Consider the following 1,050,018-nt stretch of genomic DNA (forward strand, 5'->3'; position numbering starts at 1 on the left):
AGTCTTTTATTATGGAGAGTTAGTCTGTGTTGATATTCTTCCATAAAATGCTTTCAGGCTTTATAAGTTCCAAACTGCACTGTGCTGGCAAAATAAGTCAAGCCTGCTTTGTTGTAAAACTTTACAAGTGGCATCAGTAATACAACCCCCCCCCCCCCCCCCCCATGCCCCTTTTAAAACCTTGGTGGAGTCTTCTGCTTGTCTAAACGGAGAGAATAAATCACAGGAGCAGATTGTATTTTTAACTTTTCTCTTTTCCCTTGCCACAATTTTGTAAGAAAATTAAAATGTACCAAAAAAACCCAAGAGGTTACGGACACGACCATCTTGTGCCCTTTTGGCTCGCTAGCCTTAAAACCCTCCTAAACCTCTTAATATGAATGTATTGAAGATATATTTAAATTATGATGTTTTTTTTTTTCTCTAATAAAGACCATTTTGAAGAAAACACTCATGTTCTCGTTTCTGTGTGCGTGTCTGTGGTAATTTGAGCACACGAAGCAGACGCGGAGCAGTAATGAGATAGCAGCAAGGCTAAGCTGGATCAATCGTGTGGCTGCGGCCTCCCTTGTCTACAGTCTCAGTGTCGCACAGGGCTTAACTTTGTTGGGTTTTTTTTTTGCAAAGGCCACTTTGACATGATTCATTTGACAGGAATTGGATAAAAGTAGGCTGTCAAAAATATGACTCGGGTTAGGTCAACTGTCAAATGCGTTTTTTAGCATGACAAGGAGTGTCGTAAAGGTCAGTGCGAGAGAAGAGGTGAGATTTGTGGCAGCTTCACCATGACAACTCGTATGCTCACTTGTACTTTGAAATTGATAGTTTCATCGCATATTTTTCCTAAAGCATTTTTGAATGTCTCTTGAAAACAAAACACAAATTCCCTGAAAGAGTAGGCCACTTACCTCGATGTAACCTTTGTAGAATGCTTGACCTGGTTCACTGAGAATCTACACAGATGGAAGAAATTTTGCAAAACGCAGGAATTTTTCAGATTGATAGTGTGAGTTACCCAGTGAAGCTCTGTCAAAGATTTGTTTCTAAATACAGGTATGTTATAAATGTTTGAAGAAAAAATTTAAAAACATGCCTTTGGGCACCACGGTCATAGTTTGGACCCTGCACAGGAAGTGTGTCTGCATTCATCATGTCGTCAGCCCTCGATTTGATCGACGAAAAAACTCCATGTGGGCCGCTTTGCTCACAACGACACGGTTGTTCTCCTTTGAATGTGATTGTTGTGCACCAAGTTGCTGGCTAAGGGTGTGTTGGGACTTGTCATGCTCTCTCACAAAAGCTCTCTCTTTCACAGCTGCTTCATGTCTGCGACTACAAGATCGCTCACAGCCAAACAATCCTGCCCACTGTATTGCTTTCGGAGCCAAAACCATAAAACACGGGAGCATGAATTACAGTGAGGAGTTGGCTCCCTGTCAGGACTTTTTAGTGCAAAGCTGACGCACTCAAGCTCAAAGTGAGAGAGAGAGGAGAGAGAGGGAGCGAGGGAGGGAAGCTGGAGGAGGGGCAGCGGCACAACAGGCAGCAGTGGTCGGCCGGAAGGAATCATGTTTGTTGTGAGTGACCAAACAGCTGACTGAATGTTTGCTTTCATGCAACTCAAGGTCAGCAAGTTCCGGCAGCCTGAATGAAGCTCGGTGGCGGGATGCTCACTTAACACGTGCCAACCGTGTATGTAGAACGGAGGGCGAGGATGTGAAAGGCTCTGGATTACCCGACCCATCTGCCATCCGGTTTCGTTGGGGGAATGGGCCCGGCCTCAATGCAGGAGGAGTCGATGATCGAGTCTCAGGAGGAGATGGAGGGCTACGGCTGCCTCCTGCAGGCCCAATCCCAGCTGGAGTACACGCTGCAGCGTAAGTACAGGCAACGCAAACGCCACGGGTGCCAGGAAATCATGCTGGGGATTTGTAAAAGTCTATACACCCCTGTTCAAATGCCGGGCTTTCAGTAATTAAAAAAAAATACAATCGGATAATTTCAAAAGTTTTTCCACGTTTTTTATTATTTTTTATCTTTCATCGAGGGGAAGCAAAAAGTGCTCACACCCTCATACTGGAGATGTGGTTGTCTTCATAGTTGACCAGTCACAGTTAAACTCATTTCAAAAGGGGGTTTGCACACACCTACCTGCATGTGAAGTGCCAATAAATTACTGCAAATCAAGTTCAGCTGTTCTAGTAAGGCCAGGCCGCTTTATATCGCGCATTTTATACACGAGGTGAAATCGGTGTGCTTTCCCTGATTAAAAAGGAAACATTGAAAAACAAATTAATGAAATTAAACAATGTAGAGTGCAAGAAAATGATTTTAAAAATGCTTTATAAGAAATCAATCATAAACATGAGGAGAAAAAGGTGGCTTCTTTGCCTTTTTTATTTGTTTTTTTTGTAATTTTTTTTATTTGTTTTAGTTCCTTAGTTATGTACTTAGTCACTCATTGTGAAAGGTGCACCCCATGCCACCATTTAAAGTGCCTCTGATTAAATGAAAATCAAGTTTCGAGGTCCTAGTAGTCTTGTCCGAACTTTTTCTTACTTTTCTTACATTTTAATTACTCAGGTACAGTTACTTCATGAAAGTTACTGAGTTACAGTTGCTTGCTTATATTTGTATTCTCTTATAGCTAAAGTTTATTACTTGCAGTTTGCATTTTCCTACATATCCTTTACAGAATGATCAGTCAGCTTCCATCTCATGTTAAATGGAAGCGGTATGCCTTCAAATTGTACTCAAGTAATAATACTGTTACTTTAAAATATGTAATATGATGTGAATAAAAGTAAAAAACAATCTTATTCAAGTTGAGGAACTATTCAATGGGAAAAAAACAAAAATAAAATACGGACTGGTTTGTATTTATTTTCTTAATTACATCATAACCGTGGATGTTTGCGCAGTTTTATTCATGTTCCACTCATCTGGCGTTCAAGGGGATTAGGTAACCGATTTGAAACTGTCACAGATGGTATCCTAATTTTCCTTTCTAATAATTTGCCTTGCAGACGCATACCCGCTGGCCACAGCAATTTGAAAAATGTGCCCATATAAACATAAGAATGCTCCTTTTCCACTCAAGCGTGTAGTCGTTTAACACACGGTGCTTGTTGGGACTGTACTGTTTATAGAACTAAAGTGATCACTCAGTTGATAGTTGAGCAAAAATGCTGTAAACACTGAAAATGTTTCGAGAGTGCGTGCCATAGATATGAAAACTGTCAGCTTGCATGTTAAATGAACTTGCTCTGTCTTAAAATAGTGCAATAGTATATATATATTTATTTATTTATTTATTTTCCAATGTTTTATTGATGCAATTTAATAGCTCACCAAAGTAAGCCTGCATTGAACCCTGAAGTTTGAATTTCGTGCAGACTCTCACACCTCCCTCCTCCCTCGTCCCCAGAAGCTAATAGGATTACCTTGGCAAGCTCATCTCATTGTTTAATTAATGGTCCTTTGCCTTTTACGTGTGTGCGTGTGTAAACTGAGACCACCTGGGGAAAAAAAAAATCCACAGTAATATCTAAATGACAATCTTCCATCCCAAAAATCGCAATTCCAAGCTCCTGTTATCAAGATTTTTAAAAAAAAGACAATAATAGGGGCGGTTGACTGGTTAGCACGTCCGACTCACAGTGCAGAGGTGCAGCGTTCGATTCTGGCTTCAGCCTCCCTGTGTGGTGTTTGCATGTTCTCCCTGTGCCTGTGTGGGTATTCTCCGTGTCCTCCCACATATCAAAATAATCCAACCATTTCAGGGTGTACCTGCGCGAAGACAGCCGGGATAGGCTCCAGCACACGCCACAACCCTTGTGAGGATAAGCGGATCAGAAAATGGATGGATGGATAATGATAATAATAAAAAAACACAAATCTGGATGGTTTGTATGACACAGAAGTCAATACTGATGGGTTAATCCGCGGTGGCACTGTTGTCATGGAGATAATCCCTTTTAAAAGCATCATTTTTATTTTTATTTTTAGGCCTTTCCGGACAGGAGAGCATGTTGCATCATTTAGTGATGCTAAAGTGAAGTATATATTTTTTTAAAAAACAGTGCAGAGTTCATGCATTCTCACAATTTTGAATGTGAATTTCCAAAATTAAGGCCTTCATTATCTTAAAGAAAAAAGATATCTGATATATTAATCTGCCATTGAAATGTCAAACACAATAAACATATCAATATTGTATTAATTTGCAAATGTGTATGAAGTCTGCAATTGCTCTAAAAAGGTAATTTATTAAAATCTAATATACAAAAATATTTTCTTAAAATACTGTGCTGTCAGCGTTCACATTTATTGAAGGAGACACCTTAAAATTGACCAGTGTGGCTTTAAAACATCATCCATTTGACATGCTCATTCGACTACATTTATAGAAAAACCACTGCATTTGTGTGTGGCCCTATAAACTCACATAGAATGGAAAATGCCATAGATGGATCAACAAATAGCATTTATGTACACGTGTTATGACCCTTCAAGCAAAACATATCTGAACACAAACTGTGGAGCAACATATGTAGACACACAACATACCACTCAGAGACATATATTTCTTACCTTGTGCCAAAACAAACAAAAAAACCCCCAATGTTCTTTATTTATTTTTCATACTGTGCCCATACTGACACAAAAGGCCGCTTAACTTTTTCTCATTTAGCATTTTGCTTAATGCCGCTAATGTTTTCCTGTTGGCACGCAACGCTTGTTCCCTTGACCCAAAAAGCACTGGGACGTCACTCGCTCTTGATCACAAAAACGTTTGCACGTTCACGAGGGGGATTAAACCCGCTCAAGTTTGGGGTTAGGGGGTGGCTCTTGACAAAATCACACACAAGTATGATCGTCGTGGCTGAGGTCAAAGTTCACAGAGTAATGCTCCTTGTATTTCTCTTGGTTACATTTTCACAAATGTTCACAGATTATTCTTCGATGTCAGAGCATGAATCTGTGATCGCAGCATAAAAATCTCAATGCTTTGGTGGTTTTGTTTGAATTTGGTCAACGCGGCTAAGTGCCAACATTTCAGATTACTTTGCCAGACTTGAGGGATTTGCACGGATTTGTAGCAGGCGACAACTCAACCTTGTTTTCGCCAACATTCCTCCTCGGGATTATTTGGTTCCCACCTCTGCAAAAACCCGAAAGATTGGGTAAACGGTCAGATGGATGCCAACGCAATAGACCCACCAAAAGTATGGAATGTGGGTGCGTGATTGATTATCCGGGTCATGCTGTTTGGCTGATGTTAGGCTGCTGTAAAAACTGCAAAACTCTTGCACCACCAATCCTGGAACATTATTCTTATGATTGTATGAATGCCGAAAAGCACACAGCATGTGATTCTGAACTGCTTAACGCCTTCCCGTAATTCACACTGTTTGAGTAAAATTCCCAAATAACCAGATTTTTAATATTTTTATCCCCTTTTCCCACCTTTCTCGACTCATTCAAACTATTTCAATTTGAACGTTTTTGTTTCATTGGGGACATTTTGGAGCTAATTTCCGTGTTCCAATAATTGCCAATTTTTTCCCAGATTTTTCAGATTCACACTTTTGACATTTGACATATTTCTTCCACGTTACTTGACCATGTACACTATTTCACCTTTGAATTGTTTGGTTCATTCAGAGTATTGTGCCGTTTCTCACATTTCCCCAAATTCTCGATTTTCACAATAAAATTCTGAAATAACATTTGTTTCCCTCTTTCTCCATGTTTCTCAACCATTATAAACAGTGGAACATTCCAAATGTTTATATGACATTTCGGACATCTTTTTCACATTTTACAAATTCCCACATTTTCACAATAAAATTCCCAAAGGAAGAGCCTGTTTTCATATTGAACTCCTTCTTCCCCATTACAGCCAAGTCAAAACATTCAATTTTTTTTTTTTTTGAGGTGGGGGGGACTATTTTTCAAATGCACACATTTTTCATTATTCGACATGTTTAAAGTAAACATTCCCATATGAACGGCGATATTTTCCTGCTTAACCTGCCCCTCCCACATTTCTTGACCAATTAATATTGATTCGGAATAATATCGATGGGGCGGCCCGGTAGTCCAGTGGTTAGCACGTCGGCTTCACAGTGCAGAGGTACCGGGTTCGATTCCAGCTCCGGCCTCCCTGTGTGGAGTTTGCATGTTCTCCCCGGGCCTGCGTGGGTTTTCTCCGGGTGCTCCGGTTTCCTCCCACATTCCAAAAATATGCATGGCAGGCTGATTGAACACTCTAAATTGTCCCTAGGTGTGAGTGTGAGCGTGGATGGTTGTTCGTCTATGTGTGCCCTGCGATTGGCTGGCAACCGATTCAGGGTGTCCCCCGCCTACTGCCCGGAGACAGCTGGGATAGGCTCCAGCACCCCCCGCGACCCTAGTGAGGATCAAGCGGTACGGAAGATGAATGAATGAATGAATAATATCGATGTATTTATTGTCCTGACGGCAGACTTCCTCTCGACTGGCCGTGGGGCTTCCCGCCACCCCCGCTGTCGACTTTAATGGAAGTGTACTGTGAAAGCATCTTCAATTCTCTCTCATGTTCCTGAAGTGCGGCACCGAGTGTAAATGTCAAATTATTCCAGGTAACTTCATCCTAGCTCGGGCCCAGTCGCTCTCAGTTGCACGCACACACACACACACACACACACGCACACACACACACACACACACACACGTGTGCATGAAATATTCAGCAGGTAGCAGCCAAGCTCATTACACGCTCCCGCAGAAGCCTGACACACCCCATTACGACCTTTGCTGCGTGCGGCCAAACGGTCCGCTCGTTCTTTCATTCACCTTCTCTGATCTTTTTTCACTACCATGCTTTTTCCGGCGTTCTGCTCAAATTCATTTTTTAATTGATCAAGCACCATCCTCTCGGCTATCACATTAGTCACACAACACGTCACTTTTAACAAGTGAGTTTGTTTTGATTTATGATTTGCTTTCGGATGTAAGAGGTAAAGGTTTGTTTTGGCCGTGTTGGCCAGTAATGCAGCCTTCTAAATGATCTAAAGTTTTCAAATACTCCTGAAAAAGAGGCTTGAAAACTTTAAAGAGTACACCTATTATTTAGTGTGTGGACAGTTTATCATGTTATCAGGTTACAGGGTGCATGAGAGGGTTAAATACAAGCACATTTGAATCCAAAAGAGCTGTAAAAACTGAATTTAAAACAATTGAACATGTCATTTAAAAAAAAGGAACAGTCAAAAATAAAATGAGCCAGTGAAACACTAACAAGATAAACACAATCAAAGCAAATAAGACACAAAAATAAGGGCTCCAGTCTCATGCTGTGTGGAATTCCAAGCAATTATTTATTTTATGTTTTTATCTTTTATTATCATGAAATTGTGTCTTTCATTAAAAATGGTAAAAACAAAATGAAATGAATATTTACAGTACATTTTGAAAATAAATACTCTGTGGGGAAAAAATGTACAAGACTGTGGGCAGTCTTTGTATCTTAATACAAAATACAAAAATTGTATTAAGATACAAAGACTGCCCATTTTTAATACACAACTGAACATTTTTGTCTTGGTACTTTTTTAAATGTTGTATGTCATTTACCATTTAGTTGTTTCTTTCCATCTTACCCCTCCTCTCATTAGTTGAAAGTTAATGGTGTATATGATAAATTTATATAATCAACGTTTCTAGTTTCTTATGGGTTTGTTTTACTATTTGTTCATTTATATAGTTTTTCCTTCCCTGTGATCTCATTCGTGGAAATTGTCAAGAGACAGGACAAACACCAGCAGAATAATGACGTTACAATGAACATAAAACACCTTTTATAAGCCATACCTCTCGTCATTGTGACGTCTTTGGAACAAAGGCGTCTCACAGTGTTGTAAAGCTGTTTCCCACCTCAAAGTAATGAGTTAGACGGTGTTTGAGACTTTTCTATTCCCTGCAGAGGTGGGGGTTCCCGTGAGCATGAAGGAGGTCGGCGGCTATATCGAGAAACAGGTTGCCTACTTGTCAGGTAAGGTCTTCTTCTGATCAGAATGACAATCCGCATGTGAAGTGACCTCACGGCGAAGTGCACATACTGTATGTTTGTCCGACTCAGGTGGCCGTGGAGAAGACTCCAGCATCATCATCACGCTCCCGGAAAGCTCAGCCTTTAAGGACATACCGGAAGAGGCCTTGGCCAAAGTCTTTACTTACCTCACGCTCATCCCTCGGTACGTCATTGCGTCTCTCTCTCTCTCTCTCCCTCTCTCTGTCTCTCACAAAGCCCCAGACATCTCATGAAGTAAAAAAAATAAAAATAATTGTGTGAATGATATCGACATGTTTACCCCTGTATCAACTTCAAACTTGATCTCATTCATGACACTTCACGTCACACCTAACTATTGTGGACGCTTTTGTTGTTCAATGTCAACTCTTCAGCATTCACAAACAATTTCGACAGATACCACGTTCTCAAGTTATTATAATTTCTCTATATCGAATCAAGAATGCTTTTGGCCATGAATTAGTTGTGATCTGCTCAGACAATAAAAATTCTGAATGTTATCAATGTGTTCAGCAAATAGAGCACAGTTTCTCAATCTTGATCGAGTAAAGGCATCAGATCATGTTCAATCAATTTCACTGCATGTCTCACTGTATTCACAAAGTGACTGACTCACTATGACTGTATGAATGGCACTGGGTGGATACACACTGGTTAATTGCACCATCTGTCCACTGGTGGAAGACCATTTAATTGTTCTGCTCGTCACTGTACAACGCCGCTGCGACGATAGATGAACAAGAATATATTATTTGTAATAATATGCACATCATTTGGTTCGCCATATATCAATTGATCATGGAAATGATATTAAACACACACATCTTCTGTGCGTGCTTGTTTTATGTCTGTGACGGCCCCAATTCGCTGCAGTGCACCAAATGTGTTCAGTTGACATTCTGAGCACAGCCTCAGCGTGGCCTCATCGGACAGGCACTTGTTTCAGATGTAAAGCTGATGCCGGCCCTTGCAGCAGTCCAGCGAATTTTCACATGGTACTGCAGTCTCCTGACAAATCTAGAGAAAAGTGCTGTCAAATTTTCTGGGGGTTCCCTTATAGACGAACACTTTCCCTCATATCTGACAATCAAATATCAACAAAATGAGGTTCAACAAAATAATGACGCGACTTGCCAACAGGACAAGGCAACCGGGTGTGAAGTTCATCATCATTTTAGACCGCAGATTGGACACGTGGGCTTCTATCAAGACTGCATTGGCCAGAATAGCAGTGAGTTTGCATATTTTATGTTTCTTTTGACGCCCATTTTTTATTATCGGTATTTTTTTTACCTGTCCTGCACGGCTGATTAGTAATGGTGTGTGGCGGCGGTGCCCAAGCAGTCGATCGCGATTGACCGGTAGCCCGCGGATTCATCCCAAGTCGATCGCGAGTGGTGTAGGGGGGAATAAAAAAAAAAAAAAATGTGTCTTGCGATATATCTTGACGATGACAGAAGAGACGGAACATGTGGCTGGGTGGGAGGGAAGTGTGGGGTTCCCTGCTAAAGTTGCTGACTCACGACCTGATTCCGGATAAGCGCTTCAAAAATGTGTGCCATGGTATAGTATGCAGAAGAAACATACCTGAACATATTACAATATTGTGCAAGTTGATTTTTGTGAGGAAAAAAAAAATCACAAAATTAGTTCTTGCACTTAATGGGGGTTTCTTATTTAGCTGTTTTATGCCATCATTGAATGGACATTTTTATGTACAAGAGCCTTTTGCACTGGAAAGACAAATCACTGTGTGTGTTTTTTTTGAGGGGGGGGTGGTTTGATACAATACCTCTGTGGTTGGGTTAGGATAGTGAATCTTGCTTATGTTGAGCACTTGTTTTGCAAATATGCAAATACCTTTTCCCATATCTAAACTAGCCTTTTTGTCATACGTTTGGTTAGCAAGCTGTGTCGTTCTATGTGTCTCCCTCCCACCTCCCACCCCGTGTGACACAAAAATTCTGGCCACTTCCAGCATTTAATTTGTTTACCGATGATGTAGTAGGAGGGAAATAGTATACCCTGTGAGGAAATAACACAACAAACAGAACAACTAAGAGGAAAGGGAAAAAATGCTGGCTCGGCTGGACAGCAGTCAAATATATGAAGTTGTTTTACGAGGTATTCATTGAACAGTGGTTATTGTTGCGAGTTTGCAGTGGCGTACAAGCTGCACAGCTGCATCACTCTGAGAGCTGTTTCTGCAAGCCCCCCCACCCCGAAAAAAAGTGTGATGACGCGAGGCTCTGCAGAGAGGATGAAGATGAAGATGATGAGGCAGACAGAGTGTTTGCCTGCATCCTTCCTTCCTCCTCGTGTGAGTGAGGCTGCCGCTGATGCTGCTGTTTGCCGCATCCCTATGGAGCTGTAAAATAATTCAAGCCGATGTCCCACTATTACAACATGGCTGAGACATGTTGCCGGAGAGGAATCGCAAAGATCCGGACCAGCCCGGTAATGACTCATTGGATGGCTTTTTTTTCCCGCCCTCGCTGCAGGAGTTTGGGTGAAGTTTGAGGGTGGGAATGCGGCAATGAGTGGAACGCTGTGCGTGTGAGTGTGTGTGCTGTGCACTTTTGCTTCGTCATGCAAGAAGCTCCGAGTAGATGGAAAGGGAGAGCCAAGTGGGCAGAGTGTGTCATGCGTGTTCGCTACCTTGCATGCATGCTTGATGTCACTTGATTGACGATGGGGAGGTCACGTCAGGACAAATCAATGTCAACATTATGTCACATCCGAACGAGTCAGACAGCAATTAGAAAAGAGAACACTGCACTCATGATGGGTTAGCATTTAAACTAAAGGTTTGGACTCTAGTCTGCATTATTTGACTTAATAAAAACATGCAGTAAATAAAATGTAAAGAATGATATATGCGGCTCGGTCGTCCAGTGGTTAGCGCATCGACCTCACAGTACAGAGGTACCGGGATCAATTTGGAGTTTGCATGTTCTCCCCGTGCCTGAGTGGGTTTTCTCCGGGTACTCTGGTTTCCTCCCAGATTCCAAAAACATACATGGCAGGCTGGTTGAACACTCTAAATTGTCCCTAGGTGTGAGTGTGAGGGCGGATGGTTGTTCGTCTCGATGTGCCCTGCGATTGGCTGGCAACCGGTTCAGGGTGTCCCCCGCCTACTGCCCAAAGATGGCTGGGATAGGCTCCAGCACCCCCGCGTCACTTGTGAGGAAATGCGCATCACAAAATGGATGATGTGTGTTAGTTTGTGCATTCTGATAAATTCATTGGGATGCTCTTTTTGGTGTCCGCGCCATGACCACCAGGGGGCAGTATGATATTTCCAGACATGGTATACATTCAGTTGGTCTCATAAATTTACTTCCTCCTCTGCACACACAAACTTACGAGCACAACTGTAGCTCTAATGACGAATCCCAGAGGAATATTGCTGCAAATATGCTGAAATAATATTTGCCATTTTTTGCAGAGGATAAAGAATCTATACCTGCGTGTATTCCTACTTGCTCCGTCCACATCTGTTGTGTTACATAGTTGTTTAAAAGATTATATTGATTAGAACATCCATACTAGTTTTCCACTGTGTGTTACCATTAAGATATTGTACCTTTGAAACCCAGCTGATTTTTTTTCACAGATCATATTTATCATGTACTACTGTTTTGAAATGGTGGCGTTATTTGGGAAATTATTTGAAGAACTCCCCCTTGGAATTTTTTTTCTTGTGTTGTTTCATTGTGGATTCGCAGGCCTCCTTTCCCGGGAACCTCCATCTGGTGCTGGTGCTCCGACCCACCAGCTTCTTCCGCCGCACCGTCACTGACATTGGCTTTCGCTTCAGCCAGGAGGACTTCATGCTCAAAATGCCCGTAAGGCAACCTCATCTATTTGCTATTGTTCAATTACCATCATATTATTTTTAACCCTTTCATGCACTCTGGAACCTGATAACATGACAAGCTGTCCACTGTAGCAACCGCTGTCCCTGAAAGGGTTCAATTATTTTTATTACTGTAAAGGTGCGAAAGAGTAAATGATACACAGTGGGTTCACTGCACTTAAAATAAAAGACGGGAAAGAACTCAACTTATTATTATTATTAATTATGCTTTGAGTTTAATGGTTCGCTTGACATAAAATGAAACTGCTTGTGACCGATGGTCAGTAGGCTTAAATGTGATCTCTACATATCGGGTGTGACCATTCAGGTGGTGATGCTGAGCTCCGTCACAGATCTGCTGAAGTACATCAACGAAAACCAGCTGACGTCAGAGTTCGGAGGCACGCTGGACTACTGTCACAGCGACTGGATTGTTTTACGAACGGTACCGTATCATAGTGGGCTGTACATCAACACTTGCCCAGAACATTAGGCACACTGTATTTATATTTTAAAATACAGCAGTAGCGGGTGGTGAGTTTCGGTCCTCGGCCTGACAAGAAAAATAACACACACAAATGACTGGAAGTAAGCCAGTCATGCTCAGCCAAAACATGCTCTGGAATGAAGATGAAAAATGTTGGAACAAATTTATTAACAAGTCACGGAGGTTGTAGATGTAGGTATGAGTAAGGAGATTCCATTGTATATTGTCTATTTTCTTGCCACTCTGTTTCTGTTGCAGGCCATTGAAAGTTTTGCTGTCACAGTGAAGGACGCGGCTCACTTGCTGCAGTCCTTCGGCACTGAACTGGCCGAGACGGCCATGCCGAGTGAGTGCGACGCCATCCAGAGTCTCCTGGAGTCTCACAATGAAAAATACAAGAAGCTCAAGGTACACATTTTGTTTCCATTTTTACAGCATATTGTTTTAAGTCATTGCAGTTAAAAAATAAAATAAAATAGAAGACTACATGACTCGGCAGAAATTGCAGTGTATGAGGTTGGGGGGTCTTTCATAAGAGTGTGGACCCAAAATAGCAACTGGGGGGGGGATGCCTGCGTTACTCCCCCTCGCCTCTAGGGGCACCATGTCAAATTTTGGATTTAGAGGGTAAATGACGATAAACCTCATTAAATCAGTCTAAGAAACATGCAAAGTTAGCAGGATAAGAAAAGTGAACTATATGCAAGCATGCATGGATATGTTTTGCATTTCAAGGATTTTTATTATTATTTTTTTTGTAACAACTGCATAGAAAAGTTGTAGCTGCAGTTGCCATGTCCATCTCATGAGATCAGTCTGGTCAACCACCCTGCAATGCTGTTAATACAAAAATTAAATTATTTGGTTTTTTTGTTTGTTTGGTTTTTTTTGTAACTCGTTTCACATGTAAGTGTACTTAATTCAAAAGGACTTAATCAGAAATATTTTTTTATGTTTTTCAGATGTGTGGGCATCTGCAAAAAAGTTGTGGCAGACAAAATGTCAAATAAGATACGGCAAAAAAAAATGTTCTATTGTTCAAAAATGTATCCAAGCAATTTCTTCTTACAAATGTTATTGTAGCTCATGACGTTGTGTTAAATGCTCTCGTCCGTGGCAGGAGGCCATTCGATCTTTGTCAAGAGAGGGACGACATCTTCTCGCAAGCCTGGAGACCACTACGACCACCACCAGCACCACCACCACCACCAGGGACAACGACGACCCTCACTGGGATGTCCAGCTAGACTGGGAGACGGTTCAACGGTCAGAGATAAATGAGATGCTGGAGTGCATCACTTGTAAATGACCACATTTGTTCTTTATTCTTGCTTTTTTGCAGGCTCCTGACCCAACTCAGAGACATGGAGTTGGCCTTCGATGGCTACTTTGAGAAACACATTCAGAAACTGGATCAGTACCTGCAGCTGCTCATGTACGAGCAAAGTTTTCAAGAGGTAAACATTTTGGTATTTCGCCAGACGAGCACCAGAATAATGTCGTATCTGTGAGAAAAAATGTCATACATGGTATGTAAAGAAAACAATAGGAAATATTTCTAGATGGAAAGCCATTTTTTTTCCAGATTCAAGTTGTATATTTCCCAGGAAAAAAAAGTATTTTTTTTAACATGTAAATTGAATTTTATAGATAAAATTCACAGTATTATGAGAATAAAGTTTTATATTTTTGAGATAAAAAGATGCAAAATTATCTGAATAAAGTTGTATATTTCAATAAATAAACTACGCAATTTCAAGATAAAAAGCTCTTTTTTTTCATTAAAGTTATGTAATGACAATGAATATATATTTTTTTCCAGAAAAAGGTGTGTACTTTTTAAAGTTGTAACTTCATGAGATTAAAGTCTTCATATTTTGAGAAGAAATTCAGATTTTTTTTGGATAATTTATTTTCTTTTTTTTTCCAGAGTAAATAGAAAACAAATTTCCATATATTCCAGAAAGTCAATATTTTTTATGAAAGTTGTTGAATTTTTAGATTGCAGTTCTAATCCTATGCCCCCCCCCCCCATAAAAAAAATGTTTCAGTGTGGGCCCCACCACTCCTTTGTCAATTAAATAAATAATTCAAAACAAATAGGAGGGATTATTCTTTATTATAAATCATTTCATTTAAAAGTACAAAAAATCCCTCATACTCAGTAGATCTCCTCACCTCCACCTATCCCATTTGTGACTTCAAAGTTCTTCAAACATTAATTTCTCCTTATTGACTTTGTGTTTTCAGATGGAGTCATGCCTGTCTCGTGTGACGTCTCAGCAGAGTGAGCTGTCTACGACGGTAAACACTCTGGCTCAAGCAGAGCAGGCTCTCCAACAGCTGGACTCTTTGGAAACTCTTGCTCAGGTTTGTCACGCGTGCCCCGATATGTGCCCTGAGATCAGTTTTGAGTTTGCCGCGTGCTGCTTTTTGGGCCGACAGGAAGTGATGTCACGTGCCCAGATGGTTGTTTTTCACGGGCACCAGCTGTCAGCGAGCCACCACTACGCCACGGCTCTCATCATGCAACGCTGCAACGAGCTGCGGCATCACTGCGATAGCCTCGAGGCTGCTCTGGGCAACAAACGCTGTCGTCTCTTGCAAGCGCAGCAGCTCCTCCTGTCTTTGGACCAGGTAGATCCATGAATGAACTGCCATTTTATTTACTTATTTACTTTTGAACATTTCTAGACGCAACCGAGGCGTTGAGGCCGTCCGGTTGGGTGGCCACAGGATTGCATCTCTGCTTTTCTGCAGATGATGTGGTACTGTTGGCTTCTTCAAGCAGGGCTCTCCAACTCTCACTGGAGCGTTTCGCAGCAGATTGTGAATTTGGGATGAAAATCAGCATTTCCAAATCGGAAACAATAGTCCTCAGTCGGAAAAGGGTGGAGTGCCCTCTTTAGGTCGGGAAGGAGATCTTGCCTCGAGTGGAGGAGTTTAAGTATCTTGGGGTCTTGTTCACAAGCGAGGGCAGGAGGGAGCGAGAGATCGACAGGCGGATCGGTGCACCGTCTGCTGTGATGTGGACTTTGTATCGGTCTGTCGTGGTAAGGAAGGAGCTGAACCGGGAGAGGCTCAAAAGTTGAGCCGCTTCTCCTCCACGTTGAGAGGAGCCAGATGAGGTGGCTCGGGCATCTGATTAGGATGCCTCCCGGATCCCTCCCTGGTGAGGTGTTCCGGGCATGTCCCACTGGCAGGAGGCCCTGGGGACGACCCAGGACTCGCTGGGGAGACTATGTCTCCCAGCTGGCCTGTGATCCCCCTCGAAGAACGGGAAGAAGTGGCTGGGGAGAGGGACATCTGGGCTTCCCCGCTAAAGCTGCTACCCTCGCGACCTGGACGTGGTAGAAGATGGATGGATGGATGTACTTTTGTTCATTTTCTAATCTTACTACACGAGGTGAATCGCGACTGTATCATGTCTTTGCATTTGAAGTTGAACTACAGGCATCACTGCTCGTGCAGATAAATGTGAGAGTAGCGATAATCATTTGCTCATAAAATTTGGCTTACTCCTGAATAATTTGTCTCCATCCCTTCTGAAACGATTGATGACCTGCGCTTAGCTGTATCTTCACCCGCTTTAGGCCCAGACCTGGTGTGATGAAGCAGCCTATATGCTGGCCAATCAACTTGTGGAAAAGTTCCAATCCAAGGAAGGGGCGCAGACTGCTTTGAAGGCCATCGAGAGCTTCCTGGAGGGCTCGCCGTCCATAATGACATCTGGCCCTGAAGTTCTGGCTCTGGAGTATGAAGCTGTCATCACCCCTCATCTACAGGTCCAGCACATTTAGTTTTCATGCAAAGTGCTAGAGAATCAAGAGTCTGAAAGGGCACTTGTACATTTATTTTCATCGGTCAGGGGAAGATCGATAAAACGTTTGAGAAGCACACAGCAGTGCAACAGATGATCCTGAACCGACAGGCTGGTCTGAGGAAGCTGGCCGACAAACACGTCCGACCGGTCCAGCTGGTGGCCCCCCGTGCTGAGAACCCACCTCGCTCCAAATCACCAATATTCTCCCCCAAGCATGGTACGGTCTCAATTTGTTGAAGAAAAACATTCCTTTCAAAAGTCACCCAAACAATTATTTGTACGACAAAACTTTGATATAATTAACCAAAGTGACAATTATTAGTAAATATAAATTGTATGTATTTTTTATATTTAAAATCAACATGATTTTTTTATTTTTACATTGCGACACGATTTTAATATGAAAATATTTTAATTCACTTTTATTTCATGCATACACATGTACTATAGGTGGTTTTGAGAAGAAAAATACAAAGGAAAAATTTGACAACCTTGTTTTATTTATTTCTTTTTTAGTTATTTTTTTTGGTTCAAGTATTTCTTGTTCATGAGCATACTTGATTAATGTTTCATGGGGTCATTTTATGTCAAAGTAACTTCGTAGCTTCAATGCGTTGATGGCTTTTCACATACTAGAGTGAATTTTCCCTATTTGCAACGCGGCCCGGTCTCAGTCTTCAACAAACCGCGACAAAATTAATGAATAATCAAACGCTAACCCCAGGTCCAAAGGAGCTTGTAAGTGCATCTAAATGCTACAAGATAAAACAGAGGATGGTCATTAATCACCAACACGATGCATCTAGCGCGTCCACAATCATAAACCCATGTTACATATAGTAAATAACTGTGTTCAGTAATCAAATTCCGTCTTAAGCACAAACACATCATCTTCACATGAAGCTCATCAACAGTCCAAACGAGCATACTCGCCTAAATATTGCCCTAGCACAAACTAATATGACGCAGCCAAAGGCTGTCATATTTCAATCCCGCTGACAGTCTGATTTCCTTTTTACAGCTGAAGCTTTGAAGTTCACGTTTGATCTCCCTCTGCCTGGAAAGAGAGCGTCCCGAAAAGGTCCCAATGCTCGCAAAGTAAGACATTTATCCACTCTTCTGTTTTGTTTTTTCTTGGGGGGCTGGGGGGGTGGTGATGTAAACAGGAATTAAAATCCATGTGTTTGTCCAGATTGAGGTCATTCACGACTACCAGGAGAGCCGCAGCTGTGTATCGTATGGCGTGGAAGGAGAAGACAGCCCGGATGTCCTCAAGCGGTGAGTGAGGACACGTCCATCTGTCCATCTCCTGATGCTCGAGTCTTTGATTCGCTCGAAAGGAGGGTGAGACAAAAAAAGTATTGTTCTGGACCCAAAGAGCTTTTTATTTTTAGTTTCCTCACGAGGTTTGTGGCGCGTTTATTTTAATGGACAGAATATTGTTATATCCGGTTTTTAGCTTATTTTAGCTTTTGCAATTTCATTTGCTGGAAAAGCAGACCTGAATCTTGAGTTTTTGTGCCAATGTCTTCGTAGCGATGAGCGATGTCCATTGCAAACAAACCTGTCATCAAATGAGGAGTGCGTCTTTGTGTGTGTGCGTCGCAGTCACGTGATGAGGGAGCTCATTGAGACGGAGAGGATCTACGTGGAAGAGCTGCTGTCGGTCCTTCTTGTGAGAGCAAACCTCCTCCTCCTCACCACACGCGATGAGGTCATCAGGCCGACTGACTGTGACGCCGTTGCAGGGCTATAAGGCGGAGATGGAAAACCCACATCTGGCTGTTCTCCTGCCGCCTGTCCTGCACGCAAAGAAAGGCGTCCTCTTCGGAAACATGCCCGACATCTACAACTTTCATAGCAGGCAAGCCCTTCATGACAGCGCCCCCATCTGAAGGAAAACCTAGAGAAAGAGAATATTTTTGTTCTTTTCATGAATGAACTCAAATTATGTGTATCATTGTTTGTCCCTAAACTTTTTTTGGGGGGGGGGGCAACCTAGCTTGTTTCTCCAGGACCTTGAGGGATGCCTGGACACCCCCGAAGGTGTGGGGCTTTGCTTTCTTGCCAGGGTGAGAAGCAACTTCTTATCAAATATGGCTGAGTTATGATTTGCAAAAGGTTTTTTTGTTGTTGTTGTTGTCGTCCGTCCCCCAAAAAAATGTTGAGCATTCATGTGTCGGCAGAAGGAGAACTTCCAAATGTATGAATGCTACTGTCAGAATAAACCGCGCTCCGACGCTCTGTGGCGGCAGTTCTCAGATTGCGCCTTCTTTCAGGTCATAATAATCTGCGCGCATGAATATGTGCCCAGACACCACTTGCCTGTTTAACTCACAAAATGTCAAATATTTCTTCAGGAGTGTCAGAAGAAGCTGGGCCACAAACTAGGCCTGGACTCGTACCTGCTGAAACCAGTCCAACGCCTCACCAAGTATCAACTACTGCTCAAGGTAGGTCAATAGAGGAATAATATCAAAAAACAGTCAAACAGAAGAATTCAAATGCAAATCATGTATGGTTTCTGTTCGACTTTTCAGTCCACCTCCACACTTCCAAATTGCTCACTTACTCTGATGTAGTCATTTCATTTGAACCGGAATAAAAGAGAACATCACAAATTGCAATGGTCGTTTAATACTTGCCATAGTTAACCTCTCACTTCAACGTTTCTCACCAAGTTTTCAAGACTCCTGAGAATGTCTCCACAAGGGGGCGCAAATCCACATTACAAATCATGACGCCATTAAAATAGAAAAAAATCGCATTTCTGTGGCAGAGAAAAGTGTGGCCACACATATCGGACAGACCAGAAGTATCTTTCAAGATTGCTCAGTTTAGATTAAAACATAATTTTAAAAAAATCAGTCACAAAGGATTGTCATTAAAGGCCCCGTTTAAATGTTTATGCGTGTGCTCCTAGGAGCTGCTGAAACACAGCACCGACTGCGAGGGATCATCTGAGCTGCAGGGGGCGCTATTAGCCATGCTGGACCTGCTCAAATCCGTCAACGACTCCATGCATCAGATTGCCATCACAGGATATGAGGCGAGTCCCGGAAATCAGGCTTTTGTTTTTTTTGTACCTACTGTTTTTAATGTCACTATGCATCTCCCTTGCGCTGTCTCAGGGGGACATTTGCGAGCTGGGCCGCGTATTGATGCAGGGCTCATTCAGTGTGTGGATCAGTCACAAGAAAGTGCCCACACGCATGAAGGAGTTGGCCCGCTTCAAGCCCATGCAGCGCCACCTTTTCCTCTACGAGAGCGTGTTGCTCTTCTGCAAGAAGCGGGAAGAGCACGGGGACGGCTGCGATAAGACGCCCTCGTACGGCTTCAAGCACTGCATCAAGGTTGGCCTTTCACTCGCAGCCGTCCATCCGCTTCACATACAGCCGTTTCCCTAAAATTTTGGGGTTAAGCTAACACTAAGACAATTAGAAAAAAGGGGAAAAAAGACTTTATTCGTGCAATATTGATTTTTTTTTCTCACTGCGACAAAATGCGTCTTTGTTTGAGTAAAGATTAGGAGTTTATCTATCTACAACTTTTTTCCTCATAACATTGCAATTTTTTTCATGGAAACACAGCCAAATTTTTGATTCCTATTATACTTAGTGGTACATATGTCAGTTATGTTTAGCTCTAACTGCTGTCAACATTATAAGGAGGGTCCTTGGGAAAATGTCTCACCAACCGCCAAAAATCACCACAATAAGAAACATTTTGGGTTTTTTTTTCTATGAATACCTCTCTGACAGTGACAGTCAAAACTAAGCGTAATTATTAGGCATTTTCACTTGCGCTGATTGGACTGTGAATGTGTTTTTAATAATATCCTCTCCCTATTTATAGAGCAATCTTATATCATATGCTAGAGGGCAGTTAAAAGTGTTGTCATCCTCTGACCAATCTCTATTTTCTACTTTTGGGATGTGGTGATCCGTTGAGTTTTGTTCTATTGTTATGATAGATGTCACAAGTTTGATGAAAGTAAGATCTGTGCTGTGTGTGTGTGTGTGTATGCGTGTGTGTGTGTGCGTGTGTGTGTGTCATCTTGGCAGATGACTGCTGTGGGGATCACAGAGAACGTCAAAGGAGACCCCAGGAAGTTTGAAATCTGGTACAGTGGCAGGGAGGAGGTGTACGTGGTCCAGGTACGGAGTCGGTAAAAGAAGTGAATGGTCACTCAACTGCAAATGGGTCTCTGAGCAACGTACGCCTGACTCTGTTGTACTGTGTTTCAGGCCCCGAGCGTGGCGGTGAAGATGTCCTGGCTTAGCGAGCTTCGCCGAATCTTGACCAACCAGCAGAGGCTATTGCGAGGTCAGTGGTGGAATAGATTAATTGTAATATTATTATAAAGTCTGGTTTAGAATCATTAAAACTATGTGATTGTGAATGTTATAGTGCAGATACAGGGATGCCCTTAGATACCAGTCTTATCCATTCCGTGACACGTCCCATCATCGTTCCATTTCAACCCTCCGAATAAACAAACTTAAAAAAAATATGCCATATGTTTTTATGAAGAACAATAGCACTCATCCCCGGCTCCGGCCTTCCTGTGTGGAGCTTGCATGTTCTGCCTGTGCCTGTGTGGGTTTTCTCCAGGTACTCCGGTTTCCTCCCACATTCCAAAAACATGCATGGCAGGCTGATTGAACACTCAGAATTGTCCCTAGGTGTGAGTGTGAGTGCGGATAGTTGTTCATCTGTTATATTGCCCCTTCTTGTGTGTGTGCGCACATTGGCCACCTGGGGGCAGATGAGAGAAGTTTCACCAGTGGCTTAGTAAGCTGCAGTAATAGCAATTGTTCTTCGCAGAGGATCAAGAATATATTCTCTTTTACCTCTCTTCATGTGTTGCTCCCCCACTTGTGTTCAAATGGCCATTGCTAAAAGGGTTTTAATAATGCAATACTGATGCTTTGTTAGCCTGTTAGCATGGAGATAAACAGACGTATAGTATTGAATTAATTAATTGAATCTAATAATAAATCAGAATTAAGTTGATAAATCGAGAAAGGTACTGCAATATCCATTATGAATACAAGAGAAAATGAGTGCCAGGGTGTGTATGTATAAAATCCCGATACAAACCAAAAGTTGTAAAAATATCACGCTTAAGGGTAAAGCATGAGCCTTAATGGAGACTTCTTTCTTCTTACTTTCTTTCTTTCTTGATTGATATAAAAATAATCTATTTATATATAAACACATAACACAGGGTAGGACTAGATACATTTTTTTACTTCTTCCTACTCCCTTGAACATAATAATTGTGTTGAATGATGACTGATTCTCTTTCCTTTTTACTATTTTACTGACCTTACTTTCTGTCAAATTATTACTGGAAATGTTTTATGTTCAATAAACAAACGAAACAAAACGAATGCAAAGTTGTTTTAATTCCACAAAAGTAATGACTTAACTCAACTTGGTTAAGATTGAGAGGGAAATCTCCTTCCTGGATAATTTGCCACAGTAACTTGGCACTTGTTTGAAACTTGAAGGTTCAGACTTGAGACTTAGTTGTGACTTACTCCTACCACCCGGAAAGAGTCAGCTGATACCCCATTGTATGTTCTCCTACCAGATGAGGTTCATCAAAATGGACAACCAGTAGAGCACATGCATCTTTCTCCACCACCTTGTGAAAGGTCAGTGCCCCGTTTTTTGAATTAATATGGACATTTTCAGAATGTTTTTGAATAATAGGCACCAGGATACTTCGGTGTGGTCAAAAGTGACTTCCACTGACTTGTACTGAAATCGATGCCAAATGCCTGTTAAGTTTGGGTTTGGGCCCCCAATTAAACACTAAGTCCCACAGTATTTCGGGGTAGATGTGATAAATATTTGTTTCGAGAAGCTTGCAAGCCCACTTGGTGGCATCATAGCAGCTTCCATCATTGGGTTTGACATTTTCTCACAGGAAGGTCTTTGTGAAAGGTTTGCTTGGGTTCTCTTTGAGTAATTTACCAAAACAATGGCGAGCCTGTTTGCTAAGCTAACATCCGCTCTATTGCGACCGACCCATTTCACTGTCAAAAAGTGTCCGCGAACGAATCTGAGCAACAGAAAAGTGACTTGTGGCTAGCAGTCAATGAGCTAGCGTCTAGCTCATTGACTGCTAGCAGTCCCGCTTGATTATGCTAACTAGGTCTGAATTATGGCCGCCGTGTAACGTCATCTTTTCATCTTACTCATGGGTTGGTTCACGAATGGTGCCATCTGAGTGACATCATGGTGAAAAGGTCAATTGTGCTTCAAATATTCCGCATCCAAAACACATCTGGTCACCTGTATAGTGTTACAAGCTGCCTAGTTTTGTCTTGGCACTGTTGATACAGCTTGGATCAGAGTGACATCATCTCATAGATGGAGTCTAAGGCTTTGCGTGGGCGCAGCAGCCACTGTGTCCGACTGTGTGTGGTTGCTCCCCCATCCCCACCCCAGACACCCACCCCCTCACTGCAGGGCCATGCGGCCGTCCAGAGGGGCTCCAAGGGGCTGTCTGCCGGGGCTGCGCTTGGTCTCGGCAACATCCGACGCGTTTATGTGCCTGCGCTCCCAAAGCCCCTGTACCCGAAGCCCCCGGCAACGGCCCCGCCTACGCCCCCAGTGCCACTGACCTGCCGTAGAAGCTCAGTGGTAAACTTAGCCCACGTGTTTGCATAGTGGCCGTGACTTTGCCCATCACACGGAACGCGTTATGCATGTAAAAAGCAAACGGGAATCATGGGGTCTGTTCACCAAGCCGCTCTGGGTGAAGACAACCTTAGGTACCACGCATGCAATCGATCCATCCTTCCATTTTCTATGCAACTTGTCCTCATTGGGATTTTAAGTCAGCTGGATCCCATCCCCGCTGACTTGGGATGATACATGTAAGTGACTGTTTACCAACCAACCAATCACTCACATTCACAGCTGACTTCCTTCAAAGTTGGATGGGATCGACTCCAGCTCACCGCGACTCATGGGCAAAAGCGCTATAGAAAATAGATGAATAAATCAATACGACACTGACATCCCAAAAATGAAGCTATCATCACTGTGCAAGTGTACCTTGCAAGTGTTGTGTCCTCTGAATGTTGTCCGCCTGAACAGGGCCAAGGTGGAGCCCCATACATTTCCCTTAATTTGTCATCACAACTTTTTATGGTGCTTGTTATCTCCTTCCCGAAACTAAAACAACGAAGGGATGTTTTTTTTTTTCTTTTTCTGAACTTGGATGTTGTCGCAAGCTTCTCTCATGCTGGCTAAACACAAAAACACAGTCCATCCTCTGTCAAAAGAGAAGCTTGCACACGGCCGCTTCATGTCCCCCGTCATGCCGTCTGGCTATCCGAATGCTCATATACATGTGCAGGCAGCTGTATGGCGGTAGTTCCATTTGGGCAAGCTTGACTTGAGCATTTCCCAAATAATTGACACAATGTCTCTTGTGTGTCATTACTACCAGTAAGCAACAGAGGGCGTCGGTGAGCTCAGAGGACACCGAGTCGGTGAAAAGCACCCCGGACGCCCAGCGGCGTGCCCCCAAACGCCAGCTCAACCGCAGGAGTGCGTAAATCTCATTCTCCGTACATGGCATGCAACGCAATCAAGAAAATATCATTTTGTCTCCACGATGCCACAACAGTTGCTTATATCCAGTACACGCCGCGCTATTCCTTATGTTAAATATTTTGATTCGTTCTATATCAGAGGTGACAAAACAAAAAGTACAGATCCCTAAAAAAAAAAATCAATGTGTACCACCATTGTTCGTCACTCAAGAGAAAGTTTGTGTAGGTTGGCCAGGAGCTCATCATGACTCGGTGAAGATTTGCGACGGTCTGGACGAGACGGGCAGCGACCGAGACGCTTTCCACCAACCGGACATGCAGCTGGTGAAACTGGTGAGACGCCACATTACAAGCAGTCCACTTTGATTTGGTTTGATATGACCGTGTGGGTTTTTCCCACTTCCCGTGCGAAAAGGCAAAACATTTGTAGAACCTTTAACAGGGGTGTCAAACTCATTTTTGGTCGCGACCCACTTCGGAGTTACGGCTTCCCTCGGAGGGCCGATGTAAAATCTCAACATTATTTCTTGCCCATGAGAATTTGACATTTCTGCACAGATTTCAGCAAGGATCATGAAAGTTGACACACATGATTTGCTCCCGCGGGTCACATAAAAGGATGTGACGCACCGGATCTGGCCCCCGGGCCTTGGCTTTGACACCTGTGCTTTAGAATGTTACACCAAAAATGACCGTTGGTGTTTGTCTCTGGTGGGTGAGATAAATAGGCGAACTCGACACATACAATTGAGAATTGAAGAAGCCTTTTGGATTAAAGGTGAAATGTCATCAACAATCAAGTCCAGCTGCCGCCATTCAGGTTAGGAGTCAGTGTTAGAAATGTCTCATTAATTCAGGTTATAGTCATCACTAAATAACGAGTTGTGACGATGTCTTACCTCGAATCCAAAAGCCTTAAAGGGTCACTTGTAATAGATCATCACTACTCTTCAGCAATGCAATGCGTTGGGCTGAAACATGGTACTGTATGTCCATCCAAGTTTGATCAATGTAATATTTTTTCGTAAATCGATAATGTTGGTCAGTTCACCTGCGTTATTTTGATCAATCTTAAGGATTGAAAAGTGATTTATCTCTTGACGGTTTGAATGTTAATGGCTCAACACTGATGGAATCCGTTTGCGCCCGCCAGTCTCGAGGCAGATATCGGGCCATGGCGGACTGCCTTCAAAACAGATCGGACAGCGTACTCATCAAATGCGGTGATGTCATCCAGTTGATGTGCGAAGACAGCAAAGGCCGCTGGTGAGTATGTCGTTCTGTCTCCATCAGCGAGGCAAACATACACCAAAAAAAAAATGGTGTGTTTAATTTACTCCATTTTCGTTCGTCTGGTGACACATGCAAATTTGTGCTTGAAAGCATTTCAGTAGTTTATAAGAAAGACTTTCAGCACTGTATATGGGCAGAAAAGAATCATTTGTGTGTGTGTGTGTGCATGTGTGTGTGTGAGAGAGAGAGAGAGAGAGAGAGAGAGAGAGAGAGAGAGAGAGAGAGAGAGAGAGAGAGAGAGAGAGAGAGAGAGAGAGAGAGAGAGAGAGAGAGAGAGAGAGAGAGAGAGAGAGAGAGAGAGAGAGAGAGAGAGAGAGAGAGAGAGAGAGAGAGAGAGAGAGAGAGAGAGAGAGAGAGAGAGAGAGAGAGAGAGAGAGAGAGAGAGAGAGAGAGAGAGAGAGAGAGAGAGAGAGAGAGAGAGAGAGAGAGAGAGGGGTAATCCAAAATCATTTGTCATCCTTTTCCTCCTCACTTCCCTGTCAGGCTGGTGAAAAATCTGAGTCGACAACAAGATGGCTTCATTGCGTCCGCCAGCCTGCAAGTGACCATAAGAGGGGGCAGTCAAGCAGGCTCTTCCAGACTCAGGGGTAAAACGATTTTGAATTTGAGTAATAATAATAATAATAATACATTTTATTTATAAGCACCTTAGAGGCGGAAATAGTAAATCTCTCCCATGCTTAAGAACAACTACAGATATTGGATCTCATTGAAAAAAAATAGGCACTCATAAAAGTATTAACAAAAGTATTGTTATTTGTTACTGTATTTTGTGACTTCCCACCACTGGATTTGAGCATCCAAGATGTTGACTTTGATTCTGTCCCACTTTATTTTTTATTGCAGAAACAGGCAAGGTCAGGACAAGAAAGCTCAGCTCTCCATAGAGAACAAGATATGTGATGAGACCAAAGAAGGACGTTCCGTCCTGGTTTTGTGGCACTTTAAGACTTTGGACTTCTTTACATTCTCACAGGTTGGGATTGACAATCCTTACCCCCTGTGCACCCCCACACGGCCTTTGTGTTGTCAATGTATGCCAAGCACAAAAACACTGGGAGTGTGGCATCCTTTCCCAGCATTCCACAGTGCTGATATGAGTGGGAGTGGCTCACTTTTTGGCAACTTCCTCCGTCATGTGTGTTTGGCTTTACTGAATGGACGCTCAGTCAAGGAGAAATCGTCAAATTCTCAATTCCAGAGAATGTAGTTTGAAGAAAATCATGGACCTGAAGATCATAGCACGCATTCATCAGAAAGCTCTGATATAATTGCAGTACTCCTACCAGACAGTAGGGGGCTTCTTGTACTTTCTTATGTATCTGATGGCTGCTGTGATCCTGTTTTTGTAGACATCTGGTTGACATCACACCCAGTTTCTAAGGGAATTTCTAGCCATTTGTGTACTGTTTAAGTCCTCGTGTGCTCCTCTGTACGCAAGTGCCAAAATGTTTTTTTTCCATCTCTTCTTGAGGCAGCGTATCTATACGCTTTTGTCTGAGCAAGAAATTTTTTTTGATAAGTTAAGAATGAAGACAAAAACTTTCACAACAAGGTAGAAATGTGGCCTTTGCGTGCGTTTGCCGTGTTCCTGGCTGCTTCCTGTGTTTGTGTGTATGAATAAGGCGGGGGTGGCTTGTGCACCACCAACTTTCAGCATTGCTCTATCTAATACAGTGAACTCGCGTTTATCGTTGGGGAAATCGTTCCAGAGCCAACCGTTAAAAGCCGCATATAAAAGGATAGACATTTATTTAAAGACACTTTTTAAGGATCCCCTCGTGCCCGTTCTCACCTCTCCTTCTATCAAAAAAAGGGAGACTGTATGACATCGCTGTAGCAACGAGCAACATGGCCAAACGCGACTGGATTGGACAATTGTGGAGGAAATCCAGTCGGTGACTCACGCCCGCACACATACAGCCATCCCAGGCGATATGTTTACTTTTCTATGGGGTCACTCCTCTGTAGATTTTTTTTCCCAGATTGCTGTATCATACCATATCGTATTTTTCCACATGGACTGTCACTTTTGAGCAATAAATGCAAGCCAGGAGGCAAAAGTGCCTAAAAGACAACGAATGTCCCAAGTTTGGAATCATTTCACACTTCATCAAAAAAAAAATCTGAATGTTAATGTACCTATTGCAATGTATGACCGGTATAAATTACACAACTGCTCGTCTACGGCGAAGTTCACATTGTTCGCTGATTTAATATCACCACCCACCACCGCCAGTTCGAACGAATTGCTCCCTCCTCATTTCCTGTTGTTAGCCCCGCCCTCCAAGCTTCCGTCACACAAGCAGGTTAACTTTAATGTGAGAGGGGATCGTGATGACACCGCCGCCACGCTTATTTAAATTTACCAAATCTGATTGAAGGCTCCCGTTGGGGAGCCGTTTTGGAACGGCCGCGGCGTTTGATATGGAAATTTTTCTTGGAAGCAGCAGGGGCCTAGTCACATGACATGTTTCCTTTGTTCAAATATTTATTTTGCCTTCTCTTTGCGAGCTGTCCCGAATGAAATCACATCTCCGTTTATTCACAAGAGCCACGAGTGCTTGATTGCTTTCGCAACAAAACGAACGGATGTTTTGTTGTAACTGTCATCAAAAATGCTGCAGATTTTGCACAGATTTTCCAAACACGGGAAACCATATCAAAGAAAAGCTTGAAGTGTAAATTCATCATGTCAAGCCAAGAAGCCTAAACTTGGCGACAAATGTTTCTTTAATGCAACTGGCCAGACTAGTATTGTTAAATTTAGTTGTACATTTTTAGCTACAAAACTGCAAAGATATTTATTGCAATAACTGCTGTGTATATACGCCTACACTTTTGGTAATTCACGTTTCAGAAATGCAATACTGGTCCAGAAACGCCGATTGAATCAATGTGTTCCATTTTCAACATTTTGATTAAAGCCTACGAAACACTAAAATGGTGTGAATGTTCTTTTTGTGACTTTTGGCCCCAATACTGTTGATTGTGCTTCTGCTTTTTTCTTTCTCACCAGCAGATGGCAGCGATGCAGGAGTTTGACATGCAGCACTGTACGGTCTGTATGTCAGTTTGTGCCCAAGTTGTAAACTTGGCATGCAAAGTACATGGGGGTACACAAGGTTTTTGTACAGTCTCTTTTCTTCTATTTCCTTTTAAGTACCGTTTGGACCGATTCAAATCTTGACTTTGGAGCAGGTAGTTGATCGTAATAATCTTTCCGCTTGAAGCCTTTGAACAACCTGACGTTTGTGTGCGTAAAGCTTCGTCACTCGGCGCTCTCAAGCGAATTTTTATTGATCAAGTCGCAGCGTGACGTGATTTCTTGAAAAGGACGGTCGGTCAAATTGCCGAGTCTGTTTGTAATGGTAGCCTCATTCTGCCTTTAAAATATCCACACGCAAGCTTGCATTTACCAGAGTTCCAAAGCGTTCTCCGCATCGCCCCTTAAAAATTACGACAGCGTTTTCAGAGGCGCCGCTTGCCCTGTTTTAATTATTTGTGAGAAATGTGGGCAGTCAAATAGACCCTGCACTTGAGTCATTTTGTCAGTTTGTGTGCATGAAATCAAGAGTCACTGTGAGGCAGATGTGCTAACTATTCACCTAGCATATGCCCTTGGCAGTGTTCCACCATTGTTAGTTGTAAACATGATGACGTCTTAACATACGAGCATCATTGCCTCGGGTTACTTCAACATCACTGACTCAAATGTAAAATCGACCAGATTTCATGCAAATTCCAATTGATTTAATCATGTTCATTTCCCAACATGACATGACTGATTACAAGTGCGGATGAAGTAAAAGAAGCAGTCAGCCGTTATCCTTTTCTTTGAGCGTGTGTTTAATACGTACAGTTAACACAAGTATTAACTCAGTATGATAAACCATTATGACGATCTCCCAATTTAGGTGTAATCCCAAACTGCTTTTATCAAGGTTGGTCGTCACATCTCAAATTCATCCTTGCAGAAAAGACCTTGTTCAAGGACCTACAGTTGAATTGCCAAGTGTACCGCAATGGGGTTTTTTTATTGTTGTTTTTCTAACCATTCGATACCCTCTTCAAGATCTGACATTTCCTCATGGTGTTGGTCCAACCCGTGGGTCATGTTGTAGATCCAGTTGACATAAAGAGACACACGCGTGTACACCCCATACTTGCCATACTTTGCGCACTCTTCCCCCCAGCTCACGATGCCCGTCAGGAACCAAGTGTTGTTGAGCTTGTTGGCGTGAGGCCCCCCGCTGTCCCCCTGGCACGCATCTTTGGCCTCGTTATAGTAGCCAGCGCAGAACATGGCAGGTGTGATACTGATGCTGCTGGTGCGCTTGCACTCGGCCCGGCTCGTGTAGGGAACCTCCACTTTATTCAGCGTGTTGGACGGGAGTCCGAGGTAGCGCGTTCTGCCCCAGCCGCTGACCGTGGCGGGCGAGGCTCTCTTCACCAGGGCCTCAGTGAATGCCTTGGGTCCGATGCAGATGGGCCGGACATCGATGGAGAAGTTGATGGGTCTTTGGAGGTGGAGCAAGGCGATGTCGTGATCGTACGGGTTCACCCTGGGATTGTATAGCGGGTGCATGTGCTGCTGGGATACTTGGAAGTCTTGCTCTGTGTTGTCTTTGCGTTTAATGTTGTACTCGCCTGTGGGAAGACCGGACACGGACACGTCAAACATCCCACCAGAGCCATTTCCTCATTGATTCCATATCCAGACCTAAGGTACGTGTACGAGTCTTCTGTTTATGCTTTATCCGGGGCATGGCACCAATTGAAAAGCTCAGAGGGAACTTTTGCCGGCCCTTTATCTTTAATGCTCGATACACTCTACCAGAAGATTGTATATTCACAGTCGACCTTTTTAATGGATGCCATAAACATCAACACACAACCTTTTTCAGATGCGGAAGGAAGATGCATCTGTAATTTTTTTATATTACCGTATTGACCCGAATATAAGACGGCCCTGATTGTAAGACGACCTCCTCTTTTTTAAGACTCAAGTTTGAAAAAAGACTTTTTGAAGACCAAACAATATTTTATACAGAAAATAGTTACAGTTCATCTGAAACAAATGATTATAACAATATATTTGAGAGAAAAAGCACGTTATTTTGCCTCATTCAAATCTTAATATCTGAACAGTTAAATATGTAAACTAAAGTGCAATCACATTCGTAAATGAATGGCTTCTGGTTTTTTAAATTTAAAAAAAATATCATAACTTCTCCTCAGCTACCGGTTAATCTGGCCGATCTTCGACCCACTTTTCTACAGATTGTCGCTACGTTTCTCCTTTTTCTGTTATCTCCTCTATTATTTTCTTCTCTTTTCTTTCTTACCACTATTTTTTATTTTTCTTCTTTGTGCTACTGCTATTTTTATATTTATTCTACGTGACAGGGGTTCACTTGGGCCTGGGCAGTCAAGTTCAGCATTTGCTTCAATGATATCTGGCGCCATCTAGCGTCGTGAATGGGTATAATGTCTAGATCCCGAACATAAGACGACACCCACTTTTTCAGTCTTATTTCAGTGCAAAAAAACACCGTCTTATGTTCGGGTCAATACGGTATCTAAGTCGGACTGGACTTTACCTAGCCCATGTGACAATGTGTAACTCCACGGTCTTCCCAGTTTTGCCTCTGGCCTCTCTTGGACTGCGTTCTGAGTGCCGAGTGAAATCTGCGCGTAGCTAAAGCCTCCAGGCATATGGATTGGTCGTGCCTACTTTGCATGAATCAGGATATGTGGCAGATGTCTCAATGTCTACCAGCCAATGTAAGACGTCACTGTATTGTCATTACCAGGCATCGTTTGTAACATATTTTTACTGTCTGTGTTGTTAATTAGTACTTAGCTGACATTTTCCTTTCGCTAGAGAACATTAAACCACAGGTAGTCAGATGGTACCGCTGTCCTTTTGGAATTTAAATGAGAGTCCCGTATTTTCCACACGAAAAGGCGCACTGGATTATGAGGCACACCTTCAATGAATGGCCTATTTTGCTTTTTTTTTTTTTTTTATATACAGTATATATTGGACTCGCCGCATTATAAGACACAATCTACAATGCATCCACTAGATGGAGCTGCGCTCAAGGAAATTCCAACAGAACACTACACTACACCCTGATTTATATAGCGACGATCAGATGCCAGTAAAACATATTTAATAAAGCAGCGACACAGTTCACTTCATTAACCAACAGCAAGTTATAACATTGACTCGTTAACGTTGAACTCTCTTGCCGCTGCTCTATTTCCGTGTTCAACGGCGAAACCGATCGCCTTAAGTTTGAACTCGCGTTGTTGTAAGCATGTCTCGAGCACCGAGCCATTTTGGGGTTGACATATTACCGTAATGACCACACACAAGGCGCATCGGATTTTAAGGCGCTGTGAGCTTTTAAGAAAATGGAAGGCTTTTAGGTGCGCCTTTTAGTGTGGAAAATACGGTCAGCGTTTACCATGCCTGCCTGTTAATATGAAACCCAAGATGCGAATAGCTCACGGGAATGCGTATTAGCATTGAAGTTCCTGCTGAATGTGCATGTGGGAACGTTTGTGGACAGACAGTGTCATCATGGACCTAGGCAAAAAAGTAGCACCAGCATGAGCAAAAAAATTTTTTTGCTCGCATGACTTAGTTCTAATAGGGAGGAGAAGACGTTTTACCAGCACGTGGAACCTAAACTCAATAACGAGAATGTTGAAGAAATTCTTCCGATTGAGAGAAAAACTTCAATGGCCGTACCCACTCTAACGACGAAGGCCCCCGGTGCCTCAGCCAGACAGTGGGCCGCGGTGATAACCCACCACTCGCTTAGAACGGAGCCCCCGCAGAACACCTCCTTCTCCTTTATGTCTACCAAGGCTGCCTGCATGGACAGACAGGATTCGAAGCATATGTGGTTCGTTCAAAACATCAATTGAGACACAAGAAAAATACATTTCCCCACATTGATCTCATTGCATCGTGATTGAATACAATCTGGAGCCTGCCCTCTCTGTATCAAATGAGATTCATACGACATTCTTTGTGTGGTTAACAAATTAATGTTTTAATATGCGATTAGACAGTCTGTGCACATGGTCAATTTGTAAATACCTGCCAGGGAATCTCTGCTGGGATGACCTCAGCTCCACCTACAATCCGCTGCAGGGGATACAATTCATCTGGGTTGACGCTGAGGGTGGGAGACCGAGCAGTTCTCATCAGGGCGGTTCTGCCGCATGGGAACTCGGCTAGCAAGATAAGTATTTATTTATATCTATTTTTGACCATTGTTGTTCTAAAATGCAGAATGATTAGGATTCATTGTCGTTCGGGGTTGGTCTACCTTCTGGTTCACAGCTGATCCCGTCCCGCCTCAGCTTGTATCCTTCCGCACAATAACATTTGCCTCCAATGATGCCCATCGGCTCACAAAAGTGCCCGCAGTCGCCATTGTTTAGATCGCACCTTTTCAACAAATCTAACGGGAGACATTTCTTTCTACATCTTGACATTGACACTGGGAATAAAAGTCTAACATAGTACATATAGATAAAAACAACAACAAAAAATCTAACTCTATGGTGGTCATTTGTTCCACCTGGCTTTCCTTATTTTGAACCAACAAAGCACAGGGACGACGGAATTTGGAGTTGTTGAATTACATTTTTTTAATGACATTTTCATTTAAGCAATGGAAGCCCACTGCTTGTTCTAGAAAAAAAAACTGTTCGTAGCAAGATAGGACAAAAAGTTTGTCCTGAGATCATGTAAAGCACATAAACAATTGCGGTTGTTTTACAACCTGCACGTCGGGCAAGCTAACAGGAATTCGGTTGTTAAAAATGTGATATTTTATAAATATTTTAGGAACAAAAAATAAAAATACATGACTGTTTGTGCCTGGTGCCAAATGTGCCCAAGTACAAGCTGAAAAGGTCCTAAAATCCACAAGTCCTCGGAACTTAAACACGTGTTAGTTGTTTCTCTTTTCCGTACATTGAAATGGTGATTTCCCACTTACCGATTTCGCAGTGGACGCCGGTGAAACCGTTTCGACACTCACACGTGTAGGAGCTCGCGCCATCTTTGCACGTGGCCTGGTGCATGCATGCGTTCGACTCACACTGGTCCCCATCTGAGGACGTTCAGGTGCAACACACGACAATCACAAAGGACAACATGTCACACCCACCCGATGGACCTTCGTAAAGCCTTAATCGTCGACAAATCTCTTCAAGCAATAAAAGATCGGAAGTCTCCAGGCCCAAAATAGAGTCCCCGCCCCCAAAACAATTCAGGCTGCTTTTCTGAAGTCCCCTTCAATTTAATCTGGACCCAAATATTTCAATCATCAAGGATGTCTGTGGAGGACAAAGAATCTATGCCTGCGCATATTGTTGTCGACTGTCTCCATGTGTTGCTCTTCTCTTTGTTCCAATATCTGAGGCTTCTAAAACCGCGACGATAGATGCTAACTATTAGCTTTGGAGTTTTCAATGGCATTTCCCAAGCTGTGTTTGCATGAAGGTGGCGATCTGTTCTTGAGGCAATGTTGAAAAATAAAAATAAAAATACACTTTACGTGTAATTCTTTGTTTTTGATGTTAATCTTGACAGGAAACTTCAAGTGGGAATGGGAAAAAAACGACTGAAGCCTCTTTAATAATAATAAAAAAAAGTGCACTATACTGTATGTATTTGTCGGCAAACCACTGATAATCTTGAAGCGAGCTGTTGTTAAAAAAAAAGGACATGCAATTTGGGTCCCTCATCACTCAAGGTGCCATTGCAGTCTACGAAATCGTTCAGTCATGCGCTGAGAAAAGATAATTATGAATTTTGACATTCTTACCAAGGTATGTATTCCAGAACTCCATCTGAAAGAACGGTCATGACCCTTTGGTGAGCAAAAAAGAAGATGTGCGTCGATGGAGAAAATGATGACAAAATAATGAAGTCAGTCGGCAAAGACCGTTTTATCTGAATCCTCAAAGGTCTCCCTGGCCTCCTCAAAGTCACACACTTCCTCATGGCATTCTCTTTCCAGGTTGCCCTGCAGCAGCTCCTCAAATACGCCCGTGTTATAACGCTTGTGTCTTCTCAGGACGCCATTAGCCGCTTTGCCGGGCAGGAACACTGGGCCTGCAGCCAACCGGGTCAATGCAAGTAAGCTGTCAAAAACAAAGTAATAAAATCCAGAACATACAATAACAGCAGCATTTTGGGACATATTATGAAATACTCATACCTCCCAGACTCAATTGAAAGGACCACAACAGCACATAAGCAAGAAAGATGTTCGCCATCATAAACAAACGCAAACTCCAAAGTGCACAACCATTTGTGTTTGCACACACAGACGAGCACGTGGGTGAATGTGGGTCACGTGCCCCAGTTTGGAAGTTTGGGAAAATCTGTCTTTGCTAATACGTGGGTGACTGCATTGACGTCCTCTGGATCACACATTTGCACGTGAACCAATAGCCAGTCAACAATAATACCTGTTAAAGTCATTGAACGAAAATCATTTAGTTGATACTTGTTTTGTCTATCTGTCTCCAGAGATTTACTGGCGACCAGTCCAGCGTGCACTTCGCCTCTCTCTCGCCCAAAGTCACCTGGGATCAACTCCAGCTCTGCCTTGACCCACGTGAGTAGAAGGACTTCAGAAAGTGGATGGACATTGGCTGCACTGGTATAACACAGCGCTCAAAATATTCCTTTGCGGAAGGATGCTCAGTTTTGATAACAACAACAACAATGAGTCATTGAGTTCATTGTATTCGTCTTAAAGTTCATCGCGCTGTTCGTAACCCCGAAATGTTATTGGTCGAGTCACTCGACCAATGACATTTCGAGTTGAGTCGAGTCGATGGGAGAGGCGAATGGGGTGCACTTTGTCATTTTGTCCACAAGAGGACGCACAAACACCTTCAACATCAACTCGGGCAAGACGATCATGCGACTGTTTTCATGACGTCATACACCAAAAGAGCCAGCATTTTTTATTTAATGTCAGTTTGTTTGGCAAGTTTGGACATTTTTTTTCTTTCAAGCACACTTAGAGCCTGCAAACGTACCTCTCAATGTGTGACTTTTTTGTGTGTGTGTAACTGTAGAACAGGAGTTGTAAAATCCTGTCCCACCAAGGGAAAATCCAAACGCTTCTCAGGTGCTGGCGTCTGTCGATCGGAGTCCTTTATAATTCATCGAACCGTAGACTGGTTGCCAACCGACTTCAACGACAGAAAAACAACCATTCGCAATCGGCAATTTGTAGTCTTAAATCAACCTTGCTAACGTGTATGACCGTCTTCCTCAACTGGCGGACTGCGATCCACGACCGAACCGCCGACCTCCTCTGTCCGGGCCCTCGGCAAATTGTATAAAACAATAAATTGTAAAGTGATTTTTATGTTATACATTTGATATTTTTGGACTATAATCTGCGCATTACCGCTATCGCTTGTAAAAATTATCCGTTTTATTATTTGCGTGCACGAACAGATTTATTGCAGAGGACGCAGCAGCGCGACTGTGTGTGTATGTTTGACGAACTAGCTCATGCTCATGGCTGAGCAGGGCATGTCGGCGATAACGATGCGCTAATTGGCTCCACTAAACTTAAGGTGTGCCCATACATAAGCGTCACGCATTCAAAATGGATGATTGTGTCAGGAAACAGACGCATGCGCGACGCCACAGTGTGCTCACAGCTTCAGAACAGGACAGCCGCACACAGACAATTAGACAAGACGAATCGCGGGAGGTTTCGATTGTGTGCAGTTTTGCTCCCGTCTACCCGGGATCTTTGCAGCTGTTTAACAGCAGAATACGCAACATGGTAAATGAACATCCCAATGGTGTCCTCAAATAATATTTGCATGCCTCAGACATTGCATTCACCTGTAGTGGAAGAACAGCACTGCACATTCCTGTGCTCCCTTGTGACAGTATTCAAAATGATTAACTCCTCTTCTGATATATTTTTCAGTGATTTCAGAGGGGATCGGAAAAGGGAAAGTGTACAAATGAAAATAATATTTTTGTTTTCATGTTTAGTATTTATTTTGGTAAAATGAGTATTTTGTTTTGCTTTTGTTAAATTAAAGGGAAAAAAGACAACTGCTGTTTAACAAAGTTAAAGTAAAAATGTCTTATTTCCCTAAAAGGGCTATTTCTATTATTAAGCAGGCACAACTTAACAAAATAAAAGAGTTCCTCTGCCTCAACACAATACCTCTCATTATTTGCTGTGTACTGGCTAAGTGAATAATTGTTATTTTCATGCACCCCATTATTGGTTGGTTGTGAGGAGTGTTGATTTGTATAAGCTTGGCTTGACCATACTAAATGGGCATATAGCCCTGCTGCCCTTGACCGTCGTGCATGGGACCGGACCTTGGTCTTATTTAAAAAAAAAAAAAAGTGGACCGACAGCATTTCTAGTTGAGGACCACTGGTGTATGATTTCGGAATGTGGGCATCGTAAACACAATCATCACAACACCGACAGTAAAGAAAAAAGATCATTCTAACCTCAACAACAATTGTAAAAAAAACAACCATGAGAACCATAACAATAGCCACAATTATTATTTTTTTCCCCATAAAAGCCAGGGTGAAAGTAGAAACTTCACACTGCAAATCCAGATCTGGGTTTCAAACTCAGAACCTTGGAACAGTGAAGCAGATATTTTGTCCCAAAATTCCACTGTACTCCGCAATGAGTAACTCGCCACTTCAATTGCACAGATTGGTAGAGGGGAGTCCAACAATCGATTGGTGAACTCCTCCTTGACGTCTCTGTCTTCACTCACTCCGTCTGAGGCAGCTCAGCCCAGCCAGGAAAGCCGTGTCGGGTCCAATAAAATCCATCTGCAAAACACGGTCGCACACTGATGACAAATAATGAACCAAAACGCTACTCATGCTGGCTCAGTGCTATTGATGTCTCTATCCGCTTTCTCCAGAGCTGGGATGGAAGCGGCGGCCTGGCCGGGCCCGACCGGGCCACAGCCTATTTCCAGTGGAAGCAGGCAAGAGTTGTAGATCTTATTTTGTCCCACTGCACACTTTGTGGAACTTTGCCAAGAGCCACCCCAACATGGGTGAGTACTCACGCTGTTGACGTGAATCAGCCATAGGATCTAACAGAAGCGAAACATACACACATTGGCAAACACACAATCCAACCAGCACTCCTCACTTCCTCCCACACACTCTCCAGCCTACACACTATTATACACACACGCTTATACACGTACAATTCATGCAGATCAGCTGTCAGGCTGATGAAATTTACACGCGAACCCGGTGACCCGAGCGTAATGAAAACACGATCTAGGGACGTGTGAAGTCAATTACGGCGGCCGGTGTGGCAGAAATACGAGGCTCCGTCGTCGCTTTCGACCCCGACCTCAGTTGGATTTGAAATAACTCTACACCCCCCCCGCCCCCCACCTCCACCCCACCCCCGGATGACCTTTTGCGCACGGAGGTCACGCTGCGGAAGGCGCATGTGAGGACGGAGCAGGTGCAACCATGTGAAATGAGCAGTGGCGCTCGATGACATTCGTCACTCGAATGTGCAGGCCTGTCAACCCAGCACCCCTCTCGGAACGGCCGCTAGCATCTTAGACTTAGCTAACTTTCATCATATTGCCTCACCAATCTCAGTTTGGATTTGCACTGCCTGGCTCAAGTGTCAAAAATCTTCTTTTTTTTTAAATGGCACAGTTGCACAGGCAGATGTCTTAATAGAAACAAAAAATAGATTAATAATTGAAGTTCTTCAACACACCTCAGCATACTACCTTGGCACCAATGTGCTGCAAAAAAATGCTGAAACATTATGTTTGTCTAATGAAGCTCCTCAACTCACTTCAATGTCATTGCTTGGCACCAAGATGGTGGCCAAGCACTACTTTCATCCAAATTAAGCTCTGCAACTCACTTCAAAATCGTTCATTACAAGATGGTGGAAAAGCACGACTTTTGACTAAAGTTCCTCAAGTCACTTCAGAATTATTCCTTGGGGGAATATAATATAATATAATATAATATAATATAATATAATATAATATAATATAATATAATAAAGGGCGGCCCGGTAGTCCAGTGGTTAGCACGTCGGCTTCACAGTGCAGAGGTACCGGGTTCGATTCCAGCTCCGGTCTCCCTGTGTGGAGTTTGCATGTTCTCCCCGGGCCTGCGTGGGTTTTCTCCGGGTATTCCGGTTTTCTCCCACATTCCAAAAATATGCATGGCAGGCTGATTGAACACTCTAAATTGTCCCTAGGTGTGAGTGTGAGCGTGGATGGTTGTTCGTCTATGTGTGCCCTGCGATTGGCTGGCAACCGATTCAGGGTGTCCCCCGCCTACTGCCCGGAGACGGCTGGGATGGGCTCCAGCACCCCCCGCGACCCTAGTGAGGATCAAGCGGTATGGAAGATGAATGAATTAATGAATAATATAATATAATATAATATAATATAATATAATATAATATAATATAATATAATATAATATAATATAATATAATATAATATCATAATAGAAAAGCACATTTGTCTCAAATGTAACTCGTCAACTCACTTCAAGATTGTTTCTTGGACGATGCAAGATTGTGGCAAAGCACTACTCTTGTCTAAACAGAGCTCCTTAACTCATTTCAGGAAAGTTGTTTGGCATCAAGATGCTGGCAAAAGCTGTAAATTAATTACATTTTCAACAAATCATGTAGGGTACTCCAAAAACGCCAACCTGCGCATATGCTGTTGAACGAAATCCATATCCATCGGATATCTACCAATACAACACCACTAAGTCAAAAAGCATGAATCAGATATACCTGATCAATCTTACTTTGGAAAAAATAAAACGCCAGGTGGAAATTTCAACTGCGGTGAAAGCATAGACAATGGCATTGCGTAAATACGCCACATTAGAAACATTTAGAATTTGTATTTATTCCCAGTATTTTTGTTTACTTCAGTGCTGTCACTGTGAGGTAATGAAGCTTCACCTCACAGAATGTAAACTCTTCTTCGCTCTCAGAATGTAAACGCAGTCCTATCGGATATGTGTCACATGAAACCGGGCAGTCCCCCAAAAATCACATACAGGCATTAAAATGAGACTTGGACCTACGGGGTAGTCAATTCAGCCTTCTTGCTCCACTTTTGAGCACTGGACTGAACTCTCAGCTTTTGTCCGTAACGCTCATCTTATCAGACGTGGCCATCTTGAACTGGAGCACAACCTGTAATCAGAGGAAGATAAATAACCACACTGCATGCCTTTGGGATATTCATCACGCGGCAAGCATCCACCTGCTCTATGCATGATGTCAGGACAGATTTCTGTCACAAACATCACTGGCTGCCAAGAGAGAAGGTCTGCATGCAGATGCAATGGAAAACGGTTTCGAAGAAAAACAAAAACAAAAAAAGGGCTAAGCCACATCTTGAAATTTCTGAGGATTTGTGCACACTTACCACATTTGAACCCCTAACATTTGACATCAGTGCACAGATGTCATAAATGTCATGTTTAACCTTTTTTATGACTTTTCGCCAAGTGACCAAAACAAAATGAAAACAAACTCTTTATGGGCCAGGTTTGAATGTGGCTCAGATAAATAACCCCGCCCCCCACCCAAAATGCCACCACGAATGTCACCTATAACCTGTACAATTCAATTTCTGAGCTATTTTAGAAAAACCCATCTAGCTGCTCATGTGGTCCCACGGGCACCACGTTGCAGACCTCTGGCATAGATTATCCATCCATCCATTCATTTTCTGATCCGCTCATCCTCACAAGGGTTGCGGGCGTGCTGGAGCCTATCCCAGCTGTCTTTGGGCGGTGTGACACCCTGAACCGGGTGCCAGCCAATCGCAGGGCACACAGAGACGAACAACAATATACAGTCACACTCACACCTAGGGACAATCGTACTTATTTGTGCTCTGTGACAAGAAAAAAAAAAAACAAAGCAAAACAGACTTTGATGGAGGGTTGGCGAAAAATGTCCCAGCTCAGGCCCCTCTTGGGTGGGCAACTACAGAGCAGGCCTGGGGACTTTGTTATGGAGCCGATACACGAAGAAGGAAAAAAAGAAAAAAAAAGGGAAGGAAAGCCAACCTGCTTTTAACAAGTTCTGTGTTATTTTTACCTCAACACTTTCATGCACAAATAATGATAACCTGATAACCTGATAAGCTGTGCACTATAGTAACCGTTGTCCCTGAACGGGTTAACCGCTTGTATACCGACGCTGTTAAATCACTTTGCTCTGCTCAGGAAACAAACTGCCATTCCCCCGAAGGAACGGATAATGCTTCAGTGTCGGCTTGTGATGTCACACATCAAGAGTGCGTGTTGATGAGCGCCAAAGCCAGGCTGCGGGGCGATGCTTTAAACAGGCCCGGGCTCGGCAAAGTGGCGACGCCTGGCAAAGGGCAAAGGGGGCCACGGGCCAGGGACACAGTGGGAACACAACCCAGTGACATTTCCACATGGAACTCATCCCCGCCCCCTCTCCGCACTCTCTGCCAGCACCAGGCACCTTGCCTCCAGAAGATTCCTGCACTCACCAGACTCTCAAATGAGAATCCCCGCTATATCGGAAATCTTCAGCTATTTGTTATTTCATGGGTCTTTGCACTGCCCAGGCAAGTTTTGCACCTTCAGTGTAGAATTTTGTGCCACAATTGAGCACTACTTGAGGGCATGCAGCAAGAGTAGAGTACGCTTGCCGCTGGCAAATAGTTTTCGTATTGAGTATGAATCGAATATTCTTTGTCTGTTTTCTGAGCAGATCAGGTTTTGGAGATATTTTTTGTTTCAGTTTGACCTATAAGAGCTTGCACAAGATGGATTTTATCATGCGTTGTGTTTTATCGCGATTATGTTTCAGAAAAAAAATAATTTATAAATATGACTAAACATATTTCTATATTATTTTTCTTAGATTTTTACGTTAGAAAAACTGTTAGAAAAAAAATGAGGGCAGATGATGAATTGGAACATCTGTGTATCTTTGACTTCTGACTGTACAGTATTTGGCTTTAAAAGGCAGGGACTGGCCCGGTGAGTGACGTGGGTGTCAGCCAATTAGAGGGTGGAGTTTGCTGGCTTTTAACTAACTATCCCCTTTTTCTTCAACTTTTTTTTGTCAATACATTTTTTGAGTTATTTGAATGATCAATTCTGCACTAAATTAGACCGAAAACACACAGAAAAGTCAGAGAAGGTCCCCTACTAATCCAACAAACAGAGCGGAGAGAATATGGTCCTGTGATGGTAGACAGTTTCAAATGATTTTTGTCACACCTACCGATGCAAATCAAACATTATCTTAACAAAAACCTCACTTATGCAGATTCCAGCCATAATTGTTTCTCACACTTTTTAAAACATTTTATAATTGTGGTAGCAGCGTGACTAATTGAAAGTGAGCAAGTGTGTGCCTCAAACATCTCGGCGAGATTAGAGCGCGGAGAAAAGTTTGAAAGGCGTCCAGTTTCTTCTAAAAATAGCCAGCATAAAGATCGTGTGACCCTCAAGGCTGCAGGTCTTTTTCCTTGGCGGCCGCTGACTGCGGAAAACCCTCGAGGCCAACAAGGAAGCGAATAAACCCTGCGATGGCCTGAGAAGAGACTGTTAAAAAAACCCTACACCTAATAACATCACTTAACTTTTATGAGGTGCGCAAATAGTCCGGATTTTTCCATCGCCTTGCTACATGTTGTGAACGTGAGAGAAAGGATGCTACACCTCTTGTTGGGTTAAGGTAAGCACGGACTGGTGATGGTGTGTGCTTCATTTTGTGTGTGTGTGTGTGTGTGTGTGTGTGTGTGTGTGTGTGTGTGTGTATGTGTGTGTGAGAGAGAGTCCTCAACGGGTTACATGTTTGTCACACCTGACACGGATATTATTTCAAGTTATTTAAGATGATCACCAATGGGATATGCAGCTCTGGAAAATGTCCAACTTTGTGTACATATGACAACAAAAAGTGCAAAAGGTATATATATTTTTAAATTAAATGACATTACAGCAGAATTCCATGTTTGTTAAATGCAAGCATAACATGTTTTATTTTGTCTGTGGTTCAGTATGTTTGCTGTAAATTACACACTTCTGACTTGGGTTTGATGATCATCGGTATCCGGTGTCGGTATCGGGCCGATATTGTAGCTATTTCAATGTATCGGATATTTTGGACAGCGGTCCGTTACCACAGCGCTCATGCTGCTGTTTTTACTCTCCGAAAAGAACAATTTCTAAGTGAACTCCATCAATGTCCACCCTCTCGTATGCAATTAAAATGCAATGGTATATGCTTTTGCAAGAATAATGCTCATAGTATTGATAAAAAGTGAAGAAATTTCTTTGTACAAGGTATTTTAATACACTCACAGATATTAATTATAACAATAATACAAGGGATGAAAAATATATTTTTTAAAAATATACAGTTATACCTCAGTTTTCGACCATAATCCGTTCCAGAAGGCTGTTCAAAAACTGATTTGTTTGAAAACCGAAACCACACCCTTTTAAAAAAAAACTTTATTGAACTCATCTGCTCACAATGGAAGCATCACTTCTTTATGTAAGGAAGGCGAGAGGAGTCAAGTGGCGCATTTAAGTGTGCTCAGTTTGGTCGAGAACCATTAAAAAATACAAATTTTTTGGTCAAAAAATGATTTGATCCAGAACATAGACGTTCGAAAACCGAGGTTTGATTGTATGTCAAATCTTGTTGGTCAACATGTCATTTGACTCTTATGTTGCCACGGGAAACCAAAATATTAGGAACACTTCTCAAGTATGCACCACTGCCACCTATAAAACACGAAGAATGACGTCACTTCGACTAATAGAGAGCAACATTCATAAAACGATGAAGGCTGAATTTTTGATACGTTGGACTTGACCGAGCTTATTGGCAGGGGTACTTAATCGTGTGTGTGTGTGTCTCTCTCTCTCCATCCATTCAATCGCATCTCTGCCGTCACGTGATCACCGCCAGAGCGAAAATGCGCAAAGAGCGCCACGACCAGACGCGGCATCTCGACAGCGGCTCTCCAAAAACAACTCGCTCGCCACACGCGCGACAGCAAAACGGGGAGGGGAGAGAGAAAAAAATACGTATTCGATTTTTTTTCCAGATAGAGGGAGACCGATGGCAGGCTGCAGCCAATCGTCGTGTGCGTGACGTGGAAGCGCACCGGTGTTGCGTATCCTGTTGATTGTGACCGAAGAGACAAAAAGCCTCAGACAGACAGTCGAAGCTCCACTGACAAGAGGCCACATTAGATGGCCCCCACGCCAGGCTTTTGTTTGTACACAGAACCCCTCTTTTCCTCTTTTTGGGCCCCCCGTTTTTTATTTTTTTATTTTTAAGCGTCATTCACCGCGCGTCGTGCTTTTCCTCTCGCTGGTGTCGATGCAAGTCAGCGGCGTTGATGGTGGGAGCGTGTGCTTTCATCCACGTGCATTGATGTAGCGCGCAGCGAGGACGAGATAAGGTAGGAGAGCGGAAACACACGCGTACACGTTATTTGTACCATTTGCGCGTGTGGCATATGGTCCACGCATGCAGCAACCTCGCGCTGTTTTGTTTTCACCGGAAGAAGCCCTCTACGCGCACACCCCTTCGGGCAACGGGGACCTTTGTCTCGCTGCACGCCTCGAAATTGCGCGTGGAAAAACGAAAGGGGTTGAAAAATGTAATTCGTGTGACTCGTTTGCCCCCCCCCCCACCCCCCCTCTCCATAGAGCCCTTATCTCAGCACGTGGAAGCCCGTGGAAAGATTTGATTGATGACAAAGTAGACCGTCCATCAGGATTCTTGTCTAAATCGGGGATTACGCATCCAAACTGGGATCTATGAGCGGCAAAGTGGCGAAGCCTAAAGAAGACAAGGATGCTTCCAAGGGTAAGTGGCCAGATCGTTTTCATTTTGCCCTTGCACTGAATGCTTAACCCCCACCCCCACTTTAAAAACAATAAGGATAGAAATGAAGGTTGTCCCTCATCCCCTCCACCCCCCTTGCATGGTGCAACCGGGTCACTGTGAGCAATGATGGTGAGCTGTTGTCAGCATGTGGACGCCGCAGGCCCACATTGTGCACGATGAGCTTTTTGTTTTGATGATTGCAATGCCGCAGCCAATCATAGCACGCATATGGATTGTAGAAGGAAAAAAAAAGGACACAAGCAGAAAGGGGGAGACCTGTCCATTGTTTCCTCCTGGCATCCTGTTGAATTGTCTGAATCTCTTATGGGGGGGGGGTGTCATGTTTTTTAACCCGTTTTATTTATTTGACATCCAATTCACTAAGCTTGGGTGGCCGTTTATTGCCATGGCGACAAAGAGGAGTTGGGGTTACCAGAGAAACCGGCACATGCACACTTTCCAGACACACACACACACACACACACACACACGAGCAAACATGGAGCCACTGTGAACAAAATGAAGTACGTCACCGTTGTTTCTTCCTACTAATTCAATTGCACGCTCAAAACCGGCAAGTTTGAAGTGATCATTGCCGATTAATATGCTTAACTGCTTTGCTTTGGAATAACTGCCACACGTCATCTCAGTTTAAATCAGGGCTGGAGATATTTTTTTTATTTTGTGATTCATAGGCCATTACAGATCTGCGAAGAAATTTCATAATGTGTCTTATTTTATTCATCCGTCCATTTTCGGAGAACTGGAGCCTTTTCAACGACGTGGTTGCAAAAACGGCCTGAACTGATCAGCACCCATACATGTCATATTTATACCAAGGGAAAAATGTATCTCTTCGCTGAATCTAATGGCCTTCCTAAATGACATGACTTTTTGGTCATTCCCGACTGTCAGACTACCGAAGCAATATCGTTCTGTGTCACGCCACAAGTCCGTCGCCGTCAAGGTTCAGTCCATCGGCGCAGGATGCTCAGGGAGGCGTGAGAAGCAGCTGTTGTCGGCATTATGTGCATGTGTGTTGTTTCTATATACAGAAAAGAAAAAAATGAGAGTATGGACGATGGTGGCGAATGGGTGGTATGGAATGTCTCTTCTCCAAAAAGAATTTGAGGTAATTGTTGAACATGCTTTGCTAATCGACTACTAGCTTTGCAGTTAGCCAACGTAGCATGAGTTGAATTGCTACGTATACTTTCCAATATTTCCCCTTTTCTTCAAATCCCTTTTAAAATACTGTACACCGTATTGTGATTGCATGCACCATGTCCAGTCTCTCGTCATATTTAGGGGAGGGCGTTCTCTTCCGATTGGTCAATGCCCAAGAACCGATCGAAGCACGACATAGGACATATCACAAATTCTGAGATGTCAGACTTTCGTCGTCCTGGTCCTGAAAGTGTCCCGGACGCCCCTTGAACAATTTGTATGTTACACTACATGGGTTACGACGTGTCAAGAAAACTCAAATTCAGCAACAGGACCTTACGTTTGTCGGCTCAAAATCGGGCACCTCCTTTACTGCGTAGACCAGGGGTGGCCAACCAATCAGAGACGAAGAGCCAATTTTTTTTACTGTGTTACTGCAAAGAGCCACATCATACAACTACCTTGCACACACACACACTTTTCTGGCCAAAGATCGACTTTCGAAGTGACCAACTTCCCACGAACGACCCGATTACGCGCGCGCAAGCACACACACACACACACACACACGCACGCACGCACGCACGCAGTTGACTTAGAACCAGCTCGCTGGCACCCAGGCCTTAAAATCAGAGGTAATTCGCTGACTAGCTTAGCGCCGTTGTTTACGCATGAGAGATGATGCAGTCATCTGATTGGTTGCCCTCTGTCAATCAAGTAACGGGATTGATGATAGGCTGACGGAGTACGTTCTGTGAAGTTAGCGCCTTCGTTTGAATGGCATCGCCACTGCCGAGGCGTTTTCGACACTTGTCGTGTGAAAGCCCGGGAGCCGCATTGAACCAGCCAAAGAGCCGCATGCGGCTCGCCAGCCACGGGTTGGCCATCCCTGGTATAGACGATCAAAAAGCAATGCATAGCAATCTTATTGCGTGGCCAAGCTAGCAACTACCGTCGTGGCATCATCTGGCTGAATCCCTGGGAAAATGTCCTTGAGCAACACACTAAATATTTAGTTGCTCCCGATGAACTGTTTGGCATGAGTTGCCACCGATTTGTGTGCGTGAACAGTGTGAAGCACTTAGGACGAAAGCGTGACGTGCATACTTGTGCCACTCTTGTTAAAAAAAAAAAAAGCTTAGTTTGTGACACTTGAAATGAGACTTAAGTGCGCGTCTGTTTTGTGCTGACAAAGGGTGAGCGAAATGCGCTGGCAAAATTGATTCCGAGATTAACCTCAAGAGCATCTTTCTCTCTCTTCCACTCCCCCTCCAAATCAATGGCCGCCGTGAATGGCTGACTCACTCAAGTTCCGTGGCACGGGCCGCTCCAAAATACATCTTTCGCCCTTCTGGAAGAGCAAGGAAAAGCGCAGTAGGATTCATGTGATGTTAAAAGTGTGGATGAGCTATATGTGCTAAAAAAAAAAGAGCAACATGACATCAGCTATATAAAAATGAGCTGCTGTAAAGCCACGGGACGTCAACAACGGCATTGATTTGGACTGTTTTTATTGACGTCAACAGAATGTAGTGGCATTATTTGCATTTAGTGTCTTGCATTTCGTTTCGTGAAAGACTGACTGGATGATTTGACAAACAATGACTTCTCAGACAGACCTCACAACCAACATTACAGGCGTGCGAATGTGCCTACATCAGGCTTGTAAGAGTTTGGGATTTCTTCGTTTTATTTCATTTTGACTTAAAAAAAAATTAATTGATATTATATTTTTTTCAGAAAATCATTTGTTTTAGGTTGGTTTGCATTAGTTTTAGTCTTAGTTTGATTTTGTTGAGTGCCAAACCAAAAAAAAAAAGTATTGCATAATAAACGAGAATACTCAAACAACTGACCTCGGTTCACCTTTAGCTATGGATGTACAGCAATACCGAAATGAACACATTAAAAATCAACCCAGAAAGCTCATGTATGATGTCCATTTTTGTTCTTGCCATTTCACATTTTTGCTTCGATTATAGTTTTATCAATGTAAGATGTATTTTCAGTCACAGTAGCTGTTTTTTGGAAAAGCATTTTCCATTTTTTTGTCATTCTCAAATGCTTCTTCAGTTTTAGCTTCACCGTTGGTTTTCGTTGAGTATAAGCTTGGCATAAATTGTGAGATTACGTCACTGTAAACGCCCAACTGGAAAATTCTGGCTCCGCCTTTGTTTATGTCACGCCCATTTTGTTCAAGCGTGTAATCTCGAGGTAACGTCGGGGCCTTTTGGTGAGCGTAATGTGATTTCCTACTTACGGGTCATCCAGTCGAGACCACACTGCCTCTCTTCTTTTTCTTCTCCCTCACTGGTGCGTGTAAGGCCGACACATGCAGTGCAGCGAACGTGTAGAAGGATCGCCGCCGAAATCAACACCAGTGATTCACGCCGCGTTAGCTTCCTTGCTGTCCTTGTGAAGCTAACGCCGGGTGACAAAGTGATGTGCGGATGCATGACGCACGCGCTCCCTCGGCCATGCGGTGCTTTCGGCGCCGAACCGGAAAACTCTACTCTTGTTTGCACGGCGAGTAGACTCGTCCGAACGGCTACGGGCTTCTTAACTGGATGGACTGATGACACGGTTTCAGATTTGATATTTTGGCATCACTTCCTGGTTCAAATGTCAGCCTTTTGTGACTTGTAGAACTCTTTGACATGTCTCACTCGATTGAGTTTAAGAAGGGAGAGTAAAAATAACTGAAATAGTCGGGTTTGCACAAGTGTGCACATCCTCTTACCACCGGAACATAGATGTGTTCAGAAATTGACCGTTCATATTCAAACAAGGTTGCTTGCACACCTACCACAATTTAAAGTGGTGTTCATTAACCTTATTCCAGATGTATTTGGCACTGGTCATAATTCCAGACTGACTGCCAAGACAGACATCATTTAAAGTACCTTGAATAAGCCTGATATAAATTTCTGCTGTTCTTGTAGACTTTTTCCTGACTTTTTTGTTGACTTTCTAGCAAAGCCTTGAGATATTGTGCCAACACTGACTGGTATTTGGCACTGTTCATAATTCCACCTTGACTTACACCGACTGCGAAGAGTGACACCGTTTAAATCATCTTTCATTAACCCCATATCCGTTTTGGCTGTTTTTGTCGTCTTTTCCTGGCAATTTTTTTCTTAAGATTGTTGTGGTATTCGAAACGGTTTATAATTCCGTCCAGCCAGACTAGGGGCCCCGGTTCAAACTGAATAAAAACAAATCCAAAGCATCATTTTGCCATGATCATGTTTTGGTGGAGGTATGGTGTTAGTTTGGTGATGAGAATTGTGTGTGTGATTGTATCCAAAAACTTAAACCCAGGGCCTAAGTTTTCAAATCATCTTCTCATCTCATATTTATTTATTTTTGTATTTATATTTTGTAAATCACCAAAATGCCTTTCATATACACTAGACCTACAACAATCTATACAAGTTACTGCAGTATTGCCGAATGGGTTTTATACGTCTGATCATAACACACGCATGCATATGATCATTCTCAAGAGTCAAGGCAATGGAGAGTCGTCGCGCAGGCTTTGATGTGCTACTTCACAGAATTGATTGAGTCATTTATCGTACTGAAATCGGCACTCAAATGCGACATGTATTTGGCAACGCATTGGTTCCCTGTGAAAATTTTCTTCGGGTTCTGACGCAGATCGGGTCGCGGCGCCCGGAGCAAAGTGACTCGCCTTGCATTGGAGATGTGACACCCTTGCGTGCTGATCCATGTTTGGTAGCGTTAAGGGCTCGTCCTCGCTTCCTGTGTCAGCTCAGATTTGGGAGTGACACTGTTGACATGTGATTGGTAGTTTGGATTTTTGGTCTTGGAGGCGACTGATAGAAAACCTTTTGTTCCACCTTCACAGACTGCTCAGGTCCTATCTGACCCATTTGAAATGACTATAAAATTACTCTTAAGATAAGATATCATTTATTTGTCCCACAATGGGGAAATTTACAGCCTCCAGCAGCAAGAATGTATGTAGAAAGAAGAAGAGAAAAAAAAACAACAACAAACATCTTTCAATTAAATACAATATGAACACAAATGGATAAATCGCAGTACTATTTACAATTTTCCTTCACATCATTTAATTATTATTATTATTATGATTGTTATTTTTTATTCATCAGCCTGACAGCAGTCGGAAGGAACGAGCGTCGGTATCTCTCCTTCTTGCAGCGCGGGTGTAACAGTCTCTGGCTGAAGGAGCTACCAAGTGCTGTCAGGGCGGCCTGGAGGGCGTGGGAGGGACTGGCCATCATAGCTTTTAGCTTAGTTAGCATCCTTCTGTTGCCCACCTCCTCCAGAGTGTCAAGGGAGCAACCCAGGACAGAACTGGCCTTCCTGACCAGTCGCTCCAGTCTCTTTCTGTCCCGGGCTGAGATGCTGCCTGACCAGCAGACAATGCCATAATAGATGGCCGAGGCCACCACCGAGTTATAGAACGTCTTAAGGAGTGACCCCTGAACCCCAAAAGACCTCAGTTTCCTGAGTAGGAAGAGTCGGCTCTGTCCTTTCCTAATCAGGGTGTCCGTGTTTGTGGACCAGTCCAGTTTGTCGTTGAGAAGAACACTAAGGTACTTGTAGGAGGTCACCCTCTCTATGTCCATACCCTGGATTTTCCTGGATGTTGAATGCAAGTAATGTCATTCTTACTTTTAAAATATATTTTTTAAAGATGGTATGAAGTTGGTGTGCACGGAGGTTGTTCTGATTTAACATTTGAAAACAGATTTTAGATTTGCCGCTGTGTGTTAATTCAAGGAACGTGTTTGTAATGGTGCAACTCTGTGAAACTGTACAGCTCTTACCAAGAATGTGCGTGTTCTTCATAGAGCAGTGGGAGCAGTATTCATGGGGGAGCTTGAAAGACTTCCAAGAACTGTCTGCGCACCCACCGCATTTGCACAGGTTTCCGCTGAAACGGCACTGGTTGATCTTTGAATGGGTCATGAGGGAATCTCGACCATGCGACTGATCATCTGCGCTGGACGGTGCCTCGACACATGCGCAATATCAGTACAAAAATCTTTTTTTCTCTGAAACATTGAGAAATGATTAAGCTTTTTTTTTTTTTTTTTTTTTTTTTTTGGACAGGCTTTTGGCACATCTTGAAAAGATACTGTCAGTAGTTCATAGCTTATGTATTGTACAAAAATAAACTCTATCGAGGGGTTGATAAAATAAAAAGTCGCACCCTATTATTGTGACATCACATCCACATTAAAAAATATATATAAATTTTAAGTATCGTACCTCCAAACACCAAATTAAGAGTAATGAAGCCTTTCAGGGACAGCCGTTACTACAGTGGACAGTTTATCATATAATCAGGTTACAGGGTGCATGAAAGGATTAATAACATGTCATTTTTTGACATGTCCCACTCGAGACAAGCAGTTTTCTAACGAGCCCTTAACAAAAGAAAGACCCTTTTGTTTGGTTTGATCATTGATAATCTACAAAAGTGCCACTTAGTCTTTTCTCTACCATGCTTTCGATGCATTTTTCGCAGTCCATTTTTCGCCATATATAACGCCACCTCTATTGTCATGCAAACACCTCCCACCTAAGCCAGTTTTCCGGCCCGTTTTTAATCTCGGCACAGAACAGCACTGTTAGTGTAAAAAAATAAATAAAAATCCTGCGTGCTAGGTAGCAGCGTTTCTTCAATGAAATTGAAGCTGCTCTGAAACAGCTGTGCCTGTCAAGCTCTTGCATTAGTAACATATTTCTTCTCCTGTGGCCGCACTCCTGCCAATGTATCATCATTTTTTCCCCCTGTCAAATATTTAGAAATCACATTTCACGTCCGATTTTCGTGTTAGGGCACAGCAAATTTCTCTTTGCGGAGCAATCAATCATGTTTATTGATGAGATCCAAGTGGAGACAACAGATTACCGGAAATCCATCCATCCAATTTTTATAGCGATTGTCCTCAACTGAGCTGGAGCCTATTTCAGTTGATTTGGGTGAGAGGTGGGAGACAGTTTGACTTGGTCACCAGTCAATCTCAGCGCACAGAGACCCCCCCCCCCCCCCCCCCCCCACCATTCACACCTATGGAGCTTTTCATGCACCCTGTAACCTAATGACCTGATTAGCTGTCCACTGTAGTAATCGCTGTCCCCGAAAGGGTTCAAATCTACCCATCTGAGGAAAATGGGTAATCTCCACAAAAAAAAAGACCTGAAACAAGATCGTTTGGACTGTGAGGCAGAGACGATAATCACATGTTCCACTTTTAAAACCACAAGACAGAGGCGTGTCTTGAACAACACTGACGGATGGAATACACTTCCGCCAGTGATTTGAAATGAGAAGCTGAAGTTTTCTGTAAACAAGCGGTAAGCCCTTACCCAAGGGTGCTTGAACAGGGGTTCAACTCATGGTTAAACATTCCACTTCTGACACCCATCCCACTTCGGAGACTGTTTGTCACAAAAGGCTAAAGCGTAGTAATCTCAGTATAGAATTGCACGAGAATCTGTTGGGTTGAACGACCCGTCTCCAAAAAGTAGCGATTACACCCGGCGCCAAAGATCTGCTGACTGCAATCATTTTTGTGCGAGATGTTTTGAACTCATTCACTGGCTATTTTCAATGGGTAGGTGTGGGTGTGGGTCTGGCCAAGCTTGTCAAATTCAGTATTTCTAAAAATGGCGATGACAAATCCCTGTAGCTGGCAGCACTTTTGTATTAGTGATCAGCACAGCTTTTGTGGTGAAGATAAAGATTAGAAGTCAAACTTGGCTCGTCATATCGACCTTGAGGGAGAGAAATGCCACGTTATTTTAAGTGATCGTAAATATCGATCTGACACCAACCAGCGCTCTTATTCTGTTAACTAGAAAAAGCCTGGGAACACGCATTCTTTTGTCTGGTAGGTTTGGACCTTATCGCAAAACGCAACATTCTGTCTGTTTTGTGATCAATCAAAATAAATAAAACTGTTTGGCGTGAATGAATCAGGAAAAACAGCACAGTATGGTAAAAAGAAGAGAAAAAAAACAAATCGACGGCTCCTGACTTTGAGAACTCCTAAACTGGGGTGCTTGTAACTCAAGATACCACTGCTTTTTGAAATCTGTCAGCCTCGTTATTGCATCAGTGTTTTATTTATTTTATTTTATTTTTTTTGCATAGGGAGTTTTATTTGTTATTGTTACGTCACTTCTGCCCCGAAGTGTTTTGCCCTCAATGCCTCTAAACACTTGAATATTCGAGTGCATTAGTCAGCATGCGCCTCTAATCCACAGAGCTTCTGAGGTGGATGGCTTTTTGGAGCTCGGCGCCCGCTGGAACCAGCTGCTGATAATAATCGGCGTCCACACAAGTCGTGTCAACAATTGCCCTGTGCCGGCCAGGTTTTCAGTGACTCTTTTCGCCGCCTCGTTCCTGCTCCTGTTTTCACTTGCAGAGTTGCTGACGCTTTTAATATGCGCTGAGGTTTGGGCCGCCAGCCTACAAGCATCTGGCTGCGTGCCGACATTTTCGCACAAGACGCAATCACTTGTCAGTGCCTTGTCACAAAACCAGTGCATTTCTCACGGTTTTTCGGGTGAACTTTTGACGTACTTGGCGATCATCACTCTGCTTTGTTTGTTGTTGTTTTGTTTTTTTTAATCAATCTATTGTCAACACCGCAATCTCATCAAAAAATGGCGTTGTTTTAAAATTCCAGCTTGGTAACGGATTAGTACCTCAGGATTACGCTTCAGGTTACTTTCAGAAATGAACAGCCCTGCCGCAGTCGTTAATCCCGTGTAAATATAATCCTCATAATTGTGGTGGTGTTTGTCACACTCTGCCAATAAAAAAAAAAAAAAAAAAAAAAAATAATGGTGATGCGTTTGCTCGAGACAATGTGAAATTTGTTCCGATCGCTGACCCCATTCTTCTAGACCGCTAACACCTTGAAGCCAACTTGGCTCAGCACTTTTAATGGACAAGGATGTATATGCGAGGACATTACTGGTTTAATATCTCTTAAAAAAATGACATCAGCAAAAAATGTTTCGGAGTAGCTGGCATCCACTTTCTCATTGGTTAAAATGACCTTGTCGAAATCCATCCATCAATACATCTCAGTTTTTGGAATGCGGTATCTCATTTTCTGAGATCATTCGCAGAGGTTAAAAAAAATGTCAATTTTCTTCAGTCTTGGAAATGAAATGGAGTGAGTTTATTTTTAAGAGACATCACCCAGTTAAGGACATTTCATCACATTTGCCACAGCTGGGAATATTTAATGCAAAACGCAACACAATCAGCAGATTTTATTTTTATTTTATTTATTTTTTGTTATTGCTGTTCATGTGCCGCAGTGGCGGCAGAGACACGACGAGTCGGAACCGTCGTGCGATGCCACGGCACGGAGAGGTCACTGAAGTGATTGTGAAAGCTCAAGGTTTCCGCTGAAACCGTGACGAGGCCACCTCTGCAGAACGGTCTGCGCTTAAGACACAACTGGAAAAATTGCCCCATGGCTAAGTAAAAGCCTCGCACTTCACGGTATGATACGTTTTACAGCATGTTGATTTCTTCATTTTTAAATCCCACCCAGGATTAATAGTTGCTGTGGACATGAACTAATTAAAGTTGGTGAAAACTAAAAAGGGGATTAAGGCAAAGGAGGAAAGCGAGGCGATAAGGCAGGACCGAGGCTAATAAACAGAGGTTACAGGCGGCAAGTGAGTAAGCCAGAGAGGCACGAGTTGAACTGGCCTCGAGTCCTACACAGTGCAAACGATTGTTTCGGCTTTCAGTCAAAGGCAGAGGGGTGGTTGCCAGCTCCGTAAAATCCGCGGCCGAGGTTCACCCAAGTGGTCACCGCCAGATCTTTTCTGCACACGTATTCGAAAACATTCTTCACCAGAATCGGCTCTGTTTCATACAGGCTAATACTATTGGTGGCGGCCCAGTGGACCAGTGGTTAGCGCGTTGACCTCACAGTGCAGAGGTCCCGTGTTCAATTCCAACTCCGGCCTCTCTGTGTAGAATTTGCATGTTCTCTCCCAGCCCGCTAGGTTTTCTACGGGTACTCCGGTTTCCTCCCACATTCCAAAAACATTCATGGCAGGTTGATTGAACACTCAAAATTGTCCCTAAGTGTGAGCGCAAATGTTTGTTCGTCTCTGTGTGCCCTGCGATTGGCTGGCAACCGGTTCAGGGTGTCCCCCGCCTACTGCCTGAAGACAGCTAGGATGGGCTCCGCCATCCCCCTCCCCCCCATGACCCTTGTGAGGATAAAGTGGATCGGAAAATGGATGGATGGATTTGTGACTAAAATGCAGTGAAATTCTGTGGACACTATCTTGGGATCGTTCTAACTAAAGGAGGGGACATTTTGTCAATTTTCTAATCAGCTTATCCTCACAAGGGTCGCTGGGTGTGCTGGATCCAATCCCAGCTGACTTCGTGCAGTATGCGGGAGATACCCTGAACCGGTTTCCCAGCCAATCACGGGGTACACAGAGAAGAACAACCATCCACGCTCGCTCTCACACCTAAAGACAATTTTATGTTCCACTAACGTGCCAACATTGGAATGTGGGAGGAAACCAGATTACCTGAAGAAAACCCACACAGGCACGAGGAGAACATGCAAACCCCACACAGGAATCCCGGAAACGGAATCAAACCCTGCACCTCTGCACTGTGAGGCCGACAAGCTAACCAGGCGATCACCGGGCCCGCCCACAAGAATTACTTTTAAGCAAAATAATTGTGTGAATGGCAACGTAACCCCAAACCAACCCAGCGGTGTAGCGCTCAAGTCAAAAAGTGGAGTGCCTTTTGTGTGCCTTGAGCGGTGAGACCGCAGAGTTTGTCGGATCAAAAAATGCATCGCCGACCAAGAGGAAGCAATTTCAAAAGCTGTTCATTAATGAAGGCGCTAAGTGACCCCTAAACCTCGAGACGCCGCGCTCCCGGGAGGTGAATACCGTTGACTGCATCGATCGACGAGGCGCTCACTCAAAGGGGCTGCTTCATTAGGACGGACATGTGGACACAGATTGATAAATCTAGGAGGTAGGAAATTACTGCCAATGTGCGGTTGTCTGCTGGACGAGGAGCTGTGGACATTCATTAAATGTAAGAGGACATCCGGCAAGCAATTACTGGACATTTGTCGAAAAGCTCAAGAGACCGCATGAATTTTTTAAATATTTTTTTTACAAAACAGAAACTGACGAAAGGAGCCAAGGAAGAATGGCAGCTAATTTGAAGACAAATGCGTCTGCAAGATGTTTCATGTCCTAGTTAACGTCTAGAAGGGGCCAGAGCTCTTTGTATTGCCTTCTCCTTGAAGTCGAATACGGAAGATGATATATAGCGGAAAGCCATTAGCACCGTTCTGCGGGGAAAGCGAAGCCATTCACCGCTGATGAGGAGAAGGAAAGATGGAAGGCTAATGCTGTTCCGCTGTTATATTCAAGGCAGAGAGGATGAGACGAAATAGCACCAGGTTGGAATCCCAGCATATGGAACCCGGAGGTATTAAAAATGAACCACTCGAATAAAAGGCAGACATATGCCGTCTCGCCGTGCACGTTTAAAATGAACGTATGGTGGCGCCTTCTTTTTGAGGAACATTTCAACGAAAGACAAAGACGCATTGTGCAGATGATCACTAAATATAGCAGCGATCCTCCACCGGTCCCCGAAGCCAATTTGAGTCTGGAGAAGGCTGAACGTCACGGCTGCGCCTGCCCGCTTCTCATCAGGGAGACGTCATTTACATAATGAAATGCTGCCACGGCAACGGCGGCATCACGCAAACGCATGCTCGCAGCCCGAGAGACACCCTCCGTATGGAAAAGACACACTTGATTAGGAAATAAAGGGCGGGAGAGCAGCTGGAAATGAGCCGTTCCCGGGGCACTGATGGAGGTGTGGCTCTCTATCATTCTCTTGACGCTTTGATATGAACTTGCGTTAACCCCAACTTGCCTTCTATCAACGTACGATATACTGTACAGTATATACCCTTGAAAGTGTGATCTAACTTCACTCGACCATACATTAAATTACTTTCAGATACATGCAGTGAACCTCAGATTTTTAGAATCTGCCATCGATGCCACAAATTCGAAGCTGCCCTTATAGATATCTCGGCCGTTTGTGTTACACCTTGTTGAAACGTCATTTAAAATGCGTTTTCAAAATTCTGGAACTGTGACTTGTTGAAATGGCGTAGATATCTCAAAGTGGCCCTTGATTAATAACTCCCCTCAATGAACCTTTTCATGCACGCTGTAAGCTGATAACATGATTAGCTGTCCACTGTAGTTACCGTTGTCCTCGAAAGGGTTAAAGAAAAAAAAATTGTAAGAGGAAAATTATGCATGTGTCCTCTACGACAGAAAGACGCTTTCATACTTGGCGCAATATGGGGGCGAAGGAGGCAAGATGGTTGGGGGAGGGGGGGGGGGGGGGAAGAGAGAGAGAGAAAATCTGTAACAGTACAAGCGACGAGCATAACAAAAGATGAACGGCACTTTTGGCCAAATGAAAAGGTTGCACGCAATGACAAGAAGGCGCTTTAGTTTAGTTAAAGGTTACCCCAGAAAATTAGAATAGGGACGGTCTTGAAAATTTTCTGTCGATTTCAAGTGTGTTTTTGCACAGATCGGAGACTGAGGTTGAACTTTTTAACCTAATTCCAAAAGATTTGGCTTTGGTTTGGCACAAACACAACACTGCTCAGCACCAAATGACATCATATCACACAGTTCCAAATAGTCGATGTTGGCGCCAAATGTTCAGGTTTCTGCAAGAAAAAAAAAATTTAATGAGAGGCACTTTAACACGTTCATGCACCCTGTAAGCTGATAACATGATACTGTAGTAACTTCCTTTCCCAAAAGATTTTTTTGCACAGTTTGTAAATCACATTAACTCATTCAATTTTTATCACTGGGCAACCCCCCTCAATCCCAGGGTTTTACGGAATTTTTACTGATCTTGCAAGGCCCAAAGAATATTTGGTTCTAATCTATATATACATTGCGCGTCGTCCCGCACGCGGTCTGTCCTTCCGTCTGTCCCTTTTCAAAACGTACCTACTTCACCGCGCGGCCACTGCGCGCCGCCACTGCGCCGCTCAGACAGTGGCTCACTACGATCACGCGGGCATCTTAGCGAAAAAATGTTGTCTACAAGCATTGCAATGAAATTGTTAGTTATTTAGTAGAGCTAAACATCTCTTTATTTTCGCGATAAGCAATGAAGATGAACAAAAAGTTGAACCAAGCAACAACACTTTTGTGGGCCGAAGGCCCACCTTACCAGCCTTCCGCAGGAACTAGCTGATGAGACTAGCAAACCAGCTAGTACTGTATAAACATGGAGCCTACCAAAATAAAATTTGGACTCTCTTCTTTCAGCAGAAAAAAAATCTTTTTTTTATCCTTTTCCATTCTTCAGCAATCGGCATTACAAAATGGCTAAGTTTCATGAAAGTGGCGATTCCTGGGCAAAAAAACGAAGGAAAAGAGCTTTTTGTAAAAGCATGCATTTCAAGCACGTGATGCACCACTGCCACCTTCTGGTCCCTTTTTTTTTACATGATTTACAATGCAAACGGCTTATTCGCAATCACAGATTGCATCACACCCTCTTCCTCTCCATGACGCAAAAAAAAAAAGACTTGGACGTACAAGTACGTCTTTGGTAGGTGGGGCCTAATTTTAAGAAGACATACAAGTACGTCACGTGGAATGAAAGCGTTAATATTAGAATTTTTTTTAATGTTTCATTTTGGTTTCATTTTTTTATATTCCCTATGCGTGGCATTTGAACAGGAGTGTGTAGACTTTTTATATCCCCGTGTGGTCAGAGTGCATTCCCCCGCACGCCATCAAAGTTTCGCAGATGTCGCTGTAATTGCCTGAATGCAAAGTGAATGCATCTGCAGTTTGCTGGCATGAATTGGAGACGCCGTCATATTTATTTATGCGACGCGATTTACTTTTCGTGTTCATATTGTGCGCTGTCAATAGAACGGAAACAATGATTCGCTGCCAGTTCCAATTTGTCTTGCTTGAGTATCCCGGTTTCAGAGCGTACCTTGCATAAAGGGCAAGATGAAAACATTGCATGTTAAATAATGACCGGATCATCTGCTTAAATGTCACCAGAGCGTCGACTGATGAGACACTGTTAACAGACATAGGAAGTTAATTCCGTCAATTAAAAACATCGGCCAGGCGTTCCCGAGAGCTGCGTCTCAGTGCGGACGGCACAGTGATCCGTAAATGGACACCTCTTATTACCTTCATATTGATTCATGAGTCTGGACGTTTTTCATTTGTCAACAGTGACAACTGGATGAGTGACGACGCAGGCGGCGTGATATGATAATCTTGAAATGACGGCGGATATTTAAATCGAAATGAGGGATCCCAAGTGCTTCTGATTTGCAAATTGGCATGTTTTGGCTCGTGCCTTGTAACTAACGAGTGTAGAAAGCAAAATGGCAAATTTTCACATGTTAAAACAAAAACCAGGTGTTTTGATAATATATATATATTTTTTAGAATTGTACTCATTATCCTATCGATTAATCCGAAACAAAAGTTTCACTATCTGCGACTTTTAGTGTGTATGGCTTTAAAAGGCGGCGCCTGGCCTGGTGAGTGACGTGGGTGTCAGAGAATGAAGGTGTGGAGTTGGCTTCCTAGAGACTGGCTAATGTGTTGAATGACTCGGTGGGATTTGTAGCCACTGTCAGCTTGAGTGCATTTATGACCTGTTTTATTTTGTTCATCAACCCTTTCAGGGATAGCGGTTGCTACAGTGGGCACGGTCAAAGTGATCTAAAGTACAGTGGTCACAGTACGTTCGAACTAGCAATGTTGGATGCTCTATGAAATTAGTTAACATTGACCTGCGATTGGCTGGCAACTGATTCAGGGTGTCCCCCGCCTACTGCCCGAAGACGGCTGGGAAAGGCTCCAGCACCCCGCCGCGACCCTAGTGAGGATCAAGCGGTTCGGAAAATGGATGGATCGATGGATGACACATGATCCTTTCTACACAGAGTGGTGCATTTGATCATTTGATGGCAGTGACAGTCTGAGTGGTAAAAGAAAATCAAAAATTACACCCCACTCTTTATAAAACTTTGCAGACCTCAATTTCTCTCAAGGGGGAAGAATGTGGGGGGCGGGGCATCCGCCCTGAGGAGAATCAGCCTCTGATCTCATCTCAGCCCTCCATTGTCGGGTCAATTGCAAGTGCAGTTTTAATTCCATGACAACCAGGTGTGGAGCGAAAGGCCCAGAGTTGAGGCAGCGTTTCAATCACACATCACACAACCCAACCAACCTTTTTTTTTTTTTTTTAGGGCTACAATGGCTTAATGGCATTAATTAAATATGCGATTAAATTGAGTTACAAACTTGGCGGAATGAATTAAACTTAAGCAACTACGATACCTGCAGCAGAGTGTAGTCGCAAAATAACTTCATTGTGTCATCCGTCCCACATGTGGCGTAATGCACTTGAAATATAATATTCACATGGCGGCATGAATAATGAAAAGAACTGTGATTCCTCGTGTCCCTTGCCAGAAAAAATCACAGCTTTTGTGCTCGTCGCAGGAGTGACGACGTACAGCATCCACCCCGCGTTTCAAATGCGTTCGACCAACTCAATTTCAGGTGCGTCATTTATTATTTGGTCTGCGTGAAATGGGAGTTGACATGTTTTTTTTAGGGTTGTATGAGCAGAAGGTGTGGAGGCGGTCCTCGCACTTGTGCCGCAATTAGTCATCACAGTCGCTTAATAGATACACTTATGGGCCTCTTTTCTTGTCAGAGTGAAAAATCATCTCTATTTGTGTCTTGACAGGTCACTCGGACCTTTGGAAGTTTAAAAAAAAAAATCTTTCTTTGCTGGAGGTTATATTTTAGAACCAAAAACTCAAAAGGAACATGTGTGAAGCCGTGTCTTGGCAGGTGCACAAACAATATTTTTCTCATGCTTCTTCAATGCAGTCTTTTCTCAAGGGCTTAGAGCTCATCCGATGATCTGCAAAATACAATTATGGCAAATGTTTGATGAGACAACAACAAATGTAACTTCTTGCATTACATTTGAGTAATGAATAATGCAAGTTCGCTTTGCAATTTTGATGAAAATATCCATCCATCCATTTTCAACAACGCTTATCCTGAAGAGCTTGGTGGGGAGTTGCTGGAGCCTATCCCAGCTGACTTTGGGTGAAAGGCGGGCAGTCACAGGGCACATTTCTAGAGACAAACAAGCATTCACACCGTCACTGAGTGGGAACTCTTCCAATACTGCCTGCACACAAGTCAGGCGAGTGTACCAGCACACCATCAGCGACCTATGATGAAAATATGTTTGATTTTAATCAAATACTGTCGTCCTCAAAACACAAACTCATCCAGAACGTGGTATTCGTTTCACTCCTTCGAAAGACCTGCCGTTTCTGATATCTTCAGATATTTTTCCCGCAGTCTTGCCACACGACTCGCAACAATGTTGTTTGTAACGCAAAGCGTTTCAGTTCTATGGTTGTCTGTCTGAACTCTGGGGGCCACCATGGGAAAAGGTACATGCCGGAGAGGAGAGACAAAGAAGAAGTCTGGTGGGCTGTACAATAATGGATGCCATTTTACTTCTGTGTATTAACTACAAAATAGAGAGAGATTGTAAGGCGGTACCAGTGGGTTAGAGTTTGCTTTGGCGTGTGTTGCTGACTACTGTGGTATTGCTCAGTGTGTCAACAGTGTGTGTGTGTGTGTGTGTGTGCGTGAGTGCGTGAGTGTTTGTGTGGGCTCAGCGCTCCATGCTGTAAAAGCTTTGAGGGACAGATGGCGACTCAAACTCGGTGTGACTTCTCTAGTCTTTGGCTGCAGGTCTCCATCCTGTCTTTGGCTGCAGCATCACAACCATAATGAATGCAACTCACACACACGCACAGTGTCTTTTGGAGTAGTATCCGGCTTCTCCCCCCCCCCCCTCGCCTGCAGGCTAACTGGGCCAGATAGCCTTTAGACCCTGCCTGCTGCTTTCACCTGAACCGTGCCACAATTCAAACTCATGGTTGAGACAGAGAATACACTCATCATCAGCTTTGTTCATTCCACTTAATGACAGAACAATGAAATGTATGACGCCCAGCCCGATCTGTTGACCTACACTCTGTCAAAATCATGTTAAATTGGGGACCTGTGTTACCAGAAAATACGGGTGTTCTCTCTCATTAGAATTTAGTTAAAAAATAGGAACGTTTGGTCTAAAAAAATGCTTCTCTCCTATCTACAGACCATCAGGATAGTTTTTTTAAAGATTGATGCTGATTCAGATTAATTAATAGGCCGATTATTATTATTTTTGGTCCCTTTAACCTTACATGAGAAATTAATAGGCTCAACATTTGACAATTTTACAAAACTTAGTCCTTTAGTAGGGTGGTCTGGTGGTTGACTGGTTAGTGTCAGCCTCGCAGTGCAGAGATGTAGGGTTCGATTCCAGCTCCGGCGTTCCTGTGTGGAACTTGCATGTTCTCCTCATACCTGCGTGGGTTTTCTCTGGGTACTCCGCTTCCATCGCATATTCCAAAAACATGCGTGGCAGGTGAATGGAGCACTATAAATTGTCCCGAGGTGTGAATGTGAGAGCGGCTGGTTGTCTGTCTCGGTGTGCCATGCGATTGGTTGGCAACCATGAGAGTAAGCAAAGTGTCCTTTTAAAGAGGAACAGAGGACAAAAATTGCAATTAATTATGAGCAATCATGCGAAAAACAGAGTGACGTCTTTTAATTGTTTTTCAGCTTGATTGACAGCACAATAACACTCAAGCTAATCAAAAGAGCTTTGCCTTTAAAAAGCTTATTATTTCATCTGCGGTGCTTTGAGGCGCGTTTTATGAAATATTTCGAGTGATACACTGGTTTTGATTCATTTATTCAGCCGCACAAGACTGGCAAAAGTATTAGAAACAACCATTCGTGAGATAAAACGCAAAAATAAACCATACAGTGGTGTTAAATGAATGGTCTACATGGTGTGTCACTACAAAAGGGCAGACTTGGCACACATTATCTCAACTGGTTAGCCCCGACCGCAATAATCAGCCGATAATTATTCACCAACTCCAAACAAATTAATGAAAGATGTGTTCGAGAAAAAAAGTGTGCCGCGTAAATTTCACCCTATCGATCTTGGAGTGGAAGGAGACAGCTGGATGATGAGAAAAGGGCCGTATCTCTTGCTGCAATTTATGAAGGCCTCTCCAGTGCTTGTTCATCCTTGCTTTCTTTCCAAGTTAAAAAAAAAAAAAAAGTGGAGCCACTACAGTCAAGCACAATCTATCCTGGCATTTGATTTGAATCTTCCCATAGGAAATCATGGAAATTCAACTCATCCATCCATCCACCCTTCCCTCCTTCCTCCCCGAGTTGTATATCATACTGCTTAAGTGCATTTCCATTAACATTGTAACAAGCAGTGGATTAGCAGATAGCATTTGTGAGCAATTGTTCCAAAAAGAGGCTTCAAGCTGGTCATTAGCACTACCAGTTAGAGTTAACTCTAAAATGAATAGAAAATGACACCAAGTGCTCAACCAAACCGCATAACTTTGCCTAATGAAGGCCCGCTAGCTTAATGCTAAGACACAATGCAAAATGCCATAGATGCTCATGCGTAGCATCGGTGTCATGGTGTTGTAGACTTTTAAGCAATGGATAATGGCCAAATAGCAGCCCCACTAACAGGGTTGGTGATATGGATCAACACGCAGGCGCCTCCATTACGCAATGTAAATCACCAGTTAGCAAAAATAAATAAATAAATAAAGCAACGCAAACATTTTCTGTGCTCCTTCAGTCGGTGTACGAAGAAATCCTGTCGGCAAACACCATATCATTATCCCAGAATGAGAGCAGCGTAGCAACAATCCAGAGACGTATCACCTCATTAACTCAAATCCAAATGTAGCAGGCATTTAATTGCCGTCTTGCTGTTGGTATGTTTTGCGCCTCCCCTTTCAAAACTCTTTGCCTCTGAACTTATTACAGCTAGGTCACGTCTAATGGAGGTGTTTGTCTTTGCAAAGCGATCCCCGCCAGCCTGCCGCTGCCTGGCGGCTAATGAGCGCTTGGGTCGCGGCCCCCTCCGATTGAAGGAAGGGTGGGGGGAAATAAAAGATGACAAACGGAAGAAGAATGGCCCGGCAGTGGCGGATATGCATGCAGTCTGCAAAGTTGCTTCTGCTTGTTAATGGGAAGTAGTGTGGCTGCTTCAAAGGTGTCGGTAGTCATTCTGTCAAGATTTGCTGAAACTTTCATTCCTTTGATTTGGAGGTAAATAATACCACCAAGAGCACCAGTTTGCAACCAACTTGCCTGCAGCGGTGGCTTTTGGTCTAAATTGGAGTGGTATTTTTCACCAAATTGCCCCCCCGCCAAAAAAAAAAAAGCGACCAAACAAACAAAAAATATATATATTTTGGGGTGCTGGAACGGATTAATGGAATCTCAATTCATATCAATGGGGAATAATGATTTGTTTTAAATGAAGTTACAAACCTGGTCCCCACATAAATTAAACTTGTACATAAAGGTACCACAGAAAATCTAACAATGTCCTACCTGAAATGACCTTTTGCACCAGCTTTTGAGAGCGAAATGTGAGGTTTTCTTTGGAAGGGTCTGCATGTACGATCATGACAAAACAGACCTGCATGGGCGTTCATCCTGACCTAAGACCGTTCCCAACTGCCGTGTGATTTTTGTGTCTGCCCGTGTGCCATGTACTGAAACATTCTCTTGCACACGATTGGAATGCTGTAATGTACGCCGCTCAAAACGCACACTTCAGTATTCATATGAACGAATTTCAGACTGATGTTTGAAAAGATTTCAGTGGCAAATGTGTTTCGTTTGTGTGTGAAATAATTATAGTCGTATGTATTGGAGCATTTCAGAGGTATTTATGACAGAATTACATTGGTGTGTACAAAAGTGTTTCATTTGGTTAATGAGAGTGCATCAGTTGCGCATGTGAAAGTGTTTCAGTTTATGAGTAGAAAAAGAAACTGTAGCGTACTGGATGAGAAAGTTTCAGTTTCTGCATGACAAGTGTGCGTGTATGAGAGAGCATTTCTGTCGTGTACATTACTGAAAAGAAATGTGTTTTATGAGAATATTTCAGGAATGAACATGAGAGGGGAATGTGAGAATTTTAGTAGTGTGTATGAGACTTTTTCAGTAGTTGAGAGTGCATTTCAGCGGTGTATTTAACACCCCCCCCCAAAAATCTGTTGTGTATATGAGAGCATTTCAGTGTTGTGTATGAGAGCAATTCAGTAGTGTCTATGACGGTAAGAAAAATCTGTAGTGTGTTAGAAATCATTTCAGTGGACCTTTTTTTTTTTTAATTGGGGGGGGGTTACTTTAATTTAAAAATGCACTCATTTTTTTGTGGCAAAATAGAACATGTCCAATGCAGCATATCTACCAAATGTTGACATTTTTGGCCAAAGGTTTGACTCGGGAATCTCTGTCACGTGAATACGCACTGTGTTCGTCGTGTCTGACGACGTCCCACGCTGGTTGGTGCACGTCAGCGGTCTCTTTGACGTGTGGCGAGGTTACGTCATGTGAACCCCCCCCCCCCCCCACCCCCCACCCCCTGCCTCCGGCGTGTGCATGAATCACCTCCTGCAAATGACACGTCGACGCTCCTGGAAAGATTTAAAATGCTTTCTCATTAAGAGCCAGCAGCCTGACGAAAGATTGCGCCATTGTGACAAAAGAATGAACGCTGTTTGGGGTCTGTGTCATTGATGATCATGGATTTTCCACTCAATAATAACAACAAAATTCAATATCTAGACATGTCCTTTTCTCACTCCTTTTGCTCTGTTGCATCATTACCTGTGGTAGACCCCACCAAAACAGTTTTTTTTTTCTTTTAAGAAAGGCTTTAAATCATTCTGCCTGTCTACTTTGCTTCTCCAAGTTAACTCTGCTAAAATGCTGTGCGCCCTTGCCTCAGCAATACTTATAATTCACAGTGTCAAGTTTGACACGTCCTCGGTGGCCAACGAGCTTGTAATATACTCGGCCCGAGGTTTATCCTGAGCCGTCAGGAGTGCGGCGTGGACACGAATGATGACAAACATTACTTGGAATCGTGTGATAAAGCAGAGCTGCTTGGACGGTTGAGGCGAACACTTTTTACCTCAACGATTCATCGTGTGGATTATGTGGAGGAGTCTGTCAAATGTTCGAGGCATTTTCTGGAATCTTCTGCATGTTTTAATATTTTTTTTTGTGATGCGAGGTTTGGCCGATTAAGATTCTAAGAGCCCATTAATGGGTCGTTTAATTAATAAAAAAGAAAGTTTGTCTCCTTGATACTGAAAATAATGATAACAGCCAAAACATCATAACATTTCACATTTTTTAGCAGTTCTTTTTTTAAAAGTCATGTTCCTTAGCATTTGTTTAACTTTCCAGCAAGAGACACATTTTGATAAATGTGATAAAAGCAGCCCAATGTACTTTTTTTTAGGGGGGGGGGAGGTTCTTGTGAGAATATTTGAATTGTCATTATTTTAGTCTTCTGTTTTGCTGTGTTTACATCTAAAAGAATCGGCAGAAAATGAATTTTGGCGCATTTTAATCGAGCCAATACGCTCGATTAATCGCTCGGGTCCTACATTTGAATATGGAGTCAGTTAAGGACTATTCTTCGAGATATTAAATAATGATTCCCAATATTTGAGCCGAGGGACATTATCCAATTTCAGTCGTGTGAGAATTTACTACAAATATTATATCTTAATTCATCTATCTACCCCTGCTCGCAGCGTATACTGACAGGCAGAATAATTAACTTTGGACATTTTTTCCCCCCCCTAAGTGACACATTCATTTCATACACTGTAAACAGTACAATTCCCATTGTATTTATTTTATTTTTTTAAAATCCAACCTGAGCCTCTTTCTGATGTGGATATTTAAAATATATAAATTGGATACATCGCCGTTACGTCTCATCGCTACGCATCTATATGTCATCAAAAGCCCGATGTGCACTCCACGCAGGTGGGGAAGAGTGCTTGGGAGCTAGACAACTGACAACCATCCATGAATCTGCAAAGTTGATTTGAGTAACATTAGGATCTTATATTTCACTTTAATCCCACTTGAAACATGAAGTTGACATTTATGGCGATAGTATTTACTCATTCAGTACCAGCCAATTCTGGACCAAGTCTGAAAAGACGTTTAAAAACGTCTTTGGGAGTGAATGAGTTAATTAAGCCCCATAGACGGTTCATTTATTACACGTGGTAATGTCGTGATATCATTTTCAGGAGAGATTTCCATAAAATCTGATTGAAAAGCCTCGTCTCATTTCCTCAAAATATTTCGACCATCCTCCCTCCAAAAGTTTGGCAACATGGGGGATCTCTTCTTTTGAAAATGACTGAGTTCATACCAAGGGGACACAAATACTGAAATCTTACATGGATTCATGCTTATACTTTGAGTTGATTTATTCCTCAACCAGACAGGCAAAGCTGCAGTTTCATATTCTGTTACGGTAGGACATCACGCCCATTTAGACGGCTTCTTCCTAAATTCAAGCTTGAAAATTAAATTCAAGCACCATAAGAAATCCAAAGCACTACGAGAAACATGAGTTGTCGACCGCATAGTCGAAAATGAATGAATAATTGAAGTAGCCCAATTTCTTGACAGTTTAATGCACGACATGGCCGTTGAAGTGGTCTTTTAATTGACATTCATGCTTTACCTTATTCACAGAAGCGTTGCCACATTACACCATTCACCCCAACCCAAATCATTTACTCTTTGAAAAATGTCTGCTTATGAACAAACGAAAATGGCATGAACATCGGGGTGTGGATCCCAGGGTGCAGTGAGAGTGCTTGAAGAACTGTAAGCAGCTTAAACAGTCCGTGATGTTGTCATCTGCTCTCAGCTGAGCTCCCAAAATAACAGGCCCTCCGGGTAGCGACTGGCAAAGCAGAGCGGGGCCGGCCAGCCAGCCAACAGACAAACAGACAGCGAGACCCAAAATGGCGTGGCTCAGATTTAGATCCACTTTAGCTCAGATTGGACATACCTAAAAATAATAAATAAATAAAAATGTATGCGGTGGAACTTCTACTTAAGAAATTAATTGGTTGTGGAAGAAATTTCTTAACCTCGAAAATTTTGTAAGTGGAGACGCGTTTTCCATGTAAATGCCCCAATCCGTTCCAAGCTCCCTCAAAATTCTGACATAAATGTTTTCTAAAGCATAAAAATGCATCAAAATATGCAACAAACACATTACAAATTTGATTATTGCACAATAAATGATAGTTGTGCATAATGTAAGAAATAAAGAATAAATATGATGGTCACTTAACTTTTGACTGAGTCCTCATCGTTTTTTTTATCCTCTTTAGTTCATGTTTTCTCTCAGAAGGGATTTTTGCCTGGCGTTTTATCACAAACCAAGGACGTTTGCTTTTGGTTTGTTGTTTGTCAACAATCCTTCGAAAATGTCCAAGGCAAACATCAGCATAATGAGCGATCGCACGACTGGTCAACACTTTTTCTGGGTGATTCGCATTTACGTAAAAATACCGGAACGCCTCATGGCCCAAGGGGCGATTGTTGAGGATGCTGCATAGACACATATTTATCTATCTACACACACGGACACATTCGGTAGGGGTCCGTTTTAGCCAATGGGATGCCAGGAAGATGCTAGGTGATAGCCAATGGCAGAGCAGCTAATAAGTATGTTGCGTTCAGGAAACTCGGACCTGCGACTAGCAGCACATACTGTATTTTTACCTTTCGTATCTTAAAATGTCTTTCGTAACGAGGCAATATTTATCTGTTGAGGCGTTTCATAACTTGAAATTTTCGTATGGAGAGACGTTCATAAGTAGAGGTAACACTGTACTGTGTATTTTTCCTGCAAGTGGACCACGTTCTGTGTACATTAGTGCGTCCTTTCCAAAATCACCTGGCTGCTGATTTTTGGAAGTCACCGCTGAGCTGCTGAGAGGCATGGGAGGTGACAATGACCGCCTCTTTAAAAACACCAATTAGGCCACGTGTCACAGCCAGCCACGTGCCTCCACTTCTCTGGCTAAGAAACGTCTAATCAATTCCCCTCTTTTCTCCCATCTAGGTCATAATGTAGGATAAGTGTAACAGGGCCAGCATAAAACTGGCAAAATCTGTTTCATGATAAATACCTGACATTTTCTTTTACGATATCCTCCATTACCAAAGGGTAGAACAAAAATTTTGTATGCGTTTCCCTACTTCAATAATTAATGTGGCGCCGCCTCTTTTAAGTTGAACCCAACACTTTTGATTCTCCCCTTTTTCTCTTGATGTCTATGAGGAGGTAAGCATTTTTGGAGCTGGAAAACACGTTTGTTTGCATTTACAAGTTTAAGTATTTGAATACATTGCGGTGCCGTGTAGTTTGTGGGTACGCTGTGTCAATAATGTTTTGTGCTGTTTTCATCAGGCTTTGTGATTGAGACCTTTAAACGCAAACAATACAAGAAAACCTGCTGAGTGGCATCAATATTCTTAAACATAACGCGGTCAGACAACACCGGTTACAATAGTTCTGGTCATCCTGTCCTTGCTTGTTTACACCTCAAACTACATTGATGAGAATGAAAGTGCTCAATCAGTACGGTCTTTTGGGGGACCAATGCCGATTCCTATATTTAGAACAAAATTGCAATAAATAAATTAATCGGCCAATTACTTAAAAAAAAATCATAATAATAATGGAAAAATAGCACTGGAATGTAAAGTCACATAAAAACTAGTTAACCCTTTCCCACACTATGAGCATGAGTCCAGCCTCCAAACTCCTCCTTGTCAGTGATGTCATTTTTGATTTGTTTGATTGACTGAAGAGCTAAAAATGGATTATTGGTGCATGACTTTCCTTTTTTTTTTTTTTCTAAGTTAACTGTGGCGCTGATGTCATGATCTGTCTTGTTGTTGACTTTTGTTTTGATTACACCCTGGACTGGTCGAAGCCAAAACTGATTTTCCGACCTCCACTTTGTTTTTTTCACTCCTCTCTTCAAGAGATAGAATCAATGACACAGTGTATCATACTGCGGCCAACGGTGGCATCTCAGAGGCTACTGCCACTTCCTTAACCCTCAGAGGAATTCAGCCGTAATGCTATTGGTTATGTTATGTAAGAAAGTCATCCCTCTGTAGCGTGTGAGTTATACGTAAAGGTCGGGTGGTTCTGACCGAGGCAGCCTCATTTGTAAGGTCTAGCTGCATGAGTTGCTGCATTATTTATGATCCATGACACCAGGTTGCAGTGGAGAAGAGCAGTAATGGTTACTGGAAGAGCAAAACCAGCCTTTCTTACTTCGCCCATTTGGGTTGTGAAACCGAGGAGTGGGAAACAACACAATACAAATGTTTTGTTACTGTATGCAAGCAGATTTTTCTGATATTTGTTCTTTTCGTTAGTATTTCATTTCTGATGAGCTTTTAGTTTTATTCCCTTCATTTGAAAACGGGTATACTGTATGGCAGGGGTTTCAAACACTTTTCATTCACATTGTGGGCCACATACGGACTCAGTACATGTCAAGTGGTCCGAACCATTAACATTATACCATACTGTGCTATGAATCACCAAAATCTCATCTCTTTCTTTTGTTTTGGTCTCAAGAAGCATTAATTGGCGCTTTCATATCATTTGCTGTGGTGGGTCTATCTCGGTGACGGACTGAGACTGCTGTTTTCTTTCCCCAATCAAAACAATGTTGTCTTCTACTGTGATCAAAACAGTGTGCGCCCTAGCGGCTAATCACATAAAATTAAAATTAAATCAAAATTGCATTTTATTTAAAGTATTCATTCTGTGTCTTTAATGCATTTCCCCCCCCCACTTTTAAATGATCCCGCGGGCCGGACTGAACGTCCTTGTGGGCCGGTTCCGGCCCGCGGGCCGTAGGTTTGACGCACCTACTGTATGGTCTTTCAACTCCTTTTTTCTAATAAGCCGTTACATTTTCCAAACTGCAGATGTTGATACAATGCGTGAAGAGAGATCAAGAAAGAGAGATCAAGTCGGATTTTGATTGAGTGGAATCTTGGCAAGAGATATTCCCCATCCATGGCCTTAATCAGGAGAACTGGTTGATGTTGTCGACTACAAAGATTGGTGGCAAATGTGTTGTCTGCTAGCCTGAAAATCCACCAACTACTTGTGTTCAAAAATTAGCTGTCTAATCTGAAAAACACATACAAGTATGGTGCATTTTTTTCACTTATTAGCTAAGTGAGCATTTTTTTTATACTTTTGACACGTTTGAAATGTTTTGATAGATGGCACAAAGGCTGAACCATCGCTAGATAGCTTATTTGTACTAGCTTACTTGTACACTTTTTGCCACCTGTGCCGCAACCAATCTTTTCCCTGCTGGGACAGAACTTCATTGCAGGCTATCCCACATGCACTGCACCCAACCATGTCGATGAATGACTGCTTTCCCAAGGTCTTAAGCCTAATTGCTACCATATCATCAGCTAACAGAGTCCCCCTGACCCATAGTAAACCTCCACCTGCCTCACCCTGACATCAATTCCACTTGTCAGCCCCCTGCTTGTGGTCAGCTGTTGTGTTGCGACAAGCACTTTCATTCGAGGCTTTGATTGCTTGCAAAGTTGGCATCATGCGCTTGGCCTTGGAGTAGCATGTTCACAGTCCCGCTGCTTCATGAGTCCAAGTGCTCGTTTACAAGCAAGGTCGAGGGGCCAGACCGACATGTTGACTTGAAGGCATGCGAAAGCGGGGGAGAAGGTTGCCGGATGGGGGTGACTAGGTGCTGAGTGGCCCTGAAATTTTCACCTTATGTTTTGGCCATGGCGAGTAGGCTGCAAGGGACCTCTGAGGTGTCACATCGCGACAGGTGGCAGAAGCAGGAAAAAAATATCGGGTCATTTTGGATGCACAGCTACAAGTATTTATTTTGGTGGTGGTGTTGTTATTGTTTTTTTAAAACAAAGCGTCATGAATTCGGCCATCTTTTTGGCTTTCAAAAACCAACAATTGCTGCTATGTATCACCCCAAGTGTGATGAGCCTTGCGAAATGATTGCAGATGCTACACTCCCTACGTGTGTTTGCATGCTGTCGCATCACGGCGCAGCGCGCATTTTGGGGTTATTCTTAGCACGGCTTCATCTCAGCTGAATGGGACATCTGGCCCTGTGGCAATGCCAATGATAACGTACGGAAATTGCTCCAGCAATTGAGGCTTCTTTTTTTTTTAACAGTGTTGCAGCTGCAGCGTTCTTGTTCAGAGTCCACCACTGGGGCTACAAGGTGTCCATTCCAATTGACTCTTTTTGTCACCGCAAAATGATGATGAACACCATTTTAAAAACGGGCAGCAAGCCATTTTTTAAATTAAAGAAATCTGGACGAGCTGTAACATTATTAGATGTAGCATATTAACGAGCGATAATATTTCATGGCGGACCGTTAGCAATTTATTTTCTCAGTGCTTTAAATGTATTGCGGATAACACAAAGTGCAAAGTCGGGGATTGAGCCAACACATTGCTGCAACACCTGACCCTCAAATATTGAACACACATTCTGCAGTGGGCTGTCACAGTGGATGACTGGTTAACGCGTCGGCCTCACAGTGCAGAGGTGCAGGGTTCGATTCCGGTTCTGTGTAGAATTTGCATGTTCTCACCCTGCCTGCGTGGGTTTTCTCCGGGTATTCCGGTTTCTTCCCACATTCCCAAAACATGCATTGCAGGATAATGGAACACTCTAAATTTTCCCTGGGTGTGATGGTGAGTGCCAATGGTCGTTTGTCTCTGTGTGCCTTGTGATTGGCTGGCAACCGTTGACCGCCCGTGACCCCATGTAGTTGGCAATTATTTCTCTTGCAGCGTAGCAGCCATTTTGTATCCATGAATTTCCCATTATCCCCCCCATAATCATTAACCCCCCCCTCCCACCCCATACTTTTTGTGAGAAGTGTATGCGACATGCATACAAACGGCTCCTTTTCAATGCAACGCGGCTTGACGTGACCGACCTGTGACGTTAATCACCAGGTGGGGCCCACTTAGCGGCAAGCTGACACCTCAGACATGAGGTCGGACAACAAGATCATGTAGCAATTAATGCAGATTGCTATAATTGTTCTCTATTAAACGTTTATCGAGCGGCACACTCGCAGCCGGTGTCCCTCATGGTGAAAGCACCTCGTTTAGCTGATGTTGTGACGGCGCTATTTGTAGGCGTCGTCACGGTGCTTATCGGCGACGCAGCGCACACAGTTCAGTCCTTTGTGGCTCAGCCGCGTCGGCACATGCAAACACAAACAAGACGGGTAGCTGTCGTAATCTCCCCGTGCAGATGCGGAAGGATCCGTGAAATCGTTGAACAGATCAATAATTCCCAGTCACATTAGCGTGACGTGTGGGCTCGGCACTTGTGTCACGGGAAATTCATTTCACAATTTCACTTAATTGGTTAGAAAATCCTCAATTTATTTACACAAAAAAACACAGTTATGGATTTTTGTCCTTCAATCTTCGCCAAGCGATGTCTCCTCCATCAGTTGCCCCATTCACTGCCAGTTTTCAAAGTACCCTTTCCTACATTACGACACATGGTTGAGCATTTTGACTGCTCTTTCCAGACCTGCAAAATATTGTAATCTGTGTTTCGAGTGTGTTTAAAAGAGAAAAAAAACTCCATGTAGAACAAGCAATATTTTCTGACCGTAAAGTGTGGAAATATGCTTTTTGATGAAAACATGTCAACATTTGATTTTGATACGAACATTTTGATTCTGTGACACCTGAAACTATGAAACAACAAAAACAAGACAGAGAAAGCTCTTGTTGGAAAAAAAATCATGATTCATTTACAGTTACAAAATTAAGATATGCGCTGTGAGTGATGTCGACTCACCGCACGGGATTTTTTTTTTTTAGCATTGCGGCATTTTTGCATGCTGTTAGTCATTCACCCCGTGAACTGTCAACTTTTCCCATCATGGTGGCACTCTGTCCACACCAGTATATTGAGCTACGGCAGATATTTCACATGGAAAGAAAATGTCACGGCACAACCACTTTGAAAAACAATGCAAAACATGTGGATATACAAGTTAATTGTATAATCTCTGTTGTCTAGTCAAATAGCATTTGATTAAATTGCCTGTTACTATATATGGTTGGCAACCCCCCCCAAAAAAGATTCAATTGTTACTATTTTTTTTTGAAAATATTTTTAAATCGGCGGCCCGGTAGTCCAGTGGTTAGCACGTCGGCTTCACAGTGCAGAGGTACCGGGTTCGATTCCAGCTCCGGCCTCCCTGTGTGGAGTTTGCATGTTCTCCCCGGGCCTGCGTGGGTTTTCTCCGGGTGCTCCGGTTTCCTCCCACATTCCAAAAACATGCGTGGCAGGCTGATTGAACACTCTAAATTGTCCCTAGGTGTGCGTGTGAGTGCGAATGGTTGTTCGTTTCTGTGTGCCCTGCGATTGGCTGGCAACCGATTCAGGGTGTCCCCCGCCTACTGCCCGGAGACAGCTGGGATAGGCTCCAGCACCCCCCGCGACCCTAGTGAGGATCAAGCGGCTCGGAAGATGAATGAATGAATGAATATTTTTAAATCAAAATAATTGATTATTTTATAATGTCAATTATCCAATGTCACACTGGTTGCGGATCACTGGTCTATACCACCTCCCAAAGCAAATACGTACTCTGTTTCTACCATACATCTGCTCAAGTGTGAGGCGCCTAAATTTGTCCGACTTTCATGTACGGTAGCTATTTTTTCCACCATGATGGATGTGACAAGCTAAGGTTTATCTTTATCCAACCCATTGAAACAAAAAGGAAAGAAAATAGACGAAAGGTGGATAAAACGAGTAGGAGAGAATATCCTTCCTTTTAGGTGTTCTTACTGAGCGTGTCGAGCAGGTACGTGTAAATGAATCCAAGTTTAGCACCAGGCTGTTCCAATAATAGGCTGTTTGCTGTCACCGTTGCTCCCTCCATAGCCCAGAAAAAGATGATAACTTGATGGATCTTTACGTTCTTACAACCAAGGAGCTAACCGTACTGTATATTTAAGTGTTTTATCACAGTTAGATTTTGACTTGAACACACACATGGCCAAAAATCAAGATCAGCTCTGACTGCATTGTGCACAAAGGTTCTTTGAGACTATTTTGTTGAATATTTATCAATTTTATGTTATTTTTTAAATTGAAAGGGTTTACCCCACAATGGTTCGCCGGTGTTGTCATAGACAGACGTTCGAGTGCTCCGAGATCATTGGAGTCAAGCGGACAGAGACTTGGGTTGTCATTAGAAGAAAGCAGGTGGCTGGAAAAGCACTCAACGCTTCATCACCCCCCCCCCAAAAAACAAAAAACATGTTCTTACCGTAAAATTTGTCCTGATGGCCGCAGGCAGGAAACATGTTGTGCCCTGGATGAGAACAAACAGATACTCAGTTGGTTTTCCTTCTGCCAATCGCCGGCACCCGTTTTGAAATTGATCCCGTTTAATCTTTCATATGATGCGGTGTTATTGTATTGCTCATATTTCATTGTTCTCATTTATTGACATCTCAATGTTGGGAAAGACTAAAGTTGATGATTGATCCAATCTGAAGAGAAACCCGAGCCAAGTACGACACGATGACCCACTGACCTACGCTGACTCTGGAGCGGCCCTGCGGCCTAACGAGCGGCTTTGGTGACACAAATATTTCACACAGCGATCGCCCGGCATCTGATCCCTTCGTTCCGTTTGTCCCTCACGTGAGACCAGTCCGTACTCGGAGGGTTGGTCTGGCCACAGGTGTCGATGGTTATTCATCAGTCTCCCGCAGCTTCATTTTGCCATTTCTCACATATGCTGTTTCATCAACTAATCTTTGGCCGGCCTCAGGATTTGAAATCCTTTACTGTTTGTTGTGCCAGATCAGCAGATTAATTTTGTAACCTCATGAGCCACTGAAGAGTGCAAACGAGGAAAGTAGATCCGTAGCTCATTTGCAACTGTTGGCGCAGGTAGCAAAGTGCGCTTTCGCGTCAGGGTGGTTCGTTCAAGGTTGCAGCGATGGCTAGCGAAAGATTCTCCAGATGCAGTTAAATCAACATGAGTTCCATGCGATCATTAAAAAAAAAATTAACTATACTTTGGTTATGCCCGATTGGCTCGGGGAAGTCACTTGGTTCCTCCATTGTATAATGTATCAACTAGCTCAAAATAAGCACAGGGAAGAACATATAAACTCTTGTAGTGACAAATATTGACCCTTGTGGATTGCGCTTGTGGCCGCTCAATCTGAACTATTTACGCTGCATGTGAAAGCAAATGTCTACTGTACGGGATATATTGAAGAACTATCGCTTCTATGAACAGCCCGGGTTAGGCGTTCAATCGCTCGAGCAAGTGCTTGGAGGTCTCTGGAGGAGTGTCGATTTCCGTCTTGTGTGTGTTTGTGTGTGTATGTGTATGTGCTGTTAGGTATCAGCGTCTGGTGAGCGTGGGTGGATTGATAGGGCTGAGGAAAGCAGCCGCCTTAACAAGTTCCTATTTCAAATTTCTGATCAGTCTCACTGCATTAAATAAATTAAATAAAAATATTCAACCCAGTATTAGTTTATTAAAAAATATATTGTTTTTTTCCATCAGGTGAGGCTGGGTGCTTTCTTTATCCTGGTAACTGCTTTTTTTTTTTTTTTTTTTTTGCAACTGTTGAGCATTTATGAAAGACACACAGCAATATGTCTGGATGGCCTGAATGCATAATTGATGTGGCGGTGAATGAGCTCAATCCTATTTTGCCCCCCCCCACCCCCGCCACTGCTGCTCCCGCCATTCACGTCCGCTTCATATGCTCTTCAACCGTGTCACGGCTTCAATGGAGTCACAATTCGACTAATTCAAACACATGCTCACTGTCGCCCATGTAGTCAGAGGAAATCGCAGCCAATCAATCTCGTACAAAGACTCAAGTGGAAGCTATTTTAAACCCTCGTGAGGCCATCTTTCATCATCATTTACCTCATGCGTTGAAAGGAAAACATTCCACCTGCATCTCGAGGAATCCAATACGCTCGACAGGCACAATATCACAAACGTGGGAAAGAAGTCATAGAATAATGACAACGGCACAGATTCTTCCAGCTATTTGTGTTGGTTCATTTGTCGGTGCTTAAGAGGTTCATGTAGGATAGCTTAAAATGGTAGGACTCTCCCAATTTTATTTTTTAATGCGGCAGGGTGGAATGGCTAGCCTGTGATTGAAATGACCAAAACAGAAAATACATTTAATTAAAAAGAGTCATCAAATGATGAAGCGTCAGATTTATCCAGATGGATTGGACTCTAATGTGAAGGTCACGTATGACTAATTAATCAATCGAATGAGAGCCAGCATTTACAAAAGTATGACTTTCACAATAAAACAGTTTAAACTTCACCAAATGATAGTTGAAAATTACCTCTGCGCGAAAGCCAATTTGAATAAAAACAGGAAAAGAGTTTGCCGTTTGAAAGATCTGCCATCTCAAATGGAATTTGTTACCCAGTATACAAAGGCCACATTTCGACACGGACAAAACGGTGAAAATTATTATTATTTTTTCTAGCTAAATTGCGGATCGTGTAAAGGAACCCCCCCCAGAGTGTTTCTGGACAAATAAGTGGGTGATATAGAAGACAGGATCAACGGGATGATTCCGGGGGTTAATTTGAGCTCCGCCAAATTTGAACACCCCAAAATACCGAGTTCATCAACCGTGTTACTCTCCATAAAGCAAATCAGACTCGCTGGTGGTCTGTTCAGAGCCTACGCTATTGCAAATAACAAGAAACTCTGCCGCTGATTCCTCCCGGTGGCTCCGCCCCTTCATTGCTCCTTGCTGAGTGCAGACTTGCTGCATTTGTGGATGTTTGTGTGTCACGCGCGTGAGTGTTAACACCTGCAACGGTTTGGCTCGATGAGGTAGTAAAATGTTTACGCGGAGGAGTGGCGTCGTGTCAACGGGATATCAGACTACCATGTGGTGAAAATGCTTTTCCGCTTCCTTTTCACGGCGGTAGACTTTTTTTTTTTTTTTTGCCATGACATCACACGAGCTTCCAAACGGCAAGAGATGGAGATTTCCCCCGATGGCACTTGTAGCAAACAAATCCTTTTTACATCCCAAGGTGGAGTTAGAACTACAAAGGCGTGTTTTAAGCGGTATGACTCGTTTGAGTCCAGGTCATTTTTAGGATTTCTCTTTTGCAATAATAACGCCAAGTAGGCGTTTTCCAAGTTGCCCATCGCCAAAGAGGGCTGCACGCTGGAAATGCATGTCATCAGGCGAAAAGCGAGCCGCGGCACGCTAATCCCACATATTTGATGATTCAGATAGCTGTTCCTAAATCCTCCTCTCCTCTCCCTGAATGTTTTACGTAATCCTTCACGGAGGCCAGGCTAGTTGGCACTCGTGGGTCGGAGTTGACCCTTTGACTCTGCTTTTTGTTTATTTGTTTGCCTCTTTTTCACTTGATCCCTCGCCAGGTTCGAGAGTAATACATCACAAGATGGAGATACCGATATTGGATAGATCATCTTTTTCTCAATTGAGAAAGGATTTTGATTTGGGATGATGGGATCTATTCGACACAAGACGGACGCTGCTCTTCCAAAAACTATTATCTTTGGAAAAGATCCTCGGGTCAGGTATTTTTAGGTAGACAATTGAATTCTGAGGTTTTCCCCGCAATGCGTGAAGGGCGAGTGCTCACAAGCATTTTGTGCATGCAAAAGAATGACTATAGCTCTTGATAGAGCTTGGGCTGGATCTCACTGGATAGTGCAGGTGTAGCGAATGTAATGTTGTGAGGCGTGACTGTCGGACTTCATAATGCAGCTGCTCTAAAACGCACATTGTTATGTAACTTGCCCATTGACATCTGTTGTCCCCCCCCCCCTCCCCCATCATTTGAGGTCAAAATCATCTTAAATACCAGTACAGGATACATTTCAGGGCTTCAAGTTATTGTTTTTAAGTTAGGCGTCATTGAAACTTTTTTTTGTGCAATTCTTTTGTACTTATTACTTCTTCAAAAAAAAAAGCCCAACATATTTTTTTACCTTTGCATTGGGACTCATGGAAATAATATTTCGCAGCATTAAACACACTGTCATAGAACCTTTATGAACTGTACAGTAAATTTCAGTAACATTATAATTTGACATTGTTTTGAATTGACATGATACGGGAATATAAATTGGGATAAGCTTTTTTTTGTTGGAGCATATTTGTAATGTCACTTCATTTTAAAAAGAACAAAAATCCCCATTTCAAGGAATTCTCTAGCCATTACTCAAGGTGCCGCACGCACAACGTTTGTCAAATCCCTTTTCAAAGGACAATTTTGAACGCATGCACTGTTATTAATTTATTTGAATCATGTCACACACACACACACACACATTTGTCTCATCGAAGCGAGCCTTTGTGTGATGTTTTACATTTCAATCCCACACCACTTCCATCACCCACCAGGTTCATAGACTGATGACATACTGTACATCTCTGACTCATCAAGTGGTGCGTGTGTGGTTGCGTGATGTGTAGACTACAGCCAGATTGAGCTCTCTCCAAGGCCTCTCTCTGATGCTGGATCAATACATGAGCTCCCTATGCATCCATCATGACAGTTTCATGCTGCACATCCCTTTTAACAAGCCCAGCCAACTATTACATGCCGTACGCTCACCTCCACCGTGGACAACAAAACACGCCCACGCGACATCCACCTTAGCAGCCTGTCAAGGCGGTGATGATGGAACTCGCACTATGACAGCCCATCCAAATTTTCCCTCATTACCGTGGCTGCCTTTTCCTCGGAGGTCGGCCTTGTAACATCCCATAATGGCACCTTGCGCTGTCCAATAAATGACCGGTCATCTTGTGACGTCAGCAGACTGTCACTCACGGAAGCGAGTCACTGCTGATCTAGAGGGTTATTTTTTGGGGGAAATCTTCTTTGTATGGCTGTCAATGTCATTGGCTGCGCAGTTCATTTTATAATGCAATGAAGTGATGACTTGAGCACGCACAATGTAGATTGATGAAACGTGACACTTAATTGTTCTGGCTGATTTGGTGTCTTTAAAAACTGCATCTGAAAAGGTATGCCGTGGTATCTGGTTGGAATCAGAATATAATATCAGGTGATCAGAATATAATTGGAACACAGTCGCTTCCTGACGGGTTTTCAGTGCTCGGATTACTTGTAATTTTTCGATCTGTCTGATATGATTCTCCTCAGCAAGAAAACCATTGAAACTGAAATTGATTTGGCACAAGATAACTTAATCGGTGGGTCAACCATTTTCGGTTCATCTTTTTAGCTTTGTATGTCAAAAATGAACACAACATAGAGAGAACAAAGCTTAGATGGAGAAGTCAGATCCCCCTCACCAAATTTTAAGAACTCAATCTTGAGTTTTGTCGAGCCAAATATGCTTTTGGTATCTTTTCTTTTGGCCTCACTAACTGACTGGCACCCATCCCAGAGTGTCGTAGGCCTTTCCGCAGGATCCAGTTGGGACTGTCCTCCAGTTCACCACCACTCTGGACAGGATGGGCGGATGGGTCCTGGCATACATTTACATTTTGCCCCTGAAATTATTGTCAAACATTTTTAAGAGATTTTGAGGCATGAGACAAGCAAATAATGACGTGACAAAAGTCCTCAAAATTGTTATTGTGACAAGGACCCAGTTCAATTTTCAAGTAAATTCTTTGTTTCAACTTTCAAGTAAAATCTTTGTGTCACCAAAGAGAATGATGGCGTATGAAACTGGAGAGCAAAAAAAACAAAAGATTCAGACGCAGACACGGTACACTTTTCAAAAAGACACTTGATTTTTTTTTTCTTGTCAGCAAGATGACACCCAACCCTAACGTTGTCAGACTTTCTCTCGATGAGCCGCACTCGACCACAATCATCCCACAAGACGGCATACTTCGATTCTCCTACTCGGGTAAACCACGCGAGCCACTCACAGAGGCGCTGTCATTGTGATTCTAATTCCGCCTGTCCTGCCCGCTATTTGTCAAGCATTTGACGGATGCGTTCCCGCTGCTTAGAAGCCACGACTTGAGTAAATGGAGCAGATCGCGCTGTCATAAATTGAAACGCATTCCCGTGGAGCTGGCGGGGCTCCTCTTGATAAGACACGTCCTTGAACTCCGAGGCAGGTATCGCTAGCAGGAGGTTTGAACTCGCGCTGCCCTCTTACACAACACCTTGTCGACACACAATCAAGCGTGCTTGGACAAGGAGGCGCAGGATGGTTATTGCATATCACTTGGTTTATGCTCAAAGTAGTAAATATTGCCGTACACCCATCACATCGAAGGTACTTTGGCCATAAATATTACCGGGAGAGGCCTTCTCTGTCAAACGGCGAAGTTTAAATAAATGAGCCAGTAACACAAGCGCGATACAACCCAACCCTGATTCTTCTCTTTGGACTCAGCTCATCCTTTCGGAGCAATTTATATCTGTCAGAGGTGCAAGGACATGTATTGCAGTCTACTGAAGGTCCAGAGGAGCAATGCTGGTGCTTGTAGATTATGGATTATAATGACCCCGGTGACGGCTCACTCCACAGTGCTTGATCTGATAGACAGTGAGACCCCGGGCCCTCCTGTGTCATCCATCAAGCAGCTTTTAAATCGCAATATGTAGTCTTTATCAAGGCTGTGGCAAAGATGAAAGAGACAGGCTGTAAAAAATGGCCGCCATCCTCAGTCCTTTGTTTGTTGTTTGGTGTCCACTCCATCACATGCGTGTCTATGGCAGACAAACCGGAAGTTGGCTTTATTTGAATTCGACTCTTTGCGTTTGGGAATACAGGAACAAAGATGTGTGGCAAGGTGGCGCATGTAGGGAGTTGTATAACAAAGAGGTTGTGGGTTTAAATCTCGGCACGGACATTCCTAACTAGAATTTCCTTGTTCTGGCGTTGGGTTGTAGAGGGATCAAACAGTGCAGGGGAAACTGTGGCTTCTTTTTCCCTAGCCACTTCATCCATCTTACTTAGAGGATCCAGAGATGTGCCCAGGCCAGCTCAGAGATTCTCCACCATGTCCTCGGTCTTCCCCAGGGCTTCCTCCTTGTGGTCTGTTCCTGGAACACTCACCATAGAGGTTACTTGGCGACATCCTAAACCAGGTGCCCAAGCCAGATCTTCTGGCTATTTTCGATGCCCACTCTCAGATGACCGAGCTTATATCCCTATCTCTAAGCGACAACTCTGAAACCTGTGGAGGATGTCAAATGCTTGGTCGGAATGCAAGAGAAATCAACCTAAGCAGGAAAGAACAGACTTCTCCTTCCCAAGCCATTTCCTCCAACGTTTCCGGGGGGGGGGGGGGGGGGGGGGGGTCCAGAGATGTTCCCAGGCCAGTTGAAAAATTCTCCACCCTGTCCCGAGCCTGCCTCCTCCTGGTGAATTCAGCCCTGAACACCTCACTCCGCAGGTGTCCAGGAGGCATCCTAAACCAGATGCCCAAGCCACTTCTGGCTATTCTCAATGCCCCCATCCCGCGAAACATAGATGATCTTTCACAGCATACTAGTTGGTATAGTTGTGAGGAATTATGTCATTTTCCCTCGGTGGGATTGAGTGTGAATGAGTGTATGTGCTCTTCAACTGGCCAGTGACCAGTTCCAGGATTGCCCTGCCTCTTCCTCAAAGTTAGTTGGCACGGGTCCCACCTCACCCGCTACTAAAAAGAGGAAAATGGATGGGGAGATGGATACAAGACAGAAATTCATGGTTACAATAAAATACAGTTGAGGCAGAAGATGTTGGCTGACCTCCACTGCCATAAAATCAATTTGTGATACGTGTGAGGGTTAGTTCACCTTGATGGATGGCCATGGCCCTGTCCCCGCAACCCTACCCCCCGGGGGCTCAGTTGCAGCCGAATGGGGTCAAAATCATGGAGGGAACAATGGCATCCTCTCAGTCATTCTTCAGCTCCATTAAAGTTTTAGTAGTTGTAGATTTTTCACACGGGGGGCTTGTTTGTGGGCTTTCTCTTGACCTTCCGCTGGTGCAGAAATGTCACTTTAGAGTATTAAGAAGCCTGTAGGACAGGGGTGTGAAGCTCATTTTTGTCACAGGCCACATTTTAGTTATGGTTTCCCTTGGAGGGCCGTTATGAATATGGGGAAACCATATACAGTATATGTTTAATCCCCTCCACATATTACATACACAGGGCACAACAAATTGATGGATAATGAGTTTCAAAATCGTAAGTCAAGAATAATGACTGTTATTGTGGATTACATGACAATTTGAAATTTTTAGTTCAGACTTTAGCACACATCATCAAACTTGATAATGTTGACTTGCTTTCGCGGGCCAGATAAAATGATGTGGTGGCCCAGACTTTGACATCTGTGCTGTAGGAGGAATAGTGGATGCAGATAATTTATTGTCCTGTCTCATATAATGGATTAAGTGATTAAATGTTTCTGCCTGTGCAACCGTGATTATCTAGCTTTGTTCGTGGTGGTTGTATGCAGTGTATGTAGCCTATTTCAAGATGCTGTTGTTGAGCAAAGATTGGGCTTCCCGGATAGGGGACCTGTTACGGTGGGGAGGACTGGAGATTTTATGTGGGGATTTCTTTCTTTCTTTTCTTTCTAAAATTAGCCGTCAGTAATTTGTTGACATCATGATTATTGACTCAAGTGGAAGTCGAGTCTTGCTCTTAATAGTACGTTCCTTACATTCCCCATGCTAGTCAATCCATGATTTAAACCTAATTATTATTATTATTATTATTATTATTTTAGTTTGCCTAAATATATGACCAAATGTAAGACAGGAGTTCAGATATCAAATGTGAAGTTGCTGGGTTTTATTCTGAATAAGTAGCACAGATTCTCTGCATGCTGTTAGCATGCAACGGAACCAACTGGCTTGACAATAATTAAGTTTAAACATCTTTATAAATACACATGAACAGATATTTTTTCTCCAAAAAACCCTATTTATCTTGCCGTTTGGTACGCCTATATTCGATCCAGAGCAAGAGATATATGAAATAAAGAAACCATTTTCAAAGAGTTATCATCAATCAGCAATATGATATTCATTATGGTTGTAGTTTGCAGTGAGGAGTGCATTTCACCACACTGACAGCTGTTCATAATATTCTAGTTGCTTTATTTACCTCAGAGAAGGGCAAAAATCAGATTTTGATTGGGAGGAATGTCGGCGCCATTGACTGTCGGTGCTGGACAGACCTGGGGCGCTTGTGTTTTTTGCGCCTGTAATGGACAGCATTTTTCACAACCCCATTTTGTTCTGTGGAGATGTCGGTGCTGTTGGACTAACGGCGTTGGTGCGACTGGATGGATGGCTGCTGAAGTTGAGGATGAGGAGAGAGGAGCGTTGGCGCAGAGCGCCGATGCGTATTTGTAACCGAGAGTCGCCGCTTGGAATTGAAACGGATTTCCATGGGATAGGAGAAGTGAACCAATCTCTTTTTTCGTCAATAGATGCTACAGCTTCTTGTTGACTTTGAAACTTAACTATGTTAACTGTTTTGTTAAGCGCGTTGTTACAGCTGCCGCTGTTGTGAAAGCGCTATTTAAATCAGCATGTATTGTATTGTAAAATATTACCTATACCTCTCAGTAATGGAGCATTAAGACCAAGTTTTATTTCTTACATGCCCATGTTCAAAACTCAAGTTGTGTCTGAAATAATCTTTCCCCATTGAAATGAAAGGAACATAAAAAACAAACAACAAATTGACTTGTATTTGACTTTCTATTTTAATCATGAGAATAGAACCTTACAATATTGTTCTTTGTAAAATCACACAGTAAGGATGTAATTAAATGGAAAGAATAAAACAGTTTTTGCCACTTTTTTGGGTGGGGTGTTCAGGTCAATGGAGATTGTGCTGCTCCTTCTGGTGTGCATACATTGGCAGTGTAATACAATCATACGAAAGAACATGGAGACGGTCACTTCTAGTCAAGTCAAGTCAAGTCAACAGTATTTATAGAGCACTTTCAAACAGCCATCGCTGCATACAAAGTGCTGTACATGGAGCGATTTAACATATACAATAAACAGTAAGACGAATCAGTAATAAGTAATAAGTAATAAGGCGGTAGAAAGCACCAAGCAGTAAAACCAATAGCAAATCTAAGTCATGCTGAGTCAAACGCCAAAGAATACAAGTGAGTTTTGAGGAGGGATTTAAAGATGGGCAGCGAGGAGGCTTGCCGAATGTTCAGTGGGAGGTCATTCCAGAGAGATGGACCAGCAACAGAAAAGGCTCGATCCCCTCTGAGCCTCAGTTTAGTTCTTGGTACGTCTAGCAAAGACTGGTCCACAGACCTGAGGCGCCGGGCAGGGGTGTAGGGGCGTATGAGCTCAGAGAGGTAAGGTGGCGCGAGATTATTCAGAGATTTGAAAACAAAGAGGAGGATCTTAAAAATAATTCTAAAATGAATGGGGAGCCAGTGAAGGGATGCCAAAGTAGGAGTTATATGCTCCCTCTTACGAGTACCAGTCAAGAGGCGAGCAGCGGCATTCTGTACCAGCTGAAGGCGCTTGATGGAGGACTGGCTGACTCCAAAGTACAGGGCGTTGCAGTAATCGAGCCGGGATGTAACAAAGGCATGAATTACTGTCTCAAAGTGTTCATGTGAGAGGAAAGGTTTTATTTTGGCCAGCTGTCTAAGGTGAAAGAAGCTGGATTTAACAACGGCACCAATTTGCCGATCGAGTTTGAAATCACTGTCCAGTTTAAGTCCCAAGTTTGAGACCGTTGATTTCAGATAAGGAGATAGGGGGCCCAAGTCTACAGGATGGAATGTACAAGGTCCACTGGGGCCAAACAATATCACCTCTGTCTTCTTTTCGTTGAACTTCAAGAAATTTTGTGCCATCCAGGTTTTGATTTCTTCCAGACAGGATAGGAGTGGCCTTAATGAGAAGGTGTCTTTCTTGCTCAGTGGGACATAGATCTGGCAGTCATCTGCATAGCAGTGGAAAGGAATACCATGTTTCCTTAAGATGGAACCCAATGGGAGCAGATACAGCGAGAACAGCAGAGGCCCCAGAATTGAGCCCTGTGGAACACCACATGACAGGGGAACAGTGCGTGATTCAGAGCAGCCAAGGCTGACACAAAAGGTCCTGTCAGCTAGATAGGACCTAAACCAATCAAGAACACTCCCGCCAATGCCCACCAAGTGCTGCAAACGAGTCAGCAGAATACTGTGATCCACTGTATCAAATGCTGCAGTTAAGTCCAATAAAACCAGACACACGTGGTCTCCAGAGTCATTTGCCAGGAGGATGTCATTAGAAACGCGTAACAGGGCTGACTCCGTGCTATGCATCGTCTTGAAACCTGACTGGAAGACCTCCAAGATGTTATGTTCATCCAAGAAAAGTTTCAACTGCATGTGCACCACTTTTTCCAGAATTTTGGAAATGAAAGGCAGTTTGGAAATGGGTCTGTAACTTGACAGCTCATCTGGATCAAGACCAGGTTTCTTGATCAAGGGTTGGACCACAGCATGTTTAAACTGTTGGGGAACTACACCAGAAGAAAGGCTGCTGTTGATGATATCCAAGACCGATGCACCAACACTCGGGAGAACCTCCTGAAAGAAGCGTGGGGGAAGAGAGTCGCAAGGGGAGCCAGATGGCTTCGTCTGGCGAACTACATCCTCCAAAAGCGCCAAGGACACAGTATCAAAAGAATTTAGGACAGCTGAACATGGAACATGGACAGAGGGGTCAGATGCGGTATTTGGGACCGGAATCCTAGCTGTAGAGACCTTATCAATAAAGAACTGAAGGAATCTGTTGCACATCTCGGCTGAAGAATCCGCGCAAGTAGGCAGAGGGGGTTTGAGTACAGAATCTATCGTTTTAAATAGTGCACGAGGGTTGTGACGGTTGGCTAGAATAAGGTCCGACAGATATTTTCTTTTGGCCTCTTTTACTGTGAGCTGGTAGATACGCCAGCTGTCTTTCCAAATTTGAGAAGAGACATGCAATTTGTCTCTTTTCCACTTGCGTTCAGCTTTGCGACACTCCTGCCTAGCTGCGCGGGTAATGTCGTTAAACCATGGCTCGGGTTTAGGCTTTGGCAGCACAATTTTTGAAGGAGCCACCAAATCCAGGATGGCCCGGCATGACGAGTCGAACCAAGAGGTGAGTTCCTCTGTGTTAGACGAGGGTACGCAAAGGTTATTAAAGGCATCAGAGAAACGACTAGCAGTGCGAGGGTTAAAAATTCGGCGTTTACAACTAGGAGCGCCAGATTTCACAGCAGCATGCGATAATACTACGTCAAATAAAACTGCCATGTGATCAGAAATTCCATTTTCAAGGACTTCCAGATTTGACACCGTTATACCATGAGCAAGGACAAGGTCTAAAATATGTCCTTGTTCGTGTGTCGGGCTGGTCACATACTGCACAAAATTAAAAGTCGATAAGTCTTAAGAAGTCTTTTGCTAGCGTTTTTTCCGGACAACATACATGGATATTAAAATCCCCCATTAGGAGAATACGATCATATCTCAGCCTGATTTCCGCAAGAAAGCTTGAAAAGTCGCTTAAAAAGTCTTTGTTGTATTTAGGAGGACGGTAAATGACAGCACAAAGCACCGGGAAAACACGACCAACTTCAAAGAAGGTTGCTTCAAAGCTGTTGGCAGATGTGGTGAATGTGCACCGTTTACATTTGAAATTGTTCTTAAAAATGCTTACCGTACCTCCACCACGTCCTGATGTCCTCGGGGTATCGAGGAAATCACAGTCAGGTGGTAACAATTCAATCAAAGCTTTGTACTCACCGGTACCTGCCCAAGTCTCCGTCAGACACAAAAAATCCAAGTCATTGGAAAGAAAATACTCCCTCAGAATATGGGTCTTGTTCGTCAGCGACCGGGCGTTTAACAACGCGATCCTTGTGGAAGTAGCAATGGGAGGGCTTCCCTCTGTCAATCGCCGAGCCCGGGGGAATTCCCTCAAAAGGTTTCGCTGAATTCCTCCCCGAGAAAGGCGCGCAGGGTAGAAATGCCGTGGCACGATGGGAGAGCCAACGACTGTTAGCAAGCACGAGGCGACGGGGTCGAGGGCACACCACGCCGGAGCGATCGAAGTGTGTCTCAGATCCCGTTTCAATTTCACGAGCTGACCACTGCGTTTGCCGCGGCGGCGGCGGCGCTTTCGGCGCTTTCGTGAAGGGAGCGAGCGAACGCGGAAGAGATCAGCCGGCAGGTTAGCCAAGAACGGAGGTAGCGTCTTTCCACCACCGTCTTGCCAAAACGCGGCCGAATCTCCGACGTGTTGTTGAATCAATAACAACGATCGGAGATCATAAACCAACCGAGACGCTGTTAGGGAGGTAACAAGCATTGCGAAAAGTAAAAAAACCCGAAATGGCAGGAGCGTCGCCGAACACACTGGCGCACAAGCGGCCATCTTGGATCCCTTGTCCAATATTGTCCTTGTCCTTCTCACTAATATTAGTTGTTGGTTTGCAGAAGATATAGAATACATATTCCTTTGGGTAATATTTACTGTCTACATATTTTTCTCCATCATTTGTGTTTAAATATCCATTGCTTCAAGGGCTTATTATGCTGGAAGACTGATATTTGTTAACCTGCATGTACGGTTTTACTTTGTTAACATATAGCTATGCGGACTTTACTAAGGAAAAGCTATCAGGTTGTTTTGATCACATAATGTGAGTTATTTTATTTTATGTTTCGTTTGACAGAAAACGTTGATTGGGAGTGGCAATAAACAGCTTGTCGCTTCTTTTTTGGGATAATTGTTCTACCCAAATGCTGCTTGTTGAAAAGTGAGTTAAGTTCACTTCTAAGCAAAACAATTAATTTTTTTTTTTTTTTTTAAAGAAAAAGGAAATGACTCGTATCATGAACAAATCATAAATTTTGTGTCTCCTATGTCAAAGCAAACATGCTGTAAATGAAGGGTGACATTGATGTTGGTTGTGGTGATTCTAAAGTTCCTCAGTAGTTGTTTCTGTTCAGAGAGAGGCACACTTAAGTCCATTAGGGGAAGCGAAGACCACATTTATTTGTCCTGATTTTGTTAGTTGCTAATCCCCCAACAGCTAGAAAGTGGGTCAGTGATCGGTGCCAAGCTGTGCCTGTGCCCACAAGAGGACAGATGCAACAAACACACACACACACACACACTTCCAGGGCTTTTCACAGGATCCCAGAAGAGGATTAGACACATACGTTCATATGTGTATATATGCACTAAGTGCTGAGCATCACTCAGGGTGAGCATGACGTTGAATGTGCGCCCCTTGCCTGGTGTGACCTGGGGGTCCCGTGCATGCCTGCACACCTGCTTGCCTGCTTGCGTGGAAATATGGGGTTACCTTTGACTTCATAATGAGTTGACCTTCCAAACTGCACGCCTGCCTTGCAGCTTGTTGCAACTGTTGCTGCACCTCGTTGTCAGTGCCTGCCAAAACATGAATAGTCCGGAGTCAGCTATACTGTTTCTCCTATCTGGTTAAATTTAGATGTGTGCTTTTTAATTTTTTGTATTTTTAAACCATCTGACCTTGATTGATTTTACTATCCCTTCAGCTTCTTTGCGCCTATTTTTGGCCTTAAAGTTTGTAACAATTTTTTTTCTTATTACTATTCAAAATCTATTACCGTAGTTTGATTTTTTTTTTTTAACCCTTCAAATTCCAGTAGGGTTGTGAAACCATCCCCATAATTAAATGTTTTAAGTATTCTCAGCATGACCTTTTTCTTATACTGTTAATGTATGAGTACTATGGCACTTCTTAAATTATAACATACAATTGCTCAAATGAATCAATAACCTGGTAGAAATCATGAAAAGCGAAAAAGATCTGGTCTTCAAGAGCCTGTTTAAGATGTCTCCCTCCTCCAACACATCTGTTTCAAATGATCAGCTCATCAGCAAGCTCTGCGAAGTCTGATAACAATCCCGGTCATTTGAATCAAGCGTTTTGGAATAGGAAGACATCTAAAACAGGCTGGATAGAGACCCTCGAGGACCAGGCTTAGACACCCCTCCTCTAGAGTGAAACCCATTTTACCCAAATTATACGGTTCAAACCACTAAATAAAAGTAATTACCCAAAAAAATTATATATATATATATATATATATATATATATATATATATATATATATGGGTTGCAGTTGGCCAAAGGTGGAATTTGATGAAAAAAATATAACATTTTAAAGTTATTTTGTTGTTCTACTTCTTCCTTTCATAACTTTGCTGCTGTGAATTGGGAATTTCTCCATTGCGAGACTAATAAATGTTTTCTTACTTACTTAAAAGAGCTGAAGCTGAAAATTACCAAATGTTACAAAATTCCACACCCTTGGGATGTGCCATTAAATAGGCATTAACACAATTTAAAATGGTTCAAAAAGAGGAAACCAGATGGAATGCAGGAGGTGGACTGTCTACACTGAAAAAAAATATCATGTTACATTTACACCATTTTATTTTGTCAAGTGGCTGCTCAAAATATACATTTATATCCAGATACATTTTTTAGGTAGATTATACATCTACAAAAAAAAATCTCAGTGGATCCAGATGATTTTAGTTCATGCAAGCATTTGGCAAAATAAAATTGAATAAATTCAACAAACCCTTTTTTCAGTTCAGTCAAACTATTTTTACTATTTAAACTAACTAACTATTTAAATATTTGACAAAATAAGCTATCCTTTTATAAAATAAAGGCACAGCCATCCGAAAAGGCATCCACTAATGCTAGATAACTAGCAGCCATAGGTTAGCATCCAGCAAAGGTAGGAGTCGAAAGACAAAATTCCAGTGTCTGCTCAAATGATAAAATCAAGACGAGCGGTGCTCGATCAATAAACTCGACATTATAAAAATGAATATTTGATGTGATCATAAAAAGTAAGCATCCAGTCATTGGTCTGATCTGAAATTGTTCAACCCCGAGTGGGCACTAAGGATTACTCCTTTCTCTTTCCCCTCTGCCTTAAAATATTCCCAATCGTCTAGATTTAAAGCTACCTTTGTTGACTTTCTTTGCCCGTGTTTGGTTTTCAAAGCATTTTCTGTTGTTGTTTTGTTTTTTTATTTTCTTTCTATGAGTGTGTTGAGTTTTCTAACCCCAGTTCATTCTGTTATGGCACTGCCGCAGTCCAGGATGATGCTGCCCCAGGTACCCAGGAGTACATTATGTTACGGCAGGACTCCATCCACTCTGCGGATATAAGGAGTAAGGGGTCCCCCTTTCGTGCTAAGTGTCACGAAATCTTCTGCTGCCCGCTGAAGCAAGCCGTCCACAAAGAGAACGCTGAACCCGAAGGTTTGTTCTCACCCCGTCCTTGTTTTGATTTACTCATGCTCCCCCACTGCCCGCATTTGTCTTACCCTTTCCCCCCTTCCCACCACCAACCTCTTTCTTCTGTTCTGTGTGAACTGAAAGCTCCTTCTCCTCCAGACTCTTAATTCCTGCTCATTTTTTGGGGTGGGGTGGGGTGGGGTGGGGGTAACTGCTCTCCCCCTCGACTATGTTGGTATCCAAATGTGTGTGTGTGTATCCGAATGTTTAGCTGATGCTGTTTTGCAGCGAACCAACAGGGTGACTTTAGGACAATTCATATGACATCATTTTCAACTGAAAATGACAAGAGAAAATCATCTTGTCCTCAAACCGAAACGATCCGTTGTGCTTACGCTGCGTCTGTCTGTGAAAACCTCACTTCACTTCCCGCTCTCTCTTAGAGCTGACACTAAGTAACATGAGGTGCGGTGCTTCTCAAAGTAGGGTCCCCGGACCCTTGAGGGTCAGCAAAACAATTTGCGAATAAAGGATATCTTATCTTTAAAAATAGATACATGCATATATGGTCCAATAAAATAACATAATACTGAAATTACTCCTTCCTACCTGAATGTTGTGTCCGTTAAAAGCTCTTTTAAAAAAGCAGGGTTTTTTCTTTTTTTCAGGAATATACGATGGACCCCCGCTACTTGTATCACATAAGATCGATCCGACAGCCAGCAAATAGTAACAATCAGCAAATTGATGCTTCTTTAGAAGTGGCATTAATTTAAAAAAAAAACAAATATTTTCAAAAGCTGAAAAAAGTGAGTACGTGGGGATCAGGTAAAAAAAAAAGTCATAAAATTGTCCTATTTCAAAAATAAATTACCTTGCTGAATTATGACTTTCTTATCGAAATTGACTTTCTTTCACATATTATGATTTCATTTTGGTAAGTTAAATTTCAGATGACTATTTTCGTTTGTCACTTTAAAAAAAAAAAACATCTTTGTTCATGTACAGCTTGCAAAATATCAAAACAGACATTCTTCTCAAAAAGAGACAACTTTTAAATTCCTATTGCATTTTGGGCTAAACATGGTCTTGTTGTTTCGCTTCAGAATGATGAGTGCACCCTTGCAATTCTACCCGCTGTTAGGGGTCCCTGTACCCCAAAAAAGCTCGAGGAAAACCCCCGTTGAATCGTTCTGTATTCAGAAGAAGCTACGTCTCCATTCCACCGTACACTCTACCTACTGGCACTCGGCCTCAATGAAGCCCTCATTGATCATCCACCTCTCCCAATAGAGTTGGCGCGCTTGTAGAAATTGCTTTCCTTTGCAGACTCGCTGATAGGTAAGCTATCAATTTGTTTCCAAGCTTCTGTGCTTTCGGCAAAGTAGCGCTCATTACGCGCTGACCGGAGAAGAGTTCCGGGCGCCTTCGATAACGGTTGACCTGTCCGTGGTCGACGTGACGGCGCTCGGACACGTGCGCTTGCCTGATGTGTGAAGAGCTGCTCCTGGCAAATGCATGATTCAGTTTAGTTGCTGCTTCACTTAGATGTGATTTAGTTTACTAAGGAGAAGTGGAGTTGGGGGGGGGGGGGGGAGACCACAGGTCTTATGTAAGCTGCCGGTGCAGACGTCATTACAGAGGGAAACTGTGTTTAACCACGCGGGGGAGGAGGCGACACAAATGCATGCGCGGGACGCAACATTCAAATGACTTTGTGACACAGCAGATTTGAAAAACTGTCCGCTTGTTGATGTGCAGCATGCGTGACAATTATCTGTGGCATTCCTTCCTCTTGCAGGGGTGCAAATAATGATTTTTTTTTGTTTGATCACTGAATATGATTAAAAAACATTTTAATTTTCATCCCTTTATTAAAAAATCATGACATTATTTAAAAGTGACGGTGCAGAAAATGCACAAACATTAATTAATTATGATTTAGTGACTTGTTTGGTCCATAACATTTCAGAAAATAGGCAAAAATTTTGATGAGTGTTTTCCGATGGAAAAGCAAAGATAGTCGGTTTACTTTCATAGGAGAAGTACAGAAATTGGGTAATATTTGCTATTGAGGAGCTCAAATTTCAAAGAATTTTGACACTTGTATTGGGAAAAAAATTCAATTGATTCCTCGATGATCAACAGTAATTACAGAATAATTTGATCATTAGTTGTCGATTAATCACTTAATCGTTGCACATCTACTTGCTATGTTTTACAACTGTTGGAGCAATCTTAGAAAGTGAATCCGTTTTCTTAGAAACATGCTGCCAACTTGCGTTTTGCAGATGGACCTGCAGTTATCTTCCAATTTCAAAGATAAGCTATTATTACCTTTCATTCCCATCTCTGCATCCACATACTATGTACAAATCTTAACTTTCAAGTTTCAAGCAAGTTACGGTGGCAATAAAAATCAAGCACGTCGAGTCTAGCGAGTACTTAAGCTCAGCAAGTCTTAAGTGAAGTCATCCAGTCTTGTTTAGTCACAACACATCGGTGTGTTTGCACTTTGAAAATGCACATTTTTCAGCTGTACACAGGCAAGACTGAAGACTCAACTCTAAAGTATTCACATTGGGTTTCAAAAGTCATACCCTTGCCGACTTAAGTTCGAGTCAAGTCATGTGACTCGAGTCCCCCTGCAAGCCTTTTATGTGGTGACTATCTGCCTCAAAGACTTGGGTCAGGAGATAGCGGCAAGAGAGAAAAGATTGATACACACTGTACTGTTTCGGAGTGTGTGTAATCAAGTTTTCCTGCAGGGGATGATAGCATCCACTGTCTGCCTCCGTTAAGAACACAAATTAGTGAATCGGGTTTGGATCTCTGGCGCCACAGATGAGTCACAGTGGCATCGGCGCAAAGCTGCAGAGAAACGCAAGCACCCAAATCTGACGGTGAACCGTAATCCTCTTCATCAACACGTATGTGCGCTACCTGCAAGCAGTCAGTTTACTGCCTCATTCTCTTTTAGTTGAATCTGTGCCACCAACATCTCAGGAGTTGGCGCGTGCCACTCTTACTTTTGTGCCGTCTCTCCAAAACTGGAAACAAAACAGCACGCCTGAGGGGGCAGATCTGTGTAAATAGCGCATCCATAATGCAGGCGACTGAGAGATTTTGTGTTGACTCGCTCGTGCTCTGCGATTTATAGATACACAGACAGACAAATATCCACATTGACGTGCAAACACCAAAGCGAATGGTGGAAGTGGTTTTCCGTGGCTGTTCTACCTCGTACTGAGTACAGCAAGGAATAAGCCTGCCGTGCTCACCCCATTAGGTTCTGGTTGGATGGGGATCTCCAAAGATGACTCTCAATTTTGTCCATATTGAGTAGCTCTAATCTTTTTCGCGTCCTTAAAGACTCAATCATCATTGGTCGGTGCATTCATCCCTGTGGAACTCCGTTAAATTTGGCACACTTGGATCTTTTGTTGATAAAACACTTCAAATGAAGCCTTGCTGATTCCCAGTTCAACATTCACCAAGTCACCTAACTTAAGTTTGTTTCTGTAAAAATATGACCTGAAAAACTCACTTATTTTCGATTAGCAGAGATCTTAAAAATATGTGCCAATTTTATCCTTCATTTTTTGAGATTTAGAAAATTCTTTGTTGTATAAAATATATATTGTATAATACATATAAATAAATATATATTTTGATTGTATAAAAATCATCAAAAAACAGTAAATTGTGAGTGAACACAATGCTCGGGGAAAGAATTAAGTTCATAATCTAAATCTATTCAACTCTAAATTTAGAACATTGGATATTAGAAGACGATTAATGTTTGATAATTTATCTCCTGGGGGAAAAAAAATGAAAATAAACACTTTCAGCAGACAATGGTCTTAACAGTAATATATTTTTAGCTAAAATACACATGACCACCAAATGGAAAATTAATTTTAAATCAAAATATGATTAGTGTTTCCCTGTATATTTTATTGAGAGGATTAATTTTTTTAATTACGTATGTGCAAAGAACAGAACAAGACACATTTAGATTTTTTTTTAGTTTTTCTTCTTCTTCATCAGATTTGCTTTCAAAATACCAATCTTTACATAATCTTCAAAATCTTGTGATGTTGACTCAAGTCTCTCAAGTGAGTGCTAAACTCTCCGTCTCAAGCAAAGTTCAAATTTAGTTTTCGTGTTATTCAGCACCTGCGCTTTTCAGCATTCAGTTCACAGTCCTCATCAATTAGTCTCATCCATCCAGAGAAAATAGCTCATCTGCTTCTCACTCAGCCGCAAGAATGGAAGCAGTCACACACCACGAGTGAGGCTCATCTCTCTTCATTTCCCACAGCCGCTGCAAAATGCGTGGTGGTGATTCACCGCAAAGCCGGCGCAGCGCAATTACCTTTGACGGAGACGCCATCGCTCCTCATAACTACATTCTGTTGCATCTCATCTGGTACTGCGCCACCATCGCATCAACAAGATACGGATGAGTCGATAATAGCTTAGTTTGTTTCGCCTTTAAACTTGGTCTTTCGGCGCCAGCTTTTGTTTGTCGAGGTCTACGTATTGCTGAATAAATAATCCATCCATCGATTTTCCAATACACTTATTCAGAAGGGTTTCGGGGAGGGTGCTGGAGCCTATCCCAGCCGTCTTCGGGCAGTAAGCAGGGGACACCCTGAACCTGTTGCCAGCCAATTGCAGGGCACACAGACGAACAACCATCCACGCTCACACTCACACAGACAATTTAGAGTGTTCAACCAGCCTGCCACACATGTTTTTGGAATGTGGGAGGAAAATGGAGTACCCAGAGAAAACCCACGGAGGCCCAGGGACAACATGCAAACTCCACACAGGGAGGCCGGAGCTGGAATTGAAACAGGTACCTATGCACTGTGGGGTCGATACGCTAACCACTCGACCACTGGGCCCCCCTGAATAAATAATGCGTGTGTTAATGTGATTGGGTGTCTGGAGACGCTAGGCTAGGCTGGCAGGAGAGTGTCAATGTCACATTTGTCGTCTGGGAGAGCTGCTCTGACCTTTTTGGGGACCCTCTAAAAGCTTAATGCGGCCTTTTTCATCATGAAGTTTCACAAAGTGCCTCTTAGACATTAAGAGCTCAGAATGGCCAAATATGCCAATGTGGCAAATATTTTAAGAGGATTTAAAATACAGCCAATAAAAATTGTAGTTGTCTTGTAGATCTCTCTGTATTTTTATTTCTTTTGGCACGGTCAATAATTTCCTTGTAATCCATGTTCAATTAATCCATGCCTTCATCACATCTCGTCTGAAGTACTGTAATGCACTTTATTGTGGGGGCAGCCAGTATCACCTCCAGCGTCTCCAGTTGGTCCAAAATACTGCTTGCCTCCTAACTGGAGTTTATAGGAGGGAGTACATAAACTCCAATTCTGGTCTCCCCTCCCTAACTGCTTGTCCACTTTAGAGCTCGTTGTAACATTCTTTTCCATCCATCCATCCATTACCCATGCCACTTTTCACAAGGGTTGCAGGCATGCTGGAGCCTATCCCAGCTGTCTTCGTGTAGTAGGCGCGGGACACCCTGAACTGGTCGCCAGCCAATCACAGAGCACACATGATGAACAACTCTTCACAATCACACCTAGTGACCGTTTAGTGTGTTCAATTAATCGACTATGTGTATTTTTTGATTGTGGGAAGAAACCAGAGTACCTGCGGACAACCCACACAGGCAAACTCCACATGGGAAGGCCGGAGTCGACTTGAACCCACGACCTCTGCACCGTGGGGCGGATGTGCTCACCAGTCAATCACTGTGCCACCCTTAACATTATTTTCTGCGTCTTTAAATGTCGAAATGGCCGTTCCCTCCCTTTTGAATGACCTTCCGTGAAACATTAGGCAAGCTTCCGATCTGTCCATCTTTAAAACTGATCTTAAAACAAATTTTTATTCTTTGGCGTTCGACTCGGCATGAGACTCTGCATTTTTTTCATGTTTTACTGTACGTACTGTTTTCTTGCTATTCAGTTATTGTTTTAAATGTCTTTGTTTTGCGGTGACTTTAAAATGGCATAGACAGCAGTTTGTCCTAATCCTGCTGTGTTATATAAAATCACGGCATGCGTTTGTTAATGTCAGAGGTCACTAAGGGGCATGTTAGCCTTTTTACCATGCACGGCTTATGAAACACTTGGTGTCATCATGCAAACATGGCAGCCAACGATGACTTCCAGGGAAGATTAAAAACCAGGAGAGTAATTTGTCCACGTACGGGAGAAAGAACAACTTTTAAGTCAAGCGTTGTCTGCCTCTTGGGCCCTTCTCCTCTTTTCGTCAGTGCACATTTTTGCTGGCCTTGACACTGATTGTTTGTTTACTTGCTTGCTAATGGTGCTTAATTGTCTGGATCGTGTCCAGGCTGTTCCAAGCTTGCTTTTGCCAATTTGTTGTCGACTCAAGTGATCTGTGGGGGGAATCTCTTTTCCCATCCATGCTCTTACAGCTTCTTTGGAAGTAAGTAAAGCAAAAGTGATTTATGATGTCATTAAGACAACGTACAAGGACGTTTGTTGTTGATGTGCGCCTGTGTTTCATATTTCACCCTTTACCTTGCTTGATTTAAAAAGTAACCGTCATCTTTCTACTCAAGACATTGGGGTCTAACCCCATTTGTTCAATGGGTTTTAAAATAAATCTTGATCTACGTATTCATGTTGGGTTTAGAACAAAAAAAAGCATTCTTTCAGAACCAAAAAGTGTTTGGAGTGACAGAGAAACGGCTTACTGTTCTGGAGAGGTTGGATGGGATTCCATTTTATGGTCAAGATTTGGGTTAGAGGGTTAGCTTTACTTACGTAAGAGTACTGTTTCTTAAGAATGACATGACTCAAGTAAAAATAGAAAAGTAGGCCTCCACGTATTTACTTGCAAAGGTTTTGATCTCATGATTGTCATATAGACCAAAGTGTAAAATAGGAATGCACAAATTCAGATCTTACCCGACAATATCATTTTAGCTAGCACAATAATATATTCAGTCTTTGTAAAATAATAACAATAAGGCGAATGCAGACACAAAAATTATCTGAAATGATATTACAGATATATTTGGGCAGCTGAAACGGGGACATTTTGTCAAATTAACTTTTGCTGAATGTGCAATACATGAATCAGCATACGTTCAGCAGGCAGAGGACATTTTCTCAAGATTGAATTGGAATTCTTGTCTGAAATGTGAACATTTTTAGGCAGACAGATGACAGCACATGGCAGGTCAGGGTTGGAAGTAGCATCAGCCTTGCGTTTTGATTTATGTCAGGAAGAGCAACGCTATATTATAGTATCTGAGTCTAAATCTAATATCATCTTTTGGGCCAAAAGACTTATTTTTCCAAATAAACCTCCCATGTACCATGATGACTGCATCAGACAAGAACACTCCTCTTCTATTCAAAGAATAAAAATACTCAATGAAACTCACGTCGAGTGGTCTTGTCAAATATTAATTCCCTTTCACTGCATCATGAGGAGCCCGCTGTGATCAAGGTCATTTTAAATGCATGTGCCAAGACAATGGAGAGGTTAGACATAAATACTGCATACTGTTAATGAAAGACTCATTCATTCTTTGAATGTCAAGACTGCGAGCCGGCTCGCTTGTAGCATCCGGCTCGGTTCGTTAGGCGTGTGCTGCTCTGCCATTTCCCTGCGCGGGTGTTTGTTAAAAGAACCTCGGTGTGAGCTGCTTTGGCTGCGTGACGTGCCCTTCACCTGCGTCGACAAATTCCCAGCAGATTGTACTCCCGTTTTTGTTTGATTGGCTCCACACAAAGACAAAGCACCCATGCTTGTTGGCCTGTGTGTATTTACGGTCTTAACATTTTGAAGAAGAATATACGGTGAAAATCCAAAGAGAGTAAAACTGTGACAAAGACCAGTTAACAGTTTCACATTGCGGTAACATAGAAATGTTATTCCCTGAAGGACATGTAAAGATAACGATCAGAAACCATAGAAAATTTAAATATAAATGAGCCATAACCGATCATTTCTACCGTTTGTAGGTTAGGGATTGACCATGACAGCGATTGGCAAAATGACACAAACTGGAGGATGCAGTTAAAGAAAATGTGCGAGTAAACATGGGGTTCTGCAAATTCTAAATCGCAGATATTTGACTTTTTTACAGTATTTTCCGCACTATAAGCATTTAATTTTCTCAAAAGCCGACAGTGCGCCTTATAATTCGATGCACCTTATATGTGGTGTTACGATCTATTTATGTTCCCCATTGAGTTATTTCCCGATTCGTGTTCCGATGCCATCTAGTGGTGATTATTAGCGGGGACCAATTGTTGAGTAAAATGTAAAACGTATAACACGTGCATTCACCAACACACACTCAAAACAGACAACTACTATGAAATGAAGATAATACCCAAAGCATAGTTAACTACTGACTAAACAAACGAAGAAGGAGAGACAAGTGAGACTTCTAAGGATATTTCATCACTTGTAGATGTGAAGAAGAAAGAAATTGGGATCACACAAAATTAATGCAGTAGTGTTCCGAGATCAAACATTTGTCAACTCAACAATATGTCATGAAAGATGATGAATAAGATTGGCATATGCTACTTTGTTAGCATGAAGATGTCCACCCACCCAAACTGAAGCACTACTTCCTTTCCCTGCATCTTCGATCAATCTCTGCTTTTTTTTTTGCCATCTTGGACTTGGCCCAGTGTGGCGTTGCTGAATCATGACAAAGTGCTGAGTCCAATAATTGAAAGCTCTAAGTGTGTCAAACTTCCCGTATTGTTCTATTCAAATGACAAAAGTGTAGTTAGACCACTCGAGTGAATACAGCGGCTCATTTTCACTTTTTCGCCATGTGCACGTGCGTGTATTCACATTTTTCTTGGGAACTTTCATACACTTGCATGCTCTGAAGCCTGATGGCAACCATTAGTATTTGCTTGTCATTCCAGTCTTTGGAATCATCTTTGGCACGTCTAATCACAGCCTGTCAGAACATATCGACAGATGTGGACTGTATTTTATTTTCGCACTCTTTCACTTCAGTTTTTTTTTCTGCCACACATTTTCTGGAAGTATTAAAGTATTAAAAAAAAAAACATCAATGCAGGACTCTATCATGTGCGTATAATATGAACAGAAAAGGGCAACAACTGGGTTTTGATGGGAAAGAGCGTAATCATCAAAATGCCACCAAAAAGACTCCCGGGCGTGCCTGGACACGTGTGATCTGGCCGGCTTCTGTCGCGTGTTTGCGAGTAATGTGCCAACTGGGTATACTGATGATCTCATGCAAAATCATCATCCTCATCCTCATCATCATCATTATCACGAAACCGCCATCTTTAATCTGCCAGTGCGTTGATGATTACGTCTTAATCTCTTTGACCCTGGCACGATGATGTTGCATATTACACGTCACGCCCGGAGATCCAGGAACATTCCTGTTTGCTATTTCTTACCCCGCGAGGTTGAGCGAGCTCGTTTCTGACCTTTGCAACATCAAAACAAAGCACAGCAGTAGCTTGCTTTACCCACGGAACTTCGGCCTCACTAATGTGACATGAGCTTCGGCGATTTCACCACTGAAACTTCACTTGCGCTCTGTGGAATTATTTAATCACGTTAAAGCGTAGCCTCACACTGGTTGCATAGCTGGCTTTTGGGCCTCATAGGATGGGAGGGGCACAGAGGGAGCAGGCGACATTGTGTAATTACTCCCCCTCTGGTCAAACAACCATATGGAGCCTCATGTTTTGTAGGCCCCAGTGGAGGAGACTTATTTGATTGTAATCTTAAATTGTGCTTGTGGAGCTTTCTTCTTGTAAAGCAACAGCACATAGACTAAAATAACAGCGTTACTATCAACACCACAATGGATGGTACTAAAGAGACTACTGTAGTATCTGTGACATTGCCATAGAGATGTCTGCACGCAAACACAAGAAGTCAACGATTAGGTCAGGGGTGGGCGTACAATTTTCCAACAGTGCTACTGACCACATTTGTAATTTGTTTGCCTCAAGTTGAAAGGTCTCTCATGCATAAAAATTGACATTCAAGGACGGCACAAAACTGTTGAACAGCTAGCCAAAATTAAGTGCATGTTTGTTTGTTTTATAACATCAATTCACTCAAAATGTTATTAATCGGGTACAGTGTTTATCGTCACAAATGTACAAAATATGAGAAAAATATGAAAATAATTTAAAAAAGAAATAAGGCCAAGTGCATGTGCAACCAAGCAATGTCTGTCATCTAGTGGTGAATGGTGATATTACAATTTAAAATTCTACTGTAGAACGCCAGATATTCACGGGAGATAGCCCGCGCCAACCCAGAAAAACAGAAATGTGCATATGATTGACAGGTAGTGAAAGCCATTGGATTTTTGACTTTTGACCAGAGAGCTAGAGACAAAGCGAGAGACAGGTTTGCCCTCGTTGATTTAGAGTCAGATGAGTAGCTGATATGAAGATGGAAAAAAAAAGTGAGTGAGGTAATACCCAACATAAACAAACGCATTCAGAAACAAACCAACCCAGAAATGAATAATCCACTCTTGTGCCATCGGATCATTTGGCTTCCCTTTCGTGCTTTTTTTTTTAATGACTTCATTAACACAGCGGGACCAAAAGATGCACACGTACGTAACAGGGTTTATTCCTATTTAACTGGCCGCGCGGGCGATTAGATGCTGCGTGAGAGCGTCAACAGATTACTGATGTCACCATCCGCAGCGGGCAATCGCCGTTTCTGTTTGTACTCCTGTCCTCCCAGCGTGTAAAACAAATGCATCACATGCAGTTGGCGTTCATCAGTGTGACTGTTTTCATCGGGAGCATTTTTCTCGCCTGTTTCACGTACAGGTTGGCCTGAAAGTGATCTGTTCAGATCCCATCACTATGTAATGTAGACAAAGGGATTAGATTAGAACAATGTGTTAGGATTTAAGACTGCGCTGCAATATCACCAATCCAAGGTCTGCCTGTGGGTTTTAGCGGCGTTAGACTCAGTTTGCAGACAGAGAGACCCACTTTTGCCTCACTGCTCATTTTGCCCTACTTTTGATACCTCCGCTCTGGATGGTTCTCTATCAGTGCCGCACTGCTCCTCCCAAACGCTCATCTCCCGCCGTCCATCGCCATTACGCTTCTATTGATTGCTCTCTGGGATGACGTCACCGGCAAGCTCGGCTCGGATGAAAGATGAAAGGCAGACGTGAGACCATTCTGGTTCTGATCGGGAACATGACCCATTTATACAGCAGTTCAGTCACGTTTGAGGCAATATCACCAGAATGTGTCTTTTGAGATGCTACCGCTTCACTATAAAAAGTTGAGATTTTCTGTTGAACTTCATATTCATTGTAGTGCGTAGACGATATACTGTTCGAAAGGCATATGGGTCAAGTTCCCACTTTTCTTGAAGAATTGACTGTGAACAGAACATTGCTGATCCTGACACGGTGGACTTGTCTCGTTAATCTCAGCATGAAGTGAAAATAAATATGTCTTCTCAAGTTGACACGCCACAAATAAAAGTTGTAAACCACCAAATTTTGCGTGATTAAAGAAAAAAATCACCACGTATACAAAATGAGACTTCAAAATTGGGAAAGAAATCAAGCGCTTGGGTCACTTCAATAATGCCCTGCTCAACTATCAAATGTCAATCAAATACCTCTCAAATAAAACGGATGTGACTTTGTCTCGCACCTTTCATAGGCCGACGCATAACTATTGATTTCAGACATGAAAAAAAATCCCACCGAGTCATCGTGCAGTGACAACAAGGCACTCTAACGTTAGTGTCCACGCAAGCTCAAAGCTTGGGCCTACACATTGACTGTCAAGCCAGACTAAATAAATAAATACCACCTCCCGCCCCCAACCCCCTCATTGCTTTTCTGTCTATCTCTGTGTGATGTGCGTACACTCATGGCAAACAACAAGACGCTCTAAAGCAACCACCCCAGTGGCCTATCCAAAGGGACAATGGATTTTCGGGGTGTCGGCAAAGCTAATTGGTTTATCTCAATTCCAGGCACTCAATTTCTTATGTAGTCGGAGAGAAGCAACTCAAGTATACCACCGGGCACCATTTTAGCTATGCTCAGCCTCCCATCAAAAAATTAGAAAAACATTTTAACGCTATCCTGTATCACCATAATTCAGGACGAAATAATCTTTGCACCCGAGTTGTCAGCATTTATCGAATCACATATACAAATTTTAAGAACCTAAACTTTGTACTGGTAAGTGTGCAAATGTGGACAATGAAACTGAGTTTCATTGTTCTGCGACATTTCCACGATGACTAAGTGATTCTGATAAGCGCACCCAAGGCTCTTCATAGTGATATTGACCCATTTACTGTCACCCCCGCCCCCCTCCATTGCAGCTATTGCTTGGGTCTTTCAAGCACTGAAATAATCTCAGCCAATCTGAGCCGCGCAATCCCCACTGCGTTGCGATCCACAGCCACTGTGGGATGCTTTAAAATGTATTCTTCGGCCTCCTCTGACTGATCTGCAGTCAGCTACAATCACAATACAATACAATACAATACATGCTGATTTATATAGCGCTTTCACAACAGCGGCAGCTGTAACAAAGCGCTTTACAAAACCGTTAACATAAAGTAAAATAATAAACACAACACATAACATAAAACACGGACAGTCGTGCAGTCCTAACCACTTTTCCGTCACACGCTTTGTTGTTCGAAGCAGTTTGAGATGAAAGAGGAGAGAAAGTGTCCTTTAACCAGTGGATCAGAGACGTCATGCTCAAAATGTGCACACGTCGGCTACAAGCTAAGTTTCAAAGTCAACAAGAAGCTGTAGCATCCATTGACGAAAAAAGAGATTGGTTCACTTCTCCTGTCCCATGGAAATCCATTTCAATTGCAAGCGGCGACTCACGGTTCCAAATACGCATCAGCGCTCTTCGCCAACGCTCCTCTCTCCTCACGGTGCAATGTCAACTGTTCGAGCGCACCAAGGGTGTGTGGGATCCAGTAAGCGGCCTGTGTCCAAACTCAAATGAGCTTCATTAAAGTTCACATCCTAGTTGTCTCCAGTGCACATTGACCTCATTGCATAATTTACAGTTTTCCTTGAGGACAAGTCACGGAGATGGGATGGGGTAACACTGAGGACAGAAATGTGGCTCGTGGTCCTGAAAAGCTGAGAGACAAAAGGGTTCTTTTTGGGGGTGAGGGAGGGGGGAGAACTTAAGGAACTGCATGAATCCGGATGATGATAAATGTTTGCTTATTAAATTCGGAGAGCACATCATGTATTTGTAGTGTCTAAGTCTGAACCAGACCACATAGCTTTTTGCCTTATAAAGGTTTAATGTTTACAATCAATGAAAAACACCAGACTGAATATCATCATTTTGGTGGTGTAATAACACTTTATCAGAATCAGAATCATATAACACTTTAAGCAACCAATATTTGATATATACAACAACACTGATCGGTATATATGCTTTATCCTCTGCAAAGAAGGATCAATATTAAAGCAGCTTATTGAGTCATTCAGAGAAGTTGGAGGAGAAGGCTTCCATGTTTGCGTCTCCATGTATTGTATTGCCCTGTGGAGGCAAAGTTACGCACACCAGAAGGAGCTGCAAAGAATTCATCTTGATGCAAAAACAGTTCATTTAATTGAATTAAATAGCGTTTGATTTAATTATGTGTTTATGATATGTTTTTATAAAGGGTAATGTGATGGTGTGCTATTTTCCTCAATAAAATAGGAAACTTCAATTCAAAATTTTTCTTGACGGGGGTTGGTTTGGAACGGATTAATGGCATTTCTATTCAATCATATTGGGAAAGATGATTTGAGATACAAAAGGTCTAGTCACTATGATAAAATTATTTTTATTATTTTTCCTAGTATCTATATTTCAATATGATGTTCTGTAAGAAGCATGATCGAGTTTGAAAAGTGCTCAAAAGTAACGTATGAACACTGAAATCATGGCAGAATCTAAAAAGCGTGTCCATTTGTGTATCGAGCAGTAAGTAGAACATTTACTCCAGCTTTGGGTTTCAGATGACGTCTGTAATGTGTCAAAATAGTGAAGCGAATATAGGTCAGCATCACCTCAATTGCTGTATTTCTGGACTGTGACTGAGGTAAAATTAGCACAAATTTATTAACACAAACATACGGACAGCCTCTTTGACAACAGCCGCCTCACGTTCCTTTATTTTATTTTTACATTCTGTTCATCGTGCCGATAGCCCATTTCATAAAAGTGATTGGGCTATTTCTTGTCAGCTCTTAAAACGCTGTCTGACTTTGCCAAAGGGCCTCTGTTGACTTACGCTCTATAATTCACACTTTTGATTACTCACTTTTTGGCAAGTGACCATCTCCTGCTCTTGATGCCCTCCTCCAGCTATCTCCTATTGTGCTGCTGGCAGGAGCGAGACTGGATGTGGTTCTGACAACACTTGTTTAGAGGCATGTGTTCCTTTTGGCAGGTTGACTGCGGTCACTCTGTGCGCGCGTCTATACAGTGTGTGTCTGTGTGTGCGCGTACGTGCGTTTGCGCGGCGATTGTGGTTGTTGTCCAATTGTCTGCATGTGTGCCAACATCTTAACGAAGGCTCTCACAGTCGAGTGTCTTGTGCAGCAAAACACTGGACAGCAAGGTCACCAACCTTTTTGAAACTGAGAGTTATAAACGTATTTCTTGAAAATGCGCAGTGGGCGGTGCGGCAGGGTTGGGGGGAGAGTGGCAACTATTCAGCTTACAGTTGCTTTTTATTTTTCACGGCGTTCATTCCCAGTCACCTTGTCGTAGTCAGTGAAAGCATATGCCAAATTCCATTTTCGTGGACGCAACCTCGGTTTCTTTCAACTTTCCTTTTCTTTGCGACGGTCTCCATTTTTTAAAAAAAGAGTCACACAAGGGTCATGCAGCGAGGGTGACTGTGAGAGTGGTGGGTTTGGAGTGAAGGAGCACACTTTGAGAGTACTCAACTGTGCTGTATTTCCAAATGCAGCAGAGTGCTGCCACGTGTTTGCTGCCATCTTCTGGTTAAATATGGAATAGCACGTTTTTGGTACGTGTATATTTTCACGTGTCATCAAGTCGTGACGTTATGAATTTTATGTCCGAGGCTTTGGGTGGGCTGGTGGAAATTTGAACATGGGCCGCAATTGGTTTAAACTACTTTGCTGTGATTTAATAAAGGGATATAATTTATCCCAGCCATTGATTCATAGGAAAAGTAGCCAATTTTGTGTTGCGATGACATTTAGGGCGTCGCATGTTAGTTATGCTTTATATTTGGTTGGTAAGGGGAGGGGGGGGGGGGGGGGGAATTGGGGAAAAAAAATCCTACAGGATTTGAAATTTGACCGCCCCTGCTACAGATGAAGAATAGGGTAGTGCTCTATTCTATACGTATAAAACCCTCGACCGATCCGCACTTGATGGTTTCGGCTCATGAGCTTGAGCTCAATCGTCATCCTCACGTGGATGATGTCGGCTCACCACATTGTGCGTATCTCAATACAAAAACAAGTGCAAGAAACATAGCAATGCTCAACAGACGCATTTGTCCAAATTGTATGCGATGCTTTTTTACGGTCCAGACTGCTATTTATTTCACACCTCTTCCACAATTTGTACGATTAGGAGGCACACTCACTGACAACAAATATCTGGCAGCTTCCATGCGTCCTGAAACTGTTCCAGCCAGCGCTTTGTTTTGTTGCCATATTTAGCCTCCATTGATGATCTGTGAAAAATTGTTTGGTTCTTTTTGTTCTTTTGGAGGAGGGGGAGAAACGGTGAGGGAATTTGTGGCAGTGCTGATCACGAGCACTTTGAAGCCAGCCACTGAACAAAAGTTTAGAGGATACGTGACAGATGCCAAGAATTCTGTCGGTGCCTAATTAGCAGTATTGCTTTTTTTTCGTCATGACGTCAAGATGGAACTGGTGCTGGTGTTAAATTGAGTATCTATGTTTGTATCTATTTATATCTGTCTGTCTGTCTTACTGTAACGAATAATGAACAGTTTGGTAGATTAGATTTCTCAGGTCTCGTTTTTGTTTGATATTGTCATTTAATCAATTATAAAATTCTGATGTTTGACGATGTAAATTTTAATAATGGAGCCTGACAATTCGTGTCAGTTTAGGTCAGGGGTAGGGAACTCCGGTTCCTCAAGAGCCAGAGAACATGCAAACTCCACATAGGGAGGCCGGACCTGGAATTTAACCCGATACCTCTGCACTGTGAGGTCGACACGCTTACCACTGGACCACCGGGCTGCCCATGATGAAAATATCGTCCCCAAAAACTATACCAAACAAACTCACGATGTATACTTTAATATTTTCGCCAGATATATTTTGAAACATTTTAAGTTAATTTTGGTTTATCCTTTTTTGGGGGGTGGGGGGTGCTAACAAAATCTAAATATGTATAACCAATTTTTTTTCTCATGTGTTTGACTTACAAAATGCAATTACCTGATACTATGTAGTATGTAACCTTGTTGCTCTTGAGTGTTCTCCGGTTGTGCGTTGACATGGTTGCCATGCGCCACTCAGTCAAGCTTGATTGTGTCCTAGAGCCTCCACCCGTCTCCTCTACTGGAACCTAAAGTGACTGATGCTTTCCATGGTAATGCCCCACCCCCCGCCCTCCTCCATCCTTCCAGCACATTGTTTCCTCCCCTCTCAGCCTCTGTATCTCACACACCCAGCAAATCAAGAAATATCCCAGTATAAAATCCAGAAAAAATGAAATGAGAAAACACAGCATATAAATTGACAAAACACACATCGTAACACTGGTCACTCAAATTCAGGGCACTGCCTTGATCAAGCTTGTCGGCTTCATTAGAGGTTCTAAATTGTTTATCATGAGTGTGACTTGAGTGGGCGACCTGTCAAGGGTGTACGCTGCCCTCATCCCTAAAGTTGCAGCTCATCCGCCACCCTAATGAGGACAAATTTTGTTAAAAGAAAAAAAAGTGGCCAGTGTGCTCACAGTAATGTGGACTCTTAATAGTGTTATCTTCTGCCATCTAGTGGTCATAACGGTGAAGCGAAATTAACTTGGTTCCAACCATCCGTTTTCTATCGTGCTTGTCATAAAAATGAAAATAATAATTCATCCATTATCCGATCTACTTATCCTCACGAGGGTCGCGGGCGTGACCTTTCGTAAAGTTTACAAACGGGCATAAAGACGCGCTTTTGCGTCACCTTGTTGCACATTGATGTCATGGAATTCTTCCCCCCAAAAATTTAGAAGGCGCATCAAAAATGCTTCATTTTCGTTGAGTTTTCATTAGTTAAAATAAAAAAACAAAGCAATTTACAATCACCAAATGACCTTCCTTTTTCTGTATGGCTAAAAAAATAATACAGAAATAAATGCATTTAGTATAAGTCTCGATTAGTCACGTATGAATTTACTTGATAGAGAAATTTTTGCAAATGTTTTTGCTGTAGTTAGATTTGAGTCAGTTACATTGTGTGTGTTTTTAAGCATTCTTGTTTTTTATTTTATTTCCTTGACAAAACTGTCTTTTTAAATATACTTTTGGGATTAAAAATCTGTTGTTTGTCTCTTATCTGAATCATCATCATTTTAAACAAAGTTGTTACTGGTGTAACCTGTTTTTTGACTATTTTGTGTGGATTTTTACAGTGTGGGTCGAAATGACCCACAACATAATCAATCTGATTTTTTTTCAACATAATATGAGGGTTAAATGTCGTTTTAGTTGTTTCGTGAATTTTTTGTTAATTCTCGTGACCTTGACCTGATTACCCAATTCATGGTAGCTCTAACTCATCAATCACGATATGTGGTTTTTAATCCCTTGTTGGATCAAAATCTTGACCCAACATGCTGGGTCAAATTCTCAACCCTTATGCGTTTGTACATAAATAACACAGAATTGGCTGGGTCACTTTTGGACCCAACACTGGGTTAGCTATCTCACCCAATTTGGGTTACTTTTTGACCCGGCAGTTTTAAGGCTGCAAGTATCTTAAAAAGTCCTATGAAAGAAAAAAAAAAGTTCCATTTACAATTCTATAAATAGAAAGCATCAAAGTGGATGTTATAAATAGCAATTACTTTTATAGGATGCAACAAAGCCACGCCACATGATGGATTGCGACGGCTGTAATGTTGCATGATCTCATTTTGTCAAAGTTTGCAGAGGCAGGCTGCTTTTTGTTGGGTTCTCGTGCCCGCTATGACAGAGGAGACAAACGTCCTTGTAAACACTCTCTGTCGTCGGCGCACGCCGCCCTTTTATTGTCTCACTCGATTGGCTATCGATATTTGTTCGCTTCAGAGTGGAAAGGCCCACAATAACCGGTTTAGTCGGCGCATTATCGGATCACTTTACAGCGTCTGTGTAACATGAGAGCAAAGTCTTGTCTGCTCCCCCACATGACAAGAAGGGTCCATTTATTTATTTTTTACCACTTTTACCCTCAACCTGACCCCCACCCCCCCACCCCCGCGCACGCATGGAGCATCAGCCCTCCGAATGAATGTTTAATGAGTCTTGAAGTCCTAATGTCCTGTAATGATCTTCCCCGCCGGTGGCCACGCCCCGACGCTCAAGCTCGTCTCACGCGCATCTTCTGACAGTTGTTGTCGGCTGCGCGCTTCAACTTTGCTGAATGTGTGCCGGAGGCTGTTCCGCTCCTCCCGACGTCGCCCGCAACTCGCTACATGTCCGCTCGAACCATGAGCTTTCCTTTAAGAAAAACAGTCTCAGGTAGGCTGCCGGGTGTATTTTTAGCACCCTTGATTGTGTTTTTAGGGTTTTATTTTTAAAGCTGCATTTCAGGAGTGTCTTTTGAAATGTGTCGGAACTGTCCTTGGTGCTGAAATGTGCAGAAGTGGTTTATCGTGGCTGTTTTGAGCTTTCTGATGACATTGTATTCTGTTTTCTTCATATGATACACATCCAAAATGTGTTTTTGTAGCATCTAGGGTAAACTCCGCTTTGAAGGATCTGCTTTTCTACATTTGGCATTTCATTTTTACGGCTAAAGAGCATTAATGGATCTCTGTAAAAAGAATGAAGTAATACTTTTTGTTTGATGAGATATGAAGTAATTTAGTTCGGGGTTTGAGTCTGGACTCTGGCCTTCCTGTGTGGAGTTTGTGTCTTCGCACGAGTCCCTGTGCTTGCGGGCGTTTTCTCCGGATACTACGGACTTGCCTGTTAGGTTCATTCAACTCAAAATTGTCTTTAACCGTATATAGGAGTGTTAATTCCTTCAACACAAAATATTCCTGGGCTATTTTTCTAACCCACTCGCTGGGTTTCTGTGGATTTTGAGCTGACCGAGTCAATTTTGACTGCGGAAACTGGGTGGAAGTTTGGATTTGGGTGGGCTGAACAGCTGAATCTGCTCAGCGTTTGACAGTTTTGTTGTGTACTGAAGTTAAGTCATTCGTAGAACATGTCACGCTCAAAATAGATGGGGCAAAAATGACCCAATTTGGGTCAAAAAAAGGAACAATCAACCAACTAGGGTCAATTTGACCCAACTCTCTGAGAGTAGAAAGAAATCCTCATAATTGTACAAAACAACCCAATCTGACCCACGTAGTAAGTTGGTTCCTTTTTGACCCACATTGGGTTATTTTTGACCCAACTCTTTGTAGAGTGTTGGATGGATTTAGTATTGAATGAACCCAACCGCTGAGAAATCCATCCAACAGTCCTGCTCAGGTTGCATGATCCACTCCTGGAAAATGGGTAGTAATGTAAAATTAATTTATGAAACATGCATTATGTTCAACCACAACTATAATGATAGTGTCGTAACCCGTTTCTTTGTGGTCTTCATTTACCTGTGTGTGCTGTGTGTGTGTGTGTGGGGGGGGGGGGGGTATTTTTTACTGCTTGTTGGATCAGAATCTTGACCCAAATCCTCAACCAAAATGTGCTACGTATCAAATAGAAATTTCACCCAATTTGAGTTACCTTTGTTTTGACTCTCTAGTTTTAAGAGTGTATTTGATTGGCTTGAGACCAGTCCAGGGTTACCCCACCCCACCCCTCCTTCCCAGACTGAAATGGGACAGGCTCTAGCTCACAAAAAAAAAAAAAAAATGAATGGACTCCATAATTTATTCCTGGGAGAGGAATGGACCTCACAGGAGGTTTTGGATGATATATTTTTTTCAGCACAATAAAAAGGAAAAACCAACCAACATGTGACAACTAGTGAACTCTGTGTTACATTTGAGTCCATTTTAACACATGAAGACAAGCCCGACTTCAGAACAGAAATGTAACCTTTTGCATTGTGCCAGCAGACAGGGGAAGAGGAGGATGGGGGGGGGGGGGGGGGGGGGGGAATGACAATGATTGCAGTTTTTCAAAGAGACGCCAGAGGGAGTCATCGGTCAGTTAGTCAAGTTCGGGCTGTCAGTCTTGACTTACGTGTGGAGATTCTTTTCCACGTCGTGCGTGAGAGGCCTGCCTGTCAATCGATGGAGGGATAGTCTGAAATAGAATTGATGATTAATTATTATATATATATGCATTATGGATGCCCGAATAACTCACTACGAATCAGTGGATGTGCAGAGCCATTTCTCCTGTTAAGCTAGTCACTGAAGAAACTTTTTTTTTTTTTTTTGGCTAAAGATCTCACATGCATAATTGTCATGATGACGCATGAAAGAAAAAGTCATAAAAGTCGTACAAAATGGGATTCATATTTAATGAATTTTCAAGAGTCTCTCAAAGGCCATCGAATGTATTTCTTATTCACCAAGCACAACCTGAAATACATTGAGAAGCATAATGACTTTTTTGTCCGGGGGGGGCAGTGGGGGGGGGGGGGGGAGGGGACTAACACATAGAATACAAAATTTGAACATGCTTGAGATTGGCCAATGACCATTCCAGGTTGTGCCGCGCCTTTCACCCAAAGTCAGCAGGAACAGGCTCATATTCATCCGAGATGCAAATGAGCAAAGGTTTTTCAGATGTGGATGAATGGATTGGAAATCTATATATATATTGCGCGTCGTCCCGCACGCGGTCTGTCCTTCCGTCTGTCCCTTTTCAAAACGTACCTACTTCACCGCGCCGCTGCGCGCCGCTCAGGCAGTGGCTCACTACGATCGCGCGGGCATCTTAGCGAAAAAATGTTGTCTACCCACAAGCATTGCAATGAAATTGTTAGTTATTTAGTAGAGCTAAACATCTCTTTATTTTCGCGATAAGCAATGAAGATGAACAAAAAGTTGAACCAAGCAACAACACTTTTGTGGGCCCAAGGCCCACCTTACCAGCCTTCCGCAGGAACTAGCTGATGAGCCGCCCGGAGGGCGGCGAACCACCACCTTACCAGCCTTCCGCAGGAACTAGCTGATGAGCCACCCGGAGGGCGGCGAACCAGCTAGTGAATACATAAATAAAGAGCGAAGTAATACTTTTTAAAAGTAATTGCTTCATATTTCAGAAGAACAACAAAAAAAATCACAAAACCAATTTTGTTTAATCATCATTTAATTGACCCTTACCGACTGTTTATTTCCCATACCCTGATAGTCGACATAAAATCATGAGCTATGAAGTTTTTCAAAATGCATTATGTATGTATGTTCCTCCTTGCTTCCGCTTCCATCGTTTTGAGATTCGCCCACGACTCTTCAAAGACCAACGGGTGCATGTTTCTGAGGCAAGCTGTGCAAAAAGTGTTTCAACTTCCCTCTTGAACACTGTAACCGCTCTCCCAGAAAAAATAAATATAAATATATATATTTATATTTATTTTTTTAATATTTTTTATATTTACCTGTACAAAAAGAATATTGGCAAATGTTCTTCATTTTGAATCATCAAACTTCAGGATAACAGAATAACATTTCAGTCAGCTGTATATTGCTCTCAAAAAACAACACGGCTCCAGTTTAACCCGAGCAGTATGTAAGAGTTAACCTAAAAAGTGCAAGAACACATAAACAGAAGTAGTCTACATAATTCAACATTTCCGATGAACGTGCATCATCTACCTTCCCACCTTTCAGAACATTTCCAAAAGGATCAAATCAAATATGCTTTATTAGGTGATCATGACAATCACTGGCACACGTGCTGCCTGCGTCTGTGCACTTGCTGCGCCCCCCCCCCCCCCCCGCCTCCCACCCCCTTGCTGCTCATCGTGCGAGTTGGAGGTGGGATGCTCTCAGGCAGCTCTCGGCAGTCTGCGCCTCGCCTCCAACATGAGGCGCGCACCGCTGCTATTTGGCCTCGCCCCCCTTCAAGAGAGCAAAGAAAAAGCCACATCACCGATAGGTTGACATCCATCCCAGCCGCCCCTCCCCTCTTACTTCGATCATCATCGCGGTCAACTGCTGGAGCCAGGCGTGCTGCAAACAGGTGTTCGCCGGTGCGTCTGCACGTAGGAGCCTCGCTGGGCAGGAGAGCGCGTGCAGCTGCAGGATGATGCAAAGGAGCTTCAGAGAACATTTGCGGAGAAAATGATGTGGCTGGAGGGAGAAAGTCTTTGTCAGGATCTACTATGGAACGCTTTCTAGGAGAAGTCAATTCCTGACTTGTATATTTTCTGTTTTGATACGGATCTCATTTGACTGTCTGAAGCGTCTTCACTATTTATTGAGCAAGCAGTGGGACCACCATCCCCGCTTGCGACTTGGACTCAAGACAAGAGCTGGTGTGTGTTATCATCCGGCTGCCAAAGTGGCAATGGCCGCAGCCATCGCCAGCTCCCTCATTAGGCAGAAAAGGCAGGCGAGGGAGCGGGAAAAGTCGAACGCCTGCCGCTGTGTCAGCAGCCCTAATAAGAGCAAAGGAAGCGACAAGCCCAGCCGACTCAACGTGTTCTCGCGGGTCAAACTCTTCGGATCCAAGAAGAGGCGCAGGAGACGGCCAGGTCTGTTGCGTAACATTTTCCTCAGCTAGAGGGGCAAACGTGAAATAGGATTCATTTATATGCGCGATGAATCACCCTGACAAAGTTGGTAGCAAAAATCTGGTGTTAAGTGTCTACTTTGCTTCCTTGCCTCAGCAGAGGGACACTTTCAAATGATGCCTCATTTGTCACATTTTGTATACATATTGGAAAAAAAAAATCACACTGTATACAACATGTTTAAGTACTTCATAGGCTGAATGTGTTGTCGTAATTTTGAAAATATTTCATTCTTTATTGTGGATGATTTAAGAAAGAAACAAGATTATTATTTTAGACGGAGCAGTAGCTTTACTCTGCCCATGCTTCCCAACTTTTATTGGGCCAATCTATAAAGTAAACTTAACATCCCTCACCCCATCTCATGTCATCCAATTAAAGACCAAAATACCAAAATCCTCATAAACTGGTTTCTATTTACTGACAAATTTACTAACTCAGTATGAAACCTTTGGTTGAACAAAAAGCGGATAATATAACTCCTATCTAACTAGAAATAGTTACATAGTAAACAAGTATTACTTTGGACAATTTGTTGGGGATCACGGCCTTAAGTCATTCCTGCAGAATTTAAAGAAACACAATACAAACGTTGTAGCTACAAATATGCTTTTGCAGAGACATTAAGCTCTGACATTAACAGTGACCCGCTGGCCCGGGGGCCCACATGTGACTGTATCGGGCCACCTGATGTATACTGATGCTGGCCACAACAAGTTGGCTCACGGTGGCCCAAAAGGTCCACCATCGAAAAAAAAACAAAAAACGCTTCATGTCGGACCCGATTATTTCATGATTTCCCATTTTAGTCATCAGAAAGAATGACATAACCTAGCCAAAATATGTTTTTCTCAGTATGCCAGGATAATAAACATATTTTAATAGAGAAAATGTGCCATGGGCCAATGCAAACTCAGTTGGACTTTTGGGCATAGTTCCAAAAGAAAAGAAGAAAAAATAGTAGGAAAGGCCAGTACCGGTATTTTATTGGGGTTCAATCGGATGTAAATGGTGGTAGGTGTGTGCTGACTCCCATTTAACATGAACTTTGAATTCTGAACTCAGCTCCATCACAATTTTAAGAGGTTGGGCATACTTGTGCAACCACATTCATTGGAGTTTATTCAAACGTCCTCTCACACTTTTTCAGAATGTCATACAGGTTGTAACATTATTGGTGGAAAAAGGTTTTAAATAGATTATCTTGGTCTTAGTTTGGATGTCACAAAAACCCGGCGTTTGAACAGGGTTGTGTGTAAACCTTTTCGATGCACTCCATTCACTGTGTTTTTAAACACTGATCTCATGGAACTCAAAAAGAGAGGCTGAAGAAATATGCCGATTTACATTGACATTGCATTAGAAAGTGAATCCAGTTCCATTTCTAGTCCACTTCACAGGTGAAACCACTTCGAGATGGAAATGCAACATAATGAGACCTGAACCGGAACCACTTTCCGTTCACTTTGCTAATGTTAACAAGTGAACCGCTCCATTCACTTCAAGCCTTACATGTTGTTTGTATCCATATCTGACTGAAAATTGCTGACTCATCACCCCAAGTTTGTTTACCCAGAGTGTGAGAACACCCTCCGACTCAAGTACTTCTTTCAATCGCATCTCATAGAATCAATCTGTATGCATATGTGACCGGGATAGGATCGCAAGAAAGCTTTTGGGGAAGGTCAGATGGGAGTATCAGTGAGATGAAAGGGCTGCTTAACAGCACCAGGCGGCTTCTTGTCTCTTGCGCAGATGCCCTCGCAAATGAAATGTTGCTTTGGTGACTACCAAGGTGAAAATGAAGAGTCATCACAACATAATCACAAGAGCCTTCTCACAGATCCCCTGCTCGTGTCCAAAACCCTTCTTCTGTTTTCCGCAGAGCCCCAGCTGAAGGGGATCGTGACCAAGCTGTACAGTCGACAGGGTTTCCACCTGCAGCTGCAGGCAGACGGAACCATTGATGGAACCAAGGAGGAGGACAACGGCTACAGTAAGTCGCAGGGGAACACGATGGCAACATCCTGACTGTGCAACTCACACTCAAATCGCTCAATAGCCTTTGCATGCTTTTAGTTGTTTTTGAGAAAATATAAAGTGCCTACATATCGCTTTGTTTCATGAAACCTGATACAGTATTCAAACATGGACAACACACATGGATAAAATGAAAGTTGACCCGATCTCCAGTTAGTAACATCAGACATGTCAACCGGTAGGACAAGTAAGATAAAACCTACTTATGATGTAAAAATCTTTCTATTTCAGTCACGAATGATTGGCATTGGCATCTCATCAATCAACATATTTTCGACTGTCTTTTGGTTAGAAGCGTAGGGCTGAAATCAGCCTCTTAACATTTCACCACTTGGTAACTTTGCACGTGTTTTTACTTGTCATGGCTCACGGAGCCATACACTATCGTCTCCGTGTGTGTGCTCAAACTTTGGAGAAACGGAAATCGCCGTCAGCCCTTAGAACGGCGGCAGACATCCGGCAGCCTCAGAGAGATGCTTTCACACACATGATCTCCGACATACAACAGTAGCTAAATATCACAAAATTCACAACATACGGAGATGGGGAGTTTTTTTATACACAGTATATCTGTATATATTTTTTAATCCCTACATACGCAAAGTTTTACTAACCATGCGAGGTGAAAACGGTCAAGTATGTTAGAAAGTTGAAAGCTAGCATGGCAGCGTTAGTTTAGCGTTCTGTGAACCCCCCTCTTCCCCTCCGCTAATAAAGTAATGACCATTTCAACCGGAGCCTTTGCGCGAACAAAATCACACATTGCAATTCATTGTTCAGCTCGAGTTGAAAGCCAACTTTTTTTGTTTTGTGGGATATTCATTTGACCCAGCCTTTTGGGTTAAATACTTTACCCAAAACATTAGGTCGGCCCCTTTTTGACTCCCTTTGGTTTATTTTTGACCCAACTGTTTTTAGAGTCCTGAAATTTCCATATGGCGCCTCAGTGCAGTTTTTTTCACATGAGGTTTGTTCGTTTCTGGATAAGCATATCGGTGGGCCGTTGTTGCGGTCCCGCGGAATGGGCTCACTCGATCACTGTCAAAACAGCTGGGTCAAAAATAACCCAATTTGGTAAAAAACAGGGACTGATCCTTTACTTGGGTCAATTTGACCAATCTCTCTAGGTTGTTTTGTACGATGTAACCCAAACTGGATCAAATTGACAAATTGATTTATGTTTGAACCTACTTATTTTTAATGATTTTTTTTTTTACTTTTTCGTTTTTCTTATGGGGGTCACGTGGGAAAGTCTTTGTGTGCGGCGCGCAATTGTGTAAACCGATACATCCCAATCGCTGCCTCTCCACCCACCTGCTCATTGTTTTCCAAGACAGATTAAAGAGCATTTCAACGGTAAAGCAACAGCGCAGCCACTTGTCTGCTGCGGCGATAATGCAGCAGCAGTGGGCCGCTTATAATTAGCTGTACTTTTATATCAGTGCACTGTTTAATGAACCTGTCTGAAACATCCACTTTGCCGCCCTGCGATATTGCTGAGGAAAAGGATTTGCAATTTGCACTGAAATAACACCTCGTCCAATCTTCTGCCCAAACGAAATAGCAGCAACTTTTACGATGCAACGAGCAGCAGGAGTCCCCAATCTCCAAAAGAAAAGAAAGCCATCCAGTTATGCCCGTCCACACCTGCATTTGAAAAATAAAAAGAGAAAACTGGCCCCCGCAAAAGTTGTCAGGAGCAAATTAAAGAGTGTTGCTTGAATTGGAAAAAAAGAGAGAGTGAATCTCTTTGCGGGACTCCAAAAATAGCGTTGTTAGGTGCTGGGTGCGCTTGTCTCCATGGTGACGGGGAGTGCAGTCCTCTTGGAGCTATTGGTGTCTTGTGATGGTGGGAGAGGACCTACTCAAACGCACACGCACGTACAAGCAAGAAGAAGGGCTTGATCCTTGTTATCGTGACTCCCTTGACTTGGCTAGAACAAAGTCAGGAAGTGCAAATTATATCCCAATATAGCCCATCAATTTAGTTAAAAATCAAAACAAAGTATTTGTGGAAGTGGTAGGCATCTGGGGAAGTGGCAGTTAAACATGCCAAAAATCCAGATGAAAGTCATGGCGAGAAGCAAGTTGTCTATTACACGTGCTTTAACCAAATGTGAGTGTAGAAATAAGTCTTATGTCAAAATTTTAAAAGAGGTAGGACATTCCAGAGTACCGGAGCCCAAAGTGGATGCCCTTGAATCCATTTCTGATTCAAATTGATTTCATTACAGAGTGTGATTCTTTCATTTAACACAATCCTTATTTGCAAACATGCATCCATCCCATCCATCCATTTTCTGATCCACTTTATCCTCACAAGGGTGACGGGGCGTGCTGGAGGCTATCCCAGCGGTCTTCGGGCAGGGAAACACCCCGAACTGGTTGCCAGTCAATCGCAGGGCACACATAGACAACTATCCGCGCTCACGCTCACATCGAGGAACAATTTATAGTGTTCCATGAACCTGCCACGATGTTTTGGGAATGTGAAAGATAAACCGGAGTACCCCGAGAAAACCCACGCAGGCGCAGGGAGAGCATGCAAACTTCACACAGTAAGGCCCGAGCTGGAATCAAACCCGGTACCTCTGCATTGTGAGGCCGATGCGCAAACCACCAGGCCGCCCTTCCAAACATGCATGAGAAAACTTCAACTCAATTTGTAGGCTCACGCAACATGCGGCCCCATCAACCTGAAGAGTCCAGCTTTACTTTTAGCCAATCGGAAGCCAAAAAAAACCCCTCATGTCTGGAAAAGACGAAAGTGATTTGATTTATACTGCAGCAGTTATGTTTTATATATGCTTAATGCTAAGAAAATGTCGATATTTTCATTCAAGGGAGAGAGGTGTTGAGGTGCCGTCGACTTGTTTCACACACCTAATCAGGAGCTATTGAGTGCACCTGGGTCCATCTGCCACACCTGGTGACAATCAGAACAGATTACGCGTTTTTTTTTTCCTCCTGTAGTTGGTTGTGTGTCTTCAGGGAGTCGACGTCATTAATTGGCCCTGTGAGTTGATGTGTTCACATGTTTGTCTTTTTTAGTGTGTGAAGAGGTTTGCTTACCTTTGAAGTCAAGATGGCGCCCGAGTAGGCAGCCGTCAGCAAGTGCTCTCATGAGCCTTGCTTTTTTTGTTGTTCTTGTGTTTCTTTTGTCATTTTGTGTTTGTTGTTACGTCGTGTGGACTTGAGGTGGACCTTTTTCAGCATTTTTTGGCCACGACATTCATCAAGGAGGAGACTCTGTGCTTGGTGGTTGCGCCTTCTCGGCAGCATGGGTATACCAGCACTGTTTTTGACTGGAGGAATGTCGGCGCCATTTGACTGTTGTTGCTGGACAGTCCCGGGGCGCTTGTGTCTTGCGCCTGTAATGGGCAGCATTTTTCACAGCCCCGCTTTGTTCAGCGGAGAGATCGGTGCTGTTGAACGGTCTGCGGCTGGATGGATGGAGGTCTTGAGGAGCCGACGATGAGAAGAACGATGTTGGCGCGGAGTGCCGATGCGGATTTGGAGCTGGGAGTCGCGGCTTGGAGTTTGAAGCGGATTATGCGGGACAGGAGAAGTGAACTAATCTCTTTTCGTCAATGGACGCTACAGCTTCGTGTTTGCTTTCAAAACTTTGCTTGTAGCAGACGTGTGCACATTTTTCAGCATGATGTCTCTGATCCACTGGTGAAAGGACACTTTGATCCTCTCCTCTTTCATCTATAACTGCTTCAGACAACAAAGTGTATGCAGAAAAGTGGTGAAGATTGCACGACTGTCTCTGTCCTATGTGTTGTCTTATTTTTTGTTATTTTGACTTCAAAATGGCGCCGCGAGAGTGGCTGCCTTTCCAGCAGCTCCTATTTTTTTGTTGTTCTACTTCTTCCTTTCATAACCTTGCTGCTGTGAATCTGGAATTTCTCCATTGCGAGACTAATAAAGGTTTTCTTAATCTTTTTTCTTAATCTCCAACTTCTACCAATTTGTCAATTTTGTATTGCGGCGCGGTTAGAGTGTAGAGGTGGGAGGAGGTAGAAATATATTGGGGATATGAGCTAACAGTCCTTGATCTCCTTATTCAATGGATACTTCTAGTAAAGATGATGTCACAACATTGCTGCACGTATGGAATTAAGTGTCTGCAGATTTACGAGTGATTTCAGTAGTCTCCTGTTGCACTCTCTCCTGGACTTTTGATGGTGTACAGGTCAGATGTTTGTGGATGAATGTTCACACATCCAGTACAACTCTCCTCCACGCTCATGTAGGCTGCGCCTCACGCTCGACTTGGGCTGGTCACAAAAAGCGAGCCCAGAGTCTTCATTCACTCCAGTCAACCTGTATTTTTCAATACTTGGTGCGTTTCTTTACAAACAATGTTATCTTCTAAGTTGTGTGCCAGATAAAAATGTATAGAACTATAAATTCAAGCTAAAACATTGATCTCTTGTCACATTTTTGTCCAATCCAAATATTTGTTGTCTTCCGCAGAATGTTAAAAGTGGCCTCACTTTTCCAGTGCTCTTGGAGAGGACTGTATATACAGTACTAGTCAAATTTGTTGTGGCATCTAAAAGCATTATAGAAGGAACACAAAGTGGTTTTGAGATGTTCAAGAAATGGCTCAGGAGATGTTCCACAGGGGGAAAAAACATACATTGGTGAATTTGTGAATGTCAAACCAAAAAGATGTGATTTTTTTTGTTTGTTTTTACATAGAAACGGCGGCATGATAGTTTGCCACAGACAAGAATACAACTTATTGGAAGAGGATGATTGGTTGGAATACATATGCATGCACTTTGTGAGTTTGTGGCGCCGGAGAATGGAAATTGCTGAAGTATGAAACTTGAAGACAGACTTGGGCAATCAACCCAACCATGTGTCCTTCAGTCCCCCCTCAGCAATCTCTTCACTGGCAAAGGTCAGCATATAGTTAGAGTCCCGCACCGGCTCCCCTCCTTCAGGGTTCTTGGGTGTTTTCCAGGAGCCAGGAAATAATTGGGCTCCCCCGTCTTGAGATTGAGCGGCTGGTAATCCATGTGAACTGAAGAGGACTGATTGTGTGCGTACGTGTGTTGCAACATGAGCGGCGTAACCTCAGTGAGGAGGAGGGCATTTATAAAAAGACTCCTCATTGAGAGTTGACATGTTACACGTATGACAGAAGAGAAAAGGAAGAAAACATGCTTCCGCTATTAAGGCAAGGTCGATTTCTTACACGCCAACATTGGTACAGTGGAATACTGTCTAAAAGTACCATTTGTCACAATTCAAGGCTCACTCCCTGTCCGCGATAAATAACAGTGGGGTGGATGTGGGGGGGGGGGGGGTGCTTAAAGAGTCAAAGCCAACCCCTAATTATTAAATCATTCATTTCCTGTTTGGGAAAAGTGTGCCCCAATACCTTTTGCCTGACTCATGATTTTTCCGGTCTGCCTTCAATTCCATTTACCTCACAATTGTGCAATCATGCGGTGTCGTGACCGCCGCAGTGCTGCCCCTCAGGAGCAATCGGGTCTTCGTTTCTTGCTTGAGTCCAGTTGGACGTGCAGACAGGCCAAGAGACGGTATCGAACCCCTCGGCTCGCCAAGACTTGACAGTTGACAAGCCAATGCAGCGTGGTGGTGTCCTGCACCGTTTAAGTGATAAGGATGAATGTATTGGCCCATCTAAAAAGCTGCTGCGGTGCACTTTACTCAGAGGCGTCTAAAGACAGAGACCATTCTCAGGACATGCTGTGACCTACACCGCAACTGATATGAGATGTTGGAATGAACACTGGAACACAAAGTCTTGAGTTAAAAACAATCAATTTAATGGCAAAAAAACCCCCATCAATTCGGCAATAACATATTTTATGATTAAAAATGAGTAAACAAAGAGTTTCTATTCGCAAATGAGTTGGGAACCTCATGCTACGCGTTTTCCACTGGTCTGAGTTGTAGCTATCCAACATACTGCAAAATTGACAAACTATTGCAGCAGAAAACGTTTAGCTAAAACCACAATTGAACATGCACTTCTGATTTCAACTCCTGCTACATGGATTACATTTTTCACTTTTCCTTTTTAAACATGGAGAACTGTTTCATTGTTTGTTAGTTTTTTTTCTTCTTCAATTTCTTCATGTTCAAAATAAGCACTTCAAAACAGGTCCACTATTCTTTATGGTCCCAAATTGCCCATTGCTGATTTGACAATGTAACACATTGGGAATCATGAAAGTATGAGATGGTGTTCCACAAGGTTCTGTCCTAAGACATATCACATTTTCTTTTTTTGGGCGGGAGGGGGTCATCTTTGTGGTGAATATCCCAATTCCAGGTGAGAGTTTGAGGAAAATGATATGGTTTTAATCACGTGGCTACACTTTCGTACATTTTTCTACTAAACTGTGATAACTGTAATCACATTTTAACCATGTATAGCAGATGTACATATGTTTTTTCAGTATTATGAGGAAGACTGTGTTGCAAATTAACATTTTTGTTGTGTGTGTTCAGAGGTATTGTACTGTTTTTTTGTTTTGTTTTAGAAAAACAAAACTCATGGTGCGACTGTTACATCATTGCTGAGAGCAGCACTGTTTTGGGAGCGTTTCCAGAAAAGAACCCACAGCAGCAAAGTTTCACTGTTTGTTGTCTGCATTAGCAAAGACTATTGGTGGTGTGTTGTTTCTTTCTACTCAGCTTGCGGGTTCCCTGCCAGCATTTTATGGAGCACAGACGCTCTGATACAACACAAGGCTGATATTAATTAGATGTACCTCATTGACACGCGAGGCTTCTGCTGCCATCGGCTCTCTTAGCTTGTACACTTCACACTCTACGTGACACAAACCTTGTACACGAAAGTGTGCCCGGGTCAGCATCTAAAATGCAAAAGGAGGATTTGCTGTCTCTTTAATATGTTCGTTTTGAACTAGGCTGGTCGTCATTTTGTGAATATGCATCCCAAATCATTAAAACCCAAGTCAATAGTATAACGTGTGCATGACACTTTTTGAAGCCTCAGCAGCACCTTTGACATTCAGGGTCATAAACCTGCGACATGCAATAAAGTCTTTAATGATGCCTTTTAAAGCACGAGTAAGCAGTAGTTGTATTTGCATTGGCCTCGGGGCTGTGAAGTGTAATTTGATTTTATACTGCTATTGTAAATCCAGATTGACTACAGTCATTGCATGTTGAAATTAGTTTGATACTCGCTTGCTACTAAACTATGAAAGGTTTTTTTTTTTATGGGTGAAGACATGTTCTGTTTACTTGCTGGCCATGAAAGGACTTTTTTTTTCTTCCCGTTTTTGCCATTATGCTCCTTTATTTTTCTGATTATGACACTCAACCATTTGGTACAAGGGCATACAGTGGTACCTCTATTAATGGACGTCTCTGCATACGAAAGTTACGAAACGCCTCAACAAGAAAATATTGCCTATTGTTATGAAATAAATTCAAGATACGAAAGGTAATAATACAGTATGACCTTATACTCGCAGCTCAGATTTTCCTGAACGCAACATACTTATAGCTGCTCCACCATTGGCTACTACCGAGCATCATCCTGGCATCCCATTGGCTAAGAGGGACCTCTACCGTATGCGTCTGTGTGTAAGATAAGATAAGATCTGTGTGTCTATGCACCGCAATTGTTGTTTGCCCCTCGGACCATGAGGTGTTAAGTTTTACGTAAATGTGAATCACCCAGAAAAAGTATTGAACAGTCGTGCGATCGCTCTTTATGCTGATGTTTGCCTTCGACATTTTCGAAGGATTGTTCAGAGCCGACAAAAGCAAACGTCCTATGATCAGTTTGTGACAAAACGGCAGGCAAAAATCACTTCTGAGAGAGAACATGAACTGAAGAGGATAAAAAAAAAACAACAAAGACAAAAATTAAATGACCATCATTTTTATTCTTTGTTTCTTACATCATGCACAACTCTCATTTATTGTGCAATAATCTAATTTTTAACACGTGTTTGCAGCATATTTTGATGCATTTTGATGCTTTTGAAAACATTTATGTCTGAATTTTGGTGGAGCTTGGAACAGATTAGGTCATTTACATGGAAAACGTGTCTCTACTTACAAAATTTTCTGGTAAAAAAATTTCTTCCAGAACCAATTAATTTCAAAGGTAGAGGTACCACTGTATTTTAAAAAGTAAGATGGCTTGATATTTTGTGTGTGTGTGTGTGGGGGGGGGGGGGGGGGGGGCTCTGAAGAATATATAAAATGCATTTTTTTTTTGCATTCGTTTTTTAAGGATGAATGAATGCAACCTGAACTGGAAACTTCAATCGAAGTCCATCACATGTGCTCTATTTGCTTTTCGTGTGTTTCTCTCCAGCGATGTTCAACCTTATCCCCGTCGGCCTGCGAGTGGTGGCCATCCAGGGGGTGCAGACCAAACTCTACCTGGCTATGAACAGTGAGGGCTACCTGTACACTTCGGTGAGTGTCCGTCCAAATGCACCATTTGTTGTTGGGACTGAAAACAGGTTGCGTTCGAGGACATCTGCTGCTTGGCGTCAACTATACTCTCCTTCGGACAGTTTTACAAATTAACATACTGTACATCGTCACGCAGGACTGACAGATGGACTTTATTGCGCGTCGGGCTGTTAAATGTCGTTTGCCGTTATAAGCACAGCCATGCTAATGAGATCAGACGTTCTGTGCTCACGCTGTGTTGGCGTTTGTCCCTCGAACAACGTAGCAACTGCTGCTGCGTGTTGTCGTGAACAATGTTTAAGAGGCCAAAGTGGAATATTCCAAAAATATTTTTTATTGCGTTGACTTTGATTATGGAACACTTTTTGAACTGGATTAAAAACAAAAAACAAAAACAAAAAAAACAGCAAGGGACGACTCAGAGCTTCTCCCCGTATTTTCAGTTTCAGCACGTGTAACACGTTCGCCCAGATTTTACACTGTCATTTCATTTTTAAATTGAGACATGATTACTTCCATATTTTGTCCCTGTGAGGTGGAAACCTTTAATATCCAAATATGGTCATGTTTGAATTTTTGCATTGATACTGTTGGTGAGTCTCAATGTTGTCTCGGTGCCTCTTGCCTCAGTCGCCATGCTCATTATGTCACCTCAAGATTGAAAGTCTGGATTTTATTTATTTGTTTGATACACATAAGCTTGTTAGCCTGTTTGGTTCAAAATTAATCGCTGTGATTCATCAGTGAAGAAGGATTTGGTCAGCCAGGAAGGTATGGTTGTGTGCAAATTCATTTCTATTTTTTAATGCTGCTTTGCAAGATTATTATTGTTAATGAAAACTACCGAAATTAAAATTGGCAAAGCATGTTCACTTGACAATATACCATAAAAGCAATTTGTATTTATTCATTTATTTTTTTTAAACAAAAACTAACTTGAAACTGCGTCTTTTGTTTCTGAAATAAACTATGAATAACTATAATTATCACAAAAACGTTCCTTGTTTTTTTTTTCGTCAATTAAGATCACACATGAGGTTTCAGGAAAGCTCCAATTGTTTGAAAATTGTAGTTAACTCAAGTGAGGCTTTTTCCAGAACATATAAACGAACAAAGTTTCTCACAAAATTCATTTAAACTAACCAACTTAAAATCTAAAGTCACAATGAAACAAAAACCAACTGGAATGAAATCCAAACCTTGCTGTGTATTTAGCTTGTCTTGTTATTTATTTCCTATCTCATGGCTCTGAGACCTTCATGAATGAGTTTTACATTGATGCACCCAGTCATTTCCTTTTTTTAAAATGTATTTTTTATTAAAGGCTTTTTGACTATTTGAGGGGTCCACATGAGCACAGACTATGTGGACGGCTGTCATCGGTAACAAATGATGCTCATCATACCGCGACATGATTAAAACGGACAATTTGCAATTTGGGAATTTTCGAAAGAAACATCCAGATTTGTTTTCATGGGCCGCATAAAATCATGTGGCAGGACAGATCTGAAGCCCGAGCCTTGAATTTAACACCTGAGCTTTTTGGTTGCCATTTTTTAAAATAAAAAATTGAATAGGTGCAATGATCGAAAATGGAACGACGTGAATAGTTTGCTGTCAACTTGGTACCACAGCAGCCCTTATTTTTAATGAAACATGAGACCTTATGAAAAAAAAAATCCATTGCGGGCCACTGAGGAGTCAGGCAGGCTGGCTGCATACCCAGGAGGGTTTGGGGGGGGGGGGGCATGTGGACAAGACACAACACAAACATGCACTTGACAGACAATCCTCGTAGTCAAATTAGTAAAGATTGTTCTGCACGACTAAAGGTCTCACTTGGCAGCGTCAGTCGTTTCCTGAAACAAACAAGCACATTTACCTTGTTTCGTTTCTCTTCTATTTCCAGGAAATTGTTGCCTTCAGGGCCCCCACACCCGTTCCCCACACATCCTTTACCTTCTCACTCTTAAATGCAATTTGGCCTCTGGCAGTCATTCGATTCGAGTCACTTGCATTTAAAAGTTACAGTAAATGTTTTAGAAGTAAAGCAATTAAATCCAAGGTAGTGCAAAAGTGTCTGTGAGCTAATGACACTACGGCACATTTATTCAAGACTTTACAATTGTGAGCAATTGTTTGACAGATTAACACACCAGTGGGGAAAATATCACGCTAATTGCTACAGACTACACAATCTGAACCCCCCTCCCGTACTCCACAGTGACATACTGTATTTATATCTCAGCACTCCAGGAGTCCATGGCTCCCAGTGAGGAAGATTCAATAATATTTGCTGAATGTGTCGATAAAACAACGTATGCAACATAATGTAAGATAAATGAGACAAAAATGCGAGCAGTGATAAATAAGATTGTTGTTAGTTTTTTTTTCTGCTTGGATTTAGTTTCATTTGTTCAACTTTGTACTACGAACTAGTTTTACAAATGACTTAAATGCAGTGGCATCCAAAGATATGAGCCGTAGGTTATCCGATTTATTTATCTATCTATCCGCGAGTGTCGTATGGTGGCTCCAAGCCGTTTCGTGCCATTCCCAATTGAAGTTTAGTGTCACACGTAACATAAAGCAAAGAGAATTGTGGATTTAAAAACAACATATTTTGGTCTTTGGAAAGTCTGCATAACGTAATGCTGACAAACAATGCAAAACGCCATAGATAGGCTCATGAATATTTTCAGAGTGGCGAGGTTGCAACGCTTTTAGCAACGGCTATTTGAACACAAGTGGTGCATCTGCCCAGTACCGAGTTTACTGAGTAGCTTACAGTAGTTGTGAAGCTCTTCGTTGTTTGTCGGCGTGTCTATTATATTGCACACACCAGTAGGAGCTGCACTTTATTAGTCATAGTGCAAACTATTTAATTCTTTCCGTTCGAATTAATTATCATGATTTGTTTTTGTATATTACATTAATAGACTGTGACTTCCCTCGTTAAAAAATAATACAAACTGATTTTTTCCATACTCTACAGCGCTGTGAAATACTATTTGCCTCCTTTCTTCTGCGCATATTTATCACATACACAGGTTTCAGTTCATTAAAGCGATTTTAATATAACATGAACTGAAACCTTACTTTTAAAAATACTTTTTCACGGCACTGTAATTTATTGACATGCAACAAAATTAAATATAGGGCAGACTTTGTGACTAAGGCATTGTTAGAATATCTTTCGGCCGTGAGCCATGAACACTTCTGGAGTTCCGCAGGATTCTGTGCTAAGTCCTCTTAGAATTGCCTCTGGTTCAATTTTGTCAAAAAATGCAAATCGGTCATCTTGACTCGTGAAATACAGAATGCATCTTGACGGTTGAGCTAAAGTAAGCTAATATTTTGGATCTGGGGCAGATCACATCTGCATACAGTAGTGCATTATAGAAACAAGACAGGGCATATGTAATTGTAAAACAAATAAAACCAGTAAAAACCCGATAAAAATGAATCATTCACGGCAGCGCAATTTTATTTTTGGGCCATTTAAAATGGATAAACCTTTTAGCGTCCATGTGTAGCTTACATGCAACATGTATGTTTTTGGCACATATGATGTAGGAGCATACGTGAAGTAAAAACAGCAAGCGCAGTTAGAAGAGCGCATGTGCGGGAGAGGTAGAACACACCAGTGGAAATGTATGCATCCATCAGCATCAATGTGTGGGTGAAGAAGCAGCAATTAATATGGATTTCACTTTACTACTGCATTCTCTACCTTTGGCTCTCAGTGTAAAAATGCAAACTGATCAGGCTTAATAAGTTTGAGATCTTTTCGTATTTTTGTTTGATTACGAGCTAAGTGGTGCTTAGCACCCACCTATTTCACGTGGTGTTATTAAGCTCTTGTCATATTCCAATTACGCTGACTCACCGACGCTTCCGTCTCGTCTGGACCGCAAAATAAAGAGTGAAGTCCCTCTAGATAAGAGAGATTGATGTGGTTATGTGGTTCAGCATGACTGTGATGCATGATCACTGTTTGACCAGACCCACTTTGAAATCGAATCCAGTTAAATCCGTCCAAAACATTTGTTTGCATCGCAAGGTAAAATTTAAAAAATGTTCATTTAAAATTTGTACTATGAGGTGGGCGCGCTAAATCAGCTGTGTCAAACTCATTTATGTCGCGGGCCACATTGTAGTTACTGTTTCCCTTTGAGGGCTGTTCTGACTGAAACCAAAAAAGAATAACGATTTACTCAACTATAGTTGAACCCTTTCATGGACAGCAGTTACTTGAGTGGACAGCTTATGTTTGTCAGGTTACAGGGTGCACAAAAGGGTTAAGTTACTGTCATGAGGGATTTGAAACCAAGAAAATGCTTACAATACTTCTCTTACTTATTTCATAGGAGGGTTTGAAATTTTGGTCCAGATTTTAGCAAGCATCATGGAAGGTGACCAGATCTGGCCTCCGGACCTTGAGTTTGATAGCAGTGTGCTTAGCAGTCACCAACTGTGCTGCCCTGGCCGTTATTTTATTTATTTATTTATTTTTCCTCACCTACAGTTGGAAAGTGATGTACTTTTAAGCCAATGACATAATTACACACATGCGAGAAAATACTTTAATGCACAGGCTAAACATCAATGGAACTGTTAAAAATAACCACATTCACCTCTGATGATTTTAGTTGTTTGAATACAAAATGTCAGCTCATGAACAAAACGACACGTCCCAACTTTTTCTCGACAGAAAACAAAACAAAAGAAAACATTTATCGAATGATAAGAAACAATTGTAAACAAATGTTCACTCCAGCCGTTTCTTCATTTAATTAACTCAAAAAGAACCTTTTTTTGAGAGAGAGAGAGGGCAAATAGAGAGCAAAAACAGAACGGAGGGGTTGAGCAGCAGACAGCAAGACAACAATGGGCAAAACAGCTTCATCAACAGCAGTAATAGTCCCACGGTGACAACTTGTATTCAACTTTGCATGTCATTTTATACCTAAGCGTTCTTTTTAAATGTTTATTTGGAATGGTTTTAGACCGAAAAGTTTTTGTAGGCATGGACCCCCTCCCGCCCTTTGTGCTACATACCGTGTGTATTTAGAGCGACGTCAATACAGCCTCCCGACTTCATTCCAAAACAAAAGAGTGCATCGTTGCGCTTGAGTAGCCTGGCCTTGTTTTTCCCGTCCTTTTAAATATGTACTTTGCTAACATCCAGGCCTCTTCAACCGTACGAGCTCAATACCTTTGGTAAATAACCATCGCTGTCACGTTCCACTCCAGTGAGCTGTGTCATTTATGCATGTGTTGGCTTGAATGTGGATTGTGTATGTGAGGTTGGGGGGGTGGGGGGTTCTTCAATTTCACTGAAGTTCCACTTCCATCCACCACATCTGAGACCTTGAATTGGAAAAACACACATAGCAAGGTTTATCTTTCATTGTTTGTCGAGAATTGCACACGCCGCTGATTCTCGTGGTGCATTTTGGTGTCATTTTCTCCTGGATGATGTGGCAGCCCAATGCACACGGGGCGTCGCTCGGCATCGATTTAGATTCGTGTTGTGAAAGATCATCTGAGGAGCCGATATCTCCTCCGAGGAGATCAAATCCATTATGAAAGTATTTCTACTGCTGCTGATTGGATCAGGAAAAACATTACTGACCAGTGATTATTCCCCAGAAGGGAACATAACGCGGCCTTAGAGTGGATTATAATTGATAGTGTTTTCTTGACAGGACCACAGAATCCTCTTAACGGTTTCCTGCTAAATGCTAATTGTGTGTTAGAGCTGCGCCGGCAATGCGAAAGAAACAGGAAGCGACATTGTAATTGACTTACAATGACTCATACTGCAAGGCTACGTTGATGCGCCTGCAGTGACCAAAAAGATTCGAGTGTTGGAGAAATGCTGCTGGGTGTTGATGACAACAAGCTAGTGCAGAGGGGGAAAAATAGCGGCAGTAGCCACCAATGAGAGGACAGCAAGTAGGACAGAAAAGATGGAAAGCGAGCTTCGGGACACTTTTTGCTTCAGTGCATGTGTATGTACACAAGTTGCATTTTTTTCTTAATTAAATGTTCACTAAGCCCTTTGTTCTATAGTTGTGCAGTAATAGCCATTTGAAATGATATTGAAGTGTTTTGGGGATTGTAATTTGTGGTAAGGAAACCGTTTATACTAATGAGAAAACTAATAAGAAAGGCAACGGATATTTGAACACCACACTGCAAGCAGGAAATATTTCAATTTTCACAGGCATATATTCTTTATCCTTTGCAAAGAACAGCTGTCGTTTACTAAGGATCCAAAGACCATCTCCATGTGCAGTACATATATCCATATGCCAGGGTGACAAAAACAAATTTTTGTTGCGGGCCACTTTGGAGTTACGTTTTTCCCTCGGCGTGCTGTTACGACAGTGAAACCGAATAAATCATCTCTTTGCATAACTTGTACAGAATCAATTGATGGATGGCTAGTTTTGAAATCACTCAAGTCAACTATTTGTTTGTTAAATTAGGTTTAAAGTTTTCTTTTTTGGTGAAGTTTCTCTTCAACTCTTGCCTGGCTGACAGTTTCCGCTGTCACTTCAGCCTTCATCGGAGCTGTCACTGCTTCCTTGTGACGCGTCTTAAAAACAGCTATTGGTTTGTTGTTTGTCGTAAACAGGGTAACTAAATTATTGCAAAATCTCAACGTCATTTATTACACATAACAATTTCACATTTCAGTACAGATTTTTGCAAGGTTCATGCAAGTGGACACGCATGATTTTCTTTCGCGGGCCACATAAAATGATGTGGCGAGTTAGATCTGGCCCCCGGGTCTTGACTTTGACACCTGTGCCATATGCCTTTTTATCTTGCCCCCAGATGGCCAAGATCTTTACCACAGAAGGAGCAGGACAATGTCCATTCAGATGAAGCAACAAATTATGTCTTTTTTTCCAATCTTTTAAATTAAGTCAGTACTGTTTTTTTAAATACGTACAATTTTATCGACTTCCATTTTTGTCATTATCAAACTTAAAAAAAAAAAAAATCCAAGGGTGTTGGAATTGACTTCATGGCATTCTGTTTGCTTCAATTGGGAAAATTTTGAGACACAAGCATGGTCCCAGAACAAGTTATTATCTTAAGATGCCACTGTGACGGCGCTATAAATGTTTTCCATGCAACTCATCTCCATGATAAATCAAGTGCTTCGCCTGGCATTGATATAAGCGCAGCAGCATTTCATCATTTGGCTGCGGCCCTGCGAGACTTTTTATTCAAGCATCTCGTTGGTGTAATGGACTCATTAAAAGTCCATCTCAACAAAGCAAACAAACTTGAGAGGGAGGGAAAGCACTTGGCTGATATTACGATGGGTATACTGTCCTGTCCTCCTTAATATGCCCTCGCCTCATCTGGCACTCGTGTATGTGAGATTTTTTTTTTGCCCCCTCCACAGACAGACTGATTCAGCAAACAAAAGACGGCGGAAGGCGACACTGCTGGCATATGTTCAAAATAATTTACATGTTTCTGCCTATTACGGTGCATCTCGGAATAGAAATGGTGGTCCCCGCCATTTTGGCCCCTTCTTGTGTCAGCAGGAGCAAATGTGTCGCCCCTAGAGCCAGTCCAAAAGGACGGAACTCACCAGCAGCCCGTCTTGGCGCCTATCGGGCCAGGATATGGATCTGTTTCTCAATTGGCACCTTTTTTTTTCTTTTGTGCAATGGTGAAGAGAAGCAGCCAAATGCACACGAGCTAATTACTCGAGGTAGCGCGGCACTCGAGAGCCGAGCAGCCTTTTGCTGCGCTTCCAACCTCTGCTCGTGCGTGACTGAGATGGATGCTGCCGAACATCTCCAAGAGCGGCAACGGAACCAAATTTTGAATGAAGATGAGATGAGAAGGGACGCGGGCGAGTTTTGACTGGAATTATAGCATCAGTCAAATCAGTCCAAACAATTTTGGAAAGCAAAGGTTGCAATCACAGGTAGTTACTGATGATTACCAATACTGCAAAGCAAAATAATAAATAATCAAGTTGACATGATTGTCACTTTTTTTTCTTTTATTTTTTTGACGATTGAAACATTTTGTCCATCCATCCATCCATTTTCAAATTCGCTTATACTCACAAGGGTCGCGTAACACCTGAAGCACTGCTTTTAGAAATTTCTGTAAAATCAATCAAGGAGAGTTGTAAGTGGATAACATGCGACGTGTACAATGGTCACTCTTCTTCTCATGTTCTTCTTGAGCGAGTCCTGCTTTGGAGTGGAATGTTCCAGTAAAGGCACACAAAGCCAAGGAGTCGCACGTTCATCTTTGAACCTCAAAATCCAAATATATTTGACTCAACCTTTGAGTCAAAGTCTTGGAGTATCTTTTTATTTGAGCGTGCAGTAAATACAACCCTTGGCGACATCTAAAAAAAGGATGTGAAAGGATGAAAGTAGGCTTCATTTAAGGCAAGTTGCTAGTTACTGAAAGCTATTTTCCTCCCCAAGCTGCTCATTAGAGGACTTGATCTTTTTTTTTTTACTTTGCTCTTCTCAACAGAGCATACCAGTCCAAACCCACTAGACTATGTAAAGAGAACCGAGGGCACATGATAATAGCAGTGCTGTTTATACCCCTTCTATTGAGCGACAACTATACCACCCGTGCGTGTAAATTATGAAACAATACGTTATCGTGAGTATAATACCGCCAGTGCTGAAGCTTGGCAACGCGAACTCGGTGAATAAATCAGGTCAAAAAAAAAAGTTACGTTTTGTTGCCGCAAGGTTCTCTAGAGCTGGATTTTGGCGGGAGCCATTCTGCTCAAAAAGTGTCTCTCCTCCCGTGAGGGCACGCTAAAACCAGATTATACAAGTAAGAGATTTTTATTGTTTGTTTTGTGCTTTGCAAGGCCTTTAGTAAAACCGGAAAAATTAAATTTCTCCACACTGCAAAAAAAAAAAAAGTGTCGAATTGACTCAGTTATTTTTAACATAATAGAATCATCTGGATATAAATTGTTTTTTTTTTTAAAGCAGATGTTTGATTTTATTTCATGCAACCCAATTGAGTCAATTCACCACATCTTGTTTTTCAGTGTGTCTCACACTTCTTGTGACAAATGAATCTAAGAGTTGCTTCGTTTGGGTCACTTGACTCACAAATGAGACCACCTTTTCCCCGAACTTGGCTCTTTCAGGGTATTTTATTGATCCTCAAGTTGACACATGGCTTCTTGGCCAAAAAAACTTAGGTCTAGCGCGTTCTTATTTTATATGTTGATGTTACTGTGCTTTTGTACAATTTTGACAAAAAGTGATTATGCAATTCAAGCCACTTGCTCCTGCTTTTGAATGATATGATCACTGAAGTTATTTATTAGCTAAGTTTAAAAAATATATATATATATAATCATATGTTGCACCTTTCCCGCGAGTAATGGCCACCAAATATTTTCAACGTTGTTTATCATCGTTTTAAGAAAATTGTATTTCCTGAGCCTGGATGTAAGTGCTTCAAATGCTAATCATCCAACAACTTAAATAGTCTCAGTGCTTTTACTGTCATTGATAAGAACATGAATCAGCATTTAATGTAGTTCACCATTTTGACCGTTATTGCAGTTCCACACATTTTCAAGACCGAAAAGTGTCATTTGCGACACTCTCCACTTCTTTTGCACCGAATCATACTCTGCAAACAGTGACTGCAGTTTAGCAAAGCTCATGTGCTGCTCTGTTGTGCGCATTCGTCACAATGAAGAGTGAAACCTTAAAGGCAAAAGTTTTTTTTGTTTTGTTTTGTTTTTGTTAGTCCTTAGTCACTTTTCAATCCAGGAGGTGTTAAAATACTCTATGTAAAAAATAGTAACATAACCCGTAAATGTTAAAAATTGCATATTGATATTAATGTTTGGTTTTAAACAAAAGATGCAGAAATTTCATATGAAGATAAACGATCCTGCAAAATAGAAAATTCAGTGAGCCTGAATCATAACGAAATAGCTATGCATAATTAACAGCTGAGAGCCAAATAAGAATGTGGTCATTATCTGCACTGTATGTTTTATTAATGCTCATCTGTATCCGTCATTTGTTTTATCTACGCTGTAACGCGCCGCATTATTCGCCGCTGTAAAGGCAATGAATATAGATTCTCGAGAGGCAGTAGCTTTAATGCAAATGTTTGCGTGTATTATATGATGTAGCACAATTCAATGCACTCTCAATTGATTGCTTTTCGGCTGTTTGTGCTTATACAGGCTTGTTAAATTGTGCCACTTCCCCCCTTCTCCCCCCCCCCCACCCCCACCCTCACTCTAGGAACACTTCACGCCAGAATGCAAATTCAAGGAGTCGGTGTTCGAGAACTACTACGTGACGTACTCCTCCATGATATACCGCCAGCAGCAGTCAGGCAGGGGCTGGTACCTTGGTCTGAACAAGGAGGGAGAGATTATGAAGGGCAACCACGTCAAGAAGAACAAGCCGGCGGCCCACTTCCTTCCAAAACCTCTGAAAGGTAACAAAATCTGCCTGTCAGATATCTTGTGTAATGTCATGACAACAGTTCAAGTTTCCCTCATAAATTTGGTTGAAAACAGAATTTTTACAACCGGCCATTTTGGAGATTCACGTTGATTACACATGTAGTTGTGCCAACGAAAAACAATCAAAAATTAAATATAGATAAATGTCCAAAGGGTTTCCGACGTGCATTTTTTTTCAATGAAGTTCCCCAACTCACTTCAACTTAGTTCATTGGCACAAGATGCGCAAAGGGTAGCAAAGAATTGCTGGAGCGCCTCAACTCACTTCAATGTCATTTCCCTTCAATTAGATGCCACAAGATGGTGACAAAGCACTACATTTATCCAAATGAACTTCGACCGCTCACTTCGACATAGTTCCTTGGCAACAAGATGCCACAGAATGCTAGCAAAGCACTATTTTTTTTTGGTCCAATTGAATCCCCTGAAGTTTCCTCACCATTGTTCTTTGACACGATGATGCCACAAGATGTCAGCAACGTGCTACTTTTGTCTCGAACAACCCCCTCAACTTATCTTAACATAGTTCCTTGCCACCCAGTTGCTACATTGGAGTGGCTGGAAAACAATACTTGCAAAAGCCAGTGAAAGGGGGAGTTTTTCAGCAAATAACAGACGATAGGTTCCAAAAATAATCGACAAATGCCTAACCAAGAAAATGTGTAGGTTCACTGAACTGCATCATATTCGCAAAGGGACATTTGTACAAGAAAATAAAGATAACTGCTCCTTTATGTAAGTACTGCAACAACGCATTCCGCAATATGATGCTTTCACTGAAAATGCTGTTTCACCATAAAATGATATAGTGAGCCACATAAATGCCATCTTCATCCACAATCTCAAGTCATCAAATAGCAGGATAACGTATGAAAAGATCCCACTACTAATAAAGGCTTTGAACTACAGTATAAGGTTTCAGTGCGTAATGGGCTGCTTATCCAATAAGGGCCTGATTCATCCATCATATAAACATCTACATCCCGATTGAATGACCTCCTTTTGTCTAAAGAGCAAAGTTTTATTTATTATTTAATATATATATTTATTATATATTATTTATTTTTTTCAATTATTTATTTTTACCAGGGATCATAAATCAAACACTAGCTCTTGTTTTGACATACGCAAGCCTTTTACCCTCTCTTATGGATGTTTTAGGTTCAATTATTTTGTGGTGCTCCTTCCACGTCTGTGCGCTTTGGTCAGTCTCTTCTTGGCCGGCCCCTCATTAGGAATCTGTGTGCGTTCCCCTCGGGACGGCTGTAATAGCCTTTCGCTTTCATTTAACCAGCCATCTACGGGGTCTCAAATACACTTAAGGACCAATGGCCACGGAATGATTTCGTTACTTTTTATGCTGAGAGAGGCCGACGTGAAGAAAAGAACACACTGAGGTGACATGAAGTCACAGAAGCGGGTAGAGTCATTTGCAGAAAATGCAAAATCTACTGTCATCTGTGTTCATCATTACAAGCTAATATTTATCGCTGGTTGTACTTTGTAGAATAAAAATAGAATTCCTGATATGGTACTTAACATTAGTTTTTCGCAAAGAGAGAAACAGGAGAATTTGTGAAGAGCTGATAAAGGGGCTAACATGAAAAACTGTCCACTGGAGTAACTGCTGGCCTTCAAAGGGTTAAAGTGGTTCAGAGCAACGTATAAAGATCAGAAAACCTTTAATCGTCTCACAATGGAGAAATTCTCAATTTACAGCAGCAAATTTATGAAAGGAAGAAAATAGAAAAACAAACTATAGGAGCTGCTGTAAAGACAGCCATCTTGAAGTCCTAATAACAAGTACAAAACATAACAAAATAATACAACACATAAGACACAGACAGTCATACAATACAATCTTAACCACTTTTTTTGCATCCTCTTTGTTGTGAGAAGCAGTTATAGATGATTCAGATCTCTTCCTAATATTTTGCCCTATCAATGACTTACTGAAAATTGAAGCTGGTTGGTCAATAACAAAACGGATATTCTTGACAAATTCTTAACGCTTGTGAAATAAATCGCTGCTTGCGTAGTGAGCTGAGCGGCCACCGTTCCGGCGCCGTATCGCTCACGAGACGTGTACCCATCGTCAATAGTCTCCGGGTGAAATGCATACGTCGAGTGATGTTCTCGCCCGAAAATGCTGGGCTAAGTGAAGTGTGTGAAGGAGCAAGTCTGCTTTTTTTCCGCCGTGGCCTCCCTTTGGGCTGAACATCAAATAGCATTCCGTTGACAACATCCTGAAACCAAACACTGCGGACTTCAGATTACAGCGATTTTGGTCTCCAACTGGCCGCTGAGATGCAAATTGGGCAAAATGCTGCACACACAGCAGAGGCAAGTGCTGAATTTATAATGGTGGTCTGTGAATATAGGATTTGTTTTTAAGTGCAGCACCAACTTGATCTGTTGTGACATCTTGATTCAGCACTTTGCAGCCAGGCCGCTCGCGCAGGACCATTTCTGAGCTCATCGTTCTTTGGTTCCTGCACAGACGTTATGATTCAATCTATGAATCACTGGAACTTGTTTTCATGAGAATTGAGATATTTTTTAAAAAAGCGCTTCCAAAAAAAGCATCTGTTAGAGCATTCTCTAACTGTCTCGCAGTAGCCACATTTCTTTGTAGGTTACCGGCCAACGCGTTGGGGGTTAGGTTAGGATTATTGATTTTGGGATTATAGTTTGAGAAGGTTTTAGTTTAGGGTTAGTGTTAAGTTTAGTGCTTGATGGAGTGACCAAAGGTTTAGTTTGAGGCTCGGGGTTCGGATTTAGATTGGAGTTAGCATTGGCGTTTTAATTTAGGCTTTTGATTGATGGTTAGCATGTTGGTTCGGGTTAATGTTTAGATATTCGGTTTAGATTAGAGTTAGAGTCTAGCCTTATGGGGGCTGGATTCAGGTTTTTGTTCAGAGTTAGGTTTTAGTTTAAGGTCAGGCTTTTGTATTGGGTAAGGGTTTATCGCTTCAGATTTCACTTTCGGTTAGCATGTTAGTTCGGGTTCAGGTTTAGAGTTTTAGTTTAGGTTGGAGTTAGAAGGTAGCCTTAGGGGGTTGGATGCAATTTTTTGATCAGAGTTAGGTTTTAGTTTAAGAATGTATCTGAATCCAGACGCTTTCATTTCGCGTGACCACCTGATGAAATAAAATTGAAAAAATCAACAAAAACCCTTTTGTATTACTTCATTTATGTACCATCACATTCACGGCAGCGACCTCTTGAAATGTTTCCTAATTGACTATGTTCCCCCTTTTTCGCACAGTGGCCATGTACCGAGAGCCGTCCCTCCATGACCTGACTGAATTCTCCCGCTCCGGTAGCGGCACACCCACCAAGAGTCGGAGTGCCTCGGCGATGCTGAACGGCGGCAAAGCTGTGAGTCAGAACGAGTCGACGTAGCGCCGCCCGCCGGACTCCACCTTGAAACCTTACCTCCAGCAGAGCGTGAATCCAAGCAGACCCTCTCCTTGTATCAGCGGTTCGGCACTTGCTGCAACATACCACGCATTAACACCTAGAAAACATCAATAACTATAATTAAAAACAACACACACACACACACACACACACACACACACACACACTTAGCGGCATTTATCATGGTTTCCAACACTTTTAACAACAGCATTAATAGAAAGACGTCATGGCACATTCACCATTCTGAACACAAATCTTGTCACTTTGGGGCTAATTTATTATCGATTTACTCACCACTTAGCTCATCTATTTTTGTGTCATTTTCCCGTGCGCACCATAACATCTCTGAGCTCATGTTGGCTACAAGCACTTGTGCGTCCGTCAGACAGGGGACAGGCAGCGAACGGTCATTCAGGGGAAATTTCGGGGCTGCCGGCGTACAGTCCGAGCCCTGATCTCTCTCATATCCATGCTTCTGTGAATACAAAGCCTATAAACTCCCTGGCCTGGCCCGACCCGGTTCTGCCGGTTACTCGAGGCCTCGGCCAGACAGTAGCTCTCCTTGCGTCCTTGTGCACATGCTCAGAGACTGAGCTCTCTAGCATGGGGGGTGGGGGGGGGGGGGGGGGAAACCCAAACCTACGCTCGGCTGACCTGACATGCGAGATCCGAGCGTGGAGGCTTTTAACTTTCCCTTCTATTTCCAAGACGCCACAGCTGCCCTTTTTTCTTGCTAATTCCACAATTAGCCAAGAACGTTTCATTTCTTTTCACCGATTTTTTTTTCTCGTTTGTTTGTACCCTCTTGTTGTCCCGCCCTCGCCATTGTTCAGTAGTTTGGTCGCACCGTTGAAAGGACTCCAGCAAACCAAAGACTGAATGAAAGAGTGTCCCTTTAAGCTGACGAAGCCAACATGAAGGCAAAGCTGGATTTTTTTTTTTCTTCCCCAGTGTACATTTTTTTTGGGACTAGTGCAAACATGGCAAAGGAAAATGATGATGTCAGTCACACTGGAGTGGTCAATGTTTTTCGAGAGGTTCCGCTCGTCAGCCAAGGTATGAAACGATATTTCGTTGTGTCCCCGCGCCTTTCCCCCCCGTCTTGTTCTGTCACAAAGTCTGTCTCTGGTTCTCGTGGATTGTTTCCTCCGTGCTCGTGCATAACTCAAACCTCCTCCCGTCATCCTTTTTGGTCAACTTCTTATGGCTGAAATATGGCTTCCCCGGGATGCTCGTTATATGTTTGAGTAACTTGTTGTGGTGATGATATTTTCTATATTTAAAACAAACAAACAAACAAAAAAGAATACTGTGGACTTTTAGATGGCTTAACATTTTATAGGGATGTCATATTTGTAAGAGTATACGAAAAGAAAATGGGTGGCGGGCTTCATATATTGACTTCTTCCCTCTCTTGCACAGGGCATGTAAAAGAAAAAAAAAGGACCTTTTTGAGTCCGGTGAAGCTACGTATTACTTTTTTTTTTTTTTTTGCCGGTACTTGCTTATTGCGGGACTTCCTGTTCTCGGTTCCCTTGAGGTGGTTTGTACGAGGTGAATCTGTTGCATGGGAGAACGCAGGGGACTTCTGGTCTAGAGCTGCATGATGTAGGCTGTATGTAATTAAACCCATGTTGGATCCAATGGTCCACGCTACCAGGATAAAAACGTAAAACAACATTATGCAGGCAGATCTCCAGACTGCCTGATGACTTCCAGTTGTTTCTTATTTGTTGTATACACAAAAATGCACTGAATAAAAAGTTTATATGAAGATATCCTTTTTAAAATGTGTCACGGGTTCTTCTTGGGTCCCCTTCACTGACTGTCACCTGTTACAATGCACCCACTGTACCTTTTCAACTGTGAGCGTGTTACTTCACAGGGTGCTTCAATTTGAAACTCGTCCTGTTGTATGTACAGTGTACCTCTACTTATGGAATTCATTGGTTCTGTAAGAAATTTCTTAACTAGAAAAATTGTAAGTAGAGACACGTTTTCCATGTAAATGCCCTAATCCGTTCCAACCCCCCTCAACATTCAGACATACCGTATTTTCACGACTATAAGGCGCCATTAAAAGTCTTAAATTTTCTCCAAAATGGACAGGACGCCTTATGGTGCGGAGCGTCCTTTATATGCGCTGAGTTCCAAAATCTGACTGACAGCCAACACGCTGTTTATATAGAGAAAAGGCGGAAGTGACTGTGGCCAGGCATGCGGGAAAGAAGTCGGCCAATCAGGGAAGGGTGGGCGTGTATATATACATATATGGAGAGGGAGAGAGAGAGAGGACAGGCAAGCTAGTCCGCCAATGGTGAAGGGTGGGCCTGTAAGTGGACGCCTCAAGCCAGTACCAACACTTGTATAGAGTGTGGCAATGTGCATTGTTGCAAAAGAACTCCGGTTTTGGTTTCTAAGAACCCCTGAAAATAAATTCGACAAAGAGACACGCCTACGAAGCCCAGTTCAAACTTAAAGCCACCGGTTATGCTTTTGGCATGCGTGCCCATCTCACAGCAGCGGTGAAAAACCAAGTCAAGCAAATGAACTCTGAGCTTGCCGTTATTCCCGGAGGCTTGACTAAAGAACTCCAACCGCTGGACATTGGCATCAACCGGGCGTTCAAAGTAAAGTTGCAAACGGCATGGGAACAATGGATGATCGGTGGCAAACACAACTTTACAAAGAGTGAGAGGCAGCGCTTGGCGAGTTACGCCACATTACGTAACAACGAGAGGGAACGCGGCGTTTTTGATGGATTACGGTACTTGCACAATTGTTCAATTCTTTCTACACACACACGCGCTGCCACCATGTTTTGCTCTGTTCTTTACTTTCAAATGTGGGAAAGCTTCACACGAGAGAAATGTTGCCTTTGCTGTTGCTACTCCTTCTTTCCGCTCGGCAATGCGTAGCAACTCACACTAGCATGTGATGCATTCAATGACAACTGAGATGTGCAGTCCTCTGCTTCTGATACAGAGGATGAGGACTTTGATGGATTTCTGGGTGATGATTGATCGAAAAACGTGAGAACATTGTACGATGGCTAAATAAAATACACCCGAACTCAGTTCTGCTTTCGTTGCCTTTTTAAAAACGTGTTTTTATCTTATCTGTATGTCTTGGCATGCTACCGTATGCTTCAAGCTAACGTGTTAGAGTGCGCGCATGCATGCCGTATGTTTAAGCTGGCGTATGTTTTACCACTGTAAAACTGCGGCCATTCGTACGGTGCGTCCTGTGTATGTGTAAAATACAGAAATGTCACCCATTAATGAGACTGCGGCCATTAGTACGATGCGTCGAATAGTCGTGAAAATACGGTAAAGGTTTTCTAAAGCATAAAAATGCATCAAAATATGTAACAAATACATGTTAAAATTTGATTATTGCAGAATAAATGAGAGTTTTGCAAAATGTAAAAAATTACAGCGTAAAATATTTAAATGGTCATTTAACTTAACTGCATCCTCATTGGTGTATGTTCTTTCTCAGAAGTGGTTTTTGCCTGGCGTTTTTGAAAGAACTTATCCAAAGAAATTTGCTTTTGTCAACTTTTAACAATCCTTCGAAAATATCCAAGGCAAACATCAGCATAGTCAGTGATCGCCTGACTGGTGAACACTTTTTGATTCGGAACGCTTCATTGCCTGAGGGAGCCAATGACGAGGACGCCGCGCAGAGACATCAATCTATTTATCGATCTACACACACATGGACACATAAGGTAGAGGTTCCTCTTAGCCAATGGGATGACAGATTGATACTCAGAAATAGCCAATGGCAGAGCAGCTATAAGTTCTGTTGCGTTCAGGAAACTCGGAGCTACGAGGAGCAGACCAGAGTATATTTTTACCTTTCATATCTTGAAATTTCTGTCATAACAAGAGGCACGATTTTCCTGTTGAAGCATTACGTAACTTGAAAATTTCATATGAAGAAACGTTCGTAAGTAGAGGTACCACTGTAGTTCCCTGCTTCTTTTCGGTCTCAGTCGGGTCATTTCTCGTTTTTTATGTTTTTTTGTTCTTGTCTGTGAGTCTATTCCTGTACCAATTTTTTTTAGCCTTCTAGACTCCTATTCTTTTGAATTTTTCATTTCATATGCCTTGCTCATCTTTTTGTTGTAGCACAGAACTTGGATCATTGACATTTTGCGCGATGTCACACAAGAGCAAGCATTAAAGGATGAACGTTTTTTGCTTGTTCTGGCGTCTATTGCAGTCTAAACAAGGGCACGTGGGAAGAAAGGCGTAAAATAAACTGAACGTTGAATCGCGTTCAAAGCAGTAAGACTCCAGCGTCACCACACACATTGTCGCTTGCTCAGGCTTTGCATGATGGCAACCATGTCACCATGGAAAAAAAATATATATTCTTGTCGTTTTTTTCCTCAATGTCAAATGAAAGCCTGATCTTGCATTGCGGGCTGCTAAAAAGTCAACGAGCTAAACCTTTTCCAATGCATTGCAAATCTGTCTCCAAGCAACAGCGTTGTTCATCCTGCTAGTAATAATTAGGAGAATTACATTTGAGCGCTCCTTAAAAAAAGTGTTTCAAAAGACGGGCTGTACAATTTCAAGGTGGCAATTAGATGACTTGCCGTCGCAAAGACGAAGTGGGAAATGGAAAAAAAAAAGAGAGGTCAGGTTGCGTGAATAAGGTCAGTTCGCTCCGTCTTGCCACTGTGAGGAGCACTTTCACTAATTGGGGGTTTTGTTCATGATCAGTCTCCTCGGGTGGACGGCCACTTGAAATGTCAGCCATGATGAGGGTAAAGGCTGCCAAAATGGATGCAAAAAGGAAGGGTGGGTGAGAAGTGCAGAGAGAATGAACGGCAAACATTGAAAGCTTTTTGCCATCTTCGAAAAAAAGCAGGCCAAAAGACATTGCATCTCTCTGTTACCTTGATATTAATATTTAATAGGACATTGAAAAGCTTTGTAGTGTGGTCATAGACTTTGTGGCTGGAGGTATAGTCGTTAGGACACACTGTCAATCAACTACCACAACTACGACCAGGAAAAAATGGATCCTTAATATCATTCTGACGCCTGCACTTAACTACATGTTTGAGATGTCAAAACATATTTGCTTAAAGGCTCCGGTGGCTGGAATGCAGTTACATCTCACCGGATCTTCACAGGGCTTTTCAATGCCATGACAACGAGGCGCTCTAACACAGCTATTCCAGCCTGACGCCCCAGTCCACATGTTCGCTTTCTAGTCAGACCTAAAAATAAATAAATCAATAAAATCCCATCTTACTTTTCTGTCTTTCTCCTTGTAATGCGCACACACTCGAGGTAATCAACGAGACGCTTTAAAGGAGCGAAGTTGCATTTAGGCATACGGAGATAGGTCACTGCACAGTGTAATTGCGGTTGTTGCAAACAAAGGCACGGAAAGTCATGCTTGTTTTAGCCACGCCTAATAATCGAGGAAACTAACATTGTAAAAACAATGAATTCTGTATCGTCAAGTTTGCACATGCTTCAGAAATGATCTAACATTCCGAATATATTTCTAAGCAAAACTGTGAGTTCACTTTCCAGGGTGTTTAAAAAAGAAAGTTTAAGATTATTCAACCAAGGAAAATCTAGTTTTCAATAAAAATGAAAAATCCAGTTTTGCAGAAGAATTAAAGTTTTTTTTTTTTTTTGCTGACACCTAAACAGATGGCGGTGCCATCGTGTTTGAGGGAATAATAAATGAGTCAAAACATAGGGCCCTTGCACATCCTCATCGTAGCCCCGCCCCCTCCTCAGAAGGGTTGCAGACAGCGGAGGCATCAATTTGGTCTTTGGAGACTGCCTCATTACGCCCATCGCCAGCAGAGACAGGAGAACTAATAGGCTGCTGTAATATAGGCCCATATATGAGCTACTTCATCGTTCATGTCGTTTGACATCTCCCGACTCCCTTCATTTCCTTTTGCCCATCTCCCGACTCCATTCATTAGGCGGCGACAGTACAATTCATTACAGAGTCTGCCTGCTTCAAACACGGCGATGTGAACAAGCGCCCACTCCGCATCTCTGCCGCATCTTTCTCCCCAAACTCTCGTCTGACACTTTCATCCGGACACTGTTGAGTCCCCACCTTTGAGCAAATAAAAATCAGTTACAGAAATAAAGGGTCACACTCACACTCTCACACACACACACACACACACACACACACACACACACACACACACACACACACACACACACAGCTCGGATCATGGGTGGATGAATAGTTAAGTCCAACAGAGTTTTTTTCTTCTTTTTTTTTTAACGTTTAAGACATCAGCGGCTCGTCACCATCTGCAGGATCACCTTTAGCAAAAATACTTTCACACCCAGATATGGCGCCAGCATTCTCAGAGTGAGGAAATATGCGAGCCAGTTGCGAAAGGCAATCGCTGGTGTTTCGTGTCCTCAGCTTAAGGAATACTTAACATGGGTAACATGCACAAAATGACTGCATCTGATGTCACTTTATTTTGCTTTTAGCGCATGCATAAAGTGTGATTTTATTCAAAACAAAGGTTAACATTTGTCACATAGAGCTTGAAGATGAGAGAATGAGAAGGAACAGCTCCTGATACAAAGAATACCACATCATGTGCTATAATTGGTTGCAACCTTCAATCAAACATAGCTTGTTTTATTTCAAATCCAATGTGAATTTAATCCATCCATCCATCCAATAATTTACTTGTCCGCGTTCTCCTTACAAGGGTCACGAGTCATGCTGGAGCCTATGCCAGCTGTCTTCGGGCACGAAGCGGGTGACACCCTAAACCGGTTGTCAGCCAATCGTAGGGCACACAGAAACGAACAACCATTCGCGCCCACAACACTCACACCTAGGGACAATTTTGAGTGTTCAATCAGCCTGCCATGCATGTTTTTGGAATGTAGGAGGAAACCGGAATACCCGGAGAAAACCCACGCAGGCACGGGGAGAACATGTAAACTCCACATAGGAAGGCCGGAGCTGGAATCGAACCCGGTACCTCTGCAGTGTGAGGTCGACGCGCTAGCCACTCGATCAGCGGGCCTCCGTGTGTATTTCAATTAATTGAAAAACAAATATTCAATGAAATACAAGTAGCAGTGATGCTGCTATTTGACGCCCTGTCAGAATTACTCCCTGCGCACACTGTAATCCACTAAACCAAACTCACCGTCACTTATTATTGATTACGATGTTGAACTTATGACTTCTTGACCTAGGTGCACTTTGTAAAATAGGTTAAGCTTAATGAGAACTTAACCAAAGATATTAAGGTCATAGGTTTAATTTTTTTTTCCTCAATTGTCACTGGAGATTTGTTTTACAAAAAGTAATTTTCCACCTGTCAGTCAAGAAGTCAATGCGTGAAATTACTGTCAAAAAAAGACCCTATTCTATACCTTCGAGCCTCTAAGAAATGAAATCTGTGTTTAAACGAGAGCATTTAAATGATTTTAATGGATTGCCTTCAACTGAGACCTCTGACGGTCGCAGTCGGCAACCCGATTGTTATTAGTGGGAGAAAGGCAAGGATGGGAATCGATGAAGGAACGATGTTATCCCAGACGAAATCTGACAATCATTCTTATTTTTACCCCACGGATATTAAGCGAGACCTTAATTTCCTGTAATAGTGCTCGTCCCTCGAATAGGCCACAAATTGGGTGCATCACCCAAATGAAACAAATAAATGCCTCCCGCCAATATTGTAGGTGCCTCTCCCATCTGCAATGGAATATAGAAACGTTTGGGAATCACAAGTTTGAAAGGAAAAACACACTTTTCTTGACCACATCACAATACAACAAAGATTGTATTTCTGATTAGTTTAATATTAATTTATTCAGAAGGAAAAAAACGTGCCTTTCAAAAAAAAAAATATTAAAAAAATAAAGACTTCTCAGTGACACCAAACTTTTGAACGATAGTGTCTATGCGGTATACGCAGGAGGGCCAGACTCGAGATTCCGACCTAGAACTCAGAACAATGAAACCAACGTGCTAACCACTGTGGTCTGAACCTTTACTATTATTCTCATTTTTTGTAAGAATAGAGGAGAAATTGCCAATTTACTGCAGCAAAGTTATGAAAGGAAGAAAATATAACAAAATGTATTGGAGCTGATGTTAAGAAAAGATTAAGAAAACCTTTATTAGTCTCGCAAAGGAGAAATTCCAGATTCACAGCAGCAAAGTTATGAAAGGAAGAAGTAGAACAACAAAAAAATAGGAGCTGCTGGAAAGGCAGCCACTCTCGCGGCGCCATTTTGAAGTCAAAATAACAAAAATAACACAAGACAACACATAGGACAGAGACAGTCGTGCAATCTTCACCACTTTTCTGCATACACTTTGTTGTCTGAAGCAGTTATAGATGAAAGAGGAGAGGATCAAAGTGTCCTTTCACCAGTGGATCAGAGACATCATGCTGAAAAATGTGCACACGTCTGCTACAAGCACAGTTTTGAAAGCAAACACGAAGCTGTAGAGTCCATTGACGAAGAGATTAGTTCACTTCTCCTGTCCCACATAATCCGCTTCAAACTCCAAGCTGCGACTCCCAGCTCCAAATCCGCATCGGCACTCCGCGCCAACGCTCCCTTCTTCTCATCGTCGGCTCCTCAAGACCTCCATCCATCCAGCCGCAGACCGTTCAACAGCACCGATCTCTTCGCTGAACAAAGCGGGGCTGTGAAAAATGCTGCCCATTACAGGCGCAAGACACAAGCGCCCCGGGACTGTCCAGCAACGACAGTCAAATGGCGCCGACATTCCTCCAGTCAAAAACAGTGCTGGTATACCCATGCTGCAGAGAAGGCGCAACCACCAAGCACAGAATCTCCTCCTTGATGAATGTCGTGGCCAAAAAATGCTGAAAAAGGTCCACATCAAGTCCACACGACGTAACAACAAACACAAAGTGACAAAAGAAACACAAGAACAACAAAAAAAGCAAGGCTCATGAGAGCACTTGCTGACGGCTGCCTACTCGGGCGCCATCTTGACTTCTTACAAATGTAAATTCATTTCATTCATTATTCAGTTATGTTTAGTTTCTTATATATATATTCATACATTCATCTTCCATACCGCTTGATCCTCACTAGGGCCGCGGGGGGTGCTGGAGCCCATCCCAGCCGTCTCCGGACAGTAGGCGGGGGACACCCTGAATCGGTTGCCAGCCAATCGCAGGGCACACATAGACGAACAACCATCCACGCTCACACTCACACCTAGGGACAATTTAGAGTGTTCAATCAGCCTGCCATGCATATTTTTGGAATGTGGGAGGAAACCGGAGCACCCGGAGAAAACCCACGCAGGCCCGGGGAGAACATGCAAACGCCACACAGGGAGGCCGGAGCTGGAATCGAACCCGGTACCTCTGCACTGTGAAGCCGACGTGCTAACCACTGGACTACTGTACAGCATCAAATGTGTATATATATATATATATATATATATATATATATTTTGGGAAAATGCTATGCTTTTATTAGTTTTAGTTTTTTGGACATATCAATTATTTGTGGAGTCCTTATGTTTTTCTTACTATTAGTATTAGTTTTAGTTTTTTTTGACAGAGTATTTGTGGAGTGATTCTGTTTTTCTTAGTTTTAGTGTTAGTTTTAGTTTTTTGACACATTGCATATTTGTGGAGTACAAGATGAAGAAAAGGATAGCTATGTATTGCGAAATAAACTACATAAAGAAACATTTTGTTTTTATTTTATTTCATGATGTCACAGATTTTTTCCCCAAGGTTACTTTGCTCATTTTCTTAATTTCCATTATCTAAAATAATCTTATGCGTCGCAGATTGAAATCACTTTTTCTTCAAGTCTATGATTTAGTGGAGGGTTGTGTTTACATGTGCTTCGCATCAAGTGCTGCACATTTTTATTAATTGTGATTCCATAGCCAGAAAGTGTGATTTTTTTTTTTACATGAACTAATTAATTAAGCAGTGCAAATAATAAGCATGAGGCTGCCCAACTGCGGCCAACGGAGGTAAAAGTCTGCAGCACCAGAGTCTGTCGGCTCCATTAATGATTCATGCCTCCCTGAAGGATTATTAAATGTCAGAGGCAAGCATCTTGACGCTCTTCCTCTTGAGTTTGACTGGATTGGCGTCTTTCAACTACCTGAATTAGTATTCAAACAGTCAAGTCAAATTTCTGTACCCTTTCAATTGAGCCTATTGTGCAGGTGATCTCAGAATCAGGATAGCAAAATACAACAAATCAGTTGCTTTGTAGTCTCTTCAAGAGTGTTGTTCCGTGGTGAGCATCGGTTAGTGGCTGTCATCCCCTCACAAAGACTTTGTCCACTTTGATGCTGTGATTTCACACAGTGAGAGGTCAAACATCTGTTTTTGTCTGCATTTCTTTGCCAGCCATCAAAAGAAGACAGTTCAAAAGTGTTTGGTCAAAACAAACCACTTTCATGAAAACACCCATTACTGCTGTTTATACACTACCCAATTACAAATCAGAATGAGACTCATCTTTACTGTAAAACACACAGAATTCGTCTCCGATAGTATAGGCTACACTAGTATTGCAATAACACGCAATGACGTTAAACAGACATGATATATAAGTATAAGACTATCCGTATGGGAGTAGCTGAAAGAGGTGGTGGGCAGGATGTGTGTGCGTGTGTGTGTGTGGGGGGGGGGGGGGGCGTCTCGTATGATTTTCAGTGTTCCTGTCTTGGTTCTTGCGGTGTGCAATTCCTTGAGAGTTTCTCCTGACATCTGGATTTTGGCCTTTTTTGTTGCCACTTACCCTCTCTCCTTCCCCCTCCTCTCTTGTGGTTTTAACTATTGTACAGCATCATTCATTCATTCATTCATCTTCCGAGCCGCTTGATCCTCATTAGGGTCGCGGGGGCTGCTGGAGCCTATCCCAGCTGTCTTCGGGCAGTAGGCGGGGGACACCCTGAATCGGTTGCCAGCCAATCGCGGGGCACAAAGAAACGAACAACCATTCGCACTCACACTCACACCTAGGGACAATTTAGAGTGTTCAATCAGCCTGCCACGCATGTTTTCGGAACGTGGGAGGAAACCGGAGCACCCGGAGAAAACCCACGCAGGCCCGGGGAGAACATGCAAACTCCACACAGGGAGGGCGGAGCTGGAATCCAACCCACTACCTCAGCACTGTGAAGCCGACGTGCTAACCACTGGACTACTGTACAGCATCAAATGTGATCAATGTTTCCCGCTTGGCATCCCAGTCAGCATAAGGTCACCTTGTAAGTACATTTGTGAGCTCTTCTCAAAGATTTCTCCTTTTTTTTCTTCCATGAAATGTTTCCCTTGTTTGGAGTTGAGACCATGTTTTGATTTTTGTGAACTGTGGGCCTTTGAAGCCCTGTGAGACTCTTATGGTAATTTGATACACTTGTCACATAACTTTACGGCATGTTATTTCAATTAAAAGTCATTTAACATTTTCATAAATGCGAGCAATGGGACAACCATGCATGCTGTCACACGACAATTGGAAAAACAAACAAACAAAAACTTTGAGGCGTCGAAGCAGCCATCCTTATGCAACAGAACGGCACTTCAATACGCTTGTGTTCTGTTGCTTCCAACTGGAATTGCTTCATGCAGTAAACGCTGCCGCACAGCCAAGCGTCTCCCTCCGGGCTGGAGTAACCACTCGTTTCCCCAGCCCATTTTTTTTTCATCTCATCCCTACCTAGCAGACTGCAACGTCAACACACACTCACTCAACCCCCTTTTTTTTTTTTTGCTATTAGCACATTTTTAGAACCAAGCGACGTGTTGGCTTTTCATCACCTGTTTTCCTCCTCATGCAGAGCACTGCTCCCACCACAGCTCCCTTCCATCTGTTCTCCATGAGCAGGAGGGAATCCCAACTCTCGCCTCTCTGCAGTGGATGAGGTCAAGCGCTTACGTAAGTGGGGAGAGAAGGCAGCAGACAAGCAGCACTCACCTCTGTCAGCTCGCATGGAAAGCAATAAGACAGGCAAGCAGCGGGCAGATCAATTATTTATCAAGCCTTCGCAGCGTGAATGCTTTCTGCCCTCCCGCTGTGCCACAGTGTAGCAGACAGCTTTAAGGTGGAACTCGACTTGGGGAAAACAGTTTGCCTCCAGTTGTCGCTCACGCCCGCAGCTCATCCCCTCTGGAACAGGAAGTAGAACACATTTTATAATCACCTTACGAAAGGGGACAGAATTGATCTACACCTGAAATATATCTGCTTCGATTCTCAGTTATCCAAGTGGTGGCAAGTTGCAAAGGTTAAAGAAGGCCACTGTTCACTTCTTGTTTGCTGAAGACAATTCTCCTTTCATCTAAAAGGCTTCGACAGTTCTAAATTTTAAGTGTGGCGGGCGTATGCCGTCAGGGTGGTCAGAATGAGGTGGCTGTTTGTTGTTGCCCCACATGGCTAGTGAATGAAGGTTGAGCATACCAACTGGTTGTTCACCTGCCTGATGACAAAATGGCTTCTTAGCGGCCATACTACCCATGGAATAAGTCAATCAACTGTCATTCCAAAACACCATTCAGAGTACAATTAAAACATTTTTGAATAAACCTCTCAACGATAACATATATAGATTTTAAAATCATTTTAAATATACTGTTCCAAACTGTTACGCACAACAGTGTGTCAAAACATTTTCTTAGGCTGTCAAGAACTGAAAATCATCTGTCCTAAATATATTTTTAATATCTATTTTATATTGATTTTTTTAGTTAGTTTGTTTTTTTTATGAGGGGGCTCTTGCTTTTTTTGTGTGTTTAGTTTTGTTGCAGGATTCATAATACCCCCCACACCCCCTCTCTCTTTGCTCTTTGGATGTGAACTGGCTCCCACTCTGTCACTTGATTAGCTCCAGCTCAGTTGCAAGCAAGCAAAAATATTACCCTTATTATTGTCTGGCATATAGTCCGTAAAAAGCCAAATAGGTAAATTTGTTTCAGTTGATGTTAAACAGTAAATTCTGTTAGTATACTGTTTCGACTGGATTTTTAAGATTGTGCTTTGAATAAATCATTTCTTGTTAAGGAGCCTACCGCAGTGGTGCGCTAAAAAACACCACTTTTGTCTCATGTCTTTATTTTTTTGAGCGTCTTCAAGCTTCCTTACTCCGCATCCCTCGATCACACAGCCCTCCCGCCTTGCTCTTCCACACAATTACACACCGCTTCTCTCATCCCCGGTGGTTCTCTGCTCTGCTATCTCTCATTCTCATCTGGAGCGCACTTTCCATTGTTCACTTTCTCTTCGCCTGCGGCTATGAGCCTCCCTGTGTTCTATGCAGTCGTCTTTATTTCTCCGTGCGACTGTGCTGTTGTAGAAATGGTTTTTCGTTTCAGTACACCTTCGCCTCCCTGTCTAATCCTTTGCTGTTGATCCCCACACACGTCCGTAGTGGGAATCGCGGCGAGTGCGCACTTGGCTTTGAGCCCAATCAAGGGCTGAGGCCCCAGGACCCAATGCGCCACACTGTCGATATCCTCCCCAGCTCTCGAGGTGATATGGAGCCAGCAGCCCTGAGAGATGCATAAGCCTATAAAGTGTCAAATAGAAGATGGTATTCAATTAAAGTTTTTGACAGCTGCTGTTTTTGTCTGTGCTACAATAGACCGTAAAGGTTGGCAACAATAGATACCAGGATCCTTCTGGGTCGCAAATAGGTGATTAACTACTGCTGACTTGGACTAAAATGATGACATAACGAAATGTTTGGTGAAGGATCGCTCAATATAAGCTAAAAGGTAGAGTTTTTTTTCCTGCTAGCTAAGCCAGCTAACAACTTCAACTACAAAGTTTTAGAGGAATGCTGAGATGTGAAACTTGAAATAAATAAAACTTTGCCGCGCTCGATTCAGATATGTTAACACTAAAGGCGAAAGTACCCCCTGTGTAGGGAGAGATATGTGGACATCCGTACAAACATATCGCGCCCTACTTATTTCCTATCTCTTGAAATGTTGAGGACCTTACTGCGCATATTAAACTTTAAACATTAGTCAAGGGGGAAAATATCTGCTCCCCAGAGTAAATGTTATGTCACAATAACAGACAACATAGATGAATGAAATCACATCCCTCATCATGAACCGCTGTACTGAATATATTCTTTATCTGGCTTGTCTAAAAATTAATTTATATATATATATTTTTTTTATTTAATTTCACTATCAATATTTTTTGGGTGTGTTTCTTGAAGCAAAGTAGTGTGCCAACCATGAATAAGCAAGTCATTAATCAAGTCATTAGCCACAGACTCAGTGTCTCTACTTGTGTTAGGTAGCCATATTAGCATTGTGTCAATCATGTACTTTTTTTCATGGTTTCAATAAGTCTTGGTCTTGTCTCGTCTTCTCAGTTGAACGCATAATTTACATGAAGCTGTGTTCTTGTTTGACTCACGTCACAAAAAACTAAAGAAACCCTAACAATAGAGACTCAAGAAAATGAATAGACACGCTAACTTTAGCTAACTCTAGCTCTGTGCCTTAGCCTTGGTGGCTGAATTATTTTCATCCACCGTCTCCTGTTTGCTGGGGCGCTTTGTTTTCTTGATCGCCCACAACCTGTTTTCTAATCACATAGTTCTTTACGCTGTTGGTAACACCTGAAATTTAGGCATAGGTAACAAAGCTTTACGCAGAGGCCAAATTGCTCGCTTTTGTTGAATTCACCTAGTCAGCAAACGCATCTGGCCCGTATTCAGCATGAAGAAGACATTGTTTAGTAAGGCATTTCAACTCGAAAACAACGGCCATGTATAGTAAAGCATTTTTCCACAACAATAATGGGCATGTATAATAGGCCGTTTTAGCCGGAAAAAAAACAACAACCGTGTGCAGTCAGGCGTTTTTAGCCGAAAAAAACCTGACCATGTATAGTAAGGCATTTTTAGCCGAAAAAAAGGACCATGTATAGTAAGGCTTTTCAACCCCCAAAAAACGACCATGTACAGTAAGGTGTTTTAACCCAAAAAAACGACCATGTAAAAGTAAGGCGTTTTTCGACTAAAATAACGGCCATGTATAATAACGCGTTTTTAGGCGAAAAAACAACAACCGTGTGCAGTCAGGCGTTTTTAGCCGGAAAAAAAAGATCATGATTAGTAAGGCGTTTTTTGCAGAAAAAAGGACCATCTATAGTAGGGCTTTTCAACCCGAAAAAAACGACCATGTAGAGTAAGGCGTTTTTATTCGAAAAAAACGATCATGTATAATAAGGTGTTTTAACTCCAAAAAATTGAGCATGTATAGTACGGCGTTTTTCGACGAATGTGTCGTAAGGTGTTTTTAGCCCCCACACCCCCCAAAAAAACGACCATGTATAGTAAGATGTTTTTAGACGAAAAAAACGACAATGTATAGTAGGGCGTTTCTCGACCAAAAAAAGAGCATGTATAAGTAAGGTGTTTTTAGCCGAAAAAAAAGACCATGTAGAGTAAGGTGTTTTTAGACGAAAAAAAAGACCATGTACAGTAAGGCGTTTTTAGACGAAAAAAAACGACCACAGATAGTAAGGTGTTTTTAGCCGAAAAAAACGACCACGTATCGAAAGGCGTTTTTAGCTGACAAAAATGACCATGTATAGTAAGGCGTTTTTAGCCGAAAAAAAACAACCATGTATCTAGTAAGGCGTTTTTCGCCGAAAAACCCCCAACCATGTCTACTAATCCATTTTTAGACAAAAAATAACGACCATAATAATAACTATACATGGTCGTTTTTTTTCGTCGAAAAAGGCCTTACTGTACATGGTCGCTGTTTTCGTCTAAAAACGGCTTTCTATACATGGTCGTTTTTTTCAGCTAAAAACGCAATCCTAAACATGGTCGTTATTTTCGGGTTAAAACGCCTTACTATTCATGGTCGTTATTTTCGGGTTAAACGCCTTACTATGCATGGTCGTGTTTTTCGGCTAAAAACACCTTAGTATACGTGGTCCTTTTTTTTTCAGCTAAAAACACCTTCTTATACATGGTCATTTTTTTCTGCTAACAACACATTACTATACATGTTTTTTTTTGTTTTGTTAAAAGGCCTTACTATTCATGGTCGTTTTTTTGGCTCAAAACACATTACTATACATGGTTGTTTTTTGGGGCGAAAATGCCTTACTATACATGGTTGTTTTTTTTCGTTGAAAAACGCCTTACTATGCATGGTCATTTTTTTCGGCTAAAAACACCTTAGTATACGTGGTCCTTTTTTTTCGGCTAAAAACACCTTATTATGCATGGTAATTTTTTTCGGCTAACAACACCTTACTATACATGTTTTTTTTTTGTTTGTTTTGTTTTGTTTTGTTAAAACGCCTTACTATTCATGGTCGTTTTTTTCGGCTCAAAACACATTACTATACATGGTCGTTTTTTTGGGCGAAAAATGCCTTACTATACATGGTTGATTTTTTTTGGCTAAAAACTCCGTACTATACATGGTCGTTTTTTTCGGGTTAAAACGCCTTACTCTACATGGTCGTTATTTTCAAGTTAAAACGGATTACTATACATGGTAATTTTTTTCGGCTAAAAACGCCTTACTATTCATGGTCGTTTTTTTTTCCGGCTCATCGTTCACTTAAAAGAGCCGGCTCTTTGTACCAGCTCGTTCGCGACCGACACATCACTTGTGAAAATGTAGGTGATTGAACAGTCTTGAAAGACCCTTATAAATTAAATGTAACATTATTATTATTATAAGAAATTTCAGGGGTTATTTTTACTGACCATTCATTGTTCATGGCATGTACAAATGTTTGTTTTCCTAACACACTGTCCATTCTTGTTTGCTTACAGTTCTTACAGCCGCTGTGAGACCTAACAGCCTAACATCTTGGGCCTCAGACCAGGAAATTGATGTCACAATCATAAGATGGCTACATCTGGCTGCTGATCGGGATGGTGACAGGAAGGAGAGCATGAGAAGAAAAGTGGACATGGAGAGCGCAACAATGGACAGAAAAATACCATCCCAATTTGGACTTTGTGTTCACTGTTAAATAAAGAAAAGTGCATTTTCCAGTGTATGTGGAGTTATATGTGAGGTTCACAAATTATGACAATAAACATATTTTTATAACAGTCGTTTTTGAGACTTTTTTTTAAATGTAGGTCAAATATGGCTCATGAAAGATGTGGCTTAGTTGTGGTTGAATTCAGGCTGATATCAGGAACCTGTTCTGGCCCAGCGTCGGGCCGGATATGGCTTTACAATGCGGCTCAGATCTGGGCCGAAAGCGGCCCACATCATAGATGCCAGACGTGGGCCACTGCAGGACCGTCATTCATTGAGGTATGTGGGCCGTGTCTGCCCCAGAGCTGGGCCAGACCAATTTTGCTGACTGGGCATTTACTTTGTGAAGATTTGTTTGGTTGTCATTTTGCTCCTTCATGAGTTTATCCAAGTTTATTTTGCTCTTGTGCTCTGTTTACGAGCACAGCTCAACACTGAGTCACACTTTTGACAGCGGAATGCTGCTGCTGCATGTTGGCTAGTGTGTGTTTAATATTGGCTGTTGTCAGCAAAGTAACAGCAGTGCTCGCATCTGTTATGAGACAACTCACTGTGACATCACTGATAAATGTGTTATCAAGTGTTCCTGTCAATGTGTGAGTGGCTGCAATCTTTTTTTTTTTACTAGCCAGTTGTTCTTACTTATGATGACGGATTATGACTAAACACATATTACAGCAACCTTTGAAGCCAGAATTGCTTTCCCCTTGTTTTCAAATATGCCTCATTAAATGCAACTTAATCTTCTTCTTTTCAGTGCTGCTAATGGAAGCAGGAGTGTTTGTATCATGGATTTATTAATCATGTCAGAGCATTCTCCCATCTGCAATGTTAAGTGTCTATTAAACTCTAGTTGCATCATAGCTATACTCAAGATCATTGATTGAAACAAATCTGAAAAGCAGATTGTGATGTTATAGCCGTATGTATCTTATTAATTTATCAGTGTTCCATAGTGCTGATCCTCCCTCGGGTTGTGGTCATGGTCACAGGCAGCTCATGGTGACATGTTTATATTTTGTATTTTTTAGTTGTATTTATTTTGCACAGAGACCGCAAAGCATTGAAATAACATAAGCAGTAAAATTGGACAAACTTGTCGAGGTGAGATCAGATAACCTATATCGGGGTTATAGCGCGGTCTGATGACAATCCACGATGACAACAAGTGGTGCCCATGGACATAGACCGGTTATCAAAATACCTCACCATTGGGACAATGTAATCTCCTCGGAATGTTGCAGAAGTGATCATTAAACACATGTAGAGATATATAGAAATACCGGTATATATTTAATCAATCAATCAACCAGATCAGCGTCTTCAAATAGATTGATATCATTAATTATTCGCAATACCATTTCATTAAATATCTTTTGAGCACATTCACTATTTCAGCAGTGTGTTTCAAAGTGACAGCCCTTTGCCTTAATCCATATCCAAGACGTTGTTCTGACTTTCACAAAGGTTAGTGACACCTGATATACAGAACATTACAAAAAAAAAGAACCATATCATGAACATTCTTGGACAGTGATCTACCAATGATAAACATAATCGCCTTGGCAGAAGTCATTTTTTAATTTTTTATTTTAGCAAGCGTGAGTGACACATTCGCAGTGCTACGCTGTACCGACAGGATGTGTCTAATTTATGTAAATATAGTCCACAGCATTGTGCAGTAGTGTAGAGTTTTTGAAGCTCATGCACTAAAGAGGTTTGAAAAAGTCACTGTACATCTCTGAAAAAAAAAACTCCTTGACATAATTCTACAATGAGAAGATGCGGAGGAGACGGATGAGCAGGGTCAGTCACTCTGGGTGGCCCGCGGAAGGCAACCGGTTGCCATGGCAGCACAGTAGTCAGAGCTGGTGTTGCTGGGTCCGGCTGGCAGCTGGTTGGTGAACAGCAGCAGATGGAGCAACGCAGGTTTTCCGAGAACACACAGGCACGGCGCCTCGCCTACATGTGTCACATCCTTCCTCGTCATTACCCACGAGGCATCACGCGCACGCTTGGAAAAAAAACCCCTCAGGCCCCTCAGTAGGGAGTTGATGGTGCTTTATCATGCTTTTAGCCTTTTATGCGGCAGATTACAGTCAACAAACGTCCATTGTGTCCTCCGTCCATCTGCCATTGACACCTCTTATCCTGTAAAGCGTGCGGGGGGTTGGCAGTCATGAGGTTAAAGGCAGGGTCAATTGCAGGGCGAGAGCGTTACGCATTACGGCAAACCAACTTAGAAGACTCACCGGGTGTCACTTAAAGATTGAGAGCAGTGTCACAAGAACTACAGTAATCCCTCATTTATCGCGGTTAATGGGGACCAAAACCACCCGCGATAAACGAAAATCCGCGAAGCAGCGACCAATTAACATTTATATATTTTTTTTAACTTTTTTTTTTTAAAGTCCGCAAACGGTCCGCAAGAAGCTGCGAAAGTCAGCAAAACAGCGAGTCACATAGAGCAACATATACAGTACTGTACTCCCTGTATATGATTTAATATTTTTTTTATTAATATGTTTGAAAAAATCTGCGATGTACTGAAGCCGCGATAAACAAACCGCGAAATAGCGAGGAATCACTGTATTATCATTTTTACGTGACACAACACTTTCGTAATTGTCATCGCGCAACTAGTTACCCTGTAAACAAAACACTGGTTCCTAGTTTGAAGTCACTACCATAATTCATATTAAGCAGGGGTGTCTAACTGATTTTTGTCCCGGGCCACATTAAAGTTACCATTTCCCCAGAGGGCCGTTATGGCTGCCAAACCATATAAAGAAGTCAAGAGTGGTTTATTCAATTACAGTGACTGTAATAAGGGTGTTGGTAACAAGAACACTTAGAACAGCTCTCTGATATATTACAAACGAGAATTTGAAATTTTGGTCCAAATTTTAGCAAGGATCATAGAAGTCGACATGTTTGATTTGCTTTCGCCGGCCACATAAAATGACGTGATGGGCCAGAACTGGACCCCGGGCCTTGAATTTGACACCTGTGATGTAAAGGCTCATGGGGCCTTAAGGTGGATTCCCAACAGATTGAGATAGACATCTGACAAAAATCTTCAAGGAATTGAAGCCCACTCAAAAATGTTGACAATCTGTATCTGTAGATACTACAAAATGTAGGCAGAGTGTTTTTTTTCAGTGAGACAAGGCTATGATTAAGCTCCTCCCCCCACATCAAGAGTTTCTCCACCCCAATATGCTACAAGATGGCACCGAGGTAATATTTTTCCCTTAGACATGCACAAAAACAGCTGCCAATATGAGGAAATGTATTTTGAAAATTGCTGACAGTACAGTGCTGGCAGTAGAGTTGATTTGATGGACTGTACACGCTTTGTTGTTATTTCTGTGATAAATAACTTTACCCAAAACACTTCTCAAAAATCAACTTCAAAATCCTAGTTTGGCTTTTTCTGCGCTCGCTGCATGTGCACACGTCGGTGCACGTGAGCATGGCATGGCGCTCTTCTCCAGTAAAAGACAAGTTGCCGAGCAGAGGAGGCAGCTGAAAGGCAAAACCGGCGGCTCACAGAACCCACGACTGTGAACTTCAGTCACTTAGCAGACCTGCTCTCACCCTGCTCAAGACAAATCTAAACTTAGCTTGGCAGAAGGAAATAGAAAACTCGCCTTACAGAGATTGCTTCCACACAAAAAAAACATTTCATTTCTTGGGTTGCGGCAGATCACATGAAATGATGATCAGATTGGGGCAAAGACAGAATTTGTTGTTGGTTTGTGTGTGTGTGTGTGTGTGTTTAAATGAACAGTGTTGCTCATTACCATTCCACAAATCTGTCACGAGTCGACCATTGAATCATTTCTCTTTGTGCGGTTACCATGGCAACTGTAATTAAAGTCCAGCAAGATGAGTCTGTTTCCAATTAGAGGGCAGGCCTGCGTCGTGCCAACTGGTTTGTGCATCTTTATTTCACGGTGCCGCACAGGTCACGGTGCACGCTGTAAAGAGTGGGCCGCAGCGAGAAGAGAGATGAGCGGCGTGAGCGAATGTGATGCGGCACGTTGCCGCTGCGAATGGAGCAACGGCTTTCTTCATGTTCACCTCCCGCGGATGACGGCACTGTGGGAACGTTGTTTGCTCATTGCTGTTAATTAATCAACGTTACAGAGTGAACTCGACCCCTGATGGAAAAATAGCTCATTTTCGGATGTTAAAATAATAAAGTAAACCATCTGAAAGCTCGGCAGCTCATCAGTAAGCTGCCAAAAAATTTTTGGTGAAGTATAAAGAATATATGCTTGTTAGTTTTGTTATGTTTTCTTTATACTTTTGTTCATTTTCCATGTTTTTTTTTTGTTTAGCATGAAGCGAAACTGACTTAAAAGGCAAAGGTGTAATTCACTTTGTTTTATGTTTAGTTTGACAGTAAACTTTAACGGGGAGGAGCAATAAACAAAAAGCCTCTTTTTTTTGTATAGGAAGAAGAAATGTTCACTCTCTGCCAAACTGCTCTTTGCTCAGTCAGGATATTGCATTCACTGCCATCATCTAGCGACTGTATTTAAAATGATTGCTTGCAAGCCAGAAAAACGGATGACAGCTGGTAATACGCTACAGTAAGTCATGATAAATACTGTAAAAAAAATACACCTGAATGTGACATTTATCAAATTAGAAAGAATTTCTGAACACCCGAAGCTGGTGGATTTTAGCCAAACAAAATACAATTATTACTATTGAAATCATATTATGGGTTGCCGTCATCAACTGGGATTGAAAAGAGGAGTCAACTTATTTGGACAAAAGGAGTACAATCTTTAAAATTACTGAGAATTGCTAAAGGGTTGGGGTAAAATAAATAAATAATGACAAAAAAAAATTATTTACGTTGAGTGACAACTGTTGGTAATTTTACTTCCCAGCACTGTTGCTCAGGCACGGAAATACAGTATACAGCACGTAAAAGCTGCCTTTTTGCCACTGCTGCAATTAATATCTTGAGTATGATCCGAATTGACCCCCAAATCCACAGTAAAGACCCCCCGAAAGAACAAGAGGGATAAAAATGAATCAGTCCTTATTAATAATGAGGAGGCCGGATCCAAAAACAACCCTGGTCATGACAAAGATGGAGGAGGCCAAATGTTGAAAGTCTTGCCCCTGGCTTCGGGCAGTAGCAGGAAGTCAAGATTTGAAATGGGAACACGCGATGATGAAGCTATTGGAAGCTTTCGCAAGTCCGTCGCTCTTGTCTGGAATGTGTGCAATGCTATGGAAACGATATTTGAACTCAATGCATTGATTCAGTCTGAAGTAATCGGCTGTAGAAAGAGGTTTTGTTTGTTGGTATAATATTGAATGCGAGCACAATTTAGTCAAAGAATTAGATCATCTGCACCACAGCAACCCCCCCCCCCCCCCTCCCCCAAATCATAATTTGACGAGGAAAATCCAACATATACTATTATAATATAGTTCATTATTTTCACAGATGAGCTGGAGTCAATCCCAGATGATTTTGGGTGAGAGGCTGGGTACAACCTGGCCTAGTCTTCAGTCAATCACAGGGCACAGATACACGTAGACTGTCTGCTGTTGAGCAAAAACTGCTGTGACTTGGAAAAATAAAAGCTAATTTGTCAAGAATCTTTGCTGGAGCATTAAATTAAAGACAAATTAATTAAATGAATGATTAAAATTGTCCTCAAATTGAAAGGCTTGCTTCAGACACTGACTAGTTTCTGCCATTTTTTTTTTATGGGGCCATTTTCCTGAAGTTCTGTTTTGCACTCCTCATGGAAAAAGATGACCTCTGGCTTGTACAAAACATGTTTTTCCGTATCTATTTTTAGATATGATGAGTGTGGATCCTCCGCTGTCGCCTCGTTTTCGATTGGATGATTAGTATTTTGTTGTTTATCGCACACACGACGGGTTAACTTATCTTTGACCCAGTCCCCTACGTGTTACGTGCTAGCTAGCTGGAATATTTATATCAATCTGTCACAGCCACTTTTGAGGGTTTTAGGGGACATGCAGACAAATGTGTCGCCTAACCTTGAATGGGAGGAGACACAGGAGAGCCGTCTAGCCGTCCCGTTACCCGTGATGATGTGGAAAGCTCCGATAGCCAAACAAATAACAGGCAGATCGGGGTCACATTGTTGAAAGTTTTTTTTTTTTTTTTTTTTTTTTAATAGCACACGTACGCTTGTCTCGACTCAAAATGATTCTCTACATTGTCCTCTGAAGACAAAACAAAACAAGTGGTTCCATTAGGTGTCCGTCAATTTGTTATGCTTGTGCCGTGTCATAAAGTTGATGAAATCCCCAACAGTAACATTAGCACTAGCATTTAGCATAGTGGCGCACCCATTTATAGACCACTTGATTAAAATACAGTATTTTGGTTTCCCATACTAATGAATGGCTATTCTCGTTGTTAGAAGCCAGTTTTGCAATCCATGTTATTTTTGATTGGAAAATTAGGGCACGGGGTTACTTTAATTAATGATCATGAGTCGAGCAAAACGAATCGCATGCCAACCCACAGGGCGCATCGTGAAGGGATTCAAGTTGAAACAGGCTTTATCTTTGCAAATTTAAAGACATTATCCTGACAAAGCGTCAGTTGCCAAAACATGACACTGGCTTAAATTCATGTCCCGACCTCATTAGCTCAGTGACGAAAATAACAAACGTGAAGCAGTGTTACAATATTTTGTCATCCCAGTACTTACAGTATACACGATGTCGCCCTTGGGTGTATTTGTGCCTATTTGTATACCAGGCTGTCAGAGTTGCCCCCCCCCCGACCCCCCTCGACTCCTAATGGCTTAATGGGAACCCCGTTGTGCCTCTCGGGCCCCCCCGGAGAGGGGCACACTCTGAGGGGAGAGGAGCACAAAGGCGCAGGCATGTCTCTTGAGAGGAGTGTCTTTGTGGAACTGAGGGCCACGGCTACGCTAACTGGGGCTAGCATCATGGTGATTACCCTCCCAGGGGGGTCCGCTTTGTGGGCTCTGACACCCAGAACCTCACCTTTACATAGCCCCCCGCTGCGCCCCACCAGGAGGGCCAAGCGCACCCCTGTCCATCACCACTCGTTGGCACAAGAGGCCACTTCGTTGACACAAAGTAGATACATCTGTCTTGATGTTCTCGTCTCAAGACAAATAGAGACAAGAGATCTATTTATCTCCTGAATATGTCCTCCTGGTTGTTTAGAACAGTGCTACCCAACCTTTAATGAGCCAATGTACACATTTAATATTTGATGCTCTGACAACCACACTACAAAACAGTCACAAAAAGTATGAACATTTAAATAATAATGCCGATCTTCACTTTAGCTGCTCAGTGTGCAATCTGTTGAATTAAATACAAAGGTAATATATTCGGAAACAAGTTAGGACTTATTCTGAAGTGTGAAGGGCAACAGGTGGATGCACAGGTTTATTGTACCTTCTGCTAGCTAGCTAGTCTTCTGCCTGTCACTATATGTTGCTGGCATTTACAGAGGACTTACGACTCGGCTATCTGCTGCCGTTGCAGGACTATAACGCTCAGTGGAGCAGCAAAAGGCCCACCCAACCAAAGGACACAATCTTCATAAATCCACACGAGCCCGACAGTATGAAAATAAAGTCGCTGTGAATGAGGTTAGCCTCGCTAGCTTTAGTTATGCGAATCAACTGCTAGTCCTAAAGTATTCATACCGGCGGGACCGTGAGACTGGAACAAGGACAGCGGCGCCATGTGAAGTTCCCGTTTTGTTTTCGTTGCCAAAATATTATGTCCAATAAGGGGTGGGGCAACACTGGAATAACAGGAAGCAAAAAAGTTGGGGCATAACAAGAGGCACGATTTTCCTGTTGAGGCATTAAGTTATGATATCCTTTATTTGTCCCGCAATGGGGAAATTACAATCAGAATTCAGAAAGGAAAACGCTGGGTAGGGAGAGGGAAAAAAAACACGCTCGAACTATCCTCTTCTGAGGATAATTTAAGTCCAGGATAAAAAAGACCCTAGCACATAAATAAGCATATGGCAGTTACAACAAGTCACAGGACATAACATGTAATAAGGGGAAGGATGAATGGGAAGGGGGGGCGGGGGGAGAGGGGTGACCGCGACGCGGCCGAAAATGACCAGGACACACGAGCGCTCGCATGTCGAACCACGTCACGGGGGAAAAAAGAATCGGAGCGATGAAGACGGTGATAACAAGTATGTGCATGCGCGTGCGGTTGTCCAGTTGTGTATGTGTATGCGTGTACAGGTCATAGCTGCTTCGTCTAGGTCTGCTCATCATGAAGACAGTCCCGTCTTATCAGTCCATGGCCAAGAAGGAGGGGGGTGATGGTGGGGGCCCTCGACTCCATGCGTACTTCCATCCAGGGGAAAGGGCCAGATAGCATTGTTTGTTTTTGGAGGGACGGCCGCCAACAATTCCAGACAGCCTTGAGTCCTTGGTCTGTATCTCTTCACTGGCGCCGATCAGCCGGATCCGAAAACTCTTTCCGCAGCGCGGAGTCCAACTTCTCCATGGTGTTGTCGATCGCGCGCAGTCACTCCAAAACCGCATCAATATTGCGGTTGAGCTCAGTCACTCACATGACAGTCCACTAGTCATTCAACTCCTACTAGTGAGTATGTAGATATTGATTAAGATATAGATGAGAGAATGAAAACGAACAGCTCACGATCCAAAGTCTATTAAAGCAAAATGACGGCGCTCTACATAAAAAGGCTATCAAGCCTGCAAAGGTAAATGGTGTAAAGACCGTAGAAATCTGACCTTCAATCACATGCAGGATTTTTGTCAAATCCATGATGGTGATCAAGAAATACAAAAGTCTAAATAGTCTAATCACTTCTGCAATTTACTGTATGACAAATGACACGATCCAAGAACGCCAAGGAATTATTTTGCGCTACGGGTGACTCTGAAAGTCACTAGCAATCACTTGCAACTCATCAGTCCTAATGTAAACCAAACAATGGACTGAAATGCATCGTTCCATATAGCGTGCGACCGCATCAAGCGGTCGATGTGGTTATATCTGCTTCCCTTATCAATTTCTGTCTCTTTGTATTACTCGACACACAAACAGTAATGTTTCACCCTCGGGTTCTGGCGAGAACTGCATTAGGATAGCCTCTATTGAAAGGACACGTTAGATTTTAACTGCTGATGATGGACGATCCATCGGCATCTGCCCAAAGCAATCGATAGGCTCTCTCAGCAGGGGATTGTGAGGCGAGATAGGTTCTCCTTAATGTGCAAATTGTTGTTTCTGGGGAAATGAAGGAAGTGAGTGTCTGGTGTGCTTTATATCCCGCTGCAAATGTTGTGCAAGTTCCACCTCTGATACTACTGCAAAGGTGGAAAATTGCCTCCTATTCGGTGTCAGTGCCTTTTATACAGAACAGCAACACAGGATAAAAGGCAGAATTTATTATTTTTTTTTACAGGCTGTGTAGTGTATATCATATATGAGGTCTTTGGGGGCAAAACTTCGAAACTAATCTGGTTTCTATTCACTGATATGGAAAATTGAGAATTTTGATTCAGTTTCCTCACAAAAGCAGTACAATCCAGGAGCCCTGCGGGTATAATCCAAAACTGTTTATACCGTTATGAAAAATTCCCAACCTTGCTTATTTGACCTGAGGCATATTTTACTGTGTATCATCGCCTATGTGACGTAAGCATCACTCGTATTCTGTGCCACCTTATTGAAGAACAAATCACATTGGTGGTGCATTATTTAAGTCTAGGACTCGGCACTCTGAGGCCAAGCAATTTTGAGCTTCCAAGGTGAGCAGCTTGCAGCTGGAAAATTGCAATGTCCTATTTATGACACTTTCATTACAACTTTGAGGTCCTTCATTCTTTTTTTTTTTTTTAACAAACACCGGACCGAACCTGCTACTGTAGCACAGGTTGCAAGTGGTTCAGCCTATTTTTTGACACATATACAAATGTGGGGAAAATGTGTTACGATCAGATGAAACCAAGAATGAACTTTTCGGATGTCATTTCAAAAGGTACGTTTGGCACATACACAAGGCAAAGCAGCTTTTACATGATAAAAAGTACATTTCAAAGAACATTTACAAACAAGGTCAAGAAGTAAGCATGCTTACAAAATTACAAAGAGAAAAAAAGGAACATAGTTTTTAAATGCTTTAAAAGAGCTCAATTATAAGCAACCCTTTACCAAAAGAACTCGATATTGTAGCTACATTGACACAAGGTGGAGGGAATTATGAACAGTTCAAAATAGCAGTCAGTGTGAACACAAAACCCTCTGGCTTCTGCAAAATAGCAACAAAAAAAGAACACAGACTATTAGAACAGCTGAACTTTGTTTGGTCAATATAAATAGTGACTGGTGTGTGATAACTCCCAATTTACATGAATTTTAATGTGATTGCTGAAGGGTGTGCACACATATGCAATCACATTTATTTTTGCTTCACCTCCAAAAATATTTCGTATTTCCCATTTTTTCCCCCCCAATTGAGTTGTACAGGTTATAGTTTACATTCATGGTGGCAAAGTTCTGAACACATTTACCTTGGTTTTATTGAGCTGGGGGTGTGCAGACTTTTGTTTTCCACTATGATGTTCCCTCAGCTGCTTTGTAAGCAAAGAAATCCTCATGCATTCCAATATACGTCATTGGTTGCCAGCGTAGTTTGAGTACAGTATCGTATTGACCTTGGTGAAGATGTTGCTAAATTACACTTGAATCAAAGCTTTTAAGCATCTGGTTCTCAAATTGGGATCCTCAGAGCCACCGGGGGTCTGCTAGCTGTCATTTTGTCATGTGTGAAAAATAATTTCCAATAAATAGTATATATAGTACTGTAATAGTAATCGGCAAACATCCCGCTGTTTCGTGAGTGAATCCAGCTGTAAAACTGTGATTCAGGCAGTTCATAATGAAATGTTTGATGCATATGAAGAAGACCAGAAAGGAGGAGGAAATGGAATTCTTCTGGCCAGTCTTTTGTTAATGGACTACCACATCTCTTCTAGCAGCTTTTATGGCTCCGGTATTACTTTACAATGGACATAGATGGTGATGAGGGAAAGAAATGCATAAAAAAAGGTGCAGAGGGTTGGAAAGGCAATAACCACATTGGTTCAAAGTTGTTGCGAAAATCTCTCAACAACACATTCACAGCCTGTCAATCTGGCTGAATAATTGGGGAGGAGTTGAAATAAATACCGGATCTATTCAAACCCCCGAAGACTCAGGGAATAGGAACAGTGACACACACACACACACACACACAGACACACACACACACACAGACAAATGAGAGAGAGGAAAAAGAGGTGGCCAAGGTTGTCGCATTACCGCCCCTCTGTGTGCAAAGATGCATGACAGTGGGGCGATCTTGAGGGGATTGAGCAGATTTAATTACATTCGATTAACTCAACTACCTGGCTTAATGACGCTGTGGACGCAACTTCCCATCATAATAATAATGAAATAATAATATGGGTAAAAATAATACTAAGTATTATTATGGAGAAAGCAATTTTCTGAGAAAATGTGTATATAAATAAGGGTAACATAGGAAATTTTCAGGGGAAATGTGATTTTTTAAAAATAAATTTATAATGTGGAAGTCTCTGCATTGACGATAGAAAGCGTCTAAATGTAATTCGTGTTGTGTTAAGGTGGGCAAGGCTGTGGCGAAGATGGAAACTACGGGTCGGCGGCTGCAGTCAAGACACCGGCGTGCTTACGTAAGGCCGGTTCAAGAAGCCGCTGCTCTTATGATTAATGCATGTCAGCCAGGACAACATGGACAGGATCTTTGGAGCCACAGAGGGAGGATCGGGCGGCAGACAGGATGGAGGCCAGTGTGATGCGAGGCTCACTTCATGGTGACATCAAGCACAACTAGGCACGATCTTTTTGCGAATCACATAGTGTTGTTGTAGTACTCCCCTCATTTTATCCATCCGTCCATTTTTTAATCCGCTTACCCTCACAAGGGTCGCAGGCGTGCTGGAGTCTCTCTCAGCCGTCTTCAGAGACTAGGCGGGGCCCACCCTGAACTGGTTGCCAGCCAATCGCAGGGCACACAGACAAAACAACCATCTGGCCTCACACATTTTAGACTTAGAGTGTTCTATTAACCTGCCAAGCATGCTTTTGAAATGTGTGAGGAAACCGGAATACCCGGAGAAAACCCACGCAGGGACGGGGAGAAACAGGAAGGCCGGAGTTGGAATCAAACCTTGCACCTTTGCACTGTGAGGCCGACGCCCTAACCAGTCGCCCACCGTGTTACCCGCCTCACTTTTAATTGTATTAAATTTACTTTAAGTTAATATACTGTAGCTCTGGCTATAAGTAGCTTCGGAGCACAAGTCGGATTTTGGGGGTGAAATTTATTTTACAAAAACCGAGACCAAGAACTGTGGAGCCCTGTTCTCTCATTGTGGGTGTGTTTGGAAATATTCTCCAGTGTGCACTGTTTCACTCCCACCGTTGACAAATTTGCCTTTCAGTTATTCAGAGTGACCCCCCCTCCCGCCCCCCCAAAAAAGCGTGCCAAAATCCAATGCATCAGGTAGTACAAATGGAAACAGTTCAAGCACAGGTTGCTGATTGTTTTAAAATACACATGTTCGTAAATTAATGGGAGAGGAGCGCGCTCTGTGTCTATACTCAAAGAGTGGTGTCAGGGCATCAGAGTAAATTTCAACAAAATCCAACAAATTCTGGTTGGACGACACTTCCAATTTTAACTAAGTTTTTCTTTTCATTTTAACCCTGGAGAACCCACAGGATCAATTTGGCCCCTATAAATTCTGCTACTCAAATGCTACCCTTAAATCCCAAACGGGTCAAATTTGGCCCTAATCCTAAATTAGGATTAAAGTATTGAATATTTGAAAAAACATATTTTGGTGTTCAGTGAACATATAGCAGTCATTTAATGTATAAGTCATCATTTTCCAAAGAAGAAAAGGGTTCTTGGGTTCTCAGGGTTAAAATTGCTTGCCTTATGTAGAATCCCTCATCACATTGTGGTTGGTTATTGCATCTTTTAGGGATGCAAATCCTTGATGTGCCGTAAGAAAGCCACATGCTAAACTAGCGGTACACAACACATCCGGCACCATACATACTGCTTCTTCTTCCACTTCCATATCGTCGTCAACTTTCTTTTGGCGGTTGATGACTCATAAGGTGAATTCCTACCAGTAACCAGAAGGTGGCAGTAACGCACCAAAAGTAAGACAAAATGAATAAGGAACACATACAGATTTTGGGTTAGTCCAAGCTCTAAATTTGACATATTTAAGTTGCACCTGCAGTTTGGTGGACCTGCCAAACTATGAAAAAAGAGTGCAATTTATAGTCCCGAAAAATACAATAATTCAATTGAAACTGATCCAGTATAAATGAATACATACTGTTTTTATCAATTTTATTTACGGTAATTTCATTTTAATGTGTTGGGTTTCTTTTTTTCATTTTCATTTTTCTTTTTCTTTCATTTGTGTTTTTTCTTGTATTTACAGCAACATGTAAAATGATCACTTCCATACAATATGTATGACTATATTCTATAACAATGTGAAGCCCTTTGAGTCCTCTCTGAAAAGAAAAATAAATCTAAATAAAATGCAATTATTTACTAACCATTTGTGTTTCTAAAAAAAGAATAATCCAAATAGTCATTATCAAGCTCATCGCAACAGTAATAATTGTAATACCAACACAATTTGTTTTGTTAAATAAATTACTTTGAATTGGTGTATGACTAATAATTCAAGTGATACTTTTTGAAGTTACTGTCATGCAAAAAAAAATAAAAAAATCTGGTGCTATAAATTTAATTTGCTGAGTATTAAAAGTAGTTAAATAGAACTGTAGGAGGAGCGCGGAATCGGTTTTAAACATTGGGTCATCTTACAGCAAAAAAAACAAAAACATTTGTCAGTTTATGGATGATGATTGATGGTTGTTGGTGCGTCTTCCTTTATAGTGAGGCAACCAGGAGACAGTCACAGAGGTCCACGACAGGGTTGTCTGCCAGTTGCGCTCTCCCTTCCCTCCGAGAGCTTTCGTGGCGCCGCTCTACAGCCTTTCGCCGGCAGTTTTACACATAGCAGAGGGGGCATGAAATGCTCCATTTGCTTCCCTACACGGTATTCACTTTCCTCCTGCCGACATGCTTCCTTCATGTGATTTACGTGTTCAGCTGCATCATCCGTGGTCCTAAAACCCCCTCTTGACCTTTGGATGGCACTTAACCCCACCCACCCCACGTTTAGGGCCTCGTAATCAGGCACAGTTGGCCTCATAAAAACAACTACGGGACGAGCAAATGCACTATAAATTTCCACGGTGTGTAAAAAAAATCAGACGGCGTCAAGTTGGATGACTGTCAAGCACAACTTACAGCAGCTTCAATTCCCAGTGAGCGTGTGTGTATTTTTACACTTGATCACAGTGAGTGTGTATTTTTACTCTCAAATGATCATGTTTTTTTGTTTTGTTTTTTTGTACATTGCATCTATATAACGTGATAGAGAGAGAGATGGAGAGAGAGAGTAAGGGTGGTCCAGTGGTCGATTGGTTAGCGCGTCGTCGGGCAGAGGTGCACGGGTTCAATCCTGGCTCCGGCCTCCCTGTGTGGAGTTTGCATGTTCTCCCGTGCCTACGTGGGTTTTCTTCGGGTACTGCGGTTTCCTCCCACATTCCAAAAACGTGCATGGCAGGCTGATTGAACACTCTAAGTTGTCCCGAGGTGTGAGTGTGAGCACGGATGGTTGTTCGTCTATGTGTGCCTTGCGATTGGCTGGCAACCAGTTCAGGGTGTCCCCCGCCTGCTGCCCGAAGACAGGGTTAGGCTAGGTCAATGTTGTTTTTAAGTAGTTCACCCATTCCCACATTCATTAAACCCATCTAGAGGTGTTAAAAATATATTTAAATTTGTTAAAACACACTTAAATTTGAAAACACTCAGTATCCCGTAGCACCTGTTTCTGCCTCTTTCGTCTCATAATAGGAGACTATTGTACAACATCACTGTGAGGAAACTGACCCCGCAAAATAGAGGCAGAGCATGCTTGCTTCAAGGTGTTTCAGTTGAAGTTGACTGTAAAACAAACACATAGGACAGAATAAATACACATTGTATCCGTAACCAAACCATACAATAATAGTCGACAAAATTACTCACAATAAGTATAAAACATTACTCACAGCTATAGAATCTGTAAGAACAATGACTATTCCTGCAGTTTAGTTGTGGACCTTCTCTGCCTCCTGTTCGTGTCCTTTTTTTTTTAACGCTTCACTTACATCCAATGGAGCTCAGGAATTGGGCAAACACACAGGGATTTAAAGAGTGACAAAGCAAAAAGTCATGGATATTTTATACAGATGACAGGTATTAATTATATTTAAATTTTAAGCCGTAAAAGAAGTTTCGAAAGTATTAAAAAAATTAAAATAAATTACAGACTATGTAAAAGAAAGGCCACAAACAAGCTGAAAATCGACCAAGGCCTGAGGGTTGAAAAGAATTGGAAGGAAACATGAAAGTTTGGGCTTACAATCTATAGTGCTCGCGTCAGCATGACCAGAAAGAGCTAAAGTGCCGCCGTGGAGTGCGAGATAATTACCACAAGTGCAGTTAAGTCCGCTCCTTCCCGTCTTCCCTCCCCATTTTCCGAGCGTGCTTATGTAATGGGGCCCAAGCGGGAGCCTATGGAGGCTGGCAGGATTAGATGTCGGCCGGGAGATTTGGATCTCTTTTGTGAAGAAAATCAACAAAAAAGAAAACTCGTAGCTGTGGTCATCTGGATCATTGTGGAACACATCCGAGAAGACACACGGCTCTCTACAAAAAAAAATATATATATATTTTTTTGACATCTCAATGCACCACATACCACGCTGAGATGGCGAGAGAAAGCACGATGATGAATCAAGGAAGCAGGCCTGGGTCGGCGAACGAGGTGAAAAAGAAGAATAAGACGCTTTTGTCCCGGCATACAAGCGTTGGGAAGAAAAAAAAAAGATGTGGGAAGATTTCTCTTGAAAAGCAAATAGAAAGAGCACAGTGCGAGCTTTTGACTGAATTGGTGGGTGGCTGCAGAGGACCTGTTCGATTGATGCTACTTTGCTCCTCAGCTTCCTGAGGGCTAAATGCGTGTAGTGACACAGATGAGAGGCTTTGCAAGTACCTCGCAGTCGACATTGAATGCTGACACCAAAATATACACTTTTCTTTCATTTGCACATACTGTATGACAGTGGTGTACAAAGTCAAAGTTTTTTTTCCCTCTCCCTACCCAGCGTTTTCCTTTCTGAATTCTGATTGTAACTTCCACATTGCGGGAGAAATAAAGGATATGTTAATCTTAATCTGAATCTTATTTGAACACAAACAGTGCAGCAACACAACAATACTCACAAACATATATTCTTTATCTTCTACGAAGAACGACTCATATAACTGCAGCCTACTGAGAAGCAGTGACCGTCTTCATGTACAGTATATCTGTATGTTTGTATTTTACCGGCTGTAGGTAAAATTGAAAAAAACCCCAACAACTTTACATTGTGTTCGTAGTTGCAAGGGAACACGGTAAACTGATTTTCTCTCAAGTTTTTCTAGATATGCACAGAAAGTATTCACATAAAAAATGGTGAAATTTTTCAAACCACCCTGGTGAATAAAAAGAATTCTGTTTCAGAAGCAAAAACGGTTTGCTTCCTTCCTGTTAGGTGTCGAATTCGCAATTTTGAGGCCATCGAAAACGACCCGCAAGTCAACACTGAAAGATTTTCAGCTTAGAACAAACTGTTTTTGTTTTTATAATATGATAGAGGACTGCATCCTTCAAGTTTTTTTCTTTTTTTGGTATTAGACCAACACGAAAAGTCTGCACACCCCCTGTGCACTATAATGGGCAATCTTCCGTGGCTTGAAACCACTTCCCCTAAAGCCACTTTTGCACCTTTTATATACAGTATTTGGCTGGTCAATTAGGAGTCGCCATGTATCCAACCACAACTTGCATTAGTGCTCTCACAAAGCGCCTCCAGAGGACATGCGCCCCCCCACCCCCACACTCACATACACCACCTCACATCTAGTGTTACTCCCTGTAGAATTAGGAACCATTTTACCACACTGAAGAGTCAATAAACAGTGTCAAAATATTGTTTTTCCTCTTTCTGGAAGAATTAAAATGGAACAACGGCACATTTTTAGTCATTAAATAGCTCCCCAAAGCTTTATGTGACAATTGTTTTCATAGAAGGGAACTTATTGTTTGCGATACAAATATGCCAAAGAGCTCGATTCAAGTGACAGCCTTTTCGTGTGGGTTCAGCAAACTGCGGATTGGATTTGATGTGCAATGCTGCCATCTGGTGCAGAAAAAAAGAAGTGATTGATGAAAGCGCAATGGAGATATTTAATAAGGGTTGTGGGGAGGGAGTGTTAAGTCAAGTTGCATGTTTTGGGTGCATGAATGCACTGGGCGGGCACTAATTGTAAGTTTGGACATCCATCCAAAAGAAAACTTGGCGCAGACCTGAACTGAGAATCAAGCTTGGAACCTTTGACTGCGAGGCATACAGGCAAACCTGAAATATGATGTCATGACTTGACCCAAAATAGATAAACTACATCTCATTCTGCACGAATCAACAAACCTTGCGTACATTGAGACTGTCCACTTTCAAATTTGACCCTGTGTCTACCAAAAATGATTTTAGATTGATCAATTTCTGATGAATCAAGGAAGATGATTCTTTTTTTTTTTAATTGAACATTGCTCAAGAGCGAGCTTGAACCAGTCCTAAAAAAATATATGTGTGTTTCTCCAGCACGTTTAGAAGAGGATCTCACAAAAACACTTGATGGTCTTCCAGGCTTCATGTTGGACCCATTTGTCTGTGTGCACAGTTGACTTTGAAACGGTCCGTGAACTGTCTTTGTCACCACCTCATTTGACCTGTTGGTCTTTGAAGGGCCATGGGAGAATCTCGAAACAATTAAAGCATCGGTGCCCAAACTAAGGGGCCGGGGGTATTTGAGGGCCGACCATCCATTTTGAATGTGGAGGTGTGATTCGGCTGCTGTTCAGTGCAGGGGTGGATCTAGTCAAGTAGGGCTGTTGGCCCCACAAATTCTTGAAAGGTGTGCCTTACAAATTTTAAAATGGCCCTTGCTTCATTCAATTTTGATGTTGTTGGTCATCAAACAAAACCGCTTAATCAAAGAGTTCCAAAAAATTGCATATGTTGGTCTCCGAATGTTCAATAAGGAATCTTGAAAGAGTGACAGAGGCACCAGTAAAAATATACCTGCAATGGAGCAATGTTTAAGATAAGATGCAATGTAATAAAAAAATATGCGGTGCGAAAAACATTTTAAAATTTTGACTTTCGCTGAGGCGGCATGGTGGGCGACTAGTTAGCAGGTCAGCCTCACAGTGCAGAGGTGTGGGGTTTGATTCCTGCTCCAGCCTTCCTGTGTGGGAGACTACATGTTCTCTCCGTGCCTTCGTGGATTTTCTCCGGGTACTCCGGTTTCTTCCCACATACCAAAAAAAAATGCTTGGCAGGTGAATGGAGAACTCTAAATTGTCCCTAGGTGGGAGTGTGAGCATGGATGGCTGTTCGTCTCTGTGTACCCTGCGATTGGCTGGCGACCAGTTCAGGGTATACCCCGCCTACTGTCTGAAGACAGATGGGATAAGCTCCAGCATGCCCGCGACCCTTGTGAGGATAAGGATGGATGGATGGATGGGTGGACTTTCTCTGAAACACTGATCAAGGATTGATCATCTATGTATTTAATGTCAAAAAGGCTATTGATACATTTTGAAAAGATCTGTAGTTCATTACGTGACAGATATTGTTGGTCCACATCACGAAAACCTAACCTGCAATACACAACGCAGGGCTAGACAGAGAGTTTGCTCACAGATGATCAGGTCTCAGACATCATCCTCTTTCCTGGCTCATCGGCACGATGCTGTGGCTGGAGGACAGGCAGGATAGGATAGGATGGAACGAGGTGGGCGCTTGGACAAAAAAGATATCAGCTTATCCGTCGACCGTTTCTATCCGCTCTTACTAACCATCATTAAATGAAGGGGCGGCGTGCAGGAGCAGCTTGACGTGTGCCGTCAGAAAACCCCGGAAGATTACGTCCTGGTAATTAATAGAGCGAGGCCAGATTATCAATCTTGGGATATCGAACATGGCAGGAGGTCTCTTTCTAGACAAACTGTAAACCTCCCCACCCCCTGCTGACCGGGCCCCTGCTGGGAAACGTCTCGCCTCGCTCCGTATTAGACATCCTTTGACTATTACAGTGTTACCGCCACTATGTCAATGTGTACACTTTTGCACAAACCCTTATATGCAAATTGGATCCGCACCAGCACCATACAATGACAACAAGGACATTCTTTTTTTTTTCCCAATGTGATATTGGATACAATACAATACATGGTGATTTATAGAGCGCATTCACAACAGCGACAGCTGTAACAAAGCGCTTAACAAAACAGTTCACATCAAGTAAAAGAGTAAACACAACACATAAAACACGGACAGTAGTGCAGTCCTAACCACTTTTCCGTCACACACTTTGTTGTTTGAAACAGTTTGAAAGAGGAGAGAATCAAAGTGTCCTTTAACCAGTGGATCGGAGATGTCATGCTCAAAATGTGCACACGTTGGCTACAAGCTAAGTTTCAAAGTCAACAAGAAGCTGGCGCGTCCATTGACAAAAAAAGAGATTGGTTCACTTCTCCTGTCTCATGGAAATCCATTTCAATTCCAAGCGGCGACTTTCAGTTCCAAATACGCATCGGCGCTCCTCTCTCTTCATCCATCCAGCCGCACCAACGCCGACTGTCCGACAGCGCCGACATGTCCACTGAACAAAACGGGCTTGTGACAAATGCTGCCCATTACAGGCGCAAAAAACACAAGCGCCCCAGGCCTCTCCAGCATCGACAGTCAATGGCGCCGACATTCCTCCCGATCAAAATATGTGCTGGTACAGGCGTGTTGCAGAGAAGGCGCAACCACCAAGCGCAGCTACTTCTCCTTTGATGAATGTCGTGGCCAAAAAAACGCTGAAAACGGTCCTCATCGGGTCCACGCGATGAAACAACAAACATGTGACAAAACAAAAAGACACAAACAACAAAAAAGAACAAAAAAAGCTCGGCTCTTGAAGAGCACTTGAAGATACATGATTGCAGAGGAGGCAAAAGTACCATATCGGCCCGAATATAAGACGGCCCTGATTATAAGACGACCCCCCTCTTTTTCAAAACTCAAGTACTTTTTAACACCAACTTAATTTTTACGCAGAAAATAATTAATTACAGTACATCTGAAACAAATGATTATAACAATATATTTATTTCTTCTCTTTTCTTTCTTACGACTATTTTTATTCTTCATGACAGGGGTTCGCTTTGGCCTGGGGAGTCAAGATCTAGCGTCGTGAATGGGTATAATGTCTACACCCCGAATATAAGACGACCCCCACTTTTTCTCTCTGTCTTATTTCAATGAAAAAACACCGTCTTATATTTGGGCCAATACGGTACTTACATTGTGCTCCCTGGTTCTGCCCTGTTACCTTGTTAGCCCAGAAAATCACCTTTTTTGTAGTACAGTCTTACGATATATTGGTTTGAAGTTTCAGCTGATGCGAGGAAATTCGGTTCTCGAACAAAGTGAGCGCACTTGAATGCACCATTTGACTCCTCTCGCCTTCCTTACACGAGGAAGTGACGCTTCCTCAGGTAGACGAGGAAGTGACGCTTCGTCGTGTTGCTTTCCATTATGAGCAGACGTGTTCAGGAAACATTTATATTTTAAAAAGAGCGTGCTTTCAGTTTTCGAACAATTTCGGTTTTCGAACAGCCTTCTGGAATGGATTATGGACAAAAACCGAGGTTTGACTGTATAACAAAAAGTGATTCTTCTTTTTTTTTTTTTGATTATTTGTGTAAAAGAGGAAGCTTTGCTACTGTTGTGAAATGCTGAAAAAAATGCTGAATTAGCTAATGATAGCAACAGAAAAAAATGTGCTCGTTCTTGGCTTATTGTGCTTTTTCATATTAGACAGAGGAGAATTTGGGGTTTAAAAATACCTGTTGAAATGCTGGGAGTAGAAATAAGCTGAAAAAGAAATACTGTCTTCAAGTAGAGTAACAAAGAAGTTGTATTTCATTAATTCTCACGTTTGCTAGCAAGTTTGACAGCTGCAGCATGAGCTAATTCGTGACAATGCTGACAGGAAGTTGAACCCCTCCTCCCGCCTCTGTTATTGACTTCATCAATTCCAGATGAGTAAACACACGGAAAGACATAAATACGCACACATGAAAGAAACAGGAAGCAAGCTGCTTAATGAAGATGACTTAATGCCGTCTGAATTCAGATGTAATGCTTGGGAGCTCCGATTGGGGTGGGGGTGGGGGATGTGGGGGGTGTTATTGTTGATCGTCAAGATGGTGAGACTTTCATGTGCTCCCCTTCCTCCACGTGTGCATACATTTCATCACACTGCTTGCTTTCTCTCACCTCACATTCACTTTTTCAAGTACTGTACTGCACAGTACAAGTAGAACAACCTGGAATGATCTGCCCCGGTGCGCCCTCTAGTGGCCACATCCTCACGTTCCAAACGGATTAAAAAAAAGAAAAATCTATTCCAGATCATTCATGTGGAAATATGATTTGAGTTTTTATTCAACATCCATGATATTCATCCCCACAACAAAAAGAAGAGTTAGCAATGATGTCATTGATTACTATTGACGTTATAGTAGTTTGATGAAATGACCATAAATATAAGTCAAGTCAAGCCAAGTCAACAGTATTTATAGAGCACTTTCAAACAGTCATCGCTGCATACAAAGTGCTGTACATGGAGCAATTTAACATGCACAATAAACAGTAAGACAAATCGGTTATAAAGGCGATAGAAAGCACCAAACAGTAAAACCAAGAACAAAACTAAGTCATGCTGAGTCGAATTCCAAAGTATATTGAATTCCAAAGTATTTTGAAGATGGGCAGCGACGAGGCTTGCCGAATGTTCAGTGGGAGGTCATTCCAGAGAGAGGGACCAGCAACAGAAAAGGCTCAATCCCCTCTAAGCGTCAGTTTAGTCAGTTTAGTTTTTTTAGTTAAGGTGGTTCCATCTATTTTCCATCATGCGCGTTTTAATTCGGGTCACATGTGAAACTGGAAGTGGGGTACACCCTGGATTGGTCGCCAATCAATTGTCAGTCACATGCAGATGATGTCATACATTTCGACAGTTACTATACTTTAAAAAAAACGAAAAGAAAAAAGAACAAGTATTTTAATGTTCTATAAGAATCTGGGATTCAAAAAGTAGTTGAATGCGTGTATTGTGAAGGGTAAAACTCTTGAAAGTCTGATAATTGTTGGAAAAAATATGCAATAACTCAAAATGAAGTTTAACCCGATCCAATTTGTACTGGCGGGCTTATTAGCTGCAACTTTTGTCTCAATCACCCGATAAAGAACTCACAATTGAATGCGTACGTCATGCCCTTTGCGCACTCGCCATTAAAACATTTTGTTCACAGTTTAAAAATATTGTCAGAAACAACCCAAAAATCAAAGGGATGTAAACGGTATTTCTGTTTGTTCTCTGCCGCTTTCACTACATGCGTAAACAAATGTACGGTGTCCCATAAGACGTCGCCGGCTGGGCATAGCCGCACGCACATCACAATAATAGCACATGAATTCAGCCAACAAAGGGGGACGTCTGAGCCGTCGATGGTGAGGATTAAAGCAAGTTAGGCAAGGCATACAGTCAACCTGTCTCACGTGTATTTTGTTGTGGTGACCAAAGTGGAGTCCTTGATCCTCCCCGGGGTGGCCCGATAATACGCTACGTAAAGTTTGTCTGCATCCAAAGTACACTTTGTGCTCTCGTTGTAAACAAATGTTTTCCACGCCACTCCGATGCTGTTTGACGGATAACATCGCCTTCCCCTTTGCCTCTTTGGGGGAGATAAAGCGAGTGCTTAGCATCTTAGGGCGGCCGAGTCTGGCCCACTCTGCTCATCAGGCTCCATCCTTAATTACATAATGAGATGAATTAATTGACTCTATTAATCCAGGTGACCATCTGTTGGCCAGTCGAGGGCCAGACAGTGTGAGCTGTGATCGTAGAAGCCAACGCTTTTGTGCCAAGCATCAGGGACAACCTTGTTAGACCTCATTCAATCGCAGATTTGCTTCTCTTTCCTTTTTTTAAATATATCAGCCCAATTGAACCAACTGTAGTGGGGGAGGGGCCACTCGGGCTTCTATTCACACGGATGTCAAGAATAGGGAGCGGCTTAGTGTACATATGCGCTCCTTGTTGCTGCAGCTCGCCTGTCACACTGTCAGGGGGGGACGAACAAAGCAGCGGCTTTGTGCGGTGTCATGTCTGAATGGGCAGAATGGGATATTATTTCTTTACATTTTTTGGGGGGGGGCGCTCTCTCTCTCTCTCTCTCTCTCTCTCTCTCTCTTTCTCTCTCCTCTCTCTAGCCTTGATCTCTCGAACCTCGGCGATAACAGGGCCGAAATTGAGTTTTGTTTTTTTCCAATTCTGAATCTGATCACGAGAGGCCGATTATCAGTGTGCAGTATTTGAACAAAAAGGGGCAATCATCGATTTGTGTTTAGCCTCATTTACTGGTAATCAGGCCTAAATGGTTTAACATTTTTTGCTGGGTTTGATTCCGAGAGGCCGATAATCAATTTACACTCACTTACTAAAAATTATGCTTACTGTAATTTGAGCTTTTTGTTTTTTTAAGAGGTGTCCTGAATTTTAGCAGGAGCGGCTTATTGCTTGTATTTACCATCACATACTGATAATTGGGGCCTTACCTTTTTTTTTTATTTGAGATTTTTGCTCAATCAGGTTGTGTTTTCATACTAATAATTGTGCCAGATTTGATCATTGCCCAATAAAATTCTGTCAAAATTGTCAGACGTCTCTAAAAGATTGTCCAGAGTGATTATTCTGTGATGAGGAGTGCGTGGTCGACACAGAGTAGCGCCGAGTCACGATCTTTGTGACGGTCATGTGAAACATCACGCTCGCCAATTAGGAAGCGACCAGAAAAATGCAAGATAAATCAGTAAAAAAAACGACTTTCATGTCTGAGGCTAACCAAAACAGCAGCACCAATCAAAGCGCAAAGTCTCTCAGGTGACTTAACGTAACTACTGTATAAACCTAAACAGCCATAGAAAAACGAAACGCCTTCACAACTGTTCAAAGTCAACTGGGATAGATGTCTGACGACACACATGCAAAAAAAACATAAAACAAACAAAAAAAACGCATCAAGCTGGGAACAAAATCCTTCCATCTACATTCCATTTGGCCTTTAACGCTTTCAAATCTTCATCTCTTTAGAACAAAAGCATGCTGAGTTTGAATAAACTGGCACCCCCCCCCCCCCTTTTCCCAAATGGCCAAAATAATTGCCCATGCATTTAAATGTGAGAGACTTGTCCACTGTTGATGGATTTATGGACGACAACAACAAGATCTACACGGCAGTGGTTGTTAGTGGCCACTCTCCGTAATGCTACTGCTTTCTAATGACACCGTAGGAAAGGATTAATGGGGCCTATACTGGTCAATGTTACACACTTCCTGTTTGCGCTGATGCGCCACTTGATGCGTGAGTGTGCTCGTGCAGCAGTCTGTCACAACGCGGCAGTTAAATCAAGAGGTGGCGTGCTAAATACATTTCTTGGACCATTGAGACTATACTCGTCCGAAGTGAGCAGCCAGCATGAGAAATTGCTTTCCAGGGGACTATTTTGCGTTTCGAGTGCTTTCAGCATCTTACACGTTTTGAAGATAAACGAGGAATTTCATTCTGGCTTCTTTTTTTTCTTTTTTTGAATTAACCAGCTCACATCTCTTCTCTGAAGTCAGAAACGTGCAACATCAAACCAGGAAAAGTAATTTTTCTGGAGAGGAATAAATTGACATGTGCATTACTTGTGCCATTTTTATTTAAAAATTAATGGTGATAGTATTATAGTTTAGGACTAAATGATCATTTTGACGCTCATTAATCAAAGTCAAAATATAATTTGGGTGCATTTGTAGCAACAATTTTAATCCCATTTTAATGTATTTGTAATATATGTGCTGTAACAAATTGAATTCATAAGTGATGGAAATGATTGAAATATAAATAAAATATGAGGAAAAATTGCAAAAAAAAACAACAACAAACTAGACATGATTTATTTGCCTTGGTGCGTCAAAATAAACAATGACATCGCGGGCCAGATCTGGACCCCCAGGCCCTTAGTTTGACATTTGAACCTTTACCTGTGTCTCTGTGGTAATCTAAAACATTTGTTCAGAACTGTACATTATTGTGTCGATATAATTTGTCAAAATCAGTGATTCTACAATTGTGGTGCGAGTAGCCATCGCGGTACGTCAGCTTTTTCTAGTGGCATGTCAGAAAATCCCCAATATATTTACAATTCAGTTTTACTTAACCTTTAGGTACAGTACAATTGTATTTAATATTTTTAAACAGCTGTTTACATTTTTTCTGCTACAATTTTCAACATGGTACTCTACATGGAGAGCCAAGTAGTTTTTGAGGTGGCATTGGGCGTCAAAAAAGAAGAGCCATTGGTTGAAATCATCCTGCAAAACGATTTTCAAGCCTGTGTATTGGCCAGCAGAGGGCAGCACAGAGCCTTTGTGGGCGTCGAAATACGCTCCGATGCTTTTTTTTTAAAGATAAGAATACCTTTATTAGTCTTGCAATGGAAAAATTCCCAATTCACAGCAGCAACATTATGAAAGGAAGAAGTAGAACAACAAAATATAGGAGCTGCTGGAAAGGTTTCTGTGCAAATAAATCAGTGTATGCTGTCGATGCGTTCCTAGGTATCATTTGAGTCACTCATATCTCACCTCACTATCTTAGCTGCATGGGGGAGATGGTTAAGGGGGCGGTGAGTGGGTAGGAGTGGTCATTTAGTGGTTTCTCGTGTCACTTTTTGCAGCATTCGCACCTCCAACTTGTGGAGGCGCACATCAAACAAGCGCGCTGAGCTTTTTGTTGTGCCAAACAATCGCTTTCTTTTTTTAGGGCCATAATGAGCGAGGAGGAAAACTTGACGTAGGAGGAAGAATAAAGACACAATGAGATGGCATAAGAGTGCCAGATTTTTACTTCCACCCCCCACCCCCAGGCCCAGTTGAAACAGATGCTGTTTTTAACCCAAAACCTTAATGGGAATCTCTCTGGCCTATGATCACGTTCCAGTTAAGCTCCAGTGCCCATCTTTTTTTTTAATCACGTGTGTATATTAAAAAAAAAAAACTCTCCCCCTCCTGTCGCAAGAGGCACCTCTGTGAAGTCCTACATTTAGCCAATCAAACCTGCTGCTCTGCGCTCACTTCAAATAGCCCCCACCCATGCGAGCCTTCCTCCATATCATGCTTGCCCTAAAAGGAGTCCTCATTTTTCCTCTGACCACACAGAAACACGCTTATTATTTTATGGACTGTCATCTTTGAACGCAACCTAAAAGGGTGGATTTTTTTCCAGTCACATGTGGGCCTTTCAAACGAGGTATAACCCCTGATGTTGTGCATCAAACTCATCACGACCAGCCCCCCCCCCCCCCCCCTGCTTCTCAACACATGCACTCGCCATGTATGTATAAGAGCATTCCAATATTTATTTTGCCTCATCCTGGCAAGGGAGTGAGATCAAAGTGAGAGCGGCCACATCTCATCACAGCGGAAATAACAGACATTCTATTCCATTACTGAAATATAATGACACATGATTAGTTGTGTATGTGCTCCTTTCAAGCACCGAATTAACTTTTACTTACTTTTGGCCCAATGGTTATTAAGGGGTTTGGGGAGGAGAGAATTTGTGGCAAAAGATTCAAATGAGGGTAGTTGAAATGTGTGCTAGTATATGCCTGAAATAAATGTAAAGTTTTTTTTTTCTCTCTCTCGCGCTCTCTTTCTCGGTTGACTCCATTGTCATCAAATCAGATCGAGCTGATAAAGCTTTTGATCGAGCAAGGATGAATGTGAAAGATAATGATAAAAGCGGATATTGGACCACAACACATGGTTAAGTCAAGCCACATTTATTTATATAGCCCTTAATCACAACCGATAGTTGACAAGTATTCACGACCTTAACCCCCAGGAGAGCAAGGAAAAACTTAAAAAAAACAAAAACAAAAAAAAACAACAACATCTGGGGCAAAATGAGAAACCTTGAGAAGGGGCCACAGATGGGACAACCTCCTTCCAGGATGACCAGGCTGCAATGGATGCCGACTGGGCAACATTTGACACAATTTCGTCCTATACAATGTTAGCTCCAATGATATTAGCAAGATCAAAATGCTGCAGGGAGACGCCTTCGCAGACAGTAGTGATGGAAAAAGGAAGCTACAAATTTGATTCATCAACAAGTTGTTATATTTTTGGACTCCTCTAGATGGCACTCTCTGTTCAACACTTGCCATTTCAGCCCCCTTTATTTCAACCAACACTGCCATCTAGAGGAGTCAAAATTACAACTGGTTCATGAAGCAAATTTGAAGCTTCATTTTCACTGCGTGATAGTAGACAGATGATAGAACAGTACCAACTGTTTTACAGTCTTTATCCGCTGTGAAGACCAACTAATATTAGTCCTAAAGAGTCCTAAATACATTTGAGTACACTTGTTTTGTTCAAAATTGATTGCTACAATGCGTTTAGTGCAGAAGGACCTGGTCAACCACAAAGTTACGTTTGCATGCAAATTAATTTCTACCTACGGCACTGCTTAATCAGTTCATCGTTTTACTTACGGCATCACTCACTCTCAGACATCGGAGAACATTTTATTTAGCAGCATTTGTCTGCTCTGCGGATGGGCAATCCCTGTACATACGTCTTCAATGACAACAAACACGTTTGTAATTTGGCCAGCATTTAGTTGGGATTTTTTTTGGGGGTGGGGGTTGTCAGTTCAAGGTCAGTCAGACGGAACTTTAGATGGAGTTGAGTAGTCCTCTCACGCCACGTAAATGGTGTGAGTGAAGCCCGAGGGCACGTTCGCTTTGATTGACAGCAAATACGAAGGAGAGATGGGAAAACTTTCTCGCGAGTGAACACTCTAATTAAGGTCACTGTGATTGACTGCGCGCAACGTAGTCATCTTTCTAAGCGGGGATTCTAAACATTGGGTTTTCCTCAACATTCAGTATCTCCACCCGCAGAAGAGCAATTCTCGTGGCATGTGCCGCCCCGTTGTAAAACCACAATGATAAACATTGTCAAAAAATATAGTGCTGCCTCGAGATACGAATGATCAGAATTTTTAAAGTTACCATCCCGTCATACTGCACAAACGCAAGATGAATCAAAATCACGAGTGGAGGTTCTTAGGACAGTACTGTAAAGAATATTTTGGTGTTGACTTCCCCTTTAGGTAGCGTACTTTTCCCCCCTAAATAAGTATAGTTACAGTGACAAGAATAAAACCCATGTCTCATTTTTGTTGAATTGAATTCTATTTTCAAACGGTCAAAACATTTTGGGTGGATCTGACAGCACCTAATGAAGTGGCCAACGAATCTGTGCAATTAGTCCGAGAATTTCTGTCATTGGCATTTCCTTAGCTGCCGTTAAAAGCCACCGATTCTGCCAAATGTTTATTTCCATATTTTTGTGTGGTCCGCGGCAATGTTCAGCCTTGACGACACCCCCTCTCCTCCTCCATAACGGACAAAATAATTGACTGTTTTCACCCAAGCGTTAGTCGGCGATCACATGCTTGGAGATCAAATGGAAGCAGCGCGTTGAATTTCCTCGTAAAGAAAATTGGCCCACATGAATATGGATTATTATCATCGGTCAGTGCACATCTTTTGTTCTCCGACTGATCTTTTTGATGTGTTTTCAGTTGTAAAATACGATCAGGACGAGGATGCGGGAAATAACTCTATTAGTCCGAGTTCCTTTAATTGTTGCTTCACCGGCGTCATCTTAAATGTAAACGTGGAGTGAACGCGTGAGCGCTTGATTAATCCTGCCGGCTACAAAGGGACGTGAATAGCCAGAAGCTACAGACGAGTGTGTGTGATTGACTTTTCTCATGGAGCCACAGCCCGGACAAAGACTCAAAAGGGGGTCCAAGTGGAAAGAGCCTCCCCCAAAAAAAATGTGCCCAGCAAGCTCCTTCGCTATTTTCCAGCTGCCTTTTGTGGCCTGGGCCACATTTCTTGAATTGTCACTGCCTCTCCGGCACCATCTATACACATCAGTCACAGAGGCCGTCTTATTTATTTTATCTGTTGTCCCCCCCCCCACATCCTCCCCTTTCTCTTTGTTTTTGTTTCCTTTCGTACTGTCAGGTATTTAAGCGGCCTGCCGGTCTTATAGAGCTCCCTGAATGGTCTTGATGGACCCGCGACTCAATGGGCAGCATGTGACCCATCTGACCGAAAGCCCCTTTATGTACCGCCGCTCTTTGTTGTTTTGTTTTTGTGTGTCTGGGAGGAAAGAGGCGAAAAGGAGCACTTCATTGGGTAGGAGGTTACCAACTTGCTCTGTGGAGACATTCAAGGGCCGATTTCATTAGGTGGGAGTCAAACACGGCCATAAATAATAACTTGTGACCCCTCGGGATTGAAAAGTGGAAAGGGTTCAATTGTTGATCGGAATAGCATCGGGGTGTCCAAACTTTGGCCCGGAAGATCAAGTCTCTCAATTTTCAATCTTTATGTCCTGGTTATTGCAAAAAAACCCCCAAAAAACTTCTGGACTTCTGTATTGGCACGGGCAAAGCGATTTTGCAGATTCCTTATGAAATGCGCAAGAAGCGGTACTTTCACGCTCTGCTACACATTGGCTCAAGGCTGATGAAGTGCACCCGCCAACAGGAAAGGCTGCAGCGCTTCTGAGTGGGTAGGGCCATCAATGAAGAGGTACGACTCGGCATGATTAATTCACAAGTGACGAAAGAGCCCATCTTCTGTGCGGATATTTCCCTCAGAAAGAAGACTGGCGATTTGCGCTTTCAGATCGGCTGTTAGTACATTTTAAAAGGACCCGTAGCATGCAAAAATACAATTTTGATAACAATCTTGCGGTCGCGGGTTGAACTGGACTTGTGCGCATGCAAAATGAACAGCATGCAAGGGTTAAAGATTAAGAGACAAGCACACCCCCGCAACACCTACATTGGCTCCTAAATTTGCGTGACCTGGCCAGGATGAGGATTTTGCTGAGTCGCCCCCCACCCACACCCCCAACAATAGCCTCTGGGAATTTCTCTGTGTCCCCATCACGCCCACCTACCATCAGTCCCGGGCTCCCCTGCTACTCTGCACCACTTCCTGTAATCATCCCCACATGTGGTGGTGGCATTTAGCTCCTCTACCATGGCACACATCATTAGGCCCAGCTTTAAGCATGTCTACCATGCTCCAGGCCAAAGTGGGTGGTAGGTTGGAGGTGTGGGGGTTATTTCTTTACAAAGGTGGGAGGTAAGGGGGCAGTCGGAGGTGGGCCTTTAATGAACCAGCGACTGAATTGTACCACCTAGAGAGGTTCTGACATGCTGAGAAGGCCGCGGCCGCCTGACGCGGCGGCGTCCCGACACGGCAGCTCCTTGTCCGGGCGTTCACGTGAAGGGAGTGTCTGTAGGAGTGTCGGCGGGGCGGGCACGGGGGGCAAGGGTCAATCCAGTGAAAGCTGTAAATCCCAGAAAAGGGGACCTGCCTAAAGGTCAGCCAGTCATGGTGATTAGAAGAGCCATCGACAAGATGCGGGGAGGGGGGGGGGAGGCACAAAAGAGTCCCCCCCCGTGCATGCGACAGCGGGCCATTGTTTTGGCAAATGCCACTTTTGACGACATGACTCGTATATTTCCACATAATGGAGAGAACATCCTCCGGGGAGAAAAGGAGCATTTCAACAAACGTATAAGAAACATGAAACAATGTCTTGGCTCGCTGACTGAGAATCCGCAAGTGCTGTCGTGAGTCCATCTGTCCATTTTCTATATTGCAGGATCAATATCGCCATCAGTTTGAGCCTTCCCAGTTTCACCCCCAAGAAAGTTGCGATTTTCCATTGAACTTCATTTTCATTGCATTCAGTAAATCATATGCTGTGCAAATGAAGCATATTGGTCAATCTCTCATACTTCATAAATAAAATGAACTGTAAGCAGACAAACAAAGTACTTATTGAAGGGACTCCACCTTGTTTTTACTCTCTGCTCATCAAACTTACCACCACCCTCATTCTGCGATCCAGCAGTTTCATCAACGTCTTCGTTCCTAAAGTCCACACCGCTTTGGGTCGATCGATTCAGTTTTCTGCATCAAACGACCGCATAAACCTGCAAGAAAGAATACAATTGACCTCATTCATCTCGATATTGTCGTTTAACAATACAGGAATACCAACTGTATACACCTGATACAAAATCTGTGATCACGTTTTTTTTTTTTTTGCCCCGTTCAGTTACGATTTGTATGCTTTCACACTTTCATAACCAAGTACAAATACTGATCCAACTCCTTGACTGAACGAAATGCAAGTACAGCCGCTGAACTGTAGTCAAGTACAGAAATTCAATTGATGCTGTCACGATACGTTTTGATAACTTTAGCGAACAAAACAAACTTCTCTGCACTCCAAAATAGTTTCCCTCTTTTTATTTTTTTTAACTGACATAGTGCTCATATCGAGAACCAAAACCTACTTCAGGACACTCACTCAGTGTTTCTACTTTCCAATGATTCGTGCTAACAAGCTAACGTCCCGCAGATTGATGAAGTTAGTGAAAGCTTTAAACGCTTCGACTTAAAATGATCGAGGGGGGGGGGGGGTGAGAACAGCGAATCATATTTGCCGTACGTTGGTGTTTTTCGTTCTTTTCACCATCGCGACGGGTCGTGTGGAAAAACGAGGTTGTTATTGATGAATGATTCATGCGTGTGGGCGATTCATCACTAATTCCTTTTTATAAGGATAGCGACATGCGTGCTATTCTTGCCATCAACACTGAAGCGTGATCAATCGCGTTACCCTCAAAGGCCAACGCAACCATACAGCGCACATACGCTCGCGTTACTCTACTCCACTTAAATGAACAACTATTAAATGTGTGTGCTGAATTGATTTAATCTGGAATAATTGCAGTTAAGTACTTTATTTAGTATTTTGGGGTGGGGGAGTGTTTTCAAAAATTCACTGTGAATTTGTTGCTTGTCTTTTCATTTGACTCAATTCTCACGGGTATGATTTTATCCGAAAAGTTTTCAGTAGAACACTGTGCAAATGTTTTAAGCCACATAGAGCTTTTTCAACAGAAGCGATAATGAAAAAGTGGGTTCGCAGCCTGACATACACCCCGCCAAAAAGCTTGAGAAAGTACAGGTGCAGTTGCAGGACTTCGGCTCTGCATTTTCTTTACATTAGTAAGACACGAAAGGAAGAGTCACCAAACAAAATGGCGCCACCTTCAAAATACCTTTCAAACAACAATTTCTCCTCTGCAACGGTCTCCCCTTCGCTGTCTCTTGTGCACCATTAATAGTCTTCAGTAAAGCCAATAGCGACATTAAATGTTCATTTATCCATTTTAATATTCATTTACATTTATTTCATATTGTTTTCTGTTTATTAAAATGTATTTTTGTTCATATTTTCGCAACTCTGGAACAGTTTAAATAAATGGATATTATTTCCTAAGGGAAATATTGCTTCAGTGTTTGCGCTATTCAGTTTTAATCATATGTTTGGAACAAATGAATCACGAAAGGCATGGTTTCATCAAACACACAGGGATACAGGTGAGTCCACCCCTGACATTAAAACAAAAATAATAATAATTAGGGCAGCCGAGTGGACCAGTGGTTAGCGCGTCAACCTCACAGCTCCGGACTTCCCGTGTGGAGTTTGCATGTTCTCCCCATGCCTGCGTGGGTTTTCTCCGGGCACTCCGGTTTCCTCCCACATTCCAAAAACATGCGTGGCAGGCTGATTGAACACTTTAAATTGTCCCAAGGTGTGAGTGTGAGCGCGGATGGTTGTTCGCCTCTGTGTGCCCTGCGATTGGCTGGCAACCAATTTAGGGTGTTCCCGCCTACTGCCCGAAGACGGCTAGGATCGGCTCCAGCACCTCCCGCAACCCTTGTGAGGACAAAGCGGTTCAGAAAATGGATGGATGGAATAATAATTTAGCGTTTTATGAGAAAAACACTATGGCAGTAGTGTTATAATCTGGGGCTGCATGAGGCGATGGTGCAATTCATCCAGGGAACCATGAATGATAACATGTATTTTGGCATACCGAGTCCACATGTGATCCTCTTAATTTAAAAACTGGGCCGCGAACCAGCCTCCATGACAACCACTGCCTTGCTCGATAAACTGAGTATAAAGGTGATGGACTGGCTGAGCATGTCTTCAGATCTAAACCCGATTGAGCATTTGTGGGGTATCAAAGATGAAGCAAGGATCCTACTGGCGACCTGTGAAGATCTTGTAAATGTCCCCCTACAGAGGATTAAGGCAGTGCTGAAAAATAATAGTGGCCACAAAAAATATTGACACTTTGTACATTTTCACTTTGGGGTGTAGTCACTTTTGTTGCCAGTGTGGTTTGGGTGTTAAAGGCTCTGTGTCAAGTTATTTTGAGGGGAAAAGATGTACACTGACGACAATGCAGAAAAATGCCTTTCTCATCCAAGAACACATTTTTAGTCTTTGGCTTTTGACTGAGCATGTGACTCCGCATTGCTTGAGAGTGTTTTTTTTTAATTGAGGTCACTGTTTTGAGGGTTATAAAGTTTTTGTTTTAACTGTTTTTGTTTTTATATGTCAGATTTTTACTTTACATACAGCATTTTGTATGCGGCTATGTTATTTTTAAAATGCTCTGTGAATAAAGTTGAGTTGCGTTTCCAATGACAAATATATTTACAGAAAGGTTAAGAGGTCTACTCCCTTTTAGAAGAACCGCTGAAAGAAAGACTTATGAGATTAAACAGGCTGCCCGTCAGTTGATTGTGTGCGCCGTCACGTGAGATCAAATCATTCTCTTGCACTTTGTGCGTGAGCTCAGTGTGTGTGTGTACAAACACGTCGCTGAATGAAACTTAAGCGCCGATTGCCGTGCTCGCCGTGTGCCGGGGCGTCACACCGCTACAATGACCTATTTCACCTCCCGACAAGTTGACTGCATGCTCCCAGCTCAGCCTGCGTCCCAACTGGGCAAGGGTGAGCGATGCGCCACTTAAAAGGAGCCGTCGCCATCGCCTTAAATGAGGGAGAAGTCACTTTGCCTTCGTTGTCCTTTCCTCGCATTGCAGATAAAGGAGCAAAAGAATACAATTTGAGCCCAGGCCGGAGCCAAAGGAGACTTCTGAAGTATTGTTGGACTTTCTCCATTTAGTGGAGGCTGGGCGGTGGGGGTGGGGGGGTGAACGAGGCGCGAGGCATTTCAGTCAATGGGAGTCACAAGCGCTTTGAAATTCACATTGAAGATTGTTGGCATGCAAATAAATGAATTGATTAAGATAATAAACAATTCTTGTTTTGTTTGTTTGTTTTTTTGTCTCAGGCAGGCAAACTGGAGAGATCACAAGCATCTTTCATATGGCTCCTTAAAAGCGACGAGATTGGAGGCGTACACGGGCTGAAAGGATCCGCCCCTGTTTGGTAATGGTTCTCTCTTTTCATATGAGCGGACCTTTCATTCCGTCCTTTTCAGCACAAAAGAAAAAGGAGGGGTGGGGGGGCAAAAAGTTTGTCAGTCCCCTGTTTCTTTAGTTGTGTGCTTTCTTCTCTATGCTCTTTCTAGTTCCAGCCTAATCCCAGCCATGCATGAGCGATCAGTTGTGTCCTGTTGTTTCACTGTTCTGCTAGTTTTCGATCAGTAGGGTTCCTCCTTTGTTCCTTTTCTTGGCCAGACACAGAAAAGGTAAGGAGAGGAACGAGTAATGAAATCTCCTCTGTAGACTTAGGCCTTTGTGTCCCCTTCATCGGGATTTTCAGATGTAACTTTGACTGTAATTAAGGCGGATTGTTGCTGTGATGCGGCTCTCGGCTGCTTTTCCTGTTGCCCCTTTGGAGACTTCCAGGAAGGCGGCATCAAAAGCTCTTATCTGGCATATCTGGAGCCCGGCGTTTGCGGAAGCTCAGCTTGTTTTTATGTCCTGGTCCAGAGTTAAAGGAGCGGCAAAATGAGGCGTGACAGGGCTGAGATGAGACTTTTTTTCTCAAATACTCGCAAAGCAGTTCGAGAAGTTGGGATGGGGCATTGTCCTAAATCGCTGTAGGTCATCTATCACGGACCTTTCGTGCATTTCAGATTCAAATGATTTAATAACCACTACATATAACAGTTTTTTAATTTTAGTTTGCCACCGGCAAAGAGCCAAGTAGGAGCTACATCATTACGTCATCGTAAAGCATCCAAAAGGCCACTGCTCAAGTCAACGTTTACCTAAGAACGCCTGTTTTATTATCCATCCATCCATCCATCCATCATCTACCGCTTATCCGGGGCCGGGTCGCGGGGGCAACAGCTTTAGCAGGGAAGCCCAGACTTCCCTCTCCCTAGCTACTTCTTCCAGCTCTCCCCGGGGGATCCCGAGGCGTTCCCAGGCCAGCTGGGTGACATAGTCTCTCCAGCGTGTCCTGGGTCTTCCTCTGGGTCTCCTCCCGGTGGGACATGACCGGAACACCTCACCGGGGAGGCGCTCAGGAGGCATCCGAATCAGATGCCCAAGCCACCTCATCTGGCTCCTCTCGATGTGGAGGAGAAGCGGCTCGACTCTGAGCCCCTCCCGGATGACCGAGCTTCTAACCTTATCTCTAAGGGAGAGCCCGGACACCCTGCGAAGAAAACTCATTTCAGCCGCTTGTATCCGGGATCTCGTTCTTTCGGTCACGACCCATAGCTCGTGACCATAGGTGAGGGTTGGGACGTAGATCGACCGGTAAATTGAGAGCTTCGCCTTTTGGCTCAGCTCCTTCTTCACCACGACAGACCGATACAACGTCCGCATCACAGCAGACGCTGCACCGATCCGCCTGTCGATCTCCCGCTCACTCCTACCCCCACTCGTGAACAAGACCCCAAGATACTTGAACTCCTCCACTTGGGGTAAGATCTCCTCCCCGACCCGGAGGGGGCACTCCACCCTTTTCCGACTGAGGACCATGGTTTCAGATTTGGAGGTGCTGATTTTCATCCCAACCGCTTCACACTCGGCTGCGAAACGCTCCAGTGAGAGTTGGAGAGCCCCGTTTGAAGGAGCCAACAGCACCACATCATCTGCAAAAGCAGGGATGAAATACTGAGGCCCCCAAAACGGACCCCCTCAACGCTTCGGCTGCGCCTAGAAATTCTGTCCATAAAGGTTATGAACAGAATCGGCGACAAAGGGCAGCCTTGGCGGAGTCCTACCTCCACTGGAAACGATTCCGACTTACTGCCGGCAATGCGAACCAAACTCTGACATCGGTGGTATAGTGACCGAACAGCCCGTATCAGGGGGTTCGGTACCCCATACCCACGAAGCACCCCCCACAGAACTCCCCGAGGGACACGGTCAAACGCCTTCTCCAAGTCCACAAAACACATGTAGACTGGTTGGGCGAATTCCCACATACCCTCAAGGACCCTGCTAAGGGTGTAGAGCTGGTCCACTGTTCCACGGCCGGGACGAAAACCACACTGCTCCTCCTCAATCTGAGGCTCGACTTCCTGACGGACCCTCCTCTCCAGCACCCCTGAATAGACCTTACCAGGGAGGCTGAGGAGTGTGATCCCTCTGTAGTTGGAACACACCCTCCGGTCCCCCTTTTTAAAAAGAGGGACTACCACCCCGGTCTGCCAATCCAGAGGCACTCTCCCTGTTGTCCACGCGATGTTGCAGAGGCGTGTCAACCAGGACAGCCCCACAACATCCAGAGCCTTGAGGAACTCCGGGCGGATCTCATCCACCCCTGGGGCCTTGCCACCGAGGAGCTTTTTAACCACATCGGTGACTTCAACCACAGAGATAGGAGAGCCCACCTCAGAGCCCCCGGGCTCTGCTTCCTCCAAGGAAGGCGTGTTGGTGGAGTTGAGGAGGTCTTCGAAGTACTCTGCCCACCGGTTCACAACGTCCCGAGTCGAAGTCAGCAGCGCCCCATCCCCACTGTACACAGTGTTAGTGGTGCACTGCTTCCCCCTCCTGAGACGTCGGATGGTGGACCAGAATTTCCTCGAAGCCGTCCGGAAGTCGGCTTCCATGGCCTCACCGAACTCTTCCCACGCTCGGGTTTTTGCCTCGGCGACCACCGAAGCCGCGGCCCGCTTGGCCAATCGATACCCGTCAGCTGCCTCTGGGGTCCCACAGGCCATAAAGGCTCGATAGGACTCCTTCTTCAGCTTGACGGCATCCCTTACTGCTGGTGTCCACCAGCGAGTACGGGGGTTGCCGCCACGACAGGCACCAACCACCTTACGGCCACAACTCAGATTGGCCGCCTCAACAATAGAGGCACGGAACACGGTCCACTCGGGCTCAATGTCCCCCGCCTCCCCCGGAACATGGGAAAAGCTCTGTCGGAGGTGGGAGTTGAAACTCCTTCTGACAGGGGATTCCGCCAGACGCTCCCAACAAACCCTCACTATACGTTTGGGTCTGCCAGGACGGACCGGCATCTTCCCCCACCATCGGAGCCTACTCACCACCAGGTGGTGATCAGTTGACAGCTCCGCCCCTCTCTTCACCCGAGTGTCCAGAACATGCGGCCGCAAATCCGATGATACAACAACAAAGTCGATCATCGAACTGTGACCTAAGGTGTCCTGGTGCCAAGTGCACATATGGACACCCTTATGTTTGAACAAGGTGTTCGTTATGGACAATCCGTGACGAGCACAGAAGTCCAATAACAAAGCACCACTCGGGTTCAGATCGGGGGGGCCGTTCCTCCCAATCACGCCCCTCCAGGTCTCACTGTCATTGCCCACGTGAGCATTGAAGTCCCCCAGCAGAACAAGGGAGTCCCCAGCAGGAGTACTCTCCAGCACACCCTCCAAGGACTCCAAAAAGGGTGGGTATGCTGAGCTGCTGTTTGGTGCATATGCACAAACAACAGTCAGGACCCGTCCCCCCACCCGCAGGCGGAGGGAGGCAACCCTCTCGTCTACCGGTGTGAACCCCAATGTACAGGCACTGAGCCGGGGGGCAATGAGTATGCCCACACCTGCTCTGCGCCTCTCACCGTGAGCAACTCCAGAGTGGAAGAGAGTCCAACCCCTCTCGAGAGAACTGGTACCAGAACCCAGGCTGTGTGTGGAGGCAAGTCCGACTATATCCAGTCGGAAATTCTCTGCCTCACACACCAGCTCGGGCTCCTTCCCTGCCAGAGAGGTGACATTCCATGTCCCAAGAGCTAGCTTCTGCAGCCGAGGATCGGACCGCCAGGGTCCCCGCCTTTGGCTGCCGCCCAGCTCACATTGCACCCGACCCCTTTGGCCCCTCTCATGGGTGGTGAGCCCATGGGAAGGGGGACCCACGTTGCCTCTTCGGGCTGTGCCCGGCCGGGCCCCATGGGTGTAGGCCCGGCCACCAGGCGCTTGCCAACGAGCCCCACCTCCAGGCCTGGCTCCAGAGGGGGGCCCCGGTGACCCGCGTCCGGGCAAGGGAAACCTTGGTCCATACATTTTGTTCATCATAAGGGGTCTTTGAGCCGTGCTTTGTCTGGCCCCTCACCTAGAACCTGTTTGCCATGGGTGACCCTGCCAGGGGCATAAAGCCCCAGACAACTTAGCTTCTAGGATCATTGGGACACACAAACCCCTCCACCACGGTAAGGTGACGACTCACGGAGGGGCCTGTTTTATTAATAATACTGTAATTACTATAACAAGAACAATAATACTGCACTGCTAGCATCTGCTAGGCAACTTAGCATTGCATTGATACTTGTATCTCGTATATGAGTCAGGATCATGCAATCAACAAAACACTTATATCTTTCGGAGTCATTGTCGATGATTACGAGGCCGGCTGTGAGTCGGAGATCGCATCCTATCTGGGTGTCCTTCTGATGGGACACAATTGTGCCGGAGTTTACGGCTCAACAGGTTGTGCAAATCTTTCGTGCGCCCAGGGACTCATTCCTCTACATCTGTGATCGTCATGATAACCGCGCTTACCCTCTGACGTATGAGGAGGGAGTAATTGGGGCCAGCTTAAGCAACAGTTTCAAGCACCGCAGCTGGATTTGGGTGGTGTAAAAAGAAAGAGTTGGTGCTAACCTGGGCACTGGCCCGGAACTAGCACTAGCAAACGTGCGGTGGAAAAGGGCCAAATGTGTCAAGGATATCACCACTTGGGTTCAGAAACGCAGTACGATGCAACATCGGGAAGTGCAACTTAAAACTCTACAAAGCAAAGCAGAGGCCACTTACAAAGATCCCCCAGAAATACCGCGCTGGTTTCCATCTAAGATGGACTGATGCAAAGTGAAAAAGTGTTTTGTGGTCTGACGAGTCCACATTTCAAATTACTTTTGGAAATTGTGGACATCGTGTCCTCCGGGCCGAAGAGCAAAAGAACCAATCCGACTGTTATGGATGCCAAGTTTCAAAAGCCAGCATCTGTGATGCTGTCAGGCGGTGTTAGTGCCAATGGCATGGGTAACTTACACATCTGTGAATGGCACCATTAATGCTGAAAGGTACAATTGAAAAAAACATGCTGCCATCCAAGCAATGTCATTTTCATGGACGCCCCTGCTTATGTCAGCATGGCAATGCCAAACCACATTGTGCATGTGTTACAACAGCGCGGTTTTGTAGTTCAACAGTGCAGGTGGTAGACTGGCCTTCCTGAAATTGTCATATGTAATTATTTTCCTTGGTGTATGAGGCTGATATGATCAAGCCACTGACAAGCGCGTGCCTACTTCCTTTGAAACAACATCACAGTGCACAACACACGTAATGATCTCGCCACCGACAATCATGAGTCTTCTCTCCCAAACTCGATGTCTGTCGCAGTGCCAAGACTGAACTGTGAGAGGCGGCATGGTGCCACGGGACATCTCGACTACAAGGAAATACAAAGTAAAATAATAGCGGAAGAAGAAATCAAAGAAGCTAGGCTAACTACTAATTTAGCCGAAATCAAAGAAGCTAGGGTAACTACTAATTTAGCCGATAGCTACATTGAAGTTACAAACTCTTGTCCTCCTTCATTTATTAAAACGTTTTGTTACAGCGCTAGTCAACACAACCAGTTTCTGTTCTATTTGTGTCAGGCATACAGCGCAAGCGTCAGCGAGCTTCCTAATTTACTATCATTACATTTCTCAACCCAACCTGTCGCTCGGCGGAACTTGTCGTTTTGACCTTTCACTGAGGAATTTGCCATCGTAACAATTTAACGGGTTTAACGTTTGCGAATGTTGTCCCCTACCGTTTTCCGAATAGATCAGAGAGAAAAATCACACCGCAAAGGATAATCATTCAGGATAATCCTTTAGAGCAGGGGGTGACCAACCTTTTTTTGAAACTGAGAGCTACTTCAACCTGACTTTGATCGGAGGAGGGGAAGAAATGCTCACATTTGTCCAGACATTCAGTACGTATGCAGTCTGTATCTATGTTGTTGCAGCTTCTACATCTTTTATTTTTGTGTTGTTTATGAGAAATGACCAGGGGGGGGGGGGGTGTCTTATCTATGTGAGTCAGAACATTTGTGAGTACTTTAGTTTTCCTGTTTTTATGTTCGAATCCAACATAAAGTAGCCAGAAAAGAAAAAGAAAAGAAGAAGGTCTGACAAGACAGAGACAAAAGTGTTTTGACATCTCGGCACAAAGCAGCTCGCAGAAGTTTGGACATAGTAACGTCGTAAACAATTCCAGTCCATGAATATAAAAAAACATTTGTAACCCTCAAGATAAAAACATGATGAATGATAAAAAGTGACTTTTGTTTTAGGAGTGGGGAAAGTTAAGGTAAATGACACAGTTTTTCCTTTCTTCATATTGATTTTATATTTAGTACAAAACAACTACCAGGACATACATGTGCGGGAATAAACTTATAGTACAATTATAGTGGACCAAGTAATGTCATTAAAGGTGCATGATCACGCCAGCCACTTGAAAAGATAGATAAGTTTCAAAGCAGGCGTGCTTCTTTGTACTTGCAATACATATATGACAAATATTAAACAGAGTATCTGTACGAGTCTTATTTTAAATGCAGCAATACAATAAAAGTCATGATTCCGGTGCACTTGGAAGGTTCTGAATATGGTGCATGCTATCAGTATATGAGGAGGTAATTCTGATGGAGCCCTTTGAAATCTGCCTAGCAACAAGTGATGGAAGCAAGAAGAAATAAAATGACCAATTAAAACCTGATCAAATGTTTATTTGAGTGGGAAAGATTTAATTAGGAATCCTTATTTTTATTTTATTTTTATTTTTGGTAATACTGCAGTCTTACTGTACAACAATTTATCTTTCATCATACATTTTAGAGGAGTGTGCATGATGCCATCCAGTACGGAGTGTAGTGTGCGCCGAGGTGCTGCTTATTAGCGTGATCATGGCACCGGGCCCTCCATATGGGCTCAGTGGGGACAGCGGCTGAGGCGCGTACAAAGGGACAGTTCATTGTTACAGGCTGATCTCTAATCTCTTTGGTTGTCTGTCCTAATTAAAAGTCTTGCGGGCGGACGGGCCGTCTGGGCCGCCGCTCGGCAGGAAATTATGATCGCAAACGTCTTCCTGTTGAGTCCCGCACTTGGCACTACAAAGTGACGCGGGCCGCCGTTACCTGAATAGGCTGGAATCAGAGCAGACAGCCACATCATCCCGGCCTTTAGTCTACCAGGGCTGTGCACAAGTGGCCATTGTTGACGCCAAAGACAGGATTAAGGAGGGTCTTCAAGGGAATTGATTTTCATGTGAGAACAATGACAGGCCACGGAACACTGGGGCCTGGGTCTGAATCACACGGCCAAAGAGCTTTATGAAAAGGGGTGCGCTGCGAGCACAGAGATTAAAGCCATCAGGTTCTTTAGCCCTTTTCTAGGGGTACCCCTCCTCCCCCACCTGACTCCCTCCACACTTGTCCCACACAGTCATTAAAACCTACACAATAAGGTGGGAGGAGGGTGGAAAAAGGCACAAGTTGTTTACTTTTCTAGCACTTAACAAAGGTTCAAGAGCAATCAGAGCCATGATATAGAACGTTGTGGACAGCCAAAAGATCACGTTTGGGGAGGGGGCGGGGGTTATGGGGAGGGGGAAGGACGCGCTTCTCGGCGCGAACATGACGTGTCACCGCGAGGAGATCAGGGGTTAAGGATGAAAGGGACAGCCGCCTCGTCCTCTGTTTTTGGCCGCCTGCGTGCAGCTGTGGGCGCCATTGTGGACATGCTGATTTGCATACGTTTGGCAGGAGCTCCGGAAGGCGGCGCAGGGGGCCAAGAATGAGCAGCCCGCTTTAGAAAATGGAGGCAAAAGGGCGGGCAAGTAAACAACTAGCGCACGCAGATACATAGTCACGCATTATCTGCACTTACAACGCAGCACTCAGCCAAGAGAGCAACCTACAAGAAAAAGTGTTTGTCTTCTAGGGAAGTGTAAATATAAACAGTTGGGAGATTACATTTGTCAGGCCTTTTTTGGATTTTAGTATCCTTTCAGCTTGCATGTGGCCAAACAGGCAATTTTTTTTACTGACATCTATTCTTGGCATTCATATGTAGGAGCCTATATATATATATATATATATATATATATATATATATATATATATATATATATATATATATATATATATATATATATATATATATATATATTTTATCTTTCAAAAACGACATTTAATGCAGTGTATTTTCAGAAAATTATATTTCATTACGTTTTGATTTATGTTGTGTAAATTCAAGTTCAATCACTTTTTATAGAAAGCCTTGTTACTTTTTATTTTTGGGAAATTGTTTGGTTTTAGTTCATTTTTTTTTAAGTTTTAGTATTAGCTTTAGTTTTTTTAAATACAGTTTGGGTGCAAGGTTTAAAAAGGTCAAAATAAATATTGTGTGCAGTATTTAAAAACTCAATAAAATAGATCTTTTAATAACAACCATTTACCAATCAAATACAGGTGAAATAAAAGTGAAGTAAAGTGAAATAAGTCCAGTTCATAATAATGCTTATAAGGCTGGATGCATCCAGGGACTTTTTCTCTCCGAGGATAAAGGGGTGTGAGACCAATACATAGGTTGATAATATATTTCAAAATTCAAAATTTTTTATTTCAAAATTTTTTACATTATATCAAGTAAAATGCCGGAGGTGCTTAACTGCAGCTACACAGATTCCTGATGGGGCTATGCAGTGAATTCTACTTTCTGGTCAGCAGAGGGTATCTCCACTTCTTCAAATCAAAATTGCATCATTCATTCGCTCCATTAGAATGCAGTAAATGTCACTTTCAGAAACAAAGAATATGCCATGATATTGCTGCTCCCTCAAAAATGTCGAAATTATGCAATTTCATAAGAACCAGTATAGGTCAAAGGACAAGATTGTAAGGCATAACCAAACCATACCATTCGTAGAGACAAGCTACGACGATGAAGAGACGACAACAAGGATGAGATGATTAACCCCAAATTATTTGAGCAAATCTGTTTTTTTTTTTTTTTCAGAAATGTGTCTCAAACTCATTGCACTTCACAATCAGTATCCGAGAAGCAGACCGCAGTTTCAAAAGATTTGAAAACCCTTGATAATGCTGCACGCATTTTAATCGTTATTAAGCTTTTGGCAATGACATTTACATTAACCTTATTGTTGGCAATATTTATATTTATAATTCGGGTTCGATGGCATACCTGATCAATAATTTCCTTAACCAATTGTCATCCAACCACCAGGGGGCAAATGCTTCAGTAAGATGCTTATGTAACAACCACCAAAAGGGATCAACGTTCATCGTCTGGACACTGACTTTAAGTCACTGACCATATGCTTTAAGATAAAAGCATATTTTTCTTCAATGAACGCTTCCTTGGCAAATCTTAACCCCTTCATGTACCCTGTAACCTGATAACATGATAAGTTGTCCACTGTAGTAACCATACATCCTGAAATGGTTAAATTGTTGACTTTTATATTTCTGATTCATTTCATTAGACAAATTTACCCACCCTTGGCAAGTTTTATGACAGAAGATAAAATGGTTCAAATAAGGAAGCGAGGTGGACAAAATATATATATATACATATAGCGCAGAGTGTTAAAGCTATGTCAGCCTGATGTCATAATGAGAGAGTGACGTGACGAGGGCAAGTTGGGGGGTAGGAGGCCTGTGCGGCAGGCTCTATGCCGGCTGCGGACGAGGGGTGTGTCGCTCCCAGACTGGAGACAGGTTTATTGGGCCTGATGAGTGTTAAGCTGCTGCGCCGAGCCACAATGGAGCCTGTGATCTCCCTTTGTAGCTCATTGGGAAGCGCTGGTGCGCTCAGCGGCTCCCGCTCTGTCGTTCGACAGATTGTGAACAGGCTGCACAAGGCCCCGGCCAGGGATGATGGAGCCACCAGACACTTGATTAAGGGGTATTATGAAGAAAGCCTTGAGAAGTCCCGAATTCACACGTCTGTTTAGTGCAGGGGTGCCCATTAGGTAGATCCGAAAAGTTTGGGCACCCCTGGTTTAGTGGTATAGTGCCTTGAGACAGCAGTCACCTGGCATTTTTCAAAACACAAACTGTCATTTGGTCAGGTTCTTGCTTTGATTTTGAAGTGCAAAAATTGAGTGAATGGGAGGACATCACTGCTGATCCCAAAAAAAAAAAACACTGCTGCATGCTTGAAGTTTGCAAAAGATCACCTGAATGTTCCACAGCACTACAGGCAAAATATTCTGTGGACAGATGAAACCAAAGTTGAGTTGTTTGAAAGGAACACAACACTGTGTGTGGAGGAAAAAAAAGGCACATCATACCAACATCAAACCCGCCAACCACTGTAAAGTACGGTGGAGGGGTCATTATGGTTTGGGGCTGCTTTGCTTCCTCAAGGCCTGGACAGACTGCTATCATTGAAGGAAAAATGAATTCCTAAGTTTACCAAGACATTTTGCAGAAGAACTTAAGGCCATCTGTCCACCAATTGAAACTCAACAGAAGATGGGTCATGCAACAGGACAATGACCCAAAGCACAATTTGGATCCTGACTTCCACCCAGAAGAGATGCTGTGGCATGACCTCAAGAGAACGATTCATGTCAGACATCCTGAGAACATTGCTGAACTGAAACGGTTCTGTAAAGAGGAATGATCCAAAATGTCTCCTGACCATTGTGCAGATCGGCTCATGCAACTACAGGAAACGTTTGCGTGAGATTATTGCTGCCAAAGGAGGGTCAACCAGGTATTAAATCCTAGGGTTCACTTCCTTTTTTCCACCACGCACAATGAATGTTTACGTGGTGTGTTCAATAAAAATTCATGAGAACTCATTGCTTGTGTGGTATTAGTTAAAGCAGAGTACATTTGTCTATTGCTGTGACTTCGATGAAGTTCAGAACACATTTTATGGCCAATTCTGCAGAAATCCATTCCAAAGGCTTCACATACTTTTTCTTGCAACTCTATGAATAGAGCTTGATCCTTGAAGCTCTAAAATCATCACTTTTTGGGACCCCCAAAATACTTATATTTGTTGTGCAACCAGTGCAACAATGCATCATCAAGTGAGCAAGACATTTTCAACGCTTTCAATATGTCAGTTATTTGCAAAAATAACACGCACAAACGTGTTACCAGCGAAATAGATTTGTGAAAAAAATTTGACTCAATGGTGACAGCAGATTTTGCCTGATGCCAGCGATACGCACATTCCAATTTTCTGAGTCAGAGTATATATTCTTTATCATATCTATGAAAAATGACTCTTATTACGGCAATTAGGGGGGCTGGAACGGATTATTAGCATTTCAATTCATTTCACTATTTTATTGTTTAGAGCGTGGTCACGGCACGTCCACTGTCTAATTCTTCTCAAGTGGCAGAAGGACGCCATTCATTCATCTTCCTGCAAAATACGAAGGAATTGGTTTTTGCCTCATATGTCTTTTGCATTGCCTTTCTCTCTCTGTCGTCTTTATCCGAGCCCAATCTTTGATGTCCTCCTGTTATTGTAAGACCCCGTTCTGTGCAACCCTCCGCTCTTGGCGCTTTGATTCGCTCCGGCGGGGGTTAGGGGTTAGCGTCCAGAGGTCCGGGGGCCAGGCCATCACCACTTGTGTCTCGGAGAGGGGCTGACCTCTGGACCCCAGGCTTGGTCAGAGGTACTCCGAATCCCGCCTCCCCGCTTTTGATGCGCTCTCTTTCAAAGCGGTTAATTAGCCGGGGTGGCTAAACGTTTAGCCCGGCCGTGAAAGAGTCTGGGATAGCATGTGTGTCCAAGACATTGCCCGCTTTTTTTTTTGTGTGCGTGTCACAAGGTCTTTTGAAACAATGCGCCACTTGGACAACTTGTTTGCATAGGACGGCGAGTGAATGGCGCGGCCTATTCACGGCGGTTCATTCACCGGGAAGAGTTTGGAGAAGGGCTTTCTTGCTAATGAACAGAAGTCCTTGACATGCGCTGATTTCCTCTAATCAACTCTGCGATTTCCCCTCTCTTTCTCCGTCTTTGTGTATGTGATATGTTACAAGCGACTCCGGAGGGGAAATAGAAGAAGCTCTCATCTGACAGGCGGGGTTTGGAGCCTGTGAATAACGTGGCTACTCTGCCACGTTGGGCATCTTCCCCTAATCTTGACGCCGTCTTTATCACGGGGGGCATTAATACACATTTCCCAGAAAGCGGCTTTTCATCATGTGGTTCGGGATTTCATCTTATATCCAATTTTCTCCTCATTCTTCTTCGAAAAGTCTGCTAGAAGTCATGATGAGCCTGACTGTTCGCCTCAGCTGCGTCACACTGGATTCATCAGCAGCTAAACATCACATCTCACGTCTGCCGTAATCACATCCCCGCTTGTCTTCGGCAAAGCGCAAATAAAGCCTGTTTGCTGCTTTTTTTTTTCCTTTTCCTCTCCGCGGTGGCATTAACACTCCCGTTTGCGTGCTGCCTCTGAGTGCGCTGGAAGACAGCCGTGAAGTCAAGGCTGCCCGTCAATGGCCTCAATTAAGGTGCTGCAATAAAGCGAAAGCGAATGAAAACGATTGCGGCAAACGCTGGACTGCCACAAATGCAAGTTCACTTTTCATGGAGCACTCGGTAGTTTTTTTTTTTTTTTACCAGAGGATGAAAACTTTTAAGTTATTGCAGGCCAGCTCAGATTCAAATTCTGAATCAGAATCAGAATTATTTAAAAAAAATACACTGAACAAAAAGGCACTGTACCTTTTGAGTATATTATTTTAAACATTTTTCTTTTTCTCCCAATTATTTGAATTTCAAATTTTGTAGTTATTTTATCAGTAGTTTAGTGACTAAAAAAAAGACTTAAATGTATACAAAATCAGCACTTAATTACAGTACTTAACTGTACTTTCTAACAGTACAGTCACCCCTAACTGCGATAAAAATGCAAACGTTACAAAAACAGATTCATATTTTGGAAGTAAAAAAAAAGTCAATCTTTAGAGCAACAAAGATATTTTGCTGGGATAACATCTGGTTGATAACAAAGTTTCATATTTCCGAGATCGACGTAAGTCAATTTAAAAAAAAACACTTACTTTCTTGTAATACAGTGGGATGATGACTAAATTGTTCTTAAACATGTACTAGTGGCAAAAGTTTACACCCGGGAACAGATTCATTAATTTTTTTTTTTTTTTTTGGTGACTACTTACTATCAAAAGTGAATTCAAAATAGGAACTAATAAATATTGACATTGCATTCCGCTTCTGCTATTGAATTCAGCATCCCATGTTTTATTTTTAATCATGCTTTGTGTAGGACATAAGTGAGTGCATGCAGCGTGCATTTGACAGAGAATTGATATTGATCCGCTATGAGGTCCCCTCGACTTCCTTCACCTGGAGGAACACGAAATTATTCTTTTACTCAAAGGCGTATATACGTATCTTGGCACTCACTTAAAAGCGGAAGTGTCTTCTTTATTCTTATCCCGTTTTCTTGTTTGCATGGCACCTTTTTGCACTGGCCATTGATTCCAACATCATCTTAAAGACGCCTTTCCAACAAGCGCCTTTTGTCCTAACAAGCATGAAAGGATTTCAGGAGATTTACACTCCGCCTGTGATTTAAACATCAAGGCTTAACCTATTTCTTTATGAATAAAGACTTGCGTACGGGGATGCTGGGGGGCTGCGCTTCGCCATATAAAGTGATGATTCATCCCTTAGTGGATCAATAAAAAGAAAAATCCTCCTGTTTTGTCATTCATCGCACTCATTTGATGACTTGTCAGCATTCATTAAGCGACTTGGACCTGCAGAAAGAGCAACGTGACACTCCATAACGGCATATCAACATTTCTATATTTTAATCACAACAGAGCACGTAAATTTATTTTAATTATAGCTGATTTTTCTTTATTATTAATTTTTTTTTACATGTTTGTGCCTGAATTTTGCTCATTAGTCACTCTTTCAGAACTGGGCCACCTGCAGTCAGGGATCGATCAACTTTCCATCACCACCAGATGCACTATCCGGAGACACCCCCACCACACACACACACACACACACACACACACACACACACACACACACACACACACACACACACACACATCAACCCTCACTTTCAGAAGCCACCCCATCAGTGGTTATATCAAGCACGCCAACAGGGGGCTGCATGCTTCTTAATTTCTGATGTTCGCATTCTCATGTGACTTTACGCTCGTGCTTAATTTGATGCTTCATTCCAAACCACACGAACACTTCAATCTTCGATCATGACTGCCTTGTTAAAATAAATAAATAAATGAACAAAAACTGTTCGGCTCTGCGCAGCAATACCACACATATACATAGCGGATGGAATTGGTAATTATCCGTCAAATGGACTTAGAAATAGGACTACATTCAGTCATTAAATGCCTTGTAGCTCTTTGTATTAAAAAAATAAAATAAAAATGAATCCAACACATTTTTAATTCAAAAATGAAATTAGAGATAGATGTATGTACTCACTCCACAGAAAGCAGCAGTTTGGCACATCAAGAGAATCATCCTTCAAAAAAGAACCTTCAAGCTGTGTATTGCCACTCCCACTTGAGGTTTACTGTCAAATAATATACAAAATTGCATGCTGCGCGTTTCAAACAAACACATTACTTTGAATGTCCGCTAGCTTCATGCTAACATACCATATAAAACGCTATAGACGGGCTAATAGAACTAGCATCAATGTTGTGGTTGGACAGCAAAGAGCTCTCAGTCTATCTTTTTTCTTTTCTTTTTTTTAAGGTGGGAAGTTTAAGAGACTCCTTTTTTTCTGGGGCGTGCCATTGTGGCATGTTGTTGGACATGTTAAACTGGTGATTCCCAACATGTGTGATTCACTCAACAGGTCCAAAATTTATATATCATTTAGCATGTTGTGCCTTTCTTCATCCGTCTATTCCAATGATGTATACAGGTAGTGACAGGCAGAACAATGAAATGCTCTTCCATTCCATAACAATAGGTACATAATTAACCGATGTATCCCCCCTTTTTGTGTCAATTTATAACTCGACATTATGTTAAATGATATATTCATGATAAATAAATGACAAAAACATGACATATTTGAGGATGCCTGGATGTCTTACTTTACTGCTACAGCCTGTGGTTTCGCACGTTTTTTTTTGTTTTTTGTGTGTGTGTTGGGGGGGGGGGGTTAACTCAAATGCAACAGAACCTGTGGAACAAGTGGCATTTAGACTAGACCTTTTTTATACCATCCTCCCCGTTGCAAATCCGCAAGATTGTGAAGATTTATAGATTATCAAGATGCTCCCGTAATGGTGAAAGCAAATAACACCGACGACAACGTTTTATTTTTCCTGGCCCACCCATGGTTGCTGAGGCGCATGGGGAATCGCACATACGGATACTTCTACAGTACTGAGACCCAACGGGCCAAAGCATAACGTATTTACAGTGTGTGTGAGCATGTGTGTGTGAGAATAATCTACTTGCTGCCTCAGTCTTTTTGTGTGTGTGTGTGTGCGTGTGCGTGTGCGTGTGCGTGTGCGTGTGTGCGCTTGTGTTTGTTTTCCCTCCCCAACCGGCCTGTCTCTGTAGTGATATGTGTAACATATGGGAAATTATTGTTGGGTTATAAAGGGCTTTTGCCTTCAGCAGACATGCAATAAATTAAGCAGGGGAGGGAAAAAAAAAACAAAACGGCTCTTTAGTAACACTTAGTGCACATTTCCTATAAAGACTGCTTACCCTCTCCCCCCTTTCCGCTGCGACTCCTTCACTCTCCCTCTCTCCTGTCATCATAACACAGGCCACAACACATTTTCTGCCTGTTCTCCTGGTTGGTGGTAGCTCAGTGGGATGTAGCCACACAAGTTACACACATAAACCTTGCAAAAAACTAAAAAAGTTTTACTAGTTTCCACTGCTCTCCGCCACACAGGCCACGCACTCATGCAGTATGCGTGTGGGGCTGCTGAGCAGTATTATTGGTCCAATTATATGTACAAAGACAACAGTGAAGAAGGAAAGAGGCAGAGAGGGAGGGTGGTTGGTCATGCAGGCCCAAAATGGTCGTAAACACACCAAAAATAAAATGACACATGACAAGTTGCAATTTATGGACGGCGGAGGAGAAGGAGGGGTGAGGGGGAAGGATATGATGGGCATGTGAGGAACTATTCACAGAATGTTAGCGAATCAAAGCAACCTGGCGCCACCAAAATGCAAGAAGGGAGTGACTTCAAAGTCGCAGTGTGATGTGCAATGCACAAGAAGAGAGACATGAAGTGTGTGTTTGTGTGTGTGTGTGTGTGTGTGTGTGTGTGTGTGTGTGTGTGTGTGTGTGTGTGTGTGTGTGTGCGTGTGTATGTGTGTGTGTGTGTGTGTGTGTGTGCGCGCGCATGTGTGTTCGCACGTGTGAAAGAAAGACAGCATTACAGGATGATGTTAGCAAAGGCAAGCTGCGAATGGAAGGGGCACGGTTCCTCATGTGAAATTATGCTACATCACACTGACACACCAAACATGGGAGGGAAGAAAAAAAACACACTCCTTCAAGAAGGCTTTCTAGAAGCAAATGCAGAACAAAATCAAACCAAAATTGCACTGCAAACCCAAAAAAGTGAAAATTCACTTTGAAAAAAAATCAAAGTGATTTGCAGCCGAAAATTCAAACATTTAAATTGAATGTACTCTTTCCAAAGTGAGAGGTACTGTAAAGCACATTTGTCAAACTCAAGGCCCCGGGGCCAGGTCTGGCCTGTCACATCATTTTATGTGGCCCGCGAAAGCATGTCAACTTCCATGATGCTTGCTAAAATCTCTACCAAAATTTCAAACTCTCATATGTCAAGAAAAAGAGACATATTGCAAGTATTTTCATATAACCAAACCCCACATTACAGTAACTTAAACAACAGTTGAATAAACCTTTATTATTGACTTTTTAAATTTGGTTTCAGTGATAGCGGCCCTCCAAGGGAAACAGTAACTAAAATGTGGCCCACGACAGAAATGAGTTTGACACCCCAGCTGTAAAGATACTGAGTTTGAACAATCATTCCCCACCCATTCATGTAAACACTGCTGCATAGATACCAAAAAACCCACACAGGTCAAAGGTTAAACAACCCTAATTTGGATTCATTGAGCACTTTCATTTGCTCTTTCTCACATTTGCTTCCATTTAAATTCTCCCTGAGAAATTTTACAAATATCAATAAAGGTAGTTAATTTGAGGTGTCAGGGTAGAAATGTCACAGTATGAAGTGAAGCAAACCAAAAAAAAAAAAAGAAACAAAGAATCAAAATGAATAACTACCTAAAGAGGAATTTTGGCCTGAAGGTGGATGTGAATGTATCATAAAGATTTGGATATGTATGATTCTAATCAAGTTGTTTGGGGCTGGGCATCAGGGGTTGCAAGATATATTAAGGTAATCAACCCCCCAAAAACCCTGGATCCATACTGAAAAGTTCAATTAAATAAGTTGACTTTACTTAAAGGGGAAGTTTGAAATTTTCACTTTTCAGTCACTTGTTGAAACAGTTACAAAGTCTTGAACAGTATTGCACGGTAAGTATGAGCACACTATCGTTGTCCCTATGATAAGTGGGCCTTATTTTGTAAACAAAATTGTTTTTCAAGTTATTTCGTTGGCTAAAAGAATCTTGCAGTGGATAAAACTGTGAGGTAAGATGAGATACACCTGAAGAGTCACTCATCTAATTCTACAAAAATAAACAAATACAGGTACAGTATATCTTTGTCATTTCAGTGACTCCATCATGGTTGTGAAACGTCAAAATTATTCCAAGACACCATTACATATTGAAAGAAATTTAACTATCGTGGCTGTTATCCAGTTTCCCATATTTCCATTAAGAGCCACAGCAATTTAAAAAAAAATGAACAAGAGGGAGAAGCACGTTGTTGCCTTCTTCAAAGTTGTTGGAGCTGCCAAAGGCGCTGAGCAGAGAAAACACTTTTTGATTTGAATTGAACAAACTGTTTGAGTGCAAAGTGCTGATTTGTCTTCACCATGGGCAACTTTGCTTCTGCCAACAGCCCCCAGGAAGTCAGAGCCCATCCACAATTACTATCCGTCCCGACTAATTGATTAGAGCTAAAGAGGGAGCCGAGAACACAGTCGTGTCCACATCGAGGTCTGCGAGTCATTTTCGGCCAACCACTTGTTTTTATTTATTTATCGATTTTTTTTTTTACTGGCAGCCAGCTTCATAATTAGGCCATAAATGTATGTAGTACATAAGCAAAATAATGGTCTCCATTTTCCATAGACAGGTGCACATGCTCTCTGCTTGGAAACGGGCGCATCTTCATTTTTGTGTTGGGGCAAGTCTAGCTGACCGTGTTTGGGAATTTGGCAGACTGCGCTATACCATGCTGGGCGTACCGTCAGACTGAAGGATTTATTTATTTATTTATTTATTTTGAACGACCCTGGCATATCTGACAACTTGGTGACAGAAAGTACACAAGACAATAGATCATCGAAGAGCTGATCGAAGTTTTGGGGCAGATGATGAAACGGATTTCTGTGTTCCTATGATATGTGTGGAGTATGTCATCATATTTACTTCATAAACGTGGCGACAGCATGCATGAAAGCCTCTGAATCATATAACTGAAATAATTGATTGCATTATAACTCATTCAGTACCAGCCAATTCTGGACCAAGTCTGAAAAGACGTTTAAAAACGTCTTTGGTAGTGAATGAGAATTATCATGACCATCTTTTTATCGTTAATACATTTTAAAAGTGGCCACTTGACCGCGATACAACTTGTGTGTGTGTGTGTGTGTGTGTGTGCGGAGTTGGTCACAAACACAGATATCAGGTTAGGGTGACCTTACAGCGGCCAACATAACATCATCATTTTACAATCTCCTAAATGCACTCCAGTGAGCGAGTGCATTATGATTCTGTCATGTAGACCGCACATTTAATTTGTGCTAAACTTAAAGGGATTGTGAGGAGACGCTCCGACTAGTCGTGAATCAAGTCGGCTGTGTTTACACCCACAACGGCACACACGCATCTTTCCAACGGCACCCAGCTACGAAAACACCAAAAAGAAAGAAAACTCAGCCCATGAACACAGTAAGACCGCACTTTGCACACAACTTGTGCAAGGCACGAAAATCGGGCCCAATGAGTGAACTTAATAGCAAAACATGATTTACGCATGGCGCCCTTCATTGTTAAATCACATTCCTTCAACTCCGTTATTTTCGTTGCTGTGAAGTGATGACTTCAACGAAGTCATCTTTGACAGAGTTGCATTTGAAATATATGACATACGGAACCAAGTTTAACACAAATAATGGACGTTAAGCATTAAGGAAAGCGTTAACAAAATACATGTACTGAGTGACACTGCATCTTAATGGGCATATGAGTTCTGTCAGCCACGCCTTTCCTTTACCAACTACTCTTATCTTCTGAACATAATTTTCCGTATTTTACGGACGATAAAGCGCACCTAAAAGAATTCCATTTTCTCAAAATTGTCCAGTTCGCCTTATAAATGGAGCAATGTTCAGATTTCTTGGACGTAATATTTTAAATGTTCTGTAAAGCGCTTTGTTCCAAGTGCAGTGGTTGTGAAAGCTCTATATGAATAAAGTTGTATTGTATTGTATTGTATTTTATAGCATTGCATTGTATTGTATTGTATTGAATTGTATTGTGTTGTATTGTATTCCCTTTAGCATAGCTCCATCTTGTGGATGGATAACGCAACCACAACCACTATTGTAGCTTCTATTCTATGCAGCTAAAAATGCAGTGCGTCTTCACTGCTGAAGTGCCTTGTAGTGCGGAAAATAAGGTACTCTCCCATAAGAAAACAAGATTATATTGGCATTAAATCGGCACAACTTCGGCCAATTATTGTTATTTTGAAAAGGCTTAATATCAAACGATTAATGGGTGGGGCCCCACAAAAAAGCCTAAAGTGTCTTAATTTGGGCTCAAATGTGAAATATTCTATTGCTATGGTAACATTGCAACGGCCGCAGCCCTCCTCCCAGCTGTTAGTGGGTTTTGTGTGCGTCGAGCTGGGCCGGCCGGCCGAGCGCTTGCGCGTTTGTGTGCGTGCACGCGTGCATTGATGCCGCCTCCGTGCTGTGCGCGGCCTTTCAGTCTTCAGAATAGCGTCTCGACTAATCCGTGAAAGTTGCGGCGCTCTGAACCGGCCGCCAAGCCTTTTCCCACTGAAGGGACGGCCCGGGCTCGGCGTCCAGGCTTCACACATGATTGGTCCCTCCCGTGGCAGGACTCCCCTCCCCGCTGGGCGTGGGGCTGCGCTCCCCCCCCCCCCCCGCCCCCCTTGCCGGGGCCGCCTAATCGGCTTCCCCTGCACCGTAATTACCAGTGATGACTGAGCCCGGGACTTGAGCAAACTATACAAGTCTAAGCCGACCGCGCCCTCGCACAACCGCGACAGGCCTGGAAACGGGCCTACGTTGAGGCCCCGACTCCTGACTAGTACACCTGCTGACGTGCAGAGATGGGCCATCAACTGTTGCGTGATCCCGCACTCTCAGGCAAGTGACGTGTTTATTTGGATAAGGCCATAAGAAGAAGCTGTGAGCGGTAACTATCTTCTTGTTGGGCTTCAACACTAAATCCACCCTGCAGGGACACAAGCCTTTGATATGTGACCATTTCAAAAGCACAATGAGACCAGTGTGCATATGTGTGTGTGCGTGTGTGTGTGTCTGAGAGTGTGCCAGTGGAAAAATACCAAGTTGATGCTGTGCAAGAAATGTGAGAGCAATTTTCTTGGCAGTGTCCAAAACCGAACAGACACTTGATTATTTTTCCAACAACGGACAAAATATTCGGGACACCAATATTTTCTGACGAGATCCAATACTCTGGTTTCACTTTAAAAAAGACGGATGAGATCAGGCTCAACGCACCGTATTTTGTCTCACATTGAATTGTAGAACCTTTCAAAGGATAGCTCAAAATGCCACTCTGAAATCATGACACAACTTTGAAACTTGAACCCTTGAACTTGAAACCCTCGCCTTAATTTGAAACCTTAACCTTACTTTGAAATGTGAAAACAACCTTCTACCTCTATGTCATTTAGAAATTGCTCTCCTTATGATAATGCTCACAATCTAACCAAAAACTGTGCCCATGCTAAATTGCGTGCGTCGGCAGTTTCAGAATCATGTCGGGAGGCGTTTCTAACGCTTCGGTTAGCTTTTTGTACAATCATAAGCAAGCAATATAAACTCACCAGTCACAAAATAAAGACACCATTTCTGCTTTGGATCCCATGCGTGTGTCCCTTAAGAAGTGTTTGGCTAATTTACATAAAGTACTAGCACCAGTCCAAGGTCACGACCACCACCATAGCAGCGTTCAAACAACCACATACTGTATTTTCATTCGAATAGAAGAACAATTGCTTCAAAGGGCCTGGCAATGGCATGATCCTGACTTTATTAAATGGACATGAAATGGAAGCCCAGCTCATGCCGTTTGCCTGTATGTGTGTGTGCTTTAACTGTGTCAGATGGAGCGCTGAGAAAATGGTCATTAAAACAACAAAGCTAGCGGTGACTTTTGCACTGCATTGTATGTTCTCGGAAAAGCCAATCTGATAAAGCAAACAGCTCCATTGTGAGCACGGAAAACCTCGCGGTTTGCCTTCAACAACCAACTTGAGAATTCTTTTTGTTTTAAAGACTATTTATTTTACTCTTTACTTTCTGCTTCTGACTTTGTACAAATAGGCAGATTTTTTTTCAAACTGCACAGATGATGATGCAACATATAAAGATCAAATCTAAGTCAAATCTACAGTACATGGATGAGACTTTGATTGACTGACTTAATCATCAGCGAAGGACGGTGGTGGGCAATGAAACCGTTTTCCTTGTGTAGCTGCTGACAAAAGTGTTTTGGGCATGATTATCAACTCACGTTTAGACAAATGCTCCAGAATTTCTTGGATGGCAGTTCACAGCGCAGATGGACAATAACCCAAAGCATACTGCAAAAGCATCCAAACAGGGGGGTTTTGTTGGAAGCAAACAAGTGGAAGGTTATGCAATTGCTCATCAATCACCTGACCTAAATCCGACTGAGCATGCATTTCACTTATAGGAGACAAAACTGAAAGGAAAGTGCCCCAGAACAACAAGCAGGAACTGACAACAGTCAAGATAAGATAAGATAAGATAAGAAAACCTTTATTAGTCTCACAATGGAGAAATTCCCAATTCACAGCAGCAAAGTTATGAAAGTAAGAAGTAGAACAACAAAATATAGGAGCTGCTGGAAAGGCAGCCACTCTCGCGGCGCCATTTTGAAGTCAAAATAACAAAACAAAAAAACATAAGACAACACATAGGACACAGACAGTCGTTCAATCTTCACCAATTTTCTGCATACACTTTGTTGTCTGAAGCAGTTCTAGATGAAAGAGGAGAGGATCAAAGTGTCCTTTCTCCAGTGGATCAGAGACGTCATGCAGAAAATGTGCACACGTCTGCTACAAGCTAAGTTTTGAAAGCAAACACAAAGCTGTAGCATCCATTGACGAAAAGAGATTAGTTCACTTCTCCTGTCCCACGTAATCCGCTTCAAACTCCAAGCCGCGACTCCCAGCTCCAAATCCGCATCGGCACTCCGCGCCAACGCTCCTTTCTTCTCATCGTCGGCTCCTCAAGACCTCCATCCATCCAGCCGGAGACCGTTCAACAGCACCGATCTCTCCGCTGAACAAAGCGGGGCTGTGAAAAATGCTGCCCATTACAGGCGCAAGACACAAGCGCCCCGGGACTGTCCAGCAACGACAGTCAAATGGCGCCGACATTCCTCCAGTCAAAAACAGTGCTGGTATACCCATGCTGCAGAGAAGGCGCAACCACCAAGCACAGAGTCCTCCTTGATGAATGTCGTGGCCAAAAAATGCTGAAAAAGGTCCACATCAAGTCCACACGACGTAACAACAAACACAAAGTGACAAAAGAAACACAAAAACAACAAAAAAAGCAAGGCTCATGAGAGCACTTGCTGACGGCTGCCTACTCGGGCGCCATCTTGACAAGTATCATTAAAGGTCATTAAAGGTGAAATGCAGCGTCTGATGATGCCATAGATGCGCGCCAGACTTCAGCCTATAATTGACCATAAAGGATTTGCAACCAAGTATTTAAACATGAAAGTTGGATTCGGGTTGTCCCATTACTTTTGAGATAGGCATTCATACAAACTGTTGTAATAATCAAATTAGCGGTACTACTACCACTGCGACTACCTTTACGACTATTTTTATTTTTTTTACTGCAAACTTCCCTTCAGACTGTACTATTTACTTTCACCTCAAGAAAACAGTCGAATCAGAACCTCTGGATTTAGTAGTTATTTTTGACATCGTACTCTACTTAAATCCACCCTCTACCAACCATCCTCAAAACTGAGAATTCAATAGCGTTAGCCACCAGGTTGTGGAAATTGAATGCAGGCTGGGCTCCTTGTGCCAGCGGTGAGGGAGCATATGGGAGCGTCCACGCAGGTGAAAGCCGCCGACCTGGCAACACGCTCCAAAGGCGGCTACACGTCAGTGTCCTGGCACAGGCCCTTCAGCCCAACGCGGATCAGACACATGCCCGCCACTCGTTAGCTTATTACTCTCTTATTAGGGACATTTTTGCCTTGCACGGATTGGCAGAGCACCCGCCAGCAAGTCTCTTCACATGGCCCGGCCTCTGTCAGAGCTGATCAAAAGACATTTCTTCACATCTCCAAACGGCAGGGAAAGAAGAGAAGAAAAGAGTTGGAGAAGAAAAGAGCCAGAAGGGGGCATACTGCACTCTCTCTCTCTCTCCCTCTCTTTTTCGCTCTCCCTCTCTACTCTGGTTCCTTTGGTGAATGACTACTTTTCACAAAGCCCCCGCACCCGTCCACCACACCCCCCTTCATTTTTTTCATTCCTGGCACAAAAACAAAAAAAAGTGAAACAGCACGTCCCTTCCGGTTTTGGGCATATCAAAAAGAATTATCCTCAGGTGAAGAATGCGTCTATAGAACGACAACAATTCCGAAGGAAAGGCAGGCGGGTGATTGGTGGGGTTGGGGGTGGGGGGGGGGTCCTGCCAGGTCCTCACAAATGGGACCAGCTTCCCAAAAGCAGGCAGGACCCCCTCGGTAGTGCTAATGAAAAGTGTAACTTTAGCCTCCCAGCTGTACGTCTCAATCCATAATCCTTCCCCAAAATCCTGGCTGTAGAGACGCCTCCCGGTCCCATGGCGCTCCCCATCCTGAGCCGGGCTGGGGCCTGATTTAGTTCTGTGTCCACCTTGCAACCTGAGCATCGTCTCTGACTCCTTTCCCCTATTTGGGAGAGCAAGTTGCAGCCCGGTCCCGTGGACCCCTAACTCCCCCTCAACAGCCACCACAATTGCCACTGCTGTGGTGACCCTGTGTGACAAGAACACGGACATTTTGGCTGGAACTTGGGTTCTCTCTGTGGATGGATGTGTCCCTGCAGTGTGGAGGTGAGTCTGTAGGCTCACATGTCCATACGTGTGTGTATTCGTGTGTGCGCGTGTGTTGGGATGGGGGTGGGTGGCAAGGTGGGGGCACCAAGTTGGGTTTCTATGGCAAGCAGATTCGACATGTACATGATGTTGATCTCGCTGGAGCAACATCTGTCTGAGGAGTCATAATTCGATTTTAAATCATCAGACGTATCACTCACGTGTTCTGGAACAGAACGTGAATGAATGAGAAGGTGAAATGTGGAAAACAGGTTTTTGCCCAGTCAAACCTGAATTATGATCTCGGCAACGTCATTTCACGAGTGCAAATGATGTCAATGTTGCCATTCATGTGGATGGTGTTAGCCATGACAGATAGCTTACACGTCAGATCGATATCTGCAACCAAATTTGAGATATTTGCAATAGGATTCTGACTAGTTAACGTTTGAACTAAGTGATTTGAAAATAGGGAAAAATGACGTTGCTGATATCTGACAGGACAACTATAGATAGGTGGAAAGTAGTTGTGAATATCTGTGATGTTCTTTTTTTTTTTGGTTTGGATTGGTGCAAAACAAACGGAATTACGGATGTGTGTAAAAATCCATTCTCACTGTCTAAAGGAGTTGCCCTCGAAGTGAACATGTCTCAGTAGTTGTCAGGGTCGGACCGAGAAAGCAGCTTGTGAAACACTGTCCAGAAAAATCACGCTGTCAGTCTGCGAGTGTGTGTTTGTTGACGGTCTCACAAGCCACCTGAGACGATACTTAAAAAAAAAAAAAGTATCCTCTTGGCATGCCATGCCAACATTGCAAACGTGAAATATATCGATTCCCAGTAAATTATTCCGGCCATGTGGCAAAGGAAGGCAGTAATTGGAGGAATTATAACTAATTGATGGCATCAGAGTGAATTGAAACATTTCAAAAAGAACAAGACGATTGAGTTGGCTCGGCCGAGCAGGCCTGTCGGGCTGGGACTGAGGAACCGGGAAGGATGGCGAACGTCCTGCTCGAGTAAAGGCGAGGCGACCCGTGGCCAGCTGAATTTCTACGCTCCGCTGTCTGTGCGCTCGGGAGCTGGAGGCGGCAGCAGTGCCGTGTGGTTGAAGTGCACGCTAAAAAAGGGATCAGCCCATTATGTGAGTGTGCACCACCCCTATTGGGCTGTAGAAGGAAAAAAAAAAACATTTTAATCATTTGGCGTCGACTTAAAATCTTGTGTGAAATGTAAACGCCCCCAAAAAATGTTGACTTGCAATGGTAAAGAAAAAAAAAAGGACAGTATTTAAAATGCCATGATCATAGAGCACAGCCTCAACCAATGCAAATGCAGACAAAATGGCCGCTGTTGCTAAGCAAACAGGGGAAGAAGATGGAGCTGTTGCTCTTTGAAGATTTTCACCAAAAGCACCCCTGCCCCCACCACCCTTGCCCTATGTTGCAAATAAAATAAATAAAGACAAGAAACGCACACACAAGTTGGTGTGGAATACTGAATCGTCTCAATTATGTCCGCCTCGCATGACGGGACTTTTATTTCATTTTCCGACGGCGTGAAATTTAGAGAAACGGACTTAAATAAAATAACACAAACTTATGCATTAGAATGGGTGATTACATAAATATTTTGAGGCAGAATGTGGAGTTTGGAGATGACTGTGATGTGACAGCTTCATATGAAAGTCTGTTTGAGTCGTCGCAGTTGAAAGCGCTTGCTAGTATGACACAAGGAAAGTCTTCAAACGCCCCCCCCCCCCTCCAACCTCCCCCCACACCCCCACTCTCCCCATGCGTAAGGTTAACTTTGAGTAATCATGTGAGAGAGATTTCTTTGGATGCCTCATAGAAAGGCGGAGGACTGCTAACTTTCTTCCCTCGCTATACTTTTACTTTTTCACACATTTCATACATGGGGATGGAGGTTAAGAGATTTTCGAGAAGAGGCCGGTTTCAAAGTTACAAAGAAGAAAAAGACAAGAAAGATGTCACTTTTATTTATTTGAGTCTTTTGAGGTGATTCACACACAAACGGATGACAGTAGAAACTTGAAATTGATGTTGTGTTTTGATGGATTTTCTTAATAAAATTACAGACGTTTAAAAATGTTTGGGAGTTGTCGCACGCTATGTGGCGTGAAAAAATATGTTTTATGTTGAACAAGTGTGCTAATCAGAAGATGGGAAGTTGTTGATGCTAGAATCAGTCAAACAGTTGGCACATGACTTTCATTGTTGCGAAATGAGACGAGTTTCACTTAAGAACTGATTGGACTCCATGATGTCGTTTTTTTTTGCTTTTGATCAAAAACTGCAGCTTGCATTTATGCTTGCATACTAATAATGGTTGACGATGGGAGCGGTCAGACAAAAGTCTCTTGAAGAAGGCAAATGAAAGAGTGGTCCACCTTCAACTCAAGAGCTCATGAATTTCTTTGCTTTTGATATAAGTTTTACAAAAGTAAAAAAAAAAAAAAAGAAAGAAAGAAACGGAATCAATACAATTTGAAAACAGATGGCATCTTCAGCAAACTATAACATGAACGAGAGCAAAGTACTTCAGATGTTTTATTTATTTATTTTAAATGTAAATTGGAGAAGGGGTTCATTAATTCACACGCTACTCAAAAATTGTCCATCGTTTGGGAATAATTCGGGAATTATATTTCAAATATACAGCACATTATTTGTTTTCTCTTACATTATAGATTGCGATTCAAGTTCAAGTTCCTATTGTCAAAATTAAAAGTGAAAAAATATACTTTAATATTTAGATCGTGCTACATGCTTGGTAGGTTTGACGTTTATTCTAATTGATCGCTTTTGAGTAAACAGTCATAATAAATATGTATAATGTCTTTTTAATTACAATCAGGTTTTTCATAATTTCATTACAACAACATACTGGAAGAAAAACACGTGCACAATTCAAACATCAATCAATACGTCTTATCACTGGAAAAAAATGGTGTGTTGAATTTACTCAATTTCATTTCATCAAGTGGTTGCACAAATAAAAATCATCAGTCTACTTAAAAAAAATCTAAATCAGATGATTTTATTTCGTGCAAACACTTGACGAAATAAAATTTAGTAAATTCAACAAATACTTTTTACAGTGGGAACAGTATTTGCATTTTGTGAAAATGTCTTTCACTTGTCAAAAATGTAAATTACAAAGAAGCACAAAAACATTACATTATTATTATTATTATTATTACTGTGTTTTGAGAGCACAACATGAGATCATGCGACATTATTATATATCATTGTCATATGACATCATTGCGCATCAGTAGAAATGTATTCTTTCTTTCCGCACCCTTTTAATTTGATTGGGTTTACAATTAGGAGCGTGAGAGAGAAAAATAATCTGTGAAATAGGAAGCTTTTTTTGTTTTCGTGCTAATATTTTGGGGGTTTCTGAAGGAAATTTCAAAAGGATTGTTTGAAATCTGAACAGTTGGAATATAAAAGCGGGAGGAAAGAATATATACGTATATACATAAAACAATTAGCCTAATAGCTAAGTTAGAATGAGGGGAAAAAACAGCCTCTTTGAAATAAAAGGGGCTTCTCGTTGGTGCAGCTTATAATGCCCTCACCTGGAGGATTTCAAATAATAATGATGCCCACCACCTTTCCACTGTACCTTTTTTTTTTTGAGAGGGGGAGGGAGGGAAGAAAAAAAAGAAAAGATTCATGAGACAAATGTGGACTGCTGACAAGAGAAAAATAGCAAAAATGTCCTCTAAAGGTGCTCCAATTTCACACTGTCAAATTAAAGTCCCCTCGTATTTCAGGCCTTATCCTGATGAAGACAGTTTGCTCTCCGGGCTACCTTTCGATGACATACTTATAATTTAGGTCACCTCTATTTGTCAGTTGAATTTCATCAAGGTGATTTAACAGAATTTGTAAATACAATTCACTCCCTGCTAATACTTCGTCATTAGGACTTCAGTGTTCAAATAAGTGTGTGTAGGCTGGTTCCACTTTATTGACTTTGCATTGTATGGTGAGCATGAAAATGTGTTTGTCAAGTCAACGCTGAATGTTGAACACATCACAACACATGTCTGAGTCCCGCTTGTTGTCAGGCGTCACACCACGCCGCTCGCTCCTGGAAAGTTTGCTGCACGTCACTCAGCATTTGCTTGGAATGACAACAGGACTAGTGAGCACGCACGGGCGGACGCACACACGCGTCCCGACCGCAGGTGCTCACTTGATGGACTTTGACGTTGACGCACACGCTTGCAAAGCCGAGAGTTTTGGATGCTTTTAGCTCAGAATAAGTGTGCAGAAAGAGCAAATTAGTTGTGCTGCGAAAATCACAAAGGACAGGTCAGGTTTGGATAATGTGGGCTATTTAGGTATCATGAGGAAGGAAGTTATGTGCAAAGTAAAGGCTCAAGAGCATCCTACAAGACAAAATGTTTAAAAAAAATAAACTAAAAGTATGTTGGGTTTAAAATTTTGGGTTGGGATTAGAGGCGAATCCCATTCATATTTATTGAATGACATGTCCGCTTCTTTTTCATTTGTTTATAGGTATGGCAAGATTTTTTTTTGTACAATTGTGTCCATGGCAAGTCCCAATCTCTAATGTGGCAGTTTAAAAAGAGTTGGGAAATCTAAACCCTTGTACACAGAAGACCACTGACATACGTGTGTGTATTCTCATGAAAAGTAAAAACAATTATACAAGAAATCTGCCCTGGAGAATTCAACTGTAATTCTGGATTTTATTATTATGTAGTATTTTGTGCTATTTTCCAAAAATGGGAGACATACTGCCTATTGTAAAGTATGGTAATGTAATCACTTGTAGAGATTGACAGAAATACAGGGTGGCTTGCTAAAATGTATCATTTTGCTAGCTTGTTTAAATTCTTACTGGTTGTCATTGAGATATAATTAACATGTGCAGTGTCTTCATAATTATGAATACTGCATGTGTATAGCTAATTTGAGAAAGTATTTTAGAAGTGTATATCCAATTGGTAGCTCGCACTTTCAAAAAGATGAGTAACGGTTGTGTTATGCTAGGCTATGCTATGAGCAAATATATTTATGTGGGACTGCTTTTTTTTTTTTTTTTTTTTTTTAACAAAAGTGCATTCATTGTTCCTTGTGTTTGGGTTAGCAAAGAAATTTAGTAGCAATTCACACATAAAGTTGTATGGATAGTTCTCTTTTTTTTTTTGGTTACACTAAGTACCACCTAAAAAAATGTTTGTTCCCCAAGGACCACCATCATGACCAACATTAAAATAAAGGAATGAGTGGGAGGAACTGTTTCAATATTTACACTGAGAAATGTAATGAAACAATGATTCGGTTAAAATGTCTTGCACATTAAAAGTTTAATGCAAATATTTTGAACTTAAAAGCGAAATACAACTGAATTGCACTGAAGCATTGCTTATGCCTGCCATGTACCACACGCAATTCATTATGCCCCTACTTTAACGCGCCAATCATACACATGCACAAATCTGCCACCTTTGTGAATAACTTTATTGATATTTTTGCCTTTTCACGTCTACTCGCAACTTTGTGAAAATTACTTTTCGTATGGAATCGTACAAAATGATTTGGCTTTTGCTCGCAATCAAAGTGGAGAAGAATCACTCCTCCTTTACTAAGGGCAATGGCAGGAAGTACTTCTTGAGTTCAAAGACAGCCTTTTGCATGGTGCGAGTGTATCAGACAATTTCCCAAACTGGGCCGCAGATGCTGAAGAGGAGGCCCGAACACAAAAAGTGTTCAGTGAAGGGACCAGGTCGACTTGGGTCGTCAGGCGAGGTGCGAAACCTCACCCTGACTTTGTAACGCTTATGAGTGGCGCACCGCCGCCAAGATAGGACGATATCTCAACCCAATCTGTCACCAAATGGAGTGAAAAACAAATGGCGTGCCAAGAGCGCAAGTCTAACGTCCTCGCTAACACACACACACACACACACACCTCCTTATCTCCATTTCATTACACTTACAAAATGGCTCATAAAAACGTGGATTCATGAAGTTCTCTTAACACATTAACAGAATGGCTCTTAAAAAAAAGGTCATGTAAACTCTTTAAAGAAAAAGTCTCTGCGCTTCTTCTGCTAACTGGCTTATTATTTTACACTTCGGAGAACTTTTATCGGGAGTTATGCGGCGCCGTGCTCTCTCACTGGTTATTTGGATGACTCCTTTTTTTTTTGCGGGGAGAGCCCGAGCCTTCGCACGTCTGCCACCCTTTTGCACCGATCTGACAGTGACGGTGACAGACAAGGCATCTCTGGCATGGCGCTGACATGTCACTGACATGTCGCGAACATGCTTGCATGCGGGAGGCGTGTGGCGCAGAAAGTTAAGGCATGTTAAACTATCGGTCGTGGAAGTAATATATGTGGAAGATTGCTTTTCTAAATGTTACTGGCAAAACACATTATTATTTTTATTCCAACAAAGACAAGCCTTTCTTTTATTAGAATGCACTCTTGCAGCCCGAGATGTCACATACCTTTCATCGAACTTCATTTTTCCAAATCTCATCAGGCAGATTCTCGAAAGGCATCACTTTCCATGTAAAGAAAAAAAAACACATTTATTGAACGATTAACATTGAATCATCAAAGAGAACAACAAATGTCCACTACAACAGACTGCTGAATGGTTAAAACAGAAATAAACATGTTGGGACAGACCAATAGTATCGATTTATGGGAAAAAAAAACTAAAATCTCCTAAATTGACCAAAATCTGACATCAGTTCCTACCCAACATAATTGTGATTTAAATAAATGGTTTTATAGTATATAGCAACATGACCAGCAAACTTTTCTGACACTTAAAAACATGTCATTGTTCCTCCTCCATCCAATAAAATCCAAACTTTCCTCCCTACAGCAACACAGCTGCAACACTTGTGTTAATATTTGGAATGGAGGAAAAGTGGTGGGTTTCATAGCACATCTGTGACAAACTACCTGCTGGGAAAGATAAAAGTAGCGGTTTGGGATCAAGAGGCAGGGCACCTCACTGGGATTCTCAACCCAGTTTAACACCAGTTTGGGACATTTTGAACTTTTAGACTGAAACTTTCACACACTTGGTATTTTCTTACCATTTTTGGGGGGGGCGGGGGGGGGGGGGTACCACACTACTAATTTTTCACTGTATTGATTTGCTACAGGGCTCTGGTGATGGAGCTGTTCTGATGACTTTTGAATATTCATCAGCGCGCAGTTGTCGGAAAGTGCCATTTTTAGATGGCGGTTGTTGGAAACAACGTATCATTTTAACATATACGGTACCTAAAAATTCATCTAACCTGCACCCTGTAAGCCTAGTAACTCTGAAAATGTTTTTCTATGAATTATGTAGATGCATAAGCAGTTCGCTTCCTAACAGTGATGAGCAATGTGGGGAAGAAAAATGAACACAAAAACATGCCTAATTTTTTTTCCCAAACGTGAAAGTACCGGCTCACTGGTATCTGTGCGGTATTTGTGCGCCGTGGCAACACAGCTTTTGCTTAGTTGGGTCTTTCTTCAGCCCTTTTGTGATGGAATAATAGAAGCTATCCCAGCACGAGGATCAGTTGGTTTGACTTCAGTTTTTACAAAGGGCGGCGGATTTCATTGACTTGCTTGGGTTTGTTTAAATCAGCTCTTCTGCACGACAATGGGACGGACAACCTCCGTCGGTTGAGCCGCGTGACTTCCGAGCGCTGACTTAAGCAGCAACCTGAGGCCGCATGAAGGAGCAGCAAATTCATGTGTCTGCTTGTCTGTTGAGCTTGAAAGAGGAAGAATATTTTTTGGGAGAGGAGAGACAGAGAGAGAGAGAAAAATAATTATCTGTGGCCAAAACGAAACTGGCAGAGAATGCGAGGAGTGCATGTGGCAGTGGGCTGCACTATAAAGACATCTGCTGATTGCACAGTTTGGGGAGAGGACTGCTACAGAGACCAGCCTGGCAGGCAAACGTGCAAAAGAGAGACGGCAGGAACAAGAGACGCTCGCAGTCAGTCACCTTGAACATGAGGACGTATGTACACCCACTGGACACAACATTAGGCACGCCTCCGCAGTCCAACAAGAGCTCAATCCAACATTTTGTCTCGACGAACAAAATGTGCGGTTTAAATGAGAGGTAATATTTGAAGCTCGGTGAATAATACTGAAAGGTAACAATCAGATTAGAAACAGCTTTGTATAGTATCATTTATTGTCACATCGTTCCGGTGTATGAATATCAGGTTACACTGGTCGACACCTTTTTTTTGATTGGAGATGCTTATAATATGTAATGTAGCAATACATTACTATTTATGAATGAAGGGTTATGTTCAGCAACAGGTAAATTTTTGGGGGAGGCTAAATCCATATTACGCAAGGTTTTTAGGTCTAAAAAAAACGTTTTTAATGGAAATATCTCAAAAAGCTACTGTGCTCGAGACGAGTAAATACATTTTCGAAATCAGCATCAATAATATGTTAAAGGACACAAAGTCAGCTATGATTCAATTTTTATGATGGCCAGTGTTATGATAACTGACAAAAAAAAACTGATACAGTGGAAGCCTGCATTCATGCGACTGAATTTTTTTCAAGACTCTTAAAAAATATTTTTGAGTGTTGCTGTTGGTTTGTTGTTTTTGGTTTTGTTTTGTTTTTTGGGGTGGGGGGAACTAGCCTCCAAATGTCTGGGGGGGTTTCCAGGTAAAAGTATGTCTGTATGCTTCAAGTCCCTATAAAGTTAAAATGCCTTGTAATTTGGCACACCACAGAAAAATTTAAATGATGTTTTAAAAAATCATAAACAACATAAAATGAGGCTTCAAAAACAAATTATTCTGTCCTCTCTCAAGTGGGCGTGTCTGCCCATTGTGGTGACATCACACCCTGCTCTCACCTGTCAACTGTCAATCAAATAACAGAGCTAAGATTTTGAAAATTGATGCTACTTTTTCCAAGTATTTTTCTTATGCCTATACATAGCGTATGGAAAATATCGTATCAGGTTGTTGTGGGACCCACGCCGAGACAACGAGGCACTCTGAGGTAGCCATGGCCATGATAAGCCCCTGTCCATAGGCAGACTGACAAGTTTTTTCCAGGTGCTTGCTCTGAATGACAAGCATGCACTCACTCACGGACGACAACGAGGCACTCTACAGCTGGCACTGCGGTAACAAATGTCTTATTTTTAGGGTCTACTTAGTTTTTTATATTCCGATATTTTAGCGCAGTGTTAATATTGAAACTGTTGCTTACAATAATATGAAATATAAGACCCTGACTCATTTTTGATGAACACGTGTCTTCTAAACAACTGTATTTTAATTTCAGTCATTAATTACTTTGGGGAGTTGGTGCTTAGTGTTTGATAACTACTGGCCCAGATCTTAGTGATTCGGCTACATCGCTGCCATTCTACCGTCGTTGAACAGGCCTCCTCTTTTCATTTTAGAATGCAATACAAAATTTTAACAGACAGGTTTCATCATACTTGGTGGGACTGGTGTCATTTTATTGTCCTGCTAGGTTTTCTATTTCTTACTGGCTATCCCACAAGGATTAAAAACTTTGCAATCTGCTGCCCTGCTTTGAATGCATTTCCATTTCAGTGAGAAGTTGCTCTTCAGGGAAACGTTTTTGAGAAGCTGTAAAACCACATCGGTTTTGGACAGTCATTCCAGTTGGATGTCATTGTCTCAATGAGTTTTTTCTTGTATGAACAGTATAATGTTTGTCCAGCCAACCATGTGAGCTGTCTGACTCAAGTTTACGTCTTCAAAATAATATGGCCAAACGGAGAAGGTTAGGAGATTTTTGACACATAATTGAGTGTGGAGTCTGTAGGAGAGTGGCCATACATGCCATCCTACTTATGGACAATAAGAGTGTGACATTACGGCAGCCATTTCACATCGACAACACCCACACCCTTCTGCCACGTTCCTTATACATTTGAATCAGTGTGACTGCACTTGTTGCAACCATAGACCCAAAGAGCTCTCGCAAGCATATATTTTGTTCCAAGTATTGTTAATATCGAGAAGCACACAGAATGGGTAGAAGATACAATCACAAACTGAGATTGTTCTGTGCAGTGTAGAACGGCATGACCTGCAAGTCCTATTGACAAGCGTTTTCTAATGTTTTGACCCGTTGATGGAATTATAGAGGGTCACCAAAATATTGGAAACAACATCTTTTTTTTCTTTTCATCTAAAACCCTAGTATACATATTTTTTTTCAGATGAAACAAATTGGAGATATACCCAAAATACCGACCATTTAGCACGAGTATGTTTGTGAATGGGGGATAGTTGCTGTGCGATCAAATCAGAAGCATAAAGGAGATATGGTTGAATGACAAAAGATTTTTGTTGTTGTTGAATATTATGCAATGAAAGTTGTCTCACAGTCGATTAATTGATGATGTCATTTATTTATTTTTTTCGTTAGCACAGTACTCCAGGAGTCCGCAATCTTGTTTTTTGCGCCACGGTCCGGTTTCATGTAAAGAAATGTTTTGACGGGCCAACAGGAAAACATAAAAACAAATGATTAGTAATACAACAAGCCGGCCGACTTATCTTGTGAAAATAGGATAATGTGTTGGAAGACGAGCGGTGATCAGAATAGCCAAGGCTGGCTAACAGCTATCCTCAGCCACAAGCAGCTAAATTTCATACCCGTGAAAACCCATGAAGAACGTTTCGCCCTTTTTGGACTTTCGCAGCAGACACAGAGCATTATAGTCTGCCGAGTGCAGTAGATGAGCGGGTGGTAAGTCCGACTACTCAACTTTTGAACGCTAAATGTTGATGTACACAGGAAAAAAAATGGTGCATAGACTATTCATCTACTTTAAAAAAAACATGCATCTGGATCCAGATTATTTTGTTTTGTGCAACCACGAACAAAATAAAATCAATTCAACAAAACCGTTTTTCAGTGTAGTCAAGTTGACTCGTTGACGAGTCAACTAATGGTTTGAAACCCCACAACGAAGTCTTCTATACGAAGTCATTTGAAATCTCAGATCGTTAGCTTACAACATCCTCCTTGAACCATAAAGTCACCAGCTCAGTCACGGACATCCAAACTTTTGCACTGGATATCATAAAATATGTGGAGAGCTAATAAACCAAAAAAAGATTGTTTGTTGAATTTAACCCTTTCAGGGACAACGATTACTACAGTGGACAGCCTATGTTATCAGGTTACATGGTGCACGAAAGGGTTAATCCATTTTATTTCGTCGAGTGGAAAAGTATACATCTAATCAAAAATAGATATCTGGATCCAATTGATTTTATTTTGTGGAGCCACTTGATACAATATTGAATAAATTCAACAAACCATTTTTTTCATGCATATGTTGGAGTCCAGCGCGACTGCGAGCCAGTGGCACCGATTGGTGTCATTGCAGATCAACCGTATTTATGCACCCTGTCATTCACCCAGACCCGAGGTAGCATGTTGACAGAGCTTATGAAGACATCTCAGGCATCTGGTTCTCCCTCAGCTGAGCCACATGTGCTCCTCTGATCACATCACGCCAAACGCGCCTCTTACGTGTGTTTTCCCCAAGCGTGCCCTCACTCCAGTGACCTCTGACCCAGACACTCTCTTCTGCTTTGTTGTGCAGGTCAGAGTCCAGACAGACACAGTCAGACGCATGGCCACAGTTTGGTACGCAGATTCACAGAGGCAGGTAGGTCTGCTCCAGGTGCCGCCCCCTACCCCCCACCACCACCCATCCTCCCGCACCCCCACCCCAAACAGGGATCCCCCACCGCTCCGCAGCTCTCAGGTCAGGGCCGAGGGCCCAGTGGGCCCCGAGCGCAGGTCATAGAGGGCTGGGATAGGCCGGAGATGAGATGGCGGACTGGCATGAGGACTGGTGTTTGATGTGGCGCCGGACTGGGCTATGTTACCGTGTTGCTATGGCTTTAATTAGCTCCTGCAGCTGCTACTTCCTGGTTGACACGTCCTGGCAAACTGGGCTCTGTAATCTCTTACAGGTTGGGGCTGTTTCGGGATCTTTCAAGATCTGTACTTTAACAGAAGTACGGATACTTTGTGTGGGGGAAAAAAAAGCATGGAAGTACTTGATTACTTAAAGATCTTGGAAAATGAATTGTCTTTTTTTTTTAATGCATTGTCCATTTTTGAACATTGCTGAAAAGAAGCAAAGACTGAGAACTGTGCTATGGTTGATTGGGCCACTACAAACTACATGGGGAACTCAAGGCAAAAAGAGTCTGCGCAAAATGTTCGATGAGTAACCACTATTCTCAACACGAAACTCTGATGAATATTGCATGTTGCGAAATAAGAATCATCCATCCGTCCTCTGCCGTCGACTGAAATTGATGTCAAAGTGCCCTCGGGCTCACATTGCGAACAATCACGACTCACCTGCTGATTTCTGTCAAATAAATAAAGTCACGAAAAAGTCACATGCTCACGAAATTATGAAGTCAATGTTTGGACCTATCAAATGAGACTGGCTAATTTCCCACGTCACACCTGATCTCCCACGGCACGCTGTTTGGGGAATCTATTGAGTGTTTAGCGTAGATGCCATTGACGAGTTCTCGCTTCACAAAGACGTGTTAAGTAACCACTGGAAATCACCCACAGAGGGGTAGCGGCAAGAAATTGATCTCAGATTAGTTGGGAGAGTCATCCGCTCTCCTCCTTTGTCCCTGCCAAGATGGTGGATCTCGACTTAGAACTCCTTAAAAGGGAGACTTCACAGCTGGCTAGAGAATACTAATACCCTGGACTCATTAAATTAATGGGAGCCTGATTCCCCCTTATACTCAACGTGCACCGTTGCCCTTTGAGTTTGCCGGGGCTAGAGGCTGCGCAGCACTTTGAAAGCCCTGACCGGCATATTGAGCGTGTTTTAATAGAAGCCTTTTGAGACTCCTGGTAAGATGCGCAGTAACTCTTTACCTTCAAGTCGCCGGCACCTCTCTGTGTGATCTCGTCACATCGCCGCTCTATACTTGGATCCAGGCCCCGAGACAGGAAGGGGACCGACTGCGGTAAATGAGGCCAGAGGTGTCCATATCTGAGCGGAGGCCATTCTTTCATGGAGATGTGAATCTTTTAGACATGTGCCTGACCCTGCTTTGATGTAGAAAGGAGCCAGCCATAAGACGGACAAAGAAGGCTTACACGAGAACGTTCGGTGCGGTGGCCTCCAGGGACGAGAGTTCGGCTTATTATTGAACTGTCTTGCTTAACGCTGTTGATTTAATTACTTGGCTCGGACACAAGCTCTGTGAAATAAATGAGGGTCCAACTTGACACCACTATAAAAGCCACCGTCCGCCTAATGGGAAGACACGCTGAGAATCGTTCCATAAAGCAGACGAGAACCCAAAGATTCATCGCCAAAAGCGGAATTCTGAAGTGTGAAGGACAAAGACAAAGTGATTTTTTTTAGATAGCTCCAGTATTTCTATAATGGGGGAAAAAAAAGATTGCCAATGTGACTTTTTTTTATATTTGCCTAACAGCTATAAGGTGGTAAGACAACAAAGCTAGAAGGGAAGTCTATTTACCATAATGTGAAAAAAAAATCAAGCAAGAATTCATCAGTCTGATTGTTATGTAACTCAACATGTTAAGATAAACATAATTATGGCAAAATCATCATATCGAGCATCTGCAGAGCTGTCGGTAACAGACAAATGTTACTTGACACCCGCAGTCACAGGCAACATCATTCGGTACGCTGGTAAATCTAATAAGAGATGTCAAAACAATTCTGCCTTGATAAAGGAAGGTGCCACGGCCGAAATTTTTCAATTCGGACAATCTTTTTGGCGATTGCTTTTAGAGTTCAAAGACAATGTCGATTACGTTTATTGATTTGACGAGTATTTCCAATCGTGGTCGTAGTTGACGGTAATCATGAGAGCTGATTCCAACGTTTATGGTTGCCGTATTGGCGGCAAATTATTAGAAACGGGTTTCAGGATGATGCAATGCTCCTCTTCACCAACATATAATACTTATACTTATACAATAGTAAAATGAATACCGCTTAGAGCAAGCTCTTCAAAGTCTGGCCCGCGGGCCATAATTGACTCATTATCCATTTTTCAGCAACCCGCACCACATCTTTAGCCTAACAGCATAAGCGCCCATGTAATTTTAAGCTTAACGTCACAATATCAATGGCAAATTACAATGTTTTTGTCAAGAATGATTCATGTCTTTGTGTATGTAGATTCCCCAAACTAACTATCAAGCACAATGGCTCATTATTTTATATGGAGACAAGACAACGACAATATCGAGGCACTGTTCATTGCGCGATATTATGAATACTATGACATCCGTAATAGCATTAGAAGGTAAACGAACATGAGCGATGTGTTCGAAGTAGTGTTTGTGGCGATGCGTGGATTTGCTTGATAGGTTTGTTTTACTATGTTTAGCCCATAAAAAAACTCAAGTTAGCTTGCATTCTTCGATTGCTGTGGATCCCCACGTTGCGCCAAAAGACGAGGACATTCATACGAGCCAAAAACGGCTGAGTCAGGCACTCAGCAACGCATCGCGCCGACACTTCTTTATCCTTTTCCGTGTGACAAACGTCAACAATATACCTTACAGTAGCGCCACGCAGCGCTGATTGGATTTCCAGGGCCGCCTCTGAGAGTAATGATTCCTCCCGGCCTTTGATCGCAGCCAGATATCACCACGGCGGCAACACGGCCGCATATACGACTCCTCGCTGATGGCAAAAAGCAGCCAGCGTGCTTACATGACTCCCACACCAGAGTGGGGTAATTTATTCACATCACTCGGGATGCAACTCGCAGCGACAAGGATTCACCGGTCGGCGTGGTCCCTGGTAACAATGGGGGAGTCTGCGAGGGAGGGATTAGCCGCAATCAAGAAGCGAAGGGTACGGTTACCAGGCAGGTTTAGAGCCACGTGGGCTCTCACTGTGACGCGGCACTCATCTGAGCAAAACCGGACCAAAAAAAAAGAGGGGAACCGCGCTGAGATCTTATCCCACAGAAGCCAATTTCCTCCACCAAAGTTCGTCTTCTCAGAGTGTGGCTCAAGCACTTCAAAGTGGAGAGCCATATAGAGAGCGCGATTCATTTGGCAGCTCATGTTGTCCGCCTTCAAAAAAAGCCAAAGCTCGCCGCTAGACGCTCGGCGGGGCTGATTCCGGCTTCAGAGAGGGGAAAGAATTTGGCGGCGGCTTAGGACGCCCATCCCCATCCAGAGGTGGGCTCTTTTTCATCTCGGCGCAGCCTTAGCGACTGGGTTTGGTGACTAGGCGCTTCACAGGTGGGAGTCGGCCCGGGTCAAAGAAGCGCACTCACTAAGGACGGGATTTGCCGCTGTTATTTTTCTATTAGGGCAGAATTATGCTAAGCCTTCAGAGGCCATCTTTGTGTTGCTATGGTAGCCCATATTTCCTAACGGGTTGTGACCTTGAATGACTACAGTGCAAAGCCAAGTCGCCCCGGCATCCTTTGAGGATTAAAAGCAGGGTCTCTTAGTTATGCAAAACACCTCTGATATGATTGAGCCTTGAATGGTTGAATGACAAACTTTATTGAGATTGCCTCTCTTTTCATCTGATTATTGTCACTCGATTATTTCCAATCACTTGGCACGGCTTCAAACGATGCTTTGTGAAGGACCACGCCGAGCTTTTCTTTTCCGGCTCCTCCGCAAAGCTCATATCGCCCACCATTTGCGGGAGACAAAACACGAATCAGTCGCTAGCCCGGGACAACATTTCTCAAACTGATATAAGGAAAAATCGATCACTTTGGAGGGTAAAAAAAACGAAAACAAAACACCATTACTTTTGATAAAAAGTATTTGATGGACCGGACAGCAGATCTTTATTTTGTTGATTTTAATACTTGGTGATATCACAAAAGAGAGAAGCCTTACGTGTTTTGGGGAAACAAGTTTTGACCTATTCTCGACGAGTAATCTTTTTGGGGGAGCCATTTTGGAATAGATCCAGCCAACGGTGTCAATTTGACTTCTTATATGATTCCTCTGTTGTACTTTCCTTTGAGAGGTTGTGAGCGCTTAAGTCAGAATGTGCAGACAAGGCAGTTGACTTAAGAGTTTTCTTAATCAATACACTTTACTAAGTTTTGGAATGCCCCAACCCCCCCCCTTTTTTTTTTAAATTTTATTTTATTGAAAGTCCAGCAGATCAAGTCCAATTAATAGCTTGAGATTGTACATAAACCATGTAAGGTTTCCCAAAACTAAAAAAAAAAAAATACCATTCAGAATTGTACAAATTGGGACAAACAGGTCACTGCAGTGGACAGCTTATCGTGTTATCAGCTTACAGGGTACATGAAAGGGTTAATGAGTCAACAATTACAAATACCTTTTGGTTTATAGAATAATTCCATGAATCGTTCTGCACTTTCATTTCACAGAACAACGACAAAATGAACTGCATGAATTTCAAATTTAAAAAAAGAAAAGCAAACAAACAACTTTTGACAGGTTTTGTATATTGTGGATCAAAATTAGACTCCGAAGAGAATCAACAGTTACGATCAATTGAAAGTACTTAGTTCCTGTCTCTAAATCAGGGGTCTCAACATCCGAGGGCTACTTTGCCGCATTTTTTTGATCAGCCTTGTCACAAGTCCGATCTACGGTCTGTATTACTGTATACGTCTCCCCCTCCACATCCGGATCGCTATCAGGCTTTTGCAAAGAGGGCGACATCTAAAGCAAGATGGACAGGGGCTTTAGAGGACCGGAGCTGGGCAGCCCGGTTTGAGATGTTTCCGTCCCCCAGCCCCCCGATTCAAACCATGAGCCTCATCAGCAAGCTCTGCAGGACCCTGGTAATGATCCGGATCATTTGAATCACATGTGTATGTTTCAAACATGGATGAAAAAGGCCCTCGGGACCTAAGTTTGGAACCCTTGCTCTAAATATACACAAACTACGAGGACCAAATATGATTTCACACCATTATAGATTAAAATTAAGTAAACAAATAGGTCATTTCCACTTTTCCTTTAATGATTTGTCATCCGCGCCTTCACTAGATTAACAAATGCTCATTAGTTGTCAAGTTTCTTACTGGCTGTGCACAAATATTAAAAACGGTGACTGAAACTCCAGCAATGACGTCAGATGACACAGCAAAGCAAAAGCAAATTGGAAACCATAAAAAAGGCCAGAGCAGAAACACGTTGTCAACAGAGTGAATGAGAGCCCAAAAAGTGTCCTGACAAAAGACAAAAGAGGCCATCTGGCAACAGTGTGGTTAAAAAGCTTTGGAATTCGCCATCCAACAGCAACAAGGGCAAATAATAGCACATTTTAATTTAGAATGAATAATATGACTGCATTACAGATGTTCTACTTTACCGTTTATTTTATTTCCATTGTAAGCAAATGAGCATCTATTGCAAATCAAACTTTTCGTTCAAAGTGGATTCATGTGTCGTGCGGTCAAATTTCGGCTTTTCGACTCACGCATTTAGAGATCCGATTGCCACTTTTTTTCATGACACGTAACTTGGGCTTGCGGTTAAGATGGTGACATTGAAGAAGAAGCAGTTTTGTATTTAAAGTCACAAACTGATGATTTCAAGCTGCTATTGTGGGGGGGGGGCACATTCCATCCAGGCAAATTCCATTTCAGGTAACTAAAAAGGACTTTTTGGTACGTTTCAATCAGTTTGACTTTGACTGCGGGCAAAAGTTTTTAGCAGCTGGTTGTCGAGATTTGCTTTGATACTTTTCTCTTTGGCAAAACTGGCCATTGGCTCTCATGTGTCAGGGTATCGTTTACGGCGCTTCCCTCCACAAGCACTTTTATTTATTTCTTTTCTCTGCTAACTGATGATTTCAATATGTCTCAAACGTGACTATGATTGAAAATGTGTTGCTCTTGTTGTTCTTTTTCAAATGGCATGATTTTTCTATTTGGTTGTGGCTTTTTGAGCACACGCAACACAACGTTTTAGTGATATTTTTGATATTTTGCATGTATGGTTTCCTTCTCCTTTATTTAGCATCACTTAGCAGATGTACTAGTTGCCAAGGCTCCAGGAAATAATGCATTTAAAACCCATGTGTACACTACTTGAATAGTAAATTAAAATATTTCGTTTTGGGTAACTTCATGCGATCCGTCGCTAGACAATCTACCATGCATAGTAAAGTGGGAATTATTTTCTATTTATGCAAGCTACATCCTGTATACCTCCAATTAATTTTTACAAAATCTTTGAGCGGTGAAGTAAAAATAAGCCACTGAAATAATGTTTGCTCAATTGTGCACACCCCTCGTGCAGTGACCGTGTTTCAAATGAATCAGTCACATACAGTTTTACGGTAAGTTACATATTGGTCCCTATTTTGGTACACTGGCATCTGTGCGCTCTGTGTAAAAACTTTATCGTGCTGGGGCAAGTTGGGTGTAATGTTGTGCTGTGTTTGCTGCTCTCTGAGTGTTTTAGCGCACCAATTTGCCTCACCACCGACTCATCTGAGGATTGCATTTTTTACATTTGGTAAGAGAAAGTAGTCTGCGGTCGTCGAAAATACAGGCACATCGTAATTTTCGTGCTGGAGCAATTGTGTAGTTCAGTGTGTTTGTGACTTTGGTAGACATGCTGTGCCTCAGTGGGCATTCCTGCCCACTAATACGATCTTGTGGGCGGCCCGGTGGTCCAGTGGTTAGCACGTCGACCTCACAGTGCATAGGAACCGGGTTGGATTCCAGCTCCGGCCTTCCTGTGTGGGGTTTGCATGTTCTCCCCGTGCCTGTGTGGGTTTTCTCCAGGTATTCCGGTTTCCTCCCACATTCCAAAAACATGCATAGCAGGCTGATTGAACACTCTAAATTGTGTTTAGTTGTGATTGCGAGTGTGAATAGTTGCTCGTCTCTGTGTACCCTGCAATTGGCTGGCAACCGGTTCAGGGTGTCCCCCACCTACTGCCCGAAGACAGCTGCGATAGGCTCCAGCACGCCCCGCGACCCTTGTGAGGATGAGGCAGATCAGAAGTTGGTTGGATAGATGGATAGATACTGTCTTGTGGCGCAGGTGGTGTGCCGGGATTTTGGTGAATGAGCTGCAGGCGGACAAATTTGGCGCTCCGTCGATGTGTGTAGTGGATGTTACTCGATTTTCATTCATAAATATGGCACCAGTGTCGGACAATCCCTCTGAATTATTGTAGAAATCAATTCTTTGAACAATTTATGATCATTATCATCTTTGATCAATATTTTTATAGCACCATTGTCACTATTGGGCAGGTTGCGAGGGCATGGGGGAGGGGCGCACAGACGTGCGGTCCTGCAGGTGTGAGGCAGTCTCCCATTGCCCACATCACATGCATTGCTGACTACATCATCCGCAAGGGGAGATCATGCAGGTTACCTGCCAATGTCATGCACGGACTCCAGTGAGTCTATTTCCGTAATGCCAAGCATGGTTTACTCATGCGTACTGCGCTTTGACCGCTCTGATGTTAATGCAAATGAGTGATGCCAGCACGATTAGCTAGGAAAAGACTCATGCTATCCCACGGCGCACATTGGCTCAAACTCAGTGTTAATCCCAATCTTATGTGTGCGAAGTCCAGAAAAGCACTGAAGAAAGAAAACTCTACCCATGTGCACAGTGAGACTGCGCTTTACGCAAGACTTGCCGTCCTGGGAATGTAAAAAGGGCCCTTTGACTTAAATAGGAGTTGGCAGACACCTGAGACCATTTCAACTGCCTCTGATTAACTCCAAATATTTTCTTTTCAATTCTAGTAAGATATTTCTGATATTTTGCTGCTTCCTGAAGGATTTTTGTTGACACTGACAGTGGTTTTGAACGTTACATAATTTTAGCCACGTTGTGAGCCCTCACCTGGAACCATTTAAAGTGCCTTTGATTAACGCCAAATTACATTTGACTGTTCTAGTTGGCTTTTCTTGACACCTTTTTTCTGCTTCCTTGCAGTTTTCGGGCCATAACGCATTTTGCCTAATGTGTTTAGGAGATTTTGTGACTGTCCAATAAAACTTGAGCTAACAGGGCTGTGTTGACTTTTTTCTATTCAGTGTATGAGAAATTTTTGACACAGAAGAAAGAGGCTGCGAATGAAACGGTGGAAGTTTGACAAATGCTTACAGTACACATTCAGCCTCAGTTATAGGTCGCATTAATAGTTAGAAAAATTATGCTATGATTTATCTTGGTCTCTTTTACGGTCTTGTTTGTTTCCCCAAGTTGATGTTGTTCCTTTTATTGACATATATTTGCACATTGAATTGTTTTGTGTGCCATTCATCATGTGTGGGTACTTCACCTGGGAGGCTTTACATGAACCAGCTTGCGTTTGGGCATTTTCAAGGAGACATTTACTAAACGAGTTGATTTTGTGTGTATTTTGTTGTGGTTATGCAGAAGTGGGGAAACTGTATAGACAAAATCTTAAATGTGTACTTTGCAGCCAGATTAAGTTTCAGGCATCACCCTCCCCCCACCCCTCCAAAAAAATCAATACAAATGATTTATCTTCCTTAGATTTTTTTGGGGTGTTTTTTTGTCACACTCCATCCAGCTGTTTTGAGAGCTGCCATCAAAGCTGCAAGCGGGCGAGGCAGCCACTCAGAGACGCAAACGGGGGTGACGCTTTGAAGGTACAAGATTGACACTATTGTGATCACAATGCACAACAGGAGGTGACTTTGAAGGGGAAAAGTGCGGAAAGTGTCTGCTTTCGCATCACAAACGGAAAACACACGTGGAATGTACGTTGAACAACACGGCAACATATGGCCAAACTCTGGCTGGTGAAAAATATCCATGAATATGCTACTCACAATATATTCTGATAGATTATCAATACACTAGCAGTGAATATTGATCATTTTTATTGACCATACAAGAGCTAAAAAGGAATTCCAACACTATGATTGCAAGGGGTCATGGCTCTTTCCAGGTGGTGCTATTTTAAATGAAGATGGAAATGTGGAGTGGACACGTGTAATTACTTAAGGTGCAGCTGTTATTTAACTGGTGTGTAATACAATAATCATGCAAGCATTGTTATTTATATATATATATATATATATATATTAGAGCTGCCAGTTTAGCGTGTTTTTATTGGCATTAATCAGAATCAGAATCATCTTTATTGGCCAAGTATGTAGAACACACAAGGAATTTGTCTCCGGTATAACACGCTGCACTAGTATCATCGTAAACAACAAAATCATTGAACCATTTTAGAGTAATCAGTAGTTTTGTAGTACCATTTTGTGGTGCAAGAAGAGAGACTACGTCAGTGACTGTTTAAGGAGTTAATGGCTAGAGGGAGGCGGCCCGGTAGTCCAGTTCCAGCTCCGGCCTCCCTGTGTGGAGTTTGCATGTTCTCCCCGGGCCTGCGTGGGTTTTCTCCGGGTGCTCCGGTTTCCTCGCACATTCCAAAAAAACATGCGTGGCAGGCTGATTGAACACTCTAAATTGTCCCTAGGTGTGAGTGTGAGCGTGGATGGTTGTTCGTCTATGTGTGCCCTGCGATTGGCTGGCAACCGATTCAGGGTGTCCCCCGCCTACTGCCCGGAGACGTCCTAACTGTCCGTTGAAGTCGGATTTTGTCCTTTTTTGTGGCGGCCCCAAACCAAACCGTGATGGAAGAACACAGGATTGATTCGATGACTGCCGTGTCGAACTGTCGTAGCACCTCCTGTGGCAGGCCATGCTTCCTCAGCAGCCTCAGGAAGTACATCCGCTGCCGATAAATGAAATTTAATGGGATTAAATTTTTTCTCGCGAGTTTAACGCGGCACACGTCACAAGCGGATGTTACGTTGCTCTATAAATACACCAGAACAAAACAACAAGCGTGCTGCAGAAGTCCACGCCCATGTCTGTCTTGCCAGCCACGGCAGCACGAGACACCGAAAACGGATACTTAAAGAGTTTATGAATGGAAAATTTACTTTTAAAAAGTTGCCCGATTGCTCCACTGACAAGACCAAAGTTATCTGTTCTTCTCTCTCTCTGTATCATACAGGTATACGATGTATGCCACTGACACGATTTTTACTTGTTTGGAACTATTTTGTGTGGAAGGTTACAGCGTTTCGTGTCCATATAAATAGAGCGGGTGGAGCTTCTCTGTGTTCGTCTGACAGTGACAGTGCGCTGCTGTTGTAGGACCCAGCGAAAATTAAATGTCTCCAGTGTTGTCATAGAACCAAGTGTAGTCATTCGAAATGAGGTCTACACAAAAACTGTAGAGAGACTTCCGCACAAGAAAGACCAACACAATCAACATAGCCTGACTGTGTTAGGGGGATCGACCCCCCCCCCCTTTCAGAATGGTTTGCCCCAGCAGCACGGGGGAAGTGTGTGCGCTTTTTTGTACGGCGGGTAGTTTTGAATACAGCGGCACATAATGATCACTAGTGTCCGGTGTCTCGTTATTCTTCAACAAACATACAGAAACAGACTGCTGTGTTCAAAGTAAACTTGAGAAAAACGAAGTATGCAACCATGGTTTAAATGCACTATAGGCTGAGTACTAGTTTACCTTAGATGTGCACTTTATAATAAGATATCCTTTATTCGTCCCACAATGGGGAAATTTACAATGTTATATTGCTCTGTTTTGATTTTATAAAAAAAAAAGCTGTTAAAGCAGCTGTTGTGTGACAAAATATTGTTTTCACTGTTGTTGATGGACAGTAATATTGTGTGAGAGATTATGTGTGAACAACTGCTCCAAGTGAAAAATGTTCATGTAAAATTGAAAATCGAAATTGTTATTTCAGTAAATATTTGCATTTGGCACATAGAAAACGGATTCATGATTCCATGTTGATGAGAGCATTAAAATGGGGGGAAAATAGGACAAAAAATGTAAAAGGAAATTCAGAAACAATAAAAAATGTGTCAGTAATCACGATTAATTTTTTAGTCCATTTGAGTTAATTATGACAGTTGCATTTTTAATTCGATTAAATATTTTAATCGTTTGAAAGCTCTAATATATATATTGATTATATATATTGACCGGGCCGCCCCAAATGAAGAATTTTGGTCTTAAATACTGTACGTGTTGTATATTTATTTAATTATATAAATGTATTTGATTGCATCAAGGGCGGCCCGGTAGTCCAGTGGTTAGCACGTCGGCTTCACAGTGCAGAGGTACCGGGTTCAATTCCAGCTCCGGCCTCCCTGTGTGGAGTTTGCATGTTCGCCCCGGGCCTGTGTGGGTTTTCTCCAGGTGCTCCGGTTTCCTCCCACATTCCAAAAACATGCATGGCAGGCTGACTTGACCCTCTAAATTGTACCTAGGTGTGAGTGTGGGCGTGGATGGTTGTTCGTCTCTGTTTGCCCTGCGATTGGCTGGCAACTGATTCAGGGTGTCGCCCGCCTACTGCCCGAAGACGGCTGGGATAGGCTCCAGCACCCCCCGCGACCCTAGTGAGGATCAAGCGGTTCGGAAAATGGATGGATGGATGGATGATTGTATCAACGTATTTTATGATACAAATATTTGTTTAATATTGTTGGACCACTTGGGACCCTATCGGGAGAAATTCACTCATGACACACCACGGACCGTATGATGATCTGATCGGACAATCTCATAAGATTTGAAATAGTTCTACGTTTGACGTCCTTGGTCGGGGCAAGGCAAAAACGTAACAAAAATAGCCTGATTTCCTTGTTTGCGTACCGCTGATCCGGCGCGCCTGTTCACTAAGCACGCTGTCTAATCAGCATCTTGATACGCCACACTTGTGAGGTGGACAGACTATCTTGGCAAAGGAGAAGTGCTCACTGACACAGATTTAGAGAGATTTTGAGAACAATATTTGAGAGAAATTAGCCTTTTGCATTCATAGAAAAGTCCTGCTTTTGACATTTGAGTTCAGATGGGAGCCAAACCAAAAGTGTTGCGTTTATAGTTTTGAACCTGTTTTGATGCAACCAGAAAGGTCAGGATCCAAATTCTCACTGTGCTCTTTATCTGGACTTTGCTGCACAGTTGCTTGTGCGCTGTTTTACCAAGTCTTGTCATGGCAATTACACCACAAACGCAAGCAACCGGGACTTTTTTTTTGTTAGTTTGTTTTTTTAATCCCAACGTAAAAATAAAGCACTGCCGCAGCATCAGAATCTAGTTGTCAGTTTGGGAATTGATCAGTCTCAGTCCCGTGTCACCTCCCCGTCAAGTGGCAGGTCTGCATCAGATTTTCTGACAGTGACAGTGCTCCTGAGAAGTCCCCATGCAGCACCACCAAAGTGCTGTCGATCATCTTATTTTTGACAAACTCCTCACGCGTGTCTCTCAATCTAATCGGACTTTGAGGCTCACGTAAGACAAAGACGGCTCGTTGTCTACTGCAGGCGCGCGCACGCGTGTGTGTGCGTGTGTGTGTGTCTGTGTGTGTGCGCGCGCGCAGCACCGAATAGTTCTTTTGAGTCACTTGTACAGCCAAGTTTGAAAAACATGACAGTCACATTTTAGCTGCTCTGATGTCACAGCATATTTTTATTCCTAGCTTGAAAGTTCAATCAATATGAGGTTTGCTTCCACTTTGATGTGAGGTCTCCAGTGAAGTGATTTTTAGCATGCTACCTGCCTGCGCTCTTGCCTGTCACCCACCCACTGCATACCTGCAAAAAAGACTGAAGAGGAGCTGCCAGAACCGCCTCATGCACGCTTGCCTTTCATTGCTCGTGACTGCAATTTTTTTGAAAGACGCAAGGCCAACGGATTCACGCAGCGACGTGACAAGAAAAACGGAAAAAGTGAAGTATTCATTCAATTGCGGAGTAATAGAACATGATGCTGAACTAGAATTTAAAAAGGTTTAAAAAATGGTGGAGTGAAGCTTTCCACCAAGGCTGGACAGGAGAAGCATTGTTGCAATTTAAATACAATAAAAAAAGAAATACACTGTGTGGATGTGGGTGTGAATGGTCGTTTTTCTCTATGTGCCCTGCGACTGACTGGTGACTAGTTCGGGGTATCAGCCTTCTGCTCTAAGTCAGATGGGATGGGCTCCAGCATCGCCCCCAACCACCAAATGTGACCCTGATAAGGATAGGCGCTGTTAAAAATGGATGGATGGATGGATGGATGGATGGATGGATGAAATTAAGAGTATCTGAACTATTGCATGACTTTACCGTTACGATTATAAAGACAAGAGTGTAATGAGCTTTAATGAGTAGTAGTAGGCAACACATGTAAAGTGAGCAACTTATACCATTTTTTATGAAGCTGTTTATGTCGTCATTGTTATGCAATAGGTGGATTTTTTTCTCCATCAATAAGGATTGCCTTAACTATGAATGTCCATCCATCCATCCATTTTCCGAACCGCTTGATCCTCACTAGGGTCGCGGGGGGGCTGGAGCCTATCCCAGCCGTCTTCGGGCAGTAGGCGGGGACACCCTGAATCAGTTGCCAGCCAATCGTAGGGCACACAGAGACGAACAACCATCCACACCCACACTCACACCTAGGGACAATTTAGAGCGTCCAGTCAGCCTGCCATGCATGTTTTTGCAATGTGGGAGGAAACCGGAGCACCCGGAGAAAACCCACGCAAGCCCGGGGAGAACATGCAAACTCCTCACAGGGAGGCCAGAGCTGGAATCGAACCCGGTACCACTGCACTGTGAATCCAACGTGCTAACCACTGGAACACCGGGCCGCCCTAACTATGAATGATTTGCACGTAATTTGCATTGTAATGTGTTTGAAAAGTGATAATCATTATTGATCAAATTATAGGTCAATGACAAATACTGTAAACTTTAGTGGAGGTAATTAATTACTGGGCATCTTTACTGCAGTTTATGCAGATTTCATAAAGTTCCTGTAATGGGCCTCACATTAGATTATGAATGCAGGTGTACCTAATAAAGGGCCCAGTGAATGTATCCTGTTCAAAACTGTATTTTCTTTATGATTAATGTTGTCATGAAGAGAATTATGAAAATAATTATGTGATTTTATATTATGTATATATATAAAAGAGAGAGAGAATTGGACTGAATGTCAATCGAGTATCAGAACTGAACTTATCAGGGAGGTTTTTTTTTTAGGATAGCGTGAGCAAATACAGTGGATCTGCTCTATTCCTAGTCGACGCAGCATACAGTATGTCAGCGAATAATTGACACTCGTTATAATTGTCCTGATCCCCCAACACACGAGGAAAAAAAATGCAAATAAGTGGGGAATTTGGTCCAAAAACAGCAAGCAAGCATAGAATAAAAATAATTGGAAATCATGAGTATAGGTGTACAAAAAAAAATCTGCGGGTCCGTGAATCTGCGATGTTGAACTGCAACTGCAAGGGGGTTTACTGTCCATGAAACATAGCCGCATGGTATTTATGCTAATAGCGTTTTGACACTAGGCAAGTTTCAGCGACTTCATAAAAAGTAGAAACGACAAAAAACAATTTGGGAAGACGACTTGGTTGATATTTTAACCCTTCTGAAATCATAGTTGTAATACGCAGAAAAATGAGTGATTGACTTACTTATAGTATTCCTGTGGTTTTCAGACGATCTGCAACTTCCTGTGGACCACGTGACTTGTGGAATAGTCCAAGTTTGTCAGAGGAGGGCAGACGGAATAAAAACCAGAGACACGACTAAACAGCGGATTCGTTATATATTGTTGGTTTTGTGTTTAGAAGCTTGAAATTTAAGAATAGTTGGAAAAGAAGAACCTACATATGCAAACATATAACCCTTTTAAAGGAAGAAAATCGTTATATTTCATGGTGACGTGCCATTTCCCCAGCATTCAAGATCATTTCAATTAATACTTTAAATTGTGTTTATTAAATATGCTATCACATCAATGTATAGAATAAGTTTGAAAATTGTTACTATTCATTTTATCGTGCATTTATAAATGTTGTTTCTTGATTCCACGGAACGGTATCTTTAAGGGACATGCCACACCCCTCCAAAAGAATTTATAGATTTTTTTTTTTTTTAATCTATCCATCCAACTATTGTCAACACTGTTGATCCCGAACAGGTCGCGATGGCTGCTGGAGCCTATCCCAGCTGACAGCTGACTGGTCGCCAGTCACTCTCAGGGTACATATACACACAACCATCCACAATCACACCTACACTGAGTGGTAACCTACCCCATGCTGCCCGCTCATAAATCAGGCGAGTGTACCACTACACCATCAGCGACATTTTTTTTTAAATAATCTTTATTTGTTTATTTTTCTCAATTTCCCCCTTGTCAAAACTCCGTTCGCTTTGTGTGGCAACATTAGACTACATTGTGGCGTTGCGGAGGAACGCCGTTTGATCAAGATCTCGTAATCTTGTTTTCTGCCTATGACGACAAAAGATTTCACTCACACAGACACACGCATGCACACACACACACACGCACGCACGCACGCGCACACACACACCTGACGAAGATCTCAACTCGACGCAGCGTCAGAAAGCTGGGATTTAAGGAGGATTAAATATTGGATTTCAATTTACCTACCTGCGACAAAGTAATTACCCCAGCCCCCGTCTGCAAGGCAAAAAAATGCAATTATGGAAAGAAGCACACATTCCGAGGGGAATGAGGTAAAATGGCTCGATGGCAAATAAAGCGCAAATCTGGGACTTTAATGAAAGTCATTATTAAGAGATGGAGGGAGAAAAAAAACATCGCAGTTTCCAGATTTTACAGACTGGAGAGTCAGACTGAAGCTTCTTTGAAATAAGCATTCAACAATCTTTCATTTGTTCTCGTTTCTCGCCGTCTAAACACACGTTTGCAAACACAAGAGGATCGCGGAATTGTTTTAAAAGCCGAGAATATAGAATAATTAGTGTTAACAAAGTGGATCCAAAACAAATACTGTACAGTATTGAATTTCAATCTCGGTGAAGAATTTATGCGTACATATAAATATAATCTGTTGCTGCCATGAAATCCTATTTGGTGTACAATCAGCCATGGAAGACAACATCATATTGTTATTATTATCATTATTATCATTATTATTATTGTTGCTATTATTAATTAATTATTATTATTATTACTACGTGTCATATTCGTTCACGTCTGTTCTTCTTCTCATTCAAATAAATGTAGTTCACTTTTCATCTCTTCGTTAACAAACAACTGTTAATTGGCAGGAAACGACAGTGTTTTGGATAATCGTAAAAAGATAAATAATTGTAAACTGTGTGACCAATTCGGAAACTTCAGTGCGAGTTTATTGTTGCGTTCAAAGGAACTGGGAAAAATGTCAATTTGGTGGTGGTGGGCCGCCCGGCCCGTGTGAGCCAGCGCGTTGTGTGCTTTGGGTGGATGAACCCCCGCTGCGTTTTGTTGGTCATGCTGTGTATACACCACAACTGATTCAGCGTTGCGGGCCGAACAATTTGAGCTCACTGCAGCCCCATGACTGTAACACGAACAATCCTCGTGGGCGTCAAACGTTGCAAAAAGATTCTGAACCTTAATTACGTTTGACTCGCAGCCCTTTTGGCCCCCGGGAATTAAACAAATCCACATACTTTATGCGCGGGGTGCAGTGTTTAGGGCCCCGGTTAATTTTTCCCTGCCAAATATGATGTCATCTGCTCTATACTTCGTTTCCAAGAAATATTGAGCTAACATGAACACATCACAACTGCGCAATTTCTACCCAAAACGCATAATAATTTTCAAGAAAGTGAAATTAAACTATTAATTGCGTCGAAAAATATCTTATAAATATATATTTACATTGTTTCACTCACCCTGTCGAATATAACACAATTAAATGCATGCTAATTATTAAATTACACTTCGCTGTCTTTTTTTTAAGATTCACTTAACGATACATATTTTATTTATACTTAGTTATTACAATATATAGACTTGGATTTCAGTTTCCCTGAAAATAAGGACAAGCACAACAGAAAAAGGATGGCTCGATTCAAAGGCCCATCATCGGACACTTGATTAGGCACACCTGCAGTTCGATCTCAGCCAAACGCAGTGTTCAGAAAGATGATACTTTTACAAAGAAAATATTACCCCGTGTTGATTGACACTCAAATGCAGACAGCCAAACTATTCGAAATATATTTCAGCATGATGCAGTTTACTTGCTGCGCCACTGAACAAATCATCAGCATCGAACATATTGTGAATGTAGCAACCAGTCAGAAGTAAGCATTATTATCTTTGTAAAAGGACATTTTGCAGCTGATTAGACTGCCTATTATATGTGCACTCTATCCATCGTTTTGTATAATCCTTGCCTCTATTATTAGAAAATTGGATGCTATTCTCTCTTATCATTCCAGTCTAAAATGTTACTTGACATAATTACGCATGTAACACGAAGGTGCCAAGTTGGTTCAGTCTGTTGAGACTTGAATACAAACTTCACTTGTTATCGTCATTGAAACATTGGCATAAATAGCACATTATAAATGCCCGCAGGCTGGTCCATGCAAGTTTAATTATGATTAGAAAAAACACGTCGCACCATTAAACCTTGGAGGGGGTCCCAACTATTGTTGTTTTGTTTTTTTAACAATTGCACATTATCTCCCGACTTTGATTGTGCATTGCAAATGACTGTTGGAGATTGTGCGCACTTTGAAAGAATCATTTCAACACGCGGGTATAATCTCTTCAAACAGGAGATGATGTCACCGGGTCGTCACACGTTCTCATTTCCCATTAAGAGTTTGCCACGAGATAGACACATAAAAAAAATAACATCAGGCTTCCTCTCACCCCAGCGGGTCACAAACTGGGCTGGGGGTAATTGTCTCTAATGGGAAGCTGCGCAAGCCAACAGAGGAAAATAAGACAATAAAGGATCGCACTGCTGCAGAAGTTTGTTTTGTCTTTGTCAAAGTGTGAAAACGAGAAGGGTAACGAACAGGAAATTCGTTTGTTAACAAACAGCCATCCTGGAAGTGTTCCTGAATGTGTGCAGCAGACTAGTTTCATATTTCATACGCACAGATCGGTTTAAAAAAATGTCTTTGTATATCCTAAAAAGCCAAAAATATCCCCCCGGGTGCTTTTGCTACCTGTCCTCGGAGATGAGCTACTCTCTCCTGTCCAAAAATACAGGAAGAATCAAAATAATTCCGAAACTACTTCAAAGTGATGATGAGCCTCCCGAGTCATCCGGGCGAATAAATAAATAAATATACTCAACTAATTGCATTTTTTTCAAGGCCAAATCTTAATTTATTGGGATGGGGGGATGAGAGGGGGGGGTAAAAAGGGATAACACATGGGTGTGTTTTCGTCTTCATCAGACTCCAGTTTGGATTTTGAATTCAGCCCATTTAGCTGCAACAAAGATAATACTGAGCAACATAACGGCGAAATTCATCAAATGATCATTTTTGTAGGTGGAGTTTGCGAGTTTGGAGTTTGTATCATATCATATTTGATCAAAGTACCAGTTTAAAGCTGTGTTTTTAAACTGTCTTTGTACGTCTAATTTTATTTTTAAGGAATCACTATGAAAAAAAATAAAAACCAACCAATCAGAGACAGATGGCCGAAGAGGTGTCATTTACACTTGCCAACAGCATATTTGAATTAGAGATGACTTTATGTCCTTCAATATATTTTTGATGCTGTTTTAAAAGATGTCTTTCAACATATTTTTGACGCACATTTGAGAACATGTTTTTACTTTTTTTTCTAGGACATTACGTTTTGGAGATTTTGTCATTTTTATCTTAAAGTTTATCTTATAAAAGCGGGCACGATGCAGATTTTACCTGACATTGTAATTTATAGCTATGATGTTTTAGGGAAAAAATTCACCTGACTGGGAGATTTGCTGAAACTATGATAGAATATCTGGGGTTTTTTAATGCCTCTCCCTTGTTTGCTGACAACTGGGCATAAGACACGCAAACATGCAGTTAAAAAGGTTTGAACTCAAAATTTCGAGGTGACAAAATTTCAAGTTGTCCAGTTCGACAAATTATCAAATAAAACATGGCATGGCGGAGCACATTTGTGCCGTGAAACTGGCACTCGGACACCGCCCCCCCACCAACAACCATGCATGTCCTACCCCACGCAATAGCTGTGCCACTCAGTGCGATAATTTAAAAAATATAATGCAACGACTCAGAGTTCGATGCCATCTTTTAACCTATTTATGAATTACATATGCCATCTCAAACAGGTTTTCTTGTCGCAAGTAAAACCTGTCTGCGAACTTTTCGCAACCTTTTACAAATCCTTACAACACTCAAATTTCACTCCGTTCTCAAGCATTCAGAAGCATTTGCCACTCAGTAAGATACCATCTTTATCAACAAGACCAGCTCATTAATGTGCATTATATTTGATATTTTTTATTGTAATACAGATAAAGTATTGCTTATGTTTGTGAAAAAAATGGGAAGTGGACCTTAAAAAAATCCAATCACAAATTAAATCACAATCTCAATATTAAATGGGAAGGAGGAGGGAGGGGGGGGGGGGTAACAATCATCTTTGAAAATTGTCCAGCCCCAAGACAAAGATCCATCCATCCATTTTCTAATCTGATTTTTCCTCACAAGGGTCTTAGGCATTCTGGAGCCTATCGCAGCTGTCAAGGCAGGGTACATCCTGAACCGGTTGCCAGCCAATCGCAGAGCACCCATAGACAAACCACTATGCGCACTCACAATCACACCTAGAGACAAGTTCGAGTGTTCCATTAACCTGCTATGCATGTTTTTGTTATGTGGGAAGAAACAGGAGTACCCGGAGAAAACCCACGCAGGCACAAGGAAGACTGGAGCCGGAATCGAACCCTGCACCTCTGTACTGTGATGCTGCAGTGCTTACCAATCGAACATCATGCCGCCTAAAACAAACATATTAAAGAAATTTAAATTATAGGTGTCAAACTCAAGGCCCAGGTGCCAGATCCATAATTTTGTGGCCCACGGAAGCAAATCATGTGTGTCCACTTCCACGGTCTTTGCCAAAATCTGTCTTAAAAATTCAGATTGTCATGTGTAATAATGAATAAGGTTGAGATTTTGTAAATAAATAAATAAGTTCCCTTTTGTATAGTTACTTGAAAAATAATTACATTGTTTTCAATGACCTCTGATTTCAAAATTAATAATCTGTCAATTTCTTTCAGATGCAATAATGATCGAATATTTATTTGGGTTCACCGGCATAATGACCCCCTTGAAACAAGCCATAAGTACAAAATGGCCCGAGACAAAATTAAGTTTGACCCAACTGAATCAAAGGAATATGAGGAAAATGTATGAAATCTTCCTTGAAGTTCAAGAAGTCATTATTTTATTTTAATGTTATTTTTTTTCTGCTTAGCAAGCGTCAAAAGTCCACGAATTGCATCACCGCATGATGAATTCTTCATTTCAAGTGAAAAGCAGGGTCATTAAAAACAGACACTGCTGAATAGTCATTTGGACAAGTCTCATTCGAACTCCACTTGTGTCTGGACTGATGTGCGCATTAATGTGTGTGTGTGTGTGTGTGTGTTTGCGTGTTGTGGAATGCAGTGCCTTTTGTACCCTTGCAATTGTGTTTGCTCATATTGGTGACGGCGTGTGTGTCCATGCATGTGCGGCCTATTACTGCAGTTTAACCCCTATGTTACCCTGAACGCACTATTCTTCCTGCTGCATCCTCCTGACCCCCCCCCCCACCCCCCGAACCCCCACCCTATCACTTTTGTCCTAAGAGGGCAATTAAGGAAACAAACGTTTTCCACAAGATAAGCTGACTGCCAGCTTTGCATACTAATGCAATGCCAAGTGGTAACAAATAATAAGTGCTCTAATTACCAACACTGTTTTAATCAGAAATTGCTCAATTTCCCAGGATGAGGTCTCCGCTGCTGAAAAAAAAATGCAACCTGACAGCGGCAGGAGACAATCATCTCCATGTGTGACGTTCCTGATTTGGCTTGTTCGTGTGTGAACAAACAATCATCTTATGGACCCTGTGTGGTGTGACCCTCTTGATGGTTGAGTTCCCTGCATCCCGCCCCCACCCCTCCAAAACCCATCCCACCAGTCAAGTGAGAGTTCCTGTCAGGGATGACAATTATCCCCCCCCCCCCCTCTTTATAACCTAACCGTGTTGTTGTGCTGCACGTGAGGCGGTGATGAGCACAACGTGGCGCTTCATCCCCTAGGTGAGCAATTGTGCTGCAATTGTGATCATCAGCGCAAAGCAGGGGCCTGCTCATTTATTAAGCAATTTCCTTGCGAGGAAAGTAGCGGGATGGCACTTTTAATTTGTCAGGGGACTGTAATATCTCTAAAAAGCAACAGCAATTATAGGAGGCGTGACACCAAAAATAGGAGGAAGTTTGACATATGAAGACCCATGGGACGAATCGAGTGCAAGAGGCCTAAAGAGTTTTGGTGGGGGGTTGAGGGGGGGCTTTCACAGAGCACCACAGGACCATTTGCATTAGATAAATGCATGGGAAGTGAATCCATATTTTTCATCCAAAAGGTCCACCTTCAATACACTTAAAGTAGTTGAACCGATGAATCGACGAAACACTATTCACATTTTTGGTGTCTCGTGTTTCAAACTGCTGACTTTCTTGTCCATCTGCCGCTGTCATCAGACAAGACCGCTCTGTGGACCAGCGAAATGTCTGGCCAACAATGTGACGCGGTCTTCAAAAGGCTAAAAATAAGCAATTTGCATGGCAAAATTTGCATTTTGTGTCCTGTTAAAACGTACTAAATAGCAAAACTAAGAATAAACCGCTGCGCCGTCCCCAAAAGCTTCAGTAGGCTGCTTTGCTTGCGTCACTCACCGCTTCTAGTCGGAGGTTGAGGCACAGTTCGGTGCTCCTTACACCACATCAGCAAACTGGCAACGAGCTTGGCTGGCTACTGCTGCGGCTAAACATGTTGCGGAGTCACTCCATAGTCAGTCATCGTCGCCTCTGTGGCAGCGGAAAATATACATTTCCGACAAGTGTCGTTATGAAGAAGGGAGAAGCTATGTAATTGCTAAGCTAACCTAAGTTTGTCCTTTCATGTTTTACGCTGTGGATAACACAATTGCAAAGATGATCAAAAGTAAACCCCTGCTACTGGGTGAGAATAGGGAACCTAAAAAAATAGACAGCTAGATAGCGAGATAGATAGAGACACAAACTACCACTAAAAATATTTATTTTTGTCTAGAATTTAAATTACAAACACAGTACTCCCCGACATTGGGTCACAAAACTTCAATATAATATTTCAAACTGTACATACAGCATAACCTTTAAAATGGCTTACATTTCATTTGTTCAATAGCCACTCACAAGGAAAAAAAATAAACATCTCCGAATTTTCTCCATTAACAACCCAGGCTAAACTAAGCTCAACTCTCACATACAAAGATCTTGGAACAATGAAGATGTATCACTTCAGCATATTTCTTTGATACGCATTGCTACTTTCCTATTAGCCAGGGACACAGAAAAAAGCCACCAATAGGAGAATGTGAACAGCACACAGCGAGTTATACTTTGACACAAATGTCAGTCTAGAACTATTGTGTTCAGTAACAGTGCTACATTTCAAAATGTTTATGGGTACCTGAATGGACTGACTGTCATTTTCATGTACTTCATCTGAAAACGATTAATTTATGTATCCATGCCAGCAACATATAGTGACAGGCACAACAATGATGTGCTCTTTTACAAGGTGGCAGAAACCTGTGCATCCACCTGTTGCCATTCATCCAAATTATAATAGCAAAGTCTCCAATTAAACAGGTCAATATTTTCCAGTAAATAGATTGAGACCAAATCATTCTTGTTTTGCAAATGAGATTTTTCTGATGTAAAATATGTGCCTCAAGTCAATAAAAGTTGAGAAACTTTGGATTAGCCTAATAATATCTCACTAACACCCCTCGGTCTCTTTACAGGATGAGCAAACAAGATTGGTCCGAGCTGACCTTTAACTTTGGCCAAGGCTGACGGCGGCCTGGCGCCCGATCAATGAACTGAGGAAGCGGCCTGCGCGTCCCCTGCTCTGTTCACCCGAGCCAAGAAGGTGCGGACACTGCCAGAAGCATCGCCACCAAGCAGATCCGTCCAAATTGACTCTCGGCCGTTCCGCAGGGTGACGGTTTGGACGCTGCGCTGCCCTGCCATGTAGGAAAGGACGGCCAGAAGAGAGGATCTTTCTCTGTGGCTAAATAAACTACTTGTGAATGTCACACTCAATCTGAACAAGCCGGCTAAAAGATGACCTGCACTTTAAGTATGGCTTAACCATTTGGAAAAATAATCTAATTGTGATTGTTTTCTCTCTCTCTGAATAATTCAATTGTGATTTCATATACAATATTTTTTTTCAAGATTCTCCTCCCATGTATTTCTTTTTCACAAACACAAGCAATAAATTCATCTGTATTACAATAAGCAACATTATTCTAATTAGATTTATGCTAAGATCAGAGTGCAGCAAAAAGATCTTTTGGGCGGGTGGCTCAACGGGAATTGGCACTGGCTCTGATTTCAAACCATTTTTAAAGAAATTCAGAATTGTAAATTTTATGTAGCCCAACTTGTGTTTGAAACACACTTGAGCTGCTTAAAAAAATATGCACACTATCCATGCTCCAGTATACAGGTATTGTGATGCAAAACAATATTCAACAGCATTTATAATTACAGATGTAGGCTTGCCTGACAATGAATTGCAGACAGTCGCCAAAATGCAAGTGAGAGCCTCATGTCGTTTATTGTTTTGTTTTGTTTTTTAAATTGTAGCCTGGTCAGGCCAACTTCAGTGAACTTTAGCATCAGTGGCCCAACACAGTCACGTGATGACCCCTGGCCATCAGGCCACCGTTATTGTCGCACCCTGCAGATGTTTTGGTCATACAGGTTCGGCTTGCACTAAAGTAAAGGCAAGTGAACCATAAATTATTATGGCAAAAACAAAGATTTATTAAGATCTATTGGAGTTGATAACTTAGTCAACACCTTGACTTCCAGTTGCTTAAGGGGTCACTATGACAACTTTGGAAAATTCCACCAAACAAGTGAGGCGTCGACATTAAGTCAGTGAGAAAATAAATCAAATTATGACAATAATGCCAACAAAACTTCATCTTCTCATGAAACAATGGTATGAATGTGGACTTCCCTTTTTAAGTTGCTTACCTGAAAGACAAATTTTAAAAAATAAAACAAAACAAAGAAACAAATCACACATACATACATTTTGAAAATGTGTTTACATTTATATATGTATAAACAAGAAAGCCTTCCAACTAACTGAAATAAAATTAAGCTTCTCCCCCCGCCCTAAATCGTGATTTGAAAATTGCATTCCACTAGATTGCGAGTGCTGATTTGAATTCAAATAATTGTTTGTCTCAAGGTATCAGTGTAACCGGCTGCGTTGTGTTTATGAGTATTGATGACGCACAGCAGGATTTCTTGTGTTGGTTGCGTTTAATAGTCTTAATCACAAAGCCCGGCGAAAACAGCAGAAAACAATGTCCTCCTCGTCAATTACATTGATAAAGCGTACCCGTCCCCATGGACAGCACAAGAGAAAAAGGCCACACAAACACAACATACCTGACGCAAACAACAGAAAACAATGCCCTCCTCGTCAATTACATTGATAAAGCGTCAACAACAGTATGACGGCAATACTCACAATGAAGCCTATGAAATAACATAAAATAGTAATGTAACCGCTTCCTATACGATGCCTGTGTGTTGAAGTCCTGTCAACACATCACAAAACTTCCTCCTGTGTTTTTGGTATGCACTTAAAACATTACCACAGGGTATATACGGCGTATATTGTTTTATCGTGTTCTCCCGCATGCCTGATGTGCTGCTCAGTGGGTGCTTTGCAATCCAGATGGTACGCTGCTGTAAACCTTTTATCACAGCAGCCCCCCCCCCACACACACACACACAAAAAACAAGCTACAGCAACATCATATTTATGGTGCATTTTAATTGCGTCAACATCAATTCGGATAAAAATATTCCTTCCATATGAGAAGTGAAGAGGGATAGACAAAAAAAAAACATCATCCCAAAGCTTTAGCACAGATTGTTCTTTTTATTATCATTAACAGTAATGTGATGCTGAGGCCCCATGTGACCCCCTCATAGCGGCACCTCATTTCCAAAGTCATTCATTAGAACAAACAGAAGGCGGGCAGCGGAAAGACGGCGTGGGGAGTGAGATGGAGAGAGGGAGAGGGAGAGACACGAGTATAAAACAAATGAGATTGTTCTTATTGGAGGAAGCACTTTGAAAAAAATAAAAATAAAATAAGAAAAAAAAAACAATCCCCAAAAGTGTGATATTTGGAGATGTCACGCCGAGCTCGTGATCCAGTTGTTGGTTTTGTGCTTGGAAGTGTAATCACAGTTACACTTACTGTCCACTTTGGATTTCGAGGCCCACGGGGAGTCTTGGAAAATGGCTCTGGTTTGTTAGGATTGTGATTGTCCAAGCAAAAAAAACAACAAAAAAAGAAAAAGCTTCTTATGCCTTCCTTCCTTGGACTGATATACATGGAATTGTCCCCTCCATGATTTGTCCTGGTTTATCCAAAATGCTAAAGGTCATTGCGCTCAACTAAGCTCCCCCTTTTTCCATTAGGGGGTTGACATGAGTCCCTGCAGATCTCCGACCCCTGCTGGATCCCATCTCTATGCATGTGCATGTCCATGTACACACAAACACATACACAAGCATACACACACACACACACACACACACACACACGCACACACAAGTTGGGGTAAAATAATAAGTGGGGATGTAGGTGGGGTGGTGGAAGGGGAGAAGGGGGGGGCAGTGTGGATCCATCGGAGTGGTGTGACAGACTCCCCGGCCTCCTGGTAGGATTTGTTGGAATGTGAGAGAGGAGGATTTTAGCACCAGCCGAGCCACGCCAGAGTGCCGCAGACTTCATGCCATCTGTCTCAGCCTCCATCTTCTCCGTGCCAAGACTCGTCAGACCTTTATTTCCTCTCCCTCCAGCTCCTTCTCATCCCTGTTCACAAGCGGAGTGGACATACTGAGATCTGCTAATATACTGGATGGGGGGGGGGTTGGCTGGACTGGAGATGGTGGGGGGCGTTTCTGGGTTTACTAAACAGATTTTTAAAAGTACATACAATGGAATAATATGGACTTTATCTTTGGAGCAGCCCATAACAGATTTCAAAACGTGTAATGTGCCTTTAGAGAATGAGATGCTGTTATATACACCCAAAAGACACGTCATTAGGTAACTCAGCCAAACTAATTTGATGCAGTGCCAGAAATGTAGCAGAAATTCTGACAAATCTGTCTGACAATCAAAAGTGGGTCCAGTAAAATCAATGTAAAATAAGTACAATTTCACACAAGTACAAGAGTACTCCGTGTAGAATGATACCAAATGGCACAAGTAAAAGTATTTCCACAAAACTTTAAAGGGGAAGTCAACTGAAAATTGTCGACAATATAAATTAAGCAATAAAATCCACCAGTTTTTATTCAATTCAGAGGGCGGCCATTTTGCCACTTGCTGTTAACTGACAATGACATCCCAGTGCCTAAGGGGTAAGGTAACGACCAATCACAGCTCAGCTTATGAGTGTCACATGACCAAACTCGGGAAAACTGTTGAGCCGTGATTAGCCATTATCTGAGCCTTGAGCAAGTGTGATGTCATTTTCAGTCAACAGCAAGTGGCCAAATAGCCGCCCCCTGAGTTGGATAAAAATGGATGGCTTTTGCTACTTGATTCATATTCCATAAACAGATATGCCGGGGCCGCATAGAAAATATTGCTTGGAAATTTTTCAAATTGACTTCACCTTTAAGATGGCATACTCTGAGAAAAAAGTACTTAAGTACTGAGTAACTACTGGGTTACTTACTGGTGGTAAACGGACTCCCTCGAGTGGTACTTGAAACAATCACCAAATTAATAAGAAAGAATTTGAAGAGATATACCATTGAAACACAACATTTTCAAATCAAGATTTCCCCTCCCCAAAATCAAGTGCAGTACAATTTGTACTTTTCAAGTAAAATACAGTGGAATATTATTTTAAGTCCAATAGATTCGTATTTCCTCTATAAATGTTTCGACATTTACGTTCGGTACACTTTAAAATTAATTATTGATATAGTTTTTGATTTAAATGTAGTCTTAATGTAAGATTGTTACAGTGTCCTAAAATAATATTAAATATATATATTTTAGGAGTTGGACTTCTTTCTCGCTTTTGATCAACACTGGCCTACCACATTACTACATTTTCAATGTTGGTCATGATGGTAGTACTTGGATAGTACTTTTTTGAGGTGGTGCTTGAAAAATTAGGAAAACTAATCATTAAAGCAAATTATGCTATCAGGCTAATGAATTGGATTATATTTTCAGTGAATAATGCATACCATTTGGAATTCTTCTCAATTGCCATTACGTGATATGCTCCTTGAATTGGCGATCACCGAATTGTACACTTGCACCAAATGTTGTGACTCATAACTAGATGCGGCACAATTACCTTGGAACATTTAAGATGACAGCCTTTGTAGTTTAGTTGAATTGTAACCATTGTAAACTAAGAATGGTACCACTTCCATGTATATCGCTATCGGGCTCTTATTTAAATGTATCGGGCACTCAGAAAGGCTGCACATACCAGCCATTGATACTCAAATACAAAAAATTTGAAATTGAGTATATCCCGCTTGCCAGCAGTTGGCACTACACTGTGGCGGTAGAAAATCATCCTGTGTGTCAAAAAGTTGTTCACAATTATTTGTCATTGTGTAAATTGAAAATGTTAGCTTCCAAAGTATTTGTGGTCTTAGTATTCTGTCTCATATTGGTGGATAATTAAAAAATGTCTCGTACGACTATCAGTCTCCCCCAACCCCACCCCCGCAAAAAAGTCGTATGGAGCAGACCTATTCTCAGCAATCTATTCTCTCAGGTTTTCAGGATGATTGTGTGTCACATCACACTAAAATCAAACAAACTCGATGCCTTCGACGTGTTTCACCTGCAGGGTTTTCAACATTGGACGGTGAAGCATGTGCATTCTAATGCCGTCGTAAATCCAAAGCAAATTTTCACATCAAATGCTTCCATGGAAGGTGTCTTCTCCCAGTGTGGGTGTCTGGGGAGGACACACAAGGAGATCACACCACCAGGAGCTCCACTCATTCAGTGTCCTTCACCTTCTGCTAGAAGGGCAGCAGGAGGCGGAGGCGGCGGAAGGCAAACGCAACCTACGTCCGAGGAAGCGCAATTCCGGATGGGAGGAAGTGGGCAGGAGGCCCTTTGAAGCCCAAAACCTCCGGCCTCTGAGCTGCGATGTCCTTGGACAGATCTGCAGATCACGTAGGACGGGGGATTACTTGCAGGGAGGAGCCAGAAAAGTGCCTTCCGCCATCACATTTGCCATATCTCAAAACTCACAATGAAGGCCTTGCATTCAAAGATGTACACCCCCCAAAAAAATCGTTCGCACAGAATAGAGCACATTTTGAGAGGAACTAGCGCCTGAATATATTATTTTCCGCCACAGAGTAGAACCACAGATTGCAAGTGAATGACTTGAGAAAGTGTTTTGCAGAAATCATCACAAGCAAAAGTGAGTCTCGACACTCCTACATAACAGAGTGAGAGAAAACAATGCACAAAAAGAAAGCTCCAAAATTGTCAGCATTGCTCTGAAATGATCACGATATCAAACATCAGAGCAAATATTGAGCATCCATTGTGGGGATTTTTTTTGTTTTGTATTGTGCAAACATTGAGAAACTGGTAAGATTGATCTCTCCCGTTTCCAGGAAATAAAAGTCAGCGAGGAGGCCCGCTGGAGGAGATGAAGACATGTCTGATCTCCATGACAACCAATAGCGAGGCAGCACTTGCCTCTCACCGCCCTCTGATTGGCCTTTAGCCCCCCCAGGAGACCCCCCCCCTCCCTGCTCTTATCTATAACAATCACCCCCCTCCCATAGAAAAACAGACCAATCCCAAAAGCCACCTCACAGGCTGGGGCGGGATTATGGAAGCGGGGAGAAAAAAAAAAGGAGTAGCAGAATCTGATGTGGTGATGGTAGGAGTCGGGTGTGGCATTATTAATAAAGCATTAAAAAAAAAAAGTGAGCACATCAAAGCAGACACCGGGCCATGCTATCACACATGAAAGTGGCGCACTATGGCTTAATGTTTCCTAAGGCGTGTTATGATGACGCCGCTTTGATTTGAAACGTGTTGTGAGGAAAATGGATTTACAGGAGCGAGGAGAGAAAGCTCGCTGCTGCCGTGTGCACGCCGCCATTTCAAAACCTGACCTCATGGGCTCTTCAAAGTCTACACATGAGCCCTAAATACAGCAAATGCAGCCATTCCCCACTCTGGTGCTGTGAAAGATCAGCAGGTATGATATGGACATTTCTGCATTTTCACTTAATTGGGCCAAAAATGAATAATTTACAAAATATAATGCCTCGTCAGATCTATGTCTGCAACATAGAGCACAAACCTCAGGTCCAAAGAGATGGCATAAAACGTGTCTAAAAAACTGAATATTGTGATTTTTCAAATCTTTTCAACCTATTTTCAATTGAATACACTGTCGTACATTTATATAAATAGTTGTTAGACGTTACAGGCGTGTTATTTTTAGGCCGCTAGGCTGCCTGAAACGCGCTTGCTAACATCCGCTAGAAACAAGAAGTAGAGTGTAGTTATGACACACACTCTCAACTACTCGCTTATTTTCATAAACGTTGGCTACCATTTTAACCTTTGAGCTGCTGGAAAATGAAAAAAAAAAATCTCTCAATGACCATTTTTGACCAAAGGATGCGTGTGTGTCTCCCTCTCTGGGTATTGACAGTAAAATTATGTAAATTTTTTGTAAATTTCCCCAGTGTGGGACGAATAAAGGATATCTTATCTTAAATAATTATTTAATATCTTTTAAACTGATTTTACACACAATGTAGTGAGCAAAGAAAATGGTCTAAATGTAGGATTCACATTTTAAGAGACTTCCTGTCTTGGAATGTATGCAAATGTTTGGCTACTTTAAACAGGACCACAGACTTTTGTTTCCCTGCTACGTTTTCATGACGGCTGAGTGATTCTGATGAAGACACCAAAGACGATTTAGAGTTGATATTGTCCCAGATGGTTGAATTATGTAATCGACCTGATTGTCCACGTTTTGTCACATCTTTTTTATTTGGTGGCGTGCCCTGAGAATTTTTAACCAATGCAAAATGTGCCTTGACTCAGTTAAACACTGCAGCATACAGTATAAGGTAGCAGATTTGCTTGCATTTCCTGTATGCTGCTGAACATGTTCAGTGTCACCATGTGTTTAAACTATCGTGGTTTAAGGCAATCAATTTGCACGAGAATTTCAGGTCGTGTCAATTTGCCATGATCTTCGACATCACAGGTGTCAAACACAAGGCCTGCAGGCTGGATCTGGCCCACCACATCATTTTCTGTGGTCCGCGAAAGCAAATCAATGATGTCAACTTTCACGATGCGAGCTAAAATCTCCACCAAAATTTAGAATGTTCAATTGTAATAAATGGGAATGATACCGTCAGAATTTTCTTGTTACCAAACCCCTCCCAACAGTAACTTAAACACAAGGTGAATAAACCGTTATTCTTGACTTCTTCAGATGGTTTCAGTCATAACGGCGCTCCAAGGGAAAAAGTAACTAAAATCCGGCCCGCGACAAAAAATGAGTTTGACACCCCTGTAACATGAAATGAGTGACAGGTGTCATGCTTGATTGCGCCGTAAACATCTTCAGCCCACGGGAAAGCCAAGCAACATTGGCGTCGCCATTGCCAGGTAATTACCCGAAAGTAGCCTTCCTCCAGCGGTGTGCCACCCGAGACCCCACCACCTCCCTGCGTTCATTATCAGCGGCGGGGCTTGATAATGGCTTGATAGTGTCCCCGCCCAGGCTAGTGACACACACACTGGGGCGAAAAGCAAAATGAGGAAGAGCCAAGGAGGAAAGAGAAGAACAGGGAGAGTACGGTTAAGATCGACTTCCGATTTTGACTCCAGCAAAGTCTCGAAAGTTATAGTGGAGCAGGGGTTCTCACATGTGTAGGAGTCCCCCCCGCCCCAAAAGGACCCCTCACATAATTCCAACTACATTGCATACTCCTAAATATCATAGGGATTGTTTATTTTTTGAACATTTCAGCCCCCCAATTTTTTTTTTTTTGCAAATAAACCACATTGGCAGTTCCACAGTTCCATACCAACGTGCCAATGCATAATGTTATTTGCCGAAGATCGTCTTTGCTTAGTGACGGCTCCAGAGACGAGCGAAAATCACTTGTCGGTGCTTATCCCGTCAGTGTAACAGTTTCTGTCAGTTGTCAGTCCACTAGCGCTTCGGACTAGACGTCGACGGATAATGATGTCAGTCCACTAGCATCGCTAGTGGACTGACTAGCGTTTTGCTAGTGGACTGACATAGTCTAACTCCGGATTTACCAAAGAATTGACGGGAAATGGCGAACAAATGTCGATTCACACATCCATTGCAAAAGTTCTCGTAGGGAAAAGCAGGTTGGAGAGGAAAAGTTGACCGAGTTTGCTCTGTGTAAGTGTGAGCCTCGTACACATGCGCACCTTGCCTGTTTACAGCAATAACCTCACAACATACAGACGGACTGGGGGTGGGCATCCACTTTCACTTCGTCTTTTTTTTTTCCCCCTGACAAATGACACCCTGACAGTTGGAAAAATGTTAGGGCCCCTGAACAGATTTCTCAGTTACAGAAATAAAACGTGTTGAATTAGACAAAGACGAGCTTACGTTTGAACGCCGATGAGAGGACTGACAAATGACGCCCCATCACCCCACCCCCTCTCCGTCTGTATAGCATGACTGTCATGTTTTTTTGGGGGGGGCCTCTCTGCAGAAATGTCATATATTTAAGAGGTGATAAATCTATACGGCACAAACTCTCACACACACAGATTGAGACGTCTTACTCGAAATAGCCACATGAGCTTTCATGATATGAAGAGTTCAAATGCAAAGGCGGACATGACCGCTCGTTGAGATTTGCGGAATGAATTTTTAAAAATTTGTATTATTTCAGGTTGCAAGGTACAAGCTAATGATTTGCATTTAGGGCAATCTAAGTTAATGTCGCTAGCATCAGGTGGAATCTTTGCGTCGCCAAAAGTGTCACTTGTTAGGAAACCCCAAAGGAAAAAAAAAAAACAAACACACACACGTGGGGACTTGACCATAAGGATCGATTTGCGAAAAAAATATGAAACCAACCAAATTTAAAACCAGACAATTAAAAAATATACAATGCGTCCTCAAACATGTACCTATGATTTCTTGTTCACTTGACGACAATATAACTTTGATTGTTGGATTTATTTATTTATTTATTTTTGTCGGGCGCTTGAAAAACAACCACAGATGCATCCAAAGTGCTGTACATTAAATACATATCAGAAATATGAAAACAAAGACAGTTGAAACAATTAGTGGACACATAACACAAAAAGAGTAGACCAGCAAAACCAACGGTAAAAGATCAATTCCCTCGGAGTCTCTGCTTAGTCCTCAGCAAGGGTGGACTTGGAAGAAAAACTAGCCAGGGAGTCTTTAACTTCCACTTCATGTGTGCCATTTTTAATATATTTATTTATTTATTACCCACATCCCCTCTAGTCCCAGCCCGCCCCTAGTCCTTGGTAGCATCTGTTCCACTGACTTAAGGCACGGGGCAAGTACGTAGAGGTGGATGAACTCGTAGAGGTTAAGTTGGGGCAAGACCGTTTCAAGATTTGAAGACAGCTAAAATACTTGCAAAACGAACTCTAAAGTGTACAAAGAGACAGTGAAGGGAGGCCGAGAATTTGGAGTTATGTGCTCCCTCCTGTGTGTACCAGTTAGGAGGCGAGCAGTGGCAACTGGAGATGCTTGAGGGATGACTGGCTGACTCCAAAATAAAGTGCATTAGAGTAATCCAGCTGAGATGTTACCAAGGCTTGGTTTACTGTTTTGATATGCTGTTGTGAAAGAAGATGAAGACAAAAAAAAGTTCAATTCAATAACAGCACCAATAGGCCGGTCTGATTTTTGTTTTTTTTTTTAATAATTGCTCTCAACTCTAGAGGTTCCACTCAAATAGGGCTTTGTGAGCCTGACAACTTAGGGAAAAAAACTCCTAACATTAACTTTATCTCTCTAGGAAAGGAGTTTAACATTATAGGTATGATCTTCATGGTGAAATACTTTGAGGATCACGCTCGTTTTCATCTGATGTTGTAGTACTGTCATCTAATCTGCCTCAATCTTTGATCCACATCAAGTCAAACGTCATGCTGCACTTTATATAATTTTCCCTCTGTCCATCCATCCATCCATCCATCCATCCATCCATCCATCCATCCATCCATCCATCCATCCATCTCTGCATCCATCCATATTTCATGACATAATTGGAGATAAATTAGAACTCTTACATGACATAAATCTGAGAGGGCTCCTTAGCGTTGCAGGCAAAGCGGCATCACAGAATGGGACATCAATGAGCATGTTTTAAAATATGCATTTAACACACTGTGCTTCTTGGGAATTTGCATCTACCAAACTGAATACGGTAACGCTTAACTCCCAGAGGCTTCCATTTGCTTTGTATCAATACACTGCTCTGGAATGCAAGGCTGCTTCCTCTCCGCAAAAGAAAATGCCAAATAAGAGCATACATACTACGTGCTGTCATTTTTTTTCTCAGAAGGACTGGAGGTGATGAGTTTGTGATGATGAAAATACATTCAGGCTTGTGATCGACTTGGGTGGAGATGACTCAAGTCGCATGAAAATCGGTTTCTGAAATAAAACCATTATCGAGGCGTTTGTAAATGCAACATCGATGGACGCTGAAATGGGCTTCTTGGGAATCGGCGTGACTCCATTTTGTCTAAATGGCGCCTGTTCGGCGTTTGAGCTTGACTTTGTCTTTTCTTCTTAGAACCTCGGCAACACCAGACAAAAGTGTGAAGTCGATGCTCATTTGTGTGTTGGGGTAATGTGTCAACACCTCTTGCAAAACAATTCTCTTGCATGGGATTGCTGCGAATGAGAAACACGCTATAAATAAATATGCAAAAGAGGATCACAACGGGTTTCGGGGAGGGGGAAAGAAGAATGTCTTCAAGAGACTTTTATTTTCCTGTTCCATCCCAGAAGAATCCTTTTGGAAAATAAAAGGGAATTCTCGAAGCTATGAGGTAAAAGGAGAACCCTCAGAAGGTTGCCTGTGCAGCTTTAAAAATCACTTTGCAATATTCCAAAATGTAGCTTGTCATGTGGCGAAATCAATATAACCATAAGGTGCGGTTGAGAGTTCCTCATTTCACCCCAAAAGTTGTTTTTTTAAAACTTCCTATTCTTTGTATTCAGTCAATTTAATGTTATTCGTGTCACAATCCTGTTTTGTTGCCGTCCTGTTTCTGGTTTATTTATTTTTTTCTGTCGTAGTTTTTGGTGAAGAGTGTCGGTGGGCGGAGTCTGCTGCAACGCACCTGCGGGCGATTATCATCAGCGGGTTATTCGGAGGCCAAAGAGACCGGAAGACGATATTGAAAAGTTCTTTTTTTTTTCCAATAAATTCTGGAAAACCTCCTCTACTTTGTTTGCTGGCTTCACCCTCAGTATTCTTACGCATCTGTGGACAGTTCGAAGTACAGCTTGGTCATGATCCATTGCGCACTTCTCTCATCCTCTCAAAGCACACGTAGACACAACGCCGCACTTGACGCACTACATTTCTACATTCATTCCTTCATTTCCACCACACTTTAATCTACACCTCCATAACGGTATCAGTGGTGCGACAGAGTTGTTGTACAATAGTTCGGTGCGTACATTAACACAAATTCACTCACACTCACCACGGACGAGAGGCTGCAGGCGACTCGCGGACTGGCTCCATCCAGGAAGTCCAAACATGGGCAACGTTTACGAGTCCTTTGAATCAGGCTCTTTCGCGCGTTTCAAAGGTCAGCTGACTTAAAAGAGTTTTTGTGTTTTTTTAAATGACACGTTTTCCATTATTTATGAGTGGAGAATGTGTGACGAGAGTTGTCCGGACTGGCTTAATTAATTATGCTTAAATGCGTGCTAAAATTCAAGTAACAAATGTGGGCTAATTTCATTCATGTCATAAATCGACGTTCTATGTTGATATAAAGGTCATTTGATGTATTTATTTATTTTTTTCAGAACATACTGTATCACATATCTTGTTATGATGGTGTGTTTTGGACAGGTGTGATACTGGTTTGGTTGTCGGGTGCATGTCTGATGTGGCTCACCGCGTTCCAATGAATGCTCAGGGAGTTTGTGTGAATGCTCAGACGGATGCAAAATTTGAGTGAACATTGGTCACGATCTTCATGTTTTTAAGGTGTCTGAGATTTTTGGGGGGAGGTGGAGGGGGGGCATTTGAACCCATAGACGTGACTCGGCATTCATATGTCATTTCTACTTTCTGTTTAGTGGTCAACAGAATTGTTTGTGACAACTCACTCATTCAAACGAAAGGACAAACTCGTCTTTGTGTAATTGGCGCAGTGTGAAGGAAAACCACATCCTTGCTTGTGCAAGGTGTGCTCGTGCTTGGCTGAGAACGAAGGAGGGTATGTTCAACAAACAATGGGGAGCATTAAAACCGTCTGAGTCAATACACCCCACTGGGCCGCACGTCTTCCTGCAAACTGGAAGAAGTTGCTCCGGAGGGTCTGCGGCACCTCATAGAAACCTCAATTACTGTAATTTACGCCAAAACAGTGTGTAACACTTCAATTTGTTTAATCTCTGCTGCTGTCTGAGACGCTTTGGATGAAAGGCTAGCGGAGCAGTGGCACAAGATAACGTTCAATAGCCCTAAGATATCTCTCCTCGCTTATGTTCATGCATTGAGGAAAAAATGTTTTTCTTTTTCTTGACTGGGGAATAATTATTAAAGACTTGGAAATGGTTCTTGAAAATGTTTTCCCCCTAAGCACAGCTTACTTTCAACACACACGATCCACATGAATAGCCAAATGCTACATCAGCATCACTCTGAAGATGCTCATGATGCAATAAGCAGCACATTGGCAAATGCTGTGTGTAGCCTCATTTTCAGTTTCGAATAAGAAATTGCGTGTTGAGATAGTCCAGGTTGTGTTAGATAAGACGCTATCAATAGTTTCTTTGCTTAAATTTTCAAATTCCCAAACACACAAAATGAGGCTTGCACCGGCATGCGCATGACGTTGTGACAGTTCTGGTTTTACCTACACTGAGGGATGCACAATTAATCCTAATTTTGGCTACCACCATTAAATTAACCTAATTGTCTATAATATTGATCCATCCATCCATTTTCCGGTCCGCTTTATCCTCACAAGGGTCGCGGGCTTGCTCGAGCCTATCCCAGCTGTCTTCGGGCAATAGGCGGGGGACACCCTGAACCGGTTGCGAAATGCTTCTAATATCGCAACAACATCCGAAAGGCAATATATTGGCAACCTCTCTCGGCAAACAACCACAACAATAAACATATCGCCAGCCTAATAGTGTGATTAATCCGTGTATCATTTGTTCTTTCGTTTTTTTCAACTGCCAATCGAAAACAAAAAATTTAAAAGGAGACTGATAATTTTGTTTTTCGTTTTCTTAATCTAACACCGAAACACGGATTGTGATTGTCCAAGTTGTTGTTATTTTGATTTTGTTAAAACTGTGTTTTAACAAAAGGCTGAATGGAGGCAACTGAACCCTTGGACAATATGCATAATTTGTTGCATTTTTTAAAATTTGTTAAGGAGGGAGGGCGGCTGACTTCGGCGAAAATGCTTTTAGGCTAACAATAGCTTTCGGATAATATCTCTCAAGCTAAATTGAAATTGCGCATTTATAATTTTTCTAAGGCAGGTTTTTGTTCAATAAAAAAATTATTCTAGTTCAATGACGAAACCAAACTTCATTTGTTGACCTTATTTAACATGAGAAAACGATTTGAACATTCGTCAGGTCTGTCAGTCTGCAGGCAACATCAATCACTTTATCTTGATCTTACATTACACAGTGACATGTGTGAATACCAAGAGACTGTCGGGCAAAGCAGCTCCCAAAATGCAAAAAAACGCATCAACAACATGTAAACATGCCTGCAGATGTAACCCAAGGTGTCACGCTGCTCGACATTCAGCCAATCAGAATGCAGAAACAACCCCATCACCACCCCCCACCCCCCCTCTTCTCACATGCTGTATCATCTATCCATCCATCCACTTTCCAATACACTCATCGTCACAAGGGTCGCGGGGGGGGGGGGGGGGGGGTGCTGGAGCCTATCCCAACTGTCTTCGGGCAGTAAGCGGGGGACACCCTGAACCGGATGCCAGCCAATCGCACGGCACACAGAGACAAACAACCATCTGCGCTCACACGTAGAGACAAATTTGAGTGTTCCATCAGCCTGTCATTCATGTTTTTGGAATGTGCAAGAAAACCGGAGTACCCGGAGAAAACCCACGCAGGCACAAGGAGAACATGCAAACTCCACACAGGAAGGCCGGAGCCGGAATCGAACCACACACCTCTGCACTGTGAGGCGGATGTGCTAACCAGTTGCTTACCATGTTTGTGATGTTTACTTTTAAAATGCAGAACCAAAGCCAGTCTTTGTTGGGGTCAAGGATAACTAACCAAGCTCTAGAAAAAAAGAGAGAAAAGGCTTGAAAAACCTTAAACATATAGCTTTAGCCTTTAAATTGCTTAACTTGATGCATCTTTTACACATTACTGCCACACTACTGGACATTTTATATTGCTTAACCCTTTCACGCACATTGTAACCCGATAACATGATAAGTTGTCTACCATAGTAACCGCTGTCCCTGAAAGGGTTCATGACTCCCTGTACATTTACGTCCTATATGTATATATTTCTATCGTGACTCATTTGATGAAGTACCAGAGTGGCTCGAACTACCGATGACAAATTGCTAGTGTGTTTTTAAGCATATTGAGTAAGAAAGATGATTCTGAGACTGATTTGCGGAAGTAAAATTGCACTCGTGCGCATGAAAGATGAAATAAGACTTTGATCAGTCTTCGGGATAGCTAACAAACATCCAAACACTTGCCGTTCTACGGTCGATTATTTATAAGTGGCGGTGTTGGTTGCTGGGGACAGATGAAGATTTGTCCATTTCAGGGAACATTTGGGGAGGGGAGAGGAGGGGGCGGGGAGCATATTGGGTAGGAGTTGGTGGGGGGGCCGGACTAAATGAAAGACAAATGCGAGTAGTGCCCACTCAGCTATTTTCCCAGTCAAGATCAAAGGCGTGCCGGACTGGCCGCTCCACGGGAAACTTGAGATGGGTCCTGCCTTTGTTTGCTGTTGCTAGGCGACAGGCGCCAGCCTGAAAGTGTTTGCGGTGGGGTACCAACTTCAAAACCATTTCCAAAATAAAATTTGAGGCAGTCCTCGACGCTCAATTTGGCCAGAAAATAGGAAGAAAGTGACAAACGTGGATCAGCCTGTCTTTTAGTCACGGAATCGTCAATGACGTCGCTCCAGAGCGCTTTCGAAACGCGCCACCTCGCGCAAACTAAATACAAGCATCGTGAAACGGGATTAGCACATTTTCCATCCTCGTGAGTCGACGACGAGGAGGGACAAGGGAAAAGAAAAAAACACCTAAACTTAAATATAGCTTGATGTATTTATAAGCGACGGTTCTGGCTTCCTGGTGAAGCTAATTAGGATGCTGTTATCTATTAATGGGCCTCGTGATAGTAACGGTGGCTAGACATGTGTCACAGAGAGCTCATTACATATCATTAGTTCAACACTCCAATAATGTCTACACCTGCTGAGCATAAGATAATGACTTGGCCCCCTGATATTTGCAGGACGATTGTCTTGTAAGCCAAGCACCACCAGGAGGGCGGAGAGCTGCGTGAAAACGGATAAAGCTCCACAATGCGAACCAGGCCGCCTTCTATTTGCTGCAACTTACGGCGGGGAAAGCGAGAGGCATTTTGGCCCGCTTTCGTCCACGCAACTCATTAAATAAACTGGCATTTGGAAACTCGTGACAAACCGACGCTCGCTATCTTCCACCCGTGGCGTCGCACAGGACAGAGAGAAGATACGGACGTTATTGACGGTAGCTTACCTTCCAACAATAATCCTGCTATTCCTGTCGGCTTGTTCGTCGCTGCTTAAGTCGGCGCCAACACACCTAAGAGCCTGTGGTGCAGTTTAGCTTATGGTACATTTACTGAGGGATGAACGATTTTGAAAAATAATCTAATGGCATTTCCCCCCCCCCCCCTTCGACATTGTGATCGCAATTTTACATTCCATATTGTTTTCCTTTCCATTCTTGAACAAACACAAACAATCAATTCATTTGTTGTAAAATAAACAGATTTGTTATACATCCATATATTGGTCCTTGGTCAAAAATAAAGGCAAATGTACCATAAATTAGGATGAAAAACATTTATTGATCTACTTTATTAAGACTTGCTAACTTCGCCAACGCTTTGACTTGCAGTCTTTTAAGCATTCGCTCAGACAACAAAATTCTACCAAACCAGGGTGGTGTAAACATAAGTCAGCAATTCAGAAATCAGACTACAGTAACAATGCAAGACAATTTGTGGCTTTACCACAACTTTGCATCAAAAATGAAATGCAAACATTTGGACTACTCTCTCTCTCTCTCTGTGTGTGTGTGTATATATATATATATATATATATATATACACTGTATACACACACACACACACACACACATGCTCTACATAGATACACATACACACATATACTGTCCAGACAGTATACAGCATCCATCCTTCCATCCATTTTCTAATTCGCTTATCCTCACGAGGGTCGTGAGCGTGCAGGAGGCTATCCCATCTGACCTCGGGCAGTAGGCAGGGTACACCCTGAACTGGTTGCCAGCCCATCGCAGGTCACACAAAGACAAACGACCATTCGCGCTCACGTCCACACCGAGGGACAATTTAGAGTGTTCCATGAACCTGCTATGCTTGTTTTTGGAATGTGGGAGGAAACAGAGTACCCGGAGAAAAGCCATGCAGGCACGGGGGTGGGGAGAATAAATGAATGTGCATGCTGGGATAGCAGCCCAAGTAGCACACATAGCAACTTGGCCCATCAATCAATCGCCAGAATTATCCAAATTACCGCTCCAGGCCTGGCTCATGGGGGGCTGGGACAAGAGTCTTTTTTTCAGGCGTCAGTACTCAACTTAATACATTCAAACACAAAATTAAGAACTCGACGGTTTAATTAGAATGTTCCTGTTGAGTGAGCTGCCTGCTGCTGCATTGTGTATTCTATTCAGTCCAACGATTAAGCCATATTAACTGCATTTTTTTAAACTGCATTTTTTTTTATAACCGCTGCCAAACAAAAGGACTATTTCAAAATGAAACAATGTTTATCTCCTAATATATTTTGAATGAAATCATTCATTTATCATTGACATTGCGGGATATTTAAATGTTGGTGGCATCCCAGCGCCCCCTCGAGAGTGTGCCTGATTTAAATAACAGTCATTTTTAGACCGAAGCACATGGCGCAGCGGCCGAATGTTGACATGCTGGCAGCCAACAGCATGTGTATACTGTGTACATTTCTATACATTCCGCTGCGAATATGCCCGCCGAGCTGTTGGAACACTCCAAGTGCAATCGCCACAAAGTGACCTTTGTGTCTGCAACGCCGAAGATTAGAATGGTGCTGTGCCTGCCTTGTGTTTTCACTACTGGAGCCAACTGGCACGGCTCGGGCATCCTCTCCCCACAGCTCCCAGTCTGCCGTGATGACAATGGTGAGCCCATCTCGCATGGCATGTAAAAACCACACACACACACACAAAAAAAAAAAGTGCAAGCGGGCCGGCAGACTTTTCTGCAGGAAGCAACGCAACTGGTCCGTTGGCTCCTCTAAGGAAAAGGGCTTTTTAAGAAGCGACTCTGATAGGACTTGAGACTACATGTCAGCTTTGAGCTCCACGCTGACTTTCTTGTCGAATGAAGAAAAGAGCGTTGGTGAGGATTCCGCATTTCTATCCTCTCAAGTATTGCGTTTTCTTCAAAGTTCTAACAACCAAAAATGGCCTACATTTAAGTTTGCCACCAGCCACTCTTGCCGTGTCCTCATTTAAACTGCTGGCTTCATTAATAGTCAGTGCGCGTGTGTGTAGTAAGCGTGTAACATCAGCAGAGGATGCATGTGCCACAACACTGATGAGTCCAAATAAAAGGGATTCAACATCAATTGATCGCTTTTTCACTGCTGCCGTCATGGGTGGAGGAAAACGTTTTTGGACGTGCCCCTTCGTGTGACGGCATCGGGGCTATGCCACTGGTCCCAAAAGATTATAATTTACACTTGTGTTGGTCGTGTAGCAGTAACTCATTGGTAGAGAATACTGAGTTACACACAAATACACCCAAAAAGAGCATTCATATAAACAAAGCAGTTTGCACACTTTGGCATGCGTGGCATGAGGTGCCGCACCAAGTGGAATGGCAGCTTGATGGTGTGGAAGAGTCGATGTCTGTTCCACTTAGCCGTGTATTATTTGTGTTGTTTTGTTATGTTAGCTTCATTTTCAAATTGTTCTTTGCTGTTGCTGTATTCTAATCGATTTACAAGCCGATCGATTTTATAAATCAATCAATCAATCCCCTTCCAATGAGTGCCTCATTGGTATTTATGTGTGTTGGAGGGGCTGGAGGACGCCAAAGTGGGATCTTGCACAAGGCACCATTCAAGCGAGGACAGCTACGAACAGAGCCAAAATATTTGAAACAGAATGAGGATCAAGCGGCTTGGAAGATGAATGAATGAATGAATGATTGGAAAGTGTAACCCTGCGAAGCCATATTGGCAAATAAAAACATGGCTGACCCCAACGTCGGTTCTGCTCTCACCCGAGGAATCACATAAGTATCCCACAGATTGATTCTAAAAACAGCTCACCAGCGGTGGGACATCGTGATTTTCTGTTAATTGTAGAACTGGTCATTCAAACTTGAAACACTTGGAAAGATTTATAGAAATGAAGTTAAACCTGTTGATATTTATACTTGTCCTCGCTCATTAAATCTTTGTTGACACTGATTGTGAGAAAGCATGAACATGATCAGCATCTTCATGGAGCAAAATATCAACAATTATCATGACTAACACATAATTCAAGGTGATTTGAGCATATTTGTTAGTTCAGACGTGTGTATGAAACTGGAAGCCCTACGCATTAATCAATACCCAAGAAGTAACTCTCACTTACGAAAAGGTCAGTGACCCTTGATCAAAATTAATACCTTGGCGCCAGCGTACCTAATGTTGTGGCCACGGAGTAGAAATAACACTGCAGACGTGCCACCAACTGGCCGATCCCCCCTCCCCGACCCCCACCTCAAAAAATTCAGCTTAAAAATGATCAAAAAAGTGAAACCTATTGTTCTTAGATTCCCTTTCCCCGTCGTGTGATATCATATTTAATAAATCATCAAGAATAGAGTTTATGAATAATGCAGCGCCATCGCTAAGTGTACATACTGTATCCTGTATAATATGCGATAACATGACACCGTGCGAGCTTTGAGGAGGGTCACAAAGAGGAGCGTGCCACATTTATTTTGAATCAACGTGACATAAATGCACTTAATAATGTATTATCCATTACAAAACATTAGCGGCTTATTTTCTATCATTTTGCAGGTCAAGAGTTGGATATTTTGAGGGCGCCGCTAGCGTGGAAGACACAGCAAGCTCTCACCTCGGCAGATGACTGCTGCCTGAACCCCTCAATAGCCCCACTGAGACAATAAAATGGCCGAGTGGCTATTGAACGGAACAAGCAGGAAGAAGGCAGACGCTTTATAGCGAGCCCGGTGTGAAAATGAAGATTTAGGAACAGTAAACATTGGAATTCTCTCGGCTCGAGGTCAAGCGGCCCAGTTACCTTTCCGGGGGCCTCTCCGCCCCAACCCTCCAGGGCGCCCGCAGGGGGAGACCCAAAACTGCACGGCACAGTTGTGGCCCTTCAGACTGAAACAAAAGAGCCGTCGTGGTGAATCACAGGCCTCGGACAATAATTACTAACTTGATTTATGCCAGGAATGCCTTTATTTGGGTGTAGGTGGTGGGGGGGGGGGGGGGGGGCATTGTAGTATGCTCGGTCACTTTGCACTATTGTTTATAATTAGATGAGGAATACAGAACTAGTTCAGCTGTTCTAGGAGGCAGCTGTTTTCATCCAAGCTTTATTTTTTGATTTAAAAAAAATTAAAATTATGTATTTACTTGGTAGGTGGTAGACTTTCTTTCTTTCTTTGCTTTATGTGTACGTATTGCAAGTTGTTCATTGTCATTTCTTTCTTATTTTTGTGAATATTTTTATGTATACGAAGATATGTGCTAAGGTCAATTATTTTTGTATGTATGTTATACCTTTTGGGATGTGAACATATTTTGTTTTTATTCATTGCATTTTTTTATGCATATGGATTTTGATGAAAAATGTTCATTGTTGACGCCACCAATGCTTACGTTGGAGTATGTAAAATGACTTTGCCATCTGATAACGAACACGCATCATATGTTTTGATTCATTTGTGATATTGGGCAAAAGATTTTATAACCACATTTTGATGCTTAATTTTTACCCACTCTGGATGTATTTATGTTGTCGCTATTTCCTGCACAAATTAGTATCCAGGTAGTATTAGTCATGTGGTTTAAAAAAGGGATCAAAAGAATGTGTGTGTGGGGGGGGGTTGACGTCAATTGTACAAAATTGCATGTCCCCCCCCCCCCCCCCCCAAATATCTTGCGAGCATTTTCTCACACATAAACTCCCGATTTATCCGACGATCGACATGGGCGCCATTTTTTGAAGCGTGATCGGTGCATTATACTACATGACAAGTTTAAAAGTCTTGATCTTTTCACAGTGTTGTAGGAGAGGATTTGCTCGGCCCCTTTTCATGTTGACAGTATTAAAAAGCTGAAAGGAGTGTGGGGGTAAGGGGGGGGGGTTACTATGGGAAAGAGGGAGGGAAGCTGACGTCACGGACCGGGAGTCACCCACCGTGCGTTCGGCGTCTCCAAGTGAAGACTTATCCGCAAAGGAGTTGGGACGCACAATGCGGGCGGACAGGGCGTGAAAGTACGATCATCATCAGCCCTGAATGCAAAAAAGAAAACATATCTGCCACCAAAAAAAGGAGAAAAAAAGGGAGGCTCATTCCAATTCAGCTGCGTTGTTAGGACAACGAGAACCATCCCTCAGATGATTAGTTCCACTTCAAAAGAATTTACTTTCCGAAGTGGAAACGTCCCCCTTTTGTGTCCTTACACAGGGGTTTATCAGACCTAAAGACGAATCGTATGTCTCGTCAGCCTGTTTATTATTCCTTCTGTTCACACTACAATTGTATTAAATAAATAGAGGAGCACTAACAAAGGCCCATTAGCCCATAAACATGTCCTCGCGCACACAAAAAGAGGCAAAATCACAGTCCGTGCTAAACAATTTAGCTGGCAGTGAATGTGAAGAAGAAAGAAAACACACCTCTTAGGCTCAGAATGTCCTGACACTGACACCATGACGCAAGCATGTTGTGTTGTGCCGTGTTTTGTCTTACCGTTGTGTGCCAAGAAGCGGCAGAGCAAGTGCCTTTTTTTTTAATGCCTTTCGCCCCAAAAAGGATGAATGAAGCGCCCTTGTTTGTCTCTGTAAGAGAGTGAATGCATGTGTTCGGTTAGAAAGGCTGCAAGACGATGGATAAAAACAGAAGCAAATACCGATTTTCACGTCGGGAAGCACCGCGGTGGATTATTAGCGCACAATTAAACGGGCGATGAAGTCAAAATGATCGTCATCGGGTGATACGAAGCGGATCGGAAGCAGCGGGAGACGATGCATGGATTGTTATGGAAGAGGCTCCATTTCAATGCAAAACGCAAAAGCGCCACATGCCAAAGGAATGGGGGGGGGGGGGGGGGTACAGCTAAACTGAGTGGAATCAAAAGCAACTGCTTAAAAGTGACACCCACTTTGCTTTTAGTGTGTATTTAGTTCACGTGCTGAAGCACCAAAATATCTGTGAGTATAAATACAGACGCATTTATAAACTACACGACACGTGCGGTGTCACACGATTTAATATATGACACAATTAAGCAGCTATGGCTACAGTAACACACAGCGACAGTAACGACTTTTACTCTGTTGTTCTTTCCGTCTTAATCAGTTTGCAATTTGATTTCCACACAAGGGTATTGATTTATCTTTGGGGTACTAAATAAAACCAGCAGCGTCAACAACGTACAGTACGTCTCATTCAGTTGATTATCGCTAAGGAAGTGTGCAAGGGCTGCTAGCTTCTTCTGTTGGTCCCTTAAAGAAGTAACGTAACAAGATATCTCAATGTGCTTCACACAACCAAAAGCGCAACACCTCGAAGCATTTACAAAACACGACAGCTGAAGACATTCAAAGGCAATGCAAAGAGCTCAAAAGTACTTTCTTAAAATGACAAATATAACCTGCCGTTCGTAAAGCGCGTCACTTGCTCATAAGCGTTCGATCGTATTTTCACGATTGGTATGATTTCCGACCAAATTGACCAGCGAGCAAGGTGAGTCAACGAAACAAGTGACGACAGAAATCCAGACTGCCACTAAATGCTCCCATTTCACCCCTTGCAATTTGAAACAGCGCGAGTCAATTTTTCAACCGCTCGCACATGTGGAAGCAATACACAAGCCGTTTTTTGTTGTTGTTGACAAATATCTTCTCCGCACTTCAGGCCGACACTGGCAAAATGAGCAAATGCTGCTTTGCTGACTGACAAGAACCCCAAGAGAAGATCAAACAGATGAAGGATCACTGGGATTGGTCGATGTGCGAAAAGGGGCGGGTCTTGGGATCTTGCCAACCTACAGGTTTTCCCGAACTCCAACGAACATTGAAAAATACCCGACTATCAGTGCTTACTTTCTCCCCAATTAAGTTAATGTGCCAGAGGAGACAAATCCTGATAATGAGTCCGACTGAAGAAACTGTCGATAGCCACAGCGTGGTGGGGAACACGGAATTTGCTGATGTACAGTAACTGGCGCTGCCGGCCTCGGCGGATTAATTAACATTTTTATTATTAGTTAAACAATTGACCCTTGATTTCATAGTTATCCGATTTAATGGACCGGAAAATAATGTCCAGTCCACTCCAAATGCACATTTGGACAGGAGGCGTCAAAATCTGCTCGTTCCAGAATTATGCATGGCACACACAAAAAAAAAAAAACATATGTACATTTGACTGGATAGAGGAGGCACTCGTCTGTATTTGCCAAGCAAATTTATACGAGTATACGCAATTGCAGGAGAAAAAAAAAGATCTCGGCATGACAAAATGTCACCAAGTAAACTTTGCATGATGGAAATGGGCCTCCCTTGGCTTCTTTTCCAGCTATGGGTGTGACAAAAACTTTGCTCTTTTGTTCTTTTTTTTCTCTTCTCTGTGACACAACCGCACTGCGACGCTATTCCTACAGCGTTCAAACTTGAATCAGGCATGGGAAAGCGCACGAAACAATTCAGCACACTCCAGTGCTAAACTTTCATACGGCTGCAGATATATGCTGGATCTTACCATTTGACCACGTGGCTGTTTTTTTTTCTAAAGTCTTAAATTGTGTGGTGGAAAATAAAAAAAAGACAATTCTAGACTGAGGCGAAAAGAATATAAAGCCTCAATAGTTTCTACTTTTTTTATGACTGTATTCACTGCAACCAATTGCTTTATTCATCTGTTAAATGTTAGGATGAATGTTTGTAGCTTTTGAGTGCAAAACAATTCAACCGAAGTTGCGTGATTTGTTGACATGTTGCTTCACGTCTGAGTGACTTGAATCTTAATTTGCAAAATTTAAGCTAATACAGGAAGTAGAATGTGTCCAATTTGATGCTGATCCAGATTTGGATTGTTTGGTCTTTGGTGGCGTTCAGCGCGCTAAGATTTAGCATCATTGTTGTTTGCCAGATCGTTTTAGAGTCCTTGTCAAGTGCAGCTCAGACGTGTTTAACTTTGAAGTACGAGTTGCGTTTGTTGGCAAACATCTTTTTTCTCACGTCAATTCCCTTTATATTTCACTTTTATGTGCAATGCAATTTAACTGAACAATGATTTTAGTGCGCTTTTGCTTTCCCATGTTTAAGCACGGCATTAATGTTCAAAACTGTCAATAATGTGGCATTGGCTTACAATATTTAACATGGTGGTGCCATGAGATACAAGTTGAATTCATTTTGTGACCACATTCACAGCCATTTGTCTGTTCTAGGAGGAGACCCCCCCCCCACCGCCAAAAAAAAACACCCCACAAAACGTTCACGTACTTTCCAATCAGAAAATTAGCCTTCAATAAAATTGTACATGATAAAAGCATACAGTACTGACGTAATAGAAAGAATATAAATAATGAACTGTTTTTGTCAGATTTTTCTTCAATTTAATGGATATCTTGCTAATCCCTCTCGTGTGCGCGCAGCATAATACAAATTGTACAAATTTACAGGGAGACGGTCACTCCTCAGTAAGCTGCAGTAATATAGAAGTAATTTTTTCCCAGAGAATAAGGCCTATATGTTTTGCGAGTAAAATCACATTACCTGTCTTCGCGTGTTGCTCCACCTTTTGTGTTCAAATATCCATTGCTTAAAGGGTTGTAACGCTGCAACCCCGTGATGTAATTCTCTCTGTTTCGTGTTAGGTTTGAAAGTAAACTTCAAATGGCAGTTTCAATCAAAATATGATGCCATTTTTGTGAAGAATCGGTCACTGTCGGTTTCCTGTGACGCGATGCAAATTTAGTTCAGTGCCATCATACAGGGCTCGTACCGACAACCTTTGCTCATGTCAAACTAAAGAATTGGCCACACGACGTCTCATATTTGGAAAAAAGTCTTAAGTCAGGTTACTGATATCTTAGGGCACCCCTGTATACTTTTTGTGGAATAAAACCATGGTTTAGGTCATAGGTGTCAAGCTCAGGTCCTGGAGGGCCGTTGTGCTGCACGTTTTCCAAGTCTCCCTGTTCCAACATATCTGATTCAATGATCAGATCATCAGCAAGCTCTGCGGAAGCCTGACATTGAACCTGTTCATTTGAATCGGGTGGTTTGCAACAGGGAGACTTGGAAAACATGCAGGACAGCGCTGTTTAGCACTTGCGCCTATGATGCTATTGTATTTTTATTGTTGGCCATTAAGGTGAGACTTGGAGAGCCAAGTAATTTTTTATTTCGGTTGATAAACCACTACATTAAATAAAATGTGAGGGTGAGGGAAAAAAAAGCCTTTCCAGCTGCTCCTGTTTTTCAATCTGGAGCCACTCAGGCACGTGTGCGAGCGCGGGTGCAATCAGAGCTGTTAAAACGGTGCGAAAGATCAATAGGATGTTGTTGTTAGCGGCGGAAACACGAGTTGAGGTGGCATCGCAGGTTGTCACGTGTGATGCTTGCGCTAAAGAGGCGCCTGTAAACAGTCAGCAGCTGTACGGCGGCTGATGAAACGGCTCGGGCCTGCGTGAGGTAATAATCTCGGCCTTACTCAAAGGAGATGCGATGTATGCTACTACACTGGGAATTCAGCAGCAGCAGCAGCAGCAAAGGGGTGGAGGAGGAGGAGGATATGCACCTCAAATGAGACTATTAATAGAGCCTCCACTCTCTTAACATGGAATCTATACTGTATTATTATGCGCTTCTTCAAAAATGAGATCAACTATATGGGTCAGTGGGATTTCTCCAAGAGTAGGGGGGACTACAAGAAACTCGGCTTGTTGCTGACAGCAGATCTGAAGGAATTGAGCAAGTTACATGAAAATTATTTGGGCAGAGCTTTAATTAACACAGCCGCTTTTAAACTGATTGAAAAGGGAGCCTGTGTCCACGCTGACGATGGTGCGAGAATGGAAGGCCTCATTATTTCGCCCCACTCCTTGATTGTCTAAATAGGCTTCATCGTATAAATAAAAGCACGAGTGACTGGAAATGTTCAAAGGGAAAAATTATTTGAGTTCGTCGAAAATGATCAAAAGCGAGTCATCTCTAGTAACCTCTGCCGTCCGCGAGGGCCCGGCACACGGGGACTTTAGTCTTTACGAGCCGGGTTTCATTTAGAACTCACACGCTTGCACTTCCGACAAGCAAACCACTACTCCACCCTCAACATCTGTCTCTCGCTCGCTCTCGGGGGAGCACGACAGAAACGTATTAACCTCCCTGCTGCTCAGGCTGCCCACAAATGACTGCGGTTATTAGCAGCGGGGCAAAAAAAAAAACAGCAGCAGTTGTCAAGAGATATGATCAAATACAGTACAACACAACATTAGGTACACCTGTGCAATCTAATGAGATCTCATACAGGAGCTGTAATCAAAATTGAGACATTAAAAAGATAATTCTCACTTGTGATCGGGTATTAATTTAATGGTGTTATTTATATATAAAAGAGTTTTATATATATATATATATATATATATATATATATATATATATACACACACACTAGGGATGTGAATCTCAGCACTGAGGACGATTCGATACACATCACGATCCACTGCCAGCGATGCGATACTTAAACGATACATGGAATTTTCTGGCGATACGATGTGATACGTTTCACCATCGTCACGATGCGATACGATTCGATACACATTAAGTTCAAATCAATGCGATCCGATACGATACAATGCAATTTGTTGCGATATTGTGCAATTAAACATGATGCAAATAAGCAAAGAAAAAAAGCTTTTAAAAAGATGGAATTCAGTATGGTATTACAAAAAGGATACCACTTTATTCCTTATAAAGAGTAGAACTTGTAAAACAACTTAATTAAGCCCTTTCACAATTGGGTTTTGTGCAAAGAAAATGTAAACACTTTGACACCTGAGACTCACAGCTGTTGCTATAGTGAAACACAAACAGACTCTCACTGAGTGTCTTATATGAAATATTCATATATATATATATATATATATATATATATATACACAGTATATGAATCTCTAGCGCAAGATGTCCACCCATCCACTGTAAGTGCAACTCTTTGCGCACTGTTCAGCGACACAGTAATCTCACTTCTCACTTTGTTGTACACATCGGGAATATGTTTGTAAGTGAACACAGACCTGTCTGGTATTTTATACCTGGGTTCCAAAACGTGCACGAGCTGTCTGAAACCCTCGTTGTCCACCACGCTAAGGCTGGAGGTCTTTGCATATGAAATAAGCAGTGGCCTTAGTTATAGCCATTGCGCGGTCACAGTGAGTTGCAAGGGGACTCCCAAAATAAGAGGCATTTTTTTTCTGATCCTGACCTGGTTTACCAAGAGTTTCTCCGGTGTCCGACGAGGAACTGGGCGGGGAAGCGGGAGGGAAACTTGTCGGTGATCTGGTGCCATCGGTTTAAGTGGGTCTGCATATTTGTGGTGCTGCCGTTGTATGGCTTCTTAGTGCGACATTCCTTGCAAATTACGGAGGTTTTATCAAGCTTTCCGTCTTTCTTTTCGAAGCCGTAGTATTTCCAAACATAAGATTTGAATGTTGCGGCTGCATTAAATATAGTAGTTTCCTTGCTGCTGCGTGCGCTAACTTCCATAATGTTTCGCTCGTTGTGTACTGGACTGTTTGTGACGCACGGCTACCGTCCGTATTCAACACAAAACGCAAAGCAATGATGGTGCATTTATTGCGCCTAGGAAAGGGCAGATGTGTGACGTTTAACATGAATAAAACGGCGCTTGAATCGGATTTTACCGATACCCATCAATGCATCGTGATGAATCGCGATTTCACCCGTCAATCGCGTCGTACCCAGTGAATGAGCCGATGCACTCGGATCGCGGACGTGCGCATCGATGTATCGATTAATATCGATTATTTCCCACACCCTTAATACACACACACACTTTGTTTTTGTGGTTGCAGTGGTGCAACATACTGCTTTTAGTAATTTACCATTCCAGTCACTGCATGCTATAATAATGCACATGCGGCTCATTATTAGTGCTCCGAGAGTGTCAATGTGTCGGTCATCTTCATTCGATTATGCACATGTACCAAATGACGCATCGAGCAAGAGTGCATGTATCTGATGATGCAGAAGATAAGCGCTTAACTTTTTTTTGTGATGATGATTAAGAATATCATGGCCCCTGGCATGCTTTCCTCGCATTGTGCGAGGCTTGAAAACAAACTTAAAGCTCATATCTTAATGTACACACCTCATAAAACATGTAACTTGCTGCATCTGCAGTCTTATAAGTTACCATCCTTGGCATTATTCATGGCACATGCGGTGCAGTAGATTCGGTAGAGTGCATATAAAGCTGTCAGAATACGATGGAAAAAAAGTTAACTGCTTCCATATTTAGGGAAATGAATAGCAGCTGAGATTGAAGAAAGATGTGCATGATAAATAAACACAGTCACCAGTTTTTAGGACCCGAGACTTGTTTGGCTAAAACGGGAATCAAATGGAACTGCATGACGTCAAGTCATGTCAAGTTAAGTCAACAGTATTTATAGAGCACTTTCAAACAGCCATCGCTGCATACAAAGTGCTGTACATGGAGCAATTTAACATGCACAATAAACAGCAAGACAAATCGGTAATAAAGGCGGTAGAAAACCAAGAACAAATCAAAGTCATGCCGAGTCGAAAGCCAAAGAATACAAGTGAGTTTTGAGGAGGGTTTTGAAGATGGGCAGCGAGGAGGCTTGCCGAATGTTCAGTGGGAGGTTATTCCAGAGAGAGGGACCAGCAACAGAAAAGGCTCGATCCCCTCTGAGCCTAAGTTTACTTGGTACTTCTAATAATGTCAAGACGTGACGAGTCTTGTTTACGTGTGAAAATCAGCTACTTTTCTGTACAGCGCTTGCGAAGCTGGCAACCAACCAGCATGCTATGATTCAGAGTGTCGATGGAACGTCATGACACATGCATTGTGGATGGACTACATTTACATTCAAGATTGAAAAGAATAGCAACATGGAAGTGGAGCGACTCATAGACAAGAAAGCCACAACAAGTCCAACACTGATCTTCACCCGTCGTGACAAAGACAGAAAAACAACATTAACATTACAGCACTGAGGCATCTGCTCAATCAATAAGCGACCAGTCGTGATAGCATGATAGTCGAATCAGGATGCTTGGAGGTACCTTGTGGATTTATTTCTTTTTGCCAGTGGAAAAATGCCACAAGGGAAGTGAACCACAGTCTAGCTAAGTTTCCTGTAGGGGAAAAAAATTGGGTTTATACTCCCGATAGCCTTGCAATGCACTCTAATGGCACGAGCATGAAGGTCAAGATGATGTCAATGTATTAGCAAATAATCTAAGGTCATTATACTACGCACAGCCTGTAGGTGTATATTATGTAAATTTATGCCATATTATTAATTAGTGGGGTGTGTTCACCATGAATTTACATTTGAGGGGCGTTCCAATGGTTTACAGTTAGCATTTACGTACAGCGATTAGTGCATTAGCTTGCGAACGTTAGCAACACTAGCGTAGTCAGGCGTTCGTCATGTGTCAGACAAGTGGGGCACATTGTTTTACCACGTTTTACTTTGCAATAACGTGTAAGTGTTTTATGTGCGTCTGTTACAGCTTTACACCTTCTTGACTTGCCTCTACGGTGAATAAACAAACATCAACGGGTGTGGTCATTGAAGGAGTTATCTGTCTGTCTAGCCGCAGCGGGGACGTGGCGAGGGCAGAACTATGCAGTCTTTTTTTAAATCTAAAGAGGTTGTTTATCAGTTACACATGAATATGAAATATCTGCCATTAAAACATCTGATCGTACTTTGTGTGCTCCCGATAATGTATAAGACAGAAATCTTATACGATCAAATGTGATTAATAAAAGTGAAGAAGAATCCTAACGACAATGGGGAATCACGAGAAAAGGGAATGATGGTTGTCTGGGACTTTTTTGTTTTTGTTTTGGAAACATCCTGAATGTCCTGGATTGACAGGAAAAATAAGACGGTTGCAAAAATTCTGGAGACAGCGTTTAAATAGATTTAATAGCCTACTGAGCGAGTATGTGAGTTGTCATAATTACGGCTGGTGTCATTGTCCTTTATGTTCGGGGTTTGTACTTCTATTGAGCACGTCTTATATTTTAACGTTATTGCGTATCCTATTAACACACATCAGACCAAAGGATAATCTTATGAAAGATCCTTCGTCAACATTTAATCTGTCTTTTGATGTCCTTGGTCAGGAATAGGCAGAATCAGGACAAAAACTGTCTGATTATGTGTATAACAGGCCTATATCACATAGCCTCAAGTCCTAACCGTAAAGTTTCAAACAAGTCCCAAGTTACTGTGGCCTAAATCCTGCCAGCCTATTCAAATTTCCCTCCAAATGTCAAGCAAAATCATTACAGATCTGCAGCTTTCAGATTTTTAGCTAAGCAAGAATTAATCCAACTAATTCATCCATAAAAGATAGGTGGGGGGAGGGGTGCACCATATTGGGAAAAATCATTATTGAACAGGATGTCAAAGTAAGAATAGCGAGCGACCTGCTAACAGAGTGTAACACTGAATAGTGAGCAATGAATTTACTCATTTGTGTATGCCAAGCCCAAGATGAAAAATATGAAAAGGTACGGAAGACCGAACGAATCACACATCGATTTGTTGATGTGAAAGAGATTTGGAAAAAGGGGTCGAGATCAGCTAACACCTTAGTAAGTGCATGCAGACAATGAGGATTATGATCGCGGTTTATTATGTAGCGTTCATACAATGTAACGGAATTGAAGGTGTAACTTGTCATTGCTGAATACCGACTGCATGCTTTTTGTAGTACAACGTAAATAAAGTGGGCAGCAATTGGCGAAGAGGAATTTATGAGTGCAAACAAACCTAAAAATGTCAGTGAGCTATTTTTTTGAAAAAATAAATACTTCATAGATTTAAGCAAACAAGATGTACACATGTGGAATATGACAAAGCGTTGACGTCTTTAATTTAACTTCCCTTCAGGTCGAACTCAATTCAAGTCATCCTTGAGTCTTCCACCTCTGCCACTCGCCCTCTCCGACACGTCTCCTATTAGCATATCTCCGATACACGGGTAAGGCTGCCCCATTGATTGCCATCCGGTCCACCGCCTTCCTCTTCGCCGCTCCGAAATCCTTCAAAAATCACCTGAGCTCCTCAAAGCAGTACTAGTCGCTAATTACTCTCTCACGCACCCCTTGCGCTCCCTTCAGCCGTCGGCTAGCGCTAAAACAATTTGCATCAATAGTTCTTTAACTTGAGACCAATCCTAAAGACACAGCAGTCTGCCCCGGCTTATACTATCAATGACAATGGGTTAGCGTGAATTTCTCCCCATTAAAGTCCCTTTGTGCCAGCGCCATGGTCTTTAGGGACAGCGCCACATTTGTCCTCTTCATTAATGTCACTTCCCTAAAGCAACACATCATCACAGTGTAAAGCTTGGTCAAACTGTAATTGAAAAGGCCCAAGGGGAATTCCTGAGGTTTTGTACCATGGGAAGAGTAGAGAGGGGGTGGGGGGGGAGTAGTATCCCCCTTCACCCGAGCCACTCTACATTCATCAATGTTGAGTTGGACCCTTGGGGGTCTCTAGGAAATAACACATAGAGAATCATGTCAGGTACACCCAAATCTGGCGGTGCTGCGTGGCGTTGCGGCGAATCTGTGATGCGAACACGCTGGGCGAATGGAGCCACTTCAAGAGGGGGGGGGGGGGCGATCAGAAACAGAAATCCTTCCTTCAGATATGGACTTCACAGGATTGATTACACAGCCGCCTCGCCATGCATACTGCAACAGATAAAATTAAACAGTCGCGATTACGCACCGCTTTGAAACCTCCTGGATCATGATCAGTACCTTCCTTTTTTTCTCTCTCCTCTTTTTTTTCCGCCAAGTCGAACTTCAAACGGCAGAGATTTGATAAAGTGAGCAAAAAAAAAAAAGTATCTTGCAACTAAACCGTCGCTTAATAAAACGCGATAGTTTTGAGAAAGCAAAGACAACAAGACCTCTTTGCGATGTACTTTTATTTTTTTGTGTGTGTGTCAAATCTGAGGCGTCGTCGTGTTCTTTAGGTGCGACGATCAGAGCACCTGACATCCTCGAACAAATGTTTTCACACAAAAAAAAAGGATTTGGTAAAATGTGAATAATTAAGCGGCGGCATTCGATTGTAACAGATAATTTCGTTAAGATGCCTCAGAAGTACAGAGAGGGAAGCGTGAGGGTTATAAATGAAAGGAAAAAAAGTCTTGCGCGAAGCAAACTTATGAACACGACGAGGTGCCCTTGTTGAGAAAAGGGGGACATTGGGATTCAAGCTGGGGGTGCGTGGAATTACAGTCATTCACTCTGTTGCATCTTGTTTGGTTTATTAATGACACAAGTCATGATGGTGTTTGATTGATGCTGTAATAGCATGAATGGCAACTGACAGTATTTTAACTAGACCGGGAGGGGTTGGGGTTGGGGGGGGGGGGTCGTCCCCAAACACATCTCGCTACACTTTCCAACAACAGCAGTCTTCATACTATGTGTCAACAAACACCGGCAAGCGGCATCAAGGTCCTTCCGGGTGACTTGTTTATTCAAGGCACGACTTAATCGTGAAGTACATCCTGAGTCGCTGAGCTCGTGGGAGACCATTTGAGTAGATTTTTTTTCCCGGAAAGTGTGCCTCATCACCTACTGTCAAGAAGTGGGTGAAGTCGGGCAAGGCACGAATGATGATGATGATGATGATGAAGGAGGGCAAGAAAGGAAAAGGACATCTTTTTAAGAACCATCCGCAGGGGCAAACTGCGATGCTTCAAAAAAGACAACCATGTATTAGATATGAGGAGGGGCGGAGCCTTTGCCCGTGAGTCCAACTCATTGGCTGCTGGGTTGTTGTTTTTTTGGGGTGGGGGAAGTTGGGTGAGGATATGGTAACACTAGTAGAGAGAAAGTGTTCTAGAGGCTTCTCCTACGCCTCCATACAGACGCGGGCTGAGATTGTCTTTTTCACGCCCAAAATTGACGGCAGTGGTAAACTCAATCCCCGCGCTGGTTGGGTTTCATTTCTCAAAGTAGAACAGAACGCAAAATATGTCACGACAAACCGCCTGAGGTTAATCTCTTCTCCCATTGGTCTCAAGAATTGAAATGGAGCAAAACATGGAGCAAAAATTGATATGTATCGCCTGTCAAAGCCGAAGCGCTCTTGAAGGGAACGTCTTGAGCCAATTATCCCGAAGAAGACGCGTTGCCATCAGATGGCCTGCTCAACCTAAGACATGCAGGGTTTTTTTTCCATCTCTTCTGTTTACTACCTGTGGGTGTGTCATCATTATGTCATGTCGGGCAGCAGGGCTGTCGTGACAATTGATCACTCATTTGGTCGATAGATTGTGAATCAGCGCAGTTCAAGAACGAGAAGCGACTAAAGTTGATCAACAGTGACTTGTCCTTTCAACTTGGTTCATTTTTGACATATCTCCTTGTGTTTTTGGACATATAATGGCTGAAATTAGTCTCAATTATCAGTATGATTATATGCTGCTCACGGAATGAAGTAGCCATCACTCTGTCAATTGTCCACCATGCAAAACGATCTACAGTTTCATTAGTACTAAATAATGCACCCGAAGATCTCTGTATGAAGATACAGCAGAAAAATAAGCATACTGTGGCCTTAAAAAAAACACACGCACACACAAAATAATCTGGTCCAGATCTAGAAGTATGATCCACAAGGTTTTCTTTCTCGACCAAGACTACAACTCTCCAAATGTTTGCAGAAATGGGACATATCCTTAATACCTTTTTAAAAAGCTGAAATCTGAGACAGCTTGTGACGGATCTCATTTGATCAGTGGTGGGACAGTCATTTGGTACCTAGGCCCTCAGTGATGATTTAAATGACTTAATCCACCCCTCAATGCCACCATACGCTGCAATTACAGAAACCAACAATACGTATGAAAAAAGTGCAAAAGAATAGTACATATATACCGTAATAAGTGCCATAAACATTATCTGGAGCAGGATCTGAATCCTCATTTATCTGATTTTCTTTTTTTAAAAACATCATACTCACCATAGATGTTCATTCTTAAATCTACTCATGTATACAATCGCTAAAGATATGTTTTACCAGTCAAAGTTTAGTTTGAGTCTGAGCTCCCCCACCGCTGCATTAGATTGTGCAGTTCTACTGTTCCTAATGTAGTGGCTGCATACTGCCATTGTGTGATGTGTAAACAAACCATTACAGTGGTGACCCTGACATTGTCACACAAGCGCCTTAATTGAGAGAACAGCTCAGACGCGAAGCAGATTACTTTTGCCAAGAGCGGTCGACGTGAGCTCGACGCAGATCGCCTTTTTATTCCATTGTTTCACCCTTTTAGGGATTGTTAATAGCTTCATAATTATTTTACAGCAGAATTTTTATGATGCATTGTTGACAGGGTCTCGAAAACTCGGGCTTTGTATAAGGACGAGGGGGGGCACGTACAGGAAGCTTCATGCGATGAATAGAAACGGATGAGATCAAGACGAAAAAGGAAAAAAAAAGGGGGTTAGGACTGAGGGGCGGATGAAAGACGAAGACGGTTGGAGCAGCAGCACCATTGGCTTAATCTGAGGGATGATAGGGGGAGTCGCCATACATGCAGTCAAAAAGACATTCAGCTTAGCCATTATCGTCACTTAAAGTCAAAGCCGAAGACTGTCCCTCCCCCAACCGACGCCAAGTGAGCCCTCAAAACCCCGCAGACGCCGCCCAGCGTACGTTACGCAAGATGTCACGCGCCGTTATGATGATGCAGAAAATCCAAAGAGCTGCTGTGACAAATGAGTCCACCAGCTCCCCGCCCGACGCACAGCTGGGGCTTAAACGCGCCGCGGCTTGGAAGAAGCGCAACACATAGGCGCCTCAAACGGACTAGCTTTATTTACATTAGCTTAACGTAACGCCCAAAATGGCTGCCTGTCGCTAGGCAGAACGCGCCCGTGTAAAGATGGCGGGCCCAAAGCCAAGCGGCGAACTCGCAGAGCGAGGATCGCCGCGCCCGCGGGGGAGAAGGGCGTGGCCCGTTTTACTGACTTGACAGACAGCCGACTCATCTTCTGTAACCGAAATGTTTCACACGGTCACGAAGGTTTGTAAGAACAATCATGACAACGGAATATCTAAAACACGTAGCAAGGTGGGTTTTTTTTCATTTTGCATAAAATAACGTTTCAGCACTTCGAATGTGTCTTTTCATTGTGAATATCACATAAAAGGTAATAGTTGTGACATGTTTTGCAAGGTGGTAGTTGTTAAGAGGACCCCAAAAAGCAGGGAAGCAGGGAGGAGCAGGGAGGATTGACCAAAATATATTTTACAAAAACACAAACCGGAGTATGTAGGAGAAACAAACTCCAAAAACTCACCCAAATAAAGTCCAGCAAAATCAAAGTAGTAAAAAAAAACCCAAGACAGAAAACAAAACATGACACATGCAAACAGCAACAATGACCCGACACAGTGTGGTCGGGCATCAAGTCTTTTAAAGTGGCACTAATTACACAATGACCAACAGGTGTGCAACTGCAGGCAGAGCCCAACAGTGCCACCTGTTGGTCACAAACGGATCCATGACAAGTTGAGCATATTTCGATTGGAAGCACCTTAAAGATTGCTTGCAACATCAAAAGAGATGCCATAATCTCCAACAAGACAATCCCTCACGAACCATCCTATATATGATGAAATTAGGAAATATTATCATCCCAGTTACTCGATTTGTTGTACTTATAGTATTCAGCGGTGTCGAAATGCTTCTAATATCGCAACAACATCAGAAAGGCAATATATTGGGAACCCCACTCAGCAAACAACCATGACAATAAACATATTGCTAGCCTAATAGTGTGATTGTCCAAGTCGTTGTTATTTTGATTTTGTTAAAACTCTGTTTTTTCTTCATATGTGTACAGATGACAAAGGCTGAATGGAGGCAACTGAACCCTTGGACATTATGCATAATTTGTTTCATTTTTTAAAAATTGTTTTGGGGGGGCAGGTGTCTTTGGCTAAAATGCTTTTAGGCTAACAATAGCTTTTGGATAATATCTCTCAAGCTACATTGAAACTGAGCATTTATATGTTTTAAAGGCAGGTTTTTGCTCAACAAAAAAATTATTCTAGTTCAATGACGAAACCAAACTTCATGTGTTGACCTTATTTAACATGAGAAAACGATTAGATCATTCGTCAGGTCTGTCAGTCTGCAGGCAACAGTAGACTGGACAGAAAAAAGTTTGGGGACCACTGATCTAGACACATGAGATTAGGTTTCATTACGTTGCAAGGCACCCGGGAAGAAATGTCTGAACCATAAAAAGTTTGCTGTACAGTAGTCAGAAGGTTAAATGAGGAATCCTCATCATAACTTGGTATGAATGGAAACCGGGAAATGAATTCATAAACAGTCAACACCGCAGGGAAAATTGAACATACTTTTCCGCTTGTCACTCAACTGAATGCTTGAATATTTAGTCGGGCCACTGTAAGCGAACGCTTCAAAGATATGTTAAAATGGGACACTTTTGACCTCGCATCTTTTTGATGGAGGGCCGTATAATGACACAGACGTCAGCCACGTGTTTCATGGCGTTCAAAATGCTGACATGCGACAGGTACAAAGTTTGGCTGCCGGCAAGTGACCTCATTTGTCAAATGTGCAGCCAGTACGGTCACTGCAATACCACACACACACACACACACACACACACACACACATACACAATTTGAAATGTCATCAACTCAACAAATTGGTTTGTTGGTTTCTGTTCACTTGATCTTTCTTTCTTGAAGTTTTAGGTTCTCCAGTTTTAAAACTAAGGGTCAAAGATACATGCACAAAATGTATTGGTGTTACAATGCTCACATTTATTGACATAGATAGATAGATAGATAGATAGATAGATAGATAGATAGATAGATAGATAGATAGATAGATAGATAGATAGATAGATAGATAGATAGATAGATAGATAGATAGATAGATAGATAGATAGATAGATAGATAGATAGATAGATAGATAGATAGATAGATAGATAGATAGATAGATAGATAGATAGATAGATAGATAGATAGATATTTTTTTCTACCTGAGACAAGACAACTCTATTTCAGTATCCTGTGTCATCTCATCTTGTGTTGGATTTCCGCACTGTGGAAGTGACAAAGCATTTTACGACTAGTCAGTGCAGCAGAAGTTGAAGTATTTCTTATTTTAGTTTTTATAAAGACTTAAGAGTCAAAGTGAGGAGCTCCAAGTGTATTTGTGTGTGGGAGAAGTTACCGCATGATCAAGTGGAACCACAATCTGTCAACGACACGAGACAAACGAAGAAATAATTAAAGGGAGCTGCGTTTATTTAACAACTGAAAATATTCGACAAATAATTGCCACGGGGTGGTGATGACATCACTGCACAAGGCTTCTCAACGCTCCCGCACTTGACACCCACGCCAGTCGTTCAACCCATTTGTGGCAAACCAACAACGGAAATCCACAATATAAATTAAAACAGAAATCCTGCTTTCCCCCCCCCCCTTAAATTGTGAGCTTCCTATGGGGATAAATAACTAAATAAATCAATGAAGTTGACCACCAGTGCGCATCTGATCAAAGGGAATATAGAGACACTTTAATAAAATATAGAATACATTGTTAATTATACAGCAGGCTTATGTACAGCAGAGTACAGTAAAAGTGAATGCTAATCAAGACGCCTTTTCATCTATAACACCCAAGTGGATGCTCACGTTGCACACAAATGCGGAAATTAACATTACATTGAACACATACGAGAACAAGGCGTGTGCAATGCACGATATCGAAAACTATGAAGCCTCGCACCATTACCATGCTTAAGCCTATGTGACAAATAGGAGCTGTTATGAGAAGATATTTCAGATATAGCAACATACAATGTGTCTGACGGAAAATTTACATTCAAAGATCCCCACATTGGAAGGGTTTATATTCATACATGTAAAGGCAGAAGTAGGTTTCATGATGATTAAGAAAAACACACACACACACGCACAACACCCCACAAATAGACATGTGCAGGATGTAAAAAAATAAAAAAATGTCATCACCCACTGTGGGAGTGGGCATGTCAAAGCAAACACAAAAAAAAAGGGAGTGGGGGGGTCATTAGAACACGATTCACAACTTATCACTCAATATGTAACACGACAAGCACAAAAAGGTACAGGGAGTGCTCGAGCTTTGAAACACACCCACCGGACGCATCATTAGGTACACCTGCGCAATGACAGAGCCAATGCAAGCAGCGTTTTAATAGTACGAAATGGGGGGGGGGGGGGGGATTACATTCAATGATGGTAGGCTACACTGTAAAAAATAAATAAATAATAACAACAATCGTAAAGCTGCTTCGGAGATTCTGATGTGCACTATTGGTTCGATACAGCGCCACTGTCGGCTACATCCTATAACCGGTTCTGTATCGTGAACCATGATTTTCAATGATATACTTCAATGGAGTGCTTTAGAGTTTTGATTCTGAACGTTTGCAACAAGTACAACTCCTGGGCTCGTCTTGGTGCCTCTCGAGCGGTACGCATAAAGAATGCCTAAATTTAAGACACAGCAAATGTGTGTGATTCAAATCATGTAATAAACACATTTGAATGAAGCTTACATGTGTTGGTCCTGTTGAACCTTTTTTTTAACCCAGTACAATGCATTTTTCAAGTAGAGTTGAATTTTTCCTGAATTTTGAAGTACGGTAGAATACATTTCCATTTGTTATGAATGGGTTGGTTTTAAACATTCAAGTATTTTGTTTTTGGAACCTGTGTAATAAATTTTAAGTACATATTTATTTTCCGGTAAAGTATTTAAGGGCAATATACCTCATAGAAATAAAACTGCTGCCTTATTTTTAATTGAACACTTGGGCCTAATTGGTTTCTGTATTTTAATGCTGTTGGTAGGCCACTTAGTTGCAAAAGTTTGAAAACTATTGGTTTAGAGATTCTCGTACATATAATATCCAGTAACTATTTGGTTCTCAATTAGTGTTATATACTGTAGAACCAAAATTGGTAAATGGTTGTTTCAATATAAATTTATAAAACCGCTACAAACTGATGCTTGGTCATACTAAAAAGCACTTCTCCTAAGCCAAAGAACCACATTTGTGGAATTGAAGAAGAAGAATTTATTTATTTATGTATTTTTTGGGTGGCGGGACGGGAGGGGGTGGGGGTGAAGTCATGCTACAAATCATAATGATGCATTTTTCCAACTTTGTCTGGGATGGATTAACCACAGCTTTTTTTTGGGGGGGGGGCTACATTTGCAAAGACATGGATGTGTTTATCATTTTCTACGTATGTCTGAATCTCATGTTTTTTGTCCACTTTGCAGATATGTTTCCCTCAGAGGACTGTTATGACGATCGAAAGCCAAGGAAACGTATAATGGCCTCATCGTATTAAAAATACATGACAAACTGATGGAATACTAGTTTCAAACTAGTTGTGCAATACTCTTCTTTTGTCATTCTGCTCACTTGAAGATTTACACTGTGTAATAACTGCAATTTGCAAGACTTCTACGGTGGAATATCTCAATCTTTGCACATTGTATTCATATTTTTTTCTTTTTTGTTCCAACTAGGCTAGTACAACTGCCAAACTCCGATCGTCCTTTTTGTTGATAAAATGATTCTTTAAATTGCTCTCTATTTTTTTATCTTGGTCTTTTTATGATTGGAGGGATACTTTTGTGTTTTTATCAGGTGTATAACAAATAAAGATCTTCAATCTTAAAAGTCAGAAGTAGAGGAAAATAGTCAAAGTTCTTTAAACTATTTTTCCACATTATTTTCTAAATCTTGGGATTTAGTTCACAAAAATGCTATCCCTACACGATTAAGTGAAGCCAATTTGCAATTTTAGGCCAGATTTGAGGGGGGCGGGGCTTGGGGAGGGGGTCAGAATTTGCTTTAGTGGGCCTCACAAAATGATGCAAAGGGGCCAGAGCTGGCCCACGGGCTTCAGGTTTGACAACTTATATACACACACACACACACACATATATATATATATATATATATATATATATATATATATATATATATATGCGCTAGAGACAGTTTACCAATGTATGAAATTGAATTCTGCAGGTGTACCTAATGAAATGTCCGCTGCTCGTCAGACAAACGGTTAGGAGTCCACGCCACTGTGACACGTATACCACCCGTTGATGAAGCCTTTCTGGAAGTGCGGGGCTGATGGGAAAGTCCTGCACGAGGCGCTCTGGTGCTGGAAAGTGTGGCCGGTCTGGCTGCAGTGGTACTGGGCGGACTGGGCCCTGGGACCGCCTCCGCAGCTACCGGCGCTGTAGGAGCCTCTCTGGAGCAGCAGCGCGTCCAGCAGGGGCTGCGACCTGTTGTCGAAGCCGAGGGGGAGACGTGACCTCGAGTCGTCCGGACTCCCCGGGGACAAGGAGGTCACGTCCTGGATGGGGCTGAGCAGCGGGGACTCGGAGCCGGGATCGCCCGGATGCGAGTCGGCGGAACCAGCCGAACCAGAAGCGGCGTTGGCACCGCTCCGAGCGTCCCCGCTGCAGTGCAGCTTCATGTGCTTGCGCAGGGAGCTCGGGTGCGTGTAGCACTTGTCGCAGCCCCTCACTTTACACGTGTACGGCTTGTCGCTGGAGTGGACGTGCGAGTGTTTCTTGCGGTCACTGCTGTTGGCGAACCGCCGGTTGCAGCCGTCGAATTCGCATTTGAAAGGCTTTTCACCTGGACGTGCACATGGGGGGAGAAAGGGAGGCGGCGAGGTTAGACCCACTGCACAAGCCAGCATGACTGGCACCAGAGAAGTAATTATATCATGATAATTATCATGGTGTGGATTTCCTCCCTCGTGTTAAATAAGGCAGAAATAAATCCCCGTCTTCGTTGTAAGTGAATATCTAAGGTAATCAAACGTAAAGCATTGTTATTTTTTTTTAAAGACGGCTCCTCGGTTGTAGCCAATGTTTTGGCGGATTCGTGCAGCGTATCCCGAAGTCACCTTTCTTACTCGCCGCGCTTGTATTTACAAGACAATGCATCCTGATTTATAGAGCGCTTTCACAACGGCTGCAGCTGTAACAAAGCGTTTAACGAAACAGTGAACATGAAGTAAAATAATAAACACAAAACACATTATTATTATTATTATTACTTTTATTCTTATTATATCATCATCATTATATTTCAGCCTCGTCACATCCAAGCATCCCCAAAGGATGCTCGCAACAAGTGACAGAGTGACTTTCATTCGTAAATGTAGGTCAAATGGCATTGGTGCGTTTGCCTCGCGGTTGCCAGGGAGAATTATTGCAATGTGTGTGTTTTTTTCTCTTCCTTTTACTTCCTTCTTTTCTTGCACTGCACTGCACACATGGGCCAGATAATCATAAATACATATTCGGTTTCATAGATCCCTCCAAGTGAATGACTTTTATTGAAATAATAAAAACTAAAAAACGAGACAGTGAATGTACTTTCCAGATATAAGACTCACAGCATGGGGGGCAGGTCGTTAATTCCTGCTTTCATTAGGCAAACAATTTACGGGGGGAAGTCATAGCATATTTGTTTTACTAACCTCCTTGTTGTTATTGTTATTATTATTATGATTAATTAATTTTCATTATAATTATTATTACAATTATTATGATTCGCTGCATTGTGTGATTTTACGCTCACGGTAGCAGCTTCATTGATTTCAAATGGAGTTTTAAATCAAATATTTCAAAAGAAATCATGAAAATGAAGGCAATCGTCATCCACCGTTCTTGCAAGCGCTCGCATTAGTGGTGGTAGTGGTCGTAACAGTGGTAACAAATCATATTCTCAATCTAGTGTATATTTTCTGAATTATGACCCCCCACAACAGCGGCTTTATTGATGCCTTAATTATACAACAAAAATCCAACGATACAAAAAATATGGAGGCCAATACAATTTATTGATATCCAACTGGGATTGTGAATAAGGACGGCAAAATGATATTAAAATAGATCATTGTGATTACCAAAAAAAAGGGGGGGCCTTATAGGGGTAGACATACAACTGCGTCATTTTACATCACGTCTTCCTACGCGATGGGGCCTTCTATGTGCTGCCTCCTTGCCCACGCTGTCATGATGTCTCCCCTCTGATGTGCACACGAGGGTGGGGATGGTTCCTGGGAGGCACGCGCATCACGCGCGTAACGGCCACGTCACGAGCTCTCCGGTGTCCCGGGATTTATTTAATAATTTCACTTGAATGAAGTGGGAGCGCCCCCCCCCCTCACCCCCTGTCCTGCACAGACTATATATACGCAATAGTGACGCTCCGCTGCTCTACTCGTTCATGCAGCTGCATGGCCGCGAGAATTAATAATCATCATCATCATCATCATCATATGAATCATTAAAGAAGAATCGTGGCCTCCAAGTGTGGGCCGCGGGGTCACTATTTGGCACGTCCACGATAATAAACATTTATGCTGCACGAGGGGCCCTAAAAAAGTGCAGCGAAATGCTGTTTGCCTCACAGCATCTAATGACTTAATAGTTTCCTAAACGAATAAATAAGCAGTTTAGAACCAACGGAGAGCCATACGCAAAGTTTGTTGTGAAAATTCAAACATTGCGTCAAAGTGCTCCAACGAACCTGTGTGCGTCCTCTTGTGGATTTTGAGGTTTTCCGATCTGGCGAAGAACTTCTCGCAGCCGTGGAAGGGGCACGGGAAGGGCTTCTCCCCGGTGTGGACCCTGACGTGGTTGACCAGCTTGTATTTGGCTTTGAAGGGCTTCCCGTCGCGGGCGCACCTCTCCCACTGGCACACGTACTCGGCCTGCTCCGCTCCGCCGACGTGCTCCACGGTCACATGGCTGACCAGCTCGTACATGGTCCCGAAGGCTCTGGAGCACGGCGCCGCCTTGCCGCCGGGCCCGTCCGACGAGCTCCACTCGCACACCAGCTCGCTCTTGACTTTGGCGCACCTGAGGAGCTCGTCGCCTCCGCCTCCGGCGCGGTGCGCGAAGGGCTTGTAGAGCCCCAGCAGCTGCGTGACGAGCTGCCGGCCGCCCCCCTTGGGAGTCACGGCGCCCCCGTACGGGTGTCCACGGGTGAGAAGGTCCCCAGGTAGACTCAGCATCATCTGTCCGGGCTCGCTTCCGGAGGCCTGCTCCTGGAAGCCGCATGCAAAAAAGGCGCCGGCTCTGGCGTCCCTGCAGCCGGCCAAGTCGCGGTAGCGCGTCATCCCGCCATGCTGGTTCCCCCGTGACGATGCCAGCTGGTCGGTGCCCGGTGGCATGCCGCCTCCGAGGAGGAAGCCCCTGGGGCCGCTGTGCTCTAAGTAGCCCGGCTCGGCAAAGCGGGGGAGCGAGTGGTCAGCGTAAGCGCTGGACTTCGCCTCGGGGTAGTCTCGCGAAGAGTGCGAGGGGCAGAGTTTTAAGGAAGTGCCAGTGGGGAGTCCCGTGTGCTCCCCTGCCAAAGGTGGCAGCGCCACGCTGGGTTCGCCGCTCCTCTCCCCGGGGTTGAGAGGGCAGCCGCTGAACCGAGCCAGGCTTGTCATGTTTGGGTGCAAAGTTTGCATGCGGCGAATTGGGGAGATTTTTTTTTCCTTTTGGAGGAAAGGAAAAAAAACTCCCAAATAAACAAACACACAACGCGGGACAGCAGCTTTCAAAATATCTGCTCCCAAATTGCCTTTTGATCATCTGCATGTGAAATTGTTGGCCGTGAACTTCGCTGCGGAAAGACGCACCGGAGTGCTCATAGTTGCCGCGAGTCCCATCCCGCCTCACTTTTCTTTTGCCCTCTTGATTTGTGCCAATAACCGTGGTAGTAAAAGTGCCCCCGCAAACAGGCCACGGCGCAAAATATAAAAGCACAGCAGGCAGAGCGGCTTTTTTAAATGGGAGCTTTGGGATTGGCTGGAATGCGCCGTGATTGACAGCCACTGGGGTCTGTTTAAAAAAAAAAAAGGGTTGGGGCGGTCTGCACAACGCGGGCGCTCGCTGCACGACACCCTTTTCAAATCGAGCAGAGAAAATGCTTTGAAAAGTGCCAGCAATACTCCCAAATATTGCTCGGGGCGCTTTTCTTGGCCCACCAAGATAAACCGGCAGTGCACAAGAAGAAAAACGTTCATCACCTGCAAAGTCCGCTGATTGATTACGACTGCAGCAAAACACAAGACAATTGCAGTCCCACGTCTGAGTTGGTTTTTAATTCCTCTGGAAATATTACCCACGACCCCCCGCTCTCCCCCCTCCAAAAACACACACAAAAAAAGAAAAAGAACGAAAGAAAGAAAGAAAAAGGCACCGTGCGTCCAGGATGATTACCGTCAACTTCTGATTGGAATTCCAGATTTTCAAAACGTGGAAAGTTGTACAAACCGCGAGCTCAGTGTTTTCTACACTCGTGTTTGTTTTTTTTGTTTTGTTTTTTTTACGGAACAAAATACGGAAAGTATTTAATGCAACACGTTTGAGGCCTGTGCTGCACAATCATTCAACTCATTAATAACCATGAAAGGTGCGACTTGCTTCTTGCTGCAGCTCGGTTCTATAAAAATGCAAATGAGCTCACGTGGCAAACTCGCTTTCCAACTATTTCACTTGCACAAACATTGCATTTATACACGCACAGATTTTTTTTTAAATATTGATTTGTTCTACAACGAATATAAACTCAAAACATGAATCCCACTGTCCTGCAGCAGGCAGCACTGACATTTTTATGGTACATGATAAACACGAGCCTTTATGCTGACGTCATCTGCGGAGGTTCCTCAACAGTGACAAAGCCAAAATCACAAGCGGGGGGGCCACAAAATTATGACAGAAGTGACAGGAATCAACTGCCGGTGCAGGTCAACCTTTGACCCCGTGTATTTCCGAAAATGAGTCGAGGTTGAAGGTCATTGAAGGGCAATAAAGGCAAAGGTTTCAATCTGCCTTTCTTTGGGTTTAAAAGAAACGCAAATGACACAAAATAAATAAACATGGTTCATCTTTTGGCATTGGATTGAGTGAAAAAAAACATGACATTTATATTGACTTATATTATATGTGACTATATATTTATATAGAATTATTATATATTGACAAACGCATATATGTATCTAAAATCAGCCATAGCATGCTCACTACATTAATTCATCTCTTTGCAAGTTTAATAATTGATGAATGGACAAAACTGCAAGACTAAGTAATCATTTGTGCCGTGCTTTGAACAGACACACAGGTGTACATTAAAATTACAAAAATATAACCGAAACATGGTTCCCAACTTCATTTATTCCCCACGCATCGCATAAAGCAACGTCAAAGTATCGTTTCAGATTTTTAGACAAGCCCGTGCGATTTTTATCACCTGTTTGTATTTGAACAAATGCCACGCTTTCCATGGCGATTCGTTGTGAGACAGGCCACATCGAGTCTTTTGTGATTTTAAATATGTGCCTCACCTCAATGATTAATGGTGTCACATCCAAAGGGAGCAAAAATCAGTGGTGGGGCAGTGACAATATGTCAAACGGATGACAAAGAACACACGCCGGTGTTTTTTGCAATATATGAACACGTCTCATTCATGGGAGGTTCTTTTTTTTTTTGGGAGAAAGACAGAGAGGCTCCCATGGGGGCCATATTAAATTTATGAAAAAAAGACCATCAAACTAGCTCACAAAATATTGAATTTCATGGGCAATTTTGGTCACTACGTTTCCAGGCTCTTTTTTTTAATAACACTTCCTCTGGTTTTATTTGTATTTACAATTGGATGACCGGCCAAGGCCAAATGCTGTCATGGACTGTTTATGGCCCACAGGTTGCAGGTTCACCCCCGCCCCCCTGCTCTAATGAACCAAAGCCTGCATCCTTTTTCGAATATAAATCATTTTAGAGAATTTGACCTTGACTTGCCTCGCGTTTGTGTCCGACATCTTATTATTGAGTGGTCATGGATGTAGTTAGTATTATTGTGTGTGTGTGTGTGTGTGTGTGTGTGTATACATTTATAGGTAGGGGTGTCCACTTGGAGACAGATGCTTCGATAAATCAAGCGAGAGCTGCCTAATTTCACTACATCAGTGAGTGTCAAAACTTCCAAGTAATACCTGGAATACTTTCTTTAGCTCTCCACATAAACATGACCGTCATCAAAATTGAGTACAGTAGTGTAGTAGGCCCAAGTGTTCATCAAAATATCAGGCACATTTTATTCCTAAAAAGTAGATTTAATACTTCGGGTACCCTATGCAGTTTGAAGATGAACCCCACATTTGAATGTTGTTAGACTAATAGCATACTTAGCAATGTCGTTTCAAATTAGTCACAATAGCAATAAAAATAGAAAAGCAAATGCATTTGCTCGGAATTTGTTTTTTTTTTCTTTATGTCTGTGTAAATTCTCAGTCATCCAGCTCACAGAACCCATAAATCGAGGCAATTGGATTATGATTACTGTCAATATCAATGAGTCAGTAGATTACAGTTTTTGATCAATCTGATGAAAACATTTAAACATCTGTCAGAAAAATGATTTTTTTTAATTGACAGTGCAGAAGCAAACTCATAATGTTTCAGCTACTGGTTTGGTTTTCTAACAGCTGTCAGAAATATGTCAAAAATGTTGAGAATTGTTTTGTAATGAAAAAGCAGATGATTGCAAATGTCTCATTTTGGGGGCGGCGGGGCGGGGGGCAACAGAAATGAGAGAATATTTTCAATTCCGAGAATATGAACACTATGTAGCTGGTCTCCACTTGATTCATCCACAACGAGAGTCGTCGATGATGCGATTCATTGTCACACCTCGAAATAAATACTAAAAAACAAAGAGTTGTGAAAGCTCAAACGCAACTGTTATGAACTTCAAAGTACAACACAGCGGCCCTGCGCTTGCTGTGCAAGCCCGCATGCCACACTTTGAGAATCCCTGCGCTTCACCAAATGTACACACAGCATGTGTGTCATACATGACGACAGCTGCGCACACATGGTAGCATGACTCTTGGATAAGTGTGATAGCCTGCTTACACACGAATCCACTGAGAACAAGCAGTGACAAAGCACATCATAATGCATGCATGGTGTACTCCAATAGAAAAAGTCAACTCATGACAAGGTAGTCCAAGCACCATTGTTTATGCTCAGGACACCTGACTCATCATCTTAAAAAATGTGATGAAGTGATAAACAGGCCCCACGTATACCAAATGACAGCCTAGTGTTTAAAAAAATAACGAAATAAAAAATGGTGAATTTGGCCAAAGCACAACTAGCTTTGGAGGTTGGTGGTGGAGACAATAAGACAGGATGCAAATGTGGCATGCTAAATGACTGTACGAAAAAAAATCAAGTGAGCCATTATGGCATCATAATTTTGCTGAGATATTGTAGGAAATCCATCGTGCTTTGAAGGAGAGCGCGAACAAGACAACAATTCCGGGAGTGGATTAGGCAGCCCAACAACAAAAACATGCATACAGTCAACCCAACAATACAACGAATGGAACATTGCATTCGTTCGGCAGTACAGTTCTGCATACGCAGTGTCTGCATTGAGAGAAAGATGAAGAGCATCGTGCACATGAAGTCACTTGACTCTTTATGATGGGAACCCAATGAGAGCCAAGAATATACTCCACAAAGACAATTAGACTCCATTTTGATTCACACAAATTCAGATATTGGCAAATATTTCACTATGTGTTTATTATGGTGACAATTGTACTGTATATATATATATACGGTATATATATATATTACCCCTATTGGGCATGCAATACCCAAGAGTTTTTGCAATCAGCAATCCAGTCTACCGCCATAATTGTAATTGAAAAATCAATTCATGTAATTCAAGTCTATCTAAATGCTTTTTATTTTTTTAGATATGCAAGTTCTTTTGAATCATCCAAGCACAGCTTTTGCGACAACAAAACATACAAAAAGCACACACATCAATTTTATAAAGCAAAAAATAATAATAATAATCATTCCAAAGTATCTATTTCTTCTACTGAATGCACTCCACTACAGTCTACTGTAAACGCAATACAAAATGCGGCTTTACCATTGAATTGCAGCAGCATGCATGGATGGATGGGCGTACTTGCCCTCTCACGTGAGTTGTGTTCTAGATTATTGCACCACTGCAATATTGTCATCGTATGGCACGGCGCGCATGCTCAGTGGCAAACAGATTATGTTATAACCAATGAGGCACCCCCACAAACGGCCGGGCGATGAGGTAATCCGGAGCCGAGATAACAAAATAATCAAATTATACACAGCACACCCATGGTAAGAACATTATATAATATTACACATGATATAATTAGTACAGTTGCTGCATGCTGAAATAATGGGAAAGTCCTTTAATCTGGGGAAGGGAATTAAAATATTAAAGGGAAATATTCCATTTTAAAAATGGACAGAATATTAATTAATTGAAAAGGAGAGGCAAAATGTCAGAGCATGTTCATATGTATATCTTTGTTTTTAACGTTCTGAAAATGTAAGACCTGAGTGAGTTACATTTGAATTTTTATTGTCAGAAAGAGCAAAATCTATCACATTTAATAAGTCTACATGAGCCGTGCTCGTCGGGCACGTCTTGTTTCGGTTTGTCGCTCCTTCCAAAAGCCATATATTTTTTCCCCTCCTAACGTTTATTCTCCCTTGGAGCGAGAGCGAGCGTGGCCTCGTGAACGCGCACGGCCAACAAGGCAATAAAATATGGAGGAGAAACGAGGAGAACTTAAACAGCTTGCTCGTCACTCGTCGAGGGTTCAAAAAAGGTCGCCGTAAATCTCGCGCGGCGAACTCAACGATTGTGCGCATGCACGACGACGCGCGGGAGAGTGGCTGGGGAAGCAAGCGTGAGCGTGTGTGTGTGTGTGTGCGTGTGTTTGTGTGCGTGTGCGTGCGCGCGCCCGTGTGTGTGCGTGTGTGTGTGTGTTTGTGTGCGTGCGCGCGCGCCCGTGTGTGTGCGTGTGTGTGCTACGTTCTCAGTTTTTTTGCTCCAGGTTTTGCAGTTTTTGTGCGAAAATGCCGCAAAGTGTCAACTTCGAGCATACAAACAGGCCTAAACTATGTTCACACACACGCGTGGCAAAAAATAATGATCCCGCATGCAGCCCCGCCCCTCGAGGCAAAACAACTACTGTACATATATCACGCATGCTGCCTTCGCCGTCATGCAGAAAAGTCAGACAACTCACCTCTTCTGTGTAATATGAGTGTGGGGGGTGCTGGAAAAAGTTGAGGAGAGTGGATGGATGGATGATGATGGGATGATGGGATGAGATTTTAGAAGAGTTTTTTTGAGGGGGAGAGTTGTACAGACAAAGTCTCTTTATAAAATAAAGAATGTGAGGAGCTCCTTCCTGGGATAGATTGCGAGTGTATGTGTGTATGGGGCATAAGGGGAGGGTGCTGTTTGGAAGGGGGGGGGGGGGGGGGCTTGTGAAAGGCTCGCCGGTTAAAAAGCGCCGCTTGAAGCACTCAACGCGTCTCTGAACTTGATCAGATTGTAAGCGTCCAGCAGAGAGTCAGCAGTATTCCTCTGAAACATGCTCAGTTTTTTACGGCGCCCCCCCTCCAAAAACTCAGGATATTACGATTACTGCCATCTTTCTGTCTGCCTTTTATCCCCCCAACACACACACACACACACAAACACTGACAAAAACCCTCCCTTCAGCACCCCCTCCTTCAGTCTTACACCCTTTTGAGATTGTCTTTCAAAAAAACACCAACTCCCACTCCCAAAACCGCTAAAACTGCATAATGAAAGCCGCAATTTGGAATTATGCCAGAAATATCAAGTTTATAGATAGATAGATAGATAGATAGATAGATAGATAGATAGATAGATAGATAGATAGATAGATAGATAGATAGATAGATAGATAGATAGATAGATAGATAGATAGATAGATAGATAGATAGATAGATAGATAGATAGATAGATAGATTAAAAGTTATGTGAAAAAGTCTCATTTCAGACCGTCCCTGAAGGCAACACCTGATTCGATTAGCTGGTTTTAAAACATGAGATAGCTAGTTTTTCATTCTTCATTTCAATTCACGCGCTTTGTCTCGCGTGCTCTCCATCCTGTTACGCAACAGGGTTAACGTCCACAAGTTGAAGTAACTCGGGGGTTGATGGCGTCCAAGTTGGGTTCGAGCTGCGCGTTCCCCCCCCACTGGCGCTCGAAGCAGCAAAGGCTCGTATTTACCTGCAAAATAACGCCGGCGAGAGCCAATCAAAAGGAGGCAGCTGAGACGAGCTGCCACCCTCAATAGGCAACGCTGCCAATCAAAGGAAATCCGGCCAATTAGCGGCCTGGCTGAGAATCACGTGTGAGGTGGGAAGTCGGCCCGCGATTGGCTGGTGTAGCACTGCCTCCGGAGTTCATTTATGTTCTGGGAGTGAGTGATTGACTTTATCAGTCCAAGGACATCATCCGCCTGGAAAAGGGGGGAAGTTTGATCCTCGTTCTCACGGAGCGCGCTCAACGGGAGTTTTGCAAATTCCTCCCAACTCTCGAGAAGGATTCTTCCCCGTTTTCGGGGTGCTCATTTTTTTGGGGGGGGGTCGATTTTTTTTCTGTACGGTGCGGCAAATCTCGGCGCAGCGCTTGCAGCTTGCGCAATCCGCTAAACTGGATTTTAAATTTATTTCCTCTTAAGTTTTTTTTTTTTTGCCCCCTCACCCCTCCCACGTACATGACTATGCTTCTCGATAGCGGTCCGCAGTTCGCGTCGCTAGGAGTGGGCGGCTTCGGAGCACCAAGGCACCACGACATCGGCAACAGGGACGCGAGCCTGGGACTCAACCCGTTCAGCGAGTCCTCGCATACGGCGGCGTTCAAAATCAGCCCCGTGGGCCACGACATCACCTCTGGTCAGACTTCAGCCTTCACTCCGCAAGCCGGCGGCTATGCGGCGGCCCTGGGACACGCGCACGGCGGCCAGGTGGGCTCGTACGGCGGGGGGCCGTTCAACTCCACGCGGGACTTTCTCTTTCGGAACCGCAGCGTCGGGGAGTCGGCCGCGCCGAGCGCGCAGCACGGGCTGTTCGCAGCCTCCGCCGGGAGCCTCCACGGGCCGCCGGGGATCGCGGATAACCCGGGACATCTGCTCTTCCCCGGACTCCACGAGCAGGGGGTGAGCCACTCGTCGCCGAGCGGTCACGTGGTCAACAGCCAGATGCATCTAGGCCTGCGCGGAGATATCTTCGGGCGAGCCGACCCGTACCGGCCGGTGGCCAGTCCGCGCGCAGACCCGTACGGCGCGGCGGCCGCGCAGCTGCACAACTACAACCACCCCATCAACATGAACATGGGCATGAATGTACCCAGCCACCACGGGCCGGGGGCCTTCTTTCGCTACATGCGGCAGCCTATCAAGCAAGAACTGTCGTGCAAGTGGATAGACGAGCACCAGATGAACAGACCCAAAAAGACGTGCGACAGGACGTTTAGCACCATGCACGAAATGGTCACGCACGTTTCCATGGAGCACGTCGGCGGGCCCGAGCAGAGCAACCACATCTGCTTCTGGGAGGACTGCCCCCGGGAGGGAAAGTCTTTTAAGGCCAAGTACAAACTCGTCAACCACATCCGAGTGCACACGGGCGAGAAGCCCTTCCCGTGCCCTTTCCCGGGCTGTGGGAAAATATTCGCCCGCTCGGAGAACTTGAAAATCCACAAAAGAACGCACACGGGTAAGGCCAATAGACCGCGCAAAGTGCGCGTTTGTGCAAAGTTGTGTGTTGTTGGAACGTGAGCGTGCGTCAAGCGCGCGCGAGTGCGGTCCACTCGTGTGCGTGCACAGTTGGAGTGGAGTTGTAAACTGTTGCTTCACTGTTGACTAAAGTGAGAGTAGACGCGATGAATAAATAAAAGCTGACGGAAGCAGCGTTTAGCCCAGTTGTGCAGCCAAAAATGTAGGTTACGCTGTTATATAATAACGCTGCGCGTGTGCCGGTTGTGCGCGCGTGCACGCGAGTGTGTGCGCGCGGCTGTATCTGTGCGCTTGTGTGTGTGTCTGATCGCGTGGCCATCTACTGTACATGACTTGCGTACGCCTGTCCCCCCCCAACCCCCCACCCCCTGGTCGTCAGGTGAGAAGCCGTTCAAGTGCGAATTCGACGGCTGTGACCGCCGTTTCGCCAACAGCAGCGACCGGAAGAAGCACATGCACGTGCACACGTCGGACAAGCCGTACATCTGCAAAGTGTGCGACAAGTCCTACACGCACCCCAGCTCTCTCAGGAAACACATGAAGGTAATTAACGTCTTCATTAGACACGTTAGCGCGCGCTGACGCAGCGCGCACGCAAGTAACGCTTCTTCAATAGCCCGTCCCCCTTTTTTTGGAGGGGGGGGGGGTCACCTTTAGTTTACCGCTTACTTAATGCAATTCAGTTCAAAACTTTGGTTTGATTTCTCCCCTCCGAAGGTTCACGAGTCCCAAGGGTCCGAGTCGTCCCCGGCAGCAAGTTCCGGATATGAGTCGTCCACACCCCCGGTTCTGGGCTCGGCCTCCAGCGAAGACCCGACAAAAACGCCCCCGTCAACCGTGCAAAACACAAACGGACACAGCGAAGGGTTGGCGCCGAACTTTAACGAATGGTACGTTTGAAGGGGGAGAACAAGGAAGTGGCTGAACTTCGACGAGCGAGGATGTGGAATTTAAAACAACTAAGACTTTTCCTGACCACACACACGCACAGACACACGCACACACACACAAGCATCCGCGAAGAAAACGGGACAAGCAGGAGCAAGCAAATGGGCCAAGTCCGAGCTCAGGATTACTCAAGTTGGACATTTTTATTCAGCGGTTTGGAGAGATTCAAATGAAAATAAATGGGAAAAGAGAAGACGTTCTCAGATTACGTCATGTTGTTGTTGTTGTTTTTTGTTTGTTTCCCTTTTTAGTTTAAAAAAAGGTTTCAGGAAATGATTTATTTTTCATTTTATGTATTTTCTCAAAATTTTATTTAAAAATGAAAAGAATAAAAAAGGGAGAATTATTTCACTCTGTTTTATATTATTAAAAAAAATAAGGGTGGCAGGCAGCAACTGTTGTGTCGCCCCTTCAAATGATTGTTGGAACTTCAGTCTTAAGAAAACGTGCCAAAGTCCTTTTTTGTCATGAACTTGAACACAGTTAAAAAGGTAACAAAAGACAAAAAAAAATCATAAATAAATATTATACTCGTGAATGTATTTCCTTGTTTGATGGGGTCGAATCTGTTGTCATCGTCCGTTTTTTGGGTGGAGAAAAACAATGTGGTATTAGGTTACGATTGTTGCCGTTGAATATAATAACGTTGCCTTTTGTTAATATGCCGTTGTAAATACATATCCATGATGCCATATTTATCAATTTGTAATTTAATTATGGGTATACGTTCCGGGGTAGAAAAATGATATTTATGGAAATGTTTTGTTTTTTCTAACAACTGTACAGTTTGGGCTCAGCTTCACTACAATAACAAAAAGCTCCAACATGGTGATTGTATCCTTTTGTCTTTTCCTTTCTTTTATTTTGAATTTTTTAACCAGTAGGCCTACACGTGTCTTATTTGCATCGAATAATAAATAGTCTATATGGATGGATATTATGGATTTGTCTATATATGATGCAAGATATTCCCCATCACTTCTATATTTTCTTTATGAGACCATTGACATGTACATGTGACCTTGGAGGAGGGAGTTAAACTGGGAAGCTATAAAACGCGTGTGTGGATATCTTTATTTGGGAGGGGGGCGGGGAGGGGGGGTTGCCAATTTTGAACTTTGCTTTTGTATCTTTTACTTTTATAGAATCAGACATAGACGTCAAATCTGTAGCATTAAAAAACGCCTATTGCACTCTTTGTATTACAGACGAGTGTATGCCGATTTCCAAATCAAGGTGACAGAATTTCTAAATCGGGATTCCCGACCCAAATAAACTCGTCCAATCATGGTTTATTCCTCCTTTCACGAATAGTTCCAGCAGTGTCTTTGTGCAAGTACGTTGTTAAATGTGTGCATCGGCAACATTGGAACTGTCACAAGAAAAAATAATAATAAAACAAAAAAAAAACGTTTTTTTTTGTCTGTCAGCCTGAATTGTTTTAAACGTAAATTTTCCGTGGATAACTAAGCGTATTGTCTGTTGTTGTGTTTGCATATAGAGCAGTTTGATGATGCCCGTTTAAAAAAATGTGTGAGTAACTTGTCAAAATGGCATTTTTTTGTGTTGAAAAAAAATCTAGTGAAAGGAATTTTAGATCTATGTGGGACTTTTTTTTGAGGGGTTTCAAAAAGAGTTACAGCATTGCATTGTAACCTATTCTCAAGAATTAAATATGCAGACACAAAGTATATTGTGAGAACAATTTCAGACCACCAGCACTAACTTTGAAAATAAAATGTACAAAAAAAACGGTACCTCGTGACAGTGATATATGAAATACGTTTATTTAATTAAATAATTTAAGGAGAATATGTTTTATATGCTATTTTCTATACCTTAATTTCAAACGCTAACTAGTTTTTCTTACGCCCGCCCTTCATCCACATAGCAAAAAAAGTACAAATAGCGTCTGTATGAAACAAATAAACAAAAAAAAAATACCCAGCGAGAATGTGATGTTGTAACACTTTCTTGAAGATATGGGTCACATTCCGACGAGGAGGAGAAAAAAAATGTTTTCGTCAAATGTGTCACTGTGCCACACTGAGGCAAAGCAAATGTTTTAAGAGCAGGCCCACGCCAATGCCTTAGCCTGTATTAATACAAAAATCGCTCCCTTGTTTTTAAAGGCCACTGTGTATTGTTTTCTTGTAAGACATCAAATGTGATTTTTTTGGGGACTGGAATTAAAAGAAAACCTTCTGCAAACGAGCCTTCCCAGTGACTATTTTCCTGTTCGTTATTATGAAGCCGAATGAAGTCAAGACTGAAAGGAATCACTTGAACTTGACACCAAGGGAGGCGCCATCTTGGTGTCTTCTCTCGCATTTAATCATCGTGGCGTGACACACGGTTCGTTTCACGTGAAAGTTGGACACGCGTGAAAAGTTGGTATTTATTTATTTTTGGTCTCTCTTTGGAATTTGTTTTCAATATTAAAAGCGAGAGGGTTGGCCGTGGTTGTAACGTGTTGGGAAGGCGGGCAAATGAGGACACTGTGTGACCGTCAAAGGAGGTGTGTGTGTGTGTGTGTTGCCGAAAGTCTCTCACCCACCCCCATGCCCCCGAATGGGGTTTCCTCATTTGCTCGCTGCAAAACTAGAAAAAACAACAACAACAAACAAACAAATGAACACGTGGTGATAGTTTTGACTTAAACAGAGCTTTGTTTTTCTTGAAAAAAAAATCGTAGTGCATCAACACCAGCATCCTCCCCAGCCATCTTTGGAGACTGATTCAGATTTTCCTCCCCACGTTTGCGCAAGCGCGATCATTCCTTTGATTTCTTTTCTTTCAGCCCCCCTTACACCCTACCCCCACCACCCCAGCTCGTCTAGTCGCGCATTTCAAGTTCCCCCTCTCAGATGCTGTGACGTCAATGAAAGAGACCCGGCTTGCCAAGAGAGAGAGAGAGAGAGAGAGAGAGAGAAAGCGACAATGGATGGATGCGTTTTCACGCACGCGTCAACGTTACGTTTGTTTACGCTTTTTACACGCCGCTTGTCATTCGGCGGGATTGGTGACTGCACTCTGACCCGCATTATCATCGAGACAAATCCGGGCGTAAAGATGCCATTAGCACGTGTTAATTTCAGAGTAATTCCGCTGAGGAAAACAAACATTTGAGCGTGCCTCCGTCAACACGAATACAAGTAGACAATGATATAAATACACGAGAAAGTGGAGCAGCAGACGAAATCCAAGAAAGCAGAGAGAGAGAGAGAGAGAGAGAGAGAGAGCGAGAGAGATAGAGAGAAAGACACACTCACACACACACACACACAAACACACGCGAAAGCCAGGAGCTTGCGGTTGATTCCCAATAATGGCTTAGAAAGCAGAGCGTAAAGACCAGCCCAACAATGCCTGAACATGCATGTGCTGTCTGTCTGTATTGTCCGTCCCAGATATACAGTCTTCCCTCTCAAGTTATTTTGGGGTCTTTTTTTTTGTGGGTTACAACAGTGGGTACCCGGATGATGGCAGCTGACTGTTGATACCTCTCGTGAGTGAGGGTCTGTGGCTGACTGTTTTGCAGGTTGAAGTTTGAGGTCTGATTGATTGGTCACCCCCCCCCCCCCACACACACCCTTCCCTAAACTACTACGCGACCTCCCTCTCCCCTCAAGACTGTCCCCCAAACACTCCCCTCCCACCTTCCTCACAGTGAAGAGTATTTGCTGGCTAAGCGGAAGAGGAGCGAGCTCTATAAGAGGATCACCCGACACAAGCAGGTCCCCAACGCCCTTTGTCACGCAAGCGAGGTTGCGAGCAGACACACACACACACACACACTCACACACACGCACGTGCGCACACACACGCACACACGCACACACACGCACACACACACACACACACACATCTTTATTGAGCTGGGCAATCAATGAATACGACCACAACACGCATTAATACACTTTATATGTGCACCTTTGTTTTTAAAAGTGAATGTAAGGGAAGTTTTTTCTTTTTTTGGGGAGGGGGGGGGGAATCATTTGTGGGGCTATAAAGCTGACAAGATGCATTATAACGCTCAAGGGCGTTTAAACAGCTGATCTCTGAGCAGGTGACATGTGGCCAAACAATCCAGAGAGTCAAATATCACCACGAGGAAAAAATGTCCTGCTGTATATTGTCATATATATATATATATATACACACACACACACTGTATACACACACACACACACACCTGCTTCACAGTGTAGAGGTGCAGGGTTTGAGTCCAGCTCCGCACTTCCTGTGTGGAGTTTGCATGCTCCCTCCATGCTTGCGTGGGTTTTTCCCGGGTACTCCAGTTTCCTCCCACATTACAAAAACATGCATGGCAGGTTAATGGAGCACTCCAAGTTGTCCCTTGGTGTGAGTGTGAGCGCAAATGGTTGTTTGTTTTTGTGTGCCCTGCGATTGATTGGCAACTACTTCAGGGTGCACCCTTCCAATGGCCCGAAGATAGCTGGGATAGGCTCCAGCACGCCCATGACCTGTGCGGTACAGATAATGGATGCATGGATATTTAAATTATTATGTCGTCAACCCATACGATCCAAAAACTTCAGCAATTTCTGGGCTCCTAAGTGAGACTCGAACCTGTTTTGACCCTTAAAGCAGCAAGAAGCCAAGCCTTTAGACTGCACCGTATTGCCCAACAGTTGTAAGATTAGCATCTATTGACATTAACTGCGTGTCGCGAAATTATAAGGCGCAAAATAAACACAAGCGATGACTTCATAAGACAACAGAAGCATCAGAAAAAAACGCGGTGTGATTGCTTGACAGCGCACAAGTTGATGATGCGCCCTGTCGATTCCTGACGCCTATTTCACCTCCAGCGGCCTGTTGACTATACAGCGAGCAAAACATCTTCAATCCACGTGATGCGTCTTTCTGTGCTGAATGTGGCGTTCTTTATGTGTGCCCTTTGTGTCATTCAAAGCCATTCGCACATTAGCACAATGACTTTGTCTCGCCAGTTCGTTTATTCTGCTATTACCCCCATTTAAGAGGCATTACTATTGAGGCCGTCACCAGACAAGCGCATCGCCTGCAGGTATGACCAGCAAGTGAGTGAAAGCGGCTTGTATGCCGCCACTTTTCATACATGACGTTACATCATTTGAAGCTATTTACACTGCAGAATTTCAAAATGACTTCTCATAAGGCGGAAAGTAAGGCAGTACTTCGGTGTTGCACTTAAGTAGATTTTCACAGAATCTACTTGATCATTTTTGACTTTTACTCACAAAACATTTTCACTTTGTCAAAATAGACTAGTTACTTTTTGAAGTAGAGGAGGTCACTCTGTTAAAAAAAGACTTAAATGGAGAAAAGTACAGTCAGCCACATTTGAAATCTGGATTAACTGAAATATTGGAGACATGTTTTTTTCCCCACACAATTATTCCTACTTCAATGCAGCGTACGAGTGCTTTGGCCACCTCTGGCTGTCACAAAGCGCACCTACAGCAACGACGCTACCACCTGATAGATGAACTCATACACAGTGCCATAGCGTTTATTCCCTAACATCTGGCATGGGAGGGAGTACTTGAACAAACTTGATGAATATCTAAACCCACACACCCGCGCTAATGGGCCCCGAGAGTGTGTGTGTGTGTGTTCATGTACACTCAGCCAAGCAGATGCTCTCCGATTGTAGTTCGTCTTGTCTTGTGCAGACATATTCTCAGAGAGAGAGAGGGAGAGAGAGAGGGGGGGTGGTACTAAATGAGCAATTTACTTGCCTTTGGATGCTTTTCAAGCAAACTAGTCTTTTCTGACATACTGAACAGCACATATATGGATCACAAATATTTGCATCTATCATACTTAATATCCGCTTATACGGTAAGCAGAGCGTCACAGTACGAATGGGGCTGATTCAGCAGAAAGCCATTCACCTGAGATCACGCCCCGAGCCGTCACACCACCCCCCTCTTTCCCCGCCTTATTCATCAAACTCTCATAACAAGAAGATAGATAGTAAAATACCCACAGGCATATATTCTTCATCCTCTACAAAGAATGATGATGAGATGGCATTTACATTCATTCCAATAGGGAAAGATGACAACGAGGCGCTCTATAGCAGCCACATCAACAGACTATCCAAAAAGAAAATGACTTTTCAAAGTGTAGGTGTCGCGAGCTTGCTAACTGCATTTTACAATTGTGCTAGTGATATCATTTAAGGTGCTGAAGTTTTGAAAAATGTGTAACCGGAAAAAAACAAAATGCTTTTCTCGGGGTTGAAATGGATCGATGAAACTTCAATGAATTTCAAAACAGAAAAATGGACTTCCAAGCTTGGTCACAGTAGGAAATGAAATCGTATTTTAAGGTAGAACGTCATCAGTCCAGTGGTCCTTCCCACGCTTGTGTCTTAAGACAGAAAAAACAATTCAGAGTGGACTAAATAATGCTGAAATGATAGAACAGAAATATGATTTTGTATGTGTGTGTGTGTGTGGGGGGGGGGGATAAAAGAGTGAAGCATGAGGTATAATCAAAAGCAACGCAACAACCTCACCAATAGCGGAATGTTTTTTTTTCTTCCATACATTGTGCCTCCAAAGCTGCAGGTAATTGTATTATTATTATTATTTTATAACTGTAATGATTTGCCGAAAAGAAACAACAACTGCAGCAGCAGGTTGGTTGCTGGGTGACGGGGCTTCAAATACATAGCTGCTCCAATACTAATTTACTCATTAAATGTTTATATATAGATTTTTAATGCTGTTTATTTGCACCAGATGGGATCATATTTCAGCAATTCTGCAGTGTAGGAAAAATATCACAAATTGTTTTGCATAATATAGTCCAATGGTCTACAACCTGCAGTTCCAAAGCCCAAGCCTCCTGTTGCTCTCTGTGACTTTGGAATACAAATATTTGATTCGGATTTAACAGCGTTCTTTCATGTTTCAAATGTAATTCTGAATTTGAAGATTACAGTGCTCTTGTTACATTAAAACAACACCTTTCTTTTTATTGTCGTCTGAAATATGCATGACAAGCGCCCAAAACCCCCCAAAAAATAAATAAATACAAATTGATGGGCTATTATTTAGCAAGTACACATTTTAGATTGTGAAGTAAAATAGTTCATTTTTTTAATCCAATGACAGCTCATGTGATATGATGACGCTGCAACACAAATATTTAGCAAGCTGGAGGCAAATAATTTAAGTCGTCAAATAGTCTTCCGCTACTTATTTTGGAACCATAAGCTTCAACCCAGCGTCTGGTTTTAGAGTTTAAATATCTATATATTCATAATTTTGTTTGGTTTGTTTTGGAGGGGTGGGGGGGGTTATAACTAAAGGGGAAGAGGTGGTGTTGGAAGAAGGAGACAGGTAGGAGAGTCAGTTGAGAAGGAGGGCGGGAGCGGGGACGGATGGAGAAGCCAGGTGCAGAGCGACCTCATGCCAGGATAATGTATGGGGGCCCATGGGTGTGCATCCACCAAACCAATCCCAACCCTCTCATGCTGTCAGCTATTGAATGCCACGATAGGACAATTGCCTCCACAATAATTGCCTTTTCCTCTTTGGCTTCTATACCGTCACGGGGCGAGAACAGCACAACGGGCATTTGTCCCTCACGATTGCTAATTTGCTATTTAACGAACCCAGATTAGCGTGATTGTTGTTTTGTATTTAAAAAAAAAAAGTACAGAGGGCGGTGTTAAAGTGTGATTGGCAGGGGCTCCCTAATAAATCACACATTTTCCAGCAGGCAAAGAACAGTGGAGGTCGTAACTAAGCTCCTTCGCTCCAACCTATCATAGTCAAATATTTTCATCTGCATCTGCACGGACACTCGATCCGTCCCCCTGCTATGATGACCCGTGACACCTTTTACCTCTTGATGGGTCACGAGAGCCTCATGGCCAGGGAGGGGGTGGGGGGCACAAAGAAACCCCAAACCTCCCTTTGGTAAAAAGCCTCATTTGTTGCTCCAACAAACAATAATAGTCACATCTTCTCACAATGTAATACCCCATCGAGTCAAATTATGTTTTTCAAACATATTTGTGGACATTATGGCATTTTTGTTTCAAAATAGCCACCTGGTGTGCATGAAGATGCATTAAAAATTCGGGCGGACTTAATTGGTTCTGAAGTGGCCATGCTAGTGCTGTCCAGAGTGATAAAGTGCAGGGGGTGGGAAACCAACACTGGAAAGTACACTGAAATTCCTCAGAACTATTGGGTGAAAACTAATAATGAGTATTTGGGCAAAAAGTGTCCAGGGGAAAAAAAGAGTGGAAGGAAAATTGGCAGTTAGAGTTGCAAAGACACAAGCAAAGTTGAAAAACAGACAATGGCATTCATGAGGAGAGGGGGCGGGTCGAAGTCATATTTGGAAATTGTGTTTTGGGGAGAAAAACATTGAGCTGTCAAATTTTAACAAGGGTGAAAATGTACAAAAAAACGCCCCCCAAAAAAACTAAAGATAATTTTTGATTCCCTTGTGTTCAGATTTGAGTGTGACCTGATAAAAAGTGTACACCCTACATTTATTTGCATATCAAAGTTAGAAAAAGGTAGACAGGAGACGCTGTCATATTATAAGAAAGCCTGCAACTAGGAATTATTTTAATAATTAATCAATCCATACTTTAAAAAAAACAGCATCATTTCAAATCGAGAATCGCGGAAAGAAAAACTGCACGGATAAAAATGGATCATATTTCAGTTCCTGTTTTGATCCATAACATGCCGGGAAACTTGACAAAACTGTTGATCATTCTTTTCTAAAGTAAAAGCAGATGTCTTCCAAAAGAAGACTAGACTTCAGAAAAGAAGGACTCAAAGAGGCCGAAATGTGAAATTAATGCCTCGAAAGAATGATCAAAATACATGTGTGTCAATTTGATCATCAGTTTGTTGTCGACTTTTCAATAAACGTGTCTAGTTACAAGAATAAATTGTTGACATGAACCCTTTCAGGGACAGTGGTCACTACAGCGGACAGCTAGTCATGTTCTCATGTTACAGGTTCTCATGATTGCGTTAAAAATTCAGGTCATTGAAATGAGAAAATAATATGAGAGTAAAATTCGGATTTTAAACGAGGGCCCCGTTCAGTCTTTAGATATCAAAGTAAACATGCTTTAAAAGCCTAGAACATCTTCTTTTCAATCCACAATATTTCTTGACATTCAGAAATGTAGTTCACACAACAGCAGCGGCTCATCTATAGAATCCGCGACATTACATAAGAGCAAGAAGTAGTGGAGGCGAATAACAGTTTAACAGAGTGAAACGCCAGCGCGCTGCCACTTTGCTTTTCATTCTTGCGTGACTTCAATTATGCATGAAAGATGCCTTGTCTGTCAGCTGCATTAAACATGGCGCGCTTCATACATTAGCCATGAAGGAAGCTGATGTAAAATGTGATATAAGACGTGACACCCTCAATTGACACAAACGTGCAATAACGTCAACGTTCAAACCTCGCCTGAGACAAAAGGAAAAGTTGACCTTTCCGGTGTGATAAAGGAGGCCATTTTGGCGATACGTCAAGCAATAATTTCAGCTGTAAAATAACGGCGGGATAACATTTATGAGGTCCACACGGAGCTCCGTTTCATTTTCCACAGTTATAAAGTGGGACTTGACGCGCGCTACTTGGTACAGTTCTCCTTTCACAGTTTGCTTTTGAAACTGGGGGAACGGGCGCCGGACAATTGCGGCTCCGGAATTAGCTTGTCTTGGTGAGTGATTTCTCAGTTTTACCTCAATAAGGTGAAATCTGGGGCAACGCAGACTCTCTTGTGCTTGTCGAAATCAGTGGAGTGTAAAATTGCAACACCAGACAGCCGGGATAATAGCGCAGAAGGGGGCTGATGTCCCCCCGCTACATTCACAGGACATTTTTATAATGACTGTATTAAAAAGGAGAAAATTATCAATTTCTGTTATTGTCTGTCCTGTCAATGCGCCCGCCGTTTATTTTGCGGCGCAGGTGTATTTTCAAGAGGGAATTTAAAGATAGAAAACAAGGGGCCCTTGGCTTGTGTGCGGCATGCATGTACGTGTGCGTGTGTGTGTGTGTGCGTTCCTCACTGCTTGAACAAAACTCACCACAAAGCTGATAACTCAAGCACACATGTACACAAACACGCACTTGTACATTTATATTACATGGAGATTACTGAAGTCTGGTTCTGTGTCCAAATTCAAATGATAATACGTCTGCTTTTAGATCATCCCCCCCCCCCCCCAACCCTCCCCTTCCTCACCCGCCCCCTTGAAAATCCCAGAAACTCACCAGTTAACACTCCGACTGGCACCAAAATTTAATCTTTACTCTGGCCGGGACAAAGTTGTGCTGGTTTTAGCCGTCTGAGTGACCGGACAGTCCAAGTGCGACATCTCAGGATCTCATCTGATGAATTATTTCAATTGCAGCACTGACAGAGTGAGTTGTCAAGATCCTGGAAACAAAACAGTTCAGAAAATGATGTAGAATGTATAAAAGAGAAGCCAAACTGAACCGAATATCATTTTTGACGGGGGGGGGGGGGGGGGGGGGACATGTCAACCGTGGGGTTAATAGAGCACTCAATGGAAAGTTGGTCATTTTTGTTTAAAGGTCATGTTATCGCAGAGCAGTTAAAAAAAAAAGCATATCAATAATCCCAGTTTGTTCTCAGGCATTGAACCTCATGAAATCTGTCGAAAGAAGTATGTTTTCATGCCAAGGCAAGCTTATAAACTAAAGCCCAACCTCTTCATTAGGAACATTTAGTGTTTTTAGATTGTTTTGATGTGTTCTCGCAGCAGACGGACTATTGGCTAAGCATCGGAAAAGCGCAGACAGACAGACAGTCCAAGCCGGTTTAGCCTTGTTTAAAATTATTAATCCACTTCTAATTCCAGCTGGCCCCCACCGACAACATCGGCCCCCATCAAAAAAATCAGCGCCTCCATTGTGAAGCCTGGCAGAAGGGGGGACTGGGCGTATTTTTTCTGCTCCAATCAGTTTCTAGAGGTTGGGCGATTAAAAAAAAAAAAAAAAAAAAAAGAATCCCAAAAGCTCCCCTTCCTCGCACAGCAGGGGGATAACGGAATCATTAATTCCCCATTAATTTCGGAGGTGGGGGGGCTGGTTGGGGCAACCCTAAATGTCGACACGATGTAGTGCTTTAGATTTAACAGAAAGAGAGGAGCGACAAGTGCTTTTTGACGGCGAGAAGAGTGTGAAAGCGCAAAATTGACATACCGAAACAAGTACTAAAATGTGAAATAATGGTTCCGTCTTGACATTGGGACAAATAAATGGCAGATAAGGAAGCTCTGGTCGGAAGGGGGAGGGCAACATTGAAGATAGAGGGATCATATGGCGGCAGCATCTGTCGGATGTCCAGACTGGATGTTATTTTGTGTAAAATAAAGAGCATCCTCCAAGACAGAGTCATTCACATGTCCTACTGCCATATAAATATTTCAGATTTTCAAACCCAAATCATGTCTCAACCCGCACTAAAGTTTGGATTCAAATCCTCCATTTTCAATGTACACCAAATTAAACGCCACGCCCACGATCGTTGCCTACAAGAAGCGAAGAATCTTTTCAAATTCTCTCTTGATCTGAGCGATATGTCCTGACCAACCATGATACACATCAACTGGTCACCAGCAATATTTAGCGAAACATTTAAGAACGATTTCTGGGGACGGTGAACATCTTCATCCACATAAATTTCCCTCTGATGTCAATTGCACAGTTGGCGTTGACCCAACTGAGATGTATATGACAAGCACACCTAAATTTTAAGGCAAGCGCATGTTTGGAAAATCGTAGTTTCACGCTAAAGGCTCACGTTGGAAATATTCGCCATTGTGCCAGGACGCCATTTTTAAAACGTTTCAAGAAAGCGACTTTTCATCACTCCTTGACTCGATAACCTTTTCCACACGGGCTAAGTAAAGACACTATAAAGCTAGGGAGGTTTGATTTTCCAAAGAGGCCCAAGGAAAACTACTTATTTAAGTCACTCACACAAAGCGTCGATGGGAATCAGAACTAAACTATCACAGGGCTTTCTGGAAAGCATTTTAGTCATATACATTGTGTATTGTATTGTATTGTATTGTAAATGGCGCACAGTGACCATGTGGGGTGTGGAATGAGCTGGCCAACCGGTGCAATAGTGAATTACTATTATTGCCAGGTCAATTTCTACCACTACAAGCTGCTGTTAGCTAGCTAGCTCTGTCAACAGCTCTGCGTCGTTATTGAAAGCCCATTGCCTGTCAGCTGCCCAAAATGAACGTGCAAGCTAGCCAGCCGCTAGCCATGCCAAGCAGCATGGGACAAGATATATTTTCGTGACTCAAACATGTATGAATGTGTAAGCTAATGAATGATATGAGACAGATGAGCAGTAATTTTTCAGGTTGTAGCGGTGGTACTTGATTGACAGCTCCTAGCTGAGCAGGGCGTGGTTTCTGCATATTCAGCAGACACGGCCATAGATTTTGAAAGTGGGGACAATGTTTAGATTTTTCATGATTTCGAACCCTCATTTTGTACACGTGCTGAATTATTTTGCCTTCAAATTTTCCAAGGTGGTTTACAACACTCGTTTGATTGAGTGTCAAATTCAGAATTCTTCCTCCATGAGGGGCCTCTGCGTAATTCAGTGTACACAAATGCTCATGAACACAAGCATGTTCCAGGTTGCTAAACTCGCATGTAGCCAGGCAGGACCATTTCGGGGGGAGGCTGTGGGGGTCGATGTCAACCCTCCAAAGGGGACAAAGAGGTGGTTCTGCTCCAGCTATTCCAATGTAAACACCATACCAGTAACATGGGATGCATGAGCACTCAGCGAGGATATGGCTTGGAATTAGGATAACATAAACGCCACACACTCCCCCAGCACTACCTCAAAGTGTGAACCCCTATTATCATCCCTTTTATGAATAAACACACACACACACACACACACACACACACACACACAATCACGAGGCCATTATAGCTGTCGGCGCGCTGAGTGAAGGCCTTTCATGGCGTTGTGTCTTCAAGCCAAGTGGTTATCATGTATGCACCTGACCATTAGGAAATGTCAGAAATATTCACACAGGCTTGATATTCAGAAAATAACTGATCAATGGCAGAGAAGTAAAAAGCATTTCAGGGAGAGAAAAAAAATTCAATGCGTTTTAATTCCCCCCAACCCCAATTGATTTTCTTACTACTATTTCCGCTCCCTCGTCGTCTCTCGAAGCGCTCAGATTGATGGGACCACAACAAAGAAAGATTATTGTGGTGGCGGTGGTGGTGGGGGCTGCTAATTAATTAATTCTTTATTTATTTAAAAAGTTTCATCCCCCCGGGTGGCGATGTGCCCCACGAATGTTACAGCAGCCGGAAAATTACAGAGTGGGAGACAGTGAGTGACACGTGATCGGAGGCAGAGTGAGATGGGCTGGGGGGGTTCAAAGTCAGCGGGCATGGGAGTGTTGGGCGTGCCATCTAAACATGCTCATGCCCCCTCTTAATGCCATGGCAACATCGCCCACCCCCCGCCACATTCCATTTGAACAAAACCGGCATATTAATAATGCACTCATATATGTGTGTGTGTGTGTGTGTGATGGGGGTTGTGTGTGACGAGTGGTGGTGGGGGGGGGGGGTTGTGTGTGTGTCTGTGTGTGGGGTGGGGGGGGGGGGGGGGTATTGGTCCATTCAAAGTTCCAATTTTCCCAGAAACAATCCTCAAAATGGCAACAAATGACAGCCAATTCATCCCAGCGAGGGGGCCGAGTGTCCACCTCAATGGATGTCAACTGCTAAAATATCTTTCCTACACATAACAAGCTTTTGTCAAAAATGATGCCCCCCACCCCCGCCCGCACACACGCTCAATCCCCCCCTTAGCACCCACTACCCTACCCCACCACCCAACCCCTCCCCTGCCTCCCTTCTCCCAAAACCAATAAGTAGGGCATGCAGAGAGTAGGCCACTAAAGACCGGGTTATTATTGATTTGACAAGTGAGTGAATAATTCATCTCTCGCAGAAGGCATCAGCTGGGGCCGAGCGGTCAAGCCCAACTATGCTTGCAACCAAAAAGCCCCGAAAGCCCAAATTTGATGTCCACCTGCAGTCTGTTATGTCGTCTAGCGCCCCGATAGTGAACATCCCGATGCTCCAGCTCTGCGAGCCCAATGTCATATTATGGGAACCCCTCTCACCGCTCCCAAATGCTTCTCTCTTTTTTTTTAACCTCCAAACCCCCTCCAACCCTTCCAGATTTTGTATGATTTGCTCAGCCAAGTGCTGCTTAATTTACGATCATTTCCAGCTTCCCTGAAGCACTTGGCCAGCGGGACACAAGGACAGCTTTATGCACGGGTGTAATTCACACACTCATTGGCGCTGGCCCCATCAACTGCCTCTCTGCGCAGGAATACTGATTTGCACCCCGCCACCGCCGCCGTGCCCATCAGAAGAAGAAAGATGTCAGAAAAGAGACACTTTTCAGGAGATGAGTCGTAATATACAATTAGCATGTCTGTTTACCCAGTTATGTTCAGGGCTCCTTGATAAGGGAGCGATCGAATACTTTCAGTAGTTTTGGAGTCGTCAAATGAAAATGCTGTAGTGTGCATGCCATGCCAGTAGTTGGTGATGAAATGAATGAAATGCTATAACAGCTGTGTTTTCTGATAAAGTACAGAATATGGACCCCCAAAATCGAACTGGTGTACATATCATATACGCAAATCGACCAATCACAATAACGCTTGTTGATGATGTCGTGGCTTTAAGCACGTCTGACCTTGAAGATGGAAGTCTTTTTTTTCGCTTGCTTTGAGGTGGTTGGAAAAAAATAAATGCATACATAAAAACTGTATATCTGAGTCAAACCGTCACATTATCTTGCTGTTTTCCCGCCTGTTCTCAATCTACAGGGGATTGTTAGATGCTAAACTAACTTGAACCAAGTGCTCACATCCACAATCCATGTTGGAAAATAAACTAAACGTACCTACTCTAGCAAGCTAGCTAGAGTAGGTAGCTAGCAAGAAAGCTAGCTAGCTACTAGAGTAGCTACTAGAGTAGCTAGCTAGATCGATAGATTTTTTTTTTAAATATTGAAACTGTGAATATGTATCTCCATTCACCAGTAGGTGGGAGACATGGTTTATTAGCGCTTACAACGGTCTTGTGCTACCCAAAACTGCAACATGGCGACAACAGACTCATAAAATAATATTAACATTTTGAGTGTGTTGCTTGTTGCGTGTGTGCGTGCGGGGGGCGGGGGGGGGGGGGGGGAAATAAAAATGAATTATTGCATGTAATGCTGGTTTCCAATGTAGCAGTTCTGTGCCACCCTTGAATGGTAACTCTTACACAAAAGAGCCCTTTGTATGGGGGTGGGGGGGATTATAGGACATTCTGTTGTTTACTTTAACCCTTTGGTCGTTGGTTAGGATTGTGGATATTTTACACTTGCATCAAGAAGTGAATGATTGAAAAATGAAATATATTAAGAGCACCTCTCTTGCACATATGCACACATTTTGTCCATAACTAAAACAGCACAGGACAAAGATAATGACATCCAACAAACATTCAAGGGCTGATTTTTCTCTCTTGAAAAGCTAAACAAACACTAAAGGGCAAAACACTGTAAAACTTTCAATTTGTTGTTGTAAGTGCATTGACTTTCATTTCAATGAGGAAAAATTGATTGATCGATTTGAGGAAAGTTCGTTGAACTCACTGTAAGTGCCAATAAAGGTTTAAAATACTGAAATAGACAAATGGAAAGCATTCTCGATGTACCGAATATGTTTATTTGCCTAACGCTGCACTCGGAAACGATTTTAAACGAAAGCCACAATACAGCTCATGCGATAACAAATAGGCAGCCTCAAACCTCCTTCCAGCTGCACACAATAAACGAGAACTCCTGCAATTTATTTTACAATAAAGGGAAGCGAGTGCCTTTCTTGAATGAATCTCTCGTGGTGGCGTTGTGTTTTGCAAAGGCCGAGTTACTTTCAATCTGCCCTCAGATTACCTGCCGTGTCGCCAGCAGACGGCTTCTGACTCAGTTTTACCCACTGGGCCGCCCGCCCGCCCCCTCCTCACCGCGTCGTCATTTATATTCTGCCGGGATGAAGACGTGCCGCAAGATTTTTTGACGCCGCTCACCATGTTGCCGGGTGTAAACAACACACTCGCTTACGAGGCCACTTAACCACAGCCTAAGCACACTCGTCGGCTCACTCACGAGGGAGATAGCAGTCGAATGAGATTCATTGCGTTGAAAATGTTGCCTTTCAAAAAGTTCTGTTGAGTTTTGATCGAGTGCCGAGCTTGTGTAAACTTTCTAGCTTACTCAAACGAAGAGATCATAATTACTAAAAGACATGACGCGATAACAACTTTCCTTAGCATTTAGCATGTAGCATTTTTTAGCATCTATATTTGCTGCTCCATTGTCTTTATGTTTCAGTATCGGTTGATTTCCGCAAGCTAGAAAAAGAATGTGGTGATAATGCATCTTTTTATAAAATTGTTTCGAAGTAAACAAAAGAAAAATAATACACGACGGGTTCCAAGCAGGCTTTCCATTCAGGCAGATTCTTCTCATTTTTATGTTTTCGTCATTGCAGAGTTAACTCAGAAGCAGCTGGGTGAACGTTTCTTTCGTGCTTGCTTCCTTTCTTCCCGCTCTCTACAAGTCCATGCACACGCACGCGCACACACACCCACACACAAGGCCAGAGGCAACTGCAAGTTTCCATTCATGCTTCTCATTATCGGGCCATGTCGGCGCTTTACGAGGCCGTGTAAAGCACTGAATAACTGCACTTAAAAATGCATCCTGACACTATTGCTTGGCTGCGCTGATGGCGAGGCCTTTCACTGCCGCGTCGAGGCCCCCGAAACGGTCGACGCCAAACATCACGACCCTCTTTGATTTCTCTGAACTGCCAAATAAAAAAAATACAAACATGTATTATGTGAGGTGGAGGGGTCATAAATGGTTGGAAAAGGAGCCAGTGTAAATGCAGATTAACGACTGTAGCTTTACTTTTACGATTGGGGGAGGGGGGGGGGCAATGTGAACTTGTACCAAAACAGATCGACAATAACGTACATGCTACCCCTCACACACAATTTAAACAGTCTGACTGAACCACATTAGCGGTATGTTTAAGTACAAACATAAAGGTTTTAGGTCTTGATAAGTGTGGGTCATCAGCAGATCATAAAATATAACAAACAACCAAAACGACATGAAGCTACAATCGCACTCGGGTAATAGCAGCATCGCAGTGATTCATTCTTGTTTTTCTTCCCTCTAACAGGGTTTATTAATTAGAGGAAAAAGTGCAGTTGCTATTTCATCTTTATTTGAATTCAATTAAGCGGCTGCAAAAGTGTGTGTGCGTGTGAGTGTGTAATCACAGGACAAAATCGAAGAGGAATCCAAGAACTGCCGCTATTTCTGCCGTGTTGAATACCAGAGCAAATCTAATACTGATTATGGTGGCGTCTTTGTGTCTGCTGTTTCACAAAGCGCAACTGAGAAAAAAATAGTTGTTGATATTTTGGTGATTTACAGCAAGAGTTCAACACTGAGCCGGATCATCACCAAAATGTATCAGGTTCTTCTTTGATGCATGCAACAAACTTTCAAAAGGTTGCACTAGAATTTTTTTTACTGTTTGACTCTGTTAAAAGCAACTGCTGTGAAACAACAACAATTTCATCAAAAGAGAGCACTCATGTTAGCTCAAGGCTAGGCATGAGCTGGTTACCAGCTAAACTGCACTTTTAAAAAGTCACAATTTCACAAAAATCAACAGTTTCCAGCAGTGGAGTCAGCATTTTCCTTAAAAAAAAGTATTTGTTTGTTTCTGTCATGAAGGCAGGCAGAAAAACACAATGCCACCTCCTGTTGTTTGCATCAACACTCGGTGATCCCAATGACTTTTGCAGTTTAAAAAAAAAAACTCCTTTCTTTTGAGAATTTTTCAGGCGCCGCAAAATTACAGAGTGATCGCTACAGGGGGCAATACAGTGGATGCCTCCACCTCCCTCCGCATATTTGCAGCTCAATATTTGATGGTTCGCATATTCGCAGATTTTTCTCCTGCTCATGTTTTTTGGTGGGGGTGGAAAAAAAATTGGGCGGGGGGGTTGCTTTTCATGACAAGTATAAGGGGCATTCATTTTTCAAAAGTCGCATCCACCGTACTCTATTTACGATTAGACCATCTCTTTAACTAATTCAATGCAACATGATATAAAATACGAAATGCTGTCTTCACATGAATGTCCGCAAGCAACTACAAGAGTTAGCACGTCTACAATTGTAAAAGAAATACAAAAGGCTAGTCAACTAGCAGGGCTTCAGTCCGCTACCTGGCTCGCAAGTACGCAAGCGTTTGCGCATACGTGTCGTGAGGTGCCGCGACAGCTCGCCGCAGTCCGACAATGCGAGGTGGCAGAGCAGTCAAAACAAGGCCTGTTGTTGCAAGCCGAGCCAAAGTGGCGCTTGAAGAGGTTCTTTTGAGGCGCTCCTTAATGTGGTTAAGTGATCTCCTCCACAATTGGGACACTCCAAGAGGCCATCCCTGACAAACGGACCAAAAGCAAACTCCCTCCTCTTTCTCCCCCTCAGGCCTGTCACTTTCCATCTCAGCCTCTTGGCACAGATCGGGCTAAGCGATACCCAAAACAGAGGAGACATAACCCAAGAGGTGGATGACCAGTCAATCATGTACAACTTTCCAACTATCAAAAAAAAAAACTTGAAGTGCCTTGTGATGACACGCAGCCACCTTTAATTAGCCCTCCCAGCATCTAAGTGGCTCCCGTGTTGTTTCTTGTTTGCGAAGGGGACGTGATCTGACACGGTGACCAGGCCAGTTTGCCAGGGTAACGTCAGGCGGGGTTGACATGAAAAGCCTGTGACTTTGCCGAGCGAAGCTGTGTGAAGAAAGCAGTGGGGGCCCAAGGTTGAGAACATGCCAGACAGTGCCCATGCAGAACACGACAGCAGCGGCAGAGCCCAGTTGGCCATGGGACAATTTGGCCCGTAACACCAGCAGACTTAGCACTCACTCATTTAAAAAAAAAAAAAATCTAACTGCTTTTCTCTTAGTGGCAACCCCCCCCCCCCCCTTAAGAAAAAGTGTTGGCAAATTGATGAGCAACTTTACTGGTGCACATAAGAAGGCTTGATCCAAATAAATGGTAGCCATCAAAAGGAAAGTTTAGTGCTCGCGGGCTGAAAAGCCTCCATCCAAAGTGGCATTGGGCTCATCTCGAATGAAAAGAGGTGGTGTGGAAGGGTGTGGGGGGGGGTCTTTTCTTCTTTTCTCTTTTTCATTTGAATTCTTCCCCCTTTCTCTCTTCGTCTTGTCTGTTGAAACATGTGGTCAGCTGTTATGCTTCCATGTGGTCAGATGATCAAAGCTGGAGGAGGGGGGGGCTGAGTATTGGGGTGAGGGGGGGTGGGGTGGTGAGGTGGTTTAGCAGCAGTAATTGTCCCCCTGCCGAAGCCTTGCCCCGGCCTGGGATCAGGATCCCAGCAGGTGGGGCTGGGTTTGGGCAGTGGGCAGGGGAGGGGGGGTGTATGAGGGTAAGGGGTGGGGGGCATCCATGAGAACGGAGGGAGGAGAGGGTGGAGGAACGCAAGAGGCCCAGCCTGGCAGAAATAAAGACTTCCTAAGGCCTGCCCGCTGACAACAGAGCCCCAAAGGGAGAGTGAAAAATGAAGCCTACACACACACACACACACACACACACACACACACTAAAGGGGTTTCACTCAGGGAAAGGGGGCCGCCTTTGGGGCGAACATTAGGGAGAGGGCAAGATGGAAAAGCATAAGAGAATAGGATTATAATATTTGCTCAGCGCAAACAGAAACAATTGTGCGCCCATTTCACAGTATCTTTACAATTGAGCCTGTGTCGAATCCGAGAAGGGATTTTTCTTCTTTTGGGGGATGGGGGTGGGGGGTGGTTACAGGGGGGTCATCTCATGAAAAATGGATGCCGTTTGCTTCACCTGCTCAACTCGACTTCTCTGATCTAGCAACGGCAGAAACTAAACTTTGGTAACCCTAACCCCGCAGACGGTAAGAAAACAAGTTTTCTCACCCCAGCGGGTCGACGTTAGCATACACAAACAAGAATGCACACAAATGTGTGGGGTGGGGTGGGGGTGAGCATACCCCGACCACTCAATGTTTACCTGGGAGCCAGGGGGAGCCGTGAAAGCTCACAGGTACGACTACTTAGCATGAACGCGGGAGCATGTAAAACACTTCTCACCACTCTCCGTCATCTTGATTGCCCAGCACGACTCCTCAAACCAGCGAACACCACCCACCCGCCCCCTCCCCTATCTTTCTACACATCCTCGACCAGATGGCTTTTTTTTGTTTGTTTGTTTGTAATTGTCTGTTTCTCTTTTCTTGCACCTCTGATCTACAAAACTAAATCCCCACGAAAGCTGCGTGTTTTTTTTTGGGTTTTTTTTGAGGGGGAGAGTAAGCTGGACAAATGGCTGGAGGTAGCAGAGCAAATAAAATGGATTAAGATGGGGCTTCTCACAGACACTTCAGAACTATTTTGGTGACAAGCCATGCACCTCCGTCGCAAGATGCCAGCCTCTCGAGAAGAAAACAATTAAAAAAATATTCTGGTAGGTTGTTCAAGCAAACATTTTCCATTTGTTGCGGCATTCTCATCCCGTCTTCTATTTTGCAATACTTATAATCATCATCATGTTTTCTGCGTCATAAAACCACCGGAAAACAAATGCACCTAAATATAAAGAGCAAATATATTTATGTCGAAATATACTTATTCAGTTAAAATAATTCAAACTCAATATTTAAAAAATATCATTACATTTCGTAAGAGGGAGAAAAAAAAAAGATATAAAAAGGCGAAATCAAATGCCACCGCTTGCCTCCATCCAGCCAAAGGTTAAATTCTTGACTCCCCGCTGTCTGCCATCATTAAGTTGCCTAGCAACCCGCTGCAAGCTATAATTAGCTTGGCAAAATCAAGATTTCCATTTTGTTAACACAAAAAACACTTTTCTGAAAAGTGTCACATGTTCTTTGAAAGAGACTCCAAAAGGCGTGTGTTGAAATGTTTTTTTTTGAGGGGGTGGAGAGGAGACTGTCAATGCTGAGTGAAATGTGCAGCTGCTATAACATATTTAAGTAATTAAAAAAAAAAACAAGATGGCATAGCAGCATATCAACCTGTGAGCAACCTTCTAATATTAGGATGGTCGCTGCCAACTTCGATTATTAAAGGTTCCTTTTCCCCACTCATTCATTTCCATCATCTTTGCAATGGGAGAGATTCCCTTAAAGAGTAAAACAACTGGAATCAGTTATCATTTTTTATTTTTAAATTTAAATGGGACCAAAGTATTCAAAGTATATTTTCTGAAGCAAATAGGATTTCAAACGACAGATGACTGCCGATTGGAGTGGCAGAGAAGAGCCCAAAACATTCCCCGGACATCAGCTAAGTGTTTCTCATCATGCTTCTCGCCACCAACTGATTGCGCCGTAACGTCATTGTTGATGTGTACCATATGCTGTACATTTCTGGCAAGCCCTTTATTTGGGTTGCCAAACAAACCCCAATTTCCTGTTTGTGACGTCTTTATATTCTGGTATTACGTACTAAGATACATTTTAAGGTTAAAAGGTTAAAAAGTCAGTCTACAAGCTACCTCTCTTGTTCTACGCAGGTAAAATTCAGGTGAAATCAAATCAGACTGTCTTTAAAACGAGTTACAAAATCTGTTCCTGTTTGAATATGTTGTTTTAAGTTGGTTTTTTTACAGTATGAAGCCTTTTCATTTTATTTGCACACAGTGAAAAAATGTGTTGAATTAGCGCAATTTGATTTTAATAAATACAAGTTTCCGAAAAATCTGGAGACTGCAACAGTGTCGCGATGCGATGATGTCACCGCAGCGACGAGGCTATCTCCAGCCCGCCAACACTGCCCGTAACTCACGTTTCCAGATCGCAGCGAACGTAGCTGAAAGTAAGGAAATACAAGAATTGTAGTATTGTTCATTCAAGCTTTCTCCTTGATGGGTCTGCATCTCACCTCCAAAATGTAGGGCAAGCAGAAACAAAGAGGGGAAAGTATTTTGATTGTAGTCGAATGCAAGCATGCATGGCGTTGCACGGCACTTGCTGCAAGTGAATAGGAAAAAAAAAAAGTCAACAACTCTCCTGAGTCTTTCAAAGGCTTTTAGCCTGTGAGAGTGTGCGAAGGATTTTAGGAAATCACACGCGCACCGCTTGCATTGTGTATGTGTGTAAAGTGTTTTCGGCAGCGCTTGAACCCTTCGAGGGGGTTTAACAAAGATGAGGAAGAGTCTTTAAGATTCCAGCATGCTTGATGTTTGGGTATTCAAGGCGCTTTTCCTCTCGCTGTCACTCACTGCGGAGGCAGAGGTGTACCATTAAGCTCTTGGAACTTTTTGGAAAACCCACAACAAGAGTGACAATAGAAGTCTGTTTCCTCTTGCTAGCTAGAAAAAACTCTTGAAAACACATTTTTTGTCCAGTCCAAGCAAGACTTATTCATTTGAACCAATTACTTAGAGTGACACATGACAGATCTTTTTTTTTCTCCTTCTCTTTTTGAATCCAAGTCCATTAATTAGATTTTCAGTGTCTGCTGATACCGAGACCCAATCTAATACTTCAGGCAATGCTTTCAGAAGGAAAAAAAGAGAATACATTTGTGTATGACGCAGTACGACCGGTCTTAACAATCTGCAGCTTGAATAAAATCCAAATTGTATTTGGAGTAGACTTGTAATCGTCTTCTTACTGGACTTCCTCAAAAGAGCATAAAATAGCTGCAGCTCTTTCAGAATGCTGCAGTTTTGACTGACTTTTCAGTGAGAAATCAACTCCAGTGTCACTGTAAAACGTATCACACTGGCTCAGAGGCACCAAAGAAACGTGCCAACAATTACTCGCCGAAAGAAGAACAGAATAGCGTTGTTAATAAATGATTTTCGGATGATGTTTGCTTGTTTTGGGTGCCCGTACCACCCCTCCTTTCATTCGCACACAGGAAGGTATCACACGTCATCAACGGTCGCCTTTTGGTCCCATTAATTGCCCAATGATTATCTTAACACGGAGACGGTCGCACGTCAGTCCCGGGCGACGCCGCAAAACAGACGAACTGGCCAATGACTCGTCTGCTAAAAGCAAAGTTTGCTTTGCCTCGGTGTCCTGATGGAGGAGTGGTTCAAAAGACAAAGGCAGGGGCAAAGGGGAGTGTGACACCACTGCCTGTTGACTCTTTGGAGTATTTAATTAGCCGTAATCCAATTGAGGCACACGGCTTCCTGTTAAGAGAGGTGCAAAGGTTTGAAATAAACAGCTTACGGTACTATTAAAGCCTACGGATATAGTCAACAGCCTGTAAGGAAGATAAAACCGCTGACCTCACTGATACGATGAGCAACGGTCTGCTCCTCGGGCGGAATCTAAAAATCAAGCGGAACCTGCCGCAGACGTTTCAAATGAAGTAGCAAATTGCTTCGACATCATTGGCTTTCATTTTTTATCACAGCTACCTCAGACCAAACAGTGAAATACTTTATACAAAGACGATAAAAGGTGACTTGACACAGTGCTGTACTGCACTGAACCAAACTATGAAAGTCTTATGTACTCAATAGGTCAATCAGAATAAGGTCAACAGTGACAGTACAGCAACTTGTTATCCTTGCTGCTGGGTGGGAACCAAATCTGGTCAATTTCATATTTATTCACACATCAATTGCATTTGTCTATTCCCACGATATGTTAAAAACGTGGGTATATAATACGCACCCGTGTTTTTTTTTCCTCTCCGTTTTGTTCAGAGGCGGCACAGTGGAAAACTGGTTAGCATGTCCGCTTCACATTGGAGATGTGCAGGGTTGGATTCCGGCTGCGGTCTTCCTATGTGGAGTTTGCTTTTCCCCCCCCGTGCCTGCGTGGGTTTTCTCCGGGTACTCCAGTTTCCTCGCAGGGCCCCAAAACATGCATGGCAGGCTGATTGAACACTCCAAATTGTCCTTAGGTGTGAGTGAGAGTGCGAATGATTGCTCGTCTACATGTGCCCGGCGATTGGGTGGCAACCAGTTCACGGTGTCCCCCGCCTACTGCCCGAAGACGGCTGGAATAGACTCCAGGATGTCTGCGACCCTCATGAGGATAAACGGATTAGAAAATGAATGTATGGCGGGATGTTTTGTTCAGTGCAGAAGGAAAAGGGAAAGAAATAAGGTATGTGCGCGCTTAATCAGCTCAATGTTTTATTTATTGCATCATTTATGGCTCTAAGACCGTTGAACAAGAATTTAGGGAAAATGACGTAGTCACAGGTATTGAGGCCACAGACATCAATGACAAGGTTATAAATGAGCTATTGTTTCGGCAAATCCAATTAGAGATTGAACATCGTTTGTGGAAGTGGTGTTGTGATCTGATGATCAAAAAGGCAACCCCCCCCCCCTGCGCCCACCCCCTTGAAAAGTCGTGACTGTAGATGCAAGGATTCCACCCAACGGCAATGATACACTATACGGGAACAAAGCGAATGATCCCCCTCAAGTCTCATTTTACTGGTACTGATTGTCACCGACCTAAGCTTGTGATCCGTTTCTTTTGAAGCATTATCTCACATAAATGCAACCACGAGCCAAAGGTGTCAGCTTGCTCACTTGTCTCAGACGCATCCAGGCGAGCAGACATGGCCATCCTGGTGCAACCGCAATTCAATTCAATTCAATTCAATTCAATTCAGTTAGCGATTTAGCAGTCAGTCAATCTGAGGGGCACAGTTGGGCAACAGTTGGTTGATGCAGAAGGCACAGGCCTTCTTGAGGAATGACTAAATCTGAATGGTCCAAAAAAAAAAAGATTTATAAAGCAACAGTGGCAACAGACGCCTTAGTAACCAATTTATGGAAGCCCAGTAGGGCACCTGCTGTCATGTAACGACGGCCCCATGCTAATCACGGCACACCAACACTTCCGGAAACTCAAACCTCCGTGACAAACTGAAAAACAGATGTGTTGACTCAAAGTTGACCAACTTGAGTGCAACCTGGGTCAAAAGACACAGTTACCAGCCACAATGCTTGGTACACCTGCAAATCAAGGAAATAAAGGAGCCATGATGATATTCAAGTCAAGTCAATTCAAGTCAACAGTATTTATAGAGCACTTTCAAACAGCCATCGCTGCATACAAAGTGCTGTACATGGAGCGATTTCACATACACAATAAACAGTAAGACGAATCGGTAATAAAGGCGGTAGAAAGCACCAAGCAGTAAAATCAAGAACAAATCTAAATCATGCTGAGTCTAACGCCAAAGAATACAAGTGAGTTTTGAGGAGTATTCATGAACATGGATCACGGGGACCAGTGTGTCCATGTTGTGGCCTGCGAGTGAAGACGGTGAAAGAAATATCAAGCTCTAACTTCTGTTGTCCCGAAGGAGGAGTGGTACGAAAACAAAGGGCACCACGACACCTTTGTCTGTTAATTGCGGAGTATTTAATTAGCCGTAATCCAATTGAGGGCACACGGCTTTCTGTTAAGAGAGGTGCAAAGAGTTGAAATAAACAGCTTTACTCGACTGTTGCCGCCTAAAGATACAGACCGTAAGGAAGATAGACAGGTGAACTCTCTAATACGGTGAACATCATTTGCAGGTGATCGCGGAAAGTGACCAAGGAGCCGGAAGATTTCAGTTTATGACACCAGGGGTTGAAAATCAAGAGTGTTTTTCCCGTTTGAGCTTTTTGAAAAACTGAATACAAGTACCACAATATCTAAACCAATCCCCATGCCTCTGGATATGCAAATGCACTGAAATATAAATGGCAAATGGCAATTTGGTAAGAAACTACAACTACGATGCACTTTCCATGCCATTTCCAAAGTATTTAAACAGTCAAACACAGAAATACAAAATGAAACCACTTGCAATAAGCAGACACTCATTGAGCTACCTGAATGGCAATCGGCCAATCGGCCAACTTGCTGTCAAACACTTGGCCACGCATCTTAAAGGCACACCAACACGTGTGCCACTGTTTCTGTGAATATGCGCAAAAAAAAAATAATTGTGTTTTACATTCTCTTCAATTCGATTTTTCAATTTAGATTTTATAATACAGTGCTATTTTTATTTATTCAAAACAATATAATAGATTATTAGCAGTTCAATTCATTTCCATGGGGAAATTTCAATTTGATACACAGTGCAGTGGAACCTCATTCTATAACGAAACATTTTCTCAAACATGTTCCTCATTGAAAAGAATGAAAATACAAGTAATCGATTCCAGCCACAAAATAACATATTTAAATTATTTCGATTGTTGCGTGGTTCAAATTCAGTACCGTGCAGTCACGTTTATGTTCGCGTCAATGCAGCTATTACGTTGTATCATGCAGTTGTGGCGGCCATTTTAGGCACAAAAAACAAAAACAACAACACCTGACGCATGGGGCCAATGATATTTAGGCACAAAGTTGTCAGCGCTCCTTGACGATGACAAGACTGTTTGTAAAACTGAAAATCCTCATTAACCAAAATTATATTCATTCATTCATCTTCCGAGCCGCTTTATCCTCACTAGGGTCGCGGGGGGTCTCCGGGCAGTAGGCGGGGGACACCCTGAATCGGTCGCCAGCCAATCGCAGGGCACACAGAAACGAACAACCATTCGCAGTCACACTCACACCTAGGGACAATTTAGAGTGTTCAATCAGCCTGCCACGCATGTTTTTGGAATGTGGGAGGCAACCGGAGCCCAAAATTATATGTCAAGCGGAATCTATTGTAAAATGAGGGTTCCTTATATGTGTATATGTAGTTATGAATTAAGCTGTAAGTTAAGGTGTCACTTAATATGCCTTGGCTGGAGAAAAAAAAATGAATAAAATCGCAGCTGCATCGCAAACCACGCAAACCCTGACATTAACCAAAAATGGCGACAAGCGTGTTCCCAAGGATACCAACATACCGTTTGCCCACTTTCCCTCTTCTTTGTACCACACCTACCATTAAGCTAAATAATCATTTACTGGAGCGAACGGCAAAGGCGACATGTGACAAGGTCAAAGAAGCTCATCTGCGCGTCGTCGTCGGATGTTGCCAAGCAAAACCACCGAAAGCAAGTTTGCCATTCCAGATGTCCACAGACATGCCGGCTCGCCACCAAAGCCTCCGAAGCCTCAGACAAGCGTTCTTCCATCACCCCACCTCCGCCTCTTGCTCATCCTCCCATGTTCATCTGTGAGGTGTACGCACACATCAAGAAACGCGGTCCTGCATGAGACTGTCTGCCTTGATAGCAGGTTTGCTAAGACTATTGTGCCAGGTAAGCGCTGACCTGCTTCGAAAGTGACAAGAGTTTGGTGAGGAGGGCTGCTGAGCCAGATGGCTGCAAGCTAAGCTAAGCTAAGAAGAAGATTGAGACATTTGGCCAGGTGACGACATTTTTTTTTTTGACAGGTGGACAAAGCAGAGCCAGCCGTCTGGCCTTGACAAACGCTGCCATGGTTTGGATAACGATGAGCTGTGCTGAATTGTGTGACATAGAAGACACACACACACACACAATGGTGTGAGTGTTTTATGTGTGCGTAAATATGTATGTGAATCTGCTTAAGCACGTCCAAATGGGTTGAATTTGAAGAATTTTCAACAAATGAAACAAAGGTTCAGACCATAATAAAAGATTGTGCAAAATGACAACCTCAAAATCATAAGAGTTTTGTATTTTTCACCGCAGTTATTTTTTGCTTATTTTTTAAATTGATATCATCTAAATTTGGTTTGTTTGTTTTTATTTGTGGTGTTTGTTTTTCCCAAAAAGGCATTGTTCTACTTTAGTTTTTGTGTGTGGTAGGTTTTTTTTTATATTGTGTATTTCTTGAATGATAGGTAGACACACCGGCCATCTTAAACTTTTTGACCTTTTTCCACACATTTCAGGCATCAAACACAATGATAAATAAATTCAAATTTTGTTTTTGTGAAGAATCAACACCAAGTGGGAAACAATTGTGACGGGGAAACAAAATTCAAATGATTTTTTTTTCAGCTTTTTTTTTTTTCATGTTTGAAGCCTAGAGTGTGGAACGTGGTCAAAAAGTTCATGGGGGGGCAAATACTTTCACAAGTCACACACACAGGTTTCATTTATGAAAATGTTTGTTCAATTTTAATTTGAGTTATTTTGTTCGGTATGGTGCTTTTTTATTTATTTATTTTGGGGTGGGGGTCATGAGCAGTGTTGTGTTTGTGTCAATCGTACTTTTAGGAATCAGCAAACATGGCAACAAAAAAAAAACATTTAACTTAATTTCATGTGACCATAATGTGTAATTAGAGCAGTCTGCGCAAAACCTTTCTGCTAGAAAGCAAAACAATGTCAGGTAAATATTCATAGAACCGCTGCACCTTATTTGGTGTTAATTGGAGGCACGAGAAATGGTGGCAGTACAGCCATGTTCCAGTTTTAAAGGTGTTCACACTTGTGCAACACATTATATGAGCCGTTTACGTTTAATTCCCTGCTCAAAAAGATTAGGAAAAAAAAACACCTCATGTTGTACAGGTTACAGATCACAAGGTTAACGATTTAAATGATTTATTTTGGTCTCATTTTTTTCTCTATATCACAAAATCCATCCATTTGAGCAGAGGTGGGAAGACTTTTCACATCCACTGCATGCATGTTTTGCAGTTTGCAAAGTCAAATTGGGTCAACGGAGGCGGTGCGTCGTTGCTGTGGTTGTCATGGCAACCGTCTATTACTTTTACAGTGTATTCAATGACGACGCCTGACGCAAAAGGTGTCATAAACACAACCGAGTCACTCATTCCCATTTCGGATCATGGAGGGTCTTTTTTTTCTGCGTGAAAATATCTCAAACACAGCCATTAAAACAAACTCAGCAATAGAGTTCACATTTCACAGTCAAAGTCCTGGTCAAGTCTAATCACAGCGGGCAAATTTCTCATGAGCGAGGTGATTCCTTCACTGTCAGCAACTAATTTCCATCCAGAAATGACAAAGCGGTGCAGTTTACAAAACCTTGAGTGAGCGCTAAAGACTGGGATTTAAACAAACTAGTCTTCAGCGGTTTTGTTTACACAGCAGTTATCACACGAGGCAACTGCAAAAATACATTTATCTGTAATGTGATAGATGTGATCAATACCTGAACTTTAATGGGCTTTTTTGAGTGGAGGGGGATGTAAATAGTCTCTTAAATGTACAAAAAAAATGTACAAGTGAATGTGATACTTACTTCTCAACTTTTTGTGGATATTGCAGTACTTAATAAACATCCCAATTTAGAGTTACGAGCCTTCAGTGCAGTAGTGCGCTGTGCCGCGTAGCACTATCGCCTACTGACTTTACACATTCTATGTTAGCATGAGCTAGCTGTAGCAAAACAAAATGATGAGGTTTGGTTGAATATTTTGTTCTTTGTCTTTTCAACATACTGGACAATGTTTAAGCCTAATTTGTTCTAAGAGATGCTGCTGCAAATGTTTAATCAGCAGGTTTTGGAATATTTGTCATCACCATAAACACCTACGTGAACTTACCTCATCTGTGGTGGTTTTCCTACGTTAGCATTAAGCGATTTTCATTGTTCTGTGGTTTGGTGGAACATTTTGGTGCTAAAATATACAATTGATTTTCTACTGTTTGTGTGTCTGTTCTCCAGTCAACTTGAACTGTGTGACAAATAAAAAGCTCGAAGCAAGCACACGTTGCAACTTATTTGTAGAATGCTTTAAAAAGTGAGTTTTAATGAATTGGGAAGGGTAAAACTATTTTTAAAAACATGATTTTTATTGATCCCTCGAGCTAACATACAGTATTTTCACCAATCAAGAGTGGGTTTGGAATGCATCCACCTCGATAACAAGGGTTCAACTGTACAATGACATTCAACTAACTATACAAAATCAGTCAGTCAAACGGACTTTTTAATTGTAGTCCATTTAACATCCTAGAATAAAATACTCTCCTTGGGCCGTGAAAATGTATTTCATAGTGGCCTTAATCATCCAACAGTGGGCCACCCCGCCTCATTGATCCGGGATGCTGGAGTCAAATCTGCCGTTAATAATTAATTATTGGTTGGAGAGAGGCAAACCATTCGCTTTGGCGAGCGCAGACGGGGCACATTTGTTCACAGCGGATAAACGTGCTAGCTGCCGCTGTTGTGAAAGCGCTATATAAATCAGCATGTATTGTATGTATTGTATTGTATTGTATTGTATTGTATTGTATTGTATTGTATTGTATTGTATTGTATTGTATTGCACAGATGAGCAGTTCAGCCACACAGGATCCACCTCGCGCACACACACGTATTCTTGCGTCCGGACGCATTGACTCTAATCTGAAATGCACCCGATGTGCGTCGGGCCTGCACTCAGAGAGGCAAAGCTACACAGCAGACACACAGACCTGCACGCTCGTCTCCATCCAGCTATCCAATCAGCATCTTGCATGGCGGCCGTGCCAGCGCGGCCAATCAAATGACACAGATGCAGTTCCCCCGTTTCGACACCCCTTAACCGGAATACGCACGACAGTCCAGCTGTGATTCTTGGACCTAATCCAAGCAGCCTGTCGGGGCCCAAAATATCAAGCAAGGTGGCTGCTTGTGATCAGATAAAATCTTCAATCATTTAGCATCACTTTATCGCCTTATGGTTTACTTTCAACACGGAAGGATAGGAAGAAAATTAATTAAGCACCAAGTGGATATTTGGGAAATACTCCACAAGCAACAATCTTTTCTGTACCTTTTTTTGGGCAGTTTACCATACATGTACCAACTGGAGTAGTTGTATTAGTCGTAAAATTGAAAGTATTTCTTTGTACTCACTCTCTTGCTCACAGAGTTGACTGTAAAACTAGAAACATTAAAGAGAGAATTAAATATTGCACAGTACATTGAAACATAAAAAGGCTAGCTTAATGCTAACATGTCATGTGAAGCTCCATCGAGGGGCTAACGAACATTAGCATGGATATCACTGTAATTGTAAACCTTCATACAACTGTAGCAAACAAGAAACAGAGCAAACAACATGACTCACAGGCATTCTCTGCTCAGTGGGAACAATGACTATTACGGGAGCTTAGGAGGGAACCTGTGCCTCTTTTCTCTTGATCACACAGAAAATTTTATTTAGCATTTATATTGTCAAAACTCATTATAGTTGAATACAAAGCTATTCTGTTATATAAGTGGCAACAAGCTGATACACAGGTTCACTAAATCTTCTGCCAAATGGTGGAAGAGTAATTATGACCGTCACTATAGGACACTGGCATAAAAAGACAAATACTATTAGCAATATAGCCAAAATCGAACAATTGGGATTTTTGCCTGGTGTAAGTTCTTTATTACAAGTAAAACTCAAAAGACTACCACTCGAAAAAAAAAAAAATCCCTAAAATGCTGTGGGGGTGCTTCATTGGCATCAGCTGCTAACGAGGGCTTTGTACCTTGGAATGTCAGAATCAGAATCAGAATCAGAATCAGAATCAGAATCATCTTTATTGGCCAAGTATGTAGAACACACAAGGAATTTGTCTCCGGTATAACACGCTGCACTAGTATCATCGTAAACAACAAAATCATTGAACCATTTTCGAGTAACCAGTAGTTTTGAAGTACCATTTTGTGGTGCAAGAAGAGTGACTATGTCAGTGACTGTTTTCCGTGCCCTTGTCTTGATTCTTGCAGTGTGCAAGTCCTCAAGAGTGGGTAGGGCGGTGCCAACGATTTTTTCTGCCGTCCTAACTGTCCGTTGAAGTCGGATTTTGTCCTTTTTTGTGGCGGCCCCAAACCAAACTGTGATGGAAGAACACAGGATTGATTCGATGACTGCCGTGTAGAACTGTCGTAGCACCCCCTGTGGCAGGCCATGCTTCCTGCCACAGGAGGTGCTACGACAGTTCTGTCACCACCTACTGGATACTAAGCATAAATGGTATACGAAAACAAGAATGAAACTCGCAAACCAAGCAAATATCAAGCGGATCAACAAAAAGTTATATAAAGAAGTACCGGACACATACACATTTTATAGCGCTGATGTCATTATGTTCTGAATCGTCCTAATGCAGGCTTGCTGCGTAAAATCCGTCTATCAAGCAAACTGATCCCCAGCCTCTACGTTCCATGATGGAATCACACTTAGACTGTTGTTACAAACAGTATCATGGCTGACCTGGGCTGGCATTGCTGTATTGTACCATTTGATGGAAAACATGACTTTGTAGTGAGACGCCAAGTGAGGGCAAGCGTTGGAGAGGGACAAGCAGCAGCCAAAGTAACACAACCACTCTCACACAGAGATTTGGCCCAGATCAGCCAGAGAGATAAAAGAAGAGGATTACTCTGGCAGAATCACTTGAAAGTCTCCTCTGACTCTCTGCCACTTCTACAAAGTCACCTCTGACAATGAAACCATCTGCTGGTATGCTGACACATCAAAACCACGCAGGGGGGAAAAAAAACACTTCATCATTTGGGAAATATGCAAGGTCGAACAAGCTGTACGCATATTTTTACTGATTGAAAAGTACTTGTGGAAGGGATATTGCTGCGACGTCATACATACCAGTACAATGAATACCAAATTGTCACAAGTAATACATCTCTGAGACTCCCCCGCAACCGTTGAAAATCTGCGCGACAGAGTCCGTATTAAAAAAAAAGTATAGTTTTAACCCTCCGACATGCTTTTAATACATTAAAGTTATTGAAACACACCTCAACTGATTAACCCTTCCAGGGACAGCAGTTACATCAGTGGACAGCTTATCATGTTGCCAGGGTGCATGAAAGGGTTAAAACACACGTTTTAAAGTATACCTTAATGCGTGGTGATTGAGGAAATAAAAACATTAACTTAAACATGGTATATTGAAAAAATAAAATTAAAAAAACCCAAACCATGTTAACTAGCTAGCTTAATGCTAACAAGATTGCTTTGCACCATGTACGGGCTAACGGAAATTAGCATCAATGTAAAATGATGCTCTGTAAAGCAAATTTTATGGAAATGTTTGTGCACAATACTTTTAAGATAATTTGGTTTGAAATGTTGTAGTCAATTTTTAAATAATTCCCTTAAAAATATCCCAAAAATATTTTAATTTTAGCATAGTATACAAATGTTTAAAAATGTTCTTTATGTTGGACATTTGCAGATATTTCCTCCATTTTTTCTTTTAATCTGCTTTTTCAATTTGTTATAAAAACAGCTACAATCGATAAAACATAGTGAAATGTTTCCAGTAGACCCATCATTGAACAATGATTGGGGAGGGAAAAAATGGTGACTGCACAATGTCTTTTCTTAATAGTCAAATCTTCAACATAGCGGGAGGGCATGAATGATGAACCGCAATGGTTTGTGCTTAAACTACCACTTAAGCTTTGTCTACGACAACATTTTCTTACCTGAAAACAAGCTGCATGTGACTGTCTTCCATTCCTCAAATCAGTAAACCTGTGCCATTCAATTTGCACTCCATACATGGTAATGCTCTAGTTGGGGCGTACCAAATATGACCTAAGTGTGGGGGGGAATGATTGAGCAGCAAATAGAGCAGCAATCACGCTTGATCTTTTATTTTAAAAAACTAAATTTATTATATACTGTACATACACACAAATATATTATATACATACATACATACATACATACATACATACATACAGTACATACATACATACATACATACATACATACATACATACATACAAATATGTATGTATGTATATAATATATTACATACATACAAATATATATATATTTGTATAAATATATATATATACATACAAATATATATATATATTTGTATGTATGTACTGTATGTATATAATATATTTGTATGTATGTATATAATAAATTTAATTTTTTAAAATAAAAGATCATAAAAGATTATTTGGACACTGTTGATCCTCAACCACCTAAAATACATAGTATCTTCCAGAATTATTCCAGATTATTTAACATCCTGCCGAAGATTGCTCAAAGAGGTGATGATTTCTGACTTGAAATAGCTTATTGATTTCTGTACATCACTTACAAAGCTGCCTTGCCAAGTGTAATGAAACAAAGTCATAGAAAGTGGGAACATGAGAGAAATGAGAAGCCTTTCAATTTGGAGGATTTGTACCTGACTCGTTAAACCCCAGAGTATATAAAAAGGTCATATATATGAATACTGGAGGACACATGATGTCTGCTGCTTTGCTCTTCATGATCAGTGGTCTACACACTCAATTCTCACATATGAGTGTGTGTCTGGTCTACTAAAAACAGAGATAGCGAGAGAGAGAGAGAGAGAGCGAGAGAGAGAGAGAGAGAGAGAGAATCATAAATGTTCAACTTGTTCAATATTTATGATGAGGACTGATGATGAGTGTCCACCTTGAATCATTTACCATAATAAAAACCAGGATAATTGTTTGCAACCGCAGTGTGGTCACCAGATCAGCTCGCCGTTCAACTAGCTTTTTCTATTTCTTCTTGTAATGCTAGTCTTACTTCTCTGTCTTTTTGGCAGTTTGGATGCCCTGTAGCATTAGGCTTCCTTTCACAGATAAATCTTAACTGTCAGATCTACTTCAGGCACTTGGTATAGGAGAGTACACTCGCGAACGTCCGGGGAGATACTGTCGTGTGTTCGGTGTCCCATGTTGGCGATTTTGTGCATACTGCACACAGCAGTAAACACATGTGCCAATTTTATTCTCATTCATGTGTGGCATATGTAACGTTTTAAAATTCATATAAAATGTTCTTTTACATGGAGTGCCCCAGGGTTCAATTCAGGGGCCCGTTTTGTTTTCTTTGTACCTACTCCTGCTGGGTGATTAAAAAGCATAGCATTTCGTTTAAATTTTATGCGACAACTCTCACCAGTGCAAAATATCCCCAGCGCTTGTGTTCAGCATTTAGTCAATTTAAACATCCAAAGTTGCAATGACAGTAAGAAGGTTATACATTTTGAACTCTGTAGTGCCCCTAACACCTCCTTTACTTCTTAATCACCCTCGCACTTGTTATGAGCCCTGTTGTCACCAACGTTTGTATAACAGTTGACCAAGATTTTTAAATGGAGCAACAGATTAACTCTGAAATAAAATCATTTTTCTCTCAGTTGCGGTTATGAACTCAAGTCAAGCCTTTACTTTCTTGGAGCCACTTTTACATGCTTGCAAGATGTAAAACCTTTCTCCGGAATAAGGTCTCCTGTTTGTGTCCGCTTTTTGTTGTGTCAACAGAGCCTAAGAGGAACAACGCCATGGAGTGTGTTAATGCCATGATGTTACCGATCCGGAAGAGGTCAAAGGCATAATGGATTATAGTCTCCTCGAGAGCAACCTTCCAACCCAATAACACTGGTACCTCTAACAAAACGTCTGGCCTCAGACCCTCAGCTGCCGCTTCCACCAGCAGACCTCAGATGACCGCTCCTTTGTCATATCCACTTGTTGGACAAATTCACATTTCACATGTCAATTAAATGAGTGTTGCCCTGGTGATTTGAAGATCCCACTAATTGTGGTCTCCCTCCACCTCCTCCTCTTCCTTTCTGCCGTTGGTTTTCGCCTCGCCTCCCAGTCCTCCTTGGGTTCTTCGGACATTTTCCACATGGAAGAGCAGGGAATGAGGGGCTTTGTATCGTCGGGCCCCGCGACCCCCGCACCCTGCAGGCCACGCTTCTTCATTCATATTCGCTAATCACTAACTGGCCTCAACATTAAGTACATCTGCACTTGGGCAGTTGCTGGATCAAAATTGTTGCCTTGAAAATGATAATGCAAGTCCTTGTGAAGTGAAAACAAATCTCTTTTACATTTCAAACACGACAGAAAAATACGTTAATCAATTAATTGTCATAAAAAAGTGAAAACAATTAACGTGCATTTTTAATTAAAAAATGAGAATTAATGAATTATGAATAAACACCTCAATAGTAAAATCAAAAAATAGAATGACTTATTCAATTTTTTAAAAACTAATAACCAATCATTTTTAATAAAACTGCCATATTTTTGAATTATTCATTTTAACAACTTTTTGGGCCAATCAGTTCATTCAAAGACATGTTGTAGTTTACAGTGGTGTAAAACTGCCACCCATCACAGTCAGAACTGTTAGTAATATTTTGGTTTAGCCAAAATAAGAAAATCTTCATTTGTCCCACACTGGGAAAATATGCAGGCAACTCACGAGGTCCTCAGTATGCTGCAGTACAGTTGTACACCACCCCCAATAATAACCACATTGTTGAAATACATTGCACCTCTTCCTTGCTTGTGACGTGTTTTCCCCGTGATCTATCTGCTTGCCATTTTGCTCAAAGTGCACAATCTCCACCAAAATGATTGCCTATTTTGCGCCTGACACGCTCTAAGTAGATAGCGCAGGTGCTGGATGAATGCACTGAAGTCAAATGACTTCCCGCGCGCACTTCAATCCGTCCCCGCACATACAGTATGCCCTGCTATGATGACTTTGACATGTGTGTCACATAGAGGATTCGGGATGTGGAAACTTTTGAAAGAAAAAAAAAAAAGAAAGCACGATGGCCCTTGCATCCTTCCAATTCATTCCCATTGCCATTTACCACTGTTACTAGGCCACCTCCTAATAAGCGGCGCTGACTCCGAGCCCAGTAGACCGACATTCACAGCAGGCCAATGTAGTCCAGATGGTTTGGTTTGTACTTTATCGGAGTAACACCTCATGGAGCCACAATTTGCTGCAGGCTCCCCTTCAGAAGCGTAACAAAACAAAGGACAAATTGGACTTCCTTTTGGTGCCAAAGCTGCGGAGATACCACACACACACACACACACACACACACACACACACACAAACTCACACACGAGTAAAGGAAGCAAAGAAATTAGCGGAGCGCAGAATCGTTCAAATGGTGACACGACCATTAACCCTTTCATGCACCATTTAACATGATAAACTGCCCACCGTAGTAACCGCTGTCCCTGAAAGGGTTAAATTTGGTACATATACAGTGGTACCTCTACTTATGAAATTAATTGGTTCTGGAAGAAATGTCTTAACTAGAAAAATTTGTAAGTAGAGACACGTTTTCCATGTAAATGCCCTAATCCGTTCCAAGCCATCCATCCATCCATCATCTACTGCTTATCCGGGGCCGGGTCGCGGGGGCAACAGCTTTAGCAGGGAAGCCCAGACTTCCCTCTCCCTAGCTACTTCTTCCAGCTCTCCCCGGGGGATCCCGAGGCGTTCCCAGGCCAGCTGGGTGACATAGTCTCTCCAGCGTGTCCTGGGTCTTCCTCAGGGTCTCCTCCCGGTGGGACATGCCCAGAACACCTCACCAGGGAGGCGCTCAGGAGGCATCCGAATCAGATGCCCAAGCCACCTCATCCGGCTCCTCTCGATGTGGAGGAGAAGCGGTTCGACTCTGAGACCCTCCCGGATGGCCGAGCTTCTCACCTTATCTCTAAGGGAGAGCCCGGACACCCTGCGGAGAAAACTCATTTCGGCCGCTTGTATCCGGGATCTCGTTCTTTCGGTCACGACCCATGGCTCGTGACCATAGGTGAGGGTTGGGACGTAGATCGACCGGTAAATTGAGAGCTTCGCCTTTTGGCTCAGCTCCTTCTTCACCACGACAGACCGATACAACGTCCGCCCGTTCCAAGCCCCCTCCCCCAAATTCAGACAAATGTTTTCTGTAGCATAAAAATACATCAAAATATGGAACAAATACATGTTACAATTAGATTATTGCAGAATAAATGAGAGTTGTGCATAATCTTCTCTGTGTGTCGAGTTTTTTGTTCAAACTTGTCCGGGTAAAAATTGACCAGAGTCTAAAAAAAAAAAATAATAATAAAAAAATGACAGAGTAAAGAATAAAAATGATCGTCATTTAACTTTTAACTGCGTTCCTATCAGGTTTTTTGCCCTGTTGAGTTCATGTTCTCTCAGATTTTTTGCCTGGTGTTTTGTCAAGAAATGATCCAAGTACGTTTGCTTTTGTCAGCTTTTAACAATCATTTGAAAATGTCCAAGGCAAACATCAGCCCATTGAGCGATCGCCCGACAGGTGAAGACTTTTTCTGGGTGATTCCCATTTACATAAAACTATCGCCTCATGACCCGAGGGGTGAATGACGAGGACGCTGCATGGACACATCTATCTTCACACATGAACACATTCGGTAGAGGTGCCTCTTAGCCAATGGGATGCCAGGATGACGCTCGATAATAGCCAATGGCAAAGCAGCTATAAGTATGTTGCATTCAGGAAACTCGAAGCTGCGAGTAGCAGCCCATGGTGTACTTTTACCTTTCCTATCTTGAAATGTCTTTCGTAACAAGGGCCACTATTTCCCTGTTGAGGCGTTTTATAACTTGAAAATCTCGTATGAAGAGATGTTCGTAAGTCGAGGTACCACTGTACTTTTATTTTCAAAACTCCCGCATAAAATTCAAGCTTCCCCAAAAATGCTTTGTCATCTAGAACTATTGTTCATTCACCTTCCGAGCCGCTTGATCCTCACTAGGGTCACGGGGGGTGCTGGAGCCTATCCCAGCCGTCTTCGGGCAGTAGGCGGGGGACACCCTGAATCGGTTGCCAGCCAATCGCAGGGCACACAGAAACGAACAACCATTCGCACTCACACTCACACCTAGGGACAATTTAGAGTGTTCAATCAGCCTGTCACGCATGTTTTTAGAATGTGGGAGGAAACCGGAGCACCCGGAGAAAACCCCGGGGAGAACATTCAAACTCCACACAGGGAGGCCGGAGCTGGAATCGAACCCGGTACCTCTGCACTGTGAAGCCGACGTGCTAACCACTGGACTACCGGGCCGCCCTTAGAGCTATTGCTTTTTCTCAAAAGAATTGTAACCCCCCCCCCCCCCCCCCAACTCCAAAGCTACAGGTGAATGACCCATGGAGGTCCAGGGACCACGGTTTGCGAACCGGCATGGCGGTTAAATCCTAATTTAAGTGAACCAAGACGTGATGTAGTATCGGTGATTCTGCAGCCTCCTTAACAACATCTGACAATGTTATGGAACTACATGAAAAGAGTCAACTCAAGCACAATGCCTGGTGAAAAGTGGGCTTAGAAGGGCTTGACCTCCCATGACTGGGTCACAAACATGACAACGTTTAAAAAAACGTCTTGGGGATTAAGTGCTTGTCAGGGCAGTCAGTCGACTCTCATCTCCATCTTTTTCTTCCCTCTTCTTCCACTGCCACCTCAGCGAGCGAGTGCCGCGCGTGAGCCAGTCGGGGCTGAAGTCCTGTTAGTGCATTTGTGCGCTCATGCGAGAGCTCGTGTGAATGAACGTCTCCGTCATCGCCAGAACCGCCGAGGGAGGCTACAAGTCTGCGAAAGGCCGAGGGAACGCCGGCTGAATTAAGAAGCGACAACACGTGTAAGTGCATTGGTGAGTTTTGCAGCCACGTACGTACACGCAGACTAAACGCAGCACGGGTCGCGATTATCCTCGCAAGGAGGGTAATGCAAACGACAAAGTGATGTCTGAAGGATGAAGGCGCCACCATGAAAGCGCCTGAACAAACACGGTAGAGCCATTGCTTTGCATTCCATATATAAAACCTTGCTCATTAGCATACAAATCGAGATCAAAAGAATTCAAGATCAGCGCGTGTTCAAAGAATTCTTTATCAGAGTGAAGTCAAGGGAGCCCCACGGGCCCTGACGACCCTCCACCCCCCGAATCCCATTTCCTGTCCACTGCCAACAGCTTCACCGGAGGAACGGAATTACACTCGCGTTAGGGTTGAGGTTAGGGTTAGTGTCCATTTGGGTGAAATTTCACTACGAACCTAAAATGCATGCTCATCTTCTCATGTGAACTTGATTTTTGACCGTATCTCAAAAATTCACATGAGATGTTTCATCCTGGATGGAACCAATACATTTGCCCGTTCAACGAGAATTGGTATTTAAACAGTCGTCTTCATCCTTCCCGTTTTGACATCAGGGCGACCAAGATGACACCTAAAAATTGATCAACGGTAATCAAAGAGGATGTTCTCATAGAAAAGTGGTCCTTCAGCTTCGAGTGCTCTCAGCAGGTTTCGACTGAGACACTGGAAGAGTCACCGAAAGGCATGGAGGAAAATATCCATGGGAACTTCCAGATATCAAATCGCTTTGAGGAAATTTGCCATTTAGCTGGCTGTTGGCGAACAGCATGTTGCGCAAGTACCTAAACATTGATGAAATGGACATTGTGTATTCAAAAGTTTCGAGAAGGTCAAATGAAGGTCACCTGTAAAGGAGGTTCATCCTTGAATTTCACCAGAATGCCAAATACACACCTACGTTTTTTTGTTTTTTTTTGTTTACGCCAGTGCGAACAAATTCCCGAAAAGACAGTGCTCGATGTTCCGCTGTTCCGCGTCCTAAAACCAGCGGCAGCAGGCCTCATGCATGATGACGCTTTGTCTCCTCTCCATTCACTAATCAATGACAACAGTTGCACCGATGGCTCGGATGGCAGAGTCTTGTTGAAGTGTCCTTTTTTTTAAATTTATGTTATTTTTTTTAATTGTCATATCGTAATATGCAAGATGTGTATTCAAGGCGGGGTGTCACATCACTATGGGGGGAGGTATTGCGGTCAGAACAGCCGTCCTTGAAACGTTCCCAAAATCACTTCAAATTATTTCCAAAGGTCGAAATGGGTCCATAAATCTATTATGTGCTCCCGCCGTTCTTATTTTTACGACATTGTCTCCCCATGATTGCCGCTGTTGTTGTTATTTGCCAGTGCCGCAGCCCTAAAGATTTCTGAATACTTTTGAAAACACATGACAACGCGCAGAACAATTTTCAAGCAATCATCTTTCCGCCACATTTCCTTAAAAATGATTTCAAAAAGATTTGCGAATTTAGTCGGCGCCCCAGGTATCACTATATTCAACAACTTTCTCTTTCGAAGTTTTGGATTATTGTTCTGGAACCGCACAGGAATTGTTTTAAAGGTTATTTGGTGCACATTTAACGATGTTTTTTTTGGGTACATCTTAAGCATGGAGCTGTCGTTGACATTGACAAAATTGTCAAAGAAAGAACCCTTTTTTTTCTTGTCATTAGTGTACCTGTCCTAAATTTTCTTTTTCTTATCACAAGTATTCTAACATCCCAACCAAGATTCTGGTCTTTGCTCAGATCACTGCATTCTTTTGTGCTTCCTACTCGCCGATTCTTTCGCCAAAAGGGTTGGATCACTTTCTGCCGACAGCGTGCCCTTGTCGATCGCACTTTTCTGGCTAGAAGTGGTGATTTGATCCGATGACACAGCGGGGATACTTTGGTTTGTCATATCGTGTGAAAGCCCCACGACTTTGAGGGTGGCTGCCCCTCAAGGTCGAGATTAGAAGCGGCGGCGTTTGCAGCAGATTACTAAAAGCAGAGCGCAGTCGCTGGTGCCTAGTGAAGGTTAAAATGAGCGAGACATTTCAGGTCAGCACCCATTTCCCTCACCGGCTTTGAAGCTGCCATGTCGCTCGACGGCGGACTCTAACGCCGCGGACGCATCGCACTGAAAAGTGCGGCGACGAATGATACCATCAAAATCAGAGGCGCTACCGATTGCGGTACATCCTGACTGAATGGGGAGCGTGTAAAGGAGAAAAATAAAAATGCATAAGCTCTGGACATCAATCATGGCAGGAAAATTGGCTTTCCATATGCAATCCATTTCCTCGCTGTTCGCCGCTGCGGCGTGGATGACGCTATTTCCTGACAACTATCCTCAAACGCACGCACAAATATTATGTAGGGAAACGATTCGCAAGTGGTGCCGTGACAGATCATTGGGTGTGCCGAGGGATTTGATACTATGTCACCAAATTGATCTAAAAATTCTTTAATACACTTTCAATAATGTATCCCTAATCAATATCCTATCTCAGAACAGACAATTAAATGCTCTTCCTGAGAGATGGGAGGAGGTAAATAATTAATTATCCATTTTTTGTGACAGTTTGGTGTGCCATGAGTTTTTGTTTTTGTAAACTACAGTATGTTCCTCGGCTCTATACGGCTGGTAAACACGGGTTGAGGTTATGTTCGGAGATGAAGGAAGCAGGATATTTTCCCATCAATGACCTTTAATAGAATTGCATGTGCCAGTCTAAAAATTTGCAATTTCTGGCTGTATGTATTTGTAGAGCAGTTTTCCGTTTGGGTTTTTTTGTGCCAAGTTATCAAAACGGGCATTGGATATAATGGATCGTAAAAAAATGAACTGTTGTTTTGTTTGTTACAGCTGCAGCTGTTGTGAAAGCGCTATATAAATAGGATGTATTGTATTGTTTTTGGATGAAGACCCGACCGATTGATCGGACATCCAATTTAATGGGCCGATATTATCCATTCATCCATTTTCCAATCCGCTTTATCCACACAAAGGTCCAGGGGTGGCTAAAACCTATACCAACTGTGTTTGAGCAGAAGATGGGGGAAACCCTGAACCGCTTGCCAGCCAATCGCAGGGCACACAGAGACGAACAACCATCCGCGCTCACACTCACACATGGGGACAATTCAGAGTGTTCAATCAGCCTGCCATGCATGTTTTTTGGAATGTGGTAGGAAACCGGAGTAGGCACGGGGAGAACATGCAAACTCCACACAAGAAGGCCGGAGCTGGGATCCACAAACCCCCGACCTCTGCACTGTGAGGTCAATGCGCTATCCAGTCGATCACCGGGCTGCCCTGGGCCAATATTAGCTAATTTAAAATCGTCAAAAATAAGATGAGGTTGTTTTTGTTTTTTGTTTTTTTCACATCACAAGATGAGACAAACTCAAAAAATTATATATTAGTCAATTATTCTGCGTGTATTTTTTTCTTTTTTTATTGCTCTAAGCCTTAAGCTACCAAAAAGAAGTTATTTTTTCATTATTTATATTTTTTAATGAATCAGTTATCGGGAATTCATTTTGCCAGTTATCGGAATCGGCCAAAAGAAAATCCAAATCGTTTGGGCACTATTTTGTACTAAAGTCAAGGAGTTGAGTTCAGCGTGTCAGCACTTTGGCCAGCTGTGCCCTTCATGTATTTCACAAGTCACCCTTGTCTCTCCTTCTCTTCTTTTCCGCTTACTGGCCCAGTCACCCCCACATTAACAGCCATCTTTATTTTGCGGCGTTCTCACCTCCCTTGTAAAGCAGTGATTTACACTTGTGCACTAAAAAAAAACAGCTTGAGACAAACAAACATATTAAAAATCCCAAATGCTGAGGTGTTCAAAATCGCAACAGTGCCGGGGCTTGTTTACTGAGGCCACCAAAACTCGCAGGTTAATCACCATTTGTTTGTTTTGCCGTTAGCGGGATTACGCGGAAAATATTTCAGTCAATCTTTGTGGAGTGCTTGAAATCAACCCTTTGTTTTTTATCCTCAGCCTGGTACATGCAAACAAAGTTCTGGAGCAACAAAATTTTTAAAATGTGATTTTTTTTTAACACAATATCATTGGTTGTTTAGATACGCAGTGTTGACAATATATTCTGTAGATCATAGATGAATTAGTCAACATTGAAATTACTTGTATATCACACAGTGGCACTATTTATATCAGATTTTACAACAATTGCTTGTTTGCATGTACACAATAGTTTAATTTAAAAAATTTTTAAAACCACCTATAATGCAATTTATCTGCATTTGAACCTACCTCCCCTCCACACACACACCAGCCCAAAGACCACCTTTGGTGCTCTCCAAAGTGAAATTCAGCCCCTCCAAAACAGATTAGCATTGTAAACACCATGCAAATCATGTTTGCCGTGTTGGGGGTCCAAAGGTTGCGTGGGTGAGCATAGGGCCATGGTGGTAGTCTTCTCCCTTGGACACCACGCGCGCATAAGCATAGCACTACACCCTGCACCCACCGGTGGCATGTCCCCACCTCCTCCCCCCGAGAGACGGTGCCCACCTCCCTGATCTCCTCCGAGGAACTTGTCAAAGGGAATTTAACACGAGGGTTCCAAATTCCTATGAGGTGATAATTATTGTCACTGCTGACGGGGGGGGTTGTTGGGCATCCAGCACAGAGTAAACAAGCAGTGGGTGCCTGGTCACCCAGTCCCTCTCCCACCTATACCCCCCCACCCCATCACACCAACAATTTGCTTGCCCGTGACCTGCGTAAATGAAGCCATTAGCCCTGGTGTGACTGTGTGTCACCTACGGCACTAACAATTTGGCGTCTGGGCTCCCAGGTGTTCCAGGTTTTTAAAAATTTAATAAATAATCACAAACCATTCATGGATGACCCCCATGAAGATTACATCAGATTTAGTAGCACATTGATATACTGTCTACCAGAGGCGTTTAAACTCAAGGCCCAGGGGCCAGATTCTGGCATAACGCATCATTTTATGTGGCAGACTTATTGTTGTTCAAAGTTGGAATTTCTCTGCTTTCAGCCAGACGTCTGTGAAAAGTGGATTTCATCTTCCGAGCGTTTAACTTGTGTGTTCAACGCGCTAGTCGTGTCAATCTTATGTTTCCATTTTAGGTTAGCTCAGCAGTTAGCATGGTTTCTCCCTCCCTAAGAACGATACTTGTCAGAAATGCAGCTGATTCGTTCCCACGGATGCGTCGATTACAGACTTTGGAACAAATCCGCGAAATGTTTCGCTGCATCAATAGTAGCCATTCAAACCTCGTTTCAAGGTAGCTGGTGCTGGATAAGGTGAGTTTTGCCTCAACCTGTGACGTGACGTGAGGAACACAGCTGGCCGTTGATTCTTAGTTTTGCTATTCAATGTGTTTGAATGAGGTCCTATCATAGATCATATCATATATCATTATACAAAAAAATACTCTGGTGTATTTCTAAAAAGTAGCAGTAAAAAGATCTGTGCAACATTTTTGGTGCCCAAGGTTACAGTGTGCGCACGGACCTTGTGCATCATTTGTGGTGCTCTGTTTATTGAAGAGGCGGTGCTGGCAGCATGTTATTTCCTTGTCGTTTGCTCACATGTGGTTCTGCCCCCCCCCCCCCCCCCACCCCACCACCACCACCACCACGCTGCCCAGCCACACACCAAGACTTGGGGAGGTTATAAAAGTGGAAGGGGGTGATTAAGAGGCAGGAATCATGGCTTTCACAAAACAAAGAATGTGTATAACTGCCACAAAGGCAACGCAATACGTCTTAATCTGACTACCGTGCTCAATACCGCAAATCCTCTTCTTTTTCGTTTGATGCTCAAAAATGGTTAAAAAAAACATAAGAAGGATGCGCTGTCGCGGCATGGTTTATGTACAAGGCTGACCTAGGAAGATTTAGGCCGGAGAGGAGTTCGACCCGTGCTGACCCGCACTTCAGTTCTGCATTGTTGGACTCGAGTGGATCCTTCTAAATCCGGGATTAGAAAAGTTAAATTTACAAACACCTTCACCTCTCATCGCTCTGACACAAGTGGGAGAGAGGAAATGGTCAGTGGGTTGGTCAGTCCCAGAGCTTCCCGTCTTCTAAGCATGTCCAAAGCCTCATCACTTTTGGTCACGCCTTCTTTTCGGGTTCTGTGTGTTGGCCTGCCGGCCGCCTGCTGTAGCCACCAGCAATGTGGTTGTGAACCGGGATGAAGTCATGTCACTACGAGGGAGGATATTTTTTTAAATAGAACATTTTCAACGCTTTTGGGCCTGGATAACCGAAAGCAAATTACATTTTGGGTTTGAAAAGGGTTATTTGAAGAACCTGAGGGACGGCTGAGGGAGTGGGGTGGACACAATTCACATTTTTAACATTTTAACCAATTTATGAGACACCCCACATACGATCAGGGAGAAATAATGTGCTTCCTGCTTTGACAGACTATTTCACGATGTTTGTAAACAAGAGGCGCAAGTATAATTCCAAGCAACAAAAAATGATTGACAACACTTACTGTAACTGAAAATGATGACAAAAACTGTTTGGAGTTACGCTGCCAGATTGTATCCCAAAAGGATGACATATTTTTCCTTGAAAAAAAATCTCAATGACGAGAGCAATACCTGTGGTTAAGGAGGATAAATTGAGTGGTTGTGGCAAATAGTGATACGTACAAAGATTTCAAGACTGCCTCTGGGTTGTGATACGCGCAAAGTTGTCGTTATCACACATTTTGCTTTCTTGGCTACGAGATATAACTTTTTGCCGACAAAAACGCCTCACTTTGCGCCACTGCCCTTGTTCCTTGCCACCAGTCTGATGCTAGCTAGTGACGCTAATCGCTATTCACACCCACAACTGTTTTTATTTTTGTGCTCAAGCTTCAAACGTCGATGCAGAGTAATATAGTCATTTTATCGACTAGTCTACCAATCAGTTCGGTTCAGGTATTTTGAAGTTCAAATTATTTTTGAGAAAAAAAAAAAAATCAAGCCTTTCTATTATGCTGTGTGCGTGTCAACTGAATGCGCTCCCCACTCAAATGTCAGTCCAATAAAACTAACACAACCTGGAAAAATGGATGCCATTTTTTCGAACATCTTTCTTGCGCCTTCATGTTACTACATGTTTGAGCTGTGAAAACAAATCCACTTAAATCCTACAATGGAGGGAATATCTCCCACCAGGTCGCTGAGACAACGAGGCGCTCTGAAGCTGCCACGCAAGCAGGAAAACCCCTTTCCACATGCTGGCTGTAACTCACTTTTTTTTCCTTTTTTAATTTAAATCCCTTGCTCTTCGGCCTTCTCTCCGTGATGTGTATGCACTCACCGCCAACAACGATGCGCTCTAAAGCGGCCGTGTCAGTTTAACCCTGTATCGCCACAAGTGAGTACTATTTAGTTCTCAGCCTTTGCACATGTATACCTTCACACACATATATAGTATTTAGAAACACATCTGAATTTATTTTATAGGGCTTGAAAATGTACACATAGCTGTGTATCTGCGGACCAAAGCAGAGTTTAATATTTATATCTCACAGTGCTGACCACGCTACGGTTAGAAAATGACCGTAGCCACCCTAAATGACCACCTGAATGATGGGTGTTGGCCTAGGGAGGGCAGGGGAAGGGCAGGGGCACACATACAGATGGTCATGGGTCATCGGTCCCATTCAGATGATGTGGACCACTGCACTCCAGCGAGCATCCATATTGCCTACATGCACCATGTGTAGTCCTTTTTAATGAGTAAGCCCATACGTACTTTGCATCCGTTGTGTGTGCATTGTGTGTTTGTCCTTAATTGAGAGGTAAGCAAAAATAAAAAAATAAATAAATAAAAGTTGCCTTTAAAGTAGGCCAATAAAGATCCTGTCTGTAATGTTAAACACCTGCCCATAAAGCCCAGAGGAATGCTAAATGAAAACCAGTTTCAGATCCTGTCTCCTGTCTGGGGTCTCACGTCAAGACAGCAGGATTTGTAATGGCTGTAACCAGGATTATTGAGTTCAAGCAGACCAGCCAGGAAGTACGGAGATTGGAAAAAAACATCACACAGTGGCCAATTCTCCTCCCATAACGGACGCTACAATGGCAAGTGGATTATTCCTACATTTAATTGCACAGAAGAATCAATGTGACAACTTTTAGCATCAAGTATGTCACAACCCATCACGGCGGCATTGCTTCAGCGCTGCTTTTACACCCCAATGATCAAAGCGCCTCACTGGGGGGCTGTATAATAGTAGCAGACACGCAAAAAAAAGTCTTCTTTGTGCAGCATGAGCTAGACGCGCTATGACAGATGACCACTGCCGCTCTAAACACGCTGATCCTCTGACCCCACAAACGCACACGCACAGTAGCATGCGCACGGGAGGCAGCAAGAGGCGAGCGGTGAGCATGTGACCCCGTAGAATGCAGCCATGATTTGGCACGACCTCATCTCTGGTTTCCCCCACCAGGCCCTGACGCCCGTTCCCCTTTTGCACCTGTCGAGTGCCAATAGACCCCCCGTCCGCTCTCTGTCACCACAGAGAATATATGGCCCAACTCGGTCAGTCCCGTCTGCCTAATTACTCCCTAAATGGCCTCTTACTCTTCAGGCCTAGCTCATGCGCGGTTTCCTCGCCTCCTCGGCCCCGATATGACTGAGCGAGTAACTAAAAGCTGAGCTGTGATTTCCACTGTCGTGGGTTGACCCATTCACCCGGGGAGATTAGGCACTGGCGTCTACACGCAAGGCTCGGATAATGAAGCAATCAGTGCGGCCGGCCGGCTGGGCAACAGCAGTGTGAGTTATACGCACGCAACCAGAATCATGCAACTTGACCACATACAAATGCACACACAAATGTGCCACACCCACAGACGAACACATGCGCGCGTGTGTTTGCGTCATGCATTATTTCACACTGCGGTAAAGGATGGAAGCAACAGTGTTGACTGGCACCCATTCACAACTTGCATGTTGGGTACCTACTTGATTCAGTAAAGTCACTTTTGTTTGCACCATGTTTCAAATTATTGTGCAAATGGTTTTCTTTGATTTTGATAAACAGTCAATGCCAATGGCACACTGCATAGTTTTTAAGTCATCAATTGTTAGAGAATTTTTTTTCTTCTCAACAAACCTCCAAGTGATTTATTTTTTCAAAAAATAAAAACGTAATTTTTGTTTTTACTTTGTGGGGGAAATCACTGTTATCATTGGGAAGTTTGTTTAAAAACATTCAAATTATTCTACATTTGTTGATTTAGAACGTATACTTACATGTACCGTGTGGTGTTCAAATAGCCTTTGCTCAGAAAGGTTGGACGTTCAAACTTATAATAGAACAAAAGCTCGTTAGTGATTTGTATTGTGTGTTAGCATCAAGCTAGCAGTAGGCAAGGTTGTGTAGTTGGCTAGATAGTTATCTGGCTAGCTATCTAGCTAGATAATGTTGTACTTTCAATGCAGTCTTACGAGGCGCAAATTAGCCCCTTGGCATTAGCCGTGTGAGCCAGCAATATGACGGCACCAGTGTGAAAGCGGAAGACGTGCCTCTGTAAGCCCATAAATAATAATTATGAGCAGTTAAATATGACCTCTCCAGTGAGGCCCAAGTGCTGCAGAACAGCAGGTGCTGAGGTTCCTCCAAAGTTCTTTCCATTTTGGGCTTATGGGATCCACTGGAGGCAACTGTTTTATTTACTCTAAAGAGGCTGTTAAAACTTTTGCGTATAGGTTTCATTCAGAGGTGCATGTCTATTTATATATGGCCTTCTATTATTTGGGGCAGCTGATACAATTAAGACAACCCTTTGTACCACAAAACTGTGAACATAAGAAACCTAAGAAATGAATTAGGTTTAACACGGACAATTAACCGCCCTGTTTAGATTGAATGCTTATCACTTGTATTGTGTATGTTTGACATGAAATACAGTTGGCAATGAGGGTTTTATATTTGCCAGGAAAATTAGCCAGTTCTGTCACGTGTTGCATTGTAGCCAAAAGGTTCAATACTGGCGGATCAATACGCCTTCTAGTGCTGGAAATCATTGTTGCTGAAATCAAACGCTAGTTGCCAAGATTAACATCTTCTACTTTGTCTTCTAAATGGAAGACGAAGAAAAGGAACTTAGGCCGGAAGTACGGAAGTTAGAAGAATTGCAGAGTCACTGCAGAGAGAGGATTTACTTTTCATTTTGAATTTTACAAGTTACATTTATTGAGTGTAACAAGTATTTAGATGGGTGGGACCCATGTGGTGGGGTTAGCTTAACGTAAATTTAGAAAAATAAATTCTAAACTTTGCGTAAGTTCACATATCATGGGGATCATGGAATGTATCACAAGTTAGAGGACACTGTATGTTCAAGTGATTCATCTCGACTGAGACACTAACATCTTTGGATGTTGGGGCAGCAGCTCAGTTTAGCCTGGGTTGTTAGTGGAAGCCATGGAGGGTCTTAGCCACATTTGTATGTAACTTTTTGCATTTTTTGCTAAATCAAATAAACGGTAAACTATGGATTAATTTTCAAGTTACCAAAGCATTCCCAAACTGTAACATATATTCTCCACCATTTTGTAGCCTAACATGATTCTTCAGCCTCCCATATTTTCTAATGCATATTTTCGAGTGAGTAGTGAAAGTGAAGGCACTGTGTGCCTCGCAGGCTGCAGACAGCCTAACGTGAGAGTGCAGACATCACGTGACTGCAGCACTTTCTGTCTGGGTGCACGTCAGGGTCTGACTGTCTCTTCCTCACTGGTGAGGAAGAGGAGGCACGAGCACACGGCTGGCGAATGAAAAGACGCCATCCACATGCATGGCGAGACGCACGTCAGACTGTCATGCAACTCGGATGCTCTGAGGACCAGACAGAGGAGAATGTTCAAACAAAATGCGCGCGCGGATCGTTCATCAGTACCCCCCCCCCCTCATCCTCCACTCACAATCAAAACAAGGATGCTCTCCCTCATCAATGCGAAAGACAAACTCCTTATCCCCACGCGGGTTCCCGTCACAACCGACATGAGATGCGCAAACTGTCTCATATGGGAAGTTGCATGAATGGATCGGAAAAAGAAGAAAAGAAAGCATCCATTCAGCGACTCACTCAGCCTCCGGCGCACGCGTCTGTCCGGCTGCTCCACTCAGCGTCATCCTTCATCCGCCATCCAAAACAACAACAACAATCCAGAGCTGGACATCCGACACTTGCCATCCTGTGACTGTTTTTTTTTTTTTTTTTTACTTTTTAAGTCGCGTTGATGTCACTTCCTGTGAGGATGGTTCCCGGGGATGTCACGGGAAGCTGGCATCCGCAGGTCAAAAGTTCACGGCAGAGGAAGGAGAGGGATGTGGCGAAGAGGAGAAGAGATTATAAAACACTGAAAATGAAAGAAAAGGATCATCACCGCCATGCGGGCTGGTTCCAACTGTGCACTATACGTTTTATATAACACTCACATTCACATCATCCCAACTCCCACCCCCATTCCACCTCCGTCATGCGCCTGCGACTTGCAATTCCTGGTCATGATTATTCACTTGTGGATAGTGGAAGCATCACTTTGAACATATTTGACTGACGCTCGGTGATGCTCAAATCATCTTTTGTCAATTAAATTGAATGGATTAACTTGTTCCAGCCCCCGCACCCCCACCAAAAATGCACTTTATAATATCATACCCTATAAAAACATGAAGGAATGTAAGATCTGAAGTTTTTTACAGAAGATAAGGAATATATACCTGTGATTATTTTTATATTGTCCGCCTACATTTGTTCCTCCACTGTTTGTGTTCAATTATTTGCTTCAAGGCTTAGAACAATGCAACAACAAGCTATTCTTTAGCATTGCTGTTAGCATTAAGATAAATGGACTTACTACCTAAGGCTAATCTATGTAGTTGCTTCAAAAAACACAAGAGGGACAGTAAACAGTTTGTAAAGATTCAAGTTTGTATCATTCCAACCTTTCCGTTGGAAAAAAATATGAATTTGTTCAATCCAATCAATCAATCCGATTTTATTTGGATAATGCTTTTCATACATAAAATGCGACGCAAACTGCTTTACATTTAAAAAAAGGGGTCTCCTCACCCCAAAAAGTTCAAGAACCCCTAATCGAGAGAGGCGCATGAATCTTGAGGCTAAATTTCTAAGCTTGAAATCAAACAAATAATGGGGGACGGGGGGGAGAAAGAAAACAACAATGTTGGTTATTGGTGGATTGTGAGCATGTCTTTCAATATTTAAAGCAAAGCATTTTATAAAAGAGTCAGAAAGTGTATATAAATATTTTAAATATTTTACCTCAGCATCATCAATACATTCTGGAACACATGAAGCCATCTCTGATTAAAATTTGCTGTTTTCATTGGATCATTTCCCACATCATTGAGATTGGGAATCACTGCTGTACAGAATTAACTCATTCACGCCCAACGACGTTTTTAAACGTCTTTTTCAGACTTGGTCCAGAATTGGCTGGTACTGAATGAGTTAAGTGTCTCAGTGACTCTTGATGGAAAGCCTCACACTGGCTTCTGCTCTTTTACCTTTGAACCCACCCCCAGCAGTTCATCTCTGATCTACACGAGGTTTCCTCTCGCATCCCGCTCAGGCCCCGGTGATAGATGACCATCAGCAGCATGCCACTAGCGAACAATATTTCAATTTCCTGCATCGAAGAAGGAATTCGAAAGGTTGCAAAAAGTTCATCAGCACAGTGTGCTGTCTCCCACTCGCTCTCACGACAAGGCCCGGCAATTTACTGAAGAGCGCCAAACCAAAACATCGGGTTGAAGAACATTCCAGAAAGACGGGTCCACCATGTGTCGGGTCAGACCCCCGCTGCCTGATGGATGGCAGGATTTTGACACAGGGACGGATGAGTTCAGTATGGAAAAACCTTTACAGTTGCTTATACATATATGTATATAAAATACATCACCTGTAGCATTTTGCTAATGTTTTTAACCATTTTAAAACATGAAGTCAACCCCAAAGTACAGTATGTCTAAACACGGCATTCATATTGTGTTTGTGGAATATGAGTTAAGCAGCAAATTCAATTTGTTTTCAACCATCTCAGCGGGCGGCCATTTTGTCACTTGCTGTCGAGTGAAAATGACATCACGGTCGCTCAGGGCTCAGGTAACAACCAATCATGGTTGAGCAAAAAAAAAAAAAAAACCCCAAAACCCTAATTTGTCTCTATGTTGTTCAGTTAATAATTAAATGTGTTTCAATGTATCCTGGGGAGGCTAGCACAAGAAGAGGCTCCAGTCACATGGTGATGTTTGTTTGCATTAAACTTTGTGTATACAGTATACAAGAAATGCATATTTTCTGGTGGGGGGGGGGGGGGGGTTGTGGTTGATTTTGTAAACATATTCCCTGTCCTTTTATTTAAACATATTCTCTGTCCTTTTATGCACCCCCCCCCCCCACCACACTCCTGCATCCATGAAACCTAGAGACACCCCTGATGAGTCGAATTTGTGTTATGCAAGCGTGAGTGAGGCTTACAGAAAGGAATCAATGGTGTATATACTCGAGGACATGACATCCTGTGTGTGTGTATATGTGTGTGTGTGTGTGTGTAGATGTGGCAATGTGTGTGTGTCATGTCGTAGTTTCTGATCAGTTGTGTCTCTGCTTTAAAGGCCTGCTAGCGGTGGGCTGAGCGAGATGGGTTGCAGCATTTGAGAAAAGGCTGCCAGGCACGCACTGCGACCTACTGGATGGAAAGAGAGCTTGGGGCCTGAATGTGCGTGCATGTGTGGATATGTGTGTATTGGCGGGGGGGGGGGGGGGGGGGGGGGTGTAGGATGCAGGGGCATCAGATCACTCGCATACGGTATACAAAATATACACATACACTGTTTCTTAATCTTCACAAGCACATTCTGTGAATTGAATTAAACTACATGCATGGAAATTTATCTCCAACACACTCACACACACACACTTTGCAACCTCAATGCTTGACGGGGTGTTCCCAAGTGTAGAAAACAAACAAGTAAAAACAAAGGGTCTTTATAAGGCGCCCACATGTATGAGTGTGCGCTCACTAAATAAGCGTGCAGACATTTGTTATTCCATCAACACACAGACACACCTTGCTGCTCGTTCACACCCCCCAACAGTGGGAATCACACTTTGCACCGGCCACAACATCAGTTCGTGTAGTTGGCCCTTAAGACGTTGAAGTTTACAAAAAAAAATTTAAAAGAACTACACATGTATTTGAAGCAACCACACTGCTTTAATAAAGTCAGTTTACCTAATTTTGGTGCTTTTAAATGAAACTAGCACTGAAGAAGCTCAAAATTCATCACAGTATGTCCCATCAATACTTTAGAGGAGCAGATTATATTTCCACTTATTGGCCGTGCCTGGTTAAACTTTTGTCAGTGCATGTTAAAGCTTCCCCAGCTAAATTAGCTTAGCATTGCTTGTTCCATCGCTCTTGCTATACATCATCTTTGGCAAACTTAAGGGCCCTTTTTTTCATGCCCGCTGCGAGTACAGTGCAAAGTGCAGTCTAACTGTGCACACGATGGAGTTTACTTTCTTTTGGTATTTTCCTAAACGGGCGCTCTTACAAATGGGCGTTTGCGCCCTTGCAGGAGTTAACACAGCTCACTTGATTCCTGGCCTATCAAAGCAGCTCTTCTCATTCCCATTAAAATTAGTACATGTGAGGCTCGCGGTCTGAATAGTGGAAGCCCAACAGACTCGCTCACTGGAGTCCGTGCAGCAGATCGGTGCACGCAAAGTATGTTAATGAGGAAGTGCAAGACGATCTTGACTTGCATATCATGTAGAGCTAACAGCTATAAAGTAGGCATTTGGAGACTGTTTCCAAACGCGATCATGTGTCAATGTGTGACAACAGATCTCAAAGTGTTATTTGTAGAGGTATGTTTATCACTGTTGGATATTTTCCCAGAAAAACATCTGTGGTGGGAATGCAATAATCGTCAGGCCTTAAAAGATTTGGTAATGACAACCCAATGTCCACCGTCCAGCATATTGAAGAGTGCTCCCTATCATCCAATCTCTGGATTGGCTTTCCTCACTAGTGTCGCTGGTGTGCAGGAGCATATCCCAGCTGGCCCTGAACTGGCTGCCAGCCAATCGCACACACAACTGTATGTAACAATCAGTGTAATATGATGAAGGGAATTATTCGCGGCTTCTTAGGAATCCAGAATTTGACAACCCAGCATTCAATGGTGCAGGTGTTCCTTTTATTGTTGCCCATTTTGGATCACTTTTTGGGTGATGGTCATCTGCTTGATGGAAAAAAAATGCATCACAACCACCCTCTCCCCTCTCAAAATAAATACATTCAGAATACCCTGCCCTTGCAGATGTATATCGCAGAGGAGATTGCAAGTACTTAAGAGCTGGTAAAGAGGTGGAGGGTTTTTGGGGTGGGGGGGGGCATTAAATTTTGGGAGATGGTGCAGGTTTTAGCCGAGGCCCATCAGCTCAGCAAGGGCAGCGGCCCATTTTGCCTTGAAGGGGATTAATAATGAATTAAGGCGTGCGTGCGCGCGCGCACACACACACACATATGCACACACGCGCGCACACACACCCCTCCCCCCCCAAAAAAAGATATTCATGCATGCTAATGCATCCATTATTTATAGTGTGAGTAGAGGCAAGCCATAGCGTTGGCCTCATGCAAGTGGGGGGAGGTGTGAGGGTCGATCGAGGCCTCTGCGGGCGCTGGGGCAGTTGGGGCAGTATGCTGGTGGGGGTCGAGGGGCCGGCATTGGGGTGCGGAGGTGGTGTTGGTTTGGGGGGCGGGGGGGGATTCTCTGCCAGACAGGCAGCTCGTGCATCAGGAGAGGGCCGCCAAGTGTGGTAGGGGGAGGGGCGGATTAAACAAATAAATACATGATAAGAAATAATCATGGCGGGGAGCAGAGTGAAGACAACGAGCCGAAAAGGGGGAATGCCGGATGGGAGGTGGGGGCTCACTAAGTCAGGATTCACTGTCTGGACTCGCCCCTTTTGGCCAAAAAAGACAGAACCTTTAGAGATATGACTTGTTATGGTAAAGGGGTGACTCCATCTAATCTATTGTAGTAAGATGTAGGCAGGGCCGAAGATGGGCAGCTTGTAGTTTTGACATTTATGAGATGAAAGAGATTGCTTCATGATCCTATTTTTGACTAAAAACAAGAATATGGTCATTCTGCAAGTTTGTTTGTTGTGACTTCACTCATACATCCAGATATACAGTATACTTTCTTAAAAAAGTGGTGCCTTGACATACGAGTGGCCTGTCTAACACATTTTTCAAGGTACGACCTGTAGTTCAACTAACTGTTACTTTGGCTTGAGATAAGACCGTTTTATGGTGGCAGAAAACCTGACTCAACTCATTTCACAACAAGCAGCGGATTGGCAAATAAAGAACAATTGTTCAAAGAGGCTTCAAGCTGTTTAATATCATCTATTGTATGTGGCAGTTATAAGGCCTAATGCAACAGATGTTTGCACGCAAACAATCGAGCAAATCATATTCCGGCATAATAACGAGACTCACCGGCATATATTCTTTGTCCTCTGCAAAAAATGGTTAATGTTCAGGACCTGATTAAGAAGCTGAGACCTTCACGATGTACAGAAGCACATATTCATGTCAAATTAAGCAGTGCTCGACACATTTTTGCTTCAACTCAATTAACACTACGAGGATCAAGTCTATATGTGAGTTATCTGTTATATCGTCTGTTTTCATCTGTTGCACCATCATTTGCTTTCAAATATCCATTACTTCAAGGTTTATAATAATATTGCAACACCAGGGCTATTCGTTAGCTGGTTTATGGCATTTAGCATTTTTTAGCATGTATAAGTCATCTCAGAATAGCACAATTAAAAGCTGCAAAAAAAAAAAAGACTATAATGACTCAGTCCCTGTTCAGTTGTCTAATATCTTCTGAAAATATTGATCAATATGACCTGTTTAACCACCAAAAACGGAATTTAACTCAAACTTTGGCCACAGTTCAGTGCGTCAAATTTTCCACTCACACATGGCCTCCTATGACTGGCATATACACTAACAGTTTGGCTTTCCTTAATTTTTTTCCATGTTAAATGCACTCTTAACAAAAATTATAACTCTACAGCTTCAAGAGACAAGTGTCACATGCAGAGATGAGGGGTCGGAGGAAGTGGCGCGTTCTTTTCATGTGCACAGCATGGCAGGTATGCGACGGGCCAGGCAGCACTGAGGTGTGTCGGCTGATAAGATAAAGAGGTGGCACAAGCCAGATGTCTTTCCCAGCCGACTGATCCCCGTATTAGCATAGATACACAGTCATCAACATGATGCCTCATCTCCATAGATATGATTGGGGGGCCATGCCACCACAACATCAGGGCTTGTCAAACGGGGGTCTCCGCACCCCTGGTGGTCTGCCAGTTGGAGCAATGGGGGTCGGCAAACGTACATATGAGGAGCGGCGTGCCAGTAAAACAAACATGATAAAAACTATTTTTTTAATGATTTCTCTCGACATGAGTTTTTGGCCCAATTAAAATCTGTGTTGTGATCGAGGCGTATTGCCGAATTCTGAAATCCGTGAGTGAAAAAAAAGATTGGGCAAAGGGGTTCGAATAAAAGGTTTATTTCAACAAGAATGGAGTCCTATTTTCTTAATACCAAAAGCTATTTTGATGAAAATATAAAGTGAGATACAAGTGACCGAACTTAAAAGTACAACAGATATGAGCCGCTGTTCGTGTGATTTCTAATTTATTTTTGTGTACTGACTTGCCATTAAAAGTTTGAGATTCTAACGCTGGAATATGGCAGTGAACTCAACTCATTTTATAACAAGCAGATGGTGCAAAAAGACTTCAAATCACTCCTGGTTGAAGCACACTGTCAAACTATTCATGAAACAAAGATAATTACATGTTGCTAAATGTTAAACAGCCAAATAGCTTTGCCTTACTAAAATCCACTTATCTTAATGCAAACAAATGATTTAATGAAAAAAAAAACGCTGTGGATAATTCTCCGCCATCAAGGATTTGATGTCCAGGATACATTTAACCTTTTCATGCACCCTGTAACCTGATAACATGACAAGCTGTCCACTGTAGTGACCGCTGTTCCTGAAAGGCAGTGTGCCTGTCTATAGAGAGCGATGTATGGACAGAACAAGTGTGATTGAATTGTTGTAAAAATCTTCATTGCTGGCATCCTAATTGGATCATGCTGAGGCCACTCAGGCACCATTGTTTGCTCCTCTTGTTCCTCGCGTGCATGAATCCACATCTGTGGGATATGTGGCCAATATCTCGGCTAAGAGATTATCAGTGTGGCTTTGCAAAAAAACAGTTTGACTGGGATTTCCCGCCCATTTCAAAGAGCTGCCCCGGTATTATACCCGCGACTTGCCCCAGATGTAAATCCCCTAATATGATGGAACTATGAGCGGATCACATCATGTTACATGAGCTGCTATGCTGCAGGTAATAGTCAGCCACCCCCAATTATAATGTTTGCCATCAAGAAGCACCACAGGCGAGACCACCCTGAAGTCAGCGGTGGACTAAGCGTTTTTGCATTGTGCAAACATTGCAACCCCCAGAAAATACAACTAAAGGCACCTTGGTGTTTGTTTATTTCTTTTAACAATCACAAGTCAACCGCAAACAAGACATAAAGATCAGAATGATGTCAAAACACCACCACATGAGTCACTATTTGATGTGCCACACATTGATTTTTTATTTGTCATTTTATGACAAATAAAGCAGCTTAATTATACATGCGACCACCACAATAAAAGCACCAACATTAACAAGCAGCTTGTTAACAAACAGGACCTGCTTTGAAAGCATATTTTTTTAAACGCTTTCACTCAGCACTTGTCTTTTGTGGCCCATTAGTAACATTTAGAGCAATTATCCCCCGAAAAACTAACAGGGTGAACAAAAAAAAAAACACTCCAATTAGGACACCGTTTTATTGTAATCCTGTACAAAATATGGAACTAAAAAAACATTTTAAACATATGTAGCACATTCAGTAATCATCTCTTAGTGGTTGTTCTCAATATCTTACTAGCATCAAATGTGAGACTAGCATAGAATATCACTGAAGACACTAAACTTGGAAAAAAAAATAACAGAGAGTGACTCTCTTGCGCAGTTCTCCACATGTGAGCTGCTTACTTGTCAATTTAGGTTTACTGTAAGTCCGACATATAAAAGATAATCAAACATTGTACATTTAGACACTAAAATGTTCAACTAAACCATATAATTCCAACCAAAGTCTGTTAGCTTAATGCTAACATATTTTGTAAAACGCCACAAATGGGTTAACATAGACGTTATGTTAATAGAGATCAACTTTCAATTTACTGCTACTTAAATGTGGAGAAACAAAACATTGAAAAAGAACACACGACAGTATTTGCAAATGTCTATTTTTCCTGCTCTGTGGGAACGAAAGATATTACTGGAGTCTCTTCTCCGCCTCTTCCACTACTTGCTGTTATCTTCTTGGCTAATTTTGTTTTAGTAATTCTGTCACAATGTATTAATTACCGGTAATTTTGTTTTGTTAATCTACTGCTTTTCTCAAAATTGAAAATAAGATTTTGTTGTTTTCTTCTTCTCTGATGCTGTATATCTTCTATTAAAGCTCAGTGTGGCCAGCACATTGTGGCAAACCTGATACGACACAAAGGCACCAAAAAAAGAAAAAAAAAAAAAAACAATTTCAGACAATTCTACAAGAACCCTTCATTACATTTTCTGTACCGCTCGGTGCACTTTACCCTCGTTGTTTTGTGGGCCTATATAATTTTTTTAAAGTGTTTTTTTACCCACATCAAACATTTTCTCGTCTATATTTCTTATTAATGTAATGATTTAGTTGTTTATTTAAAAAAAACAACAACAACAACTTGTGAATGAGAGTGTACATTGGGGAAGCTTATTTAAAGCTATCACCACCTACTGGCCTGGCATGTACATTACAGCATTTTCATTCGTTTTTCCCAGCTTGGTGAGATCAAAGATTGTTTTGACAATTTATCCATCCAGCCATCCATCCATCCCTTCATTTTCAACACCATTTATCCTGAAGAGGGTCGCGGGGAGTTGCTGGAGCCTTACAGCAGCTGACCTAGGGCAGAAGGCGGACTACACCCTGTACTAGTCACCAGTCAATCACAGGGCACGTATCGAGACAAACAACCAGTCACATGCACACTGTCACTGAATGAGAACCAATGCCACCCTGCCCTCACCCAAGTCCGGCCAGTGTACCACAACACCATGAGTGACTTTGACAATGGATAAACAACTAAATGTTTGTGTTCGGTAGTTGTCATGTAAGCGGATCCCAAGACAAAACTGGCCCATATATTGGGAGTTGCATCCGACAGCTGCGCGACTGCAGCAGGAAAAGAATCTCCATTACATCTTCCTGACCTGCCCCGGTTCGTCCAAAGAGGAAACTTTATCCCCTCGACTATGAGTCAACCCCAACCTCTTCATGAAGCACCTTTGCTTGTGTTTCAAAGGCTTCCTGGTTTTCCATTACTGGCCAAACACGGCGCAGCTGTACACAAAGTGGTCACTCTCGCCGTGAGTTGATGCCGGCAGAGGGAGATCAAGAACCCCCCTGGCAAAGGCAAACATGCACTTAAAAGTGGGGTGAACCCTCTAGATGCCACAAGTGTTATTGCTCACCACAAAAGAAAGAATGGCGGCACGCGTGTATCACACAAAAGTGAGACCATTCGTTGACCTGGCGGTCAAAAGCCAGGAGGCCTTTTGGAAGGCTTCTCAGGGCCGAAAGGGTGTCCATTTGCTGCCCGTCGTCCATTTTTTAGGGGCCCGCTAACATGTGAGATTAGTAAGATTTACAAGTCACCCAAATTTTAGGCGGGAGGACCTGTCGCTCTGTCATGTTTTTATGCTCTGCATTATCAGCAAATATTTGAAACGTGAAGGAGTTTCACGCACACAACTGCAAACTTCATAACGAAGTGAAGGACAACATAAGCAGTTTGGCAGAACTAGGGCAAAATGGTCTTCAAAAAAATAAAACATGTATCCTTCAAGTCTTGATTAAAATGGAAAAAAAACGATAACTGACAAGCCGCTAACTTTGTCATTAAAAAAAAAGGTGCTAATTTCAGACAAACACACAACACAAAACACAACACACAGGTTTAGCCAAACTAGCATCAATATTGCTGTGCAAACCTAAGCTTACAGCCCCACTCTCATCCTATATTTTTCCTTTGCTCTGACTGCCTCTATAATAAGCCGCTCTCGCACAACTGTAATTGGCCCGCAGGGATAAATAAAGTTTTCTGAATCTGAAAACCTGCAACTTGAACAAAAATGGTACAGCAACACATGCAGACAGCATGTAATAAGCACAGCCATTCGTTCTTTCTGCTCTGTGATATTACTGCAGCTTAGTTGCCATGTTCTTTGTGTTTCATGACCAAATCTACATTATGTATATAGGTATGCATGTACACTCGGGAGAAGGACCAGCATAATTTGGATATCATTGAAGTATGACCTCATGATACATAAACTGTTTTGGGGTTTTTTTAGCTTCTATTTAATTGTTTGTTTTTATACAACACAATGCTGTCAAGTGCTATTTTTTCTAAAAGTCACATTGGCTCTAGCAATCATTTCTGTGGGAGGCCCTCGGCAGGACATGTTTGCACACCTCTACTCGCGTCAGAGCGGCTAAATATTTCATAGGCTTTCATTCTTTAGGACGAGCATATGGACGTCATAGCAGTGGTCACTCTTGGGCGATGCAAAGGAAAATCCACAAGACACCCCCCTCGAGGAAATCCCATCAAGCTGTATTCACTGGGGGCCTATGTTAAGCAAATGAGCAAAGAAATTGTTACCTAGTGAATCCATTACCTCTTCACCGCAGCCCATTGTCTTTGGGGTTACCTTTTAAAAGACACGCTTTGCCTTGGAATGAGCTAACTTAATTACAATGGCAAATGGCAGCTCTCCTTAACATGTCAATGGTGCTTGGCCCGCATGCATAATTCTGCGGCGTTATTGTGGTGGCCGCTGCGATTTTCACTGACAAAACCAGGGAAACCGCAGGCACGACAGCCTATTGTCATGGGCGCATCCATCTGGATCAAGGCCATTAGAGGATATTTGCACTTCCTCTGTGGCTCCTGGCTCTTTTTTTTTCCATGGTTTTGTTTTTTTTGACATGCAGCAGAAGGAACCGGCCCGACTCATCAGTAGTAGGCCAATTGAGGTGCAGATTGACCAGAGGGACAGTGTGGAAAGGGGCAGCGTTCCTGTCAAATGCAGTGATGGACACCCACGTGGGGGCGGATGGCTGGCTGGCCTGCGGTTTCGGGGGGCCGGTTGCAATTGATGGGACGTGGCGGGGTAGGCACCCTGCTTTGCCGTCTTTTGGCCCCAGAGATTTCGGAGGATGTATCGCTATGTTGGAGGATCTTTGGTTTCAGCACACTTCTGATGTCAACTGCCTGCCATGTACACCTAAAACAACAACTTCTCATCTGCTCACATCCCTGCACTAGAAAACAAACTAAAGGTGCACCTTTTCCTAATGTGTTTAAGCAATAGGGCCACATTTTGGCATGTACAAAATGGGGTGCCAGACAGGGAAGCATTTCTGGCCTTGTTTCTGCTCGAGAATCCGTTTATTAATATATTTTCATGCAACAGAAAGAGGATTTTGCATATTTTGAAAATTACAATCCAATTCTCATGATGAAAGGAAGTGAACTTGCCGGGAGTAAAAGTGATGCAATTTTTATTGACTTATACAGTATAATGCAAGTTTTGTGTTACCTCAATTATAGCCATTCTTTGCTCTGGTTGTATTCAAATTGGGTTAACATTCCAGTTTAATTAAAGAACCACACTACACTGCTTCCAAAGTTCAATTTGGATTTCTAATTTTATTATATTATGTTTATGGTGGATATGCTAGGATTAGCAAGACGGGAGTCAAGGAGGAATATAGTCAATGTATAACATGACACGACTTCATCAGTAATTGTGTACTATGAAAAAAATGAAACATGGCAGCACAAACCGTCCCACATTCATCCTCTGAAATTTAAAATCAATATCCATCATATAACATGACAAAAAATAAATAAAACATATTATACAATCCAAGGATGATGATTGTCAAATGTATTAACGTATGCAGATTGCTTCAGATGAGTTTTGCGTGTCAAAGTTGCCTATGAATTCGTTTTCCTCTCATCAATCAATCAGTGGACGGAAAAATGCTGACATCATCAACTTCCACCTCAGTGGTCCTGTGAGGTACGTTCAAAAGTATTTACCAGTCCAATCGACTTACTCCACAATGGCAGTTGCGCACCAAATTAAAAAAAAAAAATCACTTGTTTGTCAAGCTGGCACTTGTATTAGAATTTTGGTTATACTTTATAAATGTACGTAAGCTATATGCGGTATCTTCAAAAAGTCCCATTTTGAGACCTATCCAGTTGAACCACTTGAGCTCCCAACACATGGACGCCTTAGCTGTCAATCCAGACCTGCATGGATGTAACATATACGCTTGCCGCTGTGTGCTCAGCCCTCGGCCGCTGTGTCGGAATGCTGACGGTGCCACCCCCCCCCACCCCGATATCAGTCTTCATTTGATTAAGACTGGAAGCTCAGAACTCCAAAGCAAACATGTGATGCTGAGGCGGGTGGGCTGACATGAAGGCGCAGAGTTTGATAGGCAAAAAAAAAAAGTTAAGGGATGCGGGTGAGTTACCTGTGTCTTGGGCTCCAACTGGGAGTAATTTGGAACAGACTGCTCCCAACTGCTCCTAAATGTGTTCATTAGGTTGCGATTGGACTGCGAGCGCAGGTGGGGAGGGCCTGCTCACCCTGACGCTGAATAGTCCTGATTGTGCCCAGCATAAAACGCCATCTGTTTCAATGAGAGGCAGAGAGCGAGAGACTTACAAGGAGGAGGGCGCTACCCGTGAAGACTCATGTTTTATGATGTCGGGAGGTGGGGGGGGGATCTTGAAGCAAGGTACACGAAGAAGAATTTTTAACATCTAAACCAGGGGCGGGCAAAGAATGACCACCCACTCGGCCTGCTACATTTTTTTAACCTGGCTCATTAATTTCATCATAGTAACATATATAATAACAATAACAACAATATAGATGCAATAATATGCAACACTCCATCGTTATATATTTAGTCATATTTATGAATTAAAGGTTAGGTTTAGCAATAAGTGGGGGGGGGTTCTGAAACGTCATGGCTGTGAATTACAACGCATAGTGAAATTTATATTAGACAAACTTTAAAGGTGTAAAAACATCTCAAAACAAAAAATACTTTTTTCAACATCAAAAATATGTTTAGGTATACAAAAAAAGCATCTCAGATTAGAATTAGCTGTTCACCAGTGTAATAGTTAAAAACACTTTTAAATATATATTAAAATATATATTTTTTTGACATTTTATATCGTTGTCATGGCATGGAAAAGACCTGAGACAACGAAATGGCATAGACTGTATTCCAGCCACCACATGCATTCAGCATATTTTCACGTGCAAGTTAAAATACAAAAAAAAAAACAGAAGAAAAAATAACATGCTGGATGAAGTAGTATCTTTCCGGGTCGTAGTCATGGTATATGATTGACAGTTGAAAGTTGAGGAAGGATGTGGTTTCAGCGCATTCAGAGGAGAGAGTGGCTTGATTTTGTTTTCATGATTTTTAACCCTCATTTTATATTGATATATTGATTTTAATCATTCAGATTTGGAAGAATTTTAATACTTCTCCGTGGTGTGACAAATGTATGTATTCACACACACACTTTAAATGTGTTGAGAGCGAATGGGTATCATTTATGGTTTTCACTGCATTGCAGGTGCATTTTTATCCTCAGTGATAAACCGGGGTTCACTTTCTTTGCAGAATATCAGTTCTGTCAGTTTTTTCAAAATTGTTTGGCTGATAGCATAATTGTCTGTTTTTTGTTTTTTTTACAGTCATAATATTGAGAAAAAAAACTACCAAAGTGATAAAAATGTTGTTTTCTGTTAGTGTCTGTTTAGCCATCTAGGTCATAATTATCTGCAAAGGTTGCATCAAGGCAATTGGCCTCTGAATTAGTTGTAGTTTTTTTTTCCTTGTCTTCTGAGAACATTAAAAATGACTTTGGCAATGATGTTATTAGGCAAGGCAAGCCAGCGTTATTTATCTTGCGCATTTCATACACAACGGAACTCAATGTGCTTCACATAGTTACCAAACAACATTTAAAGGCAAAAAAAAATCCCAAAACCCAACAACATTTAAAGGTAAAATACAACATTTAAATGCAAACCAATTTCAAAGATTTTGAAAACAGAAGAATACAAGTCATTTAAAAGCATTAGAAGAGCCATAATAATTAAATTACATTGATAATATTAAAGCACATCACCTTTTAAAAATATTATGGGATTTAAAAGTAAAACTAAATGGGAAATAAAAAGTTTCTAAATGTCCTAAAACGACAGTACTGTGAAATAATTAAACCTGTTTAAAATCAAAAGGTATGGGGTGGGGCAAAGTTTGTAACCTGAATTTAAAAACTTTCACTCAGGGCTGACTTCATTTCTATTGGCAGGATACCCCATTTGCATGCGGCATAACAGCCAATTGCTGCTTCACCGTGTTCGCTTTGAACTCTGGGCTCCCCTGATTGACCCAAGCCTGCAGGCCTCAGAGCCCTCCTGGGTTTATATATTCAATTATCATTTTCTCAATGTATTCAAGTCCCAAACCATTCAGACCTGAAGCAGAATATTAAAATATATTATTTCATTATATGGGGCTAAGAAAATGGTAATCAAAGTTCTTTATACACCGCAACGCCTTATTTCCATGGGAAGCGAAAGAGAAGAAGGCCGACTAACGTCCGCTAGGCCGACTTTTGAAGTGTCTTTATCGGGCTTGGCAGCACGGTCTCTGCGTGTCCAAGCCCGCTCGCAATTGTCAAGCCTTTATGCTCGCCAAGGTGTGTCCAATGCGTCGGGGCTTTGTGCGGCGAGGGAGACGACACATCGCATTCTGTCTTGTGTCTTGAACGAGGGACGGCGAAGGGCGGGGGAAGCTGAGACTGTGAGGGATGTACAACAGAGGGCGGTGAAGGAAGGCAGGGGGTGCGGGGTGGGGTGGACAAAAGGAGAAAGTTGAAGAAAAAAGGCGGCGGATCTTCAAAGGCGGAACGGACAAAGGCTCTTAAAGCGTTACTTCATGCAGAGTTGTGCCAGATGTAATTGCGTGATTCCGGGAAAGCGCTCCACCCTCGGACACCGGCGAGGGGATGAGGCCAAGGGAGGGAGGACGGGAGAGTTGCCTTCAGTAAACAAACAACAGAGGGAAGGCCTTGGAATGTCACTCGCAATGGCCATCATGCAGCCATAACGAGCAGACGCCATTAGAAAGCCACCAGGATTCATAAGAAGACACAATTAAGCCGAGTGCATAACAGGTGGAAAGCAGTTAGGGCATGTATTCCATATTCTAGAGTTCTGAATTATCTCCTATGCACTCTCTCTTCACTGCTTAGACAGTTAAGTGCACTAGTAGAATGACAAGGTTATGACATAGTGAAGCAATCTTCTCTTACTAGTAACATTTTTCGGACTACAGCCTAGTAGGACGACTTGAGAAGTACTAGATGGTAACTAGTAGAATTGTATCAATTCACTAGCAGTACTGGTAGCACATACAGTAGCTATCAATTAGCGCACTGATTTGCCTCACTCGTAAAATGAACTTTAATCACCCAACGAGTGTCCCCAAGTTGTTATTCTAGGCAAGGCAAGTTTGTTTATAAAGCAATTCCATAGTGAGGACAACCGGCTTGGAAAATGGGGCCGGGGGGGGGGGGGGGGGGGGTATACACAAGGCAACTTAATGCGCTTCATGCTAGCAAAATTACAACACTTAAAAGCATGTACAAAGTAGCTGAAGACATTCAAAGGCAAAGAGAACAAAAGTACCTATTCATGCATCGACACCACTTATGCGTATTTACAAACAAGATTATTAAAAGCAAAGTGAATAAATAAAAAGTAGCTTTCTAAAATTACACATAGTGAAATTGATGTGGAAAAACGGCTTTAAATGTGAGGGGAAAAATGTTTTTAACCTGTATTTGTACTTCTGTTGGTAACTTATTCCATTTGTGTGGTGCATAACAGCTAAATGCCACTTAAGCATTTTCGCTGTGAAACCTGCGCTCCACTAATTGACCCGTGTCTGCGATCAATTAATATTTGCGTAATGTATTCAGGCCATTCAGCAATTTATAGACCAGAAGCAGAATTTTAAAAATATAGTCTCTACGATGCTGAAATATCTTACAAGTGATGAAAAAGAGTATAGTAGTGCACATCCAATTCCGTACACAAGCTGGATGTCCCGTGACAGTTGTACTACTTCTGTATGACATTTCTGTGTACTAGTAGAACAACTAGTTGTTACCACTGAAACTTAATTGCACACTAGTTGACAATTGTGTGCTTCCTTGTACTACTGGTGACATATTTCTACCGCTTATCATCTAGTGCTTCACTCGTAGTGTGCAGACGAATGCACAATTTTGCCTCACTAGTAGGATACAGAATAAATGCTGAGGGCTCCCATCATCTAGTCCCATCGACCCCACTCCTCCGCCCCCGCCGTTCCGAGACAGGTGTTGAGTGTGCATTGTTAAACATGTTCTCCAGGCACAAGCGCTGCGTCTGTCGGGTACATTTGCTCAGCCAACTCGGCTTCCCAGCATGGGCCCGTGTTTGCCTTCAAGATGCCGAGCGGCGGTGGAAGCAGCGGAAGGGGCGGGGCCATCACTTTAGGGCTTGCAGATGGAGCTCCCATGGGAAGGGCACGCCCCGGTGTGTCGTGGGGAAGGCGATTGCAACATTGTGGCCTATTTTATCTTTGCATCGGGCAGATTTGAGAGACGAGCACTGTATGGTGGCGGTGAACTCAACTCAAGTACCTTCACAATACAACACAACACACAAAATGCTGAATTGAACATATGGTGCAGTGTTATTTTCCTTTTACCGACAAATATCACAGTACTCGTAGTCATATATTCTTTATCCTCTGCATATAATGACTCGTATTAATACCGCACTGATGAGCTGAGAGGAGTTGAGATATCTCAATAAAAAGCTTATGTTATTGCCTCCAGGTGCATGAGGCGGGCGAATGAGACAGAGCTGCAAAATTGCCATTCACCTAATGCATCATAAAAGCTGTCATTCTAATTTAAAGCTCAGCTTTCAGTCAGTATGTATCACTTTAGAACACTTCCTTGGCACCAATTACCTGTACTGTACTACTTTTATATTTAGACACCACTGTGCTATAAATTTCAAATTAATTCCTCTTTATGAATAATATAAATTGTAAATAAACTAGATCTAGTCAAACAAAAATGGCATATCGTCAAAATCCCAAAATTAGTCCGTTTGAGAAATTACAGAGCCTCTTGTTCAAATTACACAAAATGAATGTCAACTGAACTACTAAAGTGTTACAAAAAATGAAATTAATTTTGAGGGGCAAAATAATGACAGTAAAAATACATAATAAAATATGATATAAAATCTACTTAAGTACAACTCTTACATTTGCCCAACAAGGTCGCTGAGAAAGATGTTTGTTTATGAAGAATTAATTTTTAAAACGCTTGCCTTTATTTGTTGACTTGCACAATTAGAATGGCCGCTCATGGCGAAGTGAAACCAGAGCCGTGATTAAAGTCGGGAGGAAAGATTTCTTCTGTGTATCCAAGCGATATAAAATGATACCTTGCACAGCAGGGTCACCAAAGCTGGCAAATTATTCTTTGCATATCAATAATTAGGCCCATGTGGGACATGGAATAATTCAAAAACCTCTTTTCGATTATAGGGGTTATTTTTGATGGGCCAAACATAGGTTACTGCCTGTCTTTAAATCTAGAAAATTAATTAAAAGTACAGCAGAGTTTTTCTTCATGATACTCTCAAGGGAGTCATTATGCCACATACACTGTATATAAAAAGTCTACACACCCCTGTTTTTGTGATATTAACACTTTCGGGGACAGTGGTTACTACAGTGGACAGCTTATCAGGTTACCATTATTGGTGCATGAAAGGGTTAATAAAATGAGTCCGAGATTTTCCACCATTTATGTACACTAAAAGGTACTCGTATGCGCGAGTGCTCATGTGCGCCCTCAAGTGCAGCAAAAAAATGTGTCTTTTATCTCTCCGCATGTACTATGAATTTATCCCACCAGTGCCATATATACATCTAAACGTAACATACAGTATTTGTTTACGCATTTTTTTCCATACGTGCGCTGTATGATGTCCACATGTAAGCGATTCCCATGCACACAGTACAAACACACCATTTCCCCGTCACGCCACAAAGAGTGAGGGCAAGCAAGCGGGTGTCAGGGGTCACAGCAACCCAAGGGTACCTTGAGTCTCATCCCAAAACCTTGAAGACTGTTCAAAGCCCCCCCGCTGCCTGACCCCTCATCAGAGCCCCCCCCATCCCCCATCTCCAACCAGCACCACCCTCCCATGCCTCCCCTCCCGCAGCACATATGCATCACCCAACACTCATGTCCCCTGTATGAGAAGCTGGTGGGGGGCACCTTTCCTTTCCGTCATAGATTTCACAAAGACTATTTTTTTTTCCTACTCATGTCGGCGTCAAAGCCGAGCTGGAGAAGGTTTCACCCCATGAGGGATCATTATTCCCGACTTCCGTGGCCTTGTTAGCTCGGGTTTGTGTATACACACACACACACATTTCAAATATTAGACCACCTTTATTCAGACACAACAAACCACATCAAACTACAACATGGAAATAATGAGCGTCATTATGCATCAATGGTCACATCCTTTTATGCGTTATTTTTGCATCCTGAATTCATTGCATAAGAGTGTGACAGCGCCAAAGCAGACTGACATGAAATGGGTCATGATTTTTGTACATGGAAAGCAGTAGTCAAATCTTTATTGCAGTACAGTAAATATTTGTACTAAAAATATATATATAAAAGGGCTGTTAGTTTTTTGGCACAGATTATTTGATAGGCTCCTGTTGAGCTTTTCTTATTGATGCTACCCTGGGGCTCACATGTTGCATTCAGGAGCTCTTTACAAGTGTTTTCATTTTGTATTTGTATATTTGTTTGTTTGTCCTGTTCAAAAGAAAAAAATGAGAGCGCATCAGCAACTGCGTCTTTCCTTGCCTTCAGATGAGGGTTTTACATTACCTTCATTGGTGCTTTTTTTCCACTTCACTTGAGTATCTGAAAGTTGGTCTCAACTCCAGTTTTGGCTGGCAACACAGACCAAAATTTTTTTGAGAAATGTCAACCAATCAAATGGGAAAACGGTATTTGCTTATTGTGACTTTGTTAAAGCTCGTGTCAACTGGGGACTCCTTACGCTGTATTTAGTAGCACTGATCTGTAAGGTAGACACCATTAGAGGGCAAGGGCACCCCTCTGGGTTTTGGACAGACACTCTACGTCGTATTACACGAGAAAGCTGACGGAAAACTTCAGGTGACTCCGCTATCTGTGAGCAGATTACACTTTATCCGCGATGAAGGGCTGAAAAGAGGGAGAACGCGCTTCAGTCAAAGCAGCTAAACGGCGGCGAATTAAGATGTTGCCGCGTGGAAACGAGGCAGTTATGCATACATAACGTGTCGAGGCCGGGTGCCCCCCTGCTGGGCGCAGGCATGACAAAGCCCCTCTAACTGCAATACCTCGGGGACAGCTAATGATTAATTAGCTTGTGTCATTAAGTGAGGCAAATGTCAGCAGAGCTTCCCGGGGAAGCTGTCAAAGCATGTGGAGGATTGCGCAAGTTTACCCCCCTCAGGTACACGCTACTGAGGGGAGAACGAAGCGGGGAGCGCGTGAGGGGGGTGCAGGCTTTGGATGTTAAGGCGAACCCTGACATCTAGTGGCCAAATGTAAAACTACGCAGAGGTTCAACAATACCACACCAAATCGTAATGAAGTATATATTATACAAATTAGTCCATTTTGAGTTTTGTCTGATCCCTGGTACACAAACTACAAAACGTATTTAATTCTATGTGACTTAATTAATGTCATTTGAAATAGATAAAACCTGCCTGAAATAATAGTGGGTTTTTTAAACAAACTTAAAGTTTCACTTTTCCAACATCAAGCTGTATTCATTTTGAGCCTCCCTGGTCCATTAAATGAAGAATATATGTACATAATTGGATTTAATGTATACAAGAGTAGAGTATCCCGATTAATAATAGAATAATGTTTTTTAAACATACCGATACAGAGAGAAAATATTCATTATATTCTCGCAATGTACATCTAGTAAAGTACCTACACACACACACCCCCCCCCACACACACACACACACACACCATATTGAGTGTCTCTGATTCCTTGAAGTAATTAATCATTTATGTATACATTTCATTCTTTTTTTTAATTAAAAAAAACTGTCACATTTCTAATACACAACTCATCACTATACTGTACACAACAATTTGTCACTTCCACAATAAATTTGTATGAAACAAGCAGAAGGGGACTTTGCTTACCAAAACGGCTTTGGTGTTCCCACTCAATCCGGCATCACTCCCAATTCAAGATAATGCCAAAGAAGCCAACTCAAAACGTGCGCACATACACTTTTATTGTGAGCGCTTACTTCCAGTTGTTCAGCATCAAATCTTGGCCTGATCTAAAAACCACAGCACGCGCAAATGAGAAGGCCTTTGGCTTCAACCAGGGAGTGGCAGTTAAGCACACATCCACACACACACCTTCCTATCTGTGTTAATTCACATCTGCAAGCACACAAATGCTCACATAGACATATACCGTGTACAAAAGCACACCTGTCAGGGCCTTTCCACTATGTGAGCAAAAAGCAAAGAAGTCTAACCCCCACCATTTACACACACACACACACACACACACACACACACACACACACACACACACACACACACACACACACACACACACACTCTCTGTATGTGGTATCCCATGTCTGCTATATTAAAGCAAATCCATTCAGCTCCCGCTTTCCCATCTGAAATAAAGGAATGAGCAATTTTCACATTAGGCAAGCGAGGACACATGCAGTTTCTCTCTCTGTGGACATAATGAATGGGATCAGATTGGGAGGGGGGCCAGTGCAGTTGGAGGGGTGCCTGCGGTCTAATCTGCCTTTGATGGTGAATGGTTTGGGTTCCACAATTCACCAATAAAGTCGGTACGAATGCACGCAGATGGTTGTTTGGCAAAATGGTGTGGAAAAACTTGACAATTTAACAATATACAGTGGACATAAAGTCTACACACCCCTGTTCAAATTTGTGGTATAAAACCATCATTAATTTGATTTCTGCAACTCAAATTGTAACTAAACAAAAATGAATTCATGTTAAAGCAAGTCAGCGCACGTATTTACTAAACAGCAGGTACTTGGCAGCAATTTCTGTAGCTCCTTCAATGTTTTTGTTGGCCTCTTAGCAGCCTGTTGTTTCTCCACTTGTTGATGACTGTGAACACTGCACATATTTTATATTTAACACCTTGGAAGTGCACTCTTCACTTTTGAGAAATGAGATTCCCTCTGATGCTGTACAAGTTCTCTCTCTGAAGACTTGTGCTGTAGGATGTTACTACAAAACTGTGGGGGTAGGGAGGCCTACTAGACCAGCTGAATTGGATTTTGGGTTGATTAGGTGCTTTTAATGGTTGGGGGGGTGTGCTACTTCTATTTCACATGAGTTTGAATGTCCCCTAACCAAATGTGCCGGGTCACATTAGTGTGCCATGAGAGCTCTAAAGGTGTTCCATGGGAAATTATTAAATTTTACCGATTTGGTGGGAAATTGATTTATTAATACCAAAACAACATATCTTTGTCCATCTATCTATTAGATGGCAAAAAGGATGAAATTGACATATCTATCCTCTTTTTGTGACAATTTCATTTGGTGTTATGCCGTGCGATTTTTCAAACTCAAAATATGTGTAATTGATTAATTAAAGGTTGGGAATCACTGCCCTGAACTAGAAACTTACACCAGCTGTACGTGAGATATTTATGATTTATATGTAAAAACGGAGTCCAAGGCTATATATACTAAAAGGCCTCCCGGCTGAGTGATGTCCATTGGAAAAAGGGAAGGAAGGCAAGCAGGAGCAGTCAAATGGAATGACTGAATTAAAGTGGTAAGTAGTGGTCCGTTTTTGGCAGCATAACATGCCACCTACGTCCTAAAATAATTAGATTGAGGCCTTATGGACTCGAGTGTCTGCTTAAAAAAGAAGGAATGACCTTGGCGGTGAATGGAAGCCTCACATTAAAGAAAAAAGAAAAGAAAAAAACATTATTTCCTTACGCTTGAGGTTTGTTGTCTTTTGTAGTGAGTATAGCCATTCACCATTCGCTTTCATGCAGCTGTGCCTCCTCTTTGTGACCTTTCGCCGTGAATGCAGAGAGGGAATGTGTCAGTCAGAGGCAGGTAGCCCTCATTGCAAGTTAATCTCCCAAAAGAAGCTTGTTAAAAAAAGCACTTTTAAATTCTTGAAAGCACTTTTCTCTCACCTCCTTTGTCAGTTTGAAGAGCGTGAGTGCACGGCCGGCGACAACGGCGGCCAAGGGTGGCGGAGTAATCACCTTTCTGGGGAGAAAACACTAGTAATTACTTTTAAACTGTTTGGGCTCCGGAGACAACTGCTATTGTGCTCAGAAATGAAAGGCTGACGCTCACTCTCAATCTGTGTGTTTACAAAGATTTCGCCTTTGCTGCATGCACCGCCATCACATATGTATGTGTGCAATTGTTTGTGTGACCACTAGTTTGACCCATTTCTCACTCAGGGACAGGAGGCCATCAACCATAAGGAAAGGGTTCTATGTTCAGGTCAGCTTCAGGTCAAGTTCATTTCTTTTCCCACCACTCTATTATCCAGTCCTTCCCAACCACTGTGCGCATTCGTGTGAGATCAAGTGCAAAAGGGCTGGGCGATTACGGAAAGAAATTCTGATCAGGATTACTTTGATTGATATTGAAATTGTGATCAATAAACGATTTGTCATTGACTTCAAAATGTAATATTTAGTGAACTACTAAAATTCAACTACACCAAACTAGCATCATAGTCTGAGCCTCATAACCATCCATTCGATTAATTCTTGAAATCTGAACTACAATTTGAAACAACAACGAAACCTGAACTACAATTTGAAACAACAACCACAACTTAAAATAGAAGCAAAATCCAATAGGAATATATTACAATTGTAATTTTAATAATTAAAAATTATTTACTGCTTCCTGGTGTGCGTGAATTGCCCTGTGAGGGTCAGTGTGTTATCGTGCATATATGGAATACACACATTGAGATAAGAACAGTAGAATAAGAAAAATGCTCCAAAGAGCTCTACTGTAAAAATATACCTCGTTTTTCGCATATTGGGAAGAATATGTTCCTTTAAGTGTTGTTATGTTACCTGTGTGGATGTGTTCCGACAACGTTTGAGTGTGAATATTCCTTATTTCACTCCCGTAGGTTGATGCTAACTGACCAGTAGCACGTCAATGCGATGTTACATTGACTTTACCATTAGCTCAAATATATATCATATATAAAAGTAGTGTTATCCTTTCTGTTGTTTAATTTTTGCAGTTAACTAACGGGGTGTCGTTCAAAAGTTTAAAGGATGCACCTGACGGTAGACTCGTGCTCGCTGCACGAGCAAAAAGGTGCATTCAGCGTTCTTTCGGAAGGTCGAAAACACCACGCCCTTCTACACGTTTTTTTTTCAGTTACGTTTTTCAGAACGTGGGAAGCCAAAATCACGATTAAATTTTGATGTAATTCTAATTTTAGTCAAAGTGGAAGTGAAGTTATGTTATATGTGCCTTGACGAGTCTCCATTCGGCCTTTGTATTTGTCACGTAGCAAGGTGGTGGTGGACCCCAAAAAGCAGGCAGGAGGGAGGAGCAGGGTGTATTTGAAGAATTGTATTTTAAACAAAGAAAAGTAAACCTAAAACAATGAACTAAACATGACAGAAGCCAAGAGCAAACAGCAACACACATGACAGTAGCAAGAAGCAACAAATGACCGGACACTGAGTGTTCGGGCTGGGAGTCCATTTAATGGCCTGATTACCTATGACCAACAGGTGTGCAGCTGCCAGCGGAGCCCTACAGTTCCACCTGTTGGTCCCTAAACCGAATCGTGACAGTATTCCGGATGCAGTATTTATAAGGAGCGGTTTCATTCAAATTGGAATACAAGGACCCATGTAAACCCGGCCAGTTCAGCGCCTATTTGAAACCCTACCTTTTCCTTGATACCCTAATTGGTAAGAAAACAGAATTTCACGTAGAAACACTATCTCTGAGAACGGAATATTATTATTTATAAATTACTTAAGTATTGTTTTTGAAGGTAGAATCTGAACATTGTGGCTTAAGAATAGAACATCCGCAGTTTATGTACTGTACGTACAAGCAATAATGTATTTGATTTAAATGAAACTCACGCTTTTGGAGACATGTTCAGACGCAATGAATGGGCTCTCCTTCTGTCCTGTGTTTCATTGTGTTGACCAATAGGTGTCAGTGAGTGGCGGGAAATCGTGGATGCTCCACTCCATTTTTGCATAATTGGAGCGTTTCTGCGTCAGGTCCCTTTGAAGCCTACTACTCGTGCACATAATAAGGAGCAGCACTGGCTCCTTTGTACTTGTCATTTGCAATCTGAATTCATCACATCAAAAGACCTTTCTGATGGACTTGAAATAAAACGGCTCATTACAAAGTGTTGATTCGTGGATGGCACAACATGTCAATTACATTTTGACTGAAAATCATGAATGAAGCACATCTTAATACAAGCGAATACATTTGTTTTGCGCTTGTATGACAGCATATAAATTGTTTGATTTGTTAGTAAGTGTTGTGTAATATTTTTTTAAAAACCTTTCAAGGGATGCTTTGAGCTTCAAAGCCACTTAAATGGAGCAAAATTGAATAATATCCACCATGCTGACAGTACAAATACCAGTCTTGGCTTGTAAAAGCCAAACAAATGATCCAAAGAGTTTTCTTTCTTACGTTGTTATTGGACAATCAATTGAAATACCTTAACTGTGCATACATACGATGCATCAGAAATCTTAAAGAGAAAAAAATCTAACAAATTTCTAAACATCTAAGCAGGTGGATTTTTTTTTAATTATGGAGCTATTTTTTTAATAAACACAGCCCACTAAGAAGTGTTTCTTGATTATTCTTAACAGAAGAGGGTCAAAATGTTAAAAGGAATAGTAAATAGATAAAGAGAAGGCTACAAGTACAATTATAATTAAATACAATTACATAAAATAAAAATGTAATTATATAATGCACTTAATATCTTCCTAAACAGAACTTTATCTTTGCAAATGCCACACCTCTTGTGAGTGAATGTCATTAGTTTATGCAAGTGTAGACTGTGAACTTCGTCATTATACATATGCTCATGAATAACCTATGTTTGGAAACATGAATTGGCAAAAGAATTTTTTTTTTACTGAAATAGTGTTTATATTAAGATGGTAATGTCTTAAACACCCTTCAAAATGTCCTCCAAAACCTACAAACAAAAATTAAAGAACAAGAGAAGTGAGCTCACACGACTGACTTTTTTTTTTACTTTGATGGAGGCAGCACTTGACCACCAAGCAAATGAATTACACTGGTCTTTACACTCATAACTGCACTATATCTGTGCATTTTGCAGGTCACATATACAGTACCGCCCATGCCCAGGTCAACAAGTTTGCTATTAGCCAATGCTAATTTGTATCAACATTTGTAACAACAGCTCTGCTTACCTTTTAGGGTTTGTCACGATACTGCTTCTCCGCAGTTCCTTGCCCAAACTATGCCATCAAACATCCATCCATCCATTTTCCGAGCCGCTTATCCTCACAAGGGTCGCGGTGGGTGCCGGAGCCTATCCCAGCTGTCTTCGGGCAGTAGGCAGGGGACACCCCGAACCGGTTGCCAGCCAATCGCAGGGCACACAGAGATAAACAACCACTTGCCCTCACACTCACACCTCGGGACAATTTAGTGTTCAATCAGCCTGCCATGCATGTTTTTGGAATGTGGGAGAAATCCAGAGTACCTGGGGAAACCCCACACAGGCCCTGGGAGAACATGCAAACTCTATAAAGGGAGGCAAGAGCTAGAATTGAACCCGGTACCTCTGCACTGTGAGGTTGACGCGCTAACCACTGGGTCACCCATGCCATTAAAAAAATGTTTATTATTATACTCTGTGAGCACTTGTTTATTATTATACTCGGTGAGCACTTGTGGGCTTGCTTTTGAATCAGTTGAGGTTTCGAAATTGCACAGGAAAATATGTTTTGCACCGGAGTGTAGCTCTGTGACTGAATTCCCCTCCATTGTTCCCCTCCATCATCAATACAGAGCACAGTGGAAAAAGTGTCATTTAATACAGTAATAAATAACTGATGCAAACTGTTCATCTTTCAGTAGGTTCTTGCACCCATGCACCAAATAAAAATTGGAGTGCTATTCAGCTCGGGTTGCCCCTGACAGCCAGTCATGCAGTTTTAAATAAAGAGCTCATAAACAACTGATTGAATCATGCAGGGGAAGATGAGTGGGATGTTTTAATGAGGCTGTTTAGTTTATACAATACCATACAATACATCTTCATATAGCACTTCCACAACAGCTGCAGCTGGAAGTAAGCACTTTTACAGAACATTTAACATAAAATAACAAATATGATACAAACAAACACATACAAAATTCCAGAATTGGAGGACTATTTAGGCACCAAACAAACTTTAAAAAGTGTTTTGGAATGATTTGGTTTTAATTGTAATTTTAGAGTGAATGTAATTCCAGTAACAGGGTTGCAAATCAGTGCTAATGTCAGCATTTTGGCTCCAAAGTACATGCTAACTGTGTTAGCTGCTATGCTAACTCGTCAAGAACAAAATTTGCCGTACAATAAAAAAAGAAAAACGGAATTGAAGTGATTCTCGGCTGACATATACAGGTAGGTGGAAATATTTAAATGATATGAATGTTAGGATGTTATATTTGAAGTGCAAGTTGCAATACGGCTGGACAATAGTAAAATGCCTTTAGGAGGTGCTCAAGAGTATTTTTACTTTAAATACTGTACATAGGAATCGCTTTCCCGACGTAATCACCTTCACAACTTTTCCTTATTGTGTCAGGACAACTAACATTGGAAAAAATGTGTGGTTCTATATTTTGTGAAGCCAACTATTTAAAATACCCAGTTCCCGTTCTGGAATGACCCTTAAAATATATTGCTTGTGTTTGTTCACACTGAGGATAACAAAGAACAAATTAAACCATTAAAAATGGTTGACGTGTACAATCCGAAGTGTCAGACATGGTGTTGAAAAGCGTGCTAGCACACACAAAAAGGAGGGGGTGGATGTTAGATGATGAGGAGGGGGCTGGTGACAAATTTCCAGCCGGTCCTCGGTATCATGCAGGTGTCCTCGCTTGTGGATGTGTGACACCTCGGCGACACGAGCGGACCGTTAAGTCGGCAAAGCGGATCCGATCCTAAATATTTGATGAGGCTGCAAATCCGAAAGAGGAAGGATGTGCTCGTCTGGATGAGAGACCCCCCGCAGCGGTGAAGACGCGCGGCATCTGCTCGCTGCCATCGACCGGAGCTCCGAAATGGAGGCGGGGGAGGTTTGGGAGAAGAGGTTGAGGGGGGCGGAATGACGAGAACCGAGCCACCTCGCCGGAACCGACTGCTCCAATATCATTTGAAGGGATAAAGACGTTATTTTGTGCACGCCAGCTCACCGACGTTCGCCGCTGCGTGTGTGTCTGAGCGGAGCGTCCATTGTGGACGTTTGCGTGTGTGCTGCTGCAGATGTGAGCTACAAGAAGGCCCTTTGCATCTGGCTGCTGCAAATGTCTTGTTTGTTACATCAAATCGTTGTTGATTGCTGAACTGATAGTCAACCCCGTTTGTTATGCCGATAGTTCCTGCTGACTTTGGGGGAGAAAGAGGCGGGATCACCTTGGACTGATTCGGCTTTCTGTCAATCACAGGAGGAACGACCAGACATTCACACCCGAGTGCTGTTTTAGGGGTTAAGTCGAAACGTGTAGTTTCATATATGGATGATAATTTTTTTTAAATATTTTGGGTGGAGATGTGAGCTCCAAGAGGCCTGTTGTATTTGGATGCTGCATAATTGACTCTTTACATCCAATAGTTTGTTGAACTGATATTGAAACATCTTTTTTTTTTTTTAATGCTGCTGCTTCCTGCTGACTTTGGGTGAGATGCGGATGGAACACGCTGGACTGATTAGCTGTCTATCACAGGAGTGAAGACTACATATTCACACATAAGTGGACTGAGTGAACATTTTGTTAACATTTGCTCTAAGACTTTTGCACCTGGACCTCCATGCTCCATCATGGACTAATCGCATATCCAGTGGCTCTCCTCCAACTGATATTTGAACATCATTTTTTGTATACTTCTAATCACAAGGTCAAAGCTGATTCTTGCTGACTTTGGGATCACGCAAGGCACACGGGATCACCCAAGACTGACAGTCACAGGCGGGAATAGCAGCAAGCGAGACCCTAATTCACACCAATTTTGTTTCCATGGCAACAATCAAGTAAAAAAAGACTTTTCGTGGACAGACATTGACGAAAGTATTCCCCCTTCAAAAAAAAAAAAAAAACGGAGTGAAAATGCTGAAATACGAATGCCGAGCCTGGAGTTGGCGAGGTGACCTATTTGAAACCTTCTTTTGAATCCGTACTTGGATGTTAGTTTTCCAGCAATGCAATTAGAAGTAGCAACACTGCAACAATCATCGATTATGGTTTTGTCTGGGACATTTTCCGCCCAATCGCATGTCAACATTTCCTCAGATGACCGTTTGTACCGTAGTGATAACGCAGTAAATTTTGAATGTTCCCATTTTCAGGATTGTTATCATGTAAGCCGACAGCCATTTTCCTTAACATGATTTGAAAAACGGTGGCCTGATTGCAACTTTCGGTCTATGGTAAACCTAATATGTGTTTGGCCTGTGAGAGGAAGTTCTCAATGTGCGCACAAAATGCAAACTGAGAACCCAAAACGGTTCCACCCCGGCACCGAATCCGTAAACTTGGGCCGGTAGCATGGAATTGAACTGTATCCCGTGTTATTCACGATGAACTAACGAGGCCTAACAGGATGCCGCCGGCAGGCAGAGAGACGCCAATTATGCCAAGCGCTCAGGCACCCACCGTCTGTCCCAATGTAACCGACTCTCCCCCGGATTCCAGTTATGACTTCCTCGGTGGAGATCCGGTGTGGGACTCGGTGACCAACAGCGTTCTCAAGATCACGCTCATATCCGTGATCGTGTGCGTCTCCTTGTTCGGGAATGTGGTGGTGCTGCTGGTTTTCCAGAGGAAGCCTCAGCTTCTGCACGTGGCCAACCGCTTTGTCCTCAACCTCCTGTTGGCTGATCTTCTCCAGACGGTGTTGGTCATGCCCTTTGCCATCGCCGCCACCGTGCCGGGCGTTTGGCCTCTGGATGCCAGACTGTGCCAGGCTTTGGTGGTGCTCATGCATCTCTTTGCGTTTGCCGGCGTCAACACTATCATCGTCGTCTCGGTGGACCGCTACCTTGCTATCATCCACCCCTTGTCCTACCCCACCCGGATGACCCCTCATTTGGGCACGAACTTGATCATCTGCACTTGGGTGCTGAGCGTCCTGCAGAGCACGCCACCCCTGTACGGCTGGGGCGCCATCGACTTCAATCACCACCACAAGATGTGCTCGGTGGTGTGGTCCTACAGCCTGTCCTACTCGGTTGTAGTAGCCACCTTCTCCTTCTGGCTCCCGGTTCTCGTCATGCTCGGGTGCTATTGGATGGTATTCCGTGCGGCTAGGAGACAAAATGCCCTGGTTCACCCGATACAGACGCGATCCTACTCCCAACCCTGCCCTCAGGACTTTCCAGGACAGATCAGCACGCCGCCCCAGCAGGCGAGTTCACCGGACGGCCCCTTGTCAGCCAATGGCTACCCCGCCCGCGTGAGGCACCGACGCTTCCACTACCACTGCAAGGCCGCGCGTGTCGTCTTTGTGATCATGGCGTCTTACATCCTCAGCATGGGACCCTACAGCGTACTCAACACCATATCCATGAGCGCCAGAGAAGTCGTACCCGCCTGGCTGTCCTCTCTGGCCTTGGTGCTCTTCTTCCTGCAGTGCTGCTTGCACCCGTACATCTACGGCTACATGCACCGCAGTGTGAGGAAGGAATTTCTCGCTTTGTTCTGCGGGATATTCTGTAAGCAGGGACAGAGCTCGGCAGCCGAGACCTGTCTCACCACGGCAGCGCAGGGCCGCACCGGGGCGCACTCTCACTTGCCTAGCCTGGCCGGCAGGGTCTTTCCATTACAGACTTGGGAGGAGTGCACCACGTCGTCTTCGCCCACTTTCGAAAGGAGGTCGAGGGACAGCCGCAAGGAGACCACCACGACCAGTGTCAGCTCGGACCGGGAGCCCACCGTCCATGGCAAACAGAGTACATAAAGACGTGAAATTTTGGATGCATCGATCGAATCGAACTGTACACTGCTCCCAAAAAGTTATGAATATTTGGCTTTCATGTGAAATTTTAGGCTGAAACTCAAATGGATGATACTTAATACCCCTCCTTCGTGGTCCCACTAGTTTTTTTATACAGTTCATAACTTTATATTGGTTGTAAGTCCATTCTCACCCACTAGATGGCGGTGTATTTATTTAATTTGAGATGTAAATTTGACAGAAGAAGAACAAAAGTATTTCAGCACAGGCTAGTTTTTGTTGAAAATTATTGAATGTAATCCACGGAAATCCTGATTTTATGCCTTCAGAAATTGATTGTCGTACAATTATTTTAGAATGTACATTTTCGGGCATGATTATTGATGTAGCTTGTGAGATACATTTGCTCGTTTGGGAAAAAAAGATTTGTTTCGTGTAAACCCAGAGGGATTGATATAGCTAAACTGTGCAATATTTTTTTGTCATCATTGCTCTTGCTTTCTCTCAATATATTTTGTTTTCAAATGTGATTATTATTTTGAAGATTTTGAAGATACATCTAAATAGGATATATCTACAGTATATTGCAGATTTCACTTATTGCGGAGCGGGGTCTGGAACATTACCCCACGATGGAGGGGCAAAATTACTGTGCAATTTTTACAAAGGTTGTGGTGCACCCAAAATATCCCTAACTTTGTTTGTGAGTTTATTTGAACTAACATTCACAGATTAAATTATTGTTCGGGGTCTTTATACATTATTTAGGAGTAGCATGAATTGGCAGTGTTTTCTTTTTGAGGTGAAAACGTACAAAGACACCCTGGCGTTCAATCATTGGTCTTATGTGGTACAGGACCTGCACCTTGAGAAACAGAAATGGACTATATTCCCATTTTCTGATCAATGTCAGAAAAAAGGCCCTGATTCTCTTGTGTTTCTGAAAGATTATCCTGAACGATTATGTGGTGCGGGTCATTCAGTATTAACAATCGCAAATGACGTATGTAGGCAACAGCCAGATCATAGACTCCACAATTGTGACGTAAAATGGAGTAACTGCCAATAAGTAACGGACCTGAAGCTTCATTCTCAAAATTTGTTAAAATGTTCACAATTTGGTACGTGCATAGACATACAGTTCACCGGTTTAGATTTACTGTGGCTTAGGCAAAATGTAAATGTCTGCTGTCGTTTGGTAAGTTATATTGGATGTTTGAAATCTCGACATCCTGCTGGTCGATTGTCATGGTTAATATTTTAGCGAGACCAAGTTTTGCCTCCAGCCAGTCATCTCAGGGTGTGTTTTCGAGAGTGATGTCTGTACGAGAGCTCATGTTTGGAATAAATCTAGTTGAGCCGGTGAAGAATTTTAGTTCATTGTAATTCAAACAGGTTTTCAGAATACCTTTTTACAAATCTAGAGTGATTCATTGCGCATGTCAATCAACACAAGGGACCTTTGGCCGTATAATAAAGATTTGTCATAATTCATTTTCTTTCACTCAAGTGCACAAAAAAAAGAGTTGTTTACTTACATGACACACACAAAGCTTCGTCCTGGGTGTAACAAGTCCGAAGATGAGATTGTGTTCAATTTTTAAAGGCATCACCAGTAACACGTGAAGGACCAGCATGACTTCCTTGTTCTCAATTGGTAACATTTTTAACCAATGGATGGTGTGAAATAATTAGTGATGCAAATTCCAACAGACACTGATAATTTACTGATTTGTATGGCTGACATGTTACCTGAGAGAGAGAGAAAAATCTATGACATTTGAAAGAAATAAGGAATTACTTCCTGGTGTAATTGCAGAGATGTCACTGGATGTTTTCTGTCTTTTGCAATAGTTGATTGCTGTTCATTTCAAATGGGATGAGGCACGAATTCTGTAGTTTAAATTAGAAATTGCCGCTCAAACCCATCAAGAGACTGTTGCACTCAAAACTGAATAATTGGGAACAGTATTTGCAACCCCATACATGGAACGAGTCATTTATAATTAGTTGAGCTCAGTGAAATGTACTGAGTGTTTAGAAATCTGATGAGCAGTTGACGCGAGCCGTATTTCTTAGTTTTACAATTTTATTTTACATCTGTACACTCGATCGACCTCATACAGTGCTGCTGGGTTGTTGTGTTTTTAATGTGACTTAATGCGTTTTTGTGATTTTGTATTATCACCAGAAAATGTAAGGGTTTATATTCACTGGTAAGTGTTACATGTGCTTTTACAGACAAAAATTAAAACACATTGAATAGTTTGTCATTGCCTTTTTTGTGAGTAATGTATATGCGGGTTATTCTCAAATGACAAGAAAGATCCCGAAATTAAATAAATACTTGGAGGGGGTTCATGCCATTGGTGATCAAAACAAAGCCTCAGACTGAGGTACGGTTATTAAAAAGCCCCCAAATACATGTAACCATCCACAAATGCTCATCATAATTCGTATTTGTGCAGTTGGTTAACCATTTAATACGGCAATTGGGGGCTTCACAAAATCTGAATGGGTGCATGTACCGCACTAAACCTTTTAAGTGAAGAACCGACATAATACATTGTCCGTCATCTCACGCGACTAAATCCTAAACGCGGGTTAGCAATTCAATATTGGGAGAGAGAGAAAGGACAATTGGAATAAAGATTTTGCATTTTGCTTGTGAACAAGAGAAGGAGCCGAGTGATGACATTTGACTTCATTTTCCAAACCAGAGTGAAAACAAGAAAATACATCACGTATCCATGTTTGCGTATACATTCAAGAGACGTGACGTTCGATTACTCATATATATTTGCAAAACATTATCAGCGTGGGTAACGACCCCCTCGCCCCACTGAAGCAAACAGTGTCAGAAACAAAAGCAATTAATCAGTAAAATTCACAGACGCTATTCATTCGGATGAATTAAACAAGATGGAATTACAAGATCCTCCATTTTGGAACATGCTGCAGCCGAAATCTACAACGCTGGGCGCCCTCTCCTTTGATTCAAAGCAAACACATAAATATAAAGAGGAGAAAAAAAAGACATGTATCAGCAACAATGTCAGTGTTTTTATATGCTTTCTCAACTACAATACAGGCTGATATAGTTCAGGATTTAAAGCCCTAAAATGACAACAGAAAAGTCATGAGCATTCTTTCCTTTGTTCCATCTATACAATGTATGTACAAGCAGGGTTTTTTTTCTCTCCCATCACTTCAGTAAACAACAACAAAAAAAAGAGACCCAAAAAGATGTTGTGGAACCGGAATAGAAAATTAAAAGGCATTTGCATTTTCTTAATAAATCAAGAAAATGCTTTTGTTTATTGTTTGTTTTTTATTCCACAAAAAGCAAAATGCTCACAATGATAACGAGGTCCCCCCGTTAGTCTGTCATAGTGACGCTCTGAATATTAGCAGTCGAAAGTGAACGCGCCAAAGAAAAACTATTGGACCGAGGTTTTTAAAGCACAAAAAAAGAGGACGGGCTTAGCTCAGGGGGTCTTGTAGGTGATGAATGGTGGTCTCACTTCTTTCTGGTCTTTACAAACATGTGGCCATCAAATGGACGGCCACAACAGTCTCTCACTAGCTCCCTCTCGCGCTCCCCTTTCGTCCTCTAGTCCACCTTGACCACGCTGTAGATCTTATTTACAAACCAGAAGCAAGCAAAGAAGCCGATTGTACCTGAGAAGGTGGGGGTGAGGGTGGGGGGGGGGGAAGACAACAACAAATTAACAGCAATATGCACTTAATCTGTTGGGTTTTTTTTTAACCACTTTAAAGGGTAGAAATTGGCTTGAGAACAAATATATAAACTCTCTCACGCTTGAACTATCTAAGAAATGGCAGGTACCATGCAACATTTTGTTGCCTCAGGGTTGAATAGCCGGTGTTTTTTTTCTTTCTTATATGACAACTGAACAGCCATTAATGTCTCAAATGCTGGCAACAAAAAACGAGTCCGGTGAAAATGCTGAAATCATAAAAAGTTATATCAAAAGTGACTTTTTGTACTTCTACATAAGAGGGTAAAAATTCACCGTCCCTTCGTAACAACGTCAGTATTTTGTTTATAAAGTATCCATACGATCGTCACAAAGATGTGAGGGGCAGACTGCACTACCTTTTGTGAGACGCTGCATCTCCTAAACTTTTGCTTCTTAACCGCTAAAAAGATATTCGTGCAACACAAACTTTAGCCAAAAGAATGTATCTCCCAAGTCATTTTTTTTACTCTTTTGAAAACATTAAGAAGTCAATCTTCTCTCTGTGAGCTTTGCAGTCCAAGCCTGAATTACGGTGAGATCAAAGTTGAGGATGGGATGAAAAAGATCAAAATAGAAATTGGGAAAATGGCAAAGGATTACTAAGCTCCAAAATGCGGCTTGGATTATTCTCCGGCGATAATATTTTGACATTTGGTCCCCCCATGCGACTTTGTAGCCTCCTTCTTAAGATAACGTCAACGGTTGTATTTTTTTTTTTTTTAAATCTGGCCCAATAGTGATGCAAGTATAGCAGATCATCTTCCTCCATGTGACATTACAAGTTAGTTTTGTATGATTTTCTCCATTTGTCAGGATCCAAGATTTCCTTTAAATAAAATGTGAGATATTTATACAATAGCATTTGTGAGTTGGTCCCAATTTGATCGTAGTTGTACTTCCACCCGGCTGGACAAATCAATCAAAAGTAAACATTATTGGTTTTGTTCTGGACAGCCTAAAATGAGAAGTGGCTCACAACTATAAACGCATGACTGCTGCAAGTGAATGTGGTTTTATCTGTGCTGACGGAAGAAAGAGCAAACAATAGAGCGCAGACTACTTCCTGGTGTTGTGCTTCTTCAAGACCAGGATGTGCTCACAACACACCCCGATTGGAATTTGACAAACACGCTCTGCTGTGAGACTACATCAGGTGTGCCATGAGAAATGACCCCATTTCATGTGTGACAAGACGATCGAGGCTCACCTGTGAAGAGGAAGAAGATGAGGACCATAATCATGGTGTATCCGAAGTAGAGGAAGGTGCTGGCTGCACCGATGATTTGCAGTTTGGAGAAGAAATAGTGCACAGCGTATATGAAAAGATAGACCGCAGTGAAGCCGCTGGTCAGGAAGGAACGCCACCACCAGTGGTAGTCCTGCACACGCGTGAGACAGGAATGACAAGTCAGGATTTCAGAATACACACAGTTGAAGTAATTACGACTCTGGCTCATTGAAGCCCTGAGACTGTTTCACCGAACCCATAGGGTTCAAAGCAAACCTTGGTTAAGAACCACTGACACAAACATACATACTGTACATATAATTGAAAATGTAATTATGACTTAGTTTTACATAATAATAAGTGAATTTATACTCAATTCTTTCAGTCTGACATTTAAACTATTTTTTAAAAGTAAATTAGATGGTTACAGCTACCCAGCAAGATGCAGGAAATAATATTTTTCCACAGAGGATATAAAATAGGCATGTGTGAGTCAAATATACGTTTCCCGAAAGCTTACAACACCAGGACACCACTGCGAGTTTTGTAGCTTCTCTATGGTGTTTTGGATTTTTTTTTCTTTGCATTTAAATCACCCATTTTTTAAAGACGTGAGGTGATTCCAATAAACATAGAAATCTTTGTTTTACATTGGTTTGTATGGTAAATTCCAACTGGGAGTGCTAATTACCAACCTGAAGCATATTTTTTGAAGAATTGTACATAGTCAACCAAACTACTCCGAGTTTTAAAGTATACTGGCACCATCTAGTGCTCGTATACGACATAATTGCAAGACGTCTGCAATCAAACTGAGCATCGACATTGCAATTGCACTTTGATTGTTTTCTTTCACATCCATTGTGGGGTTGTTTAAACGCAACAATGAAAACTCATCATAATTCTGGACCAAAATGTATGCGACGGCACGGTATATTGTTTTAAAGGTACCTCAGCACATAAGTGGAAGTAGCAGAGCAGAATGGTGGCCTCGGAGCACGTGATGAGCAGAATGATGAACACCAGAAACAGGAAGCCAAACATGTAGTACATCTGGTGGGACCTAACAAATGCAACCTATTTGTCGCAGCGTTCCCTTTTTCAAACGTGGCGACGAGTCGTGCTGTGCCTGCTTACCAAATGCTGTTGAGGATGAAGAACAGTTGGATGAAGATGCAGCCAAAGGGTAGGATGCCACCCATGACGATGCCCGGGATAGGCTTCGTGAAGAACGACTGCTCGGGAATTTGACGTGGGATTTGATTCGTTCTCACTGGTTGCTCAATTGCCTATGTGGATGGCAAAAGAAGTGGGGAAAAAAGCAGATAATTCTCTCAAGAATTTACAGTAGAAACATTTGAATGGCATGAAGGTTGCGTGTAGAGACAGACTGGGCGTATTGGGCAAAGATACAGATAGTTTTGCATTTTGATCACTCACATACAATCAGAATGAACAGCATTTTTCAGAATGAAATTGATGGCACGAAATTCACGAAAATCATACCGAAAAAGCATGACTATTGTTTCCTCACAATGTATTCAATTGCTTTTTTTACAGCTTTTACTTTGGCTGTATGGTTTGAATTTTATTCCATGAAACCATGACAGTGATTTGGCTCACAATGACTTCTCAGCCAAAAAAAACTGCTGACGATCATGTGAAAACAAATGAAACGCATGAAGGGGGACAGAATGGGCAATCCAAACAACTTTGCTTGAATGGAATTCTGATTGTGATGATTGATTTAGGCAATATCTTACCATGTATTTGATGTAATAGTGCTTTCCTGTGTAAGTTAAGTGATCAAATCTGTGTTGTGGTCCTGAAATTGGTCATGCCTTATGGGACTCAATAACTCAAGAACATTACAAAAATATGATGAGGACCGTTATATGACGCCGTTAATGGCTACATGTATTATTGTACCGCGTTACTTTTGTAATGCAACTGCATGTCCCAAACTGTGGGACAGGATACTCTTTCCTTCCAATTGGTGTCACTTCACAATTGGGTTTCGCTGAAATCTGTTATAAGCCACAGCTTTGGTGGCCCATAAACCATTTAATGAAAAAAAAGACCACCCAGGGCAATGATATGGTAAAAAAGTGGAGGAACCACTAAAATTAAACTTTGGTGTCCACTAGCGGGCCGTAAAATATCATCTTGCGGGCTGCAAATTGCCCCAAGACAGCGAGTTTGAAACCAATTATCTAGACAAATAATAAAATTGATCGTGGTTAACTTCCAATTTGAACCCGGAAATTATTATTTTTAAGTCGTCACCTTCGACAACAAAAAGTGGTCTCAATCGGTCTTCCAGAGTTTGTATTAAGAGGTGTATATGTCCCATGATACGTACAGGCTTCTTGAATCCAAAGTAGGCACCGATGAAGGTAAGTGGCACAGAAATTCCAAACCACAGGGCCAGGATGGCCACAAGTGTCCCAAAGGGGATGGCTGCCGATGACCCCTCCACCCAGAGGATCAGGTTCATCAGGAAGAAGTCAGCAAACACAATACTGCAGAAGAAGAGGTGATGAGGGAATGAGTCCAGCACAGAGGAGACATTTTTAGTCAGGGAACAAACCCAGGGCACAGGAGCGCAGTCAACAGGACGTTTGTCTTCCACTTCTCTCCTCCAAAAGCTGAAATTAAATAAAAGATCAGAACAACCCGATGAGAAGGGTCACAGCTTGAGTTGTGTAAAGCTTCTTGTCAGCCATCTTACTTTTGTACAAGCGTGCCGAAACGTAGCCGGCGGGGGTGCCGAGCAGGACCCAGAGAACCACGGCGCACGTCATGAGTGCGCCCCTGTTGGCCGGGGAGAGGAAGCCCAGGCAGGCCAGGACTAAAAAGGACGAACAGTCCATCGTTACATTCGCTTAAGTTGCTTACTGTAGATCAAAAAAATAAATAAAGTCTACACAGCCCTGCTCAAACGTCATTTTTTAATAGATATAATTAATTCTAAAAAACTATTGACAGTGACAGCCCTAGTTGAAAACTTTATAAATAACTGACAAAGTGCTTTGGATTCACGCACAACGATACCGGAACATGAATGGCCAAATCAATTGACCAAGCAGATGTTTGAAAGACAGGGTCAAATTTAGACCCAAAAAAAAACATACAGTCACCTCACACAGCAAGGTCTCATGTCAAATTCTGACTTGTCTTTCTTGTTGTACCTGTTTGCCTCACAAATCATTTTCTATCTATTGTGTGATCTTACAGAGCGTGATGAACGTCATGATGAAGATCTGCGTTCCCTGTCCGAGGAAAATGGAGAGCAGCATGCCTTTCCTGGGTGGGCGGAACACATCGCCGTGCACCTGCTTCCAGCCCGACTCCTCCTGTGCATCTTCCTGTAACAGGGGAAAGCGAGACGGAAAATCAACAAAGCAGTCCACAGTGCGCGGTGAAAAGCTTACGTTTAACCAGCCACCACGCAGTGAGTTGTACCTGCTCGCTCAAAATTTGCTAGCAAAGCGACAAGAGGTGAACACAGAGCTGTAAAATTTGGTGTGCTTCCACTACGATCAGTCTGACCTTTGAAATTACCGGTAATACATTTATACACGTGCAGTCACACCACATTTTACATTCCTCTCTCGTGTGTCGGCTTGTGCTTCAATCTCACCCCAACACCTGATCGAAGGAACACAACAATGTTTGCTTTTCAGCAGGCTTACATAAAAGATAGTAGATTTCGCCTTGGTCGATGGAAGCTTTATCAAGTTTTCCTGCGAAATGTGACAACACGTTGATGGAGAAAGACAAACTTAATATTATGTTTCAAAGTTTCATGTCATGATATGCTTGATTGACCACGAATGCTATGTTCTCACAACTTGTACACAATGGAGCACACGAAAAAAAAAGGGCCAACTTGAGCTGAATGAAGCCAAGGCCTCATTAACTGATAATATAGACAGGAAGGTTCAACTTCGGGAGGGCAGCATGACAAGATGTCCTTCAGTTTGTTACAGTGTCTTAATGCGAAATCTACCCATTGAATTAACAAGGTATCCATTGTTTGCACGGGAAGATGTTTTGGCCTCCAGGTGTCCACTGAGGGGCATATCGGTGGGCTGGGCTGGGAAGCGCGACATGCAAATCAGGAGGAATGTTATTCCGATATGTTACTTGGCTCAGCGGAGGTGCAAAGGTGGGGTTTCGATCTGAGAGGAAATACGACTTGTGTTGCCTTCGAGGAACTTCGCCCCCTTTGCTGATCAACAAAAGACATCTGTTCCTGAGTTGAGTCGAGTCTTTTCATTCAAAGTTCGAGATATTCGGGTGAATTCCCTGACATGTTCAGGGCTCAAAGGTATTTCACACTGTAGAATTCAATGATATACAGGGGGGAATCCTTCACCCTCAAGAGATGAAGGGATTTCAGCGAAGTACTCAATTAAAGGCCATCACCAATTAAAATGCCTTTTAAAATGGAACAAGTCTTTGCTTTGATATTTACTCATTCAACTATATGATGACATTATTCATACCTAATAAGGAATAATTTTGATTCTAACTGTAGTCAACGGAAGATCCTTTATCTGTCTTCGCCATTTACACCAAATCCAGCAAATGTCATGGGGCTATTTTTATTTGTTTTAATAAACATGTTTCTAAAAACTTTAAAACATTTTTAACAATGTTTATAATTTTAATCAGAATGCTGTGTTTAAACTACTGTGGCCACATAGAAAGTATTGTAAAGAAAATCTTCGACTTGACTTCCCCAAGTTATGTGCCGTAATTGCTACAAAAACATACCTAGTGAGTATTGAAATAGGCAATTTCTTTGACGCGGACTTGAATCTTCAATAATTGCGGGGGTGATCTGCAACATAACCCCCACGATGGTATCCGATTGTGGAATACAGTATGAAACTACTCACACAGCCTCAATATCTCGCTTTGCTGAGTTCTGTGTAAAAGGCAATGGCGGCTAACGCTCAATCTTTTATTGCGGCAAGTCAATTCTGTTTCAAGAGGCTCATGTAAGCTTTCTGGAGTCAGCCAATTTGCGTATGCCTCCGCTAACCTGTTTGGGACGATCATGCACATGTAGAGTGTGGATGTTGCTTGTACCTGGTCGACCTGGTTGTATCTGGCAATGTCCTTGTGCAGCGTTCTCAGCATGATCATGGCTACCATGCCGGACAGGAAGAGCACGATGACTAAGGAGTTCATGATACTAAAGACCAAGACATACATAAATATGCATTAGCGCCTGCTGATTTTAAAAAAATGATGTAAATATGAATGTGAAACAAGCGCTCCTACCTAAACCACTGGATATTTGTGTGTGGCATAGACACCAGGATGTAGTCCCACCTGGACGCCCATTTGATCAAGTTGTTTTCCTGTAGAAGGAGGCAAAAAGTTCCATGATCGTAATCGTGTATTGTAATACACGTGTCTTAGATAAATACAAAAGACTTACTTCAAACGTGACTGAGTAGGTGTAAACGATGGACACGTCATTATTGAACTGGCTAGGCACCTCCATCGGGGCCGTGTTTTCACAGTTTGGGGTCTTCTCATCTGCATGGTTGATACTATTGTGGTGGAGGAGGGGCACAAAGTATGTCCAAATATATTCCTACTAATGCAGCTCTATGATTTAAAACAGGGGTGCCCATTAGGTAGATCCTGATCTACCGGTAGATCTAAGACAGGTCCCGAGTAGATCCGAGGAGTGTCGAGGAGAAAAAAAAAACCACACAACCATTTGTGTGTCTTTGTACATGTTAATAATATATTTGTTTGTGTTAATGTACACTGCACCCTAATCATCTTATCAGTCTCATTTTCACTCCAAAAATATTAAAAAATAAAATAAAGCAGGTAAATCTTGAATTTACGGTGGCGCGTGATTACGTCACCGGAAGTTGTTAGCTCTCAGCAGTCTGCAATTGCAGCTTGTGATCAGAACTGTTGCGCTCTATCTTTTATCGGCATTATACTCATTCAGAGTTTGTTTTGTGTCCAATTCACCGAGGGCACGGGCAAAGAATAGGAATCTAGGAGGGCCCATGGAAGCACTGTAAAACGGTACGTGTGAGCTACGATAGTTAACAGGCTGCAAAAGTGCGTCGCATGCCTCAGTTTCAGGCTGTTTCTCATCAGGGCGTGCGTGTGGGTGCGTGCGCGTGCCGGTAAGGGTAGAGCACCCATGGTTTAAAACAATCGAAAGATACTTTATACACTGAAAAACAACAAGGGAAATCCAATGAGTATTGTTAGGAGGAAAAAAATGCCTTGCACGCCACATAAAACCACCTTTAACAGATCTATCTTTGAAACCCACATCAATTCAAATTTTAATCTTGTGAGAAAGTGAACATTAACAGCTACCTTTATTGGGCCCATATTAAGGACTGCTTACAAAGAAAAATCTGAAATAGCCAGGTGTGCCTTTTCCCGGTGATGTGAGCATCAAGTAGCTACAACAGAAAGATCCAGAGGGGACTAGCTTCCGTGCGTACTTTCATCAGGGGAAGGTCGAGATAGCAGATGTTGTTTTGGTAGCAGGCTGCCCAAGAATTTAAGACAGCCTTGCGTCCGTGGCTTATGTCTCTTTAGTGGTGTCGATCAGCCAAATCCGTGATTTCAGTCAATATTTGAGCATGGATTCCAGTTTCTCCAAGGTTGTAGTGTGTATACCGTCGTCAATGCTTACCTCCTGGGCTCCAGTGTGGCAGCAACCAGCCGAGCTCCTGTCCACCCATCAGTGGCTCCGTTGTGGTAAAAGATCTTGATGTCAACGTGGTTGAAAACGTAAAACGTCTTCTTCTTGTTGAATTCAGCCTGGGGAGGAGAAAAAAATGTCAAAAGATTACAAGGCTACATATTTTAAAGGACTTCAACACACAGCGTCAAAAAATACCTCTTGGTGTCATTTTGTGTACCGATTTAAACAATTTCAGAAATGGTCGTCACAGCTTACATTTATAACACAAGCATCCTTAGGTCGGCCGTCAGAAGTAACAAGGCAACCAATGGGGAAACCTGGGTTGCAGTATTTCTGGTTGTCTTCGACCTCATAGCACCACGTGACAGGCATATTGTCGATGATCCTGAAACAACAGCAAGCGCCACTCAAACACCAAACTTTTTTTTTGTTATCACCCTAAGCAAACAAAGTATCGAGATAAGCTCAGCTAAACTGGGACCAAGCAAACCAGTGATGCTGATAGTTGAGCTGCATTCCCATTTTGATGAAATCCAGTCGGGTAGCGTCTTCTTGGCTGTTCTTCTTGTACGTTTTGGTGCACACCGCCTTGCACTTCACATCTTGTTTGAAGGTAAACTGGGAAAAGAGGGGAAAGCGCCCATGTTGAATCAGCAATTCATTTCTGACTGGACACGAGAGTTGAATGTGCATCTAAAATAAGCAAACACAATTACACATGCTTTGTTTTCGCATTACACCTACTTTGTACGGCGAGGACTCGATACGTTCGCCAAACAACACCTGTCCCAGATTCTCCGAAGGCCTCATTTCCTTTTCATCCTTGCAAAAGTCGAATCTTGAATAAATGTATAACATACAATTAGCACAGGCACAGTCCTTTGGACAGTGGGTGCTCAAAAAGTTGGAGAAAGAGTCACTTACACGTCATATTCATAAGGCAGGACGGACTCGACTGAATCCAAGCGATTGACAAACAGCTCTATCTGTGTCTGCAGGCAAGCAAAATATGTGTATCAGAGTAATTTGGCAGGAATTAAATATATAAATAAAGGACAAGATCAGGTTGCTAACAATTTGGCTAAAGTTTTGTTTGTAAATTACTTGTATAACTAAACTGTATTTACAAAATAGTTAAAGGCAACAAGCCATGTAGATCAGCTCTTTATCCCATTTGGGAAAAGAAAAACTTGATTTCACTGAACCTTTTGGCTCTGACAGTTTTGAAACAAATTATTCAATCACATTCATGGGCAGTCTGTGTTCAAAGGGAGTTTTCAATTATATCTTAGCGGTGATATTTTTTTAACTATAATAACGTCAGTGATTTTTAAGCAATAATTAGTCTTTATGGTCACACAATAATACAATGAATTAATAGTGACGTTAAATATTGAAAGAAAACTGGGGTGTACATGAACTGTACCTAAATACAACTGTATTGTACTTAGAAAGTGAGAATCACTCAAACTCGGCACAATTATTACCATGAACAATTTCGATAATCAAGACAAGAACTATTTTACGTTCTGTGTAAACGTTTTTAATGTTGGTGGTCTTTATCTTAGTCCTCTCGATATCATTGAAAACGAGCGCTTCCCTAAATGAGCTTTCGAGGTTTAATATGGAATTAAACTGAATTGTTAAATACAAATTGCGACTGATTCACTACTGCTTTGTTTCTCGTAGTGTAAATCGAAGCAGACTTCCATCATGGACCTCATGGGTGCTTTTTAGACACGTATTGTTACCACTTCGGCGGATTTGCTCACGACATAAAGGATTCAGAATTTCGCTGAAATACACGTCAAGGTGGAAAAGGTGCAACAAACTCAGCTAGCAGCAAGGGACACGACAATGCTCATGCTGTTTGCACCCGATAATCGGGGCCTTGAGGAAAGGCTAACGTTAGCTAGCAACGTAAACATTGAAACCAAACGTAGGCAAAGGCGCCGAATTCGGCGGAAAATTCACTGCATCGTGGCCGAAACGAGAGATTGATCACTTCTTTCCTACCTGGCAATCTGTATCACCTTTGCCGACCTCGCAAAAACTAACTGGGGCTAAACCCGGAAGATAGAACGCTGAGTACGGGCAGAAACGTGAGACGAAAAAGAAAAGCAGCCAATAAACAAACTCTATTCGCCGTCTCATTTTATGTACGAGTCGTCAAGTTTGAGCCTGCGTCAAAAGGGAATATATCTAGTCCGAAAAAAGGTGCGCTGGTGGAACAAGGATGTATGGTTCTTGTACTGCCTGGCCGAAACGCATCGACGTCAGCAAAGGCTGCGCTCAGTTTCCGCCTTGCCTCTCTGTCTCAAGTGCAACCAACGGTGACGTTTCACTATTGCACGTGACGCGGAAATCGATGCGCTCAACACAAAAGCTGGCGTCGCGGAATTCACAATAAAAGTTATAAAAGTCACTCGCGATTTCTTCGATCTTCATTTGACAATCAAAAGGCTCACAATATCATACGTTTTTATATAACTGTCTTTTTTTCTTTTCTTCCATTCCTTTTTATTAAAAGTAGAATATGACCATTGAAAAAAGATGAAAACCACTACTGAAGAGCATTTCGCTACAACAGTAATTTACTGTTATTTTAAAATCCACTTAATGTAATCTATTTTAACAGTAACAATATTTTACATTATTTTAATTGCTACAGTGATATTGTTTTGTTGTTTCTAATTATGTTTTTCTTTAAAAAGTATTGCTGTCGAATTCGGTGTGCTTATGCGTTGCGCTTTCAACCGTGATTGTTCTTGATATGTCATATTAATAAAATTGAGTTGAGTTGCATAATAAAATATGTATTTGCCCATTTATTTTCTGCCCTTAATCTCAAATTTTTAAAACGAGTTTACCCACTCGAGCTCACAGTGGCTCAAATCGGAAAGAATAATTAAATTGACAGACGCTGTTGACGTTTCCTCTTTACCACATGCCAGTAAAGTAGGTGGCAGTAATGCGCCTGTATGCTGGTTGCCACACGCCAATCAAATCCAAATAGGAAGAAGACAGCGAAGAAGAAGGGGTGGATCTGAGTACGCCTGTTGAAAAGCGTTGTTTTCTCTTTTGTGGCGCCTTTCGACTTTTTGTGCCACATCAACAGACAGAGGACTTATACCGAGGTATTGTCTCTTCCTTTATAACATCCTGGGTGGCCAACGGAAATATATCTTCTTGTTGTTTACAATCAAACGCCCGCTTCGTTTCGCGCCTCGAGTAACGAACGCGCTGCAGCTGGAGTGGGGGGCACTGTTATCGCCATTTTGCTTCCTCAACAACCCAAGCAAGGTAGGTTACGCCTCATGTCTCATTATTTACCTATTATGGCGCACGCTTCTTTAAAAGAAATAATGTCTACAATTCCTTAGACAATTTTGTTTATAGAAGTTGATTTTTGTGCAGCATGGCAGAGGCAGACCGACCAGGCAAACTGTTTGTCGGCGGGCTGAATACCGAGACCACCGAGAAGGCCTTGGAGCAGTATTTCAGCAAATATGGCAGAATTGTTCAAGGTGAGGATGTGTTACTCAGCTTTATCATCCGTTCACAACAGCCACCTTGTGATATTAGGGTACGTACATCTTATCGCTACAGCATGAAGTACAGTATTGAAGAAGCGTCCCGCGTGCGAGCACAGCATGAGCACCACGATTACGCTTAGCTGGCTGAGTTTTAACTTGTATTAAGGGGTTAAAACATGGTTACTGAATGCAAGGACTAAACATGACAGGGTGCTTATAAGTCAAGAGTGACGTAAACTTGCCCAACCATCTTTTGAGTAAAAGCTGCAGCTAAGATAATTTCAAGCATAGTTTTGTTAGTTTTTTTTAACGTAACCCACCCAGATTCATAGGTAGACGCATCGCAACGCACTTGAGCAAAAGTATTTTCGTTGTTGGCAATCGTTGTTTTCAATTCTGTTGACACAATGCAGAATGCCAGTAAGCCATTGCATTGCATTGTATTCACTTCACTGGCTCCCCATTCATTTTAGAATTATTTTTAAGATCCTCCTCTTTGTTTTCAAATCTCTGAATAATCTCGCGCCACCTTACCTCTCTGAGCTCATACGCCCCTACACCCCTGCCCGGCGCCTCAGGTCTGTGGACCAGTCTTTGCTAGACGTACCAAGAACTAAACTGAGGCTCAGAGGGGATCGAGCCTTTTCTGTTGCTGGTCCATCTCTCTGGAATGACCTCCCACTGAACATTCGGCAAGCCTCCTCGCTGCCCATCTTTAAATCCCTCCTCAAAACTCACTTGTATTCTTTGGCGTTTGACTCAGCATGACTTAGATTTGCTATTGGTTTTACTGCTTGGTGCTTTCTACCGCCTTATTACTTATTACTTATTACTGATTCGTCTTACTGTTTATTGTATATGTTATATGTATATGTACAGCACTTTGTATGCAGCGATGGCTGTTTGAAAGTGCTCTATAAATACTGTTGACTTGACTTGACTTGTTGACTTGTATTGTTGTTGATTGTTCCGTTAACTGCTCTTTGCCATTGTTAGTGAGTTGTTTGACGAAATGTCTCGTGCTGTGTAGCGATGCCCTGTTCACATTCGCGGCAAACGGTTGTTGAAGTGGCCAAAAGAAAAGTATAGGGTGCGTGAATACTGTAGACCAGAAAATTGGAACAACACCGTTTCGTTCTCCCAAGCGAATGAATTTTATGCCAGTGTCAGCAAGCATTTTTGTAACAAGCGTTTGGAAAACCTCTGTGTTCTTAACCATGTTTGCAAAAAAGGGTAGGTGCGCTATCTTCGATTCATAACTCTGGCTGTTTTTTGTCCAAAAAAACATTTGATTAAAAGTATTATACATATACATGAGAGGGGATTACAAGAAGCTGGCAGGCTGAAATTTTGGGGCTCTGCATGATTTTAAGTTGAACAGTCTCTATCTGGACCACTGATTCCCAGCCAGTGTGCCGGGGCACATTAGTGTGCTATGAGAGCTATAACGTATGCTGCGGACCAAATTGGTGAGAAAAGTATTCATTAATAACAAATAATGGATCTTTGTCCCTCTATCTATGCCAGAAACTTAGGCGTAGAAAAAAGTGCGTTTCCAGTAACCTGACCGACCGAGAATTTCCACGTCAAAAAATCATTACAGTCTGCTTTTTTTTTTCAAACAACCCTCTACATTTTTGTGTACATTGGTGCAGACTCTCGCGATATTCAAGTTGAGCGCGTGCGTCGTTTTCCCTGCCGTCTGTCAACAACATTGAAACATGGCTGTGGCCGCGTTCTGCGATGATAGTTTAAACCGCGTTTTCTGTGTTACAGTTGCATGCTCGCGCTGTAATGTTCAGAAAAAAGCATCCATTGATCTATCGAAAAAAATCTGCGAACTATTTGATGAACACCACGGGACGAGTAAACACCGAGGGCGGAGGCGGCGGCACGCCCCGGCCCCTCGAGTCCGGAGCGGGGAGAAAACTAAATAGGTGGCGGCAGCGCCAGCCGCGCAGTGGCGGGTTCAATGTCTACTTGTTTTATGGTTATTTTGTTTACATTTTTGATGGGGGGGAGATTAAAAAAAAACTTTGTCCGACCTACCGACCCTATGCTGAAATTTCATGTTACCGGAAACACACAATCTTTTTTGTTTGGCCTTATAGTGACAGAAAGAACAAATAAATGATCTTCTATTGGATGGCAAAAAGGATGAAGTTGACATATATATTCTTTTTGTGACAATTTTGTTTGGTTGTGTGCTGTGCGATTTCTAAAATGTGTGCCATGGCTCAATAAAGGTTGGGGTTCGCTGCTATAGACAATTAGTGATCAAAATAGTTGATTAATTTAATAAGTTGTTTAGCTGTTGCATCGCAGAAAAAGAGAATAGAAAATGTAATTCATCTTTATTCATGATTCTTCATATACTTAATTCACTACAATTATTGTTATTTTGGAGTGTGTGTGTGTGTAAAATGTGTAATGCGTAATTTATGTGCAATGGCTCAATAATGATTGGGTAACACCAAAACACACAACTGGATGCTGTTAAATATTTTCTAACATGGGGCAACCAACAGGATCTAGATAGATAAACAGCCAATTGTTGATTTTTTTAGGTTAACTGAAGGCGTACCCCAGAAATGTACTAATTCAATTTTCCTCTGTTTCCAGTTCTTTTGATGAAAGACCGTGAAACAAACAAGTCAAGGGGTTTTGCATTTGTGACATATGATAGTCCAGCCGATGCAAAGGATGCTGCACGTGAGATGAATGGAAAGGTATGGATTGTTACAAAAAGTAATAATAACTAATGCATTCTCGTGATATATAAAAAATGATGTTTACAATTGCTGCTCTCATTTTTTATGTACTACATAGTCTCTTGATGGCAAGGCCATCAAAGTGGAGCAGGCTACCAAGCCTAATTATGACAATGGCAGCAGACGAGGTCCCCCACCCATGCACTCTCGCAGCCGTGGCCCACCCAGGGGCCTCCGTGGATCAAGGGGAGGTGGAATGAGAGGCCCATCCAGAGGTAATTCTTCATTTGTGGACTTTGGAATGGAATATCAATATCGGTCAATGTATGTATTTTTTGTGTTTTCTGTTGTGCGTGCAGATTACTATGATGATGACGACGACGACGAACCCTTCTTTAAGGGGATGTCATCAAGAGGCCCCCCGCCAATGAAGAGAGGACCCCCAATGCGCAATGGAGGCCCTCCACCTAAGAGATCTGCCCCATCTGGTCCAATGAACAGACGTAAGTTTTTTCCTATGTCCTCTATTGGTAACTGTTATTTTAATAATCAATTGTCAGAGCATTTGATCATCTTTATCATTTTCTGATGACAAGCAGATATTTATCCAATTTAAGGCTGATCGGTTTGAGTTCTTGGAGGAAAAAAAATATGTGGTGGTAAATTAGATTTCCGGGATTTGGATAATTTTAGCTAAAAATAAATAAATAGGTAAAAAATAATAATAATATTTGTATTTATTAAATTGTTAAATGATTACTTGCTTCTTCGTCGTCCCAATCCAAATATTGTATTTTAATGACAAAATGTTCATGTCACCACTTTGCTTTTCAGCCCCAATGTCAAGGGACAGGGACCCCTATGGTCCACCCCCTCGCAGAGACTCCATGATGTCCAGAAGGGATGACTATCCATCACCGAGAGATGACCACTACTCAAAGGATGGGTAGGGCACTTAAAATCGAATATCCACTTGTTTTTATTTTTTGTACCGTTCATCCATAATCTCTTCATACAAATATGTCCTAATTGTATTTGTAGCCTCGTGCATTGCACCACATGTAGAAAGAATCAATCATTTAAAATGCTAAAATCAGTTTATATTACCAGTATGAATCTGATTCATCTTTTGACAGCTACTCCAGCCGAGATTATAACTCAAGAGATTCAAGGGACTATGGTCCGCCTCCCAGGGATTATTCATACCGCGATTACTCCAGTTCCCGGGATGACTACGGCTCAATGTCAAGGGGTTACAAGTAAGTGTGCTTGCCGTTTGAACAACTTTTTATTGTACAGCAGTTTTATTTATTTCTTTGTTTGTTAATTTTCGTGGGCTATTATGCTTGTAAAGTCAGATTGATTAATTAATAATGCCATTGATTTTCCAGCAGAATACACGAGTCCCCGACCTTTTGTTTGCACAATGGACAACATAAAAACAAATGACCACTATGCTCAATATAGTTGCTTGAATTAACGAGGGTCCTTTGGATGGTTTTCTCCAGGACCCAGTTCCGAAGCATAACATGTAAGACGGGGCATCATAGGGAGGGTCCCAAAATAAAGATTTCACTTTCTATTTCACTTGTGCTGTTATTGTATTTTAGGATACATTTTGAAAGCGACAACTTCTTTTTGTCTAAAATAGCATTAGACAGCTGTACTGCGACACAAGTGTTGAAATGTTGGTGTGTGTTCGGTCAATAAAGTTGTGCAGCAGAAGGGCACGTTGAAATTCCTCTGTGGAAGAGAAGATGTCAGAAAGCCAAGATCAGTCAACACCAAGCTTTAAATGTTGACGCACAACGTAAAGTCGACTAACCGGTTCAGCCCACCAGTTGGGGTGCCTCGCAAAGGTTCATCCTTGCACCTCACACAATCAAGTCACTTTTTGTCCTAATTGCAGTGACCGTGATGGCTATGGTGGAGGACGGGATTCCAGAAGCTACATGGACCGTTCGAGTGGTGGCGGCGGAGGCGGCGGCTCATACAGAGACTCGTTTGATGGTTACGGTAAGACATTTCTATACAGGTCTAAGACGAAAGAACAGGCACGAAGAGGAGCTGAATACTTACCCAACCCTTGTTTCCATGAAAGAACCACCCAAAGGAAACAACTTTTGAAATGTTCTCAGACCCTTTGCTGCTGCCAACAAACATTTCTTTCCCCAGCTATTAATTTGATCAAGCATTGGCATCTGTTTGTCCAATTCCTATTACTGCTGCATTCTTCAAAAGATAAATGTGCCTCAGAAATGTTGTTAATAAGGCCAGAGTTGACCACCATAAGGAGCCAGAAACAGTCCTTGGAAACCGCAGAACAGAACGTGTTGCCCAACAAAAAGCTCTCCCTCAAGGAGTTTCCTTCAAATAACCATCAAGACTACTCTGAAAACTTGGAGCTCTAAAAAGGAGAAGTGTCCTGAGAAATCAATGGCATGTTGAAACCAATAACTCGAGTACTCCATGTGGCTGGATCTTAACTGCCCCCAAATGCCTGCAACGACCGTGTTCAATTTAGAACTACCATCAGCACCACCACCACCAGATGGTAGATGTAAATGCAACCATCTGTTCAATTAGCGCATCCCAGAATTCAATGTACTGGCAAAGAAAGAGAAGCAAACCTGCAAGAACAACAGAAAATGTCAATTGTATCTTGCCAATTACCTGACCCATTGACCCTGCAGGTAACTCTCGCAGCGCCCCACCTTCACGGGGGCCCCCACCGTCCTTTGGTGGGGGCAGTGGAAGTGGTCGTTACGACGACTATGGCGGCAGTTCCCGGGATGGCTATGGCGGCCGCGACAGTTACAGCAGTCGGAGTGAGCCGTACCCATCTCCCCGCGGCGAGCGCATGGGTAGGCAGGAGAGGGCTCCTCCCCCTGGCGAGAGAGGATACCCTCCTCGCGATTCGTACGGCTCAAGCCGCGGAGGGCCACGGGGCGGGCGTGGAGGCAGTCGACCCGACAGAGGCATGGCTCGCAACAGATATTAGAATGGACATGGAAGTCTCGCTGAAGCAGATGGAAGTATTCTTGCAGCGTTCAAAGCTTTGTGGGAGAAGCCTGACAAAAACAAAACAAAATCCCACCATGTCTAAATCTGTGGATTGCGTTTTAGCTTTAAATTGTACCTAGTTTTCCAATTTTTCATGTGTTCACACCTTTTTTTCTTTTTTTAATATAAATATATCTTTCTCATGTGATGGTACAGTTACCAAGGTTTTTTTTGTAATACACGTTCAGTGCTGCTGGAATCTGCAATGCCCTATAAGTTTGGCTTTCCGACTCTAATAAAAGTTATTAGTTGTACCCTGACCACTGAGCATCAATACTCCAACAAGACCAAACGCCTGGATATGATTTAAAAAAAACAACAACAACAGCATTGTGTAGAAGTTCTCTGTCAAGTTTAGCTGGTGAGTCTCTGCTCTGGACCTTCACTCAAAAGAGAAACTCGTCACTGTTGTGTTCAAAGGGTTAGGCAAATGTCACTGTCGAAATGTTCCAATGTAGTTCCCTCGGAAATGGATCCGTCATCCTAGAGCCATTCGCTGGCACGCTACGACAAAACCAAAGGCAAGAGCAACCAAATGCAAGCTTCTATCCTACAAGAACCATAGGCAGCTGCTGGTAAGCAAAGCAACCCTCTTCTGTTTCACATCTGTAAATGCCTTTCATTGTTCCTGTATTGCACTGAATTCAAGACACTAGGGCTTCAAAGGACTACAAAAAAGAATGGATTTCAACTTGAATGCGCCTTGATAATTGTAGCTACATTTGGCAAAACAGGAATGAGCTCCAAGGCAAGCTAAGACCTTTTGTCCCTTGCCCGCAACAAACCTTTTTTTTGCCAGCCGAACCCTGAAAATGGAGATCCTTTTCATACTTGTCTAATCCAAGTACTTGTCTAAAGTAAGAAAGGTTGGCATACATGCTTTCAATGCTCTAGGCAAAACAGTTTCCAAGGCTGCCTTTGTCACTGTAAAATTGCAATAAAATGAACATCCATTGTCAGTCTCAAAACCTTTTCCTCAAACAAAAAGGACACCTCTGGAAGACCACCACCATTGCCACCACCCAACTGGAAACAATCGTTCAAGTGAAGGGCAGTCAGACCAAGGACTTTAAAGATTTTTTTTTTTGTGTGTGTGCATGTGTAATGAATACACAAAGAGAAGGGCGGAGGTTAATTTTGTTCTCTCGTTGCAGGATGAACACTGGACGGCAAACAAACCTTGATACACACTGCAACTCTGTCCATTGGTACTCCCGTCAGACCAGTAGGCCGATGATGAACGCGTACCAATCTGTGGAGGTAGTGAGACTATTCAATTTGTTTGGCTAGTCCAAATCTTCTCTGTGCATTGACGCTTTGAATGCTTGTTGTCCTTTAGTGTCTGCCACAGCCCTGAGACAACTCCATGAAAGACTGCTGGATAATGAGAAGAGGCTGATTATTGGGTTCAAAATGTACTTTTTAATAAATGGCCAAAAAAAAAGTGACTCTGTTCAGTGTGTCATCATCAAAGACTGATAGAAATGAACTTCAAAACTGAACTGAAATTCTATTCCAGTACAAACACATTACCTGTACTTTCCTCAATAAGTGACCCCCTCCAATAATTTAGCATGTCCCAAGTATGATGATAAAAGGGAAATGCAAAAGGCCACTTTAAAAATTCAATGGTTAACCACCACAGCCAAATGTTTAGAATCGGTCAGGACTTCTGATTATTTTGCTTCCAGAAAACACTTTTTTCACATTTCGGGCTATAACCATACAATGTCAAAACCGGGGAAATAAAAGTTTTAAGAGGAAACCGTGCCACCTTTGAAATGGCAGGACTGTGATATGCCCCTTCCGCCTCCCGCAGTTTGTGTCTCCCAATAACATTTAGGTAAATGGACTTTGAATGCTACTAAACTTAGTAGTATTGGGTTGATAAAAATAAAAAACTAGATTGAAGTTGTATAGTTTCTTCATCTATCACCTGAACGGCTTACCATTATACACCCATGACCAACAGTCATGGGTGCTTTTTCCCATGACTGTTATCTGACCAGAATCTAGTTCTGCTCTACAACGTAAATTACGGATAAATGTTTAATCACCTCATATTACATGTATAGCACACAACAAATTGATGGACAACTAGGTTTAAAATCAGACGTCAAGAATAATGACTGCTATTGTGGATTACATTAAACAAATTTACATTTTGGTTCAGACTTTAGCAAGCATCATGGAACTTGACATGCTTGATTTGCTTTCGCGGGCCACATAAATTGATGTGATGGGCCAGATCTGGCCCCCGGGCCTGAACTTTGACAATTGTATTTAAAATATAATTTTACAGAATGGGTCGATGACAAACCTATATATTCATGCAAATGTTTACACTTTACACGTATAAACTTTTGCATTCAATAGTCTTGTTACAGATTACCTTAAAACTACATATAGGACTGGATCTGGTGTGCAGGCCTTGAATTTGACATTTGTACTTTAAATAGGTCTCTGGCCAACGTATATTGCAAAAATAAATAAATCCATTGAGGCTTTTTGGGGTAGTATGGTGGTACAGATTTATGATTCCGCTGGGATAGAGAGCTCAAGGTTATAATTCAGATATGACTGAAATTGGATGGCTCGTTGGATTGAGTCGTCTGAAACAAATGCAAACTAGTCAAAGAGAAGGGGGAAATATGAACTCACACTTGACAGACACCATTGAGGAGGCTTGGTTGGAATCTTTTTTTGCAAAATATGCTGATACATTAAGATTCGCTTCCTAGTCACTGACAATTTAGGAGAGGAAGACGGCAGAAAACACTACTACAGACTGCATAGTGAGTGGTGCCTTGATTTAAGAGTGACCTCCAATTGTTTTTTCAAGGCATAAGCTGTTGCATTTTTTGAGGGGGGGGGGCTATATGTCATGAGCTAGAAGTTGATACAAGCTTGAGATGGTTCGCCTCACGAGTGAGTGTAATCATTAGTTTGCTGCAGTTCTGTGCCAAGTCCTGTTAAGCATAGGACTGGCAGTGTCTGTCATATACGATCGGAACCGACAGTGTTGGAATTTCGAGACCGAGTGCTATTTGTGGTTAGTGGCGGCAGCTAGCCATCCGGCGCGAATACACTTGAACACATGACTGGGGCTCTCTTGCATATGTCAAGTTGTTGAACAGATGTAGGAGGTGTGACAGAAAAGTTCAAAGACTGGCGTCACACAAGTCCAACTTAGAGTTTTCCATTTCAATGTGGACCAGATGCTCAGCCAGTACTTCCACAAAGAGATTCTGCTGTGTTTGCTTTGCTTTGTACGCGAGAATTGTGGCCGTTATTCGTGCATGCGAAGAATCCCTTGAGCATTTGATAGTTCCTGGCTGAGAACAACATGGCCGTGATGGAGCAACGTCCCTCACTGGGTCAGTGAGATATATTGTTCCTCTTTCCCAAGCTCAAGGGAGTCACAAAGGGGTCCTGCTTTGAAGATCTGGACAACATCAAGATGGCCATGACAATGAAGCCGTGAAGGATCCTGGAAGAATACTTCAAAGGAATGTGTGAAGGGGTGGCAAAGAAGGCTGGGAAAGTGCTTTAGTGCTGGGATTTTTTTTTTATCTTCAAAGATTTTTAAAATTGTGACAGACACTAACAACAGAAAATCGGGCATTTTAACAGTTTTGGTCTTTGTGTGTGGCCTGCTCCAATCATCTCAACACACACAAAAAAAGTTTCTGCTCTCGTGTGATCACACATCAACAATGAAGACGAGCAGACACTTAATGTCGCTGACGATGGTTGCCGAGTGTTTCCACAGAGGCCCGAAGTCAAGTCAAGTCAAGTCAACAGTATTTATAGAGCACTTTCAATCAGCCATCGCTGCATACAAACAGTAAGATGAATCGGCAATAAAGGCGGTAGAAAGCACCAAGCAGTAAAATCAAGAACAAATCTAAGTCATGCTGAGTCAAACGCCAAAGAATTTCAAAACATTAAAAATGTCATTCTTGTACAACAAAACCAACTTTTTTGTCATTTCCAACTAAAAGGCACTTCAAAAAAAATTCACTTTGGCAAAAAAAAAGAATGGCCGCATCATTTGGGCCTTAACTGTATATTCTTTTGATCTAAAGTCAAGGCCTACGCTGTGGCCGAAGGCGTTATAAAATGGCGATGTCGGCAAGACTTTTATTTCTATTTTAAAATTATTTATTTTGAAAATAATCCCTGCTGTCAGGCGAAGTCACCTTTATGTAATAGACGACACCAGTTAAGACAGACCCTTTTATTTACCGGTGCTTCCTTGAAGTGTGCTTCTTTGATTGACTACATTTCGTAAAACGTCAATTTCGCATCTTAGGGTTGATATATTCAATGTTAATATAAATGAATGGTGATACAGTATATGAAAGCAAACAAGCAACTCTTGTTTCCGACACCTAATAGCTCGTCTGTAGGTTCGTAACTCACAAATTGGTTCACATCTGTCCAGTTTTAGGTGTCTCCTGCTTTGTTTGAGCACCGACTCCCATCCCTCAATCTCCGCCGGGATGCTTTCGGCTGAACGTTTCGTCCTGGCATTCGCAGCTGTACTGTTGCGAACAGTCAAACAGCGCCCACATTCTCCATTCATGAAAAACGGGGCTGTGGCCCAACACAAGTGCTGATACTCTCCGCTCATTAATGTCATGTCCAAAAATGAGGAAAACTGTCCATAATGGGTTTACATGACGCATAACGAACGGCGAATGACTAAAAAGGCAGAAAAAATAGAGATGAAAGAAAAATGATCTGAGGTCGTGTAAACAAACTGCCAATTTAAAGGCACAATCTTTGATCTGTTGTGACTTTCGGTTAGTCGCAATATCCTACAGAAATGGGGGCGGATTCTTTTGTAAGGAAAGCGCTGCTGTACTTGGCAGTGCACTTCTGCTGCTGTGTATTGTTGAGGTGTCTGCTTACCAGCAGGGGTGATCATCATTTTTGGCATGTAGTAACACAGCCGGCCCCTGCCCCCACCCCTCTGACGCCTTTTGCCGAACTTCAAGCTGAAGTACGGGGTTTCGAGGTGCACTGCACGCCGATCGTGAACCTGACCACCGGAGGGAGGAGGAGGCGGACAACCGTCGCCAAGGCAATGCCCGTTTGACGGCGCCATGAACCCCGAGGAGCAGACCGTAACGTGGTTGATATCGCTGGGAGTGCTTGGCTCCCCCAAGAAGAACATCGCTGACCCGGAGGAATTCTTGAAGGCCTCGCTGAAGGATGGCCTCGTACTATGCAAGCTGGTCGAAAAGCTTGTGCCCGGTTTCAGTGCCAAGGTAGAGAAGTTTGGAAAAAAAGTAGACATAATGTGGTCCGATAGTAGACACGAAGAGAGGGATTTGATATCAACACAGACGCACAGGCCGCCCATTTTAAAAGTTGCAACGAAAATTTTGCTTTTAACGACGTCGCCAATGTTTATGATACGAGGCTAATGGGCAATATTTGCTGTACTATTGTCAAGAAATACTTTGAGAATGTTCCGCATTCTCGACGCTTATGCAGCGGTGGAAGCAGAAACGGGAAGAACCTTCGCTTTGCCAAATACAGTTAAACACCATCAAATGGAGAGGTAGTGGGTTTTATTAAAGTTAATGGGGGTATTTCAGATTTAAAATGCCAATAGATGGTAAAGTTGATAAGTTTGCAGGCAGGGTTCGTCACTTCCTCCTCGAAGGTTCTTCCCGGTTGCTTACTTCGACCTCTCTTTTTTGTAAAGTTGGCGGCAAGCAGGAAGACACTGTCAAACAGAAGGTGTAGAACAAGAATACCGGAAATAGCTCTTATGTGTTCGGTTTCTGTATATTTCTGGATAAGTGGTAGAAGATGGATATATATTTTATTGCACATTAAACGGACAGTGTACCAACCATAAGCACGGAGAAGTATTAGTAAGAAGAACCGCACCTCACGGATTCGCAAGCAACTATTAAAAGTACTAAAATTAACCGTGTGAAATGTAGGTTTATAATGAAGTTTTCGTGCAGCGATTGTCCCACACCTCTCGCCGTTGGCCTATCGTTTGCGGTCTAATTGAATATATAGAGCGCGACATCTCGGTTTTCAAACAGCAACGCAACTTTAACATCTTTTGTTTCGGAAGTTGTATAAATAAGCGGAAAAGTATACGTCGGCGCAAGCTTGACGCTGATGTCATTAATAGCTATGTTTCAACGAAGAGGATGCGGATTGACTCCATATTTCATAAACTCTCATTCTTGCGACCACTTCAGACTCTACTATAGTGGCGTTAGCTACGAGTCGGCGTGTTTAAAAAAAGTATTGCTTGCCCTTCGTGCTCGAGCGTGCTATTTTCTCTCCCGTGTGTTTGTGTTCAGTACTGCCCGGATCCGCGAACCGAAGCCGACTGCTTAGGCAACATTCGAGAGTTTCTGAGAGGATGCTCGTCCTTGAAAGTGGAGGTAAGTTTGCTGTTGGATTTAGCGAAGAAACCTTGCCACCGCTTCTGCGTCGATTTATTAGCCATTTTAGCCCCGGTGCAGGTTTCCCCGTGAGCGGACTTAGACCTGCTTGCTTGTGTTGTGATCAGCCGAGCCTGCTTGGAGTGTATCGGATTTCGCAGCACGTCCATGTGGAGTGAGCCACATAAACAGGCGTTCTGTCTGCCAGGAAGTAACAAAGTGTAGTTGGGCATTTCGTACCGTACTTTCGTAGCGTTTTCAGTTGAATTACTTATCTGAACCGCTTTTTCCTCAGACAGAAGCAGGCGTGCCGGAGCTTTTCCCAGCTGTCTTCGGGCCGTAGGCGGAACCGGTTGTTCCTTTGAGTAATATACTGTACTTAAATTGCATAATTTGTTGCGATTTTGATGAAAGGGAATTTTATTTTAGTCAAATATGCTTTAAAATGTAAACTTTTAGTGAACATGGTGTAGGTTTTACTCAAATGTAACACTTTCTGCTATAACCTCTCAATACTGGACTTTTAATTTTCAATAGCTTGTCTTGTCACAAAATTGAACTTTAATGTAGCCTCTAAAACGAGGCATTTTAGTTCTAAACTATTAACAGTGGAACAATCAAGGGAACCATTGACCATATGAGCCATTAACAGTTACACAGTAGAGATCTAAGTATCCTTAGATTTGCGTGTCTTAATCTTTGTTATTGTATCAGTATTCGACTGGCAGGATTAACCAGGTAGCCTGCAGGGTTTGAGAATTTGTACACTGTATTCACTGAAGTATTTTATTGCTCCCTACATTTGAAAACCTAATATCTGTCCTTTTTAACTCCTTACTTTTTCGTCATGTAAAAAAGATGTAATTAAAGCGAGGTAAAGTCACCAGCGGTTGAGATCTTGATCGACTGAGGTTTTAGGGGGTCCTACAAGGCAGAAAAAAGGGGACAGCAGTGACATGGAGGAATGTAAAGCAGGGAGTATTGCCAACAATGGCGCAACACATAGAGAGAAGTGAGATATTCCCCATCCATGGCCTTGTTTAAGAGAAACCACCATAAGAAGATAATTATTTCAGTGTGAAGTGTTTCCCTGCGGATATGGACCGAGTCCTGCCCCAAATAGCGAAAATTCACTTAATTGATACCTCTCAAATGTTTTCGACAGTAGTCCCAAATCTTTCGTCTAAATGAAACTCCTCAACTCACTCAGTGATATTTTTTTCCCCTAGCAAAAATCGAAGCGGAGGTTCCCAAAAACAAATCAACAAATAAGTAACTCTACAAATCCCTAACAGCAAATACAGTATGTGAAACTTCTCTGTATATACTTTTTGATTAGGAATGTGTCGTTATGTGTCAAAATAAAGCTTATAATTGGAATTAGTTTCAAAAGAAAAAAGGATTGGGGTGGAAGAATTTAATGAAAATAATGGCTGTCGTATGAGTTGTAATACAATGAAGTGTCCCGGACTGTTTCGAAGAATGCTTCCATTATCATGGAGGGAATGTGTTGCAGATGTTGGGAGTGTCCGCTCCCTCTCTGTGTGCCACACTGGACACGTCCTCTCTAATTTTATAAATAATCTTGGTCTAGTTTTGAATCACATCATCTGCTTTATGCCAGTCTGACTCACTGCACGATGGAGTGTTGGAGCTCCCAATGCCTAACTGGCTTGTTATGTCTGGGAGGTCCCCCTCAGACCATAATTAGACCTTGTGAAGCCAGCAGCAGCTCGTGGCCAACCAGCCTGAGGCCCTCCAACCAGCCCTGCCCATCTTTTGGTCGGTGACGTGATTGTGTCTTTTTTTTTTTCCCGCCACTGCAGCGAATAGTGCCTGTTTATCCTATGACTCCACAAAGAAGACAGTCATACGGTTTTCACTTCTGCACTGACATACCGAAAGAGGAAGTGGCATGAAGTGCTCAAGGCCTCTTGTTCCTTTCCTCAGCTGAATGGGATGATTTATTAGAGTGTGCAATTGTGTGGTCATGGTTGGATTTTAATTTTTGTTATGTCCAATAAGTTCATATGACGTCGTGTGGGCATGTTTCGCTTATTTTGGGATGATCCGCCGTGTCGTGCCGCATCGATTCAGTTTGCATGAATGTATCACGGACACACACGGAGGTGAGTAAATGCACTATTTTTTTACTTTCGTTTATATCGTGGCAATAATTCAATCAGTTAAGATCTCAGACACGGTGGACCCTTATCTAACGCGATTTGCATCATTTTATTTTCTTGTGCCGTTATTCGTAGAGGTTGAAAAATACATCAAGCCTGTACAGCTATCTGTTTTCAAATGCAGGTATTAAAAGTAAAACGTCTTTGTAGTAATAAACACTCAAGTACATATACCTGAAAAAAAAGGATTTTAGTAGAGTAACACCGAACAAAATATTTCTACTTCATTAATTCCACCACTGCAAAAGACATACAAGGAGATTGATACGCTTAGTTACACTTCATACATTACATACAGCTGTGCAACATTTATCAGAAATTTACAAACTTCAATATAGTATACCTGTTCAAATTACTTTGTGAGTTTATTGGCAATGCTCATAAATACACACTTGGTGATAATTGATCACATGTTGGAATTTGTACATTTCATTGTTCAGTTTGTTTAAAAAGTAGTTGGGGCAAAATGGATCTCATGATTTGGCTGTCAGCGATGGTGGTGCGGTTCAATTACGCAAACTAGTTATTTATCCCTTTCGGGCACAGCGGTTACTCGAGTGGACAACTTTTCACATGTTGTTTTCTCCTGTATTCATTAAGCTTCATGTCACAGTTGTGCTTCAACCACTACAATGGACCCTTATGTATGTTGCCATTCACTGCCATAATTTATTTCTTCATGCCTACAGAGTAATAAATTAACTGGAGTAGAAAAAAAATCCCGATGTAGGTTATTATTTGTGCATGACAGGGTTAATGATGTCAACACAAGACCTTGTCATCACATCCATGCTACCGCACAACCTTTCAGGACATGTCAAATGTGCATTTGACAATAAAGTTGTATCCAATCCAATCCAATGTAATGTTACTGCATTACTGTTTTGCTCAATACAACATTTACCTGGAAATAGGAGTTCACAACATTGAGACAGTTTCCATGAGCGGCAGCCAGTAATTTGAAATACGAATAGCAAATGAATGTTGTCTCAATTTCAAGCCGTACCAACACAGCATTTGGTGTGTATGCATAATTTGGTTTTACAGTATTTACCTGTAATCACTGTGGAAAATTTTATATGAAAGTGTGGCTGAAAAGCTAAGTGGAGAGAGTCCCTGCCGCCATAATCATGCCAGTTTTTTTGGGGTGGTTTATGGGGGGTCAGTTGCTTTCGATAGGACCACCAGAGTCACGGATTTTCTGTTGCAGTGATTATGTGTGTGATGGTCAGTTGGCAGCTGTGAGGTGCCGACTGAATGCTTTCATGAATCATGATTGTACACTTTTGCCTCAATCGCCCTCATCGCGCTGTGTGCGGTGGGTCTTCCATTCATAAGTTACATTTGTCATGCCAAATGAGTTGGCATATTTCTGTTGGAAATAGTTCCGGTATTGTTTTCATGAGTATCATTATCACAATCCGAATACCACATTTGTATCAGAATACAAAATGTTTCTTCTCTAAAATCACCACCAATGCAAAAATTTAGTTCAGTGCTTTCGTGCTTCGGTGCAGCATTTGATGCTGACGAAGGTGATGTGATGGTCCTCAGACAAAAGCAGGATTGAAGCCGGGCCACTCAAACTCTATATTTAAGATGTTTTATTTAAAATGTGAAACCCAAGGCTCTGAAGGAAATGAGATAGCTGTCTTAGACGCGGCACTGCGTGCCAGCATGTGCAGTGAATCGTAATGGTGTCTGGCTGTTTTATAGACTACTAATTCACAGAATATGGGTCATGCTTCATGTGCACATAGTTAGTGTGTGTACAGCCGAGGCCTGTTTAATTCCAGTGAGTGTTCAATTGTGCATCCAATTATTGGCGTACAGCACCCTGTTTGCGACACAGTGATTTTATACCTTTTTTTGTGTGCGTGTACCTTTCCAGGGGTTTGAGCCTGATTGCCTGTACAGCGGGGAGAATTTTGGCAAGGTCCTGACCACGTTGCTGGCTGTCAACTTTGCCACACAAGGTAAGAGGCAGCCCGCGCCGTCCTTCCGTGACCTTCCTGCATCCCGCTGCTTCGCAAACAAGGCCACGGTGAATTTACACCATCGATTGCTTCACCAGTTTTTCCACAATTAATCAATTATGCATGTGGGCTGCATAATTGTGACAAAAACAAAATGGCATAGAGGACACAGTGACTTCTTGGACGGTTCTTCTGCTTTTTAACGGACTGTTCTTGTGAGTAAGCAGACTCACTTTTCAGTGACTCTGAGTCATATCCCAGTGGGAATTCAAGTCCGGTGGTTGAACCACATCATTGTGACCTAAATTTATTGCTAAAATCCTTTTAATTTGACAAAAAAAGAAGATAGAGCTAGGACTCTTACTCAAAATCCCCGTTCCAGAATCGTGGCTGCATTCGGAAATACGCTCAGAGCATGCGCTGCTTCACGCCGTCAATTCGGAAACTCAGAGTATGTTGTTTAATTGTATCGTTTGGTTATTCAGACTGCCCCAAAAAGGAGTGCTGTAGCACCGTGTGTCAGACAGCACAGATGGAAACAGTTCAAGCATGAGCTGCCGATTCGTTTATAACATCAGCTGGCGTTCGGAAATTAATGGGTAGGGAGCGTGCTTTGCCTCTCAGAACACACATACTCTCAGAGTGGTGTCAGGGTGTCAGTGTGCATTTTCTTGAGCATTCAGACCGTCCGTGTTTTATGTTATGTGTTGTGTTTATTATTTTACTTGATGTTAATTGTTTTGTTCAGCGCTTTGTTACAGCTGCCGCTGTTGTGAAAGCGCAATATAAATCAGCTTGTATTGTATTGTATTGTATATTGGACGGACTCTTGAACGTCAACATGTGCAGTACACCAGTGATAAAATATACACTGTATATTGGCAATACAAAGGCCAACAATGTCAAAATCAATGAAAAAAAAGTAAAGCATCAACCATAGAACTACAATCGAACATACAGTAATTCAATATTCATTTGTCTATCTATTTATTTATTTATTTATTTATTTTTATAAACTCTACATGCAGAAAGTGGCAAGACAAGAACACATAAAAGTAAGATATTCATCCTCTTTGTGGAATGCAGCAATCATCCCACAGTCCACGGGGAGACACAAGTCAGCTCCAAGTTTTGCAATTTCAAATTGTACTGCGGCAAACTGTACCACTTGGTGGGCTAAGAGGCAACAACACAGTCTGTGTTGCTCAATTGGTGTCATGCAACATTTGATCAAGCTGATTGGCTTTACTGGCAGAGGCCAGCTGGTGTGTGTTTGTGTCCCGCTGGGTGCCAGATTTGCCTGCTCTGCTTGATGCAATACTAATATCCTGCTTTGTTCATTTTCCATCAAATGAGGGTTTGGTGTTGTTACACAGAATCAATAATGTGAACTTTAATATCGCCCTTGAGACACGCGCGCGCGCGCACACACACACACACACACACACACACACACTCTACTCTCGGGTTGCAGCTTAAAATATTTACAGTGCTGTGGGCCTGCAGTGCTTTGGGGCTAATTGCTTCAGGAGGCAGAACTGGTCTCTGCTCACTTTCTTCCCTCAGTCTCAGTGTTATTTTGTCAGTGGTGACTTGTCAGAGAAAATCTGCTTCCCATGCACATCACCGAATGCTGCTGCAGACTCACAGCTCTGTGAATAGATCCGTTTTGGACATCACTTTTTAATTTTTTTTTGTCTTGATCATGACATAATGACTGTGGAGATGAGTTGCGACGAGGATTATAATAATTTTTCGTGATAATTACTTTTTTATTTTGACTTTTAAAAAAATTAGTTTTAATTAGGTTCCTAGCGGTTGTTGGATTGTATTCGTTTTTATTTTTTAGTCATTTGTTTGTTTTTTTTTGTTTGTTTTTGGTATATGGAGTCAGTAAGCATTGTGTAATAAAGTAAGGTGCAATTGCCAAATAGCTATTTGACATTCCTTCTTCTGGATGCACTTACAGCAAGACAAAAATACCGGTAAATATAAATTCTGAAATTTTTTTAACAGGTATGATATTAATTGACAAAGACAAAAGCAAAATATATTTTCGCTATAATTACCGGGGTCAGTTCATTAAACGTAGGATGTGGTGTCAGTTAATTATTAATCATTATGTTTTAATTATATATCCATTATCCTCACAAGGGTCGCCGCGGGTGCTGGAGCTTATCTCAGCTTTCTTCGGCGGGGGACATCCTGAACCGGTTGCCAGCCAATTCCCGGACGAACAACCATCTAGTCATATATCCATCCATCCATCCATTTTCGACACCGCTTATCCTGAACAGGGTCGCGGGGAGTTGCTGGAGCCTATTCCAGATGACTTTGGCCTGAAGGCAGACGACATGTTGAACTGGTCGTCAGCCAATCGCAGGTCACATGTAGCGACAAACAAACATTCACACCCACATCCACACCGTCACTGAGTGGGAAACGATCCCCCGCTGCCCACAAACAAGTCAGGCGAGTGTGCCACTACACCACCAGTGGCCTATTTAAATCGTTTTCGTTTTGTATTCAAATTTTTGAAGGACAGTTTTCAAGAAAAAATTACTTTTAACTATTCATTCATTCATTCATCTTCCAAGCCGCTTGATCCTCACTAGGGTCGCGGGGGGTGCTGGAGCCTATCCCAGCTGTCTTCGGGCAGTAGGCGGGGGACACCCTGAATCGGTTGCCAGCCAATCGCAGGGCACACAGAAACGAACAACCATTCGCACTCACACTCACACCTAGGGACAATTTAGAGTGTTCAATCAGCCTGCCATGCATGTTTTTGGAATGTGGGAGGAAACCGGAGCACCCAGAGAAAACCCACGCAGGCCCGTCGAGAACATGCAAACTCCACACAGGGAGGCCGGAGCTGCAATCGAACCCGGTACCTCTGCACTGTGAAGCCGACGTGCTAACCACTGGACTACCGGGCCGCCTACTTTTAACTATTTTATTAGTTTTTATTAACTCTAATAACCTTGGTTGAAACAAGCCGCGATGTGTTACGTTTACTTGATGTTGCGGCAACCATAGCAGCCCTGCGATGGGCCACAGCGGACAAAGCGGGATTGTGGCGAGGCAGAATCCTTGACAGAAGTTCCAACTTACAAAACAGGCACTTAAATGCTGGAAGGAGACTTTGTTGTGAGTCTCGTTATGAAAGATAACGGAATGAGCTACTTTAGTGTGGTTTTTACAAGGATGGTTGACTTTTTATAGGGGTTGCAAATATGACTTGAGGTGCATCAGTCATGAGTTAGTTGATCCAACAAGAGGCCTCTGTGTTTTCTCCCTTGTGATCTTTGTTTTTGAATATGAACATGGCTTGAATGGTTTAGGAATATCGGAGGAAGTCTGAGAAATTGGATAAGGCCCAATGCAAGCACAGTGAGAAAGAACATGCAAATTCCATACAGGAAGGCTGGAGCAGATATTCCAACTCCATACTTCAGAACTTTTAAGCCGCCGTGCTAACCACTGTGTTGCCCAAATCTTCACGTCTCATTGTAAAAGAGAGAGAATACTGTAACAGCAACGCGTCTTGGACATCAGTTTATCTTGTAAGGCCAGAAATTCAGAAGTCACTGATATCCTGTGTGGTAAACATACAGCACATTTGACAATAAAGTTGTACTTGACTTGATATGATTTTCACATATGTACACTCACCCCATGCCAGGAGTTCTTGACTATCCAGTTTGAGTGAGATAAGAAAACCCGATAATCAAGGCTGCATATTGTGTGTCCACAGACAGTGCTGCAGAGAGATCATGTCCGCAGTCCGGCACACAATCACTTAGCCCGACATCATCCTTGCACACAATCTCCTCCGCCAAGTCCAAAGGCTCTCTGCGGCGACAATCCAAATCTGTGGTATGCTCTCCGTCTTCTCTCTTGTTCTGTTACAAGCTCACATATGCTCGTCACAAAAAGTTTGGGATATTCAGCTTTGCGTTGAAATTTCAGGATGAACCTAAAAGGTGATATAACCTTTACGAGTGAACTGAATTTGACCGTCACTTAAAAATCAAACACCCACATGACAGGAGATGTCGGAGAATGGCAGCAGTAACAGCGGGCAGCTGATGGTGAAGGCCCGCTTCAATTTCAAGCAGAACAACGAGGACGAGCTGTCGTTCACCAAAGGCGACGTCATCGTCGTGATGCGGCAGGAGGAAGGCGGCTGGTGGGAGGGCAACCTCAATGGAAAGACGGGATGGTTCCCCAGCAACTATGTGCGCGAGGTCAAGGCCTGCGGTGAGTCGGATGGCGCAATGGCGGCCACGTTATTTATTTCCGGGGGGAAAAAAGTGAATCATTTTTTCAATATTGATTTTGTGTGACAAAAATTTACAAGATTGGAAACAACTTCTGGTCATTTCTGGTGGCCCACCTGATGATCCGTCTGAACACAGTGGTTGGGAATTGCTGCATTAAAAGACTCATTGTGAATCTCTCCCCCGTAGAAAAAACACTGTCTCCTAAAGGAGCTCAGCTGACCAAAAGCTACTACAGTGTGGTGAGTTTACAGCATCATGTTCAACCTGTATTTAATTGACAAGATATTTTATGTTGAAGCTTATCAATCATAAAACTGTTCAGCAAAATCAAATGTTGAACTTTTTTTTCCAAAATGGAAAATGACATTAAGTAACATATTTTGTATATTCAAAAAACAAATAATCTATGAAAATAACAGGAAAATAAGTCTATTTCCCGATATGACTAGCAAGAGAGTCATGAATGGCACCACTGTGTCTATTGCCTTTTTTTAGGTGGTGCAAGACATCTTGGAACACGAGCGCGAGTTTGTCAAAGAACTGCAAACGGTGTTGAGTTGTTACCTGAGACCGTTACAAGCCAGCGACAAGTAAGGGGGACGGCTTTTTCCTCACTAGGGTCGTATTGTTCCATGCCAAATGACCCAGTGGGTTTAACCAAGCGGATTTTGATTCGAATTAAGCTTGCTGCGCTGGTTGATAGTGATGGCACAACACTAAATTTCACATTTGCTGGTCAATTGGAGTAGGGGCCGGAATTTTTTATTTTTTTTTTATCTCTGAAACCTTTCTGTGTTTGAGGAGATTGAGAGATTACATTTCATGAAAACATTGAAGGTCATGTGATCCACAAGGTCAATTTCAAGGTCGAAAAATATGCAACAATCTTGTAAAGGATCCCTTGATGTATTCTCTTTCCAACAATACCTGTTTTGTGAAGATTGCTCTAGTAGTTTCTGAGTTATGGGGGTTTAAAGGAAGGCGGCCACTCCCCTTTTTTGCAGGATTAATTAAAATTCAGTGGGCCGTAGCTCCCAAACTTGTGCTCTTATTCACCTCAAATTTGAGATTTAGTGTTGTGCCATCAGTATCACAAGCACAAGTTTAATTCAAATCAAAATGCGCTTGGTTCATTCTTTTCAGGTTTTTTTTTTCGGGGGGGGGGGGGGGTGATTTAGCATGGAATGACCCACCAATCACTTCCTCTCTGTACAATCATTCATATCACATCAGTTCAGCCAATGAACTCTCATCAATTCAGTCCTGATTATCATGTCAGAATTGAGTTTGCACTAAAGCTATGTCCAATGATTTTTATTTTTTATTTCCTTGCCAATACAAGCACTAAGGTCACATTTCTCATCCTGTATAAAGTATAGCGTTGAGTGAGTACTTTTGCCAACTTTTCTCCGAGTGCAATATTTGAATATTTAGTTACTTAGTGTTCAATGACTGTGTGCGCAGGCTGAGCAGTGCAGACAGCGCCACTCTTTGTGGAAACCTTGAGGAGATTCTCACCTTCCAGCAGGGCTTGGTTGCCTCTTTGGAGGAATGTATAAAGTAAGTCATCATTTATTGAAGCATTTCATTCTGGAGGGAGGAAATTATCACCTCATTATGAGTCTTAACATTCACTGATCACAAGAGTCGCAATACCTGCTCTAATCTCATCAAACACATGATGTTTTCACCCCACTTTCTTATTAGTGCTGGAGTTTATCTTTATAGACATCTGGATAATAAAACAAGGATGTCCCCTTTTGGTTTCCTCTGTTTGCTTTTCTTATTGCTCTCTCTTGTCATGCCACTCTTCTGGCCTTGACTTTGTCATTGCAGAGTCCCAGAAGGCCAACAGCGGCTGGCCGGATGCTTCTTAAATATGATGTGTCAGATCAAGTCCCTTTACCTGGCCTACTGCTCCAGCCACCCGTTAGCCGTCTGCATCCTCACGGATCACAGGTCAGTCACCGACGTATTTTCTCATGTGCCCTAATTATGAATAAAAAAAAAATCATTCTATCATGAATTAAAACAACCTTTTGCTACATTCAAAATCTGTTGAAGTTCTGATCAAGTACCTGTTGTGAGTAGTTAATTTTATGAATCTGAAAATTGTGTTATTGTGGATTTAAACTAATCACATAACCTTGTCTTATCAAAGTCCGCTAGTTTAATGCTAACACTCAATGCAAAACAGCATAGATAGGCTAGCGATATGAGCATTGAAATTGGAGTGTCATAAGCCTTTAAACATTTAGCATTTGAACACAGCAACACATTTATGTCATTATTAGTATGTCCGAGTATTTTCGGAATATTCATAGCTACCCATACATAAAATACACTATACACAATATTCCAAATTACAATACATCTTGTGGAACAATATCAATTTAACAACCATTATATAGTTATCCATAATAAACCTTCGATGTATCACTTACCCATCAATACAATCTAATTTTACGAATACACCTCAAACCCTTTTTTTACCCATAACAGTAAACTATTCATATTTCTATAGTATTTATAGTTGTTTAATTGTTTACATTCTATTTAAGTATATTATGACCAAAAACAAAAAAAAATCTTTTGTTTAGTGTTTTATAGGAAGTTGAAGCGGATTAATAGAATTTCCATTCATTACAATGGGGAAAGATGATTTCATATCAGAGTATATCTCAATGAGCTATGGGGTAGGGACAAAATATTAGAAACACAGTTCACTTATTAACCACTGCCTAACTGAAGGATCAATTGTTGATATGAAGTGTATTGCATCTCTTTAGTTAGATCATAGGTGTCAAACTCAGGTCCTGGACGGCCGCTGCCCTGCATGTTTTCCAAGTCTCCCTGTTGCAACACGTCTGATTCAAATGAACAGGTTCAATGTTAGGCTTCTGCAGAGCTTGCTGATGAGCTGATCATGACCTCACCTGAGTTTGACACCTATGAGTTAGATGGTGCAGTTGGACGTAATCATATGGACTGTTGCAGTACGACTTGAAGCCGCTAGGTGTCACGCTTTCATCCTTATATCCTTTGACGTAACAATTATGTCTCATTTCCACGAGTGGTGAAAATAATGATGCCTGTTGAGGAATGGTGTAATCACTTCATGAGGACTGACATCTCTCTGAGCTGCAACATTAGTTGACCTGCACACAGGAAGCTACATGTCGACAAGCTGCACCCACTGCGGTTTTTCTGCTATGTAAAGTGGTTAAGAGACGTTATTCATTCTGTGAGGGAAGTTCAATTGTTGGAGCAGCAGTATTTATACATAAACTCTTGTAGTAATGACATAGAAACAAACAACAAATTACAAATAAAACCACAGAGCGGGGTTGAGGAGGGGCTAGAATTCCAATTCAAGCATTCAACTTTCACTAAACTACCGTAATTACTTTATATATATGGTGTACTTAGAGCAAAACATTTATCTACAGTGTTATATAATTATGCATATTTCCACTATTAACTATTTTATGTTATCTCATTTTGGGAGCACTAAAGAGTGAAACATTTGTTCCTTTCTGCCAGCGTCATAGGAGGCAGAGACCTTTTTTTAGCCATATGTGTGGTATTGGAAGGTGTTTGTAATATTCATAATCCTATGTAGCCACATGAGAAGGTAAAATGAGAAACACAAGGTAAGCTGAAGTTGTTCCATGAGCTCAAGTTCATATTTGATCAGAGATACGAGTCATGTTTTTTCTAATGTAAACCTTTCCAGTGACAGGTTTCATGTTACTCAGAGGTTTGTCTAACGTTTCAAATCCCACACTTTAAACATATTTTACTTGGAAAGCGGAACACAAAGTTTTGAAAAATATGTGTGATTGGAAATGCTTTAATTGATGACATGTGAAGTGCACAAGCACTTGGTTTCACAATTTTAAACTGTTAACAGATGACTTCTTAAGCAGTCTCTGACAGTCTTGGGACAAAATGCACAAATGAAAAAAAAAATGACATTTAAAAGCCAATTATCACAATCATATTGTTTTGGGGTGTAATGCCAATGGCAAGTATTGTTACCATGAAAACTCAGGCACAGGTAAGGCGTGTGGAGAAATGAGCAGCTACTCAGTGTTACCAACTTGGCAACGATGTTGCTATATTTATCCAGTTTGTGTTTATATTGCACTTAATTGAACGGTGTTTGTTGTTTTTTTTTCTTCTTTCTTCTTTCTACCTACATTCTTGTCGCTGGAGGCTGTAAATTTCCCCAGTGTGGGACAAATAAAGGATATCTTATCTTATTTAGTTTCTCTTCGGACCACTTTGGTGACAAATTTTCCACCAGTTAATAAAATAAAAATAACACTTAAGTGATGTCCCTGGAGGGCGGCACGGTGGACAAGTGGTTAGCACATTGCCCTCACAGTGCAGAGGTCCAGTGTTCAATTCTGGCTCTGGCCTTCCTGTGTGGAGTTTGCATGTTCTCCCCTTGCCTGCCTCGGGTTTCTCTGGGTACTCCGGTTTCTTCCCAAATTCCAAAAACCTGTATGACAGTTTTATTGGCCACTCCAAATTGTTCCTAGGTGTGATTGTGAGCGCAAATGGCTGTTTGTCTATGTGTGCCTTGCAATTGGCTGACAGCCAGTTCAGGATGTAGCCCGCATACTGCCCGAAGACAGCTGGGATAGGCTCAAGTGTGCCCGCGACCTTTGTGATGATAAGCGGATTAGAAAATGGATAGATGGATGGATGGATGCTCCTGTACCCACTTAAGTTAAAAATCACCACTTCACATCCAGATTGCAAACTAATATTACGTGGACGCAGCCATTACTGGCTAATTAAGCTACCTGGCTAACATTCAGCAGTTAATGTCCCATCGTGGCAAATATTCAGGCTATGAAATAATGACAGGACATTAAGTTTCAGGGGTGTTTCCTTTCCGTTAGCGAGGACCTTGACAAGTTCATGGAGAGCCAAGGAGCCAGCGCTCCGGGCATCCTGACACTGACCACCAGCCTTAGCAAGCCCTTCATGAGACTGGACAAGTACCCCACTCTGCTGCAGGAGCTGGAGAGACACGTAGAGGTAGAGATGCATCCAAATTATTAAGTATTAAAAAAAAATTCTAATGTCTTCCTGCATAAATATTCGACCTCTTGTACAAGTGTTCCATGTCCTCACTATAGGAAGCCCACCCAGACTTCTCCGACATTGTGAAGGCCACAGCGGCGTTCAGGAGTTTAGTGGTGAGTGTGCGACATGGCAACGGGAACTTGTAATATTGATTCATGCATCACAAGGCACCCTGTGAGCCTCAATATTCATTTCTTGATTTTGGAGTGACGAATCCAGTGTGCAGAGAAATCTCGTAGGTATATTTTTCCAGAAATAATCTCTCTTTCTCGCTCTCGCTCTCATATTAGTTTATGCATCCTATATGCTTAAAGCACAGTGAAACTTAGCAAAACATTTTGAAGGTATTACTTTGCCCCTCTTCTCACTATCGCAGTTACATTGGGATTCTAGCATATAGCATTTTAAGGAATGGACAATTAGACTGTCGCTCAAACAGTTCTCCAAGAGTCAAATCATATTTGTCACTACCCATTGGAACTTGCCAAAAAACTGACACATAAAATAAAAGATAATTCAACATTATATATTTAAAATATCAACACATTCAACCAGACCTTGCAATAACAAAAGCTAGCTTAATGCTAACATAAAATGCAAAACGCCATAGACCGGCAAATGAGGATTAGCATATGTTATGGTCATTTATAGTTCCTAAGAAACTGCTATTTTAATGCACGCAGAGCAGCAAACCATATAAACAGAGTATGAAATATAATCCACAGGCAAATATTATCCTCTACTCTGCTGCAAAAGTGGAGTTTTCTCCCGCTTTTTATCGCTGTTAATTAGGTTGCATGTTTTCCAGTCAAGCTCAGTGTTGTGTGACAAATTGCGGCGCAACACAGTCCTACACAGACTATAAATTCACACTTGTCTGTATACTGTGACATTGCTTAAAAACTTATAATACTGTAGGAGTGTGAAAGGTGAACCTTCACAAAATGGGGGTTCTCAGTAATAGTTGTTAGAAAGTGTTAATTTTTTTCCCCGAAATGAGGAGCAAAAAAAAAAAATCAAAGTGTGGGGATGTGCTGTGATGCTTTTTGTTGACGACATGGGTTCAAAACCACACTGAGGCTGAGAACAGTTGTCAGTTTCCTCACCGAAGCACTGAGTTCCTAGTAAGATGGTAACATGAAATATACATACACATCTTGTTTGACTTTGTGGGTTGTGATGAGGGTGTGACGCGGGCCTATTTGCACTGCTACAGGTCTCTGCCCACAGAGCGCCCTCATGTGTGATCTGCCACGGAAAATGACAACATTTACCCTGGCGTTTTTTTTCTTTTTCTTTTTGAGTAGGGAGAGGCCATAATTAGCACGTGGAAATGTCACAGACGGAGAAAATTATTTTAAGATTAGGATATTTTTTTAAAAGAAAAATACAGGGGAGCAGAAAAATAACTCCCTATTTTCAAACACTTTTTTTGTAATTCATTGTATGAATATCATTTCAAATTGTTTTTCTTCATTTTTTGTGATTTATTTATTCTATGATTTTTAAACAAAATGAATATGACAAGAAAGAACTTAGCCTAAGTATTATTTGATATGGGCACCAACCTCTGGAGCCGCCCTATTGTCAACTGATTTCAAGTCCAAACAATTAAAAAAATACTTTAAATAAAGGGAGTTACTTTTCAATCAAATTGTAAATACCTGCATTCAGAAGTTTGGAGTTATTTGGGAATGTGTTTTTTGTTGTTGTTTTAATGACTATAACATGAAATTAATCGGACAAACCATGTTTTTGTAAGTGACTCGTTTCTAAGTGACACCAACATTTTAACCAGTTGTATTTGTCTGGTTATTGGTTTTTATTTAGTCCCCTATTTTTTCTTTCTTTCTCTAGACACAGTGCCAGGACCTGCGAAAGCGCAAGAACCTGGAACTGCAAATCCTGTCGGAACAGGTGCGCGGCTGGGATGGAGACAGCATGAAGAGTCTGGGTCATGTGCTCTACATTTCCCAGGTCCACATGAGAACCGGCTCCAGTGAGGTGAGAGAGTTGTTGAATCCCAATGTGCTTCAACATCAAGTGTGAAAGCCTCCAAAGGGAGCTTTGTGGGTAATGTTGACTAAACCGAAGCCGACTAAAAGAGCGCGTCGTCTTTCTTGTGGGTTTTCTTTGTGGAGGGTCTGCTTTGACTAGGGGCTTGTAAGAAGACTGCAGAAGAACAGACGTTTTAGTGTCAACCTCTGCACCAGTCATAATGTTGCCATCATCCTCAGCTATTTCACTCACAAAGCTAGCCAGCACTAAGATAAGATAAGAAAACCTTTATTAGTCTCGCAATGGAGAAATTCCCGATCCACAGCAGCAAAGTTATGAAAGGAAGAAGTAGAACAACAAAATATAGGAGCTGCTGGAAAGGCAGCCACTCTAGCTATTATGTTGTACTTTTATGAAGGCACAATTTATCGCGGGGATACATACCTGACCCACTTGTGATAGAAAATGAAAAATCTACCCTAAAATTACATTTTAACCCTCCAAGCACACATTTTACAACACATATTTTTAAGTATTCCGTTGTACCTTTTCCTCTCGCTTTCATGAAAAGGGGAGTCTATTGTATAACATCACTTTGAGGAAGCAAAGACTCACTGTTGTAGTTTCCTGTCAAACTGACCCACACTACAAATGATTCAATTATTAAAACACCAAAATAAGTACATACAATGCAATATGCCACATACGGGCTAACTGAAATTAGCATCATTGTTACAGGAATTAGTATGCTTTCTGCCTGTGTGAATGTTCATGTCATGAAGATGGGCGCATCTCTTTCAGGACAAAGATGAGCGCTACCTGATGCTTTTCCCCACCGTGCTAGTGATGCTCTCCACCAGTCCACGGATGAGTGGCTTCATTTATCAGGCAGGTTGTTTCCACTCATGAACGGCTGGAAACAAAGCCATGTGTGCGGTTTTGTTTTTGGCAGACATGCTTATATTTAACTATTCCAGTGAGGCCTGCTCATTTCATTACTTGGCCTGTCTCTTTTTTTCTTTGATCAAGACTCTGGAATGGAAGACTCTCAAAATTGAGTGAGGTGGATTCGGGTGCACAAAATGTTGATGGGAAATCCCTGTCTGCAATGTCTGAAGGATTTTATTTTTAACCTTTGCATGATAAAATGCTGTAAAACAGTATTTTAATCATTTGAAAGCACTCAGGTTTTGGCTTTACATACTCAAAAACTTTGCAGCACGCAGCAAGATGGAGGGCACCAATGTTGATTTGACCTCTGCAGACATCTTAAGTCAGATTTGCCAAAATCAATAGGGCTCTCCTACCCGTGAGCAATTGTCTCTGAAAGTTGGATTGCTTATAAAATCTGGTAGGCAGATTACCTCACACCTCACCTCACACATTGACCCTTTTGAATCATTTACCACAAATATCTTTTGCGGGCGCCCTTAAAACCAGGTCCTGCAATACCCAATACCAGCTTGACTTATCCTGAAAAGTGTGTCTTGCTATTATCTTCAAAAGCTTGTGATCTGGTTTATAGCAAATAGTTCCTTCACCATCAGCAGAATCCAGAACCAAGAAGCTTCTTTTGATCATGGCAGATCATACCTATTTTCTGTGTCATCCTTTTTCTCACTTTCCGACAGTAAAAATCATGATTTCACGTCTCCTATCTTTTTTTAGGGACGACTGCCACTGACGGGCACCACTGTAACGAGACACATGGAGGATATGGACAATGCACACTTTGCATTTGACATCACAGGTTTGTATGTTGACAAGCACTAGAAACTACTTTTTTAGCCTGCACTACAAATGATACACATTCCCAGAAGCGGATGCGGTCTCTTAGTGCTCAAGGAAGTGTGTGTGTGTGTGTGTGTTTGCGTGAACTGCAGGAAGCATGATGGAGCGGGTGACGGTGTTTTGCAGCAGTGCCCAGGAGCTGCAAGAATGGCTGGAGCACCTGCAGCCGTTTAGCAAAGGAGGCAGCCCTTCGAGCACCATCTTGAAGGTTTGAGCTTGAGAAACACTTAAGAATTCCGACTGTTAAGTACCTTCCCCCCCGCAAAATATTTAAAAACTTCATGGTGTCTCATTCAGAAGTAGACACCACACAAATCATTTTCTGAGTCTTGACTGTGATAAATGCTATGTAAATAAACCCCCCCACACACAACCAAAGCTCACAGTGTTGAAAGCTTTCATCATATGCGGTGCTCTTTTGCATTTGTTTCCCCCGTGCAGACGGTAGAAGGCAAGCCCCTGAGCATGGTGGGCACCCCTACCCACTTGTCCCACCTTGGCAGCTTCAGCGCCGTCAGCCGCGGGCCCCTGGAACCACCAAAGATGAGCAAGCCCTGGTCACTCAGCTGCCTGCGTCCGGCGCCGCCCCTCAAACCCTCGGCCGCGTTGGGTTACAAAGAGGTAGGCGATTGCAAAGCCGTGGTGTGCAAACTTTGGTGCCCGGGGGCCACCTTCGATTTTTAAATCGGTTAAAAATTAATAAATTAACTGTTAAGACAAAGTCATAAATTAACTTTTAAGACAAAGTCACGCTCCATGAAGTTTTTGTTAGAATTGTACAGCAAAGACGTCTATTGTCTGAACTTTAAAACAAAATCCACATTTTGAAAATCTGAAAACTTGCTCAGCAAACATATCCTGCAACAAAGAGTCTCTTTTAATATTTTTCTGTATCTCTTTTAATATTTTAACCAACCCATTTTAGGGGGAAAGTATTACTGCTGCAATAAAACAGCATATTTTAATAAAATCGTTCTTACTTATTTTTTAACAATAACAAATGCATTTGATCAAATATATAAAATTCGGAAGTGTTGAATTCCCCTCCAGCCACCCCACCCCAAATTGCCAGTTTAATGACATTTTTTTAAAAATCGGTATAAAAATATTTATTTGATAACTTACAATAAATTATTTAACTGTATGAATGAATAAAAGTGTGTTTTAACTAACCAATTTTAGGAGAATTACTGCTAAAATAATGCAACAAATTTCATGTAAATGTAATTTTTGCTCATGATTATCTCTTCCATTGTAAATAAAATAAATCTGAATTCATATTTTTTATGAGTAAAATAATTATTTTAAAATTTGTATTTATAATGAAAATAATGTATTCACCAATGTCATAAAAAAGGTTGAATATTTTTTATCAAGTTCCACAAGTACCTAATGTAGTGGCCTTTGAGAGTCGATTTGTCTTTTTTTGCATTATGTTTTGCAGCAATCACATCCAACGAGTTTCTCTCGCATGGCCTACTTCTATTCGCATGACCGCTGTCCGTGAAACAAAATGCTGCCAATCAAACTGAATCAAGTCGAATCCACACTTGGCCTGTTTTAGTCCCACAATGCATTGCCCTTCTCTCCATCTTTTCACGACAGTACACAATCAGGCAAAAAAAAAAGTGGAGGGTGTTTCTGTGGTGTGCAAATGTTGACACTATTAACTCTGCATCGCACCTTTCTCCCGTCATATTTTCACACACTTCTTTTCTCTTTCTCCACTCTGTCTTCTGTAGAGGATGTCTTATATCATGAAGGTAAGGTTAGATTCCTGTGTGAGTATGTGTGACTCTGGGAGTTGGTGGTGTGTATTAGCAAGCGCGTGCGCCCCAGTGGTGAAGTAACATAACTCCTCCTTCCTCAATGTGGTTTCCTGTGAAAGTCTGCATGTGTGCTCTCGTCCTTCTCTCCTGCGCTAAATGGCCTTCAGGCATTCAAGAGCAGAAGCTTGAAACAGGCCTGGACAAAATGACAATATAGCCAGAAAAAGTTTGTGTGTGCGATTAGTATCACGGGTGCCTTCAAACTTGTAAAGCAGGCCAAATGAGAGGGAGACAAGTGTCTGTCACTGAAGCATGAATTTATGATAATCACTTACTATTCTTATTGTTATTTACATTCTATTCATGTTACCGTTGTATGCTTTCATAAAATACCGATTTTTTTTTTTCTTTTTTTGGTGCATTCGATTATTGGCACTTTCATTCATTCACTGTTGAAAGATTTGTGCTAAGAGTCTTTTGTCATCAAACTTTCTGCAATCGAAACAAGTGCTGTCAAAATGTTAACTCCTTCTTTCTTCTCATTGCTTTGCAAACATGTCCCCCATTGTAAAGCTTTTGTTTGATTTATTTTATTTCTGCACTGACTCCCTGTACAATGCTTTTAATGTGTTTACACATTGTCGGGAATTCAATTCCCCATTTCCTCAAATGCATTTTCGCTGATGGACAAGGTTTTATCAGGGTGCGACTACATGCCCGCTTTGGTCACAGCTGTCGCCACGCGCTTCGCTGCCTTTTCGTCCTTGGTCTCTGAGAGCTTGTGCAGTGATTTGGTTTGCAGGCTTTGCTTCTTTTCAGGGTAACATGACAAAGAGATTCACTGACAATGTGCCCCTGCAGGACTCCAGCAAGAGCCCACGACCCATGAAGAAGTTTCTGCCTGGAAACAGGAAGAAGGAAAGGAAGCATTCCGATGACGAGGTTCACACGAGGAGAAGTACGACTGACTGAAAAGAAAATTTATATTTCTACACTTTTCATATTTTCTCTTCAAGTACCGTATTTTCACGACTATTCGACGCACCGTGCGGTTGGGCGCAGTCTCATTAATGGGTTACATTTCTGTATTTGACACATACACAGGACGCACTGTACTAATGGGCGCAGTTTTACAGTGGTAAAACATACGCTTAAACATACGGCATGCATGCATGCTAACACATTCGCTAACACGTTAGCTTGAAGCATACACTGAAGCTCAAAGCTAAAACGCGTTTTTAAAAAGGCAACGAAAGCAGAACTGAGTTCGGGTGTATTTTATTTACAAGGTACTCAGGTTTTTTGCTCAATCATCACTCAGAAAGCCATCAAAATCATCATCTTCTGTGTCCGAATTGAACAATTGTGCAAGTATCGGTAATCCATCCAAACCGCCGGGTTCCCTCTCGTTGTCAGAGTCACTCTCGTCGTCATGTGGCTCCACAGAAATGATGCCGGCTTTGCCAAAAGCTCGAACAACTGTACTAGCAGATACGTTCGTCCAAGCAGCCACAATCCATTCACAGATTGTGGCGTAACTAGCCCGGCGCTGCCTCCCGCTCTTCGTGAAGCTGTGTTCGCCATCGATCATGCATTTTTCCCATGCCGCTCGCAACTTCACTTTGAACGCCCGGTTGATGCCGATGTCCAGCGGTTGGAATTCATTTTCGGGGGTTCTTGGAAACCAAAACCGAAGTTGTTTTGCAATAATGCACATACTCACATTTTATACAGGTACTGGTACCTGCTAGAGGCGTGCCTTTAGCGTCCACTTACACGCCCACCCTTCACTCATTGCCGGACCCACCCCCTGCGTGCCTGTCCTCACTCACGTCCACCTCTCTTCATATATTTACATATATGTGCACGGACGCGCTTCACTGATTGGCCGACCTCTTCTCCGCATGCGTGCGTGTCGTCACTCACGTACACATTTTCTCTCTCTCCATATATCTATTTAGATATATATTGCGCGTCGTCCCGCACGCGGTCTGTCCTTCCGTCTGTCCCTTTTCAAAACGTACCTACTTCACCGCGCCGCTGCGCGCCGCCACTGCGCCGCTCAGGCAGTGGCTCACTACGATCGCGCGGGCATCTTAGCGAAAAAATGTTGTCTACCCACAAGCATTGCAATGAAATTGTTAGTTATTTAGTAGAGCTAAACATCTCTTTATTTTCGCGATAAGCAATGAAGATGAACAAAAAACAAGCAACAACACTTTTGTGGGCCGAAGGCCCACCTTACCAGCCTTCCGCAGGAACTAGCTGATGAGCCGGCCGGAGGGCGGCGAACCAGCTAGTTTACATATAAGTGCACAGACGCGCTTCACTGATTGGTCGACCTTACTTCCGCCTTTTCTCTATATAAACAGCGTGTCGGGTCTCAGACAGATTTTGGAACTCAGCTCATATAAAAGACGCTCCGCATTATAAGGCGTCCTGTCCATTTTGGAGAAAATTTTAGACTTTTAATGGCGCCTTATAGTCGTGAAAATACGGTAACCTCACATTTTAAATCATTTTCCCCAAAAGAAATAAGGATAATTAAATATACTGTATATGGGCAGCACCGTGGATGGGTGGTTAGCACACCTAGCTTGCAGTTGGAAGTTGCAGGGTTTGAATCTCAAGCCCTTTGCGGGCTTTGCATGTTTGCCGGCATAACTGGAGAAAATCGTTTTTCTACCCGAACTCCAGGTCCCTCCTACAATCCAAAAACATTGTTGGCTTCATTCACGACTCAAAATTAGTCATGGATATGAACGGTGAATAGATATGAATCAAAATCATAATTTGGATCAGTACCAAATTGTACAAAAAAAAAAATGGCCAACTTAATTCATATGTGTGAATTTTTTTCATTAAGATTCATGCATGAAAAACCATGCTGCGAATAGTGAAATTCGTGAGGAATTGACACCCCCCACCCCAAAAAAAAGGTTTGTAGTTGCCCATATATGCCATCACATGGTGGCAAAGCACTACCTTTGGTGAAAACGAACCTCTTCAATTCACTTCTGCATAGCTCAACGCCATCAAAGTACTGTAACACTGTTTTTGCTTTGGGCTTAGTAAAAGCACAACCACAAATTGGTGCGAGTTGACTGTATTCACTGAGAAATTACGGAATGCAATGTTAACAGGTGCAGAGAACATGAGGCACTCAAACATGATTTGCCTGGAAATGAAAACCGTGTGCTTTTTTTTTTTTGTGCTAACAAACAAACACGCTAAAGCAATGTTCTTGGCGGAGCTAACGGATGAATTGTGTTCCAGGCACGGTGGCTTTGGAAGAGGACGCTCAGATCTTGAGGGTGATCGAGGCTTACTGCACAGGAGCCAGCCTGCACTCCACCAACACACGTTTGTATCTTTTATCGCCTCGTTCTGACCTTCCGCCGGGCTCACGTGAGCATATATCAAACGGTTTGCCTGTGTTGGTGTAGCCGTGCGGAAGGAATGCGTGCCTCAGGTGCTCCTTCCCGAGGAAGAGAAAATCATTGTGGAGGAGATGAAGAGCAACGGGCAGACGGTCATTGAGGAGAAGTAAGCGCATGCCGCTCACTTTGTCTCTCTGTCTGCGTTTTGAGGTCTTATCTTAACAGTGTTTATTATGCTGTGTCGTAATTTGCATTGTTGTGGAATTACACTGCCTAATAGAGGGTCGTTTGGCTCTCTTTGTGCACCTAAATAACCAGTAATTACATAGAAACAGCTCTGAGTATGACACACTGCAGGTCTGCACCACTGCAAACTCAAACCACAATAATAAATACATTTATTAAACGCAAGTTTCCATTGATTGAGCAGATATACCTCGTCTTAGAAATCATCACAACTCAAAGCTGGATACTGTGTCCGTTTTTCCCCCCCCACTTTTTCTTACAGGAGTCTGGTTGATGCAGTGTATGCTTTAAAGGATGAGGTCCATGAACTGAAAAGGGTAATTTATTGTCTTGATTTAACAAAGTCTTTGTTATTGTGTTTCGTGGTGGTGTGTAGTGTAGGTCGGGAGTGGCCAAACTTTCTTTCACTGAAGATCTACTTCTCAAGCCAACCAAACCCCGACGATCGACCCGTTACCACACATGCACGTATGCACACGCATGCGCGCACACCCATGCCACGATGAGCAACAGCCTCTAACATGAACGAAACGGAAAAATAAACTAGATACAAGACTGAGTTTGTGAAACGGAAATCACTGCCTATCTTTCGTGGGAGACCTGACGCGGAGGCATTGCTCGCACTTTTGCAGCGTGTTAAATGTGTGAACATCACAATCGTAGCTCACGTGTACCGTTTTAAAATGCTTCTCCTCGCGCTCCAGATTCCCGTTCTTTGCCAATGCCATCGGCGAGTTACAGATGAAAAAAACTTTGAATGAGAATTTTTAAAATGCAACAGGTCTGATTGCAAGCTACAATTGCGCTCACACTCACTTCTAGCCCACACTCAAACTCCTCTTGACAACATGTCCTCTCCGGTGTATGTTACGACAGGAGAACAAATGGATGAAGCAGTTTCTTGAGGATGAGCAGAAGTCTCGCAAAGAGCTGGAGAGAGTGGTGAGGAAGCTGGCCAAGCAGAAGAACGATTGCACGTGGGACGATGGAGGCGGTGGTAGTGGCCACTAAGCACAGAAAGGGGGGGTTTCTTTGTATCAGTGCGTGCAAAAGTGCGGAATGTCTTTGAAGAGTTGCATCCAAAGCCACAGAAATTGCGTCACGGTCCGAATACATATGGTTGTGCGCGCTGTCAGTGTTTTCCAAAGTTTCTGGAGCCAAGGTACATTTTCGGGAAATCTCACGGCGCGCCACCAAACAAAAATGTCAATAACATTAAAAAAAAAAACCTCAATGAAACTCCTCCACCGACTTCAACATAGTTCTTTGACTATAAGAGGGCGGAAAGCACCATTTTGGTCCAAATGAACTCCTCAACTCCTTTCACCATACAGTTCCTCGACACCAAAATGGTGGCAAAGTGCTGCATGTCCCCCAAAAATATTGTCTTGATTTTAGTTACGGATGCATTGCTGGTCACTGAATGTCGACAACCACACGCACACACACACACACACACACACATTTTCACACCCGTCGCCTCTTTTGCCGAACGCCACTGTGAACTGTTTTCAACCAGGAAATGGAACAAAACGAGAAAGGAAAAAAACAAAAAGCTCACTGCAGTCTCTGCTTATTATTATTATTTTTATGCCCAAGTCTGAACCGAAAGCTTCTGTTACCATGTCGACTATTACTGCCCTTTGCCATCATTTGTTTGTCGTGCTGTCAGGACATCACTATATTAAGCTATGTATGATATAATTAGAGTTTTAATTCATATCAAAGTTTCCCCCTCTCAATGTTGGATGCGGTTCTTAAAAAGCTACACAAATATTTGATTTTGAACATTCATGGAGCTTTTTATTAAGAGTCACGTGTAACATTGTAAATACACAGAAATAAGTAAGATATTTGTAGACTGATGCTTAACAGATGAGTACGAGTATAATGCTTATTTCAACAATATACCGGTATATTGTTTTTTTTAATTTACGCGTTAACTGTTGTTTGGATTTTTTTTTAAAATGCTTTATTTATTTATACATCCAGATTTTAAGTCTTCCTTGTGGTTTATTAGCCGGGCCGAAGAGTGCCTCCAGATTAACTTTTTTTTTTTTTTTTTTTTTTTTAAATAAAAATCTTTTTTAATGAAATGTTGTCATAATATGATAAAAAATAGTTGAAAAAAGCAATAATTTAGAGAGAATTGCAGTTTTATCTTAACGAAAAAAAGTGTACAGTTTCATTGCGCGGGTCCCAATTTTCATCATATAATAACAATCATACAATCGGTACAAGGCAGCAACTTTCTTCCTCAAGAGCACTGCAACAATGTAAATGCGATAGGCACTCTACTTCCTGTCTATTTTCTTTATCTTTTTTTTTTTAATAGCTAAAAATGTCTGCAGCCTCACTGAGCACTTCACTGCAGCCGGAATTTTCATCTCACGTCAAGTCTGCTTTTAAAGGTTCTATGCAATCATCATTATTATTGTATTGTTGCATTTTTTTGCACTCTGTACTTTATGTTGTCCTTCATTTATTAAAAATTTCATATGTCTCATATGTCATGTGTCTCTTTGTTTTCCATTTTTATGCAGCCTCTAATTCAATACAGGAAGTCCGTCAAGAACATGGTGGAAAGTGTGGCGAATAGATTGCACGTGTACCTGCATGCATCCTGTCAGTATGTGACATCCCCCCCACGGTTCACATATGACCACATTGTTACAACAAATGAACAATTTCACAATTCCCAAAATGAAACTGGGTTGACCTTTTTTTTTTTAGCCACCATATATATTTTATGCTTTCAGTGGTGTACCTTTACAAGGTATTACTTCATTATTTTTATTTATATTTTTTTTACCACCTAAAAAAAAATGCTGCTTGAGATACCTGTGTTTTGTTTTAATTTCATGAAGCCAAGGTTAAACCTTTCGACCATAAAACCCCAAAAGTTATGCTGGAGCATACATAGCGCTTGCCTGATTTTTCTCCCAACAAACATACAGAACAAAACCCGACACAAGAAGGAGCCGTCATTCAAACCAATAACCTCAAAACCGTGAGGGAGACAACCGCTACTACTATGCTGCTCTGAATACTTTTCTTCTTTTTTTGTTTTAAAGTTGAATTAATATGAGCTTCTCCAACAAAAATATAAAATACATATGATTAAAAAAAATAGCAGTTGAAGTATAAACCCCCTATTTACACAGTGTCATAGTCGTTGTATTTCAATGAAGTCATTAAAAAAAGGACATTAATTTTAACGTGGACTCTGAATGTTTCATAGTGCTGCAAATTAATGTGACCAAGTGCATTGCTACAACAGGATTCAAATATTCCAAACTGGTCTTCTCAGGCATGTATTTGACATGTTACAAAATAAACGTATAAAAAATCAGTTAAGTAAATATTAATTTTTAAAAATAATTGATTTATTGCAAAACAAACTAATTTATGTTGTACTCACTTAGGCATTTTGTATTCATATTAAATATTTGGTGATATAATTAGATGAACCACAAACGACAGAACATCTAAACTTCATTTGGGGTTTGGTCATATTTTCAGTTGATTTTAGAATTTTTAAAAAATAATTAGTTACTTGAACATGAAGAGGGAATTATGAACCATTCCAAATAGCAATAAGTGTTAGCGCAAAACCATCTAGCTGTTGTAAAGCTTTTTTAAAAAGTCAGGAAATCGACAAGAACTTGGCTTTTTAAATGATGGCAGGTGCATGCTGACTCCCATTTGAGTTTGTGATTTGTTAATATCGCCCACATTCCAGTTCTAAGAGGGTGGGCACATTTTCGCAACTACATTTTAATTAAAAAAATTATTTCTTAAAAAGATTACAAGATGTTTTTTTCAGCTATGTTGAACAGGTTACAGGTCACATTAATGGTGGAAAAAGTTTAGGAGTGATTAGTCTCTTTTTGTTTTTCATTTCAAAAACTGTTGAACAGGGGTATGCAGACTTCATATCCAGAGAAACTGATAATTTTGCATGATCTCACTTTTTCCCCAGAGATGTGTTTGTTTAACCAAAAAAAAAAAAAATCAAACATGACCTTTGGCACAAAAATGTGTCCATCAGCCCTGCTGTAAAGACGAAAAAAGAATCCTTGTCAATGCTGTCCCGAAATGTTTGTCCAATCGAATAAATAAAATGTCCTGTCATCCACACTGTTAAAGCTTGTACATCCCAAAGATTGTGGCCTTCTCGCTGTAGTCCACTCGTGACAGGTCCTGTACCCACAAGCTGAGCTGGTTCCCCCTCTCCAGTGATATCACCTCCCCCAGGGAGACAGAGCAGAGCTGGGACTTGGACCCGAACCCCGAGGGGTCAAGGCTGCAATAGGCCTGCATGGCTACCTTCTCCTCAGCCGACTCGTCGCGCTTCAGCTTGAGCACGCTGGCCAGCGGCTTCTCTGGATCGGCTTTGGAGAAGGTGACCCTGGAGAAGACCATGTAGTCTCCGGACTCCAGGACCGTGAGCCAGCTATTGCGGTAGTAATTAATGTTGCTCAGCACTGAGTGCTTCATGTCCCACCGGAGGTAACCTGCTGGGGGAAGACATCAGCCGGTTCTTTACAATTGTCATTCTCCAAGTGGGGTCTATGTAAAATACTCATTAGTAAAGGTATGTCAATTTATTTTAAAAAACTGTAGAAAAACACGGTTTAACGTGATACCAGATCATATTAAAACACACATTTCATCACATTATAAATTAGGTAGAGCAGGTCGCACAGTGCCCGAAGGGTTGCTGCGACTATTTCCTGTTGATTTGACCTCGGGCAAGACACGGCACTTCAATTTGCTCTTAGTGGAGCAGCTTTTTTCAAATTGAATCGTTCCGTCTCGGAGTTGACCAGCAGAGCTAAATGCAGAGATCTCATGAATTGAGCTCCAACTTCTGACTTTTACAGTTTGAGAGAGAGACACGTTAGCTCCATTTTCACGCGGTAAGTGAAATTAAGTTACTCAAAAGATGGATGCAAAGTATGTGCACTGAGAAGAACATACTTGTTACAAAGATTTATTGCGAGGAATGAAGAGCACATTTGCCCATGTTTAGCTAGCACTTGCTAGCTAGAAAGCTGTGGACAAATTGGCCTTGTTAAAGAAATCATACATTTCAAAGACATTAAAAGGGGTCAAATAAAATAATAAGATGCTTACATGTTGATTCTTGTGGTGACAAGCGTGCTTGCTTCGCCACGATCATACGAGCCAACGTTCTGGAGGAAGTTTGCTGAAAAGTAGCTGGAACCAACCGAAAATATATCGTACACATATAATTTATCGTACATATTCATGATATCTTCAGTTTTATATCTCTAACTCAGCGATTCCCAACCACGGTTCCGCGAGAAATCATCCCAATTATCCGATTTCACTTAATTGGTCCTGAAAATACTATCAAGTTACTACAGAACATGTTTATCGATCTATGACAGTGAATTATAGTGACAAGCAGAATAAGTATTTTTTCCCACTACAAAGCACAATGTGTATATATTTGTTGCCATTCGCGCAACACCGTAAGTGCTTTTAGGTCAACTAAACACTTGTAGATTTCACACGTGATTTTGTTAGTCAGTCAAGACTGCATATTTTTGGTGGTCTCTTGTAAAATATGTGCATGGCTAAAGAAAGGTTGGGAAAGACTAGCCCATAGCTCATGTTTGACAGGGAAAAAAATAAAGATAAACATACCTTCAGGTAATGATGGCGGCTTTTCCTGTTGGATTGAAAAGTAGGGACAAGTGAAAGGTCACTTAGTGGTCGCAATATTGGGTGCACCTCCTGTATATTTTTTTCTATGAAACGAGAACTGTAACAATAGTTATGAAAAACAACCCCAAAAAAGGTTTATTTCAGCAGTATATACACTGTGGAAGGATTTTGTTCTATTAAGAATATGTATAACATATTTGTGAATTTCATTTGCCTCTTAAAGACACCAATTTGATCAGAATCAAAATCAAAATCATCATTGATGGAAATGTAATTAATTTTTGCGGCAAAGCACGATAAATGCATATCCTATGGAGCACAGGTGTCATTCAAAGCCAGGGGCTCCATCTGATCCACAACATAATTTAAATAATTTATTTAGACGTGTCCAGACGTTTAAGAGTCATTCAGAAACCTCCTGAAACATTTTTATTTTTTTCATCACATAACAATTTGTAGACTGTTTCTTGATGAATTTTATCTTCATTTAAATATTTAAACTGTTGTGCCAGAATCCGTATCCTCTTTTTCGGTCAAACATGCAAAAACACTCAGGGAAGTTGCTTTCGTACTACGGCAGTTGCGAAAGCGCTATGTAAATAAATATGTATTGGATACAAACAACTGTAACAAAATTAACATTTAGTACTTAATGACTTAAATATAGAAAGTCATTTAGCCATATGAAGTGTTATTTGTTTACATTTATGTAATTCTATTTCTATAATTCTATTGGTACTTAAATGTAAGATTTACATTAAATAAAATAAACAAATTAGAATAGAATGCAATAAAAGAAAACATGTTTACAGCTACGTCCTCATTATAATTGAAGTCTGTTGAGTAACCAAATGTCCATCCTTGCCATATACAGTAAAATTCTTGCTAACAAAGTGACAACAACTAAATGAGGCTTTTACCGTTCTGCCTGCGTAGTACAGGAAGGTGAACCCCCCGGCCGTGAGCAGAAAATGCAACACCAGGACTCCCAGAAGCAAGCGCAGCCAGGTCTTGCTGCGGCCCACAGGCGAGGACTGAGGCTGGATGAGCACCTGAGCCTGGCGCGGCGGCAGTGGAGGCGGGAGCGATGCCACACTGCTGTGGTATGTGTTGATCATTATAAAGGAGCGGCGCGCAAAGTGGCATCCCGCGAGCTTGAGGCTGTGATAAGTAAAGCGTAACTACAGCGTCATTTTCCCTTCTCCTCCTCTTCTTCTTCGTCGCGACAGAAATGTTTGCTGTCATTTGCATTTCCTCTCAACCAAGGTGAGAAATCAAATCAGCAGACATCTTCCTTTCACAATAAGACTAACCTAATTGTGGCCTTAAGAAAAAGAGGAGGCGCCGCAGGAGTATTTCCATTTCAGCAACTGATGTCATCATTTTTAAAGAGGCTTTTGTTTTATTTTATTTGCTGCTGGTGCACTTGAATATCACACTCTCGGTACCAATAAAGTTGATCTTACCTTATTTTGACCAGTGATTCTCAAGCATTTTGGCCCCTATGACTTCTATAACGGCATATGTGGCATCTTGGAGTGAATTGAGGCACTTCAATAGAGCTAACATTGTGATTTACTGACATCTTGTGGTGTCCAGGTGCCTCTGAATTATGTTGAAGTGAGTTGTGGATCTTCATTTAGGTAAACATAATTCTTTTCTGTGGTATGTGTCATTTTGGTGCCAAGGAACTATGCTGAAGTGAGTTGAGGAACTTCATTAAGATTGAAAGAGTGCTTTACCGTCATCTTCTGGCATCCTAGTGCCAAGGAATTACATTGAAGTGAATTGAGGTGCTTTATTTAGACTACATGTAGTGCTTTACCGTCATCTAATTGCCCCATGGGGATAAATAAAGTTTTCTGAATCTGAATCTTGTGGCAGCAGTGTTCCAAGAAATGACACTGAAGTGAATGTAATAGCATAATTTCAGTGAAAAGTAATGGTTGCCCGCCATCTTGTGGTGTTATGGTGTCAAGAAACTATGTTTAAGTGACTTGAGGAGCTACATTTAGACAAAAGTCTTTACCACCATCGATTACAGGTGGATTTTCACTATTCTCTCCTTCTTTCTTTTGATGTAATTCTTCGATAAAATGTTCAACTTATGGGTACTTGGTATGTTCCGCCTTGCTATGTGTAGGCCATTCTCATGAGAACCAGGTCACGGGTGCTTGTCACTGTGACTCAGCTGTAGAGGGTACACCAGCTGAAGCCGACAGCATTAGCCCATTGTGGTGTATCAACCAGAGCTTTTGGGGCGCCCACACGGCATTCTGTGGCATTTGTGAAACGTTGAAATAGGAGCAAAGGGCCCACACGACCCCCTGATGCTTTACCACCAAGCTAACTGCTCCAGGAAATCCAAAGCTTTCAAACCACTCGTGTTTCTTCTCACGTTATTTGAATCATAGCTTGTGTGAAGACTGTGTTGTGTGTTCAATTATCAAATAGTCAAGGTTCTGGGTTTGAATCTTTGCTGCAGACTTCCTGTATAGCATTCAAGATAATTGCTGAAAAGAGACTAACAACTATCTCATGCTGAATTGTGGAGATATAGCGTGAAACTTACTTTCACCATTTCAGTTTACTTACTTTCACTATATAAGAACTTGAGCACCTTCATCTGAATCTGTCGTGGTCTGGGACAGTTGCGCCGTGCAGTTAGCTAGCTAGCTAGCTATGCCAACAGCCCCAAAATGTATCTTCTCTTAGCGGAGCTGCTTTCGAGCCTTCCGTTGTCGGTTGTGAGTGAGGAAGCCATTGAGCAGCAGGTGGGGTGGTGAGGATTTATTCATTTACTTCTTGGAGAAACACTTATTAGAGAACAAACATATTTTTCTTCAATGTATTTATTCTGATTGTCGTTCCTAACCGGATTTTTTGCTATTTGCGAGCCAGCGCAGTCCCTATTACCCCCACCCCCTGAATAGTGGGGGTCCACTGTATATACCAAACATAGTCCAAGACTATGTAAGTTAATAAAAGAAAGAAACATATTTTGTGTATAGAGATGTTTTATTGTTTTCATTGTCAATACAGGTACAAGTATTATATATACACGGTAAAAGACATTCAGTTTGTCCTAATTTACATTCAAGTAGGAGTTGAATCAGTACTTCTACTTCCTCCATTTTTTTTTAAACAAGTAAAGTAGTTCTACTAAAGTCCAGAGTGTTAGTACTTGCAACATCTCACATCTTTGTCTTCATAGTTTGTGTAGAGGTCTGGTGTTGTTGTACATTCACTCATCAAACAATACACTGACAGGTCACCTCTCAGTCTTGAGATTGACAAGACGGTGCGCCGTGTAATGGACGATGAGAGCACGGCGGGAGCCACTGTGGTCGGTGGCGCCGCTGAGTGGGCGACGTTGCCGCCCACTGGGGAACAAGTCACACAACCTCTGTGACCTCGAGCTGGGCCGCGCCTCTTGAATAGACAGCGGGTGTGCGTTGCACTTTACGAAGGCCAGGAGACATCTGGAAAACTAGGACAAATATGACATGAAGGGATAATCAAAATACATTTTAGTTCCAAAATAGACTCTAAAAAAAATTGCCATTGTCATCGGTAACATCATCGCGAGCATCGTCGTGGATGTTGTCATTAGTCACATCATGGTGACGGCTCTCACTTGGTTGTTGAAGAAAATGTAGATGACGGGATTGATGACGGTGCTGAACTTGGCCAGGACGGAGGGAACCACACTAGAGGAGGGTGTGACCAGCCACGAACCGCCAAACGTGGTCATGAGCGCTACCACGCCGTAGGGCATCCAGCACAGCAGGTAGCACGACACCAACGTCAACACCATCCTCAGGATGCGATGGTCTCGACGTGCCGTTGTCAGGGGGTTGATCTTCCCCATCTGAACAATAACAACTTGTCTTACAATCGTCATACATACAGTAATATTCTCAAACTTTCTGGATGCAGGGCCAACATTTTTCTCAGGACCCCCTCAATTATCCTAACGTCAATCAAACATCTGAATGTGTGCCCTTAAATGCCATAGGAATTAAGAAGGATAAAATTATCACGATCGCAGTTTGAATGTTTTTCTGCGTTGTTTTCATCCGATTTTTGCTTTCTTTTATGTGATTTGTTTTCCTGGATTCCAAGTGCACTTCTCATCAGCTCGTTTGATTTTCATCCTCACGTGTACTTGTTAGCTCTGTTTCTTTCGTGTCAATACGTTAGCTTGTTCAAGTGTGCCTCGTCTCATCAATTTGTTGGTCGTTCCCTGCTTTCGCTTGGTGGTGGTTCATTGATGCTGTCATGTCACAGAGTCGTCATCATGCCCCCTGTTGTCTTCAGTGTTTACCTCTTTTTTCTGTTCCTTTGTATCATGTTTTTTGCACTTACAGTAAATCATTGTTTTCTTGATCATGCTGCCATAGCTTGTTTTTCCTTTTTCTAATCAATCATTCTTGCCTTGCCTTCACGCTTGAGTCCTCCGCTTTTGCCACTAACTCCACAACACAAAGCTGTATTGTGACCACAAAAAAAAAAAACAGTCACAATCTTTTCAATTTATTATACAGCGGTGCACCAGCGCACCCTGTGACCCTTGTGTGAATAAGCGGATCGGAAAATGGATGGACATTTTGGATTACATTTTACCCGTTTCCCAATAAAACCCTATAAATGCCCTTCATTCATTTATTATTTGAGTGCATTCATATATAATTTTCGAGACAGCGTTGTCAATGTGTTTTTTAAAATTACACTACATAAACTTGGAAAAATTTTGCCATAGCATTTTTGCTCCATCTTCAACATGAATGGAACTTCAACAAGTGTTTTCTTTTATGCCATCTAGTGGTAGATGACACATAAAATTCACCTTATTGTGCTCCCGATTCATTTCCAATTGTGTCATTTCATTTTGTGTGTGTGTGTTAGTGAGTGTATGTATACATATATATATACAGGTATATATAATTTAAATGAGGGAGAGAGATTCCAAGAACCGATGAACACAATGAGTAACCTTCTGAGGTGACTGCATGGCAGAGATTTCCAAGACTCTAATCTTTGTGTCTCCACATTCTTGCTACGTGAAAAACTGCCTTACAGCGCGTGGTTAATTTGCTGTTTATGTGCCTCTTTTCATGGTGCTATTTTACTTAGCAACAGCATTTTAATTGATTGAGGAGAGAACTCTTCAATAAAATTTTTCTTTCTCTCTCTCTCTCTCTCTCTGTCGCTCTATTTTTATATATTTGAGGAAATACGAAAGGCATCATACTCGTGAAACTTATTTTTGATCTCAAGTGTACTGAATGAGGTGTCCAATTCTGTGGCCTGAAAGAAAAGCCAACAAGCTCTGATGCCATTGATTAAGGAGCCAAGCAGAAAATCTACAGTCCGATTGACGTGTTTCAAAGAAAAGCCAGAGGCTGATGTCTGAAGGCTCTCGCCGCAAAAGAAACTGAGCCACTGGCTGTACAGTGATCAAGTCTGCAAAGACCCCCACCCTCTTCATTCATGACTCCCTCGGGTGAGCACGCTGTTTGAAAATAGTCGCTTACATAAGGGTAGGTATCCAGTAGTAACCGTCCTAAAAATATCTCGGCGGTGATTCACTGATGGCGCGCCCATTGACAAGTCTTCATTAGGAATTATTTGTGTGTTAGCCGGATTTATGTAAGCTGCACGGAGTCATGCATGAGTCACCGCCAAACCAGAGGGGGTCGTCGACCTTGAAAATGCAGCCTTACACCCCAGGGAAGAAATTGCCCTCCTTCCTGGTGGATACGTGGTTGGGTTTATTTTTAAGATTGTCAACAGAGCACTGGGAGATAAATGTGAGAGAAAAAGGCGGAAAGAATACTCTACTTAAAGTCAAAGCATTTCTCTTGCTGTTGCTATTGTTGAAAGTTTTGAATTGTCCCGGAAGGAGGCACCGCAGTGAGTCACTCACATGATTTATTTCCTTTCTTGGCACTGGTTTTACATCAGTGCCCTTCCTTGACAACTTCACTAATTGGTACAAATGGAAAATAAATTAATTCTGTCATCTTATAATAAGACGAATCAATTAAGTTGTTTAAGTGCTTTCAAATGGTACTGAAATTACTATTTATGATGACAACAAAAAATTAATCAAACAGTAATGAGTGGTTATTAAAATGCAAACAACCAGTGGCCCTTCTGTAGATTTTTTTTTAATTCAGTGAAACAATGAAATTGAAAGTGCTTTTCATTCATTCATTCATTTTTCGAACTGCTTAATCCTCACTATGGTCGCGGGGGGTGCTGGAGCCTGTCCCAAGTGTCTTCGGGCAGTAGGCAGGGGATACCCTGAACCGGTTGCCAGCCAATCGCAGGGTAATACTTTTAATTAAATGGAAATAATTATACATAATTTTAACAATTCTTTTTTAAAAGTGAAATAATTTACGTAAAATTAAATATCTTGGATAGTAGTTGTGGTAATAATCATCACAAATGTGATAAATAATAATATTAAGTCATGAGACACTAAACGTTTCATTAAGTTAAAACATATTTTAATATTAAACAACGATATTATCTGATATGTAATTAAAGTAATAAGTATATACCTGTAACTAGAAATACTACAAAAAAATCTCGTGCTTCAGTAAAAGTAAAAAAAGTACAGATTTGTATGTACAAAAGAAAAGGATATATATATATATATATTTTTTTTTTTTACTGTCAATTATATTACAATGCACATTTTGCTATCTTGGAACAAAAAAAGTCCTCAGAAAAATACTCAAGAAACATAAACATACCTGATAAATTGACTTAAGTACAGTAACCCGGTACATTTGAATGAGCGTGTCTGACCTCACCCGTCTGATGGTGATCAGGATACAGCCGTAAGAGTAGAGCATGAGAAGAAGCGGGAGCAGCAGACAAAAGATGAAGAGGCACAACACATAAGAGATGCTGCTGGGTGACCGAAGGTGCCACTGGACCGAACAGGTGGTCCCGGGACCCTCGGGCCCATAGCTACTCCAGCCCAGAAGTGGAGGTAGCGTCCAGAAGAGGGCATAGAGCCAGCAACCTCCGATGCACAACCAGGCCTTCCGGAAGTCTGACATGTCCACTTGGGAGGAACGCAGCACTGTGATGTAGCGCTCGTATGACAGGACGGACAAGGACACCAGAGAAACAATGCCTGGAAAAGAGCGGGAGACCGATAACAGGCCCATGGACTTGAGAGAGAAATGATTGGTGGCGAAATGTGTTGGAAAAACCCGCTTATTTGAATCTACATAGTTTGAGCGGGTCATGAAAAAAACAGTAAAAGTCATGAAATTTATTTTGTAAAAATTAAGGCTTTAAATTGTGTTAAACACCATTAAATACATGCATTAATTAAATTCAAATAGCAATGGTAGGATGCCCGTTAGCAGTTAGCATCGTGCTATGTTGCTATAACTTTTGACACTTCTGAGTAATGGCCAGTCAAAGAAGAGTGAGTACATTTTTCGTTCTAACTCATTCACTCCACTTTATCAACTTATTTCGAACTTAAGTTTGACAGCCCTGTCAATTAACGCTGCTTTTAACGTGGTAACGTTTCTGTTGGTTTGACAACAAGGAGAAGAGAAAAGCCACGCCAACGCCACACAGGAGAATCAGAGTGATTCTCGCTGCCACCGCTCACCAATGCCAAATATGAAGAAAACAATCCCCCGGTAGTTGCATGCTTGCATTTCATTATTTGCTCGCCTTTGAACTTCATCCGAAATTCCCCAAAAAGTGGCCCCGGAAAAGTTGACTCACCAAAGAAAGAGTTTGCGAAGCCGTACCACCTGCACCCGAACTCCCCGATGAGCCAGCGTCCGCGCAGGCTGGCGGCGAAGCTCAGCGGGGTTCCAAACACGCACACCAGCACGTCGCTCAGGCTGATATTGAGCAGAATCGCGTTAATGGGCGTCCACAAGCACCGAAACCGAGCGAACACCAGCAGTGTCAGCGAGTTGTTGACAATGCCCGCCACCAGGATGACGCCCAGGCACACCGCCACCGCCGTGTGGCCGCTGCGGCTCAAGCCGCCCGAAGAGTCCGGTTCGCCGGGTCCGCGCGCGGTCCCGTCCGGAGGGGGCGTAGGGAGGCTACTGTCCACGGTGCTGAAGTTGCCGGAGACGCGGATGTGGACCACCATGGTGGGTGGGTAACGGTCCTGCGGGTCGGCCCTGTGCAACTCAATGCTCACACACAAGAGAGTGAAGGAATCGAGTGTCACTTTCAGTCATGTCCCTCCCTATAATGTACATGACACACACGAGTACACGCTGCCTCTCGCATTGTTTAGTGAGTGAGCATCATATATAGTCTACCGGTGTCAAACTCAAGGCCAACACATCATTTTATGTGGCCCGCGAAAGCAAATCAAACATGTCAACTTCCATGATTGATGCTTGCTAAAATCATGCAAAATTTCAAATGATCATATGTAATAAATAATATTTGTTACATTAGAAGCATTTTCTTGTGACCAAAGTCCTCATCACTGTCCGAGCGAACATCTCTGACATGCCCCCCAAATCTTCTTTTACATAAGGTTAAGACTAGTAATTCATTTGAGATAGATTATTTAAGGTTAAAGGCTGACCGGATTATATCCACTTTTAGCTACCGGTATTCTGTTGGTTTCTTTTTATGCTTTGGATGTTATTTGCATCGTGTTTGTGCTTACAATACCCTGTATGTGATAACTCATACCCTATTACTATATATACAGAATACTGTGTATATATTGTACATTTCACATTTATGACTAACAAAAGTAATATATTTGATTTTTTTGTGTGTGAAAGTGACACCTGCGTACTGTACTATGCAAGACAAACACAAATGACCTATTGGAAGGCATGGCCAATACAGCAAGCAAAGAGACACGTTATTAAAGTCAAAGTAAAATCCCAGCAGGATATCCTAAATAAGCAGATGATGATGCTGAGGATGTACTGAGGAGATTAAAGTTGAGAGAAGAAATGGGTATTTTCCTCTACATATTTGCTGACTTGACCCACTCAGTTAGTCAGCCTCCCTCCTGACATTGGTGTGGCATTGGGGAATGTCAATGGTAATAATCATCCAATTTTGAGACTTACAGAATAGTCAGTGGCAGTTGAAATGTGAATTGAAGTCTTCATTCTGCTCATATTTAGTCATGCTGTATAACCTTCCCATGTCCACAGCGTAGCTTGGCGTCCTTGTGACAATCATCTCCTAGAATTGGAATACTCTTGTATTATTCCTCTCTTCTTAGTTAGGTTTGATGGTTAAGGGGTTATTCCTCTCTGTTAGTTGTGACACTTGAAAGAAACAATGTAGAATGCTGTTGAAGGTATTTCCTGCTCACTGTGTTTACAATCACCTTTAGTGCCCCTCGACCCCCACCACTTTTAGGGCCCCCCTCCACAGGACATGTTTACCATCAAAAGAGGAACTGTCAAATGGTGGATAGTGGTGGTCTGGTCTCACCTCACCGCTCCCAACTTCTTCCAGCCACACCGGGTCAGATGACATGTTACTTTCTTTGTTTCTGGGATTTACATGGGAGGGGTACCTCCCCGCCTCTCATTATCATATTGTCTCTATATAATCTCATGAATGTGTTTCTTTTACGCTTCCTGATTCAAATCTGGACCCCTCAGGAGCCCGAATCGATTCGTAACCTTCAGAAAAATAAAGTAAACCCTTCAAAGGAACTGTTCATCGCCTCCAGCCTTTATTTGGATTACCAACATTCTCCTTGTCCGAAATTCAACGAACACGCGGGGAAGAGGAGCCCACTCTTCCCCCAACAGAATAAATAACACGACTGCTTTTACAGTACAGTAATCCCTTGTTAATCGCGGTTAATGGGGACCAAAACCACCCACGATAAACGAAAATCCGCGAAGTAGCAACCAATAAACATATAGAGGTAAAATTATTATTATTTTTTTAAGTCCGCAAACGGTCCACGAGAAGCTGCAAAACAACAGCGATTCACATAGAGCAACATATAAAGTACTGTACTCCATGTATATGGGGAAAAAAATAATGAATATGTTTGACAAAATCCGCGATGCACTTAAACCGCTATAAACGAACCGTGAAATAGCAATTGCCTTGCTCCATAGCTAGCTGGACAGACAGCTAGATTGATAGAATCCACTGTTATGATGAGCTTCCTCTTTGCCTTCAGTCAAGCATAGAATAGGTAAGAAGATGATCCTAAAAAGTGTCAAAATAAGGGCCCAATTTGAAGCTCATCTCCAACAGACACTTTGCTGAAAATGACAAAAATCGTGGGCATTCAGTAAAGCATGATGATGGACCTTTCGGTCTCCATTCAGCACCAGCTGGTTTCCGTTCAACTCGACAAATTATCGAATCACACTCTAAAAGTGTGTAAGTGGCTATAAAAAAAAAAAGGAAAGGCTGTCAATCCACCCCCCCCCCCCCACACACACACCCTCCAAAGAAAAAAAAGCAAGAAATTGGGTTTCCAATGTATACTGTACCAGAGACATATAGTGGATCCCCGCATATTCTCAGTTCGGAATCCATGGATTCACCTATTTGCAGATTTTTTTTTCAATTGATTCCATTTTAAAAATATAGATTTTATATTTGTTATTTTAAATTCTAAAATAAAGTCAAATTTTTAAGACAAGGTGTAAATATGATACAAAAGGGAATGTTTAGTGAGGGAATACAGTCTGTTTCCTAAGTGAACTAGAGCGTTACCATTTTAATATTCTGCCGATATTTACTTTAAAAAGAGGACTCTACAATTCCTGAAATAAAAGTCAAGTCAAGTCAACAGTATTTATAGAGCACTTTCAAACAGCCATTGCTGCATACAAAGTGCTGTACATGGAGCGATTTAACATGCACAATAAACAGTAAGACAAATCGGTAATAAAGGCGGTAGAAAGCACCAAACAGTAAAACCAAGAACAACGATAAGCCTCTTGTTCTTAAAATTTACTGACAGCTATACAGTGATGTCATATTTCGGTGATAATGTCATGAACATATCATAAACTTGATTGAGCTGATGAGGGAATGAGTGATTGGTTTATTTTATTTTGCAGACTCCCAAATGGTCAGGGCACCCCAGTTTGAGACCCACCGGCCGAATTTACTGGATTAAAATATTGGAGGACCAGCCAGGACAGGGTAAGTCTTTCATTGTGTTGTGCAAACGTTGACGCACACTAGACAACAAAGCTGACATCAAGAAATAATCTTCTAACACCAGTGGCTTTGGTTTGCATTTAGCATTCCTTCACATGGAGTCTTTTATTCACAAAACTTGATGCAGAATACAGACAAAACCCCCACACAAAGTAACTATTTTTTTTTACGTGGGAAATTTTTACTATTACTTCTAAAAACACTCATTTAGACACGAACCTGCTCTCTGATATACTGTAAATACGGACATTTGTCCGTTGAATGCACCATGAATAATAATAATAACTTGCTCACCACACACTTGCTTAATGAGCGAAGTTTCCCATTGTATGTTTATACGAAGCAATCAAACTACCTTGAAGGTTAATGACAAATAATACATTTGACAATAAAGTTTATCCAATCCAATCCAATAAACAGCAAAAATAAAAGCAAAAACACTTTGCTTCTCATTTGAATGGGCTATTCTGGATCTGAACGACACCGCATGTACAAGGAGGGGATTTGAACACACAACACCGGAACAATACAAAAACTGCATACTCGTTTGTAGGTGGGGAACAAACGTGGAAACAGCACAAAGTAAGACCGTAGCCAAAATACTGCGATTTTGACAAGAAAAATGTGATGTCACATTCCTGGCGTGGCGATCCCATTTGAATTACAAACACGAATAGTTAACACTTTAACATGGAACTCAAGGGGAAAAAAAACTCATGAACAGTAAGCGTGACTCAAGAGAAGCTACAAATAGACGAGAATGCGACTAATCTGGGATTGCGAAAATCCACAAATAAACCATGTTGGGTTTTTTTCAAGGGTTTCAAGATGGGGCAAAAAGTGGCATTGTGTCGTCAGAACTCTGCCGAATGTTTATTGCGACATCATTAGTTAGAAAATCAGTGTGGAGCCATTTCTGCTCATAAGTGACTCCATACTGTCGTGGGAGTTGACATTAACACAAGGATTTTTCAACTTTTTGTATCCAGGTGAGAGTTTTTTTTTCCCATGGACCCCCTCATATATCCAACACCAATTAAACATAACTACCATGTCACAAAATTGTAGTCTTTACAAGAACAAAGATGCATTTCCCAGGAGAAAAACTTTCCAGATAAATTCGTAATATTATTATATACTGTAAAAGTCAATGTTAAGCAAGGTAAGAAAAGGCACATTTTAGCCGGTGAATTTGAAAAAAATATGACAATATTATGCCTTTTATTCTGGACAAAATGCATTGATTTTCTCACAAACAGGACTATATTTTTTGGGGGAAAAAACAGGCCTTTTATTGCCCCCCCCAAAAAGTATTAGCTTGCGGCTTGATGTCATGTGATAACGCATCAGTCATATCAGAGATTTTTAATTACTGGTAGTCCAAATTAAAATAGGGAAGACAAATGTATTTATTATGTTTCTTTTATTGGCTCTAGTTATGTACTTATTTATAATGACACAACACAAGAATTAATTGCAAATTATATTGCTCACCCTCAAGCTAGAGTTAATGGATCACCGGGAACCCAGGTTCAAAAACAACGCAACAATCATTTATGAGCAGAGACAACAATGGCACGTTTATTTGGATGATGCTTCTAATTATGTCCATTTTGGAAGGTTTGATAGCCTCCCAGGAAGCCTGACTGCAAATGCTGTATTGCATACGAAGGCTTACCAGGCTCAAAACCTCCAGCGGGTTCCACAGAGTCTCTCAATCCTTGGTGCACCATCCAATTGGCCAGATGTTCGGTCTTGGAGCCAGAGGCCACGCCGGGCGCCACCTCGGCGCGGTCGCCGTGCAGGAGGTTGAGCAGCGATGAGGCGTACTGTTGCCCGGTAAAGCTCAGGTCTTCCACGGAATACGCGGCGGACGGCAAGCCCGACGTCTCCCCTGTTCTCCCGATGAATGAGTGCCAGGGCCCGGCGTGATCGTCGGTGGGGCAGAAAGCCAAGTGGCGGCCCGTCACGGGCGCAGGCTCGACCAAGTTGGTGTGTCCGTTGCTGCTGTCCTCTGATGGAGAACAAGCAGTTAAAATGAACATCAGGATGCTACCTGTCTGTCCCCGATGTCTCTGATTGACAACTATAGTGGAATGTGACATGGGAAATTTCACTTAACTGGTCAGAAAATTATTACAATAAAAGCCCATTATTTGGAGGAAGAGTTGTGGCTCTGTTTGAACCCCGACAAGAATTGCAAAAAACAAACAAACAAGTCATCAAAACCTCCCATTAATATATATAAATGTCAATAATAATAGTTTAACTAGTAAATAGAGTGAAAGCTGCGTTTTCTCAGTTTGGTATTTGCATATTCACATAATCTGTGATTTTGTTTTGTGCGTGTGTGTGTGTGTGTGTGTGCGTGTGTGTGCGTATTAGATGTAATTTGTTATTTGCAACAAAAAAAAGCAATAAAATTGTGTTTTTTATTGCAAGTAAGCAACTATGTTGACTTTAGTTGAGAGCTTCATTTCGACAAAAGTAGTGTTTTCGGATATCTTATGCCATGTTGGTGCCAAGAAATTGTGTTGAGGTGATTTAAGGTGCTTCATTTATGCAAAGCTAGTATTTTACCGCCATCTGGTGACAAATTGGTGCCAACAAAATATGTCGAATTGAGTTTTAGTGCCTTAATTTAGAAAAAAGTAGTACTATGGCGCGATCTTGTGGCATCTTGGTTCCAATGGTATGTTGAATTAAGTTTAGGATCTTAATTTAGCCAAAGGTAGTGCTTTGGTGTTATCTCTTGGCATATTGGTGCCATGGAATTACGCTTGAATGAGAGGTACTTCGTTTTGACAAAAGTAGTGATTTGCCACCATTTTGTGACATCTATCGGCAATTATCAACCTTTTTGGTTGGGTGCCCAACACCAATTATCACTTTCCTACTAGCCAGGGCTTTGGCACACCTTGTGGAGTATTTGTGTGTTATAGAAGCAGCGCAACAATAAGCAAACAGCTGAATATATTGTCGGCCATTTGTATCCGACATCTTATTTCTATGTTCATCTATCTATACCAGCAAGGTGTAGTGACAGGCAGAACAAGTGTCTTTTCTCCCGCTGGATGACAAAAGTTGCAATTACCTAACTTGATGTTTTTGTGCATTTTCTTGGCCTTGGCAACCGGCACCTTGTCCTTGCCGTCTTTGCTGAGAGCGCGGCTGAAGTGAGCGTCCACCATGCTGCCGATGTCACCCCGAAAATACCTGAGGATCACGCTACGGGAGTGGCCCTCCACCTTGACGGCCACCGGACTGTCCGTGCCATCCTCCATGGGTCAGCCGGCACTGAAAACCGCAGAGGACAAGGAATACGCATTTTGGGGTCCACCACCACCACCTCGTAACATGACAATGACAGTGACTGGCTTGATGTGAAAAGTTGGGAACATGGCTGAAGATGAGGTCAGGTAAACAAAATGAGTGAGTTAAACAGCTGCGATTGGCTTCTAAACATAGTCCACGAAAAGAAAAATATAATCCAATCACATTTCGAAATCAAATTGATCAGATTTTACATCAGTTACAAGTGTTACCAAGAAAATTGTAACACAATATACCTACACTTAAAAAAAACAACGGCAACTATAGACTTTAGCCATAGAATCTAACTATAGAATCATCACCGACTGCTGTCAGGCTGCCGAATAAAAATAATAACAATAATAATAATACTTAAATGATGTGAAACAAATGTAAAATGTGAAAAACAATTGAAAATAGCACTGCGATTTATCAATTTTGTATTTATATTGCACTTAATTGAACGGTGTTTGTTTTTTTCTTCTTTCTACCCACATTCTTGCTGCTGGAGGCTGTAAATTTCCCCAGTGTGTGACAAATAAAGGATATCTTATCTTATCTTATCTTATCTTATCAGCAGCCTCTTTAATAGGGTAAATGTAAATCATAAATTTGGGGTCAAGTGAATTCAAAAGAAGGCACGGTGGTCGACTGGTAAGCATGTATTGCAGAGGTGCAGGGTTCGATTCCGGCTCCGGCCTCCCCGTGTGGTGTTGGCATGCTTCCCCGTGCCTGCGTGGGTTTTTTCCGGGTACTCCGGTTTCCTCCCACATTCCAATAACATACACGGCAGGTTGATTGAACACTTTAAATTGTCCCATGGTATGAGTGTGAGCACGGATGGTTGTTCGTCTATGTGTGCCCTGCGATTGGCTAGCAACCAGTTCAGGGTGTCCCCCGCCTGCTGCCCGAACACGGCTGGGATATGCTCCAGCACGCCCGCAACCCTCCTTAGGAAAAGTGGATCAGGAAATGGATGGATTAATTCAAAAGCTCCGAAATACTTCCAGAAATTGAGGCGAGTTTACCTCCCGGTTACATTCATACATTTACCGCAACATCATCACGGAACGCATTAATGCTGTGAATTGGGAATTTCTCTATTGAGAGACTCATAAAGGTTTTCTTATCTTATCTTATTAATCTATCAGCATCGCACGGCTAAGGTGCGAGGGTGCTCAACTCCCAACCTGAGGTTCTGGGTTCAATCCCCAACTCTCGTGACCGCATGTCCTTAGTTAAGCAAGATACCCCGGTTTCTCCTGATGCTTTGTCATCATGAAGTAAAGGAGAAGAAAAAGGTTTTAATCATGAGTGAAAACTCATCTTATTTTCATTTGAGTAAAGATGATTACTTGATAGTAGTATTAGTCCTAAAAATCACGAGTATGTCTAGCTGACTTTTAATGTCGTGGAATGTGTCAGAAGTAATCATGCAGTTATCTTTCAGTCGTCTTCCTTTGTATTTGGCTTGAGGCAAAGTCACTTCAAACGCATTTTTTCCCCTCTGACTTGTCCCTCAGCTTCAGCAGTTGATGATGATTTAAAAAAAAAAAAATCTATTGGTGTTTTTACTATACCTCTGTATTTACATGCATTTTACTCGCTATGTTTTATTTGTTTGGATTACACAGCATTAAGCACTTTGGTCAACTTTACGCTCTTCAAATAATTGAGTCGGATACTAATACTGCTAGTACTAGTACCTGTACAACTACTTCTACTACTATCGTACCACAAGTTAAATCTTGTGTAATTGTGTAGTCCTCCTGAATATAAATATTTAATGGGCAAGGGCCAAAAATGGTTCATTTAAACTTTAGTTAAAATTGGACACACAGTAACTACTATTCATAAGGCAGTCAAGAAGCAATACTATCATGAAAAAAAATTACATATACAGTACATACTGTATATTCTTAATGCTGCTACATATATTTTTTACCTTAATTTTCTCTGTTTCAAATTCGGAGGGTAAAAAAAAGTTTCATCAAAGCATGCAAACTGACATATTTTCTTGTCCATGTGCTTTTATTAGTTGTGTAAATATCTTTTCGGGTCAGCTTAACCTCGGCAAAGTCAACACTCTGAAAACACTATGAATTATGTTGAAACTCTCATTGCGGCACGTTTGAGCAAGCAAGTAGAAAGAAATTGTTATTGCTGTACAACATTTATTTGGATTTGTATTCTTTTTTTTTTCTTTTTCTGTGTCCTATCACATAAATGATAGAAAAGGTGCATTTGAAGTTTCTTACCTGACCAAAGGCGATCAACAGGTATGTTTTTCCTTTGACTGCAAAGTTGATGTGTTTACCTACATGAGCAGCTGCCAAAATTTCAAGAAAAATTCCGCCACCGGGCTTCGCAGTAACTTGTCATTGGTTGGGTGAAAAATGCCACCACAATGTTTCTTTTTTGTACAGAGGAAAGCCCCAAAATATCACTGACTGATGGGATGTGTGAGCTTGTGAAAGGGTGTGGGAGTCTTCTTGTGCACAACTATGAGCAGAATGTCATCCAGCTAGTTCAGCCAGAATCCTAGACTCAAGAAAAAAAAAATCCCAGAACTCTTTATGCTATAAAGAAGTGACTTTGCAGACATCCAGGCAGATAAGAGATTAAAATTAGAAAGCCTCTGTGAGGAAAAGAAAGGGAGAACTCTTCCAAACCAGCCGGTAAACATCGACCAGCACCCTTGCGTGGCTTGCGAATGACTCGTGTAATTGTTGCAGGGTAGTTTGACGCTGACTCGTAAATAGCGTTGCACATTTGCCAGTCTACATAAACAGCCAGAAAGTTTCAAACAAGGGACATCTATTTATTTATTTATTTTTAAAGACTGAGAGTGTCAGAGAGTACAAAAAAAATCTGAATGCCAATCAAGAATACAGGAATGGTAACATTCATGAAAAGATGAAAATAGAATGTCAAGCATTTTTGGTCTACAACCAAGGGGTATCATTCGAAATGTATTATAATGTAAGTCAAAACAATATGCAGCGCAATAATCAAAGTCGAGAAAGCACGTTAGTCAAGAATATCGGAATAGTTGTGCTCAAATCCCGGAAAAAGTGTGTTAGGCAAGAACCACGGAGCAGTTTTTACAAAGTACGTTCGTCAAGAATCAGGGTGAGAGATTGCGAGGCAAGAGTGGTTTTGGTTGTCATGAATCAGGGAAAAATGGTAACTTGTCAAAATTAAGGGAAACGTGTGACAGACGAGAATCTAAAAGAGCAAATGTGCTGGGCGAGAATCAGGGTCTAAGTATATTAGGCAAGACTTGGGGAATTAAAAAGTGTGCCAGTCAAAAATCTGGTTTAAAATATGTTCTTATTCATTCCTTGATCCTGTGTTAGTACAAAAATAAGGAAAAGGGTATCCTTACAAGAATCGGGGACGAGCAAAGGAAATGGTAGTTAGACAATAATCTGTGAAAATAGCATGTTTGACAAGAAATTGGCAACAGAAATTCCGGTTGTGTTGAATCAGGGTCAAAATTATAACCTGGATCAGGGTGAATAATTTTAGACATGGATAAAGCTAAAATAGGTCTTTGATCAATCACTTGAACATTTCATTGCATAAAAATAAATATTCAATAAATCAGGCATGATACTATTTATTATGTTTGGATTTTTGTTTGATCAAAGTAGGGTAAACATGGGTACACACAGTAAGCAAAATGGACATAAAGTACCAAAATGCAACTTTTCACACATTCTTCCATCACATTTTAATTCACATTTAGAATCAGTGAATTGCTACTTGTTGAGCACGAAGTCCTAATGCTGAAAAAGAACTGCAATTCATTCTGGGACTGGAATAATATGAATATGATGTTACTTGCTTATAAAAATAATAATAATAATTAGGATAACACTGTAATTTGGTAATACAGTATATTGTTTTGAATTTCAGTTCCATTTGAGTTTTGGCTTTGCATTAATTATATACTGTACCTTCTGCCATCTTGTAGAAGAGTTTTAAAGCATTCTGACAGTTACAATACATTGTCGGCATAGAGGTAGTGGTGCCTTGAGATACCCTTGACCCGACGCAGTAATTTCATGAAGATAAAAGCTGTCGTTTGGAAGCCTTTTTGCTTTGACTCTGCCGTATGGTGGAAGCAAACTCAACTCACCCCACTCACAACCAGCAGCAGTTTGGCAGATGATGAACAACCCCCCCCCAAAATGTTTTATACTTAAAACAACCACATAGCTTAGCCTTAAAAGGGGAAGTCAACCCAAAACATTTTCTTGACAATAATATTTTATGTAACTTCACTCATCTTAAAAACAGCTTTCTGATTAATATTGTGTTTGGTGGAATATGCTTACTTACTTTGCTTACTGGAATATGAACTCAGCAGTAAAGCCCACCAGTTTTTATCGATCTCACGGGTGGAGGGTGGGGGCGGGGGCGGGGCACTTTGCTGTCGACTGAAAATGGTATCTCAGTTGCTCATGGCTCAGCTTCAGAAAACAGGTGAGCCATGATTGGTCATTACTGAGCCTTGATCAACTGTGATGTCATTTTCAGTCAACAGAAAGTGGCAAAATGGCCGCCCCCTGATATTAACACAAAGAACGGTGTATTTTACCACTTAACTCATATTACACAAACACAAATTTAATCAGAATGCCATGTTTGGACTAGGGGGGCTCCATAGAACATCATTTTGTAAAGAAAATGCCCTGTAAGTCTGCCACCTTAATGCTAATGCTAACACCTAATGGAAAACGCCATGGACGGGCTAAATATTTGTTTCGATATTATTACAGCCCTTCAAGTATATGAGTGTTTTAAGTTAGGAGTGTGTTCACAGAATGAATTCAGCTTGTATCTCAAGGCACGACTGTAGCTGTTAATTTTGAAACAATTACGTGAAATTGGACAATTCCCCACGGCAAAGCAAGTTTAAGGCATTGAGTCAAACCTCTGGGGGGGTGGGGGGTAGTGATGTGTCGTTCGCGAACGATCCGGCTCCCAGAGCCGGCTCTTTGAAGTGAACGATGGGAGCCGGCTCCCACCTCATTGGGAGCCGGCTCCTCAATGGGAGCCGGAACGGGAGGGTTATAGTGATGTGTCGTTCGTGAACGAGCCGGCTCTTAGAGCCGCCTTTTTTGTTTCTCCAGTTGTTCCCCCCCCCCCCCCCCCCTTCGGTTAAAGCCGCACGTGATTGGTCAAGATCTGTGGTAGACGGGGGGGGGGGGGGTTCACACACGCACACGCACACACGCGCGCACACACGCACACGCTACAGTTTAGAGAGGGGGGAGGGGTTAGAGGAGAAGAAACAGCAGCGCGCGAACGAGAGAGACGAGGAGACGACAGAGCTAGTTAGCAAAAAAAGAACACGGTGGAAAGCGAAAAGGTGAGAAATGGATAGAAAACGCAGTGAAATTTGGACTCATTTCAATGTTATTGATAGTTCAAAGGCAGCGTGTAGACTCTCAAAGTTAAAATATCCCATAAATCAGGCTCCACAAATAACCTGCACAGGCACATAAGAAAAGTCCACCCATCAGTACAATTGCGAGAGAAAAGACAAGCAAGGGAACCAGATGTTAATGAAGGTGCTAGTGTGTCTGCAACTGTTGCTGCTGCTCCAATGTCACAACAACTGCCTAGAAGTACAACCCAGAGCTCTATCCTGTGCAAGGGTCTTCAGAAAGTGACAGCTGAGCATCAGACCAGCGTAACCACAGGGAAAGTGAAAGAGTTAGTGGATGCTCTCTGTGCATCCATGGACAGAAAATTCCACAGAATGGAATGGAACACTGTTCTGTCAGAAACCACCATTCTTGACCCAAGATTCAAGAAGCTGGCCTTCACTGACAATAGAGCGGCTGATGAAGCTCTTCAAAGAATAACTGCAGCAGCAGCAAGAGCCAGCCAGACAACTGCACTGCCAGGAGGCGAAGAGGGAGAAGAGGGAGCAGAGCAACAACAAGAAGAGCCACAAGCATCTGCTGTTTGGAGGTTCTTTGAAGAACGAGTAACTGGAAGCACTACAAGACGGAATCCTTCATCAGATGCAATTCTGGACGTGAGATCCTATCTGGAGGAGCCCCTTTTCCCGAGAAGTGCAGACCCTTTGAGCTGGTGGGAGGCCAAGGATTCACTGTACCCACGTCTTACACATGTGATGACACGGAGGCTGTGTGTTGTCGCAACATCTGTGCCCTCAGAAAGAATCTTTTCCAAAACAGGGCAAATGTTAACAGAAAGGAGAAACAGGATCAACCCCTCAAAGCTGAGGCACTTGGTTTTTCTTAATGCCAATCTTCACTAAAGACATTAAAAACTTTTACCTGGATGCTGCTTTTTTCTTTTTGTTTTACAAATTTTAAGTTATAATTTGTTGTGTTGTATTCAATGCTTACTTGTTTTACTGTAAACAGTTAAAAGCTTATAAATATAAATATTCAGAGATTGGAACTTTTTGTTGACCTTGTTTTGAGGTGGGTCTTTGTACTTTGTTTTTATTTTTGTAGCACTCCATGTTGTACTCCATGTTGAGTATAAATAAATATTTGATATACTCTCTATTTTTTGCATTAGTAATTCATTTTACACATAATATTACGTTATTTTTGGTAGTAAATTAATTTAAGCAACAAAAAAACTGAGGAGCCATTGGGAGCCATTTGGGAGCCGAAAGAGCCGGCTCTTTTTAGGGAGCCGATCCAAAAGAGCCGGCTCTCCAAAAGGAGCCGGAATTCCCATCACTAGTGGGGGGGGTTCTTAAGTCCCCTTCTGGTTTTCCATGCAAGAGTCAGACTCAGAAGTGTTCCTGAGTGAGGTTTTGACAGTGGAGCTGGAGTTAATGATATTCTCTTTCCTGCGGTGACCGCCCGTTGTCGCACTCCAGTCTGAAAACACAAAACACACAAAGCGGAGCTCAATTCCACACCCAGCCCGCAACTCATTCCCTTTTTGAAAAAGTAGAGTACCTGAACGGTCAGCGAGTCTTAAAGCACCGCAACACAAATGGATTCGCCATTGTTCCCGCACGTTTTCTTTCATCAGGCAGTGGAAGAGAAAAATGAAGAACCCTACGGAAGAGAGGAAAATAATATTCCCATTTTTGCAATGAAGCGGCGCCACTCAGACAACTGTTCAATTTTCATTTGTCACCTTAAACCACACTCATAAAATACACCGCTGTCATCACACAGATGTTTTTTTCCACAAAATAAGGTGTGATTTTCATTTCAATTTATGGTGGTAAATGTTCAACAATGTTTTTTTTTATTCCTAGGGGGTGGCTCTCTAATGGCTGTCACTGAGCTCATAACTTGGGGTACCACAGTTACCTTGAAAAATGAACTTAGTTACTCAACTCATTACTTGATTTTAAAAGGAACTTAGATTTTTACTGTTACTTGATTTGAAAAGTAAACAAGTTAGATAACAAGTTGCCTTACATTCAACCCCGCGCAACATAACATTGACATCCCCAAATTTTGAAAACCCTGCACTACGAATTGGAATCAAAACGCTTATCTGTCTTGTGTTAAGCCATTTTCTCTTCTGCTCATCAATTCCGCAGCGTTTGGCAAAACCACTCAGTCGTCATCGTTTCAAAAATCAATTTCGATTTGAGATTACTTGTTGGCCAATCAATGGACACCATTCCATTTTCTAGCAGAAAACGGTAAATGAGAATCATTTCAAGCCTTTTGTAGCTTAATGATATGTCATTGCGGTAACATTCGCAACATTTAACCATGCAAACATAAAAAGTCAATCTATTGGCACCAAACAGTGCTTGGGGAAAACTCTCCTTTCACACGTCATCAATCTGGCATTAAAATAAATCTGTAGTTTTTTTTACAACTTTACCCTGCAGCGTGTTGAAGATGGTGAACAGGTACATCATGGCCACTTTGCCTTGTCCAAAGGTGAAGAAGCCCACGAACCAAGTGAGACCCAGCAGAACGGTGAGGCTGGCCACCGCCCTCAAGTCCTGCATGGTGCTGCGACTGCTGGTCGACGCCTTTTTGTTGGCGGCCATCTTGCGGATCTGAATTAGAACCACCACGAAGATGGTTGCGTTGCACAACAGGACCAGGAGGACGAAGGCCACCACCGTCACGTAGAAGAAGATGTTGTTCTGAAGCCAGCAGCTAGATACAATGCCGCCGACAGGACACTATTTTAACTCTTGTTATTGACAGTATGTTCTGCAATAACTGTGTCCTTATATTTGAAACAAACTTGCTCTATATACTATCATGGGGAGTACTTACAATTCGTTGGGAATTTTACTCTTTGCTGCAACTGCTGTATCCTGAGTGTTCCCATAGGCGTCTTTATCTATGGCCAGCACCAAGCAGACAATGGCCAGAGGAACGCCTGCAAGGAGACATAGGCACATTGCCAGAGCAGGATTAGCAGCATTTTTAAAAAACACTATACAGGGAGACACATTAAATTGTCAATCTTTGACTACAGCTCCCTTGGCTCTCTTTCTTGCAACTAAACAAAAACAATAACATCCTCTATAGTAGCATGAATATTTTTTTTCCTCAAGGACCCCAAAATCTTGAGATGCTATACTTTAATAGGACAAATATTAGAAATATGGTGAATGTATCTACAAGAAATGATGTTTGAGTCCACTAAAATGTGATTGTTAGGGTCACACTATCCACATAATTTTAGAATCTGGAGGCAAGCTAATGCACACCTAATTACCGCATTTTCCACACTATTAGGCGCTTTGGAGTATAAGGTGCACCTTCAACGAATGGCCTATTTTAAAACGGTTTTCATATACAGGGAGCATAGCATTATAAGGCCCATAGAATAGAAGCTACAATAGTGGCTGCGGTTGTGTTATGCATCCACTAGATGGAGCTACGCTAAATGGAATACAATACAGTACAGCTTTATTCATACAGAGCTTTCACAAGCACTGCAGCTGTAACAAAGCAATTTATAGAACATTTAGAATACTACGTCCATGAAATCAGAATATTGATCCATATATAAGCCGCATCGGATTACAAGGCGCACTGTCGGTTTTTGAGAAAATTTAATGCTTTTAGATGCGCCTTACAGGGCAGAAAATACGGAACTCCTGATGCTGCATCATCATTAGGTGAATCAAGAAAACGTTAAGGCTTGAATTCCATTATGGTAGAAAAGTGCTATACAAGTGAAAGGCCATACATTGTCTGTATGGTTGCAGTTTGTGATATTGCTCTTCATAATGTCATTACCAAGACTGTGCCGTCTTTTTCCTTACCCCACCCGACAGCGCAGAACTTGAGGATGTACGCAGGCACGTATGTGTTGAAGACCTTGACCAGGGCAAAGTGCATGTGGACGGCCTCCAGGGCCATCCAGGTGAAAGAGGCCAGCAGGAAGTAGTGCAGTGTGGCGGCGGTGACGATACACAAGCTGTAGTTGTTAAAAGACGAGAGCCACGAGTCCAGCAGGAAAAGCAAGCTCAGTCCCAGCAGGGCGGCCGACAAGTTGATGAGAATTTTCGACGGGTAGTCACGGCGAAGCTTTCTGGAATCAGGTGAATGACATTGAGTGTTCCATTATACTCACAATTGACCAGATTTATTTATTTTTTCCTTATGATGACTCACTCAAAAGCAAGGTAAGTGAGGAGAGTGATCCCCAAGAAGAGGGCGGAAATACCGCAACCAATGTATGAGAGCACGTTTAAAATGTGACTGTCACTCTCACTTATGGGAGTTCTGGAAACATCCTGAAATCAAAAAGGGGAACTATTTATTAACAATGTTAAGACATAAATAGGTGAATATCCGAAATATCTCTTGGAGACCATTGAGGATCCTCAATAACACATTTTAAATACATTTTTAAATCAGGTGCAAGTAAACTTTTCTCTAGGGTGTTGGCAAAGTCTGGGTGCATAGCAAATTGTTGACCAGACCTTTCTCTGTGAAAGTCGACTCAAATCAAGACTCCTGATTTAAACCACAGCGCATGAACAGTCAATGTACTGAAATTGATGGCAATGCAGACCTATTTGATTCAGCTCACCAAAGCGCATCAAAATATGCATTAGAAATGATGGAAATCATGTTGAAAATATTGTGTTGTTTTTTTTTTTTTTTACCATGTACCCAGATTTGATGGACAGGGTGTCCATCAAATGCAGATTCCAAATCTGCCCTTGTATTTTTCTCTAGCGCGTCAGGCTTTCACAATTACAATAATAACATAATTTGTAATATAGTAATATATTTAGTAATATTTAGGAATTAAGGATTACGTTGGTCGCTGTTGGTATAGTGGTACATACGTTGGACTTGTGTGTGGGCAGCGTGGGATCGTTCCCACTCAGTGACGGTGTGAATGTGGGTGTGAATGCTCGTTTGTCTCTATAAGTGCCCTGCGATTGATTGGCGACCAGTTCAGGGTGTAGTCTGCCTTCCGCCCGAAGTCAGCTGGGATTGGCTCCGGCAACTCCCCACAAGCCTGTTCACCAACCATTCGCGCTCACACCAAGGGACAATTTAGAGTGTTCCATCAAACTGCCATGCTTGTTTTTGGAATGTGGGAGGAAACAGAAATACCTAGAGAAAACCCACGCAGTCACGGGGAGAACATACAACCTCCCCACAGGAAGGCTTGAGCCGGAATTGAACCCTGCATCTCTACACTGTAAGACCGGCGAACTAAGGCCATCTGATCAAAATGTGCTTAAAATGTGCTTACAAGACAACAAATACATTTCGAGTCTAAAATATCCCAACGTGTTTTTGTAAACTCCAAAGACAACATGGTTTCTGCTCATTTCACATCCAGCTTTTTTGTAAACGTGAAAGAAAATGTGATTTTGGAAACAGTAGTCATTTTCAATATGTGTTTTTGTAAATATCAAAGACAATTCAGGATCTTCAATAACCTAGACTAAATATTTTTGTAAAAATCAAAGAAAACCCAATCTTCAACAATGCTAATGTGTTTGTCAATGTCAGACAAATTAGATGTAGTTTTGTCAACGTTGAAGAAAATTTGAAAATATTTCCTCAGATACAGCGATTGTAAGAAGGTCCTGATAATGTGGTCATATCACGCAACTCACGAGGGGAAAAAAATAAAATCATGCTATATAATAGCCTGACCGGTTTGAACTCCTATACGTGTGGCTATACGAGTTTATTTAATCCCCCACTGCCAAGAAATGATTTCTGTCAGAAAAAGTACACATCCAGTATGACTCACCAGCAGCACAGCAAAATGTGTGAGGTGCTCACACAGACATCTGGTTTGATAAGGCGAAAGAGTCCAAGTTTCACAACCGAGACTGCTCCATCCACCCAGCCCACCTGACACAGCCACAGCCACATACGCACGCACACACACACACACACACACACACACACACACACACACACACACACACACACACACACACACGCACACACACACACACACACACACACACACACGCATGAATTATTAAAGTGGTTTATCTGCTGGCAGACAAGTCCCTGCACTTTTATTGCATCGTTCCACCAGGCAGCTCCATTAATCCCAATGTAGACCTTCGAGAGTCGAGACCCTTACCATTGTCATTGAAATCCCAAAACACACACTGCACCCTGTCGCCATTCTAAAAAAACAAAAACAAACAAAGACACATAAAGTTATCCTGTCGGAGTTCTCGTGCATTTTCGTCTCATCCCGAAATTTCCCCAAATCCCAATTTTTTGTGAATAGTCGATGCAGTATGTCTAGGGTCTCACTTGTTTGGCTTTGCGATGACGTAGCGTGATCACCACCCTCTCGCCATCACTCAGGTTGCTAACGTGGCTGCCGTTGATGCTTGCGGACACAATGTAAGAGTTCAACATCAAGTCGCTGTGCGTCGTTGCGTTGGCAGTTTGGGGGCCCTGTCGGTGAGACCAAACTGAAAACCACAGGTTTCAAACACATGGCCTGCAGCCCAAATTATGTCACCACTTCATTTCACGTGGCCGACGGAAGCCTGCCATGATTTTTCCCAAAACAAATCATAAAATTGCTGACCAAATGCAACGGGCTATTTTCTAATATGGTCAGGTGTTTATTAAAGTTCTCGAGACAACGCATTTGGTAAGGGAGACAAAAGTGTCACTGTATCAGACTCTCGCCTCACGTCAACGCCGTAAGCAATCTTGTTGTGGCGCATGTCACAGATCTATTGCGTCATAATTATATTCTTCTATGATCAGTTTTGGATTTCTTGTGTTAAGAGAAAAAACTATTTCATGTTCGGCTGATGCTTCACTCTTAGCCACAGGAAATAGCTCCAACAAGGGTGTTGAGGAATGGGAGCTGTCAATTTGCTCTTGGCCCTTCCTTGCTTACAGATTCTTTTATCTCTCTATAAGGTGGAAGAAAACCCAACACCACATAGTCTTTTCTTCAGTTTATCACAACGCAACACGAATCGATTCGGGCTCCTGTGAGTCTCAGATTTCATCAGGAAGCCCCGAAGAAACACATACATGAGATTATATAGAGACAATATGATAATGAGAGGCGGGGAGGTATGCCTCTCATGCAAATCCCGAAACAAAGAAAGTAACATGTCATCTGACCCGGTGTGGCCGCAGGAAGCCAGGACCACTGCTGCTGGTCACAGATCTTGAGATTAGGGTTCCTCTTTGAGGGCACTTGAGAGCCTTCAGGGACTTTTATGAGGAAGTGGAGGCAATAGAAACCCTCGGGGGGCTGTTAATTACCCAAAGGGAAATGGGCTCTAAACTTCACAGTACATTCTTTGTTTTAACTACTTCAGCAGATTCTCAGGAGAGAGACTAGTGTCAATAGTTCTCATACCAAGATGAAATTCAACAATGTTCTACTACTACTTCTAGTGGAATAATTCCTTAACAAGGGCTTCTCTTTACCCGAAAAATATTTGTCTCAATCCAGGAAATCTACAATTTAGCAGATGTCATTGCTAACGTAACAATATGGCACAATGTCAAGTCTTCTTTGAAATGGGGTCAAGCAAACAAGAATGCAAAAGGAAAACATAACTTGCCACCTCACATTACCGCACATACCAGAAAGCGATACTGGCACCAAGTTGTAAGTTTCCCATGTTATGAGCCGCGGTTTTATATTGTTGATGTCATTCACCTGTTCCTCTTTGTACAAAACAAAAGACGTTACTGTCGCAATTTGTTCCCTTAATACATCTAATGTGAATCAAAGCATGACCTTAACACCAAGCGGCGTACCAAACAGTGACTTTTAACGTGCCATTCAGAGGTTGTAATAGCATTACAACCTCCGCCCTGAGGGCAACCATAACAACAATGTAGGCCATCACGAAAACAAGTTTGACACACTCGGGCTTGTTTGAAGAGACCGTGCCATAAAGTATAGCAGAATGGAAAGTGATTAATGTCTTATTAAGGTTATTTGTACATCGCACAAGAGCGATAAAAGGACAAAGTTCTCTTGTCATGTAGGCTAATGATCATTGTCGTGAAAAGATAAGGATGCCATCGTGTGTAGATACCACTGCAAATTGGGCCAAAGCTAACTGCTAGCTTACTTAGTTAGCCTAGCTAAGGATGCACCCTGGCTCGCCTGGAAAAACATACAAAAGGAACAACTTTTTCACCACGATGCGGCGATATTGTGTCAATGTTGTCAATTTTTTGAAAGCTGTCAAGAGAGGCAGGACAGAATCACCTTGGACAAAAAAAAAAAAAAAAAAAATTCACACGAGCATACCTGGAAGAGGTCTTGTGTTCCATAGAACTGAAACTGGACCCGGGTTTTATTTCTCTGTCCAGGTGGAAGAAAGTTGTGCAGAGTAGACGGCAGGGATATGGTCGCATTGGCATCCGGGATTGGTTTGCCCTCAAAACTTTGGTTGACAAGTACCTGAAAAACACAAACACAAAACGATTCCTCATTAGAATTTAACATAAATGGCAGAAAATGAAGATTTTAGACGACTGTACCACATTCTGGGTATTACATTAGGCTCCTGGAATGAAGAAATGGACACTGCTCTGAATGTGAGGCCATTAAATCCCTCGGCAGCCACGTCAATCATGGACAGAGCCAGCGAAGGGGCGGTCAGACTTAGCAAATCATTCTGTAACTCCATCGTGTTGCCCATTTTATCCGTCAGGTTCAGGATACTATTTTGGCAAAGGGAGGGATGAAAACAAACAAACAAAAAAAACACACACCCAGTTGAGCCGCATGGTTCACTTTGTCCAAATAGTTCTATCGTAAAATGTAAAGTTGCTTTGACAGTACACACTTAAATCTACAGAATGTGTGTGGGGAAAAAATTACGCTAAAGAAACAGAGTACACAAAAGTACACAGAACGTCATTTTTCTTCCAGAGAATGAACACCTCTTACTCACTTACTCGGTAGTGACCCCTGGAAATAAAAATGAAATAAAATCGCACCCTAATATCAATTTCAGTAATCGACACAAAATCGGGTAGACATCTTTTATCATGAATGTAGACTTGGAAGAGTCTCGAGATCCAAGTTGAACAATTTTGGTTTGAAGCAGCCAGTTTAGACAAATTCCAATGTTAGTATTTGGATGAGGAGTGTCTGCCTTTGTTGAGAGTCAGTAGAGAATACGTCTAAATTAGACATGGCTTTGGCCTGATCACAAAAACAGTGAAAGATGGAAAGATTTTCCGGCAATTAATGGAACACACTATTGCGCACCCCTGCCAAAAAAAAGGGGTTTTAATGTGCGTAAAAGTTTGATGTTATGAATGCTCATAGCCTGAGCGTGCTTCTATATCCTTACCTAGCAGCCACCGGGACCACGTCCGTGTCGGAAATCAAGATGTCAGAGAAAACGCGAACGATGTTGCCGCCGAGCGCCGGCGTGACTGTGGTGACGTTGACCACCTGGTTGAGTTTCTCCACCACCGTATTGAGCTCGGTATGCGGAAGCTGTGTGGCGTTGCCCAACGTGGAGTTGACCAGGTTCTGGATTAAGTCCACCACTTCAGCGGCATTATCTGAAAAACAACATGCAAACTTGAAATTCCCGGGTTCCCCTCGTCGGGTTCTATTTGGAAAGAATAAATTGACCGATATGTGATTGCGCTTCTTACCGGTGGTGACAGTGATATTTTCAAGTTCTGAAATGGACTCAATTGGACTGCAATTTGTCATGTCCGGCTGGGCCCAGCTGGTCGTGTCATTTTCAAGGTGCAATTCACTGAATATAATCAGATGACAGACAAATGACCTTTACATTGTATTCTACATTTTCCACTCACATCACAAGTGCGTTCGCTTGGCAAAAGCCCGAACAGTTTTGGATGGAACCAAATAAATAAATAAATAAAAATTTCAGGTTATACCCGCTGGCACAAATAAATAAATAAACATTTCAGGTTATACCCGCTGGCACATCCTCAATTGTTTTTGTCATGGTTTCAGTTCCGGTTAGGTGGTCATCAATCAATTCTCTGATACCCAGAAGTATATGAGCTGGAGACAAACCAAGCTAACTTTGGGAGAGGCATTCTATACCCCAGATTGGTCGCTTGCCAATCGCACTGCATGTGCAGTATAGACAAAAGACCATTCAAAGTCACATTCACAACAACAGACCATACAAAAGATGTTCCAAGTGGGGATCTGGATCTGAGACTACCCAACTAACGCACAACTAGACGAACAATCATTCAAATTCGGGAGTTTTCAATGAATCTAATACTGTATGTTTTGGGGATGTGGGAGGAAACCCATATTTTCTCCTCTTATGTTCAATTCCATTCATTTTTCGCTCGGGAACTTGTCAATCAACTCAAACCAATTTTTTGGGAGGTTGGATCCGTGTAATCGTCATGCTGATTTAGTCATATCATGTCATGCTTATATCACGAAAGCCCATCATGACATGAGCAACTTGAACAAAATCTCTCAATTGAGGCATGCGTGCCGAACGGAAGAACGGCAAGGAGCCGGGGCCGTCTCCAGGGTAATGGTTTGTTCTGACCAAGGTTAACGGGATACGGATAAAGTAAATAAACCCATATGAAAAGAATTCCAGCCTTATTTTAGCATCATCCAAAATAAATGTCGGCTCAGATGACCTAAGCCCTACGTTGATGCTGTCCTACGTATGGTCCCTGGGACTCTTTTTTTTGTGCTCTATTTATGACATCATGATATATTTATTCATTCATTCATCTTCCGAGCCGCTTGATCCTCATTAGGGTCGCGGGGGGTGCTGGAGCCCATACCATCAATCCATGGTGCAGTAGGCGGGGGACAGACACCCTCGGTTGCCAGCCAATCGCAGGGCACACAGAAACGAACAACCATTCGCACTCACACTCACACATAGGGACAATTTAGAGTGTTCAATCAGCCTGCCACGCATGTTTTTGGAATGTGGGAGGAAACCGCCGCACCGGAGAAAACCCACGCAGGCCCGGGGAGAACATGCAAACTCCACACAGGGAGGCCGGAGCTGGAATCGCACCTCCGCACTGTGAAACCAACGTGCTAACCACTGGACTACCGGGCCGCCCTGATATATTTATGATTTTTAATATTTGCCCAAGAAAACGTACGTAAATGAGAGACTTCAGCAGCCGGGAGAATACGCGTGGCTAAAAAAAAAAAGCTTATAGCTGTGCGGCTTTTTTGACTTGAGCGACCAGTCTAGTGTGTCCCCCGACGCCTCAACTGAAATCAGCTGTGATAGACTCCACCTCACCATAATCAGGATAAGTGGTATCGACAAGATCTTACCAAAGTCTGAAGGCTTCCTTGGAGCTTGGCTTACTGCATCTCATGGTCTGATTAACTTGAGGAAAGGTTTCAGGCCAAAAGTATTTTCCGTAGATTGTCACTGACAATTCTTCGAAACAATTTTGAGGAACTGAAAGAGAAAAAGCATATCACTACCATGTTTACATGATATTTGTCTTTTATTTATTTTTTCCGCCAAACTTTGCACAAGTGGAATTGGGCATAACGGTGTGTTTGTGCATTTGTGTGCATTTGTGGGATGCAAATAGACTTTTCTCAGCCAATCCTTCCCTATTTGCATCAAAATCAGAGTGTGGGCCTGCACCTTGATCACATACACCAAAATCGTGTTAGACCACCTGCGTTGCAAAATAATCTATGATCGAGTGTAATTTTTGAAAATAAATTTGCAGATGCGCTGGGGGGTGAGGCAGAAACGCCCAGTCAGGTATAGCGCATCTCAAATTGTGTGTGTGTGTGTGTGTGTGTGTGTGTGTGAACTTGATGGTTTGTATACCTACATATTTGTTTGAGCCTCATATTTATAGTTTGAATGACACTGGAGTCGTTTGTGTACTGGGGCGTCAAGGTAGTGTTGATGAAATATTTAATTTCCTCAATGTGCTTCATGCTGTAATCTTGAACATGGAAGTCACACGTGTACCTGTTCATGAAACACACGACACACTGTTTTATACAAGCAGAAAACAGACGGCACTAACTGAAAAGTCACCTACTGTTTGTGTTGCTCATGGAAACGCTACAAGAAAGTAAACCAGACGGTTGTGTTCATCAAATGTGAAATTGATTAATTCAATGTGACTGCGTATTCTTTCACTTTAACACTCACCGTCTGGATATTAAGTCTCTTTGCGTTCCTGTGAATGTACAATCAATTTAGACAGGACATTTTAATTAATGTGATCGAACGGATGAGTGATTTTGACGCACCTCCAGGCACCTTCCACTATGAGGACGTTCCATACGAGCGAAGTGCCCTTCGCTTCCAGCTTTTTTTTTAACTTTAGAAACAAGAGATTTCAATGCATGCGAATTCCACACAAATGCATTCCAATTACGTTGGTTTGTGATGGTCTTACCCACTGCTCAATCATTTCCTCTGGTTTTGAGGCATTCCCGATGAAATCCAATTTGAGTTTGGCCCTCAGAAACACATCTGCAGTGCCATAACAAAATAAATAAAAAGAAAAAGGGCAGCACAACATAAAATAAATTATATATATACTGTGTATGTATATATATATATATATATATATATATATATATATATAGAGAGAGAGAGAGAGAGAGAGAGAGAGAGAGAGAGAGAGAGAGAGAGAGAGAGAGAGAGAGAGAGAGAGAAAGATCCATTAATCTGCACTGACCTGCACTCACATTGACGAACAAAGGATTTCCTGTTGTGGACATGTTAGCGACTTGCTCGGGAACCCTTTGGGTTGTACCTGTCAAATTGAACGGATGAAGAAACTAACTGGTCACCTCACAGTGGCAGCAATGTAGAGTTCCGTTGCCAAAGAGCAGTGATTTCCAACCTCTGTGCGAGGCGGTGTATCCAATTTTACAAAATTATCTGTAGTCTTAGTCTGAAGATTATTATTCAGAATGTGTGTATGTCTTTATTTCAGTTCCTGTAAGTAAATCAAGAGATTGTCATTATTTCAGCAAAGCCCTGATAAGCTAAAGTGATGTCAAGGAAGTATGTTAAAGTTACTTTACTAAACTTACTGCAGTAAAACAAGAAGAAGTATCAAATATTATAAAAACTTTTAAAAATAAAAAGTCAACTGATTGCTTTAATATTGATATGACAATAATCAAGCAGATTATAGAATATGTAGTGCGACCTTTCACGCACATATGCAACCTGTCATTCAAAGCTGGTATCTTTCCATCAAAAATGAAAATTGCTAAAGTTATTCCAATCTATAAAAGTGGAGAAAAACATCTGTTTACAAATTATAGACCAATATCACTACTACCACAATTTTCAAAAATATTAGAAAAACTATTTTCTCGCAGACTTGATAGTTTTATACAAAAGCATGCGCTGTTAAGTGAGAATCAATATGGCTTCAGGGAAAAACGGACCACCTCAATGGCAGTTATGGATTTTGTGGAAGCAATAGCCACTAATATAGACAACAAAGAATTTACTGTTGGGGTTTTCCTAGTTCTAAAAAAAGCTTTTGACACAATAGATCACAGTATATTATTTAAAAAACTAGAAAGGTATGGCATTAGAGGTGTAAATGGATAAAAAGTTATTTAGAAAACAGATATCAGTACGTGCAACTTAACAACAAAAAAACGAATCAACTGAAAATCACTCACGGAGTTCCTCAGGGGTCAGTGCTTGGTCCAAAACTATTCATCTTATATATAAATGATATCTGCAAGGTCTCAAAACTATTTAAATGTGTCCTATTTGCTGATGATAAAACTTTCTCCTGTTCTGGAATAAATCTGAAACAGCTCCTGACAACCGTAGAAAACGAATTAAACAAATTAAAAAACTGGTTCGACAGAAATAAATTGTCACTTAACCTGAAAAAATCAAAGTCAATTGTTTTTGGCACAAGACCAATCAAACACCAAGCTAAAATTATGGTAAACTCAATTGAAATAGAAAGAGCGTATGAAACCAAGTTTCTCGGATTAGTAATAGACTCAAAACTATGTTGGAAACCACATATCGATAACGTAAAAAGAAAAATAGCCAAGACCGTAGGGATCCTCTACAAAACCAAGGAAGTGCTAAATAAGAGATCCTTGTACACATTATACACTTCATTATTATTACCATACATGACCTACTGTGTGGAAATATGGGGAAATGCCTGCAAAACAAACACACTCCCTATTTTCAAACTACAAAAAAAAGCAATTCGAATTATTAATAGATCAAAATATACGGAACCCACAAATCCACTATTTATCAAATTAAATACGATGAATTTTTATGACCTGGTTGACTTTAAAATTGCCCAATTAATGTACAAAGCACACAATAACCTGCTCTGCCAAAACATTCTGAAGTTTTTTGAAATTCGAGAAAGCAACTATGAATTAAGAGATACCAACTTATTCAAAAAACTCAAAACAAGAACAAACATCAAGCAAAGAAGTGTATCTAGCAAAGGTGTTAATCTGTGGAATAATCTCGAAACGGACCTAAAAATGAGTAAATCGCTTGCTGAGTTCAAAAACAAATTCAAAAAAATAGTACAAACAACCTACATCAATCAGAGTTAAAATGATGAATTCTAAACATTAAATATAATGATAAATCAGAACTAAGTTGATAAATAGAGAAAGGTATTGAAATATCCATTATGAATACAAGAGAAAATTGACACAAGAGTGCCAGGGTGAGGATGTATATAATCCCGATACAAACCAAAAGTTGTGAAAATATCACGGTTAAGACCCTTAATGGAGACTTCTTCCTACTTTTTCTTTTCTGATTGATATAAAAATGATTTAGTAGATATAAACACATAACGGGGTAGGACTAGATACGTTTTTTTACTTCATCCTACTCCCTTGAACATAATAACTGTGTTGAATGAAGACTGATTTCTTTCTTTTTACTTTTTTATGTACCTTATTTTCTGTCAAATTATTACTGTATATGTTTTATGTTCAATAAACAAACAAACAAACAAAGTGATACATTCCGACTGTTCTATGATTGAATGTTGCGTAGGAGCTAAGTTTAGCCCCAATTGTTAGCCCAAATGAAACTCTTCATCACGCAGACATAGTGCCTTCGCACCAAGATGCTACACTATGGCAGCAAAGGACTACTTTTGTCTAAATTAAGGTATTTCTCTTACTTCAAGATAGTTCCTTGCCACCATATCAGGATGGCAAAGCTATACTTTGTCCAAATGAAACTCCTCAATTGACTTCTACAATGTGCCTTGGCCCCAAGATACCACAAGGTAGTGGTAAAGCATTACATTTGTCTGAATGAAGCTCCTCAAACAACCTTCACATTGTACCTTGGCACCAAGATGCCACAAAAATAGCACCGAAGCAATATTTTTATTGCCAAAAGCAAACAGTCCATTTTAATACATGCATCATTGTTCTGACTCCTTACCGGGCAAAGTCACAGTGGGTGGTGCAGATGTCACGACGGGTGATGATGATTCTATTTATTAAAAAAAAAAGTGACTAAAATATGAAAATGTACGGTACACATAATAATATAGTTGAGGTCATATTGATCAATATGAAAATTAACGTGACAGTAACGGCTGTTTACGACTACCAACTCACCCACAGGCAGCACGCGGATGCTGTTGTGTTCCGCCGTCAGGATGAGTGTGTCAGTGGAGAAGGTCCAACTCAGCCGTGTGGCAACATAATCCTGAACCACTTCGACACTATCAGCGGGATCCACCGTGATCGTAACTTCTGAGCTAAAACTTGATGTAAAATAAGCTCTACATGTAAACGGAAGACTTGCCACTCAGAAAAACTTTACCCAAAGTCAATGTTCTACCCTACAATATTATTTCACTTGAAATGACAGTGGTGCCTTCAGATACAAGTGCAATGAATTAAACACAAACGGTGTGGCAACACATGTAAGAGACAATATAGCACTCCTCACAGTCATTGATTCTTTATCCTCTGAGAATAACTAGTGAGATTAGTGCCCTACTGATGAGCTAAGAGAAGCTGAGACAGCTCAAAGAACAGGACATGATGATTTGAGATTCAAGTGTTTTGAGTTACAAGGTGGTCACAGAATGAGTTAAAGTTGTATCTTAAGGCACTACAGGTTTTCTTTGGGGGGGGTTGGTAACTTGAATTGAGCTCACCATTTGTTACAAGCAGTAGCGGACACAGCTCTTGATTTCTGGAAAAAAAAATCACATTATTATCGGGGGGCGGCGGTTCAATTCCGTATTTGATACATTACATTTCCGTTTCATTTAATGTTATGTCATAATGGATAATGGAAATTATAATTTGCCCTTCATTCCTTGATTTTTTTTTTTGTTGTTGCTTTTTTTCACCTCTGCTACAAACACGACATGAAATTGTGCATAGTTAAAAGAAAACCAATAGAAATGGCCCCTTTTGTCTTTAAGACAGTAGCCTATTACTGTTTATGTCACATGATGGCCGACATACTGTACCTGAAGTAGTTGCACACTGCATTTCGGACTGTTTGGAAACAGAGATGACACAATTGAACTCCAGATCACGTGACTCTTCTTCATTAAGTCCCACTCACAAAAAAGTTACCTGACAGGTGAGTCCACAGATATGTTGCTAATAGAAATGCCTAGTGGGAAAATAGTCTTGAACTGATAAGAGATAGCAGAGGTTAATTCAAGGCAAATCTTTTCCATGTGCCACTTATTTTCTTCATACCCATTGTCTGGTGACATTTGTCATTGATGCAGAACAATTTCCTGACTGTCTTCTCTTTCTGAGGGACGTCTGCATTTTGACTTTGAAGAAAGACCATGCTATTAAAAAAAAAAAAAAAAAGCAAATAAGCCCATGCAATTAAAATATCAGCTTTAAACAATGAATTGTCAAATTCTAAAGAACTATGCATTTTAGGTAGAGTACTTGTCAGTCATTTATTTAAATTTTTCTAAAACTTTTGGTGTTCAATTTTTTTTTTTTAAACATTTAGAACCGTGTCATTACACGCGTACTTTTCATATTCGCTGACAAGCCCGGTCTCAGTCCCCCGTGAATAGCGAGTTCCACTGTCTATATTTTTGTGGTTGTTCTCCGTGGCCCATTAGTGATTCTCAACTGAGGGATCAGGACCCAAAAGTGGGTCGTGGACACATTTTGGGTAGGTTACGGACAGCTCGTAAAAAAAAAAAAAATTCTGTACTTAAAAGTTCGCACACAGTACATATAATATTGGGTCGAAAAATGCTACTCACTTCTGCTCTGGTCACAATCAACTCTGTAAACAAACACAGTGCAGCTCCGCCTTTGGCTTGTGGGCATCACAGCTAGCAATAGCGTTTGTCATGTAACATACTGTACATGTATTTTAGTGATGTTTTTTTTCTCAACCAAAAATGCTTTAGCTTATTATTCTTAACGTCTACAAAATAGGTTGCAACTTAGTAACAACAGTTGAAACTACTGATTCACATGACAACAATATCATTTTTCTTACCACAGTGCAGGCCGGGGTCTTTCTCAAGGGGGCAGTCGTGTTTCCAGTCGCGCCGGTCCCAGCTCACAACATCTCCATCCGCGCACGTTCGCCTCCTCAGCTCCTCCTCGTTCCATTCGCTGGACCACATTCTGAACTGACCGATGGCTCCGATGAGATTATTCCCCTTCTCCACTTTGACGGCACCACTGGCGTCCACATAGTGTGACATCCCCAGAGTTAGGGTCCCATTCTGACCCAAATGCTGAAGTGCGGTGACGTTTGCAAAAGAGGCCTCACTGCGCATGGTTCCATTCAGAAAGACCCGCAGCCTATTGGGCCTCCCAGACCAGGTGAGGCAGACTGAATACCACTGGAGCACCTTCAATTCCAAATCTAGACGCCATTCTTGTCCAAAGACCCAGACCACCAGCTGGGTTCCCGTACCCCCCAAGCCCAGCTCCACATGTCTACTTCCTGGAGCTTTGTAGACAAAAGCAATCCATTCTGTGTCGTAAGCGCGTTGCAATAGCATGCATACGCTCAGGTTCCTGAGGGGGGGCACCACAGTGTCCGGATGCAACTGCCACACACATGGACGAAACCCAAAGTGGACCTTCTGGCCCCACAGGCTGCTGCTGCTTGAGGCTGACAAACACAGGAGAATTTGTACATGACTTCCTTGCAAATTCACCAATCATAAAAGTAAACGCTGCCCCTGAAGAATGCTGTTCTCGTCAAAACTGTACATTTTAATTCTGATAGATGTCGAATGCAGCCTCCATTCAAGACTTACTGTTAGAGCACCTAGCAAATGTCACTTTTTAATCGCCCGACAGCACTTTCCTCTTTGACATTTCAGTATTTTTGACCCAAATTCATTCAGTCAGTTTTTTTTTAAGCGGAGCCTTTCAGCTCTCAACTGTCTCACACAACTTGGAAAAAAATTGATCTTACGTGAAGACAGTAGACACACTGAGAGGAGAATGCAAGCAGCCAGGGAGGATAAACGTGCCACAGAGTTCATTGCAGCAAAAAAAAAAGGCTAAATCTGGAGCACCCAAAGCTGGTCAAGTGGACATCTGCTACAAAACAAATAAGGAGAGCAATGCACATTTTGCCTAATCTTCAATAATAACCCCAAAATTGTTGTTTGAAAGCCTTAGAATTGTTGACACTTACCATGATGGCCTCGTCTGAGTGATGAAATATAATAAAGAAGCCCTAAAAACAAATTTGTTTTTTTTTTTTTGGACAGCTTAAACGGGTAGACTTTCACGTCAAGGAGTCATGAGTGCGTTGGTAAGAGTCATCAGTGCGTTAGAAATCACTCCCGCGCCCTGTATTATTTAGCTGCCGGAGTTACTCATTAAACTCTGGCAATAAGCAGAAGCCGGATAACAGTAAACCCTGTGGACTTGTTCACTCTGTACATCATAAAACAATTTGCAAACAGCCAACATAATATTCTGCTGCCTCAGTTATTGTCAAACAATGACTTGTCAAACAAATCGAACTGAGCCTTCTGTGTCGTCTTCATTGGCCCAGACAGGTTGTCTTTTTGTGACGGAGCTCTGATATCTGAACGAAATAAAAGTACAATAGCTACAGTAAGAACATTTTTTTCGAATCAATACGCTCTTGAGAATCAATATGATCTATCACGCCACCTACTGGTCGAACGAAACATTGCAAAATTATTGAGGTTGTTGCAACTTCCGGCTTATCGTTACTCCTCACTGTTGTCCATCATTGTGATTGACACAATGTTGGAGAGGTATGAATTTCATAATAGGCTGTTGTAAGGAAAGGAAAGGCAACTTTTTCATACAGCACATTTCCTACACGGAGCAGCTCCATGTGCTTCACGCAACCAAATAAGCACGACGTCTAAAACCATGAACAAACTGATCAACCAAAAACATTTGCAGAGCAAAGAGAACAAAAGCACTTTATAAAGGTTAATAAAGAAAAAACAACGAGAGAATACCGTATCTTAAAATTTGCGTGCATGCGTGCGTGTGTGTGTGTGTGTTGTTCAGTCATCTCAGATCACGACTTCAGCCCATGGCTAAGGGAGTGTTACCTGGCTCCAGTCTAACATGGATGCAACTGAACCATGTGAGCACCCATTGGAGACTCCAACTGAAGTTCCCGCCCGGTGGTCTGTACATGTTCAATTTTACAAGATACAACTTCCACACCCTGATCTGGGTGGTACTGCTGCACCCCTGATGGTTAACAGGGTACCAGAAGACGTTCATATAAGCGGAGCGCTGTTTCTGAACCACTTTTGTTAACTTGTGTCACCGTTGGGTCACACCATTAAAAAAAAGGACACCTACTGGCATGGATTCCCAAGGTTCAACAAAACTAAAATGATTCAACTGGAACCCCACATGCGACTTAACTTCCTGTTTACTGTGTCAAACAGATGAAAACTCCCTTTGGCAAAAGCATGTGAGAAGGGCCAGAACAGAGGCGTTTGTGTTCATTGAGGGGGGAGGGAAAAAAAGACTCAAGTGCAATTAGATAATGTGATGTTCTCTCATTTGAAAGAGTTTGTCATCGGACTGAGAGTGTTTCTTGTATTCTGAACTTCTGCAGAATCTTCAATCCAGGTAATATTTATACTTCGTTTATCTCTTCAATTACTACTTTTTAAATAAGCCTGAGAATAGAGGACCTAATAATGAATTGCAGAATTAGTTCAATGCGTCAATGAAATTCAGACCACCTATATTTTTGATACCTTCATGTTGTACAAATGACTTAGCATCTCATTTTGAAGTAATTCATCTAAAATAATTCGCAATGTGGTTCTGTACCACTAGGATTAGGTTGGCACCCTCTAGTGCACAGGTGTCAAATTCGTTGCCCGGGTGCCAGACGCAGCCTGCCACAGCTTTTTATCATGGCCCACTCCAGCAGTTAGTGTTTCTTCTTCAAAATGTGGGGTAATTGGATTTGTTGATTTCATTTTTGTACAAAATATGTATCGCGAATTGCAATTTTACTTGAAATAATTTGATGTTATTTTTTTTCACCACTCCCTTCTTAATTTGAACTAAACAAAAGTTGTATACTTAAATATTTGCTTATCACGTATTTTCATAAAGTTAGATATCAAATTCAATTTATTGTCACAAACAAACAAACAAATGCAAGGCAGTTGGCTATGATACAGTACACTTTTCAGAGTCTTTTTACATTCATAACACTAACCATTGCGACCAGTTTGACCAGTCTGGTCAGCGGGGTCAGAAATCTATGTAGCCCCAGTTAAGTCCCTCCAGCTTTTTAGTTGATATTTTAAAACGTATTGATAAATTATTTTCTCAAACCCATTATGAATTGTTCCATCCTCCCTTTTTCCCGAGGAGAGAAAAAAAAAATCCTAGAGCCTTCCCTGCGACCTATCCAAAATTTGTCCACAACCCACTTTTAGGTCCTGATCCCCCAGTTGAGAAATGAGTTTGACACCTCTGCTGTAATGGTAAATGATTAAAAAAAAAACAATCACTGCCATAGTACAGTTCAGTTGTATTTAATTGTTTGGTGCATTACATTTTATGTACAATATATTTTAATTGAATGATCATGTAAACACAGTTTTCCTTCAGGTAATCCCGGTGTTAATGTTCAAACTGCGCCTAGTGTCACAGTGGCTTCCAATACTATTAAATATTATTTTTAGGAAAAACGTCTGTCTTGATTTGGATGTGTAGCCTTCTTGTGCTTTCTACTTGGCGACTGTATGGTGGCACTTAGAAAGCTAAGAATTTTTCTCACAAGCACACATTTATTTTTATTACAACCAATTAAGGAAGGAGTAATATATCTGTTCAAGTTCACTATCTGTCCAACTTTAAAAACAGCGCAAAGCTTATGTCAGTCTTTTGGTGTTGTTAAAAAAAAGCCGTTTGGATGTATTGAGCTTACATTTCCACAAGAGAGCGCACTCGACTGTAGTAAAAATCATTTGCGACGCAGTGGTGCTGGAGCCTACGCCAGCCGTCTTTTGGCAGTATGCAGGGGACACCCTGAACCGGTTGCCAGCCTATCGCAGAAGCCCACCTGGAGAAAACGCGGGGAGAACATGCAAACGCCACACAGTGAGGCCGGAGCTGGAATTGAACCCGGATCCTCTGCAACGTGAGGTCAATCCGCTCCCCACTGGATCACCGGGCCACCCCAGTAGAATACATTTGCACACAATTTTATGAACCATAAAAAGTGCACATTGAACCTAAGTAATTCTATTGAGTTAAAACAGAAAAAAAGTGGTATAGAAGCTGGCTGGCTGGATTTTTTTTAATTGAAACATCATTTTTCAAGTCTATTTTTAAATATTTCCAATATTTAAGTTAATGACAAACTTTGCATAACGTTACATTGGTTTACAGTAATATTAAATATACCTTTGTAGGAATAAAACCACTTCCTCATTTTTGATGAGAAAACTTAAGCGTACTACTTCACTGTACGGTATTTTAATATTCGTTATTGTCGTTGTACTTAGAGAAGTATAGGTAATTTTGAGTTGAGAATGACCCATCTCGGTTTTTACGACATCCGTTTCCCCTCAAACGAGACATAGTGTTACTCTCGATTTAATCGCTGCTCTTTGACGTCCACGTCTCCTTGGTGTCCGGTCCGAGCCTGACGACTTGCCTGACTTCCTTCTTGCCTGACTGCCAGCTCGCTGCCGGTCGGTCGCGATGTGTTACGCGACCCGGCACTAGAAAAGAAAGAACAACACACACGGGAGGAAACTTATAGAAATGGCGGAGGGCACAGTGACTCTTAAAGGTTTGCGCAGCCAAATAGGTAAGACAATCTTGAACTGCAATTTTGTTCGAGCGAGTTGGGTTTTTTTTTGGCGGTGATTTGAACGGGCTGCTACGCGGTCAGCATACCCCCCCACATCCTCTACCACTCGTGGCTAGTAATGTTAGCTTCCCTCGCCGTTTCAATGTACCGCCAAATGTTACTCGTTTTACGTTTATATGCCGTAAACATAACGTGACACGGTTAAATTTCGGAGTCACATCCCAAATGGGAACTTCACGACTTTGCTTAATAGCACTAGCGGCTAATGCTAAGCTGAAGTTGTAACGGTGTATTTTTCGACAGACCAGGTTTGTTCGACGACTTTTTTAAAACTTTCTTATGAACGTGTCACGAGTAGATCTCAACTTGAAACGAGATAAAGTAAATTAACATTTAATGACTTCCTGGCGCTTAGCATCTACGACGTAGCCGCGTTAGATGATCAGGACGAGTTAAGAGTTGAATATCAAGTGTGCTTTTGGACTTCATTTGCTCCTGTTTTACAACTTATTCATTTTAATTTTTACCCTGAAACAAGTTAATGACTTGACTTTCATCTCATCTGATTGCCAGTTTGCCAATTGTTTTCTAATGCCTGTTTCTCGTCATGCCCTTTAGTGGCAAGTGTATGCTGTTGACATATGGCCTAACCCCCTCCCTTTATGTCTGCAGGGTTACCATAACAATGTCTGACCTGAATTTTTTTCGATCAGGCATCAGTGCCACACTTGCAGACAGCATAGAGAGCTGATGAACTGACAAGGGTTTGTGATGCACGAGTGACTGCTGACTGCATATGTGAGGTTTCAGTCTTTGCGGAGGCATGAATGCACATTTTGTTTTGACTGGGGGCAGGGGATGCAGCTGACAGTTTTTCAGTGTGTTTTGGTGAACAGAGAGGGAAGGAGGGCTTGATGCATACCCGGTGTGGATGTGGGCGGGTGTAACTCCTGGCAAAAAAGTAGCCTCATTTAGTGCTGATGGTCTTCCTGTCCCCCCCACCCCCTTAACTTTTCCATCCAGCGCTTTCATACCGGAATCTGAGCCTGCCCAGATTTGTGGTTTTATGAAAATGCGGTAAACCCGCTGCAAACGGCGAGAAAGTGCAAGTAATTAGCACCCCTTAAATGTGCTATATCTTTTGATAGTTTAAAACTGTAAATAACCACAGACTAAAATCCCAACTATAAAAAAATGTTCAGTCATTTTACAACATGAGTATGGTTGCTCCTAATGAATATGAAATATTGTAATCAATTTTCTTTATTTTTTTTCATTAATTGATGATTTGGCTGTGCTGATCTCTAAAATGTTCCTTTAAAAAAAGGAAATTATTTCAAATTGAAATTGCAGAAAATGCACATCATTGTGTTATCATTCAATGCAGCAGAATATTTGTGGCCTTTTTTGTATCTTGCACTCAGCAAATACTCAAGATATGAAGAAGACTAAAACAAATAATAAAAAACAAAACTCTTTTTTTTTTAAAACTAACAACAGTATATTGAAAATCCCCCAAATCATCCCTTGTAATGGATACTTGTTTTTAATCCAAGTATATTTCCGTGTGAAACTGTTCCTGCTGCTGCTGCTGCAAAAAAAATGTTATTAACCATGGCTGCAGATTTTTTTTCATTGTTTAACCCCTAGTAGAGAGAGACCTTACATAATGAAATCAAGCATCAATTGTGCTCGGTCATTCACATGACTACCGGTTATCATCTTCAGTTGGCTTTCCACTGTACTTGGACTTAGTTTTTTTTAATTCACTTTAAAGATGCTTTGTGGTTGATATTCTCCTTCTTTGCACGTGTGCAACATTTAAGGCATGTTTTCCCCCCTGACAAATTTGACTGGCTTAAAGGTGTTGTTGGACCTTCGAGGTCACACTGTAATGTCAGGAATCTCGCTCATGCGCATGGCGTGTTCCACAAGAATGCAGGCAAGGAGAAAAGCTACCCAGTCGAAATGATGGGTTGGCACCACTGCAAGGTTATCAGGTCTTGCCAAATTATTAAAAGCATGAGAAGTATTTCTTGAAATTGGACTCAACCACCATAGTCCCAAGCGCCTTCGATTTCATTGTGATTTGTTCTGTTTTGCTCCCATTCCTTCCTGTGCTTTTATGTCATCACTGGTCTGACAAGCGCTGTGTCAGGAAGGTCACCCTAACAATTTTAATATTAAAACTATGTTTAGTGTCTTAAGCCAAGGTTTGGTAGGTATAAATAGTTTCATTTTTGACTTGCCTGTCAAAGTCAGCCTCATATAGTTAGGCCAGTGTCAATGGCAAATCACAGATAAAAGACTGAATGAGGTCCATCTGGAGGACTCCCCAGGGTTGTGTCTGCGTGCCAGGACGCACTGCAAATAGCCCAGGCTTACACCTTTGCATGACAAGGTCTGGAGTAATCCTGTCGAAGATCTGCCAATGTGTTTAAAAACGTGCATGTGCGCATTGCACTATGAGCAGGCATCAAGTGGTCACTGAGGACCTGCCGCAAGCCAAAATGCCTCATTTCAGGTTACAATTCTTTATCCAGACTCGTTGACAAATGGGGTGTTGAGTTTAGATCATAAATTCATGCAATATATGACAACATATAGGCAGCCTGGTGGTCAGTGTGTCGGCCTCACAGTGCAGAGAGAGGTGCAGGGTTCGACTCCGGCTGCGGCCTTCCTGTGTGGAGTTTGCATGTTGTCCCCGTGCCTGCGTGGGTTTTGTCCAGGTACTCCGGTTTCCCCCCACGTTCCAATGTCATGCGTGGCAGATTAATGGAACACTCTGAATTGTCCCTAGGTGTGAGTGTGAGCCCAGATGGTTGTTCGTCTCTGTGTGCCTTGTGATTGTCTGGCAACCAGTTCAGAGTGTCCCGGAAGACAGCTGCGATAGGCTCCAGCGCGCCCCGCGACCCTTGTGATGATAAGCGCATCACAAAATGTATGAATACGTGAATAACAACATATTACATTTACACGTTGATGTTTGTGTATTTCTATATCAATTTGAGCAAAATCAGATGCGCGCTCTTCATGCATCCATGAGGCGTTGGATCGGTACTTGCTATCGACAGATCCTTAAAAACTAAGACTCAGACTCGGGTCCCAAAAAAAGCATGAGTGGGACATCCCTTGTGTGTACTTTGAATGTTGTCTAACAGATCATAGCCCTGCGACCCTTGTGAGGATGATGTGGTTCAGAAAATGAATGGATGGGTGGATATTCTACATGTACTTCACTAGTGCAGTTGTGGACTAGTGCACAGTTCTTCCTCACGAGTATAGCAAATATTTTTTTCTGCTAGTAAGCCCTAATCCTTTGACTAGTGTGCAGAAATATTCATTAGTTGGGGGGGGGGGGACTTTAACTAGTAAGACTTACTTCTTGTAGTTGTGCACTGAATTGTCCTGCTGGTGTGGTCGAAGAGCAAACTTTTAATGGATAAGAAGCGCACTGGTCGTATGTTGAATGAATGCTCAAATGGCTTGTCAGACACTTGGCCTTTGTAAAACTCTCGACAGCTAGTTGATGCAGCTAATAAATTACCGGCATTACAGTATTTAACATTGCAAAATGTGTCTATACAGTACAAAAAAAAAGTATCATTTTAACTCGTCACTCGCCATACGACAGTGTGACAACTGCTGCGGACTTTTCATGTTTGCCGTCGGCACTTCCTGAAGTATTTTAGTTTGAGATGCTGCAAGTGGACGTTTTTCCGATCTTGCCGGCAGTTTAGAGAAGTAGCGCCTGATTAGCGTTCGAACTGGAGCGGCCGTTTTGCGCGGGCTGGCCTGCTTCCTCTTCCTCGACTTAATGACAAGCCTCCACGGAGGTCTGCACTGCCGCTTGCCATAATTAGCCTGCCGACTTAGCCTGCACTGATTGGTGGTCAGACAAACGAGCGTTGCTTCGAGCCCCGCTCAGCTTTTAAAACATTTTACGTGCAGTGGCCACTGTTGATTGTTCATATGAACAAATCTCCTCAGGGTATGTAGTGCTGAGAGGAGTCTCTGATTGCCTTGTCATTTCTTTGAGCACACCTGGCTCTCTCGAGGCGCCCTCTGCCGCAGTCGAATCAGAGCACTTCAATGAACACATGAATGTTCTTTTCACTCCATGGCAACTGTCTCTGCAATAATATGCTGCTGATTTAGCTGCTCAGGTCAATGCAAGGAACTCTTCGTTTCCACATAAGTACCGTAGTTGTTTACTGCTGTCGTATAGCCGCTATCAGCAGTTGAAGTACTTGACAAACCTATTTTTAATTGCAGCTCTTTGCTCTTAACGGCAGGGCTTGGTTCCCTATATCCTTCACATAGTGGGAGTTATTCGAAAATGGTTGCAGCTAGCTATTTTTTTTATTTTTTTTTAAAAGGAACAATACAGTGTAGCGATTATCCCATTGATAATTTGAGTTTTGGGATAAAAATCAAATTTGCAGTATGAAACCAAACATGGAAGTGAGGTGCAGATATTATTATTGTCAATTTGAGGTCGCCATCCTCACAATGTATTGCAGTATCTCTAACTTTGAGTGTGTGTGGCTTAAAAAGCTGACGACTAGCCTGCTGAGTCATGTCGACGTCAGTGAGTGAGAGTGTTGAATTGGAATAACTAGCAGAAGCAACTAACTGTCAGCATCTCTGGTAGGGATTAAAACCCCTTTTTTATCCTTGTCGTTATGGTGAATGAATAAATTATGGACGAGGTTAGATGTCGCTTGTCGGCAGATTTGGGCGGAATAGCTCATGCCGTAGTTAACGGGGATTGTTCAGGTGTACCGCATGAAGTGTACACCGTGGTCAGTGTATTTATCACATTGCAAATATGAGGTGATTGATTATCCGGCACTTGCTTCGTCCATTGTCTCATCTTAATGGAGCCATGAGTCATCTTGTCCACATCCTCTTTTCATCCACGCTCAGCATGTCACTTGGCAACAGTTGCCCTATTGCACTCTGTGCTTGGCATCTATTTATTGATCTTGTATTTCTGAAGAAAAGAACATTTTGAATGAGTCATTCTGGAATCTGTGCTCTTGTTTTCTCCCTGCAAATGTCTCTTCAGCACACAGCGGCTGGCCGCTTTATTCTGTCTTTTCTCTATAGAGGGACGGATAATGCTGAGAGACGGGTCATACCCTAATTACAGGACAGTATGTGCAAGTCCTTGCCTCATGTTTCAGTGATCTCAACAGTGTCACATTGCGAGAAAGAGCCATTCAATAGTGTTGTTGCAACATTTATGAGGAGAGTTACCGTAAGCTTTTAAGTCAGGGGTGTCAAACTCAAGGCCCGGGGGCCAGATCCGGCTTGCCAGGTCATTTTATGTGGCCCGCGAAAGCAAACCATGTGTGTCAACATCCGAAAATCTGTACCGAAATTTCAAATTGTCATGTTAATAACATTGATGGCTGTTCGAAAGTGCTCTATAAATACAGTTGAGTTGAGTTGATATTTTCCATTAATTTTGTGACCGCGTTTGCTCTCAAATGAACAATAATTGAACAAACATTATAATTGACTGATTTCAAAACTAGTAATCTATTAATTTGTTGTGTCCAAGTAATTTTGTGGTTTCACGTCATAACGGCCCTGTGAGGGAAGGCACAACTCCAAATTGGCCCGCGACTAAAATGAGTTTGACATCCCTGTTTTAAATAATTCACTGCTGTGGATGTGTGTATTCCACACCTGGAATCCAGTTTACTGTAACTAACAAGTATTGGTCAAGGACGTTTTTTAACGGGGAGGCATGCAAGAGGGCCTCGTCGAGCTCCTCTGTGAAATTCAAGTTTGTAAATCACTGTCATGATTTAACAGATTTTTGTCGTTGGGGGTGTTGCATGGCATCGGATTTGAGATCTGTACAGCTTTTGAGTTGAAGATAAGGATTAGGGGGTGAATCTTGGCACGTTACATCACTTATGCGGCAGAGAAATGCCAACGCAGAAAGTCTGTTAAGTTTAGGCATCACGCACCAGAATGGAGTATGTATGACGTTCATGTCACAATCTGGAGAAAAGATGCCACTCATGGCACAGTTCTTAGCTATATATCTGTAAATATATTATTCTTTTGAGACCAAGAGAGCTTTCTCAGTATTTGCTTTTTGTTTTATGGTTTGAGGTGGAACAGAACACAATATTTTGTGGTTCTTGAAAGATCAGTCAAAATGTTCAAAAAGGGGAAGTTAAGTAAAAAATGTTTACAGAAACCGTATTCTGATTCATATTGTGTTTGTGGACTACGTCTTCAGTCGTGAAGATAATGACATCAAAGTGATCGGGGCTCAGCTAATCACCGTCATGGCTCCCCAGTTTTCTGAGTTTTGGTCATGTGATGTTCGCAAGCTGACCCTTTGGGCACTGTGATGTCATTTCCGGCCGGCATCAGAAATCAGAATACCGTGTTCAGCCTTGTGAGGGCACGTAGAATATATTCCTGTCAAGAAAGATTGGGAATTGAGTTCCGCATTAAAACGGTTGATAATTCGGGGAACTCTGCTTTCTCAGAAGCTGCCAGTGAGCTTGTTCGATCACTTTACTGAGTGTTTCTTGTGCTTTTTCCTCAAGAAATAGAACCATGACTTGACACTAGTCTCATCTTATTCTCACACAGTACATCATTGTCAGTGCTGCTGCAGAGTCTGAATGAATGAATGATTGGGGTTGGAAGCAGCCTCGTTTTCATATCACATGACAGAAGATCTAATTTGCCTACTTGTCAGCGATTCTGTAGTGCTGAGAGTGCACCCCCGAGCAATGCAGTGAAGACGAAGCTGATGCAGCTCGGTCATGTGCCGTTTCCTTCCTACAACGTCTGCTATGCACCACTTTCCATTGGTTGAATAGGAAAGTGCTCTTCCAAACATTTAACAGTGATGTTTGTAAAGTTGGAAGGTGACACTGAACACCGAGTCATCGTTTCTCTGGTGCGAGTATTGAGTTTTTCAATTTAAGTGAGGAAAATCTCTGCGAACAATTTGAATTATGACTGATTTTTCACCTAAGATGTCACTTGCAAGGTTTGAAACTGCAGGCATAGACACCGATTTTTTTCCGGTGTCTTGCGCTCAGAAAGTGTTGAATGCAGTGTGTAGACTGGGCCGTGGCCTGGGTCTGATAGCTGAATAGCTGGATTGTTCTGCTCCAAAACCAGTGAATCACTCCGCAGCCATCATTTCTGTGCAAAAAGAAAGGACAGAGAAAACTGATTTGAAATCTAGTGCATGCTCATATCCCTCCGCTGTCTGACATCACGTCCTTTCTCATTTTTTTCCCCTCTCCAATTAGTGGTTCTCAAATTGGGCTCTGCAAGCCATCGCTTGTGGGGCAACCAAATAATGAGAAATAATACCTGTTGTTTATACGGTACATAACCAAGTATGAGACATGAAAACTTCTGGTGCTCTCAAGAAGCAGTCTTGGATTTCTTTTGACTGACTGGATTTTGGATTTACCACACACAGGTGATATAAGCATCCTATGTGTAAAGTATCCACTGGATTCATCATTCTTCCTCGTCTCGGATTATTTCTTCGTGTCTTATGTTTGTCCTCCTTTTATATAAATGCAATATAATCTCATGCCATTTGTTACAGGCTACATTTAAAACATCTTAAAATTGTCTTTAATGACATTTTATGACCTGACTAGTGCTTGCTTTGAGTGCAAATTGCGCCATGTTCAAGAATTTTGTTATTTTTGTTTTTAACAGTATTTCATAGACACTATCAAGTATCAGTTGTCAGTATTGGCCGGTACTGAAATGTAAAAAAAGTATTTGTTCTTGCGCTTGGTTTGAAATCAGTGGCATTGTCAATCTACCAACTCAGAGCTCAGAAATATGAATTTGGTCATGTAATTGACTTTTTTTTTCTCTCTCTCTAAATTGGGCAGCTTTTTAAATGGACAATAAGAAAGTCACAATTAACTGGTATTACGATCATGAGGTGGGTGTGTCCTCTGTAAGGGGACCCAAAAAGTTGGGAATCGCTGCTCTAAATTGTGCACTTTCCCTGGTCCAGCTGCAGCTGCGCAGGCCCAAGCCGAGGAGCGGCGCAGCCAGGCCGTGAGTCCATCACCCCCAGCAAACTCGGCGGCCAAACCACAGGGCTGTCGGCCAGGTAAGCCCCTTCCAAATGCAGACATGGCTTTTTCCTCTGGCGTAGTTTCTAAAACATTTGCTACCAAACTATCCAATTGTCTCCCCCTGCTCTGCAAGGCTTACTGCAGCGTAGCCCTGAGTCATCACCTTACTACTTGACAAGCTCATTAATGATAGCCCCCCCACCAACACTCACAACTTGGTGCAAAGCTCTTACTGTAATATGGCAGTGTAAGCTGCAGCATCCATCTGTGTATCTTTTTTTTTTTTAAACCATGTTGACACATGTGTTCGCAGTCCTTGACGGCGCCACGCTTCGAGTGGACGATCGACTGCGAGTAGCAAAGGAGAGACGAGAGGAGGCAGACAGGCAACAAGGTAAGGAGACATAATCGATTTCGCTTTGCCTTTACTTAAAGCTAATATTGTTCAGATAATCTTGGAAAATGCAGGCTTTTATTCATGACACACAAAATGTTAGACCCTCTGCACTGTGAGGGACACAGCCCAACAAGACCCGTCACACGCCAAGGGAATGAGCGCCACACGTCTACCGACGCTGCGCAATGAAAAAACTGTTTTATGTTGAGTGTAGGCACTCCCCATACAGTATACTTTACTCGATTACTCTAATGAAAACCGAAAGCATGGCATGGCATGACTGTCAAGAAAGAAGCAGATTACCACAAAGTTGCTTGGTGAGTGGCGGGACTTAAATGCTTCAGAATTTGACGAGGACCCCTACCTTTGCAAAAAATGACAGTTGGCCACTCAACCCTGCGCATTGGGCAATTTAGCATATAAGAACTCCTTGCGATGTGAACTGTGCGAGCCGGTGTCGCTTTCTGATTATCCTCATCCAATACGTCATTATATCACTTTCACTTCTTTTTTCAAGGAAGATGCAAATTGTGAAAGAAAGAGGAAAGGGCGCGAATAATGATGAAAAAAGGGCAAATACTACATTTGAATTGAAGAAAGAGGACGTAGGCGCGAATAATGATGAAAAAAGGGCAAATACTACATTTGAATTGAACTGATTCTGTACGTACTCCGCTCAAGCATATTTTTACCACAAGCGTATTTCATCTTAGGATGCTAAAAAAAAAAAGAAAGCACAGATATGGTTAAGTATTGTTGTGAAACACAATATATGTATGGTGCCTGTAAATATTTATTTTGTTTGGCGTCGCATGCTGGGCAGCTGTGTCTTGCTTGTTTATATCCCTGATCCTTTTCGCCTGGGTGGAATCATCCATGCGTTTTGATTGGCTATAATCTGCGACGGTGCCATATTATGCCACTATCATTCGATTTTTGAATCCTCGCAAATGAACCCCTTGTCGTGCTCAAGGGTACTTCCCAAAGCTGGGGATTAAATCTTCAATCTTCGAAAACCAGTTTATCCCTTCAGTCAAGCCAGAGCAACTGGCTGACCAAATCCACTTTTGTCCATGACAAGTGCTATTTGTTGTTCGACAGAACACTTTTCGATTCCTCAAGAGTCCATCCAGTATGCGACTTTAGTGATGTAATGCTTGCAAGCAGCTGCTTTGACAATGAAAGTCAGACCCTGAACCGCCTGACACACAGAGTTTATGCTGATTTTCATACCAGAGGAGGCTTCGATTCCCTTGGCGACTTTTGCATATTTGGACACAACCGCACTCCAGGTTTACATGCTGTAGTGGCTGAACAGAACTTATAACGTAACCGTGGCATATCTAGAATGTAACAAACTGTGGGACTGAATTTGTTTGTCTATATTGTATCGACAACACAAACTATATATTTTTTTAATTGGAAAATTAAAATGATCTACTCTGTCTGTCTTTTTCATCAGCATTGCGTGATTCTCAGATCATGGAGCGCGAGCGCAAGGCCAAGATGCAAGTGGAGCGTCAGCAGGAGGAGCGTCACAAGAAGGCCGCGGAACAGCGCAGGAAAGAGGAGCAGAAGCGTCAGGCTGTGGAGGAGAAGAGAAAGCAGAAACAGGAAGAGGAGAAGGTAGCTAACGTAGGAAGCCCGATGTCCTTGGCATGTTGCGCTTATCAATGAGCAAATAGACAAGATCTCTTCTTTTTATTAATGTATTTTTATTTATTTTTTGTATGCGGCAGGAGCATTATGAGGCAGTGATGAGACGAACACTAGAGCGAAGCCAGCGAGCTGACCAGAGACAGAAGAGATGGTCCTGGGGAGGATTGTCAACAGACTCGGATGGACGAGCAGGTAATGGCTGATCTGTTTCTTTTTGGGCCATTAAAACATTGTCGATTGCATTTATGCACTGCAAGCGCAAAATGAAGTTGGAAGTGATGAAATTGGAAGAGGCAAAAAGAGTAGTGAGTTTGAGAAAATAATTTGATCGCTCAGATAATTTTTAACTTACCCTGAGTGTGTGGCGATTGGATCAACAGGTATATGTCCATCAAAATTGTTTAAAATATGGGACAAGATACTCAGAAATGTGCTCAGGGAGGAGCCAGCACCAATTGTCACAGTGCACTGAAGTGACCCAGACACACCAAAGTGCAGATTTGAAAAGCGTTTTAAAAGGCATAACTCCTTGTGACTGGCTCCAAGACAGCCCTTAGATCATTTTAGACGCTCCAAAATTGCATTGCTGAATAGAAGATATGTTGTAAAAATTGGTGTTGGTATTCCCCCCCCCCCCCCCCCCAAATTTTTATGAATGGAAAAGGGTGGCAGTGCAACCGCGTACCATTCTTTCAGACACGATGTAAGATACAAATTCAGCCCCTGCAATCCGTTTTATGTACTGCATACAAATTTTGCCCAATGAGGCCTGGTTAGTAGATCAGCTTCTGCATCTTTTTGTCCGTTTTGCATGCACGAAGCTTAAGTAAATCGGACACTGAATCAAGAAACACTCAGGTGTGACTTTAAATATTCCAACAATGAAATGAAATTGTTTTGGTAAGCTCAAATTTACAAATTAGATGCTTTATGGGTGGTGCCCGTCTCTGGGTTGATCCTCTGTCTTTTATGCTAATACGCACAAAACGTGAGGAATGTTGGGCCTTAGGGGGAAATTTCAGGATGAACCTATAATGCACAAGAACCTTTCAATGTCAACTTCATTTGACCTTCTCGAAGCTTTTTGAACGCACATGTCCAGGACTCGAATGTTTCAGCACATTTTACTCAACTTGCTGTTCATTAACAAGGAGCTAAATAGCAAAGTCACACAGGTGTTTGAGCTGTTCAAATGTCTTGTATCCCTTTCAGTAACTCTTTCAATCTCTCTATCTCTGTTGCAACCTACTGATGACACTCTTTGACACTGAAAGCTCAGTGGCCACTTTCACATGAGAACATCCGTTTTAAAGCCTTGTTGTGGAAAGGTACTGTTGATTTTTGTTTTGTTTTTTTATGTCGTCTTGGCCTCATGATGAGAAAAATGTAAACAACATGATGAAGTGGACTGTTAAAATATAATTTGTAATTGAACCATGAAAGGAAAAGGCCCATTCATATTTGTGACACCGGAAATTTGTTGAACAGATCCCCATTGTGGAAGTTGTGCTTAAAGTGCTGAAACACTGAACAGTTGGGACGTGTGTATTCAAAAATTTAGGTCGCCCTAAAATTGGACGACCTATCATCCCTTTATTGCTGTGAGTAAAAGCAAGTTCGTTGAAAACGGAATTCCTCCATTGTTGACATGGGGCTCTCATATTGTGACTTTAAACACTGTGGGGGGGGGGGGGGGGGGGCTTGATGGCTGCCAGCCACGCATCACCTTCATCTCACTGTGCTGAGAAGTGAGATCACCACTGCCTCATGTGCTCCATTTCCCCCAGGTCCCTCTCTGAGAGCTTTCTTTCCCCACAGGAGACTCAGATGCCAGTGCCTCTTCTCCAGTAGCTATAGTAATCTCTCCTGCCTCACCAGAAAAGCCACCAAGGAACCAACAAGGTTTTGTTTGCGATTTGCCCGCCAGTCTAAATCCGCAGCATGCGGGCACATGTTGGTGCTCTGGACACTTGGGTTCCTCACACAATCTTCTGCAGCCTAACACCAACGGTTAAATAGAGGAAACCTCTTCTTGTCAGTGTATTTTGTACTTTCAGGGAGTGTTACATTTGGTCTTGGACTCACTCACACTTTTGGGCGGGTCTCGGTCATCAGGGCTACTTTGCATGGAAGCCCGGTGAAATGCAGGACTAAACTAATAATGTCACATTGCAACCAGATCAGGTCATGATATGGCTACTTGGTCTGCTCTACTAATTTCACTGCATGATATGAAAGCTCATTGTTGGTTGTTGCAAACAAAACATTTTTTAGCATGAAATGGCAACACATTTCTTTGTCTAGAATGTCAGTAGTGCATTTGAAAATTTCTTCTGGGTCATACAGATGGAAACAATCTCATGAGATTCACGACCTGTAGCTAAAAGTCTGCCTTTGTGATGATAATTAAGGTAAACAAAATATTCGAAATGACTCTCTGGATGCAAAACCGCACTTGCAAAAATGAACCTCATTGTCAAACTAATGCCTCTCTCACAGCGTTAATCAGCGCTGAACATTATCTTTCGAACGGCAGGTTTTTGTCGCTACAGGTCTGTACTGGAGCTCATTAGCTTGCGTAGGTGTTCCGAATATGGTAGCCGGTGGTGTTATATGAAAGTTGTGTTGAAAAAGTGTCCTTATTTTAGCACCTTTTTCACCCATAAGAGCCCTCCACTGTGTGAATCTCCCTTTTGAGCTCCCTGTAGTCTAATCCCTCCCTTGTTTGTCCGTCATCCCCCTGCCTCGTAGACAAGCGCTCCACATCCAGCCTCAACCTCAAACAGCCATCAGAAACTAGCATCAACAAACGTCTGTCCTCGTCCTCTGCTACCCTTGTCAAATCTCCCGACAAAAGTAAGTCTCCACTTATGACCCCTTTCTCCTCTCTCCCTCTCCCCTCCTCTGCTCCCCCCACCCTTGTATCTAACCTACTCTCCTCCCAGCAGTACTTTCATGCTGTCTTATGTTTTACAACTCAAGGCCGACGGGCCATATTTGGCCATCCACGTCATTTGATGTGGCTGGCAAAGGCTTGCCACAAATTTTCTTTTTGACTGTGCATAACGGACTTTCCAAAAATGATTATAATCAAATGAATAGGCGATTGTTTAACATGCTGGGGTGATGATTAGAGTTCCTAACCAGAACATTTGAGGAAGGGGACACACAGTCTAACTGCCATCTATCTAGTCTGTAAACAAACACAATGCTGCTCATCTTCTGGCAAGTAGATGTCATGATTAACATTTTCTGCAGTAGCTACACATTTGTTATTAGGATTTTCATGGCATAGTAATTCAGATTTCAAACAGTTACTGTTGTATTTGTCTGCGGCGTTCATTTTCCTCAAAAAGTTTACAAACTATTCATTTCTGTACATTCCTAAAATGAAAAACCGTTGTTGCATTTTAAATATCATTCAAGACCCTGTACAGTGAATTAGAAGGCCTCATTGTCTGCCACGAGGGTGCACGTCTTTGAGTAAAAAATGGAACAAGTAAAAAGTCTGATGTGACAACCAGGGTGTGGACAGGTGCTTTGCTCTGGCCTGTCCACTTTAGAGCGCCTCATTGCCGCAACATGGAAAAGCCCAACGGCTCATATTCCAGCCACTGGAAACTTTAAGCAGATCTATTTTTTGGATTGGATTGGATACACCTTTATTGTCAAATGTGCTGTATGTGTAAGATACAGCACATTTGCAGGTCAAACGTAATTATGTCTTAAGAATTTTTTTTTTTTATCACGTCCTGAAATCCGATTGGTGATTTCAAACCGTGACCAACCCATCGGCCTAGCGGCCTCGCATGACCTCTGACCCCACGTGTTGCCTTATCCTAGCATTTGCACGCGACCTTACTTAGGCCGACTGTAGAACTTCTTGACAACGAGATAATTGTTTCACTTGATGACTTGACTTTTCCTTGACGTCCAAACGCGTGATTGGACTCGAGTACCATTCATTCGGTAACATGGTGTTAAATTCCCCAATGAGTGTTGTCGTCATTGTCCCTTAGGTTTTAAATCCAGGAGTGCATCTTGTAACCGTTTGCCTCACGATGCTGCAAATGAGAAAGGCAAAAAGCTGCAGGCGGGGCCGACAGGTGCATAGACGCCGTACCGTGCAACACTACATTTCTCGACTTATCACTGTTCCATTCAAGTTCCCCTGTAACTGGGATTTGATCAATTTCAGACGAATTAAATCCATTGGATTTTTCTCTCCCTCAAGCACGATATAAGCCCCCTCCCCCATTCTTTTCTGACAAGCGTTGAGTCATATAAGATTAAAAAATGGATTTGCAAAATTATGCTAATTACAGAAGAGTAATTATTTGTTTTCAGTTCAGCTTTGAAAGGCTAAGAAACCTCCCCAGTGTCTGAGGTCCAAGAGGAGCTTACAATGGCGCCTATGTGTGCCTCCGCTCACGTCTCATTTTTGATGATCACCAGTTCGACATCAGCTGCCATGACGCTTGCTGACTCATACGCAGTCCAAAACTGCACATGACCCGTTGGAAACACTCTTTGCAGGGCTGTTCTTTTTGACTCTCTCCCTGTGTCTCGTTGGCCGTGACCCTGCTTTCATGGCCATAGGTGCTTCCATGAAGAAGAGGAGCTCGTCTCTCACACGAGTAAGTGTGGGCAGAGCACAGACCCCTGCCAAGGCTGCTAAGGGGACAGCAGAAAATCAAGGTGGCTAGCATGGAGCAATTAGTCGATCCCTTTTTTTCATGCTTCCATCTGGCTATTTTCATTTATTTGTTTTTATAAATAACAGGCATGATGCTCTGATGTTAACAGCTTGCTGATTCTGAATCTAAAAGAGATTTTGTGGGGATATCACTTCATTTCTCTCAGTTAAGGAAAGGTAAATTATCGGGTGGTTTCATCGGGCCTACATTATATTTGGCTTGAAGAAATCTCACTCCCCTCCCCCAAAACTCACGCACAATGCTGAATAACATTTTTTGGCCAACTGCTCATGTTTTCGACACGCTCCTGTCCGATTTGCATTTGACATGACATGCTTGCACTTTTAATCCTTTTCTGCTGCACACACTGGCAACTAACGGTCACGTCTCCTCGTCGTTTTCACAATCGTCGACTCCAGCAATGGTCTTGTTGTATGTTCTCACTAACACCATGTATTGCTTTTGTTTGGTCGCAAAGGATTGTGTTCTTCCCCCACTGCAGATGACGTCTTCCTAGCCTAAATTAAGATGTTTTGCTTGTACATCAGTGCCATCCCATCGTAGCACCCACAAGCGCACCCAAATCCCTTGAAGAGTGCCAGTGTGCAGTCTGTGAATTAATCAGCAAAGCTTTTCTTTGTCCTTCCGTCTCTGCAGCTCCCATTGAGGGGTCCCGTTGTGCTCTCCATGACAAATCTCTCTCCATCTATTTATTTCTTTGCAGGATTGCTCAATATATGATTTGGATTAGGGAATGGGCATCATATCAATAACTAGTTGGATGGTGTTGGGCATGTATAATTGTGTACGTTAATCCAGGTACACACAGGATGTACAATTTGGAGCTTGATCTAAAATAGGATTGCTCAGCCTTGGCACTGATCTGTGCTCTGAGTGCTACTCCAGCCCTCGTCACCATTCTTTTAGCCTCTTAATACCTTGATGCGTAGTAGCAACTTGCTAGCACTTAAAATGTAAATTGCATCTGACACTAGCAGATGTCGGTAAGGAATTTCACCGAGCAGGGGCAGGGTGGCCATCGGGAAATTCGGGAAAATAAATATTTTCCCGAATGTCCGGTGTGTTTCTGGGCTGGTCCTGGGCATCGCGGCCACACCTCCCAACCGCCCCCCATGTGGACAATTTTTTTTGTTATGGGACTGACACGGCCCATCGGCGATTATATTTCCTCAAGGGACGGCCGCCGTCAACGCCAAATTTTGTTCGAAGCACATCCCTTCCACTGAGATATGCAGATCTGCTACATGATCAGCAAGCGCATTCGGACAATAAAGCTAAAATCTTCCAACTCTTTCACCCTACTGTGACTTCTACTTTCATAGCACAGTTGGTGACAGATACTAATTGACATGAAACGTCGAGACACAACGCCAATCTTTATTTTTACTCGAGAGCGGTGCTGACTTCAAATCCAAAGCATGAATTACACAGGCTGGCTGGTGAGACCTTCTTGCACGCCTACCTGTTGAAAAATGTGCTCCACGAATAAATATGTCACTGGCTGAAACAATTGGATTCAATTGATCAAATTTCAATGTCTACCGCAGTGAATTATTAACTTGATGGGTACCCTACAACCGTTTTCCGTAGCCTGCAGTGTGATACACTCTTTATTGCCTGAATAATATTCGTTTGCAGGTGACTAATGATCCAATGTGTTTTTTTCTTTCCCATCAGCACACATCCCACTTACCTTAGGGAACCATTGATTTGACCACATTGTCGACTGATCCAACTTAGATAATCAGTGGTCGGTCTCAGTACTCTTACATGGCATCACTGCCTTGCTGTTCTCATGAAATGATTTTATTGACGACCAGAAGTGAAACACCCTGTGAGACTATTGAGACAACCTTTGGCTGCATGTTGTTGATTCTCCTGATGGTTAAATCACATGGTGACTTATCTAACTGACACTTCCCCACCCCTGCTTTACCCTTTCTTTTTTGTCAAACTCTGCTGCTCTTCTTGAACCCCCACCCCCTTCCTGTCCTTTTTTTGTTCTCCTCTTCTTTTTTTTGGCGGGGGATTCATTTTTTTTGGTGGGCTCGCCACGTAGCCCGCAAGCAACCGACTTGCACTGTGGATGGCGGGGTCATTAGTCGCCTGCTCACTCCCACCCAGGCCTCGCTTGCTCGGAGCAAGAGTGCTGCCGCCCTTTCCCCTGAAGGAACAGATGCTCCAGGTAACCCCCCTCTTTTCACATAGCCGAGCTAAAAGAGGAAGGTTTCTTGCCCCTTTTACTCGTGCCCCCTTTCCACGTTTCGGTACAATGCCTATTGCGACCCTGACTTTCCAAGGGCCTTCTGGAGCACCCAAAGTTTGTACACCCGTCGTAACGCAATATATTGAATCTTTAGCCCCTGCTAACTCATTTGGAAGTTCATAATTACAGCAACATTTATATGAAAAACATATCTAGTATTTATATAAAATATTAAATGGGAAGAAAAGGTAAGTACGGTTATTGTCACCATGTGTTCTGTTAATTCTAAGCGCTTAACTGATTTAATGTGTTGATAATAGCTTGAGAACGAATCTGTTAATTCTTGAACGCAAAATTGTCTGAGAGGCTTTGCGAAACTTGTCTCACTCTGCGGGAGCTGAGCGGCATTATGTTGCCACAACATTGAAAATCAGAAATTTTGAAAATCTGGATGTGTTTTTTTTTTCAGCCCTTCAGGGACAGCGGTTATTACAGTGGACAGCTTATCATATCAGGTTCCAGGATTTATAAATGGAGCCACATTGCAATAAGACCCATTTTGATGCCGCAGCAGTAAAGTTTTCACGTACAGTAATTGCGAAAATAAAGTCACCGCTCGGCTGAGCCATATATATTGGCAGCAAAGCGGACTCATGTGATAGAACGTAGCTCCATGTAAATATGGACCAGCTCACATGCACTGCCGAAGTGATGCAATCGGCCACAGTTGCAGTGTGCCTTGGCTTGAGCCGATCAGGCCTCACCCGACCAGTCGCATTTCTCGGCATCTGAGGAGCTTCTGGGTCCATGCTGGGAGATTTTCTTTTAAGCCGCTTACTTGTTCTCGTTGTGTCAGAATGAAACCGTTGTGCTGCTACTGGTGTTCTGGCACCAAGATCAGAGACCTGCCGGCGCCAGGTGCCGTTTTGACTGTTGTAGTAAATGGTGCTCACGTCATTTAAATCGCAAGATATACGCTTCTCTGTGGTCATGTAAATACAGCTTGTCACGTCATTAATACCGGAAAGTAATTCACTCTTTGTGTGTAATGCACAGGTAGATGTGCATCATAATAGTGGTTTGTTCTGGAAAGCTACTGGAATCTCTGCAACAAATTCAAGCTGTGTCGGTCTTGGGTGTGGCGTTTATTGACCAGCCATTAGACACCCATTAGCAGTTATGGATCGTGTGCTAAGTGTGGCTCCAGTGAAAATATGACCCATCTGCAGCAGCACGGTGCACATGCATTGCATGTTCATCATACTTTGTAGATGCAGAATCACAGAAGACACTTGCGACTGATCTTTGGCAACGAGAGCCCTCAAGGTCACCGGATTATCATGACTAATCCCTGACACAGCAAGTCGATAGCTGACAACAAGATGTCCCCTTTTGCGGAAACGAGCGCTTTTCAAGTCGGATTGCCGTCCTGCGTAGCATCGACATCAAAGATTAATAGAGCTTGCTCTTTCTCGCCTTGTCTTGTGAGGTATTTGACTAGGTCAAATGGTCACCAGTGGGACTGACGCAGGTGTTAGCAATGACATTAGTCTTGTTTCCTTCCACTTTGGTTTAATAGAAGCAGATTAGTGCTATAGCAGTGCGAGACGTCACACTAAGTATTCTGTCTAATTAAATATTCAAATTCATTCTCACAATAGCTCTCGTAAAACTATAAATATAATGGTAGTCTTCACATTTTTAAATGTACCAAATACAGCGGTGCCGCAAAATATGGGTGACCCAATTTGAGTTGTTCATGATACGAGCCATTGTGACTGTTTTCGTTTTGACCTGCAAGCAAGAATTTGAGATAAATGCGCTTTAGTGGCAGTGAGCTCAACTAACCCTCAAAAATTTTATATGCATTGCTTGTTTAAAACAATCATATAACTTTGCCTGATACAAAAAAAATCCACTCTTAATGCCGAGAAGTACTGCTAACAAACAGTATTGGTGTCTTTGTTATAACCTGTTTTAACCATTGGCCATTCAAACACAAACGGTGCATCAAAACATGCTGCAAGACAATGTAATTTGACATATTTATTAGCCTTTCCAAATTGTGACTTATTTTACTTCAGCTTACTAAGTCACTTCCAGCATTTGCAAAGCTCTTCTCTGTCCCTTCGACTGAATTGTACAACCCACAGTGAGTAAGTTGCACACATCAGAAGCAACGGCAATGAATTATTCATAATACACAAACTGGTTTTCTCGACATTCTGTTTCGTGATGTTATCAGAGTTTTGAGTTACGCGCAGTCATTGAATGAATGTACCGTAACCTTTTTCCTGAGGGTACCACTATCACAGGACAGGACGTGTTAGTTTAACACATATTAACTGTTTGCAGCACTCACGAACTGCTTTCTTGTTTATTTATTACATATCAATATACTAATATTAGAAATGTGATGCGTTTGTTTTCTGTCCTAGTTGTTATTCTTGAACTGACACCCAGATTTTGCGTTTGCTTGGTTTTTGAGGTCCTTGTGACCACAGATCGAAACTGTTGCCTGCTTCAGTGCCACGCCTAACAAACTCGATTTATTTTCACCCCCTTAAAAAAATAATTTTCCTGCGTTTCAATCATCACCTGTCACCCTTTCCTCCTTGTCACTTCTTACTCCTTGTATCTAATTTATCTTGTACCCTCACCCCCCCCCCCTTTTTTTTTTTTTACACCTTTTTGGTACTTTGCTGCTTCGCTGCCCCACCCGGCCTGCTTGTCACCCCTCCCCGCTGCCGATGACTGTGTCCTTTACCAGAGTGTCACCTGTGTCCTCGCTCAGCCTCCGCCACCCCGCTCCACCCGCCTCGCGGGCCGTTGCGCAGTCGCAGCATCGACCGGCAGAAGAATGGCATGACCACCTCCGTGTCGGCAGACGGAGCCCTCGACCCCTCTCTGGTGAGAGCCTCTCTTTTAAAAGCTAAACAAAAGCTCATTCACTTGACCATCAATAATCGGTCAATTGTATCCAAAAGGAAGTAAGTATAACATTTGGCAGTCAAAGTCATTCAGCTGGATGCAAATGACAAGGAATTTGAATTCCCGCCGGTACCCTCCTCGGCACAAAGTTATCTATTGCGACGCCTGTCATTGTTGTCACTCGCTGTTGCTCGCTCTCCGACACAGCCTTTCAGTCGACACTGTTTGGCTGTGAAAGGACTCGTTGACATGGCATGAGACAAGCTTGTGGCCTGATTATGGACAGATCGGGTCATGCAAAGCAGGCAGCGCCCTGAGCCTGTGGCCGTTGGACTTTCCATCTCTTTGTCTCTGTGCTTCCCTGCACTGATTGGTAACCTTGTGGTTAGCACTGTGCAAGGCTCCTTGAATGATACCTTTGTGTATTATTTTCAAGTTTCTTTGTGTCAGGCTATGTCGTAAGGGATGGTTTTTACAAGGTTTGCAGGTCGTCATTGTGTTTTGAGTGGCTTCTTTTTACACTCAGAAACTAATACGTATCCCTGTTATCAACCTATCCAAAGCTTGTAAACATGTTTTATGACGACAACAGTCTAGTCATCAACCCCTATTGTGACAAATGTAATTCACCTTTCTGAATGGCATCAAATGACACCATTCTTGAGTTTGAGTATGTATGTGGCTGTGTGGAAAATGTGAGTTGATGTAATTCTGATTGCCATGAATTAATTTTCCATTTCTGTGCTGTCTGTTACGGGGGGGAAAAAAACAGAACAAGCAGGAAAAAACGTTGACCTTGTCTGGGCGGCAACGTCCGCCCTCTCCATCCATCCCCATGGTACGCAACCGTTCGCCATCACCCGCCCCAAAACCATCTCCAAAGAGGACTCCATCCCCAGCAGCGTCAAAGTAAGAAGTCAAGCAAATGTTGTGCTTCACCTTACCTTATCGGAGAAAGTAAACACAGTTTTTTATTATTAAAGCCTCTGGGACATGAAATATTTCTATCTGAATACATTCACCATGTTTGAAGATAATTGGTCAAAATATGCAAAACTGAGAATGATGTCGTACTTAATTGTGTAGAACAACTTTCTTTTCACCGTTTCAGTTTTATTGATGTGCTGTCTGAAAAGAACTTTGTTAGACAAGAGTCCATTGGCGTGAACATCACACAGACAAGCAAGGATAGCGATGGGGGAGTCTGACTTGGCAGCCATAGTGTGAACCTCCTCACAGGGTCTTTTTAGAGTGCCTCGTTGTTGACTGTGTGCAAAAAAGCGACAGGGCAAAAAAAAAAATCTGACATAGTCAGTTTGACAGTCAGTTTGTGGTAGGGATTTTGCATGGCTGCTTTATTAGAGTGCCTCATTGTTGCAGTGTGGAAAAGCCCCATGACGACGCAGTGGGATGTCATTGAGCCATTAGAGGTGTTACGTGTGTATGTATTATTAAGGCTCAAACATGTAGTTATGCGTAGGCCTAAGAAAGACGCTTAGACAAAGAAGCGTTCATCTTTCACGTCACAGGATTCAATTGACATTTGAGCGTGTTATGGCTTCAGTGTTCAGGGAACACCCCACAGCATTTGAGAGTGGAAAGAAGAGCTTCGCTGTTGATGCTTTTGAAGCCTCGTTGCCAGTACTTGGCAATTGCTTTTTTTTAATCCAATTTTGGCAGTGTTCTTAAAAATTGAGGACATTTCTTTTTACCTAACATGGAGTTTAATGAACATGTTTGGTTCTGACAGGCAAAATTCAAAGGGGCGCCCACCCTCACCTGCAATGAAACATCCCCCATCGCCTCCGCCGACGTCAGCCAAACCCCCTCCGATCCAAAAACCGGCTCTCACCCCGCCAGGGCCCCCTACCCTGCGCAAGAGGGACTCCCGCTCCAAGGACATGCTGTTACCCATGCAGGCTGGCTTGCCACACTCGCCCGACTCTAGCAAATCCAAAGAGAAAGATGGTGAGCATCTCGGCGTGGCGCTCACAGTTAATGCCGTTATGTGTGTTTTTATTTTAGTTGATTCAACAATGTTTCATAATTCTGGACTGAATAGTTCCTTTCAAAGACTTCTTTAAATTGAGATGCCACAAAAACAGAAACATCAAACCATGTCATCATTTTTCTTTGTATTCAACACACTAGCTTTGTCGCTGATTGCTGCCCTGAGATATATATTTTCTCCACCTCTCCTTGGCCTGTTTTCCCTCTGGTTTGTACTTTTGTTTGTGTCTGGTATACAGTGATTTGGCAGTAAATCTCAAAGGAGCAGCTCTCGCAAATCCCAACTGTTGTCACTTCCTTAGCTTCATTAGAATTCTTGATGCTCCCATCTACTGGACAGAGTTGTGCTCTGCAATATACACAGTCATCATATTAAATATCTAAGTACCTACATGTTCTTGACTGACTAAATTAAATTGGCCACATGCCGAAAAATGAGAGCTTTATTTCCTCAAAATTTGTTCAGTCATTTGATAGGATACATGAAGCTACACGTGCTCAATATTCACATCACCTGTGACTCAACACATTTTTTTCCCTTCCTCTTTCAAATTTTATGCCCGGTCCGAATCTGTTTTCCAGTTGTAATGTTATGGAATTAGTCACGTCCAATTTATTTATGCAGCCCTTAATCACAACACAATCTCAAAGGGTTTCCCAAGACCGCATCTGACAAATATCAATGACATCCTCTGATCTTAACCCCAAGAGCATGTGGAGGGGAAAAAAAAAATAATCTGAGGAGTAATAAAGCCTGAATTATCTCGAGTATGCACATTGTACACGCTTGTCTGTGTTCAAGCGTATTTTATAACACAGAATGCCTTTTTTATCGCAAAATAAAAAGTTGAAATGTTAAAGGAACTGACAATTTATCATTTGACATGACTAGTTTGTAGAAGTCTTTGAAATTTGAGAATTTGTGCGAGCACTTGTTCTTAACCATTTTTAACTCTTTCATTCCACAAGACGAACGTGTGTCTTTTTAAATTAGGCCCCGCCTACCAAGGACGTTCTTGTGCGTCTGTCTTTTTTTTTTTGCGTCACAGAGGATGAATGTCTGATGCAATTTGTGAATGAGGATAAGCCGTTTGCATTGTAAATCATATAAAAAAGCGACCAGAAGGTGGCAGTGGTGCCTCACGTGCTTGAAATGCATGCTTTTACAAAAAGCTCTTTTTCTCAGTTTTTTGCCCAGGAATCGCCATTTTCATGAAACGTAGCCATTTTGTAATGCCGATTGCTGAAGAATGGAAAAAGATAGAAAAAAAACTTTTTTGGTAGTCTCCATGTTTATATAGCATTAGAACCGGTCAAACAAGATCGGTCAAAATCCAGTAAAACGCTGGGATTGAGGAGGTTGCTCCAGTGAAAATGGTTGGGATTGAATGAGTTAAACATTGCAGCGGACAACTTGTTGCTAATTGTCTGATGCTGTAAACCTGAGCCAATTGACAGTGCGTGTTATCAATGTCAACAATGCGTGTTAGAAGACGACGGAAGCCACTAATCGAGTGAAAAATAGATTTATTGACTCAATCGATACATCATCCAGCACTAGTATTCATGATCAGCCATCTTGTGTGCATTGTGAAATAAATCAATTTCACTTCATTGTTGCAACAACTATTTACTATAAAGAATCTATCTTTGCTCATTTTCCTGTGCCAGTGGGAAATAGTGACAGGCAGAACAATTAAACGCTCTTACATAGGATGATGGAATTAACCAGAGCATCCACTTGTTGTGACAGTTGGACAACACTGTACTCCAACCATCACGTTAACGCAGCAATCATATAACTTGTATTTGTCTTTCCTTCCTGTCAGATGCTAAGACGGGAACCAATTCTGCTGCTGAGGCAGCCAAGCTCTTGGCAGAGCACCGCAGACAGATGCGTGAGCAGAAGGAGAAAGATGAGCAACTCAGGATACAGCGTGAGGAAGAGGAGAAGTGAGCATCTTTAATTTTCTTTCACGAGGGGCATCATCAACGAGGATGTTGTCTTCCTCCATCACATATGACGATGAGAGTGAAGGTTAAAGCCCTTTCGTTTGGTCTTTCAGGGTCAGGAAAGAGGAGGAGCAGCGTCTGGCGCAGGAGGCTCTGCTGAAGCGCCAAGAGGAGGAAAAGAAGCTGGCGGAGGAGAGAAAAGTGAAGGAAGCGGAGGAGGCCCAAAGAGCGGAGGAAGAGCGGGAGAGAATGGAGGCTGAGGAGGCTCTCAAGCAGGCGGAGCTGCAGAAGGAGCGGGAGGAGGCCGAGGCCAAGGCCCTGGAGGAGGCAGAGAGGGTCCGCCAGGAGCGCGACCGCATCATGCAGCAGAACCAACAAGAGCGTATGGAAAGAAAGAAGGTAATTGTTGCACGCTATCAAAAATGTGGTTGGAAATCAAACATATATGAACAACTATCTGTGATTTCAGAGAATTGAAGAAATAATGAAGCGAACTAGGAAAGGAGATGGAAATGACTTTAAGGTAAGAAATTGATGATTTTTCTATCAGTGACGTTCACAAAATAGTGTGATTTACAAGTGCTGCCACTCCTATCCAGAGAGATGAAGACAAGGAGCAAGAAGACAATGAAGACGGAATGGACACGTTGAGCTTTGATGCCAGGAGTATGTTCTCGTTACTACCACTCTGTAGTGAAATAAAGATAATCAAGTATCTGGGACACTCTAATTCACTCTTAAAATGTAATTTTTTTAAAATTGAAAGATGTTGTCACTTATCAATCAGACAGGGCTACTATTTCAAGGCCTAAAACAACAAGCTGATGCACATCAATTCACTTGATGTGCATCAGGCAGATGCTCTTAAGTTCTTCTGTAAAATGTGTCCAGGGCCAGAATTAGTAAAGCACTCCAAAATATGATGCCCCTCCACCATTGATCAATTTGTTGTGATGAGGTTTTTATGGTGTTGTTGTCGTGTGTTCAACATACCGGACAACCATCAAAAATCTGTGTCAGGAAAGGGAAATATTTTTTGTACCGGATGTTGAATATAAATGTTCAATCAATTAAATAAAATGGGCCAACATCTGTTTTGACTATATAACTGATCTCCTTCAAAGGTGAAAGTCAGATGGGGGATGTGGCCATGGAGATGCACAACTGTGGCGATGGAGTCCCACAAAGAGAAGAACTCCTGGGCTGCCTGAATAGGAGAGAAGAAACGGACGACAAGGAGAACAACAACGCCCCGGACGAGACTCGGGCACTCGGGTAAAGACGGCCTCGAAGCATTCACCCATACATGCTTCATTTGAACCCAAAAAGAAAAGTTTTTATTCCGTTTACTGTCGACTGAATCACATTCGTGTTGATATTTGACACATCCCATCGTGGCCAGAACTAGCAGTTAGTTCGTTCTATTTCCCTACAAAGCCTTTTTAAGTCTCTTAACTATTAAATATACAATGATTAGAGCATTCGTGTTCACATAAGCTATACAGGCAGTGGATTTATCTAATGGGATAGAAGTACCCTTTATGAGCTCCTATAACCCACGATTATATCACATAAGACAACATTGTTAGTTGTCGACGTGCTGGATTTGTCTAACTATTTTCTTTTAATCAGTTTGAACCATGAGCGCAGCATCAAAAAGCCTTGATCAATTTACTCAAACTACTCAGTGTGAAATAACGTTGGGAGTCACACATTGGCAGATAATCAAACTGGCCTTCCTCTCTCCAGTCCAGTTCAAAGGAGCCGTCTGGTGGAGGGCTCGGAGTTCCTGAATGAGCAGGACCCGGCAAAGGTGGAGCTGGTGTCGAGCCTGGGCAGCAAGTCCAACCAGTGGAGCTTCGAGGAGCTCATGGATCGCAATGTCCACTCTATGACTCACGGCCTCATCGAGGCCGAGGACTGTAACCCGGTGCTGATTAATTGCGACGGGCCGGACGGGACCAAAGGAAGCCCAGTCAACTCCCTGCATTCCTCCAGTCAAGCCATCGAGACCCTTTCGGGTGAGTATTCCTGTTGAGGTTGAAAGTACCTTACTCAGACGAGTAGCGCATTTTCCAATTCAGCATCTAAAGAGCACAACGTGTCAGTAATCTGAGCAAGCAGAAAATTCTGCATGAAGGACATCATAGCTTTCTTCGACCTTTCTACCATTACCTGACAGATCGTAAGTCAAACATCAGTCAGCAAATGAACCACTCAGTGCGAGGCTAGGCTCATTTTCACATGATACTTGTTTTTTTAAGCTAATTGAACTATGACTACGGTGGAACCTCGTTTTTTTGTATGTTCAAGTTCTAAGTCGATTTTTGAGCAGCTAAAAATGGCACATACCGAAACCAGCGGTGTGCCCGTGTGACTCCACCACTCTAGAATTGAGGGCCCACACAAAGCAGCCCAAGTGCACTTTCAACATATTTTGTTCTTGTCGTACCTGGAAACGCGTTGTCAAGGGCGTATCAGACATTTTTTTATGCTTACCGTCTTTTGTTTACTATTCGGACATGACCTCTCTTTTTTTATTTTTTCAAAGTCCGTATTTTGTCTGCTAAATTTAAGCTTTGTGAAATGTTGCTGTGGGGTATGGCTCCTACACACACACACACACACACACACACACACACACACACACACACACACACGAGTCAGCGCCACACTGCATTTTTCAGAAAGCGTTTAAAAAATGTTTTTTCATACTTATACTATGTAATGAGTGTGACTGTTCAAAAGCGAACAAAGGGTCAAAAAACAGGTCCAAGTGCTTTTGATAAAGAATACGAGAAACAACCTTGAATTCAAGAAAGAACTTGTAGTTTAGCATAAAAATGGCGGGTTTCCCCTCCAAGTAATAACCTCTCCCCACTCTTGCCATCTTCAATCAAGGTAAAAGTGATGTTTCATCTTCATTCAGGTGAACTTTATCTGCGTGTAAGTGTAGTCATTCCATTCTCGGGAACATTTGGAAACGGAATTGAATTACCGGTAATTGAAGTAACATCATGTTCTGTGGGAAACGCGTTCGTCTTCATACATTTTAATTTTTATTTTATTTTAGGTTTAGACTTTTTTGAATAGGTTCTACAATATTTCTATTTCCTGAATTGGTTAGGCAATCCCTCAATCTGTGAATTTCCACCACATCTACTCTATTTTTTACTCCATTTAACTTTTGCAATGTAGATTAGGGTCGCGAGTGGGTCTCCTTCCAAACTGTGTAGAAAGCAAACGTCATCATTCAGTCCCTTTTCTCAATTTCTCCGCCTTGGTCAAATGACACCTAAGGGATTTGTTTATGAGTTTTGTTATTGGGCATCTTTTTGGCTGCGGAACTTGACGTGACGTTATGATGAATTGTCCACTCAACAAGCTTTTCAACAGTCTTCTCATCTATTTGCAGAGATGTGATGTTGCACACACCCCAGCCGGCACCGGAAAGCCTCTCCACTGTTGCACTCCTCAACCTCGTGAGCTCAGTTGAAAAGTTTCCAAACCGCTCCTTCCCATTAATTCCAGAGGGAAGAGGCCAAGGTGAAATGTAAAGACCTCGCCCCAAGTGCTTATGTGTCTCATCTACAAGATGAATGAAAGCTTCAGGGAAATTTCACGTTCCTTCTTCTCGCGTCAGTTCTTCTTCCTTTTGTTTTATATGTTGTGTCACAAATGTTTTTAAAGTGGTTTTTTTTGTCTTTGCTAGAGGTCCACTATTGTAATTTATTCATTCATTTTGGCTTATTTGTCATTGGTTGTTTCGATGTATTCTTCTTGCATGAGAGCGTTTTCGTTGTGCACCAACGTTAAAGGCGTGCTTGTTTTCGTATCTCTCTGGGAATTTGGCAGGTGGCTCTTCTAAATTTACTTGACTGTCATTTTGGCAGCATCTGACAATTATGGCCTTACCCACCCACCCAAAAAAATTGCTTGGGTCAGGGGATGACATTGCCATGTGTGAAGTATGGAAAGCGGTTTGCCATTTATTCAATCCCCTTACTATCCAACTGAAGGTTCATTTGCCCTAGTAGCCTCTTTATCAAATAGGTTAAGATTTATGTACTAGTATGTACATTGTCCTGAATACTGAAGACAATTCAATGTACTAGTAGAAAGAGTAGTGCTCGCTCGTCCGCGTTATCCGATAGCCTTGATATTTGTACTAGTAGTGCGCTCTTTGTCATCACTTGTAGGTCCACTTTGGCATACTGGTGGGACAACTTTGTTCCTAGTGAAGCGACACTGGACTTTGTAACACTTGCACGCTATTGGCACATGTATTTTACATCCTTGGTAAGACGGCGACTAGCATGAGATATATGTCTACCAGTTGGCTGTGGCAAAGTCGTTAATGAGTAAATTTTAATTGCAAAGTAGCAGGCAAGAAGTGTCCGGGGTAGTGGAGGGAAAAAAAACGTTACTCGTCAGACAGTCATTTTTACTAGTGTGCTGATTGTCTCACTAGCGAGGAGAAACAATGTACTAGTTCATAAATCTTAAGATGGCTGTCAAGAATATGAAATAATGCTCAAACAGCTTTCGACGTGTTATGTTGTCGTGGCTTGAGACACCCTGTGTTGCAGTCTGTTTTTGGCCACCAGACGGCATAGAAAGAATGTGTACATTTCTATCACAACTTAGAACTGTTTATTGCTATTCAGGGCTCAGTTGGTTTTGTTGAATTTGTGTACATTTGTATATGGAGCTTCTGTTTACTAACAAGATGGGTTTAGTTTACGGACGTCTGTTCCATTTAGGAAAAAAAATTAAAATATGCAGGAGAATCCCTATATTTTAATTAAGTCACATCACCAACCCGTTCCATCATCTTGTACTCTGCACATGCTAGCTGCTACATTCGTAAGTTGGAAAAAATGACATTTCAGCTGTTTCTTTTATTTAATGTGACATGTGGCTGTTTATATATGAAAATACAGTTCAGCATATATTTATGTGTTTGTATATGAAATCAGTGTTAGGCCAATGAAGCCCTGATGAGGCCCGAGTAATGACTCTGAAAGGGGATGACAATTTTGAACCTTTGGCCGTAATTTTGTTTCCGCAGTTAAAATCGTAAATTTGTCAAATGCGGAGGGCGGGCGGCCTCCATTTTTTTGCCTTGTCTATGTCGGCGCTCACACCCTCTCGCTAAACCAACGTAAGGACCTGAGACTTTGTCCATTGCAGCGTTCTCCACCCGTTCTGCAGTCGGCACTTTGAACGTGGTGACACTTTCAGGGCAGTTGCTCTGCTCGAACAACGGCTATTTAGTGCCGACTGCTGGAGGGAGGCTGCTACCGCTTTCCGCTTGATCAGATTGTACATGTGAAGCCCTTTAACCACTTCCGTATCCTTGACATCGAGCACTAGTACTGTCTTTGTCCTCACTCGTCAGACAACTCCGCATACTAGTCGAATGAACATCTTAAAAGTTGTTTTTCCTCCACTACTAGGGTCACTTTTGCCCTACTAGTACTGTATACAATTATACCTTGCTACTATAAAAAAAAAAACCTAGTGTGCCGCACTAGTACCGCTACTCAGCCTAACTAGTTAGTCCTGCTCGTAACCTAATGAATGTCTCACACTCTTTATCCTCACTCATTGGGACATTGGCATATTATTAGGACAAATTATGTTACTCGTGAGGGAAAATTTGTTGACAACTGTGCGCTTCTACCACATTTATTCCATATGCTGGATAAGGAGTCTCCTCGTGATTGACACATGCCAAGTCGTGGTACTCATGCAGCACAATAGTTTACTAATAAGGTTGAATCACATACTAGTAGGCTGAAATTGACACTCGTAGTGGGGGGAAAAATATTACGTTAGTTGAATTACTGAATTGTCTCACTACTGGAGTAATGACAAAGGGTTTATTAGCTTCGTATACGGACCTACCTTAATAATGTTTTTTTTTTCTTCCACTGTTGTGAAGAACATTCCTGCAGACTAGTGGGACAACTTTGGAATAGTCATACTACTAGCGAGTCACCAGATGTTAACTAGACGTTTATGATGTCAGAAGTATGAGTAGCACAGTTTTGCCTCCCTTGGAACTTGTAGTTGACCTGCTAGTATGCCAGAGTTGTCCCACTAGTGGGGACAAAGACTGTACTAGTAAATTGATCAAGCACATGGCTTTACAAACATACCGTTTAGTTACAAGATAGCACTGTGCCTTAGATGGAGGTTTAGAGTTTTTAATGTTGCTGTTAACTCACAATTGAAAAAAAATTGTGTCCTTACCTCGGCCTCTGACAATCAAGATCTTTGTGAATTAAAAAACGTATAAGCCTGTCCCCAAGTAACATTTGTACTGTAAATATATTCGTGTTCTGAGATGATATAAACTGTTAATAAAGTCTCTCAAAGCTAGACTTGAGATTGCAACCGTCTTTATTCATTCTTTATCCATTTTATTTTCCAACTTCACTGCAAAAGTCTTGAATACTTGCCCTGCTTATATTTTCGCTTTAAGCGCAAAAAGAGAAAAAAAAAACACCCAAGAAGAACCACATTCCAAAAAAAGTGCCTATTCATCAAAACTGGTATGCTAGTTAAGCAAGGATGGATAACAGTGAACTGTATTCCCCCTATTGAAAGCAGCATTTATCCTCATATGAAATGCTGTTTGCATGTTACTATGTAGATAGAAGATATACACACACAAAACCTTTTTCAACCAAATTGTGTTTTTTTTTTGTTTTGTTTTACGCTGACTGTAGCCACCGAAACTTTTCAGAATCATTCCATCATTGAATTGACTAAAAATAATTTTGCATTCTTCTAACGTCAAACAAACTGAAATTACATCTGACATTTTGTACCCTCTGATTGCACTTTTTTGTTGTTTATTCCCCTAATGATGTTATTAATCTATTGCAGAGGGAGTCAGATACCATTTCTTTCAGGGCGTGACCACTTTGAAAGCCGGCTCACATCGCACATCTGACGCAGTACATGTTGTCCCCGGTGCGGACAAAGCGCTTGTTGGCCAAGGACAGGCTGCACTTCTTGCAGGTGAAGCAATTCTCGTGCCAGGAGAACTCCTCGTAGTTCAGCACTTTGGTGCCACGGGCGAACCCTGTGGACATGCGTAGACGTCAGACAATGTTGAAAAATCTTTGCAATTATTGATTGGAGTTTTGAAGTCAGGCACAATGACAGTTTTTGGGAACAATGAACATTCTGCTGTGGTCCTATCAGACAGTTGGTAGGTCGGTGCATCTGTTTTTTTTTAGGCAGGATGCAATTGTTTGCAGGAGCACACATTAAGGAAGGCCAAACATTTGTGGCCAGCTCAATGCCGGTTGTGACGACGTCACCCCGGACACGGACATGGAGGCAAAGGAGATGAGGTAAAAGAGAAAACGGTGGAAGTGAATCTTCAGTCTTTGCCAGGAGCAGAACTTGCTGCTGACTCTTTGAACTTTTGCCATACCTTTAGTTAATTTGTAATTAGATTGTGATCCATTCAAACCAAATGTGATTATGTCATGCAGGGACATACATGTTGGAGGCAAAGGAGACGAGATGAAAGAGATAAGCCAAGAGTACGTGGCATTTTTTAATTCAGGTCGTTTTCATTAGCTCTTAGGGTGGGGGGGGGCTTTTAGTTTTCTCATATTGAGGTGTTTGTGAATACAGGATAAAACAAAAAGGACCACTAATTGTGAAATAAAGTAAACAATTCTCAAAACGGCGGTTTGACCTTCCTTTGTGTGGACTTAAAGCAATCCCCAAATAAATGCATCTGAAATATGAAACTCCGAAAGCTCATGTATGATATTACTTGACAAAAACAAAGGACATTACCATTATAACTGTACATAAAATATAGTTTCAGTTTTTGTTTTTTTTTTCCTCCCCCATGTTAATTTTCATTAGCTATAACAACCTTGTTCTTTCCCAGTAGCCTGACCTGCTGCAGATTGGAACATTTGAGCTTTTACCCTACTTCATTTACATTTTTTTGGCAATTGAGTCAATTGATTACGATGAATCAAAAATCTGACGTTTAAGTCATTATTGGATGACGGGGACATGGGTTGGGCTTGCTGATGTAGACAAATAATCAACCCTCTTGTCAATAAAATGAAGACAAGTGTAATTCCTCCAGAATGGCGTGCATTTTTTTTCAAGAAAATAATCAAAATTAAGGGGCAGCGGTATACATACGAGCATAGAAACTGCTCAGTGAAATAGCCTAAGATGCTGCATCTCTCAGCTGTTGTCGTAAAACAAAGTAGGAGAAAACAGTCGTGGCAATCACCGATCATCTCTGATGTTTACAAGTGTGGCCGAGGCGAGAGCATGGTGGAACGGCGTTGCGGTGACAAAGACTTGATTTGGAAAGTACTTCTTTCTGTCTTGGGACCCCGCTATTATCCAAAACACCACACCGGGTAAGTAAGCTATGTTTGTTTTTGTTTACGGACATTTGACTTGGTCCCCAGAATATAAACTCTTATGCGAATGGATTAAATATGACCATCATTTTCCCACAACTGGTCTAGCGTCCTCATTTCGTGGTCTGACCTGTGATGGGGTTCTTGCAGCCATGGCACATCTTGGCCACATCGGTGCGGTAGCAGTCCACGCAGTAGAGGGTGTTCTCGTGGTTGGTGAAGCGAGTCCCGCCCAGTGGCTTGCGGCAGGTGACACACACAAAACACTCTTTGTGCCAGGGGTTCTCCTGGTAGGTGATCCCGCCGGAGGCGATGGGCTGAGGAGGAAGCGCGGGATGTTGGATGACATTTTTTAAAATCAATAAGTTATTTTAGCCTCTTTCAGACAACATAAAATGATGTGACGGCCCACGTTTAGCCCACAGGCCTTGTTTTTGACACAGCTTTGTTCCTTAACCCCACAAGGAAATGTTGTCTGTACCTCCTTGCAGTGGAAGCAGTTCTTGGCAAACTTCTTTTCATTGCAGGCGTTGCAGTAGATATTGTCGCCCTTGGCCACGAAACTCTGCGTGCGGATTGGCTGGTTGCATTCGAAGCAGGTGAAGCACTCCTCGTGCCAGAGCTTTTTCTTGTACTCCACGTTCTTGTCGCCTGCCACACGAGCACACTACGTTTCACTTCAAGTGTTCAAAAAATGGCCCTTCCTTTAAACCGGAGACACGGGCTCCCTCTAGTGGTACAGTTGTATTTTAACTTTTCAACTCAACAGTATTTATAGAGCACTTTCAAACAGCCATCGCTGCACACAAAGTGCTGTACATGGAGCAACTAACATCAATCATCAATCGTCCAAGTATCAATAGTATCTTATTCCCTGGAAAAAAAAGTTGAAGCTGATTAAGTATCAAAATGTTGACACTTTGGCTTTTTGAGCTGTTCGCGTAATCACTGTGACAGCATATGCTGTAGCACGTCATTGTTTATTTTGCACTTGTCTACTGGTCTATTTTGCTCTGAAAATGCCGTATGTCGCTGTCAAGTAGTTAGATATGAGTATATAAGTAATTAGCACTCCTAACCATCTCAGGTTTCATATGTGCTTTGGAGAAAGAGGAAAAAAATAGACACATATAGCGGCAGTAGCTGGAAAATGCAGCTAGCCTCCGAAACGGGTTTATTAAAAGCTCTCCATCCCAAAACCGTGATCGATCCTCACCAAAATTTCTGTGCACATGTAAATGCATACCCAAATTATTATTAATAAATATTAGAACGAAAGTCCATCCATCCATCCATTGTGTACTGCTTATCTAAGGTCGAGTTACATGGGCAACCGATTTAGCAGGGAAGCTCAGACTTCCCTCTCCCCAGCCACTTTTTCCAGCTCTTCCCGTGGGATCCCTAAGCGTTCCCAGGCCAGCTGGGATACATAGTCTCTCCAGCGAGTCCCACATGCCCAGAAAACCTCCCCAGGTAGGCGTCCATGGGGCATCCTAATCAGATGCCCGAGCCACCTCATTTGGCTCCTCTCAACGTGGAGGAGAAGCGGCTCGATTCTGAGCCCCTCCCGGATGACCGAGCTTCTCACTTTATTTCTAAGGGAGAGCCCGGACACCCTGCAGAGGAAACTGATTTTGGCCACTTGTTTCCGGGATCTCGTTCTTTCGGTCATGACCCACAGCTCGTGACCATAGGTGTAGAAGAGATCGACCAGTAAATGAGAGCTCGTTTTTCACCACGACAGATCGATACAAAGCCTAATTGGGGCGATCGTTTAAGATTTTCGGAACATGAAATGGATATGCATATACATATACATGTTGGTGACAATCAATCACATTTTTTAAAAACATGAAATGGCGTTAGTTCATTCGCTTATGACATCAATTGAGATTAAATGTGCTTAAGTTTTGCTAATGCCCCATGTCTCACTAAAAGAATTTCCATTTACCAAATCTTTCATGTTAACTTCAGACGAGACTCGAAAGGACTCAAATTGTAAACAAGGGCGAATATGTTGGTGTGTCTCACCTGGCATCACCACCTTGTAGCATCCCTGGCAGCGGTTGCCGTCTGCGCGGGAGCTGCACTTGCCGCACATGATCTTGCCATCGTCGCGTGGGCAGAAGGGCTCACTGGCCAGCGGCGCGTAGCACTTAGTGCAACGGAAGCAGTCCTCGTGCCAGTGGCGATTCTTGTGGTGCAGCTCCTGAATGGGAGGGAACGAAGGTGTCGGTTCAGGCCACTCCAGCCGATGTTGCATTATGCTATGGTGGAGCCAGTTGTGCGCCAAGTACATTTTCAGATATCACTCCTTGACTGGTGTATTGATTTTTCTTAAACTTTTTGCTTTTACCACTGACTCTCTTGAACTTCTCATACTCAACAACAACAACAACAAAACAAAAACTCAACAAAAATCAACACTCACTCCTACCACAAAAATCTCACATTCACCAAAAGTACTTTAACTCACATCCCAAAAACTTTTGCACACAAGAAGTCTGACACCTAATACAAAAATTATCACACCAAGAACTTTCAAATGTCAAAAACTCTCACACGCAAAAAGTCTTAAATTAAAAATAAAATCTAACAAACATAAAATTCTCGTGCGCAATAAACCTCTCGCACTGACTGAAAAATCTTGAAGGAAAGAACTAACATAAAATGTCTTACCAAAAAAAAAAAAACCCTCACACTTACCAAAAATCTCTCATACTCACAAAATGACCCCGAATAACACCTAAAACCTGTCATTCTTGCCCCCCAAAACTCTCACTCTCACCTTAAACTCTCACTCATCTAAAAACTCTCGCATGCACCAAAAAGTTTCATATTCACCCCATAACTCTGAACTCAAACTTTGCACTGACAAAAAAATCTCGCTTTCACCAAAACTCACTCATTTCACAAAAACTCTCACACTCCTCGCTCTCTTTTGCCCTCAATCTCTTGTTCTCTCTCATTCCCTGTTTAACTTATGCTAATGTGTGCAAACCAAAAAAAACTGTACCAAAGAAAGTTAACAAAAAATCTCACATTGAGCACACAAAAACTTTCATATTTCTCCCTAACACTAAAAATCTCCACTCGCATCTAAACTTCTGCCCACATAAAAAATTCTACCTAGAACATTCAAGCATAAAAAACACTCTCATTAAACATCCTAAAATACTTTCACTCACACCCAAAAAAAACTCTCCTGGGAAAAAAACGGTTACATTCACTCATTAAAACAACACGTACACACAAAAAAAAACTCACTCATGGTAATCTCACAACAAAAAGCGTTCACATCAATTGACTCTCGCACGCCAAAATAAACAACCTCTCACTCACACCTAAAATTTTTTTATTTTCTTTGTGTATGCGCACGTGCATGCATGTGTTTTCCTCTCTGACCTTGGAGTCTGCTCCGATGGGTCGCCTGCACTCTGCGCAGGTGTTGGCGCAGATCTTGTCAAAACACTTGGTGCACACATGCTTGTCGTCCTTCTTGACAAACTTCTTGCCGTGCAGGTTGTCGCGACAGTAGAAGCAGTCAAAGCGGTCCGTCATGGTGGAGGTCATGTAGCTTCTGGGGCCAGCTAGAAAAACAACAGCGCAACGTCACTTCTTTGTGTCGGCTCGCGCTGAGGGACGTGTATCTGGGTGACTGCTGTTGAGGCTTATGCCACTTTGCTGAAGGTCCTGGGATTTCTTGTATGTATTCGGTGACAAGTTTGCTGATTGGCGTGGAGGTGATGTGTATATTCCTGTACACCTACAGAAAGCATGTGTATACCCCGGGGGGTGGCCTAGCATATATGCCCAGTTAAAAAAAAGAAAAACGGGACGGATGCTTGGTAAAGCTCAAAACAATTGGTTTCGCATTGCAGTTTGAGAGGCAAAAATAACATTTTGCGCCCCATCAAAGCATATTGAAGATAATGCACCCATGAGACGTCCCAGTAAGCCCCTCTGGACTGAATGCACGTGTCACTCACATAATCTACAGTTGGAGGTCGAGACATGCGACTTACACTGCAACACCTAGCTAGCAATGAGCTTTGTCTGGCTAAACACGTTGCGGAGTTGCTCCTAAATCGGGAATGATTCGTCTCCATGGTGGCGAATAAGATACACTTCTGACAAAGGAAGAAACCATGCTAATTGCTAAGCTAACATGAGATTGTTACAGTTAGTGCGTCTAACAACAGAATGAAGTGTCTGGGTGATTGAGTCCAATTTTCACAGAAGTCTGTCTGGATCATCTTGGACTAGCAAAATAGCAGTCAAACTAATAATTTCAGTGTTTATAAGATACACTTATGACGAGTATCGTCCTCACCAAGTAATGAGAAGACTGAAAGCCATGCTAATTGTTGAGCTAATGTAAGCTACAGAGCTAATACATTTGACCCACGAATTATGTGCTTGGGTTATCGAGTGCCGTACACTTTGCCTCAGGTTGGCTTCCCCTAATCCCCTAATAGTTGTTCTGGTTTGTAGTCTGCCTGGTATGTGTTTGCTGTGGCTGCCCTTTCGTTCCTATCCACAAAAAAAGCCCCATGAGACATAGTGATGACAATCTCAAAGGGCAAAACCAAAAGTGACTTTTATCCAGCTCCATTCCAAAATTCCATTACAAACTCTGCCTGCGCGCAAAGATGACCCCGGGGTTGACTGCATTTTTTTGGCGATCCACTTTGGTTTTTGTATTTTCCATCGCGGGAATGCAGACTGATGTGTGGAAAATATTAAGCCTGGGTTGCTCTGGCTTATCGGAGGAAAAGTGATTGATGCTGGTGCTTTATTTAGTTGAATAACTACAGCTGAAGCTTTGTGACACGGGTCAAGAGTTGTGACATATGGGCTTGGTTAGCATGGTGACACAAATATTTGCGAGCCATGACTGCAAGCAAACTCTTCGACTGACTGTGTGTGCCCGTGTGCATGGGTGTGTGTACGTTTGCGTATCTTTTTGTGCGTTCATGTTTGGATGTGCTTGTGTGTCTATATTGGGGATGGGTGAATACCGATATCAGGTATCAGTATTGGGTTGACACTGGGCTTATTTTGGCAACCATGACATCTATCCATCCATCCAGCCATTTTCCAATCCGCTTTTCCTCACGAGGGTCGCGGGCGCGCTGGAGCCTATCGCAGCTGTCTATGGGCAGTAGGCGGAGTACACCCTGAACTGCTTTCCAGTCCAATCCCAGGGCAGACTTAGACGAGCAAGCGTTTGCGCTCACAATCAGACCTCGGCACAGTTGCAGAGTTTTCCATTAACCTGCCATGCATCTTTTGGGAATGTGGGGGGAAACTGGAGTACCCGGAGAAAAAACACACAGTCACAGGGAGAACATACAAACTCTCACACAGGAATCGAACAATGCACCTCTGTACTGTGAGGCGGACCTGCTCACCAGTGGACTACCGTGCTGCCCGCCACCAAGACAAAAGATGGGGGGAGAAAAAATAAAACCATCAAGTAAGTCCTCCTCAGCAATAGTTGGCACTGTACATTGATTTATATATAATAAGTACTTGAAGTATTAGTAATTGATATTTGTGAGTACGCTAAGAGTGAATGTTTGTTTCAAAAAAAGTGATATCGAACATCCCTAGTCTGCAGTACTGTTGTGTGTGCGTGTGTTTGCATATTTGTGTCTATACTTGTGTATCTCTATGTTAGGGTGTGTTTGTTTGATTCTCTGCACATTGGTGTTTGTTTCTGTTACTGTGTGTCCGTATTATTGTGGGTAAATGTTCGTTTTTATGAAACTAAGCATTAACGGAGGCCAGTAAAAAACCTGGAAATGCATGCTGCACTTCATTATAATTACACAAAACATGTGAAATAATACCTGACGTATTCTTTTACTTTATCCTCCATTATCAAAAGGTGGAACAAACACTTTTAGGTGTTCCCCTACTTCAATAATTAAGATGGCACTGCCTCTTTTAAATTGTGCTCACCAAACCGCCCCCTTTTTTCTGGATATTCATTGTGAGGTAAGCATTTTTAGAGCTGGGAAAAAAAATTATATTTTTTTTATTTACCAGTTTAAGTATTTTAATACATATCCTTTGTGTAAGGACACACTGTACCACCATAAGTGACGGGAGGACATTGCTTTTGCTGTTACCATCAGGTTTTGCGATCGAGGCTATGAAATGAGACCCAAGAAATCCCGCAGTGCGTCGTCAGTATCCTTCAACACAACGCAGTCGGACACCACCGTAGGATGTGTCAGGTGTGTGTCTACTTGTGTGTCTGTGTACAGCGTTTGTGTGTTCATGTGTGCTTGTGTGTCAGTGTTGGGTGAATGCTATCAATGCGCAGCTGTGCCCAGGGGATCAAGTGGGTCACTTGAGGAAGGAGTCACAGGGCCCTGAATCAGTCATCAGCATCATCGCGCAACAAATCACAGTGGCTCTTTTCTAAAGTCCAAGTTCTATTTTGGGCCCACTAAGCCTCCTCTGGTTATTGTGCTTCCACAGGGGAGAAATCCAGGACTTGGCCTTTAATCTTTGTTCCCGAGCGCGACAGCTGACTGCCACCGATGCCGTTACATTTCTGCCAGAAGATGAGCCGCTTGGGGTCAGACCACTTTGAGGTATGAGTCAGATAAGCGCAATGTGGGGTCTTGTGTGTGTTCACTCATTGGCGGACTTCTTCGCCGCATGCCTGTCCTCACTCACATCTGCCTTTGCTCTCTCTCTCTCCATATATGTGTATATACACGCCCACTCTTCACCGATTGGCCGACTTCTTTGCCGCATGCCTGTCCACAGTCACTTCCGCCTTTTCTCTATATAAACAGCGTGTCGGCTGTCAGTCAGGTTTTGGAACTCAGCGCATACACAAGACGCTCCGCATCACAAGGCCTCCTGTCCATTTTGGAGAAAATTTAAGACTTTTTATGGCGCCTTATAGTCGTGAAAATACTGTACACGTTGCCCACTGTGTTCCCCAGTTAGTTACGATGGAGCCGGGAATGTTCCACCGCGGTGGACATGACATTTTAGTCATTTTTTGGGTGATGTGACCATTTTCCCGCCGTTATTGGACCCTTTTTTTATTTGGGTAAAAATGATGAGTCCATCCTGGGCCAAATATGTATTTTGAAAGGTCACCGTGGCCTTTGAGCAATCCACTCATCCCTCAGTCTGAGCGAATCGCACTTCCTCCGGAACATGTTTGTCACGGTTTTAACAACCACACATGATTTAAGATCACAAATATGCACGGGTTACTTGATTCGAGTCACGTGACTGAAGTCAGACTCAAGTCATCAATTTTTTGGACTTCAAACTTGCTTTGCTAAAAAAAGTCTGAATGATGATCACATACATTTTTTGGGATACAAAATGGCTTAGGTGTGTGAATGCTTGTTTCTCAGCATTCGGATCAACTTTTGACAGCATATTTCTCAGCGTTGAATGTTCATGCTCACTCAAGGAAGAACAAAAGGTATTAAAAGTCCTTTTGGTGACTACTCATGCTCATTAAGTCTCGAAAGCAAGTCATTGTCTCTCAGAATTTGTACAAAGCAAACAGGAAAATAGTTGGAATGCTTTTCGGTCAGCCTATACCGTAAAGTCATATGCTCACTCTGCAGAAATCATATAGTGCAAATGTAAATGCCTGTGTCCAAGCATTCAACGGAAATCATACTTGTGGCTACTAAATGTCAACGTGTTAATGTCTCTCACCATTCACACATCTATACTCGCAAGAAGGCATATGCTGAATATGACTTCTTGAAAGAATCATTCATTGACTCGTCTCTCGGCATGTACTACACAAAATATTTTCTAAATAACATAGCCTTAATGCGAACACTTCTCTCTCAACATAAATAAATGTGGTGACTGGTCATATTCTCAAAATAAATAAATCCTATGCTCAATACTGTAAATGCTTTCTATACGCATTCACACTTTAACATTTTGGACACAAAATACCATTGATGGCAATTTTTTTCTCTCTCAGAATTCGCACTCATTAGGAAGCATATTGCATATTTACATGCTGGGAAACATGCGCATCAGTGCGAATGCTGGTCTCAGCATAAATTTGATTGCATGCCTCTCAGCAGCAACAAAACTGTTAAGAACAAGGCTCAATATTTTCTGTCTATGCTCATTATAGTCGTTGGTGTTCATGCTTGTTTCTCAACATTCACACAAGGTTTTCAATGCTGACATCTCAGCATTGCGAGCTGCATTTGCTCACTATTACATAATCATATCCTAGAATCACAATCGTGAATGCTTGTCTTAGCGTTCACCTTAATTGACTGTACTATCTGGTACTGTTTTGAACTGGGTTCAATCCCATTATAGCAACAGAGGTTTTTTTTCGTTTTGTTATAGTTTTATGAATGTTCATTTTCACTATCTGAACTAAATCATGGTGTTCCTCAGGGCTCAATTATAGGTCCACTTCTTTTAAACTGTATTTTAGACATTAAGTCATGAATGGCAGTAAACTTCTTGCAGCTCATCCAAGAAAACAGTGCTTGTCAGTCATGAAACACTGCCAGGAAAAAAATAAATAAACTAGAAGCCCTAAAACGGAAGCCGGTTAAAGTTAAACCAGCATTTTGAACCCTGTGTCAGACATATCATCATCAATGGCTTTTGTCGTGTCAAAAACATTGCTAAAGTGTGTGCATTTCTCTCTAAAGTCAACAGACACACACTAATTCGTGCTTGTATTACCTATTGAATTGACTATTGTAGTTATGGTGATTAATTGCTCACAGCAAAGATCATTTCAGCCTCGACATTTGCAAACAATACTGTCACTGTTGTTGACACAAATTAGCACTTGCTTGAATGCTTGTCTCGCAGCATGCACACTAAACTGTAACTAAATAATCTGGCTGCAAAACAGCATCGCGAGTGAAGCATGCAATCAGCATCGTGTGAATGCTTGTCTCTCAGCACCAACTTGTCACGTTTACAGCCAAATTATGCACTTTACGCCATCCCAAATGGGAGCAGTTCTACCTTTAACATCAACCGGCAACCATTTCGTTAAGTTGCTTCTGTACTCGTAGTCATACCTGAGTGCTTGAAGAAAGCCATCTTGCTTGTCTTCAGGAACAGCAGCAGATGTTGATACAAAAGATGGAGGCAGAGGCAAATGAGGTTGGAACTCACATACGCTTCAGTTCCGGGGGGTCCGTATATACACTCTTGCATACACCCACCCCAGACCACACGACCCCCACCCCAGTCCAAATCCAACCTTTGCCTCCTTTTTAGGCCTTGGAGAATGGATGGCATAGATTAGATGATGGAGATTCGATTTCAGTGCTGTCCAATCAGAAGTTTAAAAATAGGATTAAAAATCATTCTGAATGATGGCAAACCCACAAGGACAACACATACTCCCAAATCCCCCCTCCCTGTTGAATGTTTTGTCTCTGCCGGCTGGACCGCGTCAGCATCGCAATTCGTCCTGATGACTCAGAGGGGAATAAATTGAGCGCCGTCTTTTGAAGTTTATTTTTGTGTTTGCATGCTTTTTGTAGTTGTCATTTTCAAGGCTGTCAGTTGGCAAAATGGCAAGCACACATTTGGGTCCAGAACTGTTTTGTGATTGGTGGTGGCAGCCATGTGGCAGTTATGCTCCATACATATAGATCTATCTCTCTCTCTCTCTCTCTCTCTCTCTCTCTCTCTCTCTCTCTAGATAGATAGATAGATAGATAGATAGATAGATAGATAGATACAGTAGATAGATAGATAGATATTAGGGCACTGTATTGTGTATCATCTTTCATATAAATCCCACTTGTGTTAAGTGTATCACCGCTTAATTTTATTTGACTTTTCAGATTTTTTTAAACGCAATTGAGGTCCTTTATTTAGATTATAACATATAAATAAGATAAAAGTTATGTGTGTGTGTGTGTGTGTGTGTATCTGGTGACTTCTTTTTCCTCAACTTGTAACTTCAGTTTTACATTTGTTTTTTCGTTATTTACAGTCTTATTTTGACAATTGTTATATTTTCACTGGGCATGCCACAACTGAGGAAGTGGCGCGTGAATCTGACTGCTGTTCACGTCTACCTCGCGACAAGAGGCGCCGTTGAGTAGAAACTGGTGTAAATTTCGCAAAAACACGACACATACCATTTCAGAATGACTATACCGTCATTCCATGTTTTTTGTTTTGTTTTTCGATAGATTGAATGACACTGTTAAATTGGGCCTGTGGGTGTTGGATGGTTTTTGACCCTGAAAGTTTTTAAATCCTTTTTACTCGCTTCGTGATGCGTTCGCTGGCAGTTCGCATAAGTGGTGTGATATGTTATGTTCATTTGAATACAGACAACGTTTTCAGACTGTTGGCTTTCAATTAATTTTGCCGCAAACACAAATCCCTGCGGTCAGCTCACGTGTGTGTGCGTGTGTGTGTGTTTGGAGGATCATCTGGATTTAATCACACAGGCCCTAAAATTGTGTTTGTCACTTCTCATAACGCCCCAGCCGATTTCTATTCGTTTGTTTTTCAACAACTCTCCCAAAATTGTAATTGATGTTTGCATTGGTTATCGGAGGCAATCAATCACTTTCTTCCCCTTTAGTTGTTTGTCCTTTTTAAGTGCTTAGCCTTCACGGCTGCTTTTAAAATGTGGTTGAAATACCAAACCGATGACTGCAGGAAATGGAATCAAATTAAAAGCAAGGGGTTATTTTATTTTATTTTTTGCCTTTACAGCCAGTCAGTTTGATCTCAGGGAAATGACACCACATATAGGAAAGCTTGATTTTATGGTAATGGGAGAGTGTAAGTCTTGAAAATAACAAAATATACAGTTCTTTGTGAGTTTTGCATGCTGCACGCAGGTACTTTGGACGCCCCAAAATATTCATTAATTTCTTTCAATTGCTGCAATTGTTACATTTTTAAAGCAGTTAAGGTCTAGGTTCGAAATACTCCATATGTTCAAATGTACGTGCAAAAAATATTTGCTATGTTGGCAGTTCCATGCTTCTGTACAGTGATCCCTCACAATTTCGCGGTTCGTTTATTGCGGCTTCAGTGCATCGCAGATTTTTTTCAAACATATTCATTAAAAAATATATATACCGGTACATGGAATACATTTTATAACTATAAAAATATAACATATCGCACCCCCGCCCCTATTTTCCAAGTTCTTATTGGTTAGTCACATTTCTTTCAGCATGTTGTGTTTTCTAGTAGGTGTTTATTGTTAGTGTGTTCATCCCATTTCCTGTGTGTTACACTGGAATACGCTTACACTAACACACACACTTGTAAAAACAGGAAATATGGCCAATCTTCAGCATTACCCTCCCCGAGAAAATTGTCAGTCTGCATCCTTAATATCGAGTTAGGGTGCGGACAGAGCAGTGGCAGGCTGCTCTACATTATCACCGGCATGGTGGCAATGACTCATTCGCACGCACGCACGCACGCACACACACACACACACACACACACACACACACACACACACACACACACAGACTTGTAAAGCAAAGGTCACACATGAAGGTTGAGGTATGTGCGCAGTAAAGGCCACCGGGGCAACTGTCTTTCAACACACACACACACACACACACACACACACGCACACACACACACACACACATGCAGATAAAAGTACTTGAGCTCTAATTTAGTCCCATCTGCTTATGCGATGAGCAACAGGAGGCTTGACTACACATGTTGATGTGATTTCGTTTCGTGATCCAATGGCCAAATACGCTACGCAGTCCTGAGTCGGGTGGTGCTCAACTCGTTTTCATCACCGGTCATATCATAGTTAGGATTGCCCTCAGCGGCAAGTGTTGGGTCAAAACCCAATGTTGGTGTCAAAAATAATGCACGTGTAAGGAAAAAATCCAAAGGTTTCAATCAATCGGCCTCCAGATCATCAGAGGGTGACCACATGTCAAACCACAATCCACTGGAGTACATTTGAGATGCCCTCCGAACCTGTAGAGCAGGGGTAGGCAATTCCGGTTCCTTGAGATCCATATCCTGCCTGTTTTAGATCCCTCCCTGCTCCAACACACCTGATTCAAACGATCAACGTCATCACAAAGTTAGATCCATAACCCTGCTGGAGAGGGCGATCAAACCAACAGCTGGCGGAACCAAAATCTCATAGGAAGTGCTCCGACATTCATCTGCGCACCCTCTGGAAAAAGCATGGCATGAGAAGTTTGCAAGTAGATCAGCTAGCCCTCCCAACTACTTCTGAAAAACAAGGCGTTACCACAACTCTTGAGGAAACAGAAGAAGCAACTGGTAGGAAAAACAACTTTAACTTTGGATGATGTGTTTCTCAAGACTTATTGGTTGGTTTTGAAAGCGCAATGCAATGCTTAAAAAAATACTGACTGAACTTGATTTTGATTGATTTTTACTTGATTTTATCAACCTATTCCAACTTGTTCTATTCCAACTTGTTCCACTCCATATTATTCTACTCCCGTCTTCAAGACAATAAATAACCAACGAATAAGAAGAATTGACTTGTCCTTTGCGCTCTTCAACATTTCATCAGGCTGTTTTTCAAGTTTGGGCAGAGTTGTGTTCTAGAAAAACATAGAACTTGACAGCCAGGTTGTCATGGTGACTGTACATCAAATGTACACTTGCAGTTGATGCCAACAAACTGCGTTGAAGTGAGTCAAGGAGCTTAATTTAGACAAATGTAGTCCTTTGCCACCATCTTGTGGCATCTTTATGCCAAGGAACTCTGTTGAAATGAGTTGAGAAGCTTCATCGTGACAAAAGTAGTGCTTTACCACCTTAATGCCAAAGAATTATGCTGAAGTGGAGGAGTAACAGTCAGCCAAAAGTAGTGTTTTGCCACCATTTTGTGACATCTTAATGCCAAAGCACATCATGTTTAATGGACGGATGCTAATTCTGCTAATGAAAAGTAGCATCTCTTACTTTGACTCAAGTAAAAGTAAACCGAATGTTGTCTGACAACTACTCGTGTAATTCAACCCAAAGGTTTTACTAAGAGATCAAATTTGGATCTTCACCCAGTAGTTGACCAATCTGACTATGATCTGCTGCTTTTGTGCTGAATTTATTTAAAAGACGTCAAAATAAAAAGTGTTTTATGAAGTAGCACAAGACGATTTGAGAATGCCTGAGAAATGTTATATGGGCATAAGAAGGCGAATGATGTCATTGTGGAGAGGAAGCAGTGGGTCTGATCAACGATGCCATCATACATTTGGTTTGGGAGAAGGCCGAAAGAAAAAGGGAGGTGACCCTGTAACCAGTCACTTCCCCAGGCCACACAGCATCAAAAGTACAACACAGTACGGTATTGTTTGCTTCAGCATCTTAAATGTATACCACAAGCCCTGTAAAAAAATAAATAAATAAAAATGTGTTCATCAAAATTCTCCCATGGGGAACTGATCCAGAGGGCTCAGCTGACCCACACAGCACAGAAAGGACAAGGACACACGGCAGGAACAAAAAGTCCACAAAGAAAATAGATTTCAGAAACGCTAAAAAGAGCCTCTGAAAAGCGCATTTTGACACTTTCAGTTTGCCATTGAATAATGACCAGATGAGGAAATAAAAATCACCACCTGCTAATTCAATATACTATTACATATCGTATATAATATGCTAATTTCTCCATTGTGAGACAAATAAAGGTGTTCTTATCTTATATACTTTAATGCTTAAATGACATAATTACTCACTATTTGAGCATCTACAGTATATATGAAAATATTGCCTGAAAAAATTGTTTTGGGAAAGATTTTTTCAAAAGATTGATTATTTTTAAACATATAAACAAAAAAGAAAAAAATCTATAAAATTAAGAATAAACATTTGGCACAGTTTACCTGTACCCATTTAAAAAATCAAAATGCAAACATTTATAAACATTCACAGAAAGACACATAAATCAGCATAAGAAGTAATGATTGTTTTCTCTTTACTTCTTTTGTTGCACATTATTGTACACCAAAAATTAATTAGGGGGAAATGTTTTAAATTGACCCCACACTATTTTGGGTATTGACAGACAGACAAAATAACATCCCAAAAAAATGAACTTTTCATTTTGATTTTTGTTTCAAGTATAGAAATAATCACCCCCCGCCCTCCCTCAAATATGCATTGTGTTCCTTCCAAATGTTTCTCTCTCTATACTTCTTGAGTAAATAACTGAGTCCGATTCTTCTTTAAACTGGGGGGTGCCCAAAGATTGACTGCCCAAAAAATGTCATTCCTTTTACATGTCATAAATGTCTTCTCTAATTTACTCACTCTGAGTGGCGCTTGTGTATACATTTCAGGGCTTAAGTCCAATCTATTTAGAAATGTAAACGATAAATGATAAGCAACAGGCGGTTATTCCACTCAATTTAATTAACGGATGTCAAACACACATCTAAAAATGATGAACACGATTTGGATGCTTGACAACAGACTACTTTCGATGTGCGCATCACTTGTTACTACACAAGACAAATAAGAAGAAGTCTAAAAAGAGGTCAACAGAAGGTCATTTGTTGTGGCACGAGAGACATGTTGAGCATCGATATCAAATGGCTGGACTCACCTTCTTAAAGAACACGACTGCGAGTGTCTTATCTGTTGGCTTGTTGGCCGGGCTGTGAAATGCGCTCGCCTCTTAAAAGCCGCAGCGGGCGAGTCAAGAGGGAGGAACAAGCCAGAAAAGAAAAAAAAAACAGAAAGAGGGGGGGGGGGGGGGGGGAGTTCAGGTCATAAGCCAAACCTCCGTAGGCACTCACAAACAATGACTTCAACCAGGAATTTGGAAGCTGGTGCGGAGGCCAATGAGATTAGGAGGAAAAGGAAGACCAGGTGGCACCAAGGTGACATTCTGTCATGAAAACACTGCTTGGTTTTATTTGAACTGATTCACTTGTTTATGTCAAACTCAAGTTTCGTAAATGGTTCATAGTTAAAATAAAATAAAATAATCAGAACCAGTTATACTTGACAACTTTAAAAGTTGTTTTCCTGCTGTCATTTTGGCACTGGCACTGTTGTTTGACCCATTGTTCTATTTTCCGCTCCCTTGTTGAAATGGTGTGATAGGATTAAAAGTGACTTATATAGACTATAAAATTGACCAGACGATTACAATTGGGCTAAAAAGGTCATTCGATGTTAAGTGTTCTTTTGATGGCGGCGCGGGAACCTCTTGTTGTCTGTTTAAGAGGGAGGAAATTTCATCTGTGCTGTATGTGCACATTTGACAATAAAGATGTAGTAAATACTTGATGCTTGAACATCAAATTTTCACCAATATCCTAAAATACAAGAGCAAAAGCTTCAGACTCAACCTCATTTTGACCTTTGACAGCAGTTAGAATTGACCTGAAATTTACTCAACCGGAAAATATTTAAAATGTTGATCTTATGCACAGGTCATACTAAGGTTGTGTAGGCTCAAATTTAATCCATGTCTACTCCTAAAATGTATTGCCATAAACAACAATGAAAGTCCTGCGAACTGCGACGATGTTCACAGGGGAACATGAAAGACTCCTGGGAACTGTCTGAGTGCCCATCACATTACACATTCCCGCATAAACATGCACCTGTTGGTTTTGAAAGGAGATCTCAAACTAAATACAGTACTCCAAACTAATGACAGTGGATGTTTTTAAAGGATTAATTCACGTCTAAAAAAATTTGAATATCAACACTCCCTGTAAGATTCCAACCTTTTCTACAGAGGGGGCTGGGAGGGGGGGGGGGGGGGTGTACTGTTAAGTGAACACGCTCTCTGCTCTCCTTTTTTGGTCATAAATATGAGAATTGCATGAAAATGACTCATCCTCTGAGAAAAGTATGCACACATCTGTCTGCTTTCACCTCCGCACTGCCAAAAAGTTAAACAGTTTGAACATCAGTGACACTCACACACTGACATTCCTGGGTGAGCAAGAAAATGTTTATTTTTAAAGACATGAGGTCATGTCTGCAAAACTCGAGACAATGCCGAAATGTGACGCGTTAAGTATGACAATTTGAGCCACAGTCAATACAGGTAATGTTATTTTTCCAAGAAGAAATTCCTCTGGTCTGTACTTCCTGATTAAGATGGCTATAAATAATAATAACAAAAAGATTAGGGCAAAATCTGCGGTCAGACCGGCTGATATTAGTCAAATGTCTGCCTCTTAAGTCATATCTTTATTGACATGAGCATTAAAAACCCACAAAACTGCCGTTATATTAATGATATATTTTGCAAGTTATTCGTCTGATTAATCGGTTTTATTTATCTTTTTGTTTTTTTTAACGGAGAAAAAAATAGCACTCTGTAACAACACGGGTTGCAAAAGCAGATTTATCACATTATCAACTAGAATGTAAAGAATAAGGGATTGCACGTCACGATGTACAAAATCGTATGTCTTCCTTGGCCACTGGGTGGCAGTGTAACACCGTCCGGTGGTGCAGACGACGAGACGACTTCTACTGTGGTGAATCATTAAAATGCTGTGATGTCTTTTTTTTTGTCATTGAGAATAAGAAATATATGCCTGCGAAGATCGATATCTGTCTGAATGTGTTGCTCCACTTTTTGTGTTGGAATATCTGTTGTTTCTAAAACTACATCGATCAATGCTAATTGTTAGCATGTCAGTCGTGCTTGTCATCGTTTTTTTTAGCGTTAATTAAGGAGACTCTGTGGCTGTAGTGAACGCACATGTTTTGTCCCTTTCAAAGTTATTGAAACGACTTGGTCAATTCCTTTGCTTTTGTGGCATACTGAATACATTTGAGTATCAGATCAAAATGAATTTGATACCGAAGTTGAGAATTTCTCTTTTTATTGTATGGCATGTACATCTGGATATGTTGGACAACTCAAAATAACCTTTGCTTGAAGCCACCAGCATCAACATCACTGGAACACGTGAATAATGGGTGTTTTTGAGTTGCTCGGTTGTTGCCTTTTAGATTGATTGCTTGTTTATTATGGCTTTGGGTTTCACCTGTGAAAACTTCATTTACTGCTAAACAAACATGACAGATCAGAGAGTGGTCCGTAGGAGAAAAGCAAACCATTTTGAAACTAAAACAAGGAATGGATTTTGCAAAGTTGTACGGTGATGAGCCACAAAAGTTTTGGAACAGTGTTATGGACTGATGAGACCATGGTGAAGTATGGTGATAGAAAGAATCTGCTTATGATCCAAAACTGTGAAGCATAGTGGAGGTTGTATGGCTGCTTCTGAAATATACTCACTCGTCTTTAATGATGATGTAACTCATGATGCAGAATGTATTCCGAAGTCTATGGAACCATGTTGTCTGGAAATTTACAAAAAATTGCATCTAAACAGGACAATGACTCCACACACACTAAGGACTTCATCAGGGAGGAAAAGTAATCTTAAACTGATGAAGTGAGTCACGAGATCTTAATCCAGAAGCGGAAACATTTTTACATCCTGAAGAGGAGACTGGTGGGAGAAAATCTCCCAAAACAAACATGAACTAGAAGAGGCTGCAGTAGAGGCCTGGAAAAAGATTTTGAATGAAGAATGCAAACGTGTGGTGAAGTCATTGGTTCTCAGGTTTGATGCAGTTGTTTTATGTTTCGTCCCAAAGCTTGTCTCGAGCGACCCTGCACGTATATACAGCTCCAACCTCGGGCCATTCCTTCCCCTAATGGATGTGGAGAGAATTGGGCCAAGGACCACCCAGGCTCAACACGGTGAGGTTTCATCTGGCACTGAATGTGTTTTCAACCTGAAACTTCTTGTTGTTGCATAACAATGCAAACGTATCGTAACCGGGCGCATTATGAAAAAAACACGTCTAATGAATTGCTGCTGTGTTTTGATCCAAAGCTAGGTTCCGGTTTATTTCTCATCCTTTTTTTTTTCATAAACAGGTGAGAGGAAATGATATGGGCAGTCCTTGCCACACAGGATGTCCGTCACTTCAGTCACGAAAAAAAAAGCAAAACTCGCCGTAGAAAGTGGACACCGCGAGCCTTTATAGTCTGTGTCATTCACAGAAAAACACTCAGCATCTTTATTAGATTTCTGACATTTTGTTTGTCTCGCCTTCAGAGTCCAGCAGGAGGCAAATTCATGCTTGCTTTGTCGTATCCATGGCGACAGCATACAAATGCACAAAGAAAGAACCTGAATGCTACAGATGGATTGAATACAGTAAGCAATGTACATTTCATTAATTTGACATCAATTCGACAAGCTGAAATTTTCATTCTTTACACTTGAGTGACACAGAGTGCTGTTTTTTTCAGGTCACACACACACACACCTTTCCGTCACATAGAAAAGCAAAGTGACAGATACATGCGTGCAAATGTTTTTTCCCTTAATGTTCTTTTTGCAAAAAAAACAACAACAAAAAAACATTGATTGAAAACACAAAAATATAAAGTCAAAGTGGCCAAAAAATAAAAAAAAATTCTAGGGATGTGGTCAAAACATTGGGGCCAGGAATTAGTTTCAAGTTCCTGCACAGCAGAAGATAACAGATGGCAGAAGACCTTCCTCTTCCTTCCACCCCCATATCATCACTAATACACACACACACACACACGCGCACACACATACAAACAAACAAACTAACAACACATGTTCCAAAACATGTACACACAATTCTCTTTCTTCAACACACACACACACACACTGTTCATTTACTGTTCCTCTGTCACACAACAATTTAGAGGTTGGGCCCAAAATGCTAACAAACAGCCACGCACGCAGACATACACAAAGTGCGGCTAGTGCGCGGCGTGTTTTCGCTGGGGTCAACGACAACATGGCGGTTACCACGGCGACGTCCTATCAACACTTCCTGTTTCACCATCTCGTGCTTGACGGCAGCTGCTCACAAGCTTGCTGCCCAAAATAGCCTCTCAAAGGCCCTTGTGGTCAATACAACACATCTGTATCTCATTTACAGCTATTATTATCTTCATCTTTATCAGCTGTCATACTAAAAGTTCTCCAACTTTCTGTGGACAGGAGGAATTTTTCAAGGACTCCTTTAGAATCCTACCTATGACAGTGTGGTGTAGTGACAGGCAAGACAATTGTTCTTCCACAAGATGTCAGAACATCCAATTCGCTTTTTGGCAACATCTTGTGGCATTTTGGAATACTTTGAAGTGAGTAGAGGAGCCTCATTTTGGTAAAAACAGTGCTTTTCTGCCTGTTTTTGGCATCTAGGTGCAGAAAAACTATGTTGACGTGAGTAGAAGAGCTTCGTTTTGACAAAAGTAGTGCTTTGTAGCATATTGGTGCCAAGGATCTATGTGAAACGAGATTCTTAATTCAGACAGAAGTATTGCTTCACCACTCGCCTCTTCTTGGTGCCAAAGGTTTTACTCGCCTTTACTGGTGTAAAGGTTGCTTTACACCAGTTCCCGAAACCCTGATATATTGGTCTATAAATAGCTTGATGGATTGGGTCCTGAATACATGAAGAAAATGCTAATTGAATATAAACCCCAGCAGGGCTCTGAGGTTTGCACACTAAGATCAATTGTGGAGTCCAAGTTTCAAAGCAAATATGGTGAAGTGCCATTTAGCTGTTATGCCGCACAGAAATGCAATACGTTCCCAACAGAAGTGAAATCAGACCAAGTGTAAATGCTTTTAAATCCAAAATAAAAACGAATGTTTTTTCTCCACCTATTGGTATCTTTGAAGCATTTTTAAAATCAATTTCACGAAGAGGTCAACAGGTCATTTCTGAAATCTTATTTTTATTTATTTCATTTACTATTGCATCTATTTGAATCTTCTGTTTGAAAATGCGTTGAAATGTTGTCAATGTACGTTGTTTTAGTAATTTTAATCATTTGCTTTGCCTTTGTGGTAAACTGTTGCGTTCGTAAATGCTTTTGCTTGTGTGAAGCACATTGAGTTGCATTCTGTATAAAATTGCATTGTCCGATGTTGAAGTGAGTTGAGGACACAAAAGTTGGGCTTCAGCACCATCTGAAGACATCTTGATGCTGAGGAACTACGTTGAAATGAGTAGAGCTTTCTTTAGACAAAAGGCATTCTTTGTCGCCATCCAGCAGCATTTATCGTCAATTTTAAACCTTTATCAGGAGATGGACAATTCCTCACAAATTTTTTGTATTTATGGCAGTGTCGATTAGAAATTAGGATTATTTATCTTGGAGAGTTGAGCATTGTAACTGAAGAAACTTAAAGCTAAGTGCAGTGACGTGAAAGCAATTACCCCCCCACACTAAAATGTTTCCGAGCGCTGTTAAAACGCTCTCTCCAACATACACACACACACGCGCACACAGTATTCACAGTCAGCGGCTCAGATCCACTGTGCGCAAAAACGTATTGCTACCTCGCGCACCCTCCTCGCCAGAACTTCAACTGGGTTGAAAGGTCGCCTCCCAGGCACTTGTTTAACAGCGCGCGTACTGTTACCGGTAAGTGGCGACCAATCGCCATCCAGCTCCAAAGGGAAAGTCCCAAGAAGTATCCTCAGCATGCAAGCCAAGCTTACAGTACTGCTGCTATCTTGTCAGAAAGGCGGGAGGCCGTTTCAGCGTTTATTCAATTTCCAACCGGTGCGCTGAGTGGTCCACGTACGCGTACGCTCTTTGCCGTCAATAGAGAGACAAACTGTAGAACGACTGTCTTACTAGTGATGTTTTTCCGCTGCTGTATTGAAGGACATTTCTGCATCGTAGTTGAAAGATTAGGACACACTTGTAGAACGAACTCGTAGGGCAAGGGACACACTAGTAGAAGGACTAGAGTACCCTCATACTATAACAATGTATTTCTACTCGCCTTTTTCCCACAACTTCCTTTCGTTACTGTATATTTCTTCGCACTAGTAAAATGCCTACAATACAATCCACTAGTAGAACTGCAACAGCACACTACTAGAATGCCCTAATAGAACAACGAGGGCACACTAGTGTAACAATGAGAATGCACTTGTGGTACAAGTAGGGCACATCAATAGAATGACTAAAATGCACTGGTACAAGGATTAGGGCTCACTTTCGGAATGATGATGTTTCACTTCCCTCAAACTACGGTTTGATTTCTACACACTAATAAAACAATTGAAGGGCCCATTAGTAGAACCAAGAGGTGCACTCGTATGATGACAAATCAACAATGATGTTTTTTTTTTTTATACGAGTGGCTTCCACTCCTGTATGACATTTTTCGCACCGACAGAATGACACTTTAGTTAAACTACGTTACTACGTTAACAAAGCAAAACTGTTGGCTGTGCGCTACTATGGCAATTTTCCGCGGATATCCGCCGTTTTATTTCTTAAATTGATCATTTTTGTGAATCGTCTAAATGCGTTGAGAAAATTTTAGGGGGGGGGGGGGTGTCAGGTACCTTATCGTTGAGTTTCCACGAGCTCTCCCGATCAGTCTTTCCATCTTCCGATTGTAAACAGCCTGTGATTGGACGTGTATGATGTCTTACTTGTTGTGATTGGTCGCCCCGTTCAGGCCACACCCCTTTCCGTTTTTTTTCATCACTCGCCATTGCCATCCCTGTATGATAGCTAGAATTCTACATGATTACCACAAGTGCACAGTTTACCTCACGAGTAACATTTTTTAGAACACTATTATCACGTGTGATGTCCTGGGAGACCATTGATTTAATTTGACCACTTTTTAAATCCTGCAGTACCCCTAAAAGGCCACTAGGCGACTGTATCACTGTGCCCGCTCATCTCCATCATGTTTCCGTCAGGTCTCATGAAAGGGGTGAATAGTTAATTGTTGCAAATAACTTCTCTTCACATTTGTATGACATTTTAAATTCATTTTCTATAGTTTGAACTGAAGCCGATTGGTAGTTGTGCCGTGGTCGAATAAGCAATAGGCTTTTATATAGATTCAGAAAGTTGGTCATATTTCTGACATTTTCACTTCTGAATTATGAGCATCCAACATTTGCTATTAGTGCAGAGAAATATCATAGATTGTGCAGTAGATGGTGCCAAATCAATATTTAGACATGGTTCTGGCCTGAGTGCAAAAGTAGTGACGAAGCTGTGGTTCACTGTCATGGAAAAAAAAAACTCATCAATTATCAGAAAGACAAGTCTGACTGACAAGAGCGTACTCGTACATGGACTAGATGAGTACATGCACTAGTAAGATATGAAAGAAATGCTCAAACGGCTCGCCAAAGAGTACACATGCTGCGTGTCGCTACGATACGCCAACTGAAATGGACAAATAAATACATTACAGTGATGTTGGACGAGTCGGGCGACGTGACGAGGTAGCGGGAGAAGCAAGAAGGAAGGGGGTCGCGGCGCCCTCACAAGCGGCAGCGGGGCTCTGTGAAGGGCGGCTCAGAGTCATCCATGGGCAGCACCAGGCGCGTGCCCCGCATCACCAGTTCGTGGTCACCGTACGCCAGCTCCCTGTCAGGGTCGTCGGTGGCGGCGCCGTCGGTGCTGACGGTGATGTCGCCGTAGTTTAGGTTGACGTCGCCGTCGGTCAGGATAAGGTCGGAGTCGTCGTCCTTAATCTGACACTCGTTCTGGTGAGAGGCATGACTTGAATGTAACTCATTCACACAATACGTTGCGCTTGAGAGAATACGGTCAATCAACAGAATCAACAGATTACAAATTTTAAATAGTGTCAATTGTTTTTTTTTTAACCGCACCGCCGTATTTTGAGGGCGAGCCAAAACCATTTCAGCATACAGCAGAAATAGAAGAACTGCCGTGACAGTTCCAATACTTTCGGAGGGAGAGCAGTATCGATGGCGTTCCTCTCAAGACGGTTGCTACGCCCTGTGAGGCTAATGAATGTATCATCCAAAGTACTGCTTCTTGTTTTATAGTCTGTAAAATGAATCTTATCATGCTTCAAAATCCAACCAGTTAACGTGGCCTTACCTCGATGGCCTGCGGGCTGGTGAGGAAGTGAGCCAGGGGCCCGCAGCAAGCTGGTAGCGTGGCTGTGAGCGGGGGACCGCTGTGGGTCAGGATGGGCTTCAGGTAGCTGGGGGCTCCGGTCAAAGAACGCACATTTTACCAATGAAACATTTTCAATTCGGACCTGCAAGTCTACCCCATGCTGGCCGAGCCACAATTAAACCTCAAATCACAAAACAAACATACTAATTCTGCAAGGATACTTGTGATCAAAGTTGTACCAAATTCGGAAAAGCCAGGCACTTTCCTGTTTAGTGCTTCTTCGCTCGGAACCGTCGCTGATGCTCGTCTGTGCAAACGCAGTGAGTGTAAATATGCATCGTTGTATTTTTTACATTTTTCTTTTTTTTATAGTCATGACAGCAGGGCCGCACTCACAGAGTTGTCTTGGTCAGAGTCCACTCCAACCCTGTTCATGAAAAACAAAAGGAATTAAGCAAGTGTAATATGCATCTGAAAAACGGGATGCGTAGAACAATGAATTGGGAATAACAAAGCCAAAAAAAAAAACGTTTAAGGATGTATCTCGTGGTAGAAAGCCTTTTATGGAGAAATGTTTTGGTTCCAATCCAAATATGTACGCAAGGCAGAGGGCTAACTAAAGAGTTCAGTGATATTTCCAGTCCGAGGGACCAATGTATTTATGAGCTACGTCTCAATACTTTTGGATGCAAAACAATCGGAAAGGGAGTGTTTGTAAAGTCGGTACCGTATGCGCTGGCACGACAACATCTGCGTTGTGCCGCCGCCGCAGAACCACACGGTGAAGAAGACCACGAGCAGCGTGGTTGAGAACATCATCTGCCGCGCGTAGGTGGCCGTGTCCCGGATGGACAAGGCAAACGTCATGGCGCCCCGCAACCCTGTCGAGCAAAATGGGGACGCACATAAGTCACGACAAGGAAAAAAGTGGACAGAAGCGAGGGACTCGAGTCACTTCACTGGAGTCGGACTCAAGTCGGTGGTTTTAGGAGAGGCGCCCGAGAGCGTGACTGACCTGCGAACATCATCATGTGCTGGAAATTGGATCGGATCTTGTTGCGTCGGCCCAGATTGAGGAGGAAGGAGAGCGGGTAGATGTTGGCCGCTCTGCCCAGGAACACTGCCACCTAGGATGGACGTTGGTGAAGGAGGACTACCGGCCCAATTCAGTGAACAGCAGCGTATATTGTTTGTTTGTTTAGTTTTTTTTTGGGGGGGGGGGGGGGGGGGGGATTGATCCACCTCATGCTCAGGCCAAAGCCATGGTGAATTGCTTTGCTGCCATCTTGTGGCATCTGTCAGCACTTGCAACCCATTTTGGCAGATTTTCGCCCTGCATGACCTTTTCCTTCCCGAAAAGGATACGAAAGCGCCAACGATGAACATGGGGTTAAAGACATGGTTCTGGAAGGTGAAGAGGGCCAGACCCATGTAGGAAAAGATGAAGTTCTCCGCCAGGAAGTTCAACAACTCAAACAGCTGCAACACAACGCATCTATATTTACTACGTCCCCAACAAAAAACAACCCAACTGTCATTGTGGTTTTTTTCATTCGAGTCTGACTTGTTTGGTCCGCTCCTGGGACTCGGGAGACAGGTTGTTGAAGGTATAGTGCGCCTGAGTAATTCCACAGAACAATACCGCCACCACACCTGTGCCACAGCAAAATGGAGGTACCGTTAGAATGTGTCTGTGTGCGTATGTGTGTGTGTGTGAGAGAGACCTGTGAAGCCACACGCCTCAGCCAATAAGAAGGTGCTCCACGACATGAGGAAGAACAAGGCCGTCTCCAGCAGCTGGAAATCTCTCAACTTTGTGAACTTGGTCACGTGCGGGCGTTTGTCAAGGAGTATAACCGGGCAGAAAAAAAACAAACTACACAATACAATTGGAGAAAGCATTGATTTGGCGCCATATCACGGTGCCAAGGAACTACGTTGACGTGAGTAAAAGGAAGCTTCCTTTTGACCAGGGCGGGGTTGGCAACTCCGGTCGTAGAGAGCTGCAGTCCTGCAGCTGCTCATTTGAATGAGGTGTTTTGGAAGAGGGGAAACTTCGAAAACAAGGAGGACTCTCTTTGTCTCCCTTGAAATCAAAGTATTTCTTTGCCACCAACTTGGCGCCAGAAGAACTATTTTGGAGTGAAATCTGCATACCGAAATTGAAAAAACATTTTTGTTAAAGAAATAAAACACAAACAAACAAAACAATGAAAACTAACTGAAACTACAGCTCGTGTTCATACAACGAACTAAAAGTAACCCAATTAAAGTTACCTGAGCAATAATGTCCATTTTCATTTTTGTCAATATCATACATGACTGTTTTTCTTCACTTAACCAATACTCCATATGATTAAAAACAAAAAACTAAAACTAACACTAAAAGAAAAAACTAAAGTAAATCAAAGCCTTGTCAAAAGATAAAAACAAATGAAAAAAAGTTCTTGCTCTTAAAAACAGTGAATACAATTAAGTGAAAAAAATTCAAAACAAAACTAATTCTAATGAAAAATTAAAAACTATTAGAACTGAAGGATACAGACAAACTTAATTGGGCCTTCTGCCATCTGGTGGAAGAGCATTTAATTGTTCTCCATTATTTGTTGTAAGTTGTAACTTTTTGGAGCAATGAAGACAGACTGGATGATTTTCCACTGTACATCTAACGACAGTATCGCTCATGTCACACTTTTGTTTTTTTTAGGTCAACAGAATGATTGAAAAGGATATGAGCGCCGTGACGACGCCGGTGGCCACGCCGAGAGCGAAGGAGCCGCTGAAGATGCCGAGGAACATGCCGAAGGACTTGAACATGGCCACGACCTCGAACGTGTGGCTGTTGTCACCCTGCGGCTGGTAAGCCACAATGGACCTGCCGAAAACATCCACCAACCTCAAAAAAATTCCCATTGAGATGTAATTGGCTCAAGTGTAGCATGTCGCAAGGATACACATTAGATGTGCACCTCATAATCCAGGACAAGAGTGAATCAGAGATCTTACTTCCATTTCTTTGCAGGTTAAAAAAGGAAAAACAGAAATAAGAACCGTACAGTGTGTGTGTGTGTACGTGGGTGACAGTGTGCATGTGTGTTTCCTTGAGTGTGTGTGTGTTTAAGAGTGCGCATGTGACATAACATGTGCTTGTTGTATTGTGCATGAAGGTTTATACGTGTGTCTGTTTGCTGGAGTGTGTGTGCGTGTGTGTTGTAGGGTGTGCCGAGAGTGCGTGTTGGATTCTGTGTGTGTGTGTGTGTGTGTGTGTGTGTGTGTGTGTGTGTGTGTGTGTCACAGTGTGCACATGTTTGTTTCCTGGAGTGTGCGTGTTGGTTAGAGTGTGTGTTTGTGTGAATGTGTGTACGTGTGACACTGTGCACATGTGTCTGTTTCCTGGAGTGTGTGTGTTGGTTAGAGTGTGTGTGTTTGTTGCAGGGTGTGCCGAGAGTGTGTGCTGGATCCTCTCAATGTGTGAGTGTGTGCGAGTCGTTGGAGTAAGTGTCTGTGCATAATTACTGTAATTATGATTTGGCAACTGCGTTATATGTTTGTGATAGGCTACGACACATTGCGATTTCGGGCTACGTTGCCACCATCGGAATGAGGACCGGTGCGTGTTTTCAACTAAAAAGCAGAAACAGTCTGAACCATTCCAATCAAGTCGGGGCCCTGCATATCAAAATGATTGAGCAGTAAGACAAAGTAAGACTGGCTCAGCTTTTCCCTCCCGACCGGTGGCAACTGCAACCTTTCACGACGGGGCAGCACCTGACCTTCTAAGTTCCGCTGTAATTTTCTGCAATCAAATATTTTGCATTTAACGTGATGAACTTGGCGTGCATTTTTTTTCACTGAGTCTACTTTGCAGCGATGCTGGAGAAGTCAATTTTTGCATTCCCCACCTCTACACTCACTAAAGGACAAATCTCCAGCCGTTTGCTCTCTCGACATCTACGTGCAATAAATAATAACAGCGAAAAGCGATTTCTCGTTTTCCGACTCACTATATAAATAAAAGATTAAAAATAGCACACTCGACTGGTGATTTGTCTTTCTGGTCCCAAAATATTCCCGTCGCCACGTTGAACTGAGTGAAGCCGTTTACTGGCTCGCTCCGAGATTATTCGCAGAGATTATGCGAGCCTCTGCAGTGATTCTAGAATGCTTCTGTGGAAAGAATGCAGTCCCATGTCGGCAAGGATGGAATTATAGTGGAGGCTATAGGTGTCTAAACTACGGCCCGGGGGCAATTTGCGAGCTGTCATCCATTTTCAAGTGAACATATTTCCGTGGCATGTATATAAAATTTAAATTTGACACGGTCCGCAAGGCTAGTTCATAAAAAAGGCTGGAATTGGGCAGAGTGAAGAAATAAAATGTCACTGCTACTTATAAATGGGTTTACTGTAGAGCTTTTCAAGATATGCAAAGATACAAATAAACTATTTGCAAATAAAATAATGAAAATTTCTCTTCAAAACAGATAAATGATTAAATTTTAGTTCAGAATGTTTCTGAATATGGAGATGGGAAGTTTGGTCACTGTTCATTGCAGTAGTTCATCTAGTCCAGTGGAATACAGGATTGATGTGGTGCTCGCTTAGCTTTTGGAAATGATTCGGTTACGGGTTCGGTCAATGTTTTTCAAATTAAAAGCAGATGTTTGCAAAAGTCTTATTTTGATTAAACCACCAACATAATTCATCTGACTTCATATAGGTCTACGGAAATCAGAGAATAATTACTGTTCAGAGGCTGAAATTAAAGGATTTGAACAATTTGATGTGAAACAACGGCTCTAAACGATCCCAAAAATTATAGTTGATTATTTTGACAAGCGATTATTTGTCATTGATGTTGACTCCTCTCATCTTTAGAAACCGGAATGAGAAGACGAACGCAGGTGAACTCACGAGGAGAGGACGATGGCCACGGCGTCATTGAGCACGCTCTCGCCGAACAGCAGCGCGTACAAGTCGACGTCCACCTGAAGCTCGTTGAAGATGGCCAGAACGGTCACTATGGCAACGGAAGACACAAATCTATTTAGAAGCATCAGATGGGTATTTATAAAGGCTTCTATTTGGAGACAATGTCGTTTGAAAAGAAGCCAAAATGGAGACGCACCGGGGTCGGTGGCGGACACGATGGCGCCGAAGAACAGACAGTCCGTGAAGAAGAATTCGCCACCGAGTTGTCCCATATGCGTCATTAGCATCACACAGCCATACATCAACAACCTGGCAAAACCAAAAAACATGCTGATTATAAATCCCAACAGATATGTACAGGCATGACAAGTGACAATCTTACCCGATGACGAAACAGGAAACAACTGTCCCCATAAAGGCGTAGGCCAGGATGGAGCCCATATTCCGGAAAAAGTGTCTCTGCAAACAAGACAGACACACTGTCAAATGTGACTCTCCTTCAGCCCGAGTGCAAGTTGATGATGTCATCAAGAGGAGACCCAAAAATGATTTGTTCACCCGCTTCAGGCTGTAACCGGCGTGGAAGATAATGGGCGGCAGGAGGATGTTAAAGAAGACTTCAGGGTCAAACGTCACCTGAGTTACACACATGCAAGACAAAAGAACAATTTGGAGATGTGGTTCAGCATATGTCCTGAATGAGCTAAACAGTTTGAAGGTTCAATGACTTGAATCAGTCATGAAATGTGGAAGTACAAAGTTGGCTTCGCCCACACGTAAAATATTTCTTAATTTAGTGATTTTACTGTGAAACTATCGGCCCTTTTTCCCACCTTGCGCAGCATCTCGTTGTCCTGCACGTCGTCCACCTCGCTGGCGCTGATCTCACCCTTCAGCGTGTACTCGTAGAACTTTCCCTTGGAGTGGACGAGCAGCGTGGCGGGGCTAGCATTGACGTGGCAGCTCAATGTCACGTTGCTGACGTCGTGCGAGACGTGGATGCCGTAGCGCAGCACCACCCCCACCAGTAAACCTGGGCACCAGACAAGAAAAGGCACCATTTGTTTTGATTTGCAAATAAAATGTAATTCATTTAATGTATTATGTAGTGAATGGACTTGCTTGATTTATAGAGGTAGGAAATTTGTATGGGATGTTTGCACACTGAAACTGTTTACGTGCTGCTGTTTTGGTTAGCAAGAGAGTGCCACGTCTTTGACAGACACCCGCCATCCCCCAATGCCCACTTTTGCCATCCGGAAGTACACGTGACGGTGAAACGTTATTTACAAGGCTGTTCAAAACTAATCTATGGTTAGAGGCTCACCATAAATCATCGCCAATCCAGTTTCGTGCAAGAAGCGGAATCGGCGGTGTTTAAACAGCCAAATGGTCAGAATGGTGAGGGTGAGGAGCAGGATAAAGATGAGCAGGTCGGCGCTGTCCTGCCGATGGCTCTCCTCGGCCTTTTTCTCCGTGACGATATTCTCCATGGCACTGTCCTCCTCCTCCTGCTGTTGCTGTTGTAGTTGCTGATGCTCCTGAGGTGACGAGGATGCTCGGCACACGCACACGTACAGACACAGGCTCGCCGCCAGCAGTGGCAGCAAGCGCCGCCACCGCGTTCCTGTCCCCCCGCGGCCTGGGCCGATAGTCCACTTAAGCGACATGGCCGGATATTCGGCAGCTAAAACGCTGCGGCGTCGACGTTGCGGAATCCAAAACTTTGGCCAATATCTTACACGGACTAGAAGAGCAGGTAAATAACGACAGCAACAGAGGAATGGATTCTGACCCGGAAGTGAAAATTGTGTTTTTCCTGGACGTGTAAAGAGGCTTCAACTTAAAAGCTACACGGAAGAAGCTGCAAATTTAAATCACCAAAAGTAACATGATTAGTTTTATTGAACTGAAAGCAAAATTGAATCTTTATTTGGTATTTCATACAAATGTTACTCTGCATAATTTTTCTCACCAATAAATTCCGATTTTTTTTATTTTGAAGTCCCGTATTAATGTTGCTATTGTCATCGAAATAAAATTACAATATTGCGCAAATAAAGCACAAAAATACTTGAATAACAAAGAAGACTTGACGTCAAGGCGTTGGCGGGAATAATGTCATGTATTCGAACGATATTTTAATCTGTACCGCAGTGCTGAAGTAATTGTAGGTGTATTAAACTATTTCGTCTTCAAAAGAGAGGTTTATTGTGGAAGATATTCGCTTTTCCGAGGAGCACATGAATGCAGCATGAACTAGGTTGTTTCACTGACATGTTTCTGTTGGGCGAGTAAAGATGCACTTGTGGTTAATATACCCTCGACGTTATTTTGTATAGTTTTAACGCTTGGCTGGTAATCCCCGTTCTTCGCATTCCACGGTTTCGTGGAAATTACAAAAACGAACATGACATCGAAACAGAAAGGTACGTCCATTGCCCATCTCGTTTGGTTAGCTTGCTATGCTAACATTAGCTAGCTAGTTTCTATGTCAACATCATGAACAACAATACAAAAACAATACTTGTATTTGTAAGCGGAATCTCTGTAAAAAAAACATATACTGTACTGTATTATATTTTGTTTTAATACCTTTATTTGTGAGCGGAAGCTCTGTATGCCTTTCTGTATTTCTCGGCAAGGGTAATTTATTGGTATAGTACCATTCATACGCAGTGTTTTTAAAACGAAACGAAGTAAAGCTTAAAGGGTCGTATTTTCCACACCAATCGGGCTGGTGCTAACCAAGCCTTCTTGACTGAACCGATGAAGCCTTCTCGCATGAGAAACGAAAAACAACCAGAGCAGTCACGGTGCAATCGATTTAATGCCCAGAGAAAGAAGTGTCTGTGTTTTATGTTATGTGTTGTGTTTATTATTTTACCTTATGTTAACTGTTTTGTAAAGCGCTTTGTTACAGCTGCCGCTGTTGTGAAAGCGCTATATAAATCAGCATGTATTGTATTGTATTGTATTGTAAGTGACGTGATGAATGAGAATATGCACAGGAATGAAACAAAGTAAACGTAACCAATAAACCAATAAAGTGAAATGAAATGAAAATATGACAAGATAACATTGTGTGTCGTGGTTATGAGCATGCTACAAGTTAACGTGACATTCTTTTTGGCTCCAGCTGGTAAAGTTGGCTCCAAAAGTAAGGAAGATGCTCCCTACGAGTTGGAGAATCAGTTCGTCCTCCGGCTGCCAACAGTAAGCATCTGCAGGTTTTTATTTCCTTCATCTGTAAAATGAAAAGTGATCAATTTCTACCCCCCCCCCTTTTTTTTTGCAAGGAGTATGCATCTACCGTGAGGAGGATTGCCCAGTCTAGTAGTATGAATATGAAGGACAGACTCACCATTGAGTTGCACCGTGAGTCACCTCTTTGTGTGGGATCTGAACATTTTAGAAGCGAGTCTTTTTTCAGTGAAAATTGAATGCCAACTATTTGTGCTACTTGAATATACAGTATGTGGTGTTCCAACTTCTGCTATTAGTCCATGACATCATCAGATGGACATCAGATGGATGCTCAGACATGTTTTTGTTTGTTTGTTTTTATTAATTCACAGCTGACGGTCGCCATGGCATCGTGAGAGTAGACCGTGTCCCTCTGGCCTGCAAACTCGTGGACCTGCCTTGCATCATTGAGTCTCTCAAAACAGTGGACAAGAAGACTTTTTATAAGACAGCTGATGTCTGCCAGGTAGAGCAAGACCAAAGTACAGTATTGTCTCGAGGAATAGAAATCCCTCCCTTTTCATTCTGTAAGGTGGTTTAGTCATGAAATACGATGCCTGACTTGTTTGCGGAGAGCGTAGGTGCGAATGGCTGTTTGTCTCTATGTGTGCCCGGCTGGCGACCAGTTCAGGGTGTAGTCTGCCTTTTGCCCAAAGTCAGCTGGGACAGGCTCCCTGCGACTCTGCATCAACAGTGTGGAAAATTACGTGACGGATGACAGAAAAAGAGAAATAAGAACAAGAGCCAAAAGTGCAAAAACAATGACAACATTACAGCAACATGTGACAATAACTTAGATTTTTAACGTGTGACGGGAAAGGAGTGTGGTGATGCACGTGACTTAGCGTGGGTCGTGTATCAAACAACATTTTGCGGAACCAATTCACAGTAAAAGGTTACATTACAAGAAAACCATATTTTTCCAACATAATTCGTTACGTGATATCAAGTCCATTGATATAAAAATAAATCAATGGATTTCATCATTTCAACACAATTTTCACGATATGCGAATTGCACCTTTTATTCTGTAAAAATTGCCCTCATTTGCAATAAAAAAAATTAGGGCTTATTCTTTGCACTGCTTGCTTGTGTGTATTGCCAATTATTTCTAACCGAAATATGTCATGTACTCACTTTGTGTGGTTAGATGCTAGTGTGTACACTAGATGGAGACCTCTACCCTCCTTTAGAGGAGCCAACGGGCACCGATCCCAAGACCAAGAAGAAGGACAAAGACAAGGACAAGAAATTTATTTGGAACCACGGCAGTAAGAAGACAAACGCGGACACGTGGACATGCGTCACACGATCATCTTCGCCGCACTAATCACCTTGTTTTGCACCCGCAGTCACTTGTCCCCTCAAGAACACGCGCAAGAGAAGATTTCGCAAGACTGCCAAAAAAAAGGTTTGCACATCACTTTTTTTTCTTCTCCCTTTTGCCTTCCCAGCTCTCATTAGTCTCTTTTTGCATCCGTCTCCTCCTTTGGCTCTTACCCAAGCAGACGTTTACATTTCTTATAACAGCACCTCTATTGAACCTTAGATTTACATATAAATAAAGCCTTTCCATCTTGGTTTGTCTCGAAGGCAAAGCAACCAAAAAGCAATTTTACCGGCGCTTCTTTTCAAAGTGAAGGCACGCATGCCCGAGCGCTACACTTCAACTTCGTCTTTTGAATCAATCTTCCCGAAGGTGCAGAGTTGAGTCTCATCGATTTGGCTGCCTTCTTTTTTTTTTCTAATCGCTAATGTTGTTACTGGCACGTGGCCAGGTGCTTGAACCCGCACGCCATCTCTCTCTTTCTCTCTCTCCCTCTCTCCCCATCTCCTCGCAGTACATCGAATCGCCCGACGTGGAAAAGGAGGTGAAGCGGCTGCTGAGCACAGATGCCGACGCTGTCAGCGTTCGTATCCTTTCTCCCCAAACGCTCGTCTGTCACAGCACGCAACAAGGAAGAAACTGCTTTCGTGCCATGACCCGCAGCGTCTCGTCTTAGCTGACATGAGGCCATACAATGCTAAACAAAACAGGTCATGTGAGCAGGTAATTCTAAAAATGTGAAACCGCAGGGGTGGCCTAGCCTTCTCCCTGTTTCCGGTTGAGTTCTCTAGGGACCATAATAGCCCGCCATTTTTATATTAACCACCACAGGTCTGCTTATAAGATTACGAAGTCTAGGGTAGGGGTGCCCGCATTTATTCAGCATGTGAGCTAATGCTCCTTGCGAGTGTTTTCATTTTGGTTTGAGCACACGCATGGGGCGAATAATTAAACTCCACACAAGAAGGCCACAGCTGAGATTCAAACTAGGTTGATTTGTTTTTTTGGGGTGGGATTCACAAACTGGGCGCGTTGACCTTGACCTGTGATGATCAGGATGGGAAGTCATAGCAGAGGACGACATGAAGGACGGAGACCAGCACGGCTCTCTTGCCAACCTGGACTCGTCACCTGGCACGTCAGGACACAAGATGGGTCACGGATCCTCAAGTAAGTCTATCTACACCCAACAACTTGGCTAAAATGGAAGGATTCTTGCTTCAGAAGTCCAAACTTAGTTTACAACTTGGAAAGTAAAACTACATTTTGGGGAAAATGAGCCTCAAAAGTCATTTGCATTAAATCTTTTGGAACAATTTTTATTTAGTTTTTTTTTTTTTAGTACAGTACATTGTAGTTGATTATTCAAGTACTGTACAGTAAAAAAATGCTATATATAAGCGCAATGCAAAAGTTCTAACTGCTTACTGTTATAGTGGCTTGCACTATTTTAAAATAAATTTTATTTTTTGAAACAAATAAATGTCACACAGCAGGCGAACATTTATTTATTTGTTTAGCTAGCTAGCTATAGCTTGGTGGCACACAAGAAAGCCAAAGCTGAGATTCAAACCAGCTAGCTAGCACAAATTTAGAGTTACACTCCAATTTTGTTTTGTCCAAATTGGAAGAATCACCTTTTGTGCCATGGCTGCATTTGCAACATAAAATGGCAATAATGCCTTTCTATTCTATTCATTTTGATTTGAGTCGATATTTTGTTCCACTTTGGAGCTTCCGCTATAGTTCAAGCAGCCCAGCAGGTAGAAAGTCCCTGCTCATTGACGACTGTTATTCGCTTAAAACATTTCGATATGATGGCTCGGTTAATAATAACCTTCACAACAGCTGCCGTGGTTGCAATGTGTCGGTATCCAGTCGGAGTTAACGCGCGATAACTCTTTACGCCGGCCAGCCCAGCGTGACGAACTGCGGGAGATGTTTAACGACATCAGCAGCTCCAGCGAGGACGAGGAGGACGACGGGGACCGCCACGAGGACGAGGACCTGAACATCGTGGACACGGAGGACGACCTGGTCCAAGACAAGCTGGATGAGTCCGACCCTGCCCAACGAGAGTCGGACACAAACAACCAAATAGGTGAGAGAGGACAGAAGACTGCACTGGGTGTCTTGACCAAGGCATCCTCTTTACATTTTAAGTCCAGGGAAGCCCCTATGGGGGACACATTTTTTTAATTCGAAGAGCAATGAAACTTAACAACCGAAGTGTATCTCGAAGTGCCACAGGAATTGACATTTTCTTTTGACTCAAAAAGCCATCTTCAGATATTTTATTCATTTAGTCGTGTTAAGAGGTTTGTCTTTTTTCCAAGAACATTTTGAATTTGCAATAAGTGTTGTCATGTTGTGATATTAACCCTTTCTTGCACCGTATATCCCGATAATATGAGAAACTGTCCACTGGAGTAACCGCTGTCTCTGAAACGGTTAAAGTCAAATTTTAAGCGAGGGTAGAAAAGTCATTTTGACCCCCCCCCCCCCCCCCCCCCCCAAAAAAGGACTTCCTGTAATACACTTGTTGTTCCAAATGTGCCTTTTTCTCTCCTGGAGGAATGTTGGATTTGTGTGATTTGTCTCAATCGTATCAGACCCCAAAGTTGAGATGGGAAGGAGTAACCAGTTTATTAGTTTGTGCGGTATTAGATTTTTGAGGGGGGTGGTGGGAGCTGTCATGTTGCGATAAAAAGTCATATTTGGAATGTTTGTTGTGAGCGGAAAGTCTGAATCTGTAAATGAACAAAAGATGTTACTGTGTCAAGATGAGACTTAGTCATCTTGAGAAACGAGTTGCATTTTTTCAAGTGGTAATATAATGACCAACTTTTTACAAAAGGATACACTGATGGTTTAAATTCTTTGAAATGTTATGCCTTTATTCTGGTAAAAGACATTCTTGAGGGGAAAAAAAATCCACTTGTTCTTCAGAAAAAGGGATTTTTATTTGTTACCCCCTGCTGTAGTAAGACCACTTTAGTTTTTCACCAACTCTTTCGGTGATGCCCAATGTTTGTGATCAATGATACGTCATCATCCGATCTGATCTTTTAGTTGGACCAAAGCTAATGCAAGGATGAGGAAGTTGGAGAACCATAGGTCTAGACTTCTTGAAGCCCAGTGTTCTAGGTCTCTCTCACACACACACACACACGCGCACACACACACACACACACACGGAAATGTGTAGGCCGACGTTCACTCGAATGAAGTGCTTCACAGAGAAGCAGCGCTGACATGCGTTGCAACGTAGGCAGCTGCCTGGACTTTTTCATCTCCATTTGACGGAGCTGTCACCCCGCAATATTAGCCGCCTGCTATGCCTCAGAAGTCCTCTTTGGACAATCAAGTCCAAGTCCAGCTGGTCTGCTCTTGCCCCCCAACAACTGCAAAGTTGGCTAGTAAAAATCATTCAATCAAAGTGATGATCCAAGAGTACATTTTACTTTTCCTGAGGAAAAAAAAAGGTCATCTCATTGGACTAATTTGGACTGGACAAAGAAAAAAGGTTACTTTACAAAGGGAAACCTTTTAAATTTGACATGTATTCAATTATAACCCTTCCGGGGACAGTGGTCAATACCGTGGACGGCTTCTCGTGGTACCATTACTGGTGTGTGACAGGGTTAAAACGACATGCACGAATGCGCCGCTTTGTTAAGATTAAGATTGTTGTAGATGTTCTCGGTTTATGTTTGAAATACAACGAGATATTCAACCTTTAATGGGATTGTGTGTAACGACGATAGACGCGTAGCCTCTTTTGTTTTCTTTGTGTTCACATCATTCCTATTTAGTGATATTCGATCCCGACAGAGAGGTTTGTGTGGGAGTTTACACAACCGTTCAATTCTGATCGGGGTTTTTTGTTTTTCCTCCCCTCTTCCATCTTTTTTTCTTCTTTGTTTTTCCCTTTTACGAGCCACTCTAACACTCTGGAGGAAAAAGTCGCAAGGGGAAATAAATTGCCTCCAATTATTGCAAGGGGAGCCACAGTTGAGAGTTGAGGCGAGGGAGCAGGCCGTCGTTTTAGTGTAATTATCAACCGCTCTGTGTGCAGTCCTGACCAGGCTCATTTAGTTTTCCTCTGAGTGCTTTTGTGCACTACCTCACGTCCTTTTTTTAAAATACATCATCATTCTTTTCACTTTCCCCACAAGAGCACATTCTTGTATAAATTACCGTATTTTCCGCACCATAAGGCGCACCGGAAAAGCATTCATTTTTCTCAAAAGCCGACATTGCGCCTCATAATCCGATGCGCCTTATCAATATTCTGATTCCTTGGACGGAGTATTTTAAATGTACTGTAAAGCGCTTTGTGACTGCTGCAGCGGTTGTGATAGCTCGATATAAATAAAAGCTGCATTGCATTGTATTGTATTCCCTTTAGCATAGCGCCATCTAGTGGATGCATAACGCAACCGCAACCACTATTGTATCTTCCATTCTATGCGCCTTAGCATGCGTTTTTTGTCTTGACTAAAACCTTCTCCTGGTGTTTGTTGGTCACAGTGATGGAGTACCAAGTACAAATCAGTGGCGTCAAATCCAAGCTTCAGGAAACGCGAGCCCGCAAGAAACAACAGGAGGAGCTGATCATGAAAGTGGAAAACCAGGCCCTGAAAGTGAGCGAGCACGCACGCACAAACTTGATGAGATTGAAGTTGTAATCATGCAGGCGTACATTTTTGTTAGTTATTTTTTTGTCATTATTATTATTTTTAAATAAAAGTCCATTCGTCTAAATCATGTTGTAATCTTACAAGAAATGACAGAAAAGTCATCATTTAAAAGGGAAAATAATATTGGAAAAAAAAGAATTTTGAATTGTTATTTTGGGGGAAATAATTGTAAACAGGGACAGATTGTGTTGAAGCTGACGGCTGAGCTGGCGGTACAGCGAGCAGACACGGCTGCCATTTAGCGCTCCCGCTGTCCTCCTTTATGGGCTGGGTGGGGGGGGGAAGACGCAGTCTGTGGTCGTTAACATCACAGTCGCCACGCAAAAAGGTCAGCCGTGTCTGACTGACATTCCGGGTGGCCTTTCTGTCGCAGCGAAGATAGTTGCACGCATTTGAAGCCATCACAATTCAAGGAGGTGCGAGAAGGCAATGTCACACGAATGTCCCATCTCTCTTCTCCCAGAACCGATTCCAAGCGTGTTTGGACGAGATCATTCAGCAGGAGGAGCGCGAAATGGAGCAGGTAAGATGTCTGCGCAATCAAATGCCATCTGGCGTTTCCCCCTCAGTGCCAAGAAACTGTGTTGATGTGAGTTGGATAGTCCTTTGCTGCCATCCTGTGGCATCTGCAGGCATTTTTAGGCTTTCATGGGGAGCATCACTCAAGGGTTTTTCACATCAATGCTTCGGTCAAGGAATCGTTGAGTTGTTGAGCAATAACAAAACCACAGATATTTATAAGTTTATGCTTTTCAACGTGTTTGCCTTTCAAGATCCGCAAAATATTGAAGCAAACCTACCAAAAAAAAAAGTCTTGAACCAGGAGAAAAAAAAAACCTCTTTCTGTTCTGTTGTAATCAACATCTTTGCATATTTTTTAGTAAAACGCCAGTTTCTGACTAAAAAGCGCAGAAAACAAGCCGGGTGGCGATTTAGCAAATATGTTTTTTGCTTTTGTGAACCTCCCAACTAAAAATTTTAAAACACAACAGAGAAAACTCAGATAATTTCTTGATAAATCGCTGGCGAACTGCAAGGCTCGATTTCAATGTTGCCATCTTATTTTCTCATCATCTTCTCTAACGATCGTGACACACTTTCTACGACCGACTGGCACCTGCGCTCATTTATATCACTTGTATTCTTTGGCATTCGACTCAGCATGACTTAGGTTTGTTCTTGGTTTTAGTGTTTGGTGCTTTCTACCGCCTTTATTACCGATTTGTCTTACTGTTTATTGTGCATGTTAAATTGCTCCATGTACACCACTTTATATGCAGCGATGGCTGTTTGAAAGTGCTCTATAAATACTCATACCTGTCAACTTTTCGGAGCGTCAACCTGTATAAACTACAAAAAAATCCTTATAAAGAGCCAAAAATCCTTATATCATACCAAAGCATTTTATGTCAAAATAACGGCAGAAAAAAACCCCACGAAATGTTCAATTATATTAATTGTAGATCTCCATAATACAATGTCTGGTTAATGTCTAATCATCATTCTACTTAGTGGCATTACTGTGTTCAGAGTTGTATTCCTGCGTTTTTTCACCAACTCCAAATCATTTGGAGTTGGTGAAAAAAAACCAAGCAAATTTTCATAATCCGTATGATTTGTGCAATACAGCCATATATGTAAGATTCACCACAAAATCCGTATGAACTATGGCTAAACCATATGAGTTGACAGGTATAAATATTGTTGACTTGACGTACACATAGTCCGTTTGAGTCTTTGCTGCCTAAACTTCCAACTTGTTGGCATTTCTGTCCCTCTTAACCCATGTGACAAACTGAGATTCACCACCTAATTGTGATCATCTCCTCAAATCTGTGGCGGTCAGAGCGCCAGCCACGATTTGTTTGTCGTCCGTTTAACAAACTTGATATTTGCAGGAGAAAAAAAACGGGCGAGAACGGCCTCCTTGAGAATCAGTTCCACACGGAGGGAAAAAAAACAACAGAAAATTGGTGAACAAGTGAATAGTGAAACACTCGTAGACTGTAACCTGCTTCTGGGCTACGAGCTCATTGGGCAACATTTCAGAAATGTCATTTTTACTCAATTATGTCTTTGGTTCCGCATGATGAAAACTTGTGCATCCGTGGCACTGAGCCTCTCCTGCTCGTCCTGCTTTTTCAACAGCTGGCCTCGCTCCAGGAGCAGCTGGACTCGCTGATTGAGAAGTAAACACCAGGGGGCGCCCTCAGCACCACAGGAAAAGCGAATGATGAAGAAAAGGAGGAGGAGGAGGAGGAGGACGTGAGCCTTGACAGACTTGCTGTGTCATTCCTTTTTAGTTAGGTATTTTTACACAGATCGCAGAGAGGGCGCCGATTTGCATATCGGTTCAGATCACGTTGTTTGTAGCCGTGTCAGTAAAGTGTTTTATTTCAATATAGAATGATGTGTCTTCCTGTGTTTTTATTTTTTGTAGTCTAAACCATGAATGTAGCCCTTGATGGCTTCTTGTTATTCACACTCGCAGACAGGAAGTTTATTTGGCCTTTTTACTGTTTAGAGACTCTGGCGTATCGTTTTGTTTCTCCTGAAGGTGGATCAACCGTCAAGGTGAGTTAAATCACTGAGCAAATATATTCCTGCTGTGAATTCTGCTTAATTCCTCACACTGCCTTGGTTAAGCTTTTAAATTAACCTCATTTTATGACACAGTTGCGTCACCCCCCATCACATGAAGTACACTGGCACTCATGAGAAACTGAGAATGATCATTGGGCGATCTTAAAACTGTGCAGTTTTGGAAATGGTTCAAGTTGGACTCTTTTCCTGTTAATTATTAAGAATTCATCTTAAAGTTATTGATTCCTTCCCTGCCCCCGTCGAGGTGCTGCACTCAACGAATACAAATATGAACATTTATTTGTTTTTATAGATCAGTAGGTTTTACTGCTACTTTAATTATTTAAAAATCACATTCTGAAATCTTACTTTCAGGGGAGAACACATTGTACAAGAATTTTATTTTTCATCAGAAAAAAAGTTGTGCTTTTTACGAGAATACTTTTTTTTAATGGGGGGGGGGGAAAGCATAGTGTTTCAAGGGGAAGAAAAGTTTGAATCAAGAAAATTTTTCTTGGAATAAAGTCACGATGCCTTTATTTGCCTCTTATTGAAGATGTTGATCAATTTTGGGAGAATTAATATTTAAAATATTTGAGTTCTTTCATTGACCATGCAATTTTCTGACAAGAAAATACTGTTGAGGAGAATGGCATTTTATGAAAATAAAGTGATATAAGAGTAGGGGGGATGTACATTTATGAGGGATATATTTAAAATATGAGAATAAGTTCTGTTATATGTAATTTTTTTGATCGTCATTGTTTTAGTTCTTCAGTGACCGAGCAAAAACATGAAAGCGCATGTCATTTTTTTCTTCATTTACGGTAATTATTGAAATTGTCCAAATATACGTTGAACCGATATTTTACAAGGCAAAGTCACCATTTGAAGAGTTAATATATAATTCAAGTAAATCATATTCTTTAGTACTTTGTTTTTATTCTTAGTTTTATTAAAATTTAAGCTTAAAAACAACAAAAAACGAGTAATAATTTAAGCTAATGTGGATTTTTTTTCATTGAAAAAAGATGAACTTTCTTTTTCTTTTGTTTGTTTTTGCTTCTTTTGAAGATTTATTCAAAATATTTGAGTTCTTTAAATGGCCAAAACCAAAACATGTATGTCCTTGGCAGTCTGTTGCGTACCCCCCCCCCCCCCCCAAAGAAAAAAAAAAAAACATTGGATTACCGGTACATCCCCTTCCCGAAAGATCTTGGCTTGTGCGAAAGTCATTTTTCCCCCCTTCCTGCAAGGACGCTCCCGCCAATGCTAAAAACCATCCGGGGATTAGCTCCTCAGATTAAAGTGGTCACAGCTCGCCTCTATTGGGCCTAATCCCGCCATCTGTCAGAGAGCAAGCGACCGAGCACCTCGCTCATCTCCTGGGCCAAGAAGGAGGCAGGCAGCACCATGGAGGACACGTACCTCCTCAAGCATCCGGGCGTGAAAAAGAAGATCCTGGCTGGAGGCACTGGGCCGCTGCCTCACTTCCCACCTGGGACGAAGGTACAAGTCACATGACGCCTTTTTGATCAGGCGTTCTCGAGTTTTTCGGGTTCAGGGAGGATTTTATTTTTATTTTTTACAACCCTTTTATGCACCCTGGAACCTGATAACATGATAAACTGTCCACTGGAGTAACCGCTGGCCCTGAAAGGGTTAAACATGTCTCCATAATCTGAACGCTAATTAACTACCGTACCTATTGAAATCTTCACGATCTGTTTCAAAGAAAAGAACAAATTCCACTGAATCAAGCTGAATGTAGTTGAAGATGTCAATAGAACAGAACTAATGATCTGAAAATGATTTAATATTTTAAGTTGAGGCGGCCCGGTAGTCCAGTGGTTAGCACGTCGGCTTCGCAGTGCAGAGGTACCGGGTTCGATTCCAGCTCCGGCCTCGCTGTGTGGAGTTTGCATGTTCTCCCCGGGCTTGCGTGGGTTTTCTCCGGGTGCTCCGGTTTCCTCCCACATTCCAAAAACATGCGTGGCAGGCTGATTGGACGTTCTAAATTGTCCCTAGGTGTGAGTGTGAGTGCGAATGGTTGTTCGTCTCTGTGTGCCCTGCGATTGGCTGGCAACCGATTCAGGGTGTCCCCCGCCTACTGCCCGGAGACAGCTGGGATAGGCTCCAGCACCCCCCGCGACCCTAGTGAGGATCAAGCGGCTCGGAAGATGAATGAATGAATGAATGAATTTTAAGTTGAGGGGTTCATTGCTTTTAGTGGATAGCTCTAAGAATGGGCAAAAGGAGAGATGGAATCCTTTGAACGCAGTTTTTATTTTTCCAACGTCTGTCCCCCAAATCCCGAACGAACGAGAACACACCCTCTTCCGGCTCCTCAAACACTTCCTGCTTTCCTTTAGCCAATCAGACAATATCAACATAAACTTGTTTAAGCAATTATTAAACGTAATATAATTTAGGTAATCCTAACACAAAAGAATGTAATGCTCAAACATAAAAATACAATAATTAACAATTTAACAAAAACCTTACAATATCAACTCATTTTAGTAAACCCTGGAATATAAAGGGACACCAGGTGATTTGAAATTTTCAAAATGTGCTCCAGAAGTGCCCCGTCAAATGTGGTGAAGAGTCTTTGTAATTTCCACGAAACAAGACGGGCTAAAGTAGCTCCTCCCCACCGTGCCAAGATCGTGGCTACTCAATCCGGTTGAGATCTGTCACTTCAATTTACGTTTTTTTTGTGCTTTTCCCCCCAATAAAATAACTGAGGATAGATTCCACAGACAAAAATTTGAATGAGAAAGATTTTATTTGTATTTTTGTCAAAGTGGCAGCCAGCATCTGAATCGGAGCTTCAGGTGTTGGCCTAATCCTTTTGAGCGCCTCGTTTTCGTGATGATCCGATGGAATACGGTATGTTCCAGCTAGCGAGGTCTATCAAATATCAGAGATTTTAATTTCAATAAAGCTAAGGTAGGGAGGAATAATGGGTGTAATATACTGTATATGTTTTATTGTCTCGTCAGACTCCATGAAAATACACTTAATAATGACATGATACAACATCATAATCACGCGTCACCAATTAATTTGTGGACCCTCAAATTATGTCTCGCAAACGCCAAAGTGGTTCGGTGATCCCATTTTGAGAGCTTTAGATGTCAAACATGTTGATGTGCTGTGTCACGTTTATTCACTGTCAATTCGACGGTGGTCCGATAATATTCACATGAGGGAATCGTTTGGTGTTTGACACTGACTCACCCAAGCAAACGTTTGGTCAAGCAAGCGTTTGGTCAAGCCAACTGCGGCATTTTTAATGGCAGCGGCTCTGTGTTTGTCTCCCAGTGTCTCTGGGACTTTCTTTGTGTGTGTGTGTGTGTGTGTGTGTGTGTGTGTGTGTGTGTGAGTGTGTGTGTGTGTGTGTGTGTAGTTGTCCTAATTCTAGTCACATCCAGCTACTGGCACAAAGCCCGGATACACTGACAAACATTTTTTGTGACAGTGCCAGCATGGATGTCCATGAATATCTCTTGTGCATTGACATTATTGTGTGTGTGTGTGTGGGTGTGTGACCTACCTGCTGAGGCAGTCCCGAATACTAAACACTGTTCTCACTACATTATAGACTCATCAGAATAGCTAAAAGTATAATATTACACATTCATTAGCATATTTGATCAACAAAGCATTTGAAGAGCCCCAACATTTGGTTTGCATTCCAAAGTGGATAATTTTGCTCGCATGCGATTGCAAAACATAGCCTCATGTCCTCCCATGAGTTTTATTCATTGATTTGCCTGACATGTTTCATTGCGCTGATTGGCTGCATTGTATGACAGCACCATTTCATCGATTTCAGGTTGAAAACGTTGCAACCATTGTGACCATAACCATGACTTTTTTTTTTCTTTTTGTCTTTGCATCGCAAGCTGGTTTTCAATTTCCAGACCCTGCTGGACAACTTTGAGCGCACGGTGGTGGACGACAGCCGACTGGCCGGTAGGCCCGCCGAAATCTTTGTGGGCAAGATGTTCAAGTTGGAAGTGTGGGAGACGCTGCTCACGTCCATGCGGGTCGGAGAGGTGGCAGAGTTCTGGTGCGACGCCGTTGTGAGTTGGATGACACGCAGGCACACATACACACATTCCAGTGAAGCTACATACAGTGAAACTCCTCTATAACGAAATCATGTTTGCAGCAAGAAATTTTTCAAAACAGGGGACTTTCACTGTAGCAAATTTGATCTCAGACGTAATCACGAACACACAAAAAACGTACGTGTACTTTTTATTTTTATTCCAATAGTGCATAAGTATGAGCATACACTTATTTGACACTTCATATAGCCAGCGTAGACAGAAAAAAACGGAAAGAAATTGCAAAATTTACGATCAGCATTTACTTTCACTTACATCAATGTCTTATTTTGCTTGCTCCATCTTTCATTTTTATTACCTTTATCTTGTCTTCAAGCGTTAAAACTTTTCTTTTCTTAACTCCTTGGTATGCAAAGGTCCGTTTTGTCACCATTTTAGCAATGCAACGTTCGTGCTGCATCTGTAGCAAATACTTCTGATGTTGGATTATTAGACTTTTGCGGAAAGGCTTGTTTTCTTTGTAGTGAATCACGTTGCGAGGCAAGAGCAGAGAAAAAGATTTCGTATAACAGAACAGAGGGACTTTTCGTTGTAGGGGGAGCAGAAAAGTGGGAATGGCTCTCATGCATGAAAAAAATTTCACACTAGGGGGTATTTACGCCCATGTAGGTTTCATTACAGAGGAGTTTCACTGTAAATAATTTGAACATCTAAACTTCATTTTTAATATGCTTACATTTAAATTTTAGATTTGAGATGTATATTTATTTATATACTTTTTGTCTTCTACTTTCTCCCTTTCATAATTTTGCTGCTGTAAATTGGGAATGTCTCCATTGTGAGACAAATAAAGGTTTTCTTATCATATTTTAACCTTCAAAATGCTTACTGAGTCTCCCCTGTGAGAAGGGCAATTTAAATAAACCTCACTGACCTTTAAATGAGTGCAACAAGTAGGACAGGTTCCTTGATCATAATATAAATGTTCAGTGTGCCTTTTTAACCTCTTTCATCCACCTTCTAACTGGATAACATGATAAGCTGTCCACTATAGTAACCGTTCTTAGTAAAGAACGGAGCGGGTCGTATGTGTCCCCCGGGACATACTTTGCCCAACGCCTGGCATGAATCTTGATGATGTAGGTTCAAGTAGCTCATCCCGATGCACGCTGCATTACCTTATGCAACCCGCAGTATTGTTTTTCCTGGAGCGCTGTACTGACTGAAACGTTTTTTTTTTCTTCTCGACGCCATCGTTGCACAGCACACAGGTTTGTACCCCATCGTGTCAAAGGGGATGCGGCTGATTGCTCAAGGCAAAGACCCCCTGGAGGGCCAGAGGCATATGTGCGGCATGGGGAACCTCTTCCACTATCACTCCACCGGCTTCCCGGAGCTGGATGAGCTCATGAGAACGCCGCAGCCTCTCATCTTCATCATGGAGTTGCTCCAGGTGAGGGAAAAAAAATCATAAGTTACCAAGTTATCGGCACCACTGTTTTCTCAGAATGTTGAATTCAATTTACTTAAACTTTGCGAGCAGCATCAGCTCTTCAGCCCACCCAAATCCAATCTTCAACCCAATCTGCCGGTTCAGTGTAATTAACCCAAACTTGGGTAAAACTAACCCAATCTGCTCAAAATGCACATCTAACCAATGACTGGGTTAGGAAAACAACCCAACTCATGTCAAGCTCTATATTATAACGATGTGACTTTGACATCAGCCATCATGTAGTCACGTTGGGTCGATGTGATCCTGTTTCCACTTCAACACATTCATCCAACCCTTTTCGGCATGTAAAATGTGATATTCCTCAACAATTACTGACAGTGAAGACAAAAAGTGAACCCCCCCCTCCCTCCTCCGCCTACTCTGCCTGCAAACACTGCACTTTGAAGTAAACCCACCGGGGGGTCCAACAACAGCAGCATCCAAAACAAAAGTTTCACAAAAGCTTCTCATGTTCGAGCAGACAATTGTGTGTTCCTATTTAGCACTCCCTTGTAGTCGCTACCGCTGTTATATTCAGTGGTGACTTTATCTGGGGAAAAACAACAACAAAAAAATCCTGCTTCACGCATTACCTGGAGAACAGCAGCACTTATGAACACACGGGACAGAAAACAAACAGCCTTTGCTCATGATTTTAAAATGCTATGGTTGGAATGTGAATACCACTTAGTAGACCTCCACCAAGGCTGAAACAAAAATGAAAAATTGTTTTCTCATAATTGTTTGGTCGATATCTAATAAGTGACTCATGAAAAAAAAAAGGTAGGGTAATTTCATACCCCCCAAAACTAAGCCTTGACAGGACTAGCTAGCGGGGGATTGAGGATCCAGAGCCACTTTCAAGCAATGGTTAAGGATTTGTATGAAACACTTTTAAATATTGCTGTACCTTGACGTACAAGTTTAAAAACAACGGAATAATGACAGAATAGTGAATACAATTTGGGGGGGAAAAATGTGAACACAGTGATCCCTCGCTATTTTGCGGTTCGTTTATCGCGGATTCGGTGCATCCTGGATTTCTTTCAAACATATTCATTAAAAAAAAAAAAAAACATTTTTTTTTCATATACATGGAGTACAGTACTGTATATGTTGCTCTATGTGACTCGCTGTTTTTTTGCAGCTTCTCACGGACTGTTTGCGGACCTTAAAAATTTCTTTTGTTTTTTTTACCCGTGTATGTTAATTGGTTGCTACTCTCGCGGGTGGTTTTGGTCCCCATTAACCGCAATAAATGAGGGATTACTGTTTGTGAATCTGCAGTTGACGATCTCCGAGTATTCGGGGATCCACCGTTTTTATTTTCAATATGACTTGTTTTTTTTATATGACTTTTCGGAGGATTTGTTTTTATTAGCTATTTTTAATGCTTGGTTTTAGTTGAGTTTTTATTTGTTTTATGATTAGTTTTTTGCTTTCTTCAAATGTGGTGTTGTCAAGTGCAAAAAAAAGTATTGTATTGTAAAAAAAGTATTTTTTTACCCGTGTATGTTAATTGGTTGCTACTCTCGCGGGTGGTTTTGGTCCCCATTAACCGCAATAAATGAGGGATTACTGTTTGTGAATCTGCAGTTGACGATCTCCGAGTATTCGGGGATCCACCGTTTTTATTTTCAATATGACTTGTTTTTTTTATATGACTTTTCGGAGGATTTGTTTTTATTAGCTATTTTTAATGCTTGGTTTTAGTTGAGTTTTTATTTGTTTTATGATTAGTTTTTTGCTTTCTTCAAATGTGGTGTTGTCAAGTGCAAAAAAAAGTATTGTGTCAATAACTAAAGTAAACTGAAAAGACTCGGCTTCCTCCTTCTGTATAGATAAACAGCAAGACTGAAATAAATACATTTAAAATCAGGGGTGGGCAATTATTTTTCTGGGCGGGCCAAATGAGAAGTAGAAAATATTGTGGAAGGCCGGGCCAAAAGTTAGAAATAGAAAAAGAAAATAAAGAAGATAGCAGAATGTATGCCAGTAATAATGTAACATTCTCCTCGACCATCACACTCGGCAACGGTTCTCCTCAAGGATGTGTACTGAGCCCCCTTTTGTTCACGCTCTAAACATTTGACTGCTCTCCGACTCTTATTAGCGGTCCAGTTTGCGGAAAGTTTTTAACATGATAACAATCAAACCATTCTAGGAAATGTTCATTTACTCGAGCCACAATCAATTCACTCTGAGCATGAAAATTGGCAGAATCGGACTGAGTAAGAATCGCTTCCTTGTTTTTTAAAGTCTCGTAGATTTGAGTCTTTCCGACTCCAGGCGTCTCCTGAATGTTTCGTACTTTGTTACCCACTTCGTTTAATCAGATACATGTCACTTTCCCTTCCATGGTCATTACTCTCTCCCTCTTTCTTCATCTTCCCCTCCCTCCCTGTGCTCTGCAACTTGAAGTAACTGCGCCACCTGGTGTTGAAATACCTGTCTTTACAAGTCCAAACGAAATGAATGCAATCAAACCTTAATTGTTCACCAATCTTCGGCGGGCCGTATTAAAAAGACAAACGGGCCGGATCCGGCCCGCGGGCCGTAGTTTGCCCAACTCTGTTTAAAATGAACCCCGGCAGCTATATGTGTCATAAAAATTGACAAAAACGAAAACATTTTTGCAATAATTACGTTTAGTTTTATAAACCTGTGATGTCATTTTAGTTAGTTGGGGCGGGGTGCGGGTGTTCTGATTTTTATTTTAGTTATGTTGTCAGTATTTGTTGCTGTTAGTTTTCGTTACGATCATCATCTTGGTCCCTAAACTACCTACATCAAGGTACCACTGTACAGTGTGATTCAATAGCCACCTGTGGCCCCCATCGATGTGCCCGAACTCTCCAGGTGGGCGACCCCATGTCCTACCACAGGGAGTCGTGGATGATGGAGAAGGACGAGAAGCTGAGCACGGTGCCCCTCCTCCACATGCGGGGCAATGCGCTTGTCAAACAGCGGCAGTTCCGGGAGGCGGCCAGCGAGTACAAGGAGGCCGTGCTGCTGCTGAAAACGGTCCAGTCAAGGGTGAGTGCATGTAGGTGGGAGATGACATTACGGCGTCCTGCAGGGGATGGCGACCCGAGTCACAGCGACTGGGACTCGAGTCGAGTTAGTGTTTGGATGATTATTGATGTGACAAAATCACTTCCTTGCATTGAACAAAAAAGGAAACATTTTGACTTGGTAAACGTCAAATTTATATTCATCAATATCAGCTGATATGAAATACTTACATAGTGATGGAAAAAAAAATACGGCCCGATGTTCGACTGGTTCGTGCATCTACCTCACAGTGCAGAGGTGCAGGGTTCGATCCCGGCTCCGGCCTTACAGTGTGGAGTTTGCATGTTCTCCCTGTTCCTGTGTGGGTTTTCTCCGGGTACTCACACCGGTTTCCTCCCACATTCCAAAAACATGCATGGCAGGCTGATTGAACACTCAAAATTGTCCCTGGGTGTGAGTCTGAGCTCGGATGATTTTTCATCTGTGTGCGCCCTGCGAATGGCTGGCAAACGGTTCAGGGTGTCCCTACCTATTGTTACCTACTGCCTGAAGGCAACTAGGATAGGCTCCAGCACCGCCCATCCCCTGACCTTTGTGAGGATAAAGCGGCTTGTGATATATTTTGGACCTTGCTTTTGCAGCGTGACTTTTGTTGGGTCTTTCTTTAAAATGATCTGTCATTGGTTCAAGAGAAATTTTATGGATCAAATATACGAGTGCTATCAGTTACTTGGTATCAATGAGTACTCAAGAGTTGATTACACATGCTGGTATCAGCCAAATATATACAAAGTATATATATTAGAGCTGTCAAACGATTAAAATATTTAATCTAATTAAAAATGCAACTGTCATAATTAACTCAAATGAACTAAAAAATTAATCATGATTACTCACACTTTTTTTATTGTTTCTGAATTTCCTTTTACATTTTTTGTCCTATTTTTCCCCATTTTAATGCTCTCATCAACTTGGAATCATGAATCAGTTTTCTATGTGCCAAATGCAAATATTTACTGAAATAACAATTTCAATTTTCAATTTTACATGAACATTTTTCACTTGGAGCAGTTGTTCACACATAATCTCTCACACAATATTACTGTCCATCAACAACAGTGAAAAAAATATTTTGTCACACAACAGCTGCTTTAACAGCTTTTTTAATGAAATCAAAACAGAGCAATATAACATTATTAAGTGCATATCTAAGGTAAACTAGTACTCAGCCTATAGTGGATTTAAACCATGGTTGCATACTTCGTTTTTCTCAAGTTTGCTTTGAACACAGCAGTCTGTTTCTGTATGTTTGTTGGAGAATAACGAGACCCCAGACACCAGTGTTCTTTATGTGCCGCCGTATTCAAAACTGCCGGCCGTACAAACAAGCACAAGCACTTCCCCCGTGCTGCTGGGGCAAACCATTCTGAAAGAGGGGGTTTTACTCCCACTAACACAGTCAGGCTATATTGATTATGTTGGTCCTTCTTGCGCGGAAGTCTCTCTACGGTTTTTGTGTCTACCTCATTTCGGATGACTACACTTGGTTCGATGACAACACTGGAGACGTTTAATTTTCGCTATGTCCTACAACAGCAGCGCACTCAAATCAAAACAGAGCAATATAACATTATTAAGTGCATATCTAAGGTAAACTAGCACTCAGCCTATAGTGGATTTAAACCATGGTTGCATACTTCGTTTTTCTCAAGTTTGCTTTGAACACAGCAGTCTGTTTCTGTATGTTTGTTGGAGAATAACGAGACCCCAGACACCAGTGTTCTTTATGTGCCGCTGTATTCAAAACTGCCCGCCGTACAAACAAGCACAAGCACTTCCCCGGTGCTGCTGGGGCAAACCATTCTGAAAGAGGGGGTTTTACTCCCCCTAACACAGTCAGGCTATGTTGATTATGTTGGTCCTTCTTGCGCGGAAGTCTCTCTATGTTTTTTTTGTCTACCTCATTTCGGATGACTACACTTGGTTCGATGACAACACTGGAGACGTTTAATTTTCGCTAGGTCCTACAACAGCAGCGCACTGTCACTGTCAAACGAACACAGAGAAGCTCCACCCGCTCTATTTATATGGACACGGAACGCTGTAACCTTCCACACAAAATAGTTCCAAACAAGTAACAATCGCGTCAGTGGCATACATCGTATACCTGTATGATACATGGACGGAGAGAAGAACAGGTAACTTTGGTCTTGTCAGTGGAGCAATCTGGCAACTTTTTAAAAGTAAACATTCCATTCATAAACTCTTTAAGTATCCGTTTTCGGTGTCTCGCGCTGCCATGGCTGGCAAAACAGACATGGGCGTGGACTTCTGCAGCGCCGCTTGTTATTTTGTTTCTGGTGTATTTATAGAGCACCGTAACATCCGCTTGTGACGTGTGCCGCGTTAATCTCGTGAGAAAAAATGTAATCCAGTTAAAATTCATTTAAATTAATGCCAATAACAACGCACTAAACGGACAGCTCTAACATATATATATCCATCCATCCATCCATCTTCTACCGCTTATCCGGGGCCGGGTCGCGGGGGCAACAGCTTTAGCAGGGAAGCCCAGACTTCCCTCTCCCTAGCTACTTCTTCCAGCTCTCCCCGGGGGATCGCGAGGCGTTCCCAGGCCAGCTGGGTGACATAGTCTCTCCAGCATGTCCTGGGTCTTCCTCGGGGTCTCCTCCCGGTGGGACATGCCCGGAACACCTCACCAGGGAGGCGTTCAGGAGGCATCCGAATCAGATGCCCAAGCCACCTCATCTGGCTCCTCTCGATGTGGAGGAGAAGCGGCTCGACTCGGAGCCCCTCCCGGATGACCGAGCTTCTCACCTTATCTCTAAGGGAGAGCCCGGACACCCTGCGGAGAAAACTCATTTCGGCCGCTTGTATCCGGGATCTCGTTCTTTCGGTCACGACCCATAGCTCGTGACCATAGATGAGGGTTGGAACGTAGATCGACCGGTAAATTGAGAGCTTCGCCCTTTGGCTCAGCTCCTTCTTCACCACGACAGACCGATACAACGTCCGCATCACAGCAGACGCTGCACCGATCCGCCTGTCGATCTCTCGCTCCCTCCTGCCCTCACTCGTGAACAAGACCCCAAGATACTTAAACTCCTCCACTTGGGGCAAGATCTCCCCCCCCCCGACCTGGAGGGGGCACTCCACCCTTTTCCGACTGAGGACCATGGTTTCAGATTTGGAGGTGCTGATTTTCATCCCAACCGCTTCACACTCGGCTGCGAAACGCTCCAGTGAGAGTTGGAGAGCCCTGTTTGAAGGAGCCAACAGCACCACATCATCTGCAAAAAGCAGGGATGCAATACTGAGGCCACCAAAACGGACCCCCTCAACGCTTCGGCTGCGCCTAGAGATTCTGTCCATGAAGGTTATGAACAGAATCGGTGACAAAGGGCAGCCTTGGCGGAGTCCTACCCTCACTGGAAACGATTCCGACTTACTGCCGGCAATGCGGACCAAACTCTGACATCGGTGGTATAGTGACCGAACAGCCCGTATCAGGGGGTTCGGTACTCCATACCCACGAAGCACCCCCCACAGAACTCCCCGAGGGACACGGTCGAACGCCTTCTCCAAGTCCACAAAACACATGTAGAATGGTTGGGCGAATTCCCACATACCCTCGAGAACCCTGCTAAGGGTATAGAGCTGGTCCACTGTTCCACGGCCAGGACGAAAACCACACTGCTCCTCCTCAATCCGAGGCTCGACTTCCTGACGGACCCTCCTCTCCAGCACCCCTGAATAGACCTTACCAGGGAGGCTGAGGAGTGTGATCCCTCTGTAGTTGGAACACACCCTCCGGTCCCCCTTTTTAAAAAGAGGGACTACCACCCCGGTCTGCCAATCCAGAGGCACTCTCCCCGTTGACCACGCGATGTTGCAGAGGCGTGTCAACCAGGACAGCCCCACAACATCCAGAACCTTGAGGAACTCTGGGCGGATCTCATCCACCCCTGGGGCCTTGCCACCGAGGAGCTTTTTACCCACATCGGTGACTTCAACCACAGAGATAGGAGAGCCCACCTCAGAGTCCCCAGGCTCTGCTTCCTCTAAGGAAGGCGTGTTGGTGGAGTTGAGGAGGTCTTCGAAGTACTCTGCCCACCGGTTCACAACGTCCCGAGTCGAAGTCAGCAGCGCCCCATCCCCACTGTACACAGTGTTAGTGGTGCACTGCTTCCCCCTCCTGAGACGTCGGATGGTGGACCAGAATTTCCTCGAAGCCGTCCGGAAGTCGGCTTCCATGGCCTCACCGAACTCTTCCCATGCTCGGGTTTTTGCCTCGGCGACCACCGAAGCTGCGTCCCGCTTGGCCAGTCGGTACCCGTCAGCTGCCTCTGGGGTCCCACAGGCCATAAAGGCTCGATAAGACTCCTTCTTCAGCTTGACGGCATCCCTTACTGCTGGTGTCCACCAGCGAGTACGAGGGTTGCCGCCACGACAGGCACCAACCACCTTACGGCCACAACTCAGATTGGCCGCCTCAACAATAGAGGCACGGAACATGGTCCACTCGGACTCAATGTCCCCCGTCTCCCCCGGAACATGGGAAAAGCTCTGTCGGAGGTGGGAGTTGAAACTCCTTCTGACAGGGGATTCCGCCAGACGCTCCCAAAAAACCCTCACAATACGTTTGGGTCTGCCAGGACGGACCGGCATCTTCCCCCACCATCGGAGCCTACTCACCACCAGGTGGTGATCAGTTGACAGCTCCGCCCCTCTCTTCACCCGAGTGTCCAGAACATGCGGCTGCAAATCCGATGACACGACCACAAGGTCGATCATCGAACTACGGCCTAGGGTGTCCTGGTGCCAAGTGCACACGTGGACACCCTTATGTTTGAACAAGGTGTTCGTTATGGACAATCCGTGACGAGCACAGAAGTCCAATAACAAAACACCACTCGAGTTCTGATCGGGGGGGCCGTTCCTCCCAATCACGCCCCTCCAGGTCTCACTGTCATTGCCCACGTGAGCATTGAAGTCCCCCAGTAGAACAAGGGAGTCCCCAGCAGGAGTACTCTCCAGCACACCCTCCAAGGACTCCAAAAAGGGTGGGTATGCTGAGCTGCTGTTTGGTGCATATGCACAAACAACAGTCAGGACCCGTCCCCCCACCCGCAGGCGGAGGGATGCAACCCTCTCGTCCACCGGTGTGAACCCCAATGTACAGGCCCTGAGCCGGGGGGGAATAAGTATGCCCACACCTGCTCTGCGCCTCTCACCGTGAGCAACTCCAGAGTGAAAGAGAGTCCAACCCCTCTCGAGAGGACTGGTACCAGAACCTAGGCTGTGTGTGGAGGCAAGTCCGACTATATCCAGTCGGAACTTCTCTGCCTCACACACCAGTTCAGGCTCCTTCCCTGCCAGAGAGGTGACATTCCATGTCCCAAGAGCTAGCTTCTGCAGCCGAGGATCGGACCGCCAGGGTCCCCGCCTTTGGCTGCCGCCCAGCTCGCATTGCACCCGACCCCTTTGACCCCTCCCACGGGTGGTGAGACCATGAGAAGGGGGACCCACGTTGCCTCTTCGGGCTGAGCCCGGCCGGGCCCCATGGTTGTAGGCCCAGCCACCAGGCGCTCGCCAACGAGCCCCACCTCCAGGCCTGGCTCCAGAGGGGGGCCCCGGTGACCCGCGTCCGGGCAAGGGAAACTGGGTACCATCGATTTTATTTGTCATAAGGGGCTTTGTGAGCCGTGCTTTGTCTGGTCCCTCACCTAGGACCTGTTTGCCATGGGTGACCCTGCCAGGGGCATAAAGCCCCAGACAACTTAGCTCCTAGGATCATTGGGACACACAAACCCCTCCACCACGGTAAGGTGACGGCTCACGGAGAGGAATATATATATATATATATATATATATATATATATATATATATATATATATATATATATATATATATATATATATATATATGGTATTCTAATTGATTTGATTCAATGCAAATGGAGCAGGAAGGGGAGGATGGAAGGATATGAAGCATTCAATCAGTCTTTTAATCAGTGCCGAAGGCTCTTAAAAAATTCAAAGATGCAGAGTCCGGTTCGCTCTTTCATTTTCCTTCCTTCCACGTATGCATGCAGGAGATGCCAGGCGACGCCGACTACATGAACTTGGCCTGCCTGATCGTCCCCCTGGAGTTGAACTACTGCCAGTGCATGCTGGAGCTGCACGAGTACTACGAGGTGATTGAGCACGCCAGCGAGCTGCTAGACAAGCACAAAGGTGGGTGGCCCACGGTTATCCCGTGTTTGGCAGGCGTTTTGACTGATTAGGCTACCGTCATGTAAACGTTAGGCAGCCAACATACCCAGTCAGCAAAATTGGTCTGGGCCAGCTCTGGGGCAGACACGGCACGTACACTCGGCCCACATACCTCAATGAATGATGGTCCTGCAGTGGCCCACGTCTGGCATCTATGATGTGGGCCGCATTCGGCACAGATCTGAGCCGCTTTGTAAAACCATATCTGGCCCAGAACAGGTTCCTGATATCAGCCTGGATTGAACCTCAACTAAACCACACTTTCATGAGCCATATTTGACCCACATTAAAAAAGTCTCAAAAACGACCGTTATAAAAATATGTTTATTGTCACAATTTGTCCATCCGTCCATTTTCCGAACCGCTTAATCCTCACTAGGGTCGCGGGGGGCGCTGGAGCCTATCCCAGCCGTCTACGGGCAATAGGCGGGGGACACCCTGAACCGCTTGCCAGCCAATCGCAGGTCATAATTTGTGAACTTCACATATAAGTCCACATACACTGGAAAAATGCATGTTTCTTTATTCAACAGTGAACACAAAGTCCAAATTGGGATGCAGCTTACTCTTGAATGGTAAGAAACTGTAAGCAAACAAGAATGGACAGTGTGCTAGGAAAACAAACATTTGTACATGTCATGAACAATGGATGGTCAGTAAAAATAACCCCTGAAATTTCTTATAATAATAATAATAATACATTTCCGTTATAGGCGTCTTTCAAGAAACTCAGGGACACTTTACAACCAAAACTAAACGAGGTGTGACGCTGTGGGGCGGAATGTTTGCCACCAAAAACTAAACGTGAATAACGTTTAAATAGTTTACACTGAATTCGAATTACGTGAATTGAAGGTCAGTGGCTCGGATAATGGATGGATTTATATATTTTACTCTGAATCATACTGAATAACTGAATCTGAATGGTACAATCTGAATTTGAAACGAAAGATTTTTTTTTCTTTGAAACTGTATTTGATCTTCACTGAAAATTATATTCTGTTTATTTTTTTTTTCTCTTTCTCCTTTCTTCTTTCTACATACATTCTTGCTGCTGGAGGCTGTAAATTTCCCCAGTGTGGGACGAATAAAGGATATCTTATCTTATCTTATCTTATTTTCATATTCAGTCTTACAAATACAAAACGAGGTTTTTTTCAATATCAGATTTTGTTTTTGAATTGAGGTACTAAGTTTAAAATTAACTTTATGGTCAAGTATGAAGTATCCGGTTTGTATTGCAACAAACTGAATCAAAATTAATTTCATTGTATTTCAGTGCAGAAAGGGTTCTTTTTGGCAGCACCTCTGACTGACTGTTCAATCACCTACATTTTCACAAATGATGTGTCAGTCGCGAACGAGCCGATACAAATAAACGAACAATAAGCCGTTTTTAGACGAAAAAAAAAACAACCCTGTATAGTAAGGCGTTTTTAGCCCCCCCAAAAAACTACCATGTATAGTAAGGCGTTTTTCGACAAAAAAACCGACCATGAATAGTAAAGTGTTTTAAGCCAAAAAAAAACGACGTTTTAACAAAAAAAAAAAACTGACCATGTACAGTAAGGTGTTTTTAGCTGAAAAAAACGACCATGTATATATAGTAAGGCACTTTTAGCCGAAACAAAATGACCATGTAGTAAGCCGTTTTTCACCGAAAAAAAATGGCCGAAAATAACGACCATGTATAGTAAGGCTAAAAATGCCTTTCTATACATGGTCGTTTTTTTTTCAGTCTAAAAACGCCTTACTATACATGGTAGGTTTTTTCGTCGAAAAACGGATTACTAGACATGGTTCGGGTTTTTTGGACGAAAAACGCCTTACTAGATACATGGTCTTTTTTTTTCGGCTAAAAATGCCTTAGTCTTCATTGTAGTTTTTTTCGGCTCAAATCACCTTACTATACATGGTCATTTTTTTCGGCGAAAAATGCCTTTCTATACGTGGTCGGGGTTTTTTTCGGCTAAAAACACCTTACTCTTCATGGTGGTTTTTTTCGGCTCAAAACACCTTGCTACACATGGACGTTTTTTTCGGCTAAAAACGCCTCTCTGTACATGTTTGTTTTTTTCGGCTAAAAACGCCTCTCTGTACATGGTTGTTTTTTTCGGCTAAAAACGCCTTACTATATATATGGTCGGGGTTTTTTCGGCTAAAAACGCCTTACTTTACATCACTGGTGTCAAGCTCATTTCACATGGTGGGCCACATACGGCCTCGGTAGATGTCAAGTGGGCCGGACCATTAAAATGATACCATACTTTGCTATAAACAACCAAAACAATATGTCTTTCCTTTGTTTTGATATAAAGAAGCACAAGAACATTTGGAAAATGTTGGAATTTAATGAACGTATCGTTTACAAAACATTTCATGAAGCACCTTACATTTTCTTCAACAAATGTGCAATTTACTTTTATCATTCACATATATGCATTGCAACTGATCCCATTGATTGTACAAACTTTAACAAGTAATTGGTATTGAAAGATATAGTAATGCACTATGATTAAACAAGATTTATAAAGAAAGGAAGTTTTAAGCCATTTACACGATGCCTTTGCTGACTGCGTACATTCACACTTGACTCTTGGCTCAATGATTTTTTTCTTTCCTATAATAGTTATGCATATATTTAGCAAGTCTTTCAAAGAGCTCTTTCGTGTCATATGATCGCAAAACCAATATATATGGGGTTTTTTTGTACAACGAGGCACGCTCGTAAGTTGGGACACTCTTAAGTCAAGTCAGCACCGTCGTTTCCATTTGTTCTTTGTAGACTGTGTGAAGGGTTACTACAAGCGAGCCAAGGCCCATGCTGCCGTGTGGAACGAAAAGGAAGCGCGCCGGGACTTCAACATGGTGGCCCACCTGGACCCCACGCTGGCCTCGCTGGTCCACCGAGAGCTCAGGGCCTTGTCTGAGCGCATGAAGGAGAAGTACTGGCAGGAGAAGGACGCCTACTGGAAGAAGCTGGATGTCAAGGATGCTGCTGATGAAAAAGAGAAGAAGGACTCGGTGGACGAGGAAGAGAAGAAGGATGCCCAGGTTGGAGATGAAGGCGGGAAGGACGATGGAGGTGATAAGACGGAGGGAAAGGACTGGCAGCAGATGTTACGTCTGGTGATGCTGCTTCAGGAGCAAGGGAACGTCCTGATGAAAGAAAAAGGCTTCCAAGAAGCTTCTACAAAGTTCAAGGAGGCCTTAGATTATGTGGACTTCCTTCAAAATAAGGTTGGTGTGACAGTAAGCCCTCCAAAAATTCAAATTTACCTTGATGCAAGGGACACATGCATAATGTCATGCACGTCCCTCATTTTACCATTAAAAAAAAAGAATTTTGAGCAGTGTGTGTGTGTGTGTGTGTGTGTGTGTGCGTGCGTGTATATATATATATATATATATATATATATATATGTAATGAATTTAACTTAACCATGGTTCCACAATGTACGTATAATACGATACAAATGAAAGTACTCACAAGGAGCATGGTGGTCATCACAGAACTAGCCGCATGGTACTTGGCTCTTTTTCCTTCTTCAAACGTTACAATGTCGAGGTCTGAAATGTACGGTCCAAAAATAACAACGCAACACAAAGCTATGACAGTGACAAGCAACCTTCCTCTCCACTAGGCCCTCGTCCTCCTCCTCTTGCTCTAACTTTCTCACACCAACCACGCCATCCAATCTCCTACAAAATCCATCACGGCTCTTATTTGCCCTCATGTCACCCCTCCCTCTCGGTTCAAATGGCCTCAGCAGGTGCGTCGAGGCGATGAAGACTGGGAATCTTTGGAGAAAGTGCGGCTGCCTCTCACCATCAACCTGAGCCAGTGCATGCTGGAGCTCCAACGCTACCCGCAAGTGGTGCAGCTCAGTGACAAGCTGTTGGAAAGCCATCAAGGTAATATGGAAGACTGTGTTGGTGTGGGCATGGGTTGGTGGAGGGGGGGGGGGGGGGGGTTGGGGAGGGAGCACAGTCAGTGTTTTGATGTAGGAATTTTACTCAGACGCACTTTTTAGAGTTGAAATATGAAAATTTCTCGCTCAGCTCGCGGCGTTGTTTGCTTTCATGTCGCAGCAACGCTTGATCTCGCTGTTTTGTTTACAAGAGAAGACTCGAGACTTCTTCTCGGTTTCCCTTGGCAACTACCTGTGGGCACCACATTCAAAAAATATGTTCTCTTTTTTAACAGCGACTCTAAAGTTAACTGCTGATTACAATTGTTCAAAGGTTTGGCGTCAATTGTGTTTGTATCGACTGAACAGGCAAGTTTAACCAAGAGCAGCCAGTTATGGTTACAATGAAACCATAAACTGATGAATCAGTGCAACACGTGGAAATGAATCAGCGCACAACTTACCTTCATGGCTGACACGCTCCATTCTGCACCGAAGGGTCACAGCGATCCATTCAACAACTGACTCAAATGTTATCTGATCTATTTTCACACATTATTGTGAAACAAATATCCAGAACCTTGTACACCCAAAAATGGTGAATTGCATTTGTTTTTCTTGACAATTTCATACTGTTAGTCCGTCCTCACATTGTCTAAAGAGTGAACGTTTTCAACAAAACATAATTGGGCTTGATAGGCCTGTTCTGATGAAAATGGACAGCGGTATGAACTGCCCCCTCCCCCCTCCCATCCATCTGGATTTCAGGTCACTTCAAGGCACTCTACCAGCGTGCCCGGGCACACGCCGCCTTGTGCAACGAGGAAGAAGCACGGAAGGACTTTGCAGCCTTGGAGAAGCTGGACCCTCAGTTCAAGCCGGTCGTCCGACAGGAGCTGAAGAAGCTGGGCGAGAACCTCCGCAGCATGCACGCCCAACAGAACAAGACCTACTGGCTCGCCACGCAGGAGAAGTTGGGGCCCAGAGAGGCCCAGAGGAAGAAGTTCACACGGGAGCTTGGTGATAGCGAGGAGCAAGCAAACGAGATAAAGCAGAGCTGCAAAACCAACGAGGAGAATTCCGATAATGAAAACACTGCGAGCGCCGAAGTTCCGTCAGATCCCAATTAGGACCGCCGCTGTTGGTGTTAGCGTAGCCAGCAGGTGATCGGCTTGAGCTAAAAGCATGAAGAAGTTCAGACGCCAAACAAGAGCGGCGGTAATAAGGCGGCCATGGTGATCACACAGGGAAGGGTTTGCTTTGGGTTGGGGTTAGGGCTAGGGGTTAAGGTTAGGGTTGAGGGGTTAGGTTTAGTTGTTAGGGGTTAGGCCTACGTGTCCGGGTAGTGGTTAGGGGCTAGAGTTGGGGGTTGACGTGGGAGAGTAGGGTTTGGATTTGCGTTCGTGGTTAGGGTTAGGGTTAGCGTTGAGTTCGTGTTCGGTTTCGAGGGTTAGTGTTAAGGTTTGGATTGGGGTTGGTGTTGGGGATAGAGTTAGTGGTTAGGGTTGGGTTAGGGTTAGGGTTAGGGTTGGGGTTGGCGTAGGGTTCGGGTTTGCTCTCAGCTAGGGTTATGGTTAGCAGGTTAGGTTTGGGTTTAAGGGTTAGGATTTTTTGTGCATTTTTTGTGCTATCTCTCAGAGATGTCATCAGCAAATTGAAAGATTTCGCTTGTCTCACTTGTACTGTACGTATATGACTTTCCGATTTATTTTAACCTCAATAGTATGGATGAAACATAAAATTAAGGGCTGTATGGCACAGAGCTCATTTTATCTGACCGCGACAGAAACTGAATCATTAATTGTTGTAACACACACAAAAAAAAATAAAAATAAATGGCTTTCAGGTGCTTTGATTCAACTTATGTAAAAAGGTCTCACGCACACACAAACACGCAGGAGTACAAATGGAAACTTTTTATTTCTGTACACAAAAAGAGTAGAAAGCATCCAGTAAGCCAGCACTTTTCTTTACAATACAAAGTGTTCGTACACACTTGCAAAACACTGTTGAACCCATCAAAGGAATACAATGAAATGGTTAATGAGGTATATTCATGGTGATGTTACAATAGAAACGTATTTAACAGTAAAATGTGTTTGTGTAAACTCACGTGTTAAGGTCGAACAGATGATTGATCAATCACTGGATTGAAAGATTGATATGATTCGGACTCACAATAGCAGACATCGGGGCGGATATGATGACATGTTGGGTAAGCAAGTACAGTATGTGTGTAGTTTGTATGTTTATTTATGTTGTCACAGTTTGGAATAACATGTTGATGAACATAACGTGTCCTTCCAGTCATTTGCTTGTACCAAGTACAACAGTGATTGTCAAACTGGGACCAGTGAAGCAGAGTTTATGAGTCTGTCAAATAATTTGGAGCAAGTTGTCATGTTGTTTCATTTTAAAAAGTACAAATCTATACTTGAGGGCCAGAGTGACACTTGAACAAACTTATTATTATTATTATTAATCGGCAACTACCTTAGCTTGGGGCCATTTAAAAACTTGACATGATTGTGACACATCCTCAAATGAAGCTGACATTTCCTCATGTATAAAGCTTTTTTTTCTTTTTTAGGGGTGGGAGTAGCAATATATTCTTTTTAAAAAACTATTTTTTTTTTTTAGAGCAGTGGTTCTCAATGTGTGGTACATGAGCTCCCTTTAGCGGTAGGTAAAAGAATCACATAATTAAATGTTCAACTTTTGTTACACGACCTTGAGCCTTTTTTAAATGTATTCAGTATAAGTCAGTGGCATACATTTTCTTTTAATATTTCAAAAATGTTTGTCTTTAAAGGTTCGCCTTGTCCTAAAATGTCAGTTTAATGCTTAAAATATGAAGTGCATGATGTCACATTTTTGTTTGAAAACGATGACATTATTGTATTTTTAGCGCGAGAAAAGATGTCTAAGTCCTTGTAAAGATGATGACTTCTTTTCTCAAATTATTTGTAATTACTGTGTAATACACCACCAAAGGTGATGAGGATCCTCGTGGCTGAACAGCTACAGGCTTGAAAGATGAAGAGAGTCGCCCTTTAGCGCATCCCGCTTACGCCTATTCGCATTTGTATGAGGAGCCCGTCACCTTTCCGTGCAGCTGCATCCTTGTGGGCTGTTCCCTAGCAACCGCATCACAACGAACACGCCGACATCAACGGAGAGAATGACGTCAACGCGCAAGGTCAAAGTCTGCTTTTTCAGGTTCCAAATTGCATCTTTTTCTCCACGCAGTGGATTGTGTTGTGACAGGCTGATCAAAGTGCATCGCCTCCAGCAACAAGAAGAGTGAGGATTCTTTTTTTTTCTATCCCCCGCCTTTTCTTGCTTGTCATTCAGATCACTCTGAGAGGAGCCCACCCGAATATCACGGCTTCACACTCTTTTTGCAGCCTATAAAGGGTCGCAATGTATGCTTCTTCCCCGAATGGGTCAAAAGACCGCAAACGCTCAGCTTGGATGGATTTGCCATGTCAGACATCATCACATAAGCCGAGTTGTTCTTTACTTTTATTGTATTTATTTTTAATTCAGAACAATATGAGAAACGCAACGAGCGAATACAGTACACACATCCAGATTTTTAAATATCTTCAACCAATTTTTGAGGCATCCCACGCATGAGGTAACACAAATGGTGTTCAGGCTCTGCAAGAAGTGTGTAACAAGTGTGTAATTCTTGCTCTTACAAAGCCTGATTTACCAAAAACACTTGTTGGTGTGATTCACTTACAGAGACCGATCACCGAGCTAATCAGAAGATGAACCAATCCATCAGATAAAATTTGTTTAAAAACTTGTTAATTTACTGTTGAGTCGACTTTTGCTATTCACGGAGGATTGAGAACGGACAAAAGTTGCCTGTATCTAATGGCCACTGAAAAGCTTTTGGAACCAAAAAATATCAATTGCTCTCTAAAATGTATCCCCAAAATGCAGATAAAAATGCAACACACAGAAAATGCGGTCGGAGGGGGCGATGCCTGAACATCTAAAATATAGGATTTATTTATTTATTTTACAACTCTGTCAGCCTTGAATGTCTTTTATGTCCTGCCCATGCCAACTGAACTGGGTTTACAGTCGGATGAAAAAGTAATTGTACATCAGTTCGCATAACTCCGGCCGATGATTTTTAAAAAGGCCCGCCATTAATCAATTCAACCCTAGTTTTGATGATGGTACTTGGTGTAAAAAGTTGGAGAACTACCAACTTCGGCAATGATCCAATAACGGTAATGGGACTTCGTCCCACCTCTCCCTCTGGCTGTAAAAGTTACGTCGACGGAATGGGAAACATCGTGAATCCATAATTGTAAATGACAATAGACTTCATTTGTGTCTTCGTTGAAGCGGCGCCTCGCCGTCCATCGTATGAACGGACGCCGCGACTCGGTGAAGTGCGAACACGTGAGCGGAATGGCGGCAATGACAGTGACAAGCATTTGGAGAGGATTAGAGCGACGGTGTGTGCAAACAGAGGCGCAGGGCTAGCGGGCACTTTGGCTGTCGTACATAAATAAATCATGGATTGAAGTGATGGTGTGTCGCTCGCGCGGCGCAAATAAGCTGCCGGCGGGTGCGGCGGACGTAAGACAACCGCAGTCCGCCTCGCCGAGGAACACACGACAAGAAAACCTCGCCTTTTGCATTTCTCACACAAGCGGAGATATTTGTGATTCCTGTGTAATCTAAATGAAATGCCCCACCTCCCCCCCAAAAAAGTATTGTTAAAACTATGCCTTTTTTATTATTATTATGATTGATCACCTTGTTAGCATTCGCACCTCTCTCTGGAATGACCTCCCACTGAACATTCGGCAAGCCTCCTCGCTGCCCATCTTTAAAGCCCTCCTCAAAACTCACTTGTATTCTTTGGCGTTCGACTCAGCATGACTTAGATTTGTTCTTGATTTTACTGTTCGGTGCTTTCTACCGCCTTTATTACCGATTTGTCTGGCTGTTTATTGTGCATGTTAAATCGCTCCATGTACAGCACTTTGTATGCAGCGATGGCTGTTTGAAAGTATTTTGAAAAATACTGTTGACTTGTTGACTTGACTTTGTTCGAAACAGTTCATCTTTTGCAAATGATTGTTAGCCCCAAGTTATGACTTGCCTACCCCAGGGAGTCCGAGGACCCCAGGTTGAGAACCACTTGCATAAAGCTGCACACCTTTAAACAACTGTGTACATGTACACACACACACACACACACACACACACACGCATTCACACACACACACACAGTGTCTCCTTCCACTTGGCTAACACTAGTTTACCTTTGGCCGGTTGACACGGCGTCCGGCAGCAGGCCATGAAGCAGCTTAGCCAGCCAACACTGTTTGGACCCAACGGACATCAGCCTTATACAGTTTGCATGATAAAAAGGCTTGTTAGTGCACAGGGTTGCAGTTCAGGGTTTAGCTGCTGTAAGGGGACCCGAACCGGGCCATGTGGAGCTCCTGGAGCCATGTAGGCATTTGTTTAGATGTGTGATGTGGTGCCTGAAATGAGCAAGAGGTAAGGGGACAGAGAAGAGAGGCAGGATTGAGACTTTTATAGATTCTTCATTTGTGAATTTTTCATTTATTGGAAGATCTTTTGCTTTGCTTTTATTTGAAATGCAATTTAAAAAGTGACACGCAAAAGAAAAGCGTGTCAACATTTTGCATTTTGTTCTCTTAATCAAGCCAAAATCAAATAAATGGTCATATTCAATTTTGAGGTCAAAAATGAAATGGATCCCGTTTTGGAACAGAGCTGTCACCCACAGTGTGTGTGGTGGTGGTGGTGGGAGCAGGACGGGGGCGGGGGGGCGTTAAGCCCTGCGAGTACTTTCCGGATGCGCTCAAAATGCTTCATTTTTAGAACATTGACATAATTTTGTGAAGGAAAAAAAGGAATGAATTCTATGGTGGCAGAAGGCTGTAGCATGGTATAAAATGTGTACAAATGTGAGGCTCTGTACATTACTTTGTCACTAAGCAGGCTGTGATGAGAGTAATCCTTTCTTTGTGGCAGCCCAGCAAATTGCCTTTTTAAATGGCACTTTGCAACGAGTCTGACACCGACTCGCAGGCTACGCTACGATGCTTTAATGTCACTCCTCGGTCACTTTTTTCAAACTCCCGCTGATGTGCAAAGAATGTGTATCATATCGTGTGTAAGTGTTTGATTTCAAGAGAGGACTCACACGTTACTTTCCGTGTCTCAAAGAAGGGTGGTTCTTGGCATGTGCGACATGTGTGGCCCGAAACAGGAAAATCATTTTTAAAAATGTATCGCATTTTGACAGGATAACAAACATTTGCATTGATGTTAAAATTGTAAACTTTCAAACAGCTGCCACCTTACACACACAGAGCAGCGTCACATACAACAAAAGAGAACGAAAATGTTGGACAGCTTTGCGATATGGATAAAATTTGATATCCCGATATACTATCGGTGATTTACATTTTATATGTTTTTCCTTAAATTTACTTCACACAAAGGGAGAATCAACACATACACTCGCAGCGTACAACATTGCCCACAGGCGTACTGTATATTCCGTTTCATGGCATTTAGCAGCGACTCTGCCCTTTCTTACTGCCCTTAAATCGGCTGCATTCCCTCCATTTGCGCTCAGTGCTGCCTGACATGCTGTGGCACAATGTGGTACTACACAGAGGGTGTGCAACTTTAATAATAATAATAATAATAATAATAATAATAATAATACATTTTATTTATAAGCGCCTTTCAGGACACCCAAGGACACTTTACAACAGGCATGTCCAAAGTCCGGCCCGGGGGCCAAATCCGGCCCGCGGTCGAATTTCATCCGGCCCTCGGCCCCTGTCATAAAATCAGTGCCGTCTGGCCCGCAGGTTGGGCGCAATGGAACACGTGTTGCATTGACTGAGGTCTCGTAGACTGGGGAGTGATGTTTCATAGAGTACTGCTTCCCTCTAGTGGCTAAATGAGTAATAGCATTCACTAAATGAGTAATAGCATTTAGACACTAGAGGGCATCACTCACGAGTTAACAAGACATCACTCCGTGTTTATATTGACTGATATGTCATATTTCAAATGATCCTTGCAGTTGTGGATATGTGTATTGCTTGTTCATTTCCCTGTTGTTCGAGTCAAAGGTTTTGTGACTATTGAAAAGTCATGGTGATACATTTTATGTTTCAAATCAATCAATTTGCACTCAGGAGACTTCCGTTTAAGAAAAAGTCAAGTGAATAAGCAGTTGCATGTGATATACCTGTTTCAAATGAACCAAACGAAATTCTTAAGATTGTTGAAATTAAAATAAAAATTGAAATGTGAAACAGACTGGCTTACTAAAATTTGTTGAACAATATTTTTGTTCAATGTAAAGAATGTCAGCCAAAGTCGGCCTCCCGACATTTTACCTCATAAAATCTGGCCCCCTTGGCAAAAAGTTTGGACACCCCTGCTTTACAATAACAAAAAAAAACACAAAACAATACGGGTTGAGCAGCGGCAGCCAAAACGCGCCAGCGTTCACTCAACCCGGAAGTCAGAAAGAAACCACAAGGGAGGGAGAGGGAGAGAACAAAAAAAACACGCTCGAACTACTCTTATTTTGAGGATAATTTGAGTTGGGCAACAAACTCCACTTTGTTTTGTTTTGACCAAATAGTCCTTTCCACTGTTCGAGGAATGTTCTTCATTAAGATCAGACTTGCCTGGATACTGGAGACCCCATAAAAATAGTGCTTAGAAAGAGTGATAAAATAATAAAGTGAGGGTTCAATGTTTTTGCCACATTCAGCTGTCGTGAGTGTGTGTGCATGTGTGTGTGTGTGTGTGTGTGTGGGTGTGTGTGTGTGTGTGTGTGTGTGCATGTGTTGCCACTGAACTCACCCGGTTCGGAGGGAAAGACGTTTCTCAGCTGCTCGATGACCTCCTGGAGCTGCAGCACTGTGTCCTGCTCGTGCTCCATGTCTTCGCCTGACACACACACACACATTCAGTTATAGCGTTGGGGAGGGGTAGTCGTGCTGGTGGAGCCACATCGGGCGGATTCACCAACCTGCTGCTTCAGTGTCAGTGGTGTCCCTGCTGGCTGCCCCCCCGTGGTGACCCCCTCCAGACACGGGTGAGGACAAGGTCGATGGTTCTGACCCGTTGGCCTCGGAGTCTTCTTTGGGCTGTTAGAACGCGCAAGCGCACACACATTAGTATCTTCATTATTCAAATGAGAAATGCACTCGGTTGGGCAGTGACTCCTGCAATGATACGCTAGACTATGACCAATCACGACTCGGCTTGTGAATGTCATACGACCAAACTCAGAAAATAGGTGAGCTGCGATTGGAGGTTCACTAAACCCAAAGCAACAGTGATGTCATGTTCAGTCAATAGCAAGTGGCAAAATGGCCTCCCCGTGAGATGAGAAAAAACAGTGTGGATTTTTCTGCTTATTTCATATTTCACCATGCAATATTAATCATGTTTATACTAGTGGGGCTGCACAGAACATATTGGTAAATTACAGTTTGGATTTGATTTCCTCTTTAAGCCATTTCAAATGATCAATATTAATAAAATAGAAAAAACGGTTTTGTTCTAAATACATTTTTGAGTGAAATTGTGATCAAAGGTGAGTGAGCAAAGCCACATTGGTGTGTATGTGCGCGTGTAGAGGATATAAGGGGCTCAGACCATTCCACACAAAAGCCCTTTTCCCCCCGATCCCATTTCTAGAGGAAATGGAAGTGAAATCCTGGTCCAGGGAGAAAAGGATTATATGAATTTAAAGTCTTTCTTGAGGCGGCTGTGTTCCTTTCCGTCTATTTTGGGAAATTGTTACTTCCCGTTGCATACCTTCCCTACATGCGGCAAGCGACCCACATGTGTCATTTCGTGCGGCGTGCCACACGCGGCACGTTTTTGCTGTTATTACGACTATGATTGGCAGCTCCCACCCACCAGCCTTAAAAGTCAACTGTGAAGTAATTTTAGAAAATCGCAAACAAAATATTTTTATGTCACAAGTAAATAACTGTCAACTGTATGTAAATAACATACAACTGTCGCACATTTTTGCATGACAGATGCTTTTGGAAGGACACGATTGCTTCACTGGAAAATTGAGGCGCAAATGTGTGGAACAATGCTGGAAATAAAGAGTTTTTTTAAAGTCCACGTTTAATGTAAAATAGTGTATTTCCCTCCAGGAGAGGTGCTCATCTACTTAAAGGAGACATTTTCTGCATTTTCCCAACACAAGTTCCCAGGTGTCTGAATAGAATGTCTGCAGGAAGCTTTTCTTCAAAATAGCCCAAAAATCATGAATTGTAAAACAATTTACAACAGCAGCAGGCAATTTTTTTCAGGAACAGATGAGCCATGAAAACAAACATGAAATGATAATTTTCAAGAATAAATGGCATATTTTGGAGGGAATGTCGTCCTGTTTTTGTGAACGCTGGTTCTGAGTTCACGTAATAAAATGTGATTAGCTTCCCTCATCAGAATCAGAATCAGAATCATCTTTATTGGCCAAGTATGTAGAACACACAAGGAATTTGTCTCCGGTATAACACGCTGCACTAGTATCATCGTAAACAACAAAACCATTGAACCATTTTAGAGTATACCATTAGTTTTGTAGTACATCGTACTCATTACATCTTGACTTTAATATCAGCATACTAAAAAATACAACGATCGCAAAAGCTTTCTTGTTAAAATATTACTATTTTCACACACCTGAATATAAAATGAAACCACATGGAAGGAGCATGGAGGAAATGAATCTTTACGGGAGGCGTTTACCTGAAGAAGCAGCTCTCGCAGCCTGCGCAGCTGCGACTCCAGCTGCTTGTTGTGGTCCTCCAAGATCTGCATGCGCGTCTCCAGGCGAGTTTTGTGCTGCCGCAGGACCCGCGCTTCGGCCAGGAGTTCCTCGTCCTGTTGGCCGCCCGCCGCCGGCGAGTCCGGTCCGCCCTCGCCGGCCTCCGTCAGCATGGGAAGTGACGCCGCTTCCTCGTGTTTCCACTTGAGGCGCCGGTACTCGCTCTGGAGCACCCTGAGCAGAAAGATGGACCACAAGTAATTAGGAGGGGTTGATATGGAGCTGTTAAAAGAACACGAAGGGGAAATAGAAATACATTTTTTTCTCACCAAGAATGCGCATGCCACAGCGTATATAGTGAATCGACAAACAGCCTATTGAAATTAAAATTGCATCGATGAAAAAAAAAACACTTTTTTGCTCACTAAACTTCTTGAATAAGAAGGGGTTTTGCACCTAGAAAATCTTCAACAAAAATGTGTTATTTTGAAAAATACAAAACGGCGTACCGCCATCTAGTGGTCAACAATCTTTACGTCTTTTATGTCCCTTGAACATAATAATCTTGTTGAATGATGACTGATTTCTCTTTCCTTTTAATATTTTACTCACTTTATTTTCTGTCGGTTTTCTACTGTATATGGTTTTATGTTCAAAAAACAAACAAACAATGAAAGTACACCCAAAATAAGATGACGGCGGAACAACATAATAGCAGACATCCAACCATTATCAAGGCTGCTTATGCTCAGGTGTACCCTTCCTCTTGCCCAAAGTCACAGTAGTTACAAAGTGTAAAAAAATACAAATTTGGAAACAGTGGGACCTTGACCGTGAACCCTCTAAATATTGTGACCTCCTCTTTTAATACGCGTGTAGTGTTGATCAGAATAATGCTACCTGGAGCTCAACGTGACATTCTGTCGCTGATATCCTGCTATCGTTCTTTCACCGGCAAACTATTTGCGAGTGAATGCCCAGTGCCTCTGACAAGCAGTGCACTCACTCCACTTTGCCTCCATTTCAGCCCAGTGCCTTGTGGGTGTTTGTTATCCTCAATGTGGGAGACCTGCTAGACTGGAACTAAAGGATTACTTTGAAAGACTTTCAATGAAATCACACTAAGAGTGTGAAACTCCTTATATGCGCAAATAATATCACACGCGTCATGCTCAATAGGATTTGGCGTGTGAAAGTGTTTGTTCACAGCGGGAGGTCTGCAAGTAATGACAGATGTGCTCTGAATAGGCATCACAGAATGCAAAAACACAATTTTTGATTCATGATTCATGGAGCAAAATCACTCCACGAGCCAAATTTGGAAGAGGATTAGGGCCAATGAAGAAAGAAAAAATAAGGTTGGCGAGATTCTCACTATAATCTCAGAATTCTGACTTTAATCTCAGAATTCCGACTTTGTGACGTTCGTGGAGCTATGAATTGTGGGGGGACCGTCAGCGTGTGGCGTGACTTGAAAGAAAGGACATCAAGTCGTCACCCAGCGACTTTTTGCGTGGCCGAGGAGTGTCGGAGGACATCCTTTCACTTTTGGAGGAGCAGAGTGTGAGTAAACAGTGCGTCGTGTTTGTTTCATTTGGAGTTAACGTGCTCCATGGAGCTTGTAGCTCCGTTGGTAGTCCGAATGTCATGAATGGATGTACCTAGTTTACATTTGTGAATAAGTAGAACGTAACCAATTTAAATGGGTACGTCCCTGTGACGCCACATAACGTTGTTAAAAACAACACTCTTGACATCGACCCCCTTTATGTGGATGACAGTGGCTGGCTGGAGCATCGTTGAATTCATCAGAATTCTGAGATTAAAGTCAGAATTCCGAGATTAAAGTAAGAATCTTGCCAACCTTATTTTTTCTTCATTGGCCCTAATCCTCTCCCGTACATCTCTGATTCCAAAACCCTTCTGGAACATTTTCAAAGATGATTTGTTGATTGTTTCAAGTGCTTTGAAAATATTGTGCTTCTCACTTGAATGAAACTAGAAAGGGATCAAGTGAAAGGAAACTCCTGCGTATGAGAATAATTACAAGGAGGGATCGTCATTTCTCCTCAGCCATTCACCTGTTTTCGTTTTCCAGGCGGGCAAGGGTGCACCGGAGCTGCTCCTTGTCCTGGTGCTCCAGGTGGGCCAGCAGCATGAGCTGCCCGCAGGGAGAATCCTGGTCCAAGGCCGGGCTGGGGTGACGCAGGAGGTACTGATCTTCATCTCTGAGTCGACCCCACACAGAAAACAGCACACTGAGCCACAGGCAGCACAAAGCAGAACCATGGCAGCACCACACCAGGCACGAGGCAGCAGCAGCAACAACAAAAATGGTAACGCCAGGCAAAAGCAAGCGAGCGATGACCAACGGAGCTTCTACCCAGGGTACAAGAGACATTACAGGCGCTCTTTGGTTGATGGTTTTGTCATATATAATATTCCAAGTTTATAAACAACGCAATGAACTAGTTACGCTTCAAAGTGAGAATAAGTCATCGCGTGGCACACTGTAGAAGGCACGCTCACTTACCTACGCACTTATTTTCAGTTGACTGACTTAGAGTGGTGCCACTATTGATGAAATTAATTGGCTCTGAAAGAAATTTCTTAAATGGAAAATGTTGTAAGTAGAGACGCGTTTTCCATGTAAATGCCTTAATTCGTTCCAAGCCCCCCCCCCCTCAAAAAAAAATTCAGACATGTTTCCTAAAGCATAAAAATGCATCAAAATATGTAACAAATAAATGTTATGATTAGATTATTGCACAATAAGTGAGAGTTGCACATAATGTAAAAAGCAAAGAATACAGTAAAGAATAAAAATTATGATCATTTAGCTTTTAACTGTGTCCTCATGGGTTTTTTTTTTGTCCTCTCTAGTACATAACTGATCCAAGGACGTTTGCTTTTGTCGACTTTTAACAATCCTTCGTAAATGTCCAAGGCAAACATGAGCATAGTTAACAATCGCTCGGGTGAACACTTTTTCGAGGTGATTCACATTTACGTAAATCTAACGGGGCGAATGACGAGGACGCTGCAATAGAGACATATCTATTTAACACACATACACATACGGGACTCGCTCTTAGCCAATGGGATGCCAGGATGATGCTGGGTAGTAGCCAATGGCAGAGCAGCTCTAAGTATGTTGCGTCAGGAAACTCGGAGCTGCGAGCATCAGTCCATATTGTATTTTTAACTTTCGTATCTTGAAATTTCTTTTGTAACAAGACGCAATGTTTTCCTGTTGCAAAGTTTTGTAACTTGAAAATTTCGTATGAAGAGACGTTGGTAAGTAGAGATACTGACGGTCAAAGTCTTTTTCATGACGTCTCTATATTGCGTTGATGAAACTATGGTAGTTAACCACTGGGTATGGTCAACGTTTCTTTGACAAAAGCAATCACCCTGAATCAATATTACATTATTATATAATGACGTTATAGTTTGCATCAATGTAGAATTACATGACGTTGCATCATACAAAAAACAGTCGACACGGCTCAGAGTATGATGCAGTGGAGTGCCAACTGCAATTGTAAACATTGTTAATGTAATGCCGCTTTGACAGTTTGCAATCAACGGAGCATTATTATTGTTGTAAAGGCAGACGTACGCGACTGTTGTGGATCTCATTAGGGAATGTTGTGGTTGACAGACACGCACACGAGCGCGCACGTGCACTTTTCTCTGGCTCAAGTCAATGTACGCATACATTAACTTCAGTCTAATGAAACATTGATGTGAACACCTCAGCAGACAGAAACCCTGAGATCAGAGCGCCATTTGCACAAGAACGTGATAAAAACAGTTGACAGGCCCACTCGCTCACAGACACAAACACAAATGGAAAAAAAAAAATAAACCAAATGGCTCCAACAATCCTTCGCGCTTTGCTGTTCATAACCATTGATTTTAAAAAAAAATCTTTCTGAAACACCCTATACTGCCGCCACAGCAAAGTAGCACAGTAATTGGTCCAAGGAAACACAGCAGTACCTTGACTTGTGCAAAAATTGTGGATTTCACTTACTGTAAGTAATAAAATAATTAATGAAATGAAGAAAAATAATTACAAAACAATGTGGACCCCCATGCATCTGCTCTTTTTGAGTGTGAGCCTACCCTGATTTTCACGTAAACCCCTGCTTAGTTTCGGGTGTTGATGTGTGCCTTTCAGAGGCGTGGCCCAGTGAGTGACACCTGGAACCGCAGTAAAGCTGGGTTGGCCTTTTGCTATTTTAGCTCATTGTGAGCATGTGCTTCATGCTCCTTGTGAGTGTTTTCATTGTGTATTTGTGTTTGACCATTTGTACCATAAACAGCCGAAAGGGTCAAACATGCTGTATCCACCCCCCCACCCCCTCCCACTCCACCTCACTGGCACAGCTTCGTATCCGAAAAAAACTTCCATTTTGGCTCACAATACAAAGCGAAAAATATATACATTTACTAGGCAACGTCTCCTAACTTGAAAAACTGAAGCAGTCAATTGTCAAGGTCCAGCCGTATTTATGGTAATTTTACATCGGGGGGGAGGGACTCATTTTTTTTGCGGGCCACACTGCAGTTGCCATTTCGCTTGGAGAGCCATTATGACTGTGAAACCATATTAAGAAGTCAAGAATAATCTTTTCTTCAGCTATTTAAGCGATTATAATGAGGGGTTTGGGAACAAGAAAACAGCTCATTTATTACATATGATCATTTTAAATTTTGGTACAGATTTCCGCGACCCTAGTGAGGATTCAGCGGTTCGGAAAATGGATGCATTTTCAGAAGCATCATGGAAGTTGACATGCTTGATGGGCTTTCGCGGGCCACATAAAATTATGTGGCGGGCCAGATTTGTCCCACGGGCCTTGGTTTTGACACCAATGGTGTACATGAACACAAATAGGATTCAGACAGCTATGTATGAACACGGTCACACACGCACGCACACACAGCGGGCTTTGTGCTCCCACTTTAATTCAATGCCAATTTTGTGCGACATTCCACTTGCTGTGGGTCATTGGGATTATTTGTCAAAATGTTTACCCTCACAGTCAGACATGCATGAAACAAGCCTATCAATACAGCTACACAATAAAGGTAATTAGATTAAATAGACCAGAGGCTGTTTGGGCATTTATTCGATATCCTTGACATCCTTCATGAGGTCCATGTAAGTGTACGATTTTTGTCCTTACTTTGAAGAGAATTTAGTAGGATAACTACATATTACCAGTGAGGTAAAACTGCATGCCATGCAGTGCGCACACGCAAACAATCATGTTGCAAGCCGGTGGCGCTAGTGAGTATGATTGCATTGCAGGAATGGCGGCATACTCACAGACTTTCATCAGGAGAGAGGCTGTCCGTGAAGAAGGAACAGTTCTGGTTCTCCATCTCCGCCAATCTACAAATATGCACACATGCACACATGCATTTACCCACAGAGGTACAGAAACAGCCACATATAAGAGTTAAGAGAAAGTGTCACATCAAATAAAAGACAGAACAAAATCAACACATTTGATATGCTCCCACGTTGGAATACAATTTTTTTTCATGCCCCCACAGTAGAGAGAGAGAAAAAAAGAGAAAGATAAGCACAGCTGATGGTTGTAAGGCACTGTGGCTAACTTTGACTCTCGTGGAGTACAAGTAACCCAAAAAAAAGCTGCCTGTAAACTTCTAAGTGACAATACTGCAGAGTGGCAGGAACAGAACAAAGTAGCGTCTGCCTGAAAGGAGGATTAATAAAAATGTCAACAAGGAAAGGGAGATACAATTCCTTTAAAAAAAACAACAACAAACAGTTGTGTATGCTGTCTACCAGCTAGGGAGGCAATAAAACAAGCCGGCGAGTTTGCAGTGAGGTCCTGGACCGAGGATAGCAACATCATTCCATTTCATGTGATGAAGACGACTCGACTTGGCATCAACAAGGAAGCTCATAACCGCTGTGTGAGGATGATTGCGTACAAGAACTGGTAACTGACATCCTTTAATACAAACAACATGAATCATATTCTTTTTTTTCTCAAACTATTCCAAAACTGTTTCATGTTTAAGTAAAGCATTATTTCCAATTAAATTTACAACTAAATATAAAAATCAAATTTTCACAGGATATTGGAATGAAGTGTTCACGATGGGGTATCACTGATTCTTTATCAATCAATCAATCAATCAATCAAACTATATTGCACTTTTCATATGAGACTTAAAGTGCTGTGCAATTAAATCTAAAAAATACAACACACACACACACACACACACACACACACAGTGACTGTCTGGTTCATTTGTCAATAAGAACAATAAGTGTAATGAACACCCACTTAAAGAATTACTATTGCTTATAGATGCCATAAGATGCCCAGAAAAAAATGATTAGTCTAAATGAAGGTCCTCAAACCAACTTCAACATAGTTCCTTGCACTAAGGTGCCATCGGATGGCGCCAAATTACTAAGTCAGTGAGAAATCGGTGAATAAATTAATGTAGAAATGCCGGATAGCATTGTAGCTCAAGGCTAAGTCATTTCGAGTCACAAAACCTTCAGGTTTCTGCTAAAAAGCAAAATGCATACATACATAAATGAGTCAGGAAAAGCATACTAGAACATCCCAAATGTAATTGGGGTGAATGAGAAAAGTGTGATTATTTTGTTTTCTCCTCGTGCCTGTCTTGAGTATCATGAAAGTAAGTGAATGGAGATAAAACGCATCCCAGCGTGGAATTTAGCGGCCTCCCGAGCATCGTCTTCATCACAAGAGTTGGTGTGTGCGCTTCCTGTTTAATTACCGCCCAGGAGAATGTCACTAACCTCCAATTAAATGAAGCGTAATCTTCACACAGCGGCGGCTGGGTGGCACTAAACTGCTCCAAATGCATTTTACCACACCAAGGGTGCCCAATACGTCGATCGCGATCGCGTATTCATTTTAGGACTAAAACACCTGACTCATTATTGATGAACACTCGGCCTACACTGTTGTGTTAATTATTGTTCAATACGCTACGACTTGGAACGCCTTATATCATTTGCATTTTTAAGTAAGCGCTTGGTGTAAAAGTTTTGCGAACCAGCTAGAGCTAAGATCGGTCCTAAAAAATTGAGCCCGACCCAAACCGCCTGAGGGTATTTAAGCCCGACCCGGCCCGAGCCCGGTCACTTCGCTTGATTTGCAGGCCCGAGCATTTCATATTTTATTTGTGAGGACTCAGGAGGAGGAGGGGTGATTTCTTATAACAAAGCCCGTCTTTTGGAACGAAATATGAGTTAAACAAGACTGTATAAACATTTACATCTCTTATAATTCTGTTTCTGAAGAGGTTACATTAACCGACATTTTTTGGAGAGTGGACAAGGAAAATTTAAGGCCGTCCGTCATTTTGACGGGTTGAAAATAACACAATAAGAGAGAGAAGCAGAGAGACAAAAAAAAGAAAAATGATGGGTGGATCATAGAGACAGGAAGGAGTTATTTGAATTGTCATTGCGAGAGTTTAGTACAGTACGTGTTGTGATGAGGCGACTTCTGTTTTTTTGCGAACCACAGTCTCTCGTGGCCAAAACTATTGACGGCCTCGAAAAAAAAAAACAAGTCAGTGAGAGAGAAGCCTGACCCGACCCAAACCCGAAGCAATTATTGACATTTTAAGGCCCGACCCGACCCGAAGATCTTACCTCTAGAACCAACATCTTAACAGGTGTCCTTAAGGATCGGTGTACCACACGAGAGTGGCTGCTGCATCTTCAAGACCATCTTTTAAAATACGGTCATGCACTTGGTCCCTGAAGCCCAACGCTAATTAATTGGATCCACAAAGACATTCCTCCTCAAGCAGTTGATAAGCATGAGAGAGGCGACAGGTCATCTTGTCTGACCCGCGTGTGTCTGTTTTAAAAGTACACTGATGCCTCGCTATATCACGCATCACGGTTTTTTTTTTCCCAAAGTACTGTATTCAGAAAAAAAAAGCCAAATGAGTCAGAGGTTTTGTGCATGCCTGTACTGTACATGGAACGGGCACTTATCCACGCGCATGGGAAAAAGAGAAAGAGAGAGATTGGGCTTGTCCGAAAGGGGCAGCACGTCTCTCGTTGCCTCTTCCTCATCTATACCGATTAATTGTCTAACCATAAACACATCGGCTGCGCAGGGATAGCTGGCCAGGAGCTAGCTGGAGGCTAATGGCGGCTACACCGTCAGAGATGTTTATAATAAAAGATTTCAATAAATATGTGTATATTTTAAAAATGCTGGTACCCGCATACAAAAAAAATCCTCATCGGGGGGAGTCTACTTTTTCACGTATCACGGATGAGGGCGCACTCTACATGTGTGCCTTACTTTTTTTATTGAACGAATACAAGTGAAAGTAAATGGAAAAAACCACAACGTCCCGCAGAGTTCTGAGAGGTAGATTCTCTTCACTTCCACCCATAAAAAAATAAATAAATAACCCCGCTTGTACAATATAAGAGCTGATGATGAAAGACATGAACTTGTGTATCCTGTTCTCACACAAGAAGACGGAAGGAAGAAGGGCAGTCTGCGGCTAGATTTTGTTTTGAAAACTTATTTCAATCACTCAATGGCAACAAAATTAGGGACACTTGCTCATCTCAATGCTCGAATGGGAGCAATTAATTCTCTTCTTAACCTTTTAGCAGCCCAAAAATACATTAGCATTTTTTTGTGTGTAAATGACATGCCTTTCAGACTCCCACATAACAAGCCATAAAAGTCGAGATTTTCCATTGAACTTCATATTGGCAGTATAAATATTCATGGTACTGCATTTGTAATTTTCCCCATTGTTACACTAATGAGGGAGGAGGGGGTGAGAGAGAGAGAAGGGCATGATAATATCAGAAAAGGGGCACAAAGTTAATACTTTCAATTTTAAAAAAAACTAAATATTTGGGGACATTGGATTGCTTAGCATTATTTCCTTGCTGATTGTTTTTAGAGCATGGAAATGTTGCAGAAAATGCTCAAGCTAGTGTAGTTTTCACTCTTTTCACCTCATTACATACAGAGTGCAACGGCACACCTGTTAAATAATTTCTTTAAAGCGATCATCAACCAAACTGTGTAGAACATTCATGGTCTTTCCATCCATCCATTTTTTTTAGTCTGTTTCTCCTCACAAGAGTCGCGGGAGTGCTGGAACCTATCACAGCTTCTTTTGGGCAGTAGGTGGGGGACACCCTGAACAGGTTGCCAGTTCTGAGTGGTTGAGTGGGTATTAACCACGTATCAGATGGCAGGTGGAGGCAGAGTGAACGTACATGACGAAAGGAGTCAAGAGGTGCTGTCTAATCCGATTATGATGGCGCTCAGATCACACTGGAAGTTAAGCGAGATAAAATTAACTGCAGTTTTTTGTCACATGGCTTGATCAAGCTTCTCCTGTTGGTGCTTTATTTTAAAGCCAGTGCGCATGTATAATAGTATATCGGGCTATAAAAAAAAGAGAAGCAGTGCTGAACTACAGCGGTCACCACAGTAGACAGCCTATCATGTTATCAGGTACAGTATATGTTATCATTATTGGTGCAAGAAAGGGAAAGAAATTTACAATAAACAGCAAGAAAAATAGCCAGACTGAAAACACACAAAAATAAAAACAAAAGAAAAAATAAATGAGTGACATTTCACACACGTCTAACGAAATGGACTTTAGCTTTACCAGCACGTTAAATGTTGATCATCTGGAAACTGGACAAGCCATAGATTTTCCCTGGGAAAGTAGTAACGGAATTCAAGAAGGAGCCTGAAACAGTCTCAAGCCCTGTGTGAGTTCCCACCACATTGGCAGAAACATTGCACCCGGCGCTCTTTGAAGGGAATCTCAGAACAGAGAAAGACTAAAATAAGAACCACCAAACATGTTGAACAGAAGGAACAGGGGTCACGCAGAGGTCAGAGGATGCCTTGACACAAGCTTTTTTTGTAATGTAGCAAAAAAGTTAATTAATTTTTAAAAAATTAAAAATTATAATAATTATTATTAATCTTCAGGGCAAAATACACAATATGTATACAACAGGGACAACAGATGGTCACTGTCGGCTGTCACCATGTCATAAAAACATGAAACTTGTTCAGCTGCTGAAGGGAGAAAATTAATTTATCACTTGCTGCGCTGCTCACAATTTATCCAATCATAAATCTAAACGCAGCCATGTTAGATTTGTGATCGACATTGAGCAGGAGAGGATGGCGATGAATTAATGACATTGGACTCCTTATCTGCTTTCGCCAAACTGGGATTAAATGCACCAGCAAAACCCAATACAATACAACAAATTTGAAGTGGAACACACTATTTGTGGCATGGAGGACGATCAACACCTTTTTTGTGGCCCATTTTCGATCAAATTACCACCGGCTCAGCAGCTCATAGGAGATAATAGAGCAACATCGAGGATTTACAAAAAAGGAAAGCAAGAAGATGGCAAAAAAAAAGATGGAGAAATAGATATGTGGCTCAGAGTCGAGTTTTAGGTGGCGTGTTAGAGCAGCAAAGACCTTGGGGGAAGTAATACACAACAGCACATTTTGCAGCATGCACACGAGCCGCATTAATGGATGTGTGCGTGTTTAGCCTTCAGGGGTGCAGCAGTCCTGTTTCTAATCTGTCAAAGAGACACTGATCCATGAGGACAGCTCCCAGGTGACCAGTGGGCTCAGTAGCCCGGCCCGTGACAAGCTACTGGGCACACTGGACCCCGCTGACCTCCAACCACACACATACAAAAGCTAACAAATACGCAATATATACACAAACAACACAACAAGCTGTTTTAAATCGGCTAATGTTTGTGCTGAAGGTGAAACGAGCTGAGATTCTAAAAAAGGGGGGCAGACTGCATGTCGAAGATGCGTGTTAACTGGGAGGGGTTGGCAGTGAATGAATTTTGACATGACAACTTGACTTTAGAAAAATAAAGCAGCAAATAAATCAATGACATAATCCCAAAATATGTCGTTGGAATGGCTCTAGATTTTTTTATCTTTAAAAAAAAAAACTTTTTTTTAAACATGACAACTTTTTTTTTCCCTATGCCATTTAGGGTTACTATGCTGTGCTTAATTGGTTTAATTGGCATTAGGATTGTGACTCATTTCACAGGGGACATCTGAGGAGCCCTGTTCTTGAAGCACACGCTCTGCCGGATCAATATTTCAATCTGAGCCTTGCGGGGATCAGGAAACGGGCAGAGGGGGCAAAAATGCGTAAACAGGGAACCCGGATTAAGAGAGCAGACAGCAGGGTGAGTGAATTAGAGAGATGGTAATGCGGCGGCAGAGCGAGAGACGTACCTGCTGGCATAATGCTCAATCCTACTGTGCGTGTCTGCATGGGGCAGCTTAGGGGACGAGCACGGCCTGGGAAACACAATGACACTCGAAATACATCATCACAAATACATATATGATGGCACAATGAAAAAATAACCCGGATATATTGCCAGGATAATCCAGAATCAGGAAGCATTGAGGTAAAGACTTTTCTTTTTGATTTTCATTTTTGTTTATTGCGACCAGGTCTTGCTGTGTAATTTTTGCATGTTCTCTCTGTACTCTGTCTAGTAGCGGTTGTGTTGGGGCAAGAGAGAAGCCCTTGACTCTCAACTCAACTCAACTAGAGCATTTTAAAACAGCCATCACAGTATACAAAGTGCTGTACATGGAGCAAATATCATATATGCAACGATAAAACAAAAAATTAATAACGAAGACAGTAGAAAGCACCAAACAGTAAAACCAAGAACAAATCTAAGTCATGCTGACTCGAATGCCAAAGAATACAAGTGAGTTCTGAGACAAGTTTTAAAGATGGGCAGCGAGGGGGCTTGCCGAATGTTCAGTAGGGCGGTCATTGCAAAGAGAGGGACCAGCAATGGAAAAGGCTCAAGCCCCTCTGAGCCTCCGCTTAGTTCTCGGTACTTCTAATAAGGTCTGGTCCGCAGGTAAGGGGGAGCGAGGCCATTTCAAGATTTGAAAACAAATAATAGGATCTTAAAAAGAACTCTAAAATGTATCGGGAGCCGATGAATGGATGCCAACGTAGGAGTTATGTGCTCCTTCTTACGAGTACCAGTCAAGAGACCAGCAGCAGCATTCTGGACCAACTGGAGACGCTTCATGGAGGATTGGCTGACTCCCAAATAAAGTGCATTACAGTAATCCAGCCGGGATATGACAAAGGCATGAATTACTCTTTCCAAGTGCTCATGAGAGGTTTTACTTTCGCCAGCTGCCTCTGTGTCTGGCCACCCCTGTGGATATGAAGCAATGCCTTGATTTGAGTCACCACCATAAGTGTATTTCATGCTGACTTGATATACTGTGATGATGTTAAGTGGTCTGTGTTGTTTTTTTTTTTCAGACTTTGGCTGGCGACTTATACTCAAGTGCAATGTGTACATATTAAAATTAGAGCTTGGATTGGCACCCAAAATCCCCGTTCCCTAATCATGTTGACTTTCTTTTGGCAGCTCACAAATGCTTTTAGTGGTGGTGTTAATGCACCCAAAATATTTGCTCACCACCCAAAAAAGGCAGAAGAAGAAACGGAAGAAGAACAAAAAGAGTTAACGGAATGTTTGCCATGACAAGGATTTACTATTTACAGCTCGAAGAGCAGAAATAACCAATCACTTTTCTAATCTGGTCACAACGCAACGCGGGATTCTAGTTAAGGTAAGCCATTTTAAACTAAAATATTTTAGCCTGTTGCACAACAGAAATGGTACAGGCACAGGACATAATTTCCTTTCTTTATTGTAATAAATTACGGAAAACATTTTTGATTTAGTTTAAATATAAACAAAATAAAAAGTTAAATTAGGTACACCATTAAAAAAAGTCTCATAGTTCAATTCACATTGAGATGGTGTCTCGTTTTCTGTGCAGGTCTACTCGATCGTCTCAAAGGTAGTTTTAAGAAGTGTAAAAAGTTACATCTTGATTCCATTATCCAAATTATACAGTTTGTTCCCTTTACCGAAAATCCCCTCTTGTTTATTTAAAGTAGCCTTAAAATAAAGGATCCAACAATATTACATCACATTCACAGGCTGCCATCCCATAAACATGCTAATGTGGGCACGCGAAGCGCCTTCAGCTTTGCTTCCTGATGACTTCATGGATTTTAGTCTCATTGCACTCGTTCCCCCCCTTTGGCTCAAATGAGCTCATGTGAACATTGTGTGTGAGCCCGAAAACATTTTGGTGATGCCGAGTGCTCCCGTAGAGCCCGTCGGAGGAGTACAAATATCTGGGCAGGATCATCAGCCTCCGACTGTCTGCGTGGGCGTGTGTGTTATATGATAGTACCGGTATTTTCATGATGTCAACCTGTATTGCTAAAAGTGCCCGGATATGAAAATCTGTGTGTGCTGATGCCTTTCTTGGATCAGCTCCTTCGTGATTAGTGTTCCTCATCTCTGATTCGACCCCCTGATTAGTGCTAATAAGTCCCAAGTTCCTCTAGCAATAACGAAAACCATGTCAGGCCACACCAAAATTAAAAAAAATGTCCAGTGAAATGTTTTCTGACACTTATGTTCGTCTGTATTCATTCACAATCATATCGGGGTTTTTTTTCATGGTCCCAAAACAGCCCCGGTCTTGTCTTAACTGAATTGTATAGAATCATATCATTTGGATAAAATATGTTTCACTCAAGTCTCAACATAATTGTATTTTTTCCTGCAGGTATTTCCGTCCAGCTTACATCCTTTATCAATTTATGGCTTGCTGCACTCCGATGGGACAAATGTATGATGCAATTTGTGTTTTAAGAAGTGGAGATAACCTCTGCTGAACCTGGAGAAGAACTACATGATTATTAGAACTGGAAGCTCACAACCAATATCAGAAAAAAGCGAGATTGAGAATGAAAAAAAACAACAACAAAACATTAGGTCATTTTACAATCTGTGCAACCTGAGAGGAATTTGAAGGGTTAAAAACCTAAACATGTATTTTGGTTTAATGACAAGAACTAATATGAGTTAGAACATGTTATGCAGTAAAAGAAGAAAAAAAATGCAGACAAAAGTCTGGCCACGAACAAGTGAGAGGAGGTAAAAATAAATCATGGCCTGAGGCTTAGGTGCCCGTCGTATTTTGTTTGCACTTTATTTCATTCATTTTGATAGCTTTGGTTTGTTTTGACAACTATATCTAATTAAATGACCATGTTCTCTGGAGACTTGTTTTTTTATCGGTTGGAACACATGAAAAGGAGTTCAGAGAGATGGGTGGGTGACATATAAAATTACATTTTTGAAAAAGTTGGACTCACGTCTCTGAGCTGTCAGCCTCCAGCACAGACTGAACGGGCAGGTAACCTCTCTGAGGGTGCTTGGTGAAGTACTGCTTTGATCTAAACTTATTTTTCAGAGTCTTGGCGAAGTCCCTCATCTTCTCTCCCGAAGTGGTCTGGAGGGTGAAGGTGGAGAGCGGCGGAGAGTCGGCAAATGCATGGCGGGAGAAGACGGGGTTAGAGACTGATTAAAGACTTTTTTTTTTTGTCATGTTACTTGTAGAAAATGACGAAGAGACGATGTGGTCTATCGATGTTATGCACGACAAATACTGATTCATATTCTTGCTGCAATAAGAAGTATAAACCAAATATGAATTTATTGTAACCCAAAAAAGAAATCCCGTACCTCCTGTGACAATTAGGGGGGACACTGTAGTAGAAAAAAAATGTTATATTTTTTCCCTGGGCCCAAAAAGTTTGACAACCGCTTTCTCTATATGATACACACACACACTCATGGTCAACCACAAGGCACTCCAAGGAGGCCACGCCAGCAGGTTATCCGAAGAGAAGATACGATTTTTGGATGGAGGCAGAGCTAGTTCGCTGTATGCACATCATAACAGGACAACCGCTGATGTGGGCAAAGGTTCAAAGTTCTTATACACTTGGGGAGGAGCAAGTTATCCACAACGTACATGACAAGGCACCGTTTTAGCAATGGCTCAGTCTTTATGCATCTTTTCTGTGATTATGCTCAAACGTGTCGAATATATTTAGAAACAAATCAATAATTTCACTTTGAAAGATCTTTTCAATTTCGGTGTTGTATTTCACTACATCATTGATTCCCAACTTTTGAGCTCAGGCACATACTGTAATTTCAAGAAAAGCTCATAGAAGACCACCAACCAAAATGTCACCAAGAAAGTATTCGGTATACTAAAATAGTGACGATATTGTCTCAATTTACACCCACATGTAGTTGACCTCAAAGCTATTTTGTTGTATTCATCAAAACAGGTAGCTACACAGATGAATTGTACCTCCTGCCATCTCGTTTAAAACCATTTCATTGTTGTGCTTGTCACTTTTACCAGTGGCATAGATAGATGAACACACATACATTAGTTGTAGTGAATAAATAACAATTTTCCAACCAGTTACGGTGAGTGAAACATCTAATGATCTCCCACAGCACAGTGGTTGTGAATCACCGCCTGACATAAACTATGCTCAAAGAAACACAAACCCTCCTGTGCCATGTGTGCAAAATAAAAACTAGCAGATGCTGATTTAATTGTAGCTATCAAAGCCTAATCAAAGGAGGGTGCATAAACGCTTATCTTACTGGGGTGTAGTACTCCATGATGGGGTAGTGCAGCTTCTTGCCCTTGGTAGTGCGTCCGGTTAGAAAACACGTCTGGCAGATGTCCACGTTGAACTGCTTTAAACTGCGATACCTGCCAAGAGCAACAAAACTCAACGCGGGCTTGCAGAATGAAGGCTTGATGCTCAGGTTTTGGTCCATTCATTCATGCATGCATGCAAGCAAGCGGTCTGTCCTGCAAGGTCGATAACCTGATTATCCCAGTATGGCCACTGCTTGACGTGTAATTTCCTAATTGCTCTTGCTACTCGATAAATGATGAATCAGAGGTAAACATTTTGACACTGTGACGTTTCCACCTGCCTGAAGCCTTTGATGGGACATTGTTTGCAAATGTAACATTTGGCCTGGTGCTTGGTGGACTCGGCCGCGGTCACCCGGTGCAGTACAGGTAGCCAAACCAAGGACTGGGGCTCCAGGCTCATCCACTCCAGGAAATGAGACACCTCGATGGCTGGTTTTCCTGAGGCCTGCGCACACAAGGGAATAGCGGGGGCGCGGCAGATTGTAAAGAATCCATATATAGACCAATAAGTGTGTTGGCATGTGATGTCATGTGGAGAGAAGGTGCATTTGAAGCAATGCAAACAATAACGCATAAGGCAAAATACTCGGGCTGTGTACTCTCGCAGAGAATGAGAGCACAATGGAGCTCTGTTAGCAAACGTAGGAAAGTGAGGGGCAAAAGTGAAAAGCTGGCAGAAAAATGTGTAGCGGCGGAAGCAGCTTTAGCAGTGAAGCCCAGACTTCCTTCACCCCAGCCACTTCTTCCATCTCTTCCCGGGGAATCCTGAGGCGTTCCCAGCCCGGCTGGGTGACATTAGTCTCTCCAGCGTGTCCTGGGTCATCCCAGAGGCCTCCTGCCGATGGGAGATGCCCGGAACACCTCACCAGGGAGGCGTCGAGGAGGCATCCTTATCAGATGCCCGAGCCACCTCATCTGGCTCTTGTCGACATGGAGGAGAAGCGGCGCGACTCTGAGTCCCTTCCGGATGACCGAGCTTCTCACCTTATCTCTAAGGGAGAGCCCGGACACCCTGTGGAGAAAAGTCATTTCAGCCGCTTGTATCCGGGATCTCGTTCTTTTGGTCACGACCCATAGTTGATGACCATAGGTGAGGGTTGGTATGTAGATCGACGGGTAAATTGAGAGCTTCGCCTTTAGGCTCAGTTCCTTCTTCACCAGACAGACCACAAACACCTCTGCTTTGAAGTCCAAGTATCGGAAGTACAACATGTACGCGTGTGTGTCTGCCTGGTTGCGTCACTCTTGGTGAGCTGCTTTTGAGAAAAATTCAAGATGGGATCAAAATGAAGATATCCTCATAAAGAAGCGACTTGCTAAGCGATAAAAATCGTCGAAGTGCTAAATTCTCATTAAGTCGGCATCTGAGGTGCATTAAGAGGTTGATTTCCCCCGGGGCTTCCTCTGCTGCTCAACCAGAGCTGCATCAAAAATAAATGCGGGCGCTTGCGTCTGTGTTTGTGTGTGTGTGTGTGCAAATCCCACAGACGGTGAGCTTTAAAGAAAGTGTAGCTTCTCCTGAGATTAAAGAGGGGCTCCTCTAGCATGCCCTGTTCTTTCCACGAAAGAGCTCAAATGAAGTTACATTTCCATGAAGGGTAAGGTTCAGCTTGTCACGTGCTGTTTGCAAAAAATCAACTTTGCTCTAGAATAAAATATCAATGAATAAATGTGTCTCAGGATCCTTACTGTGATGTTTTACCTGGTTTTGAAAACATAGCGCACGGTTACAAATGCCCAAGGAAAAATTGAAAATTGACAATATAAAGTCACTTAATAGTGACCCTTTACGTACAATACAGCCCAATCATATTTTATCTCCGAGTATCAGATTGAGTTGGGCTCAAGCTGGTAATGTACAATTGTTTGTCTCTGTCAGACCTTCCTTAATGAATTTCCTTGATACCTAATGAGGCTGGTCACAGTCTAATAATTGAAAGTGTTGTCTGCAGACCTTTGGCCTCCTTCAATGACTGCATGTAATTGCCTTAATTACATGTACCTGAGCGGGTTCATGGGGTGATTACATTTAAGATTACAATCTTAGATTTACACATCCCGCTTCCAACTTGAAGATTATGCTAATGCATGACTTCATGAACATGAGCAAAAGCAGTTGTGACATCACTACCTAAGAATATGATGTGAGTGAGTATGTGAGTATGTAACTGTTATACACATACTGCAGGAAATCTCAAATGATTGTTTTGAGCAGGGCTCCAGACATATTTTTCTCAGGTACACGATAGGAGTAAGTGTCCCGGGACAGCAGTTCTGCACAGTTCTGTTCTTGAATGACAGTTCAACAAAAACATTGGGGTGAACTCAAATTTCAAATCAACAAACTGTGAATAAGTAAAAATAAAATTGAGGGAGTTCCTCAAGGTTCTGTCCTTGAACCACAGTTTGTCCTTATTTACACTTGTAATGTATTTTCCAGAGTGGCTACTGCATCAACCTCACAGTACAGAGGTCGTGGGTTCGATCCCGGCTCCGGCATTCCTGCGTGGAGTTTGCATGTTCTCCCCGGGCCTGCGTGGGTTTCCTTCCACATTCCAAAAACATGCATGGCAGGCTGACTGAACACTCAAAATGTCCCTAGGTGTGAGTGTGAGAGCTGATGGTTGCTTGTCTCTGTGTGCCCTGCGATTGGCTGTGTCCCCAGCCTACTGTCCAAAGATGGCTGGGATAGGCTCCAGCTCCCCTCGCAACCCTTGTGAGGATAAAGCGGACATGAAAATGGATGGATAGATGGATTATGGCTGCAATTATTTTTTTCCTCCCTCATGTCATGTCTAGGGCTCTATTAAAAATTAGATAGATAGATAGATAGATAGATAGATAGATAGATAGATAGATAGATAGATAGATAGATAGATAGATAGATAGATAGATAGATAGATAGATAGATAGATAGATAGATAGATAGATAGATAGATAGATAGATAGATAGATAGATAGATAGATAAATAGATATAGATAGATAGGCCCTTGATTTTGAACTTTGATGTGCTTACTTTTCGCAAAAGATATTTGAGAGTTTTCACTGTTCTGGAATTAACTTCAAAGTAATATAAAGTGCACAAGTTTAAAAAGTCTCAACTCAGCTCAAAAAAATCACTCAGAGTTGAGAGGGCAAGCGTGGAACAGAATAGAATGAGCATAATTGTGAGTGTGAATGTTTGTGAGCTTCCACTCTACAAAAACAAAATATTTAAAGTCTTCCCTCCGATGTGAAAAAAAAGGAATGATGGTGCTATTTGTGTTTATGGCTGCAGGATTTACACTGGACGCTCATGAGAACATATCTGTTGTCATGCTTATATCTGATTTCCTGGACTTCATTTTCTCATACATTTTAGTGGCTCATGTCCCATATGACATGTTGACATTTACAGAACACATGAAACAATCTATAGACATCTGGATGATGGCAAGCAGATTTATTATTTCAATTAAGTCGATGAAGATTGGAACATATTTGTAATAAATAATACATTTTGACTCAATTCGGTGAGATGGGGTAATTTCCTCCTACGCAATTCATGATCTCTTAATAACTTTTTTCTTTATTGTTTTTTTTTAATGAAAATTGAGATACAAGGCCTGATGGGTTCATCATGCAAGATGTAAAATGTCTATGATCAGTTTCCATTGGGTCTCACCATGCGGAAGCAGCTGCGGACGCTGGGCTCCACGTTGCTGCCTCCAAAAGCGGCCACTTCACCCAGCTGGCGCGGGATTTGGATGGCCTCATGGAGCAGCAGGCTGAGGTGACGCTGGTCCGTTAAGCCTCCATTGCCGGACACTTGACGGAATAAATCTGCCACCATATAAGAACGTGGAAATGTTATAATATATAATAACGTTTCCATGTCCTTACAAATATCGAAAATGCAAGTCATCGAATGAATAATGATAACCGAGATGACCGGAGATGTTGTTTTTTTAATGAAGAAGCAATTACTGTATTTTCTGGATTATGAATCACCGTTTCTTCATGGGGGGGGGGGGGGTGACTGATGTATGACATTTTGAACACGTTATTAGTATATCATTTCATGTTATTTTCTCATTAAACCAGAGGAGGGCGCTCTAGGCCTATGTTGATAAGTCGACGACGAGTCTGACGCAAGCGACGTAGAAGAGGAAGCGCAGCATCATCTACCACCGGAGTTGGCAGAGTTCTATAAAAGTGACATAACGAAGGGACGATTTCATTGGATTTAGTGATTTGGAGTGACACTGATGGTTTGGTAAACTGCCTGGCATGCTCTTTCTGCTGTAGTTATCTGAATAACTCTTAATATGTTACGTGAACATACTAGGCGCGTTCTCAGTTTGTTGTTTATGAGTCATGTAGCGTTCGCATATTGTACACTTATTCAACCTGTTGTTCTCTATTTTATTTTTATTTTAAACTGCCTTTCAAGATGAGGCGTCTGTTGTTGGTGTTGGATTTTATCAAATAAATGCCCCCCAAAATGCGACTTATACTCCAGTGCGATTTATTTGGTTTTTTTTTCTTTTTTTTTCTTCTTTACTATGCATTTTATGGCTGGTGCGATTTATACTCCAGAGCGATTTACAATCCAGAAAATACAGTCCTCCTTCTGACCTTAGCTTTGGGTCAGTTTGAGGTGAATATATTGCACTCAAAATTTTGCCACAAAATAAAAAGTCCCCCTCCCACAAAAAGCCTAGGTTTCAAACCTGATAGAGTTGGACTGATGTTTGTTTCATTGGATTTTCACAGATTTCATGACATTTTGGATGCAATCCTAAAACGCTCTTTCAAAAAATGCTGACTCAAGCTTTATCAACTCAATCTTGGCATTCGTCTAGAGTAGGCTTTAAAACTTCCGTGTCTAACACACACTTACACGTAAACACGTGCGAGCATTTTAAGATGTTGGAGGCGGCACAGGTATGCCGACATGTTTTATGCCACTATACACTTATTTAACGAGTGTCCTGTAATATATGCTGCTCCGCCAAAATTAGAATGTTTCAAAGATTCATACAGCTGCTTGTGAAAGGTGCTGACTTGTCATTTGGATGTTGTAAATTGTAGTGCTGGGCTGTACTGGGAGGTATTCTTCATCATTTGTTCATTATTTATTATATAGGTATTGTCTATTTGATGTAATGTTGTTCATACTGTGTACACGTACACATTAGTATGCACATTTTCCACAGAGTGTTCATGTCGTTAACGTAGTAGTGTGTGGTATTTTTCTTTCCCTTGTTCCCATTTTAAACACATTGACTTAGATTTTAAATTGTTCATTTTGAAGTTAAAGGGATGAGGGGGGCCACAATCTTTCATCAGTGCTATTTACTCGGGGGCCATATAGGACTGCACACTTCCTCACCAGATGCATTTTAAAAATCCTACTTCAGATATGGACAAAATGTCCCAGTCAGCAAAATTGGGAATATGTATATCAGCAGAATATGCACTCTTAATATCTTTCATTTTTTCATCATAAATTTCTCAATGCATGCGTAAAAGATCTCCTAACTAACTAAATAAATAACCAAATGCTGTGAATTTATTCCCACCCCGACACAGAGGGCTCTCTTGCATAAAAATTACCATCAAAGTACGGCACAAAGCTGATGAACAGCAAACCGCCATTGAACACGAACTAATTTTGTGCATTTTCGCCACAAAAATCCACTCAAGCTTTTAATATCATTTAGGCCCTGTGTTAGTCCTGCTTATCAATCAACAATCAGCATAAAAATAAAAATAAACATGAGGTCCATTCATGTTGCAAAAAAAAAAAAAAAATCCAAAAAACTCAGCAGCTCCAAAACTTTTCTTTGTGTCAGATACTGTGTGAGTGAAGGTTTTTTTTTTTTTTTTTTACGTTTTCCCCTCAGTCTCTTTTGGGGTGAAAAACACTTTTTGATGGCTAAATTTTGGGAAGTTAAAAAAAAAAAATTGAAACCTCTTCCTCTGCCAAAATCACCAAGTTGGTGTGCTAACTTACTACATTTTAATGTTAGTCATGATGGCGGCCCCTGGATAGCCAATTATTTTTGAGGTGATGTAATAAGTTTGAGAATCGCTGCACTAATTAATTAGATTCCATGTTTTCAATGAGTATGGACTGTATGTGTTCTTGCATGAGTGAGTGTGTACTTTGTTGTCAACACACGAATAGTTGTGAAATATCAGTGACAAAATTATGAGGGGGATTAAAAAGCAGCATCTGTGTTTATGGCCATTGGAGGCAAACGCTTAACATCTACGTGTAAGTATTTGTCTTAGGAGCGACATCTGGAGCTTGGCGAGCGCGACGGCCAACTGGACACCACACGGTCGCCTGACCTCGGGGACATTTTAATTGAGGAGAAGTTCTGTTCCTCAGTCCACACAGATGGTGCTCCGACTGTGAGTAATCTTTGTAAATGTTTCTCTCCGTCGGCGTTGTCGTCTTGGGTCTTGAATCAACCGCTACTGGCCAGCTGCTCCAAAGTCCAGCTGTGAGGCTCCAAAAATGGATTTCCCTTTTTAAACGGTGGTGGGAAGAATAAAGTACAAATACTTGGGTGCTAGACAAGCAATTCTTGTTTGCAAGCATCTTTTGTTATTTTCGGGTTATCATGGCTGAGTGTCAGCGACCTAATTTGAACTTTGTCAATCTTTTTGGAAATAAACCTTTTTGCAAAGACCTTCATCTCTGTCTATGTTTGTGGGATCCACGCTAATCCGGATTCTGATGAATGACAACACAAGGAAGTGAGAGATGACAACAAAATTCTTCGGTTCTCCAGGATTGCCAGAGGAAAGGTCCGTAATGCAATGCAGGCAAATGACACGGGCCATGTCAAACGTGATATGTCTGTTTTTGCCGCTAAAAATTAATGCCCATCATTCGGACACCCCGAACAGATTGCAAATTTGGAATCATTTGGAACGCGAATTGTTCAGATTCAAATGACGCCCAAACCTAAACTATGTTATTTGTAACCCTGGCAGTGACTGTTACATTTCCAATAAACAATGCGTCGGGATGCCACGTACTGTTATTTATTATGCCCACTGGCTGTGTGAATGCCGGTATCTCACGCTACAGTCGAGAACAGGGGTGTCAAACACATTTTTTGTCGCGGGCCACATTGTAGCTGTCATTTCCCTTGGAGGGCCATTATGACTGTAAACCATATCAAGAAGTCAAGAATAATAGTTTCTTCAACTATTTAAGTGACTGCAATGAGGGGTTTGGTAACAAGAAAATACTGACAACAGCTCTCATTTATTACATATGATCATTTTCAATTTTGGTACAGATTTTAGGATGCATCATGCAAGTTGACATGCTTGATTGGCTTTTGCGGGCCATATAAAATGATGTGGCGGACCAGATTTGGCCCCCGGTCCTTGAGTTTGACACCCGTGGTCTAGAGTGTAATGAATACTTTAACGAGAGTCCTTTTTTTAACAGAAGTTTATACACTCAGTCCTGGGTGTGAGTAGCAGATAGACGTTCCAACACAGTGACAAGCACACAAATAGTCAAACATCATGGCATAGTTTACAATGGAAAAGAGAACCGGGGAGGGACATGAAGAGTGTGCGTGAATGGACTCTGATGGTGAGTAATGCTTTTAAGGGCCCTGGGCATGGAAGAAGCAGGATTCAACATTAATGTCATCGGAGACGATTCCTCCATTTAGAGCCTTTGGTGCGTCTGCGTGGCTGTGATTGGTGGCTGGTTGCATTACTCACTCACATTTGTATTTCTCCTGAACGTCGGCGTTGCACAAGCTCACCAGACCCATCTTGAAGCTCAGCACGCGCATCTTGCCGTTGCGAGCGCTAAGTGGAATGAAGAGTAGAGGTTTAGAACAATGAACAACGTGTAGACAGGCATTAGTGATGCTTCCGTGCTTTGCCCAGTGAGAGAAACAAAAGTGAGGATGAATTACGAGGGGTCACGGTAGGACAGCGCAGGTCAGTGCAGTGGTGTGAAATTGGATTAGGGGCACAGCCTCACTCTCCAAACACTGCGGGGACTTGAGGAATTGTTCTTGGGTATGTGCCTTGCACGGAGATAATATGATGACACAAGTAGGGATGCACACATGCATGCAAACTAGACAATATCTTTCAAAAGTTTGAGGGTCACTTTGAAAATTCATGTGCTTAGCTCTACAAAGTACAAACATTTCTGTGTGACTGAATGCTAATCAGTATGCAGGGGTCTACTCTATAAAAATATATCTACACATACACGAGTGATATTCTTCAAAATAAGCCATTTCTCCATCGCATACAGCGCGACACGGCCAAATGCCACTGCAGTCGACCATCGTGAAACAAAATTACAGTTGGCGACTCGTCAAGTCAAGTCAAGTCAACAGTATTTATAGAGCACTTTCAAACAGCCATCGCTGCATACAAAGTGCTGTACATGGAGCGATTTAACATGCACAATAAACAGTAAGACAAATTGGTAATAAAGGCGGTAGAAAGCACCAAAGATTAAAACCAAGAACAAATCTAAGTCATGCTGAGTCGAATTCCAAAGAATACAAGTGAGTTTTGAGGAGGGATTTGAAGATGGGCAGCAAGTAGGCTTGCCGAATGTTCAGTGGGAGATCATTCCAGAGAGAGGGACCAGCAACAGAAAAGACTCAATCCCCTCTGAGCCTCAGTTTAGTTCTTGGTACTTCTAATAATGTCTGGTCCACAGACCTGAGGCGCTGGGCAGGTGTGTAGGGGCGGATGAGCTCAAAGAGGTAAGGTGGCGCGAGATTATTCAGACATTTGAAAACAAAGAGGAGGATCTTGAAAATAACAGTGAAGGGATACCAGAGCTCCCTCTTATGAGTACCAGTCAAGAGGCGAGCAGCGGCATTCTGGACCAGCTGAAGGCGCTTAATGGAGGACTGGCTGACTCCAAAGTAAAGGGCATTGCAGTAATCGAGCCGGGATGTGACAAAGGCATGAATTACTGTCTCAAAGTGTTCATGTGAGAGGAGATGTTTTATTTTGGCCAGCTGTCTAAGGTGAAAGAAGCTGGATTTAACATTGGCACCAATTTGCCGATCGAGTTTGAGTTTGTCCAGTTTAAGGCCCAAGTTTGGGACTGTTGACTTAAGATAAGGAGACAGGGAGCCCAAGTCTACAGGATGGAATGTACAAGGGCCACTGGAACCAAACAATATCACCTCTGTCTTCTTTTCATTGAATTTCAAGAAATTTTGTGCCATCCAGGTTATGATTTCTTCCAGACAGGAGTCATTAAGGGAGTGGCCTTAATGAGAAAGCGTCTTTCTTGCTCAGTGGGACATACATCTGACAGTCATCTGCATAGCAGTGGAAGGGAATACCACGTTTCCTTAAGATGGAACCCAATGGGAGCAGATACAGCGAGAACAGCAGAGGCCACAGAATCGAGCCCTGTGGAACACCACATGACAGGGGAGCAGTGCGTGACTCAGAGCAGCCAAGGCTGACACAAAAGGTTCTGTCAGCTAGATAGGACCTAAACCACTCAAGAGTACTGTCGCCAATGCCCACCAAGTGCTGCAAACGAGACAGCAGAATACTGTGAGCAACTGTATCAAATGCTGCACTTAAGTCCAATAAAACTAGACACACTCGTCACCACACACCAAGCGATCGAGCACTGCACATCTAATGACACGTGACCGTCAAAAAAAATGTGACTTAACATAGCTGCTGTATTCATTTTATTAAACCACAAAAACATAATGCGATTGGCAACGAAGAAGAAAACTGAGACAAAGACAGAAAACAGGCCAGGATAAAAATAACCTATTTCGATGGTCTGTTAGCAATGAGTGGTTGCCCCATTCGATTACTGCGCACATGCAACAGAGACTCTCCACGTTTTGCTTTATAGCCACAGTTTCATCTGAAATTGTAATTATACTTTAGTTCACAGTTGATTTTTTTGAAAGTCAGTTGACATTTATGACATTGAAACCTTTTCGCCAGCCATTCAAATTTCAAATCTTAGTAAAACTAGTTGTAAACTGTCAGCCACTCATGAAAACTAGTGGCAGCACCTTGCAGCACTCTGAACGACCGATCAGTCGGTTTCGGCAGTGTCCCGATGTGTGCAGCGGACTTTAGTGACCCATATCTTCTGAACGATATTCCAATCATTTCAAACGATTGTGGAAAGCACATTAAGTGTCACAAAATTAGCTGATTTCACCGAAGGGTAAGTACATTTGTGAGTAAACTGCTTGGGTTTAGGTTAAAATGTTCTTGAAAAATCTCATTGTTTCTTTCCTGTAAATTTATGCAACCAATTGTTACCAATTGTGCTTACTTTGCTTGCACGGTGAAAGTTACAGTAGAAAAGGGCAAACGTGTTGGTCTTCATCCCACGCCTTTGTTCATATTTCACAGATCGCATGCAGGCGCAGCCGGGAAAGAGAACTCCATGAGCGTGATGAGTAACAATTTAACGGAGCGGCAAGATAATCACATTAGCATTAGAACTGGAAAAGATCAGGCCTTGCGTCACTGGGAAGGAGAATATAATGAAATCAAGTTTGTTGCGTGTTCCTCAAATGCACGCGGGTAGGAAAGAAAAAGTGAGGTCAACTTTCACGAGGGAGTGAATCCTCCGTTGGACGATTCGAGTCACGTGAGAAGTCAAAGAGAGCATTAACTGCGCTTGCACATATTCAAAGTGGAAGCTGGAGTGAATCCACAGACACATAAGGAGGCAACTGGCTGTCATCTCCTTTCACACACACTCTGTCTTGCGGCACTTCCATTTTAAACCACCGCTTTTGCACACCGGGACACTAACCCCGTGCATTCACAGAACAAGTACGCACACATAGAGGAAGCAGCGATGAGACACACAAACCAAGAGGCAAGAGCAGACCCCAATCAAGGCTGTGGAATCCATGTGACTTTAATAAATATTTGTTCACGTAAAGATGGTTCATGATCCAACATTAGGTGGTCTAAAAATGTTTTGGGATCCATGGATCCGTTAAACACAAGACGTTTTTCTAAGGGCACCTTTATAAGACGAAAGTGTCAAATAGAACCACGCCACGTCCATAAGAAAATGCACCAGCTCACGCTAGCTGACAAACAGCCTAAATTTTCAAGACAGCCATCAGCAAATTCACTAAATGCTCTCCAGTAACGGTTAATGAAAAATAATTCAACTGCAGCGAAAAATTAAGACAAGTGGTGGTTATTCAATCACCTAGACAGTGTAAGTTCACAGATCGGTAAATAAATATCAATGAAGTCATTCAATCCATATGACGATCATCCTCTTAGCATCGGGTTCAAAAAAATTATTCAAGCCCTGTTTCGATTCTTGAATACCTGCTTTGTGTAACTTTGTATCTTCATTATTCTGAAGAAAGTGAAACCTGCTTAAAATTTTAGGAGGAAGCCTCAATGTATTACTGTTGGTAAGAAAATAGAAGGAAATAAGACACGCACAGGAAATGGTGTTCACGTCTGACATCCGGCTGTACAGTTTCATTTGCGTTTTCATTTATCTAAATGGGAACCATTATGCAATTTTAAAAAGAAACGATCCACAATGATGTTTGCAAATTATTGAAACCCCCCGCCCCCCAACAAATTCTTGAACCCCCCTCCACATTTTTCTTATCTCATTACATTTTTTTCTCTGCAAATACGATTGATTATTGGAATCATGAAACATCATGATTTTTTTCCCCAAGGCAACTTTTTTTTATTTCTTAATGGCATTAAGGGGAGCGACACGTAATGTTTCATTGCCACTAAAATTACAAGTGCTTCTTCTAGATTGAGAACCTCCAACATACAGTGTAACCGGAGTATAAAAAGAAAGAAAGGGGGGAAAAAGGGATTTAGACAAACACATACACACGATATTCAGGGCCACTACTGTTATTTATTTGAACCACAAAAGCAATTACTGGAATGTATGCAGAGGCTGAAGTCTCCGATTGTCTCATTAGCTGCAATTGCTTAAGCGCAACCCACGAAATTTACAACACTCATGGGATTCCTCTTGTGTGTTTCCGTTTGGCGTCGTCTTTCTTGTTCTTTGCTCTTTGGAGACGGCAAGAAATAACACAATTAGGGGTAAAAATATGAGGTTGAAAGTTGCCATGAAAGAGGATTTGTCTCGGAAGGCAAGATTGTTTCCGTGCACGGAGATTTAGCACTTTAAAGACATCCGTACACAAAGCCACCGAGGCATCAAATATGCTGGAGCGACGATCTTCTTAATTTGACCATAATTGCGGATGGTAGAGTCAGATAACAAATGGTGTTTTTTTTTTTTTAAATGCATATTTTATCATGAAAGCTGTCATAGTCGGCCCCGAATGGCAGCACGGTGATGAGTAACTGTGGCAAAGACACGCTCCTTATTATTGTGTTAGCTGTTGCTCCTCATTAAAGCTCAATTAATAATGATGTGCTAAGGATCTTACTGACTCACCTGTTGCTGGGTAATTAACGTGGCTGGCCACAATTTGAACACAACCGCAATTCATGTCTGGATTTGACTCTGGTGTCATCTGTATTGCATGGAGCGCCCATGGGCACTCCTGATTTAAACTCATGCTGTTTAGTGTCAGGATGACAATGACATCCTGGTACGAGCAACCAATCTGAAAGCTTCGATGGACTTGAAAGCCCTGATCCAGCCTGTTTTTGATGCTGCCCTTCTCCCCAAAACCCAATTCGAATAATCATGATCGTGATCAGGATTTTGCAAAGCTTGCTGATCATTTGAATCAGGAAGAAGGAAACATCTTAAACTGGCAGCACAGGGGCAATCGAGGACCGGACCCGAGCCCCCCCTTCTACAGAGCTTGTATTTATTGATATATTTATTTATTTGAGTCCAGCCCACCTGTCATAGACGTTGAGCAACCAGTTGAGACACATGTCTACGCAGAGCGGAATGTTGACCAGAACGGTCCTCTCCTCCTCCAGCTTCTCGTAGAGCGCCGTCAGGCCGTGAATGACCTCCACCACGTCCATCACGTGCTCCGCTTGATGGAGCTCTTGCTCCCGGAACACCTCGGCGAGGTTGTTCAGCGCCACTAAATCCACTATGGACACAAAGACACACACACACACACACACACAAAGGACACTCGAAAGCACTGAGCTGCAGCATAACTAAGAGCAAGAAGAAGAGGCGGAGAAGGTCCCCAACTAAAGCTACAGTAATTGTGCTACACACAGGCCAAGGGAAAATATGCAGGTGAGTTTTGTTCGTATGTGTTACTGCTCCGTGTGCATTTTATGGTTGTAGCTGTTTGAAGGTTTAAATTGACTGAACCAGCTCTGCATAAAATATAGATGAATGTGTCTCAGGGGCTCACTGGAGAGAAATTCTTTTGATTCACAGCGGAGAAAATGACCGAATCATTGCTATCCTTCAAAACATAGTTGATTAAGGCAGAGGCATCTCTCTGAATTTCTTTTTCAATGCCACCCGTTGTATTTATCAGAATAATACTGTGGAAGAGTCGCCATAGCGAAAGTATGCGTGGATGACGGCGCATATTTCACTCCAGAATGCATTGATGCTCTTGAGATCTCATTGTTGCCTGCAGATATTCAAGACACTGCATGCTAAGCAACACCAGAACATAATCTAGCCCTGTCCACATTTCACAGTACCGTAGCTTCTTTGTAGAAAGCAGATTTGACACTGGCTGTTCTTTTGCTTTTTCGTTCTTCAGTAATAAGCAGTAGAAAATGGAAACGTTTCACCAAAAGCACCGGACTCTGACCGAAAACCCGGGAAAAGAGCTTATTGTAAAACAAACAAACAAACAAATAAACACACAAAACAAAAGAAAACCATGCCAAGTAGAACAGTGACATTGATGCTCAAGATTTTTTTTGCTGTAGTTCAACAATTAAAACTGGATGAAGAAAGTTTCCTTTAAATAATTTATTTGCGGTCAGCACGTCGACCTCACAGTGCAGGGCTACCGGGTTCAATCCCAGCTGTGTGGAGTTTGCATGTTCTCCCCGGGCCTGTGTGGGTTTTCTCCGGGTACTCCGGTTTCCTCCCACATTCCAAAAACATGCATGGCAGGCTGAAAGAACACTCTCAATTGTCCCTCGATGTGAGCGCAGATGATTGTTCGTCTCTGTGTGCCCTGCGATTGGCTGGCAACTGATTCAGGGTGTCCCCCCGTTTACTGCCCGAAGACAGCTGGGATAGGCTCCAGCCCCCTCCTCCCCCAACCCTTGTGAGGATAAAGTGGATCAGAAAATGAATGATTGAATTTATTTACAGATGCTCCATACAACTATTAAACGCACAACATCCATACGTGCTCGGTTCAAGTGCAAGTTGCCCAAACTTGCCCAACTTCCAACATTTTGCTATTTCTCTCTCCTAATCGACGGACCAAGCAGAGATTCACACAAATGTTTGTTTCTCCTCAAGAGATACAGTGTGTTGTGTGTCGACAGCAGTAAACAGTTGCATACAAGTTGGTGAATATTAAGTGAATGAGTGAAACATTTTTGACATATGGCCGCCTACAGTATTGTTTGTTGCCCGTTCAACGATTATGAGAACTGATGATCTCGTACCATCGAAAAAAGTCTATGTATATTTTTTGCAGCTATTCAGTAAAGACTTATACAGATCGCTTCTGGTTCACTTATAATTGCCAACTCGCTTCCATCATCCTCGCCTATAACTAAAACGGGGCTGATTGAGCCTTTTTTTAAACATATTTAAGTGGATGCTTCAAGAGCTGCAACACAAATGTGATCTTCCCACTCCTAAAGTCATTTGATGGCGCGTCCCTATCGAGCAGCTAAACGGGTGCGCATCGACAGAAAGTATAATTGGCCCGATCGATAGCGAGGTTGAAAATAAGGACACAATCACCTAAAAACGTGTTCAGGATGCGCTCTTTATGCCGCGCCACTCGGATAGCGTGCGTGTGGCAGGAGGGTGACTGCAGTTATCCAGACAATTAAATCCTCGAAGGGGGTGAGGAGATGAGAGAGCGGACAAGCCGACGAGTCACTGAAAGACACTTTACTCGAGTTTGTGTGCAGAACCAGGCAGCGAATGCAGGAAATGTTGGAGTTAGTATGGAGTGGACACGGGATCAAGATTAACGGAGGTCAAACCATCAAGTCAAAGAGGACGTCACAAATTATGATGCCATTAAAGGACCATTATCGTATTACCACCTCTTCTATCCTTGTGATTCACAGCACATCACTCATAATGTATGGATTATTCTTCAAGATATTGCACTCGCTGGCCATATTAGCTGGACCAGGACGTCTCATTGACCCCTAGCTGTACTTCAGGGTTCAGCAAAATTAATTCCTAAAACACAGGTTATTTGTTAACACAGTGGAAATGACCGGTAGGTCAATATAACAAACACACTCTGCAATCGGACAGGACAGCTAAAGTACACATTCGTTCAATTATTACAGGGCAGCACAAACGTTAGCCCCATAGCAGACTTGCCAAAGTCATTTTAGAACGTTTTCGAGAGAAGATGAAAAACAACAAATAAGTGTTCAATTGCCTCAATTCAACTTACTGAGGATTGCCATGATGTGAATTACTGAGAATTAACACAGATAGAAAATACACAATTTTAGCAAACACACTGGGATTCTTTATCGATATTGTGACAGTGTAGAAAAAAAGTGGTGCCCGCCACGAAGTAGTTCTCAGCTTCCAAAAAGTAGGGCTCAATTTGCGTTATTTTGTCCATCTTTAAGATGGGTCTAGGAACTTGCATCCTGATTGATGTGCCTTACTTAGCTGCTGAATGTCACTATAAAAACTTGTAATCAGCCAATTACATTTTCCAGTCCTGAACGGCTGAAGATTTATCGTCGTCGACTACAACGTGATGAAGTGATGAAGACATATTTCCGAGCGTTATGTTTACCAGTAATAAAATGTATATAGATAGCCAAACCTCGGTTTTCGAACGTCTCAATTCTCGACCGATTCGGTTTTCGACCAAAAACTTAAGAGTTTTTTATGCCTTGGATGACGAACAAATTTCGGTTCTCGAAAAAACTAAGCGCACTTGAATGCACCATTTGACTCCTCTACCTTCCTTACATGAGGAAGTGACGCTTTCTCGTGTTGCTTTCCATTGTGAGCAGACGTGTTCAATCAACATTTTTATTTTAAAAAGAGCATGGTTTCGGTTTTTGAACAATTTCGGTTTTCGAAAAGCCTTCTGGAATGGATTATGGACGAAAACCGAGGTACACTGTTGTAGTTGGCAAGATGATGTGATTAATATGCGTCCCATAGTATGAAGAATTTTCAAATTCACATTTCAGAGCACAATTGAGTGCAACAGTGAAGGTTTTTAAAAATACAGAATAAATGCAATACACGTTTTGAGTCATATTTCTCCTTGCCCATGAGCTAGAGTATGGTTTCATCTCACATACAGACAGCAAGCAACATTATAATGTAACTTTACTACACAAAGAATGAATATGATGAATATGTCTGGCCGCTGCAAAAAGTAATGACGTCGCTGTATTTTTAATGCATCATCCCCTGAAGCGCCGATGCTATCGCCTATCGGATAAGACCTCCATTAAGAAGCATTACTTCTCTTGAAAAATGGCTTGGGCCCGAGAGACGTTCTGGACAGGTAACGAGGGCTTTGACCCTGAAGCGTAACATATTCATGGCTTAACCACGCGGCACAAACTGATTACCTTCTCGTCTCCGAGTAAAAAAAGAGACCAATTAGTGGCTCTAATTACCTGGTACTAAGGAACTGTGAATGTAAGGAGTGAATTCAATGGCTCTCGACTTTTAATGCATAGAGCTACGACACACAATGGAGTGCCAACTCTCCAAGAAACTAAGTGGAGCAATGATTTCGAATGACAAACTCTCAGAGACAATGGTTATGCAGTAGATCTCATTCTATAGAAGAGATTGTCAGAGTGGGTTAGCAATGCTACAGGAGAACAATATATCACTTTACCCAGTGATTCCAAAGCATGATTGGTCCAAACATTTGGATTTCAGATCTATTTTTGTCTTTTTTTCCGCTTCCGCTAGTGTGTTCAACTAAACACGTAGTATGCTAACTATGACAAATATAAGTTTCATGTGAATGTTGATTATGTTACTTCCTAATTTGACGACGCAATCCAGTCGTCTATGTTAATTAAGTTAAACGTTTATATACACACATAATGGATGCAATGCATGAGGATAACTTGTTTGTATTGCAGTATTACTGACCACAACTAAATTAATCAGCCCAAAGGGAAGACCGGCATCTGTGTTCTTTAACTTCAACACACCAATCTGTAACTTGCCGCTCTAGACAGTTGAATTCTTCGAAGTTTAATACTCCTCCATTTTAGGATAAGTCGTTTCAAGAAATGTGTGTCTGTGATGCTCTCACAGGAAGTCACCAAAAATAGAGAATATGAACTCTGTACAATGTAAATAAGTTTGCCCGCAACAATTTTCGTGTTGTTGTTGGTAGCATAAGCACAGGACTACGCGAGAATCGAGACTTGTGGCAGGAAAGATGTGTATGCGTTATACAATCGGTGAAAAGTGGGTAAACTTTTCCATGTGGATGCAGTCTTGGGGTTGATGACAGTGACTTATCGTGACAGGTAGAACAATTTAATGCTCTTGTTGTGGACTATCAGGCTTATGTCATTTTCCGGATTAGGAGATGATGAGGGTAGTAATGATTTAAAAAAATGCTTAATACGTGCTTGTTGAATAAACAGAACTTTAGTGCCATCTTAGGATAGAAGGCTATCTTTCTTATTAGAACACAATACAAATATTTTGTTGTTGTTTTTTTTTGAGAGGCTGAAAGGGATTAATTAACCACAATTGCATTCATTTCAATGAAGACATGATTTGAGATGCAAGCATTTGGAGTTAAAATGAAGCTCGTATCCCAAGGTACTAGGGTGTATACTTTTTGCAACATTTCTTTTTTGTGAGATTATCCTTGTGTAAAACATGTGCCTTGGCGCAATAAATGTTGTGAAACAGTGGCAGTGTAACTTACATCTGAGAGCCTTCTGAACCCGCCGCAGCTTCATGGCCGTTCTGTATGCCGAGAACTTGATGTTATTCAAATCCGCTGAAGGGGAGACAAGGGCACAAATGTTTATTATCATACCCGTGCAAGATGCCAGCCGTTGTTAGCTCTTCGCGTCCCTTTTCCGTGCGCCTCTATTAATTTTGTCAAATAAGGTTAACATCACCAACGCATGACTTCGTTTCATTACAGTTAATTAAAGGTTAAGCGAAAGGCAATCAGCGCAGCAGCGATGCGGTCCCTGAGGGTTTTTTTTTACCCCCCAAAAAACAACACGAGGCTCCTTAATGAAATGTATGACAGTTTGAGCCCTCACAGCTAAAAGCCTTAAGGTGACATGAAAGCGCAGCCACTGCGGCCCGGCGGAGGTGCGTGACTTAACGTGTGTTTCCGCGAGGTTATACACAGAGAAACATAAATAGCGGGAAAACAATATTTAATCTCACAATTTATTTTTAAAAAAACAGGCTCGCATGTCAACTCAACTTTATTTATAGAGCACTTTAAAACAACCATGCATGAAAGAGCTGTAGAGCAAAAATTTGTCATACACCAAGAGAGCCAGTTAAAACAATAAATTAATAGCATAACAGAAAACACCACAAAACACAAAAACAATTCCGAGACGCAAGCTGACTCATAAGCCAAAGAATAAAAATGTCTTTTAAGATGAGTTGAGATGGGTAGAGAGGGGCCTTGTCTAACATTTAGCGGGAGGTTATGCCAAAGAGAGGGACCTACATGCAAGACTTGATTTCCTCCAAGCAGGCCTCAATTTTTTTTTACTCAGTGGGAAATATCTAACAGTCATTCACATCATAGTGGAAGCAAATATCATTTTTTTTCTTAAGATGTAACACAAGGGCAGCAGATACAATGAAAACATCAGAGGCTCCAGAACTGAACCCTGTGGAACACCACCCGAGACTGGGGCAGTGTGGGATTCAGAGCAACCAAGGCTAAAAAAAATAAATAAATGAAAAAAAATCTGTCAGACAAGTAGGACAGAATTTGATTAATCTGTTCTTTATTTTTTCACTTATTCAATGAATCTGCTAAATAAATAAATGAAAGTCCAACCATATACTCAAAAACAGGACAATCTCTCAAATTGACAGTGTAGATAATACACAAACAGTACTTAAGATTCACTTACCAGTTTGATTGGTAACCTGTGGGAAATTGTTTTGATCATCTTCCGAGGTACGAAGAAAAAGTTTTCTTATTTGCAGAATCTAGGAGACCCCCCACCCCAAAATAAAGACAACTTATAGCAGTGCAGCATGCTACTAACCAAGCACTTGGTAGAGTTCTGTCATCTTTGGGTGGTCCCAGCATGTAGTCTGTGCCTGATGGCTGAAGAAAAGCACAAGAAAGGAGCAATTTAAGCATTCATGTAGCACATTTAGATTGCAAAGGCAAGATTAAATGTTTCCAATTAAAAAATTTAAACTACAAAAAGTGACAAAAAGATTAAACCAATGCAGGGCAACTAAAATGATTTTTTTTATCCAGACAAATGCAAGTTTGTTGTTGGTTTTGTTTTTCTTTCAAAAGGAGGCTCAGATTTTAAGAGTGTTGGCATTGTCTCATGTCTTTGCTCTCTTCAGGCAATTTATTCCATACTTGAAGGGTAAAAAAACTGAAGACAGCTCCACTGTGTTTTTGTTCTGGGCACAGGGGCCGCTGGGTCAACTTGAAAAGAAAAGAGAGAAAGCTCCTAAAGTTTGTGTTGCAAGTGATACATATATAGTAAATATTCATCATTGGGAGTCTAACAAAAGAAGCTGCAGCATTCTAAAGGTGGTTGCATATTTGACGAACAGTTGAATGCGTGAGACATTTCCTTGCCCAATTATTTACTAATCTTGATTTTTAACGGCAATTTAAACTACGGATGGCATAGACCAATAGCACCATTTAACAAGGCTGGGAAAAAAACATGTATTTTTACAAGGAAAAAGATGCTCGGATGTATGAGCAATGCAATTAGCAATACTTTACTGGCAATTCAATTTTAGATGTAATCATTGCAATGTCTTTATGTTGTATGGGAACCCATTTCATTGAAATTCATCATAAGTGTATTTTATTGGTTAGGTTGATACAAAGACTGATAAATACCTGTAAATATTTTAAAAATTAACCGGGTTTTCTCTTCACTTGAGTGTTCAAAACATACGGCCGCAAATCCGACGACATGACTCCAAAGTCGATCATCGAATTGTGGCCTGTGGTGTCCTGGTGCGAAGTGCACATAATGGATGTTTGAAACCCTGTTTCAGACTATTTTGTTACGCATCCTTTTGAGGCAATCACTGCAATCAAACGTTTGCCTTTAACTTTCACTGAGAATTGGGCAACTCACAGAATGTACTTTTTGGCCAACTCTTCATGCGCAAACTGCTCCAATTGGCTTGAGTTCGAAGGGGCAATAATAGGACTGTATGAATGAAATAAGATACAATTTGTTCTAAAAAAAATAAAAATAAAAAAAAGCTCAATGATATAATGATGGCCAGCCCCACTCATCTTAACACAGCATTCTTATTAACATCACATTTGTGGAATATGAGTTAAGCAGTAAAATCCAACTGTTTTTATCCAACTCAGGGGGCGGCCATTTTGCCAAAAGCCGGTGTCTGAAAATGACATCACGGTTGCTCAGGTATCAGATATCGACCAATCACGGTTCGCCTGGTTTTTGAAGGTGAGGCATGATTGGTTGTTACCTGAGCAACTGTGATGTCATTTTCTGCTGACTGAAAGTGTCAAAATGGCCGCCCGAGAGATGGCTCCAAACAAGTGGAGTTTCATATTCCACAATCACATTATTTATTAGAATGCCATGTTTAGACTAATGAAGGTGCATAGAACATATTCTGAAGAAATATTTTGGGTTGACTTTCCCTTCAAGTGGTGATGTCACGATAAGATGAGCGTTTTTAATTTGCCCAAAGTTGAGGGAGGGAGGAATTATTGATTTACTATGTTTTATTGCAGCACAGATATGTACGTTTTTAACCCGCTCAAGAACAATTCATTGTAAATGATTTTGGCACTAGTTTCAGAACCTCTGCTTTACAAGGGAGTCAATCATTCTACTGAGACATTCAGACTGCTCCACGGGGTCATTGTGGAGCAGTGGAGAGCAAATACAATTGGCTTCAAAGACCGGTGGGCTTGACAGTGATCCATGACTTTAAAGTAATTCAACCAAAAATGTAAAAAAAAAATAAAAATTACATGCCCTCCCTTCTTTTTTGGGTGCCTCTGTCGCCAGGAATGAACACGGACCGTAACAAATGACCGTGATGTTGCACTTACTTGATGTAATATGGCACTTTGTTCGGTGAGATGGCACGCTCCCATGGTATCTGCACAGAACCTAGGCACGCACACACACACACACACAAAAATATATACAGCGGCGTAAGCTTGCCATGCGAGAAAAGCCACCGAGCACAATAGCCTCTGTGACATCGGCCCCAGACATTGTTGTCCATTCAGACCTAATAAAGGGGGCAGCTCGGGCGTGGCCAGACAAAGCACAAAAAGATAGCTGTGTTTGTTCAGAGGAAGAGGAGTGAGAAGGGTGTTCATCCTATACATTCTGAGAAATTAACCTAGTGGGCTTGTGAGCTAAATTTGTTATTTCGGCATTGCTATTGTGAACTTCATGTCAATGCAAACAAACTAGTGTTGTAGCGAAAATGAAGAGCCAATCAGAATGATTCAAAACAGGTTCAATCCTGAAGCTTTTCATTAATTTCTGGATAAATACAAAATTACAGAGTACCGATATATATGAAGTAGTGATGTTCAAAAACACTTTTATCACGCTCGAAACTATACGAAGCCAGTTCAGGAGCTTTGGACAAAAGTATTCAATTTCGACAAAATTAGTCCTTTGCTGCCATCGTATGGCACTTGCACAATTTCATACCACAAACATGCTAAAATAATGAGGTTCAACAAATGGCCTAATTATCTATCTTCTAGTTTCTAGTATAAGAGCATTTAATGGTTATGTGTGTCACTATATACAATAGTGGCATAGATAGATGAACGAAGATACAATATTTGACATTAATAAATCATCATTTTTGAACCAATGAAGTGACATCTGAGTAAGTTCCTACAATGCAACAGATATTGTATTGAAAATTCTGCTCCGTCCGGAAGAGTTGTACCTATCCACAAACATCCAAAATTCTCAGAACATGTGCAAAGAATGAAATGACTGTATTTGAATCCAAGACATTAAATGCGGACGAAAATCGCACGTCTTAGCGCCAGTCTCTCAGTCACAGCCGTGAACGTCACGCTCGAGTTCACCTTGGCAGCCGAACAGAAGACAAACTGTTGAAGACCTCAGCTGTGTGTGTGTGTGTGTGTGTGTGTGTGTGTGTGTGTGTGTGTGTGCGCGCGAAAAACCGAGCAAAGGCAAGAAAAAGGACAGCGAGCAAAGAATGTGCATCCTCTTTAAAAGGGCCTGCGGTGGTAACAAAACGCATGAAAATATAGCACAGTGCCGTAAGTTGAAATCAATTGTTTCTCATCATTTTAACTTTCATTCATTCATCTTCCTAACCGCTTGATCCTCAATAGGGCCGCGGGGGGTGCTGGAGCCTATCCCAGCTGTCTCCGGGCAGTAGGCAGGGGACACCCTGAATCGGTTGCCAGCCAATCGCAGGGCACACAGAGATGAACAACCATTCACACTCACACTCACACCTAGGGACAATTTAGAGCGTTCAATCAGCCTGCCACGCATATTTTTGGAATGTGGGAGGAAACCGGAGAACCCGGAGAAAACCCACGCAGGCCCGGGGAGAACATGCAAACTCCACACAGGGAGGCCGGAGCTGGAATCGAACCCGGTACCTCTGCACTGTGAAGCCGACGTGCTAACCACTGGTCTACCGGGCCGCCCTCATTTTAACTTGTTATTCTAATGTGTATTGCTGAGCGCCCCTCATGGAGAGGATGCAGCTCAAGGCAACGCTTTTGACCAGTCTGGCCTAATGAGCATTTACGATATCAACAGTCCTGAATTACAGTCATTGTTTCATTAATGAAGCCATTTTTATGGAAGCCTGTTTCTACCAGTACAAAAAAATGTAGGAAAAGTACAGCCTCCAAAAAGTCTCTGTTACTTTTCCTAGTTTTATTTTAATATAGCAATGCTTCCATCATTTTTTTAATTTTCTTAAAATTGGTTACTTAAAATGCATTCATATTTAATCAGACCATGTCCCATATCTTGCAAACCCATTTCAACTTCACTTTTAGCTCATCTATGAATGAACTGGCTTCTCTGGGTATTTTTTTGTTTTTTGTTTTGTGGCACAAAAGTTTGCTCACCCCTTGTTTAGACAGTGAAGATGTGTACCGCCTTCCATTTTATGTCTTTCCTGAGCATATTGGTATCATAACAAAGCTCCACAAAGCCACCCATCTCAGCATGGGACGGCGAAGCTTAGCATCGCCGCTATTTACACCGCACCGATGGCATCTGTGAGCCAGCATGACGGCAGTAAAAACTGCACTGGCCTGCCAAGAGGCTCCCGCTCAGTCACTCCATTACGCGTCACCGCAGTCTAAACCGGGCAGAGTAAATCACATTTTTCGGCTTCTCTGCAGCCTCTCGCTCTCGTCTGCACAGCGGAGGCTTGAACGAGAGACAGAATTTCAAAAAAGAAAACCACCCAGCTCCGCTCATGTGAGAGCAACGAGCTATGTGATGAGCACCGGCGGGGAGGCTTCTCGCAACATGAAGACAGAAAGAGCAAGCTTGCGAGTTACAGCTTCAACCGCAATACACACGAGAGCTGGGACGGTGTACAGCTTTGTCACGCCAAACTATAGTATCCAAAATTGAAAGAGGGCATTTGAGGATGTTTCGAAAAACTCATTTCGTGTTCAAATCAAACACCAACCATCCCCAACAAAATGTCAGGCAAGTTGTCATATATGGAATCAGTCATTCATTCCCTACTTACGAATCACAGTTCAGTGGAACCTCTACTTACGAAATGTATTGGTTCTGGAAGAAATTTCTAAACTAGAACATTTTGTAAGTTGAGATGCGTTTTCCATGTAAATGCCCTAATCTGTTCAAAGAGTTTGACATCATGGTGAAAAGGTCGACGGCTCTATTGATTACTTGAAAGGAAGTGCTGCGATCCAGGACCGAAGTCTCGATGCGCATCCTGGAGTTGCTTTAGTCTCTCCTCAATGGAACCCTGACAGGACACAAAAACGAACACACCGCAAATAAATCAAAGGGAATAATGCTGCGTGTCACTCTCCCCTCACGAATCCCCAACCATGGCGGCGCATACACGCACAACATCCGCTTCTGCACGAGTAGCAAAGCGTGGAATATAAACGATGTCTTCTTTGGCAAACGGTTCCTCGTCCTGAAAGACTTTGAAGAGCCTTTTGAAGAGCATCAGGTAAGAAAGGGCGACACCGATCACAGAATCATAAATCGCGGTGGAAAGAGATCAGTGATTCCTCGGGAGCTCCGGCTGGGAACGTGCGAAAGAGGGGAAGCTGATGAAATGAAAGTTGAGGTGAATGAAGGGTATCACCGCTCACATGTGTTGAATCAATAACCATGAAGACAAAACCGTGGAGGGATGATACTATTAAGTTTGCAATCACCCTTGTGGGAGCATTTCGCTTCGTCAATCCACCCCCCCACCCCCACCCCGGCACGGGAGTTCAGGTGTCCTCTCTTTGTTTCGATGAAATATATTGGATAAGGCACGTAAATTCCACTCCTGTCAGCAGGGTGTTGAAACGCGTCCGCAAATATTGGGAGGTAAATCCAATCCCGGCTCAAGAGACTCGGATCAAGAAAGACAAGCGTGGGGACTTGAAATATTAAAGCAAAGGCGATGACTCACATACTTTTAAAGTTATTTCTCAGGGCGCGCACGTCCTTGAAAATGAACTGCGATGATCCGGGCCGTGACGTAACTAATTGCTGCCGAGCCAAATGTGATCTGCTGCGCTATGGCAATTTGAGCCGCCACATGAGGAAGACAAATGCCTACATTAGCCCGGATCGACAAATATTAGCAAATCAAATCTGGACATCCATTCTGGCTGAGAGCGTAGTGGACAAAATCAATGCGGTGCAGGAAGTTGGGTGGGATTTCGGACGGGCAGTTTTCATGAAGATGGAAATAGTCTTAGCAGAGCGTGCCAAAATGAACGGTTGACCTGAAAGAGTGTTAGGGGTGGTGGGAGGGTGAATTAAAATCTATGATTTAAATGTTCAAACTGTGCATAATGTTGCAGTAGCTGTAACCTTTTTTTGCAAAAATCCGAACAGTTTGTTTTCAAACATTTACATACATAAAACGTTTTAGAAACATTTTCCCCAATTTTAACTACGGGTAATCAGAACTTTAAAACAGTTTTTTTTCAATGTATTTGCAAGTCGGCAGAATGTGTATGGTGACACATTGACTTGACTAGAATATTAAATATACTTTTCAGGAAAACCTCTGGCGTTTTCTTATTTTATTTACATTTTTTAAAGAACATTAAAACCTACGGCACTACGAAAATTTCTTGGACATACTAAGTCACAATTTGGAATAATGGAAAAGTATGCTGTCAGTACCCTGGGTTAGTGGCAAACAGGCCTGCTCCTCCGATCTGAGAGTCGGTTTTGGAAAAGTCAGCAATCCGGCAAGTAACACTAATGAGGACAAGAAGGTGTAGTTGATGAATGCTAGACGGAAATTTCTATCACACGACAGAGAATTCCAGAGACTTAACCAATGTCACACGAGGTTTTCACAAATTTTAGGACACTTCAGCAAAACGGTTAATGAGTCTCAGTCATGCGTATTCGTAATCGTATGGTACAGTGGAGATGATATTCATGTAGTTTAACAGTCAAGAGGGGGAAAAAAAGATTTTAAAAACTGATTACATAACTGCATTTTAACCAATTTTCCAAGTGAGACAATCATGCAGGAGCAGTCTCACACATATTTTGTTTTCAAAGCAGGTATTAATGAGAAAATATGTTCGTTAGTAGAGTTGTGGTGCTGAACTGCACTGAAAAAAAAGTGACAGGTGTTTATCATTTTATCCCCACTGTCATTAGCAAAATAATATAACAAATGAAGTGGTTGGTGAGTGCAACACATATGATCAGTGCATAAATAGTGCGCTTGTGTGAGTGTGTGTGCGTGTGTGTGTGTGCGCGCAATTCAAATAAGGTTCGGAAAGAAAAGCTCGAGAAGAATGGCAGTTTGACCTTGCGTCGCTGCCAGCAATCCAATAAGTTCAAGGCGGAGGACAGAGGCTCCTGTTGAAACAGCCAACTTTACTTGCTTCACTCGATTACAAAACAAACCCTCTGGTTTAATCTGCGGCGTGTTGGTGTATCGGCCAACTGATTCACTCTGAACCGTTTCATCGCCTCGGAGGCAAAAAAAAAAAAAAGGAAATAAGGAAGACAGAGGCAACAAGTGCACAATGAAACCGGAGAATTGATTTCTAGGACAAAGGCAGAATCGAGAGGTTATTCCAATTTTGTTCCGACCTTCTCAGACACATGATTTTAAGATACATGGAAAAATAATAAAGACTGATTGGCTTCAACAGGGGGTCCTGCGGGACAAACTCAGGGAAAATCTTGTCAGCAGTAAAATGAAGCTCACATTTCATGGACTTGAAAAAGGTTTGACAAAACATTAAAGTAGGGGTTAATCTTTGTATTATGTCGACACATATGAGTATGCTACAACATAATTTGGATTCCCAGTTTCAGAATGACTGCATTAAAGCTTCTCGCGTTTATGGAAACTTTGGATGTGAGAAGATACATTACTGGCTAACACTGGAAACCAAACCATCATTTTGTACCTGAAGCAATTTCCATCTGTTATTGAGGTGCTCCAGGGCGCGAGCGTTCTCCATAGACAAATGGACGTCGGAAATGGCCAACTGGTGGGCCAGGTCATTGATGTGCTTCATTCCCTCCTTCACCTGGGTCAGTTCTTGCTTGAAAAGCTGCAGCAGCGCAAAAGGGGGAGTCGATCATTAACAGTGAAATTCTCGTATTTTATGCACTATAAGGCACTTTGGAATAAAAGACGCACCTTCAATGAATGGCCTATTTGAAAATTGTTTTCATAGATAGAGTGCATTACAAAGCGCAAAGAAGAGAAGCAACAATACTGGCTGTGGTTGCATTATGCATCCACCAGATGAGCTACGCTAAAAGGGAATACAATACGATATAATACTATATACTGTATATATTGCAGTGTGCCTCAAGTGGGGCGTTAGAGTCAACAAAAACAAACAAACAAGCAAACAAAAATTAATAAATAAATAAAATTTAGGAGGAGGCTTCTTTTTTTTTCAGAACACATTGTGTTGTCACTGTGGAAAACAGTGACAAGTTGTGACATTTTAAGGCTCACCAACTGATCGTGTCACTTTGAAAAAGCTCAACAGATTAATGACAGTTGATAACGATCAACTGATGCGAGCCGGCAGCCGATGACAGCGTGTTATTAGCATGCATTGTCACGTCTGCTTATTGTGCGCGTGCCTTTTCGGGATTCATCGTTCGGTGACTGACAAGCTGCCCCAAAGGTTGGAATGAAGCGTGCCGGCTGTGACAAAAATCCACACTGCGAACATGATTATTGTGCCATTTTGCCTAATGAACAGCGGCATGCAATTATAAGTGACAGCGACTCCTCCGTAATGACGAAGCCAATGACCTGCCGCTTGTTTAACAACATCTGCTCTTGCGAGGATTCTAACCCAAGCCATCGGAGAGTGTCCTTGTCATCATCATTCCAACAAGCAACACAGGGCTCAATTATTGATGAAAACACTGCCTCTGAGTTTTAATGGATTAAAAACACTGTTCAGTATGGGCAGGATTGCTTTCTTCAAATCATACCCGAACGAATGGGTCATATCTTTAAGTCTTAAACAAGTCACAAGTCACAAGTCACGTTACCTTATAAAACCTTAGATACTTTTCAAGTCAAATTTGACTTACCGGATTTTCCACACTGTAAGGCACATCTAAAAGCATTCACATTTCTCAAAAGCTGCCAGTGCGCCTTATAATCTGATGCGCCTGATACATGGATCAGTATTCTGATTTCTTGGATGTAGTATTTGAATGTTCTGTAAAGTGCTTTGTTAAAGCTGCAGTGGTTGCGAAAGCTCGATATAAATGAAATTGTATTGTACTGTATTGTACACCTTTAATGTAGCTCCATCTAGTGGATGGATAATGCAACCACATCCACTATTGTGGCTTCTATTCTATGCGCCTTAATGCGTTCTATATATGAAAACTGTTTTAAAATAGGCCATTCATTGAAGGTGTGCCTTATACTCCAAAGCGCCTTATAGTGCGGAAAATACGGTATTTTAGCACTAGACAGCAATTAAAAAAAACTAGCCAACATGTAATTCTTTCAACTTGAAATTTGACAACCTGTCCTAAAATGACCCAAAATACATGTACAGTACACAAGAATCTAATTACAGTGATGCCTTTAGATACGGGTGCCCCCCCCCCCCCCAACTTAAGTTTTTCAAGATACAAAACATAATTTGGCAGATTATTATTAGTGATTTTTTTTTTGCCTTGACTTGTGAGCAAAAATATGAGCACTGCATGTTGGAAGTGAACTCAACGCAACTCACTTCACAGCAAGCCGTCCAACAAACTGTGAAAAATTCTTCAAAAGTGTTATTGTCCAACCAAACATAAAGAGAATTATACAATTTCTATTTAATACATGCACATAGCTTTTCTTTAGATAAATGAATTTAGCTTGCAACACAGGGAAGCAGATAACGCAGGCATATATTTTTTATCCTTTGCAAAGAATAATAATTCTGACTCCATGCATGTCCGAATTTCTGTTCATAGAATTTGAAACTTAAGGCACCAATATTTAAAATTGTCATTCTTTTGTGTTACAATATTTGTGTACACTGAAACGTCATATTTACCAGTGTGTGTTCAAGCAAAGCTGGACATGCCATAAATGTCACATTATGTGGAACAGAGGCAACAGTGTTTAAAAGGGATATTTGAGGGGGGAGGGGGGACAATGGAGATAGTGGACGATGGTTCTTGGGGGACTTTGAAACAGTCCCGAGAACTGTCGGTGTAATTAACTGCCAAGTTGGCCAAATTGTGCTAATCGAGACAGTAAAGTTACCCCCACATAAACTTTATTTCAATCAGGATTCAAGATTGGAGTGACTGTGCAGTGGAGAGATAAAAACAAGTGTGTGTGTGTGTGTGTGTGTGTGTGTGTGTGTGTGTGTGTGTGTGTGTGTGTGTGTGTGTGTGTGTGTGTGTGTGTGTGTGTGAGTGTGTGTGAGTGTGAGCGTATTTATTTACCTTGGTGGCATCTATGTGGTCCTGCAAGGAGTCAATGAAGAGGTCTCCCACGGGCTCCCATGCATCTCTCACGCCTTCGGCCTGCTCAAGGGCCACCGCCAGTTCCTCCATCACCGCCTGGATCTGCAGGAGACGCTCCAACGTCCTCTCCATGTGTCTGGTGGGTTTTGGAAAGCAATACAAATACAGTCGTTTCCATTGTCCAATTGTGTTCATCGGCAAAGTTCAAATGGCTGCAGAGATTGACGTTGCTCCCACCAGAGAGAATATTTACCTGTGAGCATGTATTGCTGCTCTGTCTGTTTTTAGAAGGGTACATAATTACTGCAACAACCATGCCAATTTTTTAATGTGAATTTTCTTCAATCGATGTTATACAACAGACTGCCATTTCTTGGTAGTGAGAAAATGGGAAAGGACGTCGCTACAGAGTTGAAGCATGTATTCATGTGTTAAATGTGTTAAAAACATATTGGAGGGGTAAAATTGTTCACATTTTTTCAATGGTCTCTCTGCATTGTAAAATATTGCTTGTGTCATGATTTTTATTTTATTTTTTCACACATCAACATTTATTTCTTTGTTTTTAAATTACTTAAACAGCTCCAGACTTGCCCAAAGTTAATTGTTATATTATTAATTAAGTCTGTCATTGAGTTTTAAATATATTTTTAATACAACAAATTGGGGCTTTGGTGGTGATTGGTGTCTTGGCTATGTCAAAGATCAGCGACATTTTTTTTCCCACTGCAAGACGTTTTTTTAAATTTTTTTTGCTTGTTTGTTTTGTAATGGAGTTCTGAATACTCCCTCCGGATAACTTTGTTGCAGAAAATTCCCCATTGACTGACATGAAATCACAGTTTATTTAAGATCAAATAGCAGCATTTAATTAAGAAGTGGATATTTGACTTTTTTTGTAATCACCATGATAAGAAAAATAGGAGTGACCTGTGTCGGTCCACACAGCGTGCCGTCAGCTTCTCCCACAGGTCGCTCGCCACGTTAGCCTGCTTCCACACCGATCGGCTCACATTCAGAATCCGCCGACGAGGTGAGACCTCTGCAGAGAAGGTAAAAATAGGTAGATATAATCTCAAAGGGATAATGTCGTAAAGCTGAAAACACGCTTTGGTGTATCTTGCTGTTTTGGGATGAGATACAGTATGTTTTGGCTTCTAATCATTAAAAGTGCTTTTTCTTAATGCTGCAGGCAAAAAGAAGCTGTTTTTACCAGTCTTGACATCAACAAAATATAAACATGCAAAAACAATATGACAAAAAAGATGAAAATGTGTTTGTCAAAACAGAAAGATCCCGAAAATAACTAGAAAGGATTAGGAGGGAAGGAGAAAGCAAGAATTAGGGAAGAAACTGAACTTTGTGATCTCCGGCAGTCGCTGAGTCTCGATCCACTTTGATAAAGTTAAGAGCACAGAATATGCATTGTTGGGAAAAAAAGTCCTTTGAAAACATATATATATATATATATATATATATATATATAAACCAGAGCTGTCAGTTTAGCGCGCTTTTATTGGCATTAATTTAAATGAATTTTAACGGGATTAAATTTTTTCTCGCGAGATTAACGCGGCACACGTCACAAGCGGATGTTACGTTGCTCTATAAATACACCAGAACAAAACAACAAGCGCGCTGCAGAAGTCCACGCCCATGTCTGTTTTGCCAGCCACGGCAGCACGAGACACCGAAAACGGATACTTAAAGAGTTTATGAATGAAAAGTTTACTTTTAAAAAGTTGCCCGATTGCTCCACTGACAAGACCAAAGTTATCTGTTCTTCTCTCTCTCTGTATCATACAGGTATACGATGTATGCCACTGACACGATTGTTACTTGTTTGGAACTATTTTGTGTGGAAGGTTACAGTGTTCTGCGTCCATCTAAATAGAGCGGGTGGAGCTTCTCTGTGTTTGTCTGACAGTGGTAGCGACCTAGCGAAAATAAAACGTCTCCAGTGTTGTCATCGAACCAAGTGTAATCATTCGAAATGAGGTCTATACAAAAACCGTAGAGAGACTTCCGCACAAGAAGGACCAACACAATCAACATAGCCTGACTGTGTTAGGGGGAGTGACCCCCCCCCCCCCCCCCCCTTTCAGAATGGTTTGTACCAGCAGCACGGGGGAAGTGCGTGCGGTTTTTTGTACGGCGGGCAGTTTTGAATACAGCGGCACATAATGAACACTGGTGTCTGGTGTCTCGTTATTCTTCAACAAACATACAGAAACAGACTGCTGTGTTCAAAGCAAACTTGAGAAAAACGAAGTATGCAACAATGGTTTAAATGCACTATAGGCTGAGTACTAGTTTACCTTAGATGTGCACTTAATAATGTTATATTGCTCTGTTTTGATTTCATTAAAAAAGCTGTTAAAGCAGCTGTTGTGTGACAAAATATTGTTTTCACTGTTGTTGATGGATAGTAATATTGTGTGAGAGATTATGTGTGAATAACTGTAACCGATTTTCAATGTTCATGTAAAATTGAAAATCGAAATTGTTATTTTAGTAAATATTTGCATTTGGCACGTAGAAAACTGATTCATGATTCCATGTTGATGAGAGCATTAAAATGGGGGAAAATAGGACAAAAACATGTAAAAGGAAATTCAGAAACAATAAAAAAATGTGTGAGTAATCACGATTAATTTTTTAGTCCATTTGAGTTAATTATGACAGTTGCATTTTTAATTAGATTAAATATTTTTATCGTTGGACAGCTCTAATAAAAACACACCCATGACATTCATACATTTTCTTCTCCCATTTCGGAATTAGATCATGGACCCTCTCCCATGCCACTTTGTCCAGCTCTCATCCAGAATCCCGGATGACCTCACCTATCTTTCACAGAGAGCCCAGAAATCCTGCAATGAAAACTCCCTTTGGATGCTCATATCTGTAACCTTGTTTTTTCGGTTGCAACCCACAGCCCCTGACCATACGTAAGGGGGGCAAAGTTGATCAACCATTTCAGGGAGTGCTTTGCCTTTCATTACTCGAGGCCCATGCAGTGATGCAGACGCTGTACCATTCCGCCTGTCAACCGCCCTCTTTATTCTGCCCACACTCATAAACAAGACCCCAAGATATTCGATCTCTTCCACATCAAGGAGAGATATAGCTAAATAATCCACAGAAACAGGAAACACTGCTGTAACTGTGCCTGCTTTCTTGTATTCTCATACCACGATGCAAACTGGTTCATTGCGCGCCACTGGTGACACTTGAAACTTCCACAACCAACTTTTAAATACTGACACCGTACTGGGTCCAAATGGATCATTGACGGCGGAAATGTACAAGTACAGAAAGCAAATCTTTGTAATTGTTGGAGTTTTGCAAGAGGTTTTGCCTACTTTTCTCATCACATCACTTGACAGTTTTAGAAATTACATAGTGTAACTCTTTGACCTTGGGGGTAAGTTTCCTTGGAATGCATAAGAGCTGTCCCATAAGGTAAATTCTTGTCAACCGCACCTTGATCAAAGGCAGTGAATAACTTTTGTATACTCGGTTTCTGACGGTAAAGTGAGGTGACCTTTGCCTTCTGCCAGGGTCTCCTCCGGTTCCTGGAAGGGATGCTGAGCCAAGAAGGACTGGGCGGACTCCAAAACTGAGTAGATGAATGGCCCTCGAGACTTGACATCCTCCATGAAAGCCTGGTGAAATAATCAAAAGAAAAGGGCAGTCAGCATAAATAAAAATGTAAAAAAATAAAATAAAATCAAAGAAGCAGCTTCTCAGAAAAATCAACAACCTCCTGACAGACATCTGAACGACTGAGAAGAAATGGTGCTGTGTTTATAAATGATTCAGTTTCAAGCCCGGCATACAGATTTGCAGAGCCTTCAGACAAACGTGACGCTAATCCTTCACACTGGGGGGGGGGGGGGGGGGGGGACAGGTGGGCTTGGCTTCCAATGATCTGTAATTCAAACAAGTTTACGTCAGCCATCTGTTATGGTATTTACTCCCAGGCAGTCAATGAGAGTGATTTATCGCCACTGGGGAACGACCACCTGAGGAGAAAAAGCAAGATATCTGCAGTGCTTACAAGCACACCCGAATGCACCATTAAGCAAGCAAGTGGATTGAGGCACTTGCCGACTGATATCTGGCAGGTAAAGGGCTGTGGATTATTTGGTACTGGACCAAAATAGACGAGAAAGAAGAGATGTCACAGCTTTGATGCCAAATAAATGAAGTCGACACGAGGACAGAAATTCCCCTTTTACTCCTATGATTGAGTTAGTTTGGTCTATTCACTCAAAGTGCAGTGGTAACAATGAATCTATTGGCGATAAGAAAAAGGGCTAGGCTTTTTTTTTGATTGTTTATTAAATATGAGATTACAATATGGCAAAAAGCAAAAATACAATCAGGCAAGTGAAAGTGGCATATAACAACTGCCCTGCCACACGGATAATAGGAATTATTTTGGGGAGCTGGAGCCTTATCAGCCTTGTCATTCAATAACAACATGCCGTAGCACAGAACAATATTTCAAATGCACAGCAGGAAATAAAAACACAAAGTAGATTCTACAAACAACTCATATATGTCAGGTTCGAATGTTTAGATCCCAGAAAGGTAGACAACAAACAAAACTCTGTAACAAAAATATTTATTTCCAGAAACAAAAGCGCACTGATAAAGTATGAATAGAAATTGCTGATCAATAAGAACCAGGAAAAACAATAACAAAAAAATGCTCGCAAAGGGCAAAGTTAAACGAGAACAACAATGTAATGTCAAGATTCCAATTCACTCAAAAATCAAAAACAAAGTCACAAAACAAGGACTGTACTTAAAAAAACAGGGTACTAAGGGAAGAAGAACAACTATGACGAGAGGTTTAGAAAACAATCACTTGAGCAAGAAGGGCAGCAACAAGGTCAAAATAATCAGACTGACTCAGTCCTTAAATACATGGCTAATGATAATTGGCAGCGGGTGTGCGCACCGTAGGAAAAGGCCCTCGTCTGCCACCTGCTGGAGACACACAAGAACAGGATCGTGACAATCTATACAATAATAGAAGGGACGGCTTGCCAGTCAGTCAGAGGCTAAAAAAAACTGACAACCTTTGGCATTTTGCTTTGACACCATCACTGAGTGGGACTTGAAACCACGCTGCCAAATGAACCACGACCACCACACCATTAGGCACTCTCATTTTCACCATTATTGCTCAACTGAGAACCCCCAAAATTATTCTTCCGCCTCTAACAAGTATTGCAAATCGTCCGAGTATCATCTTTTCTTGTGAAATAGAGCCAGTGTGCTTCTGCCTTGGCATCGTGTTGAAAAAGTTAAGGACCAAAAACATGCCTTCTTCTTGGGTATGATGTTATTACTCCTTTGTAACATCAAAAGAATCGATTAGAGGAATCATCAGGAAAGCAAACAAACGATTTCTAGGGAATCAAATTACTGGGAATGGGCTCTGGTAGAAAAGCGGCTTTAGATTGCGGTCTCTAACCATCACAGCTTGCCTGGAGCTGTGATGAAAGACAGCATGTCCTCCATCTTAATAACTAATCTTTGCCAACTTCTGCCGTCGGGTATTCGTTTCCTTCAAATACAGTCATGTTATTAAGGTAGTTCTTTAATCTCTAAACTTTTTCTGTCCAGTGACAGAAACGTTTCCAACGACCCATTCATAACACTACCACCAATCAAACATAACATTATTCTACAGTACACCACCTGTACTGTACTGTAAACTCTACAGTGTGCACGTCTGGAACATTGCTGGTGGTTCAGTCCCCATTTTTTATGCATTATGATGTAAATGGTCTGATCCCTGTCAAAAGCATCATTGTGCTCCAAACAACTTGAATAACTTCAGATGAGGGATATCAGTTGAGACACTGTGTACACGCCAGAAAGACAACAGCAGCAAGTTTTGAGCAGAGAAGTTACTTAAAGGGATCACGGAGCTCGACTGGCGGGATCACATGGGATTACACTGCAGCGCTTGTGCTGGAAGCCCGGAGAAGGAGCTCAGAAAGCGGTCTGAATCCTCTGGGGGAAGTCATCCAGCTGGCCTGCTGGCATAAAAGAGTCAATTAAATGGCAAAGAAGGCAACTGCGCTGGATCTCCACTCCACAGCAAAGCAGAGCTGAGCAGGAGCTGTGTGACGAGACATGCAGTCACAACATCGCAGCATGCCTGGAGGCGTGATGAATGAACGGCAGCATGTTCTCCATTTGAACTAATCATTTTCGACTTCGGCTTTCATTTCCTTCATATAATGTCATCAAGGTGAACAGCATGTGTTGAAATGTATTATCTGGAAGTCTTTTAGTTCAGGACTTCTTGAACATTATCATTCCAAGGAGAGAATTTTATCCAAGGACGCCCTCGTATTGGCTTGTGAGTGGTTTCAGTGGAGGTGATGCCTTATATAGAGGACGCAGTAAAATGGGACTTGGTTCTGAAATAAAACCTTTATTCTCCACAGGTTTTTTATAGGAGCCTTTTTGGGGGAAGGGGGGCTTTTCGGGGTTAGGAAATGCGACATCAAATGATGCCGGGATTGGCAGTCTGCTCGAAGGTTTGGTTCGATTTTTGTCGAAATGGAAGTTTTGTGGTTGAGTTTGAGACTTGGACCGCTTTCGGTATTGGGGCAATTTTCATTTTCTGCAATAACAATGCTCCAAATGACAGTCTTTGGTTTTGAGAATTTTGGTGTTATGTTATCAATAGTTTATAGAATAAAAGAAAAATGTTCATATTAACTCAAAGTAAAGAGCAAAATATGAGAAAATGTTGTAAAACATTTTTGTCCCCCAGAGCACTTTGAAGAAAGGTGTGATTCATGCTGCTGCACTTGTTGAGCTTATGGTACCACTGTGCTTTATCGTATATTTCGACATGCAACTCGGTTGAATGTGAAATGATAAATTCCTTTGACCAGTAATGATGTTGTGGATGAAGTGTTTGCATGCTGATCACACGCCAGCTTCAACACGTCAAAAGAAAGGAAATTTACAAGCCAGCAAAAACATTGTGCAGTCAAGTGACGAGTTTCAATTTCAGCCCATAGCCCAGCAAGCAAGATAAACACCAGGTGGTGAGATTTCAACACAAAAGGCCCAAAGAAACGCACGCATACAACAGCCATCGCTGAGCAAAATTTGAAATAAAAGCCTCAAATTCGAGCGCTGTCACTGCAGATAAGATTCCCTGCACAAATCTTGGAGACAAGCCTTCCTCCTTTACACGTACAAGCAACCCACCTCCCTCCTCTATCTCAACCCCCCTCTTTAAATTTTGTCTTTTTTTAACTGCTCACCATTTTTACCCACTCTGGTTCCACATCGTTTCTCTCTCTCTCTCTTTATCTCTCTCTCTCTCTCTCTCTCTCTCTCTCTCCAGACTGACCAAGGGGAGCTGATCTATGGATTCCTCAAGCAGCTACCTTGTTAAAACTTTAATACCGGCTAAATTTCACACTCCGAGGCTTCATATTTGGTTGAAGGAATATTAAGAGCCTTCAAATCAGATTAGAATGAATTATGCACAGTGTAGAACATTTCGGAGGCAGAAAATGACTTCAACGACTTCATTTTAACATGTTGCTGGCATCGTATTTACACCTCCCTTTAGACGGCCCTTCTCTGGGATTTGTTAGGGAAAAAAAAGACAGATTTTCTCTTCCTTTTACGTGAGGTAAAGAAAGAGTCTGGCAATCTATCAGGAGCTGCAAAATCCTCCTCCCCCTGTTGCACACATGCTCACTCAGTATAACACTCCCTCACCCCAAATCCCTTGGTCACTCTCAAGGACACACATCCCATTAACACACTCCGAAACAAAGACACAACAATTTCCTTTTTCTTTTTTTTGGGGGGGGGGGGGGGGGGCTTGGAGGCAAAGAAAGGAATTCATTCGCACACAAAAAAAGATGTCGGGATAAATGCAATAATTGACATCTCTTAAAACAATAATTCTCCATAGCAATTTCCCAATTTGTTTGATTGGGGGAAGTTTCAGTACAACCAGGCGTAGGGTAGGGCAAGCTAAGACAGTGCGGATTTTAAATCAGGTTGTGCTGAAACTGGGACAGCCAAGGAGCTGAGAGAAAGTGAGGGAACAAAACAAGTGATATATATTTGGTATATCATTAATTTTACCGTAAATCTGAAATTGCCCCGTTACGTAATACTTATTCAGATGAAGGATGCCACAATTGAGTGTAAATCTTAAGTAGTTTGTTGCGTAGTATTTGCATAGTATTTATTGTGTACTAGTTAAAGGGTCAGATGCTTTCCTTGGTATTTAGCGATCCAAAATCATCTGATTCAACGTCATTCATTCACGACCCAGATATCGACATTTACCACAGATGTGCCCCATGGCTCTGTCCTGGGATCCCTCCTCTTCAACACATATCTCATCCCAAAACGTAATATCTTCCACAAATTTCACATATACTTTCACAACTCCAACTCCCCCAACCCCGCCCACCACCATCACCATCATCAAACTTTCTGAAACTTAACAGTGACAAAACTGATTTCCCCCTGTTGAGTCGAAATATGCACTTCCCGAAACTAACAGTTTCTCCATTTCCGTAGACAATTCTAAAATTTACGCCTCTCCTCAGTTTCAGGTTATGAGCCTGTCATCTGACAGCACCCTATCATTTAACGCTCACATAAATAACATCACACGGTTCGCATCCTACAGTACCTCCATCTCCGTAATATTAATCGACTTCGCCCATCCCTCCCGCCCCGTTCCACTGCCATCGCTGTTCACAGCAATTTCCTTCTTTTTAGTCTCCCTCACAAATCCCTTCATAAACTCCAAATGGTCCATAATTTATTACAAAAGCCACAATCCTTCCACCAAATCAACCAATTTTCAGAACGGCTCAAATGACTACCGGATACATTTCAAAATCTTCCTGCTCACTTTCAGATTGCTACCATGAAGAGCGCCCTCAACCTCTTGCCATTATCACCGAGGAGCATATAGATTGCAATCGTCCTTCTCTAGCAGTTGCTATAAGTATAAGACACAAAATCATGTTAGCTGCTCTTCACAAAGAATAAAGCATATATACCTGTGAATATTGTTATATTTATCTGTCTACATGTACTGCTTGTGCAAATATCAAGTCAAAGGCAAAACAAACTGGCTGAACGATGGCTATTATCTCGAACAACTTGCGAGTTAGGTCATTCATATCTCAAGGCATCACAGTCCAAAATAAAATGACATTTAAAAGTAGTTTGATATATTTTTTTCCATTGTTGGGAAAGACCATTTAGTCAAACGCCGTTTCAAAATTCAGAGTTTAACCTGTGATGTACTTTTTGATTTGGTGAAAAGAGTTCCTTCAAAAAGCTACTTAATAAAGAGTTAATCTTGCCACTTTTGTCAACTGGAAAACCAAGATGTCCTTGCGATATGTCATATCTTTTAATGTTATCAAATTGTAAGAATGTTCCGCCAGCCGCCGGACAATAAACACTCTCAAATCCTACAATAACAGAAGCTGTGAGGGCCTTCTATCTTGAAACTCCGACTCATGACAATCACGACTCACCCCTTGATGCTGCTCGGCAAAAAAAACATTAAAAAGATAATAATACAGCTTTTTTTTTTGCCCCTTCTGTACCATCCATTTTAGACTGGAACCAATTTACCATAGACAATGCAGATAGATATAAATGGCAGAGCAATCACACGCATCACACAGATCGTAGCACATGACCCTGGGAACACCCTCAATCCATTTTCACACTAAGGAAACAGATAGCGAGCTTAAAAGTGGAAAGGGGCACTCAGCGGGACTTTTCTTCGACGCCGCACTTCCATTAAGCTGTAACGCCCACTGAATACGTCTCTCTGTATTTATGTGTAAATCTATCACACATGTGATCATTAATCCCCTTGAGGCACAACAGACACTGGAGTCAATGGGTTCTATACACCATTTGAAAAGGTCTTAGGCTTCACTACCTACCTGGTGTAATTCCCTCTGGTGCTGCACAGCCCCCACGTCGCCTCCTATGGGCAGGTGCTCCGACAGCTCCTCGTCTTTTGCTGTCAGCCATTCGATGATCTCCTGCAAGGAGAGCTGCAGCTTCCCACTGTTGTCCGAGAATGCCTCTATACGCACCCTGCCGACACATACAGACATGCAAAAATCGGGTTACTTACTTACTATTTATTCAGTCATTCTATTTCCGTTAAATTAAGATTATTGTTCTTAATTTTTGTAGTGAATTTGCCTATTGTGGAATCAATAAAGTATTTTTCCTTTTTGTGTTCTTATTACAAGCGACATATAGCAAGGAAAGACAATAGAATTGCAAATGAAGCTGCGGGGTAATCACAGCGTGGTGAGGATAAATAATTCATTCAAAAGTAAGTAATTCATTAGCTGAGGTGACACTTTGTTATTGTTCCCAGCAAAACACAAACTAAATCACGGTTCTTTTTGTAATTATTATTATCTTGAATTACACTACAGAGGATAAGCACCACAGAAAATGAATGGATGGATGAATCTTTAATTACCACCAACCAGCATGACATATCAGTGAGCAAAGTGTTGCTTTTGCACTGCAGCTGGCATTAAAGGGGCATTAAAGAGACATTAGAGGCATGAAAAAAAATCCCAGCATTACATTTACACACCAGAAGCCAGCACTTGAGCATTATCACTACCTCACATCCCAATCACCATCATGAGCCGGAATGGAAGTGTATAAGAAAGCATAGGTGACTCATTAATATTCATAACATATAGCCACACAGTAATGTTACAAATGTATATATGGCGGTAAGGCATATGTGTCGCCAGATGGGTGTCAGGGGTCCAGAAAGAGGTTCTCTCCACATGTGTCATTAGCATGCGTTCATCAGCGGGTTCACTTCAGTTCACATTAGCGAGTAGAAAAACGGAAGTGTAAGGCAATTTTCTGCAAACTGAATTTGGCACACACGAGCACACACGAGAGACGCGGAATTACATCAAGGATGCCAGCCAGCTGGAGGGAGGGAGGGACAGAAGATACACGGAAAGAGAGTGGGTAAGGATCTAAAGATTAGAGTGAATTGATTAGGTCATAATTGCATATGCCAGAGGGATGATGATGCTCACTTTTGATTGACACTGACTGGAAGGTATTCATTCAATATTATAAAGTGCTTCACCTTGGGGTTGTCGTTGAAAAATATTCAGAATAAACCATACCTGTAATGAATGAGTACGCGTAAAAGTGTAAATACATTTTATACATCTTACAATACCAATAATGTAACTCTGTGTAGTCTGTGTATCCTACAATACATCCTAAGAGTTGAACAATTTAAGTTTTCTGTATTCGATGATAATGTTGTGAAAGATGATGAATCGATGACATCATTGATATTTTTATCGGCACAGTGTAGTGCTCCCTTGCACCACAGACCAGTTTCATGGAAAGACCAATTCTGATACACACGTTAAATGTTCACGCCCGACGTCTCGTGGAGGAGCATTTAATTGTTCTGCTTGTCACTCGACTAGATAGACGAGCACAGCTTAATTATATGGAGCAGGTAATTGAGAATCTCTGAATCAATTCAGTGGAAAATAGAAAATTTCCCACAGTACGGTGGTGAGGAATCACAAGGATCCTGCAGGTGTGTTGTGACCTCCAAGCATGCATTTAGTCGCCCTTTTACTCACGGATGCAATTTAATGAGATGGAGGGAAACTCCTATTTTGTGGTGCTAACGGGCACGACTACGACACGCACATACACATCCAAATACAGTACAGCAGTCCAACATGACACACCGCCTGAGCGAAAAGCTTCTAAGTGTTACACAAGAACAAGGCTCTTGCAGTGGCTATGCCTGAGTAAGGTCATCCATCAGCAGACGACCCTGACATCAAAATACTTCAACCCTCACAACAGAGACCCCCACACGTTCACAAGCTAATGTAGAAATGTGCATAGCAACACACGCACACACACACACACACACACACACACACAAAAAGAGCTAAAAGCACATTTGTCCATCAGAAGGGCTTCCATTATACCTTCCCAGAGAGCGACAAATAACATCGTGAGTTTGTGTTGGAATGAAAAGAGCATCAAATACTGTAGGAAGGGGGATGAGCATTTGTTCGCGAGTGCAGTTAATTGTACATTCACCAGTACGCTCTTTGTCTTCAGTATTTACACAACTGGTGCACTAGTAGATTGACAAGGGTGCATTAATATTAGTGCACTACAAGAAGAAGCAGGGTGCTCACAGCCATGTCTTTACGTTTCATAATTCATGCGCCGTCTTTCATTCTCCGTACCTCATTTATTTCATGTTATATTACGGTTTGCCGTTTTTATATAGTGTTTGCATGTGTGGAGGAAATATCTTGTCGCTGCTCACCTAGTAACAAACCCCAGGTAAGTGTATGTCGTCGCTTACAAAACATTTCTGTTATCGAGGAAGCATTCGGTGGCAATCTGACATCTCGGCCATTCGGTCCAAAGTTAGTCTTCCGGTTTAAGGATGAGCAAAAATAATGTTTTTGGAAGCAGGGTTTCATGCAAATAGCCTGTTGAGAGTAGGAGTAGCTATGAATAATTGTAGAAGGTCAGTGTGCAAGAATTGACGCAAACAGTTTGAGGGTAGCAATCTGCCTTTACTTAACACAGACTTTCAAGAGCACCCAGGACACAAATAATTCCAGGAAGTCCACTCACCAGTGTGAGGACAAACAGCGAGGAAAGATATTCTTATAAAAGAAACTCATCTGTGTAAACATCTTTTTTGTACAATTACACAACCAGGTCAGAATGACGCTTCTCTACTTTAGATTAGATTAGTGCAATTCAAACTTTTTGCTTCTGTCCTAATGCGAGATAATGGTTTAGGTTGCATCTGGTTGGTGAAGTGAATATAGTCCAACATGATGGTTTTCTTTGACTGAGTTCTGATAACGAAAGGTTATGTTTATTCTTGTATTAGTGTGTGTGTGTGCGAGAGCATTTGATGCGTTACCACACAACACATATTGTAAATACTCTGTGTCACGCATCTTTTATAATAACAAAATTCAGAAAAATGCACACATTGTGTTTATAAAGATATACAATGCCTATTCTGATTATTGGACCTTGACGGAGGTCTGTACCCTACTCAATCCCACTCCAGCTCTTTATTTTCTGTGACGCATCAACAAAGTAAATAGCATGAAACGTGTTATCACAAAGGCCCCGATGTGTTTATCATTCAACACACCAATGGGGCATTGTTTCTCATTTGCAGTGGCTCTCTGGCCATCTGCCGATTTTATATCCCATCGTTTCCCTTCATTTTAGCTGCTTTTCAATCTCCGCTAGCTTCAGGGGACATGTATCTACTTAAAGGGGCAAATCATGTTGCTGCAGCTGGGCACTGAAGAGAAAACACCACGAAGAGTCCCCCCCCCCCCCATCACAACAGTGAATGGGCTGCTGGCTGTAAAGCAGGCAGCGGTATTAACAGTCATTGAAATGAGCAAGTGGCTGTTTGATGTGTAAATAATTTCTCCTCAACAAACACTGGAGTGCAACACTCACACTCAGATGGCATTAACATGCAGGGTAATCCAATCAGGAGTCTACGGCTGCAGCAACCACTTAGTTCGATCACCGCTAGTACATTTACAAATATTTGTTTTTCTCGTTCTATTAGAGAAGGTAGAATAAATCAAAAAGTACAGCCAACCCTCGCAATATCGCGGTTCATTTTGTACCCCTCTGCAAAAGCGTTATGTGACCGTTAGCTAAGGGGTTTGAAAGTAAAAAAGCAAGTCCAAGATTATACTCCGCTGACTTCATTGTTAGCTAAACAAAATGTAGCACAACATGAATCGCAGTTATTTCACAGAAAATGAGTAGCTATTTCTCTGCTCTTCCCTGCTTTGTGAAGTAACATCAAAGCTGAAACGAAATGATGTTAGCATCCTAGCAATCCTAGCACCGATTGTAGCGAATGGTTGTTTGTCTATGTGTGCCCTGCGATTGGTTGGAAACCAGTTGGAATAAAAAGTTAAAAGTTAAAAGATGGATGAATGGATGGATATTGGAGTCTAAATTTTTGCGTGTGAGGGGGGGGGGCGGGGTAAAAGTACAAATCTATATGGTATCTATAAATATCACAGACTTTCACCTGTTGTGGATGGGCATATCCACCGCAATAAATTGGGGTTCACTGTAATATGTTCCACATGGCAAACTACAAGATAACAGCATTCCAATTGTGGTTTGATAGGAAGTCAAATCAATGAACAACAAGACAATGGGAGGGGTGACTCCCCTTGTTTATCACTAAACACGCAGCAACAGTGGCAGCATCTTGGAAAGCTATCAGAAGGGAAGGCACGATTACATTAGTTTGATATTGCCGTAATATTGTCGTAATGAAAGATCCCAGATCTTTTCATTTTCGGGATTAGCAACGTGCAAAGGATCCAGCAGAGATATGGCCACAAACCCGGCCGGCGTCGACGCATCACTGTCACTAGCTGTTTTTTCTTTCATTGTTGGTTTTTTAGCTGGAAATGTCAAATGTGTCGTGACTTGGGCAACCTTTGTATGCAGTTGAACACAGCACGGTTGCATGCCACCCCCGCGCTTGCTCGACAGTTCCCCTCCAAAAGTAAATAACATTGTAAAATAGAAATTCCTCTCCCCAATGAATCCGAGAGATTACAGCGTGAAGCTTAGCATTCGCAGCTTCCATGATTAATTAATGCGTAGGAGACTGAAGCGGAGTTTGGGCTGTTTTAGGAGAGGAGCTCGCTGCTCTGTTGCCTCAGGGCCAAAGGAAGCTTTGAGCACAGCTTTTTCCGTTCTGCTCTTCTCTTCTCTTCCCCCCTTACCGTGCCTACTTTTCACTCAACCGAACACTAGTTTGTGAAACATGGCAAAAAGTGCCCAGGAGTCAGACAGGCCAGGCTGCGCTAACAAGGCAGCCCAACATTAATTGGAAGGCTAGCGAGAAGGTAATATCATATTATTTATTGAGGTTGTTTGGTTTTACTTCGCCTCTTTAAAATATAGCTCATATTTGTCCAGGCTCTAGGTCACATTCACAGTGGAAAATGTTTGTAAATGATTTAGCTTGGTGTCATTTTTTTTAAAATATATTTTGGCCAACCTTCTTTTGAACTGTCTTTTAATGAATAGGGGAAAAACACAACTGGCAAGACAACGCTGGGTCATCACGGGAACAATTTATGATTTAGGCAGAACATTTGCGCCACATCAAGTCAGATTGCGTGTGCCGTGTCGCCCTGCATCACATGTTCTCGCCTCTCGTTGGCACACTGATGAAATGTAGTCAAACTCAAGGAAATTGTTCCCTCACACCAGAGAATCAGAAGTCTATTCTGTAAGCACACGATATACGTTATTGTCTCATTCCTGATGTAACACTCGTGAAACATTGGAATTGTATCACGTGCTGCCGGGAGCTCACAAGCCAAAGGGCAATTCAATGACAAAAATCAATGGTCTTATAGGTTGGCACTCCATTTTGAAAACAAGCGTGGGAACTCAAAGAAGGCATTTTATAGAATAGTTTGAAGTCAATTTGAAGTTATTTTTAAGTCAAAAGTTGAATCTTTGTGTTTTCTTTTATTTTGATGTATGATTTTTCATAGGGATGTTCAATAACACTTTTTTTTTCCAGTACAAGTATTCACTCTTCCAGTACTCACTGATACAGAGTACCGATAGCTGTAGAATTATTGCTCGATAAAATTTCATATAACACACTAACAAAATTGTGAACAAAGACCTTCCTTTCAGATGCAGAAGAGGATTTACCAATATGCAATACTGCCCCAGAATAGCGGCAACTCCTGCCGAGCAGGACTTATTTGATGTCGGATTTTGTTAGCCATTTCTATAGGTGGCTAATATCGGCAGGCTCCGCAAATACCCGATACCTTAAGATTAGGCCTCCGGTATCAGCCCTGTACCAACACCTGGTATCGGTACTGCCCCATCCTTAATTATATACAATATATAATTAAAATTTATATATTTCATATTGTACTCATAGTTTTTAGACAATGAATGTTTTCACAATAAAGTCTTGTCTCTACTTCTTAAGTCTTATGAGAATAAAGAAATGTTATCATCATTTCAAGATGTTATGATTTAACTAACCAAAGTCATATTGTAGCAAGTGAACATATTTTGATATCTTCTCTGGGGGGGGGGGGGGGGTGCCCCTTTATTCTCTAAATTATAGCACTATTTCCCCCCATTCCTAAAATTGTCTTTTGCTCACCACCCCAAAAAAATCACTTGTCATAGGTACAAATATGTATTTTATAAGCATCAGGAGTCATATTTAACAAAATAAAAGTGATTTTGAAGTCAAAATGTAACAAGTTTTTTTATGATACCACATAACATATTGCAAATTATTATGGGGGGGAAACCCTCATGCTACATCTCATTGACCCATGTGGGTCTGTGGAAACCAATTTGAGAATTATTGGTCTCGCGTTTTAACACATCCTGTCAGAGTTTGGCACTATTATTGTAACTGTCAGCTGGCTGCAGATCATGCAGTGCAACAGCGCTGACTGGCCTTTTTCATGCTTGACTTGATTGTGTATAAAAACAGCAGCAGCCCCACGCTTGCCTGGGTCGACATTCACAAGTCCCGGCTGGTGCACATGTAAAACGCGTTCTGATCGCATATAGTCGGTCAGCATCTTTGTGTGTCATCTCCAAAAGAAACATTTCCTCCTGTTTGACAAATGAGAGAGAACATGATTACGTTGGTGAGGATATGGGCCTGTTTCGGAAATGGTGCTTTGTTGTGCATCAGGGGTATAAACGATGCCTGGCCTGAAGCATTTCTATTCGGCCACCGCCTTCCTGAATGACAAGAACGCTCATAGGGTGTTGTTTTTTTTGTTTGTTTGTTTGTTTTTTCCTCACAACTGAAAAATGTTTGAGGAGCTGGTACAGCTAATGGCCAAAGGGAATCCGTAATAAGAAATTTACATCAGTGCAAAATGGTGATGGCTCTAAAACGACAGTGTGAGCATAATGAGACAAATTACCATATAAAAATAAGCAAATGACATGCAAGGATAAATTGTTAATCATGGCGCCAGTGACTTGTATTAATAAAAGCCACACATGCTGTTCATCATCAGTCAATCTTGCGACACGGGAATGATTTTCCGTGGCAGTCGGTTATAGATGGTTATTCAACATCGATGAAAGTGGCTCGACTCAAACGAGCTGAAAAGTTGATATTTCGGCAATTAATTGCAATCGCAAACGTGGTGCGCGCAAGCGTGGAAAGGAGGAACTGAACGTTGAGAATAAGATTGACTCACTGTCATAATCCAAGTATTTGATTTATCTTCCGTATAGCACATCTCAGAGACAATGTGCAGATGTGGCACCACAGCCTTGGGAATAACCAATATTTTTTTTCCATGAACGGGGCTCTTGGAAGTCAAGCGGAAAGTGGCGTGTATTTGAAACATATCGTGGGTACACCTGAAAAAGATGCAGCATGGCATGGGCTAAGCTCATGAAAACTACATAATACAACCTTTTAATCAGTGTTGGGAGGTGGGGGGGACGCACTAAAACTGATGTACATATTTTGGAAGTCTAGTGTGAAAATTAATTTTGTCATAGTTTAATTTAAACCAGCCAGGGCAGGGGTGTCAAACTCATTTTTTTGCGTGCCACTTCGGAGTTAAGTCTTTCTTCCGAGGGCCATTATGACAGTGAAACCACCAAATTATTACTTATGCACAAAAAAAAACAACTTTTGAAATCAGTCAAGTCAATTACATTAGTTTGTTCAATTATTGTTCAAGTGAATGAAACAGGAAAGAACAATTCATTCATTCATTCATTCATTCATCTTCCGAGCCGCTTGATCCTCACTACGGTCGCGGGGGGTGCTGGAGCCTGTCCCAGCCGTCTTCGGGCAGTAGGTGGGGGACACCCTGAATCGGTTGCCAGCCAATCGCAGGGCACACAGAAACAAACAACCATTCGCACTCACACTCACACCTAGGGACAATTTAGAGCGTTCAATCAGCCTGCCACGGATGTTTTTGGAATGCGGGAGGAAACCGGAGCACCCGGAGAAAACCCACGCAGGCCCGGGGAGAACATGCAAACTCCACACAGGGAGGCCAGAGCTGGAATCGAACCCGGTACCTCTGCACTGTGAAGCCGACGTGCTAACCACTGGACTACTGGGCCGCCCAGGAAAGAACAATTACTTATTATAATGACAATCTGACATTTCGGTACAGATTTTAGCAAGGATCATGCAAGCTGACACACCTGATTTGCCACCCACATAAAATTATGTGGCGGGCCAAATCTGGCCCACGGGCCTTGAGTTTGACATCGGTGATATAGGGGGTTTACGACATTGTAAAAAGAAATCCTTGGTTGTAAATGAGTAGTTGTATGATCATTTCCATTCCAATGGCAACAGTGTAACTTGAATTTCTACAGAATTTAGAAAGTGTTGTCGTTGAAAAGCAAACTATGCAAACGGTGAATATTTGTATGAAAAACATTTTTAGACCAAAAAAGTCAACTGTGGAAAAAGAGATACCATGATGTATTTAAAATACATAAGATTAACACATTACTTGATTATAAACAAACAAACAAATCGAAACGGCAAAAGGAAATTGATATTTTCACAGACTGTGAAGCACTGAAATACACCCCAGCTTCCTCACATTTGCAGCACACAATAATAATTAAATAAAAAAGAATTGTAATTCAAAAAAAAATTTAATTCCAGACTGATATTGCAATGATACCAGAAGGCAGTCGGAAGGAAACCGGCTGAGTGATTTCAGAGTGCAATGGTGCATGGATTCTATGTAATTACAGTTCTAATCTGCTGAACTTCAAAAGAGAGATGCTTGGTTAAAAGAGGTGACAATGTATCTGAAGTGGATGACGCTCAATTTTACAAATGCCCAAATTGATTGTTACGCACGCAGTGCAAACAATGCCTGCCCTGGTATTTACCTGTTTTTTAAGCCACTAACCTTGAACAATAGAAGCAACACAAACATCCAAAATGGATCTCAGTTTATCCTGCAGACACAACACAGGACATGAGGCTGAGAAAATGGGGCACCAAACCCCCCAAGGGCTTTTGTTTGTTTTGTTTTTTTGCACTGAGCCATGACCAAGACAGACAGTAAGGACTAAAAGAAAGTGACAATAGCAAATAGCTACACTTGCAAATGAATTAAGACTGTGGAGATGACCAAATGAGACAGTGACGAACGGCGGGCCTCGTAACTCAAACCGACATCGGCTGTGGGTGGTCGACTGTCTGCAACAATCTGGGCCGCCTACGCCCAGTCAGGGTGGCAAGGTAGGCGGTTCACCATGTGACACGTGTCCATGCGTCAACATTGGCGCGTTTGGAACGCAGAAGAAATGCAACTCCACGATCCATTTTCACCATCCGTACATATGTCGTGATGATGATGTCACTCAAAAGTGTGATGACATCGACAAAGCGATGTGGGTTGGTGACCAATTATTTTCCAATTTCTGTTTGTGCCTTGCAGTGTTCTGGTTGATGCTTTCATCGCGCGGGCATGTTAATTGACAGACCGAAATTAAGCTTCTATTTTGCAGGGGATTGCATTCTATTACATCGATCAATTCAATTGGTTGTTCAGCCATGGAGAGACAGCTGTTTACATTATGTTATCAGAGATGGACAATCTGTTGTATTATTTTGTCATTTTATGTTAACTGTTCTGTTGATGGCAGTGCGGGCACCCGCAGCGGCTCCTCTCTCTTCTGTGGTGGAGAGGAAAGAAATTTCATCTGTGCTGTATGTTGCACATAGAGCGTATTTGACAATAGCATGTATTGTATTGTATTGTAATAAAGCTGACATGATTTGACAAAATATTCATCAAAAATATCATCCACAGGTTGATTGCCGTCATGTCATCGATGTACAGTTTTATTCGTGAGTATAAAAACAAAGTAAAACACTCTGTCCTGCTCAACGTGTGTGTGTGTGTGTGTTTGTGTGTGTGTGTCCTTTAATGAGTTGGCCTTCTTTCTGCACCGAACATCAAAAAAAGTGATCACACTGCCAACCTTTTGTTATCATCTCAGAGTCCAATTAGCAGAGTGACACTGTGTCACACTGATAAGTTTCATGCCATGCATAAACATTGCATATCTCTCAGCTTCACTCTTATCTTCATGCGCCAATTCCACCTGTTTCATCCCCGCCTTCAAGAAAAAGAAAAAAAACGGGTCTTTTCCCACTCAATTTTGGAAGTCGCATATGCAGCAAGTGCAGTTCAATTCCATTCCAGGCTAAGTCACAGGATAGCAACGGCCTTAGGGCGGATGTTCTCAAACGTTTTCTGTCCAGGGAAATTTTCTCAGAAAGTCGAAATTGTGTCAACATCATGAAAATGGTGCTGAGAAGATTATCAAGAAGTTGTGAGGCAAATGAGCTCTTATTCAGTTGCACTGCTGCAGAAACAGGAAATGAAATGCCCGCAACGCCGCCAGACAATTTTATATTAATTTGATATTACATACACTAGCTGGCTCATCAGCTAGTTCCTGCGGAAGGCTGGTAAGGTGGGCCTTCGGCCCACAAAAGTGTTGTTGCTTGGTTCAACTTTTTGTTCATCTTCATTGCTTATCGCGAAAATAAAGAGATGTTTAGCTCTACTAAATAACTAACAATTTCATTGCAATGCTTGTGGGTAGACAACATTTTTTCGCTAAGATGCCCGCGCGATCGTAGTGAGCCACTGCCTGAGCGGCGCAGTGGCGGCGCGGTGAAGTAGGTACGTTTTGAAAAGGGACAGACGGAAGGACAGACCGCGTGCGGGACGACGCGCAATATATATATATAGATATGAAATATCATGTTGGAATGTTAGTATGCCTTTTTTCCACAAAATCTGAGTTATTTTGTCATTTTTATCAACCTTACAATGCAGCTGCGGGATAAAATTTGGATTTTTTTTCTCCAAATGATTGCATTGCAAGTATATCTTTTGATTTGGTTATTGTGTTGCTTCTTGAAGAGCTACTGTAAATGTTTTTTGAGGTGTACAAGTTTGTCAACTGCTTCAGGAAGAAACTTCAGGAAAAAAGTTCAAACGGCTGTCAATCAACGTCGGGGGCATGACAAAGCAAATTCTATGGCGCTTGTCCTGCATAAAAACACAGATATCTCTCAAGGTTACCCCAGCTCTGCCTCATTCATTCACTCTACACTTACCTCCCTGTTTTCCTGCATCTCTCTCTGGGATGATTTAGTAGCATCTGCCTTTGCGCCCTTTACCTGCTCCCTCCATCCCTATCAATTCACTGCTGTATTCATCCCACTCCACCACTCCCTCTCTCCTACTCGCTGATCTAATTACACGGAAGCTGCGGAGGAAAGTGTCTTAACCAATTTCACAACTGTCCTGCCCCCACCATCCTCCCTATTCCACATTAGACGCGCCGGGGTCAAGTAAGCCATTAAGTGAGAGGTTGGGGTGCAATTGTCTGAACAGGATCCCAAGAGTGGAGTATGAGGGGTCGGAAATGATGCGGCAATGCCTGGACGGTCTCCAGTTAAGCATTAGAGAGCACAATGAGTGGCGTCTAATAGTTTGGCGCGAGCAAACATGAACACAATCGAGGCAGCATTAGTTTGCTAGCAATGATGGATTAGATGACTCGGCAGAGAGTAAATGGAAAACACATGCACGCACAAACACGCACTGATGTACACGCACACACAAACAAAAATTCAGCCATGATATCATTAGCTTCCACTCCACTTTGCGAGTGTACATGGACAATGCTTTTCAGCAGGCACAATTCCAACAATACAGCACAATGTTTTTCAGAAAGGCCATTTTCATTATGATTGGTTTATTGTCTGTCTACATGTGTTGCTCCATCAGTACTCGGTGCCTTGCAATACGGCTGAATGCAACCCATGACCACACCCGTGACTCAAATACACACAAATCAGCTTTTTTTTTTTTTTTGCTTTTAACTGAGCATTATTATCATTGCAAAGGTAGTTTTTGGGGGGTGGAGGATACAGCTCATTGACATAATTGAACGGCAAAACTTTTCTTTCTTCAGCTGTATGGAGCTCATGTCGTTATAGTAACCGAGTTCCCATTCATACACGTGAGCGTGCTCTTACCGGATGTTGTGCGACTTGCGTTTGATCTCGTTCCAGCAGAGGTTCATGTCCCCTGTCTGGTGCGGGCTGCCCCCCCTCAGCCGCCTGCACTCGGCCCCCTCCTCTTGGGCCTCACCGTCCACTGCCGACTGGCACGGCACGCAGTGGCATCCCGGCCACGAGGGCCGCCCCGCAGCTGAGAATGCACGGACATTTGGACAAAGAAAATAAGGGTCAGGGGAGACAAGAGTGAGAGAGGACTGTACGAAATACAACTGCGCAGCCTTCGCAAAAGTTGAATGGAGGCAACTGGACGAGCTTTGGTTGTTGTTGTTTCATCTGAAAGGCTTCTTCACTGTCTTCTCTGTGGAGTTCCCCTATTTATGCCTTGGGGTCTCCCCTGGGGGCGGTTACATGTTATTGTACGCGCTGTCAACAACGACAAAAGGCAATTCGCTCGCGGCATTGCCACACTGATGTCCGCACGGTCGCTGTCCGTCCACGTGTAAAGAAGCATTGCTCAAAAAGTGAGACAACATTTGTGAGTGAGAGTCACTCATTGATTGAGGATTGATTATTCAATTCATTGGTTGTTCAGTTGGTAAGTTCATTACTTAATTGTTTTTTTTTGGAGGGGGGTGGGGTGTGCGGGGGTGTCTGACCCAACAATGCATTTTTTTTTCCTGTTAGGCAAGAATTCAATCATTGGGGAGAATATAGCACAGGAAGTCCGGAGGCCAGATTCAAATCTCCAACCACAAAACTGTGAGGCTGATAGCTAGCTACCTAGCTAGCTATCGGCCGATAGATAGATAGATAGATAGATAGATAGATAGATAGATAGATAGATAGATAGATAGATAGATAGATAGATAGATAGATAGATAGATAGATAGATAGATAGATAGATAGATAGATAGATAGATAGATAGATAGATAGATAGATAGATAGATAGATAGATAGATAGATAGATAGATAGATAGATAGATAGATAGATAGATAGATAGATAGATAGATAGATAGATAGATAGATAGACAGATAGACAGACAGACAGACAGACAGACAGACAGACAGACAGACAGACAGACAGACAGACAGACAGACACAGACAGACAGACAGACAGATAGACAGACAGATAGACAGACAGATAGACAGATAGATAGATAGATAGATAGATAGATAGATAGATAGATAGATAGATAGATAGATAGCTATTTTGTCATGGCAATATAAAATTTGACCCCAAAACTCCAGTCTTCTTTCAGCTGTAACACATTTTCTTCATCAGCGTCAATAAAGAGTGCTTGTATGTTTATTTTCGAACCACGTTTCCTCCATATCTGTAGAATTACGCAAAACACGGCTGATCCTAGCGCTACGATGTTTGAATGTCAGGATGTTTCAATTCCCAAATGAATCCCAGAGGAGTAAACCTTTGAACGTTCGAACCAAGTCTGCAGCACCAACAACAAAGCACATGCAATGCACTCAGTTAATAGAACATGATTTGTAACATCCCATAGGCATATACAGTGGAGGCTTTTCTCGGATAACGAGAAAATAAATAAATAAAGGGTATTCTCTTGCACCCTTTCAAGAGTGAGAGGTTGTGAGGCTAAATTTGAAGAGGTGCAATCCCCTTGATGGAGGTGATAGAAAGGACAAACTCACATGTCCACCCACATGAGTGCAGTTGAGTGCAGTACAAGCCATTTCATCTCCATTTTGTTCTCTTGATCCAATATATTTCACAAAGGTTAATCATAAAAAGCAACAGACAACAGTATGCAGTATCCTCATCATGTGTGTGATCAGTGGCTGAATTTTAAAATAGACAACACAGAATTTTGGTTTGTCTAACAATGGGGGCGTCTGGTGGAATCCTCATACCTCCAAAATCAGCACTTTTCACGATACCTCAAAACAGCATTTCTGTTTTTAAAAAAATGTTTGAGTTTGACTTTAATACAGGAAAAATGTGACTTTCTTCTCGAACAATTTATCATTCTGACAAAATGTCTGTTCAGACTATCTTGAATCGAAAAAAGATCTCATTCCCATCTTTTTTCACTAAAAATAAAAGTTTAACGTTACAATTTATTTTTTTCTGGACAATATGCATGTTTAGGATATCTTGGGAGTTTAGGGGTACTAATAATTATATTAAATTGATATTCGAATTAAAAGAGAGTCAATGAAAAAAAACATCTCTGTCTACAGTAACCGCATCAACTTGTCCGACTTATCTTGCACTCAAACGAAACAAACGCTGCAGCGAAGCGGGTAAAGAAAATGTTTTTTGTTTTGTTGTTTGCCGTGTTAAGGGCGAACCAAAGCATTCCCTGGTGTATGAGTGAGTGAGAGGAGGCCAGCATTTATCGCACCAACCTACACTTGCGCTTTCTTCATCCTCCAGCTCGTCTTCTTCCTGCCATTTGCTCTGCGGGCCATCATCCCCGATTAGATTTTATTTATTTCCATTTTCCGTGATTCAACAGTTCATTGTCTGGTTGCTGTCTCTAGTCATCCCCTCACTTCCTGCCGTGCCTTCTCTCCCTCAGACAGCTCCTTCTGATGCGGATGAGTCGGGCACATGAATCAGCAGTAGGCTGAATGCTTAAATCACGACCCGCGACTTACTCGCACTCACTTAGCGCAGCAAACAATCACTTCGAGCTTTTTGGAGTGTTTGCTTTGTGAGTAAACGCAAAATACGTGGTTAGAAAAGCCAATTCAGGATAGAAATGTTGATCAATAATACGTTATTATTCCCATTAGAGTTTACAAAGGATGTGTAATGCGGCGATGTGATGGAGTGATTATTATTTTATCTGTTTCAGATGTTTTTTAAAGAGGTGCTTTTCCAATAAGAAACAGCACTCTATAATATTATACTTAGACATACATTAAAATAGACTGGAAACAACAGTTTGCTACAACTTTTGCTTCAATTTAATGGAGATTGTGCATCTCCTTTATCCATCCAATCCGCTTTATCCTCCCAAGGGGCATGCAGTGGCGGATGCTGGCCTGTCAAGGAGGGGAAGCTCAATTTCGGCCTACATCATAAAAAGTGTCTGTTTATTTATATGTGAATTCTAATCTCCGTTCCTTTTCAAGAAAATGATCTGTGACCCTGTCATACCAACAAGGAGTCGTTTCCAGGGACTTAACAAGTGTCCTACAACTACAGCAACTACAATAAAACCCACCAGAAATAAAAGATTAATTTGCCGCTAGTCGTTATCAACAAAGAGAGTGTCGCTAAGATGACAAGAAGAGGAGAATTGAAAAATGCTTCCACGTTTGCCTGGACTAAAAGATTGGTGATTGGGTGGGTGATTTCACTGACAATCAAAAAGAGATTCCTCAGACAGATCATCCAATCATCATGCAGAAAAGCTCAGCGTACGGGCCAGCCGATACGCCCACTGTCCATTGACTCCCAGACGCTGAGCGTCCGATGGGCGGGACAAAACCAGCCTTTATCCAATGAATCGTCTCCTTTCAAAGCATTGGGACAACCTACTGTGAACTCTCGAAACGCCCAACTGTCCACACAGTTTAAAGCACAGTGAAGCTGCGGGAATGAATGAGAATCTCTACGCGAATAACGTTTTTGTACGTCCTATTTGTTGAATTCAATACTCAAAGACAAGTTCAGTGTGTTGAATTCGGTATGTGTTGGCAACATCGCTCAAAACACTCAGAGCAATCATTTCGTTGCTGTCCTGTGAAAAACACATCGTTCATTTTGTTCATTTTCAAAATGTTTATGTCGACATAAACATTTTGAAAATTCCACAAATGGATGAACATGTTTTTCACAGGACAGCGACAATACTTGGAAGTTAGGGTCACATACCATAGATATGCATCAGGCGGGCATGTACCAACCCAAAGTGGGTCTGGTCTTGCCAACATGAGTCAAGCTCGATGCATGCTTTATTATTCATAAGCATGATTGGTTGTGGCGTTGCTCAGCCATCCGCGCATACCGCGTCACTTACAGAAATGCAGCAGAGATTTCCCTCACATGACAACTATATTCTTTGAGCCACAATACGGCGTAGTACATCTAATTCAGGTGGCAGCTAATAGCCTCATTATAGAAGAATTGTGAGATTACAATCGCAAGTCTGCCTCACAATATAGGATTCGACTGCTGACTTGTGCAGGTTTTCTCGTTTTCAAAATTGTCAGTCGGTAGAAATGTGTGCCACAATATTCAAACATATTTGGAGAGAAGAATATCTGCCTCGTAGCAGTAATCCATTTCTTGTTAAAGAAAAAGTTGCTTTTTGCAGAAAAAAAATAGTTCATGAATTTCAATGTGAACATCAATAGCGAAAAAAAAGAACAAAAAATAAGGATTTTTCCACTTCACTTGACTCGCCTTGTTTGGGCAGATTGATTTTTCAATTCAGCATGCAGAACGGGGGTGGGGGGTGGGGGGGATCGTCTGTTGACAATGGTATGTTTATGCTTCACACGCATCGGTAGGTATGATTCATATTGGATTTGTATCAACATTTGGAAGGGGTGGCAAAAGTAATCACACTCTGTACTCAAGCAGAAATCCCAATACTGGAAGACTCTCGTAAAAGTGCAAGTACTGATTTGACTCCTTTACTTAAGTTGAAATGAAAAACTTCGGACACTGAAATCTCAAGTACAAACGTTAAAAAAAAATCATATTTCCTTTTCTTCCTTTTTTAAATCAAAAGACAGCTAGCATTGGCTTCTGCTTTGATGTCATCAAAATGTATTCACATCGCTTCAATCATGTGAACTGACAAACAAAAAAGTTAAATTGGCTCATGATGGTAACTGAAAAAAAACTACTTTACATTGAAATTGATTTTTTGTTAGATTGGATGAAGAATATTGAAGAAAAAATATATATATTTTTTGATATTTTGGGCGGCCCGGTGAACAAGTGGTTAGCCCGGTGACCTCACAGTGCAGAGGTCGAGGGTTCGATCCCGGCTCTGGCCGCCCTGTGTGGAGTTTGCATGTTCCCCCTGTGCCTGCGTGGGTTTTGTCCGGGTACTCCGGTTTCCTCCCACATTCCAAAAACATGCATAGCAGGCTTATCAAACACTCTAAATTGTCCCTAGGTGTGAGTGTGAGCGAGGACGTTGTGTGCCCTGCGATTGGCTGGCAACCGGTTCAGGGTATCCCCTACCTACTGCCCGAAGACAGCTAGGATAGGCTCCAGCACCCTCCGCGATTGGATTGGGAAATGGATGGATGAGCAGGATAAAGTGTATGTTGGTCATGAAGAATGTCACGGTTTTTACTTTGGTAGGTTTGTTTCTATTTGTACTATGAATGTGTTGAGCAATGTTCCACATATGTGTGCATTTTATTTCATCAAACTGTGACTGTGTCATTTTCAATGACTTTTTAGCCATGTTAGCTATGGTGTGAAAATAATGCTTAGAATTGGCATTGACTGTAAGAATCAAATATTGTCTTATAAAGACAGATTCTGGACAGATTCTGGTCCGGACATAACTCCTGACCCCCTCCTGGCTACCACATAGCTCTACTACTCATGTTCATTGGTTCATTTTGCTGCCTAATTTGTAAATGAATAAATGGTCTGCTTCTTCTAAATCATGGGCTACTCATTGGAGAAAAAATTGAGGAAAATAAAGACTAAACTGCACGGCATTAGCCCCAAAAGACCTCGGCTGCAGTGGGTTTCTACCCGCTGACAGATGGCCAATCCAGCCCTGAATGAAGCCCAAAGGTCAAGGTAGCTGACAATGATTGCGAGCTTATTCGACCGAGTGATCCTGCTATCTGATTCAATTATTTGTATTTATTTTATTTTATTTTTTTAAAGGTGCTTTTGCCGATGGAAAAATCATCAAACGTGACTAGAGTAGAGTTGTCTCGAAAGAAGTTGGTACCATGCTGGGAAAGTGAACAACCTCAGAGAGACGGTGGTCACTGTCGGAAAGTTTTATTGGATTTCAAAACACAAAAAATTACAAGACAGGAAGGCAATCTCAGACATTGCATACAAAGCATCAGACGATCAAATCATCGCCAGGTCCGCGCGTTGATACAGATCTCAATGAACAAAGACCGCGGCTTAGATATCCATTGATTGACTCTCATTACCGGAGCTGTGGAGATGAAAAGCAATTATTTCCCAACGTGACAATGCCTACCTTCGCAGCAGCGACCTCTTAAAGTCGATTGGATCCGCATTGTTAACACTGTCGCCGAGGTTAACTGAGTGTGGACCTTACTTGCAAGGCTGGGCACAGAAATTCCGAGCCACTTAAAGAATGCGGAGATGAAGGAGGAGGGAGAACAAAAGGAGATAAAAAAAGAAAGACTGTCCTTGTACACTTACAGCCACTAATCCTCGAAAAAAAAAAAAAACAGTTTAGCCAAAGCACAAAAGCCTGTGCTCATGGTTCTGGAGTGATGTGATAAATAATAGTACGCTAACCGTTAACCTAATAGCATAATTGCCTAATTTGGTTTAAATGTACTGAAATAGCTTATGTGCTTGCAAAAAAATTGTGTCGTGAGGTGCTATTTATTTAGTATACATTGTTTAGAGCAGCGGTGCCCAACCTTTTTTGGCCAAAGATCTACTTTTCAAGCAACCAACCTCACGCGTTCGACCTGATACCGCATATGCACGCTTACACACACACACACACACACACACACATGCACATTCACACACATACACTATGATGCACAACGACCATAAGATACCAGTTCCATCTGTGATTATTTTTCCCCCATTTCCCCCTACACCCCCCGCAATCGACTTCAGACCAGTCCGCGGGCTACCGGTCGATCACATTCGACGTATTGGGCACCCCTGTTTTAAAGAGTCTTAGTTATCGAAGTCGTGGTAATCGGCCTGTGTTAGCCAAATGGTAAGTCCGCTCTGTACACAAGTATCTGCACTTTTGCTGTTTAATTTCATTTATTGGCTGGAGCCAGTTGGGCTGCATGGATGCTTCCAGTCTCAGGTTGCATGTGGATCCACATTGCGTTCATTGAAACGCAGCATCCTAACGGGACATTCCATTCCCAGAGAGCGTAGTAAAATATGCATCCGCAGTGACAGATGGCGCGATTGTACTGAAATGGAACTAATTCCACCCAGTAATTGTGCAAACACATCCTTCTGTCAGCCAGCGAGAGCCCACAACACTTTGTAATGCTTTTACACCCACAGTTAAAATGTTGCAAACAAGCACGAAAAACCATTGAGCGTCGTCCAAAATAAGAGTTGCCAACCTCCGATATGGACGCCCGGAAATCGTCAGCTGGCCTCCACTGGAGGTGTTAAACGCTCGTTTCGACTCCAGCGAATAAATGCCAAGTCAACAATAGCTCAGTTTGGCAGGCCGGCTGGTGAAATAGCCACTCGGAGGAAGTGGAATCCAGCCTTTTTTGTTGAGTCCTGGTGAGCTCTGGGCTGGTGTGTGTGTGTGTGTGTGTGTGTGTGATGTGGGTTAGCGGAGGTTGGCGCTACTCCCCTGATGCCCCTTGGAGGGCACTGGCTCTGAGGAGGGAGAAACCAAGCGGCCCTTTGCAGCTGCAGGACAGACACACACACACCGACACACACACACACACACACACGAAAGGCACTATTCATATTGATAATGTTGGATCATGTCCATTAAATAACACGCACCAGCTCAAGATGACTCGCACAAAATAGCATAAAACAAACACCAAAGTTGTGGCTGCATCATTTACTCCAGTTATTCTTAACCACTGTGCCGAAACTATGTCATTATACTTAAGTGGTATGAGATGTATTTACTACTTACATTATTCTAGTAACATATGGTGACAAGCAGAATAATTAAAATACTCTTCCACTAGATGCAGGTCCATTCAACCTGTGTATCCACCTGTTGGACAGTCATGCAGAATAATAGAATGTTGAGTTAACTGAGACGGATTTCACAATTCGGTGAGCAAATTAAGACAAGGTTATCATTATCACATTGAACTCCCGCTTCTTTCCACATCCCACAAGCTTGTATGTTAGGTTCTTTAAAAACGGAATCTTTTGGGACAAGGGACCCCTTTCTAGAGATTTTTTTCCCCAAGGAACACCCCATAACCCCAACAACAATTAAAAAACTACCGCATGTATCGCCACTGGAATTAAATATAAATGTTGCAAGAAATTTTTTTTTTTTGGGGGGGGGGGGGAGTTGCAATGTTATGAGAATGGTCACATTTTTTCATGAAGAAAAATAAGTCATATACTTTAAAGCACAGGGATGTATTTCAAACTGAGAAAAAAAGTCATAATCCGTGTAGTAATATTTTAACTAGTGAATTAAATAATACCAAAACAAGTCTCTTCTCGTTGTATCAGGCCTTTTATTCAGAAAATAAAAAGGTGCCTTTATTCTTGAAACCCAAAATATGTGATACCTTTTGTTCTAATAAACGCAAAAACAGACTTTATGAAATGATGTCGGATTAAAGTGATGAGACAACAGAATTATATTCAAGATTTCACTTGGCCATTACTTGAGGTAGCTGTCCATAGGTGTGAATGCGAGTGTTTGTCTATATGTGGCCTGCAATCAACTGCTGATCAGTCCACGGTTCAGCCCGCCTTGCTCTCGGATAGGCTCCAGCTGCCCCTAATGAGGACAAGTGCTATCAAATGAACCTGAACCATCGTCCTCCCGCCCCCCTCCATCGCTGCTGCTCTTCATCATACCCCCTGTGTTTTGCCCTCCGACCGCATATTTTATTAACCTTCGTAACTCATTTATCTTTTCCATGTGACAATAATTTGCTCCCAAGTTAACACGGCGTACTTGCATTCGTTTCTATTTCCAAGGTGCCTTTGCGTTTCTTTGTCCTGTAAAAACTGAATGGAAATGAGAAGTCGGTGGCCTATGTGTGTGTGTGTGTGTGTGTGTGTGTGTGTGTGTGTGTGTGTGTGTGTGTGTGTGTGTGTTTGCTTGTTTATGTAAGCAACCAGGACAGTTTTACTGCAAATAAAATAATGCACACATGGTGGGGTCATAGAATGTAATAACTGCCGTACTTCCCAGACCATCTATGTATTTTCATTACATTATTTTTTTCATGAGCTCTTCTTCAAGTCTCATTTCAAGTCACAATAACAATAACAAGTCTGAATAAAGTCAAGATGGCGCCCGAGTAGGCAGCCATCAGCAAGTGCTCTCATGAGCCATGCTTTTTTTTTGTTGTTCTTGTGTTTCTTTTGTCACTTTGTGTTTGTTGTTACGTCGTGTGGACTTGATGTGGACCTTTTTCAGCATTTTTTGGCCACGACATTCATCAAGGAGGAGACTCTGTGCTTGGTGGTTGCGCCTTCTCGGCAGCATGGGTATACCAGCACTGTTTTTGACTGGAGGAATGTCGGCGCCATTTGACTGTCGTTGCTGGACAGTCCCGGGGCGCTTGTGTCTTGCGCCTGTAATGGGCAGCATTTTTTTCACAGCCCCGCTTTGTTCAGCGGAGAGATTGGTGCTGTTGAACGGTCTGCGGCTGGATGGATGGAGGTCTTGAGGAGCCGACGATGAGAAGAAAGGAGCGTTGGCGCGGAGTGCCGATGCGGATTTGGAGCTGGGAGTCGCGGCTTGGAGTTTGAAGCGGATTACGTGGGACAGGAGAAGTGAACTAATCTCTTTTCGTCAATGGATGCTACAGCTTTGTGTTTGCTTTCAAAACTTAGCTTGTAGCAGACGTGTGCACATTTTCAGCATGACGTCTCTGATCCACTGGAGAAAGGACACTTTGATCCTCTCCTCTTTCATCTAGAACTGCTTCAGACAACAAAGTGTATGCAGAAAATTGGTGAAGATTGAACGACTATCTGTGTCCTATGTGTTGTCTTGTGTTATTTCTGTTATTTTGACTTCAAAATGGCGCCGCGAGAGTGGCTGCCTTTCCAGCAGCTCCTATATTTTGTTGTTCTACTTCTTACTTTCATAACTTTGCTGCTGTGAATTGGGAATTTCTCCATTGTGAGACTAATAAAGGTTTTCTTCTTCTTCTTCTTCTGTGAGAGAATTATTTGCCCCAAGCAAACATGCCAGGCACACACTAGTATATTTTTGTCAAGGTGCCACTGTTGTTTTGTTAACGAGAGATGAATTGAAATGACAAATTTGGATATTGCATCACTGTCTTAAGAAAAGCAAGCATCTTTCAGATTCACTTTCTTTGTGTTTTTAATAGTAAATATAGTATATCATAGGATAAAAGATAGTATAGTGTACTATTATATTATGAACGTTTAAACAACAGAGGTTCTGCAATTTAACCATGTTGCACGCCTCACCTCATGTCAGACCTACATTGTGTGACTTGAATGCTAAAAAAATAAACAACTTCATTACATTCTTCTTCTTTTCAATATTGAGGAACTCAATGTTTTTAAATTGTTAGTATTAGACCAGGTTTAAGATCATTGCTCTTTATGTATAATATGTTGTGTTCATGATTGGTATTATGATGTTTTTTGTAACTTTTCCCCCCCGATATATTCTTTCAGAGAAGTCACAGTGGATGACATGTTAGCACGTCCACATCACAGTGCAGTGGTCCAGGATTCGAATCCAGGCTCCGACCTTGACCACAGACACCCCACACGGTCATGGGGACAACATGCAAACTCCAAACAGGGAAGCCGGAGCTGGGATTGAACTCTGCACCACTGCACTGTGAGGTCAACGTGAACTCAATAAAGTGACAATATAGAATTCCGATCTAGTTTTCAGTGAATAGTGGTTAAAACGTTAAAAATACTACACTCGACAATTGACTGAACTCAAGTATACTATAAGCGTGCCCTGTTTTCTAAGCCTCTGATAGCAAGAACACTTGAACAAACCTTTGTGTTAGTCTAATGGGGTATATCCACCGTGCGAAGTGGAAAGTGGAGCAATATGACACTAAAGAGGATTTGTAACATATCAGTCTATAAGTTAAGAAGATTATTTCATCACTCAAGCGCTATAATGACATCAAAAGGCATTTTGTGGATTAGCAGACATAAAACTACTCCTCGCGGGCAACAACACCGTCAAGTGTCAAGCAAACAAGTCCAAAACATGGAAATCAATGGATCAAGACGCCGCCTTGTTTTCACAAATACTTATTTCTTCTCAAGAGCAGGCACCAAATTAAGTATTAATAAATGAAATAAATATGAAGTATGAGGACATGCAATGCGCCAACTGCTTTACAATAGCAATTAAAAGAGCACAGAAACGTGCTGTAATGTGGAAGGACGGGATGTCTGCTGGTAAAAAGAGGCAATTTCGTAAGCTCAAATGAAATCCCTGCTAATTAAGAAGGGTTTCATGCGCTACAATGACTTGAAGATGAAATATTTTCTTATTGAGAAAGTCACAGAGCTGTCAGCAGAGACTTCGGTGCAACCTCTGTGTGGACTTTTATCACTAGCTCTTCTACTTTGAGCCCGTATATCGACTCAAATAACCGCACACAATATACATCATTGACATCTGGCCTGACCTGGAGAGTGTATTGTCCCATTTGGCTTTTTTATGCAATGGCATTGGAAGCAAACACTGGATCAGAACACTTTCTACCAATGCACACTGCTTGTTAGCACACTCGGCTCCTCACTCAGTGGACAGTGGTCGTGTGGGTTTTAGCCTCTGGCAGGACTACTCCGAATGACCATCGTCACAAAGGTGCCATGACCCAGACTGTTTTTCACGGGAGGAGAGTGTAATACGTGCTAGCTCGCGCTATACAAGTATTGTCATGCCCTCGTATGTGGTCAAGGATGCCAACCTTTCCTTACATTGAGTGGCGTATACGCGCTTGACTTTGCACTTTTTTGGATGGTTTCTATGTTTCGGGCCGTGACAATTACTCAGGAGAATATTGCCGTTTGTTATTTTGCACCTTTATGGGCGTTTGACATTACGGGGAGCTTCAGTCCCCAACGTGGATTCCGTGCCTGTGAAGAGGGAAGAGAGTCCGCACTAAAAAGTAAAGTGAAGCAAGTGAGCAGCTGGAGAATTGAACCAATCTTTCTTGTACGTGTTTTTGTTACTCACCAATGGACAAACTATCGGCAGCGAGAAAACGAGAGTCGCTTGTTTTATTTTCAAACCGTGCTTGGAGCAACGGCGAGAGACGTCATGCTCTCTGTGATCATAACCAACAATTCTGCCAACGTGTGTAAGCCTTTGTAGAGAGTTTAAAATAAATAAATAAAATGTAATACATTATGGATACTTGACTTCTGGCCACTGCAGTTAACTGAGAGGCCAATCCCGACAAACATTCGCTATAAATATTTATACGAGCAAAAAAATATGTATTTCCAAGTGATTAAAACAAAACTAATAAAACCATTACTCAAAGCTCTGGATGCAATTTTCAGCAATAAATGTTCCACATTGACTACATCTGCCTTGACAATGAACACTGGGCATTGCAAAGAAAAATAGGCTTTAGTGGACTCAGGCTAGGCTCACTCGGAAGCTCATTATGAAAGCAGAGAGAAGGAAAAAAATGTCTTGACAGCGTGTGACATTTGGCTGTGCGCTCAAAAGTCCACACTCAGCTGTCAGGCATGTCACTTCCGATTTGCTGAAGGAGTCGCAGCCACACCAGGAGACGCAAAGCCGGCTGACAGCTGGCTGTCCATTAAAAAAAATTAATTAATTATTTTTTTTTAAAAGAGTCTGTAATTCACAGAGGAGCTGGACTTCCACAGCATGACTTCCTGTATAAATAAAAAAAGTGACTGACATCGGCGACCCCCCCTCCCTGCACCCAACAAACACACTTTCCAATTCAAGAACATTTAAATACAAAAAAAGCAACAGAGTGGTTTAGTTTGCATCGCGAACAAGCACCCGTGTAGGAATAAGTATGTAATGGGGACAGCGGGCACAAATCCAGTGTGAAAGCAGCTGTTTGCATAATTGGGGCCATGTCCATGCTCCTTTCACTGAACACAGAAATGTCGGGGGGGGGGGGGGCATATCTTATTTATTTTGCATCAATTTATGAGTACATACACTAGAACAGAACGGACCAGAAGGAGAACCTTCAGATATGAAAGGAATGCAAACATGTGAACCTTGATAACAGGAAGGCCATTTTTTCCCAGCTTTCAATGAGCCAAAGCAAACAACTGCAGAAAGATTTTCACAAAAAAATGATTGACCTCCGTAATTGTTCACCCCACTCAGATTGTGGTCGCATGCCACCTATTGCCCATCCCTGACCGAAACAGTACTTTTGACATAAAGGAGAAAAATGAGGTTGCAGGAAGAGACCACTGTGAATAATTTATTTCCATTAAAGCAAATATCGGGTGGATTTTCTTGCACTAATAATGATCTAATGATACAGAGGAGGCCATCCAATATTCAGCTTGATCTGGTCTTGTGTAAAACATCAAAATCTATACATTCAACAAGCCGCTCAGCTCAACACCTGCCCGTGGGGCACTTTGTATTATTTACGATAAGGGGAAGTTTAAAATGCTTACCTTATCATAAATATAACTGTCATAACAACATCATAAACTCATTCAAGTCCCTGCAATCATATTGCCAAACAAACTCGCTCCTTTCACTGAAGGGCGGCAAGCAGAGAGCTGACCTGACATTTAAGGACGCTCTCGAAACGTGTTTTCCAGCTGATAATAGCGACAGATGATAAATCAGCGGTGGCTGTTATAAACAATGCCAACTATTTCGCCCATGCTCTGAGCAGAGAAGTGGTTGTGTGATGTGTAAAATGTTAGCAAGAAAGACCTTAATAGAGTGTTTCATGTCATTTGAGGACAAAGCACATTGCCAGTTTTAGTCATCTTGGGCTTAATGTTAAAACTTGTTTTGACTTCCAAAAACAATTGCTGCACAGAGGAAGCGTCAATCAATATTTAATATCAACCTACGCCATTATCTCAACATTTGCCAGGCATGCCGTAAAATATTTGTCAAATTACCCAAAGGATCACTCACTCCTTTTGAAACTGCTCAAGCAGGCCCCCTCGACTTCAGGGGATCCAACCAAGTTTATTACAGTTCACGAAAAACAAACAAAGAAATCATTTTAAACTGAATTTGGAAAAAAACATGTTCAAAAATGAAATAAAAATCCAAACGAGTGTTTTTTTTTAAAGATGATTAACTAAAATGACTGCATAAAGGTAATTAACACTAACTACGTATTTGGAAGGAAGGTCGAAGAGTGGTTTGGGAATTTATTTATTTTATTACGTACCCCATTTTGACATCTTTCATCATCCACAACCAATTCCTCACATATTTAAAAACAAATAAAACTAATACGGGCGGCCCGGTAGTCCAGTGGTTAGCACGTCGGCTTCACAGTGCAGAGGTACCGGGTTCGATTCCAGCTCCGGCCTCCCTGTGTGGAGTTTGCATGTTCTCCCCGGGCCTGCGTGGGTTTTCTCCGGGTGCTCCGGTTTCCTCCCACATTCCAAAAACATGCGTGGCAGGCTGATTGAACACTCTAAATTGTCCCTAGGTGTGAGTGTGAGTGCGAATGGTTGTTCGTCTCTGTGTGCCCTGCGATTGGCTGGCAACCGGTTCAGGGTGGACCCCGCCTACTGCCCGAAGACGGCTGGGATAGGCTCCAGTACCCCCCGCGACCCTAGTGAGGATCGAGCGGTACGGAAGATGAATGGATGAATAAAACTAATACCAAACCTAGTAAAAACTAAACTAAATTGAACCATTAAAACACACACACACACACAAATCTAATACAAACTAACTGAATTTGAAAAATTACATACGCAGGTGAAACTGAATCATTTCTGAATCACTTCACCCACCACATTCCTTGAAATAACCGAATGGATGTCCGCTTTGGTGAATTGATGCGGTGCAGTGACAGGCAAAGTTTGATTGTCGTCTCTGAAGGTAAACAACTTGATGCTTTCAATTCCTGCACTGTAATGGACTGCGCACCTGGTTGTCAGTACTGTGATGTTGTCACTTGTCTCTGCCCTTGCTACTCTTAAATGCTCTCACACACGCTAATGAAACAAGCTCATACGCATTAATGCAAACACAAGACAGAAATGTCTTTTACTCATACACGCTAGTGAAACGCTCTCACGACAACTTGTTTCCGCTGACATACACTACTGAAACATTATCACTCACTCCTGAAATGCTCTCATACAAAATACTGTGACAATCTCACACACAGTACTAAAATGTTCACATGCGCACGACTGAAAACGCTTCCACACACATAACTTAATTTTGTTCAGCAGGAATGTTCACACACATACAGGACACACTCAAGAGAGATTCGCACCTGATATGAAATGCTCTCATATACACTATTGAAACTCTCATTCACAGGACTCATCACTACAAAACTTTTCTTATCCATTCAGAAACGGGGGGAAATGATCACACACAAGTGTAAGTGCGCACACACATACACTACTGAAATGCTCTCACATTAATTTCTGAAATATTCTTATCCTGAAATATTCTTATTCACGCAAACACGCAATCACACAAAAAAACTACCGTATTTTCACGACCATAAGGCGCCATTAAAAGTCTTAAATTTTCTCCAAAATGGACAGGACGCCTTATGGTGCAGAGCGTCTTTTGTATGCGCTGAGTTCCAAAATCTGACTGACAGCCGACACGCTGTTTATATAGAGAAAAGGCAGAAGTGACTGTGGCCAGGCATGCGGTAAAGAAGTCGGCCAATCAGGGAAGGGTGGGCGTGTATATATACATATATGGAGTAGGGATGCGAATCTCAGCATTGAGGACGATTCGATACACATCTTGATGCACTACCAGCGATGCGATACTTAAACGATACATGGAATTTTGTGGCGACACGATGCGATACGTTTCACCGTCTTCACGATGTGATACGATGCGATACACATTTAGTTCAAATCAATGCGATCCGATACGATACAGTGCAATTTGTTTTGATATTGTGCAATTAACCATGATGCAAATACGCAAAGAAAAAAAGTTTAAAAAAAGATGGAATTCAGTATGGTATTGCAAAAAGGATACCATTGTATTCCTTATAAACAGTAGAACGTGTAAAACAACTTATTTAAGCCATTTCACAATCGGGTTTTGTGCAAAGAAAATGTAAACAATTTGGCACCTGAGACTCACAGCTGTTGCTGTAGTATAAACACAAACAGACTACTCACTGAGTGTCTTATATGAAATATCCATCTCCATAGGACAGAAAAAAAAATACAATTGAAACAATGTGGCAGTCACAGCCTCAAAGCTGCTGTGGGTATTGTAGCGTACACAGACCACTCTCACTGAGTGTCAAAATGAAATGTCCAAGAGTCATCCATATATAGTTTTTCCTTGCGCGGTCACAAGGACCCCCAAAATAAGAGGTGACTTTTTTCTAATCCGGTGTCCAACGAGGAACTGGACGGGGAGGCGGGGGGGGGGGGGGGGGGAACTTGTCGGTGATGTGGTGCCATCGTTTTAAGTGGTCTGCATATTTGTGGTGCTGCCATTGTATTGCCATTGCTTCGTAGTGCGACATTCTTTGCAAATTACGGAGTTTTTATCAATCTTTCCGTCTTTCTTTTCGAAGCCGTAGTATTTCCAAACATAAGATCTGAATGTTGCGGAAGCATTAAATACAGTAGTTTCCTCGCTGCTGCTTGTGCGAACTTCCATAGTGTTTCGCCAGTTGTGTACTGGACTGTATGTGACGCACGGCTACCGTCCATATTCAACCCAAACACCAAAACAATGATGGTGCATTCATTGCGCCTAGGAAAGGGCAGATAGGTGACGTTTAACATGAATAAAACGGCGCTTGAATCGGATTTTACCGATACCCACCAATGCATCGCGATGAATCTCGATTTCACCCGTCAATCGCGTCGTACCCAGTGAATGAGCCGATTCACTTGCATCGCGCACGTGCGCATCGATGTATCGATTAATATCGATTATTTTCCACACCCTTAATATGGAGAGGGAGAGAGAGAGAGAGAGAGAGAGAGAGAGAGAGAGAGAGAGAGAGAGAGAGAGAGAGAGAGAGAGAGAGAGAGAGAGAGAGAGAGAGAGAGAGAGAGAGAGAGAGAGAGAGAGAGAGAGAGAGAGAGAGAGAGAGAGAGAGAGAGAGAGAGAGAGAGAGAGAGAGAGAGAGAGAGAGAGGACAGGTAAGCTGGGGAGCAGTCCGCCAATGGGTGAAGGGTGGGCGTGTAAGTGGACGCTAAAGGGACGCCGCAAGCAGGTACCAACACCTGTATAGAGTGTGGCAATGTGCATTGTTGCAAAACAACTCCGGTTTTGGTTTCTAAGAACCCCCGAAAATAAATTCGACAAAGAGACACGCCTACGAAGCTCAGTTCAAACTTCAAGCCATCGGTTATGCTTTTGGCATCTCACAGCAGCGGTGAAAAACCAAGTCGAGAAAATGAACTTACATTTCACTCACATACACCACTGAAACACTCGTATACACATGATTGTATTTTCTTTCTCTCATGTACAACACATTACTGAAACACAGCACGATTCAAATTGTTTTCACTCACATTCAGGACTGAAACATGCTCATAAACACAACTATAATGCTTACTCTAGTACTTGTATAATGTCTGAGTGTGTTTCCGTATGAGGATTGTCATTAGGGTCTGCGAGAAAAAAAAAATCACCACTGTGACTGTGGGACTCGTAAACTTGTAACACACACACACCCACACACACACACACACGAAGTGGCACACTGGGATCCACACTGACAAGATCTCATGAAATAATTACTGTTCAATTCCCAGCCAAACTCAGGCAGAGCTCTTGCGGGCTTGGACCCAAGTAGCTCTCTCTCTTAATTATCCATCCCACTTTATTATGTAATATACAACAGCGCAAACAGATGCTGTTGGGAACGGCGCTCGGAAGTCGGATTAAGGTGTTTCCAGCACAATCGTGATCTGTGATTTCCACCGTCAAAAACGTTTACGAGGTGCTGCGGAGAGAGCAGGAAGGGAAGGTGTATATTTGATTAGAAGCCATTAGAGCGACTCCGCAGCCGCACGGATATTTCATTCAAAACAACCCGCACAATCCTCCTGTTTTGCATATTTCCCAAGATAATTTGACGCTTGAAATCACGAGCCCGCAGCTTTGGGGTCAGCAAAAATATTTGTTGTCATATCATTTAAAAAGGTGCATCCCAACTTAGCATAATAGAAAATTCAGAGGAGCAGCACTCCTCTTCATCGTGTTCTTTATAGAAACACACAGTGAGTACCAAATTACTAAAGAGTAAAGAATTCAACCCTTTCTGACACATTTTCTCCAAATTAATAGACGTGCTAGGAGACGGTCATGGTATTGATACACTACAAATAGATGCTATTTATTAGCTTGTCTATAGGGGTGTTGTTTGTTAGCAGGAAGCTAAACAAACGTTCCTAAGACAATGCTGTGTTGCCGTATTAAATACATAATGGAAGATTCTCTTTACTATGTGCATTTTTAGAGCAAACTTCACCTGCATGTGGCATTTGACAGTTTGTAGCCTATTTCTGAAGACTTGTTCGCTACCTGTCAAATTGCTGCTAGCTGTGAAGCAAGCGTTTGCGCTTCACAAGTCAAAGCAAAAAGAAAAAAAAACCCTCACCCGAATGATGTTGGATCTTGAATCAGTTATCAATTAGGTGACTTGTGTCGCAAGGTTAACAATTTTACCTCGGAATTATTATTCTTTTCTATTCACCTGCATTGTGGTATATACCATAGTGGTACACATGCGAGCTATGTTGATTTGGCATTTGCATATGCAGAAAAATTTGGAACCAAAAAGTTTGAGAAACCATGTTTAAAATATACTGTACATCTACCGCACTCCTAGTGATGGGGGGGGGGGGGGGGGGGGAACATCTCAAAGGTGTTTAAATGAGAGCAGAGTCTCAGTGGGAAGCGAGTCTTTAATCATTAGTCTAACCTCACACTCATAAAGCATCCGGGAAAGCCTCCCCCAGGCACCTCACTGGGTAAACAATACCATTACTCTGTCGTGATCCACAATGAAGATTTTGCCACATGCATCTAATCACAGCTGTTAGGCCAGCGGTAAGGCGAGAAGGTATTGGTTTTCGTGTTTGTTTTGTGTGATAAACCGTGTGATTTTCATAATCGCTACATGATACATTGTGGTGCAAATAGAATTGTTTTTCGATATTTTCACGACAATGGGGTTTTGTATTTTTTTTTACCTCATTAAGCACAAAATTGCCTGCAAGCTAGCATCCGATAAACACCCAGCAAACACGGGGGTTAGCAATAGCGAAAATCCCAAAGTCATTGATGCCTCGCTAACAAGGTTTATATTTACCTATACAGCCACAAGATGGCAACAAAAGCACTACTTTTCTAATAGACAGTGATTTGGCATTTAGAGTAGAAGGGCTTCCCCTAATGTCAACAGAGATTATTGGCAGGTATTACATTATGACGCCAAAGCACACATTTGTATTACACTGGGCTTTGACCAGAGCACAACAAAATGTCAGCAAATAATGGTGGAAAGACTTACATTTTAAAATATTGGGGATTTTTTTTCATAAATGAAGCTCAATGATTTTCACATTTTTATCTTTCTTTCAATCATTATGGAATTGTTCAGCTCAGCTCAGAATCCAAACAGTAAATTCTATTGATCTACAGTTGTGCCTTCAGAAATCCTTTAGGCCACAAACACAAGTGGTGAAGCAATACAGTCATAAATTATTTATCCTCTGCAGAGAATGCCAAATATTAATGCAGCTTATTGAGGAGCTAAGACCGACTCCACCAACAGTATCTCTGCTTTATACTGCACCCCAGGTGACCCTGGCACACACACCCAGAGGAGCAGCATAATGTCCAAACAACTGACGCAAAAAATGCAGCAAAAATTAATTAGTTTCTTTACATTCTATTTAATTATGATTTTAAGGTATGCTTTCATTAAGTACAATATTATCGAGTGCTATATTTCAAATTAATAACACTCAAAAAAAAAAATTTTTGTGGGGTAGGCTCGAATGAATTAATAGCATCTCCACTCATTTCAAAAGGAAAAGAAGCTCGATTAAGTGTCGATTAAGCTGTACAAAAGCAAATGAGCAGAATATGGTACTCGAAAAGCACCAAAATAGCAACCAGTCTGTCAGTCCCGTCCACCCCAACAACGCCCGTCACGGTGCATCCTCTCGCCTCTGCGGAGAAACAGAGGCAGCGGTGGCACCGCTTTAGAGGTGAGCCTCGTCTTCTGAAGTACATCCAACTTTTATGGGCATGCCAAATGTCGGTGAGCTGGAATTGAAGAAGCTTGTTTGTGGCAACATGTTTAATTGCCTGTGGGAGACAGGTATGAGACACTACGAATTAAATGACAGGAAAAGTCACTCTACAATTAAAACACATACTGTACTGTGTTGACTTTAAAGGGGGCATATGGGAAATTGACTTTTTAATTGCTTGTATACAAATCTCTGGAGAGCCTGCCTACCCTCAAGCGTGAAAACAGACAAGGAAGTCAATCTTTTGCTCGCTGAACGATTCCAAAATGTGTCTGCATTCAGCGATGTGTCCACATGAAGTGATCTGTGTAATTTGGCAACTTGGTGATGAAGTGCTGCCTCCACAAGTGAAAATACCACAGATGCTTTAACTGTCTTTGTGATGCATCAATATCTATTTATCGAATCCTAATTGGTTTAGTATGTTTTATATTTACAGTATGCACAAAAACCATACGACATTTACAGTGGTGCCTTGAGATACGAGTTTAATTTGTTCCGTGGAAATGTTTGTTCCTTAATTCACTCAAATCTCAAAACATTTTTTTTACCTATTGATTTGAACCGAAATGTCATTAATGTGTTCCAGCCCCAGGAAAAAAAAATTAGGAATAAAAATATCACTATATTTTTTAAATACAGTAATGACAAAACTGAATAGAATTAAAAATAATTCAATTATTTTTGTGTGCAACTACTTTTGGTATGCCGGCCTTTGCCACCTGTGGGTGTTTATAAAACAGACAGAGAGAAATACTGTACGTGCCAACGTCCCAGGTTCTCTCAGCTCAACGCCACTCATATTCAACCAGTCCTCTACACAGAGGATAAAGAATATTTAACAGTGAGTTTTATAGTGTCTGTCCACATTGCATCATTTGTGCTCAAATATCGCTTGCTTATAGACTTATAACTTCATAACATGGATGCTACTTCATCTATGCCATTATGTGTTCGCATTAGCATTAAACGAGGAGACTAAAGTCTATGCTGTGTGGTGTTTGAAACACACAGCATGTAATGCCTTTTGTTTCATGTTTTGTTTGACAGTGAATATAAGATGATTACGAATGTCTCCCAAAGAGCACTGTGTGATGCAGTTGATGTTTTCTTGTTAATTCCCATGAAGGGTACAAAAAAAAAACCCAATAAAACCCATCAGAAGTGTGCTTCCATACATGTACACAAGGGGTAAAACAAAAACCCAACTGAATCAGGAAATGGAAGTGCAATGAATCAAAATGAATCAAATTGGCCCACTTTCAAAAATATTGAGAAAGGCATCATATCGTCTTTTATGGGAGAGATACATCAACAAAAGGAATGCCACATTGGCAGTGCTACCAAGTTCATTCACGTGTGTTTAAAATGATAAGAAACTCATTGCGACCATCATCTCCTCTTGAACTGAGCTGTACCATTTCGAATCCAGTCGTAATCCCACTCAATCTAATCGTTCCACTTGAAAATCAAACCGTCATTGAGTGATATCGCAACCCATGTATCGCTCCGTCCTTTGTTAGAGCGGTGCACATACTTAATATACACACTGCAATCAGTTGTCAAAGACGTCAATCGAACGGGAAGAGCACAAACGCTCCTTCTCAAACTAAGCTCCTGTTTCTTTTTGCGGGAACGTGGCTTTCATATTCTTTTTATGGAATAATTAGGACGAGAAAAGAGAAGCGGCAAAATTCAACAGAATTCCCGCTCAAATTAGAAATGGAGGGTGCGACTGAGAAACAAGCGGGGGAGGTGGTGGGTTCGCTTTTGAACATCTGAGTGAGGAGCTGGCATTCAACAGACACTCTCTTTCCCCAGTTATCGGCACCATATTCTCTTCACCTTCTCCCTTGTTGTCGCTTGCGTTTCAATCCCGGCAAAAGAACGTAGGAGTTGATAGGAAAAACTGGCACGCTGTTTGCCTGCCTCATATCTTTGTATTCCCATTAGTGGAGTTGTCACCATCTACCTGACAGCGGCGTGAAGACAAGGCCGCCGTCAATGACGAGGAGGGCGTGGGGGCGGAGGGGGGGGGGCCGGGGGGGTGACGGGTGGCAACGGGGGATGAGGGACTCGAACGGGATACGCTTGACAGGGAAAGGACGCGAGTGGCAGGGAAGAGCTCAGAAACAATCGAGAAGGCCGCGCCTTACGAAGAGATGATGGGGCGGGGGGGTGTGAGTTCCATTCAAGTTCATGGAACTCTGTCACAGTTCATCTTTCACACACTATGTCATGGATTTCGAAGCGATGTTTGACTGTTGGAATTCGGCAACATGGTGATAAAGTGCTGCCTGTAGGAGTGAGACTACAACAGATGCTTTTCCGGTCTTTATGGGGGACTCGAATGTGCACTCGAGGCTCACCAAGTGGTAAAACTGCGGCTCCGCCCCCGAGTTGGGAGCCATTAAATGGACTGAGAATATAGGACAAGTGAAAATATGGATTCGTCAGATTCACCCTTTCAGGGACAGCGGTTACGACAGTGGACAGCTTATCATGTTATCAGGTGACAGGATGCATGCAAGGGTTGAATAATCAGTTTCAAACATCAAGTTTAAAAAAAAAAAAAGATGCCAGTTTTTAATGTCAGGCTGTTTCGTCAATCTCAAAGCGGACACTAATGTCAGTGCTTTACCAGTCATGAAGCCCACCAGCGTGTATCACTTAAACATGTGAAGTGTCATGCGGAAGAACCAAACGAGGAGGAGAGCCAGAGCAGAAAGGAGGACATTCGGGTATGCAGCATTTGATCTAAACCACCATCGCCTACTTCCATTCTACAAAATAGACCGTGGTTATTTCTGAACTTGCCACCACTTTGGCGCTGTCGTGACAGCAAGATTGCCCGCAATCTGCACCGACGTGTCAGAACCACCTTGACACCGCATTGAGACCTGCTCACCAAATGGTCCAAAAGATGTTTTTCCCTATTGCTAATCACAGCTTCCATACATTTTTTTTAAATCACAGGTCAAAATGCTCACTGCTCGAGCCAGCAGCATCACAACACTCAGCTATAAAACCTTGTTTGCATTGTGTAATGGCTGAACTTTCACACGACTCCCATATTAAAATGGAAATGGTACCTTGCACACAGCAGCTGTCTGTGCAAACAAACGAGCACATAGCTGCTCGGCCCCTCAGTTTGACAACAGCGTTGGACATCGTAGAAGGACCGCACAAGGTTTCTTTTTTTTAATACTTTTTCTCTTGGCTTGTAGTAAAAGTAAATGACATGACTCAAAATCAGTTTGGTTTTGTTTTCCCTTCTGGGATTTGCATTATTTCTCCTGATTTAAAATGAGCTTTCAAACGTTTTTTTTTCTTGCAAGTTAAACAGAAATAGTGGAAAGAGGTGTTTTTCTGAACACATAATGTGGAAAAATTAGGATTCGGGTGAAAAACAATGGCAGGATAGGAACACTGATGTAGCCAATGAAGTATAAATCTATCCATCGATTTTCTGATCTGCTTCTCCTCACAAGTGTCGCGGGGGTGCTGCATCTTATCCCAGTTGTCTTCGGGCAGTAGGTGGGGTACACCCTGAACTGGTCCGCATCCAATCGCAGGGCACACAGAGGCGAACAACCATCCGCGCTCACACTCACATCTAGGGACAATTGAGAGTGTTCGATCAGCCTACTATGCATGTTTTCGGAATGTGGGAGGAAACCGGAGTACCCGGAGAAAACCCACGCAGGCCCACACAGGAAAGCCGGAGTTGGAGTTGAAACCGGTACCTCTGCACTGTGACGTTGACGCGCTAACCACTGCACACCAGACCGCATGAAGTATATATTTAGACTTATTTTGATTGTTCAGATTTGGTGAATCATGTGCGGTACTTTGTCTTATGTTTGGAAAATTTGCTTCATCTAATCCGTACAGCTTGTACTTAGTCCTTCCCATCAAAAGGGAAGCCCATTAAACTACGGCCGGGACTAAAGAAGAAATTATGAAGCACCCTGTGACCTGATAATGTAAGCTGTCCACTGTAGTAACCTCTGTCCCTGAAAGGGTTAATAAGTCCTTGGCACAAATACGACACTTAACAACAATTTATCCCTCCATTTGCCAAATGGCTTATTTGCTGCTGGTGAATCATCATAGTGTCACTCTATTCTAAATGCACCTTCACGAGCAAGAAAAGTCCACCGTGTTCCAACGCTTGGCTTTTAAGGTCACAGTTCAATAAATAAAACAAGTCATTTATGCGGCAAGGGCTGTGTTTTGGCATAAAATTTTCAGGTGTTTAAGCAAAACAAAACAGTTTCACTCCAACAGAAACATTCTGGGGGCTGACAAGCTGCTACAACTGCAAACTAAATACATCTGGCTGTCCCCCACGGTGACCATGTATGTGTGTGTGTGTGTGTGTATGTGTGTGAGACTGCATGTGTGTGTATGCCATTTCAAGTCACGCTATTCTACAAAGCGTCAATACCCCACCGACCGCAGCCTGCGCCCCCGGCCCCCGAGGACTGCATCAGGTGATGTGACAGCCCTGTCAATGAAAGGTTGCCAGGGCCGTCTGCCCACGCCAACGTCGCCTCGCAACCGAGAATCTAACTCGGTTGCATGAGACTGTCAATGACCAGCATCTATCCACAAGACAGTCCAAATATTAACTCATCCGGTGCTGTGTTTCAAAACCGTCACTGAGCCACAAAGGTCTCACGGCACGCCGCCAAACATAAAATGTCATGAAAACTATACCGGTAGGGCTGAACAATTTTGTAATTTTCGTGGTTTGTTTATCGCGGCTTCAGTGCATTGTGGATTTTTTCAAACATATTCATGTATATATATATATATATATATGTTTTTGTTTTTGTTTTTTTTCATATCCATGTAGTACAGTAATGTATATGTTGCTCTATGTGACTCACTGTTGCTGACTTTCGCAGCTTCTTGTGGACCGTTTGCGGACTTTTTGCGGACTTAAAAATAATAATAAATGTATATGTTTACTGTATTTTGTTATTCATAAACTAACCTAACTTATATATATTTAAATCTATTAGTATACAGCATTAAGTCATGTTAATTACTTCAAAATTTACTTCTACATGCATGTATACCATTTACATTTGGCCTTATAAATATTATGTACATGTACCTATATGGAGGGGGGGGGTCGCTACTTCAGATTTTCGTTTATCGCGGGTGGTTTTGGTCCCCATTAACCGCGATAAACGAGGGATTACTGTAATTACCCAATTGTAATGCTCCCACCCGGCCAATATTGCAATTGCGATTTAAAATGCATGCATTTTTTTCAGGGCGGCCCCGTGGTTGACTTGTTCGCATGTCGGCCCACGGTGCAGATGTGCAGGGTTCGATTCTAGCTCCGGCCTTCCTGTGTGGAGTTTGCATGTTCTCCCTGTGCCTGTGTGGATTTTCTCTGGGTATTCCACTTTCCTCCCACATTCCAAAAACATGCACAGCAGGTTAATGGAACATTCTAAATTGCCCCTAGGTGTGAGTGTGACAATTGTCAGGTTAGATTTATTTATTTTTGCTGTGAAAAACTTGCTCCAGTGCCAACCCCAGCTGGGGAGTACGCACACAGAAAGGCTTTTGTGACCCCCGCAAAAAAGCCCGTGGGCGCCCAAATACGCACTCATGTCACACAAACCTGTCAACTTCACCACTCACCCTTGTAACAGATTGCAGAGGGATTTTATTAACTTGTTTGTTCAATTTCGTTGCGACACATAACTCCCACTGCCGCTGCACAACAACAACACGGGAGGATGCAGGAGGACGGTGCGCCAAGATGCATGTTGCCACTCTGCCCACTCACTGGCGGAAGAAGTTGTCCCCCCGTGAGGCTTTACATTTGAGCAATGTCCTCCTGCACAGATCAAACCTCCAATGAGACATGAGTGGGCCTCAAGTGGGCTACCGAGCAGTTGGTCCACAGCAAATTTTCGGCACTGTGAGCCAAGTCATTACCTCAAGATGAATAAAGCAACGCATGCTATCGCTGTTCATCTCAGTGGATGGACCAGACTGAAGCTTTTCAAGTGAAAACTAGATTTCGGACCGAATGTGGGGCTTCGGGGGAATCTCACTTGTGAGACAAGATTTGTTTGTTTGTTTTTTAACTTCAATTTCCTGATCTGGTTGCGGTGATTGAGTCATGCTTTAATGCAGTCTTTCTCAAACTGTGTGAGTGCAATAATCCCCAGGCCAACTGTGAGTAATTCTGTGGCTAAATTTTCCAATTTTAAATGACTGTAAAAGGCAAAGTTTCAAGAGTTTTCAAGATTACAAAATTTTTGAGTAACTTTGAGCAGAGGTGCGGAATGTGTGTTTGCTTACTGCTCACCATGTATACCACCACCATCATACGCCGTTCCAACAGTTTTAGGACTTGCTTGGCTAAAATGTCTAAACAGATTCAACTTGACTTTGACGTAGACTTGGATGACATGACTTGACAAGTCTTTATACATGTGAAAATCTGCATTTACAAGATACAGGGGGCATTATATTAGTTTTCGAAAGAAATAAAAAGTTATTTTGTGTCAGGTGCACAAATCTGGCCGCCAACTATGCTATGATGCAGAGTTCAAAGGTCACAGGATATAAATATAATGGTTGTAGCTCTGAAGATTACAACACCTGGATTGAAGAATTATGTTTTGGATCGAAACGGTAAAAAGTGAATGGCAACAGCAATATTTACACGTCAACGATAACTAACCGGTCACTCACAGGACAGAAACTTGTTTTGAAAACTTTCAAAACTTCTCGCAGTATTGAATCACTCGCAACCAGACTGTTTTGGTCATCAGTTCGTGCAAATAAGATAAATAGGACAGTTCTACCTATCTAGCCTAAATGCATGACTTAACGAATCCTGTCTTCTAAAATTTTTTTGAAGAAGCATATTGATAAAACACAGAAAAGTAAATCCTAAACAAAGTCATCAGTTCATGAAAATAAGATTATTTATTAAAGATATTTATTTATTAAAAGAAATTGTAAATTTCTCCAGTGTAGGACAAATAAAGGATATCTTAATTCTAAGATAAACCTGAATAATCAAGTTGCGATTGAATCAGTGCATTGAAGAATGTTTTGCATGGTTCCAGAAGCAGTTTCTGTATTGTCCGTGACTTTATTGTCCTTCTCAATTGAATGCATGACAGACATGAAGCTAACAAACGAAACAAAGCTAATTGCTAACCCATTCGGCTAGGTTGAGAGATGCGGTTGTTGTTTTGTTCCAAACAACTTCAACATGCTGGATTTAACAACGTGCCATTTTTACTGCACACAATTGACACAATATATGCGAGCAGGGATTAATTTCTCACTAATGAAGGGCACTCCAGTGGCTCTGTGATGACCAACAAATACCAACCAAGCGTCGCTCGCCGGCTCTGCGCTGCCTGGCTTTGTCACTGCAACGTGTTGAGCCCGCCGAAGACATCTACAGACTGTTAAGTGCGGGCTGACTGAAGTCGCGCTGACATCGTGTACACAAGCGCTGGAAGCGCACACGCAGTTCAAACAAATGCGCGCAGCCTTTCTATTTGCACATGTGCTGTAAAGATGGCAGAGAGATCAATAGCCGTGTCGTGAAGGCTAATGACGCGACAGGGTGGCAGCGCTTGCGCTCACAGCCACATGAAGCCGCCTCCAATCGAATTTGCGATATTGGCCTCGCAATGCATGGAAAACATGGGCGCTATCGACTGCAAGTGTCAAGGCTGGAAGGCAGTGGTTCCCAACCGCATTCCTGACAATAGTGTCACTATTAATTAAAGATCCAATTTCACTGAACTGTATCGATTAACAGTGCCAGATCAAACCTTTCCTTTTATGCTGGGTAAAATGACTATTTGTGATTTTATGCTGTTTTACTTTTTTTTTTGTTTTTTAATTCCCCCTTGACCTTTCAAACACTGACAGGTGCATGTTTCTGCGGAATGTCTGCAGATGTGGGAGAAACACAGTTCTCAGGATTGTTTCAAGATCTCACTTTAACACTGTTGCCTCTGTCCCGTTGTCATGATTCGGTTTGGGACCAACAGGTGGCACTGTAGGGCTCCCGCTGAAGCTGCACACCTGTTGGTCATTAGGTAATTAGTGTATAGAAGGACTCCTGCCCGAACCCTCGGTGTCGGGTCATTGTTTGCTCTGGGCTTCTGTCATGTTTGTTTCAGTCATGTTTAGCTCATTGTTATGTTTTCACTTCAGTCATGTTTTTGTTATTGAGTTTTTAGTTTCTGCCATGGTGACTTTGTTTAGGATTTAGTTTTCTGTGTTTTATCAATACACTTCTTCAAATACACCCTGCTCTTCTCTCCTGCCTGCTTTTTGGGGTCCACCACCACCTTGCTACGTGACACCCGTAAAGAAAATACACACAACACATGTTCGGTCTCGATTACCACAATTCATCTTAAGTGTCTTATAAATACGTTTTTGGTGGGGTTTTTCCTTTAAAATGTTTAATAAAATGGCTTCACGCAGCTCCTCAGTCAGTATCGAAGCAGTCAGTATAATAAATCACCACTCCATGGTCAGAGTGGCTCTGATTAGATCTTGGTCCACACAGTGTGTGAGTGGGCGTGGGCTGCGGTAAGCCGATGCTACGTCACAAGGTGACGCGAGGAAGCAGTGTGGTGGTGAGAACATGGATAAATATCAGCAGCAAATTCTACAATAGAGCTTTCTCAAATAAAAAAATAAAAAGATGACGAAGACCCACGGTCATCTTTGAAGAACCCGAGTGCGCGCGCGTACACACACGCATGCAGAACGTTCATGAAAATATCATGAACACATTTATCAATGCAGTGTTTATCTTGCAAGAAACTGTTATTTTGCAATCAAAGTGACCTTTTTGTGTTATCTTATTCAGTAGGAAGGCACTAAACATTGCCTTCCTACTGATTTATGAGGTATCACAAATGCAAAACAAATAAAAATAGCATCAAAGTGAAAGTTCTGCTTGAAATGCATCATTTCACAAAAAGCTGTTTTTCTCAGAATTTTTCTTGGAAACGATTATTTTCAAGAAGCTTACCAATGTTCAATTGCTGTTTACTAAAGAATAGTAAAAGGTAGAAATTCACTTTTTTCCTGATGAAAGAAAAGGGTTGAAGCGTTCTTTTGGTAGTTTCCACGCTGACATACTGTAGCTACGCAACTCAATTTTCCGGAGGCCTTCAAAAATTTCTCAGAATGGTCGAACATGGCTAGCACCTCTCATTTGGAAAAGCCAAACAATTTCAGTGGAAAATAAATGCATGTCAAACAGGTCAAATTCCACCTGGACAGTATGTCCTTTTCCAAAGCTGCTTTCACGACATCTTATCAAAAAGCCTGCAAATGCATTTACAGTCAAGGCAGTTTCAAAGTGACATGTTTTGCTTTTTATTAAGGTTCTCATGAGGGATGACCCAACTCCACATGCTTCTTCTGCTGCTCCTGCGACTTGTTCTGGCCCTCCAATTTCCCATTCGTGCACAATGACAGTACTTATGCATAAATGATTGCCACATTTCCTCACCCTGGCCCTCGGTAACATACCGGAGATGTGCACTTTATTTATGCATCAACGATGTCCACATCTATCTAAGTGTTCAGCACTTTAACATAAATCACTTGCTTTCACTCCAGTGCGTCACGTTACACGTGTTTGTAAACCAGGCTATATGCAAAATGCCATTCGTTTGCTCCGTGGTCCATGCATAATGCATCTTGGAAAACATTTTTCAAATCTAACCTGCCGGTCTTTGACATAGTGTACATGGAAAGGGTTATTTTAAGCAGCCTACATAGAGAGCACTGTGAAAAAGCTTGCTGTCAGTCGCTTCCAAGTTAGATATGCTACAAATCAGAATTCGGTCCTACCTTTAAAGTGGTCACTGACACATTTAAAGTCATTAAACACACTTTTTACATCTTAAACACACATTTTAAAGTGCTCTTAAGCATCTTTTTCTTACTGTTGTCGTCAAAAAATGGGAGTCTTACCAGATGACATGACTTTATGGAAACGAAAAGAAGTCATACTCACACAGTTCTCCATATAAGGGGCCAAGTGTGCTTGCTTCAAGTTGTTTTTTCACTCCCAGTTTAAATTGACTCTAAATCATAAATTGAAATAAATTTAAATCTAAATAAATTGACTGACATCATACAATAAATGAGAACGCCAAAGACGTGCTAATGTAAATGGGCATGTGCACTATTGTAACTATATACTTTCAAACAAGTGCTACTCGAACACAGGGAACAGCAACTCATACAGAGCTGCTGTAGACTGTACATTTCCCCAGTGTGGGACAAATAAAGGATATCTTATCTTATTTTATCAACAATACTCACAGGATTATATTCTCTCAAATTGGTTGGAACAGCAACTATAGTGATGCCTTTAGATATCAATTTAATCCGTCCGTGACCACACTCAGAAATCAAAACAATCATTCAATTTAATTTAACCTTTATTTAACCAGGTTGGTCAGTTGAGAAACATTTCTCAAATACAATGATGACCTGGCAAAGAGGCAATATAAAAGGCAGCTACATAAAAGTGAGAAGAGCAAAACAATAAAACATAACATAAAATAAAACATCACATCACATCATCCCGTCTGTCTACATGTGGTGATGCACCGTTTGTGTTCAAATATCCATTATTTTAAAGCATGATAAAATCGCCACAAAGATGCTATTTATTAGTCTGTCTATGGCATATCCTATGATGTGTCCGCATTCAGCTAGCGGATTTAAACAAAGTTTAAATCGCAGTCGACAGGATTGTTTTGCAATTTGACCAAAAAGCCAACATTGTGTTCCACCTTTGAGGTTTTATTGTACAAGTAGTTGAATTGCATCTGCCTAGCTTCCGCATTTCCAGTGGCTCATTTGTCAGAAGTGAAAGTGTGCACTCAAGCCAATTGGCTTCATTACAGCACAAATTGTGCCTCTGATCTTAAGCTCTTCACTTCTCAGCACACGGAATTATAATAAAAATACCAGAAGCCAAATTAATTGAAGAACAGGTATTTCTCCAGTCTGAGTCGGAGTGAGCGACTCGGAGCGGAGAGGGAGGGCACAGAGGGGGTAATATCTTTAGTCTGAGAAGTAATGTAATTTGGACGTGGGGACAGTGGGAAATGTTCCGAGGGCAAGCATAGCGAGCATCTGTTTCCAATGAAGGAAACGTCAGGTCCTGTTAATCTTGTGTGAGCCCTTGCCTGCTGACATGGATGTAATTTTACACAAGCAATTCCCCACACACAAACACACTGCATTTACATACACTGTACATGCAGCACCTTCCACACGCCACCATCCTCCGTTCTCACTCCATCATGCCAATGACCTGAACATTGAGATTCAGCAAATAAAGCAGCAGCCTTTTGCCTCCTACGCACACATACATGCACACGCTCGCGCATGCACAAACACGCATCACACCAAGAATCGGCAGCTAGCCATTTAGAATTCAATATAAGATGTACACAAACAAGACGAACAAATAAGAATTAAAGGACTACATCTCATTATCCGATCTGCAGCATGACATCCTTGAGGATGACGGACAGGGGCGGCGCTACGCAGTGGGCAAGGTACTTGAATTGAATAAGCGCATACCTGGCCGAGTGAGTGGTCATCATCTTCCTCACTGTGAGGGTTTCATGAAATGCGCAGTGATACCAACCTTGCCCAATACACTCGTAATAGAGGCAAGAACAAATTAAAGTGCAATTCATCGTTTAGGATTTCGTTTTTTTTCGTTATAATAACCTTAGCCAGCCATCAGCGACAACTGGTCACTCCGACCTGTTGCCAGCTAACACTTGCCTGTTAGCTGGCAAATCAGTGCACAAGATAGAAGTGAAAAAAGCACAAACAGCATGACCTAATAAATTAAGCCCAGCTAAATGTTCATCTTTACATTGCTTAGATGTGTTCCTGCTTTTGTGCTGCGCAAGGTTGGTATGTGTGTACATTTTATCTCATGAAACCTTGACTGTGATAAACATTGACATCTCAGGCTCAGTATGTCATTGTGTCATTCCGCCTACATTCGCGAAACATTTCTGGTGTCGCGCATGGTGGCAGTAGTCGGGCAGGTTTAAGGAGAGACACGTGCTAAGCCAAAAGGGAATTAAGTGGATGGAGAAGATGACGCGGGACCACCGCAACCAGACCAGACTGCCGCAAAAGCATACGGCCTCGCAGGGATAACGCGAGGCGGGAAGCGGATGAGGAGGTTTTGAATTAATGAGGAGACACGACCATAAGACAGTGAGAGGAGAGCGGAGATGTTACTGAGGAAAAAAAATGGATCCCTTGGGTTAATGTGGTGGGTGGGTGGGTGACACGATGACATGCTCTGGGATGTTCAGAGTAGTGAAGCAGGCTGAGCTGATGGCAAGTACAAAGCTGTACTGAAATGAATGTAAGTACTGAAATGAATGTAATTAATCTGTTCCACGCCCCCCCACCCCCAAGAAACCCACCACTGATTGTTGTATGTTTTTAAAAACAGAAAAACATCTGTTTTGTCAAAAAATAAAATATCATACAAGAGAATGTCAAGAAATAAAGATGTTTTATAGTGTACTTAAGCATAGAGATTGTGATATTCATGCGTTGATGTGGGCCTGTAAGGGGCGTGGCTATGTGAGTTTACGACAGTTAAGTCAGTGTCTGATTCATGCTCCTTTGGAGTGTTTTCTTTTTTTTCTTTGTCCTGGTGAAACCAACCCACCCTGATGAAGATCAGAAAAAGATGAAGGGAGTCTGGTCTTTCTTTTGGTATGCTCGGTGCATCTTTTGTCGCAGAACTCTGTAGTCTGTGGGTCATGAAAGATGATTAAAAATGAAAACAGCAGGCAAGCTGAGTTGCAATAAATGGCTTCGTTTTGAAACCAAGTCATTGGAATAAGCCGAGCTGTATGTTTATGAAGAATAAAAGCCAATGTCTTGTCTGTTCAACAGCCGTGTTATTTCCATTATGCATTATTTGGTGTTGTTGTTGAATAATGTATGATCGTTTTTTTTTTCCCATTAGATTATTCAATTCATTAATTCATTCATATTCAATTCATTGATGTGATGATTGATAATAATATAAATGATTCAATTAAAAGTGATTCAACACCAAACATTGGGGGGGTCACTTTCCTATGAAAAGTTCTGAGAGCAGGCTATTCAATTGCGTGACATGTTGACAGCTGAATCAAGCAGCTACTCAACAAAAGGCATTACAATGCAGCAGCAGCAGGTCGGAAGAGAGCGGAAAAGAGGGAAGCAAATCTCCCGAGAAGCTAAAATAAAGAGTAAACCCTCCTTCAATGTCTGGAAGCCAGACTGCGTTTTAGCAGGCTCTCTTGTGTGCCGCAGCTGAGGCGAGGTAACGTTCCCTTTATGCCAACACACCGGTTGGATGACTGAGTAAGCTCCGCTAATTTCTTTGCCCAAAGTGCGCTCAGCGGCAGCCCGGGGCGCCGACAGTACTTCCTCACTCCATCCACGCCAGCTCACTGCAGATCAACACAGCTCCCGCTCTCACCTTTTGCGACCTTGCCTAAGCTCCTTGCTCATCCCTCGTTTCCTCTCAGTGATGTGAAGCCAAGCCCTTATTCGCAAGCCGGAAGAAAATGAGGGAGCCAGGCTGTTTGGCGAATGTTACTACCAGTGGAAGTCCACAGGGCTGTCTTGCTTTTATTTGGGCTTTTTTTTTGTCATGACATTTTTGCCAATTTCGAGCTGAAAGAGTACCAGTGATTGAGAGGAAGAGGGAAAATGTGATGACAAACACAGGACAGGAAATGGAACGCGTTGCGGCGTGGAATTGGGTGTTCATAAAATATTAAGTGGAACATAGTTCACCAATCAGCTTCTCTTCTCGTGCACTGATTTGCCAGCAGCCCATCAGAGTGATCATTTGTCACCTCCAACAACTGAAGGCAAAAACTGCCCGGCGATGCCCTAACGCCTGCTGGCTTGTGCCAACTACGTGGGACACACTGAGCTGATGACGCTCACTAACTGGAGCCGAGTATGTAACGGCATTTAGAAAAACATTTTACAACACACCACACACCACCCCAAAAAAAACCCCATAAATAAATAAGTAAATAAAATTTTACAAATGCAAAAAAGTACTCTACTGTATGTGTAATGATAATCGTATCTCCATTTAGTCACACTTAGTGTGTAATCTCAGATTGGTTCATTGAACACTTATTATCGCACCAGGCAAATACACCGTTTAATTGGGCCCTCTGCCATCTTGTGGATAAGCACTTAATTGTTCTGACTGTCACTCTAAGAAGCCTTAACATCTATGCTGTGCTCTGGGCATTTGGTATTATACAATATTTTCCATTACGATAATGAACACATGGGTGCACATAAGTGGTGCGCCGGTGCACATGAGGACTGGAAATTGAATATTGAGTCTGTCACTGCAATAAATAAATCTTTGTGTAACACGGTAAATGGTATTGTTTGAATAAGTTGCCATTCTGGAGCCTTTGGTAGAATATGGTTTCAGTAAGAACTGGGGAAAAAAATCAAAGAAGCACAAAAAGTTAATTCAGTTACATTAAAATGGCACATCTACACATATTAACGATAATCCTTGAGGTTAGTGGGTCAGATATAAAAAAATGCTCAGAACCATGATGTGCACCCTGATAGTTTACTTGACCGTTTTGCTGTTTAAAGACATAACTACTTCACAATATTTAGCAAAATGGTAGAGAACTCCTATTGCATTAGATTCGTTTGTCGCCGTCTCCCTATTACATGGACATCTGATGTGACGTCAGCCGTATCAACACAAAGTCACAATGTTACTCTCTCTCGTTGCTTGGGGAAACGATTTCTTACTCGACCCTTCCCTTTCTTCGCCTCGCTGAGACCGAAACGCCGGCTTTGACACAGTTGAGTAGATGGCACCTGGAGCCAGAGTACAGCTTGAGACAATGTGCTTAGAAAACACAACCGCTTTGATAAAAAACCCCACGAGACTCCCTGCGAGCCTTCTGGCATCTCTGTTTGTCTGAGTGTGCTACATGCATGGTTGGCTGGAGAAAACGCCTCCTTTACATGACAAATAGAACGCACGCCTACATGCACAAGTGACCCCAGATTACCACTGAAAAATAAGCCCAAAAAGCGCAGAGCGGTCCGTATTTGATAGTTACCCAGCGGTGAAGACGTGACTGAAGTGGCTGAAGGATCAGAGCCTCCCTGGAATCCAGCCAACGCTTCTGTGGCTGCGCTGCGCGAGGGGGAGGAGGGGCGCGGGAGGCCTGGATGCGGAGTAATGGTGACAGCGGCGGCGGTGGCGACTGGAGAAATCTCGTCTAAGGTTTAGTAAGCGACACCTAGAGAGGAGAAAAAATAAATAAAGCGGGGCAAAGGAAGTCAGAGACTACTTCGGAGGACAGAGAGATGTGAGAAATTGGTTGAAAAAAGGCACATTTCACAGCTGTCTTTTGGAGTCCACACTGCCCGCCCTAAGGGTGAATAAAACGCTGTGACATGCAGCTCAGAGTAAAGGTTTAGTTGAGCAGGATGGACGGACCGCAACGGCCATGCTAAAACTTGGCTTTGCGGGCTATTTATTGTCAGCAGAGAGCACTTGGTGACCTGGAAAATTAAAGTACAGGAAGGGCATCGGGTCCTGGCCAGAGGAGCAACGTTGGGAGACGAATGCCAATGAGAGACCTCGCTACTCCGAAAGACTGCAAAGGTTTCCTCGAGCCTCTCCTGCATTCAAGCATGCCAGAATTGCACAAAGTCTTGGAACATCGCACAAAGACGATACGACGTGAGTCAAATTTGAAATGTCCTTCCTAAAGGCGGACACAGGGTTCACTGTATGCACACACTGGACATACATCACGAGTTGACACTTAGTGGCTGCATTGAGAAGCCCGTTTTACCTGGATGTTAGTCATGCTAATGATGGCGGTGTTCCTCAGGGAAGCCTCCTCAGTCCAATTTAGATTCAAATTCATATGCTCACACTTGATGATCACCATCCTGTCAATTAACAGTTTTCACGCCAGTCAGTCCAACACGCTGAAGCAGGTTTTACCATTTGAATAGACACCTGACATCCTCATTGAGTGTTATTTATATCAACATGGAGGTTTTAATTCACATTCAGAGAGCTTTTGACAGCAAGCATGTTGACTTGCAGTCGAGCATTTTAAGTGTCATTTTTCTGCTCGGTTGTGGCTGAGGTGGACAGAAGAAAAATTATATAGGGCGCTCCCTTTGAGTTCAAAACAGATATGAATGTTTAACACCAAGCTGGCAGTGAGCACCCAGTAGAGAAAAGAATGAGATGAACTATTTTCACAAGTAGTAAGTGGCATTCATAATTCACATTATAGTTTTATTTCAAGAAGAAATATTCTATTTCGATGACACTGTTTGCGAGTGGATGTGTGTTTACACAGCAGTGAATGACAGAATATTTCATGGCTTTAATAGGGCCCATATGCTAAGTTTATGTGTGATGCCCCCCCTCCCCCAGGGTACGCAAGTGAAAAATCATGACAAGACAGCTCGGAGGAGACGCAGTGAGTGGCACATTTCATTGGCTGGGCTGACAGCTGAGATGCAGCTACTTCATGCCATCCACTCAATAAACAACATCGTCCTGTTCAGGGTAAATGAGCTCTTAATTATAAACTGATAATCTATGCTTGTCATGGATTTTCATTTAGGGACACCCAGTGGGAGGCCTATCTATCTATTTATTTAATTATTTATTTATTTAGATTTTATCTTATTTTATTTTACGAAAGAGTAGAGGCAGTGTTCAAACAACTGAAAGGTTTTGATTAACCATGAAATATGCACATAAATAATCCAGCTGCTCAAATGTCTTGAACCCAAAACAGATCTTCAAAATGCATTTTTAATCATTACATTTCAGTCATTTCTCTGGCAGTAGTGCGTGGACCAAGGCGGTCTTGTGCATATTCTGGAGAGTTCCCACACGGAGAAAAAAAAAAATAATTCCAGGGAATATTGTATGTCATAGGTAATCAAGGTTTTCGATTGCTTTTATAGAGCTTGTGCTATATTTGGAGTAACAACAACAAAAGGGTAGTGTACCACTACACCATCAGCGACTTCTGATTCCATTTTTGTCTTTGCTAATGTATGGACAATGGATACCAATTGAGAGCTCCAGTGAAAGACTCAAGGCTGACTTAAATGATCGTCACCTTGTTCCCAAAACAACCGTTATATTGGACCCTTATCTCTTGAATGATGATGCTGGAGCCTCCGCTATCTCCCTGACCCCCTCATTCTCCTGTGCTTCATGTCACAGTTCAGGACTCAGTTGAGTCGTATGCATGGCAACGAGACAATGTGTTGCGGCGTGCCAGCTGGTTGACCGGGGAAACCGAGTTACACACACTCGTATGATTACAATGTAATACATGAACCGATTTTCAGTGCCTTTTGTCGGCTTCCCCAAAACGCTCTCCTTCCTCAGGTGTGCTAATGAGCCTTGAAAAGCTATCGTCGCCACCTAGTCTGTCTTGGGTGTTACACCTGCCCCCGCCCGATACCCCCTCGCCACCCACATGTTCAAGTATTTGAGTGGTTGTTGTTTATGTCTACTATTAATGTGGCTGCAACACAGCATAATTCAACCAGCCTGAGTCAACTTGGACGACACTAACAGTTGTTAAAGCATGTCTCTCCAAGGTGGAGGATGAGGTCATCTCATCGCCCTGAGCAATTTCCCAGCATCCTCCGTACCAGCGGTGAAGAGCTGCGAGAGTTTAGTCACAAAGCCTGCCTCAGTCACCTATCAATTCAAATAGGACAGCACACTCGAGCACACTTGACGCACAAGCGCGCCATTCGTCATCCACAGCATTAACCCTCCACTGTCACGTTCACGCGGGCCGGATAATGAAGCATTATGTCATCAGGAGCGAGCACGCGCTCATTCAGAAAAGACTCCCTTGCAATGTTCCGCCGGCATGAAATAGCATCTGATGGATGACAAGCCTTACAGTAAGGGGAGGCGTGTCCACTTAATTGAATCAAACCAAATGGAAAGCCGAGAAGATTAAAATTGGCTTGGTGGTCACCAGAGACGGCTCGACCAACAACAAGGAGAAAAGTGTGCCCACACACGTAGATAATTACGTACGGTTAGCATTGAAGGTGCAAGAGGGTGTTTTACTGGAAAGCAGAGGAGAATTTTAAGTGTTATATTAACAGCAAGAAGGAAAAAACTGACTCTTGAGGTCACCAATGCTGTAAATATAATGAATGGCAATTGCTATTTAGTCGCACAGTGGATCCCATCAATCAATTGTCTCTCTTGCTTGTCCTCATTAGTGTTGCGAGTGAAATTATCCCAGTTGGCTTTGAGCTGGTCGCCAGTCAATCAGCAAAGCCCTGTTCACGCAGTGGACACATTCCAGATCCACCCGCAATACATGAAAATGTACGGCACTGGCAATGACGGCACTGAAAATGTACGGCACTTTACAAATACCCTTCTACATTCTTTTAACTCTTTCAGGGACAGCGGTTACTACAGTGGACAGCTTATCATGTTATCAGGTTACAGGATGCATGAAAGGGTTAAATACATTTGAAATGTATTAAAACACACTTTAAAAAATTGGTCCTTAGCCCAGGTTCTCAATCTCTCACTGTCAAGAAATGGGAGACTACCATTGTACATCACTTGGAGGAAAAAAGGAGACTCTTGGTCACACAGAGGCAACTTGTACTCTGTTGTAGCTGCTTATTTGCCACCCACTGGTGATGTTATATTGAAAACAAACACCAAAATGTTCAAACAAGCCATATAAATTCATCTAATGAGAGTTTGCTAGCTTAATGGAAACATCATGTCAAACACCATGCACAGGCTAACAGAATGTTGCATCACTGTCCCAGTACACATTCATCCAACCCTCCATTTTCTAATTCATTTACCGGTAATCTCACAAGGTTCGCGGGCATGCTGGAGTCTATCCCAGCCGTCTTCGGGCAGTAGGCGGGGGACACCCTGAACCGGTTGCCAGCCAATCGCAGGGCACACACAGACGAACAACCATCCGCGCTCACATCCACACCAAGGGACAATTTGTTCCATTAACCTGCCACGCACCTTTTTAGAATGTGGGAGGAAACCCACCGGAATACCCGGAGAAAACCCACGCAGGCACGAGAAAAGCATAAAAACTCCACACAGGGAGGCTTGAGCTGGAATCAAAGCTTTCTCCTCTGCACTGTGAGGCAGACACGCTAACCAGTTGTCCACTGTGCCGCGCCCGGTAATCATGAACCTCCAAAAGAATACTACTTGAACACACACACACACACCTTAACACTTACACAAAGAGCGTATAAGGTGCATCAGAAAAATTCCAGGACTGGTTTCACAAAAGGTATATTTCAACCCCAATGGACAAACTTTTCCAAGTCAGTATTGGTCAGTCCACCAACCAGCAGCCTTTGCTTCACTGGCAGGACTGTAACAGGACAACTCATGGCTGCTTCACCATGATAACGCACCAGTTCACAGTGCTCGGAACAATCGGGAGTATCTGGTGGCGAAGAACATTACGGTGCTGGAACAACCTCCCTTCTCCCCTGACATGCCAGGGTGAAAATGCATTCAAGCATGAGGAGACAAACACCACGAAGATAAACTGAGATATAAATGCAGAGCCTTCCAACTGCACCTAAGGCAGATGTGATCATTATTACATTTACATAGTGGATGACTTTCAATGCAACCCGGCTAAATATATTTTCTACGGGATCCGATCAGTCTTCATGAGAAGCAACGTAATGGCTTGGATCTCCCAGGGGCTTTATTTACATGCTAATAAATTCTGCCGTGTGATATATCGCTCTTCACCCACCATTCTGGCTAAAAAACATTAATTTCAAGTTGCGGCAGGAGCCGGGATTTTTCTTTTTTTTTCCCCAGATGACAAAGGAATAATTGACAATGAGTGTGAGTGGGGGGAAATGGGCTGAGGGAGAAATACTACATGAGGAATCAAAGCTCAAATGAGCGACAGATGAATGTCTCACATTGTGAGTGAGGTGCAGGAGTGTAGTCTGGGTCCAACTATTCCCGTTAGGCCCGAGTGAGTGAAAATGACAAGTGAGCAAGTGGAACGGTGGCTGTCAGTCAAACTCATGTCACAAGTATGTCGGAGCAAGCCCATTACGTGTCCTATGCTCAGTCTGCAGCTTGCTCATAGCAAGCAGAATATTGGCCAAGTGGTTAGCATGTACAAAAAGTGTAGCTCGGCAAAGACTAATGACTTAGTGTGTATCGACAATTGAAGTCCTTTGGTCCACTCATTTGGTCCAGACCAAAAGCGAACCCATTTTTTGTGGGGGGTGCGTTTCATATACACACTGTACTTATTGCAAATGGACCATATTCTGTAAAAAACATCGACGCACGGGGGCAATCGGCGTTCCCATTGGACAGAAATGACGAGGGCGGCACGCAATGCAGAGACCATGAATTGGAAGAAAAACATAACATTCCTACGTGCTGCCTTTTTGCTCTGCATCTTTGTGCTGTTATTGGAGCTGCAAAATAATTTGGAGTGTCAAAAGGCGCTCAGGTTTTGCGACCCGAGGTTTCAAATTTTTGGATACAGTGTTCCTGCATAAAAAAAAATGTAATCCTGCAAAATAATTTTGAATTTATTAAAAAAAAAATGTGCCTGTAATCTGATATCTTTTCTGTAACTATAATGGATTACAGTTTTTTTAATTACTGAATAAGTAAACGCTGGCATTCCATTCCTGCCAAGCCTGCAAATATTCCACATCTGTAATGTGAATGTTTTTTTTGTCTCTGTGTGCCTTGCTGGCGACCAATCCCAGGGTGCACCAGGCCTCTTCCTGCCCTTTGTTTGAACGCAACCATTTATCACATAAGCAAACATTTGATTGACATGTGTTCTGTTCTCCAAATATGTTCTATCATACAACTTATTCACACAATAAATAGTGCTGAATGGTTCCACTACGTCCCAGATGTGGGTGTTGCGTGTGAATAATTCATTTAGTCAGTAAGAGTAAGAGTTGCAAATAGCAAGAAAACCAGAAAGCTGTCTATTTGTGCAGATGAACAATCAATCAGAGAGGCATGACACAAACATCCTTTTAATGCCAAAACCAAATATTTAAAGTCTACAGAAAAAAAAAGAAAACAACTTGCCTCACGATGCTTTTTCTGTTGGAAAGGAAATGTGGAAAGAAATAAAAACAGAACAACATAATGAGGTGACATTTAGTGCATTTTAATTTGTCCTCATGATATTTGCAGTTGAGCATGTCTTTCGACAGTGTATATGGGCCATTTTTTGTAATCCTCCGGAGACCACTTTGTTTTTTTTTCTATTCATTTCAACTCAATAACTGTCGCTATCCTCGGATGGAACAATTAAAAAGAGTATGCACGCGCGCCCACACAGACACACACACACACACACATGTCTCAAATAAAGTTGATACAAAGAGTATATGAAGTACTGTATACTTCAGACTCCAAATGGCGTCGCTTTGGCTCGAACAAAGCAGTCAGATCAATCAGCACATTTTTCCAAGCTCGTTGCGCAAGATCCGGACCAATCTGCTGAGCACACAATGCCCAGCAGCCTCCAGTGCTTTAAACATCTTATTAATTCTCAGTGCAACTAGAAATTCTTGGCTGTAGAAAACCCAACCAGGCATGCAACAACTGTTTATAAAGCAACAGTAAACCTATCATCAATTTGTTTTCTTTTGCGCATGTCCTCATTTGAGTCATGGTGCCTATCAAACAAAATTGGCCTGACTCAATCGCAGGGCACATATAAATATATATTCACACATCACAACGTTTAATTTATGACTCTCAGTAAATTCAGCAAACAACCCATACTAAACTTAGTTTGTGTGCGTAGAATGAGTGAGTTTTGCACCTGTGGATAGGTTGAATTGTGGAAATAAAAAGGTTAATTTATCAGTGGAAAACTACAAAAAGGCGGCCGCTGGTCCAGTGGTTTGTGCATCGACCTCACACCGCAGAGGTACAGGGTCCAATCCCAGCTCCAGCCTCCCTATGTGGAGTTTGTATGTTCTCCACGGGCCTGTGTGGGTTTTCTCCAGGTACTCCGGTTTCCTCCCACATTCCGAAAACTTGCATGGCAGGCTGATTGAACACTCCAAATTGTCCCTAGGTGTGAGTGTGAGTATATACAGTGTGTGTGTGTGTGTGTGTGTGTGTGTGTATATATATTATATATATATATATATATATATATATATATATATATATATATATATATATATATATATATATACACTGTACATATAAAGAAGAAATTACTCGACCACCCCCCAAGGACCTCCTGACCCATGAGCTGTGGAGCGTGAAAATTCCTCCACAGCTTAAGCGTCCCTCAATTTTTCTCTGTGGCAAAGTTGTCAATCTTGGCCAAAGCACAGACCTTCACAGTCATCTCACGCAGTTGAAAGCGCTGGAAAAACCGCACAATCGACCGACATTACCTTCCTCAATTGCACCGATTGGACAGCATTAGGCAGGACCCTTATATTTGAAAATGGATAGAAAATGTTTATTTTTTGGGGGCTTAAATGGTCTCTGAAAGTGGATTGTTTTTAAAGAGATAAACACTATTCAAACGGTGGGTCTAAAGATGACAAGTATGGTAATTGTGATGCATGATTGTGGCGTTTTTAGTCTTTATATGAAGGTTTCACCAAGTCTAATTTAAGGCTTTATAAGGCTATGCGTATCAAATTTAAGACATTTTACTCACTAAATGGGACCACTCGGAATACTGATGTGTCCCCCTCATTGTATTTCCACATTTCTAGAAATATGGTACTCCGGTATTCTACTGAACATAAAATAAGTATTTTTCATTTTTTCAGTGAATCTTTAAAAATATCTTACATGGAAATAATTACCACTGACATGAATGGAGACATTTTTCAAAGGTAATTAATCTGTCCAAATTTCACAACGGATTCAAACCGTTCAAACATCAACCGGTTCAGCAATGTCAAATCTTTCTTATCCACACTTGACAAAACAAAATATTGACTCAAAGATGTCTCTCGCTACGACACGGTGTGCCAATGTTTTCTTTTATATAGGCAAGTCAAGTCAAGTCAAGTCAACAGTATTTATAGAGCACTTTCAAACAGCCATCGCTGTATACAAAGTGCTGTACAAGGAGCGATTTAACATACAAATCTAAGTAATGCTGCACTTCATCACCGAATTACACATGAATTAACATGTGGATCAATGCATTTTGTGCATGCAGCACACACGCACGCGTTTTAATTCACAGAATTTGATTTTCACTTTAAATTAAGTAACAAACCACCAAAAGTAATTACAGTGAGCAGACTTGTCGGTAGTCCTGCCCCCACAAGGGAAAACCGTGAGGGAGGGGTGGGGGGGTCGCTCGGCTTCACAGTTCACAAATTTTTAGACAACTACTTGACGTTGTAATGGGGGAATGCTGATCATTTACATGAGACAGGACCACCCCCTCAAAACAGGCTCAAATAATCAAGGCTCAATTAAGAGGCTGAACAGTGTGTTATTGATGAATGTTTCTCTGTCATTTTAAATTGTGACATTTAGTTGTAGACTTGTGGTTATGTTTAATTAGCCTTATGAAAACGAGAGAGTCCTGGAAAAATGTGGAGCCCAAAAATGAGTACGAGACCAAGTCATGCCTGATCAAGTCCGAGGCTAGTTTTGGCTGCGACAGGAAGTCAACCCTGAGGCACTGATGGATTGCTGCACTCTTTATCATGGTGGGCTGCGATGTGAATCAGAATTACAACCCTCACAGTGATTAAAGCCACAGCAGCAGCAAATAGTTTTTTCCGGGCGGATGTCTCCAATGAGTCCGGTTTCAAGTTTGACGTAAACTTCTCAAAAAAAATGCACAATCACAGCGCCGGTGTTTTGATGGCAGTGTAGGCAATCAACACTCACATCATTTTCGGTGATAAACACATCTAACATTAAGCTATGAGTAGGCAGAAAACATTTTCGTTATGGCTAGTATTGTTCTTAATGAATTCTTTCATTCATCTACCCATCCGTTTTCCATAGCTCACCTTCATCCCCCTGAAAAGGTTTATACTGCAATTGCCCGTAAATGCTACAATTTGGCAGCATGAAGTTCCTCATTTCACTTCAACTTAGCTAACTAAATGTTAGGAAAGCACTACATTAAGCAATGGCTATGTTAAGTTCCTCAACTCACATCACCATTTTTTTCTCTGTGCCAAGGATGCCACAAGATGATGGCATGACCTTTTCAATTCACTTCAACATAGTAGCATGAAACTTCCAACTCAATTCAATTTACAGTAAATCCTTGGCACGGAGATGCAATTCACAACATGAAGCTCATCAACTCAGTTGAACATAGTCATCATCATCATCATCATTTATTAGCTATATATGTATACACATAACAGAATTCAACAGGTGCGGACGCATGCATAAATTGCTAGGATCAAACATTACATTACTGGACTAGTCAATGCTTAAAATGCTTAAAACACTCTGTGCTTAAATCTTTGTTCAGAAGACGGACTGCATTAGGGAAAAAACTTTCGCGATGGCGACTAGATTTAGTGCCTTGGCAACAGGATGGCAGCAAATCAGTAAAAGAAGCTCCTCAACTCACTTCAACATAGGTGCTTGGCACAGAGATGCCACAAGACGGTGGCAAAGCACTGCATGAAGCTCCTCACTTCGGTCCAACATAGTTCAGTGGCAACTAGATGCCAAAACATGGGGCCTGAAGCTCCTCAACTCGCTTCAACATAGTTCTTTGGTATACATACAAACCCAAATAACCTAATCAAACTATTATGCTCACCGCTAAGCAAACTTGATTTCGCACATTAAATTATTATTTAATTGCTTGCGTGTCGGGGGGCAAGCGCTAATATGCTTACCCGACAGAATTAATAGTTGTATTTAGTGAGCATTACAGGGTGCAATCGCACACATTGCCAGCCGAATTATTCATCGGCTCCCGCACTTGCCTCTCTCCGAGGAGTGTGGCAAGGAAAAGAAATCTAGTTGAGAGCGGGCAATGAGCTACCACCCCCGCCCCCGTGCCTCGTGCCCCACGCCCCCCAGCTGCATCCTGCTTCCACAAGACAAGCTTCATTACCGGAGAAGATAACGTAGACACTCTGGAGAGTCGCCGTGGCATGAGTATCTGAGTGCGCGCACGCTTCATGCCCTCTCGTGTAGAAAGAGAACACAGTCAAAGTTCAGGGGAAAACGTTGCACCCTGTCGTTGGACTCTCTGCAGCATTTGAAGGCGGCAAGTCAGTGAGTGTAGTGGCCCACTTTTAGAGTGTCATTTCTTTCCCCTGAAGCAGGGGCTCTCAAAATTGTAATGTCTTTTCAAGGATGAGCACCAAATCCGAACAATCCCTAAATGTCACAATTTAAAACAGTTCCCGGGTGTCTCAAGAACATGTGTGCGGAAAGCTTTGGTCAAAACAACCACAAGATTAACATTTATAGCTTTTCATCCATATTTGCACTTTGCCAATGTAAACCCTTTTTTTGGGGGGGGGGGGGGGCCTGATCAGCACCCATCCATCAACTGCGAGGCCAGCCTCCCTCAAAAAAGGCACAACTACTTGATACATTTTTAAAAATTGTGACGTGATTGATGTATTTTATCCTCAAAATAATTAAACTATATTCTCAAAAAAACAACAGAAAATCTAGCTCTAAGGACGTTCTTCCTGTCATAGTAAACCTGCTCTAAAAAGACAATATATCAAATATATATATATATATAAAAAGACAATCAATAATAAACACAATGTGTCTCAAATAACCAAATCCTAAAATGCAGCTGTGACATCCGAGTTATTTAAAAAGAGGACTCACGTTGACATTGAACTGATGATGATGATGATGATGAATCATTTCGACATCCAGAAGTGATTTCAGTCAGTTTAACTACTAATAATGGAATCACTGCGGAAGGACTTGAATAAACGCAGTGCGGTTGTCCCTTCGGACCGCTTCCCCAAAGCCCTTTTCATCTTGGGTAAACCTACATAGCATGAGAAAAAAAAAAGTTTGCGAAGCAACTCAACAATCAAAGAAGTCACCTTGGGGAAATTCAATTAAATAGGAGAGACTTCCTTGTTTGGAGGCTGACTTCACTGAGGGGGCTTCACATCATTATGCACCTATGGGACTTAATAGTTTTTGTGACTAAATCAGTAAACTGTACTGGCAGTATTATGTTAGAATGGCCAAATGCAAGCCAAAGTCTCAATCCCATGAGTTCTTCTCTTTGCATATAAAACGACTTGCTCCAAGCAGCCAATGAATGAGGCATCGCCACTCATTATTCCACTTTGCCACGTCTTATGTGGCAGGCACATGGACATACGATTCAGGGATCAAAGTTGCATCGACTCTATGTATCTGCAATCTTCTCTCTGTTCCGTCTCCCACTCCTTCCTTTGTCAGCTTGTGCAAGATGTTGCCCTGAGGCGCCGTTATCAGCTCACTGCATCCTTATCTCTCCGTTCGTAATCACTGTGGTCCCACCTTCTCTTTGTATTCTCCATATTCCCTTAACAATACCTTTATTTTGAAAAGAACAAAAATCAGGCAAACAGAGGAACTTTTTTTTTATTTGACATTATTCCATGATATTGGGCGGCCCGGGAGTCCAGTGGTTAGCACGTCGGCTTCACAGTGCAGAGGTACCGGGTTCGATTCCAGCTACGGCCTCCCTGTGTGGAGTTTGCATGTTCTCCCCGGGCCTGCGTGGGTTTTCTCCGGGTGCTCCGGTTTCCTCCCACATTCCAAAAACATGCATGGCTGGCTGATTGGACGCTCTAAATTGTCCCGAGGTGTGAGTGTGAGCGTGGATGGTTGTTCGTCTCTGTGTGCCCTGCGATTGGCTGGCAACTGATTCAGGGTGTCCCCCGCCTACTGCCCAAAGACGGCTGGGATAGGCTCCAGCACCCCCCGCGACCCTAGTGAGGATCAAGCGGTTCGGAAAATGGATGGATGGATGGATGGATTATTCCATGATAGTCCTTTGAGTCCTCTCTTAGATTGACTTAAGCATGCTGCGGTATGCTTAATGTATGACTTTTTGCCTCGATGATGTGACCGGGACAGGTTTGCATCCTTTATTTTGTCAACCATGCAAAACGCCATTAGATGTAACATTGGCTTTTATGAAAGTCTTGCGGAAAGAAGTGTTCTCTGTGAAATCAATGGTGAGGTCGCGGCTTTTATATGAAGTGGAGCGTACAGGTCAGTCTCAGAGCAGCAGTCATGCACTCTTAAAAAGTGCTATATGTCCTTCTAATGATTAGAAGACTCACAACAGTGATGGACAATTTTGTCGACGTTGGGGTAGATTGTAAACTGTACGGTTGATTGCTCACAAGATGCTGCAACCTGGAAGCTATTTCAAGCAGAAAGGCTGAGGCCAAAACAAAAGTAAAACGCCATTTTATTTCACAAATATCAGGCGAGTGCGGAGCGTGGAAAATACAAAAAAAATAATAGCAGGAAGCCTCTTTTTTCAGAGAATTATTCACTATTGGCCAATTTTTTTTTTTTAATCTACCTGTTACTGGATTGCGCAACAAAATTGAATGTGCCACATTGCAACAAAGTTTCACTGTCATCAGCAACAGACAGTAAATATCACATCATCTTCATCGTCATCATCTCAGGATGTCCGGTTCCGGATCATCGGGAATTGAGCCCGCGAGAAAGAGCGAGAGGGCGAGAGAGAGAGAAAGAGAAATAAGTGTGAAATTCTTGTCCAGATTCCAGGAATAAGATATTAGACATCAGTCATCTTCCTCCCCCGTACATGTAATAAAATGATGGGACATGATGGAAGTGACTACAACAGTGACTGCAACCTCCTCCTGAGAATAGTGCAATCAAACTGCAAATTAAAGTAACGCTATTGTATAGCGAGCGCAAAGTGGAGTGATTCTTTTAATGCAATCCTTGCTAGAAAAATTAACACACAAAGATTTAAGCCAGTAAACGAGACAAAATAGATCGAAAGAAATTATAAGAATAGGCAAATTAACTTGGGCACAAGTGAAGAGTGTCGTAATGTCGCAGATGAAATTGCCAATCAAAATGCCATGGGTCATATGATCTTTTACTGCCAAAAATACATTTTCTCAGTTTCCCGTGGCAGCATATTGTTATATAGCCTACGTGAAGGTCAATTGGCAGGTGTGCAGTCATGAGTTGTAGACTGTAATTTACAGTTCTCGGGCCTAGAGTTGAGAATTAGCATTATCTATAACCTCTTTATGCGTCACATTCGCTGCAGCCTGAACATATCTATATTTTACATTATTATTGTTGTTATTATTGTGATATTCAGTGCAATTCAGTCAAATTTGCTCGTTGCTTGGTCTGCAGCGGTCCAAGCAGCTAACAAAAGTTAGCACAAAAAAGCTATCTGATGCTGCGCTAAAGTGAAATGAGTGTTAAATGTGGTTTGAATGTATCCAATGTGCCAAAATAATGAAATGACTGTTTCACACAGATTTATTTGTATGTATCTTTGTTATGCTTATAGGGTAGGATGCCCGCTAACCTTGTGCTAACTGTGCTAACCACTGCCAAGGACCTGATGTCTCGGGGTGCTACAAATCACCAAGTTATCTCCCCACTACACCTGCACCTCCTTCTTTCACCCTTGGGTCCTTGACATCCCAGAGTTCAGTGGGAACAACGAGGCTAAAACGCATGAATTATGTTGACATTTTCAAAAGAATGTCACATAGGTTCTCACTCAGGCAACTGTCCTTTTATTTGGAGCAATGATATTATGCATTGATTTTCTGACGGGGGATCGATTGTGTTGCAATATTGTACCCTGCCTACTGCCCGAAGACGGCTGGGATAGGCTCCATCACTCTCCGCGACCCTTGGAAGGGTCAGCGGAGCAGAAAATGGATGGATGGATAGATGTGTCTTGTCATATTTGTTGAATTCATTTAGCCCTTCTTTCTAAAACTGTTTAGTTAAAATGCATCTATTCATCTTTCTCATTAAATCAATGGTTCATTGATTTATTGTAGATTATTATTATTATTATGAAGCCAAAGGAGATGAGGAATTAAAAAAATTCAGACATATAGTATGCATTATTTTTTTATTTATTTATGTTGGCACATTATTTGTGGGATGTTAAAATATACATATTTTAATGAAAATAATGCCAGACCTGATTATAATTAAGTTATTTTACTAATCAGATGAATACGGTGAATTTCTCAATTTACAAGGATAAAGACAAAATATTACCAGTATTAATTTGTATTTGTGCAAGAATTTGCTGAAATAATATTCTAATGAAGTCAAAATATTGAGGAAAAAAGTCACAATTTTGCTAAACTAGCAGTCACAATGTTATTAGACTCTTATGAAAATTAACACAAAATATTACAAAGACAACATCTTCATTTTACTAGAACAAAGACAGAATATTACAAGTCGAAAATGCTTAATTTTAGGTCAAAGGTCATAATTTTACATTACCAAAGTCAAAACTAGGATTGCTTTTTTTAAGACTGAAGATAAATTCACACTTCTTTTATGTCTTGCCGAAAGAGCCATTTAAATACATTCAACATCACATTGCACACTCAATCTGCAAATTTGGATCAAAAGTCGATGCATGCCTGTCCAGATGGCAGGTCTTTGTAATATATATATATTTTTTAAAGCTGACAGATACATTTCAAAACGGTTTGAAGTCGAGTAATTTTTTTTTTTTTTTTTTAAGAGAGAAGGTTACTTGAATTTTATGAAGCACATCTAGTGCAAATCATTTTTCTGCCTTTCAGTGGTTACCGGAATATGAATTGTCCTTGTCGATCTTCATATCCTTTATTCACTTTCTAAACTCTTTATGAGGCTGTGCTTTGAACTTTATGAGCCTGATTCATTCAAAAAGCAGAACAAATCACAATCACCGTTCATCACAGCCTGACGCAAGCAGACAGTCGGTGTCCTAAAAGCGAACCAGAAAATAAAAAAAAGATCCTTGTTTTTTTTTTTCAGTATAATGCACATACAAAGATTTAGAGACTCTCCAACCCACAGGAAATTGTATTAGAATGTTAGCTCAGCATGAAGAGCTAGCCTGACTCTTTGTAATGCTGAAAGGAAAAAAAAAAAGACCTGCGAGTTTCATAAAGCTCGCTAATTAAAATGATCTATGTTTTATGTGGAAAGCAAAGTGTCTTTATGATGAGGCATCCATCTTATGACAGACTGCAGAGCACGATGGCAGTTCATGTGATGGCACGCTCGTTTTTTGTTTTAAGTGCTGGGGGTTGCGCGGGAACCCACCTTTTCCTTGATGGACCTGTCAAGGTTCATAAATTTCACCATGAGAGAAAAGGGAAGACTTGGTCGGGCGCAAATGATTGTCTTGTCACTGCAGTGGCCAAAGTGAAATACAGCTTATTAAAGGATAAAACTGTCCAATTATAAGGATTTGCTCGTAGTCTGTCCCTCTTCCATACATCGATATACTAAAACTGGATTAATTTGCTCACTGTAAGTGATGCCAATAAATAATGTACAGAAGAAGAAAAATACACCCTCCCCTCCAAAAGTATTGGGACAGTGTGGCGACGAAGTGAATCATTAATCGAAAAGTCAAGAGTTCGTTAGTCCTCTCTGTGATTTAATATGGGTGAAATGTTCCATGATGAAAGGAAATCCACAATACAGAGAACCCCCCAACACACCTTATAGATACTCATCAAAACAAACTTAAAACATATTTAACTCAGCACACTTCTCAAAGTACTCCTTAGAGTCCTGTTCTAACACTCTCAAGAAAGTTTTCACTTTCACTCGCGAGCCAAAATTTGACAAACAAGCGTTAGCTGGTGGCAGCAAATTCAACTGAACAATTTTTCAAAAAGAACTGAAGGATTGTTGCCACTCCCAGTTGAACTTTGCTGTCCAACTCAACATAAAACAACGAAGTACATATTGTGTATATAAAATAACCACATAACTTTGCCTTAACTAAATGTCCACTAGCTTAATGCTAACATACGACTTGTTCGCAAAACTAGCATGAATTGATGCAGCAACATACAATACTCACGGGCAAAATAGCAACTTACTTCGCAGTTGCAACTGCTAGTTTTATCCTAGGCAATATTATACTGTCCCCTGGTGACCAAAGTGTGAATACGAAACGTAGCATACACTCAGCCTAATCCTGATTAATTTAGTTGTCGTGAGACGTCCACATTCGCGCGTTTAGTTATTGCTTGCAAGATCACTTGCAAGGCATCTCTAGGAAAGGATACTCAATCGCACCTTGGAGTCCTGTCTCTTCCTATCTGTGCTCTGACCGGCACACCATCTTGTTTATTTACAGAATCAGCCTTACAATATGGGCAATTAATGATTACATTAAATAAATAAAATACAACCATTCGACTACCATCCCTATGTTACATAATGTATTATGACATCATGTCAGATTTATGACGATGTATTCTTAGGAAGAAGACAAAATTGGGGCGGCACTTCTGTAAGTCAAAATGAATAATGAATCGAAGGAAAGAATCCATTTGTAACCTAAATTAATATTTGTGGGCAGTGATAACACGCCAATAATATCATTAGTTGTAATAAATGGCATCAGTTATTCATCCACTCATCTGTGCTTATTTTTTCAGTTTGAGACATTATTAGTGACGCTGGCAGCTTTATTATGCAGGCCATAATCTCAGTGCGAGCACAGGTACTGTGTCGTTTGAGGCAGATGGATGTGTTCATGCACAGGATGTTATCAATTTGATGCATTCAACTAATCAAATCGGCTGAAAAATCGATAAGCCACGAGAGGAGTACTATCGATCTTATCATCTGTATTCCATGACATTTGTACTGAATGTCAAAGCGTTCAAACCTCGGCTGGATTTTACTGGATTGGGATGATCCATTAGTTAATGGCGAATAGTAATATAAGTGTCACGTTGAGAATAAAAAATGGCCGACCTGCTGCCTGCTATGTAAATGTCACACTCGAAAACCACGAGGTATGTCACCGGAGACGCTTTGACCGTCACAAAGTGCCAAAGAGCCCCTCCGTGATTGAGAGACCCATTGAGATCCCATCACAGGGACTCTTTTCTCGCTAGTGAAATCAGCAATAGGCTGCGAGTAAAGTGCAAATGGTTGGAAATTACACAGCTGCCAGCCTTCCCCCACCGCTTAAAAATTTCACGCGAGCACTTTCTGCTGAAAAGAAACCAGAGGACACAGAAAACGTTTTCTTTGAATGAAGGGGGTAAAACGTTTTTTTTTTTTTTTAATGGTCCCAATTTTGTGAATTTTTACAACAGGGACACTTAACTGTGAAAAAAAAATCACTTGTAAGGAGTGAAGATATATGACAAAAAGTATCTCACAGCTCATCTTCTTCTTTGGACTTGGTCTTGTGACCTTCATAATGCAAGCTTGAGGGCAGTTTGATGTCAGTTTCAGTTGACAGCAGAGGGCAGTATAAGGCCAAAATGGCAGCCCCCCTGAGATGGTGGAAAATGATAGATTTATCCATTGAATTACACTGGTTACTGGTAATCATTTATGCAATTTACCTGTTCTCCATTATTTTTTTAAACACTGATTCTGAATCTGCCAGTTTTTTCCACTAGCACATCAAGTTCTATTCATATTTCAAATAATAATATTCATTCATTCATTCATCTTCCGAGCCGCTTGATCCTCACTAGGGTCGCGGGGGGTGCTGGAGCCTATCCCAGCTGTCTTCGGGCAGTAGGCGGGGGACACCCTGAATCGGTTGCCAGCCAATCACAGGGCACACAGAGACGAACAACCATCCACGCTCACACTCACACCTAGGGACAATTTAGAGTGTTCAAACAGCCTGCCACGCATGTTTTTGGAATGTGGGAGGAAACCGGAGCACCAGGAGAAAACCCACGCAGGCCCGGGGAGAACATGCAAACTCCACACAGGGAGGCCGGAGCTGGAATCGAACCTGGTACCTCTGCACTGTGAAGCCAACGTGCTAACCACTGGACTACCGGGCCGCCCCTCAAATAATAATATATTTAGTAATATTTATGAGTTAAGGGTTAAGTTTAGAAACATTGATTTTTTCTGAATCATCAAATTACAATGCATGGTAAAATCCGTATGGCGCAAGGTCAGCCTTAAAAGCAAAAAAAATAAAAAAATGGGAGGACAATACATTACATACAGTCATATTTTGAAATACAATAATTATAAAAGTTTGAAATACAAAACTGTAAGTTTAAAACAATGAAAAAAAAATCTACCAATAAATGTTTTCTATCAAAAATAATAAATAAATAAATAACAGGGATGGCTATTTCTCTCCTCTACAAATCTAAATTAAATATTGAAAAAAAAATCCACAGAGATAAATCAATGGGTGTCGAACCATGGGTCCTCTTTCGTTTGAAATGAAAAACACATTTAACATAATGATTGTGATTATTCATATTTTTAATCATTGTTCTTACAATTTATTTAGAGTTCCAAATAGCTCAATTTCATAGTTGGAAAATGTCACGTAGCATGAATGGCTTATTATGTGTCATCACCAGCTACAATTACAAAGCACTCCGCTTTCCATTCACAGAAGCACAAAATAGCATTCATGATGTTTGGGGCCCATTTTCGACTACCTGCTTGGACTACAGTACCTGTAGACTATATTTTTTTCGATGGAGGAGGAGAACAGTGACATTCTTTGAACCAAGCCCGCTTATTTACCGCCTTGGCCCCATTTGGCAACATCAGACGCCTCCCTTGGCCTTCCCCCCCTCAGGCACAAGCTGCCCTTCTCTGCACCACGCTGGCATTCAAAAGCCATTACACCACCAAGGTCAGCACTTAGCTTACATTTTCACAGCTTCGGGAAGCTTGCTCTTTTTCTCTTCTGTTTTTTTTTTTGAAAGGTTTTTGCAAGCCCTGAATTGCTCATTAACTAAGGGGAAAGCAGGGGTGTGCAAACAGTTTCTTCCGAAAGCCGCATCCGGATAATTTCAAAGGATCCCAGGGCCACTTTTCTTCTTCACCTTGGATTTATCTAACTAAAACCACTCAATTAGCAACAGTAAAGTAATACAATGCAATCATATATCGTTTGTGTATACAATATTCAGGGAACCCCAAAAGTTACGGTTAGACTTCCTTTGTACTCTTAATTTAGACTATAGGCCATCGGTTTTTCACAACTTAGACTTTGCGGGTGGGGGGCGGGGGGGGGGGGGTTGACAGCATTTTACGGATCTTCTGGGCCCATGCGGTGCCCACAAAAATATACCCCCCCACCCCCCGTCTTCAGCAGCAGCCAATCACACATCAACATACAAAACCAAAACAGAAGCAAGCTGTGCAGAACAGACTAATACTGAGCAGAAAGCAGTGCAAAGAAATGCCATTTGTGGTATTTGCTTCTCAGAATCAACTTTTTTAATAGTGTACATACATGTACAGTATAAGTGAACGGTCCTTCAGCACTCACACAATAAAATTAATGAGTATATGTATTGGTGTGATCGGATGAATGTAGTGAGTAGGCTAAGACGCGTTCATTCAACTACACCGACATTAATTGCAAACATTAATTTCAGTGAGCTTTTCAGAATCACTTCAGGCTTGAGGAACGATGGCAGAAGGGGAACAAATTACTTTGGAATTCTACAGAATGTTCCTCTTATGGATGACAGAGAGCAATGGGGAACACATCTGCCTTTAATTACATCCCCACCCGATCGCATTTAAAAACGTGCTTATCACATCTACTTAAAAAAAAAAATCTGTCAATTCTTCTTGCCTCCTACATGCCACAAGATAATTACAGTCACCATATTGCCTTAACATGAACGCAGAGTTTGCTATAGGGATGACCGTCGATGCCGTGTGCGGTCACGACCTTCAAAGTAATATGTTTATAGACTACTTCTACAAGCGCCATTCATCAGGTAATATTAATAAGGCACAAAAAATTCTGATTGTCCCCTCCGTGAGTCGTCACCTTACCGTGGTGGAGGGGTTTGTGTGTCCCAATGATCCTAGGAGCCAAGTTGTCTGGGGCGTTATGCCCCTGGCAGGGTCACCCATGGCAAACAGGTTCTAGTTGAGGGGCCAGACAAAGCACGGCTCAAAGACCCCTTACGATGAGAAAAATATATGGACCAAGGTTTTCCTTGTCCGGACACGGGTCACCGGGGCCCCCCTCTGGAGCAAGGCCTGGAGGTGGGGCTCGTTGGCAAGCGCCTGGTGGCCGGCCCTACACCCATGGGGCCCGGCCGGGCACAGCCCGAAGAGGCAACGTGGGTCCCCCTTCCCATGGGCTCACCACCCATGAGAGGGGCCAAAGGGGTCGGGTGCATTGTGAGCTGGGCGGCAGCCAAAGGCCGATCCTCGGCTGCAGAGGCTAGCTCTTGGGACATGGAATGTCACCTCTCTGGCAAGGAAGGAGACCTTCTCTCGAGAGGGGTTGGACTCTCTTCCACTCTGCAGTTGCTCACAGTGAGAGGCGCAGAGCAGGTGTGGGCATACTCATTGGCCCCCGGCCCAGTGCCTGTACATTGGGGTTCACACCGGTAGACAAGAGGGTTGCCTTCCTCTGCCCTCGTGTGGGTGGACGGGTCCTGTCTGTTGTTTGTGCATATGCACCAAACAACAGCTCAGCATACCCACCCTTTTTGGAGTCCTTGGAGGGTGTGCTGGAGAGTACTCCTGCTGGGGACTCCCTTGACCTGCTGGGGGACTTCAATGCTCACGTGGGCAATGACAGTGAGACCTGTAGGGGCGTGATTGGGAGGAACGGCCCTCCCGATCAGAACTCGAGTGGTGTTTTGTTATTGGACTTCTGTGCTCGCCACGGATTGTCCTTAACGAACACCTTGTTCAAACATAAGGGTGTCCATATGTACACTTGGCACCAGGACACCCTAGGCCGCAGTTCGATGATCGACTTTGTAGTTGTATCATTCGAGGCTTCGAGGAAATTCTGGTCGACCATCCGACGTCTCAGGAGGGGGAAGCAGTGCACCACTAACACTGTGTACAGCGGGGATGGGGCGCTGCTGACTTCGACTCGGGACGTTGTGAACCGGTGGGCAGAGTACTTTGAAGACTTCCTCAACTCCACCAACACGCCTTCCTTGGAGGAAGCAGAGCCTGGGGACTCTGAGGTGTGCTCTCCCATCTCTGTGGTTGGAGTCACCGATGTGGTTTAAAAGCTCCTCGGTGGCAAGGCCCCAGGGGTGGATGAGATCCGCCCGGAGTTCCTCAAGGCTCTGGATGTTGTGGAGCTGTCCTGGTTGACACGCCTCTGCAACACCGCGTGGTCAACAGGGAGAGTGCCTCTGGATTGACAGACCGGGGTGGTAGTCACTCTTTTTAAAAAAGGGGGACCGGCGGGTGTATTCCAACTACAGAGGGATCACACTCCTCAGCCTCCCTGGTAAGGTCTATTCAGGGGTGCTGGAGAGGAGGGTCCATCAGGAAGTCGAGCCTCAGATTGCGGAGGAGCAGTGTGGTTTTCCTCCCAGCCGTGGAACAGTGGACCAGCTCTACACCCTTAGCAGGGTCCTCGAGGGTATGTGGGAATTCGCCCAACCAATCTACATGTGTTTTGTAGACTTGGAGAAGGCATTTGACCGTGTCCCTCGGAGAGTTCTGTGGGGGGTGCTTCGTGAGTATGGGGTACCGAACCCCCTTATACGGACTGTTCGGTCACTATACCACCAATGTCAGAGTTTGGTTTGCATTGCCGGCAGTAAGTCGGAATCGCGTCCAGTGGGGGTAGGACTCCGCCAAGGCTGCCCTTTGTCGCCGATTCTGTTCATAACCTTTATGGACAGAATTTCTAGGCGCAGCCGAAGCGTTGAGGGGGTCCGTTTTGGGGGCCTCAGTATTGCATCCCTGCTTTTTGCAGATTATGTGGTGCTGTTGGCTCCTTCAAACAGGGCTCTCCAACTCTCACTGGAGTGTTTCGCAGCCGAGTGTGAAGCGGTTGGGATGAAGATCAGCACCTCAAAATCAGAAACCATGGTCCCCAGTCGGAAAAGGGTAGAGTGCCCCCACCGGGTCGGGGAGAAGATCTTGCCCCAAATGGAGGAGTTCAAGTATCTTGGGGTCTTGTTCACGAGTGGGGGCAGGAGGGAGCGGGAGATCGAAAGGCGGATCGGTGCAGCATCTGCTGTGATGCGGACGTTGTATCGGTCTGTCGTGGTGAAGAAGGAGCTGAGCCAAAGGGCGAAGCTCTCAATTTACCGTTCGATCTACGCTCCAACCCTCATCTATGGTCACGAGCTATGGGTCGTGACCGAAAGAACGAGATCCCGGTTACAAGTGGCCGAAATGAGTTTTCTCCGCAGGGTGTCCGGGCTCTCCCTTAGAGATAAGGTGAGAAGCTCGGTCATCCGGAAGGGGCTCAGAGTCGAGCCGCTTCTCCTCCACATCGAGAGGAGCCAGATGAGGTGGCTTGGGCATCTGATTCGGATGCCTCCTGAGCGCCTCCCTGGTGAGGTGTTCCAGGCATGTCCCACCGGGAGCAGACCCCGAGGAAGACCCAGGACACGCTGGAGAGACTATGTCACCCAGCTGGCCTGGGGACGTCTCGGGATCCCCCGGGGATAGCTGGAAGAAGTAGCTAGGGAGAGGGAAGTCTGGGCTTCCCTGCTAAAGCTGTTGCCCCCGCGACCCGGCCCCGGATAAGCAGTAGATGATGGATGGAAAGTCTGATTGTTTTTTTTTTTCTTGAATCGGTTATTCAGCTCTTCCAACAAAAACGGCAGCAAAAAGCGCCACACGTTAGCTATAGCCAATACGCCAGTGGCAGCACTGACAAAACAAATTAAACGAATGAAGCTCGTTTTAAGGTTTCACTTTCACAGAGCAAGTTGGACAATTAGTCCAGCAACCGTCAAGCTGTGTCATGCTATTTAGAGCGTCACAACCAGAAATCCAAAGCCAAGCCGATTGATCCGACGACTGTGGACCCGTTAGCCATGTTATCATGTTGGCCGAAGTGTCCACTCCTGTTTGTACACTTAATCACGCACGGCGCTGGGATTGAGAAAATAATTGCTAAATATATTTTCTCGAATTAAATAAAATGCTCGAAAAGCTTTCAGGCAGTGGTTCTTAACCTTGTTTGAGGTACCGAACCCAACCAGTTCATATGCACATTCACCGAACCCTTCATCAGTGAAAAACAAAAATATGACTTTTTACAAATTCAAGACATAAAAAAACATTTATTAAAAACAGAAAAAAAGTAAATAACATTTTGAGACATGAGTACACATTTTTTTTATTTTACAACATACTGTCAGAACAGTCACACGTCGATTACTGAGTGAACTAAATTTCCCGCAGCACTGATTGGACAGGCAATGTAATGTGATGTGATCATCTGCAGCCAGTGATGGCCAAGCGGGTGTGTCATAACTAATTGACACGTTGAGTCGAGTATGTCTTAATGTCCATGGCAGAGGCTCAGTCGAACCCCTCAGACGGATTCACCAAACCCCTGGGGTTCGATCGAACCCAGGTTAAGAGCCTTAGGGACTACACATTGCTTTAGGGACTACAAATTATTCTGACGGGGCCAGAGGACATCTTAGCTCCGGTGAAGCACTGTCCTTGCATCTAATCTGACATGAATGTATCATTAATGTGCCATTTAATTACATTAGGCATCCATTCATCAATTTTCTACTCCGCTTAAACCCACAAGGGTCACAAACGCCAAACAGGAAGGTTGGGGCTTGGAACTGTGAGGCGGACGTGTTAACCAGTCGCCCCCCGTTCGGACCAACATTCAGCATTCATACTTGAAATAAAATGTTATGAGTTAGTGAAGTGCATTCATTTTGTCGGTGCATTTGACAATAAGACAATAGGAATGGGTGTCGAATCCTGTTGTGTCACTGCAGTGTAGGTGTTTCCAGTTGCATCGTTGAAACCGACCCATATCGGCGATCACTCGGGGTCCAGACTCGTGACCACACAGCAACATCTAGTACGAGTACTCTCTAGTACGTGGTCCTATACATTGTCGTTACAGTGTCAAAAGCAGTCCTCATATATAGATATGCACTTTTTTTTTAAAGTGACACGTCATCCTAATGATAATTTATTGCAAATGATTTTGTGGACACCCAAATTTCAACTCTCTGTGGACGAGTTTGAGAGGAAATGACATTCTGCATCCAGACACCGGTGAGCAATAGGAAGCAGAGACATTCCAAAGAGGCACTCACTTGCAAAGAAAACAGACACCCACAGGAGGAGACCCGTCTCTCTATCACACGACTCCCAAGCAACTCGCTTTTCAATTTCTAGCCTCTCGGCATCTTGGGAATGCTTTCTCACACGCTCTCTCGCTCCATCTCTGTAGGGTGTCTGCTTGGCCGCTCGCCCTCATTGTATCGAGTGGAGCTGTGAGGACTGGCCAGGAGAAATCAATAACCATGTGATGCTGTCGCCAATCATCCACAATCCACTTTGACCATAGGACTGGGCTTTATTCCTGTGTGGGGATGGCCATTTTCATCACTGTCTTTGGAGGAGCATTAACAATCATTTCATAGTCATTCATTGTAATTTTCATCATTGCAGAATGTTCTGGGCTACCGTTTCCGGAATATTTAGTTGAAATCGGAATCGTGGAACAGCAGGCTGTCAACTTAAGTACTATGACAGGTTGTTCTGAAGAGACAGTGGAGGTGCTGCAATGTCACAGGCTGTTTAGTTTTTTTGTATGTGGGTGTGTTTAAAATATTTTACAAAATTGTTTAGGTAACTGCGGTAATACTTGAATTTCCCCTCTGGAGATCAATCAAGAGTTAACTGGCTGCACATTAGCGGTGTTCAGTGCTGGCATCAGTTGAGGCCTTTGGCAGATCACCTAAGAATTAGCTTTTGTTTACTGTATTTCATTTGCGTTTGTTCAATTAAGCCGTTGGAAAAGAATCAATGGTTGTGTCTCTTTGGCAGGTATGCAACGCTAACTAGCAACGGTCGGCTAAGCTAAGTAGCTAACAATGTTTACTTCACCCCATGTGCAGTTGTGTGACTGAGTCGGTTGTTCTTTGCAATTTTCAAATTGCATTGTCGTTTGTTTTCATAAGTATGAAATGATCGCAAACTTTGGAAATTCTATCCATATTGAAGAAAAAAAAAAGATGTAACCGTAATGGAGCAAATGTTGCACATCGCTGCCTTCCTCTACTGACTTTTGCACCTGCGTTTCCTTTTCCTCCTTGCCCATTCAATCTTTTCAGAGACTTTGTGATGCTTCACATGGAGGTGCATTGTACATTTAACATCAATCGGAGTTAAAATGATAAATTCTAAATATTAAATATAATGATAAATCAGAACTAAGTTGATAAATAGAGAAAAGTATTGAAATATCCATCATGAATACAAGAGAAATTTGACACAAGAGTGCCAGGGTGTAGATGTATATAATCCCGATACAAACCAAAAGTTGTAAAAATATCACGATTAAGGGTAAAGTATGAGCCTTAATGGCGACTTCTTTCTTCTTACTTTCTTTCTTTTCAGATTCATGTAAAAATGATTTATTAGATATAAACACTTAACGGGGTAGGACTAGATACGTTTTTTACTTCTTCCTACTCCCTTGAACATAATAACCGTGTTGAATGAAGACTGATTTCTTACTTTTTTTTTACTCTTTTATTTACCTTATTTTCTGTCAAATTATTACTGTATATGTTTTATGTTCAATAAACAAACCAAACCAAACATGCATCTACCAAACTGTTTCTGCTCATGTAAATGTGCATCTCGCAATAAGTACAAAGATCTGTTTGCAGCCCCTTTCAGCAGCAGGGTGGGCTGCCATGCATGTGAGTTATGGTGTGATGTCAGCTCCAATTAGTCAGCTTGGCCCCAGGCTCATTACTCACAGTCCTGTCGGAGCTCAGATACACCCTCCAAAAATCTCAGCTTCATCTACAGGGAATTGGGAATGCTCCGATACTTGCACAAGGACAAACTTACTCTTTAAACATATGCTGTTGCCTTGCTAACGAATTAGTATGCCCAAACTGAATGACGCAAATTCAATGTGATAAATTTGTTGACATGAACTGCACTTTTTCAGGGGAGAGGTGGGAATGAGGATCCATTAGCAACAAACTTAGCAATATTATATATATATATTATATATATATATATATATATATATACATATACTGTATATTTTTAAGTTCTTTTTGCCAAAGTCTCTTCAAGGAAAAGATAAACACAGGAGAGAGCAAGAGAATCGAGTAAAGTCAAAGAAGTCAACGAGTTAGCGCAACGTGTCTCAGGCGCTCGAGCTCAATATTTCATCATTTAAAAAAATAAAATAAAAGTCTTTGACTTTGCCGCTTCTGTCTCCCAGTGTATTCAGTCGGAATATAAAATACCTGAAATAACAGGAGCGCCTCTTGATGAGCTCATTTCTTCTGCCATGTGTTAAAACTCAAAAGCAATTTAACACAATTAATCCATCTTCTCTTGTCGAGTAGGACGAGGCGAGCAACCTTTTTAAGTGGGAGGTTAAAACGGTTTATGATGTTTAAAAGAATAATAATAAAAGAGTTTTTTTAATGACTGATCCACTTGGAGTGGGTGTCCCATATTGTTTGATAAAATAAAAAAATTGGGACATTGAAAATTAAAAATTAATGCTAAATTAAACTGCTGATTTTAAAAAGTTCAAAAATACAACAAAATATAACAAAAATAAAAACACTGAAAATTCAAAACAAATAAATTAGTTACAGGTCAGTTAAACATGAATTAGTATCTACACACACACACACACACACACACACAAGTGTGGGAGCTTGGTCAATATGCATTTCGAGCGCCAGCTACTCATCTACTTAGGAAACAAAATGTGAATTTCAATAGAACATCTCAACTTTTTGGGGTGAAATGGGGAAGTCTCAAAGGCACATTGTCAAATGTTATTCTTAGAATATACAGTAAGACGTCTTTTCATTTCCTTCGTAAATGTGAACTTTTTGTCCGACTTGATGCGATGTTTCTGATGGATCTAAACACAAGCCGGCAGGAAAGAGTCACATGGCTCCTGGTGTGAAGTCTTCCATAAGCCATGTGGGATGTCAAGCGTCGAAAAAAACTTTCATTTTCATTCAGAAGCTTCCTGCAGCGGCAGGAACTGTATAATTACCACATGAGGAACGGATGCGGCACAGTACACGTTTATAAAGTCAATTGCTGCAGTTTGAATGCACAGTCCTGCTTGAGCTTCGTCGGGCTTTTAAGAGGCAACCCAAAACACTGAAAGTTACGTTTTTAACAAGCAATTGTGTCAGTGGTTTAGTCCGATTGAACCAAAGTCCCAATACAGTGAATTAACATTAGTCCAAAAAATGAACAAACAGTACACCATTCAATGTCCATATGTTCAATGGCTATAAATTAAGGGCTAAATCCCACAGGGAGTACACAGTCATACATTTCAGAATGAGTCACTATGTCAATGTTCTCAGGCTGAGAGCCAAAAGAAATCTAAAAATAACAATAAAAATGGACCACCGGGCACCATCATTTCCTCATGTTAAAATATATATATATATATATATATATACACCTGTATATATATACAGTATATATATATACACTTGCGCTCTGCAGGTGACACAGTCCAACCGGCATCAGTTACCAATGTTCAGGTTGGACGCAAAATAAGAGCACCAATACAGAAATCAAACGTGGGGGATGGATATGAAACGAGTTTACAAGTTTACAACTGTGGTAAGATGACGCAAAAGGTCAGCATAACAGTAGAAAATTGGAAAGGTCAATGAAAAAAAACAAACAGATTGCGTTTAACCACCAGGTGTTATACTGTAGGTCAGTTCTGAACAGTGTACTGGTCTTTCGGTTCTCATTGCTGCTACAAAAATTGTACCTTTTTTCATAGATCGATGCTAATGATGTATAGTAAAAGGGAGAGGAAATTAATCTGGAACAATTAGTATTAGCATATTCATAAGACACCGCCCATGAGGGAGCATTCAAAAATGAAACACGACACGACCTAAGACTGATCCCTGCTGCAAACCTGATTATTTCATGAATCATGTTTCTCCGGTTGTCAACAAAGGTCTGTCAGAATTTTTGTTTGGTGCTGTGATGTTTTTTTTGTTTATTTAATGTCAAGTAAAGTGTGGCTCCAGTGGTGGTTGCTGGTTGTTGAAATGAACGGAAGCCCAGCTCACCCGATCATCATTGCAGAAGCCCAACGTCTGGGGGCCATCCCACTGGACTGCAGACCCCAGAGACGCTGAGAATGGATGATTGCTGGGCAGGATAAAGCCCAGCAATCATCCGATGACCGTCAAGTTTCGCACAGTGAAACAACCCACCCTATGAAGCAGTAGACACAAAATTCACACAGCGGTACCATAACTCTTCCTACTCAGGAAACTGAGGTCTTTTGGGGTTCAGGGGTCACTCCTTAAGACGTTCTATAACTCGGTGGTGGCCTCGGCCATCTATTATGGCATTGTCTGCTGGTCAGGCAGCATCTCGGCCCGGGACAGAAAGAGACTGGAGCGACTGGTCAGGAAGGCCAGTTCTGTCCTGGGTTGCTCCCTTGACACTCTGGAGGAGGTGGGCAACAGACGGATGCTAACTAAGCTAAAAGCTATGATGGCCAGTCCCTCCCACCCCCTCCAGCCCGCCCTGACAGCACTTGGTAGCTCCTTCAGCCAGAGACTGTTACACCCACGCTGCAAGAAGGAGAGATACCGACGTTCGTTCCTACCGACTGCTGTCAGGCTGATGAATAAAAAATAACAATCATAATAATAATAATAATTAAATGATGTGAAGGTAAATTGTAAATAGTACTGCGATTTATCCATTTGTGTTCATATTTAATTGAATTTATTTATTTATTTAATTGAAAGATGTTTGTTGTTGTTTTTTTTCTCTTCTTCTTTCTACATACATTCTTGCTGCTGGAGGCTGTAAATTTCCCCATTGTGGGACAAATAAAGGACATCTCATCTTATCTTATCTTATAAACCATATTTATAATACTTCTGAGGTACCGGTACTTTCACCAAAACACCGTGAACATATCAATTGACTTAAATTTGATAACTAATGCTGGAGCAACCCATTACTATAAGAAGAATAAAATCAGGTAAGCAAGGGAATGGCTAATTTCTGCTGCTAATTTAGCAACACTGCTGCTATATTCGCCAACTTTTCAGACTCGTAGATAACTTTCAACACTATCAGGCAGACAGTCGCCGCACATATTGTATTTTCATATATGGCGGCTGCACTTCAGCACCGTGAAACAAAATATTCATGTTGAGGTAACTGGCTCATACTGAGGGCAAAGTGGCTCGTGGGAAAATAGCAGTGGCGTCTTGTCAATAGTGGGCGCTTTGGCACTGCACTCATGTCCAGCTGAGTCACCTTGAAAGGGACAAATATTAAATAATGAAAATTGATTACGAACATAAAAAAAGATACACCTAAAAAAAAATATCCGGAATGCACACCTTGAGCGAGATGAATGAGGTCTTGATCCAGATGAGCTGTCAAGTTACAGACCCATTTCCAAACTGCCTTTCATTTCCAAAATTCTGGAAAAAGTGGTGCACATGCAGTTGAAACTTTTCTTGGATGAACATAACATCTTGGAGGTCTTCCAGTCAGGTTTCAAGACGATGCATAGCACGGAGTCAGCCCTGTTACGCGTTTCTAATGACATCCTCCTGGCAAATGACTCTGGAGACCACGTGTGTCTGGTTTTATTGGACTTAACTGCAGCATTTGATACAGTGGATCACAGTATTCTGCTGACTCGTTTGCAGCACTTGGTGGGCATTGGCGGGAGTGCTCTTGATTGGTTTAGGTCCTATCTAGCTGACAGGACCTTTTGTGTCAGCCTTTGCTGCTCTGAATCACGCACTGCTCCCCTGTCATGTGGTGTTCCACAGGGCTCAATTCTGGGGCCTCTGCTGTTCTCGCTGTATCTGCTCCCATTGGGTTCCATCTTAAGGAAACATGGTATTCCTTTCCACTGCTATGCAGATGACTGCCAGATCTATGTCCCACTGAGCAAGAAAGACACCTTCTCATTAAGGCCACTCCTATCCTGTCTGGAAGAAATCAAAACCTGGATGGCACAAAATTTCTTGAAGTTCAACGAAAAGAAGACAGAAGTGATATTGTTTGGCCCCAGTGGACCTTGTACATTCCATCCTGTAGACTTGGGCCCCCTATCTCCTTATCTGAAATCAACGGTCTCAAACCTGGGACTTAAACTGGACAGTGATTTCAAACTCGATCGGCAAATTGGTGCCGTTGTTAAATCCAGCTTCTTTCACCTTAGACAGCTGGCCAAAATAAAACCTTTCCTCTCACATGAACACTTTGAGACAGTAATTCATGCCTTTGTCACATCCCGGCTCGATTACTGCAACGCCCTGTACTTTGGAGTCAGCCAGTCCTCCATCAAGCGCCTTCAGCTGGTACAGAATGCCGCTGCTCGCCTCTTGACTGGTACTCGTAAGAGGGAGCATATAACTCCTACTTTGGCATCCCTTCACTGGCTCCCCATTCATTTTAGAATTATTTTTAAGATCCTCCTCTTTGTTTTCAAATCTCTGAATAATCTCGCGCCACCTTACCTCTCTGAGCTCATACGCCCCTACACCCCTGCCCGGCGCCTCAGGTCTGTGGACCAGTCTTTGCTAGACGTACCAAGAACTAAACTGAGGCTCAGAGGGGATCGAGCCTTTTCTGTTGCTGGTCCATCTCTCTGGAATGACCTCCCACTGAACATTCGGCAAGCCTCCTCGCTGCCCATCTTTAAAGGCCTCCTCAAAACTCACTTGTATTCTTTGGCGTTTGACTCAGCATGACTTAGATTTGCTCTTGATTTTACTGCTTGGTGCTTTCTACCGCCTTATTACTTATTACTTATTACTGATTCGTCTTACTGTTTATTGTATATGTTAAATCGCTCCATGTACAGCACTTTGTATGCAGCGATGGCTGTTTCAAAGTGCTCTATAAATACTGTTGACTTGACTTGTTGACTTGACAAAATTGACACATCTCTAACAATGATGTAACTTCCGGTTTGGGCGCAGAGAATGACAACAATAAACGTAACGTATTGAGAGCCGTCGGGTAGTAAATTTGAACGAAATTTTATTTTAAAAAAAAAAGTTTTGCTTCTACAATTTGAGAGATGGGGGGGGGGGGTTGCGAGGAGATTTTATGCAGCGTTTCTGAAGTGCTATTCTTGGTTTTCTTGGTAATATTGTAGCAATGTGTTTTTGTTCGTTTTCTTTTCTCAAAGAGAAGTTATTTTTTCTCTTAAAAATAAAAAATAACTTTATGTTCAAGGTGTACATAAAAGAACGCGGTAAAATAGAGACGAATATTTAAGTGACCAGCAGGATACATCTTGACAGTGGGGAATTTGTTTGAACTCGGCAACTCGACGTTTCTACGGCAACCGACGAAGCAGCCGTCAGCCACAAAGACACGTTAAGAGCCTATGCCAGACTATTTCTGTTCAAAACACAGCCCCAAGTCGTAAAGGAAATAATTTAAGATTTAATTAGGAGCGATTATAAGCGAGTTTTACAAAAGGCGTTAAAAGAAGTGGAGATTTTTCATCAAAATGAGAATAAAAAGAAAGAACAAGCACAGGGCCTGAGGCGGGGTGCCTCATCTGAAACGGGACGTCTTATCCTTTTTGCTGGTAAAACAAGGAGATGGAAAGCGAGCGTGGCTGTTGTGGTCGCTGTAGGGAGGCGGCATCCATAACAGCATTAAATGCACTTGACGTTTGTTTATGAAAATTAATTCATGTCAAGTGGCTCTTTGAATAAAATACATGCAAAAAAATAATAATAATCACACTCATGCCATCTCAGCTTAATGTCATATTTTGGTGACCTTGTTTACGTTATTTTTTTTTCCACCCAATGGTTTTGAATATGTATACATGTATAGACGAATGTTTGTGTTTAGAGAGATGTCATTTGAGCCGAGGCTCTAACACCGCTTTTTAATGACCATCCCTTGTAAATTATAATATATTTACCTACGCCAAGGAGGTCATGTGTGTCTCTTTGCTTTGCAGAAAAAATAAATTAAAAAAAAACAGCCAACCCGTGTTCTTGAAACTTTTGCTGTGGTTACAGAAAAGAGGCTTTTTGGACATATTCTCTGCTTCAACTGTAAATAATAATAATAGTACATTTCATTTATAAGCGCCTTTTAAAACACTCAAGGACACTTTACAACCAAAACAAGAACAATAAAACCACAGATAAAATTATAATTAATACAAGGAGAGATGAATTTGAACTGAACATGCGATTTTAAATGCATGGTTAATCATGACATAAGACGAATGCAGGAAAATGATGTAAGCGTCTAATTACATCATGGCAACACTTGAATCTGTACATTTATTGAAGAGGTTGAGAAATGTATAAATGAAAAAAAGTAAAATAAACCACAAAAAGTTGCATATATGCTTATAAATATATAGCTTTTATTTATATTGCATTCTATACTGTGTACAGTTCTTTTTGTGAAACATTTATTTTCTACCCCCCAATGTTGCTGCTGTAGACTGCAAATTTCCCCAGTGTGGGACAAATAAATGTCATCTTATCTTATCTTATCTTAAAAAAGACATGATTGATTTTTTCTTCTCTCTCTCATCCCCAATTTCCCTAAATGAACATATTTCCTTTTCTTTGGCAATTCAATACAAATGTGAGAAAACGGGCGGCCCGGTGGTCCAGTGATTAGCGCGTTGACCTTACAGTGCAGAGGTCGTGGGTTTGATCCTGGCTCTGGCCTCCCTGTGTGGAGTTTGCATGTTCTCCCCGGGCCTGCGTGGGTTTTCTCCGGGTACTCCAGTTTCCTCCCACATTCCAAGAACATGCATGGCAGGCTGATTGAGCACTCCAAACTGTCACTAGGTGTGAGTGTGAGATCGGATGGTTGTTTGTCTCTGTGTGCACTGCGATTGGCTGGCAAGCGGTTCAGGGTGTCTCCTGCCTACAATCCGAAGAAAGCTGGGAGAGGCTCCAGCACCCACCTGCGACCCTTGTTCGATAAAGCGGATTGGAAAATGGATGGATGGATGGATGTGAGAAAACAAAAGCTTAAATGACGCCGAGGCCGACAAATAACATTCAGCATCTTTGTTTATTATTATTTTTTTGTTTCCGCTTTGTTTGAAACCGCTCCTGTGATGAACAGCTGCATGAATTTACTCTCTCTTTCTCAAGCACGCACCTTCTCGATACCACGACAACGACTTGTGTCGCTAATGGAGCAAGCCCGACTGAGCGCGACCAAATGGAAGCAGACAGAATTAATTGCGCTGTGCCGTCGCTGTGGCCTCTTTCTCTTTTGATAAATCTGAATGCTGCCACGAGCCGTGCAGGTGGAGGGAAGTGCAACTTTGAGAAATGATCTGGAGGCGCATGGTGCCTGCAGACACACACACACAGTATACAGAAAGACATGGGAAAAGTCTATTATTCGGCCCATTTCCATTGAAAGCAAGGCACGGACAGTGTCGCTTTACAGGCTAAGGACTCAAAAGTGGAGCGTTCCTGTGGTGCTCAATTACGCCTCAGCAGGAGGAAGTTGGCCTCATGGAAGAGTAATGGAGACATCGTTAGCCTTTTGTCTTCAAAGTGGAAGGCCTGTTTCATATATTGTCGCTAACAAAAATGAAAAATAACTTGAAAAGGCATTTCGGTTAAGGAAATACAACCCCAATTCCAATGAAGTTGGGACATGTTAAACACGAATAAAAACTGAATACAGTGATTTGCTAATCATGTTCAACCTACATTATATTTAAACGAATAAACTACAAAGGCGAGATATTGTCATGATTCGGTTTATGGACCAACAGGTGGCACTGTAGGGCTCCCCCAGCAGCTGCACACCTGTTGGTCATAGGTAATTAGGGCCTTAAAAGGACTCGCAGCCCGAGCACTCAGTGTCGGGTCATTGTTGCCTCTTGCTACTGTCATGTGTGTTGCTGTTTGCTCTTGTTTTCTGTCATGTTTAGTTCATTGTTATATTTTAGCTTTAGTCATGGTTTTTGTTTGATACTTTGGACTTTGTGTGTTTTAGATTTAGTTTTCTTTGTTTTAAATACAATTCTTCAAATACACCCTGCTCCTCTCTCCTGCCTGCTTTTTGGGGTCCACCACCACCTTGCAACGTGACAGATATTGATGTTCAAACTGAAATGTTATTGTTTTCAGCAAATAATCATTAAGTTAGAATTTTACGGCACCAATGCGTTCCGAAAAAAGCTGGAACAAGTGGCAAAAAGTTACAGATTTTTTATTTTTACCCAAATATATCATTCGATGGAATTTTCGGTAGGATGTCAGAATACCAAAATATTTGATAGCTGCAGCCCTTAGTGACCCGTTTTTTTTTTTTTTTTAATATAGTACTCCAACTAATGTAGTACTAGAACAAATACGTGAACAAATATTTTCAAGATGACAAGAGTGGACAGTTAAGGATGCTGAGCAAGCAATAGCATCAAACTGCATTTAAAAAAACATCTACTCAATGCGAGACAGTGTGACTACATGACTCCGACGAAACAATCCCAAATTGAGTTCCCCCGAGTGAGGCATGTTCCCATCCAATTAAAAGTCAACATCAGCTCAACACGTACATTTGCATTTTGACACGCTGTTGTGAAAGAAAAAAATAAAGACTGTTACGCCTCAAAATGGGAGAAAACCAGAGACACAAAAGAGCAACAACACAATAGGTCATCTGCTGCTTTGAAATACTGCTTGTCGCTGTCAAACCCGACCTTTATACAGGTTACCTGTGTCAAACCACCACCAGTCTATCGTGTACGTGTGGCATGATGTGGTTGCAATGTTTATGTTGGAAAAGGGTTCCCGTAAGTGTTTCTCCAGCACCTGTTGCGTTTGCTGGAAAAGTGAAGGTGCGAGGTTGCCATGGGGGTACACAAACTGCTGTGTGTGTGTGTGTGTGTGTGTGTGTGAATCCTACCGCAAAAAATAAAATAAAAATTACCATAGGTGGGCAATTATTGAGCTGTGTATGTCAATTGGCAGTTCGGCACTGAGACAAAGCAGAGACGCCTACAAATGTGTTTACAATAAGAATGAAAGGAAGTAAAACTGCACATTTTTGAGTGGCCATTTGCTGAGGCAAAAAAAAAAAAAGCGATGCAATTCGTGATGAAAACACCAGTCAGGTCAGATACTGACTTGTTTTCTGAGCCCTCTGGACTCCCAATACAGTAAAACTACACATTTTACAGTGGCCTTTTATAGCGGGCAGGCGAAGGCACACCTGTGCTATATGTGTTGCACTCAAGGACTTTCACCACAACACGCACAAAAAAAAAAATCTGCCCTTTTTTCTCTCTGTGGTTAAGTCTTTAGGTTGCACTGCGTGTGGAAATTGGTAGACCAGATACTACCCCCGCCACCCCCAGATCGTAACGCCACACATTTTAGAGTGCCCCGTTATTGTGGGCATCCATGGGAACACTTGTGCAATAACCATGCTGTCTAATCATCATCAGAACATTTGAGAGAAAGAGGAATTTTATGTCGTCGATGCTGCTGCATTGTTTTTGGTTGGGTTTTTGAGTGCATCACAGTTATTAAGATGAAAGTTAGTGTGAATATTGCCGCAGTGACAATTTCATTTAAATCACGGGATGAATAAAGTATTGATGAATGGCCTCCTTTGATTTAATGGGAACAGCGCAGTGGTGGCACAGGAGATTGGAATATTACGATGAAAATAAAAGAGGAAATAAACTAACTGTTCAAGTGCGTTTCTTGTCATGTCCATCTGGTAACAAGTCTGCAACCAACAGATTTCCTTACAACCATCCATCCATCCATCAAGTACATTTTGATCCTTATTAGGTTGCCGAGTGAGTTTGAGGTTTTCTCGACAGATGACGCCCTGGACTGGTTGCCATTCTCAGTCTCTGCGACTGCAAAGGAAAATTAGCTTTCCCTAAAAGCCCCGCTCCCAAACGAAAAAAATAAAAAATTAAACTGAGAAAGCCACACATGTGAGCGGATTCGAACCCAAGACTTCTTGAACAAGGTAGACATGCCAACCACTAATCCACTGTGCTACCACTGCCCATTCAATCTCAATCATTGCACTCCAAGTGTGTTAAAGTTTGATAAACCGGTACAGACGAAAAAGCTTTTTTTGACAGCAATTAGGCATATTTCTCAATTACATACCGCATATTCACAGTGATTCAAATACATTGAATAAGCAAAGGGTTTGGATTCATTTGCATTAAGTACCAACAACAACATACAGTAGCGCATACATGATTCATGCTTAAAATTCAGTGAGGCAAAAGCAATTTTTTAATAGTTGGAGAAGTCCACGCTGACATTTATGCTGCATACAGCATATACTTGAATAGATGTCGCTCCTTGTGGCCTTTCACTGCAGCAGCTAATGGCTTTACTACCTCATTTGAAGTCGAAGGAATTCTCTAAAAATGATATTTCAACATGGATAATCTCATCCAGCGGTTCTACTTGGTCAATCAATAAATGAAATACAATTAAATGGTAGGACTTCCAATCAACATGAAAATTGTTTTTAAAAAAGTTTTGTGTGGAGTATTCACAATCACATCGCAACAAAATACATCGGTGCAGCGCCGGAGCAAATGTGTCCTGTATGAACACCCCTAAAGTCCCTGTAGCCAAGGAGACCGCATGCTTGGGAATATATGGAGTTGGGAAATGGATTTTCTCTCAAAGTCCCCAGTCACACCCGTCTCATTTTTCTGTTTTGGTATGTCGCAGCTCACCATGGTGGGCAGCTAAGGAGCTAAAGTATTCATACTTTGGTCTTAAGTACATGCATAAGGGGTGTTCACACGGCACACATTTACTCCGGCGCTGCACCGGTGTATTTTTTTGCGATATATTTTGCACCGCAGCAAATTGTGTGGAGCGTTCACACGTACAAAGCAGCGTGTCTGCACCGGCACAGCGTCGGTGCAGCCCCACTTGCGTTCAGACGGCAGTTTCTGCAGCGGAGCAAAACGTCAGAAAACAAATGAGCTGTCGTGTTGGTTCTTTTTAAAACGTATACACAACTAAAGCAACTACTGGACAGGCACGTCCTTCTCCTTCTCGGTCTCCGTGCCTTCTGCTCGAGAGTGACCGCCCCCGAAAACGTAAATCAACGATGACTTCAATGACACTCAGAAAAGCAAACACGTAATGCGCCAAACAGAAAATCAAGAGAGGAAATCACAAAATAGATTATATGGAGGGCGGGGGGTTGTGAACACACAACTCCGAGACTTTCCAGTCTCCTACAAAAGGAAAGATGTTATCAGTCAAGTCTTGTGTCTTTATTAAACAAACACATGACGGAAGTCCGACAGAGCACGAAAGCAACGCATTTTCGCCGTACGTACGCTTCACAAGCATTTGCTCTGGAGCAAATTAAACCCAGTTGCGTTCACACGTACAAATTTATATCGGTGCTGCTTCGCAAACGAGCATTTGCTCCGGAGCAAATTTTTAAACCACCTCCCCGAGGTGAATCAAATTTGGTCCGGTGTAAGCCTTTTTCCGGGGCTACGATGGAGCTAATTTGCACGTGTGAACGCTCTACTGGGGCAGCCCCGGCGTAGCACCGGACCAAATCTTGCCGTGTGAACGCCCCTATAGATTCAAATCCTACACCTACTGAAATGCAATGTAGTTCAAGACGAAAAGGTAAAAAAGTGAGTGTAGGGGCAGCAGCCGAGCGCCCTCTATTGGCCAGGAGCCAATCTTCGCCATTTGCAGCCGTTGAATAAAGTAATGAACTTTTAACAAGGTAAGAGTAAACCGTACAGATGATTTTTCAAAAGTTGGGATTAAAAGTAAAAAGTCATCAGAAAAACAGTACTCAAAATGTTGTTGTACCTGCTAATTCTACTTAGGTTATGAAGAATTGCTTGGGCAGTCTGTTACCTAAATGCTAAAATATAATGCAAAAAATATATAGTGTATAAAAATTTAATAAATAAAAACAGAAAAGACACTGGAAATTAGCACAGATCTTGACATAACTATGACTATCTGCTGTCTTTGTTGACAGTTGTCTGCAATATTTTGGGGGACCCTCAAGGGGATACTTTCAACTTCTTGAACGCTTTCTTCCTACCTTGGTGCTTCGCTGTTGTTGCTGCTTGCTTTCAAGGCCGTGTTAAGTCTCTGCAGATTAAAGCCAACAATCTGGACGTGCTCTACATTATCATGGGCAGCCTCTGCTGGGATTTTGCACTATACAAATACAAGCGGCTTCACTGAAAGACATTGAATAATGAATAAGCTTCCTTTTTTTATTTAACTGCTACTACCAACTCTCATTTGCTTCATTATGCGCCATCTACCCACCATCAAACATCTCATTACGCGCCATGACAGTCCAGCCAAGCGCGAGGGCCTCTCGCCATGCGGCGCAGGGCACGAGGGAGAACGATAATCAGCCCAAGTTACCATCGTGCTGACTTGATGCGGGGAAACACCGGGATGTTTGCAAATGGAGGGATGAACACCACACAAGTGGCAGCAACCTATTAACGTGAATTAAAATGTGTTCTTTAACCCTTTTGTAAACAACACAAGAAAATGTTCCTTAAGGCAGTAGAAACAAAAATCACCCATTTGTAAAAGTGGTTTGTTGTTTGATTTTCTGGGTTTTGAAACACCACCTGTCGTTGAGCCAACTTTTATCGTTGACTTGAAAGCAAAAATCTAAGACACATGCGCTGAATAAACATGTCAGGTTCGGTTTGTCATGATACCGTAATTACTAAATCGAATTATCGTTTGGTGAGAAAAAAAGGGCATGATAGTTATGGACTCGATAAATCGTCGTTTGCACGTGCGTTTGTTGACATACGTCATTCACTCATCGCTACTCCTTCCTTTTAGTGTCCCACAATTTCGCTGATGTGGGAGTCGACACGCACGCATGCAGCTTTTTTTTCTGGCTACAGATGTATTGTGCCACTGTCTTGTTTGTCGAGATTTACACATTGGGTATTTTAAAACAACCACATAGCTTCACCCTACACGGTCCATTTAGCTTCATGCTAACAACAAAAAAAATGCCGAAGGACGGGCTAACAAATAGCAGAGTGGGCGCCAAGCAACTCATTCACAAATGGCTGTTAGAATACCACTGGTGGAGCAATATAGGTAGAAAGACTAAAATTACTCTTTTTTTTTTCTTCTTTGTACATGTCTTTGTCTGCATTATACTTCCCCCAGGTGATCAAGACTGGATGGATGTTTTTTTTTTCCTACGAGTCCTGTGATTGACTGGCAACCAGTCCAGATCGATCACTTCTGTCCTGAATTAAAACCACTTGCTTTTTTTGCTCAACATATCCCAACAATCAGAGTCATTTCCCTTTGAAGTCATGCATTTCTAATTTAAATCACCCATTTACAGAAAAAAGTACTCCATCTCGTGCATATTAAGCAGACATATTTGTCACTTCGAGCGATAAAAACAAACAACGCACATATTGGTGGTGGCAAGAAGCCGCTTCCAAAAGAGAAGCAAAAGAGCTATTATTTCTGCGGCCGAGGCTCCGCTGGGAATAGTGTACATTAATTGTAATTTAAATAATATCCACTTTAAACAAATGTCAGTTGCCCTAATTAAACCTCAAGCTACGTTAATGCAAATCATGTTCGCCCAATACAGAAGGTGACAGTTCGGTCAAAGCAGGGCGTGACTCGGGGCTTTGATGAAGGGGTGGGGTTACATGTAATTAAATCACAGTTTGTTGTACTTCTCAAAATCCAAGTGATTACTGGTAACAAAATTTGACTTGGTTAAAGAAATGATGAAAGATGGTATTTGATTTAGAAGGACACATTTGATTGATTATTTTCCTACAGCTTATCTGCTAATCGCTTTCAGAATACTCTACGGAAACTTGCCTATGCTGTTTTTGTGCTCAGGCCAAACCCATATCTGATATAAAATATTGCTTTGGCGCACTCTGGGGGAAAGCAACTACGTTGAACTCGGAGGAGGAACTTCAGTTAAACCAGGGGTGCCCAAGACCGGGCCTCAAGAGCACCTATCCAGTCTGTTTTAGATGTCTCCCTCCTCCTCCAACACACCTGATTCAACTGATCTGCTCAACAGCAAGCGTTGTAGAAGCCTGATAACAATTCGCATCCTTTGAAACAGCTGTGTTGGAAGAGGGAGACATCTAAAAAGGCTGCATAGGGTCGTCACCATTTTTGCCAGAGGCATGTCGTAGCTTTGGTTCATCTTTCACCTTTTGTCAGTGAGCTTTTCAGACATAGGCAGATGAAAGTTTCCTTAAAAAGTCAATTTTCCCATTAAATGTGCCCTTTAAAATTCCAACTTGACATCACCCCTTCTTCAGCTAAATATGGCCTAGTAAGAATGCAAGACATCACTATAGCAGGCGGATGGATGTTAATTCATAACGCGCCAATAAGTAACACAGGACCCCGGGCAGACTTAAACACAGGATGACATTTTCAGCTCACTCTCTTGAATTAAGAAAGAAAGACAGAAACCCAAAAAAATGGGAGGGGAAAAAATAGGCCCATGACTATCCTTAATGTATTCCCTACATCATCTAAATAACGAAAATCCCGTAAAAGACACTTTAAGGATTCATCAGAATGGAAGACCATCTGTGAACTTTTTTTTTTCAATTAACATTCATGCATTATTCACTGACAAATTAACAAAAGGGTCTAAAATGCCTCACGTTGTCAGGGGTAATGGCACTCAGGAGAGCGCAAACCTAGAAAAAAAAATAACGGTTAAGCTAGATAAAATTGCACACCTCCACACTTTAAATGACCTTACCATACTGTTGAACCTCCTCCTTCAGTTTTGTGTATTATTCACTGAAAATGTCAAGAAATGCAATCAAGCGAGAATAAGAATCAAACATTGGTGCTGAAAATGCTTCTTCTCTTCAGAAAGCACGCCGGTTGCTTTAGAGCGCCTTGTTGTTGGCCAATGAGTACGTGCAGAGAAAAGTGAAAGAGCAAGAAGGAGGTGAGGGGTGGGTGGAGGGGATCCAACTTCATAGCCAGCATGTGTACAGGGCTTCAGTCTGTCAGGACCACTTGAGTTTAGAGCGCCTCATTGACAGCTATAAGTGTGTGGATGACTTATAGAGACTAGCAGAAGAGCGAAGCTGTGGGGGTGGGGGGGATTTTTCTTTTAACGAATCCAATTTAACAGCCAGCTTGGGGATTCGGGTTTCAAGATGGTGTGGCCACTTTAGAGTGCCTTGTTGTCAACCATGAGTGATGCAGAGAAAGGTGAAGCGCAAGGAGGGGGGATTTTTTTTTCATTCAAGTTAACCTTGACAGCTGGCACATGGGCAAGGGCTTCGGGATGGCATCTCTAAAATCGAGTGTGAATAGAAATATGTCACGCGGAGATGTGCAAAGGTGCAAAGTGGAAGGAGGATTTTTTTTCTTACCGAAGTCCAACTTCACAGCTAGCATGAGGACAGCTTTGGGATGCCGTGGTCACTTTCTAGTGCCTCGCCTGTTTTCCATGAGTGTGTGAATGTTAAACAGAGAGTGGTTGAAAAGTGCCAGGGGACTTGGGTGGCATAGGAAAATAACAGCCAATGCTTGTAGTGGGCTTCTGGATGTCATGGTCACTTGGGATTAGAGTGCCTCGTTGTTGGCTGTGAAAAGTCGCATTCATTTTTTGAGGTTGTAATTGGGGTATTTGACTGGCAGTTGAATGGACATGCCCACAGCATCTGGGAGTGAACAGAACGATCTGATCCGATTTTTGACCATTTTTAAGACTCAAACACACAAACACATCAGCAGGGCTAGGATGCTATTCTGCTCTGTTCTTCTAAAATAAGACTAAAAAGAGGACCAGCAAGCATGTCAATGGAGCAGGCAATGACAACGGAACATTCCGCTCATCCTTTCAGCATCTTTTGCAATTACACTTCACAACTGTTTGCCGTCATAGGTGCCTCCTAAATCACAGCAACACAATGCGCATCACATGGAAAAATGGAAATGTCGTGCTCTCCTGTGAGCCACATCAAAAGACATCGGGGAAATTATCTCTTGGGGAAAATCACCGGACATTACGTTATTTCAAATGATAACAATGTGGAGAGCGCGTGTTACCAGCGTGGAGAGTTTGTTCCGTTTCTTTTATCCTTCTTGGGCCATTTAGAGGCTTCATTGCGAGAAAGATGAAAGAACTCAAGCAAGGAGGAGGAGGATGCGTCTGATCCCAGCACCGACATGACTACACTTTTACAACGTATTCGATTAGACTCCAATGTTAGACAGAGCAGCAAGAGTAGACGCATAGAAATAAAAAGTAAATACACCATTTCACACTTTTGTAAATATTTTATTGTGTATGTTTTACTGGGATAACACTAAAGAAATGACACTTTCCAACAATTTAAAGTCATTAACATACAGCTTGCGTCTTGATATAAATTCATTGTACTCTCAAAATAACTCAACACGCAGTCATTTATGTCCAAAGAACAAAAGTGAGTCCACCTCTGAATGAAAATGTCCAAATCGAGCGCAACCCCATCCCTGGTGTCACGTGCCACTTTAAGATCAATGGTGAAGGGATGGTGAAAAACATGGTTCAATTACATGGCTTGTCCTTTGGTCATGGAATTTAGAATTTTTTTGGGATGTTCACACCTCAGGGAGGATATTAGTCCAAAACGAATCCAGCCATTTAATCGCCCTTCAGATTTGAAAGCGAGAAAAGCCGAATGGCTTGGCTGCAGAGTTTCTAGTGTTGGTCATGATGGTGGTACGTGGAGAGCTGAGTATTTTGTGAAGTGGTACTTGAACCGCTGACCTAGGTTACAACAAGATCACAAACACCCTCTTGACACACCTGCTCCCCATTCACACCTGACACACTGATGAATAACATGACACCAGGGGAGGGAAATGGCTGATTGACTTTGGCATTATCACTTGTGTAAATGTACTAACTTTTGTTACCGGTTGTTTAGACATTAATTTTATAGTTGTGGATCAGAATCAGAATCCTCTTTATATGTATGTAGAACACACAAGGAATTTGTTCTGATTGATTTATTCTGAGAGGATACTAACATACACCGTTATTTTTATGTACAAAATATCCCTGGGCTTATAACCCTTTCCCCCGAAAATATGATTCCAGCATTTTCACAAAGGAGTGTATGTACACACTTTTGTTGCATGCGTTTTAGACATGAATGGTTGTGTGTTGATTTAGTGTAAACTGTATACGGTAAATGTACAGTTATGCAAGATGGCCACTTACTAATTTGCATTGTAAGAAATTATTTATTCACTATTGTTCCATGAAAAGATGTAACACTATAAAAAAAATGTGAGGGTTGTACTGACTTTCGTGAGTCATTGCATGTCTTTTAAAACACCACAGCCGATTGACTCGCTAGGACAGTGGAGGCTAACCTCTGGCCTGTGACATCATGTCATGCAATTCCCAAAGTAGGCATTGTAAAACCTCAGAGGATGTGCTCCAAAAACCTCAAACTATAGCCTATTATTTGGCCCCCTGGTATAAAAATCCCTGTAAATACCCCATGGGGTCACGCGGTCACTCTTTTTTGTTTGTTTTCAAGAAAGCAAGGGGAAACATTGGAATGAACTAGAATGGCACTCAGAGGAGCCGTAACGTCTTCACAATCTTAATTTGGATTAGCACCAGAAATACTCTTACAGACTCCCGCCTACTGCATATGTCTGTTGAGTCATTCAGCTTTGTGTGTTAAGATACTGAGAAATGAAGGAAATTTACCTAAAAATGTACCTACAACTTCAAAAGCCTAGTAGATTTTGAGGGAGGCGGGGACGTTCCTTTACTCCCCCCAACCCCCCCCCCCCCCCCCCACACACACACACAGACAGAAAATTGTCTGTCAATAGCCAGTCAAACATCCACCCACCCCATCGACTGCTATTATTTAGGCGGCATCAAACTCATGCACTCACCCAAGCATCCGGCATGCAAAGGCTCACTAGGACATGCCCCTTAAAGGCACACCTTAACACACAATCACACTAATGTGTCATAAAATGTTATTCATTTGCACTTCAACCGATTCATTCCATTCCATTATCATTTTAGGATGCCTAATTATTTAATGCAATTCATTGATATTGCTTTATTAAAACAATGAAAAAATACTGACAGGATGTACCTCTCTATTTAGATATTGATTTATGGGCTTGGTTATGGAACACATTCAAGTCGTAAATGAAGGTACTGTGCGCGAACCCGAACATTCGCCCAATCATACTCCACAATGACCCCTGCGTTTGCTTTTTACTTTTATTGCTTGTAAAAATATGAGACAAGCCCTCACTGTTTGGGGTGCACCATTCATGCCCTCACGTAGGCAAATTTTTGCTTAATTGCAAACTAACAAGGCTGCCAACTGCGAAGAATGACCAAACTGGGGCACAGCTCATTACGCTCGATACTTTGCACCTAACATAAAAAATGTCAAAATGCTATTTAAAAAAAACAATAATAAAACAACTATTTATTAAGCAGGCGTGTTAAAAACTCACTTCAAACAAGAAGAAACGGTAGCCAGTCTTACCTTTTGCCTCCGGTCCGAAAGGTTGTCACTCAGGTGGTAAAGGCAAAGCTCCCCCGGCGATGTTGATTCCCAAGTGGCTGCAGCTGCGGAGAGAGATCCGGCGGAGGTGGAGGTGGACGAGTGAAGAACACCGGAGAGGAGCGCGGAGAAGCAGCTGCGGCCAGCGGCGGCGGCGGTGGAGAGCGTGACATCAGGGCGCAGTTCGTCCGCCGTTGAGCTTCATCCGCCCGGTAAATGTCTGGCCAAAGGGACGTCGTCCAACCGTCTGTCCGCCCTCCCTTCTTTCCTTCCCGCGGGTCAGAGGCGAAAAGGTGTTGAGGAGAACAACGCGAGTGGCCCGGGCACGGTGCGTCACGAGCTGGGAAGGAGCAAGGCGGTGTGTTTCGTTGGCGTCTTCACTGCAAGTGTGCGCTCGCTTCGCCAGCCGAGAGATTTACAACTTCCAAGTACCTCCCACACTTGGATCCTGACACGGATTCACTCATCCGTGGGGGCTGTGGTGGTCGGCCATAAGAAAGAAAATCTGGAACAAGCTAGTACATGGCATCAACAGCACTGAATTAGTTGTGTGGGGTGGGGTAATGTTTATAATTTCGTTGTACAGTACTGTATTATTTAATGTTCGGCTTGTAGGGTTGGAGATAATTTTCTTGACAGGTGTAATAGTAAGTGGGCAAAAATTGTTTTATTAATATTTAGTGTACTATTTCATTGTATAGTAAGCTCAGCTATTTGCATGTTTTTGGATGGGGCGGGGTGGGGGGGGGGCATTTTAGTGCAATACGCGTTTGTGGTACATCCCTGTTTGACCACCCCTTGTGACTCTTTGGCCACCATCACGAGGGAATCGTTTGGATATTTCTGATCTTTTTTTTTTTTTTAACATAGAAGCAGCATTCTTAGACTCCTTGACATTCCGCAACTAATGATTTGCATTGGTTGCATGTAAGAGATATTGATGGATGGAATGAAGAATACGTTCATAACTGACCTGAATGTATTTTTTTTTGAGAAGCTGCACTCTGTCATTAAATTAATTCTGCTAGTCACGATCAAACAGTATAGCAAGTAATCAACTTGGCTGAGAAGTCATTGTTTATCATACCATCCACAATCACTCATAATACCAATAGGAACAAACCGGACTAAACAAAAGTTTAGAATTGTAAAGAAGAGCCTTTTGTGTCATTCTGCTTTTTAGATACGATTGGAATAAATGAGCCATTGATCACACTGCGAAATGGCGTTTGGCCGTCTGTGACTTTCGATCACTCTGGCTGTTAGCTAGTGAATCAGTACACGAGATAGAAGTATATTATGAGATCGTCAACGAAAGCAAAGCAACTGCATAGAAAATTGAATTATGTAGTAATTTAATATTAGCAAAACATTGCTTATTAGACTTGTTCATGCCATCCTGGATTTGGTGGCTCCTTCAAAAATTGTGCTGCCAAAGCCTAAACCCGAGCCATGGTTTAACGACATTACCCGCGCAGCTAGGCAGGAGTGTCGCAAAGCTGAACGCAAGTGGAAAAGAGACAAATTGCATGTCTCTTCTCAAATTTGGAAAGACAGCTGGCGTATCTACCAGCTCACAGTAAAAGAGGCCAAAAGAAAATATCTGTCGGACCTTATTCTAGCCAACCGTCACAACCCTCGTGCACTATTTAAAACGATAGATTCTGTACTCAAACCCCCTCTGCCTACTTGCGCGGATTCTTCAGCCGAGATGTGCAACAGATTCCTTCAGTTCTTTATTGATAAGGTCTCTACAGCTAGGATTCCGGTCCCAAATACCGCATCTGACCCCTCTGTCCATGTTCCATGTTCAGCTGTCCTAAATTCTTTTGATACTGTGTCCTTGGCGCTTTTGGAGGATGTAGTTCGCCAGACGAAGCCATCTGGCTCCCCTTGCGACTCTCTTCCCCCACGCTTCTTTCAGGAGGTTCTCCCGAGTGTTGGTGCATCGGTCTTGGATATCATCATCAACAGCAGCCTTTCTTCTGGTGTAGTTCCCCAACAGTTTAAACATGCTGTGGTCCAACCCTTGATCAAGAAACCTGGTCTTGATCCAGATGAGCTGTCAAGTTACAGACCCATTTCCAAACTGCCTTTCATTTCCAAAATTCTGGAAAAAGTGGTGCACATGCAGTTGAAACTTTTCTTGGATGAACATAACATCTTGGAGGTCTTCCAGTCAGGTTTCAAGACGATGCATAGCACGGAGTCAGCCCTGTTACGCGTTTCTAATGACATCCTCCTGGCAAATGACTCTGGAGACCACGTGTGTCTGGTTTTATTGGACTTAACTGCAGCATTTGATACAGTGGATCACAGTATTCTGCTGACTCGTTTGCAGCACTTGGTGGGCATTGGCGGGAGTGTTCTTGATTGGTTTAGGTCCTATCTAGCTGACAGGACCTTTTGTGTCAGCCTTGGCTGCTCTGAATCACGCACTGCTCCCCTGTCATGTGGTGTTCCACAGGGCTCAATTCTGGGGCCTCTGCTGTTCTCGCTGTATCTGCTCCCAATGGGTTCCATCTTAAGGAAACATGGTATTCCTTTCCACTGCTATGCAGATGACTGCCAGATCTATGTCCCACTGAGCAAGAAAGACACCTTCTCATTAAGGCCACTCCTATCCTGTCTGGAAGAAATCAAAACCTGGATGGCACAAAATTTCTTGAAGTTCAACGAAAAGAAGACAGAGGTGATATTGTTTGGCCCCAGTGGACCTTGTACATTCCATCCTGTAGACTTGGGCCCCCTATCTCCTTATCTGAAATCAACGGTCTCAAACTTGGGACTTAAACTGGACAGTGATTTCAAACTCGATCGGCAAATTGGTGCCGTTGTTAAATCCAGCTTCTTTCACCTTAGACAGCTGGCCAAAATAAAACCTTTCCTCTCACATGAACACTTTGAGACAGTAATTCATGCCTTTGTCACATCCCGGCTCGATTACTGCAACGCCCTGTACTTTGGAGTCAGCCAGTCCTCCATCAAGCGCCTTCAGCTGGTACAGAATGCCGCTGCTCGCCTCTTGACTGGTACTCGTAAGAGGGAGCATATAACTCCTACTTTGGCATCCCTTCACTGGCTCCCCATTCATTTTAGAATTATTTTTAAGATCCTCCTCTTTGTTTTCAAATCTCTGAATAATCTCGCGCCACCTTACATCTCTGAGCTCATACGCCCCTACACCCCTGCCCGGCGCCTCAGGTCTGTGGACCAGTCTTTGCTAGACGTACCAAGAACTAAACTGAGGCTCAGAGGGGATCGAGCCTTTTCTGTTGCTGGTCCATCTCTCTGGAATGACCTCCCACTGAACATTCGGCAAGCCTCCTCGCTGCCCATCTTTAAATCCCTCCTCAAAACTCACTTGTATTCTTTGGCGTTTGACTCAGCATGACTTAGATTTGCTATTGGTTTTACTGCTTGGTGCTTTCTACCGCCTTATTACTTATTACTTATTACTGATTCGTCTTACTGTTTATTGTATATGTTAAATCGCTCCATGTACAGCACTTTGTATGCAGCGATGGCTGTTTGAAAGTGCTCTATAAATACTGTTGACTTGACTTGACTTGACTTGTTTGTGAGTGTTATGGACATTGTCCTGTACAGTATATGTGTGAATTGTATTACATGAAACCCTGACTGTGGATAGTATGATAATGGTCAGACAGTCTACCTTTGACAAATATTAAGTATTACTCTGACCACTCAGCTGGAAATACGGGCTAAGCCTTTGACTGCATAAGTGCCCGCCATCACTATTCAGCACCTTACTGGTTCCCTGAGCCCATTAATAGTCGACTGTATTTTCTATTTTCTAGCTCCCCGTCCCCACCAATTGCGGGGTCCACCGTATATTGTATCTCAATGCAATTATTTTTACATTCAAATTCTTCTCAAAATGTACAATTATAAAGTACTTTGATTACTTACAGAGCAATAGCGAAACCCATGCTTGTTTTAATTTATAATAAAGCAACAACAAAAAGGACAAGAACCTTCATAAGCAAATTAAAAACCTACGTGCAATCAGCTCTACCTACAGTCTATCATTTTCCACCAGCTTGGTTTTATTTACAAGGAAAGTCAGGATTTCTTATTCTTAATAGACAGGGTGAATGCAAAGGAGGCAAAATATGATGCTGTACACTGAAAAGCTGCTTTGTATTGCAAAAAAAAAACAATTCTAGTAACCACCACAGTCAATAGACACATGGTATAATTAAAACTTGCCAAATGACACAATTTTTATTTACATAAAAAGAAACTTGCACGGACGCCAGCTTGAAGAAGTGAATGTGATAAAGTCCTTTTATGTCCTTTTTCTTCTGGCTACAGCTGCACTGTGCCGCTGTCATCTTTGTCGCCTTTCACCGGTTGATGTTGGTGCGCTTAAATAGTTCTAGGCCATCGTAGCCCTGCGAAAACAGATACTCCATGTACCAGCCCCATCGCTTGGCATGCTGCAAAACACGTGCAACCCCAGTCACATTACTTCCCATGATCACATATACAGTAGCAAACCTTTTCACTGACGAGTCCTCGTACCTTTATGGAGTTGAGATCCAGTTCTTTTCTTTCAGGCCAACACTAATTATGAAGGGAGAAAGAGAGTGTTAAGAAATCCCAGCATGGAAAGCCGTTTAATCATGCTCAGTAGTCCATGTACTCTACTAGCTCGCTCTTTGTCCTTGCTCGTAAAACATTTCTGCGCACTACGATGTTTTCTTTTTTCTCCACTATTGTATGGCTGAATGACATTTCTGTGCACTGGTAGGACAACTGTCTGACTAAGATGACATTTTTGCCACTACAGTACGACGTTTTGGCAAACTCGTAAAATGACAGGGGTGCAATATAACGAAAATGTCCTAGTGATTTTTTTTTTCCGCCCACTACTGTAAGACATTGTTGCGCACTAGTAGAACAAAAGGGGACACACAAGTAGAAATTGTACTTGTGTGCTCCCGTTGAACTTTGTTATTAGTGAGGCAACTGTGTCACTTTTTACTGGTAGTTGTGATAGCATACAGTTGTTAACTAGTGCACCGTTTTGCCTCACAAGAAAGATATAGCTGCTCAGCGGGTTCGTCCTAGTTGTCCTCCTAGTCCGCAGAAATGTTGCACAGTCTCAGAAGATAGTAAGGGGGAAAAAAACGTCACTGCTAAGTGTTTTTATTCATGTGCTGAGGGACAAAGAGCGCATTCGTAGGATATGGACTAAATGCTCAAACGGCTTGCCAAATTCAGCGGCTCACAGCTGGATGTCGCCGTTGGGACGGAATCAAAAAGGGCTTGTGTGTATTATTAAACGTGATGAAAATCATGTCTCATGCTGCACGCGTTAATAATGCAACACTGACTTGGATATTAATGTATGTTGTATGAAAGATACATTAATACCACATCCATCTCACTTCAATTGAGCAAAGTGTGGCACTCGTTTGGGGAAAAAATTGTGGCAGATGAAACTAGAAAGGTCATCGAGAACCACATGGTCCCACCAGGCGTCTTCCAGTTGTTTATATTATGTACTCACGACAGACTGTGACTCAAGGCACATGACTTGACCCGAGTGCTGTTACGAAAGAATCGACAAGCATCGGTACAAATGCTTTTGTGATTGCTCTTGATTTAGTCTTGTATGATTTTTTTTCCTGTGCCCAAAGATGTGTGGTTTGGTCACAGGGTGGAAATGCATGACCCACGTCATGTTGTGCCTCTTTCAGCAACTTTTGAATTCTCAACGGAAATGTAACATTCGGATTAAGCCTGGGTCAGTTGGTCATGTCTGCAGAGTGGTGTACAGCCATGACCAATCAACTTAACCCAAGTGTTACTCAAGTTGTGTTTTCGAATTTACATTATTTGATGTTTTAATTTGTGATACATATCTGTCATGTGTGTCATGTGTGTATGACATGGCGACGTGCACGCGGCATGCAAAAACCTTTACAGCCAGCTTCAATTATTTCATCCGCAGGTACATATGAAATTGTAAATATGGTTTCGTATTATTGTAAAACACAATACATGTGTGCTGTATTTCTTTTATTTTTAGGACTTGGTGGCAGCCGGCTGTCTCTCGCTCGCTTAAAAGCAGGAAATAGCCAAAAACAGTGGAGTGCCTTGTCAGAACAATAAAAGAACACATACATCTGTCAGCTAATCATGAGACAGTGACTTCACGGCCCTGCTCGGCCTACGCCTCTGAGGAGCGGTTCCATTGTAATCACACAGCCATGAAATATTGTAATGGAAAAGTGACCTTACAAAAACAAATCTTTTGAACCTGAGTAAAAATGCGACCCATATTCTGTGTACAGACCTTGCTAGTTAACATTTATAAAGCCCCTGTGATCTAAAATGACTTGTCAAACATTGAAAGTGTTCCCTTGCTGTGGAGGCGGACACTCACCTTGTGGTGGAAGTCGATGGCATAGCTCATGAAGGCCGGGTGATAGACGAGGTCGAAGCTGGTGGAGCACTCAGGTACTTTGCTCCTCTGCAGCAGCCCCTCGTCCACCTGCACGTTGACGCCCGACTGGAATGTCTTGTCATTCCACAGGAAGTTGACCATGTCAACTACGTAGTGGTTGAAATCGCTGAAGGTCTGACGGCTGATGCTAAAAGCCTGTCAGAGGAGGGTGAGGCTGTTTATTAACCATGTCAGTTCGTTGTGGTGATTTATTCTATCACCCCATACAGGGTGAGTTCTTCTTCATTTAAGAAACTTTTGGGGGGGGGGGGGGGGTGAGAAACAAAGGCTGACTTGACACATGTTTCAAACTTCAAAGCCTTCGGTTGCGTTTGAATTTAAGTCAACAACTTAATGTTTGGCTTGCCGAGCAATAAAAAGGTCACATACGTTCTTCACAGAACCAAAAGCAATGTCACCCAACATGAAATGAAGAACTAATTAGCAGTTGATAATCAGCTTCTTTAATACAGAAGTTCAAAAATTCTGACAATGTTGTGAGTATATTTTTGGTTGGTGTGCCGTGAGACTTTTCTCCTGTAAAATATGTGTCTTGGTTCAATAAAGCTTGGAAAATACTCCTTGCATTGTTGTACGTATGTACATTAAGGTGTATCGAATGAAAGTACTGGTAGTCGGTGTACCCACCTCTGTGATTTTCGACTGGCTTTTGGCAAATGCCAGGTTCACTTTGTACCTGACAAAAAAAAAAGACAAAGTCATGTCAAATGTCATGGAGAGCAATTTGCTTTCAGCAGCGTGACAATGTTGAGCAATTAGTTAGACTTTCTGTTGCCCTGACATTTTCCCTTTTTGCTTTGGCAAAACTATTAAAGAACCTTGTGCAGAAGTTAATTAAGATGGTACTCTGAGCTATTAAAGCTTTCAAAAATCGAACACAACAAGATCAAATGGAAGGGAGCGCCGGGGTATTTTGCCTCCGCTCATTATCATAAATGATAGATTAACATTTAAGTGCAAAGATGCCAGTCCACCCCGGTTCTGCTTTGGTCATCCAGTTACGTGGCGCTACATTAATGCTGGTGAGTGCGTATACCTGTGCATGATGTAGGCGAGGCGGTCCACACTGACGGGGTCGGTGGCGAGTAGCGCAGGGTAGAAAACGCCGGCCGATGGTAGCACGACGAGTGGAAGACCGTACTTCAAAAACATGTCGCATACCTGCAGAATGGTCATGAAATTCAGTGTATAATAATTCATGTAGAGTGATACCTTGACTTCAGAGTGTTTTGGGGACCAATAGAGCTGCAGATCAAAACACCTCTCTGATCAATGAGATTGCGTTACCGTCTCATAAAAGTCCAGGATGAAGTTGAGTAGGAGCGAGTGGCAGCTCTCCAGCTGCAGCCCCACAGTGGCCAGATGATCCACGAATTGCACCAGCTGCAACACGGAATCCTTAAAGTCCGACAGAGTCATCGATCTGGAAACAAAATGGAAAACAGTTACAAAGCAATAGTAGGATAGTAGACCAACAGAGTGCGATACAGTATTAAGAAACTCGTCATAGAATCCGTGGTTTGATGGTCCTTACAAAAAGGTCACTGAAACGGACTTGATACCCATTTTGTACTGAGGCTGTCCCCCCTAAGCAAGGCACTAGGTGACTCGCCCATCAACTGATCAACATTGATAGGTTGGCGGTTGTATATTATTCCCGGCACTGAATATTGGATTTCCTCACACGGGACTAACAACGGTTGTTTTTCTCAGTAGGAAGGCTGGCCATGTCGATCTCCAGGTGACAGCTTTTCATTTATTGCCATTGCGGATTTTATGCTTAAGCCCCCTTCATGAAACTTACATGGAGGTGTGGCTGCTGATGCTGATGTCCACGTCATCCTCCAGTGCGTACACCGAGTGCCAGGTCAGCCAATTCCGCAGCATAACGTTTAGACATTCCAACAGCCCGCACTGAGAAAACACACACACACACACACATGCACACACAGGCATACAGACATCAGTCGAAACTAGCGCTATTAAATCACATAGGAAAGTGGTTCTTGGATGTAATGGCATCAAACAAACTGGAGCAGAACACGTACCTTGAAAAATGGTGAGGACGTGAAGTACAGCTGCTTGAGGGGCTCCAACAGAAGCTGTCCCATTTCTGAAGAGGCAGAGTCAGTAAGTCAATTTTATTTATGTAGTGCTTCTCCGAGAAGGGACTCACAAAGTGCTTTGCATGGTCAACCGTCAAACACAAATTTCATACAATTTGTAAAGAAATAAAATTACAGGTGGTCAAAATGTCTACAAAAGAGGCAGCGTTGAACTCAAGTGGGAGTTGCAGCTCGAGGAAGTCATTGACATAATCAACACAAACAAGCTTCTCCGTTTATGACTCCGTTTATGGAGTTAGGCTGGGCGAAGATCAGACACATACATCTGATGGCCGGCCGGACTACACTGTCTAAAATGCTATCTTAGCCAAAAGATAAGCACAGCATTTTGTTTTTGATGGATGTACAGATATGCGTTTAAAAATGGCGAAAAATTATCATGAACCTACTGTAGCTCGGCACCATGGGAATGTTGCTCAGCAGGCCGAAGATCTGCGGTCGCATGAGGCATCCGTCCCAGACAGTTAGGAATTTGTAAAGAAACCCTTCAGAACTAGAAAATCCCTCCTGGTAAAGATATTAAGACATAACAAATTTGTTTAAAAAGTAAAATAATGAATGGAAAATTTCAAGATGGCAAAATGCACGTAGATGAGAGGCACAGAGTGGTTCACCTGGAGAAATTGGTGTGCACACAGCAGCCTGTTCAAGAACTGCAGAGCCTCGTCGGAATTCTGTGTTGCGCCTCCATCTCGACAAAACAAAAATTCTGAGAAGAGAGTGAAAGGTATCAAATTTTAAAAAGTCCATCACATTCCAGATTCCACATGCGTTTGTTCCCTAAGCTTTTCCTCCAACTGCTTTTTAAGCTGATGCTTAAAAGAACGTACAAGAGCCACGGTCCAACTGCCGGTTAGCTTAGATTTGGGCACATCTCCCTGACAGGGGAGCTGTCACGCTTATCTGCAACCTTACCTTCTCGGAGTGCGTAGCCAAGCCAGAAGTTGAGGCGGAGGAGGCCCGACTCCTCCTGCACACAGTCCAGGTAGTGCAGAGCCACACTGGTAGACAGCAGAGAACCCATCTGAGCTGGCAGCTGGTGCGGGGGAAAAAGGAAGCCAAACATAAGCGAACTAGATGTGTCACAAGTCCTGACCTTGGGGCCACAAATAAAAAATTCATATGTAGAAAGGCAATGACAAATATGCAACTGTACGCATGAAGTTAAATATTGCACCACATGCCCTCAAAGGTGGTCTATTAGTCACCTTTAATTTGCATGAAGGCAGCCTGATTCAAGATTAAAGTCACCAAGTAGACTTTTTTTCTTTTTAAATAATTTTCACAGTGCAAGCGGTCTGCTACTTCAATAATCCTTCATCAGCCTGTAATCCGAATAACTCACTCGGTGGGAGAATTTATACAGTCTCATATAATGTGCGAACAGCTGCTCCCTTCCCCTCCACCGTGGGCACTTTGTTAGAGTAATAAGCAAATGACAATGAAGTGGGGAAAAGAATGGATGCAGCTCAACTGTCCTATCAAATGGTTAAAAGCATGATGAGGGGGATTCATTGGTGGTCTATTGTGAGGAGTTTGATCAGGACTTGACTGATTTAATATGGCCATATGTACAGGCGACCAACCAGGACAAGTAAATGGTTGAGAATTTATGTTTCACGACACAAAATGTGTGAGCCTTAAAACATCATTTTGATTATTAGAACTTTATATGAGGCTTTTCAGCTTTTACTATTCCTTCTTCCTGGCCTACTCTTCTTTTTCTCAATTTTATGGGGCAAATAAAAACAATCCACTAAGTAGAATAAGGCTATTAAAAAGAAAGTCTGATACTAAGTGTAATAAAAAAAGTGGTGGGCAGAATACAAAAACAGAGACACAGCACCACCTTGTGGATGGATAGAAGCGTGCACAGAGAAATGGACAGTCAAGAGATCCCAATTTATGATGTATCGGCGTTATAGTGTCATAAATGGTGCGATATGCAGTGACACGAGCAGGCACGCACAGCAACTACCATGCTGTTTTTCGTGGAATTGTTTTATACACATGGACTCGAAGTTGTTGGGGTTTTTTTTTTTACAAATATTTACTGTAATTGTGACTTTTACAACTGCGTTGATGAGTGACCAAGTCACATTCTGATGTATAAATTCAGGTTTCACTGTTTTTGTAGGAATGGAATTCTGTCACATCGTACTTTAACTACATATACATACATGCATACACACACACACACACACACACACACACACATATATATATATATATATATTTTTTTTTGTAGTAGAGTCACAAAAGACAAAAGCCATCCAGCCATTCAAGCACAGCTGTTGTCGATGTCAACCGGTGGCGCTTTTAAAGTTTGTTTTAGTTTTGTAAACATAAAATGTAATTTCGTTTAGTTTTTGTTTTTGTCAAGCATTATTGTTGTTGTTTTTTTTCGTTAACAAAAGGAGCAATGTCAACCGGTGGCATTTTTTAAGTTAGTTTTTTTTGTAAACTTGAAACTTAATTTCAGTTTTCATTTTTCTAAAGCATCATCATTTTTTTTTCATGAATGAAAATGTTTACTCAATTTAAGTTTAAGTTATGTTGTTACTTCTCTGTACGGTAATTAAAATAACCATGGTCTCACGTCAGTAAAGTGGTCACCTATTCAGACCTTTTAAAAAGTTGTTGAATTGATTACTGAGGCACACAACGTATTCTCTAGTGCTGTCATGTCCGCTGTATTCTTTTAAGTTAAGTCCATCTTAATGTTATGGTAGCACCTGATGTATTGCAGTAAGTTTGCATGTCACTGTGTACCTCTATGCGGTGCATGTTCTCCAAAAGCTCCGCAAAGGAACGGAGGTGCGCCAGAGGGACCAATTTTCGGTTGGAGGACAATTCAGCCTGAGACTCCTTATTAAGAGCACAAGTCAGCACTGGCAGTTCCAAATGGCAATGTTTCTGAAAGAACAGCACAACGGTGGGATGAGGATTAAATATTTATGGGCTAGGATTTCCGCAAGCGCTTCTTCTTTCGTTAAATAAATAATTGCGGCGGTGTCCATGAAAAATATTGAGAAGATGGTTGCTTCACATCCAAGGAGATGCGGACTTAAAAGTTGCCACAAAAATTACAGCCAAAACAATGTGCGTTTTGAGGTTGAGATTTAGAACCTCCATACCCTTTTCCTTAGGTTGCTCTGATCTTTCATGGTGAGGGTCACACCGGCACTGGGAGCGATCGCCGCACTGTTCTTCTTCTGGACAAAAGCTAGCGCCGATTTCCAGGGCGAGTTGTGATTCCTGAAGCCACGCTGTGAAGAAATATGACGGAGGACATTACACATTCTTTTTTTTCTCTGCGCACTACCTCTTGAGATCCACTCATAATTAGACCCGCCTTAAAATAAAATATAATCATGCCATAACCCTTACATGCACCCTGTAACCTGATAACATGATAAGCTGTCCATTGTAGTCACCGCTGCCCTGAAAGGGTTAATATGGCTAGAATCTAGCCATGATAGCAATGCTCAGTTTTGAATGATACTATCAGTTGGGTTCAAAGGGGTGGGAAAGGTACGTTCTATTTTTCACATTTATTATTGGATGTGGTTGACAGGGGTGTAAAACCAAATAATTTTTTCTAGCTTTTTTAGCTATGGGACAGGGGCTTCCATGGCATTATGCTAGGATGGAGACATTTTTGGTCCACTTTTTGAAATGTGTTGTGCACTTAATAAAATAGCTATTGAGTGTTTAACATGACATGTACGAACCTTCATTCTGGACGGAACAGAAAGTGTCACCAGTTCAGGGCAAAACACTTTATATAAGGACAGCAGGTGCAGAAGGAAGGGTTGTTTTCCCTGAGAAAACAAAATACACATACAAATAGGGCACATTTGTTATTTATTATTGCCCATTTCAATTCTGTCGCTATCAAACAAGCCACACTCTCAGATTAGGTGTGGAGCCTTACCGCTTGTTTAAAATAAGAGTTTAAAACTTGTTACCTGTAGAAGGAAAGATAACATAATGCCCAGCCCGCATCTTTAATAACAATTAGACATTTTATTTTCCAGGAGATGCACCCAGTTTGCCTCAGTTTTAGACGGTTCCTTCCAATTCTCCATAACAGTCCTTTTTATTTTGTTTTCCATTTTTACAAAAATTATAATGCAGCAATATTACGTTTTTGGGTGGCTCTAGTGAACTACAAATGATCGTCGCACTTACCAGTCTGGCTTGTAAATCCAGTAATTTTCGTACTCGAAACACTCGCACTGCAAACAATTTAACAAATGAAAAGAAACGGTTAGTAAAGCAAAACACACATTTTTTAAAAGATGAGGAAGATAATGATGGCAAAGGCGACAGTCATCAAATGTCAGCATTGACTTACCATTTTGCTTTGTGGTTAGAAGGTACAACAGGTGGCAGATGAAGGGACACTGGAACAAAATTAGAATACAAAGTGACTGAGCGCTTGGGAGTGTTCCGGAAGCACTCAGGACACCCAAACATCCAAGAAAGAGGACACATACCAGGTTTTCCTCTGTCACAAAGCTGAAAATGAAGCCATAGATGGCTCTCAGTTGATCCTTTGCATCAATCATGTCAAACACTGTCAAGACCCACTTGACGAAAAGAACCTACAAATAGTATGGCAGGGCGTTAAAATACCAGTCAGAAACAAAATACATTAACATACCGGTACTTCATACAGCAAGGGAGAGGTCAAGTGTAAGCGCTATTTAAGGAAAAGACTTTTGACTTGATTTTGTGGTTGGATTAGATGATTAAAAGACAGAAATAACCCTTTTCTTTGTAATTATGTCACTTACTTGTGTGCTAATGGGTATTTTGGAGACACCCAGCCAAGCTACAGCTCGGACCACGGCATCCTGAGGCACCACTGTAGCAGGAATCAAACACTTAAGCACTCGGGGACACAAACTCGTTCCTGCACACAACAAAAATCGGGGCACGGGGGGGTATTTTGGATAAAAAAAAATTTCGGGCCGTATCTCCTTATAAATTGAATTGAATTGAATACAACTTTACTATCAAATGTGCTGTACATATGTGTAACATACAGCACAGATGAAATTTCTTCCCTCTCAAAGTAAAATAAATCAAGATTATGTTTTACAATCATCTATCATCATTAGAGTGTCGTTAACAGTGTACCCTCTTCCACCACAAAAACAATGGAATGTCCATTTTCCAACTGAGGTATTTTATCAATATCATACATATGAGCTTTTGTGTCTGTTTTGGTCTAGTGACTCTCAGGTGCGAGATGGCTGAATTTCCCCAACCTGATGAATACAGTACAATATTATATATCCATTCATCTACTGTTCCATTCATCCATCCATCATCTTACCCATGCGAAGACTCATGGCAAACTCTAGCATCACAGAGATGGCATCAGGTGGAAGTCCTTTAGCATATGCCACCTTCTCCACCACCACCAGGTTCCCCTCAAAGACATCATTGCCCATCACAGGAGTGCCTGCCTCAACTAGATGGTATCACAGTGGGAACACAAAAATGCAACAGCAGCAGTCAGTCACAGCAGTTACACTATACGGACAAAAGTAACAGACCACCTTGGTGTCACGCCTAAAGGAAGTGAAAATTGATCTAGCATTAATGGGGGACTTTCTACGAGGTTTGCATATGTCTGAAGGGATTTTAATCCACATTTTGGACACCAGAGGCCATGAATATCACATCTTGCTGTCCATCTCCATCCCAAATATGTTGGGTGGGTCAAGGCTCTGTACTAGGTCTTCCACCCCCAAACTGTCCAAACACAAAATGAAAGAGTTAATTCTAGCTACTTAATAGATTGATAGGTATGTGATGCTTTTGATCATGGTGGGTCAAGTAAGAGTAAACACACACCAGTGTTAAACTAATCGGGTGACGTCACCACACCTACGGTCGAACTCTCGTGTACACAGAAGCGTTCAATGCCGAACACATTCCAATTAACTTCATGTTTTGATATAAACTCCAGTATTCACGGCAGTTCACATGTTCCCGTAGAACGAAAAAACAGTCCTACCGTCAGAGAAATACTTCACGGCCGCAACAAATGGGTCCCCCGCCTCATTTTTCCGTTTCTCTATTTCGGCGATTCTCTGACTTCTGTTTAGGCTCCGATTGGACACAGGCTGGTCGTTTGATGATGAATTGGTCGAATCCGGAGACTCCGATAAGTATTGCATCGCTTCCATGTCTACATTGCTAAAACTTAATGACACGAAAGGCCTCCTTGTTTTCCACCATTCAAAAGACTCAAATGCTCCCGCGACCGTTTACTCTGCGCTTGCGCAGTAGGGTACATTTGCCGAGGTGCATTGTTGGTAATGCAGTACGTACGGAAATTCATTCCCAAAAGTAACGACATCATTTCTACTTTTCAATTTAATTTCTGTTTGTTGAGCCGTCTTGTCATTTTTTTCGAGTGTATATTTCTGAATTTGGTATTTATAGACCTGTATTAAATATTAATTAAATATGGTACCACTGTACCAACAACTTAGCTGCAACGCTGCAAGTTCGCACAGGGGGCCACATCCGGCCCGCCCACATTCTCAGACTGGCCCTCATATGCTTATGAAGTTTATAGTAAAACGTAAATATGCTGTGGTTGACTTGCGGCGACTTTCGATGTATTTAACGCCTTTTCCGACCCCTCATGCAAATATTCACCCCCAAAGAGTCGAGCAAAAATAAAAACAGCTCTCCCAATGTTATCAACATTCCTATTTCCCGCACGGTGGGGATACGAGGGCAAATATTTTGTCTGATACTGTACACAAATCTAGTTGCAGATACTGCAAATGCTGGGCATTGTATAAATATTTACTGTACAGTATCATTATAAACTAGTACAAATTACAAATTCAATTTTAGAATTAAAAGTGTAAAGGTGCAATTTTAATTTCATTTCTGATTTGTATGTCCTAATTATTCATTCATTCATTCATTCATCTTCCTAACCGCTTGATCCTCACTAGGGTCCCGGGGGGTGCTGGAGCCTATCCCAGCTGTCTCCGGGCAGTAGGCGGGGGACACCCTGAATCGGTTGCCAGCCAATCGCAGGGCACACAGAGACGAACAACCATTCACACTCACACTCACACCTAGGGACAATTTAGAGTGTTCAATCAGCCTGCCATGCATATTTTTGGAATGTGGGAGGAAACCGGAGCACCCGGAGAAAACCCACGCAGGCCCGGGGAGAACATGCAAACTCCACACAGGGAGGCCGGAGCTGGAATCGAACCCAGTACCTCTGCACTGTGAAGCCGACGTGCTAACCACGGGATACCGGGCCGCCTGTCCTAATTATAAATATACAAATCATATCAACACACAAAGCAATTTATTGAAAAAATGTTTTTTCTAATTAAAAATGTGTGTTGACAAAGTTGAGGTTACCATGTTGGCTTCGGCCTCGGCAGGTCTTCCACTTTCTCATTTTGGCCCCTTTGCAAAATTAATTGCTTTTAATTTCTGGGATAATGATTTGTTAATTTACTAGATAGATAAGATATACACTATCTATCTATCTATGCCAGTGATGTACAGTATTGTGACAGGCAGAATAAGTAAATGCTCTATCCACCGGTTGCCAGCCAAACAATAGAATAGCTTTGAGCCAAATTAAACAGACACCGATTTCTACATTGAGGAAGTAAACCATTACTACATTGTAGCAACAGTATGAATAGGCTGACATTTTTTGGGGGGTAAGCGCTGAGATTCTTTTTAGGAACTTATTCATGGGGGCGTTGGTGCATTTGATGAATCGAGGAGAGTTGCACACCCTCAGTTGGTGCTTCCTGAAGTCTACAGTAACGAAAGATAGTCACAATAGTCAGGTGCAGGTAGAATAGTTTTGTATATTTAAAAAAAAAAAAGACAAGAAAAAATCAATTGAAACATTCACATCATTTAGCGCACATATCACTTACACTAAAAACTGAGGTATCTTCTGTTTTGTTTGTTTGTTTTTTTGTTACAAAAAGACTGCTTAAAAATTAGGACAAATTCAGACACTTTGACAACTGAAACTGCAATCTTTTTAAGGTAATACGTTGTTCATCGTAGGAGAAAAAAACATTGAGGGAAAATGTTGCAGCATCTCAGCGAAGACAAATCAAAGCAATTTCAGTCAATATAAAACTTAAATACTGTTCGTAAAATTAGATATTCTTCTTTTCATCAACCAAAGAAATACAGTACATAATTCTTCTTTTTTTCCACAAGTGCCAACTGAACTTTAACAATATTGCCTTTTAGTTGACTGATTTAAAGTTAAGGTTGCAGTAGTAGTACACTCTGAATATTTAAGACATAAAGACAACAGCAACTGAAAAAAACATGAGAACAGAAAGACACAAATCCCCACTATTACAACATTATTCAGTAATTTGCATACCGTGGTTCCTAGGACGTCGACTAAATAATACATTTAAAACCAAAAGAAATGAACTGTGTGATAGTGTAAACAAATTACAGCCAGTGAAAATCATGGGACTATTATTTTTAGCACTACTGAGATTTTCAATTATAAATAACAGAAATATTCTGAAGAGGTTCCTGGTGCAGTTGCTTCAAGTTCCTTTCTTCCAACTCCAATCATATCAGCTCCACAGAGTAAGGCATTCATCGTAGCGTGAGAGAGAAAAAAATCATTTCCACTGCTCCACATTGTCCATGTAGTCTTCCATGGTACCGCTTTCATCCATTTCCCACCAGTCTGGAAGGAGCCCGTCAGAATCCACACCCCCATTTTCCTCTGCATGTTCTAGCGAATGATTTTCAGTCACAGGGGGTGCTAAGGTGGTCTTCTGCTGGTGTGCTTGTTTGGTGATGAGCCTTCCTCGCAGTCGCCTCCTCTCCTGCTGCCGCCTCTCCCTGGCCTGTCGGCGCTCCCGCTGCCGTGCAAATTGGAAACGCTGCAGGAAGAGATCTCGGGCGTACTCGTACAGTTCCACGTCCCAGCGGTTGAGCTGGCGGATTCGGCACTGAGTCTCAGCGGGGACGTCCACCCCGGAAGCCCGCGTCCCATTGAGCTGCGTGAAGGGAGCGATGAAGGCCAAATCGAAGGTGCGTTCGAACAGGTACTGGGTTTTGCGTTGGTACTCGGTTAGGCCAAAGAAGGCCATGCCGCGCAGGTTCCGCTTGGCGCTCTCAAGCAGCACGGCCCAGCGCTCGTCTTCGTTCATGGCCGAGACGTTGTAACAGCCAACCAGGCTCAGGTCGGCCAGCATGCGAGTCTGCCGGTTGTTGGCCAGGTTGTAAGGGCAGTCGGTGAACTCTTGCAGGGAACAGCCCGACCAGTCATCACCTGCGTAGCAGCTGGGCAGCTCGGACAATGTCGGCGAGCGGCCGTCGCACACGTGCAGGGAAGCCTTCCAGGTGGCGCCGCGCTGGACGTGACGCCACTCACTTAGGTAGCGCGACACCGGGTCTCTCAGGATGGTTATGTAGTAGTAGTTCCGACTGGAGAGAGGAAAAAGTCAAGCCTTAGGATATTCTCCATCCATTTTCTTATTATTTAATGCAGTCGATCCATGCTGCTCATGGGGGAATTGTTTTGCGTATAATTGACATCCATTTAAATCACTGTCATAATAATCTGGATCCCTAATGCAACCTACCGATACTTGTTTTTGTTTTCCATCTTAAAGATTTCAATTTGTTTTTCCAATAGTTAGGCAAGATATAGCTCAAAATCAAGGTGGAAATGTTTCTAAATAATTTATCTTGGTCTCATTTTTGTGGTTGTTTGTTGTTGTTTTTTTACATTTCAAAACCTAGTATATGAGCTGGGGTGTCAAGGCTTTTCATATTCACTGTATCAATACTACAACAGCATTGTATTATATGAGCAGACTCTTCAGACTACCTCTGTACAGTTTTGGGCACCTCTCGGGAATCCATCCGTGATGGGACGCAGCGTGTCAGCTCAGTCCAGTCAGCGTGGAGGCCGCAGCTCCAACCAGTGGAGAACCTGGAGAAGAGCCACGTTTCTTTCTTGCCCGGACGGTAGCAAGTGCATTTCTTTTGGCCAGCGTGGCACTCGCACGGCCGCTCCAGCTGGATGTTCCGCACAAGGTGTCGGCCGAATGTGGTGCCGCCCGTCTTCTGGATATGTAAGAATACAATGACGTCGTCTCCCTTTATGTTGAAGTCCACAGCGCGGTTCAGGTCCGCCTTGGTGAAGTTGAAGCGGGGGATAAAGCGCACCAGGGCCCCATCTTCTGCAATGTACGGATCCCGTTTCTCTTGGATGTCACCACCACCATTTCGGGAATCCGCGGTGCCAGCCATGTGGAGCCAGGACCCCAGCTGGTGGAGCATCTGGCACTCGGTCCTGCTCGGACAAACGTACTGGATCATGATGACGCCAAAGATCAATGCCATGAGCAGCACCACCAGGAGCTTGTGGTGGCTGATGGACTTGTCATCCATTTTTTCAGGGACGAACAGAAGAACATCACTCGTGAGAACCGGCTCGATGAACAAGCGAACTAAGCAGCCCCCACAAAGCTACAAAAAAGCAGAGAAACGTAAATCCTTTTTCTCAAGACAATGCCCTGGACAGACCAAAGATACAGTAAGGAGAAACACAGCAGGGGTCTTGAATGTTAAATCAACTCCCTTGACACGCTGAACAAGGCCCTTCTCTTTATGCTTTCCAAAAAACATAAACACGCTTCACTGGATTGTGTCCTTATCTTGAAGCACGTGTATCCATTCGTACGTCGTTTCCACGGCGGTCGATCACCGCACACGGTGTGTCATTGAATCAATCTGCAAAAGAATGCCTGAAAATGTCTCTCCTCTTCATTGAGCTAGAGGTGACAGCTTTCAAATTAAATTCTGTTTCGCTCTCCATAAATGCTCGTGGATGCAGGGGGAGAAACGACCACCACCACCAAACAATAACACCGAGCCGACAGCGAGCTCGGTCGCTACCGCTTGTTAGGCTCGTCGAGAAACACCACATACGAGGAATTTCACGCGCCACTGAATCCACGGATGACACACAAATACATCAGCATCACCGTCTTTCACGTTGTATCGTTCGTTCAATCCATCAAGTCACGATTTCGTGGTAGTGTAGTCGTAAAAATTACAAGTGGTTCACGCGTCCCCACCGTCCAATTCCTGACCCTTTTTCCCAGAAGCCTTTGCGCCGATTCTGGCGTTAAATGACGTCATCTTAACGTTAAACACAGGGTCTGTGGACACAAACAGAATGAACGCACGAAGATATGTTCGGGGTTTTTTTCCGTGTCAACACATCGCGTATATTGGCATGCCGATGTATTCATAATATTCTATAAATAATAAAATAAAATGCACTTTTCCTCATCGCCGAAATAGCTCAGTTGGGAGAGCGTTAGACTGAAGATCTAAAGGTCCCTGGTTCGATCCCGGGTTTCGGCATTTTGACGTGCCAGATATTGCCGACGGATTTGATGCATTCATTCATTCATTTTCCGAACCGCCTTCTCCTCACGAGCGTCGCAAGGGGTGCTGGAGCCTCTCCCAGCTGTCTTCGGGCAGTAGGTGGGAGACACCCTGAACCGGTTGCCAGCCAATCGCAGGGCACACAGAAACGAACAACCATTCACACTCACACCTAGGGACAATTTAGAGTGCTCAGTCAGCCTGCCATGCATGTTTTTGGAATGTGGGAGGAAACCGGAGAACCCCGAGAAAACCCACGCAACCATCCATCTTACCGCTTATCCGGGGCCGGGTCGCGGGGGGCAGCAGCTTTAACAGGGAAGCCCAGACTTCCCTCTCCCTAGCAACTTCTTCCAGCTCTCCCTGGGGGATCCCGAGGTGTTCCCAGGCCAGCTGGGTGACATCAAGATCAAACAATAATGTTAATACAATGTCTCTCTCAGTGCTGTTGTGCGTAGTTCCGCGAAATAAATTTAAATTATTGCTCTTGAAAGTGCATGTGACGTCAGACCCGTACGTCACTGGTGGTTGGACTAATCTCAAAGATCGTGTGTTAACGAAGATGATCCACACAAACAAAATGGCGAAAATATAGGTCATGACACACTAATATACATCTGGGGGGGAGTAATTGATTTGTTATCTAGTCATTGGATAGCAGATAATTATATACATGAAATTTCTGTCGTGTACTGACTCTAGGGTAGCAATCTATGTACTCTGACTCTAACTACCTGCATGTCTACCCTCACGGCATCCATGAATCTCCTCTTTGGCCTTCCTCTCTGTTAAAATTTAACCCAACGTGTTTGGTCAAGATTAACCGTTAAATCCTCAACCAAATGTACTCGGTGTAAATAAACCAGCATCGGCTTGGTCCCTTTTGGACCTAACGCCGGGCTCATCTATTTCACACAATGTGGGTTACTTTCAACCCAGTATGTCTAAGAGTTTACGCCACCTTAGTGATGGTGGTAAAATAAGTCTTTTTAGGAGCTGAGTGATGGAAAAATTTGCGACGGTTGTGGATTAACTCAATTGAAATACTGTTAGATTGACATTTTAAAATTATCCGAGTGAGACATCTTCTTTTGTTGTTAATGCCTCTGCACGTTGTAGTTGCGTAAGTTGAAATGTTGAGCTGAGCTGAGTCGTCGGGTCTCCGCCCTTGCTCGGAAACTAATGTCAAATACGTGCCGACTCCAAAAGCCTTTTCCAAATTATACGCACTGAGATGTGCTGATTTCACTTCGCTGCATTTCGTTTTACAACTTTACAACTGAGCCCCCCCTCAACCAGCGGACATGGAGCTGGACCGGCGACTATTGCTGGTTCACTGCGCCGTGCACGCCCTCTCCATGGCGGCGGGGTTGCTAGTGGTCGTACCGATGGCCCTCAACGGCTCCGCGTTCAAAGGCCGATGCGCGCTCTTCTCCAGCGGCTACTGGAGGACCGAAGGGGTTCCGCAACCGCAGCCTGGTGAGCGGGAGGCAGGGGCCGTCGCCCGCCTTGTTGTGCAGCAGTGGGGCCCGCCGGCGGCATGCCAGTTCGCTACCTTCGTGGGAATTTTTACGGTGCTGTACGGGGCTGCGCAAGGGTGGAGATGCCTCTTCTACCTCCACGGACGACATGACGAGTTAGTGGACTCAACGCACCACATGAATAAACAACACGCGTTTGGTAGCGATAAGAGATTATTGTAGATGGCACACTTCAGTGACCCAGATATGATTCCAGTGTTCTCGGAGTAGTGCAAGTGAGGAAATTAACTGAAGTGCACCAAAACTGTTTGTGTTGCATTTGTTTTTTTTTATGCAGTGATAATATAGTCATGTTTTTCAAACATTCTAAATCTTTACAAGAGCAAAGGCATTATTCTTGGGATAAATAGTTGAGGTTTGATGTAAATAAAGTTGCTTTGAATAATGAATGGACGATTTTAAAGTCAAAGTTCAACAAGGGGCAAAACTCATATACTAGCAAGTGAATTTCAACTACGACCTTATCTCGTAATATGTTTGTCTTTTAGTCCGGGGAAAAAGTCTTTGTTAAAAATATGTATATATTATTACTACAATACTGCATATTTTGTTCTAAAATAAAGAAATATTCATGCAGGGATGTCAGACTTTTGTGATGATACATCACATTTATAACAGGATTTTTAATTGACCCAAAGCTAAGGTGGGAGGAATAAAAGTTTCTTCATTTTTGTTTTGTGTTTTATTTGTAAACTCGTCATTTGCAGTATTAAAAAAATGTTACGACACAAAGATTTATTGCACATAATTTTTGCACCGGGCCTTCAGTACAAACACCTTCGTTTGAGAGCCACTGGCGGATTTGTGCATGTGGTGCATGCAGCAGCCACATCACCATATGTAAATTACCATTATCCTCATGTTGAAATTTCCAAGTAGTCTAGTTGTTGCTTCAAAGTGATGGATGGCAGGTAGCCCAGAGATCCGATTACTTGTATGCAGGTATTCAATTACGATATGTCCCCTTTCAATTCATACAAAATAACCTGGTGAATATTTTTTCACTCTACTATATTGGTTTAAGTTTAATGAAATTCTCTTTTGCATGTTTCTTGCGCAGCACTTTGTTTTCATCCTTCTTGACGGTGCTGCTGAGCGCATGTATGCTGTTCCTGTCAGGCGGTGCCAGCGTCATCTTGTCCCTGGGCCTCGCCTCCTGGTGCGACACGGTCACCAACAATAACTCGGAACCCTTCAGGTGGGTCTCACACTGTGGCGTTTTACTATTGTTATTTTCTAAAACTGAAAGGCATTTTCATTTCTTGATGTCCAGCTGTGCAGCATCCCAGTCGGTTCTGCTATATCTGGACGTGGACACGTCGTCCTTCTACACAGAGCTCAGTCTGGCGCAGGTAAGAGCGCTCACTGAACCAAGATGGTGGATCACAGTGGAGCATTTTACTGCTAAAGACGGGAGCTACAAATATTATTACAGTTGGATTCAAGGTTATTGTTTCGTATCAAATCAAGTGAAAGAGGATGGCAACATGCAAGGTTTGCAAGTTAAAAAACAAAATGAAAACAAGGCAACTGTGACATCCAAATACATCTAAATTGTCAAATATATAAACCCCAGAAAGTACAACAACAACAACTATGCTAAAAATTAATTAACTTAAACGCCACCAGCTGCCAACTGAATGCAACCCAACTCAAGCAATTTGGCGAAATAATCCTAACCTGGCTATTTATCAGAATTAAGGCATTTTGTATTCTAAACTCTATCATAGATTTCCCCAAAATTGCCTGCTTTCTTCTGGTTAATCCACGATTGACTCATACGGGATTACCCCATATTTGAGTGAGTCTTGTCTCTGTGCTCAGGCTTCGCTGTGGTTTGTGACGCTGTTGTGGTTGCTCCAGTCTACCTTGGCCTTCATGCGTCTGTACCATTCGCATAACGGGCCATGCATCCTGCGGGAAAAGGAACTTCTTCTGAGGGATGCCCCGTCTGAAGGCTACCCCTCTACCCCTCCGTCTTCCCCAGAAACCCCCACCATCATGGTCTGACGCTCTAAGGAACCCTTAAAGGAAGCTGACAGGTTTATTTTTTGTACATATGGTGTGTGAACAAGCCCATCAAATTTCATTATAAGGTCAGGTATAATGTATTGTTACATTGATGTAGCGCTGCATGGATTTGCAGAATCACTTATCTCTGGGTCATTGTAGCATCAGTATGGACAGATGTACTGTATATTTGTCAGATTTAATTTTTTTAAATCATTTATTAAAATAAACAAAATAAGTAATTCATAATAAAACAGAAGAAATTACATGGCAATCTCAATGGACAGAATTGCTCAAATTATTTTTCCTTGCCACGTATTTGCCTGGGCACTTGTTGCCAAGCAGATTTTGTGGGGCTCTATACCCTGTGTGTGAGACAGAAAATTATACACAGTTTTTAATTTTGTCAGTGAATCATTGTGCTGTATAAAATATTTTAAAAATGCATATTTAAAAATGAAAAACAGCACCATAGGCTGGATCCAGGGGCACGTTGCTACCTGATTGATCACAGCAGCCATGAACTCCCACAGTTCAAGTGGGCATATTACCAGTCAGTATCATCAATAATGCCAACAGTATTTTATTGTGTTTACTTATCCTTTGAATTTGCATTGCATATTATTACATCAATGACATCACTAGCTAGAGAATGATGATGTTCATGTGTCTCCATTCTATGTAATGTGCATGTTTGTTTACAGAAGAGTTTGCACTTTTTATCTCCTGGTCATGGAGAAATTGTGTGGCGTGACGTCTGAGTTTTCGGATGTAGCACTCAGATGCTTTTATAGTGGAGCATGTAATGTGGTGAGAGTGACTGAGCACCATGTACAGTGAAACAGTCTCACTGTGTGCGCATGAAGCCTCTCCCCTAACCCTTATCTATATTTTGTCAAGTGACAAAAAAATAAGCACAACTATCCATGTCTCTGCCAACGATTTTTTTTAAAGTTATGATGCTGTCGATGCGGATGCGACCACTGTAAATGAAGTCACAGATGAAACTGTCCATGTTGAAGTTTGTGTGGAACCCAGACGGGTCTGCAGACGTGCCAATTTTGTTGAGTAACAAATGAAGCAAAGTTGAACTTGTGATGATACAGAGACAGCGGAGTGAGGAGCATGAAGAAAGCAGTGATGGCAGTTAGTCACTTTTTTGTACTTTGTAACTTGATAAATAATGACCAACAATGTGTAGTTTCTACCTCTTGTACTTGTTTGTGTTCCATAATGTTCCAGGTTTTGCAATGTTATTGTCAAATAAAGAGCTTATTTTCAAAGAAATGTGTCTTGCCTTATTGATTTGTAGAGAACATAAGCTGAAATTGACATGTCATTGGTTTGTGAACCCATCCAAAATGTGGTCTTTGTATATTTTAATTTGTCAGTATTTTATATACATTTTTACTGTAAACAGCACAGCATCCAGAGTAAATAGCTTACTTGAGCTTAATTGGATTTATTTAGATCAGGGGTTGCCAACGTGGTGCCCGCGAGCACCAAGTAGCCCGTGACGACCACACCAATAGCCCGCCAGTGCTATGATTGTTATTTGGTAGTTGAAATTATGATTTTAAAAATGCAAACACAGGCAGTACTGCGAGACATCTTTAAGATGATCATCGCCTGAAAATCAAAATTAAATATTAAAAATAACACATTCTAATATTATCAAATGTAATTTGTACAAATGTTATTTCAGACGTGTATCAATTTGGTAGCCCTTTACACAATCAGGACACATTAAGTAGCTCTCAAAAAAGTTGGTGACCTCTGATTTAGATAATATTAATAAACTACTGGTCATCCCAACAAACTAGAATGTCGTAGAAAAAATATATTTCGGTAGTTCAATTTCAAAAGGTGAACGTCATATTTATTCATGACACAGTGCAATTAATTATTTTATTTTTATTTCATCATGTCATGAAAGTGGAATATTACAGAATCATCAGTCAGAGTGAGCAGCATCAGAGTAAGCATACACTAAATAAATGAGAAACAACAAAACAAAATAAGAAAAAATGGAATGCAGGTCTACTTTCAATATATCCGATACTGTGTTTTTCATTCCAGCTTTAATTCACAACATCGACAAGACGTAGTTACTTTTATTGTCGCTTAGTGGCAGGAAACATTTGAAACGTGTAAAATCTGCAAGACGGGAGAGACGAGGAAGTAAGGTGGAGCTCGTGTCAGCCAATCAGGTGCCGAGGCTCCATATTGAACCATTGTTTTGGTTTAAGACTGTGAAATCGCCATCGTTTTGTTTTATTTTTGTTTTGTTTTGACCACAAAAATAACACCAAAACGATAGAATTCCACCTCCAGTTTTATATACTCGAAACCATGAAGTTATCGGACATCAAGAAGCTTAAAGTGGCCGAGCTGCGGTCGAGGCTTAACCAAGCCGGTTTGGACAGCCGGGGGCTGAAGGTAGAACTTGTGGAGCGTTTATGGTCTTTACTGGATAACAACGGTGGTCAAAGAGGGAACATACACGAACAGGACGTTCAACGACAAGGTAATCTGCTTCTCTTTAATTATTACACGGATTTATATAAAGTGCGGTTATGTGCTGATCGATACTGAAATATCGATGTCTCCAAAACCAAATTTTCAGTTAATCGATTCCCAAATTAAATTCTCAACTTACATACATACTTTTGATACTTCTGTAATTTGAGTTGATGTATATCAGTAACAGGAATATGCTGGTAACTAAACTTTTGAAATCGTGTCTCAATGGATAAGAGGTTGTCAGTTCAGTCACTACTACTGTACTACCACCAAGATACAATACAATACAATACAATACATGCTGATTTATATAGCGCTTTCACAACAGCGGCAGCTGTAACAAAGCGCTTTACAAAACAGTTAACATAAAGTAAAATAATAAACACAACACATAACATAAAACACGGACAGTCGTGCAGTCCTAACCACTTTTCCATCACACGCTTTGTTGTTTGAAGCAGTTTGGTGTAAAAGCGAAGTTGTATATTAGCTAACACTTTGTCCTGATTTAAGAAAAGAGACAAATCAACCACTATTTTATTTTGTGAATATGCCGAAGAACAGTGCATTTGGCACTGTATAGTGGCTCTGTGCACACTCTTTTTCCTCCTCCTCCACCTCCACCTTCACTTCAACCCTCTGCCCCACCTGTACCAGGTATCACAAAGACCCCGGAAACAGTGGTGGCCTCCGCCTCCTCCTCCCTACTTTTGTCCACTTCCCACGCAGAGCCAGCCAGTGCCACGCTGCCATGTGCACCGGCGGACCGGACCCAAGACTTCTCCGACTCCTCCACACAGACAGAATCTGAAGGCATCCCGAGGTGTCCGTTACCCAATGTTGATGACTGTCAAGCCGAGAAAATTGACCTGGAACCGGCAGAGGAGGTGCGAGGGCGAGCGTTTTACGAGTTTAAAGAGGAGATACGATATAAAAGGTAATGGAGAGGATGAGCACGTGATTTTAAAAAGAGGACTTTTAGAAGGCGGGTGCCACACTGTGACCTAGTGGTTAGCATGACTGTATGTAGTTATGAGATACTGGGTATTTTTACACGAGTGTGAATGAACATGTTGTTATTGTCCACCAGAGCCAAACTACCACAAGGTCCTTTGGAGGAAGATGAGGCAAAAGAGGAAGATGAAGATACACTCAAATTGCATTCATGTGGGTATTTACATGAATGCAATTTACACACATTTTCAACCTGCTTTTATGATAACATTGCCTCATTTATCCTATTCTATTTTCACATAGACGACAGTCATCTGCACTTTCAAGTGGGCCCTGACGGCGCCTGCGGTCAGCCACGATTCTGGGACAGATTTCCTCTCCTGTGGTCTGGATGCAGGCTCTCCCACGGTGTGTCGCAAGGCAGGGTGGGCTTCGAGGTGAGGCTTGAAAGGAGGTTATTGAGCTCTCAGTCGGATGGCTCGGAGAGCGACCAGGCCTACGGGATCCGAATAGGCTGGTCCTTGGTCCAGACATCCCTACTGCTGGGTAAGCATTTATTGTCAGAAATGTTGTGACCATCAGTTTTAGTTTGTCACTCAAAAATAATCTGCACTACTTTTCAAAAGTTATTAGGTGACAATTTCAATTGTTTAATAATGCATAAACATAACAAATGAAATGAGACCAGTAGTATTGATTCATGAATGAAAGAAGCGAGGAAATGCATTGAAATCCTTGAATTTTATTAATAAAGTAGTAAAGGTGCATTTCCAATTGTCAAATATTCCATAGACAATTATCATGGCATCTGCAAATTAGGGACACACATTACTAAAATGACTTCACATGTCATATTATTACAGGATGGTACATTATCGTAGTCGTTTCATATGTAAAGAATAACCTAGTTATGTTTGAAAATAAGTTTCTTAACTCATGTGAAACATGGTACATGTAGTATTGAAATTGAGTTCATTCAGACGGCAAATGACCAATTCTGAAACCATTTTTTTCTGTCTTCAGGTGAGGATGCGCTTTCTTTCGCTTATGATGGACGTGCGAGAAAAGTGACATGCGGGAGAGAAGAAGAGTTTGGAGAGCCGTTTTGTGAAGGTGACATCATCGGCTGTTATGCTGTGAGTGACTTCAGCCTTGAAATTTCTCTTCCTCCACACATTTATGTGGGGTGTACGCATACCTATTTATAACATCTTGAACAGTTTTTGAAATGTGAGACTCCACACCTGACAAGTAAAATATGAGGTAGCGTGTGTTGACTGCTCTCAGATGACAACCAATTCAAACCAAGTTTTGCTTTTTGTTTTCTTTTTGTCTTTTGTTGTTAAACAAGCTTTGAAAGTATGAAGTTGTTTCCCAACATCAACTGTCACAGAAAAAAACTGAAATACTAGCAGATCTTTTTTTCATTACAAATCATATGAAAACAAGTGCTCCCTCTTGGGAAAATTGTCCCTTTAGTAAAAAAAAATGTATGTAAAAATGATCCATAATAAATTAACATTTTAAATGCATTTGTTTTTAAGAGGGGTGGAATGGTGGATGACTGGTTGGCACACCTGCCTCACAATGCAGTGGTGCAGGGTTCGATTCCGGCTCGGGCCTTCCTTTGTGGAGTTTGCATGTTCTCCTCGTGCTTGCATGGGTTTTCTCCAGGTATTCCGATTTCCTCCCACATTCCAGAAATATGTATGGCAGGTTAATGGAACACTCTAAATTGTCACTAGATGTGTGTGAGCGCACATGGTTATTTGTCTATGTGTGCCCTGCGATTGGCTGGCAATCAGTTCAGGGTGTACCCCGCATACTGCCCAAAGACAGCTGGGATAGGCTCTAGCACGCCCACGGCCTTCGTGAGGATAAGCAGTGTCGTAGCCCCTAATGTAGAGTTGTACAGGTGAGGTCAACTTGTTTTTTTCAAAATGAGAGGTTAGCAAAGTCTTTAAATATAGCAACCAAATCACAAAGTTGGCAACACTGACTCGACTATGATATTGATTAATCTCCCAGCCCGAGTATGAGGGTTTACTGTGCTTTATTTTGCACTAATCCTGACTGATCTCATCCCGCAGTCTTTCTCCACGGATGGCGGCGTTCAACTCTCCTTCCACAAGAATGGCCGTTTTCTGGGTGTGGCTTTTTCCCTGGAAGCCTCCGAGCTTGGAGGCCGTGCTCTGTTCCCTCATGTAATCTGTAAGAGCTGTGCGGTTCGCTTCCTTTTGGACCCCACGGCTCCCCCCTGGTATCCCGTTCCTCCGGGCTTCACTACACTGGCGGCACTCCCCGCCATGCTGAGGCATCGCCATGCATCTGCGCCGAGCTCCAGAGCACAGAGTGAGGTAAATTTCTAGCACTCGATCACTTTAAAGCTTGCAGTGAACCCTTATTCGAAAATACAGTCTTCCTCCATCTTTTTCCGATTCGCAGATTATTATTTAAAAACTTCTTGAATTATATAGCAATACTTTCATCATAGACATTATGAAGAAATATTGATGTCATTATTTGGTAAACAAAAAAAAATAATTAAAACACAATGTTTTATCATTTAGATTGTTCAAACTATGCATCTTTTGCCCAGATAAAAGCTTTGACATCTTGGTATTTTCTCAGTCATCTTTATGATCTGGAATGACTTTGAGTTCACAGCTCTGCATCATCAGGCAATAATAGCTTGAATTTCTTTACCTCTTATTGTTTTGAGGCATTTGAATTTTAAGGTGTTTTGAAATTTTTGATTGGTACTCTATCTAAAAATGTTCAACACCCTGTTCAAATTTTGTGAAGTAAAGATGACGGTTGTTTTTTTTTTTCAACAATTAATTGAATCTATCCTGTATGACTGAATTCATCCATCCATCCATCCATCCATCCATCATCTACCGCTTATCCGGGGCCGGGTCGCGGGGGCAACAGCTTTAGCAGGGAAGCCCAGACTTCCCTCTCCCTAGCTACTTCTTCCAGCTCTCCCCTGGGGATCCCGAGTCGTTCACAGGCAAGCTGGGTGACATAGTCTCTCCAGCGTGTCCTGGGTCTTCCTCGGGGTCTCCTCCCGGTGGGACATGACCGGAACACCTCACCAGGGAGGCGCTCAGGAGGCATCCGAATCAGATGCCCAAGCCACCTCATCTGGCTCCTCTCGATGTGGAGGAGAAGCGGCTCGACTCTGAGCCCCTCCCGGATGACTGAGCTTCTCACCTTATCTCTAAGGGAGAGCCCGGACACCCTGCGGAGAAAACTCATTTCAGCCGCTTGTGTCCGGGATCTTGTTCTTTCGGTCACGACCCATAGCTCGTGACCATAGGTGAGGGTTGGGACGTAGATCGACCGGTAAATTAAGAGCTTCGCCTTTTGGCTCAGCTCCTTCTTCACCACGACAGACCGATACAACGTCCGCATCACAGCAGACGCTGCACCGATCCGCCTGTCAATCTCCCGCTCCCTCCTACCCCCACTCGTGAACAAGACCCCAAGATACTTGAACTCCTCCACTTGGGGTAAGATCTCCTCCCCGACCCGGAGGGGGCACTCCACCCTTTTCCGACTGAGGACCATGGTTTCAGATTTGGAGGTGCTGATTTTCATCCCAACCGCTTCACACTCGGCTGCGAAACGCTCCAGTGAGAGTTGGAGAGCCCCGTTTGAAGGAGCCAACAGCACCACATCATCTGCAAAAAGCAGGGATGTAATACTGAGGCCCCCAAAACGGACCCCCTCAACGCTTCGGCTGCGCCTAGAAATTCTGTCCATAAAGGTTATGAACAGAATCGGCGACAAAGGGCAGCCTTGGCGGAGTCCTACCTCCACTGGAAACGATTCCGACTTACTGCCGGCAATGCGAACCAAACTCTGACATCGGTGGTATAGTGACCGAACAGCCCGTATCAGGGGGTTCGGTACCCCATACCCACGAAGCACCCCCCACAGAACTCCCCGAGGGACACGGTCAAACGCCTTCTCCAAGTCCACAAAACACATGTAGACTGGTTGGGCGAATTCCCACATACCCTCAAGGACCCTGCTAAGGGTGTAGAGCTGGTCCACTGTTCCGCGGCCGGGACGAAAACCACACTGCTCCTCCTCGATCTGAGGCTCGACTTCCTGACGGACCCTCCTCTCCAGCACCCCTGAATAGACCTTACCAGGGAGGCTGAGGAGTGTGATCCCTCTGTAGTTGGAACACACCCTCCGGTCCCCCTTTTTAAAAAGAGGGACTACCACCCCGGTCTGCCAATCCAGAGGCACTCTCCCTGTTGACCACGCGATGTTGCAGAGGCGTGTCAACCAGGACAGCCCCACAACATCCAGAGCCTTGAGGAACTCCGGGCGGATCTCATCCACCCCTGGGGCCTTGCCACCGAGGAGCTTTTTAACAACATCGGTGACTTCAACCACAGAGATAGGAGAGCCCACCTCAGAGTCCCCAGGCTCTGCTTCCTCCAAGGAAGGCGTGTTGGTGGAGTTGAGGAGGTCTTCGAAGTACCCTGCCCACCGGTTCACAACGTCCCGAGTCGAGGTCAGCAGCGCCCCATCCCCACTGTACACAGTGTTAGTGGTGCACTGCTTCCCCCTCCTGAGACGTCGGATGGTGGACCAGAATTTCCTCGAAGCCGTCCGGAAGTCGGCTTCCATGGCCTCACCGAACTCTTCCCACGCTCGGGTTTTTGCCTCGGCGACCACCGAAGCCGCGGTCCGCTTGGCCAGTCGATACCCGTCAGCTGCCTCTGGGGTCCCACAGGCCATAAAGGCTCGATAAGACTCCTTCTTCAGCTTGACGGCATCCCTTACTGCTGGTGTCCACCAGCGAGTACGGGGATTGCCGCCACGACAGGCACCAACCACCTTACGGCCACAACTCAGATTGGCCGCCTCAACAATAGAGGCACGGAACATGGTCCACTCGGGCTCAATGTCCCCCGCCTCCCCCGGAACATGGGAAAAGCTCTGTCGGAGGTGGGAGTTGAAACTCCTTCTGACAGGGGATTCCGCCAGACGCTCCCAACAAACCCTCACTATACGTTTGGGTCTGCCAGGACGGACCGGCATCTTCCCCCACCATCGGAGCCTACTCACCACCAGGTGGTGATCAGTTGACAGCTCCGCCCCTCTCTTCACACGAGTGTCCAGAACATGCGGCCGCAAATCCGATGATACAACTACAAAGTCGATCATCGAACTGCGGCCTAGGGTGTCCTGGTGCCAAGTGCACATATGGACACCCTTATGCTTGAACAAGGTGTTCGTTATGGACAATCCGTGACGAGCACAGAAGTCCAATAACAAAACACCACTCGGGTTTTGATCGGGGGGGCCGTTCCTCCCAATCACGCCCCTCCAGGTATCACTGTCATTGCCCACGTGAGCATTGAAGTCCCCCAGCAGAACAAGGGAGTCCCCAGCAGGAGTACTCTCCAGCACACCCTCCAAGGACTCCAAAAAGGGTGGGTATGCTGAGCTGCTGTTTGGTGCATATGCACAAACAACAGTCAGGACCCGTCCACCCACCCGAAGGCGGAGGGAGGCAACCCTCTCGTCTACCGGTGTGAACCCCAATGTACAGGCACTGAGCCGGGGGGCAATGAGTATGCCCACACCTGCTCTGCGCCTCTCACCGTGAGCAACTCCAGAGTGGAAGAGAGTCCAACCCCTCTCGAGAGAACTGGTACCAGAACCCAGGCTGTGTGTGGAGGCAAGTCCGACTATATCTAGTCGGAAATTCTCTGCCTCACATACCAGCTCGGGCTCCTTCCCTGCCAGAGAGGTGACATTCCATGTCCCAAGAGCTAGCTTCTGCAGCCGAGGATCGGACCGCCAGGGTCCCCGCCTTTGGCTGCCGCCCAGCTCACATTGCACCCGACCCCTTTGGCCCCTCTCATGGGTGGTGAGCCCATGGGAAGGGGGACCCACGTTGCCTCTTCGGGCTGTGCCCGGCCGGGCCCCATGGGTGTAAGCCCGGCCACCAGGCGCCTGCCAACGAGCCCCACCTCCAGGCCTGGCTCCAGAGGGGGGCCCCGGTGACCCGCGTCCGGGCAAGGGAAACTGAGATCCATTAATTTTACTCATCATAAGGGGTCTTTTGAGCCGTGCTTTGTCTGGCCCCTCACCTAGAACCTGTTTGCCATGGGTGACCCTGCCAGGGGCATAAAGCCCCAGACAACTTAGCTTCTAGGATCATTGGGACACACAAACCCCTCCACCACGGTAAGGTGACGACTCACGGAGGGGTAAAGCGTCCCTGGTTGGGCTCGAACCACCAACCTTTCGGTTAACAGCCAAACGCGCTAACCGATTGCACCGATTGACTGAATTCAAGAGACCAAAAAATTAGTTGAGCTAATGTTTGCATCCGCAGGCATAGGCACACTTCTGCCTATTACTGAGGATGTGACTGTGATCAGAAGAAATAAATCACACTCAAGCACATTTTAAATGTAAATCAGCATCCAGATGTCACCACTTACAGTTCCTCTGAATAATCTCCAATCAAGTCCAGATATTTTAGTAGGTGTTTCCTGACCAACCGTTGTATATCTTTATGTCCTCACTTGAAAGTATTTCTTTTTACTTTTTTTTTTTTCAATCGCTGTGAAAAAGTTATTGGTCACATCACCGGTGGAAAAAAGTTTGAAATGTTTTTTCTTAGTCCCATTTTATATGTATCACGCATTGTGGCATTTCAACAGGCGTGTGTAGATTTTTGTAACCACCAAACACACGCACATGTGGTGCATGATGTTAAAGTTTTTGAGATCATATTTTGTTTTAGACCATTCACAAAAACATTTGGAGGGCATCCATTATTTGCCTTATTTTGATTTTCACAGCAGGGCTCTGACCCTTGTCTGTACTTCCATCTGTGTCTGTGTAGGTATTATTGATGGTGGGTCTCCCTGGTTCCGGCAAGAGTCACTGGGCCAGAGCTCACATTCAGCAGCACCCAGAAAAAAACTACAAGCTGCTGGGCACGGAGGAGCTTCTCTCGTGCATGATGGTCAGTCTAAAACCTTGACGTGGCACACCCATCACTAGCCTCCTTCAAGTGACTCAAACATGTATCATTGCACGTTTTAGAGCGGGGGTGCAAGGGAGCGCCGGCTACAGCAGGCAGCCCAGTGTCTGACCGAGTTAATCAAAATGGCCGCTCACACGCCAGGCAACTACATCCTTGACCAGGTACGGTTTCAGTTCGTGACAAACGTGCAGGGGTTGGGTGCCAAAAATACGGCTCAGCAGATCTCCTTGCCCTCAAGTTCCGATACAACCTTTCGTGTTTATAATCATGAAAAAAAAGTTATAATCCTTTGTCTTCTCCTGTTTATTTTTAGCTAACCTTTTTGGATGATAGATATTTGAAATTAGTCCGTAGTCTATTTTCAAAGAAAGGTTTTATCACTATTTATTTAATTAGCTTCTCGGTTTTCTTTTTTAGCTGGGAACGTTTTTAGCTCATGTATTAAATTGTTTGACATTTTGGACATTAAAAAAGTAAAAAATTCAAAAACCTTGTTTTTAGTAGTTATATTCAAATTTTTAATATTCTAAACACCCGCCTGTGAATAGATGTATATTTTCATTTAGTATTTACAAATTAAGGATATTGTATTATTTGCTCGGATTTACTTTTGTTTGACTGTACTTTATTTATCATAATGCAGTACGGTCAAATGTGTATATTTGCTGAGAAAGCCTTCCACTGATCATGGATATAGTTCGTAGTGGTTTTCTATTTTAAAAAATCTTATTTCTAGTAAAGCTTTGATTAATGTATTCATACTTGAAGCAGGATATTCAGTTCCATTCTGCAGTATTATTTATATACTGTATATTTACATTTGATTTTCTCCTAAAAATGCATTTAGATTTGGTACCATCACAATAAATAATATCGGGAATATGACAGTGTCCATGTTCTTTTTGGAATATTGCAATATTCTCCTGTGTTTTCTTGTTTGTTTTCGCAGTGGAACACTCTCTTCTCTGCGCAGCGTTACAAGTTCCAGCTGTTCTCTGGCTTTGGACGGCGTGCAGCAGTGGTGCTTTTCCCCTCGGCGGATGAGTGGAAAAGACGACTGTCGGAGCGCCAAAAAGATGGCGAGAACATTCCCGAGACCGCTCTGCTCAAACTCCAAGGTGGGCCTGGATTTGCAGCAGTCTTGCCAAAACAGCTTTTCCGAAATTTTACCACTCCTTCCTTGTAGTCAGCTGCAGTCTTCCCGAGCAGCTTGGCGACATCTTGGACGAATTACACTATGTGGAGCTGGAGCGAGATGTGGCACAGACGTTGCTGCAGGAGTATAAAGATGAGGCCCGACGGTTGCTGCCTCCTGTTACCAAACCTGAGAAACCGAAGAAGTATTTGCTGAAGAAAAGACCGCACGAGCATGGGCCTCCTCATTCACCTCACTGGATTAGGGGAAGTGGAATGAAAAGTATGTTTGAGAAATTATATATCGCCTGAGTAAAGTGCACTGTGCTAAAGCCAACTCAGAATGCAAAATAGCATAGACAAGCTAAAAAAATTGTCCTGACATCGTGGCTAATCAATGGATATTTAAACACAAACCGTGCAACAACATGTCTGTACAAGACAAAACAGTGGACCCTTACTATTCATGGGAAAATTGGGATAAGGCCAGTCTATGAATAACAAAAATCTGCATATCATTTATGGCCATTATAAATACATTGGTGGAGCAGACCTCCAATTCCTGGGCCAAAATAAATTTAAAAAACATTGAGGGTTGGGGGGGTGGTTGTAAATAGGTGAATCTGTGGGTCTTCTGTTTGCATGCGCCTTGGCCACCAGGATGCAGTATAATACAGAAATGTGAATGTCCACGAAGAAGACGCACAACTGCTTAGTAAGATGCAGTAATTTAATCATTCTTTGCCGAGGATAAAGAATCGATCTCTGGCATTGGGCCGAAACCTTGTCCAAGGTTGGTTAATTTCACGTTTATTTATTTTTTCCCCTAAATCAATATTGTGTCTGTCCCTTTGCTCTCTTTGACAATGCAACATTAGTGACTCAACACACATGCCATTTTCTTGTGTTCCTTAAAAAGTAATGGTTTTGGACAATCAAGGATCTGCCTGATGCCAGTGATACGCCTGTGAGTATTGTTATACTGTGGACCCCTGCATACTCGCGACTTAGTAACAAAAAGTGGGGCTGGAAGCGATTGGCATTTCCATTCATTTTAAAGGGACCACTGTAAAAGCAATTTATACACCACTTCTTACCAAGAAGACTTGCAAATCACTTAAAATTGCTTCAAATTCAGAATCATAAAGTTTAAACTCTGCCTTAATATCAATCATAATCCTTCACCGAAGACATTTTCGAAGAGTGGATGCGAGTCATTATAGCTGCAAAAAGGAAAACTTAAATAGTCTTGTCTTTAATGTACTGTTCATGTTGTAAAGTTACATTTCTGCCTTTTCGTTAAGGCTGGAATAACATGCAGTGCTGGGGCCAGCATGTAAGTACATATTAATTTAGAACCACCAGATTTAAAAAGCATGCAATCAGAACTGATTTTATGTTGTCCTCCATTTCACAGTGGACTGTGCCTTATCATGACCACGCCCTGTACTACGCCAGTGGCTATGAGGGCTACTGATGAACCAGATATGGAAAGGAAAGTGCCAGTCACAATCAGCCAGTCAGACTGGATCAGCGTTGAAATATTTCAGGACAAAACTGTCATTTTTCTAAAGTATTCATTGGGTTTTTACTTGCACAATGTGGATTCAAAGCTTGAATGCTCCTAATAAGATTTTATCAAATCACAACTGTTCAGGCTTCACTGTCTGGAAAAGCAGCACAGCTCCCTTAGCGGAGGGACACATCTCCTGCCACAAAGGGCTGCTTCCGTCCAGCCGCAACGTCTCCTGTTTGGAATATGTAAACGTAGTCAATATGGTTTTTGGTGCAGCTTTAAAAAAAAATAATTTCTCACCGCTCGGCTGAGGAACACGATGTCTGTGGACTCGTTGGCCTCTGCTCCTCCCTTCCAGTATAACTCTCGGATTTTGTCGGATGACAGCGAACAACTCAGGACACAAAGACAAACGTGAAACTTTTATTCTGCCTGATCTGGGGACAAAATGCTTGAGAGGACAGAGAAGACTGGGATGGTGGACATTCTCTACCTCTGACTAGAAAATTTTGCAACGCCGCTTAAAAATCTGATGTTACACAACAACATGGGAAAATCTGCTGTACTAACCTGAACATTTATTTTTCATACAAAATTAAGGTGTGCCTTATGTCACTTGTCAAGACAGTGCACCGACTTTGTTGAATGCACTCAGCTCACACCAGCCAAGAAAACAAATAATTCAAATGAATTGAATTACTGGGAACCTGGTTATGATTCCCATCCCTATACACTGCTGTTAAAAAGTCGCCTATTTTCCAGAACAAAAAGTCTTAATGTTACACAACCAAATTGAGACTTGTTTTTTGAGAAAACATGCTTATACAGTGATCCCTCACTTATTGCGGTTAATGCAGCCCGGGACCCTGCCGCAATAAGTTAAAACCCGCAAAGGAGGGTTGGCTCCCCACCTAGGAATTTTTCTGTAAGTGTACGTGGGTAGCAGCGATTATACTTTACATATGTGAGACAAAGACTACAGCAGTACAAGAGACTTGAAGAGATGTGTTGGTGGCGTAGCTCTCCTTTTAAGCGCTGACAGTGTAGCCGCCGTTAGCCTCCAGCCAGCTCCAGGCCAGCTATCCCCATGCAGCCAATGTGTTTATGATAAGACAATTCATCGGTATTGAGGAGAGGCAGGCGAACGAGAGTTAACCGCGTGAGGAGACACTGAGCAGTCAATTAGCGAAAATGCGCAGACAATTAGCTCACGGGATAAATCCACTCGTACTGTCATTGGTCGATGTCGTGCCGGGAACCAATCATGCGTACAGGCATGTACAAAACCTCTGAGGCCTTTGGCATTTTTTTATGAATACAGTATCGGTACTTTGGGGGAAAATGTGATGTACTGAAGCCGCAATAAATGAAGCGTGATACAGCGAGGGATCACTGTATATATAAATAGGGTTGTGGTTCCCTTCTCCCCCCCCTCCAATAATAAAATGTGTCATCTGTACAACAACAACGAACCTGAAAAAGACATCATCTTACACGAATAATTTATTTTCCTACATTTCCACGAGTTGGAATATCATGAACACGCTCCCACAGACTTGTCCTGGACAGACATTTCCGACAGCCTGGTTTTCTGTAATCTGGCAAAAAAATCATCCTCAAATGAGAGTATACCTGATGTAGAACTCAGCACTTGGTCTTCCGGCACTCGTGTGATTCAAGATCATGCCCATCAGCAGTGGTTCTCCAAGAGAACACAAAGGAATGTTAACCTGCTGGCAAATGCTTATTAGTAAAAATCAAGAGAACATAAAAGGAAAGAGAAATAAGTCTGTATCAATAACATCTCCCACCAGATTTCTCGTTTTAAATAGTTTTCACTTAAATTCACAGAAAAAGCAAATGACAGTGATATTATTCAAAGGCACGCCCCCATAATTCTGGAATTTACTTTCGTTCTGATACCACCCCACCCATCCCAACTTTCATGCCAGCATTCACTAGAACCAGTTTACACAGAAATAATATAAATGTTTTTTATTCCACCGTAATGTGAAAATAAGTGCCTCCTATTTCGTCCAAATGTGTGGAAGGGTAATACTTCATACACTTATTCAAAAAAATGACAGGCAAATAAACAGGCAGTCCAAGTTTACGGCTCGGCCATCCGTGTTTCTGTTTCGTCAAACTCTCCAAGCTCCCCCCAGATTTCTTTCGATCTTTTCTCATGTACACTTGCACAGGTGAGGCTAAGTGACCTTGCTTCGCATCAAAAGTCTCCAAAACCTAAACATTTTTATTACCAAAATGAAATGCAAGTCTGCCAAAAAATGTTTCTGTGTGAATTGCATCCTCATTTGCCAAAGAAATGCAATGTTTTTAAATGTGTGTGTGTGTGTGTGTGTGTGTGTGTGTGTGTGTGCGTGCGTGCGTGCGTGCGTGTGGATATAAAATACTGAAACGATTGCTTAGAGTGCATCATTCATGGGTTCCAACTGAAATGTATACATTTGTACATATCTGAGTGAGTTTCACACTGTGGTTCCATAAAAGAAAGTTCCAGCTTCAAATAATCTCAGTAATTTACCACGAGTGAGACAAGAACAGTCAGAACAAAAAAAGGCCTTTGTTGTTCAAAATTAGCTTATTCTGATCATTTTTTTCTGTGTCTTTGTGATTGATGCTTCTTTGACAAAGTACAGAGTGTCCATAAAGTCTACCATTAAAAAAAATATGCAATTGATTAGATATTTTATTCAGATTTGTTTTATTGTATTCAGCATTTATTAACTTTTTTTTACTTCTTTTAATAAAGATATCGTGTATCGAACAAAGATAAAGGACATTACTGACCTAAAGCAAAGGATTACTGATGCCATTGCCACAATTGATGAGGCTATCCATGCCTATGTCTTGATGTGCTTCGTGCAACTCTTGTTGCCCATGTAGAAGTGTATTAAAATAGGTTTTTAAAAAACTTTAATAAATGCTGAATACAATAGAACAAATCTGAATAAAATATCTAATCAATTGCATTTTTTTAAAATTGAAATGATAGTCTTTATGGACAGCCTGTATTTGAAAGACAGGTTGGAAAAAGTCACTCGATAAAATGACCATAGAATGATCGTCTCGACACGCCAGCCCGAGTCCTACATCTTTGGACTGGAAAAAAGACCCACCTCATCTCTAATCTCAGCACAAATAGACGAGAAAAGCTCGGCAACGACAGCCTCCGAATTCTTTTCCAGCAGTTTCACGTCAATCTTGGCCTCACCAAGACGCTCGCACGCCACCTGAGGACAACCAAAATTGTAAAATCCATCAAAAACGACATACTCCATCTCCGTAAGATTTGACTTGTACCAGTGAAAAGGCTTCCCCTCACCTTTGGTTCCGGGTGTCCACCGGGAAGGTCCAATTTCCCACCTGCCTCAGCCACCTCCTGGCTCCTCCTAATGAACACCACCTGTCCATCGCCCGTGCACACAACGGCACCCACTCCTAAAGGCTGGGCCAGCAGCGCCTGGCTGCTGCCAAACTCGGCCTCCCCACGTTTGTGGAGCTCCGCTGCATGGGATGACCAGTTGGTGCCCAGGTAGTCTTTATACGAAGTGAGGCCCACCCTCAGAGTGAGCAGTGGCGCACTTGCTGGACTGTGTCTAGAGTCTAGGTTTTGGAATGATGGAGTGCAGGATGAGAGCTGAGCAGTAGGCAGTGTGACATGGAAAGAGTGCAGGCGGAATTTGGCGCCATCAAAAAGCCACGGCTCTTTGGACACCCGCGCTGTCCACACCTCCTCAATGTGATGTTGGAGAGCGGCGTCTGTCTGACGGTTATACCTTAGGGTAATAATTCGGGGGGAGGGGGCGGTTATAAGTTCACATCCAACTTTATTACCTAAATTCTGATATTTCTTCAATGAATGACAACACATCTGTAGCTACAATTTCCCCCCTATGTCACGTCTGTGGATCTGAACACTACTGACCTCGATGAAGTTGTGCTTGATGATCCTACCTTTCAGACAGCTCCACCCGCACTTGGGACTGCCGCAGACCTCGCCAGGCTGCGCAGTGCAGTAACAAAGAAACCTCAGGGTCCGTCATCCAGCCGTTCTTGTCCACTTTTTCTCCTGAGCGACGGTTATTTGTTTTTAATCAGGAGTAATACCTCTTCTATAGAAAATCCACCTTACAAAATATTTCATGGACAGTCCAACAGTTCAAAGTGTATGCGTGAACAAGCTTCGTGTTGCTTTATGTCAGCAAAAAGCAATACATCGTCTCTACTTGTGCTATGGCCACATCAGTCTCGGAAAATTTGAAACGATCACCTCAATATTTTGGAGTGTATGACCATTAAAGTTTCCTCACTATAAGTAACGCGAAGATGTAGTGAGCCCGTATGGAGAGGAAGAGGTCATAATTCATAAAATCCTAATTATTGGTGTGATTATTTTGACGTTTTCAGGGATTTATATGTTATGTCCACGTAATTTTTATGTGGGAGAAAGACTTAATGCCGATAAAATCCAAAATACACTGGCAATTGTTTTGATATTTTCAGAGGTTGGAGTGAGAATTAGACATGCATGTGAATTTTGATAATGATTGGTTGTAGTTTAATGTCATGAACCAATGTTAAGCTTTTTTACTTGAAGCCTTTTAGTCTGTCCCAGAAGTAGTCAGTCGTAGTGGCAACGTAAGATGGATACCCTCTGTTTTAAACCGCGAAGGTAGCGACAGTCCATTCATAATAAATCAGTGGATTAAATGACTCCGTAATGCACCAACAACGAAACATCGATAAAGGTTCAGAATGAGCAAGCCAAGCTACTGGGGCAACCTAAAATGTGTGTAATGCTAGCCTGCATGCTAAACGGTCACTTGGTGGATTTAAATTGGACATACTTTACTTACGTACATTATATTTGGGTCGCCCGGTGCTGTCAAGCAGTGTACTCGTACTCCCTTGTTGTCAAAGTCAAACCCCACTTTCTGCTTCTTGTCCAGTGATGCCATTGGCTCACGGAGCCGCACGTGACCCAAACACAACGACCAAAAAACAAACTAACAAACAACACAATCAATTGTTCTCACCACCGATGTGATAAATGCATTTTTTTCTATGACCATTACATTAAAAAAATCTTTACTCAAGCAAGTTAATCGCGTTCGCTGAAAACCCCATGCAGGAGGTGTGGTTACAGACCCTAAAAATCGGAATGAGTCAAGTTGCCAAGATTCAAACCAGTGTTCACTTAACACACAAAACGAATAGTTAAGAAGATACGGTTAAGATGTTAAAGCTGTGCGCGCATGTGAAGATTTAACATATGATTTTGGGTAATAATTTCATAAGGTGAACGTTAATATGAATTGTTAACTTTGGATTTCTTGTTCTGAGTACGCTAATGGACATTTTATTGTGAAAGTACACATTTCCGAATTCCAGGTGTGAAATCCCTGATTTGAGTTTATGCAACTCTACCAAGAAGAACATTGGGTAATGAACTGCAGTCATTTCGGTATACCCGTTTTCTACTTCAATTACCGCGCATTTATTAAAACGTTAAAGTAATTCCTTATCTTCTCCCCCTCATGTTTACTCACAACGCTTGGTGGCTTGTCATTTTCGTATGTTAGCATGTTATGAACAGCACAGAAGGGTGAGCGAATCCTTGCAGCTAACACTAACTAGCTTGAGTTGTGAAACAAAAAAGGTCGTGGTACAAAGACCGTGGTAAAAAAAATCACAATTCATTAACAATCTTAAATTACTATACGTATTTTTTTTGCTAGTCACTTTTGCTGTTTAATGGCATTGTTGTGGTCCTCAGGCGTCATCACGTCATCGAATGAGGGGCAGTTGCTGACGTCATCAGTTTTTGCTTTTCTCATGTGACCAAGGGTACTGTACTTTAGAAAAAGAATAAGTAAATTAAACTAGATTAACAACAAAAAAGCGATCAACTGTAACTTTATGCACAGTTGAACATTTATTTCATTGTTTCTTTTGTGTACAACTATAGAGAACCTGTGTACACTTTAAGAATCACCGCATAAGACTATCCATGTTTGTTTAATGTTATAGTCAGTGGATATACTGTATACTTGGGTAAATATCTTCAGTTGAACGTCTTCATACATTTTTTATGACAGTTTCAGCCTAGTTGTGACATGAGCAATGGAGCAGTTAACCAATGTGCTTTGGTTTGCAAAGGCATTACGGCGGTTGTCTTTGGCCATGCAGCTAGAGGCGCAGCTGCGTCTCTGCCAGAGTTGCCTTGTGTGCTACAAGAGTGGACTGCGTCTGTTATCCTGGAGTGCCGCACAAAGGTAATCTATAAATAAAACCTCTGTGCGCCACCTTTTTGGTCAACATGCTCTTTGCTTTGGATACACACGTTATGTAAGCAACAGGGGACAGACGCAAAGTCAAAAGATGCCCCACCCTGCGCATGAACTGTTGGTGCTCACATCCTAATGCATGAACCCAGTACTGCATCATGAAACGGTTTCATTTATGAGGGCCTGTCACTGTACTAACGTGTAATGTCACACCCGGCAACAACATAAATTTTGGCGCTGTATCATCCATTTTGCCTTTACATTTCATGTACAAAATATAAAAGTGCTGAGTATTAACATATTGTTTATATTCTTCAACTGGAGTCAAGCCGTTTACTGCCACCGACGAATATATTCATCAAGTACATTTTTCAACAAATTTGTGTTTGTAAAACACTAATTACTACCAGATCCCTGTAGCTGGCAGCATTGTATCTCTTTGGATTTGAGGTCAGCGCAGCTTTTGAGCCAACTGTACTGGCAAACATCCATCCATTCATTTTCTCTGACGCTTGTCCTCATTAGAGTAGCGGGCGAGATGCAGCGCCGCTGACTTTGACCGAGAGAAGCTGGGTTACACCCTTGGCTTGTCAACAGCCCATCATAGGCCCATATAGACAAACAAACATTCAAGATCACATTCACAACTCTGGACAATTTAGAGTCTTCAGTGAAGCTAACGTGTATATTTTGGGGAAGTGGGTGGAAGCCCAGGACCACTCGACTGTGATGTGGATGTGCAAACCGCTAACCTGCCATGCTGCCCAATAGCAAACACACAATGTGTCATGTTAATCCAACACTTTTTATCCTGTGCTGTGCTCTGTGTTCTCCTGTCAAATCAGAACAGGTGCCAACTACTATGACCTGCTGGGAGTCAAATCTGATGCAACCCTGGAGGAAATTAAAAATGCATTTTTTGACAAATCTAAAAAGGTAATCTTGTTTTTGTTTTTTTTCTTACAAAATGGTGTACCGTTTTTAAACAAAGAAAACTGTTTTATATTTTGCATTTATAATAATCTGCTGTTGATGTACCAAAATGCTATCACAGTGTATCCTGTAACTAATCCAGAAAAAATCAAATTGGCCTAGAAATATTCCCCTTGTATATCGAAGATATCACTTTTTTTCTTGACAATAATTAACTACCATCATAATATTCCACTTTTAATCTAAATACTATCCTGCTTTCATCACTATTACAACTTTATTTTCGACTGTCATATAGAAATTATATGAATTAAATCTTGAACTATAATTTTTTTTTAACATCCCATTTTGTTTTCTTCAAGTTAGGACTTTATTCTTGAAGAAGTGTTTTTTTTCTTTTTAATGAAGGAGTCTGGTGAAAATGTCTCACCACAAGATGGCAGTCATACTCTAGCGTCAAGAAGTGCATTTCTCAGCCAGGGCTCGTAGTATTAACCAAAACCGTGAATGCTTGACATATACCATCCATATTTCTAGTATGTACTGACCGCGATGATAATGTGCAGCTGCACCCAGACAGTGACCCCTCCAACCCAGCACTGCACAGCCAGTTTGTGGAGCTGAACGAGGCCTACCGCGTGCTGAGCAAGGAGCTCAGCAGGCAGGAGTATGATGTCAAAATCAGACGTTTCTATAGCAGTGGAGGAAGAGGCCCTGCCTCCAGCTCAGCCTTTAGTCACACCAGCTATGGGACCAGGTGATGCCATTTTGTTGTTACAAATTGTTTTTCCAAGGACCCCCTCATGATCTCAATGCTAATCAAACATATCTACCAATATGTACCACTAAATGCCACAGGAATTAAAAAGTTACACTATATCACGTGGAATACAGTAGGCGTAATGTTAAGAAAACGTTAAAAAAAAGACTTGCAATGTTCAACATGAATTTGTTTTTGGAAGACAAGAATGCTCTTTACACGAATTAAGATGTACTTTGTCAGGATTAAAAAGTCCTATTCTTCAAGTATAAAGTCATTACTGTATGTTTTACGAAAAAGTTGCAATATGATATCAGTCATAATTTAGTCAAGGAAGAAAATTATATTTTGACAAAACACAAGGTCTCCAATGCATATGAAAAAAACAGCCTAAATGAATTAAACCTAATACCAACACCAAGATAATGTATATTTATTTGGAGTAGCCTCATAGCCAGTCCTGAGTAATTTTGGTTCATAAATATTTTGTGATGTTCTCTTTCCCCTCAGGACATGTTGCAATATGATTTTTTTTAATCCCCGGAATCCGACAACAACATACAGTACTGCATTACTCAGCATTCTGACTGTAAACTCCATCAGACTGAAACCGTCACGCCCCAATTGTATTCACAATTTCAAACAAGCTTGTCATCACAATGCCCATTCTCCGTTGTTTACCTTTTATCACAGTGACACGACGGCGCAGGACAACGCACGTTACTGGGAGCAAATGTATCAGTCCCACACCCAGGAGATGTCCGCAGAGGAAAGGGAGAGGAGGCGCAGGAGGAACTTCCACTTGGTTGGCTACTGCTTCCTCACCATGGCTCTCGGTATCGGAGCGCACTTTGTCTTCTTCAGGTGAGACTCCCGGTTGTTTTTTCATTTCATGGGCTGTGTGCCCTGCGATCACAGGTGGCAAATCCAACCTTCCCCATCACATTTTTTAAAATTAGCCATAAAAATGATAATAACCACAAGCAGGGGTAAAAGTGCGATAGAGTGTTTGATTATTAGGCTTGTTACACCGAACATATCAGGTCAGGGGCACAAATTGTAACTGCCTCACCCTATCGTCAAGTGACTTGTCCATCATCAAATAGTTCAGTATCTGGCTTTCCTAAAATCAAAAGATTAAAGCTATTGATGTTTCATTTGAACCCTTTCATGCACAAATAATGATAAGCTACATCAGGATTTTTTTTCTCAAGCGTTCTAATTAGGCGGTCCGGTAGTCCATTGGTTAGCACGTCGGCTTCACAGTGCAGAGGTGCCGGGTTCGATTCCAGCTCCGGCCTCCCTGTGTGGAGTTTGCATGTTCTCCCCGGGCCTGCGTGGGTTTTCTCCGGGTGCTCCGGTTTCCTCCCACATTCCAAAAACATGCATGGCAGGCTGATTGGATGCTCTAAATTGTCCTTAGGTGTGAGTGTGGGCGTGGAGGGTTGTTAGTCTCTGTGTGCCCTGCGATTGGCTGGCAACTGATTCAGGGTGTCCCCCGCCCTCTGCCCGGAGACGGCTGGGATAGGCTCCAGCCCCCCGCGACCCTAGTGAGGATCAAGCGGTTCGGAAAATAGATGGATGTTCTAATTAGTCTTTAGGCATGAAAAAAAAATAATGAAGGTGGATGGCAACACACGGAAAATAGATGGATGTTCTAATTAGTCTTTAGTCATGAAAAAAAATAATGAAGGTGGATGGCAACACACATATGGGTCCATTGTAGTGGTTGATGCACAACTCTGATATTAATGTCAGAGCCCTGAAAGTATTAAATGCCATTAAATCTGTTTGGTTTGGATCGTGGCCCCTTAATGTGAACTGAATCATGAAGTTAAAACTAAGATGCCGTGATTTTGGCGCACCGTCCGTTACACCCCTGTCAATTATACATTTATGTAGTTTCGTCATAAGCGGACCGCTGACGGTTATCATAGCTCCACTGTGGTTTGCAGTGAAACAAGTTTGATACCCCGGCTTAGATGATCCCGGATGTTCCCAACTATTTTCACAAAAGTCAGCATCTTGATGGGATGGCACCTTCCTGAATGTCCTGGGTTTGTATCATTAGAATTTCTGCTGATCCTGGAGATTTTTGAAGAATGTGTCAGCTTGACTTTAGTGTACTGTTGCAGGAAGCTGGAAGAGGTTCACAACAACTTCATGGACGAAAAGGATCGAGTCATTACGGAAATTTACAACGAATCCAAAGAGAGGGCCAGGTTGGTCACACCTTCCTTTTTAAACTCATTTGAGTTTTTGTGTTCAGGGTATGTTTTTCAGATCTGTCTCCTACTTGACAATATTTGTCACTTTGCTTTTCTCACACCGCCCAAAAATGACTTTTTTTTTCTCCTGAGGATCTGTTATGGGAACATGTAACAGACATATTGCTAAGCTAATGAGAAGCTCGCAATTCATATGTGGAAAATGTTGAGTGTTGCATATTGGGTATTTAAAATCATTACATAGCTTTGCCTTCAAGTCATCCAGCTAAATGCCAACACATCATAGTGATCATCACAGAAGGGCTAATGAATAGCATCAGTGTCACGGCAATTATAAACCTTTGAACGCCTCTAGGCGCAACACATGTAGACAGGCAGTAATATTAAATACTCATAGGCACATATTCTTTCTGGAACTGACGCCATGCACAGCATAGTCATATGTCTGTGTAAAGTTGCCATGAACGAGGTCTCTCAAAAATTGTCTAATTTCTTTATATTGTATGTAATTTTGCATTACTGTATGTTTCATGACATACACTATTCGCGAAAACAAATCACAAATGTTTTTTGGGGGGTGGATGCTGCTGGAACAGACTAATGGCATTTCTATTCATTTCAATGCGGAAAGGTGATTTGAGATTTTAAAGGTTTTAGTCATAAGCATTGTCATGAAATGAATGAAAGTAGTATCTAAAAAATCAAATTGTCTATAATTCATTTTGTGTTTTCTTTCCATTTTTTATTACAGGGTAAACGGTTTCAAGAAACAGACAGAAATCTTGCGGCAGAAACATGCAGAGTTTTTGGAGAAATATAAAACACGCAACGGTGGAGAGAAATAGGAAACTTCACTCAGCTGGGAGTTTGGTTTTAGACTTTTATTTAAAATTTGGCCTCCACTTAAAAGTGTTTTTTTTTTCACCCATAAAGAGGAGCCAGACTGGACAGACTTGAATGGCCATCATCAACATGGACGCTAACTGATATTCATCATTGATGATGTCACGAAAAAGGATGCTGCTCGACAAATACTCGGAGGAAAAATGGAACAAAAATCACGAAACTGAGTGGCGAAATAGACCGACTATTGTACTAATGACAAAAGCGTATCATTAAATTGGTTACGTCCGGTTCAACACACGTCATTCGCTTTTTGTAGGCAGAGTGTCATTTGACTTAATTTCCTTCCCATGTGTGTGGCGTGATGTGAGTTTGAATAATTAGTGGTTACACCCTTGCCTCTCAGAAGACAGGAACCTGTGTGCCGTTTCTTCTCGTAATGTGGCGAACCGCAGGGATGTCTCATGGTTGCTGTCTTAAAGGACAATTAAAGGGCACAGGATGTCCCAACGGCTAGCCGCATTTCAACAAGAAACGGTAGTGCCTTGATGTAACTCCACACAAGTTCCTGTCTTGTGACGATGCATTTAGAGCTACAAACCAAATGTGACCTCATTAGTTTAGAATCCATTTCACACGCGAATAATGCCTTCCTGTTCTATTTAGATAATTTTTAAAAAGTTGCAAAGAGGAATTGGGTTTATTAGTTTTGTGATTGAATATTGACGCGGATGGACTCCTAAGTGTTTGAATCAATTTGGGTTCTTAAAGGGGAATTAAGCAGCCCCTCAAAAAATTTTAAATATATACTTTGTATGTTCCAGCACCCATCAAAACACAAAAATTTGATCAAAATTTGGTTTGTGGAACACGAATTAAAACGGAATCATCCACCAATGTTCATTGATCTCAGGAGCCGTCATGTTGGGAAATTTCATCCTCAGCTGTCGAACAGTGTTACTTCCACTACATTCGGAATGTCACGTGACCAAACCCGGAAAACAACGAAGCAGACTGATTGTGCAAGCTGACAATAATAAAATTTTAGCAAGTTCAAATAGTTCAAATGATCATGTCGTCAACCCGTAATAAAAATAAACTTGTCAAGCAGAATTTGACTTTTGTACAAATATATATATATATATATATATATATATATATTTTTTTTTTTGGTACACATATGCTGTTCAAGTGTGAGATGCCTAAACTTGTCCAACATCTGATGCGTTAGCATTTCTTTACCTCATGTCATGGTCATTTTTTTTTTCATGATACAACATACCTATAATTTTTGCACAATATTTTGTGGACCCCCAAACTGCGGTTCACAGACCACCTAGGGCATGGTGACCCAAGTTTGAGAACCACTGCTTGACAGAATGTTTTTTTGTCACCAGCAGGCCCGGAGCTGAGATGTACAAGATAATGTTCTCCTCCCCACACAGCATACACACACTCACCCACCCTCATGTATGCTGTGATAAACCAAACACACCACCGTGATGGCGACTCCACTGTGACACACACACACACACACTTATAATTGATATTGATGGGTGTCAAATCATAGTTCAGCACCGCACATTTCCTCTATGCCATCATACAGGAAAAATGATAAATATCTCAGTATCGCAGGTAAATTAGTGACTTGGTTTATTAAAGGTCTGCATGGTGGGCCAAGTAGTGGTTAGCATGTCTGCCACACAAGTGAGAGATCCTGGATTTGAATCTCCGCTTTCTCTTGTATTCCTTCCTGGTTCCTTCCTACAGTCCCAAAATAGGAGTGTTACCTTCATTGAAGACTCGTTATCCTTTTAGTAGTGACTAAATGCTTGTTTGTACCCTGTGATTGGCTGGTGAGCCCGCCCTGGCCCAAAGGCGGCTGTGATAGGCTCCAGCTCACTGGCCACCCTAATGAGGAGAATGGATGGTTGGTTTCATTAAGGTCGCAACCGACCATGAAACGAAAAGCTATTCAGTGAGCCATAAAGCCAGCTGCTTTCCCTTTATTTATGTCTTTGGATTCTTGAGCCTGATTTAAAGTGAAAATGGTGTTTGGTTTTATTTTACACTCTAGGCAAATGAACGTCAGGCCGATTAAGCTTACCCTATAAATTACACCATTCATCTCTTTGTGAATCATATCCAATAAAGCTTTTTATAGGGTGGCTCTGGTATTGCAGTCTGTAGCCACCTCAGGCGAGAGCTGACATTTTCACAAATTTCATTATGTAATTGTAGGAAGTAATGTCATGCTGAATTTCGGAGCTCAAATTTGTCTTCGCTCAATTGGCCTCAGAGGTAGTCATTCACATTTGCCTACAATGAAAGGGTTACTTGAAATGCTCAGTTTGGCGCCATTCACTGTCTGGGTTATAGTTTATGGTCAGTGTAAGTTAACGGTCAATGATTTTCTTGAGGGTGAAAGTGGACAATTTAAAGGGTTTATGTCAATCATGTGAAACATTCATATGTGTTGTCATTAATTCACTTTTTAAATCAGGTAAATATAAAGGTGCTCTGAGATAGGAGTTTAGTTGGTTCCTTGACCATATCTGAAATTCACATCTTAAAAAAAAAACTAAATTTTTCTTTGTATGGGGAAAACCGTCTCAGAATATCCACTTAATAAAACTTATAGCAATAACATATACAGAAAGTCATGAATGAAACAGTTTGTGCATTATGAATTCATTGGGACTGATGTTTGCAATTGCCCACCAAGGGGCAATATAATACAGTCATGAAGACACAAGTGAAGACTTTTACCACTACTAAGTGACTCAATAACCTTAACATTCTTTGTTTTTTTTTGCAGAGGATAAAGAATATATGCCTGTAAGTACTGTTATGTTGGTTACGTTCAAATATCTGTTGCTTGTAGAGTTATTTTAAATGAAATTCAATAGTCCATCTATGGCACAGGTGTCAAACTCAAGGCCAGGGGAGCAGGCCTGGGCCGCCACATCATTTTATGTGGCCCGCAAAAGCAAATAAAAGAGGTCAGCTTTCATGATGCTTGCTAAAATCTCCCAAAATTTAAAATTCTCATTTGTAATAAATAAGAGTGATACTGTCAGCATTTTCTTGTTACCAAACCCCTTATTACAGTCACTTTAACAAAAAGTGAATAATCCGTTATTCTTGAGTTCTTTATATCGTTTCAGTCATTACGGCCCTCCAAGGGAAACTGTAACCAAAACCAGGCCCGAAACAAAAAATAATTTGACACCCCTGATATATGGCATTTTGCGTTAGCATTAAGCTAAGGAGACTTTCCGAAAGGCATAGCTGTGCTTTGATTTCCTATATAATGTACTGTTTTCGGCAAAACATGGCAAGCTCCTGCGTAGGGGAGGTGTGCGCTATGTAATACAGTACTGTATAATTAAAGATTACTTCACCTGAGATTGTTTGGGGAAAAAAATGCTACGCTATGATAGAACATTTATGTTACATATTGAAATAAATAATTTACACACAGTCCCTTTTGTTCTCACGTGTTGTATTTCATTCAAAGGTCTCTGATATTCAAATGTGGTACAAAATCACACCGTTTTGGTGGGACAATGCTGTTTTCATATAAATGTCAAGTATGCATGGTCTTTTGTAACCTGTGACTTTTCACAGCCCACCCCCAAAAAAATTGTTCTATACAGTTGCTATCTTTTTTTAATAGCGTTTTTTTACTGATCTCGATGGATCGTTGCTTGAGTTACCCCAAATCAAAACACATGGTTTGAAAGTAGTAAATAGTTAAGCATTGTGGCTCCGAAAAGGGGGAAAAGAATGACAGAGGACATGACCTCTGTAGCAACTTTGGCCGCGTTCCCCTTTGGCGAGGGGCCCCATGCATACATACATGCAACCCCCCTGTGACCTCTGCCGTGGGGCTACTCGTACCGCACTAGCACCTGTATTCAGTGCGCCTGCCTGCCGGTCCCGTTTTGGAGGAAAAAAAGTTGCAATGCTACAGCTTCCGCTCTGTGCGTCTCAAGGGCAAAAAGGGAAAACGAGCTGGCCACCCACAACAAATGAGCACTGACTGCTCTGCTCTGCTCCTAATACATTCTCCCACCACCACCACCTTTCCCCCCCTTTTTTTTACTTTTGAGCGGACAAACCTCACCACTTGTACTACAGTTGGACATACCCCTTTCTTAGCATTATTGTTATTTTTAAAGAAGATTTCAAAGCGGTGGCGTGCTCCGCGGCAGCGACAGCATGGGCGCACTGTGACCGAGCTTGGAGCGCCATATGCGGCACCGTGTTACCACTCCCTCCCGCCCCTTCTTCGTCATGCGGTGGATCACCCCACGATCCAGCATCCTCTTGAATAGATTTTAAAATCTTTTCCAGTCGACCTAAATGGAGGATTTCGCGATGGAAAGAAGACGACCTCTAAAATGAAAGACAAACTTTCCTCAAGTCTCTTGATTATAAACACCATTTTGTGCCGATATGTTGGAGATTGGGAGGATTAAGAGAGGACTATCCACAAGAACATGAGAGTTGTACACCCCCGGATGAAGATGAAGATGCCACGGAGGATGGCGTTGCACGACCGGGAGGCTGGAGAGTGAACGCCGGCTTTGGTGCGTCTTTGCTCGGTCACGGAGAACACGGACACGCGCATACAGAGAAGGACAGACATCTTTGGATGTAAATGATCCAAAATTATTATTATTTGTAGTTGGCTGGCTCCATAGGACTACCGTGGATACAATGGGGATTATGCTCCAAGTTATTCTAGGAATGTTTCAATTCCTGCTGCTCACCACAATCCCAACGTCCCACGCCAAGGTAACGTATGGATGTGTGTGTGTGTGTGTGCGCGCGCGCGTGCGTATGTGGACCATCTGACCTCTAAAGTGTCTTTACAAGCATGTGCTATACTTAATGCGTTTGATAGTCACGGTGTGTTTCAATCCGTTGTTTCTCTTTGCAAGTCATCCTGCTGCAGGTCAATGACCACCTGTCACCTTAACTCCATATCTATCTATCTATCTATCTATCTATCTATCTATCTATCTATCTATCTATCTATCTATCTATCTATCTATCTATCTATCTATCTATCTATCTATCTATCTATCTATCTATCTATCTATCTATCTATCTATCTATCTATCTATCTATCTATCTATCTATCTATCTATCTATCTATCTATCTTTATTATTATTATTCATCTACATTATCTATTTCGATCACCTGTCTGTCGATGGTCATTGTATCTTATCTATCTGTCTAAAGATCTGTAGGTCTTAATCTGCACATATGTCTAGATATCGGTCTCTAAAATGACTACAAATAAATCTGTATGTGCATCCAGCTATCTGTTGATACAAATCTATACATCTATTGGTTAATCTATCATCTACAAATCTATATATCCGTCAGTATGTAGATATCTGTCGCTAAATCTACCATGTCTATAAATCACTCTACAATTCTGTCTACCTAGCCATGTGTCTATAGAAATCTATACATCTATCTGTGCCACTGTATTATTTGTGACTCGGTCTATAAATCTATATTGGTGTGACTACAAACTGGCTAGAGGTGTCTAGGGTACATATCTCTTGTCTACACAGAAATCTATAATATAGATATCTACATCTACCTACCAATTTAGCCACTGCCTTTCTGTCAAAATGAAGTGTAGTTCATCTTGAGGCCATTATAAGAACTGAATACACGCCTCTTCTTGGCTTTGGTTTATGGTGTTAGTTTAGCTGTTCATTAAGTGGGTGCCAACAGACGATATTCCTTCATTTCCCCCCATTCGGTCAATAAAGATAACAATCTGTTTATCTAGCCACTCAGTGATAATATGTCGTTGCCAAAAAAGTGCTGTTTCTGACAAGCCAAAAGTGGTTTTAATGAACATGCTGTATTTTCAAATTTTTTTAAAACTGTTTCAAAGAAAGTTTCAAAACCATAGGTGGTGTTATCATTGTCGATTTAAATGCAGTGTATTTATTATTTTGATGTTTTTTGGATTTTTTTAGGTATTACGACCCGTGTCAGTCACTGGGTGATTGTAACACGTGAAGTCATCTTCACCTCACACTCACGAGCAAGCTGACGATGTGTTTTCTTTATTTATGTCTGGAGAACTCTATCAGGAACACTCAGTGCTGGGAGCCGCGCAGGGAGACGGGCCTGACTCTATACTGAATGTTTTACTCATTCATAACACCAGACGCTACAAGGCTTGGCCTTGATTCTTTTTAAAATCCTCCCAAGACAGCTGCATGGTCACTTGTTGCTAGGCAGAATTCGTTGGGCTCATTTCCAACTGCCCCATTAAAAAAAAAAAAGTACTGTACGTACTGTACGTTTTATCTGTACGTTCAAGTCGGTGCTGTTCCATTTCAGGACCTGCTGATGGGGGTAATGTACATTTAAAACAATCAATATAAATCAGGAAGATAGGAAAGCGGCATCAGAATGCATCGAATGATGCTAACAACTGCACTAGGTGCTTTTGTGTGATGACATTGTAGGCAGAGTTAACAGGACCCATTCCTGACTGCCCGCATTGGCCAATGAAGAAGAAAAGTTGGCCTCGTAGATGATGACAATTGGAACGGAATGCTAAAAAAACATGCTAACCACAGAATGAGGCGCTTCTTTTACAAAGAGCCACCACTTGATCGCGCTCCGTGTACATTCAGGCTGATGCTGTTCCTCTTTAGGGCCTGTAGATGGTAATAATGTGCCTTTCAAACTGTCAAAACAAATCAAGAAGTCCAATATGTAAATTTTGAATGCTAAAAATGAAGCTAACAACAGCACTGGCTGCTTCGAGCTGCCGCCTTTCCCAGGGCTGTCTGCATTCCCGCTGCTGTACGTTCGTCTATGTGTGCCCTGCGATTGGATGGCACCCAGTTCTGGGTGTATGGCACTTAATGTCCAAGACAGCTGGCATAGGCTCCACCATGCCCGCGACCCTTGTGAGAATAGGCGGATTAGAAAATGGATGGATGGATATACATAATTAGAAAATAATTACTGACAACAATACTGATAATGGTATTAATAACAGTAAATAGCTTAAATGGCAGATTTTCAGGGACCCACACATCCTTAAATACATTAATAATAACTACAAAAAAGAATCGAAAATATATATGAATATTAATTCATGTGAACATAAATAATATGTAATAGAAATAATACAATAAACAAATGTGAATTTATAACATGAAAAAAATGAAAACCTGTACTTAAATTAAAAGAAAGACAAACTTAACTTTTTATAGATAATATTTTACCAGTCTGAGTGTGTCAACAAAATGGGTGTTTGTTTGCACTTGAACATGGTCACCTTGGTGGCAAATGGCTTTCAAAACGAACAAACAAACAAAAAAAACAGGAGTAGCGCTACATACTGTATTCATATTATCAATGTTTTTGACTTGCTTTTGGGGCCACAGAATGCATTATGTCAGAGAAATGTGCACAAAGCTCAACATACTCATTTGAAATTGTGTGCGTGTGTTTGTGACGTGTGTGCATCTGTGTGTATATAAAGAGGGGTGGAACTGTTTAAAAGAGACCGACTGAACAAAGTCTACATTCCCTTGCGAGTGGCCTTGGTCTCACACACACACGCACGCGCACACACACGCACGCGCACTCACACACACACACACACACACACACACACACGCACACACGCACACACACAGACGGTTATTGGACTTTTGTATTTTGTGTGTATTGTGGTCCCTTAAGATCCATTAAACCTGTATACTAAAATATGTGTCAGGTTAAAAATTTTCCATCTTTCAATGAATGAAAGTCAATGTGACCCAAGTAGATGGACGCACATTTTCGAAAGTCATTTTTCCAATGGGAAATAGAAATAATCTGCTGGATGATCATATTTTTGCCCTCATAAACATGCATGTTATCATTCGTAAAAGCTATACGAACTTACAAATAAAGTAAACGCTGTTGATTTCGATTTCTATAAACGTAACTTGGAGACAAAAGTCAAAGGCGGATCTATAACAAGTGATGATGATGCGTGGTCAAAAATGACAAAAGTTGAAAAATGACAATGACGCCTAAATCACTTGTTTGTGTCTGGGTGTGCAGCTCCTCCTCAAACCTCTTGCAAGCACAATGAATATATATTTAACTCCGTCAACCATGCCACGCAATGTAAAACCCTTTTTTCAAGTCTTCAATTAGAAATGAATGAACTGCAATTGCCAAACTGGAATGGCAACCTCTTGTAATCATTAACTTCATAATTATTATTGTTGGCCGCACGTTTACAGACTTAAATATGTTTTCATTGTGCTCCTGAAAGGCGCTTCAAAGAGAAGCTCGAGACATAATACTTAAAAATGCAACATAAACCTAATTAAAGCTGCATTTTTGAATTGAAAAAATACTTTTTCTGTGAAGTGATCGAGTGATCTTTCGGCCACACAAGCTGCAGCATGTGCCCTTGTAAAAATGTGTTTCTTGCCTAATGAACTCCTAATCCCAGTGGCACCGACTCTCACTCTCTGCCCCTCATGAGAGACCTTGCAGTGGGTAGGCGGGCGAAGGGGGCAAAAGTAGCAACTCCAGATCAGCAACACTACCAAACTTTTCCACAACAAATGTTTTTCGTAATGTCAGCTCATCTAATGACAGACACATTTACGGCGGGAGGCCCCGATCTGGCGGCCTCCATCCTTTGATTTTGGTCATAACTTACTTCTCATGTTCAAAAGGGGCCGCGGGGCAAAATAAACGGCGCTATCTAACAGGAAATTCTTTCATCATTCGAAGACTCCTTTTAAAACACCAGCACACTCCACATTGCCTGAAGTACACTTTCTTTCAGAGCAGTTCAAATGAGTGCTGTTGATTGACAGGTCTGAATTATTGGTGAAATCAGGTGACGGAAAACTGTGTGGGTAAATAACCACAAGAGGACGATGTATGGTTATGTGCTGTATACCTTTGTTCACTTTCTTGGAGTGTGTTTTTTATTCATCTTTAAAGCAGTTGAAATCATAGTAATGTGTTTTGGTTGATGGCAATGATGATCAATATCATTTTTGTGACCTGGATCCCATCCCAGCTGACTTAGTATTGGCATCGAACACACTGGCCTGGTCGCCAGTCAATCTCAGGGCACGTGTCATGAAAAGTCAACTCGAACATCTGAAATTTATTTTGGGTCAATTAGCGTTTTTTTATTTTTTAATTGTGGCCAATGTTAACACAGTCACAAACCCAGTTATAAGTAGGTGTGCACACTTATGCAACCTCATCATCGCAGCTTTCGCTCTTGAATTTTTTTAAAAGTCAATTGGTATGGTGGAAAAAAGTTCTAACATTATCTGTCTAGTTGTAATTTCTTAATTTCATAAAATGGTCATTTAAACAGAGGCGTGTAGACTTTTTCTGTTCACTGTACCGCTCACTGATGGGAACGTTAGCCAAATATCGTATGATTTCGACGTGTCATGTGAATCACTCACTTCCATATTGAGTTAATCTCTTTTGGTTAGCACAATTAAGCCTGTCAAACTGCATCGTCTGATGCAGGAATCATCCATCCAAATTTACATAAAAATTATGTGCATTAGGAACAGAGCTGAACTGGAGCCTATCACAGCATACGTTGACGAGAGGCTTGCTGGGCACAAAACAGTCAGGAAAATCCTACTGAAACAGCTAAAATGTATTTGGGGTTAATCAGAGGCACTTTAAACTGTGGCAGTTGTGTGCGAACTCCCAGTTAGCATGAGGCTGAATAGGTTTAGCTAATTCTGGGTTAGGTACTGTACACAGTCATATTCCCAATTAATAGAGGGTGTGTACACTTATGCAACCAGATGATCTCAGTTGTTTACCAATACTTTTATTTCCTCTTCTCAAAACGACCTCTTGGACCTTTTTCTCACCCTCTCTCCCTCACCCACCAGCTGGCTCACTGGCATCCAACTGACACATCCAAATCCAGAGAAGGTCGAGAAGGTAAGTTGCCATTTCCAGACAAAGTTATCTGCCATTATCCACTCTGTAGTGTAGCTGAGACTTGCATTCTCACTCAGTGCGACGGTGGTTGGAGGTGTACTCCCGCAGTGGTTGCGAGCCCCGAGAGACCTTGGTGGAGGTCTGGCGGGAGTTGCCGGGGGAAACGCACCACCTTTTCGTGCCCTCCTGCGTAGCGGTGAGGAGGTGCGGTGGATGCTGCACCGACGAGGCCATGGAGTGCGTGCCCTCGCTCACGCACAAGCTCACCATGGAGGTACACACACGCACGCACACTAATGTTAAACACATCCATGTTGTGAGATGGAAAGCTGCCCTTCATGTCTTTTGTTTTGTGTGTGTGTGTGTGTAGCTGATGAGGACTTCCTTTATGAAACATGAGCTGATTCAGCTGACTTTTGTGGAACACAGCCAGTGTGAGTGCAGGTAAGAAACAAACACACACACACACACACGCACACACTTTTTAAAAAAATGATTCACTGGTGTAGGTACCCGAATCAATCCAAATCTAAACGATATTGATGCCAGTATGAGTAATATTGATGGATACCAGTGTAATGAGATGGTTCGTTTGGTTTCAGTTCTAAAATTTTGTACTGTATTTTAACTGTTTGGTTTTCCGGTTTCTAAGCCATTAAAGAACTGCGTTGAAAAGGAGTTATCATTATTCCTAATGATAAATTTTTGTTTCGATTTTTTTGTGTATGAAAATGAAGTTGATTTTTTTTAATAATTTCAGAAAATAACCCGAAAGACAATCACCCAATGATTTAAATTGTATTGAAAGTTCTGTATTGTACTTTCTGAATGAAAGCCGACAATATTTGTTCAGTATGCTTCAGAAAAAAAACAAGACATGATTGCTAATACGGAAAATTAATTTGTGTTATTGTTCTATTGTGTTTGAACAAAAAATGTCTCATCGCGATTATACGTAATTTATGTTTACCAAACAAACGTTGCCCAAATTCTCACCTAGGAGAAGAACAATGAAAAGGTTATGAAATTTGACTTTGTAGCGCCTTTTACTACAGCACAATGAATACATATTTAAGTCCATCAACTGCATCATATCTATTTGCAGGTTAAAAGAACAGCTGCGGCTGACACCAACGACAAGGTATCGTCATTTGCTCCATTTTGGACTTTTTATATCATCAACAATATTTTGAGCTCTGTTGGTAGTCTTCACAATGTATCTCAGAAAACAATATTACAAACTGAAAATAAAATAAGTTTAATTATATGAACGCATTCCTTGTCTGAGGAGCAAAGCGTGTTTAGATTTGGAAACAGCCTGCAGCCTAAAAAGACTGTCATATTTACATCGCCCCGCTTCCTGTTTGGATACGGACGTAAATACAGAGTTCCAATCTATTAGTGCGTGCTGTATGTGTGTATACGTTTGTTTAATGACTCAGTAAGGTTTTATGCGCGTGGGTGCTTTAGCTATACAATGACTAGACCAACCTGCACGATGTCATACATCGCTAACAACGTGTACAAGTTCAACCTGTGTTTGAAATTTGTTCCTCCTGTGTAATGTCCCTCATCGAGTTAGCATCTGTGTGACTCCCTCCCAGCATCCCCTGGGGCGACCCGCATCCTGTTGTCACCATAGTAATGATTTTTATCTGGCCCGCTATGTGCGCACATTCACTGGTAATGATGGAGCACAGTCACGCATCCGCCCCGCCGTCGTCATCGTCCTTGTACGTCTATTAAATGGACGCCAACAACACGGGACATTAGGAACCTGATGATGTGCCAGCCGTGCAGCTAAATGAGGCCATCATAATTTGAGCTTGTTAAAAAGAAAGAGGCCAAGAATACATTTTGAAGGCCGTGGATGTTTAGATTTTCAACCATGTGAATCCGTTACAGGACATTTTAATATTCTAAACATTCGTACCAGTGTAAAAAAAAATAGTGGTTTTGTATTTACATACATATCCTGTTTTGTGTGTGTGTGTGGGGGGGGGGGGGTTGTTACATTATTAAGGGTCAAGATTAAAAATAAGTTAACCATCATTCATTCATATTGAGATGTACCACATGTATGTTCTTTTTTTTTTAAACATTCTTGACAGTCATACATAACGAGGACAACATGATTAAGTGTGAGCCTAGTGCTCTTGTAATGCATTTGTGTTGTACTGGAGATGAGCAGCGCAGCACACTTTGGCTGAATGTTGAAGTGATACCTGACTCGGTAGAACTCCTAAACGCATCTCAACTCAGTTCCATTTAAAGCGTACTTTAAAAACAGCTGCAGTTGATATAAAGTACATAAATGAAAATCAGACATTGCAGAAGATGATTTCAAAACAATAAAATTAAATAGGAAACTAAAATAACGGCTCGAGTCTCATACTGTGTTAAACGTCCAGGAATAAAAATGTATTTTGAGGCAGGTTTTTAAAATGAGCAGCCAAGGATTTGGTCTTAACTACGCATCAGGAGGACATTCCATAATTTGGGACGAGCGAAAGAATTAGCCGTTTTCCCTCTGAGGTACCGCTTGGACTTCAGTACCTCCAGGAACTGCCAGTCAGCTGACCTGAGGCACCCAGCAAGAGTGTAAGGTTGAATGAAGCAGCACAGGGAGCAAAGACAATATCAAAATGTATTTAAAAAAAAAAAAAAAACGGATAGCAAGCAGAATCTTAAAATGAATTCGGAGAGATAAACCAGAATAGCAGACATGTGCTCCAACTTACATATCCCAGTTAAGAGGCAATCAGTAGCATTTTGAACCAAATTAGGACATTTGAGAGGAGACTGGTTGATTCTAAAGTGCATAACATCCATCCATTATTTTCGGATCTGCTCAATATGATTAATAAACTGGAAAAATAAAATCAAATGTAGCGTGGTTCTGTCACAATAATTGTCAGCATCTCTGCCTTCAAAATGTTCCTGAAATAACCCAAGAAATCAAAACTTTTCAATTGAGGCCTTTTTTTTACTGGCAAAATAAACAACATGGGGTCCTGTCTTTGTTACTAAAACTAAGAATTTTCTCATCTTTTGTCATTTTCAGGCCCTATCACGAGCCAACAAGAGTCAAGAAAAAGGGCCGAGGAAGTAAGACAGTTGGAGGCATCCGAAATGCGTAGGTTCAGATCATATATCCATCATTCCATCCATTTTCTGTTACAGATGACTTTCGGGTGAGAGGTGGAGTGTATCAGGCACTGGTTGCTGTACAATCGCAGGGCACAAATAGCACCCCTAAGTACAAGTTAGAAACTTCAATGGTCCTAACGTGCATGTCTTTGGAATGTAGGAGGAAGGTACCCGGAGAAAACTTTTACCCTCAAGATTTGAACCCAGACACCAAGAAGTGTGAGGCAGACATGCTAACCGCTTGCCCATGTACATCCAAACGTCACTCTATTTCATTTCAAATATTTGAATGCGTGGAGTTTTTGTATGCAGCGCATATTCAAACAGCTCCCCTTTGCGTGTGTTTGGATGAGGGGTTATCTGGTCTTCGTTATTTGACACAGTTATTTGGACTATTTCTTTTGCAGCCGCATTAGTCAAGGTCTGACACACACACCCACACACAATCACACGCATGCACACACAAGTTCGCTCACCTCTGTGTGATACTCGCGACTCAAAGAGATCTTTGTGGTCGCGAATATACAGTTGGGATGAACAGAATGTGTCTTTGTGGCCCACATTTAACACTCCACAGCACCCCGGGCGGTTCAAAGGAGGACAATAAATAACAGTGGAAAATGGAGGATGATATTAGTTTTGTTTATTTGTCAAGGACTATGTATGGAAAATATGAAATAAAGTCACTGATGGTCCCTGTGGCAAGTAGGAAAGAAAATGGAGAAAAGAGTAGCAAAGTTAAGTTGAAAGGGATTTGTTATTGCAAACCTGATATGTATATATGACACATCCATACTCACATGAAGTATATTAGTATATTTACTCACATCCAGATTACATTAGTCACACCTCACTAGAGTAGTGTTCCCCCACTATATAACGGTTCCGCTGTATCACAGAAATCCGCGATTTACAGCAATTTGGGGAAAGATGAGCTGCAGATGCCACCTCGTGAACGCTGAGAGAACAGCCACGCGGGAGCTGCTGTCGGCCACAGCTCCCACCTAGACCTTCACGCACATACTCGCTGACGTCATGCGCCTCCCGTCAGGCCCCTCCTCTTAAAGTCACATGTACACAACAATACTTACATAAACGGGCATTCAACATACTCATATCAAGTAAATTAGTCGCATAGGAAGTGCAAATACAGTCATACCTCGGTTTTCGACCGTAATTCGTTCCAGAAGACCGTTCGAAAAGCGATTTGTTCGAAATATGGAACTATTTTACTAGCCCATGATTAGGGGCTAATACACTATGCAGAAATAACAAAAACAGACAGATTTGCGTAAATCACAACAAACACGTCTGCTCACAATGACCGCTGCACTTCCTCGTGTAAGGAAACCGAGAGGAGTCGTATTCGGGTTTGGTCGAAAACTGGTTTTCGGTTGTAATCCGAGGCGTAAAAAATCTTGAATTTTCTGGTCGTAATTTGATTTAGTCGATAACACAGACGTTCGAAAAACTAAGTTTGACTATCAGGTGGATCGAAGGAATCAGAGCTGATAATCGTAACAGGTAGATAAACACGGTACAAAAATACGGTAAACAAAGCGCTTCTGACAAGTACTTTGAAGAAAGAAAGACAAACTACCCCACATAAATTTCTTCTAACAGGCAGGGATAATAGCAATTAAAGTTCTAACCAATGAGAAAGGAGGACAATAAGGAGGAATACTAGGAAAATGTCAGAGCTTTCAAAAAATAGTGTGCTAAAAACAACCAAGTAGGAGCGGCATCCGACTTGCGAGTAAGACAGCAAACAGTAGCTCCCAGGGGGAAAAACACGGTGAAGAGCGAACCGAAAGAAAAAAAAATACGCAAATCTAATCAGTAGATCATGTCATGATGGTCTTCGATTAAGTGTTCCATCCTTATATGGAGTTCTACAACCACACAGTATAAACGGTGTGTATATTCTGCGTCTTTCGTGACTGAATGTGCGATCGCAGCTCGACGGTGTGAAGTGTGTGGGAAGCCACCGTTTGAACACCAAGTACAATGAAAACCTTGTAGCACTGTGGCACGAGATTGACATGTGTGTTTAGCACCATGATTCCCATGACGGCATCCAGACCGTTTGGAGGGATAAAAGAATTAGCACACCTTTTGGCGGTCACTCATATCCGGGGCCCCAGGGGGTCAGAGGGGGGCTCCGTTTTGGGTGTGTTGTCCCCTCAGAACCCATCCATCACCTCCAACGGGCTTTATTCGAGCTCTAGCAGGGGTGAAATCTGTGTAATTTGCTCCCGAATGCCACCTTCTCTGTCGGTGCCAGCGGCAGGCGTGGTCACCGCGGCCCTGGACAAAGATGGCCTCTCTCTGCCTCATTAAGTATCTTCATTATCCGCCAGCCTCCTGGGAAGACGCAAATGGAGACACTTTTCTCATCGACCAGACTGGAAACTATGACTACTGAGGGGATGAGCACGAGAAGGAAACAGGATTCGTGGCAAAGATATCACTGTAGATGTTTCATTTTTAGCCACAGGAAGAATCAGGGCCTGGAAAGCGATAAACAGGTTGACAGACAGGGAATTTCAAAAGTCACATTACACTTCTTCGTTTCAGTTATTCTTTGAGAAGATGCGAGATGCATCAGTGTCTGACAGCTTACGTTTTTGCCTCCTGGGAAGAAGTTTTTCTGTCCCCGACTGCAGTTCAGCTCCAGTTTGCGAACCTGCACCCTGCTCCAATGTACAGGTTTCTCGAAAAAGGCTCTGTTTTTGATAAGCCACCCAGATGAGAACACCAAACTCTTCGATCTTTTGTGTGAAACCCGGCATCAACAAAAGCTTGATTTGACAGATGATGCCAAGAGCGACTTCAGGTTCAGAATCAGTATCATCTTTATTGGCCAAGTATGTAGAACACACAAGGAATTTGTCTCTGGTATAACACGCTGCATCGTAAACAACAAAATCATTGAACCATTTTAGAGTATACCAGTAGCAGGTTGTTCTGTATTGTAATCTTCCGCTCGAACCCTTTGAACAACCTGACGGGCAAAGCTCTCCGAAGCATCTGCTGATTTGCGTTTTTGTTGATGATGAATTCCAGTGCAGCCAGCCAGCCAGCTAGATGTTTCCTGGCTTTGTGCCCTACTCTAGGAGGTTGGGGTTTTCATCACGGGTGGTAGTAGCAACCCTTCCACTGCGTCGTTGGACAAGAACAAATCATGTCATGAGAAACTTGCCATGGATAGCATAAATTGTACCACTCGTTGGAGCAGTGTGACGGCCCTGAACTCAATGGATGCGGGAGTAATATGTTTACAAAGACTGCAAAGCCTTAATGATCAAATGCAAATACCTGAAACCAAATAGGAAAACGGAAGTGTCAAGGGAAATTTAGGACACTATTGGGAGTCACCTCTCTCGGTGTAAGTCATAAGTCAGTTTCAAGTCTCAAACTCCAGTCCCAAGTTACTGTGGCAAAGAACAAGCAATTGAGGCCAAGCCCCCGCTGCATTTCAAGCAACTTGAGTCACAACATTACTTGTAAGAAGACCTTGTAGAAAGTGTTCATCCAAAGTCTGCATTATTATCTTTGTTAAGGTAGAATACTGATACAATTCCATTTCCGTGCAGCATAACAGCTAAATGCTGCTTCACCATGTTTGCTTTGAAGCCTGGCCTCCACTAATTGACCCGAGTCTGCTGACCTTCCATTACCCTTTCTTTACTAATCTAATCATTCAATTGTTGTTTGTCCTCCACAGGACTCCCGTTTTCTCCTTTCCCCCAACCAGCTCTCCTCCTCCGCCGACTTTGCGGCCATCTTGTCGGCCATGCAGAGGCAGAAAGTGGACGCTGGATGCGACCTCATGTCGATGTCTCTGCAGAATCACTGCTGAGAGCTGCCACCGAAAGCACCGGCAACTCGACCCGCATCGCTGCAGGTTGGTGTAAACTGCAGACACATGTGCAATGAGCCGCCGGCTGTTCGTTGTTCGGTATTTTCTTTTTTTTTTTCCTGCCAATCCAAAAAGGAAGAAACAGCCACCCACTCTAGAACTTGAACGTGCAATCCTGTGATTAGGAGGATCATACTATAAGAACTGCACAAATCAGGCTCGGTAGCATATTTGCTTTGTACATGTATTCATTCATTCATTCATTCATCTTCCGAGCCGCTTGATCCTCACTAGGGTCGCGGGGGGTGCTGGAGCCTATCCCAGCTGTCTTCGGGCAGTAGGCGGGGGACACCCTGAATCGGTTGCCAGCCAATCGCAGGGCACACAGAAACGAACAACCATTCGCACTCACACTCACAACTAGGAACAATTTAGAGTGTTCAATCAGCCTGCCACGCATGTTTTTGGAATGTGGGAGGAAACCGGAGCACCCGGAGAAAACCCACGCAGGCCCGGGGAGAACATGCAAACTCCACACAGGGAGGCCGGAGCTGGAATCGAACCCGGTACCTCTGCACTGTGAAGCCGACGGGCTAACCACTGGAGCTTTGTACATGTAGTCCCTTGAATATGAAAGATCTTCACTAGCTGCCAAGTCATGTATGGGGAAACTCAGCGTGGGGGCGGGATAATTTAAATCAGCCCTACTGTTGCGCCACAGTTGGGCAAAAATTCTGAATAGCAAACTCACAGGCACATTTTGGGGAAATAATTAGAGAAAGATTTATATCGCTGTCACTGTGTGGACAATTTCATCAAGCGATCAAGAATGTGCAAGTTTTTAGAAGCTAAACATTGTTAAACGTTTTGTTAAAAGTTTTGCAGCCACTCAAACTCATAATCAAACTCATTGCAGGTCTGCTTACCTTTTGGCTTTGGCATAATGGAAGGTGCAATAATAATAATAATCTAAACGATAGTGCCTCTGAATCGATTGATTGTTTCAGACAGTGTACGCAGGAGGCTACTTGAAAGTACCAAGGGATCTTCACCTTCTTACCCCGGAAGTCGGAAAGTCTTGCTCATAAAAGCAGGCTAATGACGAAAGATTTGTACGGTCGATTGATTCCACACGTTCTTCTGTGTTCACTTTCAGGTGTGATGCCACAAGGACTTGACACATTCCCCTTCTCACCTCGTCCTCTCCACCCAAACCCGCCCAAAGGAAGTATTATTAGCACACAGCCTGTATTCGCTTTTTCAAGTTAAGCCACCACTGTAGCACTCTACATGTACATCATATGTGTGTGTGTGTGTTTGTGTGCATGCGTGTGTGTGTGTGTGTGTGTGTGTGTTTGTGTGTGTGTGTATGTCTCCACATGTACAGTACATAGCGTGCACAGACATGTCTATTCACTGAACACCTCATACAAGCGCAGGGACCACAGCGCTGATTTATGATTTATGGATAAACATTCCCCAGTAGACTACGGCTTTGCAGTTGCTTGGACACCGTTGGGACTATCAAGGATGAAGTGGACCTCTTGAAACACTGAGAGTGATTTTTTTTTCCCGGTTCACGTTGGGGCCAACGCTTGTGTGGAGACTTAAAAACAAAAACAAAAAACCTGCAATCAGATAAAAGGTGCAAACACAGTCAGGCATGGCGGACAGGACATAGTATACGCACATGCAATGGCACAGCCTATGTGTGTGTTTGGACCTATCGTGCTGCTGAATGTATCTGTGTGGTCTGGCTCTGAAAGACTCCAGATGGGTTATCCCTCGCCTAAAGCATATGAGCACGGGCGAGCCTTTTGCAGCATTTGTTTTAATTTGAGCCCTTTTGTCTCTTGTCTTTTCCATCGGATTGAAAGCGGACGCCTTTCGCCTCGCTTTGCCTCGCTTTTAGGCAGTGAGAAGAATGACAATAATGAGGTCTGGCGTCTGTCCACTGCTTTGCACAACACACACACACGCACGCACACACACACCCACACACACACGCAGTCCCAGTGAAAGCAGCAGCGCAAATAGCACATATACACATACAATGTGAAACGAATGCAGGAAGCCATAAGCTTTTTTTGTGTTTTCTATATATTACATGCATTTTTTATTAAATTAGCCTCAATATTATGCATTATTATAATTTTATCACATTGCTTGAATGTCCCGTTGTGTTTGTCCACAATCTGTCTGCATAAAAAGTCACGCCGGGTGGCCCAAATGTCTTGAGTCCAAATGGATATGTCTCACTCACACAAACCACAAAAGAGCAGCAATCGGTATACATTAAAATAAGTTAATCACACAAAAAAAAGCGGTGAAAGGAAAAGGTGGGATCATGTCTTGTTCAGGGTTTAACAGACCCCCGTTTACGGATGTTCTTTAGTTTAAAAAGGACAAAGGAGGCCCCAAACGGGTTGTCAGTCAATGTGACAGGCCAAAGCTGGAGCTCTATACACGTCACGCTCCGAATTCCGCAGCCGTATTGACGTGATGGACCAAAAGGCGGAGCTGTGTAGATTTTACGGACTAAAAGTCGGAGTTGTATTGAGATGACGGTCCAACAGCCGGAGCCAGATTGTTGTGACAGACCAAAACAGAAACCGTATAGACATGACAGACCGTGACCGACGCTGTACTTGACGGTCGAAAGCCAGATTCGATTAATATGATGGGCCAAAAGTGGATCCGTATGGATGTTATGAACCAAAAGTATCGAGTGCTGATTTTTTTTTTTTTTTTTTAAACAGGAACGTTTTTGTAGTCACAGTTTAGCCCTTTGCCTTCATTGAAAGTGTCAAAAGTACACAACCTAGCCTTAGGCTTCATGTGCACTCCGTCGTAAATGAATGACTGGGACTGCCTCAAGTAAAGACAAACTGCATGACAAATACCATATTTATACCTTTATGTCAAGTTAAAATCTCTGTCATTACATCAATCACTACCTCTTTATCAGAACACATTAGTAACCTAACATTACAGTCTTATCTTGACACTTTTGCAAGTGTATTTATTAATAAGTACATGTTGGGGTTTTTTTGTGTTTTTGGCTAACCTGACACCATGTGTTACGGAGGCCCCAAATATGAGATGGGGATTTTTTTTCTTGGCCACAAAATAATGCAACATGCATACATTATGCCTATTTTGCGGCAAAAATATAATAATTTGTGGCCATGAAATACGGTCAATATAGTCTGCACATGAAATACTAATTTTTAAGCAAATGGACCGCACATTCGCTACGAATAGCAATGCAGCTATTTGAGACGTCGGTTGCATTTCCATGAAATCCCCAGAATGAGGCTAAACTATCAATTTGGAGGAGAGTGAGGTGAGTTTCTCATTGGCTTAATTAAAGCATTGCATGCTTGGAGCATATTTCGAGCGCACCCTAGATTTTCATTGTGCTTTTAAAATTTTGGTTTGACCTTTATTTTGCTCATATTTTAAACTTCTATTGTTTTCTCATTATAATAAGACCGATCAGACCTATCAGGATGAGGCTAATGGTTTAGCTTTACTTTTGACTGAGTTAGCTGTAGCAGTACAAAAAAAATTATTTTGATATTCCTTTAAAATTCTGATTTAACCTTTATTTTTCAGATATTTGCAATGTTTGTGTTCCCATTAAATCCTGAGGGATTAGGGTTTAGCTGTTTGCTAGCTGTACAGCACTGCTAGATGCTAAGCTAGTGGTAACACTCATCATTCCACATTAGAGTTGCTGAACTCATTTATCACTGTAAATCCTTTCTAAATTATAGTTGTTAATATTTTAGAAATGTTTGGCCCCCAAATATCCAGAATGAGACCGGTTGTTTAACTTTGCTTTATTCTAAGCTGGCTATAACATCTTAAAGGCTTTATATTGCTCTTAAAATGCTGGTTCAACTTTTGTTTTGCGGCTATTTGAGGCTGATTGTTCTCCCACTAAATCCACAGAATGAGGCTGGATAGCTGTAGCAAAACTGGAGTTGCTTTAATTTTTTTCCCTTAACAAAAAATAAAATAAAATGACACATCCAGCTTCCACACTTACACTTTAGTGCGACAAAGCCATATAGGCTCATGTGATAATAAAAGTTTTTTACTCGATAAGTTTTCGTTCTATACAGCTCAATATCCGTCCATCCAGATTGCACTGTAGCAAAAAGCACATACAGTAGACAGTAAATGCTATCCTTGCAGAAAAACCACACACAACAAAAACATTCCAGCGGAAGGAGACGAGGTGCTGAGCTCTCAGGAACGCCAGTGGGGGTAGGGCATTTAGAAGTCTGGATGTTACTTGGTCATGTCTACAAATGTTATTTTAATACTAATTCCAAGCAGGAACGAACATGTTTGATATTTGGGCATCCAATCATGTCTGTATTTGTGTGCTTTGCATCTGCACAGTTGACTGTAAAGATCCCTTTGTCCAAATTATGTAGTGATGAACCTTACTAAACGTATATGACGTTTTATAGCCTCTTGTCTATGACATAGTGCATTCCGTAGCGCAGGGGTTCTCAAACTTTTTGGGTCCGAGGACCCCTTAGAGGGGACATCTTTTTCCCCCTTCATAATCCCAACACTAATTAAACATAACTAGCAGGAATTGAAATATCCTAATTAAATATAACAGGAGGGAGGTGATTTTAACAGGCTAATGCACTTTGAGTTGCATTTTATTTTATGTAAGAGAAGCGCTTTATAAATAAAGTTTGATTGATTGACTGAGAATGCCACAGGAATTTTAAAAGTTGCCTATCGTAATGTTCCCCCAATTTATTATTATATTTTCTTTCCAGATGTTTTGGGGGAATGTCATGAAAATAAAGTTCTAGTTCATTAAGGGAAAAAATGTAGTACTCTATACAAGAACATATTTTGTTGGGATTAAAATACATCATTTTGTAAGGATAGTTGTATGTCTCAAAAGAAAGTAAAAATACTTAGATAGCCAGCATTAGTCAGCATTTAATAAAGGAAGTCATACTTTTTCAAAAGAAGTTAAAAAAAACTATGACCAGTACTCATTTTATCTGGAAAATATGCCTTTGTTCTAAAAAACAAAATAGGGCTGTAATCTTGAAAAAATTGTATTTTCTAGAGAAAAGTAGGACACCTTTTGTTCTTAAAAAATTGTCTTTATTCTTTCCGGGATGTCAAGTTTGATTTTTTTTTTCCTAATTGGCCCAAAGCTAAGGTATGAAGAAGTAATCACTTTTTTATGTTTCACTTTACCGGCGTGCCTGTATGTCATGCATTTTGTTGAATAATATGAGATTTAATCATTTATTGCAAATTATTTTTCGGACACTCAAGTGACAGCTCACAGTCCCTCGTGGGGCCGGACACCCAAGTTTGAGAACCACTGCTTTAGCCATGTGTTGTGATTGCCGCTGCAGATACATTGTACTACTGTAACCTGAACAACTCTTTTTTGCTGCTATACCATTTGTGCCCTTTAAAAATGTCCTTGTAGAAAAACAAGACAGGTTTATGTCATACTAGTCGAAATCATCAACTCCATGTCCTCATATACAGTATACTGCATCCAATGTATTGGAAGTGATACAACCATCATGTTACAGATGTTATTAAACGTCTTATTTTTCATACAAATCTCTGGTGTTTGTCTCGTTTTACGGTGATGAAAGGCAAACAGGATTATTTTCATGACATCGTCACCCTGTGAGTTGGTGACAGGGAATCGTGTGTGTGAGTGTGTGTTTTGAGACACAATATTGTTCCCTCTCTGCACCTGATCTGTTCTGCTGAGTCAGAAGCTGCTCGAGGACAAGCTGAATACTGTTACTGCCACTATGAACAGGAGCAAAATAGTTCAACTTTATTGACGCTTTATATGAGGCTTTTGTACTTTGTTCATTTTCCCTTCCCTATTATTATTAATGATCAAGTTGACAAGTGACGTTAGAGGGAGGAGAGTAGCGTACCTGCCAACCTATCTGTCTGTCTGCATGGAAGGGCACTATTCCAGTACTGTACTATATATAGCTACTGGATGAGGGAGACAGAGAGTGAAAGGGACAGAGTGAGTCATCCATCATGGTAGAGAAAAAAGAAGTCTCCATATCTTCCTTTTTTAAACCCAGCTTTGCAGTGTTTTAAAACCAATTAAATGATGTAATCATCACATAGACTGAGGGAAATAAATATTTGATCTGATGCTGAATTTTCTCAGGCCACAACCACCATCCAACAGTCTTGGATGGTGGTTTACTGCAGTGTTTCCCAACCTTTACTAAGCAAGTATATGCAGTGGATACAAAAAGTCTTCACACCCTTGTTCAAATGCCAGGTTTTGGTAATTTCATTGAATTTTTAAGAAAATTTATTTGGGAGTAAAAGGACACAAAAGACAAACAAACAACAAACAGAAATAAGGTGGTTGCACAAGTATGCACACCGTTTTAAAACTGGGATGTGGCTGTGTTTAGAATTAACAAATCACATTCAAACTCATGTCCAATGGGAGTCAGCACACACCTGCCACCATTTAAAGTGTAGTTAAAAGTTGATTTTATTAACCCCAAGTAATTGTCAGCTTTTTTAGTAGGATTTTCCTTGACATTATTTGTAGCAGAAGCCTGAAGGTTTTGTGCTAGCAACACTATCTGCTGTTTTGAAGTGTTCAGAATACCCTGTTCCGAATAAAGAAAAATTGATGCCGCCACCACCATGCTTCTCTGTAGGTATGGTGTTTTTTCCTCGGTGATGAGAAGTCTTTTGTTTGCCCCAAACATACCGTAGGGAGAAAAAAAAAGTTCAACCTTACTTTCAGAGGACCATAACAGAATCTCCCAAACATGTGAGAACATGTGAAGAGAGGTGGTATAGAAAATGGTTGGATGGAGGTTCGAATGTCTTGACAGCTTAGTGGGTTTTTTTTGTCTGCCGTATATGTATAAAAATGGTGAAGCATAAGAGTCCCAGTAGATTTTTTTTTAATTCTGTGAAAAGGGTAAAATCCCATTTCCCATCCTTGTTGCCCGACCGCGAGAACTCAAGGTCGATGTCCTTCACCGGACCGTGACCGTGACGTGAGGCCCATGTTTGTGATGGAGATAATGCTGTTAGTTTGTTCTGTCAATTACAAAAAAAATGTCCTTTGTGCTCACATTCGACGTTTCCTGTTTGCTCAACCAGCGCTACGTACACATGTGCAGCTTCTGCTCACTGTTATCATTACATCACAAACTTAATTTCTCTCTCTTTGTAGCTCTTTCTCACACTCACATACACACTCGCGCGCGCACACACACACATTCACAGGAGCACTGATAGCATCAAACAACATGCACTTGTAGGCCAGATAACGCTAGGTACCTGCTTCAACACAGCTGCTACTACAAACCAGGGGAGGAAAATCATGGCTGGAGTATTTTAGCAAAACACAAGAGCAAGGTGGAAAAATACAGGCAGGAAAGCAGCGAAGGCCCAAGAGATGCACCAACACCAAAGCGGATGAGGGAGCCGTGTGGCAGAATACACAAGTGAGAAAAGAGGTCCCATGATACTCAAGATACAACAGTATGAGAAATGATCAGTTGCAAATTTTTAGATTTGTATAATGGTGATGGTAATAGTCAGAATATATATTTTATAAAATGCATATAAACTTAAGTATTTGATAACCGACAACTCACCCGCAATTAAAGCTCCCATAAACTGTCTGGTGAACATGTGACCTACAACCTTGTACAATTAACCAATTATGATGTTGTCTGATCTAAACTAGTCATATGTACTGTATAACAGTAATTGTTTGAGGAATCAATTTCTTACCTTCCAATCTCAAAACCGCCACTGGAAAGACTTAAACGCAGTCAACTGTTGTCAGGAAGGAGAAATGGATTACGACACCATCAGTTAAAGGTTTGGTGAGATAACAACTCTTGGCACCTTTCTTACAATGGTCATGAGAACATTAAGGGAGCCTCAAAGTACATGATAAGACCTATTTTCAGGATCTGAAGGCAATTGGGAACAATAAGTTTGGGATCTTTTGCTGCAAAAGGTACAGAAAGGTATACAGGTGAAGGGGAGCGTGGCTAACTTGCTCACGAGGGGGTCTAAGAGCTAAAACAGGTGAGGGCATATTTGTGGTCTAGGCGGGCATGCATGTTCAAGTTAAACAGAAGATGCAGGTACCAGTAGAAGACATCGGAGAGCCCACTGCTTGTTATCTTTCATTATATACATATGATTAGATGTGCATGTGCAGTACCTGGAGGTAAAAGACACCAGCCAATCACAATTTTGAATCAGTCTGCTTATTTCTCTTCTATCCTTAGCAGATATAAATGCTTCTCGTTTGGCTGCAAATTCAACATTTAAATTTCAGTCTGATCATTTGAATTATTTGTCAAAAAGTTCCAACATGCTGAAATTCCTCTGTAAAGTGTATAAAAAACTTCACTTTAATGTTTAACATCACTTAAAAAAAGATTATTTATTTCTCAATACTAAAATTTCATTTTTTTTGGACACATCTCTCCACAATTATTCTCCATAATCTACAGGTATTAACGTTTTTCACAGATGCATGGCTGTAAATTCTCGTCGTTTTAATGTAAATATGTACATTCAGAATATATAACAGGAAAATGATGGAAATGTTTTATATGTTTTACATGTTTTACATGATGGAAATGATCATTTGGACTTTTAGTCAACTGCGTGCCAGGTCAAAAACCTTTTTGCCAATAAAGTTCCAACGCCACAAAGGTAAATATGAATGTGGCGAACTCTGGCGGCAAAAACTTATCACTACGTGGATTTTGACGTCTATTAAGTCAACGTGGCAGTGACGTCAAAACCGGAAATGTTCCGTATCGTCACTCTAACCGAGGTTTGTCCATTTGTTACTTTCCCCTTACTTAGTAACTACGAGAGCAAATGGTGTAGCGTTCACAAAGTGAGTCACATTTGATTAATGTTTACAATTTCACACGTGTTATTTAATCCTACTGGGACATATTAAGTTGAATTAGTGCGAGCTAAAGCTAAATAGACTATTGTATACGAAACGACCTGTTAGCATTCTGATGCTAACGTTAGTCACAGCCGGCTAAACTGCGATCAGCTGTGACGCCCACGACGGCTTTCGATTAGAGAGACTCATCCAGATGAATTATCACTTCGGAGTAATTTAAGCATTATGTATATCGCTGATTCGTATTTATTTTGTATTTTTTGGTGTTGATCAGCTCATCAAGATAGCTGCGAGCTAAAGGCCAAAGCTAAGCATTCGTAATCGGTTTTTAGTTTTTAGTCGGTCCATGACGCAGGGACACGTCTCATCACCGATGGGACGTCTCTGGTCTTTGGGGCACATTGTTGTTGTTGTTGTTTTGTTTTGTTCGTTTGTTATCTATTATTTTATCTTGAGAATTTCGGCGCTCCTACCCACGACCACCATCGGCATATAACCGGTTATTCTTTATTTGATTATGTCCAAAGACCAGTCCAACGACGAGGACGTTGCTGCTCTCAAGGGGCTGTTAAGCCACCTACCTCGAAGCGGGCCGGTGTTGAGCGTTTTACCGGCGAAAGCATGACGTGCCGCGATCGGACTATCGAATTCCAGTCGGCCTGCAAATCTCTCCAAGGCAGACAGGTTGGTTCACCAATCGCTTTTTAATGTATTTTGGACTGTACAGCTGCAGTGTAAAAAAACACACACAAAAAAGAAACGACGACACACAATTGTGTGTGGTAGTGCAGTAACAGAACAAAGATATTTTGGACCACTAGGAAGACGACAGTTTAACCTTTCCGTCGTGTTAAACTTGAGTTTACAAGAAGTGTCGAAGCCACACTCAAAAAACAAAAAAAAATTACACATACTGTACATATCAAAACTAGCGATGTTTGATACGATTTTACTTACAACAGTATGAGTACTCAACTCTTTAGTAGTCAGCGATACCAAGTATTGATAGTACTAGTACTTTTGATATATAAAACTTCCACCCCAGCCAAAAAAACTGTATTTCCCATTATAGCATTTTCCTTCAAATTGTATGAAATAATAACGAATTTTATTGTCTGTTTTTCCATGTGTTCAAATAAAACATTTTGTGTGTTCTACACAAATGATCAGTCTTTTGTGTGTGTTCTACACAAAATGTTTTGTTACGTTTTATTAACCCAAATAAATTTGAGTGAATAAATAATTAAATAACTAAAATAAAATGAAAGAAATAACCCAGTGACCAGAAAAAGTCCCAATCAAATTCAAATTTTAACATTTTAATAGGCACCTGTCAGATATGCGTGCCCTTATTTCCTGATCATTAAACGACCACAAGAGGGTGCGCGACGCGAGTATCGATACCTTGAAACAATGCCAGGTATCAGTCTGATACCCATAACTGATATCGGTACTTACCCAGCCCTAATTAGAACTGTATCTTAAGTAATTTATCCAAATTGAAATGGATGGCAATGTTGTTGTTACAGTTACCGCTCTCCGGTAAACGTCAACAAAAAAAACATGTAACTTTTTTTCCTCCCTCCTTTAAATAAATAACAACGGTCCCTATGTGTGTAAGCATTAAATTGAGTTTGTTTTGGTCAAGTAAACATAAACTTTTTATTTAATGTTTAGTTTGACAGTAAATTTCATCTGACAGTGTCAATCCAGTGAACAGCTTGGAGCCACAGCACCTTTGAAGAATTTTTCTGTGTGACACAGTTGCTGCTTGTTGACTGCCACCACCTAGTGCCCAGAACATAAAAGTTTTGCTCGCAGCTCGACTCAAAATCATCTGAGAGACAGCTTGCATCTTGAAAAATTGTCCACTGTCTTTGAAAAAAAGTTTTGTATATATTTGTGATTTAAGTTGTATTATTATGATCAAGAAAAAAAAGTATATTTTTGAGGGGGGGATCACACTTTCAATATTAGCCATGTGATGAGAATAAAATCTTAGTTTTTTTTTAATAGTTGTGTACTGTATTTTTAAGGTTGAAATGATCATTTTACCTGAAAAATGTAGCATATTTTAGAGGTAAATCGATTTTAGACAAACTTAAATTGTACATTGTTTACATTAAACTAGGGCTGCAATTAATGATTATTTTAGTAATTGATGAATCCGATTAAAAAAATTCATTTCCATTACTTTTTACAATGTTTATTGTTAAATTACGAGTATTAGGACAATTTTTAATTAAAAAAGGTGTCTCATCACTTATCAAAATTCATTGTCAATTTGAAAATCGATTCGTTGATTATTGTTGTTAATTGAAAATTAATTGTTGCACCAGTGGATTGAAGTAACATTTTGAGGTACAGGGCTTCTATTTTCAACCATAAAATTAGTCATTTCTGGAGAATAAAGCTCTATAGTTTTTGAAGGAAAAGTGTTCAGATTATATATTGATTTGAGTAATCCTAGAGTTTCCAGAACAAAGTTGTATTTTATTTTACAAAGAATAAAGTTTAAAAAAATTACAACAAAGTTGTACATTTTCTAGAAAACCAAAATTTATTTTTTTATTTATCTCAAGAAATGGGAGTTATTTTTCAAGATTTGAGTCATAGTATGATTATCATCATACTATGGTGTTCTCCTGAGATTACAACTGTTATATTGTCGTGTATTATTGTTTTTCTTTTCATGATGGCACCATAGCTCTTGTACACATGTGATCAGACTTGTTCAAAATATGGACATATGCGGCTTTTCTACTTCGAGCTAATTGTTTCAGTCCATCTGTGATGAACATACTGTATGTTCTTCTCACTGTTGTCTCGCTTTGTGTTCCTGGTAGAATGGAGTGCAGCCCACAAAACCAGCTCTCAACGCTCTCAGGCAGCGCAGTGATTTTACGGTCATGGCTAAGTAAGTTAATCACTTTAGGCTGGTTCAAATGCGCCTTTCCTGTTTTTTAAGGGGGTAGTTGGTGACATCATTTGAGGGAGTATTTCAGCTACATTGGAAAGAAAACAAAAATTACGTTGGACTATAAACACCATCATCATCATGTTTTTTTTCCTGTGCTGACTTTTTTCCCCATCATCCAACATTTTAATGTTTTTTTTAACAAATATTTAATGACATTCCCAGATTAATATGTGAACATTTTTTGGGGGGTGTTATGTCTTGTTTGTCATTCCTTATGGAACGATTTAACCAAAGGTGCAAAAAGTGTGCACAGCAGCAATAAAATGATCAATGAGGATTGATCAGTTTTAAGTGGATAAAACTCAAAATGTTGAATATTTGATATCACAAAAGCAGGAACATGTCGATTTAATTGAATTCATTTGTAAGAATGTATCATGGCCCTGGGTTGGGCCAGTGTCAGAGAACTTTGGCTGGCCCGACAAAGTGTGCCTATTTATTTTAAAAAATAATAAAAATCACTCTCGTGAGTACAGTCGTAAATATAGTCTTAAAATGGTATTGAGGAAAATGTCGTGCATTATATAGTTAATTTTGTTTTATTGTTTACAGCTGTAATTGGGTAAAAATAAAGTAATTGAGAGAAAGAGGTTGTATAATTTTGAGATTATGGTCACAATTTTGAAAGTAGTCTATTGTTGAGAAAAAAGTGGTTTAGTTGGCTTTATATTCATAATATTAGTAAAATTGTATCCAAAATTCGAATTTATTTTCAACTTATGTTTTGGAAAACATGACTTTAATGATGTGACATATCAATATTCTTTTGTGTGTGCCCAGAAATGTCGTTTGTGGCGATATCAAGTCACCGATTGATTATTATTTTTAATTATTAATTTATTTTCCCCTTGCAGGAGAATTGGAAAAGACCTGAGCAATACATTTGCCAAGTTGGAAAAGCTAACAATTTGTAAGCTACCTTCATTGCATTCCTATCTAGTTATTATTTATGTATTATAATTATTGTGTATTTACTGATATTTCATATTGTTTTTGGTTTACAGTGGCCAAAAGAAAATCTCTATTTGATGACAAGGCAGTGGAGATTGAGGAGCTCACGTATATCATTAAACAAGTTAGTGATATATGCTTGTAGTGCGTGCGTGCGTGTGTGCGTGTATATTTTATTTGTAATGAGGTGTTATTTAACAAATTTTGTTTGCATTTTGTAGGACATTAACAGCCTAAACAAACAGATAGCACAGCTGCAGGACTTGATCAGGTCACGTGGAGCACCGGGCGGAAAACACATCCAAACCCACTCCAACACCATTGTGGTGTCCCTACAGGTAACACACACACACATATACTGAACATACATGCTAATACAATCACACAAAACGCACACACTAATACTTACTATTAATCGTTACATTTATTACAGTGTAGGAATCGAAATGCAAAACAAGCGCTTTCCATTTTGTTTAAATGGGAACACAATTGAATGACAAATTGTAAAAATAAAGGAAAATGTAATGATGAAATCTTCTTAAAATAATACATCAGTGAATAAAATAAGCTACGGTTTCCTCCCACATTCCAAAAACATGCGTGGCAGGCTGATTGAACACTCTAAATTGTCCCTAGGTGTGAGTGTGAGTGCGAATGGTTGTTCGTTTCTGTGTGCCCTGCGATTGGCTGGCAACCGATTCAGGGTGTCCCCCGCCTACTGCCCGAAGACAGCTGGGATAGGCTCCAGCACCCCCCGCGACCCTAGTGAGGATCAAGCGGCTCGGAAGATGAATGAATGAATAAAATAAAATGTTTCGATGAGGTATTTTATTTAATAAAAACAATTTATGGGGTATTTTATTTAATAAAAGCGCCCCATAGAAACAATCCTTATAATATTTCAAATTTATAATAATAATATTTGTTTTCTTTATAATTGAAATCCCCCCCCATTGAATTTATCAAACGCATGCTGCACACTCTTAGTTTTACATCTATGCACGGACTTTTGATCACACTCAGTGTTTTCTCTATTTAACATATATTTGCGTTTCTCCTCACCAGTCCAAACTGGCCTCCATGTCCAATGACTTCAAGTCAGTCCTAGAAGTTAGAACAGAGGTAAGTTGAGGCTTGCGCTCCGGTTGCACGTGGCATCTCAAGCAATGTGAGGCATATTTATCACATTCCTCGTGGTTTGCGTGCAGAATCTGAAGCAGCAGCGCAGCAGGAGAGAGCAGTTCTCCCAACCTCCTTCATCATCCTCCCCACTCATGGCCAATAATTTCAGTGAGTTTGCTCCTGTTTTTTTTTCTCCCTCACACACTAATACTCACCCAGTGAGTGAGTGAGTGAGTGAGTGAGTGAGTGAGTGAGTGAGTGAGTGAGTGAGTGAGTGAGTGAGTGAGTGAGTGAGTGAGTGAGTGAGTGAGTGAGTGAGTGAGTGAGTGAGTGAGTGAGTGAGGTAGTGAGTGTGAGAGAGAGAGAGAGAGAGAGAGAGAGAGAGAGAGAGAGAGAGAGAGAGAGAGAGAGAGAGAGAGAGAGAGAGAGAGAGAGAGAGAGAGAGAGAGAGAGAGAGAGAGAGAGAGAGAGAGAGAGAGAGAGAGAGAGAGAGAGAGAGAGAGAGAGAGAGAGAGAGAGAGAGAGAGAGAGAGAGAGAGAGAGAGAGAGAGAGAGAGAGAGAGAGAGAGAGAGAGAGAGAGAGAGAGAGAGAGAGAGAGAGAGAGAGAGAGAGAGAGAGAGAGAGAGAGAGAGAGAGAGAGAGAGAGAGAGAGAGTGAGTGAGAGATCACCAAGTAAAGATGTGGCACAACGAATATAGAGGATAAAGGATCATATGCTCCTGCTCATTCTATGTCAGGGTTGGCCAAAGTTGAGTGCTCAAGAGCATCATTAGATTTTTAGAATGGACATGTAGGGTAGGTCATTCATAGAAAAATAAAAGGTTTGCGACTGTCGTCAAGCTAATCTTAGTGGCATCCCGAAATTAGATTTTCAAACAACGCAGACGTGAAACTTCCTTGACATCATTAACATCTCGCTTAGTTTATTACCAAAAGTCCTTGAAGAGACTTTACTAAGTCTCCACAAGGGGGGAGAATGCCCCTTAAAAAGCCCAGTGATATACATGCCATGATGCCAATAGAAAATCGTTTCACATCGTATTTTTTTCCTCTGACCCGTTGCATCACCCCTCATATCAAAAACCACGACTGACTGCTTATATCCTGATCCAGTTGTGCTACTTGAGAGCATTAAAATGATTGTCCCTCTTTATTGTGCAAGTCTTCCCAAAGATCTGCTGCTGTCACATGAATTGCACTAATCAAGCCAGTTTGAAAGAATAAATCATGCTTGCTCTTGATCAGTTTTCCAAAAGTGAAAATGCATCCGTTAGATTTCTATTTTATTCCAAGACATTTTAATGCTCTCTAAGAGTAAACCTTCTTTGGCCCTGCTCGTGAAATGCTTGCGGCCTTAATTTCTCAAGCGATATGCTTTATGGAAATAGTCTCCGTTAGAAGACCCTGTAGTTGAATTCATTCTAAAAGCAAATGATTTGATTTTGTAGGCACTACAAGGTGATTAACCAGTATTTTGCACCAAAGCCTCCAATATCTTGAGGGTTTAGGGGGCTCATGACAGTTTACCATTTTTAAAAGAATCCATTTTTTTCAACCACTGAAACCATTTTTGGGGGTCTTCGTAAATCACGGTAAGTAGCCGCTCCAACTGATATGTGCAATTTTTTTCTTCTTTTTTGAGGAGTGAAATACGAAAACTACAGTTAATCATTTATAGTTAAAAATATAATTGGGTTAAAGGGCTTCGACATTCTGCTTCCTAAACAATTACAGAAACAACATATTTTGGGTAATTGTGGATGCTTATAAACTTGGCATTGGCTACTGGTCGAATAGAGTCATCAACCACTGTAGGTGATGTAGCAGTCTGGGCCATTATTTTAATGTACACCATTTTTCAATATCCTCTTTCAAGGGGGCAGATATGAGTCATTTCTAAGACTGACTGTGTGACAAGATTTTAAATCTAAACATATCTGTAGTGCTATTTCGGGCTGCAAAGTCCTTGAAATGCCACAGAAACCTGTAACACATTTGAGTTTTAGTGGTTGAGGTAAAAGCCAGCTATGAATGACTCTCCCTGTATTTGGTCCTCTAGTAATGCAAACATGAAAACATATTTTAGGGAGCCGCAAAAAAGGGGCCCAGGAGCCGCATGCAGCTCGCGAGCCGCGCAATGACTACCAGGGCTTTACAACCTCAAATGTAAAAGGTATTTCCCTGGACCGCTTACCTTTCTCAGCGTTTATATCATAACAAGCCCGCCCCTGCATTCTACTTTGCTTGCCTGCCTCTGCGTGTGCACGAATGTGAGCGCTTTGAACCCGTGTCCTGTCTTTGTTTTGCGCTCTCCTCCCCGCAGAGAGTTCGGTCTTGATGCAGGACGAGTCCCGGAGTCTAGGCGATGTGGCCATCGACATGGACTCTCAATCCAACCCCCTCCAGCTCCAGCTCATCGATGAGCAGGTTGGTTAATGTCACACCAAAAGGGCTTTGTAGTTAAATTATCCGACACAAATGAAGCAACTTCGCATGATCTCGCATACACGACGACTATTTCACACTGCACAAACTGATGTGACGTCACAGGCCTACGAATCTGCACACGAGCACTTTCCCTAAGCAAAAAAAAAGTCATTTAACTCACTTTGGACAGTTACACACAGTGATCACTGTCAAGGGAATGCAGGCAAATTTTTGACAAACTTTTGGCTTGCCTTTTCCTGTGCATGAGGTCCTATCAAGGACATCTTTAAAAAAAATAGATTTAAAAAAAGTAAAAACACAGCTAAACTTCATCAAACGTGACCATACTAGTTGAAACACTGTACCAATAATCTGATATTGTGTTTGTGGAATATGAAATAAGCAGAAAATGCACCTGTTTTTATCTCACGAGGCAGTTATTTTGCGGCGTGCTGTTGACTGAATTCAACATCACAGTGCCTAAGGGCTCGTGTAATAACCGCGTTGTTTGCTTAGGACTCGTACATCCAGAGCCGCGCAGACACCATGCAGAACATCGAGAGCACCATCGTTGAACTGGGCTCCATATTCCAGCAGCTGGCGCACATGGTCAAAGAGCAGGAGGAGACCATTCAGAGGTGAGTCAAAGACACCCACACAACTTTCAGATTGCTTTCGATGAGTGGCGGGGGTACACCAGCCTTCAGTGAACCTCACAGGGACACATGACCTTTTGCAAAAATGATCCAGGAAAGTTCTCTTTTTCCACCCACAGAGGGTTTAAGAATCAATTTGACGATGGCCTCAACTTGTCGATGAAGAGGAAGACCCGATAACCACTTTTGCACCATGTTGCTTCAAAAATGATTAAGACTCACATTGGGTCCCCACCCGCAGTTAACTAGATTATTTTTCTCAATACATTAGAGAAAATATTTTGGAAATTTATTTTTTCCACCACAAAGAATAAACTTGACTAACTGAAGAAAACAACTGGATTGAGAATCAAACCCAGAAACGTTTTTTCTGTGAGGCAGGCAGACTTAAAAAGCCCGACAATAGATACACATCAAATACTTCTTTTCACGAGCTGCCCAATTTGCATCCCGAGACACAATTTCTTTTTACTTAGTAACTGTAATATTAACAACAATTAGTGAAAAATACGACCTTTTTCTCAGGATCGACTCAAACGTGGAAGACACGCAACTGAACGTGGAGGCGGCGCACTCTGAGATCCTCAAGTACTTCCAGTCTGTGTCTTCCAACCGCTGGCTGATGATCAAGATCTTTCTTGTCCTGGTGGTCTTCTTCATTATCTTTGTAGTCTTCTTCGCCTGAGGAAGAAAGAACAGGAAACGCGGCGGGAAAAAGGCAGACATTTTGTGAAAAACGGACCTTCAAACTGAGGCTTCGAAATCCCACGGAAGGAATGCAGACTTTTAATTGTATGGAGGATTATAGAAAGCTTTTTCCACATGACAGCACGGAAGAAGTTCTCTTATAGCCCCATTTTTTGTAGCGGGTGAGTTGGAAGTTGTTCTGAATCCTACTTTGACCAATGATTCATTGTTTATGGCTATAATTTAATGGTTTGATTCTGCAAACTTTCTTTTAATTTTGTTTTTGTTTTTTGTTCTTAAGTGATAGTTCAAAGCCAAACTGTAAGCATGCTTCTAGGATCATGAATTACAGCCACAACGTCGTAGTATTGAAGTATTGTTTGTTTGTTTGTTTTTGCCAAACGTAAGTGAGCACATCTGGTGCACCAGAAGAACTTTGCCGACTGAAGCCAGAGCTGGTCCAAAGTGCTCAAGACAGCTTACTTAACAAATAGATTTAAAATAAAACTTCTTTCAAAGTGGTTTCCATGTTGGACATCAGCGCTTGTGAAGGGTTTTGTTTTTAACCCAGAAGTGACTGGACGTCCTTTTGCACACGCGCGCACACCCTTTTGAATCTTCACAGTGTACAGGATCTAATTTAAATGACCAATTTTTAAGAAGAAACAACATTCTGTCACTTTATTCCCCCCCCCCCCCCCCTGTATATTTTCTTTTTATCTGACTGCCTTACCTTTTGTGTACAAAGTGCAGATAGTTATGAATGGTGTATTGGTGAGAAAATGCATATTAATAAAACAATAATAAGGTGCTGGCATTCTTGGGATTTTCTTTTGGGTTAAGAGGATTAGTCAGGTTTGATAAATTATCACACTCGTGTCATTCCATTGGTCATAAAACTCACCAGTCAAATATGAAACGTTTTTGTGAAGCGCTCTAAAAATCAGCATGTATTGTATTGTTTTTATTCAACTGGTAACAAAAAGCTGATTTATTCACACAGAAATGATGACACTGAATTGCAGGCAATGTTACTCATAGTACACAGCAAAATATCATCCTGGGTTTCTATTTAAAAAACATTTGCGGGCCACAACATTGGTACATTCTCATACAAAATAATTTGTTTTGGTATTATTGCATTTGTTGTAACAGTACTGTGTACCTAATGAAGTGGTTTTTGAGTTTTTTTAATCAGACTTAGCTGTTAAAATTAGATATATATAAATACGTATTAGGAGTCATTGTATTTTACATTGTTCTAAAATGTTATTGTATACACAGTGTCACATTGTGTATATGTCATCCATTTTACTATATATATAGTATTGCAGTTAGGTTATTTTAAATTTAACATAAGGGTCACCAACCTTTTTGAAATTCAAGCGCTATACTTGGCTACTGATTAACGCCAAGGCTGGTCAATTGGAAAAAGAAATTGCAAAATTACCTTTGAATCAGAAATGGCTTTGTGTATCTCAAAATCTATTTTTGATGCTGATTTTTATTTTTTAAGTCTTTGCTTTTTTCTTTTATATCAGGTTTTCAGATGTTTTCATTTTTGTTGGACAAGTGAAAGCTTGTGAAAGCTTACAGATTTCACCATGTGTTGTCATTTAAATTAATAAATATGACAAAATACTTTACTGAATTACATATTATGATATCATTATGAATACCTCAATGTGTTAGAGAAGAAATGAGGGCAGATTCAGTCAGCCCCAAAATCATTTGGAAAAGTTTACTTAAATCTTTGCAAATCTATTTCTTCACAAATGTCGAGAGTCCAACGTATACTCATGTGTTTACAATACTCTGACCCTACCCTGCCTACTTTATGTTTGATCCTTTCTTCTCCATCCTACAGCACCCTTCCATCTTCATCAACGTTATCATCCTCATCCTTCCGCACTTTGTTCCAAAGGTGCGATGTCCGGCATGCTCCTGCTCCTCCCTTTCCTGGCGCGAGCCCTGATGGCCTCTTCCTCCCGTTCCTCTCCGTCATCTTCTTCCTCCCGCTCCTCATCTGACCAATCCACTTGATGCTGCAGGTCGGCCCTGGAGCCCCTCGGGCCGCTCCCCATTGAGAAGTAGCCTGTTCGGAACTTGCTACGGAACGTGACAAAGGAGAGGCTCTTGCTGCGCTGCTGCTTCATCAGCATATTGTGTTGCACTCCTTCTTCTCCTCTTGTGATTTCTTCCAGGCATTCGTGCAGCGCCGAGCGAAACAGACGCGGGACCTCGTAGACCTCCGGCTCCATCTTGGACACCAGCCTCCTGAACCTGAAATAAGGAAATTGTTCAGCCTTTTCGTCTGTTAGCTTTATGCTAATACTAATTAGCATCAGTGTTTCGGTGCTTTAACCCTTTAATCAACAACACATTAAAGACAAACAATAAATTGTCGACTCACAATATAACAATACTCATGGTCATATATTCTTTATCATCTGCATAGAAAGACTAAAGTTAGTGCTGTACTGATAAGATGGGTGAGGAGCTGAAACATTTTAATAAGGGCCCAACCGATATTATTTTTTTAGGCTATTTGGCAGAGTAGAATTCCAATAACCGATTAATCTGATGTGCAGTGACTTTTTTCATCTACATCAAAAATACATTACGTGACACATAAAGCCATCTCTGAATTATTTTTTTTTTAATCAGTCATAAAATAATCGTTTCGGCAACATAAACATAAATAAGTTAGAAAGGGAATTACAAACATTTTTCGGGAAGCACAAAGTACTCACATTCTTTATTTTTTTCTTTTCACGACAGGGCTCTATCCCAATCACCAGCAACTAGCGAACACCGTTGACCTCTATCTCTCACCTGACAATGACGGGACCGCACTGTGAGGGTGGCACCTTGGCACAGAGGTCCTGCAAGTCTAGCAGGTCATTGGGCGCCAACTGGTAAGGTTGCGGGTTGGGTGCGCTGGCCAACCAACTGTAGTCCGCCGCTGCAGACGAACTGCAACTGCTGCTGCGTCGTCGACGCTGGAACTCGGAGGCCCGTTCCAAGCAGATGCGCTCAGTGCGCTTCACCATGGCGCCCAGCTCCAGCATCAGTGTGTTGGTGACCAGTTCTTCACTAGTGCGATGGCCTGGCACTTTGGGTTCCAAGGAGAAGATGGCTGACCAAGGAAACATCTGCAAAAGATATTTCAGGGGAAGAATTTTCAGTCTTTTCATGTGTATATGTGTGTGGATCTCTCTCTCTCTCTCGCTCACAGAGAGAAAGAAAGAGAGATAGCCTTTGCTATTGGAAAGTTGCATTCTACTGCATTCTAAAAAGACAAATGGAGAAGAGTATAAAATAATTCATTGGCCTCCTTTTACCTCGCATTTACCAACCTGCCAATCCCAACACAGCGTTCCTGACAGCTCCACTCGCTAGTAGCACGATGGCCTGCAGGCTTCCATGAAGCTCCTTGGCCCGACTGACTCGCTCCCGCTATCAATGCACGAGTTTGGGGATTGACAATGGACAGAATAATAATCCCGATGGGAGAAAGAGTGGATGAGATGAGCTTAGGCGTGCCGCACGCACACAGTTGAGGTTTTGGATGAGCGAGAACACACTTTTGGAGGAGTTCACTCTCTATTCACAATCTATTTGTCCGACTGAAAAGAAATCAGCATTCTTCTACAATATAAAAACAAAACAGAACAGGGTGGTCCCTCTCTTGGTGGAACCCAACTTTCAGTAATACATTATTTATTGTCAAAATATCATATCAGAAACTGAATGATAAAGAACACACCAGACATTCACGACAAATCACCTATTGGGGTCAACCTACAGATTTTGAAAATCTTGTCTTCTACATGTTCAAATTGGTAGACTCTTATGTAATGATCCCTCACACACACACTCGCACACAAGCACTGGGTTCGACTATATGGTGTAGCGTCTGGGTCGTCCCCTGGCGTTTCACACCACTCAGCACTGAGTCACCAAATCCCAGATTACACTGCAATCCACAGCCTATCTGGAATACTATTTAAGGTGTGTCATGAGGATTAAAATCTCATTAAACCTCAAAATTGTAAGGCAGACATGCTTTATATGCTGCAGAAAACACAATAGGGTATTTTATTCTGTACTGTATTATTGTAGTGTAATTAAAACAATACATGTAATGAGGATTTATCAATGCAATAATGTATATCTATTGTGTATATCAATGTATAGATTCCACCACTACCACACCCTTAGTACTTATTTATGACCCGACTTAACTTTTCATTTTTTATTTATGTTGTATAAAGTTTTCTGAATCTCAATAATCATTACGCCGTGCTCCACTCAACCTTATTTCCAGGACACTTAAAAGGCAAGGGAGCTTTATTTATTTATCACATTTCATAAACAAGGTAACTAAACATGTTTCACAAAATTCACGTTAAAAAAACATTTGAAAGCATTTTCAATTAAAATAATTTGGGACATTTAAAAGCATTGTAGAAAATATTTTAAAAAGTAGTTTACTGAAATTCTAAAAAGAATGAACATTTTGTAAAAATATATATTTGTTAATGCTTTAAAAAAACCTTAATCTTTTTGGGGGGAAAAATTTCAGATTTCAAATTATTTAAACTTGCAGGGGGGGAAAAACAACTGCAGCTGTAACAAAGTGACATACACAATAAGGTTTGAACATAAATGTAATAATAAAATCATCATAATAATGTAACAATAATAAAGCAAAAGTGAAAATATTAGTTGCCATTTTCTAATTAACATGCACAGTACTTTTTTAAAAACAAACTCCTGACCTGATTTTAGCCACCTGCTATTCCACCAGCAGCCTCCTGGAGGTCTCAACTTGTATAAGTGTATGAGTTTGTGGTTGTACTCCCCAGAACAGGGAGAATAATCCTTACATTATATATTTGGTATATTTAGTTGTTTACTTAATTATCAATTTACAGTATTTCCAATTTCAAAGGAGTTGTGATTGTTATCTTTCATGCTAAATAAAGTTTTACTTTAAAAAATGCCCTTACAAAAATGGCGTCGCAGATTTGTTTACACTTCCCGTTTCCGGGTTGCGTCACGATGACGAAACGTCTTCGCCATACCGTCAGTTGGCGTACGATAACAATAAACAACCCATGAAACCAAGAGAAAGACACCAACCACCAGGACCTGTCGCTCCATTGCGACCCCAAACGCGTCGAAAACATGAGCCGACACGGCAACGGACCGGTGGCCTAACCAGCGAGTCGTAGTCACTGGGGAAGTCTCGTCGTGCACAAAGGATATCTTTTTTTTCCTCCCCTGGAGTTTTTATGTCGAGCCTGGGAGAAGTGGAGTTACGGTTTACCCCTTCCTTAGCACCCAGCAGCTAGCTGTGGCTCATTCTTGTTTCTGCTCCCTCTCGCGTTCGCCTGTTATGCAGTTTGCCGAGGACTGCGGTCGTACTTGTTCTCCTGCGCCGCCTCTTCTCGCTCCCTCTCCCCCGCTCTCGCTGGGCCTATGTCTCGCTGGCTCTTCCCCTGGTCGGGCTCCATCAAGAAGCGGGCCTGTCGGTACCTCCTCCAGCACTACCTCGGCCACTTTTTGCAGGAGCGCCTGAGCTTGGACCAACTGGGCTTGGACCTATACAATGGCAGCGGGGTCATCAAGGAGATCAACCTCGATGTGTGGGTGAGTTTTTCGGAAAGGTGGCCAGCCACCATCACGGTGTGTTTCGTGAGAGTGTGTGTGTGTGTGTGTGTGTGTGTGTGTGTGTGTGTGTGTGTGTGTGTGTTTTTTTTTTCACCCACTCTGACTTGACTGTTTCGCAACGCCTCCGCCACTAGTTCAACAACAACTATATCCACCGTCACGCTCTCTTCGAGGAAACGCACTTCTGGGGAATGCTCATCACTCTTCTCTCTTTTCGTCTACCTTGTCTATTTAGATTGATTTCTACATAATGTGGCAACGCGAAAGTCATAGAAGTTTATCTATCACTGATAATCAATATCGATTTCTATACAAATTGGCAACAAAAAGGCTCTATAGGTGAGACTAGTGTACTGTATCTGCAAAGCGCTTTGTTACTGCTCTAGCTGTTGTGCCTCGCATTGTTTGGAATAGCAGTCGTGTTTCTTTTTCCAAAAACAAACAAATTCACAAACTCCTAACCAAGCTATCCATAGCCATAGTCACTATTTTTATGGGAATGACGAGTCAGCATGTCTTTACATTTGTGTGTATCACTGAATATGTCACATGTTTCTCATCTCAGGCAGTCAACGGGCTTCTGGAGAACCTTGGTGCTCCCCTGGAGATAGTGGACGGCTTTGTGAGCAGCATCACAGTGACCATCCCCTGGCAAGCTCTGCTCACCGACCACTGCACCTTGGAAGTGTCTGGTCTCCAGATAACATGCAGGCCCAAGTACCGTATCGGTGAGTTGGCTTCAGTCCAAAATGACCAATGCATGTTTTTCCACAATTTAAAATAGCAACCAGCTGTATGAGTAACCCGTCTGTGAAATGCTTTTGTCACAATACCACAAGGATCAACATTGTGATGCCTGCACAATGCAGCTCTTCTTACCCTTTAGCTTTGACGTGATGGCAGGTGTAACACCCTTGTCAGAGATGTGGGGTGTCTGTCTGTTTGTCTTGTATTATATGATATTATATTTTATTATATTATACTATATTATAATATGTTATATTCACTGATTTACTGTGTAGCACTTCTGATTGTGCAGTTGTACCTAATGTTGGATCATGGTGGCGTTGTACGCAGGTGGCAGCTGGGACTCGCAAAGCTGGTCATCCAGCATGACTTCCAGCATGCAGCTGGCCCAGGAGTGCCTGAAGGACCCCCCGGAGACATCCGAGGAGCCGCCAGCTCCACTCGAAGGACTGGAGATGTTTGCACAAACCATAGAGACAGGTGGGTTTCAAGTGTGGAAGCTTTAACTCCCGCACCTGTCCTAACACACTGCTCATCTGTTTTGTTTGTGTCTTTGCAGTCCTTCGTCGTATTAAAGTCACTCTCCTGGACACCATCGTACGCATTGAGCACCAGCCCCCGGACCTGGAAACAGGCATTGCCTTAGAGGTGCACATCAAACGGTAAACTGCTCTCATATGTTGTTTGATGGATTTCCTTCTTCCTTCTTAATGTCAAAATTATGTGAAGCTTCTTTTTAAATATTCGTTAATTGACATGTACAGGTTTACAAATGCCATATTGGTTTTCTTTTGATACAATTTGGATGTTCATCATTGCGTTTCTTTCCTGATTTAGCTGAAAGAGATCACGTGGTTCTACTGCTTTACAGTGAGGTGTGGCGTATAGAGGGGCAGCTCAAGAAATGAGAATATTGTGGTAGAATATTATTTGAGAAGTTCAGTTCAAAAAGTGTGTATTAATCAGATTTGCCATACACACGGTGTAATACAGCTACAGTATGTTGTTGTTTCATTTTGTTTAATTTTGCCAATTACAACTTTTGGGTAACAAACCCCTCAAATTCACCATCTCACAAAATTTCAACAATGCGTGAGAAGCGATCAAAATTATTTTGGAAGGAATTTGCATTCTGGAAAGTATATTTCTGTGTTTAAGGAATGTGAACCAAAAAATTAAAAATGTAACCATCACTTCAGAAGATGAAAGTTCCCCTCACATATTTTTCTTTTTCTTCTTTCTTAGTTGTTTCTGTTGCTGTGATTATCTTGTACTATTGTCTCCTGGAACAAATGTGCATCTGTGTTACGTCATTTGAAGTCACACATGCTTTTTGAATGTCGCGGCCGCTGTCCGTTGTTGCTCAGTGAAGGGACATGTTAAACGCAATTGGAATGTAGCACACAAATTCAAATGAGGAATCGTCAAAGAAACAAGGCTGCTGCACCCTCAATAAGTTTATCTTTTCTTTTTTTATGCGTTGCATACATTTATGGCTGCCGCTTGTTGTTTGCTCGGCCACTCCACGTGTGTGGTAAAACATTTAACAGTCCAACCTGAGAGAGTATTTGTGAGACAGTGTTCAAAGGTGGAATGTCGCCACAGTGTATGGCTTAACTATGGCTTTTGACTGATAAATAAATACACTATTACCCTCAATGATTCCACACTGTGTTAGTCTAACATTCTTGTTTTTGAACTGACAATGTCTGATTCTGTGTCTTGAATAACTAAAATGCTATGCTAATGAATATATTTGAACAAGCCCTTCTTGGACTCTCTTGAGTTTTTTTTTTTTTTTTTTTTGTGTAGTTCTGGCATGTTAACAAAGTCCTTAGGGCTCCCTGTATGAATACAGAATTAGTCATGAGAGATCTATGGTTTTCTTGATCTTTTCCAGGTTGGAGTACTTTGACGAGGCGGTGCGCGACCCGTCCAACCAGACTGCCGTGCCTGTCGACATCCACCAGCCGCCCGCCTTCCTGCACAAGATCCTCCAGCTGAGTGCTGTTCAGCTCCTCTATGACAGTATGGGCACGGAGCAGGTAACAGAGATCGTCCTTTCTCCAGACTTCACTGTGCATTGGTCTTGAGATTCTCGGTTACCAACAGCACCCATTCAATAAATTTGCCGGGCGGTGTAAGAATGGGTGGTCACAAGGCACAAGAAGGCGCGCTTAGTTACCGCCATGATTACTGGTTTTCATTGTATTGCTTTTTATTGATGATTGAGAAGTTAGGACTGGGTGGAACCCCTGAGGCGACATTGGAAAAAAAATAGAGAAAAAGAGGCTTGTGTTAGTGGCGTATAAGGCGGCTCTTACTTGACTCTTCTTCTGGAGGTTGGAGCGCAGCTTAACTAATCAAAAACATTTATCGCTGAAACCAAAAAGTTAATTTCAGTTAAAACTTGAAGCGTGAAAAAGCACTGAAAAATATAGATTTTTTATGAATGTAGATTTTGGGGGTGAGAAAATAATTTTCCAAAAGATTAAAAAAAAGAAAGATTTGCAGCTTCTATAATTCAGATTTCTATTGTGTTTTTCATAAAAATATCTGCAAGTGTAATTATGATTTTACCACTGCGTTCGTGTAGCAAGGTTTACAGACCAGCAATACATTCCATTGCCATTGGAACAGAACATAGAATTGGACTGCGCGTCCAGTGCATTATATTTGCTTTAAAACTTCATAAAGTGTTGCGCAAGCTAATTCTTGATATATTTTTTATTCGACAATTGTTTTAAAAAAAATTGTTAGAAGTTCTTGCGGAACCCTAGCATTGGAAACAATCCTTCACTGAATGCTGTGTCGTCCCACCACCAGGAGGTGCCTGAGAAGAAAAAGTCAGCCACTGCCAGCGAGGCAGAGGAGGAGGAAAGTGATGAAGAGCAGGTGGAAGACAAGGGGAAACCCTTGAAGGTTCCCCCGTCACAGCCCCTGCTCATCGGTAGCTGCTCCGGTTTCATCGAGACCACAGTCAAGCTTAAGCAGAATGACATGCTGCCCGGACCAAAGGTGTGCATACACACACATTATATTTCTACAATCATTCGTTCATTTCAACCCCATCTTAATTCACAAACAGGACGCCACACCATTCCCACTTCCGTTACAGTTTCAATTGCCCAACCAATGGCGCAAACTCAGTTCTACTATAATTTGAAATATACATTGACACAAATACATTCACCACTGACGCGATGCTGCAGGTGACGCAAGGACCACTCCATTCAGGAAGTCAAAACATGGGTGTAGTTTACTAGCCCCGACAAATGAGGGTTTCTCGTGCGTTTCAGTTGTCAGGTGACTAGAAACTTTTGTGTTTTATTAAATTACATGTTTTTTATTATTTATGAGTGGACATTGTGGGACTAGATTTATACAGATTGCATTGAGATTGAATGGCATGTTTGGCAAGTAACAAACAAAGGCCAATTTTTATTTGTGTCACAGATATGTATTCAATGACATGTTGTATTATGATATGTAGGTGGTTTGATTTTTTTTTTTGTACCATACCTACATCACGTAACCTACGACCTCAGGTTTTGGACAGTTGTGATACTGGTTTGGTCGCCGTCTGCGTGTCTAATTTTTCTCACCGTGGTATAGGGAGTTTGTCCGAATGCTTAGACACATAGAAAATTAGAGGGAACATTGCTTCCCAACCTTTATTGAGCTTAGGCACATGCATATCTTACATTAGAGAAATCTCAAAGTACACCACCAATCAAAAATGAGCCACCGATAACTAGCGTAAGCTAATTTCTGTCATTTTAAGTTTAGTGAAGAAATCAACAGAAGCGTATAGTTCAAATGAATGTTTAAGTTCCAATTTTGAACAAAGGGGGCAATGTATAGTTGTATTCAGTACTTTTCCTGAATATTAATGAAGTGGAGTCACAGTCATGCCGTGCAAAATGGCAAAAATGGAGGTAGCCCGCTTTAGTTCTCAGTGACTCAAATGTCACAAAAACTACTGACACTGAAATAATGATGATCATGTTTCAATTTTTTCACAATGACTTACATTGGATAATTTACCCCAGTGGTTGGGAATCACTGATGTTGGCTAATACACAATGTCGTTTCCCTCCGCACATTAACTTGTATTGTGTCTGGTGACCAGTTTGAATTGGATGGGAAGGTGGGCTGTGTCCACATGCTGTTGTCCCCGGCTCAGATCACACATCTGACAGACCTGCTGGCAGCTCTTTGCATAGAAACAGGTAAGGGGAGATTTTTTCTTTTCTTTTTTTTTATTTTATATTTCTCTTGTCACTTGTCACTTGTTTTAAGTGACACATGATCAACGTGTCTGTGTTTACGCTGATAACAAATGCAACCATCACGCTCAAAATGCACACAATTCATCTGCCTCACTTTTCCTCTAGAGTCCGAGACCAAACTTGGTGGCACGCGCAGCCGCCCACTAGACTCGGATGACCTGCGTATGATCGAAGAAGACCTCAGTAAGCAGTTGGGCACCAGTCCCAGAGGCAGGGACTGGGATGCCGAGTGCGACCTGGAGCCTTATGTCACCACTCTGGAAAACGGAGGTACGGGACAGCAAATGCTCACATACTGTGTACTCACAGCTTGATTAATGGGCAGAGGTGGCAGTAAGCCATGTGCAAATTATTGCTCAGTCGAACTGATAAATTTCCTACTGCAGAATAGCGTTGCGGCTTCGTCACGTCTTGAGTTTTGTGTCTTTGCAGAAATGTTCTATTCCATGGGCCCCACGGGGATGAGCAGCAGTGTGACGTCGATGCGCTCGGGCAGTGAGCTGTCAGACAGCGACATGGACTCTTCCACGCACAGTCTGGCCAGTCTCACTCAGCCTGGAGCACAGGCCACACAGGTACAGTTCATGTGGGGGTTGGGTGCCAAAATGTGACACTGCAAAGGAGCTATCCACTCTCTTGAAATACAGCAAAGCAGTTGGGCTCGTTCGTGGCGTTCACATCGTAGTGTAACTGTTGACAGAGACAAGACCACAAGAGCTCAACATTGAGATTCAAAAATTGGAAAATTGTTCTGATATAAAAGCCAGTTGTTTTTCTCATCCTAGGGGCTCATGAGCTGTCCCAGACGTTACCCAGTAGCGGGTTGTCTCTCCAGTCTACCACAGGCCAGTCATCGAATCAGAGGTAATGTTATCTGCACTGACCACCAGAGGTGGCAAAAGATACTTAAAAAAAAGACCTTGGAAAAAGCAAAATTGCCGATTGGATGTGGTTTTGTCATCCGTGGAGGTAAAAAAATACAACTAAATACAGAGACTGTGAGGAGTAGAAAGTACAGAAATCTAGTTTAAAATGAATGTGGAATAAAAGTAAATAGTTGTTACAAAAATAAATACTCAGAATATGTTCCCTAAGAACAGCAACATTTGTACTCGTTTTTTCCCTTCTCAATGGGTGCGACGTGTTCCATTGTTTTCCACCTTAACATCATGTCCCCACTGTCCAAACCCCTGTGTAGGTCGCTCTCAAAGTGGCCACGCGGAACAGCTGAAGCCCGACGTCTTGCTGCGTCTGACTCTGGGCGGCCTCACCCTAACCATGCTGCAGGAGGACCCGCCCTCCAAGATGGAAGGCGTCTCCTCATTGTCTCAGATGTCCCAGGTGTTCTTCCAAGAACTTGCCTCTTTTAAGGACAGCATGTTCGGTGAGAGAGACTTCCACCACCTGAGAGGCGGGTTTGCCAAGGCTTGCCCTCATTCGCACCTCAGGTAGGAAAACATGAACGCATCCATAATGCACTTCCACCCGTGATCACATAGTTCACCTATCACTGCCCTGAATATTTTGTGGGATAATTTTACTTAGAGTGCCGGTATATCACGGCTTATGGCAATTGCTTTTTTTATCTTTATTTTATTTTTTTAAATACACTTTTTTTATTCATATAAATGAAATAGGACAGTGACTATTCGAGGGGAATCGGAAACGAGCCACCTCGTGAATTGCAAAAATCTGCACTGGAGATTAAAAAAAAAAAAACATAACAAAATGCTAATAAACATTCACTATGCGATTTCCACCCAAAAGAGTCGCGTGTGTGTGTGTGTGTGTGTGTTTATTTTTTAAAATAAAAATAAAAATAAAAAATCTGAATCCGTGGGTGCCAAACCACAAGTATGTGGGGGTCCACTGTACTGTACAGCATTGAAAGCATTTAAAATATTGATTGAAATGCAATAAAATGTCAATTTGTAGAAAATATGAAACAATTAAATGGCTTTGTGGGATTTTTATTCTCTTGGGCTCTGAATGTCTACTGGTAACATCACACGTTCTTGGATAGAACACTTTTAGGTTTGTTTTAATTACTATGATGTTCCCCAAGAGTTCGAAGGCTTTTGGTAGTGAGCCTAGAGAGAATGCTGTAGTTCCGGTTTTACCTGAGGCTAATGGTTCTCAATTTGTATTTATTTATTTTTTTACAAGTATCACTTAAAACATATTGAACACGTACAAGTGTTCATCAAAATCAAGACAGAGAATTTATTACTAAAAAAGTATATTTAATAGTATTGCAAGATACTGTAACCTTATGTAGATTGAATAATAGCACTGGGATTAAATGTAGCAACAAAAAAACCCAAACTTGAAACAACTATGCTATAACAATTTATTGGCCATAAATGTTAGTAAGCATGTTATCTAAATAAATGCTTGAAAACAAACAGTTCCAACATCACAATTTTTCGACTCATCGTACTACATTAAAAACACGTGAACTTTGTAACAAAGTTTAAAATGTAATTCGACAATGATCTTTTTTACATACCGCTAGAGGGAGCCCGCGTACCACTTTTGAGAATTACAGCCTTCCTCCCGTTTTAGGATATTCAGAGGACATATGGTGTGTTGGCTTCACATTTTAAGGTTACAAATTTGTGTGTGTGTTTAAAATGTATATATTCGAATTTAACGTGTATGAAGAATACGAGAGGATTCAAACTATACCAATCAGTGGTCCCCAACCAGCGGGCCGCCGACCGGTACACGGCCTCGGCCCGTTTCGGACCAATACACACAGAGGGAAACCTGCGAGCTGTGAGCAAATTTTCTTCACCAGACGCGACGTGCAAAATGTGCGCGGCTATAGCGAGTCGGAGTCTTCCTTTTAACCTTGGTTGGAAAGTTGACATAAACAGAATCCGTCAATAAGTGAAAGAAGCAGCATTACACAGAAAGTAATAGTGGTAATTTAAGTAATAACTGGCAATTTAATAGCAATGGAAAAAATATTGCCGCTATGCGAACAACATGTACTTGATATAAATAATAGTTTTTTTAATGGTCTTTGTATGTTTTTGCTTTTCACTTATTACGGATGGGGTTGGAACGTATCTCCTGTTGTGAATACTGTCGAAGCATCTCGGCGTTTGCCATGGTCTGAACTGTCCGTCTCCCTTCAGAGTGACCGGGGCAGCGGTGCAGGTTTCCTGTGAGATGCGCAGCGGGAGACGCCACAGTCGAGCGGTGACCTCCGACGTCTCCTTCAGCAGACTAGAAATGCTGGAGTGCCTCTGGGAGAACAGCAAGCCTCAGTACTGCGAGGTAAAAGAATATTCAATAACAACACTACACGGGGCCAAAGTGTTCATTTCGCAGGTATGTCAGATAGCAAGTTCCGTTTAATGGAAAAAGTCGAGTCGATGTTGCATCAATAAAGTAGTAATATCGTCAGAATCGAGTCCTAAATTTATGGCAAGAATGAAGCTGAATAGACATTTTGGTACACCTCTTTTGTAGTTGCTCCAGTTCCAGAAAGCCAACACGTTCACAGTGGGAGTTGCCGCCAGACCGTGTGCCCAGCTGCACTACTGCCTCACTGAGAAGCACCTGAGGAAGGTATTCAGACACCGCACGACGACAATGATTTTCAACCATGTTATCATGATGTATCTTCGTTCGCATATCGATGCCAGCGACGCATAGTGACAAGCTGAACAATGAAATACTCCTCCTCCTGATAGCAGTAGTTACGATTAACCTGTGTACCTACCTTTTGCCATTCATATAGCAGCATAAAAGTTTGGTGTTCAGCTAAACAGGCCCATATTTCATCCTGGCTACGTACATTTATAATATAGGAAATGTTGCCGCATGGTTTGCTTGTAAATGATCGCAGGGTAAACAGCGGGTGGTTCGACGTGACAGCGTGGTGCGCGTGGAGTTAGAAGATCTCAGCACCGAGTTGGACCTGGACATCCTCAGTCGGCTGAGTAACCTGAACAACGCCTTCAGCTGTTGTCCCGCAGAGCCAGCTGGTCCCGACAACCTCCAGGTGGGATCAGACTCGCGTTGATTCCGCCTGTGCGATCAAAATCCTTTTTTCACTTCATTTTGTTGTCTTCTTTCAGACGCAGAGCAGTGAGCTGTACTCCTCCTTCTCCCTCCTTGCCCCTCACGCTGTCCTCCGACTTCGCATCCCCATTCCAGACCTGCGGCCCCCCTCTGAGCGTCAGCCCTTGAGCCAGAGGGCGGTGAGGGAGGAGACGCTGGTGTTGGAGCTGACCGAGCTGGAGCTCAGGCACCAGGAAGCGCCGGACCTCCAGAGCGGGCAGCCCAACCAGGCTCAGCTATCAGCCCCCTGCCTCACGCAGCTGCTGGAAGCCTCCTTTACTGACCTGCATGGTGAGAGCACGCTTGACCTTGTAGATTTATTCATGAGTCGCTTAACTTCCGCTGCACTCACTGGCCACAACATGAGGTACAGCACACCTACCCATACGCCAGCTTATTTTATTTTTATTTTATTTTATTTTTTCAGGGTCATACGAGGGCTGGGAGGGAGGCTCCTTCCCCTGCATCAGAGTGAAGAAGAGCCATGACTCTCTGCCCAGGTGAGTGGTCATCATCATCGCTTTACAGAGTGAATAATGTTTTACACTAGGGGTTGGTTATTACAAACATTTGCCACATATCGTGCTGTTTGGTAACAAGGATGCGCAGAATCTACTGTGCTCTCACCTGTTAGGTAAGCCCTCCTCAGTGCCAGAACAGAGAGAGGTTTCCCTCTTTGGCCAATATATACAATAATGTGCAGATATCAGTTGGCTGTTACAGCGACAAGCACATCGAGCAAGAGGATATTTGTCACTGATGTGTACATTATATATACATTTATACCGATTATTGCAAAGCAAACGTGGACTTGACTTTCCTCACACGAATGCCCGAAGTCCTCGACCCCTTAGTCACACAGAAAACACAATTTCACAGTTTTCCAGTCATTCTTTTTGATCAAATCATGTTATTGATTCTCCACTTGAAATGCCCATCTGCTAGGCTATCGGTACGAGTGCGGGGAGGTGAGACGCAAGGACCGTCGACGGGTCTGGGTAGCTTGAACCTGGGCTTCGCCCGAGATCTGGGGGCTGCCTTCCTTGAAAGCCACTGTGAACTCAATGACAAAACCAGCTCCCCGTTCTCCTCCAATCGCACCATGTTTGAGACGGAGGAGGTGCGTCAACCCTCCGTGAACTTACCTGTCAAACATTCCCATCTGACACACTCCCTGACTGGCTCCTTCACTGCGGATTCTGTAGATGGTGATCCCCGCCGATCCCGAGGAGATGAGTCAGTTTCAGGCCCAGTGTGTGGCTCATTCTCAGTGTGCTGTGGATATTTCTTTTCCATTGGCCTACATCCTTCTACCCAGCAAGCAAGCTTTCCAAAGCATCTACAACAGGTAGTGAGTGGGTGGTCATATCCATCGTCTGCTGAAACACAACTTGATGATCTGAAACATTTTAAGTCTAATACAAATGCAAAGAGAATTTTTACATCACTTTATCTTTTATAATAATCACACATAGGGGCAATTGTGTATGTAATAATCATGATGAGGCGATTATACATTGACATGGTTTTCGCAGTCATAAGAGCCCCCCGAGGAAAACTATAACAGCAATGTAGCCTATGACAAAAATTGATTTCTGCGCTAAAACATTGCATTCCAGGTTCTTGACTTTTATTTCCATGTTGTTCTTGCTACCATCATTAGTAAAACTCACTTTGTGCAGGATCAATAATGACCTGTTGATGTGGGAGCCGCCTCCCCCTGCCTCCTCCTCAGCCCACAACCCCACGCACAGTCACCAACACCACGACGAGTTCCAACTCTGCAAGTCGGCTTTTCGACTCGGTGAGATATATTTGGTATAAACAGTCGAATCTCGACGTTGCCCCCTTTGCAATGTTTTCACCCTTCTTAACGTTCCCATTTCAAAGTCCTGAAGCTAACACCCGCCGCGACCTTGCTTATGAACAAAATGTACACCACAGGGAACATTTGCTGACTGAATGTTTTCAGATTTGAAGTAGGAACGCCACTGTTATTTGTTTCATGTCTCATAAAATCATGTTTTTCTTCATACTGTTGACACGTATTTGTTATTGACATGTTTCTACCGTTATTACATGTTTTTACCTCTATACATTTTCATACTGTATTATACATCGAAGTTGGCAGCCATTTTATTGGAAATGGCTACATCGAAATACCATTATAACATACAGATTCGTTATGTCCCTTGAGGTGTTTGTAACGAGGTTTGACTGTACTATATTTGAGAATATATTACATTTGAGAATATATTACAGTGCACGGCCATAACTTTAGGTACAAATATGTGCATTCTCCTGTTTCCTACTTCCGGTGTTAAAAGACTCTGACTCGGAGGAGGATGAGCCTCAGTTCTACTTGGCCAATGAACCATCGGGAAGGACAAAGTCGGCGCTGCAGCCCAACCCCAACCCTAACCCCAACCACAACCACAACCTCAGCCTCCTCTCCCTCACAGTCGTCATTGGTAAAGGCCGCCTTCAAGCCAGGACAGACAAGAAGGTAAGTCGGGTGGCAAAAAAGTTTTATCACAGGAAAAAAGTACTCCACTAAACGTCGCTAAATTGCTGAAATCAACACAGGAGGACCAGAGTCATGGAGAAATTGTGCTTGACTTGCAAGGAGGGAAGATGTTTAGTGTAGCACAGCACCAGAATGACCCAAATCTCAATTTTTTGTGTCTGGAGAGTCAACGAGTGGAGCTGTACCATAAAGGTATGCGCACATTTTATCACCCCCCCCCCAAAGATTCCCTGATTATTTTAACATTAATCCAACTTAATGGCCATGTGTACGCCTAAATGCCACAGGCATTGTGCATTAAAAAGTTCACAGCAACTTACCCACATCCCCAATGAAGTGTTATTCAAAGTGGAATGAACACAAATTCCACTTGCTTTTTTTTTTTGTAGCTGTAGTCAAAGACACGGCTATTCCGCCACGGATAGAAATGCCCAACTTCGCTTCTCCAAAGTACTTGGACCCAACCATCTACCCCACCGAGGTGGGAGTTAGCAGTGTAAGCGCCAGGGAGGCGGATCCACAGATGTTGTCCACAGCCATTAAAATCACTCTGGATGCACAGAGGAAGGTCAAGGTGCGTCCTCTTGGCACACGATAACTATCGTCACCCATTTATCAGGAGTGCTGAAATCAAATGAGCGTCGCTTTGTCTCCTGCTAGGAATTCCTTGTCGCCCTTCGACTTCAAGGCGCCACCATGCGGCATTACGTGACGCAAACCAACAACAGCTGGCACGAGCAGGTAACCCTTGTTGAAGTGGACCATTAAAACCATGGCCATGTATGAAGTAATTTCTGGCTATAACCACTTCACCTGTTGCGCTCCGGCTATATCCTGAAGTTTTCGTTGATAACTTTCAATGTTATTGAAACGTGTGGAAGGGCTATTTTAATTAACCCTTTCAGGGACAGTGGTTACTACAGTGGACAGCTTATCAGGTTATCAGTTTAAAAAGGATGTGAAAATGTTTGGCTCTGAATTACATTGTTTTTTTTTTTTTTTTTGTGTTCCAGTTGGTTGATTTTCTCGATGTCATCGACGACCCGATTCTTGGATACACCCCACCCGCTGTTATCACTGTCCTCCATACACACCTGGCTACATGTGCAGTTGACTACAGGTAAACACAAACTTTTTTACTGGGCTAAAATCCTGATGCGTATTTCCCCACGATGAACGGGTGTTCACTGTATTGGATTTGTACACTTGGACCTGCAGTTTAAATCCCGTCTTAACTAATCGCACTCTCCTGTTCAAGTCTTTTAACACGGCTGCCATGTTGTTGCCCTTGGTCTGCCAGGCCGCTGTATATGCCGCTGCGATTGTTGCTCACAGCAGAGTCCTTCTCTTTGTCCAGTAATATCATTGTAGACACAGCCACCTTCCACCTCAGGTAAACCATAGCCTTTGTTGGCTGAATTTCACATCACAGTTCAAACTTGTGAAGTTTTCTCATCTCATCTCATTTAGATTCATCCTGGATGACTCCGCCCTCTACCTCTCTGACAAATGTGATAGCAAAGTTGTGGACCTGAGGAGAGGTGCGTCACATAATGCACACACATAGTGCAGCTTCAAAGTATTCGCGGAGATCTTATTTATTTATTTGTTTGTTTGTTTGTTGTTTTTATCATGTTACAGCCTCATTCCAAGATAGAATTTTAAAAAAATCAACACACAACCCTTCATAGTGACAACATTTTTAAAGGTTTTTAGTATTTGTTGCAAATGTGTTAAAAAAAATCATAAGTAATTTACAAAAAATCTCGGTAGATTTTTGGCAGTTTTCTATTAGCAAAAATTGTCCCTGCCCCCACAAAAAAAAAAACCCAAACTCTGTTATCTTGTCATTACAGGAGTGTTGCGAATAATTTGAAGGAAAAAAATAATTTAATAAATTTTGGAAAAGACTGTCACAATGTGAAAAAAGGAGAAACAGGGAAGACTTTCTGGATGCACTGTATACCCAACGGCCACAGCGTTGTGTACAGTTGCATCGTGCAATGGAATCAAATACAAGACATGAACTACAAATTCTGCACTTAAGGACACTTGACATTGAAGCAAAATTCTTTTTGTGTCACACAGACTATATTTGTGTTCTGGACATTGACCTGCTGGAGCTCGCTATCACAACGTGGAAAGGCAGCAACACGGGCAAATTGGTGAGCACCTCTCAAATGAAGGCACATTTTGTTTACCCCACACACACACACAAAGTCATCTGGCTGCAAATTAGATCACAGAATGAATAGCCTATTATCTGTCGATTTTCTAAATAATTTACAGGGGTTTGCAAAATAGTTTACAGTAAATCATGTATCATTTAAAAAACTGCAAATGGAGACCAAGATAAAGCATGATAAACCAATGACACAGACTGCTTCATCTTTGGACCAATGACAGTCGATGAAGATGCAACTCCCCACTCCCTAACATCCACTCTTTTCCAGGCCCAGCCTCTGTTTGAGCTCCGCTGCTCCAACAACGTCGTTCATGTCCACGCTTGTGCCGATTCGTGCGCCGCCCTGGTTAACATGCTGCAGTACCTCGTCTCACAGGGCGACCTTCATCCACCGCCTCGACACACCTCGCCCACGGAAATAGCCGGCCAGAAGCTACCAGTAAGGCTTGGTTGTTTAGCTGACAGCAGAAGATATGAAGTAAACCTACGTGATGTTATTTTGTCTAGTTCGCTGAGAGCCCCGCGTCTGTGCTAACCTGCCCTGCTGCTGAAACCGCTGAGATCAACCAGTGTGATCTGACTGATGCCTTAATAGACACAGACAAGAGCCACCAGGAAGAGAGGATAGATCCAGGTTCTCCAGAGACATATTACGAAATCACTGTTTAGCATACAGATGCTGATGAACCCCCCCTCGGCATTGTGTGTGTTTCACGCAGGCTCCCCCTCCATGCCAAGAGGCTCTCCCGTCTCGGTCTACCTGTTCCCCGGCGAGGGATCCAGGCACGACCTTTCCGTGCTGGAGGAGGAGGAGCACTCCGAGTTCGACGACGGCCAGGTCGGCATGGCAACCGAAGCGCAGGCCGATATGATGATAGAAGAAGAAAGTTCAGAGGGCTCCACTGACAACGATGACTTCTGCATCCTGGAGGCTCCTGGCATGGGCATTGCTGTGAGTCTCTGAGGAAATTATGTGTCTACATTTTGAATATGAACTCATTTTAGAACTGTACTATCTTTTGCCACATTTCCACCAACCACTACAGTTCGTAGTTATACCTAATTTTGATGATTGCTTTGTCAAAAGGGACCAAATTATGCCCTTTTGGCAAACTTCAAGAATCTAAATCAAGGCAAGTTTTTTTTTTGCATAGCACCATTCATACACATTGCAAATCCGTAGTTGTTTATAGAGACTTTACATCGAAGTCATTGGTGTCACCCCTGCAGCCCAGGGACGGAGAGCCCGTGGTCACAGTGTTGGTCGAGGGTCCCATCCACGTGAAGGACAGCCACTTCTCTCGACCGCGAGGAAGCGCCGACCTGCTCCGCGCTCCGAGCCGGTTCCCTGTGCCTCAAAGCCGAGTGGTGCTGCGGGAGATCTCCGTGGTGTGGCATCTCTATGGTGGCAAGGACTTTGATGTTAAGCCCTCATCTATCCACAGCCAGCATGGAAACAGGTAAGATAGGTAGGTAGGTAATGTTGTGGAAATTTCTGTTTGTCCAGAAAAAAAATCCCCTTTTTTTCCACAAATAGAAAAAAAAATATCAAAAGAAAGCAAGACTTTATACATTTCTATACGAGCTACAAATACCACAACGGATGTCCTCAATGATTTACATGTCATTCATCAGGCTAAACCCGATCTTTTAAAGGCACACATTCAAAGTCACAGATACTTCAGTGCAGACCGTGAGGCTGGTGACCCAAAGTGGACAAAAATATCTGCACCCCACATGGACATTTTGTAATGTTTTTACAGTACAGTATAATACATCTTTATTTTTCTCGTGCAGCTATTCCTTGTTGTTTGAAGCGGTTATAGATAGAAGTGGAGAGAACCAAATCACTAACCAGTGGTTCAGAGAGATCATGATTTCAGCATGCATGATGTCACTCGTCTGCTACAAGCTAAGAAACAAGAATCTATAGTGTCCATTGAGGAATACAGAGATTGAGTCAATTCTCATTTAGATCTGCTTCAATTGCAAGCGCCAACACTCAGTTCCAAACACAAATTAGCACTATGCGCCGACACTCCCATCTCAAAATCAATGTAGCCGATTTATCAATGGGATAATTTATAGTCAAGTCAAGTCAAGTCAACAGTATTTATAGAGCACTTTCAAACAGCCATTGCTGCATACAAAGTGCTGTACATGGAGCAATTTAACAAGCACAATAAACAGTAACACAAATCGGTAATAAAGGCGGTAGAAAGCACCAAACAGTAAAACCAATAACAAACCCAAGTCATGCTGAGTCGAATGCCAAAGAATACAAGTGAGTTTTGAGGAGGGCTTTGAAGGTGGGCAGCGAGGAGACTTGCCGAATGTTCAGTGGGAGGTCATTCCAGAGAGAGGGACCAACAACAGAAAAGGCTCGATCCCCTCTGAGCCTCAGTTTAGTTCTTGGTACTTCTAATAATGTCTGGTCTACAGACCTGAGGCGCCGGGCAGGTGTGTAGGGGCGGATGAGCTCAGAGAGGTATGGTGGCGCGAGATTATTCAGACATTTGAAAACAAAATCAATGGGGAGCCAGTGAATGGGATGCCAGAGTAGGAGTTATGTGCTCCCTCTTACGGGTACCAGTCAAGAGGTGAGCAGTGGCATTCTGGACCAGCTGAAGGCGCTTAATGGAGGACTGGCTGACTCCAAAGTAAAGGGCATTGCAGTAATCGAGCCGGGATGTGACAAAGGCATGAATTACTGTCTCTAAGTGTTCATGTGAGAGGAGAGGTTTTATTTTGGCCAGCTGTCTAAGGTGAAAGAAGCTGGATTTAACAACGACACCAATTTGCCGTTGATTTCAAGTTTGAAATCACTGTCCAGTTTAAGGCCCAAGTTTGAGACTGTTGACTTAAGATAAGGAGACAGGGGGCCCAAGTCTACAGGATGGAATGTACAACGGCCACTGGGACCAAACAATATGACCTCTGTCTTCTTTTCGTTGAATTTCAAGAAATTATAGAATACTATCTTCTAAAAATATTAAGTAGCTGTAGACTTATTTAAAATAAACGTAAACATAATTTGAACAACACCAAAAATGATCACACACACACCGATGATCTTGGATCTTTCTATTTATCATTTGATGAATTACATTACCCTCCTTCTACCACCAGAGGTCGTTCCATCCCGTCTGGTGCCCGAAGCTCGCCATCTCGCTCCGCCGGTTCCTCTCGTCCTCAGAACTCTTGGAGATGGGCTGGAGGCAGCGGCCGTCAGCACGGCCTCCTCATGGAGATACAACTTACAAAGGTGTGTATTGCACATCCAAATGTTTTTGGATCATTGTAGACATTCGCTTGAAATACCTTAAGGAAGATGATAAAGAATCCAAGTTTATCGTGCCAAAAAGCAACACCGTTCAGATTTTTTGCTCTCAAGTGGTGTAATTGAAATCTGTGCCAGCGTAATGTCAGGATCAATCACTGTACCAGGAAACAAACAAAAAAAAGAAAAATCCAATATAGACATCAAATCGAAATGAGCCACTTTTACATGCAATATGAAATCCAACCGAAGTAACCTGACATCCATCACCAGTATGGTTTCCGGTCCTCAGGTATCTTTCCAGCACGAGTCCTACCCGGTGGCAGTGGCGGGACTGGGCGGTGAAGCCTCTGCGTTCGTTGGGGTCGGTCCGGCAGGGGAGCAGCCCATTTCCAGGCAGGTTTTCATCGTCCAGGAGCTGGAGGTCCGCGATCGCCTGGCCTCCTCGCAAATCAACAAGTTCCTGTACCTCTACACGAGCGAGAGCATGCCCCGAAGAGCCCATTCCAACATGGTGAGTTGCATTACCTCTCAAAAGTCTTCATCTCCAATATGGCATCTAAATATATATATTTTTCGCTTTGGATTAGTTGACAGTAAAGGCCCTGCAAGTATGTCCTGAGTCTGGTCTTGGTGGTCCAGAGTGTTGCCTTCGAGTCAGCTTGCTGCCACTTAGACTTAACATTGACCAGGTACCACTTCAGGCAAACTAGTTTCTTTATGAACACTTTTATCCACATTTAACTCTGGGGGAAAAATGGTAATTTGACTCTAAGAATCAATGTTTCAAGGGTTGTAATCTGATTTGTTTTTCATTAGCCTTTTATTGTTGCATTTTGGTGGCTGTATCAACACATGAATACACATTTAAAAGGTTTATCTATTCATCTATTTATTTTTGCCGGCCATATTTTTTTTAAATGAAATCTTGCTAACTCAATAGTTTCTATTGTCTTGGCAGATATTTTTGCCTCGATTCATTGTTTTGTTGAGAACAGCTTTTGCAGTCTATGTCTTATTGAGGGTTGTGTATGTTTTTATTGTGGTTGCACCTTTAATTTTGGCAAATCTTAGCTTTTTGCCTTGTCCATCTGCTGTCCAGGATGCATTGTTCTTCTTGAAGGACTTTTTCAGCAATCTAGCCTGTTCTGTGAACCCCTACCTGCCTGTGGACCCTGCATCTGAAGGTACACTCCATCTATCGAGTGCACAAATGTTTGCCACAGTCTGGACTATATGAAGGTGTCTTATGTGTAAGCTATTTGTCCCTGTAGTGAAAGCCGACGCCTCCCAGAAAGCATCAGAAGAAGCAGAGGCAGGAGGCGCTCTTGGACTGGATCTCACAGCTTCCGTAGAAACTACTCACAGCGAGCAGAGCTCTTCCTCAGCCGGCTCTACCTCCTCCTCCGAGCAGCCAATCTACTTCCGGTATTAACAAGCCCTTTTTAGATCCATATATAAATTTAACCCCGGAGGGCCGATATCGTAATGCTGCTTCTTACTTGTGTTTCTATCAGTGAGTTTCGGTTCACCTCTGAAGTGCCTATCTGGCTGGACTATCATGGCAAGCACGTGGTCATCGAACAGGTTTTTTACACACAGTTTCAACTTTTTACGCTGACCATCCCAAGTATTGAAATAATTCTCACAGTAATCGTTTTCTGCGTTCACAGGGAACCTTTGCAGGGATTCTAATTGGTTTGGCTCAGTTGAATTGTTCTGAGCTGAAGCTGAAGCGGCTCTGCTGTCGACACGGGTATATTTTAATTATTAATTTTAAACAATTATAAAGTGGTCATTTTGTTCAATATATATACTGTATATATATATATATATACTGTGTGTATATATATATATATACTGTGTGTATATATATATATATATTTTATTTTTGAGAATCGGGTTTTAGTCATGTTATTTCGAGAACAAATTCATTGTGATAAGAAAGTAAATATTCCCGTATGCCCCCATTCACCCAGCCTGCTCGGTGTCGATAAAGTGATCCAGTATGCCGTCACTGAGTGGCTGACCGACATCAGGAAGAATCAGCTGCCGGGCATTCTGGGAGGTGTCGGCCCCATGCACTCTGTTGTCCAGCTGTGTGAGTGCACATTTCAAACGATGTACTGTACATGTCATCTGACAGTTTATTCATTGCTGATGTTTTGTTTTTCTTCAGTCCACGGGGTGAGAGATCTCTTCTGGCTCCCCATCGAACAGTACAGAAAAGACGGGCGGATTATCAGAGGTCTGCAGAGAGGGGCCGCCTCCTTTGGCACGTCCACGGCGTCGGCGGCACTAGAGCTGAGCAACAGGCTGGTGCAGGCCATTCAGGTATCTGAGCACCACACACATCTGGGTACATCGGGACTGGTTGCCAGCCAATCACAAGGCTTCCAAAACGGGACCTCTTGACTGCAAGGCAGATGCGCTCACCACTACAACACATGTTGTCTATATTGTAGGTTGTCACAAGGCAAATTAACCCCACTGTGTCCTTTATGTGTACGAGTATAACCATGCCCATTCGCGAACCATATATCACAATCTTACATGTTTCCACTCTGCCTCTGGGATCATTCATTCATTCATTCATCTTCCTAACCGCTTGATCCTCACTAGGGTCGCGGGGGATGCTGGAGCCTATCCCAGCTGTCTCCGGGCAGTAGGCGGGGGACACCCTGAATCGGTTGCCAGCCAATCACAGGGCACACAGAGACGAACAACCATCCGCGCTCACACTCACACCTAGGGACAATTTATTTAGAGTGTTCAATCAGCCTGCCATGCATATTTTTGGAACGTGGGAGGAAACCGGAGTACCCGGAGAAAACCCACGCAGGCCCGGGGAGAACATGCAAACTCCACACAGGGAGGCCGGAGCTGGATTCGAACCCGGTACCTCTGCACTGTGAAGCCGACGTGCTAACCACTGGACTACCGGGCCACTCCTCTGGGATCAATAAAGTTAAATCTTTTGAAGTCAGCTACACGGTGTGCTTCAATTTTGCAGGCCACCGCCGAGACCGTGTACGACATTCTGTCTCCGACGCCTCCCTTGAACCGCTACGCCATCACGGAGGGCCGGGCCTCTTCCAGTCGGCCGCGCCGCGCCGCCCAGCCCGCCGATCTCCGAGAGGGCGTTGCCAAGGCATACGACACTGTCAGAGAGGTGAGGAGGGCGTTGTAGTATTCTTGCACGTTTTGGTTACAAATATTTATAAATACTTCATTAGTAATTTTGTTCTTAAACAGACATCTGTTTTTTTCCCTCTCCAGGGAGTGATTGACACAGCTCAAACCCTTTGCGATGTAGCGTCCCGCGGCCACGAACAGAAAGGTCTTCCTGGCGCAGTGGGCGGCGTCCTGCGGCAGATCCCGCCCACTGTGGTACGCCCGCTCATTGTGGCCTCGGAAGCCACCTCCAATCTGCTCGGCGGCATGCGCAACCAAATCAAACCGGATGCAAGGAAGGAGGACTTCTTAAAGTGGCGCACAGAGGACTGCCAAGAATGATGGCTTTGTGTGTGTGTGTATGTGTGTGTGTGTGTGTGCGTGCATGCGTGCGTGCGGGCGTGTGTGTGCGCGTGCGTGTGAAATGAGGGAGTGAGAGCAGGGTTCAAATGTTTGTTTTTTTTTGCATTCATGACTGTGGACTAACCAGCGTTAGTGTGTGATCAATTGCAAAAAAAGAAAAAAAACCCAGTGATGACTAACACCTACTGTGACGCCTATTGTGTGTGAGGGCGTTGTATCATTGGTTGACAACGTATGCAGCAGAAACTCTGTGAGTTTCACCTCCCCTCAGTATTACGCTCATGGTCACATTCTCCTCACTGTTTGGTTTAGGGTGCAAACATATCACTATCATGGTCCTCTCCTTTGTATTCTAGTTCAGTGGCATTTCAGGCAGTCGCCCATTTTCAAAGCACACAGAGAAGAGAAATGGCAGATAAAACTGAAGAGAACCCAACACATTATATGCCGCCTCTACATTTTCTTTCTTTCTGTTTTCTGTTTTTTTTCTTTTGCTTTAACATCGTGTGCCATAAGCTGTGCCAGCAGCAGTATATCCCCTTTTTTATATGATACAAGCTTGTGTTGCCTTGCTCAATTCTGTACCCTTGCAAACTGAAAAGCTCATCTTTAATTTGCCTGACTGAATAGAAACACTTGAAGCCTGTAAAGCTAGTTCTAAACTTCACAGACAACATGCCATACTACCATTTGACTTGCTCGGTTGTGTCATGATGTCATCCTGCGGTTTTTCCACTTTCATCACACTTTCATTTTTCGTACAGATTTGGAGACAAGTTAGGATCATTGTCTACACTTCCCGTTTTTGTAGTTGTTCCTACATCTTTTTTTCCATTTAATTAAGTGTTTGTTATATTCATTCATTTTTAAACTAAGCAATGATGGGGTGTGAATGTAGTAACCACTGAGGATATGGTGTTTGTGGTTCAAAAAAAAAAACTTTTACATTTTTAGCTTTTTGTTATGATGTACCTATGAGTGTGGATGTGCGTGCATGGTAGAGAAAGTGTGACAGAGGGCGTGTGCTTGTGTGTGTGCCTGATGCATGTTTGTGAGGGTGGTTGGTTTGTAATGAGGGTATGATTGTAATTGCTATTTGCTATACATCAACAGTATGAATGACCTGTATAGTACAAAACTCTTGAGTATATAAAAAATAAAAACAACTTGTTTAAAATATATATATTAAATTTTGTCAAATCAGCATCTTGATATGCTACAGGCAGTGGAGGTTCTGGATCAATTTCACTGAGGAGGCCGGGCTGGGGCCAGAGGTTTTGATGGGGGGGGGGGGGCACATTCAACCCAGGGCTAAAAAGACAGATTCGAAATCTTATTTGACTTTTTATTTCTTCAAACTTTGAAATTGCAGTCATAACATTACAGTGATGAGAAAAAAAACAGTATTAGGAGGGTTAAAATGTCTGCAAGCGTAACAATACGCCGTGTCCATCTGTTGAGAATATTCAAGCCAGGGGATGATATGGTACCAGCCTGCCGGGGACAAAAGTTGCAAATACACTGAAGCTAGATGTTTTACATGCATATAATTATCCAAATTTTAAAAGTCAATGTCTTATATATTGATCCTGTTAAATAAAAATTAAAATAAAAAGGGAGACTAAAAAGGTTACACACACACACGCACGCACACACACACACGCACACACACACACGCACACGGGGGGGGGGGGGGCGGAGGGGGCAGAATCAGTACTACAGGGGCACTGGCCCCCGTTGTCCCCCGCCCCAGAACCGCCACTGGCTACACGAGTGAGGTGAATGGATTTTCTCGGCAAAGTTCAAGTGCTCACGAACAAATGTAGACAGATTTGTGGATAACATTTAAGAGAAATAGACCTTTTGTGTGCTGGATGTTTGAGATCAGCTCATGAAAAATGGTAGTTGAAAAGTGTTGCTTTTTATATTTGTGTTCAGTATATAAAATGTAGCCTCGAAATGTGAAATATTTTTTGTCTTTGTTTGAATCGAATTAATTTATCTTTTTACGGGGTTGTCACCTGAATTGATGTGTTGAGTGATATTCCCATTCATGTAATGTATTTTAGAATATATGCATCGTTCAGTTTACAATTTTCTTTTTTACACGGAACATACTTAAAGAGGGCAAAGTTTCCGGGAAACATTTAAGCAACCCAACTTCCGGTCCACATGCTACCCGAGGCTTCTCCGACGTACTAGATTTATCCAACGTTTAGTTGACAAAAAATATATATATTGATCTGTATTTGTTTTGCTAAACATGAAGCTTCTTACGCATAACATGCTGACTTCCCATGTCAAGGGCGTCACCAATGGATACCCGCTGCTCATCAAGGTAAAAAAATAAAATAAATAAAAACAACAACGTGAACCGAAAACGGAGCTAACTGCTAACATTAGACGCCACTTGTTTAACGAACGGATTCTGAGCTTTGCGATAGTGGGAGAACGTCTGCCTCTCAGTTACGAAGTTCTGAATTCGAATCGCTGCTCCGACCTCCCTTTCCCACATTCCAAAACGTGAATCTCCACTTCATTCAAGAATCTAAATTGGTCTTTGAGTGAACGTTCCTGCTGCTATAGGCTGCAGCTTAACTATGACCCGAATGAGGACAAGTGCTAGTAAAAGGTAAACAAACAAACAAACGGAATAATGGATTTCATTTAATTTGGCGGCGTCATCAGATGACGACTTGTTGCATTTGGAGACTCACAGGAAACACAGGTGGAGGTATATTAATTTAAAGCGTACGGGATTGTTTTTCTTTTACATATTATTGTGGTAGACTTGGTCGACTTTATTCCCCCGCCCTATTAAACATTAAACAAAGAGTATTGCACATATTGTATGTAACCAAACAATCGCACTTTTCTTTACCAAAGTCTACTAGGTTGAGGTTAACACAATAGGAAATGCCATAGACAGGCTAGCAGTATTGCAATACTGTTGTAATAAACCTTTCAGAAACATACAGTATATTAGAACACAAATGGTAGTTATACAGGCAGAGCATACATTGCTTATCGGCATGTATTTATCCGCTGAAAGAAAAAACTAATATTACAGCAGTGTGCAACAGTTGTATACAGTATATTAGAACACAAATGGTAGTTATACATGCAGAGCATACATTGCTTATCGGCATGTATTTATCCGCTGGGAAAAAAAAGACTAATATTACAGCAGTGTGCAACAGTCGTATACATGGGTAATTTAGATAAACCTTCTGCCATCTAGTGGAACAGCATTTAATTATTCTGACAGCAGCACAGGTGTCGGGAATCACAACCCACGTATATACAGTATGTACATATATAAGCCATTAAAATGTCCATTTTTCATTAATATGTCCCCTTTAAGTGCTCATAATTTCCATTGGCAGGCTACGGAGGTGAAGGTGAACGAGGTAGACTTTAATGCTCAATTTGTCAGCCGCATGATCCCCAAGCTGGAGTGGAGCGCTCTCCTCCAAGCTGCGGATGAGGTGAAGACGAGTCAGAAATTGGACACAGAGTATGAAAACATTACATATAATTTGGGCTGATGTTTGCTTCCGTAGTTGGGTCAGCGACAAGACTTGCCCAGTGAACTGGTGGCTGACTTTGAGAACAATGAGGAGTTCCTCAAGAAGGTGCACCGAGTTCTCTTGGAGGTGTGTACTCTCTTGTCTATTGTCTATGATTGCTTCAAAACCCTTTATTTTTTGTGTCGTGAAATAGAAGCGCTTAATTTTATATTGATTTGCATTATTTCTCACCATAATAGATGTGGCAAAGTGAAGCAGTGTGTGAAAATGGCTTTTTTCCCACACTTTAAAAGCCAGATGCTATTGGATTTAGACTGAACAATTGTGCAATGTTGCCTTTATACAAAATGGTACTACAAAACTACTGGTTACTCTAAAATGGTTCAATGAATTTGTTGTTTACGATGATACTAATGCAGTGTGTTATACCGTAGACGAATTCCTTGTGTGTTCTACATACTTGGCCAATAAAGATGATTCTGATTCTGATTTATTAGGCTCGTTTGTTCTTTGACCACCCTTAAATTGTTTTTCCCCAATTAAATTGTGGTGCGCGCACCTTGGCCACAGAGGCGCGTTTTAATACAAGTACTGTATACAGGCACAAATAAAGAGTTTCACGACTCACTAAGAAAGTCTTTTATTTGAGGGATGCACACTCATACTTAAAATAATTAGTAAACATAGATGCAAAAATCTAAACAAGCACCGAATCAATTTATATACGTTTCTAACGTTTGTATGAGTGTTAACATTTGCAGACGTTTGTAACATTGTTACTGTGATAATTTAGTATGGAAATATACTGTTATGGGAGTAACCGTTTGTAATTATTTGTCCTAAAAATACATATATTGTGTCTGTTTCCCAATTATGTTAGCGTGAATTCCAGGCATTTGCTATTTAAATTTAATTTGTTGCTGTTTGAAGTTCAGTCAACTGGCTTGCTTGGTTTATTGGCAGATCGGCCACATCCCACATGGCGGCCACACTGACGTGTCGCATCAACTTCCATGTCCTTTCCCATTATTGCTGTTGATTTCTTATTGAGGTGTAGCGACCTCTAGTGGTGACTGTGCGAGTCACGCGTGTGTTTCCACAGGTGGAGGTGATTGAAGGCTGTTTGCAGTGTCCTGAATCGGGGCGACAGTTCCCCATATCCAAAGGGATCCCCAACATGCTGCTCAATGAAGACGAGTTGTAGACACCGAAAAAGGAGGTTGGACTGTGGGTTGAATTAACGCCAAGAGATGATCAGATAATTCATTTTTACTTTTTGCCAGCAAAATGGCCCCTAAATGGCGATTGAAACACATGTTTTATCTGTATTTATTTTTGTACCCTTTTTTCCCTCTTTTCAATAAACCCTGCTAAGATTCCCTTGACAGCCAGAAGTGGAGTTAGGTTTTTGTGGCCAATGAGGATTCACTTTATTATAGCTGTGGGCGAATGTTGACATGCACACGTGTGCATGTCTAACAGACAGTGAGTGAACGTCTGTGTGTGTGTTTGTGTATGTGCGTAAGCTAGTGAATGTAGGTGTGTGTGTCTCAGAGATTTACTTGAGGAAAATTAAGACAGTTACTGTGAGTGGGTGACAGACTGTGAATGTATGTATCAAGGAGTGACTTGACAGAATGTGAATGAGTGAATGACTATTCGTGTGGGTGTGCCTGTGAGAATAAATGTGTGTGGCCGGGTGTATGTGAGTGAGTAATTTTGAGTGTAACTGAGGGCATTGAGTTTGTGAGAGAGTGTGTTTGAGTGGCAAAGTGTGAGTGCCTGAGTTTGAGTGAGTGAGTGTGACTGTGAGTGAATGTAACAGCATGTTTGAATGTATGGCCGATTGTGAGCCTGTGTAAGCGTTCATGTGTAACAATGTCAGTGAGTGAGTGAAGGTGATAGTCATATGATTATGACTGAAATTCTTCTAGAGTTTGTGTGTGACAAAAGTGTGTGAGTGTGACTCAAGAGTGAATGTACGGGAGTCCCAAAATGAGTAAATGCCAGTGAATTTGAGAGCTCATGTGTGACTGAATAAATGTGACAGTATTTATCAGTGTGACCTTGTGCAGAGTGCCCTCGAGCCCTTGTGTGTGATCAAGGAGTGCATGTGTGCTCATGAGTGAGTGTGAACTGAGAGTTCAACTGAGTGTGTGTTACGGGTGCGTTCACATCTGTGTCTTTGTGAAAGTGTGTGTGAAAGAGTTTATGTGAATGGCAAAAGGCATGAGTGTGCATCTGTGTGACCTTGAGAGGGAGAGGGAGAGAGAGTGGATGGATAAGTGTGAGAGTGTAAGTGACTGTGACTATGTAAGAGTCCATGTGAGTGTGACAAAGTATGTGAAAATGAGTGACTTTATGTGAGAGTATGTGTGCGCATGTGAAAGTGAATGCTACGAAGTTGAGAGTACGTGATAGTGTGTGTAAATGAGTGACCATGTGGTGTACTGTGTGTGTGATTGTAGAGAGCACAGAGGTCCAGATGACGTGGCAGCGGCCTGTCTATATTTGGCTCGGCGGGGGGAAAAAAATGCAGCAGACAGGCTGGAAATTGTTTTTCACCATTCTCCCCTTTTTTTTCCTTTTTCATTTTTAAGCGAAAGCAGAACACCATACCTAAACATCCCACGCCACCCCACCTGCTTTGGTTTCTTTTGAGCACAACTACTATGCCAAGTTGTCTCCAACTTTAGCGAGGCAAGTCGAAACAGACGCAGGAAATGACATTCGTTTTAAAAAACAAAACAAACAAAAAGGAAAGTGGGAGTGGGTGCGTGTGCCGCGACTCAAACCCCAGAGGCAGGCTGTGTCCTACCTTTCTTTCCTTCTACTTAAAGCAATTACAGGCCTGTGCCCACAACTATAATGACAGTATGATGCGATGGCAGCAGAGTACCAATAAAAGCCACCCATGACAGATTAACAGTGCTGTGCAAGTTCTGAACTGTAATTAACAACGAGATGGCTGGAAGATAAAGTGGCCTCCTGAGTGATGTCAAATGCAAAGAGATGTTTTGAGCTGCTGCTTTGAAGCGGCTGCAGTCAACTAATGCTTTTTAATTCTACAGTTTTTATTTAGTTCCGCATTTTTTGGGGGGAAGGGGATGGTGGGTAATGAGAATTACTTTTTTTGTCTGCAATGTAGTCATAATATAGTCTGGACTGTCGACCAGCCAAGTGCTGTCAATGCACACAATCCTACGGAGCCACGAATTTGACAAGGAAGGAGAAAAAGAAACCTTTGCGTTCCCTCGCCAAAAAAATAAATAAAATAAATCAGTTTTCTCACAAAGATTTGCATTCCCTCGCAACTTTTTTGTTTTTTGCAAGTGGAACGTATTTATTTTTTAATTTAATTTAATTTCTTTATTGATTGTACCGTATTACTTACAATGTACCAGTATATCATCCACCCATCATTAATTTTTAAAGAAATACATTGAAGTTCTTTGTTATTGTCATGTAGTCAACTGTGGAAAAATCCGGTGTTCATTGTAGTATTGTGTAGGACAACTGCACTAATATTAGCTGCTAATTGTTCTGCTGGTTGGCACGGATATCCCTTTCATCAGTTTTAAAATTTCAATTAAGCAATATATATGTTATGTCTTCATTTGAACTAAATGTCAACTATACCAATGATCATTTTTTTTTAAACATTTGATTAAAACTTGGCTTTAATGATGCTATCACATCCGCATGCTAACCTGGTGGCTAGCTTCTTTTTCCGCTTTTCAGAAAAGTTGAGATTGTGTTATTTGTACAATTTTGTATGGCACAAATGTGAAAGGCCTCTCTATTAATCTTTTTTTTGTAGAATTGCGTATATGTGGTTTTTTCATGATTACAATATGACTGAAAAAGCTAAGCTAAGCCACCTGTTTTGCCCTCTTATATACTTGCGAATGAAACTCACTGCTAACTGTCAACTTCAGCCTCCATTTACCGGCCACTTGAGGATTGTTGTTATTTTTAGAATAAACTCAATGTATTCCTAACTCTGTGTGTTTGTGCGCCCACTTTGGTGAGAGTGAAATGGCTCTTATCCACAAGTCACACTCCCTTCCCCTTTCGGTAGCAGCCCGCCTCCCAACTTCCCACACACATCGGCCGCTACCCCAGGCCAGCCCCGCCTCCCGCTCTTACTCGTCGGCTGCGTGGCTCAGTCGGCTCGGCTCGTGATGGAGCTCCATCCCGCAGCAGGTCTGCACGCACACCAGCGGACCCCGCTTGATCTCCCCTAAAAGCGGCCCCTCCGCCACAAGGACTTCTTTCATTCATCTTTCAACTTCTGCTTTTTTTTCTTACTCTCCATGTTTGTTCGAGGGGGCACGACTACCATTGGTTTTACGACATAAAACAGCACGTTTCCCTGGTTGTTTAGCGACGTTTTCTGTAGCGAGGATAATAAGAGCTTTTGTGATAGTTTTTAAAGGGGGAGTAATAAGAGCCTTTTGGAGAGTAACACGATTTTCTTGGAGCGTAATACGAGCTTTTTGGGTCGTTAAACACACCGCTGGTAGGTTCATCGAGTTAGCTATGTGGCCCCTTTGGCCCCACCGACGTGCTTGTCTGAGGTGAGGGGACATAACGACGTGAGCTGCCAGGTGAGGTGATTTTATCATGGGCTGAGTTCTTTTTATTCCCCGAAGGCTGGGCACTGGAGGACTGCACACATTTTTTTGATTAATTACTTTCTATGATCTCAATTGTGAGTGATGATTGATCATTTTCTGGGAGTTCGTGCAAGCCTAGATTAACTTGTTCCAGGCAAGTTGTACATTTTTTGAAGCACTGGTGTTGAGTCATAAGTCGTTAAACACCTATTACTTTTTTTCAATGACAGCTGTAACTTTTTTGCGGTTTCATGATTAAGTTACCGTGTGTAATTGTCGCTTTGTGATTTGTCGTTGAGTCTAGCCTCCTTTTTTAAATGTGCTTTTTGGGAGAAGTATTTGTTTATCGTGGTGGCTTTAACTCTGACGTACGCGTTCACGACCAGGGTTTAGTATTGCCTTTTCGTTGCAGTCTCCCTTCCCTTTTGGAGTTTTTTTTCACCCCACAGTCTCACTGCCCCCTCGGCCGTTCAGGGACTCTCTCTCCCCCAGCCTCTCTTCGGACAATGTGGCTGTCTCGTTTGGCTCTGCTGCTCCTTCTCCGGCTGTCCGTCGCGCTGGTCAAGGGCATCAACACTTGCGCCTTCATCAATTTGGACGAGCAGAAGTCGCGGCGCATCGAGGCGGTGCGCGGGCAGATTCTCAGCAAGCTGCGCATCCAGAGCCCGCCGGAAGACGACGACGAGGCGGGGGCGGCGGCGGCCGGCAACGGCGGCGCGGTCCCCGCGGAGGTCATGTTGCTGTACAACAGCACTCGGGAGCTGCTGAAGGAGAGAGCGCGTCTCGCCGACTCGACGTGCGAGCGGGAAAGCAGCGAGGAGGACTACTACGCAAAAGAAGTGCAGAGGATTGACATGCTGCCCCAGCGCACCCAAACTAGTGAGTCAATTTTGTTCAAATCATGAATTATTGTTCTCTTTCTATGCTAGCGACTTATAGTGACAGATCGAACAGTTATAAATGCTCTTCCGCTAGATCGCAAACGGTCCACTTCACTTGCGTATCCACTTCAGTGTGTCCAAATCCAGAAAACAGGTGATCCGTGAAGTTCACAATGTGAGGCCTGTGGGAACTTTGACATCAATTTCAGTCTACAGCAGGGGGCGGTGCTGCATAAAATGGTAGCCTCAATGTATGGTTGAAAACGGGTGGTTATTCCTTTTAATTCTTTTTAACTAATGATTCATTAAGCTGCAAGAATATTCCTTTTTTAAGGTGAAAAATATACAATTGACCACTGCTATTCGTGGGGAACGGGGATTGAATGCAACCGAATGTTAAAAACGTCCGGATAATTGGCACACTTGAATAATTGCCATGAAGGAAAAGAAAGTAGAACAAAATATGTGAATGAGTGTATATGTGTTGGGGGTGGGGGAGCGGAAGGGGCAAATTAAAAAAATATACAGTATATTTATTTTGCAAAGGCCGAACTGTGATTATGTGAAGGTCCATTGTATGCTGGTCAGTATTATTTATATTGTCTGTCTATGTTTTGCGGCACCCTTTGTGCTCAGATATAATTGTGTTAAAGGATCATAACTATGGCAATATAAATTCTAATTTCATTAGCTCGTCTAAGGCGTTTTGCACTGCACGTAAGCATTAAGATAGCTTTCATAATTTATGTGTTTTGGTGAAACACATAACATGTAATCCCCAACAATAAACAGGGATCACCAACCTTTTTGAAACTGAGACCTACCGGTACTTCTTGGGTATTGACTAATGCACATATGGGCTGCCACATTGATACACACTTATAAAATAGCACATTTGCTGTAATTCCTTTTATGATAAATTGTATGAAGATACTAATCGGGTTAATTATGTGTGAATTATCAACACTTGAGTAGGAAAGAGATAAATATCAATATGCAACACTTTATTTCTATAAAGCTCTGTTAGTGTTTACATTTTCAAATGACACCGTCTGCAACATTGTTGGAAATTGCAATATCTCATTATCGGTAGGCTATTTTTAGAACAGGACCGTAGGCTACTTGTGTGGTATCTGTGGGCTACCTGGTGCCCCCTAGCATCATATTGCTGACACCCACTGTATGTCTTCAACTAGCTAAATCATTAGTTTTCTGGCCACTTGTTGCTAGGCAGAATTCGTGCAGCACAATTCTACAGCATAGGCCCTGCCCATTAGGCTGGATTGCACGAAGAGGAAGTCACCCAAACACCGCAAGTGTTATGAGTCCATTTTAAACCTTATTTCTGAAATGGACTCGGACAATAGCGGAAAAACTTTGATTTGGTGAATGACCCTTGAACTCAACTTGCCGCAAAAAAAAATTGTGAGCCTTGGCATTTTTAATCCATCAGCAACATTTTTAAGAGCCACCTCAACAAAACAGGTGCTGGGAAAGGAGAGACTGAATAAAAACGTTCACACGACAATAAGGGGTGATTTTCAGTCAAAGTATGTGCACGCCATAATTAAAAAATTGGATCAACTTTTCCTCTCTTTCTTCTTTCCAGTTCAGCGTGTTTACAGTTCTTTAGTTTTGATTGGCTGCAACAATTTGTACTTTGGCATTGTGACATCGAACCCTGCATGATTGTCCCCCCCACCCCCTCTTTCTGTCTGTACTGCAAACCTGAATGTGGTTATACCGTTATACCGTAAAGGGGACTTATTATACATATACAAATGAAATCCGTTCCCAAAATTAAGTGTCTGAATAACATTTCAATGGCACGCTTTTGTCAAAATACGCCAAGGTTCGGGTCCTCACCCTGTGTCCTTAAGCGGTGGATTCATGCCAGCATTCGTTACCTCAGCGACACGCTAGCGGGTGGATATTTATTGAGCCCCGAGACTGAAAAAGCAACTGCCAACTGCATAAGTGCATGCAAGTCTCCATAATGACAGCATCGGCACTTGACCACCAAGCTGCTAAGTCAAACTCATCAATTAGTGCAGTGGTAGCAAATATTTGGACGCAAGCAATTCAATGGAAAGGAGTTGTCTTCATAAGATACTGAAGCTAATCTTTACAGTTTACAGTTAATCTAGACAGTGAATGCTCATTTATCACAGGGGTTACGTTCCAAAAAGAACCCGCGAGAAGCGAAATACGTGAAGTAGTCAGCGTAACTGCTCTGAAAGTTTTTTTTTCTTAGTTTAGAAAGATTTGACTAGTCGACCATTTTTCAGCAGCTTTTATTGTCCACACATGACAAAAATATACAATTACACAATGTACAACATACCCACACTGATCGCCACAAAATAAAACACACATTTAGTCACGGCGACATCCCGTTTCACCTTCTAAACAGGAATTTAGGAGTAATTAGTAGAAATTGAAGTTCTTGTCGTCTACACCTTACGCTTTCCTCAAACTGTCGTAACTCCTAAAATCGACATTAACCACTTCTTGCCACTCAATGCAACCCTCAAATATAACAGCAGGCGGCACAATAACCTAAATAAATGTGTAGTCTTTAGCAAATAACATACATTGTGGATTTGCCATCATGTAGGTACATTGTTAACAAGACCTTGAACTTAGAATCACGACAGTTATAGTCACCTTTATTTTTTAAATAAATATTACACAATACAATGCTGTAGTATAGAATGAAACCAAAGATCAAAACCTGCTTTTGTTGCAAACGTAAACCTGGCAAGCTGTACAGAGACGAGGTGCATAGACTTTTGACATTGGTCGACAGATTGTTAGCCTATCAGGATTCAGACCATAATGCACTATTAAATTTTTTTTTTTTAAATGCACTGTAAAAATCTGTGAAACAGCAAAGCTGTGAACCGCGTTATAGTGATGGTTCACTGTATATTATTTTAGTCAGAGTGAGTTTCCCTTCTAACCAGACAAACATATTCTTTATCCTCGCCAAAAACATCTGATATTACTGTTTGTTTGTTTTTAATGGCATTTCCATTCATTTCAGTGGGTGAAAAACCACATCATATCCCAATGGATATCTCCAGGATATTCCACGACCCAACTAGATGTAAATGCAATCGTAGTAACCAAAACGAACAGATGTCAAAACCAAATCGCCCAGGGATATGGCCGACAGATAAGATATACATCTAACGTGTATATGTATAATGTATAATTAAGCAACATATCATTTCATTCTATATATGGCGAAGATAATAGCAGACAAAAAAAACATTCTAACATCGAACTGAAGGGGCATTTGTGCGAATTATATTTAAACTGTATTTGTGCCCTACCCTTGATTTAGGCACACGTGTGGCATCAAGGTTGCAAAGTCACTGACTGTGTGTCTGCTTTCTCCAGACATCACGTCACCGGTGGACGTGCGACTGAAATGTTAAGAAATGCCAGGCTATGAATGAAAGAAACACGCACACTGTCATCGGAGGAATATTTTGGTTATGTAATCGCGGCACTGCGTCCAGTTTGACAATGGCCGAAGCTGCGCAAGGCGTTGACTTACTTTCCAAACCTCTCATTTTGATTTCCATCACCACTCATTACGGACTGTTTCGTGACTTGAACAACAGCTGAAACGCTCTGCATGAGTGAGCAGGAAGGCGCATAGCATTGTAATTGTGTCATTTTATTTCCCCCCTACAGACGCGGTGCAGCCGTTGCCACTGGACCCGCATTACAGGAGCGTCCTGTTTGACGTGAGCAGTGTGGACCTGACGAACAGCACGCTGGTCAAGGCTGAGTTCAGGATCTTCCGAGCCCCCAACCCGCAGGCCCGGGCCTCTGAGCAGAGAGTGGAGATCTATCAGGTTAGGACTATCCTCTGTCTTGTGTTTGTAAAGGCCAAACAGACCTTTTTAATGCGCTTTATTTTTATTTTTTGTAAAGGGGTTCCACATGTGTCGTAAAAGAAATAGATTACCGGTACATTTATACTGTGTCATTTTGTCTAACAGTAAATGTGAATATGTCCACAATCTGCTATGTGAAATATGTTAACGAGCTCCGGGCAAATATTTCACACCTCTCGCAGAATTCTCTGAGAAGCAAGTCACCTTTATTTGAATGCCTCCTGTTTTTGTTGTTGTTGTTTTTTTTAAGTTTATGGGCATATAAGTTTAGCATGTGTTATTTTGGTCTATTTGAGTAAACGAGGTTCCTTTGCCACAGTGGAAACGAGCACTCAAAAGGAACGCAGACCTGTGCCAAGTAATAACACTTTACCCGGAGAGTCCAGGAGCTGCAACCCACATTTTATGCTTTCTTCTTAACCCTTTCCACCGAGGCTTGTGGAAATGCATTTTTGCACACTCCTGCACATTTCATAAACTCAACGATTCATAGAAAATAATAGAATGAAACTGTTAAAGGATTATAATTTTTTTTCTGATCGCTTTAGCACATTTTTCTTTTGAGTCTTGGCTACCTTGACAAAACTCTTCAAACAAATAAGAAAACCTTTCACCCAAATAACAAAAATTGTAAAAATTGTATTTTTGGATAAAAAAATTAACCCAGGGTGGCCCGGTGGTTTACTATTTAGAGTGGAGGTGTAGGGTGCAGGGTTTGATTCTGGCTCTGCCCTTCTTGTGTGGAGTTTGCATGTTCTCCCAGTGCTTGGACGGGTTTTCTCCGGGTGCTCCGGTTTCCTCCCACATTCCAAAAACATGCATGGCAGGCTGATTGAACACTCCAAATTGTCCCTAGGTGTCAGAATGAGCACGGATGGTTGTTTGTCTATGTGTGCCCTGCAATTGGCTGGCAACCAGTTCAGGGTGTACCCCGCTTATTGCCCGAAGACAGCTGGGATAGCCTCCAGCATGCCCGCAACCCTTGTGCTGATAAGCTGATTAGAAAATGGATGGATGTATGTATTCAAATCGGTCACTACGAGGAGCAAAATCTCAATGTCGATGTGTGTGTGTTGCATCAGCTTCTGAAGCCAGATGAGGAGAGCACGTCCACGCAGCGCTACATCGACTCTCGCACCGTTCAGCCGCGGGCGAGGGGTGCCTGGATCTCCGTGGACGTCACAGAAACCGTCAAAGACTGGGTGTCGGAGCCAGGTCGGCGTCATTTCTCCTCTCACGTAGGAACACTCACATAGTGTTCTTCTCACGTGTGGCCTTTCCTTCTCTCACCGGTGACAGAAAACAATCTGGGGTTGAAAGTGGGCGTCCATTGTCCATGCTGTACCTTCGTCCCCGCCACCAACAATATTGTGCCCAACAAGAGCGAGGAACTGGAGGCTCTCTTTGCAGGTTGGCTGCCGTTTTATCCACAAAAATCTGCCTCCATGAACATAATGAGGTTTTGATTGACACACGCTGGTGTTAATGTCGTAATAGCGGCGCAATAGTGGTTAGCACTTCTGCCTCACAGTTTTGAGGTTTGGGATTTGACTCTTGAATTCCAGCCTTCCTGTGGGGAATTTGAATACTTTGCCAAAGTTTGCATAGGTTTTCTTCCTCCTTCATTATGAAAACACGCAGGCTCGGTTTATTGACGAAAATAAATGGATTATGGTTATAGTTGGCGGCCCGGTACTCCAGTGGTTAGCACGTCGACTTCACAGTGCAGAGGTACCGGGTTCAATTCCAGCTCCGGCTTCGCTGTGTGGGGTTTGTATGTTTCCCCCGGGCCTGCGTGGATTTTTTACGGGTACTCCGGTTTCCTCCCACTTTCCAAAAACATGCATGACAGTCTGATTGAACATTCAAAATTGTCCCAAGGTGTGAGTATGAGCGTGGATGGTTGTTCGTCTCTCTGTGTGCCAGCCGTCAATATGATGCAGTACTCTTGCGCACCACCGCAAACTCCAGCCACAATAATAATTAGGTCGATCAATGAACACCTCTCTGACAGCGTCAATCCAAACTTATAAATGGAAAAAGCGGTCGTCCTTTTTTGTGTGCATGGACCATAAAAGTTGTTCAAGAAAACATAACGTTCCGAAAATCAGTTAAGTGCTAGTACAACAGGAAATGTGCCAGTCACCAAATGATTACGTGATTCAGGGTCACACCACCCTGCTAAAGAAGGCCTCACTGTTCTCCCACACACACTGCCGATACTATTGAGCAACTCGCGACCAGGCCCCAAATGGCCACCCTCTACTCCCAATTTACACTTGCCTCAATGCCCCCCCCTTTACGTCAATAAAAATAAATAAATCAATGTTTGATTCTGCAGTAAGACAACCAAGGGTCTTGTTTTGACCCAACTCCCCCTAACGGCTACAAACGCACGAATAAACATTTGAAATTGGCCGTGACGGTCGTAGCATGCTAACACCTGCTAATTAGCCAAATGACGAGATGACGAGGGTGTTGTCAGTCTCGCACGGACTCATGAAGTGAAATATTTGACACGTTTAAGAGACCTGCCTCGACGTGTTTGAATAGATTCATTACGGGCGGTTGGGGAACGTAGTGAGCTCAACTTGAGAAATGATTCTCTTTCACACCGGGACTATTTTGGGAGCGGCCATTTTATTTGTGATCCGTCATGGTCAAATCTGTTGCATAATTACAGGTCAAATAAACAGAAGTGTTTCGACAATCACGGTAATAAAATGGCCACCATTCCGAAGAGGCAAATACCGTGCCGAGTGGTTCGCCCACAGCAGCTGACAAAAGATTTGGGGGCTGCAATTCATGATTATTTCAATCATTGATTAATCTGTCGATGATATTTTTGATGGACCATATAAAAAGAATTCAAAATAATTTCCAGCCCTTTATTAATAAGAGGACATTTCAAATCGACTTTGCAGAAAATGTCAACTCATCATTCAAATATTGGTTTGGTCTTAAAAAATGTGAATTGTTGTTTTCCAAAGTAAAAAGCAGATGTTTGCAAAAGCTATTTTGATTTAAAAAAAAAACAAGGTAATCCGTTTGCTTTCTTTTCTGCACAGATGCTGAAATTCTGAAGATTTTTTTTTCGAAACGATTACTCAATTATCATCAAAATACTTCTAATTAAATAATTAATTAGTTAATTAATTCGATCATGGATTACTTGTTGTTTAACTGATGCGCCTCTAAAAAGATTGACTTGGTTGGCTAATTGCAGTTCCCCCCTTGAAGCTCCTCTTGAGATCACAACAAATATGGGTTTGAACAAACACATACACACAAACACACAAACACGTCAGCCAAAATTTGAACCCAGAAACTCAAGAATGGGAGGTCACAGCGTGTTGCCCATCATCTCGATTGTTTTAGTTCAAAATTATGAAGGGACAAAGTGGCACTCAACGTGGGTTGTCTTTTTTGGAGTAGGCGTGGACGACGAGCAGCTGCGCCAGCTCAAGAAGCAGAGCCAGGTGAAAGGTCAGGCGGATTTCAGCAGCAAGACGCCTCACCTCATCCTCACCCTGCTGCCCAGCGACCGAGTGGACAACCCGACCAAGAGGAACCGCAAAAAGAGGGCGGCGGCCACAGACGCTGCCACCTGCTCGCGGTATGACTGCACTCGAAGTAACACATATGCCTCAACAAGGTTATTTTAGGGAAAGAAAACGAACGAAATCAGCAAAAGTAACATTTTTGTTGATGAAATCAAATTTAAATGAATATGCTTTTCACAAAACGAACACAACATGCAATTACATTTTACGTTGACAAAGCTAACTCAAAGTAATTGGAGCTAAAATTCCTCGAAAATTTCATGGTTGTTAATTAATGTAATGCATAAGCTTTTCTCTCTCTCTCTCTGTACAAGTACACACAATACAGTATAACTTATCAAAATGGACTAAAAAGTGACTGTTGGGACAATTGTGTGTAAGTACTAAGAATGGTGTCCCAGTGTTTAGACTACTGCGTGTTTGATTTAGTCTAGTTGACACTCTCTGGCAGCCTCGCATTGTCATTACCATTTTCTTTTGTCATTTTCCCATGACCCAACTTTTCTGTGTGTGCGTGTGTTAGTGGTTCCGAGTCGGGCTGCTGCCTACGCTCGCTCTACATTGACTTCCGGCGCGACCTCAACTGGAAGTGGATCCATGAACCCAAAGGTTACAAGGCCAACTTCTGCGCCGGCAACTGTCCTTACCTCTGGAGCGCCAACAACCACTACAACATGGTGAGCTTCTGCAGTAACACCGGTCACACTGGTTTCAAGTAAAGGCAACACGTTAGACGACTGTTTGATGTGAGCACCAAATAATCACTGTAGTGTCTGCTTGGTATGTGTGTGTGTGTGTGTGTGTGTGTGCGTGTGTGTGTGTGTGTGTGTGTGTGTGTTAGCGTGTGTCAAATGGTCAGACTTAGGTGACGTGCGCTGACACAATGAACTCCACATGCATGCTTTGCGGCTGCTGGTTTACCTCAGCCTTGTACAGTAAATGTCCTGTCACCTCGTATGGCCTCCATAAACATAAAGAAACAGAACAACACGCCGTGTGGTTCGCAGGGAAGCACACGCAGCTAAAACAACGTGGCACTGGGAACTCTAATACAAAGTATACATTCACCGGACTCTATATACAACTAGCAAATATTATAATACTAAGTGTGTGGGGGAGAAAAATGTTGAAATATTGCCCTTGTTTGTGTGTGTGTGTGTCAGATCCTGCCACTGTACAACAAGCTGAACCCTGAAGCGTCGGCGTCGCCCTGCTGCGTCCCCCAGGACTTGGAGCCCCTCACCATCATGTACTTCATCGGGCGCAGCCCCCGTGTGGAGCAGCTCTCCAACATGGTGGTCAAGTCCTGCAAGTGTCGCTAGAAACCAACACCCCCCTGACCCCTCCCCATTCCGAACTCTCCATTTGAGACTGTAAATAAGTTCACATCCATACAGTGCTTATGGAAAGTATTCACAGCACTTCACTTAGTCCACATTTTATGTTCTACTTTAATTCACCCCCCCTCCCCCCGCCTTCAAACCTCTAAGTGAAGCAGTGACTATTTTCCGAATGCATGCTGTAATAAACTTTGACTGTTCTTCCACATACGTCTCTTAGCAAAGGATTGTTTTATGTCCACTGTTCCTTGTGACTGTTTGTACTGTAGCTAGACAAGAGAAAGAAAAAGAAAGAGAGGAGCCGTGTCCATGCGAGCGGGCCGAGGGCCTGCCATCTCGCTGCGGTCCGCGCCTCAAATGTGCCATGGCGTAAACAGGATGCAGATTTTTCACAAAAAGGCATCCATTTGAAACGCCTTCTCCTGCTCCTCCTCTGTTGCTGCTTCTGGGATTTGTGGCGGGAGCAGAGAGCGAGAGATGCCCTTTTGAGAGCCAGACGTGGGACGGACGACGGGGCGGAATTTGTCTGGAAGGTGGCGGTTTGCAGCCCCGGCGCACTTCCGAGCGTTTTTTACGGTCTGGCAGCCTAATGACGCTGACGTGCTTCTTTTCTTTTTTTCTGCATTCATTATCTTACTGATGGTTATGCCTTGTGGTTGACCTTCTCGATGTCTCGAACATACACACACAAAGTATTCTGTACTTGTTGACCACACTTGAAATTGTGCAAATAAAAAAAAATATTTCCGGGGTTGACTTTTAAATATAGACTCTGGTATGCCAGTGGTTTCGTTTTTGTGAGGTCATGCGTGATTGTATTGCGATGGCTGCACTTCCGCTGTCCAGTCAAGGAAGTATCAAGACAGTCAACGGTGGTCAAGAGTGTTTTGTAAGTTATGCAACTGGAAAAATGCTTTTTTTGACTCGGCATTAAATAGACACATCCGCTTTTTCAAACCACAAGTCTAAAAATGTCTCCTCAAAAATTACATAAGAAACACTTCTGTGTGTGATTTAAAGCATGCTCAATCGTACTCGCTTCTTAATATATCTTAAGCCTCATTGAATGTTAAACAGAAGCACAGGAATTTCATTTATATTTTCTCAAAAACTTACGCAGGCTCTGAAATATTATTTTCTGCCTAACTTCCCAGTAAGCAAAATTGGTCTGGCCCAGCTCTGGGGAAACACGGCACGTACACTTGGCCCACATACCTCAATGAATGACGGTCCTGCGGTGGCCCACGTCTGGCATCTATGATAACCCGAACCCCCGAACTCCTAAACCCTAATGCTGAACTCTAACCCCAAACCGTAACACCTACCCTGACACGAACCCCTAATACTAACCCTAACACTATCACTAACTGTTAACCCTAACCCCTGACCCCTAACCCTAACACCAAACACGAACCCCCTAAATTTAACCCCTCAACCCTGACCCTAACTACTAACACTAACCCTAATCCCTAAACCCTAATCCTAACACGAACCCCAAAGTAGAACACCTAACCCTCAACCCTAAACCCTAACTCTAACTCGAACCTTAACCCGAACCCTAAATGTAACCACTAACCCTAACCCCTAATCCTAACCCTAACCTCAAATACAAACCCTAACCCCTAACCATAACCATAATCCGAACCCCCTAACCCCTAACTGTAACACCTAACCTAACCCCTAACCCTATCACTAACCATTAACACTAATCCCCTAACCCTAACCCGAACATCCTAAACCATAACCCCTAATCCTAACCCGAACCCCGAAGCAGAACACCTAACCCGAACCCCTAGACCTAAACCCTAACTCGAACCCTAACCCTAAATGTAACCACTAACCCTAACCCTTAACCTCAAACCATAACACCTAACCTACCCCCTAACCTTATCACTAACCATTAACACTAACCCCCTAACCCTAGCACTAACCCACAACCCGAACCCCTCAACCCGAACCCCCAAACCCATGGTGTCAAACATACAGCCCGCGGGCCGGAATCGGCCCACAAGGAGGTTTGATCCGGCCCTCGGGATAATTTAAAAGTGAAAAAAAATCCATTAGACATAGAATGAATATTTTAAATATGCAATTCGTGGATTATCCGCTAGGGGGCACACTGTTTTGATCACAGTAGAAGACAACATTGTTTTGATCGGGGAAGACAACAGCAGTCTCAGTCTGTCACAGAGATAGACGCAATGCAGCAAATGATATGAAAGCGCCAATCAATGCTTCTTGAGACCAAAACTAAAGAAAGAGATGAGGTTTTGGTGATTCATAGCACAGTATGGTATCATGTTAATGGTTCACTAACCCCCTAACCCTAACCCCTAGCCCCTAACCCCTAACCCGACCTTCTAAACCTACCCCCTAACCCTAACACAACCACCTAAACCCAAACCCCCTGACCCTAGCCCCTAATTCCCTAACCCAGACACATTAGCCCTAACCCTAACCTCTAACCCCTAAACCCATAACCCAAAACCCTATCACTAACCCCAAACCCTAACCCCTAATCCAAAGCCCTAACCTTAGCCCCTAACCGCTACCCCTAACCCCTAACCATAACCTTGACCCCGAACCCTCACCCCTAACTCTGACCCAAACCCCTAACCCAAACACCAAACCGTAACACCTAACCCTAACATTAACCATAACCCTACCTTCTAAACTTACTCCCTAACCCTAAACCTAACCAAGCTGTTATCTTGAACAATTGTGTTGCTTTAGAAATCTAAGTAAATTGCCCCAATTAGTGTCCAATTAAATATTTTCAAATTTGATATCTTTAGCACGAAACGACAGAATTTTTTAAATATATTGTGGACATTATGCGATCATCTAATACACTTGTAATACTTTTAAAAGGCGCTTATAAATAAAATGTATTATTATTATATCCATCCATCATCCAAAGCGCTATTAGATATTTTCTACTCTAACTGGTAAAATTGAAGGAGTAAAGGTGAGTGACTGTTGTTTTTGTTTATAGGAGTACAATCTTTGTAGGTTCTAGTTTTCATTTGCACATTTCAGTCCTGCATCGACTAAAATACTGTACATATTTAGCAATGGAATAAAACTCCTTCAACTCATGTTCAGCCTACCAAAGAACAACTCCAATGTTGTGTTGAATTGTGCACTTTGGAGTTGTGGTTTACAATTAAGAGCTTTACTTCTGCAGTATATATATATATTTTCTTCTTAAGCCACAACCTGTGCGTGCATGCGTGTTTGCGTGCGTGTGGTGAGGTCTCTCTCCCTCTCCTTCCGCCACCTCAGCCCTCCGCCCTGAGCAAACTGGTCCCGGCATGTGTTTGTCTTCTGCACATAACTACCTCTTGCTATATCCAACCTGTACTTATCCCACTCCGGAGCGCTGCGCTCCGTGCTGCTGGCCTTGAGGATGGAAGGACGGACGGAGGACGGATGTAGGGAGTGACATGGGACCTGGACACAGACCCCGCTATCTTCAGACTACACATTGGCAAGAAGTTGCAGTTTCCCGCAAGCATAATATGCGCCCAAGAGGATGATAAAAAGATTTACGTGCCTCTCGCACCTCCTATTGCACATGATAAATACGGGTCACATGTCACACACAGCTGTTTATTTCCACCAGCCAGCTATTTTCAACAGCGCTTCTCCTCATTCCGCAACCTCTCCCGGCTGATTTTGAGAGGTGGGGTATAACCAAGAGTGGTCGCTATGCAGCTAAACGCAAGGTACATAAAAACAAAAAGCATCCCAACAAACCTGAACCCTATTTCAGAAACTCCAACCCTAAGTGCAATTGGAAAACTGAATTTGACACCCCAATCCTAATTTGAAACGATAACCCTAATTTGAAACACCAAAATGACTTCAAAGCCCTGAGCCTAATTTTAAAACCCTAACCCTGTTTTGAAACCCAAATTTGAAAGCCAAAGACTACTTTGAAACCCTGACCCTAATTGTTAACCCTAACCTGTCTGTGAAACCGTAACCCCAATTTGAAACCGTAACTATAGTGTTAGACACGAGCCTAATTCGAAACCCTAACCTTACTTTGAAACCCTAATCCTACAGTGACACCTCAACCCTAATTTGAAACCCTACTTTCCAAACACTAATCCTATTTGAAACCATCGTTTGAAATCCTACTTTGAAGCCTCAACCCTAATTTGAAAACATCACTCTATTTTGAAATGGTGTAATTTACAATCCCAAAGCATAATTTGAGAACCTACTTTGAAACACTAACTTTATTTTGAAAGCCCACTTTATAACCAAACTCTAATTTAAAATTAAAATTGTAAACCCTAACCCTCCTTTGAAACCTTAACTCTAATCTGAAGCGCTACTTTGAAACCTTAACCCCAATTTAAAACCCGACTAAACATTGACCGTACTTTGAAGCGCTATTTTGTAACCCCAACCCTAATTTTAATCCATACTATGAAACCCTAACCCTAATTTGAAACCCTAACAGTACATTGAAACCCAAACTCTAATTTCAAACCTTACTTTGAAACCCTAACTACAATTTGAAAGCATAAACCTAATTTGCACCCCTAATCTACAACCTCACTTTGCAACCTTAACCCTTCTTTAAAACTCTATCTGTACTTTGTAACCCAACTCTGCAACGTCTTTGAAACCCTAACCCTAGTATGAAACCCTGACTGAACTTTGAAACACTAATTTTAATCCCAATACTTATTAGAAACTAGAATCCTACTTTGAAACCTTATTTTGAAGCCAAAATTGTACTTAAACCCTAATAGATTCAAAATATGGCTAGAAACCATAACTGCAAAATCAAACCCTAAAACTAATTTGAAACCATAACTGTACTTTGAAAACCATTTGAAACGCTAACTTTACTTTGAACCTACGAAAAAGGATTCAGTGTCACGTTAATGCCTATGGACAATTTAGAGTCTTCAGCGACACGTACAGTATGTATTTTATCTTAGCACGCAGCTCATTCTTGACGCTCCTCTTGCTAGCAAAACGAATGCATGCATAGGTGCGTGGAATGTGTTGATGTCCTGGAGAAAAAAAACCCCCAAAAACAAACACATCGAAAGGCCAGACCTTTGATTTGAATCCCCAACCTCAAAACTGAAAAGGCATACATGTTTACTACTAGACCACCGTGCTTCCCAGTCTTTTTTTTTTCTCTTTCCCCCCAGGAGACTGAATTAAAGCTCCAGCTCCATAAAGACAAAATGTAAAAGTTATACAACGGCAAAACCGGAGCGTGAGGAGGCACATCTTGTGGCCTCAGCATTATTGCAGGCTGCAGAGGAAGCCAGCCGACCGGCGCAGGCCCAAAGCCACACAAATTCCATTTTTAAACACATGAGGGCGTGCTGGCGCGGAGCTTGAAGGAGATGCTTTATTGCAGCTTGTTAAAAAAAAAGGCCCTTCCTATGCCATAAAATACCAAAGTTCTAGTCAGTATTTAGTCAAGGCACATTGCCGTTCAGTGTCGACACATACAACAAAAGACGACAGCGTCAATGTGAACGTTAAAACATTCATCAAGTGTCAGGGCCCTGGTGACTTTCCCAAGCCGCTGTCAGCGGATGATGAAATGTGCGGCCGACTTGGACGAGAGTGTCACTGGCCTCCTCCTCTCTTCTCTCGTTAGCATGTTTGAGGCCGTGAGTAAGCGAGATGCTCTTAGCCTAGACCGAAGCGGCGGCGGAGTTCACAGAGGAGTTTTTTGCAATTTCCTCCTCCCACATAATCGAAATGACAAGTCGAGATTTACTCTCGAACCTCCATCTTCTAACTCAAAAACTTCATATCAAATGCAAAGCGATGCCACACTGCCATCTACTGGAGAATGTATGCCACTACAGTTCTGTTAATGAGCGGATTTCATCGACAAGCAGCGGGAGACCCTCTGGATTTATCAGCGACAGTAAATGTTTCGTTTCCAGTTGACGAAAATAAATGTCAATGGCAGTGAATGAGTTTAATATGTAAATTGTCGCAAGCGCAGAAGGGCTCAGTCACACACATTTTAAGAAATTTTAAGAAAACCTGTTTGATTCGGCAAAAGGCAAACCCCATCTCAAACCTCTGATGTGTGAGGAAGGCGTGCTAACCACTTGACCACTCATATATGTCTAACTTGAACTTAAATAGTTCAATAATTTAAAAAAAAATGCTTTGGACTGAAAAAGGTGACATCACTAAGACACGTGGGTGAAGCCTCAGAGCTCAAACATTCAAAAGTTTTTTGTTTAGGCTGAACGGAGGTACAGTATTTGGATTCTTCTTGGTTGGTGAAGACATTTCAGCTTTAATCCTAAAATAGTCAATTGTAAATTTTAGATTTTTAAATTGGCCACCAAGGAGTCGTTTCTTAACAACTGACATTTGGCATGGACATATACATTAATGCAGGAGTGTCAATTTCATGTTTTACTTGAAAACAGAAGTCAAGAATAACTGTTGATTCAACTATTGTTGCTATCATGTGGGGTTTGGTAACAAGAAAATGCTGAGAATATCTCCCTTATTTGTCACAGATGAGAATTTAAAATTTTGGTCGACATTTTAGAAAGGATCATGTAAGTACACGTTTGAGCTGCTTTCGCGGTCTACATAAAATGATGTGGCCGGCCAGATCTGACCCGCGGGCCTTTGGTTTGACACCTGTGCATTAATGTAATGAAACACATACACACACTGTACATACAGTATGAACATATAGTGTGCAAAAAATATCTATATATAGGAATTATTTACAGCTCATAGTATTACAAATGAATAAAGATTAAAAAAATCCCAATCAAGATAAGATAAAATATTGGCATTCATCAGACCAAAGAAAATACTTTTTTTGGTTTGCATAAAAAAATTTGCATTATTTGAGGGAAATTTGGGCAAAACTTAGAACTGAATAAGCCTTTTGGATAAAAGGTGAAACGTCTTGAACAATCAAGAAGAGACTTGCTTCCATTCAACCGTCACAGATTACCATGACCTGCTCTAAAGTCGCTGGCAAGTCGTAAAGAAACTGTTTCTTCAGAAGCAGGAGAGGAGTGGACGTCAAAGCGTCTGCGAAGAATCCCTGCAAGTCAGTGACGACGACAACAGCGAGTCCGGAGGCGGCGTGGGTGGATTGGACGGTGGCTGCAAGTCCTCGCCGGGCCTCCTCGCGTGCTTTGAGCTCCACTCGTGCTTCGAAACCCTCCTGACGTTCTTCACGCTCTTCCGCTTGGGTTTGTGCGGTCGCCGCCTCCTATCGTCGCCGCGCTCACTCAGCGTGTCCGACGACTCATCGATGTACGCCAGGTTCTCGCCGAAGAAGTCCAGAAGGCCCGTGGAGTAGGGAGCAAGAGAAGGTGAAGGGGGGAGGGAACTCGGATCAGGCGAGGCTTTGTTTTCACCACATCTCGCCTCCTCCTCGGGGTTCATTTTGTCTCCTTCCGCTTCGAGCGTGCGGTGAGCCCGGAGTTTCCGAAGATCTGAGAAGGATGAAGACGATGAGGAGATGTCGGATCTGGAGTCGAAGTCCGAACCTGAGTGGGAACCATCGAGTATGACGGCTTCAGGGGAGTCCAGCTCGGAGGCGGACGGAGCCGCGGGGAGGGAGAAGGAACGCGTGAGCAGGTGAGGTAAGGAGTGATGCGCCATCTGTTGACGCAAAGCTGCAGACAGCTCGGGCGGCTTTGCCCTCGGCATTGTGCCGCTGCCAACGGGAAGCCTCTCCATCGGCTTGGTCCTCATCCTCCTCTCCAGGGAGGATCCGCGCCCCTCCAGCCGACTCATCGAGCTCGACAGCCCGGCCCAATGGCCGGGGAGATGTCCGTTCTCGGGGCCCCCCCGGGCCCAGTAGCCCAGCGTGACCTGGGCTCCGCGTCGGATGCGGCGGCGCTCGCTACGCTTCCAGCGCCGGCGCTGCAGGAGGAACGGGTCATTGAACTCCAGAGGGTTGGGGATGCGGAAGTCCTTGGACATGTTCTGCGTCCAGTCGGTGGCGTGAGCGCGCAGCTCCTCCATCTGATGTGACAAGAAACATGCAACTTATTTCATGTGTTGAAAATAGATTGACAACAAATCGATGACCGAGAAAATGGAATCTCTGGGGAAATTGCATGTAAATGCTGGAAGGTGAAATAAAAATATGGAATTTGTTGGAATTATATTGAATGGAATGGAATCAAGTTGATGGACATGGAATATATTGAAAAATAGAGAATGATATGGAATCGTGGAATGATATGGAATGATATTGAACAACACTGAAGGATCTAGAATGCTATTGATGAAAAATCTACAATACGTTGTTGAAAAATGTAGAATGATAATGAAAGATGACTTATATGAACTCATTCACTCCCAAAGACGCTTTTAAACGTCTTTTCAGACTTGGTCCCGAATTGGCTCGTACTGAATGATATGGAATTTTAAGACTACAAAAAAAAGCAATCAGAATAATCAATAGGTCTAAATATATAGAACCCACAAATCATAAAATTAAATCATCAAATTAAACACAATGAAATTCTACGACCTGGTTGACTTCAAAATCACCCAATTAATGTATAAAGCACATAATCCCCGTTGCCAAAATATCCAGAAGCTTTTTGAAATTAGAGAGAGCTGTTATAATCTAAGGCAAACTACGGCCCGCGGGCCGGATCCGGCCCGTTGGTCTTTTTAATCCGGCCCACCGAAGATTGGTGCACAATTAAGGTTTGATTACATTCATTTCGTTTGGACTTGTAATGACAGGTATTTCATCATAAGGTGGCGCAGTTACTACAAGTTGCAGAGCACAGGGAGGGAGGGGAAGACGAAGAAAGAGGGAGAGAGTAATGGCCATGGAAGGGAAAGTGATATGTATCTGATTAAACAAAGCGGGTAACAAAGTACAAAACATTCAGGAGACGCCTGGAGTCGGAAAGACTCAAATCTACGAGACTTTGAAAAACAAGGAAGCGATTCTTACTCAGTCCCATTCTGGCAATTTCCATGCTCAGAGTGAATTGCTTGTGGCTCGAGTAAAAGAACATTTCATAGAATGGTTTGATTGTTATCATGTTAAAAACTTTCCGCAAACTGGACCGCTAATAACAGTCGGAGAGCAGTCAAATGTGTAGAGCGTGAACAACAGGGGGCTCATTACACATCCTTGAGGAGAACCGATGCGGAGTGTGATGGTGGAGGAAAATGTTACATTATTACTGGCATACAAAGACATTGTGCCATCTTCTTTATTTTCTATTTCTATTTATAACTTTTGGCCCGGCCCTCCACAATATTTTCTGTTTCTCATTTGGCCCCCCTGGGAAAATAATTGCCCATCCTTGATCTAAGGGGTGCTAATTAATACCAAAAAATCAAGAACAAGAACAAACATCAAGCAAAGGTGTGTATCAGTAAGAGGTGTCAATGTGTGGAATAAGCTTGAAACGGACCTGAAAATGAGTAAATCGTTGGAGGAGTTCAAAAACAAATTCAAAAGATTTGAACAAAAAACTACATGAATCAGAATTAAGAAGATAAATTTGATATTTGTGTGCGCGCATCTGTGTGTCTCGCCTCAGCGCGGGTCCTTTTGGAGAGCACACGCAGCCAGTTGCCAATCATGGTGAGGATGGAGGCAAAGTAGGCCAGACCGAACACGATCCACAACCACACGAGAGGTTTGAAGAACAGCCCGCCAGCGTGACTACCATCTGGACACACGCACATAAACACACACAGATCTATTAATATTTTTTAAGGCAACCTCTCACCAATTCTAATTTTGTCTCTTGGGACATTTTTTGCTGTGTTTTTGATGATCACATGAACATCTAGTTTGCATTTGTTAGTTTTTTTTTTTTTTGGTAATCTTTTATCGAATGCGCATGAAAAGATGTTTGAATAAAGAAAATTGCCACAGCAACTTCCACAGTCGGACATGTGCGAGTGTTCCCACCCGGCACGTAGTCTCCAAAGCCCACCGTGGTGAGCGTGATGACCACAAAGTAGAGTGACTCCAGGAAGGACCAGCCCTCCGACTTCTGAAAGAAAACCGTGGGCACGGCCAGGAAGATGAGGCAGCCGATGAGGATGGACAGCACGGCAGAGATCACGCGCACCGTGGTGGGACGCACTTGACGCTTCTAACGCACGCATGCGCACACAAACGGCAGAAAACACACACAAGCGATAAATGTCCTCATGAGGAAGTTGCTAATGATGCAAAAACTTTTTTTTCTTTCATTGTATTTTGCTTCTCTATAGAACCTATGAAAAGCAAGATCAATTTGCAGTTTTGGGCTGATTCTGAAAAGCCCCAAGATGCCACCAGATGCCGCCATAGCCCTGTCTAAATACAAAAGTGGAGTCAAGTGTGAAAAAAACGCGACCAAGTAAAATATTTAGCAATTTGCCAGTTTCTGAAAATTTATGCTTGAATAAACTTTTGTGCAATAATCGATCATGATCTGATCAGGATCTCTGTCATGAAGTGATCTGTTATGAGTATTGAAGATCAAGAGCCACTTTCAAGTGACTGAAACACTCACACCCCCGACGGTTGTGACAAAGGAGTTTTCATGTCACAGCCAAAAGGTAAGCACAGCTGCATTGAGTTTTGTGGAATGATTCGTATCACTTAACAGTGTTAGCTTCTGCTAAATTCAAAATACACAGAGTGTAGTGTATGAAGTGCTGCCGCCACAGGTGAAAATTCTTTTATGAGTGCAAAAAGTTTGTCAACCTAAAGGGCTCACGAGACCTAACATTTGATTCCCGAGCAAAATAGAACCCCGCTCACCAGAAAAAGGGTCTCAATCTTGGCTACGGCCCTGCGCAGCACGGTGCCCATGTGATCGCCAACTCCGGCCAGCAGGATGCCGAACATGGGAATGCCCACCAGGGCGTAGCATAAGCAGAACAGCTGGCCGTACCACGTGCGAGGAGACAGGTTCCCGAAACCTAGAGGAGGGTAGACGATGGAAGTCACAAGGACATAACAGCTGGGATGTTGGTAAGGTGTCACCCTTTATGAGCTGTCCACTGTAGTAAGCGCTGTCTCTGAAAGGGTTAAGCGTGCCTATGGTGGTGATGATGGCGCCGCAGAAAAAGAAGGCGGAGGCCACGTCCCAGCGCGTGGTGAAGTTGGTGGACAGGCTGTCCACCTCCAGGCCCGCTTCCACCGCAGATGCAACTCCCTGGGTGACATACACAAAACATATCATTTCTCTCTCGCTCTCTATATATATAATTTAAATACAATAAAAGCTGTGTAACATCATTTAAAAAACAATGTACTGTGTATATATATGTATACACCATTGAAAACATTAAATGTTTTAATACTTTAAAAAACCAAATCAATTAAAAACAAGTAAAGGTATTCAAAAACAAATTTTTTCAAATGTAATCATATGCACAACAATTAGTTAAAATCGGCAACCTTTTTTTAGCACAAACAATTTATAAACACACATATTCAATCGAAAATAAAAAATATATATGCTGTGCATTGACACTAACCAATCAATTATTAAAATTGTGAAAATTGCCAAATACCGAATTTTGGTACATGTGGGAATGTTTATGAAAAGGCTCAAAGTAAGTGGAAAAATTAATCAAATCCCAACATTTGAGCAGACACTGTCTTCATGTCGCTTATGTTTGCGTGTGCGCGACTGACATGATGTAAGTACGGTGCATTAACGAGTCCTCCGATACCTTCACCAGCTCGTAGAATTCTGGTTCGCTCACACAGATGTGATTGCTCAGGAAGTTGTTCTTGGTGGCAAGCAGCTCCTGGAACTTGTCGTACTCCTCGGATGCCTCCAGGTTCTGGAAGACCAGCGCTCCCATGCCCAGGTACAGCACCACACCGAATAAGAGGGCCAGGACCGTGGTACAGCGCATGATGTCCGCCCCCCCACCGGGGTTAGAGGTCGGGGGATGTGGCGACGCTCGCACTCAGGATACACTTGGGGCACAGCTGGTCATAAACAGGAAGTTCCTTTTAGAGGCCGCTTTACGTGTAAACATGCAACACGGGTGCTTTTGGCAGGCTGACTTATTTATGCGTGTGTGCGTCACGCCAGGGCTGCACTGGCAGGAAGCCGAGTCCAATAAGGATGTTCCCATGAACGCAAGGTGAGAAGTCACACATTGATGATGTCATACCGATATGGAAATTTCACCCCAAAGTGAACTCTCATCTATTTGGACTTCAGTACAGACAAACGCACCTATTGATGTTTTTTTTTTTCTGTGGAACCGAAGCCAAAATAGAAAAATATGTAATGTAAAACCCTTGTTTGTGTCTTGATCTCCTCTTTGTGGCTCCTCTCACAAGCCCAATGAATACACTTTAAGGCTGTCAACTGCATCATTTGGGGCGGCCATTTTGTTGTGTACTGCCACTTGCTGTAAAACCATATCAATGTGTAACCACCTCCAAATATTACATACACAGCGAACAACAAATAGATGGATAACTAGTTTTGATATCAGAAGTCAAGAATAATGGATTGTTCAAACATTGTAATTATTACATTGTATATGACAAATGAAATTTTGCTTCAGTCTTTAGCAAGCATCAGTGAAGTTGACATGCTTAAATTGCTTTCGTGGGCCACATAAAATGATGTGGCGGGCCAGATCTGCCCCCCGGGCCTTGACTTTGACACCCGTGGCTGAAGGGCTGAGGTTGCAAATGTCACACGACCAAACCCAGAAAACTTGGTTCAGCTTCAGAAAACAGGTGAGCTGTGATTGGTCGTTGCCTGAGCCCTCCGAGACTGTGATTTCATTTCCAGTTGACAGCCTGAGACGGATTGAAAATGGGTGAATTTTTATGCTTAATCCATCTTCCACAAATGCAATACCAATCAGAACACAACGGTTAGCAGAGTGGGGATGCACAGAACGTAATATTGCAAAGAAAAAAATTTAAGCATATTCAGTATTCGTGATAGCGAGAGGAGCTTAAAGGAGGAGCTGCACGCCAGGACATGAACAAGTGATTTTACGCGGCATCTTCGACTAAATTGTGAATTTGAGTGTGAATGCTTGTTGGCTTGGTTTTTCCTTTTTTCTTCACACATTCCCAAAAATGCTGGATAGGTTCATAGACAATTCAAAATGGTCAATTTGAATTATTATTATTATTGTCTATGTGTCCTTCGATTGACTGGTGACCTGTCCGGGGTGTATCTTTCTTCTCACCCAAACCCAAAGTCAGTCCATGTCAACCATGACCCAGATGAGGATAAGAAAAATGGATGATTGCTAATCACGTTCTGTTTGCATTTCCTCAGCGAGGAAACTCAGGATTTGTTCGAAACTTCCTTTAAAGATCCGAGATAGCACTGGCATTGCCCGTTGATTCATTTTGCAGGTGAGCGATTTACGTTACAGCCTCCATGGGAGCCTTCTTTTTTCTCACACTATGGTTTGGTTTCACAATGAAAAGACACCAGCCAAAAGAATAGTAAAATACAGTGGGAGGAAGCCGTTGTGACGCGTTGGTCACTTAAGACAGTGATTCTCAACCTGTGTGCTGCTGGAAATGATCCAATTTCACATCGATGGTTGGAAAATTAGGTACAGTATTTACACCTTTCCCCTGCTATGACGTGCTTGATACCATATTTGTTTTATGCTGCTTGTAATTAGTTTCTTGTTCAAAGACATTTACAACAGGTCTTGATTTCCTCCAGGCAGTCTAAAAGTGGCCTCAAAGAGAAAGCGTCTTTTTTGCTCAGTGGATCTAACAGTCATCCCGCATAGCTGTGGAAGGAAATACCATGTTTCCTTAAGATGGAACCCAACTGTCAATCAAATGCTTCTTATTTGACCTAAAAAAAAAACAGCTGCTACTTTGTCTGACATATTTTCTTATGCCTACAGAAAACTACACGTATGAGCCATGAAATAAGACTTTTCCACCTTTGCACAGCCGCAACAACAAGGCACACTAAAGCTACACTGAAGTTCTGTCCAAAAACTGACTTTCAAGGCATAAGAAAAACGGTTCTTTGCTATTCCACCTTTAACTCATTCACTCCCAAAGACGTTTTTATACGTCTTTTCAGACTTGGTCTAGAATTGGCTGGTACTGAATGAGTTAACAGTGTAACATGCGCACTCATGGCAAACAATGAGGCGCTCAGTTGAGGACTACATAGTTCATAATTTAGACTGTGTAATGTCGTTAGAAACTCAGCTGTTTAAAAAAAGCCGGGGTCTCTCTCTATCACAGATTTTTGCATGTAGCTTCGGAAAAATTGCGAGATAAATGGGGGGGGGGGCAATCTATATACAGTATTGAACGGAACGAATGAGATAATGAAAATTGACAAAAATATTGTCATTAACAAAATAAATCTTTTTAGATAAGACAAAAAAATAAACTACATCTTACAAAATTAACTAAAAGTAAGTATAATGATGCGAAAGTGTCTTCGTCTTTCTCAATATCTTTCATGAGGTTCTTCTGCTACAGTATGTATTTATGTTGGTATTTTTGTCTGTACAGATACCAAGTCAAAGAAATGTGAGGATTGTAGTTTCCTTTATGGTACTTTATTACACACTACTTGACATTTTTTTTTCTTAATCGTGTACCTGACAATATTCCATATTTAAAGGAAAAATATATAAAAACTAATTAAAAATAAACTAAAACAAATCATTTTTGAAAAAAATACAAACTAATAAGAACCTGATGTAAAAATAACTAAAAACAATTTAAATAAAAAACAAAAGTCAAAACAAAATGAAAAATAATTGTAACGGAAAATCCCAAACTATTGCAACTCAAACAACGATATGCTCTCCCACTAGGAGACACAAAGTCGATAATTAACCCGGGTACATATTTTGTGACATTTTAGCTGCGAGATATTTTCAATGTTAAAAAACATGTCTCAGTTGATTAGATAATGGCTGACCAAACAGGACTACAGACGTCAAAGAAGAAATTACTACCTTGAGGCTCCGAAGTCAGGAGTTCATCCCATGTTAGGTCAGCTGATGAGCTCTGTTGGGCTTCGCTGAGGACCTTCAACAAAACAAGATTCTATTGGACATCAGCACATTCAAAGACTTCCAATGTGCCCGACAAACACAAGACTAGTCTTTGTCACGGGTGTTTTTAGATAACCGTGAGCCGCTACATGCTGTACGCTGTGACGTTAACAGCGGAACAAAAAAAGTTTGAGCTTTATCACCACTCTGAACTGTGTTAGCCTCACCAATTCAACTCCCTTGTCTTGGTCTCCCACATGGTCCCTTGACAATGTCCTGACATATACCAGAGTCATACACATTGTTAGTTTTCGGCGCTAATGGGGTGGGCCCGCCTTTTGCTTGTACAACTGTGACACGAGTTATCACTGTCCCAAACCTGCTCTGGGTTGGCAGAGTTGGCAAAGTTCTTTTGTTGGAAACAGCAGTGAGCAGTGAGCTCATGTGAAAGATAAACAACGGAGCAGGTGAGCCGGCGGGCCAAATCATGAAAGAAGCACGGGAGTGAGGGGAAACGTGCACGTGACATGCATGCACCGAGTAAGGCAAAGTTCAGATTTTTTTTTAGCACCTCTGAAGGCTTACAATAAAGACTTACGGTAACCATAAATTGCAAAATTAATATTTTGCTTATACTGGATTCCAGTGTCCTCACTTTGCCTGGTTGGCCAGAACTACATCATTAATTTCCACGAATAAAAAGCAAAGAGGGATCATTTTTCAAGTTGTAATCATATTTAAAAACCAAAAAAAAACAAAAAACCCCAACCTCAACTATGAATGTAGAATATCACTACAGTTGTACCTCTACTTATGAGCATCTCTTCATACGAAATTTTCAAGTTACGAAATGCCTCAACAGGAAAATATTGCCTCTAGTTACAAAGAAATTTCAACATGAGAAAGGTAAAAAATACAACATTGGCTGCTACTCGTAGCTCCGAGTTTCCTGAACGCAACATACTTCTAGCTGCTCTGCCATTGGCTACTACCGAGCATCATCCTGGCATCCCATTGGCTAAGAGGGACCTCTACCGTATGTGTCTCTGTGTGTAGATAGGTAAGTGTCTATTGCAGCGTCCTCATCATTCGCCCCTTGGGCCATGAAGCGTTCCAATAGTTTTACGTAAATGTGATTCACCCAGAAAAAGTGCTTACCAGTCGGCGATCCCTCACAATGCTTATGTTTGCCTGGGACATTTTCGAAGGATTGTTAAAAGTTGACAAAAGCAAATGTTCTTGGATCAGTTCTTTCCAAAACGGCAGGCAAAAAAAAACACTTCTGAGAAAGAACATGAACTAAAGGGGGCAAAAAACAATGAGGATGCAGTTAAGTTAAATGACCATAATTTAAATGTTTACTCTGTAATTTGTTTTTTGTTTTACATTTTGCACAACTCTCATTTATTGTGCAATAATCTAATTGTAACATGTATTTGTTACATATATTGATGCATTTTTATGCTTTAGGAAACATTAATTTCTGAATTTTCTGAAGCCTACAATTAGGGTATTTACATGGGAAATATGTACAAAATATTCTCGTTAAGAAATTTCTTCCAGAACCAATTAATTTTGTAAGTCGAGGTACCACTGCATGTGATATGCACATTCATATTGCATGATTTGAATGTTGACAATCTCTATCAAGCGTCAATGTGCAATAGAAATATTGTGCATACATATTCCGCATATCAAGTCAAATACATATCAGTTAATAATCTTCCACTTTACACTAGTTGTACAAATATAACTGGAGCACAATTAGATGATATTCACGTGCGACACTTTCATATTTCCGTTTTTTTTTTCTTATTTGGACCAGATTTCAATATCTTTGAATTTCTTCTTGAAGGGTCTTTTTGATTCTTTGTTATTGATCTGTTTTGATATTATGTGTGACAACTGCCACTGTGACAATTTAACTTCCCTCGGGGAATGGATAAAAATATCGATGCATTTATCAATCTATCTTGCCGATAATAACAGACGAGCAGGTTGAGGGATTGCATTTAAAACTTAAAATGGTTCTGATCTTTATTATGCTAAAACCCAGCACAATAACAAGCAATGTATGAAAAAAAAATAAAAGCCTTTAGAAGATAATACGGCTTGTTGCTTTGCTTGTGGCAACATTATTGATCCAACTTAATACATTGTGCAGGTGTCAAAAAGTGAAACTCAGGTGGATTTCATTTTTAAAATGCCACCTTGAGAAAACCGCAATATGTTTCGCCAACCGCATGTGCTGTGCAACTCGCATATTTTTAAACACTTTCTAAACAACTGATCACTGTGTCCACTAAACCGCAGATGATGAATGAGACCATCTGTGGGCGACAACTTAAAAGCATTCAAGAGTTCTGCTTTCCCTTCATTCCTCTGCGATAATACAAAGTGAGAAAACATGAATCTCAAAACTAATATTTATGACCACATGAATGAATGAATGAAAGAAAATGTCTGCCGGGGTTAACGCAGTCTTACCTTGACTTTGGTGAAACTTGAATCCAGCGTGGCCCAACGCAACGCGTGTGCCGTTCTCTGTAGTGTAAACGTGCATGTGTGTTTTTCTCCTTGGAAGGTGTTTTCCCCATTCTTGTGACCCTACATCACTCTGAAAGGGGGGAGAAGTCTGGAGGAGGAGTAAGGGGACATTACAAGGTCCGCCATTTCCTGAGATGGATAAGTGTGTGTGTGTGTGTGTGTGTGTGTGTGTGTGTGTGTGTGTGTGTGCGCGCGCGCATTTATTGGGAGGGTGTGGAAGAGGGGCCGGCAAACCAAAAAAAAAAAAAGTGGCTCGTCCAAGGGAGAGTTATGGCTGATGAAATAAAACAGCAAGTGAAGTTCCAAGGCCAAATTTAGCAACAATGTGAAGATTATGTGAAGAAACCGCAAAAAATGCAGATGGGAACATGAGGCAAAAAAAAAGGGAAGAAGGCAGTCGGAAATGAGCCGTTTGATCAAGATTATTCTAAATACTTTGTAGGCGCCACCTCACAGGACTCTGAAGGCAGCGGTGAAATGATCAAACTTGAAATACGCGATTGCAATTGGCTAAATTGTATCCTGTTGGACAGCTTTGAGTCTTTTATGATGTACGCGCACTTTGAAATAAGTGTCTCAACAGGAAAAATATCGCACTCAGACACAGATTCAAAAGGACAGTTGAATAATACAAATGCTATTAAATGTATAGTTAAACAAAGATCCAAACCTTTTGGTTTGCAATTTTTTGGGGGGGAATACTAATGTATTATGATGTCAAAATGTCTTTCAGCTGTTTAAAAAGCATGATGCTACATTGTGAGAATGATAGAATTTATTATTTATTCACAACAAGTACGTACATATGTCTCGGTCTTTTTATTTGCAACATCACTTTTTCGGGGGGGATTTTACCCATAACGTACAATTGGAGCATAGTCGTGCTAAATAGTAGAGGAGTCCTTTTTGACAAGAAAATCATGTCATTTAAAATGTGTTCCTAGATTTGAATCGCTTAATAATATAACAGCCTCAGTCATTTTTAAACATTTTTAAACTTACTGGGACCAATTGTGTGTGTGTAAACATTGCAAATTAATTTATGACTGGCCTTCTTCACAAACACACAAAAAATGGCTGTGGTAAGGGGAAATCATATGCGTGTTTGCCAGTACAATACCTCCCGGTGGAATCTCATGAAATTCCATGTACCGGTAATCAATGTTGCACATTCAAGGAATGAGTTCAGATGTTGGACTGTGAAATTTTTAATTTTGGAATAAATTCACATTAAGAGTAAACAAGATTCACAAGCAGATCCCTTGTTCACAATCACGAACAAAAAGACGACACATCCCACAGGGGCCAAGGGGAAACGTGCGAATGCGCACGCGCGTGCGCTGAGATGACTTGAGCCAATGGAGTAACAGTCCAACCTATCTTTGCAAATCGAAATTTAAAAAAAAAACAACTCATTTTTTTAAACGTAAATCACAGCAGCAAAGCCTTTAACTAAAGTGGTCAAGTCTTCGAGGGAAGTCCGCTAAACTTGGACAACAACCCTTTCAACACAACATATCTGATGATATTGAGCAGCTTGTGCGAATAAAACACAGACTTGGCTTTCTGCAACAACAGATTGGACCGACAAGTGCATCAAAAGCAAAGCGCCAGAGGAGCGCTGGCTTGCTGTACATCACCATACATGGAGCGGAAAGCAGGTTAGCCGCCGACTACTACTCCCACACACACACACACACACACACACACACACAATCCAGAAAAAGACGTGTTTAAAAACATTGCTAACCTCCTCCACACACGCTAGACTTTCACACAAGGCGTTTACCTAAACACCTGGTCTTCGCTAAAACACATTCACGTGTCCATAAATAAGCTCCACGAGGAAATCAACAGCATAAATGTCACATTTTTAGAACCGACTCCCTTCAGCCCTGAAGGCCGAACAAATTCATCTTCTTTTGCAAAAAATAAAAGTCACTTCTTCACCGCAGCTCCACACCACGACTTCATGAAAAGTTAGTGAAAGTAAAATTAAAAAAAGAACAGTAAAAGTAAAGTTAGGTGGGGGGGGGGGTCTGTGGTGTAGAAACAGCAACAAATCATCACTTAATGACGTTTGGTGCATTGCTAAACATAGGTTGTGACTGTCAAGACTAGAAATAAAGGTAAGTAAAACATCAGGCGCACAGTGGAGGTGTGCGTGTTTGTGTGTGTGTTCTAGCCCACGGGTGCCCACGCCTTCCATCACTGGCGATCATTTCCACCAGTGATTGCACATGTGACCATGGAATGACTCTGAAAAATCAGAACACCACCAAAGCGGTTACGTCAGTGGAGAAAGTCGGGATCAAAGAATCCACCCCCCCCCCCCCACTTAAATTAACATTGTAAAGCTTCTTTTTTTTAAAAATTAAATCATACCTCATTTGTCAGTTTTTTTTTAAGATACAAGACGTTCGACAATTTTGAGTTGCAAGCCAAAAGTTGGGTGACTAGCATGAAAAGGTGGCAAGGTGCTTGAAGGTGTGTAATACCACTTGCAGTTCACAGTAAAAGTAAAAAAGGGAGGATTACAGTATGTATCATGTATTTAATCAAAACCGCATGTGTACCTTTTACCAAGGTCTATAGGCTTAATGCTAACACATAAGGCTAAACGACAAGCTAATGAAAATAGCATTGATGTTACGGTCCTTAAAAACCTTAAAACAAATTCTATTTGACCACGAGTGGTAGCGATGTATGCCGACAGCCGACATAGCAAGACTTATGGGCATATATTCTTTATCCTCTGCAAAAAAGCGACTTCTGTGTTCATTGTTAAAGCTACATGTAGTATGTATTATACAGCACCCTGGCTGTACACATCAGAAAAAGCAGCACAATCCCCATTCAGTTATCATGATACACAATGCAATATAATGATTATCATGGCAATACATATATTGGATTCATTTAAGTTTTGTTCAAGAACAATAGTCCTTTGTTTGACATTCTGATCAGCGTCTGATATGTTCATTGTTCCATACCTGTGATTGCCAATCAATCCGTCTCATCCTCCAGGTTGGCCTCCTTCTGATCGATGGGGACAACAGCAGTCCCTAACAAGCCCCGCCTCACAATGTAGGGGCACGAAGGTCCAGTGGGGATGTCTGCAAAACCTGCACAAGTCAAACCAGGCATGAGTAATCAATCAAAAATGTGTGTCATTTCTCCAATCGATCGATCCATCCATTCCCCATATTGCCCATCCAAGCTGACTTAGACAAAGCAATAAAAGTGCTGTTATTGCATCCTGTGGCATATTGGTAACAAGAAATTATGTTGAAATGAGCCAAGGAGCATAGTTTAGACAAATGTGGTGCTTTGCCACCATCTTGTGCCCTTTTGGTGCAAAGGAACTATGTTGAAGTGAGATAAGTAGCTTAATTTAGACAAAAGTATGGCTTTGTCACCATTTTGTGCCATATTAGGTTCAATGACCTATGCTGAAGGGAGCTTCATTTAGATAAAAAGTTGTACTTTGTTGCCATCTTGTGGCACAGTGCCAAAGGACTATGTTGATATGAGTTGAGAAGCTTCAGTTCACAAAATTACTGCTTTGCTACCATCTTATTGTGAAGAAAATATTTTGACGTGAGCTAAAGAGATTCATTTAGACTACAAAGCTTTGGTGCCAGGGCACAATGTAAGTCGAGGATATTAATTTCGACAAAAGTAGGGCTTTGCCACCATCTTATGGCACATTGGTGCCAAGGGAAGCCGTTGATGTGAGACGAGTGGCTTAATTTAGACAAAAGTAGTATGTTGCACCATTTCCTGGCATATGTGTGCAAAGTTCGCAATGTGTAACTATGCCGAAATGAGTTGAGTAGCTTCATTTCGTCAAAATGTAATGCTTTGTTTGTGGCTTCTACAGCAATTAATCTTTTTTGGGAAGCATTAATTATGGATGGAATTCTGCTATTTGCTTTACTTTGTGCTACAATTTTATGTCTCGTTTTTGGACTGTGGAAGGAAGCTGAAGTGTTCAGAGAAAACCCACACAAGCACGGTCAGAATACAAAAGGTCAGTGATGAATTTGAACCCCAAACTTCAGGACTGTGAGACAGACGTGTGAACCATTCTTATACGATGCTGCTTGTTTTTTGGGCTTTTTTTCCCCCTACCCAGCTGCAGATTATATATAGACAAAATCGTACCTTTCATGACAACTTCCGGGAGACCGTAGGGTTCATATTCGGTGTCGTCAAAAGCGGCAGACAGCTGCGTCCTGTTTCGCCGTATGCGCTCCGCCAGACGCACGGGGTCGGCCGGGATGGGGAAGGAAGAGGAAAAGAGCATTTTGTCTCCTGTCTTTTGCCCCGCAGATGGCGCAGCTTGAGGTACGTGTGGGGAAGCGTCGTCTAACTCTTCCTCCTCGGTCTCGGTCCCAGTATCAGTCTGCGTGTGCGCGCAGTGGCACTCAGGTGCCGACTCAGTGCCACCGGGGCACAGCTGCTCAGTTTGAGTGCTAACACTTATGGCCGGGCAGTCGGTGCTTATGCTCAAGTGTTTGGTCGCTGTCCAGCCACTTAAGTCGACATCGGATGTTTGCGGAGAGACTTTGCTGACGTGTTTCTGAGCCGTGTGTTGATCGGACAGCTTGTGCAGGCTTGAACACGGTTCTGACGGCTTTGGATCCTTTTCTGATGGCTGAATCACAAGAGAATGCTGGCATTGAAATCACCTGTTTTGTTTTCATCAGAGGCTAGCAGGATAGATGACACATTTCGCTGACAAAATTTCTTAAATCAGGGGTGGGCAAACGATTGTGCTGAAGGGACACAACACAGTTCACCTTTTTTTTTTAATGAACATCAGATAAGGGGACAGGGGGTTGAAATGTATCAGCAAAATAGTTCATTGGAGCATTGCTTAAAATCAATTCCATTACAAAATACAATTGAACAAAATGTACATCTTTACCTAAATGACTAAGTTTAATATTAATACTAATTTTGCTGTTAAGTTTAATAACAGCAAAATTAGTCGTGACAACATAAACGCTCAGTGGGCTGAATTCAACAATTAACCGTGAACAAACCATCATTCATTCAATATAATTACAGAATTCAGAAAGCATTCAATGTTTTAATCATGTAATTCATGGAGTTTAAAGTTTGTATTTTATTTCAGCTAAGATTCAGTCTGAGAGTTAGAAACAATTTCTTCTTTTACTTTTGTAATTAAGATGCTTTTTATGACTTTGCTTTTAAATGTCTTAAATTATTTTTGTAAAGCACATTGAGTTATTGTATGATATGTGATCTGCAAAGCTGCCTTTGCATAAAAAAGGGTTCATTTGAATTGGAACACTTTAACAGTGGACATTTTCCGTGCCATCAATAAAGACCTGGATTATGATAACACATCTTTTGAAAAGCTGTAAAATGCTATTAATAACTTTAACAGCTCATCACCCAGAAATATTTTGACTATAAGGAGTCTTGAAAATGAGCAACACATTAAGGAGCAGGCGTGTTTGTGTTTGAGTGTGAAACCAAGAAGCTTACTTGGCTCATGTCAGCCGGGGCATGGAGGACGCTATTCCCTGGCATATTTTTCTGTTGCATGCTGCAAGTATAAGCACAAACATTAAACATTCACAAGCTATTGAAACATTTATAGGTAAAAAAACATTTACATATTCTAACGGGTTGATCTGTATTAAATGACCAGAATCATTGATACAGCATGCATTTGATCTCATCTCATACTTTTATGTCGTGGACAGAAAGAAGTACAATGGTACCGTGAATTTAATATCCTTAGCCCGGTTACAGCTCCCCAGATCGCCACAATAAATAACAATTTACAAAAATTTGGCACGATATTGTATATAAACATAATAAAGGGGAGTGTAACCAGATTTATACAGTCCAATTACTTTAAGTGCTGTAGTAATTATCTCATTCAGTACCATTCAATTCCGGACCAAGTCTGAAAAGACGTTTAAAAACGTCTTTGGGAGTGAATGAGTTAAGATGTCTGTTGTACCTGGTGCAGAGCATGCGACCTTGCAGCCTGCTGGAGATGCAAGAGAGCAACACCTCATCCTCTCTTCTGACGACAAGCGCTGCGCTAGGATCTTCGGCGCTGTACTGCGTTGGTGTTTCCGATTGGCTGGGAAGGACCAGATCCAACGCAGAGGAGGGTTGAGAAGCCAGTCTCCAGATGGCCAACTCTTCAGCCTGCTGATGGGCCACCTCAGTGAGTTTCTGGAGCTCCCTTTGCAGCGCCACCACCTGGACAGGGAGGGAAGAACACTGCACTCAATGGATACTTTTTTTAATGATGACAAATCAGAATAAAGGACATTATACAGAGCCCAAGAAATATGGCAGAGTTCAGCCGAAACCCTCAAAATGTAATGTTTGGCCTTCTCTAACTTTATTTCAGTCTTTATACACACTGAGATTTAAAAATGCCAAACTATGTAGCAATTAAAAATGATGGAGCCAAGCAAAGCGTATGAAATTAAGCCATCTCACAATAACAGCATTCGATAAAAATTTTGATAATTCAGGCAGATGAATATTTCCTTCATCAGGCGTGAATAACAGAGATTATCAGGGTAGATATTTTTCCAGAAAGGATTTCTTTTTTTATATATAAAAAGTGAGCATGATTTAATATTTATAAGTTTCAGTGTTAGTTCATTCCACAATTTCGTACCGTTTCTTGAAAAGCAGTGCATTTTTAGTGTCGTTCTGACGTGCACTCGATGGAACTTAATGACCTGTGTGGTAGAAATAATTGCAGTTCTTTGCAACTCTTGAGCATTTAGTTATGGAAAAAATGCATCGTAAGGGATTGTTAAGGTCTACAATATCCAGAAGGTCTCTTCACCCGCAAGCTATGGACGGATACCTGTGTCTGCAGCTTGTCGATGATCTCATCCTGACTGCTTCCGATCGCTGAAGTGATGTCATGTGACACACCCGGTATGGTCGACAAGACCACACATCCCGAGTCTGACGGGATGCGAGTCTGTGTACTTTGTTTGAGAACTTGAACCTCATGGTGACGAGGTCGGGAAGCAACCACCAATGGTTGTCTGTTATCTGGATCGCACTCAGCACCGCCATTGATGCTTAGAGTTCTTTCAGAGCCTTCGAAGCCATGTGGCTGAATCGCTACATCGCCCGCGTCATTGGGTTTTGAAGTGACAGAAAACTCTGTTTTACAATTTGATAGGGGCTCTAAAGGACTCAGTGAGTCAAGAGCATCCTCCATTAGGCCTCCAATCTCCACCTCGCAAATGTTGTCCTTTTTTCTTCCCGCTCCCCCGTGCTCTCCCGTTATCTTGTCCTTGAGTGCATCCAGCTCTTGAATGCAGCGTTGCAGTTCTTCTCCCTGGCAGAGGAGGGCGCCGTCCTTCTCCTGCAGTTCAGCGAGAAGTCCCAAGACATACTGGCTCTGCTTCTCAAAGCCCAAGGTCAGCTGCTTGGTCTGACTGGTCAACTGAGAGGGGGAAGATTAGTAACGCATGAAGAAGTGGAAAAAGTCTTGCAATGAAGTGACAAAAAAAGAGGACGTAAAAAGTACTCACACGCTGTAAATAAATAGAGGTATAACAATAGAAATACTTGGGTAAAAAAAGATTCAACTTAGGTATTTAAGCAGCGGTAATGCAAAAGTAAAACAGGCCGACTGAAATAATGCGGTTGAATCAACTGAAATAATGTGGTTGCGCAAGTGTTCACACCCTCTTATAACTGTGTACGGGGCCGGGTTGAGAATAAACCAATCACTTTCAAACCCATGCTAAGCCAAACACGTCAAACCATTTTAAATTCAAATACTCAAGTAGGCCTTTTCTGGCTTTTTATGTACATTCTACATGTAGTATGTAAGGATTATTATTACTTGTTTTGAAACTGACTTCTATTTTGACATGCTCATAATTCTCTCCACCTTAACTGAGCTGCTCCAGCTGAATCAAAACCACCACCATGCTGCTTTACGATAGATATGGTGTTCTTTTGCGTTTGGCCAAACATGCCTTTTGGAGTAATGGTCAATAAGTTTGGCCGTGGCTTCACTGGGCCATTACAATTTTTTGACGCGTTGAAGAGATTTTGTTGTGGTCGGATGATTTTCTTGTAGACCACCTGGGACCTTAGACAAGGTGGAGGGTATTTGAAAAGACTACTAGTACATCTGAAAATTAGGGTAAACCCGAGGCACTTTAAGTGGTCGCAGGTGTAAGTAAGAGCTGATGTTGTATTTGAGAACTTATTCCTTTACCTGATTTTGAAGGGCAGTCAATTTAATTTGGAGGTGCTCAGCACGTTCCGTCTCCTGTGCATTTTCTGCCCTCAGTCGTTCAATCTCCCTGATGAGGTCGGAGGACGACGTCTCGTCCTTGGCGATATGATGGGAAGAGATGTCTTTCAAATCTGAGGCCACCGGCCCCGATCGTGACAGCTGAGACTGTTGTGTTGCCAGCGTGCTGAGCTGATTGGTCGATTGACGGAAGTGGGCATCGTGCTCCGGTGATGGCACCTGGTTGTCAGAGACGGTGACGTTGGAATGGCGTCTGTCACTGTGGAGTGTCGGGCATGTCAGTGGCCCGTTGGCTACCAAATTATCACCTAGTAGAGATTCTTCATCTTTGCTGCTCTTCAGTTCAGCAAGCTGAGCTGTTAGTTCTTCCAGCCTGGTGCTCAATTCTACCTTTGCTTCTCTCTCAGCAGCAGTAATTTGAGTCAGCTCGTCGTTTTCTCTCTCTCTCCTTTCTTGTTCTAAAGCCAGTTGCACTTTCACTTCCCCAAGTTGCTGCTTCAGCTGGAAGGTAAGCTGCATCATTTCCGTATCCCGGTCCTCTTGTGTCTGCCCGGTCCCGTTCTGTTCCTCCCTTTTCTCCAAAGCTGTCAAGGTCTCCCTCAACCTGTCGTTCTCGCTCTTCTCCCTCTCGAACTGAGCTTTCCATTGATTGTCCTGCTCCTCTCTCTCTGCACCCTGGCTGGCGTGTTTACGTCGGAGCTGTTTAAGACGCGTCCTGGCCTCCACTTCAGCACGTCGTTGGACTTCCAGGTCATCCAGTCGCTTCTGAAGCTCTTCGCGCACGTCACACAGCTCCGAACGCAATGAGGCGTTCTCCCTCTGGAGGTCATCGGTGCATGTCGTCTGTTCAGACTTCAGAGTATTGAGAATGATTGCGTCTTTCTCCACTTTAGCCGGGGCATTGTTAGACATCGAAGACTCTTTATCCTCATAGTTTCTTCCTTGGTAGGAACACTCAGTGTCTGCAATGATGTGCTCTGAATCAATGCCTTCTCCGGGCTCTCTGTCAGGTGGGTATGACACGGAAATCCCTGCCCTGTGCTGGACCTCTTCCTCTTGTTTCAGCACCCTCGGCTCAGCTCGTGGGGTGGAAGGCCTCTTGGTGTACGCAGATGGTCGAGTGTGGTGAGAGGAGAGTTGAGATGAGAAGCTCTGTCCAACAGGGCAAATCGGGACAAGCGGTGTGCAATCTGGGAGAGCTGCAGCCTTTTGTTCTAAAGTACAAAACCAACCATAGCACATGAGTGATTTTATTGCTTTTTTTCCTCCCCCCTCCCCCTGCAGTGCCTGCATGGGATTTCTCCGGGTACTCCGGTTACCTTTCCAAAAAACATAGGTAGGTTAATTCAACACTTGATGTTCCCAGCGATTGGTGGGCAACCAATTCAGGGGCTCCAGCACACCGGCAGCCCTCATGAGAAGAGGCTTGGATAATAGATGTATGAATTTATATAGTGTTTTAGTCATTCGTTTTCATAAGGAGTTAATTTTATTGCAAATAAATAATTTTTCCCCCTTTTTTATAATTTGAGTCACATACATTTGCAGGGTGTCCCTAAAACATGTACCGGTACTCGCCCTTTGACTGGCCGTTATGCGTGTATTTAATTTTATTTAAATTGAATACATTAACATTACATTTAAGATTTGGAATTTAAAGGAATAAAAAAAGGATTCTCCCTCTAGAAGCAAAACAATGAGTACATTTTAGACTATTTAATTGAATTGAATACAATTTTATTGCCAAATGTGCTGTACGTATGTGTAACATACAGCACAGATGAAATTTCTTCCCTCTCAACTAGCAGGTGGCAAAAATGGTAAAACATTTCTTTTTTTTTTTGTTTGCTTTCATTAACATACAAAACATCATACATTTATTCCACCTGAAACCAAAATTTAACTTAAATGACTTGAATGAGTCTGTGATAGGTTATACAGATGATATTAAAAGCTTTTTATATTATGGATGGGACTCAAACCCTTTATGTTACAACCCGGCGAAGGGAGACAGTAGTCAGCCGAAAACACTGTGTTGGGTTATGTACATTATGCTTTGACGCTCGGGTACAGTGAGTGTACTTGGTGCACCGTGCAGTTCTTTGAGAAGACGAAGAGCATCCGCTCGCTCTTCTGCCAGTTTGCTCGCGTCTTGCTCCAGCGCTCGCTCTCTCTTCTTGCTCTGCTCCAGACTTGCTGCCACAGCCTCTGCATCAAGCCTCACCTTCTAACAAACGTAAAGAAAGGGAATTGAAGCCTGTTAGTGACTAAGCTGTGCTTGAGTCCCGCCCCATGGCCATTTCTAAATGTCTTTGGAGTGCGTATCGAATGACAGTATCACACGACTAAGTGGGTGTTATATTCTTTGAGCTGAATGCAGTCAGCCTACACAATTTGTTGTATGAAAATCCATTTAACAGACTCAGGGTTGAATTCTGGATCCAACCCATGTTTACTTCCTATTGATTGTGCCTAATGTTGTAGAATTGCAAAACACAATTTTTACACCCGTTTTTATTTCCTCAACAGTGAACTGAGGATTTTTTTTAATGTGGAGAAATCATTACGAAATATTATCATAAATATATCGAAAATAAAAGGCACAATTTCCTACCATTATTTATTTAATACATTTCCTGGATGCACATTAAGAGTGCTGTTTAAAAATTTACAAAGTTCTGGTTGTCCAGTTAATGCATAATAGATGTTCGCAGACCATTTTGGATGGGCGTTATTGTCTTTTACCTTCAGTTCTGCTTGTATGTGTGTTTCCTTTTTCTGGCTCTCCTGCAGCTGTCCCTCTGTGAATTTGACTTTCTCCTTCAAAGACTCCAACTCTTTCTCCAGCATCAGCTTCTGTTGAGACAGCTGAGATGGGAGAAATTAGGCATCAGGTACTTGATTACTACTACTACAAAAAAAAAAAGAAGTACAAGGGGTGAGCATAATGTGAAAAATGCTTCAATAAAAGAGAGAGCAATAATGAATGGCTACTGTAGATGTGAATGAGGAGGGCAGGTGCAAGAACAAATGCAGGAGCCCAATTAGAGATCAGAGACAAGAACTGAATAGAACGAAAATGAAAAACCTGTTTGTAGCGGAAATGAAGCCAATTGTGGTATTCTCCTTGTGTCAAATACATCAAATTTTATCTGCATGTTATTGTGCTGAAATCAACAATATTTAGTCATTGTTAAGTATGTAAATATTGTACAGTGACACAAAAGGTGTGTTTATTTCCTGTTTTGAAAATAATTACTTGGAGAAAACAAAATCAAATAAGAGTGAGACCACATTCATGCATCCACATTAGTTCCAAGAGCAACAATGAAAGCGGGTGATTAATGTTGAAAGAGTCTTCCACATTCATCCAGAGGCGAACCTTCACCTTGGGGCTGATGATAGTTTTCTCTACACTCAACATTCCTTTATATTGTCGCTGTCGGGCGGAATCCTCACTTCTTTAAAACAAACCAAGCGCCACATCGTTCAAGCTAGTATTTTATCATATACTTCATTATAATGCTAATGTTAAGTAGGCTGGAATATACGTTGATTTATTATGTTGTCAGTGATTGAAATAGTAGAACATCAGAGTCTGCACTCACACCGACCGCAACCAGATTAAAAAAAAAACCTTTGTACAAAAGAAGCAAATAGCATCTTCCTAAACTCGTTTTTCAAAAGTTTTAGAGACAAGAGTGATGCAATCATTTTCACAATAAGATGAGTAAGCCATTTAATAAGCATAAATGACACCGATGACCTCCTCCTAAAAGTGAAGCATTACGGCTTTCCAGTTTCAACAAAATAGGCTTACTATTTTTGTTTAACTCATTCAGTACCAGCCAATTCTGGACCAAGTCTGAAAACGTCTTTGGGAGTGAATGAGTTAATAGTGTCCAAAAAAAAACAACCATCCAGAATTTCGATCGTGAGGCGACAATGCTGTGAGGGAAGAGGCGGAGTTTAGTGACACTTCTTGGACACTTCAAGAGAGTTCAGAGGTCTGTTCGCAAGCTATTGTCAACACTTGGAATTGGTTAATAATGCGTAAAAATAACAGAAAATAACAGTGTTGATTTGTGAAAATATATTAATTTGCCCATGTTGGGACAGATGAGGACTATGCCCGACAGTGACAACATATATAAGTAATAGCAAATTAAATCACAAGATTGGTCATGCTGATATTGCATCTTCACCATTCTGGCATGCCTTAACATGTCGTGCTGAGAACGACAATGAGTTATGTTTTGACGTCACACTGCCAAACACAATGCTTTTCTGCGCCTTTACTTTACCTTGGCCGCTCAACCTTTCCACTGGGGAAAAGAAACAGTGCGAAGAGGAAAGGGAACGAGCAGTAATTAGAGGAGGTGGAAGGAAAACACAAAGCGAGAGTGAGCGATAGTGAATAAGAGAGCGAGTACAAAGGAAAGACGCAAGCTTGCGTGACGAAGCAAGATAAGTTTATTGACCTTTGCCACAGATAATTGGGGAGGCATGGAAGGGAGAAGACGTGTGGAAAGATAAGCAGAAAACAGCACCAGACAATAAGCTGTTTATGCAGGAGCATTTGTGTTTGAGGCAGTACAGCATTAGCGGAGGACTAACTAGCCTCTCACCTTGTCAGCTTGGGCCTGCAGGGCATTGTGAAGCATCCTGGCCTGCTGCAGCTCCTGGGTGAGTTTATTCACTTCCTGGTGATGTTGCTTCTCCATGCACTGCTTTTCCATCTGAAGCTCCATCAGATCCTAAACGCAAGCCAACAAGCGCGTGACGCAACATATAGGATTTTTGGGCGTCATCTCTTGTCGTCAGTGATAGACAGAGACTGGAAGAGTCACAGTAAGGCATCAATGTGTCATATTAAGTTCACTTGTGAAGATTAGAATGCATTTCAGTTTGGCCCTGAAATGTCACTATCCCTAAAATGTTTTGAGTTGTGTGCTCTAGTTACTTAGAAAAACTGCTATGTCACAACTTTCTGTTAAATAGTTCACTATAATATTACACTTTGTAGAAACATGCAGTATTGACAAAATTAAAAAGTATGTAAAAAAAGTAAATGAGGGAGACTGTCACAAATGCTCAGTGTGGCAAAATAGTATTAGGAATTTATGTATTTGAGAACTGTCTTTTTTCCCCCCGTTTGTCTACATGAGATGCTCCACTGTTTGTGTTCAAATATCGATTACTTTAAGGGAGTGGAAAACTGTGACACCGATGCTACTCGTTTTGTGGCATTTTACGTTGTTTATTTGCGTCAAGCTTAAAGGATTCAGTTTGATATATTGTGCAAAGCTGTGTGGTAGGTTTGAACAGAAAATGTCTAATCCTCTCTTTTATGTTTAATTTGACAATAGTTGTGCAATGATTAATCGATCACTCCTGATTAATTGTCAAATTAATCAATATTTATTTTGATCATCAATTAACTGGTTTGCGACATTTGTTTCATTTGAAATTGCCCAAATCGTTGGAATGTGTGCATCTCAACATGAAATATTCTTAGGTTTTTCCTCATCCTTCATTAGCACATACTAATTTATCATTTTGAATCGCATTATGGGCTGGTTCAAATGTGATTTGAGGTATATTTTGGCAATTGGACCCTGGACACCACTGTCTTCAGCAGCAGCAACAGCGAGACCTACTTTATTCCCCAGTCCACCTCACCCGCTGATGCTGCTTGTCCAGCTCCTTAGTGCGCTGTTGGTGCTGCAGTCGACTGCTCTCAGCATTCTGCCGCTGACATTTGAGCTCCTCTTGAAGCTGCTTGAGCCTCTGCTCGGCTCCCAATGCCTGCAAGGGGCATAAAGTACCCATCCATTCAATTTCTGTTGAGCTTTATTCCAGAAACTGGTTGCAGAGTCAAACAATAACTTGACTAACTTTGACAAGGAATGACTATAGAATATTTAGAAATGGGCAAACAAAGACACTACTAACGGAGTATTGTGCTAAGCTCAGCTTTTTCGGACATTTTCTTTTGATTGTTCTACAGCCCCTGGTGGAACAAGGGGGATGTTTTTACAAACAAAATGCCTTGAAAGCTTGGGAAAACAGTACAGAGGGAAATATTCTCCTTTCAGAGGAGAAACAATGGACTTAACAAATGAAAGGATAACTACTGAATGATGACACGAACAGAGTCGGAGAGCACTGCAAGTACAGAGATCCCTCGCTACTTCGCGGTTCCTTTATCGCGGGTTCAGGGCATCTCAGATTTTTTCCAACATATTAAAAAAAAATTATATATATATATATATATATATATATATATATATATTGTTTTAACATTACATGGAGTACAGTACTGTATATGTTGCTCTATGTGACTCGCTGTTGTTTTGCAGCTTCTCGCCGGACCGTATGCAGACTTAAAAAAAAAAATGTTACCCGTTTATGTTAATTCGCGTAACTTAGCGGATTTTCGTTTATCGCGGGTGGTTTTGGTCCCCATTAACCACAATAAACGAGGGATTACTGTAGTACTCGGAGTACAATTGTTGTTACCCGTTCGCTCTCCTGACTGATTCGTGTGTGCGCCACACTGAGTTCGTTGTGCGCTCTCTGCAGGCTGAGCTCTGTGGAGGCCATCTTCTTCTTGCCTTGTGCCATTTCGTCGTGAAGTAACTTCAGCGTCTCCGCCTTTACACTCAGCTCTTCCTCCAGAGACGCCGTATGACGCCGCATTTGTGACAAAAACGCTGACGGACGGAACAGAGACTCGGATTATGGGCGAGAATTACTCATGTGTTTTCCTGTGCTGGCTATTAAAAAAGTCTCTTCATGGCAAAAAAGAAAAAAAAGTGTCCATTGAATGCACTGACAAAGGATCCAGTGCCAAATGGTGCAAACAGTACACCAGCATTACAAATGTATTCATTGATGATTGTGATGTGTCCCATATACAGAGATCAATAGTTCTTTGTGCAACCCTGGAGGCAGTTTATCACTCAGGTATAACAGTAGCACGGCATTCCTAGCTTGACATAAGAGGAGCTGTTTCTGACCTGAGAAAACATGCAGTAGGTTTTATCTTACCAGTATCTTGCTGGGACTGTAATAAACACACACACACACACCTTAGGTAAACACTGCAACAGCACTTTTCTGTGCAGAGAGCCACTCAAGAAAAGGCCGCTTGTAGGAGCGTGTGGAAAAAAAATGTGATCTCGATATAAAAAGTGTTCATGTACTTTGGAGCTAAAATTATTTCAAGTCTGATTCAAGACTGATTCAAGTTTGATTGTAAGCTCACAGTTCTCACTTGGATCTCAAGGCACGTGTGCATGTCTCCAGTAAACTGTCCAAATGATAATTGGGTGTATTTTCTGACCGCTTTTTGTGGCTCTACTTTTCCGCACTCACTGTCTGCTTGTGGGCTAAGGTCTTTCTCCCTCTCGGGTGCCTCCTTCTTTGACCAGCGGTCAGCAGCGGGCGTCTGGGGAGATGACGGAGATGCTCTCCTGGCCGCTGGCCTGGGGTCATCCCGCTCCCACGGAAACGCAGCCAAGGGAGTGGCGAAAGAGTCGGATTGGTTCGATGGGCGGCTGCGGGGCGTGGTCTTGGGTTGCCGCGGCAGCGAGGCAGCTGAAGCGTCGGGGAACTGGAGCCGCAGCTGAAACAGGACACAGATGACGAAGGTTTTTCAGCCAAACTAACTAAACAAAATTAAACACTCACACATTAGAGGCTCTCGCACAATCTATTTATGTAACTCAACAGCACATTCTGTTCGTACTTACTCGAATGGGTGGGGAGCTGCGCGACTCCTCATTCTGCACCGTCCTCTCATCCTTTCGGCTCCCTGAAGGACAAAAACAAAGCATTTGGAACAGAGCCTGTTAGGAACAAATGAGTCGTTCAACCAGAAGAGGAATGAAGACAGAGAAGTGGTCTCAGGACGGAAGAGACAAGACATCTCAGTCCACAGGGACAATGGGCCTGGGAAAGAAGAGGAGCTCTGGGATTTCACATGTCACTTCTCATGTCACTCTGAAGGCAGCGGCAGCACAGAGAGACTGAACCAAAACTATTCTTATATTTTTGACAGTGTCGAAAAGATGTTACAGGTACAGTCAGTTAAAAACTGCACGTCTCTGTCATGTGATATGGTCATTATAAAATCAGCCCATACATAAGTCAGCCAAAATGAGTCTGAAACAATCATCTTAAGAGGGGAAAAGGCAAATAACAAGAGCCAAAAAGTACAGACAGCTTCCAAGAAAAATAAAAAGCTACCTCAAGCCCGCACTGTGTAAAGTAATATAGCGAGAGGTTCTCAAGTGAGGCAATGAAGCCATCAAAACAGTTTTAGCACATGCAACTGGATTTAAATCAAAGACGAGTATCTGGAGATTGCCAAAACAAGCAATGAATTCCTGGCTTCCTTTTCAGTCATCTTATCTCTGTGGCCGGGCAAAATGTTGCTTTACCCACAACAGCTTGCCGAAAAATCAGTATCTCAGGACTCGTGGTCAGTTTGAGGGGTGTACCGTGGTGATCCCATGGCGAGCTTGTACTCCAGCAGGGTGTGGAGAAAGGAGTGCTGTCAGCAGATCTGTTGCTGTTTTGCAGCTTCTCTAGCTCTGCCTCCAGCCTGCAAGGAGCGGGCATGATTGTCAATGAACCCATCTTTAGTTACATCACCTCGTTAATTTGATCGTCTTGTGCTGCACCTTTTAATTTCCTGGGTAAGTTTGTTGTTGAGGGACCGGGAGGCTTCGAGCTGGCCCTCCAAAGAACAGACTTGGGCCTGTTTGGTCTGAAGCTCCTGGGTGAGGCGATGCCCGCCGTTCACTGCCACCTGAGCCTCCTCACAGGCACTCTGGAGCTCCTTGCGCACCGCGTGGAGCTCCACACGCACCTCCTCATACTAGAGAGTTCCAGAAGAAATGATGAACTGTGTGATAACATACCAACATCAACACCAAAATTCCATCGAAAACCCCTTGTGAATTCTTTTAATGTGCGCCCTTGTGAAAAGAATGACATTTCAAGATCAAGCCAGGGTATTTTGGCAGGCAGACAAATATTGCAAAATAACTGCACTGAATCGCACTTTTTATCCATCCATTTTCTGATCCTCTTATCCTCACAAGGGTCCTGGGGCATGCTGGTGCCTATCCCAGCTGTCTTTGGGCAGTAGGCGGGGGACACCCCAAACCAGTTGCCAGCCAATCGCGGGGCACACAGACACAAACAACCATCCGCGCTCACACTCACACCTAGGGACAATTTAGAGTGTTCAATCAGCTTGCCATGTATGTTTTTGGAATGTGGGATGAAACCGGAGTACCCAGAGAAAACCCACGCAGGCACGGGGAGAACATGCAAACTCCAAGGCCGTAGCTGGAATCGAACCCGGTACCACTGCACTGTGAGGTTGACGCGCGAACCACTCGACCACCAAGCCGCCCTAGCACTTTTCAAATCCGAAAATAAATAGATAAATGGAACGGAGCGTTAATGGTAACCCTGTAATCAGCACAATGCATTACTTACTGTTGACGTACTGTACATCAGTAAAAGACGGGTGCTGTAGTTAAAATTAATATCATAATCGATTAAGAGTGGCATCTCTCACTTCATGTTTCAAGTGTTGTAAATTTTTTTGTATTTAATTTGGTAATTCTTTCATGCACCACGATGGGGAGCCCTCGTACCACACTTTGACAATTACTGCTCAGGTTGCTTGGGGAACACGAAAGAGCGGCTGCTTGTACCTTGACAGTTTGTTTGTCATGGCTAACGTGGATGTTGTCCAGTTGCAGCTGCTTCTGCTTGTTCTCTCTGGACAGACGCTCGTGGTGGGTCTGCAATTCCTTCACCTTTTGCAGAACCCGTCCCGACAGGCCTGCGGTCCAGTCCTCCTCGGCCCAGCTCATCGCTCTCTTTGCCTAGGCCTGTTGAAAGAACACTTTTTTTTAGCTTTGTGTATATTATCCGCAACTGTCCGTTTAGTCCAGGGGGGCTAATACATGATAGCAACACCATTTTAAGAACCACTGGATTAGTTTAATGTAGCACCTCCCTCATAAGCACCTGGAGTAGCCAGGATCCCAATCGGCAGCAGCCGGAGTTAATGAAAGGGAGCGACACAGAAGCAGGAAGTATACGCCTTTTGCATAAGCTATTGGTGGTTGAGAGTGTCAGGACAGTGAATCCTTCCTACCTTGCCTCCCGATATGTGTTATGAAATTGATCACCAAGGACGACATTCCGGGCTTGTCACCAGCAAGACAACTATGACTCAATGTTTTACAACAACTGAAGCATTTCGAGGTTGAAAATAAATCACACATTTCCAGATGTGTGACACTCTACAATGTGCTTTCTCATCTTGGAAAGGACATTCCTGCACATGTAAACAGCAAGGTTAATAAAAGGTCAAAGCGGGAATGAAGAAATGCCTGATTTTAAAATGACAGCCTAACCAAACCTGTTAAGAGAATCATTGTCAACTTGATTTAATGTCCTTCTGCCTCGAGGCAATGCTCACAATACTCAGGAATGACAACTGCCCATAACAATACCTCAAGTAATAATTGACTTCAGACTGCACTGTTTTTGTTTTTTAATCCCCAGGAGGGAATTTTGGTGCACATGACATAAGAGAAGCTTGCCCTTAAATAGGGCTTAAATAGGACAAAAGAGAAGCTTGCCCTTAAATAGGACTAAATGAGTAGAGGACCACCAGTAGTTCCCAAACATCTCTCCCCACAACTCATTGCAACATTTTTTGGGGTCACCAGTGGGACTTAAACCGAGACTCTCAGCTTCTAATTCCCAACAGATGGGCTCCCCAATCTGCATTTTGTCTGTTTGGATAAAGGACAATTGCATTAAAAATATCATTTATGTTGAGGAAAAAAAGCCGGTTATTAAAGCAAGTGTCCCCTTTCATACTATAACTTCTTCTTTTGTCGCCACTTTTGGTGAAGACAGCCCCCACCCCCTGATCCCCAGGACATATATGTCCAGTCCGTTATTCAACAGGCCAACAACATTTTCGACATGTGCTACACTCCCAATTCAAGCTCCTCAACTCGGGAAGGAGGTATCGGAGTCCTCTCTGCAAATTAAACCAGTATAAAAACTCATTCACACCGCAGGCTATCATCTTAATTAACAAACAATTAGAGGGAGGCAGACAGACAAGCAGGAGGACATGAGGGCAGAGTGGGGTGTGCATATGCCTGTAATGTATTGTCCAATGTGTGTAGAGTACATATTGTCCCGCACCATATGTATTGCCCAATGTTATGTTGTGTATTGTATGTGGTATGTATTGCCCAATGCATGTAGCAGCACAGAGGGCCTGTCATCTGAGATAAGTTTCTCCTATGGGAGACCAAATAAAAGTGTTTTAGGCAAATTTTTACCATCCTTCCTCACGCTTTCCTTGCTTCCTTTTCATTTTTATTTTCTTCCTTCCTTCGTGTGTCCTTCCTTGAGCAGTCTTTCTGTCTTCGCATCTTTCCTTCCTTTTATACGTCCATCTATCCCTCATCCAACCTCCCTAACTTGATCTTTCTTTTTATACATCTCTCCTTCCTTCCACCTGTTTGATTAGGCCTCTCCCTTTCCTTCATCCTTTTTTTTCAAACTTTCCTTCGTAACATTCTTTTTTCCTTTATCCAGCCTTCCTTCCTTTACAACATTGGTCCAAGTTTCATTCATCAGATATACTTTTATCCATCCTTCCTTTTATACCCTTCTTTAAGTTAATTTAAAGGAGTGTGTACTGACTTTGACCCACTCCTTATAGGAATATGTGTGTGTGTTTGTGTGACGGGAGAAGGCAGAGATGAGCAGCTGGACATTGATCCCCCCCAACTCGGCAGCTGATCGCGAGCGACAGACAGCGACGGCCTGTGTGACAAAAGCCGAGTGACGGCCATTGGTTATAGTTTCCCATTAAGTGTAAATAAAATGTTTGGCATTATAACCTCTGACGATCCGTCATAAGTGGCAATGTCGAAGGAGCTGCCGTATGCTAAAGGCTACAAAACACACACACACACACACACACACACACACACAAAAAGAGGCTACTTACGGACCATCCACTTTTCGAGGAGTTGACAAAAGGGCGCCAACGGGCAGACAGCTTCACGCCTCGTCGCCTTCCGGTGTAGAAACAAACGCCCCGCTTTCGAGTCCAAATTGGAGGATTACATTGTCCGTTCGTGGTCGTCTGGTATTGCTGTTTTCCCTCACAAGATAACAGGTAACAGATGGATGCGGCGCGTCGCGTGCAGCTGACAAGCGGACAGGAGAGCCAGAAAGAGGTTGTGACACGAGGCAGGGCGGGGTGTAGTGACGTACTAGGAAAGTCCTTTTTTGGGAGGGAGGTCCTCGTGGTTCAAACACAAGCTCGGGTGGTCTCTCGTGGACAGATGCGGAAGTGTTGCGTGACTGCTTGCGTCAACAGATGCGGGCCGGACTGGACAAACTCAGTGATTGAACCAAATCAATTTGGCGAAATTAGTTTTTGTCCCCGCCCCTTTTTCCCATTTTCATATACAGTAAAACAGATTATCTTCCAATTATACAGGCTCATAGTTCTCATTAATTCAATTAGAGCATACAATGAGATATTTCAGAATTTCCACATTTTTCAGTCATGGTGATTTTTTTCCTAATCCTAATCCTAATTCCTATCCCTGTTTTTGTTATTTTCGTTTGTTTTTGGCGACCCTGAGCGGCTTACTTACACGAGGGAAAAGTTGCTGCGCATTGGGGAGTCTACGCTCGGTCTTTTTTCACCAGCACACGAAAATCCACAAGGTTTTTCGGAGCTAATCGCGAGCGGAGCGGCTGCGCTGTACGGAGCATGGAGACGCCGCCGGAGGAGGGGGAAGCGAGCCGGCGTGCTCGTCAAGCTCAGGCAGCGAGGATTTCGAACCCCGCTCCCATCGATCCATCTTGCTAATCTACGATCTCTGCCAAACAAGATGGACGAACTTATTCTCCTCACAAAGACCAACAAAACATTTGCACGTTCTGCTGCGCTCTGCTTCACTGAAACCTGGCTCAGTGACCGCCATCCAGATCCCGCGCTACATCTACCCGGCTTCCGCCTTCTCCGAGCCGACCGCGACACGGAGCTATCGGGGAAATCGAAGGGTGGTGGGATTTGCTTCTATATCAACGAAGAATGGTGCACTGATGTCACGAAGCTCGACGCACACTGCAGCCCGGACCTGGAGTCGCTGTCTTTAAACTGCAAGCCATTCTACTCGCCACGTGAGTTCACCTCCTTTTTACTAGTCGGTGTTTACATTGCGCCACAAGCTAACGCTAACACGGCGATACAAACGCTAGCCGAACAAGTAAACAAACTCGAACTAAAATACCCAGAGTCACCCCTGATCATTTTGGGCGATTTTAATAGAGCACATCTTAACCGTGAACTTCCCAGATATAAGCAGCACATCGACTGTTTCACCAGAGAAGGCAACACTCTAGACCACTGCTATACAACAATCAAAAATGCATACCGATCGGTCGCCCGTGCAGCATTGGGTCTTTCTGACCACAATTTAATCCACTTAATACCTACATACAGACAGAAACTCAAATGTGTTAAACCGGTTGTTAAGACTGTGAAAAAATGGACAGATGAAGCAAAGCTAGCTCTACAAGAATGCTTAGATTGCACTGATTGGGGCGTCTTTGAAACTTCAACGGGCACACTGGATGAATACACAGACACTGTAACATCATACATCAGTTTCTGTGAGGACATGTGTGTACCAACGAAGTCCTTCCGCTCGTTTAACAATAACAAGCCATGGTTTACTCCCAAACTCAGGCAACTCAGGAAAGAGAAAGAGGCCGCATTTAGAAGTGGAGATCGGGCACTGTACAAACATGCCCGAAACCAATTGACAAAGGAAATTAACATCGCAAAGAGAAGCTATGCAGAGAGGCTGAAAAACCAGTTCTCTGCTAACGACTCTGCATCTGTATGGAATGGCCTGAAAGCAATCACTAACTATAGAATGCCATCCCCCCAAACAGTGAACAATAAGGGTCTTGCTAATGAACTAAACATGTTTTTCTGCCGATTTGAAAAGGACACCCCCATTTCCCACACACACCCACCTCTACCAGAAACCACTCTACCTAGCCCCCCACCCTCTTTTTCTCCACTACAGATCCACGAACAGGACGTGAGACGGCTCTTCAAGCAGCAAAAGATCAAGAAAGCTCCGGGGCCCGACAAAGTGTCCCCCTCCTGCCTGAAAGTCTGCGCTGACCAGCTGGCTCCGGTCTTCACACAAATCTTCAACAGATCCCTGGAGCTGTGTGAGGTCCCATCCTGCTTCAAACAGTCTACCATCATCCCAGTTCCCAAGAAATCGGCAACATCGGAACTGAACGACTACAGGCCTGTCGCCCTGACGTCTGTGGTCATGAAGTCCTTTGAACGCCTTGTGCTGAATCACCTAAAGAACGTCACTGGACCCCAGCTGGACCCTCTCCAGTTTGCCTACCGGGCAAACAGGTCTGTGGAAGACGCAGTCAACATAGGTCTGCACTACATCCTCGAGCACCTCGACAGCACAGGGACCTACGCAAGGATTCTGTTTGTGGATTTCAGCTCTGCGTTCAACACCATCATCCCGGAACTCCTCACCCCCAAACTACTCCACCTCGGTGTGTCCCCTACGATCTGCCAGTGGATCCTCAGCTTCCTGACGGGACGGACACAACAGGTGAGACTGGGAGCAACAACATCATCAATACGCACTACCAGCACTGGTGCCCCACAGGGATGTGTCCTCTCGCCTCTGCTCTTCTCTCTCTACACAAACGATTGCACCTCAACAGATCCAGCTGTCAAACTCATAAAGTTCGCAGACGACACCACGGTCATCGGTCTCATCAAAGACGGCGACGAGTCTGCGTACCGCCAACAAGTGGAGCAGCTGGAGCTTTGGTGCGGCCGACACAACCTCGGGCTGAACACGCTCAAAACTGTAGAGATGATCGTGGACTTCAGGAAACATTCTTCTCCTCAGTTGCCCCTCACACTATCCAACTGCCCTGTGTCAACCGTCGAGACCTTCAAGTTCCTGGGAATCACAGTCTCCCAGGACATGAAGTGGGAAGTCAACACCATCTCCATCCTGAAAAGGGCCCGGCAGCGGATGTACTTCCTGAGGCTGCTGAGGAAGCATGGCCTGCCACAGGAGGTGCTACGACAGTTCTACACTGCAGTCATCGAATCAATCCTGTGTTCTTCCATCACGGTTTGGTTTGGGGCCGCCACAAAAAAGGACAAAATCCGACTTCAACGGACAGTTAGGACGGCAGAAAAAATCGTTGGCACCGCCCTACCCACTCTTGAGGACTTGTACACTGCAAGAATCAAGACAAGGGCACGGAAAATCCTCCTGGATCCCCCGCACCCTGCCCACCACCTTTTTCAGCCACTCCCCTCAGGCAGACGCTACAGATCCATGCGCACAAAATCCAGTAGACACTTAAACAGCTTCTTCCCTCTAGCCATTAACTCCTTAAACAGTCACTGACAGTCACTCTTCTTGCACCACAAAATGGTACTTCAAAACTAGTGGTTACTCTAAAATGCTTCAATGATTTTGTTGTTTACGATGATACTAGTGCAGCGTGTTATACCGGAGACAAATTCCTTGTGTGTTCTACATACTTGGCCAATAAAGATGATTCTGATTCTGATTCTGATTCTGATTGTTTGGGGACTTAAAATATACAATATGTCTTTAGCTATAGAAATATATTTAACTGAAAGTATTTACATGGCATGCTGCCCTTGTCTATTTTGTATGAATGGCAGTGTCATGGCAGCAGTCATACGGCCACAGATCACAAATGGACCTGTCCTGATTGTGCTGTAACAATGACCCACAAACCTAGCCTCACCAACCTGGTGCCTTTTATCCTGGATTAACAGGCATGCCGTAGTAAACAAACAAAGCTGACAGCTCTGGGCGCAAATTATGTCAGATTGCCACGTTGACTTCCAAAAGTTGGGAATTATGTGAATCAAGAACTGCATTAAGTACAAAACAAGAGGAACAACGTATAAAATACTGGAAAAAAAGTTTTTATTACATTGAAAACAATTATTTCTATACAGAGTGAAGAGAAACAAATCTGAATTCCAAATAAATTGCAGAAATATTTGGCTGCTAAAACAAAACCACATCAACAGAACTTGTATGGTATATTCAACCATTTTCTGCTACTTTTAAGACAAAATCAAACAAATCAATGTACCAATTTTTACAGGAGGTATGAATCAATGATTTATTTGATGAATGCAACATCAGGGATTTTTCCTTCCGTCTGGAAAGAAACCATAAAAAGAAAAGTATATGTTAATATTATCGAATAATACATGTTGCCAAATGCAGATCGATCAAAAGTAACTTGTTACCTGTAACCGTGTGAAGATTTGTGCCGCTTTGTTAAAGTCCCACTCATTGTCTTGTAAACACCTACAACAAAGAACAAATGTTTACACACTTGAAAACACCAACAAGAAACTACTTGTAGACTCAAGGTAAAGAGACTGACTTTTGGGACCATTCCAGATTCATGCCTGATTTCTGCGAGAAGGCCGTTAGCATCTCCTGCTGAGGTGCAGTGAGAGTGGGCACCGGGCTGGAAGATGGTGTCGGAGCGGGCGCCACGAAGGCCTTGCGGATCTCTTCTGTTGTGGCCATTCGGATGAAGAGCTGGTCGTTGACAATGCACAGACTGCAGGGCGCATTTGGTTTTATGATCAGTGTTCATTCAACTATAATGCAACAATAATGCTGTTGTAAGATATCCTTTATTTGTCCCACACTGGGGACATTTAACTGAAATCCCTTGTATCCCAAATCATCTTTTACCATTGACGTGGATGGCAATGTCTTTAATTCATTCCATCCCTAAATCAATTGTAATGTATTTTAAATAAGAAAATCAGCAGATGATGAACATTAATTCTTTAAAACATGTAAACATTTATCACAGTTTTTGAATCAATTCAATGGACACTGTGCTGCTCCTTCCTGATGCGTTAACCTGGGGTTAGTATAATAAAGATATACATGGAGCCAGGCAAACTCCTCAGGAAGCAACAGTATTACAGTGCACTCCACTTAATAGAACACCATTGGGGCTAAGTGCTTCTGTTCTACTAAGCGGGGTTTCTATTAACCGGAGACACTTTATTAGGTACACCTTCAGACACGTCGACGACCAAGTTATGCACGCAGAAAAACCCCTGCTGACGAGTTAGAAGAGATATTTCGACTGTGGACGTCCATATCTTTAATCAAACAACAAAACAACAACTTTAATCAACTTCAGTCAAACATCTCAAATCACGAGGAAAAATTCGTTACTTTTGTCTGGAAACAGGAGTCCGTAATTTTGCGGTTGACTTCCCTCTCAATGCGCTGGATAAGAGGGAAGTCCTGGAAACCGCGGGCGTACCTTCTGAGAATCCGGCAATGCATCGTATCGTCTGAGTATGTCCTTCTTATCCGCAGGTGATAGCCCTCGTCTCTTGAATGAAGTTGAAGCCATTGTGACGTGCGTGTGTCTATGTGTGGAGTCAGCGTGCTACCTGTTACTGTATACGGCTAGAACTACCGCGTTTTCTCGCGATAGTGGTACAGTATCGCGATAGCTCCACTTCTCGCGATAGCTACACTTCGAAAACCACTAGTTTACAATGTTCATTGCTTACGGCCTGTTCTATTAAGCGGAGATCTGTTCTACTAAGCGGAGTATCTTTATAGGAAATTGCATTAGGCAAATCGGTTCCAGAGCCTTTTGCTCTATTAAGCGGATTACTCTATTAACCGGTGTTCTATTAAGCGGAGTGCACTGTATAAGCAATTCTTTTCAGAGGATGAATAATATAAGCTCGTGGACATTGTTAAATTATCTCGCTGAATATATTGCTTCAACATTGCTATTGAAATATACATTACTTGAATGGTTATACCACAGCGACATCAAAGCTATTTCTTAGCCCTTCTACATTGTTTTTTATCTTGTTTGGTAGCATTAAGGGAAGAGCTTTTTTTTCAAGGCAAAGCGACAGGTAGTTTTAAATACGCAATGTGTAATTCTCTTGGTTTTATCTGATTTATATTAAAGAGAAAATTAAGTAGCAAAGAAAGCTGCTTACCCAGAATTTCCTGCAGGGACCGTGATGAAAACTCGAGAGAAGGCCAGGGTGGAGTCTCGGGATTTTCCATTGACAGCAACTTAAAAAAAAAATCACAAATATTTACATAAGATCAGGAGCATTCTAACATCTTGTGTCCAGTGATACCCCTCACAGGAGAGAGTTCTTTCCAAGGACAGCGTCATAGTACTAATACCAATTCAACTACCATATGGATGACAAAATGTCACAAGAATTTAAATGTCTTTTGTTTTTAAAAGAAAAACTTAAAGTTGTCATATTATTCCAAGACAAATTTGACAAAGTTTACTTGACTTATATTTTAACAAGTGAATTTCAAAAATGCAAATTATTTAAGGTTTACGCTTTTAATCTCCTGAAAAAAAGCCTCTTTTGTTATAAAATAAGAATAGGACATTTGAGAAGATGGACAAAAATGACAATCACCTTCTTTGAAGACTCCGCTCACGGTGAATGACAGTAGCGTGTTCTGTAGAGAAATAGGAGTTATGTTGAATAAAAAAAATAAATGAATAAAAATACTTCATCGGGGCCATCCGGACAGAACACTCACAGTGTAGGTATTGACATCGATGGTAAAAGAGGCGATGTCATGCTGAGTTTTGGGCAGCTCGTTAATGAAAGCCACCACATTGAGACGCGTGTGCTTCAGTAGCCTGAAGCGGATCGCTGTAAGTGGCATAGTTACACACATTGAGAACATGGGAAGGCAATACATGATTCAAAATGATGATGCTATCACCAAAGTCCCGTTTAAACCAAATTAGTACTCACTGGAGTCTTTGACCCGCTTCAGGTTTCGACTGTCTTTGTGGTACTCTCCAAGACTCGACCTAAAAAAACAAACAAAAAAATTACTAAACAAGTGCGAATCAGAAGTGTGAATCCCCGGCCCAAATGTGTTAGGTGAATATCTTGCAACCAGGCAATCGGTTAAACCACTCCCAACACAATTGAATTGAATTTATACGGATTGAAAATCACTTACACAAAAAGCATTGGACTGTCAATGTTAGAAACAGCATGTGCTCATAGAAGGGAAGTCAACCCCCAAATTTTCTTGACAATATGTTCTATCCGCCTCCATCAGTCTAAACACATTTTGAATAATGCGGTATTGCGTTTGTGGAATATGAGTTCAGCAGCAAAATCCACCAATTTTTACCCATCTCAGAGGGCATCCATTTTGCCACTTTTTTCCGACTGAAAATGACATAACAGTTGCTCATAACTCTGGTAACGACCAATCACGGCGTATCTGTTTTCTGAAGCATGATTGGTTGTTATCCGAGCCATGAGCAACAGGAGTAACAACAGAATAAATGAAATGTTTTACTTTGGAATTTTACCTGGATGGGTTTTGATTAGAGAAAGGTGTTGTGATGGACAACGACGCGCCGTCATGGTAAGCATCCAAGAGAGGCTGTCTGTCCCCAGAGTCATATATATTGTAGTACCTAACACAATCACACGAAACACAAGTTAAAGCATTGTTGTGACCCAGTGTAATGTTTTTAGAATTTTCTGGCATAAACTCACTGTTGCAAGAATCGAAGGATGAGGCCCTTGATTTCATCTGAGCCGAAATGGCTTCCCTGGAATCCCAAATAAACATGAATGCTTCAGTCACTTGGCTTGCAAGACATTTGAAACCAAATGTCATCAACTACTTTACTACTGTGACAAAAACAGCAACCTTGCAGGGAGGAATAGCGGTGGGTGTTTCCACATCAAATCCGATGGGCGGAGGAAGGTCATTACCATCCTGGAGGGCGGGAGTTAAAAAACAAAATGTAATGAGCAAATTATATTTTACAGGTGTCACACATTCCCATTCTTTCAATCTGCATTAGTGCCCTGAAATACACGTCTCACTTGTTCCGTGACCACTCTTGAAACTCAAATACATCTTTCCCAATTAAAATAAATGCAACTGTCGCTGATCGCTGTCACCCCCCCCCACCTCCACAAAAATATTTGTAACATGCTCTTTTAATCTGAAGAACAGCAGTTTATATTATTCATTAAACTGACATTATTGACCATTTAAAAGAATGTAAAGGAATCAAAACACATTTTTGCTGAAATTCAAAGAAAATTGTGCTGGTCCTTCTTGTCTCTGCTTCTTGGCCATCTGGGGGCATTTTAATACATTCAGCTCGACAACACACGGAGCCAGTCCCAGCATCTCCTTTGTAAATTGCTGTATATTAGTCGCTCTTTGCATAGGGTAAAGAATAGATGCCTGTGAGTATATTGTCTTTCTACACCTTAAAGAGCAATGTTTGTGCCCATGACACTGATGACATTCTTTCCCATTATGCGTTAGTATTAAGCTAGTGGACTTTTTACATGGGTGTGGCAAATAACAGTTAAAGCCTTTTTGAAGAATCGTTTACTATCTGGTAAACTGCTGAGTCACCGCCACCATACATGACTTTTATTGAAGTTTTTTGCACAGAGGGTTAAAAAAAAACATACATCAGGTCACTCATATCTCAAGGCACCAATGCATATTGTGTAATTCAAGCACCACAAATTAGGTGAACAGTTATAGTTGAAATAAAAATATAATTCAAAAAGTAGACTCACAAGTTTAAGCAGGCGGGGAAACCTCTGCCGCATAGCACTGGAACAAAAATTCAAAAGGTTTTAGAGCATCATTGTAAAGTTAACAATGACATTTATTTCTGCAGTAGCGGTCTCCTGTTGGCCCATTTGATATCACCGTGCGTCTTTTGAAACTCAAAAGTTTAAAGCGGCTACGCTGCCACTTCTGCAAAAATACTAGTGGTGTCAAACAATTGTATAAGCTCTGTATATGAACAGGCCAGAAGTTCTTGATTTCAATCTGGGCTAAGGTCTCTGTGTTGACGTTGAATGTTCTCCTTGTGCTTGTGTGGGTCCATGCACTCCGGGAATCTCCCACAAAAAAAAAAAAAAACCCAACAGTTTGGTTGGTTAATTCAACTGAATGATCTTAATTATCCAACAGTACAAAAGTGAATGCGAATAGTTGTCAATATGCACCATTACCGATTGTCACGTCAACTGACAGTAATGAAAATGAAAAAGGTTAAGATGGACATTATTGGAAACACTACTATGTACACCATGTCAAATTTGTCTTCCGAATTGGCAGTTAAAATCGAAAGCCTTTTCAACAGCTATCATTCAATAATGGTAAGAGCAAACCCTCCATCATCTGGTGAGGGAGTAGTCCAACTCGATACGTTCTTCACAAAATATCAAGATAGCAAGGTGCTTTTTGTTGAATGCTATGCTTGCTCGGTTTCAGAGGAGACTCTGGGCTTTGTGCTCTTTTGGTATTTTGAGCTAGTCAAGATTATTGCAATGATACTGAGTCAGAGAGGCAAGAAGATGGGGTAGAAGCCTGATAAGCGGCCACCAATCGAGTAGTTTTTAATCTTTGTACTTTTGACAGTAAATGTTCTTACATACACGTGTCTGGATTACATCTCTGTACTTTAATTCATCATCTCATGTTCCAACATATAAGGAGCAAAACCCTTGCAGCGACACTGTTCCCATCCCCATTTACACTTACCCACAGGTGTACTCACCCTCTCCCCCAATACGGACATGGGGAAGCGACAACCACACTTTTCTAGAAGCACATACACACACACACACACACACAAACACTCAAAAGACACATTGAGCCAGTCTGTGACAAGACTGCACTGGAAATCATCATGTGCGTTCCTTCTGTAGTAGTAAAACAAAGGTTTTGTTACCTCTCGCACGAGCTGATGAGAAAGGAAACGAGAGAGAGACTAAAATGTCTAACTGAAGTGGCTGAAGAGTGAGAAGCACAGCAGCACTTAGCATGCGAGGAGGCTTGTTGCTCCGTGATTATTGGCAAGAGAAAAGAACTTGAGAAGATGACTCCAGCGCGAGCTGGGCCCAGCTGCCCCCACTGCTCATCTGTGAGCATTAGTCCCCCCAGGGGCTGCCAAAGCAAATTAGTACTGTACTCAGCAATCTCAAAATTAGCAAATTCCTACATTGAGTTTAGTCTAATGTCTAAGCCGTTGAGGAGATCAGACTAGTGATATCCTATAATGCAGGATTGTACTTTTTTTCCCTCTCTCTGGTCTCAGTCACCAGCAGCATGGAAGAGGGAAGTGTTTTACTTCTTGTGGCCAGGTAAAACATCAATACCCAGTTCAGATTGTTTCTGTCGGAGGCCCTTTCGAACAAATCCATCCATCCGATGAGCCAGCTGGTTGGCACATCACCACTCACTGACAAATGCGTGTCCCCCTCAACCCATCGGCTTCTCCTGTCCAGTCCCGCTCCTCCACTGGTTGCGCGAGGCCGTGCATGCCTGGACTGAGGCTGAGTAATCGTGACTGTGCCTGCCTTAGGTTGTCCCCAAGTTTCAGAGGTGGGATCTTACCCGTCATGGGCTATCCAGCCTTCCATACCCGCCTGATGTGGGAAGCCGAGTGGGCAAGGGTGTTAGGAGTCAAGGGGGAGTCGCTGGCTGAGCACTTGTGTTACTTCATCCATACTTAAGTTCGGACATAGGCTGAGGCCTCTCTCTTGGAGACAGAACCACAACACAGTCGTGGAGCCACCGCTCAAGATCTTCACTGCCATCTTGTCATAGCAGTACATAATGTTACGTGACTCTCATATCTAATTTAGGAGTATTAGCCGATTGTTTGTTGGTGTTTCACTGCTGTTTATGGGATGCATCATGGGATTTCAGCAGGGGGAGCGCTGGGCACAGCACCACTGAGAACTTATGAACAGGTCTTACAAAAGATTTCCCCACAAACACAGTTGGAAAAGAAGAAACAGCTGCCTAAATTGAGGTTAAAAGAAATAAAAGAGTAGAGTTATATTTTGAATCAACATTTAGGAGTCAGAAAACAATCTGCAGTTGAAGTAAGAAATCACCAGGGGACACAAAACATCCTGTACATTGGGGGAAAATCAGTTTTGGTTAAATAGTAAATCTGGAACCAACTGAGATCCTGGAAAGAAATGAGCTCCTTACACACAAACAGGGATTTAACTGAATTAGTTGGCTCTGCTCAATTCAGTCATCCTTCCCTGCAGGGTTACCAAACATCCTTTAATCAAGAAAAAGGTTTTTTTTTTGGCCTTTGTACGTAGTTCTGGACATTCCAGTCTGGTGCCGACATTTATACTTTTGTGTTCATTGCACACCAACTGATCTCACGGCCCAAAAGAGGTAACTAACCTAATATACGAAGCCTGGTCCTTGAAGAGGTCACACAATGGGTTCCTGACCAGCCACAGCTCCACCAGCTTCAGACCTTTGACTTTGTCCAGATCCCGGTCGAATTTCAACTAAACAGCAACAACATGATGGTTAGTGTGAAAACAGAAATACAACAAACACACCTATGTTGACAAAAGGTTAGTGTTTCCCACACTCACCTCATTGTGGGAAAGATTGAGGCTCTTCAAATTAGGGACTTTTGTAACCAATTCACTTAGGTCATCCAGTTTATGGATTCGGTTGTTGCTCAGATTCAAGCTGGTCAGCTAGAAAGGAGACAAGCAGATTGAAAAGTAAATATATATGAAAGGCCGGAGTGGGCAGGGCATATTTTAATATTCACTATATGTATTTTTCACCACACCTCTGGAATGTTCTCTTCAATAATCTTGATGACAGCTTCCATATTTGTCTTCCTATTCAGGATGACTTCGACATTCTGAGAGACCAGGTCTGTTACGATAAAATGTGATTCCAACTTTCAGACAACAATGACAATCTATGCTCAGCTACTTCTGCCAGGGGCAGTTCTTTTAGTATAAAAAGTAAAAATAGAGGGTAAACAAACATGTTGAATAATATACTTATGGTCGGGCAAATGTATTGAGAATGTGGACTGACCTGGGTCTGTCCGAATGTTGTTCAAGTCCAAAGCTTGCTGTGAGCCATCAAAACGTTTTGCCATACATTGCTGTTTTAGAATCAAATAAAGATCACAAATGAATAATGAAAACCCAGAAGAAATTGGTTTGTGCTACAGATGCATCAATTATCAGTATCTGTCCCAAACTTCAGTACACATCAGTACCGTGTACATTATGAAGCTCGGCTTCATGCTACTTGTCTCCGTCCAGGCCAACAGTATTCCCATCATGAAGCTGCTTAGTTTTCATTGAACTCATTGTAATATTGTGAGAGATATCTCGCAAAAATATCAAGATAATAAAATGTAGCCATATTGTACAGCCGAGCAAGTACTCAAAAGTGAAATACATGTGTGCAATCTGGAAAAAAAATGATGCATTCTGTAAGTTGATCCCGAATTCTCAGTAAAGATCATTGTTTTTGAAGAAGGTTAAAGAGGAATGATATTGATCCCCTCATTAATAGGCATTACAGATTTTCTCAATTCTTTTTAACATACCTTTAAATGCTCAATATCTTTTGGCTTTAGGTCAGACAAGAGGAAGTTTGGTGGATTGCTGGGATTGACATGCACTTCCACCTGAAGAAAATAAATACATCCATAAAGCAGGGCTGTGAAATGAGGAAGAGAAAATCTGAGGGAAGTTAAGGGGGGGAGGGAGAGTCGAGGGGGGAGAGGTCTGGGGCCTGATCCGTAATTGATATCTTGGTGGCATGGAACGCAGTAAGCCTTGCCCGGTTCCTTGATTTTACGAATGTATTCATGCAGGTACATGCAGGTTCCCGACTTTATGTTCGAGCCAAACGACGTTGCAATGTCATAAATATAGGAAATGTCGTTCGTCTGTAAAATTCACGTGCGCGGTGCCAGGCGACGCTATTTTTAGCCCGTGTTTAGTCCTGATCGGCTTCGCCGAGTTGCAGTCAAAACATGTTCTACGCTCATCTGGCGTTAAAATCCGCGGAGTCCGGCTGTATTGTGCCGCGGTGTAGGAGGCATGGTCGCCTCGCAAGGCTATTAAAGCCAAGTAGGTCCCTCTCCCTATCCCCAAATGATTTTTAATGTAAAAATAGAGGTTTTGTGAAAATTATATTTTTCACAACAGAATCTGCGGGATTCCACGAATCCGCAGAAATTTCATGGCCCTGATAAAGAGGCTGAGTGAACATTTGTTGAATTCACAGATTTGTGTATGGAATGGTCTATTGACAGGTGATGTTTTAAAGGAAAGAAGTTAACTAACCTACCTTGTAACCATCTGTGTCCGTGATCTTGTGAGAGCATTTATGCAGAGCGCTAGCTGCAGTTGCATTGTCCAAATAGAAATGGGCTCGGCTATGGTCAACATGGTACTGGAAGAGCGAAGCGTAACGTAATGGAAAACAACTCATCAAAACAAAACTAAAACTTTCTACATTGCACCAATGACTTGAGGCATTTTTTTTAGCATTTAACAAATGGTACTCAACAAAGATGCTGCACCTTACCTGAACAGGTGTGTAAGTTACAGAGCAAATGTTCTGAAGCGCCGTCAATAACCATTTCTTGTCATATTTTTTTCCATGAGGAATCTAGGGAATTAGGGAAAAACATGATTGACAGAGACATGAAGATTAACGGTGCGAAAGGAACGTGTAACTGATGTGCTAACTAAAGTGATACATACGGTCACTTTGAACCAGGTGCCACAGTTTCTGCCCCCGCCACCTCTGTCTCCCCTGAAGCCGCCTCTGCCCCCTCCTTCTTTGCCATGTCGCCTGTCTCGGCCGTCATTCCGAAAGTTCCTTCCATAGGGCGTGCTGAAAGAAGAATATATTAAAAAAAGAGACAAATGTATTCTTTAAACTAAGTATACTTTTGTTAACGATCCAAGAAGCTGTAATTTCTCAGACAAAAATAGATCAATGAACGTGAAATTAACATTTTAGAATACGGATTGCTTTGGGGACTATGCAGTGAACCGTTCTTAAAGAAGTAAAGAAGTAGCCTCACTCACAATCTGTTCTGACTGCTGTCGTTCATTGTCACATCTCCATCAGTGTCTTCAAGCCTGGACCGCGGACCTGGACCCCCAAAGATTCCTCCACTGCCGCCACCGCCATGGCCGCCACGTTGGCGGTCTCTTTGGAAGCGTTCGCGAGAGCGACCTTTATTGGAGCGACCTTTACGACTGCGATTGCTCGGTCCAGTGCGGTTGTCATGCTCTGAAAGATAGATCAATCTTATCACGTGTCCACTGTAGCAACTGTTTAGCTCAAAAGCATGCCTATTATAACCAATATCAATTTATCGCAAATATAGTTGATACTAACATGATAATAATGAATATAATCACTATAAAACTACAAAAACAGCGTGTGCAATTAGCTTCAGCCCAATTCAAAGTATCTTATGAGGTCAACATTGAAATCATACCTGTCACACAAGGCCCACAGGCAAATTGTCGACTTAAAAGTTCCTTGCAAAAATAAACAAAAACCAAAAACAAACCAAAAATGCAAATTGTTTTTACATGTAATAATCCTGAGATATTCCATTTTTTTGTTACCAACATACTTTAACGTGGACAACAATTGAAGTATTTTTCCTTGACGACTGAATTTATAATTGCCGTGATTGGCTGGTTATCAGTCCAATGTGTACCCCGCCTCTAACTCAAAGAGGGAATAGGCTCCAGCCCAGGTGAGGATAAGCAGTACAAAAACATGGAGCGATGGATTGGGGTATAGTAATACGAAGCAACTACAGCCCACACAACTACACACCAACTACACACTAAAACGATTTTGGTCATAAATATGTTTGCAAAATCTAGACGTTAGAATATGAAAGTGAAGACCGGTTGCAAATTCACGATAAGTAGAAGCGCACGATTAGCTTTGGCAGGCCACATAAAATGATGTGGCAGACCTGGAGTTTGACACCTCTGATTTCATCTGAATCTACATTGTACATGTTTGAAAATATGTACATATGAAATAATATTTGTGTTACAGTGACAGAACGGAAGGAGCGGCGTTTTAAAACTCGTTTTTCAAACCACGATTACGTATTCTGGTCCAATTAAAGATCTAGTGGGAAAGAAAAGAGGCTGAGGTGAAAAGGGTTACCTCCTGAAGTCATGAAACCAATGCATCTAACCTCCCTTGTCAGCAGAGAGCCTGAATAAACAAGGCACCAGAAAGGAAAGGGGAAGATTAACGACGGACTGAAACACATGACTTACCGAAGTAAGGGGCACCTTCCGCCATCTTTCTGCGAGGACGTTCGGAAATAACAGAGTAAAACGGCGGTGGTGGTGCACGTTCGTTAAATACTGGCTGATAACGCGAGCTGTGTGAACTTATTTAGGGGAGGAAAGTCAACGTAGCAAAGAATAAAAGGACACGGTAGGCCGTTGCCAAGCTAACTGCTTTGTACAGCCTAGCCAGCTTCGACGCACTCCTAAAATGGCGGATGTCGACACTTTCAGCTTCCGGGGTAGGGCCGCGTAAAGTCACTTCATTCCACATTTTCGCATGCCTCTCCCGGGATCGTCGCACAATCGCCATATACGTTGACTATGAACCACAGCACAAAAACATTAATATTCAATAATTTAAATAATTAACGTTCGACATTTCCTAATTAATGTCAGTTTAATGGCCGAAAAAAAACTTACTCTGGTTTAGGGCACGTGTCACCTGCAAGTTGGGGACACTTTTCCATTGCGTGTCCATGTCGTATGGCACACATCTACCTGTCGGGTTTACCTGTTTGTAAGAAAAACAAAACAAATAGCAAATCGGTTCTAAAAAGGATACTTAAATGGCCAAACCACTGTATATTAACAAGGCCCTGCTTCATTTCGCCATTTTAGTTTTGGCTAGAGTCCACACTTTGCCCATTCTGTTAGCGTACATAATTGTGGACTCAACAAGAACTTTTTGACAATTGTCCACTTATTGTTTTTTCATATCTCTTCTGATGTTTGTGACGCGACGAAACGACAAAATTGTTTTTAGCCAACGCTCACGTTCATGTCAGTCGCGTCGTCCCACGATTCTGTTTAGGCGAAATGATTAATGGCGCCACAGTGTGACGTCACAGTTATCGAGGTACTGTACACTCCCACCAAATTTGTCAATCATACACATGTTTAAGAAATAATCGTGACAAATTTACATTGCATTTTATATTTTATATTGCACCCATGCATAATTACAACCACATACGGTCAAAACGTATGTTTGACAAACGTTGTCATCTGGTGCAGTTTACAAACCTGAGCGCATCGGCAATCGGTTCCACCTTCAGCCAGCTAGTGGAGGCTTGCATAGAGGCGAACAAATATTTTATTATACTTGCTAAATACTATTCACACCAAGTTAATGAAATTGTATAATTCCTGCTGCACTCCTGATGATCCCTCAAGACACATTAACGTACCCACGGTACAGTGGTTATTAGTGATAATAATGAAAAAAATGAACATTACTCCGGCAATTTGTAAACTGCCTGGCAGTCATTGATTTGACAATTTAGGTGCCAGGTATGAGCATTTGGTCGATATTCCTACAAAGTACATCAGTCAATCCGAAAAACGAATGAGGAGAGGAGACTTCTAAAAATCACACAAAATCAATGAGGCCCTACTGGGAAAAGAAGTCTTTGTAATGTTTGTTACGAGTTGTCCAGTGAACTGCTTGCGTATGACAGAGTTGCTGTTTTAGTGCAATGCGAATTTATATACAAAATAAACAGATACTGTATACAGGCGAGGATAAATTTACACAATATTATGGAACAAATATTTAAATACAAACAAAAATAATTCCAGGAGAGTCCTTCTGACAGTGATGTAAGTGATGTGATGTGTTTTCAATTCCAGACAGTCCCCATTTAGCAAAATCTTTATAAAATGCAAAATAACTACTGCGAGGAAATGAGTCACCCGGACCTTTAATTTACTTCAATGCAATTTCTGTGCAGCTCAAGTAAAATCCAGGAATAAACGATCATAGAATGTGACAGAACAAGAGCGAAGGAGCACATTACTACTTTCAATGGATGCATACTAAATGTCTTTTCATGCTGAGGAGAGGGATGGTCATCATTCCCAAACAGCTTACAGTTAAAAACGTCTTAAGTAGGCATATTGTGGTTGTCACCATTTCCCAATCTGCTTGCTGCATTTATTTGGGCCTGCCAACAACAAAAGTGTTTTAAAATCAACTAATCAACTTTGAATGAATGTAATCAATATGCACGCATGAGGAATGTTGCTCACCTGCTCTGGTCTGCTCAACAACAGCCTCATGTAGCTGAAGAGGACGCTAAGGAAGATGAAATTACTGGACATGCCCAAGACAGCTGACAGGACAGGGAAGTAAAACAACAAGTACCTGAAACAAAAGGGAAACATCTTCTATTCACATCTTTTGAAAGAAAGAAAGAAAGAAAGAAAGAAAGAAAGAAAAAAAATACACACACACACATATATATATATATATATATATATATATATATATATATATATATATATATATATATATATATATATATATATATATATATATATATATATATATATATATATATATATATATATATATACACACACACACACACACACATACACTGTCCAAAGACAGCTGGGTTAGGCTCCAGCACCCGCCGCGACCCTTGGGAGGATAAAGCGGCTCAAAAAAATGGATGGATGGATGAATGGAAAACAGCTTTCCCTTTTTCTGTGTACAATCGAGACTGGCCATGACAATTGGTAAACGTACTATTATTTTAATAGCTCTATTTAGGCTGTAAATAATTCATAGCCTGACCCAAGTTTGAGGTCATTTTTTGGAGTGGGTATCTTATTGTTGAAAATGACACAAATTATATTTAACTATATTGCCGGTAGACGAGTGGTCAGCACATCTGCCTCGCAGTTCTCAGATTGTGGGTTGAAAACTCAGCTCTGGCCTCTTGGTGTGATGTTCTCTGCCGCGGTTGCATCCTGCTCTAGGATACGGAGCTTTACAAGTATTTGGTCAGACCAACACACATTTCCACATGATACGACAAATTGCGAAACGAAAAAAAAATAAAGAAAAAAAATAAGACCAAATTAATATGATGAAAATATAAAGGAGATGCGTTTGCATTTTTTGAACATGTGCAAAGAAGAAAATGTGTTGTTGCCATTTTCAACTATGAGATATGTGTTTGAAAAATAAAAGTGATTACAATGTTCCCTGATCACCTTATACCAGTGAAATGGGCATGGATGTAGAGCTGGGACGAGTAGATCTGCACTTTGCTGGATAGGATCTCAATGACTGCTGTGGTCGAGGGGGAGTACTTTTCATGAAGAAGGAAAAAGACATTGAGGTTTTTACCAATGTAAACTTGATTTTAATCCAAGAGTTTGCTTATTATTTATTGTATTAATTTATAAGAACCTGGCACTCACTGGGTCATCTGTGTATTCTAAGAAGAGGTCCACCTCCAATACTTGCTTCTGCTCAGCAACTCCAGTCATGAGCATCGGGAGGGACAGCAAAGTTGACATGGTCCTCAGAAGGTTCGACTGGTATCGCAGTATGCTCTGAAACAAGAGTTTATCGAGACATCCCAATTTGAAAGTACATGTTTGTTGTGAAAATCGGTTTTGCATTTCTTTGTGCAACTGTATGTGTCCTAGTCATTTGTATTTACAGTCAGTAAAATTGACTGCAGTGCAGTTAAAACAACACTGTAGTGGCTTTAAAAGTGACATTTAACAGATCAAATCTTCTGTCTTAATGGATAAGCATAAGCAAACAATGTAACCAAGTGTAGTTACATTAGCACCCGATACCAAGTAGATATTGAAATGCTTGGCTAAGTCGTTGATATACGCCTGGGGGTTATTTGTGTCTGTCGTGCAGCGTTGACAGCCGCTCAGTTCATCGCATGCACTAGGAATGAAGCGCTTTGAAAGATGAATGCATGAATGAATTATTATTATTATTCAGTACCTCACAGTACTTGGGGTAGGAAACTGCGCACGGTTATTTTCACACACACACACACACACACACACACACACACACACACACACACACACACACACACACACACACACACAGACACACACACACACACACACACACACACACGAATATTTTTGTGCTTAAGCTAAAACACTCATATAAAAGCAGTGCTTTGGCACCACCTAGTGGCTCATTGTTGCACTGGACTGAGCAGCTTCCTGTTGTGCTTTGTGCCATCTTGTGGCTGTCATAGCCAATTACAGTATAATTGTTTTTTTTTTTTTTTTTTTTGGTGGGGGCGTTAATGACACTTGCAGATTTTCCCAAACGCTGCAACACAATCAGTGGAGGACAAAACAATGCACGGACTCTCATAAGAACAACAGATTCTGTTTGAGCAGGTTATTAGTTTTATACTCACAAAACGAGAGCTGGAAGCGGATGACAGCTGCCTCGCCTGAGAAACACGCAGCAACGTAGCAGTGAATCACCAGCGTCAGCACAAACATGCAAACATGGGAGTCGAAAGGAGGACTTGGCAGGCCACTCACGGAACGAGCGGACGTCGCCACTTGACCTCCGTCACGAGAGAAGCAGGTTGTCCTGATCATGAACATCCCAATCTCCTGGTTGGTCTCAGAATCAGGCATGTCTAACTGGAGGGTTATTTGATAGGCCTGGCCGAATGTCAACACCTGTACATAACGAATAACATCTTTCAAATGGCAGTTTTTTTTATGGAGGGCAGAGTACCATAAGACAACAGGTTCACACTCCAATTTGTATTTTATGTTGAATATAGCATACAAGTGTGTTTCAATAAATTTGAATATCATAGAAAACTTTGAACAAGAAAACTTCCTTTCCAAAAGTAAAACTAAAATTAGTTTCATGAACCTCACAGGAAAATACTTTACATTAGGCCAGTTCCTAATAATGGGGATGCACTCTTAAAAATATCTTCTGCGAGGTTCATTACTCATACAATTAGGGAGTTTAATCTTTACAAATGAAGCATTCAAACCAACAAGCATGTAAGTATATAAAGTGATACATGTGCTCATATATAGTAATTACACGTACAGGTCTGTTGCTTCTCATCAGAGAGACATTGGCCACGGGATATGAGCACTTGAAAGAGTTTGGAGAGTCACAGTCTGTCCTGCAAAAGCAACAATATGAATTTGAAGAGCAATGTTGATGCATAATTAGATTCGAAAGGTGTGAACAAAGGGCCTCATTTATATCATACTGGTGAATGCGGCCAAAGTTGTAATTTCCTGATGTTCTTGAATGCCACACACTCACCTGTAGTAATAGTGCACCGGAGTTGAATAAGCTGCCAGAGGCATGTAGGAGTAGTAGAAGCTCCCGTACATAAAGGCGGAGATCCAAAGGAGCAGCACCAGCATGGAGAACACAGTGATGCCCTGCATGACCCTCTGACGGACATGGAAGATCACCCTGACAGCGGCATCATTCAATCTCATCAGCAAAGCACCAAAAAGGACGAAAGGTTCATATCCGGACTGCACGTGACTTGCTTGATCCATCTTAACCTAAAAAAATAAAATAAAATAACAGAAAAAAGCATTATCTTCATCACAGTGTGGGTAAAAAAAAAAACTTTTCCCTGTGCTGAATACTTTTGAGGACCAAACAAACACACATTCAGTGGACTGAGAAGTGTGAAATTAGCGAGTCAAATTTCAGGTCACAAGCAGAACACTTTTACATCAGATGACTTCAGATGGATCAAAAGTTGGGCTGTTTTATTTGAAAGCAAAAGGCTGCAAATGAACCTTCACTGATGCCATTGTATTTATTTAGCCAAGCTATGTCATGAAGGAGCTCACTACTAAACACATTAGAGAATACAATTAGAACTGCAAAACTTAGCACGTATCCTACCCATTTGAATAGCTTAATTTGACGGAAACATACAGGAATGTATATTCCATTTTCTATAGCTTTGTACAGATTGGTGGTAAAGTGGACGTTTTGCAATTGGAAGACTGCTGCTGTTTCCACTGATTCTACGAATGAAGCAACATCGCACATCTCCAGTTGTTGCTGCTGTGTCATTATTATGTACAAATGAGGCAACCTTACAGTATACATGAGTGATTTGATGGTATAAAAGATGAACACAACTCAAAATGCAATATGTAAAACAATGCGTTCTGTCTTACCATTGTATTCTGATGCCCCATGAACAGAGTCTCAAGTCTTTGTCTCCGGCTCAACAGTGTCTGGATGAAATGTGAACAGGACTGTGACTGCCCCAATTCTGAGCTCCTACAAGTGGGAGAAAGCGGTTTAGTTTAGTCCAGCCCCCTGGCCACAAAGCGACTCCTGCCAATTGGAACACAGTTCGACAGAGCACAAGACAGAGTTACAAATACTTTACACACCGTAACTAGTTTTGTCTAGCAGCTTTTTGAATAACATGTATTGGAATGTAAGTTTTTGTCTGCAATATAAACTAAACAGCTACAAACAAAGGTGACCCTCAATAAAAATCGGATTGTGTCCAGAATTCATGACGAGCATCACAAATTGCTCTGTGAAAGTCATTCGGCTCTCTTCCTTACACCAATAAAAGAACATGTCACTTGTAAATAGTTTCTATGGTTTGCTTTTATTGTTTGTTTTGTTTGCCTTTTTGGGGGGTTTGGGATGGAAGGTGGGTTATTCTACGAAATATACATTTAAATCGTACACACACCATTTACATTCCTAGATGTAATTATCTGATTAAAATGGAGTGTTTGTTTCTACTTTAAAAGGTACAGTAGGCCAAAATTAGCCAACAGTCAATTTACTTAAACTTATTACAATGTGAATAGCACTTACTAATAAAGTCTTCTTAACTGAACAGTTGTGGTGGTGATCTTCTGTATGGCCACCAGAGTCAAATTCCTGCTTTTCCATTGTCAAAAAATGAGTGTATGCCTCTCACATGCAGATTTTTAAAGGGAATGAGAGGAGCTGCCTCCATTGGCCGGGTAGCGAGTTAGCTGTGTTCACTCCCACAACGGCGCAAACCCCCGCTTCTAACTGCTCTAATCTTTGAGAATTATCCCCCCCCCCCCACAAAAAAACCCCTCCCCATGCCAAAATATTGAGCAAAGAGACCCTCATGTCTACGGCTGCATGTTTACAAAACCCTTTGTTTTATGTCAATCAAGCAGAATGAAGGTTCAAAAAATAAGTGGATAGAAAAACAAATAAAGTATTACTTTCAGTGAAAGATAAAATGGTGTAAATAGCTAAAGAATAATCGCAATAATCTAAGAGCTCAAACTCATTACAATCGCATTATTCAACATCAATACCGATGGTAGTATCAAGGCCCCAGGTGCACAAAGATAGTGTTGTCAAGTTTTCACATATGGTACATTCATTGAATGAATGAACATATGGTACATATTGAGCGATATTGAAATACACAAACATTCAAAATGTTATTCTTTAAATTAGTATTAGAATGATGATGTATGTAATGTTTTCATTATCTATGTTGCCTAAGTGTCTAAAGATGACATTTTAAACAAAAAAAAATCATGTTCAGGCTATTACATCTGACTCAATTCAGACGATCAGGCAGGGACTGATAGTGCTTCAGTGAGGCATTTATAGCCACAAGATGTAAAGTTTAATTTAAATTCACAGTCTCCTCTGCATCCAAGCAAACAGGAAGCAATAATTTCATATGACGAAGATTGCCTTTGCTTGCAGGTTCCACTGAGGGGGGTGTCAGAGTCATTGTGCAATGTCTTCTGTGCTTTTTGACTGAGAGAAAGAAAGAAAGACAAAAAGAAAGAAAAAAAAGATGTCACTGGAAGGGAGCTACAAGAGATGTGAGACAACTAGAAGTGCATTGTGAAGAATAAAAGGAGCTCCTCGAACAAGGAAAAAAGATGTTTGCTGAACAGAGCTCATTGTGACACCAGTAATTTTGACAGGGCTTTCGTCCATGCGAAAACAATGCCCACCACTGACAGCAATTAGCATTACAGCGCTAATCAAAAACTTAGTTGCATTTGTGACATCTTCGGTCAATATCGACTCAAAAGACAATCCTTTTCTGACACATCTGCACCATCCGACATGAAAGGCAAATTAAATGTCCAACTGTTACAAAGACAAAAATGCTCAGCTTTGAGGTACTCATTCAACAGCTTGCCTACATTGTGGTTGTTGCCAAACAGTTGTATCCTAAAACTACATACATGAGTTCAGAGAATGGAGGACCATTACATTTTTGGAGAAATCTTGACAGAGCTGCTTAGTGAGGAATTTATTTTTACCTTCTGCCCTTCAAGTCAACTTGGGGTGTTGAAAGTCGACCAGATCTAGCAGTGAAAAAGGTTTGATTGTGTAGTAGTCGGCATTCACTTTGTAAAGTGCATTATCGCCACCCACAGGAATGGAGTGGAACAGTAACGTAACGTGTAAACCACAGGAGTGTTCTGCCACTCCAAATTGACTGCAAGAACTTTTGGTCTGATCAACCAATCAGAGGATGAAAAAATACTAGTGTTCTTTTGGTTCAGATGGGCGGCCTGTGATGTGAAATCTGTTTGGTTCAAGAAACAGTCCAACTGTTGATGTAGTTTAAGTTGCATTAGCAAGTGAGACTGATTCTGAAGGCCTTCACAAAATTAGACTGACATGGCAACACATGACGCTGAAATCTGATTAGACAAAGAAATCTAACTTCTACATAGCGAAAGCTGTGCAAGGTGATGGAAATGCTACAAAGTGAAGAGATTAGACTGTTGGAAATAAATTAATATAATTACATGGATCAAATATTAGAATTAAGGCCGTAAAATAGGGCAGTGCTTCTGATTAGCGTTTAGGCTAGCAGAGAAAGCATTGCTGGCTCTGACACTTTATTTTCCTTTTATCCTTAAGTTATAGAGCTGAAGCACATCACAACATTGGTTAAGATGGATAGTTTCACTGTCAATAATGACATTACGACCTAATGCAAAGCCCTTCTTCCTGCTGCCCTTAACATATCTGAGGTGATTCTGGAGGCTCACATCCATCAGCCTCTGACAACATGTTAATCCGTCAAAACCGCCTGCCTCAGTAGCTAATTCCATTCTTATCTTCATCCCTATTTTCGCCTTCCTTCCTTTCCCTCCATGCACTTTCACTGACAACTTTCTCTTTCACTGACAGTTTGCTCACCACCAAGTTTCTCTTTCCAGAGCTGAAAGCTTTGTAGATATCCTTTGCATGTATAGCTCGGTCACCCTTGTGTACTATTTTGTGCAAGGCTTGGGTGCAAGCACTGCCTAGGGGTCCCTTGGGGGGGACTGCTCCTGCTGAGAAGCGTCTGGCGGGGAGGGGATGGGGCCACAAGCCAGGCTGGGTGCTGCTCACAGCGCAGTTTTACACAACGGCCTCTTGGGTGACTTGGAATGAAAGAGAGACAGAAGGGCAGCTCTGCGGGGGGGCTAGAGTGTATTGACACCGTCAATCGAATTAGCGGTAGATGTGCAGGGCAGGACGTGGCTTCGCATTCAACATCTACAACTGTACGTTGCAACTTAATTGCAGAGAACTGAAAGACAATCGCTCACCAGCAAGCAGCAAGCTTGGCACTCCCTTTTTGGTACCTTTCAATGGAAGTCATTCAGTTAATCTCAATTGGGCAACTCACTAATGTACAGTAATTCCTCATCCATCCATTTCCAAGCCGCTTGATCGCACTTGGGTGTGCTTGAGCCTATATAGCATAGCAAAGGTAAACCACCCCTGAAGTAAAAAGCACCCCCAAATTGTAGCGGCCTTTAAATTTTATTTACTGTATGTCCAGCTAGAGAATTGTTCAAACCATACGGTAGTGAGTACAAGCAAAATATTTTGTCAGCAAAAGTATAGTTCCCCCTTTGCCTCAAAAACGACTAATAAAGGATCACCTGTTTTCTGAAGCTGAGCCATGACAGATTGTTGTTACCCGAGAACTGTGATGTCAAAATTGCCAAAACACCTGTTTTGGCATGGATTTTACTTCTTACCACAACGTCACAAACTCAATATTAATCCAAATGCCATGTTAAACGAGTAGGTCTACATACAATTTATTACTGTAAAGATTTTTGGGGAGGTTGATCTCCCCTTAAAGAGGTGCACATCTTTTGCAATTTTTTCCCTGAAATGAACGGCGCGCAAAATTGCAACTAATACAAAGGATGCTGATTCGCCTTGTGGGCTGAGGCTATAATTTGTGGTTTTTAGTGATTCCTTTAGCTCCTGTAAATTAGCTATACAATATTTCTATTTAGTGAATGCCTGTTGAAATGACCTGGTTTATGACCCCGAAGTAATTCTTAAAGCGGCTCTCCACCTTGGAAACGGCAGCTCCCCGCCCATCTCCCCCCTACATGCCGGTCCCACGGTGAGTGCTCCCCGGCGCGGTCCATTGTTCTACGGCCGCTTCCACCACAACTAAGCGTCAAGTTAACGTGCGCAAATGAATTAACTTCCGGTATTTGCTGTCAAAATAGTCTAATTACACGCGCACCACCGACTAACAGTCCGCATGGCCATGATTTCTGTCCTTTTATTTTTCAGAATCATATTTTGTATTTCCTGTGGTAGATAATTACCTTTACAATAGTGATGCTGAGCGTGTTGGTTGGTTCTACCGCTTTTCTCCTCATTGATGTCCACCAAGTTTACTGGACACACTTGATGGAGAAAATTGTGTACATCCCAGCCTTGTCTTATCCTTACATGACGTTGGAAAGAAATATGACTTTTTAAACGACTGACCATCTTAGAGCACTTTGACAGCCCGTAGTTTAATTCCGTTCGGTGATTATAAAATCTAGTTTTCAAATCATCCGCGCTTACGGATGCCTTTTGTGGTGAAAATGGAGACCTGGCTGGCTGTACCCAAGTACCAGCTCCTGGGTTTGCTTTGCGCAGTTGCTGCCCTGTCGGGGTCCCGGAGCTCGGCGGCTGCCGCCGGGAGGAGCTGCGCCGACACCCGGCAGGTGTACGCGGAGAAGGGGTACAGCACCGGTACCGCTCCGGTGACTCAAATCTCTGGTAAGACTCTTCTTGCAGGACGAAACATAAAAATGCATGTTATTTTAGAATAAGACACAATCGTACACATTTTGCTTTAGCAACCAGAACGAGTGACAATTTTGATCTGAGAAACACATCAATGAATGTGTAAAACAAAGTATAAAACTCACTAATGAGCACAATCATTGTCTTTTCCCCTCTGGATAAAAACAAAGCGGAGTGGTTTTAAACCAAATTACATCCCCTCCCCTGTGTGCTGCTTAAATAGGTTGATTAAGCGGGATGAGCAAATTGCCAACACCACAACAACAAAGAACCTCGCCCCTAATTAGTCTTCGCCTGTACTGGTAAATCCCTGCTTGTCCCTCATGGATTCTATTCATTGGCAATAATAATCTTATCTGCTGAATGAGATGAAGTGTGGATTTCGAATCACGTTTCAGTGAGGGGATTGTGAAAAGGTTTGGAGTGTTTGGGGGTAAAATAAAAGAAAGTGCACCTGTCTGGAAAAGTGAAAGTATAGCAAGGTCGCCCACATGTGTGGCTGAACCTCGCATGTGAATTAGCTTAGACTGATGTATTTGTGGGTGGGAGGTCACCAGTATGTTGAACATGTACGACATAAGACCAGCAAGAGCAACCCCCCACCCCCCAAAACCTGGGAACTGTTATAAAAACTGAAACAAATTGCGATATAATCAATAATGGTACCCCGCTGGACTTTAGAATAACCCAAAACATTTCTCACCCCTGTTAAATACATTCTGGCTTTGTGTTGAAGTCAAACCGACAGATGCGTTCTTGATTGATTTCAGATATATTTGTGTGTGAGTGTTTGGGCTGTGTGTGTGTTCTTTGCCTGAGCCTCGGCTGGCTGTCCCGTGGGCCATGGGGGAGCAGATGGCTGGGAGAGTGAGCAAAGACGAGAGGCTGCCTAGAAATGGAAATGCAGGGATGATAGCGGAACAAAAGAGACAGAGTGGCACACCACCGAGGAGGTGGAAGCCAGACGTACTATTTGTGTCAGGTGTAACATTGACTGAAACAAAGAACTGAAGCGCTTTTCCTCCCTCGCTTGTCATTTGCATATCATTACCTCTGACATATGAAAGACCCGAACCTGAGTTGACAACAAGAGAGAGAGATTGGAACTGAATAATTCATGGGGTCAAAGTACAATTTCATATCACAGTCTTTGGTTGTCTTTGATAAGACTTGGCTGTAAGAACAAGAGACTGACAGGTGTAATGGATTGTTTCACGGCAAGTAGAGCTTGTCTGAATGGGAATGAATGAGCATGGTAGCCCACCATTTCCAATATTGAGGATCAGGAGTGGGGAAGAATATTATCATCAGTGGCAACTTGACTCTGTCGAGGGCCTTACCAAGTCTATGAAAAAGTGTAATAGTTTCTTATAAAGGTTATTTTAAGGGCAGAACAGTGGTTAGCACCGTTATAATAATCAGGTCTAGTGTGAAATAAAGCAAGGGTTTCACAATAGCTTTGAAAAAGTCAATTTTTTTGATCCACTGTATCAAATTGTGTCATGGTAATTAAATTATTCCCAGGTGATTTTAAGTGCTGCATCATTTTGTGATTTTGCTGGTTTGTGACGATGTTTGATCTGATGAAATGCACCTTTTTTCAGGGAAAAACAGGCAAATTCATTGCATTTACAGTATATTATAATGGTTGTTTCACTCTTTGTATCCTGCTACTGGCTGGTGAACATGAGTCAGCTGGGATGAGGTCCAACTCACTCTGCTTTTTAAGTTTTTTAAAATACTGAATAATGAGCACTTGTGGCTTAAATGTTTTACAACAGTTCCTCAGAGGTTCTACTTGTTTTTTGAATAGCGTGGGTGAAATGCTTCCCCAAGCGATAGGGTTCCACACCGTGGGGTAAGCCATCATTTGTGAACCATTTATGAGCACACCCAACAATCTTCTCATGATGCAAATGTGCCACATCACATTTGTTGGGAATCACTGCTCTATAAAAACGATGCACTGTTACTACTTGTGTACCCAGGCGAGCACTTGAGGCTCTGTCCTCAGGACTACACCTGCTGCTCCAGTCAGATGGAGGAAACGCTGGCGCTTCAGAGCGAACGGGACTTCCTGAAATCCGTGGAGAACCATAGCCAGTTCCTGTTGACCACCTTCACCCAAAGACAGCGACGGTTTGACGGTAATGTTTGTGTCTTACATTTGTGGCCATGACTACCAGCTCGGTTATGCTTTCTGTGGTCTTTATTCGTTGGTATCGCGTGTAATCTTTTAGAGACATCCAACAATTGGGCCTTTATTGACGGAAACTTTAATTAATGGTATGTGTGCACGGTATGCATAATTATATAATCATAAAAAAAATCCTGTTAACCCTTTCAGGCATCCTGTAACCTGATAACATGATAAACTGTCCACTGTAGTAACCGCTTTCCCTGAAAGGCTTGGGAGGTGGACAAAAGGAGCCCGTGAGGGCTTTAGCGTCTTTATCTTTAATAGAATCGAGCGCTAGTAAAGATTTCTGGCTGTCCGAGTCCAGCCAGACGCAACACCGAGCCGATTTGACGTTTTCACCGCCTACCTGCTATCACTTCTCTTCTCCCCTCCTATTTCTTTTATATAACGCAAGTGATGAATCAGGAGTGGGAGACTGCACATATGAGCCTTCACGGCTATTTTTATAAGACACCATGCTCTCTCGCACACATTCGCTAATGCCCGCCGAATGATGTAACCGTGACGTGGCGAGGCCTTGGCGCCAGGTTTTGGGTGTCAGACTTGCATCTTTGTCCTCCTAGAGTTCTTCAGGGAGCTGATAGACTTGTCTGAGAAGTCCATGAACCAGATGTTCACCAAGACCTACGGACGCCTCTTCACACAGAACTCGCACGTCTTCCAGGAGCTGTTTGTGGAGCTGCGCAGGTATTATTCAGGTCAGTTCATCCGCAGCTTGTCTTCATAGACAAGAATGGGGACACACTCCTACTGTATATTTAGATGCAAGGTGGTACCAGATGGCCACATCACACGATCATGATGCTGGTGTTTATTTTCTTGGAATAGCTGGTGTATTACAAATGATACCTGTTGCTCATCCAGCCTTCTATCGGCCTGTCTGCCAATTCATCTGTCTTCTCTCCATCCATTTAACTTTCTATCTATCCACCAACCTATTTCGGAAGCCATTTTTTTCTTTTTCTTTGTGAAGTGAGCTAAAATTTAAGTTACCAACTAGCGTAAAAAAAGTGGAGCAATTAAGGCACTGTAATGCGCTCACATTTGGGCAAGGAGAGCCAGTAAGCACTTTTGTTCGGTCAAACACAAATACAAAATGAGAGCATTTGCAAGGAGCTGCTTTCAAGCCACATCACTCACGTCCTGAGGTGAGGGGTTGAACCAATTAGTAGTACTGTAGTTAGAATTTTAAACTATCCAAGCTGCGTGCGTCTATGAGAAAATATCAAAACAAAGTGCCTCACGCCAGACTTGCGGTGCCCGCAAGAATAAAGCCTTACTTCTAAAAGTTGACTAATCTCTACTGTCACTACTCACTTGGTTTTGGCATCTTGTCTTCCAATCTTGCAATCTACAGAGGACTTTTGACTAACGCTAACCTATCTGCTGCCCTTACTGGATTAAATGGTCATAGAATTAATTAAACTTTTAAATCAAAGTAGCGCGGGACATACTATTCAGTGCATACCTGCAGTACCTCTATAACAATTTATACGAGATTTCTTTATCGTCCGCAGGGGGGAGCGTGAGTCTGACAGAGGTTTTGTCGGACTTCTGGTCCCGACTCGTATTATACGAGATTTCTTTATCGTCCGCAGGGGGGAGCGTGAGTCTGACAGAGGTTTTGTCGGACTTCTGGTCCCGACTCGTAGAGCGGGTCTTCACTCTGGTCAACCCTCAGTATCAGTTCAGCGATGACTACCTGGAGTGTGTCAGTAAGCATGCTGAACAACTGCAGCCGTTTGGAGACGTTCCTCGCAAACTGCGCGTACAGGTGGACTGTCCCAACTTCTTGTTTAAATGAAGACAAAAAGTAAGTGATTTTATTCCCACCATTTTTTTTAACAATTCTTTGACCAAACCAGGTATCCAGGGCTTTTATTGCTGCTAGAGCGCTCTCACAGGGATTGGCTGTTGGTCGAGATATTGTCAACAAAGCCACAAAGGTAAAATCATAATAATGTGTAACCTTGAGGGTGTAACGGTGTTTTCCTGGGTGACTCGAGTTTGAATTGAGAATTAAAAACAAGCGGGCCTCGTGGTCAGCATGTCCGTCTCATAGCTGAGAGTTTTCCGGGTTAAAATCGATTTAAAATTTGAGTTCAGTTTACAGTGTCATAGCATATGCAATGACAGTGGCATTCCTTACATGGCTTCTAGATGACTCCAGACTCTGACTGCTTGCGTGGCCTAATGCGTCAGTGGTACTGCCCCCTCTGTCGAGGAATGCCCTCCCTGCGTCCGTGCCGTGCCTTCTGCCTCAATGTGATGAAAGGCTGTTTAGCCAATCAAGCCGACCTGGACGCCGAGTGGGACTATTTTATTGGTGGGTAATGGGAGGCGGGGGAGGATTGTACTGTATTGACGTTTTTTTGTCCAAGATTACATCATTCATTTTTAATCTCCCATTTAAAAATGCTAAAAGATACTCTTTGGTGCATGAATTAAACTTCTCTCTTCAGATAATAGCTCATTTAATTTTCAAGGTTATGATTAGCAAATTAAATAACAATCAAGAAGAATACCTTTCCGTAATGGTTCCATGCTTCTCATTTTACTATACATCCACTTTGACATTCAATCATCTTCGCCTGTAACCTCGTTTCTTCGCACGTACCCGCCATCAGATGCCCTCTACCAGGTGGCGGAGAAACTGGAGGGTCCGTTCAACATGGAGCTGGCGGTGGACTCCATCTCCGTCAAAGTGTCTGAAGCCATCATGCACATGCAAGAAAACAGTGTCAGCATATCTACCAAGGCAAGGATGACTCCTTATATGTCAGGGGTCTCAAACTCAGGTCCTGGAGGACCGCTGTCCTGCATGTTTTCCAAGTCTCCCTGATGCAACACACTTGATTCAAATGAACGGGTTCAATGTCAGGCTTCCGCAGAGCTTGCTGATGATCTAATCATTCGAATCAGGTGTGTTGCAACAGGGAGACTTGGAAAACATGCAGGACAGCGGCCTTCCAGGACGGAGTTTGAGACCCCTGTTATACGCCATTATATTGATTCTTTGAGGAGAAAGAATGCACCAAGGGAAAACTAAGGTTCTGTGAATAGTCCCAAGCACATGTGAACAGGTGGTTAGCACATCTGTTTCGCAGTTCTGAGGTTGTGAGTCTGAATCTCATGTATGTTAAGGTAATTGAAGACAATTGTCCATGAGAGTAAATTATATGTACCCTGTGATTGGCTTATGAACCCAAAGTCAGCCGGCATAGGCTCCAGCTCACCTACGACCCTAATGAGAAAGGCAGTATAGAAATTGGAAGGATGGGATCTCATTTAACATGCTCACAAACCAATGGTCCAGCCGTCCATTTTTCTAAAGTGCTTGTATTCATTATGCTTGCAATGGCAGATGCTCACATACCTAAACATTAATTGGCCTTGGATGAGGTTGTGATTTATAACGTCAATGTTGTGTTATTAGTAGGGTTGTAATACAGTCAAGCCCCACCTATTTGCAGCCTGATTGCTTTGATACCATCTGGTGACATTTTGGTGTCAAAGATAATAATAATAATCTCGCACGCGGTCTGTTCTTCCGTCTGTCCCTTTTCAAAATGTACCTACTTCACCGCGCCGCTGCGCGCCGCCACTGCGCGCCGCCACTGCGCGCCGCCACTGCGCGCCGCCACTGCGCGCCGCCACTGCGCCGCTCAGGCAGTGGCTCACTACGAACGCGCGGGCATCTTAGCGAAAAAATGTTGTCTACCCACAAGCATTGCAATGAAATTGTTAGTTATTTAGTAGAGCTAAACATCTCTTTATTTTCGCGATAAGCAATGAAGATGAACAAAAAGTTGAAACAAGCAACAACACTTTTGTGGGGCGAAGGCCCACCTTACCAGCCTTCCGCAGGAACTAGCTGATGAGCCGCACGGAGGGGGGCGAACCAGCTAGTATAATAATATTAATACATGTATGTTGGAGTGAGTTGAGGAGTTTATTTTCGATATAAGTAGTACTTTGTCACTATTTTGCTGAATCGAGAGACAATAAGAAATCTTTGTAGTTGGGGCAGGAATTGCTTGTTGCTTTTCACTATCAGCGGCAGGGCTCCTTCTGTATTCAGTGTATCTCAAGTCTCACGCTGCTCCATTATTTCTTCTGAATTTAAGAAGAAAATTATGATGATTTTTTTTCATAAAACCATCTCTCATAATGGATGAAAATGTCCTTCTTTTTGGGGGGAATTGGGGGGGGGGATATGCAGCACTAACCTGCTGAGGATGAGGGTTCGAAAACAATAGCTAAAATGTCTTATCCGTCTGATTGCCACAGGTTGAATTTACAATTACAAGTATAAAAATAAAACTTTTAGGATATATGCGAAGCACATCAGGTAGCATGTCTCCCCAACAACACAAGTTCTTGCTGTAAAAGCATTTGTAGTAGGCCCATTTAAAATCTATTCTGGATTTGACCTCTTTACCACGTCGCAGAGCTATGCCATCTGACTTTTGTTATGAACAAATTGTTTACCATCAAAAAGAGTGTAAAAAACACAAATCTCCCTTATCGTTTCGGGTCCTTTGTGAGACAACAATACAGGACTCCCAGTGAGGTCGCACCATGTAACTGAAGCGCGGCGGCGAGGCTTCTGGGAGCGAATCCACCTGAGAGGCACCCACGTCTCGATTCAATGTGTGGCAGCGCTTCAGGGAACAGCGAGTTCTTTGGTACACAGCTTGGCTGTTTTTCTCCTCTGTGGCAGAGAGAAAAAGTGAGAGGAGTGGAATGTCAGCCAAGGATTTATTATATTGCCGGTCCAAACCTTAAGTCGCCCAGTCTTGAGATTGCACGGCAGGCTCCGTGTAAGATGCTCTTCAAATACAGTAATGTGCTTCATGTCAAAGGTACAAGTCCAAGGTTTTCAAGATTTGGAGTGGTGGTTTAACAAGAAAACCTTTCTATACAGCATTGCGTTGGCATGGTGATAACTAATTCACAAGGAGGATAGTTAGTTGAAAACCAGATGAAATGAACATTGACATGAAATTTCCAGGAGTGCATACGATTTTAATTCTTTGGAATGTCTATACGGAAAACAATAATAAAGTCAGGGATGAGTATTTTACATATGCACAGTGTGTTAAAATCCTTTGATGTCATGGAGGTAGGCTATTTTTTCAAAATAAATATAGTTCTTGCCCCGTCTTAACATTGACTAATGCTGCAAACGTATAGGCAAAGTACAGAAAACGATTATTCCCGGATTGCTATTCACAAATCCACGGATTCACTTTGGTTTTTCTGTGGAACTTATCCTGAAATATGTGAAGAGTTGAAGATCGGTGTGGTGTGGAAGACTTTTGGTGTAATTCAATATTCTCTGTGAAGGTGTTTCAAGGGTGCGGAAACCCCAGACCTGTTCCGGCACGTTCCAAGCGCTCACCCAAAGAGTCGGGGGGCAACAGGAGGCCTTTCCGCACCTACACCCCCGACGAAAAACCGACCACGGCTGCAGGCACCAACCTGGACCGACTAGTAAGAATGACAAAGTTACCTTATCTTCGCGCCAAAGCGTCTATTTTGAGCTGGATGAAGAAATTATGTCCTGAAAAATTCAAGGCACACAGCTCGGGCATATGGCAAACAGATTTAACATTTAAAAATAAAATTTTTAATCATCGAAATATGTGCAAGCATATCAACAATTACATTGTAGACATCTATAACTTTAATTTAATTCTGACTAAAAATTCCAGTGACAGAACTCAACAATATCACTTCACCTCGTTGAAACATATTTTAAAGTGCAGCCTTGAGTGTCTTGCGGAAAGACACTTCTCAACCTATTGGTCACTTAACAAATCGCTATATCAGCTAAAAAAAAATGCAAAAAGTTGACACGTGTTTTACAATATTTCTTTTTGAAAAAGAAATTGCTCCCTTTTATTTCGTTAGAGCGGATTGTGGCTTCACGGTGAAATTACTAATATTTTTCAGTCTGTTAAAATTCCAATACTCATTGGTAATATGTTTTGCAATATATAAACTGTATGCTTGTCTTTAAGTGCACATTTTTATCCTGTGTTTTTGTCACGTTGTACCCGAAGCGACAGAATAAACGCTTCGAGTACAACAAAATAACTGAAGTGGATCCCCGAAAAAGCAGACACAGAAAGATGTTTGTCAGAAAACAAAGGAGTTTTAATACCAAAACAAAATACCTGTCCGGGTGAATAACAAAAGGCGCTGGTCAAAATAAGGACCAGGAATACAAATAAGGAGACAACAGAAAACGCTTGCGGAAAAATAGCAAGGAGAGTCTGCTTGGAGAATGCTTATAGTTTCCCACTAAAGAGAAATAACGACGCGCAATAACAGCCACAAGGCTAAGAGGCAACGAATAATTAGAATAGGAATGGGCGAGAGAATTTGGCACGGCGTGGAATACTCCGGCAGTGAGTCGACTGCCAGAGCCCCCAAATAAAGCATGAGAAATTAGTCACCAATGGGTGACAGGTGTGCAGGCGGCAGGCAAGAACCCTGCCCCCTGCTGGCAAACAAGGGACGTGACAGTTTTAAGCTCTTGTGAAGTGTCTTTGAGTATGATGAAAAGTGTTTTCAAATCAAATGTATTATTATTATTAACATCACTTCCTGCAAGTTTGATTCTGTTTGAATAACTCATTCCCAGTATATCTGGGAATGAGTTACCGGGTAGTGACGTTTTAGTCGCCGACCAGCACGCTACACCCTAGAAATACTGTATGATTTCCATGTGTCACGTTGCGAGGTGGTGGACCCCAAAAAGCAGGTAGGAGGGAGGAGCAGGGTGTATTTGAAGAATTGTATTTAAAACAAAGAAAACTAAATCCAAAACACACAAAGTCCAAAGTATCAAACAAATATCATGACTAAAGCTAAAACATAATAATGAACTAAACATGACAGAAACCAAGAGCAAACAGCGACACACATGACAGTAGCAAGAAGCAACAAACAAACATGACAGTAGCTAGAAGCAACAGGAACACACATGACAGTAGCAAAAAACAAACAATGACCCGACACCGTGTGTTCGGGCAGGAGTCCTTTTATACAACTAATTACAAAATGACCAACAGGTGTGCAGCTGCCGGTGGAGCCCTACAGTGCCACCTGTTGGTCCCTAAACCGAATCATGACACCATGTACTACACAACACAGTACAGTACAGTGCATTCAATTGCGAGCAATGTTTTGAAATTTGAGGAAGATGATTTTTACCCACAAGAGCTGACAGAAGTGGCATGTTTGAGCCGATGGAAGCCTGTCAGTGGAAGGGAAATTGAAAGTGAAGGTGATGACTGTGACAAGGACACTGAGGAGCCTGGATTCCAGTCGACACAAAACTCCACAGAGCGGATTGTAAATACTTTGGTGTCATACTTTGGTAATATTACATTGTGCGTTTCCACCTTAAATGCACAAGACCATGATTCATATGCACTACCCCCTACTACACACACACACGCACGTACGCACACACGCACGCACACACACACACACACACACATACGCACCAATCTAGACACAAGAATACTTTCAAGATAGACGAGCAATGACTCACGAGCCGCCTCCATACAGGTTACGGAACTGAAAGAACGCCTGCGGCCCATGGGGAGCTTCTGGGTGTCCCTCCCACACACCATCTGCAATGATGAAAAGATGGCCGCCGACGTCACTAACGAGGACCGCTGCTGGAATGGGCAGACCAGGGGGAGGTTAGCCATATGCATTTGGGAGATTTGGCGATGGTTCAATGAAACCAATGTCGGACATTTTTGGCCAGAAATCCAAAAAGCTTGTTTGGTGCAAAAGCAACAGCGCTTAACGCTAAATATGTAGTGAAGCATGGTTCTTGTGGCATTATGCTTTGGCACTGTCTTTCTGATTCAATTTGTCACCTGTGTGCATGAACACTCTCAGATATCTGCCAGAGGTGATGGGCGACGGGCTGGCAAATCAGATCAACAACCCCGAGGTGGAGGTGGATATCGGGCGACCCGACGTCAAGACCAGACAGCTGATCATGGAGCTAAGGGTGGCTTCCAACAAACTGAGACATGCACAGAGTGGACAGGACATGGACTTCATGGACAGTCAGTAGTACTTCACACGCTCACTTGATGTTGCATATGAACAGCCATGACAGACTGCACACGGTTTCCTCAAACAGTGGCTCCCTGCTCTAATTAGTGTCACATTCCCAGTACGAGTCTACGATTGACACTGACAGCAATGTCTTTTGCACAACACAGAGAGCAAATGTGGCATCGGTTAAGCTGCAGTTTACACTCGCGTTCAAAGTGCAGATTTACTGTATATACTATATATTTGTGGAAAATGATCAATCATGAGTAGAAATTAAAAACACACATATATATATATAAATATTATATATATATATTTCATATTATTACTCATGATCATGTTTAATAACATTGTTGAATTATTTTTTTTTAACATTGAAATTCATTTATTTGCCAATACCACGCTCCTGATCGACGCCTGGTAGTAAATAAACATGTCTGACCACAATTCTTCATACATACTATGTTGCAATATGTATTCAGCTATATAATACATATTTATTTGATTTATTTTAGTAATTAGACAGAAATACAACATGCAATTTTAAAATTGCTGTCTGACTGCAACCTCATTTTAAAATATTGTATTTAAATGATAATACATCATTTAAATACATTATGTTAATCCATAAAATTTCAAATATGAAAATATAAGGCCTCTCTCAGATGGCTTTGCCCTAGTACATACGTGTTACTCTCTAGAGTTGAGTAGCCACAATATCAAATAAACATGCTGTAATTTCAATATTTCCAAAACGGAAAAAAAGAGCATTAAAATTCAAAAATATATAATATATATTTTCATCTATTCACACCTCTGCAGTTGAGGAAATAATTGCCTCTTGCCATAATACATTGCTTCTTGCAATATTTAACAGTTTACAATCCCATTATAATGTAAAATGTGTTTTATAACACACGTGTATTTAAAAAGTAATAATACAAATAACAAATATATTTGACTATTCTTATGAAAAAAATAAAGGTCTCCTCCAAATAGATGTATGCTTTTCGAAATAAAAAGTATTGATCATGAATACTTCTATGACTGTGTCAAACTGTGTGTTGCTCCCAGGTGAGGAGGGCAGCGGTTCGGGAGGCGACGATGCTAGCGAACGCTACAACGACGATTGGCCGGGATATGGACCTCACTCTCCTCCTTTCAGCAAGCCCCCACGTAACGCCGCCTCTAACCCTGCCAAGCCTCCCCGGGTTCGCGAGAGAAATGGGCCCAAGGGCAACCGAAACCACGGCCGAGTCCCATCTGCAACAAGTCAGCTCACTTCCTCCCTGCTTCCTTTTTTGGTGCTACCTTTTGTGCTCATGAAGGCCCCCTGGTGGAGATAGTTTCTAATTGCATTTGTCATGATGGCCAGTCAAGATTTTTTTTTTCCATTTAGTTTCTTTACCACACACACACACACACACACACGCGCACACACACACACACACACACACACACACACACACACACACACACACACACACACACACACACACACACACACACACACACACAAAGAATAGCACAAAATGGCTTATCATGATTATTTATAACATCAACTGCACAAGTATTACTGAATGACATACATAACATAAAATCAAAATGTGCCAACTAGTAAAATAGGCAGATTCATCATGTTTTGATAAGGTGTACATTTTGAGATAAAATTCTTGAGCAATGAATCCTTCGGCCATAATTTTATTAAAAACGTGCATCGCAATAAATTTGAAAATAGTAGTTTTAAGTTTATTTCAGTAGTTCAATTCAAAGAGTGAAACCTGTGTATTACACAGATTATTATCATTTGATGCATTGGAAAATACCTTTAAGAAGGCCAATGCCTACCTAATTTCAAATGTTGCAAAGGGTTTTGATAGTTTCTTATACAATGGTTCGTTCAAATCTTTCCAGATGGTGACTTGTGGGTTTTGCTCATCAAAATAATGAAACATCATGAAATGTTCTTAATCTCTATAACAGGAGAGTTTCCCTTTTGAATTTAACTACTGAAATAAGTAGTGTTGCACATTTATTGAGTTGCACCTCTGTACGGTGGTGCCTTGACTTACACGGTTAATTCACTCTTGACCATCTTTGTAACTCAAAAATCTTGTATCACAAATCATATTTCCCCCCCAATTGCTTCACAATTTGTGTTTAAATATCTGTCACTTAACGATCAATAACAAGACTATCATAAAAACATTTTTAAGCACCTCTAAAGCGTTTTCATGTGTGTGTTAGCATTAGGCTAGCAGGCTAAGACAAAGCTGTGTTGTTGTTTTAAACAGGTTTCGTTCTTTGTTTTGTTTATTTTGACAGTAAACTCCAACTAACTGTGTGTGATAATAAACAGCTTGACGCCACCTTTTGGGGGAAGAATTGTTCACAATCTGCCAAAAGTCTCCCGAAAATCTAAACAAAAAATGGGCTGAAGTAAGTCAAAGGACCACTGTATTTAACTACTTGTACTTAACTGTTCTGTTCAGGGTTGCCTGTTAAAAAACAAAACACCAAAGGGTTTGTTTTTTTCCATGATGTATCGAAATCGTGGTTCTACTCTCTATAAGAAGTGTTTGTGTTAATCCGCTTGTAAAAATAATTGCTGCCAACCAATTAGAACAACAACAAAGTTAATAATTGACATTATTAGCAAGAGTGCAAGGTTTTGTATATTTTGTGTGCTGCATGTGCTTTTTTTCTTTTCTTTTTCCTCCATTCTTTCTGTGGTCATGTGGAGCAGATGTTTGTATGCTTTTTGTATAATATTGCGCTTTTCTATGTATTTTTCCTAAAAGTAACAAAATATGAAGATAGTGAATGAGGTACAAATTCTGTTCATGAGTTAATTTTCATCCAGTGCCGAATGTATTTTGATAAAGAAAGAGGTGGAAAGTGTTGTTTGTACAACTCGGAATGTACATGTGATAAACCCAAAGGAGTACAGAAATGACAAGAGAAAAACAATATATAGATGAGGGGTAGGTAATCTGTGGCTCGTGGGCCATATACATGTCGTGAAATTATAACAAGCCCTACAACATTTAACCTGCAAATATTAATAATCCATACAAATGAGCATTTGTTCACAACGTTTCCATGTTTCATCAAATATTTCATTATGAATTTGATCTGGCTCTGGGAGGACCATTAATACTGACATGGTTCCCGATAGGAAAAAGGTTACCCACCCAGGATGGATGACATGTGGAGACATCTCAGTTTAGCAGTCATGTTAAAGCGCTGTTTACATTACGTTCCCAGCGGCCACAAGAGCCCCAATGCATAAAATGTGGTATACCATGGGACAATATTAAAAAATTAATAATCTCACATCCCTGAGAATGTGAGATAAATATGCTGTCTGGCTCACTACAGACCATCAAATGTATTACTTGTGTTACACTCTGTTATGTACGGTCAGTTTTGGTAGCGTGCAACATTTTCTATGGCCGACGACGTTTTTTATCTGCACCATGACAACTGTGGAACATGATCTGAGAGTTTAAATGTCTCGACGGGCAACCACGGAAAACACGGCCTGTAACGTTTATATATCTCCCGTCCCTCCCCACCCAACCCTGTGTTGTCTCATAATCATGAAGGCTTGTCCATGGGGGCCTGAAAAGGATCTGTCATGGCCACCAGAAACAACCCGCCCAATCCAACCAATCCCCCAGGGAATATGGGGATGCAATATGTTTAAAGAACAGTGTTTCAAGGGTACATATGGTATTTTGAAAGTCAACAAGCATTATGGATTGAATTGAACTCTGGAGGTTCCACTGTAGAGCAGCAGTGTTGTTGTCCTTTCATCTTGTCCTATGGTGATACACTCTATTACTGTACACAAATGATAAAGAGAACGGTCTTCGAAAGCACAATTGTCTTTCATGTTGTTGTTTCACTTTGTTTTGAACGAACACACAAGTGATATTTTTTGCATCATTAAAATAATGAAATAAAATCTGCAAAGCCACATTGATTTTGACGGTATGTGTGTGTACAGTTCTTTGTCGGATGATTGACAGTGGCCACTAACAATACGACGTTGGATGTTGATATCATCCGCTCACCCTGCATTCTTCTTTCAGGCTTTTAGTTTTTCCAGCTTCATGTGTGATGACTTGTGGTTGCACGTCGAACACTTTATGCAACCGCGCTAGATAGGGGGAAAAAAAAAACCAACATCAGGAATGACATCCTCACTTGACAACGACTGAGCTGTGACATTTAAACAATTTCTTACATTCACTCAAGTTCACAAAAAACGTCAGCGGAAACTACGTCATGGATTTTATCGCATCAGGTAGACCAGCACAATCATACTGAGATCTCTTTACATAAAAACCATACAGAACTACCGTATCTTTCGGATTATACGTCGCTCCGGATTATAAATCGCACCAGCAATAAAATGCATAATAAAGAACAAAAAAACATACATAAATCGCACTGGAGTATAAGTCGCATTTTCGGGGGAAATTTATTTGATAAAATCCAACACCAAGAACATACATGCCATCTTGAAAGGCAATTTAAAATAAAAATTAAATAAAAAAACAACACGCTGAATAAGTGTACGACATGCTAACCTTACATGACGCATAAACAACAAACTGAGAACGTGCCTGGTATGTTCAAGTCAAGTCAAGTCAAGTCAAGTCATTAAGAATTATTCAGATACCTATAGCATTAAGAACATGCTAACAAATTCACTAAACCATCAATGTCACTCCAAATCACTAAATCCAATGAAATCTTCATCCTCTGTGTCTCTTTAAAACTACTCCACCAACTCCGGAGGTAGACGATGCAGCGCTTCCTCTTCTATGTCGCTTACGTCAGACTCATCGTGGTTTTATCAACACAGGTCTAGACCAGCCTCTTGTGGTTAAATGTGAAAATAAAATGTAAAATGATATACAGTAATAATGTTACCCATAATTTCACCCATAAATCGATCCAGAGTATAAGTACACTCCCGGCCAAACTATGAAAAAAACTTATAGTCCGGAAAATAGGGTATATAAAAATATAGAAAAAATATTTAACTTTTTTAAAAATTGGTTTGAAATGCACGTCCCTAAATAAAATCAAATGTAACGTAAAAAAAAAATACCCTCATACTGAAAAACACATGACAACATAATGCACTTTCTCAATAATTATTTATTTAAGTGACACAAATATAGCTGTAAATAAGAAAAACTACTGCGAGGACTACTCACAAAACTGTATAAATAGTGTTTGGCAGGTATTACAAAACTCAAATCAATATGCTAGTTTGCTACAATTATATCCTTTTAGAACCCCCCGACTTGATGCAATCATGCCGTGTTGTTACCTTCCACAAGAAGAAGCAGAGGACAGCCAACAGCAACAGGCCGGCGACAACTGTCAGGAAGATGATCCACCAGGCCACTTTTGTGAAATATTCATCTTCTCGCTCCAGGAACACTGTCACCTTCACCTGCACACAACGATGTCCATGAATGAGCCTCAAAGTGGTGGGCTGCTAATTAAAATTCTAATACTGTATTTGCTCCATTAAATTAAATTCAATGATTCCCAATAGTCCATTCTCTTAATTTGTTTGCGCTTTACTCAGCTGCACCGCTTATATGAACGTGTTGTGGAGAATATACTTTGTCCAATCAGATGTTAGCTTCACTGTGTCGCCATGTCTATCTAATAGACTCATTGCAGATCAGTAGTACTGAAAGATGTTCCTTAAACTCCATTAAAATTGCTTAAGCCAATGACATTACAACTTCACCTCAGAGGGCCGGCTCGTTAGCCTTCATTAAGGTCTGCATTTTTCTCTCCCTGATAGGTTGGTCAGAGCAAGCAAATTTCAACAAGCAAAACACATCGATGAAGTCAGGTCAGTCTCTACTGAAGGCCCGGCCGGGTCTCAAATGTACAACTTGCCTCTGAAGTGTAATAATAGGTTGTCATAAAATATCATTGTGAGGCCCCAAAAGTCGAACAAAAAGTAGTTAATCCGGGAAATAGCTTGACCTTGGTGAGAAGCCTTTTCTCTGGGAGTCCAATGTTCTCTGGGGAGTTCGTGAGGGTGAGAGCTGCATCAACAACAATGTCCAAGTAATTCAGAGAGCTGTAATCCTGCCCGGGAAACATCATGCATTGTTTTTAACGGTGCAATGAATTTCAAATATATGGTCAGAAAGCTTTTCACCGCTGTCAGAGTAGAATTCCAAAGGCGTGCGTGGAGAACGATCAGTGCAGTGCTGTCCAATCCCACGACAGGACAGCGTAGCTCCTCACACTTGAGTCCATCGGAGCAGGACTGTGGAGGAAAAAAAGGTAATTTCTGAAGTTTTCATTGTCTGATCAATAATTCTTGTGGGAACCAGTCCAATGAGCAACTGAATTTTTGTATGGTTTATTAGAAAGGAAACAATAACCAAATATAGATTGATAAGTGAAGCAAAACCTAGGACAAATAATCAAACACACAAATGATATCTAGGAAGAACGCTGCTAAATTAGCAACATTTACACACTGAACATAGCACTTCCTGTATTATGCTCAAGTAAGGTAAGTAAACATTTTTCAATTAGGGTGCTTCAATTAGCTAGCGTCCACCTTGCGCGCATGCAGTCTCATGCACACAATGAATGGGCTGGCCCACTCTTAATTTATTCAGTAATGAAAACACCAATTGGTAATTCTCACCAGGGTTTTGTATTTCCTTTTCGATGGAAGAAATAAGAATCCAGCAGCGGAGAGGGCATCATATTGGCCTTCGTGTTCAGCCTCGCGTCTTTCCCTTGAGGCTCCGTGCTGACCCTTAATGTCCAACGCATTAAAGTTATACATGAACCAAGTTGAATAATGCATAATTACTCGAACTGAATTACCCTCAGTTTCAGAGGATTTATTTGGTCAGTGGGTGTACAGGAGACGAAATGCACTCCTGCACTAGTGACCTGAGTCAAGTACAGCAGTCGTGTCCCATCAGTGTTCTCCTTTGGCCAGTGAATGTCCAGGGAGGCATTGGCAAACGATTTGAGAGACCTGCCCTGGTTTGTTATCTGTATGCAAGGACAATAAAATTCATTTAGTCCTGGTCACAAGACATAAAAACATAAGAAAATAAATTAAATAAAGGGACACAGGAGAATCATACCTTAAATTCAAATTGAATTGGGGTTCCGATGTCATCAAAAGATTTTACAACTTTTTTGCCCACTAAGCCTTTACTAAGTGACACTTGAGACGGTTTGGCGAGCCTGACAAGAATTACATAAAATAAATAGATAAATTATCACATTTAAAAAATATATACTCAAAAAATACAGTATTTGATGCGATAATGTGTGTGTTTAATGAAACTGTGAGCTGATTGAAGCGTGACTCTGTACCTAATGTAGTTTCCAGTGAGTACATATACTGTACAGGATACAGTGGTACATTGACTTTAAAAAAACCTGGGAACTCAATTGTTAAAAAACATAAACCAAAGAGAATTCCACTTTGTGCATTGAACCAAATCACATGAACTTTGTCAAACAAAACTCTGCTAGCTCAATGCTAACACATAATGCAAAACGTCATAGATGAGCTAACAAAGCTAGCATCAATGATAATTATAAACCTTTAAACAACTTAATTTTCAACACGAGTGGTACCATCACATTCAGAGTATACAACAATAGACACTAGCATATGTTCTTTATCCTCTGCAAAACAAGAACAGCCTCCTTCTCGGTACAATCATAAAATCCAGGGGAGCATGTCTACATGTATTCTAGAAAGACCAGCACAATGCCCATTGAATTATTATTAAGTTGTTACTACATGTTTTTATGAAATATAATACTGTTGAATTGCTACTTGCCTTATTAAAAAGCAATGTTACAAAAATCGTTTGTCTTTTTTTGGCGTACGAGAACAGACTAATGGCATTTCCATTTAATTTAAAGAGAAGACATAGTGTACACTCGATAAAGAAATGCAAAAAATTACCCATAAACCTGCAGCCCCAGTTCAAAAACTACTTTGGCTGTAGCCTCGACTGCTTCTAAGGTCTGCACACTTGTCCTACATCACGAGAATGTAAAATTATAACGTTAGTCACATTCGCATACAGCAAAGCCAGCGTAAGAAATACTTTACTTACGTCTGAAGTTGCAATGTGATGTTGACAGATTTTGTGCTTAGGGAGATGCCAGTTGTGGTCAGCATGACATAAAATTTAACCTGAAAAGAAAAGGAACAATAAATACATTAACAGACAGATTAAAGAAGTTGCAGTGGGCCATGTTTGGTAACAAAAGTGGGTGTACAAGCATTTTTTAAAAATAGTGTCACATTGGTGTGTACAGCATTAGCAACAACCTACCCATTAGAAATATGTCAATAACAAAGGTTAATATATTAAAACTATAGAATTAGAAACACATAAAAGAAACAATTCAATTGAATACATTAAAATGAATCACACATAAGAGTGAAACAACGTACCACAACTTTGAGAATCACTGCCCTAACACTCACTTGAGCATCTCTTTGAAGAGGGTTTCCCAGCTCACAGTCGATCACCGTTCCTTTGTCGTTGACCGAGCATGTCACCTGTGTCTCGTGGTAAAACAAAACTCATGTTTGTACTGTATGGCACCCTCTACATTTTCGGATTCAGTCAATATTTTTTGTTTGTATGGGAATTTAAGTAGTCTCCTGTGAGCCCTCCCCCGATTTTTAAAATGAACTGTAAACAGTATTTATTAGTCCTATTTTTTTTTCATCCGTGTCATTATGTGAGCATGACACGAATACCAAAGCAACCCTGTTACTTTTATTTACTCAGAATGTTTTTTCCCCCCAATTAAATAGCTCAGTTTGTTGTTAACCTATCTGTAGAGTAGCTAACACACCTAGCATACATGCTAAAGCCATAATGCTAAAATTACCGTAACACTGGCTTTCTACACTGTTACTTGCAACAACATAAAAATCTATACAAATAAAATTGACTTGTGACTTGCGGTTCACTCACCGACGTTGAGGTGTAAACAACAGAGGAGTAGCGAAGAAGATCTGGCAGGTTGACGACCACGTGACTCTGGTGTGCGTCCTCCCCGTCGTAGTTGCTAACGATGATCTCCAAGGCCACGTCCTCACCAGAAGGAGTGATGACTGCGACACCGTCCTCTCTAAAGAAAACACACACATTGTTTGAAGTGAAAGACAAGACAAGACTCCTTTTACTTTTGTACTCCTACTTTTGTGAGACCATCATCTCCTCACCTGACCAGCGGTTGGAAAACATCCTGATGTTTTTGGGTTTTCCTTGCACAAAACATATACTGAAGCTCCAGGTTACTGTGGCAAACGTTGTCACTGCCGCAGCCTTCGTTGATAAAGGTTATCTAGGACAATCAAACAGCAAATAGTCCTCAAGCATAATGAAACTTGGCTTGAGTTTCCCACATAGATGTTTGTACCTCTGACACGGGGCTTTTTTCCTGGTAGAGGTTAAGCACAGGAGTAACGTCAGGCAGTTCAACGTTTGTCCTCGCCTTTGGACTTAAGCTCGGCAAAGACAGAGTGACGGAGACTGGGATGCTGTGCAACCTGTCTCTAGTGTCCAGCTGCAACCAAAGAGTTTTGCTTCACGATAACCAGGATTTGACACACAGCAAGAAGAGTAAGACCGCACAGTACACGAAAGGGACTATGGGGAAGCAATTATCGACCATGAGCATGGAGACAAGATGAGCTGTTAAAAATGAACAGTATTGTAACAAGGTTGCCAGACTACCCCCCCCCCCCCCCCCCACACACACACACACTCACTCAAGACCTTAGTGGAACATTACCAAAAGTCGGAGCTTGGTGTTCACACAGATTTTGCTCCCTTGGCCAGGCAGCTCCAATGTCCCCTGAGATGAACCCAGAAAGTCCACTCGAGGGTGAAGCCTGGATTTCCTCCTCGCTGCATCAGCCTCGATCGAGAATCTTATTGCTACCGAGGAACAATGGAACCTTTACGCAAATGTATTCTTTCTCTCTCTCTCTCTCTCTCTCTCTCTGCCTATATTTTTCTTTTGCGGCAATAACATTTCAACTTGGATTATTTGTGCAGTGTCACTTGTTACCATCTCAAAACACAATAAATCATGCAAATATTGAGGCACATATATAACATCAATCCATGTTTACAGAATTTAAAGCATTAATTTAGAGTTTAGATGAGTTCTTTTTGTCCTGATTTTTTTCCCCTTTTGAACTCAAGTCAGGAAAAAGAACAGTGCCATATCAAAAATCGTCCAAAAGAAAACTCACTCAGTTTGGGGTTGAATGACGCTGGATGTGCCGAGTAGGTAAAACATGCCTGCACTGCAAAATAACTGATGGAAAACATGACGTCAAATCAACAAGGTTAAAAAAACGTAGAAGTGAAATTAGGTTCCCGCATTTTTTTTTTACCATGTACGCTGATTGCACTGCTGCTTTGCTACGTCAATTTCATTTGGTGTTATTGTGAGAGTGCTGCTGACACTGACCACAGGCCGAGCTCTGAAACAGATACACACAAATGTTTCAAATCAGGTCATAAAATATGTGGTGCCTTGACTTTAGAGCTTTTTTCGCCACATGTCTCGGAACTGAATTAATTTGTTTCTCATATGTGAGCGAGATGATGGGCAGATGTTGTGACTATCTGTCACCATCTAGCGGCAACGTCACAAAGTCTTGACAGCTCATAACTTGGAAAACTCCTAAATTGATGTGTTGGTCGTCAACTTGCACTGTATTCCAACTACCGGTAGTTTTAGAACAATTGTCAATTTCAAAGTGACTTAATGCTGCTGAATGCAATTATTGTGACTGCAATTTTGGGGCAAAACAAAGTGCGACTTTATTTATTGATATAGTGTCTAGAAAAGTTAAGCTAAAGAGATGTTTGTGATTGTTGGAAACGTAAATGATTTACCGATTCAAGTTTCCGCCAAGCTTGTTTGGTAGCATTTTGCAAAGTTGTCTTTGTGATTGCCTAACAGACTGCAAGTCAAAGTTTTTAGTCAGTTAACAAATCGAATTGAATTAAATGGATATATTGTCTTTCATATTAATTCATGGTTTGTTTGCCTTATTTTAATGTAATCCGAACATATAAAATCAAACTATTTATTGGAGTATATTTGATATTGTTTATTGTAAGTCAGGTTTATTTATTGCTTGTGTTTGTTAAAAAATACATGGGATGACCTTGAAAAGATAATCGCAATTGCAATACATATAATCGCAATAAAGGAAAAAAAAATCAACATCGCTCAGCGTGAATTACATCAAAGATTTCGAACCAAACGGTGTCACCTGTAGACGAAGACCATATCTGATAGTGATCCAACAGCCAAATCAGGGTATTGGTTGTCATCAATATCCAAGTTACCCGTCAGAGAATATCCAAACAGCGTGATATTTCTCGAACCTGGCGAGAGCACCTGTCAGTAAACATGAAAATGTTGTCGATCATTCATAAAACAGTGATCCCTAAATCAAAATTCAGCAGTTATACTCCCAAATGTGACTTGAAACTGCACCTGCGCTGGCTTTCTGTTGATGCCACTTGATGAGCCACAGTAGATGTAAACTCGACCGGAACCGTCATATGGCGCTCCCACAGCAATGTCTGTCATTATGAAATTTGCGTGTAAAATATATGAAGAACTAGATAATAACAAACTTTTGTCACTATCAAATCTATTAACACACACACACACACACACACACACACACACACACACGCGCGCAGAGACACACACAGACACACACACACACAGACACACACACACACACACCAATAATTGGGTTTGATTAGATCTTTTTCTCTCCCTTGTTATTAAATGTAAGCAAAAGCCTGCCTGTTGGGCATTTTGTAAAAATGATCCTGAGCAATAATCTTGTGGTTTGGGTTGTGTTAAAAATTATGAGTACATTTCCTCTCAAATTGTAAACATTAATCCTCGTCAGTATTAACAACAGCAAAATCTTATGTGTTGGCTCAATACTGAGTTCGTGAAACAGAATGACAGCCACCTCCATATCCATCTTGATTGACATCGCCGGCGTTTTCCACTGCGAGTCCAAACATGGAATCTTTACGGCCAAGGATTTGAATTGGATTCACTTCCTGCCATTTTTTTCCTTGGTTGTTGATGTAGATGTAGACTGCTCCCCCAATCGCACCATCTTTGAGAAAGAATTCGGGTGCTCCCACAGCAAGGTCCTCCCACCTGGTTGTAGGATTGTCATTACAAACTACCTCTTAAAACTACTATCAGAGGTACCTTGACCAACAAGTTCAATTTGTTCTGTGATGAAGCATCATAACTGAATTTACTTGTGTCAAATAAGTCCCCCCCATTTTAAAATGAATTGAAATTCCATTGTGTCCAGCCCAACAAAAAAGTTTCTTTAAAAACAGTTTATTGCAAAAAAATGAACTGGTTTTAAGCATAGTTACTGTATGAACTGTAGTATCTGTGTGTTCGATGCATGCCTTATAAAGGGAATGGCGTACTCATTGATGTCAGAAGCTGGAGTGGTTCTGGCTGGCTAGTGTGCATGTGAGCGGTTGGGCGTGAACTGTGGTCTACAGCTGCTGCTTGTGAGTGTACTCATTTTGTATTTACCGGTAAGCATTTAACGATTTGACCAAGTGATGGGCTGTAACTTGAAAAACTCTGGAGGTGATGCACTCGTAAGTCAAGGGAGCACTGTGCAAATATTAAGACTCATTCATTCATTCATTTTCCAAACCGCTTTATCCTCACTAGGGTTGCGGGGGTGCTGGAGCTAATCCCATCTGTCTTCGGGCAGTAGGCGGGGGATACCCTCAGCCAATCGCAGGGCACATAGAAACAAACATCCGCGCTCACTCTCACACTTAGGAACAATTTAGAGTGCTTCATTAACCTGTCATGCATGTTTTTAGAAAGTGGGAGGAAATCGGAGTATCCGGAGAAAACCCACGCAGGCACGGGGAGAATATGCAAACTCCACATAGGAAGGCCGCAGCCGGAATCCAACCCTGCAGCTCTCCAATGTGAAGCGGACGTGTTAACCACTCAACTACCAGGCCGTCCAATATTAAGACTGTCATGATGTAATACGTGCAAAGGATGTGGATCATTAAGTTTATCGAACAACAAAACAAACCCATCATTGTTGAGATCCACCACGGCAAGATCGTATCCAAAGGAGGAGGCCAACCCCGGACCAGAAAGGACCAACTCAACAGACAAGCTTCTCTCTGCCAACGGGTCTGCCTTAAGAAAGGCCACCTGACCGCTGTATCCTCCTCTGGGTGCTCCCGATACGATGGTAAGCTCACCTCCCTGGAGCAGTGTCATCCCAGAGTCGGTGGAGAATCCTGGAATGAGTACAAATTATAGGAAAGTGAAGGCTTCCTTGTGATCTTCGGGTGACAAACTAACCCAGGTAGCTGTTTCTTTGTAGAGGAATGAGTTTGGAGTTAAATTGGTCAATATTGCCGGTCTCTCGAGGAAGTTCACCAAAGATGTCCAGGTTGTCCAGCAGCTCCGTCCGCACTATTCCTTTTGACAGAATCCCACGAGAACGTTCAGAGTTGCAAAATGTTGCATAATGAGAACAACAATACAATGGGACCTTGACTAATAAGAGCCCCAACCTACAAGTTTTTGGAGTTGTAAATCAAGGTTTCACTGTAATCAAATCGTTATATTATACCTTTCCATTGATAAGCGCCCGGTGCTCCGAAAACCACCGATCGGTTGTCTTTAGCAAAAGATGCACCGTGTCCCTGTTGGCAGTACGCAAACCAGTCCTGGTCTTTCTGACGCCTGTTCAGGTGTTCGGCATCGCAAACCACTCTCCTCCACGTCCTTTCCTCTGTCCCGACCTGCAGGCCATCTCCTAAAATGTAGCACTGGCCCGTTACCAGGCGAGGCGTGTAAAGCCCTGGGCTTGGGCTCCACTGCTGGTACCGATGAGCACAAGTCTGTAAGAGAAAGATGTTAGGATTATTGACTGGCACCGTGGTTCACTAACTAGAGGACATGAACGGTAGAGTGGCTGTCTGCAAAATAATTTACACACACACAAAAAAAGTGTGTGTGTAAATTTTTGTTTCATTTTGTTTCATTTATAAAAGTGTGTACCTACTGTCTTGCTTATGTTTAGGCCTGGACTCCAAAGTTTGAGAACCCCCTGACTCAGTACACACAGGACTGGAGCCTGGCGATTGTTTCTCTCTCAGGGTGTGCTTGGGTGAAAGCTGCTGATGACCCTTCTCTGGGAATAATGTAAGGCCTTGCATGGTTTGCCCAGTCCAGATTCCAAGTCATCTGATGGTCATCTTGCCTGATCACATTTCAGATTGAGGTAGATATTTTCCAGGGGGCTCACTCCAAATGGAAAGTGGTGGTGGGGGGTAGCTTCTACCCATTCATTTCTAGGGTCCTTCACTGTTGACATGATGATCATGATAACGGGAAAGATGGAGCCTTTTCCAGTTCATAATGGAAAAAAAGCTGAGCTACACTTTGAACTCCAATCGTATAAACCAACAGTCACTGGGTCAAAGTTCATCTGGAGCTGGTGAAAGTCAGCCTTGTGAACCTCTAAAATTCTGGCAAACAGCGCAGTGTACAGTTCCTTGCTTCACGATGGCCATCTATTTTTTAAAAGCAAGTGTTTGTAGATAGGACTAAAGGTCCTTCTTGTGTGTTATAGTCTGGGAAGTTTCCACCAGGACAAAAATCACCGGATAACATACAGTAGCTCCTTGAAAACACTTGGTCTATATGTGGGAATGGGGTGTGCTTCCTCACCATGACATTTTGACCCGGGCCTTGGCTTGTCACTCTGACTCCCATCCACTGGCCGCTTATCCCGTTGCTCTCATGGAACTCTGTAATGACAGACATTTGTTTGAAGTTCGTCTTTACGGCTAACTGTCATGTTGATACACTCAAAAGCGCAATCCAACCTTCGTGGTTGAAGTCAATGGGCTGACAATGCTCGGAAGACACACGAAGATCACATTGATAGACAACGCCTGTAACATTCCCCAGGTATGGATGTTTCGATTTCGGGGACCCGACCAGCAACCTGAGGACAAACACAAAATGGAATTATTATTTATTTCTAAAGTTATTTGAATGTAGACAGTAAACAGATGTATTTGACCAATGTTTTGTTCAATCTGCTTGGCTTTTATTGCCTAGTCTAGCAGCACCAGGGTGACGGAAAAGAGGATCAGTCCACACAAAATGGACAGTGAGGGGGTTTGTCAGATGTGCAGAGCAAGGTCATTGGAAAGAATGGGACCACAAACAAAAATGCTATACTCCCATCTGCAGGGACGTATGGTCAGGGGAGGCAGGTGGGGCAGAGCCTCACCTCTGAATACGCATTGCATTGCGCAATCATCACAAACTGGGTTGATACATGCAACTGGCTCGTGCTGCTAGCCGTATATCTGCATGTCGCAAATATAATGTTTAGTCAATTGCATAAGCTACCCTTTTAGCTTCATATATTTATAAATTTGACACTAAAGGAGTCAGTGCCTCACCAACCATGAACCTCACCGCACGCCACTGCCCATCTGACATGAGGGACCAGGCAGAAACATAGAGATGGAGCAGCTCAGAGAGAGCGGAGGCGCGACCCATTTCAACAATTTCAAAACAAATAACAGTATCTGAAAATAAACTCACAGCTAATGGACGGAGGCCTGAATATGAGTGATGTTCTTCCTCTTTCATGCTCCAGTTAGAGGACAAGGCAGCATTATTAGCCAACTGGAGACGTTTGAGGTCAACTGACTCCAAAATAAAGTTACATTACAGTAATCCATCCACAATTTGATTTTCCTTCAAGCCTCACACAAAAAGACAGATTTAACTATTATATTCAGTTTATGAGCATGTCAATCATACATTCCTGCCCGTATGGCGTACCTTTCCTTAATTTTTTTTCACAGCTGTACATTGCATTGACTGTTTCTAAAATGTCTTTTTAACCTATCTGCAAGCCATGTTTCCTTTTGGGACATTATAGGATACTAAAAAACTCAAGACAACTGAATTCAAGACATTAAATGTCACCACAGACTCACAAATTCCTTTTGGCGGGACTCAGCTGTTGATGGAAAGCAACAGAAAATCCAAAGAGGCTGCCCTGGGGTCCCGTTCTCTCCATGACCCTCTGGATATCCAGGTTGAAAGCAGCGACATTGACGCTCCACAGACACACAATGTACCAAAACGTTTCCATGATTAGAATGCGTTGTCTCGTGATCTAACTAACACTTGTATGGCCTCAAAGAGCCTCATATAAAAGGGGTTGGCCATTGTGAGTGTTGACTGTTGGCACAGACAAATAAGGTGCGGTGACCTGGCCATTCATCATCGCAGTACCAACGCCGCTCCTGTCAACTTTATGAGTTGATAACTGGAGTTAATATTCAACGTATTTATGTTACAATGGAAGTCAAACGTGAGGCACGCCTTTCCCGGAAATGTCTGCTGGCAGTACTGGTGGTCTCAAAACTGTCATGTGTTTGACCACAGCTGCTATATTGGCCACACAGATCTCTTCCTCTCAGCTCTACAAAGCATGAGCATCTTTCTCCTGACTACGTTGTCATGATGTTTTACCTTTGCACTGATGTAAATACAGAGATTAAACCTATTCTTAGGAGTTCATCAAGCTGGCCAAATTTGTACCTTTGATTTACAGTACTTGTGTATCAGATAAACGTATGAATGTAGTCTGCAAATGGTAAGTGGGAGTATTTGCGGGGACATCAGTTTGGTGTTCAAGTAAGCAGGACCAAAGGCAATTTGCGAGTAAACTGAGATGAGATCATCATTATTTCAGTACACATGCTTTTTATGCCTTTGTTATTTCATGGTGTGCTGTGAGAGTTTCTCTTATGCTAACCCTGTATTTCACGTCATTGTCTATATAACAAAATTGAGCCCGAATGAAGTATTTTTTTGTTGTATTCGGTATTTTGCATCTTAAAATATGTCTTCTTCCCCCCGACACGAGCCCAGGTTGCAAACAAGTTTATATGTCATTCATGCGTTCACATTTGTGATCTCACATTTGTGCAGAGCTGTATGTGCAACACCAACATGACAAATGGAAGCTGTTTGTGGTGGGCTTTTGACCACTAAGTGTGTTTACTCAGAACAGCGCTCAAGGTGGTTATTGACAGGAAACGTGAGGACAGTTTAAGTCATGGAAGAAAGAACCAAAGACATGCAAATTTGTCTGAGGGGTTATGATCATTTACTTGTCACCACTGTAGTTATTGGTTGTTGAGTAAAAATCTCTTTTTGAAACTAGAAAAGCACTCAGGAGAGCTGTGAGCACAGACCTCTGGTAAGGTGGAAAGATTATATGTGCACACCAACATAAAGGATTTCAGTGAAATAGTTGAAAGAAGACACATGATGGGCAGAACAGTTGCCCACATTGTAAGAACATGCATGGCAGGTTCATGGAGCACTTAAAATTGTCTCCAGGTGGGAGTGCGGATGGTTCAAGTCAAGTCAAGTCAACAGTATTTATAGAGCACTTTCAAACAGCCATCGCTGCATACAAAGTGCTGTACATGGAGCGATTTAACTGCCGGCAGTCAGTTCAGGGTGTCCCCTGCGTACTGACCGAAGACAGCTGGGGAAGGCTCCAGCATGTCCGCGACCTTCGTGAGGAGGTCACATTATGCACAAGACACATTATGCTTTTTTTTTCAGTTTCTTCAAACACTTCCTGGGCCTTTGAATCAACATTGAACATTGAACAAACATAAACATCCTCTATCACAATACACAAAGGCTAAAGAATTTCTGAATGTCCACTTCTGTTTTGAAACTTTACCGATCCTTCCAAAAACGTTTAAAGAACAAAAAATGACGAGCGATAAATCTAGTGACTTTTTGTAGTGCTCTTGGAGATAACAGAGGAGGAGACGTTCACTCCTCTACATCCAGACTGAAAATAAATGGCACTTTCCCAAAACCACCACAGACAGAAAATCACACATTTAGTGTTATCGGTGGTGGCTGGCCAATAGTGGGCACTCGTGTGTTGCCCCACAAGTCCCCAAGAAGAATTACGGTCAATAAAAATGCAAAATATAAATACTTTGAAATATATGTAGTCAGTTTCTCATTATCGAAGAGCAGGATAAATATTATATTAATTATGAGAAATGTTTTTTTTTTCTGCCCATCTGTCCGTGTTGGTGGTCTGTGACGTGAGTAATGCGTGCGTGAAAGGGTGAACGTTACAGTGAATGATGTAGAAAGAATTATTGCGCAACGCGGCACAGCTCCTAAAAGGGTCTGGCCTCAAGTTGAACCTGTTATTGTGCCTCAACAATTTTGTTACGTGGGTTGCTAGATAACTTTAAGACTGCTTGGCTGACTTGGTGTGGTAAAATGTCATCTGAAGAGCATCTGACGATGTCATAGTATGATACTACGGTATAAATGTCGACTCAGATTTGACTGTGAAGGTGCCCGACCATGTCTCAAGGTGGGGTTCTGAAATAAGCAAAGTAGAGCTAAGACCGTGTACGCAATGTCTCTCTGACTCATTTGATTCTGTGGACTGACATGAACGGAATGTAGCCAATGGAAGAATCGGCAAAACGGGCCTCGTAGATTTGCTTGCTTCAAGATTCCCATGTGCTGATATTTATTTTACTTGCACTGTGGTGACACAAGTGACAACAACATGTTATTTGATGATGCAGATCGACCACGCTGTGACATTTTTGCACCTGCGGTCAGTCAGGAAGTGTGTGGGATCAGAACGAATCAGACGCACAGTACTTCACACTTCTCCTCTCACCGCCACTGTTATTTTGAATGTGAGAGGACATTTTTTTTCCGATAATAATACAGTCCACTAGGACTACTGGCAATTAAGATTTGTAAAAATACCGTTGCTGAAGTTGTTTGTGCGACAAAAACACGCACCATTCTAAATATTGAAACCCCCCCCCCCCTTTTTTTTTTGTTTTCGTTAGAGGTTACAAAGACTGGAAATGTCAAATAAGCAACATAACGGTAACAATGAAAAGCTGGAATTTGCCAAAAACGAATCGGCACAGCATTGGTGACGACCCTGATGTTCGTAACAGAATAAAACTGTAAGTCTCCAGAAACATTTTGCCCACCAATTTAAGAAAGGTTTTCACCCAAATGAGGCCCATCATAACTTAGGCAGACAAAGATTTAAAACAGGCAAAACAACAAAGGCATCAGTCAGAAGAACATTTTTGAATGACCAAGACCATTTCCTCTCTGAAACATGAGACAGCATCCGTAAGTATGGCACCACACCACTTGTCCTCATATTGGCCACTAGTGCGACAAAAACACGCACCATTATAAACATTGACCCCCCCCCCCCGTCACAAAATTTGGAAAAACGTCCTTTCTTTAAGACAGTGACAACCACTAACATTAAAATATGTTGTATACTCAAATGCAGTGATTCTCAACTTGTAGATCATGACCTAAAAGTGGGTTGCTGACAGCTCCAAAAAAATTACACACATTCGAATTTTGATTTTTGTTCTGCAGAACAAAGGTGTACCAAATACCCACATGGAACATATTTTGGTAAGCGACAGGAAGCGTAGCTGCCTCACACTTAAGCCACTACTCCGTAAACAAATACAGTGCAGCTCAGTCTCTGGCTAGCAAATGGCAATTGATTAGCTTTTGGAGGTACATCAAACTCACTTCAAACGGCTTTTGAAAATGTCATATAAATGTCTTGTCAACAACAAAAGGAAAATGTGGATCCCATCAGTGCGCCACCAGTGTTGTCTGCTTATAACAAGGTTGAATAATTACAGTTTAAAAGGCATGAAAGTAAACATTTCAATGCTGATTTTCATTAATTCTATGTTATATTTTATTTTTACAGTTGTAAAACCAAATTGTAAAATGGCATTCAAACCAATAATAAAGAACATCCAATTCAGCACAAAGGCTTCGTAGATTATTAAGTGATGAGCACTTAATAATCCGAGTCAAGTATGAAGTAAGAAAATACATGATATCAAGTTCAAAGAGAGGATTCACTTTCAGAACACACTTTTAGTTGAGTTTGAGTGGACATATTTCCACTAGGTTGGGCTGGCAAAGGAACGGGCCAATGAAATGTCTGTCTAATCGTCACCTCCCATTTGATGTGATTTGTTTCAAGTCAGTCAACGTTTGATGCTGTCAAGGCGGATTTGCTGTTCACTTATCTTGCTGAAACGTAGACAAAATGCGGACGGGGCTTCTTCATCTGCTGCTCCTGCTGATCCCATATGGAGGCAAGTACTGGTACATGCTGAAGGACAATGGACGTGCATACTGTACATTTTTTTACACTTTTTTTTCTGCTCAGAATGCTTCACTGCTCCCGAATTTACGACAAAGATGACGACAGTTGGGGAAAGTGTTTCTTTGAAATGTCCCCAAAATTACAAGTTTCCTGGGAGTCTTCTTTGGATCCGACTTGTTTCTAGAACCTTTCCTGAATTTATATTTGGGACGTCAACACACAATTCACGCTTGATTGAAAACAGGACATTTAGCATTGCAGAGCGCATCTCAGCCAAACGAATGCCAGGAGAGTTTGTTCTGCAAATTCGAAATGTGCAGAAAAGTGACAGTGTGGTCTATTACTGTTTGAAAGTGACTCAGCACGAACTGAAGTTTTTGACTGGAACATTTCTTCAGGTCAAAGGTAAAGCAGGTAAGCATACCCGTCAACTTTGCGGAGCGCCAACCTGTATAAACTACCAAAAAAATCCTTATAAAGAGCAAAAAAATCCTTATAACATACCAAAGCATTTTATATGTCAAAATAACAGCAGAAAAAAACCCACGAAATTTTCAATGATATTTATTGTAGATATCCATAATACAATGTCTGGTTAATGTCTAATCATCATTCTACTTAGTGGCATTTCTGTGTTCAGAGTTGTATTCCTGCGTTACTTTTTTCACCAACTCCAAATGCTGCCCATCGGCTCGAAGTTACAGCATCAATTCATATTACTTTGGAGATGAAAGCATTCGAGTAGACTAGCATCATTCTGGGCAAAAGCAAACGGAACTACCTGTTAGGGGGAAAAAAAGAAGGACATTTTCAGAATCCGTATGATTTGTGCGATACGGCCATATACGTAAGATTCACCACAAAATCCGTATGAACTATGGCTAAACCGTATGAGTTGACAGGTATGGGTAAGACGCTTTGGGAAAAAAATCCAATGTCTCATTTGTTCCATCTCTGTTCATAGACAATTACAGTAACTCAGCTGCTGCAACTCAAGGCTCGAGGTCTGTTGAGAGCCGCTCAAGATCGTCCGTGACTTTACGGTGCTCGGTCCTCAAGCCCCTTGGGAATAAAACATGTACAGACGGACACAAAGTATACTGGTTCAGATCTGGTACAGACGAGGCACATCCCAGCTTCATTTACGCTCATGAAGAATGTCAAGAGGTAAAAAAAAACTTGGTGCAGAAATGCTTTTATGGGTTCTCAAACAACCTCAGCTCCTCCGATGCCGGAAAGTACTCCTGTGCTGTGGCTGCATGTGGGGAGATTTTTATGGGAGAGGTCACCAAAAAAGGTAAACATTTTTTCTTCAGTATTATCAATTGCGTGCTTTCATGTGTACATTATTTTTTTGTTTTGTTTTTCTTGTGTCATACAGTTCAAAATGCGGATGGGTGTGATTTACTCCAGTATCTGGGAGCAGCTTTGGCCCTGAGCGTCATCTCTTTAGCCTTCCTGATCAAAAAGAGCGTGACCCAAACATGTTTTTGCTGCATAGGTAAGCGATTCTGCACATTAATAATCATCACGAGAGGTTTTTCATCTTATTTGATCCGGTGAGAAATCCTTCCATGGAGCTCCTCGGATTTGTACACAGCAATTAAACATGACCATAAATGTAACCATAAATGTTTTACATATTTTTCAGAAAACACATCATAACGTCACAAATTCATCCATTTAGTGAAGAAAAAAATAATATCCAGAGAATTAAAAAACTAAAACTGTCCTCTGTTATGGAACAATAACAAAGATGTATTTTGTCTGAATAAAAAGTCGAGTTTTTCCGAGACCTTCCAAGAAAGTCGGAATATTGTGACATTGAAGTAAATTTTATTCAAGATATGGCACCTTTATTTTCTACAAATAATATAGACCTTTATACCTGTCATAAGACACTTATTGTTGGGGAAAAAAACTCTATGAATGCAGGGATATCAAATTTATGTGATAATCGATCATAACAATCGATCTGTTCCGCAATGCTTTTAACACCTTTTAATCTCTTTCACCCATATTTGCTTTTTTGTTCATCTAAATGTGCTTCTGGGAAATTATGTATGCTTGTTTTAAGTGCACATTTTTATCCTGTGTTTTAAGCTATTGTAAAGTGTCTTTGAGTACGATGAAAAGCTCTTTCAAAGAAAATGTATTATTATTATTCTTATTATAATCATAAAAGAGCTTTTCAGTGGCCCACCTTGTGATGCACATGACTTGTTTTCTCAGAGTGACGAGGACTCTTTGGTTTATTCCATGACGAAAATAATCGTCAGGAAAAGTGGCAAAGGAGGCCAGACGGATGTGAGACGTCCGGACGAATGCAGTACATATACCGACGTTTGTGTCGTGAGGAGAAATTTCAATGATCCCTCGTTTTGAAAAAGTTACTCAGGAAAAGACGATGATCAATTTTATTTCACGATAATATAAAAATGTTGAGGTTGTATTTGGAAGGGTCATGTCGTAAAGCGTCATCATGTGCTCATGTTTTACTTGAAAACCGCTGCAAATAAAATTGCTGTATTTCTTTGTTTATTTTCTTCTTGTGTGTCACGAGTCTTGAAATAAATATGCGGTGTGGTTGTGATTTGACAATGTTGCATGCTTATTCCACATCGGGCTGAAGTCGGGGTGAAACCATCGTGTTCTGCCTCGCTTCAACTCAAAGAGTCGTCATGCACAAAAAGGCTTCAACTTTCCATGCGGCAACTGTGGCTGTTTGTGTGTGGAATTGAGCAATCAAGTCAGTGTGTGTGTGTGTGTGTGTGTGTGTGTAGGTTTGTTTCAGAGACATTCAGCATTTTATGGTTAGAAAATGCTACATGGTTAGAAAATGTTACAAATTAAAAAACTGGTACGACAGAAATAAATTGCCACTTAACCTGAAAAAATCGAAGTTAATTGTTTTTGGCACAAGACCAATCAAACACCAAGCTAAACTTATGGTAAACTCAATTGAAATAGAAAGAGCGTATGAAACCAAGTTTCTCGGATTACCGGTAGTAATAGACTCAAAACTATGTTGGAAACCACATATCGATAACGTAAAAAGAAAAATAGCCAAAACCGTAGGGATCCTCTACAAAACCAAGGAAGTGCTAAATAAGAGATCTTTGTACACATTATACACTTCATTATTATTACCATATATGACCTACTGTGTGGAAATATGGGCAAATGCCTGCAAAACAAACACACTCCCTATTCTCAAACTACAAAAAAAAAGCAATTTGAATTATTAATAGATCGAAATATACGGATCCCACAAATCCACTATTTATCAAATTAAATACGATGAAATTTTATAACCTGGTTGACTTTAAAATCGCCCAATTAATGTACAAAGCACACAATAACCTGTTCTGCCAAAACATTCAGAAGTTTTTCGAAATTCGAGAAAGCAGCTATGAATTAAGAGGTACCAACTAATTCAAAAAACTCAAAACAAGAACAAACATCAAGCAAAGAAGTGTATCTGTGGAATAATCTCGAAACGGACCTGAAAATGAGTAAATCGCTTGCCGAGTTCAAAAACAAATTCAAAAAAATAGTCCAAACAAACTACATCAATCAGAGTTAAAATGATAAATTCTAAACATTAAATATAATGATAAATCAGAACTAAGTTGATAAATAGAGAAAGGTATTGAAATATCCATTATGAATACAAGAGAAAATTGACACAAGAGTGCCAGGGTGTGGATGTATATAATCCAGATACAAACCAAAAGTTGTAAAAATATCACTGTTAAGGGTAAAGTATGAGCCTTAATGGAGACTTTTCTTTCTTCTTACTTTTTTCTTTTCTGATTGATATAAAAATGCTTTAGTAGATATAAACACATAACGGGGTAGGACTAGATACGTTTTTTACTTCTTCCTACTCCCTAGAACATAATAACTGTGTTGAATGAAGACTGATTTCTTTCTTTTTACTTTTTTATCTACCTTATTTTCTGTGAAATTATTACTGTATATGTTTTATGTTCAATAAACAAACTCAAACTCAAACCATCGTGTTCTGCCTCGCTTCAACTTGAAGAGTCGTCAACCACAAAAAGGCTTCAACTTTCCATGAGGCAACTGTGGCAGGAGGGCTCGACTGTGTGTGGAAGTGAGCAATCAAGTCAGTGTGTGTGTGTGTGTAGGTTTGTTTCAGAGACATTCAGCGTTGATGGTTAGAAGGCCTGAAATGGGCGTGCCCGTGAATGTGTGTGTGTTATCGTACGTTGATTGAAAACTATAAATTGTTCATTGGTGTGTATTTGAGTGAGGCTGGTTTTCGGGCCTTGCGATTGACGGGCAAACAGTAGCACACACTCAAGCATGCAGGATCGTAATCAAGGGTGTCCCCCACTTCTTGCTCACTTTGGTATAGATCCTATCGAAAATGGAACTTTGGACTTTTAGGCATTCCTTTATATGACGGACGGAGTAAATATGCGGAATTTGTTACTTTTGAGATTCATTAATGCTACGTTTATCGTCATAGAGATATATTTAAACCTTTTGTGTCCGTTTGAAAGGGATTTTCTGAACTCAAACAAAAAAAATGAATCAACAATTTTCACGTTTGCAAAATAAACAAATTAATCAATAAATAAATAACTCAATCAATTGTAACTACTCCCGTGAAGTTTTCAAGCCCTTTTATTTTGTAGCGCGAGCTGAACGTGACACCTTTTTTTTTTCAGGCCCAATTTAGGCGTCACTCACTGAAAATGGGTCACTGGTTTACTCAGAAAAAGTGCAGCGGAAGTCAATTTTCTGCATTTAAGTGTTCTGATACAACAATCTGCAGACATTCTCGGGACTGAGTGGAAAGACAACGCTCAGCGCCGACTGTCACGATGACGACCGGACTGACTGCCATCGTGCTTCTCGGCGCACTGTGTGAGTGCGGCGTTGGTCACATGACTTTTGGAATTTTCAAAAGTCTCTCAAGTTTAAAAAATATTCTGCCATTTTATTTTCCCAGCTCGGATTCAAGCGCTGCAGCCGGTGTCTTTCGTCACAGTGGAAGTCGGTGCTAACGTCACTTTCACATGCCCACACTCCGAGAATATGGGAGACATATTTTACTGGTACAAGATGAAGTTCGGTTCTATAATCGAAACGATCGTGGAGGGATACTTTGGGGAACTATCCCTTCGAGGTCACTTTAAGAACGTCCGATTCAGAAGTGCCCGCGTGGGTCACACTTACTTTTTAAACATCTCCAGCGTGAACAAAGAAGACGAAGCGACTTACACTTGCCAAGCTGGGACCTCATACAATATGCGCTTCATTCACAGCATGCATTTGCTCGTGAAAGGTAAAGTCTGTTCATTCCTTCATTGGCTTTCCAAGCCCTTTATGCCGTGATGTTGTATTTAATTCTGGGTGGCAAAAAGACTGAGCATTTCTCCAAGTGGCACTTGTCAGTCAACTATTACATGTCATTTTAGAAAGGCAGAGTGATTTTGAAACCGAGCCAAAGGGCCGGAATAAAAAAAAAAATCCACCTTTTTGTCCATCTCAGGCTCACGGCTCACCTGTTTTCTGAAGCTGAACCATGATCGGTTGTTCCCTGAGCCCTGAGCAACTGTGAAGTACCCTGGCGCCAATTGTTTCCAAACTTGATCAAAAGTTCTATTCCCATCAGCAGATCCCACACACAAGTCCTTACACGTGAAGCAAATTCCACAAGCCAAGTCCGTCGAGGCGGGCCAATCGGTCTTGCTCCAGTGTTCGATTCTCTCCGGGAGGAGGCACAATGTCAGCCGGTGTCCGGATAATCGAAACGTGTACTGGTTCAAATCTGGATTGGGAGACTCGTCCCCGCACATCATTTACACCAATGGAGATGATGAGAAGGCCAGAGGGAGCTGCGTTTACCATCTGTCCAAACTCATACAGAACTCATCGGATAGCGGGACATACTATTGTGCTGTGGCAACATGCGGGGAGATCCTGTTTGGCCAAGGAACTCATGTGGAGACACGTATGTATACTAGATTCTAAATTTGCATCCATCTTTATGAATATATGACTTTAAAAACATATTGTGCACTCTTGTACCTCCTGACGTGTTTGGAAGGATCTTGACCCGCAGTGGTAGCAGAGTTCATCTGAAGGTTTTGGCAAATTCCAGCGTTTGCATTTTTTTCGGGCCGCGGGGGGGTGGGGGGGGTTGTGATGGTGGGGGATTATCATCATTTTGGGAATCTACATCTCCAAAATTGCTATTTTACATGAAATCCAAAAGACACCATTGTGCGGGCATGGTACGTGGGAATCTTGAGATAAATCTCTATTTTAAGAAGGAATTCTGATCCCGTCTATTAAACGTAGCCTTCTTTTTCTTGAAAGCCAAAGGCTCCTCTTCAGTCACCTGGCTGGGATTTTCCCCTTCCCAAAAATGTTAGTTTATATACACATTTTGCTAGCTCCTGGGTTTTGTTTTAGCGATGACCCACCACGGGACTGAGAAGCGCGCCTTCACCTGCGTCAGGAGTGACACACTGTAGACAGATGTTACAGCGAATCCGGTAATTTTTCAAAATAAAACATCTTTCAGATTCCGAAATAAATAAAACGGAAGTAATGTACCGTGTTTTCCGCACTAAAAGGCGCACCTAAAAGTCTTCTTAAAAGCTCACAGCGCGCCTTAAAATCCGATGCGCCTTGTGTATGGTCATTACGGTAATATTCAGACCCCAAAAATGGCTCCTTGCTCGCGACATGCTAACAACGCAGAGTTCAAATTTAAGGCTATCGGTTACGCAGTTGAACACGGAAATAGAGCAGCGGCAAGAGAGTTCAACGTTAACCAACAGCAAGTTATAACATTGATTCGTTAAGTGAATTTTGTCACTGCTTTATTAAATAAGTTTTACTGACATCTCATCGTTCTGTTGGTGTTTCCTTGACCATCGCTCCATCTAGTGAATGCATTGTACATTTTTAAGTCTTATAACGCGGTGTGCCCAATATATGAAAACAATTACAAAATAGGCCATTTATTGAAGGCGCGCCTCAGAATCCAGTATGCCTTTTAGTGTGGAAAATACGGTAAATTATTTATTATTTCTGTGAGGCCTGGTACCAAATGACCGACAGACCGGTACCGATCCGCGGCCTGGAGGTTGCTTACAGTGCGACCATAAACTGGAGTTCACCGTCCTCGGAAATATTATGTTCAACCCCCAATTTAAATCATGGCGATTCGTACAAGAGCTTCTGCTCGCCTTTCTGGCCAGAAAAAAAAAGCTGCTAATACTTCACTCGAACAGTGGCCTCATTAGCTTTCCAAATACCTTTTGAATGTCTAAGAACCTAAAATTATGGGCTGAATACTCTAAGAAAAATAACATTCGAGTGCAGATTCACCATTCGGCAAAGAAATACAGATGTTGAACACAAATGCTCTGATGGATAATGCTTCTGGAGACACACGTATGAGGTAAAAAAAACAAAGTTTAAAAAAAAAACAACTGATGAACAGGTCTAACACGGATGACAATAAAGTGCGATTTGTCAAGTTCCTCTCTTTCCTCTCTCAGAACGAGTTGGCTCTTGTTACTTCCTGTTGCGGTCTGACCCTTTGCCACCACCTCAGGGTCTTAAATTAGTCTCTTGCTCTTGCATTCAATGATACATGCTAAAACAGAAACGAAACAACGTGAAGATACAGAATCCACTTTTCAATGGAGTGTCCTGAAACGCAACGCTATTCACAAAAGAAAAATTCAGGATCTTCGTTTTTTTAAGTAAACTCTTCGGATGAACCAAAAATGCAGCAACAAGGGACTGGATGGCAAAATTCGTAACAGATGTTTGATGTCTGAACGGACTGATACATTTCCTGGTTCAGTCAAAATGCCGTTCACATTTTGACACTGTGTGACCACGATGATGAGACGGTCTTCAAACAGGATGCTATCAGCTGGTTGCAGCCGAGGTCGTTAGATTTAACTAGAGCGGATATACTAATGAAAAGTAACATTGTGAAAAGCATTTTCTTTTATAAAATTAGATTTTATAAAGATTTGTTTTTTTAAAGAGAAAACTAACTACAGCTCACATTTATCAAACAAACTAAAATTATGGCAAAAATGTCCATTTCCATCTTGGTCAATTATTCCTGCATTTACTTTTGGGGTTAATTTTAAATTTATGAATTTTGTTAGTGCGGAATTTCCGCCGCTAAAAAGAAGGAAGGTAAAACAGTTTTAGAGTTATAGTTTACTTGATTACACACGTAATGACCTGTTCTTTTTCTTGCTCCCGACTAATCCTCCAAGTATTAAGGAAAAAAAAAACTAAAGCAAATACTAAAGCTAATCAAAATGAAACAACATGAAGCATTTCCCCCCCAAAATTAATGCTCAAAAAACTAATTAAACTAATTTAAAGGATAAAAAAGTAAAAACAAAATAGAACTTATTTTCTTAATGAAAATGTACTACAAAAAAAAATAAAAACCAACTTTTTATTTTCACCCGATACGATCATCTGAAATAGACTTGATCCGCACCGGGGAGCACCGCACCGATCAGGTGGTCAGATCGGAACACCCCCACGAATATCCGTGACTTTTTTTTTGTAGTTGCAGTGAAATGAAAATGCTGGATCAAGCTGTAAATGGGAGGCAGCTGTGCCATATCTCATGTGGTTTTATGTGTTCTTGTACTTCAGGACAAAATGTGAAACCAGTTGGCATCGTGCTCGGCGCTCTGCTGACCTCCGCCGTGATTGTGGTCGCTGTTGTCTCGGTCTAGTTTCCATGGATTTTTTTTTTTCCTCGAGTAAAAGTTTGGAAATTGTAACAGAACATTCATTATCCTCATTCAGCTTCAATTTGTTTTCTTCGTGTGGGTTTTGGTACATGGTTTTGGAAGCGTGACAAATCTCCGCCCAAATCTCTTAACATCAGCAGCAGAATGCAGATCGAATTTGACCACACGTTTAACATATTCTTGTTGAATTCTGCTGATAGTGTGGTTGTTTTTAGGCAAGATTTTGGTCTGTAGCTGGAGCATACTGTATATGCAATAATAAATGCATGCTATTAAATATTATTACAATACAACCACTGGTTGTTTTTCACCATCAAATGGCGCTTGGACATCAAAACATATCCACACATTTTTTTTTTTTTTAATGGTGCTTGTCCTTATTAGAGCGGCAGGTGAACAGGAAGCAATCAGCAGCAAACTGCATGGTACCAGGGATGGACAACTGAAGGCTAAATTATAAATCTATTTTCTGATCCACTCATGGGGCATGCTGGCGCCTATCCTAGATGACTTTGGATAAATACCGCAGCTCCTTTTGACTTCAGGTCAGATGGAATGTGCATACGTCACCACGATTGAAACTAGAACAACACTATTTACATTTAGTTAATTTTTTTATTTTTCAGCGATCAGCGACAAAACATGTTGGAAATAAACACAACAGAAGCAATAAACGTGTCATCATTTTCACATAAAGCACACGTTGAAGCTTTCACTGGCCAAGAAAAATTTCTACATTCATTATTGATAGCGACAAAAACTGGTCATGATCATCAGTCATTGACATATTGGAAAACAATTTTGTTTTTGTTTTTTAGAGGGTGGGAGGATGGGGCTTCTCAGTGAAGTAACTTTTCCAAAACTAATCATCGTTATCACCGCATTTATGAACCTGCATAATGTCGTTCTCTCATTAGATCGACTGAACTGAATTTGAGTCAACAACATTTTCGTTTTTGCTTTGCTTTTAAATGGCTTAAATTCTTGCCTATAAATGCCTTTTAATGTTGTATCTTGAATTATGTAAAGCACATTGACGCTCAAGATTTTCAAGCAGTTTCATCGTTTTCGTCTCGTTTAGATTCCCTAAGACAGACCTCGGTATACGTGCTAAAATCCTCCATGGTTCTCATACTTGTTGGGCTCGCTTTGCCACTTTTCCTGGTGAAGATGGTTGGCGCGGAGTAAACCAAAGAATCCTCGTTTCTCTGCGAAAACAAGTCGCGGGTGTCATGGAAGACATTGGAAAGGGAGCAAACGTGTGGAGAACTTTTTGTCTGACCTGCTGCATACGACTGCGTGTTTGGTCATAGGTTCGCTGACAAGCTGAACAGTGAAAAAAAAAAAGTCCATCAAGCAGCGGTTCTTAAACAGGATTCAGAAGCCGGTCGGAGCTTTGGAGTTGTGAAAAATAACTTTTCTGGTATTTAACACTGGAGAATCCAATTTTACATGAAATGACTGCTGTATGTTCACTGAACACCCAAATATATGATTTTTCCAAATATTTAATGCTTTAATCCTAATTTAGGATTAGGGCCAAATTTGACCCTTGTTAATATTTAAGGGTAGCATTTGAGTAGCAGAATTTATAGGGGCCACATTTGACCCTGTGGGTTCTCCAGGGTTAAAAAAGAAAATATGGATTTATATTTGTGTGTGTGTGTGTACATATTTCGGATTGGGCGTGGCTCTATTTTTGTCTAAATGGTGCTAATCGGCTTTTGCATTTCAAGTCTTCACGTGTGCTTTCTCTTACCTTGACAGTAAAAACAAGTTTTTGTCTTGATCTTGTATATGAGAAAGGCCGACACGATGACGTTTAATGCCAAAGCAGCTTCCAAGACAAAGATAACGGTCATTTGAAAATCACACCCGCTGCCTTCTGGATCATGAAGATTAAAAAAACAAAACAAAAAAACAAAACACAACCAACATGACAGCGATTCAAGTGATTTGAACTTTTGGAGTCTGGCACGACTGAAGATAACATACTTACCTTCGATGATGGCATTTCCCATGAAAATCTCCTCACACGCGGCCACTGCACAAGAGTCGGTTCCGGCATCTGAGGAGCTGACGTTCTTTGAGAAAGCGTGAACGCATTTCTGCACGGATCCATTTTCTTTTTCGCATTCTTCATGTGCGTAAACGAAGCTGGGATTTGCGTTTTCTGTTCCAGCACTGAACCAGTAAACTCTGTGTCCATCTGCGCATGATTTATTCTCCGAACGGGAGATGACCGAGCACCGTGAGGTCATGGACGGTCTTGGTCGGCTCCTGTCAGACCACAAGTCTTGGGTGACTTCAGCGATAGAAGGTTTTGTTTCTGAAAAACAAAAAGTTAGCTTTGAGTCTCATGGCTTGAATTCTTTTCTCGAAAGAGAATTTATGCTGGGTGTTTTCACACGTCGATTGCCACTTTACAAAAACTCACATCTGAGGAATTGGCAGAGGTACCGGATGAAAGTGGTTTTGCTTGAAACGTGAAATCTTCACGTTTTCTGTTGTGGTGGTTTTGTCAGGCCACCAATTTTTTTTAAAATTATATATTTATATATTTTTGTGTTATACTGTACACGGTTTGCACCGATTTCATTACTATTTAATTTACTGATAAGGAGAAGGCTCAACACGCGATTTTGCATCGAATTTTCAAAGCAACCACACAACAGATGGAGCCCACACAGAAATAGAATGCGACATCTAAGGAGGAGCTGTGTTTGTGGCGCTGAAAAAGAACCGGGCGCCCACCAGTTCGAAACACCTTACAGCGGAGCCCCTGAAGGTCAGTCATTGGCAAGCATTTGTCTGCCGTGCAACCAAGGCCTCACATGTTGACCATTTAGATTTTTGTGTGATTTTATTTTATTTTTTGGGGGGGGGGCGACCACAATTTAGAGGTATCAGAGAAGGTCAAGTGACACAGATTTCTGAAACACCCTGCAGATCATCGTAATTACCTGTGACCTGCAGAAATATTCCATTCAGAAATGTAATCTCATGTGAAAATCGTGCATGGTCCAAACAATAATAGACTGCCATGTCACTTTTTTGCACTGAATGAATGTGCAGAATGAACAATCCTGGCTCTTGTCTTGCTGTGATGCGATTTCCCCTTTTTGACTCCTCAGGTAGACGTTTTGGCAAATTAGACATTGAGGTTTGAGCTAAAAATTCAGGAAAAGCTCCGGAAACATGTCTAATCCAAATAAGAGAGTCAGCACGGAGACTGTCACGGGGACATCGCATGGAAACATTTTGTCCAACTGTAACGTTCTCTGTTTTGAAGGTGGGATCACTCGTGCATCCTGAACGGAACAAAACACACATGCACAAAAAAGGGAGATGTGAACAAGAGTACGTACGTACGTCTCCATTTTGTTTGAGCGCGGACTTGCCTTCGTATGGGATCAACAAGAGAAGAAGATGAAGCGCCATCCGCATTTTGCATTCGTTTCAGCAAGTGAGCAGCAGTCCCTCCCGACAGCATTGGTGTATTGACTTGAATCGATTTCCACCAAAGGGGAGGAAACCATTTCACAGGCATCTGATTGGGCCGTTTCAGGTGTCGGCTCAACCCCAGTGAAAATATGTCCACCACAACTTTCCAGTCAAAATTTGCATGATGTTCTCACAGCGGCGCCCCTTCATGAGCTTTATACTGCACAAGCGTCAACCGAAGCACCCCGGGGGGCAGCCTTTGGCCCACCACATCAGTTCATATGGCCTGCGAAAGTTCGCCCACTTCAAGCTACCGGTACTTGCAGAAACATCAACATTTCAAATTTTCTTTATCTTGAGAAATCGCAAACAATTTTATTGCCAATCTCACTTGTAAAACAAATGTAAGATTACTCGATTCTAAGTACAATCATCAATTCATATTTGCACAAACTGCACTGACTCGCCTCTGATTTTAAAACTATTTCTCCACCGATTTGTAACAGGCGACCATTCATTTTTTGGGGTTCCAAGTCATCACAATTTTCCAAATGAAACCATAAATATGGAATTTGTTTGTTGGGTAATCAAGCCACAGAGTTCTTATTTATTCATTCATTCTAATTTCAATATTGCTGATACAATGCGCAATGTGGTACACGCGTGGTTTGCACAATCAGAATCCGAATCAGATTTATTGGCCATGTATGCAAGAGACACAAGGAATTGACTTCCCAGTTCCAACCCGTTCAGAGGAACACAGACAGGACTAACATGAGGGAGACAGAACGAGAACTCTGGCTGGCACGTGCAACCAAAATAATAATTAACAAAAAAAGAAAGTAACGTAGGTAAAACAGCCTTTTACTCACCAACAGGCACAGAGCAAACAACTGTATATTATGGAACTGAAAAAAAAACCCGGAAATAATTGTGGGATGAGGTCATCTACATCTACAACTATTTTGCTTTTTCAAGTCAGCCGCAGCAACACAAAATCCGGGACCCTACACTACGGTCTTGGCTGGTCGAAACCCTTCAAACTTCTCTCCCTTCGTGAGCTCTTTTGTTTTCTCACTTTGTTTCACCTCATGATGCATGATAGAGGATCACCGTTTTTTCTTCTTCTTTTAATTGACACAGCGGCAGATGAATGAGTTGAGGTGAAATAGTATGAAGTATGTAAAGCACGCCGATGACCGAATGTGATGCAACACATATTTCCTGACTGGCTGTTGGTACAGAAATGTCAATGCGGTCAGAGCACATCAGCGACATGTTGTTGTTTTGTTGCCAACTTGTGTTCAGTAGTTTGGTGACAACGTGCTGTTACATGCCAAATGAGACCAAAAGACAAATTCTGATGTCTTGGCCAGTTTCTTCCTAGCTTCAGCTTACTCTCACATTTCCTGTCAATTCTATTCTGAATCATTGGTCAAAGGCCCACCACAATGTGAAAGAGAGAAGTTTGTGTTTGGTACTTTAAACCAACACATTTTCCACATCCTTCCTTTCGAACATTGAAAACAGCCGTGTCAGAAAAGAAGAGTCTTCAAATACCGGTACATCTCCAGCAGCAGTGCAAATGCACGCAAAATACACTTGAGGTTCCGTTTCAAATGTCATCTTTCTCAAATGATTTGGTTTCAATGTTAGTATGAATGACTGGCTGGTCAACAAGTGACCAGCGATTGGCTGGCGACCAGTTCAGGGTATACCGTGCCTCTGTACCTGCGACCCAAGTTAGGATCAGCGGGACTGGATGGATGGATGGATGGATGGATGGATAAAATTTACTTCAAAATTTTGGTGCAGGGTTCACTGTACATCGCCAAAAAAAAAGAAATGAGAAATGCAAGTAGACTTTTCTAGATGGTTTTTTTTGCACTAATTAGCTATTTACCTATACATTAATCTTGTATATACAGTATATTATGACAATCAAACTGAAAGTATTTGGATTTTTAAAAATATATATCTTTCATTCATACAGCAATACAATAGATTAATTGGATTATTTGCCAGAAATTATTTTATTCAAGGTGCCTTATTTTTCCCATGCAAGGATTCAAGCAACTATTTGTAGCTGCAAGTAATAACAATAGGGAATAGTTATTTTCTTTGACTTAATTCGTTGCGAAATATCAAATGCGATTACAACGTGATTGCTAACTCGCAATTAGCTCGCTAGTGAGTTAGCTTTCAGTACGTGGAGCGGCTGGTGCAAATCCCAAACACAGCTTCCGTCTCTCTGCCGTATCCAGCATTTTGCTTTCCACCACGGTGAAAATCACAGCTGAGTTAAGGCGGGAGTCTTCGTCTCTCTGCAGGAAAAAGACGAGGAGTGAACAAATTCAAACAATAAATGCAACTTTATGAAGGCATACAAACATTGAATGTCGACCATCCTTGATAATCGCCAGGGTTCTTGCTTTGTGTTGAAACAGCCGCTGTAAAAGTAAAAAGTCAAAATTAATTTGTATGTAGTTTGAAAAAGGGGTCGTGGCAATGACTGACATGACCGAGATTGTCAACCACATGTTAGGTTGTGAGAAATTTCACGTATACGATATGAACGTTATTTATTTACATATGAATAACCATCCATTTTCAACACCGGTTATCCTGAACAGGGTCGCTAGTGCTGGACCCTATCCCAGCTGACTTTGGGTGAAAGGCGGACTACACACTGAACTGGTCATGAATAACTCACAGGGCATTATGTATGAATAGCCGTATGAATCGTCAAAATTTGCAAGGAACTGCTGTCGACCACAACGGACGCCCAAATGTTCACACGCAGACTACTCCTGATGTTACCCACTTGGCCTCTCCCCTTAAAGGAGACCCCTAAAACAAAAATATGACATTATGTATAGTAGTTACAATGTATTTACTGTAAGCAATACCAGGCACTACTTTTTCGGCCATTTTTGTTTGGTGGTGTGATGTTAAGAGCTTTCCTCAGTCCAAAAAAATATGCCTTGGCTCACTGAGGGTTGGCAAACGCAAGCCTTCCATTACCTGTGTCTTTTTTCATAATGATGTTGATCAGTAAGGCGACGACCAGTAGACTGAAGGCCAAGATGGAAGAAAATAGAAGAATTTCCTTGTGTGAATTGTCCACTGGCATCACATTTTCTGATGAAATGAAAAGGAGACGCGAGACCCGTGAGCGTCCTCGCTAAACAACGGTAGAATTAAACAACAACAACAACAGCAACAGTATTTATAGAGCACTTTCAAACAGCCATCGCTGCATACAAAGTGCTGTACATGGAGCGATTTAACATATACAATAAACAGTAAGACGAATCAGTAATAAGTAATAAGTAATAAGGCGGTAGAAAGCACCAAGCAGTAAAATCAAGAGCAAATCTAAGTCATGCTGAGTCAAACGCCAAAGAATACAAGTGAGTTTTGAGGAGGGCTTTAAAGATGGGCAGCGAGGAGGCTTGCCGAATGTTCAGTGGGAGGTCATTCCAGAGAGATGGACCAGCAACAGAAAAGGCTCGATCCCCTCTGAGCCTCAGTTTAGTTCTTGGGGTATTGAATTAAAGGGTAACAGACAGCTTTTGTGAACTCATCTTTTTGATGAGCACAAATTGTATTGTATTGTAAAAACAAGTCTGATCTGAAGTCACATTAATTCACGAAAATATTAATACTTCAAATGAAGTAACATTTTTACTTCGACTAATACTCATAACTTTAACTGCTCTAAATAGGAAAGTTATCCATTGCGAGACAAATAAAGGTTTTCTAATCTTATCTTGATCACTTTTGTTCTCGCATCATTTTGTTTTTCTGCATCACTTTTCCCACATGACTTTTTGGACATGATCACTTTGTTCTCACAATGCTATAACTTTCTTCTTGCAAATTTACAAATGTATTTTCTCAAATATATTTAACCTCAGCGGCCCGGTGTTCAAGTGGTTAGTGCGTCAACCTCACAGTGCACAGGTACCGGGTTCGATTCCAGCTCGGCCTTCCTGTGTGGGGGTTTGCATGTTTTCCCCGTGACTGAGTGGGTTTTCTCTGGGTACTCGGGTTTCCTCCCACATTCCAAAAACATGCATGGCAGGCTGATTTAACACTATAAATTGTCCCTAGGTGTGATCTAAGTTGTCTGTGACTTTATGCCCCTGGCATGGTCACCCATGGCAAACAGATCCTAAGTGAGGGACCAAACAAAGCACGGCTGGTCGATTCTGATGATGAATGAAAACATTGGACGGCGTATTCCCTTGCGTCACAGTTGCGCGTCACCATTCCCCGGCTACCAATTTGCAAATTCATTCTTGCAAAATTAACACTAATTGTGTGAAATTTGCTTGTGGTGCCATGTTCTCCAACCATCAATCTGTCCATCCATCCATAGTATCTACCTATCAAGCCACCTTCCATCCATATGTCCAATAGTATCTAGCTATTTATCCAGCATCCATCCATCCAAGGTTCATCCATCTATACTGCTACAGTATCCATCCATCCAAATACAGTATCTATCTATTCACCATTGATCCATCCAGAGTATCAATCTATAGTATCTATCTTTCCATTTATCCATTCATCTGTCCATCCATCAATTTATTTGCCCATTCATCCAATTACAGTTTCTATTCACCTTCCATCCATCCAACAATCCATCCGCTATAGTATCAATCCATAGTATCTATCCATCCATCCATTATCCATATGAGGTTCATCAACTCGAAATCCCCCAAAAATGTGTGATTCGAACATCAACTCACAAACCAGTTAAAATAAGTTACAGCTTAAGTCACAGTGCATCTGCTCGACAATCTAATATCCCGCAAAAGTTACCAAGGGTAAAGAGTACTTACCAAGCAAGTCCAGTTTTGTTCCATTTGCAAACATGAAGTTCCCACAGACCTGTAGAGCGCAGTAGTAGGTGGCGCCATCCGACTCGCTGACATTGATGAAGAACTTGTAGATGCATTGTTTGGGACTCATCTCATCGCATTCCTCATTTGTCTTTCCATCGGCATGGCTGAGGCCCGAATGGGATCCGACTCTCAGCCAGTGCACGCTGTGTCGTCCTGCACACGTGTCGTTCTTCTGGTCAAAGAGCACCGAGCACAGAAGGTGGACCGGGTCTCCTTGATGCAGTGGGCCTAATTCTGCTGGCCACTGCGTAAGAGTGTAGTTGGACATCATGGCACCTGTGGAATAATGAATGCTGAGCAACAATTAGAAAATAACGCCTTGTGCTGTGACGCGTGGCACATGCTGCACAAACTGTTTCTTACTCTAATGTTAGATATTTATGGGTTTGAAGTATTTTTTTCAACAAACAGATAAAGAGCATATTCATAACTTTACTGCTGTGTCACTGTATGTTAGCGTTAGACTACGGCGCATTGGTCAGCTAAAAGGTGCAAATAATTCGCTTAATAGCATTATCGCCCATGTCATTTTTATATAGCACTAAAAAAGAATAATGTGCCTGCTGGGTTAAAAAAATGTCAAGTCAGCCAGGTCAACTTGCTTGATGAATTTGCTGTTTTTTTCTTCTGTTTTCCCAAAAAGCTAAAATAAAGACTTATGCAAATATGCTATGGCGCTAGCATATTGTAAAATATAGTTCAAACTAGCCGTTTCAGTGCTTCTACTTTTATTTCGAGTCGTTTTGTTGGACAAGTATCCGTACAGTACTTTTACTTCCCGTTAAAGTATTCAACACCAGTACTTCTACACACTTGCTAACAAAATTGCAACTTTCTTGTTAGCCAGGGCTTTGGCCTTTGAGCATGAACCGAATCAGAATCTTTTAGTTTTTTCAGCAAAGAGTTAAGAGGCGCTACGGAAAAAAACATATGTAAAGAACAGCGGTTGACTGGAATTCAGTTGTGTTGCAACACTGTAGCCGCAATACCAGGGTATAATTTCTTCCTACAATTCACCAACGAGAACTGATTCTTAAAAAGAGTTAGAACAGAACATACGTCTTTGTTGAAGAAGCATCAGCAACATCCAGAAAAAAATCCTCGCAATCATTTCTGAGTGGAGAAAAGAGGCCGTGAAGAGTGCAAAAACGCGCCACCGACTTTGACCGAACGTTTCCTGTCATGTCGTTCTTGTATGAAGTTGACAAGCTTTTCAGGTCAGTTTGAATGGAAAGTCAAAATTCAAAGCCAACCGCTGAGTGTACTTAGCCTTTTTTTTTTGTAAATGCCCACTTTAAAGGTAAGTTTCCAAGGCATTTTGCACTTTTGCCCTTTATCAGTCTAGCTTCATTCCCGTTGTGTGTTTGTATGTGTATGTCATTTTTCATAATAATTTTATGAATAACAGTAAAGACATTTGTCCCTCCCCCGCATCCTCCAAATAAATACACTTTTTATTTTTTATTTTATTTTTTAATATATGTTAATGGCCATTGTAAGTATATTTATCAAATTGCGTGACAATTGTTGAAACTGGGGTCTTTCTGCAATTAACAAACATGCCGCATGATGGTGGCAACGCTAATAGGAGAGTGGTACCAGTATTTGGTGTCCATTTAGTGTTGTTGTTGTGGTCAATCGCAAAGCGACTCGGATCTTTGTCAGGGAGGAGCTAAGTTAGCTGGGTCATTAGAGAACACAGGGGTCTTCATTGCACATATATTTTTTTCAAAATCTTATCACATACAAGCCATATAATTTCAAAGGTCATTTTGAAAGAGCACCGGTAAATGTTTTATGACTTGTAAGATTTACAAATAGAAACACAAATGGCGGCGGTGATGCATTCAGGGACATTAAGTCAAGTCAAGTCAACAGTATTTATAGAGCACTTTCAAACAGCCATCGCTGCATACAAAGTGCTGTACATGGAGCGATTTAACATATACAATAAACAGTAAGACGAATCAGTAATAAGTAATAAGTAATAAGGAAGTCAGACAGAGAAAGTTTCAATGGTAGTTTAATTTTTAACATTCAACATCTGCATCATCAATCACTTTTGTGTTTTCAACCTGGAGAACATTGAAGTTTTTGGATTGAAATGATTTTGTCTTCTGTCTTCACATTGACGAGCTAAGAAACCTTCAAAGGGTCGAGGGGTTGTGAGCGAAAATGACAAGCGTGAATTGTCACACAAAGAGGTGAGCCGTGACATCAGGAAAAGTAGCTGAATTGGAGATAATACTGTCGATGGACACTTTTGCAAATGTGTAAAGTGAGTACGTTAAAGTTGAATACAGTAGTGTTTAGGGTTGCAAAATTCCAGGAATTTTCAAAATCGGAACATTGCCATGGGCCTCACAACATGCATCTCCTGGGGTACGCGTTATGGCCACCAGTTGGTTGTGAACTAAAGACTTACATGTAGAATAATAATTTCATTATATTCTAGTAAAATGCACTTTTAGTCATTTTAGCAGGGGGATAAAGAATGTATGCCTGTGAGTATTGTCATATTGTGTATCTACATGTTGTTCCACGGTTTATGTTGTTTCATTAGCTCGTGCAGGGCATTTTGCACTCTCCATTAGCATTATGCTAGTAACAACCCCAAGGCAAAGTTGGGTGGTTTTAAATGTGTCATTCCGTTTAGAGTAATGTTGAACTTGTTTTTCTTCAATGAAATAATTGAATGAAGAAAATATTTGTTGAAGGCCACATTAAATGTTAGCATCTATTCTTGATCGAGAACTTTTTCAAAAGTCTTCCATGGAAATGTACTAAAAATGTTCCTTCCCTTTGCAAGCCTAGTAGTGTTTTACCTTTTCGTGCCTTGCTATGCTTTTAATAGTCGCGCAAGAGCGCTTAGATGAGGCATTTGTGAATGCATCACATATGAAGAACAACAGCAAGCGGCTTTTTCTGTGGTGGGTGATGCAGTTTCCTTTTCTGCAATGTGTTGCTGTTGCTGCATGACAATGACTGACTTTTTCTTCTCCCCCGAGTTGTGGAGTTTAATTAATAAATCACTTTAGGACAACATTTTATTTCCGAGACATCTTTTAAAATCAAGGCACTACTTTTGACTTTGTTGACCTCTGTGCGTCCATTCAACATTGGGTCACAGCAGCGTTATGAATTCTGACCACACCAACTTATTTTGCATTCAAAGGTACATCCAGCAAACTTTGGCACAAAAACAAGCAGCACATGTAACAAGTGAGCTTAAAATAACTAAGCATTAAAAGCGGCATTAACATTTGACGCACTGGCTCAGGAGAAGAGGATCTCTGTCGTTGCCATGGTGTACTCAGATCACCTGCTTTTTATTTTTCTTTTCCATGTGGTCTGTAATATGCTCAGTGGACCAACCTGGTAAGCTTTAAAGGTCATGTTAGCGTTAGCACCGGTGCTAACGTTCCTGTTTTGTTTATAGAACAGACATATTGAACGTTGTTTACTGCTGTCCCTTTTTATTTACCAACTCAAAAGTAAAGAAAAGAGAATCAAGAGCTGGGACCAAGACAAACATTTTCAGCAGGTGCACTTACACTGCAAAAATTATAGGGGTTAAAAATCTTAAAAGCAAAATATGCATTGGGGGGTATTTTTTCTTATAAAACAGTTTGTGTATAAAAACGTATCACTTGCTACAGCAAGTTGCTTCTTGAAAAATTTGATGCCATTTTAAGTTGTAACTGAAAATGTATTACTGATTATGAGTTGGTTGTATAAAGACACTAGTTGTAAGCTAGTCTCAATTATGGTTCCGGCCTTCCTGTGTGGAGTTTACATGTTCTCCCCATGCCCGCTTGGGGACTTCGGTTTCCTCCCACATTCCAAAAACATGCGTGGTGGGTTAATGGGACACTCTGAATTGTACCATTGTACAATTTTGTTAAAATTCAGTACTACAGTTCTAATTCTTCTATTATTTTTCTCATTTTTTGAAAGGCCAGTTTTTGCAGTGTAAGCACACTCAAACCCTCAACCAATTATTTGGGCAATGTCCAATGAAACCAAATAGTCGTGGTCCATTCAAAATCAACTCGAGTTTTTGTCAAAACACACTTAAGTGGAATACACAAACACACACCGACAATCAGGCACAAGTTCAGCAATTATGGGTTGGCGTTAAAGGTAACGCTGAGCTGATTAGCTTCTTAATAAATCGATTTGGTCAATCGCAAATCAATCAGAAATCACAAAATCAAGTTAAGCAAAAAGTAAGCCAAGGGCTTTCTAGTTTCTTCTTTGTATTTTCCTGCCATCTGGATGTTGTATAGCACCATGCTGCCTCTCACAGGTCAGTCTTGGTTCTGCACTTAGGGTATCAGATAGGCGCAATTGTGTGTATGTTCTTCAAATGCTACAGATTTGATCTGATTTTGGATGTTCTTGAATCAACTGGAAGAATTGAAATAGACTACTTTCGATTAACCAGAAGCTGTTGCGTCTACTATAAAAATACAGCTCAGATCTGGGTTGCTTGTCATATTCAACTTCAAACTTGATTTTCCAAACGTTAAATACCTCAATGGTATCATCAGATCATCAACATCGGATGTTTTAGGTTGAACCTGACCGCTTTAAGGCACACAGATGTGTTAATATTTTAAATGACAGTTGCATACATGACAGATTTTTTGGCCATGTGTGGGGTATCGCACAATTTAAAAAATCTGGTAAAATATTTTGAATGGGCATGTGAGTTCCCTGCTGGTAAGGTGGAGCTACATGGTAAACCCTGAGTCGAATGGCTTTGGTTCCAGCCAATCAGAGGCCTGAAGAAATTACACACAAAAAAAGCCACATAACGAGGAAAAATGTGTGAAGACAAACGATGATAACATGAAGATTTTTGACTTATGGACCTAGACTCAGAGGGTTTTGGTTTTGGGGATGGAGGGGATGTTGGGGCACTTTTAAGCCACTGAGGTTTTATTTGCATTTTGGATTTCCACCCCTGCCCGAGTTTTGTGTACAAAGAGTGGAAGTCGAGATGAACATTGCTTAAAAAAATAATCTCGGAGCACAAGGGTTTCAAAGGTGAAGTTGATTTCCGTGTTTTTGTTTTTCAAGCTAGGCACGTACGGTTCCCTTTTTAGGCCAAAAAGGAGTGAGTGAACTTTCATTTTCCACAACAAAGTGTCCAAAGATCATGCAAATACACTAAATACACAATTAATTGGATTAGGGTATAAATTCTATATAGATTTATACATATATATAATTTCTTACACTTTTGTTACTCTATTCCGAAATGTAGTTTTTTTTTGTGTTCTTACAAAGTACAAAATAATATCCTATGTAACACGTATAATCAACATTAATAAAAAAAAACAACTAATCAGTCCTTATCATCTTTTAGAAGAAGAAAATTCATAATAAAAATAAGTTCTATGCTTTTTTTTTTCCTCCTCACTTGTATCTTACAATATATTTCTCTCTGCACGCGCACACACACTCACACGCACACGCACGCACGCACACACACGCAAGCGCTCTCTAAAACACACACGTACACACATGGTGTCCCCATTGTGGTTTCTCCTGCAGCAAACTGGCGGCCGTCGAACGGGATGTGTAAACAAAACGCATATTGTGTTAATGGCGGTGCCAAATTCACAAGACGGGTGTGGGGGAGGGGGTGCGGGGTGGAGCGGGGGCGCCGTTACAACGGGCACCTGGCGCAGCCGCACTCCAGAGCCGTCTCCATCTCCTCGGAGTATGAGGTGCCGTCGGTGCAGCGGAACACCACCTTCCTCTGGCGGGTCTTGCTGACGCCGCAGCAGATGCCGGGCGGCGCCGCCATCTGGCACGATCGGGGGCAGTCCATGCGCGGGATCTTGCTGGTGGACGTGCAAGTCCGCATGGCTTGGTGGCGCTTCAACTGCTCTCGCACCATCTCACCTTGACACGTCAAGTCTGGAGCAAAGGACATGAGGAGCACATGACAGATGTGGTCGGCAAAGTTATTCCTCCACTACGGTTGCTCTCTCTGGCTGGAGCCGATCCCAAATGACTTTGTTATGATGACAAAATGACACAAACACACTTGAACTTCTTTGCGTATTATCAGTTGAAACTCATACTGGTTGATTGTCTTCATCAGATCATCAACATTTTTGGGTCCTGAATACATTAAATCCAGTCAGGCTGTGAGGTCCACAAACTTCAATTCGATTTCGATTTAGTCAATTAGATTTCAAAGCAAACAAGGTGAAGCAGCATGTAGCTGTTATGCTGCACACAAATGGTTAAGTTGCCAACAGAAGTGATGTCAGCCACGGGTGTAAATGCTTTTACATCCAGGTTGAAAAGGTTTCAGAAAGCCACTGTTTATTTCTTGAGTTTTGCTTTTAAAAGCCTTTATATCTTAATTCTTAATATGTAGTAAACCTGTTTAAAATTCACCTTTTCAGTAATCGTTTTTTGTTCTATTTTCTTTGCCTTTTCTCTTTGGCTGTTTGTAAATGTGTGCGTTTGCCTGTGTGAAGCACATTGAGTTAGTTGCCTTGTGTATTAAATGTGATACATAAATAAAAATGTCTTGCCTTGAAACAATGTCCTGTTTTGGTAGAAAAACTTTAATCTTGCATGTTTTTCCCGAATCATCCATTAATCGACATAATACTGCACAGATTAATCAATCCTACTGCCAAATTGTCACTGTCCGACCCCATTTGGGCGTGCTGAGGCTTACCAGTGTCACATGTGGGTCCAGCGTAGCCAGGCAGACAATTGCAGACGGGCTCCCCACCCTCGGACACTCTGCACTCGCCGTGCCCGCAGCGCTGCCCCCTGCAGGCCGTGGGCACTTGCTGCCGCTCGCAGAACTGGCCCTGGTAGCCCTCGCTGCATTTGCAACTGTAGGATGACCCCTTGGGCACACATAAACCGTGAACACATCTGAGGAGATAGAATTGGAGAAAGAGAGACGGGAGGATGATAAAAGACTCGTCGACTACACACTTGGGAACAACTCCTGTAATTAAATGATGAGTCAAACTGCATAACTCCCCCCTCGAAAAGAAAAAGAGTCTGCAGCCATTTTGTAAACCAAAAGAATGTTGGAACTAAATGTGCGGTTGACAAATTTCAAGGTCAATGCTGACGCCGTCAAAAGAGCGGCGTGTTAATCAAAAGGCAAACTTCATTTGAAAACACATCTGCGGCACGGTAACAGGCATCTGTCCCACAGTGGCGATTCTGGGTTTGAATCCCAGCTTAGGGAAATATGCAAATGAAACATGGCCACCCTACTGTTAGTTTTGATAGTAGCATAGTAAGTGTTTTAAAGAGACACCGAAAATGGATGGAGGGATGGATTGCATATTGTTTTGTCCCCACCTGCTGCCCTGACAGGGATTTGGCGCTGTGGCCTGTTCGCACAATGTCCCGCTGCGTCCAGGCGGGCACTGACAGGTGACACCCATCTCGCCACCCTCTCTGCACGTTCCTTGCGCACACACGCTGCATGAGTGACAGCCCACAAGGACGCCATCGCCCTGTGAGCAGGAGAAGATGATCTACTGTCAGTGTTTATTTACACCAGGGGGAAAGGACCAAAACACATACTCCTGCCACGATTAAAAAACTTCTAACTCCAAATAAAATTCTGATGTTTTGGTTGGCTTTTTCTGACATTTCTTTGGTTTTCTGGAAGATGTTTTTTAGGCAAACGATGACATCTCTCTTGAAATGTTCTCTTAACCGGACCATAATAATAATCTTTCACGCACATTTGGAAAAATGTGTTCTGGTCCGATGAAAGCATTGTTGAACTTTTTGGCCATCACTTCAAAAGGTGTGTTTGCTGTAAACGCAACACTTTTCATCACCATAAAAACAGTGCAAAGAATATCACAAAAACCTGTCATTCGAAAAGGTGTGTGTCGACTTTTTATGTCCACTCTATTCTTTTCTCACAATGAATATTAAAATGGCAAAATGTGGTGCTCCCTAAAAATCAGATTGATATAGCGTGGGAATGAAATATGAACCGTTACATAAGGGTCATTATAATAATGATACCTTGCCCTCCACAGGTCGCCCTCCTGTAGCTCGGTAGCTCAGGTCCTGCGCTTCCCCGTTAATTTGGACATTGTGGATGCAGCCGTTGAAGAACTGAGGCGAGCGTTCTGGACTGGTCTGAAGGCCCGTGGCCAGCACCTGGTAGGGCACGCCTGGACAACAGAAGACACGGTGTGGTGAGACCGAGAGGAAGCAAAGAATCACTTTTTGAGGACACCTTGCCACTTTGTCAGAAGTGTGTGTTTGTTGTGGCTCAGTGCACGAGTGGCGGACGTCTCGGCAAACAGACATTCAGATGTGCCCTGATGCAAATGTCTTTGATGTGCATGTGTGTGAGTACCTCCGATGTAAAGCTGCGTGTTGTGGTCGACGGATGGTTGGCGCGCTAGCTTGCCCAGGCTCTTGGGGGCGCCATTGTCCACCACCAGGCTGAGGGAATGGTTCTGAATCAACAGCTCCACGGTGTGGAAAAGTCCGTCGTTGACAGACTCAACACTGTTACATGTACACAAAAGACAGAAGAGGGGGCTTCAGTTTGGTACCAGTTATCACAAATTACCGCCGAATTCTATACCACATAGGAGTCAATTGACAGGCATAAAACATATGCTAAACATTTTCAGGTTGAGCATTTACTCTTTGTTTTGTTTGCAAATCAAACACCAAGTGAAATAAAAAAAGAAGCAAGAAAAGACTGACAAAATCAAAATCAAAGCCCTGGATGTGAAGTACAGTATAGTTAAGCCAGGTAGGACTCGGTCCTTGTCCCTAAACGGTAATTAATGCCCATGCCAAAAAGTTCGTAATTGCCTGAAGATGTCACAAAATTGTGACAAAGCCCCTTTTTTTTTCAAAATAGACAAGGCTACGGCATGACTAAAAGCTCCTCCCTCAATTCAACATTGGCATGGAGTTGCCACCAGATGGCACCAAACCAATATTTTATGGAAAATCTGTTTGGCTTGTTCTGCTGCCGTGCACCCATCCAACTCCTCCACCCCATGAATTTGAGCATTGTTTTTACTTCTCCATCTTCTAATAAAAGTGAGAGAAACCTGATTACTGGAAAATGTATTTAAAAACGTTTTCCTCTATCAATGTGACCAGTACAACTCTATGGAAAACAAAAGAGGGGTTGTGAAAGTGAAGAACAGTGAATGCGGTGGAAATGGGACATTAGGGAATTATGAACAGTTCAAAAGAGCAGTTAGGGCTAGTCGATAAACTTCATGCTCCTACAAGAAAGAAAAATGTCCGGCATATCCTACTAGAACATTTATTTGGATTTTAAATAATGGCCCTTTGAAGGTTTGCAGGTGTGTGCTGACTTCCATTTAACATACATTTGAATGTGATTGATTAGTTTTGAACACAAGCACATTATCACAGTTGTTTGTTTTGACTTCCCTTCTCAGAGCTTTCTCTTTGTTTTTTTTGTCAAGATTTTTTAAATGATTTACGTTGGTCTTTTTTTATGCCACGGAAACCTGGCATTTAAAAGGGGCGTAGACCTTTATCTCGACTTTATCTGATGAAGCATCATTGATGAAGCTAAGTCGTAACTTTTAGTCAACTTTAGACAACGTTTAGTCAAACTTTAAACCGACACTTTATAATTTTGAGTAGCGTGCGGCATTGTATGGAATAAAGTCGATGACCTTTTGCACCCCGTCTGTGTGAAGAGTTGAGGTTCCCCCCGCTAAGTGGTTTTAGCTGGAGTGGTGACAGCCAGCCAGAGAGACAGTGGTTTGGCACAGCTGAGAGGAAGAAAGGGGCGGGGGGTGTTGAAAGAAAATGATGGGTATAAACTCTACCAGGGCTTCGGTTTTACCCTGAAAAAGGAAAAAAAAACAAAAAACGAGATGGACAAGAAAATGTGATAAATATATGGGTACACCGTCTCTCCAACATAGAGGATGGTGCTTTTGTTATGTTAGCTAAGTAGCTCGGGAGCCTCGAGTCAGCTTAGATTGGCAGAACTTTATAATATAAGGATATGCCATAATTGCCTTTAATTGCATGGTGTCTTACTGGTCGGATATCAGACTTCCGAGCATAGTCCCAAAACATACGTAGTAGCTACACTATAAAATAAATGGTAAGTATAAATGCATGCCTTGTGATTGGCTGGTGACAAGTCCAAAATCTACCAAACTTTTCAGGTAGAGAAAATGGATGGAAGGATAGAACATTTTCATGCAAATGATTCATTTAGGATCACAAAGGCAGAAACATTAGATGAACACCCACCATCAAACATTGCCTTAAGAAGAACCAGCTATCTTAATGCCAACACATAATGGAAAACGTCAGTGACATGATAACAGTTAGCATAAATATTTGCTGATTTAGAACCTTTTTAGCAAAAGATGGATGTGCACCAAACATGAATGGCCTTATCGATTAATGCGAACATATAACAGAATATGCCATTGAAATGTTGCAATTTTAAAACCCTTTTAGCAAACGTTTCATTTCACAAATTGCCTCAAGATTGGCCCGCTATCTTAATGTTGACATATAATGGAAAATGCCATTGACATGTTCATGGTTAGCATCGATATTTGCAGTTTTTGAACCCTTTAAGTGATATTTGTGCTCCAAACAACAGTGCCATAACAATCGCCCGCTAGCTTCATGCTAACATATATAGTAATGGAAAATGCAATTGACATGCTAACAGTTAGCGTGGATATTTGTGCTTTTAGAATCCTTCAAGCAACTGTAAATGGGCAATCACTTACAAAGCACTTTTCTACATTTGATATTCAAAGCGCTTGACACTGTTTCCTCATTTACCGAGTGATGACACTGCATCAGGAACACCTGGGGGTTCAGTATCTTGGACACTTCGACAAGGTTGCAACAGCTGGCGATTGAACACCCAAACTCTGGGTTGATGACCTCTCTACCACTGAGCCATGCAGCTCCCAATTGATATTTGTGCACAAACAGTGGAGCAACACATGTTGACTGCTAATACCAACAAGGACATATATTGTTTATCCTTGATGACAAAAGCTAGCTGACGTAAACCTGCAACCCCATATTTAAGATTCAACATTCTGTAATTGCTTGTTTGTCTATACGTGCCCTATATATGTGTGTCCTGCAATTGGCTGGCGACCGATCCAGTGTCCCACAGTCAGCTAGCGCTTGGATTGATTTGGTCCACATTGTCGTTGGATTACTTTATTCAAACCCAACAAATAAACCACAGGACTAAAAGGGTTGTGGCGTAAAAGCGCCCATATCAAGCACATACTTGTGTCAGTGTTGGAAAAGTTAAACAAACTACAAAACCTGGCAAAAATAGTTCTGACACAGACTATGTTATTCTTGTCTCCGGCTCCCCCCCTCCCTCTCCCAATACACCCATGTACACATCACCATCTCGACCCACGTTAACCGCAATGCAAACACAGGTTTAAACCCATTTTCCCCAATTTATCCTCATACATAAAGTGCAGATAATTGGTTCAAGGTGTTACTTGGATTATGGAGACATTCATGCGTTACATCAACAATGACAGATGACTTCCTGCTTTGGAGAAAGAAAGAAAGAAAAAAAAGTTTTACATCAACCTAGTGGCGCGTTTTACTGGTTTGCCGAGAGCCAAAGCAGACGCGTTCGTGGTTTCTATTAGCCGCCATGTAATTTAATAACAGTCCCATCCAGGCACAGTGATGGCCTTGAAGACCTCACTCGTCTCTTTGGCTTTTGCTCTCCGTCGACTGTTTTCAAAGCGAATTGATGTGATCATCTTTCCAATGCAATTGCCGTAAAAGCATTTAAAAATAATCATAATTTTGTACTCATAATTCAGTTTGGAAACAGTCAGGCAAGCTTGTGCTCAAGGGCCATATATGTGTTAAAAACAGACACATGAGTGAGATCATTTTTACATGAGGTAAATGTTTCCTTTTTGAAAATGTATGTAATGTATGATTGTTTGGGGAAAAAAAGATACATTTTTTAATAATGTTTAGATCTTATTTAGAATGAATAATATTTTAATAAAATAATGTCAATATAACGTCTCTGTGTGCCCTACGATTGGCTGGCAACCGATTCACGGTGTCCCCCGCCTACTGCCCGGAGACAGCTGGGATAGGCTCCAGCACCCCCCGTGACCCTAAGTGAGGATCAAGCGGTTGGGAAGATGAATGAATGAATGAATATAACGTGTACAATGTAACAGTGAAATCATTTCATATTTATTTTAAAATATAATTTTCTTTTTTTAAATGCCAAAAATTCATATTTGTTTTAATTTGAGATCATTGACCAATATTTAATTAAATAGCGTTAATGACCTATTATTAGCATAATTATATTTCATCTTTTCCTTCCTTCCTTTGGCAAGTGCTCTTCAAGAGCCTTGCTTTTTTGTTCTTTTTTGCTGTTTTTGTCTTTTGTTTTGTCACATGTTGTTTGTTGTTTCATTGTGTGGACCTGATATGGACTGTTTTCAGCGCTTTTTGGCCACGACATTCGTCAAAGGAGCAGTATCTGTGCTTGGTGGTTGCGCCTTCTCGGCAGCACGCCTGTACCAGCACAGATTTTGATTGGGAGGAATGTCGGCGCCATTGACTGTCGGTGCTGGACAGACCTGGGGCGCTTGTGTTTTTTGCGCCAGTAATGGGCAGCATTTTTCACAACCCCGATTTGTTCAGTGGCTATGTCAGCGCTGTTGGACAGTTGGCGTTGGTGCGGCTGGATGGATGGCCGCTGAAGTTGAGGATGAGGAGAGAGGAGCGTTGGCGAAGAGCGCCGATGCGTATTTGGAACCGTGAGTCGCCGCTTGGAATTGAAATGGATTTCCATGGGACAGGAGAAGTGAACCAATCTCTTTTTTCGTCAATGCATGCTACAGCTTCTTGTTGACTTTGAAACTTAGCTTGTAGCCGAACTGTGCACATTTTGAGCATGACGTCTTAGATCCACTGGTTAAAGGACACTTTGATTCTCTCCTCTTTCATCTCAAACCGCTTCAAACACCAAAGCGTGTGACGGAAAAGTGGTTAGGACTGCACGACTGTCCGTGTTTTATGTGTTGTGCTTATTATTTTACTTTATGTTAACTGTTTTGTAAAGCGCTTTGTTACAGCTGCCGCTGTTGTGAAAGCGCTATATAAATCAGCATGTATTGTATTGTATTCTGAGACTATAATCCATTAATTTGGAATTCATTGTCATTATTGCTAATTATTAATTAACATGATTTTTAAAATCTGAATATTTTTATTTATATGGATATTTACGAAACTAAAGAAAATGTTAAATCTATCCATAGAATAGTTTATCTCACCAAAAGATTAGTTTAATTTTTATCAATAAATAACAGCAACCAACTATTTAATAAGTTACTTATAATAACAAAATTCTTATCATGTGTAATCTTTTTTTTTTTGTTCTGGAAAACAATTAGAAAAAGGTTTCTGTAAAATTGTTTATATTACTAATATTTTCATTTCATTTCCAATAAATCAACAAAAATGTCATCCATTTCATTGAATAGAAATGAAAAAAAAAACATTTCAAAATAATAATGTTAACTATTCCATTCACTATCGTTAAAAATCAACAATGCTGAAGTAATTCCACAAATATTGCAGGCCAGACTTGTCGGTTGCTCCTTTAGAATCTCCCAGAGAGGCTTCAAATCAAAACTCCACCGGGTGGCAGAAGAGCACAAGCCATTTTCAAACTGGACTTGTTCAATGTAAATTTCGTGCGTGTGGATGGGTGCCACGTGTTGATTTCTACCTCAGATCACCCCCTATTGGTTGTGTAAGTCAATTAAAGGCAGCTCGTTAGATAATTTAGCAAAAAATCATGCACACTTCACAAACACATCCACACATATGGGGGTAGGGGGGGGGCAGGAGAATTTACTTTCTTAAAACCATAAACAAATTACACGCAGGCCGGATGCAATTACAAGTAATTGACTTTTATTAAGGCCTCATAAAATATATATTTGGATTAGGTCCACTTACAAACTGTTCAATCAAATTAGGTGGCACTGTTGTTTTCCGAGAATGGATTTGTTGATTATATATGAATAAATAGCTGGATTTCATGAAATGCTTGTTTGACTGTCCAAACAAGTGAGTCAGCGTGTGTGTGTGTGTGTGTGAGAGCAGCCCGAGCTGATTACAGTGACATGGAGCAGACATGGAAGCCAGTCTTATTGCCATGGTAACCTCAATTAGTTGCTGCCGAGACTGCACAGCTGCTTTGCTCTTTTCTTTTAGGTTTTTTTCCCACTCCTCTTGTCATTCAAGTCGGTTTTGTCGAAAAGTCACACTGGTGACCCTTTGATGCAGCGTTTTCACGAATGAGCAGCACCCTGTTTTCCGAGGACACGAATCAAAGGTTTGGCCATCTGAATATTTGGACTGCCTTTGAATGTTTTAAACCGAGAATGTTCAAGGAATGTCCATGTCTTTGGGCCAATATTCATTTCCAATGATTGGACCACGAAAAAAAAAATCGAATAATGTAAAATAAAAACCTTGAATGCAATTGACATTTTAAGATCCAATGAAATTTTTTTTTTCAAACAGTTCTTGTTGGAATAAATATAGTTCTGATATCCCATATTTACTCTCTGTGTAACTTTAAAAATTATTTCAGAGTGAAACCTCGCAAATACCTAATAGACAATGGAGTAGGTTGATAATGGTAGACTCGTCGAACAGAGAAAGCTCAGGCTGCTCCTGTTCTAGCTTTTAATACAATATCTTATTGTTAAGTGAATAGCTTCTGGTCAAATTAACTGTTGCCTGTGAGAAGATAACATCAGCCCAGGACACCATGAGAGGGACATTGCAAGCTGTGTTCGTGGACCATCGACATCCAGTAGGAGCCGTTTGACGCCATCTCAGGAATGAACTGTGTGTTCTTATTGAAACTCTGCTCTACTGAAACTGTTGCGGAATGTGAAAATACTCCCCACACCCGTTAGAAGATCATGTATCAGGGAAATCCTTCCAATAAATGCAAGGAGACAAAAGCGCTCTCTTCAGAGTTGCCCCGGAACCTGTAACGGTTTACATTGCAGAGCCAGCTGGAGAGCTGCTCTGAGATTGTAAACCGAGACATGTTTTAGCGCCCTCTCCTTGCAAGAAAGACAACCATGCCTGCCTCCTGAGTCTTCCTGTTCCTGATGTGTTCTTAGCATCAGATTACACGCATTAACCTAACAGTTCTCACATTTGTTTTAATTGTTGCTTGTAATATAATGTCGAAGTTTTAGTATATTAAATGAACAAAATATTTTGTAATGTATACGTAGTCCAAATTTGCAGGGATGAACCGTTTTAGTTTATTTGACTTTAGTAGAAAATATTTTGTGAACTTTTTTTTAATCCTGCACTCAACGAACACAAAGAAGAAGCTCTAAAAATTTAGCAAATAAATAAATAAATAAAAATAGAAGTACAAATGAAGCTGCACACACACAACTTCGCATAAACAATTTAATCTGACACAAAGCGAGTGGAAGCATTTGGATGAATTTTCCTCAATTGTTTTGACCAGACAATCACTTCTTTGTTTTCATGATTTTATTTGAACACGCATTAAAAAAAAAAGTTTAAAAAATATAGAGCCAATCCTGTGCATGTTATATTGTGGAGTCTGTGTTTGATGTGCCTTTAAGAGAAGTGCCTTTTTTGGGGGGCGGGGGGTGGGGCAGGAATATGATTCTGGACTGTAGGTATGATCCAAATTACAGATTTCAATGACAGCCGGGAGTTTAGCAACAGATAAAGTTCAACAACAACAACCTTCAATCGTGTATTGCGGTGTTGATACATTTCGATTTAATGAAGGAAGACATCATCCTCTCAGATTTGCCCAACTACTCCACAGACATGCTTTCATTTGATGACATGGTCGTCTGTTATGAGTGTAAAAGCCGAGCGCTTGTTTACATCCGTTTACAAGCCAGATGAAATGACTCCAAGTTTTGTCAGCCAAAGTCTGCATTGGAGCCCCTTGTCGCGAAACGTCTCGAAAGTACCGCTCTCTTGCTTATTTTATTTATTTTTTCCTCCTTCATGCCAAAGCACTGACCTCAGATTGCGGCGGTGGCAAAACTTGCGCCGTCCCACGCGGCGTTGAGGTTTTCACTCTGTTCAAGTAGTCATTTTTGTTCAAATTGGGGCGGATAGGATTTAGGCTGATCAGACTCATGTAATCAAAAAAATGGTAGGCGGTAAGAACTACACAGCGGATTGCGGTGAAGGGTTGACGTAGGGCCGCGGCTGCCTCCAAACTGCTGAATAGTGAGTAATGTTGAGACAGACTGTTCAATTCAACGTGGAGGAATATCGACAACACGAATATTGAGACACCTGAACCCTTTCATGCACCCTGTAACCTGATAACATGATAAGCCGTCCACTGTAGTAACTGCTGTCCCCGAATGACTTAACTAATAAATTGACTAATCACTGATACTACAGCCATTACTTGCCCCTAAAGCAGGGTACACATATACAGATAATCGGGACGTATTTCAGATATTTCTGCCTTTATTTCTCCTGGTTGGTATGCCCCACGGGGATAAATCTGAAAAAACTGAATCAGAATCAAGAGACATCTGGTTTGGTGTTGGAGACTCGCAATTGTCAGTGGAGATCTCGTTGTGGATGCTGTACTTTGTTGGTCATCTAAAGTACACAACTTACTTTGGGGGCAATCAGAACACACCTGGCCATTCGTGATCATGGTTTGTGGGCTCACTCGCATCATAAAAATGAACGTGAACCATGTTTTCAGAGGTAGGGATGTCAGTGGGCCCTGACGAGACAAACGGACCCAAGACTTTGTACTGTTACTACTTCACTGAGAAGCCGCTTTGTTTGTGGGTCCATTTCCAGAGCCAATTGCTGCTTCCTTTCATATCTCTCATCTGCCTTTTGGCCGAACAGGCGTGGCCCGTGTCATGCTAATGAGAGTCGACAAGGATAATGCTCAAGACTCGGTCTGTGGTTGACTCCCCCACCCTCCCTGGTGCGCTCCATCACTCTGTCATCCCAGCACTTAATCATCTGCTTTCATCACTCCCCCCTGTTGGACCACCTCTTCCACACACTTGAATCTGTAATAGTCTCGGGCTTTTGTCCATCCATCTAGTATCTCAAAGCCTGCCTCTCTAGAAAGGCTAATGTCCCTGTAACTATTCTCTCGGCAGATATAAGCAACTGACAAAAGGCCACCACTTGCTTTACTGCCGGCAGCTACAATGTGTGTCAGAAGGGTCCCAGAATTGAGTCACCTTGGTGTCGCTCTTGATCTTAGGAAAGAAGAAAAAAAATATTGTATAGAGCCATGTCGGTTCTTCTTAGCTAGGAACTGTCAAAAAGAAACGCCACAGGATCTCCTTGTTGGCTGATCATCTTGGCCCACAATGAAGAGAATACTTGGAAGTTGTGAGTTTGAAACATCATTAGTGACACCAGTCCTGTCACATCTTGTGGAATAAAACAAGACGACCTGACTCAATGAAGATTTCAATCTTGAGTTGTATATTTTGGTCGGGCGTGTCCAAGAAAATTGCATATTCAATTCATTGAAGGCCATGAACTGTCAAAAGTTATGCATGTAAATGTTCTTGTTTGTCTGAATGTGATCTCCGTTTGACCGGCAGCCAATCCAGGGTTTAATGTGCTTCTCACGCAAAGCTAGCCGGGATAGCCTCCGGTTCACCCTGTGACCCGAAGGAGGAGAAGCAGTCCAGAAGATGCGTGCGTAAATAGAACATTTTAATTGCTCGGATTTTGCTGTGACCTGCTGTGAAAACGGCCTTCACATTCACTGTGTTACAATTAACGTCTATGGGATCCCGCACCAGTAAGAACTATTCCTGTACATCTGGTTTATTGTTTTTTCAATGAGTTTGCTGATAGCCAAAAATGTTGAACTTTATTTTACCAAAATGATTTAATGCCTTTATGCTTGTTGCACAAACTCAGCGGTTATAGGCTCCAACCCCCTGCTGTGGCCTTGAAAAGGATAAGCTTAAGGAAACTGGATGGATAATTTAAGCTTGTACTGCCAAAAAAAAACGTAGACACCAACGTCTTTGAGCAATAAATCCTCATCCCATTAATGTAAGGTGACTGCACTTTTATGTCTATAAAAGTAAATGTTTCATAAAACTCAGTGCAACGAGTGCGCCACACACATTTATGCTCATCAAGCATTCTACGAAGTAGGAAAAGTTTGTCCTCCAGTGAAAGTAGTGTATTGGTTTTGATAAGCCGACACCACACACAAGCAAGTTTGAGCATTAAAACGATCAACAAGGAACAATTTGAATGTTTTACGAGGCCATATGGTGAAAAGGCCTTGAGTGAAAAAATGCGCGGTCGGTCAACACGGTTTGGTTTGAACCAAGCATTTTTGCTAAGGTTGAGGTACAATCATGGTTTGTGCAAGAGAAGCAAAACATTCCCGACAGCATCCGTTGGTTTCCAAAAGTGTCAGATTATATAAAAGTATGACTAGACGGCTCACTTGATTTTTATTTGGTGCTTGGTTTCACGTCTTTGTTTTGAATAAGGCTACATGATTACTCGCGTTCAAAATCAATTGTTGACATTTCTCTAGCTAATTTTATAGTCTATGCCTGCTAATCATTGGGAAATGACGGTCTCAATTTAACATTCTCAACTTGAACTTGGCATTGAGCAGAAATAAAACCAAAGACTGCATTTATTTTTCAAAAGGGACACGCTCTAAATGTGCGTATTTTCATTTTTGGTCCATCACCTCTCCCCTTGAAGTAGGTTGGACTTCTCGTTTTTTTTTGCCGTCTTTTTTTTCGTACTGTTTATGTTCCAGTCAATTTAGTAAGTGTAGAAGTGTTATCTTGGGTTATCATCTCGCTTCCTGCAAATTACGATGGAATTTCAAATTCTATGAAAATGTCAACGTATCTTTTTGTACAAAATTCAAAAGCCTTAAGGTTGGCGAACACACTTGAATGGAGTCTCTTGTACGGACCGTTTGAAGTCTCACCTCCAAAGAATTTTGATACCTTTCTCTCGGGCCTGTGACCGTCTCGTCGGGATTATGGTGGAATTTTGGGGAGTTTGTGTTTGTTTATAAAGGGAAGCACTCCGATACGGATCTGTGAGTCTGTATGTGCACTGGGATGAATCAGTCTGGATTAGCGTGCGCGGCTGATTCAGCAGCTACTGAAAAGTCCACAAAGTCAAAGCGGTCTATGCTGAAAATAACAGCAGCATTTTGCCACATTTAACCCCAAATGTGTGCATGAATCAGAACGGTAAATGTTAAATATACATTGAAATCTCAATCTGAACCCTAGATGATGTTAGTCTGGTGCAAATATGAGTGATTCATTTCTACCATCATAGTGTGCAGTTAGCTGGTTAGCTTGCTATGCCAGCACCCAAAAATTAATCTTCCCTGGATGCCACAAAATAGCTTGGTGTTCTTATTTAAACACCCAAGCGAGTAAAAGGTGCCTCGGTTGAGCCCACCATGAGCGTGCCGGCTGAGAGGCTCTTGAGATGTTAGCTCGCAAACTAGCTGTTGGCTAGAGCCTTTCATTGCAGCGTAGAAAGAAGGATAAATTACAGCATTTTTTTTCGTGTAGGTATACCAAGGTTTCTAGACAAAATAATAATAATAATAATAATACATTTTATTTATAAGCGCCTTTCAAGACATCCAAGGACACTTTACAATAACAAAAAATAGCATTCATGTTTCGTCGGGGTGCGGTTCGAACCATTTAGTGTTCCAGTGGGGGAAACAATGGCTAGGAAGCCTCACTTGACATACTCTGCGATTTTTCTATTTTATTTATATTTATTTATTTCCATTTAAATTTGGCAGGATTGCTACAATAGTTTTCTGGATTGTATGTCAAAATTACAAGACATTTATTTCAACTTTACAGGGACCACCTTGGAATGCACCCTACCTGTACACTGTCGTGGGAGGATAGCTTGCCATGTCATAGATGAGTCGTATGTGACCTTGATACAGTTCCACAGCCAAGGGGTCGCGGTCCTCCTTATAAAACAAAATACCATTGTCTTTGTTGGTGGCCACCTGAGGGGAAGACACACAACACGATTTACACATTATTCCTGTACCTCATGCATTATTCTGACAGCGCACAAAATCTGCCATGTGTGACAGGACAATCCGCTCGATAATGTACGGCCACTGAGATAATTTGGGTCAATAATGGTGCAGTGTGCACAAATAGAATAAAACACTCCAAATTACACGGCTGCCTAGCAGCCGTTTAATTTGTTATATCCTCATGGATATAACAAGGATGTCTCCTCTTATCTCTGCACATGCTTTGGAGAGAATTTAGGTGGAAATTGTCAGAAAGTTAACCCTTTGCAAAAATCATTGGGATGTATACTGCATGTTGCTGGGTTTTTTTTATGGGGGCAGGGGGGTTGAAAAGTGGTAACATAGGTTCTGGCAGACAAAGCTAAAGTTTCTCGTCCAGTTTCTTAACTCCGGAAGTTAAAATGAAGGAATTGGAATTGGGTTGTATATTTTGTACATTCCCCAAAACACGACATCAAACCGAAAACATTTCATTTTTGGCAATATTCTATCCCTGTGAAGAGGTCATGCTAGCAATGAGTGTTGCTACCTCACCATCCCAGCATGCACGCGAGTTTGAGCAGTTAGAAAAGAAAAACGGTAATATGCACATTCATACACAAGCTGCCGATGGCAACAACTCACGTTGTCACTCAACGCTCAGCCTGCATTGACAGCCCACCATCTCTAAACTCCCATTGGTTGACATCCACATCACTCCCCCTTTTAAAACCATACACCAGTGGTGTCCAAACTTTTTGCCAAGGGGGCCAGATTTTATGTGGTAAAATGTCGGGGGGCCGACCTTGGCTGACATTCTTTACATTGAACAACAATATTGTTCAACAAATTTTAGGAAGCCAGTCTGTTTCACATTTCCATTTTAATTTTAATTTCAACAATCTTAAGAATTTCTTTTGGTTCATTTGAAACAGGTATATCACATGCAACTGCTTATTCACTTGACTTTTTCTTAAACAGAAGTCTCCTGAGTGCAAATTGATTGATTTGAAACATAAAATGTATCACCATGACTTTTCAATAGTCACAAAACCTTTGACTCGAACAACAGGGAAATGAACAAGCAATACACATATCCACAACTGCAAGGATCATTTGAAATGTGACATATCAGTCAATATAAACACGGAGTGACGTCTTGTTAACTCGTGAGTGATGTCTCGTAGAGTGCTACTGCCCTCTAGTGTCTAAATGCTACTACTCATTTAGTGAATGCTATTACTCATTTAGCCACTAGAGGGAAGCAGTACTCTATGAAACATACTCACCAGTCTACGAGACCTCAGTCAATGCAACACATGTTCCATTGCGCCCAACCTGCGGGCCAGACGGCACTGATTTTATGACAGGGGCCGAGGGCCGGATGAAATTCGACCGCGGGCCGGATTTGGCCCGCGGGCCGGACTTTGGACATGCCTGCCATACACTCTCAAACTCATAGACAATACAGTTGAAAATGAGTCAGGATACCCCAGTTGGAGTAACCTAATACTTGCACCTTGCATGCATGTGTTATTTTGCTTAGTAAAGCAAAGCTGTATAATCGATGGAACAATGTATAAAATACTTGATTCTAAGAATGGTCGATAGCTGCAGCCCTCCTATCCACCCACGGCCCGTCATGGTCGCGCTACATTGTCAGAAAACTTAACAAGACTTGAAGATAGACATACAAAAAATAAAAAATGAGAAGACCCCAAAATCATTTGTAACGCAAAGTTTCGGACAAATGGGGCTGCAATGGCCACCAGGAACATCGTGTTGATGTAGCCTAACAGGTGGCCATATGGCTGCGGGAGGCCAACCACTTAACACTGCAGCTTTACCATGGAGCTCGGCCAAGGCCACAGCTGCTAACAAGATTCTGAAAAGAAGACAGAGAGAGACAGAGATAGAGAGACAGAGAGATAAAGAGACAGTGAAAGAGAGAGAGAGAGAGAGAGAGAGACAGAGAGACAGAGAGAGAGATAAACAACGGTTGGATGATAACGAGAAAGAGAGTGGGAGAACGTGTTAAAAAGGGAAAAAGTAGAGAGTGATTTATGAAGAGCTGTCAATGCGCTCCCCGCACCCTCACTTCCCCCCTTTCCTCTTACAGTGGAGGACTTTTGAGGCAAACTTAACAGCTTTGGCATTGAAAAGTGAAAAGCTGCTGGCGGGAAGGTGGAAGCACACGTTCGTGCAGGTGTTAAACGTAAGTGTTCTACTTTTATGCTTTCTGTCAGTCTCGCTGCATGATCTCGTGCCTTCAAAAAAGGCAGCAGGAAAATATGCCTCAATTGGGATTCGTCTTTTCGATGTCCAGAACAGTCCACAATGGAAATTGCATTGTAAAGTGTGTGTATGAGTGTGTGTGCGTCAGAGGGAGAGAGAGCACAGCATGTCTTGGATGCAGAGTGTCGCAGATGTAGATTCAATCTGGGAGTTTCAAAGCTACATTTGATGTTTTACACGTTGCACATTTTATCCGTACTACTGTATACCTGTTTCTCACGTACAACAGTGATATTCAAGGTGACCTGCTGTGATTTAATCATCCTCACGATTACGTATGTTGATAGAAAGTGAAATTCTAAAGGCCAGTATTTTAAAACGTAAAAGTTCATTGAAATTTGAACCACAACATAAAATGACGCGTAATCAATGCATTTTGTCTTCATAAAAATTACATATGCCGCTGCAGATTAATAAAACATATTTCAAATTGATTTAAGATTTTAATTTTTAAAACAGAATAAAACAACAATCACAATTTTAAAAATACATCAGTTGAAATGATTACATCATGTGTTATTTAGGTTTTTTTATTTCTTAAATTGAAAAAGGAAAAATGAATTTAACACAAATTAATACTATTGTTTCCATTTTGTATTTTTTTTCTTACTTTTAAACCCATCGATTTAACCTACAGGACTATCAATTACTACATTAAAAATAGTAGGTTATCATCCAAAATACCAAAACAAATAGTATGTGTACTAATAGGTACACATGTATTCATGTTTTTCAAAATGACTGCAAGAAAAAAAAGAAAAAGAAAATCAGTATACATTTTTACAAAACCCCCTTGAGTTGTTCAAGTTTGACAATGACTACCCAAACACATTATTTTTTCCAAAAAAATGTTGCTCACTTTTGGGTAAATAAACATTCATTTTTAGAAATATAACAAAATAATGAATAATGAAAAATAATGAACTAAAAATAAACATGCTCAGAACAATTAAAATTAACCCCATTAAAAAAATACAAAACATGCAAGCATACCTGGAATGAAATGTGAACATTGGGGCGTAACTTTGCGCCCGGGAGCTCCACGTACGCCTCTCGCCCCAGGAAGTGAACGGTGGCCATTTTATCACATTTGTTGCCGTAGAAGCCGGGCATGCAGCGGCAGACAGGTTCACCAGCCACCAGCAGGCATTGAGCGCTGTTTTGGCACTCGCTCTGATCACACGGGCTGGTCTGCAGCAAAATCATGGGTGGGGGATTCTCGCAGAACAAGCCACTGGAAGGACAAGGACATCGAGAAAGGGATGTTTTGGAAATTATACTTTGACATCTTCAGAATATGACCCATGATTTAATTCATTGCAGTGCCTGCTGGTGAGTGCCATTTGGTCACAGTAGGGCAGCATAACACAGTTGTGCAAACCCAAACAAAGCGTTTCACAACTACAGTGATTGACTCAGTGAGCCGCAGTAACATTATCTGTTCTTTGCAGAGGATAAACAATATATGCTTATGAGTATTGTAATATTGACATCTACCTGTGCTGTTGCATGATTTGTGTTCAGATATCGGTTGCTTGAAGCATTCTAACACCACCACATAGATGCCACTGTCTATGGCTTTTTGCATTGTGTGTTAGCATTAGGGTAGCTTTCTTGAAGTCAAAGTTATGCGGTTGTTTAAAAACACCCAAAAACTTCAACAGGGGGTGGTATTAAACAGCTTGAAGTCTTTTTTGTTTTTGTTTTAAGAATTGGTCACAATCTGCCAAACTGCTCCTTGCTGGCGAGTTTATGACTTCACTACCGTCATACTCAAAGTAATGTAATACAATGTTTAATAAATAGCATACCCAAGTGTATAAATAACCTAATACAAGACTTGAATATGACTACTTGCAAGGTATAAATTCAAAACAGAATTCACATGAAATTTGTTTTTTGGACCTAGACTGAGGGTGCATTGAGGTCTCCCCCATTCATACCACAAGACTAAAAAACAAAATATTTCTGATGTATTTTCCCCCTGTATTCCTCAACAAGTTTTCTCCTTTAAACATCACTGAATTTTCACAAGACTGCTCTTGCCTCTGCGTAAATATACCGCATCTGTCACAAGCACACCGACATCGTTTAAAGGTGGTCAAGTGACTCCATGGCCATCTGTGCCTCCTCCAGGTAGGTGTGTGTGTGTGTGTGTGTGTGTGTGTGTGTATATAGCTCTCACATCTCTTACCTGAAGCCCTCCTTGCACACACACGTGTAGCCGTTGACAGCATCCACGCACTCAGCGGCATGTTGACACTTATTCTCCAGACAGTCGTCGTAATCTTGCTCGCAAAAATGGCCCACGTAGCCTGGCAAACACTCACACCTGCAGAAATGTGGCCGCCATTATTATTGGATGCGATCTAAAGAGCCGCAATTGTCAAAATGTCGGAACAGTTTAACCTCAAATGGACTCAAGTGAGCAATGTGGGCCTGTTCTGTTAAACACGAAACTATTACTGTATTTTGTCATTGGAATGGCAACAGATGAAGCCACAGGTTAATTTTGCCATCTCGTGTGTGAGAATTTAATCGTTGTACCTGTGATTGTACATCGCAGACAGCGATAGATGAACAAAGATAAAATATTTGTATTACAGTGAACGAGGGATGGACCGATTATTGGATGGGCTAATTATCGGCGCCAACATTCAACATTTTGAAGCATATCTGCTTCTGCAGTTTTTTGAGGCCGATCAGAGACCAATTTAAAACTGGAAAATTGGCTGCATCAAAGCAGGCACGTGCAGAGGGGAGCGCTGGCCTCATATATGAAAATAATAACAACAATAATAATACTATTATGCAGTCCACCCACCCGGGTTTAAGTTGCTTTAAGTCTGACCATCCGTCCATCAATCCCATTTGACAATAAGACTGACAGATAAAAGCAAGTGGCCTGTCGTGTTAGTTGTGGAATACTTATCAACAGGAATTGAAATGACAAACTTACTTTAGAAGTTGGAAAATTAGCCAACAAGTTAATGCAAAGTTCACTGTTGTATAATACCTGAACAGTATTTGATTTGTGGATGTGTGTTTTAAAAATGTTTTTAAAGTAATATTTTCATGGAGTTTCTACAACTCAATTGTTACCGGGAAAATACCGTTATTTTTTAAACCTTGCACACCAAAAAATACTCAATGACAACTAAAACTAATCCAAAAACAAATGAAATGTAAATGAATAAAAACAACATTGAAAATGTCACTATTAATTGTTACGGGCATGGTGAAAGTGAATGTCAAAGGTGCAGAAGGTCATCCATCAAGAAATAAGATAAGATAAATACTTCCATTGTCAATCTGATGAGGAATTTGTTAGGATCATCAACTTCCTTTAATACTGATGATTGTTTTTTAAGTTTTCCAGAAAACACGGAAAACCAAACCAAATAGATTATGTTAGATTTATTAATACTTCCATTTCATGGGTACAGTAGAATGATGTGTTCAACCAAGGATGTAGGCAATTTTACTAGAGTTGGCCAGATCCAGGTGTTAAAGTCAAGTCGAGTCATGTCAACAGTATTTATAGAGCACTTTCAAACAGCCATCGCTGCAAACAAAGTGCTGTACATGAAGCGATTTAACATACACAATAAACAGTAAGACGAAATGGTAATAAAGGCGGTAGAAAGCACCAAGCAGTAAAATCATGCTGAGTCGAACGCCAAAGAATACAAGTGGGTTTTGAGGAGGGCTTTAAAGATGGGCAGCGAGGAGGCTTGCCGAATGTTCAGTGGGAGGTCATTCCAGAGAGAGGGACCAGCAACAGAAAAGGCTCGATCCCCTCTGAGCCTCAGTTTAGTTCTTGGTACTTCTAATAATGTCTGGTCCACAGACCTGAGGCGCCGGGCAGGTGTCTAGGGGCGGATGAGCTCAGAGAGGTAAGGTGGCGCGAGATTATTTAGAGATTTGAAAACAAAGAGGAGGATCTTGAAAAAAAAAAAAGAAAAGAAAAGGCAAAGCAATTATTTCTTTTTGTCAAAATAGGACTCAGGGCATGATTTCAAGAGGGTGTCCATACAGACCTCTTGCATATTTCCCATTCCCACATATCATCCCAGGAACGCATTAAGGGAGTTTCTTCAATTTCAGTATCAACTTTGGCTCAAAGAATGAACCGATCAGATAAGATGATCAAAGATGCCCTCCCATTTTTAATATTTTTTTTGGCTTTCTGATTCACTCTACAGACCTATTTTTTTCTTCCTACACCCTCCGTCACCCACCTGTAACTGCGACCGACATGGACACACTTGGAATCGTGCTCACAGGGGTCGAAACCAGGAAGACAGGGATCCAGCACCTCTTCGCAAAGGTCACCTGGAAACAGCGGGAGGGAGAAATATGATCTCCTATTTGTGTAGATGACCTAAAATATGGCATAGACAAACATTTGCGATGCGACGTGAGGGATTAAGGCAGAGCCCGTCTCAGCTCTACAACATCTGTTAACATAAAAGCAGAGCATAAATCAAAGAGGAGACATAAAGAGACAGAAAAGGGGTGGGGCAGGGGAAGTCTAATTTATGGGCCACTATCTCCTTCCGACGGCATTAAAACTCTTGTCTTCATTCTGTCCCTGCTTTAATCTAATCCTGATGCCCCTCACCAACCCCCTCCACACACACACACACACACACACACACACACACACACACACACACACACACACACACACACACACACACACACACACACCACAACCACCACCATGTCTGTCTCCACCAGCCTTTTCCCAAGACCTTTATAGCCTCGCTGGTAAATCACATTCTGGAATCAGCTGGAAACAACAGAAAAAAAAATATTAACATGAATCCGTGTTTGGCTGTTATACAAAGTTAAAAATGTGTATGGACTTGATCCGGCATCTTGACAAAATAAGTAACTATGGAGCAAAGTAACACGGAGCAAAAAAGAAAGGAAAATGTTCATCTCTTCATACATAAGTCATATTTAGTGCTTTGCTTTCCTGAGCAGACTGCTTTCATTTCCTTTAGTCCCCCAAAATTCACACACTAAGTCAATGTAGCCACTAAATGAGATCATAAAAATGATTTTGTTCTACAGATGAGGAAATGCGCGTGAAGTACATCATGATGATGAATTAAAGATAAAAATACGTCCCTAATTCTTATGAAAAGCTCTGAAGCATATTATTTTATCCCAACGTGAGAGGAAGACTACACCAGGACAAAAATCAACAGGAAGTTCAACTTGGATCTTCACAGTCCCAGTGGGATCTTCTCTCTAAGTATCATGGCCCCTTGACATTTCCATAAAGCCCTCACTTTCATCTGTCTACCTCACAAACTACATGCTGATCTTCACGTGTTTGACATCTCTGGAGGGGCTTACCTCTCATTGACCGTGTGACCTTTTCCAATGTGGTGACTTCACACTAAAACATTGTTTTAGACATTTGTTTTGTTGAGCATGTCTGCTTTACGGGAGAGAAGGAACATTTTTTTCTACTTGAGAAAATTAAAGAATGAGAGGCTAAAGAAGGAAACTAGTTTGCGTGGCTTTCTGATAAAACTAGCAACAGAACTGTGTCATAAACGAGGACTCCTTGTTGAACGATGTTGGCGATGTTCCACAAGGCTCTTTACTAGCCCCAAAGAATTTTATAGGATAATCTACTTTAAAAATTCCTGCTGTTACAGTAGTAGACGATGGTGGTCTACAAGTCTCAATGCCAGGGCCACTCCAGTCGTAAAGCTTGATGAGATACAAGAGGTCTTTAGTTTACATCTGACCAACTATATGAGGTGTGAGGTTACGACCGGCCTGCAAACAACTAGTTTCCTGTAACTTTGACTTTACAGTGAACCCCTGCTGATTCACTATTCACAAATTCCGGCCGCTCCTCAGCTTATTTGCTGAAATCCGGTTAATGTTTTATAATAGTGACGCTGGAACGGATCATTTCTATTTCCATTATGTCCTATGGAGAAAATGGTTTCACAATCAACCATCGTCATTGCAAGCATTGCATTCAAGGTTCCACTGTAATGTAAAAGCTGCATTGGCTAGGCTGGTGAAGGCTGAGTAAGTAAGTGAAGTCTTAAAGTGACAACTGATGATTGGACCGCAGGGCAGTGAACTATTAGCCAGCTCTGTGTGTGTGTGTGTGTGTGTGTGTGTGTGTGTGTGTGCGCGCGTGTGTATACGTAAATAGGTGGCTAGCAGCGTGAAAGGCTTTTGCATGACAACAAATATAATGACATTATGTGTGGGTATTGAATGAGTTCCAATAGCATAGGAAGTGTGTGTGTGTGTGTGTGTGTGTGTGTGGGCGCACGCGTGATTTAGAGGACAGCATCAAGCTAACAAAGAAAAAACTTAAGTCCTTATTCAGCACCTGGCGTTGCTTGACTTTCCCGTCCACTTTCTATACCTCTCTCACACATCTTTCCTGCTCACTTTATCAACCCCTTTCTCGACCTCTTTTCATTCAATGACATTTTTATGTTTTCTTCTCGCACGCACACACACTCTCTTCTTTTTCAGCTGCCCCGAACTTTCTTCAGGAGCAGCGATGGGGTCCATGCGCAGCGGCTGTCCATTACAGACTCACCAACCGGCAAAAGGGAAAATGGCCATTTTTTTGTGAGTAAGCACTTGCGCAGGGACTCTCAGGGGGAAACAGTCCAAGTTACCTAAAAGTCACTTACTTACTTTGGACACATTTTCACTAAGCAGCCAATTTCTATTATGTTCACGACACTATGGTGTGAAAGGGTATATATCCTGACCTGTGTCTTTCGTATGAAGTGGGCATGCTAAAGTGTGATAGGTGCAGCAGCTATGTAAATAGAATAACAGAGATTTAAAAAAACGAAATAAATAATGCACTGTTGACACACCGCACGGTATCGCTCAGGATAATCTTTTAGAGACATCTGTCAATCTGGCCTTTGTTGACTTTGAACATAATGAAGCAAATGTTCTTGCTCGATGACCCTGACTTTAATGCACAAAGAGGGTAGGTTGGTGTGTTTCCTCATACCTGTGTAGTTGGGCGGACAGACACAAGTGTAGTTGTTGATGCCGTCAACGCAGGTGGCATTGTTCTCACAGTCGTTGTCTTCGCAATCGTCCGGGTTCACCTCGCAGCGTTGGCCCTCGAAGCCCGGCGAGCACGTGCAGCTGTACAGCAAAATTATACCATGAGGCTAATTTGAGTCATGTCGCTTGAACTTGAAATAAAAATCACTATCCTGGGATGAAACCAGACAATAGAATACAATTAACACCCCCCCCCCACCCCCCACCCCCGTCAGAATATCATTCTCTGTTTCTCATTTTGTGACTAAAATATTACAAACAACTCATAAAAATGTATCACGAGTCAATAGATTGCAATACTGTAATCTTAAAATGGACGAATTTAATCTTCATTTAAAAGCAGAATCCAGATGTTAGAACACACCACTAAACCTGATTGAGCATTGCTTCTTCAGTTATCTTGAGCTTGCCCCACCTCCTCCTGCTTTCCTTTTAACATCTTCACCTTCTGTTGACACACCTCACTTTTTCCCTCTTGATGGCTGCAATTTGTATTCCTCCCCCGCTTGTATCTCACACACTTGTAATCCCCCTCAACCACACACACCACACGCGCACACATTTTCTTGACCGCAGCTGCACTCAGCAGCTCGCCCACCTTCTTTCTTCACTTCTCATCCTTGCATTTGTCTCTTACACTTCATCAAGCTGACCCTCTTTTTTTTTTTTACTGGATGAAAAGAACTTTTTACAAGTAAAGTCATCCCCAAGCGAGTGAGTGGCAACTTGGAACAGCCCCCCACCCCCATCCACACACACATACACACACACCACACACACACACACACCCACACACACACACACACACACACGCACACACACACACGCACACACACACGCACACACGTGCACACACACTTGCATGTACGCTGCCTTTCAGCAACAGAATATTTGCCGTGTGCTGCTGTCACACCGGCTCATTTTTCACCCATTTTAAATATTTTCTTTCCCAATCTCCACTTTCTCCTGAAATGTTCTTTTTCTCCAGCATCTAACACAGTGATTATGTTTGAAATCCGAGTAGGGTTTGCGTTAATAAAGTAAATGTCACAGCAGGGCGGATTGTCTTGAATTTATAACATTTCAACCAATTTAACATATAAGAGAGATACATGTCATCTAATATTCATAAACTGGAGAACATACATTTTTTTCTGAAATGCTGCAGTTTAATATGGCATGTGGCAATGCTAAATTATGGAGTAGTAAAAACAGCAAAATGTTCGTTAACGTTGATGCTTTATGATTCTTAAAATGCGGTACTTGTAATTTTACCCCTTGTGGAAAGAATCAGTGCTCAACTTCAGCTTTGTTGTATATGACTTTGGAGCACAATTTTCCTCGATGTAGGCACTGGGAACTGTGGATAGTGTTAGTGATTTGCAGTAGCATCATACCGATGAACATTACGCTACTAACACGCTACGATATTTTAATGTCGGTTACTACAGTGGAACTTCGAGCGGTTTGACCTGAAACAGTTCATATTCTGATAAAGAGGTAAAAAGGGAAGAGCATTTTGAATGACAATTAAAACCAATGAAATAGAATTTTATGTCCTCACTAAATTGTTAAATGTCACTTAAAACCGTCCATGCAGGTAAGTAATTATTCATTTTTTTACTGTGATAGTTTGTTTCTGGAACAGGTTACAATTCACTATTTCCTATAAGAGCATTTGTTTCCAAATGACTGCAAACAGTAAATATGTGTATGGATCTGGTACAAAGTTCTACCGTGAGGAAAAATTACTCTTCTACGTGAGTAGCGGAGGTGAAAAAATAAACAAGCTTATTTATGGTACACTAAACCGGGAGTTATCATCGAAAAGGAAGAACATTAAGAAGAGAAAAATACAACATTTCTAGGACCATAGAGTGAAGTGCACCAATCGGATCCCAGCGTCGATATTTTAAATGACACCATCCGCCTGCAGAGTTCCGCACCTAATTGCACTTATTGAAAATCTCCAAAGGATTATAAAACATGTCCTAATGTCAAAGAGGTGGTCATTGAGGACACACACGTCTACCTGAGCTGCTATCAACATTAGGAGGGCATCTGTAAAAGGGTAAAAGGAGCCAGGATATCATTAGCGGCCGGGGCCGCTAAAGGCCACATGCATATTGAAAGCTTTGAAAGGCCAAAAGGGCTCTCCAAAAAGACACTTGTCTTCTTCTTGTTTGCCACACGTGTGCGACACAGCAGGGCATTCAAGAAAGAGAGAGAGCCATAGGAGACTGCTCTCAGGATGGTGCAATGCAGTTGTATACTGCTGCAAACTTGTCATCCATCCTCCACAGTTGGGGGATATCCAGGATTAGTCGCCAGCCAATGGCAAATCACTTTATATTGACACGTCAGCACAATTAAGAGCCAGTATGGGCAACTTAACTGCTGGCGGGGCTCGCAATTTTTTATCAGTGTTGCCGGTGGGGCCACATAGGACCTCGCATTTGTATGACAAAAATGTCATTTTAAATACGGACAAAATATGTGCATACATGCAAAATAGAGGCTCGAAATGAATTTCATTTTTGAGTATAAAAGGTCCACTATCCTGACCCAACAACAAAAGGCTTGAAGCAAACAACAAAATAAGATCACAAGTGTAAAGGGCTCTCTAGCATACATATTCCCATTCAAGGATGGCACAAAACTGCTGAACAAGAAACCAGCATTAAGTGAAAGAACTAAATTTGTACATTTGTTCACAAAACTCACTCGAACGTTTATTATTAAGGTACTTTGTGTGTTCTACATATAATTTTCAAATGGGAAAAATTATATAATTATACAGTATGTATTATATATATTATATCAAGAATAGTACTCAGCGTAAGTGCAACTAAACATGTCTGCCATTTTGTGGTGATTTGAGATATTACAACTTAAAAGTGCAGTCGATCCCTGCATATTTGTAATTTGGCACTTTCAGATACACATATTCAGATTTTATTTCTTTTATTTTATTTCTTTTCTTCTGTATTTATTCTTATTTTTTGTTTTCAGATTTTGGATTCCTTCATCCCCATTTCCCGACTGTTTTCGGGTTTGTAGAAAACAAGTTTTTTCAAAGAAAAGAAAAAAGCAGTTGAGGGTGGTAATCAAGGCCACTGTAGAGTGTGGTTGCATGCAGCGCATGGGCCACCAGTTGCCATTCCCTAATTTGGTCTTTTCAGTAAAACGAACAAGTTCCGGCATTCTGAGAGGACGCTGAAGTACCCGAACATGTACAAGTCCCAACAGAAAGACCATAACCGAGATTTGTAACCGGCCTGAGAGTTGTGAGGCATATGTGCTAAAACACTAGTGTACCATATTGGCAACATTCGGTTTCTTTGATGTTCATCTTGAAAACAAAATCACAAGTGGCCGCCATCAGTGCAATTTTCTCAAATATGAAGTGAGCACTTGAAATGCCACTGAAGTCCGAAAAACGAATTCACGAAAAAAAACAAAAGTGACTGTTGAAATACAGTACATGACTTATTCTACTGCTCATATTGCTCTTTCCACCAATTTTCCATTTGTGCTAATCATGTGAAGTTTTTCAGGCAAGAGCCAGTGTCTGAAATATCACGCTAATTTTGAGCCATTGATGCCTCGGAATTTGGACATGTACGTGCAATCGGTGGATATTTTTAAATGAAGCGGAAAAGGGCGTTCCCAATGTGGAGGAGTAAAAACAAAAGGGTCAACCTTGAGAAATAATGACGTAATACACATTAAATCTAATATAAAGCTGTTGAGTTTTTTTAAAACCAGATTTTCTTCAGGCGCTAATGCACAAAAACAGTTTTTCCTACACAAAAGCTAAATTTTAAGGAGTAATTCGGTTCCTATTTCATCCATATTTCCCATTGTAGCTCCATCTATATATCTTGGTGTATTTGGCTGCATCACCTGGTGTGCAGCGGCCTTAACATCATCTCTGCAAAAAGATGATTTCTTTTACAGTCCTCATTTTGGCTCTCCTGCGATTGTGCAGGTGTCCCTAATGAAGTGTCCAATGATGATACGTTATGAGGCAATGCTGCAAAGCCATCAAGATCACCTCCTATGGATATATTGTATGTGCATGAATGATTTTTGGATTGTGTTACACATCTGCTTAAAAATGCCAGAACCGTTACAGCTATTAGACTGCTTGATTTACAGGCTATCTGAGGGGAAAAAAAATCTTTACGTTTCCAGTCTTCAATTCAGTGGACATGATGCTCGCTGACAACAAAGCCCTTCGTTGTCCGTAGATGCAAGCCAGGGTGGCTCACGTTTCCTTCAGCAGATTGAGCAGCGGCAAGAATATAAAGGCGATGACGTTAGCGTCAAGTAATAAATAAGCATATAGAAAGTAAGCGTTGACGGATTTACGTCAAAGCATCCGAGGGGGTGCAGACTGACGATGATGACTGTCAGAATTCAAGGACATTTCTGAGGGGTGGTTGAGGTCAGAGAGCAGATCAAATGAAACTTTTCTCATCTGCCATCCAAACCATCTCCCATTCACAGACAATAAAATACATCACAAAGTCAAAGTTAGTCGTCTTCTTGAGTGATGCACTGCTCAAAGAAGCCAAAAGATATCAAAATACATTGATTTTTTTTTTACGGATTATTTTCCATTCATGGAAATCCTTTTTTTAATTTATAAGTAAATGATGAGATGAAGTGTATTTTATTTCCAATGGTACTTCATGCTACATATTGATTTAATACTCGGGTTGGTTTACTCCACAATTTTTTCCTTCAAAATTTTTAGCCTATTGGCTTTTATATGTGCAGTGCTGCTTCCTAGAAATGATCTTAAGTATTGTTTTGGGCAAGGTGAATGAACACACACCTTAAGATGAAAATGACCATGTTCTATAGTGAATTTGTTTTATATTAAAAAAAAACATTCTTCGGCTGTTTTAGGTCGACCACCACATTTGAATCAACTGAAATAAAGCAACGTATTTTCACAAGATAACGAAGGTTTGCTGTCTTTTACTTTGGTATAAAAAACAATATTACTTAAGAGTACCTGAATTAATAATGTCATGTTGAATATGATTTTCCATTTTTTGTGTGAAATAAAGACGATTAAAATTCACACGAATCATAAAGTAAGAAACTTCATGCGGTAATCATACTTCGGTACATACATTCAGATTATTGTCATGCACTTTGCTTTGGAGTCAGCTGGTCCTTCCTCAAGCATTTCCAGTTGGCTGCTGCGAGCCTCTTTAACTGTAACACGCAAGAGGGAGCAGAAAATCCCTTTTCTGGCCTCCCGCTCCACTGGCTGTCTTGACGCTTCCCTCTGCTGTCTATTTTTAAAATGCACTTTAAAACACATTTTTATTTTTTTTGTTCAACACATCATGAGACTGCCTTTTTATTTTATGTCCAGCTTTTATGTAGGTATAACACATTTCGGTTTGGGTTTTTTTAAAGTGCACTTTCAATAAAAACGCTATGAGTTGACTATTTATGTCGCAGAGAAAATTATTATGTATTATCCCAGCTGTAAATATTACCTGTAAATGTCGTAATATCACCTCATAGCACTTACTAGGCAACCAATCAGAGGGCATTTTTTCAAGGTCTCTGGTCATTGCTATGATGGTACGTTTATACTCTAACACACACACACACACACACAGACACACACACACACATGAATAAAGGCCTGCAACTCAAGTTGGTACCTAAAGTGGTCTTCAAGGCCCGGCTGAAGGTGACACGTCCCTCCATTCAGGCAGGGGAAGCTAACGCAGGCGTTAATGGCCACTTCGCAGTCCTGACCCTGAGAAAGACAAGAAAGTGAAAAATAAAATTGGATATAATGACAGAAATGTGTTGTGAGTGGGGAAAAAGTTACCAAAAAAGATACTGCCTTCAGCAGGCCACTTCACTGATAGCTAAGATCACAGCATCATCTTCCGCCGTTCTCTTGTCATTATTTCCTATTCTTTTCTCACACGGATGGATTTTTTTTTTCTGACAAGTTTTAATTAACACTGTCACAGTGCATGCCCTAGGAACACTCATGTGCACCCAAACATACCATTTTCCAGTCTGTGACTTTGACAAGAGCCTTTGTCCTCCTTTTAAAAGTGCAGTGGTTATAAGGGTCGCATTCATGTACAAAGATCTGTAAAAGTGTGGATAATGGAATCTATCATTTGACAAATGAATCACCTTTTTAAGGGCCTCAAAATAGGAACCTTAAAAACCATTTGAATAGGTTTTGATGCATGTATGTGTCCTGATGTTAAAGGACACATACACACACACACACATATATATATATATATATATATATATATATATATATATATATATATATATATACATTTTATAATACCAGTAATACTCCCTCTGTGCTTTTTCCATTCAGGATGTCTGATTTGTGATGATGTCACAGTCAGAGCTTTTAATTGACCTAAAGTTGCGGCAAGTAAGTAATTGGTTCCTTATATTTATTTGTTTTCATGCTTTGGATGACATATTTTTAGCCTCTTCACAAAATTGATTCACCATTTTATTTTTTTAATTTGTGCTATCAACTGAATAAAAAAATACTGATGTGCCTGCTATTTTTTTTTCTTGGTTTCTGAAAATGTTCAAATGCGACTTGGGCAATTATGTTATTAGACTAATGGTATGCACAGTAGATATTACTGGCTTTTTAAAAATAATATGAAATAATTTATTACAAATGATCTTTTACACACTTAAACTATGGCCCGCAGACCCCCGTGGATCCCCAGAACCAAGTTTTGAGAAGCACTGTGATTCAACCTTGAAAAATGGGGAAGCCCATTCATTGCATCCTTGCTCCTTCAATTATACATGAGTAGAAACACGTTTACACATACACACTCCTCCAATGTAGATTTCCCCTTGTCAGTAGAAGATTAGCATGCCTTTGCAGTTACAAGACTCAGGAGAATAAGCACAGACCCTTTTGTCTTTGGGTCGGTCAGAACCTCCGATGCAGTCATCATGTCTTCGCTGATGAACGGCCCCATTTATTATGCATGCACGGCTGGAGCTAAACCGGATAAACCCGCTAATACCATGGGCTTATGCGATGTGGTTATCCGTCGAGGATCTGGGATTTGGCTGCACGTAAAGCCAATTCTGCGAATTACACGATTCACCTGATATCTCTATTTTCGGATTAGTCATATTCTGTGCGAGCGCAGTTTGATATTCGGGTGGGAATTAGCTCTCAAACCAATATAAAGTCAACTCATTTGCGGCTCGCGAGTTACAAATTCAACAACTGATTTATTCATTTATTCATTCTTACATTTTTTTGGTGGCAAATTTCTACAACTGTTTGTTGAGAAGGTTTACGTGCTTTCTTTAAATACTCGAAGATGCCTGTAAAAGCCCTGGCCAAGAGGAAAGTGATGTCAATGAGGTAAGTTCAATTGATGCATCTCAACGTATTTGGATGTTGGGGAGAAGCTAAACGTGGCCTGGGCTGTAAATGGGAAGTCACATGGTCCAGAGAATGGGAAGACTACATTATTGGGAAGTTACATCCATGAGAAGTTAACTCATTCATTTTTCTGTTGTGTGCGTGTGTCTCACCTTAAATCCAAATGGACAGGTGCACTGGTAGGATCCAGATGGGTCGGACACACATGTGCCGTTATTCCGGCAAGGCTCCGCCAGGCAGGGGGCACATTTCGACACAAGGCTGATATCCACTGGACCTGAGCCATTAAACAAATGAAGAGGATGACAGTGTTGCTAAGAAATTAGCAAGATGCTCCAGCTCTAGCCAGAGTGTTGATGCGGAAACAATCCCTTGCCACCTAAATTAGAGGCACACCCCAGCAAGGAATGTATTATTCTTTTGGGATTTAACATGGCCGCCATTAACTCATTTAGTCCGTTTTCGCGGCTTTTTGGTCAGGAACCTCTGTTTGTGGCTCAACCAAACCATGTTCTAACACTGATTACCCGGTACTTAACAGACCATGCTTATTATTTTTGTCTGCCCAGAGAAGAGTCTCCTCTTTCTTTTGGGAACTTCTTCTGAATGAAGATTTCAGTGGGACATAAAACATTTCATGGTGGCCCACAAAGTGTTTAAAAGAGCCTTTTGTACCTTTACACTGGAATTTGTTGAGTGGTGTGGTCAGCAGCAGCCTGTCAGCCATGTCAGGAGGTCCGGTGCAGCGAGCGATGCCTGACAACAATCACTCGGGTTTTTAGGAACATATTCCACATAAACAGCATTTTACTGTTGTATGACTTGTATGACTCCTACCAGGTTCTTTAAAACCAGCCTTCACCCACTGGGAGAGCCAGCGTAGCTCGCAGTTGCAGTACAAGGGGTTGGCACCGAGAGCCCTGCACACATTTTCACAAAATAGCGTTCCAATAATCCGTTGGTATTGCCGACACCTTTTGTGATGTACTCACAGGTGAGACAAAGCGGTGAGGTGGTTGAACGCGCCGTCTGGGATAGTTGAGAGGTCGTTTCCGTGAAGAGTCCTGAGAAAGGAGTGGATATATGTAGCAATTTCTCTTGATTCGCCATATTTGCAACACCATATGAGATAGTAAGGGGTCATTACAGAGTTGTGGTATCCACCCAAAGATTAATAATATGAATCTACCTGTCAATTGATTTGATATGAAACTTTCATGCTTTTGATTGATCTCAATGGAGTATTAAAATTCATCGAAAAAAAAAACACGGAGTCGCAGCCGTCATGTGAGGTAAATCACATCGACTGCCAGACGGCCTTGTTCAGGTCGATAAATTATTCAAATTATCTGCGGCACAAGACCACCGCGCACGTCTATAATGGAACATGACTAAAATATTTATAGATAAAAAGAAACTAAACAGAAAGCTTGTGTTCACAGAAATGAAGCTGCTGCTACTGGAATGGAATATAGGACATAGTGTGTACAAATGTGCCTTTGTGTATTTTAATGGAAAGTGTGCGTGGGTGCATGTGTTTGTTTTAACAATATCCTTTGATAAGCAAGGCAAGGAAAGGCAGATTTTTCATACACAATGTGATTTTATGTGCTTCACATAATGAAAAAAATGCTACACTTAAAAACAAAATACAGCAACTACATCTTTAAAATAGTGGAGAAATACAGGTGTTCGTCAACAAATTGCAGCAATCTGGTCTTTCTTGACCTCACCCAGGCTTCTGATGCTGTTTGTTCGAATTTTCTGAGATAGTAATTAAAAAAATCAGATTTAACCATCTACATGAAAATGAATTAACACTTGAGATGTAGCATATGTGGAATGAATGTATGCATGACACAAGTTTCACTTTTTAAAAAAAATAGAGGATTCCTGAAATAAACTTTTTTCATGACATTCAAATTTTTTGACGAGCACCTGCAAATACACTCATGGAATGCTTCGTTCTTCAATCTGACACCTCAAGCATTTAAAACTCCTGTGATATTTTTGCATCAATTTGTCAGTTATTTTTCCCCTGAAATACAGGTTAGTTGTAGGTACAGTATGATTTATTATTAACCCTGTAGAATGAAAATAAATGTGTCCATTAAATTTGACACACCAGAGAGTGTTGCTATCAACCATGCTAAATTTGAATGATTTGAAGCAAAAAAAATAAAATAATAAGGATCCAAGATGAGGTATTATGATGAAAAAATAGTTTTTTTCTCTACTCTCAAATGCGGGTGCTGTGGGCGTATCCACTGAATGCGTTGAAACCGCAACCTATGAAACTGTCAATCAAATAGTATTACTATAACTCTTTATACCATCTTTCATACGCCTACACATTACTCCATGTTTGAGCTGCAAATACATATCCACCTTAAGCTTCCGCTCGCCACAAAGATTTTTAACACCGTGAAAACGAGGCACTCTAAGACTGCCCTGCCAGAGTGAATCCCCTGTAGACATAGTGGCTGTCAAGCAGATTTTTACACTATACTCTTCTTGCTCTGCCAACCTTGCCCGAGTGACGTACGCTCACTCATGGTACACAACGAGCAACTCTAAAGGTGTCCACGCTGGCGAACTAGCCGAAGGGAATATTCTTCTTTTTTTTTTTTTAAAGGCACGTAACTGTTTGGTTAGATAAATACCGATGCGACTGAAGGCACACATGTTTTAGTAGGGAAGGGGACACTCATGCGAGGGCCAAAGTGGGTCACTGGGGTCCATTTTAGCCATGACCTCACCAAAGTAATTTTACATATACATTGGATCTTCTTTTAATTAATTTCATTAGGTCATTGCTTATCAAGTAAAATGTGTTTTTAAAAAATCTATTTTGGCACGTGAGTACAAATCTATTTTCTGTATGTAAGTATGTATGTATTTGTATGTACAGTATATATATATAGTGTATATACACACACACACACACACACACACACACGTCTGTGTTTAATTACTGTACATAGTGTATGCAGCAATCTGTCTCTGCTGCACAAAAGTGCATGTCTGCCAAAAAAACTTCACCGGGACATGTTTTTGTGTCAGTTACTAATGGCTCTCCCTCCACTGCTTGGTCCAGAGGAGTGCTGCGGGTAATAAGAGTGTGACAGTGATGACTGCCCGGCAACAGGTTACTAAGCGGGGGCGGTCCCCAAGGCAACATGAACTGAAATGAAAGGAGGATAGGCAGGAAGGATGAAAAAGGAAAGCAATCTGTGAATGTCCGCCAGGTGAGCGCTTGGAACTAAAAAAAAAAAAAAGCTTGCTATTATTTTGATGTCCTTGTTTGTACTTGGCTGCATATCTTTTCAAATGAAAATTTGGGTGTCAGACTATGGTATCAAAATACAACAAAACATACTCAATATAACACAATCTAAATCTTTATTAAAGTGGAGTCAAGATGAAAGTCTCTTCCACATGCACTCGCGCACGCACGCACGCACAGACACTCAAACACACACATAGGAGTATTTGTGCATTAGATCTGTCTTTAAGAGGCGTGGCTGAATGAATGACTGAAGAGCTGGAGTCAAGTTGGCCAGTTAGTCTGAGTGTGAAAATCTGGTTGTGAGTTGGCGACTGGCTTACATGAAAGCATGATTATGTGCAATCCACAAGGTAGACAGAGCTGCATTGTTAGCTCATATTAGCACTGGCTAGCAGGGTTATCAATGGCACGTACAGTACTGTACAACAAAGTGAATGTGTTTGATTTTAATTGTATGGACCTCATGCACTGATCTCCACACTCACTGACAAATGTTATTTAGTTAGCATTTTGCCGATGATGTTCTGTCTAGTGCACATCATCTTCATGGCGTCTTGCTTTTGCCCTTACACGCTGGGATGCTTGAGGACAAGTAGTGGGTCGCCACACAACACCCTTGCCCCCATGTCATTGTAATGAAAGCTATACGTTTGACAGTTGGGTGGGAAGAGCAGTGGCCCATTTGCATGAGGGTAAAACACACCCCTAAATAGAGTAATTTCATCAAATGTACGAAATGTGGATGAGTTGTAATCCTTTTTCCTTTTATAATTTGACTAAATAGTAGTTTTCAACTACATAGTAGTCAACCTGCTTTCTTATAAGGAATCCAAACACAAGACGTGCTGCACTCATCCGGGACATACGACAACGCTAGTGCTGCCATGACACCTGCAAGTTTTCTTTAGAACCAAAACAGGCTCCAGGGGCAGCACACTTAAAGGTGTAATGTCAGTCTGGTGTAATAATCACAACTTTATAGCCCCAAACAACCTGAAGGTGGGCAAAATGATTGTAACGGTGAGACATTAAGTTCCATTTATAAGTCACAAAGGACGACCAGGAAATAAAAACTGAAAAATCTCAAGTTAGTGAAAGAGAGAGGGCTGTCAGGTTGATGAAAGGGGGTGTGCGGCTTTAAAAAACTGGGTCAAGTGAGAGTGCGGTTGAAAGACTTGTAAAGAGGATTTGAGACGTAACATTTGATGAAACGATCATAGAGGAAATGATCAGACACAAACTATTGGCACATTTCCGTGTAATGAAGCCAGAGGGTCTTTAATATTAGTTATGCATGACACAAAATCAGTTTTACTGATTGCAGTGACGTTTAAAGGCCATGCAGTGCGATTCTATTAAAAATGATGTGCCTTGAGATACTTGAGACTTTTAATTTTCTCTGGGACTACACTTGAAACTCAAAACTTGCGCTTCAAATTATATTTCCATCCATTCCCAAAAAAAACACTTTGATATGCTTTTTAGAAAAACAGAGTACCGGTAATAAAATACAATAATTGAAGAGAATGCAAAAAGTATATATGATATATTTAATATATTTATTTAATGCTACATTTTAATTCATTGTGCTGCTACTTTTGGTGTGCACTTCTTGGCCACTGGGGGCGGTATACTACAGACATACAGACACAAACCATAAGGACTTCTATTACGGTCACAGAAAATAAGATTCTATAATGCTAGTTGCTTTTAACAGAGGACAAAATATATATGCTAGTGAGTCTTCCTGTATGTTCTATAGGCTATGCATGATGCCGTACCGTTTGTTTTCAAATATTCATGGCTTTAAAACCACGACTGTCAATGCTAACTGTTACCATTAATATTTCAAAACATGTTAGCATTGAGCTGGCAGGTCTAGCTTTTTTTTTTTTTTTTAAATACACGACTAGTAATTCTTTGTTTTGTGAAACAGTGAGCTTTATCTGGGAGGGGTGTTAACTCATTCTGTGTTCTGTGTGTGTGTGTGTGTGTGTGTGTGTGTGTGTGTGTGTGTGTGTGGCCATTTTCAGACCTTTTTTTCCTCACTCTTGAAAACATTTGAAAAACATTTACCTGGGATTGAATGTATGAAGTCTGAAAAGATATATGAATTGATCCTGTTTCATAAATTGTTCTTAAACATCTTGAAATCAACAGGACAGTGTTTTTGTCATTTTGGAAACTTAATTTTATTTCATTACTTGTAAATGTTTTCAATGTTTTTTAAGTTTTCTGTTAATGTGTTCAAATGTTGCCTATGTATGTTCCTTTCATAAGTTTTGGTAAGTTGCTTTGCTTCTGAATGTTGTTAGCTGTTGTGTTTGTAAATGCTTTTGGACATTGTGTCTGTGGCACACTGAGTTGCCTTGTGTCCGAAATATGCTATGTAAATAAAGCTGCTTTACTTATTTGCCAAACTGCTGATGACTGGGAAGTGATTTAATTGTTCACTGCTGTCATACAACGTTTGTATTTTGTAATTGACGAACTAAGCACCTCTGCGACTTAATTTTTTTTGTGTGTGGAAATCACTACAGCTCACCGGAAAACCTAACAATTAATTAGAAATTAGAGGCCAATGAACAGCATCGGATTGACCATGGCGGCAAGGCGGCAAAAGGCAGGCACGCTGTGCATTTGGGTCGTGAGAAGAGGGTGGACAAGCTGATGGATGAGAGAGAGAAACACATGCTGAAGGTCCATTCATCAAACCCAACAGCGGGTGGGCGGCAAGAAGGCAGGAGAGGACAGAAGGATGGATGGAGGAAAGAGGGACACATCGGGAATCGAGCTCCTCGCATCATGCACATGATGAGAGCTCATCACTTTTATCTCTTCGGGTAGCCCGGCGCAACAAACGAGCCGGTGGCTGCGACATGCTTTGCACATGGCACTGCGCCAAAGGGGGCTGATTAAATTTTGATTTAGTTCCAAAGCAGCAAGGCAGAGAGCACTGCGACGTGGGTGCTTGTGACTCACAGCAGGCGGAGCGACTTGAGACCGTGGAAGGCGTGGACAGGGATGCAGCGAATCTGGTTGTAGCTCAGGATGCTGTCGAAGAGAATAGACAAGGTCACAGGCCTTAGTTCCAAGCACATGAGATTTCTCCTGCATACGTTGTTTCTTGAGATCATATGCCATTTTGCTATCTGTACCCTTTATTACTGGAAGCTTTATGGTGTAGGCATATAAAGCTTCGCAATTCAACACCGGCAATGGTGATTTCTCGCATTTGTATTATGTACGGCGGCATTGCTGGGAGGATGGGACGTGCCCCAAAATAAAACAGAATGGCATTCTATTGGATAACGGCATGGCATCTGTTCTCAGTATGCAACAAAAACCAAAAGGAACAGACCTTGTTGTTCCAAATACTGTACTTTTGAATGGGACTCAAGACTTTGTCGTGCGTCTGTCACGATAGAAATGGCCATCCCATTTCATGTCGATTGCTGAAAATGGTTCGCTTTAGTGCCGCCCATCTGGCTTGTATACCTGTTCCAACTGGGGTTCATTTCGACAAATCCTGTAGTCTGAGTTTATCAAAAAGCTCCGCAAAATGGCTGACTTCATTTTCAATTTCATTTATGGGCCCTTGAGACATTTTAATGCGTCCTGTTCCATTGTGTCCATCCAATTTCATGTCGACTGGTGAAACTGGTGTTTTTTTTTTTTTTTCCCTGTGCGAGTGCAGCTTCTCATTGTGGGCTTTTCAAAGTCAAATGTAGAAGGACAGCTTGTTCTCATCATATTTTTGTATGAGTTTGTACAAACAGCAATGCCCTATCTTTAGTAGAAAACTGGCTTATTTTCAGGGTTACTCGGAAAAGCTTTTCTAGAAAATGAATTTTTATCTGAAATTACATGCCTGGAAGCCGAACCTCCCAGCATAAACCACATTTGGGCTAAAATACGACCTTTTCAATGACATGTGTCCGCCATGTTTTTTTTTACTTGTGTTGCCATTTTTTCCCTATGCTTCGCTGCAGAGGTTTGCTCATGTGCACCGGCGCATTGGCGTTCAGTTCCAACACATTATGCTGCATTATGTTTCACAGAACTGTCAACTTAATTCTTGCGAGAACGGAAAGAAGCGGTGGACTATCTCTTCCCCTGCAGTGCAGTAAAGACACCCTTGAGCCGCACACTTAAATCACAGTCTGTTCCGTTGATGTTTTTCTGGGGGCTAACTGATGTAGTTGTTTGCACTGGGTGACTCCCTGGCGTGAACGAGCGTGACTGCACAAAACCGGATACGTTTCAAGTAAAAATGCATAGTGTCACTCCAACCTTGTGGAGTGACCAGTGTCAATGGGCATGGAGTGTAAAATAAAATGTTTTAAATTACTTTTATGGAGCAATGCAAATGTAAAGGCAAGTTCTGTTCTGCCGAATTATAAACATGGACGCAATATTTTGGAGCAATCACATGTTTAAGAGTTTAACAAATCGGTCAGCAATGGAAATCTGTCACTGCAATATGATCGCCTCACTGATTGTGGCCCCATATGAATAACTTACAGCGTGGCCAGTTGAGTCATGTTGCTGAAGGTGTACGGCGGCACCGTGCTGATACTGTTGTTGCTCAGGTCTCTGTAGAGGCAAACATACATGTTTAAGACAGACGCGCGCACACACACACACACACACACACACACGACACATGACACACACGCTTCTTCTACCACATGAGGACTTAGTAGACAAGTACGAGCGACCACATGTACGTACACCAGTAACAGATGCTTCAGGGCCGCCAGCTCCTTGGGCACAGTAGTCAGCATATTACCCTCCAGATAACTGCAAGGAGAATACATGGTATATATATTTGAGAGGAAACACCGCTACAGAATATATGGGGAACAAAGTGAAACACGTCTTGTCTTGGTTTGCTATTGATAAACTGTCAGGATTCGAGAAAACTACCAAAGAGAGACCATATCCACATTTTTTTTTGTAAATTATATATATTTTTATAAACACTGTGAAGAAATATGACAAAACATATTCAGATATATTGCAAGCAAATTAAGTATATTACATAGTGTACGTATTGTATTTCAAGAGGTGGGGCTTGTTGGGGTAGCATGTGCCATTAGCAAGTTGACACATGCCAACTCGCATGTTTTGCTGAAAGTGAATATTCATTAAAAAAAAGATATTCCCTTGTTTGCATATAACTGGACATAAAACTATCAAATGGAAACCATCGTGAAGAAGCAACAACGAAATCGATGGATGAGGCATTTGAAAGAATTCAAATACACTCTGCTCAATACAGATATTGTATTACTTACTTACTTACATACATACTGTGTGTGTGTGTGTGTGTGTGTGTGCGTGCGTGCGTGCGTGTACTGAGACTACAGACCTGGTGTGTTAACATTTTTTGTAAACTTCAACAGGGAATGGAGTTAAACAGCTTCAAGACTCTTTTGGTGATTTATTTTTTATTGCCAAACTGCTGCTTATTTTATTGTCAAGTTTGTGCTTGGAAGTCAAAGCAAAGAATGACGGAAGGATTTGCAAGTCGGGTCTCGTGTATCTTAAAAAAGATAAAATCAAAGAGAAATAAGGTTTGGGATGTTTAGCTTGTGGAGCAATGCTACAAAAACTGCACTTGAACGCATGTCAGTGAAGTTTTTACTTCGACACGAATGGAATAATGCAACATGCCTCACACACACACATGCTTTGTGACATGCTACTCCCCCATCTTTCTCCTGGCTCAGAAGTAGGTCGAGTGGACACTATGATGGAGTGTCTTCTTGGGCCTAATCAATACCTAATCACTGTTATTGACCCCGAGGAGCGGGAGTCATTCCAGAGCTTGTGGAGCGGCGACAATGTTGTCGTTCAGCTTTAGTATGAGGGATATTCTCTCCGTGAAAAAACAAAATAAATCTTCCGTACCATTTACCCTAGCTGCCAACGTTATTGCTCTTTTACTATTGCTGTGACTCTTAATTAAAAAGAAAAATAATAGATAAATAGAATATAGTCAGGTAGAAAGGATAGACTTAACAGCCTTAGCAGTGTTTAGGCAAAGTGTTTACACAACTGACCGTGGCTTCTGCACCTTTGGCATCGTAGCATTACAAACCAGTGAATGTGGTTTAGAAAGCAATTTCAAAACGTGGACAGTTTGTGGTTTCACCGTCCAGCTTTCAGTAATGCTGCTTGGGGGCTTTCCATTCCCCCTTCCAAACGGACATCCCCGGAAAAATACAATTCACGCAATTTACATCAGCACAAAACTTTTCACAACCAATCAGCCCTCGCACGATGCTGATCATGTGTCATCTGCTAAGAATTATTTTCACATAGAAAAAAGTGCAATTACATTTAAAGTGAAATAATTGCTTTTCTGGTAACCAAAAAAAAAAAAAAAGAAGAATTCATTTTATCAGTCGTTTTGGTCTGGATTAATTTTCATCAGTGGGGGTCAGTGCTCCACTGGATGAATTTGGTTAATCTATTTTAAATTTTCCTGTTCAACATAAAATTTTGGGTGTGTGTTTACAATGTGTTTAAGTAAGTTTCAATGTGACACTGTAGTTTATCCATTTTCTAATGTGCTTATCCTCATGAGGGTTGCGGGCATGCTGGAGCCTATCGCAGCTGTCTTCAGGCAGTAAGTGGGGCACAACCTGAACTGGTTGCCAGCCAATCGCAGACTGTGATTAATATTGATGAGACATCTTTGAATAAATAACACCGATAAATGTTAAAATGAGAATGTCATATGGCAATTAAGTCATGGGCCTATGGGGCACTTATGATTGAGCCTTATGAACACTGCCTGGCAACAACTGTGCACCCCCCCAAAAAAATTTTGTTGCTCGTTAACATTGTGACATTTTATCATGACTCACAAATAACAAGTGAATACATTCCCCGGCCTTGCTTTTATGGTTCCCAACTATTTTATTGATTATAAGAAATCCATTGGTCTAAATATTTTGGATTTTATGTGCGTCTGCTTGGCAGGAAAGTGTGCACCAGACTCACAGTTCCGTGGCGTCCTTGGGAATGCCCTTGGGCAGCGAGTGCAGCCCTCTGTTGCTGCATCGCACCACACTGTCTGAGCATGTGCAAACATCAGGGCAGCCAGATGCAGGAAGGCAGCCGTTGTCCTCGCCACCTGAAAGACGGAGCACGGGGCTTGGTCAGAGAGAGCGAGCGGGAGGGAGCGAGAGAGAGAGATGAGAGAGAGAGATGGCAGCACGTTTTTTTTTTGCAATCTGGGAGTTTGGTGCATTGCTCAACAAGAATTCCTCCCCCAACAAGCACTATCAATCTGAGTCAATGCTGACTTTATCCACTATGGTGGGATGATGGTGTTTGAGACTAATTGTGCATACTTAGCAGGTAGATAAATGGGCAACATTAGCACGTTTTTAGCATAACAAGAGCTTGTATTATCCCGACAACTCTTGCAGCCATAGTTTAACTTTAGCTCTTAAAAAACGGGTGAACTATAAATAAAGGATTGTCTTACCTTAGGCTTAGGGCGTTGAAAGAAAACGAAGGGGAGTTTTTCCCCATTTAATGATTCAAATTGCGCATGTGGATGCTGTTCTTATCTGAGCATTCCAACATATGCAGTGGATATGTAAAAATCCTTTTCCAGTTAAAAAAAAGCTCACCAGTGCAATAAACGTTTGTGTTTTATTCATCTGCATCATGCATTTACTGTACAGGCATTTATTTGAAGGAGGTGTCTATTTGAATGATGAATTAATTACCCTCTAACCCTGAGAAATCCTTAGTACTCTATATTGGGACTATAGCGTGTTATTCCCCATTCCAGTTTTGTGGGCGTGGCTAAATCAATGTCACGTGATGCACTTTGTTGTCTGACCTTAGTCCCTTCTCCCCGCCTTTCATTTTCATTAGTGGTTATTCGGCGACGTGCAGTTGGTTGGCATGCGAGCGAGCTATGCCTCCACCATTTTTTTTAGACATTTGAGCTTTGTGATGTTTTTTTTTTTCTTCCAGGGGGCTATTTGCGAGCATACATTTGTCCAAGTTGTTCATCTGAGCCTATTTGTATTGTTATTCTCTCTTATTTTGTATGTAAGCGCTGTTGTAAAAGCGCTATATAAATCAGCATGTATTGTATTGTATTGTATTTTGTGCCTTTTCTTCACACTGCTGCCACAAATTAATCTTAGAGTGGGATCAATAAAGTCTTATCTAACCTCAGATGAACAGAGGCTGATAAGACAACACTTAAAATCAACAAGGACTGTGTGACAAGGACGTATTCCCCCCCACCCCCACTTCAACCCCCCCCCCCCCCCCCCCCACATATATACAGTATATAAATAAAAACACTTGAGAGGTGTGCTAGCTAGTACAGATGTAACACTTGAAAATCCAAGCTAAGCATGCTTATATACAAATGGTCACAACCCCCTCCCCAAAAACATATGGCTTGTTGTACAGGCCTCACACACTGAAGAGTTAGGAATGATCACAGCCCAAAGCATTGTTCTTGGCTGAGAAAGGCTTTCATTTCCCCCTATGACACACAAACACACACTCACACAATGTGCTAACGTTGCGCTGCTTGTCGCATTATGGGAACACTTGAACTGTGCTTCGAATAGAGTGAAAGCCAACAGAGTTAAAACCATAATGAAGGATAATGAGGAGGACCCACCGAGCCAATAACAACGCAATTTGAGTTTTTGTGCGTGAGTGCGTGTGTGTTTGTGTGTGTGTGTAAATGGACACCCAAAATAGGTTTATATTTAGTGGTCGTGCTTTTTGCGTATTGTGATGTCATTGCCAGGCAAGATTTTGCAGTTTGTAATGAAATTCAAGCAGTACACCTCCTTAAATTGCACAAAGTTTGGACAGGAGCTGACTGTGGTTTAGAAACACAAGCTAATTGTCCACTTACAGAGATTAAGAGTCCAATACGGTCCAAACAATTGTGTAATCTACTCAGATGGTCGACTGTTTGGATTCAATGAGTGCTTCACCCCATCAAAAGGGGTCAGAAAATGTGTTTTGTTTCTCCCTTGTGAACGGTGCTCTCTTAGGGGTACATTTCCAGTTATAGGTAGTTTCATGGATATACAATAGCTTCCTTTTACATCTCTTTGATGAGTATTCACGAGCTGGTATCAGATTCTGATGGTATGATAAGCTCGAGTGGTTTCACAGTATCACGGTACTGCAATTGCACATTAAAAACTGAGCTATTGTTTGTTAAATGTAGAATATTTGGTACATTAGTAAATGTAGAAGTAAAAACTTTTTCTGAATAAAATCAAAAAGTAGTACACTGGTAAAATTATTTTAGATTTTTTCAGAGCAAGCTCAGCCTTTCTGCTTTATTAAATAACGTCACAGTATAAACGAGCTCAAGTTAGCCTGACTCTGAAGAAAGTCAAAAGTATTTATTTCACCAATTGTGGACATGCTATCTTTCATAGCTGATTCATTTCAAGATAGTGTTCTACTGATATATTCATTAAAATATTAATGATAACTTATATTTGAAAAAAAAAAGATTCCCAGAAAAAAATGATGAAATGCCGAACCACCAATTCACGGAGGGTCCACTGGATTGCCTCCTCCAGCAGCCATTCTTCAGAAGCACTTTTTGCATGATTATCCTTATATCAAACCGCTGTACTCAAAAAGATTCCCAAAAGTGGTGACTTTTTCAACAACGGGAAAGGTCATAGGGCTCATTGACAGCTCGTTGGCAATATGTGACTCTGTCTGCACTGAGGACTGCCCCAAAACACGCACATGTACGCACACACACATTTACACATCAAGTCCACCCACAGACTAAAATGCAAGTGTTAGAACGTGTAATAAACCTCTTCAATAGCATTTATATGACTCCATATTGTCAAATCTTACACCAACTTTTTGCCAGTGCCAAACCAGCAAACGACTTTCCAAGACGATCTTTAAAAAAGTTTGTAGCGCGGGAAATGATCAGAAGAGTGAAAATCAATTCCAAGTAAGTCTGGACGAAGAGAAAGGCATCAGCGCAGCATCAAACTTGGCGACCGCAGCGAGGAGCCTTGGTGGCGATTGGAAGGCATTGTCGTGGTAGGGCAGCGTCAGAGCGGGAACCACAGAGTGATGTCATGATGTCATTGGGGGCGTCTGGCCAGCGGTTAGCATTCGCACTGGCCTCACAATACCCTGCCGAGGATGTGGAGCATGCTTATGAGCTGCTGCGTTTCCAAAATAACAACGCGACCGCCGAGCCAGATCGCGTAAGACGCAAGGACTCGAAACACAGACGCGAGCATCTAAATGCTTGGTTAAGCATTGACGTAATGAGCACTGAACCGCGACCCAGTTTATTCACGTTGAATAAGAAGAATTACATCCTGATCATTTCAATTTCCTTTCCTCTCAGGAGACTTTAATCCCTTTTTTTTTTTTTTTTTTAAATGCTGCGCTCAACACTGCTGGAAAGTCAGAGGCATCCTACTGGAGGATTACGATGCCCAACCTCAAAATGATCCAATTTAGGGACAACCACGACATAGTATTTGTTTTGCTTGTGAATTACTCATCTGACCGTCAGCAGTCTTGGCAACAAACGTTTTTTTTTTGTTTTTTTGTGGCAGTTTTGACAATTTTTAAAAATGATGCTTGAAAACTTTATGCACTGATAATATATCAACACACTCATATATCATGTAACCAATAAATGCAGATATTGGAGATGGTGCCTGCGGCCACTGACCTTTTTTTACGTCAGATGACTTCATCCACTATTTGTTCCAGTCGGAACTTGGACTTTGAGCGATGTTCCAATCGATATTTCCAACTCCCCGTGTATCATTAATCTATTTTATTTGTTTTAATTTATCCATAGCTACGACCGCTCATATGTGCTTGCAAGTTATGCAAGAGCACAGCCTCAGCTGATCCATGTAAACGTTAGTTTTTGTGGATAGTCATGTTGTTGAGATGCTTAATTGTCTGGTGATGAAGCTTGATAAGCCTCTGGAGGGGTCTTAACCCCCGGTGGGCGTCGCCGAGCAGTGGTAACCCGTAATCCATTACATAAAATATTAAATTCTGGTTCACTGAACGTTTGAGAAGATGTGAGCATATCAATATAGTAATGTGGTAGAATGTTTCGGATTATGTTCTAATGTGCCAAAAACAAAACATGTCCGTCCCACAGCTCATCGCATTACCATCGCAGGTGAAGTCGGGATTGGCCACGTCCTGGATGGGGATCTCCTTGAGGAAGGCGGGCCTCTGACAGCGAGGGTTTCCGCTCACCACTCTGGTCTTCTTCAACCACTGACCCAGCCAGGCCAAGTGACAGTCACACACATACGGGTTGGACAGGAGGTTACTGCCAAAAGACACACAAACAGAACATAAGCAGAGCATATGCAGACTGAATTTGTCGGGACTTGCTGTTTTCCATCTCTCATCTACGCTTTGGCTTAGCTGGAGTCACCTGTTTTTTTGAGAAAATGACGGTACTGTTGGCCACAGTTAGAAGAGACTTTGTTCCAGGGCAGATTGTGGGTAATAAAGAAATGGGACTGCAGAAAGTGGAGACCATTGAGTTTAACACTGCGGTGTCCAGAGTGAATGTTAGACATATCAGCTCAACAAATAAGCACCCCTTATAGTATTGGGACAACCAGGTGAAACATTTCCTGTTTAGTATCAGCGAAAGTTGAATCAAGGCAACCGGACCCTTAATCGGTTTTGCATTCAAAACAAATCTTTGCTGCACTGAAGAGACATGACAAAGACGAACAGAAGGGACACCACAAGCAAGCGAGAGCAAGCGTTTCTCAGTTGCTTAGAACCAGCAGAATTTCAATGTTGACTTTACAACACTGCTAACTACACATTCGGTCATAAACTGAACATTCAATGGAAGTGCGTGGTGGTGGTGGTGGTCGGGGGGCTAAGAGGAAATCAAAGAGGCCGGGAGAAAAAGGTTATCATTCATTTTTTAATTCATTTTGTGAACTAAATGAGATACGGAGAGTTAGAGATAACCAGGCCAGGTGAGCCAAACAGCAAAAGAAGCAAAAGAAAAGAAGGTTATCATATTCATTGCATTTTTCTTTTTCAATGACTTCTCATCGCTTTTTATTGCCTTTCCGACAGCTCATGCGATATTTATGTTGAGGCATATTAAACCTGAGGGGGAAGGAGGAGCAAGGGTTTGGCAGCTGGCATCACTTTCTCAGACAAAAATTCATCTTGAAAAATGAATGACAGGTCAGGGCTTCTGGTTCGCTCTGGCTCCGTTTGTAATGCGGCTTCGGGGACATTTGTTACCATGGTTACAGTAATAAACAGGCCACGGATTTTCGCGTAACACTGCTGTGTTAAAAAATGAATTATTACCTTTACTTAAATACTGTTTTTATATTTTTAAAAAACATATAATCATTCTCTTAAAATAATAGCCTAACTAAAACTTTCACTAAAATTACTATAATTTTTTTTGCGCCTCAAACATTTTCTTAGGCTTCTGGCCATCTTTGCTAAAATAATAATAAATAAAAGTTAAGATAATTTAATTCTGCATGTGAACTTAAACGATTAATATAACATAGATTTCCAGTAAAAAAAATAAAAAAACAATGTCAATTTTTGTCATTAAAAAAACAATGTCGGCGTTCCATACATCTCATCAATGTAAAACAACCTCCCCCCCTCCCCAAAATGCGCATGCTTTTCAAAGGACAGCACTGAAATGATATAATACGGGAACTTTATAATCGGTCTTTGGTTAATATTTTTTGTGTTTTCTGACAAAAAAGAAAAGAAAAAAAAGACTTGTGCCATTATTTTAAGGAGATGGCAATGTTATAAAATGCTATTTTCTTTCTTAAAATTTTTTTTAATGTCTTTAAGTTTTTATGAGCCTTGAACTGATTCATGGCATTTCCATGCATTTTAAAAGTTGTTTTCCAAACAACACAAGACCCATATAGACTTTCAAATTCTGGACAGGACAATTCAGCAATTCACGTAATAATTCTTTGTGTGTCACAATGTTAAAAGGATGCTTCTACCGCATCGGAAGTACAGTCATTTTTTCATTTCCTCGCAATGAATTGACCTCTGTGTGTGGCGACCCTACCTCAGCAAAATCCTTTCCTTCCCCTTTTCGATGTGTTAATCTTTTAATTAAACCCACACACTCTACTGGGAAAGAAGAGGTAGGTGTGAAAGGGTGTGCGGGTTGGTGGAGAGGAAGACTAAAAAATAAATAAATAAAAATACACATGGCGGATAAGGAAATGAGCAAACAGGCTTTCTCCAAGAATTTCCCCTCGTTTCTTTCATGGCACACAATGCATGCAACAAATAAAACTGAATACCAAGAGTGATGCAAGGCTAAAACCCCCAAAAGATTACGGTTATTTTCGTAAATACCTCCTGTCATCAAATTAATCAACTGGAAACTCATGTGTATACCTATAGAATCTTACAATATGTGTCCCATGAACCTTTGACTGCAAACAGATTGTCATTGAGACATGCAAAAACATGATTAGTAATCCCAACAAACTGGACAAGCACAACATAGCAGAGTGATCCCGTAAGCGTTAAAGGCATCCTTCCTACATAATTTAAGATCCTATTTAATACTTTTGTTGTTTAATATACTGTATTTTCCACACTAAAAGGCACACTGGATTTTTAGGCGTACCTTCAATGAATGGGCTATTTAAAAAAAATTATATATATATTGCATGTACCGGACTAACAGGCGCAATCTACAATGCATCCACGAGATGGAGCCACAGCCCTTCATTTGACTCGAGATACGCGTTCATGACCGCCTCCAAAAAACGTAAATTAACGATTACTTCAATTAAATGACCAAAATTGAAAATACAGTAATGCATCAAAACAGAAAATCACAAAATAAATTCTATAGCCCTCCGACAGAATTTCTTCTGGCATTTCCTTGAGTGAAGTTCAAACAGAACGATCAAATGTCAGTAAATTGTAGGAGACTGGACTGTCTCAGCAGTGTTATTTATTCCTTTGTTGTGTACTGTATTCACAAACGAGGAAATCACAAAACAAATTCTGTAGGAGGGGCTATAGAATTTATTTTGTGATTTCCTCGCTTGATTTTCTGTTTTGATGCATTATTTTCCATTTTCGTCGTTTCAGTGAAGGAATCGTTAATTTACGTTTTTCCGAGGTGGTCACGAACGCCTCTCGAGTCTAAGGAAGAAGCGTAGGCAAGGAGACGGACAGATGTAACTGTATTAGTTGAGACTGTGAAAAACATTCATAAAGTGTGCGTTTAAAAAAAACAAAACACCACAGCTCTCCTTTTTTCAGAGCTGCAACAAAAACTTATTTAATAAATCAGCGACACAGTTCACTGAACCAACAGCAAGTTATAACATTGTAAGCATGTCTCCAGGAAGGAGCCATCTTGGGGTCGACATATTTCTGTAACCGGATTTTAAGGTGCGGCGTGAGCTTTTAAGAAAATTGAAGACTTTTCGGTGCGCCTTATAGTGCGGAAAATACGGTATTCAGTCCGCACCCTTGACTTAATACCAGAGACTTGTGTGCGTCATTTGGTGCTGCTATGTTAGTCAGCAACACGTTCACGTCTTATAATGTCCGAAAATTCTGCCGTGAGAATTCATTATCCACTTTCAGAGTAGGCCTTAAAATTGCTATTTAGTGACTACAAACCATTTATCTTTTGGGATCAATCGATGAAAGTGACGTACAGTAACGGGCAGAACATTTAAATGCGCTTCCACTACATGGCAGATTAACTTGACGTGTCATTGTGTAAGCGCAACCAAGTTGCAGCAGAAATCCCACCTTATCCAGATTCTGAGTGAAAGGCAAAGACGGTTATTTGGAATTCACTTCTGTTTCAGCCATTCGATGGAAAATATCGTTTTACAGCTCAATTTTATGCAGCAATGTTTTATTTGTCCAACCTTCCTGTCAAAACTTGACTCCAACAAAGAATGGGATAGAACTTTGAATTGACGTTGACGAGTATACGAGCTCTTTTTGTTTTGAGGGGGGATAGACTTTTATATTGCGGTATGTATTCACAGTAAAAAATAAAGATAAACTTTTGAGGTTTTATGAGGCTGATATAATACATTATTTACAACCTTCACATGTACAGTTGGTGGTCGGAAGACGGAAGACAAGCAGTAATGGCATGTAATTCACTCCCTCATAAACGCAACGGGGAACGTGGCTGATAAAACAACGAGCCTTTGGCTCAGTATATACTAGAACAACCAAGAAAATCAATGTCTGTGCATATCAGTTCTTAACAATGTTGTCAAAAATCTCAGTCCAATTGGACAGACAAAAACAATGTTGACAAAACATAACAAACATGCACACCAATTGATTGACCGTACGAGTTCCTGGTTGAAAATAGTAAGACCCTTAAAAAACTATTCTTTGGCTTTTGGATGGTTTTAGAATTTGATATACGTAATGTCGGCTGGATGAATTACATATTTTTCCAACTACAAAACAGTTCACAGGGTTCTTAATAAAACACTGAGACAGGGTTCTTAATAAAACATTGATTCCCAACAATTGTGACATTGGAAATTATGCAATTTCCCTGAGTGTTTGTTATGTTATTTACAAACAAGATTCTAATGTTAATATTTGTTCAGCAATTTATGCCAGTGATGTATAGTGACATGCAGGCCAATTAAATGCTCTTTCACTCAATGGCAGAATGCACAACCAACCACTTTTTGTGGGCACATTTTGTGACATTTTCATTTGCCGTGTGATCTTTCAAATATAAAATATGTGCTAGTGACACTGCCCTTAACCACAAACACAAAAACAAACCGACTTACATTGTGGAGAGGGAGTGCAGGGTGGCGAAGGCTCCCGGGGCGATGCTGGCGATCCGGTTGTCGTACAGCGAGAGCAGACGCACCGAGCTCAGGCCCGTAAATGTCGTGTTGTCAATGCAGCTGATCTGGTTGCTCCGCAGCATTCTGGAATGCGGGTAATAAATTGTACAAATACATCACTTTATGTCACTCATCTCCCGATTCTACATGAAAAACAGGTTGCCAACAAGGCAATGTAATTTGTTGGGAAAATATTTGCACTGGAAGATTAGTACCTCCACATATGCATTATGAAGTATTTATAGCAACACACGGCTGTCAATTGGAGGATTTTGTTACAACGACAATACTTGTATTAATATAATGTATGGCAGGTGTTGCCTGTCAAACACTAACTTAATGCCAAACATGTTCTCATGTTTATACTTCTCTGTCAAAACCAAACATAAGTTTTAAACAGGGCTTTGTCAAAAGAGCTCTTGTCTCAAACTTCAAAATGGCGCCGCGAGAGTGGCTGCCTTTCCAGCAGCTCCTATATTTTGTTCTACTTCTTCCTTTCATAACTTTGCTGCTGTGAATTGGGAATTTCTCCATTGTGAGACTAATAAAGGTTTTCGTGTCGTAAAAATAAAAATTAATATATAAATAGCACAATATGATCTGACCGGTCCCCAAAGGACAACCGCAACGGAGTCTGCCCTGAGACATCAGCCATGGTCGCCTTGGGAGTCACATGGGCTGCAGCTAATCAAGTTAGTTAGCAAACTGCGGGAGGGGGGGGGGGGACTAAACGAGTTAGCTTGGCTATTACTGTAGCATGGAGCCGCTTAACATGAGACAGAGACGGTTTTCATGCCATTAGCGAGTCATTAGCCCGAATATATATAAATGATAGCATTAGCTCATCTTTACCACGCGTGTACAGACGACATTAGCTAGGCTCATAATTTAGGACGCTATCATGTAACACCCTAATTGGACACTAGCCAGTTTAGCGTGGGTGGCTAAATGAGACTGTCATTAGCTTTGATTTCCGGGTGGGTGAATAAACAGTCACACACTATCAGTTACTATCACAAATCAAAAAGGCATTTGGGCTGTAAAAGCACGAACAGACGCACGCACGCACACGCGCCCACACACACACGCGCGCGCACACACACACACACACACACACACACACACACACACACACACACACACATACCAACGAAGTTCATATCAACCCAAGTTAACTCATGTGTTCCATTGTTATTTCCAAATCCAGAACTACTCACTCTTCATGTGGACTTGGGACAGAGCCCTACGACAAATAGCTAAACTCTGCAATTAAATAGCAAAGGGTTTACTCTCAATGTTCGAATCATAGTATTTGGTATTCTACTGTATATCCTATAGATGCCACAAGATGGTGGCAAAGCAATATTTCTCTCAAAATAAAGCTCCTCAACTCACATAAACAAATAACTACCTTTGTCTAGATGAAGTTTCTCAACTTACTTAAACATATTTCCCAAGCACTGAGATGTAAAATCAAAACAAAACAAAACAAAACTAAACAAAAAAGTCTACTTCATGCAGGGGTTACACTTACAGAGTTTTCAATCCAGTGAGGCCTCGGAACATTCGTCCCTGGAGTCCTGTGAGCTTGTTGCCAGTCAGGAGAAGCTCCAGAACGCCCGACGCTCCGTCGAAAGCTCCCTCGCGGATGTCCCGCAGCTTGTTGTTGCTCAGGTTGCTGAAACAAAGAAGTCAGAATGAAAAAGTCCGCCTTAAAAATGACACTTCAATGACTATGAGAAAATAAAAAGAAAACGTTCAACAGTTAAATGCAGATTTTGATTTAAAAGAGACATGATTTTTTTTTTACCCAGAATTTTAAAAAGCTCCACAACGGGAAAAACTGATATTTAAGACAGAAAAGAAAAACAACTACAGCAAAGGCATGGGTTTTATTTTCACTCATAGGTGCAGTACTTTATTAACAAGTGGATGCAAGTCTAATTGTCAATTAACATGCAGATTGGTGCATGTGGTGCAAGCACATTGCAAATTTCTCTCCTAAGATTGTGTAAGTGTACTTAAAGTTTTGTCTTAGTACCTGAGTTTTCTCTATTGCAGTTACACACCTTTTAACGTGTTTATGACATGCTTCCACCCCAAATTAATTAATTAATTACAACACACCTTCCGCACCTTCCACTTTGGGGCCCAAAGCAAAGTGCAATTTTTGTTACCATGGTAACATAAGGCAGAAGCATACACTTGTTGAGCCCAAAAATGAGTCTGTGTAATCAAACCCCTATAATTACCGTAAAAAAAACTGATTGCATTTTCACTCATTGGGGAACCACTTCATCACCAAGATGCGGAATTCCATTTGTCACTGAGTCAGTTCTTATTATAATTCTTGGACTGGATCTCATCAGATTGTCCAGGTGTTGCTCCTGTTGCGTCTGTACAACCTGAAGATTTCCTGTTCTGTCCTCACTATCATATGACAAGTGAAGACTGACTATCTACAAAAATTACAAAATGAAAAGCCACAAAGACAATAAGTCGAGATGATGCCTACCACGGATGGTCGGGGGAAGCCGCGCATACTAGCGCTTATCGGCATCGTGGGAGAGGAAGAGGATGGGATGATGAAGAACAGACGGAAAGAGTTGAGAGGAGCAAAATGGAAATGAGAACACAGCCAATCTATATCGTCTGTGACACTGCTAGATGGTTAGCAATTTCCTCTCCAATAAATCAACCGTTGGGTCTTTTTTATTATTATTTTATTTTTTTATCAACCCAACCTGCCTCTATCACACCGCACAAGCGCACTGACAAACACACGAGAGCAGGTTGTAGATAAAGTGCAGTGGTAAATCTGAATCGAAGGCCAATCCTCCATTTCCGTTTATTATTGGTTTCCTCCTCTCCATCTCTTCCTGGCTTCTTTTCCACCTCTCGTCCATTTCCTCTTCCTGAACTCCTCTGCTCTTGGGTTTTCCATCACCATTTCCTTCCCCTGTTTTTTTCCCAAACACCTATTTCATTGTTGAACTACTACATTGAGAACCCATCAAGCATGGCGGTGAGGTTGGCTATACATACATTGTACAGTATAATGCACATGAGCTATACCGTCTTTGTGGTTGGTGGACATAATGAGCAGTTAGTCACGCCCCTCTATGTTCCCCAATCCAATATGTCGCTTGGGCGAGCAAAGATAATGTGATGGAAAGCATACATTCGGTTGTATTAAAAAAAAGTAGCACATTCGGAACTATCGTTCCTCTATATTCCAATATGCATATAGCAATGGTGACAAGGGTGAAAATTGTGATTGTATGGATTTATGATGAAGTCGCTCACCAAGTGTGCATACATGGAGGAGCCTGTTTCTGTGGGAATTTTGTAGGCTTTCGCACACAAAGCATTGCAACATTGCAAGCAAGTTAAAATTGGTTGTTAATGTTTATGGTGTGATTCTAAGACCGACACAAGCGTAACAAAATGTCATATTTCCAGAAAAATACAGTCAGTAGCCATCAAACTACTGCACATTACATCCACAATAATTCAAACAGCGATGCCTTGGAGATATGAATTTAATTTCATAACCTTGCGCATAAACCAAACATTCAAATCCTTCCCATTTGAAATGTATGGAAATGCGATTAATTCATTTTACACTCTCCCAAAAATAATGTGTATTTTTCAATAACAAAAAAAGCACCGTATTATAATGTACTTCATAAAAACATACAGCAATAGCTTATTCATTCATTCATCTTCCGAACCGCTTGATCCTCACTAGGGTCGCGGGGGGTGCTGGAGCCTATCCCAGCTGTCTCCGGGCAGTAGGCGGGGGACACCCTGAATCGGTTGCCAGCCTATCACAGGGCACACAGAGACAAACAACCATCCACGCTCACACTCACACCTAGGGACAATTTAGAGTGTTCAATCAGCCTGCCACGCATGTTTTTGGAATGTGGGAAGAAACCGGAGCACCCGGAGAAAACCCACGCAGGCCCGGGGAGAACATGCAAACTCCACACAGGGAGGCCGGAGCTGGAATCGAACCCGGTACCCCTGCACTGTGAAGCCGACGTGCTAACCACTGGACTACCGGGCCGCCCAGCAATAGCTTAATTAAATGAAATTGAATGCAAGACTTGGCAACTGGGGTGGCAATATTCATTCATTCATTCATTTTCCTAACCGCTTTATCCTCACTAGGGTCGCGGGGGGTGCTGGAGCCTATCCCAGCTGTCTCCGGGCAGTAGGCGGGGGACACCCTGAATCGGGTGCCAGCCAATCGCAGGGCACACAGAGACGAACAACCATTCGCACTCACACTCACACCTAGGGACAATTTAGAGTGTTCAATCAGCCTGCCACGCATATTTTTGGAATGTGGGAGGAAACCGGAGCACCCGGAGAAAACCCACGCAGGCCCGGGGAGAACATGCAAACTCCACACAGGGAGGCCGGAGCTGGAATCGAACCCGGTACCTCTGCACTGTGAAGCCAACGTGCTAACCTGGGGTGGCAATATGACAAATGAAAATAACACACCTACTGTAAGTGAAAAGTTGCACTATTATTAGTCATTTCATGCAAAAGATAAATATATGCCCATGAGTGTTTTTAGATTGTCTGTCTATATCTGTTGCTGCATGGTTATGTTCAAGCCTAAAATACCACCACATACATTTGTTAGCCAGTCTACGGTGTTTCCTACTCTATGTTAGCATTAAGATAGCAGACTGAAAGTGAAAAAGCATGTGTTTATTATGAATACATAACGTAATTCAGTTTGATGTCTGCTCTTTGAAAAATTGCGCATACTCTGCCAAACTGCTTATGTTGAATGGAATTCACTGGCGCCATAAAGCTATTTTTTCCCTCAAATTTTTGCTAGCACGTCTCAGCAAAATAATCATCCAAATGACGGCGTGCCCTTAGAAATCTCCTAAATTTAGTCACTCGTATCACACGGCACCACTGTGTTGTTATTAAATGAATAAATCTCTGACAGCGTCAGTCCCAACTAAATATTATAACTTTTTTGAAAGCACACATTTCTGTTGGACAGTACCTCATGTCCCAACTGGTGCGAACAATGTTTTATTCATGCTCAATTTTGTAGAACAAATTCCAAGTATATTCTTCTGAGAACACACCGAAAGAAATCAGCATATGCCAGCTCTGTATGGAGGAATACCGTTGGAACAAATGTTGAAATGGTCGGCAGGAAACAGCCACCTCATTTACATAATAATGAGCCGTCCTCTGAACTAGACAGATAACATTGCTCCGTGCTTGTAGCTGCCTTAACAAACATATATATATGTAGAACAAGTTGCGGGAACCTAGAGAATTATCACCCTGCTGCCGTTACACACGTCAAGGCGTGAACGGACCAGAGAAGGAAAATAGTCGACTGTTTCTATCAGATAATACTAGAGATGCATGGTTGTTGACAACCACAATATATCATCTAATTTTAAAGTTGCTTATGATAGACAGAACATCCGTCAAAATGTACAAAAAAATCTTCACAGGATATAAAAGTTATTATTGAGAATTTGACCTGTTCTAGGAATATATTTCTCACTGTCTATGCATTTCGCTGAGTAAATACGCTGTAGAATACAGAAGAAAGAGAAATTTTAATGCAGAAAAATCTACATATCTTGCATTTCTTGAATGTGATAGCACTTAAATATAGAGCGTTTGTAATACGCACGCCGCAAATCGCATATATAGTCCAATAGACGTTATTTCGTCGGCTGGTGTTGTACTGTGTGTCTGGAGAGGCTGGCAGTTGGAAGAGCTCATGGCAGGAGTTAGCATCAGTTGCTAGTTAACGCGGCTACTTTGAGTAGCAATAAGATAAGAAAACCTTTATTTGTCTCACAATGGAAAAATTCGCAATGCAAGAAGGGGTTAGTTTACCAGGCAAAATATTCAAAGGTAGCTAAATGGAGACCATGTTGTGATGGATAGTAGGCAGAATGTGATAAAGAGAAGGGCATTTAGCTTCGATAAGCAAGTATCCCAGCAGACCTGCAAAACGTTCGTTCATGATGCGGATATCAAACCTATTTTTTTGGAATGGGAAACATTTCTGCCATAAAACATTGTAACATGGTACAGTATATCAAACTGAAGTTAAAGTACACCTTTTTCACAACTACTTGTACACATACAATATAACGTGACACATTGTCTACATTTTCTTTGTACTCATGTTTTAGTACGCTGGTGTACACTGAAATGACTCTAAGAAGACTTGTGAGATCATTTTTAGGCACAATGACTCATACGTACATTTTCCTCAAGTTTGGCAGCTTCTTTAATATCCCGGTCGCCTCCAATAGGGCAATCTCATTGTCGTTGAGCCGCCTGCACAGTGAAAAGGAGACATTTAGATGGTCAGATGAGTTCTGTCACATACTCAAACATTTCAAAGTCAACACAAACAAACCTTTATCCATTTATTAATTCATTCATTCATCTTCCGAACCGCATTATCTCACTAGGGTCGCAACCATGCACGCCCTGAGCATTTCAACAATCCATCCATCCGTCCATTTTCTAATTCACTTATCCTCACAAAGGTCATGGGCATGCTGGAGCCTATCCCAGCTGTCTTCGGGCAGTAGGCGGGGGACACCCTGAATGTGTTGCCAGACGATCACAGAGCACACATTCGTGCTCAGAATCACAAGGAGGGGTAATTGAGAGTGTTCCATTAACCTACCACGCATGTTTTTTGGAATGTGGGTGGAAACCGGAGTACCAGGACAAAACCCACGCGCAAGAATGGGAAGAACATGCAAACTTTACATTGGAAAGCTGAAGCCGGAATCAAACGCTGCTCTTCTGCACTAACTGTCAAAAGTGCTAACAAATTGACCACCGTGCCATCCTACAAGGTCTTTCGTAACCCTTCAAATGTTAACAAGACAAGAGAAGTGATGTTGCTAATTTAAAGCAGAGAGCAAAAAATACGAGGAGAAAACAATGAATCAATTCTATGGGGTCATCAATACCCACAATGTCCAAAGCCCAGGCAAAACGAAACATCTGTTTTATTGAGGCTATTTTTACTGAAAGGCTATTAAAAGAGCCAACGTGGCGCATGCTTGTCTGTTTAGTTTGCCAGTTGAACATAACTGAGGTAATAATTTGCTGCATATAGGTATGTAAGACACCTTAATCACACTATAAATTAGGTGAGTGTATTCAAAGAGAAACTATTCTCACCAATAAAGTCTTTACAGTTGTGGCAGGTGGGAAGAAGAATCGTCAATAATACATTAATGAGGCAGGTTATAAAAGCCATTAGTTTTTGTGGATGCTTTTAAGGGTAGGGGAAGGTAAGGGAAGTCATGTTATGGAAAAGAATGTGCTTTGGACACATGGATTACGTACGCGTGTCAAATTTCTGAGATGAGTCGATTTTGAGGAGGCAGCATTATTGGACAGATGGTTTGAAGACGATTCCAGTAACATTTTTTTTGTGGTAAATATTACTTTAGAAAAAATCTTTCTAACTGTTGAAAATGCACTTTTTGGAGTACTTACTGAACACAGAAGACAGCAAACATTTTGTAATTTTTTTTGTAAATTACTTCTATGGAAAAATCTGAAATTTAGGTTCTCTCTTTCCTGAGATCTGGATTTTGGCCTGTTTTATTCATGTTGTCACTTCTTTTCTCTCCTTACTGTCTGTATCAACCAAGATTGAGCAACTGTTTCTCCCTCCAAAGTCCACCTCTATTTATGCTGATCATTTATATATTCATGTATGTATGACTTTTACATTGTTTCCTGTACTTGGTCAATTTCTTTTTTCAATTGTATGAAAAAAATGTCCTCTGCTTGAAATTATTCACCATGTTATTTGTGAAGAGCTACTTGATTCTGAATGATAGACACAACACTGCCGTGAAGGTTCTGTGTATTCAGCATTCATTTGTATTCTTGATCCAGCAGGGGGTTCCAGTCCAAACTTTTTTGCCTTTGTCTCGTATCCTGCATTTTTTTTCATCAATATTAGAAATTCTCTGCATCACTGTTCTTTGTGTCAACCCGACTTCATCACATATTGCTTCGACGTCCTTACATTTCATGTCATTCTTTATGTTGAACAGCTTGGCTGAATACTGAGCAGGTCGCCGTCTTGGTCCTGTCTTATTATAATAATCCCCTATCAGCCTCCAGTAGAAGCTGAAGACAGAGCCACAATACTTTAAGCCTTCTCATAATGTAATCAGGATATCCCTGTTGCATATTGCTCTCTCTGTGCTACCCCATTTATCACTGCTAAAAAAGGATATAAGGGACTGTTCTGTATGCGAGTGCGAGAGATGCCGGATATCATGATGGCTCCTTTGGGGTCTTGGAGGCAGACGGAACACATCAATGAGAAGGTTTTTTTCTTTTTTAACATGGAAGTTTAAAAAAAAAAAAAAGGAATGAAACGTAAAGATAGCGACACGGCAAGATTGGGGAAGTTTCAGGTTGATGTATTCCTGCAGAGGAGTGTGCCATTGTAAAAGTGTGCTGTGGATATTAAATACCCAGGAAAGTGAATCCAGATTTTTTTTTCTAAATAGAATGAAACCTCAATTTAACGGACAAAAAATTACTGTCCGGTCCACGCAAGCCGACCCCTATTACTGCGCCTTTCAAAGTCTGTTAGGTCCAGATTGGCCACACTTGACCAAAACGCCAGGAAAAAGGTGCCGTGGCACCATCACAGACTGGTCACTGCTTTTGTTGCTCTCTCGTCATAGATAATCAGATTGAGGAGACTTGAGCAGGCCAAAAAGCATGTCAATGTGGCGGCCATGTTGGCAGGGACGACTGTCACATCAAAGTTATTGGAAAGTTAGGTTCCGTTGTATAATATACTGTATGTTTTTGATGTAGGTTTGACCATTTACATTGTTTTTAGTTTTTATGTTTTTTTCAATTGATTATATCCACATAATTTTCCAAACTGCTGAGGGCCGTGGGTGCCCTTCATTTCATTGATTTTCTGAACCGCTTCATCCTCACTAGGGTCACGGGGGGTGTAGGAGCCTATCACAGCTGTCTTCGGGCAATAGGCGGGGTCACCCTGAATCGGTTGCCAGCCAATCACAGGGCACACAGAAACGAACAACCATTCGCGGCCACACTCACACCTAGGGACAATTTTGAGTGTTCAATCAGCCTGCCATGCATGTTTTTCGAATGTGGGAGGAAACCGGAGGACACGGAGAAAACCCACGCAGGTACGGGGAGAACATGCAACCTCCACACAGGAAGGCCGGAGCTAGAATTGAACTCGGTATCTCTGCACTGTGAAGTCAACGTGCTAACTACTCGGTTACCGGGCCGCCCTGAAATGAATTAACAAAGAGGAAAATATTTGGACATTTTTGCTATAATTACACTGGTCAACAAGTATTAAAAAAAAAAAATTTAATCAGCGATTCAAGTAAACTTTTCTACATTAATTTTTGTGCTGATTCCGATTCTGAGCCCTTGTTTTTTTTCTATGGCACACAAGGTTTTGATAATAATAACAATAATAATATCGTAATATATTCAGTAAACAATGCAAGACATTGTTTTGCAAACATACATGTGACTTACAGATCAGTAGTGTGTTCCGGGATGTGTGAGGGAATGCGGGTCAGTTTCAGATTGGAGCAGTCCACCACGGTGCCCTCGCAGCGGCATTTCTCGGGACAAATCAGGTCCTGGAAACACTCGCCGCTCAGACGGCTACGGTAGTCCTCTTGACCTGTCGACAAGGGAGCGAGCAACAAAAAGTGACTAAAAAACTGCACCATTAGATGAATGACAGCTACAGTGGGCACATGGTATTATTAACCAGCTTCATTTCATGGCCCTCTCCATTTCTTTACTTGGAATTTCTCCTTTCATACAGAATTTCTACATTCTAATTAACAACTTGCACACTTTAATGTTACATTTTCTATCAGCATGATAAAGTTCGCTCGAGTCGGGCCATGAGTGGAATAATTTAATTTTAATAAAGTCTCTGGGCTACCACAAACCATGCCAGTTGTTATAAAGAAAAAAGTAAGGAAAACAGTTGAAGAGATCCTTTTTTTTAAGAACACAGAAAGCTTGTTAGTTGTTACTTTAATGGCAACAGAAGAAGGTTTGGAGGTTTTAAAAGGGGCACTGGGATGAGCCATGCTAGCCACTGAAGCGCTACAACCATTTTGTAGCTGGAGCAGGTGTGTGGCAGAGCTAAAATCTCAGCAGACATGTGGCGCAATAATTAAAAGTACGAAGTGACAATTAACGATACTCTCGCTACTATCTACCTCTTTTTTCTTCGTGAAAGTTCCAATCTATGGTCGGTTCCATTTATTTTGCCATTACTTCAATTAATAGTATGCAGTGCAGTCATTTAAAGAGAACAAATTATTAAATGACTTGAATTTATTAAATTCTTCAACTGTTGGCTTTCAATAATAAAAAAATGCTTCCCAATATTTAAAACCAAATTTAAACAAAAATGAAAGTTTCAAACACTGAAAATTCCCAGCAGATTTTTCACTGTTCTGCACTGGCTCTACTTAATCGATTCCCTAAATATCCACACTACAGTAAAAACATGACAAACTGACATCCAATAATAAAACAAATAAATTTTCCCATTCGAGATGAGGAAGGAAAACGGGCTGCTGCAGCAAAGTAGACACTGAAACCCTTATTGCACTGAGGGGCAAACATTTGCGACTTGTGGCGGAGTTTAGTGGATGCGCCTTTACGGCCATTTGCCAAACATTCGCCGACCATGTTTGTTGCAAAGAAAATTCTGAACACAATTGCATAGGATAACTGCTAATCTGAATAAAGAATGGTAGAAGAAATATCTTGTCATATTTTGCCTTGATATGAGATATTTAATCTTAGTTGCAAAATAATGTCTGGTTTTGCTGATAATAGGCATCATGATCAGGTAGTGTATGAAGCCGAGTAGGTATCATGGTGTGCAAACGGGGCATTCATGTCACAGTCATATATATACACGCCATGTTTTATTACAACATTGAGATTAAGAATCCGAGTCACGAGTCAAGAATCAGAGTCACGTCATTGGCCGGTAGAGCATGTGCCAGGCGGTCCCTGGCGCTTGACGGAACCATGTGATGCCACAGCAGGCGGGGCCACATGGTTAGATCAAGCACAAGAGACAGCTGCACGAGCCAATCAGAGCGCAGGTCCACACAGGAGGCAGGGATGGGGTGGGGAGGCCGGCAAAAGGGGCAACGGTGCAAACAGAGAGTGGGAAGAGAGAATAGTGGTAAGGTCCAGAAATGTTCAGGGAGGAAGAGGATGTGCAAGGAGAGGACAGCCACAACCAGTTTGAGGCGTCATTATAGGCTTTATAGGGCTGCATTAGTTCTTTAAATAAGTGTACCACCTAAAAAAAACAAATCTTGGTTCTCCAAGCATCGCTACCATGACCAAAAGGCAATAGTGTAGTAGTAGTGTCGTGGTTTTCATTAAAAACAATAACATTGGTTTTTGTCCTAAAACATATTAAATATTATTAAAAGCCACAACACTGAATGTTGCGAGAAAAAGACTGTGACACTCAGCATTGAGGTTGAATCATCTATTGACAGGCACTATACTTAGGTAAAAGTAAAAAAATAAATAATATGGAAAATATGGAATCTAATATGTGCATACGTCCATCCATCCATTCATAGCGCCGCTAACATTGCAAAAAGAAATAAAAAAAGCGATAAACATTTACCTTATTTGCATGTGTTTCGGAGAGAATTAGAATGTTTTCATGGTAGAAGCTGATGGTTTGTAGGCTGGCATAACAAATTCGGCCAAATCATTCTGACAACCAGCAATATCAAAAGGTGCTCTTAAGTACTTTTTTCCGTCTCCTAAGGCCCCAATAATTCCATTTTAAATTAAAATCTAAACAGCGGTTGAATTGTCCTTTCCTTATTTATGCCTTTCTTAAGTTGTGGCGTCAATCTGTGAAGGTTGATAAAACAAAACAAAAAAGAACAAACAAGATTTTAACCAAGCAGTCGAAAGAGCAGATGGTTTTTGAATTTAAGGAGCAAAAGTCCAAACTCATCAGACAAATACTCAAGTGAAGCACATAAACCGGCAAATATACTTGATGACAAAATACAAAAAAAAATCCTCTGCAAAATCTATTAACTACGATCACAAAGTATTTGTACTCTTATTTTCTTGATGTTGTTATTGAGCGCCCTTACCTGTGCAACGAAACTTCTTGCCTTTGACTTGGCTGATGCGCTTGTTGGCCAGCCTTCTGGGGTGGCTGCAGCGCGCCCCACTGGTCTCGATGGGGTTGTCGAACAGAAAGTCGGCCAGCCACTTCAGGTGACAGTCACACATAAAGGGATTCTGGGCCAGATGACTGTGATGAAGAGAACACATTTATCACTATGTGCTTTCTTTGTACTGTTGCCTGGTGACTCTGCTTCAGTTAACCGCCAGGACTTCAAGAGTCCATGCCAATTTGTGAGGAACTGCCAAACACTGTAATAAAACACAAATTACTGTGTTTGGGCTCATTTACTTGAACAGTTCATTTGGTATACCGGGTTCTGAGAATTTGCATTTTGATGTAGATGCCCTGTACTGGTTCATATTCCATTTATCAAAGAGGCACAAATTCATGTGTTTGGGCTCATTTACTTGAACAGTTCATTTGGTACACCGGGATCTGAGAATTTGCATTTTGATGTAGATGCTCTATACTGGTTCATATTCCATTTATCAAATAGGTATTTTCCTGCCGTTCTTGTTGGCCCCTGTAAACCAAAGTCTGTCAACCTTCCCTTCGGTGTCCCTCAAGGGTCAATCTTCGAGGCCATGCTTTTTTGCACTAAACATGATTCCTCTCAGAGATGTCATCGGCAATTTTAGAATAACAAATTCAACCTCGTTGAAAAGTAACTACAATGCACTGATTATGAAATGGAAATATGAAAACATTACAAGAGTACAAAGCAGTGTACTTTTTCGAAAGTGAAGGACATCCAAATTTACGTGCATTTTCCTGACCTAAAATAGCATCCGGCTGCGATTGTAAAGTCATATGTATATTCATTATCATTATTTGCATAATTTTATGAATGGAAATTAACTGAAAAACAATCCATGCCGGCCGTCCTACATGGTAGGGACTGAACAGTGACTGACTAGCATTTCAGGCCTTGATTATCATTGGATAATCTTACGTCAATCATTGTTAACAGCTTGACTGATTGATGCCTTCCCAGCGAATTTCAGACTCATTCGCTTGTCCCTGTCACACAAACTTCACCCAGGTCTGCTTTCACATAGATGATGCTGCTTCACAACGTCAAGATAATTAGATACATGGCCATATTTTTGATGAGCCTTTGTATTTTTAATGTTCCCAAGCTTTTAAAAAAGTTCTTCTGGAGTTTAATTTTAATTTGAGAATATTCTTCGTGCCCAAATACTGTATATGATGTCCACTTCATATAAAAATGTTTTCTTTTTTTTTTTTAACTAAGAATGCGGTAAGTACTTACAGAGTTTTGATGGAGCGCAGTGGTGTGAAAAGTCCTTTGCTGATGGTTTGTAACTTGTTGTCGTATAGTGAGAGCAGGTTGAGATTGTGCAAGTCCTGGAAGGTGTTGACGCGAAGACAGTTGATCTTGTTGGCATTCAGGAGGCTGAAACATTTAAATCAAAGATTTAAGAAATTTAACATTTACCTCCATGTTCTGTGAGAATTGTCATCTTTAATGGCAGGATTGCATTGTTAAGGTGTTAAAGAAAGGTAAAAGATGGAATAACGGGGAATATAACCTTTATCTCTACCCCAGTGATCACAAGCAAATGTGCAGAAAAATTACGGGCTGGAATTTCACTCATCCTCGCTGTCTTTGCTTGACTTCACTTTATGGGGGAAAAGGCCCAGAACATTAAGAGTTTCTGCTGGTGGACTGCAGCGTTTGCAAGGACCATATGTCACACTTACACTGAATTCTTTATTTATTTTTAACCACATCCTGCAACGGTGCCGCAGTTTTGAATGTCACCTCCTCAAGAATTCATGAGAAGCGCACTTTGTGTTATTTCGTCAAATTGCATCATTAGTATTGTTCATTGTTGACACACACCACGGAGGACAGATATAAAGACATTTTCAATCAATGTCGTTTTTTTTTTTCCTTAGTCATGATCTGTCATGTATACCGAGTAGTGTACTTACAGTAGCTGCAGGGACACCAGGCCGTCAAATAATCCTTTCGGCAGCTCAGTGATCTTGTTGCCATACAACACCCTGCATGGGACAGTCATCAGTGAAATCATTTAGCTTATGATGTGGAAAAACATTCATTGTTTGTATGAATGGTGCTACTAGAACAAAAACAATAGAGTATCCTCGAGGGAAAACCAATTTACTACATACTGTCCTATTAATTAAGTCAATTTAGTTTTATTTTATGAGGAGAACGTGTGCACCATGTGGTTGGATGGTTTCTGCATTCACTTTTCGAAAACAATACATTGGCCGACGCTGAGCCAGCCACATGTTAGGGAGGGTTGTAATTCGAAATGACATATTTTGGCAATGTTTTTTATACCTTGAATCGCAGCAGTTGCTTCATTTAGAATAGTTTGCTCAAGAACAATACCAAAATGTTGAGATGTGAAGCGAACTTGAGGTATTTCCATGCCTTTGAGACCTCACTTAGAGGCCACGTGCTGCTTCTGTTTTTTTATTTTATTTTATTGTTTAGGTTTTTTTTTTTCGTTGACCACGTGCCAGTCAGTCTGGATCAAATCATTTGCATGCAGGAAGGTTTAAAAAAACATTACAGTCTGTCCTTATTTGCAAAAATAATTAACTGTCTTCCAAGTCCCCATTTCAGGTATTCTCGAGCAGAATACAAAATATATCCAACCACAGAGTCAACAAAAAAAGAGCTTTGTTGCGATTGATACTGTCAAAACGTTCATCGTTACATATAGTAACGTATATTGGAGATACGGCTTGCAAGTGTTCCTAATGTTATGGCCACATCATTTAGCCACAATAAAGGGTCAAGATGTTCGAAACAGCTGTGGGATGATGCTACAACTGTACAACACACAGCGTTCACCGTTTTCTTGTATTAGTAATTACACCCGATGGACCTTGATCACAATCTGAATGCATACACAACAAAACCAATAACAATTAAGAGATGCAGATTTGAAGACCTGGTTCATCTCAAATCTATTTCGTATTTTCTCACTGTAGCCATTGTTTTATCTCGTTCGATGATCCAAATCTGCGCTTGATGTGGCGTGCTCTATCCCTGCTGCACCCGCATCCACCCCATTCACTCCACTCGAGTGATTTCAATTTTTGCCCCATCACGCCTCAGCTTACCTGCACTGACAGAGGTCACGTCTTAATGTCTCCATGTTTGTGTGTGTGTGTGTGTGTGTGCGAGTGTCCTAAGTAACAACCTACAGAGACTTCACCTTGTCCGCCCTTCCTTGTCCGTCTGTCTGTCTCGTTTTCACGTTGCGGATTGATTCAAATTAAACTGTCCTTCATGTTCTTATCACACTCGCCCCTCTTAGAGACACGCAAACGACACACACACTGGGTGATTACACGCACAAATTGGGCCACACAAATCAATGCGTGTGTGTGTGTGTGTGTGTGCGTGTGCGTGCGTGTGTGTGTATGTGTGTATGTGTGTGTGCGTGTGTGCGTGTGTGTGTGTGTGTGCGTGTGTGTGTGTGCGTGTGTCCCTTCGGGTGTCGGACACAATATTTGGATTTGCTAAATGAGTGGAAATGCAATTACTTCACCAAGTGACGGAATGCACATTCGATACCTGGGTCGACTTAATCCGCCTCTCAATACCAATACGACCACGTCGTATGATAGAAACCATTTGACTAAAACAACCAAAAACAACAACCCACTGAATCAATCAACATTTATAAATGGAACTAAATATGGAAAAAAAAAGAAAACGTAATGACAAGAAAAATCTACAATCAATTAAGGGCCTATAGATGGCAAAAGATAAAGATTTTTTTAACCCTTTCATGCACCCCGTAACCTGATAACGTACACTGTAGTAACCGCGGTCTCTGAAAGGGTTAATATTAAATGAGGCTATGGCCCGACTAAATGAAGCTCCTGTCCTCACCACACCATAGCTCCTTGCCACCAAGATGTCACACACAAGTATATGCATATGTGCAGAATGCTACAGGTGTGTTTTGCTAGCCAAACTTGCCTTGCACTTACCAACCAATCAAGAGGACAGATTAATGCTGATGTCATTGTAAACCAGGTAGCTGGCCCTCTGGGGAAAATGTGTTTGATAGAACATACAGTCCCATTGCGAACATAGTTTTAGTTACATGGGCCACTATTAATTGTCAAGGTGCAGGGCAGACTAGATTGACATGGCAACACAAAGCCTGGAATGTGATTGGAAAAAACATATATACAATCCACATACATGAACTGGAAGCAGTGCAGCCGAGAAAAAACACAACAAAACGAAGAGTATAACATTTTAGGAAAACATGATTACAATTTCATGAACCAATATTAGAATGTATTATATAGATCAGAAGTCCTGATACTGTTTAGCATTGAAAACCTTGGGTGGCTCTGACTTCGCCAATTGCATTCATGTGCATGCCAGACACTTACAGGGAGGTGAGCGAGCGGAGGCCGCTGAAGGCATCGGAGGCGATGTCTGAAATCTGGTTCTTACTCAAGTCTCTGTGGGAGCAGAAGAGAGAGGGGGAAGTTAGTGCATTAGTGATACAGATGTCCTCGAACTGTCGGCGACAGTATACATCAGCAGAGGTCAAGGGAAGGTGCCTTGGTAAGGAGAAAACGAGGAAGTCGATGTAAGTAAATGAGGTGGTGGATGATGGACAGGCAGATGGGATGAAATGCGGCGGACGTGAGGCAAAGAGTGAAAAAGAGCGAGAGGAAAAGCCCACGTGGCGGCATGTTAAGTGCACGTCGTTCACATCCATGAAGCCAGATTTATTATGGAACGCCCACAATGCTGGAGGATGATTGAGCGGCTGAGTGATGACCTCACGTCCTTGCAAATGTCAGTTGTGATGTTATCGGTGGACATTAGCATGAGAAGTAAAGGGACCATACGTGGGCAAAAGTCTTGGAACAGGAAGTGAAAATGTAGCACATCTAGTGGTTATCGTTTTACAATAAATCATGTAATGAGAAATATGATTCAAAAATCAATACAAATGAATTAAACTATTTTTAATTTGAGGGAAAAATGCTTCAACTGATTTTTTTAAAACTAAATTGTAATATCGTGGAGACAGCCGTCTTATATTGAGTCAACTGTTTATCTTCCATTCATCTGGTGTTACGTACTGATGCAATCCATGAGTATTGGAATCTATTCCTGCATGTTGTGAGAATAATTTCAACTAAATTTTCACAATCCAGTATGGGCAGACTTACATCCTCTTGAGCTTCTTGTAGGAAGAAAAAGCTCCGGGCGGGACACTTTTGATCAAGTTCTGCTCCAGACGACTGCAAAGACACAAATAAGAGAGAGACAACATTCAGTTAGATTTTAGCAGAGAATAAAGAACATATTCCTGTGATAATTTCATATCTGTCTACATGCACCGCCGCCCTGTTTGCGTTCAAACATCCATTGTTTTAAGCAGTATAACACCACCACCTCGTAGATGCTATTTGTTAGCCTATGGTGTATCACATCATGTATTAGCATTAAGCTAGCTAACATTTTAAACAGGTATATTTATATGGTTTGTTTTAAATAGAGCATGTAGATGCTCTTTTATTTGAAGTTTGGTTTGACCATAACCTTTGGGAGTAGCATTAAACAGCTGAAAATTTCATTTGGTTCACCTGCACAACCTAATGATGTTTAATTCATAAATTGCACCAAAAGTAGTAGACAAGGCTGTTTTTTTGTTTTGTTTTGTTTATTGATCGTGGTTGAAGTTTGCAGTGGAGTGGCCTGCACTGAATCAACTCAGTAAATCGATCATGAAAAACAGTGAGGCAAACTGGTTTATTCATGGTTACTTTGGCTTACCTCCACATTTCCAAAACATGCATTTTAGAAGACTCTAATAGCCCCTCAGTGTGAATGAAACTGTTGGGTCAACATGAGCCCTGCGATTGGCTTGCAACCAGTCCAGGGTGGACCCATGTCTCATCTCACAATCGGCTGGGAAAGGCGCCACCCCAACGGGGAAGAGGAAGAGTGGATGGTTCATTTAATGCGGTAGCAGCTGCGGTAGCAGTCATCCAACCCTGGGAAGCAGACCATCATGTGCACAGTAGTTTGTGGATGGCAAGCCTCGACGATAATGATGCACGTTGGCACGCTGGATAATTCATGTGTCACTGGCAGCCCGACGCTGCTAATATTCGTTTTCCAAATATACTTTGTGCAAAAACAAAGGATTTCGCACGCTACTTTCTCAAGCCAAGAGCCAAATGGGAATGTACTACATCTCCCCCTCTCACAGCCCTACCCCCCTCCTCTCCCTCTCCACATGACTGATTACACTGGCAGTATTACCGCATCACTTGGTTTGGAAAAATACACTGTGGTCGAGAAGCATCCAGCTCATGTATTCTTAATGCCTGCTTGTTTGGAGGACATGAAGCTGGAGGATGAAGGAGGAAAACCTGTGGATGTGTGAAGAGAGGAGCCAAGGCTAGGACCAGGGTCAGCCGTCACCATGACGGATGGGCTCTCACCACACCCTCTTAACCTCCTCCTCTTTAACCCGCACTCTGTTCCGTTCTTGACCTCTGTGCCTTTCGCATCCATCCATCCGTGCGGACGTGTTTGCCATTACGGTTGAAGGTAAAGAACAGATGTATTGCCTCGTTGTTTCATTTGACAAGAAAAATATTCATGGCTAAATTGCCCAGGGTGTACGACAAAGAGAAGTCTTTCAGTTGTGATGAACATGTGTACAACAACACGTATGCTGCTGAAGACAGATTTACTTATCAGGCTGAGAAAAAAAAAAAAAACTATAAAAAAATGATACTCTGTAGTATGGTGCCCAGGCGACAAGGAAAGGATAAAATCTTGATTTGTATTCAAAGAGAATTTCATATCCAGCCAAGTGGCACTGTGTCTGCTGATATTTAGCTGATGCTGTGTACCATTTAAAAATGTTTAATAACATTCACATTTCGGTAAATGTAAAGCACTGCGATTGAGCACACCTGCCGCCATCTCAAGTACCTCTGATTAACCTCAGATAAATTGCAGCTGTTCGAGTAGGTTTTCCTTGACATTTGTTTTGGATTTCTAGCAATAAACGTGTCATGAATTGTGTTTTTACCTCCTAAATATTATATATATTTATAGTAAACAATTTTAAATCAAGTGTTTTAAAAAAAATTGTAAATGATTTTGTTGACAAATGTTTTGTGGGTGTATGCTGGCTGAAAGCATTTTATGTTCCTGGACTGGGTTTCTATCAAAACATAGCTTAGATTTATGTCCAAAACATATTGTGCGGTACTTCAAATTTCCAGAATTCCCTTGTTTGTTTCTTGGTCAGTGTTTTACGCTCCACATATCTCCACCTTAATAAAGTATTGGAAGCCCATATCTGACTGAACGATGAAGGATTGCGAGTGTGTCCACACGTAGTGAACGTTATCAGGATTCGTTCAGTGTTGCAAACAGTCACATAGATGTTCGCCAGGCATTCCCAAACAGTTTTTTATTGGGCGCGAACAGTTTTTCTTATGGCTGTCAACTTTTGAACATGTTTAACTCTTTCAGGGACAGCGGTTCAGATGGTGAATTGTCATTATTGGTATATGAAAGGGTTACTTTTCTTTACAAGAAGAAAACCTGTTTGAGATCATTAAAATTTTGGCGGACGTCTTTGCGACTTTAAACAAACCTTAACGGGGGAAAAAAAACAACATACACTGCGTGCCCACCCTCTTGCAAACCTCCACCGCTCGGTCAGATACGAGCTGTAAGCATCACTGTCAACCTAATTCATACAAGGGCGTAGCCATCATTAAAGGAAATTCGGATATTGATAAGGGCAATGCACAAGCACTAGTTATTAAACAAAATTCTTTTTTGCTGAAGGCGACACAAGGTTGAAACAAAGGCAGTTAAAGGCTTAACAAAATCGGATGCATTACATGCAAGTCACTTTACAGACTTAAAGAAAAAAAAATCTATAAGGCTGAGGTGACGATTAGGTGATGAGTGAAACACGGAGAACATCGATTCGGTTGTGCACACACTTGCAGTACGTGCACATTTGGCAGTGAGCCATACAGCCAGCAGGCAGAAATTTGACATTGACTCAAGTGATGCATTGGGAAAGATATGCAAGTCATCTAAAAAGTAGAAGAAACATTTGGCTTATGCTAAATGGACACAACATTGGCTACGTTGATAAAAAGGGTCAACCATTTCCAGTGAAAGTTTGAAAATCTATGATTTCAGAAAGGAAGTTGATATGAGGAATTTTCAATCTATTTTGGAACAAAAAAATTTACTGCGATTGTAGGAATTTGCGCTAAATCTCATTTTCTCAGTCATAATAGTGCAACAATATTTTCCCCTTAACCACTGTTATAGTGAGTTTTTTTTTAACAATTCCCACAATTATAAATATAGCTTCCTGTGAATTTGGATCAAAGCTGTAAATTCACCCGTTTTTGGGGTGGGTCTTTTTTTTGCATCACTTGTTTCGTCGACCTCAAAAACATGCATGGCAGGCTGATTGAACACTATAAATTTGTCCCTAGGTGTGAGTGTGAGCTCGGATGGTGGTTTTGTCTTCCTTTTTAAAGTGTGTGCGTATTTTTCTTCATGTATTTATTTTTTAATCCTCAGAACTTTGCATCTATAAATTAGATCTAATTTGAGGGGGAAAAAAATCTGCCTTTGGAAATTAAAGCTAAACTTTGATTGACAGTTATTAATTTATCAATACATTGATTATTTTAGTTTGCAGACAAGAAAAACGAGCTTTATGCATTATTTACGTTTTTTAAGCAGCTATGATGTTGGACTTGTCAGGTGTTTGGAACAGATACAAACCACACAAGGACAACGGGTGTTTTTGTGTTGCATTGAGTTACTGAACAAAATGCAGTCGAATAAAAGTTTAACTTTCACTTCAACTTAATAAAAGCTTTTTCTTTTCCTTGAATACAGTTCAAATTGAGTTGAAAACACCTCCCAGCAGACTTACAAACACACCCACCCACCCACCCACCCACACATTATATCAGCACTATTAGCTAAATGTCCCCTGAAGTGAACAGCAGCCTTACATCTCTATGATGCCCTCTGGGAGGTTGGCGGGTATTTCGGTCAGGCTTTTGCGGCGGCAGTCCACGATGTTGTTGTTGCATGTGCAGCTGGCCGGGCACACCGCCACCAGGGGTGCACACGTCCTCGGCTCGATATGGGTAGGGCCTGGGGACGAATAGATACATTGGATACACACATACAATCACATGAAGGAATTGAAATAAAAATAAGTAAAGCAGTTGCAAGATATAGCACTCCGACCAGTAAAATGCAATTGCGATATGGCAGTACTGATGTTTTTTTTTTCTCCCATGTGACCCAATTTGGATATGAACATAATATTTTTGGTATTAGTAAATTTTATAAAAGTTGGAAGAAAGGGAAATGAAAGGGAAAAATGGAAAGATGAAACAATAACAAAAAAAAAAGAACAATGATAAATGCAGAGAGGTCCAACAGAAGAACGCCCAGCACAAAGAGTCTTGATCGGGGCCATGTAAGCAGAAGCAATGAGGCTAAAGGCTAATAAAGAGAACGCCGCCTGACAGTCTATTAGCGGCGAGCTGAATCAGACGCCTTTAAAAGCGATAAGAAAAGCCTTTCTTCTGCGCGCCTTTTGGCTGAACACAATCTTTTCTGCATACTGTCACATGAGAAGAGACACCTTAATGTTGAACTGTCCGAGCTCTGCAGTATTGGAATAGCTTGTCACATGGAGACAAGGAGGCGTGCCTGTGCTGTTCAAGTCAAGTGTGCAGCTCAGCCCAACATGATGCATTTGAGTGTTTTGACCTTTGGGTACTTATATATGTATATATATACATATAAAAATTGGAGGGGGATAGTAATTTATTTTCCAAAGAAAACAGATAAAACAAAACAAAACAAAAATCTGAAAATAAATCTATTTTTCAGGATAGCAATTTAAATTCCTCCCCAGATTTCTTAGAACCAGGAAAAGAAATTCACCATCTAAATAACTAAATAAATACACACAAATAAATAAAAAAACTGAAACTAAACTCCAAAACAGAAGTCAGTTAGAAGCAAAAAATGTTAAAAAGGTTTTGGATTCAGATGAATACAATATGCTTTGAGAAAATCATTAAATGAAACCATCAATAAGCTTTTTCGTAAAAAAATGGGGGGTTGCGTCAAAAAAAATCAATTCAGGTGTTAAAACAATATATAGATTTAAAAATAAATCTGCAAGTAAGTAAATCTTTGTTCCACTGTACAGTGACCAACAGTAGATTAATAAAACAAAACAAAAAACATCTTGTAAGGGATGCAGTTGTTCCTAATGTTATGGGAGCAATGATGAGGACTCTCACACACACAAACTCACCACTGCAGACAAAATCCTTCTTCTGTACATCGGGAACGTTCAGGCCCCTCATGTGGGCGGGGGCCATGCACTGAGTGAAGGGCGCCAAGCCGCGCCTCGCTCGCAACCAATCAGAGAGCCAGGACAGGTGACAGTCGCAGTGAAGGTTATTGGAGTGGAGACGCCTGAAAGTGAGGGATGCAAAGCAGCCAAATTAATTTTTACACTTGCATTAAATGTCTCCCCCAAACTTTCTGAGCTAACATGTTGTGCATCCATCTAACAAAGAGGGGGGCTCTTCACCTTTTCATGCACCCTATAACCTGACAACATGATAAACTGTCCACTGTAGTCACCACTGTCCCTGAAAGGGTGCATCTCAATCCGAGGTTAAATAGTTACTTCAAGTAGTCACTTTAAATGTGATCTCTAGAACTACTGCATAGTTTAGTTATCCACAGCATCTGTCTGTTTAGATTAATTGTCAAAATTTGGTTCTTTCTACAAAAAGGTTTAGTACTTGTCATAGAAAAAAACTGAAAATGCTCAAAAACAGCAGACCATATGAGGAATGACAGTGAATGAGTTGATGATTAAACAGTGACCAAACATTTTTTTGTTAGCATGACAGCTCTGAATGTTAATTAAAATTTGACACAATTGGTTCCCCGTAACAAGATTAATTTCTATGAATTCCTATGGCAATATATAATTTCCTGTTAACTGGTCGGTACAGCGCCAGAATGGGTCAAAATATTAGGAACTACTTTTATTGCGATCCAACACAGTTCTACGACCACCACGAGACTCATCGTGTTGTCAATATCAAGTCTTATTGGGTGGAAAATCAACCATATGCTTGAAATGAGAATTTCCTGTAACTTTGCATGAATGAACAAGACAGAACACAATGCGAAAAATAAAACAGATTTTTAAAAATTAATACTTTGCATAATGTGCAGCTAATGTTCATAAGAGACAATCACGTGTCTGTCATCTTAAGTGGCACTTATGCCACTAAATCCTGTGCAAAATGAGTTCCTGGCGAGCTAATGTTCGTTGGTGGGTGCATTAAGGGATATTTTTTTTCCCCCCACAAAGCTGAGAGACTCCGCGGGTGGACACCTTAAGAGTCGTGAGGTGGAGCTGAGGGGCGTGGGGCAGGGTGGAAAAATGGCTGGATGTCTTGTCAGCATATTACATGCCGGCTAGGATATCTGGCCTTTCACAAGACAGGCCTCCCTTTGTAATAAAGCCGAGGACAAATCCTGTTATGGAACAGAGATGGGCTCATTGATGCTAGCAGCGGGGGTAGTGGGTTTTAATACCACATTCCCATTATAAATCCAGTTTATAGTCAAACCCCTGCCTGGAGATAGCCGCGTCTCGGCCCACCTCCGGCTCCAGCCTTAATTACTGACAAGTAGGATTAAAACATGGTGCACAATGCAGTATGTGTGTGTGTGCGTGTGTGTGTGCGTGCGTGCGTGCGTGCGTGTGTGTGTGTGTGTGGTGCCCACTGGATTTGAGGATGCTTGATTGGCTTAATTGTGCTTCGGTTTTGTGGTGACGAAGGTTTTAATGTGTGTGCGTATATAAGAGAGAGAGAGAGAGAGAGAGAGAGAGAGAGAGAGAGAGAGTGAGAGAGAGAGAGAGTGATTCAACATTTTTTATTACTTGGCAAGAAGTGTGTTTGTGTGTACTTGTATATATTCACATGTAGCACACAGTATTTCTTTTTAATTGTCCTGAAGTATGTGTGTGTGTGAGAGAAAGAGAGCGAGAGACAGAGAGAGAGAGAGAGAGAGAGAGAGTGAGAGAGAGAGAGAGTGATTCAACATTT

The 1,050,018-nt window shown here is 42.1% G+C and overlaps 42 protein-coding genes, 7 long non-coding RNA genes and 1 other non-coding gene across 117 annotated transcripts in view; 25 read left to right on the forward strand and 25 right to left on the reverse strand.

The window, feature by feature from the left end:
* The first annotated feature begins 1,514 nt into the window (after nt 1-1,514).
* On the forward strand, nt 1,515-32,888 carry mcf2a (MCF.2 cell line derived transforming sequence a). 3 transcript variants are annotated; one of them, XM_052065791.1, is made up of 32 exons: nt 1,516-1,877; nt 7,970-8,038; nt 8,126-8,240; nt 9,218-9,308; nt 11,806-11,925; nt 12,265-12,381; nt 12,682-12,831; nt 13,544-13,689; nt 13,766-13,880; nt 14,674-14,793; nt 14,869-15,060; nt 16,017-16,208; nt 16,292-16,463; nt 17,268-17,344; nt 17,439-17,524; nt 17,855-17,921; nt 17,995-18,110; nt 18,249-18,318; nt 18,433-18,525; nt 18,607-18,699; nt 19,170-19,295; nt 19,378-19,599; nt 20,311-20,403; nt 20,494-20,572; nt 21,846-21,909; nt 23,718-23,818; nt 24,050-24,156; nt 24,977-25,089; nt 25,600-25,703; nt 25,963-26,671; nt 28,136-28,232; nt 32,241-32,888. In XM_052065791.1, exons 1-30 carry the CDS (start codon nt 1,769-1,771, stop codon nt 26,001-26,003), a joined length of 3,360 nt encoding a protein of 1,119 aa, XP_051921751.1. In that variant the 5' UTR covers nt 1,516-1,768; the 3' UTR covers nt 26,004-26,671; nt 28,136-28,232; nt 32,241-32,888. The 3 variants fall into 3 exon arrangements, with proteins under 3 accessions (XP_051921836.1, XP_051921916.1, XP_051921751.1); XM_052065876.1 differs by lacking the exons at nt 24,977-25,089; nt 25,600-25,703; nt 25,963-26,671; nt 28,136-28,232; nt 32,241-32,888 and adding an exon at nt 22,730-22,903 and having other exon boundaries at nt 1,515-1,877; nt 24,050-24,069; XM_052065956.1 differs by lacking the exons at nt 23,718-23,818; nt 25,600-25,703; nt 25,963-26,671; nt 28,136-28,232; nt 32,241-32,888 and having other exon boundaries at nt 1,515-1,877.
* f9a (coagulation factor IXa) lies at nt 29,153-35,083 on the reverse strand. Its single transcript, XM_052059851.1, has 9 exons — nt 35,054-35,083; nt 34,371-34,545; nt 34,095-34,264; nt 33,975-33,999; nt 33,144-33,257; nt 32,466-32,600; nt 32,234-32,370; nt 31,880-32,003; nt 29,153-29,766 (listed from the first exon to the last, which is right to left on the reverse strand). The coding sequence occupies exons 1-9, from the start codon at nt 35,081-35,083 to the stop codon at nt 29,153-29,155; spliced, it is 1,524 nt and encodes a 507-aa protein (XP_051915811.1).
* A 7,930-nt stretch (nt 35,084-43,013) lies between these two features.
* fgf13a (fibroblast growth factor 13a) lies at nt 43,014-139,976 on the forward strand. 4 transcript variants are annotated; one of them, XM_052072895.1, is made up of 7 exons: nt 43,020-43,665; nt 43,916-44,075; nt 90,632-90,799; nt 115,648-115,758; nt 124,150-124,253; nt 134,549-134,747; nt 138,044-139,976. In XM_052072895.1, exons 2-7 carry the CDS (start codon nt 44,027-44,029, stop codon nt 138,178-138,180), a joined length of 768 nt encoding a protein of 255 aa, XP_051928855.1. In that variant the 5' UTR covers nt 43,020-43,665; nt 43,916-44,026; the 3' UTR covers nt 138,181-139,976. The 4 variants fall into 4 exon arrangements, with proteins under 4 accessions (XP_051929020.1, XP_051928855.1, XP_051929101.1 ...); XM_052073060.1 differs by lacking the exon at nt 90,632-90,799 and having other exon boundaries at nt 43,014-43,665; XM_052073141.1 differs by lacking the exons at nt 43,020-43,665; nt 43,916-44,075; nt 90,632-90,799 and adding an exon at nt 109,401-109,576.
* Nucleotides 139,977-159,000: 19,024 nt separating this feature from the next.
* LOC127607667 (uncharacterized) lies at nt 159,001-163,313 on the reverse strand. The gene is made up of 2 exons (XR_007964121.1): nt 161,285-163,313; nt 159,001-159,408 (listed from the first exon to the last, which is right to left on the reverse strand). It is a non-coding gene; the product is annotated as an uncharacterized LOC127607667 (long non-coding RNA).
* A 1,986-nt stretch (nt 163,314-165,299) lies between these two features.
* On the reverse strand, nt 165,300-170,612 carry LOC127607166 (uncharacterized). Its single transcript, XR_007963999.1, has 2 exons — nt 170,480-170,612; nt 165,300-170,372 (listed from the first exon to the last, which is right to left on the reverse strand). It is a non-coding gene; the product is annotated as an uncharacterized LOC127607166 (long non-coding RNA).
* Nucleotides 170,613-221,166: 50,554 nt separating this feature from the next.
* Nucleotides 221,167-252,150, forward strand: LOC127607317 (uncharacterized). The gene is made up of 3 exons (XR_007964065.1): nt 221,167-222,624; nt 226,240-226,305; nt 249,556-252,150. It is a non-coding gene; the product is annotated as an uncharacterized LOC127607317 (long non-coding RNA).
* A 37,822-nt stretch (nt 252,151-289,972) lies between these two features.
* Nucleotides 289,973-294,980, reverse strand: zic6 (zic family member 6). The gene is made up of 2 exons (XM_052068530.1): nt 292,596-294,980; nt 289,973-290,687 (listed from the first exon to the last, which is right to left on the reverse strand). The coding sequence occupies exons 1-2, from the start codon at nt 293,521-293,523 to the stop codon at nt 290,107-290,109; spliced, it is 1,509 nt and encodes a 502-aa protein (XP_051924490.1). The 5' UTR covers nt 293,524-294,980; the 3' UTR covers nt 289,973-290,106.
* Nucleotides 294,981-300,269: 5,289 nt separating this feature from the next.
* On the forward strand, nt 300,270-304,852 carry zic3 (zic family member 3 heterotaxy 1 (odd-paired homolog, Drosophila)). The gene is made up of 3 exons (XM_052068969.1): nt 300,270-301,673; nt 302,073-302,236; nt 302,411-304,852. The coding sequence occupies exons 1-3, from the start codon at nt 300,674-300,676 to the stop codon at nt 302,591-302,593; spliced, it is 1,347 nt and encodes a 448-aa protein (XP_051924929.1). The 5' UTR covers nt 300,270-300,673; the 3' UTR covers nt 302,594-304,852.
* Nucleotides 304,853-382,647: 77,795 nt separating this feature from the next.
* Nucleotides 382,648-384,245, forward strand: gpr101 (G protein-coupled receptor 101). Its single transcript, XM_052059879.1, has one exon. It carries the CDS (start codon nt 382,648-382,650, stop codon nt 384,001-384,003), a length of 1,356 nt encoding a protein of 451 aa, XP_051915839.1. The 3' UTR covers nt 384,004-384,245.
* A 2,444-nt stretch (nt 384,246-386,689) lies between these two features.
* LOC127611319 (transmembrane 9 superfamily member 2) lies at nt 386,690-398,029 on the reverse strand. Of its 2 annotated transcripts, XM_052081801.1 has the most exons (18): nt 397,715-398,029; nt 396,623-396,690; nt 396,443-396,536; nt 396,189-396,316; nt 395,954-396,083; nt 395,687-395,814; nt 394,448-394,562; nt 394,288-394,367; nt 394,093-394,198; nt 392,688-392,738; nt 392,228-392,360; nt 391,724-391,843; nt 391,583-391,640; nt 391,355-391,514; nt 390,130-390,281; nt 389,944-390,055; nt 388,972-389,143; nt 386,690-387,681 (listed from the first exon to the last, which is right to left on the reverse strand). In XM_052081801.1, exons 1-18 carry the CDS (start codon nt 397,850-397,852, stop codon nt 387,614-387,616), a joined length of 2,013 nt encoding a protein of 670 aa, XP_051937761.1. In that variant the 5' UTR covers nt 397,853-398,029; the 3' UTR covers nt 386,690-387,613. The 2 variants fall into 2 exon arrangements, with proteins under 2 accessions (XP_051937761.1, XP_051937770.1); XM_052081810.1 differs by lacking the exon at nt 392,688-392,738.
* Nucleotides 398,030-398,696: 667 nt separating this feature from the next.
* Nucleotides 398,697-407,502, forward strand: rbmx (RNA binding motif protein X-linked). Of its 5 annotated transcripts, XR_007964480.1 has the most exons (10): nt 398,709-399,001; nt 399,116-399,225; nt 401,857-401,963; nt 402,064-402,220; nt 402,305-402,448; nt 402,780-402,891; nt 403,082-403,204; nt 403,855-403,961; nt 406,163-406,268; nt 406,348-407,502. XR_007964480.1 is itself a non-coding variant. In XM_052079009.1 (9 exons), exons 2-9 carry the CDS (start codon nt 399,117-399,119, stop codon nt 404,944-404,946), a joined length of 1,167 nt encoding a protein of 388 aa, XP_051934969.1. In that variant the 5' UTR covers nt 398,707-399,001; nt 399,116; the 3' UTR covers nt 404,947-405,333. The 5 variants fall into 5 exon arrangements, 4 of the variants coding, with proteins under 4 accessions (XP_051934962.1, XP_051934953.1, XP_051934944.1 ...); XM_052079009.1 differs by lacking the exons at nt 406,163-406,268; nt 406,348-407,502 and adding an exon at nt 404,639-405,333 and having other exon boundaries at nt 398,707-399,001; XM_052079002.1 differs by lacking the exons at nt 406,163-406,268; nt 406,348-407,502 and having other exon boundaries at nt 398,697-398,835; nt 403,855-404,781.
* A 2,364-nt stretch (nt 407,503-409,866) lies between these two features.
* On the forward strand, nt 409,867-436,221 carry arhgef6 (Rac/Cdc42 guanine nucleotide exchange factor (GEF) 6). 4 transcript variants are annotated; one of them, XM_052078943.1, is made up of 22 exons: nt 409,871-410,284; nt 411,347-411,430; nt 415,508-415,592; nt 419,347-419,468; nt 419,642-419,852; nt 420,062-420,114; nt 420,371-420,465; nt 421,340-421,435; nt 421,712-421,834; nt 424,789-424,927; nt 425,029-425,088; nt 426,833-426,979; nt 427,775-427,861; nt 428,642-428,723; nt 428,857-428,972; nt 429,206-429,385; nt 430,507-430,527; nt 431,395-431,491; nt 433,810-433,896; nt 433,980-434,079; nt 434,422-434,476; nt 435,036-436,221. In XM_052078943.1, exons 1-22 carry the CDS (start codon nt 410,120-410,122, stop codon nt 435,168-435,170), a joined length of 2,340 nt encoding a protein of 779 aa, XP_051934903.1. In that variant the 5' UTR covers nt 409,871-410,119; the 3' UTR covers nt 435,171-436,221. The 4 variants fall into 4 exon arrangements, with proteins under 4 accessions (XP_051934921.1, XP_051934903.1, XP_051934912.1 ...); XM_052078961.1 differs by lacking the exon at nt 434,422-434,476 and having other exon boundaries at nt 409,867-410,284; XM_052078952.1 differs by lacking the exon at nt 430,507-430,527.
* A 1,012-nt stretch (nt 436,222-437,233) lies between these two features.
* LOC127609210 (uncharacterized) lies at nt 437,234-441,123 on the reverse strand. 2 transcript variants are annotated; one of them, XM_052079043.1, is made up of 4 exons: nt 440,777-441,123; nt 439,836-439,860; nt 439,299-439,382; nt 437,234-438,676 (listed from the first exon to the last, which is right to left on the reverse strand). In XM_052079043.1, exons 1-4 carry the CDS (start codon nt 440,972-440,974, stop codon nt 438,303-438,305), a joined length of 681 nt encoding a protein of 226 aa, XP_051935003.1. In that variant the 5' UTR covers nt 440,975-441,123; the 3' UTR covers nt 437,234-438,302. The 2 variants fall into 2 exon arrangements, with proteins under 2 accessions (XP_051935003.1, XP_051934994.1); XM_052079034.1 differs by having other exon boundaries at nt 437,234-438,679.
* On the forward strand, nt 438,861-451,391 carry LOC127609226 (uncharacterized). 3 transcript variants are annotated; one of them, XR_007964484.1, is made up of 3 exons: nt 438,861-439,081; nt 440,793-440,959; nt 450,935-451,391. It is a non-coding gene; the product is annotated as an uncharacterized LOC127609226 (long non-coding RNA). The 3 variants fall into 3 exon arrangements; XR_007964485.1 differs by lacking the exon at nt 450,935-451,391 and adding an exon at nt 443,127-443,186; XR_007964481.1 differs by lacking the exon at nt 450,935-451,391 and adding an exon at nt 441,123-441,326.
* Nucleotides 442,782-448,133, reverse strand: tmtops3a (teleost multiple tissue opsin 3a). The gene is made up of 4 exons (XM_052079026.1): nt 447,624-448,133; nt 446,684-447,012; nt 443,494-443,727; nt 442,782-443,346 (listed from the first exon to the last, which is right to left on the reverse strand). The coding sequence occupies exons 1-4, from the start codon at nt 448,003-448,005 to the stop codon at nt 443,128-443,130; spliced, it is 1,164 nt and encodes a 387-aa protein (XP_051934986.1). The 5' UTR covers nt 448,006-448,133; the 3' UTR covers nt 442,782-443,127.
* A 945-nt stretch (nt 451,392-452,336) lies between the features above and the next one.
* Nucleotides 452,337-456,852, reverse strand: vgll1 (vestigial like family member 1). Its single transcript, XM_052079054.1, has 3 exons — nt 456,608-456,852; nt 454,132-454,334; nt 452,337-453,051 (listed from the first exon to the last, which is right to left on the reverse strand). Exons 2-3 carry the CDS (start codon nt 454,319-454,321, stop codon nt 452,636-452,638), a joined length of 606 nt encoding a protein of 201 aa, XP_051935014.1. The 5' UTR covers nt 454,322-454,334; nt 456,608-456,852; the 3' UTR covers nt 452,337-452,635.
* A 1,847-nt stretch (nt 456,853-458,699) lies between these two features.
* adgrg4a (adhesion G protein-coupled receptor G4a) lies at nt 458,700-477,725 on the reverse strand. Its single transcript, XM_052078932.1, has 28 exons — nt 477,292-477,725; nt 476,517-476,614; nt 476,388-476,449; nt 476,279-476,306; nt 475,958-475,995; nt 475,410-475,558; nt 475,231-475,281; nt 472,490-472,567; nt 472,205-472,281; nt 472,056-472,126; nt 471,955-471,982; nt 471,842-471,864; nt 471,626-471,768; nt 471,105-471,234; nt 469,451-469,557; nt 469,138-469,354; nt 468,334-468,499; nt 468,084-468,236; nt 466,097-466,243; nt 465,918-465,963; nt 465,573-465,676; nt 463,964-464,085; nt 463,612-463,880; nt 462,611-462,716; nt 462,204-462,487; nt 461,312-461,413; nt 461,088-461,230; nt 458,700-459,293 (listed from the first exon to the last, which is right to left on the reverse strand). Exons 1-27 carry the CDS (start codon nt 477,575-477,577, stop codon nt 461,103-461,105), a joined length of 3,213 nt encoding a protein of 1,070 aa, XP_051934892.1. The 5' UTR covers nt 477,578-477,725; the 3' UTR covers nt 458,700-459,293; nt 461,088-461,102.
* A 2,080-nt stretch (nt 477,726-479,805) lies between these two features.
* map7d3 (MAP7 domain containing 3) lies at nt 479,806-512,922 on the forward strand. 18 transcript variants are annotated; one of them, XM_052088342.1, is made up of 20 exons: nt 479,806-479,891; nt 490,136-490,234; nt 490,513-490,593; nt 492,059-492,222; nt 492,336-492,447; nt 494,074-494,157; nt 495,007-495,111; nt 496,275-496,361; nt 496,855-496,953; nt 499,033-499,158; nt 501,950-502,089; nt 502,883-503,019; nt 503,861-504,078; nt 505,950-506,073; nt 506,187-506,472; nt 506,543-506,596; nt 506,673-506,739; nt 507,198-507,348; nt 507,823-508,094; nt 509,489-512,922. In XM_052088342.1, exons 4-20 carry the CDS (start codon nt 492,079-492,081, stop codon nt 509,494-509,496), a joined length of 2,214 nt encoding a protein of 737 aa, XP_051944302.1. In that variant the 5' UTR covers nt 479,806-479,891; nt 490,136-490,234; nt 490,513-490,593; nt 492,059-492,078; the 3' UTR covers nt 509,497-512,922. The 18 variants fall into 18 exon arrangements, with proteins under 18 accessions (XP_051944302.1, XP_051943493.1, XP_051943564.1 ...); XM_052087533.1 differs by lacking the exon at nt 479,806-479,891 and adding an exon at nt 481,918-482,100; XM_052087604.1 differs by lacking the exon at nt 479,806-479,891 and adding an exon at nt 481,919-482,100 and having other exon boundaries at nt 501,974-502,089.
* fhl1a (four and a half LIM domains 1a) lies at nt 512,464-529,192 on the reverse strand. 2 transcript variants are annotated; one of them, XM_052050202.1, is made up of 6 exons: nt 529,087-529,192; nt 517,899-518,083; nt 516,525-516,702; nt 514,975-515,144; nt 514,624-514,810; nt 512,464-513,169 (listed from the first exon to the last, which is right to left on the reverse strand). In XM_052050202.1, exons 2-6 carry the CDS (start codon nt 518,064-518,066, stop codon nt 513,021-513,023), a joined length of 852 nt encoding a protein of 283 aa, XP_051906162.1. In that variant the 5' UTR covers nt 518,067-518,083; nt 529,087-529,192; the 3' UTR covers nt 512,464-513,020. The 2 variants fall into 2 exon arrangements, with proteins under 2 accessions (XP_051906162.1, XP_051906108.1); XM_052050148.1 differs by lacking the exon at nt 529,087-529,192 and adding an exon at nt 523,559-523,727.
* LOC127593310 (uncharacterized) lies at nt 519,250-543,473 on the forward strand. Of its 6 annotated transcripts, none has more exons than XR_007960393.1 (8): nt 519,250-519,972; nt 520,387-520,496; nt 520,581-520,738; nt 520,986-521,101; nt 532,122-532,227; nt 532,589-532,690; nt 540,149-540,300; nt 542,319-543,473. It is a non-coding gene; the product is annotated as an uncharacterized LOC127593310 (long non-coding RNA). The 6 variants fall into 6 exon arrangements; XR_007960400.1 differs by lacking the exon at nt 520,387-520,496 and adding an exon at nt 526,531-526,787 and having other exon boundaries at nt 520,637-520,738; XR_007960402.1 differs by lacking the exon at nt 520,387-520,496 and adding an exon at nt 540,999-541,143 and having other exon boundaries at nt 520,637-520,738.
* On the reverse strand, nt 535,818-544,369 carry slc9a6a (solute carrier family 9 member A6a). The gene is made up of 16 exons (XM_052046626.1): nt 543,700-544,369; nt 543,206-543,405; nt 542,931-543,008; nt 542,755-542,831; nt 542,569-542,681; nt 542,355-542,460; nt 540,175-540,316; nt 539,166-539,271; nt 539,006-539,094; nt 538,807-538,920; nt 538,457-538,568; nt 538,169-538,322; nt 537,838-537,868; nt 537,663-537,748; nt 537,421-537,526; nt 535,818-537,056 (listed from the first exon to the last, which is right to left on the reverse strand). Exons 1-16 carry the CDS (start codon nt 544,040-544,042, stop codon nt 536,832-536,834), a joined length of 2,082 nt encoding a protein of 693 aa, XP_051902586.1. The 5' UTR covers nt 544,043-544,369; the 3' UTR covers nt 535,818-536,831.
* A 197-nt stretch (nt 544,370-544,566) lies between these two features.
* On the forward strand, nt 544,567-554,055 carry taf7 (TAF7 RNA polymerase II, TATA box binding protein (TBP)-associated factor). Of its 2 annotated transcripts, none has more exons than XM_052049434.1 (12): nt 544,567-544,801; nt 545,512-545,588; nt 545,672-545,750; nt 545,951-546,084; nt 546,769-546,889; nt 546,971-547,029; nt 547,397-547,532; nt 548,002-548,115; nt 548,861-549,046; nt 551,479-551,591; nt 552,112-552,171; nt 553,797-554,055. In XM_052049434.1, exons 1-12 carry the CDS (start codon nt 544,783-544,785, stop codon nt 553,839-553,841), a joined length of 1,143 nt encoding a protein of 380 aa, XP_051905394.1. In that variant the 5' UTR covers nt 544,567-544,782; the 3' UTR covers nt 553,842-554,055. The 2 variants fall into 2 exon arrangements, with proteins under 2 accessions (XP_051905394.1, XP_051905470.1); XM_052049510.1 differs by having other exon boundaries at nt 547,460-547,532.
* Nucleotides 554,056-555,536: 1,481 nt separating this feature from the next.
* Nucleotides 555,537-574,789, forward strand: LOC127588891 (aryl-hydrocarbon-interacting protein-like 1). Of its 3 annotated transcripts, none has more exons than XM_052048052.1 (9): nt 555,537-555,740; nt 558,143-558,322; nt 559,575-559,763; nt 562,665-562,841; nt 568,937-569,078; nt 571,903-572,357; nt 572,891-573,032; nt 573,797-574,501; nt 574,532-574,789. In XM_052048052.1, the coding sequence occupies exons 1-8, from the start codon at nt 555,645-555,647 to the stop codon at nt 574,156-574,158; spliced, it is 1,743 nt and encodes a 580-aa protein (XP_051904012.1). In that variant the 5' UTR covers nt 555,537-555,644; the 3' UTR covers nt 574,159-574,501; nt 574,532-574,789. The 3 variants fall into 3 exon arrangements, with proteins under 3 accessions (XP_051904012.1, XP_051903858.1, XP_051903940.1); XM_052047898.1 differs by having other exon boundaries at nt 555,538-555,740; nt 572,888-573,032; XM_052047980.1 differs by lacking the exon at nt 574,532-574,789 and having other exon boundaries at nt 555,538-555,740; nt 572,888-573,032; nt 573,797-574,519.
* A 139-nt stretch (nt 574,790-574,928) lies between these two features.
* On the reverse strand, nt 574,929-731,324 carry drp2 (dystrophin related protein 2). Of its 2 annotated transcripts, none has more exons than XM_052087349.1 (26): nt 730,588-731,324; nt 685,867-686,049; nt 650,344-650,518; nt 638,096-638,252; nt 631,651-631,771; nt 629,034-629,145; nt 628,083-628,239; nt 625,559-625,705; nt 622,830-622,908; nt 619,988-620,048; nt 617,955-618,016; nt 616,628-616,702; nt 611,452-611,653; nt 606,319-606,404; nt 602,239-602,396; nt 598,852-599,018; nt 598,510-598,621; nt 597,195-597,331; nt 594,203-594,268; nt 588,208-588,273; nt 584,948-585,094; nt 582,848-583,100; nt 581,100-581,217; nt 580,931-581,017; nt 578,101-578,550; nt 574,929-577,834 (listed from the first exon to the last, which is right to left on the reverse strand). In XM_052087349.1, exons 3-25 carry the CDS (start codon nt 650,388-650,390, stop codon nt 578,531-578,533), a joined length of 2,637 nt encoding a protein of 878 aa, XP_051943309.1. In that variant the 5' UTR covers nt 650,391-650,518; nt 685,867-686,049; nt 730,588-731,324; the 3' UTR covers nt 574,929-577,834; nt 578,101-578,530. The 2 variants fall into 2 exon arrangements, with proteins under 2 accessions (XP_051943309.1, XP_051943391.1); XM_052087431.1 differs by lacking the exon at nt 730,588-731,324 and adding an exon at nt 703,223-703,346.
* Nucleotides 731,325-734,545: 3,221 nt separating this feature from the next.
* On the reverse strand, nt 734,546-745,544 carry cenpi (centromere protein I). The gene is made up of 20 exons (XM_052046507.1): nt 745,265-745,544; nt 744,578-744,715; nt 744,033-744,151; nt 743,733-743,840; nt 743,591-743,639; nt 743,425-743,471; nt 742,965-743,054; nt 742,368-742,499; nt 742,003-742,146; nt 740,146-740,266; nt 739,845-739,939; nt 739,620-739,737; nt 739,153-739,217; nt 738,909-739,018; nt 738,392-738,527; nt 738,141-738,265; nt 737,732-737,780; nt 737,024-737,239; nt 735,154-735,195; nt 734,546-735,068 (listed from the first exon to the last, which is right to left on the reverse strand). The coding sequence occupies exons 1-20, from the start codon at nt 745,434-745,436 to the stop codon at nt 734,976-734,978; spliced, it is 2,169 nt and encodes a 722-aa protein (XP_051902467.1). The 5' UTR covers nt 745,437-745,544; the 3' UTR covers nt 734,546-734,975.
* Nucleotides 745,545-747,090: 1,546 nt separating this feature from the next.
* hs6st2 (heparan sulfate 6-O-sulfotransferase 2) lies at nt 747,091-750,428 on the reverse strand. The gene is made up of 2 exons (XM_052049202.1): nt 749,123-750,428; nt 747,091-748,716 (listed from the first exon to the last, which is right to left on the reverse strand). The coding sequence occupies exons 1-2, from the start codon at nt 749,686-749,688 to the stop codon at nt 747,903-747,905; spliced, it is 1,380 nt and encodes a 459-aa protein (XP_051905162.1). The 5' UTR covers nt 749,689-750,428; the 3' UTR covers nt 747,091-747,902.
* Nucleotides 750,429-750,596: 168 nt separating this feature from the next.
* trnaf-gaa (transfer RNA phenylalanine (anticodon GAA)) lies at nt 750,597-750,669 on the forward strand. Its single transcript has one exon. It is a non-coding gene; the product is annotated as a tRNA-Phe (tRNA).
* Nucleotides 750,670-751,800: 1,131 nt separating this feature from the next.
* zgc:153018 (Transmembrane protein 179-like) lies at nt 751,801-755,531 on the forward strand. Its single transcript, XM_052052383.1, has 4 exons — nt 751,801-752,329; nt 753,295-753,432; nt 753,508-753,586; nt 754,059-755,531. Exons 1-4 carry the CDS (start codon nt 751,998-752,000, stop codon nt 754,242-754,244), a joined length of 735 nt encoding a protein of 244 aa, XP_051908343.1. The 5' UTR covers nt 751,801-751,997; the 3' UTR covers nt 754,245-755,531.
* Nucleotides 755,532-756,447: 916 nt separating this feature from the next.
* Nucleotides 756,448-769,514, forward strand: si:ch211-107m4.1 (heterogeneous nuclear ribonucleoprotein U-like protein 2). The gene is made up of 12 exons (XM_052046969.1): nt 756,448-756,771; nt 757,425-757,704; nt 757,858-757,934; nt 758,025-758,267; nt 758,745-758,857; nt 759,812-760,078; nt 764,608-764,730; nt 764,811-764,912; nt 765,701-765,869; nt 765,938-766,168; nt 767,190-767,221; nt 767,303-769,514. The coding sequence occupies exons 1-12, from the start codon at nt 756,597-756,599 to the stop codon at nt 767,360-767,362; spliced, it is 1,872 nt and encodes a 623-aa protein (XP_051902929.1). The 5' UTR covers nt 756,448-756,596; the 3' UTR covers nt 767,363-769,514.
* Nucleotides 766,598-772,547, reverse strand: nudt22 (nudix (nucleoside diphosphate linked moiety X)-type motif 22). Of its 3 annotated transcripts, none has more exons than XM_052051592.1 (7): nt 772,282-772,547; nt 771,380-771,494; nt 770,748-771,201; nt 770,542-770,655; nt 769,034-769,134; nt 767,702-767,795; nt 766,598-767,633 (listed from the first exon to the last, which is right to left on the reverse strand). In XM_052051592.1, exons 2-7 carry the CDS (start codon nt 771,466-771,468, stop codon nt 767,529-767,531), a joined length of 957 nt encoding a protein of 318 aa, XP_051907552.1. In that variant the 5' UTR covers nt 771,469-771,494; nt 772,282-772,547; the 3' UTR covers nt 766,598-767,528. The 3 variants fall into 3 exon arrangements, with proteins under 3 accessions (XP_051907552.1, XP_051907463.1, XP_051907644.1); XM_052051503.1 differs by having other exon boundaries at nt 772,286-772,544; XM_052051684.1 differs by having other exon boundaries at nt 769,034-769,131; nt 772,286-772,535.
* A 621-nt stretch (nt 772,548-773,168) lies between these two features.
* Nucleotides 773,169-778,776, forward strand: dnajc4 (DnaJ (Hsp40) homolog, subfamily C, member 4). 2 transcript variants are annotated; one of them, XM_052052598.1, is made up of 8 exons: nt 773,169-773,272; nt 773,585-773,700; nt 774,558-774,648; nt 775,212-775,402; nt 776,099-776,269; nt 777,541-777,627; nt 778,385-778,503; nt 778,576-778,776. In XM_052052598.1, exons 2-7 carry the CDS (start codon nt 773,609-773,611, stop codon nt 778,476-778,478), a joined length of 726 nt encoding a protein of 241 aa, XP_051908558.1. In that variant the 5' UTR covers nt 773,169-773,272; nt 773,585-773,608; the 3' UTR covers nt 778,479-778,503; nt 778,576-778,776. The 2 variants fall into 2 exon arrangements, with proteins under 2 accessions (XP_051908558.1, XP_051908471.1); XM_052052511.1 differs by having other exon boundaries at nt 778,385-778,776.
* Nucleotides 778,777-782,200: 3,424 nt separating this feature from the next.
* On the forward strand, nt 782,201-795,628 carry vegfba (vascular endothelial growth factor Ba). Its single transcript, XM_052053138.1, has 7 exons — nt 782,201-783,279; nt 788,419-788,470; nt 788,548-788,744; nt 788,841-788,914; nt 789,576-789,611; nt 791,535-791,606; nt 795,348-795,628. The coding sequence occupies exons 1-7, from the start codon at nt 783,202-783,204 to the stop codon at nt 795,535-795,537; spliced, it is 699 nt and encodes a 232-aa protein (XP_051909098.1). The 5' UTR covers nt 782,201-783,201; the 3' UTR covers nt 795,538-795,628.
* An 8,655-nt stretch (nt 795,629-804,283) lies between these two features.
* stx5a (syntaxin 5A) lies at nt 804,284-814,082 on the forward strand. 3 transcript variants are annotated; one of them, XM_052050551.1, is made up of 12 exons: nt 804,284-804,357; nt 804,969-805,125; nt 807,288-807,358; nt 808,276-808,331; nt 808,426-808,496; nt 808,594-808,710; nt 809,438-809,494; nt 809,581-809,662; nt 811,582-811,668; nt 811,819-811,922; nt 812,439-812,560; nt 813,104-814,082. In XM_052050551.1, the coding sequence occupies exons 2-12, from the start codon at nt 805,063-805,065 to the stop codon at nt 813,261-813,263; spliced, it is 990 nt and encodes a 329-aa protein (XP_051906511.1). In that variant the 5' UTR covers nt 804,284-804,357; nt 804,969-805,062; the 3' UTR covers nt 813,264-814,082. The 3 variants fall into 3 exon arrangements, with proteins under 3 accessions (XP_051906511.1, XP_051906426.1, XP_051906601.1); XM_052050466.1 differs by having other exon boundaries at nt 804,325-804,423; XM_052050641.1 differs by lacking the exons at nt 804,284-804,357; nt 811,582-811,668.
* Nucleotides 814,083-814,186: 104 nt separating this feature from the next.
* Nucleotides 814,187-817,709, reverse strand: zgc:162144 (RD3 domain-containing protein). 2 transcript variants are annotated; one of them, XM_052053010.1, is made up of 3 exons: nt 816,625-817,709; nt 816,101-816,420; nt 814,187-815,548 (listed from the first exon to the last, which is right to left on the reverse strand). In XM_052053010.1, exons 2-3 carry the CDS (start codon nt 816,418-816,420, stop codon nt 815,164-815,166), a joined length of 705 nt encoding a protein of 234 aa, XP_051908970.1. In that variant the 5' UTR covers nt 816,625-817,709; the 3' UTR covers nt 814,187-815,163. The 2 variants fall into 2 exon arrangements, with proteins under 2 accessions (XP_051908970.1, XP_051908886.1); XM_052052926.1 differs by having other exon boundaries at nt 816,610-817,709.
* A 196-nt stretch (nt 817,710-817,905) lies between these two features.
* On the forward strand, nt 817,906-840,085 carry atg2a (autophagy related 2A). 2 transcript variants are annotated; one of them, XM_052086077.1, is made up of 42 exons: nt 817,906-818,923; nt 819,510-819,672; nt 820,022-820,171; nt 820,251-820,353; nt 821,592-821,736; nt 822,518-822,709; nt 823,824-823,923; nt 824,089-824,253; nt 824,416-824,558; nt 824,769-824,847; nt 825,182-825,431; nt 827,127-827,268; nt 827,464-827,562; nt 827,843-827,998; nt 828,075-828,348; nt 828,485-828,557; nt 829,003-829,177; nt 829,263-829,405; nt 829,740-829,861; nt 830,385-830,563; nt 830,644-830,776; nt 830,974-831,158; nt 831,245-831,325; nt 831,598-831,704; nt 831,885-831,977; nt 832,055-832,125; nt 832,673-832,749; nt 833,038-833,208; nt 833,277-833,403; nt 833,489-833,721; nt 834,000-834,229; nt 835,899-836,034; nt 836,342-836,563; nt 836,640-836,741; nt 837,152-837,236; nt 837,324-837,477; nt 837,567-837,636; nt 837,723-837,805; nt 838,029-838,150; nt 838,229-838,383; nt 839,063-839,221; nt 839,329-840,085. In XM_052086077.1, exons 1-42 carry the CDS (start codon nt 818,753-818,755, stop codon nt 839,563-839,565), a joined length of 6,057 nt encoding a protein of 2,018 aa, XP_051942037.1. In that variant the 5' UTR covers nt 817,906-818,752; the 3' UTR covers nt 839,566-840,085. The 2 variants fall into 2 exon arrangements, with proteins under 2 accessions (XP_051942037.1, XP_051942118.1); XM_052086158.1 differs by having other exon boundaries at nt 827,843-827,992; nt 828,072-828,348.
* A 1,634-nt stretch (nt 840,086-841,719) lies between these two features.
* On the forward strand, nt 841,720-844,501 carry trmt112 (tRNA methyltransferase activator subunit 11-2). The gene is made up of 4 exons (XM_052053920.1): nt 841,720-841,924; nt 842,973-843,074; nt 843,150-843,242; nt 844,219-844,501. The coding sequence occupies exons 1-4, from the start codon at nt 841,850-841,852 to the stop codon at nt 844,318-844,320; spliced, it is 372 nt and encodes a 123-aa protein (XP_051909880.1). The 5' UTR covers nt 841,720-841,849; the 3' UTR covers nt 844,321-844,501.
* A 155-nt stretch (nt 844,502-844,656) lies between these two features.
* On the forward strand, nt 844,657-858,194 carry tgfb5 (transforming growth factor, beta 5). 2 transcript variants are annotated; one of them, XM_052048692.1, is made up of 8 exons: nt 844,657-847,726; nt 848,228-848,614; nt 852,322-852,485; nt 853,610-853,742; nt 853,827-853,937; nt 855,963-856,143; nt 856,614-856,767; nt 857,254-858,194. In XM_052048692.1, exons 2-8 carry the CDS (start codon nt 848,242-848,244, stop codon nt 857,410-857,412), a joined length of 1,275 nt encoding a protein of 424 aa, XP_051904652.1. In that variant the 5' UTR covers nt 844,657-847,726; nt 848,228-848,241; the 3' UTR covers nt 857,413-858,194. The 2 variants fall into 2 exon arrangements, with proteins under 2 accessions (XP_051904652.1, XP_051904582.1); XM_052048622.1 differs by having other exon boundaries at nt 844,657-848,614.
* A 5,188-nt stretch (nt 858,195-863,382) lies between these two features.
* kcnk4a (potassium channel, subfamily K, member 4a) lies at nt 863,383-876,018 on the reverse strand. Of its 3 annotated transcripts, none has more exons than XM_052047679.1 (8): nt 874,915-876,018; nt 872,389-872,461; nt 869,128-869,392; nt 868,487-868,604; nt 868,208-868,368; nt 867,365-867,551; nt 866,988-867,119; nt 863,383-865,442 (listed from the first exon to the last, which is right to left on the reverse strand). In XM_052047679.1, exons 3-8 carry the CDS (start codon nt 869,314-869,316, stop codon nt 864,484-864,486), a joined length of 1,746 nt encoding a protein of 581 aa, XP_051903639.1. In that variant the 5' UTR covers nt 869,317-869,392; nt 872,389-872,461; nt 874,915-876,018; the 3' UTR covers nt 863,383-864,483. The 3 variants fall into 3 exon arrangements, with proteins under 3 accessions (XP_051903639.1, XP_051903723.1, XP_051903568.1); XM_052047763.1 differs by having other exon boundaries at nt 867,365-867,449; nt 868,433-868,604; XM_052047608.1 differs by having other exon boundaries at nt 868,433-868,604.
* Nucleotides 876,019-876,166: 148 nt separating this feature from the next.
* Nucleotides 876,167-895,585, reverse strand: si:dkeyp-115e12.6 (centromere protein F). 3 transcript variants are annotated; one of them, XM_052086611.1, is made up of 18 exons: nt 895,348-895,585; nt 893,008-893,187; nt 891,961-892,157; nt 891,778-891,881; nt 891,028-891,089; nt 890,651-890,900; nt 889,793-889,986; nt 888,953-889,078; nt 887,899-888,027; nt 886,016-886,138; nt 885,362-885,497; nt 883,232-884,484; nt 881,852-882,445; nt 880,979-881,226; nt 880,495-880,555; nt 879,142-879,634; nt 877,968-878,099; nt 876,167-877,233 (listed from the first exon to the last, which is right to left on the reverse strand). In XM_052086611.1, exons 2-17 carry the CDS (start codon nt 893,167-893,169, stop codon nt 877,981-877,983), a joined length of 4,251 nt encoding a protein of 1,416 aa, XP_051942571.1. In that variant the 5' UTR covers nt 893,170-893,187; nt 895,348-895,585; the 3' UTR covers nt 876,167-877,233; nt 877,968-877,980. The 3 variants fall into 3 exon arrangements, with proteins under 3 accessions (XP_051942571.1, XP_051942647.1, XP_051942716.1); XM_052086687.1 differs by having other exon boundaries at nt 895,344-895,585; XM_052086756.1 differs by lacking the exons at nt 876,167-877,233; nt 877,968-878,099; nt 879,142-879,634; nt 880,495-880,555 and adding an exon at nt 881,657-881,720 and having other exon boundaries at nt 881,041-881,226.
* Nucleotides 887,811-889,968, forward strand: LOC127593540 (uncharacterized). The gene is made up of 2 exons (XR_007960451.1): nt 887,811-887,956; nt 889,856-889,968. It is a non-coding gene; the product is annotated as an uncharacterized LOC127593540 (long non-coding RNA).
* A 3,970-nt stretch (nt 895,586-899,555) lies between the features above and the next one.
* Nucleotides 899,556-910,888, reverse strand: nxf1a (nuclear RNA export factor 1a). The gene is made up of 21 exons (XM_052047082.1): nt 910,638-910,888; nt 909,408-909,615; nt 909,078-909,210; nt 908,899-908,982; nt 908,659-908,763; nt 907,910-907,990; nt 907,387-907,456; nt 907,130-907,218; nt 906,924-907,031; nt 906,724-906,833; nt 904,080-904,116; nt 903,184-903,252; nt 903,027-903,082; nt 902,837-902,944; nt 902,262-902,320; nt 902,041-902,156; nt 901,914-901,956; nt 901,467-901,545; nt 899,855-900,037; nt 899,715-899,775; nt 899,556-899,623 (listed from the first exon to the last, which is right to left on the reverse strand). The coding sequence occupies exons 1-21, from the start codon at nt 910,660-910,662 to the stop codon at nt 899,585-899,587; spliced, it is 1,863 nt and encodes a 620-aa protein (XP_051903042.1). The 5' UTR covers nt 910,663-910,888; the 3' UTR covers nt 899,556-899,584.
* A 1,159-nt stretch (nt 910,889-912,047) lies between these two features.
* Nucleotides 912,048-921,385, reverse strand: LOC127590138 (seipin-like). Of its 7 annotated transcripts, XM_052049961.1 has the most exons (12): nt 921,054-921,385; nt 918,738-920,060; nt 918,154-918,219; nt 916,617-916,722; nt 915,733-915,983; nt 915,508-915,586; nt 914,976-915,119; nt 914,846-914,881; nt 913,863-913,997; nt 913,653-913,750; nt 912,681-912,795; nt 912,048-912,595 (listed from the first exon to the last, which is right to left on the reverse strand). In XM_052049961.1, the coding sequence occupies exons 4-12, from the start codon at nt 916,635-916,637 to the stop codon at nt 912,536-912,538; spliced, it is 939 nt and encodes a 312-aa protein (XP_051905921.1). In that variant the 5' UTR covers nt 916,638-916,722; nt 918,154-918,219; nt 918,738-920,060; nt 921,054-921,385; the 3' UTR covers nt 912,048-912,535. The 7 variants fall into 7 exon arrangements, with proteins under 7 accessions (XP_051905921.1, XP_051905854.1, XP_051905579.1 ...); XM_052049894.1 differs by lacking the exon at nt 918,738-920,060; XM_052049619.1 differs by having other exon boundaries at nt 920,025-921,385.
* Nucleotides 921,321-933,162, forward strand: LOC127593120 (glypican-6-like). Its single transcript, XM_052054390.1, has 11 exons — nt 921,321-921,498; nt 923,514-923,672; nt 924,289-924,423; nt 925,324-925,499; nt 925,591-925,671; nt 925,886-926,051; nt 926,353-926,483; nt 929,075-929,221; nt 931,310-931,446; nt 931,652-931,824; nt 932,891-933,162. The coding sequence occupies exons 1-11, from the start codon at nt 921,321-921,323 to the stop codon at nt 933,160-933,162; spliced, it is 1,755 nt and encodes a 584-aa protein (XP_051910350.1).
* A 1,431-nt stretch (nt 933,163-934,593) lies between these two features.
* On the reverse strand, nt 934,594-948,350 carry LOC127615328 (integrin alpha-6-like). Of its 3 annotated transcripts, none has more exons than XM_052087091.1 (25): nt 947,962-948,350; nt 946,828-946,949; nt 946,670-946,749; nt 945,567-945,837; nt 945,293-945,412; nt 945,015-945,228; nt 943,893-944,089; nt 943,397-943,485; nt 943,170-943,297; nt 942,279-942,368; nt 942,135-942,199; nt 941,669-941,814; nt 941,294-941,440; nt 941,097-941,218; nt 940,846-941,002; nt 940,347-940,421; nt 939,970-940,049; nt 939,816-939,890; nt 938,977-939,079; nt 938,708-938,881; nt 938,523-938,636; nt 938,022-938,132; nt 937,844-937,948; nt 937,167-937,292; nt 934,594-935,981 (listed from the first exon to the last, which is right to left on the reverse strand). In XM_052087091.1, exons 1-25 carry the CDS (start codon nt 948,117-948,119, stop codon nt 935,910-935,912), a joined length of 3,141 nt encoding a protein of 1,046 aa, XP_051943051.1. In that variant the 5' UTR covers nt 948,120-948,350; the 3' UTR covers nt 934,594-935,909. The 3 variants fall into 3 exon arrangements, with proteins under 3 accessions (XP_051943051.1, XP_051943040.1, XP_051943052.1); XM_052087080.1 differs by having other exon boundaries at nt 940,347-940,427; XM_052087092.1 differs by having other exon boundaries at nt 940,347-940,427; nt 946,828-947,187; nt 947,442-948,105.
* Nucleotides 948,351-952,249: 3,899 nt separating this feature from the next.
* On the forward strand, nt 952,250-954,746 carry LOC127591674 (uncharacterized). Its single transcript, XM_052052024.1, has 3 exons — nt 952,250-952,610; nt 953,170-953,502; nt 953,587-954,746. The coding sequence occupies exons 1-3, from the start codon at nt 952,301-952,303 to the stop codon at nt 953,766-953,768; spliced, it is 825 nt and encodes a 274-aa protein (XP_051907984.1). The 5' UTR covers nt 952,250-952,300; the 3' UTR covers nt 953,769-954,746.
* Nucleotides 952,754-953,114, reverse strand: LOC127593739 (uncharacterized). The gene is made up of 2 exons (XR_007960484.1): nt 953,012-953,114; nt 952,754-952,863 (listed from the first exon to the last, which is right to left on the reverse strand). It is a non-coding gene; the product is annotated as an uncharacterized LOC127593739 (long non-coding RNA).
* Nucleotides 954,747-956,944: 2,198 nt separating the features above from the next.
* On the forward strand, nt 956,945-961,284 carry LOC127591922 (uncharacterized). The gene is made up of 4 exons (XM_052052252.1): nt 956,945-957,104; nt 957,190-957,525; nt 957,859-958,194; nt 960,891-961,284. Exons 1-4 carry the CDS (start codon nt 957,062-957,064, stop codon nt 960,971-960,973), a joined length of 798 nt encoding a protein of 265 aa, XP_051908212.1. The 5' UTR covers nt 956,945-957,061; the 3' UTR covers nt 960,974-961,284.
* A 543-nt stretch (nt 961,285-961,827) lies between these two features.
* On the reverse strand, nt 961,828-964,541 carry LOC127591208 (uncharacterized). Of its 2 annotated transcripts, XM_052051151.1 has the most exons (4): nt 964,351-964,541; nt 962,751-963,316; nt 962,274-962,317; nt 961,828-962,199 (listed from the first exon to the last, which is right to left on the reverse strand). In XM_052051151.1, exons 1-4 carry the CDS (start codon nt 964,539-964,541, stop codon nt 962,041-962,043), a joined length of 960 nt encoding a protein of 319 aa, XP_051907111.1. In that variant the 3' UTR covers nt 961,828-962,040. The 2 variants fall into 2 exon arrangements, with proteins under 2 accessions (XP_051907111.1, XP_051907199.1); XM_052051239.1 differs by lacking the exon at nt 964,351-964,541 and having other exon boundaries at nt 962,751-963,865.
* Nucleotides 964,542-966,444: 1,903 nt separating this feature from the next.
* Nucleotides 966,445-970,686, reverse strand: LOC127592453 (uncharacterized). Its single transcript, XM_052053255.1, has 5 exons — nt 970,408-970,686; nt 969,286-969,624; nt 967,460-967,576; nt 966,827-966,885; nt 966,445-966,759 (listed from the first exon to the last, which is right to left on the reverse strand). The coding sequence occupies exons 1-5, from the start codon at nt 970,457-970,459 to the stop codon at nt 966,631-966,633; spliced, it is 696 nt and encodes a 231-aa protein (XP_051909215.1). The 5' UTR covers nt 970,460-970,686; the 3' UTR covers nt 966,445-966,630.
* A 668-nt stretch (nt 970,687-971,354) lies between these two features.
* Nucleotides 971,355-1,050,018, reverse strand: part of slit3 (slit homolog 3 (Drosophila)) — a 242,678-nt gene continuing 164,014 nt past the window's right edge. For all 4 annotated transcript variants that reach the window (XM_052086348.1, XM_052086267.1, XM_052086418.1 and 1 more), the window contains 31 exons: nt 1,048,197-1,048,360; nt 1,046,869-1,047,013; nt 1,043,017-1,043,088; nt 1,042,222-1,042,293; nt 1,039,762-1,039,833; nt 1,039,076-1,039,219; nt 1,037,765-1,037,928; nt 1,035,129-1,035,279; nt 1,031,808-1,031,882; nt 1,027,069-1,027,212; nt 1,025,475-1,025,618; nt 1,020,807-1,020,970; nt 1,016,626-1,016,758; nt 1,014,346-1,014,414; nt 1,014,136-1,014,207; nt 1,012,594-1,012,665; nt 1,007,315-1,007,386; nt 1,007,160-1,007,242; nt 1,006,998-1,007,078; nt 1,006,475-1,006,599; nt 1,004,578-1,004,675; nt 998,826-998,965; nt 996,043-996,136; nt 993,996-994,133; nt 992,795-993,035; nt 989,361-989,491; nt 977,729-977,883; nt 977,389-977,540; nt 976,705-976,862; nt 976,058-976,263; nt 971,355-975,279 (listed from right to left, as the gene is read on the reverse strand). In XM_052086348.1, the coding sequence (XP_051942308.1) occupies nt 975,026-975,279; nt 976,058-976,263; nt 976,705-976,862; nt 977,389-977,540; nt 977,729-977,883; nt 989,361-989,491; nt 992,795-993,035; nt 993,996-994,133; nt 996,043-996,136; nt 998,826-998,965; nt 1,004,578-1,004,675; nt 1,006,475-1,006,599; nt 1,006,998-1,007,078; nt 1,007,160-1,007,242; nt 1,007,315-1,007,386; nt 1,012,594-1,012,665; nt 1,014,136-1,014,207; nt 1,014,346-1,014,414; nt 1,016,626-1,016,758; nt 1,020,807-1,020,970; nt 1,025,475-1,025,618; nt 1,027,069-1,027,212; nt 1,031,808-1,031,882; nt 1,035,129-1,035,279; nt 1,037,765-1,037,928; nt 1,039,076-1,039,219; nt 1,039,762-1,039,833; nt 1,042,222-1,042,293; nt 1,043,017-1,043,088; nt 1,046,869-1,047,013; nt 1,048,197-1,048,360 (3,985 nt within the window). In that variant the 3' untranslated portion in view covers nt 971,355-975,025. The remainder of the gene's footprint in view (nt 975,280-976,057; nt 976,264-976,704; nt 976,863-977,388; nt 977,541-977,728; nt 977,884-989,360; nt 989,492-992,794; nt 993,036-993,995; nt 994,134-996,042; nt 996,137-998,825; nt 998,966-1,004,577; nt 1,004,676-1,006,474; nt 1,006,600-1,006,997; nt 1,007,079-1,007,159; nt 1,007,243-1,007,314; nt 1,007,387-1,012,593; nt 1,012,666-1,014,135; nt 1,014,208-1,014,345; nt 1,014,415-1,016,625; nt 1,016,759-1,020,806; nt 1,020,971-1,025,474; nt 1,025,619-1,027,068; nt 1,027,213-1,031,807; nt 1,031,883-1,035,128; nt 1,035,280-1,037,764; nt 1,037,929-1,039,075; nt 1,039,220-1,039,761; nt 1,039,834-1,042,221; nt 1,042,294-1,043,016; nt 1,043,089-1,046,868; nt 1,047,014-1,048,196; nt 1,048,361-1,050,018) is intronic.

The sequence above is a fragment of the Hippocampus zosterae genome, chromosome 1, assembly GCF_025434085.1.
Source record: "Hippocampus zosterae strain Florida chromosome 1, ASM2543408v3, whole genome shotgun sequence".
Lineage (NCBI taxonomy): Eukaryota > Metazoa > Chordata > Actinopteri > Syngnathiformes > Syngnathidae > Hippocampus > Hippocampus zosterae.

Coding starts and splice junctions, on each gene's coding strand:
- mcf2a (XM_052065791.1), top strand. CDS start 1,769: ATGGGCCCGGCCTCAATGCAGGAGGAGTCGATGATCGAGTCTCAGGAG. Junction 12,832..13,543: donor AAAAATACAAGAAGCTCAAG/GTACACATTTTG, acceptor CGTCCGTGGCAG/GAGGCCATTCGATCTTTGTC. Junction 19,296..19,377: donor TTGCCATCACAGGATATGAG/GCGAGTCCCGGA, acceptor GCGCTGTCTCAG/GGGGACATTTGCGAGCTGGG.
- f9a (XM_052059851.1), bottom strand. CDS start 35,083: ATGATCGTCTTGCCCGAGTTGATGTTGAAG. Junction 34,546..35,053: donor TGCCCGAGTTGATGTTGAAG/GTGTTTGTGCGT, acceptor CCCACGTATTAG/CAAAGACAGATTTTCCCAAA. Junction 29,767..31,879: donor GGCCTTCGTCGTTAGAGTGG/GTACGGCCATTG, acceptor GTCTTCCCACAG/GCGAGTACAACATTAAACGC.
- fgf13a (XM_052072895.1), top strand. CDS start 44,027: ATGAGCGGCAAAGTGGCGAAGCCTAAAGAAGACAAGGATGCTTCCAAG. Junction 44,076..90,631: donor AGACAAGGATGCTTCCAAGG/GTAAGTGGCCAG, acceptor GCACTGCCGCAG/TCCAGGATGATGCTGCCCCA. Junction 90,800..115,647: donor AGAGAACGCTGAACCCGAAG/GTTTGTTCTCAC, acceptor TGTTTTCCGCAG/AGCCCCAGCTGAAGGGGATC.
- zic6 (XM_052068530.1), bottom strand. CDS start 293,523: ATGCAAACTTTGCACCCAAACATGACAAGCCTGGCTCGGTTCAGCGGC. Junction 290,688..292,595: donor CCACAAGAGGACGCACACAG/GTTCGTTGGAGC, acceptor GTGCACGTCCAG/GTGAAAAGCCTTTCAAATGC.
- zic3 (XM_052068969.1), top strand. CDS start 300,674: ATGACTATGCTTCTCGATAGCGGTCCGCAGTTCGCGTCGCTAGGAGTG. Junction 301,674..302,072: donor CCACAAAAGAACGCACACGG/GTAAGGCCAATA, acceptor CCTGGTCGTCAG/GTGAGAAGCCGTTCAAGTGC. Junction 302,237..302,410: donor CTCTCAGGAAACACATGAAG/GTAATTAACGTC, acceptor TCCCCTCCGAAG/GTTCACGAGTCCCAAGGGTC.
- gpr101 (XM_052059879.1), top strand. CDS start 382,648: ATGCCGCCGGCAGGCAGAGAGACGCCAATTATGCCAAGCGCTCAGGCA.
- LOC127611319 (XM_052081801.1), bottom strand. CDS start 397,852: ATGAGACGGCGAATAGAGTTTGTTTATTGGCTGCTTTTCTTTTTCGTC. Junction 396,691..397,714: donor AAGGTGATACAGATTGCCAG/GTAGGAAAGAAG, acceptor GCTTGCCTGCAG/ACACAGATAGAGCTGTTTGT. Junction 394,563..395,686: donor GCCACACTGGAGCCCAGGAG/GTAAGCATTGAC, acceptor CCACCACAATAG/TATCAACCATGCAGATGAGA.
- rbmx (XM_052079002.1), top strand. CDS start 399,117: ATGGCAGAGGCAGACCGACCAGGCAAACTGTTTGTCGGCGGGCTGAAT. Junction 402,449..402,779: donor ATCTGGTCCAATGAACAGAC/GTAAGTTTTTTC, acceptor TTTGCTTTTCAG/CCCCAATGTCAAGGGACAGG. Junction 402,892..403,081: donor GACCACTACTCAAAGGATGG/GTAGGGCACTTA, acceptor ATCTTTTGACAG/CTACTCCAGCCGAGATTATA.
- arhgef6 (XM_052078943.1), top strand. CDS start 410,120: ATGAACCCCGAGGAGCAGACCGTAACGTGGTTGATATCGCTGGGAGTG. Junction 421,436..421,711: donor TCTTTGGAGGAATGTATAAA/GTAAGTCATCAT, acceptor TTGTCATTGCAG/AGTCCCAGAAGGCCAACAGC. Junction 427,862..428,641: donor TGAGTGGCTTCATTTATCAG/GCAGGTTGTTTC, acceptor ATCTTTTTTTAG/GGACGACTGCCACTGACGGG.
- LOC127609210 (XM_052079034.1), bottom strand. CDS start 440,974: ATGATCAACACATACCACAGCAGTGTGGCATCGCTCCCGCCTCCACTG. Junction 439,861..440,776: donor TGTACTACGCAGGCAGAACG/GTAAAAGCCTCA, acceptor TCAATCCAACAG/GAAAAGCCGCCATCATTACC. Junction 438,680..439,298: donor GTCACCACAAGAATCAACAT/GTAAGCATCTTA, acceptor GTCTTCCCCCAG/CAGGTTACCTCCGGTGGGAC.
- tmtops3a (XM_052079026.1), bottom strand. CDS start 448,005: ATGGTGGTCCACATCCGCGTCTCCGGCAACTTCAGCACCGTGGACAGT. Junction 443,728..446,683: donor TCCTGATCACCATCAGACGG/GTGAGGTCAGAC, acceptor GTTATTGTTCAG/ATGGGGAAGATCAACCCCCT. Junction 443,347..443,493: donor ACATTTTCTTCAACAACCAA/GTGAGAGCCGTC, acceptor TATTTGTCCTAG/TTTTCCAGATGTCTCCTGGC.
- vgll1 (XM_052079054.1), bottom strand. CDS start 454,321: ATGGAGGATGGCACGGACAGTCCGGTGGCCGTCAAGGTGGAGGGCCAC. Junction 453,052..454,131: donor GCACAAAAACATCAAGTTAG/GTAATTGCAACT, acceptor GTTCTCCATCAG/AGGACAGCAGCAACGGACAC.
- adgrg4a (XM_052078932.1), bottom strand. CDS start 477,577: ATGCGCAGTGAGGCCTCTTTTGCAAACGTCACCGCACTTCAGCATTTG. Junction 465,677..465,917: donor TTGGGATTTCAATGACAATG/GTAAGGGTCTCG, acceptor TGGCTGTGTCAG/GTGGGCTGGGTGGATGGAGC. Junction 462,488..462,610: donor AGTAAAATTCCCAACGAATT/GTAAGTACTCCC, acceptor CATTGTATCTAG/CTGCTGGCTTCAGAACAACA.
- map7d3 (XM_052087533.1), top strand. CDS start 482,055: ATGGCGGAGGGCACAGTGACTCTTAAAGGTTTGCGCAGCCAAATAG. Junction 492,223..492,335: donor AGAAACAGGAAGAGGAGAAG/GTAGCTAACGTA, acceptor TGTATGCGGCAG/GAGCATTATGAGGCAGTGAT. Junction 506,074..506,186: donor CAGCGTGAGGAAGAGGAGAA/GTGAGCATCTTT, acceptor TTGGTCTTTCAG/GGTCAGGAAAGAGGAGGAGC.
- fhl1a (XM_052050148.1), bottom strand. CDS start 523,697: ATGCAAGAGTGTATATACGGACCCCCCGGAACTGAAGCGTATGTGAGT. Junction 514,811..514,974: donor ACTGCTTCCACTGCAAGGAG/GTACAGACAACA, acceptor CTTCCTCCTCAG/CCCATCGCCTCCGGCGGGAT. Junction 513,170..514,623: donor CTGCAAGAACCCCATCACAG/GTCAGACCACGA, acceptor GCATGTCCACAG/GGTTCGCCCGTGGCACCAAA.
- slc9a6a (XM_052046626.1), bottom strand. CDS start 544,042: ATGTCGCTTAAGTGGACTATCGGCCCAGGCCGCGGGGGGACAGGAACG. Junction 543,406..543,699: donor TGGATTGGCGATGATTTATG/GTGAGCCTCTAA, acceptor TCTGGTGCCCAG/GTTTACTGGTGGGGGTGGTG. Junction 538,323..538,456: donor GCACATGATGATGTTCGCAG/GTCAGTCACGCT, acceptor TTTGCTCGACAG/GGTTGCGGGGCGCCATGACG.
- taf7 (XM_052049434.1), top strand. Junction 546,085..546,768: donor AGACAGCTGATGTCTGCCAG/GTAGAGCAAGAC, acceptor TTGTGTGGTTAG/ATGCTAGTGTGTACACTAGA. Junction 548,116..548,860: donor GATGGGTCACGGATCCTCAA/GTAAGTCTATCT, acceptor TACGCCGGCCAG/CCCAGCGTGACGAACTGCGG.
- LOC127588891 (XM_052047898.1), top strand. CDS start 555,645: ATGGAGGACACGTACCTCCTCAAGCATCCGGGCGTGAAAAAGAAGATC. Junction 562,842..568,936: donor TGAAAACGGTCCAGTCAAGG/GTGAGTGCATGT, acceptor GTATGCATGCAG/GAGATGCCAGGCGACGCCGA. Junction 572,358..572,887: donor TGGACTTCCTTCAAAATAAG/GTTGGTGTGACA, acceptor AAATGGCCTCAG/CAGGTGCGTCGAGGCGATGA.
- drp2 (XM_052087349.1), bottom strand. CDS start 650,390: ATGAACCTCTGCTGGAACGAGATCAAACGCAAGTCGCACAACATCCG. Junction 581,218..582,847: donor TGCGAGAGCTGCTTCTTCAG/GTAAACGCCTCC, acceptor GCGTTCTAACAG/CCCAAAGAAGACTCCGAGGC. Junction 581,018..581,099: donor CACTGACACTGAAGCAGCAG/GTTGGTGAATCC, acceptor TGTGTGTGTCAG/GCGAAGACATGGAGCACGAG.
- cenpi (XM_052046507.1), bottom strand. CDS start 745,436: ATGGAAGCGATGCAATACTTATCGGAGTCTCCGGATTCGACCAATTCA. Junction 739,940..740,145: donor TGGCTACGCACTCCGAGAAG/GTAAGGTTGCAG, acceptor CTCTCTTCTCAG/AATTTTTGTTTTGTCGAGAT. Junction 737,781..738,140: donor CTCGCCTACATCATGCACAG/GTATACGCACTC, acceptor TTTTTTTGTCAG/GTACAAAGTGAACCTGGCAT.
- hs6st2 (XM_052049202.1), bottom strand. CDS start 749,688: ATGGATGACAAGTCCATCAGCCACCACAAGCTCCTGGTGGTGCTGCTC. Junction 748,717..749,122: donor GTGCCCAAAACTGTACAGAG/GTAGTCTGAAGA, acceptor TCCTCTCTCCAG/TCGGAACTACTACTACATAA.
- zgc:153018 (XM_052052383.1), top strand. CDS start 751,998: ATGGAGCTGGACCGGCGACTATTGCTGGTTCACTGCGCCGTGCACGCC. Junction 752,330..753,294: donor CTCCACGGACGACATGACGA/GTTAGTGGACTC, acceptor TTTCTTGCGCAG/CACTTTGTTTTCATCCTTCT. Junction 753,433..753,507: donor AATAACTCGGAACCCTTCAG/GTGGGTCTCACA, acceptor CTTGATGTCCAG/CTGTGCAGCATCCCAGTCGG.
- si:ch211-107m4.1 (XM_052046969.1), top strand. CDS start 756,597: ATGAAGTTATCGGACATCAAGAAGCTTAAAGTGGCCGAGCTGCGGTCG. Junction 756,772..757,424: donor ACAGGACGTTCAACGACAAG/GTAATCTGCTTC, acceptor CACCTGTACCAG/GTATCACAAAGACCCCGGAA. Junction 757,935..758,024: donor TACACTCAAATTGCATTCAT/GTGGGTATTTAC, acceptor ATTTTCACATAG/ACGACAGTCATCTGCACTTT.
- nudt22 (XM_052051592.1), bottom strand. CDS start 771,468: ATGACGGACCCTGAGGTTTCTTTGTTACTGCACTGCGCAGCCTGGCGA. Junction 771,202..771,379: donor CGGGTGGAGCTGTCTGAAAG/GTAGGATCATCA, acceptor TATTACCCTAAG/GTATAACCGTCAGACAGACG. Junction 769,135..770,541: donor GTGCTGAGATTAGAGATGAG/GTGGGTCTTTTT, acceptor AGCATTTGCCAG/CAGGTTAACATTCCTTTGTG.
- dnajc4 (XM_052052511.1), top strand. CDS start 773,609: ATGCAGCTAGAGGCGCAGCTGCGTCTCTGCCAGAGTTGCCTTGTGTGC. Junction 773,701..774,557: donor TCCTGGAGTGCCGCACAAAG/GTAATCTATAAA, acceptor CTGTCAAATCAG/AACAGGTGCCAACTACTATG. Junction 775,403..776,098: donor CACACCAGCTATGGGACCAG/GTGATGCCATTT, acceptor CTTTTATCACAG/TGACACGACGGCGCAGGACA.
- vegfba (XM_052053138.1), top strand. CDS start 783,202: ATGGGGATTATGCTCCAAGTTATTCTAGGAATGTTTCAATTCCTGCTG. Junction 788,471..788,547: donor ATCCAGAGAAGGTCGAGAAG/GTAAGTTGCCAT, acceptor ATTCTCACTCAG/TGCGACGGTGGTTGGAGGTG. Junction 789,612..791,534: donor CGGCTGACACCAACGACAAG/GTATCGTCATTT, acceptor TGTCATTTTCAG/GCCCTATCACGAGCCAACAA.
- stx5a (XM_052050551.1), top strand. CDS start 805,063: ATGACGTGCCGCGATCGGACTATCGAATTCCAGTCGGCCTGCAAATCT. Junction 807,359..808,275: donor GATTTTACGGTCATGGCTAA/GTAAGTTAATCA, acceptor TTCCCCTTGCAG/GAGAATTGGAAAAGACCTGA. Junction 808,497..808,593: donor TCACGTATATCATTAAACAA/GTTAGTGATATA, acceptor TGCATTTTGTAG/GACATTAACAGCCTAAACAA.
- zgc:162144 (XM_052053010.1), bottom strand. CDS start 816,420: ATGTTTCCTTGGTCAGCCATCTTCTCCTTGGAACCCAAAGTGCCAGGC. Junction 815,549..816,100: donor TGCGGTCCCGTCATTGTCAG/GTGAGAGATAGA, acceptor TCCTTATTTCAG/GTTCAGGAGGCTGGTGTCCA.
- atg2a (XM_052086077.1), top strand. CDS start 818,753: ATGTCTCGCTGGCTCTTCCCCTGGTCGGGCTCCATCAAGAAGCGGGCC. Junction 831,705..831,884: donor ACATGTGCAGTTGACTACAG/GTAAACACAAAC, acceptor TTGGTCTGCCAG/GCCGCTGTATATGCCGCTGC. Junction 837,237..837,323: donor TGTGGACCCTGCATCTGAAG/GTACACTCCATC, acceptor TTGTCCCTGTAG/TGAAAGCCGACGCCTCCCAG.
- trmt112 (XM_052053920.1), top strand. CDS start 841,850: ATGAAGCTTCTTACGCATAACATGCTGACTTCCCATGTCAAGGGCGTC. Junction 841,925..842,972: donor GATACCCGCTGCTCATCAAG/GTAAAAAAATAA, acceptor TTCCATTGGCAG/GCTACGGAGGTGAAGGTGAA. Junction 843,243..844,218: donor TGCACCGAGTTCTCTTGGAG/GTGTGTACTCTC, acceptor GTGTTTCCACAG/GTGGAGGTGATTGAAGGCTG.
- tgfb5 (XM_052048622.1), top strand. CDS start 848,053: ATGTGCTTTTTGGGAGAAGTATTTGTTTATCGTGGTGGCTTTAACTCT. Junction 852,486..853,609: donor AGAGAGTGGAGATCTATCAG/GTTAGGACTATC, acceptor GTGTTGCATCAG/CTTCTGAAGCCAGATGAGGA. Junction 853,938..855,962: donor ACTGGAGGCTCTCTTTGCAG/GTTGGCTGCCGT, acceptor TTTTTGGAGTAG/GCGTGGACGACGAGCAGCTG.
- kcnk4a (XM_052047608.1), bottom strand. CDS start 869,316: ATGCGCTGTACCACGGTCCTGGCCCTCTTATTCGGTGTGGTGCTGTAC. Junction 868,605..869,127: donor AATTCTACGAGCTGGTGAAG/GTATCGGAGGAC, acceptor TATGTCACCCAG/GGAGTTGCATCTGCGGTGGA. Junction 867,552..868,207: donor AGATTGAGACCCTTTTTCTG/GTGAGCGGGGTT, acceptor TGCGTGCGTTAG/AAGCGTCAAGTGCGTCCCAC.
- si:dkeyp-115e12.6 (XM_052086611.1), bottom strand. CDS start 893,169: ATGAGCTGGGCCGAGGAGGACTGGACCGCAGGCCTGTCGGGACGGGTT. Junction 884,485..885,361: donor TCTTCTCAAAGAACTGCACG/GTGCACCAAGTA, acceptor TTTGTACTTTAG/AACAAAAGGCTGCAGCTCTC. Junction 880,556..880,978: donor GGTCGCATGCTCTGCACCAG/GTACAACAGACA, acceptor TTATACTTGCAG/CATGCAACAGAAAAATATGC.
- nxf1a (XM_052047082.1), bottom strand. CDS start 910,662: ATGGCGGAAGGTGCCCCTTACTTCG. Junction 907,991..908,658: donor CGGACACAGATGGTTACAAG/GTAGGTTAGTTA, acceptor TATTTTCTTCAG/GTGGAAGTGCATGTCAATCC. Junction 901,957..902,040: donor TCGATGTCAATACCTACACT/GTGAGTGTTCTG, acceptor ATTTCTCTACAG/AACACGCTACTGTCATTCAC.
- LOC127590138 (XM_052049619.1), bottom strand. CDS start 920,077: ATGACTTCCATTGAAAGGTACCAAAAAGGGAGTGCCAAGCTTGCTGCT. Junction 915,120..915,507: donor TGATGAGAAGCAACAGACCT/GTACGTGTAATT, acceptor CGTTATGTACAG/GTGTTGACATTCGGCCAGGC. Junction 912,796..913,652: donor GCCCATTTCACTGGTATAAG/GTGATCAGGGAA, acceptor CTTTTGTTTCAG/GTACTTGTTGTTTTACTTCC.
- LOC127593120 (XM_052054390.1), top strand. CDS start 921,321: ATGGAGACCTGGCTGGCTGTACCCAAGTACCAGCTCCTGGGTTTGCTT. Junction 925,500..925,590: donor CTCGCAAACTGCGCGTACAG/GTGGACTGTCCC, acceptor TGACCAAACCAG/GTATCCAGGGCTTTTATTGC. Junction 929,222..931,309: donor GCACCAACCTGGACCGACTA/GTAAGAATGACA, acceptor GCCTCCATACAG/GTTACGGAACTGAAAGAACG.
- LOC127615328 (XM_052087080.1), bottom strand. CDS start 948,119: ATGGAAACGTTTTGGTACATTGTGTGTCTGTGGAGCGTCAATGTCGCT. Junction 942,200..942,278: donor CAGTGCAATCAGCGTACATG/GTAAAAAAAAAA, acceptor GTTTTCCATCAG/TTATTTTGCAGTGCAGGCAT. Junction 941,815..942,134: donor GTCATTCAACCCCAAACTGA/GTGAGTTTTCTT, acceptor GTTCCTCGGTAG/CAATAAGATTCTCGATCGAG.
- LOC127591674 (XM_052052024.1), top strand. CDS start 952,301: ATGACGACAGTTGGGGAAAGTGTTTCTTTGAAATGTCCCCAAAATTAC. Junction 952,611..953,169: donor AACATTTCTTCAGGTCAAAG/GTAAAGCAGGTA, acceptor CTCTGTTCATAG/ACAATTACAGTAACTCAGCT. Junction 953,503..953,586: donor GGGAGAGGTCACCAAAAAAG/GTAAACATTTTT, acceptor TGTGTCATACAG/TTCAAAATGCGGATGGGTGT.
- LOC127591922 (XM_052052252.1), top strand. CDS start 957,062: ATGACGACCGGACTGACTGCCATCGTGCTTCTCGGCGCACTGT. Junction 957,105..957,189: donor CGTGCTTCTCGGCGCACTGT/GTGAGTGCGGCG, acceptor TTATTTTCCCAG/CTCGGATTCAAGCGCTGCAG. Junction 958,195..960,890: donor AGGAACTCATGTGGAGACAC/GTATGTATACTA, acceptor CTTGTACTTCAG/GACAAAATGTGAAACCAGTT.
- LOC127591208 (XM_052051151.1), bottom strand. CDS start 964,541: ATGCCTGTGAAATGGTTTCCTCCCCTTTGGTGGAAATCGATTCAAGTC. Junction 962,318..962,750: donor AACTTGTTTTTACTGTCAAG/GTAAGAGAAAGC, acceptor TTCACTGTTCAG/CTTGTCAGCGAACCTATGAC. Junction 962,200..962,273: donor CACGCAGTCGTATGCAGCAG/GTCAGACAAAAA, acceptor TTGTTTTCGCAG/AGAAACGAGGATTCTTTGGT.
- LOC127592453 (XM_052053255.1), bottom strand. CDS start 970,459: ATGATTGCGAGGATTTTTTTCTGGATGTTGCTGATGCTTCTTCAACAA. Junction 967,577..969,285: donor AACAAAACTGGACTTGCTTG/GTAAGTACTCTT, acceptor TCATTTCATCAG/AAAATGTGATGCCAGTGGAC. Junction 966,886..967,459: donor CATTATGAAAAAAGACACAG/GTAATGGAAGGC, acceptor TTACTTTTACAG/CGGCTGTTTCAACACAAAGC.